This window comes from Harmonia axyridis, chromosome 1 (genome assembly GCF_914767665.1).
Source record: "Harmonia axyridis chromosome 1, icHarAxyr1.1, whole genome shotgun sequence".
Lineage (NCBI taxonomy): Eukaryota > Metazoa > Arthropoda > Insecta > Coleoptera > Coccinellidae > Harmonia > Harmonia axyridis.
This window is the reverse complement of record NC_059501.1, coordinates 49252549-50386590: the sequence shown is the minus strand read 5'-3', so window position 1 is coordinate 50386590 and position 1134042 is coordinate 49252549. Positions and strand designations below refer to the sequence as shown.

General features: G+C 34.5%; 12 protein-coding genes, 8 long non-coding RNA genes and 1 pseudogene across 38 annotated transcripts; 11 read left to right on the top strand and 10 right to left on the bottom strand.

Annotated features, from left to right (window-relative positions):
- Window positions 1-9939: 9939 nt before the first annotated feature.
- On the top strand, window positions 9940-197944 carry LOC123670737 (heterogeneous nuclear ribonucleoprotein K). Of its 3 annotated transcripts, XM_045604273.1 has the most exons (12): window positions 9940-10019; window positions 115894-115942; window positions 134725-134826; window positions 137304-137360; window positions 141794-141837; window positions 143387-143459; window positions 147678-147782; window positions 163953-164081; window positions 164390-164607; window positions 167091-167328; window positions 179772-179941; window positions 197408-197944. In XM_045604273.1, exons 3-12 carry the CDS (start codon window positions 134737-134739, stop codon window positions 197442-197444), a joined length of 1161 nt encoding a protein of 386 aa, XP_045460229.1. In that variant the 5' UTR covers window positions 9940-10019; window positions 115894-115942; window positions 134725-134736; the 3' UTR covers window positions 197445-197944. The 3 variants fall into 3 exon arrangements, with proteins under 3 accessions (XP_045460229.1, XP_045460228.1, XP_045460227.1); XM_045604272.1 differs by lacking the exons at window positions 9940-10019; window positions 115894-115942 and adding an exon at window positions 131309-131512; XM_045604271.1 differs by lacking the exons at window positions 9940-10019; window positions 115894-115942 and adding an exon at window positions 131309-131593.
- Window positions 197945-217391: 19447 nt separating this feature from the next.
- On the top strand, window positions 217392-219209 carry LOC123688939. Its single transcript, XR_006750133.1, has 2 exons — window positions 217392-218406; window positions 218475-219209. It is a non-coding gene; the product is annotated as an uncharacterized LOC123688939 (long non-coding RNA).
- Window positions 219210-219478: 269 nt separating this feature from the next.
- LOC123686705 lies at window positions 219479-221230 on the top strand. Its single transcript, XR_006748487.1, has 4 exons — window positions 219479-219966; window positions 220057-220149; window positions 220240-220704; window positions 220820-221230. It is a non-coding gene; the product is annotated as an uncharacterized LOC123686705 (long non-coding RNA).
- Window positions 221231-221968: 738 nt separating this feature from the next.
- Window positions 221969-222994, top strand: LOC123681188. The gene is made up of 3 exons (XR_006747648.1): window positions 221969-222228; window positions 222283-222528; window positions 222651-222994. It is a non-coding gene; the product is annotated as an uncharacterized LOC123681188 (long non-coding RNA).
- Window positions 222995-252606: 29612 nt separating this feature from the next.
- LOC123671520 lies at window positions 252607-253419 on the bottom strand. The gene has a single exon (XM_045605406.1). It carries the CDS (start codon window positions 253417-253419, stop codon window positions 252607-252609), a length of 813 nt encoding a protein of 270 aa, XP_045461362.1.
- A 37865-nt stretch (window positions 253420-291284) lies between these two features.
- Window positions 291285-292622, bottom strand: LOC123673590 (lysM and putative peptidoglycan-binding domain-containing protein 3). The gene is made up of 3 exons (XM_045608173.1): window positions 292455-292622; window positions 292243-292393; window positions 291285-291999 (listed from the first exon to the last, which is right to left on the bottom strand). The coding sequence occupies exons 1-3, from the start codon at window positions 292475-292477 to the stop codon at window positions 291502-291504; spliced, it is 672 nt and encodes a 223-aa protein (XP_045464129.1). The 5' UTR covers window positions 292478-292622; the 3' UTR covers window positions 291285-291501.
- Window positions 292623-293878: 1256 nt separating this feature from the next.
- Window positions 293879-295761, bottom strand: LOC123673599. Its single transcript, XR_006746506.1, has 4 exons — window positions 295517-295761; window positions 294969-295458; window positions 294646-294861; window positions 293879-294137 (listed from the first exon to the last, which is right to left on the bottom strand). It is a non-coding gene; the product is annotated as an uncharacterized LOC123673599 (long non-coding RNA).
- Window positions 295762-348714: 52953 nt separating this feature from the next.
- Window positions 348715-350728, top strand: LOC123673579 (annotated as a pseudogene).
- Window positions 350729-359744: 9016 nt separating this feature from the next.
- On the bottom strand, window positions 359745-361200 carry LOC123673573. Its single transcript, XR_006746498.1, has 3 exons — window positions 360878-361200; window positions 360561-360686; window positions 359745-360469 (listed from the first exon to the last, which is right to left on the bottom strand). It is a non-coding gene; the product is annotated as an uncharacterized LOC123673573 (long non-coding RNA).
- Window positions 361201-361285: 85 nt separating this feature from the next.
- LOC123673532 (zinc finger protein PLAG1-like) lies at window positions 361286-418547 on the top strand. Of its 8 annotated transcripts, none has more exons than XM_045608091.1 (5): window positions 361286-361581; window positions 373007-373171; window positions 388188-388298; window positions 389748-389835; window positions 414703-418547. In XM_045608091.1, the coding sequence occupies exons 4-5, from the start codon at window positions 389808-389810 to the stop codon at window positions 416433-416435; spliced, it is 1761 nt and encodes a 586-aa protein (XP_045464047.1). In that variant the 5' UTR covers window positions 361286-361581; window positions 373007-373171; window positions 388188-388298; window positions 389748-389807; the 3' UTR covers window positions 416436-418547. The 8 variants fall into 8 exon arrangements, with proteins under 8 accessions (XP_045464047.1, XP_045464038.1, XP_045464029.1 ...); XM_045608082.1 differs by having other exon boundaries at window positions 372969-373171; XM_045608073.1 differs by lacking the exon at window positions 373007-373171.
- Window positions 418548-452443: 33896 nt separating this feature from the next.
- On the bottom strand, window positions 452444-988975 carry LOC123673441 (inactive dipeptidyl peptidase 10). 8 transcript variants are annotated; one of them, XM_045607927.1, is made up of 12 exons: window positions 988693-988975; window positions 968760-968957; window positions 842131-842344; window positions 781962-782056; window positions 776276-776403; window positions 733379-733757; window positions 708592-708819; window positions 665565-665785; window positions 661407-661883; window positions 598264-598619; window positions 537677-537882; window positions 452444-452701 (listed from the first exon to the last, which is right to left on the bottom strand). In XM_045607927.1, the coding sequence occupies exons 2-12, from the start codon at window positions 968826-968828 to the stop codon at window positions 452561-452563; spliced, it is 2514 nt and encodes an 837-aa protein (XP_045463883.1). In that variant the 5' UTR covers window positions 968829-968957; window positions 988693-988975; the 3' UTR covers window positions 452444-452560. The 8 variants fall into 8 exon arrangements, with proteins under 8 accessions (XP_045463883.1, XP_045463893.1, XP_045463902.1 ...); XM_045607937.1 differs by lacking the exon at window positions 968760-968957; XM_045607946.1 differs by lacking the exons at window positions 968760-968957; window positions 988693-988975 and adding an exon at window positions 873769-873886.
- LOC123673489 lies at window positions 479557-480556 on the top strand. The gene is made up of 3 exons (XM_045607998.1): window positions 479557-479959; window positions 480016-480064; window positions 480155-480556. Exons 1-3 carry the CDS (start codon window positions 479709-479711, stop codon window positions 480383-480385), a joined length of 531 nt encoding a protein of 176 aa, XP_045463954.1. The 5' UTR covers window positions 479557-479708; the 3' UTR covers window positions 480386-480556.
- On the top strand, window positions 556147-560621 carry LOC123673497. 2 transcript variants are annotated; one of them, XR_006746482.1, is made up of 2 exons: window positions 556147-560133; window positions 560210-560621. XR_006746482.1 is itself a non-coding variant. In XM_045608011.1 (2 exons), the coding sequence occupies exons 1-2, from the start codon at window positions 559861-559863 to the stop codon at window positions 560605-560607; spliced, it is 495 nt and encodes a 164-aa protein (XP_045463967.1). In that variant the 5' UTR covers window positions 556235-559860; the 3' UTR covers window positions 560608-560621. The 2 variants fall into 2 exon arrangements, 1 of the variants encoding a protein (XP_045463967.1); XM_045608011.1 differs by having other exon boundaries at window positions 556235-559957.
- Window positions 645183-647756, top strand: LOC123673473. The gene is made up of 2 exons (XM_045607973.1): window positions 645183-645302; window positions 645354-647756. Exons 1-2 carry the CDS (start codon window positions 645251-645253, stop codon window positions 646265-646267), a joined length of 966 nt encoding a protein of 321 aa, XP_045463929.1. The 5' UTR covers window positions 645183-645250; the 3' UTR covers window positions 646268-647756.
- Window positions 647913-649565, bottom strand: LOC123673482. Its single transcript, XM_045607986.1, has 2 exons — window positions 649207-649565; window positions 647913-648903 (listed from the first exon to the last, which is right to left on the bottom strand). Exon 2 carries the CDS (start codon window positions 648767-648769, stop codon window positions 648065-648067), a length of 705 nt encoding a protein of 234 aa, XP_045463942.1. The 5' UTR covers window positions 648770-648903; window positions 649207-649565; the 3' UTR covers window positions 647913-648064.
- Window positions 821074-856300, top strand: LOC123673524. Its single transcript, XR_006746492.1, has 3 exons — window positions 821074-821456; window positions 821574-821765; window positions 856206-856300. It is a non-coding gene; the product is annotated as an uncharacterized LOC123673524 (long non-coding RNA).
- On the top strand, window positions 839174-840828 carry LOC123673515. 2 transcript variants are annotated; one of them, XR_006746488.1, is made up of 5 exons: window positions 839174-839339; window positions 839415-839533; window positions 839591-839857; window positions 839931-840081; window positions 840141-840828. It is a non-coding gene; the product is annotated as an uncharacterized LOC123673515 (long non-coding RNA). The 2 variants fall into 2 exon arrangements; XR_006746484.1 differs by having other exon boundaries at window positions 839948-840081; window positions 840141-840826.
- Window positions 883620-889199, bottom strand: LOC123673526. The gene is made up of 5 exons (XR_006746493.1): window positions 888658-889199; window positions 888484-888576; window positions 888118-888357; window positions 883837-883957; window positions 883620-883778 (listed from the first exon to the last, which is right to left on the bottom strand). It is a non-coding gene; the product is annotated as an uncharacterized LOC123673526 (long non-coding RNA).
- Window positions 988976-1000616: 11641 nt separating the features above from the next.
- On the bottom strand, window positions 1000617-1002280 carry LOC123671434 (tigger transposable element-derived protein 6-like). The gene is made up of 2 exons (XM_045605290.1): window positions 1000916-1002280; window positions 1000617-1000643 (listed from the first exon to the last, which is right to left on the bottom strand). Exons 1-2 carry the CDS (start codon window positions 1002278-1002280, stop codon window positions 1000617-1000619), a joined length of 1392 nt encoding a protein of 463 aa, XP_045461246.1.
- Window positions 1002281-1073356: 71076 nt separating this feature from the next.
- On the bottom strand, window positions 1073357-1077400 carry LOC123671409. Its single transcript, XM_045605256.1, has 3 exons — window positions 1076548-1077400; window positions 1075655-1076448; window positions 1073357-1073488 (listed from the first exon to the last, which is right to left on the bottom strand). The coding sequence occupies exons 1-3, from the start codon at window positions 1077398-1077400 to the stop codon at window positions 1073357-1073359; spliced, it is 1779 nt and encodes a 592-aa protein (XP_045461212.1).
- Window positions 1077401-1125756: 48356 nt separating this feature from the next.
- LOC123671403 lies at window positions 1125757-1127142 on the bottom strand. The gene has a single exon (XM_045605244.1). The coding sequence runs from the start codon at window positions 1127140-1127142 to the stop codon at window positions 1125757-1125759; it is 1386 nt and encodes a 461-aa protein (XP_045461200.1).
- Window positions 1127143-1134042: the final 6900 nt, after the last annotated feature.

The following is a 1134042-nucleotide window of genomic DNA, read 5'->3' as shown; positions in this document are numbered from 1 at the left end:
CATTTTCAGATTTTTCGCTTATGACAGGCATACTTATATAGTAATCTAGAGAGAGAACTTTATGATCGCCCATATTTCCTTCAAAAACATTAGTTACATAACTATCAGAACAGGCATTTGTTAGAATGTAATCAATTTTAGAGATGGTAGTTAATTGATTGATATTAGTAACAATTCTGGTTGGTTCAGTTGAAGTTACCTTCAAATTGAAACACATCAACAAATCATCCAGATTTTGCTTCTGTGGATTATCAAGTAATAAATAGTTGACATTTAAATCCCCACATAAGAATAAAATGTCAACTTGTTTGAAAGACTGTTGTAAGATAAAATATAACCTTTCAAGAAAAACTGAGTAATTACCAGTAGGAACTCTGTATGCACTTATTACTCCGTATTTTATTCCGTGGAATACCACTTTTATGCCACAAAACTCAAAATTTTTTTCTATGGAATGCTTCGAGATGTCCATATCAATTACATTCAATCCAATTCTTGCGTAGATAGCAGCACCACCGTGTATATAACTACCACGACAGAAGGAGGTCGCTAGGATATACCCTCGTAGAGACATGGAGTTTAATTTGTCACTCATACACCAATGTTCAACTATACTTGCGAATAGTGGACATTCTTCAGCTAAAAGCAGCTCTAAGTTGTCAATTTTGTTGCTCAAAGATTGAACGTTAACATGAATTATTTTGAAGGATTCGGAGATTTCACAATATCCTGTTTTTTTTCCCTCGCATTGCGAAAAAAATAATTGACGCTGGAATTTTTGGGCCAATTGGTAGCATCCTGTACTTTTTCCATTTCACTACTTTTAATGAGAACTTTAAAAGAAGCATAAGATTCAGGGTATCTTGACTTCAAGGACTCACATTTAACATCAGTGAAATTTTTACTTAAAAAGGAATAAAGATCAGCGGATGTTGTTTCAGAATTAAGTCTTGAGACATGAAATGCCTTGAGCTTCTCAACACCTTCAACTGTAGATATCTCAGTACTTTTCCCAATTATCAATGGTGGTCGGGCTTTCCTTTTCAATTTCCTATTAGAGACAACATTCCATTCCGATTTTTCAGTTTCAACAGAATTTCTACTGTTTGTAACTATGATGTTCTTTTCATGTGAGGAACTTATTTGTTTTTGTTTTGGTTGGGTTTTGGGAGGACCCGTAACTGGCAATCTCGAATGAGTTTTATCTGTGCTGGTAGGTTGCCCGGGACTATCAGTTGCAGCATGCGCACTGGGTTCACTTGCTTTTACAACATCGCTGAATTTCATTATATTCTTATCAGGTCTGATATTTTCATGCCGTATGTTTGGTTTGTATTCAACATTTTTTATTTTATTAGATTCGGTATGTTTACCTTCCAGATCATCAATACGTTTCAATAGAAAAGAATTGTACGATTGAAGTATTTCAATTTTCTCATTAGCTGACTTTAATAATTGGACCAGGTAGCTTACTTTCAGTTGTGTAAAATCAAATTCATTTATATCTGCCGGTTCCTTGTTTGTAGATACTTCTTCACAGCATACAACTTGAGTATCACTTATAAAAACAAATTTTTTAAGTTGAGCACAAGACCTGTGGTAGGTGCCCTCACATTTTATACAAAAGAGAGTTTTGCATTCTCTTTTCTCACAACACTTATAAAATATTTTCTTTTCATCTGATGTATATTCATCACTTTGCATATTAATACGCTGCATTTCATCTTGACGTCGCGACATCTTGACGAAGAATGAACGAAAAGTTTACCTGCTGTTAAACATAATTATTTTTCAAAAATGTTGGGCATTCATGATATGTAGTAGTTCTTAAGTTTCATCATGTGATTTTGTTTTTATTTGTACTGTGTAAGTGGGGGTGTTGAAATATTTACCCAGTACATAAGTAATATAAGTTGTCTCGTAGTATTTCTATGCGCGGCATGCGCAGTTGTATATTTAATTCTGTGTAAATTGTTAGATAGTCTATGTGCAAGCTATGCTCGCCCCTTTTCTCTCGTTGGCCGTTGTTGAAGAATATTATTGTATATTTGTCAGTGTGTTTACTACACAGTTATTTCCTATATTTTATTAAAGACTTTTAATTATTAAACAGTGCGTTTAATTTATAACATAATATACAGAACTTTCAACTCATTTGCACTTATTAATTCTTTAATGAAGTGGTATTTGACATCAACATGTTTTTGTCTTGAATGGTCTGGTTTAGATAAGAGATGGATACAAGACATATTACCTTCAAATATATTAACTGTTTCAACAATTATGTTTATTTCAAGAAGCAAATTTTTCAACCAGATCAATTCACACGCTGCTTGACTTAATGATACGTACTCTGCCTCTGTAGAAGACAAAGTGACCATTCTTTGCTTTTTAGTACACCATGAAACCAGGTTTCCAAAAACTTCAAATAAGTAGCCACTTATTGACTTTCTGTCATATTCGTTAGCCCAGTCAGCATCAGCATAACCTATAAGAGGTTCTGTGATGTTTCTAGAATATATTAATTCATAATTTAACGTTCCTTTAACATATCTGAGTACCTACACGTTTCAAACCAACCCATTGACTTTCAGTTGCATTCGATTGAAATTGACTATAGAAATTAACTGCCATACTTAGATCTGGTCTGGTTGATACCATGACGTACATTAAGCAACCAACTAATTCTCGATATGGTTTTATATCTATTATACATGGGCCTATTAAATCTCTAGGTGGTTTAACTTCTAATGGTGTTGATATTAGGATACATTCATTCATTTTAAATCGTTTCAATACGTTCTTTAAGAATTGTTCACTTGACAGAAATAATGTATTAGGGTTATGCAAGATTTTAATTCCAAGAAAATATTCTAATTTTCCTAAATCTCTTGATTTGAATTCTGACATCAGTTTAGATTTGACTTTTTCTAATTCATAATAATTTTTTGCTGCTAAGAGAATATCGTCGACATATATGAGTACATACATGATCCGAGAATTTAATTTACGTATATAGAGACAATTATCATATTTACTCCTTTCAAAACCTAAACTTGTAATGAAATTATCGAATTTTAAATTCCATGTTCTTGGAGCTTGTTTTGATCCATAAAGCGATTTATTTAATCTACAAACACTTGTTGAAGAGTCATCTAACCCTTCAGGCTTCCTCATGTAAATTTCTTCTTCTAGTTCTCCATTTAAAAATGCGTTATTTACATCTACTTGTATACAGGTCAAATTCTGAGAAATTATTATTGAAAATAAAATTCGCACGGTGACTAACCTTGCAACTGGCGAATATGTTTCCTTGTAATCGAGCCCTTTACGTTGACTACAGCCTTTAATATGTGTGTGTATATGTGTGCCTTATATGTGTGAGCATTCCCATGTGAATCTCGTTTTATTTTGAAAACCCACTTGTTTTCAATGATTTTTTGATTTATCGGTGGCTCACATAATGTCCAAGTATTACTTTCCTGGAGCGCATCCAATTCCCTTTTTACTGCTAATTTCCAATATTCTTCATTAGCTCTACCTTCTATATCATCGTAGGCTTCTGGAACATCATCTACATAGGCCTCAGCATTAAATGCCATAGCACCAAAATCATCTTCAAGTAGATAGTCTTTAAGATAGTTTGGTACTTTTCTGGTTCGTTGGCCTCGTGTTTGCACTGGTGTAGTTTCCTGGTTAATTTCTGTGTCTGGCGATTCTTTTACTTCCTTACTTGGAAGAGAGTTTTCCTCATCCACTCGTGCAGTAATCTCCTGTTGCATTACTGTTTGTTCTCTTCTTTGTGGAATGTCGTCCCAGTCAGTGTATTGCTTATTGTCTTTTGATGATTCATCAAAAACAATATCGTGTCCTTCTATAACTTTTCCTTCCTTTGGATACCATAAACGATAGCCATTGTGACAATAGCCTATCATGAAACATTTTAAAGTTCTTGAACCGAACTTCCAGTTTAACGTATGTTTCGGAGGATGTAGATACGCAACACAACCAAAGATTCGAAATTTGCTCAAATTTTGTTTCTTATCATACCACAGCTCTGCTGGTATCTTACCATTTAGAGCAGACGTTGGAATTCTATTTATTATGTAGACGGCTGTCAGTACTGCTTCATTCCAAAGGTCCTTTCTTAGTCCAGATTCTATTAGCATACATCTAGCTTTTTCCGCTATTGTCCTGTTCATCCTTTCTGAAACCCCATTTTGTTGTGGTGTATACCTGATTGTACATTCATACTGAATACCTTCGTTATTAAAGTAATCCTTCATTTCATTTGATAGATATTCCCCACCTCTGTCGCACCTGAATCTACTGATTGGTAAATTAAAATGTGATGTTACTCTGGCTTTGTAAATTTTAAAAAATTCAAATGCTTCTGATTTGTGTTCTAGAAAATAGACTGCCGTGAAGTGAGTGAAATCATCTACGAAACAGAGTACGTACTTTTTGGAGTTCCATGAGGTTATATTTATGGGTCCCATTATATCGCTGTGTACAAGTTCTAATGGTCTTTTAGCTCTAATACGATTTTTATTATGTGGCAGTTTCGTTTGCTTTCCACTGACACATGCCTCACAAACCTTCTGAATGTTTGATGTCTTATTAACATGCATACCATCAACTAATTTTTCTAATTCAGCTAGCTTATTTATACTTATATGACCTAACCTGCGATGCCATAGATCTAACTCAGTTTCTGCGATATGTGTTTCAGCCATGCCTACTACCTTCTCGAAATTCAATTCATACAGTTTTTCCTTACGTAAAGCAATTGCCAAAACTATGTTATTTTTAATAATTTTTGCCTGACCTTTTTCAAAAACAATTGTAAAACCATTCATTTCTAATTTCCTAACTGATAATAAATTATATTATACTGTAAATTTGGCACAAATAATACTTCATTGATCTTAATGTTAAATGACTTTTGTTGAACTACAGATTTTACTTGTATAAAACCATATTTTGGAGCATTCATAAACTGTCCTGCAAACTGTCCTAAACTGCAACTTTAATCTTCATAGGATTATTTAAAAATTTAACATTATTTAATGAATTACAGTCGCTGATTAGGTGTTCAGTAGCACCTGAATCCAAATACCAACGTATATATTCCTTAGGATTATCATTATTATCACAAACAAAGCAAAATTCATCAGTGTTACCTGTGTTATCACTTGTCGAGGCAGCATTTACCTGTCCTGATTTCTGGTCCACATATTTCATCCTCTTTCTGCATTCAGCCTTTTCCTGGTTTGCCCCTTTTCCTGTGACGTTACCTTGCTTCCCATTCATTTGCCTGTGATATGTTTTAGTATTTCCTTGATTTGCCACAAAAACAGCAGATGACTGACCTTCTTCTTTGAACTTGTTCGATAGTGTCTTCAGCTTTGTTTCTTCATCGAGTAACCTCCCTTTGACCACAGTTAACGTGATTATTGATTCATCAGCCAGGGAAAGTGTTTCTAATGTGCTTATAACTGTTTGATATTCTTTCATCGGTAGTGACTGGAATAATTGAAGAACACATTCTCGTTCACTTAGTTGTCCTCCAGCAGACTTGTATTCTCTCATAAGTTGTTCAAAGTGGAGAAAATGTTCAGTGAGATTCTCATTCTGCCTTTTTCTGAACGTTTCTATCTGACGTTTAATTCTATTTTGAGTGGCTAGGCTCTGACGTTCGAATCCACTTCGTAACTCCACCAAACTCAGTAAATTTAGTTCGTGCAGCAAAATTTCCATTCGAAACTTCCAACTATGATAGTTATTTCCATCGAAGAGTGGAACCTTGTATTTTTCCTCTTGATTAGCCATTGAAACGTTGGAACACGTTTTTCCTTAACTTCTTTCTTCTGAATAATTCAATAAACCAATTTCACGAACTCTGGGCTCATGACCTGATGACATTTGTTGTGAAATATAGCGGAGTGCAGTGGTTGGTTGATTCTTGAATTATATCAGGATAAACAATCAAGATGATTTTGTTTTAATATGATTTTATTTAGAACATCTACAACTTGCCAATTTTTGTACAGAACTTCTTGACTCGACTCTTTGACATTTTTTATCTATCATAGAATATATATTTCTGACACTTGAGAACATAGAACCAAAACAACAGTATAATAAATGTTCACGGTACAAAATTGTTTTATTTTCCAACATTCAGAATAATAGGTTTTATTACTACGCGCGCCACAGAGTTGCTGACAAAGACGTGATCGATACACGATGAGGCACTCTCAGTCTCTCTGGTAGGAGAGCTTATAAGCGATTTGAAACCAAAGCCTCTAAGCAACTCGAGATATCTAAAGCTATCAGAACTACACTGGTCCATAATGTCCACATTCAAGTCTATTGGATTATGTGGAATGGTATTGAAAAAGAGTTCACTGGTTTAACTGTATATTCAGTATCAAACACAAAGTAACAAGTAAAAAAAAACGAATTCTGAATTAATCTATAATTAATGCTTCTTAACCTCTGAATGACTGAACGACTGACTGGTCAGAAACGGAAGTGAAGTTTTCTCCCTCGGGTCCCCACCATAGAGTCGCGGTCATAGAATCTTCTGCTCTTGCGGAACAAAAATGTTCTTCTTATAAAGTCACCCAGAAAATAAGTCGTACCATTCAGCTTTGTGGTCGATAGAAATGTTTCAAGATCTGGAAGAAAATCGTGGATCTTGTAGGTATGTGGTCGATAGTATGGTAATACATTAAATAATCTACCATGTTTTTCGAAAGAACAAACCATCATATTAAGACTTCGAATTACCTTTATCTCAACGGAGTGAGTTAAACATGATTTGATATAAACGACAACACCATCGTTTTGATTTATATTTGAACCATTGTAATAAGTAACGTAATCAGGAATACTGAACTGATCGACATTATCCACGATCCATGTCTCGGTTGAGACGATTATATCAACATTGAAATTAAAAGAAGAAACAAACGTGAGGAAGTCATTGCGATTTCTACTAATACTTCTTACATTCATTTGTAACAAACACAAATCCTGGTCATTACCCGTGAGGAACGTCTCGATCAGATCACTCTCATCTAATACCTCAGTCCATGGGCGCCCGCAGAAATTTTTCGTAGGGGGGGCAAAATGGAAATTATTGAAAAACGATAACGCGTCCATCATTGTCGTAGACGATATTAGTATTCCGTTTCTTTATATTTATGTATTTATATTCATAAGTGGGGGGAGGACTGTGCAAAATAAAAATTATGAAGTTTTCCACTTCAACATTTTTTTAAAACATCAACAACATAGGGTGATGTAAAATAATACGGTAACTCTTTTCAAAACGAGTCACATTCAATGAAACAATTCACAAAAAAATAAAATATAAAAATATGGAGAACGGTATGAAATAATTATTATAATTGCTAATAAATAAAGAAGAATCAAAGAGTAATAACGAAATAAAAAATAAATACATATACCCTCGATAAAACTATGTTTATAAAAATAATAAATGAATAATAAATCTTGAAATATACACTGAATGACTCAAACAATAAAGTTTAAAACTTGCTACTAAAATATGATTCAAAATAACACAGAATTGCTCCAGATTGTGAAAACAACAAATAAGTATATTATCAAAATGAACAAATCATAAATTGCAAAAAAACAACTCATAAAAACTATATTAATTCTGAAGAAGAAATACTTGATCGCGATACAACAGAGTAGGCATATTTTATTCTAAATTAAAATTTAATTCTGCGCAAAGTGCTGAAACTATGCTCTATAGTACAAGTAGTACATGGAAATGTAAGGAGAAGAATAAGGCATTCTTTGACAGCAGGAGAAAATTTACATTGTCCGATAAGATCTTCAATTTTTATGTTTTCATCCATTTGTGATTTAGATGAATACTCATTCCAAATGTTCAATTCACTTTCTAAATTTTCAATGTTATACATATTGCCGACCTAAGGTGCGAAAGATTCAATATCTAGTAATTTTTAATTCTTCGGCAAAAAATTGAAAAAAGAAAAAAGCATTACATGTTCTTTCGAGAATCTCGTTTCAAGGGCTGAAATCAAATGATCTAAACATGGGATGAATATAGATTTTTTGAAGTAATCTTCAGCTGAATCTGCTTCATAATTAGATCTGTACAATTGTCTACCGCAAATTCGTGGTTTTCCAATCTCAATATTGAGACTCTGAGCAATACATGATGCTTTCGAAAAAAATACTGCGAAGCATGCATCATCTGAGCGATGTTTTCCACATATTTCTATGATTAAATTTATATGACGGTGAAAATCTACAAAATTAATGGAAACACCTTGTAGTATATTTGCTATTGGTTTCAATATTTTTGAATATTTACTTGCTACCGTCAAACAAATCACAAAAGTGAAAGAGTTTATTGCAGCCCATAACTGAGCAGCTCTTTTTGTTGTTGAAGAATTCATAGTTTCTCCAGATTTTATAGCAAAGAGAGTTTTGAATATAGTATTGAAGTTTTCAGCGAAAACTCACAAAGATTTATATTTAGCTGACCAACGAGTTTCCTAAAACAAAGGAATATTTGGAATCAGATTTCTTCTTGAGGTACTCTTTCGAAAGAAGACTAGAATGTCATTAACGGTGCCAATGCTATTACGAATTTCAGTTATTTTACTGCTGTCATTTATTACTAAATTCAACCTATGGGAGGCGCAATGGAAATAAATTGCTTTCTTGTATTTATCTCCTATGATATTTTGAACCCTGAGAATTTCACCAGCCATTGTTGAGCATCCATTCAAACCAGCTGCGTTGAATAAATGGATCTCTAAATCTTTGTAACCAGCGTCTACTCTGAATTTCAAAAGATCACTAAAATTTCTTGTTGCTCTCTCGTATAGGCATATCGTGGGTGAGTTCCGCAAAAAACTATTGTTTTTATAATCTATAAATTTTTTTTTCTATTTTCTGCAACACTTTTTTTTTACCTTTATCTATTAGACAATAGGAGAGTATATATAAGATGGATTTTTAAAAAAATTGATACGCATGGATTGCGTTCGGTTCCACGATTTTTCTTCACCCAGGGAGTGCTCAACACGCCTAAAAAAGTTTTCAATTCAAAAAATACCTCTGCCGATTATGGATATGTGTATAGTATATTATGGATATATGTATAGTAATTCCATTGAAAACCCGGAAATTACTGTGAATCCATTACTTCCCTTTTTTCCTTGCCCTTTGGATTGAGAAAGTAATATTGAGGGTGGTGCTGAGAAATGAGACAACTAAAATCTTCATAATATCACTGAACATTTAACGATGAGTTACTTGAAATGAGAAGTCTCTCCAAAGCTGAATAGTCATTTGAAGAATGTGTTTAATTTCAAAGTTCAATCTGCGGAATACTATCGATTTTTTTTGAAAATCGAGACGATACGTTCAAGTTCACTATCAAGTCATTGTTAACTCAAAAAATGAAATGAATCCGATTTTGGAATTCAAAAATACAGTTGATTAGCACTGAAATAGCAGTGGTATTAACAGGGTATTGAACACCCTTAATCATTAAACTGAGAAAAACATTAACCCTTTTGAAACATGAAAGAATTTTCATGAATAAATCACATTGTAAACTATTTTTGAGCATGAATTGATAATTTCGATATTAATCAAATTATGTTACCCTATACTGCAGTAGTGTCACATCAGACAAGAAGTGACAAATGTTGGCATCAAAACAAAGGCATTAGTCACAAGGCAATTTCCGTTCCTCTTATTTATTTTCTAAGTTCGGATTCTATAGCCAAGGCACGGGTTTTCACCCATCTCATCAATAGATGTCGCTAGAAGTATAGATTACGACAGTTACTTGGGCTCGACGCCTGCGTTTACGTTTGCCGTCTATTCCCTATCATTATCAACATCCAATTTAATTAAGCTTTGGTGACGCCATTTTTGTGAAAATATTAATTTTTGCGACTTTTCATCAGTTTGAACTACACAATTCTGCATATCAGGTGAGTAGTAATTGAACCTATGGGAGTTTTGGGCGTGGCAGTGAAGTGACACAATTTTGCAACAATTTTTTTCATATGTATCTTTTCGCCGGTATGCTTGTTTTATCAAAATTTATTTTTCTGGAAGGAGTTTTAGAGAAACGTCGACGAAAAATGTTATAATAGGGCTAGGGGCATTTTTCTTTTTTAGAGGTTAGGATTTCTATTTAATATTCGCCCGAGAACGCGCATAACAATTCCGAAGTTCAAAAAAATCAAATTGAAATGAGAATCTCGAATCAGTTCGGAATTCTATTGGATATTACATTTCGGAATCAGGTAGGTTATGATAATAATAATAATAACGTTGCTTCATTGACGTTCAAAAATATACATGTATTCAATATAACGGACAACATTTTACATAATTAAAAAAAATAAAAATCAATGGTTCAGTTTATTGACGGATCTATAAATATTTTAAATGAAAAAAAAACTTTTCACCATTTCTGTGAAATCTTATACGGAAATTCAAATTACTCCATTCAAAATCTTCATGTTCAAATTCCATAAAAGCTCTGTACTGGGTGTCCAAAATTCGATGCTCACTGAAAGCATCTGGAGAACTATAAGACTGCAAAGTGCCCCTATCCGTTTTTTCAAAATAATAAGATAACAGAAAGCAGATCATAGATATATTGATTCGTTCTCAAGTTGGCATTTCTAAAGAATGACCATTACCTGCTTTGAAATGAAAATGTGCAAAATCGCTCAGAGTCATCAAAATTTTATTGAATTCAACTTGATGGTCTAGGGTAGGCATGAGAATTCAAATAATTTACCCAACAATACCACACAGTTCCTCAAACGAACTGTATATTAATTTGTTGTTGATAATCTATAGATCGTACAAAAACAACGCTGTCAAAGTCATTCTCGCTAGCATCGCAAACACCATATAGTTCATAGTTGATTGATTTCAAAGGAAACAAATTATGCTCAATTTTGAAATTTGACAGACTTGGTAATTGTGTACTGCGACCAAATATGAATGGTCTTAGGCCCTTAGGGCTGGTTTCGTCGTCCCATCCTATTTCTGAAATCCATAATCTATTAATTTGATATAACAAACTACTCCAGTTATGTTTGATAATGACAGTGTTTTCTTTTGAATTTAAGAGGAAATATTTGTTATATGAATCGAGAACTTCCTTTATCATTCAATAAATCATATGTTTAATTTCAACAATTTGTTATTTTATACAATATATATAGGTACTATACTATTGAACGTAGCAGATCTATCCTATTCTCCATAACCTCATTGAATTGTATTTTAAATATATCTTACATAATCGCCTGAACTGAATTTGACAATACTTCCCATTAACTCATTGAAAAGTATTAATGCCATTGCCAATGGTTTATTAAAATGACTTACTGAACGAGCAAAACTTCTTCAGGGGTGGCAAAAAAAGTATTTGCTGATAAATTCTGAAACAATTGCTGTATTCATATATTCAGGAATTTTGTATTACAAGAATTTATTTTTAATAAAACGCTTCATATGGATTATATACAGTAGGGGAAAACTTCTATTTCGAATGTATAGATATAGAGTGTGAACAGCAATTGGTATAACTGATATCGGGAAAAACCAGATTCAGTTCACGAAATGGAAGGGATAATGTATATCTACCACTTACGTCTCGAAAATGAGAACTTTTTAAATGATTCTCGCAGAAATCATCATCAGAGAATGATTTTATTGACAACAGGAACTCCTTCTACTTTCTAAATAGCCTTTAGGGTATTTTCGACATTAATTGATTCCAAGGATTGAATGAAAAAGGATGAAACTGAAGATGAAATTCTTTTCATATCATCAAAATATATCCAAGCACCGTTTTTATCAATGTTGCCCGAAATTTTACCGTTCAATAAAATTTTCGAAAAGACAGCAGCGCCAAGTCAACAAACCTATACAGGGTCTTTCACGAGGAACCTCACCCATATTTATACGGGAAACTACTGAACGTATTTTCATGAAATTCAGTACTTATAAGTATTTTACGATGCTGATGAAATCTAAAATATTTTCAAGGCATGAGCACCTCCTGTTTTTCCGGAAATGACGTCAACTTCCGTTTTTCAAATTAGAACACCATTTTTTTATTGCAGAAATAGATTCCTTGGAAAATTTCAAGTTTTTTTGATGTAACATTTTTCAGTTTTGGTTGGAAAATTCTCTCTGAGCGGGAAACTTTGAAAAAAAAATCGAAAATAGAGCTTCGCTGAAACAAGAATAACTTCGAGGTTTTTGGATGGAAAATTTTCATTTTTGGGATTTTTCAAGATGTAAGATTGATGTATCCACTTTAAAATCGAAATCGCGATTCATGATACAGGGGGTGAAAAAATCGCTTTCAAAGTTAGGGATGACAAAATCGTGAAAAATCAATTTTTTCAGATTAGAACCCCATTTTTTGTGGCAGATATTGAATCTACGTTAAAAAATAATGTGAGTATATGCATCACACCCTTGCCCTAAAATGGATATTTTCTGAGTTATTCACAAAAAACTGTTTTTCGTCTTGAATTTTCAGCTATTTCTTTTCCCTTCACGCCAAAAAGATGAAATTTTCAGGAATTGTTATTTGAACCATGCTGTAGATTTTTCACCCCTTCTTGAAACCGACTTCAAGTTACTATTAGGAGAACCATGGCAAACTCTCGCAGTTATAACTAGAGAAGATGCTCAAAGTTTTGATCATTAATTTCTAGACATTTATTTATACGTCTCAGGAATGCTTCGTGCGTTGCTCTTCTTATTTCATCGGGAGGAAGAGATCTGCAAAAGTGTTTAAAAACCAAATTGAGTTTCAAAACTATGAATCTAAACAAACCTGAACGCATTTCTGACTCGTTCTATGCAGTCCTCTTTATCAGTCAGGGGAGTTGAGTAGACAATATTTTTTATCCTACCCCAAACATAATAGTCTGAAGGAGTTAAATCGGGAGAACGTGGTGGCCAAAGATGTGGACCATTGTTCGCCAACCATCGATCTTCAAATAGCCTGTAGAGGATATTTGACACATTGAGTGAATTGTGTGGAGGCGCGCCATCTTGTTGATACCATAAGTCATTATGGTTCTGTACTAGCGGCTCAATTATTTGAGTCAATATGTCAGAATATCTATCTCCTAAGGGAGAACATTCTTCAAATAATGCAAACAAGTGTAGTGTTCTATCTTACAAGTTAAAGTCCCATCATAAATGTGAACATCGAGAATTGCATTATTTTTGATGGCGCAAAAAACATTGAAACTCCAGGTCTCTTGAAAGTTCCATTGTCTGAAGTGGTGGTTGTTCTCTTCATCCCAATAATGACTGTTATGCCTATTGAAAGAACCATTCTTTGTGAATTTAGATTCATCTGTCCAAATTATACAGTCCAAAAAGTTTTCATTCTCTTGAAATCGAATCATCATAGCTTCGCAAAACTCTGTTCTCCTGACGAAATCAGTTTCCTTCAAATGCTGTACCCTATTGAATTTATATGGGTGCATTTTATGTTTTTTTAATATTCTCCAAACACTCGATTGAGATAATCCCAGATCAATCTCGGCATCTTTGAGAGAATTTTGAGGATTCCCACGAAAATATGCAAGAACTGTAATTTCGTTGTTCTCATCTTCTACTACACTTTTTTCTCTGTGTATATTGATTTTTCACGATTTTGTCATCCCTAACTTTGAAAGCGATTTTTTCACCCCCTGTATCATGAATCGCGATTTCGATATTTAAAGTGGATGATACATCAATCTTACATCTTGAAAAATCCCAAAAATGAAAATTTTCCATCCAAAAACCTCGAAGTTATTCTTGTTTCAGCGGAGCTCTATTTTCGATTTTTTTTTCGAATTTTCCCGCTCAGAGAGAATTTTCTAACCAAAACTGAAAAATGTTACATCAAAATAACTTGAAATTTTCTAAGGAATCTACTTCTGCAATAAAAAAATGGTGTTCTAATTTGAAAAACGGAAGTTGACGTCATTTCCGGAAAAACCGGAGGTGCTCATGCCTTGAAAATATTTTAGATTTCATCAGCATTGTGAAATACTCATAAGTGCTGAATTTCATGAAAATACGTTCAGTAGTTTCCCGTATAAATATGGGTGAGGTTCCTCGTGAAAGACCCTGTATAACCCGGAATATTGAGATGAGGATCCGTTAACTGAAGGTTGGTGATATGAGAACATGAATCGGAATTCATTTCACATGTAGGTAGATTATTACAAATTTTCGAAAGAAGAAAGGCCATGCACCCCCCCTCGCGGACTTTGTAAATATACAAATTTATCATGAATTATGAATTATCAAAAATATGCGTGGACACTCAGAAGGGTGATGATTGGATATGATCTAGAATGGTTGAAGACAGGTTGAATGGATTGGCATGTTGTGAATATATATGTACACTAAAATGGTTATAATATTATTCTATGGTTACCCTCAAGTTGACAACTGTCACATGCTATCCTATTTCAGTGAATATGATAAGCTTAAGAAAATGGCGATATAACAAGTTGAGTTGTTTCTGTTGATTTATTAGAAATAAAAGGATTCAAGAAGTTATTTGTATTATTTCAAAGTATAAAAACATCAGGTTATGAGCTCAGACACCCAGGAAACTGTTCAGTAGGTGAAAAATTAATTTACAAGGACTAAAACAAGTTACAAAGTGATAAGCCGTGAAAAGGGACGTGGACACGTGGAGCTTGGAAAGGTTTTACTGGTTTATTGGTGGATCAGCGATTCAAGAACAATAAAATGGATAAAAAGTTGAATATAGAACCACTCAATGGTAAGAACTATCATAACTGGAAGTTCAGAGTTGAAATGTTATTGGCTGAATACGAGGTCTCGCAATGATTCAGTCAGAAGTGAATACAACAGTACCAGCAGAATTAAAAAAGGACAACAAAGCAAAGTCTATCTTAGTACAATGTGTAGAGGACACAGAGATAGAAAGTCTAAGAGACTACAAATCAGCTTTTCAAATGTGGAATGTACTGAATGGAAAATATGAGAAGAAAGGACTTCCTGGTCAATTATATTAAAAAGGAAACTTCTCAGCATGAAATTGAAGGAAAATGAAAGCCCAATAAAATTTCTAGAAGAATTCGAGAACACGGTGAGACAACTCAAGGCTGCAGATGTTAAGTTGGAAGACCAAGATTTAATATGTAATCTACTATTGAGTTTACCTCCTTCGTATGAAACATTCGTTACTGTTATCGAAAATTTGTCTGATGTAACCTACGAAACTGTCAAATCCAAACTATTAGCAGAAGACGAGAAAAGAAGAATGGGTAATGGAGAAGAAAACATGATGAAAACACATACAGCATTCACATCACAACGAGGTTGCTTCAGATGTGGACAAATAGGCCATTATAAAAGGGACTGTCCTCAAAACCGAGGTAAAGAACAAGGATCCGGAAGTTAAAACTTCAAACAGAGAGGTGGTGGATTCAACAGAGGTAACCGATCAGGGTCTAGAGGTACACACAGAAGATATAATACAGGTGGGAATAGATTTAGCTATAGTAATCAGGTAGAAATACAAGAAGAAAAATTTCAGAGTGGTGAAGGTCATAGTAGTAATAATAATGATAGTCTCTCGAAAAGTGTCTGTTTTATGAGTGATACTAATTCTGATCTTTATAATAGTACAGTAGATTCCAACATCCTTACTTTTTGCATTAATTCAGGTTGTACGGATCATATGGTGAACGATAAAAAATATTTTTCAAGTTTATTAATGTTGAAGAAACCTATCAAAATTGCAGTAGCAAAAGAGTCAAGAGGCAGTTGGAGTAGGAAATATAAAGGTCATTAGTAAAGTAGGTAGTGAAAAGATAAATTGTACGATTAAAAATGTTTTTATAACTCCCGATTTAAGGAGAAACCTGCTGTCCGTAAAGAAACTTGAGATGTCGAATGTAAAGGTCTTATTTGAAAAAGGTAAAGTCAAATTACTTGATCATGAAAACAAAATTTTAGGAATTGGTGAAAGAAGTAGTTTGTATGAAATATGTTTTTCAACTGATTTATTAGAATGCAATAATATAGAGTATGATTCTGATTATTTAAAATGGCATAGGAGATATGCTCATGTAGGTTTCAGTGGTTTAAGACAGATAATAAAAACCAACATGGTCAAGGGGATTGATAGAAATATAAAATTGCATGATGTTGATTTTGGGAACCATGTGTTAAAGGGAAGATGACTAGGTATCCACTTGGTTTGCGTACCAAAAGTAGGAGGTTATTGGAGATAATACACACAGACCTGTGTGGCCCCGTTACACCACAGGCAATCGATGGTAGCAAGTATTTTTTAACATTTATAGATGATTTCTCCAATTTTACTGCAGTTTATATGTTGAAAAATAAGTCAGAAGTTTATGAAAGGTTTTTAGAGTATATTAACATGGTGGAATCAAAATTTACATGTAAGATTTCAAAGCTGAGATGTGATAATGGAGGTGAGTACTTTTCAAATGAAATAAAAGGTTTATGTTTGAAAAAGGGGATAATAATTGATTTTACAACACCGTATACACCCCAACAGAATGGCAAGGCGGAAAGAAAGAATCGTAGTTTAGTTGAGAGAAGTCGAGCAATATTAGAAGAATCAGGAATGCCTAAAGAGTTCTGGCACGAGGCGGTAAGAACAGTTAATTATGTAATGAATAGAGGTATTGCAGTAAACATTGATGTCACACCTGCGGAAATTTGGAATGGTAACAAACCTGACGTAAGTAATCTAAAAATTTTTGGTTGTACCGCGTTTAGTCATGTTCAGAAACAATTCAGAAATAAATTTGATCCTACTACAGAAGAGTGTGTTATGGTCGGATATGCTCCTACAGGGTATATGCTCTGGAATGTTAACAAAGAAAAAATCATAATAGCTAAAGACGTTAAATTTAATGAAAATGAATATTGGTTTAAAAAGAAAAATATTCAAGTATGTTTAGATTCGGATGCAAATGAAGAATTGAAAGTTATAGAACAAAATGAAGATAAAGTTGAATTTTTTGATTTTACAGAAGCGGAAGTAAGTGATAATGAAAGATCAAATGATATGAGAGAAAATAAACGAATGACAAAAATTCCTAAAAAATACGAAGATTACGAACTTTATATGGCATTTAATGCAACAGAATTTTTTGGTGAGGTACCACAAAGTTTTTCTGAAATTGAAAACCGGTCTGATAAAGATTTTTGGATAGGTGTGATAAATAAAGAATTGAATTCAATATATGAAGATGAAACTTGGGAAGAAGTAGAAATTTCTAAGAATAACAAGATTTTGGATACAAGGTGGGTTTTAGCTTATAAAAGTTTGGAAAAGGTAGTGAAAGATAGGTATAAAGCGAGATTGGTTGTAAGAGGATTTTTGCAAGAAAAAAATGTAGATTATGAGAATGTTTATTCACCCGTAGCAAAAATGTCAACCATTCGTTTGCTTTTGATAGTTGGAAATCAGTTAAAATTCTATTTTATACAATTGGATGTAAAAAGCGCTTTCCTAAACGGTATCATTGATGATGATGTCTTCATTTATCCTCCTGAAGGTGTTCAGTGTAATCCAAATAAGGTATTTAAATTAAAGAAATCACTGTATGGCCTGAAACAATCTAGTAGATGTTGGAATAGCAAAATTGATTCATATCTATTAGAAATTGGTTTGAAAGATCCAGTAATGATTATTATTGTTTATATGTCATGAATAAAACATATTCTAAAGTTTATTTACTTTTGTATGTAGATGACATAATTTTATCAGGACCAGACTTAGTTTTAATAAATAAAATAAAGGTCCAATGACAGAATTCAAGATGAAAGATAAAGGAGAGCTTTGATATTTTTTGGGATTGGAGATTAAATATGAAAGAGTCAAGGGTATATTGAGAATAAATCAGGAACATTATATTTATAAACTTGTTAAAAAATTCAGAATTGAAGATTCTAAATGTTCACTCATTCCTATAGAACCAAAATTGCATATTGAGCCATGCAAAAATAAAGAAGATGTCATGAGTAAGCCATATCGTGAATTGTTAGGCTGTATCATGTATCTAATGTTGGGTAGTCGACCGGATATCTGTTTTGCTTTGAATGTTTATAGTCGGTTACAAGATAAAGCTTCTGATTATGCTTGGAATAATTTGAAAAGAATAGTTAGGTATCTTACGGGTACACAAAAATTTGGTTTGGAATATATTCGTCAAAATGATAATTTTCAGTTAACCTGTTTCGTAGATTCAGATTGGGGAGGCGACCAGACTGATCGCAAATCTGTGTCTGGATTTGTTTTTAAACTTTCCAACAGTACTTTGATGTGGGCTACTCGAACACAACATTGTGTATCTTTATCTAGTTCAGAGGCGGAACTTATTGCTCTTTGCAGTGCTGTCTCAGAAGGTTTATTTTTCATTAAAATTTTACAAGATTTTTCGATTGATGTAAAGCCTATGTTGGTCTATGAAGACAACCAGGGATGTATATCCATAGTGAATAACCCCGCAAACAATAAAAGGGTAAAGCACATTGATATTGAATATAACTTTGTTTGTGAATGTATGAATAATAATGTCATAAGTATTTTATATATCCCAACTGACAAGCAATTGGCAGATTTATTAACTAAAGGTTTAAATTATGTTTTGTTTGAAAAATTTAGAAATAGTTTGGGTGTTATGAACTTAGAGTAGCTAGAGGTGTAGGAACATTTTAGTGAGGGGGCCTGTTGTGAATATATATATGTACACTGAAATGGTTACAATATTATTCTATGGTTACCCTCAAGTTGACAACTGTCACATGCTATCCTATTTCAGTGAATGTGATAAGCTTAAGAAAATGGCGATGTAACAAGTTGAATTGTTTCTGTTGATTTATTAGAAATGAAAGGATTCAAGAAGTTACTTGTATTATTTCAAAGTATAAAAACATCATGGCATTAATGCATATACACAGGACCATTTGCAGCAGTCTGAATTTTGAAGATTTTATCCTAAGATACGCTAGTCAAAAAAATACGAGACTAGAATTTGTTATTAAGTTTTTAATATTTGATCATATGTTTTTATTTAAAAGGTGTAGTAAAAAGGAATCCATTATTTTTTCAAAAGATGGCTTTAGTTATCTGTATCTCGCGTTGTACAAGTCCGAGATGAGATTTCGCACTACAAAAACATTCTGACAGTTTTGTGATGAGTTGACTCAGTTAAGTTTGAGCGTGCCACAAAAATGGACACTAGCAAAAAGATAATACGCTATATTTTACAGTTTTTCTTCGATAAGGGCAAAAATAGGTCGCTGAAAATGTAAATTGTGTTTATGAACATGGTACTGTAATAGCCAATCACGTATAATTTTGGTTTCGTCGATTCCGTTTCAGTAATTACGATGTCAAGGGTGCACACTGGAGGCCAATTGTCGAAAATATCGATAAAATCATGGACATTATCGAGTCCTGTTTCGATTGCTCAAGAGCTTAAGAGTGCACAATAAACCGTTTGGAACACTATTTGAATAAGACTGTCTCAAGAAGATAATAGATGTATGGGTACCACAAGCAAAAAAAACCGCATGGACCGAATTTCAACTGCGAATCACTGGTGAATCGCAACAAAATCGCCCCAAACGCTTGGTGACTGGTGATGAAAAGTTGATCATTTACGACAACGTCAAGCAAAAACGGTTGTGGTCGGAACGCGGTGAGCCAGGAAGGCTGGCAGTGTGTTTAGTGAGATTGACAGGGAATTATCTACGAAGAGCAGCTCCCCTAAGGCACAACTGTTGACTTGGAACTTTAGGTATCGAACCAAACAAGCGCATATTCGACATACATTGGATCATTCTAACTATGGTAATTGAAGCCTTGTTCTTCATGCAAATAAATGGATTTTTTGTATTACACCTCATACATTCTTATGAAATAAATCTACATATATTTAGGAAATATGTGAAATTTTTTGAACTTGTTTTCGCCATACAAAAATTTCGGAAACTGTCTATGATATGATTTACTGAAATCCATACCTACTCCCATGGTGCCCTTCATTCATGATATCCATTTGTCGCATTCTTCCAGGGACTCCCTGTATAAGTATTACCTACCAGTTAACGAAAGAGTCCTTACTAAAGATGATGATTCACCTTGCAGTGAAGATATCGAATGATTGCAGCCCTTAAAGTAGAGTTATTGTGAACTAAGGCACAGTACACCACTAAGGACAGTAGCAACCAAAATACTTGAAATTGTAGAGCCAAATACTTATTAGAAAACTATCCAAAGTAGTGATAAAATCCAATTGTTAAATGCTATGAAAAGTGAAATGGATGCCCATAGATCAAATGACACATAGATCATGGAAAAATGACCTGCAGGATGAAAAGCTATTCCTTCTAAGTGGGTTTATAAAATCAAAAGAAACTCAGATGGCACAATTGATAAGTGTAACGTCCGATAGCTTAGTGAAATTTAAGAGAAGAATGGACTGCATCTGCGAGCGTATGAAATTGGAGCGACAGCGAAATATTCGATAAAGTGGTAAAATAATAATGTAAAAAAACGGTCAACAATAATGACTTACTGAAAGGGGCAGCAAGTTGAAGAACAAATCGTCTCTGGTACAAATTCCAGATGTTCACAAGGCCCTTGGTGAAGGTTATCAGCTCCAACTTTCTGGTTTCAAAAACGGTGTAGAAAAAATACTAGCAAAATGCGAAAGCGAAAAGACAAAAGCGAATAATGCGGGTGATTCAAAAGCGTAAAATTCAAGAAAATAAAGCGAAAAGTCAATAAAATATTGGGAAAATTATAGCACCATTTTAGCGAACTGAGTACAAAATCAATTGTCAAACTATATTCATTACATTTGTATCTTGCGTTATGGAACGAGCCATCAGTGTTGACATTGTTTAAGCGCAAGCTTATATTTCGCGATCGCTCGAAATCCATAATTCTCTCTTACACAAATAATAACTATAAAGGAAGATTGGTGATAAAAGGATTTTCACAAAACCAGGTGAAGATTTTGATCAGACTTTCAGTCCAGTGGCGAAGATGTCCTCTAATAGAGCTGTGGTAAGCATAGCTGCTAATGGGAAACGACATTAACTCAGTTTGATGTATCCACTGCATTTTTGTATGGTACTTCAGAAGAAGTAATATCTATGAAGCAACCAGAAGGCTTCGAGGATGGTACAAACAGAGGTTGCCTTTTAAAGAAAAGCCTTTACGGACTGAAACAAGCACCACGTTGTTGGAATAAGCGCATTGTTGACGTCATTCTAAAAGCAGAAATTACAAAAAGTGATGCAGATCCTTGTTTGTTTATAAAGAAGCAAGAAAATGGTAATGGATTGCTTATTTTGTCTCTATATGTAGATGATGGACTTTTAACTTCAAATATTGAAATGATGAAGAATGATTTTTTAAAAGATCTACGAAAAGAATTCAAGATAAGTGTGAAACCAGCATTTTACTTTTTGGGACTAGAAATTGAAAGAAATTCAGATAATTTTATCAACATTTGTCAAAAATCCTATGCTAAAAAACTTTTGGAAAAATTCAAAATCCAGTCTCTACACCAATTGTTAAAGAAATTATTGAATCAGGGAAGGACATGGGAGAAGAGCCGAAATTTTGTTATAGAGAAGCAGTAGGGGCACTTATGTATCTCATAACTGGAACTCGTCCTGATTTAGCTTATGAAGTCTTGATAATCCCAACTCATTAGATCATAGAAGAGTAAAGAGGATATTCAGATATATCAAAGGTACTACAGATCTTGGAATTACTTACCAATACAACTTCCATAAGGGGTATCTTGAAGCATTTAGTGATGCTGATCATGGAGGTGATATAAGTACTGGTCGTTCTACATCTGGCGTCCTTTGTATGTATAGCGGTGGAGCAGTATCATGGAGAAGTCAAAGACAAGGAACAGTCGCAATTTCTAGTACTGAGGCAGAAATTGTGGCAGCCAGTGAGTGTTCGAAAGAGTTGTTCTGGTTAAAGACTCTTTACAATGGAATTATACAACTGAGAGATGTGCCTGTATTGATGGTTAATAATGAAGCAGCAGTTAGACTAGCTCAAAATTCAGAATTTCACAAACGTACGAAACATACGGATCATACATTTCTTTGCCAGAAAATTGGATTGGATAGGGAAATAGAGGTTCAGAGAGTAGAAGGCAGTAAACAAATTGCTGATCTAATGACTAAAGCCTTATTCCGACCGAGATTAGTTCTCTTGAGAAGTTTAATGGAATTATGTTCAAGAAACATTATATCTATTAGGGAAGGTGTTGAAATGAACACGTAAAGTTCTTTGAATTGATGTTATGTTATGTTTTCCCACGTGTGCTGATTGAAGTTTGTTTTTATGTTTTTGTTGAATAAAAGTCTAGTTTTCTTGACAAATATTTAAAGCGAACTATAAATATTTTTATATAAGGGTTGATCACATTTTACTTCAACAGTAATCCCTACTTAAATACTCAATACTCAATGCAAATTACTCAAATAGCAAAAGTTACACCCATACATAAGAAGGGATATATTAACATGTCAAACTACCGTCTAATATCCATACTAACTGCCTTGTCAAAAGTCCTGTATGTGAAGTTATACTTCGAAGAATACGAATTACTTGCAGGACAACAACATGGATTCGGGAGCTTTAGGTCGACAACAAAAATGTTATTACAAGCTATGATTGGAATTATACATAGAAGCACTGGATGACAAATGGCAAAATGGACCACGAAATACAAGAGGCAAAACTGCGGTTCTATTGTCTGGGTGGTGCTGCTGTGGGGTTGCTGTCTTCTTTTCTGTCGAGTAGGAGTCAACAGGTTGTGTGGAACGGCATGTTGTTGGGTCGGAAGGTGGACCATTATTCTTAATTATATTTATTAATTGTTTGAATCTCACCAGAACTCAGCTAACAATGTATCTAATTACTCTCCTGTTTGCAGATGAAACCCAATTTTTTTAAAAAAAGCGGCAGACATGGATGAGTTGGGAATACTTTCCAATTGACTTCGAACAACTGGTTCAGCTCAAATGTTCTAGCCATTTATGATTCCAAAACACATCCTAAGTTTAAGAAGCAATAAAAATGAAACAATCAAATTACTGGAAATAATAATTGATGGAGCACTATAATCGGAATCGCATATCAACGAGTTAAAAAAGAAACTTACAGTGGCAATATACACCATCTCAGTAGTGAGCAAAGTTTCATCCCGGAATGCAGCTGTAATGGCCTACATTGCCAACTTCCATTCGATTGTCGCGTATCGAATACTCCTGTGGGTATGTCAACTCACGCAGGCGACAACGTCATTCTCAAGAAGAAAGCAATGAGAACCATATTGGGCTTTAAACAAACAAATAGCTGCAGGAATGCTTTTCAGCAGCTCCATATTCCCACAATATCAGCATTCTATGCACTGCAACCTCATATGTACAGGGTGGGCAAATAAGCGAGGTAAGAGGCTATATCTCAGGATCCACTCATCGTAGAGTCTTGCGGTAAAAATTTTTACCACTAAAGTGCACAAGAAAATACACTGGAAAATATTTTGAAGTTCATGTCTCTACTGCTAGAGGGCGTAATAGCTACCGTCGAGTAGAAAAATGAATTTTATTCGAAAATGTTTCATGTGAACTTGAAGAAAAAATATCATCACTGTTATCCTTGCCTTGGAAAATTCTTTATGTTTTTGAATTATCAGTTTCAATTTTACAGCATCTTATAAGAGTGGGGGAAAGCGAGAAATATGGCTGATTGAAATGTCTGTAACTTCAGTTTGGCTCAACATTTTTAAGTAAATTATGTCTCGTTTGGGGGACAACATATTGTTGATTAAGAAAAAACTATACTCATGATGAATTTGTTTTTGATGCTTTTGATAGGGGTCGCTAAGTCAGAAGTTCATGTTTTGTTCATTTCACTCTGAAAGTTCGAATGTAATGATAGGATTTTCTCAGCAGAACCAGAAATTCCATCAATTTTGCATGAAAAAACCTGAAGGTCTCAAAGCGATAATTTCAGCAGTTCTGGAGTTATGGCAGAAGGAAGATATTCTTCAACTGATGCACTGAAAAACCCAAATTGTGTCTTTAGGTTCTGATAGAAACAGAAAATCAAATCCGTTTGTTATAAATGTTTCCTATTGCTACAAATGTCTTATTTTCACTTTTACGAAAAAAATTCAAATGAGCTTTATTGTGAGAATGTTATAACAAATCAAAATGCATGAAAAAATATAGGGTGTTCCATTGAAAAAAATATAATTTTATGAAATATTATGACAACGCAACTGTCAATTTTTTTTTCGGCACCGGAAAGGCCACTAAAAATGCTAGTAGTTTGCCCATTTAACCGACATCGTAGCATCAATAATAACGGAATTGACAATGGTGACGACTTAATTTGGAACACCCTGTACAACAAACCAAAAAGTGTAGTACTGAATCAGAGTTTCATTTCACATTTTTCTAAAAAATGTTCACAAAAAAATAGTTTTGACGGAAAGAATCAGGCACCCTTCCAGAAAAAACATCACCCTGTTGATTTCCATTAAAAATTAACATACAGGGTGGCCATTTGAAAACGAAACAGACGAGATTACAGACGAAATAAAGTTTTTCGATAGAAATGCTCGGACAGGTCGATTTCTGTTTCGAGGGGGACAACTTAAGATGTAGGTTACGGACGCATAGCGCTTCAACCCTTGCTGCTACAACCCCCACCCCCAATTTTTGAATAGGGAAGATGGGGTGAGTGATACCTCAATTTAAAGGTATTTTTATACTGATTTCAGCACAGTAATTGTTTTTTCATTTTATGCATTAGTTCTCGAAATATTCATGCGTTAGTTAGTTAGGAAGGAAGCCACAGTCATGGTTGTTTTGAAGCTCAAAATGTCGATTTTTCACAAAACACTACAAGTGCCATGAAAACACCACTTAATTTCAAATACTTAGTTAAGAATATTTCGAGAACTAATGCATTAAATGAAAAAACAATAACTGTGCTGAAATCAGTATAAAAATACCTTTCAAATGAGGTATCACTCACCCCATCTTCCCTATTCAAAATTTGGGGGTGAGGGTTGTAGTAGCAAGGGTTGAAGCGCTATGCGTCCGTAACCTACATCTTAAGTTGTCCCCCGCGAAACAGAAATCGACCTGTCCGAGCATTTCTATCGAAAAACTTTATTTCGTCTGTAATCTCGTCTGTTTCGTTTTCAAATGGCCACCCTGTATATCATGATGAAAACTATGAATTGGAATATCTATGGCCAATTCAAATTAATTATCTTGTGAAGGGAAGGCTCTATCAGAAAAAAACTTTAACACCTGTGTCTCAGAAACTAAGTGTTTGGGGACTCATGTTATAGGACTTTTTTTCTTGAAATGATCCGAGATCATGTCATTTTCATTTGTACCTTCAATTTAGGAACACCGTGTAGATCAGCCATACTCAACCTTTTTTCACCTCGGGCCGCATAATTGCTACTGTTCATTCTTGCGGGCCGCAGTAATTTACCTAGTTGTAAAACTAGCTTTAGCCCGCGCGGTTTTCGTTTATCGCGCATAATCAAAACTTTTTTTTTAAATCGGTTACAAAGTAGCCTTAGTCCTTTCCTAAGCTCTACTAGTTCCTGTCTGTGAACCAAATTTTATCAAAATCGATTCAGTGGTTTATGCGTCAAAGCGTAACAGACAGGCAGATTACGTTTTTCGCATGTGTAATATTAGTAGGGAAGTGCGAAAATAAAAATATACAGGGTGTTAGGGAAACGCTCCCAACAACGAAAACAGGGGATACTATTGACGATTTTAAGAAAATTGGAATAATTTTTGTTATCGCAATTTTTTATTTTGGTAGGTACCATGATTTCTAAACTCTTTTATTAGCATAATTCACGCAATAATGCTAATAAGAGGTTTTAAAAATCATGATACTGACCAGAAAAAAAATTACACAATAATATAACAATTCAACTGTATAATCAGCTAAAAAAACGCACCCAAGAATCCATAGAAACGAAAACTACAAGAGCACAATACGTGAGATAAGGCAATCTCGCTAAGAAGATTAGGTATAGTATGAACATAAAGAATCCACAGGGCCGTCGCTAGGGGGTAGGCAGGGGAGGCGACCGCCTAGGGCGGCAAAATTCTGGGGCGGCATTTCAATCTTGATCAACAAAAATCATATGTGTAGAAATTCAAAGTAAGAAATGAGATTTAATTCGGTTAGAAACAACACGAAAATATACAGACAATTTAATCAACATTTTAAACTATCAGAGGTGCCGCATTATACACAACAACTCATAAATATCCAGATGTCGTGTAAACCCTCTCACAGCTGTTTACTGTTTACGAGATATTGATGCTAAAAAACACATGTACTAATCAGGCGTGTCGGGCTTCTCTTTGCTAAAATGCTCAATTTTATTGCTTTATTAGGGTAGCGGGTGGAGGATATTTTTCTCTACAATTCTTCAACCAGAATGCCTATTCCCAGATGAATGCAAAATATACGAGAAACGTTTCCATTCCATCATTTCCATCTCATCCTTCCTAAGAAATACATATCTGAGAAGTTATTTTATTCTATACCACGTTCCATTATATAACAATATTTTTTTGATCGTACTGTATGTGCAAAGTGAGTGTTATATTCTGAATTTTTCGATTTGCCTTTGGATTTAAGGATTTCAAAGTAGATTACTGAAGGTAAGTTCTATAATTTTTTATTTTCATCATTTCCTTATTATTATCATTTTTCGGCACTGGGAAGTACCTACGTTCGAAGCGTCGGTCGGATGATGAGATAGACTTAATAGAAAAAATCATATTCATTTATTTCAAAATAGGTATAATGTTCCCAAAGAAATATGATCCGTGTTTCTTTCAGGTACGTTTCCGGGGTGGTAGTAGTGCGCCCCAAAACTGTCCAGGCGCCCCCTGGAGAAAAATTGGGGCTTTAAGATTCAGTTACGATATTCTACTTTATGAACAAAAATTCACATGTTCAAAATGTAAGGTGCCGAAAAAGAAAACAAAAATTTCAAGATAATATTTTTCTAAAACGTTCTCATACTTCCCTCGCCCGAAACTTTCAATTGCCCCTTGAAGAACTTTTTCTTAATTAAATACTGAATCAGGGCCCGCTCTGGAGGCTGGCTAATTGGCATTTTGCCGGGGCGGCAAATATTGGAGGGCGGCATTTTCAATTTTTTTCAGAAATCCGAATTCCAAGAAGAAAGTGTTGAATACTTCTTTTTTAATTTCAAAGAATTTCACACATGATTTTTTATCAAATTAATTAGTTTTGGGGGAGGGCGCATTCGGATTTGAAATAATGTAGCTTATCTATCCATTGAATCTGAAATGGCAGAATCATTAGATATCAAAGAACTTGTGAGCAAATTTGCAAAAATGAAAGCTCGAAAAGTTAATTTCTAAAGAGTTCTTTGAATTTTCTGAGTAATATTTCTAGATTTGTATCACTAAACAACTTATCTCATTATATGTATATTGTACTTATATTTTTCTTCTAGTCATTTATATTATGTCTTTCTATCTTTACATTTGTTTATTTATACTCGTCATGTATACAGGGTGTTTCATCATAAACTGGACAAACATATATATTCGTGTAGAGGACATCGGGAGAATCATTTTTGCCTTATACAATATATCCCGTTCTCGACGCATAAGCGAGATACAGGGTGTTAAACGTCAATTTTGAGCAATATTCTTATGGCTGTTGTCAGTTTTGTATAACACTCAATGAAACGGTTTTTGGTCAAATCTCAGTATTTTTGGGTCCTCTTTTCAGAAAAGTTGATGAAATCCGAAAAAAGAATTACAAAATGGCGGAAAACCTGCAACGTTCCTAATTTTTTTTTCCGGTGGTCAAATTGAATTTTAGTTTCTGAATGAACACAATTTTCCAAGAATTTCTGTGCAAAAATTTTTTCAAAAATCGAACACAAATTTTTTTTTACATGTCTACAGCGATAAAAAAATTTCACCCGAAATGGATGAAATTTTGTACAATTGTACTCCTTCAATTATCAATCACGAATATGAAAACAGAATTGTAAAATATTAAACGGTTTCGTTACTACAGCCATTCAAATGTTTCGTTCAAACCTTCAAAAAAAATTTAGAATGGCTTCTTAGAGTCAAAATTATTGAATTATTGCTATTTCCAAAAATTCCGGATGCTAAAATGTATTTATACAAAAAAAATTCGGTGAAACTTAGTTGGGAGTCGAACCCTCGATTCCAACGTAAGTATTAATGAAGAAATTAAGACAGTTCTGATATTCGTTGCTAAGCAACGGAAGTTCGTAGCTCATAGAATTCTACTGGTTATTTGAATTTCACTGAATATAATCTGACTCAGCGGAAAATCTTCAAGAAGATCTGGCAGAATCTCCGTCAGGAAGTGATAATAGCCGTTTCCAGTCAATGTTTGAGGAAGAATGTATGGTCCGATAATGAATTTATTTTTTATTCCCGCCCAAACATGAAAACCTCTTCTGGCTATTTTTTGATACCGTAGCATGCGGATTTTCTCTATGCCATAAAATATTATTTTTTTCTGTTGAAGAAACCATCCCTATGAAAAGTATCATAGCTTCATCCGTAAATAAAATTTGATGGAGAAAATCCCTATTTCCACGTACTCTTCTCAAAATAAACTGACAGAATTCTTTTCTTCTATGAAAATCACCGTCTTCTAAAGTTTGGCAAAGTTGGAAATGGAACGGATGGAAGCTGTTCCTTTTGAGTACTCTCCAAACAGTAGTTTTACTTTTATTCACTGGAGGGTGGTTCGAAAGAGTTCTTGTTGAAATCATTGGGTTATCTCCTACTAAATTAAGGATGCGATCATCGTTTGTTCTTATTGTTTCCTTCTTTTTCCGGTGCAAACTTCCTTCTTCACGTAATTTGCGTACTGTTTCATAAAAAGTTTTGAAGTTTGGCAAATTTCTGCTTGGAAATCTGCGGGAGTAAATTTCCCATGCTTTTCTGCCTGAGCAATTCGCTTCATAATAAGCCTTCACAATATCATTTTTTTCCAAAAGAGAATATTTCATTTTCGTTTCCAATACTCGTGTCACGATACTTGCGAAATTATATTCAGTGAAATTCAAATAACCAGTAGAATTCTATGAGCTACGAACTTCCGTTGCTTAGCAACGAATATTAATATCCTTAGAACTGTCTTAATTTCTTCATTAATACTTACGTTGGAATCGAGGGTTCGACTCCAAACTAAGTTTCACCGAATTTCTTTTGTATAAATACATTTTAGCATCCGGAATTTTTGGAAATAGCAATAATTTAATAATTTTGACTCTAAGAAGCCATTCTAAATTTTATTTGGAGGTTTGAACGAAACATTTGAATGGCTGTAGTAACGAAACCGTTTAATATTTTACAATTCTGTTTTCATATTCGTGATTGATAATTGAAGGAGTACAATTGTACAAAATTTCATCCATTTCGGGTGAAATTTTTTTATCGCTGTAGACATGTAAAAAAAAATTTGTGTTCGATTTTTGAAAAAATTTTTGCACAGAAATTCTTAGAAAATTGTGTTCATTCAGAAACTAAAATTCAATTTGACCACCGGAAAAAAAAATTTGGAACGTTGCAGGTTTTCCGCCATTTTGTAATTCTTTTTTCGGATTTCATCAACTTTTCTGAATAGAGGACCCAAAAATACTGAGATTTCACCAAAAACCGTTTCTTTGAGTGTTATACAAAACTGACCACAGCCATAAAAATATTGCTCAAAATTGACGTTTAACACCCTGTATCTCGCTTATGCGTCGAAAACGGGATATATTGTATAAGGCAAAAATGATTCTCCCGATGTCCTCTACACGAATGTATATGTTTGTCCAGTTTATGATGAAACACCCTGTATTATTCGTTTTTACCAATCCTTAAATGCCAATTTTGACATTTAATTGATTAACTTTTCGATCATTTATTCAAATGATCGAAAAGTTAATTTTTGAATAATTCGTTGAATATTTTTTCCGGAAAGATATTTTTTGTTCTAGTCATTCATATTATGTATTCCTATTATTGTTCTTTACCAATCCTAAAATGATTTTCATTTTTTGTACAAGTTTGAACTTGTTGGTTTTGTTTATATTTTTTCTATGTTATTATAATTAAAATTTTACAAACTGTCGCCTTCAACTTTTTCATATTTTGGTAGAAGACCACGATAACCCAAAATAATTTTTTTGCATTCTGCAGAGTTGACTGTTAGGGCCAATGACGAATGCAAAAATCCAAGATGCCAAATAAGAGGCCGACAAAGCGGATATATGAAGGAAAATAATAAAAGTACTCATCTTGAAAGCGATGAGAAACTCATAAACCGTAATAGAGTCCGATTTTTTACTGCCGTGTGGATTTCGAAGAGAAGTAAAATGATTATTGGTTCATTTTATGGAAAAATTTTAGTTCTTCGCCTCTATGAGAATTCGCAATTTATGTTTTGGTAATCTTGTAGGGGGATAGTTACCCCCAGTATCTCCCTCCATTTCTACATGGGACACCCCATATATGACTTGATTACAGTCAAACAATGGACACAAAATGAATCAATTCTCCAAATAAATGATAAAAAGTTATATATAAGATGTTCCATAAAAAGTCGAAAAACTCAATTTCTTTGAAACGGATGACATTTTTGAAAAACCGATAACGGGATTCTTTTCGACAAACCTGAGCTTAAAAATCTGCGTTGAATAATATATCGTTTTCCATTTGAGAAACGTCAATTTTCCTCTCTATCTCTAAAACGATAATTAATTGCGGAGATTTGTTATGAGTATCATATGAACTATAAAAATTCCTGAAAGAAATATTTCAGAATTCTTCGGATATATCGAACAGAAACAAAGATATAGTGAAATATTTGAATCAATCATTTTTCAGAAACGCCCTGTAACTCAGGACTGGATCAAGATATCTATGATCTGCTTTCTGATATCTAATGATTTAGGAAAAAACATCGGGGCTTCTTGAAGAAGATGCTTTCAGTGGGACACCCTGCACATAATATGTTATTTTGTTTTTTCATAAATACACAATATTATGTTTTTTAATTATGAGTTTCAGTGCTTGAAAATAAATTTTACGAGTAGTATTTTTTTGGTTTGGGTAGAGCTTTTGGCGGTGACTTCCATAAAAAAGGTCAACGCGTCAAGGAATAATAATATTTCAAGTGTCCAAGCACCAAGAAGGCGTGGAAATCTATTCGTTCTTCGGGCGTCACCTGTTTTGAGTGCCACGAGGCGCCACTGTTTTCATCACGTTGAACTTCATGGAATACTCATTGGCAATTTCACAATCAGCTTTCAATTCAGCTTCACTGTCTGTGCCTTCTCACATACATTCAATCACTTCTATGTCCAAAGAAATTATCTCATCGTTTTTATTTTCCAAAACTCGGAAAGCTGCTTTCAGTTCTGCAGAATCACATTTTTTATTACTTATCATATCAATGATAACAACAATTTTTGCAATAGGGACTCATGTAGGGGCCTTTTCAAGAGTAATAACATCTTAACTATATATGGCCTCTACATCTACAGACTTCTTCTCTTTTTCCGAAAACAGAACCATTATTTTGAGGAGAGCAAAAATAGAAATAATAGTCGACAAATGAACCCTTATATATATCCACTTCATTCCTCTACTTTGCGAGAAAAGAACACGCATTATGCTGGTATAAAGTTATTTGATAAACTGCCAAAGGAGATTCAGAATATCAAGGACTACAGGCTTTTCAAGAAAACAATATAGGATCTCGTATTAAAGTGTGAACCATACAGTCTGCATGAATTTGAAATTTTCTGTAAAGATTATCATACATAGTAATTGTTAGGATTTTACTATAATTTTTAATTCTTTTCTGATGATCTGGCAACGTATCATACTCCGTTGTCTGCGTACACCTTATCGAAATGATACATATGGACCATTCATTTTTATCCATTCAATTTCAATTCTCCACGAGATACACATCGCCAATTATAACCATCTATTTTATTATAACTAATCTATTCTATATTTCATATTCATAAAATACAGTCCACTAAATTAAATAACAAAATCAGAACCAGCAAATTACCAAACATAAGTTTGACCCATCGGGCCGGATTTTCAATTCAATTCACCACAAGAAAGAAGAAAGAACACTACTCTGCTGCAATTATTAGACGTATCCAAACTACCAGGAGCCATCAGAAAAATCTTCAAGAGGATTATCAAGTATTCTTCAAATCCGATTGATTCCATTGATCATCAGCCCAAGGAAAATTCGTCAAGAACGAAACTCCAGTAGCTGTTGTCCAGATATCCGAATAATTCAATGTTACATCCCTGGAGCCAAGAGGGTGACCATTAACAATTAGTCAATTTTGACTATTTTCCTACTTCCTTCCATTATTATTCATTTGGATTATTTGACATTTTCTCTCGATTCAATTTATTTTTCTATTTCATTTCAATCAATAACCTTATCAATCAAAAAATATTCACAAAATGTCCGAATCAGAAATAAAAGTTTTAACCCGCAAACGGGGCACTATTAAGCAAAAACTCACTATTTTGGAGAAATTTATCACAACCATTAAAAATTCTACTTCAAATAAGCTAATTTCTATTAATGAGGTTGATTTAAGATATAAAGATAGTTAAGGACTTTTGTCGGAATTCGATGCTGTTCAATCGATGATAAAATCTTTGTGCACTGATGAACAATTGCCGTCGCATTTTCTAGAACGAGAAGATTTTCAGGAAAGATATTATTCTGCTCAAGACTTTTTTTGCAGCATTTGCAAACTAAATTACGCCGTAGCTCTTACAGTACATCATCTTTGCCTCAACAACCTACCAATTCAGATCCTCTACTAAATGTTTTGATTCCAAAGGTTAAATTGCCTACTTTTTCTGGCGAATTCAGACATTGGATTTATTTCAAGAACAATTTTGAATCTACTGTTTCATTGAACCAGAATTTGAATGAAAATCAAAAATATCAACTGTTAAAGGCATCTCTAGAAGGCTATGCTTCTAGATATGTAGAAGGTGTAGACAATTCACTTAGGCCTTTTGAACTTGCATGGAACTATTATGTGATCGATTTGATAAAAAAACAATTTTTGGTCGATAGTCATTTCAAATCACTTTCGAATATAAAAAGTTTGCATAAAGAAAATTATTATGAGTTCCGTAAAATTCTTGATGAAATTTGTCTGCATTTAACAGCGTTAGATGCATTGAATTTATCGAAGGAAGATCTGTATGATTCTTTCATCATTCGCGTATTAGCAAATAAATTAGATAAAAATACCCTTCGTGAATGGAAAGAATTAAAATATCAAAATGACATGCCAACCTCAGACGAGTTCACTAATTTTCTAAAAAATAAATCAGACGTTCTACAGTGCTTGAACGATTCGCTCGATTCAAGAGATAACAATAATTGAAATATTCGACATAAACCCGATTCTCCTTCGCGTAAAAACAATAATTCACATACGTTCCTCTCAGCGTATAACGAAGTTGTTTGTAACTACTGTAAAAAGGAAAACCATATGATTTATAAATGTTCGGAATTCTTAGCGTTGCCTGTCGATATTCGAATTCAGAAAATCAAGGCCTTGAATTTATGCGAAAATTGTCTTTGCACCGGACATATAAAGATTCAATGTAAACTTGTACCATGTATTATTCGTAAGAATAAGAAACACAATACATTGTTGCATCTTAATAATAATAATAATACTCCTTCATCATCTTCCACGGTAAACATTATGATAGATGCGGATCATAATTTGATCGCCTCACCTAATCAGGTTCTTTTATCCACAATAACTTGTGATGTCTTGGATGGTAATGGTAAGTTCATAACACTGAGAGCATTATTGGATTGTGGTGCTCAAACAAATTTAATAACTGAAAATTGTGTCAAAAAACTTAATATTCCTTTATCATTTACTAATCATTCAATTATTGGAATCAATCAAATAAGTTCACAATTAAGTAAAAAATGTACCATCGCATTCATTCTAAATTCACTTCATACAATTCGAATGTTTTTTGTTTTGTTGTTCCTGTTATCGCTACTCTGACACCTTCTTTTAGTCTCGATATTCTCGGAATGAATCTACCAGCTCACGTTCATTTATCAGATCCAGAATTTGTTACTCCTGCTGAAATAGATTTAATATTGTGTGCTAATGTTTTCTGGGACTTACTTGAAGATGGAAAATTTTCGCTGGGTAGAGATATGCCTACATTACATAATACAAAGTTTGGTTGGATAGTTAGGTACGGGAATTGTACCTGAAACTTCCAATTACTTGTGCAAGTATTCATCCCTGAAGATGAACAATAAAAAAGTTTTGGGAATTAGAAGATATTTCAAATAAAAAACTAACTTTGATTCATGATGACGAACAATGCGAAGAACTATTCAAAAAAACTACCACAAGAAATACTGACGGTCAATTTATTGTCAAATATCCTTTGAAACACTCTCCACAATTATTGGGTGATTCAAAACAGATAGCTATTAATCGATTCAAAGTATTAGAAAAAAGGTTCAGTAACAACAATTTTTTAGAATTTTTCAGTATGTTGTATCTGCAGATATTTGTCAAATGTATAGACAAATTTTCATGCATCATGAACATAGATCTTTGCAACAAATAATTTGGAGAGAAAATGTTAATGACGATTTTTCAATTTTTCAATTAAATACGGTGACCTATGGTACTAGGTCAGCCCCATACTTAGCAATTGAATGTCTAAAATATTTGGCTGAAATGAATGTGACTGAATATATAATTGCTTGTTAAACTATTTTAAATGATTTTTTTGTCAATGATCTGCTTACTGGTTCTAACGATAAGGAGGAACTAACAAAACGATGTAACGATATTTACGCTATTCTTGATTCTGCTAAATTTACACTCAGGAAATGGGTTTCGAATGACCTTGATATAATTTCACAATTCGAGGAAATACAAATTTCAAATGCTGTGCTTGATTTAGGAGATCAATCAAGTTCCAAAACACTCTGTATTCAATGGACCGTTCAGACAGATTCATTAACTTTCAAAATTAAGCTTTCTATTCCATCAATTTTGTCGAAAAGATATATTTTATAAGTTACACTACAAATATATTATGATCTATTAGGACTTATAAGTCCAGTTACAATTCTCAGTAAAATACTAATTCACAATTTGTGGTCACTTCATATTTCCTGGGACAAGGAAGTTCCTGAAAAACTTAAATCATTTTGGATCAATTACCAGCAAAGCTTAGAAACTTTAAATTGCCTAACAATTCCAAGAAGCGCTATTCCTATTAATCAACAATTTATTAATTGATATTCACTGTTTTTACGATGCTTAAAAGGATGCATACGCAAGTTGCATTTATGTTCGGAGTTCAGATACATTTGAAAATTACCAAGTCAGACTATTTTGCTCCAAAAAAAAAGTTGCACCTCTAAAATCAATCACTATTCCAAACTTGAATTATGCGCCTGTTTGTTGGGTACAGAATTAATTAAAAAAGTATCGAATGCAATAGATGTAAAAACTCCTATTTTCATGTGGTCAGATTCGAAAGTTGCTTTATCTTGGATTCATACTGAGCCAAGTTTATTACAAGTTTTTGTTTCCAATAGAGTTGCTAAAATTCAGTCATTAACCAAAAGATTCATATGGAATTACGTAAGTTCTATTGATAATCCATCAGATATTGCATCAAGGGGTTCAATGCCTGAAAAACTGCTGAAAAATAAACTTTGGTGGGATGGACCAGATTTCTTAAAATCTTGTGACGACGAGTGGCCTATCACAAAAAAAAAGAAAAATAAGTACAATTTCCAAGTGTAATAATATTATACTATATTAATTATTTATCTGGTTAATGTATCAGCAAAATGCCATCAACATAACCATTGTCAAACAGAAGATTTCCACTCCATTACGTAGGAATCACAATCGAAAATTACCCAAGGAGAATGCATGTCATCGAGGGAGAATAGCGATATACCGGTTTCACCCTTATTAGGGATCATCAGTACCGCATAATCAGCCGTTTTATTTATTATATTTCACGATGAATGTCGCTTAGGCTGAAAAGCGGAAGGTTTTCCTAGTTGACGTAGGAATCTGCTTTTTCGAGGTAGCCGTGGAGGAAGTAGTTAGGTTTTGGTCCGCTAGGTGGCGCACCTCAGTAATTCATACTTAGTAGCGTCTGCCAGCGTTCAATAAGATGCCTGCTATTTCGTTCGTTTGTCATCTTAGGTAGAGTTTTGCGGTACGCTATTTTCCCTCGATGACATGCATTCTCCTTGGGTTATTTTCGATTGTGATTCCTACGTAATGGCGTGGAATGGAAATCTTCTGTTTGACAATAGTTATGTTGATGGCATTTTGCTCTGATACATTAACCAGATCAATAATTAATATCGTATGATATTATTACACTTGGAAATTGTACTTTTTTTTCTTTTTCTTTTCATCATTCATTTCCAAATATCAGCCGTTTTATTTATTGGCCTATCACAACTTTTCATATGTCAAAGCATGAATTACCGGAGCTCAAAAAAGTTTCTACTATTAACAATTGTAATGTTAGTGAAAAGTTATCTTTATTTTATAAATTTTCCGATCTAAATAAATTACATCGCGTTATAACACAATGTATTCAATTCAAAAACAATTTTGAAATAAATAAAATAAAAAGTTATAATACAATGTATTCGATTCAAAAACAATTTTGAAATAAATAAAATAAAAATATTCGGACCATTATCCGTAGATGAATTGGAATATTCAAAAATTTTGTTGGTTAAATTGTGTCAACAAGAAAGTTTTCCTTCAGAATTAAAATTTTTAAAATCATCTTTTACCCCATTTCTAGATGAAAATGATATCATAAGGGTTGGAGGTAGACTAAAAGCAACTGATTTACCTTTTCATGTCAAACACCCTATTTTGTTGTGTTCAAGGCATCAATACACAAAATTACTTTTTGAGCACAATACCAGCTTTTGCATCCTGGCCCCCAATCATTAATATTTTCAATAAGACAATTCTATTGGCCTATTGGTGGTTTGACTTTCTCAAAGAGAACTGTAAAGAGTTGTTTTAGGTGTCAAATTCAATCCAGTTCCTTTATCATGTCTAATGTCTAGTCTTCCTAACGAAAGAGTTAGGCCTAGTTTACCATTCGAAATAATTGGTATCGATTATGCAGGCCCATTTTTCATATTGAACATGAAAGGTCGAGGATCTAAATTGTTAAAATCTTTCAATTTTTGTATGTTTTTGCACGAAATCTATTCATATTGAATGCATTACCGATTTAACAACAGAAAGTTTTCTAGCCCGTCTAAAGAGGTTAACAGCAAGGCAAAATGGAAATTCATTCCACCATATACACCTAATCACGACGGATTATGGAGAAGTGCAGTAAAAAGTACAAAATTTCATCTTAAAAGAACGCATTTAAACAATAATGTTAATTTTGAAGAGTTCAATACATTAGTAATTCAAATAGAGGGTATATTGAATTCACGTCCATTATTTGCAATGTCGAATGACCCAAATGATTTTTCACCTCTCTCTCCTTCCCATTTCCTCATAGGACGCATAATTACCTCTATTCCTGACTATGATTGGACAGACACCAAGACTTACCAACTTGCAAGATTCCGGCACATTCAACAGATGTATCAGCGATTCTGTTATCAATTTTCCAAAAATTATATTTCACAACTGCACCAGCAATACAAATGGAAAACCGAACAAATGAAACTGGATGTTTGTACATTGGTCCTCATTAAAAATGATCATCAATCACCCTGTAAATGGCCTACAGGACGAGTAGTAAGATTGTTCGACGGAAAAGATGGTGTATCCCGAATAGCAGAACTTTGTACTCCAAATGGTGTAGTGACAAGATCTGTGCGACATTTGTGCCCTTTACCTCTACAAGATTCCATTGACATTTGATGTGGTTATATATTTGAACAATGTTATATACCATGAATTGATTTCATTTTCAATTAACCAATTTTGCATAATTCATTTGTGTAAATGCATAATTCTTTCTTCTCACCATTTTTCAGTTTTGAAGGAGTCCTTCAAAGGAGGGGCTTTGTTAGGATTTTACTATAATTTTTAATTCTTTTCTGTTGATCTGGCAACGGATCATACTCCGGTGTCTGCGTACACTTTATCGAAATGATACATATGGACCATTCATTTTTATCCATTCAATTTCAATTTTCCACGAGATCACACCGCCAATTATAACCATTAAACTATTAAAAACCAATCTATTCTATTTTTCGTATTCATAAAATACAGTCCACTAAATTAAATAACAAAATCAGAACCAGCAAATTACCAAACAGTTATTATTTAATTAATAATTTTTTTTGGTTGTGATTTTGACTTTTTTCATTTTTATACCTCAGTAAATTGCAATAATTATTGAAAATAAATATATATTCTATTCTATTTTATTATTGTACTGTTGGGTGTAAGATCCTTAATTAACAGTTCTTGCTTTCTTCGCCTTATCCATCTTCAACACTGGTACCCAATATGTCCTGTCATGGTAGCCGAATGTAATATTTCCCACTGAATAAAAGAACAAAAATCGAAGAACTATTCTACAAATTTTCTTGACAGTATAGTCACTTTTTTGTTTAACATTTAGGTAATCAGATAAATACATCACATTAAATCATATCGGGACAATAATAGTATATTATTTCATAAGGAGAAGTGTTACGTCTACATATTTTATTCGGAGGAGAAGTGTAAGGTACTTTTCAATCTTTTCATGGCTTGCCTTTAATGGCCATGGAAAGTAACACTTCTCCACAAAATAAAATAAATTATTTTTGTTTCAAACGTTTTGAAATTCATAAAAATCTGGAGATCCAACTTTAAATAAGATTCATATCGAAGATACTCTATATATTGCTTTATCAATGGAGATTTTGCCTAGTTAGGGTTGTCATGCTAAATTGAATAGGCGGACATGAAGTAAAATAGTTGATAGTTATCATTGATAGGCAACACAAAAACTTCAAACAAACACTTTCAAACGTTTTGAAAAATGTGAAGACCCACTTTTAAAATACGATTTATATTAACGATCGTTACAATTGATTGATCAATGGAAAATTTGCCTAGGTACGGTTGTCATGCTTAATCAATTTTGACAGACATGAAGTAAAATAAATAGTTTATAGTTATTCATTGCCAGGCAACACTTTTGCCTCCGAAGGACAGAGAAGTAATTCATCGTTGACATAGCAGCACTTTTCCCTTCGGCGAAGGAAGAGTAAAACTTTCCGATGACCTTGTCTGTCAAAATATGATGTTTTTATTGTACGTTTGAAGAAATAATAATTTATTGATCTCATCATACATTCAAACAATGTGAAGGATAAGTCAAAGATACAATAGATAAATTACTAACTAATACACAAATATGAACTACTGAAATAGAGTAGAGAGTTGTTCTTCAGCAGTGTAAAGAGATTCATCAATTAACCAATAGGTACTTTACTGCATTTTTGAATTGTCTGAATTTCATTGATTTGAATCTATAGTACCATTGGTTATCAAGTATCATTCCAAGAAAGGTATGTGTTGACTTGTACTAAGCTTCTTCTTCTTCTTCTTGTTCAGCCCTCTTTCATCCAGTGTCGGACATAGGCCTCTTCCAGTTTTTTCCATACTTCTCTGTCTTTTGCTGTTCTCATCCATTATCCATTGCTTGCCGGCTACATCGACTATGTCGCCTATTAAAATCCCGGTCTTCCTATGCTTCTTTTCGCCTCTCGAGGTCTCCAAAACGTCACTTTGTGTGACCATCTCTCCACACTCTGCCTTCTAACATGTGCCACCCACTGCCACTTAAGTTTCGCTATTCTACTCATGATGTCAGTTACTCTGGTCTTTTTTCGTATTTCGGTGTTCGGAATTCTGTACCTCAAGCTTTTACCCAGCAAAATTTGGCTGGCCCTTTGAGTTAATCTCAGTTGTTCTGCCACTTTTTTTGTCATTGCCATAGTTTCTAGACCTTTCTAGACCTTTTATCTAAGCTTTATGATACATAAATACCATCTTTGCCTGATTTCATAATTGTGAAATCAGAACATTTCCTCAGAATATGCCTATTCTGATGAATGTGTAATATGCAGTTGAAAATATAAAAAAATATCTAAGATATCTTGAGAAACGGACGTCAGGACGAAACGGACGAAAATGAGTAGGTATCAAAACCAATTTTTGACTAAGTAAGACAATTCAGAGGTAGGCTTCAAAATTTAAAATATCATAACATAACATATCCGAGGAGCTAGAACTTTAAAAAACGATGCAACTGATACACAGTTGAATGTCATCTTTCGATATCATTAATCGAATAAATCGTTAGTTTCGGAGAGTAATATGGGAGTGATAATAATGAAAAAAAGTTATTCCTGCATACATATCGAGACGAGGTTTCTGATACGTCCTAATATATGAAACATATTTCTATTACCGCATATCGAAAATAATCTATTTATCAGGACTCATCGGTTGACGATAGTATCGCGTGTCTTTTTGATGGTAACCTAGCAACGAGTCTACCACGACATCAACCTTCCCTCCTTCACTTTGCCCTCGTTGGAAAACGTACATCAATTTTTAATCCACACAGCTCATCATTTATTCATCTATAAAATGATTATTGGTTGGGGAGGTATACCTCTATATCGGCAGCTCTCAGGAAACTTTGTTAATTTTAACGTTTTATTAGTTTTCATTTGCCCTGTTACTAACATAGGAAAAACAATTGGATGGCAACAGTAAAACCTAGCTTCTTCTTGGTTCTACAACACGCTATATACTACTTAACTGTGCCGCTAAATGAATACAGTTTAAGTCGATTCGTCACTAATGGTTTCTTCATCTGAGAAATAACGGAATTAATGGAATTGGGTGTATATATATTCTCATTGATTTCGAATTTGTAATCTTTGCATAAAATATAAAATATGAAATGATCTTTGCCATGCCATACAAAGTATTAAAACGTATTGATTATTTTCTACTTCCGGGTTTTTCTACTCCAAATCACATCACTTCAAACAATATTCGTATGAAAACTTGTTTACGTTACAAAACTATTTGAAAATGCTTTTTCCTACAACCGTTTCAAAAGTATTACTTCTAGACGCATTGACGTTTAGAAAGTAGTACTTTTCCAAATTCGTGCGGAACAAAGGCATGCTATTCACTTTCCGCACGCATATGCGTGCGGAATAGCAAGGGTTTTTTCCGCGCGCAAATATTAAAGAGTCGCATGAATCATAAAATTTTGGCATGTCTCTATGCCTATGCGCCAATCCTAAAATTCAAACATTTCTCTATGAGGCTGAATGCACAGAAATATAATTTCTTATAATGTCAGTTTCAAGACAATTACTCAACCGCGGAAGTCTTTCATTATAAAAAGCAATGAAAATGGATTCAGATAAATCATCAGAAGAATTGCCAAAGTCCGTTATAGACGCTGCAGAACAGGCCACTTTAGATTTATTGCCGCAAAAATCTCATTTGACATATGAAAGGGAAGAGACAGATTTCTCGAAATGGTTCTTACAAAAAGGGATAAAAAACGTGATGGGAGAAGAGGTATACGCTCTATTAGTGATGACGTCACACACCGCCATTTTAGTTCTCCTATCAGTGTTCGGTATCCAAACAAACAAATTGTCATTCAAGTACGTTGTCGATGAAGAAATTGGCTTATTTTGATAAATAAGACTATTTATGGAACGATTTTACTATTAATTGATAGACAGAAAGCACGAAATTAATGCCAGTAAGTTCGAACTTGAAGTTCAACTAATAAACACGGCTTTATACAAAATGTTGGGAATGATACAGGATTCAAACTTACTGGTACTTACCTCGTTCCTTCTGTCTATCAATTAATACTGAAATATACTGCGCGAAAAATTAACGCACATTATGGACATCTCAAATTTATTCTACAACTGAAGGTGTTCTCAATGATAATTATTTTTATCAGAATTATGCATGCATATGTTATCCACTTTCAACGTTTTTCTTCGATACAGATGTTTTTTTCAAGCAGGAATAAAAAAAAATGAGATTATCAGATTTTGAATGTATTGGCTCCATTCTGAAATCAGTTGTTCTCGATCAATTCTAGTGATCTAGTGATAGTTTTTCTTTCGTTTGATTTTCTACACTCGATCGCTATGCAACGCGAAACACGCAATTTGCACAAGAATTGCAGAAAGTTTTGGAGTTTCCCATACAAGTGTGTCCAGAATGTTGCAGCGATTCAGGGAGACAGGTATGAATGTCCGAAGACCAGGACAGGTAGACCACGGGTAACAACTGCCATTCAAGAACGTTACTTGAGAGTTTCTTCGTTGAGACAATGGTTCGCAACCGCTCGCCTGCTTCAAAATCAGCTTGAGCAAACTCATGGGATGCAAATTAGCACTCAGACAATAAGAAATCGCCTCAGAGAATATGATTTAAGGCCTCGTGTCGCGGCAAGAGGCCCAGCTCTTACCCCAGCCCATCGAAGGGCGCGTTTGGATTTTGCGAGAGAGCATATCCATTGGAAAGAGGCTGATTGGGAAAGAGTTCTCTTCATATATGAGTCTAGATTCTGCCTCTACCATTGTGATCGACGTTCCCTTGTATACAGACGTACACATGAAAGATATGCTCAGTGCAATTTCCTGAATACTACTGGTTTCGGGGAAAGATCGATGATGGTATGGGGTGGAATATCTTTGACTGCTCGCACAGACCTAGTGGTCGTTGATAATGGAGCTATGAATGCTGATAGGTATATAAGGAACATTCTTGAAGAGCATGTAGTGCCATTTGCCCCATACATTGGTGAAAATTTAATTTTTATGGACGATAATGCCAGACCCCATCGTGCGCGCATCGTTCAGGAGTACCTTGAAGAGGTTGAAGTCTGGAATGGCCAGCAAGAAGTCCAGATCTCAATCCGATTGAGCAGGTTTGGGACAACCTCAATAGAAGACTGAGAAGTTCAGAAAATTATCCAGCTACTCTACTTAGGAATCCAACTAAGAGAAATCTGGGAAGGATTAGATCAGAACATTTTAAGATCACTCATTTTGAGTATGAACCGTCGTTGCCGAGCTGTAATTAACGCAAGGGGTGGAAATACCAAGTATTAAATCACTTATCAGCATTCCAGCATTTTGAAAATTGTTTATTTCACTTCTTTCACATAAGATTCGGTGAAATCCTGAATTTTTCTTCCATTTCTTCCTGAGAGAACATAAAAAATAAGTTATAAAGTCAATGTAGAGTTAACTTTCATTAAAATTGAGATTTTCAGAATGTGCGTTAATTTTTTTGCGCAGTGTATTTCCTCATTTGAAGTTCTTCCTCGAAGACTATTAAAGTATAATTATGTGTGCGTCGCTGACTAGGTTGCTATTAAAAACGTAGAGAAATATAACGAGGAAACTGAAAACAATAGTAATTTTGATACATATATTTCAAGAATAATAATACTGAAGACCCTAGTTTATTAGGCTGTGTGAAATTAACAATTAAACGGACAAATTATCGAGTTTGTTGTCGGAGGGAAATACATTGTTTACGATCGAGGTTCTTATCTGTGTAAGATAACTTCTTATCGATTCTTGGATGTGACGTCTAAAGGATTACATCGACGGTCCGAATTGTAAATTATGTCAAATACAAGTGAATTAGTCAAAGTGCTGAAACAAGAACTTTTCACACAAACCTCTATTCTAAGAAAAGAGTTGGATGCAATAAAAGATAATATACGATGTGAGGGAGTGAGTACTAGACAGTGCATTGGTCAGATTGAGGGGAGAATATCAAAAGTTGAGTTAGACATTTTGGCTTTGAAAAGAAATATCATAAAGAATAACATTATAGTTACAGGTTTACCTGTGGAAGCTGGAGAGCTGGTCGAGACCACAATCTCACAATTGAATAGTTTGCTAAACATTAATTTAACAATCGACAACATTAACGATTTATATAAACTTGGTAAGAAATCAAATTCACCAATAAAGATCGAGTTCGTATCATATATTGTCAAAAAAAAGGTAATAGAAAATAGGAGTAAGTTGAGGGGAAAAGAAATATTCATAAACGACGACCTATGTCCTGAGGATAGAGCTAAACAGAAAGTCTTGAGAGAGCATTTGCGAGAAGCTAAAAGAAAGAACTTCAATGCTTACATAAAAAACCAATTACTGTTCATAAATGGAGAAAGATTCACTTATGAAGATCTTAAGGTACAGAGTGATGAAATTGACATAGATCAGCAGGGGGAAGGATCAGCTGGAGAATTAAACACCACTATAAGAGGTACAAATAGGAATCCTTCGAGTGCACCAGATACTCCAAATTCCGTTACAAGGACAGAAAAGCTGAATAGAGAGCTGGAAGAATTGTGCAAGACGGATATTATTTTGAGCCGGGAACGTCAGGACAAAAACTCGAAAGTTGCTGGAGAGGGAGACTCTACAGATTCCGACTTAGGTGTTAATAGGAAAACATTCCTCAGATCCCACTCATCCGGTACTTCCAGCCAGAAGACAAAAATTGCGAAGGACAACAAAGGGGGTATGTAACTCAGCAATATTAATTTGTTATATTCTATTATTGGAAATTGGTAAAATTTTGAAGTAAAGGAGAGAAAAAAAAGAAGAAAATCAAAAAGGGGATAAAGGAGATTTTTTTTGTTCTATTTTTTTAATGCAGATATCTGGTATCGTTTGAGATTTTTGTTCAATTAAGTTTTTTTTTTTTTTTTACCCAAAATGGATTCATATATTAGAGATTACGAATGTGAAGACCAGGAAACAACCGAACTTGTGGAAGTTGGAGATTTGAATAAACTCGTGACATTATCGCAGCTAAAGATCATCCACATGAACATCAGAAGCGCTGCAAAAAACATGGATGAGTTCATTATTCTGATAGAGCAGCTAACCCCGGAGATGGATGTGATTATATTAACCGAGACGTTCATTCTGCAGGATCCAAACTTGTACAGTATACCAGGATATACTGTCATCTACAACTATGGCAGATACAACGGCCACGATGGTGTACTGTGCTATATCAGAAAAGGGTTGGAATTTGACTACCGAACTGTTATAATAGGAGAAACAGAGGCTTTAGAAGTAGACATAAATTACTCATGTAAAAACGTTAAGTTGACAGCTTTATATAGATCACCGAATTCTTCAGAAAGTGTGTTCATTGATAAAATGTACACATATCTTAAGGAAATTGAAGCTAAATGTGATTGCCATATTCTGGGTGGTGATATTAACATGAATATTTTAGCTCGTCATGATTCAAAAGTGGATGAATATAGGAATGTTATGAGTAACTTTGGATATCGATCATTTATTAACAAATGTACAAGATTTGAAAGCAATACATGTTTGGATCATTACTTCGTGGCTCAGAGAAACGACTCATCTGTTGGAAACATTCATGGTTATATACTACACTGCAATATTACGGATCACTACCCAGTTTTTCTTACAGTAGAAATCGAGCAAACAACCCATCTTGAACAGAAAAAATATAGAAAGGAATACACTAATTATAATGAATTGAGTATAGACTTAGAACAAGAGGAATGGAAAGAGGTATATGGGGAAAATGAAGTAAATCAGAAGATGGAGAACTTTATTAAAATTTTACAGAAACATATAAAAAATAATACAAAATTAATTGTGAGTAGTCGGCAGAACATGTCAAAAAATCCTTGGATCACAGGGGCTCTGCTGAAATCAATAAAGGAAAAAAATAAATTATACGCATTACTTCGAAAAAGTCCACTTGATAGCAACCTGAAAAATAAATATACTCAATATAAAAATAAACTGAACAAACTTATAATAATATCGAAAAAACAATATTTGAATGAATGCATCAATCGCAGTAAAGGAGAAACAAAAGTTTTATGGAAAGAAGTGAAAAAAATCTACAATAAAAAAAATATAGTTGAAAAAGGTATAGAAAAGATCAAAGACGATAAAGGGCATATTATAAGTGAAAAATCAAAAATTGCTAGTGAATTCAATCGATTTTTCAGTAATCTGGGAAGAAAGTACTCTGACAGAATTATAGAACCTGAAAGACCACTACATGAGGGTGAATTATCCGTAAGAGACAGTTTCTTCTTTGTTCCAACTGATGAAAAAGAGGTCGAAAATAAAATAGAAGATCTGAAAGTGAGAAAGACCCCAGGTATTGACGGGCTCCAGTCGAGATCATTGAAAGAAATTAAATCTAAAATCTCACTACCTCTAGCCCACATCTTTAATGAATGTTTCATCCATGGAATATTTCCGAATTGTTTGAAAAAAGGCATTATAAATCCAGTTTACAAAGGAGGAAACAAACTAGAGATGTCCAATTATAGACCTATATCGATTATTTCCAACTTGGCAAAAATATTTGAAAAGCTTATTAAGACGAGAATAATAATATTCCTGAAGAAAAACAATGTGATATCAGACCGTCAATATGGGTTTAGAGAGGGAATGTCGACAGAAGATGCAATCAAGGATTTGACGAAGTATATATACGATGCTCTAGACCGAAGTGTATCCCAGGTTGGTGTTTTTCTCGATTTATCAAAGGCATTTGATACGGTAAACCATGAAAAACTATTGGAAAAATTATATAACTACGGTATAAGAGGAATAGCCCTTGACTTGTTCAGGAGTTACCTAACTGAAAGAATTCAAATAGTTCGAATGAAGGATGTAACCAGCCATGAGGAGGTGATAACATGTGGGGTCCCCCAAGGCACAGTATTGGGACCGATACTTTTTCTTATCTATGTAAATGCTTTATTGAGTATGAAAATCTTTGGAAAAATCATAGCCTTTGCAGATGATGTGGTTTTAATGGCTGAAGAGAGAACATGGGAGAAACTAAAGGAGAACATAGAATTTGATCTAAGTGTTGTTTCAAGATGGTTCAGACAGAACGGATTGACCCTAAACGCAAAGAAAACTTCCTACTTACCTTTCACATCTTACGAATCCAGTCAACCGGATTTAGGTCCTTTGAAGATTGATGACCAGGAATATATCCATGAAAGTACAGAAGGCCATATTAAGTACCTTGGTATATATATTGATAAACATATGAGATGGGACTATCACTGTGAACATTTGGCAAAGAAACTTCGTGGACTGCTACATACATTTAGGTACCTGAGAAAGCAGATGAATAGTGAACAACTCAAAACTATTTATTACGGTTTGGTGCAGTCACATTTAACATATGGGAATGTTGGTTGGGGAGCTGCACACGCTGTTCATTTGGAGAGACTACACGTCATTCAGAGGATGATTCTCAAAACGATGTTTGGAAAACCATATTTGTTCCCCTCTGTAGAAATTTACAAAATATCAAGAGTTCTGAACATACAACAACTTTACTTTTTAAAATTGACTAGTCTCGTCCAGAGGGGAAAGATAAGACTACAATCGATCGATCACGAGTACCCCACTAGACATAAACTCAGGAATTTCAAGACGATACGTACCCAAAAGACGGTTGGTCAGAGATGCTGGTGGTATTTGGCACCCAAAATGTTCGCTTTTCTTCCTATGGAATGTAGAACACTAAAAAATCGTAGATCATTCAATAGGAAGGTGAAATTGTGGCTACTGAATGGAGATGCGAAGATATTCAATGATTTGGGAATTCAGTGAGTGTTGGTGTGGATTTACTTACCTTATTATTCATATCCATCATGTCTAAACAAAGAGTTATTAAGTGCCCTCAAGAATAGTGACAAATATTTACTCATGATTAAGACATTTTTACCCCGAATTGGACAAAACTAAGAACCAGATTTTGACAGTTTCAACCCGATAGTAGACATTTAGATTTTATATGATTTCATTTGTATTATTGTTCATACCAAACGAAATTTTTTTTTTGTATAATGTTGTCATGACGTTCAAGGAAGAGAATTTTTGTATTTTTTTCAGAACTAACAGGCGAACCTCTAGTGAGCCTCTGTTCATCGTGTTTATTTGCAATAATTATTAGAATATTATATTAGGTTGTGTTGAAAGCAAATAAACTTTATTATTATTATTATTATTATTATTATTATAAATATTCTTATTTATGAAAATAAGCCAATTCCTTCAACGACACCGTACTAATTTGAATGACAATTTATTTGTTGGGATTCCGAACACTGACAGGAGTGACAGGAGAACCAAAAATGGCGGTGTGTGACGTCACACTAATAGAGCGTATTCCTTCCGCGTCGTTCGGTCAACTGCAGTATCTTGCGGAAAAGTATCACTTTTCACACTTGTTAGGAAATAGTATATTGTGCAACAAGTGGGGAAAGTCCAACTTTTCTCGCGAGTGTGGAAGTTTGTAGCAGGAGGCTGAAAGGCGAGTGCCGCAAACACACGAGCGAGAAAAGGACTTTCTCCACATGTTGCACACTATACTTTTCCTACAACTGCACAAATTTCAATAATTCAAGTAATGAACTCGATTCAAATCAAATTGGCCTTTGTTGACAGTATATGCTAATTTATTGCGTTTCCATAGAAACGACTCAAAAGCCCAATTTCATTAGTCTACCAAGCGAGGTGTGGGCAAAGTGCCGTGAGAAATGATATTTCCCACAGTATGAGCAATACATAGTTTTCAAATTGAGTAAGCTATGAAAAATACTCTACTTTTCATAGCAGTTGTAGGAAAACAACTATTTAGAGGACGCTCAGTGGAATAAAGCAGTAATTATTTTATTCAATTAACGTTATAACTGCATAGCGGTTGAACCTATGAAAAAATAGGAAAATCACTGAGTATTTAGTGATGAATAAATATATCAATATATCCCCAACTTTAGTCTACGAGCATAGGAGAGAAAAACCCCTGCTCAGTGGGCTTTCTCACTCCGTAGAACGTAGAACTTATTTCTCTTTTGGAGTCAGGCTATTAACCTTTTTTCTGCTTCATCTCAATATAATTCACCTCTGGCGATCTATTTTAATCTGCTCCAGCAGGTGGCAATATGCCACTCAGAAAGTTTGTGTAATCATTACACAATCTATGTGCCAGTAAGTGTTTGGCTTTAACACACACTTCCTAGAGAAGTGCCATCTTTGGTCGTTTGTTTTTCCTAGGAGCTTTTTCATCGTAGTCGCAAGCCTTCCTTATAAGAGGGTTTGCGTGATTTTCCATTTGAATGAAGATCTTCACGCTCGGATCTTTTAGATGGTCGTCTAGGAATGGTATTTCTCTAATTCTGTGGTTATTCCGTTCATTCTTCCACATCTTGTAGAACAAAATCGTGCGAGAATATATCAGAAACGCACAGTTTTCATGGTTATATTTTATTATTCTATGTTTGCACTCCGAACTTTCCGCCACGGCTTTATCTGTCAATTCATCAATTTGCCTTGAAGAAATCAGTTCTGCCAACCAATATATTTCAATGCAAAAATCACTAAAATATATTTATGGAAATATTTCATTAATTTCAATGAAAATGCAATGAATTAGAGAAAATAATGTGTAATACTCGTACAGAAGGCTTATTCTACCACTCGTTCATTCCAAAACTCGCCACTTCGTGGCTCGTTTTTGATTTTTGAACTCGTGGAAGAATATCAATGCCTTCTGCACTTGTATTATAAATAACTATTGCAGGTCTTCATGTATCCGTACGTTGCTGACAAACCGTGGTGCATTTACGGCTCGTCTCAGGATCGTATTCTGCACGACTTGAAGTCTCTGCAGATGCGTCTTTGCGGCGTATCCCCAAGCCGGACATGCTTAAGACATGACCGGCTGAATGGTGGACAGAGAAGAAGCTTGTTGGAAAGAGACATTTTGCTGCTGTTGCAAAGTAGCGGTTGCAACACTGCTGCTGCTGCCTTTTCCTTGGTCACAGCTGATGTGACGTGTTGATTCCAAGTGGGATTCTTGTCAAATATCACTCCCAGATACTTGGCCTCGTTTTGCCATTCGATCCTCTTACCATCAACCCTTCTTTAAAAGGATTGAACATTCACGTACATAATTTCAAATGTTCAATGTCTCGCAGTATCTGGAACCATCTTTTTCGCTATGTGAGAAAAATGATGAACACAGGCCTTATTAGGCCAATTGGTTCGATCGTGGACCTTTCCTGTTTTACCACTTGCAATAAGAATCTTAAAGCTGAACTTTCGCCTAATGAAGAAAGTTATTATTTAAGCGGGGGTGTTTGTTCGTCTTTCTAAAGATAAGATCGTTTACTTGAATATTATTGCAAGGAATGATCTATTTAGGTCTATTTTGTAGCCTATTTAGATCAGTTTTCCAATGTTTCTAGAATTGCTATTGAATTTGAATTTATTTCAGAGGGATAAACGATGGATAGGAGTAAATGCAATATCTTTTTCAGGATATGTTATCAAACTAGATACTATCAGAAAATGTCCAGATGTTATGAAGGTGAAATCTGAAGGATCCTTTGACATTTCGTATATTGGACCTGAGTTTAATACTGCCTCGATTTCAGCTAATACAGTTCTGAATTCCTCATAAGTGGAGATATCATTTCCTGTGATTCTAAGGATATATTTTGCACTTTCGATAGTTGCTTCCCATAGCCCACCATGATATGTTGAACGGAATGGTATAAATCTCTACTGAATATTATTTTGTATTGCATACCTTAGTATGCTTTCAGAAGTTCCAGATCTTAGAAAGAATTCATTTTATTTTTTCATCTGGCTTCTAGCACGTAAAAAATTAATGAATTATAGAGGCCTCTTCTTAATGTTTATTTTGCTTAAATTCATAGCAAACTCTGCTTTGCTTCAGTTGTCTGGAATCCCCATTATCAGGTTCACATAGATAGGATAGAAAGAGTCCAGAGGAGATTTCTGAGGATTGTTGCAGGTCACAAACTCCCATTGAAAATAGCGACTATGCTCCATTGATACGAAAGGATGGGATTGTGACACTACAGAGTAGGAGAGCCATCGCGGACTTGATTATGGTCTTCAAGATAATGAATGTTCTAACTCAAAGTCCAGAAATTCTTTCTAGGGTCCAGTTCAACATCCCGAACAGAGTGCTGAGATACTCTGAATTGTTTAAGATACCTTTAAGGAGAACAAATGCCGGTCAGAATTTCCCTTTGTGTAGAATGCTCAGGACTTTCAATGAAAAATGCGGAAATATAGAATACTTGAGGTTATCCCTGCTCTCCTTTCGCCGGGGAGTCGGGAGAATTTATGAGAGCTGAATGCAGTACCATAGAGGCTATTAAAATGTTTTTGATTTGTTTCCTTTTTTATGAGCTGTTGGTTGTACTTTCATTATTTTTGTGTAAATGCTTATAACGTTTCTGTTGCTATTGTATTAGTCATTAAGATTTAATTTCCTTGTTTTTTGTTCATAACCCACTAAATTCAAATAGAGGGTTCTATTTTGAATCACTAGATTTGTATGTAGCACCTTTGTATAAAAAAAAATAAGTGAATGATGTAGAAGGAAGGATATTTTCAGAGTGAGTAAGAATGACTGTACTCAAACTTGAATATAATTCACTGTGAACTGTTCGAATTGTCATTCACACAAAAATGCGATATAGCATTTTAAGAATGGAGCTCTTCTTAAGAGAGAATATTTATTGGAATAAGGTCCTCCAAAATCTACGAGATGTTAGTGAGTGGACGTGACACATGAAGTATTTCCTTTGGAAAGTCTCCTATTATTTTTGTGAAGAATTGTGGATTGCACCAATAGCATCTATCTATGTGAGCCCATCTAGCGGCCAATCTTTTAGTCGAACGTTTGAAAGTGTGTTCTGAGGACCGGCATGCAAGAGCCTCAAATGCTCTGATTTAAGATTTAGTGTTGAAATATAATTTCTGGAATTGATGGAATTAACATAGGAAACCTTCGACTGTATGGTAAATTAGCAAGTATTTACTTGATTCATCTGGACCTCTGAGAGTTGGTGGTAGAATCTCGAATGCCAATTGAACCCTTTGGTTGAGTTTTCAGTTTTTGCACAGCTTTATTTTTCAAAATTTTTGCCTTCTGAATGTTTTCAATTTCACCGGAAAAATATTTCCGTTTACGAATTTGAACCATTTTATTCTCTACCGAGACCAATTCAGAAACAGAAAATGAACCAATTAATTTTTCAGATGCCTTTTTCACAGGGCTAAGGGATAGGCAGGGTAGGCGGTCACCTAGGGCGGCAAAATTCAAGGGCGGCATTTCAAGCTTGATCAACAAAAATTACATATTTAAAAATTCAAAGTACCAAATGAGATTCAATTCAGTCAGCAACAATAGGGAGGAATACCGACAAATGTAATTAGCATCAAAAAACATCAAAGGTGCCGTATTATACATTATACTCATAAATATCCAAATGTGGCGTGAACCCCTCATAGTGCTGTTTACGAGCTATTGACGCTAAAAAAAACACACTCATCAGGCTTGTCGGCGTTCGCTTTACGTTGCCGAATTTTATTGCCACTTGGGGTTCTGGGTTATTTTCTTTTTATTCTCTTATCAGAATGTTGATTCTTCAGAATGGAATGCAAAATATAAGAAAACAAATTTATTTCATCACTTTCAACTGATCCTTCTTGAGAAATATAAAAAGTGTAATTATTTCATACAACATTCTATTATTTTATAATATTCTTCATTTTTTATATCAAATTATCTAGTGTTGGGCGTGGGCGCATTGGAATTAAGTAATGGTTTATCCGCATCATCCGATTGTCTCACTCGATAATCTTAAACAAAAAAAAAACAAAATTCCAAGCTTTTTCTAAAATCGAAAATTAGCTAGGAACCTGAAATTGCAGGGCCCACTCTAGAGGGGCGGCAAATGATGGAGGGCAGCATTATCTACTTTTTCTGGGAAATCTGAATGACTGGTAGAACGAATTAAATATATTTTTTTTTTAATTTGAACGAATTTCGCTTGTGACTTTTTTATCAAATTTACTTATCTCAAACATCTTTGCACCATGAATATCTGTAACATCCATTCGAATTTAAAATAATTGTTCATTCGAATCATAATTCAACTATATCAAAGAAAAAAAATGAATTGTTCTAGCGTTATATGTAGGAGTCAAAACTCAGCAGAAGGATCTGAAACCTGAATTTAATTCATATATTTTATAATTTATTCATTAGAATTCTATTGACCACGTTTATTGTATTTCAGTTATCCTAAATCATCTATTGGCTTAAAATTTGAATCCATAAAAAATAATTATACTTAAAATACATGTTTTCCTTCCTAAAATACTTAGTACAAAACCCCAAACTTGAAAGGTTTCCGATTTAATTCTTTTCCGGGGTGGTAGAAACGCTTGAGCAGGCGTTGGAACCCGATTATCCAATACTAGTTTTTAGTATTCTGCAGAGTAATCTTCTGTTAGGGCGGCAAAATGGGTCTCTGTCTAGGGCGGCAGTTTGGCTAGCGACGGCCCTGCTTTTTCAGGTTGTTAATGAATCGCAGACATTATGCTATCTTCCTTTTAAGGTAAGGCGAAATAAATCAGAAAACTACGGGAATTTATGATAAATATCTTTCTCATTTTGAATAAGAATGAATGTTGTTCTTTGTTCAGAGATATTTGCAATGTTTCGTTTTCATTCAAATTTTGTCCGACCTAGATTTGATTGAAAAAGAAAATCGGGATCGTGTAACCATAAATCTGAGGCAAGTATTTATGCTGGCAATGAACTTTTAAAAAGTATTTCCGCAGGATTCCGCTTATTGATTTTTTAAATCAATCGAAAAGCCATTACTCACGTCAATTAAAAACGTGAATATTGATGAAACAGATTGATGTTTTAGAAATCTGTTACTAAATCGTGAATTTTGAAAGAGGATGTTCTTATGAGAAAAAATTCCCGATTATCAGAAGAATTTCCCAAATGAGTCCAATTAGCAGAATTTGTTTTTGAGCAATAATGGTGTAAAGAACCGTATTTTATTGTTTTGCTGCATTCATTCTAGAGATAGCTCACAGTTTATTTTCTGAGTTTAATTTGAACTTGTACTTATTGTATTTGAATAAAATCATTCATTATTATTATTGATCGGGAACCTTTTCCGAATTGCGTAATTGTTTATTTTTTTAACCTACCATCCGTCGGCAACTTCGTCGGCTTAGGAAATATATTTGTAGGATCATATGATGGTGTTCAACAACTGAACGACTACCTGGTGGCAATAAAAATCGAATTTTATGGATACCAATGAGAAGCGACCCCCTAGCAATTCTTTCTGTATTAAATATCGTACCCGATCGTAGCAATAAATGATGCTGACTGGCGTTTAAAAAGGAAATTCAAATCAAAGGAAAAATTCATAGACAGATACTTCAAGGAGATGGGCTTCTCTTTGAGGGATGTATCCTTAAAGTTTTCCACAGATTGAATCGCTAGAATTATGTTAGTTTGTCAATTATTAATAAATATTCGGAGTGAATAAATTATTGAATGCTTGTAAGAGTTTATTCATAAATAGCATTTGAAAATTTGTTGACAATGAATCTATGTTATTTGTGGAGATAACGTAAGTTCATATAAATTATTTATCACCGAAATTTATTAAATATTATCAAATACCTTGTGAACAAATATTTTATTCTCTATTAATAAACTTTTTTGAATGCATAATTTAACTATTAATGAATATATTAAATATGAATCTGCTGTGATAGTTGTGAATAAATAACCTACAAATAAGTTTTTGTTAATAAAAAAATATGGATTTCTCTCAGTGCAGAGGGAATTATGAACGAAAAATGGTTTTTCGTTTTCAATGTCCTTTTTACAGACATTTCTTGAGATAAATGTTCACCTGTCGAAGTTTCAGCTGTTTATTCAAACTTCAAACGCGAAAAACTTGAAGATTCACCTGCATCAAGTTTCCTCGTTTTGAAGAAGTTTTCCAAAGAAGTTTGGTTACTCATAATGAGATTTTGATTAGTTTTGAGATCATGGAACACATTTTACACGTTATATACGGAATATAATAGAGAATATCATATACAAATTTCACGTCATCCACATCAAACTAATCAACAGAATAACTAAACCTACTGACCCATCTTTGTAGGTAAAAATGTTAACGCAGTGACCAATGGAATCCAAAATGCGGACAAAAAGTTTCTTTTCGACTAAAAGGAATTTACTTCAGGGTCCTAAAAACTTGGAGAAATTGCTATCAGAGTTGCCATGAGTCAATTCGAGTAGTTCGGAGCATTTACTTCAGGATCTCAATATGTTCAATTTATATTTAACATATTAGAATATTTTGTAAAAATTCCATCGCTAAATCTATGGCATGGAAATGTGGAGAAAGTTAACAAGGCCTATTTAAAGCTATATTTCTTAAATACCATTTATAAAACATTCAAGAGGCCGAATTTAACTATGCACTCGACTGAAATGTTCAAGTCTTCTTTCACATATCAGATTACTCGAGTTATGAACACCCTGCCTAGTAATGTCGTGCATTCTTCCTCAGCCAGGCTCAAATCTTATTTGTTTAAAAAGCTCATGAATGATCAATAGACATATATATTTATATACTTTCATAAAAGGTGAATTCTTCTATTGAATTTAATTTAAGTTTCTTTTTTTTTTCTTATTTTTTGAGTGCCACTCTCGAATTTTGGGTTAGGTGTAAGAACAGGTGGGGGTTGTACAGAAATGTACAATTACCCACACTGAACCTCGCCCTATTTGTTTGTATGATATATTTTCTGTAACTAATGTCTAAATAATAAAGACCTTTATTATTATTATCCCGACTTTTGCCTATACGCGTAGGATTTTTCCTCGCCGTCGGCTTCTCACTCCTCGCTAAGAGGAACATTCACTCAATCCCAGATATTTAAAATATCAGAAGGGCAGAGCTCGGTCGTGTCCGGTCCTTGTGGTCCCCCTGGTTCTCGTCGACCTTCTGGTCCTCTTACACGCGATCCTTGGACCTGTCCTTCGCTTTCTAGGAATTTTCTCACCGTCCTTGCAGTACCTAAAAGAACAGCTTTTTGCATTATATTACATATATACTCACTAAGTCCTAGTTGCTTGATATTTCTCTTGAGATTTTTGGGTACTATTCCTGTTGTTGAGATGATAATTTGAATAGTTCTCGTTGATATCATTCCCCACTGGCGCTTTATCTGAAATTCGAGGTCCCTATATTTTGAAATTTTTTCGACCTCTTTTTGACGCATGTTGTTGTTATTAGGTATTGCTACGTCGATGAGTATTGCTGCCTTTTGTTGTTTATCAACTAGCAATATATCTGGCCTGTTGTGAGGGACTGTTTTATCAGTCAAAACTGTACGATCCCAGTACAGTTTATAGCGTTCGTTTTCCAGGATGGTTTCCGGTCGGTACTTGTAGTATGGCACTTTTTCAGAATGAATTAGTGTTAATTTAGTTGCCATTTCTTGGTGTAGTATCTTTCCTACTGCATCGTGTCTCTCTTTATATTCATTTCCTGCAAACATTTGACATCCTCCCGTGATATGTTAGATTGTCTCGTTCGTTGGACACCCATAACGGCATCGATCGTCAGTAATAGTTCGATCCTTTATGATATGTTTGCAGTAATTTTTTGTTGAGATCACTTGATCTTGGATGGCTAAAAGAAATCCTTCCGTTTCTGGATACATCGCACCTGATGTGAGCCAATAGTTCGACGCTTCAATGTCGACATGATCCTGGTTCACCTCGTTGAAATGTCGTCCATGTAGGGGCTTTTCTCTCCATCTTTGCAGTTTTTCTTGGATTGTCTGGTGGTTGTATGACAATTGCTCCTTGTGCAGTTGTAAAGTTGTTGATTCGTCTGCTTCACACAGTACTTTTTAGATCTCTGACGTGCCTGATTTGTCTTTGAAGTATGTTCGTAGGCATTCAATTTGAGCATGGGCAAGTTCCATGATGTCTAGCAGACCTCTGCCTCCTTTATTCCTCGGCAGTGTCGTCCTCTCAATGCTACTTTTCGGATGGTGCTTGTGTGCTTTCGTCATCAAGGTTCTCATTTTGCGTTGCAGGTTTTCCATATCTGTTTTGGTCCATGGAATGATACCGAAAGAGTATGTAAGAATTGAACATGCATATGTATTGATAGCTCTCGTCATGTTCTTGCTGTTGAGGTTTGTTTTCAAAATTTTGTTGATTCTCCTAATGAACTCAGTTGTTAAGTCTTCCTTCATTCTTTGATGGTTTATTCGTCGGTTTTGTTTCATTCCTAGGTATTTATAAAGATCGTCCGATTTCATTGCTTCTATCTCCTGTCCATTGGAGAGAGCTATCGGTTCATCTTGAATTTTTCCACGCACTACGCTAAAAGTACGACACTTATCCAATCCGAATTTCATCCCCACGTCTTCCGAAAAATTTTCCACCAGTTTGACCATAATTTGCAAGTGGTTTTTGTTGCCTGTTATAAGTTTGAGGTCATCCATGTATAGCAAATGATTGAGTGCAATATTATTTCTGTTTCCTTTCACATTGAAACCTTTTTCAGTAGCATTCAGTTGTTTAGAAAGGGGGTTCAGCGCCAAGCAGAACCATAAGGGACTCAACGAATCTCCTTGGAAAATTCCCCTTTTTATTGGAATATCTTTAGTAGTTATGTTCGCTGTAGAGAGTTCGATATTCGTTCTCCAGTTGCACATTGCATACTTCAGAAAGTTTATTGTAATTGGATCGATCTTGTATATTTCCAAAATTTTTGTCAGCCACCCATGTGGAATAGAGTCGAAGGCCTTGTTCGCTGTAGAGAGTTCGATATTCGTTCTCCAGTTGCACATTGCATACTTCAGAAAGTTTATTGTAATTGGATCGATCTTGTATATTTCCAAAATTTTTGTCAGCCACCCATGTGGAATAGAGTCGAAGGCCTTCTTATAGTCAAAATATGTCATAAAAAGATTTCTGTGTTTTTTGAAGGCTTGGTTGCATATGATGGAATCTATTATCAGCAGTTCTTTCGATCCTAGTGCATTCTTGGAACATCCTTTCTGCTGTGCTGTCATTATATTATTTGTCTCGCAATGTTTGTAGATACGAGATGCTATACATGATGTGATGATTTTATATATTGTTGGTAGACATTTAATTGGTCTGTATTTTGATGGATCCGCTGTGTGTTGCATATCCTTCGGTAAGAGGTAAGTGGTCCCTGTTGTTAAAAATTTGGGCATTTCCGTTGGATTACTTATAACATCATTTATGGTTTCAACTAGCCTGCCGTGTATACACCAAAATTTTTTCAACCAAAAGTTGTGGATTCCATCTGGGCCGGGTGATTTCCAATTGTGTGTGTTTTTCAATACTTCATGGAATTCTTCTATAGAAACTGCGTTATGCGGCATTTGTTCCATTGTCTCATTGGATTTCTCTTCATTTCTTATCCAATCAGCCTGGGAGTTGTAGGGGGTTGGTGTAGCCAGTTGATCTGTCCAAAAATTCTCAATATCCTCGACGGTTGGATAACTTCCTGGTATTGCTGACATATTATTGTTTAACATTCTATAGAATTTTCTTTCGGAATTTTCAAAAATCATATTATCCTGTTTTCTTCTATAGCTCTCATTGTATCTTCTGAGTCTTTCGGAGTACACACTAAGTTTTTGTTTCAGTGTGTCTAAAATTTGTTGAGCATTTTCATTGTTTGGATCATACGTTGTATGTTGCCGGTGACGATCCATTATTATATTCACCATTTTTTGTAATCTTCTAGACGGCGAACCTTTTGCAAATTGGGTGAGCCTCCCAATTTCTTGGCGGATGCTATGAACTTTGTCTTCTAGCCTTTTTTGCCAATGTGGTTTATTTTGTTGTTTTTCTCTGGCTGGTTGCTGACTTTTAGGTTTTGGCTTCACACCTAGCACTGTTGCTATTGAAAATGCTGCACTGTATATGTAAGGTGTAATGATTCGAGATCATGGTAGTTAGAAAGATACTTGGGTATAATCTCCTTGTTGGTCATGACCAGAAGATGAGATAGTTTCTTAGATGTCCTCAATCTTGGCAGAATCGGTCGTCTCAATGGATCTGTGCCCTCAAAATCTATAACGCATCTATTCATTGTGGCAAATAATCGCTCCAGTAGTTCTCTTTGGTCTTCTTCTGGATTTACGACGGGTGCAGCATATATATTCCGTCGTTGAGCATCACTTATTGCTAACACATCTGCGTTGTTTTGTTCCTCAGAGTTCATTTGTGCATTGATGTTGTGTTGGTTTTCAGCACAATCGTAGTTTTCTTCAATTGTCGTTTCGTTGTTAGTGAGGTTCCTATTCTGTAGCCTCAGTTGGACTTCATTTTTTATGGTGTTAAGTCTCTCATCGGGTACAAGTTTATTTCTCAATATGACCCGGTATTGGTCGGCTACTCTTTGCTCAGAAACTTGAAGTTCGGGATAGTTTCTGTGGAATTCTGCAAATAATTTTTGACGGTAGCCTATTTTATCCTCTTCCATATTAGTCACTTCATAATATATGCGCATGATCGTTTCATTTATCGAACTTGTCCATTTCATGCGTCTTCTTGGTAGACCTGCTTGGGTGAGTGCTGGTTGGGGATCCTGCGCAGCATCTTCAGCGGTCGGAGAAACTCGTGTTATTCTTCTCCTAGAATGTTGAGATTGTGGAGGCGTAGCATTTTGTTCGACAGACGCCCGTCTCCTTAGCACTCTGTCACCGACGTCCCGCATACTGTCATGTCCAGCGCCGGCTCCAGACACGCCCTGACGAACCTCAGGCAGCGGCTCTATATTCCTATTCCTTAAATTCACCATCATTCATGGGTTCCTCCGTGTCGTGGGGGAGACGGCCTTTGATCGCTTTTTACGATCCGCAGAGCTACGGTGGGAGAATTCTTGAGCTGCTTTCCACACGGCTTCGTCCGTTACCCTGGACAGGGACCCTTCGACAGGTTTCAGCTTCCCGGGTCAGAGAGCTCCTGGAATCTGCGGTGGGCAGGAGTCGATTCAACTCTCGTGATAGGTGAATCGCTAGAGATTCACCTACCGCTACCCTATTATTATTATTATTATTTCAACAAACTCCAGATGAACGAACCTTACGAAACTACGTACCAACTGCACTGCTACTTCTAGGGATTTACATTCTGCCCAAGAAAGCAGAAACGTCTTTTGAGAATTCAGTATCAAAAGATACACAATACTTTTCACGCGATTGTTTATAATCAAATTGGCATTTATAGCCCGTATGTAAATAATAGATAGATAGATAGATGATTATTCGGAAAATTGCATGATAATCGTGCCAGTGACAGACGGATCCGATCGAGCCCTTTGATAGAATCGCTGGTTTGAGAATTCGATTCAATTATGGTGCACAACAATTGACAATTGAGACAACAATCAAGACAACAATTGAATTATTAAGCGTTGTGACTTATAATGGATATTCCTCCTGGGGCTGTTATATAGGTCAAGTTCCAATATTAATGTGTGTTATGAGATCTCCACTAGGTAGACAATTGTTTAATTCATTGTTGATAAAACCAATACCACACAATATGTCTTCAATGATTATTCATAAACTATATTTTGTTGTCAATAACGATGTATATGTATATAAACTATAAACAGATACATTCAGATTCATTCAGTGAGCTAGGGACTTCCAGACATGAAGTAATTATTGTTACAAAATGGAGGGAACAAAATTGACGCGGAATATGGAGAATATGTAGAAATTTTCGAAGAATATGGAGAAATTTTCGAAAACTTCTTTTCTTCCTATTCCAGTTTAGGTATCTTACCTGTTACTTCTTTGCCCCATGCCATATTAATCCGTCGACGTTGAGGTTGTCGTTCCATCTTTTTCTGGGTCAACCAATGCTGCTTATCCTAGACGGTGACTTTTCCCTTGCTACTCCTATTAGTCTTTCTCCATCCATCCGACCTACGTGCTCATTTCATTCAAGCTTCATGTTTAGCACTCAATATATATCTTCAACCTTCTAATGTTTTCGTTCCGATCCCTGTCTAGTAGAGTTTTTCCGGCTATTCTACGCAACACCTTCATTTCTCCCGTCTCCAAAAGCCTTTTGGTTTTAGCAGTATCTGGACGGGTTTCTGCAGTGTATGTCATTATAGGTCTTAAACCGGTTTTAAAATTTGAGACTTGGCCTATACTTTCCTACACTTTTGTTGTTCCATATTGTGGTGTTCAAGCACGCTGCAGTTCTTGTGGCTTTCATCGTTTGATGTCTCACCTCTACCTTTATGTCTTCGTATCCTGAAATTTCAATTCCCGAAAATTTGACTTTCATCTCTTGTTGATCGATGTTATTATTTACAGCTAGTTTACATTGGATGGGTAGATTAGATGTTGTCATACATTTTGATGTTTATGCGGTGGATATGGACAAGTTTCGCTGTGCAGTGAAAATTATACAGTAACCTCTGAAGGTCATCTTCATTCCCTGCTACTAGCACAGCATCGTCAGCGTAACGAAGTATATTAACATTTCTATTCTCCATTTTGTAGCCCTTCAGTTTGCACGCCCTCTTTAATATCTCATTCATGATAAGGTTGAAAAGGAGTGGGCTCAGCGAATCACCCTGACGATTACCATTTTTTACTTGGATCGGGTCTGTTAGTTCTTCATTGACCTTGGCTTGTATTGTGTTGCCATTTTTGATATCTTCGATCAGTTTTGATCAGTATGGTATCTGTCTGTTATACAGAAGGTGTATTACGTCTTTTAGTTGAACACGGTCGAATGCCTTCTACAGATCTATGGAGCACATGTATGCTGGCCTGTTATACTCAATGGATTTTTCGGTTATTCATCTTTAACAGAGACAGCATCAGTGCAGCATCTTCCCGATCTGAATCCTTGCTGCTCAGCTGACAGGGATATGATGTTATTCAATCTGTTGGTAATGGTTTTTGTAGATAACATCAAAGTTGTGTTGGGGAGATTTATCGCTTTGTAGTTGCTAGGTATTTTTTATCACCCTTCTTGAACATTAGTATCGTGATTCTGTTTGGCCATTACTCTGGTATTTGTGGTAGCTGAGAATTCTGTTGATCAACGTAGTTATATGTCGAATGAGATGTCGTCCACCGTATTTGAGCAGCTCGTTGGGGATGTTATCTGGTCCTGGGCTCTTTCTATTTCTATCTCGTTTTACATCATCCATCCCTATTTGCACATCATCGTTAGTTGTTATTTCCGGTCAATTCGCTTCGGTTGTTTCCGCCTCTTTTCTATAGAGATTTGAGATGTATTCCGTCCAAGTTGTTTTGTTTATATGTTTATTCTCTGTGAGTTCGCTTACCTCCTTTCTCTGTGTTCTTATGAACCGCCAAATTTGTTTCTGGAGTCCGTAAAAGTCACATTCCATTCGTTTGGAGAAGATTTCCTAGTGCTTAATATTGTTCATATACTTGAGGAGTTCTCAGGGTACGGTATTCAAGATAGATCTTCCTTTTTTCTATACATTTCTCCTTCACTTCCTTGCAGAACCACGGGGTTTTATTCGGTAGTTTGTCTGGCCCACTTAACTTACGGATTCCTAGGGTTTCCATAACAGCTTCCTGTATGTTTGTTCTTAGTTTTTCCCAGCTGGTATTGATGTCATCTTCCGTGTTTACTGGGTTCATATCTACTTTCGTTTTCATTCTGGCCTAATAAAGTTCTTTTGTTGAATGGTTCCATAATGATTCCACGTTTATTTTATGCTTCTGTGTATCCTATTTTTTTCTTGCTTAGGTCTTAGTTTCATCTTCAATTTTCCTAGCAGAAGGTTGTGATCACTGCCTACGTTAGCAGAATTCAACGTTCTCACGTCTTGAAATTGGGTTGGATGTATACATCTATTCGTCAGAATGTAGTCTATTGTGGATCTCTGTCAACTTGAGTTTTCGAAAGTGAATTTGTAATGATTTTGGTGATCAAAGAAAGTGTTGTTGATCCTCAGCTCATTGAGCGAACAAAGGCTAATCATTAGTTCTTCGTTATCATCGATTACGATATCGTTGAATCGCTGTTGAACTTCTGGTAGTAAGTCATTGCCAATACGGGAAATGAAATCCCCAAGTGCCACTAGCTGGATATTCTGTGGAAAAGATTATAGTCTGAAGTGGTTGTTCAAGGTTTGGATTTTATCCTCTGGTGCATATACTGCTATTATGTTGAATATTAATCAGAAAATGCAGTACGAAATATTTAACCCCAAAAATCTAAGAAAGTGTACAAAAAATATATCAACTGTTTATGGACGGGAGAAATACAAATAATACTAATAGTTGTAATGGTTATTAATATAGTCCCATAAACCATACGAAACTCGCCTTCGACTCGTTTTGTATCCCGGTTAATGCTCGTGTATTAATAATCATCATTACATGATCATTGCTTAATATACTATTAGTCTAAGAGCCAGTGGCCGGCAGACCACACATTGCTAAGCGCGGTTGCGGTGGCCTCAGCTACCATCAGGAGCGACAGGTGTGAAAATTTTATGAACCAAAAAAGTATTTTAGAAAAGCTGCCGATTTAATATGTCAAAATACACTCCTATAAATATTCGAAAACGCAATGGCAGACGATTATCGCGGTGGTAAAGTAGTGACAGAAATTTTCAAAATAAAAAAAAATATTTCAAAAGTATTTTGGGAAACTTGAAATTCATATATGTATATTATTCTTTAGAGTTTCAGGAACTTCCTTCGACCTGGCAGACAGTAAAATCTGTCTCCCCCGCTAGTATAAAAAATCGATTGGTTCAGATTTTAGTTCGATAACTTTGGCGTCAGATAGAACAACGTTTTCATGAAAAAAAGTTCATATAAACATATATCCTAACAAGCTTCGTTTAAATGATACAGGGTGTTAAAGTTTGGAAAAAAACAAAATATCTAAAATAAATAATACTCGTAAATCTGATATTTGTAAAACACTCAGACAATAAAAAATTTTTGGGAATATTTTTTTTTGTTACAGCGTCTAACAAATGTTCTTTCTTTAGTGAAGCTCTGTTGATTTCAGAAATATCATCATTTCCTCGAAAAAACGATTGGTATAGATTTTTAATAGGAAAAGGATTATCGCACCCGAATACCTACGCCACTGAATAATGTTGGTCGGAGACACTGACCTTATTCGAAACATTAAATTATTTTGACTTCAATACCTAAGAATCAAAACAATGAATCGACTAATACTGGAGTTATGAGTAAAAACTGATTTTTTCCGAACTTTAACACCCTGTATCTCTGAAAAGAAGCTTGTTAGCATATATGTTTATATGAACTTTTTTCATGAAAACAGTTGTTCTATCTGACGCCAAAGTTATTAAACTAAAATCTGGACCAACCTGATTTTTTATACTCGCGGGGGAGAAAGATTTTACTGTTTGCCAGGTCTAAGGAAGTTCAAACTTCTGAAACTTCAAAGAATAATATACATATATGAATTTCAAGTTTCCTAAAATACTTTTGAAAAAATTTTTTTTTCAATTTTGAAACTTTCTGCCACCACTTCACCACCGCGATCTGCTGTTACGTTTTTGAATAGCATTAAGAGTGTATTCTGACATATTAAATCGGCAGATTTCATGAAATTCTTTTAGTTCATAAAATTTTCACAGCTGTCACTCCTGATGATAGCTGAGGCCACCGCAACCGTGCTTAGCTAGCCCCCGTATCATGGTCGGTAGCTGCAACAGTCTCGCTGAAGAGAAATTTTAGGCTTTCCTAATATATTATGTGTGGTCTGCCGTCCACTGGCTCTTAGACTATATTATATCATCAGAAATTTTGATATCAAAAAGCAAGGCACACACGTAAGGGAAATTTGGAAGATTTGATCTGGCGCCGATCAGATCGCTCTAATTATCTGTCCTTGTCCTATGAGGGTGTCGTTTGTATAATGGTCTCCCAGAGGAAATTAAGACGGCACCATCTTTGGGTGCATTCTGCGGAAGATTGAATGGCCACTTCAGAGAAATATGAATAATTAAAAAGGGTGTTTTTTTCAGATCTATAGAACTTTGAATTGCAATAAAACAACGATGGATTATTCGATTGACATGAATTTTATTTATCCTGTGACGGCGACTTTCTTCGGATTGTTGATTGTTTACTATTTCCCTTCTATATTACCTCGGGCGCCAATTGCGATAGGTTTTATAAGGTCGCAATTCCTTACGTCGCTCACTATTATCGACCCTGGGTAGCTTTTAAACAGTTGGAGAAGGGTTCGATTCAATCTAAGATAAGAGCGATTGACCAGTGGTGATTTCTTTCACTAAATGGCAGTAAATGTCTATGAGATCAATAAAAGACACCCTGACGAAACACACTATATTTAACAATATCCGTTCCCTTATGTACAACACCAAATTATATACAATACTATCCTATATATACAATAATGAAAAAGGCTACTAAACACCAAAAGCAAATATTTACAATGCAACACGGTACGGAACGAGAAATAAGCGAGGTGAGCAGGTGGCGTATATCAAGCAGCAGAAATGAGTAAGCAGTGAGCAAGCAAATTGAGCGATGATAAAAACGGTTAAGTGCGGACAAGCGTGGAAAGCATGCAGATTGGCGTATGAAATGCAGTCTAATAAGTCAGATGTGACTACCTATCCTGTGTTCCGTACGGTCCGGTTCGATACCTCTTTGTTAGAAACAGCAAGCCTGAACAATATCTTCGAATCAGGTCTTGTATCGGCGCATCCACCAAAATGAATATTAAGTCAGACTGGGCAGGGTGACTCACCGAAATGACCACGGTGATCAGTGAATCGGAAATACGCGACCCCTCTCCACAAGATAAGGAATTCCGTCTGGTGGTCCCAAATAAGAGTTGCTCGCAATAAGGGACCCGACACACGGATTCCACTTGAGAAAGTTGGGTCTTAGAAACAGATTTCAATCAGGGTACTCGTCGGCGCATCCACCAAAATAAATCTCAAGTCAGACTGGGCAGGGTGTCTCACCGAAATGACCACGGTGATCCGTGAATCGGAAATAAGCGACCCCGCTCCACAGGATAAGGAATTCTGTCTGGTGGTCCCAAATAAGAGTTGCTCGCAATAAGGGACCCGACACACAGATTCCACCTGAGAAAGTTGGGTCTTAGAAACAGATTTCAATCAGGGTATTTGTCGGCGCATCCACCAAAATAAATCTAAGAAATAAATTTCGTTCGGGGTATACACTGGCGCATCCACCAATTCCAGACTCGAGTCAGACCGGACAGGGTAATTCGCCGAAAAGGCTGCTGTGATCCGGAGATCGGAATTTAGCGACCCCTCTCCCCAAGATAAGGAGTTATGCCTGGTAGTTCCAAATAAGAGTTGCTCGCAATAAGGAACCGGACAGACAAACTCCACTTGAGAAAGAAAGATCTAAGAAATAAATTTCACTCAGGGTATACTTCGGCGCATCCACCAATTCACGACTCGAGTCAGACCGGACAGGGTAATTAGCCCAAAACACCGCGGTGATCCGGAGATCGGAAATTAGCGACCCCTCTCCTCAAGATAAGGAGTTCTGCCTGGTAGTTCCAAATAAGAGTTGCTCGCAATAAGGAACCGGACAGACAAACTCCACTTGAGATAGAAAGATCTGAGAAATGAATTTCGTTCAGGGTATACTTTGGCGCATCCACCAATTCACGACTCGAGTCAGATCGGACAGGGTAATTAGCCCAAAACACCGCGGTGATCCGGAGATCGGAAATGAGCGACCCCTCTCCTCAAGATAAGGAGTTCTGCCTGGTAGTTCCAAATAAGAGTTGCTCGCAATAAGGAACCGGACAGACAAACTCCACTTGAGAAAGAAAGATCTGAGAAATGAATTTCGTTCAGGGTACACTCTGGCGCATCCACCAATTCACGACTCGAGTCAGATCGGACAGGGTAATTAGCCCAAAACACCGCGGTGATCCGGAGATCGGAAATTAGCGACCCCTCTCCTCAAGATAAGGAGTTCTGCCTGGTAGTTCCAAATAAGAGTTGCTCGCAATAAGGAACCGGACAGACAAACTCCACTTGAGAAAGAAAGATCTAAGAAATAGATTTCGCTCAAGGTCCACTCCGGCGCATCCACCAATTCACGACTCGAGTCAGACCGGACAGGGTAATTAGCCCAAAAGACCACGATGATCCAGAGATCGGAAATTAGCGACCCCTCTCCTCAAGATAAGGAGTTTTGCCTGGTAGTTCCAAATAAGAGTTGCTCGCAATAAGGAACCGAACAGACAAACTCCACCTGAGCAAGAAAGATCAAAGAAATAAATTTCACTTACGGTATACCTCGGCGCATCCACCAATTAACGACTCGAGTCGGACCGGACAGGATAATTAACCTCAAAGACCGCAGTGATCCGGAGATCGGAAATAAACGACCCCTCTCCCCAAGATAAGGAGTTTTGCCTGGTAGTTCCAAATAAGAGTTGCTCGCAATAAGGAACCGAACAGACAAACTCCACTTGAGAAAGAAAGATCTTAGAAATAAAATAAATTACAAATAAATCACACTCGGAAAGTATCGATGGAACACAGGAAAGTCACCGATAATACAGACAGGAATAAAACGGTTCTTACCAATCCTAAGAATTTCCCACTTCACTACACGAACTCAAATTCTTTTCGTGTACGGGCTAAGTGTCAAATTCACGAATATAAAATACGGCACTAAAACGTCCAACGTTCAAAAGAAAAATTGCAAACTAAAAATTAAACTCTAAATTGTTACTCAAGAAAATCCGCTCAATAACTATGAAAATATATAGCTCGAAGACGCCGACAGGAGTAAATCGGAAAATATCTTGATACTTCGAAGACACCGGCAAGAATAATTGGAAAAATATCTTTCTACTTCGAAGACACCGACAAGAATAATTGGAAAAATATCTTTCTACTTCGAAGACACCGACAAGAATAATCCTCCTTTTCCGAAATACTTCACTTCTAATCTCGGTTGGAAGGGGAAAATTTCGAGTCTCAAAATCGGCGGTGTGAATATGAAAAACAAACGACAACATGTAAAAAAGAACATATTGAAGAGATAACGGCTGTAGCGGTGTCGCACGGAAGTTTTTATACATAGGCTGATATTTTAAATTGCATCGTTATATTTTCATGAAATAAATAAATCAGAAATTATTCCAAATGAAAATTTCTGAATTGGACGAAGAATACCTTCACTGCTCTCAATTAAAATTTTATTTTCACCTACTCATATGACTGGTAGAATAATGCTGGAATTCTAAACCTGGGGCAAATTATACTGGGTGATTCTAATAAAATAATTATTGAATTCTTAACCTGGGCTTAATTATACTAGGTGATTCTAGTAAAATAATAATTGAATTCTTAACCTGGGCTAAATTATACCGGGTGATTCTAGTAACGAATTTCACTTCGTTACACACCCCCCTTACTTCCCAAAAAAAAACAACAATTTTTTTTTCATGACCACCTGCTACCTCGTTGTTGAGAAATCTATTGGCAGATGGCCAATATAACCCCTGGATGAATCTTCAATGGCCAGTGATGAAGGTTCGTCGTGGTTCGCAGCAGCTCGCATTGGATTTCAACGGGCTCGGGGTTGGGCTGGTCTGATCTCGCTTGCTGATTGCGGTCTCCTTCAGCTCGCGATGGCTCCTCTTGTCGCCTCGTTTGGACTCGACTATCTTGGGGGAACTCTTTCGGGATAAGTATTCCCTGGACATTACCCCCTCGCAGTCTTGGCCAGTAGTCGAATGCTTCTACCACCAGCTCGTCTAGGCGCGCTAACATGGAATCTACCAACCTGACATAGAATAGGTCCTACTACTTTCTAGACATGTCTATTCTGAAACATAAAAGGATTAGCGACCATTCATATGGATCCCCCCACGACCAACGACGACCCACTTCGGACTCCAACATAAGGACGTCTTGATGGACGGCCTCACACTCTGGGAGTCAAAATTCACATTGTGGTCCCATCTACAGAAGAGGCGGATGATGTGACTGCCAAAGTTCGGGGCTTCTCAGAAAACGAGCGGCTAGCACGGTTACACCTTATTGGCATGCTCTCCACCTAGCTCATCCTCGTGAAACGGTTTCAAATCTTTCACGTGGATATGACGGAGGCATTTACCCGACCCGCTTTTCAAGTCGTAAACCACTGGAGATATGACCTTGGTAACGGTATATGGACCAGAATATTTGGGCGCTAATTTAGATGCAAAGCCTTCTGCCGCCGAAGACAACGGATGTTCCCGGCGTAAAACTTTGTCACCTACCCGGCACGACCACGGTCTCCTTCGGAGATTATAATACCGACTCTGTTGGTTGAATGCACGAGCCAGCTGGAGTCTGACAAACTCCCGGGTCTCTTGGAGTCGCTTGATGCGATTTGTATACCCCTTGGACCTGTGGTTCCTCCGTTGATTTCTCTGCGTCACCTTTGGTTCCTGATGTCTGACGGTTCGTTTTTGGGGAGTGGACCTCCCGACCGAAATTCAGGAACGCCGGTGTGAATCCGGTGGACTCATGTTTGGCAGAGTTCAACGCGAAAGCCAGTTCTCCAACTCGCTCATCCCAGGAGCGATGATCCTGCTCGCAGAATTGTGCTATCATGGTTTTGATGGTCCGGTTAGCTCTTTCCACGGGATTGCCCTGCGGCGAATAGACCCGAGCAAATCTATGTTGGATACCCAAACTCTTCAGGTTTTCCCTAAATAGACGTCCGTCGTATTGAGAACCATTGTCGCTAATTACGGTCTTTGGACATCCAAATTTCAGCAACACTAGATCGTAAAACGCTTGGAACACACCTTTACCCGTGGCTGCCCGGAGTGGTTTGCATTCTATCCACTTCGAGAAACGGTCCTGGAACATCACGAGGAAAGTATTACCCCTTTTGGAACGAGGTAATGGGCCTATTAGATCCGTGCAGACCGTATGCCATGGTTCGGTGATGTGGTACGGTTGCATTTTTCCTGGGGGTTTCTGTTGGCAAACCTTGTACCTCTGGCATTGTTTGCACCTTCGAACGTATTGGGCTGCTTCACGGAACATCCCAGGCCAATAGTAGCTTTGGGCCACTCGAGATATGGTCTTTGCGATTCCCAAGTGACCAGCTACCGGCTCATCATGGTTCTCCTGCAGTATCGACTGCCGATCCTCGGTCGGAATGCACAGTTTCCACGGCGTTCCCATCTCTGTTTCCGTGAAGTCATCAGCGCTCCAAAAATATCTATATAACCTTCCCTCCTGTATCCGGTAATCTGGAAAATCCGCAGGCTTCTTCAAGACCTCCTGGTATTTCTTGGTGTACCACGGACATCGGGTCTTGTTCTTGGCCACACAGACCTGTTCCGAGATTTTCTGCATCTTGGGCTTACTCGGACGGTATCTAGGCTTCTTCGGTTTAATCTTCGGTTGGGCCATCCTTGTTCCATCGGAACCGCCGAGTTCCTTCTCCGGGAACTTCTGAACGACTCGTGTCTCCTGTCGGTGCAAGGAACTAATCGACGAGTTGTACGGCGTGGAGATCGGCGAAACGGCTCTCTTCAGCAACTTGCCCTTGAGGAAGCACTGCGAGGTACGGAAATCAATCTTGAAATCGTGCGAAGCCAGCAGGTCCATTCCTAGAACCAGATCCATCGGTAGATGGGGCACCAAATGGAGTCGAGATTTGATCTCCTCCTCCCCAAGCCGTATTATGGGCTCGTACAGCTTTTTCACGGTGATTGAACTTCCGTCGGCCACTGTGGCCACCATATCTGCGATCTCCGACGGAAAAACTCTCATCCTCCTGCATGCCTCTGCTGCCTTTTTGCTCAAAAAGGACTTAGACGCACCAGTGTCTAGCAGGGCTGCCACGGACTGTCTTCCGATGTGGACAGCGACTATTGGCCGGTTATCCTGCGTGTATGCTGACTGCTTGATTGGGGATGCCATGGAACGGAACTGTCTCTTCCCCGCGGGGCAGCTCCGCTCTAGTTTTCCGAACATCGGCAATCCCTGGACATCACGCCTTGCTTCCCACATCGGGAACAAAACTGCCTCGGCGTTGATTGACACTCCCTTCTCAAGTGTCCGACCTTACCACAACGCCAGCATTGAAGTTCTCGGAGCCTGGTGTCTTCGAACCGAACGACCTTCGCATCACGGGGTGGTGGGTCTCCAGGTTTGACTCTAACGGATGTAGACTCCCTGTTTGGTGTTTCATTCCGGGCCTTAGGCGTCGACTTTGGTATATTTTCCGGTGGCTTCATTTCTTCCGGCCTCTTGGACGGTGGAAACTCGACGGTCAAGGTCTGTGGAGGTTTTCGGCGAGGTCTTTCATATACCAGGTGTGGATCATCGATTAGACCTTTATGGGCTGGAGGTGGAGTGTATTGGTCCGCATGCCACTGAACCAACTCAAACACCTTTCCTTTGGATAACAGCTGGGCATAATTACTGATCTCTTGAAAAGCCAGTGCTTTCTGCAGGGTCGGCAACAGACGCTTCCTGATCATATTCACCTGTTCTTCTTCAGGAGGTCGCTTTGTAGTCAACTTCAAGAATAGGTTCTGCATCCTTGTGACGAACATCAACAGCTTTTCGTCCTCCCCTTGAGTTCGTTTCCTTATTTCCTCTAGAAGCGTTTCCTCGTAGTCGAGGGGGAGGAAAGCCTCACGCAGTTGCTCCTTGAAGTCTTCCCAACCTCTGAATGTACCTCTCCTGGGAATATACCAATCCCTGGCATCCTTCCGTAGTAACTCGAAGATAGATTCGAAGAGGTACTGTCGAGTAACCTTACGAGTTTCGGCTAGATGTTCGACCTCCTGCAGGAATGAGTTAACGCTGGTTGATCCATCGAATTGTATATTCCACTTATAAACAGGTACGGCTGGCTGATTAAATGATCTATCCATTCCAGTCCTGTTGTCCTGTCCTGTTCTGCCTCGCTCCAAACTATCTGATCTGCCTAGATCAGCTTGACCTCCCGTAGCCGTCGTGTGGGCTACATCCTCCTCGGTGTCTCTCGAATCCTCGGGTACCAAAAATGGGAACGAAATTCTCCGAGTCGACTCAGCCACCACCGGCCTATTCCCTCGCATGAGCGGTCCAGAAGTTTCGTCTGTCCTCCAGGGACTAGTGAAGTTTAATCGTCGACGGACGGCTTCACAAGCCCTGTTGTGTAACCGCCGGAAGAAATTCAATGAGAAACCTCCCTCGCTATTTTCCTGCTGCAAAATCTGCGTTTGGTCTCTCTTGAAGGTGCCTCCGTTATCAGCGCCGGTGGTTTGTTGGTCTTCCATTGGAGGATCCTCGAAGGAGATAAGACTTACTTCTCTTTCCGGTTGAGATGCTTCACCCAGCTCAGGGTTTTTCGAAACATCCCCCATCCCGTTCCGGATAACTTTAGCTCTGGCCAAGACCACGGCGTCTCCCAGCATCTCGTCTGTTTGTTTCCATAACTCAGACAGCTCGTCGGCCTTGGCCTGTTCCTCCATCGTAGTCGGTCTCACCAGGCTGAGACGGTTCTGTAGGTGTATGAGTCTACTCCTGATACGTGGCTCCTCATTCGCGGTGTTCTCCTCGTCAAAAGCTTGAACATGTTCCACCAAGCTTCTCAGGATTCGGCTGGCATCGTTCAGTTCTTCCTCGGTGTCTCTTTCCATGGGACAGAACTGTACCTCCTTTGCCAACACCTTCCTTAGTTCCTTTCGGTTTTCCTGTACGGTTCTGCCGGCTCTACGGCCACGAGCCTCCAGCTCCCATCTCAACTCTTCCGCTCTCAATCTGTTCACCTCCATCCTCTGAAAAATATTCCACACAAAAAATACTCTAAAGGGCTCTTCTGTCAGTCCTATAGCAAAAAAAAATCAGGTCCCTGCTCGGGCGCCAATTTGTGACGGCGACTTTCTTCGGATTGTTGATTGTTTACTATTTCCCTTCTATATTACCTCGGGCGCCAATTGCGATAGGTTTTATAAGGTCGCAATTCCTTACGTCGCTCACTATTATCGACCCTGGGTAGCTTTTAAACAGTTGGAGAAGGGTTCGATTCAATCTAAGATAAGAGCGATTGACCAGTGGTGATTTCTTTCACTAAATGGCAGTAAATGTCTATGAGATCAATAAAAGACACCCTGACGAAACACACTATATTTAACAATATCCGTTCCCTTATGTACAACACCAAATTATATACAATACTATCCTATATATACAATAATGAAAAAGGCTACTAAACACCAAAAGCAAATATTTACAATGCAACACGGTACGGAACGAGAAATAAGCGAGGTGAGCAGGTGGCGTATATCAAGCAGCAGAAATGAGTAAGCAGTGAGCAAGCAAATTGAGCGATGATAAAAACGGTTAAGTGCGGACAAGCGTGGAAAGCATGCAGATTGGCGTATGAAATGCAGTCTAATAAGTCAGATGTGACTACCTATCCTGTGTTCCGTACGGTCCGGTTCGATACCTCTTTGTTAGAAACAGCAAGCCTGAACAATATCTTCGAATCAGGTCTTGTATCGGCGCATCCACCAAAATGAATATTAAGTCAGACTGGGCAGGGTGACTCACCGAAATGACCACGGTGATCAGTGAATCGGAAATACGCGACCCCTCTCCACAAGATAAGGAATTCCGTCTGGTGGTCCCAAATAAGAGTTGCTCGCAATAAGGGACCCGACACACGGATTCCACTTGAGAAAGTTGGGTCTTAGAAACAGATTTCAATCAGGGTACTCGTCGGCGCATCCACCAAAATAAATCTCAAGTCAGACTGGGCAGGGTGTCTCACCGAAATGACCACGGTGATCCGTGAATCGGAAATAAGCGACCCCGCTCCACAGGATAAGGAATTCTGTCTGGTGGTCCCAAATAAGAGTTGCTCGCAATAAGGGACCCGACACACAGATTCCACCTGAGAAAGTTGGGTCTTAGAAACAGATTTCAATCAGGGTATTTGTCGGCGCATCCACCAAAATAAATCTAAGAAATAAATTTCGTTCGGCGTATACACTGGCGCATCCACCAATTCCAGACTCGAGTCAGACCGGACAGGGTAATTCGCCGAAAAGGCTGCTGTGATCCGGAGATCGGAATTTAGCGACCCCTCTCCCCAAGATAAGGAGTTATGCCTGGTAGTTCCAAATAAGAGTTGCTCGCAATAAGGAACCGGACAGACAAACTCCACTTGAGAAAGAAAGATCTAAGAAATAAATTTCACTCAGGGTATACTTCGGCGCATCCACCAATTCACGACTCGAGTCAGACCGGACAGGGTAATTAGCCCAAAACACCGCGGTGATCCGGAGATCGGAAATTAGCGACCCCTCTCCTCAAGATAAGGAGTTCTGCCTGGTAGTTCCAAATAAGAGTTGCTCGCAATAAGGAACCGGACAGACAAACTCCACTTGAGAAAGAAAGATCTGAGAAATGAATTTCGTTCAGGGTATACTTTGGCGCATCCACCAATTCACGACTCGAGTCAGATCGGACAGGGTAATTAGCCCAAAACACCGCGGTGATCCGGAGATCGGAAATGAGCGACCCCTCTCCTCAAGATAAGGAGTTCTGCCTGGTAGTTCCAAATAAGAGTTGCTCGCAATAAGGAACCGGACAGACAAACTCCACTTGAGAAAGAAAGATCTGAGAAATGAATTTCGTTCAGGGTACACTCTGGCGCATCCACCAATTCACGACTCGAGTCAGATCGGACAGGGTAATTAGCCCAAAACACCGCGGTGATCCGGAGATCGGAAATTAGCGACCCCTCTCCTCAAGATAAGGAGTTCTGCCTGGTAGTTCCAAATAAGAGTTGCTCGCAATAAGGAACCGGACAGACAAACTCCACTTGAGAAAGAAAGATCTAAGAAATAGATTTCGCTCAAGGTCCACTCCGGCGCATCCACCAATTCACGACTCGAGTCAGACCGGACAGGGTAATTAGCCCAAAAGACCACGATGATCCAGAGATCGGAAATTAGCGACCCCTCTCCTCAAGATAAGGAGTTTTGCCTGGTAGTTCCAAATAAGAGTTGCTCGCAATAAGGAACCGAACAGACAAACTCCACCTGAGCAAGAAAGATCAAAGAAATAAATTTCACTTACGGTATACCTCGGCGCATCCACCAATTAACGACTCGAGTCGGACCGGACAGGATAATTAACCTCAAAGACCGCAGTGATCCGGAGATCGGAAATAAACGACCCCTCTCCCCAAGATAAGGAGTTTTGCCTGGTAGTTCCAAATAAGAGTTGCTCGCAATAAGGAACCGAACAGACAAACTCCACTTGAGAAAGAAAGATCTTAGAAATAAAATAAATTACAAATAAATCACACTCGGAAAGTATCGATGGAACACAGGAAAGTCACCGATAATACAGACAGGAATAAAACGGTTCTTACCAATCCTAAGAATTTCCCACTTCACTACACGAACTCAAATTCTTTTCGTGTACGGGCTAAGTGTCAAATTCACGAATATAAAATACGGCACTAAAACGTCCAACGTTCAAAAGAAAAATTGCAAACTAAAAATTAAACTCTAAATTGTTACTCAAGAAAATCCGCTCAATAACTATGAAAATATATAGCTCGAAGACGCCGACAGGAGTAAATCGGAAAATATCTTGATACTTCGAAGACACCGGCAAGAATAATTGGAAAAATATCTTTCTACTTCGAAGACACCGACAAGAATAATTGGAAAAATATCTTTCTACTTCGAAGACACCGACAAGAATAATCCTCCTTTTCCGAAATACTTCACTTCTAATCTCGGTTGGAAGGGGAAAATTTCGAGTCTCAAAATCGGCGGTGTGAATATGAAAAACAAACGACAACATGTAAAAAAGAACATATTGAAGAGATAACGGCTGTAGCGGTGTCGCACGGAAGTTTTTATACATAGGCTGATATTTTAAATTGCATCGTTATATTTTCATGAAATAAATAAATCAGAAATTATTCCAAATGAAAATTTCTGAATTGGACGAAGAATACCTTCACTGCTCTCAATTAAAATTTTATTTTCACCTACTCATATGACTGGTAGAATAATGCTGGAATTCTAAACCTGGGGCAAATTATACTGGGTGATTCTAATAAAATAATTATTGAATTCTTAACCTGGGCTAAATTATACTAGGTGATTCTAGTAAAATAATAATTGAATTCTTAACCTGGGCTAAATTATACCGGGTGATTCTAGTAACGAATTTCACTTCGTTACAATCCGCAAGATAATCTTGTGGCATTACATTTTAAATATGATTTCTGGCATATGACAGCCACGGCTGTAGTCCAATCTGGACGTCCAATTTTCGATTACTTTTTCCAATATTTGTGGCCGTATATCGGCAATAACACGGCGAATGTTGTCTTCCAAATGGTCAAGGGTTTGTGGCTTATCCGCGAATACCAATGACTTTACATAGCCCCACAGAAAGTAGTCTAGCGGTGTTAAATCACAAGATCTTGAAGGCCAATTCACAGGTCCAAAACGTGAAATTAAGCGGTTACCAAACGTGTCTTTCAATAAATCGATTGTGGCACGAGCTGTGTGACATGTTGCGCCGTCTTGTTGGAACCACAGCTCCTGGACATCATGTTTGTTCAATTCAGGAATGAAAAAGTTAGTAATCATGGCTCTATACCGATCACCATTGACTGTAACGTTCTGGCCATCATCGTTTTTGAAGAAGTACGGACCAATGATTTCACCAGCCCATAAAGCGCACCAAACAGTCAGTTTTTCTGGATGTAACGGTGTTTCGACATACACTTGAGGATTAGCTTCACTCCAAATGCGGCAGTTTTGTTCGTTGACGTAGCCATTCAACCAGAAGTGCGCTTCATCGCTAAACAAAATTCGCTTATGAGAATCGGGAACAACGGCAATCTCATTTTGGGCCCATTCGACGAATCTACGCCTTACTTGATCGTTTGGCTTCAATTCTTGCACGAGTTGGATTTTGTAAGCACGCAAACCAAGATCCTTCCGCAAAATCTTCCATAAAGTGAATGGACACAGATCCAATTCCTGTGCTCGATGGCGGATATACTCATTCGGGTCTTCCTCAATGCTACGCTCTACAGCAGCAATAGCTTCTTCTGTACGCACCGTACGGCGTCTCTGGGGATGCGAGTTATCGATAAGGGTAAACGTGGTGCGAAAACGTTCCATGATTAATCGAATTAACTGCTCTGATGGACGATTTTGTCGACGATAAAATGGACGTAGTGCGCGATACGTATTCCGCACAGAACCATTATTTTCGAAATGAAATTGCACTATTTGCAAGCGTTGTTCAGGCGTGAGTCTATTCATGATGAATTGCCAAACCAAACTAAGAATAAATCACTTGACAGCTGTTAAATCGGTCGCCATCTTGAACAGTAATGCTACCTTAAAGTTATATACCTCGAAAAAAAAACACCCTATATTATTGTTGTGTTGATTTCCTATTTTTTGTACTAGCCGGGTGCTGAATAAATTTTATTATCATTATTATTATATCTACTCCACAAATATTGCGATTGAGGAACTTGGAACTAACTAAACGTAACTGTCAGGGCCCCCGCAAGGGACATCAACGCCCGCGTGCGGAACATATTTTGGCGCCCCTTAAAGAGGGGAGGTGGAGAAAAGCACTGCTGGATAATCGGAAAAATTTTTTTTAAGTTTTATTGAGAATTTAGTGTAGAATGGTTGAAAATCTATCAGCAACCTTCATTGCCTCAAGAACTTTATGGTGTTAGTTGTAACATAATACATTCCAAATTTAATTCAAAATTCAAGCTGTATTCTTCTATAAATTATTCATAAAGGCATAAACATTTAATTAGGATCAATCCAGAAATTGAATGGATGTTTTTCTAGATTTGGCTGCTGAAAATTCTTTTATATTATCAATCAATCAATTTTATCGAGTATCTCTTGCTCTATATCTAAGATTGCCAATCCAGAAAATCTTTCTCATGACATGGTAGCCTTCAAATAGTTTTTAATTATTTTTAATTTAGTGAATGATCTCTCACCAGAAGCAACAGACACAGGTAAAGTGAGAAGGATTCTTGAGGCAATACTAAGATTCGGTAGAGAAGAAGATATTATTTTCAAAAATATATTGTAGAATTTCAAGAGGATTTTCGCTTCAGATAATGAAAAATTCTTTATCTCGTTGAATAAATCATTTTCTTTCACGTCAGCCTCTTTTTTTCTCTTTTTGTTGAAGAGCATGACAGCATTTTAATAGATATTTGTCATTTAATTTAAGAATATCACAAATAAAACAAAAAACGTTATCGTAATCAGATATCATATCAAACCTACTAATTAAGGAACTTAGTGTTTGATCAATTATTTTCAAAAAGAAATTTATTTTAAAAGCGATTTTTGGATCTTGAGGTGCCTCATCCGTCTGTTCATAATCGAACAATTTTGGTTTATACTTTCGTCTTACAGTATATCATGGAGAAAAACCTTAATCTATCTCAAGAGCAGCCGCTAGTTTTCCAGCTTCCGCAAGTTTTTCCTCGAGACCATTATCATCCCTATAATTTTTGAAATGATCAACTTAATTCTTCAAATAGTTTTGGCACACTTTCATGTCAATCGCTACACTTTGCATCATTTTGCTAACAATATTAATCTGCAGTGAAACATCATAAGAAATTATTATACTTCAAATAAATTTTAAAGAATGAATATTTAATAAAAGAGAACTTGCTTTATGTCTAGTTTCTATGTTAAAAGTATCATTTTTTGCTATTTCTAAAAGGTTATCACATATTTGAATAAAATGAAACTTTAGCATCAATTCTACTTGACCATCTAGTATCAATCATGGGTTTTAGATGTAACTGAGGATCATGCTTTTTTATAACATCACAATCTTTTTGTGGATGAAGAGAAATATATATAAAGTTCTTGTACAATATCAAAAGAGTCCAGTGTTTCATTTGAAACCTTAGCAGCATCATTTTCAGTTAAATACAAGCTGTGTGCAACACATGGCGCAATAAATGACCTAGGATTAGCATCGAGTATGCGTTTTTGTAAACCAATATCTGGCTATTTCGTACCTATTGCGACGTTCGGAAACTTGTATAAATTGCAAGAAAGAAGTATTATTTCTTTTGTTTTATTACGGTTTATTTGTTTTCGTTATCATGTAAAATGGTTGTACCGTTGAAATAAATAAATAAATGAAATATTAAAGAATCTTTTTCGAAAATCTTTGGTCCATCGGTTCTACATGCGGTCTATAAGAGATTTTGGCGCCCTTTTAGAGTGGCGCCCGCGTGCGGTGCACGCGTTGCACGCGCGGTTGCGGGGGCCCTGGTAACTGTTTCTCTAGTGAGGATTCACATAGAAATTAATTACCTACATCAGGTAGACATAGATCTCTTCCTTGTTATGTTGATGAACTACAAATGCCAATCGACATTTACAATCGAAATAATAATTTTAGAAAGTTGTCAATTTTTTGATATTTATATTGAATAACCTTATCAAGTAGACTCAATAAACTTTTATAATCAGACGTTTTTCGAATGCTATGAAAATTATTAACCACTACATGTTGACACTGCATACGTATACATTTGTTGTGAGTTCAACAAGTTCTGAAAATGACCTCCACAGTGTCATAATGAAAAATACTTGATTATTCAACGAACTATATTCAATTATATAAAAGCACTCTTATTATCTCAAGCGCCCCTGTCAATAATGTCAATAGATCTACTGAATTTGAATTTGGTTCTTTACCAATTTGAATGTCATAAAATTCTGAAGATTATGCAATGCTATTTCCAAATCTAATAAATTTCTGTTTAGCTGCCGTATGTAGTATGAAAAACTCGTTGCAATTGATGGATGAAGAGCATTGAGTAGACAATCTGAACCAATCGTAAGTATTGGGATGTTGGAATTTGCTATTATATTCACTACTAGGCACTAAGAAAATTCGTATTTTACTTTTTTACCAAAACTTTGTAGAACACAAGTGTGATCAACAACAACCTTATCAACTGAAAGATGTCGAGCACTCAATTATCTTAACCCATTACTTCCAACTAGTTTATTGTACTGAAACGAACATCAAATAGAGATTTTCCGTTTATTTATATACTTCCCAAATTATGTCGGCAACTAATCTATAATGAAATTATAGATTTTTAAGAGCGTTGCTTGCCTGCTCAAGGATAAGATCACCCACGAATTTGCAATCACATTATGTTCCTCTCTGCATAAAATTGACCTGACTCTTTTCCGGAAAAACTTATACCGAAATAATCGTCTGGAGTCTGGACTGTTTAATGTGGGCCACCTCCATATAACCAATTGCTAACGAAGAACAGTATTAATACAGATCATATTTGCTCATAGAATATTGTTATCAATTTGCACAATCGCTATTTGCTTATTCCTTCGAAAATTCATTATCAACTTTAGTTGTGATATTCCGTTCAAATGATTTCTGTATAGGGTGTCCCAAATTCTTTGCCTAGTGAGGGCATCTCGGAACCCCTCTGGGCTAAAAAAATTAATGGCACATTTTCAGGCTCGTTATTTGAAAACGTTATTTTGGTGAAAACCTCAATCTCTTAAATTCATTTGTTCTCAAGCTATAAGAGATAAATTGAAAAATCTCGTGAAATGAAAAATTTTCATATCTTTTTTATTATGGATGTTATCAACATGAAACAAGAACATCTACAGGCACTTTTGGTCGTAGAATCCATTGGTGTACTCATTTAAATTTCATTGCTAGTACTTTCAAAATTATAATACAAACTTGTGGTTTTTCAAATGTAAGCCATAACAATTTTATAATAAATAAAGTTATTTTTTTCACTTTTCAAAAATCTATAACATGATTTTATCAAACCATAAAAATCATCAAAAGTTTCAGTTAAACACGGAAAATCAACTTAGTACCTATGTATAATAATCTGTGAATTTCTGATCATTAAAATTCAGAGGGGGTTGTTCCTTGGACTATTCTAAGAATATTTTGTCCTTTGATGATTTTTGAAAAACCTATTTGTTTCGAAGATACAGGGCGAACAACATTTTTCATATTTTTAAAATTAATAATAGTTTAAATAAAAATGCGTACCGCACTGTGTTTACTAAGTAGGTACAATTTATTTTTAAATTTGTTTAACAACATTCCAATTACTAAAAACGGCCAGTTTTTTGACTAAAAATTGCTAATACATCACAAAACGAATTCAAATGAAAACCGTGTTTAATCTGTATTCCTTTACCATCTGCACTTATCAATTTTTAGTCAAAAAACTGGCCGTTTTTAGTAATTGGAATGTTGTTAAACAAATTTAAAAATAAATTGTACCTACTTAGTAAACACAGTGCGGTACGCATTTTTATTTAAACTATTATTAATTTTAAAAATATGAAAAATGTTGTTCGCCCTGTATCTTCGAAACAAAGAGGTTTTTCAAAAATCATCCAAGGACAAAACATGCTTAAAATAGTCCAAGAAACAACCCCCTGAATTTTTGCCGCATGTTTAGGAAACACCCTGTAGATAAGCGATAGGTTAATTTGCCGTGCGAAACTGAAACTTTTGATGATTTTTATGGTTTGATAAGAGATTTATACATCATGATATATATTTTTGGAAAGGGAAAGAAAGCGATTTTATTTGTTATGAAAATTGTTTTGGTTTACATTTTTGTTTGTGTATAACTTCAAAACTAATGACAATAAAAATAAATGAATACACCATTGGATTTCACTAAAAAAAACTGCCTGTGGAATGTTTTTGTTTCATGTTAATGAAAGAATAGTAATGAAGAAGTCAAGAGAACTTTTCATTTCACGCCATTTTCCAATTTTCCCTTTTATAGCTTGAAAACAGTCGAATTTATTAGGTTGCGCTTTTCAGCAAATCAATTCTCCCAAAAATCGAGCCAATATTTGCCATTCATTTTTTTCTAGCTCAAAGGGATTCTGAGATCTCCTCAGTAGACAACGAATTTGGGACACTCGATACATACTCAAAGTAGGAATATATTTCGAACAAAATATGTATTTAGATGAACATATGTGTATCCCTAAATATGTAATTAATTATTTCATAAATTAGGTATAATTATGTTATAATACCGAATAATTCATAATATATAATTTTCTTGTACACTTCCCCTCGGTTAACCTTATTTGCTTCGCGAGTGAGAGAACCCTCTATCTTTCAGTCGTTATTCGACACCCCACTCTTTCAAGGGGCACAAACAATTTTATCTTTTATAATATGCTAGAATTGTTTGTATTTCAAAATATCACTATGACTACCGCGTCAACAATCATTTGTTACCACGTACCCTTCCAATATAATTGTGCTATTGAGGCACCACTTGGTCTCCAATAAGTTGATAGCATTATGGTGACCAGTGGTTAGTTCTATTCTAGATGTCATATTGCAAAGGTGCCTTGAGAAATTCTTCTCTCAGAAGGTAGGATAGTCATTTTTTCACAACTCATATGGTTCTACAACAAAATTGAATTGAAGTTGGCAATCAAATACTTTTGCCTAATTTTTTTGATTTTTATATAAATAGTATTATTTTGAAGTAAAATCGATGATGTATATTCGATGAACATGTATTTAATTCATACCTGAGTGTGTTTATGATAACCAGAAAGATCACCATAAAATATGATGATTCAATCTGAAAACCTGATAAAATCCTTCTTTGTTTTTGTCCATTGAATTTTGTCATTATAGAAAATTTAATTCAATTCACAACGATATTTTAGAATATTCGTTTTCAAAAAATTAGATTAAATCAATTCTACATATTCTGTTAGAGCACCTTGTTCTTGCCTTCATCGGAATGTAAAATAACTTATGAGGCTTTTCAATTCACTATTAGGATGGTGAATAAATTAAATTTGAACTGAATTTTATATAGCTCAGAGATTTCAATATCTTTATTTTCTTTAGATTAAAACACTTCTAATGATCCTACTAGAGTCTTTACGGATATCACTGGTCATACATCAATTTCCAAGGTCGATTATATTTTAACAAATGATTCAGAGTTATACAATTATAATGCTAACAACAATGTATCAAATAGGGTCAGAAATCTAAGCCTCCAAAATATTGATGATTTTGTATATTGTATTTCCATAAAGTGATAAACATAGATAGAGGGAGTATATGCAATTTTTACATGTCCCCCAACATGGTTAGATTACGTTGTCGGATTGTGATATTTTCAAATCCATAATTTTACTTTGTCGTTATGAACGTATTTTATATTGAATGAAATATATTTATTCCAGTGTTTCCCGATTAAATATACAAATTCAAAAATTTGGAATCCGATATTTTTCCTAATTGTCGAATTTATAATAAGCAGAATATTTATTATTTCCTTTATCTACCTGCTGAAATCCAAGGTTTGGCAATTTTTGCTCTTCTAGTCTCTAGTGTCATCGATTGTCTCACGTCTTTTGGCGCGCTTGAAGTTTGTTTTTTGAATTTCTGATATATTTAGATATTTATTTCAACATATTTTGAGTTAATATGAAACGTTGATTCACTATGGGACATAAGAATTGCGTTCTTTGTGAAGAAACTCGCGAATTGAGTGAAATATCGTATCATTGATATGTTTTCATTTCCGCGAGCTTCATGTCAAAATTTACAGTTCATGGGGACAAAATTTTCTCACTGAAAATGACATATGCTCCCTCTATCTATGTTTATTACTCTGAGTGTATTTCTAATTGAGACTTTCAGGCCATATATAGATATTTACATGTCGATGAAAGCTTCGAAGCATTACTGAATTTAATTAAGAATAACTTTGAAACTTACCCCTCATTAGGCGTACTAACAATGCCCATTATAGGAAAAAATGTATTATTTCTGAAATTATCTCGGCAAAACATGACCTTATGAATCTTTATTGGTTACATAATAATCTCAGGAGCCAATATATTCATTGCTTGTATAATAGAGCAAAACATTCTTACAATTACATCATAAGGAATACTGAATCCAATTTCCACCGTGATCTAATAAAAAAATCTACCAATAAAAATAGTCTGAATCCCTGTGAATCATAGGTCGAAAAGATAGTAAACATAAATCCATAAAGATTGTTGTTAACAGTTTTTCTCATGATGAACCTAGAGCAGTAACGGATATCTTTGTCATTTCACTAAGATCGCGGAGACCATCCTCAATCGTTATTATAAAGGCACCATTATCTTCTTCATGTACCACCTCATGTGTTACTATCGTGAATTTTTTCTTTAATCCCATTGTGGAGGATGATGTAATTAATATTTCAAGATCACTCAAAAATGACAATGATTCGGGTGTTGATTTTATCTCTGCACGAATCTTGAAACAGTTTGGTCCTGATTTTGGTCAACATCTTGCTCATTTGTTCAATTTGTCAATTAGTACGGGGGTTTCTCCTGATGTACTAAAAAAAGCCACTGTTATTCCTATCTATAAGAAAGGAGATATATATGATGTTATCAATTATAGGCCCATTTATGTCCTTAGTTGTTTTTTAAAAGAGTTCGAGCGGTTGGTCTTCAAGAGAATGATGAATTTCCTAGACAAATTCCGGTTGCTCGATACCGCACAACACGGTTTCAGATCAGGACGCTAAACTCAAACGGGTATCTTGGATTTTGTGGATTTTTTATATGACAGTCTCTATTATTACAATAGAGAAGGGGGAGGCCGAAGCCTATAGCCGCACAGAAATTTTATGTATGAGATACGAGAAAAAAATATCGTGAAATACGAGAAGTATTAAAAAAAAAGAAATTATGAAAAAAAGAGTCCATCAAGCTGGTTCTTGAAGCTATTGACACTTGGGACGCAGACAATGTGGTCCAGAAGTGAGTTTCATTTGTCGAAAACTCTATTACATAGAATGTGCTGTCTCTGTGATGTCCGAAAAACTTCATGGTGCAACTTCAACGGATGGCCCTGCAGATTGTTGGTATTGATCGTGAAGAGGTTCCCGATATTGCAGGATCATTTTTCGATTTTTCTAGAGCATTCGAAAGTCTCTCCTCTCAGTTCATATTGGACAAATATTACAATCTAGGATTCAGGGGATAATCCTTCGACTGGATCTTTAGTTATCTCGGTGGTAGAGTTGCGTTTGTGAAAATAAACAACTCTTTTTCCAGTTAACTCAATCTAAAATAAGGGCTGTCTCAGAGCTTTGTCTTGGGACCAATGCTATCCTTACTGTTCATCAACGATCTTCCAGAGAATTTGAGAAAGTTATTCATCAAAAAATCCAATTATTGGAAATATGTCACCAAACTATTATGAGCGATCTTATTCGCTGATGATTTCTCATTAGCTATTGGAGCAGATACCACTACAGAGTGTATGCGATCTCTTAGTTCAAAGCTTTCTTCAATGGTGCAATGTTTTTCATTGTCTAATGATGATAATAAATTCGTAACTCGACATTTCGATACTGCCATCCCACCACGGATATCGAAGGTCGGGGAAATGCGGACAAAACGACATATTCGGACAAAATGAATTTTAGTGTTTTTTCAAAGTTGGCGCCATAAAGCTCGGGATTTCAGAGTGATTCAGGTGCCCCTAATGATGATGACTGCCCCTGCATTTATTGCAATGACGTTTTTTCTCATTCCAAACCTGGTAAGCAGTGGCTCCGTTGCATTCAGTGTTTTCGACAAATAAAATGCAAAGTCTTCGGCGAATCAAAAATTCGATAGATATTTGTCAAAATTTGGAAATGAACATTTATATCATCGAATGCATTTTCCTCAATTCAGGTTTGTTTTAAGTGTTTGTATCATTCAATTGGATATGAATGTTACTTTATTTCAGGAATTTTTCGTTTATCTTCCACAAACTATAAAACTACATTATCTTTCGTGAGAATTTGAATCTATTGCGACAGAAGATGGAACTACAAAAGAGAACAGAAGCTTCATCTGATCATGTATTAAACAGATAGAAAAACTCCTTAAATAATTCACAATTGGCTTTATTACTGGAAAAAGAGCCAAGTTAGTCAGATGACATTCAAAAATTTCCATGTGTTTTTGGAATATCTAAAATATACACTTTTACGACAGAAGAGTGGAAAAATATAAATGATCAATCCGTTTTTGAAGAATTTGAGTGCAGTGCTGTTGAATTTATAATGAATAAGTCAAATCGTTGTGAAATCTTCCATACGAATAATTTCAACTATATATTATCTATTATATTATTTGCCGCTCAACTGAAACATATATCAATAAACCTTGGAAATTAGAGACTCAAACTTTTCACCTGATTTCTCAAAAAGGTTACACCAAGATAAGACATTAAAATTTCTTATGAGGTAACATAAGCCATGGGTATTTGAAAGGCAAGTCTATTCATTCTGTCTCTTTTTAGTTTGTTTATTAAAGCTATACTAGGATATACATATAAAAAATCAGTTGAAATACTAGTCAAAAACAGAAATAAAATTTAAAGGATCATTCCAACATGGCAGTTACTTTTGAAATTGGTATCAATTTTCCAGCAATTCAATGTAGGTATAAAATACTTTGGAAGTAACTATTCATTAAAACTTCCCATTTCATGAATGAATGATTGAACTCGTATAAACATGTAGATACCTATTTCACTAAAGTTTTCAATCGTTATAGGAATAATTGCTCTATGGCCAGTTCGAAAATGCTATCCTACTGATTTATTCATTGCTTTTAATTTTGGTAAAAATTAAATTATTAATTGATTCAGATCCAAAGTTAACATTTGAAAAAAATCAAGTCAGTGTAGTTATCGAACCCACTAAATGGATCAATAGTATTGGCTGATACAATTTTAGTACCGAGGCAGTCATTTCAAATACTGAACACATCTTCTGACTGAAGTAAAAATTGAACAATGATCTTTTTTTACTTGCATCTTGAAATGAATTTTGCACTTTTTCAGTGTTCAATAATGTGATAATTATTAAATTGACTCAAGAGATTAACAGAGTATGCTTTATCAGGATTAGTTAATACTGCTAATAAACCTATTGATTTCTTATATGGTTCATCATTACAACTGTCTTTTGTTGAATCAAATTTCAATTAAGTTTTCAAAGGAGTTTTCATATGTTTACAATTAGACATGTTGAATTATTGCAATACATATTTGAAGAATATAAACAATTACTATACTACCTTTTTCATAATTTCTAGTGATATTCATCCCTAAACATTTTTAGCTTTCCGTAAATTCTTTATGATAAAATTATCACTTAAATTTTCTATCAGATATATTCATTCAGAATTAACATTTGTTGAAACAAAAAAGTCATCCACGTACAATGCAACAACAGTTAGCAAGTTATTTTTTGATTTTATGTAAATACAATGCTCAATTGTTGATCTTTTTTAACTAATATCTGTCAAAATTTCATTTACTATATACAGGGTGTTTCCTAAACATGCCGCAAAAATTCAGGAGGTTGTTCCTTGGACTATTTTAAGCATGTTTTGTCCTTGGATGATTTTTGAAAAACCTCTTTGTTTCGAAGATACAGGGCGAACAACATTTTTCATATTTTTAAAATTAATAATAGTTTAAATAAAAATGCGTACCGCACTGTGTTTACTAAGTAGGTACAAATTATTTTTAATTTGTTTAACAACATTCCAATTACTAAACCCCTTAGATTATTTCCTATGGGGCCATCTAAAATCATTAGTTTATACCACTCCAGTAGAAAATGTGGAAGACTTGCGAAATCGGATCATTGCTGGGTGTAACTTAATAAGAAATGGTCCTGGTGTTTTTGAAAGGGTTCGGCAGTCAATGAGGGGAAGATTGGATGCTTGTATGCTGGCTAGAGGTGGTCATTTTCAACAGTTTTTGTAGGTTGAGTTGAATTTTCATGTAATTTTTCATAATAAAATGTTATTATCAGGTGTGTGAATAAGTCTTTCCCGTTTTTTGTAAGAGATGGCGCCACCAATACTGTGCGAGTATTTAATGGTTACATATGTCATAATCACAGCTTATTCATCTGTCAACAATTCCACACTAACACATTAGTTGAAATTTTTTCGCATCATAAATTTTTGAAATCGTGAAAATGTCGAAATTTGAGCCGAGTCAACGTCATTTGCGGGAAGTTTCACTTTATTGGTTCAATTTGAAGAAATCTGCTGCCGAGGCGCATCGGTTGCTTCAGGAAGCTTATGGAGAAGGTTGTGTCGATGATTCAAGTGTTCGTGGATGGTTTCGACGCTTCAAAAGTGGCGATTTCGACGTGGAAGACAAGGAGCGTTCCGGGTGGCCGCAAATCTTTGAAGATCAAGAATTGGCGACTTTGCTTGATGAAGATTCGTGTCAAACGCAAGAAGAACTTGCTGAAGCATTGGGAGTTGACCGAACAACCATTTCCAAGCGTTTGAAAGCCATGGGAATGATCCAAAAGCAAGGAAATTGGGTGCCGTACGAACTGAAGCTGAGAGACGTCGAACGGCGTTTTTTCACTTGCGAACAGCTGCTTCAGCGACATAAAAGAAAGGGTTTTCTGCATCGTATCGTGACTGGCGATGAAAAGTGGATCCGTTACGATAATCAGAAGCGAAGAAAATCATGGGGACTACCCGGCCATGCATCATCATCGACGGCCAAGCCAAATATTCATGGCGCCAAGCTCATGCTCTGTATATGGTGGGACCAGCTAGGTGTGGTTTACTATGAGCTTCTGAAACCGAATGAAAGGATCACAGGCGAGGTCTATCGACGACAATTGATGCGTTTGAGCCGCGCACTGCGCGAAAAACGGCCACAATACTCCGACAGGCACGACAAAGTTATTTTGCAACATGACAATGCTCGCCCACATGTTGCACAGCCGGTGAAAACATACTTAGAAACGCTCAAATGGGAAGTCCTACCCCACCCGCCGTATAGTCCAGACATTGCTCCGTCTGATTACCATCTCTTCAGATCGATGACGCATGGCCTGGCTGACCAGCACTTCCATTCCTACGAGGAAGCCAAAAAATGGGTGGATGACTGGATAGAGGCCAAACCGGTCGAATTTTTTCGCAACGGGATTCGTATGTTGCCAGAAAGATGGGGAAAAGTTGTAGCTAGCGATGGCCAATACTTTCAATAATTTATTTGTAACCATTTTTTCACAATAAAGGCTCAAAATTTGAAAAAAACAAATAGGTTTTTCAAAAATCATCAAAGGACAAAATATTCTTAGAATAGTCCAAGGAACAACCCCCTGAATTTTTGCCGCATGTTTAGGAAACACCCTGTATATTGCCCTGTTCAATTTACTTCTGAGTAAAACCCAGAGCTACAAGCTTGCTCTATAACGTAGCGAACCATTATTCAGCTGTCCTCCACTGAATCAGAATTATCTAGTGAAATTTCTATATCATCCCTTATCTATGATAACTATATCTCGACTGATATTAATGAAATTGTTACCTGTATCCCTTTGATCATTCACCAGAACTCACAAAAATCATTTTTGTCCATATACCTTCAAGAAATATGCAACAGAAGAGTATGCAAAATTCATCGATACAATTTTCAGATTCTAAAAACGCCTTAGTTCTTCAGGAATGTCCAATTGGTCTTTCAATATTATAAATTATGGAAAATAACCTACTATTAACCAAATTTTTAGATTTCAAAAGGTGTCCTTCCTTGTATTCTAAATATATACACCCTATATAATTGTTGATCGAATATTGTATTTCTTAATAAATTATGAAATAGAAGAATAATTTGTTGCTCAACTGAAAAAAGTATTGATGAACCTCGGACATGAGGGACTTCTTATAACCTGATTTCTCAAAGATGTTACACCTAAATATGATTGCTTGTAAGGCAACATAAGCCATGGGTTTTTGAAAGGTAGATCTATTCATTCTGCCTCTTTTCAGTTCATTATAGCTATACTGAATATTCCTAAAACAAAATTTCACTGTAGGTCTTTTCATAGATCTTAACGAATGATTATGTAAATTCAATATTTGTCAAAACTGAAAATAAACATTGAATGCAGTTTCTTTTTCAGGTAGTATTTCTATTGACTGATAATAACTCTCACATTTTGATTATGCATTTTTCCCAAATTTTTTAAAGAAGAAAGAAATTGCCATTTCTAGAGAAATGAGAATTTCAGATTTCAAAATGTCTAATTACTACTTCAAATATATATACACCCTATATAATTATTGATCAAATATTGTGTATTTCTTTACAAATTAGTTAATAATTTGAAGCTTTAATCTCAATTTTCAGACTTGAATTGGTCCAACATCTCTAGATACTTCTAATTGATATTCAACAAATAAATATCCTGTATAATTATCCATCCAAACGAAAATAATCCGTTTTCTGAAAAGAAAAACAATGTTTACTATATAGAATTAATTTTAATAATGATTCAAAAGTGATGAAATTTTGCAGACTTACTTATTTTGGGTCTTGGATCAGGAATCCGCTGTCATAAATTCCTTAATCCAGCTAGTTTTTTTTTTAATTGTGAAATTGGCCTAATGAAGGTGAGGTTATCCACATTAATAGCTAGTTTTCTTGTATTTTATTAACTGATTCTCGTTAGAAATGATTAATTAATCACATTTCAAGCTTTCCCTGAAATAAAAATGCCTTTTTTTCGTCAACATCGATGGTTTTATCGATTGTTTATATATGGCGGCGGCCATCATGTTGAATACGTAACGTCTGTCAGATGCGAAATAATCTGCAACGTTGCCTGTATGCCAGATCTTCTTGATGGGATCGGTTTTTTACTTGGTGGAAATTAATATTAATAGATTGTTTGAGATTATGACGTATTATAAAACTGTATGGAAACTCATAATTTTCGCACAGCTATTCGAGCAGAAAATTCGGCAAGTTTATTTTCGAAATGAATAAATGGTAGTTCATATGGTGTTATTCTGGTTTTTTCGATATTGGCATCGGATTCAGTTTAGTCCTCCTGAACAATATACAGGGACATTGATGTTGACGAGGACGCTGTGATTACAAGGTTTTCAAAGGGTTCCAGACCAAATTAGATTTTGTGTTATACTTGCCAATTGTCTTCTTTTTTTTTCATATGAAACAATAGATTTACTATTTTTTTTTTAATTTCTACCTGAATGGCTAAAACCGTGATAAGTAAATAAATATATTATAATATAACAAATACATAAGCGTACAAATTTTTTCACCGAAATTTGAGGCTTTATTGTAAAACACTGGTTATACATTTATGATTCGAAATATTGCCCATCGCTGGTCACTATACTTTCTCACATCTTTCGGCAGCGTACGAATTGAAAAAACTGGTCATCTTTTGAAGCGATCCACGAATCGATCCAAGTTTTTAATTCTTCATAAGATAGGAAGTGCTGGTCAGCCAGGCTGTGTGCTATTGATCGAAACAAATGATAGTCCGAGGGAGCAACGTCTAGAGAATACGTCGGGTGGGGTAGGAATTCCCATTTCAACTTTTTCAAGTATATCTTGACTTTCGCAACATGGAGTCGAGCATTGTCATGCAGTAAAATCCATTCATCTACTCTCTCGTCGTATTGCGGCGGTTTGTCTCTCAATGCTCGACACAAACGCATTGATTGCGTTCGATAACGATCGCCTGTGATCGTTTCAGTCGGTTTTAACAACTCATAATACACTACGCCGAGCTGGTCCCACCAAATACTGAGCATGACCTTAGAACCGAGAATATTCGGTTTAGCCGTCGACGTGGAGCATGGCCGGGATATCCACATGCTTTTATGTGCTTGGGATTATCGTAATGAACCCGTTTTTCGTCTCCAGTCCCAATCCGATGCAGAAATTCCTTCCGTCTTCGCCTCGAAAGCAGCTGTTCACAAACAAACAAACTCCGTTAAAACACCTCCCGGCTTCAACTCCTACGGCACCCACTTTTCTTGTTTCTGAATCATTTCTATGACTTTCAGGCGTTTTGAAATGGCTTGTAGTCCTAATGATCCTGTCAATTATAGTTGCGTTTGAAATGAGTCTTGATCAAGTATTGCCTCCAATTCTGCATCTTCAAAAACCTTCTCTCTTCCACCGCGATGCTGGTCTTCTACATCAAAATCACCATTCTTGAAGCGTTGAAACCACTCTCGGCACGTTCTTTCACTAATATCGGCCTCACCATAGGTATTTGAGATCATTCGATGAGCCTCAGCCGCAGATTTATTCATATTTCAGTAGAAAATTAAAACCTCCCTCAAATGACGGGAATTTGACTCGTAAGCTGACATGGTTAATCGTGAATAACTTTATGATGCAGACACAGATCGACTAACATGTCGATGGCGTTATGTTCACAAATAACTAAACTTATTGTATGACATCTACGATATATTTATTTCGACTACCACTTACCGTTACAGCCAGCTATTGCAAAACGGCAGGAGCAAAGTTGTACGCCTAAATCTAAAATTTCGGAATATGACATTGTTCAGCTAAAATATTTTCGAAGTTCAGGCGCTTCCGGTTATATAAGAATTAAAAAAATTTTTTTCAAAACAAACTTTTTTTTCATTTTATGTCTCAGATATTATCGAGATTTCCATTCTCAATTACTCTTTGCTAAAATTATTGTGTTAGTCCTCATAGTTTTCAAAATATCAAGGAAAAACCGTAAAAAAGAGAGAATTTCCTTAGTCACAATTACCTGAATTATTTTTAATGTGAATATCCTATGCCTATTTCAATTCACTTTCTCAAACCAAAATGATGTTGGAACATCGTGTATATCTTGAATTTGAGAAATATCATCACAGGGTGCCAAAAATTGTGAACAAAATTTGATCATAACTTTCGATTTTCAAATCAGAACCCTATTTTTTTGTGATTTCGCTGGATTCTACGGTAAAAAATAAGGGTAGTATCCAAACGTGATTATGCTCTCAAATTCAATAATTCAAGAGTTATTTGAGATTTTATGAATTTATGTTATACGTAGGGTCAATTTTATTCGATCTGTTTCCAGACAGACTAGCAATAATACTCTATGACCATAGAAATTTAAATATCTAATTACTTTACATGTGACAGGTATTTTCATTATCAAAGCTTCACTAATTTGATTTCACGAATTGAATTTCCGATATTCAAATGACAAAATTCTGGATTAGTTGTTTATAATACAAGTGCAGAAGGCATTGATATTCTTCCACGAGTTCAAAATTCAAAAACGAGCCACGAAGTGGCGAGTTTTGGAAAGAACGAGTGGTAGAAGGAGCCTTCTGTACGAGTATTATACATTATTTTCTCTAATTCATTGCATTTTCATTGAAATCAATGAAATATTTCCATAAATATAATTTAGTGATTTTTGCATTGAAAAATGTTGGTTGGCAGAACTGATTTCTTTAAGGCAATTTGATGAATTGACAGATAAAGCCGTAGCGGAAAGTTCGGAATGCCAACATAGAATAATAAAATATAACCATGAAAACTGTGCGTTTTTGATATATTCTCGCACGATTTTGTTCTACAAGATGTGGAAGAATGAACGGAATAACCACAGAATCAGAGAAAAGTTATTTATAATACAAGTGCAGAAGGCATTGATATTCTTCCACGAGTTCAAAATTCAAAAACGAGCCACGAAGTGGCGAGTTTTGGAATGAACGAGTGGTAGAATGAGCCTTCTGTACGAGTATTATACATTATTTTCTCTAATTCATTGCATTTTCATTGAAATTAATGAAATATTTCCATAAATATAATTTAGTGATTTTTGCATTGAAAAATGTTGGTTGGCAGAACTGATTTCTTTAAGGCAAATTGATGAATTGACAGATAAAGCCGTAGCGGAAAGTTCGGGAACCAACATAGAATAATAAAATATAACCATGAAAACTGTGCTTTTCTGATATATTCTCGCACGATTTTGTTCTACAAGATGTGGAAGAATGAACGGAATAACCACAGAATCAGAGAAATACTTTTCTCTAATTATGTGGCAAATCAGTTCTTTCCGGCACATTTTGTGGAACAAAATAGACTGGAACGGATTTATCTATTATTTGTCAAATTTGTGATATAGAAAACTGTTCTACCAACCAACATTTTTCAATGCAAAAATCACTAATAGATATTTATGGAAATTTCCGTCAATTTCAATAAAAAGGCAGTGAATTCGGGAACATAATGTTTAAAACTCGTACAGAAGGCTCATTCTACCACTCGGTCATTTTGAACTCTTGGAAGAATATCAATAAGTTCTGCACTTGTATTATAAATATCTAATTCCATATTCACGATGAATGCATTAGAATTATTGGTAGAACTCATCAAATTTAAAATCAGAAATTTCCACATCTTCTTGAAAGGATGTTGCATACTTCATGAATATCCATTATACTGGATGGAGTACCTACCTAGAAGAAAAAACCTCTACCTACCAAATGAAATAAAATCATGCAGGACTCCTGTGTGCCAATTCTATTCTTATGAAAAAGCGGTAGGATATATATGAATTCAGGAAAAAATCAGAGTGGTGATGAAAAGGGAGTAACAGAAAGTTTGAAACATCCTTCCGAATCATCTTCTTGTCAATTGGTGGTAAATGTGGATATTTCTGATTGAATGCTCGACAAGTTCTCGAAACAATTCTGTTGCATTCACCGTGGATATGGAATAGATCCAGAATTTCATTATTTGAATAACGGGGATTCATATCGTCAAATTATAATCTACTAGATTCAATAATGAGTACACCTGTCACTTTGAAATAATTGAATATTTGAAACGCACTCTAGAAACAGATTGAATGAAATTGACCCTACGTATAACATAAATTCATAAAATCTGGAATAACTCTTGAATTATTGAATTTGAGCGCATAATCATGTTTGAACACTACCCTTATTTTTACCGTAGAATTCAACGAAATCACGAAAAAATAGGGTCCTGATTTGAAAATCGAAAGTTATGATCAAATTTTGTTCACAATTTTTGGCACAATATTTGAAACACCCTGTGATGAGATTTTTCAAATTCAAGATATGCACGATATTCCAACATCATTCTAGTTTGTGAAAGTGAATTGAGTATACGCATAGAATATTCACAGAGAAAATAATTCACGTGATAATGACTATGGAAATTCTCTCTTTTTTACGGTTTTTTCTTAATATTTTGAAAACTATGAGAACTAATGCAATAATTTCAGCAGAGAGTAATTGAGAATGGAAATCTTGATAATATCTGAGACATGAAATGAAAAAAAATGTTTTTTTCGAAGATTTTTTTTAATTCTTGTATAACCGGAAGTGCCAGAACTTCTAAAATATTTTAGCTGAATAGGGCATCATGAACAATGTCATATTCTGAATTTTCAGATTTCAAATCGGCCCCGTTCTCCAGAAACGTCTAATAGGCCTTCGAACTTGAAACACCCTGTATAAATATTCATATAAATATCTAAATATAAATATTTTTGAGAGGTTAAGCTCGATATCGGTGTAATCTGGGATTTGGTACCATAGAAAAACTCGAAACCCTTAACGGCGAACCCCCTCAAACTTAAGGCTAGGACCGCCCTTGATTTGTCGTCATGGAAAGTTATTTGCATCAAATATTTTCATGTGAGCAAGGGTGAAATGGTATGTTCTAGGAAAGAAGTCATATAGAATTCTACCCTAGAATCAGCATAGGATACCGAATGAATCGTCTAAAATCAGCTAACGATACAAGGTTTCCGAAAAAAATCTTTTATTTTCTAGAGGGATACCCAGTGAAGGATCTACCGGCATAGTGACGGGGTCCAAGGGGCGGAGCCCCTTCGGCGAGCAGAGTGAGTCTATAATTATATAAAACCGCTTGCACATTTACGTCAAACTTTAAACGTAAAATCACAGCCCAAACGGGACCATCTAGAGCAAAAATGACAAGAATAAGACCCCCCTCAAAATCGTCTGGAGATCCCGGGAAAAATCCCAAACCTTCGATTCTCCTCGCGGTTTTCGAGTATACGGGGTGTTTCGGATCATTTTGACATTTCAAGTCCCATATTTTTATGGTATCTGTGGAAATTTGACTGTCAGTGTCATGTTAATAATAAATATTCCATTTCGATATATGAAAGTTCTTGAAAAAGTTTGCAGTTTCCAAAATTGTTATTCAATATTTAAATAAATGCCGACAGATAAAATGCAAAGTCTTCGGCGACTCGAAAATTCGATAGATATTTGTCAAAATTTGGAAATGAACATTGATATCATCGAATGCATTTTCCTCAATTCAGGTTTGTTTTAAGTGTTTGTATCATTCAATTGGATATGAATGTTACTTTATTTCAGGAATTTTTCGTTTATTTTCCACAAACTATAAAACTACATTCTCTTTCGTGAGAATTTGAATCTATTGCGACAGAAGATGAAACTACAAAAGAGAACAGAAGCTTCATCTGATCATGTATTAAACAGATAGAAAATATCCTGATAGATAATTCACAATTGGCTTTATTACTGGAAAAAGAGCCAAGTTAGTCAGATGACATTCAAATATTTCCATGTGTTTTTTGAATATCTAAAATATACACTTTTACGACTGAAGAGTGCAAAAATATAAGTGACCTATCAGTTTTTGAAGAATTTGAGTGCAGTGCTGTTGAATTTATAATGAAGAAATCAAATCGTTGTGAAATCTTTCATACGAATAATTTCAACTATATATACTAGGATATACATATAAAAAATTAGTTGAAATACTAGTCAAAAACAGAAATAAAATTTGAAGGATCATTCAGTATATGAAGAATTTCAACATGGCAGTTACTTTTGAAATATTGGTATCAATTTTCCAGCAATTCAATGTAGGTATAAAATACTTTAAAAAGTAACTATTCTTTAAAACTTTCCATTTCATGAATGAATGATTAAACTCGTATAAACATGTAGATACCTATTTCACTAAAGTTTTCAATCGTTAAAAGGATAGTTGCTCTATGGCCAGTTCGAAAATGTTATCCTACTGATTTATTCATTGCTTTTAATTTTGGTAAAAATTAAATTATTAATTGATTCAGATCCAAAGTCAACATTTGAAAAAAAAACAAGTCAGTGTAGTTATCAAACTCACTCACTAACATGGGTCAATAGTAGTGGCTGATACAATTTTAGTACCGTGGCAGTCATTTCAAATACTGAACACATCTTCTGACTGAAGTAAAACTTGAACAATGATCTTTTTTTACTTGCATCTTGAAATGAATTTTGCACTTTTTCAGTGTTCAATAATGAGATAATTTTTAAATTGACTCAAGAGATTAACAGAGTATGCTTTATCAGGATTAGTTAATACTGCTAAAGATGTTAATAAACCTATTAATTTCTTATATGGTTCATCATTACAACTCTCTTTTGTTGAATCAAATTTCAATTAAGTTCTCAAAGGAGTTTTCATATGTTTACAATTAGACATGTTGAATTATTGCAATACATATTCGAAGAATATAAACGATTACTATACTACCTTTTTCATAATTTCTAGTGATATTCAGCCCTGAACATTTTTTAGCTTTCCCTAAATTATTTATGATAAAATTATCACTTGAATTTTCTTTCGGATATATTCATTCAGAATTAACATTTCTTAAAACAAAAAAGTCATCCACGTACAATGCAACAACAGTTAGCAAGTTATTTTTTGATTTTATGTAAATACAATGCTCAATTATTGATCTTTTTTAACTAATATCTGTCAAAATTTTATTTACTATATATATTGCCCTGTTCAATTTACTTCTGTATAAAACCCAGAGCTACAAGCTTGCTCTATAACGTAGCGAACCATCATTCAGCTGTCCTCCACTGAATCAGAATTATCTAGTGAAATTTCTATATCATCCCTTATCTATGATAACTACATCTCGAATGGTATTAATGAAATTGTTAACTGTATCCCTTTGATCATTCATCAGAACCCATAAAAAATCATTTTTATCCATATACATGGCAGTCGTTTTCGAAATTGGTATCAATTTTCCAGCAATTCAATGAAGGTATAAAATACTGTAAAAAGCAACTATTTATTGAAAATTTCCATGTCATGAATGAATGATCAAATTTGTATAAAAATGTAGATACCTATTTGTTCACTAAAGTTTCCAATATTTTAATCGTTATGGGAATAGGTGCTATATGGCCATTTCAAAAATGCTATCCTACTGATTTATTCATTGCTTTTCATTTTGGTAAAAATTAAATCATTCATTGATTCAGATCCAAAGTTAACATTTGAAAAAATCAAGTCAGTGTAGTTATCGAACCCACCAATATGGGTCAATAGTATTGGCCGATACAATTTTAGTATCGATTTCAAATACTCAGTTCCTTTTGACTGAAGTAAAAATTGAACAATGATCTTTGTATCTTGAAATGTGTTTTGCACTTTTCCAGTGTTCAACAATGAGATAATTATCAAATTGACTCAAGAAATTAACAGAGTATGCTATATCAGGACTAGTAAATACTGCTAAAGATGTTAATAAATCTATTAATTTCTTATATGGTTCATCATTGCAACTCTCTTTTGTTGAATCAAAATTCAATTTAGTTTTCACATGTTCACAATCAGACATGTTGAATTATTGCAATACATATTTGAAGAATATAATCGATAGCTTTACTACCTTTTCCATAATTTCTAGTAATATTCATCCCTAATAATTTTTTAGCTTCCCCTAATTTCTTTATCATAAAATTTTCACTTAAATTTTCTATCAGAAAATTCATTCAGAATTAACATTAGTTAAAACAAAAAAGTCATCCACGTACAATGCAACAATAGTAAGCAAAATATTTTTTGATTTATGTAAATACTATGATCAATTGTTGATCTTTTGAAACTTATATCTATCAAAATTTTATTTACTATAAAGGACATAAATTGCCCTGTTTAATTCACTTCTGAGTAAAACCCAGAGCCACAAGTCTCGTTCTATAACATAGCATCAATACAATCTTCAGATACTAAAAAACTCCTTAGTTCGTCAGGAATTTCCAATAGGTCCTTCAAATTGTTGCTATTATATTGTATTTCTTTACAAAATATGGAATAGAAGAATAATTTGCTGCTCAACTGAAAAATGTATTGATAAACCTTGGAAATGAGGGACTTCTTATAACCTGATTTCTCAAAGATTTTACACTTAAGATATGATATTACGATGCAACATCAGATATGGGTATCCGAAAGGTAGATCTATTATTCATTCTGCCTCTTTTCAGTTTGTTTATTACAGCTATACTGAATATTCCTAAAACAAAAATCTCACTGTAGGTCTTTTCATAGATCTTATCGAACGATTATGTAAATTCAATATTTGTCAAAACTGAAAATAAACATTGAATGCAATTTCTTTATTTCAGGTAGTATTTCTATTAATAATTCAATTGAATAAATGTAACTTCATTTCAGGGCTCACAAGTAAATATCCAATGGAATGATAGCCCTTAAAATATATCTATTATTCATTTTGAATTGACTTACAAGAATATCAATATTTTCATCGGCAAGTCATAAATTGACAAATTTTCTTTCAAAGTTGAAATTCAGAGAAAAATATGCTAATAATTGTCTATAGTTACTATTAAATAAACAAAAAAAAGGACCATAAAAAGGATTAGAACTTAACTAACAAACATAAACTTTTTTTGTCAATTTTTCCCACCCAATCATCAATTAAATTTGGACTTATTCTTATACATGTCTCTATAAAGAAGAAATGTGCTAATTTAAAATCTTAATGTTGGGATTATATTATTATTCAATATTCTCTAAAAAATTTTTACAAACCTATAAGCATGAATAACTTTCTTGAAAGACTGACGCTCACATTTTGATTATTCATTTCTCCCAAATTCTTCAAAGAAAGAAATTGCCATTTCTGGAAAAATGAGATCTGAGAATTTGGTTGATATCGGTTATTTTTTATTCATTATTAAAGAATACAATATACGATTTATATTTCAACAAAATTTTAAGACATGCGTATGACTGACAATTATGATCATAGAGAAATCTTTGTTTATGATGAAATCGTTAGGCTTACTGACTGCCTTCGGCAAATCCATACTAGGGATGGGCAAAGGTCAGAAAACTATCGATATCTATATATCGTATCGATATTTTCTGATACTATCGAAATGTATCGAAATATGTAAGAGTAAAATATCGATATATATCGCTGTGAGAAAATTCTGTTGATTTGAATAAAGTTTTTTATTTTTATTATAGAGGATAATAATAAGATTCAGATGACAAGATTTAGTGGAAACCGACATATTTAGTAGTTTGCTTCCATTTTTATGGAGTATTTTGTCCTCCTGAACATTCATAGGGACATTGATGTTGACGAGGACGCTGTGATTACAAGGTTTTCAAAGAGTTCAAAGTTTTAAAGACCAAATTAGATTTTGTGATGTAGTTGCCAATTGTCTTCTTTTTTTCATATTAAACAATCTAATTTTTTTTAAATTTCTACCTGAATGGTTGAAACCCTGATAAGTAAATAATGGCATTATAATACAACAAATACATAAGGGTACAACTTTTTTTTGCGAAATTCGAGGCTTTATTGTAAAAAACTGGTTATACATTTATAATTCAAAGTATTGCCCATCGCTGGTCACTACTTTCTCCCATCTTTCGGACAGCGTACGAATTGAAAAAACTGGTCATTTTTTGAAGCGATCCACGAATCGATCCAAGTTTTTACTTCTTCATAAGATCGGAAGTGTTGGTCAGCCAGGCCGTGTGCTATTAATTAAAACAAGTGATAGTCCGTGGGAGCAACGTCTGGAGAATACGTCGGGTAGGGTTGTGGGGTAGGAATTCCCATTTTAACGTTTCCAAGTATATCTTGACTACTTTCGCAACATGGGGTCGAGCATTCTCATGCAGTAAAATCAATTCATCTTCTCTCTCGTTGTATTGCGACGGTTTGTTTTTCAATGCTCGGTACGAACGCATTAATTGCGTTCGATAACGATCGCCTGTGATTCTTTCAGTCATAATACACTACGCCGAGCTGGTCCCACCAAATACTGAGCATGACCTTAGAACCGTGAATATTCGGTTTGGCCGTCGATGTGGGAGCATGGTCGGGATATCCTCATGATTTTATGCGCTTGGGATTATCGTAATGAACCCATTTTTCGTCTCCAGTCCCAATCCGATGCAGAAACCCCTTCCGTCTTTGTCTTGCAAGCAGCTGTTCACAAGTAAATAAACGCCGTTCAAACACCTCGCGGCTTGTACTCGTACCGCACCCAATTTCCTTGTTTCTGAGTCATTCCTATGACTTTCAGGCGTTTTGAAATGGCTTTTAGTGTCACTCCTATTGATCCTACAATTATTGTTGCGTTTGACATGAGTCTTGATCAATTATTGCCTCCAATTCTGCATCTTCAAAAAACTTCTCTCTTCCACCGCGATGCTGGTCTTCGACATCAAAATCACCATTCTTGAAGCGTTGAAACCACTCTACTATTTATTTATTTATTTAATCAAACGGAACAAGCCATTTTACAGATGTACCAGAAAATAACTAAACCTAGACATAAACAATATCACTATAGATTGGTGGTGTAAGATCAGAGAAACAGGAAAATGATACTCTGTTAGTTCGCCGACGTTTCGGAAAAATTTATTTCCATCCTCAGGGCTCATAACGGTGCTTGATGTCCTCCATAAAACCCATATTAGAGATGATGTTGTCAAAAAATAACCATAAATTATTTCACAAGATCTGAAGTGGTGATCCAAAATTTAACTTCACTATAGATTGGTGGTGTAGGATCAGAGAAACAGGAAAATGATCTAATATGGGTTTTATGGAGGACATCAAGCACCGTTATGAGCCCTGAGGATGGAAATAAATTTTTCCGAAACGTCGGCGAACTAACAGAGTATCATTTTCCTGTTTCTCTGATCCTACACCACCAATCTAGGTCCTTCAAATTGTTGCAATTATATTGTATTTCTTTACAAAATATGGAATAGAAGAATAATTTGCTGCTCAACTGAAAAATGTATGGATAAACCTTGGGAATGAGGGACTTCTTATAACTTGATTTCTCAAAGATGTTACACCTAGATATGATATTACGATGACTGATATTCATTATACGGACATATAACAGCTGAAGCTCAGGAAGCTCTGTACCGTTCGTTTATTACAGATAAATCTGTAAAATCCGACATATCTGTGGTCACGTGACTAAAATATCCGTCCGCTCTCGGATGCTATTGCCGAACGCGCTATTAGATAAAGACAAAAATACCAGCCAAGCGGCTGAAAATGTAGTGTTTTTGGACGTGATACTGTAATATCCAATCACGTGCAATTTTGGTTTCATCGAATCCGTTCCGATAATTTCGATGTCAAAGATCCACCACGCACTGGAAGGTGAATGTCCACCGCCAGGGGCGGCATACCGGACATTTTGCCGGAGCGCCAAATTGTAGAGGCTTGCGCCTCTACAATTTGGCGCCCCGGCAGTGTCAGTCAGTCAATAAAACAAGACTTTTTGCACCTTTGAGAACTACGTCGTTTTTTTGGTATAGATTTATAAATTAAGCATCATGCTTTTAAACAATGCAGGACGTTTTGATAAATTTGACAAGGTAATTTTGAAATCGAAAAGATGCCTGAGAAGAATAACAGAGGCTCCTTCAATGAAAATTCAGATAAATTAGCCAAAACAGGGCGGTGAAATTTTATTTCGCCGGTGAGCTAAAATGTATGGCGGCGGCGCTGAGGCCAATTGTCGAAAATATTGATAAAAGCATGGATATTGTCGAGTCCTGTTTTGATTGCTCATGAGCTTAAGAGTGCACAATAAACCGTTTGGAACACTATTTACATAAGGTTGATCTCAAGAAGATGCTAGATGTATGGATACCACACGAGCTAACGCAAAAAACCGCATGGACCGAATTTCCAACTTCTAAAGATGAAGTGAGAGAAATGATAAAAGAATTAAAAAATGGTGGATCTCCGGGAAATGACGGTATTAGATCTGAACTCATAAAAAATATCCAAGATGAAATAGTAGAATCTATAATGTTGCTTGCAAATCTATGTTTTGAGACGGCTGAATTTCCGAACATTTTCAAGGTGGGTGTGATCAAACCATTATTCAAGTCAGGAGATAAAACCATTATATCAAATTACAGACCAATCTGTTTAACATCTAATTTGTCTTAAATAGTGTAAAATTGTTGAAAGTTTGTATTGTTAATTTTTTGGAGAAGAATAGAATTTTTCTGATAATCAATACGGTTTCAGGAAAGGCAAATCTACACAGGATGCTATAAAAAAAGTAGTAGAGAAAATTTACCGATGGTTGGATGGAAACAAGATGGGTCTGTGCGTGTTTGTCGACCTCGCAAAGGCCTTCGACACAAAATCGCACAAAAAACTATTACGAAAACTCTATCTCAATGGCTTTCGGGGTAAGGCACTTAAATTAACGAAGAGCTATTTATCAAACAGAACCCAATTTGTGAAGATAGGTCAACATTCGAGTGAAGGGAAAACTTTTGAATATGGGGTACCACAGGGGACAGTGTTGGGACCAATTTTGTTCATTATTTATATGAACAGTCTATTACTAATGAAAAGAAAAGGAGAGATTAGCAGATGACACTGTCATAATGTACGAAAATAGCTCGGAAAATAGTACTTAGAAAGAACTGAAACAAGTAGCAGAAGGAGATCTTTCAATTATAATGCAATGGTTCAGAGAGAATAAATTAACGATAATTTGCAGAAAACAAAATACTTACCATTTGCTGCTCACCAATCAGGACTTCCACATATGGGCAATTTAGAAGTTGACAATGAAACATCAATTCCCGAATCTGAAAATATCTAGAATGGAATAAACATATAGATATTATCTTGGTGATCAAATTAAGATGTTTACTTACCAAGTTTAGATATCTAAAAAAGTACTTAGATACAAAGAGCTTAATGTCAGCTTTATGTCAGTCCCAAATAGGATATGGGATAATAGGTTGGGGCGGAGCATATACTTGTCATGTAAGGAGGGTGGAGGTGGTCCAGAAATGGTTGCTTCGAATCATCTACGGAAAGCCTATATCCATCAGACGAATTGTTTGCTGTTTCCAGGGTCATGAATCCTCACCAATTAGTTGTTCTGCAGATTTTAATTGGCATAAATGAACAAAAAATTCAACTCCAACCAACTGAGTGTGAATATGAAACACGGAACAAAACAAATCAATACCTTACCCCAAGAGCAGAAAAACGAATAGGCCAGAGATGCTTTGCCTAGCTAGCCCCAAGAATATATGCCGCTATTCCAAAGGACCTGAAAAATATCGGAGAACTTATTAAAAAGAGAAAAAAATTGAAAAATTGGGTAATTGATAAGGGAAGAAAATATTTCAATCCGATAATAAATCCCCAATAATTCACACCATTTTCAATGATTTTTACTAAAGGAGATAAATGGATAACTTACTTACCGAAGGCAACCTTCCTCCCTGTAAATATATTGACGTGACATGCAGTAAGGAATGAGATTGTGTTAGTGATATATTGTATGTAAAAAACTCATCAGTGATCATTAATAATAAGAAATTAAAATCGGTCATTTTTGCATTAAGGATTCTTAGAGATCAAGTTGATGTTGATGTATTAAAAACGGTTTACTATGCTATGTTTCACTCACAATTAAGTTATGGCATCATTTTTTGGGGAAGCAGTTCTGGAGCTCATCAGATTATGAGAACGCAAAAATCGGCCTTGAGAGTAATATTTCGTCTAGGTTTCAGGGAATCATGTCGTGGTAGGTTCAAGCAAAATAACATTTTGACTATCTATGGATTGTACATTTATAAGATATTGATGTTCATGCATAAACACCAGCATTATTTCTGTAGTCATTTAAATGTTAATAACACAAGAAGAATACATCCATTTAATTTTCCGGTTCATTCTTTGTCTTTAACTGAAAAGGGACCGGCATATATGGGTATTAAACTGTTTAACAGTTTACCAGTGAACATTCAAAGGTTATATGGTCATGGGTCTTTCGGGAAGTCCCTTTATTGTTTTCTTTTGCATGTTGAGCCATACAACATTGAAGAATTTTTTTGTTCAAGTAGGGATAATGTAGTCAATATTTGAAATATTTTTTTTGTTTTTCTTTTTTGGATGACCTGTTTTCCTTTCTACTTTGTATATATGGGAAATCAATAAAAATATTGTTATTGTTATTGTTATTGTCATTACTGTGGATGATATATTCTTAAGAGTCCGTTCACGCGGCGCAAATTCAGGCGTTTTCTTAACTAATTCGGTCTTGATTTTCTCAGGAACGGTAAACGCTATCGAGATGATTCAAAACAATATTGGAAGGTCTCTATCCCTTGTATGTTCGTTAGGTAATAATTTCACTTTAAGTTGCAAATTAATTGTTTTATTGACGTAGAAAGTACGAATTTCAATACCAATTTTGAGTAATTTATTGTCGCTTCAGTTGATCTAAATTCGACAATCTAATACAACATGGTCATAGCCTATTTCTTCTTATTTCCAATGATACCAATTAGAAATATATTAAATCATAGTTACGCAAAATTCTATGTGACGTTGTAAATCTGTTTCAAGTGCCAGAATTGTGAACTAAAAATCGTTGCTCCTCCCTGAGGGGCGTGGCTTGTAGCTATCAGGACCGTCTTTTAGGAAATATATTCTTGAAAACCTGAATTATTTGTCACAAACAAAAAAAATATTTTGTCGCTTATACCTGCATGTTCCTATTGCAGCATTGATTATCTTTAGAGCCATACGACCGATTTTCATGTAACTTTCTCGAATGAAAAAATGGATTCCTCATGGAAAGTTTTGGATTGGATTGGAGTTTTGGATAGTCAATTAATTACTTCGGATCGAATGGTTCGTAGGTTTGGGAAAAAGTAAATGTCTGTTATTATGAAGGAAAGCGATTCGGGTGTAATGATGGCTGGCAAATTACCTTGTTTTTACCATATTTCATATAATACAAAATTTGGGAAGTACTGAAGCTCTCTTAGATTCGGTATTGTGCTTGAGGATAATACTTTGGAAGTTAACAAGAAGTGATTTCGTGTAAATTTATTTGAGTTATTTCACGATTTTATTGCCACATCAGATAAACATCAGTTGTAAATAAAGGTTATTCGGTACTCTTTTGTGTACCGTATTATTTCATTGCTGGACAATTTGACAGTTTCTAGGTAGGTTCAGCATTGCATAGGTACCTGAAAGAAGGCAATTTCGGAGTAAAGATTCAAAATGGTCTAGTTTTGTACCGATACGTATATTTCCACTTACTCAATGATTTTATGTAGAAATGAAGAATACCTATACCTGACATTAAAATAACGCATTTTCAAACTGAAATTTCGAGAATGGTATTTCAATTTGGGGTTGAGCTATTACTAGAAGTTTTCATATCTATTTGGCCTGTGCAGTTCTTCTTATAATTTTGTTTATGTGTATTGAATCGAACCTTTTTTGCTGGGAAATATCTTTGGATGAATTCCGAATTGTTTATATTCTGCAATTCATAGATTGTCTGAAAGAACTTTCTAATCACTCCGTTTTGTTTTTAAATCAAATTTATCTAATATGCGTTTGGTGAAGGAAATGAAAATTGGGTTTCTGTCGAAATTAGTTTTCATACGTGATATGTGTAGAATTACGAAAACAATATGTACTTGTCCACAACATCCAGAAATACTTGATATAAGCACATCCGCCGTCAGTAGTGTCATGAATCCTGGTGATGGTTATGCACAGCTGAAGAAAATAGAAATGATATGAATTTCCCTTGTTTTTCATTTTCACTGTAATAAAGAAAGAAGAAGAAAGAAAGTTTATTCAGAAGTAGGTAACAGAAAATCATTCAAAATTTTTTACAATGATCATAACTATAATAATTTCAAAATAAAAGAGTACACAATGAAGTATGTAATGCCTGGGAACAGATAGCGTTGAAATCTATGGAAGAATGATGGTAGTTGGGCTAAACGACCTTATCGAAACTGGGGAAATTATAATTAACTCCCGGAGTTCCTACTATTGTTGGGGTGCAAACTAGAAAATATATGGTATAAAAATTGGAATTCATCTTCGACCGCCATGGAAGCTGAAGGATTTTGTTCCAGTTTACCTATGTACAACTTGATACAGCAAAATGATTGTCGATGCGGACAATAGTTGTTACAAAAAATTCTTGATAGTAGACCTTATGAACATTGTACAGTTCAGAAAATAAAATGTATCAATCATTTACTGAGGAACTACTGTAACAAATTACGAGAACTCTCGAAAGCACGTAGTGTTCTAAGGCCGTTGAAGAATGTGATCAGCAAAAATATTTCACGATGCCGAACGGCTATATTAAAATCTGTACAATTCAGAAAAGGAAAAAACGCATGAAGATAAAATCAATTTTTTGAAGATGGATATTATTGATAGCGTCAGTCATATATTTGGTGAACATAAGAATTGTGCCACATTAGGCTACTTTTGTGAAAAAAAAGTAGCTGATTAAGACAACTATATGCAAGATTCGTGACAGTTCGATATAGAGGAGAAAATTATGCAGGCGGTGAGATATTTAGCACTACATGCCAGAAGTCTCATAGAAAATGTAACAACGAACATTGTGGAACAATTCAATGCTATGATCAAAGAGTAAGAGGTAAAATAATTAATTACGCTTTGAGAAGATGCAACCAAAATCCTTGTTAGGCAGTAGTTGTTGCAAAGAATAAAAAAAACCGCTATACACAAAAATATGATAGGTCGTAGTCCAGGACAAACGGTGAAGAGAATGGAACGAAGTAGTGTCTTCAAAAAGAAAAAGAAGAAGGGGCTGGAAGCTACAGTTCTCTGCAGGGCCAGATAATAATTATTGAGAAAATTGTGAAAACCCAGACATGGATGAGGAAATATTCCAATTATATAGGACTGAATTCTTGAGGGGTTTAATCAAAACAGAAGAAGCTCATAAAGAAATTGAGCTGAAAACACGGCTTCAAACTGATTCCGCTGATTGGCATCAGCAGAGGAGGAAATTGTTGACGGCTTCAATATTTGGAAAAATATGTAAAATGCCTCCTATGTCAAGTTATTGCTCAACAGTTGAAAGCATTTTATATAAACATTTTTCTGCAAAAGCTATAGATTGGGGAAAAATAATGAAGATCGAGCGAAGCGTCTATTAGAGAATGAATTGTGCTCGAAGATCACAAACAGTGGCCTTTTTATTAATAAAAAAAGGTCATCCTTCTCCAGATGGCATTTTTGAAAAAAGTAATCATTCAATTAAAATCAAATGCCCTTTTTCAGCAAGAAATTATATGATAAAGGACGCTATTGAAAGGAAACAAATCACATATTTGGAAAAAATGATGATAAGGAATATCGATTGAAACAAAGTCAGAATTATTATTTTCAAGTTCAGGGACAATTAAATATAGCTGAAAGAGAAAAATGCTTTTGTCGTGTGAACTTTGAAGGACACTTTATTCATCGATGAAGAGTTTTTCGAAGGAAAATTTCTTTAGAACTGTGTGTTACCTGTAATAATTGACCTAAGACATAGAGGCAAATAAGGATCCTCAATACAAACTAGATCTTCAGGATAAGAAAAATTGAAGAAAACAGAAGGCAATTAGAAATATATCATTATGAACCAAGCTGATTTTTTTTTAATTATAACAAAGTACTATTCCTTAAAACTGTAGATATTTATGGAATGAGTCCATCAAAATTCTCAATGAAACTTTTTTATTTCGGATTAGATATTTCAAAATTCATTCCATTTAATTCATAAGGATTTTTAACAATTCAAAAAATGAGGATAATGGTATATCAAAGCGTATTTGAATTCTCAATTCGATATCAAGTAATTATGGAAAGTAGAGTCTTTTTCAAAACCTAAAAAACAGTTCTTGTTTCTCAACTCTGTTCTTATTATAAAGAAACCGTCTTTACAACCATAATCATAGGTGACCATTTGACAATCATTTCATTTCATCAAGATGTCGAAAAATGCGGCTGCATATTCCGACACGTACTAGTAGAACTCGAGAAAGAAACGAGATCATCCCAATGCGTTACAAATTCATTCAATCTGGGCTGAGGGCGAGGGCACAGAATAGAGAGGTATTACAGAAGCGACACTCTCCCTTTTTCATGGTACCCAACCGCCATATTGTCAGTAGTTATGTTTACATCTTTCCACGTGTTTCGGTGTTCGAGTTCATTGCCCGTTTGACACAAGTGCGATATATATATAAAATTATTATTAATGTATTCTATAAAAGCGATTTTATTGTATTTCAGGAAATTCAAGTAAGATAATAAAAGTCGGAAACTTACCATTAATTCAAATTCTGAAATGAAATACAAATTTAGGCTGAAAAATATTTTGAAATAGAATTACTACTTCCATTCACTACGCAGTTATGTCCCAAATATCATACAGTAATCATACAAATGTAATTTCAAATGGACCGCCATGTCATAGAATTGAGAAGTTTTAATATAAATATTTACTATTCTGTGGTCATGTAGAACTACCAGCCTTCTGAGAGTTCTTCAAGGTCACCAAAATTGGTTACATCGAGAACAAAGGAAATGTCAAAGAGTGTCGCTTCTGTAATACCTCTCTATTCTGTGGCGAGGGCCTAATACGTTCTCTATATTTTCACTACGATAGTCTACGCCCACCCGCTCTTGCCCCTTCACGTTGCGACCCCTGTGCTTCCCAAGCAGCACAGATAACAGAGTAGAATAGATCGGACACTGAGTACTGACATTCTACGATGGAAAACACTGTTTTTTGAGCCCTCATACGGCTGCTGGCATAAATAACTGTGGTATTACAGCACTCTGTTATCTGTGTATTACAGATACCTACTTTGACAACATATTGAATCCGCACTTGGCGCGAAATTTAAACTAGTTAAATCATTAGCATTATAGGAATTCATAAATAAAACACAAAATTGCTCAAATAATGTATATATTTCCCACGAACAAAAAAAAATTATATAATACATCAAAAAAGAATAACAAATATGTACATTTTCATCATCCATGAAAGAAAATAACAAGGTTGATTTTATGAGCAAAAATGTATGTATGTATGTGAATCTTCTAGCATTCCGTTTCTGATTTTTATTTCTAATCTGACATCTGATGAAATTGCATGTAGCTTCATTTACTTGGCTCAAAACATTTTGAAGCCCAGCATTTGCTAATAATTTTTGTGCAACACTAACCCTTTCTTTGTAATTTTGAATCCTGTATTTCTGCTGATTCATGTTTTTTCTCATGTTGCAAATGATTTTGTATAGAATTTGCTCCCTTGCATTCAAATGCCTTTTTCTGGTGCAGTTCAATGTGGAAAGTATTCCTTTACCTGAAAAACAAATATGTTATTAATCAAATAAAGAGTACTTCTACCTGAAATATTCAGAAAAAAATAGAAATACCTTAAATTTATCTTGAAGAATATTTAAATATTGCACTCACCTGAAGCAATTATTCTCTTCTCTTGGGTACTTGGTTCTAAAAAATTCGTCAATTCTTCTGGCTGTGATACTGATGGTATTGGTTGAATGTAATTTTTGGAAGTTGATGGTTGATTAAAATCATCATTAAAAACTTTGGAGACACCTTAAGAAAAATCAAGCACGGTTAAATTTTTCATTATAAATTACTTATAAAAAATTATCTTGAATGATATTATATACTCACCATTTTGTGTTGTGAACTCCATAATACCCTCTGAATCTTCAGGCTGTGATATTTCCATTTATGTTTCATAATTTGATGATGTGTTCATTGGCTCGTCAACATTATTATTATTAACACCTTAAAAAGAATTGATCAGTTATATTTGTGGCATTATGTGTTTTGAAACATCTACAATTATTTAAAATTTAATTTATATATTAAGAAACTTACCTGGAACACCCAATGTAGGAACTGCATGAACTGTGAGGCCTCTCAAACTTCCAACCAGATGATAGCACTTCTCAAAATGGGCATGACACACAGAATATTTATTATAGATTTGCTGAACAGATAATGTTTCCCAATATTTGGGTTTTATATTGTCTATCCATATCTTGAAAAATGTTGGATTGTTTTTGGGAAAACGATGTCTCATGCTGACAACATCTTCACATCCTTACACACAACATTTCCTCTTCTGTATCTTCGTTGCCATTACGGTTCTTATATTCAAATTTAAATTTACCATTTGTATCACAAAAAATTGTCTTCTCAAATTACAAATAACAGAGTGTCTCAAATGCATGTTAATATCATTAAATTATTGTCAATGTCAAAAAATGTTTGACAATCCGTGAAAAAACTATGGTCGACAGAGTCATCTATCGACGATATACTTAATTATTACGACTGTAGCGCCTCGGACGGCTGCCAGCAGAACTAAAAACGGGGTTTAGGGTGGGGGTAGGAAGGTGTCAGCCCCCTGTCAAGCAGTGTGGTGTGAACAGACTCTTAAGTTTTTGTTGATTTTTATATCTTTTAGTTCAAATATGTTGTTAGAAATTGATTTTGATTTGTGGAATTATTCGAATACCGGCTACTGTATTATATTTTGTTTATTTAGAAGTCACGTACAGGCTCACGCCTCTGTGATTATATGTTTATACTCTGTAGCTTACAGAATAAACCATATTATTTATGACTTTTGCCTATACGCGTAGGATTTCTCCTCGCCGTTGGCTTCTCACTCCTCGCTAAGGGCTAAGAGGAACATTCACTCAATCCCAGATATTTAAAATATCAAAAGGGCAGAGCTCGGTCGTGTCCGGTCCTTGTGGTCCCCCTGGTTCTCGTCGAACTTCTGGTCTTCTTACACGCGATCCTTGGACCTGTCCTTCGCTTCCTAGGAATTTTCTCACCGTCCTTGCAGTACCTAAAAGAACAGCCTTTTGCATTATATTACATATATACTCACTAAGTTCTAGTTGCTTGATATTTCTCTTGAGATTTTTGGGTACTATTCCTGTTGTTGAGATGATAATTGGAATAGTTCTCGTTGATATCATTCCCCACTGGCGCTTTATCTGAAATTCGAGGTCCTTATATTTTGAAATTTTTCCGACCTCTTTTTGACGCATGTTGTTGTTATTAGGTATTGCTACCTCGATGAGTATTGCTGCCTTTTGTTGTTTATCAACTAGCAATATATCTGGCCTGTTGTGAGGGACTATTTTATCAGTCAAAACTGTGCGATCCCAGTACAGAAGACTCTTTGGTCTTCTTCTGGATTTACGACGGGTGCAGCATATATATTCCGTCGTTGAGCATCACTTATTGCTAACACATCTGCGTTGTTTTGTTCCTCAGAGTTCATTTGTGCATTGATGTTGTGTTGGTTTTCAGCACAATCGTAGTTTTCTTCAATTGTCGTTTCGTTGTTAGTGAGGTTCCTATTCTGTCGCCTCAGTTGGACTTCATTTTTTATGGTGTTAAGTCTCTCATCGGGTACAAGTTTATTTCTCAATATGACCCGGTATTGGTCGGCTACTCTTTGCTCAGAAACTTGAAGTTCGGGATAGTTTCTGTGGAATTCTGCAAATAATTTTTGACGGTAGCCTATTTTATCCTCTTCATTTATCGAACTTGTCCATTTCATGCGTCTTCTTGGTAGACCTGCTTGGGTGAGTGCTGGTTGGGGATCCTGCGCAGCACCTTCAGCGGTCGGAGAAACTCGTGTTATTCTTCTCCTAGAATGTTGAGATTGTGGAGGCGTAGCATTTTGTTCGACAGACGCCCGTCTCCTTAGCACTCTGTCACCGACGTCCCGCATACTGTCATGTCCAGCGCCGGCTCCAGACACGCCCTGACGAACCTCAGGCAGCGGCTCTATATTCCTATTCCTTAAATTCACTATCATTCATGGGTTCCTCCGTGTCGTGGGGGAGACGGCCTTTGATCGCTTTTTACGATCCGCAGAGCTACGGTGGGAGAATTCTTGAGCTGCTTTCCACACGGCTTCGTCCGTTACCCTGGACAGGGACCCTTTGACAGGTTTCAGCTTCCCGGGTCAGAGAGCTCCTGGAATCTGCGGTGGGCAGGAGTCGATTCAACTCTCCTGATAGGTGAATCGCTAGAGATTCACCTACCGCTACCCTATTATTATTATTCGACTTTTGCCTATACGCGTAGGATTTTCCTCGCCGTCGGCTTCTCACTCCTCGCTAAGAGAAACATTCACTCAATCCCAGATATTTAAAATATCAAAAGGGCAGGGCTCGGTCGTGTCCGGTCCTTGTGGTCCCCCTGATTCTCGTCGAACTTCTGGTCCTCTTAACGCGATCCTTGGACCTGTCCTTCGCTTCCTAGGAATTTTCTCACCGTCCTTGCAGTACCTAAAAGAACAGCTTTTTGCATTATATTACATATACCTATATACTCACTAAGTCCTAGTTGCTTGATATTTCTCTTGAGATTTTTGGGTACTATTCCTGTTGTTGAGATGATAATTGGAATAGTTCTCGTTGATATCATTCCCCACTGGCGCTTTATCTGAAATTCGAGGTCCCTATATTTTGAAATTTTTTCGACCTTTTTCGATGTTGTTGTTATTAGGTATTGCTACGTCGATGAGTATTGCTGCCTTTTGTTGTTTATCAACTAGCAATATATCTGGCCTGTTGTGAGGGACTGTTTTATCAGTCAAAACTGTACGATCCCAGTACAGTTTATAGCGTTCGTTTTCCAGGATGGTTTCCGGTCGGTACTTGTAGTATGGCACTTTTTCAGAATGAATTAGTGTTAATTTAGTTGCCATTTCTTGGTGTAGTATCTTTCCTACTGCATCGTGTCTCTCTTTATATTCATTTCCTGCAAACATTTGACATCCTCCCGTGAATGTTGGATTGTCTCATTATTTGGACACCCATAACGGCATCGATCGTCAGTAATAGTTCGATCCTTGCAGTAATTTCTTGTTGAGATCACTTGATCTTGGATGGCTAAAAGCAATCCTTCCGTTTCTGGATACATCGCACCTGATGTGAGCAAATAGTTCGACGCTTCAATGTCGACATGATCCTGGTTCACCTCGTTGAAATGTCGTCCATGTAGGGGCTTTTCTCTCCATCTTTGCAGTTTTTCTTGGATTGTCTGGTGGTTGTATGACAATTGCTCCTTGTGCAGTTGTAAAGCTGTTGATTCGTCTGCTTCACACAGTACTTTGTAGATCTCTGACGTGCCTGATTTGTCTTTGAAGTATGTTCGTAGGCATTCAATTTGACCATGGGCAAGTTCCATGATGTCTAGCAGACCTCTGCCTCCTTTATTCCTCGGTAGTGTCGTCCTCTCAATACTACTTTTCGGATGGTGCTTGTGTGCTTTCGTCATCAAGGTTCTCATTTTGCGTTGCAGGTTTTCCATATCTGTTTTGCTCCATGGAATGATACCGAAAGAGTATGTAAGAATTGAACATGCATATGTGTTGATGGCTCTCGTCATGTTCTTGCTATTGAGGTTTGTTTTTAAAATTTTGTTGATTCTCCTAATGAACTCAGCTGTTAAGTCTTCCTTCATTCTTTGATGGTTTATTCGTCGGTTTTGTTTCATTCCTAGGCATTTATAAAGATCGTCCGATTTCATTGCTTCTATCTCCTGTCCATTGAAGAGAGCTATCGGTTCATCTTGGATTTTTCCACGCACTACGCTAATCGTACGACACTTGTCCAATCCGAAATTCAACCCCACGTCTCTCGAAAAATTTTCCACCAGTTTGACCATAATTTGCAAGTGGTTTTTGTTGCCTGTTATAAGTTTTAGGTCATCCATGTATAGCAAATGATTGAGTGCAATAGTATTTCTATTTCCTTTGACATTGAAACCTTTTTCAGTAGCATTCAGTTGTTTAGAAAGGGGGTTCAGCGCCAAGCAGAACTATAAGGGACTCAATGAATCTGCTTGGAAAATTCCCCTTTTTATTGGAATCTCTTTAGTAGTTATGTTGGCCGTAGAGAGTTTGATATTCGTTCTCCAGTTGCACATTGCATACTTCAGAAAGTTTATTGTAATTGCATTATTATTATTATTATTATTAGGCCTGGAAAATTAATTTTTCCGTATTTGTAATAAACCCCCTTTACCACCGACCTCTTTTTACGAAACACCTTTTATATTTATTTAGTTCATTTTAATTATGGCTTCAACTCTGATCAGAATCGTCAACGTCAATCCAAGGTTAGCATATCAACCTTTGGTATGAACGACTTGGTTTGAAAGTCCATCGTGAACCAAATATTTTCTTCATTATGCTTACCGCGTTTCTAATAATTTGGGATATTCTATGGAGAGATCATGAACCATATCTATTGTAGGTAATGTTTTTATTCATTAGCATTAATTCTAAAATGTATCTCTCTTCATTTCAGACGTTGAACCGTTAGAGGAAAAGGAGCGGCATTCGCTAAATATAACACGGTAAGTTCCTCTTCTTGCAACGTACCCTGTTTATTGTTTTCTGATTTCGATTCAGAAAGATCCCAAAATATTCAATCAGTGTATTTATCAATGTCGAATTGAATTTGATGAGAATGAAATAGTTATTTGTGAAACCAGTTGGGAAAAGCAACATTTTTAGTATGAACATATTTCAGCGCAACGAGCTTTGCAAATAAAAAGTTTCAAAACGTCCCTACAAGCGTCCTTCGTCTAGTAGATTCGGAGATATTTATTTTTATACTTATACTTTTCGTTTTTGCTATGGAAGTATCGTGTCATATTTCGTAATTATTTGTCTATGATTTTGAAAGTCAAGTGTAAAATAATAATTGTTCTTCTTTTCGCAAATAATTCCTTTAATTTTTTTGAAGTAGAAGAATTGTATACTACAATGTCCGATTCAGAGAACGACGTACCTAGCGACATTGAGGAAGCGGCTCAATCTGCGTTATCTACGGTCATTCCTAAGAAGTCGAGGAGCAAATATGATTTGTCCTGTTCCAAATTTAGTTTATGGTGTGAACACAAACGGAAAACCCATTTGAACGAGAAAGTTTTGCTAGCATATTTCCAAGCAAAAAAGGGAATGAAGAATTCAACCTTGTGGAGCTCCGATGTTAAGAACCGAATTGTGCTTGAAAAGAAATATGGAAATTTACTGGTGTTTTTGGAACTACTTTTTTTTTCAAAATTTCAAAATTTATTTTTCACATTTGAAGTACAGGCTGGGCAAATGTTTTAGCACTACAACTTTTGAACCTGAAGTGATAGACAAAATTTTTTTTTGAACCTGAAGTGATAGACAAAATTTTCCTGAGAAATTAACAAGAGTAGTATTCATTTTTGGCCACCTTCTGTTGTGTTCGAGTTATAAGCGGAAATTGGAAAAATGGTGATATCGAAAAACATTATATGTTATATATTTTTGAAATCAGGAAAAATTAAGCTTTCAAAAAATGGCACAGAAATCTAGTGTTCCTATTAGAAAAAACAGAACTTTGGGTCATAGCTTCGTAATTAAAAACCCTTTTGAAAAGACCAACACGCCACTGGATTCTACGTATAAAAGAGCCTGTATAATGTTTTAATTTCAGAGCTCTATCATCAGTATTAGCGGAGATATAAATGTTTTTCGATATCGCCATTTTTTTCAATTTTCGCTTATAACTCGAAAACAAAAGAAGGTGGCCAAAAATTAATACTACCCTTATTAGTTATCAGATTTTGTCTTTCTCCTCTGATCTAAAAGTTGTAGTGCTAAAATATCGAAATTTGCCCACCCTGTGTACATTATTTTCACATTTTTTATTTATTACATTCGAAAACATCGAGAGATGTGCAACAGTACCTAAACAAAATGGCTGTTTCTACCATTGCACTCCCTCACGTTCCTCAAAATGTACATACAAATTAACAATTGGCAATAAGACGAAAATTGGAAAAAACAAAAACAAGTGGAGAAAGCAGCGACGGCAGGTAAGGACTCATCCGGACATGCAGGTGATCCAGAAATCTATACTATACGAAGGCAAACCTCTCAGGATTCTCAAATATAAAACTCCTGAGCTCTGATTTAAAGACATTCAATCTTTTATTATGTTTCAGTTCAGTAGGAATGACATTTAACAATTTTGGACAGAAATATAGAAATGATCTTTGGGTGACCGACTTCTTGAAAAATTGAACATGAAAAACCAAATTATGTGTTGATCTAGTTACTGCTGTACGCCTTTGCTTGAAACTCGTATTTTTCTTAAACATCTTTATAACACTGTTTTTGGTTGAATCGATCAACTATAATTCTATTAAATTGGGATGATGAAACACCGGACTTCTTAACTAATATATTGAATTTGGCTGTACAAGTTATATGTTTACAAGGTAACAGCTACTAGCGTACTGGTGTATGATACCCCAATTTCCTGGGGATGTTAATCGCCGCCTTGGATTCTGCATACCAAAGCGCCATCCAGGTCCCTGATTGGTCCACGTCTTTGTTCCTTTGTTCCTTGCCTTAAGATGTGACTTCACGATGACCATATGTAGCGACAATCTGACGCCAAGGATGCTCTTGTTCTATTTTTAGCCCTCGCTGTACCTGCAGGGGTTGGTTTTTCGACCTAACTGCGTATTTCTGAATATTCAACTGTCCGTAAAGTTTGTGTGAAATTCACTTGACGCAACAAACACACTGATTTATGAAAATAGCTCTTATATTCAATAATTTAGATTCATCGTAAAGTAAACTTGTCGAGTACAATCTTTCTTTTTCCAACATTATTTTGATAAGAGTGTTCTGTGCCGTCTGTAACGTCTGCAGCGAAGTGTAAAATGCGCCCTCCAAGCAACAATACAGTACCTGATTATTGACTCCGCTAGGCTGTTTGAAGTGTTCATTTTGTTTTTATTGTCGAATAAACTTTATTATGACTATAAAAACAAAATGAACACTTCAAATAATATTGTACAAATAAACTGAAATAAAGAGACAGAGGCTCACTTCTAAGAAGCTCACCTGTTAGTCTCACAACAGAAATACGATTCAAAGACAGCCACTACAAAAATGGAAACAAAATTTAAAAAAATTCTCTAGCCCAAATGGACATCATATACATCGAAACTTAAATATATCAGGATACACCGTGTGGAATTGCACAACAAACGCACTTAAGTCAACTATGGCAATAATTGTCACTTTAGGGAATGTCAACATGAATAATAATAATACATGAATAAATGTGACTTTAGGCATTTTGTCACTTCAGAAAACGAATAGCAAACAAATCTTTTATATTTTATCTTCGTCATATTCTGTTATTAATAACGTTATGTATAGTTTTTCTATTCAAACCGAGTAGCCACCGAATCACTTCCTTCTTGAATCTCACAAGGTCTCTCAAAGCTCTCAACGTAATTGGGATTGTTCCATATATTTTGGGAGCTAAATATGTGCAAGATCTCTGACCTATCGTTTTCGTCGTTTCACTCTCTTTATAGTGGTCGAGTTTGTGTCTAGTGGAATAGTTATGATCGATTGGCCGAAGTTCAATTTTTCTTCTTTTTATGAGTGCTGCAATCTTCATGAAATACAGTTGCCTCAAATCCAGCGCATGTGCGACTCTGTATATCTCGTCACTAGGAAACAGCATTCTATGACCGCAAATTATCTTCAGTATACATTTCTGAACGATATTCAATCTTTCTATATGCACATCATATGCTGCCCCCCAGCCCGAAATACCATATGTCAACAGCGACTGCACCAAGCCAAAAAAATCCATCCTTAGATATTTCAGATTGAGTTGCTTTTTGAGACGTTTGAATCTATGTAATAAGCCTCGCAGTTTCTTTGCTAGTTGTTCGCAGTGATACTCCCATCTCATATGTCTATTTACGGTGATCCCAAGGTACTTGGCGGATCCATCTCTGTTCTCCAGTATGGTTGTTCCATTTCTCACTTTTATTGGCCCTATGTTTCGTAGACCATTTTCATAGGATGTAAATGGTAGATAGCAAGATTTTTCCATATTGAGGGTTAACTTATTGTAGCTCAACCAATCTGAGATACTCTGTAAATCCTTTTCTGCTTTTAATTTAAGTTGTTCCCAAGATTCTGCTTCATAAGAAATCGAAAGGTCAGTGTTATAATGTCACTCTTCTTTATTTCATTTAGTCAACGTTTCGATCCCGATGGGGACCTTCTTCAGGACTGTACAATAGCAATAGAAAACAGTCAAAATAAGGCAATCACAAAACATGTAAAAATAGTACATACCGAAATACAGAGTTGTAAAGATCTTATTTGAACACAAATCAATAGCTCTCAAGAAAGCAACTAACAAGAACATCAACAACTTCAGCGAAAAAAGATAAGATACTTGAGTAAAGGAGTAGAAATCAATTATAATAAGTAAATAAGGTAAACAGAATAATCAACAAAATGAGTGGTTGTCAAAAATGTTGTCAACCAGACTTGCCACAGAATACACGCACATGACAGATGAAACATAGAATAGCATTAAATCACATTGGTCGCAGTAATTCACTCTCACCGAACTAAGAACAAATGCGATTGTTGAAAGATTCCATGAACCGAATCCAATCCCCTCTCACAGAAATGGCCTAGAACACTCAATTCATTTTCACGTTATCCCTACGACTGCTGAACTTGTGGAAATTCTTTCTATATGTGATCCATCCAATTCACTCCCACCAAACTGGTCATAATGAATCAAATAAGAATAGATGGAGCTGATATTATTTACATCCCTTCTGTAGTTCATCGAACAGGTTTGGCGTTTAATATGATACATCTCTAAGAAACATCTTTTTCTTCCACTAACTTCAATTTCTAGGATTTTGGTGGAATCATAATTCATTGGATGATCTTTGTCCCGGGTATGGTCTGCTAGGGCACAAATCTTACTTGAATTCTTGATGTCGCTTTTGTGTTGAGCAATCCTTCTCTTCAAAAGCTGAGACGTCTGACCAATGTACACCTCACTGCATATTGAACAAGGAATACAATATACCACACCACTCATATTGTCAATAGTCATCCTATCTTTCACTCGACTGTATAATCTGTCAATTTTAAAATAAGATTTCTGAATCAACATAATTTTTGTGGTCTTTAGGAGGTTAATTAATGCGTTAGTCATACCATTAATTAGGGGAATAGACGAGTAAAGAATTCTACCCGTGTTCTCAGTGTCCACAGTGGTGGATGCGCTCCTCTCTCCATTCGTTGGCCGTGTCGAAGGAGTGGTATTATAAATCAATCTGGACAATAACCTTTTTTGGGTATCTATTCTCTAGCATCAACTGTTACAACAACCTCAGATTCTGCCGCCTTAGACTTTGATGAGCAACCTTTTCGATGCTATTCTTCAATCCTAAAATCATGTTTACCTTTTCTCCATGTGAATGATTAGAAAAATAGTGTATGTATCTCCCTGAACTTGTTGGTTTTCGGTACCAATCCAGAATCAGCCTATTTTCCAGTGTTCGAATCACCCTTGTATCCAGGAAAGGGACTCCATTCGCTGTTTCTTCCTCCAAAGTAAACTGTATACTTTCATGTTCACTGTTAAACCTGTCTAGAACGAAAGCAACCTGGTCTTTAGGTACAGCACATATTAGATCATCAACATATTTCTTGATGAAAGGAATGTGAAAAGGAATACTAACAAGAATGCAGTCCAGAAGGAAATCCATTACTAATACAGCAATGGATGGACTGAAGTTGGAACCCATAGGGGAACCGACCACCTGCTTGAAGAACCTACCATTAAAAAGAAAATAGTTTGAAGAAAACAGGAACTTGATGGCATGGATGACTTCTTCTTTTGGTAGACTTGTGTGGTTTTTGATAGTATCCCACTTGTTCTCAACAGCTGAAACTGCCAACTCGACAGGAATGTTGGTGAAAAGAGATACAACGTCCATGCTGATCAGGACATAATCAACAGGTAACTGGAAATCACATATTGGACAAAAGCAAAGGAATCTTCAATAAAATATCTACTTCTGGTAGAAGAAAGATATTTAGACAGGATGTCTGAAACAAAACCTGACAGTTTGGATGTGGGGGTGTTAACATATGATATTATTGGTCTCAAGGCAAGAATGGGTTTGTGGAATTTTGGTAAACCGTAGAATCTAGCTGGAACTGAATTGTAAATGTAAATATGAGTATGGAAACAATTATAACGGCATAATTTTAGCCTCTATTCAAACTAATTGATTACCCAATTCCGAGTTTTTTTCCCCTCAGATTACCGAGATCTCATGAGTACATCTACTGCATTCATGCCATTCCGTCAGTACGTGAAAAGTGAAAATCTCATATGAATATGGAAACAATTATTACGGCATAATTTTAGGCTCTCTTCAAACTAATCAATTACCCCATTCCGGAATTTTTTGCTCCTCAGATTACTGAGAACTCATGAGTACTTCTACTGCTTTCATGCCATTCCGTCAGTACGTGAAAAGTGAAAATCTCATATGAATATGGAAACAATTATTACGGCATAATTTTAGGCTCTATTCAAACTAATTAATTACCCCATTCCGAAATTTTTCCTCCTCAGATTACCGAGATCTCATGAGTACATCTACTGCATACATGCCATTCCGTCAGTACGTGAAAAGTGAAAATCTCATATGAATATGGAAACAATTATTACGGCATAATTTTAGGCTATATTCAAACTTTACCCCATTCCGGAATTTTTTGCTCCTCAGATTACCGAGAACTCATGATTACTTCTACTGCATTCATGCCATTCCGTCAGTACGTGAAAAGTGAAAATCTCATATGAATATGGAAACAATTATTACGGTATAATTTTAGGCTCTATTCAAACTAGCTCTAAAGCTAGGTTGACATGGGTAGTGCATTGCGTTCGATGATTTCACTCTGTTTTTCACGGGATCGGAATGAGGTATATTCGTATCTCCAGAACCTATTTGGCAAATTTATGTTGTTTCATGTCGGCACAAAGGGATGCCGACCAGCCCTATCGCACTTCACCTGTCTTTCGGTGTCAATCTAGATATTTATGACTACGATGCGGCTCCTTTTTAATGAGAATTCGTTACAATATTATAAGTATGTTTGAGTGGGAGCACCAAAACACCAATGCAGTCCTTCACAACAAAACTAGGATTCAAATCTGGCCCGGCCGTCAGTTTGTTACTAAATTCTCGTGCAGCTGATCTAACCTTAATATCTGATACACTTTCAACTGAAATAAAATAAAATTCATATTGAATAAACAAAATTTTATAAAGAAAAAGTTCAATAGATGGTAGGGGCAGATGGAGTTTTAATTTTTCTATACATAAGAGCAGATCGCCACATTCAGTGCTGTGTATTTTTTTTAGAAAGTAAATAAGCTACTTTACTGATTCCAAGCTCAACTATTAACGAAGAAGAAACTGAAAATGATTTTTCAATTCAGAATCGTTGGTAGGTATTCGTGTTTGATTTCAACTTTTAGCTCTCTGTTAAACGTCAGATCTACGATATCTTCTTCTAAATCTGTTTATTCTCCAGCATTCGGAAAAGGACCTATTGCCTCAAAACTTTTATGATCAATTCGTTTCGTTATTATTGGAGAACTATCAGAAGCATTTTATATTTCAAAAAGGAATATTATATTAAAAAAATAATCATTGTGTTGTGTTATCGCATTCTTGTATTATTTCTCAAATTTGTTAAAAATAGTAATTATTTCTGAATTTTTTCATTTTCAGTATAAATCGAACTTATGGCGACATGAGTGCGTCGTTTTTAGGTTATGTTGATTCGTCAAGCTGGATTGAAAAATTGCAAGCTTTGAGATGATATAAGGATATTTGACATCTTTTGCCATTTCATCTATTTTAAAAGGAATTTTTTGTTTATTTATGATGATGTCTTACGAACAGGTTCCAGTATCTCTCCCACTGCTCGCTATATTGATTCCTGGTCTACTCACATCTAAATCCACCAGAGATGTATATGTGTTTTTTTTTTGGTTCAACATACCTCTAGAAAAAGTTTTTCCTTCACTCACATCTATGTAAATAATTGTAAATCTAAAATTTTCTTCATTAGATATGATCACAGATAAGGTGCTAATTATAATTATAATTTGAACCATGTATATATAGTTTAGAGGAAGTAATAATAAAAACGGAGGATATACAAAAAAATATGTGTTTTTTCGTTTGGTACGCTCACACCAAATCCGTCATCGGTCGAAGTTGGTTCGGACGATGACGGCCGAACTCGGACGACCGAATATAGCACAATATGTAACAGCATAGTATAAGAAATGGATTGTAAGACAGTGTAGTGTTTTATTCAATTTTGTCACAGTGACTTTATATACGACAGTGACGACAATGCTCGTCAACGTTTTGATTGGTTGTAGCCCTGTCCGCCATTAAAGGTCGAATTTTCACCATAGATCTCTAATTTCCACTATTTACATTCGAGTGCCGTGCTGTTTCACATGCTTTGAAGCATTTTTGTTTGACTTGTTGGTGACTGTGACTGGTTTAGGGGGTTCAAACCCCCTCAAATTGTGAAGATGTCATAAAAAGCTGTCAACCAACCTTCACTCACCCGCAATCGATAATCTGAATCTTGAAATACTTAATAATAAAATAAATAACTTAACTCAAATAACTTAATGTTTGAATCTATTTTTTCTTGCCAACCTTTAATGACGGATGGCCAGAGTTGTAGCATAGTATAAGGAATTCCTTATACTATGGTTGTAGTCACTGTGGTATATACAGTCCCTGTAAACTTTGTCACAGTGACTTAATCAACCACAGTGGTGACAAGCGAGGTCTCATTTTTGATTTTCTGAGCCTAAATATGGCGGCTTTTTGTTTCCATTCTACATTTACTTGATTTTTGGGATTTATTCGAAATGGCCCATTTCATTCAGTCGCTGTAGTATTCTTCAGTTGAATAAATTCGTTTTATATACAATCAAATACTATAGGTCCCAATAATTTTGATTTTGACGTGTGTCAGTTCAGTTCAGTGAATTGTATTCTTAATTTAAATGGTTCTATGTCCCCATTCGCCATATTCAGGCTCAATTTGAACGAATTGTCGCCACTATGTTTAATTAAGTCACTACAAATTTTGTTGATGTTGAGCGCCATCTAGTTGTACTCATGTTGTACTCACGTTTCACTCAAGTTTTACTCGAAAATATATTTGAAATAGAGTGGTCAAAAGATTTCTATATTTTGATATTTCTTCTGCTTTATCATTGCCGTCAAATGGCGGTTGGCTTACTATCCATTCTTTATACTATTGGCCAGTTGCACCATTTGCCTGAACATTGATTAAAAATTTAAGGGGGGGGGGGCAGGTGGATTTTGATTACCTCATTTTTCAGCACAACACTCTCAATATTACTTTCTCAATCCAAAGGGCATGGAAAAAAGGAAATTAATGGATTCACAACAATTTTCCGGTTTTCAATGACAATCGTGGACACGCCTTATTGTTTTTCAATAATTTTCATTTTGCCCCTCCTGAAAAAAATTTCTGCGGGCGCCCATGATATGGATTCTGAATATTCAGATTCAGATCATGAATTATCATCTAATGAATATTCTTAACAATGATTTATAATTTATTTTGACTTTGGCACCACAAAATCACAGAACATTATACTAGAACACTGAAATTCTTGATTTCGCTATGATTACTCTCTAAATTTTGTAACGTTGCCAAACATATCTTCTATTTAGCTAAACATCGGTAATTAGCATACGGTGCAATTGGTAGAAATTATAACATCGGTTGATACTAAACATTGATTATGGAAATAATGTTTATTTTTTGAACGTTGCAACTGGTCCTAAGGTTTCAGTTTAAGTTTCGTCTATGAGTACGGCCTAAGACAGGGTCGACGTTAGAGGTGAAACAGTGAGGCGACCGTTTGAGACGCCTCTATTTGAAGGGCGGCAATTCGGCCCAGTTTGCTGGCCGCCTTTTCAACATTCTCTGCAATGAAAATCTCAAAACTGTCTTTACTAAGCCGCCTGTATAATAAATAGTACATGACATCCCAACCAATATAAACAGAATACCCCATTACCCCCATTGAAAGAGGGATAAAATCATTATGTATTTCACAAAGACGAAAAACAAAAATACTTTCAGTACTTTTGCTTTCGAATTATTTGGATGCCGATATTTACACATTCAACATATGGAACATTCCTACGATTTTGCATTCGGAACTAGTGACCTTCCGTTAATTTTAATTGCCAAAATATTTTCATCGGAACACATGTTTGTAGTCCCAATTAGTTTACGAAGCAATACTGAAACTTTGCAAACCCTACCGCAATTTTTGGTGTGATAGATAATCATTCTTTGATCGTATGCCGTGTCATGTAGAAGATTTTTTATATTTACGATATACTATACTATGTGTATTTCAATATATTTACTTATTTATATAACTTTGTGTTTTGCTGTTTTATTTTGATCAAGAATCTTGGAAACACTTGGTGTAATATTAGATAATAAAACATTTCAATATTCTTCATTCACTAGAATTCAATTTTTTAAAACACAATTGTAAGATTCTTCAATGGAAAAGAAAGTTCTCTAATATCATCGGAGCAGGTAGTGTTTTTTTTTGAGGTGGCTGTTAGGGGGGATGTTTGCTTCAGGTGCCAAAATTATTGATACCGGCCCTGGCTATAGATTCTTTCGTTCGAAAGTTATCGTATCTACGAACGGACTCAAGGCCGTAGCCAGCAAAAAATTTCGCTGGGGTTCCGGTTTTATAGAGGATTCTATGGAATAGTAGAAAAACATCGAATGTATTTGATAGAAAAAAGAAAAGGGTACTGATAATCTGTCGTATGAGTATTTCATTATAAGACTAAGACAACAATGACAGCTGAAAAAGACTAATCAATATTTATCGCTCATATGATCTGCTCAGATGTCTGAAAACTTTTTTAATAATTTCAATATAATTGAAATGAGATGAAGTCATTCCGAACTCCGAGAATTCAGCCTGTTTCTGTTTTCGTTTTTTCACGTAGTCTCCATTTCATTTTGTCAAAATGAATGTTTCCAAATATTTTGATGATTTTTTCGATTTGGCTTATCTTTGATTGATTCTTGAGCAAGTTCTGCACCTTAGTTAGAATAATATACAGGGTGTTTCAAGTTCGACGGCCTATTAGACGTTTCTGAAGAACGGGGCAGATTTGAAATCTGAAAATTCGGAATATGACATTATTTATGATGCCCTATCCAGCTGAAATATTTTCGAAGTTCCGGCACTTCCGGTTAAACAAAAATAAAAAAAAAATTTTTCAAAAAAAAACTTTTTTTTTCATTTTATGTTTCAGATATGATCAAGATTTCCATTCTCAATTACTCTTTGCTAAAATTATTGCGTTGGTCCTGATAGTTTTCAAAATATTAAGAAAAAACCGAAAAAAAGAGAATTTCCTTAGTCACAATTACATGAATTATTTTTACTGTGAATATCCTATGCGTATACTCAATTCACTTTCTCAAACTAGAATGATGTTGGAATATCGTGCATATCTTGAATTTGAGAAATATTATCACAAGGTGTTTCAAATATTGTGCCAAAAATTGTGAACAAAATCATAACTTTCGTTTTTCAAATTAGAACCAAATTTTTTTGTGATTTCATTCGATTCTACGGTGAAAAATAAGGGTAGTGTCCAAACATGATTATGCTCCCACATTCAATATTTCAAGAGTTATTCGAGATTTTATGAATTTATGTTATATGTAGGGTCAATTTCATTCAATCTGTTTTTAGAGTGCATTTCAAATCAGTATTCTATGATCATAGAAATTAAAATATGCAATTATTTCGAAGTGACAGGTGTACTCATTATAGAAGCAAGTAGATTATAATTTCAAGCTATGAATCCCCGTTATTCAAATAATGAAATTCTGGATCTATTCCATATCCACGGTGAATGCAACAGAATTTTTTCGAGATCTTGTCGAACATTCAATCAGAAATATCCACATTTACCACCAATTGACGAGAAGATATTACGGAAGTATGTTTCAAACTTTCTATTACTCCCTTTTCATCACCACGCAGATTTTTTCCTGAATTCATAAAATGTATTCTACGGTAGAAATTCTACCACTTTTTATATGCATAGAATTGGCACACAGGATGCATGATTTTATCTCTTTTGGTAGGTAGGTTTTTTTCTCCTAGGTAGGTAGGTACTCCAGTATAATGAATATTCATAAAGTATGAAACATCCTTTCAAGAAGATGTGGAAATTTCTGATTTAAAATTCGATGTGTTCTACCAATAATTATATTGCATTCATCGTGAATATGGAATGAGATATTTATAATACAAGAGCAGCAGTTATTGATATTCTTCCAAGAGTTCAAAATGAACGAGTGGTAGAATGAGCCTTCTTACGAGTTTTAAATATTATTTTCCCGAATTCACTGCCTTTTTATTGAAATTAACGAAAATTTCCATAAATATCTATTAGTGATTTTTGCTTGTTGTTGGTTGGCAGAACAGTTTTCTGTATCACAAATTTGACAGATAATAGATAAATCCGTTCCAGTCTATTTTGTTCCACAAGATGTGCCTGAATGAACTGATTTGCCACATAATTCGAGAAAATTATATCCAGAATTTCAATATCGGAAATTCAATTCGTGAAATCAAATTAGTGTAGCTTTGATAATGAAAACACCTGTCACATGTGAAGTATTAAGATATTTAAATTTCTATGGTCATAGAGTATTATTGCTAGTCTGTCTGGCAACAGACAGAATAATATAAATTCATAAAATCTCGAATAACTCTTGAATTATTGAATTTGAGAACATAATCATGTTTGGACACTACCCTTATTTTTTACCGTAGAATCCAATGAAATCACAAAAAAATAGGGTTCTAATTTGAAAATCGAAAGTTATGTTCAAATTTTGTTAACAATTTTTGGCACAATATTTGAAACACCCTGTGATGATATTTCTTAAGTTCAAGATATGCACGATATTCCTACATCATTCTAGTTTGAGAAAGTGAATTGAGTATACTAATAGAATATTCTCAGTAAAAATAATTCATGTAATAGTAACTATGGAAATTCTCTCTTTTTTTCATTTCACCTCAATATTTTGGAAATTATGAGGACTAACGCAATAATTTTAGGAAAGAGTAATTGAAAATGGAAATCTTGATGATATCCGAGACATAAAATGAAAAAATAGTAATTTACGTAACAAGTCCGGAAAATAGGTTTTTTTTGGACGAATAGACAAAATTCCAGGACGAGCGTAAGCGAGTCCTGGAAGTCTGTGAGTCCAAAAAAACCATTTTCGGGCGTGTTGCGTACAATATTTTTTCGGCAACCATGTAAAATAACACTATCGCTGCTGCTTTCCATATTTTATTGCGATTACGATCAAAAAACATGCAAATTTTTGACAACTAATTTCATATGAACTGTCAGCCGTTATCTCGGTTGTTATGGATTCTATGATTCTTTTCCGGCCTAGTCCGGGAAGTACGTACTTTCCGGACTAGGCCGGGAAATGCTACTTTCTCAAAGAAAAAGCGTCCGGGAAGTGAGCACTTCCCGGACGGTTGCCGAAAAAAAAGTATTTTTTCAATTCTTGTATAACCGGAATTGCCGAAACATCGAAAATATTTTAGCTGAATAGAGCATCATGAACAATGTCATATTTCGAATTTTCAGATTTCAAATCGGCCCCGTTCTCCAGAAACGTCTTATAGGCCGTAGAACTTGAAACACCCTGTATATTGAGTTATTGGGTATAGGTGACCAAATTTATTCCAGTGAAATACTCTTTATTTTTATTCAACAATGACTACGTTTCGGCTATTGTTTGTAGCCATTCTCAAGTCATTATGAAATAAGTATTTCTACAACTAAGTAAACACCATCGTTATTATTATTTGAATTTTTTTTTCTTTATCCCCCTCCAAAGCTTATGTCGGGGTACGCCACTGAACGGGCAGACGAAATAGATTAAGAGAACGGATTTGTCTTAAGTGAGTCGCTTAAAATTCAAAAATTGCAGACCTTCGACAAATGACAGATCAAACGGTTCGAAGAACGAAATCAAAAAATGGCATGTGTTAGGTTATAAGGGTAAAAACCGGATAGATGCCTCACTTTTTCAAATATTAAATATATTTTCAAAATATTGATTTTATATTAATAATTTCCATGACTGTCGCTGGTCTTATCATTTGAAATGAAATACTGTGTTTTTTTTTTTGACCAAGCAATTGCAGATTTTTTTTGTGTTTTATGGATCACTTTTTTTGGGGATAGATGCCTACAGGTATGCATAGTTGGCAGTTGCTCCCACCATGAAAATAGATACTGAGAAAAAATTTGCACTTTACCTAGAAAAATCAGGGCAACTATCATTTTGGATAGTGATAGATGTCCACGCATTTTTTATATGAATTGAAAACGAAAAAGCAACCATTCATACTGAGATATACACTAGGTGAACCAGTATAACGACGTTAAAAAATAGAATTTATTACTACTTCAAAAGTTATTCAACGTCAAATACTTACCTTCAAAACGTTGATGTTTTCTTGAAGTTCAGTGCGGATAATTATACAGGGTGGGCAAATAAGCGAGGTAAGTTACTATATCTCAGGATCCACTCATTGTAGAGACTTGCGGTAAAAAATTTTATCACTAAAGTGTACAAGAGAACACACTGGAAATTGTTTTGAAGTTACAGGCATTTCAATCAGTCAGATTTACAGTGATGATATTTTTTCTTCAACTTTATATGAAACATTTTCGAGTAAAATTCATTTTTCTACTCGACGATAGCTACTACGCCTCCTAGCGGTAGAGGTATGAACTTCAAAACAATTGCCAGTGTATTTTCTTGTATACTTTAGTAGTAAAAATTTTTACCGCAAGTCTCTACGATGAGTAGATCCTGAGATATAGCCGCTTACCTCGCTTATTTGCCCACCCTGTACACAGACTAGCGGAACGCTTCGTGTAAACTTTTGTGTTGATAGCGCCAACAGAACCGTAGAAAATTTGCGACAAAATTATCTTATAATTCCTTAGCAACAGATGCGACCATGCTGAGATTTTGCAAGTATATAGGTAGGTAGCTATAATATAACAAATTAATTGTTGACCGCTTTATCATAATCATAATATATAGGTTCCCCTACCCAATATATGTGTGATTACAGATCCGAAGAGATTGATATTTTGCGTGCCTATACGGAATAATCATTTCAAGCATCCTGCAAAATTTCGTCTTGATACCTTCGTCCTTATCAGAGCCATAAAAAATATTGAAAAAATTACCCAATAATACCGTTACATTGATGTAGGATGACACTAACCTATAGTTACAGTAATGGAATTATTGAGTAATTTTTTTCAATATTCTGCTCAGTTTTATTTAGCTGTGATAACGCTATCAGCACGAAATTTCATCAGAATTATAAAAATAGAATAATACCGAAAAAAGCAATTATATTGGTATATAGATAATAGATATAAACATAAATTTCCAATCGACGTATTCAAATGTTCTTATAATTATAAATAGTCATTCAATACGATGAAATAGTTTTTTAATTCAATAGATATTGCCTTAGAAAATGGAAATAGCAAGTCATCATGTATATTTGAAGAGGTCTCTTCTCTAGGAGAACTATCAGGAGTATCAGGCAAGATGAAACCGCCAAGCAAGAATTTCTTGCTGGGCTCCTGTTCAACGGTTTGGTAGGGGAATATACGCGTACGTACGTAACTTGATTATCCGATGCCATTCAACGATTCGACAATTTTTACCGCCTTTGTGAGCATTTCTGTTTAAGATTTCATATACCGTAAAGCGTCGCTTCGATCATTTCAGTGTTGGGCATATGACGTCCTTTTGTGCTATCATAAAGTGCTTCCCTTTTTTCTGTCCCTTAGTGAAGGTCAACTAAGATATTTGTGCTGTTTTGAGAGTTAAGTATAGTTGTGTGGTTATTTAGATTGTGCATCGTCATTGGTTGTGCCGACTCTCCCGAAGGCCTTAATATGTTTGGGGTGAATTTTTCCAAGAATTTCTTTAGATTTAATTATTTCACTAATCCTTACTTGATAAGATGCGTACAAACAGTGGAAGATATTACACCACGTGTTCTGAATTATTCCTTACCTAATTAACATCTTTTTTTGGTATCTAAAAGTATAAAAATTTCAATTCACTTAGAATTTAAAATTTTTTCATTAATTTCCTCCGATTTATCTACAAAAAAACCTTATTCATCTTAAATTGACATACCTACTGTGAACTCCTCCAAGCACGAATTCCTTGGTTGTTTGGTTCCACTGAAAAATACCTATTTGTCGTGAGACAATATCAAGAAGGAATTTATTCAGCAGATTTTCAATTATCTGTATTAATGAACATTTTTCATTGAATTCTCTTTGCGACATAATTATTGCATATTCAAGATAATAAGCATAATCCTTAGCAATTGAAAAATGTGTCTACTAAATAGATATTCTGATTTAAAATTATTAGGCGACAAAATTACGTCTAGGTAATCAGTAATTGAATTTTGAAAATTGTTATTTGGAGAAATAAAAGATCTCAAATATCTCACATATCCTTATAAAAACCTTTCGAAAATTCAAAATGAATATTATTTTAAACGAATTAGATGTATTACAGGCAACACACAATACAGACGTATTTTGTATGGATTTATCTCATGGGTATACCGATATGGATAACGACTATCATATTATCTTTATACATTATCATTATGAATTATGTACTTACACGGTTGGCAAATTTCGATGTTTTAGCATTACAACTTTTGAACCAGAGGAGATAGACAAAATCTGATAACCCATTCTTTTTCTCTTTTTCTGAGAAACTAACAAGACTGGTATTCATTTTTGGCCACCTTCCTTTGTTTTCGAGTTATAAGCGAAAATTGGAAAAAAAGGGGATATCGAAAAAAAGTCATATTTCCGCTAATACTGATGATAGACCTCTGAAATTAAAACATTATACAGGCACTTTTTTACCTAGAATTCAGTGGGGTGCTAGTATTTTTAACAGGGATTTCAATTACGTTGACCCAAAGTAATGTTTTTCCAAATGGGAACACTAGATTTCTGTACCATTTTTGAAAGCCAAATTTTTTCTGATTTCGAAAATATATAACATATTGTTTGTATCTGTATAAAATGATCAAAAACTTTTTTATCTAAGAGTCTCAATATTTCTATGGTTTCAACTGTTGATGTGCACAGAAAAATTGAGCTTTCCATAACAAGAGCAGTGTCCTTCCGTCATTCTAATTATTTCTATGCTTTTTACTAATTTCTACAAAATTCGAATCTTTCGAAATTTTCTGTGATCCGTAGCCAATACCCATAGAGAAACATACCTATCCGATATATTCGAGGGTATATTAGAGCCCAATACCCACGGATAATTTGCCTCAGTAACCATAAAGGCATAAATCAATAGTTCTTTATCTTTTAGACCTTAGTTTGAAGAAGGTACCTGTTATTTCAATTTTATAACCGATCTTATGACGTGTGCAGTAAATGTTGAAATTTTGGAAATTTGGATTTTTTTTTACATTCCTGGGTAAGACGATTATGCGCCGACGGGTGTGAATCTAGCAAACCGTTTCCAGCAGACCGTTTGAATGAAACATCCGAACGTGGTCACCAGTGGCGTACTGACGGAACCTAAAATTTATATTGAACTAAAGTTACAGAATGCAATAGAGGACATGGGGATTTCGGAGTTGATTATTCAGAAAGTATTCCTCGGAGCATAATTAAATTTGGCGTTTGAAGTCGTTATACGATATGATTGACTGAAAAAAACAACGACTAGCAAAGGAATAAGTACATACAGGGGTTGATTTTTCATAATATACCTATTTAAAAATTTTATAACTCGGAAATCAGTTCTCTGGATCATAACCATATTTGGAATGTGGGAATAACGATTTCATGCTGATGTCGGGACAATTGCAATATTCAATTGATTTATTTTTTGGATAACTAGTGAATATAAGAAATTATTTTTTTCTGGATGATATTTTGTAATGTTGCAATAAACAGTTTTCAGATATAGGGGATGAAATATCAACCCTTGTATCCCTTTGTGAGTAGCTGTTTTTTTTGTGGTCAATCGGTATAACGGCTTCATATGCCAAATATGATTATGCTCCGAAGAATACATTCTGAAATAGAGAAATATAGATATTCACGAATGAAAACTTCATTAATTTCCAGAAATTAATTTTATGATTGATTTTTCTGTATTGCATTCCATTATTTCGCTCCAAAATCATCCACTATTCTTGAAATCCCATTGTCCTCTATTGAATGCTGTATATCTAAATATAAATTTTGGCCGTCATTAGTACGCCTCTGGTGAACCCATTCGGGTCAGTCGGCTGGAAACTGTCTGCTAGGTTCGTGCCGGTAAAATTTGACACCGAAAAATACCACAAAAACACATAAATATGTTCAGACTTCAGACATTTTTACGGAGTTTTGTGAACATCGAAATTATAAACTTTGTTCTATAATATTTCGAATGAAGAACTATCAGATATACTGAAAGAATGGCCATTCAATATGAAATGTTGCAGACATCAAAAAATTTAAAGAAAATACAGTAGAAAATATTTTAAATATTCTGCTAAACCCTTACAGAAAAAGTTTCATTAAGAATTCAACAGAGAAAATATAATTTTTGAAAATGCAAGTAAGGCTCGTGCAGCTAAAAGGAATTTCTTCGGGAGCAAACTCACAAGAAATTGATCAAATATCATCTGAATCTCTGAAACTGAGGAACGTCATATAAAAATGATTGAATAAATGAGAAACATACTTAATCCATCCATCTCCAGCATCACCAAGAGTACCAACAATACTAAGGCCCAAAACGACAATACATCAAATATTTCTTATAATAATTGTACCTCCAATATTGATATTGATCCATAAGAAATTTAAACTCGAGCATAGACAATATATTCCGATTATACGAACCCTTCACTAGACGTATAATCGAATATTGTCTATGTTCTTGTTATATTATAACTGATTATTCTGTACTATGTAATATATTGAGTGAATAAAATAAAATAAATTACTATTAACGTGTATCCTAATTTTTTCTAATTTTCTTATAGGTAGAGCTAGCCATGAAGCGTGAGGCTGACGGTGATATGGGATCCCCACAAAAAAGAACTCGCAGAGGTGATGAGGAAGTACGTCTATTAATACCAAGCAAGGTAAGCAATTGCTTTCTTATTCAATATCGATATATTTATGGAGTTCATTTCGATAAAAACATATTAATACATATTGAAATAAATTTAAAACCTGCATCCTAAAAATCATGATTCAATATGTATAGGTACCGCTGAAATAGGACCATTTTTAAAGTTGATTTTTGTCATACCGAATTATATAATGTGCAAAAGCCAAATCGCATAAATTCATTATCTTCTCAGCGTATTCTGTAAACAAATATACAAACCAATCACTACACCTATACGGAGAGATAAAGTTTTGCCGATGTTTTTATTTGAACTCTTGTCTCATACGTTGAAATGTATGATGCCCCGTTTACATTTCCTCTGCTGATACTGAGATTTTATCTACACATGCTTTATCTTTATACGCTTTATTAGTGTGACGTCACACACCGCCATTTTTGGTTCTCCTGTCAGTGTTCGGAATCCAAACAAATAAATTGTCATTCAAATTAGTACAGTGACGTTGAAGGAATGGGCTTATTTTCATAAATAAGAGTATTTGAGGAACGATTTCAGTATTAATTGATAGACAGAAGGAACGAGGTTAATACCAGTCAGTTTGAATCCTGTATCATTCCCCAGATTTTGTAAAAAGCCGTGTTTATTAGTTGAACTTCAAGTTCGAACTTACTGGCATTTATCTCGTGCCTTCTGTCTATCAATTAATAGTAAAATCGTTCCTTAAATAATTTTATTTATGAAAATAAGACAATTTCTTCAACGACAACGTACTAATTTGAATGACAATTTGTTTGTTTGGATTCCGAACACTGACAGGAGAACTAAAATGGCGGTGTGTGACTAATAGAGCGTATTGTTTTAAATTAATAATTTTTGTAGTGCTCTATCTCAAAAGAAGAGTGTCCCAAATTCGATGCTCACCGAACGTATCTCGAGAACTATAGGGACCTCTGATCTCTTTCTTCGAAATAATGAGATACTAGAAAGTAGATCATAGATATCGTGATTCGTTCTCGAGAGACTGCTTCAAATATTTCGCAAAATCTTGGTTTCTGTTCAAGATATTCAAAACATTCTGAAACGTAGGTACACAATGCTCCTCACTTATCTCCATGAAAAAATTTAACGGGTTGAGATCAAAATTGTTAATTTGTGCATTTCGGTTAATCGAACCATTATTGAAAATTGAAGTTAATGAAAAAAAACACAAATTAGACAATTTTCAAAGTACAACTTATCAACATGAAACAATTCGCAAAGGCGTTCTGAAGACACTAAGATTGCAACAGAAACTGTTTTACGTAGTTTTCCTGGTACCATCTAGAAATAATGAGTTTCTTTTTTCATTTTCTTTCAGATCTGAAGGCAAATAAGTTCAGTATTATTCAATAAGATTTGTGAATATTCGAAGGAATATTATAATGGATTTCGGTAATAAAAACGTAAGCGTGAATAAGGGAATTGACCTAAATTTTTTGAATGTTTTTTATTGATTTCGGTAATCACATAATATTATATCTGTATAGTTTAATTTTTGCAATAATCTTGAAAGCAATAATATTTCTGAATAGAGAATGAAGAGACCATCCACTTGATGTATCACAAGTGCCTACTTCCCAATTTGAAAAATTAGGGGTCTTACCTGTCTTAATGGGGTTGAAGATGGAATTCGTATTTTTACGAAGGAAAACGACAATTTAAAATTTGAATTTGACGTATTTCGGGATTTTTTAGTTCTCCATACTCAAAAAATGTAATTCACGTGTTGGTTAAAAAAATAATACTCAATGAAAACACCATTTTATACATTCCATTATATATATTTCTGTCAATTCAATTTGATTTTGGTATTTCATACATGTTTGTTTAATAAACATTGGAAGGAAGTTTCATTCCACCTAATATCTATCATATATTTAATTCCTGTTAAGAGGGAATACCACCATGGAACTGCTCAGTTCAAAACGAATTTATAGATTTTTCCTCTTACAACTACCGATTTTTCATAAAGTTTCTTTAAACAATAATCTACAATGACAATATTTTTAATATGAAAAAAATGTTGGTGACTTTTCGTTTATCGCAAAATAATTCATGATATATTTTCAATGTACAAAGCACTGATATATTTTTAAAATATTAAAAAAAACTTCCAAAAAATCATTACAAATGAGGTGAAACTATGATTTTGTGAAAAATAATGAATCGTAGTGAATTTGCAACTTCGTACAAAGTACAAAGTTTGCATAAGCGCCAGAAGGGAAATGAATAATTACCTAATGTAAGACTAATACGCAGAAAGCCACGAGGTGGTAATCCCTCTCAACCTAAAACAACAGGCGATATTCTGAAATGTCTGATAGTTGGGAACAGCCTTGCCGGGATACCTTATACCATAATGGATCCTCGAATGAACCATAGTGTGAAATTTGTATTATTTTCTTCAATAATTTGATTTCTTCTACTTATCGGTTCTCAATTATTTTCAGGTTGCCGGTTCCATTATTGGTAAGGGAGGCTCAAACATAACGAAACTCAGAAGTCAGGTCAGTATTCATTATAGACTAAAGCATAATTTTTTTTATCAATATAAACTAGTTATCTGATCTCTATAGACCTCATCATTCTGATATAAAATAATCTTCACCATTAATGATAACAATCAAGTAGTTTAGACCATTACGAGGTCCGAACGGCAAAGACTCATTTTGTTTCGTATTATTTAGATTGATCGAATGGTCAGAGTTCTCTTTCATCATTGGGTTTTCAGATTTTGTGTTTTTTCGAAAAGTTTATAAACTGGGGTAAATAATTGTGCGTCGGTTGAAGTTTTTTCCATAAATTGAAGAAATTCAGTTCCCTTGGGTTCATGGTAATGAAAGAATTGGCTTGAAATTGATATTCGTCATCCAACTATAAATTTAGATCTCGATCGAATTTGCATTTTTAAAATTAACAATTTTTAAATATTCACTGAACCCCTAGTCGAAATATTTCCATCAATCAACTTAATGCATGATCCGAACTTACCCTTCAAATTACGAATTGCGAATGGCGGACGGATACAATCAAATTTGAGGACGGATTCGTCATCAGTACGTCGAACTTCATCGTTTGAGACCGTTTCTGGCTCAAAATCCGAAATTGAGGGATATTGTGATGACAGAATAGAATGGTCTGTACGGAGAACGAGACGTCAAAAATAAGTAAAGCTCTGACGTGGAGTAGGAAGCTTCTGAGCACTCGTTACTCATACGCCTATTGATTCCTTATGCCCGCCACTCACGAAGCGCGAGCGTTTGGTAGCAAGCGTCGAAGAGATTCCAGTCGGGCAGTCAAGTTCATACTCTGATTTACAGTCGTGCGGCCGTGTCCCGAGCTGTCTGACTGTAAAACTATCCGTACGCTCGACTATGGGAGCCTCGTGAGTGGCCGCCTTTAGAGACTATTAGGCCAATTGAAAATCCCCGGTCTGATGCACAGATGGCGGTGCTAGTATTAAATCCATATGATTTTTAGTTAGTACCAACCTTCAAACCTTAGGGTATTTTTATTAGAAAACCTTTCATATCTGATTCGTTGTCAGTTTTTCAATCCGCTTCGAGGATATTGAAATGGCTTGTTTTTTCATTTCTACATAGTCTCATATTAGGATGAAGACCTATAAAGGATCTGCGTGGACAAAACGATAATTCCTGCCTTATTACCAATTCAATCTCCCTCTTTCACCGCTTCGACGTAGCACGACCAATGTTATCCCAGTTTATGAACCGTTAGAAATTTGCCACTCAATAGAGTTAGCTGCCCCTAACGAAATGACTGTAACAAGTTGCGATTCAATTGAAACATTCTTGATATGATTCATGACAAGAAGCAACAAGTTACTAATTCGACTAATTTCACGGAGAATTAAATGCTTGTTCCTTTTTTTTCCTCTTCTGTATTTTACGTATTTGTCTTACATTGTTAAAAATAGTTATATTTCACTCATATTTTTCTTGTTGAAATTTATGGACTTCCAATCGGTCGAATTGGCAAATTAATTATGAAAAGATCCGAAACTCAATCCCCTGGGGTATCTCAGCTGCTAACCTGGAACAGTTATCAAGTTCTCCTGTTTGTTTTTTAATATGAAATGTCGCAATTCGCCTCAGAGGAGATGTCTTAGGGCGACTCCAAAACGCATTTTTTCTTTCTGGTAATTCCCTACGGAATTCTTGGAAATCTGGATAATGGATCCTAGGCTCTTATTCACTTTATTGATAGCTTTTTTTTAGAAAATTAAGTTATTTTACTTTCAATCAATATCGGGATGAATTTCCGTCAAGTAAAGACACAAATTAATTTATTAACATAATATATTATTTCAAAACGTCTCCTAATTTGTAAGAACATTTTTCTTCAGTTTTCCATTATTAGTGAATAACATTTTCATTATGTTGAAGTTGATAAACGTGCATAGTGTTCAGAATTAGAAAATATTTCATTTTTTGTATTTCTTTTATTCGAGTGCTGCTTTGCTTATATTGATATATGAAATGCGATAAATACTAATTCGTTATTTTATTTACTCACAAATTACTCATACTAAAATTAGTAAGTACAATCAAGTGTGTAAGGCACGTGAAGGTTTGGTGAATGCAATTGTGAACATTTTTACTCCCACTTCCTCATTGCTCTTAAGTACAATGTTGCCAAGTTATAACATAATAAATGATATAGAATGTCGGACAATCGGACATTCCTCAAATGTTTCTTTTTATTCAGTTCGTTTAAAATATTTTATAGGCAGTACGTAAAGAAGAGACGTTATTATGTTGAAAGAGGCAGTTTGTAGTTCGATGTATTTTGTATTTATATTTCAGTTGATTTTTATGAAAATTCAATCGATATTTGGCATTGAAAATATTTCGGAGTACTGCAAAATCATTTTATACAAAAAATTCATATTTTTTTTCTCCTTGAGTTGGCAATAAACATAGTTATTCAGCCACACACAAAATATTCACGCTAGGTGTTTTATATCAGTATGCCATTTTCACTAACGTGTTCTACCAAAATATCATATACGTTTTTGTTCTCCGAGGCTAGAAGAGTCTGAAGATTTACTGGAAGTTCGTCTTTTTCACCGGTTTTGCTACAACTAAACATCAGATGGTTTAGAACTGCAATTTCTTTGTCTTCTGTACATAAGGGAGAATTTGTGATACCAATCTTGTGTAAATGCTCAGGGAAGTCCGTGATTGATTTTCATTCTCGTAATTAATCAATATTATTAATTAATATTAATAATTATTAATTCATATTATTGTTTATTATTTCTCTTATCTCATAAAATATCCAAATTATTGAAAAATGACTTTGTAATTTTGAAAAAATGTGTATTTTTTGTCAGGACTTGAATTGGATGGGGATGTTTCGTTAGGTACCTCTTAGCTTTTTTGATCAAATGATTTCACAACTAGGCCAACAATTCCGAAATGTGTGAACGTCTGAACAGGGTCAGCCCGGAAAAATAAAATTTTGAAGCCCTGATTGTCTTATTGACGTAGGTACCTTCATTGACAGCTATTGATTTGATGTGTTATTGATGATTAACCAAAAAAAAAAAATTTTTCGGTGGTGCATTTCAGAACCTATTTGTATTCTAGTTGAGAGCGCCTATTCGATTTCTTCAATAAAATTGGCGCTTGCCAATTTGGCAAATATGTATATGTTCCTTCAATGATACTTAAAATACCATCTTTACCTTAAACACCAAGCCCTCATAGTTTCGGAATTATGAATTTTTGTAAGGATTTCGGATAAATGACCCTGTGTTGGGCTCTTTCATTGAAATTTTTCACATTATTACTTTTATTTATTTTTTTAACGAGATATTTTGCGTTGAAAGAGGACATAATTATCCAAAGCGTAAAATTATTTTCGAATAATAAACCCAAATATAATGCGTGGTTAGCAAACATACCTAGGTAACTAGTTGATATTTTGGTTAAACGTTACTCTTTGAAGTAAGAGATTTCTTCACAAGTCATCTAATTTTTGTTGCTTTTACTCGGCTCTTAGCGCATCAATTTTTTTTTCGTCATTTTTGAAAGTGTTGCTCACAGCAGCCATTGAATAAGCTTGTATGCATTATTTTTTCTAGACGATCTGAAATGAATAAATTATTAGATTTCATTCAAAAGTATAATGAACTCTTTAGGATGATAAAACTTGAGGTATTAAACCAACTTGATACTTTTTTCTGCATTGTTTTCGCTCATTACATTTTTCCCCTACTTCTGCTTAATTTTTTTTACTATCCAAATTCAGCTTTCGAACTGTGAAATATATGTTTTCGGTTCATTTCAATTCAGGGTATTTATACGATTTCTGTTGAACCAACTTGAATAGTGACTTTCATGGAGTCAAATACAAACAAAATTCGTTGAACATAAAATGTAACCATAGAAGTTAATATTCTTGTCATTCATTTTTTCTTCAAGAATAATTTCAAGATAACTATTTCCACTCCAACGATGTTTGCATTAGTTACTATTATCGACTACTAACGGCCATCGATATTTTCCATGAAAAAACAGAATACGAGAAGTTCTAACTCTATGGGTGCTTGTGTTTTTGAGCAATGAGAAGTCTTTAGAGTAGCTTTTCATAGAACATAGGACAAAGAGTTAGGAAAATGGACAAAATATTATGTATTCATCCAATGTCACGTGGTTTACAATGCTATCAACTACTCATTGAAATACCTCCAATGAATCGCCTCATGAATGTGGAACCATAATCAACAGAGCCCACGCGAGTGTGACCACTCACTTGCGTCCGCCCTTTCTTTAATTTTAAGATTACAGCACCCTCCAAGTAACTTGTTACCAAACTACGTTAACTAATGACTTCGTTTGTCCCCCGGCTGTTCCTGTGCCCATTCACGTGACTGCCCGCCAATGCCCGCCATTTTCAACATTTTCATCAACAGTACAAAGCCTCCATAACGGTCCCTGATTGTCCGGGCCCTGAACGGTAAAAAAAAAATTCCACTCTATTTAGTTGTTCTCACTCCAACCCTGGTTGCACTGCAAAACACGCATTTTAATGCTTTCCTCTCATTCTATGTAACTCATTTTTCTCTCACTTGATCAAGAAATTCATGTAAGTGATATATCCTAGGTTCGGCGACAATATGTGATGTTAACAATGACCGGGAATACAAGGAGAGTACACATCGCGTCTTTCTACGAAGCATATATTCATTTCAATTATATCCAATTAGTAATACACCCATATCTTAAAATGGTTATTCACCAAGCAATAACGATCATTTATATGAACGATTTTCTCTGATATCCTGAGATAAATAAAGTATGAACCCTTCTTTAGGATGATCTGCATAATAGATGCAGATTACTTATTTGAATTTATACAACATGACCAGGAAACAAATATTTGCAATACCTTCACATCATGGGCGAATTCAAATTATTGAAGTGAGCGTTACTATTGTCAAGTTTTGAGGTACCCATAATTAACGAAATTCAGGCTAGGAAGGCATTTCAGATGTGTCTTGAAAAACCATTACCTAACAGAAAATTTTGAAATGAACAGGATATATCATAATTTATTCTCTAGAATAGGTCAAATTTCTTAAATAAATGTTTTCTTGATTCGGTGAATGAATGTATTTTTTTTATCAATTTTAAATTCAATGCTTAATTTTTTAGTTTTCGAGTTTCTTCAATTATTTCTGTGGTGCAACCAGTTTATGTCAGTTTTGTCCCAAAGGTGCGTCCCCTAACCTAGCGTATGTCGCTTCGCCTTAGGTTGCGGACAATTATCAATTTTTAATCATAATAGTTTTTTACAGGTCCCACATTAACGAAGATATTGAATTTTCCCACCCAAGAGAGGAATATAACCGATTTATCTTTCTCTGTTGTAACAGTATTCAAGCCTCTTATTCATGAATTATGTTATGATCCCAGTGGAGCGGGAACCATGAGGAATTCCAGAAAATATTTCATTTGATAACTTATGGATGGAAAAAAGATGTTCCGTTTTTATCTACCTTCTAATGTCACCATTCAATTCGTTCATACATGTCATATCAACTGACCACATTGAGAAGATAAATCTATCTTCCTTCCAATATTTCCAACATTTCATAATCGGCGAAATTCCTCCTTCTTTTTTGCCAAAATTTTTCACAGTTCTATTATGGCCTAATTGCTGGGAATGTATCACAACTATTAAGTGAATGATATTTATCTACGATTTCCATCATTTATAAATTTTATTTCACACCAAGATGGTTCTGCCATAAGGGATTTAATGAGGCATATACTAATTATTCTACTGACTACTGAAATGGAGAAAAGTAATTTAGAAAATGAAAATGATTTACACTGATATGAAGCCGATTTATTTATGAACATTTTATATTGTACCTTTTTGCATATCTTTTTGTTAAAAGTAAATATAATTCTAATTTTTAAGAATTAACTAGCTTCATGTCAGTTTGTATCCATATATTTCTTAAAAATCAAAATATTCTCTAATTGAATTTATATTCCAGGATATTGACATTATCTTCGGACTTGGATACCATCTGTAATATAATCAGCGATGTGGTACCTAATCTTGAGGAAGTAAGTTGATACTATTTTTAGTTACAATATACCTTTTTTGTGACTTGTGACAGATTTATGAAACAATAAATTTGTGCAATAATAATAATAATAATATATAATGCATATTTTCACGATCCGAAGCATCCAGCTATGCTGAATTTCAGTCATATCAATTATGTGGGAAGAAGTCAAAATAGGAGTTGTGTAAGGATCGTTTTTTTCATGAAAATTAAGTTAACTGGAATTGTTTCTCATTATTATGATTTTCCACGTATCAATCTTACATTATATGAATTTAATCAGTTAAATTATGAAAATATTCTAAGAATTAATTAAATTAAAAACAAAACTTTGCTTCTAAAGCTCTTGAGCGCTCGCGTTCTTTCTTAAAAACAAAGAACTATATATATTTATTTATCATCACCAGTAATAACATAAACATATGTTAATTTATGGCATATATATGTAAATGACATTCGCCAGTTTTGTGGAAGCCACGATCCATCGCTTACCTTTTGGAAATTGAAAGGAATTTGGAATTAAACTCCTCTATCAAAATCAAATAAATTATTATCGTAAATGTTTCGTAATAATAAAATGAAAGAATATATAATCAGAGGACTTTGTCCTTCCATAATTTGTGATTGAATTGAACGAGAAAATTCTAATATTCTCTTTCGCTAAAACCTTGCAATTACCGTTTCAATCAATCGCGTCATTAAAACCAGAGAAAATTTAAGAATAGCATCAAAAAATGAAAATTAAACATGGAGTACTCAATTTTAAATTTCACACAACAGCTCTCCTGTGGATGAATATGAAGTTCTATTTATAAAACCCATATATTGTGATTTTGCTAAACAAAAACATGTAATTCTAACTAGAGTTACCATAAATGGTCGCAATAATATGTTAGGCATGTCTTTGTTTTTTGGATCCAGTATTTGGTCGATAACGGATAGAAAATTATATGTAACATCATTTTATGTTATTGTACAGTGCATCACATTTTGGGTGGGACTGCCTTGTTATTTAAGATAGAGTCTTGCGGTTTTCACGTTCCTGTCCTACTTTTTCGTGAAACTAAAGTTGGTGTATTCAGATTTTGCATAACTGTTTCCGTTCAAGAGATACAGGGTGATTTTGGAAATTGATACTTTTCGGACCCCTCCTTTATCTCCGAAGTTGATAGAAATAATGCTGAGGTAAAAACTACGTCTGATTCAGAATTTTGCGTAGAATCCAGTGGCGTTACTCAATTTTTTTTTTCGGGGTATGGTTTTGAAGATTCAACACAAACCTATATTTTTTTTAATGGAACACCCTATATATCATTACTTCGTTGAATTCGTTATTTTTTTCCCTTCAAAATGATGTGTAATACTTCATAGGTCAGAAATGTTAAAAAAACACTGAAACATCGAATAATGATGATTTTCTGTTAATGAGCAATTGATTTTCCATTTGAAAAAAAGGATTAATTGGATAATTTTCATTTGTGATTTTTATTTATATTAGAGTAAGCAAACAAATGTAATCACTCATCACTAATATGAAAAACGAAACGTAGGTACCTACCTAATAGCAACAAATGAATAATAAAAAAATTCATAAACATTGCATAATATCTTACAGATTAAACTGTTCGAATTGCTGTCCATTTTCCCTAATACATATAATATACTACAGTAAAAGACATAACTGTCTCGAAGATCTTCGTGCATCAACAGAGGCAGTTTTCCAGGATTTACAAAACCGCCCTTTTATAATATTAGATGCACTCAGGCGTATTGAAAAGTTTTGTCAATTATGTATTAGAGGAAAATGGACAGTAATTTTAACAGTTTAAGCTGTAAGATATCATGCAATGTTTATGAATTTTTGTATTATTTATTTGTTGCTATTAGGTGGGTACCTACGTTTTGTTTTTCATGTTAGTGATGAGTGTATTATATTTGTTTGCTTACTCTACTATAAATAAAAATCACAAATGAAAATTATCCAATTAATCTTTTTTTTCAAATGAAAAATCCATTCAGCATTATTTCTAATAACTTCGGAGATAAAGGAGGGGTCCGAAAAGTATCAATTTCCAAAATCACCCTGTATCTCTTGAACGGAAACAGTTATGCAAAATCTGATTAGACCAACTTGAGTTTCACGAAAAAGTAGGACAGGAACGTGAAAACCGCAAGGCTCTATCTTAAATAACGAGCGAGAAACCTGGCAGTCTCACCCAAAATGGGATGCACTGTACAATCAATAAACACAAAATTTTTGCACCACCTGATTTTACGATTTCTTTTATTTCATCTCATTCGATTAGTGTCATAGCATTCCCTTCGGTTGAAATTAATTTTTTCATCTCGATGTTAGACTCTCCAACCTGAATTAATTCATATGAGAACTTCATTACAAAACAATTGACTCTCCATCAAAATCTCCTGCGTTCTGTAATTCTATCACGGAGTAGCTAGTAGTTTTCGATGCCTATATAATCTGTTTAAACTACTACTTCATCTCTTTAGAAGGCCTGAATTTCAACCTAGCAATTCAAATATCAGTCCCATACCCATACAGTCAATTTCTCGAGGTGCTTACAAAAAAATGTAACATCACCTAAAGGCCCGAATCTAGCCAGCTTCTTATGCTGAAGTGAACCTCTTAGGTGTCTAAATGTCGAATTCAAATAGTGAGAAAAACGCACCAACAAAAATCGAATGTTGTATGTAACCCAACTGAAACCATTCAGATTGCTGGTGTTCTCTCTGGGACCGTTAATATATATTTACTGGTTATTTCTTTGTAGGTATTAGTTACGCTTGAGTTTTCGAAAGCTTAAAATCTATTATGTAAATATTCCTCATTCCCTAATATCATGTAAACTGAAAGATAAACTGAACAAGTTTTCACTTATCAATGTGTGTAATACTTTTGTTTACGATACTTTCTATTTTAGTTTTATAGAGTTTGAGAAATTCCCATTTTCAATTTCGTATACCTTATTATATGAGCTCTACTATCAATCTTAAATGTTTATTATTTGTATTAAATGTTTCGATATACATAAAACTAATCATGAGAATTATCAGAAAGCCACGCTCAATGAATAAAGTGAACAGTTTGTCTGAGTGGTGTCCAAAATATTTGACCATTGTTTCATCAATCGTCAAATTTTTATGGAAATTTCCCCAGTGACGAAAAATCGAATTCTATTAATTGTCAGTTGCATGATTTATACATTTTGTCTGCAACTAATTCATTACTAGAAAAACGTATGCGGACGCCATTTTTTCTGAGCGACATTGAATTATGCTCACAAAGAACAACACGTTGGGAAAACTGTTAAAACAGACATTTCAGAGGTTATTTTCTAACTGTTCAGAAAACCGCTCTCTGATCACTTTAGGATCTGGGACCGTATTCTCGACAAGTGATCTTTCAAAACGTATACGTTCTTTCAGTGCTAATTACACTGAATGAACGTATACGTTTTGAAAGATTACTTGTCGAGAATACGGTCCCTGTGAGCGCTCAGGAATTGCACTTTCCGCTGAACGCATTATTATCACCAATCCATTGTGTGAAAACTATATTTGTAACTTAATTAAGTGTAATATATTTTCAAGATATATGATATAGGTAATATCTACAATGAAAATAAATATATATACAGGATTCCGGATTTTAGGAGAACACTAGTAAGGACAGTCCCGAAACAATGTGCCATTCAATTTTTTCTAGCTCAAAAGTCAAAGGGATTCTGAGATCCTCTTACAAGGTAACGAATTTGGGATACCCGATACATTGCGTTTCCAAAAGTTCTCTATTCCTTTCATCTCATACCATAATGGGTCATTATTCAGGTGTTTTTAATATTTTCGGCACACATCCGGTTTTCTGATTTTTTTTTAAGAACATTATTGAAATTTCCTGTATTTTGAAATACGTGTTGAAATTGTTGATTGTACTCATTCATGTTGTATTACACTGAAAATTTCATCGAAATTGAATGAGCCATACCAAAGTTATTCGTAGAATCTCTCGAATAGGACAAATCACCCTATAGAGTCTCAAATGAGGCTCCCAACCATAACCCAATCATTGTTTCGAAACTGTCTTGACTAGTGTATAGTTCTCCCAAAATCTGAAGGTCTGGCCCTGTATATATACCTATGTAAAAATATATTATTTATTCCAAAATCATCAATTCATGTAATTATTTATTTTTTGTAGCATGGATCAGGATCTAAAGAATTGGACTTACGCATGCTTATCCACAGAAGTCAAGCAGGGTGTGTTATAGGAAAAAGCGGTCAGAAAATAAAAGAGATTAGAGAGGTAAGTGACCTTTGTTTATGTAGTAATATTTAAAGAAAAGCAATTATTGTTGCAAATGAACAATGTAGTCAGAAATTATTCAGAATGGGCCGTTGATACCGGTTTTCAGATGTAATATTTTTTAAGGCCTTTTCCATATCATTATGACTCCAGTGCGTGTCGAATGTGTCGATAGATTCAAATTTTTCTAGATCCGTTATTCTTGCAGTTTGTGAATTGTTATATAATCTTTTAGGAATCTAAATTTATTATTGGAGTAGTATTTCCTTATCTTCGGGCAGTTTTTTTATACAGGGTGTTTCACGAATGATTGTACAGGCTTTCAGGGTAGATGGAGGACATTTTGGTGAGTCTGAATCAGTGCTCGAAACATATCCTAACTATATTAGTTTGAGAGATACAGGCTATTTTTATGTATTTTATCAAAAACTTTCAATCGGCATAACTTCTGAACGCCTGCACGGATCTTCATGAAAATTTGAGGGAATGAGTATGGGCCAATACCTAATATGACCTGATGACTTGTCGATAGCGCAGGTCCAGACTGAGAAAATTATATTCTTTATTCCACATCTTGTAAAACAAAGTGAAATTCTCCACAGAATCTATAATAATAATGAAATAATGGCACATTTCGCATCAATGTTTTATGAGCTATTGAATATCTGAAATTTTCGAATCATAGTAAACGCGGACCTTTGTTTTTTCGAATAATGCGTTAATTTATATTGAATGAATTTAATTTCTGAGTAAAATTACTTAAGGCGGCATTTCTAAACTGTAGGGGATCCTCCTAAGGGGAGGCGAGCATACAGAAGGGAAAAATTTTAGAAATTTAAAAAAATTAAAAACTGGCTGAAATCATACAAAACGAAATACTTTTCGACATCTTATTTACATTTTCGTAAATAAATGCTTTTATACCCTTTTCCCCATCAATTTTCGTATGTGTTTTGTTCTCGAAAATTTCCTCTTGGAATATTGCTTCCATCAATCAAGAGCCTGTACAGGGTGGGCAAATTTCGATGTTTTAGCACTACAACTTTTGAACCAGAGGAAATAGACAAAATCTGATACCCACTTCTCGATCTCTTTTTCTGAGAAACTAACAAGGGTAGTATTCATTTTTGGCCACCTTCTTTTATTTTCGAGTTATAAGCGAAAATTGGAAAAATGGCGATATCGAAAATCATTTATATCTCCGCTAATACTGAGGATAGAGCTCTGAAATTAAAACATTATACAGGCACTTTTTTAAGTAGAATCCAGTGGCGTGCTCGTATTTTCAAAAGGGTTTTCAATTACGAAGCTATGACCCAAAGTTATGTTTTTTCAAATGGGAACACTAGATTTTGTGCCATTTTCTGAAAGCTCAATTTTTCCTGATTTCAAAAATATATAACATCGCATGATTCGTATCAAAATAAATAACAGAAAATGGTCAAAAAGCTTTTTTTACCTAAGAGTCTCAATATTTCTATGGTTTCAACTGTTGATGAGCCTTTCTATAACAAGAGTAGTGTCCTTCCGTCAATCTGATTATTTCTATGCTTTTCACTTATTTTTACAAAATTCGAATCTATATTTATTTTATACAAATAGTTTCGAAAAGATAAATGAACTTGGAAAAAATTTCCTAGGTAGCTTGAACACAGTTTCAAAAATTCATCTATTGAAATATCGAGAAGAAGTGTCGACTGTGCATTGTGCAATTGTTATCATTATTAGGTTAAATATTATTTCTTGTTTGTCCCTTTGTAATTAAATGTTCAATCATATATGCATTGTTTCATATGCTGTTTAAAATGGATTGGTACTTGTGCGTATTGATTCTGGAGACCTATGTAAATAATCTCCTGATACATGCATCTCAATACAACTCTTTCGATTGAAAAATTCGATCTTGTGGTTTCTCCGTTATTTCCAAATCAATTTTTAGATAAAAAAATTTATAAAACATATCTAGATTCGAATTTTGTAGAAATAAGTGAAAAGCATAGAAATAATCAGATTGACGGAAGGACACTGCTCTTGTTATAGGAAGCTCAATTTTTCTGTGTTCATCAACAGTTGAAACCATAGAAATATTGAGACTCTTAGGTGAAAAGAGGTTTTTGGCCATTTTCTATTATTTATATTGATCCGAATCATACGATGTTATATATTTTTGAAATCAGGAAAAATCAAGCTTTCAGAAAATGACACAAAAATCTAGTATTCCCATTTGAAAAAACATAACTTTGGGTCATAGCTTCGTAATTAAAAACCCTTTTGGAAATACGAGCACGCCACTGGATTCTACGTAAAAAAGTGCCTGTATAATGTTTTAATTTCAGAGCTCTATCATCAGTATTAGCGGAGATATAAATGTTTTTCGATATCGCCATTTTTCCAATTTTCGCTTATAACTCGAAAACAAAATAAGGTGGCCAAAAATGAATACTACCCTTGTTAGTTTCTCAGAAAAAGAGATCGAGAAGTGGGTATCAGATTTTGTCTATCTCCTCTGGTTCAAAAGTTGTAGTGCTAAAACATCGAAATTTGCCCACCCTGTACAATCATTCGTGAAACAACCTGTATATGTATTCGAATTACTCTATCGCCTCACTTTTTGATTTCTTCTTTTCCTGGTATATATGTAATGCCTTTCTCCGATCGTTGGATCGTTTCTAAATTTGGTCACCATATCGTTAAATAACTTGTCCTTTAACTTCATTGGTAACTGCGATTGAATTTCCATTAGTTTGGACAAACCTTTCTTTTCGGTTAGTGCCGAGGTTATTCTCCACGCTGATTATAATTTGGTATCTACGTCGGTTTTTCCATTGCGCTGTATCATATGTTTCTATAACGACAAAATTCTAGTGTTTCGAGTTGAGTTTCCCTGCTATGATCGTTGGCCTCTCGTCAATGGAGAAGGAGGTTACATCCTTTTCTTCCATGCCGCTGTTGGGTGATCTGTAAACATAATATATTAATTTTAAATTTTTTAGTAGTTACTCTCTATTTTTTTTCTATACGGCTTACTTGAACTGCGGGTAACTCATAGTGTTCAACTTGTGCTTTTTTAAAATTTAAGTTATAGTTTTAAATTTTTTATAGGTCGTATTATTCATTCACTTCGGAATAATGCTATCAGTCTGATCTGTTATTCTATGAAGGTGATCTTCTGTTCCATAGTCGCGTTCGTGGTACTTACAGACTTACAGTTAGCGTCATTCTTCCTATAAATAGTGCCAACTTGCCTTCATTCGTTCATTTCTTTTTCTGTTTTTATTTCCTCTAATCTTCTTAACTTCCTCTTTTTTCGGTAATTCCGTATTTTTTCTCTTCTGCGCTATTGGTTCAGGAATTTTTGTCGTTTTAGTCGGTTTTTTAGGTTGCTTTTGCGAAAACTTGATGAAAGTATATAAGAGATGAAAAGTAGTGAATATGGAGAACCTGCTTCCCAAGAAACATTGTATGAAATTTTCCTTTCATTGTAAAAGAGATGCAAAACTGAAAGTACAAACAGTTATAAGTCACCTCAGAAAGAATTATCATTTACGATATTCTTTATTATTCATACAAGCTTAATACTCACAAAAAACTTTGAATAGACCTGACATCTTTTTTGATTCAAAGCGCACATTTTTTTCGGATACAATCCACATCTTTCCGCCAGGAGATAAATGACATGGTTCACCTTTAGTAAACGATTATTTGACTCGAAGTCAATAATCAATATACCTTAAGTCCATTGAACAAATTATTGAAAATGAGTTATTCATGTATAATAACAATTTTATTAAGCGTTATTCATTCTGCTCCGATGTCGATAAACGACAGAAATAAGCCGTTTTTTCATAATTAACATATACAGAATACAGTTCAGCCGAATATTATTTTTTCTGAGAACGCCGAGAAGGTCAATTTTTTATGAAGGGCACATGGCAATAGAATAATCGTTATTGCTAGAGTTATTTCCTCCATTTCAAAGATATCACAAGAAACCGAGTAAAAAAATCGATCAATTTTAAATGAGCCACGAACGTAGCTGTGAATAACGTCGTTGGCCGCTGGTTTTCATTGATTCCTCGAACCAATGACTTATTTTTCGGCTGTTCCATACATCCTTTCCACCCTCCTAACGACAGGTGAGCTCACAACTGCTCTCACCTGCCGACCCGCCATATAACCATCGCGTGCCGTGCCGCCACGTCGCCGTTTCCATCGGCCACCGCCGCCCAATCAATAACGACGCCGAGTGACTGCTCGCTACGATCGACACAACATGGTGCTCTCTTTTGACGGTCGCGATCGTGAAAGCGACACGCGTCGCTCCGGCTTCATCACGATTGCGTTATTGCAAATACTGCATTTGTTGACGATCGTTTAGTGGACCAAAACGTCTAGTGATCGGGAAGGTTCCGAGAAGGGTGGGGGACGGGGGTTTGACTAGGGACTGTGTGAGTGATAGATGTGCATCGGTTGTCCCCTCTCTCCAAGTATCGAAATTAACCACACTAGAGTTGATATCGTAAAAAGCGATAATTAATCCATGATTACATTCCGTAGAAGTTGAGGGCCGCGCCATATCAATAAATATGGAAAATCTCGGATGTTCAATTTAGTCATCATATAAAATATACTGCCGAACATAAAATTCCACCTAAATTCTTAGGTACCATTATCAGTACATTTTCTGTTCCACTGGTGTTGTATATGTAATGGGACATTTACTACTCTTGATGTTTATAAAAGACTTGCCCCTCATTTATCCTACTGGTTATTTGCTGATGACATATCTTTCGTCATTGCAGCTCGAAGTTGTGATGTGCTCCAGAGAGCTTGTGAAAAATAATAAACGGTAAGACAGCTTGTTTGTATTTCGGTTTGAGAAACTGAGAATGATTATCTGGGTTCTACGATAATTCCAGCAGATTGTACTAAATTCCTTGGGATCCACATGGATCGAAGTCCTAGTTGATGTCCCAAGCAAAAACATGTACAATGTTTTATTTCGCAATAAGTAGACTGAAAACTTCCTCACCACCTAGTTTCCTTAGTGATGTTTATAACAGCTTTGTTTACTGTTATATCTCATACAATATTCTTATATTATATACCTATCTCTTATTACCTCTTATCTCTTGATAAGAGTTTTCATTTTAGCTATAAGGTTTGCTTAAGTAATCCGCTCCAATTTCTATACCTAAAATTGACTGAAAGAATAAAAAATATAGGTTGTTATTTAAATATTTTAGGTTTGATGAATTTGAGTTGTTCAAGTTGATCTTCTCATGAATAACCTGTACTCAATTCTTGGTCCAAAACGCAAACAGTCTTATAAAACTACGTAGGTATTAGCCGGAGCGCAAATTAAGAAGGTTTTTTCGAAAACAACTTTTTCTGCAGAAATATTCAAATAATCGCCACCGTTCCTTTCATAAATATCCTATTAACTCATGAACCCTTGAGTTTTTATCCAAGTTATGGCATATTGCTGAAATAATAAGTTTAATCAATCTTATTATGCAATAATATACTGGCTTGAGCCATTTGAAATAAGAAAGTAGTAATCTGTTTTCGGTATAACCAGAAGTTGTAGAGATTTGAAAATATTTCAGGAGAAAGAATCATTGTTTCAAACCCAAAAACGCAAATTTTCAGCACCAAATTATGATTTTTCCATAAACCTCTAATTGGCCATCGCCCTGTATATGACAACAAGAAGTTCAAGCCCTTTCGCTCAGCCGGATATAAAATAGTATAAATTCACTTTAAGAATCGCATATAATTTTCGTTATTATTTTCCGATGATTAGTGATTTTGTCCATGCGCGCTCAGGTCGGCGTATGCTCAAGAGTTTCATTCCTCACCTGCTTGATTTCAACAAGTAATTATACAGTTTGATACTCATGTACCTGGATGATTACCGATAACCAGTCAATGATTGCTAAATCATGCATATTCCGAGTGAATTACGTATGGTTGGCTTTAACATATTTCAATATACATATGTATACAGAGGCAATAGGTAAAACTTCGAGTTTTTTAAATCTACAATCTACATGATTTTCGAAAATTTATTCTACAAATAATTCATCTGCTATCTCCTACAGTTTGAAAACGGTATCCATATATTATGGAGAGGATCCCCAAAAAAACATTTCCTATGAGATTCTAGATATAAAATGTCTAAAATAACAGGAAATACCTACATATTTCATCATTAGTTGTTGCTCTAAGTCTAGACAAGACATAACACATTGATGAAAAATTTGTAGATGTTGTTATGATGTTGCCAATTCAAACTAGAGTTAACTGTAAGACCAAAAAATATCGTGAAATTAACTTGTTTAATGAATTGTGAATCAAATCTCAATAAAAGAATTTTATCTTATGATTTAATGAACATAATTGTTTAATTATTAATAAAAATTATTTCCGATATGTAAATATTGTTGTTTAAAAATACTGTTCAAGGAGTTTGTTTTCACAAAACAATAAAAAATATATTTCATATCGATAACATTCTGACTTTAATATATTGTAATAATATGGTCTTTCACTATTGAATTGTCGTTTTTTCTGTCACAGAAAAAAATAGTGTATTATACACGGGAAAATATTAGATTCTAGCTCTCGGTTTTTTGTCTCCCTCCGCTTCGCGTCGGGAGACAACATAACCTCGAGCTAAAATCTAATACTTTTTTCCCTTGTATAATAAATAACTATTTTCAACTTATTATGTATTTGCTATAAAACCTCGTCATTTTTAAACCGAATATATATATATATATATATATATATATATATATATATATATATATATATATATATATATATATAACAAATCATAAGGATAAGGACAGTCCCTCTCAGAGAAATACCAACCGTAGCCGAAAGCCCGAAACACGTGTCTACGGTTGGTATTTCTCTGAGAGGGACTGTCCTTATCCTTATGATTTGTTTTATGAACAATTGCCCTCGTTATCCTTCCGACATGTTATATATATATATATATATATATATATATATATATATATATATATATATATATATATATATATATATATATTTTTTTTTTTTTTTTGAGTAAACTGTGCTTGAGTTCACATGAAGCCAGATCCAAAATAACATTGTCGTGTTCACTAATAAACTACATTTCCCCTGAACAATAGTTATTCATTTGCGATGCCTGCAATTTTCGAAGTTTGAGCAAAAAATGGTCTCAAACGATAGTTCGAGTAAATGATGATGATTCCGTCTTCAAATTGAATTATGTCCAATCGCCATTAGATTCGGATTCTGAATGATCAAGAAATCAGAATAGTCTGATTTTGCTCATTAACTTACCGAGACATTTAGGATCCGAATCTACCGAAGGTCGAACAGAATAGGCGTTCCGTAGATATAGGTGTTCGAAATAATGTTCTTTTGGTTTACTTCAAAACTAAAGATCATCGAAAAAATTTTTTTGAATATAATTAATTTTATTCTACCTACAACGCCCCTGCAATGAAATTGAAAAGATTAAAACCCCAAATATTTATTTTTTAATATTTATCGAGGGGTAAACCGCAAAGGAATTATGGTGTACAAACAAGTGGGATTCCGTGGAATTCCATAGAATTCTCTGGAATTACGTGGGATTCCCTGGACTTCCATGGGATTCTTTGGAATTACGCGGGATTCCCTGGAATTACGCGGGATTCCGTGGGATTCCCATAAGAATTCATAGCGTAAGATTCATTTCATGATCGCGATCTTTCCATGAATGTGCTGATGTTTTTCATCAGAATGATATTTTAAAATGCAACCATCATCTCTGCATGGTTCGTGAGTAGTTTTCTGAAATCACTTTTTCATAATTCCCATACCACTGCGGAGCAACAACCGAACTTCAATAATAATAATAATAATAATAATAACCTCATCATATACTGTGCAGCATTTTCAATAGCAACAGTGCTAGGTGTAAAGCCAAAACCTAAAAGTCATCAACCAGCCAGAGAAAAACAACAAAATAAACCACATTGGCAAAAAAGGCTAGAAAATAAAGTTCATAGCATCCGCCAAGATATTGGGAGGCTCACCCAATTTGCAAAAGGTTCGCCGTCTAGAAAATTACGAAAAATGGTGAATATAATAATGGATCGTCACCGGCAACATACAACAAATGATCCAAACAATGAAAATGCTCAACAAATTTTAGACACACTGAAACAAAAACTTAGTGTGTGCTCCGAAAGAATCAGAAGATACAATGAGAGCTATAGAAGAAAACAGGATAATATGATTTTTGAAAACTCCGAAAGAAAATTCTATAGAATGTTAAACAATAATATTATTGTTTAACATTCTATAGAATTTTCTTTACATGTCTACCAACAATATATAAAATCATCACATCATGTATAGCATATCGTATCTACAAACATTGCGAGACAAATAACATAATGGCAGCACAGCAGAAAGGATGTTCCAAGAATGCACTAGGATCGAAGGAACTGCTGATAATAGATTCCATCATATGTAACCAAGCCTTCAAAAACACAGAAATCTTTTTATGACATATTTTGACTATAAGAAGGCCTTCGACCCTATTCCACATGGGTGGCTGACAAAAAGAAATCCTACGCGTATAGGCAAATGTCGGGGAAAAATAATAATATATGTTCATTCATTTCAATGTTTTCAGCAAAATAATTGAAAAATTTGCTTTATACATATTCGACATAGGTGGTCGGCTTCTTTACAAAACCATCTTTATGAACTTGAAAAATGTGATACCGTCACTATGTATAGGTTGGGCACATTTCGATGTTTTAGCACTACAACTTTCAAACCAGAGGAGATAGACAAAATCTGATACCCTATTCTCGGTCTCTTTTTCTGAAAAACTAACAAGGGTAGTATTCATTTTTGGCCACCTTCTTTTGTTTTCGAGTTATAAGCGAAAATTGGAAAAATGGCGATATCGAAAAACATTTATATTTCCGCTAATACTCATGTTAGAGCTCTGGAATTAAAACATTATACAGGCACTTTTTTACGTAGAATCCAATGGCGTGCTTGTCTTTTCAAGAGGGTCTTTAATTACGAAGCTATGACCCAAAGTTATGTTTTCTTCAAATGGGAACACTAGATTTCTATGCCATTTTTTGAAAGCTTAATTTTTTCTGATTTCAAAAATATATAACATCGTATGGTATCAATATAAATCATAGAAAATGGTCAAAAATCTTTTTTTATTTAAGAGTTCCAATATTTCTATGGTTTCAACTGTTGATGAGCACAGAAAAATTGAGCTTTCTACAACAAGAGCTGTTTCCTTCCGTCAATCTGATTATTTCTTTGCTTTTCACTAATCTCTACAAAACTCGAATCTAGATATGTTTTATAAATTTTTTATCTAGAAACTGATTAGGAAATAACGAAAAGATCCACAAGATCGAATGTTTCAATCGAATGTGTTGTAATGAGATGGATGTATCAGAAGATCATTTTCATAGGTCTCCAGAATGAATACGCACAACTACCAATCCATTTTAAATAGCATATAAAACATCGCATATATGATTTAACTCAACAATATAATTACGAATGGAACAAACAAGAAATAATATTTAACCTAATAATGACAATGAAAAATGAAAATGAAACAAAAAATGAATTTTCGTGCCGCTGAAAAAATGTGTTCCGATGGAGTTCGTGAATTGCCATGTGATATTCCTAGTACTAAAAGTACCCATACTTTTATGAAAGTGATCAACTTTTCATACAGCTCTCTAGTGGAAAAAAACTTTTGCTTTAGAAGAACGAATATATAGAATTTGGTATTCTGTATATTTTTAGGATATGGAAGAGATGGATATCCAAGCATCCGAATTGGACCGTTACAGACAATTTTATAACAACTAATTTTTATAATGCCATTGAAATAAATGCACATAATTTGATGAAATTAATAAGAGTTTTTCAAGATGATCCAAATTTTGATGAAAAAATGTTTATTCCGTATCTTTTCAATAGTCAGATGTGAGAAAAAAATATTCGGAGCCACAAAATCCCTCACACCAAATTTTTCCACTGTTTTGAATTTCAGCATAAGAGATATACTTGATAGAATCCATGGAATAAATACAATTAATTATGTATTGCAAGATATAAGTGACGAATTTATTTTTCGAAGAGAACTTGAGAAGGCAACACACTCAACTAAAAGTATAAGTTTAACAGATTTAATGATAACTATATTGAAGAGATTATTGATAGAGACTTTACGAGATGCTACTTTGGACCTACACGATCTGGCAATTCAAGAAGATACTGAAGATCACAAAAAAGTAACTTGCCATCATGGAAAAAAAATGATTTTTTCTCTGAAAATGAAAATGCAAATGATTAAGACCATACCGGGGAAACGAAAGAAATAGATTCAATACTTTTGAAAAAGGCAAAGACAAACTACAGACAAATTTCTGAAGATCGAGAATGGTCGGAAAAACGATCATGGCTAGACGTAATAAAAGATCTGGCTGAAATAGAATGTGTATGAGGAGATTGGAAATTAAAAACATTCAATATTGAGAAGAATTTTGTAACTGTTGACTCTCCGTTCATTGCAGTGGCGGTCAACTCAATAAGACACGTCATAAAAAATCTTCATTTGAATGAGATAGGTTACCTCCTAGGTGCTATGTCGGATTCTGCCTCGGTTTCTACTCTAGCTTCTACTAAACATTCGTCTACAATTTACTTACTCCAGAAATTCTATTGATAGCTCTACTGAATAATCGAAATCGTATACCGAAAAAATATATTTTGATCATTTATCCGATACTGATAACGAGAAAATAGAAATATCTGAAGAAAAGTTTTACGCTGTCTATTATGATCAGAGATAGTTCATTGGAAAAATGATCTCCAATATGGACACAACGAAATATAGAATTAAATTTCTTCGAGAGAATTTGGGAGGTTTATTTGGCCAAAGCAAGATGACTGTGTAATTGTTGATAGCTTATATATTTTTTATGGACCAGTGAGGATGTTTGGTACTACAACTTTTAAATTTTCAGGGCATGAAAAAATCCAAATAGACGCATCATTGAAAGATTCAGAAAATCTTAATGGTTTCAACAAGAAAATTTATAATGTAAATAATGTGAAATGAGCATCTACCGAACGCATTTTGATTTCAGCTTATACCAAAACGATTGAAATACTGACCTAATACCAAATTAATTGAATAGTTCATATGTTACCAAAATTCTAAACACTCAAAATATTATTTTAAAAAATGTCTTCATTTTGTGTATCTAATATTTGGAGTTTCTAATGTAATGATAATCTAGGACCGTTGAATTTTTTTCGAAATTTATTCTTAATCTTTGAAAACTAGCGGCGATATAACATAGAAGGAAACAATAATTCGAAAGAATTATATAAATTATTCATTAGTAGTCCAGTAGAATTCACTGGAATTCCGTGGGATTCCTTGGGATTCCATGGAATTCTGTAGGATTCCGTAGAATTACATGGGATTCCAAAGGATTTCGTGGGATTCCTGTGGGATTACGTGGAATTCCTGCAGTAAGTGGGATTCTGGTGTACAAATTTTGGCATGCGGTTTGCCTCTCGATATTTATCTATTACAAGATAAATCTGTAAATCGAACAATGTTTGTTTACACAGAGTACAACTATCAATTGAGCTATTTGATATCCTATATATTTTGTAACTCTTCTTTAAACTTATGTTATCTTTCTTCTTTTTTCAAGTGGTTGGGTAACTCATTATATCTCTCTCATGTCTGAGATTCATTTACGGTATTCGGAAATTTAATCGTGTAACGTCACTGCACAAATAATTGGCATTTCTTGGACCGTATTTGTGGCCTTCAGAATGTTTCTTTAGATTCACTATTGGTTTCAATGAACCACCATTTATCTTATAGATCACATTATACTGATCTTGTTCCACTGCCTTAGAGATTATGTCATGATTGATAAAAGGTTTCCAATAGTTTTAATTAATCACGATATCATTTTATTTGAGATGGAATAGCATAATATCTCTGTTTTAGTAGCCTCCTCATTAGCCAGATCTATATTGACTATGTAGAACATATTCTTCAGAGATCGTAAAAAACTTTTTCGAACACTCCTGGAATAAAATTGCTAAAAACAGCTCGGATGGGTAACCTTATTTTGGGTATGAAACGACGATTTAGTCCCAGTTTGATTAGAGCTTTTCCATATTCTTGATTGCCATATTTCGCAATATCTCTTATTTTGATTGGGGCTCATACCAAATAGCTTCTTTGATTGGAAAAATGTGTAATTTTGAATTCCGTAAATCTAAGACAGTGGCGTAACTAAAATTGACCCATGGGAGGATTTTTTTTATTTTCACTTACAATGATTTCTTGTTTCTTCCAATCAATGGGTCGAGGTTCTGTCGCTAATAAACCCCTTCCTCGTTACGCATATAATCTACGGAACATTTTATTCTGTTCATCATCATAATAGTATATTCTAAAACAAGTTGCAGAATGGGCTCCTATTCCAACACGAATGCGAAATTCGAAAACGAGCGACAAAGGATCGAGTTTTCGAACGCAAGAGTGTCGGAATTGCCTTCTGCAACGAGTATTAGACGATATTTTCTCTATTTCAGTCAAGCTTTGTGAAATATTGTCGGAATTCAATGAAAAATTCAAATTATACATCATAGTGACTTTTGTATTGTATCTTGGCAGTTGGTAACTGTTACGAAAATTGACAGATCACGGAATTTGAATTTGAATCGTACGTTTTGAATTTTCAAATAATTTAAAATTACGCATTAAATTCATGAATTATGTGTGACGAAATCGATTAAACACCACCTGAATTAAGAGAAATTGCGAATAATGCTGCAAATCATTTCACTTTATCCAAATTATACATTATGTTGACAATTATTGACGTTTGTTGAAATTTGATAGGATTGGAAGGCAGTAGAGACAACCACAAAACGAAAAATATTACTTGATAACGATGCTGTAAGGAGTTCATTACAGCACTGTTTTTAGAACTGTAATGATCTCATTACGATACTGAAATAGAGAAATTTATTTTATTAATTTTTTTTAATGTCATTATTAAATCTTATGAAATTTCCAAACTATATGTGTCACAATCATGTGACACTAGTCTGCCAAGAAAACTACCCCTCAATGAAACTTGTTTTCGCAAAGAATGTTTTCGCAAAGAATGTTCTCTGGAGTTTCTCCGCTTGGAGAATACTTATTCATCCTATATCCAACAAACAACCGAAAAACAACGTAAATTATCTATACTTCCCCCTTCCAGATTGTTTATGACAAGGTTGATATATATTCTTCTTCTATGTTCTTTCTTTTTTCTGAACTTCCAGTTTTGAAACTTGTGCTATTTTATTGACGTTTGAGGTATAAGATTGTTTATATTGATATTTCCATCCTGAATATACTCGAAATAGGTATAGTGTAGTCTAAAACGAAAAGATCTCTGAAACTATTGGTACACAATTATTTCTCTCATTTCATTTTTGGCAGCGTATAACTTGTCAAGGAAAGATCCAAAAACTTTTGCTTTACATGAAATACCCTCTTTAATTTTGGCAAAGATACACCCTCTAAATATTATTACTATTTGAATAAAAATCTTCAAGGACCTCCGATCTTTTTTTTTTTCGAGAAGATTGTTTAATCAAATACTCCGCTATATATATCTTGGTTTCTACTCGAGATGTTCAAAAAATTCTAAAACGTTTTTTTCAGTAATTTTTATATGTAGTTTATATGATACTCATAACAAATCATAGAAATTAATACCATTTCAGAGATATAGAGGAGGGTATGCGTCTGTAATTGGAAAATACTACCCCTTACATGGGAATTCAGCACATCTATTCTTAACAGTTCTCGACATTTTTTGTTTTGATAGTAACTATCTGTTACTCAAGAATTTTCATTTCTAGAGGAAACCTGATATCGTGTTCGGAATTCCTTTATGTATAGAATATACATATGCATATTTCCTGTTTAATTTGTATTCACAAAAGCAGTAAGTTCATTATTTTTGACACAATATAACTTACTCTTCAATTGATATATTATTTCAATCATTTCATTGGTCAGTGGAAGAATTAGCAGAATCATGGAAGAATTAAATAAATAGACGAATATCCCTATACCTGATAAGTCTTCCACTAAAAATTGAATTTTTGTTTGTGGTAGATTTCATTCACACAAGAGTTGCTTTTGGATATTGATTATAAAATAACTGATACATGGTTTTATTGAAATTCTCAAAATAATATTTCGTTATAAAATTATATTCAAATATTATACAAAAGTACGTAGACTTCAATCAAATCACTGTTTTTGGTACTATCTTAAGTTTTTTGGTCATATCATTGTACAAGTATAAAAAATCTACCATTCTTTATACTATGGTATAACTCTAGCACTCTATCATGTCTGCGGCAGATGGTAAATTGTGTCCTAGACTGTTCCTGGTGAGTGATTTCTAATAAGCTACCAAACGCAGTTGAGGGGTGCTATTTTTCTATAATAGTTTAGTTCACAAACGAAATTTTATGTGTTACAAATAGTTACTAACGAAGAACTATCGGAAGCAGAGGAAAAATATGAAATTTTTGAAATAGTGGGTGGTACCATCGCATTTTGAGAACTTAAATTTTTGTTCTACAAACAGTTACTAATGATGGACTTTCGAACTGAATTTTTTTTTTAAAGAATAAAAAAAAAACGTAAGTTAGAACCCCAAAGAAATGCGATATTTTCCTACTAGAATCCTTTAGGTATCTACAAACAAAAATTTTGGTGTCACAAATAATTATTAACGAATTAAAAAAAAACTTCATTTTCGAAAAAATGGCTGCTAACTTCGCATTTCAGAAGTGAACCTGTTTCATTATAGGTTAGGTTACAAACAAAAATTTTTGTGTTACAAACAGTTACTAACGGCGGACTGTCAAACTGAATCTTTTTTTTTTCCAGAAAAATAGAGAAAAAAGCGTGAAGTTGGCACCCCAGCGAAATGCGATATTTTTCTACCTTCATCTTTGAGGTACAAACGAAAATTTTGTATTACAAATAGTTACTAACGAATGCAAAAAAATTTCTCATTTTCGAAAAAGTAGGTGCTAACTTCGTGAGTTGGTAATTCTAGGAAATTCATTGACGTTCAATATTCTAGTAGCATTCTAATTTTTTTTCGAAGCGAATCCTCGATGTAGCTATACAACACTTCCAACCCCCATTTCTATTCATATACTCATTGTTACCTTCAATTCTAAATATAAATCATCCGATGCTTCAAATAGAAAACTTTCGAACTGCTTCTAAGAAAAAGGCCTCTCCATGAGATTCTTCATTGAATTTTTTCAAAACTTCGCGCAACTCCAAATGTTTAACATTATTTATTTCATGTTTGAGCGCTAGTTGCGAGTTAATCGTGAAATTTCAAGATTATAAAATGAAGAATTTCCGTTTTTTTTATCTAGTCATGATGTTGAAATATGCTAGAAGCATATAAAAACTGATACCCTTTTTTTTAATTGTACTAATTCACGAAGTGATCATAATTCATGCTGCAGAATATGTTTTATTAGATTTTGATGATGATGGCCCAAGAAAAGACACTGTTTCATTAGTCAAAGCCCAATTTTTTAAAACATTTTCACTTCTTACCAATTAGCAAGTGGTAACTATCAATTATTATATTTCACGTCTGTCAAAATCTGGGTCAAAATTAATTTTGCATGACAACCATAACTAGACACATTTTCTATTGGTCACTCAATTATAACGATCGTAAATATTAATCTAAATTAATAATGAACCCTAGTCTAAATTTCCAGTGTTTTTTATTTTACATCGGACAACCATTCCCCTTATAATATGTAAAATAAATGTGAAACATCAAAATAAAAATTTTGGTAGCATTTGAAAAGTTGAAATAGTTTTTTATTATGTAAAAGTTGATCCCTCACTAGGGTGTATTCGAACTGGAACCAAAATCACGGAGATTTGCCCAATGCGTTAGTGATATTCAAGAATGATTTGGGACTGCCCTGTTTATGAAATAGAATAAATATATTTAATTTCATTCTTTTTTCTTGTTACAGAAAACTGGATCTCGAGTCAAGATTTTTTCAAATGCTGCACCACAGAGCACAGATAGAATTATTCAAATCCAAGGATACCCAGAAAAATGTATCGACACTATTCGTGAAGTTATCACCCTTATAAAAGGAGTAAGTATTATTTATTGATTTCTTCTTATCCAAACAGAATTTTCAACAAGTTCGATCAATCAGTATCATTATTAACAAAGTATTGCTGAAAAGAAGAAAATAAAATTTTCTATGGAGTTGAAAATTCCTATTGAACTCCTCCTAAGTTCAAGACATATTTTGTAACCAAAATTTTCACATTAAAATTCGTTACAAGTAACAAGAATTCAACTATAACGTCTCTTTCTGTACACCTAATTACATACTAAAATTTTCTTCAACATAATTTTTTCCACATTAAGTTTGCTGTGATTATCTTTTTTTTTTAGAGTCCTATCAAAGGTGCGGTCAACAACTATGATCCTCACAACTATGACGACTTCTACGCGGACGAGTATGGTGGTTGGGGTGGAAACCAAAATACAGGAAATGATAGGCGAGGTGGTGGTGGCTTCAGCGGTGGAGGTCGCGGTGGTAGGAGTCATGATATGCGAGGTGGAGGTCCTTCCAGAATGAATAATCGAGGACCACCGCCAAGAAGCGGAAGGTGAATATGAGAAAAACACTACATCATGCTTTTTTGGTCAGTTGGAAAGAATTATGTTTGAGTCGAGAGGGATTGCCGGCTTTCCTCAAATCAGTTAAGCATTAGGTACCCATTCATTTTATCTCTGGTAATTCTGCCAAATTTTGTATGGTGTACGAAGTTGTACATTCTTGAGGTCAACATATAGGTGGTGAACTTGTTGGTCTACAGCAGCCATACTCAACCTTTTTTCACCTCGGGCCGGATAATTGCTACTGTTCATTCTGGCGGGCCGCAGTAATTCACCTAGTTGTAAAACTAGCTTTAGCCCGCGCGGTTTTCGTTTATCGCGCATAATCAAAACTTTTTTTTTAATCGGTTACAAAGTAGCCTTAGTCCTTTTCTAAGCTCTACTAGTTCAGTAATTCACCTAGTTGTAAAACTAGCTTTAGCCCGCGCGGTTTTCGTTTATCGCGCATAATCAAAACTTTTTTTTTAATCGGTTACAAAGTAGCCTTAGTCCTTTTCTAAGCTCTACTAGTTCCTGTCTGTGAACCAAATTTTATTAAAATCGATTCAGTGGTTTATGCGTCAAAGCGTAACAGACAGGCAGATTACGTTTTTCGCATTTGTAATATTAGTAGGGAAGTGCGAAAATATTAATATACAAGGTGTTAGGGAAACGCTCCCAACAACGAAAACAGGGGATACTATTGACGATTTTAAGAAAATTGGAATAATTTTTGTTATCGCAATTTTTTATTTTGGTAGGTACCATGATTTCTAAACTCTTTTATTAGCATAATTCACGCAAGAATGCTAATAAGAGGTTTTAAGGATCATGGTACTGACCAGAAAAAAAATTACACAATAATTTGACAATTTAACCGTAAAATCAGATAAAAAAACGCACCCAAGAATCCATAGAAACGAAGAGTACAAGAGCAAAAAACGTGGGATAAGGCAATCTCGCTAAGAAGATTAGGTATAGTATTTACATAAAGAATCCATTGTTTATATTATGGATATAGTGTTCTGTGTGTACGCAATAAGGGAGAAAACAAAGTAAATGAGTAAATATTGATACCGTTATTTTTGCGTAATTTCGAAACTTTATTTGTGATACTATTGTAGTTGAAAATTGTAATACTGGACTAGGCCGTTGCTCGGGCCGCATAAAAAGGGGCAAAGGGCCGCACGTTTAGTATGGCTGGTCTACAGCGACTTTTTTCTCTATCATTTGCAATAAACAAAAGAGGTGTTCTGTTGTGGATCTTCCAGCTCTAAAACCCGCCTGTTCTGCTTCTGATTCTCTATACTCCCATTCTATTCTGTTCTAAAGTGTCATTGGTAAGATTTCTGTGACGGGTTTTTTCGCATTAAGCTATTATTTTTGACACTTCCGTTCCCAGGGTTTGTTTTTCTATGTGGTGATAATTTACTTGACTTTTGATTGTTGTTTTCTGTAATTTATTCAGTTGGTATCTGTTTTTGAGCTTAAATAGTGTTGGTATTCTTCCTTTTTCGAAATCTCTTCGTCCCACCAGTTAGGTTTTCGGTTGATATTTTTTTCATAATATCCTAGGCCTTCTTTTGCTGCAGTGTGTATGCTTTCTTTGATGTGATGTGATATTGTTTCTTCCCCAATTTATCATCCAGCTTGTTTGTGTATAATGTTTTCACAGTATCTTGTTCCAGACTTATCAGTTATAACTTACCTACTTAGCTCAACCCCCAACCTGGAGAACCAGGGTTTACGTTAAGAGTTCCTTTTCCTAGATGAATTGCTTTCCCTGAAGCTTTGGAGTTCCATCCACCCCACCTGTTTGTCCGCGGGTGATATTTTATTTCCCACCTACCCGCCAGTCTGAGTATTTCAGTCCGGTTAGAGCCTTCTCCTATCCGCCTTCTCGGAGAAGCGCCCTCTAGGGTTAACAGGTTCTTCCGAGGGGGAATTCATATATCAATTCAATTCTTTTGCGAAAAACGAAAAGTTACCAAATTTGCCCTAAGGAGAGAATTCCGCACGAAATTCCATATCATTATCATATTTTTGAAGTGAGTCCATGAATTAACAGGCGTTCACAGATGAGATTTTACATACATTAGTATCATTTAAAATGGGTGCACTTATATAATCTTCCATATACTGACTGGACTGGTTAGCTTTTGCTTTAATGACAACACCATCTTTGGTTATACCACTTGCATTATGGTACAGCAGCAAGAGTAAATACGAAAAATTGGCCAAAACGAACAAGAAGCAGCACTGACCTACTAGTTGTCAGATAGACAATATTTGCAATTCAATTATTTTGAATTTGTACATTTTTCCCGTTTTTCATTCAGTTTAAGTTATTTCTAATTGTAATTTATACATATAGCGTTAGGGCTAATGCTTGCGATTCGTATTATTTTATATTTTCAGTTTCTATAGGTTTTACAATTTCCACGTGAATCTACAGAAAGTAGTTTTTTCAAGTAAGATATAAAATATTTTTCAGATTCAATGAGAGATCGTCCAGCGGCGGCCGTGAAGGATTCAGTGGAAGAGGACGTCAATCTTTGAATGGAAGTGGAAACTTCAGAAGTAGCGATATTTGGGAAAGTCCTCTGAATGCCCCAATGAGTAGACCTCCTCCAGGTGGAGGAATGTTGGGTGGTAGCCCTCTACATAACGGACTAGGCGGTGGTGGAATGGGAAATGGAAAAAATTCAACTCAAGTAACTATTCCTAAAGACGTAAGCACCTTTTTCAATATTTTTAGAAACTCACCATCAACTACCTATCTTATGATCGATATAACTCTCAACTATACAGTTTGGATCTCCTTATATCAAGCCTACACCAGAATCCCTTCTTCTTTATTGTATCGGGTGTCCCAAATTCGTTGTGTAGTGAGGGGATCACTTTGAGCTAAAAAAAAATTATATGCACATTTTGGAGCTCGATTTTTAAGAGAATTTTTCAAGCTATAGCTTGTGAACAGTTGAATTTATGGGGTTGTGATTTTCACCAAATTAATTAATTAAGAAAATTGGAAAATGGTATGAAATGAAAAGTTTTCTTAACTTCTTTACTACTCATTATCTTTCAAGATGTTGGAGAGTGCGGATGTATGTAAGAAGTGCTCTGATAATTTTGTGGTTAATACCAAATTAGTAAAGTGTTCATTATGTGCAATGAAACTACATGTAGTGTGTGCATCTCTAAAGGATGCATGGTTGAGAATTTTCTCGGAAAATAAAAATGTAAAATGGTTTTGCGATTCATGTTGTGAAAAACTGAAAACATTGGATAAATCGTCTGTAATTCCACATGATGATAATGAAATACTTAAAAAGGAGATAATATGTTTAAACCGTGAAAAAGAATTAATGCAAAAGTCCATAAATGATTTGGATTATACAATTAATTTGCAGAAATTGATAATAAATAAAAATGAAATACCGACACAACAAAAACAGATTTGTTTTCCGACTGCAACAACCTATAATACGGAAAAACAACCTATCAGTTATACATCTGGGTCCAAGAACGTATCTAATCTGCAATTAATTAGCGAAGCATCTGTGTTAAACTCGAACATAGGTAACGAAGGTGGCTATGTGAGGAATACCAGAAGTTCTAAAAATGTGGGAGCAACTATGAATAAAACTAATAAGGGTCAAGATAGTTCAAATGTCAAAACTGTAATCAATGAGGTTGACCATAGCCATGCTGAACAGCCATATTCTGACAAAAAGACAAATGAATGGAAAGTAGTACCTGGGAAACGTAAAGGCAAAACAGCAACAGTGTGTACTGGAATCAATGCCCCTGAACAAGATAACATTAAGGGTGCACCAAAAAAGCGGTGGATATATCTTGGAAGAATTGCAGGTGATATTTCAGAGGAAGCAGTTAAAAAGTATTTGAGTAATTTGAAGACATCAGAGAATATTATCGTTAAGAAATTGAACACTGTAGGATCCAATTCTGCGTTCAGTATAGGCGCTCCTAATGACGATACTTATAAATTGTTGAATAATAAAGATTTTTGGCCTAGTGGTGCAATTATAAGAGCTTTTAATTTTCAGAATTTTTTTCAGAAGGGGGGGAGAAGGGACAGCGTAGTCTAAGGCTGAGGCTTCTTCATATAAATGTCCAATGTCTTCGTAATAAGATCGAACAAATAGAGGCTTTATGTTTAGATCACGATATTGTTTTGTTCAGTGAACATTGGATGTGTATGAGGGAGCTGGAGCAAGTAAAGTTGCATGATTTTACAGTTCTTTCTTCCTATTCCCGTGGGCATCGTGGTCATGGTGGTGTGGCGGCCGCTGTTAGAAATTTTCATGTTGATAAATTTATACCCAGAAATGATATAAACTTAAAATCAGTGGAAGTGGAAAGTGAGGTTTGTGCAATCCAGTCCACTCAATTAAAGACCTTGATTATAGCTGTTTATCGATCTCCACTGGGTAACTTCAATGTTTTTCTGGATGTAATTGCAAGTATTTTAGAACTAATAAATTGTTGTGACTTTCGTGTTTTCGTCCTGGGGGATTTTAACATTAATTTTCTCAGAGATAGCAATAATAAATCTGCGATTGTGGATCTTTTCTCTTCATATGGTCTCCATGGTATTGTGTCGTCTGCTACTAGAGGAAGTGCATGTTTGGATAACATTTTCACAAATGTTGATGATTGTAGGGGTTGCGTGATTGATCTGGGTTTCTCTGATCACTTGGGCATAGAGACTGAATTTGTTTGTGATGTAGGAACACGAGGAGTTGGTGAAGTGACTGTGTGTAGACCACTTACTAGGGTGGGAATGGATACTCTCAAATATCTGGTTAGGGATATTTGTTGGGATTTTATATGGGATACTAATATTGGTACAGAGAGCAAGTTTGATATGTTTGTGACATTTATAAAGAATTGTGTGGATTTATCATTTCCCCAAAAAACATATAAGCATTCTGTTAACTCCTTGCCTATTTCTTGGTTCAGTAATGATCTGAAAAATATGCGCGAGAGATTAATTTTTTATAGAGATCTTGTTGAAGTTTATAATACACCCAATGCGAAGAAAATAGTAAGTGACTATCAAAAATTATATCGACGTGAAATTAAGATTGCAAAAAAGCAATATAATGACAACTACATCCGGAAACACAATTATAATCCAAGATCTGTATGGAATATTATCAAAAGTAGTACCAATCTGTTGAAGAAAAAAATAACAAGTAAAAATAATATCACTGCTAATAGATTCAACCAATTTTTCGTTGATTCACCCAAAGAGATCATCATGAATATACCACAATCTAGAAGGACATCGGCGGAATTTATGAATAACTACTGTAGTTCGATAGGGTCCAGATTACATGATATTCGATTTAAGTTCTCTCTTGTATCTGAGGCTTCGGTTAGAGATATCATTATGAAACTAAATAGTAAGAGTAGTCGAGACTATTATGGATTCAATATCAAAATACTCAAGAGTCTAGTAAATGAATTAATTGGTCCACTCACCAAATTGATGAATCTATGCTTAAAAGATAACATCTTCCCGAAAATACTTAAGGTAGCAAGAGTTGTTCCTGTTCATAAAAAAGGTTCAGTGCAGTTGGTCAACAACTATAGACCAATATCGATTATACCATTGTTCTCAAAGGTCTTGGAAAGGGTTATGCAGCTACAGTTAACCTCCTATTTTGAGAGCAACTGCCTCTTTAATAGCTCCCAATTCGGATTCAGAAGCGGCCTCTCTACAACAGCTGCCATCACAGAGCTTATGAAAATTATTAATGAAGGATATAGTAATGGTTTATACGTGGGTGGACTTTTCTGTGACTTGAGCAAGGCTTTTGATTGCGTGTCTAGAGAACATCTTCTTTATAAATTAAAGAGGTATCAGTTCGATCAGGGTGCAATTGAACTTTTGGGCTCCTATTTGTCTGATAGGGTGCAGTGTGTTGATGTCGGGGGAGATCTGTCTGACTTGTCAAGTGTTGATTGCGGTGTGCCACAGGGATCGGTTCTCGGACCGCTCCTCTTCCTCATCTATGTCAACGATCTTGTGAGCTGTGACCCTGATGCGGACTTTGTTCTTTTTGCTGATGACACAACTGTGCTCAAAAAGGCTCAGTCTGGGGAGCTTATAGTTCACATTTTGGGAGAGTTGTCCTCTGTTGTTTCAGAATGGTTCAATAGCAACCAGCTCAGCTTGAATGAAACGAAGACAGAGTATATGTATTTTTCAATGAGAGATCTAGGAGGGATGAATTCACTTGAACCAATCAAATTTTTAGGTGTACATATGGAGGGTAATTTGTCTTGGAATGCTCACATCGATAAAGTCTGTAGTTCAATTACGTCAGGTGTTTTTGCATTGCGGTCATTAACTGATGTTGTGTCGGATTCTGTGTTATTGTCTGTGTATCGTGGATTCATAGAATCTAGGATAACATATGGTATTTTGTGCTGGGGTCATGATGCTGGTGTTAAACGACTCTTTGGATTGCAAAGAAAGGCTATCAGAGTTTTGGGCAGACTTAATTACAGAGATGAATGCAAACATGTCTTTCAAGATAAAAAAATACTTACTGTCCCGTGTCTGTTCATTTTTCAGTGTTTGTTGTTTGTAAAGTCGCATGAGGAGGAATATAGAACACACCAGGATATTCATGAATATAACACACGAAAAAGAGATCTAATTTATCCTGATTTCCACAGAATCAATAAGGTAAAGTGCGGTGTAACTTACTATGGGCCTAAGCTCTTCAACAGCCTGCCACCCACTGTGAGGGCGATGCCTACTAAACAATTCAAACATTGTTTGAAAGAATACTTGTTGAATAAATGTTTTTTCTCATTGAATGAATACTATTCGAATAATTTTCAGGATTTTTCATAAGTATATATGTATAAATATATTTTCTTTTTGTATTTGACGTATGTAAACATTGTAAAATGTAATAGCATGAATAAATATTATTATTATTATTATTATTATTATTACTGATGTTAAATCCGGAGACCTTGGTGGCCAGCGAATATTTTGATTATCTGGAGTTCACAGATTATTATAGATAGGCTTTTAGTTGATTTTCCGTGTGGAATTGAAACTTGATTTCTATAGTTTGATGAAAAATTTATCATGTTATATATTTTTGAGAAAGAGAAAATTGAGCGATTTTTTGTTATAGGAATTGTCATGGTTTACAATAGGAAAATAGAAAGACACTAGTTTGTATTATAACTTCAAACTAATGGCAATAAAAAATAAATCATCACACTAATGGATTCTACTGAAAAAAGTGCCTGTAGGATATTTGTTTCATGTTAATGGCAACTATGATAAAGAAGTTAAGAAAACTTTTCATCTCCCGCCATTTTCCAATTTTCCTTTTCATAGCTTGAAACCAATTGAATTTATTAGGTTGTGGTTTTCAACAAAATAATTCTCTCAAAAATCGATCCCAAAAATGTGCAATTCCTTTTTTATAGCTCAAAGGGGTTCTGAGATACCCTCACTAGACAGCGAATTTGGGACAGCCGATACAACTATAAACAACGACGACTTGTTTCAAGCCTTTTTTCAGTCTCATTATAAAGTCAAAGTTACAAAAAGTCGGTAATATAAACCAGAAGGATATACATTGAGGACAAGTACAACATACGTGCAGATAACAATATTAAAAAGTTACGTGTTGAGATGAAATCTTGCTTTATACCTGTAAACGGTTTTTAAAACTGTTCACATGTACGCAAATGTCAATTATCTAGTATTAGTCATAATTCGGCTACATCTACATGAGAAAACGATTATGCAAAATATGACAAATATGTATTAAATTTGTTGTTATCTGGAGAACCATACAGAGATAATTGAATTTGTTATCTCAATCGAACTAGTGGCACGTCGTTTGAGCTTAGTAGAAGGCACGTTACTAATATACAGCACGGATAGCACGGAATCTTAAAACCGTCTATCCCAATTCAAAAACTAATATATAATATCGAACTAATATAGTTAGAGGTTAATTTTTCAACTGACCTTATTACGTCAGTTGATTAATGATACTTATTAGGAACTGAAAAATTTCTGCAAAGATACGCAATTTTAATATGAATTATACTTCAATTTCAGATCAATGAAATAAAAATTAATACTCAATTTCAAATTTATTGTAGTTGTTTAGGAAAAAACAGTGAGATGTTTAATAAATTATAGAAATGAACGAACAGACCTTAGGAATTTATAGAACGGATCAGTCTGATGTTGTAAGAATATTTTAATCAGACAATCAGACATTAACAGAATATGTTGAATCAAACTGAAATTAAAAAAATCTCAATTAAAACACATATACCTAAATACCATTTAATATCCATTTACAAACCTCGACTTAAGTGAACCAGCGTGGGAGAGAAAACCCCTCTCGCAGACAGGTTTTTCTCTTCACGTTAAGGCCGTTGAGGGAAACATTCAATTGATATATTTAAAATAAAAGAAGGAAAGAGCACGGTCGTATCCGGTCCTTGTGGCCCCGCTGGTCCTCTTCCATTTGATCCCGCCGATCCATGACTCTCTTCGTCGCCCCCAGGAATTTTCTCCCCACCCTTGCTGTACATAAAAAAACAGCTTTTTCATTATATTACATATATACTAAGTTCTAGTTGCTTGATATTTTTCTTGAGATTTTTCAGTACTATACTAGTTGTTGGGATGATAATTAGCGGTGGGCAACTCGAGCTGTTCAACTCGATTAACTCGATTTGCAATCTCAACGAGTCAGCTCGATTTACCTTTGCGTTTATTCGAGTCAACCATAAGATTCGGTAAATCGTGAATCCCCGTTCGCTCCCGTTGCAACTCGAGCTGTGGCTGGCCCGAGTTGGGTTCGATCTTACGAGTTACGACTATACGACGTAAACCGAATCAAGCCATCGTGTTGTTGGGACGCCGATTTAAACCTTCCTTCACCGAACTGAACTCGGTTCAACCGAATTTCAACGTTCCAACTCGGTCGACGGCGGCGCGGCAGTCGTGAGTAGCATACTGCGTTCGGTATATGTCCACCTGTGCGTAGCGTGCGGTGTAAGGTGTAAACGGTTGATAGGTCACGTGACCACGGAGCAATAGGTGGGTTCTTGATTTGCCGAACGATAACGGAGCTGATATCGAAGAATTTTTGAATGTGTTTAGTGAAAAGAAAAAAAAAACAATTTCGTCGATTGAAATTATTGGAGACAGAATAGATCTAATTTGTCTCCTCGTGATATCAGGATGTATTCTACATAATGTGTTCATCTTAAAAGAGTTGGAAGGAGATAATCCTGAGGATATTGTTGGTGAACCACTTAATGAAAAAGTTTGAAATTTTGTAGACATCGAAAATATGTAGTATCATCAATCAGGGAACCAATTAGAAGAGAGTAAATGGAATTTTATAATCTATTCTTTGAACATGGATGAAAGATTTCTTCGCTGAGATACAATTATGTACTTCATAAAATAAACCTTTATTTTTAATAATAATATTTGTTTCCTAAATGCCTTCAACATATACAAACATAAGAAAAAACTCTAAATATATAAAGAGATTTTGCATAATAAGCTTATAATTCATGAATATTGTATTTTTTTACTAAATGCCTTTAACATATACAAACATAAGAAAAAACCCTAAATATATAAAGAGATTTTGCATAATAAGCTTATAATTCATGAATATTGTATTTCCAAAATTCTCAGATTCGTGCATGGGTTTCAAAGACATATTGAAAATATTGAAAATATCAATAAGGATTGGTATTTTCAAACCAATCCTTAATTTCTAATTTTTAGGTTCAAAGCTCAATACGATCTACCGGATTTCAAGAGAAAATAAATATAATCAAAAAAGGTATCAATTGTAATATTTGTAATGCCCGGTTTAGTTTCCTCTATAAAGATAAATTTATTTCTTATTGTGAAGCTTCCAATTTTCATTTGTATTGTCCTGAATATAAAACTTATTTGTGTTCAATATAACCTGTTGAAATCAAAAATTCCTATCCCAAAGAATTTGGAGTACTTCTTTTCTTCATTTTTATGTTAATATTATTGTAATCTATGGTCCACAGTTCGCACCCTTTTCTCCGTATATCTAGGCGGTGCGAAAGATTAAGCACCGGTGCATTCGGTTGACATTTACCGAACACAGAAAAGTATAGACGGTGCGAAAGGTGTGATTTACCGAACGCTGAGGGAGCTTACCGAGGAGCTTACGGTGAGAATAGAGCGAACGGAGTGGCATATACTCGACTTTCAAACCGAGTTGGCCATCGATTCAACTCGAGTAGATCGAGTTAAGAATTATACGACTCCTCCCATCACTAATGATAGGTGATAGATAGATGATAGGTCTCGTTGACATCATTCCCAACTGGCGCTCGAGATCCCTATATTTTGACATTTTTTTAAACTCCTTTCTTCACATGTTATGTTATTTGGTATTGCTACGCCGATGAGTATTGCTGCCTTCCGATGTTTATCTACTAGGAATATATCTGGTCTGTTGTGACACAGTTTATCAATCAGAACCGTACGATCCCAGCAGTATATTTGTAGTATGGCACTTTTTTATGAAATGGTATTATCGACTTATAAAATCAATAAGAATACATTACCAGATTATATCTTTCGGAAACTACAGCAAATTCATCAAATAGATAATAAATTTTAAATTGATATGCTCCAATAACTTTAAAGAAAGTAGAGTAACTTTATTTATTTATTCCATTCACGTGTATATTGCAAAATTAACATAATTCCAATATTTCTAAATTTCTATATCAATTTTCATTCAAAACATCTCAGGATCTGAAACAAAAGGAAAATATTAATAAAATTGAAGTTCAATTCGATAAAATCAACAAAAGATATTCAACTCAAGTATCAGGAACCATTTATATTTCATGTAAATAATGTTAAAAGAGTCAAAAGACTGAATATTCAATTTTCATTCATAATGATAAAAAATAATCATTTATTTTATATTTCCTATGTTAATTTTCATGAAATAGCTTGTGATCTAGGAATTACATCTAGATGTAATCTCAAAAATGTAATATTAGCCAAAATTCCTAATAAAATTGTAAATAATGGATAGGGATAGGATATCGAATGATAAATCAGGGATTCCAAAGTAATTAATGTTTCAAACATACAAAAATGTATATAATTCATTAGATTATAGTATAATTTAAAAATATGTAGTAGATTTTAGTAGCTATAGATAGAAATCTTTGAATATTAGGCCAAAGAAAGTGAATATTAGAAAAATTTCCAAATTGTATATAGAATATTTGAGAATTTTGTAACTTAGAATCGTCCAAATGCAACATATGTGGTATCAAAAGATGGGGAAAAAAATGAAGAAATTAACTAGATCAAGATTGAAGAAGGAAAACTTACCTCAAAAGAGAAAATTGCGAAAGCATCATATTTGGAAAATTTTTTGACATGCAAGGCAATGCTGATTTCAAGAAAAAATTAAAAAACTATAAATGGCCCAGCCGAACAACAGCCAGTCATTCAGTGAAAATCCATTGCAAAGAGCACATCACTTGAATCAAAATAACATATCTGAAAAAATTGAAAATTTATTTACGTAAGGTGAAATATAACAGAAATAATCCCAATACGTACCTGAAAAATAACCATTGTGTAAGGAAGTTAAAAAAAACCGATTAATCGATTTCAAGAAGAAAGTTCCCTGGTTTCAAGCAAGAGTGTGAAGCAGTATTATTTATGGAAAATAATTCCAAACCAAAACAAATTTATGAAGATTAAGGTTACAATTTGAGGTTAGGAGCATAGAAGACGATATCGGAGAACAAGGATGAAGTCGATGAAGTTTTAGATAAGTAAATATTAGATTGGATTAATAAGAATTTAGTTATTAAATAGCAATTTTGAATAGTTAATTTTTTTGAATATTAATTAAAATTTTAAATCAAATTGAATTTAAATTGAACCCACCTGAGTAAGAGTCGATATAAAAAATTAAAAATATAGTATCAAATTTTCAGTTATTGGATCGAATCAATTAAAATTTAAATCAAATTATCAAAAAAGTAAACGCAGCTTGCATATACGATCCATCACAGTACCTACATATTAGTCCTAATAAATAATTGGTTGCCAATTCTTGGTGGAGAATCTTTTCTACTGCATCGTGTCTCTCTATGTAGTAATTTCCGTGAAATTAATGTTGGATTGTTGCATTCGTTGGACACCCATATCGGTATCGATCGTCAGTGATTGTTCGATATTTTATATGTTTGCAGTAGTTTCCCTTTGAGATTACTTTATCTACGATGGCTAAAGAAAAACTTTTCGTCGACATGATCCTGGGCCTCCTCGTTGAAACGTCATTCATGTCGGGGCTTCTCTCTCTATCTTTGCAGTTTTTCTGGGATTGTCTGGTGGTAGTATGAAACTTGCTCCTTTTACAGTTGTAAAGGTGTTGATTCTGCTGCTTTCCACAATATTTGGTAGACCTTTGACGTACTTTGTTTGTACTTGTAATATGTTTCTAGGCATTCTATTTGTCCATGAGAAGTTCCATGATGTCTAGCAGACCTATGCCTCCTTTATTCCTAGGCAGGGTCGTTCTATCAATGTTGTTTTTCGGATAGTACTTGTGTGCTTTTGTCATCAAAGTTCTTATATTACGTTGCAGGTTTTCTATATCTGTTTTACACCATGGAATTATACCAAAAGAGTTAGTATTGAACATTCATATGTATTGATGGCTCCCGTCATGTTCTTACTGTTGAGGTTTGTTTTTAAAAAATTTTTGGTTCTCCCAAAGAACTTGGTTGTTAAGTTTCTATTCATTCTTTGATTGATGATTTGCCGGTTTTGTTTCATTCTCTTGTCCATTCCAAAGAACGATCGGTTCATCTTGAGTTTCTCTTAGTACTACGCTAAGAGTACGACACTTGTCCAGTCCGAATACCATCACTACACTACCATCACAACATAATTCAAGAAATGTTGCACTAGATTGATCAAAATTGGCGAGTTGTTCTTGTTGCCTGTTAACAGTTTTAAATCTTCCAATGATTAATGCCATTGAGGGTTATAGTATTATTCTTGCCTCTGATATTTTTTCATGCTAAACTTGAAAAACCAAAACAAAAACTACAGATACAACGAGAGCTATAGAAGATAAAGGAATAATATGATTTTTTTCAAGAAAATTTTATAGAATGCTAAACAATAATGTCAGCAAAATTTGGAAGTTATCCTTACGCCGAAGATATTGAGAAATTTTGGACAGATCAACTGGCTACACCGACCCCTTAGAACTTGCAGGCCAATTGGATAAAAATAATCTATTCATTGCAGCAGATAATCGCTCCAACAGCTCTTCTTGGGTTTCTTCTGAATTGCCGAAGGGCGCGGCATGTATATTCCGTCGTTGATATCTTCGTACTGTCATCAAATCTGCGTTGTTGTATTCCTCAGCATTCATTTGTGTATTGTTGTGTTGATGTTGGTATTATTCGTGGTTTGCTTCAATTCCTCTTCATTGTTAGTGATATTTTTGTTCTGTAACCTCATTCTGACTTCATTTCTTATGGTGTTCTGTCTCACATTGTGGTTGGCTTGAAAACGTATAAGAAAAACAACTCTTATCGATTGATCTTTAAATTAATTTAGATGAGATATAGGGCAAACACATGGGGTACAAGTTTATGCCTCAATGTAAAACGGCATTGGTCGGCTACGCTTTACTCAGAAACTTGGGAGTTCGGAGTAAGAGTTCCTGTGGAGTTCAGCTAATAATTTTTGCTAGTTGCCTATTTAATCCCCTTCCATTTCTGTCACTTCATAATATATAGGGTAGTCCAGATTTGGCGTCAGATAAAAAACTTTTTTCATGAAAAAAAGTTCGATTAAACATATATTGTAACATGCTTCGTTTTCTAGATAAAGGGTGATAAGGTTAAAAAAAATCATTTTTCTATTTATAACTCTATTATTTTATTATTACATTCATTATTTTAATTTTTGTAGTCTAGATAACGTAATGTTTTTCGAATTAGGTAAGTGTTTTCTAAAATCATCGAGTGGCGTAGATATAGGGGTGCGTTGATCGTTTTCCTATATAAAATCTACGCCACTGTGTTTTTTGGAGAAAATTATTTCCTCATTTAGCAAATTTAAATCGTTCAATTTAGCGTCGGTGCGAGGTGCATGTTGAAAAGAAATTTTGAACAATTTCTGTGAATATTTTTCATTATCTGATAAATTTTCTTTTTGAAATGTCCAATCAATGGATAGTTTTTGCTTTGTACTCGATCATCTCGAAAACGATACATTCGGTCAACAAGCTCCCGAAAACGAAACAAGATTTATATTTATATGAACTTTTTTTCATGAAGAAAGTTGTTCTATCCGACGCCAAAGTTATTGAACTGGAATCAGGACCTCCCAGTATGTGCATGATTGCTTCATTCCTAGAGCTTGTCCATTTCAGATGTCATCTTGGTAGAACTTTTTTGGCGAATGCTGGTTGAGGATCCTGGGCAGAAACTTCAGCAGTCGAAGAAACTCATATATTTTCATTGATATTTCATTATATGTATAGAATTGCAAAACCTTCACTCGACAACTATTGGGATTTGAGAATCTTGAGAGGGTGTCATCCCGATTAAGGGAATGATCGTATATACACGAATTTTCGATCACAATAGGTTGTCCTTCCAAATAAAATTGATCTGTCTGGGTATTTTCCGGAAAAACAGAAATATCCGACTGAAAAATTTTATGTGGGATATCCTGTATAACAGTATAACCACACAACTTTGATCCTTCTGTAGAGATACCAATTTTGTACCATTATGAGTTTCTTTCTCTACGTACTTTGAAGCAAGTAAATATTATTATTATAAATAGATCAGTCTACTAATCAGTAATGAAATGTGCCATTCGTATTTATGCAATAGATCTTAGTAAGTCATTGATCTGAAAAACAAACATAATTTCTATTTTGTAGCTCGCTTGAAGCAAGTAAATATTATTATTATAAATAGATCAGTCTACTAATCAGTAATGAAATGTGCCATTCGTATTTATGCAATAGATCTTAGTAAGTCATTGATCTGAAAAACAAACATAATTTCTATTTTGTAGCTCGCTGGCGCAATTATTGGTAAAGGTGGCTGTCGCATCAGAAAAATCCGTCAAGACTCAGGAGCAGGAATCACAATTGATGGACCACTACCAGGATCCAATGACCGAATTATTACAATTACAGGATCGCCAAACGAAATTCAAATGGCGCAGTATCTACTACAACAAAGGTAATAGGAAATTTAATATGTTGAAAAATAATATTGCATCGCACATGGGGTAACATTTGAAATGAATTGCTAATGTACAATTGTTTTGACACAAGACGAGGTATTTATACGTTCATCCAATCGTTCCTTTGATCTTGGATGCTTTCTGAAGAGTATTGCAAATTCGAATAGATTTAACAGTTACCAAGGTATCTCTTTTGATGAAAGAACAATAATTTTCTGTATGTGTAGATGTTCATCTTCAATGTATTTTGAATAAGTTTTCATTTGTTGAAAAATTGAAAATAATGTTTCCTACCAACTTGTATCTTTGATAAGCATGAATATATAAAAAATCCTTTAAGCATCACATACATTTTTTTAAATATTTTAGTTCCAAACGTCAGCATTGTTCTTCATGTCCCAGACAACGTATATTTCACGCATACTCTTAGTACTTAGTACTATATGATTAAGTGAATACTTTCTATTCTCCATGGAATTTTTCTAATAATAATTCATTGTTAAGCAAATGATCATTAAAATGTATACAATGGGTGCTGAACCACCCATTGTATATATTTTAGTGAAACTTCAATATCCAAAACAATGTTGAAGGACGATGTGCTAATATAAAGTACAAATACACAATCAGTGCGGTAGTTGCCCTTACTAGGTATTATTGATTTGGACTTTAAATTCTCGTCAATGTGCCCAAATTTAGTTGTACTGCCACTCGGTATACTTGGCACTTGAATCGCTTTAAAGGCTTCGTGAGATAGAAAACGTGACATGGTGTGATATTATCCGAGTTTGATGAAAGTGTCATAATAGCGCGGCGTGATGGTCACATACTTCATGTCTCTTGTCGTCTTGCTGTTTTGAAGACACCAAGCTATATGCTTGGTGGGCGAGACGTCAGTCATGACCGAAGTACTGAAGTGTTTGGCGGTAGTTTTCCATCAATATTCTTTATGACTCGATAATCAAGAAATACATGTTTTCTAAATAATTCAATTTGACGCTTTTCACATCAGTTTCGTATGTCATTCAGAAATATGTTAACAAATACAACTGTACATTACGAACCTACTTCACTCAAAGTGGAAACATATGCGTGACGATTGTGGTATGGTATATCCAAAGTCACTTGGAGGAAGCCAGAATATTTCGATTATATTTCCTTTGGGGCCAGTGAATTTATTGCCTATCAATACTTTCAAATAAACCCTAAATTTTTTTTATGTATATCGGGTGTCCCAAGGTGAGTGGCCTATTAGATTATTATGGAAACTATTGATGGTAAAGATTTCAAATTTTGTGGATAGATATTTGGCCATGTGAGGTACATTTTTAAAATAATTTCACATTTCCAGTGTTGCCGGATGTACGACAATTTGGCAACAACTTTGTTATTTTGAATAGGACATCCGGTATTTCTATTTTTTTATGATACTCCATAAAATATTGAATCTATTCACTCTCACTTGTCCATCCCTATCTTCAACGGTTTTTGAGTTATTAATTATTTTTCGAAATTTTTGATCAAATTGGCGTATTACGAAAATGACTCTAGCTCGTTCAATATTTGAGATTTAAGTCAGAAATTTTGCAAGTCGTTAGATATTGATCTGATCTGTGTCACTGTTCTTGAATTATGGTTGTCAATAATTCAGGACAGACCAAAAAAATTCATTATTTGCCAAGTTACAAAATTGTAAAAGAGTCAATTTTTTCAAATTAGACACCTAGTATATTTTTCAATTTTTGGAATCAGTACAACACACTCTACAATTTTTCTATTCACGTCCCTATACCTATCTCAACTGGATTCCGAGATATATGCGTTATATGTGTATATCTTTCTTGAGCCATTATTTATAGAAAAACCTCGGAACAAAACACCTGTTAGGCAATTATTGTTTATTTTGACATTTATGGATTGAACTGATTCATTGATATATCGATCTATGAACCACATAGAGAACATAACAATACAAAAGATATTAACACTTATTGAATCAATGTAAAATCTAATAAACGGATTAACTCGGAATCTAGTTGAGATAGGTATAGGGACGTGAATAGAAAAATTGTAGAGTGTGTTGTATTGATTCCAAAAATTGAAAAATATACTAGGTGTCTAATTTGAAAAAATAGACTTACTTTTTCACAATTTTGTAACTCGGTAAATGATGAATTTTTTTGGTCCGTCCTGTATTATTGACAACCATAATTCAAGAGCAGTGACACAGATCAGATCAATATCTAACGACTTGCAAAATTTCTGACTTGAATCTCAAATATTGAACGAACTAAAGTCATTTTCGTAATACGCCAATTTGATCAAAAATTTCGAAAAATAATTAATAACTCAAAAACCGTTGAAGATAAGGATGGAAAAGTAAGAGTTAATAGATTTAATATTTTATGGAGTATCATAAAAAAAATAGAAATACCGGATGTCCTATTCAAAATAACAAAGTTGTTGCCAAATTGTGGTACATCCGGCAACACTGGAAATGTGAAATTATTTTAAAAATGTAGCTAACATGGCCAAATATCTATCCACAAAATTTGAAATTTTTACCATCAATAGTTTCCATAATAATCTAATAGGCCACTCACCTTGGGACACCCGATATAGTGAATATTATTTTATATTATTATTATTATTATATATTATTTGGCTGATCCCCGTATGCACTTCAAGGATACATCTGGCTGAGCGTTTTTATGGAGTAGTTCAAGTGACTTTGGATATACTAAACAAACACTAACATTTGAGAATCACAACAACCTCAATCACGCTTTCTCTCTGACGGAGCCTTTAATCAATATGCCTTTGAAAATATTGATCATTATATGACTTCAATCATATACTAACATATTCTTATTTTGAATCTAGTGCAAGTAGTTTGAATAAATGCTGCTTTTGATTAATTAATTAACTTAATTCAATTTTCAAATATATAAATTCTTCCAACTAATACATGAGAAATTTTAGTTATATTAGCGACGGGTTCCATAAAACTTTGATTGAACGATCAACTCGTTGATTGTAGTTCAAAATCTATGGGAGTGTCAAGAATGAACTGAAATTGAACACAGAAATGATTTGATCGAGCAAATCACCACGATAAAAGTTTTATGGAACCTACCATAGGTTAGCTATATGCACTAGATTATACAATCAACCATACAACATAAGTCTTGCAGGTGTTCTTCGGCTAACATGGAATCATAAAGGATTGTCAATGCTACTAACTGACGAGAACAGAATTGTATGGAAGACTAGTGATTTTGTTGTTCTGTTTTATGTAACAAGGAATCACTAATCATCCCACAAAGCTGTTCAATAGCTTCATGAAACCGCATGGAAATTTTCGATAACCTTCATATCAACATTTTTCATAACATACTATCATACTCATCTTCGCAAGATTCGATTTTCAGAATATAGTTATATTTATGCCGAAAATGCATTATTTCTAAATCCATAATGAATTCAGTCCCAAATAATTGGATTAAATTAGGTACAAAATCAGCTCATTTTATATATGGTGAATCAGTTTATCCTATTATTCATTTTGTTGCTTCAAATTTGCATTTTATGCTGCATCCCTATGAGTAGAACTAGCATCTTTAAATCGAACATTGCATCAGAGTATTTTCCGTTCAAGTTTTTGGCGAGGTCAATTTAGAAGGTGCACTCTCTCTCTCTCTCAGAGAATTGCGGTGTTTCATCCCGAGATTACTGATTGAATCATCAGCTTGGCTTGCTATTCAGTGTTTCCTGCCTTATTCACTTCCATCTTCGTAGTGGAGCATGGTGACTTTGCCGTACCACGGTCGGGTTAATATCCCAAGCGGTTCCGATCTTCCAATAATAATAATAATAATAAATTTATTTATACATGTTATAACTACAGAAACACATGTATAAATATTTGCCATTAAAATATTATATGGCCTGTCAAAAAAGATGATAAATATATACACAAATATATAGATATACTAACATAAAATGTAAAAGACGTGAACACAGCAATAAATATATAACACTCAATGACAAACAATCAGTTTAAAAATTCAGTCAAGTTATAAATCGTGTTTTCTAAAAGCAAATTCTTCACCTTTCTAATGAACGCAGAAAGATTCGACGTTCTTATATCATTGGGAAGCTTATTGTAAAGTTTTAAGCAGGTATGATTTGGACCTTGTTGCGTTTTCTTTATTCTCGAGTACGGAAGAGCATAATTATTTTTTTCCCGGGTATTGTAGTTATGATAGAAAGAATTTTACTTTACTTTACAGAAAAAATTCCAAATACTTAATCTACGCTCTTTTCAAAAAACAATTCCCTTGTCACCATGACATTAAAAACATACTCCTTGATCCCCTCAAACACCGGTCACAGAATATACAACAAGTGTGGTCTTCAAAATACAAATTACAAACTAATCCAATTAATTGGCAAAGAAGAGTTTTCTTTCAGGAACACAAGATTTTTAAATGTGTTATCAGACAAGCAGCCTCTTTTAGGTAAATGAATAAAACCTGCTAAAGAAAACAATATTTCTACAGGTGCTGATGAACACAAACTCGTGTTATATAGCGTTAGAACTATTTAGAGCAGCCATACTCAACGTGCGGTCTTTTGGCCCTTTTTATGCTGCCCGAGCCACGCCATAGTAAAATATTACAATTTTCACAGTAGTATCACAAATAAGGTTTCGAAATTACGCAAAAATAACGGTATCAATATTTACTCATTTACCTTGGTTTTCTCATTTATTGCGTACACACAGAACACTATTATCATAGAATAAACAAATGATTCTTTATAAAGGTTGTTTGATAAGAGCTATAGAACTTTAAATTGCAATAAAACAACGATGGATTATTCGATTGACATGAATTTTATTTATCCGCAAGATAATCTTGTGGCATTACATTTTAAATATGATTTTTGGCATATGACCGCCACGGCTGGCTCGGATGTAGTCCAATCTGGACGTCCAATTTTCGATGACTTTTTCCGACATTTGTGGCCGTATATCTGCAATAACACGGCGAATGTTGTCTTCCAAATGGTCAAGGGTTTGTGGCTTATCGGCATAGACCAATTACTTAACATAGCCCCACAGAAAGTAGTCTAGCGGTGTTAAATCACAAGATCTTGGAGGCCAATTCACAGGTCCAAAACGTGGAATTAGGCGGTCACCAAACGTGTCTTTCAATAAATGGATTGTGGCACGAACTGTGTGACATGTTGCGCCGTCTTGTTGGAACCACAGCTCCTGGACATCATGGTTGGTCAATTCAGGAATGAAAAAGTTAGTAATCATGGCTCTATACCGATCACCATTGGCTGTAACGTTCTGGCCATCATTGTTTTTGAAGAAGTACGGACCAATAGATAGATAGATAGATAGATAATTTATTGATGCTCCTTTACAAAAATTCATTGTATTGCACACGTCACAGGATTCGATAAAAAGTACAACTTCGAAATGATATAAATCATTTCTCATCATTGTCAAAATATAAAAATAATAGAGATAACTTAATATAGTTATACAATTCTTAAATGATACAAAGTATCTTTGTCAAAATATAACGGCATTACTCAATAAAGTAATAACTTCGAAATTGTATAGAGCATTTCTCATCAATGTCAGAATATAAAAATAGTTGGAATAACTCAATAAAGTTATGCAATTCTTAAATGATACAGAGTATCATTGTCAAAATATAAAATATAAATGCATTACTCAATAAAGTAATACGACTATGAATGATATAAAATACCATTCCTCATTACAAACATTACAACACAAAGAATAAATTAATTTAAAAGAGATTAAAATTAGAATAACTCAATAAAGTTATACAATTCTTAAATGATACATAGTATCATTGTCAAAATATAAAAGCATTACTCAATAAAGTAATACGACTATGAATGATATAAAATACCATTCCTCATTACAAACATTACAACACAAAGAATAAATTAATTTAAAAGAGATTAAAATTCAAACTACTGGACAGGAACTCTTGGACACTCCAGAACGCATGCTGCCACAAAAATTCACCGACAGTTTGCTTACACTTTTTGAGACTGAGCCTTTTCACCTCTTCAGGTATCTTATTAAAAAGTTTATGTGAAATGAAATTAGGTCCATTCTTGGATTTTTCTAATCGCATATACTTAGATTTAATGTTGTTTTTATATCGTGTGTAATAATCATGGGTACCACCAAACTTCGGAAGATCCCTGTTATTAGTATATGCATAAACAAGACATTCATAAATATAGATAGAGAGAAATGTCAAGATTTTAAGTTTTTTGAAGGCGTTCACGCAATCATCCCTGTAGTTTAAACCAGCAACTATTCTAACTACTCTTCTCTGTAACCTGAAAATACCCTCCCTACTAGAACAGTTACCCCAGATCAGTACACAGTATCTCAGATGTGACTCGACCAGACTATGATAAGCCACCTTGATAACATCCTTTGACACAATGTTGGCCAAGTTACGGAGCAGGAAGGTATTTTTTATTATTTTGGATGCTATTTCATTGGCATGGGAGATCCAGGTGAGACTTGGATCTAGGTAAACTCCCAGAAACCTGACCGATTCACTGGTAGTATGATTTGAAATCCCTCTCAAATTGAACAACATAGTTTCTGTCTTTTCTGCATTGCAAACTAGCATATTTGATACAAACCATTCCTTGGCTCTCAGCTCTGCCACTCTCGCAAGCTGTTCAACCCCATGCAGTTCTCGATGCCCCACTGTAATTCCAGAGTCGTCAGCCCACAGTAGGTGTTCATACATAGCCATGAAGTAGGAGAAATCATTCATAAAAATTATGAATAATAGGGGTCCTAATATGGAACCTTGTGGTACCCCAAGACTTAACAGACCCTCTGCAGACCATGTACCATTGCAAAAGACCTTCTGCTTCCTGTCTGTAAAATATGACATAATTAGTCTAAGACTAATCTCATCGAACCCATACTTTGCCAGCTTGTCTAGAAGAGCCTGCGGGGAAACACAGTCGAAAGCTCGACTCAGATCTAAAAATATTGATAGTGAAAGCAAGCCCTTCTCAAAACAGTCAAGCGTATATTCAACAAAACGTAATATAGCATCACATGTTCTCGATTTCTTTCTAAATCCGAATTGATTTTTGTATAAGAGATTTTCACTCTCGAAATGGTTCATTACCTGATTATGGATTATTTTTTCGAAGACTTTTGAGAAAATTGGAAGTAGCGAAATCGGTCGATAGTTTTTTTTGTCATTCTTATCACCTTTTTTGTGTATAGGGATTACTTTTGCCACCTTCAAACAATCTGGAAAAACTCCCTCCTCAATGCAACGGTTCACCATTCTAGTGAGGGGCCTCACTATATGATTTATATTCCTTTTCAGGAGTGATATTGATAATCCGTAGTAGTCCCTCGATTTACTACCCTTTAGGGAACATATTGCATCTCTTACATTATTGAAAGACACTTCCTGAAATCGAAAACCATTTTTATATTGATAGTTTGTATCTGTAAAATTCTTAGGTTCAGTAATTCCCGTTTTTGGCAACTTATCTACAATGATTCCACCAGTCCATAAAGCGCACCAAACAGTCAGTTTTTCTGGATGTAACGGTGTTTCGACATACACTTGAGGATTAGCTTCACTCCAAATGCGGCAGTTTTGTTTGTTGACGTAGCCATTCAACCAGAAGTGCGCTTCATCGCTAATGGACGTAGTGCGCGATACGTATTCCGCACAGAACCATAAAGCTAGGTTGACATGGCTAGTGGATCACAGCTGTGGTTCAAGAATACATGGAAAACGACCCGTGCCAACGGAACAGTCGTGCAAATATTCACGAAATGAACGATTTATCCCAGTTGACAAGGGTAGTGAAGCACAAGCGAGGTTAGTTATGTGTGGAGATCGACTCGTGTCAACGGAGGAGTTGTGAAACTATTCTCGAAACGGACGGTTTCGAAGGCGGCACGAACGTAAAATGGGATATCAAACATGTTAGATATTTAACAATAACAATAGTTTATTGATCCCTTATGACATAATTTACAAAATGTATGGGACAGGTCCAAAAGAAAAAACTAAAAATTACAATTTCAATCATAAACAAACTTATCATCGAAGTATTCTTTCACACTATAATATCCTGCCCGCAACAAATTTTGTTTCACAACAATTTTGAATCAATTCCTGTTCAATAATTTCAATCCAGCTGGTAGGTGATTAAATAACAATATGGCTTGATACATAGGGCTCGACTCAAACTTGGTTGTTGAGTGATATGGTATACACAAAGTACTAGTATTCCGAGTGGAATAATGATGAAAACTAGATATACTATCAACTAACTGCTCATTTTCTTTAATATAAACTAAGCACCTCAAAATGTACAAACAGGCAAGTGTTAATATTTTTTGCATTCTAAATACAGGTCTACATGAATCAAGAGGTTTTAAATTAAATATCATTCTTATGATTCTCTTTTGCATTATGAAAACCCTCTGCGCAGAACTGGAATTTCCCCACAATAAAACATTATAATTTAGAAAACTGTAAACTAAACTATAATAAACATTCATAACAGATTCAATTGGTAGTAATGCCTTAATTCTATTGATTGCATAAAAGGACCTACTCAACCTCATACTGACTGACTCAGCATGATAACCCCATTTCAGTAAATGATCCAAATGAACACCCAGAAATTTTATGGAGTCCTTTGAAGTAATTTGTTCACCTGTACAACTGATAGTAAGCCTTTTTCCATATACATTCCTATTTGAGAAATATATACATTCAGTTTTCTCAACATTTAACAGTAGCGCATTTGATTTGCACCAATGTGATAAACCGAAGACCAAAGACTCGCATATTGCAGTGATTGTTCCGTGGTCTTGGAGCGACCATAGTGGAAGTAGACAAGGGTTATTTTCGATTTTTTTTTTGTACTGAATTCAGCTGTACTAGGTTTGTGAACCTTTGTTAGATTGATTTTTTTTTTTTTTTGTTACATACGACTTTGAAAATATTTCCCAAAACATGTTATTGGGATTCAACGGATGAAATAAATTTTTACGACATGTACTGAATATTACAAAATTCAATTAAAAGCTAGGCCAGGACTCATTTCATATTTTTTTTGGTTTCACAGGAATACTCAAAAATTAGAAAAATCTCATCCCTGCACATCTGTATTTCGATTTTTCTTATGAAAATATGTGTAAAAATTGTGCTGCACTTATGGGAAGTTGTGCCCCTGACATTTCCGTAAAGAAAAATTGAAGAAAGTTAGTCCTGCACTTTCGTTTTTCTTCGGCGAGAATTGCTTCAGATACTTTGGCTACATTTGTGCAGTTGTCTTGTTCTGGTCAGATTTTCAGAAATAACTCTACTTTTTCTTCAAAGGATGGAAATCAGTTATCAGTAAATTGTTTGAAAATCTGACAGACATCAGTCAGCAGAAATATGTATATAGCCCAACTATACAGGGTGAGTCTTTGCTGGTACATATATTTGAACTGAAGATTCCCGAGGTCGAAAGAAACACTTTTTTTTTACTATTTCTTCCGATTCGTTTTTTTTCTCACTTAGTATACCGGACTTTGATGGAATTTCATGTTCGGAAAAGATTCATCATGTCAGTAAAAACCATATTCATTTCCAACAATTCCATTCCATTTGCGGGATATAACTGAAAATAACATTTTTTATGGATTTTCAACAGCTCATATTTTTTCAACCGAGCCGATTCGGAAAAATGGTAAAGAAAAAAAGTATTTCCTTTGACGTCAGGAATTTTCGATTGGAATATGTGTACAAATCCAAGACATCAAAGTGTATAAAACAAATCTCGGTCGAAAAGACCAAAACTGGTTCAACTTTTTCTAATTTTTTTGTTTTTGATTAATTTCTTGTGGAAATTTCTACGGAATACCTACCTACCATTACATGGGTGTAGCACAATTTTTCGATGTGAGTAAAGTTGACCCAGCAAATTTGGATTTTCGATTTTTTTTTTCTAAAATCAAAAGGTGCTGGACCAACTTTCAACACAGTGTTGCCAGTGATACTGATTTTTCTTATTTTCTGCATATGAGGGAAAAACTGTTGATTTTTTCTAAAAATCTGACCATCATAATTTGGCACAATTATATTACAAATTAATTTCGCCAAAAAAATTAAAAGTGCGGGGATAACTTTTTTCTGATTATTCCGAGGAATGTTATAATAATATTAACAATGAACAATGAAACTCCACCCATAAGGCAATGTTTATCGATCACCCTGTATGACGGTGCCAATAATGGTTTATTAATTTTCTCTATGAATTAATTATTTGTGGTTACGAATTCGAGAAAAGTGCACGTACAGGGTGATCCAATATTTCCGAAAATAGAAAAAGTCCTGATCTGATTTGTTCGCGATTTCAGAAATATTGAAGAAAGGCGATAGTAGAGTGACTTCTCAAAATTTGAAATTATTCGGTCGATTAGTTAAAGAGTTATTGAACTGTGAAATTTCACTTATGAGATTAACATCACCCTGTATATAGCAAATGGCGATGTTGATATGAGTCCTCCATGATGACCTCCATTTATGTATCCATTTGTCATATTCTTCCCGGGATACCCTAACTATATAAAAATATTCTCAAACAAAAACTTTTGTGAAAATATTAACGGCAAGAGAAAACGAAAAAGCGAGATTCCTTAAAAGTCCCATGAAAATAGAGTCACAAACGTTTTGCGATTGATCAACAGAAATCACATGTTTAGAAATTCGGAATGAGATTCAATTCGGTCATAAACAATAGGCAGGAATACCCACAAAGTTAATTCCCATCAAAAAGGAGCAGCATCATAGTCATAAATATCTAGATTGACGCAGAAAGACATGTGCAGTCATCAGGGCTGGTCGGCATCCCTTTGTGCCGACGAAGAAACAACATAAATTTGCCAAATAGGTTATGGAGATACGAATATCATTTCGTCGCCCGTAAAAAAGGCGTGAAATCATCGAACGCAATGCACTACCCATGTCAACCTAGCTTTATTTTCGAAATAAAATTGCACTATTTGCAAGCGTTGTTCAGGCGTGAGTCTATTCATGATGAAATGCCAAACCAAACTGAGAATAAATCACTTGACAGCTGTTGAATCGGTCGCCATCTTAGACAGTAATGCCAACTTGAAGTTATATACCTTGAAAAAAAAAACACCCGTTACATACTATGATACTTGATATTACATATTCCTAATCTTCTTAGCGAGAATGCCTTATCGCACGTTTTTCGCTCTTGTAGTTTTCGTTTCTATGTATTCTTGGGTGCGTTTTTTCAGCTGATTATATAGTTAAATTGTCATATAAATATGTAATTTTTTTTCTGGCCAGTACCATGATTTTTAAAACCTCTTCAACCTCTCTAACAGATTATACAGTCTGTTACGCTTTGACGCAAAAACCACTGAATCGATTTCAATAAAATTTGGTACACAGACAGAAACTAGTAGAGCTTAGAAAAGGACTTAGGCTACTTTGTAACAGACTCAAAAAAAAAAGGGTTTTTATTGTGCGCGATAAACGAAAACCGTGCGGGCTAAAGCTGGTTTTACAAGTAGGTAAATTACTGCGGCCCGCAAGAATGAACTGTAGCAGTTATGCGGCCCAAGGTAAAAAAAGGTTGAGCATGACTGATTTAGAGGGACATTACAGGGATATCGAAAACCGTTAGAAATACAGGTTGGCTTAAATTAGAAAAAAAAATACTTTATTTAAGGGCGAGTGTGTTGGTGTGAATAGATCCAAAATATCTCCAATGGTTCCCTAGATATCTAGAATAAACTAAAAATCGAGATTTTCTTTTTTTTTTCTGTATAACTTCACGAAATTCAGTTTATAGCCATTATCCAATATAGAGATTCTAATGGTGTCGACAGATTTTTCTGTTTTCCATTTTTTCAGAGACGCGATAGTCAAATTTTCTTCCTTATTTATGGACGCCATATTGGTTCTCCTTTTGAGGTGATAAAAGAAAAAATTTCGAATTCAACACTCTACAAAAATATTGAGCCTAGCTACGCAAATTTGAACTTGAACCATTTTTATTTTTTGTTTAAGTAGGAGGCTTGTGCCAGAACTGACAAATAACTTGTTACTTTGTTCAGTTGAGTTTTGTAAAAACCTGAATCCTGTTTGATAAGTAACGTCCTATTTATAACATAATCATGCTGATACATACTCTACATATCGTACAACTGGCAATGTCTGTAGAAATTGGTCTACATAATTTAAAAAGTTCAAGTGATGGTTTCACATAACAACGTCAACAAAGTTATTTCGCAATTATGGCTCCAGCCTACTACTCCAGCAAAAATCAAAAAGGAAGTTTTTTTCTATATCGACCCATAAGGAGGTGTATGTTGATGTTATATGTTTTTACTGTTTTGTTTAAGTAGTAGGCTGGAGACAGAATTATCAAATAACTTTATGGACAGTTGTTATGTGAAACCACTTGAATTTTTTTTCAATTATGTAGAATAATTTCTATAGATATTGCCAGTTGTACGCTATGTAGAATATTGGTATCAGCATGATTATATAATTGTTAGGACGTTACTTATCAAACAGGATTTATTAACGAATCAGCTAAAATTCAAGCTGATAAAAATTTTAACGACAAGAGCTTTTTTTCACTTGACGAATTTATTAAGATGACGATGAACAACGAAGATTTTTTATGATACTTTGTTCGTGAAATATTTATTTAGTTGGCATGTGCGTATACCTTATATGTGTGTATATTTATTTGCCTTTTAACCAATATATTTATATATTTATTCGCTTTTTAACCTATATATTTATTTCCTTTTTAACCCATGTTTACATTCCCACTGTATTGTGTGACTTTGTCTGTTTATGCTCATTTCTCGACTTGTGAAAACAATTGTAACTCACCAATAAATATCTATCTATCTATCAGGTTTTTACAGAACTCAAGTGATGGATTTCACATAACAACTGAATAAAGTAACAAGTTATTTGACAATTCTGGCGCCAGCCAGTTCTAATTTGCGTAGCTAGACTCGATATTTCTGTAGAGTATGATACATTGTTAAATTCGTAATTTTTTTTCTTTATCATTCCATACGCCATATCAATATGGTGTCCATAAGAAAAAAAAATTGACTGTCGCGTCTCTGAAACAATGAAAAACAGAAGAAACCTGACGACAACATTAGAATTTCTATATTGGATAAAACCGAATTTCGTGAAGTTATCCTCAGAATCAATTGAGTTATTCAGAAAAAAAGAAAATCTCGATGGTTAGTTTTTCTTGATATCTCGGGAACCATTGGAGATATTTTGGATCTGTTCCCACCAACACACTCGTCCATGAATAACGTAATTTTTTTCTAATTTAGGCCAACCTGTATTTCTAACGGTTTCAGATATCCCTGTAATGTCCCTCTAAATCAGTGGTTCCCAATGAGATCCAGGTGGACCCCCGGTGGTCCACAGGGGTCTCGAAGGGGGTCCACGGTGTCGTGAAGCACAAATGGGGGTCCACAAGTTTTTAATGGGGGTTCGATTGTAAAGAATAAAAATATAGGCAGGGATATTCGTCACCAAACTGCGCGTAGTGCCATAATGTAATCCTCAAAAAAAAAACAATATCATGTATTATTGTTTTTTTTTTGCAATTAAGGCGCTATTATCATTATTATTATTAAATTGTAATATCCAATTTTATTGTGTTATTTCAAAATATTCAACGCTTTCAAATAAAAACTACCTGATTTTGCATGGTCAATGGTCAAAAACGTTATCCGTTTATTCCGAATTTTTCAGCCTTTTCTTGGTTTTTACTATAACTCCGATTTATACCTTAATTCACATACAAATACTCTTATCTGTACCTTTTGTAAAAACTTCAGTGTTACCGAATTTAATTTTATAACCGTTTCTTTATTTTCCAAGCAATTCTTCAACTTTATTATATATTCAAATTATTTATATATAAGATGGGGGTCCACCGAAACTAGTGAAGCTTTAAAAGGGGTCCACGAAAAAAAAGTTTGGGAACCATTGCTCTAAATAGTTATAACTCTGTAATTGTGTGAAAACAATCTTTATATTAGGATAGTGTTCAAAGATGGTAGACTCATTGCTTTCATTATTTTGGAAGCTGACTAACACTAACTCTATTTTGAAATTATGTGGTTGATCGCTGTTCTTGTTAAAAAAAACAGCCAGAATTTGAATTCTCCGCCTCTCATCTTTTGTGATGTTTTCTGGCAACCAACTCATTTTATATCTAGAATGATAACATGAACTGAATCAACTCCACTCACTTCAGGTGACAGTTAAAAAAAAAACTTATCAAGTATTCTTTCCAAACTCTCTTTCAGTCGTGATGCAAAAGGTTTCAAATGTCTCAAATTGAAATATTGCGGCTGATTCAATCTAGCTGCCGTTGTGCGTCACTTTCAAGGAATTTTATCTTGAAAAAATTAACTGTGAAATCTAAGAATTTGGCTAAATGCAATATTTGCTCTATTGTCACGAATTGAATTTTAGAATTGAAACACTAGTCAATTTATGTATTTTGATAATAATGGAGTTATTGGAATAAGCTCATCTCAACTCCTACAATTTGATCACAAATTATTGAGTTTGATAATGATGAAGATGATAATATGAAGACTCTTCATTAGAGTAAGCATTCAGTTTCGAACAATTTAGATCACTTTCAAAACTCACGATGACAACAATTTTCACGAAATAGTCTCGTTATAAAATGAAACCAATCAAGATATGAAAATCCTACTGCTGCTACCCAATATTATTGTATTCTACATAAATATCAAAACAACATTGTGTCATTTTCCCTTCTCCCTTTTTAATTGGTCTTCGACATTTGAACCCCATTTGCTATACAAATTTGTCCGTATTGTAGCCACAGAGACATAACAGCGTGCCTCTTGAAATTAGGTTTTAATTTAAGAGTGGCTTGCTCTTCTATATTTCAGAGCCAGATTCTTCAAAATTAGCTGTCCCCTACGAGTTATTGAAAGTTTTATACAACAACGACCCTTCCGAGCAGCTTCAACGTTTTGGTTTGCTTGCAGTTTTTGGCTCAAGCGTGGAACTGTCGATTGAGATATCTTCACCCCTCACGATCTGAAAAAAAAATTGTTTTTTCATTTTATTTCTTAGATATCAAGATTTTCATTCACAGTCCCTCCTTTTTGAAATGTTTGCGTCATTCCCAATAGTTTTCAAAGTATTGAAGAGAAAGGAAATTACCATTGTCACTATTATATTAATTATTTTTACTGTAAATATCCTATTCGTGAACTCGACTCACTTTTTCGAAGTAGAATGATGTTGGAATATCGTGCATATTTGAGAAACAGCATCGCAGGGTGTTTCAAATCTTGTGTCTCCTCAAATGCATGTAAATATTATTGTCAAAAAAGGTTTAAAAATTCGTAAAAAACAAGATATGACCAACAGAGTTATCTATCGTCCAAATACTTAATTTTTCATCTGCAGCGTCACGGGTGACTGTGTCATGCTTTTTTTTCAGAAAAATTAGGTGAAATCCATGACAGTGACCCACTGCTTCACTTTTTGAATAGAATGGAATTTTTCAATAATGCTAGGATACCTGCATGAACCTCTTTAGTTGCTGTTTGGAGGGTCAAAACTACTTTGTCTTCAAAATGCTATAAAAAATCTTTTGTTTTACATTCATTACACTGTAGAAGTGTAGACAAAGTACCTAGGTCATTGTTTTCATGTAATGTATTGCACTGATTATATTTGACTGAAAAACATAATTCCATAAAATTTTGGATATACATCACTAAGTATTAAAAATTCCTTATTACCCTCTTCAAACATGTAAAAAATATATACAGGCCGTATTCTTAATTTCAAAGCACTATATAACAAGAGTTGAAGGTAGGCCTTGAACGAATCGTATTGGAAATCAAATCAGCAAATTTGCAACAGAATAAAATTTCCTGAGCACTTTCATATTCCTGAAACTAAAGGCGATAGCGCTAATAACAAAATAGGACATTTCGGTTTTCTAAATTTTTGAAAACTGTTCGCGATATTTCCGATACGAAAACATAATTTCACTGAAATAAGCAAGTTACCTATTCCGTTTTCAATCAACTTCGTACCATTTACCGCATTCGATATGCCAATATGACACAAAAAATATAACATACACAATCAATTGAAGGTCAAAAAAAAGTTTTAATATTTCAGCAAGAATTGCAACACAATTCATAATATCTCAGAAATAAATTATCCCTAGACATCCCGAAATGGTGCGACTCGTTAGTAAAGAAGAAAAACTATCAAACGCTCGTCGGTAGCCGAAGATAGCCGAGAGTTTCTGTGGAGCCCTTCCCGATCCTCTACCTAGAAGCTTGATGTTTACAATTTCGTTCCTTATATCTATATTCTAAAGCCAAACAAAAATTTGAGTTTTGACTGGGTACGGCTATGAGGGCCAAACTGACTATTCCATCACTGAACTCGAGATAAAACACCGCAATCCTCAGAGAGCACCTTCGAAATTTGCTTGAGATCACTTTGCCAAACAAGTATGAAGTGTAATTCCGGGGACAAATTTGAAAATGTTAAACCGCCAATTTCTGATTAAATTTGTTCTCTTCTCAAATGCTACATAATTAAATTAGTATGAAAGTAATCAATTTTCATATGCAGAGTTTGTAGCTCTTATATTTGAAAAAACGTTTGATCAGACTTCGGTTATATCATCTTGCTTATATTGCAGGAATTATTTTTGCTCTTCACATGCCTGTCACTAATGCATTCATGATATTTCTACAACTAATGATGTACCCGCCTCTTAAAACAGTTGAGAATCTGATGTGCAACCTGCGTAGTGATCATATTACTGTATTTGAATGAGATTGGTCTAACTTCAGTGAATATCTTCTTGGTGCCTTTTGTCGGTCATGGCAATTTTCGATTTCATTTCCATATTGATCTGAGCCTGTTGCTCCAAACTACTTTGCAACACTTCACGTTCTGAATAATGGCCGTTGCACCAAAAAAAAATCCGAATTAAATAATGCGAAGTGAAAAGTGGGAAAAGTTGCAAACTAGTTTGGTGTAATTGAGCCTAGAATTACTAAACTCATATTGATGCATTTTACTGCTATGGCCACTTCGATAAATAGCACCACCAATGAAAGTAGTGAAAACCTTATCGAATGTTTAGTTCACGTCAGTTAATTCTGGAACAAATTCTTATTTCAGTATATCGTATATCAGTAATTCTAGATATATTATACATGACTGTAACAAGTTACCAAGATGAATTTTTATTGAATTGAATTTGCATTAGTTGTAAAATAATTTGCATATTTTTTTCAGCGTTCACAACAATGCTCAGGATCGGGGAAACTACTAAGGTTCCAATAAACATTTGGACTCTACAAATAACCATGTCTACAGGAGTTTGTTTTTAGAATACATTCCACGAGTCAAGGTCATTACAATCTACGAGTTTCATTGATGAATTATTTTATTTATTCACTTGAAGAAATTCTTTTTATTTCACTTAATCTGGAAATATATATTTTAAGAATATGCATTATTTTCAATTATATTTCTTCTATTATCATTCATAATATAATATTCTTGTGAAGTACTGCATAAACTGAAATACCATAGTCTCAGACAAATATTTTTAATTCTATGCTTTTTTTAGAGAATATGTTACAGCCTCAATTTTTGGAACAATTCAGTACAAAATAATTTCATTGTTTCATTGGAAGAAAATTACCAAATATTTTTATAGCATGTAAGGAAATAGTGCTTATCCACAGTTTTCTAATAGAAAAATGATTATGGAATGACACCACTTGTATCTATACTTCATTTTAATAAATGAAAACTATTGGAATCTAAGTTATGTTGTTTTTGTCAAATTATCAGCGATGATTTTAACGTTTCTATATTTGTAAGTGAACCACAAATCGATAAATAGAAAAAATTTCTGATCCTTCATCTCATTGATGTATTTTGTTTTATTTCTATAACAAACCTTCAATGGTTTGAAGGATAAAATTTTCAACCTACAATGAAATTTTCATTTTATGTATATTCTGGAAAAACATTACAAAGTTTAAACCATGGTTCATTGAAGAACCAAAAAAAAGGGTCCAAAAATATGCCTAATGCCAATTTTTTCAAGCATTCCAAAATATATCGCCCAAGTTTCAAAATACTTGTGTTGATCGTCCTTTTAGTTGTAGAAAATGTTATTTTCACTGAGAATTCCATCAATCTTGAGGAGACCAGCATTTCAAATATCCTAGAGAAACTTGACAACAAGCTTATGGATCTGTAGTTGTTTATTTCCTCAACACTTAAAAAAAGGTTTTATTGAAGCTAGTTCCGGAGAGTTTAGAATTTTATACGCTAATTGCAGGCAGTTCTAACGGGCGACTTCAAATTAGGGGATTGAATTAGTTACAATGTTACATGTTACTAGTAAACATAAGGAGTTTGCCGATCGAAGATTTTTCAAAGACCATGAAATCATTCCTCATAAAAGAAACATTTTATAGCTTGGGGGAGTACCTTAATTTCAAATATTTCAGTACGATTGGCAACATTTGATTTTTGTTCCTTCAAATGTGTTCTTTGTATTTATGACAAATTTGTTATTTGACTGGACATTTCTTGATTTTATTTATGTATGTTTTTCATTGAAAAATGTAAATTGCTATTGTTATTTGACGGCTTCCTCACTTTCCGCTAAGGAGAAAAATTTCTCTATCTCAGATGTTTGAAATAACACAAGGCTCGGTCACATCAGGTCCTCGTGGCCCCTCTGTTCCTCGTATTCGCGATTCTTCTAGTCTCTAGGCCTGTCTGTCGCCTCCTAAGCCATTCTCGAGACAATGCTGTACTGCACTCCCAACTCCGTTCAAATTTGCTTTCTTTTGCAATTTATCAGTTCGTGTTCATGAAAATAACAATATGCTATCGCATGCCTTCGTCGCCCATTTTTTCGAGTTCCCTCAAAGACGACACTTGCTGTTATTTGGCAATTTCCGGCACTGTTATTAATGAAGTACTGTTTAGAGAAATGTCGCATTCTGCTAATGTCTGCATTTTGCAAGTGTATTTTCGGACAAGGTAACAACTCTATTTTTGGACAAGTTAGATGAACAGAATAGATGAGGAAATCAAGGAGAGAGGATGTGAAGACACAGACTGGAATAATAGAGAGGGCTGGCGATCAAGCGCGGTCCCAACGGGGGAAATTACCCCCCATTTGTGTTGTAGTTGCCAATTGTCTTTTTTCTTTCATATTAAACAATCGATATACAATTCAATTTTTATATTAATTTCCACTGAATGGTTAAAACTCTGATAAGTAAATAAATATATTATAATACACAGGCGTACAACTTTGTTTCGGCCGTTGTTTTCCGAAATTCAAGGCTTTATTGTAAAAAAACTGGTTATAAATTTATTAAGTGATAGTCCAAGGGAGCAACGTCTGGAGAACACGGCGGGTGAGGTAGGACTTCCCATTTCAACGTTTCCAAGTTTATCTTGACCACTTTCGCAAAATGGTTTCGAGCATTGTCATGCTGTACAATCACTTCATCATATCTCTCGTTGTATTGCGGCCGTTTGTCTTTCAATGCTCGACTCAAACGCATTAATTCCGTTCGATAACGATCGCCCGTGATTGTTTCAGTCGGTTTTAAAAACTCATATTACACTACGCCGAGCTGGTTCCACCAAATAGTGAGCATGATCTTGTAACCGTGAATATTCGGTTTGGCCGTCGACGTGGAAGCATGGTCGGGATATCCCCATGATTTTCTACGCTTGGGATTATCGTAATGAACCCATTTTTCGTCTACAGTCACAGTGCGATGCAGACATCCTTTCCGTTTTTGCCTTACAAGCATAAAACAAACGCCGTTGAACATATTTCGGCTTCAACTCGCACGGGACCCAATTTTCTTGTTTCTGAATCATTTCCATGACTTCAAGTTGTTTTGAAATGGCTTGTTGCGTCACTCCCAATGATCCTACCAATTCTTGTTGCGTTTGACACGAGTCTTGATCAAGTAATGCCTCCACTTCTGCATCTTTGAAAACCTTCTATCTTCCACCGCCATGCTGGTCTTCGACGTCAAATTCACCGTTCTTGAAGAGTTGAAATCACTCTCGGAACGTTCTTTCACTATTAGCAGCCTCACCATAGGTATTTGAGAGCATTCGATGAGCCTCAGTCGCAGATTTCTTCATAATAAAGCAGAAAATTAAAACCTAACGCAAATGACGAGAATTTGGCTCGTAAGCTGACAACTCCATAAAATCTGGAATCTTTCCTGATTGCTTGAAACTAGCATTAGTAAAGCTCATTCTCAAGAAAGGAGATAAGGAGAAAATAGAGAATTATAGACCTATCTCAACTGTTCTCCATTCTTCTGGAACTAAATCCATATACAACAGAAGAATTTTTGAGTTAAAAATTGTATCAAACAGATTATTTTGACGATATTTCGATTCAATGCTTTCACTTGTGAAATTTGATTATGAAATAAATGGCATTTATTTTATTTATTATTTATTAAAGTTAATATTCGTTAACGTTATCGTTCGTTAGTCGTGAATTTGTGAATTTTCACTATTAGAGTTGGTGTGTGCGATTTGTGTGAACCAGTTCTACAAAATGAATAGGCGGAAGACCAGCGATCTTTGGGCTTTCTTCACAGAAGTTGATGGAAATTATGCTACTTGCAATTTATGCAAGTTGAAATTATCTTTTAAAACCACCACTTCAAATTTAAGGAAACATTTGAAAAATCGGCATCCTTCTGTTACGTTCCAAACCAAAGCTGAAACAACGAAAACAGTTGAAAATGTAAGAAAAATGAATGTTTTCATAATGATTTTTCATTAATTTTGCTTTGAATTTTTTACAGCTCCCAACAGTTGAAGCAACGAACCAATTAGCCACGACTTCTACACAAAATCAAGTAATTTCTCCTGAAAAGAGCCTCCCGCAACCTGTTCCGGTCCATCTTCATCAAACCTTCGACAATCGCGAGTTGAATGTTTTTTTTCTGAAATATCTACCAAGTCGAAAAATGTCATCGATAGAAAATTACTTTCGTTGTTTATTAAGGACCTGCAGCCATTGTTGGGACATGCTGTACTTTATTGTTTCATACTGTACATGTTATATTTTTTGTAGTGTGTTATTGTCATTATGACACAAGATTAAGTTAGAACGAAGTTGTCAATAAAAAATCGTCACAAAAAGTCACCTTCCAAGTATTTATTTTATATAATTAGAAAGCAACTCAACAGCCATTTTCCCTCGTAGAAGACAGGGAATTTAGAGAGTTAATATCTGCTCTGAATCCCAACTATCAACTACCTTCAAGATTTGTTATTTCAAAAAGTTTATTGCCAGCAATATACGAGGAGTGCGTTCATAGTGTTAGAGAAATAATTAATAGTGGAAAAACATTTTGCATCACGACCAATGCATGGAGCTCTATTAACAATGTTAGCTATGTTGCAGTTACAGCGCATTTTATTGATGAAAATTTCTATTTAAAATCAATATTACTTGAATGTTCGGCTTGCGATTTACGACACTCTTCCGAAAATTTATCTGCGGAACTACGAAGAGTGACTAGGGAATGGGGTATTGAAAGGAAAGTGATATTTGCAGTATCAGATAATGCTGCGAACATCCAAAAAGCAATTCAATACATAGGATGGAAACATATTGGCTGTCTAGCGCACACAATAAATTTGATAGTGAAAGATGGACTCAAAAATGAGGACATCCAAAAAACTATTGATACATTTCGGGGAATAGTTAAGCATTTTGAAAAAAGTAACATTTCATCCCAAAAATTAATAAAATATCAAGAAAATGGGAGAAAAACGCCCTTAAAATCAATATTGGAAGTCCCGCCCGATAGAATTCCACGTTTAGCATGCTAGAAAGGTTTATATTTTTAGAAGAAGCTGTGAAAAGTACTGTAGCCATTATTGAAAAAGAACTGCCTGTACTCACAGCTACAGAGTGGAACATTATAAAAGAACTGTGTCAGATATTAAAACCTTTTGAAGAAGCCACAAAATCTCTGAGTGGAGAAAATTATTGCACCTCTTCGTTAGTGATCCCCATTTGTAATGGATTGAAGAATATTTTAAAGAGTTACTGAGGAAAAAGTTATCGGAAACTGTGACGAATGTAGTGCAACGACTTCGAGGCAGTTTTCAGGAACGTTTAGGAAATGTGGAAAACAATAACACATTAGCAGTGAGTACTTTTCTTGATCCCAAATTTAAACAATTTGCATTTTTGAATCCTTCCATGACTGGAAATACGAAAGAAAATATAATGAAAATGATTGTAGAAAAAATCTCCGAAGAGTCAAGTGAGTTATATCCAAGTACCGCAGCAAAAGAATCAAACGATAAACCCATGGAAGAAATCGAGAATGCGAATTGTATGTCTATTTGGGGTACTTTCGATAAAACCATTGCTTCTGTGCAACCTAAAGGCACACACAATTCTCGTGCAATTATTGAAATGCAGGGATACATTGAAGAGGGTGTTATATCTCGCCATCAGAATTCACTCTTTTGGTGGCAAAATCACAAAGAAAGGTTACCGTATTTATCTAAAATCGCACGAGATCAATTATGCACTCTAGCAACATCAGTTCCGTGCGAACGATTGTTTTCGAAAGAAGCAGGCTAAATAATAAAAAAACTCAAATGATTCTCTTCCTCAATTGTAATATGTCGTTGATGGAGAATGAATTGGAATAATTGTATTTTTTTCTCGAAAAATTTGTAAAATGTAGTTAGGAAATTCGATTATTTAGAGACTGTTTTTACTACCCATTTCTGAGATTTTTGTTGTAAAATTTTTAATTTTTCTCTTATTTTTTGTTACAGTATTAGCCCCTTAACTATTTTGATATATAAAATTATAAAATGAGTGTATTTTGTTTGGAGGTTGATTACTCATCATTATTATTAAATAAATAAATAAACGTCTGAATATATGCATATGGCTTATAATTTATTATTCGATGTCCTAAAAATCATACCTTTTCATTTAGAGATTTCACAATTCTTTGATTAGCTCAGAAATCAATAGAAAATATCAAATATATTTAGGAAATTTAATTATTCAATAACTGGTTTTACTATATTTTTGTACATTTCTGATTGTTACTTGTTCTGTTTTTCTCTTATTTTATTTGATGCAGTATCAGCTACTTAATATTATCAATATATATTCACATGTGAATTATTGTATGTGTAGGCATTATTTATTTTTCGATGTCCAAAATTATTCATATTGATATTCTACAAATCTGTTACCTCTAAAGAATTAACAGAAAGACAAAAGAGCTAAGGGTTCGGGTGATCCATACACATAATAACGAGCACAGTCCGTGCTTAGCTCTTTTATGATATCAGTGAGATTAAAGCGTGACGTGATCACAGTTTAGGCACAGATTAGTCTGTGGTTTAGGCATAGACAAATAAAGAGAAGACTGACGACTGCGAAGAGTCGTTTGAAATCTTGATGCTAGCTACCCGAGGGACAGGGTTAGGAACTAATGTATCGCTATTTCACACAAAAACATATTTCATCCTTATCAACTGTAAATGATGAAATGTTTTCGGCGTAAATTCCAACCTCTCTTTTGTGTTTCAGTTCTCTCCTGATTCTTATTTTCTTGCAGGTTCAAGTTTGTTAATAATAATAACATCTTTATTTCAGAAGGTTCTCATTTACAAAAAAAGAACAAATGAAACAATGTCAAAAACTCCTAAATTTTAGAGGGTTCCAGTTGAATTAAATGATCATGTAGGTATGTATTTTTCGGATTTTTTGAAATTTTCCTCCGTTTGAATATTTGCTGGCGAAGCATTGAAGAATCTTAGACATATATCTTCTAGTTTTTTCGTATGTATGATAATTATAAATATAAAGCACCTTTTGTCATAACTGATCAGCATTTTATCATATCATATCATGTTGCATCCAAAATTGTCAGGGGTTCAACCACGAACAAGCACTGTTTTAGACCTCCAACTCGTATTTTTGAATGGGATAAAGCAATTGAAGCTGTTCTATCCAGCAAATATTAATATGAGTATGAGTAAAATATGTGGGGACCATATCAGTGAGGACAATTTTTTCAATACACCTAAAACCAGACTTTTACCTTCATCCCTGCCAGATTTTCCAAATTATGCACTGCTTTAAGATCAGAATAATTTAATTAATTGTGTGCCGAGTACTAGTTTAACAGATTCAAGTTCAGATAGGATCAGAAATAACCAACCGAATACTGATACTGTTTTCCTTTTTGTGAAGAAAAGACCAGGCATTTTAAATCAAATTAATATCAAGAAAAAGAGTCATTTAACAAAGAGAAATTTTTTTTATTAGTACCTAAATGTCTAAGGGAGCAGTTGTGACGATTTGTGACTGTAATTGATATTACAGTTTTTTCATAATTTTCGGTGCAGGTTTTCATTCAACTTGTGAGTTGTTTCGAATTATGAAATAATAAGGCGCCAAATGCGCAGAATCAACATCATTAGTTCCATACCCTGCCCATAAGGTCGCCACAATCACGCTTATTTATTTTACCGCTGAGTCGTCACTCTTTTCCTCCTTTCTCTATGGGTTTAGGTATCGGATTCGGTTAGCGTCCGTTCCGTGCAGCACTGGGAGTGGGGTCAACCCCACTCCCAGTGCTGCACGGAACGGAATTTGAATTTAATTATTTACAGTATTCCTTATAATTTGTTCCTGTGGTTAATGATTTCTGTAACAGGAGGTATGTTGCATTGCCGGTAGATGTCATGTTATAGCGTTAAATTCAAACTTGCATTTAAAACACAAAAAGTAACATCAACACGTTCAGTTTTTTCATTCATTTTTTTGTATCTCGGTTATCATTCAATTTGAGTTCTTTTGAAAATGCATTTCGAATATCGTTCTTTTTCCATCGTAGCCTCTCACAGAGTAACAACGAAATTTTGGCGAGCAGTAGAGTTTAAAGTCGGCATTTTTTGAAATTTATTATGGTAGCTGAATTAATTTTTCTGCTAAGGCAATAATCAATTTAATTTGGATAGCCTAGTCAAATCAAGTATTTATTTTGTGAGCTACAATTGAGTGAAAATCCTCGACAACGAGGGTAAGTTGCCTTGTGATCAATTTGAATTGAATTTTAAAGTAATACATACTTTTTTCTGTCATTCTTAGATTTTTATTATATGGTAATTTTTTTTCTATTGGACGTATTGGTATCATTCAAGATCTTCACGAAAATTGCGAGTTAATGGTGCATACCTCCTGGGAAAATTGTTCAATTGGTCCTACATTTGTTGCTAGAGATTTTCATACCGTTTCATTTTGAGTCACTTGGTACAGTTGGCTTGGGGAGGAGATTCACCCTAATTTTAAGATAAGTTCCTTCTCATGGTTTTTTTCCTTCATTTTTGATTAGATACAATTTTGGATATAATATTAAATTCACCTTTGGCACATTTCCTTTTCTAAATTTTTATTATATTTTCTCATATTAACATTACCAATATTTGAATATTGTAATTTTCACATTATATTCAGTATATTTAATATTCCAGATTTGTATTCGCAGTTCTCAAAGTTTAGTACTCATAATTTCATATTGTCTTATATTTCAACTTATCCAAATTGAGTATCTTTTTTTAAATTTTCTTAATCGTATATTTTTCCAAATTCAACTTCATCCTTATTCTTAGAGATTACATTCCATATTAGCTTGATACTTTAAATTTTTCATCATTCACATTTTGACTGCTTTAACTAGAACTTCATTATCTAAATTACTCATTAGTGTATAATTGTCCTAAGTGCACGGTATTGCAATCTTTCGATTCAGTCTATTAGAACTAAGAATTATATATTTGTAAGAAACTTATTAGATTATAGTTATTGTTATTTCAGATTTAAAAATTTATTTGTGATTAAAAGTACTTAACCCAACCCTGATTAATTAATTGTTTATGACTGATTAATTGTCTCATCAGCAACTTTATAATTGGAATTTATTATCACAGGTTATAATAAAGAAAGTACTACCGTGGCAATTGGCGCCCAACGTAACAACCAATACACGATTAATCGACAATTGTACAGGACATTGTTCATTACTGAAACCAAGTCATACTGTTCTTTGAAGAGGATCAATTCATGCTGAGGGAACACCATCATTTTGAGCTGTGAAATTTTCGGTTTTTGGTGAGACACTTTTCTTTTCTCTGTTTGGACCATTTTTTTTGCTACGTTATTTTCATTTATATAATTTTGACTTTTACACTGGAATAGACACATTTTTTAAATATGGCTACCATGTTTTTGAAAATTGAACCCGATCGGTTAATTAAAGAGGAACTAGAGTATGAAATTGCGTTAAGAGGTCTGAAACCTGAAGGGTCAGTTTCGGAGTTGATCAAAATGTTACGAGGTTTATTGAAATTAGAGTCAGAGGGACAATCATTCAAGGAATTTTATAATTTTGATGCAAAAGTAGAATTGGATATATGTTCTGCTAAGGTTGACGAAATTGAAGTTTATCTCAAAGAACCTTTTTCAGGTTCTATGCAACGCAAAATTAGAACAAAATTAAGTCATTTATTGGGTAGAGTAGAAAGAATCAAACCATCTGAACAGGATAAAACCTTATGTGAATTAAGATCTAAGTTACTCACTGCGAGTTTGCGCTTAATGTCTTCATATGAGAGTAAATTAATGGGTGATTCTAAGGCTCCAAAATCATTGCCTGCGGAGGTAGAATTCGAGCAAAGTTTCTTGAATCAAAAAGCCGTGAGTTCGACACCAACAAAAAATTTATCTGCTAATGTTTCTGGTAATATTCAAAATAACAGCTTAACAACAGCGACTAATATGATGCAAAATTTGAATGTAGTAGATCCTAAAATTCACTTGAAAAGTCTGGGAATTAAATATTCAGGTAGAAACGATTCTCTGAGCTTGAATGCTTTTTTCGAAAGAGTAAATGATATTATGGAAGCAAGAGGTTATTCGGAAGAATTTATGTTCAGAATCGCATCAGAATTGTTCGAGGGTGAAGCACTAGTATACTATAGAGCGGTCAAGAGTTTGGTTGATGATTGGAAAGAACTTATTGCTATTTTTCGAGATGAATTTTTCAGAGATGGAGACAGAAAAATCTTTGAACAAATTAAAGGAAGAACTCAAGGTGAAACTGAGACAATAGCTATCTATGTAGCATATATGCAAAACTTGTTCAATAGATTGTCTTTCTCAGTCGATGAAAAGGTAAAGTTAGAGTTAATAAAAGATAGAATCAGGCCAGAATATCGTATAGGGTTCGGATTGATAGATGATATTAATTCTCTGGAAATGTTGATTAAATTGGGTCGTAAGTTGGAGGATAATAAGCGTTATGTTAATAATTTTATTCCACCGTCATCAAATAAGCATGCAATTGAAGTTGATTTAGAATACAAGCGCGAATCGACAAAGGGTAAATTATGTAATTTAGAGACTGAAAAACAGGTTAGTTTTAATGATTATAAACCAAGTATTTCTAAGTCAGAAAATGAACAATTTAGTGATGATAATAGGTTAAGAGGCAGAAGTAGATCCAATTCGCGAAGTAGAAATAGATCAAATTCCCGAGGTAGCACTAGAACTAGAGATTCTTCTAAGAATAGATATTGTTGTTCAGAAGTTAATTATAGTAAAGATGGACAATACTCAGATAGGAACTATTCAAATAAGTCATATGGAAGTCAGCATAAAACATATCCTTATCAGAAACGTTTGAATGATGATAGATCTCCAAGTGTAGATAGGAATAGTGCGCAGAATAGTAAAAGACCAATTATCGATCAAAGTGACAGAAATAGGGCTCAGAATTCTTTTCAAGATTCGTCTGTTGTTTGTTTCAAGTGTCAGGGAAAAAATCATTTAGCTAGACATTGCACAGTAAAATCAATTAGATGTTACAATTGTGGTAGGTTCGGATTTACAAAATTAAATTGTCCAAGTTGTAATTTAAACCACTAAGGAAGTCAAGTGTGGACCGAGCTTCGACTTCAGAACCTTTATCGGTTAATCAACATATATCTTCAGATGATTATTATAATTTGGGTTCGGATACTTCAGATTTTGTTTGTTCTAAAGAAGAAATCGAAACTTTCAATAATAAATATAAACCAGTTTTAAATTATATTTTAGACGGAGTTTCAGGAGGAGAGTGTCCATATATTTCAGTAGACATTTATAATAAAAAATTTAAAGGATTATTAGACTCAGGAGCTAATCAAATATTCATCAATGAATCTGTTGCATTTTCCCTATATTTGAACCAATAAAATGATGTTATAATAATCTTACCAATATAAACTGCTCTTTGCTCCCACACAGCACCGCACTGTATAAGGATGTAAAGGAACAGGGTATAAGGATTGAAATGGAACAAAATGGGACTTATACAATGCAAACTGACCTTCTAATGGACTGTAATCCTAATATATTTAAAATGTCCGTTAATTAAACCAAAACCGTTATATTAAACACCGAAAACTTTATACTAACAACCTTTAACTATTCTTTCCGACCGCCGATGAACCGATACATCTTATTTCTTCATCTGACAAAACATACGTCTCGAATTCCCAGAATCCGCGACGTTGCCAAAACTAAACATTATAATAACTTAAAAAGGGCTAAAACATACCCCCCGCCCTGAAAACTCGATTTCAGTCACTTTGAAATCAAATACCTTTCATAAATGAACTTGTCAAAATCATCACTTGTTAAAAAAAATTCCACCAAAAAAGAAACAAAAACTAACCTCCAAAAAAAAATATATATAGTAGTCAACTCTTCTGACTACTGGGTCGGTAAAGGACATACCTTTACTACAGGTCGTGTATAGGTACCTTTACTCGTTTTTAGCGTTACATTACGTACTATACCATCTTTTCCGGGATGGACCGCTGTGACCAACGCTAATGGCCAATGCAGTGGTGGCGAATTTTCACACTTTAATATGACAACTTCAATATTTGAGCATTTCAAATGCCATTTTTCCCGAGTTTGTAATGTCGTTAGATACTCTAATTTCCAGCGCTTCCAGAAATCCTGAACCATCCGGTCAATCAGTTGAAAACGATCAAGCCTATTCAACTTGATATCCGACAAATCATGCGATGGAATACATTTTAATGGTGACATTGTCAAAAAATGTGAAGGTGTTAATGCTTCCGGTGCACTTGAATCTGATGACAGACGACAAAGAGGACGTGAATTCAATAAAGCTTCCACCTGCGTAAGAAGAGTGCTGAACTCTTCAAAAGTTAGAATTTGAGTACCTATTACCTTATAAATCAGATTCTTAGCCGATTTAACATTGCTCTCCCACAAACCGCCCATGTGGGGTGCCCCGGCCGTATTAAATTTCCACTCAATACCATTCAAAGCTAATTCATTTTGAAACGAAGTTATGAATTGGTCCGAATTAATAAATTCATTAATTTCGCGAAGAACTTTTTTAGCACCCACAAAGTTAGTGCCCCTATCTGAATACAGAACATTACAAGTACCCCTTCGAGATATAAACCGTTTGAAGGCTTGCAAAAAATGATCCGTAGACAATGAACTGACGAGTTCCAAATGAACTGCTTTAACGCTCATACATATAAACAAACAAACATATCCCTTATACACTTGCGTTTTTCTATTTTTACCGAGTGATATTTCGAACGGTCCAAAGTAATCTACCCCCGTTTGAGAAAATACTTTAGTAGAATTCACCCTTGAAGCAGGCAAATTCGCCATCAGAGGATAATTATTTCTGGGCTTCAACCTAAAACAATGATTACAGGCATGTATTTGCTGTCGTATAACATTACGACCACCCACTATCCAATATTTTTGTCTCAACAACGCTTCTAAAAGAAAAGAACCAGTATGGAGATTTATTTTATGATAGTATTGAATTAATTTAACTGTAAAAGGATCTTTGCCTGGAAGTAGAATAGGGTGTTGGCTAGTAAACTTAAGCGAAGAATTTTCTAATCGTCCCCCCACCCTGAGAACTCCATCTTGGATGAAAGGAGTCAATTTGCGTAATTTTCCATAGATCTCTTTTTCTGTATTCAATAACCTTATTTCCGATCCGAAGGCTTTACTCTGAACAATTTTTATCAATACGATCTCCGCTCTTTTCAAATCATCTGCTATAATGAATTTCCTTTTGGGAAGCTTCTTCAAAAATCTAAGTACCCAAACCGTAATCCGTAAAATAGACATCCACGACGAAACTCTCGAAAACATTGTGTGAAACGATTCATTCTCTACATTTTGAATAGATACATAACACCCAGTATGCTCTATTTCCTTTTCAGAATCTCTTAAACAAGTCTCGCTAGTGATAGGCCACTCTCTGTCTGAGGATTGTAACCAAATTGGACCGCACATCCATAGAGGATTATCAATTAATTGTGACGGAATACAACCTCTAGACAAAATATCAGCGGGATTTGTTACTCCGGAGATGTGAAACCATTGTGCTTTTGGACAATTTTCTTTTATTTGGCATACCCGATTCGCCACATATATGTCTTTTAGAAATACAGTATTCAACCATTGAATAACCGTCGAAGAATCTGAAAAGGCTATTATTTTCGAGATGATAATTCGTTTTTCATACTCTTCTGTAACACGTTTTACTAATTGGGATAAAAGTACAGCCGCAGCTAATTCCAATCTAGGAATTGTAATTAATTTAGTCGGGGATACTTTAGATTTTGCGCATAATAAATTAACAACGATTTTACCATCATCTCCGATTGTTCTCACGTAAACAACCGCACCGTAACCATCTTTACTCGCATCTGCAAAAGCAATCAACATAATAGGAGACGTTGTCACAACACCAGAATGTCTTGCAAACTGAAAATGCTCAAGTATCGGCCATTCTTTTCTCAATATTGACCAACTTTTCGATATATCCTCCGTTACATCCTCATCCCAACCCAAAGTCCGTTTCCACAATTCCTTTATCAAAAGTTTTAAGTGTAATATAAACGGGGCAAGAAGTCCCAATGGATCATAACATCGAGCCACAGTGGACAATATTATACGCTTCGTACATTTTGAATCTGGAACTTGAAAGAAAAATTTTAAATGATCAGTCTCCGGGTTCCAGTACATACCCAAAATTTTTGTGTCTGTTTTAAATGTTACCGAATTTGCAAGTTGTTGATCACTAGGAATTAACTTCAATAGATCGAGAGAGTTAGAAGACCACTTAACTAACTCGAATTTTCCTTCTGCGAATAATGACACTGATTGTGAATACAAATTGAATGCTTCCTCTTCCGAAGGAATGCTGCAAACCAAATCATCTATGTAAACATCTGTCGAAACTATTTTCGTTGCTAAAGGATAACTACATCCATTTTCTTTTATCAATTGCTTTATAGTACGAAGAGCTAAATATGGACTTGATTTCACCCCAAATGCTAAACGATTGAATTCATATACCCGAACCGGATCATCAGGACTGAAACGCCAAAGCAATCTTTGAAACCTCCATTGATGATCAACTAATCTTATTTGATGATACATTCGTCGAATATCCGCTGTAATCGCTATTCGAAACAACCTAAAATTCAGCAATAAAGAAAATAGATCGGTTTGTAGTTTTGGACCACCATGTAAAATGTCGTTCAACGAAACATCATTATCGGATGATGTACTAGCATCTAAAACCACACGAATTGGCGTACTCGAACTACCTTGCTTAACAATAGCATGATGAGGAATGTAATACGCAGGTTCCGAATCTTTTAAATATTCATCCTCAACCAAATGCATATAACCTAACTGAATTGCTTCTTTCATTATCTCATTATAACTCAAACGAAACTCCGGAAATTTCGCCAACCTTCTTTCTAATGAATAGAGCCGAATCAATGCCGTTGTCTTAGAATTACCCAAAGTATTCGGAGAATTCTTAAAAGGAAGCGCTACCGTGAAACGTCCCTCATAATCTCTACTAAAAGATGTAGAAAACAAATTTTCGCATATTACTTCTGCTGGGTCCGGCAAAATATTCTTTGGAACTTGTTCCATCTCCCAAAATTTACAAACCAAGTCATTTAACCGACATTCCTCCCTTAAACTAAAGAATACACCGAACTCCCCCTTTGACTCTAACTTACGAACCTTTCCCATAATCATATGACCAAATACCGTTTGTACCGCCACTGGAGATCCCGATGCTGATGGTACCGAATTACCCACAATAATCGAGAAAAGATCCGCCCCCATAATGCCATCAACTTCAGCCGGTTCGTCAAATTTTTCATCTGCCAATTGTATATTTCCAAAATTCTTTAAAACACCGCGATCAATTTTGGCTATTGGAAGTTTATCCGTAATTTTATCTACTAAAAATGCCTCAATAGAATATTTCTTAGTAAAATCATACCTAGACGAAACAATAATACTTGTAAAACCTTTAATTGAATTTGAACTGAATCCAACCCCATGAATTGACGTTGAACATTGTGAAAACTTCAATCCTAATTTCTTACAACACCTATAAGTAAGTAAGTTAACTTGACTGCCACTATCTACTAAAAACCTAGCTGTTTTCAAACCACCCGAACCGTTTAAAACATTTACCACAACCGTCGACAATAAAACCGTATGAGTATCCCGATCACCCAAAGCAGTAGCACAAAAATTGTTATCTGTTGAAACCAACGTATTTGTATTCGAATCCGATTTCGAATTTGGATATTTTTCCAGTTCACCCTGTATACGTCCCAAATGTAATAGGAAGTGGTGTTTTCTGGAACACTCTGAACATAATTTGTCTGAAGGACAGTCTCTTACCCCGTGATTTGGCGATAAGCAATTATAGCACCAGTTGTTATCCCGTACTGTCGCATATCGTTTAGATGGCGATAGTTGTTTAAATTTATCACATCTACTCAACGAATGATTTTTCCGATTACAAAAAATACATATATTCGACCGATCCATTCCTACGCAAGAATTACTTTGATGTACAAAAAAGGATTTCGAATTACGAGTTTTATAGCTATCACCTCTACTAATGGTTGATTGCTGATTTAGAGCCAAAATTTTCGATTGCTCCTTCACAAACTTAATCACATTTTCATAGGTAGGTATTCCATTACCCCTAATAGTCATTTCAAACGATCTCACCGTATCAGAATCAAGCTTAGAAAGGGCCTGATGCATTAGAATGAAATCTGACATATCATCTAATTTAAGCTTTTTCAAAGCCTTTACCGCACAATCAAATTTTTCCAAAAATATATTGAGACCCTTAGATGACTCACCCTGTATCGATTTGAACTCTAAAATTTGGCGTAGATAATTAGTTGCAAGAGCGCGCTTATCCTGATATTTTTCCACAAGCGAATTCCAAATGATTTCATAATTTTCTCCAGTAGGAGCTAACGAAGAACAAATAGTCAACGCAGATCCTTTCAAACGACCTACTAAATAATTAACTTTATCAGTATCCGTAAGTAATTTATTTTCATGTATCAAACTCTTGAATATTGAATAAAAGGTTTCCCATTCTCTAATATTTCCCGAAAATTCCGGCAATTCAATCTTCGGTAGCGTAGGAAGATTACGTATCAATCCCAAACTTCCCTGAGAATCAACATTAACCGAAGAAACATCTTTCTGAATTTGTTCTCGTTCTAATTTAGCCGCTGAAAATTGTATGTGACAACACATTTCATCAATCGTTCTGAATATATTGAAATCTGGTTCAAACTCATTATTAATTTCAAAACTGAGCTCTGTTATATCATCTATTATTTTCAGTAGGTCATTCTTTGTTGAATTGATTGAACTGACCATTGTTAAAAATTTAGTTTTAGCTACTTCACTTGTTAATGATTTTGACAAATCCAATAAATTCTGCAGTATCGAAAATAAAGATTCTTTCTTAGCAATAAGCATCTTAATTTTCCGTTCAGTTGACGTTCCACCCATTGTTGAAAGTCAAGTGCGCAGAATACTCGAAAACTAACCCCGCGAGTCTAAACTGTGAATTGAATACTTTTGTGTACGCTTGGCAACAAGGCTTACTCTGGGACTCGAATCGTATTTGATAACCGCTGAAAAAATACAAAAACTACCGCACGTTTTTACTTCGCTCAATACCTTATGAACGAACAAAATAAACCGAATGAATATTTCCAAATGAAATTATAAGAATGAAATGAAAATGAGTTCCGAAACTCCGTATACCGATAGAAACTAAAATAAATGTAACCGAAACTTGAATTAAAGTTCAAAAAACCCGTGCTCGAAGAACCAAAAAATGTTGCATTTTCCCTATATTTGAACCAATAAAATGATGTTATAATAATCTTACCAATATAAACTGCTCTTTGCTCCCACACAGCACCGCACTGTATAAGGATGTAAAGGAACAGGGTATAAGGATTGAAATGGAACAAAATGGGACTTATACAATGCAAACTGACCTTCTAATGGACTGTAATCCTAATATATTTAAAATGTCCGTTAATTAAACCAAAACCGTTATATTAAACACCGAAAACTTTATACTAACAACCTTTAACTATTCTTTCCGACCGCCGATGAACCGATACATCTTATTTCTTCATCTGACAAAACATACGTCTCGAATTCCCAGAATCCGCGACGTTGCCAAAACTAAACATTATAATAACTTAAAAAGGGCTAAAACAGAATCCACTTACGAATTTTTACTTCAGTTAGGAATAGTCTTACATACGGAAAATGTGTCGTCATGCGTTTTAGCGAATAATCAGGAACTTAAATGCTTAGGATTTGTCAATATACCTATTACTTTGGAAAATAAGACACATATATTTAAATGCTTTGTATTGTCTGACTTACGTCATAGCATTGTACTGGGAACGGTTTTTTGGATTAAGATGGGTATAGTTCCAGATTTGAGGAAAGGTTATTGGAGCTTTAGTAAAGAACAATCTTTTTATTCTGATTCTCTGAATTCTTTACAAACTTCTGATGATTTAACGAATTGTCAGAGGAAAAAACTAAATCAGATTGTTGATGGTTATTTCAATAGAATGCAGAATGTAAAATTGGGTTGTGTCAAAGATATTGAGCATGAAATAATAACGAGCAGTAAACCTATAAAATCTAAATATTATCCAGTGAGTCCTTACATGCAAACTAAAATAAATGAGGAAATAGATAAAATGCTCGATTTAGATGTAATTGAACCTTCTAATAGTGGTTGGAGTTCACCAATTCTTATGGTTCCAAAAAGGAATAACACTTATAGATTTTGTGTTGATTTCCGAAAGCTAAACGCTGTAACTGAGAAGTGTGCTTATCCTTTACCACATATTTCCTCAATTCTCGATAGTTTAGGTAATGCTAAATATCTTACTTCGTTGGATATAAAAAACGCTTATTGGCAAATCAAACTTTCCGAGAAAAGTAAACAATATACAGCGTTTACCATTCCAGGACGCGGGTTGTTTCAATTTAAAAGATTGGCATTCGGTTCAACTAATGCCCCTGGAACATTTCAAAAAATAATAGATGTTTTACTTGCCGAATTTCCAGGTTACGTATTCAGATATTTGGATGATATAATTATAGTAACACCTGACTTCGAAACTCATTTGCGTATATTAGAAAGTATTCTCGACAAATTAGCACAGGCAAATTTAGTTCTGAACAAGGAAAAATGTGTATTTTGTAGACCAGAGTTGAAATTTTTAGGATATATAGTAAATAGGAACGGTTTAGCTGTAGATCCAGATAAAATAAGTGCGATAGTTAATATGCCCAGCCCAAAGTCACCTAGGGAGGTGAAGAGAATAATTGGCATGATTATGTGGTATCGTAAATTTATTCCAGACCTGTCGACTATCACAGAACCCATCACTAAACTTACTCGTAAAAATTGTAAATTTGTATGGTCAGCCGACTGTGAACAAGCTTTCGCTAAAATTAAAGATCTTTTAGTGAGTGCTCCAATTTTGGCTTGTCCAAATTTCGAATATCCATTTATTCTTGAATGTGATGCTAGCTCTTATGGCCTTGGTTGCGTTTTATCTCAGGTTTATGATGGTAGAGAACACGTAATTTGCTATCTTTCTCGGAGTTTAACTCGTACTGAGAGAAATTTTTCAGCAACTGAACTTGAATGTTTAAGCGTGCTGTGGTCAATAGAAAAATTACGTTGTTATTTAGAAGGTGCTCCAAATTTTACAGTAATCACAGATCATCACAGTTTACTTTGGCTTAATAATCTTAAAGACCCACACGGTAGACTAGGAAGATGGGTACTAAAACTTCAAATGTACAATTTCACTATTTTGCATAGACCAGGAAGATTTCATCAAGTACCAGATTGCCTTTCTAGAGCAATTCCTGAGGAAACTTTTGTCATGTCTGAAATTTCATTGGAAAATATCAAGGATTCTTGGTACAATAAGCTTGTAAGTCAAGTTAAGATAAATCCTTTGAAATATTCAAATTTTAGAATTTCTGACGGCGGAATTTTATATAAAAATATGGGTAAGACCTCATCTGATGCAACTACATGGAAGCAAGTAGTACCTAAAGAAAAACGTATTGAGTTACTCAAGAAATTTCACGATGATCCTACAAGTGGAGGACATTTCGGTATATACAAAACATACCATAGAATTTTGGAAAATTATTGTTGGCCTGGAATGCAGCATGATATTACTAGATATGTAAATAAATGTAAAATATGCGCTGCACATAAACCGGAACAAAAACTAAAAGCTGGTATAATGGGTAAGAAACCTGAAGTTAATAGATGTTGGCAATACATAGCTATTGATTTGATTGGTCCTTTTCCTCGTAGTACTAAGGGTTATCAACATATTTTGGTGGTTTGCGATTTTTTTAGTAAGTTCACACTACTTTATCCTTTGCGACAAGCAACAGCATCTTCAATAATAAGAATTTTAGAAGAACAGGTATTTTTGTTATTCGGAGTTCCTGAAATACTTAAGTGTGACAATGGCACTCAATTTAAGAGTAAAGAATTTTCAAAGTTGCTTAATGAATATCATGTGAAAGTATTTTATAATCCTCTTTATCATCCGGAACCAAATTTCTCAGAGAGGTCGAATAGAGTTATAAAAACTATGATAGCTAGTTACATTGAAGAAAATCATAAAAAATGGGACAAATATTTACCTCAATTGGCTTGTGCCTATTGTACAGCGAAACATGAAGTTGTTAATAATACACCGTATTCTATAAATTTTGGATGTGAAATGATTGTGGATGGTAATGATTATGAATTAATCAGGGATAGAGAAAGTATTGTGGATGGAGTCAAGGAGAAACAAGGTAGTAAAGAGTCGGAAAAGCTAATGAAGATGGAAAAATTGAGACTATTCGTGAAAGATAGGTTGAAAAAAGCTCATGAAAAAACTAAACACGATTATAATTTGCGGCATAGACCTCAACAATATAGTGTAAATGATTTTGTTTGGGTAAAATCACATTTCTTGTCATCCAGTATAAAAGATTTTTCAGCTAAATTAGGTGATAAATTTTGTGGTCCATATAGAGTATCGAAAAAGCTAGGGGTTAATACATATGAACTTAGAGATGATTCAGGTGTTTCTAAGGGAAATTGGCATGTGTCTCAACTTAAGCCTGATAAAACTCTTGATGCTGGTCAGTGATTGGGGTGAAGTTTTCTTCTCTCATGTTGACTGTATCGATTATTTGCTTGCTTTCTTTGGAAAAAAATCTTCGATTTTTTTTTTATGGGAAGGGGAGGTATGTTACGGTTTGAATTTGAATTTAATTATTTACAGTATTCCTTATAATTTGTTCCTGTGGTTAATGATTTCTGTAACAGGAGGTATGTTGCATTGCCGGTAGATGTCATGTTATAGCGTTAAATTCAAACTTGCATTTAAAACACAAAAAGTAACATCAACACGTTCAGTTTTTTCATTCATTTTTTTGTATCTCGGTTATCATTCAATTTGAGTTCTTTTGAAAATGCATTTCGAATATCGTTCTTTTTCCATCGTAGCCTCTCACAGAGTAACAACGAAATTTTGGCGAGCAGTAGAGTTTAAAGTCGGCATTTTTTGAAATTTATTATGGTAGCTGAATTAATTTTTCTGCTAAGGCAATAATCAATTTAATTTGGATAGCCTAGTCAAATCAAGTATTTATTTTGTGAGCTACAATTGAGTGAAAATCCTCGACAACGAGGGTAAGTTGCCTTGTGATCAATTTGAATTGAATTTTAAAGTAATACATACTTTTTTCTGTCATTCTTAGATTTTTATTATATGGTAATTTTTTTTCTATCGGACGTATTGGTATCATTCAAGATCTTCACGAAAATTGCGAGTTAATGGTGCATACCTCCTGGGAAAATTGTTCAATTGGTCCTACATTTGTTGCTAGAGATTTTCATACCGTTTCATTTTGAGTCACTTGGTACAGTTGGCTTGGGGAGGAGATTCACCCTAATTTTAAGATAAGTTCCTTCTCATGGTTTTTTTTCTTCATTGTTGATTAGATACAATTTTGGATATAATATTAAATTCACCTTTGGCACATTTCCTTTTCTAAATTTTTATTATATTTTCTCATATTAACATTACCAATATTTGAATATTGTAATTTTCACATTATATTCAGTATATTTAATATTCCAGATTTGTATTCGCAGTTCTCAAAGTTTAGTACTCATAATTTCATATTGTCTTATATTTCAACTTATCCAAATTGAGTATCTTTTTTTAAATTTTCTTAATCGTATATTTTTCCAAATTCAACTTCATCCTTATTCTTAGAGATTACATTCCATATTAGCTTGATACTTTAAATTTTTCATCATTCACATTTTGACTGCTTTAACTAGAACTTCATTATCTAAATTACTCATTAGTGTATAATTGTCCTAAGTGCACGGTATTGCAATCTTTCGATTCAGTCTATTAGAACTAAGAATTATATATTTGTAAGAAACTTATTAGATTATAGTTATTGTTATTTCAGATTTAAAAATTTATTTGTGATTAAAAGTACTTAACCCAACCCTGATTAATTAATTGTTTATGACTGATTAATTGTCTCATCAGCAACTTTATAATTGGAATTTATTATCACAGGTTATAATAAAGAAAGTACTACCGTGGCAGCCTAAACAGTGATCACGTCACGCTTTAATTTCACTGATATCATAAAGGAACAGGAACGTTTCACAACGTGATCTAGAAATCACGGTATCGCTTTCAGAGGAAAGAAAAGATAGAGGTGTCCTAAGAAGTAAATAGCGTTGTATTAGGTGCTTTCCAGCCAACGTTAGGAGCTCCTCGGTACAGCTCCGAAGCGCACTTGTAGTGTTCCAGTAAACAGGGCGTCGAGCCCTCGCGTTACCTTCTCCTGAAGCACCCCCGCATTTGCGGGGCTTCGAGCCTTGACAGGTGTGGGAGAGAAAGAAAACTATTTTGAATTACTTGTCAGTTGACGGTTACCGGCATTCGTTTGTAGTACGTTTCAACAATGGAATGGAGGTAACAAGATGTATTGTGTCCAAATCTCTTATAGGGGTGAATTATTCAACCTTGAATTGGACGAGGAAGCTCATAAAAGAGCAGAGATTGGTATGTATATTATTCCTTAATGTTGTTAAGTGATATTCACTATATTGATAATTCTAATTTTATTTTTTAAGATCCCAAATTTCTGGAACAATTCGTACAAAATTATATATCAAATAATAATGATGCGAAATCTAACTATCAGACAAAAGCAGAGAATGGTTTGTATATTATTCCTTAATGTTGTTAAGTGATATTCACTATATTGATAATTCTAATTTAATTTTTTTAAAACCCCATTTTTCTTGAAGAATTCGTCCAAAATTATTTGTGTAATGATGATGGGAGGGATGATGCAAATCACAGAGATGAAAGAACTAACTATCAGCCAAGAGCAGAGAATGGTTTGTATATTATTCCTTAATGTTGTTAAATGATATTCACTATATTGATAATTCTAATTTCATTTTTTCAAAATCCCATTTTTCTTGAAGAATTCGTCCAAAACTATAGATCTAATGATGATCGGAGAGATGATGCAAATATTGTTAATCAGCCAAGAGCGACTGAACCGAAGATAAGTTTTCGAACTTACAGGTAAAATAAGATTTAATTCTTTATTTTCCAGGACAACACTTGGACTTATAATATGGTTCTCTGTATCATAAAATCGATGGAGAGCCATCAGGATGATTTAAATCATCCAAAAAAAGGAAAGATGTCTTTGAAAACATAACAAATGACATGCTCAGCCAGGGATTTTCTGTGAATAGCACAATGATTCAAAATAAATGGAAATCCCTGGTTCGGAGCTATAAGATAGCTAAAGATAATAAAGGTCGAACTGGAAGGGCCCCTAGTCGATTCCAATTTTATCAAGAGATGGATTCGTTTCTAGGGAAAAAAAGCTAGCAATAAATGTACTTTTTCCCTAGAAAGTACAGAATTCATTGATGAAGGTGAAATTTTTTAAGTATGAATATGTATAAATTTAATGCAAGATTTGTCTTACAAATATTGTTAGTAACAATGTGAAAACTCAAAATATAAAATTTTTAATCTCAATTTTTTTAGACCGTTCTAATACTGCCACTTCAGCCGAAGTAATAACTCCAGGACCTTCGACTAGTGGTCCTTCCACATCGGCAATCTCCAGTGGTCCTTCGGTGGAATTTACAAGCAGCACTCCTTTTCATGCTGACCCCAGTACTCCACTCAATAGAAAAAGATGCCTAAAAACAATCAGAGAAGAAAACAAAATGAAGAGGCATAGGGAAAATATTGAGATGGAGAGGGAGAAATTGGAGGTTGAAAAACAAAGATTGCAATTGGATCAGCAGAGGTTGGAAGTAGAAAAACAAAAAATTGAGCTAGAGGAAAAAAGATTCAATTGTTGCAGGAGATGGCAAGTAAAAATAATAACAATGTTCAAATATAAATTAATGAATGATATATTTTTCATATAATTATTTTAAGAATTTATTACAGTTTTTGGAAATATTTTACAATTAGTTTTTTTAAGTTATGAATTATTTTTAGATTATTATTTTGTTTTTCACCTAGTGCTTAGTCTACTTTTGTTTTTGTTTGAAAAATCTGTTAATGTATTTTCAGCCAATTCAGAAGTTTAGGCCTTGTTATCAGGATACTGTCATGTTAATTGAAAAGGGCGTATTTGTAAAAAAGCTCTATTGGAATATTTGACTTTCATTTGTGCCATCCACAGATTTGATTGTATTAACATTATAAAGGAAAGCATAACAATGCAATTTATTCAATTAAAACTGTCGATGGCACAAATGAAAGACAAATATTTGAAAAGTGATTTTTTACATACACCCTTTCAAATTAGCACAGCTGTTTATCTGTCTTATTCAAATTCAGAAAATGAAGATTATTATTAATATTATTTTTCAATGATATATTAAAAATTACTATCGGTTCCTGCACAATCGATAACAACTCGATCGACAAAAAACCGATCGAAAACAACTCGATCTATAACTACTCGATCGATGACAGCTCGATCAATGACTGGAGGCTGCCTAACAACTGCGCAACCGGCTCCTGCGCAACCTCCATCAAGCTAGGTTGACATGGGTAGTGCATTGCGACAGCATACAGTAGAATACGCGAACGTGCGAAAAGTTCGACCAATCAGAATAAAGCTGCGCCATGCTCAAAGAAAGAGATAGTAGTATTGTCTTGTCTCTTTCTTTAGTTTGCTGTCGTACCGTACTGTGGTTTTCTATGCTCCCGTATGTCATAATTTATGCCGCCTTTTTCATTTTGCTGATTAACGAAACCTATAATTGGTAGTTTGTTTATTAACAAAACTATATCAATTTTATACATCGTTGAAGCCAATATTTATTATTAACTTGAGTCTCACCTTGTTATTAACTCGTTAACCACTAACTTGTGATCAAAAAGCGATTATTATTGCTCTCCATTTGACTTGTGTGAATCATGAATCAACAAAGGTGAGTTTTTATTTTCTCATATTGGATTTCCATTAACATAATAATTTTTTTCAGTGATAATCTGATTTGTAACACCTGCCAGAAGAGCTATTCCAGCGTCTCGGCCAAAAATAGGCATTTGGGAACTGTTCATCATAAAGCAAAAATGCTAGTGGATATGTTAAATGATGATAATTTGGATAAGATCGTCAGAATATTGGAAAAGGCTGTTAGTGAACAGACTGAAGGTGCATCAACCAGTAAAAATTGATAAGCAATCGTATTATCCAGCAAGAAGTAGTGGTGTGGATACATACAAAGGTACTTTTCTTTTTTCTAGTTTTTTTTAAAAAACAATCGCCTATCTGATAAAAAAGTCCTATGTAAATATGGCAACTTGGTTTGGGCAATTATATATATAAATATGTTTTCTCATAATCTAGAGTAACCAGCTGTATCTCGACCAATATTTTTGAAAATCATTTTGATATGCTAGCCCAGAGATTGACGAAGACCATCTAATAGAAGCTATGAGGAATCAAAATATATATTTTTTTAAACCATTAAAACGATAAAGGAAGAATAAATTTCAAATATGTAATGTATGCCGTTTTCCAATTATTGTGCTTTTTTACTTGAATGATTATTTAATTTTTAATCAAATTTAAATGTGTATTTGTGATCTTTGTAAATTGGTGGAAACGCCCCAGTGGTGAAGGTTTTCTTCGCTTGGTTCATTCCTTCACAAGCTCCCTGAACCATGCAATTTAAATAAATATTATCAAAACGAAGTTCTTTTCATACCTGCCCATTGTAATGTAAAATTAAATTTCGATGAAAATCTACGTCAGTTTTTTGTTCCTAATATAGCCAGGAACTTAACATTTGAAGGTATCAAATATTAACTATTTTCATTAAACATGACAAAAAAGCCAAATGTTCTTGGAGGTTTGAATAAAAATTACTTGATACATTTTCTTCATTTTGATACAACATAAATCTAATAATGAAGGTAACTAATGGTTTGGCAAGTGAATTGCCAGTCAAAATTTCGCATATCGATTATCGACATCTACAGAAAATATATATTACAAGAATAATACTTGATTTGTAGAATTTTCACAGAAGTGTTGGACTGAAAATTCACTTCGTCTCATGTTTCTTTATGTCTACCGTTCCTTTATCAATTTCACTTGTTCAAGCTAATTTTCCTAGATCTCAGGTTTATCGAATCCATACCCATATGATAGAGAGATAGACCTCTAAACAAACTTTCCAGTATGAAGTGTCTGGGATATATAAGCATATCTAGTTAATAAGAGTGCTGTTAATAAGTAATTAAGAAAAACCCCTGTTAATGTATTTTCTTTCACAGTTAACATCGATAATCTATATCTTTCAGTGTAACTGGCAATTCACTCACCTGCCTCTCAGTTAAACTGATTATTAGATGTATTAATCATCGAAACCAAGAAAACTTACCAGGTATATATTGCTTTTAAATTTAATATTTATGACACGTCTATTTTCAAATGAAATTAAGGATTTCCCAAATAATCTATTCAGTATTCAAATTGCGATTTATTCATTTTTTGAATTTGTTCGTAGATACCACTCAATCATTCACATATTATCGTTCATTCATTAATTTCTTTTCATTAGAAGAATTCGTTGCTGGAAAGTCGTGGATACCTTAAATAAGTTATTATCTGGATGCTATATTCTTAGTTCCCATTTTTTAATTCTCAAAAGCACTAGCGAAAATACGGGCGTCTTTTCATTCATTAATAATCAATAATAAAAATAATATCTTCATTACAGCCGAACTTCATGTAAACAAAACGAACACAGAATACTGTCCTGATATCGCTTTCTCTACACGTCAGTTCCTTTGGAGTATGACGTAGGGTGAGAAAATTGACAAAGCGCATGCTTTCTTTTGATTGGTGTAACTTTTCGCACGTTCGCGTACTCTAATGTATGCTCATTGCGACCTATGATTTTACTCCTTATTCACGGGCGATGAAACGACGTATATTCGTATCGCCATAACCTATTTGGCAAATTTATGTTGTTTCTTCGTCGGTACAAAGGGATGCCGACCAGCCCTGATGACTGCACATGTCTTTCTGCGTCAATCTAGATATTTATGACTATGATGCGGCTCCTTTTTGATGAGAATTAACTTTGTCGGTATTCCTGCCTGTTGTTTATGACCGAATTAAATCTCATTCCGAATTTCTAAACATGTGATTTTTGTTGATCAATCGCAAAACGTTTGTGGGTCTATTTTCATAGGACTGTTTTTATCCAAGGAATCTCGCTTTTTCGTTTTCTCTTGCCGTTAATATTTTCACAAAAATTTTCGTCTGAGAATATTTTTTTATAGTTAGGCTATAGACAGGGTATCCCGGGAAGAATGCGACAAATGGATGCATAAATAAAGGTCATCATGAAGGACTCGTATCAAGATCGCCGTTTGCTATATACAGGGTGATGTTAACCTTATAAGTGAAATTTCATAGTTCAATAACTCTTTAACTAATCGACAGGATAATTTCAAATTATGAAGTGTAGTCACTCTACTATCGCCTTCCTTCAATATTTCTGAAATCGGGAACAAATCAGATCCGGACTTTTTCTATTTTTGGAAATATTGGATCACCCTGTATGTGCTTTATGATTTTATCTCGAATTCGTAACCACAAATAATCAATTCATAGAGAAAATTCAAAAATCATTTTTGGCACTGTCATACAGGGTGATCAATAAACATTGCCTTATGAGTGGAATTTCATTGTGCGATAAACTTATCAGTAGAATTAAATTCGAAATTTGCAGATCGCCATTCCTGACGTCAAAGGAAATACCTTTTTCCTTTACCATTTTTTCCGAGTCGGCTCGGTTGAAAAGATATGGGCTGTTGGAAATCCATAAAAAAAAATAATTTTTAGTTATATCTCGCATATGGAATGGAATCGGGCATGTACAAGCAAAGATTCACCCTGTATAGTTGGGCTATATATTTCAGCTGACTAATGTCTGTCAGATTTTCAAACAATTTACTGATTACCATCCTTTGAAGAAAAAGTAGAGAGTTATTTCTAAAAATCTGACCAGAACAAGGCAACTCTACAAATGTAGCGAAAGTATCTGAAGCAATTTTGGCCGAAGAAAAAAGTACACGACTAACTTTCTTCAATTTTTTTTACGAAAATGTCAAGGGCACAACTTTCCATAAGTGCAGCACAAAATCGAAATACAGATGTGCTGGGATGAGTTTTTTTTTCTAATTTTTGAGTATTCCCGTGAAAGACAAAAAATTTATGACTTCGGTGCTGGCCTGGCTTTTAATTGAAGTTTGTGATATTTAGTATATGCACTAAAAATTTATTTCATCCGTTGAAACCCAATAAACATATTTTGGGAAATAGTTTCAAAGTCGTATGTAACAAAAAAAAAAGTTACAAAGTATCACAAACCTGGTACAGCACAATTCAGTAAAAAAAAAATCGAAAATAACCCTTGTCTTCTTCCACTATGGTCTCTCAAAGACCACGAAACACGTTAAATATCTAACATGTTTGATATTCCATTTTACGTTCGTGCCGGCTGCGAAACCGTCCGTTTCGAGAATAGTTTCACAACTCCTCCGTTGACACGAGTTGATCTCTACACATAACTAACCTCGCCTGTGCTTCACTACCCGTGTCAACTAGGATAAATCGTTCATTTAGTGAATATTCGCACGATTCTTCCGTTGACACGGGACGTTTTCCATGTATTCTTGAACCACAGCTGTGATCCACTTGCCATGTCAACCTAGCTTCACGTGGGTCACCTCCTTCTACTAATTATGAATACAGGACCTCTCGTGGTTAACGTTCAGTTGCCTCGAGGGACGGAAGATAACCACACCTACGAGAATACTCTTGTTGATGATACCTGGGGAGTAGGCGGATTGAGATCCCGGCGTAAAGTCAACGGTTCTTGAAAATGGCTCCAAAATCGGAGCCGAAACGTCGAACACGACAAAATATTAGACGCGGTCCAATCCGGAACACACAAAGTTCAAATATTTCCTACCGCGGAAACCTATCCGAACATATATATATATATATATATATATATATATATATATATATATATATATATATATATATATATATATATATATATATATATATATATATATATATATATATAGAAAAAAATTTCCGTGATCAGGCTGCTTTGCTGGTCAAGAATGGTTATCCAAGTAAGTTAATATATAAGATTTTTTATTCGTCTATTAGTGCAGGTGATTCTCGATCATCCAGTGATGTTGATCAAACGACACATTATTGTAAATTAGTCTATATACCGGGATGCTCTCAGCAATTGGCAAGAATAATGAGCAATCTCTCAAACAAAGTAGTTTTTTATTATAATAAAACTGTGGGCAAATTGTTCAGTCGACTAAAGGATGGCAATCCTTTGATGAGACATTCTAATTTAGTGTACAAAATAGATTGTTCAGATTGTGCTGGCAGTTACATAGGCCAAACAAAACAGTATATAGGGTCGAGGTTGAAACAACATGAGAGAGATTGCAAAAATCGTAGTGAAGCAACAGCATTATCACAGCATGCAAAAATTAATGACCACTCCTTTGATTTTAATAATGTAAAAATTTTAAATAAAGAAAATAATTGGTTTAAACGAACATTCAAAGAAATGGTTTTTATCAAGAGAATAAAAGATTCTGTGAATACACGCACCGATATTGGTAGTTTGAGTTCGGTGTATTTTAACTTAATTAATAAGGTTAATGTAGATAGTTTTATTGCGCGGTAGTTCGTGTTTCCTTTTGAATCGGGTGTTAGTATGTCTCACACATTTTAATGCAGTCTGTCTTGCCTGATACATTAGTTTATACTTATACGTCTTATTTGATGTGGTTTTTTATGATATCCTGATAATGCCATTTTATTTTATGGACATTTATTTGATGATTTCGATGTATTCGAATGATTTATAACCGTTATTCATAGGGTGAGATCGCTTTTTATTGTAAACTTATTGTTTCCTTGGCCGACCTGGCGTTAATTGTTTCATGTTGTTTTGCTTTATATTTATATTCATTGTTATTTGTCATCTAGTTTATATTTCATATTTATTATTGTCTAGCGACATCATTTTATGTATTTTTTATCTTTATTGCTACACCAATTGTATGATCCATGCCGTTGTTTATAAATTGGTTTTTGTTTTTAGCATGATGAAGGAGCTAAATGCTCAGAAACGTTGCCATTGAATAAATTGTATACAACTGTTCCTTGTGACTGATATTCCTCACCATCGAATTAAATCTTCGGAACGATAATTTTATCGGTAATAATTATATTGGTCTCTTAAGTGGTTGACATGGGATTTTTCAACTACATCATGACGGTATTTGGTATCAACGTGGTTGTACATTTCAAAGAATGGGCTAAAGATAACAAGAAGCTGGCAAACTCGATCAACAATAGGATATTCCTGTTGAGGTGCAGACATGATGGTATATACCCAAAGCACATTGTTAATGAAGTCAAATGTGTTTACTCTTTATTCCAAGAAAAACATCCGTATAATAGAAAAATATGTACAATGGTAAATAAACTCAAAAGAGATATTCTAAATCTTGAAATTAAAATTGTCAATTGGAGGATCACCAGGTTGCGTAAGAGTATTGTTTACCATAGAAGTTCATTGAAGAATCGTGTGCCTGATAGATTAATTAGTGATTTTGCGATGAGACAGGAGAAATTTTTTCAGCGAACATTGAATTCTGTAAGGTCGGCCAATGTTCGTAAGTATCATTCTTTGTTTTCACTTGCTGATCGCCCCGATGTGGTGACACAGCCTAATTGGCTAGTTAACCTCACAAATGTTGAACTACCGTGGTTTGTATCAAAAATTTTATCTTTGGGGTCTAAGTTTTCTTTACCATATGAACTGAAAGATTTTCCATGGTTGGATCTTTTATCTGATATAGAGAATTATGTAAGAGTTCAGGAGACATTGGATACTGAGGGGAAGAACGGATTGAGAGCTACGTTATGTAATGTCGTTCTTAATTTTTATAATAAATTCAAGTCTATGGTCACCCCAGATCCTCTTAATAAATATTTATTGAAATTGTTTCAAAAGACTAAACGTTTTCTTAGTGTTAATCCATCTCTAATTGTTCTTAATTCTGATAAAGGTAAAAAGACTGTTGTTATGAATGATACTGACTATGATGTTAAGATGCGTGATTTATTGTCTGATTCCACCACTTATAGTGTCCTTAAATCTGATCCAACTATAAGAATTCAAACTGCCGCTAATTCTTTGATCGAAAACTTGAGGGTAGATGGTTATATTGCAGATAGTGAATCTAAAATAATGAAATGTTATAACGCTGTATCCCCCAAAATATATGGATTGGTTAAAATACATAAAATTAATAATCCACTTAGACCTGTTGTGTCATGTTGTGGTTCATCTGTATATAATGTGTCAAAATAATTATGCAATTTATTGTCAAATGTTAAACATACTTTCGTTTATTCCATCAGGAGTTCTAGGGATCTTATTGATCGACTTTCACATATTAGTATTCCTGATGATTATGTTCTTGTAAGTGTTGATGTTGAGTCCCTATTTACAAATATACCTCAGGAATTAGTTGAGAAGATATTATCAGATAACTGGAGTGACTATGCAGATGTAATCCAAATTCCTCAAAATGTTGTCAAAAAAATTGTTAGTTTCATATTTGATAGTAGTTATTGTCAGTATAAGGAGAGGTTTTATAAGCAGATTAGAGGTTCAGCGATGGGCAATCCTGCCTCCCCCATCTTGGCGGAAATTATAATGAATAATTTGATCAAGTCTGTTATTTCGAAACTCAATATATATATATATATATATATATATATATATATATATATATATATATATATATATATATATATATATATATATATATATACCGTTTGTATGGGTATATGTTGATGATATTATTATGTCCATACCTAAAGACAGTATTGATTTCGTTATGAATGCCTTCAACAATTATCATAATGACTTGAATTTCACATATGAATTAGAAAATGATAAAAAAATTCCATTTTTGGATTTGTTATTGATCCGTCGTGATAATAAGATAATAACTGATTTGTACTCGAAGCCAGTTTCTTCTGAGCGATTGTTACATTTTAATTCTTTGCATTCACTCACACAAAAAATCGCTATAATAAAGAATGTAAAATATAAAATTCTAAACCTCTCTCATGAGTCATTCCATGAAAAAAATTTCCGTGATCAGGCTGCTTTGCTGGTCAAGAATGGTTATCCAAGTAATTTAATATATAAGATTTTTTATTCGTCTATCAGTGCAGGTGATTCTCGATCATCCAGTGATGTTGATCAAACGACACACTATTGTAAATTAGTCTATATACCGGGATGCTCTCAGCAATTGGCAAGAATAATGAGCAATCTCTCAAACAAAGTAGTTTTTTATTATAATAAAACTGTGGGCAAATTGTTCAGTCGACTAAAGGATGGCAATCCTTTGATGAGACATTCTAATTTAGTGTACAAAATAGATTGTTCAGATTGTGCTGGCAGTTACAAAGGCCAAACAAAACAGTATATAGGGTCGAGGTTGAAACAACATGAGAGAGATTGCAAAAATTGTAGTGAAGCAACAGCATTATCACAGCATGCAAAAATTAATGACCACTCCTTTGATTTTAATAATGTAAAAATTTTAAATGAAGAAAATAATTGGTTTAAACGAACATTCAAAGAAATGGTTTTTATCAAGAGAATAAAAGATTCTGTGAATACACGCACCGATATTGGTAGTTTGAGTTCGGTGTATTTTAACTTAATTAATAAGGTTAATGTAGATAGTTTTATTGCGCGGTAGTTCGTGTTTCCTTTTGAATCGGGTGTTAGTATGTCTCACACATTTTAATGCAGTCTGTCTTGCCTGATACATTAGTTTATACTTATACGTCTTATTTGATGTGGTTTTTTATGATAGCCTGATAATGCCATTTTATTTTATGGACATTTATTTGATGATTTCGATGTATTCGAATGATTTATAACCGTTATTCATAGGGTGAGATCGCTTTTTATTGTAAACTTATTGTTTCCTTGGCCGACCTGGCGTTAATTGTTTCATGTTGTTTTGCTTTATATTTATATTCATTGTTATTTATCATCTAGCTTATATTTCATATTTATTATTGTCTAGCGACATCATTTTATGTATTTTTTATCTTCATTGCTACACCAATTGTATGATCCATGCCGTTGTTTATAAATTGGTTTTTGTTTTTAGCCTGATGAAGGAGCTAAATGCTCAGAAACGTTGCCATTGAATAAATTGTATACAACTGTTCCTTGTGACTGATATTCCTCACCATTTTATATATATATATATATATATATATATATATATATATATATATATATATATATATAAAATGGTGAGGAATATCAGCCATTGAATAAATTGTATACAACTGTTCCTTGTGACTGATATTCCTCACCATTTTATATATATATATATATATATATATATATATATATATATATATATATATAGACACAAGCACTCCACCAGCCAAACGAGCTGAACAATTGCTAAAGAGAAACATCCTCCTCTTTTCGGGAATGAACCCTGCAGACAGACCCAAGATCCCCAGATTGAAAGGCTCGCATGATATGCTGGCAGTAGTTCGCATGATAGACGCAACGATTAGATCAAACATATCGAACACCTCTACCCTAAGCGATATCGTTGATCTGGTCTACGCAGGCGCAATCACGGTGTGTGAGGAGATGGGCAAACCTATCACACAGGCACATACAAAAGCAAAGAAGCATCCACCTCCCTGGAAATCCCGCCTGGAAGGAAAAATAAATAAGATTAGGAGAGAAATCGGACCATTGCATACTTACCTGAATGATGAGCCTGTGTCCAGAAAGGTTCATAAAGCAGTCCGAAAAATAGCATCTGAATACCGAATACCAGCTCGAACACCTGAGCTGAGGGAGAAACTGCAAATACTGTATGACAACCTGAAACAGAAAATAAAAGCTTTTGGTAACCGCATGAAGAGATACAACGAGAGAACAAAAAGATATCACAACAACCAGCTCTTCTATAAGAATCAAAAGCAATTCTTTAGGAGCTTGGAAGACGACACAAGAGTTGAAGGCGAACCCCCAAAGACAGAGGACATGTACAATTACTGGCATGCCATATGGGGTAAAGACAAGAAACATGACGATAGGGCAAGCTGGATAAAGGAAGCTGAATCCGAAAGTTGGAAATATGGTATGGAGGACATAAAAATATCTAGAACCGATGTTCAATGCGTGATCAAAAGAACGAACAACTGGGCTGCGCCGGGACCGGACAAAATTCAGAACTACTGGTGGAAACACTTTACGAGCACCCATCAAGCTCTGGCTAACCTTTTTCAGAAGTCGCTGCTAGACCCAACCGTTATCCCAAAATCCTTGACACTGGGCACCACCTTGATGATACCGAAGGGAAATATAACATCAGACCCCAAAAACTTCCTCCCTATAACATGCCTGCCAACAATATACAAAATACTCACGGGCACCCTGACTATGCACATCTGGAAGCATGTGAGAGAACACCATATTTTGGCCCGAGAACAAAACGGTTGCTGCAAGGATGCGAAGGGGTGCAAGGAACTGCTGCTTATTGACCAGATCATTACCGGACAGGCGAAGAGCAAGCTCCGCAATATATCAATCGCTTGGATTGATTACAAGAAGGCCTTTGATTCGGTGCCACATTCTTGGTTACTCAAAGTACTAAGACTGTACGGAATATCAGAAAAAATAATAAATCTTCTAGAACATCTAATGAAAGAATGGAAAACAACATTACTGATCGAGACCAAGAATGGAACAAACAAAACGAGAGAGATAGCGATCAAGTGCGGAATTTTCCAAGGCGACACTCTAAGCCCGCTCTGGTTTTGCCTGGCGTTGAACATCCTCAGCAAGATACTCAATAAATCCAGGTATGGATACGTATTAAATAAAACCAGAAAATTGAAAGTCAACCACCAGCTTTACATGGACGACCTGAAACTGTTCGCAGCAACCGAAGCCGAACTGAGAAGGCTGTTGGAAATTGTGTCCTCCTTCAGTCAAACAATTGGTATGGAAATGGGACTGGATAAGTGCGCGGTACTGAACGTAAAGAGGGGAAGGATTGTGGATGGAGATGAGATAAAGCTGTGGGACGACTCTATAATAGCATGCTTAAAACCGCATGAAGCATACAAGTACCTTGGCATACAGCAGGCCCTAGCTATTAGAACAGCCGATGTGAAAGAAACACTAAGAACAAAATACTTCACAAGACTAAAGAGTTTACTAAAGGCTAAACTCAATTCTAAGCCACTTTTCACATCAATAAATATATGGGCCTTACCCTGCTTGAGCTACTCATTCGGGGTCGTACGCTGGACATCTGCCGAGCTGAAGGCATTGGACATTCAGACAAGAAAGCTACTCACCAGGTATGGAGTTCATCATCCCCACTCCTCCGCTAGTAGACTCTACATCAGTAGGCATGATGGAGGTAGAGGGCTCCAGAACATCCAGATAACTCATAATAAAATAATATCAGATATGAGAAACTACTTCAGGTCAAAAAACTCACCTTTCTATGAGACTATATGCCAGGCGGATGACTTCTCGGCACTGCAGCTGGCAAATCCTTCCGTCAACCTAGAGGAGCGATCAATGGAGCAGCTCTCGGAGGAGTGGCACAGTAAAGCTCTCCACGGCAGATACCCCGGAGGTTTAAAATCAGATAATGTCTTAAGATCGGAGTCATTAACTTACCTCAAAGCAGGATACCTGTACCCGGAAACTGAGGGCAGAATCGTGGCAATACAGGATCAGGTGGTCCCCACACGAGCGTACATTAAAAGAATAACAGGCCGCAATATACCCACAGACGTCTGCCGGAAATGTTCCAAATCCCTGGAAACAATACAGCATGTAACATCCTCATGCCCAATACTGGCTCCAAAGGACTACATGGAGCGCCACAACGCGATGGCAAAGGTTTTTCACAGGGAACTCGCGAAGAAAACAGCTCTTATACGGGATACGGGGACGCTTTATACTTACCAACCATGCAGCGCCCTGGAAAACGATGTCTACAAACTGTACTGGGACACAACTATGGTCACGGACAGGGCAATATCGCATAACCGGCCGGACATAGTTCTGTTTAATAAGACCGAAAAATTAGTGCAGATAATAGACATAACGGTACCCGCCGATGATAATATCGCCCGAGCGTACACTGAGAAACTCACCAAATATCATGACCTCGCGTTTGAGCTGAAAGAAATGTACGGTCTGAGGAAAACATCAATTCTCCCACTCATAATATCGGTAAATGGCCTGGTGGAGACACACATGATTGAAAACACGAAACGTCTACAATTAGATACTTACCTGATTAGCCAAGCACAGAAAGAGGTCATCCTAGGTACCACGCGGACAGTCAGAAGATTTCTTACTAGCTCCTGAGTACAACCTTGGTCGCTGTGGTGACCCGGTTGTCTTGGATCCATCCCGCTTGTCGGTGAATTAAAAAAAAAAAAAAAAAAAAAAAATATATATATATATATATATATATATATATATATATATATATATATATATATATAATAGATAGGAATGTTAGGATGTTTCGACCTAGGAAATTCAGTGATACACTTTTATATCATCCAAGCTTTCGGTAAGACTTCTTACCTTTCTCAAGGATCTGCAATATATATTAAATATAAACATTACAAAAAGCAAGTTCACAAAACTAACGTACATATATTGTGGTTTTATTCCTTCCTGTTGATCTGAATTTCCTAGATCGAAACATCCTAACATTCATATCTATTAGATATATTGCGATCAATAATTTTCTTACGAATTATATATATATATATATATATATATATATTCTTACGAATTATATATATATATATATATATATATATATATATATATATATATGTATATATATATATATATAGAACAAAAGGATAAGGACAGTCCCTCACAGAGAAATGCTAACCGTAGACACGTGTTTCGGGCTTTAGGCCCTCATCAGTACGGTGCAAAAGTGTTAGGATGAGCAACACCTGAAACAAACAACAAACAAACAGAGTCAACAACAGAAGCCAGCCGTCCATTTGTGGTTTCAGCAGGAAGACCCAATGGGTTTTCGGGAAACAACCAACATCACCACGTAGGAAGCTATAGCTACCTGCGTGACATCCGAGTCCCGGGATAATCACATGTGTTAAGCATAACGAGGGTTTTTGTTCATAAAACAAAGCACAAAAGTATAAGGACAGTCCCTCACAGAGAAATGCTAACCGTAGACACGTGTTTCGGGCTTTAGGCCCTCATCAGTACGGTGCAAAAGTGTTAGGATGAGCAACACCTGAAACAAATAACAAACAAACAGAGTCAACAACAGAAGCCAGCCGTCCATTTGTGCTGGCTTCTGTTGTTGACTCGTTATCCTTAACACATGTGATTATCCCGGGACTCGGATGTCACGCAGGTAGCTATAGCTTCCTACGTGGTGATGTTGGTTGTTTCCCGAAAACCCATTGGGTCTTCCTGCTGAAACCACAAATGGACGGCTGGCTTCTGTTGTTGACTCTGTTTGTTTGTTGTTTGTTTCAGGTGTTGCTCATCCTAACACTTTTGCACCGTACTGATGAGGGCCTAAAGCCCGAAACACGTGTCTACGGTTAGCATTTCTCTGTGAGGGACTGTCCTTATCCTTTTGTGCTTTGTTTTATGAACAAAAACCCTCGTTATCCTTAACACACATATATATATATATATATATATATATATATATATATATATATATATATATATATATATATATATATATATATACGATGGTGAGGAATATCAGTCACAAGGAACAGTTGTATACAATTTATTCAATGGCAACGTTTCTGAGCATTTATATATATATATATATATATATATATAGTCAATAGTATTTTCTTTATTTGGAAGTGTCAGGTTTTTAATGAAGTTGTTCAGTTCATATAAAAAAAAATATATAATTATATATTTTTTTTATATGAACTGAACAACTTCATTAAAAACCTGACACTTCCAAATAAAGAAAATACTATTGACTATTAAAAAGCAGGTAAATAACATGATCAAAATATATATATATATATATATATATATATATATATATATATATATATATATATATATATATATATATATATATATATATATATATATATATTTATATATATATATATATACAGGGTGTTTCATCATAAACTGGACAAACATATATATTCGTGTAGAGGACATCGGGACAATCATTTTTGCCTTATACAATATATCCGGTTTTTGACGCATAAGCGAGATACAGGGTGTTAAACGTCAATTTTGAGCAAGATTCTTATGGGTGTGATCAGTTTTGTATAACACTCAAAGAAACGGTTTTTGGTCAAATCTCAGTATTTTTGGGTCCTCTAATCAGAAAAGTTGATGAAATCCGAAAAAAGGATTACAAAATGGCGGAAAACCTGCAACGTTCCTAATTTTTTTTTCCGGTGGTCAAATTGAATTTTAGTTCCTGAATGAACACAATTTTCTAAGAATTTCTGTGCAAAAATTTTTTCAAAAATCGAATACAAATTTTTTTTACATGTCTACAGCGATAAAAAAATTTCACCCGAAATGGATGAAATTTTGTAAAATTGTACTCCTTCAATTATCAATCACGAATATGAAAATAGAATTGTGAAATATTAAACGGTTTCGTTACTACAGCCATTCAAATGTTTCGTTCAAACCTCCAAAAAAAATTTAGAATGGCTTCTTAGAGTCAAAATTATTAAATTATTCCTATTTCCAAAAATTCCGGATGCTAAAATGTATTTATACAAAAAAAAATCGGTGAAACTCAGTTTGGAGTCGAACCCTCGAACGTAAGTATTAATGAAGAAATTAAGACAGTTATAAGGATATTAATATTCGTTGCTAAGCAACGGAATTTCGTAGCTCATAGAATTCTACTGGTTTTTGAATTTCACTAAATATAATTTCGCAAGTATCGTGACACGAATTTGTTTGGAAACGAAAATGAAATATTCTCTTTTGGAAAAAAATGATATTGTGCAGGCTTATTATGAAGCGAATTGCTCAGGCAGAAAAGCAAGGGAAATATACTCCCGCAGATTTCCAAGCAGAAATTTGCCAAACTTCAAAACTTTTTATGAAACAGTACGCAAATTACGTGAAGAAGGAAGTTTGCACCGGAAAAAGAAGGAAACAATAAGAACAAACGATGATCGCATCCTTAATTTAGTAGGAGATAACCCAATGATTTCAACAAGAATTCTTTCGAACCACCCTTCAGTGAATAAAAGTAAAACTACTGTTTGGAGAGTACTCAAAAGGAACAGCTTCCATTCGTTCCATTTCCAACTCTGCCAAACTTTAGAAGACGGTGATTTTCATAGAAGAAAAGAATTCTGTCAGTTTATTTTGAGAAGAGTACGTGGAAATAGGGATTTTCTCCATCAAATTTTATTTACGGATGAAACTACTTTTCAGAGGGATGGTTTCTTCAACAGAAAAAATAATATTTTATGGCATAGAGAAAATCCGCATGCCACGGTATCAAAAAATAGCCAGAAGAGGTTTTCAGTTAATGTTTGGGCGGGAATAAAAGATAAATTCATTATCGGACCATACATTCTTCCTCAAACATTGACTGGAAACGGCTATTATCACTTCCTGACGGAGATTCTGCCAGATCTTGAAGATATTCCGCTGAGTCAGATTCAGGGCATTTGGTACCAGCATGATGGTTGCCCTGCCCACACAACTCGAGATGTAAGAGGGTATCTAGATGAAGAATACCCACGCCGATGGATTGGCCGATTAGGACCTATCGCATGGCCTCCTCGTTCGCCGGATCTCACACCACTTGATTTTTATTTCTGGGGACATCTCAATAGTCTTGTTTATGATGAGAGAGCTCCATTAAACTCAAAGGAAGAACTTATTCAACGAATTGAATCAGTTGCCGAGGAGATCCGGCAAAACCCCGAAATTATACGTTCAGCGGTTGATAGTGTTGCGAAAAGGGCGAGAATGTGTATTCTTAAAAATGGAAACATCTTCGAAAACGATTTATAAATTGATTTTTCCACTAATCTGTTTTTTTTTGTGTTTATAAAATGTAGAATTATTAGTAAAAAATACAGGTTTATTTCTTTGAATAATTCGTTTAATAATAAGTATGAACCATGACATTTTTTCCAAAAGAGAATATCGTCGGCTAAGAGTGTAAATCTGCTATGTCCATAATGAACAATTTCACATGAGACCAAAAAAACCGTACAGTGCATCCCATTTTGGGTGAGACAGCCAGGTTTCTCGCTTGTTATTCAAGATAGAGCCTTGCGGTTTTCACGTTCCTGTCCTACTTTTTCGTGAAACTCAAGTTGGTCTAATCAGATTGTGTATAACTGTTTCCGTTCAAAAGATACAGGGTGATTTTGGAAATTGATACTTTTCGGACCCCTTCTTTATCTCCGAAGTTATTAGAAATAATGCTGAGGTAAAAACTACTTCTGAATCAGAATTCTGCGTAGAATCCAGTGGCGTACTCAATTTTTTTTTTTCGGGGTATGGTTTAGAAGATTCAACACATTCAATAGAGTTTATTGAATGTATTTTCATGAATAAACTCCCTTATTATTATTATTATAACACTGTACTGTACGGTTTTTATGGTCTCCTGTAAAATTGTTCATTATGGATATAGCAGATTTACACTCTTAGCCGACGATATGTCATTTTCGTTTCCAAACAAATTCGTGTCACGATACTTGCGAAATTTTATTCAGTGAAATTCAAATAACCAGTAGAATTCTATGAGCTACGAAATTCCGTTGCTTAGCAACGAATATTAATATCCTTAGAACTGTCTTAATTTCTTCATTAATACTTACGTTGGAATCGAGGGTTCGACTCCCAACTAGTTTCACCGAATTTTTTTTGTATAAATACATTTTAGCATCCGGAATTTTTGGAAATAGCAATAATTTAATAATTTTGACTCTAAGAAGCCATTCTAATTTTTTTTTTGAGGTTTGAACGAAACATTTGAATGGCTGTAGTAACGAAACCGTTTGATATTTTGCAATTCTGTTTTCATATTCGTGATTGATAATTGAAGGAGTACAATTGTACAAAATTTCATCCATTTCGGGTGAAATTTTTTTATCGCTGTAGACATGTAAAAAAAAATTTGTGTTCGATTTTTGAAAAAATGTTTGCACAGAAATTCTTAGAAAATTGTGTTCATTCAGAAACTAAAATTCAATTTGACCACCGGAAAAAAAAATTAGGAACGTTGCAGGTTTTCCGCCATTTTGTAATCCTTTTTTCGGATTTCATCAACTTTTCTGATTAGAGGACCCAAAAATACTGAGATTTGACCAAAAACCGTTTCTTTGAGTGTTATACAAAACTGACCACACCCATAAGAATCTTGCTCAAAATTGACGTTTAACACCCTGTATCTCGCTTATGCGTCGAAAACGGGATATATTGTATAAGGCAAAAATTATTCTCTCGATGTCCTCTACACGAATATATATGTTTGTCCAGTTTATGATGAAACACGCTGTATATATATATATATATATATATATATATATATATATATATATATACAACACTTTCTAAATACTTAATGGTGAGAGATTTTCATAACTATTTAGACCAGGTTGAACAAAAACTTTCACAGGATTCTACAGAGTTTTTCAAGTTCATATCCCATAAGAAAAAACATGGCAAATTTCCCTCACAGATGAAAAATGATAATGTTGAGGTTTCCTCATCTGAGGACATAGCCAATCTGTTTGCTCAGTTTTTCAGCGGTGCTTTCGAGTCGTCTACGAGCAACCACGATAATATTAATGAAGTACAGAATCTTTATAACAGTATGTACTTGTCTGAAATCACTTTGAATGAGATAGCAGTAGAAAAGGCTTTAAATGCTCTAAATCCTGATAAGGGTCCCGGCCCAGATGATATTCCACCACTTTTTCTGATCAAATGTAGAATAAACATATTGAAACCGCTCACTATAATTTTCAACACATCTTTACATTCGGGGATTTTTCCCCATAGATGGAAACTCTCGAAGATAGTCCCTGTTCACAAAGGTGGCGCAAAAAATATCATCAAGAACTATCGCCCCATATCCATACTCTCGGCTGTTCCTAAACTCTTCGAGTCATTGGTATACGATTTCGTTTCTAATCATGTAAAACACATAATAATAGAAAATCAGCATGGGTTTGTCAGGGGTCGAAATCTGGAAACAAATTTATTGAATTTCCTAGAAAATCTTAATGAAGGCTTTGAAAGCCATTCTCAGGTTGATAGTGTTTATACAGATTTTAAAAAGGCTTTTGACAAAATAAATCATGCTGTTTTATTGCGAAGACTTGCGGAGGTGGGTATATGTGGGAGCTTGTTGAGGTGGATACAGTCATATATTCTACATAGATCCCAATTTGTATGCGTGAATGGACAGTATTCGGGCATTTTTCATAATGGATCGGGTGTTCCTCAGGGATCTCATCTGGGGCCCTTGTTCTTTATTATTTATTTAAACAATATATCCTGCTGCTTTCATTATGCTAAGTTCTTGGTGTACGCTGATGATCTCAAAATATTTTTGAGGATAAGTAGTTTCGAAGACTGTATGAAACTTCAGGAGGATTTGGACAGGTTTTATGAGTACTGCTCTGTAAATTTCCTCTTTCTGAATTTTGACAAGTGCCTCAAAATATCTTTCACTAGAAATGTCAACACATTTGCATTTGATTATACTATCAATCAGGTGATTATAAAGCAGGAAGATGCTGTGAGAGATCTGGGGGTGTTTCTGGACTCGAAGTTGACATTTGACGTGCATATTAACGGAGTTATTGAGTCATCGAATAAGATGCTCGGGTTTGTTCTCAGGCATGGAAAATTGTTCAAGAAAAATGAAACATTGTTGACTCTTTACTATTCATTTGTATTCAGTAGGCTTAATTTTGCAACATCAATATGGAATCCACAGTATAGATGTTATATTAGTAGATTGGAAAGTGTACAACATAAATTCTTGAGGTTCTTGTCTTTCAGAAGTAAAATTCAGATTATTGATCATGACTACACCGAAATTCAACGAAGTTTTAAAATATTAAGCTTGGAGAATCGTAGAAGACTAAATGATATGTGTCTGCTTTTCAAATTAGTAAATAATATACTTAATGTCCCAGAAATTCTCGAATCTATCGATTTTAGAGTACCGGAGAGAAGACTAAGATCCCGTGATTTATTCGCGGTTCCATTCCGTAGAGTTAATGTAACCCAAAATTCGCCACTGTGTAGAATGCTGTCAACATTTAATTCTTTTTCATGTGATGTTGATATTTTCAATGTTCAACTCCATGAATTGAAGAGAATTTTAAAATTAAAGTTGCCCTTTGTATTTTCAGTATGCTGATCATTTTCAGATAATGTTAAGTTTAATTTTTAGTTTATAGTTCATAGCATAGCTTGAATTTTGTTTTCATTATTTCAATATCTTGTATGATATATTAATTGTCAAACTGTGAATGCTGTATTGGGGTTTACCTGTTTGTATTCCTATTTGTCTTAAATAAATAAATAAATAAATAAATAAATATATATATATATATATATATATATATATACATATATATATATATATATATATATATATATATATATATATATATATATATATATATACAGTGTGAGTCTTTGACTTGTACATATATTTCAACCGAAGATTCCTGAGGTCAAAAGAAACACTTTTTTTCTTTATAGTTTTTCCGATTCGGCCCGGTTACAAAGATACAGGCTGTTGAAAATCGATAAAAAAAAAATGATTTTCAGCTATATCTCGTGAATGGTTCTATTGAAGGAAATGATTTTTGGAATTTAGCTTTTCCTTGATATGATACATCTTCTCCGAACACAAGATTCCCTACACATCTTTCAGTTTCTTCATTATGAACATTACATCACATAAAAATACCAGAAATTCGAAGAACCCAACTCTTAAAAGTAATTTGAACGTTCATTGAACAATATTTGGCTAATTTGGAAAATAAAAGTATTCTTCATATTTTCTCCTACAAACCGCCGTTTTCGAGTAACTTGATCTTAAAAAAAAAAAATTATCTGTGAAATTGGGTACTTTGGCTAAATGCAACTCTGTTCTGTTGTGGAAAAAAAACCACAGAAATGAATATTTACTATGATGTCATGTCCCAGGTTTTAGAATTGAAGTACTAGCCAACTTAGTTTGTTTTCAACATTAGTCATTAGTAGTTTTCATTATTATTTCTCAATATTATATTATGAAAAAATTCCTATTTTACTCAAATGTGATATTGCAAGTACAAACTTTATAAGATATTTTTGTTTTCAACATTAGTCATTAGTCGTTTTTATTCTTATTTCTCAATATTATATTATGAAAATTTTCCTATTTTACTCAAATGTGATATTGCAAGTACAATCTTTATAAGATATGTTTGTTTTCAGCATTAGTCATTAGTAGTTTTCATTATTATTTCTCAATATTATATTATGAAAAAATTCCTATTTTACTCAAATGTGATATTGCAAGTACAAACTTTATAAGATATTTTTGTTTTCAACATTAGTCATTAGTCGTTTTTATTCTTATTTCTCAATATTATATTATGAAAATTTTCCTATTTTACTCAAATGTGATATTGCAAGTACAATCTTTATAAGATATGTTTGTTTTCAACATTAGTCATTAGTCGTTTTTATTCTTATTTCTCAATATTATATTATGAAAAATTTCCTATTTTACTCAAATGTGATATTGCAAGTACAAACTTTATAAGATATTTTTGTTTTCAACATTAGTCATTAGTAGTTTTTATTATTATTTCTCAATATTATATTATGAAAAAATTCCTATTTTACTCAAATGTGATATTGCAAGTACAAACTTTATAAGATATTTTTGTTTTCAACATTAGTCATTAGTCGTTTTTATTCTTATTTCTCAATATTATATTATGAAAAAATTCCTATTGTGGCGGCTCGTCATAAAGCTCCACATAGCAACTATATACACAGCATTCGGTAGCCTAGAGGTAGACTCACGCACCGAGATGCGACCAGGTCCCGGGTTCGAATCCCGGCGGCTCCCGATAATAATAAATTCCCCAAGCGTCTGTGACACGGCACACACAATTATACCAAAGTCACACTGATGAGTCCGGTGTGTGTGCCAGGGACGAAACGCATAAGTAGGTATACGTGAAATCCTACATTGGTGACCCCGACGCAGCGTTGCCGTTCGTACGATAATTATCGTTTTGTACGATAATTTGCTGCTCAATTCTATGTACGATATCGCATGTACGATAATAGCGTTTTGTACGATAATTTCAGTGTACCTATCATTTGAGCTAAAGTGTCCATAGATACTCAAAATATAATGAAACTCAGTATGACCAGATTTAGTTGATATCCAATTTTTCAGTAGATTATTGCATTTTCAGGAAGTTTTTAATAGGAAGAAATCATTTGATAGATTTTAATAGTTTTAAAAAATCTAACCGAGACGGTTGGGAATGTCTAGACTCAAGAATGTTCCGATGAATCAATTCATTGTTCATTGGGGTTCTACGTTCAACGTGAATCTAGGAGAACGAACTTACTCAAACATAATAAAATCATAAAACTTCTTTGGTGCCTGTCAGCTGAAAATAAATACAAAGAATCATGGAATATCCGAACTCCGGAGGGACGAAGGGTCCTCATTAAAAACAGATGGTGTTCAAAATTCAGTTCAAAATATACCAATTACCATTATCTCTCATTTGGTATTCTGTTTAGTGAAAAACAATTGTTGTAACTGGAATTTCATTGACAAATTTGTGTGGCTGAATATTTCAGATTTGAATATATTCATTTCATATAAGAAAATCGTTTTTTTGATGACATTTATTTTATAGAGAATTTTTACGAAGATATATCTCTGTATTTCCAATCAATTATTTAGATTCATATTATTTTATATGTGGTTATGGGAGCAAATGTTCAATTGTTGAAAGCACATTAAAAAGACCATCAAAAATATACTGCCGTTTCAATTGAAAAGGGCGTATCTGCAAAATAGCACATTTGGGATATTTGTCTTTGAAGACTTTCATTTCATCCACAGATTCAATTGAATTAATATGAAGAAAAAATAAATGATAATGCATGTTAATTAAATTTAATCTGTGGATGGCACAAATGAAAGTATTTAAAGTTCAATCAATATCCCAAAAGTGATTTTTTGTAGATACGCACGCACTTCTCAATTCAAACGTCAGTATAGATTCATCATATTTCAATCTGATCACGCTGATGTCTGATCTTGCCTAATAATTAATTAATTATTCATTTACCGTTTTGTTTAAATGAAAAATATATTACTTATTCGATATATTGCTTGTTTTTTCATCCTTGTCCACAAATTATCATATTCTCGCAAAAATTTCCTTTATTTCGAATGTGTACGATAAAAATCAGTGGGATACGATAATATGTACGATAATGTACGATAATTTTGAACACGCGGTACGATAATTTCGACTTGTCGGCCTGGCAACGCTGCCCCGACGTGATGGCGGAAAACTGAGGCGTTGGAGCGCAGAGGCGACTCACTGCCCCGCTCAACGTTACGGCTACTGGGGTGTCCGTCGGACACTAGAGCCGATGGCACGCCGAGCCTCGTGTTTCCGTCGTCACAGCAAGCAAGCCCGACGTGATGGGAATGGCCATCTAAACGATGTGTCCTGGAAAGCAGAAGGTTGATGCGTAGCTCCCATATATCTGTAATTTCCAAACGGAACTCTAGACGACCATTCCCATGACGTGCAATACGTGCTCCTTGGTCTGCCGCGGTATGCCGGACGTGAATAGGCGGCATTCACCGTCCGTACGATGCCTGCGAGGTGCAGCTCTGATTAGGCGGCAATCACCCAGCTGCACCGATGACCTCGTAACACGCATAAGTTTCGTTCCTCCGTCACTAGGGAGGGAGTCATGTGGCGGCTCGTCATAAAGCTCCACATAGCAACTATATACACAGCATTCGGTAGCCTAGAGGTAGACTCACGCACCGAGATGCGACCAGGTCCCGGGTTCGAATCCCGGCGGCTCCCGATAATAATAAATTCCCCAAGCGTCTGTGACACGGCACACACAATTATACCAAAGTCACACTGATGAGTCCGGTGTGTGTGCCAGGGACGAAACGCATAAGTAGGTATACGTGAAATCCTACACTATTTTACTCAAATGTGATATTGCAAGTACAAACTTTATAAGAAATTTTTGTTTTCAACATTAGTCATTAGTAGTTTTTATTATTATTTCCCAATATTATACAAGGTGTCCAAAAAGGGTATCGGGTATTTGTTTTGTCGCTGCATTTAAGAATGAGTGACGGGGAGGATTGTCAAGGGGATCGTGATGTCCGCAATTTTTGGAGTTTCAGTGACGATGGAGCAGTACCCATGAACGCATCGCGCTTTTTGCGTACGAGAGTATTATCGCAACGGTGATTCAATAGTAGCTTCTCAAGTCTCAACGTTTATATCGTGAGGAATATCGTACACGCCATGCACCAAGTGATGACTCCATCAGGAAATGGATCCGAATGTTCGAAAATACAGGTGCGACGATCAAAATTCAAGAATTTGAACGCCCTCGTTCAGTCCGCGACGAAGAAACGGTCCTTATTTTCATGAAAATCGACGAGGGCAACCACTGAATGTAAATAGTGACCGTTATTGCGATATGCTGCGAAACTTTTTGGGTCCAGAGTTACTGGAATTTCAAGGTTATAATTCAAGAACGTGGTTTCAACAAGATGGGGCCACTCGCCATACAACAAATCAAGCAATGGTAGCTGTTAAAGAATTATTCCCTAATAAGGTCATTTCGCGTAGGGGTAACATCAACTGGCCCCGACCTTAGTCCACTTGACTATTTTGCATGGGGGTACATTGAAAGTAAGGTGTATGAGAATAATCCAACGAATTTGACCCAATTGAAGCAAAACATAAGATCAGAAATGGCAGCAATATCGAGAGCTATGTGTCAGCGTGTGATCGCCAATTTTCGTTCCCGATTAGAAGAGTACTAGCAGCGTAACGGTCACCAGATAACATAATCTTTTCCAAATAATTTTCCACTTCATGCTGTAATAATTAACAATAATTTTTTATTTTAATTGTAACTAGTTTTTGTTTTATCGAAGTTACAAATACCCGATACCCTTTTTGGACACCTTGTATTATGAAAAATTTCCTATTTTACTCAAATGTGATATTGCAAGTACAAATTTCATTTGATGAATGGTTTTGAATATTAGTATTGATATATATTCATATTTACAATCACCTGTGAAGAAATTGTTAAAAATTAAATTTATTTTAATTCAAAAATGCCTTTTATTTGTGTCATTCAAATATAATAAAAACATTGATCAAAGAATACTACATTGAATTCAAATTGAACATTGTTTCAAAAATTGAAGCTCTTCTGTCCCTGCTATTACTTGAAATATCCCTATTGTCAGGCTCAGAGATTTCTGTTTCATTGTTTTCCATCACCTCACACTCGATGAAATCATCATTACTCTTCAAACAAATGTAATGTGAAATACAGGCTGCCATCACACATTTCACAATTGAATTTATTTCTAAATTTTCAAAAAACTTTAGTCTTCTGAATGTATTTTTCAGTAAACCAAAAGCATCTTCAACTACAATTCTTGTAGATGACAACCTGAAGTTGAATATTTTTTGTTCTTCGGATAAAAACCCGTTATCTTTGAATGGAGGTATAAGCCATCGGAGAGATGGATAGGCTGAGTCACCCAACAAATAATATTCACCAAAAAAAGCAGGGTCTTCTTCAGCTTTTCTAAATAAATTTGATTTTCTCAGTAATCTTGAGTCATGCAAGGACCCTGCTTCTCCACAGAAGACATTTGTGAATAATTTGTTATGATCCACAATTCCTTGGATCAAAATACTATGATAACCTTTTCTATTGATATATGATTCTTGGTTATTTCCGGGTCTATTAATTTTTATGTGGCTACCATCAATACAACCAATAACCCCACCAAAGCCTTGCTTTTTTGAAAATTCAGAGCTGATTTGGATTTTCTCCTGATCAGTTGGCCATCTGATAAATTCTGATCTTAAATTGAGTAGGAACTCAATCACCCTAAAGAGAGTTCGATGAGCTGAACTCAATGATACATTAAATCTATCTGATATCTGACGGAAAGTTTCAGTATATAGTCAATAAGACTGCCTTATCTGAAGGAATTTCAGATTTGTTGTTAGGTCTAGCTGAACAAGGGCTTCTTTGAAATCTATCTGTAATAAAATAAATCAATTGAACATAAATATGATGAAGTGATATTCTTGATGAAAGAAATATACTTCAAAAATGTGAGCTCACCTATCAATATTTGAACAGTCCTTCTAGACATACGAAAATGTTCTTTGAATATTACTTCGTCGTAGCCTGCTACCACTTCTTCAACAAAATTTGCCACTTTTCTCCTTTTTTTAGGCCTTGGACTTAATTCTTCTTCACTACTACTACTGGAGCTACTGCTGGAAGAAGAAGTATCATCTCGCTTCTTAAATAATTTTTTCTGTGAAATTTGTGATTGTCCCTGCCACACAATATCTTGTGATTTCACTAATTCTCTCTGTAATAGAATAACTGAATTTTTAGATCTTTTATATAATATGCACGAAGAAATATAAAGCGAATAATGTATTTCAAATTGTTTCTAAAACAATTGGCCTTTTGAAAAACATAAGTGAGTTTCAAAGAAACCAATTCAGAATCGAGAAATTATTTCATGATTTTATTTCCTTTATATATTCTCCAAAAACAAATACTCTATAATACTCACCAACACAAAATCTTCCATTATAATTGATTATTACACAACACAAACGTTCTCTATAAAATACAAACACAAGCACATGTGTCGCCCTTAGACAGCTGTTGAATGCCAAACTCGGTTTGTTTACGTATGACAGAGATAACAGATACTATCACTGCGTTTAATTTGGCAGTTTGGTTTTGGAGCGTTCCAATCATAGCAAGGGCTCGAAGCTCTAGTGCGCCGAGCCCCGGGGTGACACGCACCTGACTGGAAAGCAGCTATAGTCAATGGTCCCTTAATAAGGATTAATATTACAAAAATCGATATTGAACTATAATACAGAATATAAATATTTCAAAATGAAAACTAACTAGTTTCATTTTTTCTTTAAGAAGTAATGAGATATTTCAGTAGATATCTTATGGAAACAGTGTATAAACTCTCGTAAAATACAATGTTTTTAATCAGTTGGTAAAAAATTGTAAACTTCAAACAATAAAGGAATATTATCAGAGGAAATGGGAGATGATTCCTCAATATTTGGGACCTGTAGCTATCCTAGTGCACCTGAGGATTCTAAAAAAGCATCGCAATTAAATATTTAGCTATAGTGGAATAACCTCAGAGGAAAAAATAATTTCTTTCCTCTAAGGGAATAACCTATTTTTCCTGAAGTTTTCTCTGCATATTTCTTTGTAAAATACGAAAAAGTGCTCATTAACAATATTTCTGATGTAAACCCATGTCAATGAGGAAATATTATTATATAACTTTACCTAACGTTCACTTTTGGGTATAAAAACAAAAAAAAGTAGTTTTCAAACATATAATTATTTATAAAATTTTGAGATATATACAACACAACACAGTAGACAAATGTTAGCATTGAATTAAGTTTTTGATATCTCATAAATACTACTCCATAGACGAGATATATTCTACGCCTATGGACTCAAAACGTGAACTTATCTATGATAGGTTAGGTTTTCATTTCCGGATGTTTTACACACTATACATGTTTTTCGAGGTTTTCCCATGATTAAAATTAACAATATGTAACTTAAAATTCACAAACTTGTATAAAATAACGCCGATTACAAACGTAAAATTAAAATGAACAGTTAACCCTTAACGTCCCTCTAGTTGTCACCACAGAATACTAAATATGTTGTCACGTGCAATAACAACAACAGAACCGTGTTGCCAAATCCACACAATATTCTTCTTCTTCTTCTTACATCCTTTACTATGTGCTAGTACTCAGCCATTCGCACATCGAACAAATAACCTTCTCGGTTTTCTTCTCACATCAAAAGTAACTTAGGTTGCCGGACTCTGTTTGGACGGTCAGACTTCAGATAACTTGGATTCAGGATTTCCTTCTTCTCCTCAATCTTCTATCTAAAGAATGGGCTGCACAAAAAAAAAGGCACACACACTTTGTGAGGAATTTACAGCTTAATCTTTGAAGCCAACAAAAATTATACAACAAAATGTACACTGTAATATCATTGGAAAATATCAAGTCATATATGTTAAGAGGGAAGTTCGTTATTCTTCTAGTATTTATGAGATCATCATAGAGCATTGAGCAATTCATCATATTATCTCGACAATTAAAGAATATGTGAGGGATGTCACCCCTCTGTGTGGTTGCGGAGACGCAACCACACAGATCTGAATCAACAACATGAATCCTCATCAAATGAAACGGAGTGCAACAATGCTCAGATCTTAACCTGTTCATTGTCACAATGTTACCCCTTGAAAGATCGATCCCTTTAAACCACGGTTTGACTCCAAAGGAACCAATGTGGACATATTTTGAAAAGGTACGATTCCCGATACTGACCTTCCACTCCTCTCTCCATCTTTCCCAAACAATTCTCTTGTATCTAGGCCAAAAGTCACTAATATCTGCCCTCTTGATAACTGATTCCTCAGAACCTTGTTTTGCAAGATTATCAGCCATGTCATTACCTTGAATGTTAGTGTGACTTGGGATCCATATAAGTTTTATAGAGAAACCATGGTCACTCAGATATAACAGGTTTGCTCTAATTGCGAGAGTGATATGGTCGTTTTTAGCTGAATTCCTCCATTTTGATATTTTTTCAAGGGCACTCATTGAATCTGAGATAATCAGACATCTTTTCAGGTTTTTACGTTTGATTTCCCTTGTTGCTTCCAAAATGGCGATTAATTCTGCAGAACATATAGAAAAATGGTCAGGTATTTTCTGAGACATGGAGATACCCACAGGGCTATATATACCTATGCCTGTGAGAGTAGGACTTTTGGAAGCATCCGTGAACACCATTATATGGTCAGGGAAATTTTTAGAACAACGAGTAATAAAAGGCAATGAGTTATCGGGAGAATCCTTTGAAAGGCCAAAGTTCATATATGGTATGAAAGATGAATGGACAGTTAAATCATGAGAAAAGCAGGGAAGCTGGTACGAGGAGTAGAAACTTTCGGAATTATCTATGAGAGAAAATGACTCTATTATGGGTGGAGGATTGCCAGCAGAAGTCCAATTTTTAAGGGAGAGGATTTTATTAAGGACAGGATCGTTAGAGATTCGATGCAACCTTGTGACGAATTTGGTTGCTAGGTAGAGTCTACGATATTTGAGGGGGAGTTCATTAGACTCCATCATAATAACGGGAATGGGGGTAGACTTCATGTATCCCATTGCTGTGCGCAAAGCTGAATATTGGACCCGGTCCAGTTTATTAAGAAGGGCTTTCTGACATTTCCCATAAAATATGCTACCATAGTCAAGGAAAGGGCGAACAGTGGCTTTATATAAAAGTAGCTGAGTCGATGGGTGGCTACCCCACCATGTCCTGCACAGAGCCCTCATTACATTAATACCCTGTAGTGATTTAGAACACATGTTGTGGATATGCTGAGACCAATCGAGGGACTGATGGATAGTGACACCCAGATATTTCACGGTTTTGGTCCAAGGGATACTTTCTTGGAACAGATTCAGTGATGGAATATTTGAAATGGGGTTTGTTCTATTACAGCAGAGTGCTGAGGATTTTTCAGGCGACAATTGGAGCGATTTAGAGTTTGCCCATCTTTCAACACACTTCAATGCTTTGGTCATCTTTTCAAATGCTTCTTTGAAGGAAGCTCCAGTTGAGATAATCGTGCTGTCATCTGCGTACTTCAACACAGTAACACCAGGGATATCTATGCAATTCTGTAAGTCACCAACAAAACAATTAAACAGTGTAGGATTCTTTGGAGAACCCTGCAACAAGCCTATATTCGACTGTTTGGGCCCAATAAGTTCTCTTGAGGATGGGTCAACGAGGAAAATATTTGTATGTACCGTCAGAGATCTCAACAGCTGTATAATAGGCAAAGGGACTTCCATGGACCTGAGAGTGTTCTCGAGAAGGTCAAAGCGCACAGAGTCATAAGCTTGCTTGATGTCCAAGAACACGATAATAACTAACAGCTGTATAATAGGCAAAGGGACTTTCATGGACCTGAGAGTGTTCTCGAGAAGGTCAAAGCACACAGAGTCATAAGCTTGCTTGATGTCCAAGAACACGATAATAACTACCTCATTCCTTGAGAATGCTGAATACAGTGAAGCAACCAAATATGCCAAAGCGTCATTCACTGACTTCCCCTTACGGAAACCAAACTGAAGTTCTCGATTGTCAGTTGATTGCTGATAAATCCTCTCTAATCTGGTGGCCAGTAGAGATTCTAATATTTTTAAGATGCAAGATGTTAAAGCAATGGGGCGATAGCTGAGAGGATTATCTGGAGATTTATTTGGCTTACAGATGGGCACAACAACCGTGTCCTTCAGAGACAATGGGATATATGGGTTCTCAAACAAATTATTGAAGATCTGGGTCATTAACTCCTTGGCTTGAATTGGCAAACTTTTCAACATTCCATAAGAAATACCATCCTTACCTGGGCAAGATTCCTTTTTAGAATTAATGCACATAATTAATATTCGATGTATTCTGAGGGGGGCACAATCGATCAATTATTTTATGACCGCAGGTAGTCGAAGAGACCCGTGTTGCTGGAGGTTTGCAACCATGTTGGAATTTCGCTATATCTGACCACAACTTCGCACCGTTGCGAGTAGATAAATTCTCACAAAAAGCCCTGAAGGATTCCCGCTTAGCATTCCGAATTTTATTTTCAACTGCTGCTTGGATATTCTTAGCATGAAGGTATTGTTCGGTAGTAGGATTTCGCAGGTACATTTTGAACGCTTCAGACCTTTTTTTAACAGCCTCAGAAAGCTCAACAGTCCACCAAGACTTCCTATAAGTAGTTGGCTTAGGAGGTTTTTTCTTTGGAATGGATGAATCGGCAGCCTCTTTAATGAGATCGCAAAACTCTTTAAGGGTATTGGGTGTTCTGGATTGGATCCATTGGCAATGGTTTCCTGATATTTACACCAGTCAGCCTGAGAGAGGTTGTATTCCCGTGTAGAGAACCGAATACGAGAGGTGGGTAAGGAATGTTGAAAGGGATTTAGCGATATTAATATCGGGAGATGATCACTATTTCCAGGGTCAGAAATCACCCTCCATTTGGAATTAATCCTGAGGTCGCTAGAACTTAAAGCTAGATCAGGAGCACTCAAGTTTTTGCCAGGAGCAGTGACCCTGGTTGGGGAGCCATCGTTTAAAAGACATATATCGTTGGATAGAAGGAATTCTGCCACAATTTTACCGTTTAGGTTTAGCATACCTGAACCCCAACTAGGATTTTGAGCGTTTAAATCCCCACAGATAAGGAATGGTTGCGAGATTTTGCTAAGTAACATGTTCCAGAATGATGTTGGCAAGGTAACATGTGGAGGGAATAAATATTAATTATGGTAATATTCATAGAAGTTAAATTGATTCCATGGAATTGAACCATATCAGGAGCTTCAATAGAATCCAGGTTGAGGACCGTAAAGGAAATATTTTTCTTTATCAGTGAGGCAATATCTCCAGCTTGAGAGACTCTATCCTGCCTATAAATATGAAATCCTGGTACTTTGAAATTCCAAAATTCGTTAAGCCAGGTTTCCGACACTAAAACAACACTTGGTGAGTACTCCTCAATTAGTGATTTTAGATTGTCAATATTAGATAGAACCGACCTGATATTCCACTGTATGATGTCCAGCACAAGAGTGTGTACTTTGAAAATTACATCAACTCAAAATAATGTAAGAGGAGAAAAATTATAGAGGATTATGGTAGTGTTCACTGGGAAGTTGAAGGAGTGGAAGGGATGTTATTAGTTTCAGGGGACTGGGGTATAATGTTTTTCAATAATTCAACAATATTGTTCAATAACTCTGAACTTTTATTATCCATAAGACGCTTTGAAATTAGACTTAAGATCTCATTATCTGAGATAGAAGGATCTGAATCCAATGGGGTTGTATCTGATGAAAAGTCATAAGCAGATTGGGTAGATTGTTTGTTGCCTACGATGGGCGATAAAGGAAGGGAGATGTTTAAAAGTTGGGAATCATGGAGGTCATGATCATAACCTGGGGACTGTGGGTTTTTCCTTCTTTTCTTACCTAAGACTGCTGAATAGGAAGGAGCTAGAGTTGATCGAGAGTTAAGTAGAGTTCTTCTATTGTGCACAGAGACAATTGTTGAATCCTCTATTGTATTAGTAGCCCTAGAGGGGAGCTGAGGAAACAATTGTGAGCGTAATTGTTGGGAAGGGGAATAATTGTCCTGAGTCGATAGGTTTACATTATAAGTTTTGGGGATGAGTTTAACAGCCTCAAAGTAGGATATATTTTCTACAGCTATTAAATTATTGATTTTCTTCTGACGTAGGAACTCAGGACAATTACGATCCGTTGATGCATGTTTTCCAGAACAGAAGACACATTTCGGGTTGTTAGGATCAGGGCACTCACCCTCATTGTGATTACTCGCACAATTTCTACAGCGTTTGGGGTCAACAGGGTTACTGCAGTTAACCTTGGTATGGCCATACCTCAAGCAGTTGTAACACTGTATGACAGGACCCACATATAGGGTCACATGTCTCATACAGCCCCACAAGACAATTGTAATGTAGGTCAAATTCCAATATCAATTTCAGTAGCGATATTTCCGCAAGGTAGCGACTATTGGAATTCATTGTTGAATTACCAATAATTTGTTACTATGTCGTCAATGATAATTTGTAAACTATATTCTCATATATAAATATGCATATAAGCCGATATAGGCAGTTCGATAAGAAATGTGCTAGAGAGTTCTAGATTCGACATTATTGTTTCTTCACACGATCTCGTGTAATGTAAAAGTTGGTGATACTATGAATAAACCTCGTCTGATACTCCCTTGAGTGTGTGTCTTATTTCACACTGCATGAACGATAAGACTGGTACTTGGTAAGAACATCACATGGCGATCCTGCCAGTCCCATGCAGATATGGTTGATAGAAAAAGGCATACTACACCCAAGACGACATCACAGCTAAACATGGGTTCGTCAAAATCTAAACAAGAAGAGGTCATCATCACCCAAGCAGGCACTACCAACGAGCTGAAAGAGTGGACCACCTCAGAGATTTTAGGGATTGCTGTTTTCGTAATGGTCCGTGCAGGAATTGGTTATTTCATCTATAGGCAAGCCAGGAAGTCCATAAGGAAGAATGAACAGAAGAAGATACGAAGAAGCCAAGAGTTGGTATGACTGAAAAACAATCATAAATTTTTATTGTTCATTATACTTGTGATTTTGTGGACTCTTATTTCGATTTGATGAATTTGATTATCATATCGATAAAATTGAGGAATTAAATAATATAGTTAGGAAATTTTTGGATAACATTAATAAAGAACCGAAAGAGCATAGGGAGCGTTTAGATAGGAATGAAAAATTGTTGTGTGATTTGAATAAGTTAGATAATCAATTTGCAAGAATAATAAAAAATTCAGATAGTACTAACCCAGATTTTCTCGAGCTTTTTTAAAAGCATTCTGAACAAATAAGAGCTTCACTCAAAAATGCAAGGGATATATTGAACCAAAGAATTGTAATCATAAATAGTTCAAAAAATTCTGTGAAAATGGGAGAAAAATTTGATTTGAGGACTGCTGCTTCTTTATTGCCGTCTATTGACAGCACTGAGGAATCAGTAAAACAATTGATCGATTCTATAGAATTATACAATGATATGTTGGAAGAATCAGAAAAAAATGAAATTAATTAATTATATTCTTAAAATTAAATTGACTCAAAACGCAAAATTAAGATTAAGACGGGATTATCGGAAAGTTGATGAATTGGTGTTAGATATGAAAAATTTTCTTTTAACTAAAAAATCACCTGCAGCGCTTTCTACCCAGTTACACAATGTTAGACAAGAAGGTAAATCGATCGAGGATTTCGCTAAATTAGTAGAACAACTCTCTTTAGACCTAACTACTTCGCAAGCGAATAATGATAGCGCAGCTTTAGATGTTTTAAGGCAAGTAAATGAAAAAATTGCGATAAACACTTTTGCCAATGGTTTGAGAAATTCCGAGATAAGAACTATTATAAAAGCGAGAAACTACCCAAATTTAAAGGATGCTGTAGCTTCAGCCAAAGAGGAAGAGTTAGTGAAAAATTCTTATCAAACGTCTAATCCTAAATTATTTCATTTCAGGCAGAGATATTCCACACACAATCAAAATAAATATTGGTCAGGTAGACGCTATTCAGAAAATAACAATCGTATAGGCAAAAATTCAACCCAAATCATACTACGAAAGAAGGTCGCGGTCGTCGCTCTAATTACAATAACAATAGGAATAATAGGAATTCGAAATCTCATCAAGTTTATATGACAAAATCGGACGATGAAGAAATGCAAAACGCCGATAAAAAGTTTTTTCGTCCCTAACGTAAACTATAATATGAATGCTTTGAACTTTGTTGAGGTCAAGTATGGCAAAAATGAATTGAATTTTTTAATTGATACTGGTGCTAGCATCAGCTGCATATTTTCAGAATATTTGCAGAAGGGAGAATACATAGATACTTCAGGAAAAATAAATATCAAAGGTATTGCCGGATCCACATCTTCCATGCATGGGTTCCGCAAATATTTCATTGATTATAAGTAATAAAAATTTTCCTCACCATTTTTCTGTGCTTAAATCATTTGATCTTAGTATTCATGGTATACTAGGCTCAGATTTTTTGAACAAATGTAAAGCGATCATTGATTATGAAAAATTTTTAATTACATTATAATAATAATAATAAAGTTTATTTCATAAATAAACACTTTACATCACGGAGGTACATGAGGTATGACCTGTATGTGATATTAACTTAATTAAGATTTCTGAAATAAAATGTAAAAAGTTATTTCACATCCGATATTTATAATTAATTGTATTATACTGTCTCAATCAGGTTATTATTGAAGTCGTCATCGTTGCATAATCTGTCATAAATTGGTGAGTGTATTTCTTTATTCGGTTTCGAAAATTCTGGCCAGTCGTATATATTTCAGTCTTGTATTTGGGATCTCAACTATTATTTATCAAGTCACTGATTACCTTTCTGTTCTTACCATCCAACCAAGCTTTTTAAACGCTTTTTGAATGTTCTTAGATTTTTCAAGTTCTTGAGTTGATCAGGAAGGACATTGTAAATTTTTGTTCCTAGGTAGGTGTGATTTCTCTGGCCTATACTTTTATTGCATCTGGGTGGTTGGTAAGTATGATCTCTTCCTCTTGTCGAATATTGATGCTGTAAAGTATTTAAGGTTGTCTTTCCTGAGATGATGTTAGAAAGAAGTTTAAGAGCATACAGCTGTCTTACATCTTGGACTCCTGCTATATCAAATAACTGTTGGCTAGGAAATGTGCGCTTTTTCTTGTAGATGATTTTCAAGATCCATTTTTGAATGACTTCCAGAGGTTTTATCTGGTTCTGATAGGCACCACCCCATCCAACTATACCATAGCAAATTTGGGATTCAACTAAGGCTTGGTAAAAAACTCTTAAATGCTTCGTGTCACTAATGTTTTTACGTAATCGCTTAAACTTGAAGAGTAGACCCCTTATCTTATTGACAAGGTTTTTTATGTGCTCATCGCATCTTAGCTGTTGATCAATGGTGATTCCTAAATATTTGATATTCTTTGTCCTTTCAATCGATGTGTCACAGTCAATTTCTAGATTTCCCATCTCTGGCAGATTTGTAGTGTAAGAACTGAAGACCATATATTTCGTTTTATCGACGTTGAGGGTGAGTTTATTATTCCTGAACCATTTTTTTATTTCTAAAAACATTGTTTGTGCCTTTTCCTTCAATTCCTCCCATGTATTCGCTCGATACTGGACGACTGCATCGTCGGCAAAACAAATAGCGTCCTCAGACTCCTTCATTTTCAGAAGATCATTCACGAATATGAGAAAAAGGATAGGTCCCAATACAGTCCCTTGTGGAACTCCATATGTCACGGTCTCCGAAGAACTTCTGGTCTGTTCTATTTCTACAACTTGTCTCCTGTTGGACAAATAACTTTTTAGTAATTCACAAATAGGTCCCCTAAATCCATATTTTTCTAGCTTTCCAAGTAAGCGAGTATGACAGACAGTGTCGAATGCTTTACACAAATCGATGAATATACACAAGGAAGGAATTTTTTCATCTAGACTTTCGTATAATCTCCCTGTCAATACTCTTATTGCATCCTCCGTGGATTTGCCCTCCATAAATCCGTATTGCTTTTCATCAATAATGTCGTATTTCTTAAGATAGCTGGTCATCCGCTTTTTCAGAGCTTTTTCAATTATTTTTGCCAAATTAGATATTAAAGATATAGGCCTGTAGTTATTCACTCGTGAACGATCGCCGCTTTTGTAAACTGGTTTAATTATACCTAGTTTGAAGGTATCGGGAAAGCAACCCATTTCGAAACAACTGTTTATCACATAAGCCAAGGGTGTCGATATTTCTGTCCTAATTTCTTTAAGCGTTTCAGATTTAATTGAATCATGACCTGTAGCTTTGCCTGATTTGAGTTGCCCTATAATATCCTGTATTTCTGTGGGGTCAACAGGAGCCAAGAAGAAAGAGCTAGATTGCCTACTACCCGCTACGTTGTATTCCTCGGGACACTCGATTTTGTCTGCTAACACCTTTCCTATGTTGGAATAATGTTGATTGAACATATTGGCTACTTCCTTTTCATCGTGAATTTCAACGCCGTTGTAATCAATATGTTTTATTTTTGCTTTCGATATTTTGGTATTTCCGCATATTTCTTTCATACATTTCCATATAGCTTTGGATTCAGATTGATTTGAATTTATTATTTTTTGTAGATATATTTTTTTTGAATTATTTATTAATATTTGAAGTTTATTTTTAAACTGAGTATATTCAGAATGAAGAGTATTATTGTTTGGATTTTCCCTCAACTGTTTATAGAGATTATTTTTTTTGTTGATTGCTTTTAATAGGGCTGGTGTAATCCATTTTTTGCGAATAGTTTCCTTTTTATTGAATTTAATAGAATGTGTGTTATTTTCAATATGATTTGTCAATATTTCAGTAAAAGAATTGGCCATAGCGTCAACATCATTCTGTTCATACATACGCATCCATGATTCATTTCGCAAATCCATTCTTAAATTTGTGTAGTTTATATATTTTTTCACTTTCCTATCATTATTCTTATCTACCTTCAATTCATCAAATATATTGAGAGTAAGTATGACCGGAAAATGATCAGTTATGAGATAATGCAATATGTATCCTTTTATGTTGTCCAATTGATTTTCAAGGTTTGATTTCTTCAAAAATATGTGATCGATACAACTTTTTCCAGCTGGTCTCGTATATTCGTTTATAATTGACATGAACCCGAATGTATACATAATATTCTTATAATCTTCAACAAAATCGTTATCTGATAATAAATTGATATTCATATCTCCGACCAACACATGTGTTTCAGCCTGGTGCATTGTTTCCAAATAACTGAAGAGATCTTTATTAAAGGTATTCACACAGGTTTGGGGAGATCTATATATAGCCGTTAAGGTAAGGCCATTTTTGTCGATAACATTTATTTCTAGAGATTTACTCTCACCTATAGTTATTACTTTATGTGTAAATTGTATATTTCTTCTAAGGTAAACTAAGACACCATCATTTTTGTTTTTGGTACCTTCATTATAAATTGCCTGATATCCTTCAATATTGAAAACTTCCGGGTTAGATATCTGGAAGGTTTCCGTTAATACTATAATGTCGAACTTAAATGATAGACAGTCCAGAAATATTACTAATTCATCGAAGTTTTTATTAATGCTTCTAACATTCATGTGAAATACTTTAAATGCATGTTGCCTTTCAAGATGTTTAAATGATTTGATATTTTCTACAATTTCTGTTTCATATTTACCTTCCCGATACTCCCCAATAAATTGATTCATCCTTGAGCCTTAAGATTTTGCTGAGCCCGTTCTTAACTTCATACCCAACTTGGATTCCTTTTTATGTGGTGACTTTTTTTTTTCGAGGGTTTCTGGATTCTCGGAATTCCAGGTGACTCGTTGGAGTTGAGTGGTGTTTTCATTAGTGTCCTACTCGTTTCAGCATGGTCATCTGTAGTTTTCCAGCCCGCTTCACTACTATCTTGACTTTCCTCGTCCTGTAGATTTTTTCGTACTTTGGTCGGACAAGAAGAGGTTGAAGGTGTGGAGGGTGCACTGTGAGGCTTTCTCTCTGGCTGAATGCTCACCAAGTCCTCCACTGTATACTGTTTGGTGCCAATTACAAGACGATTACCTCGAATGAATGACTTGCAAGATGTATTAGCTCTTGCCTGGATAAGATTAGTTCTTAGTATCTTGGATTCATTTCGCTGCTTCAAAGTCAGATCGTTAGCTATACTCTGGTTTGTGCCCTTCAATTTTTTAACCTTTGAAAATTGCATAATGATAACGATGAAATTAGTGTCCCCTTGAAATCAAAGGTGGAATATTGTACTATTATACCTCCCAGATGCGAAATAATTCATTATTGTTATACCGATGAAACAGAGGATTGTGTTATTTTGAACGAACAGATTAGCGATGGAGTGATTATTGCAAGTACGATTGCAAAACCTAAAGCAAATAAAATTCCAGTCAGAATATTAAACGTGAACGAAAGAGAATTTTCAACCAAAACTTGAAATTCTTTCAAATTTCGAAGTACTAAATTATGGTCGAAATTATATATCGGTAGAAAGAGTAGATGAAGTGTTGGATTCAGTTAATATAAAGTCATTGAATGAAGAAGAGAAAACATCTATTCAGAAAATCTGTGCTAAATATGCGGATGTTTTTCATCTTGAAGGAGACCCTCTAACAGTTACTAATTTATATCGACAAAAAATTTTACTCGAATCTGAAGCGCAACCCGTATATGTAAAACCATACAGGTTACCACACTCACAGAAAAGCGAGATTCATAAACAAGTCGACAAAATGTTGCAAGATGGAATCATAGAAGAAGCAAAATCAGAATGGTTATCACCATTATTGATTGTACCAAAGAAACCGGATAAAAATGGAGTTAAAAAATTCAGAGTAGTTTTAGATTATAGGTTATTGAATAAGCAAATTAAGGATGATAAATTTCCTTTACCGAACATAACTGAAATCTTGGATTCTTTGTCAGGAGCAATGTATTTTTTCCATCTTGACTTAGCCCAAGGATATTACCAACTAGAATTACATCCCGACAGTAGACCATATACAGCTTTCACTACAGAAAGAGGTCAATATCAAATGAAAAGATTAGGAATGGGTTTAAAAACGAGTCCCAGTGCATTTTCAAGACTCATGACAATAGCTATGTCAGGCTTAAATTATGATTCATGTTTTATATATTTAGATGATTTAATAGTTTCTGGACATTCTTTGCAAAATCATAATCAAAATCTTTTGAAAGTTTTACATCGTTTGAGAAAAGTCAATTTGAAATTGAATCCCATCAAATGTGAATTTTTGAAAAAAGAAATATTATATTTAGGGCATATCATTTCAGATAAAGGTATATCTCCAGATCCTGAAAAGATTTCCGCTATTTCAAAATATCCTGTACCAAAAAATTCTGACGAAGCGAAACGGTTTGTGGCATTGACAAATTATTACAGAAAATTTATCAGAAATTTCGCCGCAATTGCACAACCTTTGAATGACTTGTCCCGCAAAGGAAAAGTTTTTCAGTGGAACGAAGATTGCGAAAAGGCATTTCAAACTTTAAGAACGATTTTGCAAAAAGCACCTATCCTACAATATCCAGACTTTTCAGAAAGTAATGAGTTTATCCTTAGGACAGATGCAAGTGGATTTGCTTTAGGCTCAGTCTTATCAAATTCTAATGACCATCCAATTGCTTATGCTTCAAGAAGTTTAAATTCAGCAGAAAAGAATTATTGCACAATTGAGAAAGAGCTTTTGGCAATTATTTGGTCAGTAAAACACTTTAGGCCATATTTATTTGGAAGGAAGTTTAAAATCTTAAAGGATCACCGTCCACTAATTTACTTATTCAATATGACAAACCCATCTAGCAGATTAACGAAATTCAGATTAATATTAGAAGAATATGACTTTTCAGTACATTACATCAAAGGTTCGGAAAATGTTACCGCAGATGCATTGTCGAGAATAAAATTAGAATCAGAAGACCAGAAAGAAATACAAAATAGTTCAATCGAAAAATTAAATGTCATAACAAGATCTCATTCAAAAAAAGAAAACCCTAGCGAACAATCCCAGACGAATATTTCACTCGAAAGGACTGATCACCCTGTTGTAGTCGAAGTATTGAAACGTCCAGTAGAAAGTGTAGAGTTGAGGCCACTTTCTAATGAAGAATTTTCCAAATTGAAAATAAATCAACACAAAATTCAGTACAATTTAGTATACGATGTGAATTCACATATTATTTATTTAAACCAGAATATCCGATCAACGCATGACTTAGGTATATCGTTGAGGAATCTGGAAGAATTGTGCACAAGAAATAATATAAAAGAATTATGTTTACTGAAGAGCTCGCATAATATTCAATTTTTAAATGTGTTGATGAAATACAAAAATTAAATTTTAGGGAAATCTTTAACGATAAATATTGTTAGAAATGTGAAACGGATTGAAAGTAGAGAAATGAGACAAATAATTTTGAATGAATATCATATGTTACCTACAGGAGGACATGCAGGTATAAACCGCATGTACAATAACATAAAAAGGGAATACTTTTGGAATGGCTTGAAAGAAGACGTTCAAAATTTTGTGAAGAAGTGTGATGATTGCCAAAGGTATAAATATTCCTTACCGCGGAAGGAACCAATGACAATTACTTCAACAGCATCTTCTGCATTTCAAAAAATATATTTAGATTTGGTAGGGCCATTACCCGTCGATATTAACGAAAATAAATATATCCTTACAATTCAGTGTGATCTTACTAAGTTCATTGAGGGATATCCATTGCTGAATAAAGAGGCTGAAACAGTTGCAAAAGCTTTCATAGAAAATTTTGTACTTAGATATGGTATACCCTCTGAAGTTGTTACGGATCAAGGTACGGAATTTTTAGCTAAAGTTTTCAGGGAATCGTGCGAGTTGCTTCATATTAGTCATCTGAATTCAACAGCTCATCACCACGAAACTCTAGGTATGATTGAAAACTCACATAAACACTTAGGAGCTTATCTCCGTATGCGTGCAAATGAAGAAAGTAATAATTGGAGTAATTGGGTACACTTTTGGTGTTTTTCATATAACAATACCGTGAATTCATCCACTCTCTATACTCCTTATGAACTTGTTTTTGGAAAACCTAGTAGAATTCCACAAAATATCGAAAACCAAATCGATCCCATATACAATTTCGATAATTATCCCATTGAATTGAAATACAGATTGCAAAAAGCTTGGAAAGATGCAAGAGAAAATTTGGTGAAGGTAAAAATCAAAAGGAAACATACTTTTGATAGAAATTGTAAGAAAGTTGATTACAAAATAGGCGATAAGGTACTTTTAGAAAACAAGAATATTGAAAATAAATTGGACGCTTTGTTTAGCGGTCCATATGAAATAATTGACGTCAAGAATTCTAATGTAGTGTTGAAAAAAGACAATAAAGTGAAAGAAGTGCATAAGAACATGGTTAAACCGTATTTTTTTAATAGACATGTCATAGATAATAATAGTATTAGTAATAGTATATGTAAATAGGACATTAAGGGAATTTAGTGATATAGCTTTAAGATAATGTATACATATAGTTAAGAGTAAGTCTTAGATAAGTAGAAATTTTTTTTATTAACAAAGAAAAAAATTTTTTTTTTCAAGCGGGGGGGTGTAATGTAGGTCAAATTCCAATATCAATTTCAGTAGCGATATTTCCGCAAGGTAGCTACTATTGGAATTCATTGTTGAATTACCAATAATTTGTTACTATGTCGTCAATGATAATTTGTAAACTATATTCTCATATTAGTCTAAGATCCCGATATAGAACGACCTTCACCGAGATGCTTATTTGATAAAACGTATTTTATATTTAATTTAACATGTCAATGAATATATCACATATGGGTTGCCTAACAAATTTTAGTCCAGAGTAGGTTTAATTAATAATTAAAAAAAATTCTTTTTTCGAACATTTCACCGGTTTGCTTATTAGATGAATTCTATACCAATCGAAAGTATGAAGCCCATAGAATGTGCAAACGTTAGGTTGCCTATTTTTTTCCGGTCACAACTCTCGGTTGCCAGGTATAAACAGGTCAATCTATACTAGCATTTTGCAACGGTCTGACTATTTAATCAAAATCAATATGATTAAAGATTATTTTATTATGAACACGGTGGTATAGGGTTGCCTGCGAAAAATCAGTCCAGAATCCCGGTTGTCGAATTTTAAAAAGTTAAATATTGCTGCGAGTGAGGACACAGCATAGCAGCTGTTTGAAGTCCGTCCAGTGAAAAAAAAAAAGTGCGCATGCTATTTGTTCTTGGAAATTTTTTTTTTTTTTATTAACTGTTTATTGCATATTTACAATCTACTTATATAGTAATTAGTAAATGTTATAAGTATTGGTTCATGGCTTGAGTCGGGTACCATCCATCAATGGTTCTCCGTACAATCATTCCTCCAAGAGGTCTTCGGGCCAGGTTCTTTTCAATCTCTTCTCCAAGAGGGGTTGGGCGAAAAGATTGCTTATCATTATATTTTCATGATTTGTGGTTCGGTCCTTGTATTTGTTGATTCTTGGCGTTATTGTATCTTTTATTGATTTTATTCTCAGATCATTTTGTAAGCTGTAGTTTGTGACGTACCATGGTGCTCCTGCTATCATACGCAGTGTTTTGGACTGGAATGCCTCGAGTATTCTTGTGTTGGACGGCTTAGAACATCCCCATAGTTCTATTCCGTAAGTCCACACTGGGTTTAGGATACATTTATAGATTGTCACTTTATTTTCAAGAGATAGCTTCGATTTTTTGTTCAATAGCCAGTACATTTTCTTCACCTTTAGGTCGTGTTGTCGCCGTTTCATTTTTATATGAGTTTTCCATGTCAGTTTCTCATCCAAATGTAGTCCCAGGTACTTGATCTCTGTTTGGATAGGTATGGGTGTGTTTTGCAATTTTACTTGTGGGGGTTTCCCTTTTTTATTGGTAAAAGTTACCTGGGCCGACTTGTTGGTGTTAATTTCAATCTTCCATTTTTCAAGCCAATCAGAGAGAGCATCCAGATGATTTTGTAGTTTTTGGGATGATAACAATGGGTCTGCATCTGAGGTTATAATTGCTGTGTCGTCCGCAAATGTTGCTATGGTAGACTGGTCAGTTTGTGGGATATCCGAGGTATATATCAGGTAGAGTATAGGTCCGAGTACGCTACCCTGTGGAACTCCTGATCTTATGGTCTTATAATCGGATAACGAGTCCTCTGTTTTAACCTGCAAGTAGCGGTCGTTCAAGTATGACTTCAATATTTTGTAAAAACGGTCAGGTAAGATTTTTTTCAGTTTGTATAGTAGTCCCTCATGCCAAACTCTGTCAAAGGCTTGTTTTACATCTAGGAACACCGAGGTGCAGTACTCTCCCGTTTCAAGACAAGTTTTGATTTTGTTGACAATTCGATGGCATTGTTGGATTGTTGAATGGTTATTACGTAATCCAAATTGGTGATCTGGCACATGTTCTTTCAGTGATGTTGTTTCTTCTAGTCTTTTTAGTAGGAGTTTTTCGAATAACTTTGACATGATAGGTAATAGACTAATCGGGCGGTAAGATTCACAGTTTGTTGGTGGCTTGCCGGGTTTGAGTACCATGATCACTTGTGCGAGTTTCCACTGCATTGGATAGTAGCCTATTTCTAAAATTCTATTAAGTATGGTAGTGAGAAGGACTATGGCTTTCCGTGGCAGGTTTTTCAGTACGTCTCCTACTATAAGATCATGTCCAGGTGCTTTGCGTGGATTCAATAATTTAATTTCACTGAATACTTCCTTCGGTGTAAAGGGCTTAATTGGAAGAGATGACTGGTTAGGAGCATTTAGAAAATCTTTGATTTCACTGTCAGAGTTACCTTGTTGGTTGGGACTATATACTTCAGCTAGATATTCAGCAAAAACTGTTGATTTGTCAGAGTTTGTGCGAGCCCAAGTTCCATTAGATTTTTTGATGGGTGAGTTGCTTACTATGGGCTGTTTCAACTTTTTTGTTGCTTTCCACAAAGAATGGTCGTCAGGAGATAGCTGGGTTATATAGTTATGGAAACTGTTGTTCTTTATCTCTTGTAAGGTTTTCGTGATCTCGTGAGTTAGTCTGTTTAGATTCCTTTTGACTGATGGGTTTCTACTTCTTTGCCATAGTCGTCTCATTCTTCGTTTTTCAGATATCATTTGCCTAAGGTATAATAATAATAATAATAATAATAAATAATAAATTTTATTCAATCCTTTCAGACACAAACATGGTGTATAGGACAGGTCAAAATGAGAACAAAACAATAATCATAAATAACACTATGAATTAAGGAATCAAAAAATCACACAAATATTCTTGTACTGAATAGTAACATTTAACTAAAAGAAGGTTCTTAATTTCTTTCTTGAACATTTTTGAATTGAGAGATTTCATAGTAGGTGACAAATGATTGAACATCCTGATACTCTGATACATTGGAGAGCATTCAAATCTATAAGTCTTATGTCTAGGAAACAATAAAGTTTGTGAATTTCTCGTGTCATAACCATGATAATCTGATAATTTCATCCATTTAAATTCATTCTCTTTGGCATATAGCAAACATTTGAAAATATATATACATGGCAAAGTTAAAATTTTATTCTCAACAAAAATTGATTTGCAAGAATCCATCGGATTTAAGTTAAATATTGCACGTATGATTCGTTTCTGTGCTACGAATACTCTGTGGAAGTCAGAACATCTTCCCCAGAGCAGGATGTTATACGATAGATGACTATAAACCAGACTAAAATAAACACTCATCAGACAGCTTCTAGGTAGAATGTCTTTAATTCTGTGGATTGCAAAATACGAGCTGTTCAATTTTTTACATAAAGCGTCAATGTGGGTCGTCCATCTTAAATTTTTATCAACATGGATACCAAGGAATTTTGTCGACTCTGATGCCGTGATAACGTTATCTCCATACCTTATGCTGAATGCTTCGACTTCACTATTTCTCAAACAAAATCTAACGGAAACAGTTTTATTGATGTTCACCATAAGATTATTCCTACGGCACCAATTTAGAAATTCCGCCACAATACTTTCGCATGCCCTATGGAGCTGCCCAAGACTCCCCGCAGAAACAACTACAGAAGCATCATCAGCGAATAAAGTTAACAAAAAGGAGGCTAACCACACAGGCAGATCATTTATAAATAATATGAATAAAAGAGGTCCCAGCACAGAACCCTGAGGAACTCCAAGGCCAATAAAATGACTCTCAGAATAACTTTCGCCTATTCTAACTGACATCGATCTTTCGTTGAGGTAACTACGTAACCATTCCAGGAATACTCCCCTGAAACCCAGATTGTAGCATTTTTCTAGTATGAACTCAAAAGATAGCGAATCAAAAGCGGAGGCAAGGTCAAAAAATACGCCCGCCACAAACAAGTTCCTATCCAAACACTCATAGACCGATTCAAAAAAATCAACTGCAGCTGATTGTGTTGAGTGACCGCTTCTAAAACCATGTTGAGCCGGGTTTAATATTTTGAATCCACTGAGATAATTCATCATTCTGGAGAAAACAATTTTCTCGAATACCTTCGAGAGCAAGCTGAGAATAGATATTGGGCGATAATTTACTATTTCATTTAGGTTACCACTTTTGAATATCGGAATAACTATAGATTTCTTTAAAATACGAGGAAAAGTTGCAGATGTTATGGAGAGATTGATGAGATGTGCAAAATGCTCACTAACTACTTCACCCATTGCCTTTATTATTTTAGTTGATATAGAATCGACTCCAACGCTCTTTTTATTTTTCAATGATTTAATGGTTTCCACGACTTCAGATCCCGTGACAGGATAGAAGAAAAAATTTGCGCTTACCATGGGCGTCACTGTGCAAGACTGTGATAAATCATCACCATAGCAAAATTTTAATTTAGAGGTAGTTATGGTAGAAAAATGTTTGGCAAAAATATCAGCTAACAAATTCGGGTCGCTACACAGTTTTCCATCTGAATTTATGGAAATATTACAACAACCACTATTTGTTCTTCCAGTAAGTCCGTTAACTATATTCCAAACTGTCTTATTTCTGTTCGAAGAGTTGTCAATAACAGAACTATAAAACTTACATTTTGTGCGTTTTATCAGAGCAATATGCTGACGTTTTGCTATTTTGTAGTTTTTGTAAGTATCTAAGAGGCCAAAATTCTTATGGAGCCAATGGAGGTTCGACAGGTTCTGTTTACTCTGGATGATCTCGGGTGTTATCCATTTTTTGACTGAAGGTGTTGAAGTTCGTTTACGCATAGGACAGTTTTCTTCAAGATAATAGTGAACAATATTAACGAATGTCTCAAAACATGCATCAATATCAGAATTCGAATAAAGTTCAGCAAAATTACACTTAGATAATGAGACTAAGAAATTATCTACATTATTTTGACTCAGATTCCTAAATGAATATGTTTCGATCTTTTGCTTGTGTTCCAGTCTGAAATTCACCTGTAGTAAAATAGCCTTATGATCACTAATATGGGGATCGAAAACTACAACTTTATAGTCATGTGGATCAACATTAGTAATGATGTAATCAACTTTCGATATACTGGTATGACCGTTTATGTTCGTGAATTCTCTAGTGGGATACTGTGACGTTACACTCAATCCAAAGCAATCTAGCAAATCATTCAACAATTTAGAGTTATTACAGTTTTTGCTTAAGAAATCTATGTTTAAATCTCCACAAAGAAAAATATGATCAACAAAGTTAATACATGACTGCAATGCGCAAAACAGCTTATCAAAAAACATTTCTAAATTACCAGAACAGGGCCGATAAACACTGATGATGCCCATACGAATGCCTTGATCCGAAACTACAACACCACAAATCTCAATGTGCATTTCCTCGGAGAATCCGGAAACTTTCAGTTTCTTCACTTGTAAACTCTGCTTCGTATATATAGCCGATCCACCATGTTGCCTAGAGGTACGGCAAAAGTAATCAGCCCGAACATAGCCAGCAATCACCACTGCTCTGATATTGTCCACACTGCACCAATGTTCTGCGACACTCAGTACATCTGCATCTGTTTCTTCCAATAGCAATTCTAAACTATCCAATTTGTTTGAAATGCACTGGGTATTTAGTTGCATGATTTTCAAGCAACCTCCATCTGGAGTAGGAACTAATGCAGTTGATCCTGATTTGTCCTTTTTCGGTGAAAAAAATGATGTACATTGACCTTATTGGGCCAATTTGAACCTTCAAGTGCCTTATTATACTCAGAACTAGGAATGAGTACTTTGAATGATGAATAGGAATTGGGATAGCGTGAAGATAATTTCTCACATATAACATTTGAAAACTTATTTTTGAGAAAGTTCTGTAAGTTTTCAACACTTGTGTCGGGTTTCAGATTCGAGACGTGGAAAGCCTTGAACTTGTCTAAGCCCTCAACGTCCGCTGCTCCGGAATAGGTTCCAACAACTAGGGTTTTTCTAGGCTTGCGATTTTTATTTTTCACAAATTTCCATTCGGAATCAGAGTTTTTTTCTGCAGGAACAGCTTCACTCACCCCATCTCTACCATTTAGTTGGCGGGCTGACCTAATCGCCTGAGTTACTTGGGAATAGGTGATCTTCTGGGGAGGATATTTTATATTGATAGGAGCGGCAGTTGAAGATCTCGTTTCAGATTTGTCCACATTTAAAGAAGGAGCGTTCGTTACAGCAGATGGAATTGTTGCATGGGAATCCTCGGAATTTCCAACACTCACGTCATCCGAAATATGTTGCTTATCGGGCATGATGCTCGGCATGATGTTGACAAACTTTTTATTCAGTTCGTTTATTTCGTGTTTCTTGTTTTTGAGTTGATATTCGAGAGAATCGATTTTGAATCTAAGTAGGGAATTATTTTCCATGAGAATATTGTTTTTCGACTCCAACTCGGAAATGATTCTAAGTAAAAGATCAGGTTGAGTAGAATCAATACTTAAGTGCTTTGCAGTCGTCTCACAAATCGGTGAGGAGCTGCCACTCATTTTATCACTCGGAACTGGGTTTGTCAGCTCTACATCACAACACTTTTTCATTTTCGTACCACAACCGGGGTGGAAAAACTTGTGACAAATGTGACACTTTGTACTACTTTTTACAATTGATTTTCTACAGTATCCACAACAAGGGAAATTAACTTGTAGAGAGAGTTTCGCATCGACTTCCTTATTTGCCGACATATTTAATATAGTGGTGTATTTTGAATTTCCACTTTTTCACTCGTATCTGGTGTAGCAGTCCAGGACGCGTATTGTATGATTTCTGTCAGGTATTTAACAACTTCTTCTATTTCTTCGTCATTACTTATTCGATGGTTCAGAGTTATGACTTCATCAATTGTTTTCCGAAATAGTTCCCAGTCTGTTTTTGCGGTGCATAATTTTGGTATAGACTTCTTCTGGATCGGGTGAGTGCTAAGGGTGATTATTATGGGACTATGATCGGATGACAGATCGTAACAGGATTCAATATTGATGTGTTCTTGGAAATGAAAAAGATAGCGATAGACTCGTATACAGTGTGACCAGATTTAGTAGAAATCTACTTTTTTAGTAGATTTTTCGCATTTTCATGGAGTTTTAAGTAGGAAGAAATCCTTTGGTAGATTTTAGTAGATTTTGGTAGTTTTAAAAAATATAACCGAGGCGATTGGGAATATGGAAATTCGGATGTCTAGACTGTTTCTATGAATCAATTCATTGTTCATTCTCATTGAGGTTCTACGTTTTACGTGTTTCTAGAAGAACGTACCTACTTAAACATAATAAAATCATAAAACTTCTGTCGGCTGAGAATAAATACGAAGAATGATGGAATATCCGAAGGGTGCCTCATTGAAAACAGGTGGTGTGTAAACTTCCGTTGAAAATATACCATTATCTCACATTTGGTATTCTATTCAGTGGAAAAAAATATCAGGTGTGTGAATAAGTCTTTCCCGTTTTTTGTAAGAGATGGCGCCACCAATACTGTGCGAGTATTTAATGGTTACATATGTCATAATCAAAGCTTATTCATCTGTCAAAAATTCCACACTAACACATTAGTTGAAATTTTTTCGCATCATAAATTTTTGAAATCGTGAAAATGTCGAAATTTGAGCCGAGTCGACGTCATTTGCGGGAAGTTTCACTTTATTGGTTCAATTTGAAGAAATCTGCTGCCGAGGCGCATCGGTTGCTTCAGGAAGCTTATGGAGAAGGTTGTGTCGATGATTCAAGTGTTCGCGGATGGTTTCGACGCTTGAAAAGTGGCGATTTCGACGTGGAAGACAAGGAGCGTTCCGGGCGGCCGCAAATCTTTGAAGATCAAAAATTGGCGACTTTGCTTGATGAAGATTCGTGTCAAACGCAAGAAGAACTTGCTGAAGCATTGGGAGTTGACCGAACAACCATTTCCAAGCGTTTGAAAGCCATGGGAATGATCCAAAAGCAAGGAAAGTGGGTGCCGTACGAACTGAAGCTGAGAGACGTCGAACGGCGTTTTTTCACTTGCGAACAGCTGCTTCAGCGACATAAAAGAAAGGGTTTTCTGCATCGTATCGTGACTGGCGATGAAAAATGGATCCGTTACGATAAACCGAAGCGAAGAAAATCATGGGGACTACCCGGCCATGCATCATCATCGACGGCCAAGCCAAATATTCATGGCGCCAAGCTCATGCTCTGTATATGGTGGGACCGCTAGGTGTGGTTTACTATGAGCTTCTGAAACCGAATGAAAGGATCACAGGCGAGGTCTATCGACGACAATTGATGCGTTTGAGCCGCGCACTTCGAGAAAAACGGCCACAATACTCCGACAGCCACGACAAAGTTATTTTGCAACATGACAATGCTCGCCCACATGTTGCACAGCCGGTGAAAACATACTTAGAAACGCTCAAATGGGAAGTCCTACCCCACCCGCCTTATAGTCCAGACATTGCTCCGTCTGATTACCATCTCTTCAGATCGATGACGCATGGCCTGGCTGACCAGCACTTCCATTCCTACGAGGAAGCCAAAAAATGGGTGGATGACTGGATAGAGGCCAAACCGGTCGAATTTTTTCGCAACGGGATTCGTATGTTGCCAGAAAGATGGGGAAAAGTTGTAGCTAGCGATGGCCAATACTTTCAATAATTCATTTGTAACCATTTTTTCACAATAAATGCTCAAAATTTGAAAAAAAACGGGAAAGACTTATTCACACACCTGATATGTCTAACTGGAATTTCACATAAAAAATATACACACATAAATAATTAATTGACTATTCCCCTATTTCAAAAATTATCTACTCCAAAATGATGCACGCATACACGAGTCTATCGCTATCCTTTTCATTTAGTGTCACATAAAAAATATACACACATAAATAATTAATTGATTAAAAAAAAATTAAATAACTATTCATCTATTTTGATAATTATCTGCTCCAAAATAATGCACGCATATACGAGTCTATCGCTATCCTTTTCATTTCCAAGAACAAATAGCATGCGCACTCTCTTTCTTTCACTGGACGGACTTCAAACAGCTGCTATGCTGTGTCCTCACTCGCAGCAATATTTAACTTTTTAAAATTCGACAACCGGGATTCTGGACTGATTTTTCGCAGGCAACCCTATACCACCGTGTTCATAATAAAATAATCTTTAATCATATTGATTTTGATTGAATAGTCAGACCGTTGCAAAATGCAAGTATAGATTGACCTGTTTATACCTGGCAACCGAGAGTTGTGACCGGAAAAAAATAGGCAACCTAACGTTTGCACATTCTATGGGCTTCATACTTTCGATTGATATAGAATTTATCTAATAAGCAAACCGGTGAAATGTTCGAAAAAAAATTTTTTTTAATTATTAATTAAACCTACTCTGGACTAAACTTTGTTAGGCAACCCATATGTGATATATTCATTGACATGTTAAATTAAATATAAAATACACAAGACAATTGTTATGTAGGTCAAATTCCAATATCAATTTCAGTAGCGATATTTCCGCAAGGTAGCTACTATTGGAATTCATTGTTGAATTACCAATTATTTGTTACTATGTCGTCAATGATAATTTGTAAACTATATTCTCATATATAAATATGCATATAAGCCGATATAGGCAGTTCGATAAGAAATGTGCTAGAGAGTTCTAGATTCGACATTATTGTTTCTTCACACGATCTCGTGTAATGTAAAAGTTGGTGATACTATGAATAAACCTCGTCTGATACTCCCTTGAGTGTGTGTCTTATTTCACACTGCATGAACGATAAGACTGGTACTTGGTAAGAACATCACATGGCGATCCTGCCAGTCCCATGCAGATATGGTTGATAGAAAAAGGCATACTACACCCAAGACGACATCACAGCTAAACATGGGTTCGTCAAAATCTAAACAAGAAGAGGTCATCATCACCCAAGCAGGCACTACCAACGAGCTGAAAGAGTGGACCACCTCAGAGATTTTAGGGATTGCTGTTTTCGTAATGGTCCGTGCAGGAATTGGTTATTTCATCTATAGGCAAGCCAGGAAGTCCATAAGGAAGAATGAACAGAAGAAGATACGAAGAAGCCAAGAGTTGGTATGACTGAAAAACAATCATAAATTTTTATTGTTCATTATACTTGTGATTTTGTGGACTCTTATTTCGATTTGATGAATTTGATTATCATATCGATAAAATTGAGGAATTAAATAATATAGTTAGGAAATTTTTGGATAACATTAATAAAGAACCGAAAGAGCATAGGGAGCGTTTAGATAGGAATGAAAAATTGTTGTGTGATTTGAATAAGTTAGATAATCAATTTGCAAGAATAATAAAAAATTCAGATAGTACTAACCCAGATTTTCTCGAGCTTTTTTAAAAGCATTCTGAACAAATAAGAGCTTCACTCAAAAATGCAAGGGATATATTGAACCAAAGAATTGTAATCATAAATAGTTCAAAAAATTCTGTGAAAATGGGAGAAAAATTTGATTTGAGGACTGCTGCTTCTTTATTGCCGTCTATTGACAGCACTGAGGAATCAGTAAAACAATTGATCGATTCTGTAGAATTATACAATGATATGTTGGAAGAATCAGAAAAAAATGAAATTAATTAATTATATTCTTAAAATTAAATTGACTCAAAACGCAAAATTAAGATTAAGACGGGATTATCGGAAAGTTGATGAATTGGTGTTAGATATGAAAAATTTTCTTTTAACTAAAAAATCACCTGCAGCGCTTTCTACCCAGTTACACAATGTTAGACAAGAAGGTAAATCGATCGAGGATTTCGCTAAATTAGTAGAACAACTCTCTTTAGACCTAACTACTTCGCAAGCGAATAATGATAGCGCAGCTTTAGATGTTTTAAGGCAAGTAAATGAAAAAATTGCGATAAACACTTTTGCCAATGGTTTGAGAAATTCCGAGATAAGAACTATTATAAAAGCGAGAAACTACCCAAATTTAAAGGATGCTGTAGCTTCAGCCAAAGAGGAAGAGTTAGTGAAAAATTCTTATCAAACGTCTAATCCTAAATTATTTCATTTCAGGCAGAGATATTCCACACACAATCAAAATAAATATTGGTCAGGTAGACGCTATTCAGAAAATAACAATCGTATAGGCAAAAATTCAACCCAAATCATACTACGAAAGAAGGTCGCGGTCGTCGCTCTAATTACAATAACAATAGGAATAATAGGAATTCGAAATCTCATCAAGTTTATATGACAAAATCGGACGATGAAGAAATGCAAAACGCCGATAAAAAGTTTTTTCGTCCCTAACGTAAACTATAATATGAATGCTTTGAACTTTGTTGAGGTCAAGTATGGCAAAAATGAATTGAATTTTTTAATTGATACTGGTGCTAGCATCAGCTGCATATTTTCAGAATATTTGCAGAAGGGAGAATACATAGATACTTCAGGAAAAATAAATATCAAAGGTATTGCCGGATCCACATCTTCCATGCATGGGTTCCGCAAATATTTCATTGATTATAAGTAATAAAAATTTTCCTCACCATTTTTCTGTGCTTAAATCATTTGATCTTAGTATTCATGGTATACTAGGCTCAGATTTTTTGAACAAATGTAAAGCGATCATTGATTATGAAAAATTTTTAATTACATTATAATAATAATAATAAAGTTTATTTCATAAATAAACACTTTACATCACGGAGGTACATGAGGTATGACCTGTATGTGATATTAACTTAATTAAGATTTCTGAAATAAAATGTAAAAAGTTATTTCACATCCGATATTTATAATTAATTGTATTATACTGTCTCAATCAGGTTATTATTGAAGTCGTCATCGTTGCATAATCTGTCATAAATTGGTGAGTGTATTTCTTTATTCGGTTTCGAAAATTCTGGCCAGTCGTATATATTTCAGTCTTGTATTTGGGATCTCAACTATTATTTATCAAGTCACTGATTACCTTTCTGTTCTTACCATCCAACCAAGCTTTTTAAACGCTTTTTGAATGTTCTTAGATTTTTCAAGTTCTTGAGTTGATCAGGAAGGACATTGTAAATTTTTGTTCCTAGGTAGGTGTGATTTCTCTGGCCTATACTTTTATTGCATCTGGGTGGTTGGTAAGTATGATCTCTTCCTCTTGTCGAATATTGATGCTGTAAAGTATTTAAGGTTGTCTTTCCTGAGATGATGTTAGAAAGAAGTTTAAGAGCATACAGCTGTCTTACATCTTGGACTCCTGCTATATCAAATAACTGTTGGCTAGGAAATGTGCGCTTTTTCTTGTAGATGATTTTCAAGATCCATTTTTGAATGACTTCCAGAGGTTTTATCTGGTTCTGATAGGCACCACCCCATCCAACTATACCATAGCAAATTTGGGATTCAACTAAGGCTTGGTAAAAAACTCTTAAATGCTTCGTGTCACTAATGTTTTTACGTAATCGCTTAAACTTGAAGAGTAGACCCCTTATCTTATTGACAAGGTTTTTTATGTGCTCATCGCATCTTAGCTGTTGATCAATGGTGATTCCTAAATATTTGATATTCTTTGTCCTTTCAATCGATGTGTCACAGTCAATTTCTAGATTTCCCATCTCTGGCAGATTTGTAGTGTAAGAACTGAAGACCATATATTTCGTTTTATCGACGTTGAGGGTGAGTTTATTATTCCTGAACCATTTTTTTATTTCTAAAAACATTGTTTGTGCCTTTTCCTTCAATTCCTCCCATGTATTCGCTCGATACTGGACGACTGCATCGTCGGCAAAACAAATAGCGTCCTCAGACTCCTTCATTTTCAGAAGATCATTCACGAATATGAGAAAAAGGATAGGTCCCAATACAGTCCCTTGTGGAACTCCATATGTCACGGTCTCCGAAGAACTTCTGGTCTGTTCTATTTCTACAACTTGTCTCCTGTTGGACAAATAACTTTTTAGTAATTCACAAATAGGTCCCCTAAATCCATATTTTTCTAGCTTTCCAAGTAAGCGAGTATGACAGACAGTGTCGAATGCTTTACACAAATCGATGAATATACACAAGGAAGGAATTTTTTCATCTAGACTTTCGTATAATCTCCCTGTCAATACTCTTATTGCATCCTCCGTGGATTTGCCCTCCATAAATCCGTATTGCTTTTCATCAATAATGTCGTATTTCTTAAGATAGCTGGTCATCCGCTTTTTCAGAGCTTTTTCAATTATTTTTGCCAAATTAGATATTAAAGATATAGGCCTGTAGTTATTCACTCGTGAACGATCGCCGCTTTTGTAAACTGGTTTAATTATACCTAGTTTGAAGGTATCGGGAAAGCAACCCATTTCGAAACAACTGTTTATCACATAAGCCAAGGGTGTCGATATTTCTGTCCTAATTTCTTTAAGCGTTTCAGATTTAATTGAATCATGACCTGTAGCTTTGCCTGATTTGAGTTGCCCTATAATATCCTGTATTTCTGTGGGGTCAACAGGAGCCAAGAAGAAAGAGCTAGATTGCCTACTACCCGCTACGTTGTATTCCTCGGGACACTCGATTTTGTCTGCTAACACCTTTCCTATGTTGGAATAATGTTGATTGAACATATTGGCTACTTCCTTTTCATCGTGAATTTCAACGCCGTTGTAATCAATATGTTTTATTTTTGCTTTCGATATTTTGGTATTTCCGCATATTTCTTTCATACATTTCCATATAGCTTTGGATTCAGATTGATTTGAATTTATTATTTTTTGTAGATATATTTTTTTTGAATTATTTATTAATATTTGAAGTTTATTTTTAAACTGAGTATATTCAGAATGAAGAGTATTATTGTTTGGATTTTCCCTCAACTGTTTATAGAGATTATTTTTTTTGTTGATTGCTTTTAATAGGGCTGGTGTAATCCATTTTTTGCGAATAGTTTCCTTTTTATTGAATTTAATAGAATGTGTGTTATTTTCAATATGATTTGTCAATATTTCAGTAAAAGAATTGGCCATAGCGTCAACATCATTCTGTTCATACATACGCATCCATGATTCATTTCGCAAATCCATTCTTAAATTTGTGTAGTTTATATATTTTTTCACTTTCCTATCATTATTCTTATCTACCTTCAATTCATCAAATATATTGAGAGTAAGTATGACCGGAAAATGATCAGTTATGAGATAATGCAATATGTATCCTTTTATGTTGTCCAATTGATTTTCAAGGTTTGATTTCTTCAAAAATATGTGATCGATACAACTTTTTCCAGCTGGTCTCGTATATTCGTTTATAATTGACATGAACCCGAATGTATACATAATATTCTTATAATCTTCAACAAAATCGTTATCTGATAATAAATTGATATTCATATCTCCGACCAACACATGTGTTTCAGCCTGGTGCATTGTTTCCAAATAACTGAAGAGATCTTTATTAAAGGTATTCACACAGGTTTGGGGAGATCTATATATAGCCGTTAAGGTAAGGCCATTTTTGTCGATAACATTTATTTCTAGAGATTTACTCTCACCTATAGTTATTACTTTATGTGTAAATTGTATATTTCTTCTAAGGTAAACTAAGACACCATCATTTTTGTTTTTGGTACCTTCATTATAAATTGCCTGATATCCTTCAATATTGAAAACTTCCGGGTTAGATATCTGGAAGGTTTCCGTTAATACTATAATGTCGAACTTAAATGATAGACAGTCCAGAAATATTACTAATTCATCGAAGTTTTTATTAATGCTTCTAACATTCATGTGAAATACTTTAAATGCATGTTGCCTTTCAAGATGTTTAAATGATTTGATATTTTCTACAATTTCTGTTTCATATTTACCTTCCCGATACTCCCCAATAAATTGATTCATCCTTGAGCCTTAAGATTTTGCTGAGCCCGTTCTTAACTTCATACCCAACTTGGATTCCTTTTTATGTGGTGACTTTTTTTTTTCGAGGGTTTCTGGATTCTCGGAATTCCAGGTGACTCGTTGGAGTTGAGTGGTGTTTTCATTAGTGTCCTACTCGTTTCAGCATGGTCATCTGTAGTTTTCCAGCCCGCTTCACTACTATCTTGACTTTCCTCGTCCTGTAGATTTTTTCGTACTTTGGTCGGACAAGAAGAGGTTGAAGGTGTGGAGGGTGCACTGTGAGGCTTTCTCTCTGGCTGAATGCTCACCAAGTCCTCCACTGTATACTGTTTGGTGCCAATTACAAGACGATTACCTCGAATGAATGACTTGCAAGATGTATTAGCTCTTGCCTGGATAAGATTAGTTCTTAGTATCTTGGATTCATTTCGCTGCTTCAAAGTCAGATCGTTAGCTATACTCTGGTTTGTGCCCTTCAATTTTTTAACCTTTGAAAATTGCATAATGATAACGATGAAATTAGTGTCCCCTTGAAATCAAAGGTGGAATATTGTACTATTATACCTCCCAGATGCGAAATAATTCATTATTGTTATACCGATGAAACAGAGGATTGTGTTATTTTGAACGAACAGATTAGCGATGGAGTGATTATTGCAAGTACGATTGCAAAACCTAAAGCAAATAAAATTCCAGTCAGAATATTAAACGTGAACGAAAGAGAATTTTCAACCAAAACTTGAAATTCTTTCAAATTTCGAAGTACTAAATTATGGTCGAAATTATATATCGGTAGAAAGAGTAGATGAAGTGTTGGATTCAGTTAATATAAAGTCATTGAATGAAGAAGAGAAAACATCTATTCAGAAAATCTGTGCTAAATATGCGGATGTTTTTCATCTTGAAGGAGACCCTCTAACAGTTACTAATTTATATCGACAAAAAATTTTACTCGAATCTGAAGCGCAACCCGTATATGTAAAACCATACAGGTTACCACACTCACAGAAAAGCGAGATTCATAAACAAGTCGACAAAATGTTGCAAGATGGAATCATAGAAGAAGCAAAATCAGAATGGTTATCACCATTATTGATTGTACCAAAGAAACCGGATAAAAATGGAGTTAAAAAATTCAGAGTAGTTTTAGATTATAGGTTATTGAATAAGCAAATTAAGGATGATAAATTTCCTTTACCGAACATAACTGAAATCTTGGATTCTTTGTCAGGAGCAATGTATTTTTTCCATCTTGACTTAGCCCAAGGATATTACCAACTAGAATTACATCCCGACAGTAGACCATATACAGCTTTCACTACAGAAAGAGGTCAATATCAAATGAAAAGATTAGGAATGGGTTTAAAAACGAGTCCCAGTGCATTTTCAAGACTCATGACAATAGCTATGTCAGGCTTAAATTATGATTCATGTTTTATATATTTAGATGATTTAATAGTTTCTGGACATTCTTTGCAAAATCATAATCAAAATCTTTTGAAAGTTTTACATCGTTTGAGAAAAGTCAATTTGAAATTGAATCCCATCAAATGTGAATTTTTGAAAAAAGAAATATTATATTTAGGGCATATCATTTCAGATAAAGGTATATCTCCAGATCCTGAAAAGATTTCCGCTATTTCAAAATATCCTGTACCAAAAAATTCTGACGAAGCGAAACGGTTTGTGGCATTGACAAATTATTACAGAAAATTTATCAGAAATTTCGCCGCAATTGCACAACCTTTGAATGACTTGTCCCGCAAAGGAAAAGTTTTTCAGTGGAACGAAGATTGCGAAAAGGCATTTCAAACTTTAAGAACGATTTTGCAAAAAGCACCTATCCTACAATATCCAGACTTTTCAGAAAGTAATGAGTTTATCCTTAGGACAGATGCAAGTGGATTTGCTTTAGGCTCAGTCTTATCAAATTCTAATGACCATCCAATTGCTTATGCTTCAAGAAGTTTAAATTCAGCAGAAAAGAATTATTGCACAATTGAGAAAGAGCTTTTGGCAATTATTTGGTCAGTAAAACACTTTAGGCCATATTTATTTGGAAGGAAGTTTAAAATCTTAAAGGATCACCGTCCACTAATTTACTTATTCAATATGACAAACCCATCTAGCAGATTAACGAAATTCAGATTAATATTAGAAGAATATGACTTTTCAGTACATTACATCAAAGGTTCGGAAAATGTTACCGCAGATGCATTGTCGAGAATAAAATTAGAATCAGAAGACCAGAAAGAAATACAAAATAGTTCAATCGAAAAATTAAATGTCATAACAAGATCTCATTCAAAAAAAGAAAACCCTAGCGAACAATCCCAGACGAATATTTCACTCGAAAGGACTGATCACCCTGTTGTAGTCGAAGTATTGAAACGTCCAGTAGAAAGTGTAGAGTTGAGGCCACTTTCTAATGAAGAATTTTCCAAATTGAAAATAAATCAACACAAAATTCAGTACAATTTAGTATACGATGTGAATTCACATATTATTTATTTAAACCAGAATATCCGATCAACGCATGACTTAGGTATATCGTTGAGGAATCTGGAAGAATTGTGCACAAGAAATAATATAAAAGAATTATGTTTACTGAAGAGCTCGCATAATATTCAATTTTTAAATGTGTTGATGAAATACAAAAATTAAATTTTAGGGAAATCTTTAACGATAAATATTGTTAGAAATGTGAAACGGATTGAAAGTAGAGAAATGAGACAAATAATTTTGAATGACTATCATATGTTACCTACAGGAGGACATGCAGGTATAAACCGCATGTACAATAACATAAAAAGGGAATACTTTTGGAATGGCTTGAAAGAAGACGTTCAAAATTTTGTGAAGAAGTGTGATGATTGCCAAAGGTATAAATATTCCTTACCGCGGAAGGAACCAATGACAATTACTTCAACAGCATCTTCTGCATTTCAAAAAATATATTTAGATTTGGTAGGGCCATTACCCGTCGATATTAACGAAAATAAATATATCCTTACAATTCAGTGTGATCTTACTAAGTTCATTGAGGGATATCCATTGCTGAATAAAGAGGCTGAAACAGTTGCAAAAGCTTTCATAGAAAATTTTGTACTTAGATATGGTATACCCTCTGAAGTTGTTACGGATCAAGGTACGGAATTTTTAGATAAAGTTTTCAGGGAATCGTGCGAGTTGCTTCATATTAGTCATCTGAATTCAACAGCTCATCACCACGAAACTCTAGGTATGATTGAAAACTCACATAAACACTTAGGAGCTTATCTCCGTATGCGTGCAAATGAAGAAAGTAATAATTGGAGTAATTGGGTACACTTTTGGTGTTTTTCATATAACAATACCGTGAATTCATCCACTCTCTATACTCCTTATGAACTTGTTTTTGGAAAACCTAGTAGAATTCCACAAAATATCGAAAACCAAATCGATCCCATATACAATTTCGATAATTATCCCATTGAATTGAAATACAGATTGCAAAAAGCTTGGAAAGATGCAAGAGAAAATTTGGTGAAGGTAAAAATCAAAAGGAAACATACTTTTGATAGAAATTGTAAGAAAGTTGATTACAAAATAGGCGATAAGGTACTTTTAGAAAACAAGAATATTGAAAATAAATTGGACGCTTTGTTTAGCGGTCCATATGAAATAATTGACGTCAAGAATTCTAATGTAGTGTTGAAAAAAGACAATAAAGTGAAAGAAGTGCATAAGAACATGGTTAAACCGTATTTTTTTAATAGACATGTCATAGATAATAATAGTATTAGTAATAGTATATGTAAATAGGACATTAAGGGAATTTAGTGATATAGCTTTAAGATAATGTATACATATAGTTAAGAGTAAGTCTTAGATAAGTAGAAATTTTTTTTATTAACAAAGAAAAAAATTTTTTTTTTCAAGCGGGGGGGTGTAATGTAGGTCAAATTCCAATATCAATTTCAGTAGCGATATTTCCGCAAGGTAGCTACTATTGGAATTCATTGTTGAATTACCAATAATTTGTTACTATGTCGTCAATGATAATTTGTAAACTATATTCTCATATTAGTCTAAGATCCCGATATAGAACGACCTTCACCGAGATGCTTATTTGATAAAACGTATTTTATATTTAATTTAACATGTCAATGAATATATCACATATGGGTTGCCTAACAAATTTTAGTCCAGAGTAGGTTTAATTAATAATTAAAAAAAATTCTTTTTTCGAACATTTCACCGGTTTGCTTATTAGATGAATTCTATACCAATCGAAAGTATGAAGCCCATAGAATGTGCAAACGTTAGGTTGCCTATTTTTTTCCGGTCACAACTCTCGGTTGCCAGGTATAAACAGGTCAATCTATACTAGCATTTTGCAACGGTCTGACTATTTAATCAAAATCAATATGATTAAAGATTATTTTATTATGAACACGGTGGTATAGGGTTGCCTGCGAAAAATCAGTCCAGAATCCCGGTTGTCGAATTTTAAAAAGTTAAATATTGCTGCGAGTGAGGACACAGCATAGCAGCTGTTTGAAGTCCGTCCAGTGAAAAAAAAAAAGTGCGCATGCTATTTGTTCTTGGAAATTTTTTTTTTTTTTATTAACTGTTTATTGCATATTTACAATCTACTTATATAGTAATTAGTAAATGTTATAAGTATTGGTTCATGGCTTGAGTCGGGTACCATCCATCAATGGTTCTCCGTACAATCATTCCTCCAAGAGGTCTTCGGGCCAGGTTCTTTTCAATCTCTTCTCCAAGAGGGGTTGGGCGAAAAGATTGCTTATCATTATATTTTCATGATTTGTGGTTCGGTCCTTGTATTTGTTGATTCTTGGCGTTATTGTATCTTTTATTGATTTTATTCTCAGATCATTTTGTAAGCTGTAGTTTGTGACGTACCATGGTGCTCCTGCTATCATACGCAGTGTTTTGGACTGGAATGCCTCGAGTATTCTTGTGTTGGACGGCTTAGAACATCCCCATAGTTCTATTCCGTAAGTCCACACTGGGTTTAGGATACATTTATAGATTGTCACTTTATTTTCAAGAGATAGCTTCGATTTTTTGTTCAATAGCCAGTACATTTTCTTCACCTTTAGGTCGTGTTGTCGCCGTTTCATTTTTATATGAGTTTTCCATGTCAGTTTCTCATCCAAATGTAGTCCCAGGTACTTGATCTCTGTTTGGATAGGTATGGGTGTGTTTTGCAATTTTACTTGTGGGGGTTTCCCTTTTTTATTGGTAAAAGTTACCTGGGCCGACTTGTTGGTGTTAATTTCAATCTTCCATTTTTCAAGCCAATCAGAGAGAGCATCCAGATGATTTTGTAGTTTTTGGGATGATAACAATGGGTCTGCATCTGAGGTTATAATTGCTGTGTCGTCCGCAAATGTTGCTATGGTAGACTGGTCAGTTTGTGGGATATCCGAGGTATATATCAGGTAGAGTATAGGTCCGAGTACGCTACCCTGTGGAACTCCTGATCTTATGGTCTTATAATCGGATAACGAGTCCTCTGTTTTAACCTGCAAGTAGCGGTCGTTCAAGTATGACTTCAATATTTTGTAAAAACGGTCAGGTAAGATTTTTTTCAGTTTGTATAGTAGTCCCTCATGCCAAACTCTGTCAAAGGCTTGTTTTACATCTAGGAACACCGAGGTGCAGTACTCTCCCGTTTCAAGACAAGTTTTGATTTTGTTGACAATTCGATGGCATTGTTGGATTGTTGAATGGTTATTACGTAATCCAAATTGGTGATCTGGCACATGTTCTTTCAGTGATGTTGTTTCTTCTAGTCTTTTTAGTAGGAGTTTTTCGAATAACTTTGACATGATAGGTAATAGACTAATCGGGCGGTAAGATTCACAGTTTGTTGGTGGCTTGCCGGGTTTGAGTACCATGATCACTTGTGCGAGTTTCCACTGCATTGGATAGTAGCCTATTTCTAAAATTCTATTAAGTATGGTAGTGAGAAGGACTATGGCTTTCCGTGGCAGGTTTTTCAGTACGTCTCCTACTATAAGATCATGTCCAGGTGCTTTGCGTGGATTCAATAATTTAATTTCACTGAATACTTCCTTCGGTGTAAAGGGCTTAATTGGAAGAGATGACTGGTTAGGAGCATTTAGAAAATCTTTGATTTCACTGTCAGAGTTACCTTGTTGGTTGGGACTATATACTTCAGCTAGATATTCAGCAAAAACTGTTGATTTGTCAGAGTTTGTGCGAGCCCAAGTTCCATTAGATTTTTTGATGGGTGAGTTGCTTACTATGGGCTGTTTCAACTTTTTTGTTGCTTTCCACAAAGAATGGTCGTCAGGAGATAGCTGGGTTATATAGTTATGGAAACTGTTGTTCTTTATCTCTTGTAAGGTTTTCGTGATCTCGTGAGTTAGTCTGTTTAGATTCCTTTTGACTGATGGGTTTCTACTTCTTTGCCATAGTCGTCTCATTCTTCGTTTTTCAGATATCATTTGCCTAAGGTATAGTGATGTATTTTGAATTTCCACTTTTTCACTCGTATCTGGTGTAGCAGTCCAGGACGCGTATTGTATGATTTCTGTCAGGTATTTAACAACTTCTTCTATTTCTTCGTCATTACTTATTCGATGGTTCAGAGTTATGACTTCATCAATTGTTTTCCGAAATAGTTCCCAGTCTGTTTTTGCGGTGCATAATTTTGGTATAGACTTCTTCTGGATCGGGTGAGTGCTAAGGGTGATTATTATGGGACTATGATCGGATGACAGATCGTAACAGGATTCAATATTGATGTGTTCTTGGAAATGAAAAAGATAGCGATAGACTCGTATACAGTGTGACCAGATTTAGTAGAAATCTACTTTTTTAGTAGATTTTTCGCATTTTCATGGAGTTTTAAGTAGGAAGAAATCCTTTGGTAGATTTTAGTAGATTTTGGTAGTTTTAAAAAATATAACCGAGGCGATTGGGAATATGGAAATTCGGATGTCTAGACTGTTTCTATGAATCAATTCATTGTTCATTCTCATTGAGGTTCTACGTTTTACGTGTTTCTAGAAGAACGTACCTACTTAAACATAATAAAATCATAAAACTTCTGTCGGCTGAGAATAAATACGAAGAATGATGGAATATCCGAAGGGTGCCTCATTGAAAACAGGTGGTGTGTAAACTTCCGTTGAAAATATACCATTATCTCACATTTGGTATTCTATTCAGTGGAAAAAAATATCAGGTGTGTGAATAAGTCTTTCCCGTTTTTTGTAAGAGATGGCGCCACCAATACTGTGCGAGTATTTAATGGTTACATATGTCATAATCAAAGCTTATTCATCTGTCAAAAATTCCACACTAACACATTAGTTGAAATTTTTTCGCATCATAAATTTTTGAAATCGTGAAAATGTCGAAATTTGAGCCGAGTCGACGTCATTTGCGGGAAGTTTCACTTTATTGGTTCAATTTGAAGAAATCTGCTGCCGAGGCGCATCGGTTGCTTCAGGAAGCTTATGGAGAAGGTTGTGTCGATGATTCAAGTGTTCGCGGATGGTTTCGACGCTTGAAAAGTGGCGATTTCGACGTGGAAGACAAGGAGCGTTCCGGGCGGCCGCAAATCTTTGAAGATCAAAAATTGGCGACTTTGCTTGATGAAGATTCGTGTCAAACGCAAGAAGAACTTGCTGAAGCATTGGGAGTTGACCGAACAACCATTTCCAAGCGTTTGAAAGCCATGGGAATGATCCAAAAGCAAGGAAAGTGGGTGCCGTACGAACTGAAGCTGAGAGACGTCGAACGGCGTTTTTTCACTTGCGAACAGCTGCTTCAGCGACATAAAAGAAAGGGTTTTCTGCATCGTATCGTGACTGGCGATGAAAAATGGATCCGTTACGATAAACCGAAGCGAAGAAAATCATGGGGACTACCCGGCCATGCATCATCATCGACGGCCAAGCCAAATATTCATGGCGCCAAGCTCATGCTCTGTATATGGTGGGACCGCTAGGTGTGGTTTACTATGAGCTTCTGAAACCGAATGAAAGGATCACAGGCGAGGTCTATCGACGACAATTGATGCGTTTGAGCCGCGCACTTCGAGAAAAACGGCCACAATACTCCGACAGCCACGACAAAGTTATTTTGCAACATGACAATGCTCGCCCACATGTTGCACAGCCGGTGAAAACATACTTAGAAACGCTCAAATGGGAAGTCCTACCCCACCCGCCTTATAGTCCAGACATTGCTCCGTCTGATTACCATCTCTTCAGATCGATGACGCATGGCCTGGCTGACCAGCACTTCCATTCCTACGAGGAAGCCAAAAAATGGGTGGATGACTGGATAGAGGCCAAACCGGTCGAATTTTTTCGCAACGGGATTCGTATGTTGCCAGAAAGATGGGGAAAAGTTGTAGCTAGCGATGGCCAATACTTTCAATAATTCATTTGTAACCATTTTTTCACAATAAATGCTCAAAATTTGAAAAAAAACGGGAAAGACTTATTCACACACCTGATATGTCTAACTGGAATTTCACATAAAAAATATACACACATAAATAATTAATTGACTATTCCCCTATTTCAAAAATTATCTACTCCAAAATGATGCACGCATACACGAGTCTATCGCTATCCTTTTCATTTAGTGTCACATAAAAAATATACACACATAAATAATTAATTGATTAAAAAAAAATTAAATAACTATTCATCTATTTTGATAATTATCTGCTCCAAAATAATGCACGCATATACGAGTCTATCGCTATCCTTTTCATTTCCAAGAACAAATAGCATGCGCACTCTCTTTCTTTCACTGGACGGACTTCAAACAGCTGCTATGCTGTGTCCTCACTCGCAGCAATATTTAACTTTTTAAAATTCGACAACCGGGATTCTGGACTGATTTTTCGCAGGCAACCCTATACCACCGTGTTCATAATAAAATAATCTTTAATCATATTGATTTTGATTGAATAGTCAGACCGTTGCAAAATGCAAGTATAGATTGACCTGTTTATACCTGGCAACCGAGAGTTGTGACCGGAAAAAAATAGGCAACCTAACGTTTGCACATTCTATGGGCTTCATACTTTCGATTGATATAGAATTTATCTAATAAGCAAACCGGTGAAATGTTCGAAAAAAAATTTTTTTTAATTATTAATTAAACCTACTCTGGACTAAACTTTGTTAGGCAACCCATATGTGATATATTCATTGACATGTTAAATTAAATATAAAATACACAAGACAATTGTTATGTAGGTCAAATTCCAATATCAATTTCAGTAGCGATATTTCCGCAAGGTAGCTACTATTGGAATTCATTGTTGAATTACCAATTATTTGTTACTATGTCGTCAATGATAATTTGTAAACTATATTCTCATATATAAATATGCATATAAGCCGATATAGGCAGTTCGATAAGAAATGTGCTAGAGAGTTCTAGATTCGACATTATTGTTTCTTCACACGATCTCGTGTAATGTAAAAGTTGGTGATACTATGAATAAACCTCGTCTGATACTCCCTTGAGTGTGTGTCTTATTTCACCCTGCATGAACGATAAGACTGGTACCTGGTAAGAACATCACACAATTCTATCTGGTAGGTTTTTTCCCTGAAATGTTAGTATCCAAGTATTCGATGGGACGTAAGAAACTACACCTTCTGTAGTTATTCTTCTATTCAGTTGTCGAGCATCTAATATTTTAACTTTACTTTCTGCATGGTTGATTAAATCCTCTTTTGTTATTTCTGACCCAACATATTTTATGACCCCTTTACTTGTGACCATTCTAGATGGAATAAATACATCAATATCGGGATCATTCACAAATGGATTTTCTTTTAAAAAATTGTTAGCTCTATCAGGAAAATCAAATTCTAATGAAATTCTATTTTTGCCTCTTTTAGAGATATTTTTGATTCCTTTGTAGTTGAAAGTGTTTAGCTTTTTAGCCAAGTTCATGGGGTGGATGTTCCCGATATTTCTTGTAGATTTTGATTCTATTATTACCATAAATGGGCCCAGATCTGTGTGGTTATATTTGAATGGAGCTTAGTTTTATTTGGTTTTGAGCGGTTAGCTTTTTGTGTCATAATTTGAGAAATTGATTGCGACAAGGAATTTGCTTCCTCAATGATTTCTGAATCATCGTGGAAGGAGTCTGCCAGCTTATTTACCTCTCTTGATAGGAGAGACAATTCAGCAACAGAGAAATTCTCACCATCTGATTCTTCACCAATTGAATATAAGTTATTTAATATTTTTTGAGAGGTTGGGGTTAGTAAACCTATGGTTCTAGGGGACATAGGCGATCTCGGGGGGGAGATAAGCGATACAGGGGGGTCCTCAGACCCCCCTGAATTCCAATCCATCAAAAAACAAAAGTTCTATCGGCTTCAAAGATAACACCTCTGTTAAAGATGTTAATAATCCCAGTAGTTGCCTACCTCACTTAAATTTTGTATCACAAAGATTTAGTAAGATATGAAAATTAATCTCAACAAGGATTTCCACTAGTATTAATTACTAATATTTAATTTTTCCAATAAAACTCAAGACTACACGTGGTAAGAACAACGGTTAACCTCCGAATCCACACAATATTCGCAAAACATCTATGCTACAGAACGGAGAAAAGTTTACTTCTTCCTCAGAATGGCAACGCAATTGACCTACCCTGTAAAGTTTTGAGGGAAATAAACGAGTATGAGTATGAATATGAGCATATGTCGATTATGAGAATAAAGACTATTAATAATAATATTTAAGGCCTTAGGTGAAATATAGAAGTGCTGTAAGGATCTAAAACGATAACAAAGTGGTTCTCGTAATTAATCTACAATTTAGATATAGAGAACTATATTTAATAGACACTTTTGAGTATTAATTAATAATAAATTAATACTGAATTATATTATAATAGATTATAAAGACGGTTAATAGCTTGGTATATATCTTATCTGCTCTTTGTCTAAAACAGAACTGACATACCGCCATCAACCATAGACTAGCTTTTCTCTGTGTGCACACATGTACGATTGCGACAAGTGCGCGTACCCGCATAAAAATCAGTATTTCATTTTCAAACGGTGCCAGTCAGATAGCGGGAATTCAAAAATTTCTGAAGAGCGCCACTTTACAGAACTCTGGTGAACCAGAACACCAAAGCAACACCTCAAAAAGCCTGAAACAAAATCGAATCAGTACACACACCAGGGCATGAAAAAATTATTATCTTTATTTGTCTATGCACCAGGGATTCTATGCATCTTAATACTAGCTTTACGAATTTTGCTTCTAAGTAAGATGTCTTTAAACCAGGTGTATGGACTGATTAGCTTTTGTTTTGCCAATTTTGAGAATATTAGTTAAGCTTCGTTATGTCAACTGTAGGTAGCGCTATCAACAAATTAAGATTCTTGTTATTTATTATTTATGAGTTTTGTGCCATTATGTACCTATATATGTATATCTTTCATTATATTTATGATCTATGGAAGCAATTCTTGTAATTGAAATACCAATAAACTCTCTCTCTATTTCAAATATTCGAATTTATTCCAGTAAACGTTTCGTGTTTTGTTTCACGACTTTGCACGATCATACTCGGTTACACATCGCTTTTGATTGGTCAGTATCGGGTTTTAATTTGGGACATTTCTTTTTTGACACTGTTTCATTTCTCTTCTTTTTTGTAACTTGAATTGTTTTGAAATAAAGATTATTTATTATTATTAGTGGAAGAAAACCTGTGCAATACGATTTCACCTTCAAAGAATCATTGAATGATTTGATTGTTACCAAAACCCGAGCCAAAAGCAACCAATATATCAGCCTGGATGAAAATTGACCAAAAAGCATCTGGATTTTAATCAATCAAAGACAACATTACATAAACGTAATTGGTTACAAGTTCAAAACAGTTAATAAAAGGAAAATTCTTATTGATAAACAGAAAAATATAATGAGTTGAGTACGATTTTATGGTGAATACAGAGAATATTTGCAACAAAATGTGAAATTCATTTATCTGGAGGAAACTTGGTTATTTGAAAATGCCAGCATTATTCAACAGTGGACTCTAGAAAGAAAACAAAATGTTTTTCAAGTATATTCAAGGGTAAAAGTAGAAGGAGCACTATTTTGAATGCTGGATATTTGGATTTTTACCTGGATGTTTTGTTTTGACAGTGGTGATCATGAGGATTATATAAATCTATGAAGAGAGAATTATTTTATGATTGGATTGCTAAACAAAGTCTTGGCATTGCATCTATAGCTTATTTATATTCTATATTGAAATTAAGTATTGTTATATCTGTGTTTTGTTCTTCAATGAGTAATCCAAAAATCTAATAAATTCCAATTGCTTTATAGAATTTTTACTGAGTATTTAATTGAAAAATATATTCAGAAGAGTAACTTCAAGAATTTATTCATCTCTTACCCCCTTGAAGATAATAATAGAATGCAATAAAATTTTAAAATTCACAAATTAAAAATAATTTCATGCAAAAATGCTTTTAGTGAGTGAGTTAAAGCTGTTATGGGCAAAATAATTTATGTAATTTAATAGAAACTAATATACAAGCATTTCAATAAAAAACAGAAAACTCGAGTACAAATAGTACCTATATTTTTCATACAAGTTTAATCAATCATTCATGTCATGAACAGTTTCAATAAATAGTGACTTTAGAAAGTGAATGATAGCCTGGATGCTTTAAAAAGAAGATTTCAAATTCTTCTGAATCATGGATGAGATGAGTGAATGTTATCCTCTTTTATCTGATGAAAATTTTCATTATGATGATAATCCTTTCAAAATAAAAACATTATTCCGAATTTGCTTCTATTTACTCCCATGAAAAATATTGAAAAGCTTTCTACCTCAAGTAAAAGAAATATTACCACCATTTAAAAATTGTAATGCAGTAGGAATTTCAACTCAAAACATCTTAGTTGATAGAAATGATCATTATTACTTATTTTCACATTATAACCAATAAGAGGTTTGTTGATTCCTAAAAAAATACTTTCTTTCATTTCATTGAGATATTAACGAGTCCAACTGATTGTTAAATTGAATCCTGTTCTATCCCTACTATCTCAGTAAGAAATATGGTTTGAAATTTCTCAATTTTCCTGATTCACATATGAGATGGTCAAATTTCATCATATATATTTTATCATTTAATTAAGCTATTTGAAATGAAATATATGAAAAAAGTATGTACATTTCATTCAATTCAATAACATATAAACATCATGTCAAGATTTGTTTTCTTTCGTTCTTATGATTTTGACTACCTCAGAGTAATAAATTTCCTTTTTTAATGGTTTTAGATTCTTGACAGGTTGCCCACAGTAGCATCTCTGTTAGTATCAAGGAAACTCATAAGTTCTCCTCTCTCTAATGGTGCAACTCAACATTAGAGGTATAATACAGAAGTGAGTACTCATTCTAGGTTTATCCCTTCTTGTTCTCTATTAAAATTAAGAAATCAGAAAGTAATCAATGTTTAGGCTAATGGTGCAACTGGACATTAGAGGTATAATACAGAAGTGAGTACTCATTCTAGGTTTATCCCTTCTCGTCCTCCATGAATGAATACACAAATATCTACTAGGAGGATATTACCGTGTGAACATATCTTTAAGTCTCCACTATAGTTTGGATCAAAAGAGGCATGTGATGTCTTTATATTCATAAAATACAATATGTGGATCCAATGTAAGGTTTTGTAATAATACTACACTTCATTCCAGATAAAGAATTTTTTTCCTTAAAAAAATAGTGAAATTTTTCACTGGTTCCATGTAACTATAATAGAGAATAAATCAAATACATGTCAACATCAATAAATATAAATAACAACCCAAAAAGGCATTTTTAATCTTTGCCAACCTTGAAATCACAACTTAGCATAAATTCTTTCTAGTATCACAATAAAGATCATCAATGAAAAACTGAATTATTTCATGTTTGATAATGATGATATTTTTCAAGGTGTTCTGCTATATAAAATACATAAATTAAAGGAACTGCAAATATCAAAACAACAATGAATATAATCAATCCAACAAAAGATATGTCACCATCAATCCCATTACAGGTCAACAAAGATCCTAAAATGTCAGATGACTTGGTAGAAGATATAAGTTGCTCTTCTTCATCATTGATATCTACTTCATCCAGATTGATATCAATGGGCTTCTGGGAAATTTGACTGTTGAATATAATTTCATTAACCTTAGTTTCATGAGTTGCACTTTGTTGTTCTATTTTCAAATTGATATCTATCGGATCGATATTAGGAGATTCAATATCGAGAAGTTTATTTTCAGGTGTTGTAGATCCACTTGTATGTATAGGAGCTAAAGCTTCAGAGAGTACTTTAAGAGGCACTTTTATAACATTTCTTGCAAATATTTCATTTTCCTTATGTATGTTATTGAGCCTCTTGATCTCTTCAATCTAAAAACATTTTCAAATTTAATATCACATAAATCTTCAAACTGTTGAAAAGAAGCTAGCTGAGTTGGGACAATTAGAATTGAATGAAGAACAAAATCATATTATTTTTATGAACCTAAGGTCTGCTATTCACTTTTAATATCCATTATGTCAAGGAAACAAGAAAACTTTTTAATTAGAAGCTTTCGAAAATTTTATTGATTTACAATGTCCAACATATGTTAGAATAATTATCATTCTTACAGTACAAGAATGTCGTATAGCCAGAGACTGTAAAGTATCTCCTTCTTGAATATTTTTTTCAACACACGGTAATTCTCTTCTTGTCGTCGTTGACTTGATAAAAAATTCTGTTTCTTCATCACTTTCTCCATCACATTCTTTATATTTATACCTAAAGAATATACAAATAAAAGTATTAATAATTCATTGGAGTATTTCTTTGAAGAATATACCTGTTTCTTTTTTTCATCATCATGAAAGTTTAAAAAATTTCGAACTAGATAGCGAATATAAAACAAAAACACCAGAGATTACACTGAAAAACACTATAGAACAGAACCATAGACCTAATATCCATATTATATCCATATTAGGTCTATGAACAGAACTAGGAATTTCAACAAAGGTTATGTTTTTAGAAAATATTATGAAGCATAGAGCATAGAATATCATTTTGGGTGAGGTCCGCATATCGCCAAGAATTTCAGAGCGGTTACTAGTGGTTTTCATTTTCAATTACTGCGTTCGGTATCTTAGAACATTAATAAGAGGAATGGAAATCGCCTTGTAACTGAAGCATTTGTTTGGATGCCAACATTCGTAACTCCTTGTCTCACCGGCGTCTATGGCAGTGGCGTAACATATTTTGATTTATTTCGAAATAATCAATTGGTGCTCAACAATAGTTTAGAGTGTGATTTATTTATGAAAATTCTTTCGTAATTAGAAAAGGTCAATGTTTTTCTCAGTTTTATGATTTAGCCATTGTGAAGTTAGGAAAAAAAGATTTCTGATAATTATTAAACATAAATACGGATAAAATCTTTTTTGCTGTATGAATTTCAATTTAACACTCAAATTATTATTTCCATTTCTTAAGATGTGAAGGGCAGTAGGAATTCGCAGGAAATCTTTTTTTCTGTTGCATTTTCTCATATAAAATATTTTCTGTAAATTTCTCATGAATCTGATTGCACGATTTATTCAACAATGAATGGCAGGATAGGATGGTGGATTTTAATTGAATTTATTCAACTTCTTCAAAACATAATAAACTAGTGAAAACTATTTTTCATGAACAATGATTTACTGAAAATTTGAGTTAAATTGTCTTAGGCCCCATTTTGTATTTTCAGAAAAAAATATTTGATTAAGCACTAGATTTACAACTGAAATAATAAAAGAAAAATAATAAGGGCAGCCCCTCACAGAGAAGGGAAATAATATTTAAACTGTTGAGAATTTGTGGAACAGGGGCCAACGCATTTATGTCTAGCGATAACTTTATATGATTAATATATTTTATTTGGTTGGAATCAAGTTGAAACATGACAAAATGATGCAGTATTGCTACTTTCATAAAATAAATAAAATTACTGACAAAAATCCAATCTTTCTCTAAAACATAAAAATCATTTTTTGCAATTTCATGTCTTTTTTCTGCTTTTATGGGTACAATAATATTCTCAGCAAATATATATATATATATATATATATATATATATATATATATATATATATATATATATATATAATATATACTAATATTACTAATGCGTCCAGAAGACTTCCTAGATTTGATATAAGGAAAATATTACTGTATATTATTCAATCATATGGAAACAGGTCATGAATGTAGCAATAGAGAGAAAAGACATTAGAAAAAACAACAGAATATATTTATCTCAGAAATACAGAATATAAATAATTGGTTTACAAATATTATTAAAAAAATCTATCGGTTCAATAAAACAACAGTATATATTTATGACAGAATTACAGTATAAATAAAATTATTGGTTTCAAACATTATTAGAAAATTCTATTGATTTTCAAATATAGTTTTTGTCAATCTACTTCTCAACCGATTCAAATCTAATTTTGCACTCTGTCGATTTCTCAATTCGTGGTGAATCCTGAAATTGAAATAAGTTTCCAGAATCATTTTCGTTATAGCAGGACCATGGATTATCTCTGGTTCATCATCAAACAGATGCTGATTGAAAACATTGAACAATTTTGGATCTACACTGTTCAATGTAGTGAGAACCAGACGGAATAACAAGTTCGAATAATTTTTATCGAATATATTAAAAACTCTTTCTGTCCACCTAAATGTCTTTTCAGCCTGAGTATAGATATCAACTACAAATTTATAGGCATTGGAAAGATACCCCAAGATTTTTCTCAAATGTAGTTTTGACTCGGTGCTGTTTGACTTCAGGATGGACACACACAATATTTTATTTTTGACCTTGAAATTGGACAGGATTCTTGGAGACAACCTAAAGTATTTCTTTCGCAGCATAGGGTTTTCCAAATGACGATGTGAATAGTCTCCAATATAGCGGGGATTTGAGAAAAACTGTCTCGACTTAGAAAAGCAGAATTTAAAATGGAGTTTTCTTTTATGATATATCTTACTTCATTTTGGATATTCTTCGTTTCCCAGAGAAAGAATTGGCATTAGAGCTAAATGATGCACATTTTGAAGGAGAGGTTAAAGTCAGTGTTTCTTCTGGATCATTGGTAATTGGAGTGTCAAATCTCAATTATTTTTTTTGATGGAGATTGTATTTTAGAATCATATAGAGATTCCGTAGAGTCTTGTTCTTCAATACTTCCATTCCCTTCTGAGTCCTGCAAATTGCTTTATGTTATATGGTAATATTCTGAGGAAGATTTTCAATGCAAGGAATTATAAGAAATATGACAAATTATGAAAAAAAGTTTTGGTTACAACTTACAGAGGTATTTCCAATTTAATTTCCGAAGGCAAACCTCCTTGGATAAGCCTTAGGTTCTTAGTGTCACTAGAGCTAGAAGATGCACATTTTGAAGGAGAGTTAAAAGTAGCTGAAGTCTCAAATCTCTCTTGTGTTTTAGAATCAGATTCTGTCCTGTGCTTCAATAGTTCCATTCCCTTCTGAGTAGGTCCTACAAATTTTTTTATATTAGATGATGATATTCTGAGGAAGATTTTCATTGCATGGAATTATAATAAATACGAAAAATTATGAAAATAAGTTCTCGTTACAACTTATAGAGGTATTTCCAATTTGATTTCAGAAGGAGAAGGCAAACTTCCTGGTATAAGCCTCTTTCATAGGATCATTAGTCGAAAGCAATCCTCAGGGAAGTGATTTGAGCAAAGAAAAAATTTTTTTCTCCAACTTCGGTCAGTTCCAAGAAATTCTCTGCAACCATTTTTCTCGTTCAAGTTGATTCGATGGAAGTCTTAAAAAAAACATTAATTAGTCGTATAAATTAGTTTTGGATTGTTTTTAATTATAACTGAATATATGCTCTAAGGAAAAAAAAACAGGATTCTGCACGCCTATGGGATGGAACTCAGCTGTGAAGACTAATTTCACCTCCTACAATATAAGTGAAACCACACAAAAAACACTTGCAAGGCATATCTAATATCACTTCTAATGGTTATAAATGAAAATACAAAATAATTAAAACAAAGAATTATGCAGATTTAGCCAACTGAGGTGGTCTAAAGTAAGATGCATAGAATACCAGAATACTGAGGTGGTCCAGCGTTGCCAGGCCGACAAGCCGAAAATATCGTACCGCGTGTTCAAAATTATCGTACATTATCGTACATATTATCGTATCCCACTGATTTTTATCGTACACATTCGAAATAAAGGAAATTTTTGCGAGAATATGATAATTTGTGGACAAGGATGAAAAAACAAGCAATATATCGAATAAGTAATATATTTTTTATTTAAACAAAACGGTAAATGAATAATTAATTAATTATTAGGCAAGATCAGACAACCTGCATTATCCTATTTACAGACTGTCGGTGAAGGAAAAACATCCATCTTATAATTCTAATATGTACATAAGATTGTACAATGAACTTGCAAAAAATTAAAAAATTAACAATTGAACATTTGCTCCCATAACCACATATAAAATAATATGAATCTAAATAATTGAATTGATTGGAAATACAGAGATATATCTTCGTAAAAATTCTCTATAAAATAAATGTCATCAAAAAAACGATTTTCTTCTATGAAATGAATATATTCAAATCTGAAATATTCAGCCACACAAATTTGTCAATGAAATTCCAGTTACAACAATTGTTTTTCACTAAACAGAATACCAAATGAGAGATAATGGTAATTGGTATATTTTCAACTGAATTTTGAACACCATCTGTTTTTAATGAGGACCCTTCGTCCCTCCGGAGTTCGGATATTCCATGATTCTTTGTATTTATTTTCAGCCGACAGTCACCAAAGAAGTTTTATGATTTTATTATGTTTAAGTAGGTTCGTTCTCCTAGATTCACGTAGAACGTAGAACCCCAATGAACAATGAATTGATTCATCGGAACATTCTTGAGTCTAGACATTCCCAACCGTCTCGGTTAGATTTTTTAAAACTACTAAAATCTATCAAATGATTTCTTCCTAATAAAAACTTCCTGAAAATGCAATAATCTACTGAAAAATTGGATATCTACTAAATCTGGTCATACTGAGTTTCATTATATTTTGAGTATCTATGGACACTTTAGCTCAAATGATAGGTACACTGAAATTATCGTACAAAACGCTATTATCGTACATGCGGTATCGTACATAGTATTGAGCAGCAAATTATCGTACAAAACGATAATTATCGTACGAACGGCAACCCTGAGGTGGTCTAAAGTCTAAAGCCAAAACAAAATGACAGAATTCCCGAATGCACGTTGCCACATCGACAATTTATCTGAATTGTCGGAAAAATTTTGATATTCCCCTTCGTTCATTCCTTCGTACTGAAAATAGAGCTGGCAACGTTTTCAATTCGGCTAGCTCAATTGTGATTGGCTCGTCTAAGCTTTCATCTCTCTTGTATTCGGGATCGGGTTCAAATGTTTATTTTCCGTTCCTTCTATCTATATTCTAAGTTCGGTATATGTCACACCGTTCGCACCTCGGTTCGCACCATAGGATTAATAAAACCATGGAAGGAGTCTAGAGAGAGACTTACGGTAACGTGAATGAGATCAATAATCAGCTGTAAAGGGGCAAAACATTGCATGGAGTGGCTAAATATCACTGTTGATGAGTATATTTTGTTCCGTAAGAAGTGTTGAAGTTGAATTAATTATCGTGCCTTGCAACAATTTAAGATTAGTAGGATCATATTTTTTATTTTTCATCTTAAATCTTAAATACTGTTCTGTATATAATTGTACGGAAAGGTTCAAGAAAGGTAGTGGAATATCTTTTTTCTCGTAAGTACTTTCGCAGAAATAATACGTAAATATATGCAGTACTTGCATTCCTAATTCTACAGATTTCCCAGTGATTCAAAATTGACATCTCAGTGGGTGTTAGCTATGAAAAAAAAAATTTCCAGCCATCAAAATTCACTACGTTATGCAGTAAACATTTTATTGACAGTGATATTGTGCGTAATTTTGGACAGATAAAACTCAGAGAAGGCTCCATTCCCACAATATATCAATTTTCCGGAATATTTGAAAAAGAAGACTTCCTTACCTAGATCTCATAGAAAAAGACCTATGAAGACTATGGAAACTCAAAATGAACCTAGTGATAAAAAAAAAGCTCTATCTTGAAAGTGTATTTTACTAGCACCAAATTTTTGGGTATGATTCTTGATTGCTGTCTGAGCTGCAACTGCCACGTTGAGGGGACTATTGAAAAATTGAATAGGGTAAGCTACTGCATAGGTACGTCTCCTGAGGAGATATGTAGATGAAACAACGATTAAAATGGTATACCATGTTAACTTCGAACCAGTCTTTCGCTATGGGATAGTTTTTTTTATGGAAATAGCAGAGACAATGAACACATCTTTGTCATGCAAAAACGGGTCATTAGAATCATGGCAGGAATAGGATACAGACAGTCATGCAGAGGGCATTTTAGAAGAGCAAAAATCCTGACCCTGAGTGGAGTGTACATCCAGGAATGCTTGATTTTCTTCAATAAGAATAGGGAACTTTTTACGGAGTATGAACCCCAAAATGTTTATGGAACTAGAACAAACAACTATTCATACCCAATCCATCACCTAACAATGACGAAAAAGTCTGTCCTGTATAGCTGTTTAAAGTTGTTCAACAGATCGCCAGATAAAATAAAAATAGCTGGTCCTATGAATAGGTTTGAAAAAGAAGTCCATACGTTGCTGATGGACCTAGAACCATATTCAGCGGAAGAGTATTTATTGGGGAGACTAGCATAGCGCTCACCGATTCTTGATTTTTGACATAAAAATTTTTAATAATTTGCTCATTTATGTATTCAGGTTATTCCTCAAAATAAAGATTATTATTATTACTTTAAGAATACATCACAAAAATAAATCTACTCTTGAAAATGAAGAGCATATTCGACAAAAGTACACAAAATTAATTCTTTTCAAAGGACAATAACTAATATTTTAAAATTTTTGATATATTAAATCTCAAAATCTGATGTATCAATTTTTTAAATCTTCATTGAATTAATTCTGTTGAATTTGTTTTTTTTTTCAAATCCCTTCACTTCCCTACAATATTCATTCATTATGTTAACAATTGTTTTAAGCGAGTTTTTTTTTCAAATTGATTTTTACTCGCATTTACCAACAGCTTGTGTGAATTTATATCATTTTTAAAATTCAATGAGAATTGAAAAAGTAATTTTATCGACGTTTCCAATTTAAAAAAAATATTTTGTCCAAATTTGTATTTTACCAAGAGGAATTTTAATGAATAAATCGATAATTTTAAGCAATATTGCAGAAGTAGTAATGTGGAATTATCGAAATAGGACGTCTTAATATGAATATCATGATTCAATTCTCCTAAAGTACCTATGATATTAAAAAATTACAAATTATCCTGTGGCGACCGTAACTCCGGTTCAAAAACCCGATTGTTTTGCCCCGTATCACGTGGTCTCCGATTGTTCATCTTTGTCAAACTAGTGCAATGCGTAGTAGCTCTATTTCTCTCTAATGCGCGTTTCCATTCCTAACACCAAAATAGAAGCATAGACTCCTTTCATGTATTATTAGTTCAATGGTTCGCACCATTCCCACCGTAAGCTCCCTAAGCGTTCGGCAAATCACACCTTTCACACCGTCTGCACTTTTCTTCGTTCGGTAAATGTCAACCGAATGCGGTGCTTAAGGGTGTTCAATACCTTGTTCATACCACTGCTATTTCAGTGCTAATTTCAGTGCATTCCAATTCCAAAGTACAGGTCGGATTCATTTCATTTTTTGAGTGAACAATGACGTGATATAGTGAACTTGAAGATCCCGTCTCGATTTCCAAAAAAAAATCGATAGTATTCCGCAAATCGAACTTTGAAATTGAACACTTTCTTTAAATGACTATTCAGCTTCAGAGAGACTTCTCATTTCAAGTAACTCATCCACAAATGTTCAGTGATATTATGTGTTTTGAATTGGTGCAAAAATTTTTTTAAAATTGCTTGATTTGCTCTAATTGTAGATGTTTTTCATATGGAATTATGCTTTTTGGAACGCCTCCCAAAGGTTTACGCCTTTTTGCAACATGAACGCCAATAGAATCTTGGACTGTATTTTATGGCTCGAGATGAATGACACTTTTATGATTTACGAGGGTAGGGTTCCTCTGATTGGCTAAAATTGTGTACATTACTAGTTTATGACAATATTGCACTGAAGAATAGGGAAAGGTAGAAAACTTGTTATGAAATCATTGTTAGAATTAGAAACGATACTGTTCCTAAAATATATATGCTAGCTGATTTTATTCGTAATGATGTCTGGAGAAGTACATTTTGAGCGCTTAGTATCATAAAGAAAATTTCAAAAGTCATAAAGAAATTAAGATGAAAAAAAGGTATCTGGATTTTTGCCGAAATATGGAAAATTATTAATATTTCAGAAATCTGACAAAAAATTCTCAAAAAAAAAAATTTCTTTTGAAAAACTCCCTATTCCCGAAACTCTATCTACAATATTTACCATTTAAATTTAACCCTGAAAATAGGCAATTCTTGATTAAGAAAATTTTCTCGTACTTCCTTCATTAATATTAACTTGAAAAAATTTATAGTAAAAATTTTTCGCTTCGTGAAGCCATTCTTGTATACATACCTCCTTGAAAATTTCATGTCATAAAAGTTTAAGAAATTGCAATATTTTTTTTTAATAATCTTTTTCGTTAACTCAACTCTCTTGATTTATTGCCCTAGAGAAAGAGAACAATATACATCTCTTTCAACTCGAAGAGTTGAACGTTAAATCGTTATTCCAAATTTGAATTTAAAGCAAAGAATTGTGAAAAATATTGAGAATTTTTCTACCTGAAGTAAAAGAAATATTACCAATTTCAAAAGTAACTGCCATGTTGAAATTCTTCATATACTGAATGATCCTTTAAATTTTATTTCTGTCGTAACATTTTGACTAGTATTTCAACTGATTTTCTATATGTATATCCTAGTATAGCTTTAATAAACAAACTAAAAAGAGACAGAATGAATAGACTTGCCTTTCAAATACCCATGGCTTATGTTACCTAATAAGAAATTTTAATATCTTGGTGGAACCTTTTTGAGAAATCAGGTAAAAAGTTTGAGTCTCTAATTTCCAAGGTTTATTAATACATGTTTCAGTTGAGCGGCAAATAATATAATAGATAATATATATTTGAAATTATTCGTATGGAAGATTTCACAACGATTTGACTTATTCATTATAAATTCAACAGCACTGCACACAAATTCTTCAAAAACGGATTGATCATTTATATTTTTGCACTCTTCTGTCGTAAAAGTGTATATTTTAGATATTCCAAAAACACATGGAAATTTTTGAATGTCATCTGACTAACTTGGCTCTTTTTCCAGTAATAAAGCCAATTGTGAATTATCTATGAGGAGTTTTTCTATCTGTTTAATACATGATCAGATGAAGCTTCTGTTCTGTTTTGTAGTTCCATCTTCTGTCGCAATAGATTCAAATTCTCACGAAAGAGAATGTAGCTTTATAGTTTGTGGAAAATAAACGAAAAATTCCTGAAATGAAGTAACATTCATATCCAATTGAATGATACAAACACTTAAAACAAACCTGAATTGAGGAAAATGCATTCGATGATATAAATGTTCATTTCCAAATTTTGACAAATATCTATCGAATTTTCGATTCGCCGAAGACTTTGCATTTTATCTGTCGGCATTTATTTGAATATTGAATAACAATTTTGGAAACTGCAAACTTTTTCAAGAACTTTCATATATCGAAATGGAATATTAATTATTAACATGACACTGACAGCCAAATTGTCCACAGATACCACAGAAATATGGGACTTGAAATGTCAAAATGATCCGAAACACCCCGTATACTCGAAAACCGCGGGGAGAATCGAAGGTTTGGGATTTTTCCCGGAATCTCCAGACGATTTTGAGGGGGGTCTTATTCTTGTCATTTTTGCTCTAGATGGTCCCGTTTGGGCTGTGATTTTACGTTTATAGTTTGACGTATATGTGCAAGCGGTTTTATATATACTTAGACTCGCTCTGCTCGCCGAAGGGGCTCCGCCCCTTGGACCCCGTCACTATGCCGGTAGATCCTTCACTGGGTATCCCTCTAGAAAATAAAAGATTTTTTTCGGAAACCATGTATCGTTAGCTGATTTTAGACGATTCACTCGGTATCCTATGCTGATTCTAGGGTAGAATTCTATAAGACTTCTTTCCTAGAACATACCGGTTCGCCCTTGCTCACATGAAAATATTTGATGCAAATAACTTTCCATGACGACAAACCAAGGGCGGTCCTAGCCTTAAATTTTGAGGGGGTTCGCCGTTAAGGGTTTCGAGTTTTTCTATGGGACCAAATCCCAGATTACACCGATATCGAGCTTAACCTCTCAAAAATATTTATATTTAGATATTTATATGAATATTTATACAGGTTGCTTCAAGTTCGAAGGCCTATTAGACGATTCTGGAGAACGGGGCCGATTTGAAATCTGAAAATTCAGAATATGACATTGTTCATGATGCCCTATTCAGCTAAAATATTTTAGAAGTTCTGGCACTTCCGGTTATACAAGAATTTAAAAAAAAAATCTTCGAAAAAAACATTTTTTTTCATTTTGTGTCTCAGATATTATAAAGATTTCCATTCTCAATTACTCTCTGCTAAAATTATTGCGTTAGTTCTCATAGTTTTCAAAATATTAAGAAAAAACCGTAAAAAAGAGAGAATTTCCATAGTCACTATCACGTGAATTATTTTCACTGTGAATATCCTATGCGTATACTCAATTCACTTTCACAAACTAGAATGATGTTGGAATATCGTGCATATCTTGAATTTGAAAAATATCATCACAGGGTGTTTCAAATATTGTGCCAAAAATTGTGAACAAAATTTGATCATAACTTTCGATTTTCAAATCAGAACCCTATTTTTTTGTGATTTCGTTGAATTCTACGGTAAAAATAAGGGTAGTGTTCAAACATGATTATGCTCTCAAATTCAATAATTCAAGAGTTATTCCAGATTTTATGAATTTATGTTATACGTAGGGTCAATTTCATTCAATCTGTTTCTAGAGTGCGTTTCAAATATTCAATTATTTCAAAGTGACAGGTGTACTCATTATTGAATCTAGTAGATTATAATTTGATGATATGAATCCCCGTTATTCAAATAATGAAATTCTGGATCTATTCCATATCCACGGTGAATGCAACAGAATTGTTTCGAGAACTTGTCGAGCATTCAATCAGAAATATCCACATTTACCACCAATTGACGAGAAGATAATTCGGAAGGATGTTTCAAACTTTCTGTTACTCCCTTTTCATCACCACGCTGATTTTTTCCTGAATTCATAAAATGTATTCTACCGCTTTTTCATATGAATAGAATTGGCACACAGGAGTCCTGCATGATTTTATTTCATTTGGTAGGTAGAGGTTTTTTTCTTCTAGGTAGGTACTCCATCCAGTATAATGGATATTCATGAAGTATGCAACATCCTTTCAAGTAGATGAGGAAATTTCTGATTTAAAATTTGATGAGTTCTACCAATAATTCTATTGCATTCATCGTGAATATGGAATTAGATATTTATAATACAAGTGCAGAACTTATTGATATTCTTCCAAGAGTTCAGAATGACCGAGTGGTAGAATGAGCCTTCTGTACGAGTTTTAAACATTATGTTCCCGAATTCACTGCCTTTTTATTGAAATTGACGGAAATTTCCATAAATATCTATTAGTGATTTTTGCATTGAAAAATGTTGGTTGGTAGAACAGTTTTCTGTATCACAAATTTGACAAATAATAGATAAATCCGTTCCAGTCTATTTTGTTCCACAAAATGTGCCGGAAAGAACTGATTTGCCACATAATTAGAGAAAAGTATATCCAGAATTTTGTCATTTGAATATCGGAAATTCAATTCGTGAAATCAAATTAGTGAAGCTTTGATAATAAAAATACCTGTCACATGTAAAGTAATTAGATATTTAAATTTCTATGGTCATAGAGTATTATTGCTAGTCTGTCTGGAAACAGATCGAATAAAATTGACCCTACGTATAACATAAATTCATAAAAACTCAAATAACTCTTGAATTATTGAATTTGAGAGCATAATCACGTTTGGACACTACTCTTATTTTTTACCGTAGAATCCAGCGAAATCACAAAAAAATAGGGTTCTGATTTGAAAATCGAAAGTTATGATCAAATTTTGTTCACAATTTTTGGCACCCTGTAATGATATTTCTCAAATTCAAGATATGCACGATGTTCCAACATCATTTTAGTTTGAGAAAGTGAATTGAAATAGGCATAGGATATTCACAGTAAAAATAATTCAGGTAATTGTGACTAAGGAAATTCTCTCTTTTTTATGGTTTTTCCTTGATATTTTGAAAACTATGAGGACTAACACAATAATTTTAGCAAAGAGTAATTGAGAATGAAAATCTCGATAATATCTGAGACATAAAATGAAAAAAAAGTTTGTTTTGAAAAAAATTTTTTTAATTCTTATATAACCGGAAGCGCCTGAACTTCGAAAATATTTTAGCTGAACAATGTCATATTCCGAAATTTTAGATTTAGGCGTACAACTTTGCTCTTGCCGTTTTGCAATAGCTGGCTGTAACGGTAAGTGGTAGTCGAAATAAATATATCGTAGATGTCATACAATAAGTTTAGTTATTTGTGAACATAACGCCATCGACATGTTAGTCGATTTGTGTCTGCATCATAAAGTTATTCACGATTAACCATGTCAGCTTACGAGTCAAATTCTCGTCATTTGAGGGAGGTTTTAATTTTCTACTGAAATATGAATAAATCTGCGGCTGAGGCTCATCGAATGCTCTCAAATACCTATGGTGAGGCCGCTATTAGTGAAAGAACGTGCCGAGAGTGGTTTCAACGCTTCATGAATGGTGATTTTGATGTCGAAGACCAGCATCGCGGTGGAAGAGAGAAGGTTTTTGAAGATGCAGAATTGGAGGCAATACTTAATCAAGACTCATTTCAAACGCAACAATAATTGACAGGATCATTAGGACTACAAGCCATTTCAAAACGCCTGAAAGTCATAGGAATGATTCAGAAACAAGAAAAGTGGGTGCCGTACGAGTTGAAGCCGGGAGGTGTTTGAACGGAGTTTGTTTGTTTGTGAACAGCTGCTTTCGAGGCAAAGACGGAAGGAATTCCTGCATCGGATTGGGACTGGAGACGAAAAACGGGTTCATTACGATAATCCCAAGCACATAAAATCATGTGGATATCCCGGCCATGCTTCCACGTCGACGGCTAAACCGAATATTCTCGGTTCTAAGGTCATGCTCAGTATTTGGTGGGACCAGCTCGGCGTAGTGTATTATGAGTTGTTAAAACCGACTGAAACGATCACAGGCGAACGTTATCGAACGCAATCAATGCGTTTGTGTCGAGCATTGAGAGACAAACCGCCGCAATACGACGAGAGAGTAGATGAATGGATTTTACTGCATGACAATGCTCGACTCCATGTTGCGAAAGTCAAGATATACTTGAAAAAGTTGAAATGGGAATTCCTACCCCACCCGACGTATTCTCCAGACGTTGCTTCCTCGGACTATCACTTGTTTCGATCAATAGCACACAGCCTGGCTGACCAGCACTTCCTATCTTATGAAGAATTAAAAACTTGGATCGATTCGTGGTTCGCTTCAAAAGATGACCAGTTTTTTCAATTCGTACGCTGCTCGAAAGATGTGAGAAAGTAAAGTGACCAGCGATGGGCAATATTTCGAATCATAAATGTATAACCAAATGTATATTTACAATAAAGCCTCAAATTTCGGTAAAAAAATTTGTACGCTTATGTATTTGTTATATTGTAATATATTTATTTACTTATCACGGTTTTATCTATTCAGGTAGAAATTAAAAAAAAATAGTAAATCTATTGTTTCATATGAAAAAAAAAGAAGACAATTGGCAAGTATAACACAACATCTAATTTGGTCTGTGAACCCTTTGAAAACCTTGTAATCACAGCGTCCTCGTCAACATCAATGTCCCTGTATATGTTCAGGAGTACTAAACTGAATCCGATGCCAATATCGAAAAAACCAAAATAACACCATATGAACTACCATTTATTCATTTCGAAAATAAACTTGCCGAATTTTCTGCTCGAATAGCTGTGCGAAAATTATGAGTTTCCATACAGTTTATCTATTAATATGAATTTCCACCAAGTAAAAAACCGATCCCATCAAGAAGATCTGGCATACAGGCAACGTTGCAGATTATTAGAGCTAATATTAGGTCTATGCATCTGACAGACGTTACGTATTAAACATGATGGCCGCCGCCATATATAAACAATCGATAAAATCATCGATTTTGACGAAAAAAAGGCATTTTTATTTCAGGGAAAGCTTGAAATGTGATTAATTAATCATTTCTAACGAGAATCAGTTAATAAAATACAAGAAAACTAGCTATTAATGTGGATAACCTCACCTTCATTAGGCCAATTTCACAATTAAAAAAAAAAAACTAGCTGGATTAATGAATTTATGACAGCGGATTCGTGATCTAAGACCCAAAATAAGTAAGTCTGCAAAATTTCATCACTTTTGAATCATTATTAAAATTAATTCTATATAGTAAACATTGTTTTTCTTTTCAGAAGATGGATTATTTTCGTTTGGATGAATAATTATACAGGATATTTAATTGTCGAATATCAATTAGAAGTATCTAGAGATGTTGGACCAATTCAAGTCTGAAAATTGAGATTAAAGCTTCAAATTATTAACTAATTTGTAAAGATAAACACAATATTTGATCAACAATTATATAGGGTGTATATATACTCGAAGTAGTAATTAGACATTTTGAAATCTGAAATTCTCATTTCTCTAGAAATGGCAATTCCTTTCTTCTTTGAAAAATTTGGGAAAAATGCATAATCAAAATGTGAGAGTTATTATCAGTCAATAGAAATACTACCTGAAAAAGAAACTGCATTCTGCATTCAATGTTTATTTTCAGTTTTGACAAATATTGAATTTACATAATCATTCGATAAGATCTATGAAAAGACCTACAGTGAAATTTTGTTTTAGGAATATTCAGTATAGCTATAATAAACTAAAAAGGGGCAGAATGAATAGATCTACCTTTCAAAAACCCATGGCTAATGTTGCCTTACAAGAAATCGTAATAATATCAGTAACATCTTTGAGAAATCAGGTTATAAGAAGTCCCTCATTTCCGAGGTTCATCAATACTTTTTTCAGTTGAGCAACAAATTATTCTTCTATTTCATAATTTATTAAGAAATACAAGGAAGGACACTTTTTGAAATCTAAAAATTTGGTTAATAGTAGGTTATTTTCCATAATTTATAATATTGAAAGACCAATTGGACATTCCTGAAGAACTAAGGCGTTTTTAGAATCTGAAAATTGTATCGATGAATTTTGCATACTCTTCTGTTCCATATTTCTTGAAGGTATATGGACAAAAATGATTTTTGTGGGTTCTGGTGAATGATCAAAGGGATACAGGTAACAATTTCATTAATACCAGTCGAGATGTAGTTATCATAGATAAGAGATGATATAGAAATTTCACTAGATAATTCTGATTCAGTGGAGGACAGCTGAATTAAAGCTTAATCGTGATGGTTCGTTACGTTATAGAGCAAGCTTGTAGCTCTGGGTTTTACTCAGAAGTAAATTGAACAGGGAAATATATATAGTAAATGAAATTTTGACAGATATTATTTAAAAAAGATCAACAATTGAGCATTGTATTTACATAAAATCAAAAAATAACTTGCTAACTGTTGTTGCATTGTACGTGGATGACTTTTTTGTTTTAAAAAATGTTAATTCTGAATGAATATATCTGATAGAAAATTGAAGTGATAATTTCATCATAAAGAATTCAGGGAAAGCTAAAAATGTTTAGGGATGAATATCTCTAGAAATTATGAAAAAGGTAGTATAGTAATTGTTTATATTCTTCAAGTATGTATTGCAATAATTCAGCATGTCTAATTGTAAACATATGAAAACTCCTTTGAAAACTTAATGAAATTTGATTCAACAAAAGAGAGTTGTAATGATGAACCATATAAGAAATTAATAGGTTTATTAACGTCTTTAGCAGTATTAACTAATCCTGATAAAGCATACTCTGTTAATCTCTTGAGTCAATTTGATAATTATCTCATTATTGAACACTGAAAAAGTGCAAAATTCATTTCAAGATGCAAGTATAAAGTATTTTATACCTACATTGAATTGCTGGAAAATTTATACCAATTTCGAAAGTAACTGCCATGTCAAAATTCTTCATATACTGAATGATCCTTCAAATTTTATTTCTGTTGTAACATTTTGACTAGTAATTAAAGTGAAAAATTTGAACTGATTTTATATATGTATATAGTATAGCTATAAATGAACAACCTGAAAAGAGACAGAATGAATAGACTTGCCTTTCGAATACCCATGGCTTATGTTACCTCATAAGCAAATTTAATATCTAGGTAGAACCTTTTTGAGAAATCAGGTTATAAGTTTGAGAGTCTCTTAATTTCCAAGGTTTCAGTTGAACGACAAATAATATTATGATAATATAACAGGGTATATATGGTTGAAATTATTCGTATGAAAGATTTCACAACGATTTGATTTCTTCATTATAAATTCAACAGCACTGCACTCAAATTCTTCAAAAACTGATAGGTCACTTATATTTTTGCACTCTTCAGTCGTAAAAGTGTATATTTTAGATATTCCAAAAACACATGGAAATTTTTGAATGTCATCTGACTAACTTGGCTCTTTTTCCAGTAATAAAGCCAATTGTGAATTATCTGTAAGGAGTTTTTCTATCTGTTTAATACATGATCAGATGACGCTTCTGTTCTCTTTTGTAGTTCCATCTTCTGTCGCAATAGATTCAAATTCTCACGAAAGAGAATGTAGTTTTATAGTTTGTGGAAAATAAACGAAAAATTCCTGAAATAAAGTAACATTCATATCCAATTGAATGATACAAACACTTAAAACAAACCTGAATTGAGGAAAATGCATTCGATGATATCAATGTTCATTTCCAAATTTTGACAAATATCTATCGAATTTTCGATTCGCCGAAAACTTTGCATTTTATCTGTCGGCATTTATTTAAATATTGAATAACAATTTTGGAAACTGCAAACTTTTTCAAGAACTTTCATATATCGAAATGGAATATTTATTATCAACATGACACTGACAGCCAAATTGTCCACAGATACCACAGAAATATGGGACTTGAAATGTCAAAATGATCCGAAACACCCCGTATACTCGAAAACCGCGGGGAGAATCGAAGGTTTGGGATTTTTCCCGGGATCTCCAGACGATTTTGAGGGGGGTCTTATTCTTGTCATTTTTGCTCTAGATGGTCCCGTTTGGGCTGTGATTTTACGTTTAAAGTTTGACGTATATGTGCAAGCGGTTTTATATATACTTAGATTATATTTTCATGATCTGAAAATCAATAGCTACTATCGAACGGCATAAATGAGTTCTTTTCTGATTAAGACATAATGTCTCATAATTTAATAAAAATATAAATAAATACATAAATTAACCATTCATTTAATTATCAAATATTTGAAATAAACTGTGAAAAGTTGCTGCTTGACGCTCTGCAATACGATAACCGGCCAGCCGACCCTGTGTATTGGGAAGAGACCTTACATCGAGTTGTTTGCCGTTCTATTGAGTGGTCGTATTCTGGGCGTATGTCGTAGTATCTTTTCCTTTACGTAGCGCTCTCGGTAGCGCTGGTTCCGCCATCGGCTCTTGGCCGACCTAACGTGATGAGATGCTTTCAGTGACATTCCCGGGGTTGCAATTGTATAATTGTAACATTTGTGTTACATTTCAGACCTAATGTTACGGTGTTACGTACAATTCTGGAATAACCTGTTTGGGGTGATGTTACGAAAAGTAACCATTTACGATTGTGGTTTGTTACAATTTATGAAAGGGAATAACAACGGTGGATGCTTCGGAAATCGAATATTAGGTGGGTCCGAAAGAAAATATTGGCCGGTATAAGCTATATTTTCCTGTTCTGAGTGGAAATATTCATTACCGAGGGAATTTGGATATCGAAATCGATAACTCCGATTGAGTTTGAATGAATTGAATATCTAGAATTATTTTCTATTTCCCGATAATTTTTGGGTCGGCCCGGCCGACCCTGCCGACCCTGACGAGCCGTCACTGATGAGAACTCAAAAGCTTCTCGAATTTTTCATTCTAGAAATCTCAATATGCACTATTTATGATTTTCTCTGTGAAATCATACACTCAGAGATAATCATATATTTTTTTCTATTATCCATATTCGATATACGTCCATGACAGTGGTTCATTGTCATTTCTGTATTCACAATATTTACAGTAATTATCTTATTTAGTAATATATAACTAAACAAATATAACAAATTTTCCTTCTTTTGAAGAAGTTTTCCAAAGAATTTTGCTTACTCATAATAAGATTGTGATATATAAGGTTGTTACATATAATGGATATTCCTTCTGGGGGGTATATATCCCCCTTATCCCCCCCCTCCCTAGGATACGCCACTGTATCTTAACTGAACTGAATTTCTAAAGTTTACAGAAACACAAATTTACTCTTTGCTGGGCTTCATCGAGAGTTGAGATTTTATTAGGGGCAATAAATACCAAACAGGCGGTTCTTCAACTTGAATGGGTGTGCCAGGTACAAATCTACCAAAAATTTTCGGGTAGCTCCATCTAGCGGAATTGCAGTTTCAGCGCAAAGTAGTCTACAACCTTAACCTTTCGCACCGCCTAGGTAGACGGAGAAATGGGTGCGAATATATTTAGTATTCTGTGGTGCGAACTATGGACCAAAGATCACAATAATATTAACATAAAATGAAGAAAAGAAGTACGCCAAATTCTGTGGGATAGGAATTTTTGATTTCAAGAGATTATATTGAACACAAATAAGTTTTATATTCAGGACAATACAAATGAAAATTGGAGGCTTCACAATAAGAAAAAAAATTATTTTTATACAGGAGACTAAACCGGGCATTACAAATATTACAATTGATGCCTTTTTTGATTATATTAATTTTCTCTTGAAATTGAGGAATACAATATTCATGAATTACAAGCTTATTATGCAAAATCTCTTTATGTATTTAGAGTTTTTTCTTATGTTTGCATATGTTAAAGGCATTTAGGAAACAAATATTATTATTAAAAATAAAGGTTCATTCTACGAAGTACATATACATTGTATCTCAGCGAAGAAATCTTTCAACCCAACAACAAATAATATATATACAGGGTGTGTCTCTTAATTCTAGCACTGTTTAGTAATTATTACTTGCTATGAGAAATACGGTTTCACTCTGTTCTTGTGTACTTCTTTGAGTTTGTTCTTGTCCGTTTTCACAATAATGTTCGGGTTTCGCACTTCAACTATTTCGTAGGGACCGTTAAATAGGGGGTCAAGTTTATTGTCAATGTTCTTATTATTCAAGAGCACCTTATCTCCTGCTTTATAGTTTATTTCATTACATTTTTTGTCGAAAATCTCTTTTCTTTTCAATTTTGCCTTCACCAAGTTTTCTCTAGCATCTTTCCATGCCGTTTGCAACCTATATTTTAGTTCAAGAGGATAGTTATCGAAATTGTAGATTGGATCTACTTGGCTGTTTGAATTTTGTGGAAATCTACTAGGTTTTCCGAAAACTAATTCGTAAGGAGTATAGTGAGTTGAAGAGTTCACGGTATTGTTGTATGAAAAGCACCAATACGGAACCCAATTACTCCAGTTGTTACTTTCCTTAGCTGCGTGCATACGGAGAAAAGCTCCTAAGTGTTTATGCGAATTTTCAAGCGCACCTAGTGTTTCGTGGTGATAAGCTGTTGAATTGAAACGCTTAATTTTGAGTAAATCACACGATTCACTAAATATTCTTGATAAGAATTCAGTGCCTTGGTCTGTAACAACTTCAGATGGAATACCATACCTTAAAACAAAGTTTTGAATAAACGATTTTGAAACTGTTTCTGCTTCTTTGTTTGGTAGTGGGTAACATTCTACGAATTTGGTTAAGTCGCATTGAATTGTGAGTATATATTTATTATTCTCAATATCAGTAGGTAATGGACCTACGAGATCTAGAAAATTTTTCTGAAAGCAGATGAAGCTGTGGTAGTGACTGTCAAAGGTTCTTTCCTAGGTAAGGAATGTTTATGACGTTGATAATCATCACACTTCTTTACAAATTTTTCAACATCAGATCTTAAGCCATTCCAAAAATACTCTCTTTTGATATTGTTAAACATGCGTTCGATACCTGCATGTCCACCGGTTGGAAGCATGTGAAAATCGTTCAGAATTATTTGCCTCAATTCTCTGTCTTCGATTCGCGTTACATCTCTTATTATTTTAATCTTTAGGGATGTTCCTAGAATTTCATTCTTATAATTTGTCGACATATTCAAAAATTCTTTATTACTAGCTAGCTTTATGAGGTACAATTCTAATATATTATTTTCTGCGCATAATTTTTCCAGTATCCTCAACGATGTACCTAAGTCGTACGCTGATCGGATGTCCTGGTTAATGAAAATAATTTGTGAATTCACATTATATATTTAATTCTCATTGTAATCCTCTTTATGTTGATTTTTCAAATTACGAAATTTTTTTCTCTGAAAGTGATCTCAACTCAACACTTCTTGTTGGACGTTTTAAAACTTCGACAACAACAGGGTGATCAATCCTTTTGCCATCGGAGGCATTCGTCTTATGTTGTTTAGAACCTACTTCATTTTTAGTTCGGGATCTCGTCATGACGTTTATGTTTCCAACTACCTCGTTTTTCATTTCTTTGAGTTCGTCCGAATCTATTTTAATACGCGATAAGGCATCTGCTGTAACATTTTCTGAACCTTTTACATAATGAACCGTGAAGTTATATTCTTCTAAAATCAAAAGGATTTTGGTTAATCTACTAGAAGGATTAGTCATATTGAACAGATATTATTATTGTTTTATAGATTTTGTTATTGTTTTTTGAAATGATTGATGAACTGGCGACCGCGACCTTGCCCGTGATTATTTTTCGCTGCATTGTAATTCTGCTTGCTGCGGTCACGACCTCGATTTGAATGGTCAAAATTTCCTTTCGCTAAGCATTTTCCGAGATTTTGAAAATGAATTTGTTAGGCTTGTTTGGTGAGGTTTGCTTCGAGAAAATTTGGATCCGACTTGACAATTCCATTTAATTTATTAAATTTATATTTTAACTTGACTAAAAAATTTTTTTTTTTAAATCAATTGATTTTATCGGCCCGTTCCCTACGTTCACCACGTAACTCCGCAAATAGTTTATCACTTTTCCACAATCGGACATAACAATGAGGAGACTACATTTTTCTTACGGTTTTATACCAAATCTTGATGGATTCTCCTTGATGGCCCATTTCACTTTCCAATATACATACAGGACGCCTCCAACTCCCAGGATGTCTGGTACTGACAGGAACTTGGCTGCAATCTCTGAAGATCCCATCTTGGATTGGCGGTTGAACTAGGATCTTCCACTGGAGTCACATACCCATATGTTGATAAGAACCATAGTCCTCTAACTGTATAGGACTGGCAGGATCGCCATGTGATGTACCCAGCTAGGGTAGGTTCGGTCAATCGTTATACAGTTGAAGGAATGGTTAATTAATACTCTCCAGACTCATCAAAGGGTATTTATTTCTTACTGCACACTGTACTGATCACAGATGAAAACTCACATGATGTAATTCAAGACTGTGAGCATCAAATGAATGAATTACAGACTACTACTGAATAAGATCATTATTACTACTTTATGTATCTAGCGACATGATATATATTTAGTATTTATATTGTATATTCACAACAACCTTGCGAGTTGATAAATACAACACGATCGACAAGGGTAAACATAGTAAATATATTTATATTTTAAGATGGTGTTTGGTTATAGGGACCTTGTCGTCTCAAGTATGAAAATATACAGGTTCTTCATACCGATACATACTACAATAACCTCCCCTATTCGCCAGTACAGGATTATCCATTAATTGCGCCATATATATATACAGGGTGAGTCTTTGACTTGTACATATATTTCAACCGAAGATTCCTGAGGTCAATAGAAACCCTTTTTTCATTTACCATTTTTTCCGATTCGGCCCGGTTAAAAAGATACAGGCTGTTGAAAATCGATAAAAAAATGTCATTTTCCGTTATATCTCGGAAATGGTCGTATAGAAAAAAATGAATTTCGGGATATAGGTTTTCATGTATGTGATGAATCTTCTCCGTACACAAAATTTTATCCACATCTCCCCGTTTCTTCATTATGAACACTTCATCCCATAAAAATACCAGAAATTCAAAGAACCGAACTCTCAAAAGTAACTAGGACGTTCATTGAAGGATATTTAGCTAATTTGAAAAATAAAAGTATTCTTCATATTTTCTCGTATATTGAGCCGTTTTCGAGTAATATGTGTTTAAAAAAAAAAAAAATCTGTGAAATTCAAAAAATTGGGTACTTTGGCTAATTGCAACTCTGATAGAAAAGACTCACAGAAATGAATATTTGCTATGTTGTCAGGTCAAAAATCATGGATTGAAGCACTGAATTTGCATTGACAAGTGAGGGAACCAGCCGACTTAGTTTAAAAATAAAGTGATTTGAATAAGCTCACCCATTGAGAAAATTCAATTCTTTTTGGTAAATCCGTCGGCAATAAAGCTTGTACCTTTTGAATATGGTATGGGCAATGCGAGACGTCTCGTACTTGTTTCGGGGTGCTGTTGCACGTCATCTAGAACATCATACATTGCTCTTGATCGCATTCGGCCATTATCCACTATGTTGATAGCGAGGGTTCCATGATCACGCAATCTTTGAACAATCCTTACGAAAGTTCTCTCATTTGGCTGTCTCCTTTTTGGAAACAGCCTTCCATAAGCTTCTTTAGCTCTTCTCGCTATTATTCCATTTGCGAAATAGCATTCCAACATATCTACCATCTCCTGGTTAGAATACATTCTGCTAATTTCCACTTAACACACTTAAAGAACTTCAGAAACAAACACTTTACACTAAACAAACTTAACACTTAACAAGTTAAACGCACTTAGACAACACTTAACAAACTAAATACACTTAATACTTATCATTTACATCAAACAAAGCAACAGAAATCATGATACCATAAATTCGAATTTCAATTGTTTTCGGATCATTCTATGCGCATGACCGATCAACATAGAAGAATCTCGAATAATTTTTCAAACAAACCATCAAATTTATGAATTAATAAATTTATTTTATTATGAATTTCATTAAATGTAATAATTAGTATCATCCGAAATGTTAAATCGAATTTTGTATAATAAAATAAGTCATAATATGCTAGATTACCGTATGTTATGAATGATTTGAACTATTGCGCATGGCCTCAGAGTTTATTACTCTATGCGCATGGCCAAACTGAAAATTTGAGGAATCTCGAAGAATTGTGGTTATGTTTGACAAACAACAAATGGAATAATTCGATATATGATTCGAAAATATTTTATGTTTCAATAAGAAACAACATAGTTCGGCGTAAGTAAGTTACTAAGTTAAATAATATAAATAATATATTGAATAATTATATATTATTATTATTATTATTAATCATGGCGGCAACTGATGCAGATGTGTCAGATCGAGATGGTGAAGATTTCGCAAATAATTGTGAATATACAAGTTCAAAAATGTTCAAGTGTTGTTCAAAAGCAACTAAAACATGCATTTGTAAAAACTGCTTATCTATTTTTCACGATAGTTGCGTGAAGAGGAACAAAAACGTTAAAATCGTCAGTGAAATGATCGTTGAGTGCTGTACTACGGCGAAGAACGACGAAATTAAACCCAACCCAGAAGATCAAAATGAAGAAGTAAATCAACTGAAGCTAGAAGTAAAATACCTTAAAATACTAGTGGAAGAAATGAAGGATAAAAATAATGTTTTAAGCATAAACAATTCATTATTATTGGACAGATTGAAAGACCTAACAAAAAATGATGTAAACATGCCTGAAAAAAACAGATATCCAAGATCTGTTATAAACAACGATTCATCGTCTAAACAAGAACTTCAAATTCCCACCAATCCGGTAATTGCGCGCAATTATGCGCACGTCACAAAAGGTATTAGCACACAAACCACAGAACCCGACGTAAGTAATGTCAAAGTCAGAAATGACAGTCAACATCGAAATTATCAACATAAACATAAACAAACATCTAAAACCCAATACGAAACTACTGAACCCAAAAATGAAACAAAAAAGATATCTCAAGAAACTTCTGACGAATTCAAAGTTGTAATGAATAGGCGGAACAATCGAAGAATAATATCTGCGAAAAACCTTGGCACGGCAAAACTTGAAGACAAAGAAAAAACCACGGGTTTCTCTGCAATCGAAAGAAAAGTCTGGATCTATATATACCGTATTAACAAACACGTTTCGGAACAGATAATTAGGGATTACATTAAAAAACAGCAAGATTTTTCAACTTGTAATATTGAGGTAAAGCAACTAGATGGAGATCCTAGCTTTAGTAAAAGATTTCTTGTAACAGCTCCAATAAATAAAAAAGAAGTGCTGTACGACCCTTCATTCTGGCCAGAAGGAGTAGGAATTAAGAGGTTCGACTTCTCAAAACATAAAGAGTTCCTAAGTAAAAATACTTCCTTTCCTGGGCAATAATGAACACCAAATACTATCAAGTACAACATCCAAATGCAATGTATCAATTCTACACCTAAATGTTCAATCTATCAATAATGCGACTGAACACCTTGAAAAAATAGCACAGGATATAAACGAACTGAAGATAATTTGCGTAACAGAACACTGGAAGAGGAAAGAACAGCTCCGAAACCATAACATCAAGGATTTTTACCTTGCTAGTGCTTTCTGTCGTACTGAGTACATGCATGGTGGTAGTGCCATATATGTAAAGCAGGGCAAAAAATTCCAAGAAATGAAGGACCTGGTCAGAAAATCGGTAGAAAAAATTTTGGAAATATCTGCAGTAGATGTCAAGATGGGCCCTAGGAACATCTTAATTTTATCAGTTTACACAACTCCAGGTCAAACAAAAGAATTCATCAAAAAATTCGAGGAGATTCTTCAGCTAATCTGCTGGACTAATAAAACTGTTGTAATTGCAGGTGACTTCAATATTAACCTTTTAGATAAATCTCACAAGAACACAATCTGCTTTGTGGAATTGTTAAACTCATATGGACTGAACGTTAGCATAGATGTACCAACAAGATCAACATTGGTTACAAAAACTTGTATAGACAACATTCTGATCAATCAATCAAACTTTACATCACAAATAATAAGAACACATATTTCTGACCACGATACAGCACAACTACTGACTCTTCAGGAAGAAATAGAACAAACAGAGGAATATCAATATAAAAGAAACATTACAGCCAATAATATCCAAGATTTAATCGAAAGACTGACGCTTTTAGATTGGAATGCTGTATATAAAATTCCAGAGAAGGAAGTAGATCAGCAATGGAGAACTTTCACAAATATGTTCAAAACAGAATTAGATTATGCTTGTCCGATAAGAAAAAATAAAACCACTGCTAGAAGACAACAAAAGCCAATCAATGATAATATTACAAAATGCAACACCAGACTTGACATATTACACACTTGTAAAACATTCAATCCAGTCTTTATGGGAGCATACAAGGAGGTAAAAAAGGAATATGACAAAATGCTTAGAGATGAGAAAAGAGAAAGATATAAGCAGCAAATCCTTCAGTCTGATAACAAGATGAAAACACTATGGCAAACTGTAGCAAAAATCAAAAACAATACGAAAATCAACAAAGAGATTCCTGGAAATCCTTTAGAGATAGCAAATAATTTCAATCGTCATTTTGCAACAGCAGCTGAAGAAAAAATAAAACAGAACCAAAACATTCCATTTCAGAATGATATCACACGCAACAGTAACAATTTCAAATTTCGCCTGATAACTGAAGAAAAAACTCTTAAGATAATAAGAAAATTAAAAAACAAAAATAGTTCTGGAATTGACGACATTCCAATGTGCACAGTTAAAGCCTGTATGAATCAGACAGCTACTCCATTAGCATACCTTGTGAATAACTCCATGAAGCATGGTGTATTTCCTGAATTGCTCAAAAAAGCACTCATAAAACCAATCTACAAAAAGGGTAAAGAGAATGAACCGGAAAACTATAGGCCAATCAGCCTACTACCAGCATTCTCAAAAATATTAGAGCTGGCAATAAGTGAACAACTCGTAGATTTTCTTATAAATGAGGAAATTTTAAGTTCCACTCAACATGGATATGTGAAAGGAAAATCAACAACAACAGCAACATTCCAGTTCATTACTGATGTACTGAATGCATTGGAGGATTCCAAAGTGGTAATCGCCTTACTGCTGGACTTATCTAAGGCCTTTGATACCTTGTTTCACAAATATATCCTAAATAAATTGGACAGTTACGGAATAAGAGGAAAAGAGAAGGAGTGGTTTAGGTCATATCTGTCAAATCGAAAACAACAAGTAATTATAGATGGTAATGGCACGAGAACTTTATCCGAGGAGGCATTTTGATTCAATTTGGAGTTCCCCAGGGAAGTATACTGGGACCGATACTTTTCATCATCTTCATCAACGACCTGATGAGTGTACTACGTTCTGATCCAAATACATCCATGGTAAACTATGCCGATGACACAAGTTTTATATTGAAGGCGGACATCTTGCCCCAGATTGCAGACTTAGTACAGAGTATTCTCCAACAGGCTAATCACTGGTTTCAATCAAACAATTTATGTTTAAATGTAGAAAAAACATGTGCTATAATTATTAAAACCACACATGCAAACTTTCAAACACCTTCTCACATTCAGCTAAATGACAGTAAACTTGATCTTCAGACCTCAGGACGATTTCTTGGGTTAACTATAGATGAGAACTTGAACTGGGATGAACATATTACAGGCCTGTGTACAAAACTGGGATCCATTTGTTATTCATTGGGTGTTTTACGAAACTATCTTGACTCATCGTCTATGAGAGTTGTCTACCAGGCAACCTTTGAAGCCAAAATAAGGTATGGTGTTATATTTTATGGTAGTGGTAATAACATGAAGCAAGTGCTAAAGATGCAAAAAAGAGCTATTCGAACAATAATGAGAATGCCATGCAGAGAAACATGCAGGGGCATATTTAGGAAACATGGACTACTTACAGCCATAGCGATACACATCCAAGAATGCTTGATATTTGTGTTCAAAAATAGAAACTGTTTCGAAACCAAAACCTCTACAAAATATGACACAAGAACAACTCAACTAAAATATCCAATACATAAGCTTTCACTCACAGAGAAAGGACCAGAATACAGGTGTATAAAATACTATAATAGACTTTCAAACCAGATGAGAGACATAACTAACCTCAAACTATTCAAGAAGGAAGTCTATAAGTTGCTGCTTCAGATTGAACCATATACAGTGGAAGAATTCTTGGTACATAATATTTGATATAAAATAGACTAAAGATTATTATCTGACACTGTTTCACTTCAGGTAGACAATGTATTTGTACATGAACCTACTTTATTTGAAATAAAGCTCATTATTATTATTATTAATTATTGTATTTCTTCAGATCCCCTAATAATTCATCGAATCATTCAGAAAAACACTATAATGAATTTAATTGGACGACGATTTTTCTTCGTGAAGATGATTGCCCACTAGAAACAGAGAAGTTTCAGATGACCTGTATTCAAAGAGAATCTTGAACCCCTTCAAATTAAATCCAACTGGAAACAGTTTGCTGTGAGGTGTTAATGATTTCATAAGGATAATTTTTCCATATAATGGAAAAGTAAATTGATTAATTGAAATAACCAAAAATCTACAATACAATGGTTCTGTTTATAAATTCAACTACTTGAATAAGTGAAGCACTAGTTCTGTAATGAATATTTATTCAAACTTCATACTCATCGATGTACTGAAAAATAATTTCAAAGTCACTGATTTCACCCTTAACGCAGATCCTATCCTATTATCTAGTACATGTAGTGATCCAATCCATATGTTTCAGAATAAATAGCTATTGATATTTTAAGGCATATACATAGTTTGTAGTTACTGTCCGTGGTTTAGAGATATTATAATAATATAATGAATACATCTGAGATCAGGAATCATTGAGAATTAATTCGAATAATGGCAGGCCTAATTTAATAATTATTGAATGTTTTTCATTTCGCACAATCCATCTGAGGCTGAATGAATCTACGTAAGAAGTATAAGAGTAAAAAATGTTAAACCTGGTTATTTATAAATTAAATGAAAATAAAGACAATTTATTATTATGGTAGTTTCTACTTCAATTCCTGTTTTTTGATATGCATTTTTTTGTTTCAGTAATGAAAAATCTTTATTTCAAATTGCTTTGAATGTTGTATACCTACTATAGGGCACAAGAGAAATATTTTTCTATTTTGATTTGAATACTGGATTTATAGTAAAAGAGTGGATTTGGCAATAATACATGATTTCAAGTCACTGTTAATCTTTCGATAAGTTTATCAAAAGCTTCAGTTTATTGAGTACTTTTGAAAAAAAGGTATACCTTACAAGAATTCAAAATTTATTTTACATGTAGTTGATATGTGAAAACGAAAAAAAAAGATTACATAATTGTTGGGAAGTTTCATAATATTTTCAGTTTATCTGTTCGATAACAAACAAGTAAATTTACTTGTACGTTGTACTTCCTTTCTTCTAGCCGAATACCATTTTACCATCTTCAGGAAAATAAAATTTTCGAAGATGTTGATTATAACATTGATAATATTAAGGAAAGACTAATTGCTTCTTTATTATCGAAAGTACTCGAGAGCATTTTTTGGAGTTACCTATTGGGTATCAAATTTTCAGACAGAATATTGGCATTAGTGAACACTAAGAAGAAAAGGATTTCAAATATTTTCATGATAACAAATTCCTGAGCGTTGGCACAACCCTATAATATGAAGATATTTCATTAAAGTTAATATTCTATTTTGAATAATTCTGATCAAAACTCATTTTCAAGTGAATTTTCACAAACTAGGCTCCTTATAAAATAACACCAATCAAGATCTGAAATCCCATTAAAAACTGCTGCTACCAAACATTACTATAATCTTCTTCCAATCTTCTGAGCTTTCATCGATACATAAAAATACATCCTAAAATTTCATTTACGTGATTGAATACTTCTATCCATTTGCTGTTCGATAATTTCATCCTAGAACATTTGATTGACATACTTTTAAGAGGGCCAAAATTGTTTTAACGTGAAAATAAATAAAAAACTTCAGTGAGTTGAAAGAAGCAGAATATTCAATAGTGGATATTCATATTGAATACCACCATTTTATTTCTAATACAAAAATCAAGATCAATAATTAATCAATAATGGAATATTGAAGATTCATGAAACTTATAAGCTTTTAGGATGAAAAAGGAAAAAAATTCAATTCCTTCTGGAAATTATTTATTCCTCCTCATACTACTGTTATTTTTAACAAGATAAAATCGGAATTTTTCCATCACAAAATTACCTCTGTGTGATACAGAGGTGATTCCATCTTCCACATAAATCCATTCATGAAACTGCCTTTTCATTTTCGAGCTAAGTTATTGTGTAGGTACTTAGATAAAGTATTCTGGGTTCATTCAATCCAAAATGCAAGCGTTCTTACACTTCTTGCTACCCTAAAAATTTAAAACTTTTCTCACTGATTCCATGATAATAAGAATTCAAATTGAACACTGGTTTGAATACCACTTTTTTGCTGACCTCTAGATAACAAAATATACTCAATTAGCCCAAATTTCTAGTAATGTACAAAACTTCAACCGTTTGTTGGGTTTCTTGAATTTTATTGACAAAACATAACATAACCTTTAAACATAACATTACAGATGCGAGATGATTAGTATTCATAGGTACATAGATTTAGCTTATTATTCTGTAGTTTTTTTGTCATTATAGTGTTTTGTGATTATAAACTTGGCAACGTGGGAAGTCCACAGATGATTATCATTAATGATTATTTACCTTTATGAAAATGAAAGGTTATATGAATTGGTAACTCTTGTAGGAAACATAGTGAAAAAGCGAAAATAAATGATTGGATATGAATATCAGATTTAATATGAGTGGTTGCAAGCTGAATTTTTTATCATATTATTATCGAATATAAAATAGAAATCAAGAGAAAAATAATCAACATATTTATCTCCCACGAAATTGCTATAACTCATTCATTATATTGAAAATAATACTTCGGTCACCAAAGGGAATGGAAAAAGTGAGCTTATGCTTGTTTTGATAATATAGTAACCCATTTCCAAAGTTCAAATGGTATAAATTTATACTTGGGAAAACTTCAGTGGGCTGATTTCCAGGTTCGGCATAGCTCATTATGAAAACTTAAAATGGCAATATCTCTTCAAACGAGCCGAATCGGAAAAAATGGTAAATGAAAAAAGTGTTTCTTTTGACCTCAAGAATCTACGGTTAAAATATATGTACAAGTCAAAGACTCACCCTGTATACAGGGTGAGTCTTTGACTTGTACATATATTTTAACCCAAGATTCCTGAGGTCAAAAGAAACACTTTTTTCTCTTACCATTTTTTCCGATTCGGCCCGGTTAAAAAGATACAGGCTGTTGAAAATCGTTAAAAAAATGTGATTTTCGGCTATATCTCGTAAATGGTTGTATCGAAGGAAATGATTTTTGAAATATAGCTTTTTTTTGATGTGATACATCTTCTCTGAACACCAGATTCCATACACATTCTTCTGTTTCTTTGTTATGAACATAACATACCATAAAAATACCAGAAATTCGAAGAAACCAACTCTTAAAAATAATTTGAACGTTCATTGAACAATATTTGGCTAATTTGAAAAATAAAAGTATTCTTCATATTTTCTCGTACAAAGCGCCGTTTTTGAATAACTTGATCTTAAAAAAAAAAAATTATCTGTGAAATTCAAAAAATTGGGTACTTTGGCTAAATGCAACTCTGTTCTATTGTGGAAAAAAAAACCACAGAGATGAATATTTACTATGAAGTCATGTCTCAGATTTAAGAATTGAAGTACTAGCCAACTTAGTTTGAAAATGAAGTTATTTGAATAAGCTCACCTCAACTCCTCGATTTGATTAAAAATCACTGAGCTTTGGCACAGCTCTGATAATAAGAAGATACTTCACTAAAATCAACATTCTTTTTGAAAAGTCCTGATTATTCATAAAACCCATGTTTAAAAAAGTTTTCACAAAATAGTCCCATTATAATGACAACAATCAATATCCCACTAAAGACTGCTGCTATCGAACAATACTGTATTCTTCTTCGGCTCATTCAAACTCACATCGAAACATACCACTAGGACTAGGTACATACTAGACAAATTTTCATGTGATTGAGATTGAATACTTTTATTCTTTTGCTATTCCATAAATTCATCCTAAGAGCTTATGATTGACATACTTCCAAGAGGGCCATAATGGTTTTAATGTGAAAACAAATTAGGTGAGTTGAAAGAAACCAAATATTCTATTGTGGATATTTACATTGAATACTTCTCATTTATTTTCAATGCCAAAATCAAGATGAATTAAGTAGTAAAGTTGGCTATAATGTAGGTACACATTAACAACAAATTTGATTACAAGTGGAGTCTAACATTTTCCATTGATTACAGAGCCAGAATATTTTACATATTCCCATATTTTCATACTGATGGTTTCAAAAATATTGATGCATTTCAATATTTTTATGAGATAGTTGGAACAAATCAAATGCTTCATTTCATAACAAATATCTTATAACAATAACAGTGTAAACTGTAAATGAAAATTTTAGGTTAGAAGTTAGAACATAGATTATTCGAACCGAACTGCTTCTTCTTCTTCTCAAATCACTTATTGGTGATTTAATGGGTTCGCATTTAGCATGTACCCAGATTTAGCATGTACCCAGATGTACCGAACTGCTGTGTTTATATTTGGCATCACTCGAAATTTGAAATTCAAACTTAAAACCACAGATTACTATAGTCTGTGTTAGATCTTTCATAGATGAATATTATTTATTTGAGATTTTAAGGTTAATTCTTGCACGAAAAATAAACAACGATATCATATAAATGAAATATAATGAATGAATGGATATGAGTATCAGAGCTAATATGGGTGGTAGCGAGCTCAATTCGTTATAATTATCGAAAATGAAATAGAAATCAAGAGAAGAATATTTAATCTTTAGCGTCAACGAAATTGGAATAACTCATTTATTTGATTATAAACACTACTTTGTTCAACAAATGGAATGTTAAACGTGAGTTTATGATGGTTTTTCTAGTTTAGTAGCTTATTTCCAAGGTTCAAGAGGTATATCGTATGCTTGAGAAAACTTCAGTGTTCCGGTTTTCAGGGGTGAATTAGCTCATTTTGAAAATTTAAAATGGCTATATCTTTTTAACAGGGCCGAATCGGAAAAAATGGTAAATGAAAAAAGTGTTTCTTTTGACCTCAAGAACCTTCGGTTAAAATATATGTACAAGTCAAAGACTCACCCTGTATATATATATATATATATATATATATATATATATATATATATATATATATATATATATATATATATATATATATATATATATAAGGAGGTGTGGTTGGGTATCTAGGCAATTTAGAAAAGATCAACAGTCTATAGTCTATTCATCTATATTTCGAACCAATATGCGGTTCTTCTTCAGGATGCTAAAAAATTACATAAATTACAAAGTTGTAAAAACAGCAATCTATGCTTACATCTGACTGGACAGTGTTATTTAAGATGTTAAGTGCAGCTATAATAGGTCTTCTACTCATAAAATTCAATAAAAATACAATAATCGTGGAAATATCAGAAACGTTGCCGTAATGCATATGTCAATTTTAAAGGTTAAAACTCACAGAACAGGGGAACACAGAGAAAACAACAATTCACAAAGTGACATTAAGTCATGTTTGTCTAGATGGCCTACGATCTAAGGATAACAAATAACTATATACAACACTTAAATTCTTCAAGTCAGTCTTCTTATTTATATTATTTTCATTTTCATTTATAAAACACATTTCAAGGAAACTTCTTTTATTATAGTTAGAATTGGTACATAATATTTCAACTTCATCAAACTTAAATTTTTAAGTTTGATGAAGTTGAAATATTATGTACCAATTCTAACTATAATAAAAGAAGTATTGGTTCGAAATATAGATGAATAGACTATAGACTGTTGATCTTTTCTAAATTGCCTAGATACCCAACCACACCTCCTTACTTTATTCGGCAAATAATTTATCTCACTGTATATATATATATACAGGGTGAGTCTTTGACTTGTACATATATTTTAACCGTAGATTCTTGAGGTCAAAAGAAACACTTTTTTCATTTACCATTTTTTCCGACTCGGCTCGGTTGAAAAGATATGGCCATTTTGAGTTTTCATAATGAGCTATGCCGAACCTGGAAATCAGCCCACTGAAGTTTTCCCAAGCATAAATTTATACCATTTGAACTTTGGAAATGGGTTACTATATTAGCAAAACAAGCATAAACTCACTTTTTCCTTTCCCATTGGTGACTGAAGTATTATTTTCAATATAATAAATGAGTTATAGCAATTTCGTGGGAGATAAATATGTTGATTATTTTTCTCTTGATTTCTATTTTATATTCGATAATAATAAAAAATTCAGCTTGCAACCACCCATATTAAATCTGATATTCATATCCAATCATTTATTTTCGCTTTTTCACTTCGTTTCGTATTACCAATTCATATAACCTTTCATTTTCATAAAGGTAAATAATAAACATAAATGATAATCATCTGTGGACTTCTCACGTTGCCAAGTTTACAATCACAAAACACTATAATGACAAAAATCCTACAGAATAATAAGCTAAATCTATGTACCTATGAATACTAATCATCTCGCATCTGTAATGTTATGTTTAAAGGTTATGTTATGTTTTGTCAATAAAATTCAAGAAACCCAACAAACGGTTGAAGTTTTGTACATAACTAGAAATTTGGGCTAATTGAGTATATTTTGTTATCTAGAGGTCAGCAAAAAAGTGGTATTCAAACCAGTGTTCAATTTGAATTCTTATTATCATGGAATCAGTGAGAAAAGTTTTAAATTTTTAGGGTAGCAAAAAGTGTAAGAACGCTTGCATTTTGGATTGAATGAACCCAGAATACTTTATCTAAGTACCTACACAATAACTTAGCTCGAAAATGAAAAGGCAGTTTCATGAATGGATTTATGTGGAAGATGGAATCACCTCTGTATCACACAGAGGTAATTTTGTGATGGAAAAATTCCGATTTTATCTTGTTGAAAATAACAGTAGTATGAGGAGTAATAAATAATTTCCAGAAGGAATTGAATTTTTTTCCTTTTTCATCCTAGAAGCTTATAAGTTTCATGAATCTTCAATATTCTATTATTGATTAATTATTGATCTTGATTTTTGTATTAAAAATGAAATGGTGGTATTCAATATGAATATCCACTATTGAATATTCTGCTTTTTTCAACTCACTGAAGTTTTTTATTTATTTTCACGTTAAAACAATTTTGGCCCTCTTAAAAGTATGTCAATCAAATGTTCTAGGATGAAATTATCGAATAGCAAATGGATAGAAGTATTCAATCACGTAAAAATGAAATTTTAGGATGTATTGTTATGTACCGATGAAAGCTCAGAAGACTGGAAGAAGATTATAGTAATGTTTGGTAGCAGCAGTTTTTAATGGGATTTCAGATCTTGATTGGTGTCATTTTATAAGGAGCCTAGTTTGTGAAAATTCACTTGAAAATGAGTTTCGATCAGAATTATTCAAAATAGAATATTAATTTTAATGAAATATCTTCATATTATAGGGCTGTGCCAAAGCTCAGTAATTTGTTATCATGAAAATATTTGAAATCCTTTTCTTCTTAGTGTTCACTTATGCCAATATTCTGTCTGAAAATTTGATACCCAATAGGTAACTCCAAAAAATGCTCTCGAGTACTTTCGATAATAAAGAAGCAATTAGTCTTTCCTTAATATTATCAATGTTATAATCAACATCTTCGAAAATTTCATTTTCCTGAAGATGGTAAAATGGTATTCGGCTAGAAAAAAGGAAGTACAACGTACAAGTAAATTTACTTGTTTGTTATCGAACAGATAAACTGAAAATATTATGAAACTTCCCAACAATTATGTAATCTTTTTTTTTTGTTTTCACATATCAACTACATGTAAAATAAATTTTGAATTCTTGTAAGGTATACCTTTTTTTCAAAAGTACTCAATAAACTGAAGCTTTTGATAAACTTATCGAAAGATTAACAGTGACTTGAAATCATGTATTATTGCCAAATCCACTCTTTTACTATAAATCCAGTATTCAAATCAAAATAGAAAAATATTTCTCTATTTCTCACAATAGGTATACAACATTCAAAGCAATTTGAAATAAAGATTTTTCATTACTGAAACAAAAAAATGCATATCAAAAAACAGGAATTGAAGTAGAAACTACCATAATAATGAATTGTCTTTATTTTCATTTAATTTATAAATAACCAGGTTTAACATTTTTTATTCTCATACTTCTTACGTAGATTCATTTAGCCTCAGATGGATTGTGCGAAATAAAAAACATTCAATAATTATTAAATTAGGCCTGCCATTATTCCAATTAATTCTCAATGATTCCTGATCTCAGATGTATTCATTATATTATTATAATATCTATAAACCACGGACAGTAACTACAAACTATGTATATGCCTTAAAATATCAATAGCTATTGATTCTGAAACATATGGATTGGATCAGTACATGTACTAGATAATAGGATAGGATCTGCATTAATGGTGAAATCAGTGACTTTTAAATTATTTTTCAGTACATCGATGAGTATGAAGTTTGAATAAATATTCATTACAGAACTAGTGCTTCACTTATTCAAGTAGTTGAATTTATCAACAGAATCATTGTATTGTAGATTTTTGGTTATTTCAATTAATCAATTTACTTTTTCATTCATTATATGGAAAAATTATCCTTATGAAATCATGAACACCTCACAGCAAACTGTTTCCGGTTGGAGTTAATTTGAAGGGGTTCAAGATTCTCTTTAAATACAGGTCATCTGAAACTTCTCTGTATCTAGTGGGCAATCATCTTCACGAAATAAATCACGAAGGAAAATCGTCGTCCAATTAAATTTATTTTGGTGTTTTTCTGAATGATTCGATGAATTATTAGGAGATCTGAAAGTATACAATAATTATTCAATATATTATTTATATTATGTAACTTAGTAACTTACTTACGCCGAACTATGTTGTTTCTTATTGAAACATAAAATATTTTCGAATCATATATTGAATTATTCCATTTGTTTGCCAAATATAACCACATAACCAAATTTTCAGTTTGGCCATGCGCATAGAGTAATAAACTCTGAGGCCATGCGCAATAGTTCAAATCGTTCATAACATACGGTAATCTAGCATCTTATGACTTATTTTATCATACAAAATTCGATTCAACATTTCGGATGATAATAATTATTACATTTAATGAAATTCATAATGAAATAAATTTATTAATTCATAAATTTGATGGTTTGTTTAAAAAATTATTCGAAATTCTTCTATGTTGATCGGTCATGCGCATAGAATGATCCGAAAACAATTGAAATTCGAATTTATGGTATCATGATTTCTGTTGCTTTGTTTAATGTAAATGATAAGTATTAAGTGTATTTAGTTTGTTAAGTGTAACCTAAGTGCATTTAACTTGTTAAGTGTTAAGTGTGTTTAGTTTGTTTAGTATAAGGTGTTTGTTTAGTGTAAAGTGTTTGTTTGTGAAGTTCTTTAAGTGTGTTAAGTGGAAATTAGCAAAATGTATTCTAACCAGGAGATGGTAGATATGTTGGAATGCTATTTCACAAATGGAAAAATAGCGAGAAGAGCTAAGGAAGCTTATGGAAGGCTGTTTCCAAATAGGAGACAGCCAAATGAGAGAACTTTCGTAAGGATTGTTCAGACTGCGTGATCATGGAACCCTCGCTATCAACATGGTGGATAATGGCCGAATGCGATCAAGAGCAATGGATGATGTTCTAGATGACGTGCAACAGCACCCCGAAACAAGTACGAGACGTACCTCGCATTGCCCATACCATATTCAAAAGGTACAAGCTTTATTGCCGACGGATTTACCAAAAAGAATTGAATTTTCTCAATGGGTGAGCTCATTCAAATAACTTTATTTTCAAACTAAGTCGGCTGGTTCCCTCACTTGTCAATGCAAATTCAGTGTTTCAATCCATGATTTTTGACCTGACAACGTAGCAAATATTCATTTCTGTGAGTCTTTTCTATCAGAGTTGCAATTAGCCAAAGTACCCAATTTTTTGAATTTCACAGATTTTTTTTTTTTTTTAAACACATATTACTCGAAAACGGCTCAATATACGAGAAAATATGAAGAATACTTTTATTTTTCAAATTAGCTAAATATCCTTCGATGAACGTCCTAGTTACTTTTAAGAGTTCGGTTCTTTGAATTTCTGGTATTTTTATGGGATGAAGTGTTCATAATGAAGAAACGGGGAGATGTGGATAAAATTTTGTGTACGGAGAAGATTCATCACATACATGAAAAACTATATCCCGAAATTCATTTTTTTCTATACAACCATTTCCGAGATATAACGGAAAATGACATTTTTTTATCGATTTTCAACAGCCTGTATCTTTTTAACCGGGCCGAATCGGAAAAAATGGTAAATGAAAAAAGGGTTTCTATTGACCTCAGGAATCTTCGGTTGAAATATATGTACAAGTCAAAGACTCACCCTGTATATACAGGGTCTTTCACGAGGAACCTCACCCATATTTATACGGGAAACTACTGAACGTATTTTCATGAAATTCAGCACTTATAAGTATTTCACGATGCTGATAAAATCTAAAATATTTTCAAGGCATGAGCACCTCCGGTTTTTCCGGAAATGACGTCAACTTCCGTTTTTCAAATTAGAACACCATTTTTTTATTGCAGAAATAGATTCCTTAGAAAATTTCAAGTTATTTTGATGTAACATTTTTCAGTTTTGGTTGGAAAATTCTCTCTGAGCGGGAAAATTCGAAAAAAAAAATCGAAAATAGAGCTCCGCTGAAACAAGAATGACTTCGAGGTTTTTGGATGGAAAATTTTCATTTTTGGGATTTTTCAAGATGTAAGATTGATGTATCCACTTTAAAAATCGAAATCGCGATTCATGATACAGGGGGTGAAAAAATCGCTTTCAAAGTTAGGGATGACAAAATCGTGAAAAATAAATTTTTTCAAATTAGAACCCCATTTTTTTATGGCAGATATTGAATCTACGTTAAAAAATAATATGAGTGTTTGCATCACACCCTTGCCCTAAAATGGATATTTTCTGAGTTATTCACAAAAAACTGTTTTTCGTCTTGAATTTTCAGCTATTTCTTTTCCCTTCACGCCAAAAAGATGGAATTTTCAGGAACTGTTACTTAAATCAAGTTTAAGATTTTACTACCCTAATATGCAAGAAAAAAAAGTTACAGGTTGTTCCTAAATAGATGGCGAATTTTGATTCGAATTTGTTAAGTTATAAAATCGATCACTATGCCTAATTTTACCAATGAAGATTATTTAAATCTCATTCTACAGCATGGTTCAAATATTAATTCCTGAAAATTTCATCTTTTTGGCGTGAAGGGAAAAGAAATAGCTGAAAATTCAAGACGAAAAACAGTTTTTTGTGAATAACTCAGAAAATATCCATTTTAGGGCAAGGGTGTGATGCAAACACTCATATTATTTTTTAACGTAGATTCAATATCTGCCATAAAAAAATGGGGTTCTAATTTGAAAAAATTGATTTTTCACGATTTTGTAATCCCTAACTTTGAAAGCGATTTTTTCACCCCCTGTATCATGAATCGCGATTTCGATTTTTAAAGTGGATACATCAATCTTACATCTTGAAAAATCCCAAAAATGAAAATTTTCCATCCAAAAACCTCGAAGTTATTCTTGTTTCAGCGGAGCTCTATTTTCGATTTTTTTTTTCGAATTTTCCCGCTCAGAGAGAATTTTCCAACCAAAACTGAAAAATGTTACATCAAAATAACTTGAAATTTTCTAAGGAATCTTTTTCTGCAATAAAAAAATGGTGTTCTAATTCGAAAAACGGAAGTTGACGTCATTTCCGGAAAAACCGGAGGTGCTCATGCCTTGAAAATATTTTAGATTTCATCAGCATCGTGAAATACTTATAAGTGCTGAATTTCATGAAAATACGTTCAGTAGTTTCCCGTATAAATATGGGTGAGGTTCCTCGTGAAAGACCCTGTATATATATATCAACAATTTTAATTCCCAATATACAACAATAGTAGTAAATTTGATAAGGGGTGTGGGAAAATTGATAAGTGTTATAATGTCACTCTTATTTATTCCATTTAGTCGACGTTTCGATCCCGATGGGGATCTTCTTCAGGACTCTACAATAGCAATAGCAAACAGTCAAAACATGATTCATCACAAGCATGTAAAAATATATAAAAATAACAATACAAATAGTACATACCGAAATACAGAGTTATAAAGATCTTATTTGAACACAAATCAATAGCTCTCAAGAAAGCAAAGAACAAGAACATCAACAACTTCAGCGAAAAAAGATCTTATATTTCGTTAGCAAAGGAGTATAAATCAATTTTAATCATGTAAACAAAGTAAACAGAATAATCAAATGAGAGGTTGTCAAAAATGTTGTCAACCAGACTTGCCACAGAATACACGCACATGACAATTGAAACATAGAGTAGCATTAAATCACATTGGTCCCAGTAATTCACTCTCACCGAACTCAGAACTAATGCGATTGTTAAAAGATGACATGAACCAAACACCAATCTACTCTCACTAAACCGGTCCAGAACATAGGAATCAATCACGTGATCTCTACGACTGCAGAACTTGTGGAATGTGATTCATTCAATTCACTCCCACTAAACTGGTTATAATGAATCAAATAAGAATAGATGGAGCTAATATTGTTTACATCCCTTCTGTAATTCATCGAACAGGTTTCGCGTTTGATATGGTACATCTCTAAGAAACATCTTTTTTTTTCATTCACTTCACATTCAAGAATTTTGGTGGAATCATAATTCATTGGATGGTCTTTGTCCCGGGTATGGTCCGCTAGGGCACAAATCTTGTTTGGATTCTTGATGTCGCTTTTGTGTTGAGCAATCCTTCTCTTCAAAAGCTGAGACTACATATTGAACAAGGAATACAATATACCACACCACTCATATTCCCAGCAAACCATGTTGTTATATGCGCCTTCCCGTTACATAACATCCCTAAGAAATGAGGTATATACCTGATACATCTCAAAACTAATGTATCTGATACATAACATTTCATATATCCATGAAATTATTTGACTTATTCATATATCATATATGTAACATTGTTATATTACTGAAGTTACGTATATGATACATCTTCCAGCATCCCTAAAAACAATATTACTCTGATATCTACTCTTGTGTAATATAGTTACATATCATATATGTAACATTCGCAATATATATTTTACATTGCTAATATTATGTAAAAGCTATGTAAATATAGCATATTCATGATATATTACTCAGATCTATACAAGTACTCTTTTAATACATAACCTTTATTAAAGTTGAACTGGTTAGAGATTTTTGCCAGGACTAGTGCAGTGAAAAGTGATATGCATTCTCTAACTTTTGATTGTTAGTTAGAAGTGATGAACTATAATAATAATAATATTCAATATTCTTTGATTTTTCAACAATTCCGGATTACTTTCATCGTGGAAATATGTGAGATAAGAAGTGAAAAACTGTAAAAATAATTTTCAACATTCGATGATTTTTCACCAATTCCAGATTAGTTTCATAGTGAAAATTATTACGGAAATATGGGGGGTTTATTTGTATCTTTATATTTTTAATGAAATCACTAAATTCCCAAATTCATAACTTCACTTTATTTTAACAACCTTTTACATTTTTCTCAATCACTCTTTTTTTGACGACAGTGTCATTCTACTTAATATCATTCTAACCACAGAATACTATAATATTTATCATAACTAAACAATGTCATATTCTTCTTCTTCTTAACTATTACATAATATTTATAACACACCTCCTCGATTTGAAATGTTTATATTTATTTATTTATATATGAGAAAACATGAAAATCGTTAATTAAGAAATGTTGACCTTATTCCTTAATTCAACAAAAATTTCTTTGCTTGAAGGTTTTGTTAGCATATCAGCCAAATTTTCTTCAGTTGAAATATATTCAAGATCTAATTCTTTTCTAGATACTAAATCTTTTAAATAATGATATTTTATATCTATGTGTTTCGCCGTTTTAGAATTCTCATTGCTTTTAGACATTAATATTGAACTTTTGTTGTCACAGTAAAGAATTGTATCATTATTAAGTTTTAAATCATTTAAAATTCCTTTTAAATTAATTAAGTCTTGAGCACAAGTAGCCGCAGCCACACACTCAGCCTCAGCTGTAGATAACGCAACGCAACTTTGTTTTTTGGATCTCCATCATACAATGTTATGCAGCCACTCACACTCTTTCGATCATTTTTGTCTGTTCCCCAATCTGCATCCGAATATCCTTCTAATTTTGAATCATTTTCAGTGTCTTTATAAAATGTCAGTCCAATATCTTTAGTACCACCTTGAAGATATCGTAATATTCTTTTACCTGCATTCCATGTTTCTAATGTCGGTCTATCTAGAAATCTACTCAAATATGAAACTGAGAAAGTTATATCTGGTCTGGTGCTAGTAGATAGATACATTAGTCCTCCTATCAGTTGACGATAAGGCACATTGTCAAGTATTTCGTTTTTGTCGTTATATTGAAAGGTTTTTTCCATCGGGGTTTTCTTTGGTTTACATTGTTCCATATTGAAAGTTGTCAAAAGTTTCTCTATATATTTAGTTTGATTAATTTTAATTATATTTTCTGTTCTTAATATCTTCATTCCCAGAAAATTCTCCACTTCTCCCAAATCTTTGGCTTGGAAATATTGTTTCAGTAATTTTTCTGTCTCCTGAACACATTGCTCTTTTCCAACTACAATTATGTCATCGACATAAAGAACAATCCATACATTGTCCCCACAGTATAGACAACAGTCATGTCTTGATCTTTTGAAGTTATTCTTAGTTGCAAAGTTATCGAAGGTGTCGTTCCATACTTTTGGCGATTCTTTTAGTCCATACAGAGCTCTATTTAGTTTTAATATATGAGATTTCGTTTCTACACCGGCTGGAGCATAAATGTAAACTTCACTTTCTAACTTTCCGTTCAAAAAAGCTGTAGGAATGTCTAATTGTCTTGTTTTCCAATCCTTTTTTAGAGCTATCGATAAGAGTAATCTTATTGTGGACAATCTCGCAACTGGTGAATATGTTGGTTTAAAATAGTTCACCTCCTTCATCTGATAACCCTTGGCTACTACTCTTGCTTTCCTTGATCCATCTTCTTTTATTCTGAATATCCATTTTGTTTGTATTGCTTTATTTTCTTGTGGTAATTTAGCTTCTGTCTATGTGTTTAATTTTCGATGTGAATCGAGTTCTTTTTCAATCGCTTTCTTCCATAATTCATCTTTCATAGCATCTTCATATTCTAGTGTATCAATATTTTGTTTTGATATTAAGCAATAAGCTGTGTAGATTTCATATTCGTTCAAATGTTTTGGTGGATTTATTTTCCTTCCTCTTCTTGTTTCATTTATTTCTGGAAAACTCTCCTCTGAACTTTCTGAACTGATACCTGTTGAATCATCCCGATTGTTTTCTTCTACTTTATCTTCACCGTTTTCAGATTTTTCTGTAAAATTTTGAATCGATATAATTTTTTCTTCTTTATAATCTTCCATACCTTTTGTTATCTCGTCAAAATTTGTACATTTCTCGTTAAATCTTACATCTCTTGAACATATTACTTCATCTTTCTGATAATTCCATAATCTATATCCAGCTTTCATGTATCCTATCATTATCACGCAAACCTTTATGGACTAACACCTTCCTTGAATTCAATGAAAGCGACAAGGAAATTTGGCATTCGGGATGGACTTCTTCTAACGTTTTCAACAAAAGTCTTATTGTTGATCCCTCAGAAAAAGTTCTAGGTTTCAATCTTCCTAGGAAAATTTGGTGTATTTTGAATAGACTTAGAACTGGTCATGGTCGTTGTAATAGTACCCTCTTCAAATGGCGTTCTATTGATAGCCCACTATGTGAGTGTGGTGTAGAAGAGACCATTGACCACTTGGTGAATGATTGTCCGATTTATAAATTTCATGATGGTTTCCAAGCTATCCATTCAGTTTCAGATTCTTTTTTAAAATGGGTAGTTGACTTCAAATCGATATAATGAAAACTAATATTTAGTACTCCTTTCTGCTTCTTTTCTTTTTGTTTTAGGATCCAATTGGAAATTATAGAGTTGTCAACCGAAAAGAGAGGATAAAGGAAATTTTGTTTTGGTTGAAGAGGAAGTCCTTCAATATAAATTATGTCAGCTTATTCTGTAAACGTTTACACAAACCAGTCACTACACCGATACGGGGGGACAGAGTTTTTGCTGAGGTTTTTATCTGTTCTCTTGTATCATACGTTGAAATGTATGATGCCCCGTTACATTTCCTCTGCTAATACTGAGATTCATCGACACATATGCTTGATTGTTTGAAATTAATATTTTGTATTGCTCTTTCTCAAAAGAATATATATATATATATATATATATATATATATATATATATATATATATATATATATATATATATATATATATCATTATACATGGCTGTGCTCTCTTTTCAAGTTTGCTTTGCCTAGGTAAAATGACTGCCCAAGCTTGACTTCCAAAAATTCGTAGTTTAGATAAATCATTTTTCTTATACCACCTTTGAGCAGGAGTTTCTCCATTATTGGCTTGAGTAGGAGATCTGTTTAGCTCATAAGCCGAACACAAGACTGCTTCGCCCCATAACTTTCTTGGTAGATTTGTCTCAGAAAATTTTGTGCGTACTTTATCCAAAAGTGTTCTATTCATCCGTTCAGCTTTTCCATTCTCTTGCGGAGCATATGGCAGCGTGTACTCGAGCTCAATACCTTTATCTCTGCAAAAAACCCCAGAACAACCTGATACAAATTCCCCACCATTATCTACTCTAACTCTTTTTGTCTTTAAACCATGCTGTGTTTTAATCAATTTGATAAAGTCAATTAAATTTTGTTCTGCTTCATTTTTATGTTTTAAAAGTTTAACAATTAAAAAATGAGAATAGTCATCAATCAAAACTTGAAAATATTTATGACCTTCTGAAGTCGGAGTAGCAATAGGACCTGCTATATCTGAATGTATTAATTCACCAATTTTCATAGTTTTCTTTATACATGTACGAAAGGGCTTTCTTGTACTTTTTCCTTCAACACAAGTACTACAAATATCATTATTGAAAGGTAAACCTAGTTGTCTTAAGCCTTGTCTATTTAAATGACCTAACCTTCTATGCCAAATATCCTTATCAGTAGTTTCACCAGTTAAATAGTTGAAATCATAGTTATTATTTGTCACATTACAATTGGATTTTTTGACATCGAAGTGTACCCTCAAAAAGAATAAATCATTGATTGACTTACAACTAAATATTACATTAGATTTTGACAAAATAGCTTGTTTATTACCTTGCTTATCATTACTAAAGGTTACTTGAAAATTATTCTTCAACAATTTTGAAACAGAAATTAAATTATGAGACATACCTTCAACTATCAATGCATCTATTTTAATTTCTTTTCCCTGACAAATACCTCTAATTATTCCTTGTTTTCTAGCATATAGAATTTGATTGTCCTTTGCAGTTCCAATTCTAACTTCCAGTTTCAGCTGCTTGATTTCTGTCATGTATTGCTCCAATTCTTCCATCACCATATGTTGTGTACAGCCTGAATCTAGAATAAACTTGGTAAGATCTCTTCTTGATTCTATTGGCCTATTTGTAATGAATGATACTTCATCAGCCTTGTTTGACTGATTATGATTGCCATTTGAAATTGAGCCTTGTCCTCTATTGTTGTAAGTACCCCTGCTGTAGCCTCTTCTTCCTCTAAAATTTCCTCTTAATTGATTACGACATTCTGCAATTTTATGACCCTTTTTGCCACATTTAAAGCATGTATATGTGAATGAAACCTCAGAGTTTTCATTGTTTGGTCTACTTTTTGATTTGATTTTTAGTTCTTCATCTAGAAGTCTTGATTTTACAAAATCCATCGACACAGAGGTTGAACTCATCGTTTCAATTGCAGCAATTACTGACTCAAACTCATCATTAAGTGATATTAAAAGGTGACAAACCTTGACTTCTTCTTCCATTTTAGCTCCTACGCTTTCTAGGTCACGTAACAGGGTGTCAAAATTTAGGAAATGATGTTTCAGTTTTTCATTTCTTTTGTGTTTTAACATTAATAATTTCTTTTTTAGTGTCAACTTTGTGAACACACTTCTTCTTTCAAATACATCCTGTAGGGCTTTCATCATATCTTTGGAAGTTTTTGCATCCTTGACCATGTCTAAGTGTTTGTCAGTAAGACATTGTACTATTATGCACTTGGCCTTGGAGTCCTTTAATAGGAAATCATTTTTCAAAGTTTCGTTTGAAAATTCATCTATTGTTTTCTCCAGTGTCTCAGATATCTGTTTTTCTTCTAATATTCTCACTCTAAATTTCCAGTTATTAAAGTTGCTGGATGAAGTTAGTTGTGGTAGATGAACGAGCGTGGATGCCATTTTTAGATCAAATTTCCAAATTTACCTTATTAATCACTGATTATTCACGTAACCTGGACCCATAACCTATTACGGAAATATGGGGGGTTTATTTGTATCTTTATATTTTTAATGAAATCACTAAATTCCCAAATTAATAACTTCACTTTATTTTAACAACCTTTTACATTTTTCTCAATCACTCTTTTTTTGACGACAGTGTCATTCTACTTAATATCATTCTAACCACAGAATACTATAATATTTATCATAACTAAACAATGTCATATTCTTCTTAACTATTACATAATATTTATAACAAAAATATGTGAGGTAAGTGAATATAAGTATACTTCGACAACGTAACTACATTTAGATATATAAATGCTGTTGTATGTGCCTTTCATTTTGCTTTTGTACTTGCATGCCTGTTAATAGCATAGGTATATTTGCTGCATGTTTTTGTGGATCGTTAATGGAATGTGTACATGGTTTCTGTCTTCTTCATTCAAATTATATGCATTTTGATATTTTTCCTTTTTATGGTAATTTGCATTTGGGTGTATATAGTTCTGAAGTAATATCACAATTGTTTTATCATGTAAATAAGAAGTATCTGAATAGTGCGCTAGTTTTTACTACTTAGACTATTTTTCTGCTATATTTTATTTATGTTTGTGATGTATATACCTATGTTATTCTCTACTATTCGTGAAATTAAAATATCTAGATTTCATATATGCACAATACACTTTTCTTCCATCATTATTAATGACCAATGTCAGATCACATAAGGATGCTTTTTGAGAAATAGATTCTGATAAGTTTAATCAAATGTTTTAGTATGATATAAATAATTTTGCTGTTTCAGAGTGAGGAATCACCTCCTGAAGTTTACTCATGTATTCAAAACTTTCATAACTTTATATTATGTAAGAACTCTATATTTTTTCGATGTTGCTTTTTGAAGAAATTTGTTATTTATCCAATCAGGAAACCTCGTTACTGAGAATTTTAATTGTAAATACCATTTTTTAATAACATTCCAATATGTTTAGGTTTTGTATCTCAATCATTTATCCAATGTGCAGACTTTGAGAAGATAGATATCGGCCGAGTGGATAAGGCTGGCCACATTGAGGATCAAGAGACAAAAATAAGTTTTGGTTGATGTAGGTACTTTGATTACATTAAAAATTTTCAATAATTCTATGATCTTTCATTTAACAAACACCCAATTGTTAAATTATTAAATCCTGTGTTACTATTCATAAATTATTTGTAATATTTCAAATGTGGTGCATACCAAACGTAGGAATCTGGTTTTTGTTGAACTTTCTAGGTTCAAAATAAAAATATCTTTCTAGCAAAAAATGAAAGATGGAGTTTAAATATATATTTTTGGAATGCACCTCAATTCATAAGTATCTCTTTTCATGTAATTTATAAGTGATATATCTCTTATTAATTGATGTTGGCTAGATACCAGCAGTTTTAGTTTCAATTGGTATTGTGTATCGTTTGTTATATTTTTGTTTGGAAGGTATTGAAAAAAATTCCAACAAATTCACTAAAACATAATTTGTGTGGTGTCGGCATATTTAGATTTTTTATATGTAGTTTGATTAGTTTTTCCTCCAGAAAGAATTGTACAGGTATGTATTGTTTTTGAATTGCATAGAGAATTTACTTCTGAGTACCTATATGTAATATAAACATTCAGATAACTATTACATTTTTCTTATGTCTCTTGTTTGTAGCAGATATATTTCTTTTGGTTATATCACATAGAACGGATAAATTTTTTTATATTGCATGGTGATCTTTTTACTGAGTATATATTATGTAATATAACCATATACAGGTTGGCCCAGTTCTTGTAGAGTAACTTGGTGTATTCACTTTTAGGATGAAAGCGTCATAGTCACTTTATAGGTCAATAAATTCACAAAAACATAAGGAGGTTATTGACATCAGGTTGTTCAAAATTAAAGATTTTATTGATAAATCTGGTAACTTGAACAACCTCGATATAACTTCCTTATGATGAAATTACGACCCATATTCATATTATGTTTTCATCTTAAAAACTGAAAACTCTCACAACTGTTATTCTACAAAAAACTGAGCCAGCCTGTATATATTTATATTACATAAAACCTCAGTAAAAAATTCTCCATGCAATATAAAACAATATCTCAGTTCTGTGTGAGATATATTAGAGATATATATCAGCTACAAACATGATATATAAAAGTAACATAACAGATATCTGAATGTTATATAAAAAGTATATATCAATATTAATTTTTATATAACAGAAATATATCAGCTACGTAAACGTTTCTCTTATATATCATATGATATATAAGAGAACGTTTCTCTTATATATCATATGATATATAAGAGAAACGTTAGAGCTATCTGAATGTTATATGAAAGGTACGTATTATCTATGTAAATCATTATATAACAGCAATATATCAGCTACGTAAATGATACATAAAGGATATTACAGATGTAATGTACCAGCAATATCTTTCAATGTATCATGTAAGGTACATCATCTATACAGAAATGTACCAGCTACGTATATGATACATAAAGGATGTACCATAAATATTACAGATGTAATATACCAGCGATGTATCATGTATGTTACATGATCTGTACATGATACATGGCAATTTTGTTACATGTTATGTAACGGAAGGCGAACATAGAGCGGTCGTTGAGCGGTACGAGAAAGGCGAGAGTTTGTTACATTGTTATGTAACATAGATCGTTGTAATATATATGTTATGTCTATGATACGTATTTGTGTTTGCTGGGTTATCAACAGTCATCCTATCTTTCACTCGACTGTATAATCTGTCAATTTTAAAATGAGATTTCTGAATCAATCTAATTTCTTCAGGAGGTTAATTAATGCATTAGTCATACCATTTATTAGGGGAATAGATAAAATTTACAATATATATATATATAAATAATATATATATATATATATAATATATATATATATATATATATATATATATATATATATATATATATATATCGTGAATCTTTAAGGGAATTCGACTGATAAGAAGGATTTCAGTTTTACTCTTTATTCATACCAAGCTTTCGGAACTGGTTAGTTCCTTCCTCAGGGTTACTACAATTTTAACAATTAAACTTAAAATTACATATACAAAAAGACTTTCCCAAATCTTTAAAAACAGTCACTTACAGAATTTGAGGTTGTCTCCTTAATAAGTTATGATGGACCACTAGACGAATAAAAATAAGAAGAAAAAGTAAACCAAAGTTGACGCAATGCGATTCTGTGATATGTACCAAAGAAAATAATTAAGTTAGGTTAGACACACTGTTTATACTTCACATCCAATTGACAAAGAAAGATTAATCCAACTGATAGAGTATTTGAGACTAATTTACTTAAAAATTTGCGTTAATTGATGAATTCTAACTTATTAAGGAGACAACCTCAAATTCTGTAAGTGACTGTTTTTAAAGATTTGGGAAAGTCTTTTTGTATATGTAATTTTAAGTTTAATTGTTAAAATTGTAGTAACCCTGAGGAAGGAACTAACCAGTTCCGAAAGCTTGGTATGAATAAAGAGTAAAACTGAAATCCTTCTTATCAGTCGAATTCCCTTAAAGATTCACGATATTTATAGTACGACTGTTATCTGGAGACAATATATATATATATATATATATATATATATATATATATATATAATATATATATATGTATATATATACAGGGTGAGTCTTTGACTTGTACATATATTTCAACCGAAGATTCTTGAGGTCAAAAGAAATACTTTTTTCATTTGCCATTTTTTCCGATTCAGCCCGGTTAAAAAGATACAGCCATTTTAAATTTTCATAATGAGCTAATTCAACCCTGGAAACCGGAACACTGAATTTTTTGCAAGTATAAGATATACCATTTGAACCTTGGAAATAAGCTACTAAATTGGAAAAACCATCATAAACTGACTTTTAACATTCCATTTGTTGAACAAAGTAGTATTTATAATACAATAAATGAGTTATCCCAGTTTCATTGACGATGAAGATTAAATATTTTTCTCTTGATTTTCTATTTCATTTTCGATAATCATAACGAATTGAGCTCGCTACCACCCATATTGGCTCAGCTCTGATATTCATTTTTCATATCCATTCATTTATTATATCGCATTTATAATATATCGTTGTTTATTTCATTTCGTAAAAGAATTGTCATTTAACCTTACATTCTCAAATGAATAATATTCATCTGTGAAAATTCTAACACAGACTATTAGTCTGTGCTTTTAAGTTTGAACCTCAAATTTCGAGTGTTGCAAATTTAAACACAGCAGTTCGAATAATATATGTTCTAACCTAAAATATTCATTTTCATTTCCTGTTTACACTGTTATTGTGATATGATATTTGGTATTATTTGCATAAAATGAAAATCATCGAAGATTTGAAGAAACCTAACAGAATATTGAAGCTCCATACATATTTTCAAGAAATTTAATAACAATTTCCAAAATAATTGTGTGGATACAAAATAAATAAGTGTGCATTCTGATAGAAAGCAATTCCTTTATGAAATGAAGCATTTGATTTGTTCCAACTATCTCATAAAAATATTGATCTGCATCAATATTTTTGAAGCCATCAGTGTGACAATATGGAAATAAAGTTTTATGGCTCTGTAATCAATGGAAAATGTTGAACTCCACTTGTAATCAAATTTGTACTATAATATGTACCTACATTATAGCCAACCCTACTACATAATTCATCTTGATTTTGCCATTGAAAATAAATGAGAAATATTCAATATAAATATCCACAATTTCTGTTGCCTGTTTCTTTCAACTCAACTATTTGTTTTCACATTAAAACAATTATGGCACTCTTGGAAGTATGTCAATCATATGCTCTAGGATGAATTTATGGAATAGCAAAAGAATAAAAGTATTCAATCTCAATCAATTGAAAATTTGTCTAGTATGTACCTAGTGCTATGTTTCGATGTGAGTTTGAATGGCCCGAAGAAGAATATAGTGTTGTTCGGTAGCAGCAGTCTTTAGTGGGATATTGATAGTTTTCATTATAATGGGACTATTTTGTGAAAACTTTCTTAAACATGGGCTTTATGGGTAATCTGGACTTTTCAAAAAGAATGTTGATTTTAATGAAGTATCTTCTTATTATCAGAGCTGTGCCAAAGCTCAGTAATTTGTAATCAAATTGAGGAGTTGAGGTGAGCTTATTCAAATAACTTCATTTTCAAACTAAGTTGGCTAGTACTTCAATTCTAGAACCTGAGACATGACATCATAGTAAATATTCATTTCTGTGGATTTTTTCCACAACAGAACAGAGTTGCATTTAGCCAAAGTACCCAATTTTTCCAATTTCACAGATAATTTTTTTTTTTTAAGATCAAGTTACTCGAAAACGGCGCTTTGTACAAGAAAATATGAAGAATACTTTTATTTTTCAAATTAGCCAAATATTCTTCAATGAACGTTCAAATTACTTTTGAGAGTTGGGTTCTTTGAATTTCTGGTAGTTTTATGGGATGTTATGTTCAAAATGAAGAAACTGAAAGATGTGTAGGGCATCTTGTGTTCGGAAAAGATTTATCACATCAAGGAATAGCTATATTTCAAAAATCATTTCCTTCGATAGAACCATTTACGAGATATAGCCGAAAATCAAATTTTTTAATCGATTTTCAACAGCCTGTATCTTTGTAACCGGGCCGAATCGGAAAAAATTATGAGGGAAAAAAGTGTTTCTTTTGACTTCAGGAATCTTCGGTTAAAATATATGTACAAGTCAAAGACTCACCCTGTATATATATATATATATATATATATATATATATATATATATATATATATATATATATATGTAGGATCCAGTTTATTGTTCCCTGTAAATAATTGAGATGGTCAACCGGATGCGTTGGAGACCTATTAGTTTCTTTTAATGTCGAGGGCATGACAGTTTCAATAGATTTACAGGGAACGTATTGTACATAATGTAAAAAGGATGTGCTATTCTTCGGGATGTCGAAGAATGTCATATGTCGATGGTAAAACTTAAGGGATTTATGGGGTTGGATTTATGGGGTTGGGAAAGGTTTCGGAACAAGACGATTATGCCACATGTGTTTCATGCTTTTTCTCAGGCCCTAGTTCTTCTAGAATATTCCAGGAATCCGGAAGATCTTTGGGGGCGGTACGGCGGAAATCTTATTGGATTAGGGGGATGGTACCTTCCCCTAAGGGTGTGGTCAAACCGAGACAGGGTAGTTCCAATCGACAGAGAGGAGAGTTCAAGTTAAGCCGAAGACGGGAACAGTTTAACTTAAATCAAAGACGAGACAAGTTCGGTCGGTCAACTTAAGACGTAAATGAAAAGACGGTTCGCGGACTAGATTAAGACGAGTCGCGAACAAGTTAAAGACGAGACGACCGAAATCTTGAAGTACGACGAAAACGTTTCGAGTTATCAATTAAACGTGTTAAAGACGAAATTCAGTACCGTAGTGGGAAACTTGTAATTAAGACGTAATTAAGATCTTCCCAATACCGAGTTTGTACTGTATGATTGTGGCTTTGTAAATAGATGTGAATAATTCAAAAGAGTTTCATTATTATAAATCCAACAAAGTCACGGAGAAAAGACGAAAGGCCAGGTAATCGAATCATACCTCTAGACGATCGATTAACCAAGCCTACATTTTGGGGGCTCAACCGGGATTGGAGTAAACAAGCCTACATTTTGGGGGCTCAACCGGGATCGAAGTAGATTTTCAAGGAGAAAATCAACCGGGATCTGTGGAGTATTTTCAAGGAGAAAATCGTCCGGGATCAAAGTGAAAAGCCTACATTAAGGAGAAAATCGTCCAGGACCTGAGAGGAATTTTCGAATATTCGACGCAGACGAGAATATTCTACAAAAGAAGGAAGATCAACCGAGAGACGAGGAGAAGACCATCTACGAAAAGTGTCAAAAGTGCGTGAAGTGATAAAAGGTCATTTTGTGTAACAGTGTGAATAAAGGATTACGTTCAACAAGACGAGGAATTGTACAAGGTAGAAATTTTTCTTTTAAGACGAGGCTAGAAAAATTCATAAGCTGTTGGTTCTGCAATTCCATTTGACCTAATTTGATTATTCACTGTTTTTTGACTTTTATTCACTTGAGAATCTTTTCCTGTATCTGTTTTTCTCTTGTATATTTTAATCAGGATTGAAGACAAATATTTTGATCTCCGATTCTCAAATCTGACAATTTATTTTCTGTAGATTTAGTGTGTTGATTTTGTTTTTTGTTCTTATTTCCATTCATTTTTGTGTGTGTCCATTTTATTTTGTGTGACTGTTGCTTTTATTTGTGAGCGGTTACTGAATTTCTGTCTACGGGTAAATTAAGACGATTCAATTTAATTTCATTCCGTTTCGACGTAGATACCTAAATTGAAAATGTATTCGTTAGGCGAAATAAAAAGTATTGAAGACGGTATTTCGAAAGCCAAAGTTCCGGCTATAAGAGCGCTGCACATAGCTTGTTTCGGGACCGAAGGTGACAAATACAAAAGACGTAGGGCAATACGAAACTTTGACGGATTTGATTGGGACAAAGACGATAACGAACATCAAGACAAAATCAAAGACGTTGAACAAAAATTGACGGAGACTGATTTAGAGGCGGTATGCCAAATTTTGAATTTACCATACGAGGGTTCTACGGAAGAGATCGCCAAAAGGGTGTGCGATTTCTTGTGTGGTCCCCTTTTAGAGAAAGACGACGACGAAGACGATGACGACGAAAATGACGATGATTTAGTTAGCTCTGTTTCTGTATCGGTGTCGAAAATGAAGCTCGAAGAGGAAAACCGTATTTGTCGAAGTAGTTTCTCTTTGACGTTTAGGGATGTCGAAGATTCAATTCGACAATTCACGGGGGCCGATAATTATCCGGTCGGGAGGTGGATTGAGGATTTTGAGGAAATGGCTGCGATGACGGGTTGGTCAGATCTTCAAAAATTAATATTTGCGAAGAAATCTCTGTCGGGTTTAGCGAGATTGTTCATTCAGTCTCAAAAGGGGATAAAGACGTGGGCAAACTTAAAAGAGCGGCTATGCGAGGAATTTGAAGTACGTGTGAGTTCGGCGCAAATTCACAAACTCCTGGCTAGCAGGAGAAAGAAATCTAGTGAGAGTGTACAAGAGTACATTCTCGCTATGAGAGAGATCGGCAGTAGAGCCAATATTGAGGAGGATGCGATAATACAATATATTATAGACGGTATTGCGGACACTTCCGCGAATAAAATAATATTGTATGGCTCGAAAAATTTTGGTGATTTCAAGCAGAAGGCCAAAATTTATGAGGAAATCACCAAGAGGGGAGATTCTCACTTTCAGAGAAAAGAGGTAAGGTCTAACGGTAATGAAAAGCGAACGGAGAAGAAAGAAAAATATTTCATTAAAGACGGGAAAAACGGTGCGCAAGCAAGCAGCGAATCTTGCTTTAGTTGCGGTCGAAGAGGGCATAAGTCGAGAGAATGTCCAGATAAAAGCAAAGGAACAAAATGCTTCCGATGCAATAAACATGGACATATCGCCGCGAGTTGCAGAGAAAAGGCTGAAACCACGGAAGTGGCCGTGGTAGAATCAGTTCCCAAAAATGCGATCAGACTTGTTTTTGGGGCGTTTGCAGTTGAGGCTCTCTTTGATACCGGAAGCGAAATAAGCATTATTCGCGAGGATATTTTTAATTCTTACCTGCGTCACTTACCGTTAGATAACGACGTCACCATCATTAGAGGTTTGGGTCATTTCAAAGTGAAAACGATGGGTTCTTTGAAATTAGACGTGAAGATAGATGGACAATTGTTCAACCTTAAATTTCATGTTATCCCTAAAGGATCATTGGGATTTCAAGCGATTCTTGGTACCAATATTCTGAAACAGGCTACTGTTTTAATTGGAGAAGAAGGGATTAGCGTGAGATCAAAGGAACAAGCGGTTGCGAACAGTTGGTTGATGCATATCGCCATCGACGACGACGAAGATAGAATTCATGTAGAACACATCGATAGTAAACCTTTGAAAAGTAAAGACGGTAAACTGACCCAAACCTATAAAGCCAATCAGACGGAAGACGTGAAATTAAATATTAAGAGGGAACGCATAAACCAGGTAACGACAACAACCGATGTCCCCAGAAGTAATAGTCAGGGGGAAAGGGTTAAAATGCGTGAAAAGGAAAATCGGTCAGTGGTTGCAGCGTTCGAAAATGACATGACAAAAGACGATAAAAAGCAAACAAGAAGTAAATGCGCAGATCAGGTACCTAAGGTACAAAGGGATGGCCGACGAAAACATGATCGACGGAGAAAGAAGGTCGAGACGTACCAGGTAGGAAAGCTTGTTGCGATAAGGCAAACGCAATTCGGCGCGGGTCAGAAGCGTAAAAGAAAGTTTTTAGGCCCATTTGAGGTATCGCGACCAAAGAGGAATGACAGGTACGACGTGAAAAAAGTCGGGGTTCATGAAGGTCCTGTGAGATTATCCACATATACGGAATTCATGAAACCGTGGATACCTCACGAAGACGAAGACGAGGACGATGATGAGTTCGGGTCGAACTCTAATTTTTAGGGGGGTCGAATGTAGGATCCAGTTTATTGTTCCCTGTAAATAATTGAGATGGTCAACCGGATGCGTTGGAGACCTATTAGTTTCTTTTAATGTCGAGGGCATGACAGTTTCAATAGATTTACAGGGAACGTATTGTACATAATGTAAAAAGGATGTGCTATTCTTCGGGATGTCGAAGAATGTCATATGTCGATGGTAAAACTTAAGGGATTTATGGGGTTGGATTTATGGGGTTGGGAAAGGTTTCGGAACAAGACGATTATGCCACATGTGTTTCATGCTTTTTCTCAGGCCCTAGTTCTTCTAGAATATTCCAGGAATCCGGAAGATCTTTGGGGGCGGTACGGCGGAAATCTTATTGGACTAGGGGGATGGTACCTTCCCCTAAGGGTGTGGTCAAACCGAGACAGGGTAGTTCCAATCGACAGAGAGGAGAGTTCAAGTTAAGCCGAAGACGGGAACAGTTTAACTTAAATCAAAGACGAGACAAGTTCGGTCGGTCAACTTAAGACGTAAATGAAAAGACGGTTCGCGGACTAGATTAAGACGAGTCGCGAACAAGTTAAAGACGAGACGACCGAAATCTTGAAGTACGACGAAGACGTTTCGAGTTATCAATTAAACGTGTTAAAGACGAAATTCAGTACCGTAGTGGGAAACTTGTAATTAAGACGTAATTAAGATCTTCCCAATACCGAGTTTGTACTGTATGATTGTGGCTTTGTAAATAGATGTGAATAATTCAAAAGAGTTTCATTATTATAAATCCAACAAAGTCACGGAGAAAAGACGAAAGGCCAGGTAATCGAATCATACCTCTAGACGATCGATTAACCAAGCCTACATATATATATATATATATATATATATATATATATATATACAGTGAAACCTCCCTTGGCGGACACTCCCCATAAACGGACGCTCCCCACAAACGGACAATTTCCCTGGAACGGAGAAATTCGGGACAATTTTCTTGTTATACGAATTCTCATAAGCGGACACCTCTATCGGACGGACACGGACTCCACAATTTTCCCAGCGGTGCCGAAAAACCTCCCATTAACGGACACGGAATTCTGAAGAGCGGCCAAAAATGAATATGTTGGTACCCACCAGTCAAAGACGATCTTGTAGTATTATTTTAACCCAACCGCGCAAACAGGAACTTCGGGGAACCCCCTTCATTTCGTTCATAATCGTCACAACCCAAATACGTTCTTAGTTTTCAATACACAGTATTACACAGTGCCGCTAGCAGTGAAACGCATGTTATTAGAATCATGGCGCCTAGAAAAAGATTTCTGACGTTGAAAGAGAAAATGGAGCTGATAAATATTGCAGAAAAGGAGAATTCATCAGTGCGCAAGTTAGCAGAAAGGTTAGTCATTCCTTCCGAAGTTATAAGAAGTTCAATTGTTCAAACCAGAAAGTTTAAATTTTGATAAGTTGTGTAATTTTTTCTTGAATCTTTTCAGATTCAACATAGGTAAAACTCAGGCGGCGGCAATTGTGAAACAGAAAGATAGAATTCGCGATATGTGGCAATCTGGTGATAGTCTGCAGCAAAAACTATGTAGATTGAAAAACATTCCAGAAAAAATTGACAGAGATTGTCTAGATTGGTTTTCCCGAGTGTGAAATCAGAACATCCCGGTTTCAGGACCATTGATTAAAGCGAAAGCGAAAGAAATTGCAAGCATGTTGAATTATGATAAATTCAGTGCTTCAAATGGATGGTTGCAAAAATGGAGGACAAGGCATAATATAAGTTTCAAAGCTATATCTGGCGAATCTGCGGATGTTAATGTAGAAAATGTAAATGAATTTCTACAAAATTTGCCATCTCTTCTCTTAGGATATAAACCAGAAGATATTTTCAACGCTGATGAAAGCGGTTTGTACTTTCGGGCACTACCAGATAAAACAATGGCACTCAAAAAAGAAAAATGCGTTGGCGGTAAAATGTCAAAAGAGAGGCTCACTATTTTATTCTGTGCTAACATGACTGGTCAAAAAGAAAAATTATTAGTAATCGGAAAAGCCGCCTGTCCACGCGCACTTAAGAATGTTTCAATCAAAGACCTGCCAGTTACATGGAAATCAAATTCCAAAGCATGGATGACTGGCGTCATAATGAAGGAATGGCTCATAGATATGGACCGAAGAATGAGGTTCCAAAAGAGGAAAATATTGCTATTTCTGGATAATGCTGGTTCACATCCGAAGGATGTGAATCTAACTAATATAAAACTATGTTTCTTACCACCTAACTGCACTTCGGTGTGTCAACCTTTGGACCAAGGCATAATAAAAAATGTTAAATTTTTCTACAGAGACTTGATACTGAAACATGTTCTATCAAAAATGGATAGTGCTTCATCAGCTTCAGAATTATCGAAATCAATAAATATTCTGGAAGCACTGTATTTCATTAAAACAGCTTGGGACAACGTTGCTCAGAGAACTATCCAAAATTGCTTCACTAAAGCGGGATTCAAGAAAAATGGGCCTTCTTCGAATCTCTCTGAAGAGGCATATGACGAAGAAGACTGCGTACCCTTGTCAGTACTAGCCACCTTTTTCAAAAACTGTAAAGCAGTGTGCAACACAGTGGATGATAGAGAATTTATTGATTTAGACGAAGAAATTACTACTGAAGAGCATTCCGATTTTGTCGATAAAAATGGAGAGAAAGATGACGAAGATCGAATTGAACAGGAGAGCAACATAGAAGGTTGCATTATTTCCGAAAGCACCAAAATAAAAACCAATAGCGAAGCACTGAAATTGATTGGCGAATTGAAAATATTTGCCCAAGAAGATTTTGTGGCTTTTCGACTGGTTAAAAATCTGGAGACCCACTTTCAAACACGTCTACTTTCTGAAAGAGAAAAAAAAATGACACAATCCAAGATTACTTATTTTTTCTGAATGAAATTCATAATGTACATAAACTGTTTCTGTAACAGCTTCATACTTTGCAATTCATTTTTCTTTAAAAAGTATATACATATTATATTTCAATAAATGCATTTCGTTTTATTTCTCTTTGTATTTATTTTGAACCTTCCCACAAGCGTACACCTCCCACGACCGGACAAAAAAGCTGGAACCAACGGTGTCCGCTCTTGGGAGGTTTCACTGTATATATATATATATCGTCAATCACGATGAGGGTGCTGATTGGCTGCGTGAGATTGAGGATCAGTCGAGGGTAGAGATGATGCGAGAAATTCAAATAGATGTGGCGGACGTAGAATGGGTTTTGAAGTCCACGAACAACTGGGCCGCACCGGGTGTTGACAACATCCACAATTTCTGGTGGAAACACTTCAGGTCTGTCCACTCTAGCCTAGCTCGCCTATTCCAACAACTTCTAGAGAAACCTGACCTGGTCCCAGGCTTTATGACTGCTGGACTGACATATATGTTGACCAAAGGAGCCGAATCAAAAGATCCAAAAAACTACAGACCGGTTACATGCTTGCCGACCATTTACAAACTCCTCACAGGAGTACTCACCCGGCACATCAACAACCACGTGAGAAGCCACAACATCTTGGCAACTGAACAAAACGGATGCAAATCCAAAGCAATGGGTGCCAAAGAACTGTTGATAACGGATGTTATCATCACGAAACACGTAAGAAAAAAGCTACGTAACATCTCGGTAGCGTGGGTGGACTATAAAAAAGCGTTTGACTCGGTACCCCACACTTGGCTGCTCAAGGTTCTGAGTATGTACGGAGTATGTGGCTCAGTAATGAATCTCCTAAAACACCTAATGAGCGAATGGCGAACCTCGCTGATTCTGAAAACTGGGGCTACTATAATTAAAACAGCTGACATCGCAATCAGACGGGGTCTATTTCAAGGGGACTCACTTAGCCCCTTATGGTTTTGCCTAGCATTAAATCCTCTCAGCGCGCTCATCAATGAACAGAAATATGGATACATCCTAGACAAAAACAGAAAGATCAAAATAACCCATCAACTATATATTGATGATCTCAAATTATATGCGTCCAATGAAGAACAACTTGAAAAAATGTTAGAGATCGTGGCAACATTTAGTGAGACCATAAGAATGGAGATGGGGCTAGACAAGTGCGCAAGGCTAAAGGTCAAAAGGGGAAAAATATCTGAAAATGATTCCAACATCTTGAATCCAAATGCCATTCAGAACCTCGGCATGGATGAAACCTATAAGTATCTAGGTAAACAGCAAGCTCTAGAAATTAAAAACGCTGAAATGAAGGAAGCCTTTAGTAAGAAACTATTTCATCGGGTGAACCAAGTGCTCAAGTCCAAACTGAATTCGAAATCATTGTTTCTAGCCTTGAACACATGGGCATTGCCCATAATGACGTACACCTTCGGGGTACTTACATGGTCGACTACAGAACTGCAGGCTTTGGACACGAAGATCCGCACCATTTTGACGAAATACGGAGTACATCACCCTCACTCATCCGTGGCAAGACTCTATCTCCAAAGACATCTAGGGGAAGAGGGATGCTTAACCTAGAAACATCACATAACAAATCCGTAATAAAACTAAGGGAATACTTCATGAAGCAGAACTTACCCTTTGTCAGAGCCCTTCGTTCGGTAGATGTAGGATGCTCCCCATTACGGCTATCGGATTCCGACTTCGCGCTGCCGATTCGCACTCAGCAAAACCTGCAGGAGGAATGGAAAGCTAAGGTATTGCATGGTAGATACCCTAATAATTTAGACAACAGCAATGTGAATAAAAAAGAATCCTTAACTTACCTTAAGGCGGGCTACCTGTTTCCTGAAACTGAGGGCAGGCTGCTTGCAATACAGGATCAGGTGATTCCTACCAGGTCTTACCTCAAAAACATAGCGGGGCAACAACTTACCTCTGATCTATGTAGAAAATGCAAGCTGGGACGTGAACACATCCAACATGTTACGTCTGGTTGCTCCATCCTCGCTCCGAGAGAATACACGGATAAACACAACCAAATGGCAAAAGTTTACCATCAGGCCATGGCACTGAAATTAAAACTGATCAAAACTAAGAGAAAAAATCATCTATACTCACCTGAGAATGTCCTCGAGAACGAAGAATTTAAATTATATTGGGACACCACGATGGTGACTTACAGGCCAGTGGCAAATAATCGACCGGATATCGTCTTACTGAACAAAACTGAAAAAAGCTGTGAGATCATCGATATTACGGTTCCTTCAGACGACAATATTTCAAGGGCATACACTGAAAAAATTACAAAATACTTCGATCTGTCGTTCGAACTAAAGGAAATGTATAAGCTCAAGAAAATATCTATTATCCCACTGGTGATGTCGGTCAACGGACTCGTAGAGGAACATCTTGTTGATAACACAAAGATGTTGGAACTTGACATCTATGTTGTTTCGAGTGCCCAGAAGGAAGTCATACTGGGCACTACACGTATCGTAAGGCGCTTCTTTCATAGCTCTTGATTCCACTTTGGCTCTGAGAGTTCGGTGGTATCTCGTAATTCCCGGAAAGGTGATTGAAAAAAAAAAATATATATATATATATATATATAGGAATGAAGTTCGGTCTCCAAAAATGTGCGGCGGTCGACGTAAGAAAGGGAAAACTGGTCAGAGAGGAAGACGTCACATTCTCAGATGGACAGATAATTGAAAGCATGGGAATTGAGGACAGGTATAAGTATCTCGGTGTACAACAGGCATATGAGGTCAAGGAGAAAGAGAACAAAAAGGGGGTAGAGGAACAAATGATGACACGAGTTAAAAAGATACTCACCTCACAGCTGTCAGCCAAAAACAAGATCACAGCAATCAACATCTGGGCACTACCTGCTTTTACCTATACCGCTGGAATCCTCAAATGGTCTAAAACAGATTTAGAAAGGCTGGACAGGAGAGTAAGGACAGCATTCACGCAAAGCGGAATATTGCACCCGAACTCCGCAATAGAGAGACTATACCTGCCGCGAAGTATAGGGGGCCGCGGACTAAGCAGCATTCAAAACTCCTACCTGAAAGAGAACGAAAAAATTAAAACATATTTCGATAAGGGTTACTTACCTGTCCATAGGCTATTGTCATCGCTGAGTGGTGCATGTGCAAATCCTGACAGAGCCGAAACGTCGGAACCTGTAGAAGAGAGTCTCGATGAGAAATGGAGACAACAATGGCAAGCGAAACCTCTGCATGGGCGGTTTTAGGCAAATCTGCACCAGCCAGAGGTTGATATTAAAACTTCCAACACTTACCTGACACAAGGATACCTCTTTCCCCAGACAGAGGGCACCTTCCTGGCCATTCAAGATCAGGTGGTTCCAACACGGGTCTACACAAAACATATTATGAAACAAAACATAGAATCAACCAAATGTAGACTCTGTAACCAGGAAGAAGAATCGATACAACACCTCTCATCGGGATGCTCAACTATAGCCAGCACAAAATACCTAAATAGGCACAACAACATGGGCAAGGTGGTACACCAACTCATATGCCTGAAAGAACGACTTGTCCCACATTTCACTCCGCACCATGTGTACAGTCCACAGGCCCTGCTGGAGAACAACGACACCAAGATCTATTGGGATATCCCAATAATAACCGATCAGAGTGTGGAAAACAACAGACCTGACGTGGTGGTATGGGATAAAAAGAAAAATAGTGCCATAATCATAGACTTTGCAGTGCCTCTAGATCAAAATCTCGGAAAATCCTATAGAGAAAAAGTGGCAAAATACGAGACACTGGCAAGGCAAATTAAGATAATGTGGAATTTGCAGAGAGTGGAAATAAAACCTCTCATCATAAGCTGTAATGGGCTCGTCCATAAAAACACCGTGCAGCATCTGCAGGAACTCCAGCTTCCCAACAATGCTATCTGTTGGATGCAGAAGGCCGTTGTACTGGGGACGGTTAACATCATCCGCCAGGTGCTTTACTCCTATTGAAGGTGACGACGGGATTTTACCTTGGTGCTCCCACCCGGTTGATCCTATATAACCACGAAAGTGTGAAGGGGAAAATATATATATATATATATATATATATATATATATATATATATATATATATATAAAACAAAGCACTAAAGGATAAGGACAGTCCCTCACAGAGAAATTCTAACCGTAGACCCGTGTTTCGGGCTTTCGGCCCTCATCAGTACGGTGAAAAAGTGTTAGGATGAGCAACACTTGAAACCAACAACAAACAAACAGAGTCAACAACAGAAGCCAGCCGTCCATTTGTGGTTTCAGCAGGAAGACAGCAGGAAGAACAAAAACCCTCGTTATCCTTTACACATATATATATATATATATATATATATATATATATATATATATATATATATATATATATATATATATATATATATATATATATATATATATATATATATATATATATATATATATATATATATATATATATATATATATATATATATATATATATATATATATATAAAAAAATATATATATATATATATATTACATCGTAAGCACTTCTCTATCTCTAAGCATATATCTGGATTCGAAATTATCATTTGAACGCCACATAGATGATATTGTTTCCAGAGCTTTCAGAATGCTCGGTTTCATTCTGAAAATTTCGCGTTCATTTAGAAGTGAGGAAACGCTAGAGGTTCTTTACTTTTCGCTTGTTCGCAGTATAGTTGAATATGCAACACCAATTTAGAATTCCTTTTATCACAAATATATTAATCGGATCGAAAGGGTACAAAGAAAGTTCACTAGAGTCTTATACTACAGGTTCGGGAATAGACAAGTTGAGTGTCCTTATGATGCAGGGTTGAGGCTTTATAGATTGACTACTCTGGAGCAGAGAAGGGTTGTATTCGATCAAACTTTTTTATATCGGATAATGAATGGCCACTTCGATTTCCCTCTCATTAATGAGGTTTATTTGAACACTCGTGCTTTCACCGGACGTCGAAGAGAACTGTTTTATGTCCCAAGAGCGCGCACGTCGTTGTTTTATAACTCCATTTTTTTGAGAATCTTGCGGTTTTATAACTGGCACATTTTTTTTGTTGACATTTTCAATATTTCTCAAGTTGCTTTTAGGGAAGAATTATATTTGTATCTATGTAGAAATTACTGAATTGTTTATTTTTTTTATATTGTTGATATGTTTTATCTTATAGTTTATGTTCATTCTCAATTGTAAATATCTTCATTTTTGTGGTGAATCCTTGTAATTGGGTTATTCCTGTTAGGATTCCTGTTTATGTTAAATAAATAAATAAATATATATATATATTTTTTATTTCTTCTTCACCATTCATCGGGTTGGTACGTGAGACAACCGGGCTGATTCTTCAGCCAAGATTGTTCTCAGGAGCTGGTCAAGAACCTCCTGACTATCCGCGTAGTGCCCAAAATCACTTGCTTTTGGGCTTGACTAATCAAGTAAGTATCAAGTTGCAGCCTCTTTGTATTTTCTAGCATGTGGGCCTCCACCAAGCCGTTCACCGATATTATGAGTGGCACTATAGATGTCTTTCTGAGGCCATAGATCTCCTTCAGTTCAAAGGCCAGGTCGTGATACTTACTGACCTTCTCCGTATAGGATTTGGTGATGTTGTCGTCAGCGGGAACCGATACGTCTATTATCTGTACAGACTTTTCGGTTTTATTGAACAACACAATGTCAGGGCGATTGTGTGCTATAGACCTATCTGTGACCATGGCAGTGTCCCAGTACAGCTTGAAGATGTCATTCTCCAGCACATCTCGTGGTTGGTAACTATGAAAACCGTCATTACTTTGCAGTAGACCTGTTTTCGTCGCGATTTCCCTGTGGTACACTCTGGCCATGGCGTTGTGGCGTTCCATATAATCTTTTGGGGCCAGTATAGGGCACGAGGATGTGATGTGCTGAATCGTTTCCAGGGCTCTGGAGCACCGTCTGCATAGGTATATTTATATATATATATATATAAATATATACCTATATATATATATATATATATATATATATATATATATATATATATATATATATATATATATATATATATATATATATATATATATATATATATATATATATATATATATATATATATATATATATATATATATATATATATATATATATATATATATATATATATATATATATATATATATATATATATATATATATATATATATATATATATATATATATATATATATATATATATATATATATATATATATATATATATATATATATATATATATATATATATATATATATATATATATATATATATATATACTTATAAAGTGCATACCTCAAAAGCTGTTCTGGACATTTTGAAATGTTCTTTGAATAGACCTCCCATGTAAAGAGGAATTGTATTTTCATAAAAATTTCCATTTTTTGGAATAACTGCTCTATTTTCACTTTCCAAATTAGGCAAAGGCTCAGCCAACTCTAGAACAGGTCCAATTATTGTATTGATTATATTTATTTCTTCGTCGTCATCAAAAATGAATGGAATAACTCTCAAATCCATGATCAATGTTTGGAAGGTGTTGCCTTATCTATGAGTGTTGCAATAAAAGATTAATAGTATCGAAGGGCGAAAGCAAACTTAGAAATTAAAATCTATAATATAACAGAAAGTTATTTCTAATCATAACATAACCTTCAAGAAGGAACCACAAAACATAATACTGATAAATCCTGAATTTTATTAGAAATAAGAATTTACCTATATGTATAGTGTAGTATTGTTACAGAATGCTACTGCATACTGAATATTATTTTTTTATATTGAATATAAGTAATTTATTCTGTAATATGGACACACCAATGGGATTGTTTTGAAAGAAAAATAATAAACTTGTTACCTAAGTACTTTTTTATATATTGGATCAACATAGCATAAAAAAGCAAATCACAAAGGCAGAACCTAATTAATTATCAGTAATGTTATTATAAAATTATACGTTAAGTACACTTTTCTCAAAATTATTGTAGGAAAAGGTACAAAAATACATAACATAATTCTGTTAAACAAAATAATCTTCCAATACTGGTGGTTTTACATGGAAAGAAATACTTGATTGACTTCCATTCAAACAAGTACATAAAGTAGACTGATATTTTACATAGTGATGATACTTTGTCATCAAGTTTCTCTAATAGTTCCATCGATAAAACCCCAGTAGTTTGGTACAGCTCCTCCCATATTACGAATTGGTACTTGGTAGACTAAAAACGAATTAAGGTAATATAATATATAAGTTAAGTTCAATTCAGCTAATTGCTTACCTATAACTAGAGCTGATAACTATTTCTATAAAGCCACTCATGTGCATTCAAATTATCTTAGAAGTGCCCATGGTTTTCCACAATGAAGTTTGCAGTTATAAAAATAAACTTCGATAATGATTGAGAGACTTGTAGTAAAAATTTTCCAAGTCAACTAGTCGATTTGTTTGAATTGGTTTTGATATATTTTCTACATCAACTGTATCTATTATGAAAAATCAATTCCTCAATAATGGTCCCAGCTAAAATCGCTAACGCTATTTGTTCTTTCATTTTCGATTTTGAACTTTTACCAAATGAATTATTTTATTTATCAGAATACAAAATAAAGGTGACAAAATATAAATATTTCAAATTTAAAGATCTGTCACTTTACTGACTTTCGTTAAAAGCACCTTGCAATAGTTCACTTTTAACGTCCAGAGGATCCTTTAATAAAAGATCGCTTATTTGTGCGTTGCAATAACTCTCTATTAACTCCGAGCAAAACAGTTCATAACTCAAAAGAAAGCGCGTTCGGTTATTACCTCGGACCACTCGGACTTGTCTGAACTGATCGTTTATTATATCCAGATTGAGGGGAAAACACATCTGGAGCGTTCGGCAAAGATATCTGATCAATCGGATGTCGATCTTTTTCGTCGGACGTTTTCGACCTAGCAAAACTATTTTATCCACAGAGTGTACCTTTGTCTATGAATTATTGGATTTTATCTGTCTATAATGCTTGTTTGTTTATAAAAATTAACATTTCGTCGTTGTTTGTACTGATAAATCTCAATACCTAACTTGTTATACTTCTATAATTGGATTTTGAATAAAATTATGGGTATGGAATGCAGATAACAAATGAATAGGCAGTGTGTATATTTTTGGAATGAGACATCTGGTGGTGACTTTGGACAATATCATTAGTAAGACTTTGGGGACAGATAATTTTTTCGTGTAATTATATAAAGTGTCGTCCATGTTCAGTTTATTCAGAAGAGCGATGGACATTTTAGCTAGGGATATGAAGAAAAAGGCCAAGCTTTTGAAAAAGCTGACCATGTTTACAATATATGAAGCTGACTGGTTTCATTACTTCTAAATAAATGAGACAGATTTCAGTGAATTTTCCACCTTATTATATCTAAATTAGGTAATGGATGAAGCAGAAGAAATTTACTCCTTCAAGGGTGTCGACTGGGACATCAGCAAGTCCCAGAAGTATTTTATAAATGTCCTGTTCGGCAATAAATATACCCAGCATGGAATTAATTGGGAATATAAAGCCAGATCAGTGTATTCAAGGTACTATATCTATATTTGTGTCAGCTAATAGTTTATTATCATACGAAAGTTTCAGAGAAAAAAATACCATATTCAGGAAAAGGACTTGAAGTTTGTCAGTCGGACCCGAGGCTTGTTGCTTTTCTGAATGGTGTTATTTTCAAGAATGGGGAGTCAGTGAAATTATTGGAAATCAAATGTTTATTCATTGGTAAGTTTCTAGTAAGTCATAGAGATTATTTTTATAATTGTTTATAATTTCAGGTCGAATTATATCTGCTGAAAATACTGAGCACCATTGCCAATATTTGAGAAGAGGAAAAGCCAGCTGATTTGAAAGAATGAATAAACATTATGCTAGAGTCTGATTAAGTATGGCAATTATGAATTTGAAAAATTGCGACTCTATAGTGTTCTCATCTGGTGATAAACGTTCAAAACTGTTAGTGAGCCATTTGATGAAGAATTCACAAAAAAATAATTCTTATAACTTGAAATGATTTATTTTAAAAATATGCTTTACACATTGTGCCTTAATTGTGCTGTAATAAGACCATCCAGAATAAGAAAAGTTCCGAATCATACATGTCTGAAGTTTTACATGTTATAACTTCCAGATTATTGAAAAATTTGAGTCCAGTTGTTATTAGTAAGAGAGTAAAAGATTTGCTATTGGATCATACAATATACAGGTTGAGTGATTTATTTAGAAATCATTTTTGTAAATATTATTTGATAATTTGTAACTACAAACATATTAATGTTTTCATTACAATGACTATTGATACTATTCATTTATAGTTTAAGATTTTTTGATTGACAAGCCATGTCAACTTTTGATGGCGTATGTTTTTATGGATTTCTTGTGTGCAAATAAATTATCATTATTATCAAATAGTGCATTGATTTTACATATAATTTATTTATCCTATGGCAGTAAGTTATCCCATCACACATTCCCTTGGCACCATAGTCCATTAAATTACTGATGAAAATAAAAGATATCATCTTCCAAATCACTTGGATCAATTTGACATGAAAATTCCTTTTTTCCTTCTAAAACTTCCATTGAAACATTTTTGTCTTCATGAAACGAATGGAGGTTTTAGAAGTGATTCCTCCTTGGAAATATACTTCCTACTAGATCAGACCATTTTTCTTTTATATCTTTTCATTTTTGTAGAGGAATTAGATATCCGTTTTTTTTTACTTCTGAAATAAGTAGAATGAGATTAGATAAACCTTAGAATATAGATAGATTATTAATGTTCTAAGAGATAAACGTAACATAATTTAAACTAACCTCTACAAATCATTGGGCTAAATGAAGTTCTCTTATGATCATTATTCCTCACGTTTCACACAAAATGAGCACTGCATATTTTATGGAATACTTCAGGTTGCCATTTCTCTCAAAGTATGATCAGCACTACAATAAGTTTTAGATGAGAGACATTTGCTATCATTTCTCAAATAGTTTTATCAAACTCTTCTCACACTAATAATCCTTCTTTCTCGAGCTACTTTTTCTTATTGTAATATGAATTGTGGCAACCAACTACATAGCAATGAATTTGTGAATTTCTTGCAGTAAATAATTAATAATATTAAAGTCCTTACCTTCAGAATTTTTCCGTATTTTTCAATATTGAAAACAAAATCAACTTAAAACTTCTTAGTATAGTTAAAAAAAGCATAAATTTCTAACGCCTCTTCAGCAGGCAAGACAGTAAAAGTGTATATTATGAATATTGATTAAGTTTTACTAATGATTTCATTTCATTTAGCCACGAAGGGCGCCACATGCATACATCAAAGAACTGACATAACAGCTGAAGCTCAGGATGCTCTGTACCGTTCGTTTATTTCAGATAAATCTTGATTATTTGTAAAATTTGTGGTCACGTGACTAAAATATCCGTCCGCTCTCGGATGCTATTGCCGAACGCGCTAAGAGAAGAGCAAATGACCTTGCTGCCACTTTCATTTGTCATTTTTCATCATTTCACCTTGGTAAAAATTCAACATGGCGACTTGACAGTGACGTATCTGTTTACATAATTGCCAATATTTTAATATGCAATAATAGAAAAAATAATATTTTACTATCTACAATATAAAAGTATCAAGTTATTGAAAAGTGCATAATATTTATTGTGATATCTGGTGGTATCAGATAATGATTATCGCATAGTGAAATATATGATCCTAAAAATGATAATAACTTAAGTTAAAAATCTTAACTTCATACAAAGGCTGTATGTTTTTGATATGTTTTGCTCAGAAAATCTTCAAGTAGCTATTGGTCTTCATAACTAAGTAATGTAAGTATTTCAAAAATGAATTTCCATCCCCAACAATGTTAAATTCATTTAATATTTTTGTAGAAAGTTCCCTTTGTTTAAAGTTGGTTTTTGCAACCTAAATAATATTGAATCCGATGAACTTATTTACTAATCTCCATTGGTTCGAATATAATAATACTACTAATATAACTGTATTCTATGAATTGAAAAGAAATCACGTCCAAATTTACAATATAAAAACAAACATACTAATTTTAATTCTTGAAAAAACTCAGGAAATAAGATTCAAATCATTAGGAAGTCAATCGAACAACCTTATGCACAGATGTTAGGGTTGTTTTTCAGGGATTGACAGTTTATGTATAGGTATATCACAATTTCTTAAATGATAGACATTTTGGTAAATATTACATCTTAAGGGATGGTATTTATTTTGGGGTGACAATATTTAGGTTTGCAAGGTTGGTTTGCTCTTCAGGAATGCGTCTTGTGTATTTATCTTGAAGTGTTTAGATTAGAAAAGTTTGTGTTGTCAAATATTTGATGATTTATGCAATCTGGTCTGTAACAATCTTGATTGAAATCTTGGAGTAATTATCGGGTCTAGTTGTTGGTGAGGTTGGAGGTTGGTATATAATTCTTCCCTCCGACGACAAGACGTCTTCGTCTTGTGGAGCCGTTGGTAATTTGGAATATACTGTATGAACGAAGGAATGTAATTCTAAAGGTTTTTCAAGTTCTTCGACTTCTGTTTTCAAAGATATCATATCATTCAGGTGTTTTGTTTCCAAGTGTTTGAGTTTTCTTGTCTTGAATGTTTCGGATGTTATTTTGGGCATGATGTAGGTGAAATTTATGTCTGCATTCTCGAAGATTATGTCTTTAATTATTATTCTGCACTGGTTGTCTGAGGATATTGAATAGTTTCCTTCAACTTCCTTATTATTTCTTCGATTTCCGCAGTCTTCAATAATTTTTGTGTTCTCTTTGTTGCAGAAAAGGATTTTGCCATTTTCAAGTTGTATTGACACTCTGTAGTTGTTGATTGCTTCGGCGAAGTTGCACTTTGTCAGGTTATTGAGGGAACATCTAATTTCCATTTGCTTCTTTGTGCACAGTAGATGGGTCTCGACATGTGGGCATTGTTCTCCGGTCCAGAGTTCTTTGTTTGAGTTGTATAATCTGTATTTTGCAGGTGGGAGGATTATTTGACCGGAATGGTTTGGTATAGGGTAGATTCTTTGATAGGTGGAGGATTCGGTTTGTAGGATTGGGATATATAATATACATGCCAGTGTTTTATCTACTGATACAATTCTAGATTTTGAGAATTCAATGATTTTAAATAGATGCAAAACGTCAAGTTCAAATAATTTCTCTTTTTTGTATATCAATTTCAAGTGATCTAAGACTGCTTTTTATTCATTTGTTGATATTATTTTAAGGTTTGTAACATTATTGTAAGCTAGAGTTATAGTCCTCTGAATATTTTTTATAACTGAGAGTAATTTTTGTGATAAATACATGTTGTATTGGATGGACTGTTGTATACTAATTTCATTATTTTGTTGATAGCATCAATTGATTTGTTTGGATTTTTTTGGATGTTATTTTGATCATTTATATATCTATCAGATATGTGGTTAGCAAATGATGTAAATTTATTGATTTGAGTTGTAATTTTTTGATTGTTCTCGAAAAGGTTTTCTAATTGATTAGGGTAAGTGCACTGGTTCTCGACCAGTTAACGAAAACATCGATTTTGAGCACGATTTTTTCACACATAAACTTATCAAATTTTAATGGTGTTGGTGTTCATCGATTCTTTGGGGAGTTTTAAATGATTTGTCATATAATTTTAAACGTTCTTTTTGCATTTAACCGTTGAAATGTGAAAACATAGAGAAAATCTGCATATTCACTGGTTCTCGACCAAGCCGCTGTGTTCTCGACCATTTTTGTGTTAGTTCTCGACCACTAATAATAGTGGCCCTTGCCTCTCGTCTCCACTTGAAATTTTTTTTTGAAACTTTAGAGCGAGATGAGTGATTAGTACTTCCTTTCGTACCGTACCATCGACATCACTACCTATCAATCAGATGGGTTTTAGATGAGGTTATTAAGTAAGAAACACTCGAAACGTAAAAGAAAATTTATTTGAGAAAGTTTCCACTTTCTATAAATAGGTTTTTTAAAATAGGAACTCATATTGAACAACTTTCTTTGGTTAAGTAAGTATATAAAATATAAAAAAAATATAAAACTAATGAGTATATAAAATATAAAAAAATAATAAACTAATAAGTATATAAAATATAAAAAAATATATAAAACTAATAAGTAAATAAAATATAAAAAAATATAAGTGATTTGGTCTTTGGTTTTTTCACGTCTTGATTTAGCATAAATCACATTTATAATCTCTTGCAGCTGCTTCAACATAAGGTATATCATAAAACTCCGTACATTTTTTATGGAACCAATTTTCACAGAAGTTACAGCCAATATTTTTCTTTTCGTCATCCTCTGTATCGCTGTTTAAATTGTCTTGGCACAAGGCACAAGGAATCTTTATCATTTTTGTTGAGGATTCTGCAGGCATTTCTCGGGCAGTTGTCTTCTTCTGTCGATTTTCTTTTTGTTTTCTTCTTTCCTCTCTCTTTCTTTGAACCTCCATAGTTTTTTGCTGTTTTTCTTCATCTTTTTTTTTATAAAATTACCTCCATTTAACGCTGGAAATTGCACTTGGAGCTGTTCCCATGTTTTTTCTGTTGGTTTTAATACTTTTTTTGAACGTGTCCGGATAACTCAAGTGATCGTCGAATGCTTGACTGAGGGAATGTCGTTGGTCATCTCTGTTGTTGGTAAGTGTGTGTAATGGATCTCTGATCGTGATATTTGTGTGATTTTTTTATTTTCATCAATATTGAGGTCTTCTCTCTGATTTGTATAATCAGCCTCAGTAACGGTAATATTTTCTCCATTTGGTTGGTTGATACTGGAGCTGATTAAATCAAAATTCATAAAGGGATCTGACATGTCAATGATAGGAAGCACTTCTGCATCCAAAACGTTGACAACCGAATTTGAAAAGCAACTCGGCAGACTAATATTGCTAATATCTACAAGATTGCTTGATTCTATCGCCAAAATCGGTTCAGAGGAGTTTTCCAGCGAATTTTGTTTTTTTCTGTCTAAACTCTTTCTTGGAGTTACCACTGTTTGTTCTAATGTATCAATTTCTCGCAGAATCACCTCTGTGCTAATACCATATCCCTCCAATTCATGTTTTAATCTTTTTATTACTTTCTTTGCTGATCTGACATCACGTTGAGAAATGAATTCACTTGACCTTCGTGAAGGTACTTGTGGTTTCTTTATCTTCTCAGCGTTGTTGAGTACACATTTTGTGTAATCAACAGCATCTGGATTCAATGGAAAAATTCCACATTTTCTAAATCCATTTTGTACATTCATTGCGGAGTCTGCTTTGTTGGTTAATGCCTCATTAAAAATTGAACAAAAGTTCATCTTCGTCACACAAGAATTGATATTTTCCGGCCTACTTTGCCACAAGCGAATGGTCTTTTTCCAATCAGCTTTCATGGCCCTGAAAACACTGACATCTGCTGGCTGTAGAATGTGGGTGGTGTTAGGTGGTAAAGCATATAATATTACTTGGTTTTCATCGCACCATTGACTTGTCGCCATAGTGAGATGAGATTTATGCCCATCTACGAAAAGGATGACAGGTCTAGGGATGTTTTCTTTCAATAGCCATTTATTGAAGTCATTACATAAGTATTCGTAAAAAACTTCTGACGTCATCCATCCTTTTTCTGACCTACCCAAGACCCAGTCACTTGGCATGCTATCTACTAATGCCCTTGGTGGCCTTATATAGGGAAAAAGCACCAAAGGAGGTGTACATTTACCTTCAGCATTAAAAGTTATCAAAACGGTAACGTTCTCTTTTTCATTACCCTGCTGAATATTGTATAAGTTCTTAAACCCTTTTGGGCCTAAAACCTTGCCAGTTTTCGGGCATAACGCAAAGCCAGTTTCATCTCCGTTGAATATTCTTCTGGGATCAGCAAGTATATTCAATAAATCTTTTTCAGTTAAAAATTGTACCAGCTCCCTAAACCACTTTCTGATGAATTCCTCTGTAACTAAGGCTCGCGCTTTATTTATGCTCTCCGCTTCTTTCAGACTTCTTTCAGACTTATTTCCGGATTTCTTTTCAAAAAATTTAAGTACCACGTTTGTTGTGGTACACCATTTTTAAATAAGTTGGGATTAGTATCTGATGCAATCTTGCTCACTGTATTAAGGAGCATCTCTTTTTTCACCGGAAATCCACATTTAGCCAGATTTATTACCCAATTTTTGATGCGCTCTTCTCCTTCTACAGAAAGCAATGGAGGTGGTCCAGGTTTCTTTAAAGTATCTGATACTCTTCCGGAAAGTCTATCTAATAATGTCGTCTTTGGTACGTTAAATCGTCTACATGCTTCCCTTATTTTCATTTTGTTTTCTCTTACTTCGAAAAGCGCATTTTTCAAATTATCAGCGTCATACTGGTACATTTTTCTTTGTTTCTTCTTCGGTGTTGGATTGATGACCTCACTGCTTGCCTTTGTTTTGTTGTTTATGGGAGCCACTAGAATAAACGAGTCTTGAATTAGCATATTCAAAAAATATTTTCTGCAGTGGGTCCATGAAAAAAGTATGATACGGTCGAGAACCAAATATTAGTACTAAACTAATTCTCGACCACCAGTGGTCGAGAATTAAGTACAATGAAATTGGTTCTCGACCGCGAATAAATGAAAGGTAGAAATAAGTGTTTTAACGTTAATTATGTGGTCGCAAACTAATATTAAGAAAGTAAATATATAAATGAATCAAAGTATCGCAAAAAAAACGAAAATGATCCATCAGAATTATATCGGTTGAAGTAAACAATTATTGAAGTAACATATTGGTTCTCGACCACTTTGGTCGAGAACTAAAAGGTACAAATTTTCCAATACCAGTTCCCGACCACCGAATATTTAACAAAAAAATATACATTTATTTGCTTTTTGACACAAATACACTTGAAAATATGTCTAATAGTTCATATGAAACAAAATATACACACATAATTCATTTAAAATAAGAAATACTTACTGTTTTCTAGTCATAGATGACGAAGCACTTTTCTAAGAGAGGACGAGAAAGAACCCTTCACTATGATAGACGATTATAAACTGATTTTTAGCGCGAAAACTTCAACCTCTACCCCCACTATGCAAACTATCTTGGAAGGGTAGAATGGTCGAGAACACGTACGGCGGAAATATTTAGCACTACATGGTATAGTTTTATTATTATTTTGTCTCAAAGCACGGAATGGTCGAGATCCAGTGCTGGTCGGCTAACCAGTGCATCTACCCTATTTAAAGTATTCAAGTCATCTTGATCAAGATTTCCTGTAACAAATCGAATTATTGATCCAAGTGTATCTATAGAATGTTTGTTTCTAAATGAGAGTTTCGACAGTTCATCATCTATTTCTAGACAGTTCTTTGAGGGAGTTTGCTCAAGGACATGTATTATTACATTTCAACAATAGAATTATTAGTATTAGACCATAAGTGCGAGAAGTTAATTTCAATTTGGGTTATGTTAATATAAAAATAGAATTTATGATAATGGTCGAGTAACTTGGCTGTTACTAAGTCCTCGATGAAGTAGCTGTCGCATTTAATTTCTTCTATTTGAAGGAGGGTTGTCCTGTAATGGAAAATTAATAATAATAATAATAATAACTGATCTTTATTGATATGTTATCAACAGGCCATCGACCAAAGTCCTTCAGCCCATATTGGGTTGAAATACATTTCTAAATATCTACAAAAAAAAAAAAAAAACATAAGTACTTTAGGAATTTATGTAACTTCTTAATTTTTGGAGTAAAGTGCAAGTTGAAATTTTCTGCGTGGGTTATCTGCTGGTTCGTCGTGCATGAGATCACTTATATCGTCCAATTCTTTTAGCCTTTGTATGAATTTATTGTTGAGTTTCTCAATGCGCCCTCCAATGGGTTCTACCTTGGTTCTGCTATATAAAAGGTGATTTGGGGGATTGTGCAGTCGGTTGTTTGGATGTCTCATTTTGGTTATTGCTCGAAGGGATGTTGTTTCAGCAACCTCTAGAATTTTGATCACCGACTCCCTGCAGTTCGCATATAGGGGATGTCCATACTCAATTATTGGTCGACATATAGACTTGTAAATGATCGTTGCTGTTTTCATGTCAATTCCTTGATTGTTGTAGGTCAAACATCTAAAGTGTTTAGCTCTAGCTATCATTTTCTTCTTTATGTTGTTCGCATGAAGTTTCAGGCTGGCTTTGCTGTCAATTTGAATTCCCAGGTATTTTATTGATGGTGTTGGTTTTTCTATTTTATTGTTTATTGCAATAGTTGGAGATTGGTGATTTATGTTGTGGTTGAATATGATTAACTGTGATTTTTCTGGATTGGCCTTCAATCTCCACTTTGAAAACCATGATGTGATGTTATTAACATGCTCTTGAAGATTTTTCATGCAGTCTTCCAATGTTTTCCCATGTGAAATTGCTAAAGTGTCATCTGCATATTGTAGTATATATTGTTGGGTATTATGGATTGTGGGAATGTCACTGCAATATATGTTATATAGAAGAGGAGAGAGTGGGGATCCTTGAGGTGTACCCTGCATGGGAGTGAAGAAGTTAGATTCTGAGTCGCCAATTTTTATTTTCAATCTTCTATGCTTTAGGTATGAACCTATTATATGGATAAGATATGATGGTGTGTCTTTCTTGAACAATTTGTATAGTAAACCCTTTATCCACATGCTGTCAAATGCTTTATTAGTGTCCATACATACTGCTGCAGTTTTCCTATTGTTTAATTGTGCATTTTGTAGATTTGAGAAGAAAATTGTGAGGGGGTGAACTGTTGCTTTCTTTCTGCGGAAACCAAATTGGTATTTGGGAATGAATTATTTGAAGTGTTCCTCAAGTTTAGCTTTAATTATTTTCTCTAATAGCTTTCCTAGTACTGGCGAGAGTGTTATGGGCCTATAGTTTTCTACTTTTTTATGATCTTTATTAGTTTTTGCTATTAGAATGATGGTACCAGTTTTCCATATTTCTGAAAAGGTTTGGTTATTCAGACACCATTCATATATCTTCATTATGTGTTCGTGTATGTGTTGGTTCAATTGTTTGACGATACTCCATGGAATATTATCTGTCCCTGGCGCACTATTTTTGGTATTATGTAGAATTTCATAGTACGTGGCTTCCTCAATTTGCTCTGATTCCCTTTCCCGCTCGTTATTGTTGAAGTAATCAAAATAACAAGTAGGGGTTTTTCATATTTGTTTCGGAGGCATGTTTCGCACTCATTAATAATTTTATTTATTCTCGTTCTCATGTCTGGTCAATAGAATTTTGTTTTCAAATTATTATGTGTTTCAATAACACCATTATGATTTTAGTTGTGATAATCTAATATAACTTCATTTTGTTCATCTGTTTTCTCGATATCTTGGCAAAGTGTATTACTTTTTATAATTTTGATATTGCTTTCAAAGATTGATTTATAAATTTCTAACAATAATGGTTCCAATTTTGAGTCGTGGAAAAATATTTTGTAAATTGTTGTTTGAGTAATCAATCTTTGCATTTAATTTCTGTAGGTCGTGACTACCTAACAATGCATCGAATCTGTCGTGCCATTTGATCACATGATCTTGACAGGGATATTTTATTTAGAATTCTTGTAGTATGGGAAATTTTACGTTTCTATCATCGCTAATTGTTTGAGTCAAAGATTCAACTGTAAATTGTTCTTTGAAGAGATGGTTTTTAAAATAGTTCAATGCTGGACCGGGGTTCATAATACTATTACTTGCTCCTGAGTCGATAAGAATTTTAAGATTTAAATTAGATATAGTTTTGGTTTGTTAGAGATGCTATTTATGTCTAAGTGCGTTGGTTTTCCGAGGCTCGCATTTGAAAATTTTCTTCTTCTATTGAGTATTGATCGTCTTCAACATAAAGTTTTTCAGACATAAATGTTGGTTTTGATTGTTGCGTGAATCTGTATCTATTTGAGTTACTTGAATTATTTGGGGGATTTCTGAAGGAATGTCGGGTAGTAATACTCATTAGAGAAGGTTTATTCTCAGCTCTTCCGAATGTATCGGATCTAGTGATGAGTATTTGGTGATTTGGGACGAAGTGTTGTTGAGGAAAATCACGTTGAGGTCTCTGAGGATAAAACGGTTTTCTATTTGAAGGTTTCGTTTGAGAACACATGAATTTCATGAAGTTAACATGAGCATTGTTATTGTCTTATTTTCTACATTCTATTAATGCTTGTTTCAAAGAACATACGTTCAGACTCTTTAAATGTCTACAGTACGGTTCTAGGATTTCAGCTATGAATGTTGCTAGTGCTTGGTTGGTGTAATTATTTTCCTTAAAAATCCGAATGTCTCTATTTATTTCTCAAACGCTTACACGTTCTAATAGAATTCGTAGTTTTATTTTTATTCTTTCGTGATATTGTTCGTAACTCTAGTTGAAATTTTGACAGCAAGTGTCATGTAACAGAAGTTCTTCCGATCTTGGATCGCCAAATTTTTGAGCCAAAAATTTTTTTATTTCAGACCATTGAGTACAAAGTGAATTTACTAAAACGTCTCTAGCTTCGCCATTTAATTTTGATTTCACTGTTTCTAAGAGAAGTTTATTAAAAAGACTGTTTTCATCTTTTTTCAATGAGTTTAAGTACGTTTCAGCTTGATTAAGAAAATGGCCAATAATATTTTGGCACCATGTCCCTACCCATGTTAATCTCTAATTGTGTGATTTTCATTTCTTAGTTATTAAAGTAAGGATTCGATTTAAAATCAATGGGAGATATGTATATTATAGAGGAAAAAAAATTGGAAGGAATTACAGAAAAACAACTAGTTTCATCGTCTGCAGGTGAAGATGACTTGGGTTATTTTCTGTTTCTTGAAAATTTTCTCCTACAGCAACAATGATTAGATGGATGCCCAATAGAGTTTCTTCGGGAAATTTCTTGAATTAGTGAATACTCTTCAGAGAGACCGGTGAATCTCAATCAATTTCCGTTTCACTATCCTGTTCGCAGCGCCAATTACGTAAATTGCACACAAGAATAACTTTTAAAAAAGATTTATTTCAGCATTATAACAATATATGAGTTTTCTCTAGTGTAAAACCAAAAAGAAGACTGATTCCAGGATTACATTGCTTTAGTATTTATAGGAGAAGGGCTTGAGATTTTGAGAAGTTAACATAATGTATCTAAACACGAATATCACAATTTGTTAAATGATAGACATTTTGGTAAATATGTATTACATCTTAAGGGATGGTCTTTATTTTGGGGTGACAATATTTATGCTAGGCTTGCAGGGTTGGTTTGCTTATCATGAATATGTCTTGCGTATTTATCTTGAAGTGTTTAGGTTAGAAAAATTTATGTTGTCAAATATTTGATGATTGATGCAATTTGGTCTGTAACAATCTTGATTGAAATTTTGGAATCATTATCGGGTCTAGTTGTTGATGAGGTTGGAGGTTGGTATGTAATTATATATAAGCTCCAAAACCATGAATTTGTCACAAGTTTCTGTATGGTGGAACTGTAATCTTTTTTGAGAGCAGCCTATGGAATGTATGCAAACCTTTACAGGTTGAGTGTTCCCTTTATGTGTGTAGCACTGGAATATTAACTTGTGATAATTGATAATTACATGTGTTTAAAGGCTAAACACAACTCCCTTAAAAAGTTTGACATATTTCATGATAAGTTCTTACTGTTACTGGAAGCATCATATAGAAATAGGAAAATTCAGTCTGTGATAGCAGGCGACTATACCATTGATATTCTAAATGAAACAAACATACTGAAAAAGAATTAATAGTTCTAATATATAATCTAAAATCACTCATTAAAGAATCTACCAGAGTAACAACAGACACAAAAACATCGTTTGACAATATGTTTACAAACATGATAATAGGACAAATATCAAACAATCACATTTGTCCGATTAACTTGCTCAAAGGTTTGAATTTAACCGAGACGACATAATCACCACTCACGCTAAAACTAGAACAATAAGAAAATTTGCAAAAGATGCCATGCTATAGTTCAACAGAAAATTATCAGAAACTGACTGGAGTAAAGTTGAAATGGATGATAGAGACATGATTGGAAAATGGAATTATTTTGCTACTAAGAAAAAATATTTCTTCGAATCACAATTTCCCTATCTAAAAATGAAAACAAACAACAATAGATATTTCCATAGATGCCTGATATTGGCTAATGTAACCAATATAGACTGTTTTTCATCTTCTGTTGCAAGAAGCATGTTCGTTTATTTTTCGCTGTAATTTTTGTTTTGTATTATACAGTAAGGATTGTGTAATTATTGTGACCCCACACACACATGTTAATTATTCCTATACCATTTAAGGTCATTTATATGTTAAAGGGGGTTTCCCGTTTATTCGCAATACTACATATTATATGTTTCGTGATAATAATAAAATAAATAAATAAACAACACAATTCAGATAATATATGGAGCCGATTTCTTGGTAGTCTGGCTCAATACAACATGAAATGCTTATTTCAAATTGAAGAAACAATAAAAAGCTGAACTGTGTGATACACATTCAACATAACGATACATCACTATAAACAATGCGATACACTGGGAATCTTTGATATTTCAAATTAACAATCTCTTTTAGCATATAGTATAATTTTCTAGACAAAAAGCACTGTCCTGAATAGTTTATTTCTAACACAAAAACAAGCGGCATGATCTCATAGTAATGGGTCTTGGAGAATGTGCTGCATATCTTATTCAGGGTACGGTCCCTTTATCACCTTTGTTACTAAGTTGGTTAGTAAGTTTATATCAAATTCCTCAAAAAGCGGTGACTCTTTCCTCGGTTAGTTATCTGTCACCATAGAAACCTTACTTTTATTCTGGTGAGGTAACTCCAACTCGTTTTGTCATTTGTCATTTTAATTTTCACATTATCGTTTATGAACATTTTTTTCATGGCATCCGACACTTAAAACTTTATTATTTCAATTATGAAATAAATTCCCTTCAGACCAATTAGGAATTTTTAGTTGTTTGCAAATTACAAGAATTAAACCATTTCAACCTCCAAAATTCTGCCAAACAGAAATTTTGTTTACCAATGACAATTGTCAAGCGGTTCGTATATACAAACCGCTAAGAACTGCTCTGAAATTCTCTGCAATATACGGACCATATCCTTAACACACAATTTTGGGATTGCAGATATTGTTTCTTCAGGTGAAGATGATTTTTTTCTGCAGAATTGTATGGAATGAACTTCAATCGAATAAGAATCTTGTCATGGCCACCAAGACTACCTGATTTCACATGCTTGGATTATTTTTTTGTGGGGGACTCTTGAAATAAAGACTACTATGAAGAAATGACTCAAACGGATTGACTGCATTCTAGCAGTATTTGATGAGGTAGGAAATTGAACTGAGAAATAAAAAAATATGTAGTGTATTGAATACAAAAAGACAAAAGGGGTTTAAAAGAAATGCAAGAATTCTCGAAAAAAAGGGATGAATGTTATTCTACTTTCTTCATTAATTTTTGTGATTAGTTCATTTCACATTTTTTAGATAAGTTTTTATTCCTTCCATCGTTTCTTTACTTATTTGCATTCAGGAAATAAACTGTTCCAAAACATAATTTTCTGAGAATGAAATATTACTATCACTTAACTACTCATACCTTGGAGTATTTTTTCAACCCCTGTATTGTTGTGTCTCGTTGTTGGGAGTTCAGCTGACCTTGTATACTATTGCACAGTATTTGTGGAAAAAACAAAACTCACTTCGTTTAGTGGACTGTATTTATTTTATACTACACTAATATTTACAGCTTGTCGTTGTCTACCGTTGTGGTCTGGGCAGTTCGTTGCGATGTAATGTAATGAGAGAGGGTACTAAATTCACCCTGTCCGTTTACTATGTACAGTGCATCCCATTTTGGGTGAGACTGCCAGGTTTCTCGCTTGTTATTTAGGATAGAGCCTTGCGGTTTTCACGTTCCTGTCCTACTTTTTCGTGAAACTCAAGTTGGGCTAATCAGATTTTGCATAACTGTTTCCGTTCAAGAGATACAGGGTGATTTTGGAAATTGATACTTTTCAGACCCCTTCTTTATCTCCGAAGTTATTAGAAATAATGCTGAGGTAAAAACTACGTCTGAATCAGAATTTTGCGTAGAATCCAGTGGCGTACTCAATTTTTTTTTCGGGGTATGGTTTTGAAGATTCAACACAAACCTATATTTTTTTCAATGGAACACCCTATATATCATTACCTCGTTCAATTCGTTATTTTTTTCCCTTCAAAATGATACTATATAGGTAGGATGGTCAGAAATGTTAAAAAAACACTAAAACATCAAATAATGATGATTTTTGTTAATGAGCAATGGATTTTCCATATGAAAAAAAGGATTAATTGGATAATTTTCATTTGTGATTTTTATTTATAGTAGAGTAAGCAAACAAATATAATACACTCATCACAAATATGAAAAACAAAACGTAGGTACCTACCTAATAGCAACAAATGAATAATAAAAAAATTCATAAACATTGCCTAATATCTTACAGATTAAACTGTTCAAATTGCTGTCCATTTTCCCTAATACATATAATATACTACAGTAAAAGACATAACAGTCTCAAAGAACTTCGTGCATCAAGAGAGGCAGTTTTCCAGGATTTACAAAACCGCCCTTTTATAATATTAAATGCACTCAGGCGTATTGAAAAGTTTTGTCAATTATGTATAAGAGGAAAATGGACAGTAATTTGAACAGTTTAAGCTGTAAGATATCATGCAATGTTTATGAATTTTTGTATTATTTATTTGTTGCTATTAGGTAGGTACCTACGTTTTGTTTTTCATGTTAGTGATGAGTGTATTATCTTTGTTTGCTAACTCTACTATTTATAAAAATCACAAATTAAAATTATCCAATTGAACCTTTTTTTTATATGGGAAATCCATAGCTCATCAACAAAAAATCATCATTATTTGATGTTTTAGTGTTTTTTTAACATTTCTGACCATTCTACCTATATAGTATCATACATCATTTTGAAGGGAAAAAAATAACGAATTCAACGAAGTAATGATATATAGGGTGTTCCATTAAAAAAAATATAGGTTTGTGTTGAATCTTCAAAACCATACCCCGAAAAAAAAAATTGAGTACGCCACTGGATTCTACGCAGAATTCTGATTCAGACGTAGTTTTTACCTCAGCATTATTTCTAATAACTTCGGAGATAATGGAGGGGTCCGAAAAGTATCAATTTCAAAAATCGCCCTGTATCTCTTGAACGGAAACAGTTATGCAAAATCTGATTAGACCAACTTGAGTTTCACGAAAAAGTAGGACAGGAACGTGAAAACCGCAAGGCTCTATCTTAAATAACAAGCTAGAAACCTGCCAGTCTCACCCAAAATGGGATGCACTGTACGGCTTCGAGTTCGCGCACTATGAGCGTCGATCTGGGGGACTTGGGTACAAAGACTTAACATGCCGCCTCCCTTGAAAGATCTCAGCTTTCAACATAAATATAAATTATATACAATAAAATTACTACAAACTAATTGGTTCTATACAAATGCCTTGAATGAACAAATATGAAAAATTGTCATACCATTTCAATTGTTTGGTTCACTAATCGTCTGTGATCGAGTCTGTAATGGGTAGCACACACACTTTCGCTATCGAACGTTTAAGTAAGGTTCCACTGCTCACTCGTACGGTCACTACGCGAACTATTCCGTCTGCTCCTGGATGAAGTTCCTCAATTCTTGCGATGGGCCAACGAAGTGGTGGGTGGTTCGCTTCTATTAGTACCACTAGACTGCCTACTTGAAGCTGTGGACCGACATCCTTTCGCCATTTGTGTCGATGCTGAAGCTGCGTTAGATATTCCCGGGACCAACGCTCCCAAAAGTGTTGCATCATCTGCTGTACGAGGTGGTATCTCGACAAACGGTTACTTATCACCTCTCGCACATCTTCTTGAGGAGGTGCAACCAATGAGTCGCCAATCAAGAAATGTGAAGGAGTGAGGGGTAAAAGATCATTGGGATCATGGGATAAAGGATTTGAAGGACGGGAATTCAAACAAGCTTCAATTCGAGTTAAAAGAGTGTGCATTTCTTCGTATGTTAATGAATTATTGCCTATTGATCTTCTGAGGTGATATTTCGCTGATTTTACAGCCGCCTCCCATAATCCTCCCATATGAGGTGAGAGCGATGGTATAAAATTCCATTTGATGCTATCCCTACTCAAGAAATTGTGAACTGCCTGATTATGTTGATCGTCATTGTTGAGATTGAAAATTTCTAAAAAATGATTATTGACACCGACGAAATTTGTGCCATTGTCAGATGTTATTTCCGACGGTTTACCTCTTCTCGATATGAATCTCTTCAGTGCATTCAAGAAACTTGGCGTACTGAGATCGCTAACCAATTCAATGTGTCAGGCTCTTGTGGCAAAGCAGACAAATATGCAAACATACGTTTTTATCATTTTGGTGTTTCGTGTGATTTTTTCTTTGATTAAAATTGGACCAGCAAAATCCACTCCGCATTTTGAAAATGGTCTACTGGGAACTACGCGAGCACTAGGTAGGTTACCCATAATGAATTCTGCGGGTTTTGGGTTATTTCTAAAGCAGCATACACACCTTCTTAACACTGCCTTAACTTGGTGTTTGCCATCTATCGGCCAATATGCAAGTCTTATCACCGGCAATAAATTCTGCGCACCCAAGTGCAAGTGCCTTTTATGCTCGTGCTCAATTATTAGATTCGTTAATCTGTTTGCCTTCAGTAGGATAATAGGGTGCCTTTGCGCAAAGTCTACTAGCGAATGTTTCAATCTCCCACCTACGCGCAACAGATTATCCTTATCCAAGAAAGGATGGAGTTTTAATAACTTACTATTCTTGGGTAGACTATGACCTTTATTCAGCGTATTTATTTCTACCTTGAATTCTTGATTTTGAACCAAACGCAAGAGAAGTGTAGCTGCATATTCTAACTCCTTGACCGTTAAGGAAACACTGGGGCTCTTAACTTTAGTTAAGGCATGAATCTTGAATCTTATACAGTAGGCAACTACCCTTTGTAATTTTCGAAAAGTTAGAATAATTTTTTATCAATTCAAGATCAGTTTCGGCTACCTTTAAAGTTATCTGTATTTCTCGCTTCAGCTCAGGCAATCCATTGTATCCCGGTTCCAAAGCAGGATTTGTACAGGAGAGCTCACCCGTTGTTAAGAATTCGGGACCGCACCACCAAATATGCGAATTCTTCAACTCAAGTGGAGTTGCTCCCCGGGATATTATATCCGCTGGATTTTCTCTAGTATTTACGTATTTCCAATGTTGAACTGATGTCTTAGCTTGGATTATAGAAACTCTATTTGCCACAAATGTTTTCAACCTATATGGTTCAATCTTGAGCCAAGCCAAGACGATAGATGAATCGGTATAATATGTTAATTTATCAATGGGTATGTTCAGAATTTCCGCCACGGAACTAGCTAAGTTAGCCAGCAGTGTTGCTGCTAATAATTCTAATCGCGGTATCGTGCAAGGTTTATGAGGGGCTACCTTGGATTTTGCGCATAACAAAGCACCCTTTCCGCGTACCCGCAGAGTTAGATGAAACTAAATATATACACGCACCGTATGCCGCTTCGGATGCATCGCTAAATCCATGCAACTCTATTGTTTCCGCATCTTCTATCAACACTGTTCTATTCACCCTTATATCTTTCATACCTTCCAAATCTCGCATATAACTGAACCAAACTGAAGACAATTCTGACGATAAGGGCTCATCCCATGTGAGATTGAATTGCCACAGTTTTTGTAAAAATACCTTTGACTTAGTAATTACTGGACCAATGAGACCTAGTGGATCAAATAATTTTGAAATAATACTTAACACATTTCTTTTGTTCACCTCATTGAAATTGAAATTTGTGTCCCATGAGTAAGAAAATGTATCTGAATTTGAAAGCCATGAAATGCCTAACGTCTTGAGGTTTGTCGTTTCACGGAACTCTACTGCCTTTTCTTTAATTTCTGAATTCTCCAAAATTAAATTTAAGATTGATATATCATTTGAAGCCCATTTTCTTAATTCGAATCCACCTTGTTTTAAAATACTCGTCAGCTCTTCATATACCTAATTAACTCTTGTCTCGTTTTTAGGCTCACCAAAAGATCATCCATATAAAAGGAATTCAAAATAATCGCAAATGTACTCGGAAATTTTGCCTGGTGTTCTAGAGCCAATTACTTTAAACATCCTTGAGCTAAGAAGGGGGCGCTAGTTGTACAATATGTTACTGTATCTAATGAGTATAATTGTACTTCTGTTTGTTCAGGAGGTCTCCATAATATTTGCTGGAATTTACGATCTTCAGGATGTTTCCAAATTTGCCTAAACATCATTTTGATATCGCTACTCAGAACATATTTATATAATCTTAGACGCATAACTATGTCAAACAAATTATCCTGCAATGCATAGCCAGGATTGAGATTATCGTTTAAAGATACTCCGATATTTGATTTCGCCGAACCATCGAAAACCACTCTACACTTGGTTGTTGTGCTGTCCTGTTTTATTACTGAATGATGCCGCAACAAAAAATAGGGTTGTGTGATCAATTCTTTTCTAAAAATACCCCACGATGTCATGTGTCCCGAATCAATATATTCTTGCATAAATTCACTGTAAGTTTGCTTCAATTCATCATCCATTGATAACTTGATTTCGAGTGACTTAAGTCTCCTTTCAGCCACGGTACTCGAATCACCGTAATCAAGAATTTGTCTCAAAAATGGTAATCTGACAATAAATCTACCATTTTCGTCCCGTTTTGTTGTTTTTGTAAAGAAATCTTCAGCCGATTGTTGTTCGTCTGATATAGATTTTCCCTTTGGGAGTTCTTCAAGTTCCCAAAATTTTCTCAACCCATTGTTCAACTCGTCGTTTGTTATGTCATTCACCGCTAAGTGGCATTTCACTCGATTATTTGGAAAACTCAATGCCACGGTTCCCGCTAATATCCAACCCAATGCACTCTCTTGCAGAATCAAGGAGTCATTCAATTTGATCTGCCTAGGACGAAGCAATTCATAAAAGATGTTAACTCCTAGCAATAAATCAATTTCTTAGGAGACATTAAAATGTGGATCCACTAGTTGAATATCTGATGGAATTGAAATTAGTTTTCTGTCGAAAGTTGTCGATGGAAGTCTTTCGGTTATGTTAGGCAAAACGAGAAATGATATTTTTTCGGTGAAATTACTATGGCACGAAATTACTGTTGCCTGGGTTCTATGCTTAATTTTTGTTATCTGCGAATTCACTCCTACTAGAGGCAGTTCAAAATTCTCTAATTGAAGGTTCAAAATTCTTGCTAGTCTACTGGTTATAATGTTGCACTGACTACCTGTGTCCAATACTGCTTTACAAATATGAGGATTTCTCTCTGCGTCGAGAATAACTAGTTTTGCAGTAGATAACAAAACTAAGGGCTTAGGTACCTGTGCTTTCATTAAAATTGAGGAATGCGCTATTATGTTATTGTCTTGGGTACTTAAGTTTATCGATGTTGTCGCTTGAGGAATTTCTGAACGATTTTGATTTTTTGAACTCTTTCTAACCTGCTTTTTAATATCTCGCTTTTATTATGATTATCTTCATCATCCATGAATTTTTCTACTCTTGTAAATTGCGCTTTTATGATTCCCCTTTTTTGTCTCAATTCACTCAACCTCTCCATTTTATGGTATTCGATGGCAATTATAGATTGGATTTAAAACTCGTAGAACAAAAGTTAATATTATTAATGAATGCACAAAAAATAAATTAAAACCGTAACTCTATGTTGAAGCTTGTTATAATTCAAGGAATGAAATAAAGGAAGGAAGGCTTACTTGATAATTGCGGACCTCAGTGTTTCTTCTCCTAGAAGTTCTTCTACACGTGTTTGTGGTGACTTGATACTGCTTGCTTCTCATCAGGTTCGATTCGGACCAAAATGTATTGTTGTGTCTCGTTGTTGGGAGTTCAGCTGACCTTGTATACTATTGCACAGTATTTGTGGAAAAAACAAAACTCACTTCGTATAGTGGACTGTATTTATTTTATACTACACTAATATCATATTTACAGCTTGTCGTTGTCTACTAGGGATGTGTCGTTCACGAACGAACGAATCAAAAGACCCGGGTCTCCAGAACGAATGGTTCGATCGGGTCGTCTGTCTGAAAATGATTCGTTCGTTCGAACCGATCCGAATGAGCCAAACTTTCACATTCAGTTCATTCAATCTGATGATCTTTTAGGACCCAAAGATCCATAGAATGGTTCGTTATCCGAGCCTAGGAAGATGGGTTTCGGTTTGGACTGAACTTAAAGGAACATAATTATGGTAGAAATAAAATACATACATTCCGCAAATGAATCAACGGCTCGGCACTTGGCACCCGGTTTTGAAGAAAGATGATAGATAATAAAACAAACTGGGCTCTGTAATTGCACTCTCTTAGATGCACCAATTATTATTTCTTGAAAATGTTATGGTTTTAAATATTGTTCATTATTTTTTGGGAATTTTTTTAACTATATATTCAAACCTAACTTTGTAAAGTTGATCAAAATGAATATTTTTCGGGAACAAGATATTTTAATTAGGGTTAATATCAGTTTGAGGGATTTCAGATCTTCTGTATTTATTTGGTTGGAATAGATACAGGTAATGATCATTAGGTAGTTTTCGTTAAATTTAATAATTCAAGAACTCGTGAATTTAGTGTTCTGTACAAAGTACATTCATGATTTACTTCTACTTCTTCATTAGTCATTCAAATATTCCAAAATCATCAATTTGAACGAGTAAAATATATTAGAATTTGAAATTTTTTCGAAAGGTCCATAATCATCTCATGAACCAGATATCAATTTAATATATTCTGCCATCTCAGTAACTTATAACTTTATGATAATGGATAATCTCCTTTATGTTTATGATTATGTCTCAAAAAAATCATTATCACAAATTCACGATCCGATTAAAAACATACCGACTAACAAATACAAAGCTGATATTAACTTAACATTCTTTACCAAGAAAAAGAAACAAAGAACGAAAGAACCAGATCTACGGATCTTTGAATCATGCGCAAATCGTACATGATTCGATCTGAGCTAGTGAGCTGAAAAGAACCATTGGGTCAATTGAACGGGTCTTTTGAACCGGGTCGTCTCAGCCATAGATCTGGTTCGACCCGGTTCGTCGAAATTGAACGAACCACACATCCCTATTGTCTACCCTTGTGGTCTGGGCAGTTCGTTGCGATGTAATGTAATGAGAGAGGGTACCAGCGTTGCCAACCCAAAATCTTGAGATTACCGTATCAGGGACGAGAAATTACCGTATTTGGGACACTTTTACCGTACACAGAACCACAGAAGTACATAGAGATAGAGATAAACAATTCTTTCTATTCTATGGCCATACCTAACCTACAAATTGTAATTTAAACTTGTCAAAATTTAACTAAGCCCTAAATAGAATCGAGACAACAGGATGTATCTAAAATGAACTATATATATATATATATATATATATATATATATATATATTGTCTCCAGTCTCCAGTTCTTATCAGTCGAATTCCCTTAAAGATTCACGATATATATATATATATATATATATATATATATATATATATATATATGTGTGATGATCAGGTATATTTATTCTACAAAAAATTTATATTTCAACCGTCTATGACAAATTCATCTTCATCAACTTCGATACTAGAACTGGAAGAATACATATCCATTTTGTTCATTCTTGCAAACATATTCTGAGTAGGTGTAAAATCTACGCAGTTACCATCTTTTTCACACACTGAGACGTTAATAAACAACCATTGATTGTATTAGTTATTAACTTATTTCTTGATTTTGTTTTAACCAAGTTTATTTTACTGAAGACTGTTTCGCATTCAGCATTTGTTTTTCAGAATCGCGTTTTATCAATTAATATGCGAGAAATTAATATTGTTAAATATTGAAATGATATTTCAAAAGCCACTATTACAATGAGCTCAAAAAAAGTCATCAACACGAATCTACGCTTCAACGGTTCAAGGTTCAACTCTAATTAAGAAAAAAATGCTTACGCGGCTTACGGGGAATATTTCCCTCCTGTCAAAAATTCTATGTATCTGGAGAACAATTATCGAAAATTACAGCGATAATTGCATTGTAGGAAGCGAAACTGCACTGCGATAATTGTTCTGTTCATAGATGCTTAGTTTCTATGCATCTTACACAGTTCGAATCTATGGCAATTCCATTCTACATCAGTTTGACAAGTGATGTAACAGTTTATGCGTGAAATATTCCCCCGAATTACACTCGAGCATCAAAATGACCGGATAATTTCGCATTCCAGCGTGTTTTCTTTGAAAAACTGCATTCGGTCATTTTCATTTTTGGAGAAAGAGCCCTCCACCTTCGGTGTCGGGCTCTTTCTCCAAAAATGAAAATGAACTCATGCAGTTTTTATAACAACACGCTGTCATGCAAAATTATCGGTAATTTTGATGCACTTGTGCAATTACCTACGAAAATCGCCTCATAGACAAATTATTATGTTTGTAGAAACCCCCTAGAATTCTTGGTTCTCGGCAGGAATCTACTTATCAATATACGTTACAGATAAGCTTGCCGAGCATTTTTCTAGTTCTGGGTCTCGCTACGAGATGGCACTAGTTAATGAATTACATTTTTAAGGGTTTGTCTTGAATAGAATACATTGAGATGCATCAGAAAAATCGCAATTGAAATTACCGTATTTCGGCGTACGGTAGCCCATTCGGACCGTATACCGTGTTTGGCATCAATTTACCGTACATATACGGTAATTACCGTACGGTTGGCAACGCTGGAGGGTACTAAATTCACCCTGTCCGTTTACTATGTACGGCTTCGAGTTTGCGCACTATGAGCGTCGATCTGGGGGACTTGGGTACAAAGACTTAACAACCCCTTTAAGCTAATGTGATCAAATGCGATAATTATTTTCACTAAGTTGCTTGCTGCTGAAAAAAATCATCTTTACTTGAGAAAACATCACCTGCAACTCCAAAATGTATGTACTTGGGTTGTTAAGACTTGTTACTTTGAGACTTAATCATTTTAATTGTTGTGCAGAATGGATTAGCCCCTGTTTATTTATATTGATTTGAAGATTGTTCACATCCAATAATTGATTTATTAAATAAAATGATTATTCTGAGATTAACAGCATCAATGTTTAGTTAAAGATGTTTATTGGATGTAACACAAAAATCATTTTCTCAATGCGGATCTACGTTACTGACTCTTGGTCATTGCCTAGACTTGATCCTTGAAATTTTCATGATAATAAAAACATTCAAGATTTATACCTGTTGAAAGTCCTTTAGGGAATTTATGAAACACCATGTATCAGATAACCCAAAACACTATCCATATTGTTCTGTATTGATACTGAAAGCATGTACAGGGTGGGCAAATAAGCGAGGTAAGCGGCTATATCTCAGGATCCACTCATCGTAGAGACTTGCGGTAAAAATTTTTACCACTAATACATACCTCTACCGCTAGGGGGCGTAATAGCTATCGTCGAGTAGAAAAATGAATTTTACTCGAAAATGTTTCATATGGCGTATATGGCATATGGCATCAGGCGTTCTAGAGTTATGGCCGAAAAAAGATATTCTTCAACTGATGCACTGAAAAACTGAATTGTGTCTTCTTTCGGTCATAACTCCAGAACGCCTGAAGCTATCGCTTTGCGACCTTATGGTTTTTTCATACAAATTTGATGGTATTTCGGTTTTTGTCAGAACCTAAAGACACAATTTGGTTTTTCGCAGTGCATCAGTTGAAGAATATCTTCTTTCGGCCATAACTCCAGAACGCCTGAAACTATCGCTAAGCGACCTTCAGGTTTCTTCCTGCAAATTTGATGGAACTTCTGTTTCTGTTAAGAAAATCCTAACATTTCATTTGAAATTTCGGAGTAAAATGAACAAAACAATGAACTTCTGACTTAGCGCCCCCTATCGAAAGCAGCAAAAACAAATTCATCATGAGTATATTTTGTCCTCAATCAATAAGATATTATCTTTCAGACAAGATCTAATTTGCTCAAAAATATTGAGCCAAACTAAAGTTACAGGCACTTCAATCAGTCAGATTTCTCCCTTTCCCCTACTTCAATTTGATGTCGTATCAATCAAAAGTGACGATTCAAAAAGATAGAGAATTTTCCAAGGATTACAGTGATGATATTTTTTCTTTTCAACTTCATATGGAACATTTTCGAGTAAAATTCATTTTTCTACTCGACGGTAGCTATTACGCCCCCTAGCGGTAGAGGTATGAACTTCAAAACAATTTCCAGTGAGTTCTCTTTATCACTTTAGTGGTAAAATTTTTTACCGCAAGTCTCTACGATGAGTGGATCCTGAGATATAGCCGCTTACCTCGCTTATTTACCCACCCTGTACATCATTACAGTGTACAGTAGGGATGTGTGGTTCGTTCAATTTCGACGAACCGGGTCGAACCAGATCTATGGCTGAGACGACCCGGTTCAAAAGACCCGTTCAATTGACCCAATGGTTCTTTTCAGCTCACTAGCTCAGATCGAATCATGTACGATTTGCGCATGATTCAAAGATCCGTAGATCTGGTTCTTTCGTTCTTTGTTTTTTTTTCTTGGTAAAGAATGTTAAGTTAATATCAGCTTTGTATTTGTTAGTCGGTATGTTTTTAATCGGATCGTGAATTTGTGATAATGATTTTTTTGAGACATAATCATAAACATAAAGGAGATTATCCATTATCATAAAGTTATAAGTTACTGAGATGGCAGAATATATTAAATTGATATCTGGTTCATGAGATGATTATGGACCTTTCGAAAAAATTTCAAAATCTGATATATATTCCTCGTTCAAATTGATGATTTTGGAATATTTAAATGACTAATGAAGAAGTAGAAGTAAATCACGAATGTACTTTGTACAGAACACTGAATTCACGAGGTCTTGAATTATTAATTTTAACGAAAACTACCTAATGATCATTACCTGTATCTATTGCAACCAAATAAATACAGAAGATCTGAAATCCCTCAAACTGATATTAACCCTAATTAATATATTTTGTTCCCGAAAAATATTCATTTTGATGAACTTTACAAAGTTAGGTTTGAATATATAGTTAAAAAAATTCCCAAAAAATAATGAACAATATTTAAAACCATAACATTTTCAAGAAATAATAATTGGTGCATCTAAGAGAGTGCAATTACAGAGCCCAGTTTCTTTTATTATCTATCATCTTTCTTCAAAACCGGGTGCCAAGTGCCGAGCCGATGATTCATTTGCGGAATGTATGTATTTTATTACTACCATAATTATGTTCCTTTAAGGTCAGTCCAAACCGAAACCCATCTTCCTAGGATCGGATAACGAATCTATGGATCTTTGGGTCCTAAAAGATCCTCAGATTGAATGAACTGAATGTGAAAGTTTGGCTCATTCGGATCGGTTCGAACGAACGAATCATTTTCAGAGAGACGACCCGATCGAACCATTCGTTCTGAGGACCCGGGTCTTTTGATTCGTTCGTTCGTGAACGACACATCCCTAGTGTACAGTGCATCCCATTTTGGGTGAGACAGCCAGGTTTCTCCCTTGTTATTTGAGATAGAGCCTTGCAGTTTTCACGTTCCTGTCCTACTTTTTCGTTAAACTCAAGTTGGTCTAATCAGATTTTGCATAACTGTTTCCGTTCAAGAGATACAGGGCGATTTTGGAAATTAATACTTGTTGGCGAAAACGATAGCTCTTAAGCTGAGAGATAAGGTGGACTGTATTTGAAAAGCAATGGTATCAGAAGTCTTACCTGGATGGTGTAGTTCCAAATATTCAAGGGCGATAGAGGGTGATTTTATTCTTCCTCAAGTCTATAGTAACTCAGAGTTGAATTCCTATTGTGCACAGCAGCACAGCACTTCCACTAGTTTCAGCGAAATTACAATAGTAAAGCAAAAGCGAAAACGAAAGCAGAAAAATATAAGCGGCGATACATGTATATTATAGCGATTGTCTTTTATGACTGACGAATTGTCTTTTTGATGAGGGGGGATAACGAACTAGATTCCTGATACCATATGATTTAATGCGTATTATGAAAATCTAGGTTTGTTTCTCCAACATCCTGCCCCGGGAAAATGAAGAATGAATTTTGAAACTACTTAAAAAGAAAATAAAATTAGTTAAATTTGAGTTAGAGAAAAAAAAAACAGAAAAAACAAAAAATTTGATCGTTGATCGCAGATGCGCAAAGAGAGAATATCACTTCATACAAAATAAGAAATTCAGCAAAAACAAAAAAAAAAATAACATATTTGATGCAACTATTTCTAAGATGGCTCACTGGGAAGTGGGCAAAGTTTTACAAGCGGGCGCTTTAGTGAACCTGTAGAGGTTTTAATGGTGGCGACGCGAGCAACTTCATCGTCACCAGGGTGCAAATCAAGGATTCTTCCTAAATTCCATTTGCCTGGTGGAAAATTATCGTCTTTTATTAAGACCATTATGCCAATTTTAGGGGGTGAAAGTGGGTCTAGCCACTTGGAACGCTGTTGAAGCGTATGTAAATACTCTTGACGCCAACGACGCCAAAAATTTTGATGAATGCGTTGTAGAAGTTGCCATCTCGATAAACGGTTTAGAGGTATTTCAGAAAACTCTGGAGTGGGAACTGCAGATGGCGGTTCCATCATGAGAAAGTGTCCGGGCGTCAAAATATCAACACTTTCAATGTCTGAGGACAGCGGTGTCAGCGGACGCGAATTCAAACTGGATTCGACCAACGTCAAAATGGTGTTGAATTCTTCGTACGAAAGCACTTGATCGCCAATTACTTTTGTTAAATGGAGTTTGACGGATTTGATACCTGCCTCTGCTAGTCCGTTGAAATGGGGACCAGAAGGTGGTGAAAACTTAAAATTGATAAATTCTTGTTGAGCTGCAGTTTGCATCAGCTTTAATTGTTTACTTGCTCCGACGAAGTTAGTGGCGTTGTCACAAAAAATTGTCTGAATTCTTCCTCGCCTTGCAATGAAACGCTGCAAGGCAGAAAGAAACGTTTCCGACGATAGATCGCTAGCCAGCTCTAAATGCACAGCTTTTGTAACAAGGCATACAAAAACACATATATAAGCTTTGCAAGCTTTGACACCACGATGACGGGTCAAAGTTATGTAATAAGGGCCTCCGAAATCAACTGCAGAATTAAGAAATGGTTTAACTTGCGTAACTCGATTTTCAGGTAGTGAAGCCATAGGGGGTTGATAAGGTTTAGGAGCAATTTTCCAGCAACGAACGCATTTTGAAATTGCTGAATTGATGGCGCGTTTGCTAGCTAGAATCCAGAATTTTTGAGAGATTTAGTATTGGGTGGTGCGGCACCCAGCATGCAAATAGATTTTATGGTAATGATCTATGATCAAAAAAGTTAAACGGCTCTGACGCGGCAGGAGCATCGGAAACTTCGCGTCATGTGGCAGAGGAGCGTGTTTGATTCGTCCTCCCACTCGTAAAACACCCTCAGAATCAATGAATGCGTGCAATTTTCGAAGAGGAAACGAAAACTTTTTGCCTTCAAATTTGTATGAAAAAACCAAAAGGTCGCAAAGCGATAGCTCCAGGCGTTTTGGAGTTATGGACGAAAAGAGATATTCTCCAACTGATGCACTGAAAAACTAAATTGTGTCTTCTTTCGGCCATAACTCCAGAACGTCTGAAGCTATCGCTTTGCGACCTTTTGGTTTTTTCATACAAATTTGAGGGGATTTCTTTTTCTGTCAGAACTTAAAAACACAATTTGGTTTTTCGCAGTGCATCAGTTGAAGAATATCTTCTTTCGGCCATAACTCCAGAACGCCTGAAACTATCGCTAAGCGACCTTCAGGTTTCTTCCTGCAAATTTGATGGAACTTCTGTTTCTGTTAAGAAAATCCTAACATTTCATTTGAAATTTCGGAGTAAAATGAACAAAACAATGAACTTCTGACTTAGCGTCGAGAAAAGACGTTGTTATTGTACGTTTGAAAAAAAAAATTTTTTTTACTCAAATTTCATTAGACAATTGCAAAACCCTTTCCTCCCACTCATGTCAGCAAAACCGTTATGTTGGTTTTTCAGTAAACGGAAGAATTTGATCGACAACAATTTTACGTTATATACAAATAGCAGTGATAATATAAATTTATGATTTCATATTATAGTAGCATTTTCATTTTAGTTTGTTTATTGCTTTGAATATTTTCCAGGTCAACCGAAAAAAAAAACCTGCTGAAACAAAGCGTTAATTAGTTATGTTGAAAAGAAGAAAGTTAATCAAGGAAGAAATAGATGAAAATGCTGTGATGAAGCAGTACAGGGTGAGTCTTTGACTTGCACATATATTTTAACCATAGATTACTGAGGTCTTAGGAAACACTTTTTTCTCTTACAATTTTTTCCAATTCAGCTCAGTTGAAAAGATGCAGGCTGTTGAAAATCCATACAAAAATTATTTTTCGGTTATCTTTCAAATGGTTTCATCGAAAGAAATGATTTTTGGAATAGGGTTTTAATTCCATCTGAATCTTTCTGTTTCGTCATTATGACTATTACATTCCCTTAAATGCAGGAATTCAAAGACTCTTGAAAGTAATTTGAAGGCTCATTGAAGAATATTTGACGATTTTGAAAAATAAAAGTTTTCCTCATATTTTCTAATAATAATAATATAATTTGATCTATGAAATGATACCAATTAAAATCTGAAAATTCCACTTTATGACTGCTGCTACCGAACATTACTGTATTCTTCTTCGGGTCATTTTAGTTTACATGGAAACATCCACAACATACTAAACAAAGTTTTATATGATCGAATATTTCTATTTTGTTGTTATCCAATTATTTCATCCTAGAGCATATGATTGACAAACTTTCAAGACAGCTATAATTGTTTTAATGTGAAAATAAATTAAATGAGTAGAAAGAAGCAGAATATTCAATTGTGGATAGTCGAGTATATTGAATACTTTGTTGATTTGTAATGCCAAAATCAAGATGGATCAAGTACCTGTAAAATAAAATTATCAATCCCAGAAGTTCAAATAATAATTTGTTGCATGAAAAAGTCTTAATTACTGTTCAGAGTTTAATTGGATTAATTTTGAATATAACTGCAGTTCAGGTGTAGGCAGGTACACATTTGAAAACCAATTCAATCGCAAGTGGAGTCCAACCTATCCATCCATTGAATACATAGTTATTCTTTTGCTTCATACCCACATTTTTATACTGTTAGCTCCAGAATATTTTTATATGGTATAAATATTATTCAAATTCTTTCCATTTAATAGACTAACTAGTACAGGAATTACTTTCGGTCTGAATGAAGTATGAACTGTACATTTCATAGTAATTTGTCTTGCATTTACAAAATTTTTTGGAAAGTAGTACTCAATTATGTACCCTCAATTATCTCAAATGTCTTGAAATGATGTATGGAAAGTCAATATTTTGTTTGGTTTTTTTAAATTTGATGATATTTATTAAGTATAAACAAGGTAATATATAACATAACTTCAAAACTTAACAGTGTAAATATCTCTGAGCACATATTTTTCTAAGGTGCATAGAGTTAGCTTATTATTCTGAAGCGAATTTCTCTTATGGTTGGAAAAACTTTGGTGTGCAGATTCCAGAGGTTACATAGCTCATTATGAAAATTTAAAATGGCTATATCCATCTAGGCCGAATCGGAAAAAATAGTGAAGGAAAAAAGTGTTCCTTTTGACCTCAAGAATCTACTGAAATATACGTACAAGTTGCAGACTCACCCTGTTTATAAAAGTTAAAAACAAAAAAAATGGAAAATTTGAAAAAGAAGATGAATGAAGATGAAATGGAACATAAAAACAAGTTAAGGAAAACGAAAGAGCGAAATTAATGTTGGAAATTCATATTAAAAAAAAATTTTTTCAATGAAAAAAATAAAAACAAGAATATGAACTTTCATTTTAACCATATACAGGGTGTTTCACGAATTATTGTACAGGCTTTCAGGGAGATGGAGGACATTTTGGTGAGTCTGAATCAGTGTTCGAAGTATGTCCTAACTATATTCGTTCAAGAGATACAGATATGTTTTATGTATTTTATCAAAAATTTTCAATCGGCATGCATCTTGAACGCCTGCATGGATCTCTATGAAAATTTGAGGGAATGAGTATAGGCCAATGCCAAATATTTGCACAAAATGACTTATCGATAGCACAGGTCCGGACTGAAAAAAATACATTCTTTATCCCACATCTTGTAAAACACCCTATACCTCAGAATCTACAATGAATAATCTCTCAAACAAGCCTATTAGGATCAATGGCACACTTCGCATTATTATTTTATGAACCATTGAATATTCTGCAGTCATTACCTGATGAAAGTGATTGTGGACCTGACAAGGTGTCTGCTTTGTTATTGAAAAGGTGCAGTTCAATTTTGTCGAAACCCTTATGTTTCCTGTTTAGTTTATCTGTTAGCACGTTTGTTCTAAAGGTATTGATGTTAGTTCGGGAGTCCCACAGGGTTCACCGATATCACCGCTTTTATTTTTATGTTTCATTAATGATATCAGAGCTGTCATAATAGTCAGTTTTTTCTTATTATTCGCGGTTGATCTAAAATTTTTCGTGTTATCGGATCCTTGCAGGATTGTCTGTTATTACCGAAGGATCTGGACAATATTGTTGAATGGTGTTCTTAAAATGACATGGAACTCAATGTTGATAAATGTCAGACTATGAGATTTTAAAAAAACCACGCACCAGTGTTTTTCGATTATTCGATAAACGGATCCCGTTTGAAAACGTTTAATGTAGTAAGAGACCTCGAAATCCTGTTGGACGTAAATTTGAATTTCATTGAACATGTACAAAATGTGTCTGCTAGGGCTCTTAGAATGCTCGGGTTTCTTAAGAGAAGTATGAAACATAAATACAATAAAAATTGTATACATTGCCCATGTAAGAAGCATACTGGAATATTCCTGTATAGTGTGGTCACCTTTTTATAGAGTTCATATTCAATCCATTGAGAGGGTACAAAATACATTTTTAAAGTGGATATCATATAAATGGGTTTATCCTCACGATTCAACTAATTATGAAATTATTCGTAATAATTTGTCTTTAAATCTTCTCGAAACATTACTAGAGATCATACAACACGTTAACACGTATGTAAAAGTGGCTCCTCAAAATACAAGATTTTTCTGTACGAATATTTGTGTTTCTAGTGTTTCTACTATTAGTTTTTTTGTGTACTAATATTATACATTCAGGGTAGGAAATTTCCACTTGAAAAGCCCTTTATCTGTGGTTTATTTATTTTTTTATTTTCTTTTGTTTTGCTTTAGAATTTCATCTTTGTTTACATTAGTACGCACTTCGGTTGCGTCGATAAACCTCCATTCCCACCTGTCCTGTGCGTTGTACGTTGATTGCCGCTATCTGACAGTCTGACTTCTTTCAGTATTTCATATATCTTTGATTGCGACGTGTGGCGTTTGAATGTAGGATCCTTTCCGCGTGGTTACGTGATTTTATGATTCCAATCACTGTACTGCAGATTGCGTCCTTCCACCAATTCTTGTTCCTTACCTTTGTTGCTTACCTTCTCTCTTCCGTGGCCTACCCTGTCTGTATTTAAGCCTCTCTTATCGACCGAAGAGAGTGAAATTATGTGATTTCCTATTCTATTCCTGCTATAAAAATCTGCCCTTTATACTTTGTTCAGAACAAATTTCCTCTACGTTTTGGGATGGAGGGTAGATCTCTTCGTGGTAAATCATCCTCCTCGTCGGTGCAGGTCGATTCTCAACAAATAAAGTCGGCTTCTCTGAGCTCAGATCAGTTTGCTTTACTCATGAGAAAACTGAATGAGATATCTACTGACATTTCCATAATTAAAGCTAATCAACAAATCCTTTAATCAGATCTTTCTGAGTGTAAATCCATACTCGAGAAGCACTCGTCTGAAATACTTCGCCACAACGATACTTTGGCCACCCATTCTCAAACCATTGATCAGCATGGTTTGGATATTGCCACTTGCTCCTCCAGGATTGATCTCTTGACTGAGAGCCACAGGTCCCTCAAAGACGTTGTACATTCTACTAATCGAAGGCTATCAAGATTTGAAAAGTCTAAGCTCTCCACTAGTACCTGTCCTAATCCAAGCATGCAACCATACGAACTGCTTGATCGTCTTCGGAGATCCCACAATGTTTTGATCCGTGGTGTACCCGAGACGAATTTCAATGAGGATTCCTCTGTTGTTTCGAGGATTCTTGATTGTGTAGCTCCTGATGCAAACTCGCACCGAATCTCAGTTGCAAGAATTGGCGCCCCTTCTACCGATCGTCCTAGGATTTTAAAAGTTTCATTCACTAAACCAATGATTGCTACTTAGTTCCTGAAGAATAAAACAATGATTAAAAATAATAATAATAATAATAATAGTTTATTGATCCTTTTAGACAAACAAGGTATGTATAGGACAAGTCACAAATGCAAAAATAATAACAATTCAGACATTTTCTAAGCTATCATTATAGTACTCATTAACACTATAAAAACACTTCTTGAGAAGTAAAGACTTAACAACTTTCTTAAATTTAAACAAATTGAGCGACTTAATGTTACTAGGTAGATGGTTAAATAACTTAATACACTGGTACTTAGGTGACATTTCAAATTTTGATGTCTTATGTTTGGGAATTGACAATATTTTCTTATTCTTAGTGTTATGGGAATGAAAGCTTGACAATTTTACAAAACTTTCCTCATTTTCCTTTGCAAAAACCAAACATCTCAATATGAAAATGGAAGCCAGTGTCAATATCCTATTTTCTAAGAAAACTGGTCTACAAGAGGATCGTGGAGATACGTTGAATATCATACGTAAAATTCTTTTTTGTATAATAAATACTCTATCAGTTTCTGTTGAATTACCCCATACCATGATATTATACGATAGGTGACTAAATACTAAACTATAATATACATTCATAAGTGAGCACAAGGGAAGTGACTCGACTTAAAGCATAATAAGAACTGTACAGCTTTTCACATACTTCATCAACGTGTGAATTCCACTTTAAGTGCCTATCGATGTAGATACCTAGGAACTTCGTGCAGTTCTTTGATGCAATAATAGAATCTGAATGTCGAATTACAAGGGTACTATCATTATTCGAAATCGAGAAGTAAACGCATTCAGTCTTGTTCACATTTATCATGATAGCATTAACATAGCACCATTCAACGAAGCAATGAACCAATAAAACGCACAACCCCTGTAGCTCCTCCAAAGTATCCGCAGTAACGGCTAATGAAAAATCATCAGCAAACAAGATTGCTCTTAGTATCTTCATCAGATCTGGACAAGTTTTAGACTTATTAATAAACAATCTCAACAAATTCTCAGGCAGATCGTTGATAAATATCAAAAACAAGAGCGGTCCCAAGACAGAGCCCTGAGGCACACCTAACTTCAAATTATGTTTACTGGATGAAGAATCTTGAACTCTGACGGATGCAACTCTGCCCTCAAGATAACTTCGAATCCAGTCATGAAATACTCCCCTAAATCCAAGATTGTAACATTTGTCTAATATGAATTGAAAGGAGATACTATCAAATGCTTTAGAAAGATCAAAAAATAATCCGGCAACATATGAGCCATTATCGAGGCAGTCGTATACAAATTCAACAAATTCCAAAACTCCAGTTTGAGTTGAGCGACCTGATCTGAAACCGTGCTGCGCAGAGGTAAGCAGTAAACCTGATTGCCGAAATTTCAGCATCTCGGACGACAATACACTTATGCAAATCAAGGAACTTAGCGAGTTACGTGAACAGCTCAAGCGCAGAATAAATGCAGGAGAATCTAATATTAACATAAAATATCAATTTGGTACTCCTGTTATCACTAATATATCAGATACCAAACAGCCAAAAAACTAAATTAGTCTGCTGAATCCTGGTTCCACCCGTGAATCCCGAGGTACGACAGCACATCTACAATTGGTCACGAATTCCTTCTCGCTCCAGTCTTCAACACCTTGGCATTCAAGTGAAAGTGTGTAATTTTATTGTGTTATTTTTTTTTTCCAGATAATCTTTGTTATTTTTCGCTTTTCAAGCACTTTACCTTGTTCTCCTCTGGCAAGTCCGTTTATGGTTGAACAAATAAATAAATATTAGGAATTTTCAATTTATAGTTAACACGGACCTGTGAATCTCCGAATGATGCATCTATTCATATTGAATCGATTGAAATTCTCAGTAACATGACGTAGGCAATGTGCTGCATGTTATTCCATCACGAATTCCATCCAATACCACTTGCGTATTTTTCTATTGCAATAATAACCCGACAATGGTTTGAAATGTCAAAATTCTTAGTATGAGCCACTTAGATTTTGAAATGGGTTGAATTCAGAGTAAACGAATTTCTTCTGTGATCTTTCACATAGGATTGAAAATAAATGATATCTTGAGCTTCAGATCGATTCAAGCCTCATGTGAGAAGATAAATAGTGGACCAGAAAGAAAGGCTATGAAAGCTGCAGAACATTCAGTACAAGAGCTAGAAGGTGTCAAAAAGAAATAGGGAAATTTTCGAGAACAAATATCATAGGAAAATTGATGGGGAAGGGGTATAAAGAAATTTTTTGCGAAAGTGTAAATAAGATGTAGAAAATTATTTCGTTTTGTAATTTTTTGAAATATCTGCTGCCTTTAGTCATGATACTGAGAAATAGAGAGAGAGAGAGAGAGAGAGAGAGAGAATAACTTTATTGAAAACTTTTCAAAGGGCTATCGACCGAGGCCTTCCTGCCCTTGTACAATTTCTGTTTTAAAGTTTATTTTTTTTTTTTTTTATGAGGTGTGAGTCTGTGAAATATAGAACATAAAGAATATTAGGGTAGGCTACGTATATAATATATATATATATATATATATATATATATATATATATATATATATATATATATATATATATATGATATATATATTTTTTTTTCCACCATTTATCGGGTTGGTACGTGAGACAACCGGGCTGATTCTTCAGCCAAGATTGTTCTCAGGAGCTGGTCAAGAACCTCCTGACTATCCGCGTAGTGCCCAAAATCACTTGCTTTTGGGCTTGACTAATCAAGTAAGTATCAAGTTGCAGCCTCTTTGTATTTTCCAGCATGTGGGCCTCCACCAAGCCGTTCACCGATATATATATATATATATATATATATATATATATATATATATATCCCGGTTTAAAACGTGCGACGACGTTGTCCGATGCCTAGAATTCATTGTTTGCGATCTTCCCATTGCCCTGCTTGTAAGTTTCGATCTCTCATTGCTTTTCGTATTCCCTCCATCCAGTTCTTTCTTGGTCTCCCTCTTCGTCTTCTCATGTTTGGTATCCCCTCCATTGCTATTTTTGACAGTCGTGATTGTCCCATTCGTTGAACATGTCCATACCAGATCAGCTGTTTTCTCTCTATATTATCCATGCTACGTAGGCTACGTAAGTATTGAAATATTGGTTGTACTGGTATCTTCCTTTTGGGTCTTTCCGGGTGGGTTAAATTGTATATTAATAATAATAATAATAATAATAATAATTTATTCACTGACTACATTACAACATATATACACAGTAAGAAAATACAAAACATGAGTGGAGAACATAAATGCTCACACAATAATAAAATCATGTATTATAACAAATAAAGGAGTGAATAAAGTGTTAATCACAGAAGCTTTAGCTACGAAAGCTATTGCTTGTACGTGATATAATCAACCTAGATTTAACTATCCTTTATTGACAAGTGAACGAACAAACTCAAAATACACAACAAAACGAGAAATATTTCTGCTTCCTGTAGTTCCACCTAGAACAGCCTTTGGCTGATCAGAGCAATCAATCCTGATCTTCCGATAGATACTATCCACTTCCTTGACATCTTTCTGAACAAACTTAAACTGTTGAGTTTCCTTATGTACGAGGGTAGCTGATTGAAAACTTTCGGAGCAAGGTAGTTACAGCAGCGCTGTCCTATATTCTTTTCACAACGGGGTATGTTTAAGGAGCTTGATCTATTTCTGGTGTTATAACAGTGGTCAACTGGATCGGAAGTAATTTTCGACTTTTTCATATTTATTAGCATACTGAGACAGAAGAGTTGTCTTATATCAAGCATCCCGGACTCCCTGTACAAACTATCGTTGGAGAACATGAGTGGTTTACCGTAAATAATTCTAAGTATCCATCTTTGCATTACATTTAAGTTCTCCAAATGATTATCATTCACGCCGCCCCAACCAATAATTCCATACGACAATTGTGGCCGCACTAATGCAAAGTACAGCAATTTCAGGTGTTTCAAGTCGAGGTAGTCTTTTAAATATTTAATTTTATATAAAATGCCTCTTAGCTTGTTGACGATACTTTTGATATGCATGTCCCATTTAAGGTGTCTATCGATCGTTATACCCAAATATTTGATGGAGTCCGCTTCCGGGATATGTAAGTTCGGTGTGACCATCAGGGGTCCAATATGTGGTAATCCACTCGAGTACGATGCGAATGGTAAATATCTCGTTTTCTCCAAATTTATCGTCAATTTATTGTACCTGAACCACATATCCAGATTACTGAAGTCCTTCTCGGCCTCAGCTTTCAGGGTGTTCCAAGAATCTGACTCACAAAACAACGCCACGTCGTCTGCAAAACAGAGAACTCTGCCTCTTACTCTGACACTCAACAAACTGTTTATATACAGTGTGAATAAAAGGGGTCCAAGAACCGTGCCCTGAGGCACCCCGTAATTTACATACATTGCTTCACTTAACTCTCCATTTACACTTACTTTTTGTTCCCGATCCATCAAATAACTTCTCATCATGTTGTAAATTTTACCTCTGAAACCGTATTTTTCCAATTTATTGAGTAGTTTTTCATGGGAGACTGTATCAAAGGCCTTAGAGAGATCGATAAATATACATAAGGATTGTTTTTTCTTATCTAGTGAGTTGTAAATACAGGATGTCAGGTGTCTGATTGCATCTTCGGTTGATTTTTCTTCTACAAAGCCATATTGAAATTGTGAGATAATTTTATGTTTCGTGCAAAATTTTATAATCCTCTTTTTCAATATTTTTTCCATAACTTTTGCTATATTGCTGATCAACGATATTGGCCTGTAGTTCTTCATTTCCAATCTACTACCTTTTTTGAATAGAGGTTTTATAATACCTGTTTTTAAACTTTTCGGGAAATATCCTTCATCAAAGCAACAGTTTATTAGGTGAGTCAGAGGTGCCTTTATCTCGTCAGATATATTCCTTAGAGTTTCCGCTCTTATGCCATCATATCCCGGTGCTGTTCCCTGCCGCAGTTTCACAATCGTCTCGTGGACCTCCTCGATGTTCGCAGGGGTGAGAAACAAGGAGCTTCTTACTGTTTTTTCATGTTCTCTATAGTTTTCCGGAACACTTATTTTTTCTGCATACGTCTGACCTAAGTTAGAGTAGTATGCATTAAAACTGTCACAGATCCGTTTCCCAGACTCTACCATTGTTCCATCTGCCGATACAATCTTTTCAATCTTTGTCTCAGGCTTCGAACGATTGCATATGTTATTTACACTGTCCCAGAGTGCCTTGGACTGGTTAACATTGTCCTTTATTAGCTTTCGTGCATAATTCTTCTTCGCAACTTTGATTAACTTTGCCAACTTACCTTTATAAACGTGGTATTCTGTCGTCAGAAGTGAATTATTCGGATCCTTTTGTAAATTTTTATACAGGTGCTGTTTTCTATTTATCGATGTGAGGAGCGCGGAAGTAATCCACTTCTTTTTAATATTTTTTTGTTTTTTTAACCTTATATTTTTAGTTGTTTTTTCGATATATGCACTTATTCTGTCAACAAATTCATCAGCCATTTCATCTATATTATGGACAGAATAAAATTTTTCCCACCTCTCCTCTCTCAAGTTTGTCTTTAGTGCTGCGTAATCTATATATTTTTTATTTCTAGAATCGGAATTGGGCTGTCTCGTTGATGTTGCATCCAAGTCCACAGTTAATGCAATAGGATAGTGATCGGTAATAATATGTTGAAAGACGTACGATTGAATTGGAATAGAAACATTTTCTTTCACATAGAAATGATCTATGCAAGTTTTACTTTCTGGTCGAGTGTAGTCATTTATGTGCGATTCATATCCGTATGTGTTCAAGATATTCTTGTATTCCTCAGAAAAATCTGAATTCGACATAAGATCTATATTTATATCTCCTGTTATAACATGCATATCGCTCCTTTCAACCGTTTGAATATATTGCTGTAAATCAATGTTGAATTTTTTTGGACATGTACTTGGGGGTCTATAGACGGCTGTTAAAATAGCTTTCTTAGATCCAAACTGTGTTGAAACTTCCAGAATGTTTATATTTCCTAGTTTCTTTATTTCGTGTGAAAAACTGATTTCATTCCTAATATAAACCAACACTCCATCGTTCTTATTGAGTGAACCCTCATTGTATAAAATGGTATACCCTTCAATCTGCAGCAAATTCAGGTCATAGACGAAATACGTTTCGGTGAGTACAATAATTTGAATATCGAGCGCAAGTTTATTCAGAAACAAAACAAATTCGTCCATATTTTTCATCGCACTTCTAATATTAAGATGTAAGATATTAAGTGGTGTTTGTATAGGTGGCAAAAAATGATCTATGTCAGGTATAATCTTAGCAATGATTGGTTCGTTCTTATATTCTCTAATGTATGGATCCATTTTGTAGCAGAAAACCCACAGAAAAAGCCAAACAACTTAATAGCCCAACGCAACAAAAATAAACAACAGGACAAAACACAACAAAATCAACTATTTCAAATCCTTTCTTTGTACGTTCAAGCGCAATCTGGTTACTCTTTCTGGCTTTACAATTTTTCTAGCAGTGTTTTCAGCCACTGGTGTGCTTTGCAATCGGTCGAGAACCGAGATCTCCTCGATATTTTCAGGAGGTTGAGCCTGAGTTCGTACTTCTTCCGGGTTATGTATTAGGGACTGAGTCGGGGTCGCCGGGTTGCTGTTAGTCCGGCGGACAGTGGGATGTTTTCGAGCTTCTTCTAAATCGTGGAGTGTATACTCTTTATTGTTGACTACAAGTTTATTTCCTCTAATATGACAAGTTTCTAATATATTAATTCTAATATATTAATGTTGTGCTGTTGACCAATGAACTTCTTGTTTAATCTAAGTACCCTATCACCTATTGGTTCAATCTTTGTCTTCTCGTAAAGATATTTGTTAGAAGGATTATGCAGTGGATTGTTCGGGTGTCTCATTTTGGTGATCTTTCGTAGACTAGTGCGTTCGGCCACCCCTGTTATTTCGAAGGTGCTCTTGTTGCACTGTCCCAGGATTTGGTGTCCATATTCAAGTAGAGGTCTGCAGATCATGCTATACAGGGTGAGTCTTTGACTTGTACATATATTTCAACCGAAGATTCCTGAGGTCAAAAGAAACACTTTTTTCCTTTATAGTTTTTTCCGATTCGGCCCGGTTACAAAGATACAGGCTGTTGAAAATCGATAAAAAAATGTGATTTTCAGCTATATCTCGTAAATGGTTCTATTGAAGGAAATGATTTTTGGAATATGGCTTTTCCTTGATGTGATACATCTTCTCCGAACACAAGATTCCCTACACATCTTTCAGTTTCTTCATTATGAACATTACATCACATAAAAATACCAGAAATTCGAAGAACCCAACTCTTAAAAGTAATTTGAACGTTCATTGAACAATATTTGGCTAATTTGAAAAATAAAAGTATTCTTCATATTTTCTCCTACAAAGCGCCGTTTTCGAGTAACTTGATCTTTAAAAAAAAAAATTATCTGTGAAATTCGAAAAATTGGGTACTTTGGCTAAATGCAACTCTGTTCTGTTGTGGAAAAAAAACCACAGAAATTAATATTTACTATGATGTCATGTCTCAGATTTTAGAATTGAAGTACTAGCCAACTTAGTTTGAAAATGAAGTTATTTGAATAAGCTCACCTCAACTCCTCGATTTGATTACAAATTACTGAGCTTTGACACAGCTCTTATAATAAGAAGATACTTCATTAAAATCAACATTCTATTTTGAAAAGTCCAGATTTCCCATAGCGCCCATGTTTAAAAAAGTTTTCACAAAATAGTCCCATTATAATGACAACAGTCAATATCCCACTAAAGACTGCTGCTATCGAACAATACTGTATTCTTCGAGGGTCATTCAAACTCACATCGAAACATACCACTAAGTACATACTAGACAAATTTTCACGTGATTGAGATTAAATACTTTTATTCTTTTACTATTCCATAAATTCATCCTAGAGCATATGATTGACATACTTCGAAGAGTGCCATAATTGTTTTAATATGAAAACAAATAGGTGAGTTGAAAGAATCGGGATATTCAACTGTGGATATTTATATTGAATACCTCTCATTTATTTTCAATGGCAAAATCAAGATGAATCAAGTAGTAGAGTTGACTATAATGTAGGTACATATTATAGAACAAATTTGATTACAAGTGGAGTCAAACATTTTCCATTGATTACAGAGCCATAAAACTTCATTTCCATATTTTCACACTGATGGCTCCAAAAATATTGAAGCAGATCATTATTCTTATTTTTATGAGATAGTTGGAACAAATCAAATGCTTCATTTCATAAAGGAATTACTTTCTATCAGAATGCACACTTATTTATTTTGTATCCACACAATTATTTTGGAAATTGTTTTTAAATTTCTCGAAAATATGTATGGAACTTCAATATTCTGTTGGGATTCTTCAAATCTTCGATGATTTTCATTTCATGCTAATCAAATATCATAATAACAACAGTGTAATCTCAATGTATATGAATATTTTAGGTTAGAACATAGATTATTCGAACTGCTGTGTTTAAATTTGCAACACTCGAAATTTAAGGTTCAAACTTGTAACCACAGACTACTAGCACAGATTACTAGTTAGTCTGTGTTATTGTGAATATTATTAATTTGAGAATGTGAGGTTAAATGGCATACGAAATGAAATAAACAACGATATATTATAAATGCGATATAATAAATGAATGGATATGAATTATGAGTATCAGAGCTAAGCTAATATGAGTGGTAGCGAGCTCAATTCGTTATGATTATCGAAAATGAAATAGAAAATCAAGAGAAAAATATTTGATCTTTATCGTCAATGAAATTGGGATAACTCATTTATTGTATTATAAATTCTACTTTGTTCAACAAATGGAATGTTAAAAGTGAGTTTATGATGGCTTTTCCAATCTAGTAGCTTATTTCCAAGGTTCAAATTGTATGTCTTATACTTGCGAAAACTTCAGTGTTCCGGTTATTAGGGGTGAATTAGCTCATTATGAAAATTTAAAATGGCTATATCTTTTTAACAGGGCCGAATCGGAAAAAATGGTAAATGAAAAAAGTGTTTCTTTTGACCTCAAGAATCTTCGGTTAAAATATATGTACAAGTCAAAGACTCACCCTGTATATTTTGCTGGCTGTTTCTACCCCAATACCATGATCTCTGTATGTCAATGATCTGAAGTGGTTAGCTCTGTTGATTGTTGTTAGCTTAGTTGATTTGACATGCATTTTGAAATTTAGTTTGTGGTCGATTGTCATTCCCAGATATCTGCAGTTTGTGCTTGGTTTTAAATTGATGTTGTCCAAGGATATACTAGGCGAGTTCTGGTTGCTTTTATGGTGGAAAAGCATAAATTTTGATTTTTTGGGGTTGAGTTTTATTCTCTACTTCCTTAACCATAGAGCCATCCCATTTTTCAGCTGTTCTAGTCTATTCATTGCCTCTTGTGTACTTTTACCATGTGCGATCAGTGTGGTGTCACTGGTGTCGTCTGCAAACTGTAAAATACAACTCATTAGGTCTTGTGACTCTTGTGGTAAGATGTCCGAACTATAAAGTTTGCACAGATATGGTGATAGAGGGGAGCCCTGAGGAAGTCCTTGTCTCGGTGTGAACTCTTTGTAAAGTGAGTTCTTGACTTTCACCTGGATTGTCCTGTCTGTGAGAAATGCATTAATCAACCCTAGGAGATATGTGGGACAGCCCTGATTATGTAGTTTGTAAATCAGTCCAGAGTGCCAAACACTGTCGAACGCTTTCTGTATGTCCACAAATATTGCTGCCGTACTATTTCCTTCTTTTCTTTTACATTGTACATTCTGGGTGAGTATGATCAGTGGGTGGATAGTCGATGTTTTCTGTTTGAAACCAAATTGGAAATTGGGAATCTTGTGGCTTAGTATTTTCATCATCCTAGATTTGATTATTTTCTTAAGGTTCTTTCCAATTACTGGGAGTAGGGTTATTGGTCTATAGTTTTTGAGCCTCCTGGTGTCTGCCTTCGATTTAGGAATTGTGATTAATAGTCCCCTTTTCCAAATTTTGTGAAAACAAGACTCCTGAATACAATAGTACAATAGTGAGAAATTAAATCAATTCAATATTATGAATTAACGCATTATTCCGAGAAACAGGTCCGCGTTTACGATGGATCGAAAATTCCAGATATTCAATATCTCATGAAATATTGATACGCAGTGTGCCATTATTTCAAATCAACTTGTTTCAAAAAGTATTCTTAGTAGATTCTGAGGAGAATTTTACTTCTCGAAAATTCGATGTACAGGGTGTTTCACAAGTTGTGGAAAAAAGAATATAATTATATATGCGCTATAGATGAGTCATTGATTGAAAATATGAGGCATTGGCCTATACTCATTCCCTCAAATTTTCATGAAGATCCATGCAGGCGTTCAAGAGTTATGCCGATTGAAAGTTTTTGATGAAATCATAAAACATCCAGTATCTCTTGAACTGATATAGTTAGGATATATTTCGAGCACTGATTCAGACACACCAAAATGTCCTGCAAGTGACCTGAAAGCTGTACAATCATTCGTGATACACCCTGTATAATATCGTATTGAAAAGAAATATTGCCTTAGATCTATAATTATGATCAGAAATATTCTAATATTGCATTATTTTACTATTTTCTAATTCTAAGTCTATTCCACTGTGCTAACGTCAACAAAATAAAAACATTTTTCAACCAAAATATACTACATACTTAAAATCTTTCATTTGTTATTCTTGTGTCAACTGTCTAGTAATATTATTTTATTTGTTTTTGACACTTCCGTAATCTGTCTTATTTCTTTCACTCGTCAACTGGACCATCGTAAAAGAATAAGTTTTCTTCCGATTTTTCTAACAAATATCCGTATAGAGCACTCAACTTATTTGTGTCTGTTTTTTTGTTTATAATATTTTCCTATTCATTTATCTCTATCATTTCCAGTATCAACCTTTTTTTGAATTTTTTTTTTCGTTTTCAAGACAATTGCATCTTCGAAATTTATTTTATGGTTTAACTTGAATGGATGGGTTGCTAGTGCGCATCTATCCGGATGTTTTTTTAATATATAATTTATGTAATGCCAATCTACTTTTCAACCATTCAGATGTATTTACTATATACAGGGTGTTTCATTGGTAAATGTACATAAGTTAACCTGAGGTAGAGCTACCCTAGACTAGTCCAAAAAACCTATATATGATAGTCTAATCTTCCCCATAGCCGAGATACAGGGTGGTTTATGAATTCACCTATATTTTCAATTCCTTATAACTTTTGAACCACACAGTATATTTGATTTATATTTGGAACGCACAATTCACTCCATTAAGTCCTTCGATTGATCTTTAAACTAATTGAAGAAATCAGGTCCGTATTAGAAAAATATGGTACTTTTCACATGCTGAGATTCAATACCCTGTATAGTGGAATATTCGAATTTGATGGAAATATTCGGAGAGGGCAGACATTTTACAATGGGGATCAGTAGATTTTAATGTCCCGCACGTCATTCAACTCATCGAAAATTTCGGCCAAAATTTAGTTCAAAAGTGGAATTTCACAAACTTCTCAGAAAAATCGTACATTGAGATCAAATTAGAAAATTTTCTTGTTTCGCTGGTTGAATATTTGTATTTCTCTGAGTCGCATTGATAATTTCGCTCGAATAGATCTTCGACTTGAAATTTATAATATAAGATAAGTAATATTACGTTGTCGTTATATAATTTTTTTGATAATAAGAGAAGATAGTTATTTCTCTGAGTCGCATTGATAATTTCGCTCGAATAGATCTTCGACTTGAAATTTATAATATAAGATAAGTAATATTACGTTGTTGTTATATAATTTTTTTGATAATAAGAGAAGATAGTTAGGCTAAATAGATTAGTTAGGTTTGTGGGCTGTAGTCCTTATACGGTGACTATCAAGTAGTTCACTGCCAAGGAATTTAGGGAAATAAAAGAACGGGATAAAAATACGTATTCGATTTATTTCAACCCACTAAAAGAGTTTGAAGAAGATGAGTATTTGTCTAGATTCTTAGGGTCGCTGGACGCTTGGGTCGTTGTGGCTCGATCGCAGGTAGTTTTTCGCCGGTCGGGAACAGATGTGAAATTCTTCAATCTTCTTGTCGTCGGTGCAAGTGTGGAACATCTGTGGAAGTCGTAGTTTCTTGTAGAATGGTCTGAACTCTGTTGAATTATTCTCCCTGAAATGCCGAGTTTTAAGGGCATTAAGGCTGTTTTCTATTCGCCATTCACAACGCCTTTCTACGGATCCCTAAGGGGTGTGGCTTTGATCATTCCAAGTTTTTACACCGAGTTCTTCTGTTTTTACAATTTTCGTTCTCGGACGGAATATTTTAGAGGGAATCGATAGATTCCCTACAGGTTGATTGTTCTGTTCATAAATATATATATATATATATATATATTTTTTTTTTAACCCCCTTTATAGGGTATGGCTTGAGGAGCGAGAATGCCGGGCCTAGTTGGCCAAGGCATTGTTACTCACTGGTCAAAAAAAAAATATATATATATATATATAATTCGTAAGAAAATTATTGATCGCAATATATCTAATAGATAAGAATGTTAGGATGTTTCGATCTAGGAAATTCAGTGATACACTTTTATATCATCCAAGCTTTCGGTAAGACTTCTTACCTTTCTCAAGGATCTGCAATATATATTAAATATAAACATTACAAAAAGCAAGTTCACAAAACTAACGTACATATATTGTGGTTTTATTCCTTCCTGTTGATCTTATTTCAAAATATTCAAAAAACAAAATAGTTCAACCCAACTACTCTCTCACAGTAATAAAGATTAAACAAGTAACTAATATTATTGATAACACTCATATATTCTGTCAGACATCAATACGTGTAAGGTAAACAAACCATGACACCATCCGTCAAAGAGAGATATAAATGACAACTGTTTGGTTCCACAGAATTATATTCACTTTCTTAATTTTGTTTATTATTTTCAGGTGTTGAAACTACGAATTGGTGGATGCGAAATTTTTAGATAATTCTATCAAGTAGGAGTAGATGTTATTAAGATTGTTAGTATCTTGTTTTGTATTCATAGTATTGTCAGTCACTGCTATTGATAACATCTCCAAGAATAATCTTTTATGGTAATGGGGTTCCTTAAAGAGTAGTTTTGTGTTAGAATAATCTATTACATGGTCATTGTTGTTCACATGTATAGCCAAGGCACAAGTTCTTAAATTTCTTTTTGCATCACTCTTATGAGATGTTATTCTTTCTTTGATCCATCTGGAAGTCTGTCCTATGTATGTTCTCTCACAACTGCCACTAGGTATACTATACACGACTCCAGATTCATATTCTTCTTTTTCTTTGTCTTTCAAGCGGCTGAATACTAACTTAAATAATGGATGTTTCATAGTTTTAACAATCTTGATATGTTTGTAGTCTTTGAAAATCAGGGAAATCTTATTAGAGAGTACTGGTATGTATGGTATAGTGGCGTAAACGATGTCAGCTCGGTCTATCATGGCATCGGTGTTTAATGACATGGTGACTTCGACTGGGGGTGAAGATGATGTATTGCAAAGTAACTTATTAAGTAATTTTATCGGGTATCCATTCTTTACAAATAGCTTTTTCAGTTTGAAAATACATTGACTATGAAAAGTTGGATGTGTCAACCTTAAGACTCTAGTTTTCATCTGTGTGACTAGATTTAGCTTCATATTTTGTGGATGGCAAGATCTATAATGCAAATATCTGCCAGAGCTACTAGGCTTGTTATACCAATCAGTCCTCAACACTTCTCCCATTCTTATCACCCTGATGTCTAAAAAAGGTATGGAGTTGTCAACCTCTTCTTCTGCCGTGAATTGTAGGTGGGTGTTATAACTGTTGAAATGTTCCAGAACTGTAGCAAGTGATCCCTCTGATCCCTTTTGTTATGCCCTTTTTAAAAAAGTATGTCGACGATCTGATATGTATGATTCCAGAGGGATCACTTGCTACAGTTCTGGAACATTTCAACAGTTATAACACCCACCTACAATTCACGGCAGAAGAAGAGGTTGACAACTTGAGCGTATTCGGAGAAGTATTTTCTTTATTTCTTTTTTATCATGAACATTTATGGCGTCATGATTAACACCGAGTTTAGCGGCTGATATTCTTTGACAGGGTATCCTGAATTTGTCTTCACCTCTTGTATTAAAATTGTGTTTTCTGCTGTTTTTTTCTATAGCTTCTTTGGTGTCGTGCACATATAGAATGCATGCAAGTATGTACAAATGTCAAATTGTTTTCGTGCTCGAAATGGGTTCTACAACTTTCATTGGGGCCTTACTGAGGTCGCATGCAATCATTTTGCATTTTCTCTTTTTATCGAATGAATTGGCTATTTTCAGTAGTAAAGAAGTTATCGCAGAATTAGTTGACCTGTCACTTTGGAAGCCATGTTGCTCATTGCAAATAAAATCATATTTCGGAAGATAGTCAGATAATCTATCTTTAATGGCTATTTAGAAAGACTTGGAAGAACAGAAATAGGTCTGTAATTTGAAGGTTTTGTCACCACCTTTGAAGATAGGAGTTATTTTTGCTCTATTCATCTGTTCAAGAAAATATCTTTCATTACAGCATTTTGTTAAAATGATCTCAAGTGGTTCTGCAATGCTTGGTAATACTTGCTTCAGCACGAACGAAGACATACCATATATATCCTTACATTTTTTCTGTATTATACGTTTTGAAATTTTGGGTACATCTTCTGTAGTGATTTCCTTCAAAAATAAAGAATTTTCCAGCGATTTTATTATTCTTTTATGAAAATTTGAGGGTCTTACATTATTTGGTGTGCTCCCACTCAAATCTCCAATATACACTGTGTCCGTAAAGTATGGAATAAAATCATTTTTAGCTGAACAGACCATTTTAAGAAATACTCCTGAAACACGTCGATTTTTGATTTTAAAATAATAATCTAATATATATATAATTGATTGCTCAGAGGAAAGAAAAGATAGAGGTGCCCTTAGAAGTAAATAGCGTTGTATTGTAATCAATTGCAACAGCATGATGATAAAGTGAGATAGGACAACAACAAACCTGCAAAATTGACAACTAGAGGGGCGGTAAACATTTCAGTGGCGTAGTCATGAAATGTTTGGAACAAACATATGCATATTTCGGCAAATTGTTCATTTGCAATATTAATACGTGGCACAATATTTTGCTAAATTCTCTATTTGAAGGAAACCTACAAATGTTAGCATTGAATTAAGTTTTCGATATCTCACAAATACTACGCCATAGACGAGATATATTCTACGCCTATGGACTCAAAACGTGAACTAACCTATGATAGGTTAGGTTTTCATTTCCGATGTTTTACACACTATACATGTTTTTCGAGTATTGACCATGATTAAAATTAACAATATGTTACTTAAAATTCACAAACTTGTATGAAATAACGCCGATTACAAACGTGAAATTAAAATGAACAGTTAACCCTTAACGCACCTCTAGTTGACACGTGCAATAACAACAATAGAACCGTGTTGCCAAATCCTCAGAATATTCGCAAAACATCTATGCCACAGAACGGAGAAAAGATTACTTCTTCCTCAGAATGGCAACGCAGTACATTATAAGTGTTTGTAAACAAAAATGTTATAGCGATGTCAACAAATGCTATAAGGCACCTCTATCTTTTCTTTCCTCTGAAATTGATTGATTGAATCTACAGTAAAAGTAATGACGTCACCGTCATTTTTTTTCGAATGGAACACCCCCATTTTGTTTCAATTTTCTGATTACTCTAGCTGAGCTGATTCCAAAAATGTATCCCATGTTGATTTCAATTGGTAGAGAATGGACAAAAATACAATAGTTTTGTGTGTTCTCATAAAGTAACGCGTAACATTCTTCATTAGTTAAATTAATAATATTATCAAAAATTGTCTAGCGGCAATTAGTTTGAATGTAACACCCTGCAGTTCGAGATCCTGGGAGATTTTATGAAAGAAACTTCGACACATTTTCCTTCGTACACTTCTTATTTATTTTTCCCACGTATAAATAACCCAGCTTTTTGTTCAACTCATCCTTTTGTGTTTACATTTGTTCCCAGAATTTTTAGGTTAGTTTTGGAAGATTTTGTGATCTAACGAGAATCTGCAGTTGTCAAACCTGAGTCAATGTAATCTGAAGCAGTGTCCTGCGACCTTAATCGATTTCCATCCAAACTTGGTTTCAACTCAGTTTCCGATCCGTTAGGTGTCGCTGTTGCTCTAACACAGAAGTTACTATCTTGGCGAGCAGTTTCCTCTACTTTTGAATTATGGTAAACTTCAATTCGATATAATTTTTTTACGTAGTAGTTACATAAATTTCTTGTTTCCATTAATCATTTTGAAAAAATAGTCATTTCTTCATATCGCAAAAACAATTATTTTCCTACCATAATGTAAATATCACGTAAATGTAACAACTTCAATTCGCTATAATTTTTTTTACGTAGTAGTCACATAAACTTCTTGTAACAATTGATCGTTTTGAAAAAATGGTTAATTCTTCATACATTTTTCCACATAAAATCGACATAACATAAATAGTATTTTCCTACCATTATGTAAATATTACGTAAATGGTAGAACGTATATACACATTTTCTTCATGAAATATTCACGTAAATGTTTGGTGAAATATTGAACATTTAAGATTTAAGAAAAGAGTTCATTCTTGACATAGTTTTTACATAAAATAGACATAAATTAATTTTCATAAAATGTGTTATTTTATTATTACATAAATATTTAAATGTGACAAGATTCTTTACTGGGTGTTTACGATGTTTAGTAAGCTGGTGGTCCGTATATTTCAAATACGCTCTATTAGTGATGACGTCACACACCGCCATTTTAGTTCTCCTGTCAGTGTTCGGAATCCAAACAAACAAATTGTCATTCAAATTAGTACGTTGTCGTTGAAGAAATTGGCTTATTTTGGTAAATAAGATTATTTAAGGAACGATTTTACGATTAATCGATAGACAGAAGGAACGAGATTAATGCCAGTAAGTTCGAACTTGAAGTTCAACTAATAAACACGGCTTTTTACAATATCTGGTAATGATACAGGATTCAAACTTACTGGTATTAACCTCGTTCCTTCTGTTTATCAATTAATACTGAAATCATTCCTCAAATACTCTTATTTATGAAAATAAGCCAATTCCTTCAACGACACCGTACTAATTTGAATGACAATTTATTTGTTTGGATTCCGAACACTGACAGGAGAACCAAAAATAGCGGTGTGTGACGTCATAATTAATAGAGCGTATTTGACATATACGGACCACCATCTTACTAACCATAGTAAACACCCAGTAAAGAATCTTGTCACATTTACGTAATATTTATGTAAAAATAAAAGAACACATTTTTTGTAAATTAATTTATGTCTATTTTAGGTAAAAACTAATCTAACCTAAAAATTCTGGGAACAAATGTAAACACAAAAGGATCAGTTGAACAAAAAGCTGGGTTATACGTGGGAAAAATAAATAAGAAGTGTACAAAGGAAGATGTGTCGAAGTTTCTTTCATAAAATCTCCCAGGAAAAGAAAACATAATGAAAGAAATCTCGAACTACAGGGTGTTACATTCAAACTAATTGCCGCTAGACAATTTTTGATAATATTGTTAATTTTTATTAATAAAGAATGTTACGCGTTACTTTATGAGCACACACAAAACTATTGTTTTTTTGTCCACTCTACCAATTGGAATCAACATGTGATACATTTTTGGAATCAGCTCAGCTAGAGTAATCCGAAAATTTAGACAAAATGGGGGTGTTCCATTTAAAAAAAATGACGGTGACGTCATTACTTTTACTTTATATGACGTCATTACTTTTACTGTATATTAGATTATTATTTTAAAATACGGTATTTTAAAATCAAAAATCGACGTGTTTCAGGAGTATTTCTTAAAATGGTCTGTTCAACTAAAGATGATTTCATTCCATACTTCACGGACACAGTGTATATTGGAGATTGTACAGAGAAAAAATAATCAAAATTAGAAAGAAAGAAAATTGGGAATTCATTGAGAAAACTGCAAACAAGAACAAAGCAGTGTGGAATATAATAAAGAAGAATACAATAACAAGAAAACCGAAGCCTACAACAGAAATGGATACTCAGTTATTGAGTGGATACCTGATTGGAGTGGGAGCCCCACCTGAAAGTGAAAGCACACCAAATAATGTAAGACCCTCAAATTTTCATAAAAGAATAATAAAATCGCTGGAAAATTCTTCATTTTTGAAGGAAATCACTACAGAAGATGTACCCAAAATTTCAAAACGTCTAAAACAGAAAAAATGTAGGGATATATATGGTATATCTTCGTTCGTGCTGAAGCAAGTATTACCAAGCATTGCAGAACCACTTGAGATCATTATAACAAAATGCCGTAATGAAAGATATTTTCTTGAACAGATGAAGAGAGCAAAAATAACTCCTATCTTCAAAGGTGGTGACAAAACCATCAAATTACAGATCTATTTCTGTTCTTCCAAGTCTTTCTAAATGGCCATTAAAGATAGATTATCTGACTTTCTTCCGAAATATGATTTTATTTGCAATGAGCAACATGGCTTCCAAAGTGACAGGTCAACTAATTCTGCGATAACTTCTTTACTACTGAAAATAGCCAATTCATTCGATAAAAAGAGAAAATGCAAAATGATTGCATGCGACCTCAGTAAGGCCTTCGACTCAATCAAGCATGAAGTTTTACTGCAGAAATTGCAACATTATGACATCAGAGGAGTAACATTAAAATTGATGGAAAGCTATCTAAGAAACAGACACCAGAAAGTCATCATAGGAGTGAAGAGTTCAGAATGGAAACGCATAGAGTATGGGGTTCCGCAGGGGTCCATACTTGGACCCATATTATTTTTAGTCTACATCAACGGCTTACCAGTTAATGTCCAGTCAGAGGGCACAGTACTCTTTGTGGACGACACCTCCCTTTTTATAGTTAGTGAGGATGAAGAGGAGTCTCGAATAAGTCATTGTGTACACTTCTACAGGCCGAGGAATGGTTTCAGGCAAATAATTTCAAAATGAATAATGAGAAGACTCAGTATCTATCATTTGACACCCGCCCAAACAATGATTTAAATATAAAGTTTTTTGGTATCTACATCCAACTAAATCTGAGTTTTCGAATACACATAGATGACCTCATAAAAAAATTATCAATGGCAACCTATACCATACGGAGAATGAAACAAACTGCAGAAAAACTAGCAGTCTAACATGCCTACTATGGATTCTCCCAAAGCCTTATAAGTTATGGGGTGTTATTCTGGGGTGGAACTGGAAGTGAATATTTATCAAGCAGAAAAGAGCCATACTTGTTATCTGCGACCTAAAATACAATGAAAGTTGTAGAACCCATTTCGAGCACGAAAACATTTTGACATTTGTACATACTTGCATGCATTCTATATGTGCACGACACTAAAGAACAAATTGTCATTCAAATTAGTACGTTGTCGTTGAAGAGATTGGCTTATTTTGATAAATAAGATTATTTAAGGAACGATTATACTATTAATCGATAGACAGAAGTAAGTTCGAAGTTGAAGTTCAACTGATAAACACGGCTCTTTACAATATCTGGGTAATGATACAGGATTCAAACTTACTGGTATTAACCTCGTTCCTTCTGTTTATCAATTAGTACTGAAATCATTCCTCAAATACTCTTATTTATGAAAATAAGCCAATTCCTTCAACGACACCGTACTAATTTGAATGACAATTTATTTGTTTGGATTCCGAACACTGACAGGAGAACCAAAAATAGCGGTTTGTGACGTCACACTAATAGAGCGTATTCCTCAAAAACCTGTGACTATTTCCTCCAACTAGCGCAACCGTACTTTTATTCTGGTTAGGTTCGGTAACCACTCCCACTCGGCTTGGCAGTTGTCATTTTAATTTTCAGATTAATGTTTATGAACATTTTCCATGATATCTTACACTCAAAAACTTTATTATTTTAATTATGAAACAAATACCCTTCAGAGTCATTAAGAAGGTTTAGTTGTTCCAAGTGCGGCCTTAGCCTTAAATTTTGGGGGTTCGCTGTTATGGGTTTCAAGTTTTTTGATGGGATCATTTCGTACCTTGTCTGCTTGAAACGCATATTAAGTGTTTGGTGGTTCAATTTGGGGGGGGGATTGGTCATGACCCCCTTGACATCCCCCCTGGGACCGCGCTTGTGTAGTTTACAAATTAAAAGAGATAAACTATTTATAACCTCCAAAATTCTGTCAAAGAAAAATTTGGTTCACCAATGGACCGCGGGCACCTGACGTCACACGCCAACTGTCAATCAGCCTGCTGGACAAACAAACCGTATTTCAATAAACAACAATGGTAATTTAATAGGATTAAAAAATTGCAATTCTGAGAAAATTATGGGTTTATCCTTAGTAAACCTGAAAGAGGGTAACGTAATTTGATATTGTATTCATTATTCTTTCTGCTTGCACCGAGATAATTTGTGAGATGGCTGATAAAAGTGATTATTTTAACACCTTGTCTATGGATGTCTAGAAGAGATATTTAGAGAAGATAAAAGAAAGTAATGGATGTGATCCATAATTATAAACAGGTTTTTTTAGACTGATTTTTCCTGTATATATTCTTTAATACCATGTAGGTAAACATTATCGAAAGGCCACAAAGCCAAAAAAAATTTTACTGATAGATAAACAATTGATATAGGAGCTACCAAATAACTCCAAAATAAAAAACAATTTGTATCATTGTATTATGTATATTTATAATGCCAATAAACTATATTGAATTTGAATTTTTTTGGACGTGATCCTTATTTATTGAAATTTGGGGATTGTAGTAATGCTGTGAAGGACTTTCCTAAAGTTTCAATGTACGACATTATAAACTATTTTGTATATAAGAAGAGTGCATACATAGGAGAAGACTTCAAAGCCTATAAAAGTTTGGATTCATACAATATGTTCATGAGTAAATGGATTAGAAGGATTGGATAATTGGATAAATTTTTATATGACTATGTTTCCTTGATTCTATGAGTATACTTCCTACAAAATGTTTTGAACATACAGTTGCCCATTTCAACTTCTCAGTAATTAAATCTGCTCTTCTAATTGCCTTAATCCACGTCTCTTTTGAGGCAGAGGATTAATATTTTTTCTATTGTCGTAAATAGAAGGGAATCGGTGGAATGAAACCTTATCTCTGCCGCTTCTACTTTCACATTTCACAACCGCGCAAAATTGAGGCATTATCGAGAAAAAACAATTTTCAATATGACATAAACACACAATAAGCATTAGTAGATCCGTTTGTTTGTCCAGCAGGCTGATTTGACAACTCCTCCGAGCTTTTTTGAGTTTCCCCAAGTTTATTTTTCCGAATTCTTCATACTTTAAAAATGTATCAGAATTATTGTTATTGTAGTTTTCTTGAATTGGTTAATAAACATAAACATTATTATTATCATTTACTGTCGTCTGTCAGACGTGCCCGCGGTCTATGGCAAGTGTCAAGCGGTCCGTAAATACGATGCAGGTTACCTGGAACATTGAAAACCACTAGTAACCCCTCTGAAATTCTCGACGATATTCGGACCATACCTATAGTCGCTAACAGCGTGAGCCGTAGGTTTGGCATAATACTCGTACCATAACTTGAAGGGTCCTTGAGAACGCAGAATATGGATAGATGAGAGAGAAATTGATGGCAACGAGAAATCAAATATGTAATTCGAAGTATCATGTTGATCGAAATAAATTACATTTGCCAGTTCAAGTGAAACTCGAGGCAATTCGAGGAAATTCGATATCGAAATTGATGATTCGAAATAAGTTGCAATGATTAAAATTTTGATTTTATCTCTCGATTTTTTTGGTCGAACCGTCTGACTCTGTTGACCCTGACGAGCCGTCACTGATTTCGAAAGTAAAGGCCGTTTGAAATTTCCTGTTTCTCGAGAACGAGAGTACTGCGATGGTCTTAAAAATCATTTCTCAACTCATTCAGATCCTCACCTGAGTGATGTTCCATTAGTCACAAAACACCATGAATGTGAGACTTATTTTCAAAATAACAAAAGGGTTCATCTTTATAATTTGAATATTTCCTTCCTTTACAGATGATGTTGTCTTCACTGCTATCGCCATGGGTACTCCAGGCGATAAAGTTAAAAGAAAGGTAGTAGAAGAAAAACACCTGGATCTTCCAGAACATTCAATCGAAGACACTTCTCCTGTTGATCTTTCATCAGTACAGTCCGTGGAAGAAATGGGTTTCCTTGAAGCACCATCGATTCAACTCCAAATGCTGACTCCTGTAAATATTTTGCCACAACCAACAGAATCAATTCAAATTATTAGCAAACCCGAAATATTTTCTACAGGTAATTTAGAACAAGCACGAATAGAAGATTATTATAGTCAAACTAAGTTCTATCCAAGCATATATGAACCCAGTACGTCATATTCAGTCAGTTCAAATCAAAGGTCATCTAAAGTTTACTGTAGTTCGGAGGAACCCGGTCCATCTGGCCTACAAACACAAAAATCAAAACCGAGTACAAGTCTGACAAAAATCAATACAAAGAAAAAAATTAAACAACCTTCAGTTATTCAATTGCCCAAAAAACCTTATACCTGTCAAGTTTGCCAAAAAAGTTACACTAATATCGATAAATTGAATAAGCACCAACAAATTCATTCAACTGTTTCACCATTCAAGTGCGAGCACTGTAAGAAGTCATTCAGTTCAAAGTTCAAACTAGTAAGGCACATGCTGATTCATTCTGACAGAAAACCATTCAGTTGTACAGTATGCGAAAGAACTTTTCATAGAAAGGATCATTTGAAGAATCATATAAAAATTCATAGTCCAACCAAAAAAGTATACATATGTGAAAAAGAGCACTGTAAAAAAGAATATACCTCCCTGCTAAGCTATAAGAAACATTTAGCTCTTCATTCTGCGCAAGAAGGCAGCTTAGAGTGTCAAATATGTTCAAGCGTTTTTAGTACAAAAGAAGATATTTTATTTCACCTCAAAATACATGCAGGCAGTCGCACTGTCAAGGATCCTAATGAAAAGAAATATAGATGCGAACATTGCGACCGAAAATTTTTCACCAAGAAAGATGTTCGGCGACACTTAGTGGTTCATACTGGTATGAGAGATTTTTTATGTCAATTCTGTCCTCAAAGATTCGGCAGAAAGGATCATTTAGGTCGACATATCAAAAAATCTCATTCAAAGAATTTACCCATAGAGGATCTTGATACTTCTTCAGAATCAACAAGTGTAAAAGTCGAAACAATTGTCAAGTCTGAGTTAACAACCCCTGAATGCGAAGTTCCTCAAGATACAACGGAAGATATGTTTGTTGGTGGCCATGAAATGATACCATTTTCTCTAGAGGAAGAAGGAACATCGTCCTTGATGAAATTTGAGCCCACATTCGAGGATACATCTGCAACTAGAACGCAGTTGACTGAAAGTAATCTTCCTACAGATATCTTAGGGTACTGTTTAGATGATGTTCAAGAATTTGTTCCACAAAATTTTATCGGTCCGTTCTTGGAAGGAAATGTCAGGGATGATTTTTCCTTGATGATGTCTTCTTCTTCGCAAAGTGAATTGATACAGATTTTTGACATGCAATCATCTTCTTCATCGTCTTCTCTACCGAAGGTTCAGGTTTCAGATAACAGTGGCATTTTGAATGAAACTGAAGTCTTGAATAATCCTGAAATTCAAAGGTTACTTCAGCCTTCTGAAGAAGTTAATTTGCCATTACCTGGGTTTAGTCAGACATTTCAGTCCCCTCCACCTCCCCCTCCTCCTCAGCCACCGCCTTGAATTGATTTTCACATTTTCTTAAGATGTTTTGATTTCTAGCGATTGATTTATATAATATTGATTGCCAATTACCTTTAATTATTATTTTATTTATTGCATTCTACTTACGCTGGCTGGAAACTAATCCGATGTCCAGTTCACATTTGAATCAACTTCTTTGACCGTAATTGACAAATTTTAATATAAACTATCTGTTTTTGCTTCTGATTTAATTTTTTATTCTTCAACTCGTCAAGTCTAACTTCTGGTGTACATTGTCCGAATGATTAATAGATTTTGCATATCCGGTATCAATAGTTACTTACAAACAATGTCTCCTAAAAATCAGGAATAATTTTGGAGAACATTAGAAACTGAAGATTCATCTCAAAAGGAAAACTAGAGCGAAGAACATAATGGACTTGCTCTTAATTGTATAATTATCAAATAGTTTTGTTCTCTACATAATATTGGACAAAGAAGTCATGTATGGAATATATTCTATTATTTATTTCACATTTAACTGAAAGGTACTAATTTAGACAATATATAAACATAGAAACCTTATCATATTATTATAATTATTATTTCGAAGTAAAGAATGTATTATTTGAACAAAATCTTACATTTTTGGATAGAGTTCATATAAATTGAGAATAAGAAAATCATTCTTTTCAAATGGCATTGAAATATATGCGATATTTTTAATAGACTTCTGCTGGACACATGTAGTTATTTTGAGGCAATTATCTTGACCCTACTGGAAATTTGGTTTTTTTTGGTACTCTTGTACCAAAGTATGATTTTATGGCACTCTTTTTTGTTAATTTTATAAGAACTCCTCTAATTTCGGTACAATTTTCCAGTACTATTAAAATTCAATGTGTTAGTTTCGGTAACGTTTCGAAAGCATCATAATTCTTTTTATTGTTATTCTGAATGTTTTTTATCTTTATATCAATACGCTTTGAAAATTTTTTTTGTATGATATTCCAATATGTATAACTTTCTTAAATTGAAACATTTTATGCAAAGATTAATTCAGGTTGTTGAGATTTAGATCTTCTCTTTCTCTTTTTATTGATTTTTTATGACATTAAATATCTGTTCCATATTATGTCTGTCGTGATATACATTTATTTTCAAAATATGTAGGGGAAAACTCAGGGAAAATATCCATATAATACATACATAATAATACATTTCATCCAATAATTTCAACAACTCAGGTGTAACATATTTGTTTTGTTTTGTAAATTTATTCATAAAATTGTTTTATTCCTTATTTTATATATACGAAATACCTCAATGGTAGAGTAAATGGAATGAAACATACATTTTATTTATATTGGAGAAAAATAATTTTTTTAAGTTTCTCTGTAAATCGTTTATGTTGATCATTTAAATGTTATGTGAAGTAGAAGAGTTCATGTTTATTGTTATTATTCTAATGTGAGAAAATTTAAAACTGCCTTTTTAAATTTACATTATTTCCTTAAGACAAGCAACGGCAATATCTGACAGTATAATGGTGAAAAGCCTGGATTTGTCAAATTCTGTTGAATATCTGATAGATTAGAATTCAAGTATCAAGTGAGTATTAAAATATTTTGATTCTTTTTAAATCCATTTGATATGTCCTGTTAATGTTGTGAATTCTTCGGGATTTTCTTTTACGTCGATATGAAACCTAATAGGCCTTGGGATGGTCAAATATTTTATGCCTGTTATATATTATTTATATTTTATAGTACCTACACTACTGTTGGATTTTAATATATATTTATTTATGTTACCCACTTAAGATGCATTTTAGTACAAAATTATCACCTATTAGACACAATCTGATCATTTCAAAAGTGTATATTATAAGAAGGTGTGATATAAATGATCATTTGTCTGAAAAATAGGGTAATAACATTTTGGGCCCATTGCTGTTACTAATAAGAGATCTACCTCATTTTTGCAACAATTCATTGCTGTAAGGTCAGCTAGTCATAGGAATAAGGTTGTAAATTTATTAAGTCTTCTATTACCCTAATTTAAACTGAATGTATATGTATATAAAATATTATTGAAACATATGTACAGTATATATTTTTATACAAATTATAGTATTATTTATAATTGAAATACGTTTCATGATTCACCCCCATTTAGTTCTAGCAGATCCCATCTTCAATGCATGTATATTGTAATTGAATCAATAAATTGATTAGACCTCTAATAAAAGTGAAAATCAACCTTTCAAATAAAACCTGAGATTTGATTGAAAAAAGAAATTCATCCAGAATTAAGAACCAACAAGTCAGTAAGAAGTAAAGAGAGGATATTGTTTTCTGTTTTCAATTGAAACTACCTGGAGAAATCAAATGATAAATCATGTTGAACTCATGGAAATTTATTCCAAACAATGTTATTCATAATTGACTCGAAGGTGATACCCTTACCATTTGTATGAAATTGCATTTTCATGCAACATATATAATTGTCCAATCTCGAAAGCATAAATTCATACATGTTTATTCTGAGTGTATCAGAAAAACTGTATAAATTCAATAAAAAATATTGTAATCGGAGGTTTTTACACTGTTTTATTATCTATTTCAACTTAATCTTTACGATTGAGTCTGTTCCGACCAAAAGGTATGGCCGCAACTCAAATATAATCGATGTTCTGTAAAAACACCGATTCTGTGATTATCCCCGCGGAGATAATCGTAAGTGAAGAAAGTTAGGTCTAGGATAACACAACGCACTATTTCTTGCACTAAGTTTATTTCTTTGTAATCCGACTTGATAACAAAAACTTGATACAGGTTTATACACTGTTAAGTATATAAAAAGTAAATCTTATCTTCTTCGTTAGAAGCGATTACCCTCCTTAACTAGAAGTACTCACACTAACTAGTGAACAGATGATGAATATAACAGTGATTGCAACATATTTAAATATCTACAATTGAACATTGGGTTATCCGTTAATTTGTAAAGTGGGAAATATAGGTTTTCTATTGGTTACTCTGTTACTCATATTTACATGGAAAATTGGAGGATTTAGGGATGGGCCTTTGTGGGTAGAAGGAGAAAACGGAGACGAAACTATTACATAGAGCACCCCAGGAAATATATAACACAAAGCACATAGCTAATTTCAAGATGTGTAACAAATTCCACTTGAACTAATGTCTTTTTAGGTATCAGTGACGAAAGGGGATAAGATAGATCGGCTAAAGTGACATTGACCATTCATAGATAATAATATGTAATAATAATAAAGGTCTTTTTTTTTTTTTTTGATCAAGGGTTTTTCGTTTAAGTGGACACCAGATGACTCAAATAAATCTCTTACATTCCTTCGCGTACAGAAACTGAAACATATTCGTCTTTTTTGCTTGGATTACTTGACAAAAAAGATGTTATTATAATATTCCTCAGGATGAGGAATAATGTGTGTCCGTGAAGTTAGCACACACTTTTTCGAAAATCAAAAATTTTTTGTTGGCATTCGTTAGTAACTATTTGTAACAAAAAAATTTTCGTTTGTACCTCAAGGATACTGGTAGAAAAACATCGCATTCCACTGGGGTGCTAACTTCACGTTTTTTCTCGATTTTTTCGATTTTTCAAAAAAAAAAAATAGTTAAAAAGTCTATCGTTAGTAACTGTTTGTAACACAAAAATTTGCGAAGTTAGCACCTCAGCGGAATGCGATGTTTTCTACCAGTATCCTTGAGGTACAAACGAGAATTTTAGTGTTACAAATAATTACTAACGAGTTACTAACGAATGCAAAATAAAAATTCTTACTTTGCGAAAATGTGGGTGCTAACTTCACATTTTAGGAGTGACATTTTTTCATTATAGGTTGGGTTATAAACAAAAATTTTTGCGTTACAAACAGTTACTAACGATGGACTTCCAAACTAAAAATTTTTTTTCGAAAAATCGAAAAAAAAAACGTGAAGTTAGCAACCCAGCGGAATGCGATGTATTCTACCAGTATCCTTGAAGTACAAACGAGAATTTTAGTGTTACAAATAATTACTAACGAGTTACTAACGAATGCAAAATAAAAATTCTTAATTTGCGAAAATGTGGGTGCTAACTTCACATTTTAGGAGTGACATTTTTTCATTATAGGTTGGGTTATAAACAAAAATTTTTGCGTTACAAACAGTTACTAACGATGGACTTCCAAACTAAAAATTTTTTTTCGAAAAATCGAAAAAAAAACGTGAAGTTAGCAACCCAGCGGAATGCGATGTATTCTACCAGTATCCTTGAGGTACAAACGAATATTTTTGTGTTACAAATAGTTACTAACGAATGCAATGAAAAAAATCCTAATTTTCGAAAAATTTTAGTGTTTCAAACAGTTACTAACGATGGACTTTCTAACTGATATTTTTTTTTTCTTGGAAAAATCGAAACAAAAATGTGGAGTTAGCACCCCAGCGGAATGCGATGTTTTTTTACTAGTATCCTTGAGGTACATAAGAAAATTTTTGTGTTACAAATAGTTACTAACGAATGCAAAAAAAATTCTTGATTTTCGAAAAAGTGGGTGTTTACTTCACGGACACGAATAATGTGGGATTCGGCCCGTCGCACCAGGGACAGGTCTTCTGGTGTTTCTCTGTGAAGGATGAGATAAAGGTTTGAAAAATACTTGAATATTTTTTATATTTATAGTAAAAAAAAATCTGAAGTTATATTTGGCTCATATAATACCTAGTAATTGTAGTATTCATGTTTCAAATTCATAAAATTGAAATTTGGTTTATTTAAAATTGTTCATTATGAACACCTTTCCACTGGAGAGCCAACATACTGGCCAACACACCCTAGTAAACTACCTGACCTCCTTGATTTCTTTATAGTGAATGGTATTCCAACGCAAAATGGCTTACTTGAACCTCATTATGATTTAACATCCGATCATACACCTGTTATTGCGAATCTCAACAGCCAACCAATAAAAACAAACATTCCAACCAAATTAGTCTCGAAAAATACCAAATGGGACCACTTCAGCAACTACATTAACGAACAACTAAGTAATCGATGTATCGAAGAACCACAGCAATTACATGAAGTAGTAGAGCATTTTACCACCACAATACAACAGGCAGCTTGACGCGCTACAGACATGAAGTAATAAAGCACCCCACTTCATATACAATATCTAATTTCCGAAAAAAGGAGATCAAGACGAACTTGGCAAAGATCGCGCAACATCACCGATCTGCACCACTATAGAAAACTATCACGAGACCTTTCGAAAGCGCTAAGAAAGACACAGAACTCATCCTAAGATCACAGCTTATGGAATGCCACCAAAAAGTTCAAGAGACCCACACCACCTGATACCCCGATAAAAACAGACTAGGGTTGGGCAAGATCAAGTAAAGAAAAAGCAGATGCCTTCGCTTTACACCTGTCCAAAGTATTCGAAAACCCAGACGGAACACCTGGGCACACAACTCATGTCGAAAAATATCTAGATGCACCATGCCAATTATCGTTACCAATTGAAGCAATTACCCCCAAAGAAGAAAAGGCTGAAATCCGTAAACTAAAAAATAACAAAGCTCCCGGTTACGACATGATAACAGCACAAGTTCTCAAAAAACTACCAAAAAAAGCAATAGTGTTTCTAACAACCATCTACAACAGCATGCTGAACTTAGGTTACTACCCCATTCTCTGGGAATATGCACACGTTATTATGATTCACAAAGACGGCAAACCACCACATGAACCAGCATCATATAGACCGATTAGTCTCCTGTCAATTCCAGGAAAAATATTTGAAAGGCTGCTACTGAAAAGGAACCAACACGACCACGAAACTAATATACAGGGTGTCCCGGGAAGAATGCGACAAACGAATACCATGAATTAAAGTCATCATGGAGGACCCGTATCAAGAGGTTTCAATCGCCTGAGTGCCTTCGTTTGGCATATACAGGGTGATGTTCATCATATGAGTGAAATATCACTATTGAATAACTCTTTAACTAATCGACCGAATAATTTCAAATTTTGAAGTTTTGTCACCCTTCCCTATCGCCTTCCTTCAATATTTTTGAATTCGAGTAAATCAGATCCGGATTAGGAAAATTTCAGACTTTACCCATTTTCGTGAATATTGGATCACCCTGTACTTGAACATTATGATTTTTTTCCGTTTTCGGAACCACAAAGAATCTTAGTGAAACTTATATAATTATTAATTCTCCGAGACCTCTGGAAAGCCGCTCTTCCAGGGGTTAAAAGAACATCTCAACCGGAGATAAGTGAACGTTAGTCAACATTCTCTGACCAACCCGTTCATGACAAAATTTCAGACTTTTTCTATTTTCGTGAATATTGGATCACCCTGTACGTGAACAGTATGATTTTTTTCCGTTTTCGGAACCACAAAGAATCAATTCATAATAAAATTCTAAATCTCTGCTTGGCACGGTCATAAAGCGTGATCAATAAACATTCCCTTAGAGCACGTTCACATGACAAGCGGTCTACGCGCGTTTGAATGAGCGGTGGATAATTGGATACCGTTCACATGGAACGCGGTTGCCAAGCGGTGACCGCTCGTTGCCGTAACGGCCCGTATTCAGTTTGAATTCTACATTTTGGTTTGAATCTGGATTCAGTATCAGATTTAGGTGAGAATTAAACGTTTTTAAGTTTTGATAGGTAATTATAAATCGAATAGTTTCTATTATTCATCAATTAAAACTGATCCTACTTAAATCATCTTCGCTTTGCCGATGACATCGTCCTAATAAGTAGCAACATGCAGGAATTGAGCGAGATGTTAAAACAACTTATTGATGCTCTGAAAAAAGTCGGTTTGAAAATTAATGTTTCGAAGACCAAACTTATCAACAACACCACAGAACACAAAAACATTGACGGCACACAACTTGAAAATGTAGAAGAATATATATATTTAAGACACTCAATAAGAATCGGCAAAGAAAATCAAACAGCAGAGATAAAAAGAAGAATCAGGCTAACTTGGATGGCTTTTGGAAAGATGAAATATATATTCAGGAATAATGACATCCCAATAAACCTTAAAAGGAAAGTTTTCGATGCCTGCATATTACCGGTAGCGACATATGGCCTGGAAACTATGGCAATAACTAAGAAGACCGCAAACGGCGCAAACCAGCTGAGGGTAATGCAGAGAGCGATGGAAAGAACTATGCTCAATGTCTGTCTTAGAGACAGAAAAAGGAATGAAGAAATCCGACAAAGAACTAGAGTCGTAGATATTATAGCGCGTGTTGCAGAATTGAAGTGGCAGTGGGCAGGACACGTGGCTCGACAGGAAAAAAAAATGTAAATTAAATTCAACACAAACAGCAGCTAGAATACAGTTGTTTAAAGTTTTTCAATAGACTGCCTAATGAAATCAAAGAAATAAATAATTATAAACCATTTAAGAATATAATATTTAATTTATTGTTGAATAATTATAATTAGAACCATATACTTAATATAGTAGATTTCTGCTGTTAAGTGGTAGGTGAATGTTATTTTGACACTATTTCTCTTCATTTGTATTTGTTCTACGTGTATCTCATGATTTCTAAATAAAGAGCTATTATCATTTTAATGTGGTCACATAATAAATATTTTTTCTTCATTAGCATCTCCTTCACAGGATATGATGACGAGTTCTTCCCAAGCCCGTCTCCTTGAGTTTTTATCTGAATATACACTACTTGTCATGTCGCATATTACAGGAAAATTCTCAATTTCATCTATGAATAATTTAGGAGCGTCTTATTCGGTTGAATCGGTTGTACTTCTTTCATAAGGGAATGCTTAATGGTCACGGTGGCAAGCTGTATGACGGTGGGAGTTTTAGAATGTTGATTATGAATTAATTCGTTGGTGGTTACGAAAACGAAAAAAATTATGATATTGACGTACAGAGTGATCCAATATTCACGAAAATAGAAAAAGTCTAAAATTTTGTTAGTCCGGATCTGATTTATTCGATTTCAGAAATATTGAAGGAAGGCGATAGTAAAGGGCGACAAAACTTGAAAAATTGAAATTATTCGGTGGATTTGTTGAAGAGTTATTGAACTAAAAAAATTTCACTCATAAGGGAATGTATATCGATCACGCTGTGTGACCGTGCCAAGCAGAGATTTAGAATTTTATTATGAATTGATTGTTTGTGGTTCCGAAAACGGAAAAAAATCATACTGTTCACGTACAGGGTGATCCAATATTCACGAAAATAGAAAAAGTCTGAAATTTTGTCATGAACGGGTTGGTCAGAGAATGTTGACTAACGTTCACTTATCTCCGGTTGAGATGTTCTTTTAATCCCTGGAAGAGCGGCTTTCCAGAGGTCTCGGAGAATTAATAATTATATAAGTTTCACTAAGATGTTATGTGTGAGTCCGGCCCGTCGCTTCAATGGACAGCTCTTTTCAGTTGACTCTCTTTCTCTAGGGACAGGATTAATTTACTGGGTCAATAAAAGTCGATTGGAATTTTAAAACTGAATATATCTAATAAAGCAAAAATAAAAAAATTTCAAAATTACAATATCCCCGAAATTTCTATGTTGACTCAACGGCCAAAACTTTATGAAAAAAACAAAAAAGGTCTCAAATAATCTGTTATTCGAACAAAAGAAACAAAATACCAACTTTGAACTTGAGAGAATCGGGACTACTCAAATAAACTTTTTTTTCATCGAAAAAGCATTCAAACATCAACAAATAAAATAAATATTAAATAGCCAAAAGACTTGCCCTTATCCCGCGATGCTAGGTGAGTATTTTAGGCCCTGCCTAAACCTAGTTTTAATTTCTTCAAACTGTTCACTCGAAACGTGTAATTCCTTTTTATAATAACTTCACTCCCGATTGGCGAACTCCGATCTAATCTAATTTATTCCAAAACAAATTCTAAACTTTATCCAAAAAAAATAATCCCTATTTTTCTATTTCTGACCTAATTCTTCCTTTCTCAGAGCCAAAACAATCCCTTTCCTGAATACTTATAATCTCGAAAACTCACACATATACCAATTTACCGTCTATTTAACTTATCCTCATTAAATATTACTCTGATCTTGAAAAGAAATTGTTTTGCTCTAAGTCCGGTTTCGCGACCGACGTTCGAATTCTCAACCCTTCTTCATAAGAGACCCTAAGCGATACTGACTAAAAACTCAAGTCTCATCATTCCTTCTTAATTTTTCGTCAACAGACCCCACCAGCTCAAGCAAATTTTTTGCTGTCTCAGCTAGAACCATACTTCGAATTTGCCTACAGCCTGACGGATTTTCTGCTGTGTCATATGTGTCCAAAAAGCATTTACTGAACTTAGATAAGCCAAGATTTCCCCGTATCTAAATATATTCTTCTTATCCGTGAAAAATATATCGATTTCACCAACGCAGTGAGACGATAAGTAGTTAAAAGCAATAATTTATAGAGAATATATCCTGCTTCCAAGATAAGATCAGTTTACACAAGTCTCGACCGCTCTTCTGAATTGAACGTCCATCCTTCTGAATAATAATTCCAATAATTTCCAAATTTCCGATTTACTACATCACTCCCCTATCCGAAAAAGTTGTGGCATCGGATGCCATAACTTTTCCTTTAATCCTTATTAACGAAGTAGTCCTTCCTCTCCAGTTATCACAATAACACCATCCTATATTAATAATGAGACTGGCTCAAACTAATTTAAAATTTTCATTCTTAAATTAAATAACTCATCATTATCAAATATCAAACTGCTTACTAACAAATACAAAATAAAACTATAACCTTTTAACCAAACTTTCAAAAGCCAATTTTCAAAAAAAAACTATATAATTTCTACCTACTCTAAGGTCTCAAAGTCTATGGTGGTATGTTCTCCAATATTATTCAATAATTCAACAAGTATAAAATATTATTAACTCAAGAAAAAAAAAATCCAAATCCTAATTTTTAATAAAACCAAAAAAATCGAAAACAATCAAATCAATTCAAATATGTTTCTCTTTTCTCATGCACTTCACTAACTCCAGCATGGAGTTTGTTCACTTTTCGGGATTTCAAAATTTCACTATCGCGGCACTTCCTGGTTCCATTTTACTGCTTTCTTAGGTTGTCTGGTTGAATGGTACTTTCTTTCTTCTTTGGATCTCATATTCGTCACGGAAATAACCTTTTACTTCGACGTCCATCATAGCTCTAGTGATCTTCTCTTTTTCTGCTTGGTGACGATTCATTTCTCACATAGGACTGATACTTCACAGACTGGATATCTTCCGCATTCAAACTTTCATATAAGGACTGGCGGTAGTATAATTCCAAGGCCATATTTAATCATACGAAACACAGCGTTGAATACCATCCAAGTCCATCCATGAATACTCGACTATTGGTGAGGGAACCATTTCTCCCAAACCAAACATACTCGTCGTCCAACGACGTCTATTGTACTGCTACTCATCTAGCATATTTCTACCATTTACATCTTGGTTTCAAGATTCAGGATTCTCTGGGCATCTTCTTGATCCTCAGTTTCATCGTAATCCCATATTATTCTTCCTCCGTAATATAATCTTCTTCAGTCAACATATCTTCTTCATCGTCTTCTTCTCAGCTTTTCTTTAAAGCTCCTCTTCATCCACAGACTATTGATTAATTTACTCTCTAACCAGTTGATCGTCACTTCTCAGGTAATGTTCAGTTGTAATCCACATTGATCTATATTATTTGACGTCATAATGTCATTTCAGTTTTGGACATTAACACACACAATTGGAAGTAAGGTTATTCCGTTAACTAGGAATTGATCCATCCATCTTCCTGAAGTTACCTCCATCTTTCGTTGTAGACTTCTTCTTCAATTCGCAATTTTCCATAAAATATTACTAGACAAAAAAAAAATCTGTGCATTATTTCGCTCTAACTAGATATCATTATCTCCCTTAAAATTTCGTAATCAATCAAAATAAAAAAACTTAAACCAACTAATTATATGAACATAACCACCATAAACGTTCATGGAATTTCCCACAAAATAAAATAAAATTATCAACAAAAAAATGAGACAACCATATCCCAAAACGGGGACCCTATATCCGAAAGTGGCTTCCTTGGAAGAAGGAGCCACTAGAATCTCACCTTGGGCAGGGTCGACTCAATTCCCTGAGGGACCTGTGTCCCACGTTACCCATAAATCATATGAAATCCTAAATAAAACTCAACTAACGATTCCTCGTTCAAAACTTTCAGTGAAAATACGTCATAAACCCAAAATTGAAAAAAAAATTCATCATTACTCAGCACCTTTAGTGTCTTGATTCTATAAATTAAATCCCAAACAATCCCTCAAACAAATCCATAATATCCAAATTACTATATATATTTCCTCAACTATTTCAAAGTCAAACCGTTCTAAATAAAAAATTTCTACTTTCATTTCGCTATACTTCCCTAATATGAAAAAAACGATTCATTAAAATTTACCAATATTATCAATATTTTACGCAATCATCGAAATTTCCAAAATAAAATAAATACACATCCATAAATCATCAGACTCGAGCAAAATTTATCAAAATTTTACTCATCCAAAATTCCAAAAATTCATCAAAATATGAATAACCTATTTTACAATGGATTTCTCTGTAGGTACCGTCTTCTATGAGTCCCAACCCCATCGATCCGGTGGGCGACGTACCCCAGTCGATCTACGTAGAGGGATTTCCTCCTCCTCTATTTCCTCACTTTCTTCTTGTTCCTCATTTTCAAATTGCGCTCGGTTCCACATCGGAATCATCATTGGCGAAAATTCTCTTATCTCAGTACGTTCCTCATCTGACTCGGTATTGCTACCGTCCGTATCTACTTTCTCCGAACCGTCGGGTTCTTCTATATCCGTCTCAAATTCATTTCTAAGTTTCAACCTATTTACATGAACGACTTGTTCATCTTTACCCCCACATTTTTTTATTCTACACGTTACTGGACCAAGAATTTCCACGATTCTATAAGGTCCTACCCAAGGTTTCGTCAATTTCTTTGATATTCCCTGTTTTACCGCTATTTCCTTCAAATAAACTAATTCTCCTACGCAAAAATGAGGATCCACCGTATTTTTATTGAATTCCTTAACCCTATCTGTTTTCACTTTTTCTGTGGTCTGATACACCTTTCTATACACTCTTCTTAATCTCTCCGATAATTCCGCTGCGTAATTATCGTAATAATCGTACCTAACTCTATCAGATACTATGAAACTATCTGTAGGCAATACTTGTTCTCTACCGTGCATAAGGAAAAAGGGACTATACCCTGTTGATGAATGAATATTTCGATACGCGATACGCCATGACTACAAAAGGAATCCACTGGTCCCAATCTCTTCGATCACTACTTATAAAATGAGATAACATATCTTTTAATACCCTATGCATACGTTCAATTTGTCCGTTCGTAATCGGTGCATAACTCGATGTCTGAATCTTTTTGATTCCTAAAATTTTACATACTTCTTTGAATAAACTTGAGGTGAAATTTGCACCTTTATCGGTTAATAATTTTTCTGGTGTACCATGTCTCACAATAATATTTTCTACAAATGCCCTAGCAATCGTATCGGCTTTTTGATCCGGTAATGGTATAGCTTCTATGTATTTCGTAAAATAATCCTGAAAAGTTTACAAATATCGATTTCCATTAAGAGAAGTTACAAAAGGCCCTACTATATCCATAGATGTTAATTCCCAAGGTTTGGTAGTCGGTGTGAAATGTTGTAATGGCGCTTTCTTATGATGGGGAGATGTTTTTCTTTCATTACAAGTCTCGCAACTTTTACAATAATGTATTACCTCTGTTCTCATAATTGGCCAAAAAAATCTTTTCCTCAAACTACTCAATATTCTCTGTTGTCCTTGATGACCCGCCATAGGCGAATCATGAAAATCCCGTAGTACTCTTCGCACAAATTTCCGTGGTACAATTAACTTATCCCCATCTTCCTCTGTTTTGTAAATTATACTATCTTTTGAAAGATAAAAATAACCGTCGATATCTTCTCCTCTTGAATTAAAATTTAACCGAACCCCCTGACAATAAGAGTCATTTTCTTGAGCATTCCTTAGTAATTCTCTATCCCATTCCGGCTCTAAATGTTCACTTTCGTTAGCATGAATAGATGATACTACCCTACTACCTATATATATTCGTACCTCAATATTCGAATTATAAAATATAAATTTAATCATTTCCGATACTTTTTCCCATTCTAATTTGTCAAGGCCGCACCCTATCATCGGCATGGCTAAATATCTATCCTCATTCTTTTCGCAACAAACCTTTAAATTTCGAAGTGCATTCCATATTCCTCTATATGATGGTTTTTCATAATAGCGATCTTTCGTTACCATATAATAAACATTTCTTTCTGGAAGATTTAACTCTGCCACTTCCCCTATATTTTTATTTTGTTGTTTAAGCATTCCTAGTGAACCAAAATTTTGTTTAAATTGCAATGCGATCCCAGCCCCCATGGCCAAATCTTTAGATTCACAATGGGCCAATGCCCAATTTTCTGAAACTGAAAACAAATTTCCCTGTTTGATTGAAAAATTTTTCATTTCTGGGATCGTATGTAACCGCTTATATTCTTCAAATTCATCATATTTCATATCTATAAAATTGTCATCCTTACAATACATCCGACTCAACGCATCCGCATTTCCATGTAATTTTCCTTGTCGATTAATAATTGAAAAGTCATAATCAGCCAAAGTTAATGCCCATCTAGCAAGTCTAGAACCAGGATCTTTCAAAGTAAGAAGCCATCTCAACGGTCGATGGTCGGAAATTACCGTGAATTTTCTTCCGTATAAATAACATCTGAATGACTGAATTCCAAAAATTACACCAAAAAGTTCTTTCTCTGTTGTTGAATAATTTATTTCTGCCTTTTTGAAATTTCTGCTTGCGAAGGCTATTGGCCTCTCATATCCGTCTCTTAGTTGACTTAATACCGCACCTACTCCTAACCCCGAAGCATCTGTTGCTACAATAAAAGCTTGACTAAAATCCGGAAAAATAAGAATTTTATCCGACGTTAAAACAGATTTCAATTTTGATATAGCATCCAATACTTCCGAAGTAATTTCAAATTTTACATCTTTTTTCGTTAAATTAGACAAAGGAGTTATTAATTCTGCTGCATTTGGAATAAATCTTCGATACCAATTTATTAATCCTAAAAATGACCCCACTCCTTTCACTGTTTTCGGAATAGGAAAATTATGGATAGATTCTATCTTTTCGGGATCTGGAACAACATCATTTTGTGTAATTATATGACCTAAATATTTTACTTTTTTCAACAAAAACTGATATTTCTTCGGCTTAAGCTTCACATTCGCTTCTTTCAATCTATCGAAAACTTTCCTTATCCCATTTAATTGATCTTCCTTCCCAGTGGAATTGAAAATAATAATATCGTCTAAATAAACCATATAAACATCACCTGTAAGCCCAGATAACATAATTTTCATGAACCGTTGAAATGTAGACGGTGCATTTTTCAAACCGAACGGCATCTTTGTATACTCATAGTGACCTTGAAAGGTACTGAAATCCGTTAGAGGTATATCTTTTTCCTCCATATCAATTTGATGATGAGCTTCCGCCACGTCAATGACCGTAAACAACGCTTTCGTTCCCGACTGATAATTTTGAATTAAGTCTGAGATATTTGGCAATGGATAATACTCAGTTTTCGTAACATTATTAAGTCCCCGATAATCGATACTCATTCTCATTTTTTCTCCCCCATTCAATCAACACTACGAGAGCAGACCATGGACTAAATGAAGGTCTAATTATTCCTGATTCTAATAATCGATCAATTTCTTTTTTGTAACACTTCCCTCTGATGATAGGGAATTCTATATGGAGCTTTACAAATTGGTTGGGTCCCTGGTTCTAACGTTATACCGTGTTTCACCTTAGTAGTACTAGTTAATTTATCATTGTCGTCCAAAAAAGTTCCTGATATTCTAAAATAAGTTCCTCAAGTTCCCTTTGCGTATCTGCACCTAAATGTCCGAAATCAAATCCGCTCAGTTCCCAACCTTTCTCTTCGAAATTTATTCGACCTATTAATTGACCTTTCCATTTTTCTTTCTCCTTCATTACTTCGCAGGACATAGCTTTAGCAAGGTTTTGTCGTTTTTCTAATGTAATTACCTCATAAGATATATTTACTACTCGAATCCACAATTTTTCTGATTTTTTTATTACACAAAATGCAACGTAATGAATCCTATACCTTGCTCCATTGGTTCACTTACTATGTCTGTCCCTTCTATATATTTTTTCAATTTTGCTGGTACTAAAGCTTCCGTACGCGCCGTACCCTTTTTTCCGAAATAATGTCCGTCTCCCAAAATTTATTTTCCTCATTATTTCCGATCAAATCTTCATTTATTCCCTCGTATTCCCTACGATTCATCAATACCTATTGCGTTTTGCTTCGAAATTTCATTTCCATGAATTTTTTTCTCACCCCTTTTTGTCATCCCTATTGCTTTGTCAACCCTTATTTCTTCAATATCACTACCTGACTGATCAATCCCTTCTCGTTTTTAAAAACCCTATGTTTCAAATTCCGCTATATTTTCCACTTGAATACCGTTATCCCTCATTGCTATATTTCTTTTCTCCACGTAATTTTCCGTCTGAGTACCTATATCCTTAATATTCGTCAACTTTCTATCAACATTAAATTTTTCCAAAATATCATCTGCAAAAGTCACCCTTTTCCGCACCTTATTAACTTGTATTTCCCCTTTCTTTTCCTCCGTATATCTATCCTCTGTATATATACATTCAAATCTTTATTTAGAAATTTGAACTCTCTTCCCCACATAGTTACCGATGGTTCGTGTTCATAATTAATATGCGCTTGATTTTCCTCAAGAAAATCCCTACCTAGTATTATATCAACGTTCCCTAATGTTTGATCATCCACTAATATAACCGTCCAATCTGTCCTAAATCTTTCTGCTATTGGACTTACCGCAATATTCGCCGTACCCCAGGTACGTAAATTATGACCTGATACGCTAGTTAACTCACAGTCAACACCGTTTTCATCTACCTCCTCTCTCGAAATCAATCCTCTTTTTATGAGAGACACCGCTGCCCCTGTATCTATTAAACAAACACATATCTTTCCGTTGATACTTAATTTAATCAAATGTGGTACGTCATGCATTCTTGCCGAATATACTTCCGGAATGACCATGACCGTACGTTCCCTAAATTCCCTTCTAGGTAGTCGCGTTTTTGGAGAACGCAATCCGTTCTGAGTACTAACCTCCTTATTACACGTATTTACCGGCAATTTCTCTTTCCCGCTTAGTTTCTCCGACCTAACTCGATTCACGCGATTCTCTTTAAATTTTCCCCATGATCACTTATTACTTGATCCCTGATTACACGAATCAACTTCCTTTCTCATCTCTATAGTCTTTTTCGTCTTTTCAAGTGGCAAATTTATTCTTCGTGAAACATCTCTATTGATATGTATCGTCCCAATGTCAAAATCCTTTCGTCCTCCTGGTTCTATCTCACGATCGTTCCTAGCACATTCCTTTACCCAGCGCCCCGGCTGATTATCGATATTTCGCACTCCTTGAGTTTTATGTATCGCACTCGCATTATTACTACATTCTCTTGCGAAATGACCTAGTTGACCACACGAAAAACAAACCCTTTCAACGTTTTGTCCTGTTTTTCCCCAACTTAATGCAGTACTCCTACAATTTTTCGCGATATGTCCCTTCTTCTCGCATAATTGACAAGTTATTTCAGATTCAATTACCGATATTTTTGAATTAAATGACCTGTATCCCTGAATAATTTTATTTTTCATTTCATGTAATTTTACCAATTTTTCCGCTTTCTCTAAATCCAAATTTTTTTCTAGTAACAAAAACATACCAACCTCCTTCATAATATCTTTTCGAATTCCCATTTTAAATTGATTTAAAATCAAATTCCTATTTATTTTTCTTATACCCAATTCTTCCTCTTTCGTCGCTCCGACCAAATCTTCAATTGATAATTCCGCGCCTATTGTTTTTAATCTGGAACAAAATGAAGATACATCCATCCTCATCTTGTCTTTGCATTCATCTACTCAAATTCCACTGACATTCCCCCGGCAATTTTTGTGACGTAAATTTTTCAGTTAATCTTAATTTTAGTTCTGCATAAGTTAATAAATTTAAAGTAATATCTGATTTAAAATAGCTGCATGCTTCGCCTACTAATTTTAGTTTCAATAGAGTGAGGGTTTCGTTCTCACTCCATCCTTCTAATTTTGCTGGGGGAAATTGGGAAAAGTGGTTGCTACGGAAACGATTAATTAGTTACCATGGACAAGAATAAATAATTCTGATTTAAACGTCATTATTTGAACGAACGAGTGTTAGAATAAGCCTTCTGTACTAGAATTATACATTATTTTCTCTAATTCACTGCATTCTTATCGAATTCAATGGAATATTTTCAATAAATATCATTTACTGATTTTTGCATTGAAAAATGTTGGTTGGCAGAACAGATGTCTGTATCACAAACTCAAAATTCAATAAGTGTTGAGGACGCAATTATCAATGAATACATTTAAATATCTGATTTTGGAATGAACTAGATTCCTCCAGAAATAAAAGCATTGCGATAGAAGCACGAAATAGAATAATTCCCCAGAAGTCAAAAAAATATTGGGAGAACGAACATACAAAATTCAACTAATGGACCAGGAAAAATCATCCTATTTACAATAGAAAACGTTGTTATCGCATATGTTGAATGTTTAAGCAAAATTCATGAAAGTTCAGCTTTATGGAAAAAAAACCTATTCGATGTTATGTTGTATACTCAACCTGTAACGTTATATTGATTTCGACAAATCATTCAAAATGACAAGCTTTATTGTAAAGAAAATATATTCCAAAAAAATCTAAGGTTTCAGACTTTGAACAGTTTTTGAATTTGTTGATGTCAAGTTATGTATATTATCTTCGATGTTATCACATCTTATCTGACATTTCATAATTTTGGAAAAAAATTGCAGATAATATTAATTATCAGATATTCTAGTGCATGCAGAAGATTCGAGATGAGCAGCATGATTATAAATAATCAATCATCTGCCTCTCACCTGGCAAATAAGGTTATTTCTGAAATCTTGGCTAGCTATATTCCTGCATAAAGTAGTCAAAATTTGAACGTTCCCATTATAAATACAATTTGCAAAGGTACTACAAACGTAACCACTACATACCTGGACTATCATTCCATGTAGGGATGCATTATGCATTCTAATGTAACTATCAAAGTTTTCAATAATTGTACTTTCAATGATATGGACTGAGAGTTCATTCAATCTTCAAATTATTATAGAATGATCAATGAATAGAATATATCAAAACAAATCTCATTTATTTTCATAAAATCACATATTAGCACAATTGCAGTAATTCTTCTTTAGTAATCAAAAATATAAGTGCATTAATACTGTTGATGAGAATAATAATTCTCTCAATCATTTTTTCTGAACACTAATGATATTTATGCTAAAATTTTTAGGTTAGTTATATTACAATATATTTCATCAATGCCTTTCCATAACTTATCCGTAAAGAAAACATTGTAAACAATATTCTTCATCGAAAATATTTCTAGTTATTTCAATCATTTTGGTTATCCAATGCAGTTATTAAATATATAAATAAGTATGTGTGGATTGTACATAATATTAGTATTTTCGATTTTTTTCACCCTGGAGAGTTCAACAATTCTGCAAAATAAATGTAAATAGTAGTCATACGAGATGTAATAATTTTGCTTGATTATACCTTCCATTTTATGAAACAACTTCTTCTATACTATTAGATAAGTTCGAGATAACATAGGATCTACTTGATATATTTCTATTTAGGCAAGTTCCAGGAATTTCGATATTACTATAGGTGTAGAGTAGATATTGTATTTGTTATTGTTCACGACTTGACTTCAGAGCAGAAATGAAAATAAACGATGAAGTGACAGATAAATCCGTGACGGCTGACGCAGAGTTCGGACTGTTCGGAGTACCAACATATGATAATAAAATATAACCATGAAAGCTGTGCAAATCTGATATATTCTCGTACGATTTTGTTCAGAATTTGATTGTATGAATTACAAAACGTTTGAAAAAAAAATAGCATATTTCATTCGGACTTGAAGTGACTTTTCATGGCTCGCTTAAATTGCCCGCCTCACTCCGTTCGGCGGGCAAACATAAGCTCGCCATGAAAAGTGACACTTCTCCTCCTTGTGAAATAATATACTATTCTGCCATTGTGTTTTTAGTTCCTAATGGAATATATTTGATTTCTATAGTATCTTTCAGAATTAGAACTAAACAATTCGATTCATGATTTTAAATATGTTTTTTTTTTAATCTTTTTCGATTATTTCTTCGATAAAAATTGGCTGCAGCAAATGTAAATTAGTTAGTCCGAGATTACTGAATTTTTTTATTATTCATTTGTTGCTATTAGGTAGGTACCTACGTTTTGTTTTTCATATTAGTGATGAGTGTATCATATTTGTTTGCTTACTCTACTATAAATAAAAATCACAAATGAAAATTATCCAATTAATCCTTTTTTTCATATGGAAAATCCATTGCTCATTAACAAAAAATCATCATTATTTGATGTTTTAGTGTTTTTTTAACATTTCTGACCATCCTACCTATATAGTATCATATATCATTTTGAAGGGAAAAAAATAACGAATTCAACGAAGTAATGATATATAGGGTGTTCCATTGAAAAAAATATAGGTTTGTGTTGAATCTTCAAAACCATACCCCGAAAAAAAAAATTGAGTACGCCACTGGATTCTACGCAAAATTATGATTCAGACGTAGTTTTCACCTCAGCATTATTTCTAATAACTTCGGAGATAAAGGAGGGGTCCGAAAAGTATCAATTTCCAAAATCACCCTGTATCTCTTGAACGGAAACAGTTATGCAAAATCTGATTAGACCAACTTGAGTTTCACGAAAAAGTAGGACAGGAACGTGAAAACCGCAAGGCTCTATCTTAAATAACAAGCGAGAAACCTGGCAGTCTCACCCAAAATGGGATGCACTGTACTCTCTGTGCTGTATTAACCTTGTGTTGCGCGTGTACTCTCTGTTCTGTAATAACCTAGTATTCCACGTGTACTCTGTTCTGTATTCACCTATTGTTACACGTGTATTCAACGAAAGTATTAAACCAATATTTTCTACCTCACAGAAAATAAACCTATTACCGAGTAAGTTGTTTTATTTATTACTGTTACCTTCTGCAATAATTCGAGTGGAAATTATTCACATATGAAGTGCGTAAATTAGTCCAAGCTAGAGACTATTAGTTATTACAACTTACTTGGAGTTGAAGTCTAGACAATTAGGTCTGCTCAAGTGTTTGAGGAAAGGATAAGAATTTCCCCAACAGTCATCGAATGGTAAATTTTCCTAATGACAAAGACATGTACATTTTCATTCGGTCGAACAATTGCAGCATGGGTACAATCTAGGTAATTATGCACTCAAATTGTCTAGTTTGAAAGCAAATTTTGCTTGCAACGCTAGCGTAGCAGGTAGAATGGCTGTCTCATTAGTCTTTAGATACAAAAACTTGTTGACGTTTTGGACGTTTCTGTCACAGAAATCTATTGGCAGAAAAGAATTGTCGCACTGTCGCCCATTTTCATGGATGCGACGAGCTGAATTTGAGGGGGGATAGGAATCATGCGCAGTGAAGAAGAATTTGAGCAAAGTGGGCGTGTCTCCTACTCCCTAGCTTTGAGGGATCTTTATGAATCGGTACCCTGTTCCCATGTCGGAATACCAACCACACTATTTATACAGGGTGAGTCTTTGACTTGTACATATATTTCAACCGAACATTCCTGAGGTCAAAAGAAACACTTTTTTTCTTTATAGTTTTTTCCGATTCGGCCCGGTTACAAAGATACAGGCTGTTGAAAATCGATAAAAAAATGTGATTTTCAGTTATATCTCGTAAATGGTTCTATTGAAGGAAATGATTTTTGGAACATAGCTTTTCCTTGATGTGATACATCTTATCCGAACACAATATTCCCTACACATCTTTCAGTTTCTTCATTATGAACATTACATCACATAAAAATACCAGAAATTCGAACAACCCAACTCTTAAAAATAATTTGAACGTTCATTGAACAATATTTGGCTAATTTGGAAAATAAAAGTATTCTTCATATTTTCTCCTACAAAGCGCCGTTTTCGAGTAACTTGATCTTAAAAAAAAAAATTATCTGTGAAATTCGAAAAATTGGGTACTTTGGCTAAATGCAACTCTGTTCTGTTGTGGAAAAAAAACCACAGAAATGAATATTTACTATGATGTCATGTTCTCAGATTTTAGAATTGAAGTACTAGCCAACTTAGTTTGAAAATGAAGTTATTTGAATAAGCTCACCTCAACTCTTCTATTTGATTACAAATTACTAAACTTTGACACAGCTCTTATAATAAGAAGATACTTCATTAAAAAGAACATTCTATTTTGAAAAGTCCAGATATCCCATAAAGCCCATGTTCAAAAAAGTTTTCACAAAATAGTCCCATTATAATGGCAACAGTCAATATCCCACTAAAGACTGCTGCTATCGAACAATACTGTATTCTTCGAGGGTCATTCAAACTCACATCGAAACATACCACTAAGTACATACTAGACAAATTTTCATGTGATTGAGATTAAATACTTTCATTCTTTTGATATATTCCATAAATTCATCCTAGAGCATATGATTGACATACTTCCAAGAGTGCCATAATTGTTTGAATATGAAAACAAATAGGTGAGTTGAAAGAAACAGGATATTCAACTGTGGATATTTATATTGAATACTTCTCATTTATTTTCAATGGCAAAATCAAGATGCATCAATTAGTAGAGTTGGCTATAATGTAGGTACATATTATAGAACAAATTTGATTACAAGTGGAGTCTAACATTTTCCATTGATTACAGAGCCATAAAACTTCATTTCCATATTTTCACACTGGTGGCTTCAAAAATATTGATGCAGATCATTATTTTTATGAGATAGTTGGAACAAATCAAATGCTTCATTTCATAAAGGAATTACTTTCTATCAGAATGCATACTTATTTATTTTGTATCCACCCAATTATTTTGGAAATTGTTTTTAAATTTCTCGAAAATATGTATGGAACTTCAATATTCTGTTGGGATTCTTCAAATCTTCGATGACTTTCATTGCAAGCTAACATAATAATCATAATATCAAATATAATAACAACAGTGTAATCTGTAAATAGTGCAAATGAATATTTTAGGTTAGAACATAGATTATTCGAACTGCTGTGTTTAAATTTGCAACACTCGAAATTTAAGGTTCAAACTTAAAACCACAGACAACTAGTCTGTGTTAGAACTTTTACAGATTCATTTGAGAATGTGAGGTTAATTGTACGAAATGAAATAAACAACGATATATTATAAATGCGATATAATAAATGAATGGATATGAAGTATGACTATCAGAGCTAAGCTAATATGGGTGGTAGCGAGCTCAATTCGTTATGATTATCGAAAATGAAATAGAAAATCAAGAGAAAAATATTTAATCTTTATCGTCAATGAAATTGGGATAATTGAATTATAAATACTACTTTGTTCAACAAATGGAATGTTAAAAGTGAGTTTATGATGGTTTTTCCAATCTAGTATCTTATTTCCAAGGTTCAAATTGTATATCTTATACTTGCGAAAACTTCAGTGTTACCAGGGGTGAATTAGCTCATTATGAAAATTTAAAATGGCTATATCTTTTTAACAGGGCCGAATCGGAAAAAATGGTAAATGAAAAAAGTGTTTCTTTTGACCTCAAGAATCTTCGGTTAAAATATATGTACAAGTCAAAGACTCACCCTGTATACGCGCCAGAAAATAAAACTAAGAATATTGTGTATCATAAACACTTTGTTTTTGGAATAATTTTGATTTATCAATATACCAACAGCAATACTTAATAAAGAAATTAACTTAATTCAGATGAAAAGGTAACAGATATTTCTTGATTATAGGGCGGTACAAAGTTCGCCGGGTCAGCTAGTAGATTATAAAGAATAACCTGAAATCCAATTTTCAGATTTCAAAAAGGCCTAGGTTTTTCAGGAATATATATTTCAAATTGTTGTAATATAAATTGTATATTGTATTCCTTGAATGAAAAATAACCTATATTAGCCAAATTTTCAGATCTCATTTCTCTAGAAATGGCAATTTCTTTCTTCTTTGAAAAATTTGGGAGAAATGCATAATTAAAATGTCAGCGTTATTATCAGTCTTTCAAGAAGGTTTTTCATGCTTATGGGTTTGTGAAAATTTTTTAGAGAATATCGAATAAATAATAATACAATCACAATATTCATAGTTCAAATTAGCACATTTCTTTATTTTAGAGTCATGTATGATATATAAGTCAAAATTTAATTAATGATTGGGTGGGAAAAATCGACAAAAAAGTTTCTGTTTGTTAGTCAAGTTGTCATCCTTTTTATGGTTCCTCTTTCTGTTCATTTAATAGTTACATTACGCAATTATTAACTCATTTTTCTCTGAATTCGAAGGAAAATTTGTCATTTTATGTCTTGCCGATAAAAATATTAATATGCTGGTAAGTCAATTCAAAATGAATAATAGATATATTTAAATGACTATCATTTCGTTCGATATTTACATGTAAGCCCTGAATGAAGTTACATTTATTCGATGAATCAATAATAGAAATACTACCTGAAATAAAGAAACTGCATTCAATGTTTATCTTCCTACAACTGCTATGAAAAGTAGCGCATTCTTCATAGCTTACTCAATTTCAAAACAATGTATTGCTCGTACTGTGAGATATATTATTTCTCACGGCACTTTGGCCACACCTCGCTTGGTAGACCAATGAAATTGGGCGACTCAAAAGAGTCGTTTCTATGGAAACGCAACTCGACTTTCAGGCTCGTGCTCAGGCTAGTGGCACTCGCCTTTCAGGCTCGTGCCTTCCATACTCACGAGAGAAGTTGAACTTTCCACACTTGTTGCACAATATACTTTTTTAATTTTGACAAATATCGAATTCACATCATCATTCGATAAGATATATGAAAAGACCTACAGTGAAATTTTTGTTTTAGGAATATTCAACTATAATGAACAAACTGAAAAGAGGCAGAATGAATAGATGTACCTTTCAAATACCCATGGCTTATATTGCCTCACAAGCAATCGTAATATCATATCTAGGTGTAACATCTTTGAGAAATCAGGTTATAAGAAATCCCTCATTTCCAAGGTTTATCAATCCTTTTTTGAGTTGAGCAGAAAATTATTCTTCTATTCCATAATTGGTTAAGAAATACAATTTATGATGAACAATTTTATAGGGTGTATATATTTAGAATACAAGGAAGGACACCTTTTGAAATCTAAAAAATTGGTTAATAGTAGGTTATTTTTGAAAATTTATAAAATAATGCACCTGCCATAAAAAATGCTAACGCAGCTATAGAAGCAGCTGCGTTGCCGGATGACAACCACACCAAGTCCTACACAGAGCTTTCATTAAATTAATACTTTGCATTGATCGAGTCTACAGGGTGGGCAAATTTCGATGTTTTAGCACTACAACTTTTAAACCAGAGGTGATAGACAAAATCTGATACCCACTTCCTCGATCTCTTTTTCTGAGAAACTATCAAGGGTAGTATTCATTTTTGACCACCTTCTTTTGTTTTCGAGTTATAAGCGAAAATTGGAAAAATGGCGATATCGAAAAACATTCATATCTCCGTTGATATTGATGAGCTCTGAAATTTAAACATTATACAGGCACTTTTTTACGTAGAACCCAGTGGCGTACTCGTCTTTTCAAAAGGGTTTTTATTTACGAAGCTATGACCCAAAGTTATGTTTTTTTAAATGGGAACACTATATTTCTGTGACATTTTTTGAAAGCTTAATTTTTCCTGATTTCAAAAATATATAACATCGTATAGTTTGTATCAATATAAATAATGGAAAATGGTCAAAAACTTTTCTCACCTAAGTGTCTCAATATTTCTATGGTTTCAAATGTTGATGAGCACAGAAAAATATAGCTTCTTATAACAAGAGCAGTATCCTTCCGTCAATCTGATTATTCATATGATTTTTACCAATTTCGAGAAAATTCGGATATAGATATATTTTATAAATTTTTCATTCCATAATGGTTTCGGAAATAATGAAAAGATCCACATCATCGACTGTTTCAATCGAGATAGTTGTAATGAGATGAATGCATTGATAAATTATTTCTATAGGTCTCTAGAATGAATACGCACAATCAATTTCGAATAGCATATGACATAAACGCATATATGATTAAAATCAACAATTTAATTAGGAAAGAAACAAACAAGAAATAATATTTAACCTAATAGTGATAACAATTGAGCAGAAATAACTTTGAACGAGTATACATTTTTTAGAGAAGATGTTCAAATCGTTGACCATCCGCAGCAATGCACAGTCGACACCTCTTCTCGATACTTTGCACCGAATTAAATAGATGAATATTTGAAACTGTGTTCAAGCAAACTAAGAAATTTTTTTTTAGTTCATCCATATTTTCGTTTCTATTTTTTATAAAGTTTTTCCTTAATATGTCCCCAGAAAAAAAATCTAATGGTGACACATCAGGTGAACGACCCGGCCAATTATGGGCCCTTTGTTTCCTATCCATTTATTTCCGAAGTTGTTTGTTAATATTTCACCTATAATACTATTGTTGTGAGGTGGGGCACCTTCTTGTTGAAAAAAAATATTTCCTCTTTCGATAAGAGGTAAATTGTCCAAATATCCATCAACAATGTGCTGATCAATTATTTCTTTATAGTGTTGACCATTTAAATTTTCATCGTGAATGCAATAGGTCAACACACGATTTTTTAAAATAGCACACCAAACATTTAATCCAAATCTACCCTGATGAGGAACATCTAAAGTAATGTGCGAATTAATGTCTGACCAGTAATGTTCATTGTGCCTGTTGAATATCCCAGCGCTACTTATGTGCACTTCATCCAACCATATAATTTTTTCAAAAAACGACGGGTCTTCTTTTAGTGTTTCTAAATACCAATGGCAATATTCTAATCGGCAGGCAGGATCCCTAGGCCGTAGAGAAGGTTGTTTCCTATAGGTATAGAGTCGAAATTTATTTTTTTTTTAAATATCCAGAGCTCGCTTTCTAGCTATACCAGTTTCTTCTTCTATTTGACGACTCGAAATATTAGGGTTTGCGGATACAGTACCGATTACACTTAATACACTATTTTCTTCGTCATGTATATTATACTTTTTTGGTCTTTTTTTTGTGAAACTTCCATGTTCAATCAAATTGTTTTTGAGTCGTTCAAATATTGACTTGTTCGGTTGACTTCTTTCTGGAAAACTATTCAAATAGTCTTGTGAAGCTGCATCTTCATTATAATTGCACCTAATGTAACATTCGAGCATATTGAACTTTTCGTTATTTCCATAATTCATTTTGAAATAGAAAAATATACAAGTATTTCGAAACAATGATACTCGTAGCGCTGATTTGATTTCAAATGATATAAATTGATGATTTGACAGTCAAAGCTCGAATCTCTATGGTAGCAGTCCATTATTCTGTGAGAAATTGAGTAAAAAGCATAGAAATGAAGAAACTAATAGGAGACTGTGGCAATGATACAATGCTAAATTTTTCTCATCAACATTTGAAACCATAGAAATATTGAGACACTTAGGTGAGAAAAGTTTTTGACTTTTTTCCATTATTTATATTGATACAAACTATACGATGTTATATATTTTTGAAATCAGGAAAAATTAAGCTTTCAAAAAATGTCACAGAAATATAGTGTTCCTATTTAAAAAACATAACTTTGGGTCATTGCTTCGTAATTAAAAACCCTTTTGAAAAGACGAGTACGCCACTGGATTCTACGTAAAAAAGTGCCTGTATAACGTTTAAATTTCAGAGCTCTATCATCAATATCAACGGAGATATGAATGTTTTTCGATATCGCCATTTTTCCAATTTTCGCTTATAACTCGAAAACAAAAGGAGGTGGCCAAAAATGAATACTACCCTTGATAGTTTCTCAGAAAAAGAGATCGAGAAGTGGGTATCAGATTTTGTCTATCTCCTCTGGTTTAAAAGTTGTAGTGCTAAAACATCGAAATTTGCCCACCCTGTACATGTTGGTGATGTGTTGGATCAGTCAAGATTTTTATGAATAGTCACACCAAGGTATTTAAGAGAATTGGCCCAAAGAATGTCGGATTCGTAGAGCTTCAATGGAATTTTAGTTTAAACAGCAGCTTGAATTTTTTAGCGTGGAGAAAACTATCCATTGAAGGGATTTGCAAATAATTCCGGAAGGCCTCTGACCATTTTTTAATCGATTCAGACAAATCATTGCTCCACCAGTATTTCCTATAGGGAGTTGGCCGAGGGGGTTTTGTCATCGGGATAGAGGCTTCTGCAGCTGTTATGATGAGAGAAGTAAAATCTTCCAGGGTTTTGGAATTTCGTTCCTGAAGACTTGAACCGATATATTCCTGTTATTTCAACCAATCAGCTCTGGTAACATTGAGTGGAGAAATGGGGATAAATGCTGTAATAGGTTGGAGGGGGAGATTCAGAGATGTTGAAATGGAAAAGTGGTCACTGCTACCCGGGTCAGATATTAACTTCCATGTTGAACTGATCTGTGACCACTGGAGCACAAAGTAATATCAGGAGCACTACAGTTATTGGCAGGCGCAACGATTCTGGTGGAGGAGCCATAATTTAATATGCAGAGATCACCTGAAAGAAGAAGGTTTAGATCAAGCTCAGTGAAAGATATATTATGTTTTATAAGGGAGGCAAAACCCCCAACTCGATTGACTTCATCATTTCTCAAAATATGAAATATTTGAAGTCCATTTCGTACCTTGTCTGCTTGAAACGAATATTAAGTGTTCGGTAGATCCATTTTGAGGTGTCATGAACCGCCCGCCCCTCCCCTGGGACTGTGCTTGGAGCTCCGCCTACTGGTCACTTTTTTTCTAGCACGATAACTGCTCCTAGCGTCTCCTCTCTATTCTATCTCGATGACCCGAGTTTTCACAAATTAAAAACTACTTTTCGGGCGTCATATTTTGGGGACTGTAATTAAGCGGGGGGAGGCTCAAAAAAAAAAGTTTATATGAAAGACCCACCCTATTTTTGGACAAGGAATCGACCCTTGAATTTTTTTCGCAACTATTCATATATACCTTGTATAATATTGTGTATTATTTTAAAACTAACGGAAATATATGGCTCAGATGATAAACAAAAAATTACTATAAGAAAATATAATAGATGAAAACAAAATCTTCGAAAATGGGTGGAGCTGTCTAATATGTATATTGCCACAGGCGTAACAGTACCTAGATACGGATCTGCACCCCGTATATCGTAACTATAGCATAAATTTTGCAGACCTCCCCACTTATATTCTGTATTCTTATATAGGCATTCAAAACACTTTTACCATTCAATTAATTCAACATTTATTTGGCTTGGTGTCACGTTAATATCAGTACATATTATACAAATGTAAATTTCTCAACAATTAAACATATGATCACCTAAATGGTAGCAATGAATTACATATTATAATACATAATTCTTTAACATTTATAATAGGTACATAATAATGTTGTTTTAGGCACATACACAGACATACATATCAAAAGATATTGAAATGTGAAAAAAAATGTGTTTTCATCCTTAAATTTCAATATAAAATTACAATTCCGACAATGAGAATTTGATATATGAGGGTTTGTTATTGAATTTTTTTGGTAATTTTAATGACGCGGCTTTGTTCGGTTTTTCGGGCTCTCTTCCAATCTAAAAACAGATTTTCTAAATTTAGATCTACAAGGAGTTGTTTCAAGAATACAATCGTTTCATAACTCTTTGGTATTCCAGACCTGGATTTTCCTTGTAATCGTTTGGTGATTAATTTAAGCTTTAAATAAGAGATTCGTGTGGTAAATATGAAGAAAATACACTGAGAGGTTCGCTTGTCAAGACCTAGAAAATAAATGAACAAAATTTATGAATCACGTTGTATCTCGGTAACCAAGGCAGTCAGACCCAATAAATGGGGTATATCTAGAACTACCACATATTTGATATTCCTATGAAGTCAAAATTTATTTGAATGAAGTTGTTAATTATTGATTCAATGATTAATTCAAGCACCATATCATATTTCATATTCAAGATGTATAATGAATAAACTTTTATAACTTTTCCATTTATTCATTCTACAACTTGGCTAGTAACATAAGTTTTTGGCGTTTTTGCAATACATTTCGTTCTAAAGTTATATTCAAAGTAATAACTAATACTTTGCTTTCATTAATAACCACAGGATATAAAAAATTATGAGAAAAATATATTTTTACCTCTATCGAATGTGAATCCTGATTGAACAGAAATAAGTTCATCCTTCACTTAAGTTGAAAACAAAAATTATAACTTTTTCGCTCCACAAATTAACAGTAACGAGCAAAATAATGATTACTGAAAGTTAATTTTTAGAATTTAACTTAAACAAAAATTATTAGCATTTTCTAGTTTTCACCCCATACACGGTCGACACGGATCTCATTTTGACTAAGTACATGCAGGTATTTTGAAAATATTTTTTGTGATGTATATAAGGTAGTTAGAAGCACAATTTAAAATTATTTCCATATATACAGGGTGTTCTGAAACAAAGATATATATCTGAGATTTTTTATCGTTACATCCTATATATAAATTCAAAAATGTTATCGCAAGCTCAAATAACGATGAGTGTCTTCAGATCACTTTATCCTTAGCTCAGAAGTACCATGCACTAAAAATTGCGGAAATTGCAAATATGTAGTTTTTTTTTTATAATTATAATAACTTATTGATTCTTCAGGACACTTAACAATGTGTTTAGGTTAAGTAGGGGAAATATTACAATTTAATCATTGCTATTCTATGATTTACAACCAAAAATACCATTCTATTGAGTGATCAACAAATGAAAGAAGACAAATCCCCTAACCTAATAGAAACACTTTTGTAGCAATGACTCTCTAATTACATTTTTGAATGATTGTTCGTTCAAATATTTCAAATGGGAGGGCAAATGGTTGAACAATCTAATACCCTGAGAACTAGAAGAATGTTAGAAACTGAGAGTTTAATGTTTAGGAACCAGAAGCACTTTTGAATTACGTGTTCTATGATCGTGCGAATTAGTTAGTTTTTTTCCAATTAGTCTCATTATCCTTAGCGTATATGAGACATTTGAAAATGTATAAACATGGGAGTGACAGTAATCTATTGGCGAAAAATACATGCCAACAGTATTCGCGATGGTTCAACTGAGAATGAGACGTATCACTCTTCTCTGTGCCACAAAAAATATTGTGAGAGATATGACAGTAAACAAGGCTGTAATAAATATCAATAAGAGAACTAGGTGGTAAAGTAGTTTTGAGTCTACTTATTGCGGAATAAGTATTATTGTTTTTTTTTCATAGGACATCAAAGTGGGTTGGCTAACTAAGACTTCGATCCATATGGATCCCAAGGAATTCAGTACAATCTGTTGGAATTATAATAGTACTCCAGACAGCAAGATATATTCCTGGAATATTCTTCAGAAATCCCAGAATGGATATATATATATATATATATATATATATAAAAATATATATATATATATATATATCCATTCTGGGATATGTATATATATATATATATATATATATATATTAACAAATTAACCTTATGAATATATAGAAGAAAGAATAGGTTAGCCCTCAGTTGAAAAAGCAACATCATATACACTTGTTTCAGACTGTTGGCATCATCAGTATAGTCTGGCCAAATGACCAACAGTCTGAAATACGTGTATAAGGTTGCTTTCCCAACTGAGAGCTAACCTATTCTCATTCTCATTTCTTTCAAAAAATTTGGGTGGGATATACGAAAAGGTAACTCTAGGAATATTACAGTATTATTACTGAGTCATTCCATATATTCCTAGAATATTTATTTGAGAATATTCCATGATTATTCTCTATCTATATTCCGGGGATGATATCAGAATATTCCGGATATTCTGTGGATATTCATTGGTAATATTATAGGAATATTTTGTATGGATCATCCGCGGAATATCCTGGAAATATTTTAGATATCCATAGAATATTTTTTTGGTATATTCTGTGATTATCTGAGGAATTCCCATTCACATATTCAGGGAATATTCCTTCAATATCCTAGAATATTTTAGCACATTCCTAGGATATATCATACTAATATTCCTAAATGAATGTTCTGAGATTATTCATGGAATATCTAGTGCTATCTGGGGTTCTCAGACAATCTATTTTCAACAGACCTCTTTCATAGTTTCTTAATCTGAAATACAAACAAGCTGTCTTACCTAAATCAATTATCAAATTGTTACGGCGACACCAAGATATGAACTCAGCCATAATTTTTTTCACAAGCTCTCTGGATCTCATCACAAATACGAACCGCGATGACGACAACTGTTTCATCAGCAAATAATATAAGTAATAAGCAGGATAAATGAGGGGGTAAGTCATTTATGAAAATCAAGAATAATAGAGGTCCCATTACAGACCCCTGTGGAACACCCATATCTATATTATTCTCTGGAATAATGTTTATCGTTTATCACTGACATCGTTCTGTGATGAAGAAAACTATGCAGCCAAGCGGAAAAATGCCTCTAGAGCCAAGATTATAATATTTATCTATAATGAATTTGAAGGATAGAGTATCAACGGCGCAGGAAAGATCGAAAAAAATTCCTGAATGATGCAGATTTGAATCCAGTCATTCGTGAACTGATTCCTCAAACTTCAGTGCGGCTGTCTGGGTGGAGCAACCAAATCTAAAGCTGTGCTGGGCTTCATTGAGGATATTGAATTTATTCAAATATTCATTCAATTGATAATTAATAAAAAAACCACTTACGCCGCCGATACAGACGATGTTTTTTAGGGTAGATGTATTGGCTACTTGTTTACAGAAAGAAAAAAATTAATCTGGATTATACAGAGTGAATATAATGAATATTCAAAAATTAACTGCAAATAATAGACAGAAATTTCCTTATTTCAAATAGCAATAGCACCACATCAAAAACTATAAAGTTCAGGTTAGGAAAACCTAATAAAAATGATTCGAAATTAATTTTTACTTTCAATAAGATATAAAAAGACACGGTGTGCCGTTTGAAATGAAAACGTTCTTGACCGTCACTTGTATATTTATTTATTTATTTAATACATTAGTTCTACAAATCATCAATACATTGACGTTCCAATAGAATGAATATGTTTAGTTTGAATATCAATTATGATCACTCTATATAATCCAGAGTGAATATATTCTTTTCTGTATAGAAGTAGCCAATATGTCTATTCGAAAAAACATTGTCTATATAGACGGCATAACTGAATTCTTTATTAATTACCAATCAATTTTTCGCCATTTTCTCGTAAATGGTGCTTCTAAGAATAAAGTCGTCTGAAGAAACTCATCATTATTTGAGCATGCGATACTATTTTTGAATTCATGTACAGGGTGTTACAATGAAAATAGTGTAACTTTGATCTATATATTGGTTTCGAACACCCTGTATATATGAAAATAATTTTTTGTTGTCCTTCTAACTACCTGATACACATCACAAAAAAAGATTTTCAAAATATTTCCATTTACTCCACCAGAATGAGATCAGTATCTGGGGGGTTTAACTAGAAAAATTAAAAAATTTAGGGTAAATTATAAGAGTTCACAAATTAAATACTGTGAACACATTTCTTCATTCGCTTCTATTTAATTGAAATTCAAACATGATTTCTGCACAGAATTAGATATTCGGAATATTGATGCAACAAGTTTGCATGAAATAGTCTGAAAAACTTTGAGGTGAAAGAACACTACCATATTAACTGAAATATGATTCTGAAATATGTTTTAGTCAATTAATTTGAAAAGTAATTCAATTGTTCAAATATGAACAAGACGTTACCTGTCTATGGAATTGTAGGTATTACATAGATAGAAAAGTAAGTACCTACCTACTTATAATTCAGTTCATTTAATTTAAGTTAATTTTCAATCACCTGATTATTCTGATATTGGAGATACCAACCAATAGTGAAAACATAATTCCAATCACAAAATTAACTAGATAATGATCGTATTTCATTTCATAAATCGGTTTCTATTCCATCAAAAAATTCGAACTTTTTAAAGGGCACAAAAAAAAAATGTTGGATCCTCTCGTGGTTTTTAGAGCATGTAACCTGTATACTCAACATTCAAAATTATATGAATTCAAAACTATCGAACTTAAAACTGCTTTGAACCACTGAATGTTTTACAATTTATTTAAAATGCATTAATTATTTCAACCCCATATGCGTAAAAGACTTGTTTCAAATAATTCTAGCTTCTCTCACTTCCATCCTATTCCAATGGAACATGATTAAATTATAAGCTTAAAGCTTATGATGGGAGTTATCACAGTTTAACTGTGATGACTTAAACGAATTTTATTTGGTAGTTCCAGTTACTTTATTCGTGTCGCCCAAGCTAATTTTTCTTCAATTTATGAAATGTAAAGATAATACAGATTCATAAAAAATTTATATACAGGGTGGCCACTTTTTCAATGGGATTGTATTGGTAACTTTTAAACCATAAGAGTTAGAAGGTCGGTCAAATGGAGAAAAAGTTGCATGCATAGAAGCATTATCAAGCAGTTCAAACAAATCGAGATTATCAGGGCCGGTTTTCGAGATATCATAAGAAAAGTAAATTATGTCATTTTGATTTTTCTTTTTTTCCCACTTTATTTCAAATATTATCAAAAAAAGTTACAGGAACTTTTTATTCGACAGTAAATTATCCTCAATTTGACGTAATCAGATTTCGTATCCAACGTTTCGTACTCTCTGGGCCACCCTCGACCTCATTTTTTTCAATACGTACCTGCATATTTTATGACATTTTTCGAAATAACTTTTAACGCTGAATTCAACGATATATCATACAATGTCATTCAAAGTAGATTTTCAGGTGATTTTGACCCTTATCCAATTTTCTTCGGGTCGGATCTGTATTACCTTCATTTAGTTTAATTAACAATATGCAATATGCAATAAATTTCGATAAAAAAATCAACTTACCCATCTTGAACTAAATGGAACATATTAGAATCAAAGCAAGAAACCAGTATACTAGTTTCCTGGTTCTTCTTTTATAATAATCATTTGAATATTTCAATTCATAAAAATTAAACGAAAGTGTCATTTAATGAAAGAAAAATCAAATGATTATTCGAAAGTAAATGAAAATTAATGAAGTAAGTGTTCGAAAAGTCCACCATTTTGTAAAATGCACTTTACGGTTCTGGAACCCATACTTCTTATACATTTGCTTGTTTGGTCTCCTTGAATACCTTCCAAAACATTCTCAATTTTCTCGCGAGGTATCACTATTGTTGTATTTGTCATTTGAATCGTTGAAACAAATTACAAATTCGAACTTTATTTTGAGATCATTACGATATAATTTTTGCAAGGCTTGGTATTAACATTTAAAATCATTGTATTCGCGTCTCTTGACTATTTTATTACCAGCAGTTTTTGAAAAATTCCATTCACTGGCCACAGTTCTCGATTTTTTTTCTGGGTTCTATTGAATTTGGGTCAGAACATTGATATCGTTAATAGACTTGTTTTTTCATACATAAACACCATTAAATTTGGATGAGGGTCAAAATCACCTGAAAATCAACTTTGAATGACATTGTATGATATATCGTTGAATTCAGCGTTAAAAGTTATTTCGAAAAATGTCATAAAATATGCAGGTCCGTATTGAAAAAAATGAGGTTGAGGATGGCCCAGAGAGTACGAAACGTTGGATACGAAATCTGATTACGTCAAATTGAGGATAATTTACTGTCGAATAAAAAGTTCCTGTAACATTTTTTGATAATATTTGAAATAAAGTGGGAAAAAAAGAAAAATCAAAATGACATAATTTACTTTTCTTATGATATCTCGAAATCCGGCCCTGATAATCTCGATTTGTTTGAACTGCTTGATAATGCTTCTATGCATGCAACTTTTTCTCCATTTGACCGACCTTCTAACTCTTATGAGTTAAAAGTTACCAATACAATCCCATTGAAAAAGTGGCCACCCTGTATATCATGAGGAACGGAAAGAAATTGTTTGTATAATCCATTCAACTGAGTCTATCTCAAAGTTATCATTTCTCGAATGATATTATCCAGTAAAAATATTTCTACAAATATCGACATCGATTGAAAAATAATCTGAAATTTCTGAAACCTATATTGTGGTTGTAGAATTATTTTTTTTGGGATTAATTTACTTTCTCAATTCTATTTTCATTCCATCGATTCATTTATTCAGCTGCTCTTATTTTCACCGTCATTACTGATAAAGAGAAAAACTAATGCATCATACTTTTCAGAAGAGTGTCATATCACAGCCTTTGTGTAATATTTGTGGGGGAAGTATGGAAAAATATTTTTCTGCTTTATCCAAATACGGCTTCGATCCAATCCCTCATCAATGCTTATTCTCATTACCTACATAGAAAGTCATAAATATGTTTATTTTTCATCAGTTCAAGAAATAAATTTCATTCATCCCAAAAATTTTGTTTTCAGATAAAATTTATATAACTCGTATTCGTTACATTGAAATTCATGAATATATATTTTCCATCAATCAAGAAATCAATTTCATGCAATCCGAAAAATTTTGTTGTCCGATAAAATTAAAAATTTCGATAGCAAAATATTTTAGAATTCATTGTATGAAAAAACTGGTTTCGGTATCGCTCCATTCGTCCATGACGGGTCCGAAAGAATCATTTAGAAATCGCTCGATCTGTTTTAACATGTGTATGGTGGTATGTTTTGTAAATTCGTGGGTTTCATCTGGATACGCCTGAAAAAAAATTAATGGGTTAGTCCATTTTATCAAAATATAACTTTTTCAGTACTTGCACATTAAGACCCCGCACATTGGCAACTTTTTGATCTCGGCGATTTAATTATTTTTTCGCCTGAAGTGTCCTGCTACTGGAACCAAGCTCCAATAGCCAAACAAATAGAGCGTGTATGAATTATTTAGTTGATACAATTCAATACTCGCCTGTGGCCGTGTTCTCATAAAATATTTTCTATTTTTGTGATTAAAAAGTTGCTTGACGGAACTTACCAATGTGCGGGAGGGGGGGGTCTTCCCCAGAAAGCAAATGTTGTTAGCAAGACGCAAATGCAGTAAAAATTCGAAATATATTCTTTTGCCTGTCATTGCTTTATTTCATTAAGAAATAATAAACCTTCGTCCAATAGTATGATCCTACACCCATAAAGACCTCAAACAGTATCGAGAGTATTTAAAATAAATACTCAATTTTCATTCTGTACTTAAAATAAGTACGAAAGAAGAATTGAATGAATTTAAAGTTGCCTGAATATATTTTGTAGAGTTTTTTGAACAGTTACTGTATCTGAAATTCAAATCCTTCTTCTGACTGGCTTCTACTTCTACAAGATTGAGTTTTTTCGATTTCAAATCATTTGAAACTTGAACACTATCGGATATAATCCGACTATCACAGTCCTTGAAACTATAAGAATAGTTGCATGAAATATCAAAATAACCATATCATTATTATTATCATTATATCCCCCTTTAATTTTAAAAGAATAACAAAAAATTCGAACAAGGAAGTGAGATATATTAATGAAATTTTATATTCGCCAAATGAATTCGATATTAATTTATTCCTTGTTGATAAACCCACATAGGTCAAGAAAAGGGTTCGAGCAGCGTATTCCCGACTCTTAAGCTAGGTTGACATGGCAAGTGGATCACAGCTGTGGTTCAAGAATACATGGAAAACGACCCGTGTCAACGGAAGAATCGTGCGAATATTCACGAAATGAACGATTTATCCTAGTTGACACGGGTAGTGAAGCACAGGCGAGGTTAGTTATGTGTAGAGATCGACTCGTGTCAACGGAGGAGTTGTGAAACTATTCTCGAAACGGACGGTTTCGCAGCCGGCACGAACGTAAAATGAGATATCAAACATGTTAGATATTTAACGTGTTTCGTGGTCTTTGAGCGACCATAGTGGAAGAAGACAAGGGTTATTTTCGATTTTTTTTTACTGAATTTTGCTGTACTAGGTTTGTGATACTTTGTAACTTTTTTTTTGTTACATCCGACTTTGAAACTATTTCCCAAAATATGTTTATTGGGTTTCAACGGATGAAATAAATTTTTAGTACATATACTAAATATCACAAAATTCAATTAAAAGCCAGGCCAGCACCGAAGTCATAAATTTTTTGTCTTTCACAGGAATACTCAAAAATTAGAAAAAAAAACTCATCCCAGCACATCTGTATTTCGATTTTGTGCTGCACTTATGGAAAGATGTGCCCTTGACATTTTCGTAAAAAAAAATTGAAGAAAGTTAGTCGTGCACTTTTTTCTTCGGCCAAAATTGCTTCAGATACTTTTGCTACATTTGTAGAGTTGCCTTGTTCTGGTCAGATTTTCAGGAATAACTCTCTACTTTTTCTTCAAAGGATGGTAATCAGTAAATTGTTTGAAAATCTGACAGACATTAGTCAGCTGAAATATATAGCCCAACTATACAGGGTGAATCTTTGCTTGTACAGGGTGGGCAAATTTCGATGTTTTAGCACTACAACTTTTGAACCAGAGGAGATAGACAAAATCTGATACCCACTTCTCGATCTCTTTTTCTGAGAAACTAAAAAGGGTAGTTTTCGTTTTTGGCCACCTTCTTTTGTTTTCGAGTTATAAGCGAAAATTGGAAAAATGGCGAAATCGAAAAACAGTTATATCTCCGCTAATACTCATGATAGAGCTCTGAAATTAAAACATAATACAGGCACTTTTTTACGTAGAATCCAGTGTCGTGTTCGTATTTCCAAAAGGGTTTTTAATTACGAAGCTATGACCCAAAGTTATGTTTTTTTAAATGGGAACACTAGATTTTTGTGGCATTTTCTGAAAGCTCAATTTTTCCTGATTTCAAAAATATATAACATCGTATGATTCGGATCAATATAAATAATAGAAAATGGCCAAAAACCTCTTTTCACCTAAGAGTCTCAATATTTCTATGGTTTCAACTGTTGATGAACACAGAAAAATTGAGCTTTCTATAACAAGAGCAGTGTCCTTCCGTCAATCTGATTATTTCTATGCTCTTCACTTATTTCTACAAAATTCGAATCTAGATATGTTTTATAAATTTTTTATCTAAAAATTGATTTGGAAATAACGGAGAAACCACAAAATCGAATTTTTCAATCGAAAGAGTTGTAATGAGATGCATGTATCAGGAGATTATTTACATAGGTCTCCAGAATCAATACGCACAAGTACCAATCCATTTTAAACAGCATATGAAACAATGCATATCTGATTGAACTCAACATTTTAATTACGAAGGGACAAACGAGAAATAATATTTTACCTAATAATAACAACAATTGCACAATGCACAGTCGACACCTCTTCTCGATATTTCAATAGATGAATATTTGAAACTGTGTTCAAGCTACCTAGGAACCTTTTTCCAAGTTCGTTTATCTTTTCGAAACTATTTGTATAAAATAAATATAGATTCGAATTTTGTAGAAATAAGTGAAAAGCATAGAAATAATCAAATTGACGGAAGGACACTGCTCTTGTTATAGGAAGGCTCATCAACAGTTGAAACCATAGAAATATTGAGACTCTTAAGGAAAAAAAGGTTTTTGGCCATTTTCTGATATTCATTTTGATACGAATCATACGATGTTATATATTTTTGAAATCAGGAAGAATTAAGCTTTCAGAAAATGGCACAAAAATCTAGTGTTCTCATTTAAAAAAACATAACTTTGGGTCATAGCTTCGTAATTGAAAACCCTTTTGAAAATACGAGCACGCCACTGGATTCTACGTAAAAAAGTGCCTGTATAATGTTTTAATTTCAGAGCTCTATCATCAGTATTAGCGGAGATATAAATGTTTTTCGATATCACCATTTTTCCAATTTTCGCTTATAACTCGAAAACAAAAGAAGGTGGCCAAAAATGAATACTACCCTTGTTAGTTTCTCAGAAAAAGAGATCGAGAAGTGGGTATCAGATTTTGTCTATCTCCTCTGGTTCAAAAGTTGTAGTGCTAAAACATCGAAATTTGCCCACCCTGTACATGCCCGATTCTATTCCATATGCGAGATATAACTAAAAATTATTTTTTTTTATGGATTTCCAACAGCCCATATCTTTTCAACCGAGCCGATTCGGAAAAAATGGTAAAGGAAAAAGGTATTTCCTTTGACGTCAGGAATGGCGATCTGCAAATTTCGAATTTAATTCTACTGATAAGTTTATCGCACAATGAAATTCCACTCATAAGGCAATGTTTATTGATCACCCTGTATGACAGTGCTAAAAATGATTTTTGAATTTTCTCTATGAATTGATTATTTGTGGTTACGAATTCGAGATAAAATCATAAAGCACATACAGGGTGATCCAATATTTCCCAAAATAGAAAAAGTCCGGATCTGATTTGTTCCCGATTTCAGAAATATTGAAGGAAGGCGATAGTAGAGTGACTACACTTCATAATTTGAAATTATCCTGTCGATTAGTTAAAGAGTTATTGAACTATGAAATTTCACTTATAAGGTTAACATCACCCTGTATATAGCAAACGGCGATCTTGATACGAGTCCTTCATGATGACCTTTATTTATGCATCCATTTGTCGCATTCTTCCCGGGATACCCTGTCTATAGCCTAACTATTAAAAAATATTCTCAGACGAAAATTTTTGTGAAAATATTAACGGCAAGAGAAAACGAAAAAGCGAGATTCCTTGGATAAAAACAGTCCTATGAAAATAGACCCACAAACGTTTTGCGATTGATCAACAAAAATCACATGTTTAGAAATTCGGAATCAGATTTAATTCGGTCATAAACAACAGGCAGGAATACCGACAAAGTTAATTCTCATCAAAAAGGAGCCGCATCATAGTCATAAATATCTAGATTGACGCAGAAAGACATGTGCAGTCATCAGGGCTGGTCGGCATCCCTTTGTACCGACGAAGAAACAACATAAATTTGCCAAATAGGTTATGGCGATACGAATATACGTCGTTTCATCGCCCGTGAATAAGGCGTAAAATCATAGGTCGCAATGCACTACTCATGTCAACCTAGCTTTAGTTATTCTATGTAAATAATGGAAGATACTCTTTGTTGTGATATTCAGTGGTTTATATTTTTGTAATGAAAAATAAAAGATGATGAATGTAAAAAAGTTGTGTGTAGGGACAGATGTCGAAAATACTGAATAAATACAAGAAAAAGTATTCAATATATAGTCGTTCGTGCTGAACTGGATAGTCCATAGAAATCATGTCCGTGAGCAGAAGAAAAGGAAAGAATAATGGTATATCTCCTAAAAGATATGGAGAGGAAGAAAAAAAAAAAAAGAAATGTCAAGAAATATTGTCATGAAAAGACGTCAACTCGAAATTGAAACCGAGAAACGCGTAGTAGAACTGGAAAAAATCTTGATTTTGAAAGAATGCAGAATAAGAAGATGAATGCGGAAGTCGTTTTGATGGATGTTCCAACAACACCACAGAAATCCAAACCACTGACAACCAAAACCGAAAAAGGACAGATATATAGAAATGGATTAATGAAGAGGAAAATACCTTTAATAACATAACTGTTTTAAGTTTCAGGTCTGGCAGAGGTACTATTTATAAAGTTACTCCAGGTGGTGAAACATTTCACCAAGGAAGATAAAAACCCCCGAAATTTTTGGCAAGGCAATCCTTTAGTAAGGAACTTCCCGGTATGGTTTGTCCATCGTAGGTCCACGTTTGTCCACCTAATAATTGCATTTGACCACACATGGAAACCAAAAAAATCGACTATTCCAAATTTCGGAAAGTGTGAAGTTGGCACCCCCAAATGCGAATTTTGAGATAAAAATTTCAGGATAGTTTGTCCATCGTAGGTCGACGTTTGTCCTTCCAATAATTTCATTTGTCCACACACGGAAACCAAAAAAATTGATCATTCGAAATTTCGGAAAGTGTGAAGTTGGCACCCCCAAATGCGAAATTTAAGTTCAAAATTTCAGTATTCATCGTAGTTCCACGTTTGTCCACCAAATAATTTCATTTGTCCACTCACAGAAACGAAAAAAATCGAGCATTCGAAATTATAGGTAGTGTTGGACGTACGTTTCGGATATAGGCAAACAAGCTGATTCACAACGGTTTATTAATGAATAACTGATTATTCATGCTTGATGAGGGAGCGATTATAAGTTTGATTTATCTAGCCTGAAGAAGGATCAAATTGGATATATTGGAAATAAATCGTTTATGAATCAGCTTTTTTGCCTATATCCGAAACCTCCGTCCAATTCTCTATCAAAGGCAATTCTTTATCAATATTTATAAATAAATAAATAAATTTTATTCACAGGAAAATAGGTACATTGTGAATAATTTTAACCCACCAAAATTTTAGGTGGGGAGTCAACAATATATGTCAAGGAATAAAATAGGTAGTTACAATTAAAAAAAAACAATACATCAATATTAATTTAACAATTGGGTATATGACACTTCAACATTTGGAGACAAACTATCTAACAAAGATGATCTGTCCAGTATTCGTCAATTGTGTAGTATGCTCTTTTGTATAGTATCTTTTTCAGCTCTTGTTTTAGTCTTTTTTTGTTCATCTCTTTCAAGTTTGCAGGAATACTATTGTAGATATTTATTGTGTCATGGTTTATGCTTAACTGAGTCGCCGCCACCCTATGATATGGAGTTAAGAGATTTCTCGCATATCTTGTTGTATAACCATGGTATTCATTATTTCTTGCCAGTTTACCCTTGTTGCTATAGAATTATAGATACACAGAATACAGGTAAGTATGTACAACGAGGTAAGTGTGAGGATATTTTCTTGTTGGAAGTAACTTCTGCAATTTTCTGTGCTCTTGAGTCCACATATTATACGAATTGCATTTTTTTGTTTGATGAATATCCTGTGTCCTTCAGGTCCTCCACCCCAGAACAATAGTCCATAGCTGATGAGACTATGGAAGTATCCAAAATATGCATGTCGTGTATTCATTCTGAATTTATTTCCATGGAACCGAATTTCGGCTTGCAACAGGGCCAACTGTGATCTTTCCTGAAGTTCATTGTCATCAGCACCAATAACGAGAAACGAAGTGTCATCTACAAAGAGAACCGTACCATCTGATTGTACATTTGATGGTAAGTCATTTATATATAACAGGAATAGTAAAGGACCCAGAAACGACCCCTGGGGCAGTCCATACTCCATAATTCCCTACTCTGAACATCTTTCCTGAATGAACAGGTAGTGTGAAATTGACACCCCCAAACGCGGGGTCAAAATTTCAGGATAGTTTGTCTATCGTAGGTCCACATTTGTCCACCAAATAATTTCATTTGTCCACTCACAGAAACGACAAAATCGACCATTCGAAATTACAAGAAGTGTGAACTTGAAACCCCCAAATGCGAATTTTGAGGGCATAATTTTAGGATCGTTTGTCCAACGTAGGCCCACGTTTGTGCACCTTTTTTTTTTCATTTGACCATTCAAGAGATGTGCATTATCTGAGCAGAACCACTAAATTCCGAAACCGTGTTTTAATGATCATAGATCGTTCGACCAACGTGTGTCAAGTTTTTTTCACCCAATAGTTTCATTTGTCCAAACTCAAAAGGGACTTTCTAAAAAAAATTAGGTAGTTTGTCTATTGAAATATAATAATTAATTTGTCTAGGCCCCATTCGCAAGATGAAAAAAATAATTGATTTTCAATCGAAAACCCAAAAAGCTTGTGCTTCAGATTCAATACTGGAAGTTATGGATAACTGCTATTATAATTGTGTGAAATTCGAGTTATTCATTGAAAACTGTCCTGATATCCCAATTTTTTATTTTGTTAAAAAATACGCCGTTAAGGGAGTCAACAATGCAAAAGCAAAGATTCTGAGCTTCCATTTCGATAAAAACAATAATTACATGAATAGTAATGAAAGCGTTTGTAAATTACTAGAGAATTTAATTATTAACACTCCGAGCCTGAAAATTTGAGAATTTTGTGAAAATAAGAAGAAATCAGAGGTAGTAATTGTTGCGGATAATTTAAAACTCCTTACAGATAAGTTCTCCTTACAGAGAAGTTTTTAGAGAGTAATATTGCAGAACCAGCAGATCGGAATCGAAAAAAACCAAAGAGTGTTCAGAGAAATGTTTGTGCTCAGACGCTGACAGACTGACGAAGTCTGATCATCCCACTCTGTCCCATGGCTCCTTCAAACGACTTGGCCCTCCGAGTCAGAGTAGCATCGTCCACGAAAAAGGTGTAATGAGTGCTCACATCCTGCAGATCCAGATCATTTATATAAATCAGGAAAAGCGAAGGTCCCAGGACAGAACCCTGTGGAACCCCCGCAGTCACCTCACCCTCATCCAACACCGAGTCACCAATCCTGACCACCTGCGTTCTGCCACAGAAAAAAGAACCGAGGAGTTTCATACTTGATGAATGAAAGTTGTATGATTTTAATTTTCCAAACAGAACCTCATGGGAGACGCAGTCAGAGGCCTTACTCAGGTCACAAAAGGTCGCTGAAGCTACTTCTTGGTTCTCGAAGGCTTCCGTAATATTTGAGATGTCGAGTATAGCTTTTCCTTTACCTCTGCCATCCCTAAATCCATTTCGGCTGTTCGTAAAAAGGTTAATCTTTACGAAATAATCAGAGATCCGTGTAGACATACATTTTTCAATCACTTTCGAGAATATTGCCAGGAGAGATATCGGTCTGAAACTCGAGGGGTCACCCTCACTTCTTTTTTAGAGAGATAGGAGATAGAACTCCTTTGAAAAGATGAAGTAACATTAGTCGAATCAAGAGCAATAGCGGTAAGTCGTATGAAATCCGTGGAAAAAAAATATCGAAAGATAAAGAATTTACTTGAAAAAAAAAGGTACTTGCAAAATTTTATGAATATTTAATAAAGGGTTACGCAGAGCAGATTTCCAACGATAATATTTTGAGTGAAAACAGTTGGTACCTCCCTCACTTTAGGGTTACCAATCCAAAGAAACCAGGCAAATTTAGATTTGTTTTTGATGCTGCTGCGAGGGTCAATGGAGCATGTCTGAATGATAACCTATTGAAAGGGCCTGATTTATTGAATTTTTCATTAGGAGTAATGTTCAAATTCCGCCAGAAAAGGATAACGTTAGCTGGTGACTTTCAGAAAAAGTTTAATCAGATTCATATTAGAGAGAATGAGCGGAATGCTCGAAGATACTTTTGGTGGGATGAAGGGGAAAAAGTTATGATTATCGGTACAGTGTCATCTCCCACCTCCTCAACATATATCATGAGGAAGAATGCTAGAGAATTTGAACAAGAATTTCCAGAAGCAGTCCGAATAATCGTTGAACAACATTACGTTGATGACCATTTGGATAGTGTAGATTCTTTCTATGAAGCTCTGAAAATAATTTCTGATGTCATAGAAGTACACAGAAAATGTGGATTCATTATCAGGAACTCTAAAGACGTTTTGGAGGAAATTCCAATTGATTTGAGAACTGAGAAATGAAAGACTTGGATTTGAAAAAGAAGTTACCTATCGTACGAGCCCTGGGATTGTACTGGAATCCGAATTTATTCGAATTGAATAGGACAGAAATTTCTTTTAAAAAAAGAATATTTATTTGGGAGCTTTGTGTCATAGCAGCAGTCAGAAGTACAAGGTGTTTCACGTAAATGAGTCACTGGGTTTTGTGGCTTATCCTTTGAGCAATATTGAAAAGTGACCCATCACAACACAATGATAGTATTTTTCACGGGCTAACCAAATATGTTATCGAAAAAACTATCGGACCAAGGCATGGAAAGTTATTGAGGAAAACCAATTTTTTCAAAATTTTTTTTGCAAATTTGTATGGTTTTCAACATAAGAAGGTCTAGCGACAATTTCTCACCAATTGTTTCTTCATTTGAAGTTCCGGTTTTCTAAAAAACAGAACATTTTTCCTTGCAAAATATACTTCATAATATTCTCACATATTTGAATGCCCAATCGATTCTGCATCCGAATATATAAATATAGTGGTAATTTTTTTATTTATTTCAAGCAATTCCATTCATCTTCGACTTGAAAAATTCATATTTAATATTTGGAAATATATCCATGTTGTTTATGGTTCTATTAATATTTGATTGTCAAATTCTTCTCGGTAATAATAAGAGCAAAAAAATTTAGCCTGAGTTTCCATTCGAAGCTCTTAATATGTTTGCTCTTGAAGAAAGAAGTGTAATTTTGGAAATAGTTCTTCAAGGGTAAAATGACATTTCAACCAAAAATGTCAGGAATAATGAACATAATAACTTACGGATATTTAAAATGAGTCACACAACAAAACCAAACTGAATGGCCGATTTTTGAAAAACTTTAAAACCCTTCCAAAATCATAATCCTTGAAGTTCACCATGAAAATGATAATGTTTGTCCGAATAAGTAACAGATACATAGTAGGTATTATTGGTAACTTCTGTATTTTAACGATTGAAGAGTTTTATCGGCATCCAAAAAAATTATTATTCATGAAAAGGTTCATATGATTTTCATGGCGGAGTAGTGCCACAGAAACTGTAATCAAGTAAATCGATTATTATTTTTGATCAAAATATTGTTATTCAGAGCTCAAAGTGATTTCCAAATACAATAAATTGAGATGAATTTTGGTTAAGATGAAATGGTTTATATGATTTTCATGTCATGTTTATTAGCCAATAGATCCTATGCTGTCAAATATCCCGAAAGAAGACACCCCTCGGATGCTTTTAAACAGATTTTTAGAGACAGGAGATGTATAAAAAAGAAGAAAGGATAAAATCGGTCACTAACGAAGACAAGAAGCTCGAGGCATTACTGTATGTAACTGAAAATCCACACACAAGCCAAAGGGACCTTGGTGTAGCCCGTAGTATAAGTGAGCATTCAGTTCAAAGAATTCTCAAAAATAATAATAATGCCTACCACATTCAGATGCACCAGACGCTTACCGATAGCGATTTTGAAAACCGTCTGAATTTCTGTAACTGGGCAAGTTTTTGAACTGAACAGGAAGGACCCTACAGTTCTTGAATTTGTTTTATTCAGTGATGAAGCAACCTTCCACAATTCCGGAGTCATCAATAGCCACAATTCTCATTATTACTCTGAAGAAAATCCAAGAATTATAAGGGAAATATACAAACAACACAGGTTGAAATGTAATTTTTCGTGTCTGCTGGGCTTTTACCGAACTATTCTTTCGTCGAAATATTGCAGTTTTTTTTAATAAGATCCGTACCGAAAAATATGCCTACTATTTTGCATCATGATAGAGGTATTGAAGAGCATTGAAAATATGCAAAAATATAAGGGATGTTCCATTTAAAAAATCACCCATTTGTCGAATAATATTATTGGAGACACCCTGGTGTATATTGTCCAGCCTGTATATGTTATCTATATTCATAGAATATGTATTATTTTGTATCAACACATGTTCATGTTCTGCTGTGAAATAAATCAGTATCAATTTAAATCCGAAAGTTATCACAGTGGCGACGAGGATATAAAAAATATTATTATAAGAAATTAAATTTGAAATAAACTAAATTTGTGGAATAAATGAACATTTTCAAATCATGTCTTTGGGAAAATTTGAAGAATTCAAAGTTTCCGAGAAAAACTGGAATACGTACCGGGGTTTTCACCATAATTCGACCCCCCCCTTCAACTTTGTTACTGAAAGAGGTACAAAAAAATGTTTTCTACAAAAGTTTCACAAAACCGATTAGTGTTTTAAAATGATCTCACAAAATGAAAATTATACAGAGTGGGCAACATATTGATTGCAACTTCATTTTTTTCAAATGGAACACCCTGTAAATTTTTCTATATTTTACCAGCTCTTTTTCCCCTGGTTTCGAATATATGTTCGGCCTATCTCTCTTGTTCTGAGTACCACAGAGTTTCAAATTTTAAGAACCACCTGGCAAGCTAAGTAATCAGTTTTAATGTGGAATGCTGCGACACTCAAAATGCCCTCTTTTGAGTTATCTCGTTGGCAACGAAATATGACATACGTTTGTCATTGAATGAAACTATTCATCGAATATGAACTACACAGAAGCGAAAAATTTGAAATATTTTCACTTTATGTGAAGAACAATTGAAATAAAAAAGCTGCAAGGAATATATGGAATTGCTTCCAAATCATCCAATTCCAATTTATAGTAAAAAGCGTATGTCATATCGTTGCCAACGAGATAACTCAAAAAAAGGCATTTTGAGTTATCGAAGCCTACCACTTGAAAACTGATTATTGAGCATGCCAGATGGTTCTTAAAATTAAAAACTCTTTGGTACTCAGAATAAGAAAGATAGACCAAACATGTGTTATATATTCGAAGTCTGGGGAAAAATAACTAGTCAAATATGGAAAAATATACAGGGTGTTCCATTTGAAAACATGAAGTTGCAATCAATATGTTGCCCACTCTATATATATTTCATTTTGTGAAATTATTTTGAAAAACACTAGTCGGTTTTAATGAAACTTTTGTAAAAAACATTTTTTTGTACCTCTTTTAGTAACAAAGTTAAAGGGGGGGTCAAATTATGGTGAAAAACCCGGTACATAACTCGTATCAAACAGTATTTCAAGGCGAATAAAACGGAAGCAGAACTTGAAACAGCAATTCTCAATATCATGGGGGATGAAGCATTCGAATTACTGACCGATCTTTGCGCTCTAGAGTTGCCGGAAAATAAGAATTTCGAAGATTTAGTGAAAATCATGCAAGAACATTTGGAACCAAAACCATCTGAAATTGCAGAAAGATACAAATTCAGACAAAGAAAGCAACAAATGCAGGAGTCAATTCCATAGTACATGGCAAGTTTAAAAAATCTAGCAAACTTTGTAATTTCGGAAATTCTCTGGAAACTAACCAAAGGAATCAGTTAGTCTTCGGTTAGTCATTCGTCAACGACTTTTCACGGAAACAGGTCTCACATATAAATCAGCCATGAATTTAGCCGTCAGCATAGAAACTGCAGAAAAAAATTCTGGATTGATAAAGGGGAATGCTATGAATACAATCGAAAGAAAATATTCTCAAGGTCCGAGCCATCATCATCAGAAGCCGCCATATTGTTCTTCACAACGAGGATCACATCAAAAATCAAGCAGTTGCAGCCATTGGGGAAAAGCGAACCACCTGTCCGGCAAGTGCTATTTTAAAGATGCGCAGTGTCATAAGTGCGGTAAATCAGGTCATGTGAGTACAGTGTGTAATTTTTTTTTTAAATTAATTTATTGCAAACTTACAATCTACTCAATATGGTAATAAGTAAATATTTTGTGTGGTCTTGATTTGAGACAGTTACCATCCGGTTACGGAAGACTGAGTTCTATCCATAACGATCTTCTGGCCATGTCCTTTTGAGTCTTTTTGTATGAGTGAGATTGAAAAGTTCGCTGACTAGTCAGTTTTCGTGATCATTGGTGCGGGTCTCGTATTTTGTGGAATGTTGTCTTGTTATTTCATAAACATAAGGGATCTACAAATCAGTATGGAGTGTTTGGTTGGATACATACCATGAAGCATTTGCTATCATTCGCAAGGTCTTGGATTGGAATGTTTGGAGGATTTTTGTATTTGATGGCTTGCTGCATTCCCAGAGCTCAACTTCGTAAGTCCAAACTGATCTGAGTATGCTTTTGTAAATCAACACTTTGTTTTCTAAGGTCAAAGTGGATTTTCTATTCAACAACCAGTACAATTGTTTCACTTTTAGGTTTAGTGGAGTTCTTTTGGCCTTGATATGTGCTTTCCAAGTTGATTTCTCGTCCATATGAAGCCCTACATATTTGACTTCTGATTTTCAGGGGATAGGAATATGGTTGAGTCATAGACAAATAAGGAGAAGACAGACGACTGCCTAGAGTCGTTTGAAATGTTGATGCTAGCGACCTTAGGGACAGGGTTTGGAACTAATGTATCGCTATTTCACACAAAAACATATTTCATCCTTTTCTACTGAAAATGATGACTAGCGTGAATTCCAACCTCTCTTTAGTCAGTTTGTTTTTTGTTTCAGTGCAGTCCTGACGTAGACATTAGGCATAGCTTTTAGCAGGTTCAAGTTTAATTATCTTTTATTTTTTTTCGTAAGTATTATATAAGTAACGGTAAGTAGGTGAGTATATAAATATTAAGCACCTCTTGACCATAATTGATCAGCATGTCATCATCTAGTTATTCATGTTGCATCCCAAATTGTGCGGATATTTATTATAGGGGTTCAACCACGAACAAGCACTTTTTTCGGCCTCCTCCAACTAAAATTTCAGAATGGGATAAAGCAATTAAATCTGTACATTCCGGCTGTAACATAATTAAAGAAAGTAAGATATGTGAGGACCATTTCAGTGAAGACAATTTTTATAATACACTCAAAACCAGACTTTTACCTTCAGCTCTGCCAGATTTTCCAAATTATGCACTGCTCTCTGATCAGAATGATTTAATTAATTGTGAGCCGAGTACAAGTTTAGATATCACCAATAACCATCCAAGTACTGTTACTTTTTCCCCTGTTGCGAAGCAAAGATCTGGCATTTTAAATCAAATTAATATCAAGCGAAAGAGTCAGTTAACAGATAGAGAGAAATTTTTTTATGGCATTAGTATACGACAAAAAGAGCAGTTGTCTTGATTGAAAAAAACCATTGAAAAGTCTAAACATAAATTAAAATTAGCCGAGAAGATAAGTCATTCCAAATTATTTTTACAACTGAAACAGTCAATTAGTAATAATGGGGTTCAATTTATATCTTCTCAGTTCAGAAATTCAAAGTCAAAGAAACATGGGGAGGTTCTGCTTCTGAAAATGTGCCACCCATAGAAACTTTAGTATTCTTCGGATATGTTTTCCAAAAAAAATTGACTTTTGCCAAAACACCTACGATATGAGGTGGGAGTTTAGTGGGTGAGAGCCCCCACAAGTCCTAGCAGCGTTACGTCACAAGCCCAGCTGCTAGGAAAGGCTGTTAGAGCTTCTTCATTCCTCAGTGCGAAAAGAAAAATAAAAAAAAAAGTGAAACAAACAGAGCTTTACTTTCACTTCATATTGTTCTTTTGTTATCACCTCACTTTTTACAAAAATCTTTCCAGGATCACCGTTAATTTTTCACTTTGTTCCAGGTTTCGAACAGCTTATGTGGGAGTTCTGCCAAAGAATTCAAGATTCCAATTCTAAATCAACCCTTCGATTTCCTGGATTGTTGTCAGTAATCACAGAAATTGTTATTTTATTGTTAACCTTCAAATGAAATGTTTCCTTCTTCAATAGTTAAGTGATACAATACGATATATCTAATATTTCATTAATTTCTGTTCATAAATATCAATTTGTATAATTATCTGCAATAAAAAGTATTTGAATTTTAGTTGAGTATTATTACTGAGGTAAAATATTAACTTGGATGCATAACCTCACTGAAATATTGAACAAATTGTAATTGATATTACATTTTTTTACACAATTTTCGGTGCAGGTTTTCATTCAAATTGTGAGTTATTTCGAATTATGAAATAATAAGGCGCCAAGTGCGCAGAATCAACATCGTTAGTTCCAATCCCTGCCCATAAGGTCGCCACAATCACGCTTATTTATTTTACCCCTGAGTCGTCACTCTTTTCCTCCTTTCTCTATGGGTTGAGTGATACTTGGGGGAAAGTGTTTCTTCTAAGAGTGAATATAATGTGTGCAGACTTATTATTGTTGACTTTGATCTTCCATTTCATAAACCACTTGTGTAGCAAGTTCAGGTGTGATTGGAGTTTATTAGATGCTGTTATTGGGGCATCTGATGACATTATAGCTGTAACATCTACGAAGGTTGCTATCAAAGTGTTGTTGGTTTGTGGTATATCTGCTGTAAATATTAGGTACAAAATGGGACCCAATACACTACCCTGTGGTACTCCGGCTTGAATATTATTATAATCTGAATATGCATCTTCCACCTTCACTTGAAAATACCTATCGCTCAAGTAGGACTTCATGAGTAGAAACAATTGGTCTGTCATATGCTTCTTGATTTTGTATAAAAGACTGACATGCTCTATCAAATGCTTGTTCGATATCTAGGAAGACAGATGAACACATTTTCTTGTTTTCTAGACTTTCTCTTATTTTGTTCACTACTCTATGGCATTGCTGGATTGTGGAGTGTCTCTGTCTGAATCCAAACTGATGATCGGGAATCAGGTCATTCAGAATGCTCGCTCTTTCTATTCTATTCAGTAGGAGTCTCTCAAATAATTTGGTTAGAGTAGGTAAAAGGCTTATTGGTCTATATGATGTTACCTCAGTAGAGTTCTTTCCAGGTTTTGGAGTCATAATGACGTAAGCGTGTTTCCACTGAATGGGGAAGTAACATAACCGTAACATGCTATTATATATAGTTGTTAGTAGTACCACAGCTTTTTTTGGTAGATGTTTTAATATTTCAGTCGTTATCAAATCATATCCTGGTGCCTTATGAGTTTTTTGAAGATTTATTTCTTTACTGATTTCAGAAGGGGTAAGAGTTTCCAGTGGTAGTGAAAGTCGACATGGAGTGGATAGGTAGTCCAGGACTTCTTTATCGTCACTGTTTGTATGGGTTGCAGTAAAAATATTCGCTAGGTGTTCAGCAAATACCTCGGCCTTTTCTTTATTCGATCTTGCCCAATTTCAATTTACATTTCTTACTGGTGGAATAGAAGTCAATGGTCTCTTAAATTTTTTTGTTGCTTTCCATATTGAATGATGTTGTTTATGTAATAGCTAAATTCGTCATTTTTTGCTTGTCTCAATGCATTGTGGAGTTGATGATTTAGTCTATTCACTTCTGATTTGTCTGCTGGATTTCTTGAATTTTGCCATTTTCGGCGGGCTTTCCGTTTTTCACCGACTAGCTTTTTATGTGCAGAGGAATGTTTTGGCAGTCAGGTACTAGTCTACTGAAGTTTGGTGTTGTCTCCCATAATGCTGCAGACTGTATCAATGTTGTTATACAGGGTGCCCCGTAAAGACCACGTCAAACCGAGGGAGAATGTAGATCGAAGGATAACCCACCTGCTATGACAAAATTCCTCTTATAAAAGTCTTACCGTTTTCGAGATATATTTTATTTTTTTTGAAAATAATGAATTTTTGCCCCTTTCAATAGTTTTGTCTTCACGGTTGGTACAATTTTACACCTTTTTGGTTGATTTTTTCAGTAAAATATTGCAGAAGAATGATTTCAACGTTTACATCAAGAACATACTCCGAACATTTTGAAGGGGTGCTGTGAAAAATATTTTTATTGAAAATTTTGGTAGTGGATTATTCTGTTCATGAAGTTTAGCCCATCGTAGTGGAAAAAAAATGTACCGAGCTACTACTGCACATTACACCAATAAATTGCCTATTTTATAGTGATTTCAAAAAGGTATCACACAAGTCATTTGTTATTCAAAGAAAAAAGATATGGCTGTTTTTATCCACATGGGTACGTTTCTGACTATAATTTGACGGTTATTATTTAGAGTAGGTACTAATATTTTTAATGAAATGAAAAGCATTTACACTCATTAGAGAAATGTCGACCTCCTACGCGTAGGTATACAGGCTCTGCAACGATTGAGAAAGGACCTTTTCACTGCCCTCAAATTGATGTCGGATCTTCGGACCTAGTGAAGTACTTGCCAGCTCGCTTATTCATCCACCTGGCTCAGCCAGAGAACTCAACAGAGGCAATACAGCTGTGGGTCTGTGGTCTGTCATTTCTTGGCGCTCTGTGAACTCTGATCTGTTAATTGTTGTTGACGTTATTCTTTAAAATGGCGGAAGCAAACGTTCCGTATACGTCGCGGGAATACGCTGACATGCATTTAATTTACGGGAAGTGCGACTTATGTTTTAGAATTAAGAACTTTGATTTAAAAAAAAAGCTTTATTGAATATTGACGAAGCGGACAAGCTTAAAGTCACGGCATTCAGAACAATCCTGACTTAATTATTACATTCTAAGGAACAAGTAAGCTTGTATTCCACTGTTTATGGAATGCCTTCCTGGTATCAGTGGAATATGATCTATTCTAATGCTACGTATCTATTTAATAAAGACATTGGAGGATACCAACATGTAACTCCTCCACGCCTAAGGGAAAAAATTGGGGTTTTACTGGAACTCTAATTTTGAGCTGAATATCCTCCAAGGGATTATTTTTATTTGGCCTAATATTTGTATCTTTAGTCTTTCTTATGTTACAATTATTGAATAAGATAATGTCAAGATAGTCAATATGGGCGACGAAAGTGATGACGTATCTGAGACGAGCTCTCAAAAACAAAGTAATATCGATGTTAATATCGAATATAAAAATGAAAAAGGCTTTTCATGCTGCTCAAGAAAGTGCGTTGTAGTCATTTGTGCATTCTGTGAAAAAATTATGCAAAAATCCTGTGCTAAAAAGATGGAACACATGAAATTTATTGATGGATTTCATATAAACTGCTGCAACTCCGAAGAAACTACCGGGATATTGCTTCGAAAATCAGAGGAAGAAACAGTGAGTACTCTGGGATTCCTCGAGATAAAATTATTAGAGACTAAAAATCAATTTCTCACTCAACTGTTAGAATCGTCGAATAAAAAAAATGAAATTCTAAAATTGAATAATGCCTTACTCCTTCAACGAATACAGGATATCGAACGGAAAACAAATGTACCGCAGAAAAACGCGAATAAACATCATGAATCTGTTAACAATTCCCATCATAAGGTTGTTATACCAGTCATTAAAATCGACAATTTGACAGATTGTTCACCGGCATCTGTAACTGATAATCCCAGAAATATGATGCCGACTGAGAATATTCCTTCAAGCAGTTCCGCAACAGGAAATCATCCAAGCAAAAACAGTAAAAGGAAGATATCCAATTCATCAAACCCAGTATTATCGCATAAAAATGATCAGGGTATGAGATTGGATCAAACTCCGAATTTGCATACTGAAAAACCAATTGATCGAATTGAAGAACCAGAAAAATTATCCTGGACTCAGGTAGCCAAGAAAAAACCAGGGAAACAAAAACAAAAATCCAGCCTGCTATGTACTGGATCGAGACAGGTAAATCCCGAATCTAAAATCAAAGGAGCACAGAGAAGGAAATGGTTGTACGTTGGAAAAATTTGTGGACCCCATGTAACTGAAAATGATGTGAGAGACTTTCTGAAGGATTCCACAAATCAGGAGAATTTTGAAGTTGGGAAACTTCCCACCAGAGGCAATAATTCTGCCTTTAGTGTTGGTGTACCCACGGACTCATTATATTTGGAATTGTCAAAGCCGGCATCATGGCCTAGTGGAGTAGTCTTGAGAGAGTTCAACTTCAGGAATTTTTTTCGGAAGGATTCAATCTCAGATGCAATAGTGAAGTAACGGTCAAAGTCAATCATAATAAATCATTCAGTCTACTCAATTACAACATTCAACCCATAAGGACTTCGTTTTTAGGACTTGAGACAACGTTATCCATACATGGAATAAACATTTTATGCGTAACCGAGCACTGGAAGAGTGAAGAAGAACTTATGATGTACATACCACATGGTTATGCCCTGACATATATGTACTGCCGAGAGAAGGGTCGACATGGTGGATTCGCCATATTTTCAAACAGGGTATGCAATGCACAGATAGAATAGATTTTAAAAATCTGAATGTTAATGGATCGTTCGAATGTTGCACAAGTCAGGTGGTAATTGGTTCGGACAAGTACTTAATTATTTGTATTTATCGTCCTAATACTTTACCTCTGAGTAATATCGAAATATTTTTTGAAAAACTCATTATTTTACTTGATGAATGCAAATCATATAAATTCATTATTGCTGGCGATTTTTATATAGATTCATTGACTATTTCAAATGAGTCAAAAATGTTTCATGCAATTATAGAATCGTTCAATCTGAAATTTTCAACTACGGAACCCACTAGAAAAACCTTGAACAGTTCAACTTGTTTAGACAACATCATAACAAACGCTGAAGGAGTTACCACAATAATTGAGGAACATCTGTCAGACCACTCCGGCCAGAAATTCGCAATGTTTATCAAATGTGAACCATATTCAATACTTGAATTTATAGACTTTTGTCATGTACATATAGCATAGGTAAAAAAATTAATCTGTAAAGAATTTTTGACTTGTTTTCATTTTGTAATTGTAGATACAATTCTGGAAATAAATACTATTATCCCCGACTTTTGCCTATACGCGTAGGATTTCTCCTCGCCGTCGGCTCCTCACTCCTCGCTAAGAGGAACATTCACTCAGTCCCAGATATTTAAAATATCAGAAGGGTAGAGCTCGGTCGTGTCCGGTCCTCGTGGTCCCCCTGGTTCTCGTCGAACTTCTGGTCCTCTTACACGCGATCCTTGGACCTGTCCTTCGCATCCTAGGAATTTTCTCACCGTCCTTGCAGTACCTAAAAGAACAGCTTTTTGCATTATATTACATATATACTCACTAAGTCCTAGTTGCTTGATATTTCTCTTGAGATTTTTGGGTACTATTCCTGTTGTTGAGATGACAATTGCAATAGTTCTCGTTGATATCATTCCCCACTGGCGCTTTATCTGAAATTCGAGGTCCCTATATTTTGAAATTTTTTCGACCTCTTTTTGACGCATGTTGTTGTTATTAGGTATTGCTACGTCGATGAGTATTGCTGCCTTTTGATGTTTATCAACTAGCAATATATCTGGCTTGTTGTGAGGGACTGTTTTATCAGTCAAAACTGTACGATCCCAGTACAGTTTATAGCGTTCGTTTTCCAGGATGGTTTCCGGTCGGTACTTGTAGTATGGCACTTTTTCAGAATGAATTAGCGTTAATTTAGTTGCCATTTCTTGGTGTAGTATCTTTCCAACTGCATCGTGTCGCTCTTTATATTCATTTCCTGCAAACATTTGACATCCTCCCGTGATATGTTGGATTGTCTCATTCGTTGGACATCCATAACGGCATCGATCGTCAGTAATAGTTCGATCCTTTATGATATGCTTGCAGTAGTTTTTTGTCGAGATCACTTGATCTTGGATGGCTAAAAGAAATCCTTCCGTTTCTGGATACATCGCACTTGATGAGAGCCAATAGTTCGACGCTTCAATATTGACATGATCCTGGTTCACCTCGTTGAAATGAATAGAATAGAATAGAATAGAAATTTATTAATTGTTAAAATGCTACAAATATAACAAGTTGATATATACTACAGCAAAGTACAACAAGTCAAGAAGAAAGCATGAGTCTCACAGCTCCGGTTGATAATTTCTACACCATGTATAAAATTCAGTCAAATTATAGGGTTCGCTGTTTATAATGAATCTTTTCAATATTCTCTTGAAACGTTCAAGTTTTCTGGATTTCAGCATATCTGAAGGAAGTGAGTTCAATAGCTTGATACACATGAAATGCACACCCTTTTGTGATAATGTAAGGGAGTGAAGCGGATAATGATAAGGGTAGAGTCGTCGGGTGTTATTTTGATTTTTAAACTCCTCAAAGAATTTGGGATGATCCAGAATGAAACATATGCACTTGTACACATACATTCCAGGCAATGTCATTAGCCCTGCCTCCTTAAAGTGCCCTCTGCAGGATTCTCGAAAACCAAGCCCCAGCAGTACCCGTAGTGCTTGCTTTTGAGCAATGAATATCCTATCGATCAGTGATGAGCCTCCCCAGAAAATTATTCCATACGTGAGAAGCGATTCGATTTGGGAGCAGTATATTATTCTCAGGATGTTGGCATCAATTTGAAATTTCAGAACCCTCAAGCTGTAAATAGAGGAGTTCAACTTCTTAATTAAAATGCGACTGTGTTCTTTCCATTTGAGGTTCTCATCAAGATGTATACCCAGAAATCTTGTGGTATTCTCCAACATTACAGTCTGCCCTCTGCACTCAAAGCTGTTTGGGAAAAGTAAATTATTTCTATCTGTACGGAAGGCTACACACTCCGTCTTAGTCATGTTCAGCTGCAAACTATTCTGTTCACACCACTTCTTCGTCTGAGTTAAAGCGTTCTGTGCTCCATAAATGAGGTTACTGATTTTATGTGATCTAATCATTATGTTTGTGTCGTCAGCATACAATACTGATTCCCAAGAGTGCTCCCTGAGGACCTCTGGCAAGTCATTTATGTAAAGGACGAAAAGAAGCGGTCCAAGAATACTTCCCTGAGGTACGCCTCTCGCTATCTTCTTCACAGTGGAGTTGTATTCCCTACCATCCATACATATAGCAACCTGTTGCGTTCTATTCTGCAAATAGTTTAGGATGAGATGAAGTTGTTTGTCTCTGATGCCATATCTTTCGAGTTTGTGTATAAGTATGGAATGATCAACATTATCAAAGGCTTTAGATAAGTCGAGAAACAAACAAAGAGGTACTTCACCAGCTTCTATTGAATTTATGATGGAGGTAATAAATTGAAAAATTGCAGTTTCAGTGCTTCTACCAGAAAGGAAACCATGTTGTGACTTGTCGAACGCATGGAACTTTCCGAAAAACTTGATCAAACGTTGCGCCAATATTTTCTCAAAGATCTTGGAGAAAGAATTCAGAATACTGATCGGGCGGTAGTTACCAAGGTGCTCAGCGTCCCCCTTTTTTAATAGTGGTTTGATAATTGCCATTTTCAATCTATCAGGGAAAACCCCCTCTATGAAAGATTTGTTGATAATTCGGCTAAGAGGCTCAGCTATTATGTGAGCAGAGTCCTTTATAATTCTCATAGGAATTCCATCATAGCCAGTTGAATTCTTATTTTTTAGGCTTTTTATGCATGAGAGTACCTCTCCTTCAGTTACAGGAAATACATAGAAAGAATTTTCAATCTTCTTAATTCCAGAAAAAGAATTCTCTTGAACTAAATTGATGTACCCAGCTTCATTGCTTTGGAAAAGGATATTGAATTTTTCAGCAATTTCCTGTAGATTACCATCGGGTAAGATACTTGTTTTGGGCCTTTTTTTACTTGGTTTCAAGTCATTTATGATTTGCCAGGTGGTCTTAGGTCTATTTGCAGAATTTTCTATCAAGTTACCATAATAGTTCCGCTTATCCCTGCAAATGGCTATGTCGTAGTCTCGCTTTGCTCTTTTATACATTTCAACGAAGTCTGTGTTGATGCAAGATATCACAAAAAGGCTGTCAAGATGTTGCTTTAGTTTGAATAACTCTGGGGATTCTTTGTATCGTTTAGAATTGATTGGAACTTTTTTTGTTAGCAATGGAAAATGGTCATTGAAAGTAGTTATGAAGAAATCGGAAAACTCATTCCATGTTTCATTTACACCCTGGGCTGCAACATTTCCAATGGGGCCGCAAGTCTTGCTCTTCAAAGATTCCAGAAAAGCATTTAAAGCCTCTGCATTATAGTTTCTATAGCTCACTGTCTTATGTGACTGTTTTTTGACAACTTCAATGTTGCTCCTAAAAAGCTGTGCAGAATGATCAGATAAGTGCGCTTCAATGACAGTGGTCTTACCTTGACCAATATTTGTGAATACGTTATCCAGGCATCTACCACTACTAATCCTTGTTGGCTCCCAAACAGTAATCTCCACATCGAAGGTCTCCAGGAGAGAAACAAGGTCATGTGCAACCTCCAATTCCCTGTCCAACAAATTTATGTTGAAATCGCCTGTGATAACATATGTTGCATTCTCACTATGTAGTATTTCTAGAATTAAAGTTAATTTTTCAAAAAACGTTTCAAAATCATGAGATGAAGAAGGCCTATAAATGCACACTACAACAATTTTTTTACTACCATAAACAGAAACACTACATGCTGAACATTCGATTATAGTGGACACACTGAGGTTTTTGAGATCTAGCCTCTCTTTGATTTCCATATGATTCAGACAGTACACAGCACAGCCACCATGCTTTCCCTTACTTCTGCAGAAGGCACTAACAAGCTTGTAATCAGCAAAGGTATGCTGCTCGAGTTCATCAGGATCTTTCCAGTGTTCTGTCAATGCAAAACAATCAGGTTTCTCTTGTTGTAACAAATTTTCAAATTTCCCTTGCTTCGCCCCACCAACAGATCTGACATTTTGATGGAGGACTGAAAATCCTGAGAAACTTTGACATGTTTTGAACGTTATTTTACTGTTGCTTCTCCTCTCATCACGAAAAAATTTTGTTCTCTATACTTATTGAAGTTGAATCTCTTAATACCGACTCCATTTGGCCAGAACTCTGACTTATACATCTCTTCTTTAAGGACTAACGGTGCTGTCACTACAAATCTTTTTAAACCCTCTGGATTCCCAGGTATCTCCCTCACTTCTATTTGGTTGCCCTCAAAACCAGGTTTACTTGCAATGTACTTATGTATATCCTGTATTGTGACATGTTTCATTATGCGATTTATAAAAATCCAAACTTTCTTCTCCATTCCTTGAAAACCAGATCCACTAGGTTCAGCGGTTGGTGCTGTACCAATCTGCGTAGTTCTTCGTTTCTTTTGAGGATTTGTGCTATTGCTTGACTTATTATGATTATTCTCACTGACAAGATGTGTCCTAGCCTTATAAGAAACATTCTTCCATTCGGAATATTTATCAAGGTTTATAATTTCTTGCATTTTTTCTCGTTGTGCCGTTTCTAACGGATGAACGTTTGAATTTGAGTTTGTTTCATCCTTCAGAAGGTCAGCCATAGTGCTTTGTTTTTGTTTCGCTGTTTTTTTCTTGACTACCTGAGTCCAGGATAATTTTTCTGGTTCTTCAATTCGATCAATTGGTTTTTCAGTATGCAAATTCTTAGTTTGATCCAATTTCATACCCTGATCATTTTTATGCAATAACACTGGGTTTGATAAATTGGATATCTTCTTTTTACTGTTTCTGTTTGGAGGATTTCCTGTTGCGGAGCTGCTTGAAGGAATATTCTCAGTTAGCATCATATTTCTGAGATCATCAGTTACAGATGCGGGTGAACAATCTGTCAAATTGTCGATTTTAATGACTGGTATAACAACCTTATGATGGGAATTGTTATCAACAGATTCATGATGTTTATTCGCGTTTTTCTGCGGTACATTTGTTTTCCGTTCGATATCCTGTATTCGTTGAAGGAGTAAGGCATTATTCAATTTTAGAATTTCATTTTTTTCATTCGCCGATTCTAACAGTTGAGTGAGAAATTGATTTTTAGTCTCCAATAATTTAATCTCGAGTAATCCCAGAGTACTCACTGTTTCTTCCTCTGATTTTCGAAGCAATATCCCGGTAGTTTCTTCGGAGTTGCAGCAGTTTATATGAAACCCATCAATAAATTTTATGTGTTCCATCTTTTTAGCACAGGATTTATGCATAATTTTTTCACAGAATGCACAAATGACTACACCGCACTTTCTTGAGCAGCATGAAAAGCCTTTTTCATTTTTATATTCGATATTAACATCGATATTACTTTGTTTTTGAGAGCTCGTCTCAGATACGTCATCACTTTCGTCGCCCATATTGAATAATGCTATCTAATGTCGTCCATGTAGGGGCTTTTCTCTCCATCTTTGCAGATTTTCTTGGATTGTCTGGTGGTTGTATGACAATTGCTCCTTGTGCAGTTGTAAAGGTGTTGATTCGTCTGCTTCACACAGTACTTTGTAGATATCTGACATGCCTGATTTGTCTTTGAAGTATGTTCGTAGGCATCCAATTTGTCCATGGGCAAGTTCCATGATGTCTAGCAGACCTCTGCCTCCTTTATTCCTCGGCAGTGTCGTCCTCTCAATGCTACTTTTCGGATGGTGCTTGTGTGCTTTCGTCATCAAGGTTCTCATTTTGCGTTGCAGGTTTTCTATATCTGTTTTGGTCAATGGAATGATACCGAAAGAGTATGTAAGAATTGAACATGCATATGTATTGATAGCTTTCGTCATGTTCTTGCTGTTGAGGTTTGTTTTTAAAATTTTGTTGAATCTCCTAATGAACTCAGTTGTTAAGTCTTCCTTCATTCTTTGATGGTTTATTCGTCGGTTTTGTTTCATTCCTAGGTATTTATAAAGATCGTCCGATTTCATTGCTTCTATCTCCTGTCCATTGGAGAGAACTATCGGTTCATCTTGGATTCTTCCATGCACTACGCTAATAGTACGACACTTGTCCAATCCGAATTTCATCCCCACGTTTTCCGAAAAATTTTCCACCAGTTTGACCATAATTTGAAAGTGGTTTTTGTTGCCTGTTATAAGTTTCAGGTCATCCATGTATAGCAAATGATTGAGTGCAATAGTATTTCTGTTTTCTTTGACATTGAAACTTCTTTCAGTAGCTTTCAGTTGTTTAGAAAGGGGGTTCAGCGCCAAGCAGAACCATAAGGGACTCAACGAATCTCCTTGGAAAATTCCCCTTTTTATTGGAATATCTTTAGTAGTCATGTTCGCCGTAGAGAGTTCGATATTCGTCCTCCAGTTGCACATTGCATACTTCAAAAAGTTTATTGTAATTGGATCATAATCATAATCATAATCATTTATTGCATCCCATAAGACAAATTTACATTTCTATAGGACAGGTCAGAAATTAAGTAAACAGGAAAAAGAAAATCAAACTAAATATTCAAATCAACCTGAAACAAAAATATTCTTCTTTGCTATAGAAACACTGCTCTAGTAATAAATCCTTGATAATTTTTTTGAAACTTAAATATTCAAGATGCTTAATTCGCTCTGGTAAGTGATTGAAAAGTTTGATTCCAGCATACATGGGTGATTGTTGAAATTTCGTGGTTCTGTGAGTTGGTAAGCAGATTATTTCTTTATGTCTGGTATCATACTTGTGATATTCAGAGCACTTTTTTAAGCTATGTATATTCTTACGTATGAACAGCAAGGAATTAAATATATAAATACAAGGAAAACAAAGTATTCGATTCTTGATAAATGATGGTCTACAAGACTCCCGGGGTTTTAAGCCGAACATCAACCTAATGATTCTCTTCTGAGAAACAAAAACCTCACTCTTACTAGGAGATTCTCCCCATAGAATGGTGTTATAATTCATATGGGAGTAGGCTAGTGAATAATATACTCCTATCAGTGATTCCAAAGGCAAAATATTTTTTAGTCGCTTCAATGCAAAAAATGCACTACTCAATCTAGTGCAGACATAAGCGCAGTGAGTTCGCCAGTTGAGCGTGTTATCAATTCGCAATCCCAAAAATTGTACACAGTCAGAGGACTTCAAGTCTCCATAAGGGAGTCTCAAAGTGAGTTCGTTACTGTAGTTCCGAGTCTGAAAATACAGTAGGCCCGTTTTTTCAATGTTGAGAATGAGTAAATTTTTTTTGCACCATTCCGAGAAATATTGGACGAGCATCCCGCATCTCACACGCAATTCCGCAAGGCCAGGGGCGGCAATAAGAAACGATGTATCATCTGCAAACTGCAGGATCCGAATACCCGAGATTAAGTTTTGGAATTTTTCTTTCAAGTAACTTTGGATATCATTCACGAATATTATAATTACCAAAGGACCCAGAATAGATCCCTGAGGTACACCCATTTCAACAGGGTATTTATCGGAATTTATTTCTCCTATACGAACAAACATCTTACGATCTGTTAAATAACTTCGAACCCATTCAAGGAAAATCCCTCTGAATCCGAGACTATACAGCTTGTCCAAGATGAATTCAATATTTAAGGTATCGAATGCACGAGATTCATCAAAAAACATTCCCGCCACCGAAACGCCATTATCCAGAGAGTCGTATACGAACTTCACAAAATCGCATGCCGCTGTTCCAGTAGACCTGCCAACTCTAAACCCGTGTTGGCAGTTCGTTATGATAGAAAATTTGTCAAGGAAATTCATAATTCTGTCAAAAACTAATCTCTCGATAATCTTTGACAAGGTACTCAACAATGATATCGGACGGTAATTAGAAATGTCCTCTCTAGATTTTTTCTTATGCACAGGGATAATCTTTGCAGTTTTGAGCACCGATGGAAATTCGCCGGAGGTGACCGAGAGATTGACCAAGTAAGCCATATGGTTAGAAATCTGTTCAGCCACGACTTCTAAAATCCTTAGCGAAACCATGTCATATTCACTGCTTTTCTTGTTTTTTAGGCTCTTTATTACTCTCAAGACCTCTTCAGGCATGACCGGGAAGAAGAAAAAATTAATGTCGGCCAACCTCTCGGTTGTACAGGAGGTAGAATTGTATGCACCATAGTGCTCATATACACTTCTTTTGCCAATGGTAGAAAAATATCTGGCAAACGCTTCAGCTACTTCACCGCAGTCAGAAACAACGTTACCATCTATTTTGAGGGCAATTTTTTCATTTTGAGAATTTAGACACATTTCGTCTTTAACTATTTTCCATACAGTCTTATTCTTATTAGAAGAAGACAGCAGCAGATTTTTATAGTAGGTATTCTTAGTTGCTTTCAACAAAAACGTGTATTCTTTTTTCGCTGACGAATACAGAGCTTTGACATTCGGAGAATTCGAATTGCGAAGCAGCCAGTGGAGATTCTTTATATCACTGGCTGCTTGCCTTATTTCCGATGTAATCCAATGATGTCGTACGTAATTTCCGAACCTGGATCGCCTGACCGGGCAAGAAGAATCAATTAAACTTGTTAGGATGGAAAGAAATTCATTGAAAGCACTATTTAGATCGGTGTGATCAAATACGCTATTAAAGAAAGTGCGTTCAGTCCTCAAATGAAGACAGCGCAGATTCTCCTCGGACAGGAGGCGATATGTCCGAGTCACCGGTTTAGTTGGCAAAGTGCTGGAGTCATGAAAATATTGCAATTTTATTGCCCTATGGTCGGCTATATCGCAGTCGTGAACAGTAGTTTTTACAAGTTTTTGGTTTGCATTTGTAAGGATGTAATCGATCTTTGTGGAGCTTATTGATCCATTTCTGTTGACAAAGACTCTCGTTGCCTCCTCAGAAGTAACATTGAGATTGAAACTTAAAATAAAATAATTAAGGTAGTTATGCGAGTCAAAATAATTTATATTAAAGTCTCCACAAATAAAAATAGTTTTTGAACCAGTGAGACAAAAATCAAGCACATATGAAAGCGTATTGAAGAATAATTCAAGATTTCCCCCAGGAGGCCTGTAGACACTTACAATAGAAATGTTCGAAGATACATTTTTCAGGGTAATGGCACAAAATTCGCATTGTAGTTCAATAGTGAACTTCTTCACATGTTCGATCTCTTCGAAAGTGTAGCAAGATCGAACATAAATAGCTGTTCCTCCATGTTGCCTCGTTGGTCGACAATAATATGCTGCCATAGTGTATCCTCTCAGCGAAATCGAAGGTATCTGCAAAGGAGTACTCCAGTGTTTTGTTGTTCCGTAAAGACTTCTAGGTGATTTATCTTGTTAGAGATACATTGAACATTGAGTTGAATGATTGTTAACTTTCCAGGTGAGTATATTTCCTTTGTTTTGATGGTGGTACTGTTTATTAGCTTTTGGCATTTGTAAACCGACTCTTCATAAAAAACCTGTTCACTGCCACTCCAGAAGGCCAAAATGTCGGGTTCATAACTTTGTCTAGCTGGCCTGAAGGTAATGTTATTTTGAACGACGAATATACTTCAGGTTTTTTAGAGTTAAGTTTTTCAATGGTTACATCAGTAGAATGCTGGCTTAAGAAATCTTGCAGATCTGTTATTGTAGTCTCTGGACTTAATCTGGTCACATGTAGGTGAGCAACAAGCTTTTTTGGAACAACATGTAAGCTACTATTTTCTTGTGTACCGATGATGGGATTCAGTTTCTTCTTAGAAGGGGGTAAGTATTTTAAGGATGTTTTATTTTGGTTGGATTGATTTATTGTTGGGGCATCCAATTTCCTTCGTTTCTTTCCCTTGGTTACAGTATTCCATTCCGAAGACTTATCAATGGTCGGAACAACACTCACGATCGACTCTTCATCAGATTTCCTTATTGTTTTATCATCGGAATGACAGATGCTAGGAACCTGGGCGATCGACAAAGATGACTCGCCGTGGGAGATCCGATGTATCATATTGTCCGCACCATTCTCAACACGTGGAGTTGTGATAATGTTTTTATCATGTTTCTTTAAAGAAGATAATTGTTCGGAGAGATTATTCATTTGTTTATTCTGTGTTATTATCAATTTTTTGAGATTATTGATTTCATCTAGGAATAATGTAGAAATTTCACTCACAATATCCTTTTTTAGCATTGCGAGGTCTTCCCTTGTTAGTTGGATTATGTCTGATTTTGCATTCCGATCCAAGACCGTCAGAACACTTGAACTGGATCGACAGCAATCCTTACATAGCCATTTTTTGGCACTATTATCACGAATTTTGTTGCGTTCTTCTAGTGATAAGTTAACACACTTGATATGATAAGCACTGTCACAAGTTTTACAATTTATTGAATCTTCGTGTCTATCAATTTTACTTGAACACTGGGAGCAAGAAATTCCTTGACCATTCGACATGGCGACGACATATCGATCTTGTATATTTCCAAAATTTTTGTCAGCCACCCATGTGAAATAGAGTCGAAGGCCTTCCTATAGTCAAAATATGTCATAAAAAGATTTCTGTGTTTTTTGAAGGCTTGGTAGCATATGATGGAATCTATTATCAGCAGTTCCTTCGATCCTAGTGCATTCTTGGAACATCCTTTCTACTGTGCTGTCATTATGTTATTTGTCTCGCAATGTTTGCAGATACTAGATGCTATACATGATGTGATGATTTTATATATTGTTGGTAGACATGTAATTGGTCTGTATTTTGATGGATCCGCTGTGTGTTGCATATCCTTCGGTAAGAGGTAAGTGGTGTCTGTTGTTAAAAATTTGGGCATTTCCGTTGGATTAGTCATAACACCATTTATGGTTTCAACTAGCCTGCCGTGTATACACCAAAATTTTTTCAACCAAAAGTTGTGGATTCCATCTGAGCCGGGAGATTTCCAATTGTGTGTGTTTTTCAATATTTCATGGAATTCTTCTAGAGAAACTGCGTTCTGCGGCAGTTGTTGTATTGTCTCACAGGACTTCTCTTCACTTCTTATCCAATCAGCCTGGGAGTTGTAGGGGGTTGGTGTAGCCAGTTGATCTGTCCAAAAATTCTCAATATCCTCGACGGTTGGATAACTTCCTGGTGTTGCTGACATATTATTGTTTAACATTCTATAGAATTTTCTTTCGGAGTTTTCAAAAATCATATTATCCTGTTTTCTTCTATAGCTCTCATTGTATCTTCTGAGTCTTTCGGAGTACACACTAAGTTTTTGTTTCAGTGTGTCTAAAATTTGTTGAGCATTTTCATTGTTTGGATCATACGTTGTATGTTGCCGGTGACGATCCATTACTATATTCACCATTTTTTGTAATCTTCTAGACGGCGAACCTTTTGCAAATTGGGTGAGCCTTCCAATATCTTGGCGGATGCTATGAACTTTGTCTTCTAGCCTTTTTTGCCAATGTGGTTTATTTTGTTGTTTTTCTCTGGTTGGTTGCTGACTTTTAGGTTTTGGCTTCACACCTAGCACTATTGCTATTGAAAATGCTGCACAGTATATGATGAGGTGTAATGATTCGAGATCATGGTAGTCAGAAAGATACTTGGGTATAATCTCCTTGTTGGTCATGACCAGGAGATGAAATAGTTTCTTGGATGTCCTCAATCTTGGCAGAATCGGTCGTCTCAATGGATCTGTGCCCTCAAAATCTATAACGCATCTATTCATTGTGGCAAATAATCGCTCCAGTAGTTCTCTTTGGTCTTCTTCGGGATTTTCGACGGGTGCAGCATATATATTCCGTCGTTGAGCATCACTTATTGCTATCACATCTGCGTTGTTTTGTTCCTCAGAGTTCATTTGTGCATTGATGTTGTCTTGGTTTTCAGTACAATCGTAGTTTTCTTCAATTGTCGTTTCGTTGTTAGTGAGGTTCCTATTCTGTAGCCTCAGTTGGACTTCATTTTTTATGGTGTAAAGTCTCTCATCGGGTACAAGTTTATTTCTCAATATGACCCGGTATTGGTCGGCTACTCTTTGCTCAGAAACTTGAAGTTCGGGATAGTTTCTGTGGAATTCTGCAAATAATTTTTGACGGTAGCCTATTTTATCCTCTTCCATATTAGTCACTTCATAATATATGCGCATGATCGTTTAATTTATTGAACTTGTCCATTTCATGCGTCTTCTTGGTAGACCTGCTTGGGTGAGTGCTGGTTGGGGATCCTGCGCAGCACCTTCAGCGGTCGGAGAAACTCGTGTTATTCTTCTCCTAGAATGTTGAGATTGTGGAGGCGTAGCATTTTGTTCGACAGACGCCCGTCTCCTTAGCACTCTGTCACCGACGTCCCGCATATTGTCATGTCCAGTGCCGGCTCCAGACACGCCCTGACGAACCTCAGGCAACGGCTCTATATTCCTATTCCTTAAATTCACCATAATTCATGGGTTCCTCCGTGTCGTGGGAGAGACGGCCTTTGATCGCTTTTTACGATCCGCAGAGCTACGGTGGGAGAATTCTTGAGCTGCTTTCCACACGGCTTCGTCCGTTACCCTGGACAGGGACCCTTCGACAGGTTTCAGCTTCCCGGGTCAGGGAGCTCCTGGAATCTGCGGTGGGCAGGAGTCGATTCAACTCTCCTGATAGGTGAATCGCTAGAGATTCACCTACCGCTACCCACAACTTTATTATTATTATTATTAATGAAAATTATTAAAATTATTATCATATATAATATTAAGGTATATAAACTTAAATTATCATAATGAATACTAGGACTCTTCATAGAAAGGATTTGTTTTTTCGAATGTTCGATTTGAATTCCAATATTCCTTAAGAGGGAATGCTACCACTTGACTGCCCAGTTCAAAACTTAGAGGAGAATAACTATTCTTGCAGATCACCGATTTGTATGGGGTTTTCTGATAATTTCTTCAAACAATGATCAGAAAGGAACGGATTGGCTATTTTTAATTTGCAAATGAAAAAACGAAAAAAAAAGTTGGTAACTTTTCTTTTTTCGCAATGGAATCGATGATATGGGGATAGGGCTCATCACTGATTTATTTTAAAATTATTCTAAAAAAAAACTATAGAAAAAAATTTCAAAAGAGCTGAAATCACTTCATAATAAAAAAGAATAATCGACCGTCGTATAGTGCTGCCCCTACTGTATAAATTCGCAACGAATCACCAGATTCTTCAATACTACCTACAATTTGATAATTCCGGCAACGTTGCTGCGTTATGAATCAGTTCTCAGTTAGAGTCGTAAACAGTATTAGGTGAATAGAAAGATTTCTAGCTTGTTCGTTTCTTTTCGAAAGCTTGAAGGTATGAACAGATCGACGCGGGACTTCGGGAACGGGAGCGATGCGTTCAGCGGGCAGATTGCATAGCATGCACACCTACGCGAAAATAATAGGACACGATTATTAGTATGAATCTAAAATTATGTATGAAAATGACAGTTTTTCGGAGGAAGAAGTTTTACTGCTCAAAGCCGTTGATTTCCAACCCACAAAAGTTTCTTTCCCGCTCCCGCAGTCACGCGTCGGTCTGTTCATACCTTTATTCAGTTTAGTTAGCTGTCAATTCTTTTCGATATGGGTAACAAGAGATTCAAGGATTTATTTATTCTGATCCTATTACTTGCTTTTTGGGAGTATCATGTAAAAATATCAAATTTGATTTCTACAGGAAAACAAGAAGAATCTTATTCGTTCATGGTCATTCTTATGATGATACTATTAGTTTTTTAATCATGCATAATCTGTTTTGTAAATATTCATTCAATACCAATTCATCTTTCAGTGTATGGGAAAGAGATTATGTTCATGCACAACATGAAATAACATTTCAGTTGAAATGGTAGATAATTATATGGTAATATTGAAGTTCAGTACTACGATGTTACGATGTGAGTCAATTTCTGAACATGAGAATTTTTTGAAATTTGAGAACCTTTTATTGCCTTCAAAATAAATGGATCGTAATTCTGAGCAAGGAGAATCAATGCGATATTGCGAAATAACAACTGATTTTTGTACGAAGTCAATTTCTGAAAATGAGAATTTTCAAAAAAGATTTTAGTCCTTTTTTTGCCTTCCAAATTAATGGATCGTGATCCTGAGTATGAAAGATCAATAAGTGATATAAGAACTAATTTTTTACCAAATTTCATGTTTATAGTTTTCATATTTTCCGAGAATAATCTCATTAGTACGTGGTCATTCTAATAACTATGACAACTATTAGTTTTTTTAATCATGTAAATTTGTTCCGTAGATATTCAGTCAATCCCAATTTATCTTTCAGTGTATGGAAATGTGATTATTTTTATGCACAACAAGAATTAATATTTCAGTTGAACTGGTTGGTGATTATAGGGGAATATTGAAGGTCAGTACTAAGATGTTATTATTGTTTAGAAATTTCTTGATTCTGCATAGTCAATTTCTGAAAATGAGATTAGAGTCCTTTTTTTCTCTTCAAAATTGTTGGATCGTAATCCTGAGCATTGAGAATTAATGCGATATTTTGATATAACAACTGATTTTTGTATGTAGTCAATTTCTGAGAATGAGAATTTTTTATAATTCCATTTTTTTTTTTGCCTTCAAAAAATGAATCGTAATCCTGAGCGTCCTGAATATTAGAATCAATGCGATATTGCTATATAACAACTGATTTTTATACATAGTGAATTTCTGGAAATAAAAATTTTTGAAAATGTTAATTCTTTTTTTTGCCTTCAAAATTATGCAAAATTATTGCCTGAGTATGGAGAATCAATGCGATATCGCGACATAACAACCTATTTTTGTACGTAAGCAATTTCTTAAAATAAGAATTTCTAAAGATGTTAGTTATTTTTTTGCCTTCAAAATTAATGGATCGTAATCCTGAGCATAGAAAATCAATGCGATATTGCTATATAACAACTGATTTTTGTACGTGGTCAATTTTTTAAAATAGGCTTTTTTTTTCAAATTCCAGTCCTTTTTATGCCTTCAAAATTCATGGATCGTAATCCTGAACATGGAGAATCAATGCGATATAACAACTGTTTTTTGTACGAAGGCTGTTTGTGAAAATAAGAATTTTTGAAAATTTTAGTACTTTTTTTTGCCTTCAATATAAATGAATCGTAATATTCAGCATGTTGATCAATACGATATAACAACTGACTTGAAATGAATATTGGTCATAAATGCCCATGTTCCATCATTCATCCGATATCATATTTGGATGACCATCATATTGATGGTTCATTTTGATTTGGCTGACCATAATGAGCAAAATCAATATTTTGCTCAATGAATGTGACCCGCTTATGTGAAAAGTTTCGGTGCATTTCTTTTGATTTTTTTTTATTATTCCACTAAATACGTTTTTCAATCAAATTAATTTTCGTAAGAATGAAGGAATCTGAACAAATTTAGCATATACATTTTTTCTCGAACCCATCTGATAATAGTCCATCCTAACTGATATTTCTCACAACTTCGCAACCCTCTCTAAAATCGGTTTTATTGCCCATCATAAAAAGCGAGTTATTTCTTTCAAAACATCTGGTCAATCCGTCCTAGAAAGATACCTAATACCATCTCTGTACCTGTCTTTCGAGCTCGAAGTTGCTGCATTGCCAAATGTTCGAACAACCGTTCGTACAGTTCGCTGCGATTTCATTGGCTGGCGTGTAAGAATTGAAAGCCGTCAAACGTATCTGAATTCTTACATGTGGTAGAAAAGGACGGAAAATCAGAAGAACGTTTGAGATTGCTCCACTCATCCTGAAAAGTGAAGGCTTCTCAGAGGGGCTGGAGGGAGCTGAATAGGTAAACTTTGACAGATGCACTCAAACGCACGTGGTACCATTACCTCTTAAGTCATCGAGTTGAATATCATCTAATTCTATAGGAACTTGATGAATTTTTTCAAAAGAATTTGAATCGGATATTTCTGGTATTTTAATGTTTGGCAAATGAACAATTGTCATTCTGGAAGAGCTATGCTTCCAGTTTTTTAGGATGAATGTTTCTAAATTCACTTCACATTGGTGGGGAACAAAAATGACATATGTTCCGCAAAACACTAGTTTTTCGGCACTATCTCCGCACTTCACTCTGGCAATCTTCTCTTCTGTTGTAGTCTGTTGTAATCTACTGCTAGTTGATGGACGCTGGTTCCCCTCAGGTTTGTCCTTTTCGGGCTGCATCTTGTGTAGTTTCTGGTGATGCTGAGTAATTCGACTTCGCATGGGTTGGTTGATGATATTGGTCTTATATTTTCTTCACATAGAAAGTTAGCTGGAGAAACTTCTTGGCATGGACCACAGTGACGGCTCGTGCCTTCGGGTGATGGTGGGACTGCTGACGGGGCACTGTCGGTACAAACATCATTTGTACCGTATGGGTAAGTCAGCAGACGAGATTTGCAGGCTCTGTGGATCGGAAGTAGAAACTTCTGAACACTTGATATGCAAGTGTCCAGAGCTGGCTGGCCTAAGAACCATTCCTGGGAAGCCGGTCCTGGATACCAGAGAGGTAATGGCCAAGGCCCCTAGGGAGGTTGTCAATTTTATTAACGTCGTTGACGACCTCCCTGGGTTTCTATGAATGAGTAGGGTAGTGAACAAAAGATCTGCATGGTCGCAGTTCCCGGAAGGCTTACCGAAGCAAAACGACCCCAGTTCAAATAATAATAATAATAATCTACTGCTAGTTGATGGACGCTGGTTCCCCTCAGGTTTGTCCTTTTCGGGCTGCATCTTGTGTAGTTTCTGGTGATGCTGAGTAATTTGACTTCGCATGGGTTGGTTGATGATATTGGTCTTGTATTTTCTTCACATAGAAAGTTAGCTGGAGAAACTTCTTGGCATGGACCATTGGACCATTGAATAGAGGGTATTTTGTTTCACAAAGGAAAAGCAATTTTGCTTTGGGGATTATAATTTGATATAGGTTGTTTTTCAAAATTGGTATTGGAAATAATTCGTAATAATTGTAATTAATATTTTCTGTAAGGGTAATTTCTAAAATGAATCTCACTTGATTTTTACTAATGAATCCCTTACTTCGAGTACAAGAATAATACTGAATTATATTCTCATCTTTATTTGGAAATGGTAATTTATTTTCTTTAATTTTTGATTGAATTTTGAGAAATTCTTTCATAAATTCTTTATGTCAAATGATCGATGAATGAAGGGTTGTCGTTTGGGCAAAAGAAATGGCTTTTTCTATATCATTTAAAATTTCATTTATAATATCTACTGCTAGGGTAATATGTGTGAATACTGAGTTTAGAAAAACGAAATTGAAATCATCCCAAGAATCCATGGCTGATGTGTTCATCCAGAAATTTATTTGGCTAATTTTACTCTCTAATAAAGCTTGATTATGTTGCAATTTGCTCATTGAATTATTGAATGCATTTATCGATTTTTCTGTTAGACTTATTTGTGAATTTGCCACATCAATCAATTCCTGTTGCGAGTCTCTTAAGTTTTGAATAGCTTTATCGTATTTATCAGCATCACTTTGGTCTAGATTCCCGGTTATAGATTTCCATATAGCACCTAATCCATTTATCAAAGCTCTTTTTCCTCTTCTTATAGGGGTAGATATAAGTTGTCTGAGTTTTTTTATGGGTTTCATCAATTTTATATTCTAGGATATATTTATGATTGGAAATTTCAGGCGAATAACTTTTGCCGTGTTTTGAGCTATGAAATGATGGGTTCATTTTTCTATAACTAGAAACTAATTTGTTGAATTCCGACGTTATGTTCGATAGATCAAAATGAGAGTCCAATAGTTCACAATATTTCGAGACAATCCCTTTTTTAATGGTAACATGCCAGGATTGTCTATAATTTGATTGATCTTTACTTCCGTACATTCTAAGATGACGATTCCGGAGATTGCTGCGACGATGATGAGCATGTGACAATAGGTTGTCTTAGATTTTTCAAATGAACTGTCCGACCAATGTTTTGTTTGGATTTATTACCTTCTATTTTTTGAATAAGGGCTTTATTACCTGGTAAAAGTTTTTGTGATAATGAATGGTCCGCTAAATTTAGGTCCACTGTTATTGCGAGCATATTTATAGCATCTTCCATAAACTGTTTGGCCCATTTTGAAGGGGTTTCTTGTATTCTCATGAATTTTTTTAACAATTTTATTTTTCTGTGAAATTATATTTTCATTGAATTTATCATAAACTAATGCTAAATTTTCTTTATGTTTTTGTAAATAGTTACTATACATTTGTTTATCGTAAAGTATGTCTAAAGGATCTTTCAGTTTTGTAGGGCCAAATGTGAGTTCAAGTGGAGTTAATTTTGTGGTTGAATGAATGGAGTTATTGTAACCTATTATTGCATATTTCATTATGATTCCTATGGGGTCTTTGGATTGTGATTTCAAAATTCTACAATGTTCCGCTATTTTTGAGTGGAATCTCTCAATGATTCCGTCAGAATCCGGATGATGTGCTGTCGTGAAATGAATATTTATTTTATGAGTTTCTAAAAGTTCTTGTACGATATGTCCGAAAAATTCCAATCCATGATCTGAACTTATATGTAATGGTGTTCCGTAAAAAGAAAAATAGTCTAATAGAGCATTTTTGGATTTTATTTCAATTGCTTGGCCTAATTTCGTGAAAGCATCAACAATAGTTAGAAATTTAGTGTTTTCGAAAGTGTAAATATCTATGTGTATTTTTTCAAAAGGTCTGAAAGGAGTGTCTGTTAGCATCATATCAATTTTCGGAGGATTTCTCTCATATTTATTTTTTTTTGCAAATTTCGCACTTCGCTATATAATTCGAGACGTATTCTTTCATAGATGGAAAATAGTATTTTCGCTGAAGTTGCCTGATGGTTTCATTCACACCTCTATGATTCGTTTTTCCTTCGTGTTGAAATTTTATCGCTTGGTTGATAAGTTCCTCATCTTGGATTACTTCTCTCCTTTCGGTGCAGTACATTATTTCTGGACCGTTTCTGTTCAACAGCTTGTTTACAATATTACTAAACACTGAACATGTTCTCAGATTCGAAGTAGAAATAATATCTCTTCTTATCTGCCGTGTATTCTTTTAGGAATTTGATGATCTCGTCTTCATTATTCGAAGAGTTGATTTGAACGTAAAATTTCTTTATGTTTTCCATAGATTCTTTTCTCACGGGTTTTGGGTTGTTGTAGACTTCCTGAATAAAAAATTGATTTGGTTTTGAGTCAATAATCTCGTTTGATATTTTAATTGGGGAAGAGTTTGAAGTTTCTCCATTTGAAGAATGTATGGTTTCGTCATTACTTTCTAAAAGTTCCTCATTTTCATCACTTGTATCTGTATCTAATCTTTTCAAAATTTCATTCCATTCTGATTCAGACATCTCGACTGATGCTGTATCTTCTAATAACTTTTCAATTTCGTTCTCATCTACGTTATTGATTAAGGATTCAGTATCTGTAATGTTCAGTTGTATTCTTGATAATGCATCGGCATTCTTGTTAATAGATCCTTTTTTATATGAAAGTTCGTAATCATACTCCTCCAGCCGTATTTTCCTTCTCTGGAGTTTTGAATTAGGTTCTTTCAATTTATCTAGCCAAATTAAAGGTCAATGGTCAGTACATATCGTGAATTTTCTACCATAAAGGTAGCATCTGAAGTACTTAACTGCCCAGATGACTGCTAGGAGTTCTTTTTCTATAGTACTGTAACGTTCTTCTGATTGATTGAGGGTTCTTGATGCATAGCATATTGGATTGTCTGAACCAATAGGTCCTTGTGATAGAATAGCTCCAATTGCTACGTTTGTTGCTGTAGTTACTATAAAATTTTACTGAAATCGGGATATTGTAAAATTGGTGGATTTGTTAATATTTCTGTACACCTGTTGAATGATTTCATGAATTCTTCTGAGTAGACAATTTTTCTTCCTTTTTTCAGACAAACAGTCAAAGGTTTCGTGATTTTAGCGTAATCTCTTATAAATTTGCGATAATAACCTGTGAGTCCAAGAAATCCTTTTAACTCGGTTGTTGTTTTGGGAAGGGGATAGCGTAAAATAGCATCAATTTTTTTTATAATGTGACCTAAGAATTGAACCTCCTTCTTTAAGAATTCTGATTTGTACATTTGGATTTTTAAATTTGCAGCTCTAAGACGATCAAATACTTTACGTAATTTTTCTATGTGTTCTTGTAGTGATGTTGAGAATATTACTATGTCATCTAAATAAACTACATAAGCTTCATTGCTCGCTTCATTGATAATACCTCGTAAAATATTGTCCATGACTCTTTCAAAAGTTCTTGGTGCGTTTTTTAATCCAAAAGGAAGTCTTTTGTATTCATAATGATCTCTTTCTGTAGAAAATGCTGTCTTAGGTATATCTCTAGGATGCATTTCGATTTGGTGATATCCTGAAGCTAGGTCAAGTGTGGAACAATATTTGCATTTTCCCAATTTGTCCGATACTTCTGTTATATGTATTGATCGTTAATTCTTTTTTTGTTGAGTAATCTATAATCAACACATGGACGATATTTTTGTTCTCCGGAAGCATCAATATTTTTTGGAACTACGATGACTGGGCTGCTCCATGGGCTACAGGAAGGTTGAATAATGTCGTTTTTCAGCAGATCTTCTACTTGCCTTTCAACTTCCTTCTGTTGTGTTTCTGGCATTCTATAAGCCTTTTGAAATATTGGTATTTCGTCTGTGGTTCTTATTTCATGTTTCACAACGTTAGTAAAACTCAGAGGCAATTTCTTGCAATGAAAAATATCTCTGTATTCAAAGCAAATTTTTCGTATTGCTTCTTTTTTTTCTTCATTCAGGTGTTCTAAACGAAGATTTTTCATGTTTTCTTTTAGTAAATTATCTGTTTTCTCTTCCTTTTGAATTACAGTTGTTGGAGAATCATTAATTTCCAGAATTTTGAGTGGGTTTATTGTTATTTGTTTTTCAGTCTCATTGCTATTCGTTACCGTTAAATAAGCTTCATTATTTTCTACTCTAACTACGCATTGTGGAATTTCGATGCCTTCTGTTAATTTTAAATATTCTATAATACCTTGATTGACTTCATACGAAATGATGGGTGCTTTTATAATTTTTTGAGATCTAGGTGGTAGAGCATATGAATATGAATTTTGTTTAAAATATAAAGGCATAGGGCCATTTTTTGTATAGAGCACATTTTTCTTGAGATCGATATTAGCACCTGAATGTGTCACTAAATCCATTCCAATTAATCCATCCTATTCTTCGTTAAACTCAAAAATATGAAAGTCAAAATATTCTTTAGTTTTGAAAATTTTGGGGAGAGTTATGTGCGCAACGTATTCGTGAAAAGTGATTTTATGAGCTGTTTTTATTTTGAATGGAGCATATTTGACATAATTTCGATAAAATTGTTCCACAATTGGAGGACTAATTAAGGTTTTTGAGCTTCCAGTATCAATCATGAATTTCAAACCGACTTTAGGAATTTTTATATAGGGCAAAGTAGAATTATTGATATTCGTGATATTTATTATGTTTAATTTTGGTGGGAGACTGGAACATGAAAATTTTCCTCCGGCGAATCTGAATATTGATTGTCATTGGAGAACTCTGTGACCTCATACTGATCGTTTGGATCGTAATCGGAGTTGGTATAATAATCATCATAGAAATAATCATTTTCATCATATTGATCAATCCCTACATCGATTTCTTGCTGAAAAAGCTCTTCGGAAATAAAATTTCTTTGGTTTAAAGGTCTATTGGGTAAAATTTGATTTTGTGGTCTGTCTGTACGTCTGGTATTTGAGGAAGATGTGTCCATAGGAACATGTTGATGCGATCTTGTTTGATTATAATTTCTCATCTGAATACTCCTTTGATTATTTGAATTTGAATTTATTGTATTTTGACGAATTTGTGTGGGCGGTGTTTGATTAACAGAGCTCAAATTTTGATAAAGAGGACGGTGTATATTTCGTCTATTTTGCAAAGATCTAAATTGAGGACTTGTTGGTTTCATAGAGTTGATATATATTAAATTTCGTCTAGCACAAGCAAAATTTTGTTCTTCAATAGTAAATGCGATAGCCTGTTCTAAAGTTTGACGATTTCTTAGTCTTATCGGTAAATTAGAGTGAAGGCCTCTTAGAAAAGCATTCAGTGCTTGTTTTTCGAACAAGTTCCTTTTTAATTCGAGAATATTTGTATTATTTTCCGTCAACTGAATTTTATTTAGCAATAAACTCAAAAGACCTTGATATCTGTGACCAAAATGTACCGGACTTTCTAACTTTCCTTGTCTTAAATGCATTAAGTCTCCAACTAGACAATTTTCATCTCGCTGATCTGAGAAAAATTGAACCAGTAAATTTTTGATAGATTACCAATTTCTCAAATTACCTCTACTACCAACTAAATTCAATGCTCTTCCCGTTAATTAGCCAATGATGGCTCGCAAAAGAAATTCATTTTGTGGGTTTGCAATATTCGTATTATCAGAAAAATTATTAATTAAATATTGGCTAGACTGGATGAAAATAGCCAAAGTTGCTGGATTTTCATCATAGTCTGGGATGCAATCAATATGGTGTTTTTGTAATTGAGGGACTGCCATTCTATCATCTCTAATATTATCTCTTCTCAAAGGACTACGGTCTCTAATATCAGTCATAAATGGATAAAATTGTGTATATTTCAATTATTATAATTACGTTATATTCACAAGCAAAAATCAAGTGTTCAAAGAAATAATAAAAAAACAGAATCACCAAAATCTTAAAATTAGAATGAAATTGGGATGTGGAAAAAGGACGTGAAACTTACGCTATTGGCTTCATAAAGATTTCTTCTTTCTTCTTTTTCTTCCGCTTCAGGGGATATAGCGATTATAGCAGGCAGTTTCGTTCCAGAAACTCCGTACCTAACTATAATTTCTCCACCTGAATGCTGTTGATTTGTTTGGTTGTCCTAACTATGAGCTTCCGTGATGTTGACTTCCACTCGCTGGTTTGTTTTACCATTGGGTCTGACTTGGTCAATTTTTGGGCCAAGGTCCGACGAGAAAAAATTTCGAATACCCAACTAATCGTTGAAACGAAAACAACTTTTTTGCGATTTCGGACGAAAAAATGTTTTGGGTATCCTACCGACTGCGCCACTTATGTTTTAGAATTGAGAACCTTGAATTTTAAAAAAGCGCTTTATTGAATATTGACGAAGCGGACAAGGTTAAAGTCACGGCATTCAGAACAATACTGACTTAATTATTACATTCTTAGGAACAAGTAAGCTTGTATTCCACTGTTTATGGAATGCCTTCCTGGTATCAGTGTAATATTATCTATTCTTATGCTACGTATCTATTTAATAAAAACATTGGAGGATACCAACATGTAACTTGCGACTTAATGCTCGAGCTGCAGTGAGGATGTATTCAGAACGGTACCCCAATCGCCGACATCCAAACTATGAAGTGTTTATCCGAACACACAACGCTATTACCGAAGACAGAGTTCCTGGGCGTCGTATCAGTAATGGCCGGCCCGCAACGGTGGATGATGACATCGTTTTGGATGCAGTCGAAGAAGATCCATCAATTTCTACTCGAATGATAGAACGCCTTACAGTCATACCCAAATCAACTGCCAGTCGAATCTTGCACCGGACAATTATCACCCCTACCACGTCCATCGAGTTTAAAGTTTGCTACCCAGGGATTACCCAACGCGAATTCAATTTTGCCGGCAAATGTAGCGAAAGCATCATGCAGATCCAGATTTTTTTGATAAGATCATTTGGAGCGACGAGTCGTCCTGTACCAAGGATGGGTACATGAATATCCACAATTTGCATAGCTGAAATATTATAAATCCACACGAGATGAGAGAAGATAGATCACAATATCGATTCAAGGTCAATTTTTGGACTGGAATATTCAATGGTGCAATTTTGGGCCCTATCGAACTGCCGCCATCACTGAACGCAAATAATTATTTGGAATTTTTAACCGACCAGCTGCCCATTTTATTGGAAGATAGACTGGCGCTACGACGTAGTTTTTGGTTTCAACATGATGGATGCCCAGCACATTACGGACGCGAAGTTACCGCACATTTGAATCGAACTTATCCCCACCGGTGGATTGGAAGAGGAGGTGAAATTTTGTGGCCTAAATCCTCTGGACTTTTTTTTCTGGGGCTGCCTAAAAGAAAAAGTATACCCACACGTGATCAAGCAGAATTAAGAGAACGCATCCGAAAAAGTGAAAAGGTCCTTTCTCAATAGATGCAGAGCCTGTATACGCGTAGGAGGTCGCCATTTTGAACATGTTCTCTAATGAGTGTGAATGCTCTTCATTTCATTAAAAATATTAGTTTCTATCCTAAATAATAACCGTCAAATTATAGTCAGAAACGTACCCATGTGGGTAAAAACAGCCATATCTTTTTTCTTTGAATAACAAATGACTTGTGTGATACCTTTTTGAAATCACTATAAAATAGGCAATTTATTGGTGTAATGTGCAGCAGTAGCTCGGTAATTTTTTTTTCTACTACGATGGGCTAAACTTCATGAACAAAATAATCCACTACCAAAATTTTCAATAAAAATATTTTTCACAGCACCCCTTCAAAATGTTCGGAGTATGTTTTTGATGTAAACGTTGAAATCATTCTTCAGCAATATTTTACTGAAAAAATTAACCGAAGAGGTGTAAAATGGTACCAACCGAGAAGACAAAACTATTGAAAGGGGCAAAAATTCATTATTTTCAAGAAAAAAAAAAATATCTCGAAAACGGTAAGACTTTTATAAGAGGAATTTTGTCCTAGCAGGTGGGTTATCCTTCGATCTACATTCTCCCTCGGTTTGACGTGGTCTTTACGGGACACCCTGTATATTGCACTGTTTTATCAATATCAAGTTCTTCATTTACTCTACTTTCGAGGTTGATTTTTTCATTGATGATATATTGAAATTTTCCCTAATCTGTATATTTATTGCAGAGTCTGGCTTGGGGTATTTTGCATACCTATGATATCTGTACTTAAGGTTACAATTATGGCTGTGTGGTCCGAGGTTAGGTCTAGATTTGGTTCTATCGTGTTGTGCAAATCCGATATTCCCTTTGTTATTGCAAAGTCTAGTAAGTCAGGAATTTTGTATACATCCGATGGCCAGTGAGTAGGTTGCCTAGTTGATATGGCTTTCATATCATTTTGCTGCATTACTCTTAGTAAATTTCGTCCTTTTGGTGTTGTTAATCTGGATCCTCATGTGGTATGTTTGGCATTCCAATCTCCTGCTACCAGAAAGTGTGAACTGAGGTTGAGAAAAAATTCTTGGTATTCTTCACTTGATATAGAATGTTGCGGGGGACTATAAATGGCTGCGATGGACATGGGCCACGCCAAAGTTTCGATTTCTACAATTGCGGTTTGGATTTTATTAATACTCTTTGACATAATGACTCAGGGCTGATCTTATTATTATAGCCGATCCAGCGTGAGCTGTTCCATCTGGGTGATGTGCATAATAAATTTTATAATTGGGAATTTTCACCACAGTCATGTTGGTTGAATGACTCTGATATTAGCATGATGTCTATTTTTTCTAGATTTAAGAATAGCCTGATTTCTTGGGTATGGTTGGTTAGCCCATTGGCGTTCCAGACCTCTATTCTCATAAAGCCTTCTTTTAATTGGAAATTTTGTTGATGAGAGTAGTTAGCATGTTCAATATCATGCTGTTCTGATTTAATATTTGGTTGAATAATGTCTTGAATTCGTCTAGAAATTGAGTCAGTTTGTTTTCAACATCTGGACTTTCAACGTTTGTATGGGTAGGTGGTATATTAGAGGTTACCTGAGCATAGCTTCTAGTAGTTTGTGAGGGATTTTGATGAGCGTTGTAATGAACTTGTGTTCCAGAAGTATTTCTTTGGGTATAGCGTGGATTGTTTCTGTTTCGTGCCTCTATTAGGTTCCGATAGGTTTCACAACCTTTGTAGTTTGAGGGATGACTACCAGAGCATAAAGCGCATTTTGGAGGAGATTCCTTTGGTTTTTTGCATGATTTACTGTCATGAGGCCCGCCACAGCGTACACAGTTGAACGGTTTAGAACAGTAGGTCTTTGTATGTCCATACGCTTGACATCTTGTACATTGTACTATATTGTTTGTTATCCTTGGGGGTTCAATTCGGACTCTTGTTTGTTGCAGAAATTCCAAGTTGTTAATATCTGTGTTGTAACGTTGAGGTTCTAAGTCGACGAAAAACATTGGTAGTGGTTCCTTGCTCACCCTATGTCTGATATTTATTATGTTACGCACTTTATGCCCAATGTTATCCAGTTCATTTTTTATTTCCTCAAGCGGTATGGAATGATGGAGATTTCTAATAACTACTCTATAGGCTCTTTCCTGTTTAAGTTGGTAACTGTGATAAATATTTTTTTCTGCTCGGACGTGATTAATCAGTTTTCTATATGATTCAGGATTCTTTGGATTTATCTGCACAGTATTGTTACTTAGAGTTTTCGTGTAGAATGTTTCCTTATCTGTAGCCAAAGTTAAGGTTTGGATGATTGATGAGTAATGGGATACTCCATAAATATAAATCCGTGGAGGTTTTGGATCAGATTTAGGTTTATTTGGGTCATTATCTGTTTGATTTTCATTACAATCCATGAGTGACTGGAAGCTGTTGGATATTCTCAATTCTTTGGATATTTCATCCGAGGTTTGACGACTTATTGGTCTTTTTCTCTTCCGTTCTATAGTTTGCCATGAGTGTCCGCTATTATCACTTGGTCTTTCATTGGATGATTCATCACCTGAGAGTTCAGTATATTCTCTTGCATTAATATTTTGAGTTGAAGGTGGAATTGACGTTTGGATGGCTTGAGAGTAGACAGATTGGTGGCTATTTCCGTGTCTTTGTTGTTTATTTGTTATTTGTTCAATATGGTAATTGAAAGATTCTGGGGAGATGTTCGATTGCTGAGTATTTGTCGAACTGGGAAATCCCTTGAATCCGGCATCGTTTCCAGTTGGAAACATTTCCGTTTGTTTTCGCAGCGATCACATTTATATTGTTGATCTCCGCCACTGGACTTTGTTGATGATACGAAGAGATGACGATTGTTATCGGCAATCGCAGATGTTGTTTATAAATTCTTTTCTGTTATGAATAAAAATGAATTCTTGAATTCTCTTATAAATGGAGCGCTTTTAGAAAAAAAGTTTGCACTTCCGTATTCAGTGATTTTTCCACAACAGATGGATATAAAATTTTATATAAAACTAGCTGACCCAGCGAACTTCGTACCGCCCTATAATCAAGGAATATCAGTTACCTTTTTATCTGAATTGAGTTAATTCCTTTATTAAGTATTGCTGTTGGGATATTAATAAATCAAAATTATTCCAAAAATAAAGTGTTTATTATTCTTATGCTTTATGATGCACAATATTCTTCGTTTTATTTTCTGGCGCGTATAGAAATAGTGTTGTTGGTATTCCGACACTGGAACAGACGACATATAACTGGCCATGTGAAAAATTTTCAAGATTTCATTTTTAAACTCAAATGCCTTGCAATATTGAAAAACAACGTTCATTGGTCCTATAGCAACGATATGCAGTGTACTGTAGTCAATTTCTTTGTTATAATTAAATGCAGCTCTATAGGGGTTGACCGCAACACTTATATTTTGTTGGTACCGGTTCCATCGATTCCGTTCAACTTCATTCCGCGTTTTACGTTGCTCATCAGTTTGACTTGCTCTTGTATTTCTTTGACTTGCAGCATTACGGGTTCTGCGACTTGAGTTTGTACGTCTAATTACCGATATTTTCAGAAACAAAAATTCAACTGAAAATAAAAAAAAACTATAGTACCTATTCTTTTGTGAAAGTATGAAAATGGTCTATCAATTTTCCAACACTATATTAATTTGACTACCCTTGTTGAACAAACACTTCAGAAAAAAACACACACTACAAATTATCCTGTAAAAACCAATGTGAAAAATACACTAAGAAATGGTAAATGAATTATGTAGGTATCTTGTTATTATAACTCCGACCACAGACCAACTCCGACCGATATTCATTCATTCTCGCTTGTTGGGCTCAACCTTTGGTTATGTACCCAGTCACAAATTTGTTGGGTTTCTTCTTATTATCCCAAATGTATTACATGTATTTCACACTCGCAATCATCCTTATTTCAACATACAATTTTAATTTTTCTCAAAGACTTGATGAACCGCTAATCATCCATGCCCTCACTGAGATTCGAACCCGGACCTTCGGTGCCGCAGTGGTGGTCTCTGTCGACCACGCCACTGAGGCGGCTCTGACTGATGTATGTGCAAAGAGCATTATAAACTACGTTTCTTTGTTTCAATGTCAACTACGTGAATTATGCAACTTTCGTATTTTTTTCTTACATAAGAACCTTCTCCTAATAATAACAAATACAACAAAAAAAGAATTAGTGACATCTGTCCAGCCATTCACGCGTGATGACGTGGCCAAGGGAAAAAGGGATTCATTTTTATATATATAGATTGCCATCTTGCAACCTTATTGCGGATCTGTGGATAGATTAAAAACGATAAAAATCGGGATTTAAAAATAGGGGTTGATCGTATAAGAGTGAAAATTGAGAGAGATATGAAATTTTTTATTCTGTCATGACAAATTAAAAATAATTCTTACCAAAAAAATTGAAGTTTATAATTCACAAAAAAAAATAGGGGTTGATCGTATAGGGTTGAAAATTGAGAGTAATATGAGATTTTTCATTTGAAGTCATGATAGAATACAAAAAAATTTTTGCCAAAAATTAAAGCTTATAATTAACAAATAAAAAATAAGGGTTGCACGTAGAGGGGTGAAAAATGGAGAGTCATATGAGATTTTTCATTATAAGTCATGACAAAAAAAAAAAAAAATCTTGCAAAAAAAATAAAACTTTTTAATTACCAAATAAAAAATAAGGGTTGATCGTAGATCGGTGAAAATTTAGGGTTGCATGTATTTTTGTATGAAGTATCATAAAAAAATAAAAACAAAACATTTTGTCTGAAGAATAAAAAAAAAATTAAGGGGTGGACCACCCTTAACATTTAGGGGGATGAAAAATAGATGTTGTCCGATTCTCCCCCCTGACTAATCTCCTCGCTAAGGATCACGAAAATCGGTCGAGCCGTTTCGGAGGAGTTCGATTACGCACCCCGTGACAGAAGAATTTTATATATTAGATTTCAATTGCTAGCACTTGATAATCAAGATTAATCGGGAGCACGCGAAACATCTGTCCTATCCTTGGACCTGCTACACAGGTGCGTCAAGTTGGTGATCCACTCCCAGAATTTTGATATCAAATTGTTTTGGGTATTTTGTGCCCATTTTGTGCCAATTTTTGCCGTATAAAAAAAATTTTGTGCCCATTCGGTTTTCTAGATATTTCGAGTTTTTCCCGTGAGTCACCAACTTGACGCTGTGACTCATACATGGAAATTTTCAAATTTTTTTATTTGGGTATTTTGTGCCCATTTTGTGCTAATTTTTGCCGTATGAAGAAAATTTTGTGCCCATTCGGTTTTCGAGATATTTCGAGTTTTTCCCGTGAGTCACTAACTTGACGCTGTGACTCATACATGGAAATTTTCAAATTTTTTTATTTGGGTATTTTGTGCCCATTTTGTGCCAATTTTTGCCGTATAAAAAAAATTTTGTGCCCATTCGGTTTTCGAGATATTTTGAGTTTTCCCTGTCAGTCACTTACTTGTCGGGCGGAAATTTTCTTAGTTAGATAAATTGTGCTCATTTTGTGGCGTATGGTATGGATTTTGTTCCCCTACAGTTTTCGAAATATTTGTACTTATTCCAGTGCGATGGATAAATGTAGCACACTCCATCGACGAGCATTGTATTATAGAATTATGCTTCGGATAAATATGCATTTGCTTAACCTCATATGCAAAAGCGTATAAATTTGTGTCTCAAATGAGATATTTTTGACTTGCAGTGCATATTTACTAATTTTCGGTTTTATTTGCATATATTATATTATTGCATAGTTTTTCCCGTGAGTCACCAACTTGACGCTGTGACTCATACATGGAAATTTTCAAATTTTTTTATTTGGGTATTTTGTGCCCATTTTGTGCTAATTTTTGCCGTATGAAAAAAATTTTGTGCCCATTCGGTTTTCGAGATATTTCGAGTTTTTCCCGTGAGTCACTAACTTGACGCTGTGACTCATACATGGAAATTTTCAAATTTTTTTATTTGGGTATTTTGTGCCCATTTTGTGCCAATTTTTGCCGTATAAAAAAAATTTTGTGCCCATTCGGTTTTCGAGATATTTCGAGTTTTTTCCATGAGTCACCAACTTGACGCTGTGACTCATACATGGAAATTTTCAAATTTTTTTATTTGGGTATTTTGTGCCCATTTTGTGCCAATTCTTGCCGTATAAAAAAAATTTTGTGCCCATTGAGTTTTCGAGATATTTTGAGTTTTCCCTGTCAGTCACTTACTTGTCGGACGGAAATTTTCTTATCTAGATAAATTGTGCTCATTTTGTGGCGTATGGTATGGATTTTGTTCCCCCACAGTTTTCGAAATATTTGTACTTATTCCAGTTCGATGGATAGCAGACTTCATCGACGAGCATTGTATTATAAAATTATGCTTCGGATAAATCTGCATTTGCTTAACCTCATATGCAAATTTTCGGTTTTATTTGCGTATTTTCAGAATAAAATTTGTTTTCAAACCAATAGAAACAAGCCAAATAGAACCGTACGTCGAGAATATATTTGACAAATCCCAACCAACTTTTATGAGCTATTTCATACATATTGACTACTAAACCCCTAAGGAAGGGAGTGTTTGGAGAAAATATTTATCCCGATTGCTAATATTACTAACATCTGGTGAGTATTACAAAGGAACACTTAATCGATGTTAATTTGGTCAACTTAATCGAACAATGGCAGAGCAGATGGAACGAAACTGAAAGTAAATTAAGAGAATTCAAACGATGTTCAATATCTTTAAGACAAAATAAAGACAGAAAAATAAGTCTGACAAACACATGTGCTTTCGATCCATTGATTGCAACAAATTTTTATGATAGCAAGTTTCTCGCTGAAATCAACCAAGATGAATTGAACAATATACAGGGTGTACACTTTTGAAACGGCATTACTTCAAGGGGAGATTATACAAGTGATTGCCAACAAAAAATGTCATAAAACACATGGTCGAAATGTTGGTGGTTATTCTTCAATTCAACATTTTTTGATTTCACGGAATTTATCACTTTTTTCCATAAAACCAATTATATCTTATTCCGAAAGTGCATTAAATTTGCCTTGATATGAGCAGTCATGAGTGGCAAAAGATTTTCACTGACGAGTATGGTGAAGTGGTGAATCCAAATATTCTGAAGAGAGCAAAATAGTCGTATCTTTCCAATCGTTTTATGAAAGAAAAGCTATAAATGAGAATATGTTTTAAATAATTTTGAGAAATGATACTGAATGAAAAATCGTAGTTTCCGGATTAATAATCAGACCATTGAAGCATTTTTAACTATTAACTCCTCAACATCTCGAATTGATGTGAGTGTTTTAAGTCATGTTTGTTGTTTTTGTCTCACTTCATGTATATTTCAGCCCTCTGAAGATGGTCATACAATGATGACCGAAAGCTAGGATGGTACAATAAATGAGATAGATCTTATAGAGTTTGACGACCACACCCGATATCCTTGAATTGAGAATATGTTTTCTTTGCAGTAAAAACTTCCCCATTTTGCATGCTTTCGAATGACATATCCAGTTTTATGTTAGCTACTTTCCTTTTGCTGTAAATATCATGGCTGACGTGATGACAATGAAAAAGACGAAAATACTCAAACTTTCCTTTGCTCTATTTCGGAGGTGCTTATGATTGGATATTGAAATAATTCACATGGAAATACCTATTATATTTGTATTGAACTCAATGTTTCATAAAAAAATGAATTAATTTCTAGTTATTTTACCGAATGAAATGATTGAATCAAATAAGTTCAACCGCCACCTGCTACTCGAAATAGCCATTTATGGAAAAGGGAAAACCCACATGCGACTGTTGATACCCATTTCCAACATGCATTAAGGTTAAACGTATGTTTGGGACTGATGAGGGGCGAACTTTTTAGTCCAGTAATTCTTCCAGATCGTCTTAATTCTGAAGAATTCAAAAATATTTTATAGAGAACCTACCAGGCATATTAGACCAAATGCCTACCAGACAAAATGTTTGGTTTCAGATGGATGGCTGCCCGGCCCATAATAGTCGGAATGTAGCGGAATTAATGAACCAATATTTTGGAATGAGTTGGATCGAAAGATACGGTCCAGTGAGATGGCCACCCAAGAGCCTCGATCTGACCCTTTAGATTTTTATGTGTGGAACACTTTAAAGAGAAAGTGTACAAATTCGCGTTCAGACTCAAGAAGATTTATTGGAAGAATCCACTCGTTGTGTGAACGAATGAATCAAAAACGTAGTGAACTTCGAAGAGTGGAGGGTTCAACAAGAAAAAGATGTGGAAAATGTATTGAACAAAAGAGAGGACATTTTGAACAATTATTTTAATGTTTTCATCTGTTTCGTTCATATTTTTTTGTATTTTATAATCAAATTTGGTTATCTTTCAAAATACCTGTTTATATTGTATGAGATATTAAGTTTGGTAAAAATTAATAATTTCCATGAGAATTATCTCACTATCCAATCGAAAGAGGCTCTGAAATAGGGCAAAGGAAAGTTTGAGTATTTTTGTCTTTTTCATTGTCATCGCGTTAGCCATGATATTACAGCAGAAGGAAAATAGCTAGCACAAAACTTTGATATGCCGTTCGAAAGCCTACATAATGCAGAAGTTTTTACTGCAAAGAAAACATATTCTCATTAATAATTTTTCATGCATAAAACGATTGAAGAGATACGACTCATTTCGCTCACTTCAGAATATTTATATTCACTACCTCACCACACTCGTCAGTGAAACTCTTTTGCCACTCATGACTTTTCATATTAAGGCAAATTTAATGCTCTTTCGAAATAAATGATCAAATTCGATGAGGATGCTGAAATGAATAAGATATAATTGGTTTTATGGAAAAAAGTGATAAATTCCGTGAAATCAAGAAATGTTAAATTGAAGAATTACCGCCAACATTTCGACCATGTGTTTTATGACATTTTCTGTTACAAATCACTTGTTAAATCTGCCTTTGTTCAATTCATCTTGGTTGACACAAACAGTTGTTGCCAGGCCTTGAATCAGTTAATCGAAAGAACATGTGTTTGTCAGACTTATTTTACCGTCTTTATTTTGTCTTAAAGAATATTGAACATCGTTTAAATTCTCTTAATTTACTTTCAGTTTCGTTCCATCTGCTCTGCCATTGTTCGACTATTTTGTTTTTGAAGTTGACCAAGTTAACATCGATTATGTGTTCTCTTGTAATACTTACCAGATGTTAGTAATATTAGCAATCGGGATAAATATTTTCCCCAAACACTCCCTTCCTTAGGTGTTTAGTAGTCAATATGTATGAAATAGCTCATAAAAGTTGGTTGGGATTTGTCAAATATATTCTCGACGTACGGTTCTATTTGGCTTGTTTCTATTGGTTTGAAAACAAATTTTATCTTGAAAATATGCAAATAAAACCGAAAATTAGTAAATATGCACTGCAAGTCAAAAATATCTCATTTGAGACACAAATTTATACGCTTTTGCATATGAGGTTAAGCAAATGCATATTTATCCGAAGCATAATTCTATAATACAATGCTCGTCGATGGAGTGTGCTACATTTATCCATCGCACTGGAATAAGTACAAATATTTCGAAAACTGTAGGGGAACAAAATCCATACCATACGCCACAAAATGAGCACAATTTATCTAACTAAGAAAATTTCCGCCCGACAAGTAAGTGACTGACAGGGAAAACTCAAAATATCTCGAAAACTGAATGGGCACAACATTTTTTTTATACGGCAAAAATTGGCACAAAATGGGCACAAAATACCCACATAAAAAAATTTGAAAATTTCCATGTATGAATCACAGCGTCAAGTTGGTGACTCACGGGAAAAACTCGAAATATCTCGAAAACCGAATGGGCACAAAATTTTTTTTATACGGCAAAAATTGGCACAAAATGGGCACAAAATACCCAAAACAATTTGATACCAAAATTCTGGGAGTGGATCACCAACTTGACGCACCTCTGCTACACGTCGAATCAGTGTGTAAATTGAAGACGCAAAATCATCTGTTAAATTCAACAGGTTTGTTGATGTTTCTCGAAACTTTATCGATGATGATTATTCTGAATGTTTATTCAATATAAATGATAAATTTAGTAATCCTTTCAAATTAAATCTATCGATAAATTTTAAAATTATCCAAATGGAAATTGATACCGGATCAGCTACTTCTACTATTTCTGAAAGATGTTATGTATCTAAATTTCACATGTATAAATTGTCAGGCACTTCTTTAAAATTTAAATCATACATAGGATCAGAAATTAATTCTCTTGAGTATTTAAATGTAAATGTAGAAATCGACGGACATTGTAAATCAAATTTGAAATTATTTATCATTCCTGGGGGCGGTCCACCATTACTTGGACGTGATTGGTTAAAATATTTGAGCATACCTATCCTGAACATTTTAAATATAAATAAATTTTCAAAATAAAAGATACTCACAGATTTTCAGAAAACAAATTTCCTAATGTATTCCATAATAAATTGGGACTTTTTTCTGGTGGAAAAGTTAAGCTATATTGGAAGCCTAATGTGAAGCCGGTTTATTGTAAACCGAGATTTTCGCCTTTCGCACTTAAAATCAAAGTCGAAGATGCGTTGAATTCCCTAGTCGAACAAGGTATTTTACGGAGGGTACAGTTCAGCAAATGGGCTACTCCGATTGTGCTAGTTATTAAGGAAAACGGAGATATTCGAATATGTGGCGATTTTAAGGTTACGTTAAATCCGAATCTTTAAGTGGAAAAATATCCGATACCAAAAATTGAGGACTTGCTAGCTTCTCTGAAACACCATAAATATTTTAGTAAATTGGATTTTGCTCAAGCTTATGCTCAATTTGAATTAGAAGAGAAATCGAAAGAATTAGTAACTATCATACTCCATGGGGTTATTTCAATACACTCGTTTAGCTTATGGTATTTCATCGAGTCCAGAAATTCTTCAGAAGCGTGTTGAAAATCTTTTCAGAGGTATTGAAGGTGTTTACATTTTTCTAGATGATTTTTTGATAGTTTCTCAGATCGAGGAAGAACATTTAATATGCTTACATTAGTTTTTCCAAAATTAAATGAGTACGGATTAGAATAAAATAGAATAGAATAGAATACATTTTATTGAACGATTTCAACATTTACAGAGTTAATATAAATTTTGAATGGTAATTTATTGCACCTAACTCCTGGAGGAGTTGTTTTGTGCCTGATTTGTACAATTTTGTTGGTTCAGATAATTCATGTGAAAGAATTTACCATATTACATTAAGTACTTAACTTTGAGAAAGAACAAACAACAAAAGCATAGATCTATCATTACGTTTTTGTCTTTTAGGTAATCTGAAAGAGGTCATTATTTGATATAATCAATTTTTTTAGTTTTTTGGAGAAAAGTCTGAAATTCCTTAAGTTCTTCAGCTCCTCAGGGATGCAGTTATATATTTTAGGACCAATAGTGCATATAAACTGCTGATATAGTGTTGTATTGACCTGTGGTATCTGCAAATTTTGTCTTTGTCTTGTGTAGTAAACATGTGCATTTTTGATGTCATTTTATTTTGGTACATAAATTTCGAGACATTGAAAATGAACAACTGCCGCATGTCCATCATCCAACTGTTTGAGAATAACTGACTTGTTGGAAATCTCTTTGGTTTTGAAGTAATCACTTTCAAAATCCATTTTTGCGTCAATATCAATGTTTTTATTTGACTTTCGTAAGTACCGCCCCAAACAACTATTCCGTATGAAAGGATAGATTCGACTAAAGCTTTGTATGCTATTTTAAGTATTTCTATTGGTAAGAACTTTCTCAGTTCATAAGAGGTATACACAAATTTTCTTAATCGGTTGGTTAAGTACTGTGAATGATTGTCCCATTTTAATGTATTATTTATGATTAAGCCTAGATATTTTATATTATCAGTTTTGCCTATCTCTCTTTTGCAACAACATTCATTGATCCTGCATTTTGTATGGTATATAATGGTGGAAAAAGTAGGCTGAGATACTGTGGAGTTGGAAAATGTGACGAATTTAGTTTTTTGAAAGTTTAAGCTGAACAGGTTCATATCCAGCCAGCATTTGATTTTATATAGGCCTATCTCTGACTTAGATTTTACATGTTCCCAGGTGTCTTCGGCGAAAAGTAGAACTGTATCATCGGCGTACGAGATTATATCTCCATTTACATTAATTTTCAACAGGTCATTCATATAAATAAGAAATAGTTGCGGGCCCAGGATTGTTCCCTGTGGTATACCGAATTTGAGTTGTTGGGGTTTACTGAGATGAGCGTTGATTCTCACGAACGATATGCGGTTGCTAAGGTAATCCTTGAAGAATTCATTTGCTACACCTCTTATACTACATGCATCTAGCTTTTTCAAGAGCAATTCATGGAAAATACTGTCGAATGCCTTAGCCATGTCTATGAAGATGCCAATTACCTTTTTTTTTTGCGTTCAGGTGGTCATGAATTTTATATGTGAATTGAAATAAGGCATCTTCTGTGGAACGACTTTCTCTGAATCCAAATTGTTGTTCAGACAAAATATTATTTCTTGAAAGGTATTTACTCAATCTAATAGCAATGCACTTCTCAAAAATTTTAGCTATGACCGAAGTTACATATATTGGTCTAAAGTTCTTGGGATCATTTTTATCTCCTTCTTTATGAATCGGAGTAATGATGGCGCTTTTTAGGGCCTTTGGAAACTGGCCTGTTGTGAATGATAGATTTATTAAATGAGTTAGAATCTCTATTATGTTAGGTGCTATTGCATTCACTGTTTTTGTACTTATGTCCGCTCTAGTGGATGATTTGTTTTTCAATCCCCTAATGGTATCAAAGACGAGGGAAGTAGCAGGACTCAAGAACATTGATTTAAGTAAGAAATTATTGTCTGGATGATAGTCTGTGAAATCAGAGTGTTGATCGTTTTTTATAGTCTCTGCCATTTTCTCCCCAATAGCGAAATATGAGTTGAATATATTGGCTACTTCGGTTGGTTCCGATATTTTCATGCTCTGATCGTTTAAGAGTTCAAAGTTATTCGGCCCGTCGTTTTCAGAATTTTTGATTAGTTTCCAAATAGTTTTTGTATCATTTTTTGCCTTTTTCAATTTATTCCTGTAATAATCCTCTTTAGTTTTTTCGAGTAATTTTGTGAGAATGTTTCGATATTTTTTATATTCATTCCACCGGTCAAGCCTCTTATCTCCGAACAATTTTTTTTTCAGCTAATCCCTTTTTTTATGGAGTTTATTAAGCCTTGTGTTATCCATGGTTTCAGTTTGTTGGACATTTTATAATTTGTATAGTGGGTGCATTTTTTAATAAATGAAGTTAATTTATTTTGAAATATATTATATGCTGCGTCAGTATCTTTTTCTGTATATATTTCATGCCAATTCTCATCTTGAAGAATGTTATTGAGTTCCACATAGTTAATGGTTTCTAATTGTTTGTATTCAATCTGATTTTTTTCTCTTTTGTGGATGTTTTTCCCCTATATGTATAATAATTGTATAATGATCTGTAACTGCACTTTCAAAAATAATAGGAGTTATATTTATCTTTAGGCGGTCATTTTTCTTGATGAATGCATGATCTATATAGCTCGCCGTTTCAGACTTCACCCTGGTGTTTGATGTGATGTATTGTCTAAAACCATTGGAGCTGAGGACATTAAGGTACAAGTTTGTTAGGATGTCCGATTTCTTGGTATTAATATTTATATCGCCAATGAGCATATTTAGGTTCGAAGTTCTATGATGTTTCATGAATTCGTCGAGATCAGTTATAAACTTCATTACATCTGTTGACGGTGGTCTATAAATTGCAAGAATATTTAGCTCCAATTGATTCAGTTTTAACTTTATCATAGTGACAGAAATATTTCCGATTTGTGTGGGTTCTATTGAGTACTTCCACTTATTATTGATAAAAACGACAACTCCATCATTTTGGTTCAAACAAGAATTATTGTAATAAGATGTGTAATTCGGTATCTTGAAACAATCCAAGTTCTGAACATTCCATGTTTCCGTCAAAATAATCACATCATTTTGAAAATCAAGACATTCTAAATAAACAAGAAATTCATCAAAATTCTTTCGTAGGCTTCTTATATTCTGATGCAAAACATTAAATCCAGTTTTCAACATCTCTAATGTTTCCTCCCTCAATTCTCCACAGTTTCCAACAATGCATTCATTAACCATGTTAAAATTATCTAATTCCTCTACGTATTCTAACATCTTCAATGATCAGATTAAAATTATTTCCCCCAATATATCCCTATGCGTATTAAAAAAAGAAAAAAGAAAAGACTACTTAATTAATTCCCTATGCGTATTAAAAAAAGTAAAAAAGAAAATACTACTAAATTAATTCCTCTTTTCAATCTGAATATCAGCGTTCTTTTTACAGCCCACATTCCGATATTCATTCGAAATAATACAACAATATGTACATACATTTTCAATCAGATAAGGTGTCCATTGTTTTGATTTCAGTTTTTATCCCGTTTATGATGCCAAATATTCTCCCATTCAGGCTCCATATATTTTTGAAACCATATTTTTCTGATGCTTTCTTCATTATTTCAATTCTGGTTTTTGTCAGGTCTTCCTTCATGTGGATTCTAATGCCTTCGAGTTTTCTTCGGTTTTTCATTATTTCAACCTTTTCTTCATAATTAGACAATGTCACGAAGATAGGTCTTGGTTTTCCTTCAGGTTTGAAATGCCCTATTCGATAACATTCAGTTGGAGACTTATGCTGGATAGATAACTTCAACATAGTACTATTGAAGTCTTCCAATGGGCTTCTTCCGTGAACTTCTTTGACCCCATATATCCTCAAATTTTGTCTTCTGGAGTGCTGTTTCAGAGTGTCAACTTTTTCCTCCAACTTTTTTATCTCTTTTTGATGAAGTTCTTTCCTTTCTTTCAGTTTTGCTTCTAGTTTTAGCTCGAAAGCGATGATTACTTTTTCTATAACTTTTTGTAGAAAATCCTCATTCTCCAGGATATCATTAAGGACTGCTTTAACCCCCAACTTGATTTCACCCATTTGTTCCCTCGTGAAAGGCATACTCTACAATTTTGGATATGTATGTCCGAAATTTACTTCGATGATTTATTAATTATCGAAACGGTTACAGAACACGTCTACTCGCAACCACACATGAATGAAATTGAAAGTAAGATTGGAAAGATGTAGTTTCTTTCAGGAGAAAATCGAATATTTGGGGTACGTAATCGACAATGAAGAAATCCATACTTCTCCAAAGAAAATTGAAGCCATTCGCGAGGTTAGGAATCAAAAGAATAAAACTGAATTAAAATCATTTTTAGGCTTAGTGAATTATTATGCTAGGTTCATTCATAATATTGCTCATAAACTGAGTCCTTTATACAGATTATTGAAAAAGGATGAACAATTCATATGGGGGAGTAGTCAACAGCCAGCGTTTGATAAAATAAAAAGGGAATTAGTTTCATGACGTGTGCTTATTCATTATAATTCTGAGCTACCCTTAGTACTCGCAACCGATGCCAGTTCGTATGGCATAGGTGCAGTTCTTTCGCAGTTCAAAGTGATGAAACTAAACCGATTACTTTCGCTTCAAGAACTTTATCTCCATCTGAGAGCAAGTATAGTCAAATTGACAAAGAGGTACTATCAATAATTTTTGGAATGAAAAAATGTCACCAATATATTTATGGTCGTCATTTCACGTTACTCACCGATCATAAGCCCTTCATTTCAATTTTTAGGAATAAAAAGGGTATTCCAATTTTTGCAGCGAGTTGACTGCAGCGATGGAGTGTTATTTTATCGGCATATGATTATAAAATTAAATTTATAAATTCAAAAGAAACCTCAATTGCTGATGCTCCTTCGCGACTTCCCGTGCGATTAAAATTAGAAAATGATGCAGGAAATGATCTTGGTTACTTACATTATATACAAGAAAATTTGCCTATTAATTCTAAAGAAATTGCCAAGAAAACTAAATTTGATTCAATTTTAAATAGAGTTTTCGGTTTTTGTTTGCATGGATGGCCAAATATTGTTGAAGATTCCAAATTATTACCTTTCTGGCGAAAACAAGATCAATTGCATATTGAAAATGGATATACATCCATTTTCAATATGCAATTGAAAGTACAAAGGGAATGCTTTTCAACTCAATTCCTAAAACGTCTGATTTGGCAGCTATGAGAGCCTAACGTAATATTGCAGGACCCTGTACATATAGCGTACAAGTTATTATAATTAAAATTAGGAGCCCTAATGAGAGAGTGTGGGTAAGAAAACTATTAAAGTTGTTAACGATATAATTAAGATTTCAGAGGGTAGTTAAAGTAAAAATATTAATTTTGGAGATTGAAGATATAGATTTTCCTCTGATATTTTAAAAGATTGAATCTTAAAGCTGACTTACAAGGCTAGTATTTTGGTTGAATTATTAAAATATGGAAACAATTTTTGTAGGTATGTTTATTTTAAAAATTTTTAATTTTTTTATCAATCGAAAACATTTATTAATAAATTTACTCAGGTTAGAATTGGTAATTTTAACTTTATTTATATTTATATATTTTTATTTTATTTATTTCAATTATGAATTTTATTTTGTAGTAGTTTTTTTAACTACAAGTTTTTGTGAAAGAGTTTTGAGATTATCTTTAATAGTAGCCATAATTCATTCCTATTGTAATGAATACTTTAATTCATTAAATATTTTATGATTAAAGTAATAATATTGTTATTTATAATTCCTTTATGTTCTTCAAATGAATTTCGTTTGATCGAGAATTATTTAATTTCAATAAGAATTTGATTTGTTCAAAAATTTCTTATTTATTTTTTATTTCACAAAATTTTTCTATGGGAATAGATTTTCCATCATATATTTTGTTATTGTTGAGGTTTTGAATTTCTTTCTTGATATTTAAGGCTAGAGAAAAACTTTTCGATTCAAATGAGTTCGGTGAATCATTTTGAATTTTATTGATTTTATTATTTTTATTTTTATTATCAACTTTTTTTTCTATGTATATTTTTTATTTTATTTATTTTTTGAAGCAAGGTTAATTCCTATTTTAATATTAATTTTGGAATGGGGATATACACCAGAGCGTATTCAAGCTGGGGTATATACAGGGTGGCCATTTGAAAATGAAACAGACGAGATTACAGACGAAATAAAGTTTTTCGATAGGAATGCTCGGACAGGTCGATCTCTGTTTCGAGGCTGTCTCGAAGGAGTGGTATTGAATATTAATCTGGACAACAACCTCTTTGGGTATCCATTCTCTAGCATCAATTGTAACAATAACCTCAGATTCTGCTGCCTTAGACTTGGATGGGCAACTTTTTCGATGCGATTCTTCAATCCTAAAATCATGTTTACCTTTTGTCCATGTGGATGATTGGAAAAATAGTGTAAGTATCTCCCTGAACTTGTTGGCTTTCGGTACCAATCCAGAGTCAGCCTATTTTCCAGTGTTCGAATCACTCTTGTATCCAGGAATGGGACACCACTAGCTGTTTCTTCCTCCAACGTAAACTGTATACTTTCAAGTTCACTGTTGAACCTGTTTAGAACGAAAGCAACCTGGTCTTTAGGTACAGCACATATTAGATCATCAACGTATTTCTTGATGAAAGGAATGTGAAAAGGAATGCTAACAAGAATGCAGTCCAGAAGGAAATCCATTACTACTTCAGCAATGGACGGACTGAAGTTGGAACCCATAGGGGAACCGAGCACCTGTTTGAAGAACCTACCATTAAAAAGAAAATAGTTAGAAGAAAACAGGAACCTGATGGCATGGATGAATTCTTCTTTTGGTAGACTAGTGTGGTTTTTGATAGTATCCCACTTGTTCTCAACAGCTGAGACTGCCAACTCGACAGGAATGTTGGCGAAAAGAGATACAACGTCCAGGCTGATCAGGACATAATCAACAGGTAACTGGAAATCATTCACATATTGGGCAAAAGCAAAGGAATCTTCAATAAAATATCTACTTCTGGTGGAAGAAAGATATTTAGACAGGATGTCTGAAACAAAAACTGACAGTTTGGAAGTGGGGGTGTTGACAGATGATATTATTGGTCTCAAGGTAAGAATGGGTTTGTGGATTTTTGTTAAACCGTAGAATCTAGTGGGAACTGAATTGTAAATGTACAGTAATTTACCTTGAACTTGTGTTATGTGGCCCCCACTGACCCATCGCTTAATCAATGCATTACATTTACCTTGTATTGTAATGGTTGGATCTCTGTTTGGAAGAAGTTGGTAATATTGTTCATTGAGCAAAATTGTGTTGGAGAGCTCTATGTACTGATCCTTAGCCATCAATACCTTAACATTGCCTTTATCAGCCCGTAACACAAGCAATTCTTGATGTTGACTTAGGTACCTCTTACAGTGGTAAAATTCTCTCTGGAAAACATTATTAGTCCTTTTTCCAGGTTTGATGTAGTTAGTTATAATATTAGCAGCTTGGGAACGTTTGATGTTCTTCCCCTCATCTGACAGTCTATCATTAAGGTCTATAATGCTCTCTACATCTGCCAACAGTCCCGACATGGAAACCTCCTTCAAAGGAATATCAATGCCGAATCTGGGGCCGAATCTGCTAGGAATTTCAATATTCTATCTGGTATAATAACAGAACTAACATTTTTAACCCACCTTTCTTGTGGTTCTACTCTCTTTAGAAGTTCATCCGATAGAGCTCTCACCTTCATCAGATCTCTCTCCTTGATAGCAGCAAATTCTCTTCTGTACCTCCTGGACTGGTAAGATTCAAAACGAATTAGCATATCTGGAGGAAGCAACCCCTCCAAGATCTGCCACAACCTTGAAGACTCGCACTCCATTCTTCTTATCCTGGTCACAGTCACAGTGATCTCAAATTGAAGAACGAGACGCCTTGATTTCTCCAACATAGCTTGAACCTGTCTGGACGAACCTGAATCACTTGCTGAGCTGAACAAATAATTCATATTGCTGGAAGTGTGTTTGGGAAGTAAACCCTGTCTTTTACATTCCAAAAGGAACACTCTTCGGTTTCTATAAGATTCCAGTTTCATATTGTACGAAGACCATGACTTCAACGCCTCATATGCTACTCTTCCATAGTTGTTTCTTACTTCTGCATAAAACCCCATGCTTAAATATCAACAATTTTAATTCCCAATATACAACAATAGTTATAAGTATGATAAATGGTGTGGGAAAATTGATAAGTGTTATAATTTCACTCTTCTTTATTTCATTTAGTCGACGTTTCGATCCCGATGGGGACCTTCTTCAGGACTCTACAATAGCAATAGAAAACAGTCAAAACATTGCAATCACAAAACATGTAAAAATAGTACATACCAAAATACAGAGTTGTAAAGATCTTATTTGAACACAAATCAATAGCTCTCAAGAAAGCAATGAACAAGAACATCAACAAAGGACCCCGCACGTTTAGTAGGGAAAATGGCTTTCCGTGAATTTGGCTGAATTTTTGATATGTTGTAGTTCTTGATGAACTGATCAGAAAAGTCCTCAGCCATAAAGCTCAAAAATGGACAGTTTTCGAGATATGGAGCTTTGAAAATGGATTTTTTCCAATTTTCGGGGTTTTTGCTCATCAATCAGGGAGCTCTCATTTCTGGTTTTTATGGAATTTGGATGTTCGGCGGCCAGAACCCGACTGAGAAATGATCTTCCTTGGTTATATTAGGCACCGCCATCGATAATTTTTTATACACTGCTCCACATTGGCTATGAAATGAGATACAAAATCCAAGATCTTCCATACATCTTTCCATGCCACAAGATGACGCCAGAATAATTCACATGACCGAGAAACGACATTTTGTGAGATTTTTTTAAGATTTTTTTAATAACTGAATCCTTATATATCTGATGTCCAATAATATCAAATATGTTAGCCGAAATGTTCATCACCAGGCATCGCGAGCTGTAATGGGGGAAAATGGGAAAATCATTATCATATATCCTCAGGGATAACAATTGTGATCACTATTGATGTCATTTACATATGATATGTGATTTGTTTCTCACAAATCTCGATAATCTGACAATGGGGTACCGAGACATTTTCCTCAGAATGCCTCGAAATTGATGATAGCATCTCACAGACAAACGAATCCGTGAAAATGTCTGCAGTTTTGATACAATATAGTACTATCCTGGTAGAATATAGAAATCCAAGTGTTGGAAGCAAACTATGAATGGAACTTCCGATATTAACCCACGAATTCTTGAAAATATTTTTTTTCTATGAACTTTTTGAACTTCACACATACGAATGAATACTATCTAATAATATGATCGTTGGCAAAATGAATGAGTAGATTAATCAAAAACAATATAATAATGAGAATAACATTCATAATAATAATAACAATAATCATAATAAACAAAAAACTTTTAAAATTATATTAGCAATCGCAAGAAATCATTTAGAATATTATGAATCGAATCGGGGGCAAAATTAATGATTTGATAACATAAAACTATATCAACGAACGTAACACAATCACAAATCATCTCAAAAATAAGAAGAAAAATCAAGCCTTTCACGCCATGTAAACTCCTATCTAACTACTCGATCTTTGGTTGGGTGGATACTACCTCATCAAATCATAATATCATTGATTCATTCTGTTGGCAGCATCGATCACATAGTTCAATAAATCGGAATTTGGATACTTGACTCCTTGGTTATGGCGAGCATAACCAATGGCGTGAAAGGCTTGATTTTTCTTCTTATTTTTGAGATGATTTGTGATTGTGTTACGTTCGTTGATATAGTTTTATGTTATCAAATCATTAATTTTGCCCCCAATTCGATTCATAATATTCTAAATGATTTCTTGCGATTGCTAATATAATTTTAAAAGTTGTTTGTTTATTATCATTATTGTTATTATTATTATGAATGTTATTCTCATTATTATATTGTTATTGATTGATCTACTCATTCATTTTGCCAACGATCATATTATTAGATAGTATTCATTCGTATGTGTGAAGTTCAAAAAGTTCATAGAAAAAAAATATTTTCAAGAATTCGTGGGTTAATATCGGAAGTTCCATTCATAGTTTGCTTCCAACACTTGGATTTCTATATTCTACCAGGATAGTACTATATTGTATCAAAACTGCAGACATTTTCACGGATTCGTTTGTCTGTGAGATGATATCATCAATTTCGAGACATTCTGAGGAAAATGTCTTGGTACCCCATTGTCAGATTATCGAGATTTATGAGAAACAAATCACATATCATATGTAAATGACATCAATAGTGATCACAATTGTTATTCCTGAGGATATATGATAATGATTTTCCCATTTTCCCCCATTACAGCTCGCGATGCCTGGTGATGAACATTTCGGCTAACATATTTGATATTATTGGACATCAGATATATGAGGATTCAGTTATTAAAAAAATCTTAAAAAAATCTCACAATATGTCGTTTCTCGGTCATGTGAATTATTCTGGCGTCATCTTGTGGCATGGAAAGATGTATGGAAGATCTTGGATTTTGTATCTCATTTCATAGCCAATGTGGAGCAGTGTATAAAAAATTATCGATGGCGGTGCCTAATATAACCAAGGAAGATCATTTCTCAGTCGGGTTCTGGCTGCCGAACATTCAAATTCCATAAAAACCAGAAATGAGAGCTCCCTGATTGATGAGCAAATACCCCGAAAATTGGAAAAAATCCATTTTCAAAGCTCCATATCTCGAAAACTGTCCATTTTTGAGCTTTATGGCTGAGGACTTTTCTGATCAGTTCAGCAAGAACTACAACATATCAAAAATTCATTCAAATTCACGGAAAGCCATTTTCCCTACTAAACGTGCGGGGTCCTTTAGCGAAAAATGATCTGATACTTCGTTAGCAACAAGAGTAGAAATCAATTATCATATGTAAATAAGGTAAACAGAATAATCAACAAAATGAGAGGTTGCAGAGCTGCCAACCCACTGAGCTCAAATAAAGGTAGATAGAGGTTCGAAATTTAGGTAGATGTTGCCAAATTTAGGTAGATTATTTTTTCCTTTTTTTAAGGAGTTTTGAAAGAACTGAGTCCTTAGAATTATACTTTATTAATGATAAATATTGATGAATTAATAAAAAAATATAAGAATTCACATAATAAAAAAAAATTGAAAAACAAAGAAAGATATTTATGTAATAATTTAAAATTAAAATTTAAATATATATAAAATAATGATAATTTTTTCCAATCACTCTTATAGGTCTGGTAATACTTTCTTTTCTTCGGTAATGGACCACGACTTGTTCCTTCGCCTCCACTATTCCTGGCACTCATATTTTCGATAAATTCAGCAAAAAACTCACCTATACAAAACGACACCTTTTGTGTTTCGTCAAAAACGCAATATCCCGATTCAGCAATTCTACTAAAACAGCCTGCTTTGAAGAAAGTTGTTCTCTTTACTACTTGAACACGAAAGAATAAATAGTCTTTCAAATATTTCATTTCAACAGATGTGGATAATTTGCAAGAAAACTTGTTGTCCAAAAACTTTTATTATTTTAACACCCAAAAGGGTCTTTTATTGCTTCCCGACGGCAGCCTTCGATGTATTCAGAAGGTCTCATCTCATTCCTTTCGACGATCTTATTTTATTCTGTTTTTTTTTAAGCATAAGGATCGATTCAATTAATCGGCGAGCAATACGAACCTATCTATTTTTCCTACGTACATGCAAGTATATTTACTATGGCTATTCTTCTATCAAGCAAGTGCGTATTGAGGCACAGCCATCGTTATTTATTAGTTTATTACCCATTTCGGTCCTTTCTTTGCATCTGTATGTTTCTGAAACTCCGCCGCTGATCTCCTGAGATCTTCGTATCCAATGGCGTGCGTAAAAATTAAGATGTGACAGCGTTAATAAGGAATAGATTTTTTTCATAGTCACGTTACTGGTAAAACGGTTTGTCGTTGATCTAAAACCGTGAAGTTCGCGCGAAGCTGAATTAAGGCAGATCGAGCTCAAAAATGGTAGATAGGCAGATTAGTTCGAATTTAGGTAGATCTACCTAAATTTAGGTAGGGTTGGCAGCACTGAGAGGTTGTCAAAAATGTTGTCAACCAGACTTGCCACAGAATACACGCACATGACAAATGAAACATAGAATAGCATTAAATCACACTTGGTCGCAGTAATTCACTCTCACCGAACTCAGAACAAATGCGATTACTGAAAGACTCCATGAACCAAATCCAATCCCCTCTCACAGAAATAGTCCGGAACACAGAATTAATGAATTAAATGACTTAATAGTCATATATATATATATATATATATATATATATATATATATATATATAATATATATATATATATATATATATATATATATATATATATATATATTATTTTTTTTTTTTTTTTTTTTTTTTTTTTTTTTTTAATATCACCATAAAGGGTAGGTAAACCCTGAACAGCCGGACAGTTTGTGCCAAGGCTGCTCAGAGGGATGTAAGGAACTTCCTCACCAGTCTAGTATTGGCGAGGATTACTTCTTTTTGAGCTGTGCTCACGAGCTCTTTTTCTATATATATATATATATATATATATATATATATATATATATATATATATATATATATATATATATATATATATATATATATATATATATATATATATTATATATATATATATATATATATATATATATATATATATATATATATATATATATATATATATATATATATATATATGAAGAAGGTTATCGAGGGTCAAATTAAACGCCCTAGAATTTCACGCAGGTAGCTATACCTTCCTACGTGGTGATGTTGGTTGTTGCCCGAAAACCCATTGGGTCTTCCTGCGGAAACCACAAATGGACGGCTGGCTTCTGTTGTGAACTCCGTTTGTTTGTTGTTTTTCTTCAAGTGTTGTTCAACTGACACTTTTTCACCGTACTGATGAGGGCCAGAAGCCCGAAACACGTGTCTACGGTTAGCACTTCTCCTGAGGGCATATCCAATATATTTTTGTTTCTTTGTTTTATATATATATATATATATATATATATATATATATATATATATATATATATATATATATATATATATATATATATATTTTTTTTTAATTTCACACTTCTCGTGGTAGCCGTGATACCCGAGCGCACGCGCCAAGAGTACCTCCGTGAGCTAGTGGGGATATATTATTTTTCTCACTATGCTGACAGTTCCCAGGATTACTGCTTTCTGCATCCACGTGATGGTGTTGTGCGGCAGGTCCAGTTCATTTAGATGTTGAGTGGTCTTTCGGTGTACGAGGCCATTCACGCTTATTATTAGGGGCATTATAGTCACTGCTTTGAGCCTACACATGTCCTTCATTTGCTGTGCTAGTGCCTCATATTTGGATATTTTTTCGGCATAGCTTTTCGCTAGGTTGTTATCTTGCGGCATAGCAAAGTCAATAATAATGACGGTCTTTTTTTTGTTATCCCATACCACCATGTCCGGTCTATTGTGTTCCACACCTCTGTCTGTTGTGACTGCCAGATCCCAGTATATTTTGTGCTGTTCGTTCTCTACTATAGATTGTGGTTTATATATGTGGTGCGGTGTGAAGTGTTGGACTAGTTGCTTTTGGAGGCATAGTAATTGATGAACGACTTTACCCATATTGTCATGCCTGCTGAGATATTTCGTGCCTGCTATTGTGGAACATCCTGAGGACAGGTGCTGAATAGTTTCTTCGGCCACGTTGCACATCCTGCTTTTAGTGGATTCCACTTGTTGTTTTAAAATATGCTTCACATATGTTCTGGTTGGGACGACCTGGTCTTGGATGGCCAGGACTGTTCCTTCCGTCTGGGGAAATAGGTAGCCTTGTACCAGGTAGGTATTTGAGTTCTTTATGTCTACATCTGGTTGGTGTAAACTTGTGTAGAATCTTCCGTGTAAGGCTTTTGTTTTCCAGCTCTGTCTTAATTTTTCAGGTGGGTCTTCTCCTGCGTCCTGCTCGTTGTGTGTTTCAGCGAACTGGGCCGATATCCATTGGTGTACAGGCAAGTTGTTCTCTCTGAAGTAATCTCTAATTTTTCTTTCCTCTTTGAGACAGATGTGTTGCAAGCTGCTTAACCCACGTCCTCCTTCTGTTCTGGGTAAGTAAAGCCTCTCTATTGCCGAATCTGGATGTAGCATGCCGTTCTGTGTGAATGTTGTTCGTATTCTTCTGTCCAGTCTCTCCAGATCTGTTTTGGACCAATCAAGGATTCCCGACGTATAGGAAAAAGTTGGTATGGCCCAGGTGTTGATGGCTGTGATTTTGTTTTTTGCTGACAGTTGTGAGCTGATTATTTTCTTATTTCGTCTGATGAGTTCTGTTTCTGCAGCATTTTTATTTTCTTTCTGTTTTATTTCATACGTCTGTTGTATCCCTAGGTATTTGTATGTGTTCTCCGTTTCCGTATATATATATATATATATATATATAAATATATATATATATATAAATATATATATATATATATATATATATATATATATAAATATATATATATATATATATATATATATATATATATATATATATATATATATATATATATATATATATATATATATAAATATATATATATATATATATATATATATATATATATATATATATATATATATATAAATATATATATATATATATATATATATATATATATATATATAATATATATATATATATATAAGGACAGTCCCTCTCAGAGAAATGCTAACCGTAGACACGTGTTTCGGGCTTTCAGCCCTCATCAGTACGGTGAAAAAGTGTTAGGATGAGCAACACTTGAAACAAACAACAAACAAACAGAGTCAACAACAGAAGCCAGCCGTCCATTTGTGGTTTCAGCAGGAAGACCCAATGGGTTTTCGGGAAACAACCAACATCACCACGTAGGAAGCTATTGCTACCTGCGTGACATCCGAGTCCCGGGATAATCACATGTGTAAAGGATAACGAGGGTTTTTGTTCATAAAACAAAGCACAAAAGGATAAGGACAGTCCCTCTCAGAGAAATGCTAACCGTAGGCACGTGTTTCGGGCTTTCGGCCCTCATCAGTACGGTGAAAAAGTGTTAGGATGAGCAACACTTGAAACAAACAACAAACAAACAGAGTCAACAACAGAAGCCAGCCGTCCATTTGTGGTTTCAGCAGGAAGACCCAATGGGTTTTCGGGAAACAACCAACATCACCACGTAGGAAGCTATTGCTACCTGCGTGACATCCGAGTCCCGGGATAATCACATGTGTAAAGGATAACGAGGGTTTTTGTTCATAAAACAAAGCACAAAAGGATAAGGACAGTCCCTCTCAGAGAAATGCTAACCGTAGACACGTGTTTCGGGCTTTCGGCCCTCATCAGTACGGTGAAAAAGTGTTAGGATGAGCAACACTTGAAACAAACAACAAACAAACAGAGTCAACAACAGAAGCCAGCCGTCCATTTGTGGTTTCAGCAGGAAGACCCAATGGGTTTTCGGGAAACAACCAACATCACCACGTAGGAAGCTATTGCTACCTGCGTGACATCCGAGTCCCGGGATAATCACATGTGTAAAGGATAACGAGGGTTTTTGTTCATAAAACAAAGCACAAAAGGATAAGGACAGTCCCTCTCAGCGAAATGCTAACCGTAGACACGTGTTTCGGGCTTTCGGCCCTCATCAGTACGGTGAAAAAGTGTTAGTATGAGCAACACTTGAAACAAACAACAAACAAACAGAGTCAACAACAGAAGCCAGCCGTCCATTTGTGGTTTCAGCAGGAAGACCCAATGGGTTTTCGGGAAACAACCAACATCACCACGTAGGAAGCTATTGCTACCTGCGTGACATCCGAGTCCCGGGATAATCACATGTGTAAAGGATAACGAGGGTTTTTGTTCATAAAACAAAGCACAAAAGGATAAGGACAGTCCCTCTCAGAGAAATGCTAACCGTAGACACGTGTTTCGGGCTTTCGGCCCTCATCAGTACGGTGAAAAAGTGTTAGGATGAGCAACACTTGAAACAAACAACAAACAAACAGAGTCAACAACAGAAGCCAGCCGTCCATTTGTGGTTTCAGCAGGAAGACCCAATGGGTTTTCGGGAAACAACCAACATCACCACGTAGGAAGCTATTGCTACCTGCGTGACATCCGAGTCCCGGGATAATCACATGTGTAAAGGATAACGAGGGTTTTTGTTCATAAAACAAAGCACAAAAGGATAAGGACAGTCCCTCTCAGAGAAATGCTAACCGTAGACACGTGTTTCGGGCTTTCGGCCCTCATCAGTACGGTGAAAAAGTGTTAGGATGAGCAACACTTGAAACAAACAACAAACAAACAGAGTCAACATCAGAAGCCAGCCGTCCATTTGTGGTTTCAGCAGGAAACCTGTTGTTGACTCTGTTTGTTTGTTGTTTGTTTCAAGTGTTGCTCATCCTAACACTTTTTCACCGTACTGATGAGGGCCGAAAGCCCGAAACACGTGTCTACGGTTAGCATTTCTCTGAGAGGGACTGTCCTTATCCTTTTGTGCTTTGTTTTATGAACAAAAACCCTCGTTATCCTTTACACATGTGATTATCCCGGGACTCGGATGTCACGCAGGTAGCAATAGCTTCCTACGTGGTGATGTTGGTTGTTTCCCGAAAACCCATTGGGTCTTCCTGCTGAAACCACAAATGGACGGCTGGCTTCTGTTGTTGACTCTGTTTGTTTGTTGTTTGTTTCAAGTGTTGCTCATTCTAACACTTTTTCACCGTACTGATGAGGGCCGAAAGCCCGAAACACGTGTCTACGGTTAGCATTTCTCTGAGAGGGACTGTCCTTATCCTTTTGTGCTTTGTTTTATGAACAAAAACCCTCGTTATCCTTTACACATGTGATTATCCCGGGACTCGGATGTCACGCAGGTAGCAATAGCTTCCTACGTGGTGATGTTGGTTGTTTCCCGAAAACCCATTGGGTCTTCCTGCTGAAACCACAAATGGACGGCTGGCTTCTGTTGTTGACTCTGTTTGTTTGTTGTTTGTTTCAAGTGTTGCTCATCCTAACACTTTTTCACCGTACTGATGAGGGCCGAAAGCCCGAAACACGTGTCTACGGTTAGCATTTCTCTGAGAGGGACTGTCCTTATCCTTTTGTGCTTTGTTTTATGAACAAAAACCCTCGTTATCCTTTACACATGTGATTATCCCGGGACTCGGATGTCACGCAGGTAGCAATAGCTTCCTACGTGGTGATGTTGGTTGTTTCCCGAAAACCCATTGGGTCTTCCTGCTGAAACCACAAATGGACGGCTGGCTTCTGTTGTTGACTCTGTTTGTTTGTTGTTTGTTTCAAGTGTTGCTCATCCTAACACTTTTTCACCGTACTGATGAGGGCCGAAAGCCCGAAACACGTGTCTACGGTTAGCATTTCTCTGAGAGGGACTGTCCTTATCCTTTTGTGCTTTGTTTTATGAACAAAAACCCTCGTTATCCTTTACACATATATATATATATATATATATATATATATATATATATATATATATATATATATATAATATGGTTATGTTATGAAAATATATAAAGAAAGCCAATCTATATGTATAGTTTGTGGGATTGAAAATTATTCTAGAAATGATTTTAGTTTGACAAACTAATGTTATAGCTTAACTAAATTTTCCATAAGAAGTAGTCGTTAATTACTATAAAGTGGTTTAAGAGACCACTACTCATCTTTCACTCATCTAATGAGAAATGCTCTACCCATTTAATTATTTTTGGGGGAGATTCTTTCAATAGGAATAGGTATAAATCTATGGTTTGTTCCACAAATCTCTGAACATTTACCATAAAAATCCCAGTTCGATTTAAATTAAACCTAAGTTGGTTTAATCGACCTGGAGATGCATCTATTTTCGCTCCTGTAGAAGGGACAGTTCAAGAATGAATTACGTCAGAGGATGAAGTTAGAATTCGAATATGAGATAGATATGGCAAAATAGTTCGATTATCAACTACTAATAAGTGGAAATTGAGAGGTTTATTGTTATTAGTTAAAAATGAATCAAGTTCAAGATTTTCAAAATCTGAATATTTATAGGTTCAATATCATTGATGACCAATTGTTTCATTAGTTACAAGAGGGTTTCGAATTTCGTCAATTAAGTAAATTGATTTAAAATAAGAAAAAGCAATAAAGAATAAAGTTAATGCAGGTATAATAGTTCAAATTGTTTCAATATTATGGCCTTCTAATATAAAACGATGGCTATATTTATTCAATGTTAATCTTGATATTGTATATGTTACAATACAAGAGATTATCATTAAAATTAGAAGAGCATGATCATGAAAAAATCTTAATTGTTCAAGTAAATACGAAGCCCCATCTATAAATATATTAGATTTTCAAGTCGCTATTTCTTAAAAAAAGGTACACGTCTATATGGGTTTAAGTCCAATGGACTAATCTGCCATATTAGAATTATTGAGCTAAGATTGGTACTTCTGAGTAAAAATGCTCATTAGGAGGGAAAAGTTGAAGTCACTCAATTAAAGAAGGTAAATTAGAATTGAATTTTTGTAATCGTATTGTATAAAATCTTTCTCAAACAATTAAAATTATGAAAATTATTCTAAGAGTAGATATTATTGATCCAATAGAGGAAATTTTATTTCATTTATAATAAGCATCTGGATAATCCGAGTATGGTCGAGGTATTCCGCTTAGTCCTAAAAAGTTCTGAAGAGAGAACGTTAAGTTTACTCCAATAAATATTATAATAAATTGGAATAAATTGGTAATAATTTATTATTAAGATTAAATCCTGTAACAATTATATTCTAAATTTGATCATTTCCGATAAGGCTTCCTCTAGTTCCTAGTTCTAAGTGAATTAAGATACTTAATGATGTTTTTAATATTCCTGCTCATATTCCGAATAAAAAATATGAATTTCTAATATCTTTATGATGAGTAGAAAATAATCATTTATTCGATAAAGTGGCTGAATTAAATGCGTTAAATTGTATATTTAATAATGAGGTTTCTCCTTTATTGATCCTTTTATTCAATTATGATTATAAATTGCGAATTTATAGGTGAATATTATTCTAAGGCTTAGAACAATTTTATTTTCAACTTTGAAGGTTTCTAGTTTGTTCAACTTGAATCCTCGAAAATATTAAAAATTGAAGCAAAAAAAAATGACCAACCCATAAATATTCACTCAATTAAAAAAAATTACATAGAAATAGTTCATATAATTGAACTTTTTATTTTCACTTAATTTTATTATTGAAGATTGAAGTATTAAGCGTATATAGATATATACAAATTGAAGTAATGAAAATTATTATAAAAAATAGTGAATAAAAGTTACTTTCAATTCAAGTTTTTAAAATTAGTCATTTAAGTAAAAATCCTGAAAAAGGAAGAATTCCCCCAATAGAGAAGAAATTCATAAAAAGTGGAATTTAAAATTTTTATCATGATTTATATTATTTATAAGATCTTTAATATTATTAATTTAATATTTATCAAAAATTAGGATTGCGTTAAAAGATTAATTTAGAAAATATAATGTTCATGAAGATTGATTTAAAACTATTATTCTCAATATTCAACCAATGTGATTGATACAAGATAAAGCCAAAATTTTTTTTGATCTAGTTTGGTTTCATGTTTTTACACTCCCTAAAGTTCCTTAATGAATGCTAAAAGGTTCAATTCTAAACCAATTCAAATATTGATTCATGAATAAGCAGAAATAAAAATTAAAGTTCATATTATTATTAAAATTGAAAATATTGATTTTATAGTTTCAATTGAAAAGAAAAGGGGTATACCTTTATAAATGGGATATGAACCCATCAGTTTCTTTAGCTCATCTTCATATTCTAGTATAAATGTACGCGAGTTTTTGAAATTTTAAGAAATAATTCAATTTTATCGAATATAATTACAAAAAATAATCAACAATTTTAAAATTTAACTTATAACTTCAAAAATTGATGAATTTATTAATTTTATTGAGGTTTATTTCAATTATAATATTAAAAGGTTGACTTTATTTATTTGAGTGTACTAAAATTAATTCACAAAATTTAAAATCCTATTGAATAGAAATATAATTGTAATTTAATTTACGTACTTGATAAATTTGAGTTGATTGCGCTCATAACCGCATTAGCATCAATTCATAATGTTGAACTATTTCTGAGACTAAATCCAACAATCAACATTAAACCCGATAAATTTGAGTTGATTTTGTGTTTTAACTACATCAGCATCGATTCATCATGCTAACCGTTTCTGAGGCTAAGCCCATCAATAATCATCAAACCCGATAAATTTGAGTTGATTTTGCTCAAAACCACATCAGCATCGATTCATCATGCTTAACCATTTCTGACGCTGATTCCATCAATCAACATCAAATCTGATGAATTTCAGTTGATTTTGGTCAAAACCGCATCAGCATCGATTCATCATGCTAAACCATTTCTGAGGCTGAGTCCATCAATCAACATCAAATCTGATAATATCATCAAATATATTAGATCATAACTACGTATTGAACCTTCAAAGACAAATTTAAAAACCGTGTTGACCACTCAATTTATGTGGCATTAATGATCAATATACTTGAGATACAGAACAAAGAAATTGCTGAAAAATCTAATTATGAATTATCGACAATTCGAACCTCTCGTACTGCGTAGAATTTGGTTCGATTTAATTTAGAAGGTTTTACCAATTTCCCATTTATTACAATCAAACCCAATAAATTTGAGTTGATTTTGGTCAAAACCGCATCAGCATCGATTCATCATGCTAAACCATTTCTGAGGCTGAGTCCATCAATCAACATCAAATCTGATAAATTTGAGTTGATTTTGGTCAAAACCGTATCAGCATCGATTCATCATGCTAAATCTTTCCTGAGGTTGAGTTCATCAATCAACATCAAACCCGATAAATTTGAGTTAATTTTGGTCAAAACCACATCAACATTGATTCGTTTCGCTAAACCATTTCTTAGGCTAAGTCCATCAATCATCATCAAATCCGACAAATTTCAATTGATTTTGGTCAAAACCGCATCAGCATCAATTCGTAATGCTAAACCGTTAGTGATGTTAAGTTCATCAATCAACATCAAACCCGATAAATTTGAGTGGATTTTGGTCAAAACTACATCAGGATCGATTCATCATGCTGAGCCGTCTCTGACGTTAAATACAACAATCAAAATCAAATCCGATAAATTTGAGTTGATTTTGGTCAAATCACATCAGCATCGATTCATCATCCTAAACCAATTCTGAGGCTAAATCCGACAATCATTATCAAACCCAATAAATTTGAGTTGATTTTGGTCAAAACCGTACCAGCATCGATTCATCATGCTAAATCTTTCCTGAGATTGAGTTCATCAATCAACATCAAACCCGATAAATTTGAGTTAATTTTGGTCAAAACCACATCGATTCATCATGCTGAACCGTCTATGAGGCTAAGTCCATCAATCATCATTAAATCACATAAATTTGAGTTGATTTTGTGTTTTAACTACATCAGCATTAATTCATCATGCTAAACCGGTTCTGAGGTTAAGTCCATCAATCTTCAAAACCAATAAATTTGAGTTGATTTTGGTCAAAACCGCATCAGCATCGATTCATTCACGACTAAAGAAATATGAGGCTGAGTCCATTAATCAACATCAAATCCAAAAAAATTGAGTTGATTTCACTCATCAACGCGTCAGCATTGATTCATTACGCCAAACCGTTTCTGGCGTTAAGTCCAAAAATCAACGCCAAATCTTCAAAAATCAGCTATCTTTGATTTTAATTTGCTTTTAATAATGTAAATTCAAATTTATTAATTTCTAGGTATTCCCTCATGTTAAAATTCGTATTCAGAGGCCTATTGGGAAGGACAATAGTTTTCAATTCACGAATATTTTAATAAATGGATTTATATTAGAAATTCTAAAAATTTCAAAAGTAGAAATTCTTCTTTAAATTGGAATTTCATGAGAAAGGTTTAAATTTTCTATGTAACAAACTTTCTGTTAGACTAGAAGAAGGTTTTTTTTTTAAAGTTAATTTTTCTAACAATATGACGAGAAAAGGAAATTTTACGTTAAATCCTTTTTTCACAGAAAATATAACCTCTCTATGTAAAATTTCGAAATTTGACGAATTTTGCCAAATTTCAGTATATTTTACGGAATTTGGCATTTTTTTCCAAAATTTTGGGGTTGGAATCAGGGGTGGGTTGCACATGTTTCATCTCATCAAAATGATCCTTTCTTCAGGCGCCCCAATAGGAATTTTCTCATACTTGCGTTTTTATGTCAAAGTGTTTTAACTATTGTTTAGATAATAATGTTAGTTTGAATGATAATATTAATAATAATAATAATACCGCGGGTAGCGGTAGGTGAATCCCTAGCGATTCACCTATCAGGAGAGTTGAATCGACTCCTGCCCACCGCAGATTCCAGGAGCTCCCTGACCCGGGAAGCTGAAACCCGTCGAAAGGTCCCTGTCCAGGGTAACGGACGAAGCCGTGTGGAAAGCAGCTCAAGAATTCTCCCACCGTAGCTCTGCGGATAGTAAAAAGCGATCAAAGGCCGTCTCCCCCACGACACGGAGGAACCCATGAATGATGGTGAATTTGAGGAATAGGAATATAGAGCCGCTGCCTGAGGTTCGTCAGGGCGTGTCTGGAGCCGGCGCTGGACATGACAGTATGCGGGACGTCGGTGACAGAGTGCTAAGGAGACGGGCGTCTGTCGAACAAAATGCCACGCCTCCACAATTTCAACATTCTAGGAGAAGAATAACACGAGTTTCTCCGACCGCTGAAGGTGCTGCGCAGGATCCCCAACCAGCACTCACCCAAGCAGGTCTACCAAGAAGACGCATGAAATGGACAAGTTCGATAAATGAAAAGATCATGCGCATATATTAAGAAGTGACTAATATGGAAGAGGATAAAATAGGCTACCGGTAAAAATTATTTGCAGAATTCCACAGCAACTATCCCGAACTCCAAGTTTCTGAGCGAAGAGTGGCCGACCAATACCAAGTCATATTGAGAAATAAACTTGTACCCGATGAGAGACTTAACACCATAAAAAATGAAGTCCAACTGAGGATACAGAATAGGAAACTCACTAACAACGAAGTGACAATTGAAGAAAACTACGATTGTGCTGAAAACCAACACAACATCAATGCACAATTTAATACTGAGGAACAAAACAACGCAGATGTGATAGCAATAAGTGATGCTCAACGACGGAATATATATGCTGCACCCGTCGAAAATCCAGAAGAAGACCAAAGAGAACTACTGGTGCAAATATCTGCCACAATGAATAGATGCGTTATAGATTTTGAGGGCACAGATCCATTGAGATGACCGATTCTACCAAGATTGAGGACATCCAAGAAATTAGCTCATCTTCTGGCCATGACCAACAAGGAGATTATACCAAAGTATCTTTCTGACTACCATGATCTCGAATCATTACACCTCATCATATACTGTGCAGCATTTTCAATAGCAACAGTGCTAGGTGTGAAGCCAAAACCTAAAAGTCAGCAACCAGCCAGAGAAAAACAACGAAATAAACCACATTGGCAAAAGAGGCTAGAAAATAAAGTTCATAGCATCCGCCCAGATATTGGGAGGCTCACACAATTCGCAAAAGGTTCGCCGTCTAGAAAATTACAAAAAATGGTGAATATAATAATGGATCGTCACCGGCAACCTACAGCATATGATTCAAACAATGAAAATGCTCAACAAATTTTAGACACCCTGTGTGTACTCCGAAAGACTCAGAAGATACAATGAGAGCTATAGAAGAAAACAGGATAATATGATTTTTGAAAACTCCGAAAGAAAATTCTATAGAATGTTAAACAATATGTCAGCAACACCAGGAAGTTATCCAACCGTCGAGGATATTGAGAATTTTTGGACAGATCAACTGGCTACACCAACCCCCTACAACTCCCAGGCTGATTGGATAAGAAGTGAAGAGAAATCCTGTGAGACAATATAACACATGCCGCATAACGCAGTTTCTATAGAAGAATTCCATGAACTATTGAAAAACACACACAATTGGAAATCACCCGGCCCAGATGGAATCCACAACTTTTGGTTGAAGAAATTTTGGTATATACACGGCAGGCTAGTTGAAACCATAAATGGTGTTATAAGGAATCCAACGGAAATGCCCAAATTTTAAACAACAGGAGCCACTTACCTCTTACCGAAGGATATGCAAAATACAGCGGATCCATCAAAATACAGACCAATTACATGTCTACCAACAATAAATAAAATCATCACATCATGTATAGCATCTCGTATCTGCAAACATTGCGAGACAAATAACATAATGACAGCACAGCAGAAAGGATGTTCCAAGAATGCACTAGGATCGAAGGAACTGCTGATAATAGATTCCATCATATGTAACCAAGCCTTCAAAAAACACAGCAATCTTATTATGACATATTTTGACTTTAAGAAGGCCTTCGACTCTATTCCACATGAGTGGCTGACAAAAATTTTGGAAATATACAAGATCGATCCAATTACAATAAACTTTCTGAAGTATGCAATGTGCAACTGGAGAACGAATATCGAACTCTCTACGCCGAACATAACTACTAAAGATATTCCAATAAAATGAGGAATTTTCCAAGGAGATTCATTGAGTCCCTTATGGTTCTGCTTGGCGCTGAACCCCCTTTCTAAACAACTGAATGCTACTGAAAAAGGTTTCAATGTCAAAGGAAATAGAAATACTATTGCACTCAATCATTTGCTATACATGGATGACCTAAAACAAATAACAGGCAACAAAAACCACTTGCAAATTGTGGTCAAACTGGTGGAAAATTTTTCGAAAGACGTGGGGATGAAATTCGTCTTGGACAAGTGTCGTACTAAATGCGTAGTGCGTGGAAAACTTCAAGATGAACCGATAGCTCTCTTCAATGGACAGGAGATAGAAGCAATGAAATCGGACGATCTTTATAAATACCTAGGAATGAAACAAAACCGACGAATGAACCATCAAAGAATGAAGGAAGACTTAACAACTGAGTTCATTAGAAGAATCAACAAAATTTTAAAAACAAACCTCAATAGCAAGAACATGACGAGAGCTATCAATACATATGCATGTTCAATTCTTACATACTCTTTCGGTATCATTCCGCGGAGCAAAACAGATATAGAAAACCTGCAACGCAAAATGAGAACCTTGATGACGAAAGCACACAAGCACCATCCGAAGAGTAGCATTGAGAGGATGACACTGCCGAGGAATAAAGGAGGCAGAGGTCTACTAGACATCATGGAACTTGCCATGGGTAAATTGAATGCCTACGAACATACTTCAAAGACATATCAGGCACGTCAGAGATCTACAAAGTACTGTGTGAAGCAGACGAATCAACACCTCTACAACTACACAAGGAGCAATTGTTATACAACCACCAGACAATCCAAGAAAAACTGCAAAGATGGAGAGAAAATCCCCTACGTGGACGACATTTCAACGAGGTGAACCAGGATCAATGATCATGTCGACATTGAAGCGTCGAACTATTGGCTCACATCAGGTGCAATGTATCCAGAAACGGAAGGATTTCTTTTAGCCATCCAAGATCAAGTGATCTCAACAAGAAATTACTGCAAGCATATCATAAAGGATCGAAATATTACTGACGATCGATGCTGTTATGGGTGTCCAACGAATGAGACAATCCAACATATCACGGGAGGATGTCAAATGTTTGCAGGAAATGAATATAAAGAGAGACACGATGCAGTAGGAAAGATACTAGACCAAGAAATGGCAACTGAATTTACACTAATTCATTCTGAAAAAGTGCCATACTACAAGTACCGACCGGAAACCATCCTGGAAAACGAACGCTATAAACTGTACTGGGATCGTACAGATCTGACTGATAAAACAGTCCCTCACAATAGGCCAGATATTTTGCTAGTTGATAAACATCATAAGGCAGCAATACTCATCGACGTAGCAATACCTAATAACAAATGCATGCGTCAAAAAGAGGTCGAAAAAATTTCAAAATATAGGGACCTCGAATTTCAGATAAAGCGGCAGTGGGGAAGGATATCAACGAGAACTATTCCAATTATCATCTCAACAAGAGGAATAGTACCTTAAAATCTCAAGAGAAATATCATGCAACTAGGACTCGGTGAGTATATATGTAATATAATGCAAAAAGCTGTTGTTTTAAGTACTGCAATGACGGTGAGAAAATTCCTAGGAAGCGAAGGACAGGTCCAAGGATCACTTGTAAGAGGACCAGAAGTTCGACGAGAATCAGGGGGATCACAAGGACAGAACACGACCGAGCTCTACCCTTCTGATATTTTCAATATCTAGGATTGAGTGAATGTTCCTCTTAGCGAGGAGTGAGAAGCCGACGCGACTGCAAGGAGAAATCTTACGCGTATAGGCAAAAGTCGGGGATAATAATAAACAAGCTTTATTCGTGCGGTTAATATTTTCACAAAAATTCCCGGTATTTCCGAAGAAATCGCTAAAATGAAAAAATATCAGCCCAGTATTCTCGTTTCTTTCGATGAAAAATCAGCAAAAAATCATACTACACGCATGTAAAGATATTCTGATGAAATTTCCTCAAAAAATGTTTCAGACATCAAAAAGTAATAAGAACCCAGAGCTTTGAGCTACATTCCATTCAGGAATTTTTGTCATCGAAGCAGGCCGTGAACGTCTAGTCGCGGCATCATTTCTAGTTACAAAAATATCACTAAAAATTGCTATGGTTCATCATAGAAATAATAAGTAAATATTATTCATATCATTTTTCTATCTTAAAGAACCCAAAATTTCGAAATTAGGAAGGCAGGAATACGATCATGATATTCGAGATGTGTAGAGGCCCGGACAGTCCGGAACACATGTACTCTGACTGTTTCAGATGGGAGAGAGACAGAAATAGTTTCAATGAGAAACTGGGAGGACTCCCTGATCTAGATGACTTGGTGGACGAGATGCTTGAAAACCAAGAAATATGGGAAGTGAATTAAGAGTTCATTACAGATATAATGAGGAAGAAAGAGATAGAGGATAGGGAAAAACAACAGGAGACAAGATAGAGATCAGATCACACCGAGTTACGCACCGGAAGGCAGGCTTTAAGCCTATTTCCAGGTAGCGACGATACTCGGGAGAAGAGGAGGGTGGTTTAGTGAGGTGAGAGTCCCACACAAATCCGCAGCAGACATGGAATGTGTCAAACAGCAACATAAGGCCCGCTGCGGAGAAGGCATTAGCTTCCCCCTACCTCAGGACCGAAAAAAAAGGTATACAATCATGAATGAATATATGGAAATTCAGATTCGAAAACAAAAACATAAAGTGGAATGCCTTCAAATTTCAAGCAACTCCAATAAAGAGAAGAGATATCCATTTATTTAAGAGTCGCCCATGAAAGATCTCATTAAAATATACATATTATATTCCTTCTCACCAGAGGCTCTTCAATAATTGTTGCATTCTTTATGGACACTGTGTGTGAAATTCTAATCGTATAACTCTGAACGTGTTATTTTATCCCAGCGATTATGGATCATTTTAGCTGTGGTAGCTGAACTGGTGGAGCAATCAGAAAAAACGTCTTGATACGTTGAATTGAGTGGCTGAGTGAATGAATTGACAAAATCATAATGAGACAGAAATAAAATTTAAAGGACTCATTTAGTATATAAAGAATTTCAACATAAATGTACTGTAACTTTCAAAATTGGAGCCAATTCATGAGCTGTTCAGAACATGTTAAATACTTTGAAAAATTAGTATTAAAACTTTCCATGTCATGAATGAACAATTAAACTTATATGAAAAATGTAGATAGCTATTTGTTTACCCAAATTTCTAATCTTTTAACCGTTATAAGAATCCTTCTCACTTAATTATATTTAGTATTTTATCCATAACGGCTTTGATGCACCCTTCAACTACTTAAGGCGTTTTTGATTCAAATCATATTTCATTTGAGAATTATAAAATTTAAGTGCCATTATCTTCAAGTGGTTAAAAGGTGAGGAAATACTTGAATTTAGTCTTCGATATGAATTTTTCTCCTTAAATATTACAATTCTATCAAAATTAGATTCGATTTGATTTTTGGATTACTGATAAGAACAAAAAACAGATAACAATATTTAAGTTCTAAATAGAATATAAATGAACTATTGATGCAATGCCAAGACTTCGTTTACAGATCTTTTCCATATAGCTTGATATAATATAACTCCGGTCATGCTCCATGAACTTTTGAAATTCATCATTTGAGCTGCGAACACATTATTCCAATTTTCTACAGAAAAAGTATTAATTCAGCAACCCAATTATAAAATAATTCTCCTTTCATAGATTTATATAATCCTCATGACCATCACTGCCAAAAAAAAATAGGTAAAAATCCATCAATCCAAATTCAAATTACTGCTCCTTCTACTTTTACCCTTGAATATAATTGAAAAACTTTTTGTTTTCTTCCTAGAGTCCACTGTTGAATAAGACTGCCATTGTCAAATAACCAAGTTTCCTTCAGATAAATGAATTTCACATTTTGTTGCAAATATTCTCTGTATTCACCATAAAATCGTACTCAACTTATTATATTTTTCTGTTTATCAATAAGAATTTTCCTTTCATTAACTGTTTAGAACTTGTAACCAATTAATTTCATGTAATGTTGTCTTTGATTGATTAAAATCCAGATGCTTTTTGGTCAAATTTTATCCAGACTGATACATTGGTTGCTTTTGGTAACAATCAAATCATTCAATGATTCTTTGAAGGTGAAATCGTATTGCACAGGTTTTCTTTCACTAATAATCCATGCTGATATGACTTGTCTTCTTCTTTTTTCAAACAGTACTGTGAGAAATACTCAAATAAACTAATCAATGTGTGTTTGAAATTGATACAACTTTTTAGTTTCAAGATTTCTTTGATCAAAACCAATAACACAAACAAACTGAATTCTAACCTCCTGTCAATGACATTTCCAATGCCAACCCGAAATCTGCAATTCAAAATGTTACTGAATGAGCCAGTACCAACTTAATTTCGATTTTTCACAGCCACCCGGGATGGCAATAATTCCTGAATGGACTGTATGTATTTGTACTGATTGATGTCTGTCAGATTTTCAAACTGACAACTGATTTCCATTATTTGAAGAAAAAGTGGAAAATCTCTAACGAGAACAAGATACCACATATGTAGCACAAGTATCTGAAACAATTTTTGTTGAAAAAAAAGTGTAAGACTAACTTTTTTCAAATATTTTTTCGAAAATATCAAGGACATAAGTTTTCATAAGTGGAGCACAATTTTGTACACATATTTTCATAAGAAAAATCGGAATAGGTACATACATATAAGGATAAGACTTTTTATTTTCGAGACTTCTTATAAAATTTATGATGAGGGGAAACATGGGTGCTGATCTAGTTTTCAATTGGATTTCGTGATTTTCTGAGGAATTGGGAAGGGCTCAAGAAAATATTCGAAAAGCACAACTCGGTACATGTACTGAAAAATCTATGTCATCCGTTGAATCCCAAACAACATATTTATGAAATATTTTGAGAACCATATGTAATATAAAAAACAATGGCACAAAGTACAACAAAGCTAGCACAGCAAACTTCAGTACAAAAAAAATCGAAAATACCCAATCTCTTCTTCAACTATGGTCGCTCCACGACTAATAAATTTGATAAATATCTAACATGTAACCATTCCTTTCGTGAAGAGTATCACGACCCTTTCGTTGACACGAGTTGATCTCCACGACATAACTGACTACGATTTTGCATCATTACACAATATGTCAACTAGCATGGGTCATTCGTTACGTGAATATTTGCGCGACTATTCCGTTGATATGAGTCGTTTTCTACGAATTCTTGAACAACGATCGTGATCTACTAGCCATGTCAACTTGTCAACCTAGCTTTACGCAGTTATAAAAAAACAATGGCGATACTCACTAATTGTTGGAAAAGTACATCACGCTGAATCAGAGATTTGGCAAACATCAAAGAATGTTGCGAAGTTACAGTCGAATCGGAAGTACCGTGTATTAGGAAGAATCGTCGATCTGTTAAGCTGCCTGATTTTGAGTTCAAATCAGCGTTTTCATAAGCTTGAGGATATTTCGAAGGAAAGCCCATAAACTTCTCCGTGTAGTAGGAATCTGAAATGAAAATCATGCTAACAATTATGTATATTAATTATTATAATGATATTGTATAATAATTATGATGTTGATGATGAATATGAATCTCCGACCAATATAGATCAAAAATTGCATACATTTATTTATCTACTACTTCTCCATTCTCGAGGTATTAGACCACCGAATTTGCTGCATTTACGTTACGCAATGAAACTCACTACCCAATTCAAATTTCATTACGAAACGCATTTTTTCGGAGATGAATTCAAACAATGAATGAATTTGACCTAAACACTACTCTTTTTATATAAGATGGAAGTTTTTCTGAATCACTAATTTCGACCAAAGACATCCAATACCAGCCAAAATTTCACTTGAGAGGCATTGTTTACATTCAAACGTGATAGACGTCAAGTGGTTTTCAATATATTTCGATGATATCAGAGCAATTGATATCAATTATGAGATTCCGAGGTTAGATGCGAAACAAAGCGGGCGAAAAAATTTCCCTAAGTGTTTTACAACTAAATCCTCAGTGCTATCGTTGGTGGTGAGTGAAAACTAATATTTGATTGACTATATTTGAATAAATATATTGAATTTTTCTTATATTGACGGAAAAAAAGAGACATAATATCATAAAAAATGAGTATACAAGATCCGGGGATATTTCCCCGGATAATGAGATCAGTTACCCCTAAAACAGCCATAACAATTAATAACTTGAAAGACGAGAATAAATTCTCATTTGCAGACTTAACATTATTGAACAATGAAATTCAAATTTTAAAAAAACAAGCCACAGAAGAAGGAGATCACGAAATGCTATCACAAATTCAATCTCTTAGTCAAAACATAATAGCAACAAAAAGTGCGAATAAACAATCCTTTACATATGCGGTGTCCGATAAGGGACCTTATACAGTATTCATACAAAGTAAATCAAGCAATATTGGAAACCTCGATCCATTATCGTTGGGAAAGATGTTTTTCGATAACGATGATTTCAATTTTAATATAAAGAACATAGCTAGGAAGGGAAGAAATCGAATTGGTGTAGACTTTGCTAACCCACGCGAGGCAAATTTATTTGTGGAAAAAAATAATTTCGTAGATTACGATGTTTTCATACCTTCATATTTGTTAACAAGTATGGGGGTCATCTCAGATATCGGATTAAGCATCTCCGAGGAAGACATTATGAAATACGCGGATTCAACATCTGAAATCATAAAGGTACGACGCTTAAAAAGACGACAAACAATAGACGGTAAAACGACTTACGTAGACGCGAAGTCATGTGTGATTACATTCCGCGGAAAAAATTTACCAAATAACATCAAACTATTTCACAACATAATATATGTAGACCAATATATAAGCCCGGTAATTCAATGCTATAATTGTTTGCGATATGGACACACAGCAAAACAGTGTAGGGGTAAAAAAAGGTGTAGAAATTGTGGTTCACAGCACGAAGAGACAGAATGCGAAGCAAAAAAACCAATTTGTATTTACTGTAATCAAAACCATTCTGCAGTAGATAGAATTTGTCCGGAATTCGATAGACAAAAAAGAATAAAAGAGGTGATGGCAGTTCATAAATACACTTACTTTGAAGCCAATATTATTTTGAAAAACAATAGTAGAAATTTATACGCGAATGACAAAGAATTTCCAAATCTAACAAAAAATAACAGAACTGATGAAAATATTTTACGAACACCAGCTACCATTAACAATCAATCGTACGCTCAGAAAGTTAAAGAAAGACAAACACAAACCGTCAACAACACACGTAGAGTCAGCACACCCATTCAAAGAAAAAGACCACCCCCACAAATACCGGGATATAATCATGAAGAACATAAAAAATGTTTAATAGATTCACAATGTAATGATAATATCCCCTACGATTGGGAAGAACTTAAAAATAATTCTAGAAAAGAAAATTTCGATATAATCGATAACGACTCAAACAACTCACAACCAAAAAAATCAGCGCAAGTAGATTATCTTCTCCCCCATTATTTTAAAAATTCACCTAATAGTAACAATAGAAAAATTCAACTACATCAAGATTATAAAATAATACAAGCTACAGCAATCGTTCATCAGACAACAGACGAATTTAAAAATGACGAAGAAGACGATATGGAAATCAATTTAGATAATTAAAATAATAAAAAAAATCTAATGACAAACAAAATAAAAATTATACAATGGAATATTAGATCTATAAATTCGAATTATGAAAATATGATTAACATTGCAGAGAGCTTTAATCCAGATATAATTCTACTATCTGAAACCTTTCTTAAACCAATTCAAAAATTAACATTAAAACACTACAAAACGGTAAGGCAAGACAGAGATGACGGTAAAGGAGGTTTAGCAGCTTTAATAAGAAATACAATTGATTTTCAGAATTTTGAAATTAAAAATGACATATTACCAGAAAGAACTCAAGGAATGATCATTAAGATAACGAACCTCACCATAATACATATCTATAACCCACCCGATCTAAAACTTAATAATCATAAATTATCATCCTTTTTAAACCAAATTAACGGGGCTTTTATATTAACCGGAGATCTTAATTCACAAAGCCCGATGTGGGGCTCTGGTATAATAAATTATAACGGGAAAATCATGGAGAAAATATTAGAAGAAACTAACACGATTCTATTAAACGATGGAACTCCAACTAGATTCACAAAACCGGGCATCAACAAAAGCGCACCCGATATAACAATATGTTCGTCAAATTTGAGTAATAAATGCAACTGGGAGGTCATATATGACCCAGGAATAAGCGATCACTTTCCGATTAAAATTACTATAGGCATTGAAACAAAATTTTCTAATCTACATTTTAGATCAACAAGACAATACAAAACAAACAACATAAATTGGCAAAATTTCAGCGACAGCATAGACAGTTTCCTAGGAAATAATACAATAGAGTCAATAACAGAGTTTGAACATATGATGGAAACATGCGCCAAAGAAAATATCCCAATTGTTAAAATATCAGAAAATAATCGTTACCGGACGATTTGGTGGGATGACGAATTGACGGACCTGACAAAGAATAAAAGAGAAACATTCAGAAGATACACAGAGCATCCCTCACGGGAAAATTACATAAAAGCAAACGAGATCAGAGCTAAGGTAAAAAGAAAAATTAAAAAAAAGAAATTTGAGACATTTCAAAAATTTTGTGAAGAACTAACATTCAAGGATAGTAAAAGAACGTGGAGAATAATAAATAAATTCAAAAATAAATCAATAAGTACGGAAACAATAAAACAACCATCTCAAGAGGTCCTAATAAAGCTAATGGAAAAATTAGCTCCTACCAACAGAGTCAACATCCCTTCAACGCGAAACAATTTGTTAACACCATTATTTAGTAGAGAAGAATTAAATCTAGCCATCAATGCGAAAAAAGACACAGCGCCAGGTATGAACGGTTTAACATATCCCATATATAAAAATCTGCCCGATCAGGCAAAACATAGATTGGTTAATATTATAAATTCACTGTTAGATAAACCCGAAACACTACAAGAACATTTAAAAATACTTATAATTCCCTTCATAAAACCGGGAGGAAATATTAACGACGTTAACAGTATAAGACCGATAGCATTAGCACCGTGCTTTATTAAAATTATCGAAACACTCATAAAAAACCGCATTGAAAAAAAAATAGAGATGGCGATAGATACAGACACTTTAATGTACGGATTTAGGAGAGGTAGATCTATATACGATAGTTTAATATATATGGTCAGTCGTATTTACAATTCCTTCGCTAGAGGACAATTAACAATAGTAGTTTTTCTTGACATTAAATCAGCTTACGATAATATCGACGTAGGTTTATTATTAGAAGACTTATACGAAATAAATATACCAACAAAACTTATAGAAATAATAAAAATGTTACTATTAAATAGACAACTATTCATAAAAGACATTAAGGAAGGAAAAATCTTAGGACCGTGGATAACAAGCCAGGGCGTATTGCAAGGCTCAATAACTAGCGCATCATTCTTTAATTTATATGTCCGAAGAATGTCAGATTGTGCAGAATACGGAGTGGATATGGGACAGTATGCGGATGACACATATTTGATGATAACAGGCAACGATGTTTCAGTAATGCGCGAAAAAATACAACAGACTCTAGATCAATTACAAATTTGGTTGAAAAAACGTAATCTTACACTATCCACTAATAAAAGTACAGCTATGATATTCACCAAAAAACATTCACCCATAATTCCATGTTTCAAAATAAATAATGAACCGATACAATGGAAACAAGAAATAAAATATTTAGGTGTTACATTGGACAAAAATCTATCGTGGACAAAACATACAGAAATAATGTGTTCAAAAGCCTTAAAGGGAGTAAATATTTTGAGGAGCCTATGTAGAACCTGGTGGGGTGCGCACCCAAAAACACTTTTAATAATTTACAAGTCAATTATCAGACCTTATCTTGATTTCGGGTCCATAATTTATGGTGGATGCTCCAGAAAAATTCTCAATAAATTAGATACAGTTCAACATCAAGCTCTAAGAGCGGTGGGTAGTTTTATGAAATCAACACCAATTAATATTTTGATGGCAGAATGCGGAGAAACATCATTGGAAACACGTAGAAAGTCATTGGCACAAAAATTTATATGTAAAAGCTTTAGATTTGAAAACAATACCGTACTGACAGAAATAGAAAATATAGCGTTTTTTAGAGGATATTGGAACAACAAATATACACCAGCCTTTATTAAAGCTTATTATTTAGTAAAAACCAAATCTCGCTGGATATATGGATCATCACATCTGCCATTCTTTGAACTAGATTATATAGATCACGCACATAAAGTAAATTGTCACATCTCGGAAATACAAAAATATTCCAAGACAGCCCCAGCAGACTTCAATAATCTCAAAAATCAGGAATATATCGGATACGATCACATATACACAGATGCGTCAGTAAATTTGGAAACAAAATCAGTAGGTATAGGAATATATTCAGATTCTCTGAATATAGAATACTCCGCCAATCTCCCAGGTCATTGGTCAATATTTTCCGCAGAAATGATGGCAATATGCAAAGCAATAAACATAATAATAAAGAAAAAACGAAAATTCTGTGTAATATTTTCCGATTCATTAAGTGCCATAACATGTCTAAGGGAATGGAAAATGTCATCAAATACAAACATAATTTCTATTAACGTTAAAAAATATCTTCACAAAGCTGCATTATTAGATTTATACATCGTCTGTGTTTGGATACCAAGTCATTCGGGCATAATAGGGAACGAACGGGCAGATATTCTAGCAAAAAAAGGTGCTTCGGAAAAGAACAAAACTAGCAAATATAGGGGAGATCAAAACGATGTAAGGAATATATTGCAGAGAAGTTTAGAGAATCAGTGGATAAAAGAATGGAATGAAGTGGGAGTTTCAAAGGGGAAGACGTACACACATATGAGAAACAGAGATAAAAAGTTCACGCCAATTCGAAAATGTTTTTTGTTTGACTCTGAATTTGACAAATACAGTGTATCAACGATGATGCGATTGCGTTCCAATCATTGCCTGTCTCCGGAACATTTGTTTAAAATAAAAGTATACGATAGTCCTAATTGTCAGTGTGCAGAATACGGAGATATAGTACATATACTGTTTAATTGTCAGCTGAACAGGGTAAACTGTGATATATTATACTATAAATTAACACAATTGGGAATGGAATGCCCAATTAGTGTGAACGATGTCGTTTTTAGCCAGTCGATTAAGATTATAGAGTGTTTAACTAGTTTTTTAAAAGCTTCAGGGTTGAAATTGTAGTCGATCGAATGTAAGTTTATGTGTAACTAACATTATGTATGTGATGTTCTAGCCCTGTGTACGTCAAATATCCTTTCCATCCTTGGGAACAAGGGGAGAAATAGTAATATAGTGACTGGGTACATGACCTCCGGTCGAGCCCAAATTGCCCTTCCAATAAGGGTAACCTTGAAAGAAGAAGAAGAATATCAATTATGACTTGACATTTCAGTTTAGTTTCATAAAAGTTAATTACACCGTTGTGTTCATTATAGGCAGTCTTAGATGAAACGTTGTATAGTATATCCAAAGTCACTCAGAGGAAGCCTGAATATTTCAATTATACAAGGGTTGTCTAAGTTTTCAGAAATTCCTTTGGAATTTATGAAAATATTTCTATCAATACTCTCAAATAAACCCCGGTATTTAGCAGATCGTCTTGGAAACAAGAATGTCCCGATTTGAATGATCTTATTGGCTGAATATTTCCCCTCGTATTCCCCTTTCCACTTTGAGAGCGTTTTTGGTTACACTCATTGGCTGCATCTGTCACTTCTTAATTACTTTCCAATAATTCGCATAGACCAGTGTGGTCCAAAGCGGTATTATTGAAATGCATTTTTAAGTAGTTTTAGTTCGTTGTGTGACTGATGCTTTTAATGATTTCGACTATGATGTTTGGCACAAATCTACGGTTCATGTAAAAAAAGATGAATATTTCGCAATCAAATCTATTCCTCCATTTACTTTCAAAGTCAGAATTGATATATTATGGGTTCTGAAGAAAATGATTTCGCATCCTAATAAATATCTTCATTCCACTGAAGGAAGAATTGATTAAAATGAGATAAACCAACAAAATTTTCATTACATTTTCTGATTTTTAGCAATGTTATTACTGGTTTGAGAAATCATGAAGAATGGGCATATGATATAGGCTCTTATACGTCAAATTAGCAGCTACGTAGCCAGATCGAAAAATCAATCAAGTATTTTATAGAAAATAGAAATATTTCACCATTTCCTGCCATCAGTCGGGACAGTTTTAATAATATGTTACATATATCTTTGAATATTTATTCTGATTCTGAATACCAAAAAGTTATCGAGGAAGAACTAAGGAAATACTACAATTTCTAACTGAGTGAAGTATTCTATGACTTCCGGAAAACATATAGAAACTAATATTGAAATTTAGATAACTAAATTTGACATTTCATGAAATGTCATTAATTATTCGTAATTGAAAATTTTATTGGTTTATGGATTTTGAACCATCTTAACGAATAATTTATTATAATTCATGAAATTACGACTTTTTAGTTTCTTTTTATGTTTTCTGGAAGTCATAGACTACTCCATTCAATGAGAAATTGCAGTTTTCCTTTGTTCAAGTTTTTCCTCGATAATAGATAGATAGATAGATAGATATGTTCTTTATTTCAGATTTTAAATTTTCATACACGAAAAAAATTCAAAATGAAATAGTGTCAATTACAATGTTTTACAATTTGATTATATAAAGTAATCCCCCAAACAATAGGGTTCCATATTAATCAAGAATTTCTTTGTTTTTGCCTTGAAGATCTTATAATTCTCAATATTTTTAATATTCTGGGGTAATTTGTTGAAAATTTTTATGCACATATATGATGGATTTTTTTCAGATAGAGATAGCTTATGTTGTGGAAAAGTAATATCAACCGTTCTTGTGTTATACGTAAAATTAGTATTATTTTTAAGGAATTCTGTTTTATTTCTATGAAGGTATAGAAGGCACTCGAGCAGGTACAAACCATAAACTGTTAGAAAGCCCAATTCCCTGAATTTACCTCTGCAGGAATCCCTAAACCCCATATTCAATAATACTCGGATTATGCGCTTCTGACTGACAAATATGGACTGGACAGATGAACTTATTCCCCAGAATATTATTCCGTATCTCAGTAGCGATTCGAAATTAGCATAGTACAGCACTTTTTTTACATTTTCATTTATATATTTATGTATAATCCTGAAAGCATAAATGACTTTGTTGAGTTTTTTTGAAAGATAATTAATATGTGCGTTCCACTTCAAGAATTCATCTATAATGATTCCCAGGAACTTGGTACTCTCAACAGTTTTAATGTGCTGGTTGCTCAGACAGACCTCTGAGGGTTTTCCTTTTGAATTACTTGCTCTGAATATTATTACGTTTGTTTTGTCAGTGTTGATAGTGAAATTATTCTTTTTGAACCAATTCTCAATGCAGCTATACAGGTTGTTACATCTTTCTTTTAATACATTACTATTTTTCCCAGCTATTAAGACATTAGTATCATCTACAAAATTTGTAAGTTTTGAATCTTCTATTGTATTTGTGTCTTGGTCCAGATCATTTATAATTATCAAGAAAAGGACAACCCCTAAAATACTGCCTTGAGGTACACCAAACTCATTTTGCAGCCATGAGGAAAAGTGTGTTTCATTATTTATTGTTATCTTGACCCGTTGCAACCGTTCTGATAGATAAGAAGCAAGCCAGCTCAAGGCACTACCTACTATACCATATGTTCCAACTTTTTCAATAAGTGTTTTCTATTCAAACAGTCAAATGCTTTAGTTAGATCTATAAATAGACCTGCTACAAGTTTATTTTCTTCTAAGAATTTCAAGATGTTAGATGTGAACTGGAAAATTGCGGTTTGAACTGACCTACCTCTTAAATAGCCATGCTGAGAAGGACTGAAAAGATTACAGTTGTTAAAATATTCTAGAATACGAGTAGACATAGCTAACTCAAAAACTTTTGAGAAACTGTTTAATAGACTAATTGGTCTGTAATTCTCTAATTTGTCAGGATCCCCTGACTTAAAAATTGGTTTGATAATTGTAAGTTTAAGAGGGTCTGGAAATATGCCGAATTTAAGAGAAGTGTTCACAATATGACCTAAAACATCCCTGACAGTATCTATACTGAGCTTTACAATGCAAACCGGAATTTCATCAATACCACTACTCATTTTGCTCTTTAATTTATTATCCAGCTCTGAAATTTCTGAGGGTGAAAAGGCTCTTAGATACATGGAAGTATCTGTTTTGACGTTACACGAAAAGTTACAACCGGTATTGTTCTGTAATATGTTAGGAACTATGTTTCGCAAAAAGTTATTATATGATTCTGAAATGCACTTAGGTGTTCCATTTAATTGACACTCATCCTCATAGAAAAAATTTCCCTGAATTTCCTTACAAACATTCTACATGGTTTTATTTTTATTATCAGATGTTTTAAATTTGTTTTCTTTTTTAAGTTCTATATTAAAATCTTCTCCTAAAATTACCGTTTTGTTTTCCTGTTGAATTAAGAGCAATAGACCCTCCAAGTGAACAAGAAATGCGTCTCTATCACCGTTACATGGCCTGTATATTGATATTATTAAATATTTACAAGTGTAGAGTTCACATTCTGCCACAGCACACTCCATCTCACCTTTTACAGACAATTCACTCAAGTCCTTTCTGTGCTTGTTTTTCATTTCCTTGTGCAAGTAAACTGCAGCACCACCATACTCGTTTTCTTCTCTGTACCATTGTGCAGCCAAGACATATTCACCAATTGATATTAATTGCAGCTGTTCAAGAGTTTTCCAGTGTTCAGTCATCATGAAAAATTTACATTCTTTTTCACCCCTCAGGAAATATTGGATTCGGTCAACCACATTACCAAGTGACTGAACATTTTGATGAATAGCACTTATATTTACTTCTGTTGTATTTTGGTTTTCAATTAATTCATTGTTATTCCCGGCGTGACCTAGGCCAATTGAGTATTCATTTGAAAATTTCCACTCCTTTCACTCAAAAATTTTTTATTCTTTTCAAAATTAAATCTTTTCACTCCAACATTTTTCGGCCAAAACTGCGGTTGATACATTGTGTCTTTTTTTTCTAGAGGTGCTGTTACAAGAAATCTCTTAAGCTGGTCAATATCATCTGGAATTTCCTCAACATTAGTTGTTTTCTTATCAAATCCAGGTTTATTAGAAATATAGTCAAGAATTTGTTCTTCTGTGGTTACTCGATTTACCCTGTATATATACAGCCATACTTTTCTCTCTCCACCTGCGAACCCATTTTTACTTTGTTCCTCGCTGATTTCCGCTGTACCTAAGTTTTTCCTTGGTCTTTTTATCCCATTAGTAACCTTTTTGAACCCATTTTCATCTACTTGGTTTTCTGTTGTTGTTTGTTTTTGTTGATTGTTTACATTCGACTGTTCTGTCAAAGAGTATCTTTTCTTCCGTGGTTCTACTACATCAATCAGTTTTTCTTGTTCTGCCTGACTGTCATTTGTGTAATTTTTATAATCTTTTACAGTTTTCTGTTCGGAGGATGCCGGCGCCATCTGCTGAAGATGTGCTGCACCTGTTACCATGCTATATGTAGCATCTTTCTTCTTAATGTTTGATGACATCTGTGTTCGCAAACTATAATTCCTCTGTTTCAGGTGATTTGTCGGTAATGTTGCTGTCTGTGTTAACAAATTATTCTCCTTGTATCCAGTGTTTATGTTTTGATTGTTTTTTATCTGTTTTTTGTCGTCTCTTGTTTCTAGAAATTCATTTTGGATTTGGGCGATTCTTTGCATTAAAAAACGATTCATCTCCTTCAGGATTGAATTATTATCCTCCATTTCAATTATTAGTCGCTCCTTATTATCCTTGTATTCATTTAGAAGTTGTTTCAAGTGATTCACTTCTGCTAATAGTATTTGGTTTTCATACCTCATTTTAAAATTTTCTTCCTTCAGTTGGATATTTAGTGACTCACAAGATTTCGAGTCCAATTCAGCTTCCGCGTTCTTGTCTAAATTGTACGTAGAGCCATCTGCTTCGCAGCATTTCACGAACAATCCATCCAAAAATGAAAAGCCACTTTTGCTCACTAGTTTTCTTGCACATGAATCATGGTAGGCACCACAACAGTTTTTGCATAGAAATGTTGAAAATGATTTTTTGGGGCAACACTTGAAGTATTTGTAAATTTTCTGGGTGTTTTTCACCTCAGAATCTGCACTTATATCAGAGCACTGATCAGTCACGTCTTCTGCACTTTCCGCCATCTTTGAAGATAATATATATCCTATATATAGTATAGGATTTGCTTGAGTCCCCTCTCTTTTCATACCTACGTAAAATTGACTGAATGAATAAAAAATATAGGTTTTTTGCAAAAACTTTTCATAAGATATCTATAGGAATCTCTTCAACTTATGAACCGTTGAGCTCATATCATATTCAAGCATTGCCATATTGCTGAAATTATCATCAACCAAGCTATCTGATAATGCAATAATATACTGGGTGTGCCGTTTGAAATAAGAAAGTAGTTCTCTGTTTCCGGTATAAAAGGAAATTGTATAAATTTTCAGCACAAAATTATCATTAGTTTTCCATGAACGTCTAATAGGCCATCGCGGTGAATCACCCTCTACATCATTATCATTTAGCCTTCTGCTTCCACTGAGGGACATAAATTTCGCCTTACAATAACGAAGAAATTAAATTCAATTCGGCAACGTAGCTGCAAATTTGTCATTCAAGGATCTCAAGGTCATGCACCTATTCTACCCTAGTTTGTCTTATCTTCAGACAGAACATTTCCGAATTCATCTCAAACATTTTCGTGCTCTTATAATTCTATGCAACGATCAGTTCATCATCGTAGAGCTGCCCTAGACGAGTCCAAAAAACCCATTTATGATAGGTCTAATCTTCCCCATAGCCGAGATACAGGGTGGTTTATAAATTCACCAATATCTTCAATTACTTATAACTTTCGAACCACCCAGTATATTTGATTGATATTTGGAACGAACAATTCACTTCATTAGGTCCTTCGATTAATCTTTAAACTAATTGAAAAAATTAGGTCCGTATTAGAAAAATATGGGACTTTCAATAAGCTAAGATTCAACACCCTGTATAGTGGAATTTTGGAATATGATGGAAATATTTTTAAAGATGAGAAATTTTTCAATGGGGATCAATGTCCCGCACGTCATTCTACTCATCGAAAATTTCGGACAAAAATTTAGTTCCATTGCGGAATTTCACTAACTTCTCAGAAAAATCGTACATTGAGGTTAAATTGGAAAATTTTCTTGTTTCGCTGATTGAATATTCGTATTTCTTGATGTACTGACCAATTTTCACAAGTATTTACCAGAAACGCATGGCTTGTGTTGTGACAAATTAGCAACAATGAATAAATTACTAAACATAAATAAATGAACGAATAAAACATTTTAAAAGAATCACATATGTTGTTCGAAAGGCCAATTGTTTTGCTCGATACACATTCTTGCCCTTTTTGAATTATGTCGAGTAGCCTTTTTTCATGCGTGTATTATTACGGATCTAATTGCATGCAACTTCGATACGTTGTGAGATAATTTCCTCACTTCATATTTCAGACGAATACACTAAGGATTTCAAATATCCCCAAACAAAATAATCGACAGGATTCAAATCTGGCGATCTAGCGGGCCATGTATGGTGGACCCTATTCACATATTTGAAAAGTTCGGGTCCAAAATGTTTCCGAATTCAACTATAAATTGAGGTGAAGTCCCATAATGCTGAAAATACATCCCTGCAATGTCCATATCTTTGAGTAATGCAGGTAGATGATTTTGAAGGAAATCTAAATAATGACCACCTGTAAGCTACCTTAGTGTGCCCCAATAAATTGAGTCTTATAAACTCCACACCATACGTACCTACACTGAAAATTTGTGTTGTGATTTGGTGAACCTGATTTCATGAGGATTTTCTTCCGCCCACATATCCGAATTCTTCAGATTGAAGACACCATTCATCGTGAAAATGGCTCTTGATCAGTGAATAAAATTCTATCTATATTAAATCCATCGACTTCAATCGTATTTTCTGGAGATGAAAAGGGTAAAGGTTATTTCTCTTCAATCTACGCCTTACAGTCACATGTCGTACTTTCAGAGCATGAGCAATCATCCTAGTGCTATTCTCTGGACGTATCTTTATCATTTCAAGAATGTCTTCATTGATATTTAGGTGTCTTCTTTCTTGGGAATCATTCAATTTTGATGTTGAAAACTGGCCATTTTCACGAATATAATCGATAATAGACTAGTTTTCGTTTTTTTGTTAAGGATTAATTCTGAAAATTTAAGTAAAATGAAACAAAAATGTGGAAGAATCATTGAAATATCTCTAGAAATGAAAAAGTTATGGGACTTTGAAGATGCGCTTGGAAGAATAATTTCATAGTACGTGTAAGTGTCGTGACGTCACACACTAGACGACTGGTATTGGCAGAGTGCTTACGAATTCATTGGTGTACAATCACTTGTGCCGTTCGTGTCGTGTTTTGTTCGTTACACGATGGCTGAAATAACTTACTATATACATACATATAAATTACTTTCTTCTCTTTTTACTTTTTACTCCTCACATAAATATGTTTTGCCATTGATAGACTTCAACAACCAGTACTCAACTACAAACTGTTTATGAAACGTTTTTTAAATAAATCATCGTTATAAGTTGAACCATGATGAAGCAAACTCAAAAGTAGATACTTACTTGAAAAGTTTAACTCCTTTTATTTCTGCACTGACATAAGATGGATTTGAAGAAAAAAACTCCATCACTGCGAATATATCTATTTTAGGCAAATTGTCACTTTGTTCTTTCATGAAGCCTTCTTCCATTATGGTGACATAAAAACAAAACTCGAGTTAAAACACTACACTGAACAACTACAAACGGCGCGAGAGCTTTGGCGCGGCTAAGTATTTAAACGTAATTTATGGTGTAGCGATCACAGGCAAGAGCCGTGACGTCACAGACCAAAGACGTTCCCCACTAAAATACGTAAATTTAAATAATCTATTTCTCAGTCATTTATTGATGGATTTTTAAAATTTTTTCACTGATTTATCAGTTTTGCTGTATATTTCAATTCTATCGTGTCAAATATAGTATTATCAACATCACTAAACTAGTCCATTGTTGTAGCCTACTCGAATAAACTCTTTTGGGATTTGACAGAAAATAATTTCTCAAAATTTTATTATTTAATGAAAAATAATTACCAGTTTATCCGGATATACAACTGAATTAATGTGTTCAATCTGCGAACAAGAAAATTTTCCAATTTAATCTCAATGTACTATTGAACTCAATTTTTGTCCGAAATTTTCGATGAGTAGAATGACGTGAGGGACATTGAAATCTACTGATCTTCATTGAAATATTCCTCCTCTTCACGAATATTTCCATCTAATTCAAAAATTCCACTATACAGGGTGTTGAAACTCGGCTTGTGAAAAGTCCCATATTTTTCTAATACGGACCTGCTTTTTTCAATTATTTTAAAGATGAATCGAAGGATCTAATGGAGTGAGTTGTTCGTTCCGAATATCAATCAAATATACTGGGTGATTCAAAAGTTATAAGGAATTGAAAATATTGGTTAATTTATAAACCACCCTGTATCTCGGATATGGGGAAGATTAGACCTATCATATATAGGTTTTTTGGACTCGTTTAGGGCAGCTCCACCTCAGGTTAACGTATGTACATTTACCAATGAAACACCCTGTATAAGCAACGAAGGGGAGTGGACCAAGAACAGACCCCTGGGGAAGTCCTCTTGTGACTGGTCTGTCGGAAGAAAAAGAGTGACCCACATTGAAAGTTCTGTCTGTCATGTAATCTTCAATCCATAGGTTTAGTTGGCCCCGAATACCAAATGTGTCGAGTTTGTGCATTAGCCTCCTCACTGGGATCCTGTCGAAGGCCCTGGCAAAGTCAAGATAGACGATGTCTGTCGGTATTTTTTTATCGTAAGATGTCGACCAATCGCTGATACACTGTAGAAGATTGCTGGTGGTAGATTTACCTTTGACGAAACCATGTTGCCCTGACGGAATAATGGTGTTTTCTGTTGTGTGACGGAATAATGGTGTTTGTTGTTGACATATCTTCTACAATTATTGATTTAATTGCTTTGGAAGGTAGGGAAAGGAAACTTTATCGCCCTTTTTAAAAACAGCAGTTACAGATGCCATCTTCCAGACATGATTGTTAACAATGGAGAGCAGAGAGCTTCGGAAAATTTCTTGAGAAAGAAGCGGTTTATTCCATCCAAACCAACAGATTAATTTAATTTAATGTTGGATAAATGATTTTTAATCTTTTCCGAAGTAAACGTCACATGGTTCATGCAGTCGTGCTGCTTCAATTTCCGGCAGTGAATCATATCGAGGCTCAACCGGAAAGGAACTCGTGAAAGAGTCAGCTAAAACTTCAGCTGACTCAATGTCTGTAGAGCACAAGGAACCATCAGATTTTTGTAGGAGCGGAATGCTTACTCTGGTTGGATCGTATGAACTTGTACAGGGTGGGCAAATTTCGATGTTTTAGCACTACAACTTTTGAACCAGAGGAGATAGACAAAATCTGATACCCACTTCTCGATCTCTTTTTCTGAGAAACTAACAAGGGTAGTATACATTTTTGGCCACCTTCTTTTGTTTTCGAGTTATAAGCGAAAATTGGAAAAATGGCGATATCGAAAAACATTTATATCTCCGCTAATACTGATGATAGAGCTCTGAAATTAAAAGATTATACAGGCACTTTTTTACGTAGAATCCAGTGGCGTGCTCGTATTTTCAAAAGGGTTTTTAATTACGAAGCTATGACCCAAAGTTATGTTTTTTTAAATGGGAACACTAGATTTTTGTGCCATTTTCTGAAAGCTTAATTTTTCCTGATTTCAAAAATATATAACATCGAATGATTCGTATCAAAATAAATAACAGAAAATGGTCAAAAACCTTTTTTTATTTAAGAGTCTCAATATTTCTATGGTTTCAACTGTTGATGAGCCTTCTATAACAAGAGCAGTGTCCTTCCGTCAATCTGATTATTTCTATGCTTTTCAATCATTTCTACAAAATTCGAATCTATATTTATTTTATACAAATAGTTTCGAAAAGATAAACGAACTTGGAAAAAGTTTCCTAGGTAGCTTGAACACAGTTTCAAATATTCATCTATTGAAATATCGAGAAGAGGTGTCGACTGTGCATTGTGCAATTGTTGTCATTATCAGATTAAATATTATTTCTTGTTTGTCCCTTCGTAATTAAAATGTTGAGTTCAATCATATATGCATTGTTTCATATGCTGTTTAAAATGGATTGGTACTTGTGCGTATTGATTCTGGAGACCTATGTAAATAATCTCCTGATACATGCATCTCAATACAACTCTTTCGATTGAAAAATTCGATCTTGTGGTTTCTCCGTTATTTCCAAATCAATTTTTAGATGAAGAATTTATAAAACATATCTAGATTCGAATTTTGTAGAAATAAATGAAAAGCATAGAAATAATCAGATTGACGGAAGGACACTGCTCATGTTATAGAAAGCTCAATTTTTCTGTGTTCATCAACAGTTGAAACCATAGAAATATTGAGACTCTTACGCTGTGTCCTACGTGAGCGATTTATTGCGAGCGATGAGAGCAACGCGACCAAACGCGATTTATCAAACCTTGGAATATAATAGCGCTGTCCTACGTGCAGTCGTATCGGTCGTAAAACTGTTTCAGGCAAATTTCGCGCTCTGTCGGCGATCAAATTATTTGATATTTCCAAGCGGAATTCGCGCGAACTTCAGTAGTTCTTGTTGATGCAGGCACGTTTACTTCGACCGCTGTACAATGAATGATTTAAACGAAGTTTTAATACTGGCTGTTAGAAATTCCAGTATACTCTGGGACAAGACTGATAAAAGATATCATAATCGACTGTTGGTGGATAGAGAATGGAGTAGAATTGCCGATGAACTGGGGGAAACAAGTGAGATTGACAAATTAACTATAGTATTATATACACTGAGAGAAGTGTTTATTTGATACTATCGAAAATGCATTATAGTTAATGAATCATTTATTGGATCTATGGTCAAACATCAAACAGTTTCATGGAAATAAATAATTTATTTGAAATCCCACCACAAATCATCATTTATTATTCCACTTCATTTATTTACGCATAACTTATATTACTAATGCTGAAGAAATATCCATTTGAAGGAAATAAATATAGTTGAGGTTAGTATATCATTGAGTAATAATAAATAAACCTTATTTATATGTAATACGTAGGTATCCATGCAGATTGAAAAAAAATATTTCAATTCAGTAATGGTTTACGTTCCAAAAAAATTTAATTTGTTGGATTTCTCTTTCTTCCCATTTTTCTGCGTCTTACAATTAGCATTTTTGAAGCCACATTTTCACATATGAATAATTTACGTTTTCTTGACCACCTCATTATAACTGTTTCTCTACAAGCGTATGACAACGGACTGATCTTCCGCAATGCACAATCCCAACCCAATCCAACCACATTTATGTCGCGTCGTGTCGCGTTTGTAGATTTCAACGTAGGACAAAAAAAGTCGCGCTGCTCACATCGCTCGCGTAGTACATAAAATTGGCGTCGCTCGCGTCGTAACATTAGTCGCTCACGTAGGACATAGGGTTAGGTGAAAAGAGGTTTTTGGCCATTTTCTATTATTTATATTGATCCGAATCATACGATGTTATATATTTTTGAAATCAGGAAAATCAAGCTTTCAGAAAATGACACCAAAATTTAGTGTTCCCATTTGAAAAAACATAACTTTGGGTCATAGCTTCGTAATTGAAAACCCTTTTGAAAATACGAGCACGCCACTGGATTCTATGTAAAAAAGTGCCTGTATAATGTTTTAATTTCAGAGCTCTATCATCAGTTTTAGCGGAGATATAACTGTTTTTCGATTTCGCCATTTTTCCAATTTTCGCTTATAACTCGAAAACAAAAGAAGGTGGCCAAAAATGAATACTACCCTTGTTAGTTTCTCAGAAAAAGAGATCGAGAAGTGGGTATCAGATTTTGTCTATCTCTTCTGGTTCAAGAGTTGTAGTGCTAAAACATCGAAATTTGCCCACCCTGTACAGTTTTTTATTGTTTCCAGAGTTTGCTATAGATTCCTCGAACTCTCGATCTCATCGCACAAGTACATCGCAAAGTTGGCCACGATCTCATCGCACAAGTACACATACAGCCCACCTCCGACACGATTCAATCTGTCCGCTCTGTACAAGCTGTAGCCTCCAATGTTAACCAGTGAGTCTGGGTCAGTTGGTTTAAGCCATGTTTCAGTTAGGAGTATTATGCTAGGTTTGAGATCAGCTCTGTTACATATGAGTTTATTAAATTTAGAAAATAACAAGTGCAAGTTAGAGCAAAAGAGTTTCCAGGAGAGATAGGGCACTTGTTGGCTGCTGTTAGAGGCTGTCCTGTGTACGAAAGCTGATGGAAGTTATTCTGGGTACACCATGTATATATTTCATGGTGAGGTTTGGTTCTCCATCTGATTTGTAACGATTCAACGGACCGTATATAATTTTGCCCAGCTCATGTTTAAGAAACGCCACTGATCCCCGATGTAATTTATCGAAAACTATCGATTCTCATATTTGATACAGAGAGTGCGCGGAGATTGTCGTTCAATGTGGGAATTTTTCAGTTTTCAGCTGAAAGAGGATTATTATGATTTTGACGACTGATTGAAAACAGGTGGAGAGTGAGTGTGATATTTTTTGGTGGCTTTTCGTATGGTTGAGTACCTTAATATTAGATATTGAATATTACCTAATTATTTCTTTGAATAACAGTAATTCTATCTAACGATTTGATATCTGATAGTTTAATTTGATATTCCATTGTCTCTTTTCTTTTTTTCTCTTAACACACAGTAGTGTGTAAGGATTTTTTTTTTCCTTCTTTCTTTTGAGAGCCGCCAGGAAGTACATATTCCCTTTCTTGCTGTAATTAACTATAAATTTCATTCAAATTAAATAAATTTCCTTCTTATAATAACTCTCGGATCATATGTACCTTTTTTTTTATTCTTTGTATTTCATTGTTTCTTATAACATAAGTTTTTTTCACTTTCCGGAAAGTATTCAATAAGTAACTCATTTTTATATAATAGTTTATAATTTCTGTCAATTCCAAATTTTATACAATACTTTTGATACTATTTTTCCAAATTCAACCAGAACATTTTTATCTTCGATAATTGTACAAATCTAATTTCCTGAATTTTTCTCTCCACGCATGCTCAAGCATCCATTTTGATACGAAGAAGATTCCACAATTCCTGTACAAGTTCCTAACCAGGCTGCACTGAATCTTCATCCTGATCAAGGTTACACAGAAACCTTCATCTAATATTTGGACGAAATACTCCAAGTGCCGTTGAGTTTCACTTCAGGCGAGCATCCACCAAATTGGAACCCGAGATTTGAATTTATTTTCACCACTTCGATCCAAGAGCAATATTCTGATATCAAGCAATTATTAAAATTGAGAAACAAGATCTACCAAGTGAGATATCAAAATTCATCTTTCGATAACCTACTTATTCCAAATTCTGTCTGGAGACCTAATATTCGAATTGTAAGATCAGTGAAATTTTCATCATTTGTAAATGTTCTGAGTATATTTTTTTTCTCAGCCTTCAGCAATATTTTTTTTTGTAAATTCTGAATTAATTTTCTTCTCAGCTTTCAGCAATATTTTTTTGGAAATTCTGAATTTTTTTTTTCTCAGCCTTCAGCAAAAATTTTTTTAAATAGTTTTAATATATTTGTAAAATTTGATTCGTTTTATTTCTTACCACTAAGCAAGATCTCTCTTATCTATCTCCCGTTTCTCTTACTTAATTTCATTTTTTTTATCATCTCTATTAATATTTTTTTTGAGAAATTTCATTTTTATGAAATTTGGTTTACTTTAGTAAGCCTGGCGCCCAACAATTAATTAGTCAAGTTAACAAGTCCATTTGGTGCCCACACCCTCACCGTATCAACTGAGCAGCCGACAGGCATACGTGTGATTTAACTTTACACAATTGGCGCCCATCGCGTGGCCCTCAAGGGGTGCGTTGGCTTGACATAATTTTTTTTTTTTCTAAATCTTGCTGAGTGGAAATTTTCTGTTATACATTTGATCCGACAGAATTTGGTACATTGTTATTCAGTACTAATATTTTTTCGTATTGACATTTCTATACCATATTGAACGGCCATCTTTCTCTTTAAATTCACTTTTCTTATTTTATATTTTCGTTTTTTTACACTAATTTCGTAACTGATTTCTATAATTTGATGAAGTATGAATCCCAATCATTTGAAGGCCTATGAATTGGTCTATGAAATTAAAATTCGCGGCGTTGAACCAACTGCCGATGTTGAAAGTAAGAGGAGAGTTTTTGGAGGGTTTCGGTGTTATATTAATGAAAATCATAAAACCTGGGATTCTTCTATATTTAAAGTGGCTCAGGCCATCAGGTTGGCAAAACATGATGTCACAGGTTATTCTCCGGCTTTCCTTAATTTCGCTAGAAATATTCCCGTTATCGGAGATTTCTATGGAAAAATTTCTGATAATCAAAACAATACAATCTCTATATCTGAGAAGTTTCAACGCATTGATGATGTGCAGAAACTACCCGAATTATTTGTAGATATTCGCAAGAAATTACATCAGGTCTATCTTAGAAATGCTCATCAATACAATTTAAGAAAGCGAAAAGTAAGATTTTATGTCGGCGATAAAGTCTGGAAAAGAAATGTAACTTTGTCTTCAGCGGCTAACAATTATTCTGCGAAATTAGCTCCTAAATATTTGCCTTGCATTATTACTAGGGTTGTTTCAGATTTGGTATACGAGCTTAAGGACGTGGATGGTAACGATTTGGGTCGTTGGCACATTAAAGATCTCAAATCATCTTATGATGATGATTTGGATTCGGCTGAGGAGTATCTTAGCGCAGATTCGGATGACTCATAAATATTTTCTCTATTTTTTTCTCTATTGCAAGTATTATGCGTGTAAACATAATGAATTACTGTTGGATGGTGCAATGTTATGAAAGAATCTATCTTTGGTAGCTCCTTTATGGAAAATTTGTGCTTTCATGATATGAACTATTCAGCAGGGATGTGTTGTGTTGATTCTGAATTACTTCGGTATTTATGATATTTGGGAATCAATGCATTTTTCATATCATTTTGATTTATGTTACATGCCTTATTTATCTTACCTATCTGTATCTCTCAAAGTTTTCCTTGCATCGTATCTTTTCATGTACTATGAATATTGAGTCTGATTTCAATTTGTTGCTTCCTAAGTCAATTCCTTTGCTATATAGCGAATGAAAAAAAAAATAAAAAAAAAAATTTTAAACTTCTAAAGTTTACAAATTTTTTTTTCGCCCAGTTGGGGTGGTGTGTAACGATTCAACGGACCGTATATAATTTTGCCCAGCTCATGTTTAAGAAACGCCACTGATCCCCGATGTAATTTATCGAACACTATCGATTCTCATATTTGATACAGAGAGTGCGCGGAGATTGTCGTTCAATGTGGGAATTTTTCAGTTTTCAGCTGAAAGAGGATTATTATGATTTTGACGACTGATTGAAAGCAGGTGGAGAGTGAGTGTGATATTTTTTGGTGGCTTTTCGTATGGTTGAGTACCTTAATATTAGATATTGAATATTACCTAATTATTTCTTTGAATAATAGTAATTCTATCTAACGATTTGATATTTGATAGTTTAATTTGATATTCCATTGTCTCTTTTCTTTTTTTCTCTTAACACACAGTAGTGTGTAAGGATTTTTTTTTTCCTTCTTTCTTTTGAGAGCCGCCAGGAAGTACATATTCCCTTTCTTACTGTAATTAACTATAAATTTCATTCAAATTAAATAAATTTCCTTCTTATAATAACTCTCGGATCATATGTACCTTTTTTTTTATTCTTTGTATTTCATTGTTTCTTATAACATAAGTTTTTTTCACTTTCCGGAAAGTATTCAATAAGTAACTCATTTTTTTATCCTCCTCAGACCCCAGGTATCATATATGATACCCCAGGTTTATATTTTATTCTCGGCCTCCAGCTCCATTTAGCCGCACGTACTCGATGGTATCATATATGATACACTGCTAAATACGCGCCTAATTTTTTGATGCGATGTTGGTTGCATACGGCGGCAAGAAAAGTCAGTCGATTGTTTATGTTTACAAGTGCACGTGCTACGATCATGCCTCTACCACGAAATAAAAGTAAGTAATTGTTTTTGTGGTGTTTTTTTGATTTATATTTGTTGAACAAGTACTACAGAACATATGGAATATAATAGGTTCTGTTTTAAATATTACAAATATTTCGCAATGGGTAATTCCGTTAACGTATCATAGGTGATACCTTGGGTCTTACTGACTACAAATTTAATTTCAATGTAAAAATCAAATTCTATAGATTTTCACGAGAAATCAAATATTGTTTACTTTTCATTTGAAATATTATTTTTTTAGGGCCTTTGACCGCGTTGGAGCTTGAAGAGATAGCTCTCAACTTGGACTTCGATCAGTCGGACCTCGATGATCTCTCTTCGGACGATGATGAGGATGAGGTTGATCTAGGTTTGGAAAATGTGGTTACCGATCCTGATGATATGGAGATCGCAGACAACATGAGTGATGAAGAAGAGACACCGCCTCTGAAACAAAGGAAGATACAACCTGTTCCGGATAGAAGAGTCAGGACCGTTGGTAACATCCACCTACCAGTATTTACGAAGCAAGAACAAAAAACAAGATCAAAATGTAGATTTCCTAAATGTGGCAAATTAACGTTTGCCAAATGTAACTCCTGCAATATTTATCTGTGTTGTACCGTTGATAGAAATTGTTTCTCGCTTTTTCACCAGTAAATTTTTTTTATAGATCTGTTGTTTTTGTATGCCTCTAGACCCAACGTATCATATATGATACCTTATTTTTTTCCAGGAAAAACAGAAATAAATTTTTTTTTCAACCATATGGTGTTATTTGGACCCAGCCTTCACTAAAAAAGTAGGTTTGCTGAATAAATATATCTTCCCCGGACCTTGGGTCTGAGGAGGATATAATAGTTTATAATTTCTGTCAATTCCAAATTTTATACAATACTTTTGATACCATTTTTCCAAATTCAACCAGAACATTTTTATCTTCGATAATTGTACAAATCTAATTTCCTGAATTTTTCTCTCCACGCATGCTCAAGCATCCATTTTGATACGAAGAAGATTCCACAATTCCTGTACAAGTTCCTAACCAGGCTGCACTGAATCTTCATCCTGATCAAGGTTACACAGAAACCTTCATCTAATATTTGGACGAAATACTCCAAGTGCCGTTGAGTTTCACTTCAGGCGAGCATCCACCAAATTGGAACCCGAGATTTGAATTTATTTTCACCACTTCGATCCAAGAGCAATATTCTGATATCAAGCAATTATTAAAATTGAGAAACAAGATCTACCAAGTGAGATATCAAAATTCATCTTTCGATAACCTACTTATTCCAAATTCTGTCTGGAGACCTAATATTCGAATTGTAAGATCAGTGAAATTTTCATCATTTGTAAATGTTCTGAGTATATTTTTTTTCTCAGCTTTCAGCAATATTTTTTTGGAAATTCTGAATTTATTTTTTTTTCAGCCTTCAGCAAAAATTTTTTTAAATAGTTTTAATATATTTGTAAAATTTGATTCGTTTTATTTCTTACCACTAAGCAAGATCTCTCTTATCTATCTCCCGTTTCTCTTACTTAACTTCATTTTTTTTATCATCTCTATTAATATTTTTTTTTTGAGAAATTTCATTTTTATGAAATTTGGTTTACTTTAGTAAGCCTGGCGCCCAACAATTAATTAGTCAAGTTAACAAGTCCATTTGGTGCCCACACCCTCACCGTATCAACTGAGCAGCCGACAGGCATACGTGTGATTTAGCCCCGGTGCACACATCCGACATTTACAGTTGCGACACCGTTGCGGTGTCGTACGCTAGTGTGCATGCTCCCATTTGATTCTTTGTACCACAGCCCGCATGATGGCAGTTACGACGTCGCAACGGCACGGCGGGTAGTGTGCATGCTCCCATTTGATTCTTTGTACAACAGGCCGCAAGTACGACACAGCAACGGTGTCGTAACTGCAAAAGTCGGATGTGTGCACCGGGCCTTAACTTTACAGATTTCCTAGCGTAGCTCCTTCAGTAGCTGAACTTGAGAGGGAGTTTGGTCACTTATGATGGATAGTTTCGAAGTAGAACTTAAATTTTTCTTAATCCTCAAAATAGCATGAACTTAAAGATTGTAAATCTTCAGAGCGTAAATGTACTAACTGTGTCAAGTTGGTTAGCGCATCTGATTCAGTAGTTTCAGTGAATCATGCAGTTTGGGAAAAAGAAAAATGTACCTCATATAAAGCGGTTTTGAAAAAGTTTAGGGATGATTTATTGGGTCCAGCATAGCATTCGGGTGACTTCACTGATTGTAACCCTTCTGACAGTGCCTCAAATATTAAACACAGCACTAGTAAAACTTTGAATATCTATTATCAGAACACCCGAGGCTTGAGATCTAAGACATCAAGGTTTTTCAATTCCATATCTATCAGTCAATATCCAATAGTAGCCTTAACAGAAACTTGGTTAGACAACACAATTAAGAATGATGAGTTATTTCCTAGCCATTATGAGGTATATCGTTCTGACAGAAATTTTATCGCATGTAATTGCTCTAGAGGTGGTGGAGTTCTCATTGCGGTTGATAAGACATTTGAATCAATGGAGATAGATTTGAGTCAGTTTTTTTCTTGCGGTCTCTCAGTGTTCGATATAATTGTGATCAAAATTATCACGGACTCGACCTCTCTATATGTGATGAATGTTTACTTGCCACCTTCTTTGACCATTGACCGATTTCGCTCACTCTTCGAAGTTCTTGAGACTATACGCTTAACTCACAATGTGAATTTTCTCATTGTTGGTGACTTCAACATTCCTCTATGTTTTCCGGATATCAATAACACTACTTTACAACGTAGCACACCTGAAATTTGTCTTCGGGAATTTTTAGAGATCGGCAGTTTATCACAACATAACTTTGTTTTTAATGATTATGGTAGAGTACTGGATGATGGTAGGTGCCTTGTTGAGAGGTCTCTTGATCCGTTAGTGGTTGAGGATAAGCATCATCCCGCTTTGGGGGTGAGTTGTTCGCCTAATATTGCCCATAATTTAAAAACTAATTTTGTCGCCTCTTATGAACGTCAGTATGATTTCAGTAAAGCGAATTTTTTCCTCATGTATGATCTTGTTGGAGGTATAGACTGGAGCTCTCTCGGGAACATTGACAGTGCAGAGGAGGCTTGTGCTTTTTTTAATGATACAATTCATAGCGTCTTCGATCGTAGTGTGCCTCTTCGATCTTACGAGAACAAGCGCAGATATCCTCCCTGGTTCAATAGAGAGATCATTCGGTTGATTCGCTTGAAGGCTAAGTATTGGCATTCATTTAAAAGGAATAACAATGTCATTGCTCGGGAGGAATTTATCCGTTTGAGAGCGAAAATCAAATCGGATGCGGATAAGGCCTACAAAAGTTTTGTGAAAAGAGCTGAACAAAATATTAAAGAAAACCCTAAAAAATTCTGGTCATTTATCAATAGCAAAAAAGGTTCAACTCTTGTTTCTAATCAAATATTTTATGGTGGGCATTTACTCAATAATCCATTAGACATTATCAATAGCTTTGCCGATTTTTTCGCGAAATCATACTCTACCAGTACAGCTAGCATTGAAGTGACTGATAATACTAATGTAATTAATCTAAATATTACTTGTTTCGAGGAGAGTGGAGTCCTCGTGGCGTTGAAGAGGATGAAACCCACAATGACTATGGGTCCCGATAGTATCCCATCATTGGTTTTTAGAGATTGTGCATATGTATTAGCTTGTCCACTCACTATTTTGTTCAATATTTGTTTGAGAACTGGCACGATTCCTGATTGCTGGAAGCTTTCCAAAGTACGCCCAATTTATAAGAAGGGAAATAAATTTGATATTTCCAATTTCCGACCAATATCGATAAGCTGTAATTACAGTAAGATCTTTGAAGTTCTCCTTCATAATAGATTATATTCCCATGTTTGCAATCTAATAACTCCATTTCAGCATGGTTTTGTTAAAGGTCGTTCGACAGTTACCAACCTCTTCAACGTAACCCAGTTTATTTCCGAAGTCATTGAGAGAAAATCCCAAGTAGATATATTATATACTGATTTTTCAAAGGCTTTTGATCTGCTTGACCATGGAATATTGTTGAGAAAGTTGTCTCAATTTGGCCTTTCCTCGGCTCTCATTGGTCTTTTCAAGTCTTACTTGTCCAATAGGAAGCAATATGTCGAGTTTAAAGGAGTCAGGTCTACAGTGTTCTCTAGTACTTCTGGAGTCCCCCAAGGAAGTAACCTTGGACCGCTCCTTTTCATAATATCTATTAATGATTTGGCGGAGATAGTTGATGTCGACTGTTTGTTATATGCTGATGATTTCAAAATATAACTAGAGGTAAGCAATATATCGGACTGCTTGCGACTCGCCTCTAATTTACAACGCGTTGAAGAGTGGTGTAGAAGAAACAGGTTACCTTTGAACGCTGAGAAGTGTAATGTTATGTCATTTACGCAAAATAAAAATACTATTCGTTTTGATTACACAATAGCTTCCAAAGTTCTCCAGCGTCCATCGGTGTTAACTGATTTAGGAGTGAATTTTGATTCCAAACTTTCGTTTGTGCCACACCTTGATGCTACCTTGTCTGCTGCGAATGGGATGTACGGGCTCATAGCGCGAATCTCTCGCGATTTCTCTGACACAGTCATATTAAAGACCCTTTATTATGCATTTGTCAGATCAAAATTAGAATACGCGTCTATCATATGGTCTCCTTGCTACCAGGTCCATATTGAGAGAGTTGAGTCTGTGCAGCGGCGTTGTCTAAAACTTTTTTCATATAGAACAGATGGTGTCTACCCGCCTATCGGTTTTCCTCAGAACCTGCTTTTGAGCAGACACTGCATGAGTAGTTTGAAATGTCGACGAGAATGTCATTCAGTTGTATTTACTCACAAACTAATAAACGGTGTCATTAAAGATCCTTGCATTCTCGAAAAACTAAATTTTGCTATTCCAAGACCAGCCTCTAGAGTTAGAAATACATTTTATATGCCGACACCTCGAACGAATACATTGAAGTATTCACCTCTTTATAATTTGTGTGATGCCTGTAATACTATAAGTTCTCACTTGGATATTTTTAATTGTTCCATTTTAAATATCAGATCACATTATTTTGACTGACTGAGCATTTTTGTGATCGTTTTTTTTCTCAGAATATGTAATATTAGTGTATACTTTTTCATATGTTCCTTGTTCTGTAGTTGGGTTTAAACCTGTAGAACGTTGTATATACAGGGTGTCCCGTAAAAACCACGTCAAACGGAGGGAGAATGTAGATCAAAGGATAACCCACCTGCTATGACAAAAATCCCATTATAAAAGTCTTACCGTTTTCGAGATATTTTTTTTTTTTGAAAATAATGAATTTTTGCCCCTTTCAATAGTTTTTCCCTTACGGTTGGTACAATTTTACATCTTTCTGGTTAATTTTTTCTGTAAAATATTGCTGAAGAATGATTTTAACGTTTACACTAAAAATATCCTCCGAACATTTCAAAGGGGGGCTGTGAGAAATATTTTATTGGGAATTTTAGTAGTGGATTATTTTGTTCATGAAGTTTAGCCCATCGTAGTGGAAAAAAAATGTACGGAGCTACTGCTGCACATTACACCAATAAATTGTCTATTTTATAGTGATTTCAAAGAGGTATCACACAAGTCATTTGTTATTCAAAGAAAAAAGATATGGCTGTTTTTATCCGAAAGGGTACGTTTCTGACAAAATCAAGTTTGTCAATTCTGTTTGAAAATTTTCGATCTTGCATTACTTAGTGAACAATGGCAATTGTTTACGTACGAAAATATTACTCGCATATTTATTCACCTCAACGAAATTCAATTATGCCGGAAAATTTTTGAAATTATCATGCAGATCCAGATTTTTTCAAAAAGATCATTTGGAGCGACGAGTCTTCCTGTACCAAGGATGGGTACATGAAGACCTAAATCCTCTAGACTTTTAATATTGGGGCTGCCTAAAAGACAAAGTATACGCAACACCCATACGTGATGAAGCCGAATTGCGGATGCGTTCTCTCAATTCGGCTTCATCCAATACCTCCTAGTCTAGGAGGTATTGCTTCATCACGTATGGGTGTTGCGTATACTTTGTCTTTCAGGCAGCCCCAATAATAAAAGTCCATAGGATTTAGGTCAGGTGAACGAGGAGGCCACAACATTTCACCTTCTGTTCCAATCCACCGGTGGGGATAAGTTCTATTCAAATGTGCGGTAACTTCAAGTCCGTAATGTTCTGGGCATCCATCATGTTGAAACCACAGACTACGTCGCAGCACAAGTGGCACATCTTCCAATAAAATGGGCAGCTGGTTGGTTAAAAATTCCAAATAATTGTTTGCGTTCAGTGATGGCGGCAGTTCGATCGGGCCCAAAATTGCACCATTAAATATTCCAGTCCATAATTTGATCTTGAATCGATATTGTGATCTATCTTCTCTCACTCCGTTTGGATTAATGATATTCCAGCTATGCAAATTGTGGAGATTGATGTACCCATTCTTGGTACAGGAAGACTCGTCGCTCCAAATGATCTTATTAAAAAAATCTGGATCTGCATGATGTTTTCCAAAATTTTCCGGCAAAATTGAATTTCGTAGAGGTGAATAATTATGCGAGTAATATTTTCGCACTTAAACAATTGCCATTGTTCACTAAGTAATGCAACATCGAAGATTTCTCAACAGAATTGACAAACTTGATTTTGTCAGAAACGTACCCATTTGGATAAAAACAGCCATATCTTTTTTCTTTGAATAACAAATGACTTGTGTGATACCTCTTTGAAATCACTATAAAATAGACAATTTATTGGTATAACGTGCAGCAGTAGCTCCGTACATTTTTTTTCCACTGCGATGGGCTAAACTTTATGAACAAAATAATCCACTACCAAAATTTCCAATAAAAATATTTCTCACAGCCCCCCTTTAAATTGTTCGGGGGATGTTTTTAATGTGAACGTTAAAATCATTCTTCAGCAATATTTTACAGAAAAAATTAACCAGAAAGATGTAAAATTGTACCAACCGTAAGGGCAAAACTATTGAAAGGTGCAAAAATTCATTATTTTCAAAAAACAAAAATATCTCGAAAACGGTAAGACTTTTATAATGGGAATTTTGTCATAGCAGAAGGGTTAACCTTTGATCTACATTCACCCTCGGTTTGACGTGGTCTTTACGGGACACCCTGTATATATATAAATAAATAAATAAATAAATAAAATAAATAAAATAGTTCGAAGAACGTAGTCGCTTGGCATTATCATCTTTATCATGCGGGGATACTTGTTTGTAGGTTTGTAGGGTTTGTCAACCTGAAAAATGACGACTGGGTTGGCTGGGCAGTTAACAGTATTCAGTACCTCCATCACCACCGATTGATCATGCTCTTTCTTAGCATTTATATCTCCTGTTAATTGAGGTACCCCTCTGATAAGCACATTTTTACCCCGATTCAGTCGATCCAGTATCTCTTGGATAACAACATCAAACATTTTGCTCGACGACGAGTAGTATGATCGTCCTGCGGTAAGTCTGTACAAGCGGCGTGAATCATTCGTTTGCAACAATCGCACTGAAGTTTCGCGCTATCCGAGGGTAGCAGTGGCTTCTTAAGGTTCGCGGATAAGGTGTTGTCAGACATTGCTGAAGGTGTATCCTGAGCTGTCACTTCTGAGTGTACGAAAAAAAACTTTCAAATACGTATTTTGTGGGGAAGGAATAAGGTAAACTCTTCACTCTCGTGATTCTTTACGAGAGACTCCAACAGAAGGAAGAGCCACGAAAAAACAGGAGAATGAGGACAAAGGGATAAACAAAATGTATCAGATACGCAGTGAATCAATTCAACATATTCAGCGAACTGTTCTTAAATTTATTTTTCTTTATTACAGTATATGTCCCCCTTTAGAAAAAGACGAAACGAAAAGGCAACTGATAAGTAAATCGCCATGCCAGATGGTAACCGATAATAAATATAACAGAGTTTAGGTTAGAATGTATCCATAAAAGACTCACAGGATCCAAGTTTGTCACTATGGGTCTCAAATTAGTGAAGAAGTCTCAACAGCGTGTAAGCTGAAGGATTAAAACCAAGAACAAATTTTTGGATATCAGATGGAGTGACATGAAGTATTTTCCGCAGGAGCAACTTATAAACACACTACTTATTTGAACTACTCTTCTTGAAGAAGTTCTTAATGAAGTGGTGAGCTATTAGAAATGAAATATTCCCTCATACCGCAGGCTCTTTTATAATGCGTTATACCCAGGTTCAGAAGCTCCCGGTCTCCTTCGTTTCTCGGGATATAGAACCTGTTCACGGATGCGTGTGGATGATGGATTCCATGTGTGGTAACTATTGTTTTCACTTTTTTATCTCAATCTTTCAGCTCCGTGTTGGTCCACCTTATTACCCCGAACGAATACAAAATGCAGGTTATTGCCCAGATGTTAATTGCTTCGAACATTGATCTTGAATTGAGCTGGTTTTTGACTACTTTTTTATTCTGCAGAAGAATCTTTCTCTGAAGGCCTTCTTCATCTCCGCTGACTTTATATCCAGAGCCTGTTGCACATCCAGATACTTGTAAGATTCCTCCATGCCTAATTACAGTATTATGACGTCCTCCATCACCTGCATTCCAGAACTCTCCCGTATTCGGCCTTTCTTCACGTGGACCACCACACATTTGTCTATGCCCATTATCATACCTATAGATTCGCAGAACGATGCTACTATATTGAGTTGTTTCTTCAAATGTACTTCATTCGCGACGTAGGGCTTCAATGCCAGGCAAAACCATAGGGGGCTTAGCGTGTTCCCTTGGAAAATTCCCCGCTTGATTTGAATCTCGGATGTCTTATAGTTAGATTTTGTACCAGTTTTGGTAGTCTGGATGTGTCTGTGAGAGCCTCCCGGAAAAATCTCGCCAGATGACAATGCGTTGCTGTGAAGTGTTTCCACCAGTAGGTCTGTATCTAATCGACTCCTGGGGTTGACCGGTTGTTCGTTTTTCTCAAGCCTAATATGCTGGGTGGTGTTCCAGTATTCAGGTAAGTATGCAATATACCTATGTTTTTTCTTATATTTTTAAACTTTTCTTCTAGACGCCGCTTTCGAGGTGGTGTTGTTTTCTTTCTCATCGGGTGAACAGAATCCCTGATCTTCATGCTCAACTCTGTACCAACTGTGATTGCCCCCGCTTATACAAGATCTACCAGGTTCTCTATTTTTCTGATTATCGGAAAATTCTGCAGTATCAGCTCATTCACTTCTTGTACTTTTTTCAGCATGAAATTTGAGCCTTTCATTCTAGGTATTCTAGGTCTGTTTTCAGGTGGTATTCCTGTGTATATCAAGTAATTTTCAAATACCTTTCTTTGTAACTTACTTTTGTTAGGTGCAGCGCTTTCTATTAGTGGTTGAATCGGGATGTCCTCCACAGAGTAACAGCTTAGCATTATGCTGTTAAGTTCGGTTTTGGTGAACTTTTCTTGATCTAACATCCATTCTACTCTGTTGGCCAGAAGGTTGGTGTACGACTGTCTGTGCGGATTTATCTCATTCTGCATGATATTGGGGGTTTGCCTACAATTCATGCCTTTATTGCGTTCCAGTTCCTTTGCAATGTAATTAACACGTGTTAGGAGGATATTATCTTCGTTCCAGCGTGTTTCCCCATCTCGCCTTGGAGTCTCATAATACAAATTTTGAATCTCTGCTTAGCACAGTCATACAGGGTGAACAAAAAAAATTTCATCAAGAGTGAATTTTTTGTAGTAGTTCAATAACTCCTCAACTAATCCACAAAAAAAAAAAATAAATAAATTTTCCTAGTCTGAAGCTGATTCGTTCAATTTCAGAAATTTTGAAGGAAGGCGATACTAAACGGTGACCAAAATTTGAATTTATTTGGTGAATTAGTTGAGGAGTTATTGAACTAAAAAAAATTCACTCTTGATGGAATATTTATTGTTCACCCTGTATAACCTTGCCAAGCAAAGATTTAAAATTTTCATTATAAATTAATTCTTTGTCAATGCGAAAACGGTAAAAAAGTCATAATGTTTACGTACAGGGTGATCCAATATTCACGAAAATAGAAAATATCTGAAATTTTCCTAGTCCGGATCTGATTTATTCGATTTTAGAAATATTGAAAAGGTGACAAAATTTCAAAATTTGAAATTATTCGGTCGATTAGTTGAAGAGTTATCGAACTGTGAAATTCCACTCATGAGATGAACGTCACCCTGTATATCCCAAACGAAGGCACTCAGGCGATTGAAACCTCTTGATACGAGTTCTCCATGATGACCTTATTTCATTGTATCTGTTTGTCGTATTCTTACCGGGACACCCTATATATACTTTTTTTTCATCACTGTTCAACGGGTTTGGCACCTGAGAGAGCCGAGCTCATACACAAAGCCAAGGTTGTTCTCAGAAGCTAGTTAAGAACCTTCTGACAATAAGTGTGGTCGCTAAAATAACCTCCTTCTAAGTTTTACTGATCAGGCTGGTGTTAAGTTGTAAACGCCTTGTGTTTTTCACTAAGTGGGTCTCAACCAAGCCAATAACCGATATAATAGTAATAGTAATATTGTTGCATTCTCCCTATATTTGAACCAATAAAATGATGTAATAATAAATAATCTTACCAATATAACTGCTCTCTGCGTCCACACAGCACCGCACTGTATCAGGATGCAAAGGAACAGGGTATAAGGATTGAAATGGAACAAAATGGGACTTATACAATGCAAACTGACCTTCTAATGAACTGTAATCCTAATATATTTAAAATGTCCGTGAATATAATCAAAACCATTTTAATTAACACCGAAAACTTTATAATAACAAACTTTGACTATTCTTTCCGACAACCGATACATCTCATTACTTAATCTGACAAAACATACGTCCCGATTTCCCAGAATCCGCGACGTTGCCAAAACTTAACATTCTAATAATTCAAAAAGGGCTAAAACAAATATTAATAATTTATTCATGCTAATACATTACGAAAATGCTTACATACGCCAAACTACAAATCAAAAAGAAAATATACAAAAGTATTGCTCCTGAAAATCAGAAAAATCACAAGAAAAGTATTCATCTATGGAATAGAAACATTGCCTCAGTAAATAGTTTTCAACTGAAACTTTAAACTTTTTAATGGTAGTTATCTTCATAGCGGTTGGCAGCCTATTGTAAAGTTTAGGCCCGTAATATGTTACTCCACACTTCAATCGGTATGAATATGCCTTCTTTGACGTGTACCATGATCATGCACATCTTGGTTTGTCCTATATTCATCAACATGAGACTTCACATATAATAAACATTGTAACATGTATAAACAAGGGACAGTAAGAATTTTATTATGTTCAAAAGCATTCCTGCAATAATCTCTGAAACCAAGCTGGCTCATTACCCTGATAGTTTTCCTCTGTAGACTAAATAGACGCTTTACATTTGCATCATGACCCTTACACAATATACTATACGACATCTTTGATTCAATAAAAGCATGATAGACATTCCTCAACACTGTATTCGAAACTACACCAGACAATGTTCTCAATGCATAAACACAAGATGATACATGCTGCCAAACGCTATTCATGTGAGCATTCCAAAATAATTTGCTATCTATTAGAACACCCATTCCCTCCATATCTCTCATTGAAAAATACATAAACTCAGTTTTAGTTACGTTTAAATTGAGCTGGTTGCTATGAAACCAATCCGAAACTACATACAATGCTTCGTTCATGTTATTAACCAAAAGTTCCTTTGATTTTGATTTTTCCAATACCGTTGTGTCATCAGCAAAAATGACGAAATCAGCGCCCTCATCACTGTTTACAAGATCGTTTATGTAAATAATAAAAAGAAGAGGCCCAAGGACAGATCCCTGGGCTACACCACATTTAACATCACACATATCAGACATACTACCACTACGATCTACACACTGTTTCCTATTTATGAGAAAGGAATTAATAAGATTTATTGCACTCCGATCAATATTATAGAACATTGATTTGTCAAGAAGCTTTTCCCTGGAAAGACAATCGAAAGCCTTGCTCAAATCACAAAACAGTGCCCCTATGTATTCGCCCTCACTGTAACCCTCATTTACTACTCTCATGAGTTCAACAATAGCAGTTGTTGTAGAGAGATCTTTTCTAAAACCAAATTGAGATTTATTAAATGTTGTTAACTGCTGTTGCATTACTTTTTCCAAAACCTTCGAGAAAACAGATATAATTGAAACCGGTCTGTAATTATCTACCAAGTCATCTGGACCCTTCTTGTGCACAGGGACTACTATGGTCAATTTGAGTATATTTGGGAATATGTTATCTCTTATACAGAAATTCATTAATGTTGTTAGTGGGTTAATGATCTCACTTACTAAACTCTTGATTATTTTACTGTTGAATCCGTGTAAGTCACGACTAGTTTTATTTTTTAGTGACATTATAACATCTCTTACTTTGATCTCAGATACAGGAGAAATAGTAAACTGAATACCATCCAACCCAGATCCTCTAAAATTGCAGTAATCTCGAATGGAATCAGCAGATGATTTTTTAGAAGGTGGAATTTTGACAATAATTTCTTCAGGGAATGTAACAAAAAAATTATTGAAGTCATTAGGTGTTAACTTGCTACCAATTTGTTTACGCCTTTTCAATAGGTTTGTACTTTCTTTTACCACGTCCCAAATCGCTTTAGGATTAAAGTTCCGTTCTCGAAGGTAATTATCAATGTGTTCTTTTTTTGCTTTCTTGAGCTCAGATCGATATAGCTTCAGATAGTCTTTATATATTTTTTTAACGCTGGTTGACCCATCAACTGCAGCAATATCTCTATAAAAATGTAATATCTTTCTCATTTCCCTCAAATCATTATTGAACCAACAAACTGGCATCATATCAACACAATGATTATACTTCTTTTGTGGGAATGCTAGATCTGCACAGTTTTTCAAGAGAATGACGAACATCTTGAACTTCTCATCAATGCAGATATCACTATTATCAATGAAATCCCAACATATATCTCTCACTAGGAGATGAAGCATATTTAAACCCAACTGAGTAATAGGTTTACGCAGCGTTATCTTACTGGCTCTATTTATTTTTTCCCAAAAAACATAACTTGTTTCTACAGCAAAGCGATCAGAGAAATCAAGAACAACAACATATCCCGAGGACTCAAAAATATTAGTAAAAATATTGTCCAAACAAGGACTTCTTCTAGTCGATGACGTCACAATGCTATGAAGCCCATATGCAGAGAAAAGGTCAGTCATCGCAGATCTGATTGGATTGTTTGTTAAAAAGGTGATATTAAAGTGTAGTAAAGCGGATATTTGGAAATTATTGAAATTATTGGAATTATTATGCAGAGGGAATATACGTTAAATTCAACAGAGCGATCGTGACTTGTGTAAACTGATCTTATATTAGAATAAGGATGTTTTACTTTTCAATCAATGCTTTTCTTAGTTACCGTCTCACGGCGTTGGTGAAATCGATATATTTTTTACGGATAAGAAAAATTATTTAGATATGGGGAAATCTTGACTTATCTGAGTTCGATACATGAGAAAAACCGTCTGGGTCGTTCTCAAGATGACGCAGCAAAAAGGTCTTAGGCGGAGTTGAAGTATGTTTCTTGCTGAGATCGACAGAAAAATGTAGTTTGAAGTAGAGGTAAGGACTCTTATTGAAAAAGGATAAAAAAATGTTCTAACCAATGATCTAATTGACATGGTATCTTGGGGAATTGTTGGGGCGGTCTTAGATAAGTACGATGTTACGATTTTTGGAGAGGTCGAAAGAAGAAATCAGTATCGCTTAGGGTCTCTTATTGAGAAGGGTTGAGAATTAGAACGTCGGTCGCGAAACCGGACTTGAATTAAAACAATTTTTTTTGAAGATCAGAGTAATTTTTTTCAAGGTTGAAGCAAAAATAAAGGAAATTTAATAGATGATAGATAGTTGAAGGAGTTTTTTTGTATGAAGGAATTGTTTTAACTCTAAGAACGGTTGAATTAGGTCAGAAATAGTAAAATAGGAATTTTCTGTGATAAAGTTTAGAATTTGTTTTGGAATAAAATAGGTTAGATCGGAGTTCGCGGATCGGGAGTGAAGTGTTATACAGGGTGTCCCGTAAAGACCACGTCAAACCGAGGGAGAATGTAGATCAAAGGATAACCAACCTGCTCTTACCAAATTTCCATTATAAAAGTCTTACCGTTTCCGAGATATTTTTTTTTTTTTGAAAATAATGAATTTTTGCCCCTTTCAATAGTTTTGCCCTTACGGTTAGTACAGTTTTACATCTTTCTGGTTGATTTTTTCAGTAAAATATTGCTGAAGAATGATTTCAACGTTTACATTGAAAACATCCTCCGAAAATTTTAAAGGGGGGCTATGAGAAATATTTTATTGGAAATTTTGGTAGTGGATTATTTTGTTCATGAAGTTTAGCCCATTGTAGTGAAAAAAAATGTACTGAGCTACTGCTGCACGTTACACCAATAAATTGTCTATTTTATAGTGATTTCAAAGAGTTATCACACAAGTCATTTGTTATTCAAAGAAAAAAGATATGGCTGTTTTTATCCAAATGGGTACGTTTCTGACAAAATCAAGTTTGTCAATTCTGCTGAGAAATCTTCGATGTTGCATTAATAAGTGAACAATGGCAATTGTTTACGTGCGAAAATATTACTCGCATAATTATTCACCTCAACGAAATTCAATTTTGCCGGCAAATTATGGAAAACATCATGCAGATCCAGATTTTTTCAATAAGATCATTTGGACCGACGAGTCTTTCTGTACCAAGGATGGGTACAGATTAAAAATCCTCTGGACTTTTAATATTGAGGCTGCCTAAAAGACAAAGTATACGCAACACCCATACGTGATGAAACCGAATTGTGGATGCGTTCTCCCAATTCGGCTTCATCACGTATGGGTGTTGCGTATACTTTGTCTTCTAGGCAGCCCCAATAATAAAAGTCCATAGGATTTAGGTCAGGTGAACGAGGAGGCCACAAAATTTCACCTTCTCTTCCAATCCACCGGTGCGGATAAGTTCTATTCAAATGTGCGGTAACTTCGAGTCCGTAATGTGCTGGGCATCCATCACACCACAGACTACGTCGCAGTGCCAGTAGCACATCTTTCAATAAAATGGGCAGCTGGTTGGTTTAAAATTCCAAATAATTGTTTGCGTTCAGTGATGGCGGCAGTTCGATCGGGACCAAAATTGCACCATCAAATATTCCAGTCCATAACTTGATCTTGAATAGATATTGTGATCTATCTTCTCTCACCTCGTATGGATTTATGATATTCTAGCTATGCAAATTGTGGAGATTCATGTACCCATCCTTGGTACAGGAAGACTTGTCGCTCCTCCAAATGATCTTTTCAAAAAAATATGGATCTGCATGATGTTTTCCAAAATTTGCCGGTGAAATTGAATTTCGTTGAAGTGAATAATTTTGCGAGTAATATTTTCGCACGTAAACAATTGCTAATGTTCACTACGTAATGCAACATCGAAGATTTTTCAACAGAATTGACAAACTTGATTTTGTCAGAAACGTACCCATTTGGATAAAAACAGCCATATCTTTTTTCTTTGAATAACAAATGACTTGTGTGATACCTCTTTGAAATCACTATAAAATGGACAATTTATTGGTGTAATGTGCAGCAGTAGCTCGGTACATTTTTTTTCCACTACGATGGGCTAAACTTCATGAACAGAATAATCCACTACCAAAATTTCCAATAAAATATTTCTCATAGCCCCCCTTTGAAATTTTCGGAGGATGTTTTTATTGTAAACGTTAAAATCATTCTTCAGCAATATTTCACTGAAAAAATTAACCGGAAAGATGTAAAATTGTACTAACCATAAGGGCAAAACTATTGAAAGGGGCAAAAATTCATTATTTTCAAAAAAAAAATATCTCGAAAACGGTAAGATTTTTATAATGGGAATTTTGTCATAGCAGGTGGGTTATCCTTTGATCTACATTGTCCCTCGGTTTGACGTGGTCTTTACGGGACACGCTGTATAAAGAATTACACGTTTCGAGTGAACAGTTTGAAAAAATTAAAACTAGGTTTGTGCAGGGCCTAAAATACTCATCTAGCATCGTGGGATAAGGGCAAGTCTTTTGGATATTCACTTTTTATTTTATTTGTTGATGTTGGAATGTTTATCTCGATGAAAATAAGTTTATTTGAGTAGTCCCGATTCTCCCAAATTCATAGTTGGTATTTTGTTTCTTTTGTTTGAATAACAGATTATATTTAAGACATTTTTTTGTTTTTTTATAAAATTTTGGTCGTTGAGTCAACATAGAAATTTCAGGGATATTGTAATTTTGGTTATTTTTATTTTTCTTCATTATATTTAGTTTCAAAATTTAAATCGATTTTTATTGACCCAGTAAACTAATCCTGTCCCTAGAGAAAAAAAGTCAACTAAAAAGACCTGTCCATTGAAGCGACGGGCTGAAATTACACATAACATCTTTGTGAATTTACATAATTATTAATTCTCCGAGACCTCTGGAAAACCGCTCTTCCGGGGGTTAAAAGAACATCTCAACCGGAGATAAATGAACGTTGGTCAACTTTCTCTGACCCACACGTTCATGACAAATTGGTGACAGCTTAGTGGGATATTAGTTGATTTTTGTTTCTCTGGGATAATATGACAAATTGGTGACAGCTCAAGAGATAATACTTGATTTTTTCTCTGGAATTGATTATTTTTCTAAAAGTTAATTTTTTTTGGTAGTTGAAATTTTGAGGATTGATAACATTGAAGTATAAGAGTAAAGTTTGAGAAAGAAACCGTTGAATTGGGGGATTTTCGGATGAATAGACCTTGTATTTTTTGTGTATGATTGATATTTTGGAATTTGAATTATTTTGAGCGTATTGTTATTTTTCATATCAGGGGTGAAAATATATAATTTTTGTTGAGGTGGAGGAGTGTGTCGGATTTTGATAAATTTATATTTTGGTATGTTATTTAGGGAGTTGGAGAAAATCAGCTGTTGGGCCTGAATCATATTTTAGTTAATTTTTTCGTTGAACGTTCATTCTCTTAATCTAGAAGTAGAAGTGAATAAATAATTTTCATAGTTAATTAGAAGTAATTGTTTTGAGACATTTTTTTAATTGAAGTGATTCTCCCCACAAAATTATTTTTAAGTTTTGATCCATTTTCTAATTCTTCAAATTTGAAAAAGAGTTTCAAGTAGACATTGAAGTCAGGTTTGGGCTAGTTTTGGAATTTACAGTTTTCGGTGTTAGAATCCATTTTCTAATTCTTCAAATTTGAAAAAGAGTTTCAAGTAGACATTGAAGTCAGGTTTGGGCTAGTTTTGGAATTTACAGTTTTCGGTGTTAGAAAGAAATTTAGGGATTTTCAGGTAAAGGTCAGACAGTTGATCAACGTGGGATACCAAATATATAAGGGTAAAGGTAAAATATTGTATTGGTTGTATCATTGTTATTATTTTTTTGATATTCAAATTTAATTAAAAATGTCGATTACACCTCCTCTACCTGGTACTGTTAATAGCGCTACTTCAAGTTCAGTTAATGCGCCAGGCGGAAATCCACCTGTGAATCCGGCAATAGTAAATATGCAACGTTATTCGCTAGGAATGATGTCGCCTACCTTGGAAATATTTCAGGAAAAGAAGTTTTGAGTTATTTTGATAAATTGGAACTAAGGGAAAAATTGGAGGGATGGAGTGAGGATGAAACCCTCACTCTATTGAAACTGAAGTTGGTAGGCGAAGCATACAGCTATTTCAAATCACATGTTACTTTAAATTTATTTACTTATGCAGAATTAAGATTGAGACTAACTGAAAAATTTACGTCGAAAAAATTACCGGGGGAATGTCAGTGGAATTTGAGTAGATGTATACAAAGACATGATGAGGATGTATCTTCATCTTGTACCAGATTAAAAACTATTGGCGCAGAATTATTAAATGAATATTTAGCCGGGGCAAAAGCAGATGAGGAAATAGGATTGCGAAAGAAAAATAAAGATTTGATTCTGAATCAGTTCAAAATTGGATTACGGAAAGATGTAATGAGGCAGATCGGAATATTGTTATCACGGGAAAAAGATTTAAATTTGGAAAAAGCGGAAGAATTGTTCATTTTGCATGAGACAACAAATAGAATGTTACAGGGAAGATTAGCTAATATGAAAATATCGACAATAAAATCAGGAGAAGTGTGTCAGTTTTGTGAAAAGAAAGGTCATTCAGCAAAAGTATGTAGAAGTATTCGAATGAATCGTGAGAACGGAGGACAAAATTTTCAAAAAAGATGTTTCGCGTGTGGCAGATTAGGCCATATTTCGATAGATTGCAGGGATAATGATAAATCAAGGAAACAAATTCAAGGTGCTTGTTTTCAGTGTAATAAGTTGGGACATTGGGCGAGAGAATGTCCCGGGAATGCCCGAAAAGTAGTAAACGACAAAATTTTAATAATGAAAATAGAAGAGATGAAAATGAAAGTAAGAAGCCTCAAGGGGCTGAGGAAAAAGACCGGCGATATTCTTTTGGAAAAAATGATTTTAATAGGTCAAATAATAGTTCGTCAACAGGTGCGATCCCAAAACAAAAATTTTCACCTTTTCCACAAAGAAAGAATTTAAACTCCAATGGCCAAACTCCTTCCGCCGGGACGGAGGCTGCAAATATGTAAATAGGCAGAACGAATTGCGTTCGCCAAAAGGGCGGCTACCTAGTAGAGAAATTAGGGAACGTACGGTGATGGTTATTCCGGAAGTAAATTCGGCAAGAATGCATGACGTACCACATTTGATTAAATTGAGTATCAACGGAAAGATAAGTGTTTGTTTGATAGATACAGGGGCAGCGGTGTCTCTCGTAAAAAGAGGATTGATTTCAAGGGACGAGGTCAGTGAATACGGCGTTGACTGCGAGTTAACTAGCGTATCAGGTCATAATTTACGTACCTGGGGTACGGCGAATATTACGGTCCAATAGCAGAAAGATTTAGGACAGATTGGACAGTTATATTAGTGGATGATGAAACATTAGGGAACGTTGATATAATACTAGGTAGGGATTTTCTTAAGGAAAATCAAGCGCATATTAAGTATGAACAGGAACCATCGGTAACTATGTGGGGCAGAGAGTTCAAATTTCTGAATAAAGATTTGAATGAAGGTATATATACAGGGGACAGACATACGGAGGAAAAGAAAGAGGAAATACAAGTTAATAAAGTGCGGAAAAGGGTGACTTTTGCACATGATATTTTGGAAAAATTTAAGGTTGATAGAAAGTGGACGAATATTAAGGATATAGATAGATAGACAGATAGATAGTTTATTTCCAGATTATATACAAAAACTTATACATAAAAAGAAATAGTGTCGAAAAAAACATACAAAGAAAATTAAACTAAATTCTCAGAATTGAAGTAATCGTTCATATTATATGGTTCAAGATCAATTAACAAATTTTTAAGATCTTTCTTGAATTTATTAAATTTATTACAACATTTTATATTGTTAGGCAACTTATTAAAAATTTTTATGCACATATAAAAAGGACCTTTTTCTAATAAAGTTAACCTGTGCTGTGGATAAATTAAATCATGTGTTCTGGTAGCATAATCATGACGGTGACCTGTATCAAATTGATTTTTAGTTTTGAAAGTGAACAACAAATATTCATAAATATAGAGACCATATACAGTCATGATAGACAAAGTCTTAAATTTGCCTCTACATGATTCTTTAAATTTCATGTTATATATTGTTCTTAGAGTTATTTTCTGCACAATGAAAACTGATTGAATTTTAGAGTTGCTTCTCCAAAAAATTATACCATAATTGACTTATATGCTTTTCCCAATTTGAAAATTCATCAATATTCACCCCTGAGAATTTTGTAGTTGTTACTGGATACATTGTATGATTTTCAAATTCAATCATTTCTGGTTTGGACAAATTTGATTGTTTAGTTCTGAATAGCATTAAATTGGTTTTAGATTAATTTATTTTCAGTTTATTCATATCGAACCAACGTTTTGCGTTGATAAAGATGGTTTCTGCTTTTTCGAGAACTCCTGGTATATTTTTACCTCCCACTAATATATTAGTGTCATCGACATAATTCGTCGTAAGGCAACAATCTAATGATGGAGGAAGGTCATTTATAAAAACTATGAATAAAATGGGTCCAGCTATACTCCTTTGTGCTAAACCGGTATTGACAATTTTGATATTAGATTTGATAGACTTATCAACTGAAACCTGTTGCTTTCTATTAGTGAGAAAAGAACGTATCCATTCATTCACTCTTCCTCTTATGCCATATTTATCTAATTTCAGCAGTAAAAGCTCATGGTTAACGCAATCGAAAGCCTTGCTAAGATCAATAAAGAGACCGTAAGCTAAATTTTTGTTCTCTAAGTGATTCAAAATTGCATTTATGAACTGATATATGGCGGTATTTGTTGATTTGCCTTTCAGATAGCCATTTTGGAATTTGGAGAAAATATTGTGTTCATTCATAAAATTGAACAGTCTAGAAATCATCACCATTTCGAAAATTTTTGAAAAAGCAGGCAACAAACTAATCGGTCTGTAATTACCCAGATCATCAGGATCCCCCTTTTTAAATAATGGTTTGATAATAGCAAATTTCAATTGATCAGTATAGATTGAATATTTCATAGAGTTATTAATGATGTAACAGATAATTTCTGACAGTTCTCTTATTGATGATTTCACGATAGCAATAGGTACGTCGTTATAACCAGAACAAAGTTTATTTGTCAGATGATGAGACAAATCTACAAGTTCATGTGTGGTGACCGGTTTAAGAAATATAGAGCAATTATTATCTTGAATCATACATTCGAAAGGGATATTGCTTTGATTTGGAGAAATATTTTGTACTATATTAACAAGGTAATCATTGAAGTCATTGGCTAATTTTTTTGAATTATTTCGTGTTGAATTTTGTTCATTACAACTTTTTCCTGTCAATTCTTTGCATATAGCCCACATATATCTCATCTTACAATCCGATTTCGCTATTCTCTCTTCAAAAACTCTATATTTTTCCAGTTTTAACATTTTGTCATACTCTTTTTTACAAAGACTATACTGATTTTTGTAAGATGAATCGTATTCAGAAGAAACCAGCAAAATATCCAAGCAATTTTTTGCCTGTTTTATGTTAGCATTCGGTTCAAAGTGAATTTTCTTTTTCGTATGTACTAGAGTTAAAGGAAAACATTCATTGAAAAGGCTTATGAATTGATTACTGAAAACACGCTATTGTTCATTGACATTAGATTTTTCGGTCAGATAAACATTTGTCCATGTTTGCTGTGAAAGTTTACTTCGGAAAAGTTCTTTGTTTTTTCAGTGAAAAATCTTTTTCGAGAAAGTACATTCTTAGAAGTATTAATTATTTCAAAAGATACTTTTTGAGCCCTATGATCAGAAATGTGGTACTCTAAAACCTCAGCTTTCAGCTTACCCACAAAGTTACTACATATATTATCTACAGGATAAGAAGTTAGATGATAGAGAATTTGAATAAGTTTTGTTGGAATTCGAGGAGCGTCAGCTACGCAAAAATAATTTGATTATACATGGGCTGCCAGAAGGAACCGATGCAATGAGTGATGATGAGAGGAATACTAGTGATTGCAAGGCTGTTAATGAGATGTTCCGAACCATATTACCTAATTTTCCCACACTAGAGCCATCACAGTTTAAACGAGGGATAATGATAAGTCAAGACCCCTTAAGCTGACCATGAATAATAGTCAACTCGTGCGTAGAGTGTTAGGAAAATCTAAGATGTTCAGCTAGGATTTCAATGTATTCGTCTCATCTGATAGAACTCGGAGACAGAGAGATTATTTCAATAAAATCAAAATTGAATTAGAGCAACGGAAATCTTCGGGTGAGAATGTCGGATTGAAGTTCATGAAGGGCATTCCTGTTATTAGACTTTTGAACTAAATTCCCCCAATTACAATTCGAGGAAGCACGTTATGTACTATCAAAACGTACGTGGCCTCAATTCTAAAACTCATGAACTCAGGTCTGCTGTAGCAAGTGGTGATTTTGATGTTGTATGTCTTGCCGAAACATGGTTGAAGGATGGTGTGTATGATGGTGAATTGTTTCCCGCTGAGTACAATGTTTTCAGATGTGATAGAAACTTGATTGCCACTGGTTTGTCAACGGGCGGAGGTGTACTAGTGGCAGTTCGCAGTGAGTTATGTGCAGTTGAAGTTGATTTATCAGGGCTTAAAACTCTTACCCCTTCCGTTGATGCAGTAGCTTGTAAGATCATGTATGGACCTCATTCTTTCATTATAGTACTGTTGTATGTTCCACCACGAACAGATATTGCAACTTATCAACAACTGTTTGATTCACTGTCTTCATTCAGTCCATTACTAGATAGTAGATTGATTGTTCTGGGGGACTTTAATTGTCCTAAATATAATGAAAATTCTTTGTCCGATAACTGTACTTTAATAATCAACACGTTTTCTGAGTCACTTGAACTTCATCAATATAATGAAGTACGAAATTGTAGAGATGTATTGTTAGATTTGGTATTTTCTGATTTTAAGTGTAGTGTTTCCGGCTCAGACTATTCACTTGTATCAGTGGACTCTCATCATCCATCAGTTGAGGTTTTTTGTTTCCTGAACAAAACGTAAGAAATTTAAATTTTTCAGTTTCTGACTCTGTCTACGCGTGTTCCAAGTTTAATTTTTCAAAGGCAAACTATGTAGGTATGTACCGCTTTATATGGGAAACTGACTGGTCACTTGTTATGAACGAAGGTGATCCGGATTTGGCTTGTGCCAAATTTTATTCACTTCTACAGCATATCTTTCTGAACACTGTACCAGTTAAGGTTTTGAGAAAGAGACGTTTTCCGTCATGGTACACAACCGATATTATTGATACTATTTACCTCGAAGAAACTGCCTTAAAGAACTATAGGAAATTTAATAATGACTTCAATCATCTCCGCTATAAAAAACTAAGAGGTTTACTCAAATCAAAAATAAACAAAGCTTACAAAAATTATGTAAGTACCTCCGAACAGAAACTACTGACAGATCCTTCAAGTTTTTGGTCTTTTGTGCAAGAGAGCAGAGGTCATTCTCGTATACCCGGTGTAATAAGTGACGGTCATAAAAGGTTGCACAGACCACAGGATATTGTTAATGCGTTTGCCCAGCACTTCTGTAGAGTGTACGACGCGCCCTATAACAGTCGAGATTTGGTTGATATGAATGATAGCGATAGTGGTATGATCAATATGGGTAGGATTACAGAAACTGACGTTATAAAAGCATCGAAAAAGTTATCGAATAATTTTACCGCTGGGCTTGATGAAGTCCCAAGTTTTCTGGTTAAAGACTGCATAGGTGTTCTGTCTGCACCTCTGGCACATATTTTCAATCTGTCAGCTTCTTCGGGCATATTTCCTTCTGTTTGGAAGCGGTCAAAAATCATACTAGTTTTTAAGAAAGGTGATAAATCAATTATTGCTAATTATCGTCCGATTTCCATCCTGTCAAATTTTTCAAAGATCTATGAGATTATGCTTTATAATTCAATATTTCCTGCACTCAAGAACAAAATAAAACCGAATCAGCATGGTTTCATGCCCAAAAGGTCAACTAAAACTAATCTTATTTGTTTCTTTGAACATGTACTACAAACTTTGGATGAGTCCGGTCAGGTGGACGTAATTTATACCGACTTTCAGAAAGCCTTTGACAAGATCGATCATAACATCTTGTTGAACAAATTAAGATCTAAGTTTGGTTATGCACCGAAATTGATTGACCTGATAAAATCATATTTGGCTGATAGGATGTGTATTGTTGAGGTTGAGAATTGCTGCTCTATCGAGTTCTGTGCATTATCTAGAATTCCTCAGGGATCCAACCTCGGGGCTTTGCTTTTTCTATTATTCATAAATGATATCGTCGATATTATAGATGTAGCAGTACTGTTGTTCGCGGATGATTTGAAGATATATCTCAGGATACTCAACCTTAATGATTGTATCAGACTACAGTCGGCTCTTGATGGACTATCAATGTGGTGCGCTAGTAATATATTGAGCTTGATTATCTCCAAATGTTACGTTATGACATACACAAAGAAGAAAACTATGATTGAATATGATTACAGGATCAGCAGCTCAGTACTTACTCGTGTAACAGAAATTAGGGATCTGGGGATTTTATGTGACTCTTTTGTACCACATATAAATCAGTTAATACTTGCTGCCAATAAAACTTATGGATTTATAGTTAGAAACACAAAATACTTCTGTTGTTCAAAAACTTTGATAGCTCTATTCAATAGTTTAATTAGAAGTAGGTTGGAATATTGTAACATAGTTTGGAGACCTATATATGAATATCACAGGAGAAGAATCGAGTCAGTTCAGAGAAAATTTTATAAATATTTAATTTGGAGGGAGGATGGTGTTTACCCACCTATAGGTTGTGATCATAAATTATTACTTTCAAGATTCTGTGCACAGTCCATTGTAGATAGGGTAAACGTGTGTGCATTGATGTTTCTTTATAAAATAGTTAATGGCGGAATTGATTGTTCGGAGATTTTGTCTAGTTTGTCATTTCTGGTTCCTCGTTTGGGTTCCAGGAGTGAGGAGGTGTTCTACTGTGGAGCGGGGAGAACAAATTCGAGTCGTAGATCACCAATTTGTTATTCATGTAAGTTATTCAACTCGCTCGCAAGTATATGTGACATACAACACGATTCTCCTCGGTCCATCGTGGAGGCCTATTATTTTCACAGCTCTGTGAGCTGATCTTGGGTTGGGTTGGTGTATCTCTTTTTTTATGATTATGTACATTGCCATTCGTAATGATTGTTATATTGTTAAAATACTGTAATTAAAGTTGTGTTTTCCTGTAATTGGGGGTCAACCCTGTTGGAAATGAAGGACTTATTATTATTATTATCTAGAGATCTTTTTGAAAGATGAGTTACTCTGGTATAGTCATTAATTTGAGGTTCAATAGAAAAATGATTCAAAAGAGTAAATAACCTGTTTTTAGTGTTATTCTCTTCCCTCATTTCGATGTTAAAGTCCCCTGCTATAAATATGATGATATTGGGTTCAATTTTTTTGGATGACAAACATTCAAGTTTTTCAAAGAATACTTCGATAGTTCCATTTGGAGGTCTGTACTAGGGATGTGTGGTTCGTTCAATTTCGACGAACCGGGTCGAACCAGATCCAGGGCTGAGACGACCCGGTTCAAAAGACCCGTTCAATTGACCCAATGGTTCTTTTCAGCTCAATAGATCAGATCGAATCATGTACGATTTGCGCATGATTCAAAGATCCGTAGATCTGGTTCTTTCGTTCTTTGTTTTTTTTCTTGGTAAAGAATGTTAAGTTGATATCAGCTTTCTTTCGGTATGTTTTCAATCGGATCGTGAATTTGTGATAATGATTTTTTGAGACATAATCATAAACATAAGGGAGATTATCCATTATCATAAAGTTATAAGTTACTGAGATGGCAGAATATAATTAATTGATATCTGGTTCATGTGATGATTATGGATCTTTCGAAAAAATTTCAAAATCTAATATATATTCCTCGTTCAAATTGATGATTTTGGAATATTTTAATGACTAATGAAGAAATAGAAGTAAATCATGAATGTACTTTGTACAGAACACTAAATTCACGAGGTCTTGAATTATTAATTTTAACGAAAACTACCTAATGATCATTAACTGTATCTATTCCAATCAAATAAATACAGAAGATCTGAAATCCCTTAAACTGTTATTAACCCTAATTGATATATCTTGTTCCCGAAAAATATTCATTTACATCAACTTTACAAAGTTAGGTTTGAATATATAGTTAAAAAAATTCTCAAAAAATAATGAACAATATTTAAGACCATAACATTTTCAAGAAATAATAATTGGAGCATCTAAGAGAGTGCAATTACAGAGCCCAGTTTCTTTTACTACCTATCATCTTTCTTCAAAATTGGGTGCCAAGTGCCGAGCCGATGATTCATTTGCGAAATGGATGTATTTTATTACTACCATAATTATGTTCCTTTGAGATCAGTCCAAACCGAAACCCATCTACCTAGGCTCGGAACCATTCTATAGATCTTTGGGTCCTAAAAGATCCTCAAATTGAATGAACTGAATGTGAAAGTTTGGCTCATTCGGATCGGTTCGAACGAACGAATCATTTTCAGAGAGACGACCCGATCGAACCATTCGTTCTGAAGACCCGGGTCTTTTGATTCGTTCGTTTGTGAACGACACATCCCTAGTCTGTACACTGACACAATTATCATCTTCATTTTATTCACTTCACACTGTATCGCACTGCATTCAAATTCTCCGATAGTAGATAGGTTACTAATGGATTCACATTGCTTTGCTAAAATGTTATTCTTGATAAAAATTGCCCATCCACCGTGTTTTCCTATTTTCCGACCGCTAACTTGAAGTTTTTTAATCCCAATTGGCAGATTTGTTCCCTTGATTTCCAGTGTTCTGTTATACAAAGGATGGAACAATCTGGGTTGTCTGCAAGTAACTGTTCAAGTTTGTCGATACTATTTCCTAAGGACTGTACATTTTGATGGATAATGCTTATTGTGTTGAGTAATTCAATTAATGGTTTTGAGGGTCTACTTGTTGAGTTAGCACCCTCTTTTTGCCAGAAAACCTCGACACAATTGCTCCAGAAGGCCAGATCTCTCGTTTCCAGGCTTCTTTGAGATGTTCTTGCCGGATTGTTACCTTCATAGAGGTATATTTATCAGGGTATTTAGAAGCATGTACTTCACAACTAACATCGGGAAATTTATTCTTTAATATGCCCACTAAATCACTGGTTTTGGTACTTGGATGTAATCTGGTGACATGTAGAGAGACCAATTTCGGTACAGTCTGAATGGTTCCTGCCTCATTACATTGACCAACCACAAAATTACGACGTCTCTTAGGTTTAACTTTTATCCAATCAGTGTTATTTTGATTTTTGAAATTCCTTTCGTTATTTTCTGTATGACTTGAAGCTCTACCCACATTTTCAAATTCAAATTGATCAGATTGAACATCGTACTGTTTATTTATACTAGTAGGCTGTATCGGGTTTTTCGGAATCGCAGATGTTCATGTTTTCATATTATGACTTGTACTTTGTTTACCCTTTTCTACTGCACTAGCAAATGATGGCATATGTGGAGCATTCCTGCTGTTAACGTTCGTTATCGGAACGTTTTTTTGTTGTGTATTGTTTAACGAATTTCGTGATTTTTCATCCATGATACTAACTTTTTCCTTGAGAAGTTGGATATTTTCTTGCAAAATAGTGTTTTTTTGAATCTTTCTCTTCAATAAGTTTACGTAACAATATATTTTCAGCGGATAGGACGTCGTTATTTCCACTGATTGTCCTGCTAGATGTTTGTTTTCCCTTGCATGGATCACATGTCCAAAAAATATTTGGATTTTCAGTTAAAATTTTCAACCAATGGCCTTTTAATGACGCACAATTTGTGTGATATTTATTATCACAAAAAAAACACTTGATAAACTTCGTAGAAACTATAAAGTTTTCAGAGCACTTTTCACACACGTCTGCATACGATGCCATCTTGACGGAATATATATATATATATATATATCAACAATTTTAATTCCCAATATACAACAATAGTTATAAGTATGATAAGGGGTGTGGGAAAATTGATAAGTGTTATAATTTCACTCTTCTTTATTTCATTTAGTCGACGTTTCGATCCCGATGGGGACCTTCTTCAGGACTCTACAATAGCAATAGAAAACAGTCAAAAACATGCCAATCACAAAACATGTAAAAATAGTACATACCGAAATACAGAGTTGTAAAGATCTTATTTGAACACAAATCAATAGCTCTCAAGAAAGCAATGAACAAGAACATCAACAAATTTAGCGAAAAAAGATCTGATATTTCGTTAGCACAAGAGTAGAAATCAATTATCATATGTAAATAAGGTAAACAGAAAAATCAACAAAATGAGAGGTTGTCAAAAATGTTGTCAACCAGACTTGCCACAGAATACACGCACATGACAATTGAAACATAGAATAGCATTAAATCACACTTGGTCGCAGTAATTCACTCTCACCGAACTCAGAACAAATGCGATTATTGAAAGACTCCATGAACCGAATCCAATCCCCTCTCACAGAAATAGTCCGGAACACAGATTTCATCATTACGTTATCCCGACTGTAGAACTTGTGAAAATATTCATTCCATTTGATCCGTCCAATTCTCTGCCACCAAACTGGTCATAATGAATCAAATAAGTATAGATGGAGCTAATATTGTTTACATCCCTTCTGTAATTCATAGAACATAGAACATAGAACATAAACGACACACTTGTTCTATGAATTACAGAAGGGATGTAAACAATATTAGCTCCATCTATACTTATTTGATTCATTATGACCAGTTTGGTGGCAGAGAATTGGACGGATCAAATGGAATGAATATTTTCACAAGTTCTACAGTCGGGATAACGTAATAATGAAATCTGTGTTCCGGACTATTTCTGTGAGAGGGGATTGGATTCGGTTCATGGAGTCTTTCAATAATCGCATTTGTTCTGAGTTCGGTGAGAGTGAATTACTGCGACCAAGTGTGATTTAATGCTATTCTATGTTTCAATTGTCATGTGCGTGTATTCTGTGGCAAGTCTGGTTGACAACATTTTTGACAACCTCTCATTTTGTTGATTTTTCTGTTTACCTTATTTACATATGATGATTGATTTCTACTCTTGTGCTAACGAAATATCAGATCTTTTTTCGCTAAATTTGTTGATGTTCTTGTTCATTGCTTTCTTGAGAGCTATTGATTTGTGTTCAAATAAGATCTTTACAACTCTGTATTTCGGTATGTACTATTTTTACATGTTTTGTGATTGGCATGTTTTTGACTGTTTTCTATTGCTATTGTAGAGTCCTGAAGAAGGTCCCCATCGGGATCGAAACGTCGACTAAATGAAATAAAGAAGAGTGACATCATAACACTTATCAATTTTCCCACACCCCTTATCATACTTATAACTATATATATATATATATATATATATATATATATATATATATATATATATATATATATATATATATATATATATATATATATAATTATAAGTTAGATAAGGGGTGTGGGAAAATTGATAAGTGTTATAATGTCACTCTTCTTTATTTCATTTAGTCGACGTTTCGATCCCGATGGGGACCTTCTTCAGGACTCTACAATAGCAATAGAAAACAGTCAAAATAAGGCAATCACAAATCATGTAAAAATAGTACATACCGAAATACAGAGTTGTAAAGATCTTATTTGAACACAAATCAATAGCTCTCAAGAAAGCAACTAACAAGAACATCAACAACTTCAGCGAAAAAAGATCTGATACTTCGTTAGTGAAGGAGTAGAAATCAATTATAATAAGTAAATAGGTAAACAGAATAATCAACAAAATGAGAGGTTGTCAAAAATGTTGTCAACCAGACTTGCCACAGAATACACGCACATGACAGATGAAACATAGAGTAGCATTAAATCACATTGGTCGCAGTAATTCACTCTCACCGAACTCAGAACAAATGCGATTTTTTTTGAAAGATTCCATGAACCGAAACCAATCCCCTCTCACAGAAATGGCCTAGAACACAGAATTCATTTTCACGTTATCCCTACGACTGCTGAACTTGTTGAAATTCCTTCTGTATGTGATCCACCCAATTCTCTTCCACCGAACTGGTCATAATGAATCAAATAAGAATAGATGGAGCTGATATTATTTACATCCCTTCTGTAGTTCATCGAACAGGTTTGGCGTTTAATATGATACATCTCTAAGAAACATCTTTTTCTTCCACTAACTTCAATTTCTAGGATTTTGGTGGAATCATAATTCATTGGATGATCTTTGTCCCGGGTATGGTCTGCTAGGGCACAAATCTTACTTGAATTCTTGATGTCGCTTTTGTGTTGAGCAATCCTTCTCTTCAGAAGCTGAGACGTCTGACCAATGTACACCTCACTGCATATTGAACAAGGAATACAATATACCACACCACTCATGTTATCAACAGTCATCCTATCTTTCACTCGACTGTATAATCTGTCAATTTTAAAATAAGATTTCTGAATCAACATAATTTCTGTGGTCTTTAAGAGGTTAATTAATGCGTTTGTCATACCATTAATTAGGGGAATAGACAAGTAAAGAATTCTACCCGTGTTCTCAGTGTCCACAGTGGTGGATGCGCTCCTCTCTCCATTTGTTGGCCGTGTCGAAGGAGTGGTATTATAAATCAACCTGGACAATAACCTTTTTGGGTATCCATTCTCTAGCATCAACTGCATCAACAACCTCAGATTCTGCCGCCTTAGACTTGGATGGGCAACCTTTTCTATGCGATTCTTCAATCCTAAAATCATGTTTACCTTTTGTCCATGTGAATGATTAGAAAAATAGTGTATGTATCTCCCTGAACTTGTTGGTTTTCGGTACCAATCCAGAATCAGCCCATTTTCCAGTGTTCGAATCACCCTTGTATCCAGGAATGGGACTCCATTCGCTGTTTCTTCCTCCAAAGTAAACCGTATACTTTCATGTTCACTGTTAAACCTGTCTAGAACGAAAGCAATCTGGTCTTTAGGTACAGCACATATTAGATCATCAACATATTTCTTGATGAAAGGAATGTGGAAAGGAATACTAACAAGAATGCCGTCCAGAAGGAAATCCATTACTAATTCAGCAATGGATGGACTGAAGTTGGAACCCATAGGGGAACCGAGCACCTGCTTGAAGAACCTACCATTAAAAAGAAAATAGTTTGAAGAAAACAGGAACTTGATGGCATGGATGAATTCTTCTTTTGGTAGACTTGTGTGGTTTCTGATAGTATCCCACTTGTTCTCAACAGCTGAAATTGCCAACTCGACAGGAATGTTGGTGAAAAGAGATACAACGTCCAGGCTGATCAGGTTATAATCAACAGGTAACTGGAAATCATTCACATACTGGGCAAAAGCAAAGGAATCTTCAATAAAATATCTACTTCTGGTAGAAGAAAGATATTTAGACAGGATGTCTGAAACAAAAACTGACAGTTTGGATGTGGGGGTGTTAACAGATGATATTATTGGTCTCAAGGCAAGAATGGGTTTGTGGATTTTTGGTAAATCGTAGAATCTAGCTGGAACTGAATTGTAAATGTACAGTGATTTACCTTGTATTTGTGTTATGTGGCCCTCACTGACCCATCGTTTAATCAATGCATTACATTTACCTTGTATTGTAACGGTTGGATCTCTGTTAGTAAGAAGTTGGTAATATTGTTCATTAAGTAAAATTTTGTTGGAGACCTCTATGTACTGATCCTTATCCAACAAAACCGTAACATTGCCTTTATCAGCCCGTAACACAAGCAATTCTTGATGTTCACTTAGGTATCTCTTACAGTGCTAAAATTCTCTCTGGAAAACATTATTAGTCCTTTTTCCAGGTTTGATGTAGTTTGTGATAATATTAACAGCTTGGGAACGTTTGATGTCACTGGTCATTATGACCAGTTCGGTGGAAGAGAATTGGGTGGATCACATACAGAAGGAATTTCAACAAGTTCAGCAGTCGTAGGGATAACGTGAAAATGAATTCTGTGTTCTAGGCCATTTCTGTGAGAGGGGATTGGTTTCGGTTCATGGAATCTTTCAAAAAAAATCGCATTTGTTCTGAGTTCGGTGAGAGTGAATTACTGCGACCAATGTGATTTAATGCTACTCTATGTTTCATCTGTCATGTGCGTGTATTCTGTGGCAAGTCTGGTTGACAACATTTTTGAAACCTCTTATTTTGTTGATTATTCTGTTTACCTATTTACTTATTATAATTGATTTCTACTCCTTCACTAACGAAGTATCAGATCTTTTTTCGCTGAAGTTGTTGATGTTCTTGTTAGTTGCTTTCTTGAGAGCTATTGATTTGTGTTCAAATAAGATCTTTACAACTCTGTATTTCGGTATGTACTATTTTTACATGATTTGTGATTGCCTTATTTTGACTGTTTTCTATTGCTATTGTAGAGTCCTGAAGAAGGTCCCCATCGGGATCGAAACGTCGACTAAATGAAATAAAGAAGAGTGACATTATAACACTTATCAATTTTCCCACACCCCTTATCTAACTTATAATTATTGTTGTATATTGGGAATTAAAATTGTTGATATATATATATATATATATATATATATATATATATATACCGGAGAATACCGAAAGACTATTTCTGAAACCTGCAGTCATGTCTGCGTCTCAAAAGCAGGTCATCCTCTATACAACTCGGATCGTTAGAAGATTCCTGCAAGGATTCTGAGCACCGATTTTGGTCTTGGCAATTTGCTTGCCCGGCCGAAATCGGAATGTACCCCAAGTAATGGTGAAGGCAAAAAAAAAAAATATATATATATATATATATATACAGGGTGGCCACTTTTTCAATGGGATTGTATTGGTAACATTTAAACCATAAGAGTTAGAAGGTCGGTCAAATGGAGAAAAAGTTGCACGCATAGAAGCATTATCAAGCAGTTTAAACAAATCGAGATTATCAGGGCCGGTTTTCGAGATATCATAAGAAAAGTAAATTATGTCATTTTGATTTTTCTTTTTTTCCCACTTTATTTCAAATATTATCAAAAAATGTTACAAGAACTCTTTATTCGACAGTAAATTATCCTCAATTTGACGTAATCAGATTTCGTATCCAACGTTTCGTACTCTCTGGGCCACCATCAACCTCATTTTTTTCAATACGGACCTGCATATTTTATGACATTTTTCGAAATAACTTTTAACGCTGAATTCAACGATATATCATACAATGTCATTCAAAGTGATTTTCAGGTGATTTTGACCCTCATCCAAATTTAATGGTGTTTATGTGAGAAAAAACAAGTCTATTAACGATATCAATGTTCTGACCCAAATTCAATCGAACCCAGAAAAAAAATCGAGAACTGTGGCCAGTGAATGGAATTTTTCAAGAACTGCTGGTAATAAAATAGTCAAGAGACGCGAATACAATGATTTTAAATTTGAATACCAAGCCTTGCAAAAATTATATCGTAATGATCTCAAAAGTTCGATTCTGTAATTTGTTTCAACGATTCAAATGACAAATACAACAATAGTGATACCTCGCGAGAAAATTGAGAATGTTTTGGAAGGTATTCAAGGAGACCAAACAAGCAAATGTATAAGAAGTATGGGTTCCAGAACCGTTAAGTGCATTTTACAAAATGGTGGACTTTTCGAACACTTACTTTTTTACATTTACTTTCGAATAATCATTTGATTTTTCTTTCATTAAATGATACTTTCGTTTAATTATTATGAATTGAAATATTCAAATGATTATTATAAAAGAAGAACCAAGAAACCAGTATACTGGTTTCTTGCTTTGATTCTAATATATTCCATTTGGTTCAAGATGGGTAAGTTGATTTTCTTATCAAAATTTATTGCATATTGCATGTTGTTAATTAAACTAAATGAAGGTAATACAGATCCGACCCGAAGAAAATTGGATAAGGGTCAAAATCACCTGAAAATCAACTTTGAATGACATTGTATGACATATCGTTGAATTCAGCGTTAAAAGTTATTTCGAAAAATGTCATAAAATATGCAGGTCCGTATTGAAAAAAATGAGGTTGAGGGTGGCCCAGAGAGTACGAAACGTTGGATACGAAATCTGATTACGTCAAATTGAGGATAATTTACTGTCGAATAAAAAGTTCCTGTAACATTTTTTGATAATATTCGAAATAAAATAGGAAAAAAAGAAAAATCAAAATGACATAATTTACTTTTCTTATAATATCTCGAAAACCGGCCCTGATAATCTCGATTTGTTTGAACTACTTGATAATGCTTCTATGCATGCAACTTTTTCTCCATTTGACCGACCTTCTAACTCTTATGGTTTAAAAGTTACCAATACAATCCCATTGAAAAAGTGGCCACCCTGTATATCGGGTGTCCCAAACTCGATGGCCTATTAGACGTTTCTGGAAAACTAATCATAATTTTGAGCTGAAAATTTGCATATTGGGGTTTGAGACAATGATCTTCCTCCCTAAAATATTTTCAGATCTCTACAACTTCCGGTTATACCGGAAACAGACTACTACTTCCTTATTTCGAATGGCACACCCAGTATATTATTGCATCATTGGATAGCTTTTTTGATGGCAATTTCGGCAATATGCCATACCTTGGTAAAAATTCAACGGTTCATGAGTTATTGGGATTCTTATGAAAAAAAAGGTGGCGATGAGGACTCACATTTTTTTGAATATTTCAGCAGAAAAAGCCTTTTTCGAAAAAAATTCGTTTTGTTTCGTTTACGCAAATACGTAGTATTATAAGACCGTTTTCGGCTTGGACCAAAAATGTACAGGGTGTTTATAAGAGGATCATGAACTTGGAAAACTCAAATTCATCAAAACTCAAGATTTTCAAATTAGAACCTATATTTTTTATTATTTCAGGCGATTCTACGTACAAAAATAGTGGGGGTTACTACTGCAAACCATATACCTAAAATGAATACTTCAAGAGTTATCGGGGAAGAACTTCAAATGAGGAAAAACCGCTATTTATAACTGTGGGAATAACTGTCTGTTACTTCCGTAAAACACAGAAAGAAAATAAAATTCGATGTTTGGATAACTAAATTTTACATTTCATGAATTTTAATTAATTTTTCGTTGGCATTGTTGAGAAATCCATAAACCAATACAATTTTCAATTACGAATAATTCATTACAATCCTTGATATGTCAAATTTAGTTATGGAAACATCGAATAACTGTTGTACTTCAAGTTATTTATATGTTTATATATAGAGGGTGTAAACAAGAAAATTTCCCAATTCAATCTCAATGTTCTGAGAAGTTAGTGAAATACCACTATCGAACTAAATTTTGTCCGAAATTTTCGATGAGTTGAATGACGTGCGAGACATTAAAATATACTGATCCCCATTGAAAAATTTCTACTCTTCCCGAATTTTTCCATCAAATTCCAATATTCCACTATACAGGGTGTTGAATCTAAGCTTGTAAAAAGTACCAAATTTTTCTAATACGAACATGATTTTTTCAATTAGTTTAAAGATTAATCGAAGGACCAAATGGAGCAAAATTGTTCGTTCCAAATATCAATCAAATATACCTTGTGGTTCAAAAGTTATAAGGAATTGAAAATATTGGTGAATTTAAAAACCACCCTGTATATCGGCTGCAAGGAAGATTAGACCTATCATATATAGGTTTTTTGGACTTGTCTAGGGCAGCTCTACCTCAGGTTAACGTATGTACATTTACCAATAACACCCTGTATATGAGCTTTGTGGATTCCGGATTGGATACCGTCTAATATTATGTCGTGTTAGACATTTTGGCTCCGATTTTGGAGCCCGCCAGATTAATTTTTAGTAATAGTGGTAGTGGGGTTGGCCTGCGCGGTGGAGGCTGTGCAGAAATAGGTTACGTCGTTGTCAAGTGATTTCTAGTCATCGATCGGGTTTTTATCGATCGGGTAGCAACTGGGAGTCAAGTACGGATGGTACGAGGCTGCGCAGAAACCGGTTGTGTTGTTGTCACGTGACTTTGAGTTATCGACTGGGTAGCGACTGGGAGCCTGGTACGGGTGGTGCGAGGCTGAACTGTCACTCGGGTTGTTGTCGGGGACTGAGTAATCGATCGATGTGCTGCCATGAGACGGGAAATCAAAGGTTTCCAGGTGTAAGATAATCTTCGACCATCATCTCGTTTGTTGAGGCAATTGGGTCGTTTTTCAATTTCGAGTGCTTCACGAATTATCCTACTTGTGAGGGATTTCTCTGCAGAGATGGTCTTACATCCCTCAAAATCAACGTTATGTCCTGTTTCAGAGTAGTGTTTGAATAGGGCAGATGTTGGATCTCCTTGGCGTATTGCGAGTTGGTGCTCATACACTCTGTTAGTAATACGTGTGTTGGTTTGTCCTATGTATGTTCTACGACATGCGGAACATGGCATCTCCTATACACCTTGAGACTCGTTATCGATCGTTTCCTCAGGTGTTCGGATGAAATTTGGAAATTTTGTTATCGGCTGTGAAAACTGCCTTTATATCCTGTTTGTAGAGCTTCTATCTAAAGGATTCAATTTCTGTATCATCCGACACAAACTACCGATCGAAGATATCATAACCCAGGTGGAATCCGTCATATCGCACCTCCCCCCAACCGAAGCCGAGGAAATACGACAGATAATTGACAGCACCCTAAGGAGAGCCAAACTTCCTTCATCAAACATTTCACGTTCTGAGAGAATATGCCTTAGAAATCTCCATAATAATACCGATATCATTGTCCTTCTAGCCGACAAAGGTGACGCTACGGTCATTCTCAACACCCCTGACTACGTTACGTTACGTTGCGTTACTTATCAAACAGGTTAGGTTTTGCAAAAATTAAGTGATGGTTTCATATAACAACTGAACGAAGTACCAAGTTATTTTGGGATCAGCCAGTAGGCTGCATTCATTTTGTGGTTCAAGTAGTAACTTGAACCACAAAATGAAAAGGAAGTTCAAATTTGAGTATCTAGACGCGATATTTTCGTAAAGTGTGATATACAATGTTGAATTCGTAATTTTGTTCTTGATCAACTCATGAGGAAAATCAATATGGCGCCCATAAAAAACAATTGACTATCGCGTCTCTGAAACAATGAAAAACAGAAAAAATCTGACGACACCATTAAAATCTCTATATTGGATAATGGTTGCAAACCGAATTTCGTGGAGTTATCTCCAGAAACGAATGAATTATACAGAGAAAGAGAAAATCTCGATTTTCAGTTTTTTCGAAATATCTCGGGAACCATTAGCGATATTTCGGATCTGTTAACACCAACACACTAATCCCTTCATGACGCAACTTTTTTGTCATATAAGCTGTTAAGTTTGGATCAGAGTTCTTAGAACTGAGCACCGCCATTGTCCAAAAATTCACCCCTGAAGCTAATTACAGATAATTCCGCGCACTTTATGAGATCGTTGCGCGCAGTCGTCTGGCTATAATGGTATTCTATCTATGTTCGTTTTATCTGAGGCACTTCTATATTCTTAACTTTTTCTATGGTTTGACAAAAAAGTGAATCAGTGTCCAGTTTGGGTAATTAATTCAACAGTCAGTATAGTATAGTTCGTCGTTGTTCTCGCCCCTTGAGACACAGTGCCACCTTGCACATTTCAAGTAAAACATTGGCCTTGTCGCCACGTGGTTAGTAAAGACTCTACAGTCGGTCATCGGTCTCAGTCAACAAAATCATCGTAAAAACCCAAGTCGGTAAATTGTGATTGGACAAGTGCGTGGAACTGATTCACATCCAATCACATCCAATATTCACTTGAATATTGTGAAGTGTAAATTGTGTAATTGAATGTATAGACCTACTTCAATAAATAGTGTGGAAAATCTTATGGTCCTTCGAAATACAAAACCCAGTACCTTACAGTCCAATTTATGTATGGATGTTCTACATCTAATAGTTACATAAGCCACCCTGTATCTCTAATGGTTTTCGATATCCCTGTAGTGCCCTTCTACTTTCGTTCTAACCCTGTACCTATAGGGTAATTTTTTTCAATGGTCTTTTTCAATTTTTTTCTTGCGATTATTATGACCATTATGAAATCCCGAATGCTGCTTCAAATCAATATTCTACATCATTTCAATCAAACTTTTCGAAATTAATAGGAAGTCAACATTTCGAAATGATAGAGTGAGCGCTCAAAAATATTGTATTGGTCTATTAAATTATTTACAAATTATTTTTCTTCTTTTAAAAATAGACGCCATATACAGCTCAGAAAAATCAAATTTCTCCTGCCATATCGAATAATATATTTGAAGATCCTATCATGTCACATGGAAAAAACTAAATAAGGAATAATTGGGTTGAATTGAAATCAGAACTGTAGATGTTTCTGTATTACTTACTATAATTCATCCAACTTGTTATGGGTGATAGGCTGATAGAACAGTTTATGACTTCATGAAAATCCTGTATCATCATCATTATGGAAGCATAACCCCCATAACCTTTTCCGAAGGTACAAATTTTACCTCGGTCTATGAATTTGAATGTATCTCGGAGATAAGTTAAAACGTTGAGCTGATCTTGAATTTCGACGGTTCCTAGTCTTTTTTGGATTTCGCTTCTCATTTTGATACCTTGATATCCTGATCCACGTGCATCGATTTGAGCCACTATATAACTTCTTGTACTAGCTAGATACCAGGCCCAATTAATTTCCCATTTAGCAGATACTGTTTGAGAAAAAGGGGCTGCATCTCTGGAAAGAGTATCACAAAATTAAATTCATTATTTATATATAAAAGAAATTTTGAATGAAGAAATGAAATATAAAAAGTGGGTTTTCCAAGGTTTCATTTTGATAATAAAAAAACATATATTTCAAATCTAACAAGGGATGTTTATTTCATTATAAAGAGAAAGGTACGCCAGTAACAATGAGAAACGGCGGCCACGGCTATGGTTACAGCACCATATACTCTACATGAAAATTTTCAGGACCAATTCGCAAATTGCAGCTTTATTTATTCATTTATTTATTATAACATTGAATCTACAAATCAACTAAGTTGTTTCCGTAGTATCTCGTTGATAACTTAACGAATTCATATTTAAAGTCTTCAATCGGTGCGTGACCATGCGATGCGATGTGGAGCATTGCAAATGATCTTATCTTACATGTAGCGCCAATGAAATAAGTCTGTTAGGTGTTAAATCACAAGATCTTGGTGGACAATTTTGATCATCTCTTAGAGAAATAACATGGCTGGAAATTTTTTTTTGCAAAATTGCAATTGTTTCATTGCTATCGTGGCACGTAGCGCCATCTCGTTGAAAATTAACAACTTCTTATAGCCATATCTTTCAATTTCAGCCATAAATGTTGTTTGTGGAATGCCTAATTGCCAAGATCGACGAGAAATCGTGAAAACCTACAGGCTACAGCAGCAATATTCTCTGTTGTTCTTGAGCGATGCACACAGTTTCGAATCTTCACATGAATCGTTCCATCAGCTCAAATTTTTTTTGCTAGTTTCATTCTTGCAGGTCGAGGAGGTGCTTCAAAGCTAGAGCTATGACGAGCACTGGCTAATAGTGCTCCGAGAACTAAGTACTCAGCACCAATTTCTACAGAACACTCATGAATACTAAGCTCTTTGTGGAAGTTATTTGATATTTCGGGCACTATGAATTTTGAAAGGAACTGTAGAAAGTGAAGTTTCTTCAATTGGAATGAATATTGTACCTATTCAACAAGATTATTGACGGGTAAGAGAAAGGAAAAATTTTTTTGGAATATAAAATCAGGACAATCTGAAGAGAAATAGCAAAATAAAAATGAGCAAAATGAGGATAAAGGAGAACATTTTTCAATCCTCAGCTAATGTTCATTTGAAAAAAGTTTGATGAAATTTGAATGAGAGTAACAATTGAATTGAAATAATAATAATAAGCTTTTATTATACCCAACAGGAGAGTATCACTGAAAAATCGAAGGCATTCGATTGCATACAACTAGAAGATGTAATACACCTACTTCATGATAAACAGATACCCTATAATATTGTGAAAACGATAGAGAATATATAAAAGGCTAACAAGATCGAAGCAGAAATTAACGGCGAACTGACCGAGGAAATAGAAGTCGACAAAGGTATTCATCAAGGCGACTCCCTCAGCCCTCTTTTTTTCAACGTCATCATGGACGAATTGATGAAGCAGGAGGTTAAACTAAAAGGGTATAAATTTGGTGATAAGGAAATCAGAATACTGTGCTACACGGATGACGCAGTGTTGATTGCGGAAAGCGAGGATGATCTTCAGAGATTGGTTCATCAGTTCATAACCTAACAGCAAAAAAAAATCATATGGTAATATCATCATCGAAAACCAAATGCATGACCACTTCGAAATATCCCCTCAGATACAAACTGGAAATTGATGGACATATCGTAGAGCAGGAAATGAAGTTCAGATATCTCGGCGTAGAAATATCTTGGTATGGGGAAGCTAGAATGGACGAACTTATCAACCGTATGACCGAGGACAGACTGGTGAAAATAACTAGAGACAAATCACCGATTGGACGCAGGAGCGTCGGAAGGCCCCGCAAACGTTGGAGTGACAATCGCCCACTTGAATAGACACAAGCTGAAGGGACGAAGAAGAACAAGCTAATTGCTCATTTATGAGAAGTAAGAAGAAGAAACAAACCTCAAAGGTAATGGCGAAAGTACCATTCTCTTTTTTTCAACAGGGACGACATGTTTCTAATCGAAAAATATCAATAAGTATTTTAATATTTGCATGATTGAGGAAAGTCTATTAGAGTTTGATCAATAGTTCATAGTTTATTTATTTCCCTCAAAAAACCTTACAGGGCATGTCAAAATAATTGTATAGCATACAAGAGTAAAAATAACTTACAAAATATACATATATATATATATATATATATATATATATATATATATATATATACATGTATAAAACAATTCGACATATAACATATAGAGACATACAGTCTGACCGACTAGAACCGATGAGACATAAACTCATCTATCGAATAAAAGGCATTCCTGGCAAGCAGCGACTTGACCATCCTCTTGAAAGCTTCATCTCGAAGTGAGGTGACCCCTTCTGGAAGTTTATTATACATTTTCACTCCGTGGAAAATGTAGTTATTCTGCGTCCTCTTCAGTCGATGCATGGGGATAACAATTTTGTCTCTGGTTCTTGTTTGGTGGTCATGTACAGCGGAGTGCTTCAAAAGGGTGTTCTTATGTTTATGGACATACAGGAGGCACTCGAGAATATGACAGCATGGAGCAGTGAGTATGCCATATCCCTTGAAATACGGCCTGCAGCTGGTCATCCGATCAACCCCAAACATCACTCTTAGGGCATACTTCTGCTTTATGAAGATCCTATCAGCATCGGGAGACGACCCCCACAGGATTATACCGTAGGTCATTCTTCCATGGAATTGCGTGAAATAGGTGAGAAGCGCTTCTTTCTCAGTCAGTAAGTTCCTGATCTGTCTTATGGAGAATATAGCAGTCGAAAGCTTCTTACATAACTCATTTATATGTTGTGTCCAAGTCAAATTCCCTCCAATTGTTACTCCCAGTATATTAATATTTTCAATGTTGTGGAATTTTGTAGTTATTACTAATTCCTGTGTTTTGTCCGTATTAACTTTCAACTCATTGTTGTTAAACCATTGAACAGCCCCTTCCATAGAATTAGCTGACTTATTTAGGAGTAACTTTCTATCCTTTGCTCTATTCAGGAATGAGACGTCATCGGCAAAAAGCACCTCTTCATCCGCCGTCACGCCATCCACTAGGTCGTCGATATAAATCAGAAACAAGATTGGTCCGAGCATAGATCCCTGGGGCACCCCCGACGTGATCCCCCTCACAGATGACATACTCCCATTTAGATCCACAATCTGTCTCCGGTTTTCCAAATAAGATCTCAAAAATTCTAATGCTGTACCTCTAATGCCAATGTACTCTAACTTTGAGAGCAGTTTGCTATGACTGACACAGTCGAAAGCTTTGCTGAGGTCCATACAGGTTAGTACGGCCTCTTCAGAGTTGTCCAATGCCTCAACGAAAAACTCCATCATTTGGACCAGTGCGGAAGTGGTGGACCTGTTCTTCCTAAATCCATGTTGTTTGTCACTCAACAGGCTATTCTTTTCCAGGAACGAAACAATCCTCGTTCTGACGAGAGACTCAAAAATTTTAGAAATTGCTGGAAGTATTGCTATTGGCCTGTAATTGTTGTGATCTTCTTTGTCGCCTTTTTTATAAACAGGTATGATTTTTGCGAGTTTTAACTCGTCGGGAAAGTAGGCCTCCTCGAAACAGCGGTTTACGAGGACCGAAAGTGGATTAGCCAGGCAAAGGATGCTCCTCTTCAGCAATTTCACAGAGAGACCATATATGTCATGGGACATTTTCATTTTCATATCGGCTACAGCTTTCATGATTTCTTCAGGTGTTGTTGGCGCCAGAAAGAATGAACCATAATTTTTAATTCTTCTGTTCCCCAACAATTTTCCGCTCGCTTCTGGGTGACTGGGCTGTATATTCAATTTGTTCACTATCGTTGAGAAATATTCGTTGAAGTTGTCCGCTGACAATCTCGTTTGGTTGATATTTTCTTTCCTGCTTTTTATCTTTGAATTGATGATCTTCCATATTGCGCGATTTTTATTTTCAGATTCATTCACTATCTGTAAATTTCTATTCTTTACTGTCATAGAAATAAGCTGCTTTAGCTCTTGTTTCAATCTCATGTACAATCTTTTCGAGTTATCATTTCTTTTGACCATAAATATAGTATGGGCCGCATCTACTTTCCTCTTCAACTCGACAACCCCAGGACTATCCCAAAATTTCTTTCGTGAAACTCGAAATTTCCCCTTTGGAAAACATTGGTTGAACAGGCCGGTTGTTGTCTCATGAAATCTTTTGTACGACGCAGCCAGCGAGTCCATTTTTATGAACCCCCAGTCGGTGCTTTCCAACCGTTTTCGGAAGAGAGATATATTATTTTCACTTATGATATGTGTAATTTTGAATTCATGTTTTTACAGCGTAGTTAGCCAGAATGTAAACTATTAAGGTTTCGGGAATTATATAATACTTGGTCACAATTCGTTTATCTAAATCATATACTTTTTATGCTTGCGTTGTATTAAACAATGAAACATAATACCTATATTCTACCTTTCAGTTTTTTATGAACATTATTTTCATATTTTAATGAAGTTATTTTTTATCTCTTGAAATAACATGTTTTTGAACATATTGCGATTTCAAACATGAAATATTTGATTATATATGAATAATAGATGTCTTGCTAGTATTTTTATTGAAATATATTTCAATGAATTAAGTCCGAAAATAGTTCTCTGAAGTGTTTTCATAGAAATAAATATTAAATCTCATTTTTTTTACAGTGTTTGACCTGATATTTCAGATAAGGGACGGTCTTGATTTCACTGTAGACCTTTCGGACTTCAACCCCAGGTCATCGGAGTATGTCAGGTTTCAAACAACTGTATCTTTGGAGGATATCCTCTAAAGATATGTGTCTACTTTCTTCAACGGTTTGTAACTCCGTTGAAGTAGCAGTGAGTAAGTTGTCGATAACTGCTCCCTAATAATTTTCCATGGAATTTGAATTTAAATGTGATTTCCTCTGAACATTCCTCAATGTTTAATTCACATTAAACAACAATCTTTGATAAAATTTTTGAAATCCGAAATTGCACATTAAATTCATATATTGATGTGATTATACGTTCAGGACTTCAAAAATAAGAAAGATTTAGATATAATATATTGATGAATATGATAAATTTTTCAATTTCATCATTATTACATTTATTACTTTAAAGAATTTACATCTTGAGAAGTTTCTATTTTCAATTCAGTATAGGTAAAAATATTTCAACTGCATTTCAGATGTGAATACGGCTGTCCGCTGTTACCGTTGCCTGTCGGCACGTTTGATGGTTCTATTATACCCCTCTTTATTATTGGTGAACCCGGTTGCACAAATTCTTCTAGGATTTTTTCTATCTGAAGACTGAAGTTTCTACTAGATTCGAACAGGGCCGTCGCTAGGGGGAAGGCGGGGTAGGAGGTCGCCTAGGCCGGCATTTCAAGCCTGATCAACAGAAATCACATGTGTAGAAATTCAAAGTACCAAATGTGATTTAATTCAGTCAGCAACAACAGGAAGGAATACCGACAAATTCAAATAACATCAAAAACCATAAAAGGTTCGCATTATACATTATAAATATACAGATGTGGCGTGATCCCCTCATAGTGCTGGTTATGAGTTATTGACGCTAAAAAAACACATGCACTCATCAGGCTTGTCGGCGTTCCCTTTACGTTGCCGAATTCTATGGCCACTTGGGGTTCTGGATTATTTTCTTTTCAATTCCACAATCGCAATGTTGATTCCTCAGAATAGAATGCAAAATATAAGAAAACGATTCTATTTCATCACTTCCAACTGATATTTCTCAAGAAATATAAGAAGTTCTATTATTTCATACGACATTTCATTATTTTATTATATTCTTCATCTTTATATCAAATTAACTTGTGTTGGACGTGGGCGCTTTCGAATTAGATAATGGTTCATCAGCATCATCCGATTGTTTTACTCGATAATCTTTAAAAAAAATTTTTTTTCTGAAATCGAAACTGAGCTAGGAACCTGAAACTGCAGGGCACACTCTAGAGGGGCGGTAAATAATAGGAAAATTTTTTTTATTTAAACGAATTTCACTGATGATTTTCTTTCATCAAATTTACTAATCTTCAACATCTTAGTATTGTGAATACAAATTCATCATATCGAAGAAAAAAAACAAAGGATCTAAAACTGATCTCAATTCATATATTTCATCATTTATTCATGAGAATGCAGTTATTGTTTAGTACATTCCACTTATCCTAAATCATCTATTGGATTAAAAATTGAATCCCAAAAAAATAGAACGGTAGAAAAGCTTGAGCAGGCGCTGGACTTCAATTATACAATATTAATGTTTAGCATTCTGCAGAGTAAGCTTCTGTTAGGGCGGCAAAATGGGTCTCTGCTTAGGGCGGCAGTTTGACTAGCGACGGCCCTGGATTCGAAACAGGTTCATTCCATCCGGGCTTGTATATTTAGAATCCCGAAATATAGATACATACACACAAAATTCTTTTACCTACATAAATCATATCCTTACTTTTATGCTTGCGTGTATTATACAAAGAAAAATAATACCTATATTCTACCTTTTCAGTTTTTTTATGAACATTATTTTCTTATTTTAATGAAGTTATTTTGATCTCTTGAAATAAGATATTTTCGAATATTATGCGATTCCACACATGAAATATATGATTATACAGGGTGTCCCGGAAAGAATGCGGCAAATGGATACCATGAATTAAGGACATCATGGAGGACTCGTATCAGGTTTTAATCTCCTGCGTGCCTTTGTTTGCAATATACAGGGTGATGTGAAATTTCACAGTTCAATCACTCTTTAACAAATCGACCGAATGATTTCAATTTTTGAAGTTTTGTCACCCTTTACTAGCGCCTTTCTTCAATATTTCTGAAATCATATAAATCAGGTCTGTACTAGGAAAATTTTAGACTTTTTCTCTTTTTGTGAATATCGTGTCACCCTGTACGTTAATTCATTGATTTTTTTTTTGTTTTCGTAACCACACAGATTTAATTCATAATAAAATTCTAAATCTCTGTTTGGCATGGTGATACAGGGTGATCAATAAGCATTCCTTCATGAAAGAAATGTCATTGGTCAAGAAATCTTGAATTTATCGTTAGAATTATTTCGAAAATTGCAGTTTTGTTGCCCTTTATGAATGCTTTTCCTTAATAATAATCATGATATTAACATACAGGGTGATCCAATATTCACAAAAAAAGAAAAAGTCTGAATCTGATTTATACGATTTCAGAAATATTGAAAGAAGGCGATAGTAAAGGGTGACAAAACTTCAAAAATTGAAATTTTTCGGTGGATCAATTGAAAAGTAATTGAACTGAAAATTTTCAACCCTTTAGTTAATGTTTATTGATCGCCCTATATGACCGTGCCAAACAGACATTGAGAATTTTTATTATGAATTAATTCTTTGTGGTTACGGAAACAGAAAAAAATATTACTGTTCACGTGCAGATTGATCCAAAATTCACGAAAATATAAAATGTCTGAAATTTTCCTAGTCCGGATATGATTTATTCGATTTCAGAAATATTGAAGTAATGCACTAGGCGACAAAACTTCAAAATTTGAAATGATTTGGTCGATTAGTTAAAGTGTTATTGAACTGTCAAATTTCATTCATGAGATGAATATCACACTGTATACCTCAAACTAAGTAACTCAGGCGCAGTGTGACCAGATTAAGTAGAAATCTATTTTTTTAGTAGATTTTCCGCATTATCATAAAGTTTTCAGTTGGAAGGAATCATTTGGTTTTAAAAATCTAACCGAGACGAATGGGAATGTCTAAACTCTAAAATGCCCCGATGAATCAATTCATTGTTCATTGAAGTTCTTCGTTCTACGTGAATCTACAAACTTAAACATAATAAAATCATAAAACTTCTTTGGTGGCTGTCGGCTGAAAATATATACAGAGAATGATGGAATATCCGAAGGGTACCTCATTAAAAACAGATGGTGTTCAAACTTCAGTTGAAAATATACCATTATCTCAAATTTGGTATTCTATTTAGTGCCTATTTAGTGAAAAAAAAAATTTTGTAACTGTAATTTCATTCACAAATTTGAATGGCTGAATATTTCAGATTTAAATATATTTATTTCATATAACAAAATCGTTTTTTTTAGTGACCTTCATTTTGAAGAGAATTTTTACGAAGATGTATCTTTGTATTTCCAATCAATTCAATTATTTAAATTCATATTATTTTTCAATTTGTTGTTATGAAAGCAAATATTCAATTGTTGAAAGCACATAGAAAAGATCATCAAAAATACACTGCCGTTTCAATTGAAAAGGGATTATCTGAAAAAATGGAATTTGAAATATTTGTCTTTGAAGACTTTCATTTCATCCACAGATTTAATTGAATTAATATGAAAAGACATACATGACAATGCATGTTAATTAAATTTAATCGGTGGATGGCACAAATGAAAGTATTTGAAGTTCAATAGTCCAAAAGTGATTTTTTGTAGATACGCACGCACTTCTCAATTCAAACGACAGTATTGATAATCATGAATCGAATACATTAATTTCAATTTAGAAAGACTAATGAAGTCAAATATAATTATCAAAATAATTTTTGTTACTTGAGATAGTTCTTGCAAATTTTAACCCTATATATACTTGAATAATAAGATCCTTGAATTATTTCCGAACAACGTATTTTTTTATATGTATTTCAGATTAAATTTCGAAAACTATCTTGTATCTAATACCTCTAATACTCATATTCAAAGAATTTTGTATTTGATTATTTGTTATTGGGTTTTACATCTTTGCCGACGATTGCATGTTTTTGGCAATATTCTTAGTTATTTGGGAAAAGAACTTTTATGGATATGAGTAATTTCTGAAGAAAAAACACAAATAGCATAAATGATTCTCACAATGTCATAGGTAAAATTCGATCCATTCTTTCACGATTACCTTAAAAAAAAATTTGTTTTATGTTTGAATCTGTGAGCATCTTTACTATATATCCTATTCATGAAGTCAAATTCAACCATGAGAGACATTAGAATAAAGTGTATTCTGAATGAAGTGAAAATATAATGAAAAAGTATGTCAGTAGATTTTTGGTAGATTTCTGAACCATGTTGGTAGATTTTTAGTAGATTTCTGCGGCAAGTATAGTAGATTCATCATATTCCAATCTGTTCACGCTGCAATACGAGTCTATCGCTATCTCTTTCTTTACCAAGAACAAATAGCATGCGCACTTTCTTTCTTTCACTGGACGGACTTCAAACAGCTGCTATGCTGTGTCCTCTTCTATCGCATGAGATGGTTGAATGAGACCTCTCAGTCGCACACTTCACTCGCAGCAATATTTAACTTTTTAAAATTCGACAACCGGGATTCTGGACTGATTTTTTGCAGGCAACCCTATACCATCGTGTTCATAATAAAATAATCTTCAATTTTATTGATTTTGATTGCTAGTATAGATTGACCTGTTTATACCTGGCTACCCGAGGGTTGTGACCGGAAAAAAATAGGCAACCTAACGTTCGCACATTCTATGGGCTTCATACTTTCGATTGGTATAGAATTTATCTGATAAGCAAACCGGTGAAATGTTTGAAAAAAAAAATTTTTTTGATTATTAATTAAACCTACTCTGGACTAAAATTTGTTAGGCAGCCCATATGTGATATATTTATTGACATGTTAAATTAAATATAAAATACGTTTTATCAAATAAGCATCTCGGTGAAGGTCGTTTTATATCGGGATCTTGGACTATACTATGTTAGCGCTGCAACCTGCCATCTCAATCGAGAGCTGAAGCTGACTAGATTTAATGGATTCAATATCGTCCCTCATGCAAGAGTTATTTGAAGAGAAATTGTCAAGCTTTTCCATAAGAAGGTGAAACTCTCTCATAGTGAGAATGAATTGGATCTTTAATTTCTTCTAGATGAAGTGCAATAATAGCAAGACCATTTTTTATTAAGTTAAAGCAGCGTCTTGAGATCAGTTCTTGTTAAATTTGCATATGCAATGTGAAAAACATGACAACAAGAATGGCATAGAATACTTCCGTCACTCTGTGAGATGGCTTTGCAGCAACTGTGACAAGGCATTCCTCAGATCGGGCGATGTGGAAACAAAATGAAAGAAGAGAAGTCTGCATGTGTATGGCCCGCCTAAACAATCAGATCCAAAGACGAGAGCATATGTTGACATGTTGTTGAATTGTTATTGTCGAAATGCAGGTAATTCAACAACAGGAAAAATGAAGGACTGAAGAAAAACAGAAATACCCAATTAAATCAAAGTTTAAATCAACTGTAGCGCAGGTTGCTTTTGAAACTAAATGAAACTTTTGAAATTAAATTCACAGTTTACGTTACCAAATAACTGAAATTCTCAGGAGCACTTATCAAACAATGTTCACCATCTAAAGCATCACACATATCTATATCGTCTGAAACTTTTTTTGCACGACATACAGTTCTTGAGATATTCACTTTGTTCCAACCGACACCTGTTAATTCGTACTCAGGGGCCTATGTGGATATCAAATATTGGTTATAAATAACTTTTGGTAATTAATTATGAAAACTATCAATTTCTTCTTCTTATTTCGAAATTACTAACCATTATTGAATACATGAATGATTACTAGGAAGATACACCTACTTGTATTTGAAAGAAGAAAAAAAAAACTCTTCGACTATAATTCAAAATTGATCCCTGAAATATTTCATTAATATAAAAGAAAAGAATAATATTCTTCAAGGCTCATCCTAAGTGATTTAGATTTATTATGTTTGAAGTGACCTATCTAAAATCTGCCGTATATTAAACTGCAACACATACTCGGTATCAGAATTCCATGTATACAAGAAACTAGCAGGGAGATACAAAACAACCCCAAGGTAATTGGCTAGTCAGTTCGCAATATTCTCAAACGAGCACAAAAGTCTATCAATCTCTTCATTCCCAACTTCGTATTGGAGATTTTATTCGTTCTGAAAATGAAACTTCATCTACAAATTCAAAATCAAGCTGTTCGTCGCATCATAATGCTTCCAATTTAAATACAAGGCTTTTAAAGACACCTTCAAATCAGTTATTTATGATAATACGGCCGGTACACAAATTCCATTACTTGAGAATTTTTTTGGAAGCGAGTAATAGAATCGTTAGAAATTTCTGACGTCAGTTATGAAATCGGTCATGTCTCTTAAAAAGATATGATAATAAGGCACTTCTTGTATTGAATCACATAAAGGCACTTTTTAACCTCCCATCTTCTTCTGAAGAATAGCGCTTCACGTCAAATTTTCGATGGGACATACCAGCATTTGCGCTCCTTGAAAACTTTTGATTTGCCCGTGGGTCATTAGGATGCCCTAATAACCCATTCAATCTCATCTAAACTGGATCATAGCACCAGAAGAGAGTGCGAATCAAAAAATACCGATACAGAATTGCTTACACTCAAATCCTTTCTTGATTTTCTACAGGTTAAATGTCGTCTTTCAGAAACCTTGTATTATTATTATCATTAATAATAATAACAGTACTTTATTGCATATCCAATTGGCCATCGACCAAGGGTCCTTCAGCCTGTATTTTAACAATTAACTTTTGATTTTTGCTATAAGTGGGAGTTCTGGATGTTTTCTCTTAGATGTTTTCCTTCTGTCTTCCTGGTATTGAGAAATCACTTCATCCAACTGAAGTAACCCATTATAGAATACCTTATTCAGTCTGCTCATTCTTATCTCAATAGGTTCTATTCTGGTATTAAGATAAAGTAGACTGTTTGGAGGATTATGGAGTGGATTTCTAGGATGTCTCATTCGTGTTATTGTTCTCAATGCGGTGGTTTCTGCTACTGTGAGATTTTTAATTGCTGGAGGCTTGCAGTTGGCAAACACTGGGTATGCGTATTCTATTATTATCCGCGACTTTTGCCTATACGCGTAGGATTTCTCCTCGCCGTCGGCTTCTCACTCCTCGCTAAGAGGAACATTCACTCAATCCCAGATATTTAAAATATCAGAAGGGCAGAGCTCGGTCGTGTCCGGTCCTTGTGGTCCCCTTGGTTCTCGTCGAACTTCTGGTCCTCTTACACGCGATCCTTGGACCTGTCCCTCGCTTCCTAGGAATTTTCTCACCGTCCTTGCAGTACCTAAAAGAACAGCTTTTTGCATTATATTACATACAGGGTGTCCCGTAAAGACCACGTCAAACCGAGGGAGAATGTAGATCAAAGGATAACCCACCTGTTATGACAAAATTCCCATTATAAAAGTCTTACCGTTTTCGAGATATTTTTTTTTGTTGAAAATAATGAATTTTTGCCCCTTTCAATAGTTTTGTCCTTACGGTTGCTACAATTTTACATCTTTTTGGTTAATTTTTTCAGTAAAATATTGCTGTGAAATGAGTTCAACGTTCACGTTAAAAACATCCTCCGAACATTTTAAAGGGGAGCTATGAGAAATATTTTTATTGGAAATTTTGGTAGTGGATTATTTTGTTCATGAAGTTTAGCCCATCGTAGTGGAAAAAAATTGTACCGAGCTACTGCTGCACATTACACCAATAAATTGTCTATTTTATAGTGATTTCAAAAAAGTATCACACAAGTCATTTGTTATTCAAAGAAAAAAGATATCGCTGTTTTTATACAAATGGGTACGTTTCTAACAAAATCAAGTTTGTCAATTCTGTTGAGAAATCTTCGATATTGCATTACTTAGTGAACAATGCCAATTGTTTACGTGCGAAAATATTACTCCCATAATTATTCACCTCAACGAAATTCAATTTTGCCGGCAAATTTTGCGAAAACATCATGCAGATCCAGATTTTTCAATAAGTTCATTTGGAGCGAAGAGTCTCCCTGTACCAAGGATGGGTACATGAAGACCTAAATCCTCTGGACTTTCATTATTGGGGCTGCCTAAAAAACAAAGTATACGCAACACCCATACGTGATGAAGCCGAATTGCAGATGCGTTCTCTCAATTCGGCTTCATCACACATGGGTGTTGCGTATACTTTGCTGACCTAAATCCTATGGACTTTTATTATTGAGGCTGCCTAAAAGACAAAGTATACGCAACACCCATACGTGATGAAGCCGAATTGCAGATGCGTTCTCTCAATTCGGCTTCATCACACATGGGTGTTGCGTATACTTTGTCTTTTAGGCAGCCTCAATAATAAAAGTCCATAGGATTTAGGTCAGGTGGACGAGGAGGCCACAAAATTTCACCTTCTCTTCCAATCCACCGGTGGGGATAAGTTCTATTTAAATGAGCGGTAACTTCGAGTCCGTAAGGTGTTGGGCATCCATCATATTGAAACCACAGACTACGTCGCAGCGCCAGTGGCACATCTTCCAATAAAATGGGCAGCTGGTTGGTTGAAAATTCCAAATAATTATTTGCGTTCAGTGATGGCGGCAGTTCGATCGGGCCCCAAATTGCACCATTAAATATTCCAGTCCATAAATTGATCTTGAATCGATATTGTGATCTATCTTCTCTCACCTCGTGTGGATTTATGATACCCATCCTTGGTACAAGAAGACTCGTCGATCCTAATGATCTTATTAGATAAATCTGGATCTGCATGATGTTTTCGCAAAATTTGCCGGCAAAATTGAATTTCGTTGAGGTGAATGATTATGCGAGTAATATTTTCGCACGTAAACAATTGCCATTGTTCACTAAGTAATGCAATATCGAAGATTTCTCAACAGAATTGACAAACTTGATTTTGTTAGAAACGTACCCATTTGTATGAAAACAGCCATATCTTTTTTCTTTGAATAACAAATGACTTGTGTGATACCTTTTTGAAATAACTATAAAATAGACAATTTATTGGTGTAATGTGCAGCAGTAGCTCGGTACAATTTTTTTCCACTACGATGGGCTAAACTTCATAAACAAAATAATCCACTACCAAAATTTCCAATAAAAATATTTCTCATAGCTCCCCTTTAAAATGTTCGGAGGATGTTTTTAACGTGAACGTTGAACTCATTTTACAGCAATATTTTACTGAAAAAATTAACCAAAAAGATGGTAAAATTGTAGCAACCGTAAGGACAAAACTATTGAAAGGGGCAAAAATTCATTATTTTCAACAAAAAAAAAAATATCTCGAAAACGGTAAGACTTTTATAATGGGAATTTTGTCATAACAGGTGGGTTATCCTTTGATCTACATTCTCCCTCGGTTTTACGTGGTCTTTACGGGACACCCTGTATATACTCACTAAGTCCTAGTTGCTTGATATTTCTCTTGAGATTTTTGGGTACTATTCTTGTTGTTGAGATGATAATTGGAATAGTTCTCGTTGATATCATTACCCACTGGCGCTTTATCTGAAATTCGAGGTACCTATATTTTGAAATTTTTTCGACCTCTTTTTGACGCATGTTGTTGTCATTTGTATTGCTACGTCGATGAGTATTGCTGCCTTTTGATGTTTATCAACTAGCAATATATCTGGTCTGTTGTGAGGGACTGTTTTATCAGTCAAAACTGTGCGATCCCAGTACAGTTTATAGCATTCGTTTTCCAGGATGGTTTCCGGTCGGTATTTGTAGTATGGCACTTTTTCAGAATGAATTAGTGTTAATTTAGTTGCCATTTCTTGATGTAGTATCTTTTCCACTGCATCGTGTCTCTCTTTATATTCATTTCCTGCAAACATTTGACATCCTCCGGTGATATGTTGGATTGTCTCATTCGTTGGACACCCATAACGGCATCGATCGTCAGTAATAGTTCGATCCTTCATGATATGCTTGCAGTAATTTCTTGTTGAGATCACTTGATCTTGGATGGCTAAAAGAAATCCTTCCGTTTCTGGATACATCGCACCTGATGTGAGCCAATAGTTCGACGCTTCAATGTCGACATGATCCTGGTTCACCTCGTTGAAATGTCGTCCATGTAGGGGCTTTTCTCTCCATTTTTGCAGTTTTTCTTGGATTGTCTGGTGGTTGTATGACAATTGCTGCTTGTGCAGTTGTAAAGGTGTTGATTCGTCTGCTTCACACAGTACTTTGTAGATCTCTGACGTGCCTGATTTGTCTTCGAAGTATGTTCGTAGGCATTCAATTTGTTCAAGGGCAAGTTCCATGATGTCTAGCAGACCTCTGCCTCCTTTATTCCTCGGCAGTGTCGTCCTTTCAATGCTACTTTTCGGATGGTGCTTATGTGCTTTCGTCATCAAGGTTCTCATTTTGCGTTGCAGGTTTTCCATATCTGTTTTGCTCCATGAAATGATACCGAAAGAGTATGTAAGAATTGAACATGCATATGTTTTGATAGCTCTCGTCATGTTCTTGCTGTTGAGGTTTGTTTTTGAAATTTTGTTGATTCTCCTAATGAACTCAGTTGTTAAGTCTCCCTTCATTCTTTGATCGTTTATTCGTCGGTTTTTTTTATTCCTAGGTATTTATAAAGATCGTCCGATTTCATTGCTTCTATCTCCTATCCATTGGAGAGAGCTATCGGTTCATCTTGGATTTTTCCACGCACTACGCTAATCGTACGATACTTGTCCAACCCGAATTTCATCCCCACGTCTTCCGAAAAATTTTCCACCAGTTTGACCATAATTTGCAAGTGGTTTTTGTTGCCTGTTATAAGTTTTAGGTCATCCATGTATAGCAAATGATTGAGTGCAATAGTATTTCTATTTCCTTTGACATTGAAACCTTTTTCAGTAGCATTCAGTTGTTTAGAAAGGGGGTGCAGCGCCAAGCAGAACCATAAGGGACTCAATGAATCTCCTTGGAAAATTCCCCTTTTTATTGGAATCTCTTCAGTAGTTATGTTCGCCGTAGGGAGTTCGATGTTCGTTTTCCAGTTGCACATTGCATACTTCAGAAATTTTATTGTAATTGGATCGATCTTGTATATTTCCAAAATTTTTGTCAGCCACCCATGTGGAATAGAGTCGAAGGCCTTCTTAAAGTCAAAATATGTTATAAAAAGATTTCTGTGTTTTTTGAAGGCTTGGTTACATATGATGGAATCTATTATCATCAGTTCCTTCGATCCTAGTGCATTCTTGGAACATCCTTTCTGCTGTGCTGTCATTATGTTATTTGTCTCGCAAGGTTTGTAGATACGAGATGTTATACATGATGTGATGATTTTATATATATTTGGTAGACATGTAATTGGTCTGTATTTTGATGGATCCGCTGTATTTTGCAGATTCTTCGGTAAGAGGGGAGTGGTCCCTGTTGTTAAAAATTTGGGCACTTCCGTTGGATTCCTTATAACACCATTTATGGTTTCAACTAGCCTGCCGTGTATACACCAAAATTTCTTCAACCAAAAGTTGTGGATTCCATCTGGGCCGGGTGATTTCCAATCGTGTGTGTTTTTCAATATTTCATGGAATTCTTCTATAGAAACTGCGTTATGCGGCATGTGTTCTATTGTCTCACAGGATTTCTCTTCACTTCTTATCCAATCAGCCTGGGAGTTGTAGGGGGTTGGTGTAGCCAGTTGATCTGTCCAAAAATTCTCAATATCCTCGACGGTTGGATAACTTCCTGGTGTTGCTGACATATTATTGTTTAACATTCTATAGAATTTTCTTTCGGAGTTTTCAAAAATCATATTATCCTGTTTTCTTCTATAGCTCTCATTATATCTTCTGAGTCTTTCGGAGTACACACTAAGTTTTTTTTTTAGTGTGTCTAAAATTTGTTGAGCATTTTCATTGTTTGGATCATATGTTGTATGTTGCCGGTTACGATCCATTATTATATTCACCATTTTTTGTAATTTTCTAGACGGCCAACCTTTTGCAAATTGGGTGAGCCTCCCAATATCTTGGCTGATGCTATAAACTTTATTTTCTAGCCTTTTTTGCCAATGTGGTTTATTTTGTTGTTTTTCTCTGACTGGTTGCTGACTTTTAGGTTTTGGCTTGCTATTGAAAATGCTGCACAGTATATGATGAGTTGTAATGATTCGAGATCATGGTAGTCAGAAAGATACTTTGGTATAATCTCCTTGTTGGTCATGACCAGAAGATGAGATAGTTTCTTGGATGTTCTCAATCTTGGTAGAATTGGTCGTCTCAATGGATCTGTGCCCTCAAAATCTATAACGCATCTATTCATTGTGGCAGATAATCGCTCCAGTAGTTCTCTTTGGTCTTCTTCTGGATTTTCGACGGGTGCAGCATATATATTCCGTCGTTGAGCATCACTAATTGCTATCACATCTTCGTTGTTTTGTTCCTCGGTGTTCATTTGTGCATTAATGTTGTGTTGGTTTTCAGCACAGTCGTAGTTTTCTTCAATTGTCGTTTCGTTGTTAGTGACGTCTCTATTCTGTAGCCTCAGTTGGACTTCATTTTTTATGGTGTTAAGTCTCTCATCGGGTACAAGTTTATTTCTCAATATGACCCGGTATTGGTCGGCTACTCTTTGCTCAGAAACTTGAAGTTCGGGATAGTTTCTTTGGAATTCTGCAAATAATTTTTTCCGGTAGCCTATTTTATCCTCTTCCAAATTAGTCACTTCATAATATATGCGCATTATCGTTTCATTTATCGGACTTGTACATTTCATGCGTTTTCTTGGTAGACCTGCTTAGGTGGGTGCTGGTTGGGGATCCTGTGCAGCACCTTCAGCGGTCGGAGAAACTCGTGTTATTCTTCTCCTAGAATGTTGAGATTGTGGAGGCGTAGCATTTTGTTCGACAGATGCCCGTCTTCTTAGCACTCTGTCACCGACGTCCCGCGTACTGTCATGTCCAGCGCCGGCTCCAGACACGCCCTGACGAACCTCAGGCAGCGGCTCTATATTCCTATTCCCCAAATTCACCATCATTCATGGGTTTCTTCTTGTCGTGGGGGAGACGGCCTTTGATCGCTTTTTACGATCCGCAGAGCTACGGTGGGAGAATTCTTGAGCTGCTTTCCACACGGCTTCGTCCGTTACCCTGGACAGGGACCCTTCGACAGGTTTCAGCTTCCCGGGTCAGGGAGCTTCTGGAATCTGCGGTGGGCAGGAGTCGATTCAACTCTCCTGATAGGTGAATCGCTAGGGATTCACCTACCGCTACCCGTTATCTTATTATTATTATTATTACAAGGTAAAGAGTTGAGGCCAAGCCTATAAACTCACAAAAATTGAATATATGAAAAAATACACATGAACTTAAAAAGCTCCCCAAGTAGCACTCACTCGTGACGAAACCAGGTGTCATAGTTGTTTTTGAAAGAGTTCACAAAAACTGAGTTCACCACCGATGACGGTAAACACGCGGTTTGTGATGAAGAACTGTCTTTGCTATGTTTTGAAATTTTCCTTCCTCAGCTTGAAAGCGTGACCTCGCAGATGGTCGTCCAGATTCAACTTGAAGAGAACACTGAGGTCAAATCCAAAAAAGTTGTGAAGAGCACGAAAAGTTATGATGAGATCACCACGCAGCCTCCTGTCATCAAACGTGGACAAATTTATGGACAGTCTTTCACCATAACTGGGACGTAAGATGCCGTAGGGCAAACGAGTTGGCCGTCGCTGGACGCTCTTCAACAATGTCGAGAATCTACTCAATGATGGACCCCACACAGGGCCAGCATGGGTCTCACGTAAAGTTTGTGAATGATTGCACACGTGGAGGGATCACATCTACCAAAAGCTTTTTGAACCATGAATAAAGTTCTTTTGGCCTTGTTTACCGCCTGGAGAATGTGGTCGGACCAGCTTAGATTCTCTGAGACAGTTACACCAAGGTCAGCATGACTACTTACAGTAGCGACGGGGTTGTTGTTTATATAAGACTGACGACGGGGATTGCGAGCACCCAAGTGCAGAAAAACACAGTTCTCGTAGATGAGAGGCAACCTCCACTCCTGGCACCAACGGTTCAATTTCTCCAGGTCTTCCTGAATCAGATGAGTTGCCAAGTTGGGGTTACCTAATAATTTGGTAACGTCGGCACATTGGGAACACTGAGAGTTGAAGATCTTGGGTAAATCAGAAATGTAGAGGAGGAAAAGTAGTGGTCCCAAAACAGAACCCTGAGGAACTCCACTTTCAACAGGTCTTGCCGAAGAGAAAGACTTATCGACTCGAACCAGGAAGGTTCGATCGGTAAGAAATGCTTCAATCCAAGAACGCTGGCGGCCGCGGACCCCAAGATGTTCGAGTTCATGTAGGGGAAGATCATGTGGTACACGGTCAAATGCCCGAGAAAAATCCAGACAAACAACGTCAACTGGATAGCCTCTATCAAGAGACTCGGACCAGGAGTTCACGCACTCAAGGAGGTTAGTAATGACTGATCTACCAGGAAGGAAGCCGTGTTGACATTCGGGAATAAGGTTACCGCTAAGTGCAAATTCGAGGAGACTATTCAAAATGATCTTCTCGCACACCTTCGCCACAATCGGAACAAAACTAATTGGACGATAATTTTCTACTTCACGTTTATATCCCCTTTTGAAAATTGGCGTAACAAGTGCATTACGCCAAGCAGAGGGTAGGCAGGATGTTTGAAGTGAACGTTCGTACAAAATAGAAAGAGGGTACGAAAGAGGTTGGACACATTCTCTGAGTATTGTAATTGTAAAAAGTTTCTGAAGTTAGACCCAAGCGCGAGGTATAATGGAGGGAAACGTTTAAAGTTATGCATTAATTGTCTCAAAATAACCATCCTTCAAGTGAATGTTTGGCAAGTAAATGTCGTACCTGAGTGTGGCCAATTACATAACACTTCTGTTCATTTCATCAATAAATCGCCAAAAGATCATCAGTTACCTACCGGTAAAAATGAAAACGAAGAAACGCCCATTCCGGAAGTTCGGGATATTCATAAATCAATTTTCTCATGTTCCACACAGAATAATAGACATACTCTTTTGTCAACGATTATAGTTAATATCATCGATTCAAACGGAAAATCACACGCCTGTAGAGCGTTATTGGATTTATGATATCGTCTTAAAATAAAAAGAATCTCTTGCAAATTAGTAGTTACTGGCATACATCCAATGACATCATATTTAGATACTCGCATATGTTTAGAAATTCATTCTAGATTCAATTCGTTTAATACAACACACAAATAAGCATGAATATTCACGCAATCTCATTTAGCACTAAGTCTATAAAAATACCGTCAATCATAACATTAGCAGATCCTAATTTTGGAATTAGTAACTCTATAGATTTAGTCATAGGAAATGACCTCTCTTACTCTGTGTAGGGGTGTAGGGAACCAATTTACCTGTACTACAGAGAACACGTTCTGTTTGGATTATTTCAGGGCCATTATATCTCCATAAACAATTTCAAACTCTTTGTAATATGGGACAGGTATATTCTAAGAATCTCAATGATCAAATCGAAAGATTTTGGAAAATCGAGGAATTCCCAATAAGAACATTATTTTCGCCAGAAGAATCGTTCAGTGAAGAACAGTTCGAAAATAATGCTTCACGAGATAATTCGGTAGATTCATAGTAAGTATTCCCATGAAAGAACCGATTTCAAAATTAGGGATTCACTAAAGGCAGCTGAGAAAAGATTTAATTTATTAGAAAATAAATTAGCAGAAAATAAAGATCTGAAAAACCAATATACGAAGTTCATGGATGAATATATCAAACTCAATCACATGACAAAAGTAGATAGCAGAGCTGTGCCAAAGCATTGTGCTTAGTGCTTTCGAAAGCACTTGAAGCCTTTTTGTGCTCTCGAGCACTGTGCTCCCGAGCACTTAGTAGAGACAGAGACCAATTTTGCCGCCCTAACAGAAGCTAACTCTGCAGAATGCTGAAAATTAATATTGGATAATCGAGGTCCAGCGCCTGCTCAAGCGTTTCTACCGTTCCATTTTTTATGGATTCGAATTTTAATCCAATAGATGATTTAGGATAAGTGGAATGTAATAAACAATAAACGTGCTCAACTGAATTCTAATGAATAAATGATAAAATATATGAATTGAGTTCAGGTTTCAGATCCTTCTTTTTTTTCTTCGATATGATGAATATTTATTCACGATGCAAAGATGTTTAAGATGAGTAAATTTGATAACAAAAATCATCAGTGAAATTCGTTCATATAAAAAAAAATATTTAATTCGTTTTTCCAGTAAATGTAGATAATGTCGCCCTCTATTATTTGCTGCCCCTTCAGAGTGGGCCCTGCAGTTTCAGGTTGCTAGCTCAGTTTCGATTTTAGAAAAACCTTGAAAAAATTTTTTGTTTGTTTAAGATTATCGAGTGAAACAATCGGATGATGCGGATCAACCATTATCTAATTCGAATGCGCCCACGCCCAACACTAGTTAATTTGATATAAAAAATGAAGAATATTATAAATTAATGAAATATGTTGTATGAAATAATAAAACTTCTTATTATTCTTGAGAAGTATCAGTTGGAAGTGATGAAATGGAATCGTTTTCTTATATTTTGCATTCCATCCTCAATCCTGAGGAATCAACATTCTGATTAGGGAATTGAAAAGAAAATAATCCAAAACCCCAAGTGGCCATAAAATTCGGCAACGTAGAGGGAACGCCGACAAGCCTGATGAGTGCATGTGTTTTTTTAGCGTCAATAAATCGTCAACAGCACTATGAGGGGATTACGCCACATCTGGATATTTATGAGTAGGTACAATGTATAATGCGGACCTTTTATGGTTTTTGATGTCATTTAAATTTGTCTGTATTCCTTCCTGTTGTTGATGATCTCTGCTTAGTAATCCCAAAAGGGCTCCCGAGCACTGCAGTGCTCGCGAGCACTTACTAAGCACTAAGCACTTCCGAATTTTTGTCATAACACAAATATGCGCCGACGCTTTGGTAGCCTTTAATCGTTTTACCTAATCTGATTAGTCTTTAATCGTCTTGAAATACCATACAGTAACTAACATCTGACGCTGGCACTTCTGTGTGAATTTAATGCACAATTGTACAGATCAGATCAGTTTTATTATGTACCTTGAAACATATGAATAAATAAATAAATAAATACGTATTATGTTTATATTTATTTAATTCTATAACAAATTAATTCATTTGTTTAGAAGAAAGAGAATATGAAATTGAATTTTAAATCATTATTATCAAGATTCTGAAAATTTACATCTCATTACAAATCTTAAAGGAAATGGAGGGACGACACGTTTCTAATAGAAAAATATCAAAAAGAATTTAAATATCTGCATGGTTGAGGAAAGTCTATTAGAGTTTGATCAATACAGCGTAGTTAGCCAGAATGTAAACTATAAATGTTTCGGGAATTATATATTACTTGGTCACAATTCGTTTATCTAAATCATGTATTTTTATGCTTGCGTTGTATTAAAGAATGAAACATAATACCTATATTATGCCTTTCAGTTTTTTGTGAACATTATTTTCATATTTTAATGAAGTTATTTTTATCTCTTGAAATAACATATTTCTGAACATATTGCGATTTCAAACATGAAATATTTGATTATATATGAATAATAGATGTCTTGCTAGTATTTTTATTGAAATATATTTCAATGAATTAAGTCCGAAAATAGTTCTCTGAAGTGTTTTCATAGAAATAAATATTAAATCTCATTTTTTTTTACAGTGTTTGACCTGATATTTCAGATAAGGGACGGTCTTGATATCACTGTAGACCTTTCGGACTTCAACCTCAGGTCATCGGAGTATGTCAGGTTTCAAACAACCTTTGATAAAATTTTTGAAATCCGAAATTGCAGATTAAATTCATATATTGATGTGATTCTACGTTCAGGATTTCAAAAATAAGAATGATTTAGATATAATATATTGATGAATATGATAAATTTTTCAATTTCTTTATTACTTCGAAGAATTTACATCTTGAGAAGTTTCCATCTTTAATTCAGTATAGGTAAAATATTTCAACTGCATTTCAGATGTAAATACGGCTGTCCGCTGTTACTGTTGCCTGTCGGCACGTTTGATGGTTCTATTATACCCCTCTTTGTTATTAGTGAACCCGATTGCACAAATTTTTCTAGGATTTTTTCTATCTGAAGACTGAAGTTTCTACGAGATTCGAAACAGGTTTATTTCATCCGGGCTTGTATTTTTAGAATCCCGAAATATAGATACATACACACAAAATTCCCAAGTGAATTTTTTTTCAATTATCTCATAAAACATCATAAGACGTCGAAAATTTATTTAACGTTTATACCCCTTAAAATTATCTAACTCTGTTATTCAGGTCTAACTATGTATTCAGTTACTGAATCCAATGTTTATTATGCATACTCTGGGAACAGAAGGCAATAAAAATAGACAATTATGAAATTAATTGTTTAAATAAAATCAGGCCTGTTTCCGAAGCCGATAAGGCACGTCTTTAACATATATCCTATTTTATTTTGCTAACACAAAAATTATTAAGCTTTGTTGGAGAATCATAGAAATAAAACGATGGCTTATTTCTTATGAATTGTTATGAAACAGGCTGTTCCACTATGGGCGCGATGACGATGCTCTTTACGGTGAAGGGCTAAAATTTTCAAATTTCACGCAGTACCATTAGGCTCCATTAGAGCTACATTATATAATTGTTTCGAAATACATAGGTTTTACAAAAAATGTGTAAATGAATAAACAAAATGTTTTTTTATAGAACAACCTGTTTCTATTGAATTTCGATTGAATGAAATAAATTAACCCAAGATTTTATATGCTTAAAACTTCCTTTTTTTGAAATATTTCGATTTTTCATAAAGGGAACAGGCTTTGGAAGAACTGACGTTTTCAAAATGAATGAATTCATTTAGATAAAATTTCAAATTGAATTCTAGACAAATGGAGGTTAGTACTTACTTTTTGATAATCATTGGGAACTCTACTGAGACAATTCATTGATGACTCATTCAAACGTTATTATCGGGCTTATTCCGAATGGCATAACATGTATTATTTCCTTATCAGGTAGCAAATTTTAGTAGTAGCAAATTTGAAAAGTTGTCTTCTGAATGAGAAAATAAATTATAGAGTGTACCAGTTGAAATAGTCCAATATTAACTTTTTGATGCGTCATCAATGAATTTCATCATTTCGAAATCTCATTCAAATGAATTCATTCATTACGAAATTTCAGCGCTTAATAATTTTGTTAAGACTATCTATGTATAAGTATTTAGTTGTTCTAGGAATTTGAAGCCTCAACTTTCTATTTCGGTCTGTAGAATTTCAATATTATGGTTAAACGTATGTCTTCATTCTAATAAGGGATTGAAATATGTACAATTGTTTTTGCAGTTAAGAAAACTCTTTAAATGTCCATCAATTCTAATCTGGAAAGCCTTCCTGTCGAATATAGATTATACCTGTTTACTCATTCACCTTCCCGGTTAGTCGTTTCAGACAAATTGTGTTCAAACTGTGTAGAAAATGGTAGTAAATACCACACAAATGGTATTCTGAAGGATCTACGAAATTTTTAATATTGGGTACTTGAATAAATTTAGTAAAATCATTGAAAGTGATTAGGCGCTTATTTGGCTCTTACTAGATTGGAATTTTTAGGTCCAGAGGTGTTTCAGTGGACACAAAAATCAACAATATTGAGGGCAAAAAGTACGCAACTAACTTTTTTTTGTGGTTTTTTTTAGAAACTTTTGAAGATTGAACAACTAATAATAAACAACTTTTTCGTCTCCTGTATATGCTTCATATCTAGCTTCGTTTTCAAAAAAAAAAAAAAAAAAATTGAAGCCACTCTATTGCATATCATAGACACCATGAATAGTTTTTTGAATGATTTGAACTAATTTTTTTCTCGATAACGTAGCTTAATATGAAGATAATACAGGATACCGAAAAGTTTCATTTTTAGTTATTCAATCTAAAAAATAAGGAACTACAGAAAAATAAGCAGGTTAATTTGTAAATACCTATATACCGTTTTTTTTCAAAATTTCTTCGCTCGTCATATCTCGGAAACGAAGAAACTCCGGATGGTTCGTAGATCATTTTTATTACCAAACGAATGTGTGTGTGACCAGATTCAGTAGAAATTTACTTTTTCAGTAGATTTTTCGCATTTTCATGAAGTTTTTTGTAGGGAGAAATCAGTTGGGAGATTTTGGTAGATTTTTCAAGTTTTAAAAATCTCACCTAGACGGTTGAGAATTGGGATATCTAGATTGTTCCGATGAATCAATTCATTGTTCATCGAGGTTCTTCGCGGTTCTAGAAAAACGTACAGATGTGAACATAATAAAATCATAAACTTCTTTGGTGGCCGTCGGTTGAGAATAACTACAAAAGGTGATGGAATTTCCGAAGGGCAAGTACCTCATTTAAAACAGATGGTGTAACGAGTGGTGTAAAATCTTCAGTTGAAAATATACCATCATCTGACATCAGGTATTCTTTTAAGCGGAAAAAAAAGTGTAACTAGAATTTACAAAATTTACAAATTGAAGTGACCGAATATTTCGGATTTATAGATATTTATTCACATCACAGAATGGTTTTTTTATGAACTTTATTTCATACAGAATTTTTACGTATCTTTGTATTCTCAATCAATTCAATTATTTAGATTTATTTTGTAATATGGAACTATGGGGGTATAGGTTCAATTGTCGAAAGGAAATGAAAAAAACATTCAAAAATTTTGAAAATCTTGATTCGAATTGATTAATTCTAATTGTGAAAGTTACGATTGAAATCAAATATAATTATTAAAATAATTTTTCTTCCTTGAAATCGTACTTATAAACTTGAACCTTACATATCAAATAAAAGGAAAAATTCCCGCTAAACATATTTTTTATAATTCTTTCAGATTAAATTTCGAAACGTATCATGTATCTAGTGCCTCGAACACTGATGTTCGAAGAATTTTGTATTTGGTTATATTTTATTGGGTATTTTATTAATCAGTGTCAGAGATTGCATGATTTTGGCAATATTCAAAGTTATTTGGGAAAAGAACTTTTATGGAATTGAGTAATTTCTAAAAAAGAAACACATGTAGGATCCAGTTATTGTTCCCTGTAACTAATTGAGATGGTCAACCGGATGCTTGGAGACCTATTAATTTCTTCAAGTGTCGATGGCATGACACTTTCAATGAATTTACAGGGAACGAATTGTTATTGTACATTATATAAAAAGGATGTGTTATTCTTCGAGGTGTCGAAGATATGTCAAGAGTTGTAAATCTTGAAGAGATTTATTGGGGGGTTGATAAAGTTTGAAGACAACACGGTCGTACCAGATGTGTCACATCTGTGTATCAGGTTCTAGTCCTTCTAGAATATTCGACTTCCAGGAATCCGCGAAGATCTTTGTGGGCGGTACGGCCAACTTCTTATTGGACTAGGGGATGGTACTTTCTCTAAGGGTGTGGTCAAACCGAAAGAAGGGAGGTCGATATTCGAGACAGGGTAAGTTACAATCGGCAGAGAGCACAGTTGAAATTAAGCCGAAGACGGGTAAAGTTGAAGTTAAGTCTAAGACGGGAGACAGAACAAGTTCGGTCGGTCAACTTAAGACGTACGACGTAAAGACGGTTCGCGGACTAGATTGAGACGAGTCGCAAACAAATCAAAGACGAGACGACCGAAAACTTGAATTACGATGAAGACGTGATAAACGAAGACGTTCCGAGTAATCAACAAACGAGTTAAAGACGAAATTCAGTACCGTAGTGAGAAACTTGTAATTAAGTCGTAATTAGGATCTTCTCAATACTGAGTTTGTACTGTATAAGTGTGGCTTTGTAAATAGATGTAAATAATTCAAAAGAGTTTAATCATTGCAAATCCAACAAAGTCGCGGAGAAAAAGACGAAAGGCCAGGTAATCGAATCATACCTCTAGACGATCGATTAACCAAGCCTACACACATATCGGTAAAATCTTTTCTGATCGGACAAAAACTCTTATGTATCCACTTATGTGATCTTTGGTTCTTCGTTTCATACTATAGTTGAAAATAATGATTTATTTGTTTGAACAAAAACATACGGAAGCAGATATAAAGGTCGTGATAAATAAAATCTCAAAATTTTATTAGTTTAGTAAGGCGTTGGCCAATAGTCGATTAAACAACAATAGTATTATTTACAGAGTTAGGTAAACGATAGTGAAAATTCAAATAATAAAAATTAACGCGTCTAAGGGTCAAGAAATTGATACGCAAAAAAGTTCCATTAGGATTCTTCCATGGTTAAATTCATATTTTCATCAAATTCTCATTGCTCTGATACTTGCCTAAAGAAATATTTCAGTAGGCACTTAAAAAGCAATGACAGAAAGATTTTTACGTCGATTTTACGTCTAATGAGAAAATTTAATGCATCCATGAAATTTTGTCGAAAAGTATGTTTTGGTAGTTTTCAGAACGATGTTGGTAGATTTCTACGGCAAATTTAGTCGATTTACCATATGCCAATCTGGTCATGCTACTTCGAGTCGTAGTGAGAAATCAAATATTATTCACCCAAGTCGTTCAAGCCGTTCATAATTTGAGTTAGTTTGATGGTTCGAAATGAATTTTTATTTAGGTTAACTATCTTTCTTACCAGATGTTGTTAATGTTATTATTTGGGATAAATATTTTTTCCGAATACTCATTTCTATACGGGTGGGGGGTCATAAAAAGTCATAAAAGCTGTTTGGTATTTGCCAAAAGAACGGTTCCATTAGATTTGTTCTTGTTTGAAATAAATTTTATCTTGGAAATATGCATTTAAAACCGAAAATGATTGAACTCCAACTCAAACATACATTGGAATATGCAGTTATGCAAATGCATATTTATCCGAAGCCTAGATAGGGTTGAGCCAAACTCGTCGGTTTTGTGATCTAGACAATATTGGATGATTTTTTGTTCAAAATTTTAATGTTTCTTGTTGAGCTATCCACATAATTTCATTACTACTCTTGAAATTGTTATTTAACATCTGAATGCAACATTTTATTCAGATTGAATTGAAACTTTAGACATCTTCAGAAAAAATTTTCGAACGGCAATATCTACGGAATTCCTTTTCGGATTTTGATTAACTAAACAGCAACATTCAATACTTGAAGATATCCTGAAAATTTCGAGTTTGAATATCTCTCCGGGAATTATCATTTTTTCGGCCGGACTAACAGAATCGAATTTCAGGACGTATTCATCATCAGTGAATCGAACCTCATTGTTTTTGAACATCTCTGGCACAAAATTCATAAATAAGGTACAGACATTATGACGAAATAATAAAGCTGAACAATGCCAACGGCTCAAAAATATATGATCATAAGTTTTCAAGATTGGAATATTAACTCATCATATTTGTCCCTTCCATGCAGGTTCCTGCTATTTGATATTCAATCTACCTATATGTTGGTTAACTAGTATCATTCATTATTGTGACAATTCAATTTTTACTATCATTCAAATATAGTCAAAAATTCTTCTACAAATAAAAATTGAATTGTTAAAAATTCAAAATCGTATTTGAAGAATTTGAACTTGTTCTCTTTCATTTCCATTTTGCTCATTCTTTTTTATTCCGATAATCCTGTTTATATAATCAACTTTGAAAAATAATAACCTCATTTTTTTTATTTTCAAAAATTTACTATTTTAAATCAGTTCGCTTCTATAAAGTTCTGGTGTACCTACTTCTCCTCTTACCTGACCATAATCTTACATATGTTTATAGAAACGATATTTATTCCGTTTAAAAATTGCACTTTTAACAGTTCTTACTAAAGTGCTTAGTGCTTAGTGCCGAAATTTCGAATTACTTTTGAAAAGTGCTTAGTAATCGCGAGTCTCTTGTGAAAATCAGTGCTTAGTGCTCGAAGCCCTTTTTTTTCGAGTGCTTAGTGCTCAGTGCTCAAGGACTTTTTTTCAGTGCTCGTCACAGCTCTGGTAGATAGTATTTATGAGGAAGGATTTTATTTACCGCACCATTATGTTTCGAAAAATACATGCATGACGACTAAACTGAGAGTCATATTCGATGCGATGCATTCGTGCATTGCACGAGGTTGCAAATCATATCAAAGATGAAGATCCCATAATAATAAGCTATGTAATAAAACGTGATTTTTATGTGGATGACCTAATTACTGGCGGTAAAACTGTGAAGGAAGTCTTAGATTTGAAGAACAAAATCTCAAATACTCTTATTGATTATGGATTTCCACTGGGAAAATGGGTATCTAATAATAATCAAATAAGACATAAATCAGTCTCTTCGCGACGATCACATAAACCTTTGAAATAGCAAACATTCAAAAACGTTGGGGCTCTATTGAACTCTGTTATATTGTCCGGCCTGTATATGTTATCTATATTCATAGGATATGTATTATTTTGTATCAACACGTCATGTTCATGTTCTGCTGTGAAATAAATCAATATCAATTCGTATGGTATACCCGAAAGTTTTCACAGTGGCGACGAGGATGGGATTATTATAAGAAATTAAATTTGAAATAAACTAAATTTGTGGAATAAGTGAACATTTTCAAATCATGTCTTTCGGAAAATTTGAAGAATTCAAAGTTTCCGAGAAAAACTGGAATACGTACATAACTCGTATCAAACAGTATTTCAAGGCGAATAAAACTGAAGCTGAACTTAAAATAGCAATTCTCATCACCATCATGGGGGATGATGCATTCGAATTACTGACTGATCTTTGCGCTCCAGAATCGCCAGAAAATGAGAATTTCGAAGATTTAGTGAAAATCATGCAAGAACATTTGGAACCAAAACCATCTGAAATTGTAGAAAGATACAAATTCAGACAAAGGAAACAACAAATGCAGGAGTCAATTCCAGAGTACATGGCAAGTTTAAAAAATCTAGCGAAATTTTGTAATTTCGGAAATTCTCTGGAAACTAACCTAAGGGATCAGTTAGTCTTCGGTCTCAGAAATGAAATCATTCGCCCACGACTTTTCACGTAAACAGGTCTCACATATAAATCAGCCATGAATTTAGCCGTCAGCATAGAAACTGCAGAAATGAATTCTGGATTGATAGAGGGGAATGCTAAGAATAAAATAGAAAGAAAATCTTCCCAAGGTCCAAGCCATCATCATCAGAAGCCGCCATTTTGTTCTTCACAACGAGGATCAACGAGGCCTTGCTGCTGAGAAAACTGTAGGAGAGACGCCATCTCTAGCGCCACCTGTTATCGAGACGTCATACCCCACTGATGCTCTCAAGTTACCTGCGAATTCTAACCACCAGCGCCAGCATAAACAGCCTACTGTAATTCGGTGATCTTTAACAGGTTTCTAGGTCAGGGATTTATTCACAAAACCAACTTTCTGTAAAAAAGGCCAACTATGTTGTTTCGAATTTATTTCAAAGTCTTCATCAGGGCTCTGAAATGGAACAACAAGAACTACAATCAAATACAGATGCACCAAATTACAACATTAAAAGTTAAAATCTTATTTTTAAAATCTTTACAAACATATAAATTCAGAAAGTGAGGAAACATGTTAGAAAAATATCGTGTTTTGACTAGAGTTGTCGACTTACATTTTCACTTTGTGTGGTTCCGTTGTCAATAATTAAAATGTTGGAAATGATAACAACTGCTTGCATTAAGGACTTTTTGAAAACTGAGGTTAGCATATCAGTTGTTTATGGAGTGTGCGCGTTTAATCTTGGTTGGACAACAACTTCTATCAATCTTTCATTTTTCTTATTAAATAATAGTACGCAGTATTCAGATTTTCTATGTCATTTCTCTTATTGATGGAATTTTTGTCCTGTTTTATGGATATCATCTCATGTAATAACCGTTTCTTTAAATTTGTCTGCCTACCTAATATTCCTACTGAGCCCGGATCGAAATTAAATGAATGAAGGAGATTTCTTACGTGCTCCGCTAATGCAGTATTATTTTCTTTTTTGTTCTTCAATGGATTGAGGATGTTAAGGGAGTCTCTTTTGTGTTCAGAAATTCGGTCCTTGAGGTACCGACCAGTTTGTCCTATATATGTGGCTGGACAGTCTTTACAAGATATTTTATAGATGATGTTACTGAGTAATTCTATGGGGGTTGCACTCTTAGTTTTTGTGAAGAATTTTTCTCTCCTAGATTTTCAACGTATGTTACATTGAAATACTTTTTGTTTTCCTCTTCTTCTTGTGGTATATGTGGTGCTCAGGTTCTTTTCTGTTAAGAATTTTATTTATGAATTTAGCGGGATAGTTATTTTTTTCCAGAATTGATTTTATTTTAATGATATTTTGTTCGTGTGAGGTTCAGAATTCAGCCCTTGAAAAATTGAGTTTTGAGATACCATTTTTCAAGAGATATGTTGATGATATTTTCACGTGTATTCCTTTCGATAAAAGTGATGAAATCCTTGCAGCATTCAATAGCATTCATCCCCGCTTAAAATTCACTATTGAATTAGAATCACGAGATAATACACTACCTTTTTTAGATACATTGTTGATTAGACGAAATAATAGGATAATAACAGACTGGTACCAAAAACCAACATTTTCCGGGAGAATACTTAATTTCAACTCAAAACACAATATGGCACAGAAAATTAACATCGTTAATAATTTAAAACATAGAGCTCTCAAACTTTCTAACAACGAATTTCACGAACAAAATATCATTAAAATAAAATCAATTCTGTAAAAAAATAACTATCCCGCTAAATTCATAAATAAAATTCTTAACAGAAAAGAACCTGAGCACCACAGACCACAAGAAGAAGAGGAAAACAAAAAGTATTTCAATGTAACATACGTTGAAAATCTAGGAGAGCAAATCAAGAATATATTCAGCAAATTAAACATCAATATAGCATTCAAATCTGATAATACCACAAAAAAATTCTTCACAAAAACTAAGAGTGCAACCCCCATAGAATTACTCAGTAACACCATCTATAAAATATCTTGTAAAGACTGTCCAGCCACATATATAGGACAAACTGGTCGGTACCTTAAGGACCGAATTTCTGAACACAAAAGAGACTCCCTTAACACCCTCAATCCATTGAAGAACAAAAAAGAAAATAATACTGCATTAGCGGAGCACGTAAGAAATCTCTTTCATTCATTTAATTTCGATCCGGGCTCAGTAGGAATATTAGGTAGGCAGACAAATTTAAAGAAACGGTTATTACATGAGATGATATCCATAAAACAGGACAAAAATTCCATCAATAAGGGAAATGACATAGAAAATCTGAATACCGCGTACTATTATTTAATAAGAAAAATGAAAGATTGATAGAAGTTGTTGTCCAACCAAGATTAAACGCGCACACTCCATAAACAACTGATATGCTAACCTCAGTTTTCAAAAAGTCCTTAATGCAAGCAGTTGTTATCATTTCCAACATTTTAATTATTGACAACGGAACCACACAAAGTGAAAATGTAAGTCGACAACTCTAGTCAAAACACGATATTTTTCTAACATGTTTTCTCACTTTCTGAATTTATATGTTTGTAAAGATTTTAAAAGTAAGATTTTAACTTTTAATGTTGTAATTTCGTGCATCTGTATTTGATTGTAGTTCTTGTTGTTCCATTTCAGAGCCCTGATGAAGACTTTGAAATGAAGTCGAAACTAGTTGGCCTTTTTTACAGAAAGTTGGTTTTGTGAATAAATACCTGACCTAGAAACCTGTTAAAGATCACCGAATTAATATACATATATCTTATCATCATTCATAGCCTACTGTAAGCACAACCAAAACAAGAAAGGTTAACGAAAACATTATGTATGTAAACAAGAACAAAAGCAAGAAGATATTAATGACACCAAGAAATGAAAGCATAGTTGGAACAAGACAAAATCTGACAACTGACGGAGAGAAAACCTTCTCAAGTGCGAAGCAGAGGGTATGGATACTCATAGGAAAGGTCGAAGTAAATACAAGAGAAGAAATGATAAAATCACACTCGCACAAACTGTTTCCGAACCGATTATTTGTAATTGAACAACAAAAAATTAGTGAAGGAGCAAACAGCACGTCTTTCAAGGTAGGTGGCGACATGGACTTAATGAACGAATTGTATAATAGCGAAAATTGGCCTAGAGGCGTAACTATTGGAAAATTCGGATTTTTTCGACAAAACAGACAACAAAACCGTAAGTAGGAAAGATATACCTTACAATACTGTAAATAATATAGCTAACGTGAATCTTCAATCACTGGCAAACAAAATAGACCTTTTCACCAATTTTCTAGACGATAAGGACATAAATATCGCTTGCATTACCGAGCAATGGCTTACACGGGATCTAATTGACAAAATAAAATTTGACAACTACAAAATTGTGAGCTCATTTTGCCGTTCTTCTAGACATGGTGGGTCTGCAATAGTTGTACGCAAGGAAATAATATGCAAAGAACTCTTACATCTGAGAAATTTGTCAATCGAGGGCGAAACGGAGGTAGCGGCGGTTAGGTTCACGGCACTTAAAATTATTGTTATTGCAGTGTACAGAATACCGTCTGGAAATTCCAAAATATTTTTCTCCTTGTTAGCTGAGGTTCTGGATCAGTGCTTTGACAAATACGAGGGGGATCAATTTATTTTTGCTGGTGACTTTAATGTTAATATGCTTAAGCCTAGTAATGAGAAAACACAACTAGTTGAACTATTTCAAACCTACAACATGAAACACTTATTCAACGAACCATCAAGAGTTACAAAATCGAGCAGCTCATGCATAGACAACATTTTTACCAATATCTTAAGCAATGGAAGCATACATTTTACCTATGAACCCAATTTATCGGACCATCGCGCTCAGATCATGTCAGTCTCGAAAGTGGGGATAAAAAATATAAAAGAAATTGAGTGGAAGACTGTTAGGCAAGTTAAAAAAAGAAGCAATATCGATAGATTCTCACAATTGCTTGAAACGTAGGACTGGGAAACGATTTACCATAAAAATGCTGATAAGCAGTTCGACAATTTCCATGAGGTACTCATGTCATCTTATAACGCGTCTTTTCCAGAAAAGCTGGTAAAGATTAGAAAACAAAAGAAAAAATATCATAACTCAAAAAAAATAAAAACTCTGAATAGAATAGTGGATGCAGCTAATACAATCGCTTACGTATCGAAGGACGAATGCAAAATCAGAGTATACAAGATGCTAAAAGATACAACACAAAAAACAGAGATAGCAAACGCAGTGAAGTCCAAAAATGCAAGAAGAATAAATAAGAGCACGAACACACGCAAGACAAAGTGGGAAATAATAAAGGAGGTAACTGGGAGAAGGAAGGATTCTCAGACGCCTGATATTGTACTGGACGGTGACACGCTGAACAGCTTTTTTTCATCGATAGGACAGAAAATTCAGGACACTATTAAACCAAATCTTGCAGTCTCGGCTGGTTTACTAAAAAATCTGAAAATAAACACCCAGAGATCGATGTTTATGTTTTCAGTCACTGAAAAAGAGATAGAAAATGTATCCAAATCTTTAAAAGATAAAGATAGCATGGATATTTATGGCCTTTCTGTTTCACTGTTAAAAAATATAATACCACAAATCAAAACACCTCTTACTAGGATTATAAACGATTGTTTCGAGCAGGGCTTGTTTCCGGATAAGCTGAAGGTTGCCACGGTCAAACCAATCTTTAAAAGAGGCGATCCAGAAAAATGCGATAATTACAGACCTATATCGATATTACCTGCTGTTTCGAAGATTTTCGAGGCAATATTGAGGAATCGGTTGGTGGACTTTTTGGAGGGAAATGGTTTTCTTCATTCCTCTCAACATGGCTTTAGAAAACGTAGATCGACTGTATCAGCAATGAAAAGTGTGTTGGAGTCTATCATAGAAGCGTACAATGCTGGCGAAGATATACAGCTGTCTTGTTTAGATCTGAGCAAGGCGTTTGATAGTGTTCCACACGGAAGTCTCTTGGACAAGCTACATTACTATGGTGTGAGAGGAAGAGTGCTCGAAATGTTTGCATCATATCTGGCGAATAGACTTCAGAGAGTTGACTGGGACGGTTCCCCCTCGGATTTCAGAAAGATCAGGACAGGTGTGCCGCAGGGATCTATATTGGGACTAGTCCTGTTCATCCTATACATAAACGACCTGTATGCAAATATAGAGTCACACAACTCGTGTGGTTTCGCGGACGATATTGCTCTTCTGAACAGATCAGATGACGTACCCAATATAAAATCAACGAAAGCCATAACAGATGCCCAAATATGGTTCCTAGCAAATGGTCCCCAGATAAATATTAATAAAACTCAAAACTTAACATTCAGTACAAAAAGGCAGTCAGATTCAACCTTGACTTATTTGGGGATCACTTTTCATTCATCGCTTTGTTGGAACACATATATTGATGAATTGGGTAGCAAGCTCTCAATAGCGATCTTCATGATAAAGAGGATTAAGCAGATCTCGAGCGTCGAGACTGCCAGGTTGGCTTATTTCTCGACGTTCCACTCTCGGATGATATATGGCATATTAATTTGGGGACATGGTGCTGCCTTGGAAAAGGTACTCTTGAAACAGAAAAGAGCTATCAGGGCGCTGTATGGGATGGGCCAGACAGAAAGCTGCAGACCCGTCTTCCAAAGGGAAAGGATAATGACTGTGACATCTTGCTTCATTAACACGTGTCTGAAATATGCCCATCAGAACAAAATGAAATTTCCCTCCAACTCAGATTTTCACAGCTACAACATTAGACATAAACATCACTTTAGTCTTCCATATTCAAGAATAAACAGGGCACAGCAAGGTTCCAATTCGGTCTGTCTCAAGCTCTATAATAAACTACCCGAAACCATCAAACAGCTCAGTGAACACAAATTCAACAGGAAGGTCAGAGATCTACTGCTACAGGAAAAAATATATAAAGTGGAAGAATTCTTGAACTTGCAACTCTAACTGTGCTCCATGAATTGTATTATTGTATATATTATTGTTTTTATTATTGTATTTATGATCTTTATTATTATGTAGCGTTATAATTTATATTGTAACTAACTTTTACAGACAAACCGTGTAATCAATTGACCGGAAATATTTATGGTGTAATTCTTTTGGTGCATTCATAAATAAATATTACTATTATTATTATAAATCAAAAATCAAGCTGTTGCAGCCATTGTGCAAAAGCGAACCACCTGTTTGAAAAGTGCTATTTCAAAGATGCGCAGTGTCATAAGTGCGGTAAATCAGGTCATGTGAGTACAGTGTGTAAGTTGAAGACGTCAAAATCATCTGTTAAATTCAACAGGTTTGTTGATGTTTCTGGAAACATTATTTATAATGATTATTCTGAATGTTTATTCAATATAAATGATAAATTTAGTAATCCTTTCAAATTGAATGTATCGATAAATTCTAAAATTATCCAAATGGAAATTGATACCGGATCAGCTATTTCTACTATTTCCGAAAGATGTGATGTATCTAAATTTCACATATATAAATTGTCAGGCACTTCTTTAAAATTTAAATCATACATAGGATCGGAAATAAATTCTCTTGGGTATTTAAATGTAAATGTAGAAATCGACGGACATTGTAAACCAAATTTGAAATTATTTATCATTCCTGGGGCGGTCCTCCATTACTTAGACGTGATTGGTTAAAATATTTGAGCATACCCATCGTGAAAGTTTTAAATATAAATAAAATTGATGAAATTTTCAAAATAAAAGATACTCACAGATTTTTAGAAAACAAATTTCCTAAAGTATTCGATAATAAATTAGGACTTTTTACTGGTGGAAAAGTTAAGCTATATTTAAAGCCTAATGTGAAGCCGGTTTATTGTAAACCGAGATCTTTGTCAGACCGAGGAAGAACATTTAAAATTGCTCATATTAGTTTTTTCAAAATTAAATGATTACGGATTGAAAGTATGACTGGAGAAATATAGTTTCTTTCAGGAGAAAATCGAATATTTGGGGTACGTAATCGACAATGAAGGAGTCCATACTTCTCCAAAGAAAATTGAAGCCATTCGCGAGGTTAGGAATCCAAAGAATAGAACTGAATTAAAATCATTTTAAGGCTCAGTAAATTATTATGCTAGGTTCATTCATAATATTGCTCATAAACTAAGTCCTTTATAGAGATTATTAAAAAAGGATGAACAATTCCTATGGGGAATTAGTCAACAGTTAGCTTTTGATAAAATTAAAGGAGAATTAGTTTCATCACGTGTGTTAATTCATATTAATTTTGAGCTACCCTTAGTACTCGCAACCGATGCCAGTTCGTACGGCATAGGGGCAGTTCTTATGCATACGTTACCAAGTGGTGAAACTAAACCGATCGCTCTCGTTTCAAGAACTCTATCTCCATCTGAGAGCAAGTATAGTCAAATTGACAAAGAGGCACTATCAATAATTTTTGGAATAAAAAAATTCCACCAATATATTTATGGTCGTCATTTCACGTTACTCATTTCAATTTTTGGGGATAAAAAGGGTATTCCAATTTTTGCAGCGAGTAGACTACATGGATGGAGCGTTATTTTATCGGCATATGATTATAAAATTAAATTAATAAATTCAAAAGAAAACTCAATTGCTGATGCTCTTTCGCGACTTCATGTGCGATTAAAATTAGAAAATTATGCAGGAAATGATATTGGTTACTTACATTATATACAAGAAAATTTGCCTATTAATTTTAAAGAAATTGCCAAGAAAACTAAATTTGATTCAATTTTAAATAGAGTTTTCGGTTTTTGTTTGCATGGATGGCCAAATATTGTTGAAAATTCGAAATTATTACCTTTCTGGCTAAAACGAGATCAATTGCATATTGAAAATGGATGTATCCTTTGGGGGTATCGTGTTATTATTCCGGAAAGCTTACGTAAGGCGATAGATACCTGATGAAATACACACTACGCATTTGGGGGTGAATATCATTGGCTAGATCGTATGGTTATTGGCCCAATATCGATGAGGATATTTGTAAATTATGTGCAGCATGCAAAATATGTAGTACATTCAGAGAAACTCGGAAAAAGTCAATTTTATTTCCATGGCAAAATACAAGAAAACCTTGGTCTCGTATACATATAGATTTTTTGGGTCCAATAAAGAATAAAAAATATTTTCTACTTACTGATTCGTACACTAAATGGCTAGAAGTTTTCGAAATGACCTCGACAACAGCTTATAAAACTATAAATATAATTAGATTCGTTTTTTCACGATTCGGATTGCCCGATGTGATTATATCAGATAACGGTCCACCTTTTGATCCAAACGAATTTAAGATTTTCACGGAAAATAATGGAATGAGACATTTGTTTTCTGCGCCTATACATATAGATCAAGTAATGGAGCGGCCGAAAACTCGGTAAAAACTTTCAGAAGATCTTTTATTGAAGCTTATTCTGAAAATTCAGATAGAAATTAGCAAATTGATGATAAAAAGTTGTCACAAGTAGAGAAATACGGTGGTAGGAGTAGGGATTTTGAAGTAGGAGATGAAGTATATTTCAGAGATTATACACTACCTAATGAGCCTACAATTATTCATAAAGAAGGAAATGTCATGCATAAAGTTAAATCACCAGATGGAAAGTATGTTAAACGACATTCTGACCAACTGTATCGTAGATCGTAACTGAATTCATATCCAACAAGCCCTTCTGGCGAAGTTGATTCATTGAATAAAGAATTCGAGGACGACGCTATTACAATACTTCCACCAAACAGACTGATGAAAGTTTTTCGGAAGGTGATGATTTATTAGATAATAAGCGTTCAGATTCTGAGATTCATCGTTATAATTTAAGATCTCGAAAGGAGCTGAAGAAAGAAATGAAAAATTGAATTATTTTTGAGTTTATTATAGGTTAGCATGGTAACATTGTATACCTATGTATAATTGTAAGTATTTGGTTTTATTTTATAAGATAACGATAAAATAAGAATAGGGGTGTTATATTGTCGAGCCTGTATATGTTATCTATATTCATAGGATATGTATTATTTTGTTTCAACACATGTTCATGTTCTGCTGTGAAATAAATCAGTATCAATTCAAATATCGTGTAATGAATGTGAATGATAATTCGCAATAACTACAGGCTCATTGAAAGGATATTCAACAAATTCTCGTTTCTATCTCAGTAGAGTGAACGCAAACGAAGTCGTTGTTACCCCTCACATTTATTAGGCATTAATTCCTTCATCCTGGCTTAAGATAAACACCCCAGGGTGGTTAGCACATATCGGTATCCAACGATAAAACAACCGTACTCCAATTCCAGAGATTAGTACAGGATGTCAAAGTAATAAAAATTCAGTCGTAAAAACTCTAGGGAGGATTAAATGGCCCAAAACTTAGAACATAAAAATCAGTTTTTATTCGGAGGGACCACCAGCGGTACGTTTAAAAATGGTTCCTGATTTTAGGCGGGGCTAACGGTACAACCCCATGTCAATAGTAGGTCGATATCCCACGATAAAACAAATAGGTTCCAATTTCAAAAGGTTTGTACAGGATGTCAAAGCAATAAAAAGTAGTCGTAAAATCTCTAGGGAGGTTCAAATGGCCCAAAACTTCGAACAAAAAAATCTGTTTTATTCGGAGGGACCACCAGCGGTACGTTCCTGACTTTAGGCGGTGCTAACGGTACAATTCCATGTCAATAGTACATAACATGGGGTGGAACAAATAATCTAGGTACATAAGGACAATCACTCTGATTGGACAAAAGGAAAAAGAAGATAAACGCTAAGAAAAATTTGGTAGAAGGAGGGTGACGATTATTCAACTATAAAAACAATAGCTTTCAATTCGGTAGACGGTAGAAGTTCGGTTCTAAGTTGAATTCAGTTCGAATCGGTTTTCGGGAACGGTTTCAGGAAAGGTACAAATAGGGAATTTGTTGAAAGGTTTATTCGAACAGTTTGGAAGTGATTGTGATATCCAGGGTGAGGATATTTAATTTAACTTTTATATATATATTGTTGTTTGATTTTTCTCCGCGAAATTATAAAAGATTTACCAAATAGTCCAAGATTGTTGAGTGTTATTATTTTTCTTATTTATTCTTAAGGTGTTTGTCGTAGGCTAGTAATGTGCAAATTTTATTGACTGTATTTTCTTATTGATTATTCTAATCAATTATCAAACTTTGTTATTCAAGAATACTTGGTCTCATTCAGTGAAACACCTCCTAGAAAAATATCAAATATAAGACTTATCTCAGGGCATAAGCCGGACGCACGAAAGGTTCTTTCATAAAAAAGAAATTGTGTTAATTTCAAAATGATTGTACTGGCCGGAACTATAGAAAGCCGCTCTTCTAATAAGTTCCTTTTTTTAAACATAAACACCCAACTACAGGCCAGTTTATTACAATCGTATGGTATACCTAAAGGTTAACACAAACTCATGTTCAGACGCATTAGGATATCTAGCCAAATTCGATTCAAATCGCAGGAAGGCAATCACTAAACGCAATATCCTCAGTCATACCTCTCAAATATTTGATCCCCTAGGATAAGTATCTCTTGTAACTATTTTGGCAAAAATTATTATACAAAAATCGATGAGTTTGCAGGTGTCCTGGGATGAAACACTCCCATCTAACATCAGCACAATGTGGCTGACATTGAAACATGACCTAGAAACGCTCAAAAAAATCCCTAGGCTCGTGATATGCAAGAACTATAAGTATCTGGAAATTTTCGGATTTTCGGATGCATCTGAATCAGCCTACGGTGCTTGTATCTTGAGATGTCTAGACAAATTCGGAGCCTTTCATTGTAATTTGTTTTGCGCAAAAACTCGCGTCGCACTATCAAAAACTTTGACAATTCCTCGACTCGAGCTCTACGCTGCTTTATTATATTCTTCTTCATGTGCCTTGTCCATTTCGAATGTTGGCTATCATCACATCAATTTTAACTTTGTTGGCTGCATTTATGAACAATTGGATCGATGTCAGTCCAAACCATTGTCGAAAGTTGTGGAGCCAAGAGTGTCTTCTTCTTCCAGGGCCACGTTTATCTTCTATCTTTCCTTGAACTATCAGTTGTAGTAGTTGACATTTTTTGTGTCTCAATAGATGGCCAAGATATCCAATGGTGAGTTTTAATAGTTTTAATGGTGAGTGCTATTTCTTTTTCTTTTCCCATCCGGTCCAGTACGTCCACGTTGGTGATATGTTCAATATACTATATCTTGAGAATGCGCCGGTACATCCTCATTTCAAATGCCTCCGGCCTCTTCATTAGTGTTTCCGTTGATGTCCACGCCTCCGCACTGTAGAGTAAAACAGGAAACACGTAGCATTTGATCAGCCTTATTTTCAACGGTAGAGATATGCTACTGTTCGTGAATATATTCCTCATGTTGTTGGATGCTGCACAGGCTCGTTCTATCCTCGAACGTATTTCGATCGTTTGGTCTCATTTTGAGTTGGTGAAGTGTACATATTCAAGGCAAATAGCAATATGTACAATATTATGGGTGATCTTCCAAACGACTGTTTACCGTCACCGGCTTAGACTGATGTGGACCATGTCAGTTAAAAGATAAAAAAATCGGAATTAGAAGATTATGAAATCTTATTTTCGTAAAGGAAGTGATGGATATTTGTTCATTATCTTATTTAGGTATTTTCATTTGCTCTACCACAAGACCATCTACATAGAAGAAATAAGTGATTTGACCACCGTTGCTTTTTTAACGGTTTTTAGACATTTTGTTGCACGAAGAGGCTTATGTTCAAAAATTTTCTCGGAAAATGCTAGTAATTTTATTGGTGCTAATTCAAAATGGAAAAATTCTCTTGAAAGTTCGAATGAATCCATTCAAACCGCATTAGTTCCAAGGGAATCCATTGAAATTTTATTCCACCTCGAAATTCGAATTTCAGGGGATTATGGAAAGCCGGCGTAAAATTTCACCTTAAAAGAATAGGAGGTAACACCGCGCTAACATTTGAGGAATTTCGTGCATTAACACAAGAAATAGAATCTTGGCTCAATAGTACACCTAATTATAAAAGTTTAATGAGTTTTCTTGATAAAGTATATTTAATATAAATCAAATAATTTGACAACTTTGTGTCTAATCCTTCACAATAATATATCTGTATGATATATTTAGTTTATTTTTGTCTTGGAATATATTCCAAATCTAAAAATGACAAATTTAATAATCAACCAAAAGAAAATTCAAAATGACTAAAACTGTACGAATTGAGTAAACGGTTAAAAATTTGAACAACTAAATTAAAATAAAGACAGACGAACGTTTCGGAATTTTTGTATTCAATAATACAATTTTTCCTCATCAGTGCCTCATAGTTCAACGAAATTATTGAATTTACAAACTTACCACGTGTATAGCCACTTCACCAGAATTGCAAGTAAGAAACTACAAACTAACTAAACGTATAGGTTGCTCTGGTGAGGATCCACAGAACAAGCTCTTACTGAAGGTAGTCATAGATTTCTTCCTTGTAATTCTTTTGAAATAGATATACAAATCGACATTTACAATTGAATAAACAATTTCAGAAATTTTAAATTTATCAATTGCTTGATACTGACTCTCTAATCAATAAATGATTACATCAAATTATAAAAGTTTAATGAGTCTTCTTGATGAAGGATATTTAATATTAATCAAATAATTTGACAAGTTTTTGTCTAATCCTTCACAATAATATATCTGTATAATATATTTAGTTTATTTTTGTCTTGGAATATACTCCAATTCTAAAAATGACAAATTTAATAATCAACCCAAAGAAAATCCAAAATGACTAAAACTGTACAAATTGAGTGAGCGGTTAATAAATTGAACAACTAAATTGATATAAAGACAGACGTACGTTTCGGAATTTTTGTATTTAATGATACAATTTTTTCTCATCAGTGCCTTATAGTTCAACGAAATTATTGAATTTACAAACTTACCACGTGTATAGCCACTTCACCAAAATTGCAAGTAAGAAACTACAAACTAACTAAACGTATCGGTTGCTCTGGTGAGGATTCACAGGAAGTGATGTCATGTCGTTTATGACGTCGCTTATATTTACAAGGTTTTGGAAAAGATGTCGCTTATAACAACTTACGTCATTTCTTTACTGGATTATTATTATTATTCTTATGGCGCTATAAAAAGAAAAAAAAGTTGGTGGTGAGTTTTTATGAGGAACCTAAAAATAAAACATTCTTCTACTAAATTTCTTGAAATTAAGAACTACAAAAAAATATAAAAATGTAAACAAAAAAATAACAAACAAACGCTAAATATTAAAACGCAGGTACTTTCTAGGAACCAATATGGGAATAGGATTTTAAAATTTGTAAATATAAGAATTATAACCTCATGGGGTTTTTTAGGAAAGTACAAAAATAGAAAACTTAAACATTCTTGAACATGCGAAATAAGTCGCCATCCGAGGTAAAAAACAGGAAACATCATTTCACAAACATTTTGCAAACTTAACTAGATTGAAAAAATGTAAACTTAAAAATAATAGATAAAAAGAAACCAAAACTCAACTAGTATTTTCTAACAAACAATAAATGAGAATTAATACTTTATATTGTACCGACCATCATTCAATGTCTTCAATGTCTGTTTCATTTAAAACGTCTGCAACTGCTGTACTATGCTTTAGTAAAAGATACTCACTATGATATCTCGGTGGAATTATATTTTCTTCGCACATAGTTTTAAGGTTATTGTATTTCTTTTTAGTTATTGGCAAAGAAGCATTTTCTAGTTGATAATCATCTTTGTTCTTATTAATATCTATCACGCATTCTTTATCAATGTCATCATATTCATAACGGTAAAAAAAATGGTTTAAGTTTTTTCATAAGGTTCTTAAAGTCGTAAAAATCAGTATGACAACGAACGTGTACATCATAAGGTTTTGGTTTCGATCTTGCATTTATCAGAATTGTTGGCCATTCTGATGGGGCCATGATGGTCTTATGTTTTATTGACTTTTCTATGATGACATGCATAGAATCAACAGGCATGTAAGTATGTCCTGTTACTAAATAGGTTATTGACATTTCTGTAATATTTTTTGATGTTTGAAGGAAATAATGTATCATAAAAAGTAGACCTGAATTTTTATTCTGCCCGCCACAGTTGTCACAAAAGAATTCAACAGATGTAATTATAGGATTTGTATCATCTATATTACGTAGATAACTTAGCAAATTACTGCAAATTTCATTGCAGCCACGTTTTCCATCTTTTTCTTGCCACAAAAAGCCAATTCCATTTTTTGTGAATGTCTCGTAAACAGTGAAGTTGAATACCGCATATTTTCTGTAGAAACCGGTTAACATACTGTCGGCATGTGGTGTAGCCAAAACTTTCTGTAAGTCAAAACTTGCAATTATTTTATCGGGATTTGTTTCTGCTGCTTTTTGTTTTCCTGAAATTATTTTTTTCGATAATTCCTTATCAGCTATATGCGATTCATATTGTTCTCTTGATTTTTGTGTTTTGTCTACTGCGTTTTTGTAAAATTCACATTTTACACATTTGTCTTTTCGCGGTACATGAATACCAATGTTAAACAATTCTTTGAATTTCTTAAAAAACACAAATTTTTTTTAAAGGAGGAAACTGCTGGCTTTCCATTTCCAGTACGTACATCTTGTATAAATTATTATAAGACTTTACTTCAGCCGGGAGGTATCTTTTGGTTGATGAGCTGCGGCAATAATGCGGGGGGATTGCTGGAAGGGATACAACGAAGTTTTTGAATACTTCAATTTGCTCAGCAGATGTTTTATTTTTTGAGGCATGCTCTCCTCTTCTATCAAGGCCATTAGGAAAGATTTGTCGTACTTTATTTTCTGTGACAGTTCTTAATAATCTTTGAGATATATTAAGGGTTGCTAACAAGAACTGCTGACATATTTTTGCTTTTTTATTGTCCATTAGAAGGAAATACTCATGCGTAACAAGACGTTTAAAATAAACATTTGAGGTTCTGCGACGTTTAACTTGTACGGTATGAATACATTCACTTAAAAAATTTTTTTGTTTTTCGTTGTCTTCAAGATTATAAAAGTTGTTGAAAATCTGTTGTCTTTCATTTTGTGGAAATTTTTTGCATGAATTATTGCATTTTTTGTAGATACAAGGATTTTCCCGCATTTTATTTTCAGCTTGAATATCATTTTTGTAATTCATGTACTTTTTTCCTGCATGTTTTTTTCTTCGGTTCATTTTTCTTTTATTTTTTAGCTGGTTAACCTGGTTTTCATTGAGTTTTTCCGAACCACTACTGGCTTCACTAATTCCTGCTTCACTAATTCCTGCTTTATAATCGAATATGAATATGGCGTCCGAAGATACAGATGTGTCCGATCGAGAGCGTGATGAAAATGAACAAAATAAAGCTAAATTTTGCGAAAAATTGTTCAAGTGCTGTGCAAAACCGTGCAGAGTTTTGGTATGCAGATTTTGCAGTTCAGTTTTTCATGAGAGCTGTTCCAAAAGATTAAAAAACGTTAAAACCGTTGATCAGGGAACTGTTGAATTTTGTGATCCAGGAGAATGTGAAAGTCTTCAGCATAAAAACGAAAACAAAGCATTACAAACTGAAATCTATTACTTAAAGATGTTGCTAGAGGAAGTGCAGGATAAAAATAAAGTTCTTCAATTAAATAATAAACTTCTATTAGAAAGATTAGGTGAGGTTAATGCGAAGACCCAGAAGATAACCACTTCGAAAACATGTGGAGCTGATAACGTTCGGATGTAATCGATTAGAGTTGACAATGAAAAAACGGGAATTCCCAATAAAAGTAAACACAAACAAACAGATGTTTACAAGCACCAGAATCAAAAATGGATAACACCACGCATTGAAATCAGCGGGGTCACTGATACTATACAGGATGGCGCAACCGATGATCATGAGAATAAGAAATCTAGATCACTGGTAGAACTTGAATACATTCAGCGGAGAAAAATGAACGAGATCATAAATCTTGATGTTGATAATCAAAATATGGGGAATAATGTAAATTTAGAAAATTCAGAAATCAACACTCAATATGCATGGAGAACGGTAATGAAGAAAAAAAATATGAAACATAATAATTCTGTATTGTGCACTGGATCTAAAGAAGTTGATCTGAACAACAAAATTAAGGGTGCTCCAAGGAGAAAATGGTTGTATGCGGGAAGAATATGTGGAAATGATGTAACTGAGAAGGACATGAAGGATTTCCTGAAGAATTCAACTGGCGTTGACAACTTTGAAGTGAAAAAACTGCCAACAAAGAGCACTAATTCATCCTTCAGCGTAGGTGCTCCATCTGATCAATTATTTAGGAAACTATTGAGTCCTGAATGCTGGCCGGAGGGTGTCATGTTGAGGGAATTTAATTTCCGAAATTTTTTTCACCGGGCGGGAAGAATGAAACGGACAAACTAACATGGCAAAATAGTAAACATAAATCCTTTTCCGTGGCTCACCAGAAATTAAAAATTCCATCTGGAAATCTCAATGAGTGCAAGTCAGCAAATAACTTCTGTCTTATTCTTCAAAATGTTCGATCTCTGGGTACAGCTTTGAATAGTTTGCAACTTATGGCTGGTGAAGAAGGTGCAGACGTGTTGGCTATTACAGAACATTGGAAATGTAAGGAGGAACTTGAGGCTTACAGAATAAAGGGTTATAAGCTGATTTCAGGTTACTGTCGAACACAAGGAAAACATGGTGGATCTGCAATTTACAGCAAGGAGAAATTTAAGTGTACTGAGAGGACGGACTACAGTCTTCTGAGCGTATCAAACATAATTGAATGTTCTGCTGCACAAATTTATCTTGAAAATTATAAGATACTCATTGTTTGTATTTATAGGCCAAACACCCAGCCAGTAGCAGATGTCGACCAATTTCTGGAAGTATTAAGAATCATTCTTGAAAAATGCACAGTCGAGAAGGGTAAATTCATTTTGGTAGGTGATTTTAACCTGGACATCCTTTCTGATTCTACCAATGTCAGTGAGTTTAAATCTCTTTTAGAAAATTTTAACCTTGACTTCACTAATTTTGTGCCCACCCGCCCTGCTTCTGGCTCCTGTTTGGATAATATTATCACGCCCCTTCCGGGTCAAACTCGGGTTTTAGAGTATCATATATCCGATCACTGTGCGTTGAAATTTGTTGCCAACTCTTTATACAGTAATCATATAAATAAGAGAAAAATTAAAAGGAGAATTATAAATGATGGAACCATTGCAAATTTCGTGCAAAAACTAACTTCAATAAATTGGGATGACATCTATACCTGTACAAGTGATCCAAATCAACTTTGGAATATTTTTCACGAACGTTTTTCCAAAACTTTTGAGCAATGTTTTCCCAAGGTTGAAGTTTACTTATCTTCTAATGAAAAGAACATCAAAGTAACACCCGATGTCGAGCATCTGAAGGACATTTTAGATAAGCTCTATATAGTTTCATTTGCCAGACCTGAATTTAAAGCAACGTACATTTCAATAAAAAAACAATATGACAACTCACTGTCCCAAAAAAAGAAAGATCATTTTAACAGCCTAATTCGTATTCAGAAAATAAGTCAAAGGCTTCATGGAGGGTAATAAATTCTCTCACTAAAACTGGGAGTTCTCGGGAAATTTCATATGATCAGGGTGATTCCTCGTGTTTACCAAATAGATTCAATGACTTTTTCGTGGACTTTCCGTCTGATATCACTGAAATGCTGGAAAAAACTACCCCTGATGATAGAGATAAACTCGATAAGTCATTTTTCATGTTCGATGTTTCACATGATGATGTATAGAAAGCTGTTAGGTCTTTAAAAAATAAATTATCTTGTGGTTACGATGAGATACCGATAAGAGTTTTGAAATCATCGATCAATATTATACTCGAACCACTCAGCTTTATTATTGACCGCTGTTTCAAAGAGGGAATGTTTCCGGACCAACTGAAAGTTGCCATTCTCAAACCTCTACATAAAAAGGGAGACATCAGTGATCCAAATAGCTATAGACCGATTAGTATTCTGCCCTCTTTTTCAAAAGTATTCGAGAAAATACTAACTGCTAGATTACTGAAATTCTTCAAGAAATTTGGTGTGATCTCAGAATGCCAACATGGGTTTGTGAAGAACCGAAGTACTGAAACAGCTGTCTATGAACTTATAAATGAAGTTGTGGTGTCTATTGAGCAGGGAGAAATCCCAATCAGTTTATTTCTGGATTTGACAAGGGCCTTCGATTGTGTGGAACATGGGAGATTGCTGGAAATTCTGGAGGATTGTGGTATAAGGGACAATCAGTTGAGACTATTGGAGAGCTATTTAACATCAAGAAAACAGATAGTTGTTATGGAGATTGATAGTGAAATATTGGTGTCAGATGAAAGAGAAATCTTGATGGGCCTACCTCAGGGAAGTATAGCCGGACCTGTTCTGTTCATCGTTTATATTAATTTTCTACCAAAAATGCATAAACCTAGGAGATTGAGGTGTTCGACGAGGATGTTTGCAGATGATGCCAATTACTTGATCAGATCCTCAAGTATTTCATCTGCTGTGGAAGAATCGAACAGTGTTATCAAGCTTGTCGGTAATTGGTTAAGTAACCACAACCTCATATTGAATTTGGGGAAAACTCAATGCATGTTTTTTTATAGTGACAGATCTAGACTGGACTATCCCGAATCAATAAATGATTCTGTTATGGTTGATGATAGTGTGAGATTTTTGGGAATTGTGCTCGATAAACATTTGAAGTGAGGACCCCATACAGAACAACTTAAAAGTCGGTTAAATTCTGCGTGTTATGTACTATTTATGTTAAGAAATCAGGTGGATTTTGATTTACTCAAGATGGTTTATTATGCAAACTTCCATTCAATCCTTTCATATGGGATAATTTTTTGGGGTAGCTCTTCATTTATGAATGGCATCTTTGTTATCCAGAAGAGAGCTTTAAGAACCATGCTCCACTTAGGCTTTAGACAATCTTGTAGAGGATTTTTTAGGGATAATAATATACTAACTACCTATGGATTGTATATATATAGGTTACTGATTTTTTTCAGCAAGCATTGTCATTATTTCGATTCGTATAAGAACTTGAATTGTACCCGCAGAATGTCTCCCTACATTGTTCCGGTTCATAAGACAGTTGTTAGGGAAAAATCTGTTGAATGTGCGGCCATTGGTTTCTTCAATGTTTTACCATCAGAATTGCAAAAGATTGTCTGTCCCAGAAAATTTAAGAAAGCTCTCTATGCATTTATATTAAGATGTGAACCTTACAACTTCTCAGAATTCAGAGAATATTGTAAGAGATAATTGTTTGTTAGAAGTTCTATATTGTTAAATTTGACTTGTTCCATATTTACAGTCATGTAATTTTTTGGAATCAATAAATATTATTATTATTATTATTATAATCTGGTTTTTGATCACTGTCTGATTCGCTGCTACTAAATTTTTTCGTTTGGTTTATTTGTCTTTCAATTTTCATCCGATTCACATTTATTTCTGCTGCCCTTCTATTGCTTGCTTCACTAATTCCTCCTTCGTCATCTGGGTTTTGATCACTTTCTGATTCGCTGCTACCATATGGCACTATACTAATGGGATTTTTACCGGATGTTTCAACCATTTTTTTCAACTGACCTACAACAGGAATCAGGTCTTTTAAATTGTTTTCTTTGCCAGGAGACTGAATGCTTTTCTCAGGCGAAATCGAAAACTTTCCACAGCAAGGATTAAGAAATTTGTTGGAGTCTTCAATGACAGTCATAATTTTTTCTGTTTGGTTTTTGTTGTCTATTTCGTCTAACTGATTGACAAACATCTGATTTCCGAAAAGTGGAAATTCTATCAGCATCAGATCTTCTATGTTCCCTTCGTCAATAAATTGATGCTTTTCTTGTGAAAACGTTAATGAGTTCAAACTGGAAACATCTTGGGGAACTTCTAACGATTTTTTATACGTCACAAGTTCAGAGTAGTCTTCATGGTTCTCTAGACTGGGAGACCCCAGGGGTGATATTATTCTTTGATTTTTCAACATTACGTCGTCAAAAATAACATCATGGTTGATAGCTTCCAGAACCATCGTCTTTTGTGATGTTTACCTCGAAGGAACTGTCGAGGGAATAGTTACTTCATTTTTTGATGACTCTTTGAAGAGCATTTACATCCCTTTGGCTCTAGAGGACATTTTTCGGCATAAGCGCCAACTACAAAAAGCTGAAATAGAAGATAAAACATGTTTATATTTCAAATTTTTACACTGATTTTCGAAAATACACCCATCACCACTAAATAAGTTCAAAAAATGACTTAGATAGAGACTTCTGTAAATAATTATCTCACGAAAATTGCTTACCGATCATTCCTATACAAAAAGGCGCTTATGCTATATCAACATTCTTTTTTGGCATAAGCGACACGATAAAAATGTGCGAATTAAATACGAAAACTAACAGAATATGAAAAAATAATTGAAAAATATTGAAAAAAACGTTATTAATGATCATTTAAATCACTTACCTTAATACTAACACACACTTTCCGTTGTTAATTTGTTAAAAACGAGGACGATGTTTTCCTATAATGATCAATGCATTACTGTCGCGTGCGACTGTAGTAAACACACTTGACGAATTCTGTTTAGTCGGAATTGGCGCTTGCGCAACTTTAAATCGAAATATAGAGGAAAAGAGTCGATTTTATGGGCTAAATCCAAGGTTCTATTAGGAGAAGGCGCTTAAGACAATTCAGTGCAACTAAAAACTCAATTTTCGGAAAAATGGCGCTTACGTCGTTTTGGCTTGAACGCGTCGTTTAGTCATTTTGAATTTTCTCTTGGTTGATTATTTAATTTGTCATTTTCAGAATTGGAATATATTCCAAGACAAAAATAAACTAAATATATCATACAGATATGTTATTGTGAAGGATTAGACACAAAGTTGTCAAATTATTTGATTTATATTAAATATGCTTTATCAAGAAGACTCATTGAACTTTTATAATTTGATGTAATCATTTATTGATTAGAGAGTCAGTATCAACCAATTGATAAATTTGAAATTTCTGAAATTGTTCATTCAATTGTAAATGTCGATTTCTATATGTATTTCAAAAGAATAACAAGGAAGAAATCTATGACTACCTTCAGTAATGGCTTGTTCTGTGAATCCTCACCAGAGCAACCGATACGTTTAGTTAGTTTGTAGTTTCTTGCAATTTTGGTGAAGTGGCTATACACGTGGTAAGTTTGTGAATTCAACAATTTCGTTGAACTATAAGGCACTGATGAGAAAAAATTGTATTATTAAATACAAAAATTCCGAAACGTACGTCTGTCTCTATGTTAAGTTAGTTGTTCAATTTATTAACCGTTTACTCAATTTGTACAGTTTTAGTCATTTCGAATTTTCTTTTGGTTGATTATTAAATTTGTCATTTTTAGAATTGGAATATATTCCAAGACAAAAATAAACCAAATTTATCATACGGATATATTATTGTGAAGGATTAGACACACAGTTGTCAAATTATTTGATTTATATTTGATAGTACACTTCTTTATGCCCCTTCCACTGATCCTAATGACCCTTCACCTTTAACTTTCCTCATTGGAGACAGATTGACTTCTGTCCCAGATCATAACTGGTCATCAATCAACATATTGAGAAGATGATGCAACATTTTTGGTCTAGGTGGTCTGAAGGATATATCACAAACTTACAAGTTCGTACCAAATGGAAATAAAATCACCCTCAGCTATTGAAAAATGACATACTGGTACTGATTAAAGAAGATGGATTACCACCGTAAAAATGGCTCATGGGCACAGTTGTTGAAATTTTGCCCCTAGCATATGGCGCTATACGCACTGCAATTGTGAAGAGTGTAAATGGAATTAACCGAAGGCCAACAAGTTTAGTCTGCTCTCTTCCCCTGCCTGAAGAAGAAACCATGGAACCCGAGTAAACCGACATTTCATGTTGAAAAGCTGGGGATTTTCAAGGTGGGCGCTATGTTTAAACTGTTCCGAACGTAAGCGAAATCTAGCGTAAAAGGACGAACCCTCACCCCCAGACTGGAATGGGAAGTCTCTTCAAAACCGACCTCAGTCTCACCTAGTAATATGGAAAAATCATTCGATATTACAAATCTTATGGTGCAGGGTTTCGGATCCCCAGTACCGGTCGGTGCAGCGAGTAGTCGCGTAGGCTCCTCCCGACCGTCATCCTGCGGCTACATAGCATCTCCAGTAGGCAACTGGGCTGAAATGCAGTTTAATGATACCGGAAGAAATCAATTTTCCCACTCGCTGATCATAAGCAAGCTAATGTAACTTCCCCAGAAATCCTAGGTGCTCCTTTCTATCTTGAAAAATATATATAGTCAGTCGAGTTAGAAGCACGTTTAATAATGTCTCGCCTTTTATACTACATAAAGCTTTATGTGGAAATCTGGGTGAAGTTCAAAACATAAGAAAGTTGAAAGATGGATCTTTATTAGTTGGGGTGAAAGATGGTAGATGAGCAGAGAAGAAAAATAAACTAGAAAAGCTACATGACTTCGAAGTGGAGGTAGAGAGCCATAGAACAATGAATACCCTGAAAAGTGTGGTGAGTTGTAAAGATCTTATGAACTGCAAGGAAGAGGAAAAACTAGAAAATTTAAAAGATCAAGAAGTCATTGCTTGAATAAAATTGATATGAAAACGGATAGAGATATACCCACACCCAGTCTCATACTAACATTCAAAACACATCAACTACCAGTTGAAATAAAAGCAAGTTGGTACTTTTTGAGAGTTCGACCTTATGTACCTAATCTTCTGCGCTGCTTTAGCTGCCAAATGTTTGGTCGCATTGCAACTTGTAAAAAGACCCCAACATGTCCCGGTTGTGGCCATCCCTTCCATGATCCGGATAAGTGAACATTAACTCCTAAATGTGTAAACTGGGATGGGGAACACCCTTCAAGATACAAAGGTTGCCCAATGTACAAGATGGAGATGGAGATCAATAAAATAAAGGTCATGGATAAAATCACTTAATTTGAAGCCAAGAAAAAGGTAAAACTATTGAATCCAAATCTAGCAAAGACATACACCGACATTTTGTGTGGAATTTGAACAGCTACAAAAATCATTTAGAGAATCTCAAGCCTCTAGAAGCGCGAATATAATAAACCATCAATTATATGCCTTCAGGAAACTAATTTCAAAGCCAATGTCAATATTCCTCATAGGGATTATGAAATAGTAAGAAAAGACCGACCCCTATCATCTGAAGCATCAGGTGGGGTTGCCATTCTCATAAAGGATAATTTACCCTACAATGAAATCACTTTGAAGAGCAATTTGGAGATATGCGCCATTCAAACCTATTTCCCTCAAATAATAAGTATTTTCAATGTTTATATCCCCACCCTCCTATTCTATGGAATATAGGGATATTGAAAACCTAATAACATAGTTGCCTCAACCATTCATCCTTTTGGGTGACTTCAATGCCCATAATTCTCTATGGCCATCTGCCCTCATAGATAATCAAATCAAATATATTTCAACAATTTTTTATAGATAATAGAGGGCGAATTTTGGAAAATGTAATTACCAATAGCAATATAGTTCTTAAGAATAACCCAGTAACAACTTTTATATGTTCAGCCACTGGTGGTTCCTCTTCGTTAGATCTCACATTTTGCAGTCCAAATAAAGCTACACTATATGACTGGGATTGCTTGGATGACACATATGGAAGCGACCATTATCCGATAACTTTGACGGCATCACAATGTACTCACAATAATGAAATTAAAAAAATTCACTTCAAGAGAGCAAACTGGGAAATATATGAATCAAACTTCATAGTTCCTGAAATTACACCAGGCGATATCAATAAGACCTTCAGAGATTTCACGAAAGCAATGAAAACGGCTACTGAGGTTTCCATTCCACTTTCCTCATTGGATCTGAAGAAACCGCCAGTTCCTTGGCGGACCGATGATTGCAGAGCCGCGATAAAAATAGAAAGACTGCTCTTAATATATTGAAACGACATCCTAATACTGAAAATTAAATTGAATTCAAACGCATGAGAGCCAAAGCCCGGAGAATAGTGAAAGAAGCAGAAGAGACATCTTGGAAAAATTTCGTCAGTAACATAAATATGAAAACAACAACTCAAGAAATATGGAAGAACATAAAGAAAATCAAAGGAGAAACATCTTCATCCATACCAGGAATATTGAAGGATGACGAATGGGTTACTGATCCACAAAATATAGCCAACTTATTTGCAGATTCACTTGAGGAAGATTCATACTTGAGTTTGGGTGACATTGACGACGATAGAGATGAGGAAATGGAGTATGTTTAAGCCCTTTTTCAATTATTTGGATGTTTACTTTTGGCAACGTCGCGTATTCTAGGAATATCAAGACTTATGTTTTGTAAGATTTATCAATGAGATGTATGCTAATCGGAAAGAAAAGTTAAAGTTTGGTAGTAGTAAGTTTTCGGTGTTAAATATAACGGTTTTCATTTCATTCACGGACATTTTAAATATATTAAGATTACAGTTCATTAAAAGGACAGTTTGCATTGTGTTCGATATTGAATAGAATTTTCGCGGGTTGTTTTTGAATTGACGGAATGCGAGGATTTGAGAGGAATTATCTCCATATTGAAATCCCTTCTCAGATCCTGACTTTCCCATCCCCTCCACAATTTTAACACACTTGGTTTTCCGCATCCACAACGGACGTTACGCACTGTAATATTCAATGGTTTTTCGCTAATCCTGAATAAGGAAAAAATCGCAGTTTCACACAAAGACTCAATTAGTTTTTAAGTTCGTTAACAGCTTCGTGAGAGGACACATCATAGTTAAGTGAAGAAGATTGTTTAGTTTAAATTTCAAGGTGGAAAGTCAGAGAATCAACGGAGACCAGGTGAGTCCCTTTCCTGTTAGAATTTTCCTTCTTATTGCTGACTGTTCCGGGTGGTATTTCCTCTCAAATCTCAGAAATTAAGCGAATTTCATTTCTTTTAAATCGTATAATTCACAAACTTGTGTGGCGGAGCAATCCAATTAATAATTACATAAATAATACAGTCCACTAGAATACCTTTTAAATGTAATTTCGATTGATCCGTAACATAATTGATCCATTCGGGCCGGATTTATATTCAGGGGTCTTCAGAAAAGGGTTTAATTGTTTTTTTTTGTTTTTGTTTTTTTCTTTTCTCACGGGCGGTATGAGATAAGTCCGTCAGATTTTATCAATCGGTGGGCGCGCAGGTTCGATATAGCAATCGACGTATTGTATCGATTCACTTGCCTACTTGTAGCGGGGACTGTTTATAAACAAACATAAAGAGGTTAGAATTTCTTTTAGTTGTTTTCAATAATTTCAACAATGGGAAAGGAAACAGGAGAAAAATCAGATTCTAAGGCACCGGCACCAAGCGCGGAGAATATTCTGGTTTTCACGCAGGCAAAAGGGCGTTTGGATAGAATGTGGGTAAGATTACAACAAACGTACGATTTAATTGGGGAACTTCCTTCTTCTCTGAATTCGTTTATGATTCGTTCCGAAAAGATCGAACAAACAGCTGAGGACTATGAAAGTTGTCTTTCCGAGTTAGACGCGATCGGTATACGTCATCGAGATTTAAGGAAGGATACGAGCGGATTATCAAAGGCATTCGATGACTTATATTACAAAATATTAGAGGTTAGAGCTGCTCACCAAATTCAATATTCGACTTCTCAGGGTTCGGATGAAAAACCGGCGTCCAAATCCTTACCAAACTATATGCCGCAAATTCAGTTACCACGATTCAATGGTGAACTCGAAAGTTTTCCGGGTTTTATTGCACTTAATGATAAAGTGATCCATACCAACAAGGATTTGTCTGACATAGAAAAATTTGCATTTCTGCTTTCGTATTTAGATGGAAGAGCCTTAACTCTTGCACAAAGGGTAGTTTTTGATCCGAATAACTACGAAACTGTATATGATCCCCTTAAAAACGAGTTTTCAAATGTTAGAGTTGTGGCATCTCACTACTTGAATCAGGTATTTTCATTGCAACCAATCAAATCGGGCAATCAGAATTCCTTGAAAGAGTTTTGTTGACGCTTTGCAAGCTAATGTCAATTGTTTGAGTAAACTCGAAATTCCAGATTTGGGACAGTTTATGCTATTATTTTGGAGTTTGAAACTTCTTGATTCCCATACACGTCGGGACTTTGAAACAAGATTTCTGAATACGGATTTTCCAAAATTTACTGATCTGATTAAGTTTCTTAGAGATCGTTGCGCGGTTAATGACTTGAGTTCAGATACACTCAAAGCCAAAATTCAAGCTAACTCTCCGGTAACAATGAAAAATAAGAGGGTTCTAGTTACGACACGGGAAGAATCCACTCCTACACCGAATGAACAAAATGATTCATTGTGTCCGTGTTGTGAGGGTCGACATAAATTTGCGCAGTGTCCTGAATTTTTGCAATCTTCGCTTGATACACGAAAAAGGCTCATACAACTACATAGAAGATGTTATACATGTTTGGGTCGGCATTCAATTTCGAATTGTAATTCTAAAAATTGTTGTCGCAAATGCGGAAGTAGAAAACATAATACGTTGATATGTTTTCAGAAATCGAAGATCGAGGGTGTTTCATTTTCCGGAGTTAGTTCACGAGGAAAGGTCCAAGTTGACCCGGTTCAAAAAATTGATGCACCTCCCACTTCGAAAGGTTTAAAAATTGTAAATACTTGTTCTTATTCGACTATGGATACAACTTGTCTTCTTGGAACGGCTCGCGCTAGGGTTCGAGATATAAACGGAATATGGCAAACCTGTAGGTTGGTCTTAGATCCTGGTAGTCAGATGAATTTCATTACCTCAAATTTTGCATTGAAGATTGGAATTGCGAGAAAAAAGTGTAAACTTCAGATTTCCGGGGCTGGTAATAACCCGCTCTTTTCGGTACGCGGTTTGATTTCTTGTTCACTTACTTCGATGTTCAATGCTGATACATTAGTCTGTTTTGAAGCGGCTATTGTGGATAAGATAACTTCGGATCTTCCGACAGGGAATCTCCTACCTACAATGAGAGATCGCTTTTCTAATCTACGACTCGCCGATCCTGAATTTTGTTACTCTGCTCCGGTTGATATCTTATTAGGGGTTCAATCATATCTCGATATTTTGACGGACGAACCGCAGCATATAATCGGTAAACCAAGTGCGATATCCACGAGATTAGGCTGGGTTATAATGGGAGGTGTGTCGTCAGCGATTTCCCAAATTGTTCAGTCATTGTTTGTGATATCCGAGGAAGAGTCACTCAATGACACTTTGAAAATGTTCTGGGAATCGGAAGATATATCAAATCCAGGCGCGAATCTCTCCCCAGAGGATACCTTTTGTGAGGAATATTTCTCTTCTACGGTATCACGAGACTTGACGGGACGGTACATAACTAGACTCCCCTTCAAAAATAATTGTCGTCCTAAGTTGGGCACAAATCGACAGCGATCATTGGCGCGGTTTCATAAGCTGGAGTGTAGGTTCAAACGCGATCCGGAGTATTACAGATTATATAAAGAAAATTTGAGGGAATATGTAGAACAGGGACATATGGTCCCAGCTCCTCAAGGTTCCGACTATGTGATGACACATCATGGTGTTCTGAAATCAACGGCGGGTAAATCTAAATTGAGGGTGGTGTTTTCTCCAGTAGAGAAGACCTCATTGGGTGTGAGTCTAAATGAAAAATTGTGTACAGGCCCGAAATTGCAAAACGACATTGGGCAAATAGTTACCCAATTTCGCCTTTTTCCAATCGCTGTGACTTGTGATATCAAGCAAATGTATCGAGCCATTTGGCTGCATCCGGAAGATTGCGAGTTCCAGAACATTTTTTGGCGGTTTTCTTTCGATGATCCTCTCACCGAGTGGGAATTGCGCACGGTAACATTTGGCATTTCAAGTAGTCCGTTTTTGGCACAGCGAACCCTCAAACAACTCATATTGGATGAGGGTGCGAGATTTCCGCGAGCGGCTCAAATACTGGAATCCTACCGGTTTATGGATGATATTCTCTTTGGTGCCTTCAGCACAACCGCGGCTAGCGAATTGTGTCAGGAGTTGGTCGCGCTGCTTCGGCTTGGCGGGTTTGAATTGGGAAAGTGGGCAAGTTCTTGTACTTCAATTCGCGAAGATTGTTCGATCGAATCCAAGGATCTTTCTATTGCCGGCACTTCTTCAATTAAAGTTTTAGGTTTGATATGGGATCCAATAAGAGATGAGTTTCGCTTCAAGGTGGATGATACTCAGACGACTCTGACAAAACGCGGTATTTTATCACGAGTCGCATGAATTTATGATTATAATGGGTATTTATCTCCGGTTACTTTTGCTATGAAAGTGATTCTTCAAAGGCTTTGGCTGCTGAAGACGGAATGGGATGAGCCCTTACCTCCTGAAATTATTGAACTATGGAATCCTCTCGAAAAGGAATTCAAGATGTTGGAGGGCATTACTATTCCTTGGTGTATGGTGCCTAGTACTCCGTTGAGGGCACAAGTCATTGGGTTTTGCGATGCTAGTATTCTGGGAAAGGCAGCGGTTGTATACTTGCGTGTTGAAAATGAGCAGGGAATATTTTGCAATTTACTTCGTTCAAAAACTAAGGTTGCTCCACTTAAAAGCTGGACTATAAACCGTCTCGAGTTGGGATCCGCTGTCCTACTGAGTAAACTTCTTCGTTCGCTACTGCCACTCCCCCCACCTCTGTCCGAATTAGAAATAATTTGTTTTTCGGATTCCACAACCACTCTGGCTTGGATTCGAACTCCTTCTTATGAGTTGAAGACATTCGTATCAAATCGAGTCATTCAGATTTCCGAAGCATGTCCGAGTGCGATCTGGAGGCATATACCCGGAGAGCACAATGCAGCGGACTCAGCGAGCAGGGGACTAAAACCATCTCAGCTTCTCTTTAACCGGACATGGTGGACCGGTCCATCCTTTCTTGAAACTCCGATTAATACGTGGCCTGAAGGGACCACTATTGTAGATCAGGATCTACCGGAAACGAAGGTCATACCTCCAGTTTCATACGTGGCTGCGGTCGAAAGAGATTATTTACTGACCTTTTTCGAACGGTTTTCTTCATTATTACGGGCACAAAGAGTGTTTTCGTATGTATACCGATTTTTTAATAGGTTGAAAACCAGGATTTATAAGTCTTCTGTCCCTTCGGAAATGACAGGGAGTATTTCGGCATCAGAATATCGGAATACCTTAAAGCTTTTCATTCGTCTCACCCAAGATCATTACTTGGGTTCTGAAATCATTTCTTTGAAAACGGGAAAATTATGTTCGCCGAAATTACGTGCACTATCCCCGTTTTTGGATTCTTCCGGGTTTTTGCTGGTGGGGGGCAGGTTGAAAAGAGCCTGTCTTCCTTATCACACGAAACATCCTTATTTTATTCCTCGAGATTCTCACTTAGCACGTTTATTGTGTGATTACTATCACATTTTTTCTGGTCATGGTGGTCCAAAGTTGGTCCAGTCTCTCTTACAGAGAGAATATTATATTCCTTCGGCAAGGAGTCTCATTCGAAATAGAATCTTCCGCTGTTTGCCGTGTTACCGGTTCCAGGCGGTTCCCTTACAGCCTCCGATGGCTGATCTTCCCTCATCGCGTGTTACAACCTTAAGGTGTTTTATGCAATGCGGTGTAGATGTCGGCGGTCCTTTCCTTACGAAATATACCACCAGAAGAAATGCTAAAACGGAGAAAACATACATAGTTTTGTTCGTATGCTTCGCCACGCACGCAGTTCATATTGAGGTAGTTGTGAGTCTATCCACAGCCACTTTTTTAGCTTCTCTCGACCGATTTATCGCTCCCAGTAGATGACTAAATGCTTTTTCTTTCTGAATAATTCCAGAATTCAGAGGAAGGATTGTATTCCACAATAATTTTTTTTCCTTTTTCGATGAATTCGTGTGCCGGGGTCTTGGTTTTACTTTTTTTCATTTTTCAATGTAAAAAGATACTTTTTTTATTTTTTGTTCACAAAATAACTATTTTGGGTGGGGGGTATGTTCGATATTGAATCGAATTTTCGCGGGTTGTTTTTGAATTGACGGAGTACGAGGATTTGAGAGGAATTATCTCCATATTGAAATCCCTTCTCAGATCCTGACTTTCCCATCCCCTCCACAATTTTAGCACACTTGGTTTTCCGCATCCACAACGGACGTTACGCACTGCAATATTCAATGGTTTTTCGCTAATCCTGAATAAGGAAAAAATCGCAGTTTCACACAAAGACTCAATTAGTTTTTAAGTTCGTTAACAGCTTCGTGAGAGGACACATCATAGTTAAGTGAAGAATATTGTTTAGTTTAAATTTCAAGGTGGAAAGTCAGAGAATCAACGGAGACCAGGTGAGTCCCTTTCCTGTTAGAATTTTCCTTCTTATTGCTGACTGTTCCGGGTGGTATTTCCTCTCAAATCTCAGAAATTAAGCGAATTTCATTTCTTTTAAATCGGATAATTCACAAACTTGTGTGGCGGAGCAATCCAATTAATAATTACATAAATAATACAGTCCACTAGAATACCTTTCAAATGTAATTTGGATTGATCCGTAACACATTGTATAAATCCCATTTTGTTTCATTTCAATCGTTTACCCTGTTCCCTTACATCCTTATACAGTGCGGTGCTGTGTGGAAGCAGAGACCAGTTTGTATTGGTAAGACTATTATAACATCATTTTAATTGGTTCAAATACGGAAAATGCAACAGAGTAAAACTCTCCAATCACGCATAGGGAGCTAGAATATGCTTTGTCTAGGAGCAGAAAGGCGACACCTGGACCAGACGTTATACTTATTCCAATGATAAAACATCTTCCTCATCAACCGCGCTGTCGCCTCCTTGAAATATACAATATCATCTGGAAAACTGGCACATTTCCTAATGACTGACGGCATAGCATATTAGCAGGGCCGGCGCGAGCAATTTTGGCGCCTGAAGCAAAGAATTTTTTGGCGCCCCTGCTGAAAAAGTATCAATAACATGACCTCCATTTCAGGAGTTTTTATTTTTGAGTTTCTCAGAAATCACATTAATTGTACTTTTCTGAATTTAATTCTAACGAAATCATCTATAGGTAATATCTTCAAAATCAATTTTATTACTGATAACGTGTTCAATAGAGATTATTGTCAGCCCAGAAAGTCTCCGCTGGTACATCGCAGAGCGCAACTCTGAAGATTTTGTATAATGCCTTTACTTCGTATATGAATTCAAATGAGCTATGTTCTTCCAATTCAGCGTTTATTGAAAAAATTAACGCAAATGTCCAATAAATAATTGAAAAAATTAATCTGATTTTGAGGATGAGTTATCGGTGAATCCCTTCCTTCATATTGAAATAGTCTTGTCCTTTTACGAATGCGTACTTCTCGTTCAGATTCGACTTCAGGTTTTGTTTCCATATTTTCTGCCATTTCTTTATCAGAGCAAAGCATTTGCTCGAAACTATTAGTTCTCAAATTTGTCAAATATTCTCAGCTCACTAACACATACATCAATTATCATACCAGGACTTTGCAACTATTCAGAAGTTATTGATGTGAGCTAAAACCTCATACCATAAAATTTTCAAAGATAAATTTTTGCTCTTACTTCTAGTATCGCCTTCGTTCTCATCATTTGCTGCGATTACACAAAAAACATAATAATTTCTCTGAATTGACAGTTAATACCTTTTAACTGCGTCATAGAGTTAATTCTACTTTCCCATCTGGTGCTACTAAGACCTTTAAGAGTTAACGGATAATTGTATTTTTTCAAAACCCCACCGTTTAGTTGAACTTGAGAAAAATACAAAAAGTTCTTGAACAATAGAGGAAACATTTGATACTTCACCAGATTTAAGAGCTGCATCGTTAATTTCTTAATTCAGCGGATGACTAGAACAAGGAACAAAGAGAGTTTCCAGGTTTTCATTAAGAATAATAATAATACTTCACGTGCCTGCTTTCGCAGAAAAGTCAAATCGAATAAAACAAAATGTATGTCTTTGTGTCTATTCACCTTATGTTTTTATGCTTTGGGTATTTCGATTTATTCCTGGATTTCTTCGACGCCGATGTACAAAGCGTAAGAAATATATGTGATTTTCACATTCACAAGACGATCGATGAAAGATTACCTATCACACCACAAGATACAAAGGATGGTAGGGCATGCAAAGCTTCGAAAACTAATTGGGATCGTAGGAATTTTCCATATGTTGAATGTGTAAACAACTTCTACAGGCGGCTTAGTAAAGACGGTTTGGAGATTTTTACTGCAGGGAATATTATTAAGCGCAGCGGAGCGGACCAACATCATGTTATTTTCAAGAATCGAGACTATATTTTTTTTTAAAATATGAAAAGGCGGCTACAAACTGGGCTGATTTGCCGCTCTCGAATAGAGGCATCTGAAACAGTCGCTTCACTGTTTCACCCCTTTTTAAGGTGAGCAATTTCATTTTGGCGAATTATTCAATGAAAGATAAAAATCGATTAACTTGTAGGTACTTCCTTTGGTTGAAAAATTCAGGATATCAACAATTTATATATTGAAAGAAATAAGCTGACCTTAATCAATCAACATACATTGCAAACATACTTACACGAAAAGCAACAAAGGAAATGCGACATCTTCATATTCCCTCAATACTGGTGGCAGATACATTTTCACTTGCGCCTTGTATCCAAACTCAATCTCAACTTGTATTTGCTTTATTTGAGGCTGGGCAAATTTTTTAATTTTCTTTCTCAATTTACTACCGGCATCCAACACAGCCATCCTTACATTCTGAGTGGTTTCAACGAGGAAAACTACGGGAATATCTGGTCCCAAACATTCTTGTATATAAAACTTGAAAGATTTACTGAATATCACATTATTGAATTCGCATTTGTAACCTGATAGTAGACTATAATTAAGAGTTGTTTCGTTCATGTACTCTGCAAAGTAAGAGTTTGTCACGTTGGGGTCAATTTTAGCTTGACAGGTGAGACAAGTCCAAGATTGACTTGAGTTCATATCTCCAAATTTGAAAAGATGACGCACATCTGGTTGGTTTTCGTTGGTTGCTATGGCATATCTGAAAAATATAACAATCATGATTAATTTTAAAATTATGTGATTTTCATTAAGAAACATACTTAATCCTACAAGTTGAATGGATATTTTTCAATTTTTTTGGAGCATATTAAATTTTGCAATCTAAAAGTTCAATATTCCGGATGAAACAGAATTAAAAAATATGTTTTAGAAAGTTTCTTGTTCACATACATACATGTTACATATTGACGATCAAGTAACATAGCGATCAACGATCGAAATATACCCATATTGATGGTTTAGTGGAGTGACTTGAGGGGGCGCTTCATAGATGCGTCATCCGTCATATTACAAGGTACCTACATGACATATGTAGATTGTCATTGATGGCATGCCACCTGAATCTATTCAATGATTATGGTCAGAGACGCTGAAGCCGCATGCTAAGAATAAACGATGTAAAGCAATAAGTAGTTTTATTGAAAGTAGCATTGTGTTTAAGCCGCGCAGTGAGGAGTAAGAGAATCTCTGAATAATTGAAAATTGATTCATGGGTACACAATGGAAAAATCAAGGAACATATTGTGCACAATGTTTCAAGCCACCAAGATGCCTCGCGTTAGAGATAGACTACTCAACATTATCAAAAACTCATGAGTAGTTTTGGAAATGGTATATATCAAAGCCTCCAGATTAGAAGGGAAAAAATGATGACGCCAAGGCTGAATTCTTGAGGGATTTGATCAAAACATAAGGAGCTTATAAAGAAATTGATCAGAAAACACGGCCTCAAACTGATTCCGCTGATTGTCATCAGCAGAGAAGGAAATTGTTGACGGCTTCAATATTTGGAAGAATATGTAAAATACGTGCTATGACAAGTTGTTGCTCAACAGTTGAAAGAATTTTGTGTGAAAAGAATTTTGGGAAAAATATAATAATGATCCAATGATGTGTATTAAAGAATGAATTGGGATTGAAGACCACAAACAGTGGCATTTTCATTAATAAAAAAATGGCCTTTTCTAGTTGCTTTCCAGATGAAGTTGCTGAAAAAAATAATCATTTAATTGAAATCAATTGCCCTTTTTCAGCAAGAAATAATATCATAAAGGACGCTATTGAAAAAAAAACAAAACATTTGGAAAAAAATGATGATCAGGAATATCGATTAAAACAAACTCATAATTATTATTAATCATTATTATTATTATTAATTATTTTCAGGGACAATCAAATATAGCTACTTTGTCGTGTAAACTTTGAAGGACTTGTTATTTATCTATGAAAAGTTTTTCGAAGAAAAAATGTTACCAAAACTTGAGAAATTCTATTATGACTGTGTTTTACCTGAAATAATTGAACCAAGACATACGAGAGGCCTAAAAATAAGGGATCCTCAATACAAACTAGATCTTCAAGATGAGCAAAAATTGAAGAGAAAAAAAGGCAATTTGAAATATATAATTATCAAGCAAGATACATTATTTATTTGAATTATTACAAAGTGCTTTTCTCCTATTTCTTAAAACTGTGGATATTTATGAAATAAGTTCATCAACATTCTCAATGAATCTTCACAATTTTATTTCGGATAGAATATTTCAGAATTCGTTCCATTTAATTCATAAGGGTTTTCAACAATTCAAAAAATGAAGATAATGGCATATCATAGCGTATTTGGATTCCCAATTCGATATCAAGTAATTATGGAAAGTAGAGAGTCATTTCGTCATTAGTAATAATAAAACCATTATTATTGCATAAAGAACAAGGCTTCAATTACCATAGTTAACACAGTTGGGCTTTAGGTGAACAGCTTTTGGTAGATAATTCCCTCAATTCCCTGCCAATCCCACTAAACACACAGCAAAACCTTCCTGTCCGTTTCCGAAGGCTCACCGCGTTTCGACCACGACTTGACGTTGTCATAAATGATCAACTTTTCATCAGGTACCAAGCGTTTCAAAAATAGGGCTATTTTGTTGCGATTCTCCAGTGATTTGCAGTGGAAATTAAGCTCTTGAGCAATCGAAACAGGACTCGACAATATCCATGCTTTCATCGATATTTCCGATAATTTCGAAAAAAGAAAATACCATATATTTTATAGTTTTTCTCAGATAAAGACAAAAATACCATTCAGGCTGCTGAAAATGTAAATAGTGTTTTTGCTCTTATACTGTAATAGCCAATCACGTGCAGTTTTGGTTTCGTCGATTCCGTTCCGGTAATTTCGATGTCAAACATGCACCACGCACTGAAAGGCCACTGGCCAGGCCTTTCAGAGTATAATATAGGGTATTTTCTTTTTGCTAGTGTCCATCATTGTTGCGCGCTCAAACCTAACTGAATCAACTCATCACAAAACTGTCAGAATGTTTTTGTAGTGCGAAATCTTTTTAACGCCATATAGTGCAACCCGATCGGACTTGTACAACGCAAGATACAGATAACTAAAGCAATTTATTGGACAAATAATGAATTCTTTTTTACTACACATATTAAATTAAGACATATGATCAAATATTAAAGATTTAATAACAAATTCTAGTCTCGTAATTTTTTGACTATCGTATCTTTCAACATTAAGACTGCTGCAAATGGTTCTATGTATATGCATTAATGCCATTACATTTAACCTGTCTTCAACAATTCTGGTTCATATCCAATCTTTCACCCTTGTGAGTGTTGACGCATATTTTTCCAATTTTTAGGATACATTTTTGAATTAATAAGGTCCGCGAGGAGGGGCCATGACCCCCATGCCACCCCCCCTGTATCCGCCCCTGTCGCAATGCGTTACAAATTCATTCAATTTGTGCTGAGGCCCTAATACCAAAGACTAATAAGACAAATCACTCTGCCGTTTTAAGGCACGTCGTTTCGTTGACCTTGAGTTCAAGTTTGAACTAATGAAGTAAAAAATGACAAAGATAACCTAACTCCCGTCTTTGTCTACAAGATTCAAGGACAAATTAAATTTGTCAGATTGAATCATTCATGATTTTTTATCAAGTTCAAATAATCAAGTTCTATTTGATTAAATTACCAAATAACAAATATCAAAAATATTTTAATACCTATATCTGTACCCACTTTGAAGTTGGATACCAACCTTGTAATAAATTCTTATCGAAGAAAGTCGTTACTACTTCAAATCTGTTTGAGAAATCAAGAGGAATAGATTTTCAAACCCAAACAGAAAATTTAAGAAAAAATCTGAAAACCGAACGGAAATGATTGCACAAATGAAGAATTCCCGCGAAACACCGAGAAAATGAGTTTAGGCATTTGATTAAGGTAAGTTGGAGAATATATCAATCAAAACTTTTATTTTTTCAAAAGATAATGAAATTAGAATAATGAATTTGAAGAACCCACAATGTCTTGTACGTTGTCTATATGATAGATCATAATAACACTGAAAATAAAATATTTGAACGATTTTGTCGATTATAATTAGTGAAAAAACTGTCCAGTACCTTTCACGTTCAAGTTAGCGAGAAGTATTGATTGATTGAATATATGCGTATTCTTCATTGTGCATTCCATGTCGCCAACGCCTGACATAAAGGTGGCTGGTTATTTAGTTTGATGCGAACTAACACAGGTTACTAGAATTTTCTTCGATTAGCTTCAATATCGAGAAATTCAACCCACAAATAGAAACTTAAAATATCAACATCAATAGAAATGATGTTAGTACTTGTATACTTACAGAATGTGTTTGTCTTCTTCCCATCCTAAAATTTTAGTTATTTCAAAAGCGCCATGAGTCAGTGGTACAACGTTGTTATTGAATACTTGACATGCGTGCATATAATGTCCATTGGCACCATCCTTCACAGGAAGTCTTACTAAAGCTTGTGTTCCGTTATAGCAAAAAACCGGATGAAAGATGGGCTCCGTCCAACCGATGTGTTCTTTCTCTACATGAAACTGCAATTAAAATTGATAAATATGTTTGATTTTCGGAGAAAAATTTATATTATGAAGGTTTAATGGGTTTACTTGACGAAGGATATGTCAATATATATCAAATTGACAACTTTGTGTTTATCCCTTCACAATAATATATCTTAATGATATATTCGGTTTATTTTTGTCTTGGAATATATATGAATTCCAAAAATGACAAAATTAATAATCAACCAAAAGAAAATTCAAGATAACTAAAACTGCACGAATTGAATAAACGGCACTGATGAGGAAAAATCGTATTAATAAATACAAAAATTCTTAAACGTACGTCTGTCATTATGTAAATTTAGTGATTCAATTCATTAACCGTCTACTCAATTTGTACACTTTTAGTTATTTCGAAATTTCTTTTGGATGATATTAATTTTGTCATTTTTCAAATTGGAATATATGAAGCTAATTTATAATCCCATTGAAAATTTTTTTGCTTTCAAATTGTCGGATAAACCGTGGCTTCTGCTAGCTCAACGTTAACCTACCAAATCCTGAAAGCCTAATTATGTGATCAAACAGTGCTTGGAGATTTCTTAATAAAGAACTGTATTTGTTCATATTTTGTATTTATTTGAACCTAGTAATTTAATTTGGGTTCTCATTAAAATGGCTGATAATTCTGGTTTTTTTTAAACAAATAATTTTATTAAATTTAAGTGCTCTTCACAAGGTTTCTTCTCATTTCATCATTTTTTTTTAATGTGACATTACACAATGCTGAAAATCAAGTAGCTTGGTGGAATTCAACTACCGAGTCGAGTAGCTTGAATACCAGAATAATTCCAAGTCTCCATATAATATAGCTTCAAATAACCATTCACCACTTCGGAATTAGGAATCCTAAAAAGCTGAAATTTCGGGTATGGGTTACTAATATCCTATGTATCATTTACGCGTAATAAAATACGTTCCTAATCATGATTGTTCAAAATCACAGGCTTCAACGAGATATACTTAAATGATAAAAAGTCTTTTTTTCAATTGAAATGGCCTTCATATCATAAGATGTTTTGAAAGTAAATGAAATTTCCTTTCAGACGGTATAACATGAAATTTCAAAAACGGCTAGACATTAGGGTAACGATATTCATTCATCAGTTCGATATCGCGGATAATGAAATTGATGAAAATGTGAATCGATTGAATAAGACAAACGGTAGTGATCCTGATGCAATGAAAAAAAACGAATCCTGGGAATTCCTGGTTAAATGAATTCCTGTTGTTTGAAATATCATTATTACAACAGAAAAAGACTGTGAACAATCTCTTCTTGAGTTGTATGAACAGTAATAACCATAAGTAGGTATAGCAAAGATTAGGCACTTTCAATTTGTAAGGAATATTTCCTGTGAATTTAGAATGATACTCGCTCTGCTCGCCGAAGGAGCTCCGCCCCTTGGACTCCGTCACTATGCCGGTAGATCCTTCACTGGGTATCCCTCTAGAAAATAAAAGTTTTTTTCGGAAACCTTGTATCGTTAGCTGATTTTAGACGATTCACTCGGTATACTACGCTGATTTTAGGGTGGAATTCTATATGATTGTTTTCCTAGAACATACCGTTTCGCCCTTGCTCACATGAAAATATTTGATGCAAATAACTTTCCATTACGAAAAATCAAGGGTAGTCCTAGCCCTTAAATTTTGAGGGGGTACGCCGTTATGGGCTTCGAGTTTTTCTATGGGACCAAATCCCAGATAACACCGATATCAAGTCTAACCTCTCAAAAATATTTATATATAGATAATTATATGAAGATTCATATAAGGCGTACAACTTTACTTCCGCCATTTTGCAATAGATAGCTGTAACGGTAAGTGGTAGTCGAAATAAATATGTAAAAATAAGACTGTTATTTTTAGGGAAAACAACTTTATAACTTCTATGTTCTATGATCTATGTTCTATGATCTATGTTCTATGATCTACGTTCTATGTCTGAGATTCTAACCTAAGACTAGTTCATGTGGTATTTGTGAGTTATTTTAGAATACCGAAGAAGTGGCATTGTTTTTGATTTCTTACAGGTCAGTAAGCTATTTCTTTTTATTTGTTTTTATTTATTTTTATTTTATTTTTTGTATTACTTTGTATAATATTATTTTTTTTTGTATGTTATTATGTTATATTTTAAACTGAACAAAATAAATCTTACAGATTCAAGACATCAAATCGTCTATTTCTTTGATTATAAAAATAAGAATTGATTACATTCTTATAAATCAAAAACGTAAGCTATAATGACGACAACCATGAAAATTTGCATCGCTTTGGAAGCATCAAATACTGATAAGAAGAAAAATACATACAAATTCAAATGGATCCAAACTACGGGAACAGAAAAAACATATTATGAAATACCAGAGGACAAACAGGATATATCTGACCATCATGAACTTTTGGCTCTACCGAAGGTGAAGAATATCTTGAAATCGATTAAAGCAAGAGGTTCATTTCGTAAGAGCGTCATTTCATCAACCCCGGAGTTGAAAGAAATATATTTTGATGCCGAAGAAGATGTGATGTTTAAGGATGAATATTTACAACTGATTTATTCACCCGCATACGTGAGAACAGTATTTGGACAAGAATCATCAGAACCACAGGATACGGTAGAACTTCCAAGAAAAAGCAAGGAGAATAAAAAGGATTTCAAGAAGATAAAGGAGGATTTTGTGCTGAATAATTTTGATGGTAAGAGTGTTTTAGTTAATTTATGGTTAGAAAAATTCGAGACGGAATGCACGCGTTGTGAAGTAGAAGAAGATTGAGACAGAATTTTGATTTTACGGTTGTTTATGGATGGAATAGCGAAAGAATGGTTTGATTCTAAATTAATTAGATTAGGTTTAGACAAAAGTTTTCAAATATGGAAAGAAAATTTCTTAGAGAGTTTTTGTGAAACGAGTTGGCATAAATATAGAGAGGCGTATTCATTTAGGTATATAGGAGGAAGTTTAGTGGACTATGCTTTTAGGAAAGAAAATTTGTTGTTAAATCTCCGAAATAATTTTCCAACTGACATATTAATTGATTTAATTGTCACGAGTTTGCCAGATATCTTACAAGATAGAATTAATCGATAAAAAGTAACAACTTTCGAGAAATTATTGGGAAAATTGCGAAAGCTAGAAAGTTCAAAAAAAATATGATAACGGTCGAAATAAAGATAATCATAGAATGACTAAATCTGCCGAACAAATTCCATCCTATTCACAAACAAATAGAAAACCAATTAAGAAGGAACCATGCTCAATTTGTGAGAAGAAGGGCTTCTCAGGTAGATTTCACCTAGAAACAGTCTGTCGGCTAAGGAATAAATCCAATAATGTCGAACGAAAGAACATACCTGGAAACATAAGAACGTTAAACAATGTTGGGATACAGGATGAATTAAATGAGGCCATTTCAAACCAAAAAAACTAAGACTGTTGCCATTGATAAAATTGAAGGTGTTTATAAATAATAATGAATTATGTGGAATTTATGATTCGGGTTCAAATGTTAGTCTTCTGAATTCCAAAGTAGCAGAAAAGTTATGTCTACATATCAAGAGAATAGAAACACATTCAAAACAGTCAGTGGCAGGGCAAATTTTTCAGGAAAAATAATTACAAAAATGAGAATCGATAATATCGAAAAAGAAGTTGTACTTTTTGTGGTTAATGAGAAAAATTTCGAGTATGATATTCTACTCGGACTAGATTCTATTTCCAATTTTCAATTAAAACAAGATTTTGATTTGAATATTTATCAAAGATTAGATATGAATGAAGAGAGAAAGATCGATTATCTCAATAATAATAATAATAATAATGATTACACCATCAATTTCAATGAAGGGATACCAACAGAACTTTTCGAAGCAAAATTAGACAATCAGAGAAATCAGAGAAGTAAAATTGAAGTTTTAATAAATAAATATGACCATATTTTTTCAAAACACAAGTTTGATATTGGTCAGGTGCAAAATAATGAGGCACATATAAAACTTTTAGAACACAAATTTATAGCAAAAAAACCGTACAGATGCTCAATGGAGGATCAAAAAGAGATAGAATTCCAAATAGGAAGATTGTTGAAAGCGAATCTGATTGAGGAGTCCTCCTCACCTTTTGCATCACCAGTCACTTTAGCATATAAGAGAGATGAAGGGTCTAAAACCAGATTGTGTGTCGATTTTCGTGAACTCAATAAATTAATTGTTCCCGAACCACAGCCTTTCCCATTAATTGATGAAATATTAGCCAAGACCCGAAATGCAAAATTCTTTACAACATTAGATGTAAATTCTGCCTTTTGGTCGATTCCTATTCGCATCAAAGATAGATATAAGACTGCTTTTGTGACACAGAATGGTCACTGGCAATGGAAATGTTTACCTTTCGGACTTAAAACATCCCCGGCCATATTTCAACGTATATTGAATAATATTATCAGAAAATATAACCTGAATTTATTCTGCCTAAATTATATAGATGATATTCTAATATTTTCTTCAACATTTGACGAACATATAGAACATTTGGACAATCTCTTGAATGCAATATGTAATGAAGGATTCAGACTTAAATTTATCAAGTGTAATTTTGCAGAAGAAGAAGTCAAATATTTAGGACATATTGTAGGAAACAATACAGTACGACCTATAAATGACAATTTAATTTCCATTAGGAATTTTTCTCCACCAGATACTCGGAAGAAGATAAGGCAATTTTTGGGTAAAGTTAATTTTTATCACAAATATATAAAAGATTCAGCTAGATTATTAGAACCGTTGCATAATTTACTGAGAAAAGATGTAAAATTCAATTGGTCATTGGATTGTCAGGAAGCTTTCAATAAGGTTAAGGACATCCTTTGTTCTGAGCCAATTCTTGCAATTTTCGACTCAAGTGCCTATACTACTATATATACTGATGCCAGTATTCAAGGAGTAGGAGCTGTTCTTAAACAAAAACAGATTAATGGTGAAATGAAACCCGTAGCGTATTTTTCTAAAAAACTGAATAAATATCAAAAGAACAAGAAAGCAATATTCCTAGTGTTAAATCGTGAAAATTTGTTGTTTGTTGGCGCCAACTGCGGCCGCGGTATTACCCGGTCGGTAAAAAACCCGGTCGGTAAACCCGGTCGGTAAACCCGGTCGGTAAACAAACATCGCCAGTGACGGCTCGTGCCCTCGAGATGTGGGTCGGCCACACTCCGGAAAATTACGAACGTATATATCAAATTTATTAAAATTCATTAGTTCCAAAAAATGAAGTGATGAAATGTCTTCAAACCTTATTTCAATTTGAGTTATAATTAAATCCAGAATTCCACAAAAAAGCCGTTTCATTGAGGAATTATCCGTGAGCTGAATTTCGGAATCTATTTTACGTTTTCGACGTCTAGCACTCGGTGGCATTACTTCTGGGAGTTTTTCTACTTCTGAATATAAGCGAATGAAATACTCATCTTCTGTGCGAAATTTTTTCAGAGTCGATAATAAAGAAGTGATTCTGACGTTGCAATAAGTTATATCTGATAACTTATGCTGGATTATAGAAAAAACGGGAACTGTGTATGTAAAATCAAATTAAAAGAGTGGAGAATGAACAAAAATTCGAAATCATTCAACATTTTCCTCAGACCGGTAGCTTCACGTATTGTAATATCATCCCATTCATCTAAATTGTCGCTGATATGATCAAAAACTTCAATTAATTCTTCTCTCTTATCGAATATTGTTTTTACAGTGCGAGATTTGAAATTCCAATGAGTTTCCGAGCTAGAGGGTAATCTTTTTTTGCAAATTTCGTCTAGAATATTAGTGCGTTTACTTGATTTAGTGAAAAACGACGAAAATCCTGAAAGATTCGAAAAAAACACGCTACACTCATTGATTTTCTTGGTCGAATCTTGTAACACTAAATTCAATTTATGTGCATAACAGTGCGTGAATAGTGCTTGAGGAGCAATTGTTTTTATTCGCGCTTGTAACCCATTAATTTCCCCCGCCATCACAGCTGCCCCGTCATATGTTTGACCTACTAATTTAGTCGCTAAATTGAAATCTTTAAAATTGTCCAACAAGGTATTGAAAATATCATTCGCGGTTCGACCTTTACTAACATCGAAAAAACCCCAAAATCGTTCGGATATTTTACCTTCTCGAACGAAGCGGAAAATTACTGACATCTGACAAAAACATTCAACATCCGTTGTTTCGTCTATTTCCCAAGAAAAGCACGCAGAATTATTTATTTCCTCGCGAATTTTCTCCCTCGAAATTACAGAACTTTTGGAATCAGGATGTTTTCGAAGTTAGGAATATATTAATTATATTTTCATGATCAGAAAATCAATACCTAACTACTATCGAACGGCATAAATAAGTTCTTTTCTGATTGAGACGTAATATCCCATAATTAACCATTCATTTGAATATATTAATTATATTTTCATGATCTGAAAATCAATAGCTACTATCGAACGGCATAAATGAGTTTTTTTCTGATTGAGACATAATGTCTCATAATTTAATAAAAATATAAATAAATACATAAATTAACCATTCATTTAATTATCAAATATTTGAAATAAACTGTGAAAAGTTGTTGCTTGACGCTCTGCAATACGATAACCGGCCAGCCGACCCTGTGTATTGGGAAGCGACCTTACATCGAGTTGTTGTGCCGTTCTATTGAGTGGTCGTATTCTGGGCGTATGTCGTAGTATCTTTTCCTTTACGTAGCGCTCTCGGTAGCGCTGGTTCCGCCATCGGCTCTTGGCCGACCTAACGTGATGAGATGCTTTCAGTGACATTCCAGGGGTTGCAATTGTATAATTGTAACATTTGTGTTACATTTCAGACCTAATGTTACGGTGTTACGTACAATTCTGGAATAACCTGTTTGGGGTGATGTTACGAAAAGTAACCATTTACGATTGTGGTTTGTTACAATTTATGAAAGGGAATAACAACGCTGGATGCTTTGGAAATCGAATATTAGGTGGGTCCGAAAGAAAATATTAGCCGTTATGAGCTATATTTTTGTGTTCTGAGTGGAAATATTCATTACCGAGGGAATTTGGATATCGAAATCGATAACTCCGATTGAGTTTGAATGAATTGAATATCTAGAATTATTTTCTGTTTCCCGATAATTTTTGGGTCGGCCCGGCCGACCCTGCCGACCCTGACGAGCCGTCACTGAACATCGCCATAATAATCAATAATAATTATTTTTCTCAAGTGTCAAACTGTGCTTATCGATTCTGAAATTTATCAAACTAAGTTATTTGATTACTTGAAATTCATCTAATCTACTCAAATTGAGTGATAACCACGAAGCCGGTGCAGAAGAGGTTAATCATCCCTTTTACCCATCCACCTGACCATCTTCTGCCACCAGATTAGGGGGTAAATTCCCAGACATCATCTCTCTTAACTCACGAGGTAAGTGCACACAAATTCTTTCAAGTTGCTTAATCTCTCAATAGTTATCGTCATCTGAAATTGGTTGCAATAATTTGCGATCAATTATTGGTGCCGAAACCCGGGAATTGTTCAAATTAATTCCATAATTTCAGTCTCATTTCAATTTCCTTTCATCTGATTATTCGTTTAAATTCACCGTTTAATTTTCTTTTCAATAAATCAAGTGGAAAATTAATTGAACGGCTTATCGCGCGTCATCTGTTTATTATCTCCTTTGGCAAGATAAGCATCGTCTGTTCACTTTTCGAACTATAAATTCCTAATCAATTTATTTCTTTATACCGGGGTCGTTCGAAAGTTAAAATGCCGTCGATGGATAAATTGAAGGCCTCTATCTCTGAGGCGGTTGTTGTACTAATCCACCGCCTCTTGTGATCATTGGAAGAGCGGCTTTCCTCTGATCAAGGTGGTGGTAGTGTTATAAAGATGTTAATTAAAATTTCTCCTTTATTAAGGGAGAAAGTGTGGGTAAGGCCTGTCGCACTAGGGACAGGACTTAGTGTTAAACTGGATTTTTCTTTGGGAACAGATCTAGAGATATCTAAAAGGCATAAGCTCTTTTATAATTTTAATAACACAAAAAAAATTAAACAAAATCAAGCTTGAACCAAAACTGATCTTCGGAGGACTTGCCTTAAACTTTTACATAAACTAACTGGAGATTTCAGAACATTGGACAGAACAACCAAACAAAAAAATTAAACTTTTGAATTTCTCACTTGCTACCTGTCAATTCCTTCGATGGATAATCCTTCACATCCAGTCCACTCTCGCGAAACGTATCTCGAACCTCACGGAAACTTTGGCGAACCGATACCGTTATGACTAATCTTTAACTCTACTGAATCTATTGTCGACCCGTGACAAAACCAAAAAAAACATATATTATTATTGAATTTTTCAAACTACGTTTCAAACCTAATCTTCCAAAACATTTATATCGACTAACTTCTACCTTCAACTCTAAACTTCCTAATTCCCGAACTGATTCTTGAGTTCCCTGAACTCCCCGAAACTAACCGTTTCCCGAAACTTACTCGTCACTAACTGCCTAATTTTTCTCTGATTTGGCCTACGGTTACTTATTTTCCCGCCCCCCGATGGGCGTACCTTCAAAAATTGGATTTTTTCCGTTGTTGCCAAGTTTTTCTCTTCCCACGGATTGCATGTTCCCATAAGGAGACCACTCAACAAACTTCGATAAACTAATTTTTAACACCCTAAAACGTACATTCTTATCGGCTGAGGTCGAGACTGCACCTAAGTATCGACTTGTACAAAATGATTTCCATCATCCAGATTTGACAAATAGGACAAATAGGGAACCAATAAATTTCACACTTTATTAGTCTCCACCAAGTCTAATGTCAAGTGCCTGACCTTACAAGGGTCTGATCTACCTACCGCACGTTGGCGACGTCCAGACCCAATAATCGAGAATCTCAAATTCCCGATTATTACATTGTCAAGCGCGAAAATGCATTCGCAGCGGCTTCCACTCTACTCAAACTAATCAAAGGTTTGACCACCGAAGCAGATGTTGCCAACATGTGCTTGGCCGAGTTGTTTAAGGTAGAGAAGACCTTCAAAGAGGCTGACGAGTTGATCGTAAAGCTAACCTCTCAGTTAGAGGAAGAACAGGACGAGGCACCCTCAAAGTTTTCTGCCTTTTTTGAGATTTGCCTGCATGTCCGTGCTGCCCATAGCAATCTGACTGCATCTCCTTTGGCTGCGAAGCCTTCCTCTGTTGATCTCCCCATTCTTCGTGTCGAATTGCCCTCTTTTCATGGAAACATCGAGGAATGGCCTGGCTTCATCGCGCTATTTGATGCCCTAGTGCATCAAAATAGCTCCCTGGCGCCAGTCCAGAAGTTCCATCTTCTAGCATCTTCTCTTGCTGGTGAGGCGGCTTCTGTCATCTCCGGCTTCGAGATGAATTCTTTGAATTACGCTCTCGCCTATCAAGCCCTGTCCTCCTGTTATCAAAATCCTCGTCGGCTTGCTGACCTGTATGTGAGCCAGATACTGGATTCACGGCCTGCGTCTGTTTCTTCCTTGTCCCAGCTGAAACAGTTCGCCACCACGCATCAAAACGCGATCAATGCCATCAAGGCGCTGCCCATACCAGATTTGGCGGACTATCTTCTGTTCTCTCTGGCTTTGCGCAACCTCGACGTACCATCTCGTCAGTTGTTCGAGGGGCAGTTATCCTCGGATGACTTTCCCAATCTCTCGCAGCTGCTCGAATTCACCAATCGACAGCTGCGAGTGTTAGAAAGCACTTCCATCACTTCATCCCGTTCGTCTGTGGCGAAGAGGTCGTCAAGACCACCATCACCGGTAGCCTCAGCTTCTGTTTCTCCATCGGCTGTGCCTTCATCCTCTGGCCAGTCCTATCGCCGTCCGGCATACACTGGTTCGCGCTCATCTTCATCGCACACGTGTGTTTTCTGCTCTGCAAATCACTCCATTCGCCAGTGTCGTGAATTCAAGGCCATGACTATTCATAAGCGAAGAGCTTTCGTGACTGAGCAACGATTGTGCAGAAATTGCATGTCGTCGTTCCACTCCACTGCTGACTGCGGGTCAAGTCAATGCTGCCACACGTGCGGAGCACGTCACCATACAATCCTTCACATGGCCTCTACTGCCACTACGTCGTCTTCCGTTTCCCACACGAGGGAGCAGTCGACAGACCAACTCCCCTCTCCACCTTCTGTTTTCCGCACGGAGGACCAATTGACAGACCTATCGCCCTCTCCACCTATTTCTTCAGAGCAGTCAGCTCGTACTCCTATCTCTCGAGCTGGAGTAAGAGGTCGATTAATGAATCTCGGCATGTCGCGCACGTTTTCTAGGGGGGCAGGTTCAGCCTCGTCTGGCCATAGTTCGGAATGACTACGAGTGTGGTCAGTTTGCGGCCGACTCACCCCGTCGGTCCAACATCCGTCCACGACGTCTCGTCTGTTCTCTCCTTGTCATCTACTTTCATCTGCGCGTTCTGCCTTGCGTCAGACAAGTAATCCGGACTACCTTATGCCTACCGCTTGGATCCGTCTAGACAACCGGCGGAATGTCGTGCTCTTCTTGATTCAGGTTGCCAACACACCCTCATCACCCGAGATTGGGCCACCAAGCTTCGTCTGCGCATTCACCCCGAAGCTATTCAACTTCGCACCTGGAGTAACGCGGATCAGTTTCGCATCCAAGGGTACGCATACGTCACACTCTGTCACCAAGGGGATCCCCCAAATCTAATCATTAAAGCCTACGTTCTTGACGGCCACCTAGATCCTCTTTCTGTCCAAGCATTCAATGGCCGATGGTCTGAGTTTCGGCAATTCAACCTAGCTGATCCACTCTTCTATCTTCCTCGCATCATAGGGATGTTGATTGGTTCGGATGTGCTCCCTCATCTAATTCTTCCTGGCACGTTGCGCCCATCGTCTGAACTTCCAGGGGCATTATCTACCACCTTAGGTTGGGTGCTCTATGGGCCCTATGCTCGTTATCGCAAGAGAACAAAACATGTTTCCTTCTCACCTGACATTGTCAATGGTTTCACTCGACATCCTCCAAGTACCCATCAGGCCTCCCAACAGCACACCTCTTCATCATCTTCTGCAGGGTCATCACCTGCTGTTCCTTCTTCGTCACTTCCGCAGCCTGGTTCTCCTCTATCAGTGATCCCCTGCCATTCCTCTTCTGACAAACCTAAGTCTTCTGATGCATCTCCCCAACTCTTACCATCTGACGTGATAAAATCTCATGCCGTTACCGATCTTCAAACCATGAACATGAGCCCCTCGCATCATTCAGACCAGGAGCTTGTCCACCTCGTTCGTCGCTTTTGGGAACTCGACAAGGTACCTGAAGTGCTACCTTTAACTCCTGCAGAGAAAGAATGTGAAATGCTGTATCGCGCTGATGTAACTCGTGACTCCAATGGAAGATACACCGTTGGTTTACCCTTGTCATCTTCTCGGCTGGGTACCTCCGTCAACGTGGCGACTAGGCAGTTTATTCGGTTGGAACATCGTCTAGACTATAACCCTGCTCTTCGTGTCGCCTATCATGAGTTCATGCATGATTATCTCGAAAGTGGACACATGGAATTGGTTCCTGAATCTTCTGATTGTCCGCGATATGAACCCTATTACATCCCTCATCATCCTGTACATCGCCCTGACGACCCTCCTACTAAAATTCGAGTGGTTTTCAACGCCTCTTGCGCATCTGCTAATGGCAAATCCCTCAACGATCTTCTTCTTACTGGCCCGAAACTGCAAGCGGATATTTTCACTCTTCTGCTTCGCTTTCGTCTACATCGATATGTCTTCACTGCCGATGTCAGACAGATGTATCGACAGATCTTGATAAGCCCTGAGCAAAGGGATTATCAACGCATAGTCTGGCGTTTCACCAAACAGGAACCTCTCCAATATTATCGCCTTAACACCGTCACTTATGGAGTTTCTTCAGCTCCCTATTTGGCACTTAGGACCCTCCGATAGCTAGCTTCGGACGACGGACCGAAGTTTCCTGCTGCTAGGCAGGTTTTGCTAGATGAAATATATGTCGATGACATCTTAACAGATTGTTCGTCCGAGGCTGAAGCTCTTGAGTTACGTCGACAAGTTCAGAATCTGCTCATGGCGGGCGGTTTTGAGCTACGCAAATGGGCTTCTAATCATCTTCCTCTTCTGGATGGTATTCCTTCTGATCATCGTAGAGAATCCTCCTCCATTGACCCCCTTCTTCTCGACCGTGAACCGAGTCTCAAGATTTTGGGACTTGGATGGAATCCAGCATCTGATCACTTCTTCTACTCTGTTCGTTTGACCTCAAGCGGTCTGTGTTGAGTCAGATGGCCAGAATCTTCGATCCCTTGGGCTGGTTAGCTCCTGTTACCTTCTATGCCAAGATTTTCTTCCGTCAGCTCTGCTTACTCCATCTGGAATGGGACCAACCTCTTTCCAGTGAGGTTCAGCCCCCATGGTTGCAGTTTCAATCCCAGCTCCCCACTTTGACAGAGCTTCACATACCACGATTCATCTCAGCCATTTCTTCTACTGCTCATCGGTTGATCGGCTTCTGTGATGCCTCTGAATCTGGCTACGCTGCAGTAGTTTATCTCCGCACTTTCGCATCTTCTGGACATTACCATGTGTCTCTCCTGGCGGCCAAGTCCAAAATTGCCCCTTGCAAGGCTACAACCCTGCCGCGCTTGGAACTGTGCGGTGCCCATCTTCTCGCCAAACTCATGTATCACCTGTCCGCTCGTGTTTTGCAGCATCTCACTACTGAATGCATCGCCTTCTGCGATTCTTCAGTAGCCTTGTCGTGGATTCGTGGTGAGAGTCACAGGTGGAAGACATTTGTTGGCAATCGAGTCGCTGAGATCCAGGATCTGATTCCCTCAAATCTTTGGACGCATGTGGTGTCTGAAGACAACCCAGCTGATTGTGCTTCTCGAGGATTGATGCCTGCAGACATTCATCATCACCCATTGTGGTGGCGTGGTCCTCACTGGTTGTCTCTCGATTCCTCTCTATGGCCCCTGTCCTCTGTTGATTCATCTCAAATTGATCAAGTGGACGAAGAAGCCAAGCCGCTCTCTGCTTTAGTGTTGACGGTTGTCTCCGGTGAACCCACCATGATCGACCGTTTTTCTTCGTATCTTCGACTCAAGCGCGTCATTGGCTTTTGTCGACGTTTCATACTGAATGCTCGTGGTTCAGCTTTACCTCGCACAGGTTTTCTCACCTCTGTTGAGCTTCAGGAAGCAGAGATCTGCCTAATACGTCTGGTTCAATCTGTTCATTTTGCCGAGGAGCTGATTGAGCTGAAGAGACCATCTTCTCGTCATCGACTCATCATGAAACTTCACCTTTTTTGCGATGAGCATGGACTTGTTCGAGTTGGAGGTCGCCTTTCAGCCTCTTTATTACCATATCGACACAAACATCCTGTTCTTTTACCGAAGGACAATCATCTCACTCATCTGATAATCGATGATGCCCATTATCGTCTTCTGCACGCCGGTGCTTTAGCTACTCATTCGTACATTCGTCGACGGTACTGGATATTGGACGGACGTAATGTAGTACGCAATCGTCTGCGCAAGTGCAACCGATGCTTTTCTTGCAAGCTCCGTCCTCTAATACAGCCAATGGGCAATCTTCCACCAGAGCGGCTATCATCTGCTATGGCTTTTCTAACTACTGGTGTCGACTACGCCGGCCCATTTTATGTGACGAGTGCACGACTACGCGGAGCCGTTAGCACGAAGGCATATCTGGTTGTCTTCATCTGCTTCTCTACTAAAGCAGTTCATCTAGAATTGGCATCTGAGCTGTCAACCCCAGCGTTCATCGCTGCTTATCGGCGCTTTGTTGCACGCCGAGGTCATCCTTCCGTCATCTTTTCGGATAACGGGACCAACTTTGTTGGTGCTCATAACTACCTTCGTGACCTTGGTCGCTTACTGTCTGCTCTACAACATCAGCAGAGTCTTTGTGATGCCGCCTCGTCGTCCGGAACTGACTGGCGATTCATTCCCCCTTCCAGTCCTCACTTTGGCGGCCTGTGGGAGGCCGCTGTAAAATCTGCTAAACATCATCTTACTCGCGTTATTGGCGAGCAGAAACTCACTTACGAGGAGTTTCTCACCGTCTGCACTCAGGTTGAAGCCATCCTCAACTCTCGTCCTCTGTATCTTCCATCATCTGATCCTTCTGATTTTGAGGCCCTTACACCAGGGCATTTCTTGGTTTTCCGGTCCCTAACAGCTCCTCCTGACAACGTTGTCAGTTCTGTGTCTGTGAACCGGTTATCTCGTTGGCTACTAGTCCAGCGATTTCAGCAGGACTTCTGGAAGCGTTGGCGTCAGGAATACTTGCATACCTTGCAGCAACGTCACAAGTGGTTGCAACCATCTACCCCCATTCTTCCAGGTACTGTAGTCGTCATTCGAGATGATAATCTTCCTCCTCTGAAATGGAGTATCGGTCGTATATCATCTGTTTTTCCTGGAACTGACTCCACCACTCGTGTAGCTGATGTTACTACTTCCTCTGGGATAATTCGACGACCAGTCGTCAAGCTGTGTCCTCTTCCAAGTCAATAGATGGCCCTTTTTCGTCTGTTCACTCCTTGAAATTGATCTTACTGAAGGGACTCTTCAGGGCGGGCGGCATGTTACGTCGTGAAAATTTGTTGTTTGTTGGCGCCACCTGCGGCCGCGGTATTACACGGTCGGTAAAAAACCCGGTCGGTAAACAAACATCGCCATAATAATCAATAACAATTATTTTTCTCAAGTGTCAAACTGTGCTTATCGATTCTGAAATTTATCAAACTAAGTTATTTGATTACTTAAAATTCATTTAATCATCTGTCATCTTTATACATTTTCAATTTCTTCTGTTAAAAACTGATTGAGCAATTTCGAGTTAATTGTGTGTTACTCAAATTGAGTGATAACCACGAAGCCGGTGCAGAAGAGGTTAATCATCCCTTTTACCCATCCACCTGACCATCTTCTGCCACCAGATTAGGGGGTAAATTCCCAGACATCATCTCTCTTAACTCACGAGGTAAGTGCACACAAATTCTTTCAAGTTGCTTAATCTCTCAATAGTTATCGTCATCTGAAATTGGTTGCAATAATTTGCGATCAGTTACCTAGAATGTCTGGCAATTAAAGAGGCAATTAAATTTTGAAAATATTGGCTAATGGGACATAAATTTATTGTTGTTACTGACCATAAGCCATTAGAAGGGAAAGAATTTCGTACAAGACCAGATGAAGAGCTGGGTGACATGATGAATTTTCTATCACAATTCGATTTTGAGATTAGATATGAACCAGGAAAAGGAAATGTAGAAGAAGATTGCCTTTCTAGAAACCCAGTTCTGGAAGAAACGGAGAATATGGACGAATGTATAAGAACAGTTAATTTGGTGGAATTGAATGAAATAAAAAACGATCAACAGAATAATCTCTTAAAGATAAATAGTATGAGAAAAACGGTTGTAGAGAAAGAGATACATTACAAATTGTACAAAAATAACAAAAAAATAATTTTGTCGAATGATTTTGGAAAAGATTTGATCAGAAAAGTGCACAAGCATTATGGCCATATTTGTGCTAGTAAGATAAATAATAAAATCAGGAAGTTTTATTACATTCGGAACATGGATTCACTGACAAAAGAGGTTTGTGGATCATGTGACATATGTTGTGAAAATTAAACGAGAGTAGGTCAAAAGTATGGTCTCCTTTCTCAACTGGGCCCAGCAAAGGAACCATTTGAAATAATGTCATTAGACACAATTGGAGGTTTTGCTGGAAACCGCTCTTCAAAAAGATACCTTCATCTCCTAGTCGATCATTTTACTAGATATGCATTTGCGAGCACTTCAAAACACCAAACAACCGAAGATTTCATCAAATGATAATTAATAAAATTCAAGATAAACGACCGATCAAAACACTATTAACAGATCAATACCCAGGACTAAATTCGGAAAAATTCAGACAACATATGAGAAGTTTGAATATACAATTGATTTTCACAACAGTAGATTGTCCTTCTTCTAATGGTCTGAATGAACGACTGAATCAGACACTAGTGAACAGAATAAGGTGCAAACAAAACGAAACGAAAACTAGGGCATGGACGAAAATAGCCGATGAATGTATTGAAGAATACAATAGAACAGACCATTCTACAACGGGATATAGCCCAGAATATTTACTTTTTGGCAGAACTGATCCCATTGCTCCAGAAGAACTTATAGAAGAGAGAAATTTAGCAAAAGATAGGGAAATAGCATATAAAAATTCTTTACGCTATCATGAATACAATAAATAAAAAACTGATCGACAAGAATAGGAAACATTATGATTTTAAAATTGGAGACTATGTTTACGTTGAAAATGAATCAAAATTAAATAGAAAAAAACTTGATGAAATAAGAATAGGACCTTTTTTAATAGTGAAAAAAATTTCTAACACTATATATGAGATAAATATTGGAAATAAAAGAAAGGACAATAATTATTTTCATGTAACTAAGTTGCTCCCATGTGAAAACGCAAACATGTAATGTAACATGTAATATACTTTGTGTGGGGGGATGTGAAAATAAGACTGTTATTTTTAGGGAAAACAACTTTATAACTTCTATGTTCTATGATCTACGTTCTATGTCTGAGATTCTAACCTAAGACTAGTTCATGTGGTATTTGTGAGTTATTTTAGAATCCCGAAGAAGTGGCATTGTTTTTGATTTCTTACAGGTCAGTAAGCTATTTCTTTTTATTTGTTTTCATTTATTTTTATTTTATTTCTTTGTATTACTTTGTATAATATTATTTTTTTTTGTATGTTATTATGTTATATTTTAAACTAAACAAAATAAATCTTACAGATTCAAGACATCAAATCGTCTATTCCTTCGATTATAAAAATAAGAATTGATTATATTCTTATAAATATATCGTAGATGTCATACAATTAGTTTAGGTGTTTGTGAACATGACATTGTGTCCATTGACATGTTAGTCGATTTGTATCTGCATCATAAAGTTATTCACGATTAACCATGTCAGCTTACGAGCCAAATTCCCGTGATTTGCGGGAGGTTTTAATTTTCTGCTTTAGTATGAATAAATCTGTGGCTGAGCCTCATCGAATGCTCTCAAATACCTATGGTGAGCCGCTTTAAGTGAAAAAACGTGCCGAGAATGGTTGAAACGCTTCAAGAAAGGGGATTTTAATGTCGAAGACCAGCATCGCGGTGGAAGAAAGAAGGTTTTTGAAGATACAGAATTGGAGGCAATACTTCATCAAGTTTCAAGTCAAACGCAACAATAATTAGCAGGATCATTAGGAGTGATATTACGAGCCATTTCAAACGCTGAAAGTCATAGGATTGATTCAGAAACATGGAAATTGGGCGTCGTACGAGTTGAAGCCGGGAGGTGTTTGAACGGCGTTGGTTTGCTTGTGAACAGCTGCTTGCAAGGCTTGCAAGTTAAAACTGACTGAAACGATCACAGACGATCGTTATCGAACCCAATTAATGCGTTTGTGCCGAGCATTGAAAAACAAATTCCCGAAATACAACGAGAGAGAAGATGAATTGATTTACTGCTTGACAATGCTCAACCCCATGTACGAAAGTAGTCAAGATATACTTGGAAACGTTGAAATGGGACGTATTCTCCAGACGTTGCTCTCTCGGACTATCACTTGTTTCGATCAATAGCACACGGTCTGTCTGACCAGCACTTCCGATCTCATGAAGAAGTAAAAACTTGGATCGATTCGTGGATCGCTTCAAAAGATGACCAGTTTTATCTACGCGGGATTTGAACATTGCTCGAAAGATGGGATGAAGTAGTGACCAGTGATGGGCAATACTTTGAGTTATAAATGTATAACTAGTTCTTTACAATAAAGCCTCGAATTTCGCGAAAAAAAGTTGTACCCTTATGTATTTGTGTGTGCTCTCGGGGGATTAGTCAAGGTCTGTGCTGGCATGGTTCACCGCAGCCTTCTCGGGGCGAGAGTTGGACAGTGATCGACTGACACTGACCAATGCGGTGCGACTCCCCATACCCTACTGTAGTGTCGTGGCTTGGGGTATTGCACGGGGTTTACGATGCCAGGTATGCAAGGGATCAGCACCTTCATGCCTGATATACCGACATGTGGAATCTGATGTCTGTGGTCATGTCTCGCGAGCAGAGGACACATGCTGAGGGATTTGGCTTAAACGCCTGAACCGAGTGTATGGAAGACACAATAAAAACTTTCCCCAAGACAAGGTGGAACAGCGTATGCCGAAGTCTGCATGGCTAGTGGGAGGATCTAGTCCTGAATATGCGAACTCCAGATACCATGCGACCTCTGGTTTAATTGGCCTTCCAGAGTCATGCGGGGCTCTGCCTCTGGTGACTGAAATTCCCTAGCTGCACGTGGGACTTCATATGGACCAGATCATCATCATCATCATACAACCCTTTGCGTCCATTATTGGACATAGGTCTCTCCCATTTTAATCCACTCGCTTCTGTCCTGCGTTGTCCGAATCCAGTTATGAGCAATTCTTTTAATGTCGTCCGTCCATCGTGTAGGCGCTCTTCCTCTACTCCTTTTGTCTGCTCGTGGTCTCCACTCCAGCAATCGCTTTGTCCACTGTTCTCGTCTCATCCGTGCGACATGACCTGCCCAGCTCCATTTAAGTTTGGCCACAACGCTGATAACATCTTCTACGCCAGTTCTCCTTCGTAGGTCTTCATTTTTAATGTGATCTCTCAGAGTTACACCCAGCATAGACCTTTCCATCCTTCTTTGCACCACTTCAAGTTTTCTGGCAGTTGCAGTTGTCAATGTTAGGGTTTCGGCGCCATTAGTTAAAACCGGAAGCACGCACTTATTAAACGCCTTTCTTTTTAGGTGGATAGGAATATTACTCTTGAAAATATCCTTTAGTCTTCCATAGGCCGCCCATGCGAGAGTGAGTCTTCTATTCAGTTCTGTTGTCTGATTATCTCTCGAAATACGAACTTCGTCACCTAGATATATGCAGGGTGTTCTGATTTGTTTCCGACAAACTGAAACGGAAGATCACATCATTTTAAGCAAAAAAGTTTCTATGAACATGGGTCCGGAAATGCTACGTTTCCGAGATACAGGGTGTTAAAGTTGAAAAAATAATTCGCGTTTTCTTGAATATCTTTCGACTGATTCCAAATAATTGCATGAAAGTTGGTACATAGGGTTTTTGAGGTGAGAATTTCAAATTTGTGGTCGATTTGGTTGTATTTTCTAGAGGGCGCCACTGGCAATTATTTCGTCCCCTTTAAACCGTAGCAACTTTTCTGTGCTACCCTGTACGTCATTCTGGACTAAAAAAATCGATTTCCCTGACTTTTCTAGTTAAAAAGGTATAACTCATTTAAGTTGCTAGGGTCAACCGTTTCAGAGAAAAACGCATTTAAAGCCAAATCCATATTTTTGTAATTTCTAAAACACGTAGAAACAAATTTGTAATAATTTTGAATTAAATATTTTTTAGAAGTAACAATTCAGAACAAAACAAAATAACATAATAATTTTTAAAGAAGGTGTTCGAAATGTCCACCGTTCTGTTGAATGCACAAATGACATCTTCGAATGATTGATTGTTTTACATTCAACAATTGTTGCGGCAATAGATTTAAAATAGCTATACACAATGACAGATTTAAAGTGTGTTAGGTTCAGATGTCATTAATTATAATTATAGTTAACTAAGTCAATAGCTTATCAACAAATACAGGAAAATGGTATTGGTTACCAAAGGCCCGAACGAAGCATACAAAGAAGAAATCATCTACAGAGAAATAGGATTTTACAGACCTTCGAAGAAAATAAAAACTCAGTATTCGTAAAGCATCCCAACAACGCAATATTTCAGGAAACAGAATATTCAGAACACTTAAAAACAACAATTACATAGCATACCACTTCTACTTATTAGTGGGCAATAGAAAATCCGCATGCATTTCGCCTTAGAAATTTTCAAAATGAATTTAAATTCAATATTTGAATAGGAATAATTTCATGAGAGGATTTCGAAGCAGTCAAAACATATTAAAGAAAACGCGAATTATTTTTCCAACTTTAACACCCTGTATCTCGGAAACGAAGCATTTCCGGACCCATGTTCTCAGGAACTTTTTTGCTTAAAATGATGTGATCTATCACCCTTTTCAGTTTGTCGGAAACAAATCAGAACACCCTGTATATGCTTCAACCCTTTCAACCTCACAACCATTGATGTTGATGTTCGAACTGGGAACCAGATTTGTCATGAATTTTGATTTACTCATATTGATTTTAAGCCCAATTTCCTCGCATGCCTTCACCAAGTCAGATATCATCTCTTTTATTTCCCCGAGGTTATCAGAAATAAGCACTATGTCATCTGCAAAGCGCAAGTTATAAGATATTTTCCGTCAATATTAATGCCTTTTTTATCCCAATTCATCTGTTAGAATGCTCTCTCAAGGACTGTTATGAACAATTTTGGGGACATTGTGTCGCCCTGTCTCACCCCACGTGCAATGGGTATGCGGTCAGTGTTCTCAAACAATTTTACCGTCATTGAAGCATTTTTTTATATGTTGTTGATGGGTTTGGAGTATCGGAAATCGATCCTACATTCTTGAAGAGCTTGCATAACTGCCTTCAACTCAACTTATTAACTGTATCGAAAGCCTTGTGGAAGTCGATGAACGCCAATACCAAGGGTCTATTATATTCATTAGTTTTTTCAATGAGTGTTTTATACTTTGGAGTTGGTCATTTTTTCCGAATCCGCGGCGAAAACTTGCTTGTTCTACAGGTTGATTGTGGTCAATTTTATTTTCTAGCCGTGTGGTTATAATTCTAGTGAAGAGTTTATAAAGGTGACTGAGTAGACTTATTGGCCGGTAATTCTCCAAATCAGCTGTGTCACCCTTTTTATGGAGTAGTATGACGATGGAATCATGCCATCTCTTGGCGATCGAGCTATTGAAGAGGCAGAGGTTAAAGAGATCTCTTAATTTTCCAAGTAAACTCTGGCCACCTATTTTGATTGCATCTGACATTATATTGTCTTCACCTGGTGATCTGTTGTTTTTTGTCTTCTTCAAGGCTAGTTCGATCTCTCCTATGGTATTATCAGGTATTTCTTCTGATCCTTGGTTGACAATACTTTTTTTGGATGTTAAAAAATCTGCCTCGTACTCCTCGTCTACCTCTTGACGGCTCTTATACAGCACCTGATAGAATTCCTCCACAGTCTTCAGTATCTCGCTTTTATTTGTTGAAATATGACCTTGTTTGTTTTTGAGCTTATGTATTTCTCCCTTTCCATTTCTCAGTCTTCTGCGCAACACCTTCATAATTTTGTTATTCTCTATTGTCTCCTCAATCTTCTCCTTTTTGTATTTTCTGATGTCTTTTCTTATGACTTTGGATATTTGTTTGTTCATCGCTTTCATCTCTTCTTCGGTGGTCGTTTTCTGGCTTCCTTTGTGTCTTCTTTGTTTCATTAATAGTTCAGTTGATGCACTTAGTTTTCCTTCTTTTTGTGTTTTTGGGCAATATTTTCTTCGCTCACACATAATGCTTTGACTATAGCGTCAATCAATTTCTCGATATTCTCTTCCTTATCTGATTCTTCCAAAAGATGACTTATATTCTTTTGAAAACCATCTATATCGTTTGGAGGATGCCAAGGTTTTCTAGGTGATCTGGTCATCATGTTTCGACGCTCTTTCTTTAGGTTCAGAACGATTTTTCCTCTTACTATACGATGGTCGCTACCCGTGAAAAACCTATTCAATACTGATACGTCTCTGACCGTACTTCTGTTATCAGCTATTATGAAGTCGATCTCATTTTTTGTTCGACTATCTGGGCTCTTCCAGGTCCACCTTCGATTAAGTTTTTTGTAGAAAAAACTATTCATGAGAAATAGGATTTTTTGTAAGAGAAATCCGAGAAGCATCTCGCCACGATCATTCCTGCCCTCCGAACCGAAACTTCCAAGAGCAGTCTCCGAGTCGCTAGATTGCAATCCAACCTTTGCGTTGAAATCCCCACATAAGAATGTGAAATGGGTTCTCTGATCCTCCCAAGCCTTGCTCACATCGTCATAGAAGAGGTCCACTTCCTCATCAGCCTGATTGGTGGTCGGTGCGTATACTTGAATAATCTTCATACAGTATTGCTTGTTCAATCTGACTATCACATAAATTACTCTGGGGGAAATTTTCTTGATGGACACGATGCTCTGATCATGACGTTTGTGAATTAGAAAACCAGTACCCCCGATCGAAGAGTTCTCGTTTCCAGCATGGTAGAAAATGTGGCCTGATTTTAGTTTACAGAGCTGTTCCCCCCGTCTTCTTACTTCACCGAGACCGACGACATCCCATTTAATTTGTTCTAGTTCGGACTCTAGTTCAATCAATCGTTCTTCTGAGAGTATTGATCTTACATTATATGTTGCTAGGTACAGTTTCTAAGTCTTTGATGATGCTTTCCTCGTTACCAATTTTTTGCCCCACCCAGAATCCGTGGGGCAGACTGATATAGAATCAGTGCGAGATTCTGAGCGTTTTGCTCTACTCGCCTGAGGTACTGAAGTTTTAATCATTGGCATTTTATCATAATAGTGGTTAAATTAGCCATAATTCGCCGCGTTGACCAAACGAGTTGGCGAATGGATTTACGTGGATATCGAAAGAAAAATTTAGGGGAATAGACAAGGATTTAGGATAGGACAATGGTTTCCCCTGTATGGTACTAGGGGATAAACCACGGCTCGCGTAAGCAGAATCGCATCCCTGAGATAGGTTTGTCACCAATCGGATGGACCAGATAGTAGAAACTAAAGAAGGGCCTAGCACTAGTCCTAATGTGGTAATTGAGGAAGAACAAAGCCTCACTCAGCCTGAGGAACAGGGCGCAAGTCCTTTCCTCCCCATGGCGGAGGAAATGCTGCTGAAGAGCAGCGATGGAGAGGTCATAGCTGGCCTCGAAAAGCTGACGGTCAGGAGACCTAGACTCTCCGCGGCCGCCAGAAAGAGGATGAAGTTCCTCATCAAGAAAGGGATGGCTCCTGACGATGCCAGGAAAGAAGCCTCCAAACCAATTGGTCCAAGGCAGACAACAGGTCGAGGGACCAAGAGAACTAGGTCGGAGGACAGCACGCCTAAAGGCAAGGAGCCTAAGAGTGCCAAATGTGAGGCTTCAAAAGCCGCACGGTCCTCAGGAGGTGCCGGAGCTCAACCTTCAGGAACTCCCAAGGTTCCTGCATCAGGTGGACCCACCTACAGCCAGGTTACCGCTGGTCTGAAGGTGGGGATAATGCACAAAAAGTTTCCAGAGGTGATTTCGGAAATGGACCAACTAATAGCCATCAAAAATTCGCCAATGTAAGAGATTATTGCACTAGGGAACGAGGACGCCATAACGCCTACGTTCCAGCAACTGCATATGAGGCCAGGCTGGCTTGGGCTGACATGCTCTGACAAAGCCACTGTGGAGTGGCTGAAGAGCATACAGCCAAAACTCGAACCTTGGGAGGGAGCTGATCTGAGGATAGCCGAAGAGGCAGAACTGCCTCACCCGGAGATCCTGGTCGGATATCTCCCCGACAGCCATGATCTCTCCAATGAGAACATTCTCAAGGCGGTAGAGAATCAGAACGCAGGGCTCAAAACCTCCAGCTGGAGAGTCCTTCGAAGGGGACCATCAGGACACATGCTCGAGATTGTCACCTCGGCTGATAAAACATCGGTCGAGAGACTTAGAGCGAAGAATTGGCGGATAAATTACTTTTTCGGCCAAATAAATCTTCGCCTTAAGGGACCAAAGACAATGGCCGAGAGGAGAGGAGCACCTCAGGCCTCAACCTCTGGTCCGGCGTCGAAAAGGCCCAAAGGGGAGGTAAAGAAGAAGGTGGTGAAGCCTCCAGGAAATGAAGAGGCCATAAAACCGACCACCAGCTCTGGGGGGAGGGCTGATCCGCAAAGGCGTGATAAGGAGGGGTCCGACTGAGAAAAACCTGCGGTCCCTTCCGAAAAGCCTAGCCAACCTCATAAGACGCAGATGTCTGACATGCTTTCAGATAAACCTCCAGCACTCGAAGGCAGCCTCTAGTGCCTTATGCTGGACAACATCTAGAAGGGATGTTGATATAGGGCTGATACAAGAGCCCTGGATCAATGGAGGCCAAGTAAGAGGCCTACCAAACAAAGTATATCAGACGATATACTGTGATAAGGCAGTAAGTCCAAGAGCCCTAATAATACTCAGAAGGTGACTAACCGGTCTTCCACTTACAGAGTTCCTGACAAGGGATCTTGCTGCGGCATTGGTTGAGGTGCGAACTGAGAACATCAAGAGGCAGCTGGTTATCGCCTCAGGATATTTTCGAGGAGACGTCATCAGCCCACCACCGGAGGAAGTACAACGCCTCATCGAATGGTGCCGCATGGAGAAGAAACAACTGATTCTGGGCTGCGATGCGAACGCACACCGCAAAGTAGGGGGCAGCACAGATATAAATCATAGAGGTGAGGATTTGCTTGATTTTCTATTTTCTACTAACATAGGGATAGTAAATGTGGATAATAGTCCAACCTTCATGAATGCGATCAGAAGGGAAGTAATTGACCTTACACTGGCGACACCTTTTATTGCGGGGATGGTCAAGAACTGGAGGGTCTCAGAAGAGCCATCCATGTCAGACCATATGGCAATAGAATTCAACGTTGAAGCAACTGCTTCAGCTGATGTTGAGTGCAGGATACGCAGGAAGACAGACTGGGAACTTAACATAGCCCATATAAGTTCTGATCTGAAGGGCCTGAAATACAACATCAGCTCCAATGAGGATCTGGAGAACGCCTCTGCTCACTTCACATCATGTCTGAAGAGGGCATTTGAAAACATTTGTCCATTCAGGAAGAAAATGATCTCCAGAGACGTCCCCTGGTGGAACAATCATCTTGAAAACCTCAAGAAAACTGCTAGAAAAGCCTTCAATAAGGCTAAGCGAGAAGGCAGCTGGAATGCCCACAGACTAGCCCTGACCAACTTCAACAAAGAGGTCAGGAAAGCCAAAAGGCATTCCTGGAGAAGATTCTGTGAGGTAATAGATAAAACAGCCCCAGCAGCTAGACTTCAAAAGGTACTATCTGAGGATCACTCTAACCGAATGGCCAAATAAAGAAGCCATGTGGGGAATTTACGAATGATCCTCAAGAGAGCCTAAGAGCTCTATTAGAGACTCACTTTCCTGGCTCCGGGCAGATTACCAGTGAAGATGGGGCCTCCGCTGGGGAAGTCTACAACCCCACTAGGTGGGATTCTCAGAAAGCTGGTAGACTATTCACACCAGAAAGAATTGAATGGGCGATAAAGAGCTTTCAGCCTTCAAATCAGCAGGCATGGATGGTATTTTTTCAGTCATGCTTCAGAAAGGTGTTGAAGTGCTTATAGCCCCGATAACTGAGCTCTTTACGGCCAGCTTCACAAGGGGCTATATCCCGAAATCATGGAGGGAGGCGAGGGTATTCATATTCGTATTCATACCCAAAGAGGGTCGAAAAGGCTCCTCGGAGCCTAAATCCTATCGACCCATATGCCTCACCTCATTTCTCCTGAAGACCATGGAGAAAATAATTGACAATAATATAAGAGGAAGTTTAAAACTCCAGAGCAAACAGTTTGCTTATAGGGCGGGTAGATCTACTGTTGACTCCCTCCATCATCTTCTTAGAGAGGTGGAAGGCACCCTCAACGCAAAGGAGATTCTGCTTGCAATCTTCGGTGATATCGGAGGGGCCTTTGACAATACCATACATATGCAATGCAGCCAAAAGGAAAGAGATAGAACCCTCCATTGTTAAGTGGATATCAGCTATGTTGAAAGGACGAACCGTTACAGCCTATCTAGGAGAAACCGAAGTGACTGTGCTGACGTGCAGGGGATGCCCTCAGGGAGGGGTTCTATCACCCCTGCGGTGGAGCTTGGTCATGGATGGCCTCTTGGAGGGGCTTACAACAGGCGGATTTAACGTCCAGGCTTACGCCGACGACATAGTGGTGACGGTTAGAGGCAAGCATGGGGGCCTAATAAGTAGCCGAATGCAACTTGCTCTCAGAACTATTGAAAATTGGTGCGGGGAAGATGGGTTTACTGTCAACCCCTCGAAAACATCAATAATCCCGTTCACTAGAAGAAGGAATCTCGACCTCAGAGCTTTGTTCTTAAATGGTCAGACTCCACACTTCTCTAGTGAGTGTAAATATCTAGGTGTTATCCTGGACAGTAAACTGAACTGGGGGAAACATATAGATAAGACTCTTTCCAGAGCCACGGTGGCTATGTAGGCATGCAAAAGACTCTTTGGAAAGACATGGGAGTGAAACCGAAAATGGTACTGTGGTTATACATAGCGGTGGTACGCCCTTTTGTCACCTATACATCTCTAGCATGGTGGACAAAAACCGAAGAGGTCACCACACGCATCATGTTGCAGAAACTGCAAAGGCTGGCGTGTATTGGTGTCACAGGAGCTATGCGCACAGCTCCCACGGCAGCGCTGGAGGTCATACTAGACTTGCCTCCCTTACACCTACATGTGGGGAAAAGTAGCCTGCTCGAAGCAATAAGAATTTCCCATAATGGAAAGCTCCTTCCTGGAAACTGGGTTGGACATATGAGGATACCTAAACAACTAGATTCAAACCTCCTCGCAAAACCATCAGATATTATGCGAACCACCTACGATTTTGAAACGCCCTTTGAAACGGTTATAAATGACCGTCATAGTGCAATAAGTCTCATAAATCGTCTGGACAAAAAGTCATCCATATGGTTTACAGATGGATCAAAAACAGAGAAGGGCACCGGCATTGGGATATATGGACCTTGACTGAGGATCTCTAAAGCCCTGGGAAGTGAGCCCTCGATTCTACAGACCGAGATAATGGCTGTTTATGTATGCGCCCAGGAGTGTCTCAAAATGAACCTCGAAGGGGCGCATATCTACATCACCACAGACAACCAAACCACGCTGAGATCCCTGGAATCGTGTTGTCAGGGGTCTCTGCTGACTTGGGAGTGCCGTAACACCATAAAGCAACTGGCCAGAGGAAATAAGGTGACTCTACTATGGGTACCAGGGCACTGTGGGGTTGAAGGAAATGAGAGAGCGGATGAGCTTGCAAAAAGTGCATCAAGGTTAAGACCTGCTGGACCTGAGCCTTTCTATGGGGTAGGAAAAGACCAATACAAAGCTGCGGTCCAGCTATGGGAGTTGAACAGTAGGACAATCCACTGGACTAACACTCCTAGACTTGCTCAGGCAAAGAAATTCGTGAAGATATCACCTACTTACACCAGAAAGCTACTGAAGCTGTCGCGAGCAGAGCTTCGGGTGATGGTGGGACTGCTGACGGGGCACTGTCGGTACAATTATCATCTGTACCGTATGGGTAAGTCAGCAGACGAGATTTGCAGGCTCTGTGGATCGGAAGTAGAAACGGCTGAACACTTGATATGCAAGTGTCCAGAGCTGGCTGGCCTAAGAACCATTCACAAGGGCAAGCCGGTCCTGGATACCAGAGAGGTAATGGCCAAGGCCCCTAGGGAGGTTGTCAATTTTATTAACGTCGTTGAGGACCTCTCTGGGTTTCCATGAATGAGTAGAGTAGTGAACAAAAGATCTGCATGGTCGCAGTTCCCGGAAGGCTTACCGAAGCAAAACGACCCCAGTTCAGATAATAATAAATAATAAATGTATTTGTTGTATTATAATATAATTATTTACTTATCAGGGTTTCAACCATTCAGGTAGAAATAAGAAAAAAAATTATCAGTTAATCGATTGTTCAATATGAAAATAAAGACAATTGGCAACTACAACACAAAATCTAATTCGGTCTTTGAACCCTTTGAAAACATTGTAATCACAGCACCCTCGTCAACATCAATGTCCCTATGAATGCTCAGGAGGACTAAACTGAATCCGATGTAAATCTCGGAAAAACCAGATAGAGAAAATCCCAGAAATATTTGCACGAACAACAAAGGGTAAAAACATCATCAAACATTCAAATGAGCCGACAGTTGAGTACCATGCTCGAATCTGAGAATTATGGAAAAACAATAATTATGAATTATATATCTCTTTATATATTTATATTGAATGCAATTAGGAAACGAATAGGTCTTCTTCTTCTTCTTCTCCATATTTTAAGCCTGTGGCTTGTATTTTCCAATTATTATGCCTCCTGTGAGATCGAAGTCAATGAGTCTATCCAGCGTTTTGGTGGTCTCCCCAACGGTCTGCGTGGTCCCGGTGTTCCGTCTCTCACAATCTTCGCAATTCTTCCATCGCCCATTCTTTCCACGTGGGCATTCCATAATCTTCGCCTATTGCGACCCCATCGCACTACATCCGGAACTTCACATTCGCTGCGAATATCTTCATTTCTTCTTTTGTCTCGTAATGTGAGGCCTAGGACGTTTCTGAGCACTTTCATCTAGGCAGTTCGCAGTGCGTTCTTCATTACTTAAGTATCAGCTCTCGTTTCGATACCGTATGTCATAATTGGTCTCACAATAGTTTTATATATTCTGATCTTGGTTTGATTGCGCATGTGTTTGTTGTTCCACACAATGTCTCTAAGAGTACCCGATATTCTTGCCGCCTTATTTGCTTGGTCTTTAATTTCCCCAGTTCTGTCCTGATTAGACGAGATCTGCACGCCCAAATATGCAACCCTCATAACCTGTTCTATTGGTCGGTCCTCAACTACAAGTTTACATCTAATTGGTTCCTTTGAAACAACGAGTGACTTAGTTTTTGTTGTAGATTTTTTCATGTTCAATTTTTTTGCCCTTATGTAGAATCTAAACAAGAACCTCTGTAGATCGTCTTCGCTCTCAGCCACAATTACTGCATCGTCGGCGTAGCAGATTATCTTTATTTCACCGGTTGTTAGCTTATATCCTCTTGCTGCATTCTTCAAATCTTCTAGGTATTATTATTGAAAAAAAAGGTTTATTTTACAAAGTACATAATTGTATCAAAGCGAAGAAATCTTTCATTCCTGTTCATTTCCAACTTTTTCAATAAGTGGTTCATCAGCAATATCCTCAGGATGATCTCCTTTCAACTCTTTCAAGATGAACACATTATGTAGATTACATCCTGATATCACGAGGAGACAAATTAGATCTAGTCTGATCGTCTCCAATAATTTTAATCGACGAAATTGTTTTTTTCTTTTCACAAAACACATTAAAAAATTCTTCGATATCAGCTCCGTTAGCTCCGTCATCGTTCGGCAAAACAAGCAACGCCCCTCTTGCTCCGTGGTCACATGATGTATCAACCGTTCGCACCGCACGCTCCGCACCGGTGTGGATTTGCCGAATGCAGTAACTGTAGGACTCGTTTCACACTTATTCGGTTCGGTGCGTATTGGATTCGTTTTCGGTAGCCGCCGGAAAAGAGTGATACGGTGATACGGTGTGTGTTCGGTACCTAATAGATAACTGATAGAACCGAAAGCCCCCTCGACACGAATCGGTTTCGTTCGGTTTCCATTGGCAATGTCTGATTCACTTGACATTGATATTCAGCGGCTGATTACATCAGTCCAATCACGTGTAATGCAGTGGGACAACACAAGTGAAAAGTATTAAGATAAATTTGAATACAGTCCTTTAACTTCAAATGTAATTCATCAAATGATGCCGTAGACATCCTGAAGTAATTTGAAAATTTGTCTTCGTGCTCCCTTAATTTCGGAAAAAGGGTATAAAATGCACCAAATTCCACCCGTTTGGTGAGGATAGGGTGTACCCAGTGAAGTCTATTATTCCTCTTTCATTTTTTGATTCTTCTATAGAGAAATAACATGGCAGCAATTTGTCTTTTCTCCATAGTGAGCATTGTGGGAAAAATGAGTGAATCGATGATTCGGTCTTGAAATCAAACCTTATACTAACCGAGTGTGTGTGAAGAGTTTTCATTCGTTTTAGGCGCTACCGAAAACGAATCGAATACGCCCTAACCGAATCGAACCGTATAAGTGTGAAACGATTCCATTATAACCATAAACAAAGATTTCTCTATGATCATAACTGTCAGTCAGACGCATGTCATGCTTTTCGAAATTTTCTTCTGTAATATTCAAAAAATAAAACGAAATCTAATTAAACGATTACAGAAATATTTCATGAATCGTCTCATGATAATTTCAGACTTTTAAGGCACTCATTCAAAATGTACAACGTAAGTAGAGAATATATTGTATTTCTGCTCAGATTATAAAGAATAACCTGAAATTCAATTTTCAGATTTCAAATAGGCCTAGGTTTTTCAGGAATATATAACTCAAATTGTTGAAATATAAATCGTACATTGTATTCTTTATTAATGAATAAAAAATAACCGATATTAATCAAATTCTCAGGACTCATTTCTCCATAAATGGATAATCAAAATGTGAGCGTTATTATCAGTCTTTCAAGAAGCATATTCATGCTTATAGGTTTGTGAAAAAGTTTTTAGAGAATATTGAATAATAATATAATCTCAACATTAACATCTCTGAATTTTAACTTTGAAATAAAATTTGTCATTTTATGTCTTGCCGATGAAAATATTGATATTCTCGTAAGTCAATTCAAAATGAATAATAGATATATTTTGAAAGTTCGTTCACGCGGCTCAAATTCAGGCGTTTTCTTAACTAATTCGGTCTTGATTTTCTCAGAAACGGTAAACGCTCTCTAGATCTCTCTAGAACAATATTGGAAGGTCTTTATCCCTTGTAAGTTCGATAGGTAATAATTTCACTTTAGACTTTAAGTTGCAAATTGATTGTTTTATTGGCGTAGAAAGAACGATTTTCAATACCAATTTTGATTAATTTATTGTCGCTTCAGTTGATCTAAATTCGAAAATCTAATACAACATGGTCACAGCCAATTTTTTTTTTCCAATGATACCAATAAGAAATATATTACATCATAGTTACTCAAAATTCTATGTGACGTTGTGAATCTGTTTCAAGTGCCAGAATTGTGAACTAAAAATCGTTGCTCCTCCCCGAGGGGCGTGGCTTGTAGCTACCAGGCCCGTCTTTTAGGAAATATATTCTTGAAAACCTGAATTATTTGTCGCGAACAAAAAAAAATATTTTGTCGTTTAAAAAAAGCCATACGAACGATTTTTATGTTACTTTTTCGAATGAAAAAATTTATTCCTCGTGAAAGATTTTAGATCCAATGGTCAACTTATTACTTCGGACCGAAGGTTTCGTAAGTTTGAGAAAAAGGAAATATTTGTTATTGAAGGAAAGCGATTTGGATTTAATGATGTCAGGTAAATTATCTTGTTTTTACCATATTTCATATAATACAGAATTAAGGTAGTTTCGAACCTCTCTTAGATTAGGTATTGTACTTTGAAAGTTAACAAGAAGTGATTTCGTATAAATTTTTTTGATTCATATCAAGATTTTATTGACCCACTACATAAACATCAGTTGTAAATAAGGGTTATTCGGTACTCTTTTGTGTACGTATTATTTCAATGCTGGGCAATTCGACAGTTTCTAGGTCGGTTCAGCATTGCATAGGTACCTGAAATGATTCAATTTCGAAGTAAGGATTTAAAATGGTCTATTTTTGTACTAGTACATATATTTCTACTTACTCAATGATTTTATGAGTAATGAAGGATATTAACAATACCTGACATTAAAATAACGCATTTTCAAACTGAAATTCCTAGAATGGTATTCTCAATTTCGGGGTGAGGTTTTACTTGAAGTTTTCATATATATTTGTCCTGTGTAGTAACGTTCAAATCTTCGAACATCATTGGAGGTTTGAAAACAAATTTTGCGTTGAAATTAATAGTTCGCCAGTGATTCCTGATGGGTGGATTGAGTAGCTCATCAGGGTACTGCCGGTCCCAAGCCCGGATAAAGGGTTCACAAGTAAGGTTAGCAGCCTGCTTGTGGTAAAAAAATCATTATCGCTTCTAGAATCAACAATATTGCCTCGGATGATATGATTGATCAATCGGATAACGACCCGGCGCGAAAAAGGAAAATACAATTAAGGACTATTCTACGGATAGGATGTTGGAATATAACATCTTTAAACAACAAGGACCAAGAAATCCTGATGGAGATCAAAAGACACAAAATTGACATATGTGCTCTCTCAGAAACAAAAAAGAAAGGAAAAGGAAACACTGAATACGAAGACTTCATTTTTATCTCTAGCGGGAAAGAGAAACACGAGAGAGCCAAGTCGGGCGTTGGTTTGATGGTACATGAAAAGCTCAAAGCAAACATAGAAAATGTTATATATTTCAATGACAGAATATTGCAAACATCATTTAAACTCCAAGACACGGTAACTACCCATATTATAAGCGTGTATGCACCGGATATAACCAAGCCCTCAGATGAGAAAGAAGCCTTCTACGAAGACCTGCAAAAGGTTCTCGGCCGAATACCAAGAATAGATGAAGTCATCTTGCTGGGAGATTTCAATGCTAGAGTTGGTAATGGTGCGATAGGAATATTGAAAAACCGATTCAATGAGGAGACCATCAATGTAAACGGCGAACGACTAATTCAAACATGCGCACAAAATGAATTGAGAGTAAACAACACATTTTTTCCGCACAAATCACAGCATAAATTCACATTTGAAAACTCAAGAGGTCAGAAATCAGTAATTGATTATGTAACTATCAGATGAGAACATCCATACATAAATTGGACTGTAAGGTACTGGGTTGTGAAGTTCGAAGAACCATGAAATTTTCCACACTATTTATTGAAGTAGGTTTATATATACAATTACACAATGTACACTTTACAAGATTCGCTTAACTAGTTATCGAAAACTATGAATCAGTTCCACGCACTTATCCAATAACAATTTACCGACTAGGGTATTAACTAAGATGACCGACTGAAGGGTCTTTTTTAACCACGTGGCGACAAGGCCAATATTTCACTAACTTGAAATGTGCAAGCTGAACACTGTGTCTCAAGGGGCGAGAGCAACGACGAACTATACTAAACTGTACTTGACTTGTACTTACTAGACTGTGTGTTGAATATACTGAACTGACTTGAACTCGAATTAATTGAAGTGACGGTTCGATTTCTTACCCCACCTCGACCTTTTTGTCGGACCATCGAAAAGGGTTAAGAACATAGAAGTGCTACAGATAAAACGGACATAGTTAAATTATCATTATAGCCAGCCGTCATTATAAGGACGACTGCGTGCAGCACACACATAAAGTGCGCGGAATTATCTATAACTAACTTCAGGGGTGAATCTTTGGACAATGGCGGCGCTCAGTTTTACGAACCTTGATCAAAACTTAACATACTTCCCGGGCTGAACCGTCCAGGTTGAGGATAAAAGTGAAAATGAATAAAAAAAAAATTGATGTAATGATAAAGAAAATAATTTCTTGGAACAAATAAAATAAACAAAAAATAAATAAAAAATAAAAGAAGAAAGAAAGAATAAGTCATATTGATAATCATACTTGATTGTCAATGTTTTCCGTGCAGAATGGAAGTGGACATATCTTAGTGATTGTTCTAGGAATGTTCCTCCTTCAGTTTTAACACGAACAATGCGATCGCGTGAATCTTTTCCGGGTACCACTTCAGTTACACGGGCTAGAAGCCATCTAAGCGGGGGGGTTAGATCTAGATTTGATTGAAGAAGAAAAGCGGGACCCTGCCACCATAAATCTGAGTCAAGTAATTGTGATGGCAATGACCCTCTCGAAATTATATCTGCAGGAATCAGGTGCGATCGAATATGTCGCCAAGTAGCATCTTTGGAATTGTCCTGAATTTGCACAATTCGATTTGACACAAATACAGACTAACGTGATGGATGTGATCGAATCCATGCTAATACTATTTCCGAATCAGACCATAGATTTATAGAATGTATATTTCGTAAGTGAATTGGTACTTAAGTTGATATTTTCGAAACAAGGGTAGACAGAGGTAGTGTACCCATTAGTTCGAGCTTGGGTATAGTCAAAATTTTCAAAGGTGCAACACGACTTTTAGCTGTAATTAGATGTGAATTAACTGAATTATTAGCAATCTTGATATTTTTGAACGTACGAAACCGAATTAAAATATACAACAAGTCGGGTTGTACTGTATAACCTTTGATAGAAAATCCAGATGAAGATTTCATTGAACCGTCGAAAACTACTCGAAGTTTAGTTGTGAGGCTTTGCTCACGCATTATACAAGGATGAGAGAAGGAAGATTTGTTCTGAAACAATTCATTTTTCAATACTAAAGGTGCATATTTTGCATGCCCTAGGGATATATAATATTTTATAAATTCCGAATACTGACGTTTCCGTTCCTGATTATTTTGTAGTATTTTTTCGAGATTCAAGAATCTTTTCTCCGCTTGCGAATATGAATCACCTAATTTAAATGGTTCATTTGGAGTTTTGAATGGTAGGTCAACTTGAAACCTACCCGATGGAAACCGAATGGTTTTGTTTTTGACTATCCTTTCAGCATTCTCTTCTGCTGAAGATAAAATGGGTTTAGATTGATTAGATATCTCTTCAATTTCCCAGAACTTAGTCAAAATATTATTAAGTGTATCTTCTTGATTTACAATTGACTTTGAAGATTCAGTTGAATTTTGGGAAGATTGTGCCAATGCTAAGTGAGTAGCGCGAGACATGTGAGCTGACTGTGGGACTTTTCCTGCAATTAGATATCCTAAGTGGGAATTTTGAAGAACAGGTCGACCAGGACCTAATTTGATAATGCCATCCATAATAATTTCAAAATAGATATCTGCACCTAAGAGAATATCAATATTGGAAGGAATATTGAATTTAATATCCGCTAATTTAATGCCAATAGGAATGGGGATAGAACACGAGTTGATATAAGACTGTGGTTGTTGGCACGTTATATTTTCAAGAATAGCACAGGAAACCTTAAACTTTCGATGAGGGTATACTAACGAATGAATTGTTAGATCTATCATTCTATTTGACATAGAACAACTTTGTGAGATGCCAGAAATTTGAATAGTTTGATTATAAGGTTCGAGATGAAGTCTGTTGACCAGATCTTCAGTTATGAAAGACGTTTGACTTGCGGAGTCAGTCAAACAACGAACAATAACTTGATTGTTGTATGAATCATACAATTTTACACAGGCAGTAGCTAAAGGAACTTGGTCATTAGAAGATAGAGACGAAAGACTAGACACGTTTTGACCTGAACTAATATTTTCATTACGAGTTATAATGGTTGGTTGAGCACTAGTGGACAAATGAGAAACTGCTTGAGATTCATTTTGAATTTGTGATAGATTATTTGATCTGGATACTTCGTTGTTGGATCTTGGATTAGGATTTTCATTAGAATAATGGCGAGTTGAAGTCCTATTGAAATGGAGCAAACTATGATGCTTTCTATGGCAATTGAAAAATGTGTGTTGACTAGAACACGATTGTACACTATGACCCAACGTAAGACAATTCAGACAAGCATTCTTTTCTTTCACTAGACTGTGACGATCGTTATGAGACAAATTCATGAATTTCCTACACGAATATATCTTATGTTCATTCGTATTACACAAAAGACATTTGAAAAATTTATTTTTGTTCGTTCTGTTCGACGTGTTAGCATAATAAGAATTAGAATTTTGACTTTGTGAGCTTTCGAACTGATTTATAGTTCTCGTTGCCATAGATATAACCTTAAAATACTCATTTTCTACAATATCTCTGTCCTCTTCATATGAGGCAGAGTCAAATAACTCCAACTGAGTTTGAACAAGTTCGTAGTCTTTGAAGATTTGCTCTATTTGACATTTTCGAGCACTACATTATTCTCTATCTTTATCATTATCTTGGCCGAACCAATTAGCCATTCAAGTTAGTTTACTCTTAAGTATGGTTCTTTGTTCAATCAAATTATCGATATTAGACATTTTGAACAAGAGAAATAATTAAGGAAATATATAAAATAAATAAAAATTATATATAAACTAAATAAATATTTTAAAATTGACTTATCACTTTCCAAAACTGCTTGCGCTGGAACCAAAATGGATTCAGGACAGAAACGATTCTTGATGTATGCAATCGATGGATGATTGCGATACGTTGTAGACAGCGACCTCTTTTTGCAAATGACTTCACCACACTTTGCGCATGCGTTGATAAATTAACCTCTAGTTAACCAATATGTCTGCTTCAGGCACGTGGGTTTCTGGATACTTCAATTGTGGAAGTTGATAAATTCTTCAGGGATATCTCCAATTTATATACGGCTCCAAAGATCAAATTTATTTCCCGCTCGAAGGATCAAACTTATGTAACTATTAGGTGAGAACATCCATACATAAATTGGACTGTAAGGTACTGGTTTATGCAGTTCGAAGGACCATGAAATTTTCCACACTATTTATTGAAGTAGGTTTATGTATACAATTACACAATGTAAACTTTACAAGATTCGCTTAACTAGTTATCGAAAACTATGAATCAGTTCCAGTTGTTATCCAATAACAATTTACCGACTAGGGTACTAACGAAGATGACCGACTGAAGGGTCTTTTCTAACCACGTGGCGACAAGGCCAATATTTAACTAACTTGAAATGTGCAAGCTGAACACTGTGTCTCAAGGGGCGAGAGCAACGACGAACTATATTATACTGTACTTGACTTGTACTTACTAGACTGTGTGTTGAATATTACTGAACTGACTTGAACTCGAATTAATTGAAGTGACGGTTCGATTTCTTACCCCACCTCGACCTTTTTGTCGAACCATCGAAAAGGGTTAAGAACATAGAAGTGCTACAGATAAAACGGACATAGTAAAATTATCATTATAGCCAGCCGTCATTATAGAGACGACTGCGTGCAGCACACACATAAAGTGCGCGGAATTATCTATAACTAACTTCAGGGGTGAATCTTTCTCAGTTCTACGAACCTTGATCAAAACTTAACAGATTATGTTATCACTAATAAAAATATTCATCCATCAAAAATACTAGATGTGAGAGACTTGAGCTCAGCTAATGCTATAACCGGCCACAACCTCGTCCTGGCGAAAATCAGAAACAAAGTGCAGAGGGGAAGTAAAACCAAACCAATCCAATTTAAAAAGTTCAATATCGAATCGTTGTCTGATGATTCAACAAGAGAGCTTTATCAAAGGAGATTGACACTACAAATAAATAAGAACAAAATTATGGAGGTGGATGACGTCGAAATTGCTTGGGAAAAACTGAAGACGAATCTGATCACAGCCGCTGAAGAAGCCCTGGGACGAAGAAAAACTATTCTTAACGGAAGAGGGCAATCAAAACCTTGGTTCACTCGGGATGTCAAGATACTTGCAGAGGAAAAACGAACAGCTTAACTTCGATACAGGAGCAGTAATCTAACATACGAAGGATATAAGATGATACGAAATAGAGTAAATGAGCAAATTCAAGCCATAAAGCGGAGATTCTGGGAAAAATTCTCTTCGGATATGGAGCATGATCTATATGGTGCTCAGAAAAACGTCTTGAACATGCTGAGAAATAGAAAAAAAACCAATTAACGAACAACTACAGATAACAAAAATCTCATCAGAAGCCTGGGAACAACACTTCCATCATTTGTATGGCGGATCAAGCGCAGCTGTAAATGAAAATTATGATGCAGACAAGAATGGAAACTATTCCATACCACAAGATAAAATACGGCAAACACTCGGAACACTAAAGAATAGAAAATCACCTGGGTTAGACGAGATAACTAATGAAATGCTCAAATACGGAGGGGACAACTGTATCCAAGAACTCTATATGTTGTTCAACAAAGTAATCACAACAAGAAGAATACCAGGACAGAGGAAACAAAGCATCACGATTCCCATATTCAAAAAAGGAGAAAAGGCCTGTCCTGAAAACTATCGTGGTATAAGCCTTCTTAGCTCAGTATCCAAGGTCTTTACAAAAATTATATCAGAGGAGATAGCATCAACAGGAAGATCGGAGGAACAGCAAGGCTTCAGAAAGAACAGATTGACAATCAATGCGATATTTACCATCAGGCAGATCACTGAAAAAGCCATAGAATTCAACAAAACGGCATTTATGTGTTTTATTGACCTTACCCAGGCGTTCGATAGAGTACGTCTAATCGACATAGTAAGGCTACTGAAACAACGAAAAGTAGACCGAAGCATAACGTATCAATACTGATACGTCAACATTCATCAAGACAGACTCAGGAATGACGAAGGAAATACCAATCCTAACAGGGATACGACAAGGAGATAGCCTGAGTCCAATATTATTTAACATTATTATGGACGAAATCATAGGACAGGTTAAGATCAAAGGCCGAGGATATAGAATGGGAAATGAAGAAATTAAAATTTTGTGTTATGCGGACGATGCCGTCATAATTTCAGAAGATGAAGATAACCTTCAGAGACTCCTCTACGCCTTCGAAAGAGTGGCTGATTCATTCAACATGATTATTTCCACTAAAAAAACCCAATGCCTTTCTATATCCACAAGAAGATGCAAGCTAGTGGTATATAATAAAAGCATAGAGCAGGTTATGTCATACACCTTGGTTCCAATATAACAAGTAGAAGAAATCTGAAATAGGAGGTGAACAGCCAAATTACAAAAGCCTCGTTGATATCGGGATACTTGCGCGACATAATATGGAGGAACAAATATATGAGCCTATCTAGCAAGGTCAGAATATACAAGACTTGTCTTAGGCCAATCATGACGTATGGTATTGAAACAAGAGCCGAAAATGCCGAAACCAAGAGACAACTAAGAACAACTGAGATGAAAGTGCTGAGACATATAGCAGGCTATTCATTACTCGACCATAAGAGAAATGCAGAGATCAGAGATATCTGCGGGATACAAGATGTAGTGAGATGGGCAAGGATAAGGCGCAGAAATTGGAGAGACCATGTGGATAGGATGCCTGATAAGCGACTGCCCAAAATAGCACAAACGAAAAGGCCTAACACCGCAAGTCTTCCAGGGAGACCACCAAAGCGCTGGTATGAAAGTTGGACCTCTGCATCCCAGGAATGAGGAATATTGTAGAAAACACAGGACTTTGTCCTAACGTATGAAGAAGAAGAAGAAGAAGAAATTAATAGTTCGTAAAATAGTGATATGGATCGTAGGAGAGGAAATAAAAGCAGGCTTCGACTTTCTGACATAAGAAAGAAAAACCGTAATTTAGTGAGATATAATCAGTAAGTAATATTTTCACTATTTATTTTCCCATTTCATTTGTACAATTTTTTCATAAACTTTTAAATACAGGTCCCGGCGTGCGTGTTTGCCTAATCTGAACAAGAGTATTTTAAATGGTTTAGCTGCAATCGCCACAGATACGGGTGGATTAGAGAATGAAATAACTAACAATGCTGTAACATTTACTTCTTCATCTAATGACTTGAGGTGAGTTTAGTTTCGTAAAATATTACAATTCATATAATATAGAGTGGGCCACTCGGCCACAGACCATGGTTCACGTTTGACGTTTTTAGAGAATGTATCATACGTTGAAAATTTCTTTCTGGAACTAACAACTGCTTTAGCAAACCACAATATTTTCATCCTTGCGGCTTAGCAATATCTTGCTTATCTTTTACATGTTATCAAATACTTGTCTACCAACTAACTCATAATTTACGCCGAATTTCAAAAAATATTTGATTGATACCATTAAAATGGATAACAAATGTGAAAATATTGATTGTTTTTTTGGTAAATGTGATAAATATAGCAAGAATATAAAGAGAGTGCAATGAGAGGTAAAAGAATTAAACGAAACAACGACAGGAACTTCGTATAATTTTATAATGATTACTCTAGTATTTGATGAAACAAATTTCACAGAAGTGGAAGAAAGATTTCAGAACAAATGAACCAGCACGGCTCAAAATAATCTACATCTTTAGCAGTTGTTCTTACTCAAAATATGAGATATTCAAAAAAATCGTACCATCCCATCCTGAAACATCTAACCTATCATCTACTGAGAACAAACCTATATTCATTCATTTAGTTTTCGTAACCTCAATCAAGTATTCTTTAATTTTTTTCGAAAGTTTTTTCGGCACAACTTGTGTACTCATGGACCGATCTAGAGTTTTTTTTGGTTTGGGTTCGATATGACGTTGGAGAATTTCTGAATGAAAATATACAGGTGCCCCAAAAAAGGATATCAAATATCGATATTTTTCTTTTCGGCTTAATATCTGAAAATGAATCGCAAAACAATTATATTCACTACATATTGCTTTCGCTATTTTAGCCCTGAAGCCTCATCATCAGGAAATACTGCTCCGACATACACTCCTTCAAAAGAACCACAGTAAGTTTTAGTTTTTGAATATTGTAAATGTTATACATGTGGAGTTATATTTCATGAGTATTAACAATTTCAATTATTTGACCATTTCACACCTTTTGGATATACTTATTCAGTTTGCCTGATATTTTTTTAAAATTTTTCTGCATATTCTCATAATTTTGTTTATATGTATTGAATTGAACTTTTTTTTGCAGTGAAATATCTTTGGATGAATCCCGAATTGTTTATATTCAGCAATTCATAGATTCTCTGAAAGAACTTTCCAGCCACTCCGATATTTTTGAATGCAATTTATCAAAATTGCATATTAGATAATATGCGTTTGGTGAAGGAAATAAAAATTGGGTTGCAGTCGAAATTAGTTTTCGTATGCGATATGTGTAAATTTTCTAAAACAATATCTACATGTCCTGAACATCAGACATTTTTTATATAAATTCATCCGCTGTCAGTAGTGTCATGAATTCTGGTGGTGGTTATACACAGCTGAAGAAAATCGTCGAAGGTATGAATATCCCTTGTTTTTCATTTTCACTGTATAAAAGGGTACACAATGAAGTATGTAATGCCTGGGAACCGATAGCGTTGAAATCTATGGAAGAAGCCGCCGCAGAAGAGGCGAAATTAGCGATCGAATGTGGGAGTATCGACATAAATGGTACACCTTCAATAACGGTCGTTTGTGATGGTAGTTGGGCTAAACGGTCATATCGAACGGGGGAAATTATAATTTACTCTCCGGAGTTGCTACAATTATTGGGATGAAAACTGGAAAAAATTTATACTTGGGTGTGAAAAATAAGTATTGCATAGTATGTCAAAGAGCGGAAACTAGAAATGAAACACCAACAGAGCATACATGCTACATAAATTGGAATTCATCTTCGACAGCCATGGAATCCAGCATAATTTCAGAAGGATTTTGAGCCAGTTTATACACAAGTAAAGGGTGTTTTTTTAGAGCTATAGAACTTTTAATTGCAATAGAACAACGATGGATTATTCGATTGACATGAATTTTATTTATCTGCAAGATAATTCTGCGGCATTATATTTTAAATATGACTTCTGGCATATGACTGCCACGGCTGGCTCGGATGTAGTCCTTTCTGGAAGTCCAATTTTCGATGACTTTTTTCAACATTTGTGGCCGTACATCGGCAATAACACGGCGAATGTTGTCTTCCAAATGGTCAAGGGTTTGTGGCTTATCCGCATAGACCAATGACTTTACATAGCCCAACAGAAAGTAGTCTAGCGGTGTTAATCACAAGATCTTGGAGGCCAATTCACAGGTCCAAAACGTGAAATTAGGCGGTCACCAAACGTGTCTTTCAATAAATAGATTGTGGCACGAGCTGTGTGACATGTTGCGCCGTCTCGTTGGAATCCCAGCTCCTGGACATCATGGTTGTTCAATTCAGGAATGAAGAAGTTAATAATCATAGCTCTATACCGATGACCATTGACTGTAACGTTCTGGCCATCATAGTTTTTGAAGAAGTACGGACCAATGATTCCTCTAGCCCATAAAGCGCACCAAACAGTCAGTTTTTCTGGATGTAACGGTGTTCCGACATACACTTGAGGATAAGGTTCACTCCAAATGCGGCAGTTTTGCTTGTTTACGTAGCCATTCAACCAGAAGTGCGCTTCATCGCTAAACAAAATTCGCTTATGAAAATCGGGATACGTATTCCGCACAGAACCATTATTTTCGAAATGAAATTGCACTATTTGCAAGCGTTGTTCAGGCGTGAGTCTATTCATGATAAATTGCCAAACCAAACTGAGAATAAATCACTTGACAGCTGTTAAATCGGTCGCCATCTTGAACAGTAATGCTAACTTAAAATTATATATCTCGAAAAAAAACACCCATTACCTATAGATGACTAGGTGACAGATGTTAAAAGTGGAGACAGGCAGAAATCTTATTTACAATTGGGAGAATTTATTTGTTAGCTGAAGATATTTCCAGGAGGTTATTTTTCCGCCTGTCTCTACTTCTAACATCTGTCATCTTACTAGATGACTAGATTACTATCTATATGTAGGTACTTCTGTGAATTATTTTATATTCAGTTTTGAGAATGGGATGGAACCCGAAGCATGCATGTCGACTAGATTTTATTTTGAATTGTGAATATGTATAGTTAATTGTCTCATTTATTTTCTTTCAATAATATCCACACTACTCATTGAAATCATAATATCAAAATAAACTTACATCGGTACAGTTATAATTGTTTTGAATATCACATCTGACCATTACAGAAATATTCTGATTCCTATTTAACCACACTAAATTAACACCATTCTCCGCATAGAAACTTGCATGGGTAATGTAGCTGCCATGATCAACACTAGAAGTTGGTTTTAATTCGATTGGAAATAAGTATTTCGGTGTTGTCAGATTAACTATCCAAGCTTTCACTTCTGGATTAGGAGTATCAGGCTGTAAGAAAAAAAATCAGAATGTAATACTTCCTGGAATTGATAAATTTCAAACAAAATGATGGTTAAGTTTCTCAAAACAAAGTTTACATTAATTTGTTGAGCTAACTATGTAAACGCAACGAATCAGAGGGGTGCCGGGGATATGTCTTAGTGCGTCATATTCACAGCCTGTATATCATACTTTAACAAGTAACCTTATAAATTAAGCATAGCAACACTGTAGCGGTCAGATTCAAAAATTGTCCAATGTTATTGTTTTCCTTTCACTCCTGGTATTCCACCATATTGCTATTCTACCGTGAGGATTTCGAAAACATAAAAAAGAGAAAATAAGGAGCAGCTAATCCAAAAAAAGTTTCAGGCGCAGGTGTGGTACTCTCGAATTTTATTGTGGACGAATAAGAAATATAGATGCCCATCAACATGCGGATCATCATGTACTGCATAACTTGTGACGTTTGTGCGTTACTGGAGTGGGATTATGTAAGGCCACAGCGAAACGGTACCTAACGAAAAACTTCCTCTTCAGAATCATGATATCCGACGATACGATGATCCGAAAATGCCACTCTTGATTAATTATCTCAAATAAATGATGGCTAAAAATAATCCAACCATTACTAGTATTATACGATACGATACGGATTATCGTATCGTCGGATATCATGACTATAAAAAGTTTTTCACTATCGCTACTAGCCGGGTGCTAAATAAATTTTATTATTATTATTATTTTATCGCTTACAGAATTCCTACCCTGCTTATGAAAATCATGAAGGAATACAGGAGAGGCATGGAAAAGGACTCAACCAGAAGCATGGTGATGAGGGCTGCACCAGATGTTTAGCCACTGAAAAGCACCTAGTCGCTGCATCCCTGCATCTCACCAAGGAAAACAGAAAAATTCAAATTTCCAGATGGACAATTGAGTGAGTTCTCGACTAATCGAGTTCGATAATCTGTACTGAGGTTGTAACGTTATAATTGCCTACGAAACTCTAAAGTCTAATTTCTAGGGGTGGTTTGGTTTATTTGGCAACAAAACTCCTAGCCAGGTTTTTACAAATTTAATAAAATTAAAATATGAAAGGATCGATTCTTTTCACTCTAAACAAATAATATTGAAATAAAAACTTAACTGGAATCGGTTTTCAATGAATTTCTCTGCTATTAGGATGGAGCCTCTGTAATAACGCCAGGTATTACGCAGGTATTTTCTCAGTTTCAGGAATTATAGTCCAAGAAAATGATCAATGAAATACGAATTTTGAGGTTAAAACTTGAATTTTCGATATAAGTTACTTTGAAGCATCTAAAAACGAACTGTGAGAGGTTTTTTTAAATTCACCCCCGAGAAGGGGTGAAAAAAAATAAAAATAGTGGTTTTTTTTAAATTTTGGGGAAATGGTAAGTGTAAGAAAAAAAAGTTTCGAATAAAAGTTGTAGAGCGTAAAATTTTACATAAAAATGTTCCCATAACTGTTTTTCCTAAAATTGAAATTAACTGAGATAGGGTAGCTAGAAGCTAGGGGATGATAACAGGAACTTTAAAAAATCATAAGTTGTTGAAAAATTGAAAAAACTCATAATTTTTTTTTTAAATTACTTATATGATTATAAACTTTAATTCTAGAGAAAATTTTTTTTTAATTGTTTATAAAAAAATTATAACAATTTAAAATTTTTATTTTCAAATTAAATCAACTTTAACTGATGAAAATATTTTTTTTTTTTTTAATAGATTAATATTTTAAGAAATTGACCATACGCGTTGAAATTTAATTTTTACCTGTTCTTTTCAATCAGGTATAAAATAATTTACCTGGTGAAAGATATTGTGTGGCGGCGACTTTGCTTTTACTACCGACTTCGGTACCTCATGCATGGAAAATACTGTATTACATCAAATTTTGGAGTCGATCTGAATCAAAAACTTTTTTTGGCGAAAAAATATCCAAGGTTATAGTCTTGGTTTTTTCGAAAAATACGACTGATCGAATTTGAACTTTTTATGGTGTATTTAGATAGTTTCGAGGATGTACATTCCGAATCAGGCATCGATTTCGATCAGAAAAATTTGTATACACATTTAAAGCACTATTTTTCTATAAAATTAGCCATATCTCACCTCTGGGAAGTGCTAGGAAGAAACCGATGGTAGATGTATATTCAGAATCGAAAATTCTGCATGTAACCAAATTTTGAACGTGATCCGCCGCCAATTTTTTTTTCAAGAAAGCACCCACAAATGAAGTCTGATATGGTACTCAAATGAAAGGTCTTGTTGGGAGGAACTCAAAAATGGTCTAACTTTCGATCTGGGATCAACGGTTCTCGAGTTAAAGCAGTTTTTTGGGATTTCAAAAAAAAAATTTAAAGTCTGACATGGTACTCAAATGAAAGGTCTCGTTTGGAGGAACTCAAAAATGGTCTAACTTTCGATCTGAGATCAACGGTTCTCGAGTTATAGCAGTTTTTTGGGATTTCAAAAAAAAAATAAAAAGTCTGATATGGTACTCAAATGAAAGGTCTCGTTGGGAGGAACTCAAAAATGGTCTAACTTTCGATCTGGGATCAACGGTTCTCGAGTTATTGCAGTTTTTAAGAATTTTCAAAAAAAATTAAAAAGTCTGATATGGTACTCAAATGAAAGGTCTCGTTGGGAGGAACTCAAAAATGGTTGTGGGGCAAGCATATCCATATTAAAAATCTCAGATTCATACCACCAGATGGCAGACTAAACCCCCTTGATAATGTTACCACAAAATTCGAAATAACTCAATTTTGGGGGCGTCTAGGGAGGAACTGATTGCAAATAGCAATTCTGCATGGAAAATACTGTATTACATCAAATTTTGGAGTCGATCTAAATCAAAAACTTTTTTTGGCGAAAAAATATCCCTTGGTTTTTTCGAAAAATACGACCGATCGAATTTGAACTTTTTATGGTGTATTTAGATAGTTTCGAGGATGTACATTCCGAATCAGGCATCGATTTCGATCAGAAAAATTTGTATACACATTTAAAGCACTATTTTTCTACAAAATTAGCCATATCTCACCTCTAGGAAGTGCTAGGAAGAAACCGATGGTAGATGTATATTCAGAATCGAAAATTCTGCATGTAACCAAATTTTCAATGTGATCCGCAGCCAATTTTTTTTTCAAGAAAACACCCACAAAAAAAGTCTGATATAGTACTCAAATGAAAGGTCTCGTTGGGAGGAACTCAAAAATGGTCTAACTGTCGATCTGGGATTAACGGTTTTGGAGTTTTTAATATGGTTATGCTTGCCCCAAAACCATTTTTGAGTTCCTCCCAACGAGACCTTTCATTTGAGTACCATATCAGACTTTTTAATTTTTTTTTTTAAATCCCGAAAAACTGCTATAACTCGGGAACCGTTGATCCCAGATCGGAAGTTAGACCATTTTTGAGTTCCTTCCAACGAGACCTTTCATTTGAGTACCATATCAGACTTTTAAATTTTTTTTGAAATCCCAAAAAACTGCTATAACTCGAGAACCGTTGATCCCAGATCGAAAGTTAGACCATTTTTGAGTTCCTCCCAACGAGACCTTTCATTTGAGTACCATATCAGACTTTTTTTGTGGGTGTTTTCTTGAAACAAAAATTGGCGGCGGATCACGTTCAAAATTTGATTACATGCAGAATTTTCGATTCTGAATATACATCTACCATCGGTTTCTTCCTAGCACTTCCCAGAGGTGAGATATGGCTAATTTTGTAGAAAAATAGTGCTTTAAATGTGTATACAAATTTTTCTGATCGAAATCGATGCCTGATTCGGAATGTACATCCTCGAAACTATCTAAATACACCATAAAAAGTTCAAATTCGATCGGTCGTATTTTTCGAAAAAACCAAGACTATAACCTTGGATATTTTTTCGCCAAAAAAAGTTTTTGATTCAGATCGACTCCAAAATTTGATGTAATACAGTATTTTCCATGCATGAGGTACCGAAGTCGGTAGTAAAAGCAAAGTCGCCGCCACACAATATCTTTCACCAGGTAAATTATTTTATACCTGCTTGAAAAAAACAGGTAAAAATTAAATTTCAACGCGTATGGTCAATTTCTTAAAATATTAATCTATTAAAAAAAAAAAATATATTTTCATCAGTTAAAGTTGATTTAATTTGAAAATAAAAATTTTAAATTGTTATAACTTTTTTATAAACAATTAAAAAAAAAAAATTTTCTCTAGAATTAAAGTTTATAATCATATAAATAATTTAAAAAAAAAATTATGAGTTTTTTCAATTTTTCAACAACTTATGATTTTTTAAAGTTCCTGTTATCATCCCCTAGCTTCTAGCTACCCTATCTCAGTTAATTTCAATTTTAGGGAAAACAGTTATGAGAACATTTTTATGTAAAATTTTACGCTCTACAACTTTTATTCGAAACTTTTTTTTTTAACACTTACCATTTCCCCAAAATTTCAAAAAAACCACTTTTTTTATTTTTTTTCACCCCTTCTCGGGGGTGAATTTAAGAAAACCTCTCACAGTTCGTTTTTAGATGCTTCAAAGTAACTTATATCGAAAATTCAAGTTTTAACCTCAAAATTCGTATTTCATTGATCATTTTCTTGGACTATTAATGTGGTTTAACGTACGTACTATTCCAAATTCTGTCTCTCAAGGAAGTACCTCTTGATATTTTTCAATCCTAAGAGAGGTTTCTGTTGCGAGAAGGTGCGAGAATCCCAACACAATTCTCGTCGATAAATTAAATTTTGAATCTCAAATTAAACGAGCAATGGCTGAAATCTAAAACAAAGTACAGGGTGGGCAAATTTCGATGTTTTAGCATTACAACTTTTAAACCAGAGGTGATAGACAAAATCTGATACCCACTTCTCGATCTCTCTTTCTGAGAAACTATAAAGGGTAGTATTCATTTTTGGCCACCTTCTTTTGTTTTCGAGTTATAAGCGAAAATTGGAAAAATGGCGATATCGAAAAATCTATCCGCTAATACTGATGATAGAGCTCTGAAATTAAAATATTATACAGGCACTTTTTTACGTAGAATCCAGTGGCGTGCTCGTCCTTTCAAAAGAGTTTTCAATTACGAAGCTATGACCCAAAGTTATGTTTTTTTAAATGGGAACACTATATTTCTGTAACATTTTTTGAAAGGTTAATTTTTCCATTCAAAAATGGATCTTGAAAATCATCTACAAGAAAAAGCGCACATTTCCTAGCCAACAGTTATTTGATATAGCAGGAGTCCAAGATGTAAGACAGCTGTATGCTCTTAAACTTCTTTCTAACATCATCTCAGGAAAGACAACCTTAAATACTTCACAGCATCAATATTCGACGAGAGGCAGAGATCATACTTACCAACCACCCAGATGCAATAAAAGTATAGGCCAGAGAAATCACACCTACCTAGGAACAAAAATTTACAATGTCCTTCCTGATCAACTCAAGAACTTGAAAAATCTAAGAACATTCAAAAAGCGTTTAAAAGCTTGGTTGGATGGTAAGAACAGAAAGGTAATCAGTGACTTGATAAATAATAATTGAGATCCCAAATACAAGACTGAAATATATAAGACTGGCCAGAATTTTCGAAACCGAATAAAGAAATGCACTCACCAATTTATGACAGATTATGCAACGATGACGACTTTAATAATTACCTGATTGGGACAGTATAATACAATTAATTATAAATATCGGATGTGAGATAACTTTTTACATTGTGCTTATGGATGATTTTTGTTTTTCTCCTGGTATTGTAGTTGTTTTCTTTTGAATTATCTTATGGAACATTTATTTCAGAAATCTTAATTAAGTTAATATCACATACAGGTCATACCGCATGTACCTCCGTGATGTAAAGTGTTTATTTATGAAATAAACTTTATTATTATTATTATATGAATGTTTTTCGATCTCGCCATTTTTCCAATTTTTGCTTATAACTCGAAAACAAAAGAAGGTGGCCAAAAATGAATACTACCATTGTTTAAGGAGGTTTTATAATTTTATTTTTCATGAAAAATCTCTTTGCAAACCAAAATTCGATATAATTTGAACCAAATATTCAGCTGAAAAAGTCTTATATGTATATTCATAAATTAAGCATTCACGTCCTATCACAAAACAAATGAGATTCTCACAAAAAAGAGAATAGTTTTTGTAAATCAAATTTTCTTTTTCTTTTGGCAGTATTCCAATATTTTAGTTACCTATTTGAGGTAGATAACCTTGACATGAAACTATTCACTGATAACAATTTTACATTATCAATTAATTAAATTTAAAATTCTCTTTTCGAAAAACTAAAAAATAATCTTATATGTACTTATTTTTCTCCAATCACAGTATTTCTTTTCAAACGCAAATCAGATCATACATTCCCTCCACGATTTTCATTTCAGATAATCCGGTCCAGAGATATCGTGATCACCGCAAAATTGTTTTTTTTTGCGGAGCTCTAGGAGATCGGCGATAGCAACATTCGCGAAGATTATTGTGACAAATAAAAAATATGTTAATATAAGGTTATTATAATATGTACACCAATTTTCAAATTAATAAATTGAATAGTCTGCGCGAAAAAAATTCTTGAAAATCTGTCTTTTTGAAGCCTTCTAATTGTATGTAAGCCCTCAATAGAATGAGCGAAATCCGATAACATAAACAAACCCCGTTACGACCAAAGCAATAAAATCCCAAGCTCGAAACCTGGGTCATAAACTCAGTACTCAGTCTATTCAACATCGAAGTGTTTCTACTTTACTTGGCTCCAATTATTTACTCTTCACGTCAAGTTTTATACCCAATGTAGAAACCTCTTTACCGACAAATGATTATAGAAATAGCCGCCTAGAGGGCGCTTTAGGATGGACCCAAAAATTCTGAGTTTGCCACATACGCACATCCAATGCCCTTTGCAGGGCGAGTAACCAACTATCTTCTCCTTAAACAATGGTTGAACATAAATCACTGAGACGCAAGCCAGTATGCAACATATAAAATATAATTCATTTATATCGAAGCCAGAATAAATTACTTATATGAAAAATGAATGTAGATAGTAAAATAAGATTTCTAACTTCTGAGAATATAATGCTGTTTGCTCTTTACGCTCTATTTCCTAATTCTCGCATAGGTAGATCCAAGGCTCCATGGATTACTTCGAAGTTAAAATTCAAAATGCAGGTTTGATTAAGTACAAATTAAATAACACGAGTTGAAATTGAAACAACTACAAAATGCTACAGAATTTTGATCTTGCATCTATAAGAAGAAATAAGGCTGTTTATTTGGAGGATTTAAGTGAAGTTTTCGTCACTTTACACTCTTTATAGAAATAATACCTTCTGCAGAGATTCGAAATTTAATTTTCACCCCATAACTGTTTCTGCTCTGCATGACGTTGTTAAAAACATTAAGTCGAACGTTGCTGGAATTGGTGCTATCAACGTACTGTAGTGACTCATTCTGCTCATAGATGGTGCTATGGCTGTATGCGCCACACTACATAGGGGTCGTCGATCGAAGCGACACCAACGGAGTATTCCGATTATCGAAATACCAGTTCTCAGAATGTCTTCATGTCATATTTGACTTAAATTTTCAGAACATCGCGGATTGTTTATAATTTGCTTACGAATTTTTCTCTACCAAAGTACCAACACTAAATTCACAAAGTAATTCATTTCAATTCTAACATCCAGCAATAATTTAAATAAGGCTGCAGCACACATTTTTACGTAAAATAATAATTTATGTGAACATTCCCCTCCTTTCAGATTAAGTGAATGACCCTGATAATAATAATGATATAATTAGTGAAGAAACTATCTTGTAGAAGACACAAGGGTATACCGGCACAAGAATCAGCAACCTTCTTAGAAGTTCCTTTAACAACTTCTCAGGAAGTTAAAGAAACTGAGCTGACTTTTGGCAGAATGATCGATAAAGGTATTTGCAATTTATCTGTTTATGCATTTTGAAGAATTAAGATTTCATCATGAAGTTTTCTACAATCTATTCAGTGGAGCATTTGTGTTTGAAATTATAACAAGTTACCCAATCATTTCAAATGCTGTTATAGTTTATAAATATATAAGAAATATGAAAATGTATGTTAATTTAATTATGTTAAGTTTGATCAAGAAGTCATTTAATTTTTTATACTACGTAAAATCTTCAATGATGTGTCTATCGTATGTATCTATCATTTAGACGGAATAAATCAATTATACTTTTTTTGGAATTATAATTTCAACCCGATTAATGGCTCCACTACCCAATTCGCTAATAGATTGTACCACTCTCGGCCCTATCTGTATGACCTGCTTTCAAATAACTTTTTTCTTAGTTGGGAGACACTTTGATTGGAGGCGCTTCGATCGGGAGTTGCACATCTTGCATAAGTAAATCTACTTATCTATGCTAGCCACTTCTCCACGATAGTGTGAGGAGGTGTGTCTTAGGCAGAGATCGTTAACTGAAGAGTCCACCAGCAATCTCGGGGCGAAACACCTGAACTCCAGGGAGAGGGTGCACCTATAATTTGGCTCGAGAACTACTCGCCAAATTACAAAGGATAAAATTAAGTTTGAACGATGTCGGTTTTTATTTGTTGCATATTATTAATAAATTTCTCGATCCATCTTGGTACTATTGCGCCTGTAGCAATATATTAGAAAGCGCCCCCATTCTCGAAAATTTTTTTCATTCATTATATTTTCTTATAGTTGTATATTTTCGTTTTGTTGATCTTTTGGCTTTGTAGGCAAATTCTAGGCAAGGCTAGTCATATGTTAAATGCTTCCAGTTTCCTCGGCATCACTCATTGCGTGGCCTTGGTATACATAAAAACCGAGTTGTGATCTTTCAAATTATTTCGCCTGGTGATCCAATATTTCTCCTTTTGATATTTTTGGGCATCTCTGTGGACTTTGAGCCCGTAGCAAGTGCCACTTTTGCCACGCCCTAGATACGGCTCTGTCTCGAGTAAAGATGCTTTGCATACTCTTGGATTTAGTGGTATGTAAAATAACGAAGCTTTTTTGTCTCTTATTCTATTATTGAGGTCCCAAAGGCAGGATCGCCTTGTGGTGGAATACCAGGGGTGATTAGGGAAAAGATATATTTTGACTGGTCACTGTTTATTTTTTATTTCTATCTTGTACAATGGTTATTGTTCATTGATGCGAACTGCATCGAGTATGCTTATTGAATATGCGTATTTGTTTACATAACATTGATAAGCAAGCTATACAGGCTATGATCAAAGCTCTACACTACTTAATAATCGTAGGTATAGTGATTTACGCTCGATAAGTTTATTACCATTAACTTCCAAAATTTTAGAACGAGCTGCATGAATGCAGAAATGAATTCCTTTGTAGTAATATTATGATTTCTTTTCATCAGTCAGGTTTTCAAAAAGGTTCTAGTACTACGACTTCATTGGCCAACTTAACGGATATATCGTCAGACATTAAATGTGAGAAACTGAAAACAAGGCAACCTGAGATATATTCATCTTTCAAGGTTTCCATTCCTACCGAGTATTTGAAAAATGCAATGAATCCAGATTTTTGGCCTTAAGGGGTGGCCGTGAATAGGTCTTTTATCAAGCGTCATCAGTCCATTCCAACCTCATAACGAACGAGAAAACCGATTCCGCTAGATTTCTAGATAACCAAGTAAAAAAAGCCACTTTAATACACAAGAGAACATCAAATACTGTAAGCGTAATACATCAAAATGTACAATCTCTAGGAAAGGTGGTAGATAAATTGCAATCATTTTTGCATACAGAAGAATATTGAAAAATTTTATTGATAAAAGAACATTGGAAGGCTCCAGAACAGCTTAAAGTACTTTCTATAGACAACTTCACATTGGCAGGACTCTAGAGAAGGAAGGAAAGTGAACATGGTGGAGCTGCAGTATATACTCGCTCAGGTATGAAACACAAAGATAGGTTTGATATGAGTGAGCAATCAATAAAAGGGGAATTTGAATGTTCAGCAACAGAATGGGTACTGGATAATGAAAAAATTATATTAATTTCAATATATAGACCTTGCAACGGAGACAAAGATACATTTTTGAGCAAATTGGAGAAATTACTGCTTAAGATTCAAGAGGAGAATAAAATAATAATAGTGGGATGAGATTTCAATATTCAATAACTAAAGAGGAAAAATAAATATAAGATCGAACTTACATCACTTCTTAGCTCGTTTTCTTTAGTAAAACATATCCCAGATGATACAAGAATTATGGGTGAGTCAAAGAGCTATATTGATAATATTTTCTCAAATCTAAACTGCCCGATAAGAAGCTTCGTTGTTTTCAATCATATATCCGATCACAGTGCCTAAAAAATTCTATTTGAATCCAAAATCGATGATTACAGTTCGGTCAGTCGAATGCGCACATTTCCTTAATACGCTCGTCAAGAATTTCTATCAGGACTTGTCGAATGTATATACGGTGGAAAAAACAGATGTCAACAAACAATGGCAAATTTTCTCAAACGATTTTATTAATATATTTAATAAACATTTTCCATTCGAAAAGATTTCATTGAAGAATCGGAGAAAGAAAGATTTTTTTTACGATAATCCTGTATTCATTCAAATGAAACATAACTTAGACTTATTATTTACTCTGAGTAACTATCAAGAAAGATATAAATGTGCCTATAAAATTGAGAAGAAAAAATATGATCAGACACTCATCGATCTTAGAAAAGCAAACTACAAAAATGAAATTATATCATCTGATAAAAAAACTAAAGCCAAGTGGAAAATTTGCAATAAAATCCAAGGTAAAACCAGGATTCAAAATTCAACATAATCCAACTTCAAAATCACCAGAAGAAACAGCGGATTACTATAATGAATTCTTTGTTCAAATGATCTCAAACATGATGGCAAATTTCGATGATTCAGAATTTGTTTGCAATATTGAGGCTGATACATCCTTTATTTGAAGCCCTTGACTGTGGAGAAAATTGTAGATATATTCACTAAACTGAAAAACAAATCAAGTTCCGGAATTGATGAGATTCCAGTTAAAATAGCAAATCAAGTATTGATGCTATTTCTTATGTGATGTGCCATATTATCAATAATTCCCTGAAGTTTGGTGTGTTCCCAGATCAGCTCAAATTATCGGTGATAATTCCAATATTCAAAGCTGGAGATCCAGAAGACTTGAAAAATTATAGACCTATTAGCCTGTTGAACAGTTTTTCGAAAATATTTGAGTTAGCAATGGTAAATAGACTTTTGACTTATTTCAATAGTCGTGAACTATTTCATTCTTCACAGCATGGATATTTGATGGGTCGGTCAACACAAACTGCTATTTTTCAATTCACCAATAATATTTTGAAATCCAGCTTGTTTCTGGATTGTCCGTGGATCTTTCGAAGGCATACGATTGTCTGAACAGAGATCATTTGATGGAAAAACTTAAAAAATATAGAATTGTAGGAAATGCATTAAAATGGTTCGCTTTCTATTTGTATGATCGTTTGCAGTGTGTAAAGGTAGCCATAGATGACCAAACATCTATCTCAACTTGGATTGAGAACGAATTTGGTGTTCCACAGGGTAGCATCTTCGGGGTGTTATTGTTTTCAATAATGATCAATGACATGTGTGATATAGCAGATTCTATCGAAGATGCAGAATTGAACAATTTTGTGGACGATACTAATTTTCTAATAGCAGAACATAATGTAAATGAACTGCAGCTGAATTGTGAGGATATATATGACAAGATTCAAGGAACAATTTCATTCTAAATAGGGATAAAACGGATGTGGTGGTCTTTCGAGCAAACAGATTGAGAGATGACCAGCTGATGGTGAAATTGGGAGAAGATATATTTAAAACATCGAAGTTTATCAAATTTCTGGGTGTTGTCATAGATGAATTTCTACAGTGCACAGTGCATATAGAGGAGCTCTTGAAAAAATTGAATAGTGTATGTTATGCCATGAGAATAATGAATGAATATATTGACAATGATACAAAGAGGATATTATACTATGCAAACTATGAATCTCTGATGGGATATAGTATAATATTTTGGGGAGTCAACTCAGCGGTAAAGTCTATTTTTGTTAATCAGAAGGAATTATTCAGGGAATCATGCAGAGGAAAATTTAGACAGCAAGGTTTTTCGGCGGTAACCGGCTTGTACTTACATGAATGTCTAATGTATTTAAATCAAAATAAAACTGAATTTCCAACAAATAATACAAATGTGACTTATAATACGAGAACAGCAGATATTAATTTTCCATATCACCGGTTATCTCTTTCTGAAAAAAATCCATCTTATATGAGTATCAAAATCTTTAATAAATCACCTTACAATCTCAAGATCATTGATAATTACAAGCAGATTGTTTGGAAGATTATTTTGGTGCAGCTTGATTGTATTTGTTTATATTGAATTTATTTGGGACACTGTTTCATGTTGTGTTTTTCTTATCTGAGAAATATCATTTGAAATAAAGTTAATTAGCTATCTATCTATCTATTCAGGGCCCCCGCAACCGCGCGTTCAACGCGTGCACCGCACGCGGGCGCCACTCTATAGGGGCGCCAAAATCTCTTATAGACCACATGAAAAACCGAAAGACCAAAATTTTTTTTTATTTTTTCAACAACTTTGAACGTGCAAGGACATCTTTTACACATCCAAACAAGTTCCCGAACGTCGCAATCCCCATAAAATAACCTCGGCCACAGATTGCAATTATACGATTCTTTTCGAGTAAACAAATCATAAATAATCATCCCTTTGTCGGTACGGGATTTTTTTATGGACCACCTGCACCGGACGGCGGGCACCATTTCTTCGATCATCACTAAAACGCATATGGTACACATAAACAATCATAAATACCGAAGCAATAGCTTTTAGCCAGGGGAATTACTGAAACTTTCGCCACCATCTGTAGGAAAAATACTACAGGTTACAGAGAATTTCTGAAACTACCAAAATCTTGCTATAGCTTGCTATGCTATAACAGCAGAAACCTATCCAAAGAATAGTTATTTTGTTTCGAAACGTTTAGGGGTTGAGGTCAAGACGCAAAAAATTCTACTAGTTTTTCTGATTGGCAACATTTATCCTCAGCCATTACAAGACATGAAACATCAATTGCACATAAAGTTCACATGAATAAATGGATGAATTTAAAAAAAATTTTAAAATTGTCCACAACGGTGAACGATCATCACTTACGGGTTTTAGAAACTGAAAAAAAATATTGGCATGACGTTCTAGGAAGAATTGTTTCAATTGTTAAATGTTTATCCAGGCAGTGTCTAGCTTTTCAAGGTTCTTCTAAAAAACTTTTTGAAAATGATAATGGGAACTTCCTCAAAACTGTCGAAATGATTTCATCTTTTGATCCTGTGATGAGAGAGCACATTAGTCGAGTGCAAAACTCACAAACAAATTCTTGATGACCCATTATTTAGGCTACCAGATACAAAATGAAATTATTGAATTGATGGCTTCTAAAGTAAAAACTAATATTTTGGATATGGTTCGAAGTTCCAAATATTATTCAATAATTTTAGATTGTACACCAGATGCAAGCCATACAGAGCAAATAAGCCTCGTTTTGCGTTATGTTGTTCTAAATGACAGTTCTAAAATGGTTCAAATACAAGAAAGTTTTATAGCGTTTAGTCCAATATTCGACTCCACAGGGGAAGGGCTATTCAATTTTGTTATGGGATTTTTGGAAAATTTAAATTTAGATATTAAATACATGAGAGGTCAAGGGTATGATAATGGGGCGAATATGCGCGGAAAACATATTGGTTTACAAAAACGCATACTCGATGCTAATTCTAGGGCTTTTTTTGTGCCATGTGCTGCACACAGCTTAAATTTAACTGTAAATGATGCTGCTAAGGTTTCAAATGAAACACTGAATTTTTTTAATATTGTACAAGAACTAAAACATTTTTCTCCTCATCCACAAAAAGATGGGATGTTATAAAAAAGCATGTTCCTCAGTTACATCTAAAACCCCTAAGTGATACTAGATGGTCAAGTAGGATTGATGTTATAAAACCACTAAAATTTCATTTAATTCAAATATGTGATAGCCTTTTAGAATTAGCTGAAAATGATACTTTCACCATAGAAACTAGACATAAAGCAAATTCTCTTTTATCAAATATTCAAACTTTCAAATTTATTTGTAGTGTAATAATTTGGTATGATGTTTTATTCCAAATTAATATTGTAAGCAAAATGATGCAGAGTGTAGCGATTGACATTAAAGTGTGCCAAAACTATTTAAAGAATTTAGTTGATCATTTTAAAAATTATAGAGATGATAATGTTTTTGAGGAAAAACTTTCTGAAGCTGGAAAACTAGCGGCTGCTCTTGAGATAGAGCAAAGTTTTCCTCCATTATATAGTGTAAGACGAAAGTATAAACCAAAATTGTTCGATTATGAACACACGGATGAGGCACCTCAAGATCCAAAAATCGCTTTCAAAATTAATTTCTTTTTGAAAAATCTAACGCTAAGTTCTTTAAATAGTAGGTTCGATATGATATCTGAATACGATAACGTTTTTGGTTTTATTTGTGATATTCTTAAATTAAATGACGAAAATCTATTAAAATGCTGTCATGCTCTTCAACAAAAGCTTACTGATCAGGAAAAGAAGGAGGCTGACGTGGAAGAAAATGATTTATTCAACGAGATAAAAGCCCTAAGATTGTTTTCATTACCTGAAGCGTCAAATCCTCTCGAAATTCTACAATATATTTTTGAAAATAATCTAACTTCTTCTCTACCGAATCTTAGTATTGCCTTAAGAATCCTTCTGACTTTACCTGTGTCTGTTGCTTCTGGTGAGAGATCATTCTCTAAATTAAAAATAATTAAAAAATATTTGAGGTCTACTATGTCACAAGAAAGATTATCTGGATTGGCCATCTTAGCTATAGAGCAAGAGATACTCGATAAAATTGATTTTGATGATATAATAAAAGAATTCGCAGCAGCCAAATCTAGAAAAACATCCATTTAATTTTATCCTTTAATTGAATATTTTATTTGTTATTCGTTTATTGTTTGGTTTATATATTTATGAATAGATTAAAGAAGAATAAAGCTCAGGTTTTGAAAACTCTGCAGTTTCATTACAAATTTAAAATAAAATGCGGTTTTGATCGAATGCTTGAATAAAATAATGAAAAATTTAGAAAATGTATTATGCAACAACTGACAGCATAAAGTTCTTAAGGCATCCAAAAAAGGTTGCTGATAGTTTTTTTAACCCTTCTACAAATAAATTCCAAACGAAAACTGAAACATTTTTTGCCGATTATCCTGCGACGTTTTTCTCCACTTCCCCCCTTTAAGGGGCGCCAAAATATTTTCGGCACGCGGGCGTTGATGACCCTTGCGGGGGCCCTGGTGGGGAAATATATTGATGACTTGGAAGTGTATCTTTGTGAACTTGATTGTAGGGAAGTAGAGATGTTTGTGGGTGATATAAATATTAATATTAATATTCCAACTTGTCAAGATAGTTTGTTGTATCAATCTTGTCTGGGGGCGCATGGCTTTGAGGCAAAAATAACCGAGACAACTAGGGAAACCGATAACACTTCATCAGTAATAGACCATATATACACTAGAGTCGATGGTAAGATTCGAAAAGAAATTTCTTTGCGCTCTGCGGTAGTTCATACATCCTTGACAGATCACTATGGTACTATGTTGTTTGCTGGGTGCACTAAAGCGGTTAAGCCTTGTAAAGGGACTGGAATTGATGTAGAAAGCCGAGTTGATTACGATAGACTATATTTGTACTTATCAGGAGAGAACTGGCATGATATTCTGTGCTCAAATGATCCTCAGTATGCTTATTCTTGCTTTGTGGCATTGCTAAATGATGCCATAGATAAATCCGGTAAAAAAGTAATTTTGGTCGCTTCAAAGAAATACAAGAAAGTTCAACCTTGGATTACCAAAGGTCTAATAATATCAATAAAGCACAGGGATAAATTGAAGAAAAAACTGATTAAGAGACCTTCGGCCGAGAGTAAAAATGAGTTCAATATTTATAGAAACCGATTATGTAGGCTTTTAAGAATAACCAAAGAAAGGTATTATAGAGAAAAAATTGCATTTGCCGGAAAAGATCAAAAAAAGCTTTGGTCAACAATAAATGAAATCAACGGAAGAACCAAAAAAAAAGTAGTATTTTTGAAAGTATAAAAAATGATGAAAACGATGCTATTATTACGGACCACGCAGAAATGGCTAATGCCTTCAACAACTTTTTTGGAAATGTTGGACAAAAAATGTCGGATAAAACTAAAAATACTAAACGAGGAAATTATTCTGATCTTCCGTCTAGAGGCCTATCATCTGATATCTCGATGTTTCTTACGCCGGTTACCAATAACGAAATTATAAATGTCATAGGATCGCTTAAGAACAGCGCGGCACCTGGACTTGATGGTTTTGGGGTATCACTGCTCAAAAAAATACATACATATATATTGGTTCCTTTAACTCACATTGTTAACTTGGTTTTCAGTACAGGTGTCGTGCCCGCCCAATGGAAGGAATCATATGTTACCTGTGTGCATAAATCTGGTGATAAGACGGAAATGACTAACTACCGACCGATCTCTATAATAAGTAATTTTGCTAAAGTATTTGAGAAGTGTGTGAAATCGAGGTTTGTTAACTTTTTAACAAAATTCAACATTTTGAGTGAGAGTCAGTATGGGTTTAGGGAGGGCAGATCAACTGAGAGCGCCATTGAAGAGTTGATAAAAAAAATAACATATGCGTTGAATGATAATAAAAAGATATTGACGGTATTTTTAGACTTGGCGAAAGCATTCGACACTGTTTCACATAGCTTATTAATTAAACGGCTCGAACAATGTGGCGTGCGAGGGATCTGTCGGGTATTGTTCGAAAACTATCTTCACAATCGAATGCAATATGTCAGAATCAATGGAAAATTTAGTCAGCCTCAGGTTGTCCATACTGGTATCCCGCAAGGTACGGTTCTCGGTCCGGTACTGTTTCTCATCTTTATAAATAGTTTTTTGTGTATTCCTAATTTAGATGTGATTTCTTATGCGGATGATTCTGTAATTTTGTTTTTGGGTGATTCATGGGATGAGGTTTATGCCACAGCGGTTGAGGGAATGGGGGTGATCGGTGATTGGCTGTCGGATAATCAGCTGACTATGAATGTGGCGAAGACTAAATTTATTTCATATTCACTTAGGATTGATGGTCAGCCTGTTTTTTCATCTATGCCAGTTCACTTGGGCAGTTGTGACAGATCAATTCATTGCAGCTGCTCGTTGATATTGAGAGTAGATCACATTAAATATCTGAGAATATATATAGACAAATATCTGAGATGGGACATGCAGATTCATTTTCTCATCGAGAGACTTAAGAGACTATTTTGTGTTTTTTATAATTTAAGAGGAGTACTCAACCGCACTGCATTATTGCGAATATATGATTCACTAGTAGGTTCTATTCTAAGATACGGGATTGCAGTTTGGGGGGGTGCTTTCAATGTTTATATGAGCAGCTTGCAGGTACTACAGAACACAATATTGAAAATAATTATAAAAGCACCGAGAATGTATAACACCAAGAGTCTGTATGCCCAAACTGAGCAACTGAACATAAAGCAATTGTATATTTTTGAAATTCTCCTCAGCCAGTTCAGGACAGAAACAAAGTTGATAGATCATGGATATCATACAAGACATCTTGTTAAACAGGCGGCTGTGGTGCCTAGGCTGAGCAAATATCACCTTCAGCATGGTTGGCTGTACTATCGACCTAAATTGTACACTCTTCTCCCACTTAAGTTTAAAGTTAACTTCAACTTCAAGAATAAAAAGCATAGGATTGAACTCAAACGTTTTCTGATTGATAATTCGAATAGATTTTATGCGGTTATTGACGGATCAATCTACAGGCCGTGGGTTTTTGGTTCATAGGCGGTTGTGTGTTGAAGTGGACAAGATGTGGTTGAGTTCATTTTTGGTTTTATTTATTTTTTTTTTACACCTTATTGAAGGAATATGGCGTTGGCGCTATCACATAGAAATGAAAACTGTGAATTGCTCAACTTGTTCATCACGTATATAGGTGATTTGGTGGCATACGAGCTCTAGCTCAGGTCACCAGGTCACTGTAATTGTATCTAGAATTTATTGTTATTATGTATATATTATCAGGATGAATAAAAATTCATTATTATTATTATTATTATTATTGTCTAGTGGAGTACAAACAGTCTTGCAGTCTGACATTCCAAATTTTTTTAACAGATTATCAATATACTCCTCTCGATCAATAGCTATATAATCTTTTTTTCTGTTTATTCTAATTCCTAAGCATCGTTTTGCTTCACCTAGATTTTTTACTTCAAACTGAGAATTGAGTTTTTTTTAAAAACAAAATCAATTTCATTTTGATCGACAGAGAAAACAAGAAAATCATCTACATAAAGGGCTATTATAGACAATTTATCCCTATTCCGTTTTACATATAAACATGGTTCAAATTTTGATTTCTTGTAACCTATCTCTAATAATACTATGTCGACCCGCTCATTCCAAGCTCGACTAGCCTGTTTTAAACCGTATATGGCTTTCTTAAGTTTGAAAACCATATTAGGCTTTTCTTTGGAAATAAAACCTTCAGGCTGTTCCATGAAAACATCTTCTTTAAGAAAACCGTTTAAAAAGGCAGTTTTTAAGTCTAAATGTACAATTTTTAAGTTCAGTCTAATGGCTAATCCTAATAAAAGTCTGAGTGTTGAATGTCTCACTACTGGGGCAAAAGTTTCACTGTAGTCAATGCCCTTTTTCTGGGTGTAACCTTTGGCTACAAGCCTTGCCCTATATTTGTTCTGGTTTTCATAATCACTTTTCACCTTAAAAACCCACTTACACTTCACCACTGTGCTGCCTTCTGGTGGACTCACTAGCTCCCATGTATCATTCTCATCGAATGACTGGATCTCTTCCTTCATTGCCTGCAGCCACTCATGTGCATCTGGTCTTGATAGTGCCTCTGTCACTGTAATTGGTAGAATTGATGTATCGTGCTCTTCATCGACTTCTGCACCATTAAAATATGTTACATACTCATCAAAGTTTTTCCTTTTGGGTTCTCTTCGCGACCTTCTCGGAACTTCTAATGGATGTGTTCTGTCTGGTTCTATATCTGGAACAAAATCACTGTCATTATCTGAGAAATTAACATGGTCATCATGAACAGATTCATCTGAGCTTGGAGAAAACTGTTCGCTAGTTTCCCCCACTGGATCTGGAACCTCCTCAGTATTTTCTTCTACAGAATATGGCACTGCAACAGTCGTTCTTTCCATAATCGTAACATCACGACTGATTATCACTTTTCTTGTTCTTGGGTTGAAACATCTATATCCCTTCGTTGTCTCGTCATAGCCCACAAGGATATGTCGTTCTGACTTCGGATCCCATTTTTTTCTGTTTACCTTAGGAATGTGAACCATAACTACACTTCCGTATACTCTTAGGTGACTAATATCTGGCCTTTTACCTGTCCATAGCTCATAGGGAGTTTTTGAAATCTTCGAAGATGCAGAACGATTTTTCAAATAACAGGCTGCTTGGCATGCTTCAGCCCATAAGGATTTACTCAAGCCCTCATCAAACATGAGGCATTTCGCTTTCTCAACTAGGGTACGATTGAATCGTTCAGCCATTCCATTTTGTTGCGGTGTATGACTATTTAAAGTTTGGTGTATTATTCCGGCACTCTTCAAATATCTGGTAAAATCACCGTTGCAAAATTCACCTCCATTGTCACTTCTTAGGGTTTTAATGTTGGTGTTTTGCAGGTTTTCTGATAAGGCTTTGAATTCTTTAAACCTTCCCAATGCCTCATCCTTAGTCTTGAGGAAATAAACAAAACACATTCTACTATAGTCGTCTATGAATGTAAGGAAGTATTTTGCTCCACCTAATGACGTTGTCTCCATCGGGCCACAGATATCACTGTGAATTACTTCCAACACTTTATCTGCTCGGCTTCCTTCTTTGGGGAATGGCAAACGGAACTGTTTGCCTTTACAGCATACTTCACAATTTTTTAAGCTTGCTTGACCCTTAAAGATGAGTCCATTTACCAGCTTCTCTGTCATCTGCAAGTAATTATCATTGATGTGACCCAAACGTTGATGCCAGGTTGTTCTGCTAGCAGCTATATAGCACACTGGCTTCTCTTCGTGCAAGTTTAACTTGTATACATTATTGCACAAGTCAGCAGTTGCCACTAAAATATTATGACGATTATAAATATAGCAACCATTCTCATTAAAGGATACCTTATTTCCATTTTTAATTAATTGCGACACAGATAAAAGATTTGTAGTCAAACCTGGGACATATTGTACTCCCTGTAATAATATATCTTGTTTCTTATCGGTAAATGTTTGTATTTTCACGTCTCCAGCACATTCAACTCCCAATTTGGCCTTATTTGCTACAGTGACGTCTTTCAAATCCGGATTCCTGAAGGTTATCATCCACCATAGAGAAAGGAGGAAAAGAGTGACGACTCAGCGGTAAAATAAATAAGCGTGATTGTGGCGACCTTATGGGCAGGGTATGGAACTAATGATGTTGATTCTGCGCATTTGGCGCCTTATTATTTCATTATTCGAAACAACTCACCAGTTGAATGAAAACCTGCACCGAAAATTATGAAAAAACTGTAATATCAATTACAGTTTTTTCAATATTTCAGTGGGGTTTTGCATCCAACTTAATTTTTACTTAAGTAATAATACTCAACGAATTTTGACATACTTTTTATTGTACATAATTATACAAATTGATATTTGTGAACAGAAATTAATGAAATAATTGAATCAAATTATAAATATATCGTATTGTACCACTTGAATATTGAAGAAGGAAACATTTCATTTGAAGATTGACAATAAAAAAATTATTTTTGTGATTACTGACAAATATCCAGGAAATCGAAGGATTGAATGGAATCTTCAATTCTTTGGCAGAACTCCAACGTAAGCCTTTTGAAACTTGGAACAAAGTGAAAAATTGATGGTGATCCTGAAGAGACTTTTATTGAAAGTATATAAGGTGAAAGCCATAGAACAATATGAAAATATAGCTCCGTTTTCTTAAATCGTCACAACTGCTCCCTTAGACATTTAGGTACTAATATAAAAAAAAATTCTCTTTGTTAAATGACTCTTTTTCTTGATATTAATTTGATTTAAAATGCCTGGTCTTTTCTTCACAAAAAGGAAAACAGTATCAGTATTCGGTTGGTTATTTCTGATCCTATCTGAACTTGAATCTGTTAAACTAGTACTCGGTACACAATTAATTAAATTATTCTGATCTTAAAGAAGTGCATAATTTGGAAAATCTGGCAGGGATGAAGGTAAAAGTCTGGTTTTAGGTGTATTGAAAAAATTGTCCTCACTGATATGGTCCCCACATATTTTACTCATACTCATATTAATATTTGCTGGATAGAACAGCTTCAATTGCTTTATCCCATTCAAAAATTCTAGTTGGAGGTCTAAAACAGTGCTTGTTCGTGGTTGAACCCCTGACAATCAGGGCCCCCGCAACCGCGCGTGCAACGCGTGCACCGCACGCGGGCGCCACTCTACAGGGGCGCCAAAACCACTTATAGATCGAATGAAGAACCGAAAGAACTAAGGTTTTTGAAAAGATTTTTTTTCCAACTTCTTTCTTGCAATTTATGCAAATTTCCGAACGTCGCAATCGGTATGAAATAGCCTTTAGCTAGAGGAATTACTGAAATTCACTTTCGACACCATCTGTAGGAAAAATACTACAAGTTACGGAGAATTCCTGAAACTACCAAAATCTGCTTGCTGCGCTATAACAGCGAGAGGCGGCGTAATCCAAATAATAGATATTTTATTTCGCCAAGTTTAAGAGTCAAGAATTTAAATACTTTAATACCTAACTAAAAATTGAAAAAATTTGTATTTTGTGTATAATTGTGTTTTGTTTAACCGTTTTTTGTTGTGATCGAATTGAATTTTATGAAATGGTTAGGAACTTTTCCAAGGTTTTTCTAAAATACTTTTTGAATATGATAATGGGAACTTTCTCAAAACTGTCTGAGATGATTTTGTCTTTTGATCCTGTGATGAGAGAGCACATTAGTCGAGTGCAAAACTCACATTCAAATTCTTTAAGAATGACCCATTATTTAGGCTACCAGATACCAAAAGAAATCAAATTTAGAAATTAAAATCATGAGAGGTCGAGAGTCTGATAATGGGGCAAATATGCGCGAATATATAATAATAACAATAATAAAACAAACATATTGGTTTACAAAAACGCATACTCGATGCTAATCCTAGGGCATTTTTTGCGCCATGTGCAGCACACAGCTTAAATTTAACTGAAAATGATGCTGCTAAGGTTTCAAATGAAACATTGGACTTTTTTAATATTGTACAAGAACTTTATATATTTTTCTCTTCATCCACAAAAAATTTGAATGTTTTAAAAAAGCATGATCCTCAGTTACATCTAAAACCCCTAAGTGATACTAAATGGTCAAGTAGAATTGATGTTAAAGTTTTATTTTATTCAAATATGTGATAGCCTTTTAGAAATAGCAGAAAATGATACTTTCAACATAGAAACTAGACATAAAGCAAGTTCTCTTTTATTAAATATTCAATCTTTTGAATTGATTTGATATTTAATCTTTTAAATTCATTTGTAGTATAATAATTTGGTATGATGCTTCATTCCAGATTAATATTTCAAGCAAAATGATGCAAAGTGTAGCAATTGACATTAAAGTGTGCCAAAACTATTTGAAGAAGTTGATAATTTCAAAAATTATAGAGATGATAATGTTTTCGAGGAAAAACTTACTGAAGCTGGAAAACTAGTGGCTGCTCGTGAGAAAGAGCAATGTTTATGCCTTTATGAATAATTTATAGAAGAATAAATCTTAAGTTTTGAAACATCTATAGTTTCATAACAAAATTAAAACATAATGCGCTTTAAGTCGAATGCTATAATGAAATAATGAAAAATTTAAACAAATGTATTATGTAACAACTGACAGCATAAGGTTCTTAAGGCAATGACAGTTGCTGATAGATTTTTAACCATTCTACACTAAATTCTCAACAAGACCAAAAAAAAAATTTGCCGATTACCCAGCAGCGCTTTTCTCCACCTCCCCCTTTAAGGGGCGCCAAAATATGTTCGGCACGCGGGCGTTGATGACCCTTGCGGGGGCCCTGTATCTATTGGTAGCTTGGATCGCGGAAGGCTTGATGTCATGACCATTTTGGATTCTATCAAAGTGATTGACAAAATTAACCATAGTTTTATTACCTCTAAATGTCATTACTATGGCTTTGATGATCTCTCAATAAATTTCATAAGGATTTATCTAAAAAATCGGACCCAACTAGTGAGTGTTAGTAACCAGCAAAAAAACATCCATTAAATTGAATCCGTTAAATTGAGTTCTGAGATTAAATAAGATTAGTTCTAGGACCCTTGTTATTTTATATTCAGATATCTGATTTCTATAGACCCACTTTTCTGATCAAAATGCAGTTTTTTTCTATTTTTTGCCTGAAAACTGTCTCGGTTGACATGATGAACTACGATATACACACTTCACACAAATCCGTCCAAATCGAATGAATTGTGTTTTTTAAGAAAAAACTCAGAAGATATGTAAATAACAATATGATGCTGGTAGATTCTAGGTTATGTTTCGATGAGAATATGAGATTTTGCGGTCATGCCGGTATCTTTGTGATATTTGTCGGTGAATTCTTTTTTAATGTTTTTTCTTCTCTGAATCAAGAATACAAATTCTCAATGATAAAATACATATAAAACCTAAATATAATATATAAGTATAACGAATAAAATTCACAGACCATTGCAGACAAGGAAAAGAAGGGGAAGATTACTCACAAGTACATAACTTTTTATTCTGACATTCTTCGAATATGTTCAGCAGCACCTTAATAAATTCTTGAAGAACTCGTATTAGATCAGCTCTAATATTCTTGGGAAAAAAGATATTCTCCGTTTCGTTTACAAAAATAAACAATACGAATAGCAGGTAATTGAAATATTAAAACAAGCTTTTGAAAAACATGAAAAAAATGATCGTATCTAACTATTCTAGAAGGATTGAAGATTTGGTACTGAAAAAACCATCAATAATTTAAATTAATTCTCGATCTAACAATTGAGTGTTACAAGCCATAGAAAATTATTGTCAGTTTTTTTGTATATTTATGCCAATTTTTAGTGACAGGCTATTTTATTTACCTACTTCTTTTGTAATATTCATGCAGAAATATTATCATTTTTGCTGTTGAATAGAAAAATCCAAAAGAGACTTCTTACCAAATTTTTTCTTCAATTACTTAACTCACCTTTGGAAACCTGAAAGACCTGATTTCTGGATACATCTCGCTCGGATTTCCGCCATTAAACCAAGTGAATTTATACTCTCCAACATTAGTGTCGTTGAAGCTCAAGTACAATAAGTATACCCCATCTGGGGAGAACCACAATGCATGTGACGTTCTGAGTATCTCATTCTCGTAAAGCCAATCTGGAACTCCATTAAACATTTCATTTGGGATTCCCGACATGGTGATTCTGCAGACTAGATTCTTATCAATTTTTGGCTTATAATATAGGTCGTTGTTATGGATGAAAGCAACACCTGTCCCATCTGGTGACCACGTGGCGTATTGTAAATATGGAGCTTCAATATCTAACTCCTTATGTGATAAGGGTTTTATAATCCTGAAAAAAGAATTGTATTGGTCAGGCAATTCTGGTTTCAATATTCTTCAAGTTCTCTTATTCTTCAACGAATGTTTTGGGTTCATTGATATGAAATGAATATGAACAGGGATAATTGTAAATAGACTATCAGTAGAACATGAAAATATATTCCCATTAGTCCTCACCATCATTTTTTTTTGTGATGTCTCATTTTTCTTGTTGAAAAAGATGAACACGAACAGAGAAAATGAAATAAACACTCAAATTTTTCACTTTAATTCAACCCAACTTTGCGAGTACGTTTCTGTATTAATTTGATTGCTTGGGTCTGTCTTTGAAGTTACCGAAACTAACTATAAGGATTTTCCCGGAGTACTGAACGGTATCAGGTTCAGGTAGTAGGTACTGAAAATACTTGATAAAACATGTATTCAATAATAATTTATACTTCTTTTCCGGAATATTCAATGAAATAATCGTATTATACGCTCTCCTGTGAATATATTACTTTGTGATTTGATATACTTTTCCTACAACTGCTATGAAAAGTAGCGTTTTCTTCATAGCTTACTCAATTTCAAAACTATGTATTGCTCATATTGTGGGAAATATTATTTCTCACGGCACTTTGTCCACACCTCGCTTGGTAGACCAATAAAATTGGGCTCTTGAGTCGTTTCTTTGGAAACTCATAAATTAGCACATACTGTCAACGAAGGCCATTTTGATTTGAATTAAGTCCATTACTTGAATTATTGAAATTTGTGCAGTTGTAGGAAAAGTATAGTGTGCAACATGTGGAGAAAGTTCTTTTCTCGCTCGTGTGTTTGCGGCACTCGCCTTTCACGCTCGTACCACAAACTTCCACACACGCGCGAAAAGTTGGACTTTCCCCACTGGTTGCACAATATACTATTTTCTTCTTGGTACGTATATAAGATTTTCGGTGCTCTTTTCTAGTCGGTGATATATCAATCGGGTAGTCTTATGCTCAAAGGGACATATAATTGTTGTTGATGGTCGAATTGTTAATGCAAAGGGAATCATCATGGACCTTCAACCTTATTAAAAGTATCCTACAAATATTCCGGTATTTTGATGGATATTTAATTTTTCATATTGCCAGACAATGAACAAATTTTCTTAAAATCTCAACTATTTTGAATGGAATCTGTTTGAGACGAATGTATGTATTCAATTGAAATGCGCTGGCTCATATAGTTGATGGAAAAAATGTATAAAGGGTGACAAAAAGTCGTCGAAAATGTCACTTGCTACTACTCGGCTACTAATCAGCATAAGATCTTCGGTTGCAACCATTCATTGTTTTCGTCCAACAGAACTTAGTATATAGTGACTTAATTAAACATAGTGGCGACAATTCGTTCAAATTGAGCCTAAAAATGGATAATTGGGACATAGAACCATAAAACTTATTAATTAATTCTGTACTATTCACGTCCATGTTTAAAATTGAGCAATTCATCACAGGAATTTGGACAAAAATAATAAATAATCAACTATGATTTTGTCACTTTCCGAACTTTTTTTTCCTTTTTCAAGGCTGAAAATGAAGCATTTATTAATCTTGACTTGAGAATGGCTACAAACAATAGCCGAAACGTCGTCATTGCTGAATAAAAATAAAGAGTATTTCACTGGAATATATTTGGTCACCTATACCCAATAACTCAATATATATTATATTTAAAATAGTTAGCCAAAGTTATGAACAAACAAACGGTTTCGACGTATGTCAGTCAATAGATTAACAACAAAGGAACTGAATCGGAACTACATATGTTGTGGTGCGATGTATCGTTGACACATATTCTCAAATTTAGTCTCGGCTTATTCAACTATTCCAACCATCAAATACACAGCACAAAAATAAAAACAAACACAAACACTAGAGGCGAACATCAATCTGGCGACAAACACGAAATTACTACCCGTTGGGTACCGTTATCCTGGATATCATGTAATCATAAACAGTACTTAAGTTATTTGTATCCTCTCTATAATTAACCGTGTTGTTTCTTCTCATGTATATCATTTCACTTAAAAGACGTCTAAAGTAATGCTGTTCTCTATCTAAGATAGTTACATTTTCAAAATTAAATCTGTGTCCCTCTCTATGTGTATGAGTATGCTGTGTGAGGCAGTGACGGCTCGTGCCCTCGAGATGTGGGTCGGCCACACTCCGGAAAATTACGAACGTATATACAGGGCCGGATTAAACTCTTTTCCGCCTCTAGGCCAAAAACAATTTGCCGCCCCTATGAGTAAAGAGAATTTTAAAAATTCAAATTTTTTAAATACGTGATTTTCGCAGAAGTTGATAAAGACAATTTTCTATCTGGAAATAAAACAATCTAATGTTTCAGAGTTATTTTTCATAGTAAAAAATTACAGCTTTCATAATCAAACTAATAATGGTTTTCTTCTTGCCTTCTTTTCCGCAAATTGTTGCAACACAGCTTCGAAGTCTAATTTTTTCAACAATTCAGTTTCAATGCACAAAACGGCCAGAGAATTCAAACGCTCTTGAGACATGCTAGATCGCAAATAGGATAAAATTCGCTTCAATGCTGAAAACGACCTCTCTGCTGAACAGTTCGTTACAAACATTCGCATAAAAACATTCTAATTGTAATATCGATGTAGGGAAACACTTGCACTAAGCTTTTATCACTTCTAATGAAGGTACTCATCTCGTGTAGAGTTTTTGGAGGTTGTTCTAACTGTGCTAAGTAGGATTTGAAGTGCAAACATTCTCCAGTACTGTACTTCCCGCTTGTATTCTTTAACATGAAGTGCATCTACCTGGCCAGCTGCTTTTTGCCTTTGGAGTAAAATTAGGACACAATTTTTGTGATTCTGTGAATTCTCGTGCTGTTCAATAGTAATAGGATTTTTCCAATCATTAAATCCGGTAGATGCAAATGGACCTTTTCCATTGAATAAACGGCATGGCAGACAGTAGAGACGTCCTGTGGTGGCAGAGTAAATCAAGAAACCGCGAGTGTGAGTCTCGGCATTTTTCAATCGGGTTTCAAACAATCCTTTCGAACAATATCGAACGCGATCATTGTAATTCCTTCTTGAAGCTTCAAAATCTAATAAATCAATATTTTGTTTAATTCCACGATTGATAAAATTCTGCCTCAACTCCTCTGTTATTTCATCCCACAGAGCTGGATCATCACTGAAGTTATCTGAACTGCCGCTAATTTCTGGAAAAGCTTTTTTCGGATTTTCACAAGATTCCACTTGTTCCGGAATCTCCATAATGCTTTCAGCTTTGTTTGATGTGTTGTTACCACTTGTTGAAGGTTGATCGAATTCTTGTTGAATTTCACTCAGCTCTGTCGAGTCCACTTTTTGTTTTTTATCACCTTTTTGTAAAAAGGTGTCAATCTTGGGAATCTTCTTCACCAGTTCCTCATTTTTTTCTGATCTTTCCTTTGCTCGTTTTCTATATTCACAACCACTTTCACGTTTTCTTGACATTGCGAAAAAAAGAATGAACAAGTAGATCTGAAGATAAGTTCCCACAAAATTTATTTATACTAAAAATTGCACTAGCAATGTTTAAAAATGACTGGCGACAACTCTATAGTGGTTAGTTCTCGATTCTGAGTGTATTGCATGGACGGAAAAATAGGACTGACGAGCTGCCAGTGCCGATTCCGAAATTCACGCAAAAAATTTAACTAGTTACTTGCATCCATTGAAAATAATACCTACTAGGGCAACTCATCAAACGTGCCGCATTCATATTTTAAATATTATGCCAGTCCTCTGATTTCCCTGACAGTAATCCGTGTTTTATTAGTAGCAATTACAATTTACGATAGGATAGGTTTTCCACGTTCTCTTTGATGCGCTCAACCGCCGACAGTGCCGACTGCTGTTCGGTTTTAGGGCGGCTCCTTTGATTTTCAGATTACCGAGGGGTGTGAAAAATGCAACAATATTTCTATCTTCCATTCAAAAGAATTATACATCGGTAATGAAAAAATGTGCGAAATTTTCGAAGATGGCTATTTCTACATTTTCGTAGAGGAGTTAAAGAATTTTTTTTTATTCACCGAAAAATTTGCCGCCCCTAAAATTGTGCCGCCCCTAGGCCATGGCCTATGTTGACCTAGGCGGTAATAGGGCACTGCGTATATATCAAATTTATTAAAATTCATTAGTTCCAAAAAATGAAGTGATGAAATGTCTTCAAACCTTATTTCAATTTGAGTTATAATTAAATCCAGAATTTCACAAAAAAGCCGTTTCATTGAGGAATTATCCGTGAGCTGAATTTCGGAATCTATTTTACGTTTTCGACGTCTAGCACTCGGTGGCATTACTTCTGGGAGTTTTTCTACTTCTGAATATAAGCGAATGAAATACTCATCTTCTGTGCGAAATTTTTTCAGAGTCGATAATAAAGAAGTGATTCTGACGTTGCAATAAGTTATATCTGATAACTTATGCTGGATTATAGAAAAAACGGGAACTGTGTATGTAAAATCAAATTAAAAGAGTGGAGAATGAACAAAAATTCGAAATCATTCAACATTTTCCTCAGACCGGTAGCTTCACGTATTGTAATATCATCCCATTCATCTAAATTGTCGCTGATATGATCAAAAACTTCAATTAATTCTTCTCTCTTATCGAATATTGTTTTTACAGTGCGAGATTTGAAATTCCAATGAGTTTCCGAGCTAGAGGGTAATCTTTTTTTGCAAATTTCGTCTAGAATATTAGTGCGTTTACTTGATTTAGTGAAAAACGACGAAAATCCTGAAAGATTCGAAAAAAACACGCTACACTCATTGATTTTCTTGGTCGAATCTTGTAACACTAAATTCAATTTATGTGCATAACAGTGCGTGAATAGTGCTTGAGGAGCAATTGTTTTTATTCGCGCTTGTAACCCATTAATTTCCCCCGCCATCACAGCTGCCCCGTCATATGTTTGACCTACTAATTTAGTCGCTAAATTGAAATCTTTAAAATTGTCCAACAAGGTATTGAAAATATCATTCGCGGTTCGACCTTTACTAACATCGAAAAAACCCCAAAATCGTTCGGATATTTTACCTTCTCGAACGAAGCGGAAAATTACTGACATCTGACAAAAACATTCAACATCCGTTGTTTCGTCTATTTCCCAAGAAAAGCACGCAGAATTATTTATTTCCTCGCGAATTTTCTCCCTCGAAATTACAGAACTTTTGAAATCAGGATGTTTTCGAAGTTAGGAATATATTAATTATATTTTCATGATCAGAAAATCAATACCTAACTACTATCGAACGGCATAAATAAGTTCTTTTCTGATTGAGACGTAATATCCCATAATTAACCATTCATTTGAATATATTAATTATATTTTCATGATCTGAAAATCAATAGCTACTATCGAACGGCATAAATGAGTTTTTTTCTGATTGAGACATAATGTCTCATAATTTAATAAAAATATAAATAAATACATAAATTAACCATTCATTTAATTATCAAATATTTGAAATAAACTGTGAAAAGTTGCTGCTTGACGCTCTGCAATACGATAACCGGCCAGCCGACCCTGTGTATTGGGAAGCGACCTTACATCGAGTTGTTGTGCCGTTCTATTGAGTGGTCGTATTCTGGGCGTATGTCGTAGTATCTTTTCCTTTACGTAGCGCTCTCGGTAGCGCTGGTTCCGCCATCGGCTCTTGGCCGACCTAACGTGATGAGATGCTTTCAGTGACATTCCAGGGGTTGCAATTGTATAATTGTAACATTTGTGTTACATTTCAGACCTAATGTTACGGTGTTACGTACAATTCTGGAATAACCTGTTTGGGGTGATGTTACGAAAAGTAACCATTTACGAATGTGGTTTGTTACAATTTATGAAAGGGAATAACAACGCTGGATGCTTTGGAAATCGAATATTAGGTGGGTCCGAAAGAAAATATTAGCCGGTATGAGCTATATTTTTGTGTTCTGAGTGGAAATATTCATTACCGAGGGAATTTGGATATCGAAATCGATAACTCCGATTGAGTTTGAATGAATTGAATATCTAGAATTATTTTCTATTTCCCGACCCTGACGAGCCGTCACTGGTGTGAGGGCAGTTTTGTTCTCGGTCTCTAAATGTTTTCCATCATTCTTGTGTTGTCTAACCCTGTCTTTTGAGTATTGTTTTGTCTGGCCCACGTACAATTTATCACAATCCCGACATGGAATTTTATATACTAGGCCAGATTGCATGGAAGGAGGGGTTTTTCCATGCAATCTGGCCTGATGATGTATGGAATCCAATGTTTAATGTTTCTATTCAATTGATGATTAATAAATGCTTTATTTTCAGCCTTTAAAAAGGAACAAGAAGTTCTGAAACGTTGGCAAAATTATTTAATATTTCTGTCCAAATTCCTGTGATAAATTGCTTTTTATCAATACAATTCACTAAACTGAACTGACACACGTCAAAATAAAAATTATTGGGCCTGATAAATTTGGATTGTATATAGAACGAATTTATTCAACTGAAGAATGCTACAGTGACTAAATAAAATGAACCTCACATTTTGAATGAATCCCAAAATTCAGGTGAATGGAGAATGTAAACAAATATCACCATATTTAGGCTGCGCCAATCAAAAACAAGACCACGCTTGTCGCCACTGTGGTTTATTGAGTCACTGTAACTAAGCGTACTCTTGAACGCCTTTCTCACAAAGTAACACTATTTTCTGGACGTTTAATCTAATTAGTTCTTCACGTTCGTTCACAATCCGATTTTTCCAACTTCACACTGTTCTCTTTCGTTAATCTTCTCATATTGTTCTTGTATGTGACATCAGGATGTCAGGACTAGCATCATGTCTCTCTTTATATTCATTTCCTGCAAACATTTGACATCCTCCCGTGATATGTTTTATTGTCTCATTTGTTGGACACCCATATCGACATCGATTGTCAGTAATAGTTCGATGTTTAATGATATGCTTGCAGTAATTTCTCTTTGAGATCATTTTGATCTTGGATTGCTAAAAGAAAACCTTCCGTCCATCGTCCACCTAATCCATTAGGGAACGAAGACGCGCGAGACAACTGCGTTTCCTATGTGACTAACGCAACTCGCACATTTGTTAATAATAATAATAATTAAATAAAGGGTAGCGGTAGGTGAATCTCTAGCGATTCACCTATCAGGAGAGTTGAATCGACTCCTGCCCACCGCAGATTCCAGGAGCTCTCTGACCCGGGAAGCTGAAACCTGTCGAAGGGTCCCTGTCCAGGGTAACGGACGAAGCAGTGTGGAAAGCAGCTCAAGAATTCTCCCACCGTAGCTCTGCGGATCGTAAAAAGCGATCAAAGGCCGTCTCCCCCACGACACGGAGGAACCCATGAATGATGGTGAATTTAAGGAATAGGAATATAGAGCCGCTGCCTGAGGTTCGTCAGGGCGTGTCTGGAGCCGGCGCTGGACATGACAGTATGCGGGACGTCGGTGACAGAGTGCTAAGGAGACGGGCGTCTGTCGAACAAAATGCTACGCCTCCACAATCTCAACATTCTAGGAGAAGAATAACACGAGTTTCTCCGACCGCTGAAGGTGCTGCGCAGGATCCCCAACCAGCACCCACCCAAGCAGGTCTACCAAGAAGACGCATGAAATGGACAAGTTCGATAAATTAAACGATCATGCGCATATATTATAAAGTGACTAATATGGAAGAGGATAAAATAGGCTACCGTCAAAAATTATTTGCAGAATTCCACAGAAACTATCCCGAACTTCAAGTTTCTGAGCAAAGAGTAGCCGACCAATACCGGGTCATATTGAGAAATAAACTTGTACCCGATGAGAGACTTAACACCATAAAAAATGAAGTCCAACTGAGGCTACAGAATAGGAACCTCACTAACAACGAAACGACAATTGAAGAAAACTACGATTGTGCTGAAAACCAACACAACATCAATGCACAAATGAACTCTGAGGAACAAAACAACGCAGATGTGTTAGCAATAAGTGATGCTCAACGACGGAATATATATGCTGCACCCGTCGTAAATCCAGAAGAAGACCAAAGAGAACTACTGGAGCGATTATTTGCCACAATGAATAGATGCGTTATAGATTTTGAGGGCACAGATCCATTGAGACGACCGATTCTGCCAAGATTGGGGACATCTAAGAAACTATCTCATCTTCTGGTCATGACCAACAAGGAGATTATACCCAAGTATCTTTCTGACTACCATGATCTCGAGTCATTACACCTCATCATATACTGTGCAGCATTTTCAATAGCAACAGTGCTAGGTGTGAAGCCAAAACCTAAAAGTCAGCAACCAGCCAGAGAAAAACAACAAAATAAACCACATTGGCAAAAAAGGCTAGAAGACAAAGTTCATAGCATCCGCCAAGGAATTGGGAGGCTCACCCAATTTGCAAAAGGTTCGCCGTCTCGAAGATTACAAAAAATGGTGAATATAATAATGGATCGTCACCGGCAACATACAACGTATGATCCAAACAATGAAAATGCTCAACAAATTTTAGACACACTGAAACAAAAACTTAGTGTGTACTCCGAAAGACTCAGAAGATACAATGAGAGCTATAGAAGAAAACAGGATAATATGATTTTTGAAAATTCCGAAAGAAAATTCTATAGAATGTTAAACAATAATATGTCAGCAACACCAGGAAGTTATCCAACCGTCGAGGATATTGAGAATTTCTGGACAGATCAACTGGCTACACCAACCCCCTACAACTCCCAGGCTGATTGGATAAGAAATGAAGAGAAATCCTGTGAGACAATGGAACAAATGCCGCATAACGCAGTTTCTATAGAAGAATTCCATGAAATATTGAAAAACACACACAATTGGAAATCACCCGGCCCAGATGGAATCCACAACTTTTGGTTGAAAAAATTTTGGTGTATACACGGCAGGCTAGTTGAAACCATAAATGATGTTATAAGTAATCCAACGGAAATGCCCAAATTTTTAACAACAGGGACCACTTACCTCTTACCGAAGGATATGCAACACACAGCGGATCCATCAAAATACAGACCAATTACATGTCTACCAACAATATATAAAATCATCACATCATGTATAGCATCTCGTATCTACAAACATTGCGAGACAAATAATATAATGACAGCACAGCAGAAAGGATGTTCCAAGAATGCACTAGGATCGAAGGAACTGCTGATAATAGATTCCATCATATGCAACCAAGCCTTCAAAAAACACAGAAATCTTTTTATGACATATTTTGACTATAAGAAGGCCTTCGACTCTATTCCACATGGGTGGTTGACAAAAATTTTGGAAATATACAAGATCGATCCAATTACAATAAACTTTCTGAAATATGCAATGTGCAACTGGAGAACGAATATCGAACTCTCTACAGCGAACATAACTACTAAAGATATTCCAATAAAAAGGGGAATTTTCCAAGGAGATTCGTTGAGTCCCTTATGGTTCTGCTTGGCGCTGAACCCCCTTTCTAAACAACTGAATGCTACTGAAAAAGGTTTCAATGTGAAAGGAAACAGAAATAATATTGCACTCAATCATTTGCTATACATGGATGACCTCAAACTTATAACAGGCAACAAAAACCACTTGCAAATTATGGTCAAACTGGTGGAAAATTTTTCGGAAGACGTGGGGATGAAATTCGGATTGGACAAGTGTCGTACTATTAGCGTAGTGCGTGGAAAAATCCAAGATGAACCGATAGCTCTCTCCAATGGACAGGAGATAGAAGCAATGAAATCGGACGATCTTTATAAATACCTAGGAATGAAACAGAACCGACGAATAAACCATCAAAGAATGAAGGAAGACTTAACAACTGAGTTCATTAGGAGAATCAACAAAATTTTGAAAACAAACCTCAACAGCAAGAACATGACGAGAGCTATCAATACATATGCATGTTCAATTCTTACATACTCTTTCGGTATCATTCCATGGACCAAAACAGATATGGAAAACCTGCAACGCAAAATGAGAACCTTGATGACGAAAGCACACAAGCACCATCCGAAAAGTAGCATTGAGAGGACGACACTGCCGAGGAATAAAGGAGGCAGAGGTCTGCTAGACATCATGGAACTTGCCCATGGTCAAATTGAATGCCTACGAACATACTTCAAAGACAAATCAGGCACGTCAGAGATCTACAAAGTACTGTGTGAAGCAGACGAATCAACACCTTTACAACTGCACAAGGAGCAATTGTCATACAACCACCAGACAATCCAAGATAAACTGCAAAGATGGAGAGAAAAGCCCCTACATGGACGACATTTCAACGAGGTGAACCAGGATCATGTCGACATTGAAGCGTCGAACTATTGGCTCACATCAGGTGCGATGTATCCAGAAACGGAAGGATTTCTTTTAGCCATCCAAGATCAAGTGATCTCAACAAAAAATTACTGCAAACATATCATAAAGGATCGAACTATTACTGACGATCGATGCCGTTATGGGTGTCCAACGAACGAGACAATCCAACATATCACGGGAGGATGTCAAATGTTTGCAGGAAATGAATATAAAGAGAGACACGATGCAGTAGGAAAGATACTACACCAAGAAATGGCAACTAAATTAACACTAATTAATTCTGAAAAAGTGCCATACTACAAGTACCGACCGGAAACCATCCTGGAAAACGAACGCTATAAACTATACTGGGATCGTACAGTTTTGACTGATAAAACAGTCCCTCACAATAGGCCAGATATATTGCTAGTTGATAAACAACAAAAGGCAGCAATACTCATCGACGTAGCAATACCTAATAACAACAACATGCGTCAAAAAGAGGTCGAAAAAATTTCAAAATATAGGGACCTCGAATTTCAGATAAAGCGCCAGTGGGGAATGATATCAACGAGAACTATTCCAATTATCATCTCAACAACAGGAATAGTACCCAAAAATCTCAAGAGAAATATCAAGCAACTAGGACTTAGTGAGTATATATGTAATATAATGCAAAAAGCTGTTCTTTTAGGTACTGCAAGGACGGTGAGAAAATTCCTAGGAAGCGAAGGACAGGTCCAAGGATCGCGTGTAAGAGGACCAGAAGTTCGACGAGAACCAGGGGGACCACAAGGACCGGACACGACCGAGCTCTGCCCTTCTGATATTTTAAATATCTGGGATTGAGTGAATGTTCCTCTTAGCGAGGAGTGAGAAGCCGACGGCGAGGAAAAATCCTACGCGTATAGGCAAAAGTCGTTATAATAATAAGTTAAGTCAAGGAGGCAGAGGTCTGCTAGACATCATGGAACTTGCCCATGGTCAAATTGAATGCCTACGAACATACTTCAAAGACAAATCAGGCACGTCAGAGATCTACAAAGTACTGTGTGAATCAGACGAATCAACACCTTTACAACTGCACAAGGAGCAAAAAATTTCAATATATAGGGACCTCGAATTTCAGATAAAGCGCCAGTGGGGAATGATGTCAACGAGAATTATTCCAATTATCATATCAACAACAGGAATAGTACCCAAAAATCTCAAGAGAAATATCAAGCAACTAGGACTTAGTGAGTATATATGTAATATAATGCAAAAAGCTGTTCTTTTAGGTACTGCAAGGACGGTGAGAAAATTCCTAGGAAGCGAAGGACAGGTCCAAGGATCGCGTGTAAGAGGACTAGAAGTTCGACGAGAACCAGGGGGACCACAAGGACCGGACACGACCGAGCTCTGCCCTTCTGATATTTTAAATATCTGGGATTGAGTGAATGTTCCTCTTAGCGAGGAGTGAGAAGCCGACGGCGAGGAGAAATCCTACGCGTATAGGCAAAAGTCGGGGGGAGTTTATTCATCCTTGAAGACACCATACAAACGGTAAATAGGATAAGTCAACAAAAAAAATATATATATATATACACATATAGAAGCTTAAATCTAAGACCAATTATCAATACAATATTCCCTAATTGAATAATAAAATTTTTTCAACAAAATTTCCTTAACTTCAAGTTTGAATTTACGTAAATTCAGTAATTTCACAGAAGATGGTAAGTGATTGAATAACTTGATGCTCTGATAAAGAGGAGAGCATTCAAATTTGTGAGTTCGGTGCTTAGGCACTAAAAAAATCTGTGAATTTCTGGTCTTGTAGTCATGGTTGCTGGATAGTTTTTTCCAGTTTTTCTCATTTTCCTTTGCATACACAAGACATTTCAAAATATAAATGCAAGGTAAGGGCAATAACCTATTCGCATTAAAAACTGGCCGACAACTTGTTCGAGGACTCAAATTAAATATTGTTCTTACTATTCTTTTCTGTGCGATGAAGAGTCTTGAGATATCCACACAGCTGCCCCACAGAATAATATTGTATGTTAAATGGCAATAAACCAGGCTTAAATTTCCTTAACTTCAAGTTTGAATTTACGTAAATTCAGTAATTTCACAGAAGATGGTAAGTGATTGAATAACTTGATGCTCTGATAAAGAGGAGAGCATTCAAATTTGTGAGTTCGGTGCTTAGGCACTAAAAAAATCTGTGAATTTCTGGTCTTGTAGTCATGGTTGCTGGATAGTTTTTTCCAGTTTTTCTCATTTTCCTTTGCATACACAAGACATTTCAAAATATAAATGCAAGGTAAGGGCAATAACCTATTCGCATTAAAAACTGGCCGACAACTTGTTCGAGGACTCAAATTAAATATTGTTCTTACTATTCTTTTCTGTGCGATGAAGAGTCTTGAGATATCCACACAGCTGCCCCACAGAATAATATTGTATGTTAAATGGCAATAAACCAGGCTATAGTAAACGTATTTTACGTTTGATTTTTAATATACCACCTCGTTGATCCTGTAAATCTCTTTTAATAAATAATGGCATCTTGACATTATCATGTATTTTCATTCTTAAATGTCTCATGTATGTAATAAATAATGAGAAAAATATAATTAAGTTATTTAGTTTTCATAGTTACAACACTAGAAGTGAGGGAACACTTTTTATTCCCAAACACAAATCCACTAAGTTTCAGATGTCACCAATGTATCAGTGCATCAAAGTTTATAATCAATTGCCACATAAAATTTGATCTCTGAACTATGTGAAGTTCAAAAAACTTATTGATACAAAAGTGTTATTACGGATGTAAACGATTACATTAATGATTGTATTGTTGAATGATTGTATTCTGTTTCTATTTTATGACTTATCCTATACATGTGAGTTCATGTCACGAAGGATCAATATATATTATTATTATTATTTTTATAGGTGTATATGCACAAATTTTTTCGCAAGTACGCAGAAAGCATGGTTAAAGTTAGAGTGGATGATCGTTTTTCGGAAGAGTATGGTGTGGACCTTGGCGTCCCTCAGGGCTCCGTGCTGGGACCGTTAATATTTCTGTTATTTATAAATGATCATCATTTAACGTGCCTGTTGTTGACACTGTTCGAAGATGACACTTCGGTTGTTATTTCGGCTCGGAGCTGTGGAGAATTACAAGTTGCTTGTGAGACCCTTGTAACACAATTTGTGAATTGGTGTCACTCGAATGGGTTGATGTTGAATGTGGATAAGACGGTATGTGTTTACTTTGGCCTCAGAAATTTCGAGAGGGGTAATTTGAGAATTCGTTATATGGAGGACACCATTGTTCCAAGTGAATTTACCAAATTCCTGGGTGTCTATATAGACAGAAATCTAAGCTGGATTACCCATGTTGATTATCTCTGCAAAAAACTAAACACCACTTTTTTTGCAATATTAAGAATTAAAAATGTACTTCCTGTTAGTTCACTATTAGACATTTAATATAGCCTGGTTTATTGCCATTTAACATACAATATTATTCTGTGGGGCAGCTGTGTGGATATCTCAAGAATCTTCATCGCACAGAAAAGAATAATAAGAACAATATTTAATTTCATTCCAAGGAACAAGTTGTCGGCCATTTTTTAATGCGAATAGGTTATTGCCCTTACCTTGCATTTATATTTTGAAATGTCTTTTGTATGCAAAGGAAAATGAGAAAAACTGGAAAAAACTACCCAGCAACCATGACTACAAGACCAGAAATTCACAGATTCTTTTAGTGCCTAAGCACTGAACTCACAAATTTGAATGCTCTCCTCTTTATCAGAGCTTCAAGTTATTCAATCACTTACCATCTTCTGTGAAATTACTGAATTTACGTAAATTCAAACTTGAAGTTGAGGAAATTTTGTTGAAAAAATGTTAATATTCAATAAGGGAATATTGTATTTAATTGGTCGTAGATTTAAGCTTCTATATGTGTATATATATATATATATATATATATATATATATATATATATATATATATATATATATATATATATATAACAGATGGGATGGCTCTTGGCAGCGATGCCCGGGTCATCTGACTGATCCACATTGCGTGTGAAGGTAAAAAAAAAAAAAAAAAAAATATATATATATATATATATATTTACGCGTAGGATTTCTCCTCGCCGTCGGCTTCTCACTCCTCGCTAAGAGGAACATTCACTCAATCCCAGATATTTAAAATATCAGAAGGGCAGAGCTCGGTCGTGTCCGGTCCTTGTGGTCCCCCTGGTTCTCGTCGAACTTCTGGTCCTCTTACACGCGATCCTTGGACCTGTCCTTCGCTTCCTAGGAATTTTCTCACCGTCCTTGCAGTACCTAAAAGAACAGATTTTTGCATTATATTACATACAGGGTGGCCATTTGAAAACGAAACAGACGAGATTACAGACGAAATAAAGTTTTTCGATAGAAATGCTCGGACAGGTCGATTTCTGTTTCGAGGGGGACAACTTAAGATGTAGGTTACGGACGCATAGCGCTTCAACCCTTGCTGCTACAACCCCCACCCCAAATTTTTGAATATGGAAGATGGGGTGAGTGATACTTCAATTTGAAGGTATTTCATACTGATTTCAGCACAGTAATTGTTTTTTCATTTTATGCATTAGTTCTCGAAATATTCATGCGTTAGTTAGTTAGGAAGGAAGCCACAGTCATGGTTGTTTTGAAGCTCAAAATGTCGATTTTTCACAAAACACTACCAGTGCCATGAAAAAACTGCTTCATTTTCAAATACTTAGTTAGGAATATTACGAGAACTAATGCATAAAATGAAAAAACAATTACTGTGCTGAAATCAGTATAAAAATACCTTTCAAATGAGGTATCACTCACCCCATCTTTCCTATTCAAAATTTGGGGTGAGGGTTGTAGTAGCAAGAGTTGAAGCGCTATGCGTCCGTAACCTACATCTTAAGTTGTCTCCCTCGAAACAGAAATCGACCTGTCCGAGCATTTCTATCGAAAAAGTTTATTTCGTCTGTAATCTCGTCTGTTTCGTTTTCAAATGGCCACCCTGTATATACTCACTAAGTCCTAGGTGCTTGATATTTCTCTTGAGATTTTTGGGTACTATTACTGTTGTTGATATGATAATTGGAATAGTTCTCGTTGATATCATTCCCCACTGGCGCTTTATCTGAAATTTGAGGTCCTTATATTTTGAAAATTTTTCGACCTCTTTTTGACGCATGTTGTTGTTATTGGGTATTGATACGTCGATGAGTGCTGCCTTTTGATGCTCATCAACTAGCAATATATCTGGTCTGTTGTGAGGGACTGTTTTATCAGTCAAAACTGTGTGATCCCAGTACAGTTTATAGCGTTCGTTTTCCAGGATGTTTTCCGGTCGGTATTTATAGTATGGCACTTTTTCAGAATGAATTAGTGTTAATTTAGTCGCCATTTCTTGGTGTAGTATCTTTCCTACTGCATCGTGTCTCTCTTTATATTCATTTCCTGCAAACAGTTGACATCCTCCCGTCCTATGTTGGATTGTCTCATTCGTTGGACACCCATAACGGCATCGATCGTCAGTAATAGTTCGATCCTTTATGATATCCTTGCAGTAATTTCTTCTTGAGATCACTTGATCTTGGATGGCTAAAAGAAATCCTTCCATTTCTGGATACATCGCACCTGATGTGAGCCAATAGTTCGACGCTTCAATGTCGACATGATCCTGGTTCACCTCGTCGTCCATGTCGTCCATGTAGGGGCTTTTCTCTCCATCTTTGCAGTTTTTCTTGGATTGTCTGGTGGTTGTATGACAATTGCTCCTTGTGCAGTTGTAAAGGTGTTGATTCGTCTGATTCACACAGTACTTTGTAGATCTCTGACGTGCCTGATTTGTCTTTGAAGTATGTTCGTAGGCATTCAATTTGAGCACGGAAACCAACACAAACTGATGTTATTGTTCCCTTCGAATCATATCACTCAATCCCCATTGAAAATTCTGCATTTAGATTTTTGTTCCACAGACTTTGAATTGTCCCGTTGTCCACAACTAATTATAACAGAGAAATGAATACAATATATAAGATTGCAGAAGCTAATAATTATCCTTGAAACTATGTCGACAATATTTTTAAATCCATAAAAAGGAAGAATGTATTTTTTCATATAGTTTGATCAGAGGAGGGACAGTTCAGTTCTTGACATAAGTCATTTTTGGAGTTGTTTGTCAATTGAATTGTAAAGAAAAATAGTCAATTAAAAGTTGAAATTCAACACAACTGAAGACATTCTTTGATAATAAGAAGAAGTAACATTGGTCCTTCGAGCCGGATAACAAGTCCTTTGGTGAAGAAGCAGTTCCAGAGGAGTTTTGAGACATGCCAAATACAAAAAAGCCTGCAGGTACCCATGCTAAACTGAACCCCCGTTATGAGTGGCCACTTGCTTTTGGATTGTTAAGACGACATTCAGTCAGTGTCATGTCGAACAAATCAGAAATCAGAGCCGAAATAAAGATGAAATTCAGACAAATAATAACTAGAGGAAGTGAACAAGGTGAACTCAAGCCAGAAAGACAAGCAGAGTCGATGCCTAGAACCCAAAGACGTCGGTAATTTTTACCAGAAACTTCATCTGTTCTTTCTATAAAATCCAATCTTTCAAAATCAGATAGTGTTTCCCTTCGTAAAAAAGACATGCCGTTGAAGTCGAGAAGATCAAACAAGCGATCGAAATGAAGAAGCTAGAAAATCAGCTAAAAATCTCAGAACTAGAAAATGAAGTTCGAGAGACTGAAATTGAAGAACTTCAAGGATAGCGATCTCAGTTATCAGTACAGAATATTGAATACCAGTTGCCAGCGGATGAAAACCATTATTTAGAGGAGACAAAAAAAAATGGATAAATGATTTGCATTCGCCCTCCAAAGATGAAATCCAGCCAAAAGAAGGAAATGAAGAGATATATGAAATCAGACAATTATGCAATACCATCAGTGAAGCCATAAAGTCTGTTGCTAGTGCTCCAAAGCAAAATAGATTTGCAGCAAGGCCATTTGTGGACAAAGATTTCAGTATTTTTGACGGCAATTCCGAAGAATGGCCAACATTCATTTCACACTTCATGCATATTTCCAAATTATGCGAATATTCTCCAGAGGAAATGATGATAAAACTGCAAAAATGGTTAAGAGGTGAAGCCAAGCTTGCAGTATCAGGAATGATTACCTCCCCAGATAACATTGATTTAGTTTTGAGGACACTCGAAATGAGATTTGGTAGACCTGACCAAATCATCGAGGGGCTCATCACGAAGGTGAGAAATTTTTCACCAAATAAAGAAAACAAAATGGGCACTTTGATTCACCTCTCCAATCATGTTTGCTGTCTCGTGGCTACTATCAAATCATTGAACCATTTTGATCACCTCCAAAATCCGCAAATACTACGAGAATTGGTTCAGAAACTATCTGATTCGTTGAAACTCCAGTGGGGAGAAGAAATTATGCGAAAAAGGAAAACGACAAATCTGAACGACTTTTCCATCTGGATTTATGAAAAGGCAACTGCAGCGTGTTTCGTCAATAGTTCCAAGAGTTTCAAGATAGAAACAAAATCAAAACATATTCATTTCTCTTCAAAACGACGAGAAACTACTTTGATTTCGACAGATATCAAAAATCATGACGAGAAATGTAAATATTGTGCAGTGAAAGGACACAAAATAGAGAATTGTTCGAAAATGTCCTCTGACGACGTTGATACAAGATGGGCGGTTATTACAAAACAGAAACTGTGTTTTTCGTGTCTCCGACGTAATCACGAGACCGTGAAATGCAGAGCAAGACGACAGTGTAAGATCAGTGGTTGTTAGCGTTTCCATCATAAATAATACCCAGAAAAGATACCCAAAGATCAATCGAATAAACTGATACCCATTCAACCCAGACCGAATTCGAAAATAATGAGAACGTGCTTGCAGCTGGACATGGAGAAGGCAATGTTTTGTTGAGGATGGTGAAAGTGAAGTTGTATGGAAACAACACTGTTTTGGAGACCGTAGCTTTATGTGACGAAGCTTCTTCTGTGACTCTCGTGGACAAGTCAATAGCTAACAGATTGGGATTGAATGGCACACCTCAACCGCTTTTTATCCAATGGACTAACAATTTAGCTTCTCGCCATGAAGATTCAAGTTGCTTAAATATTGAGATATCGGGAGTATTCGACGGAGCTTAGATTTTCAGTAAGTATAAAAAATTTGAGAACAGTACAAAATTTTGCTCTCCTCATTCAAGAGATTCGAAAATCCGATTGGGAAAGGTATTCTTTTTTGTCAGGAATTTCCTTCCACGAAATAGGAGAACGCCCTATGATTTTATCGGGCCAAGACAATGTACGCCTCACTGTAGCCAGAAGAGTCATTCAAAGCACCGAAAATCTTCCTATTGCGACAAAAACCAATCTGGGGTGGATACTTCACGGAGGAAACTGTATCAGACAAGATCACTCTATGAAATGGTGAAACAATCTTTTACCACAGATGCTTTTGGAGTAGAACGTGAATAAAGCAGAGAAGAAGGCTATGGAGATAATGAGAAATACAATCAGACGTGTAGGAAACAGATTCGAAATAGAGCTGCTGTGGAAGGAAGACAACATTCATCTCCCAGAGAGCAAAACAACTGCCATTCAGCGACTGAGATGCGTGAAGAAACAAATACAGAAGGATAGGGACTTTGAGAAGCGAGAAAATAACAAGCTACGTCGAGAAAGAATATGCAAGGAAGTTGACTCCTGCAGAATCCAATGAAGAAGGTCTTTGATGCTCGTATTTGCCGCATTTCGGTGTAATTAACCCTAATAAGACAAAAAACCTCCGTTTAGTATTTTAAGCCGCCTCAAAATCGAACGGAACCAGTCTGAATGATAATTTAATATATGTCCCAGACTTGCTACAATCATTGGTGGAGGCATTGATTAAATTTCGACATAGGACAATTGGATTCTGCAGTGATGTCAGAGAAATGATTCATCAAGTTATGGTAAGAAAGGAAGACCAAAGCTCCCAGAGGTTTTTATGGCGGGAAGGAGATACGAATCGACAATGGGACGTTTATGAAATGCAAGTTATTACCTTTGGTGCCACTTGCTCCCCAACCTGTGCCAGTTCGTCTATTTTGTTTCAAAATTTCAAAATTCGAAGATAAATTTGGAGATAGTAGACCAACCAAGCGACAAATTTTGAAGACGTTAATGTCAATATTCGACCGTTTAGGACTCATTGTGAATTTCACAATAAAAGAACGTATTCTCATACAAGACATATGGCAATCTGGGATTGGATGGGACGATAGTATAAACGAGGACCTATATCACACGTGGAAACTTTGGCAAAACGATTTGAGACAAATAAAAAACATTTCCATCCCAAGATGTTATTCTGTGAATATTCCTGAAGCTGATGAGACAAAACAGCACGTCTTTTGCGACGCTAGCATTCTATCTACGAGTTTTGACTAAAGACGAAATAGATGTAACTCTTGTTATGGCCCGAGCGAGAGTAGCTCCAACAAAACCCATTTGGATGAATATCAATGACATAGTCATCATTGTTTAAGAAAATTTTCCAAGAAGACAGTGGAAATTAGGAAGAACTTTATCCAGGCCCTGATGGACGAGTTCGAGTAGTGAGTGTCAGAACTAGTAATGGAGTATTCAAGCGCCCGGTTACAAAGTTGTGCAGAATCGAGATGGAAGATGGCTAGAGTGAGAGAAGCTAAAACTTCTTCACGGAGGGGAGAAAATGTTGCTCTTCACTCTGTACTTACAGGGTGTTTCAAGTTCGACGGCCTATTAGACGTTTCTGGAGAACGGGGCCGATTTGAGATCTGAAAATTCGGAATATGACATTGTTCATGACGCCCTATTCAGCTCAAATATTCTCGAATCTCCGGCACTTCCGGTTATACAAGAAATAAAGAAAACATTTTCAAACAATTTTTTTTTTCATTTTATGTCTTAGATTTTATCAATATTTCCATTCTCAATTACTCTTTGCTAAAATCATTGAGTTAGTTTTCATAGTTTTCAAAATATTTAAAAAAAAACCGTAAAAAACAGAGAATTTCCTTAGTCACAATTACGTGAATTATTTAGGTGCGTCAAGTTGGTGATCCACTCCTAGAATTTTGGTATCAAATTGTTTTGGGTATTTTGTGCCCATTTTGTGCCAATTTTTGCCGTAAAAAAAAAATTTTGTGCCCATTCAGTTTTCGAGATATTTCGAGTTTTTACCGTGAGTCACCAACTTGACGCTGTGACTCATACATGAAAATTTTCATTTCTTTTTATTTGGGTATTTTGTGCCCATTTTGTGCCAATTTTTGCCGTAAAAAAAAAATTTTGTGCCCATTCAGTTTTCGAGATATTTCGAGTTTTCCCCGTGAGTCACCAACTTGACTCTGTGACTCATACATGAAAATTTTCATTTCTTTTTATTTGGGTATTTTGTGCCCATTTTGTGCCAATTTTTGCCGTAAAAAAAAAATTTTGTGCCCATTCAGTTTTCGAGATATTTCGAGTTTTCCCCGTGAGTCACCAACTTGACTCTGTGACTCATACATGGAAATTTTCAATTTTTTTTATTTGGGTATTTTGTGCCCATTTTTTGCCAATTTTTGCCGTATGAAAAAAATTTTGTGCCCATTCAGTTTTCGAGATATTTCGAGTTTTCCCTGTGAGTCACTTACTTGTCGGACGGAAATTTTCATCTTTAGATAAATTGTGCTCGTTTTGTGGCGTATCGTATGGATTTTGAGCCCCTACAGTTTTCGAAATATTTGTAGTAATTTCAGTGAGATGGATAAATGTAGCACAATTCAGCGACGAGCATTGTATTATAAAATTATGCTTCGGATAAATCTGCATTTGCTTAACTACATATGCTAATGCGTATAAATATACATTTTTGTGTCTCGAATGAGATATTTTTGCCTTGCAGTGCATATTTACTAATTTTCTGTTTCATCTGCATATTTTCAAAATAAAATTTGTTTTCAAACAAATAGAAACAAGCCAAATAAAACCGTACGTCGAGAATATATTTGACAAATCCCAACCAACTTTTATGAGCTTTTGTCTACTCAACCTCTAAGGAATGGAGTGTTTGGAGAAAATATTTATCCCGATTGCTAATTTTACTAACATCTGGTGAGAATTACAAGGGAACACATAATCGATGTTAACTTGGTCGACTTCAAAAACAAAACAGTCGAACAATCGCAAAACAGATTGAACGAAACTGAAAGTAAATTAAGAGAATTCAAACGATGTGTCAAAACAGCATACCTGAATACACCGTCTAAGAATCGAACACACAGAACCATAGACAAACTAATTTATCTATGCACATAACAAACACACCCAGGGCCGTAGTGACCGGGTGGGAAGGAAGTTGAGCTTTCCTCGGGGCATATTTCAAGAGCGCCAAATTGACCCTAGATCGTTCAAAAACTATAGCAAAATTTCATGATGAAAATAGATTGTTTTTGAATCACTAGGTACCAGGGCTGGCGCTAGCAATTTTGGCGCCTGAAGCGAAGAATTTTTTAGCGCCCCCGCTGAAAAAGTATCAATCAAACCGTAAAGACGAAGAACTAAAATTTCTCCATAAAATGGACCAATAATGATCATTTCACTCTCCTTTGGAAACAAGCCGTCAGTAAAAAATCGGAATTCCTCATTTTCCTTCGTAACTTCAATTCAGGAACATCCAGTATAAGTATAAGATAGAAACAATTCAATTATTAATAAAAAACAAAATTATTTCGAATAATTTGGTTCAAACTACGTTATCAAACCTCTTTTTCCCACATTATAGATATAAGTAAACAATGTCGACGATAAACCCCACAGGAAAAAATAGATCTACGCCCTTGTAAGTAATATATCTGATTTTCATATTCACAAGACACAAAAAATATCAACTGCGTACGATCACACGCAGAACTTCGAAAACTAAATGGGAAAACATATGTTCCGCCGAAAACATTTGGCATTTAATAGTAATTAGTTTCGAATGCAGAATCGTAGGAATTTCCAATATGTTGAATGAATAAACAACTTCCACATAATTCGAAAGCGAAGATAGTGTTTTCTTTCGTCTTTGTGAAATACATTTCATCCCTCTTTCAATTAGGGTAATAGTCAATGCGTATATTGGTTGGGTTGCCATGTGTTATTTATTTAACAGGCGGCTTAGTAAAGACGGTCTGGAAATTTTTATTGCAGGGAATGTTGATGAACGCAGCGGAGCGGACCAACCTCAAGTTGTTTTTCAGAATCAAGACTATATTTTTATAGAAATACACTCTGGGCTAAATTGCTGCCCCTCGAATAGAGGCGCCCGAAACAGTCGGTTTCACCACTAACGCCGGCCCTGCTAGATACTTGCTAGAGATAATAATTGTGGGGGTGATTCAGAATCCAGTATCAAGATTTCAGATGCGTATTTTTTAGGTCAAAATAAGACTTTTTTACATGAACATATGTCCGCAAACGCTCAGTTACCGAACCAAAAACGTTTAAGTTCTTATTTTTAGTTAATGTCTAAGGAAACTTGTAATTTGCTCTTAAACCAAAAGTTTTTTGTTTTCAATGTAATAATAGGTTCTTATCAGTAGTAAAAATTTTAATGAAATGCAGCCGATTACAAAAAATTTTTTCACTTTTTTCTCTATGACGATCGCAGATGCGTAAAAGTAACAGAAACCAAAAAATTTATGAATATAATATACATTCATTTCATATGTTACAATTCACCAGCGCCGTACTGCAAAAAGTGTATGAGGCGAAAACATATTCCCCTTACAATCAATTCTTACTATCTTAAGAGCTCTAAAACTGAAAGAGCTGTGAAGAAAAGACAAAAAAAATCTTTTATGCCCTGTAGTTCGGTAACGAAGCGTTTGCGAGCACAGGTTATTGAAAAAAAGCATTATTTTGACCTGAAAAATACGCCTCCGATATCTTGATACTGAATTTTAAATCACTCTGTATACTTACTCGATGGTTTTGTATATTTATATATTTGTATATTTTTTTAAATGGGGGCTTTAGAATCCGTTTGTCGTCTCAGTCGTTCACTGAAGGATTGAGTGAATCTCTAATTTCAGCGGACTTTCTGTTTGCGACATTGAAGAATTTACAACTTTTTTTTAACATATTAAGCTAAATACTCTAGACGAATCTTTATTGCGAAAAAACTATGTTCAGATATTATACAATGCCACTATACAAAAGCTGTAAGGAAAAGATAAAGATAAAACTTTTAATCATTAAATGAAACAACAAACAACGGTTGTAGAAGAAAGATGCGAAGCACATAATGTTTTATTGGCCAACGTATAACATAAATTCATTAAATCTCGAATAACTCTTGAATTATTGAATTTGAGAGCATAATCATGTTCGGACACTACCCTTATTTTTCACCGTAGAATTCAACGAAATCACAAAAAAATAGGGTTCAAATTTGGAAATCGAAAGTTATGATCAAATTTTGTTCACAATTTTTAGCACAATATTTGAAACACCCTGTGATGATATTTCTCAAATTCAAGATATGCATGATATTCCAACATCATTCTAGTTTGAGGAAGTTAATTGAGTATACGCATAGGATATTCACAGTAAAAATAATTCACGTAATTGTGACTGAGGAAATTCTCTATTTTTTCATTTTTTTCTTGATATTTGAAAAAGCTATGAGGACTAACGCAATAATTTTAGCAAAGAGTATCTGAAAATGGAAATTTTGATAATATCTGGAACATAAAATGAAAAAAAAAGTTCTTTTTGAAAAAATTTTTTCTTAATTTCTGTATAACCGGAAGTGCAGGAACTTCGAAAATATTTTGGCTGGATAGAGCATCATAAACAATGTCATACTCCGAATTTTCAGATTTCAAATCGGCCCCGTTCTCCAGAAACGTCTAATAGGCCGTCGAACTTGAAACACCCTGTAGGGTATGAATTTTTTCAATGCATATTTATCGGAAGCCTAGTTATAATTATGAGTTGTTGCATTGGCAGGCAGGCATTGGGTTGAGGTGGGGAAACTCAAATTTCAATGAGTCGTCGTTTCAATACCTTTTTATCTTCAGAAATACCTCATCACTTAGAAAGATTAATTCAGCATAGTAGTTGAGCTGATATATAAATATATTGGGATTAATTTGAGATGTTGACATATCCATTGATGAGGTACATATAAGTTTGATAAAATAATAATAATATTCTAATTTCATGTTGAAGGATACCACGATAGGAATGTTCAATAAAACAGACAATATAAAAATATAATATAATATAAATGCGAATTTACTATGGGAATAACGCGTTTTTAATTTTTTTTGGAGAAATATTGAGTTTTTCGCATGAGTTGATTATTGAAATAGCTAAATGGCTATGGGAATAAAGTGTTTTAATTTTTTTCAAGGAAAATTTTGAGATATTCGGATAAGAATAGTATTGAAATAGCTAAATGAATCACATTTAGTAATTGTATGGTACAGATTTGCATGTTATCTAAAATTTCTTTCAGAAAAAAGTGAATTTCATGAGTGCTACCTGAAAGAAATTTTATTTTGATTTCTATTCCAGAGTTTTAAAAAAATTTAGTATATCAATAATATTATAGATAATTAAATTTATATAAACAAAATGGTGGCTCCAAGATGGCGGACGAGATGAGTCATTATAACCCGATTCTCAATAATGAATAATTCTTGTTATAACGATACCTAATTCATCGGAAATAGGTACTTAGATTAATGATATATTTTCATTCCTATATATTCTTTTTCTCTTAGATCTATTGTTTAGTCTGGTCTTATAATTTCGTTATAATTAATTTTTTTCGTCAATTCACTGATAATTAGAAATGTATGGACATATATTTCAGAGTAAGCTGCTTCACGTACAAAGTTTCAAGATCTACTTAGAAATAATGTGAGGAATAAAAGCTTGGAGAGAAAAAAAATCTCATTCCAAGTGATAGTTGAAGTTGGGAAATGTAGGTATATGGAACACTATTTTTGCCCTCTTTATTAGATCCTTCATTAGGTATTGGATAGAGTAGTCCGTTACTTTGTGATAGATCATTTTAATTATAATTCAAAACGAGATTACTTTATTTACTAACACTAACTTCATTTGAAAATCTTTAAAATACAGTGAAGAAAACTGTCATCTTTTCATAAAATAAAACATGAAAAATAGAAATGTTTTGCCCTTACTACTTTAGAATATTACTATGGTAAAGTAATATGTAACATCTACTATGCGTCACAGCATCAAGTTGGTGACTCACGGGAAAAACTCGAAATATCTCGAAAACTGAATGGGCACAAAATTTTTTTCATACAGCAAAAATTGGCACAAAATGGGCACAAAATACCCAAATAAAAAAAATTGAAAATTTCCATGTATGAGTCACAGCGTCAAGTTGGTGACTCACAGGGAAATCTCGAAATATCTCGAAAACTGAATGGGCACAAAATTTTTTTCATACGGCAAAAATTGGCACAAAATGGGCACAAAATACCCAAATAAAAAAAAATGAAAATTTCCATGTATGAGTCACAGCGTCAAGTTGGTGACTCACGGGAAAAACTCGAAATATCTCGAAAACTGAATGGGCACAAAATTTTTTTCATACAGCAAAAATTGGCACAAAATGGGCACAAAATACCCAAATAAAAAAAATTGAAAATTTCCATGTATGAGTCACAGCGTCAAGTTGGTGACTCACAGGGAAATCTCGAAATATCTCGAAAACTGAATGGGCACAAAATTTTTTTCATACGGCAAAAATTGGCACAAAATGGGCACAAAATACCCAAATAAAAAAAAATGAAAATTTCCATGTATGAGTCACAGCGTCAAGTTGGTGACTCACGGTAAAAATTCGAAATATCTCGAAAACTGAATGGGCACAAAATTTTTTTCATACGGCAAAAATTGGCACAAAATGGGCACAAAATAGCCAAATAAAAAAAATTTAAAATTTCCATGTGTGAGTCACAGCGTCAAGTTGGTGACTCACGGGAAAAAATCGAAATATCTCGAAAACTGAATGGGCACAAAATTTTTTTCATACGGCAAAAATTGGCACAAAATGGGCACAAAATACCCAAAACAATTTGATATCAAAATTCGAGGAGTGGATCACCAACTTGACGCACCTGAATTATTTTTACTGTGAATATCGTATGCGTATACTCGATTCACTTTCTCAAACTAGAGTGATGTAGGAATATCGTGCATATCTTGAACTTGTGAAATATCATCACAGTGTGTTTCAAATATTGTGAAAAAATTTGTTCAAAACTTTCGAATTTCAAATTAGAATCTGTAAGGGGATTTTGCATTAATAACTAACACGAGGTTTGAAATACATGTATTCACCAAAGTCTTACATTAAAATAAGGGTAAGAGCGGTTTAACAAAATTTAATGAAATAAACAGGTATGCGGAATGTACATGAGAGTCTCTTTGAGGTGGCAGTAAACCGTACGTGAAGGACTTCCGGCACAAGTCCTGATTGTCGAAGCCAAAAAAACACTTGGTGAACCTAACGCACTAGGTCTGCACGATGGTGATGGCGACGGCGACGTGTTCCTAGAGTTCCACTGGGGATGCACTTGATAACGGAAAGATTAATTGTATTACCAGATTGCTCTAGAAGTTCCCGTTGCAGGATGCCTCTGTGTAAAAAAAGTTCCCTGGGGATGCAATTGTTGTATGAGAATCTCAGTAACAAATTAAAGCTTTTTGTATTAGATGTTAGATCGATATCTGTTCATCTTGCCACGTATCACTGACTCACTGGCTATACGCGATTTGGTCGCGAACTAGCGAGTAATATACAAACACTGCTGTCGCGGTAGTCCTGCGGATGGCGCTGTGTGGGTTGTATCGTGGGTTGCTGTACGTGTTTGTAGACGTTCGCTGCGTCGTACGGTTGAGATTGGTGTTACAGGCTCCCCCTCTGACTGCGAAGACGTCTCGGCGAGTAAGCCAGTATCTTCTTTCATCGTCTTCTTGGGTCTGCCTCTTCTTCGGATAGGGTGTGTGGAAACTTCTTTCTTCTCCAAACCTTTGCATGGGGTTAAGTCGGAGGCGTGGTATACACCGATGACTTCATCTTGGTTTTCTTGACTCGTGATAGCATATGATGTGGGACCTCTTCGCTCCTTGATGACATATGGACCATCTCGTCGTGGGGCTAGTTTGGATGAAAAGCCATCTGCTTGCTTGCCTAATAATTTCGTATTTACCCATATTAGTGTTCCAGGAACAAGATTGGGAACTGGTCTTCTCTTTCCATTTGCGTATTTGTTGCGTCTATCTTGTTCTAATTCTTGTACTTAATGGGCTGTTTTCAGGGCTTCTTCTAGTTGTAGTAGCTTCGGGGTAACTTCTGGGACAAAGTTTTCGTTCAGTATGATGCTTCTTAGGTCTCGATGAACTTCACCTGGGCTTCGTAGTTCTCTTCCAAATGTGAGAAACGCAGGGGTTGAGTTCGTCGCTTGGCATCTTACTGTGTTCACCTGTCGTAGAACGGGCATTGTAACAAGTCTTTCTCGTAACGTCTCGAATGCATTCTGACACTCTTTACTCCAGTGCCAAGAAACGTTCTTTTTGGTAAGATTTGTAAGAGGACGGGCTATTTGTGAGAATTCAGCTATGAATTTTCGAAACCACGAGCATGCCTGCAAAAATGATTGCAGTTGCTTTAAATTAGTAGGACGATGTCTTTCTCTGATGGCCTTATGTCCTGTCCTGTCCTGTGTACTAATAGCTTGACCTCTCTGCATCCAAGCTGGCACTTGTCACGATTGAGTCGTAAATTGTACTTCGCTAATGTTTGAAATAATTCCTTCATGTCGGTTATGTGCTGCTCTGTACTGACTGATAATAGCACCCAGTCGTCCAAATATTCTAAGACTAGAAGATTTGAGCTATCATTCGTTGAAAAGAGGCTGATGCATTCTTTAGTCCGAATGGCATTCGTTTGAATCTATATGTTCCAAAAGGAGTAATAAAGGATTATCTCTATCGTCGGGGTGTACTGGAATCTGCCAATATCCTGCTCGTAGATCCAATGTCGTAATGGCGGTATGACCTCGAGTTTCCTGAAGTAGGTCATCGATGCGTGGTAGAGGGTAGGTGTCTGTTCTTGTAATAGCATTTACTTTTCTATAATCAATACATATTCTCATTCCTCCCCTTGGTTTCGGCACCATCACTACTGGTGAGGCCCATGGCGAATTACTTTATTCGATGAGATCCTCTTGTAGCATCTTATCTATCTCTTCATCGACGATATCAAGGGTAGATATGTCCATGCTTCCGTCCCACCATGCATCTACATCATGCACAGCGGCTCCCCACATTCATCTCTGTTGTGAAGGAGAAGGACAGTACAGAGGGGATGGTCTATGTTCCTCGGTCAATTCTCCTTCTGTCATGGGTTTGTAGAATCTTTGAGGTTCAACATAACCGATGCTACGACTGAATGAGCTGAACTTTGTGGTGGGTTTATTTTCTTCCCATCTTCTTCAGAAAATCAACTTAATTTTCTATTTGGCTGATGCCTGAAGAACCACGTTCTGCCAGCTATGTCTAGTACTAGTCCTGCATCTTGGAGAAAATTCATTCCTAGTAATGTCCTATTGTCATGTGAATGTGGTAAAACAATAAAAGATGTTGGAATATTTTTCCCTTCTAATCTTTTTTCTATTCGGCAGGTTAGTATTTTGCCTGATCTCAAATTTCCATCAGCATATCTGTAATGGGCATTGATTGTTGAGAATGGTACCTTCTTCTGCTGAAGTTTGTGATAGAGCGAGGCTCCAGCAACGCTGATTCGTGCATTGGTATCTATACACGCTGTTCCAGGTATTCCCAATATGTTTAAAGCTAACATGGTTCTATTTCCTATTTGGGTGGGTTGTGCAGCTTGCACTACCTGCGCCATGTGTAATGCACACAAACCATATGGGTCGCTTGAAATAGGGTTACAGGTCGGGCAGTTTCTGCTCTAACACCTAGGCGACCGCAACCGTAACAGTTGATGGATCCTGTGTTTTCAGGTGACCTTGTTGGCGTTTCTATCCTTTCTGTAAATTGCCTTTTCTTTTTCCTGCTCTCATCCTCATTATGACCAGGAAACTTGCAGAATGTGCATTTCTTCCGTTTGTCGTTTTCTTTGTTCAGCTTAGAATCTCTGCGATTTTCTCCAAGATCTTCCTCTACTCGTCGTCCTGCAGTTAATAGATCTTGGAAATTCGTCACTTGGTTTCTAGGTACACGACTCCTGATAGAAATATTAATAAGACTGTACGCTAGGTCTAGTTGAAGTTTTTCTTTTCCATCTACGGCGGTGATTTCAGCTAGAAGCGATCGTTTCTTGTTCAAGAACGCATCCAGAGGTTCTCCTTCTCTTTGAGGTGTGGCGAAAATATCTCCAAATATTTTGTATGCCTCTCTTTTTGGTGCAAACTGTGTTTCGATGGCATCTTTGGCTTCTTTCCAAGTTTTCACCAGAGTTTCTATACCTCTCCACCAGGTGATGGCTTCGCCCGTTAGCACTCAGGGTAAACTGTCTAATGCTTTTTTGTCGGAGATACCTTCCACTGTTTCGTATAGATCGACGACTTGTACAAATTCTCGCACTTTTTCTGAATCCTTTTCGCCGCTGTAACGTGCAATGCAGGCCGCAAAACTTCGCTGACGATTTCTTAGAAAGAGTTGATCCAGCTGCTCCTGTGTGATCTGGATTGCCATTTTTGCACTGAGTCGCGGACTCTGTCGTCGTACTGCCGTTTTGATAAGGACGCGTCAACACTATTCGATGAAAGAAAAAAAAAATAGTTTACCGTAATTATTATGAAATAAACAGGTATGCGGAATGTACATGAGAGTCTCTTTGAGGTGGCAGTAAACCGTACGTGAAGGACTTCCGGCACAAGTCCTGATTGTCGAAGCCAAAAAAACACTTGGTGAACCTAACGCACTAGGTCTGCACGATGGTGATGGCGACAGCGACGTGTTCCAAGAGTTGCACTGGGGATGCACTTGATTACGGAAAGATTAATTGTATTACCAGATTGCTCTAGAAGTTCCCGTTGCAGGATGCATCTGTGTAACAAGAGTTCCCTGGGGATGCAATTGTTGTATGAGAATCTCAGTAACAAATTAAAGCTTTTTGTATTAGATGTTAGATCGATATCTGTTCATCTTGCCACGTATCACTGACTCACTGGCTATACGCGATTTGGTCGCGAACTAGCGAGTAATATACAAACACTGCTGTCGCGGTAGTCCTGCGGATGGCGCTGTGTGGGTTGTATCGTACTCCTTTCTGCTTTTTTTTTTTGTCTGTTTTAGGATCCAATTGGAAATTATAGAGTCGTCAACCGAAAATAGAGGATGAAGAAAATTTTGTTTTGGTTGAAGAGGAAGTCCTTCAAAATAAATTATGTCAGCTTATTCTGTAAACGTTTACACAAACCAGTCACTACACCGATACGGGGAGACAGAGTTTTTGCTGAGGTTTCTATCAATTCTCTTGTATCATACGTTGAAATGTATTGTGTATTATTGGGAAAATTGTGTTATAATTTCACTCTTCTTTATTTCATTTAGTCGACGTTTCGATCCCGATGGGGACCTTCTTCAGGACTCTACAATAGCAATAGAAAACAGTCAAAAACATGGCAATCACAAAACATGTAAAAATAGTACATACCGAAATACAGAGTTGTAAAGATCTTATTTGAACACAAATCAATAGCTCTCAAGAAAGCAATGAACAAGAACATCAACAAATTTAGCGAAAAAAGATCTGATATTTCGTTAGCACAAGAGTAGAAATCAATTATCATATGTAAATAAGGTAAACAGAATAATCAACAAAATGAGAGGTTGTCAAAAATGTTGTCAACCAGACTTGCCACAGAATACACGCACATGACAAATGAAACATAGAATAGCATTAAATCACACTTGGTCGCAGTAATTCACTCTCACCGAACTCAGAACAAATGCGATTATTGAAAGACTCCATGAACCGAATCCAATCCCCTCTCACAGAAATAGTCCGGAACACAGATTTCATTATTACGTTATCCCGACCATAGTATAAGGAAAGAGAGAGCTCATCTTCATTTTCAAGATTTTTAGGAGCCTCCAAAGTGATTTTACAATCTTCAAACCCGAAACGCTCCCAACATTTTTTGACCAAATAACCTGCAAAATATACTACAGAACATTTTTCCAATGTCCCTTCATCTCGAAATTCGGTGGCAGGAGTACCTACTACTTGGACTACTTGAAGAATCCGAATCGTCCGATTCTGATGAAGACGAGTTTTCATCGAGATTCAATAAGTGAAAAGGTTCGTTGTTATCTGCCACTAAAATATTTTCATCGTCATCTGCCTTACTACCTGCATTGGCACTTGCAGATGGCCTTAAAAAATCTGATACAATGCTAATTTTGAATGCTGTTCTGAATGAACTTACTGTGGGATTTCTGTTATATCCCCCTCTCTGACGATACACAGAAAATTGATTCTCGAGAGGATCTTGAATAAGCCTTCCCGTGAATAAATAGTTGAATCCCTCATTTCTTTGATCATATGCAAATTGCTTCACGGCATTTATAGTTAATAGAAAACCATCAAAACTATCAGGCCTCGTTAATTTGTTATTTTTGCCAACTTTATACAAGTTTTCAATTAATTCATAACCATTATTAATGGCTGTTATAACTTCCGGATTTCTATCACTAAGTGCACGATTACAAGGTTTTGTTGAATGAAACCGTGTGCTATTCAAAGCATCAAATAAGTTGTTGATGGTTTCCACAAAGCGTGCAGTATTTTCGGCTGTTGCCGATACTAGTTCTCCAGTTCTTAGGGCTGTCATTATAGCAGCATAAACACTGTGACTCAATAACTGTGCTGCTAACTTCACGTTCATTTTTTGGAAACAGTTAGGATTGAGATGTTTATCCGTCAATTTTAATAAAGCTTTTCCCGTACTACTCTTTTTGTCGATATCACATACTTTTTTTATATCAGAAAAGCATATGTACTGTCCATTTAACATAAAATTATTATGCAAAAAATTGTTACGGATAGATTTCAACAGGTGAGGAGTATCGAAAAATGCATAATATTTTTTTTCTTCCACGAAAAAATATGGTTTCGCCTTTTCGACTCCCAAATTTCTAAACAGTTTCTGATTAGTACTGGATAAATCACAAACTATGCCTATCGTTGAAAGTTTTGATTCTTGAAGTTTTTTCAAAGCCTCCGTAACGATGAGCAACAACGATGCATGAGACACCCCATTATCAGAGACAAAATATGCAATCGGTAATTTGCACTGCTTTGATAGGCCTACTTCAAACAAACCTCAAACTGTATTTTAATAGCCACAACTGCTATCTTCAAGCTCTTTTTCATAGTTTTTCAAGTAAAGCAAAAAAATTGGGAGAAATTATACCGTATAGAATATTTATATTCACCAATTTGCATATCATATTTCAAAGGTAGTTGAAAAGATTATTCATATATAAATTGAATATCCACACGAAATAAAACAAACAGAAGAGAAGACAAATTAGGTAAATATTGCCAGCCAAAATTATCCAGTGGCGTAAATATAGGGGAGCGATCTGATACTTTCTCTATTCTTATTCTACACCACTGTCTTTTGTTCGAGAAAATTATTACATTTCTAAAGTTTTACAAAAAAAGGGTTCTTTTTTATTGCGCATCTGAAATAGCTTCTGGATATTTCAAGTATTAGTTTTTTTTTCAATTACCCAATCAGTTTGTTGATTCCTCAGAGGAATGGAAAATATACGAGAAACAATTTCATTTCACAATTTCTTTCTCATCCTTCTCAAGAAATAATATAAGAATGGGCAAAAACTGCAGAAGTGCAGAACCATGATTTCTGGTTTTAACTTTATTCTTATAACAAGAAAGGAGAAAATAAGATATTTACCCAAGTACATGTTGAATTCTATAGAAAAACTACCGCTCAATTAAGAGTGAGCAAAATAGGTACCAAATGGTATTTTATGATCCGGTCCTAGGGTCGTAATGCGTTCAATAATCGTTCTGACCTTGTAATAAAAGAAATTGGAGGTACACAAGAAAACGCTCAAAAGATAGAAGTGTCTAACGACAAGAGATGTAATAAACCATAACAGGCACTTTGAAAATTTGCCGCCTGGCATTTCCTTATCATTTTAAGATAAATATAGTTAGTATGTTTCAGGATATACTAAAATACATATTTAATGGATTCGGTCCTTACTTGGCGGAAATTCATTATAAATAAAATAAAACGAATTAATTTCCACTATATTATTTAATTGTTAGCAACAATTGTTTCGCCACACTATGGCTCAATCAGGCTACATTTCTGAACTGATAAGAGTACAAAGGTTTTCGGAATCTTATATAGGAACAAAATTGACACAAAAATATTCGAAAGGGTATCATAAATTACAAAGTTATATTGGACAATTTACCGGCTGGGATTTCCAAACTATCGGAAGAATTTCAATAAAGGGGATGAGTTTACATCCGTTTATTCGTTCAACAGAATATTTTGGGTATTATACCTGTTTATTTCTAGGGATTCTAAGAGTGTTAGTCTTAAGCTCTTGTTTTCTAAATGAAGGATTTCAAAGTTATTATTGAAGGTATGGTCCCATTCTTTTAAGTGATTCGCGTAGGTTGAAAACGAACTATCAGATGTATAACTCTTTTGGTGTTCCTTTATCCTTTTATTGAAAGATCTTCCTGTTTGTCCAATATAAACCATAGGGCAATCAAAAAGTCTAACGATTTTTTCTGAGCGCTCGTTCTTCGCCACGAAGCCTGTGATTTAATAATAATAGCATAGTATAAGGAAAGTAACCTGTAATGATTGCCCTATGGTTTATATTGGACAAACAGGAAGATCTTTCAATAAAAGGATAAAGGAACACCAAAAGAGTTATACATCTGATAGTTCGTTTTCAACCTAGGCGAATCACTTAAAAGAATGGGACCATACCTTCAATAATAACTTTGAAATCCTTCATTTAGAAAACAAGAGCTTAAGACTAACACTCTTAGAATCCCTAGAACTAAACAGGTATAATACCCAAAATATTCTGTTGAACGAACAAACGGATGTAAACTCATCCCCTTTATTGAATTTCTTCCGATAGTTTGGAAATCCCAGCCGGTAAATTGTCCAATATAACTTTGTAATTTATGATACCCTTTCGAATATTTTTGTGTCAATTTTGTTCCTATATAAGATTCATTACAGGTATACAGATACAAAAAGAATGATAGAGCGGATTTTGAGAACATTTAATCCTCCAAGAATACACTTCGTCCTCAATTCTATGAATGATTCAAAACACTTTGTTTTTCTGATTCAGTTTAGTTAGAGGAGGATGTGTGTACATTTCAAGACCCCAGGTTTAAAAGAATAGAAAGATTCGTCGGTTCTCAATTCAGAATAAAAAAATTTTTGACCACTGAAATAGAGAAATGTCTAAAAATCACAATGCATAGGGATCAGAAAAGCAAGGTTTCAAATGAAAAAACTTTACCAACGATTTAAAAGACGGCATTACATTTCGAATGTGGAATCTTATATTATTATTTTTAGAACTCTTTATTGCTAAATTCATATGTTTGAATCTTATATCCAATTTTTATATTTTTTTCATTGATAATATCCCAATTCTATTCATATTTCTTCGGATGAAACCACTTTCTACTATTATATGAATAATTTTAATTCAATTGTATCTATCAATTTGTTGTAATTATTCCTGAATAGAGAGTTAAGTGATCATTCAAACTTTTATCGTAATGCAAAACGCAATTATTCGAATAAATATTCAATGAATATTCGAATATTTAAATGTAGTGGTAACTTAATAATAACATAAAAATTGTTGGCAATGTTATGCGACCCCTTTTCAACCACGCCACTGAATGAATTTTCGTATTATTTCTGCGCCATCTATAGCTCATGATTCAGCGCCATCTATTCGCGAGTTACTTCTCCACTTTGGGTAGTCAATAGTGTTCGATATATGCAACCCGTAAAACATTGGTTCCAAATACAGAAGCGACTCCAAGTGACCAGCTCCTTGCCGTCAAACGGCGGTTGGCTTACTATCCTTTCCTTATACTATGTCCCGACTGTAGAACTTGTGAAAATATTCATTCCATTTGATCCATCCAATTCACTGCCACCAAACTGGTCATAATGAATCAAATAAGTATAGATGGAGCCAATATTGTTTACATCCCTTCTGTAATTCATAGAACAAGTGTGGCGTTTAATATGGTACATCTCTAAGAAACATCTTTTCTTTCCACTAACTGCACATTCAAGAATTTTGGTGGAATCATAATCCATTGGGTGATCTTTGTCCCGGGTATGGTCTGCTAGGGCACAAATCTTATTTGGATTCTTGGTGTCGCTCTTGTGTTGAGCAATCCTTCTCTTCAAAAGCTGAGATGTCTGACCAATATACACCTCATTACATATTGAACATGGAATACAATATACCACACCACTCATATTATCAACAGTCATCCTATCTTTCACTCGACTGTATAGTCTGTCAATTTTAAAATAAGATTTCGGAATCAATTTAATTTGTGTGGTCTTTAGGAGGTTAATTAATGCATAAGTCATACCATTTATTAGGGGAATAGAAGAGTAAAGAATTCTATCTACGTTCTCAGTGTCCACAGTGGTGGATGCGCCCCTCTCTCCATTCGTTGGCTGTCTCGAAGGAGTGGTATTGTATATCAATCTGGACAACAACCTCTTTGGGTATCCATTCTCTAGCATCAATTGTAACAATAACCTCAGATTCTGCTGCCTTAGACTTGGATTGGCAACTTTTTCGATGCGATTCTTCAATCCTAAAATCATGTTTACCTTTTGTCCATGTGGATGATTGGAAAAATAGTGTAAGTATCTCCCTGAACTTGTTGGCTTTCGGTACCAATCCAGAATCAGCCTATTTTCCGGTGTTCGAATCACCCTTGTATCCAGGAATGGGACACCACTCGCTGTTTCTTCCTCCAAAGTAAACTGTATACTTTCATGTTCACTGTTAAACTTGTCTAGAATGAAAGCAACCTGGTCTTTAGAAACAGCACATATTAGATCATCAACATATTTCTTGATGAAAGGAATGTGAAAAGGAATGCTAACAAGAATGCAGTCCAGAAGGAAATCCATTACTACTTCAGCAATGGACGGACTGAAGTTGGAACCCATAGGGGAACCGAGCACCTGTTTGAAGAACCTACCATTAAAAAGAAAATAGTTAGAAGAAAACAGGAACTTAATGGCATATATGAATTCTTCTTTTGGTAGACTAGTGTGGTTTCTGATAGTATCCCACTTGTTCTCAACAGCTGAGACTGCCAACTCTACAGGAATGTTGGTGAAAAGAGATACAACGTCCAGGCTGATCAGGACATAATCAACAGGTAACTGGAAACCATTCACACATTGGGCAAAAGCAAAGGAATCTTCAATAAAATATCTACTTCTGGTGGAAGAAATATATTTAGACAGGATGTCTGAAACAAAAACTGACAGTTTGGAAGTGGGGGTGTTGACAGATGATATTATTGGTCTCAAGGCAAGAATGGGTTTGTGGATTTTTGGTAAACCGTAGAATCTAGCGGGAACTGAATTATAAATGTACAGTAATTTACCTTGTACTTGTGTTATGTGGCCCCCACTGACCCATCGCTTAATCAATGCATTACATTTACCTTGTATTGTAATGGTTGGATCTCTGTTAGGAAGAAGTTGGAAATATTGTTCATTGAGCAAAATTGTGTTGGAGAGCTCTATGTACTGATCCTTATCCATCAATACCGTAACATTGCCTTTATCAGCCCGTAACACAAGCAATTCTTGATGTTGACTTAGGTACCTCTTACAGTGGTAAAATTCTCTCTGGAAAACATTATTAGTCCTTTTTTCAGGTTTGATGTAGTTGGTTATAATATTAGCAGCTTGGGAACGTTTGATGTTCTTCCCCTCATCTGACAGTCTATCATTAAGGTCTCTACATCTGCCAACAGTCCCGACATGGAAACCTCCTTCAAAGGAATATCAATGCCGAGCTTGGGGCCCAGTGCTAGGAATTTCAATATTCTATCTGGTATAATAACAGAACTAACATTCCTAACCCACCTTTCTTGTGGTTCTACTCTCTTTAGAAGTTCATCCGATAGAGCTCTCACCTTCATCAGATTTCTCTCCTTGATAGCAGCAAATTCTCTTCTGTACCTTCTATAACTATTGTTGTATATTGGGAATTAAAATTGTTGATATATATATATATATATATATATATATATATATATATATATATATATATATAATTTTAATCAATATTTTATATTGTAAACTATCAGATGAATCATTTTTACTGAAGAAGGAGAGTCTCTCCGAAACGTATAATTATATATTTTTTATATGAAATAAACAACTTCATTAAAAACCTGACACTATATGTATATATATATATATATATATATATATATATATATATATATATATATATATATATATATATATATATATATATATATATAGTTATAAGTTAGATAAGGGGTGTGGGAAAATTGATAAGTGTTATAATGTCAATCTTCTTTATTTCATTTAGTCGACGTTTCGATCCCGATGGGGACCTTCTTCAGGACTCTACAATAGCAATAGAAAACAGTCAAAATAAGGCAATCACAAAACATGTAAAAATAGTACATACCGAAATACAGAGTTGTAAAGATCTTATTTGAACACAAATCAATAGCTCTCAAGAAAGCAACTAACAAGAACATCAACAACTTCAGCGAAAAAAGATCTGATACTTCGTTAGTGAAGGAGTAGAAATCAATTATAATAAGAAAATAAGGTAAACAGAATAATCAACAAAATGAGAGGTTGTCAAAAATGTTGTCAACCAGACTTGCCACAGAATACACGCACATGACAGATGAAACATAGAGTAGCATTAAATCACATTGGTCGCAGTAATTCACTCTCACCGAACTCAGAACAAATGCGATTTTTTTGAAAGATTCCATGAACCGAAACCAATCCCCTCTCACAGAAATGGCCTAGAACACAGAATTCATTTTCACGTTATCCCTACGACTGCTGAACTTGTTGAAATTCCTTCTGCACGTGATCCATCCAATTCTCTCCTACCGAACTGGTCATAATGAATCAAATAAGAATAGATGGAGCTGATATTATTTACATCCCTTCTGTAGTTCATCGAACAGGTTTGGCGTTTAATATGATACATCTCTAAGAAACATCTTTTTCTTCCACTAACTTCAATTTCTAGGATTTTGGTGGAATCATAATTCATTGGATGATCTTTGTCCCGGGTATGGTCTGCTAGGGCACAAATCTTACTTGAATTCTTGATGTCGCTTTTGTGTTGAGCAATCCTTCTCTTCAGATTCAATAGAAAACAGTCAAAATAAGGCAATCACAAAACATGTAAAAATAGTACATACCGAAATACAGAGTTGTAAAGATCTTATTTGAACACAAATCAATAGCTCTCAAGAAAGCAACTAACAAGAACATCAACAACTTCAGCGAAAAAAGATCTGATACTTCGTTAGTGAAGGAGTAGAAATCAATTATAATAAGTAAATAAGGTAAACAGAATAATCAACAAAATGAGAGGTTGTCAAAAATGTTGTCAACCAGACTTGCCACAGAATACACGCACATGACAGATGAAACATAGAGTATGTTTAGAGTTATTAGAGTTGGTTTATTTCCTTCAGCTCAAAAGCAAGGTCATAATATTTGACAATTTTTTCAGTATGCGCTTTGTCAGCATTATCATCCGCTGGTATGGTTATGTCGAGTATGGTCACCTTCTCTGGATCTTTTTCGAAGATGACGATGTCAGGTCGGTTGTGGGCAATCGATCTGTCCGTGGCGAAAACATGGTCCCAGTAGAGTTTTACCTTATCATTCTCCATGAATTCCCGAGGTAAGTATTCATGTATTTTTTTGGATGTTTTCAGCAACCCGTATTTTATGGCGATGGCCTGATGGTATGCCTTAGCCATGGCATTGTGGCGGTCTGTATATGCCCTGGGTGCGAGTACAGGGCATGATGATGTGATGTGTTGTATGAATTCAACGTGCTGTGAGCATTTACGGCATTTATTATTGAGTATATTACATCCTGCTATATTCTTCAGATATGTCCAAAGGCACATTGCCTTTGGATCTTCAAATCATCATCTTGCTAAATACTTAGCTTCTACACTTCAACCACTAGCTGAAGAATCATCATCGCATGTAAAGAATTCTTTCCACTTCATCGAAACCTTAAGAACGTATCAAATCCATGAGTCAGACATTCTTGTCAGTTTTGACGTAGTATCTCTCTTCACCAATATTCCACTCAAAGAGTCCCTTGAAATACTGGAGAACAAACATCACATACCCCTGGATACATTGACCCTTATAAACCATTGCATGTCGAACACGTACTTCCTCTTTCAAGGTACATTTTACAAACAGGTGAAGGGTGCACCCATGGGATCTCCACTTTCTCCAGCCATCGCTGATATTTACATGGAAGATTTTGAATCCAACGCCATCGAATCGTTCCACCTAAAACCTACTTGCTGGCTTCGATATGTGGACGATGTCTTCGTCATATGGCCACATGGACCCGAAACTCTCCAAGACTTCTTTTATCATCTGAATAATATGAATATCCATATCAAATTCACCATGGAAGTTGAAACCAACAACTCACTCCCTTTTCTTGATGTCCTCGTAGCGAAATCCAATGATTCCTTCACACACACGATTTACAGAAAACCAACCAACACAAACCGCGACCTGAATGCAAATTCACACCATCATCCGTCTCAAATCAACTCCGTATTGAACTCCTTAATCCATAGATCCATAAAACTGACAGATAACCTACACATTCAAAAAGAAATCAACATCCTTCAAACCGCCCTACAACAGAATGGCTACAACAGTCAACAAGTTCAGAAAGCCATCAACCGACATCAGACCCATACACAACAACCAAAAAATCATCCAGAAAATTTCCCTCATAAAGCTTTTCTACCTTTCATCAAAGGTGTCACTGACAAAATCAGTCGCATACTACGAAAACAGGATTTAAAACAGTTTTCACAGCCGATAACAAAATTTTCAAATTTCTTCGAACACCAAAGGATACGATCGATAACGAGTCTCAAGGAGTATACGAGATACCATGTTCCGCATGTCCTAGAAAATACATAGGACAAACCAACAGACGTATTACTAACAGAGTATATGAGCACCAACTCGCAATACGCCAAGGAGATCCAACATCTGCCCTATTCAAACACTACTCTGAAACAGGACATAACGTTGATTTTGAGGGATGTAAGACCATCTCTGCAGAGAGAACCCTTACATGCAGAATAATCCGTGAAGCACTCGAGATCGAAAAACGACCCAATTGCCTCAACAAACGGGATGATGGTCAAAGATCACCCAACACTTGGAAACCTTTGATTTCCCGTCTCATGGCAACACATCGATCGATAACTCAGCCCCGACAACAACCCGATCGACAGTTCAGCTTCATACCACCCGTACCAGGCTCCCAGTTGTCACCCAATCGATAACAACCCGATCGATGACTCGAAGTCACGTGACATCACCATCGGTTCCTGCACAATCGATAACATCTCGATCGACAACAAACCAATCGAAAACAACTCGATCAATAACAACTCGATCGATGACAGCTCGATCAATGACAGAGGCGAGAAGAGAAGTACTTTAGTGCGTGGAAAAGGAAGGTAAAAGGTAGTCGAAACACGCACGACAATCTTGGCACACGTGAATTAATCAGAGACAGTAAGAATATGATAAATGATGTTATCAATAACATCATTTTATAACATAATAATCATTAGAGAGCCGTTCTTTCATTGACCAATATATACCCCTAAAAAGAACGTTTATTTTAAGTTGAATTTATGTTTGTAGAGAAAAAAATAAATTAATTACATAAGAGTGACTGTTAATCGTTGTTGTGGCGTTGTTGTATATATATTTTTGATGACATTTGTGTATCGATGGTCGATTCGGCATTCATTTAATGCTTTTATAATAGCCGTTAATTCTACCGTTTAAAACGCTTTGTGGAAATCAACAAATGTCAGGACTGAAGGTCTATTATATTCAAAAGTCTTTTCGATCAAGATTTTCAAGGATTGTATGTGGTCGTTGGTGCCGTAACAAGCTCGAAATCCAGCCTGCTCTCTTGGTTGGTCGAGCTCAAATTTCGATTCTAGTCTATTCGTAAGAATTCTGGTGTAGAACTTGTGGAGATGATTAAGCAAGCTGATTGGCCTGTAGTTTTCTAGACTTGTTTCTTCTCCTTTTTTATAGAACAATATCGTAAGTGAGTCGTTCTATGAGGTTGGGATTTTCTGATTATGTAGTCATAGATTGAAAAGTTCTAGGATCTTCTTTATCAAAATTGGTCCTCTCTGCTTCATAGTCTCCGTTTCTACCTCATTCTGGCTAGGAGCCCTGTTATTTTTCATTTTATGAAGTGCGTGGAATTATTCATCACGGGATATATCGGGTATTTCTTCGGAGCCTTGGTTTTGTATTTTATAACAAGTAAGAGAAGAAAAATTTGTCTATGTCGACTCCAAATGTTTCATAAAAATGGCTACATGTACTGATCATCTTCAGGCACTACTAATTGAAAAAAAGACAAGCAAAGTGAATAAGTGAAAATAGAAAGCATTTAGTACCTACTCGGCTCCAAAGTAGATATTTATTCAAAGTACCGTGTAACTAATGTTTTGACATGAATGTTGATCTTTCACTTATATTTTATTGTTCGTGTTTCGAAATTTTAACTTTATTAGAAATATTTCAGGTAAAATTCCAGAGTAAAACTATTGTTATTTATTTCATCAAATATTCCATGAATATATCAAGTTTTATTCCTACTCACCTAGTATGTATTTCATAAATATAATACTTGGCTAATGTAGTATATTTATAGAGTTTCTGGACATCACAAATGAGGAGGACTTGTTTCAAAGTACTTGAGATTTTATAATCCACTGCATCATATTGTCGCTGAAATGAAATTTATATTTGAAAATCACGTTTATATTTACGTGACAAAAATATCAATTGATAATATGTTATGAAATATGAAATGGATCAATAAATCTTTTGAAGATGTGTAAAATGGTTTCTACAACATGGAGTGATAACTGAAATATGAAATTTAATTTTATTCATATTTATTTTGATTATGGTAGGAAGATATTCGTACTGAGAGTTGCTCAGAATTATAACGCATCCCTACTTTTTCATTCATTTGAATGCCGGTGTTAAATTTTTTTTTCGAAATACTCTCGAGCACTTCTGCGGATTATTAGGCACTAAACCCCTCCGAAATCTTGTAGTAACAAGAATGAGTGTCGACGGCTTGGTACACTATGATGGTGTCACATAATTTGATTAGTCGATAATCATGTGTTGATATTTACAATACAGTGATTAACTTCTCGAGCTGCCGCGTTGGTGCTATTATGTCAATCCAAACTTATGTCTTATATTTATTTAACTGAAGAATACTTCAGTGACTGAATAAAATGAGCCTAACATTTTAAATAAATCCCAAAAATTAGGTAAATGAAGAATGTAAACAAATAGCCGCCATATTTAGGCTCAGCCAATCAAGAACGAGAACATGTTTGTCGCCACTGTGGTTTATTGAGTCACTGAATACAAAAACTGCATCTAGTCTATTTATTTGTACTAGACAGCATAGTACACTACAATTATTCTTTGCTGCTTGAGTGGTATGTGGAGAATCTACTGACTTCCCCGGCTATACGTCAAATTCGTTGAATAGAAAGAAACATAACTCTCCACTCGTTTTTAATATACCAGTGGAATAAATTAAAGGATCAGAAAAATATTCGAAATTTTTAGCGGTTGGCTGTATTTTCGATAACAATGGTCGTATCTCAATATGAAAAAAAGCTTTTTGAAGCTTGAAGTTCATTATTCAGAGATCTCATGATGAAAAAATTTTGCAAGCAACGTGTACCGCTCAATTCTAATGAAATACAGTACCTAAAATTTCTGCGAAATTTTTTCAGTTTTTATTTTTGGCATACAGACTTGGAATTTGTTTTCCAACTCAACCACTATATGGATGAGATAACTTGTTCATTCAGCTTAAATGTCCTTTTTCAAAATTTCGATAGGAGCATTTCTCTCTGAAATATCGAACTTTGAATTAAAGATGACCTTTTTGTCTTTAACCATCAATATCTCACAAATCAATGTTTTCACTGAAAATTTGGAGGATGTTTTGAAATCTTGAATGAATTCTCTGCAAGAAGAAGCTATGGTATTTTCGAAAAAAATTTTCTTCGTTTTCTACATCAATTTGAAAAGTTGATAAAAAAGGGCTTTTGGAGGCTTTTTGGATAATCAAGCGCTGAATAGAAAATATCGAGAAAACCATCAATGTTGAGTATGCGTTGACAGTACAATATCATCACAACATTCCCAGAGAATTTCAATTGAATTCATGCAGCGCTTTTTTTGTTTCATCCGATCGAACTTTCTAAAAATGAAAAGATCACGATTTTCGATTCAAATGTTCATAACCTCCAACCAAATGAAGAAATTGAATTTTTATTTTTTTTCTGCAATTTCATCAATAACAGAACAAAACAATAACAGAATTCATGAAATAAATTTTTTGAAAATTAAAAAAAAAAATTTTTTTTTTCAGTTTTTTTTTATTGACTCCAAAAAAATTGATTCAACATGTCATTATCATTTCTTATACGATTCCGTTATTTCACTTCACGATCTTGATGATAGAAACCAAATTAAATTCGAAATAAAGTTGATATACCCAAGGGAATTTCGAAATCGATCTACTCGCTTTCCAGAAATTGCATATCTCAACTTTTCATCTATAGAACTTTTACAATGCTTATGAAGGCATTTTATTTTCAAAAAAAATTTGCAAAATTTGAATTTTTTTTTTTTATTTCCTAATCGAATCAAACAAAAAAACCGCTCCATGGATTTAATTGAAATTCACTGGGATTTTTGTGGTGATATTGAACTGTAAAACACATACTCAACTTTGATGATTTTTTGATATTTTCAATTCAGCGCTTGATTATCCAAAGAGCCTCCAAAAGCCCTTTTTTATCAACATTTCAAATTAATGTAGAGAACGAAGACATTTTTCTTCCGAGAATACCATAGCTACTTCTTGTAGAGAATTCATTCAAGATTTCAAAACATCACCTTAATTTTCTGTGCTAACATATATTGGTGAGATATTGATGGTTAAATACAAAAAGGTCATTTTCAATTCAACGTTCGATATTTCAGAGAGAAATGCTCGTATCGAAATTAAAAAAAAAAGATAATGAAGCTGAATAGATTCATTCTGAAAAAAAGGTGAATATGAAATTTAATTTTCAATCATTTGACATTATACAGGGTGTCCCGGGAAGAATGCGACAAACGAATACCATAAATTAAGGTCATCATGGAGGACCCTAATCAAGATGTTTCAATCGCCTGAGTGCCTTCGTTGAGGATATACAGGGTGATGTTCATCTTATGAGTGAAATTTTACAGTTCGATAACTCTTCAACTAATCGGCCGAATCATTTCAAATTTTGGAGTTTTGTCGCCCTTTACTATCGCCTTCCTTCAATATTTCTGAAATCGAATAAATCAGATCCAGACTAACAAAATTTTCGACTTTTTCTATTTTCGTGAATATTGGATCACTCTGTACGTCAATATCATAATTTTTTTCGTTTTCGTAACCACAACGAATTAATTCATAATCAACATTCTTAAACTCAGCTTGGCACCGTCATACAGGGTGACCAATAAACATTCCTCATGAAAGAAATATAATCGATTCAACCGAATACGATAGCGAAATCTGTGAAACAACTATATCATATCAATTTGCTCAAAAATGTATTAGAATGAAGAAATATAATTTTGAACAATATCTGCTGAACTGAAAATATTTTATTTTCGATTCATTGTTTTCAAGATCAAATATTTTCAATTTATTTGCTGTTTTCGTTCTATTCTTTATCCAGTTTGTTGATTAAAAGTTTTCTTAAATAATTTGAGGAAAATTTAGGTGAGACCTTCGTGAAGGGTGAAGCATCTTCAATTTTCGAAATAATTCTACCGATAAATTCAAGATCTTGAACTATGAAATTTCTTTCATGAAGAAATGTTTATTGATCACCCTGAATGATGGCGCCAAGCAGAGATTCAAAATTTTTATTATGAATTAATTCTTTGTGGTTACGAAAACGAAAAAGAATCATGATATCAACATACAGGGTGTTTCAATATTCAAGAAAATAGAAAAGGTCTTAAATTTTCCTAGTCCGGATCTGATTTACTCAATTTCAGATATATTGAAGGAAGGCAATAGTGAAGGGCGACAAAACTTGAAAAATTGAAATTATTCGGTGGATTTGTTGAAGAGTTATTGAACTAAAAAAATTTCACTCATAAGGGAATGTTTATTGATCACCCTGTATGACCGTGCCAAGCAGAGATTTAGAATTTTCATAACGAATTGATTCTTTGTGGTTCCGAAAACGGGAAAAATCATAATGTTCACGTACAGGGTGATCCAATATTCATGAAAATAGGAAAAGTCTGAAATTTTCCTAATCCGGATCTGATTTACTCGAATTCAGAATATCGAAGGAAGTCTATAGTGAAGGATTTCCAAACTTCAAAATTTTAAATTATTCGGTCGATTAGTTAAAGAGTTATTCAACAGTGAAATTTCAATCATGAGATGAAAATTCGAAAATTTTGTTAGTCTGGATCTGATTTATTCGATTTCAGAAATATTGAAGGAAGGCGATAGTAAAGGGCGACAAAACTCCAAAATTTGAAATGATTCGGTCGATTAGTTAAAGAGTTATCGAACAGTAAAATTTCACTCATAAGATGAACATCACCCTGTCTATCCTCAACGAAGGCACTCAGGCGATTGAAACATCTTGATTAGGGTCCTCCATGATGACCTTAATTTATGGTATTCGTTTGTCGCATTCTTCCCGGGAGACCCTGTATAATGTCGAATGATACCTTTTTTTCAGAATGAATCTATTCAGCTTCATTATCTTTTTTTTTAAATTTCGATATGAGCATTTCTCTCTGAAATATCGAACTTTGAATTGAAAATGACCTTTTTGTATTTAACCATCAATATCTCACCAATCAATGTTTGCACAGAAAATTAAGGGGATGTTTTGAAATCTTGAATGAATTCTCTACAAGAAGTAGCTATGGTATTCTCGGAAGAAAAATGTCTTCGTTCTCTACATTAATTTGAAATGTTGATAAAAGGGGCTTTTGGAGGCTCTTTGGATAATCAAGCGCTGAATTGAAAATATCAAAAAATCATCAAAGTTGAGTATGTGTTTTACAGTTCAATATCACCACAAAAATCCCAGTGAATTTCAATTAAATCCATGGAGCGGTTTTTTTGTTTGATTCGATGTAAGGAAATCGAAAAAAAAATTCAAATTTTGCAAATTTTTTTTTAAAATAAAATGCCTTCATAAACATTGCAAAAGTTCTATAGATGAAAAGTTGAGATATGCAATTTCTGGAACGCGAGTAGATCGATTTCGAAATTCCCTTGGGTATATCAACTTTATTTCGAATTTAATTTGGTTTCTATCATCAAGATCGTGAAGTGAAATAACGGAATCGTATAAGAAATGATAATGACATGTTGAATTAATTTTTTTGGAGTCAATAAAAAAAAACTGAAAAAAAATTTTTTTTTTTTTAATTTTCAAAAAATTGATTTCATGAATTCTGTTATTGTTTTGTTCTGTTATTGATGAAATTGCAGAAAAAAAAATAAAAATTCAATTTCTTCATTTGGTTGGAGATTATGAACATCTTTTAATTTCTTGAAAATTCGATCGAATGAAACAAAAAAAGCGCTGCATGAATTTATTTGAAATTCTCTGGGAATGTTGTGATGATATTATACTGTCAACGCATACTCAACATTGACACTCTGAATTCAGTTTGAGAAAATGGTCTTCAAATATCTAATTTATTACTGTATTGCAATCTTTATTGAGTTGATAAAATGCTCACGCTAATACTTGTTCTGTCAACTACCTGACTTAGCACACTCAAGAAATTCGGATGCCGAATACTCAAGAAAATGACACTTTTATTCCACCCCGATTTACAAACACCTCTTCACATTCGCATTCACATGGCACATCAAATGCATTATGGAGTGAGCCACCAATGTTGACTTGTTTACGCGAAGGTTTATGATATTTTGCGAACGCTTGAACTGCATAATTATTTCTTACACACACAGGTTTTATATTATAATAATTTCGATATGTAAATTCCCCAAGATTGAAGCCATTTGCAGAGAAAAACATCTATATTTTAATAGATTATATTCACAGCTCTTGTGATACCTATATAACATTTTCACGACAATGACATTCGATAATGACATTTTTCTTATTGTGAATTAATGAAAAAGGTTGTCATTCTCCATTTTGAAATGAATTCAGTAAAAATTATATGATGAATGAAAAAAAAGCAATACTCACAAAAGTAGAATTCGTCATAATAACCTTCGTCGTCAAGTTTTCTGCATTATATAAACTGATTCCACCCTCGGAATCGGTATAAATAAATTCGGAGTCTGAAAGAGAAAGGATTCAATTGAAATCTTTTTTTATTATATTCAATTATATGATTCCTAATTTATAGGTATAGACTTCTCCTCTGGTCAATCGAGTGGGAGCCGATATTGAAATAAACCATTTCCAGTACGAAGGTATATAATGAAGAGAGTTTTCGAAATTGAAATAAATAAATAAATAATATTTTTCATTTCAAATCATCATGCTACATGACATTGTAAACAATTAGAAGTGAAAAGGTGTCAAAGTAATTTTCTCATCCAGGAGAGAAATATGTAGTGTTCTGAAAGAATTTTTGTGAGATTTATAATACATAATAAATAATGTAACTGATAAATACATGTTCATAGTAATCCAATTAGTTTGAAATAAATCTAGTAATATCTTCCAGATGTAGTCTTATTGTACAGCGGGTCAAAAAAGTTACGTAACTAGTCAATAATTCTTGTACTAGTCCATTTAAAAATTCAAAAGCTATTTATACTTTTTTGAATTTCATATTTTTCACCCCCTTCGCCTCGAACCTCTCTAATCAATTTTTTCAAATGGGAATGTATGAATTGAATGAAAGGCTGAAGTATGAAACTAAAGAGGAAATATATGGAAAATAATGCAGAGATCTACGTTAATGTTAAAAATGAAGTTTTCATTATTAGAAGCATAAAAGACTATCAGTATTTTTGAATGAAATAAACTGATGGAAATTATTTTTCTGGAGAAGAAATTATATTATTTTCGTGATATGATATGTCTTTGAGTTTTGCATTTTTGACTTTCCATTTTGTAAGTTATTTTGTTAATAATAATAATAAATTTTAACCAACATCAATTCAGTACATGGTAAGTCATAAAAAATAGGCATAATAACAATAAAAACATCAAGAAAAATATCGAACAAATTAGTCAGCAGAATAAAAACAATTTTACACAAGGCATTTTTTGAGCTTCCTCTTGAACGCCACGGCATCGAATGCTCTAAAGCTTGAGGGTAAGATGTTATATAAGCAGCATCCCACGTGGAAAGGAGAACGTTCCTGAAAAGAGTGATAGTGCCTAGCTAAACTAAGCAAATAACCTCTCCTTGTAGGGTAGGTCTAACTACCGCATCGCCTGCGAAGTCTAACCTTCTCTAGATAAATGTAAATGAGACTATGATATATGTATATAATTACCTAATACGACCCCATTATGATCATACGACATATTCCCGAATCTTCATTTGTTATTTTATATTTCATGATGGACAAATTGTTAAGGCATCAATTTCAAACACGAGATAATGTGGTAGAATGAATACCCATTGTAACTATGATCCATCCTTTGTTCTTACAATGTATTTTGTATTTTTGCTATTTTAGCAATTCTTTGTATGACGCTTAGGAGCACACCACTTTTTGCATTAGAGGTAAGTAATGTTATAAATTCCCAGATGCATTGTTTTTTAAACAGTCATAACAGATTAGTCAAAATAGATAGTTCGTGACTGATTAGTTCTTAATATATATACATATACAGGGTGGTCACTTTTTCAATGGGATTGTATTGGTAACTTTTGAACCATAAGAGTTAGAAGGTCGGTCAAATGGAGAAAAAGTTGCATTCATTGAAGCATTGTCAAGCAGTTCAAACAAATCGAGATTATCAGCGCCGGTTATTGAGATATCATAAGAAAAGTAAATTCTGTCATTTTGATTTTTTTTTTTCACACTTTATTTCAAATATTATCAAAAAATGTTTCAGGAATTTTTTATTCGACAGTAAATTGTTTTCAATTTGACGTAATCAGATTTCGTATCCAACGTTTCGTGCTCTCTGGGCCACCCTCAACCTCATTTTTTTCAATACGGACCTGTATATTTTATGACACTTTTCGAAATAACGCTGAATTCAACGATATAACATACAATGTCATTCAAAGTGGATTTTCAGGTGATTTTGACCCTTATCCAATTTTCTTTGGGTCGGATCTGTAGTGAATGCAATTTATCAAAAACTGCTGTTAATAAACATCCTTGGTACAGGAAGACTCGTCGCTCCTAATGATCTTATTAAAAAAATCTGGATCTGCATGATGTTTTCGCAAAATTTGCCGGCAAAATTGAATTTCGTTGAGATGAATAATTATGCGAGTAATATTTTCGCACGTAAACAATAGCCATTGTTCACTAAGAACTGCAATATCGAAGATCTCTAAACAGAATTGACAAACTTGATTTTGTCAGAAACTTACCCATTTGGATAAAAACAGCCATATCTTTTTTCTTTGAATAACAAATGACTTGTGTGATACCTCTACAAAATTTATTGGTGTAATGTGCAGCAGTAGCTCGGTATATTTTTTTCCACTACGATGGGCTAAACTTCATGAACAAAATGATCCATTACCAAAATTTCCAAGAAAAATATTTCTCATAGCCCCCCTTTAAAATGTTCGGAGGATGTTTTCAACGTAATCGTCAAAACCATTCTTCAGCAATATTTAACTGAAAAAATTAACCAAAAGGAAGAAAAATTGTACCAACCGTAAGGACAAAACTATTGAAAGGGGCAAAAATTCATTATTTTCAAAAAAAAAATATCTCGAAAACGGTAAGACTTTTATAATCGGAATTTTGTCATAGCAGGTGGGTTATCCTTTGACGTGGTCTTCACGGGACACCCTGTATACCAAAGCTTATTATAGTCTCAAGGAATATTTTGATGCTGAATTGTAAAACTGATGGCTAAGATAATATCTTTTTTTTTCTTTATTTTTGTAGAATGTATTTCTCTATTTACTGTATTTTGACTTGTCCCATACATACTTGTTATATGTCTAAAGGGAATGAATAAAGATTATTATTCCCGACTTTTGCCTATACGCGTAGGATTTCTCAGTCCCAGATATTTAAAATATCAGAAGGGTAGAGCTCGGTCGTGTCCGGTCCTTGTGGTCCCCCTGGTTCTCGTCGAACTTCTGGTCCTCTTACACGCGATCCTTGGACCTGTCCTTCGCATCCTAGGAATTTTCTCACCGTCCTTGCAGTACCTAAAAGAACAGCTTTTTGCATTATATTACATATATACTCACTAAGTCCTAGTTGCTTGATATTTCTCTTGAGATTTTTGGGTACTATTCCTGTTGTTGAGATGATAATTGGAATAATTCTCGTTGATATCATTCCCCACTGGCGCTTTATCTGAAATTCGAGGTCCCTATATTTTGAAATTTTTTCGACCTCTTTTTGACGCATGTTGTTGTTATTAGGTATTGCTACGTCGATGAGTATTGCTTCCTTCTGATGTTTATCAACTAGTAATATATCTGGCCTGTGTTTTATCAGTCAAAACTGTACGATCCCAGTACAGTTTATAGCGTTCGTTTTCCAGGATGGTTTCCGGTCGGTACTTGTAGTATGGCACTGTTTTATCAGTCAAAACTGTACGATCCCAGTACAGTTTATAGCGTTCGTTTTCCAGGATGGTTTCCGGTCGGTACTTGTAGTATGGCACTTTTTCAGAATGAATTAGCGTTAATTTAGTTGCCATTTCTTGGTGTAGTATCTTTCCTACTGCATCGGGTCGCTCTTTATATTCATTTCCTGCAAACATTTGACATCCTCCCGTGATATTTTGGATTGTCTCATTCGTTGGACATCCATAACGGCATCGATCGTCAGTAATAGTTCGATCCTTTATGATATGCTTGCAGTAATTTTTTGTTGAGATCACTTGATCTTGGATGGCTGAAAGGAATCCTTCCGTTTCTGGATACATCGCACCTGATGTGAGCCAATAGTTCGACGCTTCAATGTCGACATGATCCTGGTTCACCTCGTTGAAAAGTCGTCCATGTAGGGGCTTTTCTCTCCATCTTTGCAGTTTTTCTTGGACTGTCTGGTGGTTGTATGACAATTGCTCCTTGTGCAGTTGTAAAGGTGTTGATTCGACTGCTTCACACAGTACTCTGTAGATCTCTGACATACCTGATTTGTCTTTGAAGTATGTTCGTAGGCATTCAATTTGCCAATGGGCAAGTTCCATGATGTCTAGCAGACCTCTGCCTCCTTTATTCCTCGGCAGTGTCGTCCTCTCAATGCTACTTTTCGGATGGTGCTTGTGTGCTTTCGTCATCAAGGTTCTCATTTTGCGTTGCAGGTTTTCTATATCTGTTTTGGTCCATGGAATGATACCGAAAGAGTATGTAAGAATTGAACATGCATATGTATTGATAGCTCTAGTCATGTTCTTGCTGTTGAGGTTTGTTTTTAAAATTTTGTTGATTCTCCTAATGAACTCATTCTTTGATGGTTTATTAGTGGGTTTTGGTTCATTCCTAGGTATTTATAAAGATCGTCCGATTTCATTGCTTCTATCACTTAGATATCTCGTATTCAACACCATTAACTATACTTTCTTTTTAACCAGATTTATCGAAAAACACGTGAGTTACATCCACCACTTTCAGTCATCGAATGAAACATGGAAAATCTCACGTAACGGTCATTAACCGTTCCTTTACCACCAGGTGGACTAGTTGTCCTCTATGACTGTTTGTCTATAGGCCGCTAGAAGGACTCATCGTCCTTCATACGCTAGTTCGTCTATTCACCGCTAGATGAACCAATTGTCCTCTATAATCTAGTTCATCTAGCTGCCGCTAGATGGACTAATCGATTTGTTGTAGGCATGTTTAAAAAAGAGTTACACAGGGTGAACTCTAACACCCCCTCCCATGCCGACAAGGTAAAAGAGAGAAAATTCATTGAAATAGTTTTTTTTTCTTTAATCCGAATTTTCGCTTCAGAATACTATTTCGCTGCAAATCGAGTTGGTTCTTCATTTGAAAAGACAAAAACCTTATAAGTTTCAGCTATAATAAAGTACAGTTTCATTTTGTTCTTAATAATTAATATTAATAATTCTAGAAACATAGTTTCAGATCGCTTCGAACAATCAATCAAGTATTAGCTTTCTAGAAACAGAGTTTCAGATAACTTCGAATAATCAATCAAGTGGTATCTTTCGAGTAATATTTTCAGATCTTTCCGACCAAAACAACAACAAACTAAAAATCAATCTACAAAAAAGCGAGACTGTTTTTTTCCGGTCATACAGATCAAAAATTGTTTTCCCGTAGTTTGTTGGTGATGTCGATAACCAGATACCGGTGAGGGATTCAGTGAGTTTCCTTGGTATTACTTTAGACAAGAGTCTGAGATGGGACATACATATTGATCAGCTTAGAAAAAGGCTGATGAATTCAGTCTCTTTTACTCCTTTCATGCTGAGAGATCAGGTTAACTTTCATGTCCTGAAAGTTCTATATTTTGCTAATTACCAATCTTTACTTTCTTACGGTATAATTTTCTGGGGATGCTCCATCCACTCTGATAACCTTTTCATTTGCCAAAAATGGACATTTAGATCTATGCTAAGACTCAACTATAGGCAGTCTTGTCGTGGACTATTTAGAAAACATAATTTTCTCACTTTCTATGGACTAAATATATACAAAATACTTTTTTTCCATAAAAATCAAAATTATTTTGTAGAATTCAAAAATGTCAATAATACAAGGCAAAGTGTTCCGTACTTTTCCCTATTCATTCTTCTACTTTACGTGAAAGGGGTACAGAATACATGGCAATCAAGTTATTTAATGTATTACCGAAACATCTACAGGTCATTTCTAATCACGGGACCTTTAAGAGAATAATTCACAGGCTAATTGTGCAGTGTGAACCTTACTCAGTCGAGGAGTTCAGGGTTTACTGTTCTAAATAAGTCTTCTCATTATTATTAAATTCTTTTCTCTTGTGACTTGTTTCATTTTTATTTGTGTAATATTTCAATATTTTGTACGAATAATCATTGAAATTAATGAACTTATTATTATTATTATTAATGGTAGCTTTCTAGAAACAGAGTTTCAGATCGCTTTGAATAATCAATCAAGTAGTAGCTTTCTCGAAGCAGAGTTTCAGATAGCTCGAATAGTCAATCAAGTAGTAGCTTTCTCGAAACATAGTTTCAGATAGCTCGAATAGTCAATCAAGTGGAAGCTTTCTCGAAACAGAGTTTCAGATAGCTCGAATAGTCAATCAAGTAGTAGCTTTCTCGAAACATAGTTTCAGATAGCTCGAATAGTCATCAAGTGGTAGCTTTCTCGAAACATAGTTTCAGATAGCTCGAATAGTCAATCAAGTGGTAGCTTTCTCGAAACAGAGTTTCAGATAGCTCGAATAGTCAATCAAGTAGTAGCTTTCTCGAAACATAGTTTCAGATAGCTCGAATAGTCATCAAGTGGTAGCTTTTCGAAACATAGTTTCAGATAGCTCGAATAATCAATCAAGTAGTAGCTTTCTCGAAACATGGTTTCAGATAGCTCGAATAGTCTATCAAGTGGTAGCTTTCTCGAAACAGAGTTTCAGATAGCTCGAATAGTCAATTAAGTGGTAGCTTTCTCGAAACAGAGTTTCAGATAGCTCCAATAGTCAATCAAGTAGTAGCTTTCTCGAAACATAGTTTCAGATAGCTCGAATAGTCAATCAAGTGGTAGCTTTCTCGAAACAGAGTTTCAGATAGCTCGAATAGTCAATTAAGTGGTAGCTTTCTCGAAACATAGTTCCAGATAGCTCGAATAGTCAATCAAGTGGTAGCTTTCTCGAAACAGAGATTCAGATAGCTCGAATAATCAATCAAGTAGTAGCTTTCTCGAAACATAGTTTCAGACAGCTCGAATAGTCAATCAAGTGGTAGCTTTCTCGAAACAGAGTTTCAGATAGCTCGAATAATCAATCAAGTAGTAGCTTTCTCGAAACATAGTTTCAGATAGCTCGAATAGTCAATCAAGTGGTAGCTTTCTCGAAACAGAGTTTCAGATAGCTTGAATAGTCAATTAAGGGGTAGCTTTCTCGAAACATAGTTCCAGATAGCTCGAATAGTCAATCAAGTGGTAGCTTTCTCGAAACAGAGTTTCAGATAGCTCGAATAATCAATCAAGTAGTAGCTTTCTCGAAACATAGTTTCAGATAGCTCGAATAGTCAATCAAGTGGTAGCTTTCTCGAAACAGAGTTTCAGATAGCTCGAATAATCAATCAAGTAGTAGCTTTCTCGAAACATAGTTTCAGATAGCTCGAATAGTCAATCAAGTGGTAGCTTTCTCGAAACAGAGTTTCAGATAGCTCGAATAGTCAATTAAGTGGTAGCTTTCTCGAAACAGAGTTTCAGATAGCTCGAATAATCAATCAAGTAGTAGCTTTCTCGAAACATAGTTTCAGATAGCTCGAATAGTCATCAAGTGGTAGCTTTCTCGAAACAGAGTTTCAGATAGCTCGAATAGTCAATCAAGTAGTAGCTTTCTCGAAACAGAGTTTCAGATAGCTCGAATAGTCAATTAAGTGGTAGCTTTCTCGAAACAGAGTTTCAGATAGCTCGAATAGTCAATTAAGTGGTAGCTTTCTCGAAACATAGTTTCAGATAGCTCGAATAGTCAATCAAGTGGTAGCTTTCTCGAAACAGAGTTTCAGATAGCTCGAATAGTCAATTAAGTGGTAGCTTTCTCGAAACATAGTTTCAGATAGCTCGAATAGTCAATCAAGTAGTAGCTTTCTCGAAACATAGTTTCAGATAGCTCGAATAGTCAATCAAGTGGTAGCTTTCTCGAAACAGAGTTTCAGATAGCTCGAATAGTCAATTAAGTGGTAGCTTTCTCGAAACAGAGTTTCAGATAGCTCGAATAATCAATCAAGTAGTAGCTCTCTCGAAACATAGTTTCAGATAGCTCGAATAGTCAATCAAGTAGTAGCTTTCTCGAAACATAGTTTCAGATAGCTCGAATAGTCAATCAAGTGGTAGCTTTCTCGAAACAGAGTTTCAGATAGCTCGAATAATCAATCAAGTAGTAGCTTTCTCGAAACATAGTTTCAGATAGCTCGAATAGTCAATCAAGTGGTAGCTTTCTCGAAACAGAGTTTCAGATCGCTTCGAATAATCAATCAAGTAGTAGCTTTCTCGAAACATAGTTTCAGATAGCTCGAATAGTCAATCAAGTAGTAGCTTTCTCGAAACATAGTTTCAGATAGCTCGAATAGTCAATCAAGTGGTAGCTTTCTCGAAACAGAGTTTCAGATAGCTCGAATAGTCAATTAAGTGGTAGCTTTCTCGAAAAATAGTTCCAGATAGCTCGAATAGTCAATCAAGTGGTAGCTTTCTCGAAACAGAGTTTCAGATAGCTCGAATAATCAATCAAGTAGTAGCTTTCTCGAAACATAGTTTCAGATAGCTCGAATAGTCAATCAAGTGGTAGCTTTCTCGAAACAGAGTTTCAGATAGCTCGAATAATCAATCAAGTACTAGCTTTCTCGAAACATAGTTTCAGATAGCTCGAATAGTCAATCAAGTGGTAGCTTTCTCGAAACAGAGTTTCAGATAGCTCGAATAGTCAATTAAGTGGTAGCTTTCTCGAAACATAGTTCCAGATAGCTCGAATAGTCAATCAAGTGGTAGCTTTCTCGAAACAGAGTTTCAGATAGCTCGAATAATCAATCAAGTAGTAGCTTTCTCGAAACATAGTTTCAGATAGCTCGAATACTCAATCAAGTGGTAGCTTTCTCGAAACAGAGTTTCAGATAGCTCGAATAATCAATCAAGTAGTAGGTTTCTCGAAACATAGTTTCAGATAGCTCGAATAGTCAATCAAGTGGTAGCTTTCTCGAAACAGAGTTTCAGATAGCTCGAATAGTCAATTAAGTGGTAGCTTTCTCGAAACATAGTTTCAGATAGCTCGAATAGTCAATCAAGTAGTAGCTTTCTCGAAACATAGTTTCAGATAGCTCGAAAAGTCAATCAAGTGGTAGCTTTCTCGAAACAGAGTTTCAGATAGCTCGAATAGTCAATTAAGTGGTAGCTTTCTCGAAACATAGTTCCAGATAGCTCGAATAGTCAATCAAGTGGTAGCTTTCTCGAAACAGAGTTTCAGATAGCTCGAATAATCAATCAAGTAGTAGCTTTCTCGAAACATAGTTTCAGATAGCTCGAATAGTCAATCAAGTGGTAGCTTTCTCGAAACAGAGTTTCAGATAGCTCGAATAATCAATCAAGTAGTAGCTTTCTCGAAACATAGTTTCAGATAGCTCGAATAGTCAATCAAGTGGTAGCTTTCTCGAAACAGAGTTTCAGATAGCTCGAATAGTCAATTAAGTGGTAGCTTTCTCGAAACATAGTTCCAGATAGCTCGAATAGTCAATCAAGTGGTAGCTTTCTCGAAACAGAGTTTCAGATAGCTCGAATAATCAATCAAGTAGTAGCTTTCTCGAAACATAGTTTCAGATAGCTCGAATAGTCAATCAAGTGGTAGCTTTCTCGAAACAGAGTTTCAGATAGCTCGAATAGTCAATTAAGTGTTAGCTTTCTCGAAATAGAGTTCCAGATAGCTCGAATAGTCAATCAAGTGGTAGCTTTCTCGAAACAGAGTTTCAGATAGCTCGAATAGTCAATCAAGTGGTAGCTTTCTCGAAACAGAGTTTCAGATAGCTCGAATAGACAAACAAGTGGTAGCTTTCTCGAAACAGAGTTTCAGATAGCTCGAATAGTCAATCAAGTGGTAGCTTTCTCGAAACAGAGTTTCAGATAGCTCGAATAGACAAACAAGTGGTAGATTTCTCTGAAAAGACAACTTATAATTATTATTATTCCTATTTATCAATAAACTCACCTACTTACTTACTTATAAGTTTCAGCCCTAATTAAAAAAACAGTTTCATATTGCATCCAATAATATCTAGAATAGTTATGTTAACATTACTGAGAGAGAATAAAGATAATTATTATATAAGGGTAATTTTGGGCAATGAAGTACAACAACATAAACATTGCTTTAATGAAGTAAGTAAATTGCTCTTGTTAAAAGGGGTTTTGTTGTACAAATAAGTTGCCCATTGAGTAGCTAGGCCCCAAAAAGATAGTGAAAATCCTGAACTTACAAGTAAAGCTCGAATGCGTTCTTCTAAAGTACGATTCAATCTTTCAATTGTACCAATATGTTCTGAGTATATGGTTCAGCTGTTTGTAATTTAATATTGTACTTATCAAGTATTAATGTAGTCACATTGCCTGTGAATTCTATTCCATTGTGACATCTTATAAGTTTAAATGAATATTTCTCAGAAAACATTGATTTTAAAGTTCTTAAACTTTGCTCTAAACACTCAGGTACTTGTATTTTGGATTTTAATAAAAAATTTTGCAAAAAGCAAGTATAATTATCAAGAAAGGTTAGAATATATTTATTCTTGTTAACAAATGTGGCTGGTGTGATTAGACCAATTAAATCTGTGTGAATTATTTCACATGATCTATTTGACCCATTTCTGGCTTTGTTTATCGTTTTCCTAGTTAATTTCGATAGAGAGCATGTGGAGGATTTTTCCATTGCTTTTTTTTTTGTAAATAAATTCCGTCATACCTGTTGACACATTCCGTAATTTATTCAAGTACGTAGAAGAAATGTGAGCACACCTTTCATGCCACAATTCCCCCTCCGATTCTAACAATTCTACTGTTCGAGTCACTATCATACATTATAAATCCTTCTCATACTCACTTTCTTTACATACCTATAACCTATAGCAGAGTTACCCTGGATAGGGACATACATTTTGAGTGTGGAAGTAGGTACCACACTTCTCACCTTGGTTTTTTTTTTTCAATTCTATAGGTATCCATTTTCTATTTTTTCTTTGGAGTATAAATCAGTCATGCTTATTCTTTTCTTGAAATCAATATTTCTTCTTTGGTTCTGATTTTCATTATGCTTCATTTCCTTCATTGGGGTTGTGTGTTTACTTCTCTTCCATGTTTAACTTTCTTCACTCTCATTTTTTCCTTTTTCGGATGCGAGTATTGAAGTTTCTCAGGTGTTCTGGCAAGCATCTCATCATATTATAATAATTAGAATATAGATTTCCAGATTCATATCAATCCTCAATTTTAATTTTGCCAAGAATCTTGCAATCAATAGATCTTCAAATACTGTTCCCAGTTTTCTGTATTCTTCGATACTGTTTTGAAATTCTGTCACGAATTTTATAGGACAGTCATAATCACGAAAATGCAACTTATTATAGTTTTCTTCAATAACAATAAATTCTTAATGTTTTTGACCAGAAAACATTTCTAGGATCTGCTTATATTTACTATTAGCAGATTTTGCTTTTCGACAGACTTTTTGCAATAGTGTTGATATTAAATATTGCATTGCTTGAGCATCATAAAGAACTCTATTACCAAAAGGCATATTGTGAGACAAACTTCCATATTCTTCAGTTAGGAAATCTAGTAGATTCAATGAACGAAGTCCCAGTTAAAGTCTAACCCTCCATTGGTAAGAGTTTCATTTACTTGCTGTTTTATTAAAGAAGCCAAATCTGTATTATTCACTGCCTCTTCTTGGTGTGGAGATGTAATCATCCAATCAAGGTTTTCAATTTGAGCTTCTGTATTGATGGGAACGTCATATTCTTGGTTGTTGTCCATTTCATTATATGGGATTTATTTCAATTATTTCACAATGATATCGACAAAAATACTGTTGTCAAAAATTAAGAGTTATTCGCTCTGCTACCAACTTAGATATCTCGTATTCAACACCATTAACTATACTTTCTTTTTAACCAGATTCATCGAAAAACACGTGAGTTACATCCACCACTTTCAGTCATGGAATGAAACATGGAAAATCTCACGTAACGGTCATTAACCGTTCCTTTACCACCAGGTGGACTAGTTGTCCTCTATGACTGTTTGTCTATAGGCCGCTAGAAGGACTCATCGTCCTTCATACGCTAGTTCGTCTATTCACCGCTAGATGAACCAATTGTCCCCTATAATCTAGTTCATCTAGCTGCTGCTAGATGGACTAATCGATTTGTTGTAGGCATGTTTAAAAAAGAGTTACACAGGGTGAACTCTAACACTATCTCCTGTCTATTGGAGAGAGCTATCGGTTCATCTTGGATTTTTCCACGCACTACGCTAATAGTACGACACTTGTCCAATCCGAATTTCATCCCCACGTCTTCCGAAAAATGTTCCACCAGTTTGACCATAATTTGCAAGTGGTTTTTGTTGCCTGTTATAAGTTTTAGGTCATCCATGTATAGCAAATGATTGAGTGCAATAGTATTTCTGTTTCCTTTGACATTGAAACCTTTTTCAGTAGCATTCAGTTGTTTAGAAAGGGGGTTCAGCGCCAAGCAGAACCATAAGGTACTCAACGAATCGCCTTGAAAAATTCCCCTTTTTATTGGCATATCTTTAGTAGTTATGTTCGCCGTAGAGAGTTCGATATTCGTTCTCCAGTTGCACATTGCATACTTCAGAAAGTTTATTGTAATTGGATCGATCTTGTATATTTCCAAAATTTTTGTCAGCCACCCACGTGGAATAGAGTCGAAGGCCTTCTTATAGTCAAAATATGTCATAAAAAGATTTCTGTGTTTTTTGAAGGCTTGGTTGCATATGATGGAATCTATTATCAGCAGTTCCTTCGATCCTAGTGCATTCTTGGTACATCCTTTCTGATGTGCTGTCATTATACCTATACCTAGGTATTATTTGTCTCGCAATGTTTGTAGATACGAGATGCTATACATGATGTGATGATTTTATATATTGTTGGCAGACATGTAATTGGTCCGTATTTTGATGGAACCGCTGTGTGTTGCATATCCTTCGGTAAGAGGTAAGTGGTCCCTGTTGTTAAAAATTTGGGCATTCCCGTTGGATTACTTATAACACCATTTATGCTTCCAACTAGCCTGCCGTGTATGCACCAAAATTTTTTCAACCAAAAGTTGTGGATTCCATCTGGGCCGGGTGATTTCCAATTGTGTGTGTTTTTCAATATTTCATGGAATTCTTCTATAGAAATTGCGTTATGCGGCATTTGTTTTATTGTCTCACAGGATTTCTCTTTACTTCTTATCCAATCAGCCTGGGAGTTGTAGGGGCTTGGTGTAGCCAGTTGATCTGTCCAAAAATTCTCAATATCCTTGACGGTTGGATAACTTCCTGGTGTTGCTGACATATTATTTTTTAACATTCTATAGAATTTTCTTTCGGAGTTTTCAAAAATCATATTATCCTGTTTTCTTCTATAGCTCTCATTGTATCTTCTGAGTCTTTCGGAGTATACACTATTTTGTTTCAGTGTGTCTAAAATTTGTTGAGCATTTTCATTGTTTGGATCATACGTTGTATGTTGCCGGTGACGATCCATTATTATATTCACCGTTTTTTGTAATCTTCTAGACGGCGAACCTCTTGCAAATTATGTGAGCCTCCCAATATCTTGGCGGATGCTATGAACTTTGTCTTCTAGCCTTTTTTGCCAATGTGGTTTATTTTGTTGTTTTTCTCTGGCTCTGGTTTTGGCTTCACACTTAGCACTGTTGCTTTCGAAAATGCTGCACAGTATATGATGAGGTGTAATGATTCGAGATCATGGTAGTCAGAAAGATACTTGGGTAAAATCTCCTTGTTGGTCATGACCAGAAGATGGGATAGTTTCTTGGATGTCCTCAATCTTGGCAGAATCGGCCGTCTCAATGGATCTGTGCCCTCAAAATCTATAACGCATCTATTCATTGTGGCAAATAATCGCTCCAGTAGTTCTCTTTGGTCTTCTTCTGGATTTTCGACGGGTGCAGCATATATATTCCGTCGTTGAGCATCACTTATTGCTATCATATCTGCGTTGTCTTGTTCCTCAGAGTTCATTTGTGCATTGATGTTGTGTTGGTTTTCAGCACAATCATAGTTTTCTTCAATTGTCGTTTCGTTGTTAGTGAGGTTCCTATTCTGTAGCCTCATTTGGACCTCATTTTTTATGGTGTTAAGTCTCACATCGGGTACAAGTTTATTTCTCAATATGACCCGGTATTGGTCGGCTACTCTTTGCTCAGAAACTTGAAGTTCGGGGTAGTTTCTGTGGAATTCTGCAAATAATTTTTGACGGTAGCCTATTTTATCCTCTCCCATATTAGTCACTTCATAATATATGCGCATGATCGTTTCATTTATCGAACTTGTCCATTTCATGCGTCTTCTTGGTAGACCTGCTTGGGTGAGTGCTGGTTGGTGATCCTGCGCAGCACCTTCAGCGGTCGGAGACACTCGTGTTATTCTTCTCCTAGAATGTTGAGATTGTGGAGGCGTAGCATTTTGTTCGACAGACGCCCGTCTCCTTAGCACTCTGTCTCCGACGTCCCGCATACTGTCATGTCCAGCGCCGGCTCCAGACACGCCCTGACGAACCTCAGGCAACGGCTCTATATTCCTATTCCCTAAATTCACCATCATTCATGGGTTCCTCCGTGTCGTGGGGGAGACGGCCTTTAATCGCTTTTCACGATCCGCAGAGCTACGGTGGGAGAATTCTTGAGCTGCTTTCCACACGGCTTCGTCCGTTACCCTGGACAGGGACCCTTCGACAGGTTTCAGCTTCCCGGGTCAGGGAGCTCCTGGAATCTGCGGTGGGCAGGAGTCGATTCAACTGTCCTGATAGGTGAATCGCTAGGGATTCACCTACCGCTACCCTTATATTATTATTATTATTATTATGATCAAAAAAGTTAAGCGGCTCTGACGCGGCAGGAGCATCGGAACCTTCGCGCCATGTGGCAGATGAGCATGTTTGATTCGTCCTTCCTCTAGTAAAACACCCTGAGAATCAATGAATGCGTGCAATTTTCGAAGAGGAAACGAAAACCCCTCGCCTTCATATTCCCGAGCGAAATACTTATGTTGGGTGAACTTGACAAGCAACAAAAGAGCGGAGTACATCTCGATGGATGACAGACTATCAATAAATTTGACGGTTCGATTCCTTACATTATTAATAAATCGCAAAACATACGTTGTAACACGTAATAAGGTATTGAATGACGAGAATCTGTCTAGCAAATTGTCAACTAAATTTTCATCATTGGGGACGCTTAACAGAACTAATTTACGCTGCTCCTCCACTGGATATGAAAAGGAAGAGGTCGCAATGAAACTTGATATCTCGCGTTCTTGCAACAGTGGTGGACCGGTAAACCACCAACTCACAGAGAGAAGACGAGAAGGTAGTACACCTCGGGAAGCGATGTCTGCGGGATTATTTTCTGTATTGATATAATACCATGAATTTTGTGGTAAATTTGTTTGTACAAACAAAACACGATTGGCCACGAACGGTTTCCAACGAGTAGAGTCGCCATTAAGCCAATGAAGCACGATTTGCGAATCTGACCAAGAGACCACTTTGTTTATATGTATGGTTGGTTCCAAAATTTTGACAGTAAATTTCATCAATTTGCTCAATAAGACGGCATCGCAAAGTTCGAGGCGAGGAATAGTTATCTTCCTTAAAGGCGCAAGTTTAGATTTTGCACATAAAAAATGAGTAGAAATCGCAAAATCATTCAGCGCCCTTAAATAAATGACGCATGCGTATCCCCTCTCACTAGCGTCACAAAACCCATGGATCTCGTAACCGGAGATCTCAGTTGGAATAATAAAGCTTGGAATTTTCAACTCAGAAAGTACCGGTAGTTCTGACTTATATTGTTGCCAGACACGAATAATGTCAGGGGGCGGCGGTTCATCCCAATCAATTTTTGATATCCAAAGTTGTTGGATTAGGTTTTTTGCGAGAAAAATCGTAGGTGCAACAAATCCGAGGGGATCATACACTTTTGCTGACTCAGAGAGCATAATCCTTTTCGTACATCATGAGTCATCAATGGGTTTGCAGAAAAAACTACTTTAGTTTATTCTAAAAAATCACTGCTGGGATTCCAATTCAATCCCAAAATTTTTAATGAAAATGGTTGTGACCCATTGTCGAATGATAGTGAGTCAACAGACAAATGCTATGCTGGTAAATCATTCAGAAGTGATGGTTCATTACTACGAAACTTACGCAATTGAAAACCAGCTTTCTCTAACAAAGAAATTGAATCATCGCGCAGTATGCGAGCGTCTTCAATGGTGGGTGCACTAAATATAAAATCATCGATATAGGAATTATTTGAAATAATTTCGGCAGCATGTGAATGATTCGATCTTTCATCTTCTGCGAGATTGCGCAAAACGCGAAGTGCTAAATATGGGCTCGATCGTAGTCCATAAGTGACGGTTTTCAAACGAAAGTCTTGTACTTTATCATTCGGTGAAAAGCGAAAGAGAATTCTCTGAAAATCACAATGACTAGAGTCCACCCAAATCATACGATACATTTGGCGTATATCACAGCATATAACAAATGGAATAAGACGAAAGCTTGTTATTATTTTGAAATATCGGGTTGCAATTTTGGACCTGTCATTAGATGATAGTTAAGGATTTTTTCGGCAACCGTCCGGGAAGTGCTCACTTCCCGGACGCTTTTTCTCTGAGAAAGTAGCATTTCCCGGCCTAGTCCGGAAAGTACGTACTTCCCGGACTAGGCCGGAAAAGAATCATAGAATCCATAACAACCCAGATAACGGCTGACAGTTCATATGAAATTAATTGTCAAAAATTTGCATGTTCTTTGATCGCAATCGTAATAAAATATGGAAAGCAGCAGCGATAGTGTTATTTTACATGGTTGCCGAAAAAATATTGTACGCAACAAGCCCGAAAATGGTTTTTTTGGACTCACAGACTTCCAATTTTGTCTATTCGTCCAAAAAAACCCTATTTTCCGGACTTGTTACGTAAATTACTATTTTGAGAGTAAAATTTATAAGATCCGTTAAAAACAACTCGCAATTTGGTTGAGATGCTTTCAGGTTTTGGTACACAATGATGAACTGAATAGTACGAATTCGACTGTATTTCATCGGCAGGAATAACTTCCATATGATGTGATTTAAGATAATCCATCATAAATTCTTTGTATTGTATATACAACTGCGGATTCCTCAATAGATGACGTTCCAGAGAGTAAAATCGAGATAAAGCGAAATCACGCATATTCATGAACTGTGGCGTTGAATTTTCAAAGAAAGGCAAAGAGACTGTTGGGGTAGCGTCACAACGTTACCTTGAGTTTCTAAATAGAGGATTTGTTAAGGACTCAAGGGTTATGACTGAAAAGCAGATCGTGTGTAAAATGCACTTTATTTCTAAAACTAACAACTATTTATAATATAATTCTAGTGACGTCAAGACCAAGCGTAAATATGATGACAATATATTTATTGATATAATACAAATTCCACAGTTCACCGGAAATATGAAAGTAACTAGGTATTTCTCTGGTTAACGAACTTCGAACGGAAATGAAAATGCTGATTTTATAGACAAATTGAAGACACACATCCTTCAATCTACGTTTGATTGAGAAATATGAAATACCTCCTGAAATTAATTTGTATGAATATTATTGGAAAATTATGATATGAATAGGATTTTCTGTACGTTTCGTACATATTCCCGGCGGCCTTAGTATTGTGGTTGGAGTCATGACGTCCTCAATAGTATATGAAAATTTAAAATCTGAAATAAAGAACATATCTATCTATCTATCTAAGCCAGGTGAGGGTTGATCGGTCTGTCATGGGGGTGGCTGTAGATTGGCTGCAACTCAATCCCTTCTTCAATAGGCACAGGTTCATTGCTCGTCTGGACTGTGTCTCGTGGTCACTTTCTTAACTTTAAATAACAGAATATTAAATATTAAATGAAATTTATAATGATGATGCATGGAGATTATTGTGCTTCCGACTACTAGTTGGTAGTCGTTTTCGGATAGTTCTGATCTTGTTCATCCTCTGTTGCTACTGGAAGTTTCAACCGTTCGGGTCCATTCCACCAAAGATCAGATGAAATCAGATCTGCAGGATTGTCTGTCGATTTAACGTAGTACCAGTGAACTTGACCTAGTAGCTCGTGGATGCATTGAACTGAGTTGGCGACGAATGTTCTCCATTTTCCTACGTCAGCTTTTATCCATGATATGAGAAATTCCCAGTCGGACCAGGCGAATTCTTTTGAATTGTTGTGTTCCAGGGCCGTAACACAGCGCTTGATGAGTCTTTCCAAAGGGAGGGATTCACAGAGTTCTAGCTGAGGGACTTTCTTCGTGTTTCTTAATGGCGCAACTCTTGATTTTGATGTGAACATTCGCCTTGGTATGTTTTCAATGGAGTCCATCGTTTTGGTGTATACTGGTATGATATTTGACATTAGGGATGCATCTGAGAATCCATGTAATTCTAAGTGCTGATAGCCGGTCAGATGAATCCGATGGTTCACTTGAATTTCTCCTAGCTCGATCTTGAAGTTTCTGCAAATGTGTCTTATTTGCTTTGGCATTGATTTGTACCATGTGGTCTTGTTTTTCCGTAGTTTTTGCATTAGCATTTTCGCCTGAATTTGAAAGGCTGTCGGTCCTGTGCAGTAGGTTGTTGTGGTTAACTCATGAGTTTGTATAAGCTTGTCCCTGTTTTTTCTCCAAAGTATTGAGTGTAATGGTTGATTTTCGCTGTCTGATTTCACCTGCCTGGACATTTTTTCGATGTGTGTAGTCATTGCAATTTTGTGTTTTCGCCATCTGATCGGAATATCTATGATATCTTGCTGCAATGTCGGTCCGGTGTGAAAGATGTCATTGAGGCTGAGTCCAGTACTGGTTTTTGAACTTGCATCGAATATAACTCTTACTTTTGTCGTATCGCGTTCTTCTTTGATTACAGGCTGATGTGGAATATGATATCTTGGCATTGAATCGTTTGTACTTGCAATCTTCATGTGACCTAGGTCAATGTATTTCTGCATAGTTTCCTTGGTTAAAATGCTGAGCTTTTCATTCTTTTCCAACTCATTTTCTAATTGAAGTAGTCGTTTCTTTGACCTGGTTTGAGATTCATCATGCTCAGTTGAATATTTCTTGTCTGTATTTGGGATTTTCACAGTGTAATGGTGTTCGTTTCTTCGAACGGTGTTAGTATAAGGTTCTTCGACTGGTATATCGTCGTGGGTTGTTTCATTTGAATTTTCTGTTTTTTCGGTATTCCAGAAATTCGTGAGTTGTGCATTCTTATGAGTGTTCTGTGCCACTAAACCATAATTCGTTTTGGGCCATGAGTCATATTGTACAGTAAGTATTGGAGTGGAAACTGCTGACAAATTTGTTCTTGAATATTTTCTTGTTTCTCCCATTTGAATTGCTTTTAGGATATTAACTTGGATTTCTTCGTATTTGTCATTTGCTTCATCGAACAGTCCGCGTTCCATATATGATTCGGAATCTTTTTTATCTATTGCGTTTATTTGGATTTCATGTGAGATGATACCATTCCATATGTTTTCAATAGATTGTTGTTTGATCTTCATAAGTGCTATGTTATCTGATTTTTCCATCAAGTCTTCAATTTTTGCTAGCTGTCTCATAAACATTTCGATTCTTGAGATTTGCTCTTTGATGATTGGGCAATCGCTGTTCGTCGTTTCTTTTTCTTCTGTAATTCCTTGGTCGTCTCGAAGTTTTTCCTGTATTTTTATAATGTGGGACAATGTTTGATTGTATATCTTTTCTGCTTGCCCGTATATGTCTTTCGTGAAATATTCATCAGTTTCTGGTATATTATCCTCTAAATTTTGGTGCGTTTCCTTGAAGTAATTCCATTCTTCCTTCAGTATTTCCATTTTCATTTGATAATATTCTTCGTTTCTTCTTTCTCCTTCCTTCTTCAAGTAATAAAGAATTCTTTCGATGAATTCTGCCATTTTGATCTGCTCTGCGACGATGTTTTCCATTTTGAATTAGGTAAGTAGTCTAAGTCTAGTCAAGTCTAGTTATATGAGGTTTGATATATAAGGTTAAAGGATCGGTTCGAATGAGAAGGAATTTTGTTCGACAAACTGAACAACCAGGCTCAGAAGTTCAAGGGCAGTCTCAATTCCACAGCTTGTCAACAAGGTAAAAGGTAACAGGATCGGTTCGAATAAGAAGGAATTTTGTTCGACAAACTGAACAACCAGGCTCAGAAGTTCAAGGGCAGTCTTAATTCCACAGCTTGTCAACAAAACTGAAGGATTGGTTCGAAAGAATGATGAAATGTGATAGGAAAGATAATTACTGGTGATTGTTGGTTATGGGGTGCAGTGGTTGTGGTTCCAAAGTCCCTGGTAGTTGGTGCCAATGGGTCGTAAATCCAATGACTTGTAGTTCTGGGGTTCAGTGGTTGGAGTTCCAAAGTCCCTGGTGCCAATGGGTCTTAAATCCAATGACTGGTAGTTCTGGGGTGCAGTGGTTGTGGTTCCAAAGTCCCTGGTAGTTGGTGCCAATGGGTCGTAAATCCAATGACTGGTAGTTCTGGGGTTCAGTGGTTGAAGTTCTAAAGTCCCTGGTGCCACTGGGTCGTAAATCCAATGACTGGTAGTTCTGTGGTGTAGTGGTTGACGTTCCAAAGTCCCTGGTATTTTTTGTGTTAGCTCGAAGGACCAATGTTTGGTTATAATCCTGCTCGAAGGACCAATGTTGGGGTAGCGTCACAACGTTACCTTGAGTTTCTAAATAGAGGATTTGTTAAGGACTTAAGGGTTATGACTGAAAGGCAGATCGTGTGTAAAATGCACTTTATTTCTAAAACTAACAACTATTTATAATATAATTCTAGTGACGTCCAGACCAAGCGTAAATATGATGACAATATATTTATTGATATAATACAAATTCCACAGTTCACCGGAAATATGAAAGTAACTAGGTATTTCTCTGGTTAACGAACTTCGAACGGAAATGAAAATGCTGATTTTATAGACAAATTGAAGACACACATCCTTCAATCTACGTTTGATTGAGAAATATGAAATACCTTCTGAAATTAATTTGTATGAATATTATTGGAAAATTATGATATGAATAGGATTTTCTGTACGTTTCGTACAGAGACAACAAATTTTCCGTCATCGGCGCGAGATACCGTTTCAAGAAAATGTCTTTCACAATCAACTTCTTCCTGACTAAAATGTTCGACCTCGGGGATAGTTTCCGCTTCCCAAAATTTTAGTATGTCACAGTCGTGCACATTTTCGAGTGAATTTATGAAAAAAGATGAAACAGGATGCGGAAAACTATTATTGGTTTTACCAAGTAAAATATACCCGAATACAGTATTTATAGCCACGGGGTGATTATCATTAGCGGTACTGCAGTCGGACAGAATAATTCAAGAAAAGATTTCTACTCCCAGAAGCAAATCTATGGCACCGGGACGATGAAATGATGGATCAGCTAGGGGTAAATTATGAATATGATTCCATGAATTAGTACAAACTGGATGTACAGGTGAATTTTCACAAATTTTATCAATAACTATAGCATCAGTGAATAAAATCGGATTATTTGACATTACTGGTTTAAATGATAGTGACAGTGCTCCACCACTCAATTTAGTATTCATGGATCCCAATCCTCTGACCTCAACAGAATTAGGAACTTTACGCAAGTTCAGACATCTTACTGCCTTTTTCGTGATGAAACAAGTCATACTACCCGAATCTATTAAACATCTAAGAGATTGATAAGCACCGCGGCCATCACAAACATCAACATAAGCAGTAGACAAAAGAACATGACTGGGAGTGCCATGACCCCAGCACCAACGAATGTCGAATCATTATCAGGGCGATTTGAGTTAGCTTGCGATCGAAATGATTCTTGACCTTTTGACATAGCGGATATTGCAGATGAAGAAGAACTTGAAGCATTAGCAGAGCGAAGTTTAGTGTTGTCATGGAGAAGCGTGTGATGAAATTTTGACTTACATACTTTACATGTATGACAGGATCTGCAAGATCGTAAATCATGAGAGGAACTTAAACAATTGAAACATAGCTTGTTTACTTTACAAAAGTGATAGCGATCAGAAACAGGCTTATTAGCAAACGTAGAGCAAGTATAGAGCGAATGATTTGCTTGGCGAAAAATACAAGTAGCGGCGGGCGATTTGTTGACAAACAATGCAGTAGTACGAGATGAAGCGGGACGTATAAATGAAGCAGATTTTCGCATTGTATTTTGTTTATCATTAATTGTTGGCGAAGTTGAAGATCCAAGCGTTTCTAAAACAAGACAATGTCTATTAATGAAACCAATTACTTCACTGAATGCTGGAACTTCGGTAGATTGATGCTCCATTTCAAAACGTGTAAGCGTATTCTTGTCAAGGCATTTTATAATCATAATGACTAAAATAAAATCCCAGGAGTCAGTTGGAAATTTAAGGTTGTTTAAAACAGCAAAGTTTTCAGTGAAGGTATCTATCAATTTCTTATAAGATTCTGCAGAAGGAACCGTGATCTTAAGAGCGTTCTCTATTTCGGTCCACAGACTCTGAGATTGTAAGCGGCGATTGGAAAAAAGTTCAACAATACTTTTATAGGCGATGACGTAATTCGGTGATGTTAAAGGTAACGTTTTAACTAAAGAAAGTGCAGAGCCTTGAACAGAACTAACCAAGTAAGTGAATTTTTCTATTGGAGTTAAGGATGGATTGTTGTGCACAAGTGCATCAAACTGATCTCGAAAAGATGTGAAATCTTTGTAATCACCACTGAATTTCATTAATGATATTTTAGGCAGTTGAACATTTCCATGATTAGCGGGTGGACCTAACATTATGACTTGGTCCTGATGGGGAACTTACGTATTTGTCAAATAATTCGGTAAACCATGTTTTCACATCGTAGTAATCAGAACGAAAACTCTCTCGAATCAAATTTTCCGGTTTCAAATCGGACTCAGGATCAGTCAAAAGCGCGGAAATTACCTTGTTGTGATGATCAAAAAATTCATCGTGAATCGTCTGTATATCTTGATAGCGCACTTTGAATGAGACGTGTTGAGTTCTATCGGTTTTAGCCTTCTGGGCTAGAATATGAAGCGCCTTCATATCAGTGATCTAATTATTTCGAAATGTTTTCGATTTCTTTAATTTATCCATCGCGCCCTGTTATTCGGACGAATCACCGTAAAATCAGCTGATCGGAAAATAAAGGTCAATGAACTCTTGCAGCTGACATCTATGTCAACAGACTTGCGTTAATGCGCGAGATGAATTTTCAGGTTCAAGGTCGCTGTGTTTTAAAATGCTGAAGAACTTATGAATATGGCGGAGCAGATGTTCGATTACAATTACTGCACTTGTATTGAAAAAACGATAAACTGAATTATATATCTCCTAGAAATATAATAATTGCATCAAATAAATTGAAAATATGTCTAGCTTCTATTGAAAGCGGTTACTGTTCGACCACTTGATTGATTGGCCATCTTCACGCATATGTGATCAATTTGAAACAAATGAAAATTTTGAATTTTAATTATATGGCTTATATGCGGCTACAGAAGGATCAAAATGTTGGCGAAAACGATAGCTCTTAAGCTGAGAGATAAGGTGGATTGTATTTAAAAAGCAATGGTATCAGAAGTCTTACCTGGATGGTGTAGTTCCAAATATTCAAGGGCGATAGAGGGTGATTTGATTCTTCCTCAAGTCTATAGTAACTCAGAGTTGGATTCCTATTGTGCACAGCAGCACAGCACTTTCACTAGTTTCAGCGAAATTACAATAGTAAAGCAAAAGCGAAAACAAAGCAGAAGAAATAAGCGACGATACATGTATATTATAGCGATTGTCTTTTATGACTGACGAATTGTCTTTTTGAGGGGGGGGATAACGAACTAGATTCCTGATACCATATGATTTAACGCGTATTATGAAAATCTAGGTTTGTTTCTCCAACAGGTCATAAAAGCTGTTTGGGATTTGCCAAAAAATATTTTCGAAGAAAGGTTCTATTGGATTTGTTCTTGTTTAAAAATAAATTTCATATTGTAAATATGAAGATAATAAACAGAAAATGATTAAAATATTAAATTCTACTCAAAAATGTCTTGAATACAAATTGGCATACGCAGTTATGCAAATGCATATTTATCCGAAGAAAAGTTATGGTTTATGGTTATCCCAACCCCGTCGGTTTTGTGATCAAGGAAATATTGGCTTATTGTTTCGAGATTTTCTGTTTGAATTTTCTACTATTCTGGTTGAGCGATCCACATAATATTCATTACGATTATTGAAATTGTTATTTAGCACCTAAGGCAACGATTTATTTAGTTCGAATCAATAGTTTTGAAACCATTAGGAAAAAACTCGGCCTTATTTACGGAATTTCTTGTCGAATTTTGAGTAACTTAACAGCGACATTTGATGTTCGAAGATACCCTGAAAATGTCAAGTTTCTAAAGTCTCATTTTTTATTTATTATCATTTTTACGGTAGAACGGACACAATCGAATTGGAGGACGGATTCATAATCATTATAATGAAATAATAAAGCGATCTGTTCAGGGAACGAGAGCTCAAAAATAAATAGTTTTCAAGAATGGAATGTTAATTCATCACATTCGTCCCTTCCATTCAGGTTCCTGCTATTTGATATGCAATCAATATGTAGGTTAACAAGAATCAATCATCATTATTTCAAAATCCATACGTAGGAGTATTTAAAATTGTTCTTTTTCATCCTCGTCTTGCCCATTCATTTTTATTTTGCTATTTTTGTTCAGATAGCCAACTTTGAAATAAAATAACTTTATTTTTTTTATTCACAAAATTTCACTACTTTGAATCAGTTCCCTTTAATGAAGCTCTACTGTTTTCCTTACTCGTCAATAATTTTACATCTGAAACTAACAATGAGTACAATATTTAGTACAATTTCCAAACGAGTAATATCATCGTATGATATTAATTATTTATCTGGTTATCTAATGTATCAGCAATATAAATTGCCATGAACACAACCATTGTCAGACAGAAGGTCTCCACGCCATTACGTAGGAATCATAATCGAAAGTAACCCAAGGAGAATGTATGTCATCAAGGGAGGATAGCGATATACCGGTTTCACCCTTATTAGGGATCATCAATTAATATCATACGATGATATTACTCGTTTGGAAATTGTACTAAATATTGTACTCATTGTTAGTTTCATCACTTATTTCCAAAATGTTTATTTATTATTATTATTTACGATGAAAGTCGCTTAGGCTAATTACAGAAGATTTTCCTTGTTGACGTGGGATTCTGCTTTTTCGAAGTATTCATGGAGGAGGTAGTTAGGTTATTTGTCCGCTGGGTGGCGCTCTGCAGTAATTCATACTGACTAGCAACTGCCAGCGTTCAATAAGATGCCTGCTATTTCGTTTGTTTGTCATCTTGGGTAGGGTTATGCGGTACTGATGATAATAAGGGTGAAACCGGTATATCGCTATCCTCCCTTGATGACATACATTCTCCTTGGGTTACTTTCGATTATGATTCCTACGTAATGGCGTGGAGACCTTCTGTCTGACAATGGTTGTGTTGATGGCAATTTATATTGCTGATACATTAGATAACCAGATAAATAATTAATATCATACGATGATATTACTCGTTTGGAAATTGTACTAAATATTGTACTCATTGTTAGTTTCATCACTTATTTCCAAAATGTTTATTTATTATTATTAATTTTACATCTGTTACAGAATTCATCCTAATAAAGTGCTTAGAGCTCGAAATATCGAATAACTTTTTCGAAGTGCTTAGTAATCGCGAGTCTTTTTTCAGAGTTCTTAGTGCTCAAGCACTATTTTTCAGTGCTCGTCACAGCTCTGTTTTTTTGTTCGAATAAAATTGACTTCAACTTGAAAGATGGACTTGATTCCTGTGGCACTTTCTTGGTTTCCAATGATGTCTTCTTCAAAACAGGAACTGAAATGTCACCAGTCTTTCGATGTTACGAATTTCACACTAACCAGAATGCGGCACGTAGGACCATGGAAATATTTTCGGTATAATGGACTGTTTGAATTATTAACTCCTGAACTGTTTTAGTGCTTTATTTTACACTTTTACAGACATTACCGAGGTTTGGTGATGTTGTTTTTACAGCTGACATGAGAAAAGAAGTGAAAAATTTTCAATGCTACCGGGACATTCAATTCTAACCATAGAGTGTTACGCATGAAATTAAGGAATATAAACAATAAAAAAACTTATCTAAAATTATACAAATTATTATTATTATTCACAAAAACCATAGTCGAGAATAAATTCTATGAACTCGAAAAAAAAAATGTTCACACGTTGAAATTGCACACAGAAAAGAAAGAAAATCCTTCACGAAATCACTGACGATGCCGCTCTCTACCAGTCGAAGTCATTCTTGAAAACATTCACCGATGCAGCATCGACAACATCCACAGGTAAACTGTTCCGAACGTCAAATACTCAATTTGATTGAAAACTTTGGCGATGGATTGTTCGAAATTTCTCCTTCAAAAGTTTATTACTATGTCCTCTGAGATGATTTAAGTTTCTCTTAAACATGTCGCAAATCTCATCTCCGAAATGACCGCGAAGGGAACGATATGTTATGATCAAATCTCCTCTTTGGCATCTGCTTCTAAAGGAGGGGAGGTCAAGAATATTGAGAAGAGGGTCGTAGGATGGACGATCCCATCGATATGGAATACGCGTGTTCCATCTTTGCACCGACTCCAGTAAGTCCTCGTCGCGTTTCGTAGATGGCCACCGGACTGGACCCATGTACTCAAGTATCGCTTTCACATATGTAGTAAAAAGCATAATACGTACAGTAGAAACATCTCCACCCCCGAACATCTTACTGATACAATAGGTCAAGCGTTTGGCCTTGGCGCAAATGGAGGAGACATGCTCAGACCACTGCAAATCTTCAGTCACCACCAGCCCAAGATCACAATAGCTGGATACGGTTTTCACAGATTCCCCATCAATAAAATATGCCACACGTGGATTATTCCTTCATATATGAAGCACGCTACACTTTTCAACGTTCAGAGGAAGGCACCAATCGCTACACCAAGAGCTAATGACGTTCAAGTCGTGTTGCAGACTCTGAGTCTCAGCGAGGGGAAGTTATAGATTATTGTATCATCAGCGAACATGGAGCATATCGAGTGGAGCGAACAGGGATGGTCAGAGGTGTATAGTGAAAATAAGATGCGGCCGAGTATGGAACCCTGGGTATACCAGAAGTGACTGGCTTTTCTGTGGAAAATGAGTCACCGACACTTACTTCATAGGAACGACTGGATAAGAAAGCCTCTATCCAAGCTATTAATTTGCCCCTAAAGCCCAGATGATAATGATTATGTAACAGTCTTCGGTGGGGGACTTTATCAAGAGCTCTAGAGAAGTCTGAGTACAATACATACACAGGTACACCCATATACCATGCTCTCGTCCAGTCATTTAGGCAATTCAGTAGGTTGGTCATGGTCGAACGTCCAGAAGGAAATCTATGCTGTTCCTTAGGTATCAACTTGTGTGTTGAAGCAAATTGGACGATGTGATCGCAAACTATTCTCTCCAATACATGGGGACAACTTATCACCCTTCTTGAACACAAGTTCAAGTTAGTTACAGGGAGTTACAGAAGACATGAGCCAGTCGACACGAAGTTTAGATCAAATCATTCAGTGAGCAGAAAAATATTCTAAAAAGAGGTGAGGCTAATGACTCAACACAACGTTTCAATAATACACCCGATTTACCATCACGATCGGGAGCAGAATCAGTTCTTACATGCTTCAAGTATTTCCTGACCAAATCGGCATCAATCTCGATGTCAGAGATATTTACATCACAACGAGCTACCCGGACGTCAACAAGTGGACCATTAGGCTCCATGGAAAATGCAGAGAAAAATTCATTAGCTAATACATTCGCCGCTTCAGTGGAGTTGGCACATAAATCATCAGATTTGTTTCGAACTAGTGGTACAGTAACTTTTCCCAACATAGAACCTCATGTACTTGAAAATTTTCTTCTTTTTCTTCGAAAAAATTACTTTTTTATCCAAATCTTTATTAGCCTGGTGTGTACTCTCAGTTACGTATTTCGAATAAAAACGATGAGCCTTGTAATCTTCATTCCATCTGGTGCGAAGATACCTTTGCCAAAGTGATTTTTTCCTTCGAGCCATCCTGAGGGTTTTATCATCTATCCAAGGTCGAACTTTATTGCATCTTACTATTCTAGTGGTTGTGCAAGCCTCCACAATTCTATTACTATATTCAGAAATTTAATTCACATCCTGTCCACATCAATGTCATTGAAAACACCAGACCAATTCTCAGTAGACAACATATCAGAAACTTTGTTATAGTAAACATTTCGGATAGCCTTTAATGAGTAATTATTTGCAGTAAGATCAAATTGAAACTCAATTGACAGTGTAATATGGTCAGATGGTAAGTATTCTACATCTGAAACCAGGTTAGAATCCGTCACCAAAAACAGGTCTAGTAGCGAGAGCTCTTGGCCTAATTGAAACCTTGTAGGGTGTTCAATCACCTGTAGGAAAGCTGAATTATTATATAGTTCTACCAAGGGAAACGAAGGAGAACCAACTGAGGGCAGACGGGTCAGAGGCCAAACTGTCAGGGCAATTGAAGTCACATGCGATTAAAACATTCCTGGAGACTGATAGGGAGTCGGACAAGAACCGGATGAGATCGAGGTCGGATGAGCATGGTCGTGGACGATAGATACATCCAAGAAACAAGGAGAAATGAGAATTGGAAATTCTGAGAAGCAAGTTGTCGATATCTGGCCAATCGTTATGGAAAACTTCAACTTGAAATGACTCTAGAACGGTATTTTTTACATGAATACAGACTCCATGATGTCCCACCGTGACTTGACTATACTCTCGATGTAGACTATAACCAGGAACCGAAATAGTTTGATCAAAGATAGTAGGCTTGAGCTGAGTTTCAGTAAAACAGAGGAAGTAAGGTCTATGCTCTTGCACGTAAGTTGAAATTTCCGAAAATTTGGATGAAGAGAACATTACTTCACTTCATTACACCAGAGGCCATATCTGAAGTCCATTTAGTTTTTTGGGTCCGCATATTTCGTTATGTTGTGTCTTGGAACAATTGTAGGAGTACCATTCACATATTCTATAGTTAAATGACCTTCACCATCAGCCTGTGTCCGCTTCAGTTCCTGGTCGGAGATTATTCATCTCCATCACGTGACCCCTGATCTTATCCTCTTGAATAATGACTTACGACTACGAAATTGCTGGCTTGCATGCTGACGAGAGAAATTCATCTCTTACCATCCTGGTCTTGTTCTATTCCTTGACTGCCACAAGGTACCCACTAGCTGAACCATAGATTTCATAGACTATTTCTGCTGCTACAGCGGCATCTCCAGAACCATCAGGCTTCTCACGTACGTTCAACGCTATTATGTTATGGAATTTGTTCACTCTTTCAATCACCTCGGGGGCGTCAAGGGTCAAGAGACTGGGAACTAACCTCGGAGATGTCAGAAACAAATCTTGAATGAAGTTCAGAGACCTCATCCGATATCTTACTCGATGGTGATTTATGGTTACGAAGTAGGGATTCAATATCAGATGTATCAAGCTTCAGCGCTGACTCATGTTGCGATATTATCTCCTGATGTTTTTCCAGGAAAGCATTACATTTTGCAATCTGCGAAAACAGATCATTCTGCCTACTTTCTTTGCGTTCTATACTAGATGACATACCTTGCATCATCTCCATGAGAGCATTAAAGGGATGAACAGTGATCGGTTCATTGGTTTTGTCGTCTCTTGGCGGCTTGCTTAGGCCTGTATTCGAGAGGTATTGCTCGAGAGCCGGCAGAATTGTTACGCAGCAAACGTTCGTTCCTGAAGCATGAGGGGTGATTTCACTTTTCATTTGAATCCCTTTGGGCTTCAAAAATCTGCTGAAGGATTGATCTGATATACAGATAATCATACAGAAGGCACTTCAGACAGAATAGGATTCTCAGTGTTTTTGGATTGTTCATTTTGGAATGCATTCTTTCAAAGAAAACAAGTCCCCATCATTTTGAGAATCTAAGAAATATTAATAGCACCAGACGTACTATCCTTTTCACTTTCCGATACATAAAATGACATAAACCGAAAAAAGTACTAATTATATGTGTATTAAATTCTATAATAATCTACCTAAAAATCTATTAGAAATAGTTGATTTTAGGAAATTCAAGAAAGATCTCACAGACTTGATTCTAAACATAGAACCTTACTCGATTTCAGAATTCTTGAGTTATTGTGATGTAGATCCTAGGATGAAATTTGAATTTTTTTTTCTGTTATATTCAGGATTCAGGGAATAAAGCTATTGTTATTGTTGAAAATGAATATTTCAGAGAACAATGCATTGGAAGGTAAGATATAATAAGATGGCCACCAAGGAGCCCTGATCTTACTACTTTGGATTATTATGTCTGAAACACATTAAAAGAAAAAGTTGATCGAAAACGCGTTCTGCCTGAAATCAGTGATGTTACTATGTCGACTAGAAAATGCGCTTTTTGTACTAATGATCAATTCAGATTCAGCGTCTAGCAATATTTGAGGGCATCTACCGACAAATTCATTCAAGAATGTTTGTTTGTCATCATCGGCGAATACTTATCTGGTAATCCTGCTCCACCTGAGAACTACGATCTCTAAATGGAATACATACTGTTATATTCAGGATTCAGGGAATAAAGCTATTGTTATTGTTGAAAATGAATATTTCAGAGAACAATGCATTGGAAGGTAAGATATAATAAGATGGCCACCAAGGAGCCCTGATCTTACTACTTTGGATTATTATGTCTGAAACACATTAAAAGAAAAAGTTGATCGAAAACGCGTTCTGCCTGAAATCAGTGATGTTACTATGTCGACTAGAAAATGCGCTTTTTGTACTAATGATCAATTCAGATTCAGCGTCTAGCAATATTTGAGGGCATCTACCGACAAATTCATTCAAGAATGTTTGTTTGTCATCATCGGCGAATACTTATCTGGTAATCCTGCTCCACCTGAGAACTACGATCTCTAAATGGAATATGTATCGTCTAAGCGATCGGAATGATTTCTGTTCGATATTATTCTATCTTCGATTTCAATAAACGACTTGAGTTACAGAATACCAATTCGAAACGATTCTGATTCAAATGCATTTTTATTAGATCCATACCATCATCTCTTTTCGATTTGAAGTACCAAAATAAGGCTGAAGAAATATCCCATTTCAATATTCAGAACTCACCTTCTCGACGAAATTTCCGGAAATTAATGTAAAGTGTATGGTTCTAATTTATAATAAGCTCTGGTTCACTTACAACTTTATTTAATATGTATTCATTTATGTACAGTTATATCTTACAAGTGTCATACCACACTTCGTATGTCAGGTTATGCCAGGTACCGTGTGTCTGTGTTCTTCATTGATCATATACTACTATTGACATTTAGGGCTACGTTCCATACCTAACATCTCCCTTTCTTAGCTAAATAACTTAAATCTAAATAAACTTAACGATCAAACAATAAACTTATAAATTTAACCTTTTTGGTGGTTTCACCACTCTGCTTGAAGAAGTTGTCTTATTTGCAGGCAGGTTATTTACAACTACATCTTCATTTTTACATCCTGCATTCAATCTTAAATCTAAATCTACATTAGCACTTAACGGTAAACTCGTTTCACCAACACTTGTCTCTTCTATGATAACATTTTCACCGTCCTCACTGCTTATAAAATATTGAACATTTTCTTCTTTCTTTAAATCACCTGGAGAATGATGTTCTACTTTGTTTTCTCTTTCTTGTTCATGAATCACCTTTATAAACTTTCGATTCCGACAAAGTTCTGCATCATTCTCCAATCTGATTTTATAAACTCTGTCTCTCAATCTGTCTAATATAATTACAGGTGTCCAATTTGATTTTGGTTTGACTTGAATATAATCTTTTGAATTTATTGCAATATCTGACAGTTCTTTGACACCACGATTATAATATTTCTGTTGTGCAGTCTGTGTTTTTTATTTTTTGATTTACATTCTTCATTATTTTAGGCTGATAATAACTTTCTTTGAAAATTATATTAGATCTCAAATTCCTGGACATTAAAATCTGTGCAGGTGTCAATCTCAACTCTGTACCAGAATTTTTATAATGTAACAAAGCCAAGTAGATGTCTCTTTTGTCTTCCATAGCTGTCTTAATAACCTTTTTCACTGTTTGGATATGTCTTTCTGCCCTACCATTACTCTGAGCGTATGTAGGTGAAGACAATCTGTGAACATATTCCCATTGTTTGGCAAATTGCTTGAACTCGACAGAACTTAACTGTGGCCCTCCATACGATATCAATGTAAGTGGAATCCCGTGTGTACAAAATATTAATTTTAACGCATTTATAATATTCCTACTAGTGGTATTGTCGTTAAAAATCGAGAATTCCACAAATTTTGAGTAATAATCAACTGATAACAACAAATTTTTTGCCTTGCATCTCAAATATATCACAACCTATTTTGTTCCACCTCAAGTCAGGTATTTTATGAGATATTAAAGGTTTAGAACTTTCAGAATTCGAATACTTTAAACATAAATGACATTGACCAATTTTTTGCCTTATTTTGTATTCCTGGCCAAAATATTGAATCTTTTGCTAAACCAAGTGATTTTTTAATACCTAAATGACTATAGTGTATCCTATCCATCATTTCATTTCTTATAGTTTCAGGTATTACAGTTAGATATTTCGTATTCAACACTATCAACTATACTTTCTCTTTAACAAGCTTTTTTCAAAAAACACGTGTGTTACATCCACCACTTTCAGTCATCGAATGAAACATAGAAATCACACGTAACGGTCATCAACCGTTCCTTTACCACCAGGTGGACTAGTTCTCTCTATGACTGTTTGTATAGGCCGCTAGAAGGATTCATCGTTCTTCATACGCGAGTTCGTCTATTCACCGCTAGATGGACCAAGTGTCCTCTATAAACAAGTTCATCTAGCTGCCGCTAGATGGACTAATCAATTTGTTTTATTGTAGGCATGTTTAAAAAAGAGTTACACAGGGTGAACTCTAACACCCCCTCCCATGCCGACAAGGTAAAAGAGAGAAAATTCATCAAAATCATATATTTTATATATATAAACTCCTACTTAATGGTCGTGTTTCATTGATAAATTATTATTATTTTTTTTTTTTATATATATATTTTTTTCTGTACGAATTTTTTTCTTTAATATCCTATTTCGTGGCAAATCGAGTTGCTTCTTTATCTGAAAAGACGAAACCTTATAAGTTTCAGCTATAATAAAGTACAGTTTCATTTTGTTCTTGATAATATACAGGGTGTTTCCTAAACATGCGGCAAAAATTCAAGGGGTTGTTCCTTGGACTATTCTAAGAATATTTTGTCCCTTGATGATTTTTGAAAAACCTATTTGTTTCGAAGATATAGGGGAAACAAAATTTCAGATAATAACATTTTATTATGAAAAATTACATGAAAATTCAACTCAACCTACAAAAACTGTTGAAAATGACCACCTCTAGCCAGCATACAAGCATCCAATCTTCTCCTCATTGACTGCCGAACCCTTTCAAAAACACCAGGATCATTTCTTATTAAGTTACACCCAGCAATGATCCGATTTCGCAAGTCTTCCACATTTTCTACTGGAGTGTTTAATCTGTATTCCTTTACCATCTGCACTTATCAATTTTAAGTCAAAAAACTGGCCGTTTTTAGTAATTGGAATGTTGTTAAACAAATTTAAAAATGAATTGTACCTACTTAGTAAACACAGTGCGGTACGCATTTTTATTTAAACTATTATTAATTTTAAAAATATGAAAAATGTTGTTCGCCCTGTATCTTCGAAACAAAGAGGTTTTTCAAAAATCATCCAAGGACAAAACATGCTTAAAATAGTCCAAGGAACAACCCCTTTTGCCGCATGTTTAGGAAACACCCTGTATAATAGCAGCTTTCTAGAAACATAGTTTCAGATCGCTTCGAACAATCAATCAAGTATTAGCTTTCTCGAAACAGAGTTTCAGATAGCTCGAATAGTCAATCAAGTGGTAGCTTTCTCGAAACAGAGTTTCAGATAGCTCGAATAGTCAATCAAGTGGTAGCTTTCTCGAAACAGAGTTTCAGATAGCTCGAATAGTCAATCAAGTGGTAGCTTTATCGAAACTAGAATAGTATATCAAATAGTTATGTTAACATTACTGATTTAAGGTCAGAGAATAAAGATTATTATTATATAAGGGCAATTTTGGGCAATGAATTACATTAACTTAACAGTGCTTTATTGAAGTTAGTAAATTGGTCTTGTTGAAGGGGTTTTGTTAGAATATCAGCAAGTTGTAGTTTTGTTGAAATATGTTCAGCTTTCAATATATTATCTTCAAATAATTTTTGTTTTTCCAATAACTTTTTCTCCATATATTTCAATCTACCACGAGAAGTAGTTTTTTCACATTGAGTCAGAGTAGCTGTATTGTCTTCATAGATTGTGACTGGAAAATCAACCTTACATACTGTTTCTTCGGCAAGTCTGGTAATGAAGAGGATCTCATCTGATGCGTCTTAGATTGCAACATACTCAGCTTCTGCTGTTGATTTTGCTATTGAATGTTGTAATTTGGATTTCCAGTGAAATAAGTTTCCTTGGTATAAAATAACATAACCTGTTGTCGAGCATCTTGATTTAGGATCTCCACCAAAGTCAGCATCTACATATGCTTCAAATATTTTAGCACTAGTTTTATTGAAACTAATTTTCAAGTGTCGAGTTCCATTAAGGTAACGAAATATTCTCTTCATCATAACCCAGTAAATATCAGAAGGGTTTGCTTGGAAACGTGCTAAATAATTGACAGCAAATGTAATGTCTGGTCTTGTGCAACTTGCTAAAAATAAAAGTGCCCCAATGGCCCTTTTGTATGGATAATCTTTTGTACTTTCATGATCCATATTTTTATAGTTACTCAAAGGCATTATAGGTGTGGGTACAGGTTTTGAATTTTCCATATCAAACTGTCGTAGCATTCTATCAATGTAATCTGCTTGGCATATTGAAATGATATTTGATTCTTCAAGTACTTCAAAGCCAACAAATTTCTTGGGAAATCCAAGATCTTTTATTTCAAATTCAGACGAAAATAAATGTTTTGTGTTCGATATTAAGCTCTCACTATTACTAATGAGCAGCATATCATCAACATAGAGTAATACTAATAGAACATTTGTGTTTTCAAACTTTGTGTATACACATGGTTCTCGACAGTTTCGTTGAAATCCATTTTTCTGAATGAATTTATCAAATGTTAGATACCAGCAGCGAGGTGCAGTGACAAGACCCTTTAATGCTTTATTAAGCTTTCCCACAAAGTTCCTGTTATTAGATTTACCTTCAGGCAAATTGATAAATTTTTCTCTGTCGATTTTTCCATGTAAAAACGCAGTCTTTATATCTAATTGGCAGATATGCCACTTATTAAAAGAAACAAAGGCTAGAACCCAACGAATAGTTACCATAGAAGGGGTGGGCGAGGCTTTATCTGCAGGTGAATATGTTTCTGTCTCTACACCCTACAGCTACAAGTCGAGCCTTGTGGATACCACCATCTTTTATGCTAAATAACCATTTTACTGGAACAATTTTAGTAATTTTATCTCGTGGAACTACAGTCCATACATTATGTTTTTTCATAGCTTGTAATTCAGAGTTGATTGCGTGCTCCCATTTTTCTTTATTACTTCCAGTCATTGCTTCTTTGAAGGTTATAGAAATTTCATCAAAGTTTTTAATATGCGTATCAAGGAATGACCAATTAATACACGATGGAATAAAGCAATGATTTAGTGATAGCGAGTTTGTACAATTCGGTGAATTTTCAATATTTTCTAGTGATTCTGTCTCCGTATTTATTTGACTAGTTGATGGTTGAAAACCTACTTTGACACAATTTTCTTCAATTTCTGATATGGTAGAAAATGATAATGATTTTAGTTGTTCCTTTGAGGGAAAGTCGTGTTTATATAAAATACTTTCATCTATTTTAACATTGCAACTGTTAATTGTTTTTCTAGTTTTTGGATCGAACATTATAAACCCTGTATCGCGAAAACCTACTAAATACATAACATCTGATCTAGGTGCGAGTTTATGTCCTTTAGGTATTGTTTCATTTTTAACATACGATCGCGAACCGAATTTCTTTATATATTTCATTTCTGGTTGTTTATCGTACGCTTTTTCGAAAGGAGTTAAAAAATTAATTGCTGAATGAGGAGTTCTGTTGTACAAATAAATTGCGCAGTGAGTTGCTAGGCCCCAAAAAGATAATGAGAATCCAGAACTTATGAGCAAAGCACGAATGCGTTCTTCTAAAGTGCGATTCAATCTTTCAATTATACCATTATGTTCATGAGTATATGGTTCTGCAGTTTGTAATTCGAATTGTACTTATCAAGAATTAACGTAGTCGTGTTGCCTGTGAATTCTGTTCCATTATCACATCTCATAAGTTTAAATGAATATTTTTCAGAAAACATTGATTTTAGAGCTTTTAAACCTTGCTCTAAGCACTCAGGTACTTGTGTTTTGGATTTTATCACAAACGTTTGTAAAAAGCGAGTATAGTCATCAAGAAAGGTTAGAATATATCTATTCTTGTTAACGAATGTAACTGGTGAGATTGGACCAATTAAATCTGTGTGAATTATCTCACATGGTCTAGTTGACCCATCTCTCTCTTTGTTAAATGTTTTCCTGGTTAATTTTGATAGGGAGCATGTGGAACATTTTTCCATTGCTTTATTGTAAATAAATTCTGTCATTCCTGTGGACACACTTCGTAATTTATTTAAGTATGTAGAGGAAATGTGAGCACACCTTTCATGCCACAATTCCCCCTCCGATTCTAACAATTCTACTGTTCGAGCACTCAACTTTGGTTTCTTTTTATTTTTACTAATTATATTATTTAATTTAACTGATTTTGCTTTTTCTGATAAAGGATATATTGATTTTTCTTTCAAATGCATAAATTTATCTTTTGTATGTACTTGTGCTTGTGAACGATACAACCCATTACGTGTATGAATCAAAGCAATCTTAGATTGTAGTTTCCTCGATGAAATTGTTCCATTCAAGGTATTCAAGATTACATATGTACTAAATTGCAAGTTGAATGCTCGAACACTTAAAATATTGTCTTTTAACATAGGAATTACATGAACTCCTAAAAGCTTCAGTACATATTTTCTTTTAGCAAACTCAATTAGAAGAATCAAAGATCCTTCCCCTATAGCATGACATGTACCCTCAATAGCAGTTGTGACTTGTAGAGGATTATCAAATTTGTGGTAATCAGTCAAAATATTATTATTATTAATAGCATGATGTGTTGTACCAGAATCAACAAGAAAAGATATAGATTCATTTTGGGCTTCTAGATTCGTGTCACTGAGTTTGTTAATACATACTAAATCCTTCTCATACTCACTTTCTTTGCATTCCTTTTTTTCATGTCCAAATCTATGGCATCTATAACAGAGTTTCCCTGGATAGGGACATTCATTTTGGATATGGAAGTAGGTTCCACACTTCTTGCACTGGTTTTTTTTCGATTCTAAATCCATTCTTCTCAATTTTTCTATTTCTTCCTTGGAATATATCATAGATCAGTCATATTTACTCTTTTGTTGAAGTCGATGTTTCTTCTTTTGTTCTGAACTTCATTATTGTACTTCATTTCCTTCAATGGGGTTGTGAGCTTACTTCTCTTCCACGTTTTACTTCCTTCACTCTCATTTTTCCTTTTTCGGATGTGGGTATTGTCAACATCCAAAAATCGTTTTTTTATGTATTTGAAGTTTCTCAGGTGTTCGGGCAAGCTTCGCATCATATTATAATAGATTGAATATGGATTACCAGATTCGTAGCGATTCTCAAATTTTGCCAAGAACCTAGCAATCAATAAATCTTCTTCAAATACTGTTCCTAATTCTCTGTATTCTTCGATACTATTTTGAAATTCTGTCACAAATTTTATGGGACAGTACTAGTCACGAAAATGCAACTTGTTATAGTTTTCTTCAAGAACAACAAATTCTTGATGTTTTTGGCCAGAAAACATTTCTTGTATCTGCTTATAAGCACTATTGGCCGTTTTGCATTTCAGCAAACTATCTCCAATGCCCTTGGATACTGTTGATCTCAAATATTGCATTGCTTGAGCATCATGAAGAACTCTTTTATCAAATGGCATATTATGAGTTGAACTTCCATATTCTTCTAATAGGAAATCTAGGAGATTCAATGAACGAAGTCCTAGTTCAAGTCTAACCCTCCATTTGGCAAGATTTTTAGTTCCTGTTAATTTTTCCTCTGCAGGTATATATGGAATTTGAAATGGAGGCATCGATTTTTCAATATGTGACTGGGAGGCCAATGAGCTTTTTGAGCCACATGAGGAAGATGAATCAGCACTGGATTTTAATTTACTCATCAATGGTCCAAATGTTTTTTGTAGAGCATCACTTACTTGCTGTTTTATTAAAGTAGCCAAATCTATATCAACTTCCTCATCCTGGTGTGGAGATGCAATTTCCCAATCAAGGTCTTCAGTTTGAGCTTCAAGATTTTTTTCCATATTATTATATGGGATTTATTGAACAATTTCCACACTGATATCGACTAAAATACTGTTGTCTAACTTGAGAGTTATTCGCTCTGCTACCAAGTAAGATATTTCGTATTCAACACTATTAACTATACTTTCTCTTTAACAAGCTTTTTTCAAAAAACACGTGTGTTACATACACCACTTTCAGTCATCGAATGAAACATAGAAATCACACGTAACGGTCATCAACCGTTCCTTTACCACCAGGTGGACTAGTTGTCCTCTATGACTGTTTGTATAGGCCGCTAGAAGAATTCATCGTTCTTCATACGCGAGTTCGTCTATTCACCGCTAGATGGACCAAGTGTCCTCTATAAACAAGTTCATCTAGCTGCCGCTAGATGGACTAATCAATTTGTTTTATTGTAGCTTAGAATATAGATAGAAGGAACGGTAAATAAACATTTGAACCCGATCCCGAATACAAAAAAGATGAAAGCTTAGACGCGCCAATCACAATTGAGCTAGCCGAATTGAAAACGTTGCCAGCTCTATTTTCAGTACGAAGAATTGAACGAAGGAGAATATCAAAATTTTTCCGACAATTCAGATAAATTGTCGATGTGGCAACGTGCATTCGGGAATTCTGTCATTTTGTTCTGGCTTTAGACCTCCTCAGTTGGCTAAATCTTCATAATTCCTTGTTTTAATTATTTTGTATTTTCATTTATAACCATTAGAAGTGATATTAGATATGCCTAGCAAGTGTTTTTTGTGTGGTTTCACTTATATTGTAGGAGGTGAAATTAGTGTTCACAGGTGAGTTCCATCCCATAGGCGTGCAGAATCCTGATTTTTTTTCCTTAAAGCATATATTCAGTTATAATTGAAAACAATCCAAAACTAATTTATACGACTAATTAATGTTTTTTTAAGACTTCCATCGAATCAACTTGAACGAGAAAAATGGTTGCAGAGAATTTCTTGGAACCGACCGATGTTGAAAAAAAAAATTTTTCTTTGCTCAAATCACTTTCCTGAAAATTGCTTCCGATTAATGATACTATGAAAGAGGCTTCTACCAGGAAGTTTGCCTTCTCCTTCTGAAATCAAATTGGAAATACCTCTGTAAGTTGTAACGAAAACTTTTTTTCATAATTTGTCATATTTCTTATAATTCCTTGCATTGAAAATCTTCCTCAGAATATTACCATATAACATAAAGCAATTTGCAGGACTTACTCAGAAGGGAATGGAAGTATTGAAGAACAAGGCTCCACGGAATCTCTATATGATTCTAAAATACAATCTCCATCAAAAAAAAAACAATTGAGATTTGACCCTCCAATTACCAATGATCCAGAAGAAACACTGACTTTAACCTCTCCTTCGGAATTTGCATCATTTAGCTCTAGTGCCACTTCTTTCTCTGGGAAACGAAGAATATCCAAAATGAAGTAAGATATATCATAAAAGAAAACTCCATTTTAAATTCTGCTTTTCTAGGTCGAGACGGTTTTTCTCAAATCCCTGCTTATATTGGAGACTATTCACATCGTTATTTGGAAAACCCTATGCTGCGAAAAAAATACTTTAGGTTATCTCGAAGAATCCTGTCCAATTTCAAGGTCAAAAATAAAATATTGTGTGTGTCCATCCTGAAGTCAAACAGCACCTAGTCAAAACTACACTTGGGAAAAACCTTGGGGTCTCTTTCCAATGCCTATCAATTTGCAGTTGATATCTATACTCAGGCTGAGAAGACAGAAAGGGTTTTTAATATATTCGATAAAAATTATTCGAACTTGTTATTATGTCTGGTTCTCACTACAGTGTTGATCCAAAATGTTCAATGTTTTCAATCAGCATCTGTTTGATGATGAACCAGGGAGAATCCATGGTCCTGCTATAACGAAAATTATTCTTAATGATTCTGGAAACTAATTTCAATTTGAGGATTCATCATAAATTGAGAAATCGACAGAGTGCAAAATTATATTTGAATCGGTTGAGAAGTAGATTGATGAAAACTATATTTGAAAATCAATAAAATTTTCTAATAATGTTTGAAACCAATAATTTTATTTGTACTGTATTTCTGTGATAAATATATTCTGTTGTTTTATTGAACCGATAGATTTTTTTAATAATATTTGTAAACCAATTATTTATATTCTGCATTTCTGTGATAAATATATTCTGTTGTTTTTTCTAATGTCTTTTCTCTCTATTGCTACATTCATGACCTGTTTTCATATGATTGAATAATATACAGTAATATTTTCCTTATATCAAATCTAGGAAGTCTTCTGGACGCATTAGTAATTTTAGTATATATTATATGTATATTTGCTGAGAATATTATTGTACCCATAAGAGCAGCAAAAAAGACATGAAATTGCAAATAATGATTTTTATGTTTTAGAGAAAAATTGGATTTTTGTCAGTAATTTCATTTATTTTATGAAATTAGCAATACTACATAATTTTGTCATGTTTGAACTTGATTCCAACCAAATAAAATATATTAATCATATAAAGTTATCGCTACACATAAATGCGTTGGCCCCTGTTCCACAAATTCTCAACAGTTAAAATATTATTTACCTTCTCTGTGAGGGGCTGCCCTTATTATTTTTCTTTTATTATTTCAGTAGTGAATCTAGTGCTTAATCGAATATTTTTTTCTGAAAATACAAAATGGGGCCTAAGACAATTTAACCCAAATTTCCAGTAAATCATTGTTCATGAAGAATAGTTTTCACTAGTTTATTATGTTTTGAAAAAGTTGAATAAATTCAATTGAAATCCACCAGCCTATCCTGCCATTCATTGTTGAATAAATCGTGAAATCAGATCCTTGAGAAATTTACAGAAAATATTTTATATGAGAAAATGCAACAGAAAAAAAGATTTCCTGCGAATTCCGACTGCCCTTCACATCTTAAGAAATGGGAAATAATAATTTGAGTGTTAAATTGAAATTCATACAGCAAAAAAGATTTTATCCGTATTTATGTTTAATAATTATCAGAAATCTTTTTTTCCTAACTTCACAATGGCTAAATCATAAAACTGAGAAAAACATTGACCTTTTCTAATTACGAAAGAATTTTCATAAATAAATCACACCCTAAACTATTTTTGAGCACCAATTGATTATTTCGAAATAAATCAAAATATGTTACGCCACTGCCATAGACGCCGGTCAGACAAGGAGCTACGAATGTTGGCATCAAAACAAATGCTTCAGTTACAAGGCGATTGCCATTCCTCTTATTAATGTTCTAAGTATTGTAGCCATGTTTAAAAAAGAGTTACACAGGGTGAACTCTAACAATTACAATATCATTTCCTTTGAAAATCAATCCATCAACAATATTCAATTCACTTCTATATGGAAAGTACAATTTCAAATTATGATTTAAATTTTTACTATTATTCGGCTAACCGCTATCAATAATTTGCTCCAATTCCTGAAGTTTTTCGTCCTTTTCCGTTTCTGACTGTAATAAACTAATTTTTTCAGGTGTCGCATTTATACTATTTTTTATCAAACAAACTTGAGCTTCGATTTCCGATTCTAAAATATTATATGCGTCTGGTAAATATGCCCTTGATAGTGCATCAGCTATAATCAAATCCTTAACTCTTTTATAAATAATATCAAAATCAAATTTTTGTAATTGTAGTAATATTTTCTGCAATCGAGCAGGACAACTATTGAGAGGTTTTTTGAAAATTTGTAGTAATGGCTGATGATCGGTTTCAACGATAATTTTCCTTCCATAGAATATATTCATAAAACTTTGTCATACCAAAACAAATTGCTAATAATTCCTTTTCAATTTGCATTGAAAAAAAAAGCATTATGCATCTGCGTTTCTGTTGAAGCCTTTGTTGCATATGCACATGGTGAATTATTTTGAATTAATACCGCACCCAGGCCATTTTTTGAACATTCGATGGATTCTGTCCTTACTTGGCGGAAATTCATTATAAATAAAATAAAACGAAGTAATTTCCACTATATTATTTAATTGCTAGCAACAATTGTTTCGCCACACTGTGGCTTCATCAGGCTACATTTCTGAACTGATAAGAGTACAGAGGTTTTCGGAATCTTATATAGGAACAAAATTGACAGAAAAATATTCGAAAGGGTATCATAAATTACAAAGTTATATTGGACAATTTACCGCCTGGGATTTCCAAACTATCGGAAGAAATTCAATAAAGGAGATGAGTTTACATCCGTTTGTTCGTTCAACAGAATATTTTGGGTATTATACCTGTTTTCTAAATGAAGAATTTCAAAGTTATTATTGAAGGTATGGTCCCATTCTTTCAAGTGATTCGCGTAGGTTGAAAACGAACTATCAGATGTATAACTCTTTTGGTGTTCCTTTATCCTTTTATTGAAAGATCTTCCTGTTCGTCCAATATAAACCATAGGGCAATCATTACAGGTTAACTTGTAGACACCGGATTTATTCTCTTTATCTGTTTTATCTTTATTGTTTTTAATTAACATCTCTACGTTGTTACTTGTTTTGAAGGATATTGTGTAATTGAATTTTGTCTTTTTGTTTTTTTAAACTTCTACTTAGAAGCAGAAAAAATACACAAACCATTTGGTTCTATTCGAAAAGTCTACATCAAGATGTGTTCCCGAAATATATCAATTTGAGAACAAACAATAAGAGTCCAGCAGCGAAGATAGGAAGATTACAAGGAATGAAGAAATGGCTCAAGAACGATATGAAGAAAGAATACCACCAGAGAGACAATTATACTGTTTATATGAAGGTAATTCATTCAGAGTTAACTAGTAGATTACATCCTCTAGAATTCGATATTGTTGATATGATAATAATAATATTCATAAAAATTTTTTAAATCAAAACAAAAAATTGAAAAACTTTATTTATAACAAAACAAAAAACTTTAGCTAGAGAAACAAATCTAAGTTCGTTCTCAAATCATAAGTTCTTTCCAAAATTTATTAATTTATCAAATGTTAAATTCGATTCCAATGAAACTAGACTATTGGAAAAAGGATTTAAATATAATCTTAGAGACCATTCAAATAAATCTTTAGAGTACTTAGCAATTGATTCAGAGTTAGTTTTACAATCATACTCCAAATCAGGACACTCAAATTTAAATTTAGATAAACATAACATCAAAAACATATTGAAAACAAAAATAATACCCAGCCCTACGACAGTTGACCAAAAAATTGTCAAGTCAATTGTAACAAAAAGCAATGAAAATAATTCAGTTTTTACTCGAGCCGATAAAGGAAACAGTATTGTCGCCCTAACTAGATCAGAATATATTGAAAAAACAATAGACTTCTTAAATCCAAAAAAATTCAAAATTATGAAAAAAGATCCAACTAATTCTTCTCAAAAAATAATAAAAGAAACAATAAATCAATCCGTTAGTCTTTTCCAAAATCAACAAATACACAAATTTATTTCAATGAATCCACAGATCCCAAAATTATATTCCTTAGTAAAACTTCATAAAGATAATAACCCTATTAGACCTACAGTTTCTTTCATTTCAACACCAAGCATCAAATTATCCAGAGCTCTAATAACAATTATACAAAAAGAAACAAAATTTAATTCTGTATACTCGATAAGAAATAGTTTAGAACTGATTGAGAAAATAAAACATATTTATTTGCCTAACAAATCTAAATTTGTTTCTTTCGATGTACAGAACTTATTTCCTAGCATTCCCCCAGCAGAAACTATTAAAATAATAAAAGAATTACTTGTTACCAATAACAAAAATCCGATTATAATGAATGACATTTTAAATTACTTAGAAATATGCCTCAGTCAAAATTACTTTCAATTTAATGAAACCATTTATAAGTCTGATGAAGGTTTGATTATGGGGAACCCTTTAAGTCCAATCCTAGCAGAAATATTCATGAATAACTTAGAAAACAAAATTCACTCTAACAATAACACAAAATATTTCCTTTATTGGTTTAGATATGTAGACGATATTATATGTTGCTTCAAAGGTACAAATAGACAACTTTCTTTGTTCACAGAATTTATCAATAACATTCACCCAAGTATCAAATTCACTTCTGAAATTGAACATAACAATTCACTCAACTTTCTTGATTTAACAATTACCAGAAATAATAACTTTCATAGTTTCAGTACTTTTAGAAAACCTACACATACTGATACTACCATCCATGCTACTTCTAACCACCCGTTAAACCAAAAAATGGCTGCATACAATTGTATGATCCATAGATTAATCAATATACCTATGAATCATGCTAATTTTTGTAAAGAATTAAATTCAATTAAACAAATAGCTGTGAATAACGGTTACAGTCCACATGTTATTGATCAAATTTTGAGGAATAAACAAAGAAAGCAAGCTTTGAGTCTAACATACCCTAAGGTAAATTATGGTATTGATACTAAATTTTTTTCGTTAACTTATGTTAATGATATTTCTGAAAAGATTGCTGAATACCTAAAGACAAAATTCAATTACACAATATCCTTCAAAACAAGTAACAACTTAGAGATGTTCATTGAAAACAATAAAGATAAAACAGATAAAGAAAATAAATCCGGTGTCTACAAGTTAACCTGTAATGATTGCCCCATGGTTTATATTGGACAAACAGGAAGATCTTTCAATAAAAGGATAAAGGAACACCAAATAGTTATACATCTGATAGTTCGTTTTCAACCTACGCGAATCACTTGAAAGAATGGGACCATACCTTCAATAATAACTTTGAAATTCTTCATTTAGAAAACAAGAGCTTAAGACTAACACTCTTAGAATCCCTAGAAATAAACAGGTATAATACCCAAAATATTCTGTTGAACGAACAAACGGATGTACACCCATCCCCTTTATTGAATTTCTTCCGATAGTTTGGAAATCCCAGGCGGTAAATTGTCCAATATAACTTTGTAATTTGTGATACCCTTTCGAATATTTTTCTGTCAATTTTGTTCCTATATAAGATTCCGAAAACCTCTGTACTCTTATCAGTTCAGAAATGTAGCTTGATGAAGCCACAGTGTGGCGAAACAATTGTTGCTAACAATTAAATAATATAGTGGAAATTACTTCGTTTTATTACATTTTTTGAACTATCTACTGACAACACCATAGGTTTATTTCTATCATAAAACTGCAGTAGGTACCGGACCTGACACTAATATTTCTTTCAAATTATTGAAATCTTTTTTCTGGTCATCCATCCACAAAAATTCTACATTTCTTTCCAAAAGTTGACGCAGTGGCCATGTATTATGTGGAAAATTTTTATATTATTTTTTCTAGCTATCTCCAACACATTTCTCAATCTCTGATCATGTTCACTTTGAGTTTTTCCCCATACAATAATATCATCAATATAAACTTCAGAACCTGTTGATTTGAATAAATTTAGAAACTTCTTCTGAAAAACTTTTGTTTCAGGTTTCAGTCCATAAGGTAACCTCAAAAATTCAAACCTACCAAAAGAAGTACCAAAAGTACACAGGTCCGAACTTTCTTTGTCTAAGTTAATCTGATAAAATTCCTGAGTAGCATCTAAAGTAATAAATATTGTTGCTACGGCCATATCACTCGTAATTTGATCTAGAGTAGGAATCGGACAATATTCCCTCTTTATTACCTTATTCAGATTTTTAGGGTCTAAACATATTCTAAATTTTCCACTGGGTTTCTTTACAATCACCAGTACATTCACCCAATCAGAAGGTCCCTCCACTTTTTGAATGATTTTATTAGAGAATTATTCCTCAATACTATTGTACAGTCAAGCCACGGTGTATAGAATTTACACCGTGGTCAAACATGATTATTAGATGTGGCGCCACTGTGCTCAACGTGGCTACGTGGCAAACCCCCCGCTGTCTCAACAATTACACCCTTAGTACGAGAGTACTGAAAGAGTCCTTCCTTCCTTCTCGTCCAGACCCTCAAGTCATCAACACGTGCTCGTTAAGTAACTACGCGCCGCACCACCACAGTTGTAAACCTTGTAACCAAGCAAAATATACACGTGAACCCGATACAGTCTATTTTTCGTTCCCGAAAGGGTGGTCCTTCATCACGCCTATTCATGGTCCAATCGAGCCGCATATAAAAAAGAACCAGTATCTCGCCACGTGCATTTCTAGTTTTCTTGTATTTCAAGTATTTTCGCAACCCAAAAAGTGCGAAACAGTTCGGCATATTTATCGTCAAGATTGCAGCTGTGACGTTTTCAAACATATTTAAAATACGGGGTAGACACAATAGAAATAGAGGTCAGATTGAGAAAGATTGAATCGTGTTTTGATGAATTCGAGATTGTCCAATCACGACTTGGAATGTTAGATTCAGAAGAAGAAAGACAACGGGAGGAATAAGAAACGATCTTTTTCAAAACCATATCACTCGCAAAAGGCATTCTCGCGACGGATAGAAGTAGTCACTCGCATAGCATTTCCGAAAGTAGTATATATATATATATATATATATATATATATATATATATATATATATATATTCTTTTGAGAAAGAGCAATAAAAAATATTAATTTCAAACAATCAAGCATATGTGTCGATGAATCTCAGTATTAGCAGAAGAAATGTAACGGGGCATCATACATTCCAACGTATGATACAAGAGAACAGATAAAAACCTCAGCAAAAACTCCGTCTCCCCGTATCGGTGTAGTGACTGGTTTGTGTAAACGTTTACAGAATAAGCTGACATAATTCATATTGAAGGACTTCCTCTTCAACCAAAACAAAATTTTCTTTATCCTCTCTTTTCGGTTGACGACTCTATAATTTCCAATTGGATCCTAAAACAAAAAAAAAAGAAGCAGAAAGGAATACTAAATATTAGTTTTCATTATATCGATTTGAAGTTAACTACCCATTCTAAGAAAGAATCTGAAACTGAATGGATAGCTTGGAAACCATCATGAAATTTATAAATCGGACAATCATTCACCAAGTGGTCAATGGTCTCTTCTACACCACACTCACATAGTGGGCTATCAATAGAATGCCATTTGAAGAGGGTACTATTACAACGACCATGACCAATTCTAAGTCGATTCAAAATACACCAAATTTTCCTAGGAAGATTGAAACCTAGAACTTTTTGAGGGATCACCGACAAGACTTTTGATGAAGACGTTAGAAGAAGTCCATCCCGAACGCCAAATTTCCTTGTCGCTTTCATTGGATTCAAGGAAGGTATTAGTCCATAAAGGTTTGCGTGATTTCAATCTAGAAGTTCTAGAATCTGGGAAATAGGATAAAATTGGAAATGAGTTCGGGTAGAAATGAAATTTATCCCAAGATTTCTTGACTGCAACCTGTCTACGAATATGAGGCGGAACTATATGTGATAGCACCGGTAACCAATCTAAAGGAGTAGATCTAATAGTCCCACTAATAATTCTCATAGAAACGTTAAGCTGTGCATCAATTTTATGAACATGAGCACTATTAAACCAAACAGAACAACGGTATTCAGCAGCAGAAAAAACCAAGGCCAAGGCTGCTGTACGAAGAGTGTTGGCATCAGCACCCCATGAAGATCCTGCTAATTTTTGGAGGATATTATTCCTCGACTTCAATTTCATACGCAAATTTTCTAAGTGAACCTTGAAATTCAAAGAAGAATCAAGTTTAACTCCAAGATATTTGGGGGCAAAATTATGATTCAAGACGGAATTATTGAAAGTTACTCTCAATTTTCTGTGTTTTTGTTGATTATTCGAAAGTAGGAATAATAGTCAATTAAAACTGCCGACCATCATCACTTCGTCAATATGTCGTCTAATAAGAAGGTCGATGCGAGCGTTGCTCCTCAATCTGATAATTCTAAATGCGGATATTGCAAAAACAACGTAGTGAAAAGTTGTGTAAAATGTGGTGTATGCTCCAAGTCATTTCACCCTAGCTGTGGGGTAAAATTTGGCAAATGCTGTGGAGAAACAATGATAGTCCAGAGTGTCACCGATACGAAGGAATCTGAAAATTTTGAAAAATTAAGTGGTATCAATAACGATTCTACGATGAAGGATCTGATGATCAAAATTATTGAAGAATTGGAGGCGAGAAATCTTCTACTAATGGAAAATACTGCGCTTCTGAAAACTAAAATTTCCGATATGGAAAATAAATTAAATGAAAAAGATGTTCAAATAACCACATTGAACAAAAAACTGAAAATTCATACACATGTGCCAATAACTGATAAGGATGTTTTGATTTCGACTGCTATGATTCCTGATGTGAATGCGTCAACTAATGATCGGGAAAGTGTAAAGAAACAACTGAACTCTACACAGATGCAGAAGAGATCGGCGCTTACAGTAGGCAGTAATACTAAACAACAACAAAAGAATAAGGTTACATCGAAGAATGTAAACAAAGCAATTCAAGAGGCGAAGGATATACAATTGATGAATAAATACATCGAGATGGAAAAAGACGTTCCACGAGAGAAATCTGAGGAAGATAAATTGGAATGGAAAATTCAGTCTAGGAAGAGATCTAGATCGCAGAGGACACTTGTGGTGGGAAATTATGGTGGTCCATCTTCGGTGGAAGGTATTGAAAAATACAAGGCATTTCATGTGTCCAATCTGAAACCATCAACAACTGTGGAAGAACTTCAAACATTTTTAGGTAAAAACTTTACAGGAGTAAGATGTGAATTAGTCAAGTCCAGATACCCAGAAAGTTATGCTTCATTCAAAGTATTAATAAAAGAAAGTGAGTTTGAGAAAGTTCTTGTCAGTACCAACTGGCCAAATAGGTCAAGCGTTCATAGGTTTTTTCAGCCTCGAGCTTCATTTCTGAAGCCGACTTGAACACTTCCATGTCTAAATCTTCAGTAACCTTCTCAAGTGAAAAAGTGAATGCTGTCAAAATAATTCATCAAAATATGCGATGCATTAGTAATAAAATACTTATGCTGGATGATATTTTCTCTGATGTAAACTGTGATTTTTTACTAATTAGTGAACATTGGCAAGAAAAAGTCAATATTAATATATTAAAACTAAGAAATTTCACTCTTTGCACAAGTTACTGTAGGGTAACTATGAAGCATGGTGGTGTTGCCATTTATAAAAATGATAACTACATTCATGACATTTCTGTTGTGAATATCGAAAATTTAAATGTTGAAGGCATTTTCGAATGTTGTTGCATTAGGATTCCGACTGAAGGTATGACAATTGCTGCTTGTTATAGACCTCCATCAGGAGATTTTGATTTGTTCTTGCAAGTTTTCAATGAATTTCTCAATTACTTATCCACTATGTCAGGTAGAATAATTATTGGAGGAGATTTTAATATAGACCTTTTGGTTCATAGCGACAGTTCAATGTTTTTCAGGGATTCTATTGCGTGTTTTAATTTTCAGTCGGTTATTTCATTGCCAACTAGAGTCACTTCAACATCGAGAACATGCATAGATAATTTTCTGATAAATTTTGACGATGGATTCAGTACTAGTGTGAAAGATTTTTTTGTTTCTGATCACTGTGCTATTTTGATAAATGTGAAATCAAGTATTTCAGAGAAAAAACATAAGCGTTCAATTTATGCCAGAGTGCATAGTGCTGAAAATATTGAGACTTTTAAATCTTCTTTATATCAAGAAAGTTGGGATGAAGTTTTTGAACATAAAAGTCCCAATATGTCTTTCAATTGTTTTTCTCAAATTATTCATTATTATTATGAGAAATCGTTTCCCATGAATAAATTCAACTCTCATTCAACTCAGAGTAAGGTCCTTTGTTCTGAATTGACAGAAATCAGAAACCTTGTTAGCCTTTTTGGTGAATTAGCCAAACAAGATGAACGTTTCAGGGGGGATTTCCGGTATTATAATAGTATGTACATGAAAAACCTATCTGAAATTCAAGTAATGCATTTTGATGCTGAAATAGCACAATCAAATAATAAAACTAAAACTACATGGCAGCTTATTAATAGAATAAAGAAAAAAAACCATAGTAAAAATAACATTGTTATTGAGGAAAATGGAGTGAGAATTTCTGAGATTACTGCGGCCAACAATTTCAATGATCATTTTTTGAATTTTACCTCACTACCAGTTGGAGTGGATACTAAATACGCAGATAATAATGTCCAATTCAATAATAACACCATGTTTATGACTCCTGTCTGTGAGGGGGATATATTGAGTTTAATTGCTAGGCTGAAAAATACAAATTCTGCGGGATTTGATAATATTTCCAATAAAATAATTAAAATATGTAAGCTAGAACTTTGCAAGCCGTTAACTTATCTGCTCAATTTAACAATTGAAACGGGTATTTTTCCGGAAAAACTCAAACTAGCCATAGTAACACCTGTTTATAAAAGGGGTGACACTAATTCTTATGAAAGTTATCGTGCTGTCAGTATTTTATCTAGTATAGGCAAAATTTATGAGCTCAAGATGAATGAAATGTTGACTTCATTTTTTGATAAAAATCCTTTATTATCAACTGCCCAACATGGGTTTACGAATAACTGTAGTACGGAAACTGCACTCTATGAGTTTTATAATGAGATTGTGGCAGATCTAGATTTTGGTATGCATGTTGTGGGTCTGTTTGTAGATTTTTCTAGAGCCTTCGATTTTGTTAACCATGAACTTCTTCTGCACAAGCTGTACCGTTATGGGGTTCGAGGTCTTAGTCTGGACCTGTTCCGATCTTATCTGACAGGTAGGTCTCAGGTTGTGAAGATCGGTGGAGTTTTGAGTACCATGAGATATACTAATACAGGTGTTCCCCAGGGGTCGATTCTAGGCCCAAAGCTGTATGTAATTTTTAGTAATGATCTCCCAAAATTTTTGAAGAAGAAATCACCTTCATGTAATATAGTATGTTATGCGGATGACACAAATATTCTTGTTTCTGGTGCTGATATAGAACAAGTCAAAATCTCTGTTGCAAATACTTGCAATGATATTTTTGAATGGTCAAAAAAGAATAATTTATTGCTCAATTGTTCGAAAACTCATGCGGTACATTTCTCATTGAGGGTACCAAGGGTGATAGACAATGTAATTCCGATAGCTGATGGCGAGATTCATTTTGTCCAACACACAAAGCTTCTGGGTGTTGTTATGGATTCTCGATGTCGATGGACAGAGCACATAGAATTTTTGTGTGGTAAAATCCGTAATAGTTGTTTTTCACTCAGATTCATGAAAAAGTATTGTAGCAATACTACATTGAGATCAATTTATTTTGCTAGCATTCACTGTCACTTGAGATATGGTGTGTTGAATTGGGGTTGTGCCACTGATGTTGGGAGAGTATTCATACTGCAAAAGTACGCAATAAGAATAATTGCTGGGATTCCTTTTCGAGAATCATGTAGGTCATCCTTCAAGGATTTAAAAATACTCACTTTGGTAGGAATTTACATTTTTGAAGTTTGTAAATATGTGTTCATGAATAGATATTTATTTGTTGATGATATCAAACATTGTTATAATACCAGAGGAAAATTTTTGTTAGCACCAAAAAATCACAGTACTACGTATTATCAAAAAAATCTGCAGTATATGGGTTGTAAAATTTTCAATAGGTTACCTGTAGAAGTACAAAATTCTCCAAATTTATTTATTTTCAAGAAGAGGGTTAAGTCATTACTTTTAGATAAGAATTGCTATTATATTTCTGAGTTTTTTGAATGAATGTATTTATTTTGACGTTTTCTTTTGTTGTATGCTCTCGCTCTGTATATTTAACATAAGAAATAAAGATTATTATTATTATTATTATCAACTTACCTCATTTTTCGGGCAACTACGAAGAGTGGATAAACTTTCACGACACGTTTTCACATTTGGATAGAATTTATACCGTGGTCAAACATGATTATTAGATGTGGCGCCACTGTGGTCAACGTGTCGCACCCCCCCCCCTCAAGAATTACACCCTTAGTACGAGAATACTGAAAGAATCCTTCCTTCCTTCTCGTCCAGACCTTCAAGTCATCAACACGTGCTCGTTAAGTAACTACGCGCCGCACCATCACAGTTGTTAACCTTGTAACCAAGCAAAATATACACGTAAACCCGATACAGTCTATTTCTCGTTACCGAAAGGGTGGTCCTTCATCACGCATTATTCAACTATTCTTTAAACTATCTAGCAATGGAATGGGAACTTTTCTTACTGGATGAACTACTGGCACCGCATCTTTTTCGATTTGAATATGATATGGTTCTGACTTTGAACACCCTATCCCAGTAAAAATATCCTCAAATTCGTTAATTAAAAAGCTATAATAATTTTGATTATCTATATTATCAACTCTTTTGAACAAATTGAATTTTACACAATCTTTCAAGCCTAATATTGATTGAGAATGATTATTCACTATGTAAAGCATTATGTCAAATTCAATATCGTGTTTTTTGCAATTCAATTTACATGTTCCTTTTACATCTAAAAGATCACCTGTATGAGAAGTTAATTTTTGTTTAGTTCTTTGAATTAACGACTCACTCAAATTCAATTTTTTTTAAATTTTATATGGTAAACCATTAACCATGGCCACTGTGTCTACTTTTAACTTAACTATTTTATTATTTACTTTGATTTCCGTAATCCATTCATCGCTTATCGAATTAATTCTTTCTACATTGCCAACAAAAAATGAATTTGAATAGACTGTACCTGAAACTTGTATCACTTCGTCGACTTCTTGTTCCACGTTATTGACTCTTCTGGTCCTCTTCTGATTACAGCAGCTGGAAAAAAGTTTTTTCTTGCAATTGAAGCACTCTTTACCATATGCTGGACAATTGTTAACTGCATGGTTTCCTCCACATCTCTTGCATGACTTTATGTGATTTCTTCTGTTTACTGCGTTCACTTCTACATGGTAATTTTGTTCTTGAATTGCCTCACTTCCTTGTTTAGATGTTTCCAGTATCTGACATATGTGGACAGCTTTTTCTAACGTCATTTTATCGTCTTAATCTTCTTGTAATAATTTCTTCCTTGTAGAGGTGTTCAGTATACCATAGATAAGGACAGTTTTGGTTAGACTTTCCTGAAGGCTCCCCAACTTACACTTCATTGAAGCTTCTTTCAAACTGGTGACAGAATTTTCTAGTGATTGGTCATTTAGTTGAAAAAAAACATTTTCCTTAGGTAGAAAATGTTGTTCAAATTTATCTATCAATTTCGAGAGTTGGTTCTTCTCCTCTTCTTCGAATGTGAACGTCGTGTAATTCTGAAGCACTCTTCCCCGATGTAATGTAATAATTGAGCACATTTCGTCGACTCACTTTTCTTACAGATCTCAGTTGCTATTAGGTAGTTTTCGAAACGGCATCTCCATAACTTCCAATTTTCGGCCACGTTTCCATCCATATTCATTGGAGAGATTCCACGATTATCACCCATTACTTTTATTTATTTAATTGCCAAATGCTTAAACTGTTCGCAGCGCCATGTAAAGTGTATGGTTCTAATTTATAATAAGCTCTGATTCACTTACAACTTTATTTAATATGTATTTATTTATGTACAGTTATATCTAACACTTCGTATGCCAGGTACCTTGTGTCTGTGTTCTTCATTGATCATAGACTACTATTGACATTTAGGGCTACGTTCCATACCTAACAATCAAGGAGTTACTTGTAATGATAGAATTGTTGAAACTTTTTCTTTCAATCATTTGTCGTGATGAAAAGTTATTTGCATCATATATTTTCAAGTGAGCGTCCTAGGAAAAAATCGTATAGATTACCCTCTAGAATAAGCTGAGTATATCGGGTTGTACAGAGTGTCCGAAAAAAAAGAAATTTCTTCCTCGACGAATAGCCAGTGAGGGATCTACCGTAAAGTATACCGTCACTAGACGCAGATAATGATCATCATATTTCCTGGATGAGATTAATACAAGAAAAAAGTTTTGATTCAAGAATATTTTTGTATTACATGCGATATAAAAAGAATGAATACCTTTAGTTTTTGTGAAATGAGAATATGACAAGTGAAATTACAGTATTCGAAGGTTTGGTGGATCGCAAACATAAAACAATATTTTGAATTAATTTTTGAACGAGAACATGAGACAAGACAATGACTGCCTGATCAAGCTGAAGAACAATAAGCAAGATGACAAATATTTATTAACTAAAGTATTATGTTCAGAAAGGAATATTATTCACCAGGAATAACATCTTTCTGCATATAGTAAAGTTTTATTACGCAAAAATGACATGTAAGTTTTCAGATTTAAAATTCGCACCAAAACGCGTGAAGGTGTCATGGCGTCACTAGTGACAACAGCTTGCAGCAGTTGACCAGGATACGCTAGAACGGACCAAATATCCCGACCCAATCGATGATTCGGGTATCTTCGTGAATCTGTTTCGTCGTATTTCCTCGAGCTTCGGTTTCGAATATTAGGATACGCTAAAACGTACCAAATATTTGGACCCGATCGATGATTCAGGTACAGTCCATTCAGGAATTATTGACATCGAAGTAGGCCATGAACGTCTAGTCGCGGCTTTATTTCTGGTTACAAAAATATCACTAAAAATTGCTATGGTTCATCATAGAAATAACCAGTTTAAATTATTTTAATCATTTTTGTATGCGAAAGATCCTGAATTTTCGAAATTACTATTATTACGAAGGGACGCATACAGTCATGATTTCATAAATTGAAATTCAGATTATATAACGTAAAAATATAGAGAAATCTCATTTCAAGGAAATCCAATGAAGAGATATATATTCATTTAAGAGTCGCCCATGAAAGATCCCTTTGAAGATCATTAAAATATGCATATTCCTTTTCACCAAAGGCTCTTCAAAAATTGTTGCATTACTGATGGACACTGGATACCAACCTGCTTGCAAAATTCTTATCAAATAACTCTTATGGATCATTTTAACTGTGGTGTCTAAAGTGGTGAAGAAAACAGAAAAAACTGGTTGATAAATTTAAATAGTGTAGCTTAGTGAATGAAAGAGCCATATTATAATAAGACAGAAATAAAATTCAAAGAATCCATTTAGTATATGAAAAATTTTGACATCACAGTTGTACTGCAACTTTCAAAATTGGAATCAATTTATCAGCCGATGTGTAAATTACTTTCTAAAGTACCTATTTAGTATTTATTGAAACTGACATGAATGATTGATTAAACTTGTATGAAAAATATAGGTACTATTTGTACTCGAGTTTTCTGTTTTTTATTGAAATGCTTTTATACTAGTTTCCATTAAATTACATAAATTATTTTGCCCATAACAGCTTTAACTCACTCACTAAAAGCATTTTTGCATGAAATTATTTTTGATTTGTGAATTTTAAAATTTAATTGCATTCTATTATTATCTTCAAGTGGGTAAGAGGTGAAGAAATTCTTGAAGTTACTCTTCTGAATATATTTTTCGATTAAATACTCAGTAAAAATTCTATAAAGCAATTGGAATTTATTAGATTTTTGGATTACTCATTGAAGAACAAAAAACAGATATAACAATACTTAATTTCAATATAGAATATAAACTATAGATGCAATGCCAAGACTTTGTTTAGCAATCCAATTATAAAATAATTCTCTCTTCATAGATTTATAAAATCCTCATGATCACCACTGTCAAAACAAAACATCCAGGTAAAAATCCAAATATCCAGCATTCAAAATAGTGCTACTTCTACTTTTACCCTTGAATATACTTGAAAAACATTGTGTTTTCTTTCTAGAGTCCACTGTTGAATAATGCTGGCATTTTCAAATAACCAAGTTTCCTCCAGATAAATGAATTTCACATTTTGTTGCAAATATTCTCTGTATTCACCATAAAATCGTACTCAACTTATTATATTTTTCTGTTCATCAATAAGAATTTTCCTTTTATTAACTGTTTTGAACTTGTAACCAATTAAGTTCATGTAATGTTGTCTTTGATTGATTAAAATCCAGATGCTTTTTGGTCAAAGTTCATCCAGGCTGATATATTGGTTGCTTTTGGCTCGGCTTCTGGTAACAATCAAATCATTCAATGATTCTTTGAAGGTGAAATTGTATTGCACAGGTTTTCTTCCACTAATAATCCAGGTTGTAACGACTTGCCTTCTTCTTTTTTCAAACAGTACTGTGAGAAATACTCAAATAAACTAATCAATGTGTGTTTGAAATTGATGCAACTTTTAAGTTTCAAAATTTTTTCGAACAAAACAAACACAAACAAACTGAAATCTAACCTCCTGTCAATGACATTTCAAATGCCAACCCGAAATCAGCAATTCAAAATGTTACTGAATGAGCCAGTACCAACTTAATTTCGATTTTCCAAAGCCACCCGGGATGTCAATAATTCCTGAATGGACTGTATCTTCGTGAATCGGCTGCGACGTACATCCTCGAGTTCCCGAGCTCTGTAAAATCAGCAACTAAAATCATTACTTGTCAATTGTCATTAATCGACACAGTGACACTACTCTGTTATCTGTGTGTGACATTGACAATATATTTGGGTATATTCGAATTTTTCAAGTGAAAAAGTGTTAAAGAGCAATTTTTATTGCTCAATTCGTTAGTTTCCGTACAAATATATTTGTTAATAAGAAAGAACAAATTCTACCCAAATTCCTAAATTTTCTGAAAAAGTAAGTAGAATTTGTCAGATTGTTTCTAACGAAACTAATCATGGATATTTTTAAATGATAACTTTCAAAACCAAGAGAGAATGATGATGTGGGCCTATTGCTAAAGAATAGGAGCAGGTATTCATACAAATATGGCGATAGAGAGCTTGAATATATATCTGAAATTTAAAAAAATGGAAGGAAAAGAAAATAAGGTAATATACATAAATCTATTCTTGCAATTATCAATTTACGAGTATTCGTTGTTTTAGAGTTGAAAAGCTATCAGAGTTGTTGGAAGAAATAGTTGATGAGAAGATGTGGATGAAAATTATGAGAAATGAAAGACCTAACTCCAACAACTATCAGTACAAAATTTCTGTAGAATCTCATAAAAATGCAGAAACAATAAAAGACTTAATAGAGGAGATCTGTATATGATGATAATTATTATAATACACAATTTATATCATCATGTGATCCAGATTGTCGATTAGGATATTGTAGTCATTGTTAAATATGCTTTCACAAATATAAATGTGAGTGTTCCACTAACAGCATCGAAATTATATTGTGCAAGCATTTACATGCTATTACTATGTTTGGATAAAGAATCAATTCTGTTTCAGATGACGACAACAATTTAGAAATTAATGAGCCATCAACGAGTAGAATTAACTATAATGAAGATGTGGGACATTTTATACATGAAACCATTTCTAGTTTACAAAATTTCATATCTATTAGCAATGACACAGAAAATGTAAGTTAAACCAAGCTCAATTCAAGTTTTTGAATAATTCATTATTTCAACTGTTTTAGGATTTGCTGAAATGTGGACAAAAATTGAAGACTCAAAATCCAGAAGGGAAGAGGAGATTATTTGCAACTATCAATGCGAAATTTTCCAAACATAGGGTCAATGTCAAGAAGAACTAACATCTAAGAAGTGAAAATTGAGGAGCAAATCCATTTCCCAAAAAAAAAAATGAAAAACTGAAAAAATTGATTTTTTTTTTCATTTTCAGTAGAGACTACCAGAACTTCATTGCAAATAATTAAGAACATTGAAATGTGATTGACAAAATTCGAGGTAATAAATTCTAACTGAACCAGCATGTTACACATATAAGAGACGTACAATGTTCAAATGTGGATAGAAGAACCAGTCAATATCAAAATAAAATATGATATACATCCTAAACATGAATTAATGAAATTAATTATATATAATTTTGAACAACTGTAAGTTTTCTTACAATGATCTTTTTCCTGTATTGATTATACGATTTAATTTCCCATAATTATATCAAAGTCTGAATAATGTAGATTGAGAATAACTCAATAAAAGTGTACTCTTAACTGTATTGAACAGCCAAAAGAAATCGTTTTTGAGATTCATGAGTAGTTTCTGAATAAATGAGGGCCACAATCTGAAATCATCTTTTTCTTGCCCTGATCCTTCACATAACACATTCATTTAAATTTTGAAATTATTATCAAGGCGAAATGTCAAACTAATCCTAATATGAAACAAGCTAGTAGTAGTTCAAAAATCCATTTCTAGATGTTTTGATGTATTTCTTGAAGAACAATTCTTAATTCATATAATATAATTTCATAATATAAGCTTCAATTTGAATACTTATTCATAGTAACAAAAGGGTAGTTTTAATTCAATCTCTTCGTACAAAATTCTCTTTTATATTATCAAAACACATCAATTGATCAACCTACAAATAAATATTATGATTTAAGTAATCATATCTCATTTAAATTAATTTGAAGATTGATTGATAAGAGTAGTTTTTCCTTCACGATTTCGTGCCAATATAATATTAATAAACAACTTCTATCATAATTATTCGCATCAATGGTCGCTTTAGTTTTATGTTATGAAGCCTTTAGAAGAGTTTCCTTGGAAATATGCAGTCTTTCCCTCATTGGCACCAGTTCAGTTATGTACAGTGTGTTTATATTCAAAAATTGGTGTGCAGAAGATTTTCTTTATTTTTGTAGCTGTTGATATAATAATACCAAATTTCATCTATAAAGTGAAGACGAATTTTGGAAAATTCTGCATATATAACTTCCTGTTTCATCCCACTTTTTCTGTAAAGAAAATGGGAAACAACAGAAAATGTAAATTTTTTTGTTTGGAACAAAATAACATCAACGTCAAAATCGTAATTGAAGGGAATTCTCGCCTCTCGGCATTCTCACGCATGACAGTTACTATTCATTTAGGATCTTTGGGAGTACCTGTAACTCATGAGCTTCGGGTCTTAATATTTGGTCCGTTTTAGCATATCCTCCGAATATTTGGTCCTATCCTGATCTAGCGTATCCTAACTATTAATACGTGACGTCATTCGCTCTGATTGGTGTTCAACATATCATGGCGGACATTCTAATTTTGTAATTTTATTTTATGGAAATAATCATTTATCTCGCAAGAAATAAGAAAATAAATGCTTGTTTCATACACAAACTTCCATCGAATTATTACAAAAGTTTTCAATTACTGTCATGTTGCCTATTCAACAAGAACTAGCAAAAACCCTTTCATATCGAAAAACATGGAAAATATAGAAATCATAGCTCAGAATAGTCATAAAAATTCACATTGGAATGATTTAATGCTTCCATTGTTGCATGGAATCGATGTAAAAAATTAGTCTCCTCAACAATAATTGAATTCTCTGTTTTGCATAGAGCAAGTTTGCTTTCGTCAATTGTTAATTAAAATCCGATAATTTTATAGTCTCGAAAAAAAAATATATATATAACACAATACGTAATACTGTTTTACCTGAGATCCAGGTTCCATTGAATTTGGCAGATTCAGGAATTTTTAAAATGATATCTTCTAGAGTGGGCTTGTTTCCGCTATTTCTTGGCCCTTCTTCTGATGGTGATACTAAAACTATACTGAAAAGTATAAGACCCAACACGGCTACTATAACAAGCAGGGCTATGAAGATGCCTCTCCAGTTCCTTTCGTTCGGGGACGTAACAATCAATTCCTGTGAAATATAATGAAATTTACTGTTTGAAAGTTTTAGTGAATTGCTAGAAAAATGATTAAGATTCTATTGCTATTAACAGATTTCAACTACAAATATATATATATATATATATATATATATATATATATTTTTTTTACCTTCACACGCATATATATATATATATATATATATATATATATATATATATATATATATATATATATATATATATATATATATACATATATATATATATATATATATATATATATATAAGCAATCCAGAAGGAAATCCATTACTAATTCAGCAATGGATGGACTGAAGTACTTCAGTCCATCCATTGCTGAATTAGTAATGGATTTCCTTCTGGACGGCATTCTTGTTAGTATTCCTTTTCACATTCCTTTCATCAAGAAATATGTTGATGATCTAATATGTGCTGTACCTGAAGACCAGGTTGCTTTCGTTCTAGACAAGTTTAACAGTGAACATGAAAGTATACAGTTTACTTTGGAGGAAGAAACAGCGAATGGAGTCCCATTCCTGGATACAAGGGTGATTCGAACACTGGAAAATAGGCTGATTCTGGATTGGTACCGAAAACCAACAAGTTCAGGGAGATACATACACTATTTTTCTAATCATTCACATGGACAAAAGGTAAACATGATTTTAGGATTGAAGAATCGCATAGAAAAGGTTGCCCATCCAAGTCTAAGGCGGCAGAATCTGAGGTTGTTGATGCAGTTGATGCTAGAGAATGGATACCCAAAAAGGTTATTGTCCAGATTGATTTATAATACCACTCCTTCGACACGGCCAACGAATGGAGAGAGGAGCGCATCCACCACTGTGGACACTGAGAACACGGGTAGAATTCTTTACTTGTCTATTCCCCTAATTAATGGTATGACAAACGCATTAATTAACCTCTTAAAGACCACAGAAATTATGTTGATTCAGAAATCTTATTTTAAAATTGACAGATTATACAGTCGAGTGAAAGATAGGATGACTGTTGATAACATGAGTGGTGTGGTATATTGTATTCCTTGTTCAATATGCAGTGAGGTGTACATTGGTCAGACGTCTCAGCTTCTGAAGAGAAGGATTGCTCAACACAAAAGCGACATCAAGAATTCAAGTAAGATTTGTGCCCTAGCAGACCATACCCGGGACAAAGATCATCCAATGAATTATGATTCCACCAAAATCCTAGAAATTGAAGTTAGTGGAAGAAAAAGATGTTTCTTAGAGATGTATCATATTAAACGCCAAACCTGTTCGATGAACTACAGAAGGGATGTAAATAATATCAGCTCCATCTATTCTTATTTGATTCATTATGACCAGTTCGGTGGGAGAGAATTGGATGGATCACATACAGAAAGAATTTCAACAGGTTCAGCAGTCGTAGGGATAACGTGAAAATGAATTCTGTGTTCTAGGCCATTTATGTGAGAGGGGATTGGTTTCGGTTCATGGAATCTTTCAAAAAAAATCGCATTTGTTCTGAGTTCGGTGAGAGTGAATTACTGCGGCCAATGTGATTTAATGCTACTCTATGTTTCATCTGTCATGTGCGTGTATTCTGTGGCAAGTCTGGTTGACAACATTTTTGACAACCTCTCATTTTGTTGATTATTCTGTTTACCTTATTTACTTATTATAATTGATTTCTACTCCTTTACTAACGAAGTATCAGATCTTTTTTCGCTGAAGTTGTTGATGTTCTTGTTAGTTGCTTTCTTGAGAGCTATTGATTTGTGTTCAAATAAGATCTTTACAACTCTGTATTTCGGTATGTACTATTTTTACATGTTTTGTGATTGCCTTATTTTGACTGTTTTTTATTGCTATTGTAGAGTCCTGAAGAAGGTTCCCATCGGGATCGAAACGTCGACTAAATGAAATAAAGAAGAGTGACATTATAACACTTATCAATTTTCCCACACCCCTTATCTAACTTATAAATATATATATATATATATATATATATATATATGTGTGGGAAAATTGATAAGTGTTATAATGTCACTCTTCTTTATTTCATTTAGTCGACGTTTCGATCCCGATGGGGACCTTCTTGAGGACTCTACAATAGCAATAAAAAACAGTCAAAATAAGGAAATCACAAAACATGTAAAAATAGTACATACCGAAATACAGAGTTGTAAAGATCTTATTTGAACACAAATCAATAGCTCTCAAGAAAGCAACTAACAAGAACATCAACAACTTCAGCGAAAAAAAGATTTGATACTTCGTTAGTAAAGGAGTAGAAATCAATTATAATAAGTAAATAAGGTAAACAGAATAATCAACAAAATGAGATATATATATATATATATTTATATATATATATATATATATATATATATATTTATATTTATATATATATATATATATTTATATATATATATATATATATATATATATATATATATATATATATATATATATATATATATATATATATATATATATATATATATATATATATATATATATATATATATAAATATATATATATATAAATATAAATATATATATATATATATATAAATATATATATATATATATATATATATATATATATATATATATATATATATATATATATATATATATATATATATATATATATAAATATATATATATATATCTCATTTTGTTGATTATTCTGTTTACCTTATTTACTTATTATAATTGATTTCTACTCCTTTACTAACGAAGTATCAAATCTTTTTTTCGCTGAAGTTGTTGATGTTCTTGTTAGTTGCTTTCTTGAGAGCTATTGATTTGTGTTCAAATAAGATCTTTACAACTCTGTATATATATATATATATCTGTATATATATATATATATATATATATATATATATATATATATATATATATATATATATATATATATATATATATATATATATATATATATATATATATATATATATATATATATATATATATATATATATATATATATATATATATATATATATATATATATATATATATATATATATATATATATATATATATATATATATATATATATATATATATATATATATATATATATATATATATATATATATATATATATATATATATATATATATATATATATATATATATATATATATATATATATATATATATATATATATATATATATATATATATATATATATATATATATATATATATATATATATATATATATATATATATATATATATATATATATATATATATATATGGTGATTGAAAAAAAAAAAATTACATATATATATATATATATTTATTTATTTATATATGATTACATAATATGAACCCTTACTAAATAAATAGATCCTTTCCTTCAATCCCATAAGAACTACATATTACAATGTATCTAATTGCAGATTCAGCATTTCATCTTTATGAATAGCCCTTTGTTTCACTTGTTATTGAATTGTTATTCACCTAGGAATTTAGATAAGAAAATCTATAAAGGGGACTGAATCTGTGTACTCATTAAGAATTGATTGTGTCTTCATCAAGAATTGATTAAGAACTGATTGTGAATCCATCTAAGAAAGATCGATTAGAGCTTACTCGCATTGTATTCGAAATAAATCGTTTTGTTTTTAAAAACGAGGTTTTCCACCACAAAAACATATTTGGCGACGAGTTGATGGGATTGTGCCGTTCCTATTAGAGAAGAAAATTTGGTGACATTGATTGTGCCATTCTTTCCTGCCAGAAGAAGAAGTTCCTGCAGTGATCTAAGAATCCAACTCAATCAACATCGATCTTCCCAGGACGTCGGTTTCAACCGTTCAGCACAACTGGATAGAGAGTAAAAAACCACCCAGAAGCCCTGATCACCTGAGTAGCGCCCCGTGACGACTTCACAGAATACAATTTGGTGAGCATAATCCTTTCCAATCCTTTCTTCCCAGTTTACTTATTCTGGACAAAAAGAGTCATCCTTTTTAATAGTTTTATGTGTAAAACTGTATCATAGTTTTTCCTAGGTTTCTTTAAAAAACCGACATAAGAGTTTTCCCTAGGTTACTCATTTAAAAAACCGATTACTATATTTTACTTTATTGCATTAATAATTGATCAAGATTACGTCAGTAAAGCATTTTATAAATATGGCTCAAGAAAGAATAGATTTAACAATGCCAGAAAAATTTGGAATGTTATTACCTAGATTTTCAGGAAAAGAAAATGAGTTGCATTCGTTCTTACGTAGCGCAGAACAATTTTCATTCATGTTTGCAAATGAATCCCAAATAATTGAAGATTATTGTTTCGCAGTTGTAAAATCGAAACTTACTGATCGTGCATTAGCAGAGGTATCTACTTCTGATATATCTAATAATTGGGACGTTCTTAAACGATTCTTAAATACGAAATTCGGAGATCAAATAAATTTAGATGTATTAATTCATCAATTACAATTTTTAGCAAAAAAGCCACATGAAGACATGTTAAATGTCATTGATAGAATAATATCGTTGAAAATTCGAATTAATTATAGAATATATTCAGATCCTATGCCTGATCCAAAGAAATTAATTCATAAATCGAATATTTTAAAAATATGTGAAACAGTATTGATATCGAATTCCCCTATAGAATTACGAACTTATTTGATTACTAACAATGCATTCAACTTTGATAATACCGTAAACGCTGTAAAATATTATTTATGTAATATGGCTCACTGTGAATTATTAGACAGAAGTCGAAATAAAAATCCTCTACATAAAAATGTATCGAGAAATAATTATTCCGATCATCGCAATAATACAAACAAATACAATCATTTTTCAAATAATAATTATCGAACGCAGTATTATGAAACGCAGCATAGATTCCCTTCGAGACCGATACAATTTACGCAACGTCAAGTAAAAACTGATTACCCTACGCAACGTGAAACGTTTGGTGTTCCAAGTACGTCGAGATATCGAAACGTTTTTAAACCGAATCCAAATCAAAGAATAACTACCCCACCTGAAAGAATGTCAGTACAGACACGAGTTTATCCGCAAAAAAGATCTAATTATTCAACCCAATATCAAAATAATCCCCAGAGAAAATTCTATAATAATAATGATCGAAGCCCTGATTTTCTCGTAGAAGAATTAACTAATATTGATATAAATCCGAATAAGAAAAATTCTTTCTCACAACCTTCTACATCGAGAAGTAATTTCTCAAATGAACGAAATTTTCAAGACCCAACTTTAGAAAACGAACTGACATAAATCATACGTTAGATGATACGAATCAAAATCCTATTGAAGTACCAGTAAACCTTAGTCATTTAGAAACTGAAAAAAGAGATTTATCACAAAAACAGAAACTGCGTATTGCAAGTAATTTTAGAAAATTAAATGAAAAAACTATTGACATTAATCATCCAAAACCGGAAATAAACAGTCAATTATCGAAACCTATAGAAATAAATAATATTGAAAACGTAACTTTCAAATGCGATATAACTAATGATACGAATAATAATGAAACCAATGAAATTGAAAATAATGAAATACTGGAAGAAAAATTAGATAAACCCTCTGAATTATTAAATACTATTGATCAAAAAGATGATGATTTTTTGATTCATAAATTGATAGAAGATGTAAATGATCATAATTATACGGATATTTCCAGTGATCCAAAACGAAAATACTTCAAAATGAAAATAGATAAAGAATTTTCGAATAATAGAAATTCCCATAAATTTCCCCATGATATTTATCGAAAAAGCAAATTCAAACGTTCTCCCATACAATTCCAATCAAGTTACGTAGGTCACGAACCGTTCAATTACTCCTATTGTAATACAAACCCAACTGTTATCAAAGCACCGATTATTCGCAATCTTGATCCTATATTCAGAAGAAAACAAGTATGCAATTCACAATTTTTCTCAACTAATAAAGAATGTGCTTACCCATTAAGTAGAATTATTATTGATCCAACAAGCGAATTAATATACCAAAACTTTTTAACCTTTAACAAAAATGATAATATCAAAAATTACGTTAATATTAGAGAAAAAGAAGGTAACTTATTTGAATCCCCTGAAAATTGCGCCCTAGCACATTGTGTATCACAAGATTTCAAAATGAATAAAGGAATATCGTTGGAATTTAAAAATAAATATGGTGGAATAGGAAAACTGAAGAATCAAAATAAATTAGTTGGCGAAGTTGCCACAATCCGAGAAGATAATAGGAATATTTATTATTTAATTACTAAGAAATGTCATTATGAAAAACCTGAATATGAAACAGTTTTTCAGTCACTTAAATCTTAGAAAAATATGCGATAATAATGACGATAGATTTTTAGCTTAACCACGAATAAATATATCTTTGGTGAATCCAATATGAACGTGATTATTTACCATTTACCAACACATACCAATGAGAATTTAATTGAGTGTAATGGAATAGATGATGATCTTTTTTCAATTGCAAATCAGATAACTGACGAAGAGTTAGATGAATGCTTAAATCTTTTGAACTCCGCAGACGAAAATAGTGAACAAGATGAAAATATAATTGACTTTGAAATTCAAAATGTTATTATTCATGACAATATAACTATTCATAGGAATATTGAAAATCCAATTTTCGAAGTACCTTATACAGAAAGAAGTATTAACTCATCTAATTTACAAATAATATTCAAAACTGCATCTAATTATAATGTTATAAAAATTAAACTATTCGGAGAAAAACTCAGATTTGTTGTTTCCATAAATTCAATCGAAAGCGATTTATATAAATTTATTAAAGAATATATTAAACCAAAAAGTTCCTATACATTATTTTTTAAATCACCAGAATTAGAAAAACCGCTTATACGAATTTTGCAAGAGAAATTTGATTATAAGAGTTTTGAAGACGTTGAAGACATAAATGAAAGACAACTTAGAATCACTCAGTATCATGAAACCAAAACGATACATCAAGGATTAAGAGAAAATCTTATTACTTTGAAACGGAAATTTTATTGGCCGAATATGAATAAAGATGTTCAGAATTATATAAATTCGTGTGAATATTGCCAGAAAAGCAAATATGAAAGAACTCCAATTCAATTACAATATAAACCTAATCCTGTTGGTTCTAAACCCTTTTCTCATCTTTATTGTGATACAATACGATTTGATTTGGTCAAACATATTGTTTAAGTATAATAGATTCATTTTCTAGATTAGGACAATGTTATCCCTCACTTCAAAAGAACGGATTAGAAATTGTAGATAAATTAATAATTTATTTCAGTCATTATGATATACCTAATAGAATAACATGTGACAACGGAATTGAAATTAAAAATAATTTTGTACAAGATCTTGTAAAGTGCATAAAATTGAAATTCATTACATTACAAATTATAACCCGAATTCAAATGCTTTAGTGGAACGATTTCATTCAACACTTATAGAACAATTGCGAACTATTGACGGTAAAAACTGTACTTTTCAAAATAAATTAGCTTAAGCTTTATTAAGTTATAATAATTCAAATCACTCAAGTTTAGAAATGACCCCCATGCAAATTATTAAGGCAGACTTAAATTACTCATTACCTATTGAACGTACGCATAACGAACAAGTTCAAAATTATGTAGAAAATTATATTGAAAATTTGAATGACATCACAAAACAAATAGAAAAACAGCGAGATAAACAGTTAAATCGATTAGAAAAAACGAATTATAAGAGACGTGCGAAAGAAGATCACCCTCTTAATAAAAACCCGACCTATATCAAAGCCCCAATCACAAGAAAACTTGATCCTGCATTCAAAAAGATAGATGCGAGAGAAATTGATTCATATCGTATTCAAGACGATAAAAATAAACATATTTATCATAAAAAAATATTGAAACAACGAAAAAAATAAGTTTCAAATTTTATTTGCAGATTCAAAAATGGACCAAACAAATGGTATACTACTTACTCTAATGATGATAATCCTATGGACAAAAATAATTATCATAATAAACGCACTCGAAATCATTCCCTTAGAAAATAATATATTACCCGTTTTATTAGGAAAAGCCTATGTAACGAATAAGAATCTACAATTGATTTATCACATTGATTTAAGTAGGATAGAGGAAATAATTTTTCAATATGAAAAGGAAATTGAAAATCTGAAAGACCAAAAATTAGGTTTTGCTCAGACAGCAACATTCAAATGATATAAACTTTAAAGCCCTTGAAGAGATTCTTAATAAGAGTATTAAAACTAAAAGAGGATTAGTTAATCTTGGTGGTAAAATTTCAAAAATATTATTCGGAACGTTAGATTCAGATGATGAAGAATTATATCGAAACTATTTTAATAGCATACAGAAAAATGAGAAAACGCTCATGAAAAATCAGAAGCAAATAGCTACTGTTGTAAACGATCTGAAAAATAAGTATATCACTAAATTCAAAAATATGAATGAAAATCTGAAATTATTACAAATTGTTCCAGAGTTACGTGAGGTAGAGCAAATGCATCTCATGACATTTGAAATTAAAGATATTAAAAATACCCTTGATGAAATTCAAACAGCAATAAGTTTTGCAAGTTTACACCTTTTACACGAATCTATTTTACCTTATGCTAAATTTGTCGAAATAATCAAGAATGTCACAATAATACCTGTTCATCACCTTAAAGATTATTATCAATTATGTCATACTAAGATTATTTTTCAAAACAAAATATTACTCTTTTTGATTTCAATTTCCACTGTTTATCAGAAAGGCTATGATCTATACAAGTTTCACTTCCTACCTCAGAATAATTTAACCATTTCCCATACAAATCCCTATATGCTCTCTCAAGAAGAATTGTTGGAATGGTCAACTTCAACAAATAATTGTCATTCCATGGAAGAAGATTTCTTATGTGATCAAGAATCATTAAATAAACCCCCAGAATGTCTCAGGAACATATTGAAAAATCATACAGAAAATTGTCCTAGAATTAAAACTACTTCACATTCAGATATCAGATTGTTAGAAGATGGAAGTATTCTATCGATAGACAACGTGAAAGTTCAAGAGAAATGCCCTCAACAAATTGAATATTATTTCACTCCTTCGATGGCACTCCTCCATTCAAAATGTGAAATAAGCAACCTACCTAAAGAGATTTTCCCTCTAACCACCATAAATGCAGAAAAATACATTATTCTACCCAAGCAGACCCATTTTATGAAGAATAATTCCAAAGAAGAAAATATCGAGAATGAAGATATTCCAGACATCGTCTTAGAAGACTTAGACCAGTGGAATCTTCAACCCATAGGAATAACTTTTAAATTTATTTTAATAATATTTATAATAATAATTATTATTGCTTTTGCTTATAGATATTTCAAAAGAAATGTATTTTTGAAAGCTACACCTCAGCAAGGTGATAACTTTTTCCAAGAAGGGGAGGAATTACATAATATGAATCCTTACTAAATAAATAGATCCTTTCCTTCAATCCCATAAGAACTACATATTACAATGTATCTAATTGCAGATTCAGCATTTCATCTCTACGAATAGCCCTTTGTTTCACTTGTTATTGAATTGTTATTCACCTAGGAATTTAGATAAGAAAATCTATAAAGGGGACTGAATCTGTGTACTCATTAAGAATTGATTGTGTCTTCATCAAGAATTGATTAAGAACTGATTGTGAATCCATCTAAGAAAGATCGATTAGAGCTTACTCGCATTGTATTCGAAATAAATCGTTTTGTTTTTAAAAACGAGGTTTTCCACCACAAAAACATATTTATATACAGGGTGTCCCGTAAAGACCACGTCAAACCGAGAAAGAATGTAGATCAAAGGATAACTCACCTGCTATGTCAAAATTCCCATTATAAAAGTCTTACCGTTTTCGAGATATTATTTTTTTTTGAAAATAATGAATTTTTGCCCCTTTCAATAGTTTTGTCCTTACGGTTGGTACAATTTTACATCTTTTTGGTTAATTTTTTCAGTAAAATATTGCTGAAGAATGATTTCAACGTTTACATTAAAAACATCCTCCGAACATTTTAAAGGGGGGCTATGAGAAATATTTTTAATGGAAATTTTGGTAGTGGATTATTTTGTTCATGAAGTTTAGCCCAACGTAGTGGAAAAAAAATGTACCGAGCTACTGCTGCACATTACACCAATAAATTATCTATTTTATAGTGATTTCATAGAGGTATCACACAAGTCATTTGTTATTCAAAGAAAAAAGATATGGCTGTTTTTATCCAAATGGGTTCGTTTTCGACAAAATCAAGTTTGTCAATTTTGTTGAGAAATCTTCGATAATGAATATTTATTCAAACTTCATACTCATCGATGTACTGAAAAATAATTTCAAAGTCACTGATTTCACCATCAACGCAGATCCTATCCTATTATCTAGTACATGTACTGATCCAATCCATATGTTTCAGAATCAATAGCTATTGATATTTTAAGGCATATACATAGTTTGTAGTTACTGTCCGTGGTTTATAGATATTATAATAATATAATGAATACATCTGAGATCAGGAATCATTGAGAATTAATTGGAATAATGGCAGGCCTAATTTAATAATTATTGAATGTTTTTTATTTCGCACAATCCATCTGAGGCTAAATGAATCTACGTAAGAAGTATAAGAGTGAAAAATGTTAAACCTGGTTATTTATAAATTAAATGAAAATAAAGACAATTTATTATTATGGTAGTTTCTACTTCAATTCCTGTTTTTTGATATGCATTTTTTTGTTTCAGTAATGAAAAATCTTTATTTCAAATTGCTTTGAATGTTGTATACCTATTGTGGGGCACAAGAGAAATATTTTTCTATTTTGATTTGAATACTGGATTTATAGTAAAAGAGTGGATTTGGCAATAATACATGATTTCAAGTCACTGTTAATCTTTCGATAAGTTCATCAAAAGCTTCAGTTTATTGAGTACTTTTGAAAAAAAGGAATACCTTACAAGAATTCAAAATTTATTTTACATGTAGTTGATATGTGGAAACAAAAGAAAAAGATTACATAATTGTTGGGAAGTTTCATAATATTTTTAGTTTATCTGTTCGATAACAAACAAGTAAATTTACGTTGTACTTCCTTTTTTCTAGCCGAATACCATTTTACCATCTTCAGGAAAATGAAATTTTCGAAGATGTTGATTATAACATTGATAATATTAAGGAAAGACTAATTGCTTCTTTATTATCGAAAGTACTCGAGAGCATTTTTTGGAGTTACCCATTGGGTATCAAATTTTCAGACAGAATATTGGCATTAGTGAACACTAAGAAGAAAAGGATTTCAAATATTTTCATGATAACAAATTACTGAGCTTTGGCACAGCCCTATAATATGAAGATATTTCATTAAAGTTAATATTCTATTTTAAATAATTCTGATTAATTACTCTCGATATTGCCCATCATTATCATTAATTCTTATGTACACTTATTTGATTAGTTTTTCCCATCATTCAAGAACTATTATAAATAATTTATCAATGTAATGTTCAAGTCAGTCTTCTTATTTGTTTCATATTAGAGAGTACTCATATTATTGTAAACTTATGACAAATAAATCATTTTAAAAAAGTGGATCCACAAGCTTTTACTTAATTATATTCAAGCAAAGAAACAACAGATCACTCTGAAAATCCGCAGCATGCACTGGCTCATAGGTAGGAAGTCAAAATTATCCCTTAAGAATAAAACACTAATATTTAAGGCAATAATCAAACCAATTTTGACCTACGTCATTCAATTTTGGGGATGAGCAAAACCATCAAACAAAAACATTAGCCAAAGAACTCAATCAAAAATACTTCGCACTTTAAGAGACGTGCCTTGATACGTCTCCAATCTCACCATCCACAATGATCTGGGAATATCATTCATCGAAGAATAAATCAGAAACTGTTTCAACAAATATCAGCAGAACCTACAGGGCCACGAAAACAAGCTAATAAATCAGCTAGCTGAAAGTTTGATCAATATCAGATGGAAGAGAACCTGGCCAGTTGACTTGAAGTATAATGAAGGATATTGATATCTATGGAAATTAGATTTCCATAGTTTTATAATTTCATCCATAGTGAAGTGCATCAAATCATTTTCGTTCGCTAATATAGTGCTTTAATCATAGTGAGCTGATCCCAAAAACGTTTCACGTGTTGATTCCAATTGGTACAGGGTGAACAAAAATACAATAGTTTTGTGTGTGTTCATAAAGTAACGCGTAACATTCTTTATTAGTTAAATTAACAATATTATCAAAAATACTGATTGTCGAGTGGCAAGTAACAAATAATGACATTCCACAAAAAACTAGACGACTATGTTTTTTTTAAATTGATAAGAAATAATTACTTTCGTATTTTGTTTGCTAGACCATGTAGCGAGTCACCCTTGGTTCAGAAAAAATAAAGTTATATTAAAAAAAAATGTTCACCGCTTCCCAACACAAAGAAGAGTCCCACTATGATTTTTTCCGGTCAGCTATCAGTGAAGACGGCGTGGGTTCAAGATGTTTTCAAAGGGCGCCAAAATAATTCGAAGTGACTTTTCGAAAAAAAATAAAAAAAACAAACAAATATGTATATCACATCGGCTGAATACGTAAATAACGAAATGTTTCAAGAAAGTATATATTATTTGACCAGAGATAATCAAAATAAATATTCAAATAAATCCTAGAGAATAAAATGATTCAATGAAAATCTTATGTTACAATCCCAGTGAAATTTCCACTACAAATATTGTCTTCCATTTTCAGAAATAGCCGTTTATTAAATTTCAAAGAGTCAAAAACAAAAGAATAAAGAATAGTCACCTCACTTGATCAAGATCAGCTCACAAATTGTTATGTACAGAAATTAATAATTATAAATGGCCAAATTTATATAATCTTTGTGGGTTGTCTAGATTTTCAGATATCCTCTTTTTTTTTTCAGATATCCACTTATTTATGGAGAGAAAATTCCACTTTATAAATCTTAAGAAATTTTGAAGTTATCAAAAGAGTTTCTGAACAAACAAAAAAAATCACCTGATCTTAAAGTTGAGAAATATATAAGAAAAAAAATATAGATGAAGCTACAATAAAGATTTTGAAATATAACTGATAAAATGTATGAACGAATATGAATTGAAAGAGTTCAAAATTTCAAAATTAATTTAAAATAGAAAAGTTACCTTTGTCCAGGTATAGTTATTCTTGTTCTGTATCATCAATTATAACTCGGATCTCTACAATATATCAAATGATCAGCAGGGTTGAAACTATTATTAAAACTTTCACCACTTTCGAATCCTGTGTCCAAAACAAGGGAAGAAAATTGAACATAAACCAAAACTTTGCAGCATTCAATCGATTCGATGTTGTTGGGTCGAAATAAATTCTCAATCGTAAGCGATCTTGTATTTTACTTTATATTCTAAATGTAAAATCGAGAAGAAATAAACAGGCAGATAAAGCATGCAGGGTTGCCGGTGCACTTCGCGACGTCATATTCAATAACAAACATATGAGTAAACATCCGAAAACCAGGATCTACAAAACTTGTGTTCGACCCATCATGACGTACGGCATAGAAACTCGAGCAGATAACAAGAGGACAAAATCCATCCTCAGAACGACGGAAATGAAGATACTGAGAACCATATCTGGATACACGCTGAGAGATAGGAAGAGGAACACAGCCATCCGAGAGGAATGCCAGACTCAGGACATAGTTAAATGGGGAAGAAAACGACGACGATATTGGAACGACCACGTCAGCAGAATGGACGCAGGCAGAATTGCTAGGATAGCCCGAGACGGAATCCCAGGTACCAGAAGACCAGTCGGCAGACCCCCTAAGCGCTGGAAAGACTCCTGGATATCTACATCCACCGAGAACTAAAGTGGAAAATACCAGCCCTAGTCTTAAATTGAGACGAAGAAGAAGAATAAGAGAAGAAATAATGGTAAAATAAAAAGGCCCCAGAACAATGAGAAAACGCACGATATTAATCGTCCTAAGTATATAAAAATTAAGGACACTCATGATTAAACTCACTTTGATGTTGGACGGCCTTAAAAGATAAGTAATTCTTCTATGTACTTGATCTCCAAATACGGATATTATATTGCTCCTTCAAAATCACAACTCGCAATATATTGGAAGAAATGAGGAAAATATTCTAATACCAAAAACTTTTTGGATTTCCACAATTGAAATGTCTACTTTCCGAATTTCAAAGTACGAAAGTGAGCATTCCTTGAAAATAAATTCCAGTATCGGCACATATGGAGAAAAAACAAAAGATAAATATTTCACGAGATCAATTCAGATTCATAGGACGACTAAAAATATGTGTAGGCATATTTACACACGGAGTATTTTTTGCTGCAATTGAACGCTACAAATTCACCCCCTTCGTGAAGACATTTTCCCAAAATTTCAAAAAAGGAATACGCAAGAAAATACAAAATATAAATGACGAGAACCCTCAAGTAGAAAAGTCCACAACTATATATTTAAATCACCACCCTTATTTCATAATTCGTCTTTACTGGGACATGACTTTCGCATGCCACACACCCTTTTCTTATCAATTCCTCTATCATTTCGTAACTGATATATCCAGGGAGAATTTTTTCGCAACAAAGAAAGGTCCAAGCCATTTCGGAGCCAAAATTTCGTCCATACACTGGTTGATGCAATATGAATTTCGTTTTAAGTTGTAGTACTGGGCATTCCTTTCCGCAGCACTTTTTAACCTTACTTTCAACCGAGCGTATAGCTTATGGAACTCACAAGATCTAGTCTCCGCATATTTCTCCTCCAAAATTTGTTGTTGATTAATGTTGTAATCATCCCCAGAAAGCAACATTCTTCGTCCAAAGTTGACATAATAAGAAGTATAACATGTAGTTTCATTCCGTGAAGTTCTCGGAGCACATGTTAACTGAGCCAAATTTACATCCCACACACGAGGATTGTCGAAAACATATGCTGATATTAGGAATTTTAATGTACGATTATACTTTTCAGTTGGGTTCTTCTGAGGATGAAAATTTGCTTTTAATTTTGGCCGAATTTTATACTTTCCCAGCAATTTCAAATACTCTCCTTTATACTGAGACCCATTGTCCCTTAATATTAAACGCGGTACACCAAATATATGAAATATATTCTCCTCCAAAGCTCTGCAAACAGCTGAAGCGGTAGCCCTTCTCAGTGGAAATATTAAACAGAACTTACTAATATAATCCGTCACAGCAAAAATATAAGAATTACCCCTCTTCTACCTTGGTAAGGGCCCGACTATATCAGAGCTTCCCAAGGTTTTGAAGCCAGTGTATTACGAGAAGCCATCAAACCTGCAGGTTTCTTGAAATCGGACTTATATCTGGAACAAACGGAGCACTTTCTCTTATAACGAGCAACATCCGAACGAGCCCTCGGCAAGAAATATCGTTCACAGAAGTTCGCATATGTCTTATAAACTCCCATGCGTCCTGAGGTTGGAGGAACATGCAAATCATGTAACACTCTAGATCAGCCACACTCAACGTGCGGCCCGCGGCCCTTTGGCCCGTTTTATGTGGCCCGAGCAATGGCATATTCAAAAATTACAATTTTCACAGTAGTATCACAAATAAGGTTTCGAAATTACGCAAAAATAACGGTATCAATATTTACTCATTTACCTTTGTTTTCTTCCTTATTGCGTACACACAAAATACTATGATCATAGTATAAACAATGGATTCTTTATAAATACTCTGATACCACCTATACCTAATCTTCTTAGCAAAAATGCCTTATTTTACGTTTTTTGCTCTTGTCGTTTTCGTTTTTATGTATTCTTGGGTGCGTTTTTTTAGCTGATTATATAGTTGAATTGTCATATTATGATGTAATTTTTTTCTGGCCAGTAAAATGATTTTTAAAACCTCTTATTAGCATCATTGCGTGAATAATGCTAGTAAAAGGGTTTAAAAATCATGGCACATACCAAAATAAAAAATTGCGATAAAAGAAATTAGTCCAATTTTCTAAAAATCGTCGATACTATCCTTGTTTTCGTTTTCGGGAGCGTTTCCCTAACACCCCGTATATTTTAATTTTCGCACTTTCCTACTAATATTACAAATACGAAAAAACGTAATATGCCAGTCTGTTACGCTTTGACCCATAAAACACTGAATCGATTTTGATAATATTTGGTACACAGACAGGAACGAGTAGAGCTTAGGAAAGGACAAAGGCTACTTTGTAACCGACTTAAAAAAAGGGTTTTGATAATGCGCGATAAACGAAAACCGCGCGGGCTAAAGCTAGTTTTACAAGTAGGTAAATTACTGCGGCCCGCAAGAATGAACAATAGCAATTATGCTACTAGGTAAAAAAAAAATAAAAAAAGGTTGAGTATGACTGCTCTAGATCTAAGCTGCCTAGGGACTACTAACTTCCATGAATTATCATCTAAGCAAGTACTCAAGTACTTGAACAATTTATGAGGGTTATCACTAACCTTCTCTAACATTTTACTGTACCATGAATCTGAGACATTAGTCAAGTCATCAATGGTCACCAAGTCTAACTTTGCAACAGATCGCGAAAGTAAATCTGAAACATGGTGCTCTGATCCTTTACGATGAGTAACAGAAAAATCAAATTGCTGCAAACGTACTATCCACCTAGCCAAACGTCCCGAGACCGCTTCGATATTCTGGAGCCACACTAAAGAATTGTGGTTAGTCAACACCTCAACCCTAATTCCTTCAATATAGGGTCGTAACTTCTCTAGCGCCCAGAGTACTGCCAAGCACCCACGCTCAGTGGTTGAATAATTTTGTTCCTGGCGAGTCAAACAAGGGCTTATATACGTGATCACACGCTCTCCTCTTTTCGGGTCTGGTTGGCTAAGTACAGCTCCCAGTCCATGACCGGATGCATCGGTCTGAACCTGAAACGGTAACAAGTTTCTCTTCAAGAGAACGGAATGAGCGGTCACATTCGGGACTCCAAACAAACTTACTGTTCTTCTTCAGAAGATTGAATAGAAGGGCTATGTAAATAAATTGGGAATGAACCTACGGTACCATGAAAGAGTACACAATATGCTACGAACATCCTTCACATTTCGCGGAACTAAAATTTCGATCAATGCCTTAACCTTCTCAGGGTCAACTTTTAAGCCGCTAGCACTAACAATGTAGCCCAGATAACTTTACAGAAGCAACACTTTTCCCTAGAAACTGTAAGTCCTGCCTTCAATAGTCTCTTGAACACTTCTTCTAGTACTTCTAAGTGTTTCTCGAAGTCCTGAGTAACAATTATAACATCATCAAGGTAACAGAACACAAAAGGTTGCAAATTACTACCCAAAACATGATCCATAACCCTCTGCCAAGTAGGAGGTCTATTACGAAGGCCGAAAGGCATTCTACAGAACCGGAAAAAACCCCTATTTGGTGCAGTGAAAGCTGATTTTATGTCCAACGAACTTATGAATCTAGCGTCTTTCAACTTATCAAGAGTATTCGCAACAAAAGGGAGAGGATAGCTGTTCTTACGGGTTACCGCATTCACCTTACGGTAATCTACTCAAAACCTATACCCACCATGCTTTTTCTTCCCATTATTATCGGAGAAGACCAAGGATTCTTGTTTTTTTAACGATGCCTTGTTCCAGTATATCGTTAAGTCGATCGTCGATATGCTTTTGAAGAACTTGCGACACCGAATAATACCTTTTCTTGATTGGTGGCCCCTCTACAATTATTTCATGTTCCATCAAATTGACCTTACCCATTCCATTGCCCATAATTGCAAAATTTTTCTCGATTACCCCGCTGCAAACTGCCAAACATTATTCCACAAATCTGGAACAATACCCAGGACTTTCCAGAAGTCAGCTCCAAGGAGCATTGACCTCGGTAATCCTGGAATAATTAGAACTTCCAAAACAACAACACGATCATTAACCTTACCGAGGTACTATGCAACTACTTATGCTCGAACATACCTGACCGTTAGCAACAGTGCATGTATTGAAGAATCAATCTGAACTCTCAAGCCCTCAAGGACATTCCAGCTCTTGCCATTTATTATAGTTCGAGAAGCACCATAGTCAAGTAAACCCAGAAATTCCACCAATAGAATTGGCGATCGCTGGAGACGGTCCATATCTCAGTGACTCGATCTGTTTCCCGAAAGACTACATTTGAGACAAGTTTTAACAGTATAACCTAGATTACTATACCTGAAGCAACGTCTCTGTTTAGGTGGAGCACAACCTATAGACCTTTTCAATTTTCGTCTTGTGAATGAGGAAACGGTTCTGAAATTCTTGCAGAATCTGAAAAATAGTTCTCCTGGTTTCGATAATCTTTCGTTATCGTTTATCAAGATATGTTGTCCTCTTATCCTTCCTTTTATTGTGAACATCTTCAATACAATTTTGCTTGATTCAAAGTTCCCTACATCCTGGAAGCATGTTCAGGTTACCCCTATTCCCAAAAATCGTAGTCCTCAGCAACTCTCTGATCTCAGACCCATCAGCATTTTGTCAGGATTATTCAAGTTGTTTGAAAAAATAATGGCTGACCAACTTGCCGAATATCTTGAAAAAAATTTGATTTTGCCTGGAGTTCAATCGGGTTTTCGTCCGGGATACAGCTCCACGGGCGTACTGCTGGGTGTGACGGATGATATCCTGCGCTCACTCGATGACTCTAAGTGTGTGGCTTTGTTTCTGCTAGACTTTAGCAGGGCCTTTGACACGGTTAAACATGATATTCTTTTAGCTATTTTGGAATCGTGTGGAGTCCGCGGGAATGCTCTGCGCCTTTTCGAGCCATACCTGGCGGGTCGTTCACAGAGTGTGAAGCTGGGTGGTAAAACCAGCCGGCCTAGGAATATTCTGGAAGGTGTTCCTCAAGGTTCAATTCTCGGCCCTCTCCTTTTTTTGGTTTACACCAGCCACTTCATCACGTTTATTCAATATTGTAGGGTCCTTATGTACGCCGATGACTTTCAACTCTATTATGATTTCACCATATATGACCTGGATGATGCAGCATTAAAAATGAATGAGGATCTGAATCGACTAGCCGAATTTGCCGCGAGACATGCGTTGAAACTTAATGCGAAAAAATCATCTGCTCTCGTATTCGGTTCGAACAAGAACAAACAGATTATTAAGGACAGATACAAACCGACAATAAATAATGATGGCATTCAATTCGTTGATAACGCAAGAGACTTGGGTTTGATAATAGACGATTCTCTCAGGTTTCGTGAGCACGTGGTGAGTGTGGTTCGGAGGGCGTATGGTGCGTTAAGATTGCTGTACCCACATAGGTCGTGCCTTCCAGTGCATACTAAGAGGGTTCTGTGCGAGTCTTTGGTCCTGTCGCAGTTCACTTATTGTTCACCTGTCTATAGTTTTGTCTAGACAAAGAAACTTTGGACCGGATCCAACGTGTTCAGAATTCCTGTATTAGGTTCATTTATCGAATTAAGAAGTATGATCATGTGTCTCATAAGTTGGGAGAATTGGGTTGGCTTCCGATGAGGATTTCCTTTGAATTTTTTTCTTTATGTGCATCTCACAATATCATTATAAAGAGAAGCCCACCATATATCTTCAATAGATTGGTATACAGAACAGACGTACATAACATCAACATACGTCGAAGGAATATTTTGTCGTGCCCCCGTCACAGAACATCTACTTTTAAAAGAAGTTTCAGTTATCATATATGTTAGCTGTACAATGGTGTTCCTGATCATTTGAAACTATTGAATCAAAATATGTTCAAGAACAAGATCAAAACTTATCTTCTCGATCCCGCTTCAGTGTAGTTTCTCTGTCATCTCTGTAGGTTGTTTTTCTTTTGAAATGCTAATATTTATATATTTTGCTTCTGCTGACTATTTCAAATTTTCTCTTTGTTTTTAATTTTAGATTAAGATATGTTCAAATGTGCATTTTGTATATAAAAAGGGTTAAGTGGTAGAGCACCTTCGGGTGAACTTCCCCTTGAGATTTCTTGTGAAATAAAGACCTTATTATTATTATTATTATTACCTATGACCGGCAAATTACAATTGAAACAGACCACTTCACCAAAATTAGGTGATATTTTTTGAAAATTCGAAACTGACTGTTCGTTCATATCACAATGCTGGATTTGGATTTCCGCAACGCTTTCTTCGACACCAGCATAGGCTAAATCCGGTTCAAGACATCCCTGAGATCGTCTTACAGGAGGCATGAAGGCCTCAACGGACTTTCTGTGTTCCTCCAATTGTCGACATAATTTTCTCAGCTCTGCATATGATTTTACATCGACCAACGCTAACTGAGCCTGAAAAAAAGGTTGTATATTGCGCATTATGATCTTCAGCTGACGCTCCTCGGGAAGTGGAGATCTACATATTTCGAACAACGACGTCACTGTGACCAAATATATACCTATGGGCTCATCCTTTCCCTGTGTACGGCGACGAATTTCCATTTCCTCCAAAAGCTTCTCATCATACTCAAACGGCTCAAATTCAGCTCTAATACCGTCCACAAAAGAATCCCAATCAACACATGAATTCTTTACTGCCCTATACCACTTCTGACTTGGTAACTCCTCTAGCCTCGCAAAGTTCCTCCACTCTCTGCAAAAAGGCCTGGACTGACAAATCATTTCTATCCCCTGAAAATTTTAAGCTCCAGCGAAATACAGGAACAGAATTAATGATTGAACCAGCTGCAGTGATCTGACCAGATGTAAACTCAAGTGGAGTAGATGCAGCCTCGTGGCCTGACAAAGCCTCATCCTCTTCGCTTTCTGATATATTTCCCTGAAAAAGAACCGATGATGGCCTCTCAACATCCGTTCTTTCCTCAAGTGAATCCAAAACAATGAGAATCTTGGCGAAGGTATATCTCCCATAAGCCTTCTCCTCTGGTTTTGTGGGACTGATATGATCTCAACGAAAAATTGCACAACCCAAACGAGTCTGATTAACATTAAAATGCTTGCTTTTAGGGTTTAACGATTGCCTTTCAGACAAACTTTGCTCCACCTTAAGTAAAGACTCATTGATAGCGTTTTTATCTTCCTCGAAAGTAAAAGGATAGGGAGGATATGAGATTGAAGTTCCCTCCTTCTCAAGTTTCATAGCTCTGGACAAACTTGATCGCATTTTCCCCACCGTACCAGTTGGAAAACCTCTTATAGCTAACAAATACTGCAGTTGACCTTGTTTTGTAACTATTTGTGAAATAAATTTGATTTGATTTGATTTGATTTAATCTGTTTATCGAAATTTTCCCGGACATTTTCACCAGAAAATAATTATCAAAAAAATATATAGAAAATGAGAGAAAAATATGTAGAACAATAGCGAAAAATAATAAATATATTATCAAAACTCCAAAATACAGAAATACTATAAGGACTTAAGGGCCCCACGTTGGGCGCCAAAAATATGTAGCGAGTCACCCTTGGTTGAAAAAAAAAGAATTTATATTAAAAGAAAAAAAGAATACCGCTTCCCAACACAAAGAAGAGTCCCACTTTATTTTTTCCGGTCAGCTATCAGTGAAGACGGCGTGGGTGCAAGATGTTTCCTAACGTATTTGAAATGACTCTTTAACAACAGAAAAAACAAACAAATATCTATATCACATCGGCTAAATACGTAAATAGCGCAATGTTCCAAAAAAATATATGTATATTATGTGACAAGAGATAATGAAAAAGAAATATTCAAATAAATTCTACAGAATAAAATGATTTAATGAAAATCTTATGATACAATCCCAGTAAAATTTCCACTACAAATCATGTCTTCAATTTTCACAAATATAGCCGTTCATAATATTTCAAAGAGCCAAAAACAAAAAAATAAAGAATAGGCCTCACTTGATCAAGATCAGCTCACAAATTGTTATGTACAAAAATTAATAATAATAAATGGCCAAAATAATATAATTTTTGTGGGTTGTCTAGATTTTCAGATTATTTCACTTATTTATGGAGAGAAAATTCTACTTTATAAATCTTAAGAAGAATAAAGATGAAGCTACATAAGGATTTTGAAATATAACTGATGAAATGTATGAACGAATATGAATTGAAAGAGTTCAAAATTTAAAAATTAATTTCAATAGAAATGTTCACTTTGTCTTGGTATAGGTATTCTTGATCTGTATCATCAATTATAACTCGGATCTCTACATATCAAATGATCAGCAGGGTTGAAACTATTATTAAAACTTTCACCACTTCCGAATCCTGTGTCCAAACCAAGGGAAGAAAATTTAACGTAAACCAAAACTTTGCAGCATTCAATCGATTCGATGTTGTTGGGTCGAAATAAATTCTCAATTGTCAGCGATCTTTTGTTTTACATTATTTTCTAAATGCAAAATCGAGAAGAAATGTTGGTAAATAAAAAAGGCTCTTGAACAATGGTAAAATGCACAATATTAATCGTCCTATATGAAAATTAAGGAAACTCATGATTAAACTCACTTTGATGTTGGACGACCTCAGAAGATAAGTAATCCTTCTATATACTTATGATCCCCAAAAACTGGTATTATATTGCTAATTCAAAATCACAACTGGCAATATTGGAAGAAATAAGGAAAATATTCTTATCCCAAAAACTTTTTGGGTTTCCACAATTGAAATGTCTACTTTCCGAATTTCAAAGTACGAAAGTGAGCATTCCTTGAAAAGGAATTCCAGTATCGGCTCATATGGAGGAGAAAAAAAGATAAACATGTCACGAGATAATAATAATAATAATAATGCAAAGCCCATGCTCCATCAGGGTACATCCGCATTTCATACAAACTAAAGGAAGGACGGGATTAACATCTCCATCTCGGATATATAATCGGAGTATTTTTCAGGTTACGAAATTTCATCTTATTTATCCTATTTTTCCTTCACCCTTCCTGAATTAGTCTACACCTGAAGATGAATTAGATAGTAATATTTCTGGAAATACTGACATTTCCGATCACGATTGGTGAGTCGCGCCATACTTCACTTCTCATTTAATTTTCATTTTGCATTCGGTCTTTGTAAAGTTGAATTATTTAATAATTAACCAAGATCTTCGAGCCACAATATGAACGATCTTTGATTAATTATTAAATAATTCAACTTTACAAAGACCGAATGCAAAATTAAAATGAAGACCATCAGGTCCCGGTGTGGACCAGATGTTCGTCTTTTTTAAAGTTGTTTATCTTCTTGCGTTATGGTGATCTGTTCCATGGTATATTTTTTGATTCCTCCTTTGACATTTCAAATTTCTTTCTAAGTTGTGTGCATTTCATTAGGTGTTGGGAACTCTTCTTCAGCAGTTTTTTGCTCAGTGCCTTTACTCTCTGTTTCAGAGACTCGTACACTACGCTGAGTTCCTGTTTGAAAAGTTTATTCTTGTTTTGATAATAGACTTCGATGCTTGAAACATTTTTTGACATTTTCCTGGATAGCGAATTGCTGTTCAGGTAAGTATGTATCAATTCTATTTTTTTTCTCATGTTATCAATTTTTATTTGCAGGGAATTCTTTGAGGGTACTCCTCCCCCCCTCTCCTGTCTTGGCTGTAGCGTATGTAGTGTACTCTCGCCTGAAATACAATGTGATGATGTGGGGTAAATCGGGTAAATATCTCATATAAAATTCTTCACGTGATTATACATGATACATGCCCAGGGCCGGATTAAACTCTTTTCCGCCTCTAGGCCAAAAACAATTTGCCGCCCCTATGAGTAAAGAGAATTTTAAAAATTCAAATTTTTTAAATACGTGATTTTCGCAGAAGTTGATAAAGACAATTTTCTATCTGGAAATAAAACAATCTAATGTTTCAGAGTTATTTTTCATAGTAAAAAATTACAGCTTTCATAATCAAACTAATAATGGTTTTCTTCTTGCCTTCTTTTCCGCAAATTGTTGCAACACAGCTTCGAAGTCTAATTTTTTCAACAATTCAGTTTCAATGCACAAAACGGCCAGAGAATTCAAACGCTCTTGAGACATGCTAGATCGCAAATAGGATAAAATTCGCTTCAATGCTGAAAACGACCTCTCTGCTGAACAGTTCGTTACAAAAGTGCATAAAAACATTCTAATTGTAATATCGATGTAGAGAAACACTTGCACTAAGCTTTTATCACTTCTAATGAAGGTACTCATCTCGTGTAGAGTTTTTGGAGGTTGTTCTAACTGTGCTAAGTAGGATTTGAAGTGCAAACATTCTCCAGTACTGTACTTCCCGCTTGTATTCTTTAACATGAAGTGCATCTACCTGGCCAGCTGCTTTTTGCCTTTGGAGTAAAATTAGGACACAATTTTTGTGATTCTGTGAATTCTCGTGCTGTTCAATAGTAATAGGATTTTTCCAATCATTAAATCCGGTAGATGCAAATGGACCTTTTCCATTGAATAAACGGCATGGCAGACAGTAGAGACGTCCTGTGGTGGCAGAGTAAATCAAGAAACCGCGAGTGTGAGTCTCGGCATTTTTCAATCGGGTTTCAAACAATCCTTTCGAACAATATCGAACGCGATCATTGTAATTCCTTCTTGAAGCTTCAAAATCTAATAAATCAATATTTTGTTTAATTCCACGATTGATAAAATTCTGCCTCAACTCCTCTGTTATTTCATCCCACAGAGCTGGATCATCACTGAAGTTATCTGAACTGCCGCTAATTTCTGGAAAAGCTTTTTTTCGGATTTTCACAAGATTCCACTTGTTCCGGAATCTCCATAATGCTTTCAGCTTTGTTTGATGTGTTGTTACCACTTGTTGAAGGTTGATCGAATTCTTGTTGAATTTCACTCAGCTCTGTCGAGTCCACTTTTTGTTTTTTATCACCTTTTTGTAAAAAGGTGTCAATCTTGGGAATCTTCTTCACCAGTTCCTCATTTTTTTCTGATCTTTCCTTTGCTCGTTTTCTATATTCACAACCACTTTCACGTTTTCTTGACATTGCGAAAAAAAGAATGAACAAGTAGATCTGAAGATAAGTTCCCACAAAATTTATTTATACTAAAAATTGCACTAGCAATGTTTAAAAATGACTGGCGACAACTCTATAGTGGTTAGTTCTCGATTCTGAGTGTATTGCATGGACGGAAAAATAGGACTGACGAGCTGCCAGTGCCGATTCCGAAATTCACGCAAAAAATTTAACTAGTTACTTGCATCCATTGAAAATAATACCTACTAGGGCAACTCATCAAACGTGCCGCATTCATATTTTAAATATTATGCCAGTCCTCTGATTTCCCTGACAGTAATCCGTGTTTTATTAGTAGCAATTACAATTTACGATAGGATAGGTTTTCCACGTTCTCTTTGATGCGCTCAACCGCCGACAGTGCCGACTGCTGTTCGGTTTTAGGGCGGCTCCTTTGATTTTCAGATTACCGAGGGGTGTGAAAAATGCAACAATATTTCTATCTTCCATTCAAAAGAATTATACATCGGTAATGAAAAAATGTGCGAAATTTTCGAAGATGGCTATTTCTACATTTTCGTAGAGGAGTTAAAGAATTTTTTTTTATTCACCGAAAAATTTGCCGCCCCTAAAATTGTGCCGCCCCTAGGCCATGGCCTATGTTGGCCTAGGCGGTAATAGGGCACTGTACATGCCTATAATAAGGTACCGCAGTTGCTAGAGTAATCTGAAGATGCAAACTTCATAGATTGGAAACACTTTTATATTGCCAAGAATGTGTGTGAAGTTCCTCGAACGTCTTACATAAGTTGTGCTTACACGCGTAGTCAAGCTTTTCCTGCAGTGGACAAGTTTTAAACCATATTTATGTATATTATTCACTAAATTATATTCCTCGAAGAGGAAAAGATACCTAGAAATATAACTCGATCCGCTTCAAATATATCTCAAAAATAAAGTAACAATTATCATTATACAGGGTGTCCCGGGAAGAATGCGACAAACGAATACCATAAAGTAGGGTCATCATGGAGGACCCGTATCAAGATGTTTCAATCGCCTGAGTGCCTTCGTTTGGGGATATACAGGGTGATGTTCATCTTATGAGTGAAATTTTACAGTTCAATAACTTTTTAACTAATCGACCGAATAATGTCAAATTTTGAAGTTTTGTCACCCTTTCCTATCACCTTCCTTCAATATCTCTGAATTCCAGTAAATCAGATCCGGACTAGGAAAATTTCAGACTTTTCCTATTTTCGTGATTATTGGATCACCCTGTACGTGAACATTATGATTATTTTTCCGTTTTTGGAACCACAAAGAATCAATTAATTATAAAAATTCTAAATCTAATCAAATAATCTGATCAATAAACATTCCCTTATGAGTGAAATATTTTTAGTTCAATAACTGTTCAACAAATCTACCGAATAATTTAATTTTTTTGAGTTTTGTCGCCCTTTACAATCGCCTTCCTTCAATATTTCTGAAATCGAATAAATCAGATCCGGACTAACAAAATTTCAGACTTTTTCTATTTTCGTGAATATTGGACCGCTCTGTACGTCAATATCATAATTTTTGTCGTTTCGGAACCACAACGAATTAATTCATAATCAACATTCTAAAACTCAGCTTGATACCGTCATACAGGGTGACCAATAAACATTTCCTCATGAAAGAAGTACAACCGATTCAACCGAAGACGAAGAGAAATCTGTGAAACAATTATATCATATCAACGTGCTCAAAAATGTTCTATTCTTTATCCAGTTTGTTGATTAAAAGTTTTCTCAAATAATTTGAGGAGAATTCAGGTGAGCCATTCGTGAAGGGGGATAAAACTTCAATTTTCGAAATAATTTAACCGATTAATTCAAGATATCTTGAACTATGAAATTTCTTTCATGAAGAAATATTTATTGATCACCCTGAATGATGGCGCCAAGCAGAGATTCAGAATTTTTATTATAAATTAATTCTCTGTGGTGACGAAAACGAAAAAAAATCATAATATCAACATACAGGGTGATTCAATATTCAAGAAAATAAAAAAGATCTTAAATTCTCCTAGTCCGGATCTGATTTACTCGATTTCAGAAATATTGAAGGAAGAAAAGGGCGACAAAACTTGAAATTATTCGGTTATTGAACAAAAAAAATTTCACTCATAAGTGACCGTGCCAAGCAGAGATTTAGAATTTTTATAATTAATTGATTCTTTGTGGTTCCGAAAACGGAAAAAAATCATAATGTTCACGTACAGGGTGATCGAATATTCACGAAAATAGAAAAAGTCTCAAATTTTCCTAGTCCGGATCTGATTTACTCAAATTCAGAAATATTGAAGCAAGGCGATAGTGAAGGGCGACAAAACTTGAAAAATTGAAATTATTCGGTGGATTTCTTGAAGAGTTATTCAATTAAAAAAATTTCACTTATAAGGGAATGTTTATTGATCACGCTGTATGACCGTGCCAAGCGAAGATTTAGAATTTTCATAATGAATTGATTGTTTGTGGTTCTGAAAACCGAAAAAAAATCATAATGTTCACGTACAGGGTGATCCAATATTCACGAAAATAGGAAAAGTCTGGAATTTTCCTAGTCCGGAACTGATTTACTCGAATTCAGAAATATTGAAGGAAGGCGAAAGGAAAGGGTGACAAAACTTCAAAATTTGAGATAATTCGGTCGATCAGTTAAAAAGTTATCGAACAGTAAAATTTCACTCATGAGATGAACATCACCCTGTATATCCCAAACGAAGGCACTCAGGCGATTATTATTAGTATTATTGTTTCAATAAGAGTAGAGGTACAAATACCTATAAACTCAAACTTAAAAAATAACATTCGGAAACTAAATATAACTCAAAACAAAAATTATGGTTTACATGGGGGCCCTCCATGATGACTTCAATTCATGGTATTCGTTCGTCGCATTCTTCCCGGGACACCCTGTATAATCAAGAATCTACCTATTTTCGGAGAATCATGTGCAATTACCTCAACATAGGCATAGGGGGCATTAATTGTCACTTTGTTCTGCGATTTCTGTTTTTTCAATTCACAAGTTTTCTTCATCCCATCGGTGGCAGCCATAACAAACACGAATTTTTTTTCTGTGACGACAAATCACTTGAGAATGGCATACATAAACGATTTTTGGGATGTTAATTCAAAATTCTCACTAGAAATTCATTTCAAAGAAATTTCACACCTCCTAGGTTTTAAAACAACAATTTATAAAAATATCCAAGCTTTATCGGCTGAATATCGAAATGACGAGCAGGTATTTGAAAAACTACACGTTAACTTAGGAGCACGAATATCACATTTTATATGTGAACATTCAAGCTTCCTACATAATTTAATTAGGAAGACCTTTATAAATACGGCGTAATAAATTTTTGGCCCGGATCGTGGTTGTTTCCTTGCAAAGCGCCGTCGATGCATTCGATGCAAGGGTAACACCCGAACTGTTTTCCTGTCAGAAGGGCGCCAATAGAAACAAGGAGAGCTGGGAGGGTTCGATATGAACTATAAAAGTGGCTTCCTTGTCTCCCTCGTCTACAGAAGGAATGGTCATTGTAAATATGTGAGTTAGATGAACTTGCAAGGTTGGAGGTTAAAACAAGGTTGATTCGAAGGTTGGCTGATTGATTGTTATCAGTTGGTATTTGAAAACTGTTCATCATTTTTTCAGGATATATCGGTGATTATGACATTTGTTTTGAAAATGAGTTTCTAGAAATTCCCGTACGCTACGTTTCTCGCAAGAAGTGAGCTCCCGTTTAGGAATGAATGATAAAAAATATATATTTGAACATGCAGTTTGTAATGTATTATGTATAAACGTAGTTGAAATAAGGAAGATAAAATGAAATATACATATACAAGATCGACCCAAGAACAAAATACGTTCTGAAGTATGTATGCAATGTGCAATTGGAGAACGAATATTGAACTTTCTACGGAGCGAACATAACTACTGAACACTCAATATTCATTTGTGTATTGATGTTGTGTTGGTTTTCTACACAATCGTGTTTTTTTTTCAATTGTCTCTTAGTTGCTACTGAAGTTTCTGTTCTGTAGCCACACATGGACTTATTTCTTATGGTTTTCAGTCTCTCATCAGGTACGAGTTCATTTCTCAATATAACCCGGTATTAGTCGGTTACTCTAATTTATCCTCGTCAATTTTTGTTACTTCAAAGTATATGCGCATAATCGTTTCATTTATAGTCTATTTCATTCGTCTTCTAGGTAGACCGGCTTGGGTGATTACTCGTTGAGGATCCTACGCAGCGCCTTCAGCGACCACATCTTAAGGGAGTATCCTTTGTTTGGCGATCTAAGGATTACCCATGGTCTTGTTGTTCTCGAGTATCCGGGTCTCAGATTGGCCGATTTCTGTTCGGTCGGGGATGATTTTGTGTCTCTGTCTTCTTTTGCCGCTGATTCCATCCGTCGCCTTAATTCCTGCGTGGCTTAATCTGGGGTTTGGAACGGCAATGATGATAGTGTATAAATGTAGTGACGAGCTCTGCTCATGAACTGCAATTGCACTGCCGAGCTGTTGATATGTGGCATTCTATTCAACAGAGAAGAGCCGCTCGTCTCCTTAGCTGCTAAGGCTTATCAGTCTGTCTCGGAAGTCCAGCGCCGGCTTCAGTCACGCCCTGACGAACCTCAAGCAGCGGCTCTATATTTCTATTATCATTGTTGTTATTATAGTGGATCCGGTTATTGTGAATCTTTCAATGACATATTGTTGTCAGCCTCAGAGCAGTGACGAACACTGAATTAAGGTAGACATCTATTAGGCCCGTCGGGCCGGGGCGAAGGAATCCGCCTGCCTACATTTGTATGCAACTGCGTCTACTACAGACTGCGTCTTCTACAGGCTGACCGTGTAGTGGACGCAGTTGCATACAAATGTGAGCAGGCGGATTTCTCCCCGGCCCGACCAGCCTAATGGACGCCTGCCTACCTTAATAGTGCTTCGAGCACTAAGCACTAAGCAATTGGAAAAAAAAACTTCGAGCACTTAGCACTAAGTACCGATTTCCACACAGACTCGAGAATACTAAGCACTTTGTGAAAGTAATTCGATCTTCCGAGCACTATTACGAGGAACTTTCGGAACTAAATTTTTTTATCGGAATAAATATTGAACCAATTCAACATAATCGTGAAAGATCATTGAACTGATTCAAAATAGAAAAATTTTGTGAATCAAATATTATGTTATTATATTTCAAAGTTGATACATTTTGCAACGTTACATTGAAGTGAATTTAAAGTAATTGATTTTAATTTTTTTCTCAAGTTTACACAAGCAAATTGGAACCCAACTAACAAAATGTGTTTAATAATAATAATGAAAGGGTAGCGGTAGGAAATCCCTAGCGATTCACCTATCAGGAGAATTGAATCGACCCCGACCTACGCCAGATTCCAGGAGCTCCCTGACCCGGGAAGCTGAAACCTGTGGAAGGGTAACGGACAAGGCCGTGTGGAAATCAGATCAAGAATTCTCCCACCGTAGTTCTGCAGATCGTAAAAAACGATCAAGGGCCGTCTCCTTTACGACACGGAGGAACTCATGAATGATGATAAATTTAAGGAATAGGAATATAGAGTCGCTGCTGAGGTTCGTCAGGACGTGTCTGGAGTCGGCGCTGTACATGACAGTATGAAGGACGTCGGTGACAGACGTGCTAAGGAGACGAGCGTCTGTTGTTCAAAATGCTACGCCTCCACAATCTCAAAATACTAGGAGAAGAATAACACGAGATTCTCCGACTGCTGAAGGTGCTGCGTAGGATCGCCAACCAGCTATCACCCAAGCAGGTCTACCAAGAAGACGCATGAAATGGACGAATTCTATAAATGAAACGATCATGCGCATATACTATGAAGTGACTAAAATGGAAGAGAATGAAATAGGCTTAATCAATGCACAAATTAATTCTGAGGAACAAAACAGCGGAGATTTGATACCAGCAAGATATGAGCAACGGCGGAATATACAAACTGCATCTATTGAAAACCGAGAAGAAGGTCAAAAAGATGTATTATTGCAATTTTCTGCTACAATGAATAAATATTTCATAGAATTCGAAGAGACTGATCCTTTCAAACGACCAATTCTTCCTAGACTGAAGACATCGAATAAACTCTCACATATTCTGCACATAATGGAAAAAAGATGATTCTACCATTTCTTTCGGACGATCAGAACATCGAGTCATTGCATCTTATTACCTACCGCGCTGCCTCCACGATATCAGCAGTACTCGGCGTGAAGCCTAAACCTAGAAGTGGGCAAACAAGCCAGGAAAAACAGCAAAACAAACCACATTGGTAAAAGGGATAGAAACAAAAGTACATACATTCGGTACAAATCTGTTGATGAGTGCACACGTGCTACTTCCGATACGTACACATATTGAGCTGTCCTTTATCTACGGTGAGCGAAGATAAAATATTAAAATCTGATAATTACACTGAAATAATTCCATCTTAAAAATATCATTCGTATTCTGATAATTGCTAAAGATACGAATTATAATATTCATCTCATCGAGCTCTAGCTCGGAGGGAACGATCCATCGGACCGAACAGGCGTATATTTCTTACTAGAAAATATGTCTATGATTATTCCTTATCTCGAATATAACAGATAAGATAACTACAATGAATAGAGGAACCATACACGAACCAACCTCCTCCCAGGCAAACAATTCAAACGTATCAACCAAAACATCATACGCTAATGCAACAAAATCCACACCGACTATGAATTTCCCAAAAAAAAAAACAAGCAATCATACTAAATGCAATTGAAAATCTCCGGAATTCCGACTATATGAAAGCCATTGGTAGTTTAATTGGACCAAAATGCATAAAATTCATCTCACACCTTTCCAACCAGAGAGTCTGTATCTTCCTAGATGAAGTGGAAATAGTAGACAAATTACTAGAAAATAGATCTAGTATCATCATAGGTGGCTATGACATACATATCCGAAGATTTATAACCCCAGCAAAGCGAATCATTATTTCGAATACATGTCCTTCTATTCCTCACGCAACTATTGAAGCAAAGCTAAAAGATCTCGGACTCAAATTAGTCTCCAGTATAAATTTCTTGAGAGCCAGAACAGAGGGCGATGATTTCTCTCATATATTGAGTTTCAAAAGACAGGTTTTCATTAGCCCCCGAAGATGAAGGAGAAGGCATTCCATCATCATTTCTCCTTACACACGAACAAACGACTTACAGAATATTTCTCGCTTCTGACACATTGGTATGCTATAATTGCAAGGAACAAGGTCATATCGCCAGAACATGTCCAAATATACCTGAAACTGTAACGCCCTGTAGTGATGAGTCTCCGACTCCTACTCATACTAACGAAATGAATCCAGAATCAGAAGAAGAAAATGAACCAATGGAAGATGAGTATCCTATAACCGAAATATCTGAGAACCCAAAAAAACGTCGAGCTTCTTTCAGTTCACCAAATGCACAAATACAGAAGAGATCAGCAATCCTTTCACACAACCAACACCAGAACCAAGCTCAGGACAACCCGAAAAAAAATTTTCAACACCTGTTGCATTTTCCCTATTTGAACCAATTAAAATGATGTTATAAATATTCTTACCAATATAAACTGTTCACTGCTTCCACACAGCTCCGCACTGTATAAGGATGTAAGGGAACAGGGTATAAAGGATTGAAATGGAACAAAATGGGACTTGTACAATGCAAACTGACCTTCTAATGAACTGTAATCCTAATATATTCAAAATGTCCGTGAATGTAATCAAAAACGTTTCATCAAACACCGAAAACTTTATACTAACAAACATTAAATTTTCTTTCCGACAACCGATATATCCCATTACTTATCTGACAAAACATACGTCTCGATTTCACAGAATCCGCGACGTTGCCAAAACTTAACATTATAATAATTCAAAAAAGGTTAAAACAACACCTGATTCTGATACATCGAAAACCACGAAAACCAGTAGAAATAAAAAGTATAAAACCTCAAAAAACTCCAACCCCATCCTTAACTTAGACGGAATTGAAGAAGTTTTTCAGGCAGACTCAACACAACTCCCGTTCAACTTTCAAGATTTCAAGAAGTTTCTAGACCTCAGCATCTAAAATGAGGATTCACTCCACAACCCATACAATATCACTGAAAACATCGATTTGATCATACACACAATGGAAAATATATACACTCACTTACCTAGTAAAACCACAAAAACAAAATTCACAAAGATACTCAATAAACTGAAGGCTCAAATAAATTCTGAAGAACATGATTTGTCCAGCAGTATAAGCATAAGCTCCCAAAAACCTTATGATGATATTGACGAACATAAAATCAGAGAGAATAGATTACACCATTCACAAAATTCACTATAATTCAATGGAACTGTCATGGTTTTTATAGCCATCTTCAACAAATACAGCAAATCTTAAACGAGCATGACCCTGACATGCTGTTTCTACAAGAAAAATATATAAAGGAAGATCACAAACCATCTCTAAAAAACTACGAAGCTTATTTCTATAACCGGACAAACGCGAGAAAAGCCAGCGGTGGAGCTGCCATATTTATCGAGAAAACATATCACTCGGAGCAATTGAACATTCAGTCCAATCTAGAAACTACAGCAATATCTATAAACTTACATAATAACATCACAGTATGCAATACTTACATTCCACCTAAACACGACCTTCAGTAATCAGAAATTGATGAACTCATGAACCAGCTTCCCAAACCGATGATTTTTGTGGGTGATCAACGCTCATAGCCCCATCTGGGGATCCCAAAATACAAACAGAAAAGGAAAAATTATAGAAAATCTATAATAGCATCTAATCTCGTACTACATAATAACACAGATCCCATATATCTCAATGAGGCTAATGGAACTTTCTCCACCTTAGACCTTACACTATCTAACGCCAGCATTAGCACGAACATGGATTGGGAGGTTCTAGATAGTCTACACGATAGTGATCATTTCCCTATAAAAATCACATACCTATCAGGAATTTACCACGACGAAAAAGTAACTGAGAGCTGGAAGATAAATAACACAGACTGGACCTCTTTCACTAACTATTTACGTGATAAACTTCATGATTTTGAATTAGATGATGACGTAAACATACTTGCAGAAAATTTTTCAAGTATGATCAATGAAGCCGCTGAGATATTTGTGGGAAAAAGGAAAAACACATTCAGAAAAATTACAATACCTGGTGGAATTCTGATTGTCAAAACGCCGTTAAGCATAGTAAGCAGCTGTTATATAAACTAAAAAAGAAAAACACACCTGAAAATCTCGAGAATTTCAAGAAACAAAGAGCAATCACACGACGAATTTTGAAACGAGCAAAAAAACAATCATGGCAGGATTACGTATCTCAATTGGATACTAGTTCAAATATTAAAGAAGTCTGGCAAAAAATAAACGCTATTAAAGTCAAACGGAGAGGTCCCAAAATAACAGCTCTCAAAGAAAAAAACCGAAAAACTATCATAGATAAAAAAATCGCTGAACTATTGGCACAAAATTTCCAAGAATTTTCATCAGACAATAGTTACACCAGTAATTTCTTGAGACACAAAAAACGCATAGAACTCACCGAACCCATAACCATAAATGAAGACGATGAGAACCCAATAAACCTACCAATAACTCTAGAAGAATTGAAGTACGCCATCGATAATAGCAGGAATGGCTCACCTGGACCCGACCAAATACCCGTAAAATTTCTCAAATATCATCCCGAATCAGGTTTGGAGATTTTACTAAAATTTTTTAACAAAATTTATACTGAGAAAGCTTTCGTGAATAAGTGGAGAGAAGCTACTATCATACCTATACTCAAACCAAGATGTTCCAAATTAGAAGCTAGAAGTTATCGACCTATATCTTTGACTAATACTATGTGCAAAGTCATGGAGAAAATCATAAACAAAAGACTATGTTATATCCTGGAAAAATAAAGGTTAATAACAAAATATCAAAGCGGATTTCGTAAAAAAAGGTCAACAATGGACAATTTAGTTCAATTACATACTGAAGTTCTAGACGCTTATGCTAATAAAGAAGAATTAATAGCAGTCTTTTTCGACATAGTAAAAGCAAATGACACAACTTGGAGACACCGTTTACTACAAAAACTGAAGGTGAAAAACTTAGACGGAAATATTTTACAATATATACAAAACTTTATAAGCGATAGAACCTTCTGAGTCAAACTAGACAATTATAAATCCGGCTCCTACATTTTACAAAACGGACTTCTGCAAGGTTCAGTAATCAGCACTACTCTATTCCTGATAGCCATAGATGATGTAGTCTCCTCAATAACACCACCTATAAAACCATCACTGTATGCCGACGACTTTGTTTTAATGTGTCGAGGCAGAAATTCTGAAACAACGAAAAATATATTGCAAGCCTGTATTAACAGAATCAAAGAATGGTCAAACATATCCGGTTTTCTCTGCTCACATGCTGAAACTAAAGTGATGAAATTCACAAGGAATCATTTCAAACCATGTATTCTGAAACTAACTAACACCCCTCTAGAAAATGTCTAATCTCACACCTTCCTTGGAATCACCTTTGATACAAGACTCACATGGCAAGAATATCTAAAAGAGCTCGAAGCAAGTTGCATGCGAAGATTGAATATAATGAATGTTTTATCTAGTAACCACTAGGGAGCAGATGAGAAAACTCTGTTAACAATCTACAGAACATTCATCCGATCTAAGCTTGATTATGGATCAGTCTTGTACTCCACAGCTAGCAAAACCACATTAAAAAAGCTAAATGTTATACAGAACACTGCACTTCGGCTAACATTAGGTGCACATATTACCAGCCCCCTCAGATAGTCTATGCAAGGAAGCAGGTGAGCTACCCTTATCATTTCACCGACAAATGCTACAGCTAACGTACTCTGCAAGAATTTCTGATAATACCCAAAATCCAAACCAGAATCTAATAGTCACCCAGAAATATAAGCACTTGTACGAAAACAATGAAAACCTTAAACCTCCGTTATATTACCTGGTGAACAATTCATTGATCTCTTATTTCCCCCCTACAATCACATATAAAGAACCTACTCATCCACCCTGGATCAATAAGGAACTCAGCGTTAACCTACATCTTACAGAGTACCGAAAAAGTGAAACTCCAAGAGAAATTCTACAACAACACTTCAGACAGTTGGTTGCATATTATAAAACTGTAAAATAAAATACACGGATGCAGCTAAGTCGTCGGATGGAATTGGATGCGCTTATTATTCATCGACGACATCTCAGATGTATAAACTCCCTGAAGATTGTACCATCTTTACGGCCGAACTTATAGCAATACAAAAAGCTATTGAATATGCAGTCTCTCAAAACCTTCGAAACCCACTTGTTTGCACCGATTCTTTGAGCTCAATTCAGGCAATAATGAACATGTACTCCAAAAATCCAATCGTCAACAACATCTCAGACTTGATGAACCAAAACCAGGCACCAACAAAAATAACCCTCGTATGGGTACCATCTCATACAGGAATCGAGGGTAACGGACAAGCCGACAAATTAGCAAAAAGAGCTATATACGACGGACAACCTGTGGAAATCACGACTACTTATGACCTAATAACTAAATACAAGAACGAAATAAAACAGAAATGGGCTACATTATTTCATCAACGAAGATCGAAACTCTCATTCATTGAACGTTCTAACGCTAAATCCAATCCCATCATGACGAAAAGAAATCAACTTGTAATGCTGAGAAGACTTAGAATTGGTCATACACGATGTAGCCACTCATACTTACTGAAGAAAGAACCCCCACCACAGTGCACTTCATGTAATGTCCAAGTAACCGTCAAGCATATATTAACAGACTGCCAGCTTTATGAAAATCAAAGAAAATCATGTGTACTTAGCTCCAAAATGGAAGATGCCCTTAACATCAAGAGACCAGAGGCTTTCAACACGATATTATTCATTAAAACAATTGGTATCAACATATAACAGTACAATATGTTAACTATATAAGCTTTATAAATGGAATGTAAATTCTATTGTACCAAAATCGCTAATGACCAAGGTGTCGAAGCGAAAATTTATAAATAAATAAAAGTACATAGACTCTGACAAGTTGTAGGAAGGTTAAAACAATTTGCAAAAGGTTTTTCGTCCAGAAAACTACAAAAGATAGTGAATGTGATTATGGATCGACATAGGAAGACTATAATGCCTACAATAAAAGTGCTCGAGAAACTTTAGACAAACTCAAACAAAAATTGAATGTATACTCTGAACGACTGAAAGGATACAACGAGAGCTATAAACAGAAACATGACAAAATGATTTTTAAAAAGTCAACAAAAAAATGTTATAAGATGCTGAACGAAAAAACGTCAACAGAACCAGTGAGTCCTCCCAGCACCGAAAATATACAGGGTCCTGCAATAGTGTGTTAGGCTTCCTTAGCTGCCAAACCAGACGTTTTAAGAATTGATCATTCAGTTTGGTTTCATTGTGTGACTTATTTAAAATATCCGTTAGTTATTATGTTCATTATTCTTGAAATTTGCGGTTGAAATATCATTTTTCGTGTCTGCTGGACACAGGAGTGAAAAAAATCCTAAGGTTACTTCTGAAAAAATGTAAGGTTTCAAACTGTGTATGTACATTATCAAGGAAAAAATACAGGGTGTTACATTTGAAAAACTCGAGAAGAAACAATTGGAAAAATAAAAGAGATTGATCATTCTGATCAAATTCATATTTCTATCGCTTCTGGTTGAACTACTGTTTCGTCGAAATTTTGCAGTTCCGTACCGTTGGAAAAATATCCCTAATATTTTGGATCATGATAGAGGTATTGAAGAGCATTGAAAATATGCAAAAATATAAGAGGTGTTTCATTTAAAAAATCACTCATTTGTTGAATAATTTTATTTGGGAACACCCTGTATATCAGAAAATAATTTCCATAGATGCAGAATCGAGAGTACAAAGGGGATGCTTTTCAACTAAATTTCTGAAACGTCTAGTTTGGCAGCTATGGAAGCCTAACACACTATTGCAGGACCCAGTAGAGAGTTTTTGGACTGATCAACTGTCAACACCGACCCCTTGTAACTTCCGAGCGAGTTGGATAAGAAGAGAGGAGAGAAATCATAGAAAATATGCCGCATAGTGTAGTAACGTCTGAAGAACTACAGGAAATACTGAAGAGCACTCACAATTAGAAATCCCCCAGACCCAGATGGAATTCACAACTTCTGGCTGAAGGAGTTTTGTTGTCTGCACGGCAGACTAGTAGAATCCATAAGTAATATAATACAGAATCCAAGAGATATGCCAACGTTCTTGACAACGAGTATCACATATCTCATACCGAAAGATTTTCAAAACACTATGGATCCATCAAAATGCAGATCTATAACATGTCTATCAACAATATACAAAATCAGCACATCATGATGTTTAGCATCTCGTATCTACAAACATTGCGAGATAAATAATATCATCACTACACAGCAGAAAGGATGTTCCAAGAACGCACTAATATCGAAAGAACAGCTAATAAAAGATTCCATCATATGCAACCAAGCCTTCAAGAAACTCAGAAACCTTTTTATGACATATTTCGATTATAAGAAGGCTTTCGACTCACTTCCACAAGGCTTGCTGACGAAAATTTTGGAAATATATAAGATCGATCCAATTATAACTGATTTTCTGAAGTTTGCAATGGGCAATTGGAAAACGAACATCGAGCTTGCCACGGCAAACATACCAGGCAGATCCTGGTCCTGCTTATCGATGAACTCGCTACTGAAAAGGGTTTCAATATTAATACTACCACCCTCAATCATTTGATGTACATGGATGATTCGAAACTGATAACAGGTAATATGAACCACCTAGAAATCATGGTCAAACTAGTGGAAAGTTTTTCAAAAGATATAGGTATAAAATACAGATTGAACAAGCGTACTTTCAGCGCAGTGCGAGGAAAAATTCAAGATGGACTGATTACTGTAGCAAATAGACAGGAAATAGAAGCAATCAAATCTGTACATCTTCACAAAAACTTGGAATGAAACACAACTGACGAATCAACCACCAACAAACGAAGCATGACGACAAAACTTGTGAGTTCCTTAGGAGCACTAAAAAAGGGTTGAAAAACTAACCTCAACAGCAAAACAGATATCGAAAACCTGCAACGCAAAATGAGAACGCTTTACGTGCTCAAAGTTGGTTATGAAATTTTCCATCATTTATAGGTTGATGTAATAATTTATATAACATATATAGGGTACACAGCCGAGGATATTTTGACGATTGAGAGAGGGAATATTGAATTATCAGACTGCTTGAAATCCATTAGTGAACCAAAAATTCCATCAAGGTCACCTACAGAAAGAACTTAAAAAAAAACAATCGGAAAAAAACTACAGGGAGTATAGAAGAGGAAGCAAAGGAGGTAAAAAATAAAACCACAGCAAGTGGACCAGTTCCACACAGAAGAGACCAGATACCAGAGAAAAGAAAAACTCAAACCAGACCTACCCAGAAAAACTCAAAGTGAGTAACAACATTTATAAAGTAAAAACACTGTATATTACGGGTTATGCTGTTTCGTAAGTAATTCAGTTTTTTTTGTTTGCTTTGTTGTTGGTAAATAAAATTTAAAGTTTAAAGTTTCGTGTTGTGAATTCTGGTATTTTTGGTTTGTTTCGAGACAGAAGTGGTGGCAAGTACCTATACAAGATATCTGATATGAAACTCAGAATATAATTCACATTTTATTCCATTTTTGTTTTGTCGAATCCATAATATTTATTTCGTTTCGTTAATATCTAGACTCCGGTTACACGTGTGGTACCTGGCTACCAGTTTATCATATCTGTGTCAGCTGGAGTGCGTTTCTCGTTCTCTGTATATGGGGTACGTTCATTTTTGGTATCGTATTATTGCTGTTCAAATATTTTTTGCGAAGCTTTCTTTCTATTTTTGTTTTTTATTTAATACTGGTGTAACCTATCCATTCCTGCTTTGTGTTTTCCGTGGCCCTCTTGTGTGTCTGTTAGTCACCAGCTATCGGCCCAGCCGTTGTGAAGGGTGTCTCTGTTTTTCCTTTTTTCACCAGTATATTAATTCAGTGCAGTGCAGCACTGAACTAGTTTCTAATGCTTTAAATAGTGCTTACAATAACACATACAATAAAAAACGTAAACACCGACTATCTCGGCTGAATCAGTGTCGATTAGTAAAGGAGGCCAATTCCCAAAGATATAGTTCAAAATGATAGATTTGGATGCGGCAGTTAAAAACATCAGGGAAGAAATTTAAAAAAGTCGCAGTGAAATAAAAAACTGTATAGAAGCTAGTAAAGCTAGACTCCTATTGATGATAGAACAACTCAAGAATACAGTAACGAAACTTGAAACAGAAAACATCGAACTCAAGGGAGAAGTAGAATTCCTCAAAAGAGTTCAAAATGAAAAAAACATTTTGATATTTGGGCTCAAGAAAAAACGTGAAGAGGTTACAGCGGAAAGTATGTGCAAGGATCTCAAGGATTTGCTTCGTGTTGAGTTGAAAGACAGCGACTTTGGTGAAGTTTATCCATTGGGAAAGTCGGAAAACTGCCCCATAAAAATTGAGTTCAATTCAAATCCTAAGAAGAGAGGAGTTCTGAAAAATTGTAATAAGCTTAAGAGGAAAAATATATCGATAGCTAACGACTTAACCCTCAAGCAAAGACAAGAAATTGAAATAGTAAGGAAGCATCTCCTTCTCGCTAGGCAAGAAGGAAAATACGAGGATTGTTTCATAAAAGGAAACAAACTTTTTGTTGACGGAATTGCTTACGGAATTGAAGATCTTGAAAAAGAGGAAAGCCCGGAACCTAAACACAATAGTGCATCTCCCACTCCCACAGTTGAGGCTACAAAGAAAATTGCACCTGCACAGCCTCAAGTCCCCAATAGTCCAAAGATTTTCACAACGAAGAAACCAGTACAAATGTTCCCTACACAAAAATCAACTCAGGAAAAGCCAAGAACACGGTCCGTTTACAAAAATTAGGCGCAGTAATACCACTTCAATTTTAGTAAGACCTCTTTAATAATTTTAGGAAAAAAAAAACAAACATCCTTATATGTATATATATTAGATTGTGGGCATTATCTGTATACAAAACTCAAGTTCATCCTATTCTTGATTTTTTCTTGTGTTATATTTTTGTAATTAGTTAAATTCTCAACATGGATCAATTTATCAGAGATTTCCAAGCGCCAACTGTTGATACCCTGAAATTCAATTCATATAGCGAAATGAGAAAAACCTTATATACTGAGCAAGAAATACCGTCCAATGAATTTTCACTGATCCACAATAATATCCAGAGCATTCATAGACATTTCGACGAATTTCTGTGTAGTACATCCGAGATCCATGATTCTCTCCACTGCATGATATTAACAGAAACCTGGAATATAAAAGACAATGACTTAATAGTAATAGACAACTTCAACCTAGTACACAATAATGATAAAAGCATAAACAAAGCCGACGGTATTATAATATATATAAAAAAAAAACATTGACTATACGACCAGTTTCTACAAAATACGCGAAGCATACGAGATTCTTGTTAATTTGCACGTCAATACCAAATTCATAGCTATATTTGCAATTTACAGGTCCCCGTCCACATGCCCAAACGAAGTTAACAATGACCTCGAAAACTTTTTGAAAAACGGCAATTACGGGGACATTGATACCTTCCTGATCGTTGGAGATATGAACATTAACATCATGGATGACTTGAGTAATTATGCGGAAGAATACTTGAACATTCTGTATGAAAACGGATTTGTATCACTGGTTAACAACTACACCCGCGTCACAGATCATAGTAAAACTTGTATTGACCATATTTTTGCCAGAACAAAGGCAGATGAGATGGAAAATATTACGTCAAGTGTTATCAAAACAAATATTAGCGACCATTACGCAACATCAATAAAGATTCGCGGCACGGAGACAAAATTGGTCACTTCTCTTAATAAAATTTCCATCCAAAAACTTAAGAAAAGAAAACTCACACAAACCCTGAAAAATGAAACATGGCTTGACGTCTACAATTGTCTCAATATAGAAAGCGGAATGTCGAATTTTCGAAATATCCCGAAGAAACATATAACAGATTCTTCTACAACACATAGAATTAAACAATTCCGGAAAAAAAACCGTGGATAACTCTCAGCATAATAAAAATTGTAAAAACAAGCAATGGTATACACCAGAAGTAAAAGTTCTGGCTAGAGAAAAACGCGAAGCATACTTGAGATATAGAAATAACCAAATACCAGAAGAAAAATATCATTACATTCAAACAAGAAACAGGATCAACGCAGAAATCAGAAACATAAAACGTAACTACTGGGAAAAGTTTACCTGCGACATGGAGCATGACTTGTATGGAGCTCAAAGGAAGGTGTGGGGAATGTTGAAGAGAAGGAAACTGGACATCGTGGAATATGCACAGACACAACAAATTGATGAGTCCCGCTGGAAAACCTATTTTGAACAACTGTACACAGATAACCCCGAAGAGGAGGATAAGGAACACAGTGAAGAAGGAAGTGGAGAAAGCGAAGAATGTCCCGTAATATCCGAAGAAATGACTACAGAAATGGCAAAAAAGATTAAGAACAGAAAATCGCCAGGGCTCGATAATATACCGAATGAGCTGCTGAAATACGGAGGTCCAAAATTGATCGTGGAACTTACAAAGCTCTTCAACAAAATATTAACATCCAAAAAAGTCCCTAAAGAATGGAAAAAGAGCATAACCATTCCTATATTAAGAAAAGGGGACAAGAAATCACCAGAAAACTATAGAGGCATAACCCTACTTAGCTCAGTAATGAAAATTTTCACAAAGATCATAGAAGCAATAATAAGCGAGCATGTGAACATATCAGAAGAACAACAAGGGTTCAGGAAAAATCGGTCGACTATAGATGCTATTTTCGTAGTCAGGCAAGTGGTGGAAAAGGCTATAGAATACGGAAAGCCCGCATACATGTGCTTTATAGACCTCACCAAAGCGTTCGATAGGGTAAGACTAAGTGACGTAGTGGATATCCTTGGAAAGAAACAGGTGCCGAAAACAATAATAGATATCATAAGACTACTTTATCACAATACATCTACCCACATATTAGTTAATCAAAACCTAACAGAGGAAATAAAAACACCAACAGGAATTCGACAAGGAGATTCCTTAAGCCCCCAGCTTTTTAATCAAATAATGGACGAAATAATAAAACAAGTCAAAAGTACAAAAGGAGGATATGCGCTTACAACGGGCATAATCAAGATTGTCTGTTTTGCCGATGACGCCCTGATTATAGCAGAGAACGAAGACGATTTACAACGGCTCCTGAACGCATTCTATGTAAAAGCTAAAAGTCTCAACATGCAAATATCCATCACAAAAACAAAAACCCTCGTCGTTTCCAAAGAGCCAGTGAGATGCAAACTTTCTCTGGAAAATAAAATCATCGAACAAGTTATGTCATTCGACTACCTAAGCATACAAATTACTTCAAGCCAAAATAGAACAAATGAAGTGAATGGACAAGCGAATAAAGCCAGCCGAATATCAGGTGCACTACGGGACATCATCTGGAGTAACACATTTATGAATAAAAAGGCTAAAGTTAGGATATACAAAACTTGTGTTAGACCGGTATTGACATACGCTACAGAAACAAGAGCTGACAACCAAAAAACTAAAAATATCATTCGAACAACTGAAATGAAAATACTAAGAAACATCTCAGGATACACACTAAGAGATAGGAAAAGAAACACTGACATAAGGCACGAATGTCAAGTAGAAGACATTGTCAGGTGGGGACGTAAGCGAAGAAGAGCCTGGAATGATCACGTGGACAGGATGACTACGGGAAGACTGGCAAAAATCGCTAGGGATGGTATACCACGGACACGACGCCCCTTAGGAAGACCCCCAAAGAGATGGATGGATTCGTGGTCATCAATATCTCAAGAGAGCTGAGAGTTGGAAAACACAGGCCTAAGGCCTATGATATGTGGAAGAAGAAGAAGAAGAAACAGAGGGACAAGCTTTACTAAGATCACATCAGAGATCCATCTGAGATCACTAAATGTAGACTCAAGAGATACCGTAATTTGCTCACAAAAATAATGAAAAAACCAAATTCGACTATTTCTCAAACAAAATAGTCCAGAATGCTAACAACTTGAAGGGCCTATGGAATGTCGTGAATGATTTTGCAGGAAATGGTAAAAGAAAGAAAACCCACGAAATAAACAAAATAGAGTTAGAATCTGGGGAAGTTATCCATAACCCAAAACAAATTGCAAACAGTTTCAATAAATATTTTGCAAATATAGGTTCGGAGCTAGCTGCTCAAATCGACCCTACTCTTGTTGACAACAAGAAATGAAAAATGAAATAACTGATAAAAGCACAGTGCTACATTCAATGTTCCTTGAGGGGGTCGTAGTAAGTTCAGTGCGCAAAATTGTTTATGAACTGGAGGACTTTAAAGCGCCAGGACCGGACGGAATTTCGAATGAAACGCTAAAAATTAGCTGCGAGTATATCGAGTGTCCCAAACTCGATGGCCTATTAGACGTTTCTGGAAAACTAATCATAATTTTGAGCTGAAAAATTGCATATTGGAGTTTGAGACAATGATCTTTCTCCCTAAAATATTTTCAGATCTCTACAACTTCCGGTTATACCGGAAACAGACTACTACTTCCTTATTTCAAATGGCACACCCAGTATATTATTGCATCATTAGATAGCTTTTTTGATGGCAATTTCGGCAATATGCCATACCTTGGGTAAAAACTCAACGGTTCATGAGTTATTGGGATTCTTATGAAAAAAAAGTTGGCGATGAGGATTCACATTTTTTTGAATATTTCAGCAGAAAAGCCTTTTTCGAAAAAAATTTGTTTTGTTTCGTTTACGCAAATACGTAGTATTAAAAGACTATTTTCGGCTTGGACCAAAAATGTACAGGGTGTTTATAAGAGGATCATGAACTTGGACAACTCAAATTCATCAAAACTCAAGATTTTCAAATTAGAACCTATATTTTTTATTATTTCAGTCGATTCTACGTACAAAAATAGTGGGGGTTACTTCAGCAAACCCTATACCTAAAATGAATACTTCAAGAGTTATCGGGGAAGAACTTCAAATGAGGAAAACCGCTATTTATAACTCTGTTTCCGGTATAACCGGAAGTTGTAGAGATCTGAAAATATTTTAGGGAGAAAGATCATTGTCTCAAACTCCAATATGCAAATTTTCAGCTCAAAATTGTGATTTGTTTTCCAGAAACGTCTAATAGGCCATCGAGTTTGGGACACCCGATATAGCAGAGCCTCTAACATTTTTATTCAATCTCTCCTTCCGTACAGGAAAAGTTCCAACTGATTTCAAATGTGCAATTGTCAAACCTATCCACAAAAATGGTGATAAACTCAATGTGAGCAACTATCGTACAATATCGTTAATATCGGGCATTGCTAAAGTACCTATACGAGAAAATTATAAACACACGAATTATGGCTTACCTTGATAAAAATGACATTATCTCCAGTTCACAATTTGGATTCAGAGAGAAAACCTCAACCCAAGATGCTCTCGCATTGTTGACATCAAAAATATATCAGTTCCTGGATTCCAATCGTCCGTGTCTGGGTGTCTTTTTAGATCTCGCGGAGGCATTCGACACGGTAAGTCATAAGATTCTGCTGGAGAAACTGAAACGCTTGGGATTCCGTGGCAAAATCCTCAACATAATCGAAAATTATCTGTATGATAGAAAACAAATGGTAGAAATAAATAAAATCCGTAACACAGAAAAACTGTTCGATTCGGAGTACCCCAGGGTACCGTTCTGGGACCTGTTTTGTTCCTTATTTATATTAATCACTTACTGAAAATACGATCCACAGGCATTGTTTCTTCTTTTGCTGACCACACGGCTCTCATTTATGACGAAAACTCTTGGAGGGGAGTTAAAGAAAAAGCTGAAAAAACATTAAAAAAATTATTGGTTGGTTTAAAGTGAATCTACTTACTGTCAATATTGAAAAAAACTAAAATATTACCTTTCACATCTTATGAAACGAACCAACTTTCACCGTCAGGATAGGAAATGAAGAAATTGTACTTGAAAGAACGGTCAAGTACCTCGGAGTCCACATCGATAGTTTCATGAATTGGAATATTCATATTACGGAACTCTCAAAAAAGATCCGGTCCCTCATTTACAGGTTTTACCAGTTCAGGAACTTCATTCCTTTCCCCAAACTGAAAATACTGTATCATGCTCTTGTTGAATCTCTACTGCAGTACGGAATTATAGCGTGGAGAGGAGTACGAGACTGCCACATTCTTCCTCTTGAAATATTACAAAAAAGATTATTAAAGGTTATGATGAGAGCCCCTTGTATATATTCCAGCGACCAATTATTTAAAAACGCGAACGTAATGGATATAAGAAAGTTGTGCGCACAAAACATACTAATGTTCTATAGCGAGGAAAAAATTAGTATACAAACCGTAAATCACATCCACAATACAAAAAATGAGCATAAGATATACTTACCGCGAGCTAAAAAAGCAATTGCCCAGAGATATTTCGCATATATTGCTCCACGACTAATAAACATTAATAATAATAATAATAATAAATCGTACTTTATTTCAAATCAGATTACATAACAAAATCATGAAAATGAAGTGAAACAGTGTCATTTATACATATATATATATATATATATATATATATATATATATATATATATATATATATGTATATATATTTTATCCCGTATAACTTGCCATATTATAGGGCTCTAAATTTAATAGGAACTTGTATATTTTCTTCTTGAAAGTTCTGGTGTCCTGAATTGCTTTTATATTGCCAGGCAACGAATTGAAAAGTTTCAGGCATCTGTATTCCACTTGTTTTTGGCTTGTTGATAATTTGAATTTGGAAAATATGTAGTCCAAACTTCTAGTTTCGTGGAATGATTTTTCATTTCGATATTTTTGGAAAAGATGGTCGTTTTTCTTCATAAACAACAAGCACTCATGTATATATAAGGCATATATTGTCAGTATTCCATTTTTCTTGAAGTAAGTTCTACATGATTCATTGTATTTCAGATTGTTCACTATTCTAAGTGCTTTCTTTTGCAATATGAACAAATTTTCTATATTTGATGTTCCATAGAAAATCATTCCAAATCTCAGCCTTGACTCTATCGTCGCGTGATACAGAGCTTTCAGGGCTTCATATCCAATGTATCGTGCCATTGTCCTCAGGCCATAGATATTTGTTCTTAACTTTCCGCTTAAGTAATTCACGTGTTCATTCCAATTTAAATTCGTATCAATATACATTCCTAGTAACTTGGTGTGTTCTTCTACCAAATTAGTATTTTGGTTTATACTTAAATTTCCGCTATTCATGTTAGAGGGTGTGAAAAGTAACAAACGTGTCTTTTCTTTGTTGAGTACTAAGTTGTTCATCTCAAACCAATTTTCACTCTCTTTTATCAATTTTTCGCTCATCATCCTTAGTTCTGAAAAAATCTTATGAATAGCTAATAGATTCGTGTCATCCACATAATTTGCTGCAATCACCTGCCCTTCTTCAACTCCAAGGCATTCCTCAAAATCATTTATGTATATTAAGAAGAAAAGGGGGCCAGCTATACTACCTTGCGGAATTCCCAAAATTATCTCCTCCAATTCCGAATTGAACACTCTTCCCTGTGACTCCACTTGTACCATTTGTTTCCTAGATGTAAAATATGACTTTGCCCATTTCAAAGCCGGTCCTCGTATGCCATATTTTTCTAATTTTCTCATCAACTCATCTACACTCAAACAGTCATATGCTTTAGTCAAATCCAAAAAAATTCCCATTGCATATTCCTTGTTTTCAAATGCTTCCACTATTTTCGATACAAACCTGAAAATAGCCGTTTGAATCGATTTTCCCTTTCGATACCCATGCTGACTTTCCTTGAAGAACGCATTTTCTGTTAAGAAATTCATGATCTGCCTACAATACGCTATTTCTAGTATCTTTGAGAAGCTTGGTAAGACGCGCTGAAAAGTTATATGCATTCTCGCCCTTTCAAGAAAAACCTAAAACAATGGCTGATTTCATCTGAGAGACACACAATTTATGCCATCATTTTCCCTGAAAGTATCTAAATTTCAAAAGTAAATATAAATGTATATATGTGTGTGTATACAAGTTTGTTTGTGCATGTACCGGGTTTTTCACCATAATTTGACCCCCCCTTTAACTTTGTTACTAAAAGAGGTACAAAAAAATGTTTTCTACAAAAGTTTCACGAAATGGACTAGTGTTTTTTCTAAATGATTTCACCAAACGAAATAATAATAATAATAATAATTTCTTTCTGTTTTCAATACCTTCACATTTTTAAAATTTATTTTATGATCCAAATTTACCGAGTGTGTTGCCAGTGCGCATCTTTCAGGATGTTTGGTGATGTCAGATTTATGTAATGCCATTCTACTTTTTAACCATTGGGAAGTTTGTCCTATATATACTACCTCGCATTCTTCACAAGTGACTTCATAAACTACATTATTTTTTAATGGTGTTGGAATTGGATCCTTCAACTTTGTATATAAGTTTGCCACTGTTTTCTGAATGTAAACGGCAATTTTTACATTTTCATCATGAATATATTTTTTAAATTTCCTGTTAATCCATTTATATTCTTGTATGACGGATAATGGGTTTCGCTGGGTGTTTCTTCAATTCTTGGTGGTTCTTTATTTGTTGTATGACTAGAATATAACAAGCCCATTGAAAACAATTCCCTTACCCAAAAATGGTATAATGACACCAAAAGGTTTTTAAAAGAAAACAGTGAATTGATAATATTAAACAGTGACAAAGGCGCAGTGACTGTAGTAATGGAACAGAAAATGTATGATGAGAAGATAAGAGCTATTTTAAATTCAAAAGACTTCAAAAGACTATCTAGAGATCCTACACAAACCATACAAACAAACTGCAACAAATACATAGAAAAACTTGAAAAGATGAAATATGTCACAAAAGAACAAGCCAAAAAAATGAAAACATATAACTCGGTTGCTCCAAGAATTTATGGAAATCCAAAGGTACATAAAGATGGATACCCTATGAGACCTATAATATCAAGCATAAACAGTCCAATGAACACATTATCTAAATTTATTGATGACATATTGAGAGACGCATATAACGAAGTAAATGAATATTATGTTAAAGATACTTTCCAATTCGCAACAATGATAAATAACTTTCAACTTCCCAACACCACGTATTAGTTTCACTTGATGTCGTAAATTTATTTGGAAATTTGGACAAAAATGATATTATCAAAGTTCTCAAACAGAAATGGAATGAAATAAAAAACCATACCAACATAAAAATGGAGCTTTTCTTGGAAATAATTGTGTTCGTATTAAAAAATAACTACTGTTCATTCAGAGGAGAATTTTACCTTCAAATATTCGGATGCGCGATGGGTTCCAAACTCAGTCCGATACTAGCCCAATATATCAAAGACGACTTGGTAAAATTATGTATAAATGAATTACCGTTTAAAGTACGATTTTAATAAAAATTTGTCGATGATACAATAATGTCTGTACCGAAAGAATGCACTCAAACCGCAATAGATTATTTCAACTCATATTCAAAGAGCCTACAGTTCACTTTGGAAATGGAAGATTCTGAACGATGTGTACCTTTTCTAGACACAAAAGTTCAACGTCTAGACAACACAATCAAATTGAAATGGTATAGAAAGGAGACTCACTCTAACAAAATTATACATTACAATTCAAACCATAATATTAGCATGAAAATTAACATAATAAAACAAATGAAAAATAGAATAAACAAAATATGTCATGAATCATATATAAAAGAAAGGATAAAAAATCTAATGGAAATATTCAGACAAAATGGTTATCCCTATGGTTTGTTGAACAAAATGTTATATTCTAGTCATACAACAAATATAGAACCACCAAGAATTGAAGAAACACCTAGCGAAACCCATTATGCGTCATACCCAAATATAAATGGATTAACAGGATAGTTAAAAATATATTCAAAGATGAAAATGTAAAAATTGCCGTTTACAATCAGTAAACAGTGGCAAACTTATATACAAAGTTGAAGGATCCAATTCCAACACCATTAAAAAATAACAAGATCTGAAGTTGTGATCCAAAAATTTTATTTCACTATAGATTGGTGGTGTAGGATCAGAGAAACAGAAAAATAATACTCTGTTAGTTCGCCGACGTTTCGGAAAAATTTATTTCCATCCTCAGGGCTCTACAAAATTTACGGAAAACATCATTTGCAACATTGATGAAGGTGTTTACAAAATAAAGGAAAGATGAGCATTACTTATGTTACTAAGTTATTGACTAGAAAATATCACAGAAAAGATGGTCTGGTATAATTAAAATATACAAAAAAACATTATAAATTTGAAACATTTTTAGTTTAAAATAAGAGTAAAAATAAAAAGTAATATACACACATATAGGTATAAACAAAGTACTTACAAGCTAGACAAATGTATCTTCCCAAAATCATCTCATTAAAATCCGAATCAATTCTCCAATATTTCACGTATAAAGAAATCATAATATATTAAAAAGCGGGGACAAACAATGCGACCGATGCATAGATAGTACGCCGACAGACGGAGGTGAAATCAAAGGAACAGCGGACTCGAAACAAATTAGGTTAAAAACTTAGACGTATTTATGTGATGCGCTGAAGTGATGAAGTCTTTATTTTATTTTATTATTATTCCGTAGTTGGATATTTGTTTTTAATAAGGAATAATAAAATCGGCTAAGTTGTTGGATGTCAGCTCTAGAATTTACTGAGTCATGGGGACTTATTTGTAACATCTCAAAAATTAGCCGATTGCTCAAGTATGGCTCCCTATTTAATATTTTGACGTCCTCAAAATTAAAGTTGTGACTTTCGTTCAGGCAATGTTCGGCCAAGGCTGTTTTAGGGTTGGAGATCGGCAAACGGACAGACCTAATATGTTCCTGTATTCTGTATTTGAGATATCGGCCCGTCTGGCCTATGTAAACGCGAGAACAATTTAGACAGCTGATTTTATAAACAACATTGGAGTTCAGAAGAGTTGGTGTCGGGTTTTTGACAATACTGAAAAAAATTCTTGCCTAAGGTATTTGAACTTTTGAAAGATACCCTGACGTTCTCCTTTTGAATAATCTTGGATAGTCTCTCTGAGAGGCCTTTGATATATATGAGTTTGTTATAATATAAAGTTGTACTCGAAGGTCCCTCAGATGAAATGATCTGTGGTGAAGAGGGTTTGAGAGACTCCCCTAATATTTTGCTTATGAGATGCGCCGGATAGCTGTTGTTAAGTAAAATGGATCTGATCTTTTTCAGGTTTTTTCCATGATACCTTTTGTCAGAGAGGTTCAAGGCTCTGAACTTGAGATTTCGTATGATATTAACTTTATATATCATGGCATGATGGGAGTGAAAATTTATATACCTGCCAGAAAAAGTAGGTTTATGATACCAATCAACGTACAAGACATTATCATCCATGCGTTCAACTCTCATGTCAAGGAAATTCAGAGCGCTTTTTGATTCCAATTCTAAAGTGAACTGTAATTTTGGGTGGAAAGAGTTGAAAGTGTCCAACACGAGTTGTTCAGTGTTAACAGGAACAATAAAGATCATATAGTTGTTTTGAGAGCTGACAAAGGGAACGTCACTGTTGTAATGAATAGGGATGAATATTTTAAAAAGTGTACAGAACTTCTTGACGATTCGCAAACCTAAAAATTGGAATCTGATCCCACTGTTCGCGTCCAAAACAAAAACAACAGATTCGTCAAAATTCTGCTGAACAAGGACCTAGTACCGGAACCTGTTGCTAAGAAATTGACTTCTAATGATGGCATTTTTCCTAAGATGTACTTTATACCAAAAATACATAAAACAGGCATACCGATGAGACCCATTTTGAGCTTTGTTGGTTCCCCTATATACGAGCTTTCAAAATTCATCGCTGATCTATTAAAGCCGATATTCATTAAGGACGAACATTATGTCCGGAATTCTTTCGAATTCTTCAATTCAACCAATAAGACCAGATTGCCACCTAACTATGTATTACTATCACTTGATGTCGTTTCTCTTTACACTAACACGCCTATAGATTTATCACTACAAATCATTGAAGAAAATTGGAATATGGTTTCTGACCCCTCATTTGATTTTGAAACCTTCAAGTTAATATATAATTTTTTGATAACTAGCAGTTATTTCTGTTTCAACGGACATTCTCATCGGCAAATCTTTGGTTTCGGGATGGGAAATTGTGTTTCGCAGATTTTCTGTGACATTGTAATGGTGAAGCTTCAAGATTATTGTCTCTCTCGCTTACCTTTCAGTGTACCAATTTTCAAACGTTATGTCGATGATATTTTCACTTCCGTTCCTGTTAACACTGAACAACTCGTGTTGGACACTTTCAACTCTTTCCACCCAAAATTACAGTTCACTTTAGAATTGGAATCAAAAAGCGCTCTGGATTTCCTTGACATGAGAGTTGAACGCATGGATGATAATGTCTTGTACGTTGATTGGTATCATAAACCTACTTTTCCTGGCAGGTATATAGGTTTTCACTCCTATCATGCCATGATACATAAAGTTAATATCATACGAAATCTCAAGTTCAGAGCTTTGAACCTCTCTGACAAAAGGTATCATGAAAAAAACCTGAAAAAGGTCAGATCCATTTTACTTAACAACAGCTATCCGGCGCATCTCATAAGCAAAATATTAGGGGAGTCTCTCAAACCCTCTCCACCACAGATCATTTCATCTGAGGGACCTTCGAGTACAACTTTATATTATAACGAACTCATTTACAGGGTGTCCCGTAAAGACCACGTCAAACCTAGGGAGAATGTAGATCAAAGGATAACCCCACCTGCTATGACAAAATTCCTATAATAAAAGTCTTACCGTTTTCGAGATATTTTTTTTTGTTGAAAATAATGAATTTTCGCCCCTTTCAATAGATTTGCCCTTACGGTTGGTACAATTTCACATCTTTCTGGTTAATTTTTTCAGTAAAATATTGCTGGAGAATGGTTTTAACGTTTACATTGAAAACATCCTCCGAAAATTTTAAAGGGGGGCTATGAGAAATATTTATATGGGAAATTTTGTTAGTGGATTATTTTGTTCATGAAGTTTAACCCATCGTAGTGGAAAAAAAATGTACCGAGCTACTGCTGCACATTACACCAATAAATTGTCTATTTTATAGTGATTTCAAAGAGGTATCACATAAGTTATTGTTATTCAAAGAAAAAAGATATGGCTGTTTTTAACCAAATGGATACGTTTCTGACAAAATCAAGTTTGTCAATTCTGTTAAGAAATCTTCGATCTCGCATTACTTAGTGAACAATGGCAATTTTTTACGTGCGAAAATATTACTCGCATAATTATTCACCTCAACGAAATTCAATTTTGCCGGCAAATTTTGGAAAACATCATGCAATTCCAGATTTTTTTAATAAGATCATTTGGAGCGATGCGTCTTCCTGTACCGAAGATGGGTACATGAAGACCTGAATCCTCTAGACTTTTAATATTGGGGCTGCCTAAAAGACAAAGTATACGCAACACCCATACGTGATGAAGCCGAATTGCGGATGCGTTCTCTCAATTCGGCATCATCACGTATGGGTGTTTCGTAAACTTTGTCTTTTAGGCAGCCCCAATAATAAGTCTATAGGTTTAGGTCAGGTGAACGAGGAGGCCCCAAAATTTTCCCTTCTCTTCCAATCCACCGGTGGGGATAAGTTCTATTCGAATGTTCAGTAACTTCGAGTCCGTAATGTGCTGGCCGCTGGGCATCCATAATGTTGAAACCACAGACTACGTCGCAGCGCCAGTGGCACATCTTCCAATAAAATGGGCAGCTGGTTGGTTAAAAACTCCAAATAATTGTTTGCGTTCAGTGATGGCGGCAGTTCGATCAGGCCCAAAATTGGACCATTAAATATTCCAGTCCATAAATTGATCTTGAATCGATATTGTGATCTATCTTCTCTCACCTCATGTGGATGAATGATATTCCAGCTATGCAAATTGTGGAGATTCATGTACCCATCCTTGGTACAGAAAGACTCGTCGCTCCAAATGATCTTATTAAAAAATCTGGATCTGCATGATGTTTTCCAAAATTTGCCGGCAAAATTGAATTTCGTTGAGGTGAATAATTATGCGAGTAATATTTTCGCACGTAAACAATTGCCATTGTTCACTAAGTAATGCAAGATCGAAGATTTCTCAACAGAATTGACAAAATTGATTTTGTCAGAAACATACCCATTTGGATTAAAACAGCCATATCTTTTTTCTTTGAATGACAAATGACTTGTGTGATTCCTCTTTGAAATCACTATTAAATAGACAATTTATTGGTGTAATGTGCAGCAGTAGCTCGGTACATTTTTTTTCCACTACGATGGGCTAAATTTCATGAACAAAATAATCCACTACCAAAATTTCCCATAAAAATATTTCTCATTGCTCCCCTTTGAAATTTTCGAAGGATGTTTTTATTGTAAACGTTAAAACCATTCTTCAGCAATATTTTACTGAAAAAATTAACCAGAAAGATGTAAAATTGAACTAACCGTAAGGGCAAAACTATTGAAAGTGGCGAAAATTCATTATTTAATAAAAAAAAAATATCTCGAAAACGGTAAGACTTTTATTATAGGAATTTTGTCATAGCAGGTGGGTTATCCTTTGATCTACATTCTCCCTCGATTTGACGTGGTCTTTACGGGACACCCTGTATATCAAAGGCCTCTCAGAGAGACTATCCAAGATTATTCAAAAGGAGAACGTCAAGGTATCTTTCAAAAGTTCAAATACCTTAGGCAAGAATTTTTTCAGTATTGTCAAAAACCCGACACCAACTCTTCTGAACTCCAATGTTGTTTATAAAATCAGCTGTCTAAATTGTTCTCGCGTTTACATAGGCCAGACGGGCCGATATCTGAAATCCAGAATACAGGAACATATTAGGTCTGTCCGTTTGCCGATCTCCAACCCTAAAACAGCCTTGGCCGAACATTACCTGAACGAAAGTCACAACTTTAATTTTGAGGACGTCAAAATATTAAATAGGGAGCCATACTTGAGCAATCGGCTAATTTTTGAGATGTTACAAATAAGTATCTATGACTCAGTAAATTCTAGAGCTGACATCCAACAACTTAGCCGATTTTATTATTCCTTATTAAAAACAAATATCCAACTACGGAATAATAATAAAATAAAATAAAGACTTCATCACTTCAGCGCATCACATAAATACGTCTAAGTTTTTACCCTAATTTGTTTCGAGTCCGCTGTTCCTTTGATTTCACCTCCGTCTGTCGGCGTACTATCTATGCATCGGTCGCATTGTTTGTCCCCGCTTTTTAATATATTATGATTTCTTTATACGTGAAATATTGGAGAATTGATTCGGCTTTTAATGAGATGATTTTGAGAAGATACATTTGTCTAGCTTGTGAGTACTTTGTTTGTACCTATATGTGTGTGTATTTCTTTTTATTTTTACTCTTATTTTAAACTAGAAATGATTCAAATTTTATAATGTTTTTTGAGAAGTGCTCAAAAGAATGGGTAAAGAGAGAGAAATAATGAACGGGGTGAAAATTGGAAAGTTGCAGTATCTGGGTCATGTGCTGAGAGGGGAGAAATATACCTTATTGCAGATAGTGACACAGGGAAAGATACAGGGAAGAAGGAACATCGGAAGAAGGCGAATCTCCTGGTTAAACAACTTGAGACAATGGTACAAGTGCAGTTCTGTTAAGTTGTTTAGGGCTGCAGTGTCAAAGATGAAGGTAGCCATTTTGATAGCCAACCTTCTGACAGGAGATGGCACCTGAAGAAGAAGAAGAATGTTTTTTTGTATATCTAAATTATACCAGACCATCTTTTCTGTGATATTTTCTAGTCAATAACTTTAAGTAATGCTCATCTTTCCTTTATTTTGTAAACACCTTCATCAATGTTGCAAATGATGTTTTCCGTAAATTTTGTAGAGCCCTGAGGATGGAAATAAATTTTTCCGAAACGTCGGCGAACTAACAGAGTATTATTTTCCTGTTTCTCTGATCCTACACCACCAATCTATAGTGAATTAAAAAATAACGTAGTTTATGAAGTCAAATGTGAAGAATGCGAGAAAGTATATACAGGGTGTTTCATCATAAACTGGACAAACATATATATTCGTGTAGAGGACATCGGGAGAATCATTTTTGGCCTCATACAATATATCCCGTTTTCGACGCATAAGCGAGATCACGAATCACGAATATGAAAACAGAATTGTAAAATATTAAACGGTTTCGTTTCATTTTCGTTTCCAAACAAATTCGTGTCACGATACTTGCGAAATTATATTCAGTGAAATTCAAATAGCCAATAGAATTCTATGAGCTACGAACTTCCGTTGCTTAGCAACGAATATTAATATCCTTAGAACTGTCTTAATTTCTTCATTAATATTTACGTTGGAATCGAGGGTTCGACTCCCAACTAAGTTTCACCGAATTTTTTTTGTATAAATACATTTAGGCATCCTAAATTTATGGAAATAGCAATAATTTAATAATTTTGACTCTAGAAGCCATTCTGAATTTTTTTTGGAGGTTTGAACGAAACATTTGAATGGCTGTAGTAACGAAACCGTTTAATATTTTACAATTCTGTTTTCATATTCGTGATTGATAATTGAAGGAGTACAATTGTACAAAATTTCATCCATTCCGGGTGAAATTTTTTTATCGGTGTAGACATGTAAAAAAAAATTTGTGTTCGATTTTTGAAAAAATTTTTGCACAGAAATTCTTAGAAAATTGTGTTCATTCAGAAACTAAAATTCGATTTGACCATCGGAAAAAAAAATTTGGAACGTTGCAGGTTTTCCGTCATTTTGTAATTCTTTTTTCGGATTTCATCAACTTTTCTGAATAGAGGACCCAAAAATACTGAGATTTGACCAAAAACCGTTTCTTTGAGTGTTATACAAAACTGACCACACCCATAAGAATCTTGCTCAAAATTGACGTTTAACACCCTGTATCTCGCTTATGCGTCGAAAACGGGATATATTGTATAAGGCAAAAATGATTTTCTTCACTGGCAACACACTCAGTAAATTTGGATCATAGAATAAATTTTGAAGATGTGAAGGTATTGAAAACAGAAACAAGTTATCAAAAAAGATTGGTTCTAGAAATGATAGAAATAAATAAACAAGAAAATATCATTAATTAAAAAACGGATACAAATAAGTTGAGCAACATATATGGATATCTATTGGAAAAATCTAAAGAAAACTTAATATTCCATGATGGCCCACTCGACGAATAAATATCTTAGAATGCCAAAATTTCAAGATAAATCCAACAACTTGACACGATTTTTAATTTCAGTGAATAACTAATATTTAATTTAATTTATTGTATATATTTTTAAGTAGATTGTTGAAGATAAAAATTGCATGTACCATATACACAATTTGTTTTTCAAAATTCAAGACGATGTTTAAGGCTGATCAAAATTCCTCATATAACCTCACTTTCAGGAAGTAAACAATGAGAAACTGAATGTTTATATTCAAAATTATTCAGGGCTTCTGGAATAAAATCCAGAAGCCCTGAAGAAGAATTAAAATAATTCGAAAGCTTGGCAAAGAACAAAGAGTTTCACTCAATTTCTCCCAATAAAACGAGTCGTTAAATCCTACAATTATATATATATATATATATATATATATATATATATATATATATATATATATATATATATATATATATATAGATTTGTTTGACCGCTTATACAGACCCGAATCGATATACTCTACCGACTTTTCAGTCCAAAACTGACGTTGTCAGACCCGACTCCGGGTCTGGTAGCGTTTAACCATATATTCTTGATCAGGGACGTTCGGGGATGCCAGGGATAAATTTTCAGCCGGGTGTGAAAAATCGGTGAAACATCATAATATATACAGAAAACTTCAGGGTTCGGCCAGTGCGAGGGCGCTTATATCGAGAGTAACACGCTGTATATAATTGATATATTCGATCGACTACTCCAGACCCTAAATATGACAACGCTGTAGATTGTATATAAACTTAAACCTCACACTCCGCACTGCTTATACAAACCCGGTATATAGGACCGACGTCGATAGAAATCATTTTTTATTTGTTCTTATAGAGCTCGTAAATCGGATATTCCATTTTTCTGAAATATACATCTAAAAACCATACGATTTGAAGCTTATACAAACCCGGTACATTGAATCGACATAATGAGAATTGGATAGTGATCCTTTCGATTATGAACCTAGCAGTCATACTTGAAGAATTTATCAAAACTAATAGTACTTTTCCATAGGTAGTCGTTGTGATAAATGCTTTCTTTTAGAGAACTTGGAATTCTGCTTAAGGGAACAGAGATACATGAAAAATTTTATGAGTGGTACAAATTTTCTTATTAACTTGAATGAAACGCATAAGTGAACGTAAGAGGTTCTTTCATATACAATTTTTTTAAATCTGTCCCAAACGTAAAAATCCGAAGCTGGAGCTGTACTTCTCACTGGGCACGAAACAGGTTCTGTCATATGTATCCTTCGATAAGGAAGCAATTCGTTCAAAATATACCAACGTTGAGCCTAGAGTATGCGGAACACTCATTCTATTGAAAAATGATTTCACGCCTATCAATCAACGAAACTTCCAGAAAAGAAGTTTCATATCTGTTTCCGAAAATTCTTCATAATTTTCCTGCCTATAATTGCACGAAACTAGTGAATGCGGAACTTTCTCTTGAGAAAAAAAGAAGTAAATTCGCCAGATTTTAAAATATTTCTGGCAAATCAAAAGTTGCATGCCAAACATACTATTCAACCTCAAACCGAAATAATTATCGAATTGGGATCAACGTGGAAAATGAAGACGAAAAATGAACTAAGGTAAAAAATCTTTTAAGAATCAAAAGAACTTCAAATTGAGGGTTATCAATAAATATGACTCAAACGACCGCAAATGAGTCATACCAACTTATTCTCCACGGTTCAAGTCTTATTTGGAATCATCCTGTATAGAACTTGAGTTATTGTGTAGTGCAGCATGTTTTTCTGCTTGTTACAGGAGAGCTGCATGCGATCATTTTTCTCCAAAGACTTTGATCTTCGGATTTTGAAAAAAAAAATTATCAAGCAATTGAATTCGAATATTTGATGAGTAATTGTCGTTCGAAATCGATTCTGTCGGGCGCAGACATGATGAGTATAGAATCAAGTTTAATGATTTATAACTACCTATGATATAACTTTATTTTATATTGTTTTGTATAAACAATGAAAATATTATATAAATGAACCGAATAAAAACCATGCTTCACAATCAAAACTATGTTGGAAATGATGGCCAATCATAAAAAGAACGGTTTGAATTCAATCAATTAGGAGTGTTAAGGAAGAATACAATAGATTGGTATAGTGTTATGAGGAGATATTGAACGTTTTCTGTGAAATTCATAGGAATATCGAAACTAAAAAGAATGAATCAAAATAAAAGCATTGATATAAATGTTATATCGATAACTGGAATGATCTAATTCTTAGTTACAACTAGTTGAATAAAATAAATATTCTTAGAATTTGTCTCAGAACTGAAATCATCTGGAAAAATAAGAATGTGTGAGTGAAATAGATATTGTGAGCGGGTACTTGATTGAAAAATTCATTGAAAATATAATTATAATAAAAACTGAAAATATCACATAACTGCAAGTCTGCAAATAAGGTTTAAAAATAACAAAACAAAAATAAAATGAATACTTTTCAGTCTCAAACAAATATTTTCAATTACACTCTATTTTTGCTAGTATTCTTTATATACCAGGATTTTAATTCGAACTCGGGCATCATTCTGGAAACTTGGCGAATGCATGGAAATGAATTCCATACATTCATGTTTTCTGGGAGGATTCTTATTCCTTACATGATTCTTGAAGTGTATTAGTACTAATTGCTTCTCCTCTCCTGACCTTATATGGCGTTTTACTTCTTTGAGTGATCACGTCAGTTGATGAGCCTTGAAATATAAGTATCAAATATAAGATTTCTGTGCTTTTCAGGGCCATTATCTGAAACAGAACCTATATAAAACATTTAATATTCCTGCATATTGAGAAGGTGTACACTCTGTTTGTGAGGTGCGAATCAAATTTTGCCTCAGATATAAACATTAATTATTGAACTGTTCAAAATAATCATCATTCGTTTTTCATTACAATCAATATTGGAAGTCATAACACAAACATGTATTTTGTTAGATGTAAATCAGAAAAATTTCTATGAATAATAACAATTCTTTTTCTTTCTAAACATATATAACACTAAATATAAATTATTCATTAAACTTAAAGAATCATCGAAAGTTTTACTTTCACATGGCAAATGACTTATTGAAATCTGTGGACATCAGATAAGGGAAATTGTCCGTGGCTACCAAGATTTACTATCGTTAGATTTGTTCCTTTGGTCACATTCAAAGAGTATCATTCATCAGTTGAAAAATTTCCAAATAAATTATCCGGCACTGTTAAATTCAGAGAACTTGGTGGCCACCGAATATATCTGAAGTTCACAGATTATAATGGATAGGCTTTAGGGTGACTTGCTATGTGGAACTGAATTTTTTGATTATTTATATAGTTGATGATGAGCAATTTATATTCCATGTTATCATTATGAAAAGGAAATAAAAAGCGATTTCATTTCTCATAGAAATTTTTTCGATTAACATTCAAAAACCACAAGATTGTATCACATCTATAATAACTAACAGCAATAAAAAATGATTACACAAATAGATTCTACTGAAAAAAGCTCCTGTAGAATGTTTTTGTTTCATTACTATAGTACCAATGATAAGAATGGTATGGGAACTTTTCTTTATACTCCATTTTCACCTTTCTTTGTGTAGCTTGAAAACAGATATACAGAAGGGCAGACCAAGAAACAGATGAATGGACGGACATACAGACGTACGAAAAGATAATCAGACATACGGATGGAATGTCAAACATACATACAGACAAACAGGCATATGGACGGAAGGACAGACAATGATTATGATTTTTCATCAGGGATTCGCAACTCTATCGTTTGAGATAATTTTCGGCTTAACATTCGAAAACGAAAACTTTCCTCGAAAAACGAGCGCGCAAGTACTATTTTTCTAATCTTTAACATTCTGTGTGATTCGAATTAGGAATGCATGTATGAGGTTCTAAGAAAAAATTAAAATTTTCTTGGTTAGGAATAACTTTCGATATACTTACACAATCTCCCAATCTATAATGATGACCCATCGATGCACATTGCTTATTTGAATGAACCTCTCTTTCAAAGTCGATACCTACAGAACAGATTATCAGTTGTTTCATAATTTGTATCACTAAAATTAGTGAGGCAATAATGAGTTATTGCTTCGAACAATATCATAATCTAAAGAAATTGTCTCATGGAGTATTCATAATCTATTCTATTTAAAAATATAATAATAATTTTTACTATGCAGTTGCTGCGCGCGGACATTGTTCCTTCACATCTCAACACAACTCATACCAATTAAACGATACCACAATAACACAAAAATTTCGAGCCCTTTTGTATATCGAATAAACAAGATCGGTCCCAAATGCGAGAACGCCCCACTCTGTATATAATTGTTATGGTCAATCAACGTCTCCATTCCCTCAATGTGGTTGACCGCAGATGAAAGGCAACGATTTCAATATTAGATATTTTATCTTATCTGTATATAAACCTAAAACTAACACTTGGCTACTTATACAAGCCCGGTAAAAACAGCCGTCGTCATGAGAAATGCTCATTTCGAATTGTCTGTACCCAGATCGAAAATGAAATATTTAAACTATTTGCATTATATGCAGGTGATGTATGTAAGGAAGGAAAACGACTTCATGATTTGATTCTTGTATGAAAATTAGAAGGAGTAGTTCAATTATTTTTCGAAATCAGCCTCATTTCCAAGATACATTCCGTACAGCTCTAATAGTGTGTTGGCGAGTTTATGGTTATTGATATTTGTAACTGCTCTGAATGAACATCGAATACAATTACTCTACATAATGTTCGAAATTATTTTTGTGAAGATGATATTTCAGACATATAATCAGACTTTGGAAAAGAATATCGAAAGAGTAGAGTAGAGTAGATACTTTTTTTGAAATAAATCGATGCTTACGAGTATATCTGACCACTTTCAATACAGACACACGAAATCTTAGAATATTTCATTCTATGGTGCACTAACTCATTGATATGAAATGAGAAGAAGAATTTTTTCGAATGACCAACAATTTTTCATTCTCATACGATTTTGATGGAACAAAGCGTAGATGTTGTTTGTTGTTGTGAAATAGATAAATTAATCACTTTATTTCCATATACAGTTGATACTCCTTCTAATTTCCATACAAGAATCAAATCATGAAGTCATTTTCCTTCTTTACATCACCTTTATATAATGTAAATAGCTTAAATATATGATTTACGAGCTGCGTACAGAAAATTCCAAAAGAGTAATTCTCATGACGACGCCCGTATTTACTGGGCTTGTATAAGTAGCCAAGTGTTACTTTCAGGTCCATATACAGAAAAGATGAAATATCTAATATAGAAATAGTTGCCTTTTATTTTCGGCCTACCACATTGAGGGACTGGAGAAGCTGATTGACCATAACAATTATATACAGAGTGTGGCGTTCTCGCATGTCGAGTTCGATCTTGATTATTCGATATAAAAAGAGCGCGAAATGTTCGTGTTATTGTAGCATCGTTTAATTGGTATAAGTCGTGTTGAGAAGTGAAGGAACAATGTCCGCGCGCAGCAACTGCATAGTAAAAATTGCGACAGGTATTATTATTATATTTTTAAATAGAATAGATTATGAATACTCCATGAGACAATTTCTTTAGATTATGATATTGTTCGAAGCAATAACTTATTATTGCCTCACTAATTTTAGTGATACAAATTATGAAACAACTGATAATCTGTTCTGTAGGTATCGACTTTGAAAGAGAGGTTCATTTAAATAAGCAATGTGCATCGATGGGTCATCATCACAGATTGAAAGATAGTGTTAATATATTTAAAGTTATTCCTAGCCAAGAGTATTTAAATTTTTCCCTAGGACCCCATACATGCATTTCTAATTCGAATTACACATAATGTTAAAGATGAGAAAAATAGTTCTTGCGCGCTCGTTTTTCGAGGAAAGTTTTCGTTTTCGCATAATAAGCCGAAAATTATCTGAAACAATAGAGTTTCGACTCCCGGATGAAAAATCAAAGGTCAAATTCTTTGTCTGTCCTTCCGTCTGTATGCCTATTTGTCTGTATGTATGTCATTCCATCCGTATGTCTGTTAACATGATATATGAATTGCTCATCAAACTATATAAAAAGCCTCTCAATTTATTATTGCCAGGTATTTCCTTAAAAAATTTTTCAACTGATGAATGGTGCTCATCAAATGTGATCAAAGGGACAAATCTAACGATGTTAAATTCATAGATCTTGGTGCCCACCGACAATAAACACAATATCTGAAGTCCACAGATTTTAATATGATATTTGACATGTGAAAGTAAAACTTTCGATAATTTTTGAAGTTTGATGAATAATTAATATTAAGTGTTTTATATGTTTCAGACGGAAAAAAATCAATTAGCATAGAAATTTTTCAGATTTACATCTGAAAAAACATACGATTGTATTATGATTTCAAAACTTAATTGCAACGAAAAATAAATGATGACTATTTTGAGCAGTTCAATAGTTAATTTCTGTTTTATATCTGAGGCCAAATATGATTTGTTCCTCACAAACAGAGTGTACCGGGTGGGCAAATTTCGATGTTTTAGCACTACAACTTTTAAACCTGAGGTGATAGACAAAATCTGATACCCTATACTCGGTCTCTTTTTCTGAGAAAATTGCAAGAGTTGTATTCACTTTTGGCCACCTGCTTTTATTTTCGAGTTATAAACGAAAATTGGAAAAATGGCGATATCGAAAAACTTTTATATTTCCGCTAATACTGATGCTAGAGCTCCGAAATTAAAACATTATACAGGCACTGTTTTACGTAGAATCCAGTTATGTTTTTTCAAAGGGAAACACTAAATTTCTGTGTCATTTCTTGAAAGCTTAATTTTTCCTGATTTCAAAAATATATAACATTGTGTGGTTTGAATCAAAATAAATAATTTTGGGTCGAAGCTTCGTAATTAATGACCCTTTTGAAAAAACAAGACCGCTACTGGATTTTACGTGAAAAAGTGCCTCGATAATGTTTCAATTTCAGAGCTCTATCTTCAGTATTTTCCCAATTTTCGCTTATAACTCGAAAACAAAAGAAGGTGGCCAAAAATGAATACTACTCTTGTAAGTTTCTCAGAAAAAGAGACCGAGAATCGGTATGAGATTTTGTCTATATCTAATGGTTTAAAAGTTGTAGTGCTAAAACATCGAAATTTGCCCACCCTGTACACCTATTGAAGTAGGCAGGAATATTAAATGTTTTATATAGGTTCTGTTTGAGATAATGGCAGTGAAAGCCCAGAATGTTTCAAAAAAAATCTAATATTTGATACTTATATTCCAAGGTTCTTCAACTGACGTGGTCACTTAAAGTGAAGAAGTAAAACAGAAACGTCATATATGGCCAGGAGAGGAGAAGAATTTAGTACTTCAAACACTTTGAGAATCATGTAAGGAATAAGAAGCCTCCCAGAAAACATAAATGTATGGAATTCATTTCCACGCATTCACCAAGTTTCCAGAATGATGACTAAGTTAGAATTTAAATCCTAGTATATATAGAATTCCAGCAAAATAGATTGTTAATAAAAATATTTCATTGAGACTGAAATATTAATTATATTTTCAATGAGTTTTTTAATCAAGTACCCGATCACAATATCTATTTCACTCACATATTCTAATTTTTCCAGATGATTTCAGTTCTGAGACAAATTCTAAGAATGTTTATCGTATTCAATTTAGTTGTAACTAAGAAGTATCAGTATTAAACTTATTATAAATTAACAAAATCATAATATCTATTTTGCCATCCTTGATGCCTTCTCGCTATAATGGTCGATTAAATACAACTCACCTCATAAAAGTTTCGCTGTGCTCTCATCAAACACAAGAACTCATAACCAAAATTTCAGATAACTTATTTCATCACCTAACTCCAGATTCAGACATAATATAATCGTGATTGGCGGATATATTGTAAGACATCGATATTTTCTGAATTCAATTACAATCGTTTGAGATCATTTCTTCTCGATATTCGAAAATTACGGACATTCTAACAAATTTTCATTCATTCAAAGTAACAGTTGATATTATTCAATAAACATATTTCATGAAATAGCTGAACCATGCGAAAAATGCAATATTATCTTGATTTGTTCAGTTCTCAACGCCACTTATACAATTATAACAAAATGGTATATCGAATAGACGCGATAAGACCCTGTAATCTGACAACACCGCTGGGATCGACAAGGTGGGCTGTACATGTCAGTCGAGTATATGTGGGAATGAAAAGTCGGCGGAACGTGACGGGTCTCAAAAAGAGAACAGAATATATAACTTTCATGAATGAAAAAAAAAATTTCCCCTCTATGGATGCCTAAGGAGTTATATTTTCAAACAGCTGATTTTTCACATATACACTCCAAGAAAACACTCGGATCACATGGGTCTGAGGTAGCCTGCCAAGTATAACGGGACTGAATACGTCTGTTGGATAAATATATATATATATATATATGTATATATATATATTTATATATATATTTATATATATATATACAATTATATATATACATATATATATATATATATATATATATATATATACAATTGTAGGATTTAACGACTCGTTTTATTGGGAGAAATTGAGTGAAACTCTTTACATATATATATTTTTTTTAACACCGTCAGGGTTGGCTATCGACGGTACCGGATCATTTCGATCAAGATACCTATCAGCTGCTGGTCAGGAATCTTCGGACGATCCTTGTGGTCCACAGGATGACCTCCTTTTGTGCATCTCCAATGAGGCCCTCATCAAGTCCGAGCCTGTTCGTGTTTTCAAGTAGATGTTTCTCAACGGGGCCGTTGGTGGTGATTACAAGAGATGTTGTGGTAAGTTTATATATTTCCTTAAGTTCGAAAGCCAGATCATGATATTTGATTATCTTCTCAGTATATGCTCGCTCAGCGTTGTCGTCTGACGGAACTGTGATATCCACTATAATCACCCTTCTTTCTTTTTTTTAGGAACACCATAATATCTGGCATTCTGGCATGTTGTGTAGGATTGGTCTATCCGTGATGAGCAGGTGTTCCCAGTAAAGTTTTACCTCATTATTTTCCAGTATCTCCTTGGAGATATATATATATATATATATATATATATATATATATATATATATATATATATATATATATATATATATATAAGTTGGCTAGTACTTCAATTCTGAAATCTGAGACATGACATAGTAAATATTCATTTCTGTGGTTTTTTTTCCACAACAGAACAGAGTTGCATTCAGCCAAAGTACCCAATTTTTTGAATTTCACAGATAATTTTTTTTTTTAATATCAAGTTATTCGAAAACGGCGCTTTGTACAAGAAAACATGAGGAATACTTTTATTTTTCAAATTAGCCAAATATTCTTCAATGAAGGTTCAAATTACTCTTAAGAGTTGGTTTCTTCGAATTTCTGGTATTTTTATGGGATGTAATGTTCATAATAAAGAAACAGAAGAATGTGTATGGAATCTTGTGTTCGGATAAGATGTATCACATCAAAAAAAAGCTATATTTCAAAAATCATTTCCTTCGATACAACCATTTACGAGACATAGCCGAAAATCACATTTTTTTAACGATTTTCAACAGCCTGTATCTTTTTAACCGGGCCGAATCGGAAAAAATGGTAAAGGAAAAAAGTGTTTCTTTTGACCTCAGGAATCTTGGGTTGAATTATATGTACAAGTCAAAGACTCACCCTGTATATGTAAGGAGACTGTTGTATGTTATCAAGTTACATTGTATGTTAAAGTGACAGAAGTAATTAAAACTGAATTTTGTATTAGAGAGAATTCGAATTCTGAATTGAATGTTGTTTCTTTTATTTCAGGTATGTTTTATAATTAATTAAATTGTGTTAATACCTGTTGTATTTTTCATGATAAAAAAATAAACTTTTATTTCAGAGAAACACTTCAATTGATTATTCAGTGACAGTTGTATTTTTTGGGATATAACATTATAAAACAACATTCTTGTTGATATCACAAACATGGACAAGCTACGGTTTGATTTTAAGATATGTGTAGAAGATTCCAAAACTAATGTGCTTTGCATAACTTCTATTGGAACTACTGATGGCCGTAATTATGCAATTCCCGATATGTATCAAAGAGCTAGTTTACATACACAAGTAATAAAAACTTCAGCTTATAATAAGGTTAAAAATTCAATTTCCAAGAGAAACCAAATTAGAAAGGTTTTAAACGAGGATTTGGCTGCTACCTATCTGGATGAAGGTGGTAATCTTCAGTTTGAAGATATCTTCTTAGAAGAAAAGCTTGAAGATCAGCTGAATGCCTCTGACCAGCCACTGATTAAAGCGTTGGAAAAATTACTTGAAAAGAGTGGAGGTCAAACTTCACTTAGAAACATAGGCGGAATAGCAGATAAATTCACCATCGAAAAATTTGATGGGAGAACTTCGAGCGCAGATCAATGGATTACTGGATTCGAGAAAGAATGCGAGCGATTTCAGATATCTGTGGATGAAAACAAAATTGAGATCCTGAAATCATTTATGGATAAAGGTGCTATGGATTGGTATAGTTGTACACTAATGAAACTAACCATTGAATCGAAATGAAACTAACCATTGAATCGAAATGGGAAATATGGAGAGAGAGTTTCTGTAAAACATTCACAGGTAAAGGTTGGTCTTCTATAAGATTTGCGTTCTCATTCAAATACCAAAAAGGCTCTTTATTAGAATACGCGATAAAAAAGAAAAACTTCTGCTAGAAGCAAGAAATTCAATTGATAGTGGAACATTGATAGATCTGATTGCAACAGGTTTGCCAAATTTTGTTATCAACATGATTGATAGAGGAAATTTAAAAATAGTAGAATATCTTTATAATGAATTAGGAAAATTAGAACATTTGGTATATAAGAAAAATTTTGAAAAGAAAAATGACAAGTTTTACTCTAACAAAGAAAAAACAGTCAAGTCACCTTGTGAAATTTGTAAAAATAAAGATAAAGGAATACGTTTTCATCCTACAGCAGAATGCTGGTTCGAAAAAAAAAAAGAAAGAATGCAACACGTTAAAAATTCAACATTAGAAGTAGAATTCAACAACACTGATCCAAAAAACTAATAATTCCACCATTAATTAAGCTCAAGGTAACATTGAATGACACGTTGGAAGTATCCGCTATTTATGATACAGGCTCAAATGTTTCTTTAATGAACTCAAAACTTATACATCTAAAATCAAATGAGAATAAATCTATACAAGGAGTTAACTTGAGAACAATTAATGGTGTGAATAAAACAGATGGTATGATAACAGTATTAGCAAAAATATTGAATACAGAAGAATACATAGATGTATTCATAATAAGTAATGAAAATTTTGAAAATGATTTTTTAATTGGATTAGATTGCAAAACAAAATTTAGATTAATACAAAATGAAAAATTGGAGATAGAACAGAAAATTCCTGATTTTACCAGAAAACCAGAAGAGTTTCGAATAAATTTCAATGAACATGTAGACGTAGATATTTTTGAAGTCCTAACAAGTAATTTGAATAATCAGGAAGAAACATCTATTCAAAATCTTGTAGATAAATATAAAAATATATTTGCTAAAGATAAATATGATGTTGGAACGGTGAAAGATTATGAAGCCAGAATCGATCTTATAGTGGATAAATACTGTAGCAAAAGACCTTATAGATGCACGATTGAAGATAAGAAGGAGATAGAAGCACAAATTTCAGAATTACTTAAAAGAAATATAATTGAAGAATCCTATAGTCCCTTTGCTGCTCCGGTAACATTAGTATATAAAAGAGATGAAAACAAAAATCAAGACTATGCATAGATTTCAGAGAATTGAATAAGATAATTGTTCCTCAATCCCAACCATTTCCGTTAATTGGAGATTTAGTAATAAAAACCAGAAATTGTAAGTATTTTTCGAAACTTGACATAAATTCAGCATTTTGGTCTATTCCATTACGAATTGAAGATAGAAGAAAAACAGGGTTTGTAACTCAAGAGGATCATTTCCAATGGACCTGTCTGCCATTTGGTTTGAAGACTGCCCCAGCTATCTTTCAAAGAATCTTGTCTAACATAATAAGAAAATACAAATTATCAAATTTTACCGTGAACTACATTGATGATATATTAATTTTTTCCAAATCTTTCGAAGAACATATAAATCATTTATCTCAATTACTAGAAGCTATTATGAAAGAGGGTTTCAGATTGAAGCTCTCTAAATGCTAATTTGCATTGGACTCAGTTCAATACCTGGGTCACGTCATTAGAAATAATTCAGTTTCTCCAATAAAAGATAATTTGATTTCAATTCGAAATTTTTCCATACCAAGAAATCAGAAGAACATTAGACAGTTCTTAGGAAAAATTAATTTCTATAACGAATACGTTCCCAAAATTTCATTGATTCTAGAGCCCTCACATAATTTGTTGAGGAAAGGTCAAAAATTCATTTGGACAAAAGAATGTCAAAAAGCCTTTGAATATATGAAAAATTTTCTGTGTACTCAGCCAATCTTGGCTATTTTCGATCCGGGCCTACCAATACATATATATATACTGACGCAAGCTTACAAGGGATAGGAGCTGTTCTGAAACAACCGCAACTGAATGAGAATTCAAAAGTTGAAAAACCAGTGGCATATTTTCCAAAAAAACTGAACGAAACACAGAAAAAAAAGAAGGCTGTATATTTAGAATGTTTAGCGATCAAAGAATCTGTTAAATATTGGCAACATTGGCTCATAGGAAAATCATTCAAAGTATTTTCCGAACATAATTCAATAAAAATCACAATAATTGTAGAAATCTCAGAAACGTTGCCGTAATGCATATGTCAATTTTACAGGTTAAAACTCATAGAACAGGGGAACACAGAGAAAACAACAATTCACAAAGTGACATAAAGTCATGTTTATCTAGATGGCCTACGATCTAAGGATAACAAATAACTATATACAACACTTAAATTCTTCAAGTCAGTCTTCTTATTTATATTATTTTCATTTTCATTTATAAAACACATTTCAAGGAAACTTCTTTTATTATAATTAGACTTGGTACATACATTGGTAATAAAAGAAGTTTCCTTGAAATGTGTTTTATAAATGAAAATGAAAATAATATAAATAAGAAGACTGACTTGAAGAATTTAAGTGTTGTATATAGTTATTTGTTATCCTTAGATCGTAGGCCATCTAGATAAACATGACTTTATGTCACTTTGTGAATTGTTGTTTTCTCTGTGTTCCCCTGTTCTATGAGTTTTAACCTGTGAAATTGACATATGCATTACGGCAACGTTTCTGAGATTTCTACAATTATTGTGATTTTTATTGAATTTTATGAGTAGAAGACCTTTTATAGCTGCACTTATCATCTTAAATAATTCTGTCCAGTCAGATGTGAGCATAGATTGCTGTTTTTACAACTTTCCAACTTTGTAATTTGTGTGATTTTTAGCATCCTGAAGAAGAACCGCATATTGGTTCGAAATATAGATGAATAGACGATAGACTGTTGATCTTTTCTAAATTGCCTAGATACCCAACCACACCTCCTTATTTTATTCGGCAAATAATTTATCTCACTGAATATATATATATATACAGGGTGTTTCATCATAAACTGGACAAACATATATATTCGTGTAGAGGACATCGGGAGAATCATTTTTGCCTTATACAATATATCCCGTTTTCGACGCATAAGCGAGATACAGGGTGTTAAACGTCAATTTTGAGCAAGATTCTTATGGGTGTGGTCAGTTTTGTATAACACTCAAAGAAACGGTTTTTGGTCAAATCTCAGTATTTTTGGGTCCTCTATTCAGAAAAGTTGATGAAATCCGAAAAAAGAATTACAAAATGGCGGAAAACCTGCAACGTTCCTAATTTTTTTCTCCGGTGGTCAAATTGAATTTGAGTTTCTGAATGAACACAATTTTCTAAGAATTTCTGTGCAAAAATTTTTTCAAAAATCGAACACAAATTTTTTTTTACATGTCTACAGCGATAAAAAAATTTCACCCGAAATGGATGAAATTTCGTACAATTGTACTCCTTCAATTATCAATCACGAATATGAAAACAGAATTGTAAAATATCAAACGGTTTCGTTAGTACAGCCATTCAAATGTTTCGTTCAAACCTCCAAAAAAAAAATTTAGAATGGCTTCTTAGAGTCAAAATTATTAAATTATTGCTATTTCCAAAAATTCCGGATGCTAAAATGTATTTATACAAAAAAAATTCGGTGAAACTTATTTGGGAGTCGAACCCTCGATTCCAACGTAAGTATTAATGAAGAAATTAAGACAGTTCTAAGAATATTAATATTCGTTGCTAAACAACGGAAGTTCGTAGCTCATAGAATTCTACTGGTTATTTGAATTTCACTGAATATAATTTCGCAAGTATCGTGACATGAATTTGTTTGGAAACGAAAATGAAATATTCTCTTTTAGAAAAAATGTCATGGTTCATGCTTATTATTAAACGAATTATTCAAGGAATAAACCTGAATTTTTTACTAATAATTCTACATTTTATAAACACAAAAAAAAACAGATTAGTGGAAAAATCAGTTTATAAATCGTTTTCGAAGATGTTTCCATTTTTAAGAATACACATTCTCGCCCTTTTCGCAACACTATCGACCGCTGAGCGTATCATTTCGGGGTTTAGCCGGATCTCCTCGGCAGCTGATTCAATTCGTTGAATAAGTTCTTCCTTTGAGTTTACTGGAGCTCTCTTATCATAAACAAGACTTTTGAGATGTCCCCAAAAATAAAAATCAAGTGGTGTGAGATTCGGCGAACGAGGAGGCCATGCGATAGGTCCTAATCGGCCAATCCATCGGCGTGGGTATTCTTCATCTAGATACCCTCTTACATCACGAGTTGTGTGGGCAGGGCAACTATCATGCTGGTACCAAATGCCCTGAATCTGACTCAGCGGAATATCTTCAAGAAGATCTGGCAGAATCTCCGTCAGGAAGTGATAATAGCCGTTTCCAGTCAATGTTTGAGGAAGAATGTATGATCCGATAATGAATTTATCTTTTATTCCCGCCCAAACATTAACTGAAAACCTCTTCTGGCTATTTTTTGATACCGTGGCATGCGGATTTTCTCTATGCCATAAAATATTATTTTTTCTGTTGAAGAAACCATCCCTATGAAAAGTAGCTTCATCCGTAAATGAAATTTGATGGAGAAAATCCATATTTCCACGTACTTTTCTCAAAATAAACTGACAGAATTCTTTTCTTCTATGAAAATCACCGTCTTCTAAAGTTTGGCAAAGTTGGAAATGGAACGGATGGAAGCTGTTCCTTTTGAGTACTCTCCAAACAGTAGTTTCACTTTTATTCACTGAAGGGTGGTTCGAAAGTGTTCTTGTTGAAATCATTGGGTTATCTCCTACTAAATTAAGGATGCGATCATCGTTTGTTCTTATTGTTTCCTTCTTTTTCCGGTGCAAACTTCCTTCTTCACGTAATTTGCGTACTGTTTCATAAAAAGTTTTGAAGTTTGGCAAATTTCTGCTTGGAAATCTGCGGGAGTAAATTTCCCTTGCTTTTCTGCCTGAGCAATTCGCTTCATAATAAGCCTGCACAATATAATTTTTTTCCAAAAGAGAATATTTCATTTTCGTTTCCAAACAAATTCGTGTCACGATACTTGCGAAATTATATTCAGTGAAATTCAAATAACCAGTAGAATTCTATGAGCTACGAACTTCCGTTGCTTAGCAACGAATATTAATATCCTTAGAACTGTCTTAATTTCTTCATTAATGCTTACGTTGGAATCGAGGGTTCGACTCCCAACTAAGTTTCACCGATTTTTTTTTTGTATAAATACATTTTAGCATCCGGAATTTTTGGAAATAGCAATAATTTAATAATTTTGACTCTAAGAAGCCATTCTAAATTTTTTTTGGAGGTTTGAACGAAACATTTGAATGGCTGTAGTAACGAAACCGTTCGATATTTTACAATTCTGTTTTCATATTCGTGATTGATAATTGAAGGAGTACAATTGTACGAAATTTCATCCATTTCGGGTGAAATTTTTTTATCGCTGTAGACATGTAAAAAAAAATTTGTGTTCGATTTTTGAAAAAAATTTTGCACAGAAATTCTTAGAAAATTGTGTTCATTCAGAAACTCAAATTCAATTTGACCACCGGAGAAAAAAATTAGGAACGTTGCAGGTTTTCCGCCATTTTGTAATTCTTTTTTCGGATTTCATCAACTTTTCTGAATAGAGGACCCAAAAATACTGAGATTTGACCAAAAACCGTTTCTTTGAGTGTTATACAAAACTTACCGCACCCATAAGAATCTTGCTCAAAATTGACGTTTAACACCCTGTATCTCGCTTATGCGTCGAAAACGGGATATATTGTATAAGGCAAAAATGATTCTCCCGATGTCCTCTACACGAATATATATATTTGTCCAGTTTATGATGAAACACCCTGTATATATATATAAAAATATATATATATATAATAATAATAAGCTACCAAAGCTACATAGGGTAGCGGTAGGTGAATCTCTAGCGATTCACCTATCAGGAGAGTTGAATCGACTCCTGCCCACCGCAGATTCCAGGAGCTCTCTGACCCGGGAAGCTGAAACCTGTCGAAGGGTCCCTGTCCAGGGTAACGGACGAAGCCGTGTGGAAAGCAGCTCAAGAATTCTCCCACCGTAGCTCTGCGGATCGTAAAAAGCGATCAAAGGCCGTCTCCCCCACGACACGGAGGAACCCATGAATGATGGTGAATTTAAGAAATAGGAATATAGAGCCGCTGCCTGAGGTTCGTCAGGGCGTGTCTGGAGCCGGCGCTGGACATGACAGTATGCGGGACGTCGGTGACAGAGTGCTAAGGAGACGGGCGTCTGTCGAACAAAATGCTACGCCTCCACAATCTCAACATTCTAGGAGAAGAATAACACGAGTTTCTCCGACCGCTGAAGGTGCTGCGCAGGATCCCCAACCAGCACTCACCCAAGCAGGTCTACCAAGAAGACGCATGAAATGGACAAGTTCGATAAATGAAACGATCATGCGCATATATTATGAAGTGACTAATATGGAAGAGGATAAAATAGGCTACCGTCAAAAATTATTTGCAGAATTCCACAGAAACTATCCCGAACTTCAAGTTTCTGAGCAAAGAGTAGCCGACCAATACCGGGTCATATTGAGAAATAAACTTGTACCAGATGAGAGACTTAACACCATAAAAAATGAAGTCCAACTGAGGCTACAGAATAGGAACCTCACTAACAACGAAACGACAATTGAAGAAAACTACGATTGTGCTGAAAACCAACACAACATCAATGCACAAATGAACTCTGAGGAACAAAACAACGCAGATGTGTTAGCAATAAGTGATGCTCAACGACGGAATATATATGCTGCACCCGTCGTAAATCCAGAAGAAGACCAAAGAGAACTACTGGAGCGATTATTTGCCACAATGAATAGATGCGTTATAGATTTTGAGGGCACAGATCCATTGAGACGACCGATTCTGCCAAGATTGAGGACATCTAAGAAACTATCTCATCTTCTGGTCATGACCAACAAGGAGATTATACCCAAGTATCTTTCTGACTACCATGATCTCGAATCATTACACCTCATCATATACTGTGCAGCATTTTCAATAGCAACAGTGCTAGGTGTGAAGCCAAAACCTAAAAGTCAGCAACCAGCCAGAGAAAAACAACAAAATAAACCACATTGGCAAAAAAGGCTAGAAGACAAAGTTCATAGCATCCGCCAAGAAATTGGGAGGCTCACCCAATTTGCAAAAGGTTCACCGTCTAGAAGATTACAAAAAATGGTGAATATAATAATGGGTCGTCACCGGCAACATACAACGTATGATCCAAACAATGAAAATGCTCAACAAATTTTAGACACACTGAAACAAAAACTTAGTGTGTACTCCGAAAGACTCAGAAGATACAATGGGAGCTATAGAAGAAAACAGGATAATATGATTTTTGAAAATTCCGAAAGAAAATTCTATAGAATGTTAAACAATAATATGTCAGCAACACCAGGAAGTTATCCAACCGTCGAGGATATTGAGAATTTTTGGACAGATCAACTGGCTACACCAACCCCCTACAACTCCCAGGCTGATTGGATAAGAAATGAAGAGAAATCCTGTGAGACAATGGAACAAATGCCGCATAACGCAGTTTCTATAGAAGAACTCCATGAAATATTGAAAAACACACACAATTGGAAATCACCCGGCCCAGATGGAATCCACAACTTTTGGTTGAAAAAATTTTGGTGTATACACGGCAGGCTAGTTGAAACCATAAATGATGTTATAAGTAATCCAACGGAAATGCCCAAATTTTTAACAACAGGGACCACTTACCTCTTACCGAAGGATATGCAACACACAGCGGATCCATCAAAATACAGACCAATTACATGTCTACCAACAATATATAAAATCATCACATCATGTATAGCATCTCGTATCTACAAACATTGCGAGACAAATAATATAATGACAGCACAGCAGAAAGGATGTTCCAAGAATGAACTAGGATCGAAGGAACTGCTGATAATAGATTCCATCATATGCAACCAAGCCTTCAAAAAACACAGAAATCTTTTTATGACATATTTTGACTATAAGAAGGCCTTCGACTCTATTCCACATGGGTGGCTGACAAAAATTTTGGAAATATACAAGATCGATCCAATTACAATAAACTTTCTGAAGTATGCAATGTGCAACTGGAAAACGAATATCGAACTCTCTACAGCGAACATAACTACTAAAGATATTCCAATAAAAAGGGGAATTTTCCAAGGAGATTCGTTGAGTCCCTTATGGTTCTGCTTGGCGCTGAACCCCCTTTCTAAACAACTGAATGCTACTGAAAAAGGTTTCAATGTGAAAGGAAACAGAAATAATATTGCACTCAATCATTTGCTATACATGGATGACCTCAAACTTATAACAGGCAACAAAAACCACTTGCAAATTATGGTCAAACTGGTGGAAAATTTTTCGGAAGACGTGGGGATGAAATTCGGATTGGACAAGTGTCGTACTATTAGCGTAGTGCGTGGAAAAATCCAAGATGAACCGATAGCTCTCTCCAATGGACAGGAGATAGAAGCAATGAAATCGGACGATCTTTATAAATACCTAGGAATGAAACAAAACCGACGAATAAACCATCAAAGAATGAAGGAAGACTTTACAACTGAGTTCATTAGGAGAATCAACAAAATTTTGAAAACAAACCTCAACAGCAAGAACATGACGAGAGCTATCAATATATATGCATGTTCAATTCTTACATACTCTTTCGGTATCATTCCATGGACCAAAACAGATATGGAAAACCTGCAACGCAAAATGAGAACCTTGATGACGAAAGCACACAAGCACCATCCGAAAAGTAGCATTGAGAGGACGACACTGCCGAGGAATAAAGGAGGCAGAGGTCTGCTAGACATCATGGAACTTGCCCATGGTCAAATTGAATGCCTACGAACATACTTCAAAGACAAATCAGGCACGTCAGAGATCTACAAAGTACTGTGTGAAGCAGACGAATCAACACCTTTACAACTGCACAAGGAGCAATTGTCATACAACCACCAGACAATCCAAGAAAAACTGCAAAGATGGAGAGAAAAGCCCCTACATGGACGACATTTCAACGAGGTGAACCAGGATCATGTCGACATTGAAGCGTCGAACTATTGGCTCACATCAGGTGCGATGTATCCAGAAACGGAAGGATTTCTTTTAGCCATCCAAGATCAAGTGATCTCAACAAAAAATTACTGCAAACATATCATAAAGGATCGAACTATTACTGACGATCGATGCCGTTATGGTTGTCCAACGAACGAGACAATCCAACATATCACGGGAGGATGTCAAATGTTTGCAGGAAATGAATATAAAGAGAGACACGATGCAGTAGGAAAGATACTACACCAAGAAATGGCAACTAAATTAACACTAATTAATTCTGAAAAAGTGCCATACTACAAGTACCGACCGGAAACCATCCTGGAAAACGAACGCTATAAACTGTACTGGGATCGTACAGTTTTGACTGATAAAACAGTCCCTCACAACAGGCCAGATATATTGCTAGTTGATAAACAACAAAAGGCAGCAATACTCATCGACGTAGCAATACCTAATAACAACAACATGCGTCAAAAAGAGGTCGAAAAAATTTCAAAATATAGGGACCTCGAATTTCAGATAAAGCGCCAGTGGGGAATGATATCAACGAGAACTATTCCAATTATCATCTCAACAACAGGAATAGTACCCAAAAATCTCAAGAGAAATATCAAGCAACTAGGACTTAGTGAGTATATATGTAATATAATGCAAAAAGCTGTTCTTTTAGGTACTGCAAGGACGGTGAGAAAATTCCTAGGAAGCGAAGGACAGGTCCAAGGATCGCGTGTAAGAGGACCAGAAGTTCGACGAGAACCAGGGGGACCACAAGGACCGGACACGACCGAGCTCAGCCCTTCTGATATTTTAAATATCTGGGATTGAGTGAATGTTCCTCTTAGCGAGGAGTGAGAAGCCGACGGCGAGGAAAAATCCTACGCGTATAGGCAAAAGTCGATATAGTTTATTGAATCATAAACAATAATCGCAGAGGCTAAGAGCCTGTACGCGATATACAATTGAATACATTCATGTATACATTATTTCTTAAGCCATTACCATTATGAAAATACAATTTAATAGAACAAAAAATTATCCGCTGAACGTCCAAAGAGAACAAAACAAACATATCTAATTTAACTTAAACGTATTTATATTATCCCAAATTTTTACCCAAACCATTTACACTATACCCACACCCAAATCGATATCCTCGAGAGTAGGAACTGTAAATTCTCACATCAGTTTGTAAGCGTCCGCCATAAATTAGTCAATAATTAGAAACATCTACTTCCTCTATGTCTAATCCATTCTTTGATGAGTCTTTTCCTCTTCCCAATGTTCTTCTCATTTCTTAATTCCCTGGGGATTTCCCTGTAGATTCTCGGTGCTAGGTATGAGAAGCATCTCTGACCGATACGTTTTTCAGCTCTGGGTGTAAATATGCAATTCTTATTCCTGGTTTCATACGAACACTCTATTCGCTGCAGATCAATTTTCCCAGAAAAAGCACCACTCAAAATTTGAGTAATATATAGCTGGTGAGGATTCATTACCCCTGACATAGCGTATAATTCGTCTGATGGAAACAAAAGAGGCTTACTATAGATGGCACGAAGTAACCATTTCTGAATTATCTCTACTCTTTTCATATGACATTCATATGCACCACCCCAACCTATTATACCATATCTTATCAGAGTTTGACAGAGGGAACTATATATCTCCATCAGCTCTTCTACATTTAGGTACTTTTTAAGATGTCTAAATCTTGGCAAAAGGCATCTGAGTTTTTTGACTAATGTGTCTATATGCTTCTCCCATTTCAAATGCCTATCTATTGTAAGTCCTAAATATTTTATGGCGTCACCTTCAGGTATTGACGTTTCTCTGTTGATATTCAGTGGGCCCATTTGTGGTAATCCAGATTCGTAGGAGGCGAACGGTAAGTATTTAGTCTTTTTTAAGTTGATAGTCAGTTTATTGGATTCGAGCCATTGTTTTATCTTTGAAATATCCTCCTCGGCTTTAGATTTTAAATTCGGCCATGTCTCATCCTCGTATAGTATAGCAGTGTCGTCTGCGAAGCTAATGACCTCACCCTTCTTTTTCATCAACAGTAAGCTGTTCACGTATATTGTGAACAGAATCGGTCCTAGCACTGTCCCTTGGGGTATTCCATATTCTAAAAATCTTTTTTTGCTTTTATGGTTGTCGATCTGTACAAATTGAGGCCTGTCTGTCAAATAATTTTTCAACAAATCCCATGCTCTTCCCCGGAATCCATATCGATAGAGTTTGTCTAGAAGCTTTCCATGTGAAATTGTGTCGAAAGCCTTTTCTAGGTCTATGAAAACACACAAACCCGTTTTCCCACTGTCCAACCAACTGTATACTCTCTCGACTAGTCTTCTAATTGCGTCCTCTGTAGACTTTCCTTCCCTAAAGCCATACTGATTTTCAGATAAAATTTTCTTTTTCTCTAGGAATTTCACGATACGAGTCTTCAGTATTTTCTCCAATATTTTGGCCACGTTAGATATGAGGCAAATAGGTCTATAGTTGGATATAATGTTTTCTTCTCCCGATTTATGTATTGGCCTGATGATTCCTACTTTGAATTGTCTGGGAAATCTTCCAGATTCAAAGCATTTATTCACCAATATCATAATGGGTTCCGCTATTTCTTCCTTGATGTTCTTGAGGAGTTCTACTTTAATGCCGTCATCGCCTGGCGCTCCACCATTCTTCAGATTCTGGATCATTTCCTTTACTTCATTTGAACATGTTGGAAACAGAAAACATGTCTCATCACAGTACACCTCTCTTTCATTCATTTCCAGTGTATGGGGTATGGTTTCAGCTAGATTTTTTCCTATCTCATTGAAGTATTTTCCGAATTCTTCCACAATCTCCTCCTTCTTCACTTTTTCCTGTCCTTCAATATTATAGATAGAATTTATCCTTGTCTCAGGCTTAGACTTACCACAGAGGTCATCCACGTATGACCAAAGAGTCTTAGTTTTTGAAGTATTCCTCTTGATGTTTTTACTCATATATTGTCTCTTAGCGTTTCTAATAAGTTTCTGTAAGGTATTCCGGTATTTTGTGTACTGCTGTCTCAATTCAACGTTACCTTGATTTTTCATCATTTCCTTGTATAAGCTGTTCTTTCTATTGACCGATTTGAGCAATCCAGGGGTAATCCACTCACTTTTTCCTGATTTTCTATAACTGATTCTGAACCTTGTTGTGTTCCTCTGTGTGTGCTGGTTCAATAACTCAATGAATAACTCTGCAATGGAATCTACTTCTTTTTCCTCCATCAATCCCTGCCAATCAATCATTCCCAAGTCATCCTTCAGTTTTTTGTAATTGATATAATATTTAAACTGCTGTATACGCTTTTCCTGAGGTGTGTCCACTTTATCGAGACAAAGAAGTATTGTGTAGGTGTCCGTGAAGTTAGCACCCACTTTTTCGAAAATGAAGAATTTTTTTTTGCGTTCGTTAGTAACTCGTTAGTAACTATTTGTAACACAAAAATTTTCGTTTGTACCTCAACGATACTGGTAGAAAACATCGCATTCCGCAAGGGTGCCAACTTCACGGGCACCCACTCTTTGATTTTTCTCGGAAAAAAATATTCAGTTATGAAGTCCATCGTTAGTAACTATTTGTAACACAAAAATTTTCGTTTGTAACCTAACCTATAATGGAGAAATTACACCCCCAAAATGCGAAGTTGGCACCCACTTTTTCGACAATGATGATTTTTACTTTTGCATTCGTTAGTAACTCGTTAGTAACTATTTGTAACACAAAAATTTTCGTTTGTACCTCAAGAAAACTGGTAGAAAAAAATTGTTATCCACAAGAGTTTCAACTTCACGGACACCCACTTTTAGATTTTTCTCGGAAAAAAATATTCAGTTAAGAAGTCCATCGTTAGTAACTATTTATAACATAAAAATTTTCGTTTGTAACCTAACCTATGATGGAAAAATGTCACCCCCAAAATGCGAAGTTAGCACCCACTTTTTCGAAAATGATGAATTTTTTTTTTGCATTCGTTAGTAACTCGTTAGTAACTATTTGTAACACAAAAATTTTCGTTTGTAACCTAACCTATGGTGAAAAAATGACACCCTCAAAATGCGAAGTTAGCACCCACTTTTTCGAAAATGATGAATTTTTTTTTGCATTCGTTAGTAACTCGTTAGTAACTATTTGTAACACCAAAATTTCCGTTTGTACCTCAAGAAAACTGGTAGAAAAAAATTGTTATCCACAAGAGTTCCAACTTCACGGACACCCACTTTTAGATTTTTCTCGGAAAAAAATATTCAGTTAAGAAGTCCATAGTTAGTAACTATTTATAACACAAAAATTTTCGTTTGTAACCTAACCTATGATGGAAAAATGACACCCCCAAAATGCGAAGTTAGCACTCACTTTTTCGAAAATGATGATTTTTTTTTGCATTAGGTCTCTAGGTAAAACGACAGCAAATATTTGGAAACGTTCGAGTAAATTGAGTGGCGATAAAATTTCCCCTAGAGCAATCTATACTGTTGTCAAATGTAATAGATACAATTGCCGAGATCTCATAGAAATTAAGGAACAAGTTGTTGAATCTGAAGATCGGAAATCTCTTGAACACGACAATGTTCTCGTAGAAGATGAGTACCTATCTGAAAATTATTTTTCAGTACCTGCCAATTTATGGCAACAATGTTTTGATGAGATCCGATTGTCTCTCAGACCTGTATGGACTGACATATTTTTTGAACTGATAACCAAAAACCTGGACACTGAATGTATATGGATGTTCAAAAAACACAAAATTGGTAGCGAGAATATTTTTTTTAAATTCGAAGCTTATTGTGCGGAGTGTAAAGGTTCATTTAAGGGTTGGTGTGTCGATCCCTCAAATAAAACCAATGAACAAGAACTGAAATTTTTTTATGAAATGAGTAATGTAAAACTCATCCAACATAACTATCAAATGAAAAGACCATTGAAGGGCACTAGAAGAAATGAAATCGGTAAAACTTTGAGCGAAGGAAAATTCGCGATAAATTGGAGAAGGGAACAAGCTATCAATGGAAATGCTAAGCGGAATAGAACATTATACTCCTTAAATGTCTTGCGGAAGACTAGAGAACAGTTCAAGAAAAAAAATGAGTTCTCTAATATTTTTCGAGAAGCTGTAAGTATTCCTGAATCTTTTCAATATTTGAAATATGAAAACACATTAAATTCAGCAATTCGTAAGATAGGTTTGGATGATTTTTTCGTCATGTATTGGACACCTTCTCAAACAATCACCTTCAATAATTATGTAAAAAAAAGAAGTACAGTTTATATAGACGCTACCGGTTCATTGGTGAAAAAGATTCCGAAGCCTCACGGACAAACATCGGGTAATTTATTTCTATATCAGTGTGTCATACACATGGGAACGGAAGGTGGACAAATTCCTGTTTGCCAGATGCTATCTGAGTGCCACAATACTAACCATATTAGCTACTGGTTGACAGAATGGATGACGGAGTGTAAAACTCCATTCTGTGTGATATCTGATCATTCTTTGGCCTTATTAGGTGCAATCGCTAGAAGTATTGCCAAAGAGGCTAGTCTTTCTGACTATATCAACAAATCTTTCCAAATTATTACAATTTCACAACTGTCTCACCAAAAACCAGAGCTAGGAACTTATATACGCGTCGATTATGCTCACTTGATGAAGTTCGTCAGTAGATGGGACTGTTTTAAGAATAAACCTCCTCAGTTCAAACGCTTCTATTTGAAACTTGTGGCTCGACTGGTTAAATGCCGCAATTTCAGTGATGCAAATAGGATTATTTCGAATATTTTCATTGTATCAAATAGTTTTTACGAGGGTTCCGACTCAAATAACTCTCCATTGAAGAGCGAAATTGCCAAAATTCATCTTAAAAATCTAATAGCAGATATAAATGTAGACCTTGCATATGAAGAAGAAAAAATAGAATCAAATGATTGTGAGACCAATAATACGGACTGTAAACTTGTCGAAACATGGATTCGGGACATCTTCAATGGAGCAAAAGAGTCTTTCATCGATAATGTTATTGAGCCTGAGTCTTCAAGTGTTCGGGAGAATTTCCATTACTCTTTAGAATTCTCTAATTCTTTCAGAAAGCTCCTAAAGACATATACCTTGTGGTCAGCCATATTAACCCATCATTTCGGCGTATGTGAAGCTACTGCTAGTTCAGCGCCAGTAGAAAGTTATTTTAATGACCTGAAAAATCGAACCTTTCACGGTTGTTTACCGTTGAATGCGGATAAATTTGTTCTCAGACATATAAAAGAAATTGAGTCTATGATAGTATTGGCAAATGAGAGATCTGAAAGACCATCTGCTGAACACTCCGATACCCAAACTGCTGAATTGTACAACAAAAACACTGATGCTGAGAAAAATGTATACGAGACTAATATTGTAAGTATTACTGCTGAAAGCCCTCCTAATGAGGATGATAGTTATGCATTATCTGCTGATTCATGCCAAGGTGCTGAGATAGATGAGGAAGACGTAGAAGAAGCTCTTATCGTAGAAAACTGGAAAGGACTAGGGAACCCAAAAAAGAAAAAAACAAGATCATCATTTTACGCTGCGCCTTGTCCAGAAATTTTAGTTCTCGAAGACCATAGAAGGATGGAGCTTCCACTTATAAAAAACGGGAATATTGTCAATAAGACGACAACAACAAAAGTATCTGATGGGGTCTCCATTCTTCTAGGAAATACTTGTCCATTTGATACAATTTTGCAATGTATTTTATCAGCTTATTGTGATAGTATTGGTTTTCAACAAAAAATCAATGAGAATAAGGAAGATGTGAAAATATTCAACCTACTCAGTACAGTAGCTACCAAAGGGGCAGGCAGTCAGTTTCGTAAAGAAAGAGCTGTTTTTCTTAATGAAATCTACAAACAACAAAAACTAGCGATCAATAGTAAAATTTTAAGAGTAGACTGTCAAGATAATGTAATATCTGCTCTTCAGAAAACTGGACAGGGATTGAATAGTCTTACAGAAATACATAAATGCATGAAGTGCTCTTACGAAAAGAGGATTTCAAGGATTTACAAAACCATTCAAATCACGGATTATAGCAATGAAAACTTTGAGTCTACGTTTCTGAGATCGCTGCAAGGACAGTTCAAATGCCAGATGTGTTCAAATAAGGTGATAGTGGAAACTATATTCAGCACTCATTTGTTTATAGACACTAGTGAAGCTGAAAATATTAATATTGAAAAACTCCCTGTGACTTTGAAATGCGGTGGACAACAGTTGATATTAAGAGGTTTGGTTGCTTACCAGAAGTCTCTTACCAGACAAAGTCTAGGACACTACATTTCCATCTGTCGAAGAAATGATGGAGCTCTAGAATTGTACGATGATATGGCCAAAAAAGTAAAGATTGTAGAAAAAACATTAGAGCTTAACATCCACTTACTACTGTATAGTATTTAAATGAAATTTTGAATTAACTATGTTGAAGTTCATTTCAATAAATAATTTTATAATACATTTGAGACTACTGCATTAATGAAATCTACCTCACAAAAAACAGTGACAGATTTATCACGTATAGGGAAATTCATCTATTTCATTATTCAGTATACAATATCGGAAACTCAAAAGTGCACCTCTCTTGGAGCGATTCTCTCATAGGTTAGGTTACAAATGAAAATTTTGGTGTTACAAACATGTACTAACGATTTACTAACGAATGCAAAAAAAATCATCATTTTCGAAAAAGTGAGTGCTAACTTCGCATTTTGGGGGTGTCATTTTTCCATCATAGGTTAGGTTACAAACGAAAATTTTTGTGTTATAAATAGTTACTAACTATGGACTTCTTAACTGAATATTTTTTTCCGAGAAAAATCTAAAAGTGGGTGTCCGTGAAGTTGGAACTCTTGTGGATAACAATTTTTTTCTACCAGTTTTCTTGAGGTACAAACGGAAATTTTGGTGTTACAAATAGTTACTAACGAGTTACTAACGAATGCAAAAAAAAATTCATCATTTTCGAAAAAGTGGGTGCTAACTTCGCATTTTGAGGGTGTCATTTTTTCACCATAGGTTAGGTTACAAACGAAAATTTTTGTGTTACAAATAGTTACTAACGAGTTACTAACGAATGCAAAAAAAAAATTCATCATTTTCGAAAAAGTGGGTGCTAACTTCGCATTTTGGGGGTGACATTTTTCCATCATAGGTTAGGTTACAAACGAAAATTTTTATGTTATAAATAGTTACTAACGAGGGACTTCTTAACTGAATATTTTTTTCCGAGAAAAATCTAAAAGTGGGTGTCCGTGAAGTTGAAACTCTTGTGGATAACAATTTTTTTCTACCAGTTTTCTTGAGGTACAAACGAAAATTTTTGTGTTACAAATAGTTACTAACGAGTTACTAACGAATGCAAAAGTAAAAATCATCATTTTCGAAAAAGTGGGTGCCAACTTCGCATTTTGGGGGTGTAATTTTTCCATTATAGGTTAGGTTACAAACGAAAATTTTTGTGTTACAAATAGTTACTAACGATGGACTTCCTAACTGAATATTTTTTTCCGAGAAAAATCAAAGAGTGGGTGCCCGTGAAGTTGGCACCCTTGCGGAATGCGATGTTTTCTACCAGTATCGTTGAGGTACAAACGAAAATTTTTGTGTTACAAATAGTTACTAACGAGTTACTAACGAACGCAAAAAAAAAATTCTTCATTTTCGAAAAAGTGGGTGCTAACTTCACGGACACATTGTGTAGTGGTCAGTAACATCTGTGCCGACGATAAACGATTTGGCCTGATTTGGATGGGGCTTTCGGCATTTAAGAAAGAAGTGGTCGACGCAACTACGTCCAGAAGGTCTTGTTATATCATTGATGTAAGATTCATATCCAAATGAACTTAGTATGTTCCTGTATTCGTCGATATCTTCATGGTTTGATAGAAGGTTTATGTTTATGTCTCCAACTATGACATGATAATCACTCGAGTTCTCATTGGCAACGTAGTCACTCAAGTGTCTATTGAAAATTTTTACGCAACTCTTCGGTGAGCGATATATGCCAGTTATTTTAACATTTTTGTTTTCTAGAGTTATGGCAATTTCTAGAGCTTTACTTTGCCCTATAGGTACTATCCGTACATTGTACTCCAAATTATTCCGAATATAGATAACGACACCATCATTTTTGTTAAAAGTCCCACCACTGTACACACATGAGTATCCACAAATATCATAGAATCTCAAATCCGATATAATAAATGTTTCCGTCAAAACAATAACATCAAATCCCTCATTGTACTCTCTCAACAATAATTGAAATTCATCAAAATTCTTTTCGATGCTTCTAATATTATCATGAATAATTTTAAATTTTGATCCCACATTGTGAACTTTCAGATTCCCTACACAAGACACATATTCAGCCCTATATAATTCCCCTTCAAAGTCCCTCAAAAATGGATCCATAACATCAACAAAATTACAGTTTTTTATATATATATACAAACATACAATATTCAAAGTAGAAATAGAAACAAAAACAATTACAAATTCAAATTCATATATATATATATATATATATATGAGGCAAAAATGATTCTCCCGATGTCCTCTACACGAATATATATGTTTGTCCAGTTTATGATGAAAAACCCTGTAGATAGATACCTTTATTTCAAATATTCCCTGAGAATACATAAAGAAGAAATGAAATAGTGTCAATAATACACAACTTAACTATACTCAACTAAACTCTACCTATAACTAAATATTTTACAATCGCCTTTCAAAATAATCATTTAAACAATACACCTCAACTCAAGATCTATCAAGAACCTTTTAGTTTCTGATTTGAATTGTCTATAATTCTGTATAGATTTAATATTTTGGGGCAAATTATTGAAAATCCGTATGCACATATAAGAAGGGCACTTTTCGGAGATAGTCAACCTGTGCATGGGAACATTGATATTGGCTGTTCTTGTATTGTAGGTGGAATTTGTATTATACTGAAGGAATTCAGCTTTATTTTTCTGAAGATACAACAAACATTCATGCAAGTAAAGACCATATACCGTTAATATTCCCAAGGACCTAAATTTTCCCCTACACGATTCCCTATATCTCAAGTTCAAAAGTATTCTTACTACTCTCTTTTGAATAATAAATACCGACTGCACTGAGGCACTAATTCCCCAAAAAATTATTCCGTATCTAATCAAGGATTCAAAGTTAGCAAAATATAGAATTTTTTTAATTTTTTCATCCACATATTTATTTAATATTCTTTGTGCATAACAGAATATATTGAGTTTTTTCACCAAGTTGTTTATATGTGGGGTCCATTTTAAAAACTCATCTATGACAATTCCGAGGAATTTGGTGTTTTCTGCTGTGTTTACGGTCAAGTTGCTAAAATTTATTGTGTACGGTTTAGGTTTTGTATTACTTGCACGAAATATTACAATATTGGTTTTAGTGGTATTCATTACAAAATTATTTTTCAAAAACCACTGTTCTGCCCAGTCGTAAATTATGGCACATTTCTGCTCTAACTGATTGGAGTTCATACCTGCTACTAGTAGATTGGTATCATCTGCATAGTTGGTTATGTCAGAATCTTCAATCTCATCTGCCGAAAAAAACAAGTCATTGATCATTATTAAAAAAAAGAGTGATGCTAAAACACCTCCTTGTGGAACTCCAACCTCATTTTTCAACCAATCTGAAGTGAACAACAGTAGTGTTGTTTTTAGTAATTTTTACGCATTGCCATCTATCTGATAGAAAAGAGACAAACCAGCTCAGAGCATTTCTCACAATTCCATATTTCTCTTACTTATGTATTAAAAGTTCTCTATTAACTCAGTCGGAAGCTTTAGAAAGATCTATAAAAATTCCAGCAGCTATTTTGTCTTGTTCTAGGTACTTCAGAATATTGTTTATGAATTGTGCGACCGGAGTCTGAACCGATCTGCCTCTCAAATATCCATGTTGCGACGGACTCATAAGATTACAATTTAATAAATAATCAGTGATCCGCGATGACATAGCTAATTCGAAAATTTTTGAGAAACTATTCAGTAAGCTTATTGGACGATAATTTTCTCGTTTTTCTGGATCGCCGGATTTGTAAAGTGGTTTTATAACAGCTAGTTTCAGTTGTTCGGGAAAAATGCCAAATTTCAAAGAGTTGTTAATTATATAACAGAGAATAGGTACTATACTAGGTACACTCAACTTAACAATCATTACAGGAATATCATCAATGCCACTACTCAATTTATTTTTTAATTTTTTAGAAATATTTGCTATCTCATCTGGAGTGAATGGTCTTATGTAAAAGGAGGTATTACTTATTATTTCATAATCATATTTCAATTCGATATTTTCTTTTAACAATTGTGGGACCATATTTACTATATATTGATTATATGAATTCGAAATATATTCAGGACATCCTGACATCTTACAATCGGAGTCACTAAAGTATTTTCCCCGAATTTGCTTACAAACAGTCCACATGGCTTTATTTTTATTATCTGATGTTATTATTTTTTCATTATATTTTTCTTTTCTGATTTGTATTAAAATTTTATCATAATCTCTTTTTAGCGATTTATACATATTTTTGAATTTCTGATCACTTTTACAAAGCATAAATAAAAGATCTAAATTTTGTTTACATTCTAGAATTCTAGAATCATTATGAGATATTGAGTTTTGAGAACGTGGTCTCACTGTTTTTACAGGAAAATGTTCATTGAAGATTCTCAAATATGTACATATGAAATTATTCTATTGCATGTTAACATCTGAATTACCAATTTCATATATATCTAACCAGTTCTGCGTATATAAGGATTGAATAAATACATTTTTCGTTTCATCATTATATAATCGAATTTTCTTAAATTTATTGTGGGTATCTCTTTCTGAGTTAAAATATATTTTTTGGGCGCTATGATCAAATATATGATTGAAAATTATAGAACTATGTACAGTACCTACTAAATTAGAATAGTTATTTATAATACAAGTGCAGAAGACATTGATATTCTTCCACGAGTTCAAAATTCAAAAACGAGCCACGAAGTGGCGAGTTTTGGAATGAACGAGTGGTAGAATGAGCCTTCTGTACGAGTATTATACATTATTTTCTCTAATTCATTGCATTTTCATTGAAAATAATGAAATATTCCCATAAATATATTTTAGTGATTTTTGCATTGAAAAATGTTGGTTGGCAGAACTGATTTCTTTAAGGCAAATTGATGAATTGACAGATAAAGCCGTGGCGGAAAGTTCGGAGTACCAACATAGAATAATAAAATATAACCATGAAAACTGTGCGTTTCTAATATATTCTCGCACGATTTTGTTCTACAAGATGTGGAAGAATGAACGGAATAACCACAGAATTAGAGAGAAGATGTTATCGATACAGCTCCCTGAATTTCCATATATCCTTGTGTCATGAGTAAAATGTTGTTTCAATGAAAAGGATTCGAGCAGCGATACTAATTCGGATTTAAATTTATTTTCTTTCCTCAATTCTATATTGAAATCACCTCCCAATATGATTATTCTATTCTCTGTATACATAGCACTAAGAAGTTTTTCTAGTAATTCAAGAAATTTGTCCTTTTCTCCGTTACATGGTCTATAAACGGATACAATGAGATGTGCCATTTTACTAGTTGTACACTCTACCACTGCACACTCCATTTCACCTTTTACTGAATAGTCACTTAGCTTTTTAATGTGTTTATATTTAGTGTTTTGTCTGACGTAAACGGCTGCACCTCCATGTTCACCTTGATTTCTACACCAATAGCCTGCTAAAACAAAACCGTCAATTGGCAGAAGTTGTAATTGCTCATATGTCTTCCAATGTTCGGTTATAAGAAGAATTTTACAATCCTTCTGTTCTTTTAAGAAAACTTGCATTCGATTCACAGCATTTCCCAGCAATTGGACGTTTTGATGGATAATACTTATTTTTTCTTGTTTCTTGTTGCTTCCAATTTTATTTAGAGAAAATTTCCACCCTGATTTTGAGTGAGAAACTCTCGGTGTTTAGTGGAATCAGAACGTTTTATTCCAACTCCTTCAGGCCAAAATTCGGGGTCATATAGATCGTCCTTTCTGCTTAGAGGAGCTGTTACAACAAATCTCTTCAGCATCTCTGGTTTTGAAGGAATTTCACTGACTTTTACATCTGATTGTTTGAAGCCCTTTTTCTTAGTTAGATATGCAGTTATAATATTTTGGTCTGCTGTTCTTTTAACTCTATTGAGATATATCCATTCTTTTCTCGTTGCCCCGAAAAATTCATTATTATCTTCATTTTGTGCCGTTCCAATTCTTTTAAAATACCTTTTTTTTTATAAGTCACTGTTTTGTATTCCATGTCTGGTGGTAGGTTTTTCACTGATCTTGTGTTTACGTTTTCTATTGATGTTTTGATACTGCCATTCTCTTGTGTCATATTAGGTGTTATCATATGAATGTCTTTATCATTTTCATCGGTCATCTGTTCATTGAATGGTTTCCTTATTCCTTGCTTGACAGTATTTTCTACTTTCGGTTTTTCTTGAACTGTAGATGTCGTTGCCTTTGCGTAATTCATACTTCTTTGAGAGGTAGATTTCTTCTCCTTTTCATTGTTTTGAATTTTTTCTATATATTTCCCTTCTTCCAATAACTTTATTATTTCCAGCAACAATTTATTGCTAAGAGTTAAGACATTGTTTTTATCTTGAACTTCTGTAATGAGTTTTTTTAAATAATCGTTTTCTAGATTTACCAGTTGCTGAGAAGTTTCATTGTTGCCATTATAGATGTTTTCACAGCATTTCACGTTTCCTTCGCTGATAATTTCTAAGCCACTCATTTTTTTCGCACATCCTTTATGGATAACGCGTAAACAGTATACACAAACAAAAACTGATTGTTCTCTACCACAACATTTCACTTTTAGCACTTCTTTTTGATAATTTTCATCACCGCTTTGCGACGATAAACCATCATTCGACGCCATCTTGAATGTGCTTGAATATATATATATATATATATATGTCTGGTGTAGGAATACGAGATCCGTATACAGCCAAGTTATCAACGCTACGAGATCATGAGATCCGATGGCCGGATCTCGTAACGTATTTCGTTCATTTTCGGTATCCTGAGGTAGTATATATCATTCTGGCGAAGTTTGAGATGGAGCTCATAGCGGTCACTAATTACATGCAAATTGTACAAATGAAGTTCGGGAAAATTGGCGCTGGCATCGAAAATGTATATCGTCCTAGAGGTGTCGTGCGTACTTTGAGAGATCCTTGAATTGCAACACTGTGTGGATCTCGGAAAGTCGAAAGTCTTTATCAATTTGATGAATTAAATACATACCTATTATTCATGTCATGACTCGTGGTGATTTATCTAAGTGGAATGACGGGAAGGGTTTGGGAATGCATTTATTTCTCTTCCTGATACTCGAATTCCTGACAACGCTTGAAAGTCTAGCTAGGGCAGTTTGAACTGTTATTCCGATAAGTGTATAGGATGGTCTTTGTTGGAAATTTTCAACTTTTCAATTTAGGTGTTCGAATATACATAAGTAAAATTGAACAAAATGAATAAGAGCGAGTTTTATCTAATGAATAAATGATATTCATCGAAGTACTTCATATTTATGAGGAAAAAATTATCTCTTCTCCAATGCTATAAATGAAATCATTCGAGACGTACGTTTCCTTTCCTAATTTGATGTACTCGAGACAGAAAAATATTGAGTACTCGTACCTTTGCATAATGTTGTTCTAGGCTTTGATCATAAAATATTTATCGATACAGCTCAAATTCAAGAGCCAATATGTTGAATTGATTTTATAAACCATAAATCAATTCATGGAAACTTTTGTAGTATCTTTTTGAAAATCTGTCAATAGATATTTCTTTGGAATTTTGTTATTGTCAATTTATAATTCTAAGAACGGATATCATTATGTCGGATCGCAGATCAATTAGTTTCAGGCTGAAAGTGATGTCGCTGAATAATTTAAAAAAAAAAATTGTTGGAGGAAAAGTTTCGTTACATTTTCCAAAGAAAAATTTTCTATGAAAATTGATATGTTACACCAGCCTACTGAATCGGATTTTGTATCCAACAATAAACAGAAGTACCTACTGAAGATTAATGTAGGGTGGAATGCAAAATATCATATCTGGGACACGTACCAAATGATTTCGAATTATACTAGGCGGATTGTAGGTATCATTGACAAGCTTCAATATTTTCTACAATTTCTCGTATATACCGAATATTCGTCTATGGCTTTTTTTGGAAAAACTTAGGTATTGTTGAATGTAATTTCCATTGCTTTGTTGTATTTGTCAATCAGTAATATGTAAGAGAAGAAGATTTCTTCTTATTGGGTATTCCCCGAAAACTCTCGTTTTCTTTTGAAAAATGAATTTTTTGCTAGAAGACTAATGATAATAAAACTTAATTCATTGCAAACATAGGTGCTAACTCTTTTTACTAAATGAAAACATTTCTAACCAGTAACTATGAATTTGAGGTCAATACTCCTATCTAAAACATCATTTTCAATTAGAACATCTTCTTCGAATTGCTTGAATTCCAATTTCAGAAAGAATCAAATCTTAAAATTTTTGTTGATTATTCTCACGAAAATGGATAAGTTCAGAGCCTTCGATGATGAGTACCGTTTTTTAAATTGTGATATAAAAGAGGCGAAGCTATTTTGTTACCATAATACAAGAGCGCTTACATATTTTTGCGATTTTTTAACTGTTAGTTATTTAAAAGGTAGCACCTGCTTGTTATTTTTTCAGTGGGAACAAACATGAGGAAGGTATCCAATTATCTATAACAAATTATTTATTGAATGAACAATTTGAGTTTCAATGCGAATATTATTCTTTAACATGAAATAGCAGGATAAACTATAATAAATGAAAAGAAAATTGTTTAGTACATATGAATAATAAGTCGAATAAAATTATTGTCTATCAAAAAATACTACACCTACAACTCAATTTCGAAAATTTAAAATTAAAACCGATTTTTGCACCAAACGTCTCAAATTGAATCTGCTGATTGAAGAGACTTATATTGGAATCTACTAAGAATGAAGTAATAAGAAATATGCTTTTGCTTGTGTGTTTCTCACACCATTCCACTCTAAATCCCGTAGCTCTAAGCTGACATTAAATTCCACCTCAGATTCCACTAGTTAATATGCGAGTTTAACAAAAAGGTTTTTTATGATTCCAATTTATTTTCCATCAAATTGCACCGCACATTTGTGTTTTCTAGAATAGATCCTTTACGAAAAAGATTTTACACGAGAAATAAACCACAAAATTTCATTTAATATCAAGGAAATTTGATGTGGAAAGTTGACATAATATATAATAGGAATTCCTTCGGAATTCGAAAAATTCTTAAACGATTTTTTTCAGTAGTTTTTATGGTTTAAAGAATACTTTTAACAGATCATAGAAATTGATTAACGTGTCAGAGACATAAAGCAAAGTTGGTGTTTCATAAATGGGATACTCTAAATATGTAGAGTTCCATTTTAAAAACAAGAAACTGCGTTGAAAAGTTTTTCAACCTCAGAATTGTCGAAAAGTGTACCGTTATCGATTTTCTCAAAAATGTCATCTGTTTCAAAGATTGAGTAATTTGTCCCTATTACCCTATATATAAATATTTCTCGATGATTAAAAAGTAAAATAACTTATTTCCGCTTTATATTATATAAAGCGGAAATAAGTTATTTTACTTTTTAATCATCAAGATGAATTTCCGACAAGTAAAGACTGAGACAATCAAACACTAAATATTTCTCATTTATCTGCACATTTAACTCATTTTGTGTTCATCGTAGAATTGTAATCCAGTCAAATTTTCAAAATACCAACACTCCTCTATATCTCTGAATCGATATTTAATTTCTAATTAAGTGGGAACACCCTATATATAACTCAATTACAATAATACGAAGAATACAAAATGAATTGATCTCGAAATTGATGAAAAATATGTATATATGAGGTGTGCCATCAAAACGGTGTCCCATGTTGGAAACGGATAACAGACATTTTTTTTTGATTGGATAGATTTAAATATGTTTCATTTCTTTCGGGATCTAACTGATGAATTAGATTTCGAAATAAATGAAACATTTTTACACAAAATGTTGTGTCCATTGTATAATTTTAATCGAATCTTATGTAGGGTGTCCCATTTAAATAAGTCCAATTCCCGTCTATATTTCTAAAACGATTATTAATTTCTATGCTGTGTTATTCTTAAAACATTAACCATTAAAATTACTGGAATAACAGGAAATGAATTGAATCTCAAGATAAATGAAAAATATTTATATACGATATGTCCCATCAAAACAACGAAGTCAAAAAATCAATATCTTTGAAACAGATAACATTTTTTAAAAAGCGATAACGGAATGCTTTTCGACAAATCTGCGGACAAAAAACTGCGTCGAAAAATATATGGTGTACCATTTGAGAAACATCAATTTTACTCTTTATTTTTTTAAACGGTAGGTAATTGATCAGTAATTTTTATGTTTCATATGATACTGATAACACATCATAATGTGTTATCAATATCATATGAAACATAAAAATTACTGAAGACAGTATTTTAGAATGTATTGAATATCTTGAATAGAAGATATATATATTGAAATATTTGAAACAGTAATTTTTCATGAATGTCTTGTAACTTGAGAACTGAGCAAGATATCTATGATCAGCTTTCTGATTTTGGATTATTTCGAAAGAAGAGCTCAGGAGTCCTTGAAGATTTTTTCATCTAGTCGTATGAGTCTCGAGATACGTTAAGTGAGCATCGAATTTGGCTCATCCTGTACATACAGAGTGTCCGGAAACTATTACGCCGAATTGAAAAAAAACAAACTTCTTTGAACAATTTCGTAAAATGTGGAATTAACGAATAAAAATCACATTCAATTTTTTATAATCTCTGCAACGAATGATTTTTGGGAAAAAAATGAAGTCTTCTTGATTTTTCAAGAGAAATGTTCTGTTTTGGCATCATAGTTTCGGGACACATTGTATATTAAAACCATCGTTGGTTTGGGTGATTAAATATGTTCCACTCGGAATGAAAAATTTTCCTTGTCTTCACGACTAATTGATAAAAATATTTTTTCACATTATCTTAAAAATATGTTTGTTTCACATATACCAAAAAGGGTTATTAACAATAAGTTTGAATTACGTCTTGAACATTTATTAGAATTCGAAGGTTATGTAATCGTAATAGAATATCAAACCATAATTATCATCCTGTGGCTTGAAAAATATTGCTTTTCAATATTTTCGTATTTGCCGGAGAATATCCTGCATCTTCGGAACAAAAAATAAACAAAACGTTTGATGGTTCGTTCGGAAGTAATGTTAAATGTATTGGTTCCTAAGAGCTATTCTGTTATTTCAAGCGATACTGAAAAATTGATGAACGCTCTGTATATGACCGTTTTAGAAAAAGAAACAAAAGTTAGAGTTATGCATAATATCGACGTTCCTTCATTCTACCACGAGGGCCCGTCATCTGGTGTCATCTGGAAGAGGAGACCGATATGCAGGGGGCACTTCAAGCGTTGACAGGTATAATTTGCCCAGACGAAGATAATTTTTAACGCATTCATATCAGTTTTCTAAACCAACACTGTATCGATATAAGTCTGTAAAATTTTTGTGTTCAACGCTGTCTTGACACATAATTTGAACTAAAAAGAAAATAGCTATGTTTAATCGAATTGCAGTAAATGTACTTTATGTTTTACGACCTCCTCATTTTTGAGCTAGTGGACCACATAATTTGATCCATTTGCGTTACGTAGTAGAATTCACTACACAACTCAAACTTCATTTAGTTACATATTTTTCGAAAAAGAATTCACTCTAAAGAACTTAAACTCTACCAATAGCCGTAACTGCTTTTTTTTATAAAGGGTGTTTCATTGGGCAACAGAAATATTTCACAGGTGCATAGGTGACACACACAACCAATGTAGACATGAATTACAAAGTAATCTTGAAATAATTAAGAATTCAATATTTTTCATGATTTATTGTTAGAAGTCATTTCAAACCATTTTCAGGTATCGAAGTTTAAAAACTTCACTTTTACGTTGAAAATTTTTGCAGTAAAACTGTCTGCGCTAAAATTTGAAGTACACCTCTCAGTTTAGTTTTTAGTGGTGTTTCCGAATATTGAAACAGATTTTCAAAATTCCGATCTACAGGGTGTTGTTACGAGGATTCAAACGATTCATAATTTTTTGTTAACCCAGACCTGGATTTTCGAGGCGGTTATTGCATGATACGTTTGGGCTCTCAATCAGGAATATATTTGCCAAATATGAAGAAAATATACCGGATGGTTCGTTCGATATGGCTTCAGAAAGAAACGGGTGAAATTCATAAAACACCCTGTATCTCGACTACGAAGACAGTAAGACCCAATAAATGGGGTATCCCCAGAACCGCCTTGGTGCCACCTATGCACCTGTGAAGTATTTCCGTTTTCCAATGAAACACCCTGTATAATGTGGAAGTCTTTTTGAATAACTCATTTGGACCAAACACATTGAATACCAGCTGAATATTTTTCTAAAAAGGCGTTGTTTGCAAACCAACTTGATTGACGTCAAGTAGTCATCAATGTTATAAACATATTCTTATGATTTCGAGGGAAATGATATCAACAACAGTACAATGTTGTGTTATATTTTGTTCATTATAGGCAGTCGTAGATTAATCGTTGTACTATATAAATGTTTGATAATGCATCATTATTGATATATTCGTGTGCTTACATAACTCGTGCTACGCACTCGTTTTCAACATACACACTCATATAATAATAATAATCCACGACTGCTTGATATTGAAGCTCTAATGCCAATAATTGTGGTTCATTTGCGTTGCGTAAGAATACTAATCAGGCAATTTATCACGAAATGAACGAATTCAGAAACAGACTCATGAATAACCAGCACTGCTTCTTATATACAGAGTGTAATTGAATGTCAATATCCATGGGGGTGATTTTGGTGCCCATTTTATGAAAAAAACTTCATATGAACATATGTCCTAACCTTTTCAGGGTGGTAAAGTTTTCGAAAATAATTCATTCATTTTTAATATCTCCAATAACACTTCCGATATTTCAATGAAAGTTGTCATTCATGTACTATGAATCAAGAGGCATTTTTTAATCTATCACCTTTTTTTTTATTTCCACCAGTGGGTAAATAGGCCGGAAATAGGCAGGTCAAATGACCTGCCTATTTCGGTAGACATTGATAGTATACCACATATTTCTCCTCAAATAAAAATTATTCTTGATATTCCCAATCATTTTTCACCAAAGTTGATAATCTAACTTTTTTCAATTCGATGCACGGTTTTCGTTAAAAAAATAAAAACTGTTCCTCTGCATGATCATAACAATATCGTTGATTTGACAATATCATCATACAGAGACATAAGTAGATTTTATTTTTTCAGACGAAACCCGTGCGTCATCCAAAAAAAATTCAAAAGATCAAATTTAAAATATCCGAAGTGGTATTGTACCTACATATTAAAAGTAAATGATTTATTTTTGAAAAATTCATCAAATACCAAGGCAATTTATTTTAATCAATATATTGTGGTAAGTGATAATATAACGGCATTTTATTTTTTCGAAAATACGCATTGCTGAATAATATTTCAACAAAAAACATGAGTGCTGGTGGCAACAAAAATCTGAGTTCAAGACAAGGATCTTTCACGAATGCTTCTCGTTAAAAACACATCATTTTGGTTTGTGTTTTTCATAATTTTTCACAGGAAAAATGAGATTCCGAAATAGTAATCGACAGGACTATTTCATGAAACCATAAATTCTTTTTATCAAAGGTATTTTGATTTTGGTGACAAGAGCTGTCGAGTTTTACAACGGGTAAACTCGAAAAAACTGATGAAAGATGATATCATACAGTTTTCCATCTAGGTAATTATTTGTAATTCAAAATCGAGCGTTTCAGATTGGTGGAAATCAAGAAGGGGAAAAGTGTAATTTCACAATATTCAATCAAAACAATGTACGGTACAATGTACAGTCTTAGATAAAACGATGTAAGTACTCTATGTATCTGTGTGAATATTGAAATATTCGTGTGTACTTACACAATAAAGTATATATAAAATTACATAATATGAACCCTTACTAAATAAATAGATCCTTTCCTTCAATCCCATAAGAACTACATATTACAATGTATCTAATTGCAGATTCAGCATTTCATCTTTATGAATAGCCCTTTGTTTCACTTGTTATTGAATTGTTATTCACCTAGGAATTTAGATGAGAAAATCTATAAAGGGGACTGAATCTGTGTACTCATTAAGAATTGATTGGTCATTCTTTAAGAATTGATTGTGTATCCATTAAGAAAAGATTGTCTCGCTTTGTATTCGAAATAAATCGTTTTGTTTTTAAAAACGAGGTTTTCCACCACAAAAACATAATTGGCGACGAGTTGATGGGATTGTGCCGTTCCTATTAGAGAAGAAAATTTGGTGACATTGATTGTGCCATTCTTTCCTGCCAGAAGAAGAAGTTCCTGCAGTGATCCAAGAATCCAACTCAATCAACATCGATCTTCCCAGGACGTCGGTTTCAACCATTCAGCACAACCGGACAGAGAGTAGAAAACCACCCAGAAGCCCTGATCACCTGAGTAGCGCCCCGTGACGACTTCATAGAATACAATTTGGTGAGCAAAATCCTTTCCAATCCTTTCTTCCCAGTTTACTTATTCTGGACAAAAAGAGTCATCCTTTTTAATAGTTTTTTGTGTAAAACTGTATCATAGTTTTTCCTAGGTTTCTTTAAAAAACCGACATAAGAGTTTTCCCTAGGTTACTCATTTAAAAAAAACCGATTACTATATTTTACTTTATTGCATTAATAATTAATCAAGATTACGTCAGTAAAGCATTTTAAAGGTAAAAAAGAGCGTAAAGAAAATAAAAATATGGCTCAAGAAAGAATAGATTTAACATTGCCAGAAAAATTTGGAATGTTATTACCTAGATTTTCAGGAAAAGAAAATGAGTTGCATTCGTTCTTACGTAGCGCAGAACAATTTTTATTCATGTTTACAAATGAAGCCCAAATAATTAAAGATTATTGTTTCGCAGTTGTAAAATCGAAACTTACTGATCGTGCATTAGCAGAGGTATCTACTTCTGATATACCTAACAATTGGGACGTTCTTAAACGATTCTTAAATACGAAATTCGGAGATCAAATAAATTTAGATGTATTAATTCATCAATTGCAATTTTTAGCAAAGAAGCCACATGAAGACATGTTAAATTTCATTGATAAAATAATATCGTTGAAAATTCGAATTAATTATAGAATAGATTCAGATCCTATGCCTGATCCAGAGAAATTAATTTATAAATCGAATATTTTAAAAATATGTAAAACAGTATTGATATCGAATTCCCCAATGGAATTACGAACTTATTTGATTACTAACAATGCATTTAACTTTGATAATACCGTAAACGCTGTAAAAGATTATTTATGTAATATGGCTCAGTATGAATTATTAGACAGAAGTCGAAATAAAAATCCTATACATAAAAATGTATCGAGAAATAATTATTCCGATCATCGCAATAATACAAACAAATACAATCATTTTTCAAATAATAATTACCGAACGCAGCATTATGAAACGCAGCATAGATTCCCTTCGAGACCGATACAATTTACGCAACGTCAAGTAAATACTGATTATCCTACGCAACGTGAAACGTTTGGTGTTCCAAGTACGTCGAGAAATCAAAACGTTTTTAAACCGAATCCAAATCAAAGAATAACTACCCCACCTGAAAGAATGTCAGTACAGACATGAGTTTATCCACAAAAAAGACCTAATTATTCAACCCAATATCAAAATAATCCCCAGAGAAAATTCTATAATAATAATGATCGAAGCCCTGATTTTCTCGTAGAAGAATTAACTCATATTGATATAAATCCTAATAAGAGAAATTCTTTCTCACAACCTTCTACATCGAAAAGTAATTTCTCAAATGAACGAAATTTTCAAGACCCTATTTTAGAAAACGAACTGACATAAATCATACGTTAGATGATACGAATCAAAATCCTATTGAAGTACCAGTAAACCCTAGTCATTTAGAAACTGAAAAAAGAGATTTATCACAAAAACAGAAACTGCGTATTGCAAGTAATTTTAAAAAATTAAATGAAAAAACTATTGACATTAATCATCCAAAACCAAAATTGTCGAAACCTATAGAAATAAATAATATTGAAAACGTAATTTTCAAATGCGATATAACTAATGATACGAATAATAATGAAACCAATGAAATTGAAAATAATGAAATCATGGAAGAAAAATTAGATAAACCCTCTGAATTATTAAATACTATTGAACAAAAAGATGATGATTTTTTGATTCATAAATTGATAAAAGATGTAAATGATCATAATTATACGGATATTTCCAGTGATCCAAAACGAAAATACTTTACAATGAAAATAGATAAAGAATTTTCGAATAATAGAAATTCCCATAAATTTCCCCATGATATTTATCGAAAAAGCAAATTTAAACGACCTCCCATACAATTTCAATCAAGTTACGTAGGTCACGAACCTTTCAATTACTCCTATTGTAATACAAACCCAACTGTTATCAAAGCACCGATTATTCGCAACCTTGATCCTATATTCAGAAGAAAGCAAGTATGCAATTCACAATTTTTCTCAACTAATAAAGAATGTGCTTACCCATTAAGTAGAATTATTATTGATCCAACTAGTGAATTAACATACCAAAACTTTTTAACTTTTAATAAAAATGATAATATCAAAAATTACGTGAATATTAGAGAAAAAGAAGGTAACTTATTTGAATCCCCTGAAAATTGCGCCCTAGCACATTGTGTATCACAAGATTTTAAAATGAATAAAGGAATAGCGTTAGAATTTAAAAATAAATATGGTGGAATAGGAAAACTGAAGAATCAAAATAAATTAGTTGGCGAAGTTGCCACAATCCGAGAAGATAATAGGAATATTTATTATTTAATTACTAAAAAATGTCATTATGAAAAACCTGAATATGAAACAGTTTTTCAGTCACTTTTAAATCTTAGAAAAATATGCGATATTAATGACGATAGATTTTTAGCTTTACCACGAATTGCATGTGGATTAGATCGACTAGAATGGTCAATTATTTTAAAAATGTTAAAATATATCTTTGGTGAATCCAATATAAACGTGATTATTTACCATTTACCAACACATACAAATGAGAATTTAATTGAGTGTAATGGAATAGATGATGATCTTATTTCAATTGCAAATCAGATAACAGACGAAGAGTTAGATGAATGCTTAAATCTTTTAAACTCCGCAGACGAAAATAGTGAACAAGATGAAAATATAATTGACTTTGAAACTCAAAATGTTATTATTCATGACGATGTAACTATTCATAGCAATATTGAAAATCCAATTTTCGAAATACCTTATACAGAAAGAAGTATTAACTCATCTAATTTACAAATAATATTCAAAACTGCATCTAATTATAATGTTATAAAAATTAAATTATTCGGAGAAAAACTCAGATTTATTGTTTCCATAAATTCAATCGAAAGCGATTTATATAAATTTATTAAAGAATATATTAGACCAAAAAGTTCCTATACATTATTTTTTAAATCACCAGAATTAGAAAAACCGCTTATACGAATTTTGCAAGAGAAATTCGACTATAAGAGTTTTGATTTAAAAATTTCAAGAATTCTGTTAGAAGACGTTGAAGACATAGATGAAAGACAACTTAGAATCACTCAGTATCATGAAACTAAAACGATACATCGAGGATTAAGAGAAAATCTTATTAGTTTGAAACGGAAATTTTATTGGCCGAATATGAATAAAGATGTTCAAAATTATATAAATTCGTGTGAATATTGCCAGAAAAGCAAATATGAAAGAACTCCAATTCAATTACAATATAAACCTAATCCTGTTGGTTCTAAACCCTTTTCTCATCTTTATTGTGATACAATACGATTTGGTCAAACATACTGTTTAAGTATAATAGATTCATTTTCTAGATTTGGACAATGTTATCCATTACTTCAAAAGAACGGATTAGAAATTGTAGACAAATTAATAATTTATTTGAGCCATTATGGTATACCTAATAGAATAACATGTGACAACGGTATTGAATTTAAAAATAATGTTGTACAAGATCTTTGTAAAGTGCATAAAATCGAAATTCATTACATCACAAATTACAACCCAAATTCGAATGCTTTAGTGGAACGATTTCATTCAACACTTATAGAACAATTACGAACTATTGAAGGTAAAAACAGTACTTTTCAAAATAAATTAGCTCAAGCTTTATTAAGCTATAATAATTCAAATCACTCAAGTTTAGAAATGACCCCCATGCAAATTATTAAGGCAGACTTAAATTACTCATTACCTATTGAACGTACGCATAACGAACAAGTTCAAAATTATGTAGAAAATTATATTGAAAATTTGAATGACATCACGAAACAAATAGAAAAACAACGAGATAAACAATTAAATCGATTAGAAAAAACGAATTATAAGAGACGTGCGAAAGAAGATCACCCTCTTAATAAAAACCCGACTTATATCAAAGCCCCAATCACACGAAAACTTGATCCTGCATTCAAAAAGATAGATGCGAAAGAAATTGATTCTCATCGTATTCAAGACGATAAAAATAAACATATTTATCATAAAAAAATATTGAAACAACGAAAAAAATAAGTTTTAAATTTTATTTGCAGATTCAAAAATGGACCAAACAAATGGTATACTACTTACTCTAATAATGATAATCCTATGGACAAAAATAAGTATCATAATAAACGCACTCGAAATCATTCCCTTAGAAAATAATATATTACCCGTTTTATTAGGAAAAGCCTATGTTACGAATAAGAATCTACAATTGATTTATCACATTGATTTAAATAGGATAGAGGAAATAATTTTCAAATATCAAAAGGAAATTGAAAATCTGAAAGACCAAAAATTAGGTTTTGCTCAGACAGCAAATTATAAATATTTACAACATTCAAATGATATAAACTTTAAAGCCCTTGAAGAGATTCTTAATAAGAGTATTAAAACTAAAAGAGGATTAGTTAATCTTGGTGGTAAAATTTCAAAAATATTATTCGGAACGTTAGATTCAGACGATGAAGAATTATATCGAAACTATTTTAATAGCATACAGAAAAATGAGAAAACGCTCATGAAAAATCAGAAGCAAATAGCTACTGTTGTAAACGATCTGAAAAATAAGTATATCACTAAATTCAAAAATATGAATGAAAATCTGAAACTATTACAAATTGTTCCAGAGTTACGTGAGGTAGAGCAAATGCATCTCATGACATTTGAAATTAAAGATATTAAAAATACCCTTGATGAAATTCAAACAGCAATAAGTTTTGCAAGATTACACCTTTTACACGAATCTATTTTACCTTATGCTAAATTTGTCGAATTAATCAAGAATGTCACAATAATACCTGTTCATCACCTTAAAGATTATTATCAATTATGTCATACTAAGATTATTTTTCAAAACAAAATATTACTCTTTTTGATTTCAATTCCCACTGTTTATCCGAAAGGCTATGATCTATACAAGTTTTACTTCCTACCTCAGAATAATTTAACCATTTCCCATACCAATCCCTATATGCTCTCTCAAGAAGAATTATTGGAATGGTCAACTTCAACAAATAATTGTCATCCCGTGGAAGAAGATTTCTTATGTGATCAAGAATCATTAAATAAACCCCCAGAATGTCTCAGGAACATATTGAAAAATCATACAGAAAATTGTCCTAGAATTAAAACTACTTCACATTCAGACATCAGATTGTTAGAAGATTCTATCGATAGACAACGTGAAAGTTCAAGAGAAATGCCCTCAACAAATTAAATATTATTTTACTCCTTCGATGGCACTCCTCCATTCAAAATGTGAAATAAGCAACCTACAGAAAGAGATTTTCCCTCTAACCACCATAAATGAAGAAAAATACATTATTCTACCCAAGCAGACTCATTTTATGAAGAATAATTCCAAAGAAGAAAATATCGAGAATGAAGATATTCCAGACATCGTCTTAGAAGACTTAGACCAGTGGAATCTTCAACCCATAGGAATAACTTTTACATTTATTTTAATAATATTTATAATAATAATTATTATTGCTTTTGCTTTTAGATATTTCAAAAGAAATGTATTTTTATCATCTTTATGAATAGCCCTTTGTTTCACTTGTTATTGAATTGTTATTCACCTAGGAATTTAGATAAGAAAATCTATAAAGGGGACTGAATCTGTGTACTCATTAAGAATTGATTGGTCATTCTTTAAGAATTGATTGTGTATCCATTAAGAAAAGATTGTCTCGCTTTGTATTCGAAATAAATCGTTTTGTTTTTAAAAACGAGGTTTTCCACCACAAAAACATAATTATATATTAACGATGCATTGATCCCATGTTTATATATATAGGAAAATACAATTATTTGTTCAAAGTGTTTTATCTTTTAATAAGTTACTCATGTTATTTCGATGAAATGTGTTACCTGATGAGCAAGTGGTGCACATCTTTCTTGAGATTTGATACCTACATTCTATTCTCTATATCGATGAAAGCAATATCACCTGCTTATATATATAAAACTTTGTAGTTAAATTTTTATAATCTCTAATCATCTATAGTATTTAGTCGAAGTATTAGGCAGAGATCAAAATATATGCAGAAACGAGTCATATTAAAATGATGTATTATATTATAGTATGATTCAAATGAATCGAAATATTTGCTCATATAACCTCCACTTTCAGGACATTAACACACAATATCAATATATATTATAGTTCGAAAACAATATTAATTTTAATATGAAGACAATAGGACATAAAACGTTCAACTTGGTGTTCATTGTCTTGGAACTTTATATTTTATAACAACAATGTCCTAGAAGTAGAGGTATATTTTGATTGGTTCTTCATGATACAGTTGGGGTAGAAAATATATCAAAACCAATTGAACCTGCTTTTGACAGCGAAACAATTTCCCTCGTCAATTTTTATACATGTTAAGAAAATAATACTGATAAATCCTTAATTTTATCAGAAAAAAGATTTACCTATATAATGTACGAGAATCAGACATAAAAAACATAAAGTGTTTCTCATTCTCGTTAATTTCTCTTGTATTTCATTTTTTCTTGGACTCTATATTCCATTTTTTTTTGTGCATTGCCTGAAATTTAGTCAATAGCATATAACACGTATTTCCACAAAACGTTTTCAATTATCACATAAATAAGAAAGCAATCAGAAATTATTGTTATTGTTTTACAGGATCAATAAAGTATGTTATGTTATGTTATTAAAATGAAATTTATCTTCTGAGGAATATTTCTGAATTATCGAAAAAATATGTTGATTAAAAACTCCTCTCTGAATATAATATTCTTGAGAGAATATGCATGAGTATTACTCCAGTAGAAATATAAGGACAATTTGAATTGTATCCTGGGTTGAGTGAATCCCATGCGGATAATTGGAATACTTGGTAACATCGACCAGCCGACCAAGATGCGAATCGCTAGTTAGAATAACGTGTTAAAATGAGAGAAAGTTTGGGATTCACCAATTTTTTTTTTCTTTGTTTCATTTCGTTAAATCTGAGTGAATTCTGAATTTCTTGATCGGTCAATTTGAGTAATCGAGTGATTTTTAACATAAGGGGGTTGTGTCAAGTAACCGTGCAAGTAACGGTGACTGTGTTAGCTTTTCATTAGAGAAACAATCTCATAATTTTCATACAAAAATTTTGTGAAAGAGTAACCAGTTCCTAGGCGAATCAGTTCAATATCGAATCTGGTTCAGCGCTCGAGTCATTATTGTGCCCTTTCAAAAACCATTCACGAAAAACTCATTTGGTTAACCGGTAACGAAATTCAAAACAAACTTTTCTGTTGATACTGCCTGCTACATCTCAATCAAAAAGCCCTTTCGTTTCGACTGGATACGATAACTTGAAATTCCTTGTTTTACGAGTAAACATGAAATTTCCAAAAAACATATTCATCCGGCTATAAAATCTGAATTGTTCGTGAAACAAAATATTGTAAATACCTACTATGTACAGTGCTCAACGCAAATTCATAACAGTGTTAATAATGAGGTTAGGGAAAATCGTAAAATGATAAAGTATCTAGTGAACATGATCATTTTCCTATCGACACAAGAGCATTTAGGGGAATCAATGAAAGTGTTAATACTGGCATTCGAGGAAATTTGGAGGAGCTTGTTGAAGTCGCCATGACGTCAGACGAAGTTTTTAGAATATATTTCCGTTCCGTCTGTATTTTGCAAATTACATCGAAAACCTTTCAGAATGATTAAATTGATTCGGTGACCAAAATTTTGAGGCAAATAGCATTCATAACGAAATGGACAGGGTTTTTACTGGGAATTATGTATTCATTATTCATTAATAACTGATACTGTTGTAGATTATTATGTGTTTAATTTCCATAAAATGAATGTTTTGTTACTGAAATATATGTTTTTAGTTATGTTTAATATACGGCCTAATAAAAAGCGTCACTTCCACTTCTGATAATAACATTTTTAAATATGATTGATAAGTGAGAGGAACTATTCGATCTATAATGTTCCTTAAAACTCAAAATAATGAATTTTCACCTTAATTCAATACTGAAATCCGATTCAAACCAAAATTATTGAATTAATCAAACTACAATTCAGTTATTGGCTAAACCCTACATATAAGTGTTGGCAAGAAATCGTGAAGGAAAAACTACTTTTAACAATTAATCTTCAAATTAATTTAAATGAGTATGACTACTTCAAACCTTATTCTAGCAAGGCACTCGAAATTTTGCAACAAGCTTGAAATGCTTATTTCTTATAATATATGCGTAAAAATGCAACCCGTTCGAAAGATCAATTACCGAAATTTTCATTATGGCATCTTCCATATTTTTCTTGAATTATCCTTGGTCTATATTTGATTATACTGATGATATGATCAGCTTTATATTTCGCACAGTTCCAGGTTGTGTTTTAGTTGAAGCCTCTGAAAACTCGATCCTATCGGTTCTGTGGTATCGGAGATATTTGATAGTCGCCTTTCGATATCCTTTTCAATTGCTCTATGGTTCTGGTTCACTGAGGACCATGAAATTTCACGGAAGGCTTCATTCAAATTGTCGTATTTCAAGGGAGTGCGTAATTTCATTCAAGTCAAACTCATAGTTTTGAAATAAATAGAAACTCAACATTTCTAAAAGACATATTCACTAAAATCTTGGTCAGATTTTACCAGTTAACGAACTTCGCGATACGAAACCACCCAAGAACACCGTCCTTCATCTCGAATGTTTCGTGTATACGAACACGCAAACAGATTTACATTTGAAGACGAATTCATCAACAGGGAGTCAAAACTTAAATTTCGACCACTCAAAAATCGGTGAGATTAGGACAGAGTTTAGCCCTAAAAATGATGAAATAGGAACACCTGCTACAATGATCGACTCTGGCGTTGGCATAAATACATATTCCAAGTACACGACATGTTCTGCATCTTGCGAGATCCGACGACTATGCGATTTCGACCCTTATTGATATACAAAGATTTTGATACTTATCTCGCATCTTACGAGATCCGTCTTAGTGGCAACGTTGAACGGATCTCATTGCCACGCGGTATACAATGTATATAGGGTATATAGGAAAGGATCTCGGATTGTTGGTTTATAAGACATGGACCTCGTAGCGTTGAAATTTTACAGGGATCTCGTAATCACATTTTCGAAGTATATATACATATATATATATATATATTTATATATATATTCGTTCACTGAAAATTTTGTTGATCGGCAGTTTTTAAAGTTGATTTTCTTGACTTAGATTGGTTCTTGTGTATAAATACTACCTTGATTACCGTATCAGTTTAGTTCACGCATCTGCTGTCGACTAAAGCGTTACATACACCTCAATACAACAAAGAATGGCAGTTAGTGAAGATCTATCAAGATTTTTGAGAAATGAATTTTCCAAGCAAACTGCTGCTCTAAAGGAGGAACTGGCGAGGGTTAGAGAAGAAATAAAACAAGTAGGAATAACCACGGGATTGCGATTGGAGTCGTGTGAAGAAAGAATCTCCAAAGTGGAAGGTGAAATACTTAATCTTAAGAGAAGTGCGTTAAAGAACAACGTTATTGTTTCGGGATTGGAGTTGGATGACTCAGATTTGCTGCAATCGGTTATTTCTCAGCTCAACTCGCTTCTGGGCGTTAATTTGAAGGACATTGAGATCAACAATATTTATCGACTGGGAAGGAACAAACCGGTGGTAAAGGTGGAGTTCATATCGTTTTTGGCAAAAACTAGAATTCTCAACAATCGGCATAAATTGAAGGGTTCTCGAATTTATTTAAATGAGGATCTTTGTGAAGAGGACCGTGGCGACTTCAGAATCCTAAGACAGCAACTAAATCTAGCCAAATCAAAAAATTATAAGACATATATAAAGTCGAAGTGCCTATTTGTCAACGGTGAAAAATTCACCGTAGCTCAACTCAAAAAGCAACTTGGTTCGGATTGTTTGGCATCAACTGAAGAAAAATTGAATCCCCAGCCTGCTAGAAACTCAGAATTGACAACGAGTGCACCAAACAGTCCAGCCCCTATAGCACGGTATAAAGCAATGCTGACTGAGCACGAACACCTGGAAATAGAGGAGGACTCGAGACTTAAAAAGGAGATTGCATCGATCAATCAGGTGCTTCATAAGGCGAAAGACTGGGAGGAACTGGGTAGAACAAGGTCACAGTCACAATCTTCGGGAAGTGTCAGGAAGGAACAGAGAGTAATTAACCCCGGGAATAAGAACAAGAAAGGTGAATGAGCCGATAAGTTGAGTTTTATGTTTTTTTTCTACTTTTCAACTTTTCTATTGACTGTTTTTGCGTTTGATTGATTGATTTTGGTTTTTTTTCTTTATTGCTAATTCCTTATTGTAGATTGTTTATCAATTTTTTTTTCGTTTTAAGATGGATCAGTTTTTAAGAGATTTTGAGGTGGAAGTATACCGGTCTGAATATCTGGATCAGTTGGTTGATTTAAACAGTTTTAATGTATCACAGAAGTTTAAAATAATTCATAACAATATAAGAAGTATAGAGAAAAATATCGATGAGTTTAAATTACTCCTCAGAACTTACCCCGAAGACTTTCACGTAATTGTCTTGACGGAAACGTTCACAATTTCAGATCTGAATCTTTATAAAATCAAAGGATATACTTGCTTATACAACAGTGGAGATTACAACAGAAATGACGGTGTTATCATATATGTTAGAGAAGATCTACAATTCAGTGAGAGAATAGTATCTATTGGAGGGATAAAAGTATTAGAAATAGATATAGAGTTGATGGGAAAGACAATTAAAATAACGGGAGTTTATCGTTCACCACAGCTGTGTCAGAGGATATTTAATAGGGATTTATTGGATTATATTGAAAATACGGGAAAATGGGACTACCATGTTGTTGTAGGAGATATGAACGTTAACTTATTGTCAACCGGTGAACTTGTTGAAGAATATAAGAATTTGTTCAGTTCATTCGGATATAGTTCTTATATTAATGATGTAACCAGACCTTCCAGTGGTAGTTGTTTGGATCATGTCTTTCTTAGTCGCCGTTTTCCCACTGAAGATAGGAATAGTGCATTCATTCTCCGTTCAGATATTACCGATCACTTTGCTGTATTATTGTGCCTGGATATTGAAAAAATCCAAGAAGAAAAAACTCATAAATATAAAAGTTATGTTGATTATGGCAAATTGAAGGAAGACCTTGGAAGAATAAATTGGGGTAATATGATTGAAAATAAAAATGTAAACTCTTTTGCAGAAGCTTTTATTGATTCATTAACTTATTATACAGAAAAAAATACAACAAGCATTAGATTATCCTGTAAAAAATCAGTTAAGAAGGACTGGATTACACCAGGTCTTTTGAAGGCCATAAATATAAAAAATAGCTTATATAAAAAAACTATTAAAGACCCACTTAATGGGAGGTTGAAGATGCAGTATTCAAGGTATCGAAATGTTTTACAGAAGTTGATAAAGGCTGCAAAAAGAGAATATATGAATAGCTTCGTAACAGAGAACACTTCAAGGGCGAGATCTCTATGGCTGTATGTAGATGATCTCTGCGGAAAAACTAGTCCTGCAACAGAGATAATTTCGGTCAAAAGTTCTGATGGACAAGAAATAACATCAAAGGAAAAAATGGTGGAGGAGTTCGGAACTTATTTCAGTGAAATAGGAAAACGACTAGCGGAAAACATAGATGAAGTTCCAGAAAAGGAAGAAGGAGAACGTTATTGTGATAACACACTGTTTCTATTTCCATCATCTGAAGATGAAGTGAGAGCAATGATAAGAGAATTAAAAAATGGCGGATCTCCGGGAAATGACGGTATTAGAACTGAATTCATAAAAAATATCCAAGATGAAATAATAGAACCTATAATGTTGCTTGCAAATCTATGTTTTGAGACGGCTGAATTTCCGAACATTTTCAAGGTGGGTGTAATCAAACCATTGTTCAAATCGGGAGATAAGACCATTTTATCCAATTATAGACCAATCTGTTTAACATCAAATTTGTCTAAAATAGTGGAGAAATTGTTGAAAGTTCGTATTGTTAATTTTTTGGAGAAGAATCGAATTTTGTCTGATAATCAATACGGATTCAGGAAGGGCAAGTCTACACAGGATGCAATAAAAAAAGTAGTAGAGAGAGTTTACCAATGGTTGGATGGAAATAAGATGGGTCTGTGCGTGTTCATCGACCTTGCAAAGGCCTTCGACACCGGATCGCACAAAAAGCTATTACGAAAACTCTATCTCAATGGCTTTCGGGGTAAAGCACTCAAATTAATGAAGAGCTATTTATCAAACAGAACCCAATTTGTGAAGATAGGTCAACATTCGAGTAAAGGGAAAACTTTTGAATATGGGGTACCGCAGGGGACAGTATTGGGACCAATTTTGTTCATAATATACATAAACAGCTTACTGCTAATGAAAAGAAAAGGAGAGATTATCAGTTTCGCAGACGACACTGTCATAATGTACGAAAATACTACTTGGAAAAAACTGAAACAAGTAGCAGAAGGAGATCTTTCAATGATAAAACAATGGTTCAGAGAGAATAAATTAACGGTTAATTTGCAGAAGACAAAATACTTACCATTTGCTGCTTACCAATCAGGACTTCCACATATGGGCAATTTAAAAGTTGACAACGAAACATCAATTCCAGAAGCTGAATACATAAAATATCTAGGAATTACAATTGATCGACATCTAAAATGGGATAAACATATAGATATCTTGGTGATCAAATTAAGATGTTTACTTACCAAGTTTAGATATCTGAAAAAGTACTTGGATACAAAAAGCTTAATGATGGTATACTCAGCTTTATGTCAGTCCCAAATAGGATATGGAATAATAGGTTGGGGCGGAGCATATAGTTCTCATCTAAGGAGGGTTGAAGTGGTCCAGAAATGGTTACTTCGAATTATCTACGGAAAGCCTCTCCTGTATCCATCAGATGAATTGTTTGCTATTTCCAGGGTCATGAATCCTCACCAATTATTTGTTCTGCAGATTTTAATTGGCATAAGCGAACAAAAAATTCAACTCCAACTAACTGAGTGTGAATATGAAACACGTAACAAAACAAACCAATACCTTAGCAGGAAAACGAATAGGTCAGAGATGCTTTGCCTATCTAGCCCCAAGAATATATGCCGCTGTCCCAAAGGACCTGAAAAATATCAAGGAACTCATTAAAAGGAGAAAAAAATTGAAAAATTGGATAATTGACCAGGGCAGAAAATATTTCAATTTAATAATAAATCCCCAATAACTCACATCATTTTCGAGGATTTTTACTAAAAGAAATGAATGGATAACTTACTTACCGAAGACAACCTTCCTCCATGTAAATATGTTGACGCAACTTGCGGTGAAAAAAATGAGCTTGTGTTAGTGATATATTATACGTATAAAATTTGCACTCATCGGTGATCATTATACTGTGGATGATGTACTCTTAACTTTTTGTTGAATATTGTATCTTTTGTTAGGATATGTTGTTGGAATTTGATTTTGATTTGTGGAATTATTTGAATACCGGCTATTGTATTATATTTTGTTTATTTAGTATTCACGTACAGGCTCACGCCTCTGTGATTATATGTTTATACCCTGTAGCTTACAGAATAAACCATTTTATTATTATTTTTTTATATATATATATATATATATACAGGGTGTTTCATCATAAACTGGACAAACATATATATTCGTGTAGAGGACATCGGGAGAATCATTTTTGCCTTATACAATATATCCCGTTCTCGACGCATAAGCGAGATACAGGGTGTTAAACGTCAATTTTGAGCAATATTCTTATGGCTGTTGTCAGTTTTGTTTAACACTCAAAGAAACGGTTTTTGGTCAAATCTCAGTATTTTTGGGTCCTCTATTATGAAAAGTTGATGAAATCCGAAAAAAGAATTACAAAATGGCGGAAAACCTGCAACGTTCCTAATTATTTTTTCCGGTGGTCAAATTGAATTTTAGTTTCTGAATGAACACAATTTTCCAAGAATTTCGGTGCAAAAATTTTTTCAAAAATCGAACACAAATTTTTTTTTACATGTCTACAGCGATAAAAAAATTTCACCCGAAATGGATGAAATTTTGTACAATTGTACTCCTTCAATTATCAATCACGAATATGAAAACAGAATTGTAAAATATTAAACGGTTTCGTTACTACAGCCATTCAAATGTTTCGTTCAAACCTCCAAAAAAAATTTAGAATGGCTTCTTAGAGTCAAAATTATTGAATTATTGCTATTTCCAAAAATTCCGGATGCTAAAATGTATTCATACAAAAAAAATTCGGTGAAACTTAGTTGGGAGTCAAACCCTCGATTCCAACGTAAGTATTAATGAAGAAATTAAGACAGTTCTGATATTCGTTGCTAAGCAACGGAAGTTCGTAGCTCATAGAATTCTACTGGTTATTTGAATTTCACTGAATATAATCTGACTCAGCGGAAAATCTTCAAGAAGATCTGGCAGAATCTCCGTCAGGAAGTGATAATAGCCGTTTCCAGTCAATGTTTGAGGAAGAATGTATGGTCCGATAATGAATTTATTTTTTATTCCCGCCCAAACATGAAAACCTCTTCTGGCTATTTTTTGATACCGTAGCATGCGGATTTTCTCTATGCCATAAAATATTATTTTTTTCTGTTGAAGAAACCATCCCTATGAAAAGTATCATAGCTTCATCCGTAAATAAAATTTGATGGAGAAAATCCCTATTTCCACGTACTCTTCTCAAAATAAACTGACAGAATTCTTTTCTTCTATGAAAATCACCGTCTTCTAAAGTTTGGCAAAGTTGGAAATGGAACGGATGGAAGCTGTTCCTTTTGAGTACTCTCCAAACAGTAGTTTTACTTTTATTCACTGGAGGGTGGTTCGAAAGAGTTCTTGTTGAAATCATTGGGTTATCTCCTACTAAATTAAGGATGCGATCATCGTTTGTTCTTATTGTTTCCTTCTTTTTCCGGTGCAAACTTCCTTCTTCACGTAATTTGCGTACTGTTTCATAAAAAGTTTTGATGTTGGCAAATTTCTGCTTGGAAATCTGCGGGAGTAAATTTCCCATGCTTTTCTGCCTGAGCAATTCGCTTCATAATAAGCCTTCACAATATCATTTTTTTCCAAAAGAGAATATTTCATTTTCGTTTCCAATACTCGTGTCACGATACTTGCGAAATTATATTCAGTGAAATTCAAATAACCAGTAGAATTCTATGAGCTACGAACTTCCGTTGCTTAGCAACGAATATTAATATCCTTAGAACTGTCTTAATTTCTTCATTAATACTTACGTTGGAATCGAGGGTTCGACTCCCAACTAAGTTTCACCGAATTTCTTTTGTATAAATACATTTTAGCATCCGGAATTTTTGGAAATAGCAATAATTTAATAATTTTGACTCTAAGAAGCCATTCTAAATTTTATTTGGAGGTTTGAACGAAACATTTGAATGGCTGTAGTAACGAAACCGTTTAATATTTTACAATTCTGTTTTCATATTCGTGATTGATAATTGAAGGAGTACAATTGTACAAAATTCCATCCATTTCGGGTGAAATTTTTTTATCGCTGTAGACATGTAAAAAAAAATTTGTGTTCGATTTTTGAAAAAATTTTTGCACAGAAATTCTTAGAAAATTGTGTTCATTCAGAAACTAAAATTCAATTTGACCACCGGAAAAAAAAATTTGGAACGTTGCAGGTTTTCCGCCATTTTGTAATTCTTTTTTCGGATTTCATCAACTTTTCTGAATAGAGGACCCAAAAATACTGAGATTTCACCAAAAACCGTTTCTTTGAGTGTTATACAAAACTGACCACAGCCATAAAAATATTGCTCAAAATTGACGTTTAACACCCTGTATCTCGCTTATGCGTCGAAAACGGGATATATTGTATAAGGCAAAAATGATTCTCTCGATGTCCTCTACACGAATGTATATGTTTGTCCAGTTTATGATGAAACACCCTGTATATATATATATAAATATATATATATATATATATATATATATATATATATATATATATATGTATATATATATATATCGTCACTATCGACGTCACTATCCCGGCCGATGACAATATGACTAAAGCGTTCGTCGAAAAACTGACGAAATATCACGATCTGGCATTTGAGATGAAGACGATATATGGCCTGAAATCGACTGCTATACTCCCGCTGGTCATGTCAACAAATGGGTTGGTGGAAAAACATCTGCTTGAGAACACGCTGAGACTGGGCTTAGATAGAGAGCTTGTAAGCACAGCGCAGAAAGAAGTAATCCTCGCAAACACGAGGCTTGTGAGGAAGTTCTTAACGTCCCTCTGAAGCGCTTTGGCAAAAAAAATGCCCGGCACTAGGAGTTACCTGCCCTATATGGTGATTGAAGGAAAAAAAAAAAAAGAAGTATATATATATATATATATATATATATATATATATATATTATGGTGAAAAAAAAAAAAATATATATATATATATATATATATATAAATTTTTTTTTTTTTTTTTTTTCACCATAATGGGTTAGCTCCGTAGAAGGTTCCTACTACTTTATTTTGGATAAAATTATAAACCAATAATTTTATTCAAAATAAAAAGAGTATGAACCTTTAATGACGATTTTCTCAACTTTTTGCAAAACGGAATAGTATTGTTCAATTAATACGTACGTCTAATTAACGTACCAAGTTGGTTGATACAATGAACAAATTTCATTCCAACAACGAAACTCATTCATTGAGATAACGAACTCGTTCATTCCAATAATAAATATCGTACATTGATTCAACCAAATCGTACGTTGAATTGACGTACAACGTTCGTTAACCCAATGAACAAATTTCATTGGGACAACGAAACTGATTCATTCGGTCGATGAATCATACGTTGTGATGTATCATAGTAGTAATATTTACGCACATTCGGTACATACTACTAATGTACGATAATTCGTTTGCCCAATGGACGCATCCACTGGCTTTATTTTGATGAATAAATAAATTGGCCCAACGTACATTTTCGTTGTACCTATTTACGTACTCTTTTCGTTCAGTGTACGCGCTTTCGTTCCCATTGTTTTGCTTTGACCGCAGATATTGGGAAAATTTATCGGCAAATCCTTATACATTTTAAAGATTCGTCCTACCAAAAGGTTCCATTTCGCGACAAACCCGGTGTTCCGATTGAGAAACACAACCTTGATACCGTGACATATGGCATCGGCGTCAATTCTCGCAATTCACGGGGAAGACGATGGCACCCAGCATCCTATCGCAGCGGCTGTGTATAAGCGGGATTTTTATGTCAGCGATCTTTTGACCAGTGCACCCACTAAACACAAAGCCTTCTCAGCAATCCTGATACGTATTTTTTCCAGAAGAGGAAAATCAATCGCGATTTATTCCGCTAATGCATCAAATTTTGTAGGTGCCAATAATAAGCTTCACGAACTGCATAAATTGTTCATCTCTGAAAATCACACTAAGTTGATTCAAAAATATTGCGATTGTGAAAAATTTTCTTGGCATTTTATACCCCACAAGTTCCCCATTTCGGCGGTATTTAGCAGGCAGCAGTTAAATCGTTCAAACAACATCTCCTCCATATAGTTGGTGATATTTTATTGACATTTGAACAATTAGAAACCTTTGTGGTCGAAATAGAAGCGATATTAAATTCCCGTCCCTTATCACCCATGTCATCAGATCCAAATGATAGAACTTTCTTTGACACCGGGCCATTTCTTTATTGGTGGTACCTTGACAAGCTTTCCACATTTTTAACATTCAGATTCGAAAGGAATGAACTTTGCTTTGAACCTTGTTGCTTCAAAGGGGGGGAGTATGTTGGGTCTCATGTGAAAGTAATGGATAGACAATTGATCTATTTTCCCATTTTTTGGTTCTTACGACAAGGAACGTTTTAGAAATCGATTCATGTTTCCCATCTGTTGGAAATTAAGACGAAGAATTCGCATGAAATCCTCATACCTCTCTCCTAGTCATGAATCTGAACCCAAAAAGACCAATATGTTTTAGTTTCTATGCGTGAAGGAATGTTAGAGCTTTATTTGAGTCATTTAAATGAAAAACCTTTGATCTATGAATGGTCAAGGTCACCTTAGCCGATCTATCGGATCCCCTTTCGTCACAGATACCTAAAAATATTGGTTGGACTTTGCTATGTATATACTTCGTATGGTGCTCTATGTAATAGTTTTGTCTCCGTTTTCTCCTTCCACCCACATAGGCCCATCCCTAAATTCTCCACTTTTTTTTGTGTAGAATATGAGTAGCCAATGGAAAACCTATATTTCCTACTTCCCAAATTAAGGGATGATTTAATGTTCATTTAAAAGTATTTAAATATGTTGTAACCACTTTTACATCTATTATCTGTTCACTAATTAGTGTGAGTACTTCGAGTTAAAGAGGGTAATCCCTTCAAATGTAGAAGGTCATATTTACTTTTGTATACTTAACAGTGTATAAACTTGTAACAAGTTCTTGCTATCAAGTTGGATAACAAGAAAATAAACTCAGTGCAAGAAATAGTTTCAGTCTTAGCCTGGACCTATCCTTCTTCACTACGATTATCTCAGAGTAGATAAATACAGAATTTTTTATAGAACATCTATTATATTTGAGTTGTGGCCATACCATTTGGTCATAACAGGCTCAATCCCAAAGATTGAGTTGATAAACCGCGATAAACTAATCGTAGTACGAAACATTGGTCCTTCGAGCCGGATTAAAATCGTTAATCCGCAATCCGGAGCCGAATTAAAATCGTTACTCCGCAACATTGTCCACCCAGGGGCCGGATTACAATAGCTAAACATTGGAAAGTCAGACACCGGATAAAAATCGATTATCCACAACATTGGTGCTCGAGAAGCCGGATTAAAATCATTACTCCACAACAATATTGATACTAAAGGGGCCTCTAATCCTTGACGACGAAGAAGATTCCAGTGGTTCTAAAAGACTCATTAGCACATTATCAAGCAGAAAAGGTGTTGTTAACTCTTAAGTTCAGTGTCGAGAAGTGCATCGCAAATATTGTGCAGTAGTGAGTGTGTCGCCATAATAAGGCAAATTCGGGAAGAAAAGGAAGTAAGTTATTGTACCATCAAACCAATATCCCTTATCGTTTTTAATTTTATTGAAAAGAAATGGCAACTAACGATATTAAACGCAGAAATGCCAAGAAAAAACTCACATCGGTTGAGAAATTTTTTGATTCATACAATGAAGAAAATCATTTTTTTATACTGGAAAGATATGTAAAAGAATTAGAAGAGTCTATCCCTTTGTCAGACAATTCTGACGGTCTTCATGCCTTAAAACCTGTCATTTCCTTATTGGTGATTCCATAGACTTATTATTGATACATCTATGGGTGATTCATTCGCTCTTTGGTACTAATGCGGGACGAGAATACTTCACCATTGAAATGACAACTAGGCAGAATAACCGAACTTTTTCCTGGCAAAGACCACATTGTGCGAGTAATGAATGTGAAAACAAGTAAAGGTATACTTAATGGTGCATTACTAAAACTATGTCCTTTACGCATGGAAGAAAATTGACTTTGACAAAAGGATTTCTGAAATTTTTCTTTCCGTTGTACAAATTTATTCATTTATTTATTTATTTAATCAAACGTAACAAGCCATTTTACAGATGTACCAGAAAATAACTGAACCTAGACATAAACAATATTGAAAAATATAACATAATAGTAATAATAAAACAAAAAAGAAACTAAGAGTAGAATATAAAATTATGTAGAACATGTGAGATATTTCTTCATGTCAAAAATAGACATTGTCCACAAGTCAATATCTCGGCTATGAGCCTCTCTTGAGGCTCTATCAATAGGCTTGTGGAAACTGTAGTTAGTGGGACAAAAATTAATAAAAATTGTTCCCTCTTCCTAAGGGAGACTGTATTGGCACTAAGGCCAATTCTCTCAAGCACATAAGAGCAATCGGTGAAATTATTCAATATTTTGTAGACAAACATTAAATCAATGTTTTTTCTTCTACTATTGAGTTCTTGAAGTTCCAGCATATCATAAAGTTCATCATAATTAATATCCGAGCTTGGAATATGAAGTTTGAAGGCAATCCACTTTAGGAATTTTTTTTGCACTCGTTCTAAACTGTTTATATGAATATCATACAATGGTGACCATACGACAGTAGCATATTCTAATATTGATCTTACATGAGCTATATAAACTAATTTGATTGCCTGAATATCTTCAAAGCCAGTCATGCTTCTTTTTATAAAACCTAATATTCTCAATGCTCTTCCTGTTATATATTGAACCTGCTCAATGAAGTCAAATCTTTCGTCTAGAATTACCCCGAGATCCCTCATAACCGTTACAGTCTCCAGTACTTTATCGTCTATCCGGTAATTAAATTCTACAGGGTGTTTCCTAAACATGCGGCAAAAATTCAGGGGGTTGTTCCTTGGACTATTTTAAGCATGTTTTGTCCTTGGATGATTTTTGAAAAACCTCTTTGTTTCGAAGATACAGGGCGAACAACATTTTTCATATTTTTAAAATTAATAATAGTTTAAATGAAAATGCGTACCACACTGTGTTTACTAAGTAGATACAATTGATTTTTAAATTTGTTTAACAACATTCCAATTACTAAAAACGGCCAGTTTTCGATTATTTCCTATGGGCCATCTAAAATCATTAGTTTATACCACTCCAGTAGAAAATGTGGAAGACTTGCGAAATCGGATCATTGCTGGGTGTAACTTAATAAGAAATGATCCTGGTGTTTTTGAAAGGGTTCGGCAGTCAATGACGAGAAGATTGGATGCTTGTATGCTGGCTAGAGGTGGTCATTTTCAACAGTTTTTGTAGGTTGAGTTGAATTTTCATGTAATTTTTCATAATAAAATGTTATTATCTGAAATTTTGTTTCCCCTATATCTTCGAAACAAATAGGTTTTTCAAAAATCATCAAGGGACAAAATATTCTTAGAATAGTCCAAGGAACAACCCCCTGAATTTTTGCCGCATGTTTAGGAAACACCCTGTATATTTTCTCGTGATCTGTGAAATCTCATGATTTTACATTTATCGATGTTGAGCTCAATCTCATTGAAACGGCACCTTTTCGTAAGAGCATTTAAATCTTCTTGAAGTAGATTACAATCATGTATACTTTTTGTACTGCGGAATAACTTTAAGTCGTCAGCGAAAAGAAGGAAATAGCAAAACCTTATAAAGCTACCTATGTCGTTAATGAAACATAAGAAGAGCAATGGTGACAAAGGGGAGCCCTGAGGAACACCGGATTCAGCCAAGAACTCACTGGATAAGGCATCATAAACTCGTACTTTCAGCCTGATTCCCTGAATCCGAGCAGACAACCAACTCAGAAATGGTTCGCGAATCCCAAGTTTTTTCAACTTCTCTATTAGTAACCAATGGGCAACCGAATCGAAGGCCTTTGCGAAATCGGTGTAAACTGAATCAACTTGAGCTCTACCTTTCATAGCACCTATAATAATGTCTGCATAAGTTACCAAATTTGTTGTCGCCGATCTCCCGTCTATGAAGCCATGTTGTTCCTTTATAAATATTTGTTTGAAAAGAGGCGTATTTTTTTTGTGACCAAGGAATCAAATATCTTAGGTATATAAGAGGGCTTACAAATTGGTCTATAATTTTTGACATCACTCTTGTCTCCACTCTTAAAAACAGGGATAACATAAACAGATTTCCAAATCTCAGGGAAGATTCCTACCTCGATCGGAAGGTTGAATAAACGACACAAAGGAATGGCCAGGCTTTTACCACATCTTTTTGGAAACATAGATGAAATCTTATCTGGTCCCGAATTATTACTATCAGCAAGTGCGTTCAGTTCTTGTTGAACTTCATAAGTTGTGAAACTGAACATAGATAAGTCAACCGAATGATCATACTTAACATTTATAACCCTTTTATTTGACTTTTTGAATGTACGAGAAAAATAAGACCCGAATAAATCTGCTATCTCCTGAGGATCGCTTGTGGCCCTCGAATCAAGGTACATGGAGATAGGTAGACCTTTATCACATTTCAGTCATTGATGTACTTCCAGAAATATTTTGGATCTTCACGGACAGATTTCTCTTCAGATTCGATGTAGGTTTCGAAGCATTCCGTAACTTTCATTTCACAAATATTTTTGACTTTACTGAATTCCCAATAATCCTTTATTCGACCAGACTTTTCAAAAGCTCTATGGGCCGCCTTTTTGGCAAAAATAAGGTTTTTTAATTCTGCTGAAAACCAGCATGGATAGGTGTGGCGTAATTTGACACTTTTAGGAACAAATCTTTGTATCAGTTTATTCATTAAATATTAAAATATACCAATACTGGAATGAATGTCATCATCAACCACGTTAGACCATTCGACATCATGCAAGCAGTCAAGTATAGCAGCGAAATTAGCCTGTCTATAATCATGTTTCAGTTGGTTCCTGATTCAACCCTAGAATACCCAACATATCATCAAAACAGAGAATCGGATGATGTTAATCACAGGGAAGCAAAGTGTCACAGGCGGTATCCAGTCTCACGCTATCGAACGAAGAAAGAATCAAATCTAATATAACTCCGTTAGTGTTTTAACATTATTTACCTGTGATAAGTTGAGTGAAGCCATGTATTCGGACAATAAGGTTTGAGGTTGAGAAAAAGTTCGTTATTCGGTTCTATCTGGAGACCAACAATCACCTGGAGCATTGAAGTCACCACAACATATGTGATTTGCAATTGGGAATCTATCAGATATCAGTTCCAAATCGTTGGAATACTTTTCATAAATATATGATATACTAATCGGCGGAATATAAACATTAGACAAAATCACAGAATTAGAACTTAAATCCAAAATAACGAATATTTGCTCTAAATCAACATTAACAGTTGGCAAGACATGGGCTTTAAAGGAATTTCTTACCGCTATCAAAACACCACCCCTCATAATTTTATCACTAGTTAAAGAGTCTCGGTCTCTACGAAAAACCCTGTAACCCTCCATACCTAGCTCAGAATCAGTAAAATCCGATGATAACCATGTTTCAGTTAGAAATATAACATCGTAGTTCGAACTTAATACTGAATGTGACAGATCTTTTAGTTTAGTACGTAAACCTCTCACATTCTGGTAGTAACAAGACAAATAACTCGGAATAACATTGGAAGGAACAGTTACAGCATTTTCACAACTTACAGAGGGCAAACAAATAAGATCACGAGTTGAGTTGAAATCTACGGATCAAAAGCCCCTCAGGCCACGCCTCCGGGTGAAGCAGATCATCGAAACCCACATCACTGCTTTCAAATTTGAATGATTTCTTCGGGTTCTTAGATTTCAGATCGTAACAAAGCAGGTCTCTATCCGGCCATCTCTCCTTTGCATAAGTCAGTATATTCTCAGGTGTTATACCAGCATCCAGTCCTCCAATCCAAATCCAGTTCCTCCCCTTGGGGGCTGCCTTGACAAGTTGATTGGATTTTCCATTTCCTCTAAGTACATCCTTACTTACTAGACGTTTAACCGCACTGTGAGAGGCTTCCGGGTTTCTGGGCTCTGGGTTATCCTCCACTGTTGACAACGCTGGTGCAACTGGTAAATTCTTGGGCCTACGATTCGGTTGTCCACTTGTAACCTTTTTTTCAAGAACTGGTGGTAATTCTATCGCTTGTTCGCTCGTCAAAGGAATCTTGACCCACGAAAGCTAACCGAAGACAACAAGCCAATGAATTCGACATTACTCTCCCTCAAAGATGTCACCTCTTCCTGAAGAGCGGAGTATTTTTTCTCAAATTCATCTTTAATGGATTTGGTATGCTCGTCCATTATTTCCTGTATCATACACCTTATTGAGCTAAGATTTTCGTCTTTTCCTTTATCCTCATCTCTGATGTTCTTCTTGGATTCCAGCGACTTCGTACAAGCTCTACACAGGAAAAATACATTGCTTGACTCTGCAATTACCCTCCAGAGAGCATCCTTCACTCTGACACATTGAAGGTGGAAACTTGCATCACAAAAATAACATTGAATCGATTTATTATCAACAATGAAATTATCATCGCACAATTTGCAGATACCAGACAAAGTGGAATCAACGTGTGAGGAATCCTTATTCTCGGTATGATATCACCAGGTTAACCAGATGGTAATGTTTATGTCCTGCGGTGAGTCACTATTTAAACTGAATCACCGCTGAAAATCACCGAGAATTTTCAATTAAGACAAGAAAAATTCACCATTCGACACTTATACAATCTTAGATGATAACATTCCCTAATTTAAACGAAATTATTGATAATAAAAAACGATAATCCGAAGAGACAACGACGAGATGAGTGTTATCGACGACGGAACACATGCGATCATGGTATCATATCATGTGGAAATTAAAAATTAAATTGTTTTATATAACCATTTTCATAATGACTTTATGTATGTATGTATACAGGGTGAGTCTTTGAACCGAAGATTCTTGAGGTCGAAAGAAACACTTTTTTCATTTAACATTTTTTCCGATTCCTGTTAAAAAGATATAGCCATTTTAAATTTTCATAATGAGCTAATTCACCCCTGGTAACCGGAACACTGAAGTTTTCGCAAGTATTTAATATACGATTTGAACCTAGGAAATAAGCTACTATAGTAATAAGAAAAAACCATCATAAACTCACTTTTAACTTTCCATTTGTTGAACAAAGTAGTACTTATAATATAATAAATCAGTTATTCCAATTTCATTGACGATAAAGATTAAATATTTTTCTGTTGACTTTCTATTCCATTTTCGATAATCAGAAGGAATTGAGCTCGCTACCACCCATATTAGCTCAGCTATGATATTCATAATTCAAATCCATTCATTTATTATATCGCGTTCATAATATATCGTTGTTTATTTCATTTCGTACAAGAATTGCCATTTAACCTTACATTCTCAAATAAATAATATTCATCTGTGAAAGTTTTAACACAGACTAGTAGTCTGTGGTTTTAACCTCAAATTTCGAATGTTGCAAATTCAAACACAGCAGTTCCAATTTCCAAAATAATTGTGTGGATACAAAATAAATGAGTGTGCATTCTGATAGAAAGTGATTCCTTTATGAAATGGAGTATTTGATTTGTTCCAACTATCTCATAAAAATAATGATCTGCATCAATATTTTTGAAGCCATTAGTGTGAAAATATGGAAATGAAGTTTTATGGCTCTGTAACCAATGGAAAATGTTAGACTCCACTTGAAATCAAATTTGTTCTATAATATGTACCTACATTATAGCTAACTCTACTACTTGATTCAGCTTGATTTTGCCGTTTGAAATAAATGAGAAGTATTCAATATAAATATCCACAATTGAATATCCTGTTTCTTTCAACTCACCTAATTTGTTTTCATATTAAAACAATTATGGCAATCTTGGAAGTACGTCAATCATATGCTCTAGGATAAATTTATGGAATAGCACAAGAATAAAAGTATTTAATCTCAATCACATGAAAATTTGTCTAGTATGTACTTAGTGGTATATTTCGATGTGAGTTTGAATCACCAGAAGAAGAATACAGTATTGTTCGATAGCAGCATTTTTAAGTGGGATATTGATTGTTTTCATTATTATGGGACTATTTTGTGAAAACATTTCAAACTTTTCAAAATAGAATGTTGATTTTAATGAAGTATTTTTTTATTATCAGAGCTGTGTCAAAGCTCAGTAATTTGTAATCAAATAGAAGAGTTGAGGTGAGCTTATTCAAATAACTTCATTTTCAAACTTAGTTGGCTAGTACTTCTATTCTGAAAACTGAGACATGACATCATAGTAAATATTCATTTCTGTGTTTTCTCCACGACAGAACAGAGTTGCATTCAGCCAAAGTACAAATTTTTTGAATTTTACAGATAATTTTTTTTTAAGATCAAGTTACTCGAAAACGGTGCTTTGTACGAGAAAATATGAAGAGTACTTTTATTTTTCAAATTAGCCAGATATTCTTCAGTGAACGTTCAAATTACTTTTAAGAGTTGGGTTCTTCGAATTTCTGGTATTTTCATGTGATGTAATGTTCATAATGAAGAAACTGAAAGATGTGTAGGAAATCTTGTGTTTGGAGAAGATGTATCACATCAAGGAAAAGCTATATTCCAAAAATCATTTCCTTCAATAAAACCATTGTCGAGATATAGCCGAAAATCACATTTTTTATTGATTTTCAACAGCCTGTATCTTTGTAACCGGGCCGAATCGGAAAAAAGTGTTTCTCTTGACCTCAGGATTCTTTGGTTGAAATATATGTACAAGTCAAAGACTCAACCTGTATATTTTGAATATGTATGTATTTTGATAACATTTTCATTTGTTTTCAAAGCTGAAGCTTTCAAGGTGGGCGGTATGTTTAGAATTAGTATCATCAATTTGAACCCTTATCATACTCCGCCTATGGATTTCATAGATTTTTCTAGAAACTGTAGGGCCGTGTGCAGTCAACCCCACATGAAACCACTTGACACCCTGTGAGTCTATGCAGGAACGCAAGATATTTAGTCCATTATACAGTCCACTTACATAACCATCATAAGTGAATATATTATTCGTAAACAAAAGAACGTTTTTTATTTTGAATAAAGTTGAGAAAATACCCAACACATTTTGAAAACATCAGGTTCTGTTCACTTTATGAAAAAATCGAAACATTTCAAAAACGGTATAAATCATTGATTCTTATAAAGCTAGAAAAAAAGGTACCTCGTCTTGTCGATTCTTTTTGGATCCATTTCCGTGCCCATCGGCACCACTGCTTTGAACTGTGTTCATATTCTCGAAAACTCTTCACAAATTCCTTGCTGGATTAACATATTTTTCGTCAAAATCAAATAGAATTTTTCAAGCTCATGAAATAATTACCAGGTTCATGTTGATCATATACATGCAGAGAATATTCACCTAAAAATGTTATACTTGATAATATGATACGTGACTTAAATCAATTCTGATCTCATATGAATGTATCTATCCCATTTCAACCTTATTCTATTTTCTTTTCCGTGTTTTGTCAATATCCTCTTTCAATAGTAGGGAATAATAGGGGTCTGTTAATTTGGTCACATATCAACAACCCACAAATATTAACGAGATGTTTATAACCAGGAAGTAGTCCTTTCGAGAAATCCAGTTTGACCTCAAATATGACTTCGAAATAGAAAATCATAAAGAAAGAAAAAAATTCAATTGATTATTGAAAGTCATCAATTTTGTAACGGTTATTGTATATTCACCGACTGACCGATACAATTTGAATAAGACCATCGGATCCCGGATATTATTTTGCCAAGTCGCTGGATTAGAATCTACGTCCATTATGGGCACTGACGACTGAAAAATGGGTTGTAATTGCTACTTTCCACTATGAAGCATACTATACAGGATAAGTCCTCGACTTGTATCTACATATGTCTCAACCAAAGATTTCTTAGGTCAAAAGAAACATTTGCTCCTTTATTATTTTTTCCGATTCGATTTTTTTTTCTTACTGAGTAGAGCGGGCCTTCTGCGATTGATCAGATTTTGATGGAATTTTATGTTTGGAAAATATTCATCACATCAATAAAAAACTATATTCCGAAAATCACCTTCTTTTGTTTTCGAGTTATAAGCGAAAATTGGAAAAATGGCGATATCCAAAAACATTTATATCTAATACTGATGGTAGAGCTCTGAAATTAAAACATTATACATCAGGTACTTTTTAACGTTGCATCCAGTGGCGTGATCGTATTTTCAAAAGGGTTTTTGATTATGAAGCTATGATCCAAAGTTAACTAGATTTCTGTGCCATTTTTTGAAAGCTTAATTTTTCCTGATTTCAAAAATATATAACATCGTATGATTCGTATCAATATAAATAATAGAAAATGGTCAAAAACCTTTTTTCACCTAAGAGCCCCAATATTTCTATGGTTTCCACTGATGATGAGCACAGAAAAATTGAGCTTTCTATAATAAGAGCAGTCTCTTCCGTAGATTTCAATGCTTTTTACCAATTTCTATAAAATTCGAATCACGATATGTTTTATAAATTTTTTATCTAAAAATTGATTTGGAAATAACGAAAAGATCCACAATATCCAACGTTTCAATCGAAAGAGTTGTATTGGGATGGATGTATGTAAAGATTATTTACATAGGTCTCCAGAATGAATACGGACAAGTACCAATCCTTTGTAAATAGCATATGAAACAACGCATATATGATTGAACTCAACAATTTAATTACGAAAGAAACAAACAAGAAATAATATTTAACCTAATACCTAATAATGACAACAATTGCACAATGCACAGTCGACACCTCTTCTCGATATTTCGCACCGAAATCAATACATGAATATTTGAAACTGTGTTCAAGCTACCTAGGAAATTTTTTCCGAGTTCATTCATATTTTCGAAACTATTTTTGTAAAATAAATCTAGATTCGAATTTTGTAGAAATTAGTAAAAAGCATAGAAATAATCATATTGACGGAAGGACACAGCTCTTGTTATAGAAAGCTCAATTTTCTGTTCTCATCAACAGTTGAAACCATAGAAATATTGAGACTCTCAGGTAAAAAAACGTTTTTGACAATTTTCTGTTATTTATTTTAATACAAACCATACGATGTTATATATTTTTGAAATCAGGAAAAATTAAGCTTTCAAAAAATGGAACAGAAATTTAGTGTTCCTATTTGAAAAAAGATAACTTTGGGTCATAGCTTCGTAATTAAAAACAATTTAGAAAATACGAGCACGCCACTGGTTTCTACGTAAAAAAGTGCCTGTATAATGTTTCAATTTCAGAGCTCTATCATCAGAATCAGCGGAGATATGAATGTTTTTCGATATCGACATTTTTCCAATTTTCGCTTATAACTCGAATACAAAAGAAGGTGGCCAAAAATGAATACTACCCTTGTTAGTTTCTCAGAAAAAGAGACCGAGAATGGGGTATCAGACTTTGTCTATGTCCTCTGCTTTCAAAGTTGTAGTACTAAAACATCGAAATTTGCCCACCCTGTACATATATTTTGACCGAAGATTCGGGAATCATAACGATTTGAAGTCGCTACCGCTACCACCCATATCAGTTTTGATTTTAATAATTCATATCTCTTCATTTATTATATCGCATTTATAATATATCGTTGTTTATTTCATTTCGTACAAGAATTGCCATTTAACCTTACATTCTCAAATAAATAATATTCATCTGTGAAAGTTCTAACACAGACTAATAGTCTGTGGTTTTAAGTTTGAACCTCAAATTTCGAGTGTTGCAAATTTAAACTCCGCAGTTCGAATAATCTATGTTCTAACCTAAAATATTGATTTACAGTATATACTGTTATTGTTATATAATAATTGATATTATGTTAAAATAAAATGAATATCATCGAAGATTTGAAGAAACCCAACAGAATATTGAAGTTCCATACATATTTTCAAGAAATTTTAGAACAATTTCCAAAATAATTGTATGGATACAAAATAAATGAGTGTGCATTCTGATAGAGAGCAATTTCTTTATTGAATGAATCATTTCATTTGTTCAAACTATCTCATAAAAATATTGATCTGCATCAATAATTTTGAAGCCATCAGTGTGAAAATATTGAAATGAAATGTTATGGGCTATAGCTCTGTAATCAATGGAAAATGTTCCACTTGTGATCAAATTTATACTACAATATGTACCTACATTATAGCCAACTCTACTACTTGATTTATCTTGATTTTGCCGTTTTAAATAAATGAGAAGTATTCAATATAAATATCCACAATTGAATATCCTGTTTCTTTTAACTCACCTAATTTGTTTTCACATTAAAACAATTATGGCACCCTTGGAAGTATGTCAATCATATGGTCTAGGATGAATTTATGGAATAGCAAAAAAATAAAAGTATTTAATCTCAATCACATGAAAAGTTGTCTAGTATGTACCTAGTGGTATGTTTCGATGTGAGTTTGAATGATATGACCAGAAGAAGAATACAGTATTGTACGATAGCAGCAGTCTTTAGTGGAATATTGATTGTTGTCATTGTAATGGGACTATTTTGTGAAGAATTTTTTGATCATGGGCTTTATGGGTAATCAGGACTTTTCAAAATAGAATGTTGGTTTTAATGAAGTATCTTCTTATCGTATATTCATGTCATTAGTCCCTCATATAAAAAGATAGTTCAATTTGAGGAATACTTTTTGTTTAATTCATGTATCTGTAAACTTTGATGATGAATGTTATCAGCAGAGCTGTGCCAAAGCTCAGTAATTTGTAGTCAAATCGAGGAGTTGAGGAGAGCTTATTCAAATAACTTCATTTTCAAACTAAGTTGGCTAGTACTTCAATTCTAAAATCTGAGACATGACATAGTGAATATTTATTTCTGTGGTTTTTTTCCACAACAGAACATAGTTGCATTTAGCCAAAGAACCAAATTTTTTGAATTTCACAGATAATTTTTTTTTTAAATCGAGTTACTCGAAAACGGTGCTTTGTACGAGAAAATATGAAGAATAATTTTATTTTTCGAAGTAGCCAAATATTATTCAATGAACGTTCAAATTAGTTTTAAGAGTTGGGTTCTTCGAATTTCTGGTATTTTTAATGGGATGTAATCTTCATAATGAAGAAACTGAAAGATGTGTAGGGAATCAAGTGTTCGGAAAAGATGTAGGTATCACATCAAGGAAAAGCTAAATTCCAAAAATCATTTCTTTCGATAGAACCATTTACGAGATATAGCCGAAAATCACATTTTTTTTTATCGATTTTCAACGGCCTGTATCTTTGTAACCGGGCCGAATCGGAAAAAATTATAAGGAAAAAAGTGTTTCTTTTGACCTCAAGAATCTTCGGTTGAAATATATGTATTAGTCAAAGACTCACCCTGTATAATTGATCCTTTGACCTTCGCTTCTACAATTGTTGAAACCATTTTTTTATGTATGTTGTGCGCTACGTTTAAGGCGTTTTGACAATAATATTTGTAATGTACCTACCAATTCAGGAGTAATTAAGAGAAATCAGGAAATGTCTTGGTATCAAATAATTTTTAGAATTCGAAGAGTCTGGAGATAATAGACGCTTCAATGCGAATACAAATTGTAGAAAGCTGCTCCTAAGTACTTACAAACATTGGTACCTGAAATTTCGGGGACTAATATCTTTGCTGGTTTGATATCGGTGTCCTATACAAACTACCAAAATAAGGAGTGTATGAGGCGATACATTTCCATTAGTTGGATCTGAGGGATAAAATACATCAGTGTTATTTTCCTCAGGAAACTTTCCTAAATGTTGAACCAAATAAATATGTCGTGAAGCTCCGACGAAATAGCAACCATCAACTTTGAATGTTGGCTAGTTGGAAATGGAGACTAGTGTCCCTTTTAAAAAACAAATTATTGAATTATACGAGGAAAATTACGTCTGTGGCATTCGTGGTTAACATATTTGACAATCATAATATATAATTACATAATATGAACCCTTACTAAATAAATAGATCCTTTCCTTCAATCCCATAAGAACTACATATTACAATGTATCTAATTGCAGATTCAGCATTTCATCTTTATGAATAGCCCTTTGTTTCACTTGTTATTGAATTGTTATTCACCTAAGAATTTAGATAAGAAAATCTCTAAAGGGGACTGAATCTGTGTACTCATGAAGAATTGATTAAGAATTGATTGTGTATTCATTAAGAAAATATTGTCTCGCATTGTATTCGAAATAAATCGTTTTGTTTTTAAAAATGAGGTTTTCCACCACAAAAACATATTTGGCGACGAGTTGATGGGATTGTGCCGTTCCTATTAGAGAAGAAAATTTGGTGACATTGATTGTGCCATTCTTTCCTGCCAGAAGAAGAAGTTCCTGCAGTGATCCAAGAATCCAACTTAATCAACATCGATCTTCCCAGGATGTCGGTTTCAACCGTTCAGCACAACCGGATAGAGAGTAGAAAACCACCCAGAAGCCCTGATCACCTGAGTAGCGCCCCGTGACGACTTCACAGAATACAATTTGGTGAGCAAAATCCTTTCCAATCCTTTCTTCCCAGTTTACTTATTCTGGACAAAAAGAGTCCTTTTTAATAGTTTTGTGTGTAAAACTGTATCATAGTTTTTCCTAGGTTTCTTTAAAAAACCGACATAAGAGTTTTCCCTAGGTTACTCATTTAAAAAACCGATTACTATATTTTACTTTATTGCATTAATAATTGATCAAGATTACGTCAGTAAAGCATTTTAAAGGTAAAAAAGAGCGTGAAGAAAATATAAATATGGCTCAAGAAAGAATAGATCTAACATTGCCAGAAAAATTTGGAATGTTATTACCTAGATTTTCAGAAATGAGTTGCATTCGTTCTTACGTAGCGCAGAACAATTTTTATTCATGTTTGCAAATGAAGCCCAAATAATTAAAGATTATTGTTTCGCAGTTGTAAAATCGAAACTTACTGATCGTGCATTAGCAGAGGTATCACACTTCTGATATACCTAACAATGGGGACGTTCTTAAACGATTCTTAAATACAAAATTCGGAGATCAAATAAATTTAGATGTCTTAACTCATCAATTGCAATTTTTAGCAAAAGAGCCACATGAAGACATGTTAAATTTCATTGATAGAATAATATCGTTGAAAATTCGAATTAATTATAGAATAGATTCAGATCCTATGCCCGATCCAGAGAAATTAATTTATAAATCGAATATTTTAAAAATATGTAAAACAGTATTGATATCGAATTCCCCAATAGAATTACGAACTTATTTGATTACTAACAATGCATTCAACTTTGATAATACCGTAAACGCTGTGAAAGATAATTTATGTAATATGGCTCAGTATGAATTATTAGACAGAAGTCGAAATAAAAATCCTATACATAAAAATGTATCGAGAAATAATTATTCCGATCATCGCAATAATACAAACAAATACAATCATTTTTCAAATGATAATTATCGAACGCAGCATTATGAAACGCAGCATAGATTTCCTCCGAGACCGATCTAATTTACGCAACGTCAAGTTAATACTCATTAACCACCTGAAAGAATGTCAGTACAGACACGAGTTTATCCGCAAAAAAGATTTAATTATTCAACCCAATATCAAAATAATCCCCAGAGAAAATTCTATAATAATAATGATCGAAGCCCTGATTTTCTTGTAGAAGAATTAACTAATATTGATATAAATCCTAATAAGAGAAATTCTTTCTCACAACCTTCTACATCGAAAAGTAATTTCTCAAATGAACGAAATTTTCAAGACCCTACTTTAGAAAACGAATTGACTTAAATTCTTCTTTAGATAATACTAATCAGCTACCATTTATTGAATTTAAAAACCCTAGATGTAAGTTATTAATTGATAGTGGTTGCTCAGTTGGTTTGATTGATCCTAAATTTGCATATAATTATTTCCCTGAGAATATTTTCAATGAATCGACTACATTAACTGCTTGCATGAGACAAGAAACGTCGAATGAAAAAGTATCGTTACCATTGTTTTCTGAATTTAGAATAAACGACTTTCATCCTTTCATTCTTTATAAATTTCATAAGAATTATGACGGACTTATAGGAGCAGATTTCTTAAATAAGTATGGATTAATGTTAGATTTCAAAAATCAAATTTTAAAAAATGAATTTTGTCAAGTTCCTTTCAAATATCAACAAGTTTGTCAAAATCCTATCAAAATACCAGTGGACCTCAGCCATCTGGAATCCAAAATAAGTAATCACTTAATGAAAATTTTACAAACTAACAAAGATGCAATTCAATTACCGGGTCAACCCTTGAATTTTTCTAATAAAATTAAACATAGAATTCGAACAATAGATGAAGTTCCCGTTCATTGTAAGATTTATCGATACCCAGAAGTACATAGAGAGGAAATTAAGAAACAAATCGATGATATGTTAGAAAAGAAAATCATTAGACCAAGTATTTCACCATGGTCCTTTCCTGTTGTTGTAGTTCCAAAGAAAAAAGATTTATCACAAAAACAAAAATGGCGCATAGCAATTGATTATAGAAAATTAAATGAAAAGACTATTGATGATAAATACCCTTTACCGCAAATCGATGCAATTTTAGATAAGTTAGGAAAAAAGAAATATTTCACAACGCTCGATTTAGCGTCAGGTTTTCATCAAATTGAATTAGATAGTGACTCAATAGAAAAGAAAGAAAGAAGATCACCCTCTTAATAAAAACCCTACCTATATCAAAGCCCCAATCACAAAAAACTTGATCCTGCATTCAAAAAGATAGATGCGAAAGAAATTGATTCACATCGTATTCAAGACGATAAAAATAAACATATTTATCATGAAAAAATATTGAAACAACGAAAAAAATAAGTTTCAAATTTTATTTGCAGATTCAAAAATGGACCAAACAAATGGTATACTACTTACTCTAACAATGATAATCCTATGGACAAAAATAATTATCATAATAAACGCACTCGAAATCATTCCCTTAGAAAATAATATATAACCCGTTTTATTAGAAAAAGCCTATGTTACGAATAAGAATCTACAATTGATTCATCACATTGATTTTAATAGGATAGAAAAAATAATTTTTAAATATCAAAAGGAAATTGAAAATCTGAAAGACCAAAAATTAGGTTTTGCTCAGACAGCAAATTATAAATATTAACAACATTCAAATGAGATAAACTTTAAAGCCCTTGAAGAGATTCTTAATAAGAGTATTAAAACTAAAAGAGGATTAGTTAATCTTGGTGTTAAAATTTCAAAAATATTATTCGGAACGTTAGATTCAGATGATGAAGAATTATATCGAAACTATTTTAATAGCATACAGAAAAATGAGAAAACGCTCATGAAAAATCAGAAGCAAATAGCTACTGTTGTAAACGATCTGAAAAGTAAGTATATCACTAAATTCAAAAATATGAATGAAAATCTGAAATTATTACAAATTGTTCCAGAGTTACGTGAGGTAGAGCAAATGCATCTCATGACATTTGAAATTAAAGATATTAAAAATACCCTTGATGAAATTCAAACAGCAATAAGTTTTGCAAGATTACACCTTTTACACGAATCTATTTTACCTTATGCTAAATTTGTCGAATTAATCAAGAATGTCACAATAATACCTGTTTATCTGAAAGGCTATGATCTATACAAGTTTTACTTCCTACCTCAGAATAATTTAACCATTTCCCATACCAATCCCTATATGCTCTCTCAAGAAGAATTATTGGAATGGTCAACTTCAACAAATAATTGTCATCCCGTGGAAGAAGATTTCTTATGTGATCAAGAATCATTAAATAAACCCCCAGAATGTCTCAGGAACATATTGAAAAATCATACATAAAATTATCCTAGAATTAAAACTACTTCACATTCAGATATCAGATTGTTAGAAGATGGAAGTATTCTATCGATAGACAACGTGAAAGTTCAAGAGAAATGCCCTCAACAAATTAAATATTATTTTACTCCTTCGATGGCTCTCCTCCATTCAAAATGTGAAATAAGCAACCTACAGAAAGAGATTTTCCCTCTAACCACCATAAATGAAGAAAAATACATTATTCTACCCAAGCAGACCCATTTTATGAAGAATTATTCCAAAGAAGAAAATATCGAGAATGAAGATATTCCAGACATCGTCTTAGAAGACTTAGACCAGTGGAATCTTCAACCCATAGGAATAACTTTTACATTTATTTTAATAATATTTATAATAATAATTATTATTGCTTTTGCTTTTAGATATTTCAAAAGAAATGTATTTTTAAAAGCTACACCTCAGCAAGGTGCTACCTTTTTCCAAGAAGGGGAGGAATTACATAATATGAACCCTTACTGAATAAATAGATCCTTTCCTTCAATCCCATACGAACTACATATTACAATGTATCTAATTGCAGATTCAGCATTTCATCTTTATGAATAGCCCTTTGTTTCACTTGTTATTGAATTGTTATTCACCTAGGAATTTAGATAAGAAAATCTATAAAGGGGACTGAATCTGTGTACTCATGAAGAATTGATTAAGAATTGATTGTGTATTCATTAAGAAAAGATAGTCTCGCATTGTATTCGAAATAAATCGTTTTGTTTTTAAAAATGAGGTTTTCCACCACAAAAACATATTTATATACATCGCCTATCTACTGTGGTGAATTACATAGAATTTGTAATATGGAAGAGCAGATTGAATGGATACAAGTAAAGAACAAGCGAATGTTCGCCGTGGGACAAAACAAGGAAATTTCTTTAATTGAAAGAGTACCTAAGTTTAATCCTCACATGTAATTTCTCAAATGAACGAAATTTTCAAGACCCTACTTTAGAAAACGAATTGACTTAAATTCTTCTTTAGATAATACTAATCAGCTACCATTTATTGAATTTAAAAACCCTAGATGTAAGTTATTAATTGATAGTGGTTGCTCAGTTTGTTTGATTGATCCTAAATTTGCATATAATTATTTCCCTGAGAATATTTTCAATGAATCGACTACATTAACTGCTTGCATGAGACAAGAAACGTCGAATGAAAAAGTATCGTTACCATTGTTTTCTGAATTTAGAATAAACGACTTTCATCCTTTCATTCTTTATAAATTTCATAAGAATTATGACGGACTTATAGGAGCAGATTTCTTAAATAAGTATGGATTAATGTTAGATTTCAAAAATCAAATTTTAAAAAATGAATTTTGTCAAGTTCCTTTCAAATATCAACAAGTTTGTCAAAATCCTATCAAAATACCAGTGGACCTTAGCCATCTGGAATCCAAAATAAGTAATCAATTAATGAAAATTTTACAAACTAACAAAGATGCAATTCAATTACCGGGTCAACCCTTGAATTTTTCTAATAAAATTAAACATAGAATTCGAACGATAGATGAAGTTTCCGTTCATTGTAAGATTTATCGATAACCAGAAGTACATAGAGAGGAAATTTAGAAACAAATCGATGATATGTTAGAAAAGAAAATCATTAGACCAAGTATTTCACCATGGTCCTTTCCTGTTGTTGTAGTTCCAAAGAAAAAAGATTTATCACAAAAACAAAAATGGCGCATAGCAATTGATTATAAAAAATTAAATGAAAAGACTTTTGATGATAAATACCCTTTACCGCAAATCGATGCAATTTTAGATAAGTTAGGAAAAAAGAAATATTTTACAACGCTCGATTTAGCGTCAGGTTTTCATCAAATTGAATTAGAAAGTGACTCAATAGAAAAGACCGCCTTTACAATTGAAAATGGTCATTATGAATTTTTACGAATGCCATTCGGATTGAAAAATGCCCCTGCTTCTTCTCAAAGATTAATGAATATAATATTGAGAAATTATATTGGAAAAAATTATGTTTATATGGATGATGTTGTTAGTTTCTCAGATTCAATAGAACAACACTTAGCTTCTTGAAGCGTTCAAAGAAAATAATCTAACAATACAATTGGACAAATGTCATTTTTTCAAAACAGAAATAGAATTTCTAGGTCATATTATAACCCCAGAAGGAATGAAACCTAACCCTAATAAATTAACTGCTGTGAGTAAATTCCCAATTCCAAATACTCAAAAAGAAATCAAATCATTCCTTGGTTTAGTCGGATATTATAGGAAATTTATATCTAACTTTGCAAAAATTACCAAACCCCTTACAAATTGCTTGAAGAAAAATTCCAAAATCAATATAGATGATCCAAAATATGTTGAAGCCTTTGAAGTATGTAAACGAAATTTATTAAACCATTCTATATTGCGATATCCTGATTTCAATGAACCCTTTGTTTTAACTACAGATGCATCCGGATATGCAGTAGGTTCAGTATTGTCTCAAGGTCAACCGCCCAATGATCTTCCGATTGCTTTCGCGAGTAGAACTTTAAATGAAGCCGAATCCCGATACAGTGTGATCGAAAAAAAATTATTATCGATTGTATGGTTTATCGATTGTATGGTCGTGTAAACATTTCAGGCCATATCTATACGGAAGAAAATTTACAATTTATACAGATCATGAACCTTTAATTGTTATAAATTAAACGCACTGTTTAATAATTAAAAGTCTTTAATAAAATAAAGGAAATAACTGTGTAGTAAACACACTGACAAATATACAATAATACTCTTCAACAACGGCCGACCAGAAAAGGGAGCGAGCATGGCTTGCACATGGCCTATCTTACAATTACACAGAATAAATATACGACTGCGCATGCCGCGCATAGAAATACTACAAGACAACTTATATTACTTATGTACTGGGTAAATATTTCAACACCCCCACTTACACAGTACAAATAAAAACAAAATCACATGATGAAACTTAAGAACTACTACATATCATGAATGCCCAACATTTTTGAAAAATAATTATGTTTAACAGCAGGTAAACTTTTCGTTAAAATATCAGCTGGCATTTCATGTCTCGGTAAATGTTTCAATACAAGCTTTTCTGCAATAACTTGTCGAACAAAATGATGTCTGATGTCAATATGCTTCGACCTTTTATGATAGGTATCATTCGCAGATAATTTAATTGCACCTTGATTATCACTGAACAAATTCACACAAAGAGCTGTTCCCAATAGCTCGTACAATAAACCTTTTAAATAAATAGCCTCCTTTACCGCTTCAGAGATAGCCATGTACTCTGCCTCGGTACTAGAAAGCGCAACTGTTTTTTGTTTGCAACTTTGCCAGGAAACCACGGAACCACAAAATTTGAAAGCATACCCTGTGTATGATTTCCTATCAATAGAATTGTTGCCCCAATCGGCATCTACAAAGCCTACTAGTTCCATGTTTTCCTTTGAAAATCGCAAGCAATAGTGTTTAGTACCCTTTAAATATTTTAATATGCGTTTAGCATGCTTCCAATGTATTTGACTATATGACCGATTGAATTGGCTCAAGTAGCTTACACTAAATGCAATGTCTGGCCTAGCTATAACTGCCAAATACATAAGACTCCCTATTAAATTCTGATAAGGGTACATGGAAAGTTTATCTTGATCACCATTTTCTAGACTAATATTGCATTCCATAGGTGTTTTTATAATATTACATTCTGACATATTAAATTCACTCAAAATTTGGTCAATGTAAGATTCCTGATTCAATGTTAAAATACCCTGTTCCTTATCATAATTGACATTCATACCAAGACATTCTCTGACAACACCCAAATCTTTTACTTTAAATATTTTGCTTAATTCGTCTTTTAAATTATTAGTTTCCATCACATCATTGGAAAAAATGAAAAAATCATCCACATATAAAGTTATGACTATAAAGCTATTTTCAACCTTTTTGGAAAAAAGACAAGATTCATATTGAGATTTAGTATATCCCAATTCTAATAATACCGAATTAATTCTATCATTCCAACACTTAGCTGACTGCTTAAGACCATAAATTGCCTTATCAAGCTTCAAAAACATTTATCAGATTCTGAGCATATAAAACCTTCAGGTATTCTCATAAAAACTTTTTCTGACAAATTTCCATTTAGGAAGGCTGTTTTTATGTCTAAATGCCTTATGTCTAAATTTAATTTGACTGTTAATGCAAATAAAATTCTAAGAGTGGAATATCTGACTACAGGAGAGAAAGTCTCATTGTAATCAATTCCATACTTTTGTGTAAATCCCTTTGCGACTAACCTTGCTCGATATTTCACTTCTCCATCAGCACTGGACTTCCTCTTGAAAACCCATCTTGAATCGACAACAGTGACATCTCTCTCCGTTTCAACTAATTCCCATACCTGATTCTCTTCAAAAGACTGTAGTTCCTCTTCGATTGCACTTTTCCAAAAAATTCTATCAGGACTGGATAAAGCCTCTGAAACAGATTTCGGATTACCTATTGCACTGTTATGTCCACCACATGCATATGTTACGAAGTCTGGATCCACCTTCTTTTTTCTCTGTCTTTGAGATCTTCTAGGTTGATCGTTTGATATACCTGAAGTAGTTTCAGGTTCACTGTCGTCCAGTTCATCTGTTGGTTGACCATTTTCTTTGAAATCTTCCATTTTTGATGCGGAGACCCCCACTGAATCTGAACTGGTTCTTCGATGTTTAGAGCAACACTCTTCTTTATGTTCTCCATTATTGTGACATCTCGACTGATGAAAACTTTTCGGCTGTTTGGGTTATAAAGTCGGTATCCTTTGGTGTGATCATCAAATCCTACAAGGATGCATTTGACGGCCTTTTTATCCCATTTCTGCCTATTCTCTTTTGGAACATGAGACATTGCGGTACTTCCAAATACTCGTATGCTACTAATGTCTGGCTTTTTGTTGTGCCACATTTCATATGGAGTTTTTGAAATACTAGAGGTAACTGAACGATTGATTAGGTGGCAAGCAGTTTTACTCGCTTCAGCCCAAAATTGCTTACCTAGGTTTTGGTCGAAGAGAAAACATCTTGCTCTTTCTACAATCGTCCTATTGAACCTCTCTGCCATACCATTCTGCTCTGGAGTATAACTGTTTGTCCTTTGATGAACAATACCATTGTTTTTGAGATAATTTTGGAAATCTCTACCAATGTACTCACCTCCATTGTCTGTTCTCAGAATTTTTATTCGTTTATTCCTCTGTTTTTCTACTAGGCATCTGAACTGGTGAAACTTCTCTGAAACTTCATCCTTCGATTTTAAAAAATAGATGAAACACATTCTTGAGTAATCATCTATGAATGTGAGAAAATACCTTGAGCCTCCTATAGATAATTTTTCATGAGGTCCACAGACATCACTATGAATAATCTCCAATACGTCACTGGCTCCATTTCCTTTTGCTGGGAACGGTAATCTATTTTGTTTTGCCTCGCAACATACCTCACAATTAGATTTCTGTATTTTTTCTCCAAGTTTGAACGGTGGCATACCTTCAACTACTTCTGGCATTTTTATTAAGAAATCCGAGTTGATGTGCCCTAGTCTCCTGTGCCATAGATCTGGTGTAACCATTGGAGCGGCCAACAATGCTGTTGAATTCTAGTTATTCAATCTCAGCTTGTACACATTGTTCTTCAAATCAGCTACTCCAACAAGAACGTTATTTTTATTAAAAATTTCACATCCTGTGTCATGGAAATTTACTCTGGCTCCGTTTCTAATTGATTGGCTAACAGAGACCAGATTCGTGGTTAGTCCTGGAATGAAGTGTACGTTTTGTAAAAGTACATTAACACTTTTTCCTCTCACCATAGTTTCCACTCTGACATCACCTGCACTTTCGACTGCAAGTTTGGCCTCATTCGCACATAATATTTCTCTTAATTCTGGCTTCCGTTTGTCAATGAGATGGTTATCACTTGCTGTAAGGTGAAAACTGGCACCGCTATCAATATACCAGTCAGTGTTGCTAAAAGAACCATTAGCAAACACGGCACTCAAAGCGTAAGTTACCTTTTTGTTTAGACACTGCGACACATAATGTCCTTTTTCCTTACATTTGAAGCATGTGATATTACTAAGATCCTTTTTGTTTACGTTATTCTCAAATCTTTGGTTATTCTCATTGACGTACGACCTACTGTTCGAATCGCTGCTTCTTCCGCCATCTCTGGACCACCTCTGGAACTGTTTCTTTTTTCGTACGTTACTTTTAGCAGAAAACGCTTCTCCATGCCCCTGGCTACCGCCATCTGCGTGCATATCGAGCAGTTTCGATTTAATGGCATCTGTTGTTATTTTAATACCAGAGTGTTCAACAGCCATAATCATCGGTGAATATTTCGGGGATAAGCCTGCCAAGAGTAATGATCCGACCCATCCATCATCAATGTTGAAGCCCGTTCTTTTCAACTTTTGCGATGTTTCGACGACTTGAGTTATGTAACTCTCCATAGAATCATGGTTCTCCAATCTGGCTGATATTAAAGTCCTTAAAAGCCCGATCTTTCTGATAAAACCGCTATCGTCGTACAGATTTTTAAGTTTCGTCCATACTTCTTTAGGAGTTTTTGCATCTCTCACGTGGGTGTAAAGCGGTGGTTCCATTGTCAATATTAATTTTGCCTTTGCTTTGGCTAATAAAACGGAGTCCAATTCACTGCCATCAACGCACTTATCCAGCCCTTCTAGTACTAGCACGTTTTCAATGGCGAATACCCATTCCTGGTAATTTTCGCGTCCGTTTAGCTTTGGCACACTGGCGAAATAATTAACTGCTGCCATCTTGAATTATTGTTCGTCTGTTTCACAACACTATTTCACAATATATATATAAATGTAGGTACTTACGTAGTGGAACGTTTCCGACCGATAAACTATTATAAAAAGTCTAGATTGCACGCGATGAGAACGCACGTGGGCACATAACCTGTTATAAATTAAACGCACTGTTTAATAATTAAAAGTCTTTAATAAAATATAGGAAATAACTGTGTAGTAAACACACTGACAAATATACAATAATACTCTTCAACAACGGCCGACCAGAAAAGGGAGCGAGCATGGCTTGCACATGGCCTATCTTACAATTACACAGAATAAATATACGACTGCGCATGCCGCGCATAGAAAAACTTCAAGACAACTTATATTACTTATGTACTGGGTAAATATTTCAACATTAATTTGGCTATTTTCTCTAAAAGAACCTAATTCGAGACTAATGAGATGGCGAATAAAACTTGAAGAATTTGATTATGAAATAAAATATAGAAAAGGCTCGCAGAACAATGCAGATGCATTAAGTAGAATTATTATTGATCCAACTAGTGAATTAACATACCAAAACTTTTTAGCTTTTAACAAAAATGATAATATCAAAAATTACGTGAATATTAGAGAAAAAGAAGGTAACTTATTCGAATCCCCTGAAAATTGCGCCCTAGCACATTGTGTATCACAAGATTTTAAAATGAATAAAGGAATAGCGTTAGAATTTAAAAATAAATATGGTGGAATAGGAAAACTGAAGAATCAAAATAAATTAGTTGGCGAAGTTGCCACAATCCGAGAAGATAATAGGAATATTTATTATTTAATTACTAAGAAATGTCATTATGAAAAACCTGAATATGAAACAGTTTTTCAGTCACTTTTAAATCTTAGAAAAATATGCGGTATTAATGACGATAGATTTTTAGCTTTACCACGAATTGCATGTGGATTAGATCGACTAGAATGGTCAATTATTTTAAAAATGTTAAAATATATCTTTGGTGAATCCAACATAAACATGATTATTTACCATTTACCAACACATACCAATGAGAATTTAATTGAGTGTAATGGAATAGATGATGATCTTATTTCAATTGCAAATCAGATAACTGACGAAGAGTTAGATGAATGCTTAAATCATTTGAACTCCGCAGACGAAAATAGTGAACAAGATGAAAATATAATTAACTTTGAAACTCAAAATGTTATTATTCATGACAATATAACTGTTCATAGCAATATTGAAAATCCAATTTTTGAAATACCTTTTACAGAAAGAAGTATTAACTCATCTAATTTACAGATAATATTCAAAACTACATCTAATTATAATGTTACAAAAATTAAACTATTCGGAGAAAAGCTTAGATTTATTGTTTCCATAAATTCAATTGAAAGCGATTTATATAAATTTATTAAAGAATATATTAGACCAAAAAGTTCCTATACATTATTTTTCAAATCACCAGAATTAGAAAAACCACTTATACGAGTTTTGCAAGAGAAATTTGATTATAAGAGTTTTGATTTAAAAATTTCAAGAATTCTGTTAGAAGACGTTGAAGACATAGATGAAAGACAACTTCGAATCACTCAGTATCATGAAACCAAAACGATACATCGAGGATTAAGAGAAAATCTTATTAGTTTGAAAGGGAAATTTTATTGGCCGAATATGAATAAAGATGTTCAGAATTATATAAATTCGTGTGAATATTGCCAGAAAAACAAATATGAAAGAACTCCAATTCAATTACAATATGAACCTAATCCTGTTGGTTTTAAACCCTTTTCTCATCTTTATTGTGATACAATACGATTTGGTCAAACATATTGTTTAAGTATAATAGATTCATTTTCTAGATTGGGACAATGTTATCCCTTACTTCAAAAGAACGGATTAGAAATTGTAGATAAATTAATGATTTATTTCAGTCATTATGGTATACCTAATAGAATAACATGTGACAACGGAATTGAATTTAAAAATAATGTTGTACGAGATCTATGTAAAGTGCATAAAATCGAAATTCATTACATTACAAATTATAACCCGAATTCGAATGCATTAGTGGAACGATTTCATCCAACACTTATAGAACAATTACGAACTATTGAAGGTAAAAACGGTACTTTTCAAAATAAATTAGCTCAAGCTTTATTAAGTTATAATAATTCAAATCACTCAAGTTTAGAATTGACTCCCATGCAAATTATTAAGGCAGACTTAAATTACTCATTACCTATTGAACGTACGCATAATGAACAAGTTCAAAATTATGTAGAAAATTATATTGAAAATTTGAATGACATCACAAAACAAATAGAAAAACATCGAGATAAACAGTTAAATCGATTAGAAAAAACGAATAATAAGAGACGTGCGAAAGAAGATCACCCTCTTAATAAAAACCCGACCTATATCAAAGCCCCAATCACAAGAAAACTTGATCCTGCATTCAAAAAGATAAATGCGAAAGAAATTGATTCACATCGTATTCAAGACGATAAAAATAAACATATTTATCATAAAAAAATATTGAAACAACGAAAAAAATAAGTTTCAAATTTTATTTGCAGATTCAAAAATGGACCAAACAAATGGTATACTACTTACTCTAATAATGATAATCCTATGGACAAAAATAATTATCATAATAAACGCACTCGAAATCATTCCCTTAGAAAATAATATATCACCCGTTTTATTAGGAAAAGCCTATGTTACGAATAAAAATCTACAATTGATTTATCACATTGATTTAAATAAATTTCAAAAATATTATTCGGAACGTTAGATTCAGATGATGAAGAATTATATCGAAACTATTTTAATAGCATACAGAAAAATGAGAAAACGCTCATGAAAAATCAGAAGCAAATAGCTACTGTTGTAAACGATCTGAAAAGTAAGTATATCACTAAATTCAAAAATATGAATGAAATCTGAAATTATTACAAATTGTTCCAGAGTTACGTGAGGTAGAGCAAATGCATCTCATGACATTTGAAATTAAAGATATTAAAAATACCCTTGATGAAATTCAAACAGCAATAAGTTTTGCAAGATTACACCATTTACACGAATCTATTTTACCTTATGCTAAATTTGTCGAATTAATCAAGAATGTCACAATAATACCTGTTTATCAGAAAGGCTATGATCTATACAAGTTTTACTTCCTACCTCAGAATAATTTAACCATTTCCCATACCAATCCCTATATGCTCTCTCAAGAAGAATTATTGGAATGGTCAACTTCAACAAATAATTGTCATCCCGTGGAAGAAGATTTCTTATGTGATCAAGAATCATTAAATAAACCCCTAGAATGTCTCAGGAACATATTGAAAAATCATACAGAAAATTGTCCTAGAATTAAAACTACTTCACATTCAGATATCAGATTGTTAGAAGATGGAACTATTCTATCGATAGACAACGTGAAAGTTCAAGAGAAATACCGTCAACAAATTAAATATTATTTTACTCCTTCGATGGCTCTCCTCCATTCAAAATGTGAAATAAGCAACCTACAGAAAGAGATTTTCCCTCTAACCACCATAAATGAAGAAAAATACATTATTCTACCCAAGCAGACCCATTTTATGAAGAATAATTCCAAAGAAGAAAATATCGAGAATGAAGATATTCCAGACATCGTCTTAGAAGACTTAGACCAGTGGAATCTTCAACCCATAGGAATAACTTCTACATTTATTTTAATAATATTTATAATAATAATTATTAATGCTTTTGCTTTTAAATATTTCAAAAGAAATGTATTTTTGAAAGCTACACCTCAGCAAGGTGCTACCTTTTTCCAAGAAGGGGAGGAATTACATAATATGAACCCTTACTAAATGAATAGATCCTTTCCTTCAATCCCATACGAACTACATATCACAATGTATCTAATTGCAGATTCAGCATTTCATCTTTATGAATAGCCCTTTGTTTCACTTGTTATTGAATTGTTATTCACCTAGGAATTTAGATAAGAAAATCTATAAAGGGGACTGAATCTGTGTATTCATGAAGAATTGATTAAGAATTGATTGTGTATTCATTAAGAAAAGATTGTCTCGCATTGTATTCGAAATAAATCGTTTTGTTTTTAAAAATGAGGTTTTCCACCACAAAAACATATTTATATACATCGCCTATCTACTGTGGTGAATTACATAGAATTCGTAATATGGAAGAGCAGATTGAATGGATACAAGTAAAGAACAAGTGAATGTTCGCCGTGGGACAAAACAAGGAAATTTTTGGAATTGAAAGAGTACCTAAGTTCAATCCTCACATGTAATCAGGCTTGCTACTCATTAAAGTGCACTTCCCTTTTTACATCTACTTTAATTTCTACATTTATGTATAAGATGTATCTGTAGTTTGTTACTTACTTCAATTAGGGTACAAAGTGGAAATTGGAATGAAGTATTGGAATGTAAATTTCATATTTAGAGATAAAATGTCAAGGCAAAAATTTTTTGAAATTTTTAGTTTCCAGTGTTTTCTTCTCATCTTCGGAAATATCATCAACTCTGAACCTGGTAATTTACCGAACCAAGATTTATTTCACCTCAAACTGTAAATTCTACAGGTAATTATATCGGTTATCTCCCTACGAATAACATTTGGGAAACACGCTCTAGCTAAGATCAAGTAAACTCAGATCTTCAACAACGCGAGTACGCCAAACGACTGATTCTGAACCCTCTCTGTAAACGCAAACGGCATTGCGACGAAGTCCAATAATTGTCGGCGTAGGCGTGGTATCCTGGGATTGCAGAGAAGCTGCTGCATGCGTTAACTGAAAGTTTTTTCTGAACGTAGTGATTATGCAGAACCCGAATCGGCGAAATCTCCTGGACTTCATTCTGGTAGAAGTAATAATCGCACAGGGGTTTATCTTCCCCATTCAATTTTCAATTTCAAGTTCAATTTATTGGTTCATTATTCACTCACAATTTTCAAAAATTATATGATTTATAAAAATATCATAATCGAGAACGGGACAGTCACCTAAGCGCATGTGGCTTGTTACGTGTCCTGTCCAATGTCTCTGTATTCAGTTTATCCGACATACAAACACATAATGTATAAATAAAATGATAAATATATGAATAAATAAAATAATAAATATGTCAATATAATAAAATGACAAATATGTCACACACATAGCAAGAACAATTCAAATATAAAATGGTTCAATTCTGCAATAATTATGTAATTCATCCAATGAATAAAAAGCATTATTCAACAAAATTATTTTCAAACTTGCTTTAAACTCAACCCCTGAAAATCTTCTCATTCAACCGGGTAATCTATTATAAAGAGAAACTGTGCAGTAGTCTTGACTCTGCTGTGACCTCCACAGTCTGAAGTAGTCTTTTCTTCTACACGAATTACTTCGTGTGTTGTATTCGTGAATATCAGATTGTAAGCGATATCTTTCAATATTGTTATGAACATATAATAAATTTTCAAGAATGGAAATAGAAGGAAAGGTTAGTGCACTCAGTTTCCTAAATGATTTCCTGCAACATTCTCTCTATCCAAGACCATCCACTATCCTGATGGCCCATCTCTGCAATCTAAAGGTATCTTCACGTCAGGCACAATTTACCCATATCAATACACAATATTTCAGCCTGGACTCAATCAATGCATGATAAACCGTCTTCAAAACTGCATCAGATAGAGAATGCGATAACACCCTCAAAGCAAAATTATTCCTGCTAAGGCTTGCCATCAGTTCATCCACATGAAACGTCCAAGTGAGCGCAGAATCCAAATTCACACCAAGAAATCTAACCGAGTTGACCACATTACCGTCCTGATTACATTGGGCTTCGATTTCTCATGCTCGAAATCAATCGCTTCGTTTTTTCATCATTCATACTGAGTCTATTCGCAGTAAACCACTCCAAGGCTGCTGACTTAGCCCTCTCTGAGATACTGCACAACTCGGTTATATCAGAGGATCCAACTGCAATGGAAGTGTCATCTACAAACAAAGTCGTTTTAGCATCAGACACAGACTGTGATACAGTATCTTATAACTGATTCCACCATACTTTTATAAACCAGGGTCACACTTTTTCTGAATAGAACATCTCTCAGGTCATAATTTTATGAGTCAGTTTTCTAAGCCTAATGACGACATAAGTTATGTGTTCTCCCCATCTCAGGTATTGATCGATGACGACACCAAGATATTTATGCTTTTCTTCTTCTCAATAGTTGGACATCGACATTTAACTCCCATACATTTTGGGTTGTGTATATAAATTTTTGAGCATTTAGGTTGATTATTTTCTGTGAGAGTGAATGTGACAAATTTAGTTTTCTCAACGTTTAGACTTAATTTATCATAATTAAGCCATATATTTATCCGTCTCAAACCTTCCTCTGCATCCTCATACACCTTCTGTCAATTTTCACCCTTGAAGACAATAGCGGTATCATCAGCATATAAAATTGAATGACCCTTTATATCGCTCATTCTAGCCAAACTATTGACAAAAATCAGGAACAGAATCGGCCCCAACACTGTACCTCGAGATACTCCCATAGTAACGTTTCGAGGAGCACTAACCAAATCACCAATCTTAACTTGCTGTGTTCTCTGGGATAAATAATTTTTCAACACATTCCAAGCGGGCCCTCTTATTCCATAATTATAAAGTTTATCTAGGAGCTAATCATGAGAAACCGTATCAAAGGCTTTTGCCAAATCTAAGAGAACCGCAAGGCATCTCTCAGAATTCTCCAAGACATGTACTGTCTCCCCAAAAAACTCCAGCACCCCACGTTCTGTACTTCCCTTGTTGATGAAGCCAAATTGCCTTTCCGTAATAATGCTATACTTTTCAAGAAATGCAACAATTCTTGCTTTGAGAGCCTGTTCAAGAATCTTAGCGAAATTACTGATAATAGAAATGGGTCTATAATTTTCGATTTTTGATTTATCTCCCGATTTATAAACAGGAGAAATCCTTGATTCCTTCATCTCAGGTGGTATCACACCCTGCTTAAATATTAAATTTATCACGTCTACTAAAGGCTTCAAAAGGTGAACATGTATGGATTTTATTATTTTCGCACCCCCTCCGTCTGGTCCAGAAGAAGGGTGATTTTTTAATTGTGATATAAATTATATTAATTCTTTTTCATTCACAGGCGTGAGGAAAATCGAGAAACTCACTGAATCACCCTCAAAAAAGTTCGATGGTGTATTTAGAGAGTCATCTATTTTATCCGTCATATCCAAACCCACTCTCGTGAAATTCTCATTGAAAGCTTCAGCTTTCTCTTTATCAGTCGTAATTGATTTATCAGAATGAATCTTATCTATCTATTTTAGTATGTTTGTTATAACAATTATACAGGGTGTTTCCTAAACATGCGGCAAAAATTCAGGGGGTTGTTCCTTGGACTATTCTAAGAATATTTTGTCCTTTGATGATTTTTGAAAAACCTATTTGTTTCGAAGATATAGGGGAAACAAAATTTCAGATGATAACATTTTATTATGAAAAATTACATGAAAATTCAACTCAACCTACAAAAACTGTTGAAAATGACCACCTCTAGCCAGCATACAAGCATCCAATAAAAATAAAAAAAAAAAATAAAATGTTAATTGCTAATACATCACAAAACGAATTCAAATGAAAACCGTGTTTAATCTGTATTCCTTTACCATCTGCACTTATCAATTTTTAGTCAAAAAACTGGCCGTTTTTAGTAATTGGAATGTTGTTTAACAAATTTAAAAATAAATTGTACCTACTTAGTAAACACAGTGCGGTACGCATTTTTATTTAAACTATTATTAATTTTAAAAATATGAAAAATGTTGTTCGCCCTGTATCTTCGAAGCAACGAGGTTTTTCAAAAATCATCCAAGGACAAAACATGCTTAAAATAGTCCAAGGAACAACTCCCTGAATTTTTGCCGCATGTTTAGGAAACACCCTGTATATTTCGCTTATTATCTGCCATGTTCCTTTACAATTATTGCTGTTCTCATTGAGTTTATCTCTATAATATTTATTCTCTGTGATTCTAATCAAGTCAGTGAGTTCATTTCTATATTTTTTAAATTCACTCTTCAACGCGTCTGATGGATTTCTGAGGAGTTTCATTTTCAACTTATCTCTCATCGCCACCGATCTCACGAGACCCTCAGTCATCCAAGGTTTCAATGTAGGTTTGATTTTATTACTTCCTGTTAACTCGATTGTGGACTCATTCAGATGTTTTTTGAATTTATCATTAAAAGCTGTGTAGCATTGTTGTTGAACATCATCACAATGCAGAACCTCAACCCAACTCTCCTCAGCTAAAAGTTCTTCACTTCTACTATTATCTATTCTATAAAAACGCCGTACATCATCTTCTTGTTTTTTGCCTCCGGCTCAGCCCTCTATTTCGAGAATCAATGATGTACAGAAGTGATTCGTTATATTAGTTCCGATAACCGAAGAATTGCATATTACATTCTCAACTGTTTCCTTTTTTCTCACAAAAATATGATCAATAGCAGTTCTTCTGTTACACGAGTCGGTATGTTGATATATGATTTGTAACTAACCATTTTCAATGAGATTACTACTATAATAATTAACCTCTTCAGATAAACTATCAAGCAGATTAATATTAATATCGCCCAAGAAAACCTCTACTGATCGATGTGTCATCTCAGAGAAACAACTCGTTATAACATCGTCAAACCTTTCGACATTCGTTGCAGGAGATCTGTATGATGCCGTCAATCCAATATCGATTCCGAGAAATTCAAAAGTTATCCTTAATAAATTGGTTTAAGTTATATTAATTACAACTGAATCAACTGAAATTGTATTCTTTATGTAAACTATCACCCCATAATTTTCATTAAACTTTGATTCATTGCTATATGATGAATAATTTGGAATTTCAAAATTATCTCCAACATCTTTCAGCCAACACTCTGAAAGAACAATAACATCAACTCGATCAAGCTCTCCGTCTAGGTACACTAATAGTTCATTGAAATTCTTTCCCCCGCTCTCCTCTCGCTTCCAAACATTCACTAATTGTTGAATACATGATAGTTGAAATTCCAACCTGCTCATCGAGAACATCCAAATAATAATAATAACTCTTTATCAAGTGAAAAACACTAGTTACAACAGAAAAAAGAAATAAATTAATTCAAATCAGTGATATTTCCGTATATGTGCAATAAACATTCTCCTGAAAGTCTTATAATCAACTGAATCTCTAATCGTATGTGGTAGCCCATTGTAACAAACCAGACCCCTCGCCAGTGTGGATCCTGTCATCTGTCCAGTACGGTAAGTATCAAGAAAAAAATGTTCTCTGAATCTTGTATTGAGATCGTGAATTTCATGAACATATGTTAACTTCTGAGATAAAGAATTTGGTTGCATGTTATTTCTAATTTTATGAATTAAATCCGAAGTTCTGAAGAAAATCCTCTGTCTAACACTCATCAAATTGATAGCCTCCAACATCAACCTTATTGGGGTCCTCCTGTCACATTTTGAAACCACTCTCATGCCCCTATTTACAATTTTCTGCATTTTATCAATAAACTGGATGACAAATTGAAGAAAAGGGATGTACAGAAATCCAAATGGGGCAACACAATGGGTCTGAACAATAACACTCTAGTTTTCATATCAATTTTGTTACTGATTCTTCTAATAAAGTGAATCTTTCGCGCCTTTTTTTTCATAATATATTCTGCATGTAGCTGAAATTTCAATTTAGAGTCCAAAATTACACCTAGGTATTTTATCGACTCCACCCTTTTCAACGCATTATTTTTTATTAATATGTCAACCCCCTTTCCATTAATCATTTTGAGGAATTTCTCTTTACCGAAAATCATAAAATTGCTTTCCTTAAAATTAATTTGCATTTGAGTATTTTCCAGCCAACTACACAGCACGTTAAGATGTTCGTTCATCAACAATTCCATTTGAAATATATCCTCACCGGTGATAAACAACATTGTGTCATCTGCAAATGCTGACAGCTTACCATGCTTCATATTCTTGACAATATCATTCATATAAATGAGGAAAAATAAATGTCACAATGTTGTTTCCTGGGGCACTCCATACTCAGTATCCACAGAACTCGACTCCTCTGAATTTGACTTTTTGTCTCCTATCCGTCAAATAAGATTTAAACCAATTTATAGCCACTATTGTTTCGAATGCTCTTTTGAAATCCAAGAAAACAGCAAGAACGATCTTATTCTCATCAAGTTCCTTCAACCATCCATGACAGACATTCAACAGTGAGCTTTCACAGAAATGATTGTTACGAAAACCCGATTGACTATCTACAAATATATTGTTCTTATATAAGTATTCAAGAAGTTGATCTTTAACTGCTAGTTCCAAAACTTTTTCACATATCGGAAGAGTGTGTACACCCCTAAATTCCTCACAATTCTTCGTGTTAGCCACCTTCTCAACCGGTGTGACAGTAGATACCTTCCACATTTCAGGAAATTCCCCGCACTCCAAAGATGTGTTCACCACGTCAAGTAACCTATTTCTCACCACCTCAAAGGCATCCCTAAAGATTTCCGTTGTGATTCCGTCGGGTCCAGAGGTCTGTCTCAGCATTTGTACAAACTGCTTCAATTGTTTCATTCCTATCTTTGTGAATTTTGAAAAACTCGAGCCTATTTTTTCCATACCCAATTGAAAGGAACCATCTTTTGGAATTATTGTTACAATATCTTCTATACTCTTAATAAAATAATTATTGAACCTATCTGCTGTCTTGGAGGCCTCAGTCAACATAACACCATCAAAAATTACACCATCCTCGAATCGATTTTCCTTCTTCTGTACTAAAGGTTTCAATTTATTCCAAATATTTCGACCTGTACTTCTCCATATGACGTCATGATAATATTTTGTTTCCTCGGTTCTCAGTCTAGTTGTTACCTCATTTCTTAGTACCTTATATTTATCCCATCCTATACTACTTTTTGTGAAAACCGTTTTTTATATTGATCATCTCTTTTCTTCGTCAATTGTTTTATATCATTATTTAACCACTGAATGCATGGCTTATTGCCTACCTTCTTTTCAATTATCGGACACATTCTGTCGAACGATCTTTTGAGTGGTTCCATGAAATTATGTGTTAATACATTCACATTGGTACTATTGTTTTCCCAACTCGCCATTCTCAAATTGTCCTGAAATTCACTCGAATTATAACTCTTATAGGAACGCACAATGAGTTTGCAGTTGTTCGGACTCGCATTTAGTTTGCCTAAGTTTAATGTTATTATTGAATGATCAGAAATTTTTGGCGTTGAATGTACGGTGTGGTCAACATACCTATTCATAATTTGTCACAACATGATCGATTAATGTAGAGCTATCCCTGGTGATTCTTGTGAAATCTTCTACAATTTGTGTCAATCCACTTTGTTGATTCTTTTACATTTATCTGCATAAAAAGATGATTTTTTGAAATCACCTAAACATATCACATAACCATCAAACACTGAACAATCCTCAAAAAATCCCTCATAAAATTCAAAAACTCTGGTACCCGAACACTCGGAGGATGATATAAAGCTGTCAACAATAGTCTATTATGTTTGACTTTTAGTTCGATGGTAATTAGACACAAATAATTTTCCTTACTAAAATTGAACTTGACAGTATACTGTAAGCCATACTTCAATAAAATTGATACACCTCCAGTTCTGGTGTTGTTTGTGGTGCAGTTTAGAAATATGTAACCATTGATGTTCATCTCACTCACCCTCACGTCCTCGGTGATATGCGTCTCACTCAGGTAAATAATGTCAGGTTTCCACTCTCGTACTAAATTGACTAATGCACTTTTGTTATTCAGAAATCCCTGACAATTTAAGTACATTATATTTTCCATTCTTGGTTGCTATATATCCCCGCAGTTGGTTCTTTTTATCATGCTCTCAAGTATTGTCAAATAACATGGACAGTTCTGATCGAAAGCAGTGTGATCTACGCTTAAATTCACCCTTAAATTCTCAACTTTTTTTCACACAATTGACGCATTTTTTTCATTCTCATTCTCATCTCATTCTCTAGTGTCATGATTTCCAGCACATTTAAAGCAAGCTTTCGTATGTTTACAGTCTTAATGAAAATGGTTGTATCCACCACAATTGAAACAACGTAATATACCGTGGTACTCATTAATGAAGCATTTTCTCCACCCCAAATTCAATGTTTCCAGTTTTTTATTATTTGTGATACACCATCTGCTAACTTTTTAATGAATGATTGATCCTGTAGACAATTTTTCAACGCATCTTGAACGGAATTTTGTATTTCTTCTCTGACATCTCTTGTGATAACCATTTTTACCAATAATTAATTTCGTCACTTCAGTATTGCAGTTAAGAAATTCGATCGGAGTTTCGTCGCTTTGTATAATCAAATTAAGAACAGGAGCACAACTATATACGTCTTATTCACAATCGCTCATCATACCATGAAGTATCATTCGATCAAGAATAACAATTGTAGCTCTTTATTTTCAAATCATTATGTACAAGATACAAGTAAACAAGTCCAAATGAAGGGAAATGGAGTCAGAACATTCACCTACTACCTAACAGCAGAAATATCTGTACTATTGACCTTGTTCAGGTGACTTTGCATCTTTTGTTAAACATTTTTCATTCACATTGAATCATGTTTCTAAATTAGGTGAAATAATGTTAGTTTGCTGAGATCTGAATGTAGATATGTTGAAAGATGGTTGTCCTAATCGGACATTATTTTAAGACTTACTTGAATTGTTAGAATACCTATCTATTAGACAAGGAATCAACTTTGATTCTTAACGGTTATTGACAGTTGATGTTTAGAGAAACGAGATACTTTGCTATACACATGTTTTATAGATTTAGATGATTAAGATTCAGTTTAGAGAAACGAGATATTTTGCTATACACATGTTTTATAGATTTAGATGATTAAGATTCAGATTAGAGAAACGAGATATTTTGCTATACACAAGTTTTATAGATTTAAATGAGAGATTCAGATTAGAGAAATGAGATATTTTAATATACACATGTTTTATAGATTTAGATTATGCAGATGTAGATTTTGCATACTCATTGTATCAAATTGATTTAGATGTTTGTAAATTTAGAGATTTCACATTCATCATTTGAGAAAGTTATATTATGTGAATTTAGAGTATTTTTCAGAGTCATTATTTGAGAGATGTACATACATCATTCGAGAGGCTCACATGAGGAAATTTTAGAGTGTTTATTTAAACCTTTCAGAGCCTGAGATTATGTAAACTTTAGGAATTGTGCTAACATACTTTCTGTTTTAGATTGGATAATTTTATAAAATTTACATACCACACCTAGAGTATTGGAGTATGTAGATTTGAAGATTCTACATACATTGCTTGGAGCATGTAAAATTGGATGTTTCACATTCCATAAACATAATCCAGAGATGGAGATATTTTGAGACTATATATATTGATGAAAAATTTGGGGAATTATTTATTTCACTAAACTACAAAAACTGCAGTATGGTAAGATTAGTGATAACTATTATTTCAGGGCTTCTTTCATACAATGCTTGCTGTGCTGTGTTGTTTGTTTGTAAGCTAGGGATATTATAGGATTCAAGTATTCATCCCGTATTTGTAAAATGGCCATACCTAACTCAACAGGTTTTCATTGCAGTGCGTGATACCGCTTTTGTAGTAAGGTTTACAAATATGAGGTGGTGATGTTTGAAAACTTAAATAACCCTGTTTCGGATTGTATCAGATTGCTGTGCGTCTGAGGCAATTCAGAAGCACGAAACAAAATTTTATATCTTATACCTGGTAGTAGATGTACTAAGAGAGCATATAATGCACAAAAATCTTAAAATACATAATATAAATATTTTGTTTCATAAATCCTGAAATAGATGGCAGCCAAAGGAAATCAAGGAAAACCATTGGTGGATTATCATAGCGATTCCACCATTTCCGTAAGTGCAGAAGATACAGGTTTCATGCATTACGAGGAAAGAGAGAATTGTCAAAATCAATGTAAGTTTTTCATGCAATTAATAATTGCCCATTTCCTTGATCTTAGCTGACTAGAAAAGTATCAACGAGTGATACGTAGATGAGAGATGCTAGAGAAATTTTAGAGTCATTACACAAAACCCCCTTTTGAGAAATTAGAGATCTGAGAGAGGAGAAATTGTCGACAATGGAGAGAGTACAATAGAGAGAGTAGAGTTATGAGAATATAAGAGTATTAGAAAACCCAGGTATATAAAAATTATTAATTCATGTTACAGAGGTAACTAGAGTTATGACAATAATTTTTATTAAACTCTAGAGAGAGTAGAGTTATGAGAATATAAGAGTATTAGAAAACCCAGGTATATAAAAATTATTAATTCATGTTACAGAGGTAACTAGAGTTATGACAATAATTTTTCTTAAACTCTAGAGAGAGTAGAGTTATGAGAATATAAGAGTATTAGAAAACCCAGGTATATAAAAATTATTAATTCATGTTACACAGGTAACTAGAGTTATGACAATAATTTTTATTGAACTCTAGAGAGAGTAGAGTTATGAGAATATAAGAGTATTAGAAAACCCTGGTATATAAAAAATTAATTCATGTTACAGAGGTAACTACAGTTATGAGAATAATTTTTTATTAAATTTTAGAGAGAGTAGAGTTATGAGAATATAAGAGTATTAGAAAACCCTGGAATATAAAAAATTTATTCATGTTACAGAGGTAACTAGTGTTATGAGAAAAATTTTTATTAAATTTTAGAGATTTAGAGTTGTGAGAATATTTTTGAGATTAAATCTTAGAGATTTAAGAGTTTGAGAAAACCCAGCTGTATTTAATAAAAATTAATTCATTTCACAGAGGTGATTAGAATTGAGAGAATAAATTTTTGGGGTTAAAATTCTAGAGTACTAGAAAACCCAGGTATTTAAAATTAATCTATGTTGCAGAGCAGAATTCAAATTTTAAGATCTGGATGGACAGTCTATGATCAGAGCTTTTTGACAAACGATTTGTTGGACGTCATAGAGCCAAGTACGAGTAACCAAACTTTTTCAGAGGCTAACAAATCCAAGAGAAGTAGTTGAGTATGAGGTATTATCATAAACAGAATTGAGGAGAATTATTAAAAGAAGACTTTCAATATCCGAGACCCTGTTGAAGTAAGTAGAGGTTTGAGGCTCTCCAGGAAGTGCAAGTCAAATGCGACACTCACACTTCAGGTAAGAGCTTACTTGTACTCCATTAAAATGGAGAAATACGAATCGGTCGATGATTTCTGTGAAAGATTCGACTCGATAGTATGAGAGTATGAAGCTTTCGAGGTATGATTAAGCTAACTGCTCAAAAAGATAAGATCTGCACTTTATCAGGCTGTATTACCAGTCATATCCGAGTTACGAGATGCAGATCTGACCAGGAGACAGACCCCAAACCAAGAAGGTAATTTAGACGAGATCAGAGAGATTAGAGGTTGAGAAGAGGTCTGAAATTGAAGAGGAGACTCCAAAATTTCAACGGGTACATAAATTGAAATGCTTCCGGTGTAACAAAGAGAGACACTGGTCAACTGATTCAAATTTGTGCAACAGAGTAAGTAAGTGACTCTGTTTCGGTTGTGGGACAATCAAGTAAGAGGATTGAATTAACAATGGTGGCACGAACGAAACGTTCAAATTTAGAGGATCGAGTAGAGGTAGGATGAACAAGCCACGTCTCAACACTAAGAGACGGAGTCATGTAAACCAGAGGAGAATGAGAGAGAGTAAGAGATTCAACAAAGAGGGTCGCTCCAAGGCAAGAAAGGTTGGAAGTATAAAGCATAGAGAAACTAAAACAGGTAAACTTGATCCAATCATTAACTTTTTAGCAGATTCTGTAGGAACAGACCATATCGTAAATGATTGTCTGACTTGAGAAACTTTGAGAGATGTCAAAATATGAGTGTAGAGAGCGTATAAAACGAGATAGCAGTCATTGTAATCGATATTAAGGGTGAGTTAATCTTATACAGTCGAACCTGGATAAGGGAGAGTTCAAGGGACCGCAAGGTTTGTTTCGCTTATGGAGGTTTCTCACTAACCCGAGTTTCTAGCTAATGAAGGTTTCTAAGTTACCATTATCACTCATAGAGGTTGAATAAAAAAATGGAAAACATGTATGTATGTACATATGTGTAATGTATTTCATTCTACTTACAAATAGGAAAAAAATCTCACACATTTATTCAAAGAAATCTTTAATTTTCTTCTTACAAATACATAGTAAATAATGAATCTTACACATCTTTTAAAAAAAAATCTGTTGTTTTTTCTTACAAATAAAAAATAATGAACCTCGCACATCTATTTAAAAAAATCTGTTATTTTCTTCTGTTTTTCCGTATTCAAATTGTGAACATGCTTTTCTAATTCGTAAATATTATCGAATATTGTTTTATCAACAACCGCAGAGTATTCAAAAAATTTGTGTATATTCTCCAGTGCAATTAAAATTTCTTGCTTCTTTGGAATGTTTTTTACTTCTGTATCCAAAGTCTGCAATTGGTCGGCTTCATCTTCACTGTCATTTCCGTCAGTACACGTTGTAGCGAAATTGTGCACGATATCGTCATCGGTAAATTCTCCAGCGGTAGCCAGGAGGTCGTCAACTTGTACAAAGTCTTCAAAGGTTGGCGTTAACACATCACCAGTATATTCGTGACACACAAGCTTGGCCCAATCCTCATTGCTAGGTCCAGCTTCAACTTCATTATCCTCAGGTATAAATTCCTGTTTATCTGTGCTGATACAAAATCCAGCCTTCTTGAAACAGTTCTTGACAGTAACGTCACTTACTTTGTACCATGCTTTCCTTGCAAATTTCATGGCTAGGAGTACGCCAATATCATGGTTATTGCTTGCTTCGAGACACGTAAGGGTGTGTTGAACAACTTCTCTGCGGTAAAAGCGTTTGAATGTGTGAATGATACCTTGATCTAAAGGTTGAAGTTGACTGGTGATGTTGGCAGGCAAAAACATGACTTTTACGTTTTCGAATGTTGGTAAGTCATTGTGGGCAGCACAGTTGTCAATGAAAAGCAGGATTTTTTTGTTTTTCATCATCATTTTCTTGTCGACGTTTTTCAACCAATCCTTGAATAATATCTTGGTCATCCAAGCTTTTGTGTTACTTGCATAATCAACAGGTAAAGTCTTGACACCTTTGAAACATCTAGGTCGTTTTGATTTCCCTATCATTAAAAGAGGTAGCTTATCAGTACCGGTCATGTTAACGCATTGAAGAATAGTAAGACGTTCCTTACTTTGTTTACCTCCATGACATTTTTCGCCCTTAAATGTGAATGTTTTATCAGGAAGACACTTGAAGAATAGAGCTGTCTCATCCGCATTGTAAATGTCGTTTGGATCATACCCCTTCAAGAGACTTGGCAGTTCTTCAGTCCATCGGTTACACACGCTTTGGTCTACAGATCTACTTTCTCCAGCGGCTTTTTTGAAAGCTATATCATGACGTCTTTTAAAACCTTCTAACCAGCCATTACTAGCCGAAAAGTTCTGATATCCCAATCTTGTGGCAAAGTCTTTAGATTTTTGTTCCAACAGGGGTCCATCTATGGGGATGTTCTTGTTAAGGGTTTGTTTGATCCATTCTAAAAGGCAGTTTTCAATGTCGGGGAACTCGGAATGTCGACTCCTCTTAATATTTCCGTGTCCTTCAGAGCACTGAGACTTTATAGAGTCTCTTGACTTGATAATTTTATAATAGGTTGATTCTGGTAGACCAAACTCACTCTGAATTTCATTACGCGATTTTCCACACTCAAACGCATTCACGATCTTAAGTTTTTCACTCAGAGATAAAACTCGGATTTTTCTTTTAGACATTGCGCTAGACTTAAGCTTTCTTAGCACTTGATGTCAACTGGGGTAAGGTAGTTACATCGATTGTTTTAAAAGTGAGGGCCAGATTTCCACAAAGACAATGTTAGGTAATTCCCCGAAAACATGTGTTTATGTTTTCGGGGAACTACCTCCATGCCAGACTCTCGCTTATAGAGTTATAGACAAATAGCAGTCTTAGTTATAGAGGTTCGAACACAAATATATCTGGCGGTTCACGACTTTCTCTTATAGAGGCTTCTATTTCTCACACATAGAGGTTTTAGGGGCTAAAAATGACGGGACCAGGCAATTCCACTCACTTAAAGAGTTTTCTCGCTTACCCAGTTGTCACTTACACAGGTTTGACTGTATTTAGATTTTAGAAATGAGAATACTAAGAAATTGCAAAACGTATTTGCAGAGAAAGAGATTTCTGAGAATTTACTTCCCTTACGTAAACTCGCAGACTCTGGGTTCAATATTTACTTAGATGTCCAAGTCCTAAGAGTTTACAATAAGATTAATAATGAATTTGTTTTAGAGAACAGGTCCTAAGAGTTTATAATGAGGTTAATAATGAAATTGTTTTAGAGGACAATTCCAAATCCTAAGTGTTTACAATAAGATTAATCATGAGATTGTTTTAGAGAGTCGAGCAACGATAAGCGAAGAAGATGAGATGAGCTTGCAATCGCAGACACATTCCAATAACGAGTTATTAGGTTCGGAGGGAGAACCAGAATCTGCGATTGGGAGGGAGAAGTAATATAATCTCATCGTTTCAACTAAAGAGAAAGTTCACAAGTTTCAACTGACAAAACAGATGAAACACAATCTGAGCAACAAGAAAAATTGGGATTGCAGTCATATCAGTAAAGAGGTAATTTAGATCGATAACTTGGAATCAATCCAAAACTTAGAACGTGAAGTATGTATCATATCGACAATGGAGAAATTACACTTTAAAGAGACAGAATGAGAGCTGAGAAACAACCAGTTGACACACACTGACACGATGGGACTTATTGAACCACCATCTCATTCAGGTCAGCAAAGATTCATTAATGTCTACATAGAAGACTATTGGAGACTTGCTAAAGCATATTCATTAAAACAGAAGATGAGTTGGCTGAAGCATTAAAGAAATTCTTAATATCAACAAGAAACTTGTTGGAGAAAAATGAGAAGGTATATTATATCAGGTCAGATCAAGGTACAGATTTACCGAAAGGAAATTCCCGGAAGTACTGAGTAGAGAAAATATAGAGAACGAGAGAGCGGAGAGGTTTAACTTGACGATCCAAAAGAAGGTTCGTACATACATTTTTGATTCCAGACTACCTAAGAGTATGTGGGAGATTGGTATTGATGCATCTATAGATGTGTACAACAGAACACACAAGTCTATCAGATATCAAACACCGTTGACAAAGTTTGCACCAAATGCAAAATGCCACTTTGATCAAATTGAGAGATTTTGGATGTATTGGAAGTATTTGTAAGTATTATTATGTATTGCGATGTTCGCATACATTAAGATTCCAAAACCCAGCTTGAAATTTGGATAATGTGCCCTGAAAGCTGTCCTAGTGGGTTATACCGCTACAGGATACTTGACGTGGCATTCAAGCTCGAGCTACATGTGAGATTTAACAAGAAACTTGCCTACAAAGATGTTTATAGAAATAAACAACTTGATGACACTAAAGAAAAATTACAGACCCAGGAAAATATAATCGACTGGGATTGGATGAAAAACTCGAAAGAGCCAAAATAAGGGAACTGCCGATCAAAAGACCAATACCCTGCTACACTTAAAGAAAATCGTAAAGGACGTAAGCTATGCAAGGTTTCTTAATTACTCAGAGAATAATATTTTAGAAAGTGGGCTGAACGACCAAGGTCAATTGCCTTTGGATAACTAGTTATCAATAAAGATCAGCTATTAATATTATTATTTTAGGTAAATATGAGAAAACCGATAGAGAAGAAGATATGAGGTTTTGTCTTATTTCTTCATTAAATCGAGAACCGATTAAATTCAAGGAAGCTATGAATTCTAGAGAAGGCCACTTATGGAAGAAAGCTACAAAAGAAGAAATTGATTCCATGATACAAAATAAGGTTTGGATATTGGTAGATAAAAGGAATCTTCTGGAATCTGGAAAACGGGCAAACATTATAGACTCGAAATGGTATTCGAGAGAAAATTAGAGGCAAATGGTCTTATACGATACAAAGTAAGATTAGTCATATGAGGCTTTAAGGTCAAAAATATCTATGACATTAGACTTCCTGTAATTAGAGCTACATTTGCAATAATAAATAAGTATGATTTACATGCTTGTCAATCAGAAGTAAAAACCTGCCTTTTTAAATGGCACTATAGAGGAGATCTATATGAAGATTCTTGATGGAGTAGACATTGACAATGAGATCAAACGATCTTATGTATATAAACTCCGGAAAGCCCTATATGGACTGAAGATCAGTCCAAAGAGATGTAATAAGAGATTCACTGAAGAGATCTAGAAACTTGGTTCAGAGAATGATATACATGGACCTTGTTTATATACTTGGAGGTGAAATGATTTAAATATAAAGAGAAACCGAGAAGAGAGGTATATAAATCAATCAATCAAATTATACTATGAATATATTAGATAGATTAAATATGAATGACTGCAATGCTCAAAATACTCCTATGGTAATCAGACAGATTGAAAATAGGATTAGGAGAAATCAATCAGAGAAGTTACAAGATGACTCAGATAAACTAGAGATAAAAAGAGTTCCTTATAGAGATGAAAAGAGTTCCTTATAGAGAAGCGATTGGTAGCTTAATGTATCCATCAAATGGTAGACACTACGTTTGCTGTTAACTATTTAACGAGAAAACAAATGAAGCCGACCGAAGCTGATTGGAAAGGTGTAAAGAGAATCTTCAGGTATTTGAAAGGTACTGTGAATTTAAGTCTTAAATTCACCGCTCAAACTTAATACTTAGAGGCATTTACCGATGCAACATTTAGAGACCATACCGACTTGTCATCAACTGAAAGGTATGTTATTAGATTGTTTGAAGATGTAATAGCTTGGAGAAGCCATAATCAAACCTATGTCACATTGTCCACTTGTAGAGCCGAATACCTAACCATGAATAATGCCTATCAAGAATTAATAATTCTTGACAAGGTACTTAGATTTGTGATAGGAAAACTGATATTTCCTACAACAGTCTGGTGTGATAAAAATTCCGCTGGAGACTGCACCAAGAAAGATGGTAGTCCCAAACTAAAAGTATTTGATGATCATTTAGAGGTAATAAATGACGACCTACTACATAGAGAGAAATCTGGACTTAGAAGACATATGGCTGAAACACATGGTGATTTCATAAAACAATGTGTTGAAGCAAAGAGAATCACAGTGAGATGGATTCCAACCAAGGAGAATGTGGATGACTTAATGATAAATCCTTTACCATCAGACGGTCATAAGAGATTAACTCAAAAACTAATGATTTAATACTAACTCATTGAATTTTTGTTTTCAGAGTATTTCTAGGGATTAGAGTATAAACTAATTGAGTTCTGTTTATAGATTAGACTTGGAGTGGAGAATGCTGGTTGTAGTTCGATGATGAAGGGAGGGAGTGTTAGAATATTACTTCATCCGAACAGATTACGAGAGAGACAACCAACCCTACACTTGATAGTGTTATTGCATGTCGTGCGGTGGCGCTACGAGTCTGCGCGTGGCGAGGCCATCGAGGGCCATCGAGAGAGAAAACAAGAATGAACCTTCGATGGTCGAGAGCGAACGTCAGGCATAAGACTTTAGAGTGACAGTCTCTTCCAACCTGCCTTCTGTCAGGTACTTCCGTTCTGCTTTGTGAACTGTACTTGCTTTTGAGATAGACTTAGAGTGTCTAGTGAATAAACGATTATTATCATCATCTGTGTATTAGTGAATACTCTGTATTTATATAACCCAAATAGAAAATCCAATATGAATGCTACAATTTACATTTTTCATCAATTAATCCTACAAGAGTTTTTAGGAATGTTAATGGCCACACATTCATGTCGAAGATCGATTACATCTTGACCAATATAAATTTTCCCACATCTAGTGTTGAGGTTTATGAGGCTCATATTAGTGACCATAGAGTTCTTTCACTCAAGTTTCCAGTGGGTTTTATTCCGAAGAAAACTCTTTCACATAAATGGGTCAGGGATTTGAGCCCTCAAAATCTTAACAATTTTAGTCATTTCATCAATAATTGTGATTTTTCCTTTCTTTATTGTTCTCATGACCTTGATGAATGCTTTGAAGCATTCATGTATCTTATTGAAGATAGTTTCCGAAATAATTTTCCATTAATTCAATCTAATAATCATACTAAATATGACAAGCGTTGGATCACTCCCGCTATTCACCTGGCTAAGCGAAATCTTGATAATTGTTATTGGCTGTATACTAACATGAAATGCCAATCTACCTATGAGCCAATCTACCTATAAGTACTATCATAGGAGAGTCAAATCCTCATATAACTCGTTAATCAAGGAAACAAAATCTAGATATTTCAGTAATCGGATTGAAACCTCTGACAACAAAAATAAAACAGTGTGGAGTATCGTGAATTCCCAAACAAACCGAACGTTGAAAAAATACAAGCCCATTGAGTTGATTATTGATGGAAAATCATATGTTGACCCTGAAAATCTAGCGGTTATATTTGCTAAATATTTTTCCTTAATAACTGAAAAAGCCCTGCACGATTATTATCATTCTAACTTGTCCAATGCGTGCACGACCTCTTCAATTTTGAATTTCAACTTCTTTTTTCAACCAGTTCTGGACAATGAGGTGATCAATGTAATAAATAATTTGAAAAACAACAAGTGTTCGGGCATTGATCATATTTCAACACGTATACTGAAAAATATTGGACCTGCAATCGCACCTCATTTTGCCCATATAATTAATTTGTCAATAAGCTCAGGTGTATTCCCTAATCTTTTGAAAAAAGCCATAGTCTTGCCTATTTATAAAAAAAATGATGTACATGATGTTGCTAATTACAGACCTATCTCTATTCTCAGTGCCTTCTCCAAAGTTTTTGAAAGAATCGTTTACAATCGAATGATGAACCATATAGATAAATATAATATATTAGACACTGCACAACATGGCTTCAGGTCAGGTCGCTCGACTCACACGGCAGCTTTGTTTTTCGTTGAGTTTGTGCATGATTGCCTTGATAAAGATTTGTTCGTCGCGGGGTTATTTTTTGATTTGTCACGGGCTTTTGATAGTCTTCACTATGAGTTCCTTGTTGATAAATGTTACAACATGGGATTCAGTGGTATATTTCTAACATGGATTCGAAGTTATCTAGAGTGTACAACTTTACTTGTAAAAGTTGATAGCACTTTCTCGCAAGAAGAGAATATTAATTTGGGCGTACCTCAGAGTTCTGTATTGGGGCCACTTCTTTTCCTTTTGTTCATAAATGACTTACCTATAAATTCGAAGAACATGCTTTTTTGTCATCCGGTTACACTGATTTTAATTTTCTCATGAACATGATGAAATTGGTTTTGTTTGCTGATGATACCTCAGTGGTGATTAGCGCCAAGACGTTCGAAGAATTGCAGAGTTAATGTCAACTCTTGCTACAGTGTTTTGTAGACTGGTGTCGTCAAAATAATATAATGATTAATATCAGAAAGACAGAATGTATTTACTTCAAAAATAGGAGATATGGTTTGGGTGGGCTAAACTTGCGGTATTTCGACATTGTTATAGAAGCTAAACAAAGTGCTTGACCAGAACTTGAACTTGAAGTGGAACTCGCATGTCCATTCTGTATGCAAAAAAATTAATAGCTCCTTTTATGCCATAAGTACAGTTAGAAATACTATTCCCTTACATTCACTCATAAATGTTTACTATAGTCTTGTATATAGTCACATTTCTTATAATATTATGTTATGGGGAAACTCATACGATGTTGATAGAGTATTCATAGAACAAAAACGGATTCTGCGAATGATGTTTAATCTTACACCTAGAACCTCATGCAGACCATTTTTCAAGTACTATCATATTTTGACTGTTGCATCAATTTTTATCTTCAGATGCCTTTTGTATGCTAAAGAGAATGAAAACAATATAACGAAGCTCTCAGTATTTCATAGCTATACACTAGAAATGATAGAATTATGTCCATCCCTAAACACAGAACTACTAAGTTTGAAAAGTCCCCCTTATATCAATGTATGAAGTTTTTTAATCACCTTCCAAGAAGTGTACAATGTCTTAGTTTTAAGGAATTTAGGAAAGTAGTTAAGGTTATAATGTTAGAAAAATGTTATTACTCAGTTAGCGAATATTTTTCAGTTAAATTGTGATTGTTCACTGATTTTATGACTTGTCCTATACATGTGAAATGTCTTTCAGGATAAATAAATTATTATTATTATTATAGATAGATAGCTTATTTCCAGATTATATACAAAAGCTTATACATAAAAAGAAATAGTGTCAAAAATCATACAGAGAAAATTAAACTAAATTCTCAGAATTAAGGTGATCATTCATATTAAACAGGGGTCTCATTCAAAAGTATCCACTCTCTGAAACTTAACAACGAATCAGAATTTGTGAAAACACTCAGAAAAATCGATTTTTGGTAAAAGGGGGACATGATCTGGGTTACAGAGCTTGCTTCACTAGCAACCTCATGGAGAAGGTTACAACCCCATCAGGAATTTGAAAAGTGAAAGTGGTTAGTTTTGCAGCACAAATGTATGCATGGATTCAAATTTGTATGAAGTCAGCATACAACACAAATAAAGAATATTTCATAAAGGAAACATTCGATTTCTCACACCAAATAAATAATTTCCAACTACCCAACAATCATAAAATAGCATCATTTGATGTGATAAACTTATTCGGAAATTTGAAAAAAACTAACATAATCAAAATTCTGGAGAAAAAGTGGGATATAATTCAAAATCATACAAACATCGAAAAAAACCTTTTCCTGAAAATTACTCTGTTTATTCTGGAAAATAATTATTGTACATTTCGTGATAAATTCTACCAACAAATATTTGGCTGTGCTATGGGGTCAAAACTTAGTCCAATTATATCATCATATGTTATGGACGATTTACTTGATAACAGCATAAAAAATTAAATTTCAAAATACTTATTCTTAAAAAAAATCGTGGACGATATCATCATACCATTACCAGAAGATCAAATTGAACAGACTATGAAATGCTTCAATTCCTACTGTAAAGATTTACAATTCACTGTTGAGATGGAAGATGACGAACAGGGAGTTCTCTTTCTCGACACAAAAGTATACCGACATAACAACACCATAAAATTGAATTGGTATAGAAAAAATAATATCTAATTTATAAATTCATTAATTTCCACTCAAACCATAATATGAATAAAAAAGTTAATTTTATCGTAGGAATGAAGGAGAGTATCAACAAAATATGCCATGAATCCTTCAGACAAGATGCATTAAAAAAATCATTTGAAATTTTGAAACAAAATTCATATCCAACAGGTTTGTTGAATAAGCTTCTGTACGCTTCGGATACAACACTTGAGTCACGTAGACAACAGGAGAATAATGACACAGTCGAAAAATTGTATGCATCAGTCCCGAATATAAACAAACTGACATCAAAAATTAAATATATTTTCAAAAATAAAAAAGTTCTATTGACAACTTATAACCAAAAAACAGTGAAATCATTATATAGTAATCTCAAAGACCCAATACCAACACAATTAAATAGTAATGTAGTGTATCAGATAATATGTCAAGATTGTCAGGGTATGTATATTGGTCAAACTTTCCAGTGGGTGAAGAGTAGAATAGCTCTACACAGATCGGATATCACAAAACAGAAAGATCGATGTGCACTTACAACGCACGCTCAAAAAAACTTGGACCATATAGTTAATTTTGAAAATGTTGAAATACTCAAAACGGAAAAAAATCCCAAAAAAGATTGATTCATGAGATGATTCAGATTATTAAAAATGAAAATACTATCAAGAAGAAATCTGATACAAAAAAACTCAGCAATATATTCAGCTATTTGTTAGAAAAAAAAAAAGAATATAAATTTAACGACGGTCCATTAGATGAATGATGAGAAAATCACGATTATTAACATATCAATCTGACTATCATCGGGACATATTGACCACTAATTAAAAAAGACGAGATAACCCAAATCAAAATAGATCACATTGTTGTTTTTTTAAATGTATTCGTGTAAATTTATGTTTATATCAAATTTATTTTATTCCTGTAGTATGCATTGTCGAGCTCACAACTCAATAAGTTTTAATACATAACCTCAATTTCGGTAATAACAAACAAATTATAGTAAACAAAAACATTTAAGATACCACCCATCTGCAGTATACATACAGGAGAGCTGTATGCAATCTACAAATCACTCTTTACGCCTATAACATCTGGTAGCAAAGTTGGAATCCTCACAGATTCGCTGTCTTCAATACAGTCCATCACCAATATTTTCTCCAAGAACCCACTGTTGCAAAAAATCCAAGAAAAGTGTCATAATATTATGGAAGACAGAAACGCCTCAATCACTATTGTGTGGACTCCATCCCATGTGGGCATAATTGGAAATGATCAAGCAGACACAGCAGCCAATTTAGCGCGAACCTCTGACTCCCCTGTAATAGATATGCAGCTCCACACTGATCTGAGAAATAAAATCAAGTTGGAAGCTCTTCATGCCTGGCAGGCGCAATGGGATGCAACCGATCAAAAACTGCACGCTATCCAACCAATGGTGCACGACCCCATAAAGTTAGATATGAAGAGACAGGATAAAATAGTGGCGAGAAGACTTAGAATGGGACACACAAAGCTAACCCACGGCTTTCTTATGTCTTCAGGAGATGCTCCTAACTGTGAACACTGCCCCGACGAACGTCTGACTGTGAAACACCTAATAACTTTATGCCCATACTATGGAGATGCACGCCGACGATATGGTATCAAAGAGCACCTGCATGATGTACTAAGTTCACCCACCCAGATCGAAGCAACCATACGATTTCTCAAAGATGATGAACTGTACTCTATTATTTAAATCTTTTTTGATGTAAAATGACTACTTTCAATGTGATCTTGTGTCAATGACCATAGCTGTCGAGACACGTTAATTTAAATAAATGAATAAATTTTATTAATATGAACTATATCTGTTTTTTAGAAACCCTGAAGATGCAATGAATAAATTGCGAAAGCTTGGTAAAGAAAAACGAGTACACTTTTTAATTAAATGATACCGGAGTCTCAATACCCTCAAACAAATATTTATATTTCTGAAAGGCTCTTAATCTAGATATATATATATATATATATATATATATATATATATATATATCTATATATTTATATATATATATATATATATATATATATATATATATATATTGTTACGGATCGTATATTCAAGCTGAGATTATTTTGTTGTTGATATAAATTAAATTGATTCGATCCAATAACTGAATTTGATACTATATTTCTATAATTTTGCGCCGACTCCATATCTCAGGAGGGTTCAATTCAAATTCAATTTTTTTTTTTTTTTAATTTAATTAATATTTTCGAAATTCACTAACTATTAAAAGAATTCTTATCTAATAACTAAATTTTTAATAATCTAATCTTATATTTACGTATCTAAATCTTCATCGACTTCATCAGTGTTCTATGCTATGGTATGGTATCGTCTTCTATGCTCCTAACCTTGAACCCAGATTATAACCTCAATTTGTATCAATTTAAGTTGCTTTGTTTTGAATCCATTTTCCATTAAATATTGCTCCACTGCTTGAACTTGCTTGAATCCAGGGAAATTTCTTCTTGAAATTGATTAAATATTTTTCCACTTTTTCTCAAAATGATTTTCAGGTACGTATTTAACAATTTTAATATCTTGCAATTTTTTTGTAAATAAATTGTTTCGTTTATCAATTATTTCAGGTATATTTCTTGAGTCAGGTGATGTGCTCTCAACAATGGTTTTTTACTGACTGAATAGCTGTCATTCGGCTGGGCTTTTTATAGCTTTTCAATTTTTTCTTGAAATCAAGATTGCCTTGGATGTCAAAAAATTTTCCAAATATGATGCTTTCGCAATTTTCTCTTTTGAGGTAAGTTTTCCTTCTTCAATCTTGATCTGGTTAATTTCTTCATTTTTTTCCCCATCTTTTGGTACCACATATGTTGCATTCGGTCGAAATTTTCAAATATTCTATATACAATTTGGAAATCTTTCTAATATTCACTTTCTTTGGCCTAATATTCAAAGATTTCTATCTATAACTCCTAAAATCTACAACATATTTTTAAATTATACTATAATCTGAAGAAATATATACATTTTTGTATGTTTGAGACATTAATTACTTTGTAATCCCTGATTTATCATTCGATATCCTATCCCTATCCATTTTTTACAATTTTATTAGGAATTTCAGCTAATATTACATTTTTGAAGATTGCATCTAGATGTAATTCACTAGATCACCAGCTATTTCATGAAAATTAACACAAGAAATATAAAATAAATGATTATTTTTTATCATTTTGAATGAAAATTGAATATTCAGTCTTTTGACTCTTTCAACATTATTTACATGATATATAAATGGTTCCTGATACTTGAGTTGAATATCTTTTGTTGATTTTATCAAATTGAACTTGAATTTTATTAATATTTTTATTTTGTTTCAGATCCTGAGATGTTTTGAATGAAAATTGATATAGAACTCTAGAAATATTGGATTTATGCTACTTTTTTAATGTGCAAGTGAATGGAATAAATGAATAAAGTTACTCTACTTTCTTTAAAGTTATTGGATCATATCAAGTTAAATTTTATTATCTATTTGATGAATTTGCTATAGTTTCCGAAAGATAATATAAATATATATATATATATATATACATATATATATATATATATATATATATATATATATATATATATATATATATATATATATATATATATATATATATATATATATATATATTTATATTAACCGTGAATATCTTACGGAAGGTCGTATACCCCCATCGATCAAAAAGAGAGTTATCCTTGATGCCTTGGCGTCCGGATAACTCTACAAAACCCACTAATAAGTGTGAATTAAAAAAAAAAAAAAAAAAAATATATATATATATATATATATATATATATATATATATATTTATATATATATATATATATATATATATATATATATATATATATATATATATATATATATATATATATATATTTATGTCGATGCGTTCATTGCTGGACCTACACTTTCAGATATCTATCCGTTCATTGCTGGACATCGTATTTATGTCTTAGCGGGAATAGCTGGACCAAATTCATACAGCGTTGTCAGATTTTTCCTTTTATATGTAGAATGGGGAAAAAATGTGAAACGGATTAAATTACACCTAACGTCGAGTAATTCTATATTCATACAATTATTTTACATCTATTTTCAAATTTTTCATATAATAATAATAACAGATCTTTCTTTCCTTCAGATAATTCAGAATATGAATTGCTTCTTTGTTGTCATATCATTGACAATATGCCCACAATCTTTTATACTTCCGTGTTATAATGTGACCATTAACCAAATTTTTGAATCGGACACACTGGAATTCTCGAAAGTGTGTAACTTGAGCGGCTCGTGATCTGCTCAGCTTGCAGGTCTGTACGCAGCTATAGTTTTTTTCAACCGAATCAAAAAAATAAAGTTCTCAATTCGTCGAAACTGAAATCTGCACGCTGTGGAAGAATGTTGACTTCGAGATCCGTGCAAAATTTTATTGGAATCTGAATTAGATTTTTTGCATCAAAACTTGGGATAATTTTCTATAGATATTTTTTAATGAATTTACTAACGAATCGATACCAACAAAATTTCGGGAACATTTGCGCGTTGGTATGCTGCATGCAATTAACAAGTTTCATCATGATCGGGTATGAATTTTTCGAGATATTTCGTAAATAACAATAATACCGTGGAAAAACAGGACATTTGAAATATTTTTTTTCCAATATCTCCAAAAATTTAAATCAGATCAAACTGAAGTTCAACTGACCCCTAGGTTTGTGCAGAATTTTATCGCAGTATGATGAATATATTCTGAAGAAACGAATTTTCTCAAGAAAAATCAGGAAAATCTCCCGAAATAAAATTTTTTTTTAATTTAGTAGTTATTTGATCCATATAAAATTTTGCCGAATGTGCGTCGGTATTCTTCAACGAATTGCTCAGATTGTTTATGACAGGATCAGCATTTTTTTTCGGAAATAACAACGGAACTCAGGAAAAAACACAAAATTTGACATATTCGTTTTCCTATATCTCCGAAAATTAAGAACAGATAGTCAAGTCAAGGCATGTGAAGAAATTCATTGAAATCTGATGGGTTATTTCCAAAAAACAAAAATTTAGGATATTTTTCATATATGTTTATAAGAATGTAATCAATTCTTATTTTTATAATCAAAGAAATAGATGATTTGATGTCTTGAATCTGTAAGATTTATTTTGTTTAGTTTAAAATATAACATAATAACATACAAAAAAGAAATAATATTATACAAAGTAATACAAAGAAATAAAATAAAAATAAATAAAAAGAAATAGCTTACTAACCTGTAAGAAATCAAAAACAATGCCACTTCTTCGGGATTCTAAAATAACTCACAAATACCACATGAACTAGTCTTAGGTTAGAATCTCAGACATAGAACGTAGATCATAGAACATAGATCATAGAACATAGAACATAGAAGTTATAAAGTTGTTTTCCCTAAAAATAACAGTCTTATTTTTACATCCCCCCACATAAAGTATATTACATGTTACATTACATGTTTGCGTTTTCACATGGGAGCAACTTAGTTACATGAAAATAATTATTGTCCTTTCTTTTATTTCCAATATTTATCTCATATATAGTGTTAGAAATTTTTTTTCACTATTGGAAAAGGTCCTATTCTTATTTCATCAAAATTTTTTCTATTTAATTTTGATTTATTTTCAACGTAAACATAGTCTCCAATTTTAAAATCATAATGTTTCCTATTCTTGTCGATCAGTTTTTTATTGTATTCATGATAGCGTAAAGAAATTTTATATGCTATTTCCCTATCTTTTGGTAAATTTCTCTCTTCTATAAGTTCTTCTGGAGCAATGGGATCAGTTCTGCCACAAAGTACGATAAATATTCTGGGCTATATCCCGTTGTAGAATGGTCTGTTCTATTGTATTCTTCAATACATTCATCGGCTATTTTCGTCCATGCCCTAGTTTTCGTTTCGTTTTGTTTGCACCTTATTCTGTTCACTAATGTCTGATTCAGTCGTTCATTCAGACCATTAGAAGAAGGACAATCTACTGTTGTGAAAATCAATTGTATATTCAAACTTCTCATATGTTGTCTGAATTTTTCCGAATTTATTTCTGGGTATTGATCTGTTAATAGTGTTTTGATCGGTCGTTTATCTTGATTTTTATTAATTAATTTGATGAAATCTTCGGTTGTTTGGTGTTTTGAAGTGCTCGCAAATGCATATCTAGTAAAATGATCGACTAGGAGATGAAGGTATCTTTTTGAAGAGCGGTTTCCAGCAAAACCTCCAATTGTGTCTAATGACATTATTTCAAATGGTTCCTTTGCTGGGCCCAGGTGAGAAAGGAGACCATACTTTTGACCTACTCTCATTTTATTTTTACAACATATGTCACATGATCCACAAACCTCTTTTGTCAGTGAATCCATGTTCTGAATGTAATAAAACATCCTGATTTTATTATTTATCTTACTAGCACAAATATGGCCATAATGCTTGTGCACTTTTCTGATCAAATCTTTTCCAAAATCATTCCACAAAATTATTTTTTTGTTATTTTTGTACAATTTGTAATGTATCTCTTTCTCTACAACCGTTTTTCTCATACTATTTATCTTTAAGAGATTATTCTGTTGATCGTTTTTTACTTCATTTAATTCCACCAAATTAACTGTTCTTATACATTCGTCCATATTCTCCGTTTCTTCCAGAACTGGGTTTCTAGAAAGGCAATCTGCTTCTACATTTCCTTTTCCTGGTTCATATCTAATCTCAAAATCGAATTGTGATAGAAAATTCATCATGTCACCCAGCTCTTCATCTGGTCTTGTACGAAATTCTTTCCCTTCTAATGGCTTATGGTCAGTAACAACAATAAATTTATGTCCCATTAGCCAATATTTACAAAATTTAATTGCCTCTTTAATTGCCAGATATTCTAGGAATATTGCTTTCTTGTTCTTTTGATATTCATTCAGTTTTTTAGAAAAATACGCTACGGGTTTCATTTCACCATTAATCTGTTTTTGTGAACAGCTCCTACTCCTTGAATACTGGCATCAGTATATATAGTAGTATAGGCACTTGGGTCGAAAATTGCAAGAATTGGCTCAGAACAAAGGATGTCCTTAACCTTATTGAAAGCTTCCTGACAAGCCAATGACCAATTGAATTTTACATCTTTTCTCAGTAAATTATGCAACGGTTCTAATAATCTAGCTGAATCTTTTATATATTTGTGATAAAAATTAACTTTACCCAAAAATTGCCTTATCTTCTTCCGAGTATCTGGTGGAGAAAAATTCCTAATGGAAATTAAATTGTCATTTATAGGTCGTACTGTATTGTTTCCTTCAATATGTCCTAAATATTTGACTTCTTCTTCTGCAAAATTACACTTGATAAATTTAAGTCTGAATCCTTCATTACATATTGCATTCAAAAGATTGTCCAAATGTTCTATATGTTCGTCAAATGTTGAAGAAAATATTAGAATATCATCTATATAACTTAGGCAGAATAAATTCAGGTTATATTTTCTGATAATATTATTCAATATAAGTTGAAATATGGCCGGGGATGTTTTAAGTCCGAAAGGTAAACATTTCCATTGCCAGTGACCATTCTGTGTCACAAAAGCAGTCTTATATCTATCTTTGATGCGAATAGGAATCGACCAAAAGGCAGAATTTACATCTAATGTAAAGAATTTTGCATTTCGGGTCTTGGCTAAGATTTCATCAATTAATGGGAAAGGCTGTGGTTCGGGAACAATTAATTAATTGAGTTCACGAAAATCGACACACAATCTGGTTTTAGACCCTTCATCTCTCTCATATGCTAAAGTGACTGGTGATGCAAAAGGTGAGGAGGACTCCTCAATCAGATTCGCTTTCAACAATGTTCCTATTTGGAATTCTATCTCTTTTTGATCCTCCATTGAGCATCTGTACGGCTTTTTTGCTATAAATTTGTGTTCTAAAAGTTTTATATGTGCCTCATCATTTTGCACCTGACCAATATCAAACTTGTGTTTTGCAAAAATATGGTCATATTTATTTATTAAAACTTCAATTTTACTTCTCTGATTTGTTTCCAAATGGTCTAATTTTGCTTCGAAAAGTTCTGTTGGTATCCCTTCATTGAAATTGATGGTGTAATCATTATTATTATTATTATTGAGATAATCGATCTTTCTCTCTTCATTCATATCTAATCTTTGATAAATATTCAAATCAAAATCTTGTTTTAATTGAAAATTGGAAATAGAATCTAGTCCGAGTAGAATATCATACTCGAAATTTTTCTCATTAACCACAAAAAGTACAACTTCTTTTTCGATATTATCGATTCTCATTTTTGTAATTATTTTTCCTGAAAAATTTGCCCTGCCACTGACTGTTTTGAATGTGTTTCTATTCTCTTGAATATGTAGACATAACTTTTCTGCTACTTTGGAATTCAGAAGACTAACATTTGAGCCCGAATCATAAATTCCACATAATTCATTATTATTTATAAACACCTTCAATTTTATCAATGGCAACAGTCTTAGTGTTTTTGGTTTGAAATGGCCTCATTTAATTCATCCTGTATCCCAACATTGTTTACCGTTCTTATGTTTCCAGGTATGTTCTTTTGTTCGACATTATTGGATTTATTCCTTAGCCGACAGACTGTTTCTAGGTGAAATCTACCTGAGAAGCCCTTCTTCTCACAAATTGAGCATGGTTCCTTCTTAATTGGTTTTCTATTTGTTTGTGAATAGGAAGGAATTTGTTCGGCAGATTTAGTCATTCTATGATTATCTTTATTTCGACCGTTATCATATTTTTTTGAACTTTCTAGCTTTCGCAATTCACCCAATAATTTCTCGAAAATTGTTACTTTTGATCGATTAATTCTATCTTGTAAGATATCTGGCAAACTCGTGACAATTGAATCAATTAATATGTCAGTTGGAAAATTATTTCGGAGATTTGACAACAAATTTTCTTTCCTAAAAGCATAGTGCACTAAACTTCCTCCTATATACCTAAATGAATACGCCTCTCTATATTTATGCCAACTCGTTTCACAAAAACTCTCTAAGAAATTTTCTTTCCATATTTGAAAACTTTTGTCTAAACCTAATCTAATTAATTTAGAATCAAACCATTCTTTCGCTATTCCATCCATAAACAACCGTAAAATCAAAATTCTGTCTTCTTCTACTTCACAACGCGTGCATTCCGTCTCGAATTTTTCTAACCATAAATTAACTGAAACACTCTTACCATCAAAATTATTCAGCACAAAATCCTCCTTTATCTTCTTGAAATCCTTTTTATTCTCCTTGCTTTTTCTTGGAAGTTCTACCGTATCCTGTGGTTCTGATGATTCTTGTCCAAATACTGTTCTCACGTATGCGGGTGAATAAATCAGTTGTAAATATTCATCCTTAAACATCACATCTTCTTCGGCATCAAAATATATTTCTTTCAACTCCGGGGTTAATGAAATGATGCTCGTACGAAATGAACCTCTTGCTTTAATCGATTTCAAGATATTCTTCACCTTCGGTAGAGCCAAAAGTTCATGATGGTCAGATATATCCTGTTTGTCCTCTGGTATTTCATAATATGTTTTTTCTGTTCCCGTAGTTTGGATCCATTTGAATTTGTATGTATTTTCTTCTTATCAGTATTTGATGCTTCCAAAGCGATGCAAATTTTCATGGTTGTGGTCATTATAGCTTACGTTTTTGATTTATAAGAATGTAATCAATTCTTATTTTTATAATCAAAGAAATAGATGATTTGATGTCTTGAATCTGTAAGATTTATTTTGTTTAGTTTAAAATATAACATAATAACATACAAAAAAGAAATAATATCATACAAAGTAATACAAAGAAATAAAATAAAAATAAATAAAAAGAAATAGCTTACTAACCTGTAAGGAATCAAAAACAATGCCACTTCTTCGGGATTCTAAAATAACTCACAAATACCACATGAACTAGTCTTAGGTTAGAATCTCAGACATAGAACGTAGATCATAGAACATAGATCATAGAACATAGAACATGGAAGTTATAAAGTTGTTTTCCCTAAAAATAACAGTCTTATTTTTACATGTTTTTTGTTTAATTTACTAACAGTGCAACAAAATTTTTCAAGAAGTTGCACGTTGATATTCCTCATCGTCATACCAAGTTTCAATGCAAGCGCGTGAATAGTTCCAGAGATATTGGGGACATAACCTTGAAAATTCACATAACTATTACCCTGGAAACGTTCGACAGATTTGGCCCATTAACGAACTTAGCCGTCGCATCTCGATACGCAAGCCATCCGAAAGTTTTAAGTCGTTGGTTTTCTATGTTCTCGAGTTATCGAGGCAACGGACAGAATCGATTTTCACAATTTTGCACTATAGCATGCTGTTCCTTAGAACATTCGCGCAAAAACACTTAACTTGACATATTTTTCCCCAATTTCTCCGAAAATTGAGATCAAATGAGATTGAAATTTGGCACACTTCTTCAGAATGACGACTCCAAGGTACTTGTAGAATTTCATTGGAATACGATGAATACTTAACGAAAACAAAAATTTTTCCAACAAAAATACATTTCAATTAATCAACTAACTAAACGATTCCAATAAAAGTGAGCAATCTATTACGATTCAATATTTAAAATGGTGATCAAGTTCCATTATGATCGGTTCAGTTCTCATTGAGTAATTCCGGAAAAAACTACGATACCAAGAAGAAAGTCACGAAAATTGACATATTTTTTTCCATATATCTCAACAATTTGAGATTGGCTCAAACTGAAATTTAGCACACTATTGGAGAATATTTATCTCAAGACCTGTGCAGAATTCCTTCTGAATTTGATGAATTATTTTCGAAAAAAAAATTTCAACAAAAACAGAGGATAATTTTGGAAAAATATATGTTTTTCATTACTAACGCAACGATACCAACAACATTTTGCAAGCTGTTGCCAGTTGACATTCTGTAACCAATGACCAAGTTTCATTATGATCGGATCTGACAAAACGGAAAAAAAAACAAAAAATTTGACATATTTCTTCCCAAAAACTCCGATTGGAATTGGAATTGGAAGGAACTGAAATTTGATCAGCCGTTGTATAATATTGAACTCAAGATATTTACAGATTTTCATAGAAATATGATGTAGACTTCAATAAAAAAAAATCAACTGAAATGAGATGAATTTGCGAAGATTTCAAATTTACTAAGAATAAGGTCCCAATTACCTTATGCGCATCGATATGCTCCAATTAGTTGCCGAGTTTGGTTAGGATCAGTATCTTTTGAGTTATCCCAGAAATGAAAGCGAGAAAAGTGCCATAAAGCAATATGTCAACAACGCGAAATTTGTGAATTTGGGTGGAAGAAAAAAAAGTCCAACTATACACGCCTTAACATATGAAAATTTGGTGTTCATTGCTGGACGTCCAGCAATAACGCGCTCGGTCCAGAGATTGACGCATGGACGAATGTTTCAGTCCAGCAATGCACGCATCGATAAAATATATATTTACGGCGCTGCGTTCATTGCTGGACCTTCACTTTCATATGTCTCCATCCGTTCATTACCGGACATCGAATTTAGATGTCCTAGTGGAAATAGATGAACCAAATTCCTACAGCGTTGTTAGATGTTTCTTGTTATATATATATTTCAAACCCCCCTTTGCGCCCCATGGGGTACATCGATCCGGCGAAAAAGCTTTTTGTATTAAGTTTCATGAATTTCTGTCGAGTATTTCCGGAGAAAAGTTGTGGACGCCGGACGGAAGGATTTTGGTTTAGTATTTAATTGAATAATGAACCATAGTGATCGCTACAAGAAAACCACTGCAAATTCTACACAAAGGTTTATTATTTCCTGAGCATAATGTTATGCACTCCTCAAAACTCATTTCAAATAAATTTCATTTTATTATGTTCGAATTGTGGAGACCGTCAATCTATCCGAATTCATTTAGATAGGCAAAATACAGCGAAAGAACATTAAAGATAATTTGATATAATTCTTCCTTGAGGGGTGTTCAATAGAAATAGATGGCAGGAATACCTTAGATAATCCATTTGAGACCCTTCAATAACTCTTGAAGCCGACATTGTAAAACTTGTTTTCACAACAGAAAGCAATTAACCCACATTTTTGTTTTCTACCAGAATATCCTTAATTGGTTTTCTACAAGCTATAAGGAAGGAAAATGATAAAGAATGGAATAACCTTCTTTGTAACAATTAAACACTTCATCAACCATATATCCTCGTATTTTCTTGTATAAGAACGTTGCAAATGTTACACATATTCTGGTATTTGCTTGTATAAAAAGTGAAACGAAAGGAATGACTGATTTTTGTACATATTTCACAGTTGACCTACCCGTTTTGCTTTAGCCCCACATCCTTATGACGAGAAATAATTAATCCTTGGCTCCTCAAAACAATTGTGGCTTATCTACGAAATTGCTTTTCGTTCGTTTATAATCGACAATGACTTCGTTAGATGATATCAGTATACATACCACCAACTGTTTACATGAACTCGGCTCCAGCCACGCACGTTTGTGCGCCGCTTGGCTCCCCCGCGAATATAATAATAATAATATAATAATTTCAACGACTGATAAGAGTGGAAAGAAGAAATTTTGCATATTTTGTCTCAATATCTCCGAAAATTGTGAATACATGAAACTGAAATTAGGTACGATATTGTAAAATATTGACGTTAAGGCGTGTGCGAAAACTCACTGAAATGTGATTGGTAGTAACCGAAAGCAAAAATTTTTAAAAGTGACTTACTATACGATCTCAACAAAAATTCGCAAAAAGTTGCGCACCTATATCGTTCAACTGATTACTAAGATAACTAAGTTTCAATAGGATTGCTCGAGCAGTTCCTGAGATATCGAGGAAAAAAACTTTAAAATTCGAATGACTTATACTCAAAAACTATCTGGACAATTTGCCTATCAACGAACTGAACCATTCTGATGCTCAACTTATACTGAAAGTTTCAAGTCGATTGCTCTTCGCATTCTCAAGCTATCGTGTAAAAACGATAGCTCTCTGTTTCCTAGAACATGCGCGGATTTTTTTTTTATTTATTTATTAGTGGCAGTGGTATAGTGGATAGCACGTTGGACTTACGACCAAGAGGTCGTAGGTTCAAGCCCTGGTCCGGGAAAGAAATTATTCGGATCAAGGGTGTGATGTTCTTACCAGGTACCAGTCTTATCGTTCATGCAGGGTGAAATAAGACACACACTCAAGGGAGTAACAGATGAGGTTTATTCATTGTATCACCAACTTTTACATTAGACGAGATCGTGTGAAGAAACAATAATGTCGAATCTAGAACTATCTAGCACATTTCTTATGGAACTGCCTATATCGGCTTATATGCATATTTATATATGAAAATATAGTTTACAAATTATCATTGACGACATAGTAACAAATTATTGGTAATTCAACAATGAATTCCAATAGTAGCTACCTTGCGGAAATATCGCTACTGAAATTGATATTGGAATTTGACCTACATTACACCTCCCCCGCTTGAAAAAAAAATTTTTTTCTTCGTTAATAAAAAAAATTTCTACTTATCTAAGACTCACACTTAACTATATACATTATCTTAAAGCTATATTTCTAAATTCCCTTAATTTCCTATTTACATATACTAACTAATACTATTAATATCTATGACATGCTTATTAAAAAAAAATACGGTTTAATCATGTTCTTATGCACTTCTTTCACTTTATTGTCTTTTTTCAACACTACATTAGAATTCTTGACGTCAATTATTTCGTATGGACCGCTGAACAAAGCGTCCAATTTATTTTCAATATTCTTGTTTTCTAAAAGTACCTTATCGCCTATTTTGTAATCAACTTTCTTACAATTTCTATCAAAAGTCTGTTTCCTTTTGATTTTTACCTTCACCAAATTTTCTCTTGCATCTTTCCAAGCTTTTTGCAATCTGTATTTCAATTCAATGGGATAATTATCGAAATTGTATATGGGATCGATTTGGTTTTCGATATTTTGTGGAATTCTACTAGGTTTTCCAAAAACAAGTTCATAAGGAGTATAGAGAGTGGATGAATTCACGGTATTGTTATATGAAAAACACCAAAAGTGTACCCAATTACTCCAATTATTACTTTCTTCATTTGCACGCATACGGAGATAAGCTCCTAAGTGTTTATGTGAGTTTTCAATCATACCTAGAGTTTCGTGGTGATGAGCTGTTGAATTCAGATGACTAATATGAAGCAACTCGCACGATTCCCTGAAAACTTTAGCTAAAAATTCCGTACCTTGATCCGTAACAACTTCAGAGGGTATACCATATCTAAGTACAAAATTTTCTATGAAAGCTTTTGCAACTGTTTCAGCCTCTTTATTCAGCAATGGATATCCCTCAATGAACTTAGTAAGATCACACTGAATTGTAAGGATATATTTATTTTCGTTAATATCGATGGGTAACGGCCCTACCAAATCTAAAAATATTTTTTGAAATGCAGAAGATGCTGTTGAAGTAATTGTCATTGGTTCCTTCCGCGGTAAGGAATATTTATACCTTTGGCAATCATCACACTTCTTCACAAAATTTTGAACGTCTTCTTTCAAGCCATTCCAAAAGTATTCCCTTTTTATGTTATTGTACATGCGGTTTATACCTGCATGTCCTCCTGTAGGTAACATATGATAGTCATTCAAAATTATTTGTCTCATTTCTCTACTTTCAATCCGTTTCACATTTCTAACAATGTTTATCGTTAAAGATTTCCCTAAAATTTGATTTTTGTATTTCATCAACACATTTAAAAATTGAATATTATGCGAGCTCTTCAGTAAACATAATTCTTTTATATTATTTCTTGTGCACAATTCTTCCAGATTCCTCAACGATATACCTAAGTCATGCGTTGATCGGATATTCTGGTTTAAATAAATAATATGTGAATTCACATCGTATACTCAATTGTTATACTGAATTTTGTGTTGATTTATTTTCAATTTGGAAAATTCTTCATTAGAAAGTGGCCTCAACTCTACACTTTCTACTGGACGTTTCAATACTTCGACTACAACAGGGTGATCAGTCCTTTCGAGTGAAATATTCGTCTGGGATTGTTCGCTAGGTTTTTCTTTTTTTGAATGAGATCTTGTTATGACATTTAATTTTTCGATTGAACTATTTTGTATTTCTTTCTGGTCTTCTGATTCTAATTTTATTCTCGACAATGCATCTGCGGTAACATTTTCCGAACCTTTGATGTAATGTACTGAAAAGTCATATTCTTCTAATATTAATCTGAATTTCGTTAATCTGCTAGATGGGTTTGTCATATTGAATAAGTAAATTAGTGGACGGTGATCCGTTAAGATTTTAAACTTCCTTCCAAATAAATATGGCCTAAAATGTTTTACTGACCAAATAATTGCCAAAAGCTCTTTCTCAATTGTGCAATAATTCTTTTCTGCTGAATTTAAACTTCTTGAAGCATAAGCAATTGGATGGTCATTAGAATTTGATAAGATTGAGCCTAAAGCAAATCCACTTGCATCTGTCCTAAGGATAAACTCATTACTCTCTGAAAAGTCTGGATATTGTAGGATAGGTGCTTTTTGCAAAACCGTTCTTAGAGTTTGAAATGCCTTTTCGCAATCTTCGTTCCATTGAAAAACTTTTCCTTTGCGGGACAAGTCATTCAAAGGTTGTGCAATTGCGGCGAAATTTCTGATAAATTTTCTGTAATAATTTGTCAATGCCACAAACCGTTTCGCTTCGTCAGAATTTTTTGGTACAGGATATTTTGAAATAGCGGAAATCTTTTCAGGATCTGGAAATATACCTTTATCTGAAATGATATGCCCTAAATATAATATTTCTTTTTTCAAAAATTCACATTTGATGGGATTCAATTTCAAATTGACTTTTCTCAAACGATGTAAAACTTTCAAAAGATTTTGATTATGATTTTGCAAAGAATGTCCAAAAACTATTAAATCATCTAAATATATAAAACATGAATCATAATTTAAACCTGACATAGCTATTGTCATGAGTCTTGAAAATGCACTGGGACTCGTTTTTAAACCCATTCCTAATCTTTTCATTTGATATTGACCTCTTTCTGTAGTGAAAGCTGTATATGGTCTACTGTCGGGATGTAATTCTAATTGGTAATATCCTTGGGCTAAATCAAGATGGGAAAAATACATTGCTCCTGACAAAGAATCTAAGATTTCAGTTATGTTCGGTAAAGGAAATTTATCATCCTTAATTTGCTTATTCAATAACCTATAATCTAAAACTACTCTGAATTTTTTAATTCCATTTTTATCCGGTTTCTTTGGTACAATCAATAATGGTGATGACCATTCTGATTTTGCTTCTTCTATGATTCCATCTTGCAACATTTTGTCGACTTGTTTATGAATCTCGCTTTTCTGTGAGTGTGGTAACCTATATGGTTTTACATATACGGGTTGCGCTTCAGGTTTGAGTAAAATTTTTTGTCGATATAAATTAGTAAAAGTTAGAGGGTCTCCTTCAAGATGAAAAACATCCGCATATTTAGCACAAATTTTCTGGATAGATGTTTTCTCTTCTTCATTCAATGACTTCATATTAACTGAATCCAACACTTCATCTACTCTTTCTACCGATATATAATTTCGACCATAATTTAGTACTTCGAAATTTGAAAGAATTTCAAGTTTTGGTTGAAAATTCTTGATTTTTATCTCTCTTTCATTCACGTTTAATATTCTGACTGGAATTTTATTTGCTTCAGGTTTTGCAATCGTACTTGCAATAATCACTCCATCGCTAATCTGTTCGTTCAAAATAACACAATCCTCTGTTTCATCGGTATAACAATAATGAATTATTTCGCATCTGGGAGGTATAATAGTACAATATTCCACCTTTGATTTCAAGGGGACACTAATTTCATCGTTATCATTATGCAATGTAATTAAAAATTTTTCATAATCAATGATAGCTTTATATTTGTTCAAAAAATCTGAGCCTAGTATACCATGAATACTAAGATCAAATGATTTAAGCACAGAAAAATGGTGAGGAAAATTTGTATTACTTATAATCAATGAAATAGTTGCGGAACCCATGGAAGATGTGTATCCGGCAATACCTTTGATATTTATTTTTCCTGAAGTACATATCTATGTATTCTCCCTTCTGCAAATATTCTGAAAATATGCAGCTGATGCTAGCACCTGTATCAATTAAAAAATTCAATTCATTTTTGCCATACTTGACCTCAACAAAGTTCAAAGCATTCATATAATAGTTTACGTTAGGAACGAAAAAACTTTTTATCAGCGTTTTGCATTTCTTCATCGTCCGATTTTGTCATATAAACTCGATGAGATTTCGAATTCCTATTATTCCTATTGTTATTGTAATTAGAGCGACGACCGCGACCTTCTTTCGTAGTATGATTCGGGTTGAATTTTTGCCTACGATTGTTATTTTCTGAATAGCGTCTACCTGACCTATATTTATTTTCATTGTGTGTGGAATTTCTCTGCCTGAAATGAAATAATTTAGGATTAGACGTTTGATAAGAATTTTTCACTAACTCTTCCTCTTTGGCTGAAGCTACAGCATCCTTTAAATTTGGGAAGTTTCTCGCTTTTATAATAGTTCTTATCTCGGAATTTTTCAAACCATTGGCAAAAGTGTTTATCGCTATTTTTTCATTTACTTGCCTTAAAACATCTAAAGCTGCGCTATCATTATCAGCTTGCGAAATAGTTAGGTCTAAAGAGAGTTGTTCTACTAATTTAGCGAAATCCTCGATCGATTTACCTTCTTGTCTAACATTGTGTAACTGGGTAGAAAGCGCTGCAGGTGACTTTTTAGTTAAAAGAAAATTTTTCATATCTAACACCAATTCATCAAATTTCCGATAATCCCGTCTTAATCTTAATTTTGCGTTTTGAGTCAATTTGATTTTAAGAATATAATTAATTAATTTCATTTTTTCTGATTCTTCTAACAGATCGTTGTATAATTCTATAGAATCGATCAATTGTTTTACTGATTCCTCAGTGCTGTCAATAGACGGCAATAAAGAAGCAGCAGTCCGCAAATCAAATTTTTCTCCCATTTTCACAGAATTTTTTGAACTATTTATAATTGAAATTCTTTGGTTCAATATATCCCTTGCATTTTTGAGTGAAGCTCTTGTTTGTTCAGAATGCTTTTCAAAAAGCTCGAGAAAATCTGGGTCAGTACTATCTGAATTTTTTATTATTCTTGCAAACTGATTATCTAACTTATTTAAATCACACAACAATTTTTCATTCCTATCTAAACGCTCCCTACGCTCTTTCGGTTCTTTATTAATGTTATCCAAAAATTTCCTAACTATATTATTTAATTCCTCAATTTTATCCATATAATAATCAAATTCATCAAATATAAAAATAAGAAATAAGAGTCCATAAAATCACCAAAATAAAAAACAATAAAAATTTATTATGGTTTTTCACTCATACCAACTCTAGGCTTCTTCGTATCTCCTTCTGTTCATTCTTCCTTATGGACCTCCTGGCTTGCCTATAGATGAAATAACCAATTCCTGCACGGACCATTACGAAAACAGCAATCCCTAAAATCTCTGAGGTGGTCCACTCTTTCAGCTCGTTGGTAGTGCCTGCTTGGGTGATGATGACCTCTTCTTCTTTAGATGTTGACGAACCCATAATTTAAGCTGTGATGTCGTCTTGGGTGTTGCCTATTTCCATTAACCAAATCTGCATGGGACTGGCAGGATCGCCATGTGATGTTCTTACCAGGTACCAGTCTTATCGTTCATGCAGGGTGAAATAAGACACACACTCAAGGGAGTAACAGATGAGGTTTATTCATTGTATCACCAACTTTTACATTAGACGAGATCGTGTGAAGAAACAATAATGTCGAATCTAGAACTATCTAGCACATTTCTTATGGAACTGCCTATATCGGCTTATATGCATATTTATATATGAAAATATAGTTTACAAATTATCATTGACGACATAGTAACAAATTATTGGTAATTCAACAATGAATTCCAATAGTAGCTACCTTGCGGAAATATCGCTACTGAAATTGATATTGGAATTTGACCTACATTACAAGGGAACCGTCCAACCATTCACTGTTGGGTAAACAATTAACAGTGCTGTTCCTGACGTGGCGTAAGGAAACAGTAATAAAGCCTACACAGAACACACCCGGTCTCCTAACTGGCACAAGCGTTATAGCTTGTGAGGGGTTTCCTAGAGGAACCTTGGAGATTCGGCCAAAATAAATAAAAAAAAAAATAAAAATATTTTAGAGAACTATTGATATGGAAAATACCTTCTGAATCAATTCAAATAGGTAGGAAACTTGCACTTCAAACAAATCCACATGTATCTGAAATTTACGTAACTTTAATTGCCAGCAAATGAAAGGACTCGTTTGAGCTTCACCTTTGTTTTGTGAAATTCTATTTTACTGAATTTGCTATATTTCAAATGAGAAGATATATCGAATTATACAGGGTGTCCGGGGAATAACTGTACATACTCTTACCAGAGATAGAGTTGGACTAGCTGATTACTGATTGACTCTAAAAAAATAATTTCTGGATTTCCCTAGAAAGATACAGGGTGATTTTCCAACTTCATGGAAATACTTAGACCATCATAAAATCCAAACTTATTGACGAATAGTATTGAAACTTGGGAGATTATTGGTACATGCTAAGGTCGAGTCAGAACGATATCAATTATTTCATTATTCCAGGGCCGGACTCATTATTCTTCATTTAAAGTGTTCAGGGTAAAAAAAACACTTTGTATTTCGAATTACAAATAATTGATTCGCTTTTTAGAAAGAAGCTAAATTATGCTTCAATTTGCGGTATCGCTTAAAGTTGTCACATCAACAATTATTTTTTTATGAATTTTTGAATTTGGATAAAGTTCGAAAAATTGAATTTTTCACCATGAAGAGAACTGAAAATCTCATGTTTGAATATAAAATGCGAAAGTATTAGTAAAAAATTTTCAAAAAAGTTCAGAGCTTTAATAAGCACATTCGATAACGAAACAATAACAAATGAAACAAACTAAAATACATTGAAGAGTACCTAATAAAAACGAAAATAGGAACGAATGAATTGCAGAGTTAACGTTATTTCAGAAGTGGTTCGAAATGAAAACCATTAGCTTGTATACATTTCTCTTGCCGAATGTTCAAATTGGATACAGCCTTGCGAATCATATCGCCATTATTTCTTAAAATATCGCAACAGTTGATAATTCTGTTCATCAGTTGTTCTCTTGACTGGTTTTCTTCAGAATATACCATATCCTTCAATTTTCCCCATAAAAAATAATCTAGCGGGTTGAAATCTGGAGATCGAGGAGGCCATGGAATAGGTCCTCCTCGATCTATCCACCTATTTGGATAGGTATTGTCGAGGTAACTTCTCACTTCCAAACCAAAATGAGGTCCAGCTCCATCATGCTGGAAATAAATTCCTCTAATATTTATTCCCTGTAGCATGCCGGGTAAAATATTTTGTAAGAAATCTAGATAAATCGCACTTGTAAGGCGACCGTCAAAAAAATGAGGCCCAATCAAATGTTTGTTTATCACAGCACACCAAACATTTACTGAAAATTTATGTTGTGAATTTCTCAGTCTTATACTGTGTGGATTATTTTGGGCCCAAATATGCGAGTTATGAATATTGAACACACCGTCTCTGGTGAATTGAGCCTAATCACTGAATATTGTTCTGTACAAAGTGACTCTGTGATTTGCTATCCAATGTGCAAAATTCAGGCTTAAGACATTATCACCAGGTTCCAATCGTTGTACCTGTTGTATGTGGTACGGGTACATATTTTCCTCTTTGATTATTCTGTGCACCTTATGCTTCGGCAAATGTAATTGTGCACTTACTCTCCTTATACTAGTTGAAGGTTGTGCTTGAATTAATTGGAGTACTTCATCACTTCTTTCTAGATTCCTTTGGCGATCCTTCTTCCTATCTGGCACTCTACCATATTGCGCTATACAACTAAATACTGCACAAAATGTTTGGTGATTGGGAATTCTGCGCGACGGAAATCTCAGACGATACTCTCTCACAGCAGCTCGACTATTTCCCTAACATTTACCATACACGAATATCAGCATATTCTCTATTTGTGAAATTGGCCATTTTGGAAATTTCACTATTTTATAATAATCAAAGCACAAGCAACAAACAACAATCTCAAATTTCAGTTGTCAAAATGGTTGAAGTTTATCACAGAATATTTTATAGGAATTCATATTTTATCTTGTAGGAAATTTTATTTCTGTGCATTTTTGATCTTGAATCTTTGAAAACATCTTGTATGTACCAAACCGCATCAACGATAAACGCACACTAAACCCCTAGTAAATAAAAATTTGCCATGAAACAATATGGCAACACAGCGAAATTGATGAATTTGGGTGGGAGAAAAACAAAGTCCAGCTATACACGCCTAGACATATGAAAATGTGGTGTTCATTGCTGGACGTCCAGCAATAAGGCGCTCGGTCCAGCGTTTGACGCATGGACTGACGTTTCGGTCCAGCAATGCACGCATCGACATAAATATATATATATATATATATATATATATATATATATATATATATATATATATATATATATATATATATCTATTTAAACCGGGTACCTTTTGGCATCCCCCCATGTTAAAATCGCGGTAAGAGTGGCATCCGCGGAAATGTGGCATCCGATATACGGATGCCACTTTACCAACAGCTAAAAATCATTCAAAATGGTTCATTAGGGCATGCCCTACACGTTGCGATGATAATCGGCTGGACGCCAAATTTTACCCAACTTGACCGTCGTGTATGTCGGAGGTTCACACTGATCGAGTTTGGTGGCGCTCTCGTCATTCTCCTGTATATTATCTGTATATTTAAGGCTATACATTTAACGCATAGTCTGACATCCGGAGCAACCGGCAACGCTGTTATGTGTTTTGCGGCACGAACTCAAAGGGTTTAACTCGCTTTTTATATCGTAATAAAATGGAGCAGCTGCGATAAGATATTACGGCAGGAATCCAACATAGCGAGCGTGATCCGAAACAAGTAAACTGTTTCTGATTCTACACTTATAATGAAGAATTCTTTATGAAATACATTCATTGAACCCGTGAATTATAATATTCCGATGGTCAGAGCATCCTCTTCACTAATAATCATAAGAAAACTTTTTTATTTAATTCTGGCTATTTTTGGTAGGTCTAAGCGATAAAGAGAAAAATGTTGAAAGGGCACACGATCTCCAATTTCGTGAAAATTGCAAAAATGAAAATCTTATCTGATGAATATATCTGCATCAGAGCTCAAACGAAATATTCTTCTATATTTTGAGTCATTCGAAACGGTGGAATGATTCCACCTTCGCCTTTTAATAACATGATGATGTTTTACTCTATTATTTGTTTCACCTTTTGGTTATAGGGCGAAACAGAAAAAATTTTAGTCCGGCTACATCTGTATTATCCATATGATAAAAAACAAACATATCACAAGAGGTAAATGCCAATTTATCATTCTCGCTCATCTTATTGATTTCATTTTACATTTCCCAAAAAGATAGAGCACAATATTTTCAAACTCATTTGCCATCTGGTGTATTTCGATAAGAGGACGAATTCAATACTGAAGGCAATTCTACAGGGTACTCACCCTGTATAGTTTTCTATAGCGTTTTTTTTTCTTCATTGTTCAATCCTGTGTTGATTAAAAACTTAATCTGCCAATACAAGACTGAATAATATTGATGAGCATTCCCAATCAGGGATGGGTAATTGAAAGTCTTTATAAAAAATTATAACTTATGCCTTAATCTATAATAACAATTATAATTAATAATTCGATTATTTATGGAATGTTTATTTTAGAAGAGCTACGTGGCACAGATCGAATCCACAATTTTATTTACGCTTCAAATTTTACAAGGACTGACAATTTAAAGAAATCAAACCACTGAAAAACATAGTATTTTCATTGAAACATTGGTCACACTTGATGAGGCGTGGATAAAATCGAGACCAGTCAACTTTGATCACCTTATAATTAATACAGACAATAAATAATTTTGGATTTGAAGTAAAGCAATATGAAATAGAATATAAACTTTTAATTTTGAATGATAAATTTTTGATTTAATTGTAGAAATCGAAAAAAAGAATGTTGAAACAAAAAATATGAATTGAATCAGAATATTAAATTTTCCCGAATGAAGTCATTACGAGTGATATGTGAAATTGAGAGTTGAAGGAGACCACGAAAATTAAAAACGTACAAAATGTAAAATTTTAAAAACAGATGGATACTCAAATTGAAATTTATAGGTGACATCGAAAGTTAAGTCCATGCGAATCACAAATTATGAATGCATATAAAGAAAAAAATATGATAAGGGGCGAATGTTAAAAGTCTCTCCCAAGCGAATGGTATCAGAAATGAATAAGTATAAAGGAAAATTTTCCAGATTTTGCGACTTGACCGTATAATCCATTAACCACAGGAGGAACTAATTCACCATTCACCCAAAATTTCCGTATAGAATTGGAAAAGTTTGTTTTTCGTCAAGATGTGTGAGTTTACCATGAGAAAAAAATCAGGGAATGAAATGACAAAAAAAAATGTTCTACTTCCTAATTTAATTTGCATTGAACACTGGTTGAGTGTTTGTCTGAGGTACATTCATTGTCCAGGATTTTCACCTTATTGCAGCCTCAGGAAAACAAAAACTAGAATAAAATCCAACTAGGCTATACAAATTTAATTGACTCAAAAGTAAAATTATTTCAGATACCAAAAATTATGAATTCAAGAAAATGCTGGTTTAAAACTTAACTGTTCGTCAAAACTTTTGTTTTCTAAACTCCGCAATGGATACGATGAGAAAGAAAGAAATTCGTAATTGATTTTTTGCAGGATTCGAAAGAAGATATAGGTGCAGCAAGATAAAAAGTTTTTCAAAAAAACCAAACTTATTGATATTTGTACAGGTTGTTCCATAAACTATACGAAATTTGGCATTTCCAATATCTCAGACAATACAGAAACCATCGAACTCAAATTTTGAGATCATTTGTAGCGTATTGATATCAAGCCTTGTACGAAATTTTGTACAGGGTGGGCAAATAAGCGAGGTAAGCGGCTATATCTCAGGATCCACTCATCGTAAAGACTTGCGGTAAAAAAATTTACTACTAAATTGTAGAAGAGAGCACACTGGAAATTGTTTTGAAGTTCATACCTCTACCGCTAGGGAACGTAATAGCTACCGTCGAGTAGAAAAATGAATTTTACTCGAAAATGTTTCATATGAAGTTGAAGAAAAAATATCATCACTGTAATCCTTGGAAAATTCTCTATCTTTTTGAATTGTCACTTTCGATTTTACGACATCAAATAAGGGTAGGTGATAGGGAGAAATATGACAGATTGAAATGCCTGTAACTTCAGTTTGGCTCAACATTTTTGAGCAAATTAGATCTCGTCTGAAAGATTATATCTTGTTTATCGAGGACAAAATATAGTCATGAAAAATTTGTTTTTGCTGCTTTCGATAGGAAGCGCTAAGTCAGAAGTTCATTGTTCTGTTCATTTTGCTCCAAAATTTCAAATGTAATGATAGGATTTTTTTAACAAAAACAGAAATTCCATCAAATTTGCATGAAAAAACCTGCAGGTCACAAAGCGATTATTCCAGGCATTCTGAAGTTATGGCCGAAAGAAGATATTCTTCAACTGATGCACTGCGAAAAACCAAATTGTGTCTTTAAGTTTTGGCAGGAACAGAAATCCCATCAAATTTGTATGAAAAAACCAAAGGGTCGCAAAGCGATAGCTTCAGGCGTTCTAGAGTTATCGACGAAAAAAGATATTCTTCAACTGATGCACTGAAAATTTAAATTGTGTTTTCTTTCGGTCATAACTCCAGAACGCCTGGAGCTATCGCTTTGCGACCTTTTTGTTTTTTCATACAAATTTGATGGGATTTCTGTTTCTGCCAAAACTTAAAGACACAATTTGGTTTTTCTCAGTGTATCAGTTGAAGAATATCTTCTTTCGGTCATAACTTCAGAACCATAGAATATTCAATTGAAATATAGAAAAATAAAATGCCAATATTTCCAAAATGAATAATCCGATTCTAATGAAATTAATTTTGAGAATAAACATCAGCACAGTGAATATTCACAAAAAAATTCGAGAGGAAACTCATCATCAAAACCATATAATTAAATTTCTTTCAAATTATCGCTTTTTCTGATTTTTTTTCTGCTAATTTCGATAATATCAATTCAGTGGAGCTGAAATGTTGTACTCAGATGTTTAATAGCAATTTAAAATATTACACAAATAAATAGAAGAATTGCTTCATTAGAACCATAGAAAATTCTATCAAAACATAAAAAAAATTTCAATATTACCCTGAAAAAACTATCGATTGTTTTTAAATAGAGTTTGGGGATGAATATTGCGGAAGTGAATGTTCATGCACAATTTCAAAGGGATTGTGAAGTCAAAACCATAGAATAAATTTTCTTTCAGTTATCGATTTTTGAGCACTCGTTCTACTTACGAGTGCTATATCGTTTGGCCCGAATGTCTGTAATTTTCGAATTTTCAGCCGAAAATGGTCTCAAACGATTGGGTTCCACACCCTGATGACGAATATGAGGTCGAATTCAATTCTGTCCGTGAGGTTGTCCGGTCGTCTGGCCGGCCATAAACGTGATAACTTTCGAAGGGATTGTCCTAGAGACTTGAAATTTTCAGGGTACGTTAGGTTACCAAGTACCGCGGTTGCGTTCGTTAACCAGCCAAATCGTAAATCCATAAAATATGATCATTAAAAATTTTTGTTCCTCGATATCTCGGACAATACAGAATCGATGAAATTTTGCAGCCACATGCATGATGCTCATGACAAGCCCTATGCAAAAGTATTGCCATAGTGTTAACAGATTCATGGAAAATTCAATTGGAATGTTTAAAAGATAAACTTTATATTTCCTTAACAAGACTTTTTTGAATGATGTTCAATGTATTGAAGGTGCGTGCAGAGTTTCATAATATTTTTGCGTGAATATAAAAATCAGAATTCAACAAGGACCCCAAAAAACCCTTAAAATGTTACTATTGCTAATATGAATGAACAATCTTTCAATAATGAAATGGATGGATAAGCCGACATTTTAAATGGAAATAACATCGACATTGTCTATGTTACAAGGCACTGGCCCCGAATAGCATAAACATGGACAATTATACGATAGGAAATTCTTACCGTCCACGAGAATCACGACATCGTGGTGCTACAGTTAATATAAAACAGGCTATCTCAAATTAAGAAATGAACTAATTGCGAGATCTGACCATTGAAACGATAGCTGAGGTAGCGGCAGTTAAATTGCGTTAATTAAAGATTTATAGACCACCATCAGGGAAATCTTCACAATTTTTCGACAGTCATTAATGATGTTCCCTGCTGAAAAAATATGATGACCACAAAATTATAGTAATACGTGAATTCAATGTTATCTTCATTGAATAGTCGATTGGAAAACAATAACTGAATGAAATTATCTTTCAGTGAAAGATTGTAATCAGCACCTCCAAAGATTAAATACAATCATTCAACGCATTAGCTTGATCCCAAAATGACGACTGAAATTCTGAATGAATATCATATATTATGCAGTCCGATCACAAAAGTAGCATTAATTTGAATAGGCAACATGGCAACATTGCTGGAAGTAAAATTACCTAGAAATAGAATATATAGAGGTCAAACTGTTTCCGAGTTGTAACAAAATATACGGATGTCAAACCATGCACAGAAAATAACTGGAAGTCTAAATGTACGGAAATATTTTTTCGTGATATACACGAATATACACGGGGATGCAAGCCTATACCGTTTTTGAAAAGATGCCACTTTGTTCGCTGGATAAAAGTATATATATATATATATATATATATATATATATATATATATATATATATATATATATATATATATATATATATATATTTATACACAAGCTTGATCAGCCAAGCTCAGAAGGAGGTAATTTTGGCCACAACACATATAGTCAGGAAGTTCTTAACTAGCTCCTGACACAACCTTGGCTTCGTCGGCCCGGTTGGCTCAGGCACCAACCCGTTAAACGGTGATAAGGAAAAAAAAAAAATATATATATATATACAGGGTGTTTCCTAAACATGCGGCAAAAATTCAGGGGGTTGTTCCTTGGACTATTCTAAGAATATTTTGTCCTCTGATGATTTTTGAAAAACCTCTTTGTTTCGAAGATACAGGGCGAACAACATTTTTCATATTTTTAAAATTAATAAAAGTTTAAATAAAAATGCGTACCGCACTGTGTTTACTAAGTAGGTACAATTTATTTTAAATTTGTTTAACAACATTCCAATTACTAAAAACGGCCAGTTTTTTGACTAAAAATTGATAAGTGCAGATGGTAAAGGAATACAGATTAAACACGGTTTTCATTTGAATTCGTTTTGTGATGTATTAGCAATTTTTAGTCAAAAAAATGGCCGTTTTTAGTAATTGGAATGTTGTTAAACAAATTTAAAAATAAATTGTACCTACTTAGTAAACACAGTGCGGTACGCATTTTTATTTAAACTATTATTAATTTTAAAAATATGAAAAATGTTGTTCGCCCTGTATCTTCGAAACAAAGAGGTTTTTCAAAAATCATCAAAGGACAAAATATTCTTAGAATAGTCCAAGGAACAACCCCCTGAATTTTTGCCGCATGTTTAGGAAACACCCTGTATATCGGGTGTCCCAAGGTGAGTGGCCTATTAGATTATTATGGAAACTATTGCCATCAATAGTTTCCAAGTATATATATAATAGATTTCAAATTTTGTGGATAGATATTTGGCCATGTAAGGTACATTTTTAAAATAATTTCACATTTCCAGTGTTGCCGGATGTACAACAATTTGGCAACAACTTTGTTATTTTAAATGGGACATCCGGTATTTCTATTTTTTTATGATACTCCATAAAATATTAAATCTATTCACTCTTACTTTTCCATCCCTATCTTTAACGGTTTTTGAGTTATTAATTATTTTTCGAAATTTTAGATCAAATTGGCGTATTACGAAAATGACTCTAGTTCGCTCAATATTTGAGATTTAAGTGTCTGAAATTTTGCAAGTCGTTAGATATTGATTTGATCTGTGTAACTGCTTTTGAAATATGGTTGTCAATAATACAGGACGGACCGAAAAAATCCATCATTTGCCAAGTTCCAAAATTGTAAAAAGTCTATTTTTTCAAATTAGATACCTAGTTCATTTTTCAATTTTTGGAATCAGGACAACACACTCTACAATTTTTTTATTCACGTCCCTATACCTATCTCAACTGGATTCCGAGTTATATGCGTTTATTATATTTCACATTGATTCAATAAGCGTTAATTCCTTTTGTATTGTTATTTTCTCTATGTCGTTCATAGATCGATATATCAATGAATCAGTTCAATCCATAAATGTCGAAATAAACAATTATTGCCTAACAGGTGTTTTGTTCCGAGGTTTTTCTATAAATAATGGCTCAAGAAAGATATACACATATAAGGCATATAACTCGGAATCCAGTGGAGATAGGTATAGGGACGTAAAAAGAAAAATTGTAGAGTGTGTTGTACTGATTCCAAAAATTGAAAAGTAAACTAGGTGTCTAATTTGAAAAAATAGACTTTTTTACAATTTTGTAACTTGGCAAATGATGATTTTTTTTGGTCTGTCCTGTATTATTGACAACCATAATTCAAAAGCAGTGACACAGATCAGATCAATATCTAACGACTTGCAAAATTTTTGACTTGAATCTCAAATATTGAGCGAACTAGAGTCATTTTCGTAATACGCCAATTTGATCTAAAATTTCTAAAAATAATTAATAACTCAAAAACCGTTAAAGATAGGGAAGAAAAGTAAAAGTGAATAGATTTAATATTTTATGGAGTATCATAAAAGAAATAGAAATACCGGATGTCCCATTTAAAATAACAAAGTTGTTGCCAAATTGTCATACATCCGGCAACACTGGAAATGTGAAATTATTTTAAAAATGTACCTTACATGGCCAAATATCTATCCACAAAATTTGAAATCTTTACCATCAATAGTTTCCATAATAATCTAATAGGCCACTCACCTTGGGACACCCGATATATATATATATATATATATATATATATATATCGTGAATCTTCAAGGGAATTCGACTGATAAGAAGGATTTCAGTTTTACTCTTTATTCATACCAAGCTTTCGGAACTGGTTAGTTCCTTCCTCAGGGTTACTACAATTTTAACAATTAAAATTAAAATTACATACACAAAAAGAACTTTCACAAATCTTTAAAAACACATATGTTAACAGGAACGTGTAGACATTGCTAAGCAATGTTTACACGTTCCTGTTAACATATCCAAACCGGGAACGATTCTATGATGGACCACTAGACGAATAAAAATAAGAAGAAAAAGTAAACCAAAGTTGACGCAATGCGATTCTGTGATATGTACCAAAGAAAATAATTAAGTTAGGTTAGACACACTGTTTATACTCACATCCAATTGACAAAGAAAGATTAATCCAACTGATAGAGTATTTGAGACTAATTTACTTAAAAATTTGCGTTAATTGATGAATTTGAACTTATTAAGGAGACAACCTCAAATTCTGTAAGTGACTGTTTTTAAAGATTTGTGAAAGTTCTTTTTGTGTATGTAATTTTAATTTTAATTGTTAAAATTGTAGTAACCCTGAGGAAGGAACTAACCAGTTCCGAAAGCTTGGTATGAATAAAGAGTAAAACTGAAATCCTTCTTATCAGTCGAATTCCCTTAAAGATTCACGATATTTATAGTACGACTGTTATCTGGAGACAATATATATATATATATATATATATATATATATATATATATATATATATATATATATATATAAATATATATATATATATATATATATATATATACTTCGAAAATGTGATTACGAGATCCCTGTAAAATTTCAACGCTACGAGGTCCATGTCTTATAAACCAACAATCCGAGATCCTCTCCTGTATACCCTATATACATGGTATACCGCGAGGCAACGAGATCCGTTCGACGTTGCCACACAGACGGATCTCGTGAGATGCGAGATGAGTATCAAAAAATCAAAATCTAAATTACTATTTTATTTGCTTCAAATAGGGAAGTATTGTTTGTAATCGTGAAAAAATTGAATCGACTTTGATATTTTGAATTTGTTACCTGGGGCCACCATCATATTATACTTAATTTTTTTTTAATATGCACCCTGGATCTGTATTATTTATTTGATGTTCGTAGCCGTTTGTCATTCTAAAAAAATTATATTTCACCTTTGCCAAAAATTAATTATTATAACAGGAACAGGGTATGTGCTTCAGATCGGTCTTAACTTATTATTATTATTAATATTAACTCCATTTAGGTTTAAAGGCTCGGATTTAAGGTTTAAATTCATAAAAATGAAAACATACGGGTTATTCTCAAAGGGATGGCGCAAAGTAAATCATGGGTGAATGTCCTTACCAATTTTGGATCAAGTTTTCCTTAAATTCTAGGAGCCATACAAGAGAAAACGACCTTCTGATGCAAAATTTCGAGAGCAAAAAAAAGCTAGACTTCAACAAAGGGAGAAGATGGCTGGGAGTATGGAATAATATTTTATAATTATTAATAATAATATTAATATTTTAATATAATATTATGAATAATTTAAAGAAGAATAAAGCTCAGGTTTTGAAAACTCTGCAGTTTCATTACAAAATTAAAATAAAATGCGGTTTTGATCGAATGCTTGAATAAAATAATGAAACATTTAAAAAATGTATTTTGCAACAACTGACAGCATAAAGTTCTTAAGGCACTCAATAAAGGTTGCTGATAGTTTTTTTAACCCTTCTACAAATAAATTCCTAACAAAAACTCAAACATTTTTTGCCGATTATTCTGCGACGTTTTTCTCCACTTTCCCCCCTTAAGGGGCGCCAAAATATTTTCGGCACGCGGGCGTTGATGACCCTTGCGGGGGCCCTGGTTGTTTGGTTCTCTATTCGGGCATGTCAGTAGGTAGGTATATATATATTACTTAAGTTCTGCGTTTCTGATCTTCTGTTTACTGCATCTGTTTCTATATTCATGTGTATCATCTCTAATATTAGTCTTTTATTATATTTTGTATGTTTGTCTAGTATCTCTACTTCTTCAAAATCAAATGTATGTTCTTTTTCCACAGAATGCTGTGCCAATGCACATCCCTGGTTGTTGCTTCTTTTATCACTTTTATGTGATGAAATCCTACTTTTTAACCATTGTTTTGTTTGTTCTATGTATTTTTACCCTGGCAGTCTTTGCAGTTGATTTTATAAATAATGTTTGATTGGAGCAATTTTGGTGTTTTGTCCTTCAATTTGATATATAAGTTTCTGAATTTTAAATTGTACTGTGCAATTTTTATGTTTTGTGTTTTAAGGCAATTAATGACCTCATTTGTCAATTTTCCCACATTAGCTATGCTTCCAAATTTAATTTCCTCAGTATTAGAAATTACTTCTGGTGGAGGTGCTGCATTACTTATGTTACTTTGTTGTGTTGAAGGCATTATCTTGGATATTAATCTTCTCGGATATGAATGTTCTTCCAGAATAGTTTTTATTTCTTTTTTACAGATCTTTAAAAATGTTGGGTGACAAATTCTCAATAATCTTCTGTTCATTTCTTTGATACAATTTAATTTCATCTTCATATGGTGGTCGGCATGATAATTGATGATCTTATTGGACGCTGTGAGTTTTCTGTACCATTTCAGATAGATTTTGTTATCTACTCTAAAATCTAAATCTTCTTTCTCTATTGTGAATCTCAAATTTGAATTATAACTATTGAACACTGTTACTTTATTATCCACTTCTGATTCAGGCACTGATAAAATGAGCTCATCCACATATTTCTTCAAAAATGCTACCCTGTAATTCAGCTTTGCAATAACTTCCGTCAACAGGTCATCCATGACATATTGTGCGATTATAGGGCTAGTTTCTAATCCCATTGCACATCCAAATTCCTGAAGGTACCATTCACCATTATATGAGAAATTATTATGTTCTAGTATGAAGTTGAGCATTTATAAGAACAAATTTTTGGGGATGGTGGTGTGTGTTTCAATTATGTGCCACTGTTGTTCCATTACCTTCACGATAAGGTCATTTGAAATGTTACCAAACAAATTAACCACATCCAGTGATATGATGACAAATTTTTCAGGCAACTGGAAATTATTGATGTAGTCTGCAAATTGAAAGGAATCCTTTATATAGTATTCTTTTTCTTTGTCTTTATCATATGATTCGGTCAAAATGTCTGTTATGATTCTGGAAATGTTATTCATTGGACCATTGATGCTGAATAAAATTGGTCTCATTGGTATTCCTTCTTTGTGTACTTTGGGGTTTCCATACATCTTTGGACATACTGAGTTGTATGTTCTTAATGTTTTTGCTTTTATTGCACTCACTATGTCTAAATCCTCCAATTTCGAAATGTACAGTGCATCTCATTTTGGGTGAGACTGCCAGGTTTCTCCCTTGTTATTTAAGATAGAGCCCCGCGGTTTTCACGTTCCTATCCTACTTTTTCGTGAAACTCAAGTTGGTCTGATCAGATTTTGCATAACTGTTTCCGTTCAAGAGATACAGGGCGATTTTGGAAATTGATACTTTTCGGACCCCTCCTTTATCTCCGAAGTTATTAGAAATAATGCTGAGGTAAAAACTACGTCTGAATCAGAATTCTGCGTAGAATCTAGAGGCGTACTCAATTTTTTTTTCGGGGTATGGTTTTGAAGATTCAACACAAACCTATATTTTTTTTTAATGGAACACCATGTATATCATTACTTCCATGAATTCGTTATTTTTTTCCCTTCAAAATGATGTGTGATACTATATAAGTAGAATGGTCAGAAATGTTAAAAAAACACTAAAACATCAAATAATGATGATTTTTTGTTAATGAGCAATGGATTTCCCATATGAAAAAAAGGTTCAATTGGATAATTTTAATTTGTGATTTCTATAAATAGTAGCGTAAGCAAACAAAGATATTACACTCATCACTAACATGAAAAACAAAACGTAGGTACCTACCTAATAGCAACAAATAAATAATACAAAAATTCATAAACATGATATCTTACAGCTTAAACTGTTCAAATTACTGTCCAATTTCCTCTAATACATAATTGACAAAACTTTTCAATACGCCTGAGTGCATTTAATATTATAAAAGGGCGGTTTTGTAAATCCTAGAAAACTGCCTCTGTTGATGCACGAAGTTCTTCGAGACTGTTATGTCTAATACTATAGTATATTATATGTATTAGGGAAAATGGACAGCAATTTGAACAGTTTGATCTGTGAGATATTATGAAATGTTTATGAATTTTTTTATTATTCATTTGTTGCTATTAGGTAGGTACCTACGTTTTGTTTTTCATATTAGTGATGAGTGTATTATTTTTGTTTGCTTACTCTACTATAAATAAAAATCACAAATGAAAATTATCCAATTAACCTTTTTTTCATATGGAAAATCCATTGCTCATTAACAAAAAATCATCATTATTTGATGTTTTAGTGTTTTTTCAACATTTCTGACCATCCTACCTATATAGTATCATATATTATTTTGAAGGGAAAAAAATAACGAATTCAACGAAGTAATGATATATAGGGTATTCCATTGAAAAAAATATAGGTTTGTGTTGAATCTTCAAAGCCATACCCCGAAAAAAAAAATTGAGTACGCTACTGGATTCTACGCAAAATTCTGATTCAGACGTAGTTTTCACCTCAGCATTATTTCTAATAACTTCAGAGATAAAGGAGGGGTCCGAAAAGTATCGATTTCCAAAATCATCCTGTATCTCTTGAACGGAAACAGTTATGCAAAATCTGATTAGACCAACTTGAGTTTCACAAAATAGTAGGACAGGAACGTGAAAACCGCAAGGCTCTATCTTAAATAACAAGCGAGAAACCTGGCAGTCTCACCCAAAATGGGATGCACTGTACTTATTGCATTCAAGTTGTGAGTGGGATCTATTCTCAGTTTTTTGAAACAATTTGACTGTACTATTTCGTTCATTTTTTGTTCATATTCATGTTCGTTCATGACAACTGTCACACCTCCTTTGTCACTGTTCAATACTTTTAACTGTGGATTTTCTCTCAGAAATGTCTTGGTTTTGTAGGATTTCACATATGCCTACTTATGCGTTTCGTCCCTGGCACACACACCGGACTCATCAGTGTGACTTTGGTATAATTGTGTGTGCCGTGTCACAGACGCTTGGGGATTTTATTATTATCGGGAGCCGCCGGGACTCGAACCCGGCACCTTGCCGGATCTCGGTGAGTGAGTCTACCTCTTAACGTCTAGGCAACCGAATGCTGTGTTTATTGTTGCTATGTGGAGCTTTATGAGAAGCCGCCACATGACTCCCTCCCCAGTGACGGAGGAACGAAACTTATGCGTGTTACGAGGTCATCGGTGCAGCCGGGTGATTGCCGCCTAATCTGAGCTGCACCTCGCGGCATCGTGCGGACGGTGAATGCCGCCTGTTCAGGTCCGCTATACCGCGGCAGACCAAGGAGCACGTATTGAACGTAATGGGAATGGGCGTCTAGAGTTTCGTTGGAAATTGCAGATAAATGGGAGCTACGCATCAACCTACTGCTTTCCGGGACACATCGCTAAGACGGTCATTCCCATCACGTCGGGCTTGCGTGCTGTGACGACGGAAACACGAGGCTCGGCGTGCCATCGGCTCTAGTGTCCGATGGACACCTCAGTAGCCGTAACGTTGAGCGGGGCAGTGAGTCGCCTCTGCGCTTCAACGCCGCAGCTGTCCGCCATCACGTCGGGGTCACCAATGTAGGATTTCGCTTATGCCTACTTATGCGTTTCGTCCCTGGCACACACACCGGACTCATCAGTGTGACTTTGGTATAATTGTGTGTGCCGTGTCACAGACGCTTGGAGAATTTATTATTATCGGGAGCCGCCGGGACTCGAACCCGGCACCTTGCCGCATCTCGGTGAGTGAGTCTACCTCTTAACGTCTAGGCTACCGAATGCTGTGTTTATTGTTGCTATGTGGAGCTTTATGAGAAGCCGCCACAGTTTCCATGTATAGTTGGTCCATATGAGTTTTTTCACATCTTCGACTATGAATGTGCCCAGTGATGATACCTGTTATCTTTGATCTTAAAAAATTATGTTCGTTTCCATTTATCTCTTGTGGTATGTCTTCCATGTCCGCTATAAATCTGAACATAGGAATATCTTTTATCGTAACTGGTAAACTGAACTTTGACCCCAGAGAAAGAAGCTTTACTACATTTGTGTGAATTTCAGTTTGTGAGAGGTTTTTAAACCATTTTTCCTGTACTACCAGCTCATTTATGTTTGAGTTTTCCAGGTTTTTCATCTTATTTGAATTTTGTTGTTTAATTCTGTGAAATTTTTTGTTGTACGCTATTTTTTGTCTTCGTTTGAACTCCGATAGAATTTCAGATGGAAGAGACTCTCTTAAACTTTGGAACAGGTTTTTGTTGTCTTGTTCTAAATGATTGATTTTATAATTGATATGACTAATTTCAGCTCTGATGATTTTCCCTATGTTCAGATTTATAGCGGACATAGAAGACATACTACAAAAAATAAATGGAAACGAACGTGATTTTTTAAGATCGAAGATAACAGGTATCATCACTGGGCACATTCATAGTCGAAGATGTGAAAAAACTTATATATACCTATTATACATGGAAATCAAGACATTTCTGAGAGAAAATCCACAGTTAATAGTATTGAACAGTGACAAAGGAGGTGTGACAGTTGTCATGAACAAACATGAATATGAACAAAAAATGAACGAAATAGTACAGTCAAATTGTTTCAAAAAATTGCAAACTACGAAGGACCTAGAGACGAGTGACGAAAATTTAATTTAAAGACAGGAATGTATAAAAAATAATGACTTTTGTACTGGCATGCTAATGAATTGTCTTAGCCTTACAAGATCGATTTTTATAATTCTTTTCGAGTTTTCAAATTCTGTAAGTGAAAAGTTTTATTTATTTTGAGAGTTATGTTTTTTGCATCTATTTATTGTTACTTTTGTAGTAGACGTGATGATGGAATAAAATATTCCGAAAGCTTGGCAGAAGAATATAGAAAAACGTTTACGTTTTTAACACTGAATGACCATAATATCAATACAGTTAGTAATATTAGCAATCGGGATAAATATTTTTTTCAAACACTCCATTCCTTAGGGGTTGAGTAGTCAATAGCTCATAAAAGTTGGTTGGGATTTGTCGAATATATTCTCGACGTACGGTTCTATTTGGCTTGTTTCTATCGGTTTGAATACAAATTTCATCTTGAAAATATGCAAATAAAACCGAAAATTAGTAAATATGCACTGCAAGGCAAAAATATCTCATTTGAGACACAAATTTATACTCATTAGCATATGAGCTTAAGCAAATGCAGATTTATCCGAAGCATAATTTTATAATACAATGCTCGTCGATGAAGTGTGCTACATTTATCCATCGCACTGGAATAAGTACAAATATTTCGAAAACTGTAGGGGAACAAAATCCATAACATACGCCACAAAATGAGCACAATTTATCTAAATAAGAAACTTTTCGTTCGACAAATAGGTGACTGACAGGGAAAACTCAAAATATCTCGAAAACTGAATGGGCACAAAAATTTATTTATACAGCAAAAATTGGCACAAAATACTCAAATGAAAAAATTTGAAAGTTTTCATGTATGAGTCACAGCGTCAAGTTGGTAACTGACGGGAAAAACTCGAAATCTCTCGAAAACTGAATGAACACAAAATTTTTTTTATACGGCAAAAATTGGCACAAAATGGGCACAAAATACCCAAATAAAAAATGTTTTAAATTTCCATGTATGAGTCACAGCGTCAAGTTGGTGACTCACAGAAAAAACTGAATGGGCACAAAATTTTTTTTTATACGGCATAAATTGGCACAAAATACCCAAAACAATCTGATACCAAAATTCAGGTAGTGGATCACCAACTTGACGCACCTTCTTTAGTTAAATGCTCATATACTGTTAAGCTCCTCAATAATAATAATAATAAAATTTATTGCCATCAAAAAAATTGTAATTGCATGGCTCGTCAATAAGAACGTAAATACAAGTATATAACAAACAAATCTGAAATCTATACAAGATAACTAACACTTTAAAATTTAAAAGGATTTTACAATTATATTACATTACCCAGTCAAAATAGTTATTTATAATACAAGTGCAGAAGGCATTGATATTCTTCCACGAGTTCAAAATTCAAAAACGAGCCACGAAGTGGCGAGTTTTGGAATGAACGAGTGGTAGAATGGGCCTTCTGTACGAGTATTATACATTATTTTCTCTGATTCATTGCATTTTCATTGAAATTAATGAAATATTTCCATAAATATAATTTAGTGATTTTTGCATTGAAAATTGTTGGTTGGCAGAACTAATTTCTTTTAGGCAATTTGATGAATTGACAGATAAAGCCCTAGCGGAAAGTTCGGAGTGCCAACATAGAATAATAAAATATAACCATGAAAACTATGCGTTTCTGATATATTCTCGCACGATTTTGTTCTACAAGATGTGGAAGAATGAACGGAATAACCACAGAATTAGAGAAAATTCATTTACATAATAGATTGTTTTCTCCAACAAGAGGTTCCTGATTTTTCGAGTGAAACTTCTATGAGGTAAGTTCTTCAGATTGTCCGGAATGTTATTGTAAAATTTTAAACACCAGAAATTATCTGCGATTTGTGTTGTTTTCAGTCGATGATATTCTACCACCAAATCATTCCTCTTTCGTGTGTTGTATGGGTGACAATCGCCATTTCTCAAGAATTTTTCCCTATTGCTATGGACGTACTGCAGACACTCCAATATACAGGGTGGCCATTTGAAAACGAAACAGACGAGATTACAGACGAAATAAAGTTTTTCGATAGAAATGCTCAGACAGGTCGATTTCTGTTTCGAGGGGGACAACTTAAGATGTAGGTTACGGACGCATAGCGCTTCAACCCTTGCTGCTACAACCCCCACCCCCAATTTTTGAATAGGGAAGATGGGGTGAGTGATACCTCAATTTAAAGGTATTTTTATACTGATTTCAGCACAGTAATTGTTTTTTCTTTTTATGCATTAGTTCTCGAAATATTCATGCGTTAGTTAGTTAGGAAGGAAGCCACCGTTAGGTTGTTTTGAAGCTCAAAATGTCGATTTTTCACAAAACACTACAAGTGCCATGAAAACACCACTTCATTTTCAAATACTTAGTTAAGAATATTTCGAGAACTAATGCATAAAATGAAAAAACAATTACTGTGCTGAAATCAGTATAAAAATACCTTTCAAATGAGGTATCACTCACCCCATCTTCCCTATTCAAAATTTGGGGGTGAGGGTTGTAGTAGCAAGGGTTGAAGCGCTATGCGTCGGTAACCTACATCTTAAGTTGTCCCCCTCGAAACAGAAATCGACCTGTCCGAGCATTTCTATCGAAAAACTTCATTTCGTCTGTAATCTCGTCTGTTTCGTTTTCAAATGGCCACCCTGTATATACAGACGTTACGGTAAGTATTCTTTCTCTCTTAAAATATTCTCGACAACTTGTTATCAAGCAAAAGACGCTTCCGACTGCTCCCTCAAGACATCACGGTTTGGTGCAAAATTTAAAATGCTGGTATCGTCGGCGTAAAGAGAAATAGCACCAGAGGAAACATTCACTGGTAAGTCGTTAATGTATATCACGAAAAGAAGAGGCCCCAGAATGGAGCCTTGTGGTACACCCATATTAATACTTCTTTCATCTGAAATACTATTTTTCCATGTAACAATTTGACTCCTGTCTGTCAGATGAGAATTGAACATTCCAAGAGCCATTTCTCTCACTTCATAATTTCACTAACAATATTTCTCGTATAACACAATCGAAGGCTTTGCTGAGATCCAAGGCCATCACTTCAGATATTTGTTTTCCATCTAAAGCCTCCGAAATTCTCACCACAAGCTCAATCAATGCTGTAGCAGTATATCTTCAAGGTTTAAATCCATGTTGTGAATCACATGATTGCATGTCAGTTCTGAGAATTTTAATCTTTCGTTCTTGTTGGTTCTCTACAAGAATCTTGATGTTCTCAAATTTTTCATAAAGCTCATCCTTCGTTCTTAGAAAATATATGAAGCTCATCCTACTGTAGTCATCTGTAAACGTCAGGAAGTACTTGGCTCCACCCGGAGAAGTCGTTTCCATAGGGCCACATATGTCACTATGAATAATTTCTAGAATATAACCAGCTCTGTTTCCTTTACTCGGGAACGGTAATCTGGTTTGCTTACCCTGACAACATATTTCACAGTTCAGTAGGTTGTTATTAGATCTTCCTCTAAATTCCATACCTTCAACTAAATCATTCATCTTATTCAAGTATCCGCTGACAATATGTCCTAATCGTCGATGCCATATTTCACTTCCTGCGAGGAAACTTGAATTTGGTTGACTAAGGTTCAACTTATACTATATGTTATTCATCACTGGCATTCGTGTCCTGACTTTTAAGTATTCAACTATGTAGTGGCAGAGAGGACAAGGGAAATAAAAATCCTTAATGAGATGCCGACGTTTCGACCTTTATTTCTGGTCTTTTTCAAGGCTGGAAACAGAACGACATTGAAAACATGGGGCATAACATAGTGCCATAATATAAAGAAAGTAGTACACTCTAGTAGGTGCAGAAACAAAATACAACAGAGCATTACAAAAAACATAATCTAAAACACATACCAATTCATATGAATAATCCCTCACAATATTCTGAGGTGGACATAAAACTGTGTCGTCAATTTTTTAAGAACTCAATATACAATATACAATATATAGGTCCACTGGTCAACAGATGAAACTATCTATAATCCTTTATTATAATTTTAGGGTGTTCAAAAGATTTTTCCACATTAAGTACAATAAACAGCTGAAAACTAGTCTCCGTGTCATCTGTCATATGCAGAACGTCGAGCGTCATATGGTTATCTAATGTCAAAGAAAGGGGTATGTTCCTGAAATTCGTCAAGAACGAATCATCCGTTTGTATCTCTCTAAGAAGTTGTGATATATTGTGCTCAAATTCTGTACATCAGTCCTCAAATTTACCGTCTCATTTAAAGAAATATGAATCATCTCACCGATACATCTCTTTTTATAGTTTTTTTCTTTTTCTAAGATGGTGACGTTCTCGAAATCGAAATTGTGGTCTTCGTTGAAGTGATGAGCGGCTAGAGCGGTTTTTTCATTTTTGTCTTTATTAGTGGGTCTACAATCATATCCGTGCTGGTAGACTCTATTTTTAAGATACTGTTTGGTCATACCTATGTAGCATCTGCTGCAGTCCTTACAAGGGATCTTGTATATTAAATCGGATTGCAAACCATCTGGAGTTTTATCTTTGATTTTCGAGAAAAGGGAACTGACGCATTTCAGTGGATAGAAAGCCAGTCTTGCAGAAGAGTTAGCTTGTTGCAAGGCTCTGCTCATGTTTTCAGATAGACCTTGAATATAAGGAAAACGGTAATATCTGGTTCGTTCATCATTCCTCGAACCTGCATCGTTAGTGAGCACTTTCCTTTTATATTGATTAAGAATACGTTTGACCAAGGTTGTTGGGTAATTATTTCTTGTTAGTAACTCAGTTATCTTCAGTTCATTTTCTCTGTGAAATCTTTCATCACTCAAATGAATAGCACGGAACATCAAGTTTGTTATAGTTGCTATCTTCTGGGATGTGGGGTGTTGTGATCGGTAGTTCAACATTCTACCAGAGGAGGTGGGTTTGGTATACCAATTGGTGCTTATGGTTCCATCTTCATTTCGAATCAACAGTACATCTAAAAATGGTATTGTTGCCTCGGACTCTCGTTCAATGGTGAATTGCAGTTTGTGATGAACGTTATTGAATTTTAGGAGTAATTCGTCCGATTTTCCTTTCGGTATAGAGAAAATCGTGTCATCCACATATAGTTTTATGAAATGGACATCAAAGGTTAGCGTTCTTAAGCTTATCGTTATTACTTCATCCATAACTAAGGCGGCTAGTGTGCCGCTAGCCGGATTTCCCATGGCTGCGCCATCAATCTGCATATATATTACACCGTTAAAGGAGAAGTAACTAGAATCAAAAATGTACTCAACTATTTTGCAAAATAAATTTTGTGGAATTGTTGTGTATGCAGATATATATTGCCATCGTTTCTTTATAATGTGCAAAACTAGGGCTTTAGGAATATTGGTATATAACGATATAACGTCGAGTGACACCCATTCACTTTCCTTAGGTACTCTAATTTCCTTGACGAAGTCTACAAAATCTTTGGAATTCGATATATTGTATTCGAATGATGTGGTGACAGGAGATAAAATATCATGAATATATCTGGATAGGTTGTATGATGGAGCACCTATACAACTGACCACAGGTCGAATGGAAATATTTTCCTTGTGAGTTTTTCGAAGGCCATATAGCTTTGGAATAACAGAGTTATGACATTTTAGATGTTTCGCTTTCATTTCATCAATGGCGCCCACATCCCTAAGTTCTTTCAGTTCATCTAACTTAGGGATGTGGGCGCCATTGATGAAATGAAAGCGAAACATCTAAAATGTCATAACTCTGTTATTCCAAAGCTATATGGCCTTAGAAAAACTCACAAGGAAAATATTTCCATTCGACCTGTGGTCAGTTGTATAGGTGCTCCATCATACAACCTATCCAGATATATTCATGATATTTTATCTCCTGTCACCACATCATTCGAATACAATATATCGAATTCCAAAGATTTTGTAGACTTCGTCAAGGAAATTAGAGTACCTAAGGAAAGTGAATGGGTGTCACTCGACGTTATATCGTTATATACCAATATTCCTAAAGCCCTAGTTTTGCACATTATAAAGAAACGATGGCAATATATATCTGCATACACAACAATTCCACAAAATTTATTTTGCAAAATAGTTGAGTACATTTTTGATTCTAGTTACTTCTCCTTTAACGGTGTAATATATATGCAGATTGATGGCGCAGCCATGGGAAATCCGGCTAGCGGCACACTAGCCGCCTTAGTTATGGATGAAGTAATAACGATAAGCTTAAGAACGCTAACCTTTGATGTCCATTTCATAAAACTATATGTGGATGACACGATTTTCTCTATACCGAAAGGAAAATCGGACGAATTACTCCTAAAATTCAATAACGTTCATCACAAACTGCAATTCACCATTGAACGAGAGTCCGAGGCAACAATACCATTTTTAGATGTACTGTTGATTCGAAATGAAGATGGAACCATAAGCACCAATTGGTATACCAAACCCACCTCCTCTGGTAGAATGTTGAACTACCGATCACAACACCCCACATCCCAGAAGATAGCAACTATAACAAACTTGATGTTCCGTGCTATTCATTTGAGTGATGAAAGATTTCACAGAGAAAATGAACTGAAGATAACTGAGTTACTAACAAGAAATAATTACCCAACAACCTTGGTCAAACGTATTCTTAATCAATATAAAAGGAAAGTGCTCACTAACGATGCAGGTTCGAGGAATGATGAACGAACCAGATATTACCGTTTTCCTTATATTCAAGGTCTATCTGAAAACATGAGCAGAGCCTTGCAACAAGCTAACTCTTCTGCAAGACTGGCTTTCTATCCACTGAAATGCGTCAGTTCCCTTTTCTCGAAAATCAAAGATAAAACTCCAGATGGTTTGCAATCCGATTTAATATACAAGATCCCTTGTAAGGACTGCAACAGATGCTACATAGGTATGACCAAACAGTATCTTAAAAATAGAGTCTACCAGCACGGATATGATTGTAGACCCACTAATAAAGACAAAAATGAAAAAACCGCTCTAGCCGCTCATCACTTCAACGAAGACCACAATTTCGATTTCGAGAACGTCACCATCTTAGAAAAAGAAAAAAACTATAAAAAGAGATGTATCGGTGAGATGATTCATATTTCTTTAAATGAGACGGTAAATTTGAGGACTGATGTACAGAATTTGAGCACAATATATCACAACATCTTAGAGAGATACAAACGGATGATTCGTTCTTGACGAATTTCAGGAACATACCCCTTTCTTTGACATTAGATAACCATATGACGCTCGACGTTCTGCATATGACAGATGACACGGAGACTAGTTTTCAGCTGTTTATTGTACTTAATGTGGAAAAATCTTTTGAACACCCTAAAATTATAATAAAGGATTATAGATAGTTTCATCTGTTGACCAGTGGACCTATATATTGTATATTGTATATTGAGTTCTTAAAAAATTGACGACACAGTTTTATGTCCACCTCAGAATATTGTGAGGGATTATTCATATGAATTGGTATGTGTTTTAGATTATGTTTTTTGTAATGCTCTGTTGTATTTTGTTTCTGCACCTACTAGAGTGTACTACTTTCTTTATATTATGGCACTATGTTATGCCCCATGTTTTCAATGTCGTTCTGTTTCCAGCCTTGAAAAAGACCAGAAATAAAGGTCGAAACGTCGGCATCTCATTAAGGATTTTTATTTCCCTTGTCCTCTCTGCCACTACATAGTTGAATACTATATGTTATCCTTGGGGCTAGCTGTCGCAACTAAAATATTAGAACTATTAAATATTTCGCAACCCTCACCTTCAAAACATACTCGATTTCCATTTTTAATCAACTGAGATACAGAAAGAAGATTGGTCGTCAAATCCGGAACATAATGTACGTTCATCAACAGAATGTCATGTTGAGAGTCCTCAACTTTAGTGGTGATTTTTAAATCACCTGATGACTTCACAGCAATTCTTGATATGTTTGCAACGATTATTTCTGTTAAATCTGGATTTCGTTCGTTCATCATCCAACTGTTGTTAGCGGATAAATGTACGCTAGCACCACTGTTAACATACCAATCTTGAGTGTTGAATTCCGCTGTGGTAAATGCAGCACTGAATCCATTCCTTTCTTTTGCTACAGGGCATTTGGTCATAAAATGTCCACTTTTCATACATCTATAGCAGACTATGTTATTTCTATTTTTGTTTTCATTGCGCTCACCCGGTTCAGCTTTCGATTTGTCAAATTTGTTGTTTGACGCTGTAGAAGTGCTGCCATCTCGTTTCCGATGGTTTGACTTCTGTCGGTTCTTAAAATTCACTGCGAAAGCACCGCTGCTGCTGCCCTCTGGTTGCATGTCTAGCAACTTGGTTTTTATGGAATCAGTAGTCATCTGTAGACCAGAATGCTCGACCGCCATTATCATCGGAGCGTATTTTTCAGGTAGTCCCGCAAGCAGCAAAGATCCTACCCATTCTTCGTCTATTTTGAAGCCTGTTCTCCTCAATTTCTGGGATGTTTCAACAATTTGATGAATATAACTTTCCATCGAATCGTGGTTCTCTAACCTCGCAGAAATCAGGGTTCTCAACAGCCCTATCTTCCTGCTAAATCCACAATCATCGAAAAGGTTTCTCAGTTTTGTCCAGACCTCTTGGGGAGTTTTCGCTTCCCTAATGTGGGTATATAGAGAAGGTTTCAGCGTCAGTATTAATTTAGCCTTCGCTTTTGACAACAACACTGTGTCAGATTCGCTGCCATCTATGCACTTGTTCAGTCCTTCGAGCACTAGCACATTTTCTATGGCGAATGCCCATTCTTGGTAATTCTCGCGACCAATTAATTTCGGCACACGGGCAAAGTAATCACTTGTTCCACGAAAAATCAAAATGTTTGCTGAATCACGCACGTGGTCTCATAACCTATTATTTTTCGGTGAAGGAACAAAAGCACGTGTAGCACTAGACTAATTGATTTTATACACACTCAACTGTTGGAACTACATAACTGAATAAGAATGACCGTTGGTTAAAGCTGGGGTGTCATAGAAAAATATATATGAACACAGAACAAAGAACTTCATAGTTCTTCTTTAGAAAAAGAACAATACATTTTTGTTATTTTCAACAAACGTAATTAAACAGTTTTTAATGAATTACTGTACTATTAGGATGGAACCCTTCTGTCGATTATTTTCAGCTTTCTAAACACAAGATCTAATCAGGAAGCTATAGTAATCCCATTCCCATTCAGCGAAGTTGATGTAATAACGCCAGGTATTACGCAGGTATATTCTCAGTTCCTAGTACTAAAGTGGTTGAACGTTCGTACTATTCCAACTTTTATATCTCAAGGAAGTTCTTCCTCACGATATTTCAATCTCAATGGATATTTCTATTGTTAAATCCCAAGGAGGTTGTACTTCTTGATATTTTTCAATCCGAAGAGAGGTTTCTGTTGCTCCAATCCCAAAGGAGGAGCATTGGGAAAATGAACAACGATATTAGAATATGTTAACCTGAATTTACAACTCCTTTTCGGATTTCTAACCTAGAAATCATAAAGAAATGATAACATTTATCATAAAATAAACCTGAGAAGGAGTTTTGCTGAAATTATTTGACACAAAAAGAAATCTATAAAACCTGAAAAAAAATTACTGTTTCAAAATTAATCAATTCGTCCAGGCGAGATTCTTACTTATTGAATGCAATTATTCATGTCACCACTCACCGAGAATCTCGACACAATTCTCGCCGATAAATTTAATTCTAAATCTCAAATTGTAATGGCTGAAATCTAAAACAAGGTACTGATATAGATATTTAAATCAGTACCTTGTTTTAGAATTCAGTTATTTTGTATATTTCAAGAATTGAGCTGGGTTCTAGTCACTCAAAATAATTTTAGAATATTCAAATTTAGAAACTCCACTTTCCTTGTTCTGCCTTCTATCTAATATATACTATTCTTCTGATTCCAGTTTCTAATTATATCAGTTTTTATTTAATTTCTACAATTTCTTTCTTATCTACAAAAAGGCTGTCAATTGAATTTTGGAATTTTCATAAATCACATTTTCTCCAATACACCATACTTATTCAAGTATTTCTAAATTACATTACAAAAATTTCAACTTTGGTGATATATAATTCTAATTCAAAATTTATAAGCAATTCAAAAAAATTAGCTTTGAGTATTTTCAATTTAAATTTTGAATTTGGAAGTTATTAATAAGTTTTTTTCTAGCCATTATCTCTATTTCTATATTAATTCCGAAAAAACCATATAGTCCGGTCAATTTAGACATTCGAAGTTACCTAAAGTCCCAACAAGCTGAATTTCTGTGGAGTTGTTCAAAACATAATTATAAACAATGTCTAGAAGTTCCCCATCATTCCCCAGAAAGGAAAAAATTAATTCAAGGTCAAAGGTCAAAAGAATGAGTTTTTCGCGATTTTCAGCAAAACGGTAAGTCTGTAGGGTCTAGCTGATAACCAAGCCACACTTGAACTTGGTAATATACTCGAAGAAGATGTTGGTGAGCAGCAACTGAGGTTGGAGGAAGACTAGCTAATTGAACTTGTTTTTTATTTTTAGTATTTTTAACGAAACATGCATATCGATGCTTATCTAAACAGGTAGTTTTTTTAGGAGCTCCGTACATAGAAAGAAGAAAGCGGATGCCGTTGGTAATAACTTCTTGTTGAGTTGAATTACTCTTTTTGAAAACTTCAGCACATTGAATTAAATCTTGTTTTTCAAACATTTTGAAAACTGCTGTTTTACCCCTCCTGTAAAATGCAGATGTCGTATCACTGCCAGTTATTGCGTGTAAAAATAGTACATGATCTTTACACTTTACTAAAATAAATAAACTTTTTGATGAATATATATCTGATTGATGCTGAGCTTTTCCTGGTTTTAAGAAAAAAATAGTTTTTTCAGTTGGCGTTCGAACAGTGAGTAATACAAGTAAGTCAACAATCAACATCTTCACCAACAACAATAGTTGTATTTTTCAAATTGAATTGCTCTATTGCTGTTTCAATAATCAATACATCAGCGCTAGAAGGGGAATGAATAAATTACTTACCAAATATTACCTTCCTCCATATAAATATGTTGAAACTTGAAATAGAGAATGAGCTTTTTGATGCAGTATTATTTGATGACCGAGTAGCTGATAGTGGACCTGACCGAATGAGTGCGCCCCTGAGTTTATGATATATTTTTGTATTTATAAAATAGGCACTTATCTGTGATCATTACTGTGCTATTGAGTTTTTGTTAATTTTTGTATTTTTATTGAAATATGTAAAAAAAAATTGATCTTAATTTGAATACTGGCTACTGCATTATATTCTGATTATTTAGAAGTCACGTACAGGCTCACGCCTCTGTGATTATATGTTTATACCCTGTAGCTTACAGAATAAACCAATTTATTATTATTCCCCCCGACTTTTGCCTATACGCGTAGGATTTTTCCTCGCCGTCGGCTTCTCACTCCTCGCTAAGAGGAACATTCACTCAATCCCAGATATTTAAAATATCAGAAGGGCAGAGCTCGGCCGTGTCCGGTTCTTGTGGTCCCCCTAGTTCTCGTCGACCTTCTGGTCCTCTTACACGCGATCCTTGGACCTGTCTTTCGCTTCCTAGGAATTTTCTCACCGTCCTTGCAGTACCTAAAAGAGCAGCTTTTTGCATTATATTACATATATACTCACTAAGTCCTAGTTGCTTGATATTTCTCTTGAGATTTTTGGGTACTATTCCTGTTGTTGAGATGATAATTGGAATAGTTCTCGTTGATATCATTCCCCACTGGCGCTTTATCTGAAATTCCAGGTCCTTATATTTTGAAATTTTTTCGACCTCTTTTTGACGCATGTTGTTGTTATTGGGTATTGCTACGTTGATGAGTATTGCTGTCTTTTGATGTTTATCAACTAACAATATATCTGGCCTGTTGTGAGGGACTGTTTTATCAGTCAAAACTGTACGATTCCAGTACAGTTTATAGCGTTCGTTTTCCAGGATGGTTTCCGGTCGATATTTGTAGTATGGCACTTTTTCAGAATGAATTAGTGTTAATTTAGTTGCCATTTCTTGGTGTAGTATCTTTCCTACTGCATCGTGTCTCTCTTTATATTCATTTCCTGCAAACATTTGACATCCTCCCGTGATATGTTGGATTGTGTCATTCGTTGGACACCCATAACGGCATCGATCGTCAGTAATAGTTCGATCCTTTATGATATGCTTGCAGTAATTTCTTGTTGAGATCACCTGATCTTGGATGGCTAAAAGAAATCCTTTCGTTTCTGGATACATCGCACCTGATGTGAGCCAATAGTTCGACGCTTCAATGTCAACATGATCCTGGTTCACCTCGTTGAAATGTCCATGTAGGGGCTTTTCTCTCCATCTTTGCAGTTTTTCTTGGATTGTCTGGTGGTTGTATGATAATTGCTCCTTGTGCAGTTGCAAAGGTGTTGATTCGTCTGCTTCACATAGTACTTTGTAGATCTCTGACGTACCTGATTTGTCTTTGAAGTATGTTCGTAGGCATTCAATTTGACCATGGGCAAGTTCCATGATGTCTAGCAGACCTCTGCCTCCTTCATTCCTCGGCAGTGTCGTCCTCTCAATGCTACTTTTCGGATGGTGCTTGTGTGCTTTCGTCATCAAGGTTCTCATTTTGCGTTGCAGGTTTTCCATATCTGTTTTGCTCCATGGAATGATACCGAAAGAGTATGTGAGAATTGAACATGCATATGTGTTGATGGCTCTCGTCATAGTCTTGCTGTTGAGGTTTGTTTTTAAAATTTTGTTGGTTCTCCTAATGAACTCAGTTGTTAAGTCTTCCTTCATTCTTTGATGGTTTATTCGTCGGTTTTGTTTCATTCCTAGGTATTCATAAAGATCGTCCGATTTCATTGCTTATATCTCCTGTCCATTGGAGAGAGCTATCGGTTCATCACGCACTACGCTAATCGTACGACACATGTCCAATCCGAATTTCATCCCCACGTCTTTCGAAAAATTTTCCACCAGTTTGACCATAATTTGCAAGTGGTTTTTGTTGCCTGTTATAAGTTTGTGGCGGCTTCTCATAAAGCCCACAAAGCAACAATAAACACAGCACTCGGTAGCCTAGATGCTAAGACTGTAGACTCACTCACCGAGATGCGACAAGCTGCCGGGTTCGAATCCCGGCGGCTCCCGATAATAATGAATTCCCCAAGCGTCTGTGACACGGCACACACAAATATATCAAAGTCACACTGATGAGTCCGGTGTGTGTGCCAGGGACCAAACGCATAAGTAGGCATATGTGAAATCCTACAAGTTCAAGGTCATTCATGTATAGCAAATGATTGAGTGCAATAGTCTTTCTATTTCCTTTGATATTGAAACCTTTTTCAGTAGCATTCAGTTGTTTAGAAAGGGGGTTCAGCGCCAAGCAGAACCATAAGAGACTCAATGAATCTCCTCGGAAAATTCCCCTTTTTATTGGAATATCTTTAGTAGTTATGTTCGCTGTAGAGAGTTCGATATTCGTTCTCCAGTTGCACATTGCATACTTCAGAAAGTTTATTGTAATTGGATCGATCTTGTATATTTCCAAAATTTTTGTCAGCCACCCATGTGGAATAGAGTCGAAGGCCTTCTTATAGTCAAAATATGTCATAAAAAGTTTTCTGTGTTTTTTGAAGGCTTGGTTGGATATGATGGAATCTATTATCAGCAGTTCTTTCGATCCTAGTGCATTCTTGAAACATCCTTTCTGCTGTGCTGTCATTATATTATTTGTCTCGCAATGTTTGTAGATACGAGATGCTATACATGATGTGAAGATTTTATATATTGTTGGTAGACATGTAATTGGTCTGTATTTTGATGGATCCGCTGTATTTCGCAGATTCTTCGGTAAGAGGTAAGTAAGAATTTTGGGCATTTCCGTTGGATTACTTATAACATCATTTATGGTTTCAACTAGCCTGCCGTGTATACACCAAAATTTTTTCAACCAAAAGTTGTGGATTCCATCTGGGCCGGGTGATTTCCAATTGTGTGTGTTTTTCAATACTTCATGGAATTCTTCTATAGAAACTGCGTTATGCGGCATTTGTTCCATTCTCTCATAGGATTTCTCTTCACTTCTTATCCAATCAGCCTGGGAGTTGTAGGGGGTTGGTGTAGCCAGTTGATCTGTCCAAAAATTCTCAATATCCTCGACGGTTGGATAACTTCCTGGTGTTGCTGACATATTATTGTTTAACATTCTATAGAATTTTCTTTCGGAGTTTTCAAAAATCATATTATCCTCTTTTCTTCTATAGCTCTCATTGTATCTTCTGAGTCTTTCGGAGTGCACACTAAGTTTTTGTTTCAGTGTGTCTAAAATTTGTTGAGCATTTTCATTGTTTGGATCATACGTTGTATGTTGCCGGTGACGATCCATTATTATATTCACCATTGTTTGTAATCTTCTAGACGGCGAACCTTTTGCAAATTGAGTGAGCCTCCCAATTTCTTGGCGGATGCTATGAACTTTGACTTTTAGCCTTTTTTGCCAATGTGGTTTATTTTGTTGTTTTTCTCTGGCTGGTTGCTGACTTTTAGGTTTTTGGCTTCACACCTAGCACTGTTGCTATTGAAAATGCTGCACAGTATATGATGAGGTGTAATGATTCGAGATCATGGTAGTCAGAAAGATACTTGGGTATAATCTCCTTGTTGGTCATGACCAGAAGATGAAATAGTTTCTCAGATGTCCTCAATCTTGGCAGAATCGGTCGTCTCAATGGATCTGTGCCCTCAAAATCTATAACGCATCTATTCATTGTGGCAAATAATCGCTCCAGTAGTTCTTTTTGGTCTTCTTCTGGATTTACGACGGGTGCAGCATATATATTCCGTCGTTGAGCATCACTTATTGCTAACACATCTGCGTTGTTTTGTTCCTCAGAGTTCATTTGTGCATTGATGTTGTGTTGGTTTTCAGCACAATCGTAGTTTTCTTCAATTGTCGTTTCGTTGTTAGTGAGGTTCCTATTCTGTAGCCTCAGTTGGACTTCATTTTTTATGGTGTTAAGTCTCTCATCGGTTACAAGTTTATTTCTCAATATGACCCGGTATTGGTCGGCTACTCTTTGCTCAGAAACTTGAAGTTCGGGATAGTTTCTGTGGAATTCTGCAAATAATTTTTGACGGTAGCCTATTTTATCCTCTTCCATATTAGTCACGTCATAATATATGCGCATGATCGTTTCATTTATCGAACTTGTCCATTTCATGCGTCTTCTTGGTAGACCTGCTTGGGTGAGTGCTGGTTGGGGATCCTGCGCAGCACCTTCAGCGGTCGGAGAAACTCGTGTTTTTCTTCTCCTAGAATGTTGAGATTGTGGAGGCGTAGCATTTTGTTCGACAGACGCCCGTCTCCTTAGCACTCTGTCACCGACGTCCCGCATACTGTCATGTCCAGCGCCGGCTCCAGACACGCCCTGACGAACCTCAGGCAGCAGCTCTATATTCTTATTCCTTAAATTCACCATCATTCATGGGTTCCTCCGTGTCGTGGGGGAGACGGCCTTTGATCGCTTTTCACGATTCGCAGAGCTACGGTGGGAGAATTCTTGAGCTGCTTTCCACACGGCTTCGTCCGTTACCCTGGACAGGGACCCTTCGACAGGTTTCAGCTTCCCGGGTCAGAGAGCTCCTGGAATCTGCGGTGGGCAGGAGTCGATTCAACTCTCCTGATAGGTGAATCGCTAGAGATTCACCTACCGCTACCCTTTTATTATTATTATTATCCCCGACTTTTGCCTATACGCGTAGGATTTCTCCTCGCCGTCGGCTTCTCACTTCTCGCTAAGAGGAACATTCACTCAATCCCAGATATTTAAAATATCAGAAGGGCAGAGCTCGGTCGTGTCCGGTCCTTGTGGTCCCCCTGGTTCTCGTCGAACTTCTGGTCCTCTTACAAGCGATCCTTGGACCTGTCCTTCGCTTCCTAGGAATTTTCTCACCGTCCTTGCAGTACCTAAAAGAACAGCTTTTTGCATTATATTATATATACAGGGTGGCCATTTGAAAACGAAACAGACGAGATTACAGACGAAATAAAGTTTTTCGATAGAAATGCTCGGACAGGTCGATTTCTGTTTCGAGGGGGACAACTTAAGATGTAGGTTACGGACGCATAGCGCTTCAACCCTTGCTGCTACAACCCCCATCCCCAATTTTTGAATAGGGAAGATGGGGTGAGTGATACCTCAATTTAAAGGTATTTTTATACTGATTTCAGCACAGTAATTGTTTTTTCATTTTATGCATTAGTTCTCGAAATATTCATGCGTTAGTTAGTTAGGAAGGAAGCCACAGTCATGGTTGTTTTGAAGCTCAAAATGTCGATTTTTCACAAAACACTACAAGTGCCATGAAAACACCACTTCATTTTCAAATACTTAGTTGAGAATATTTCGAGAACTAATCCATAAAATGAAAAAACATTTACTGTGCTGAAATCAGTATAAAAATACCTTTCAAATGAGGTATCACTCACCCCATCTTCCCTATTCAAAATTTGGGGGTGAGGGTTGTAATAGCAAGGGTTGAAGCGCTATGCGTCCGTAACCTACATCTTAAGTTGTCCCCCTCGAAACAGAAATCGACCTGTCCGAGCATTTCTATCGAAAAACTTTATTTCGTCTTTAATCTCGTCTGTTTCGTTTTCAAATGGCCATCCTGTATATATATATATATATATATATATACTCACTAAGTCCTAGTTGCTTGATATTTCTCTTGATATTTTTGGGTACTATTCCTGTTGTTGAGATGATAATTGGAATAGTTCTCGTTGATATCATTCCCCACTGGCGCTTCATCTGAAATTCGAGGTCCCTATATTTTGAAATTTTTTCGACCTCTTTTTGACGCATGTTGTTGTTATTGGGTATTGTTACGTCGATGAGTATTGCTGCCTTTTAATGTTTATTAACTAGCAATATATCTGGCCTGTTGTGAGGGACTGTTTTATCAGTCAAAACTGTACGATCCCAGTACAGTTTATAGCGTTCGTTTTCCAGGATGGTTTCCGGTCGGTATTTGTAGTATGGCACTTCTTCAGAATGAATTAGTGTTAATTTAGTTGCCATTTCTTGGTGTAGTATCTTTCCTACCGCATCGTGTCTCTCTTTATATTCATTTCCTGCAAACATTTGACATCCTCCCGTGATATGTTGGATTGTCTCATTCGTTGGACACCCATAACGGCATCGATCGTCAGTAATAGTTCGATCCTTTATGATATGCTTGCAGTAATTTCTTGTTGAGATCACTTGATCTTGGATGGCTAAAAGAAATCCTTCCGTTTCTGGATACATCGCACCTGATGTGAGCCAATAGTTCGACGCTTCAATGTCGACATGATCCTGGTTCACCTCGTTGAAATGTCGTCCATGTAGGGGCTTTTCTCTCCATCTTTGCATTTTTTCTTGGATTGTCTGGTGGTTGTATGACAATTGCTCCTTGTGCAGTTGCAAAGGTGTTGATTCGTCTGCTTCACACAGTACTTTGTAGATCTCTGACGTGCCTGATTTGTCTTTGAAGTATGTTCGTAGGCATTCAATTTGACCATGGGCAAGTTCCATGATGTCTAGCATTATTATTATTATTATTAGCTTGTTTTACCAATATATCTTCAGCCGTAAACTTTTCTTTCAACATTGAAATTAACCGAGACTTGTTGTGGGTATTTGTAAGAAATTTCTGTTGACTGGTTGGGACTGTCATAAGTTCATCAAATAAAATATCAGAAGATGAAGATTTTGCTAATATATATATATATATATATATTATATATAGAATATTACAACTCTAGATGTGTATACGTGGCGTACTCATGCATATTATGACGATAACAAGTTTTATAACTTTTTGAATCGTTATATCTCAGAAACGGTTGCTCTTAAGAAAAAAAGTATTGATACATTTCTTATAGATAATTTCATGATCTACAATTTTTTCCTGAGGTACTTTCATGATAAAACTCACCGTTTTGCTGAAAATCGCGAAAAACTTTTTTGACATTTGACCCTGAATTAAATTTTATCCTTACAGGGGAATGATGGGGAACTTCTAGACATTGTTTATAATTATATTTTAAACAATTTCACTGAAACTCAGCTTGTTGGTGCTTTATGTAACTTCACTCTCATTTTTTGGCCTAAATTGACCGGACTAATATCGGTACGTATCTTTCCTGAAATCTCGATAATTATTGAAAATCTCTCAGAAAATTCCCTCTGTTTCTTTCTCTTGATACGCGCATCCGTGGGTGCTTCATCGCCGACCAACCGCACACGACGAATCGACAAACCACCACGTCTTTGCAAATTCCAGAAGCACATGAATTGAAGCGTGCAAAATCGTTGCACACTCAAAATGTGCAGCGTTACAATTGCCCATGAGACTCTAAGACTGATTTCTAGGGATGGTTTGGCTTATTTGGCAACAAAACTCCTACCCAGGTTATAACAAATTTAATAAAATTTGAATATACAAAGATCGATCCTTTTCACTTCAAACAAATAATATTGAAATCAGAACTCAACTTGAATCAGTTTTTAATGGATTACTATGCTATTAGCATGGAATCTCTTCTGAAGATTATTTTTAGCCTTCTAAACACCAGATCATAGCAGGAAGCTATAATACTTCAATTCCCATGCATCGAAGTTCATGTAATAACGCCAGGTATTGACGGCGGTATTGACTCAGTTTCAGGAACGTAAATGGTTTAACGTACGTACTATCCCAACTCCTATATCTCAAGGAAGTTCTTGTTCACGATATTTCGATCCCAATGCAGATTTCAATTGCTTAATCCCAATAGAGGTTTCTGTTGTTTCAATCGCACGGGAGGTGCTTTGGGAAAATGAACAACGATATAAGAATATGTTAACCTGAATTTACAACTCCTTCTCAGACTTATAACCAAGAAATCATAAAGAAATAATAATAATAAATGAATAAATGAGTTTATTGATCACATTTATCATGAAATGAATCTGAAAAGGAGTTTTGCTGAAATTATTTGACACAAAAAGAATTCCACCAAAACTGAAATACGTTTCACATTGATAACTCAAAAAAAATACTGTTTCGAAATTAATAAATTCGTCCTGGTGAGATTAATATTTGTTCAATGCAAATATTTATGTCAACACTTACAGAGAATCTCGACACAATTTTCGCCGGTAAATTAAATTTTAAATCTCAAATTAAACTAGTAATGGCTGAAATCTAAAACAAGGTGCGTATCTTTCCTGAAGTGTCGATAATTATTGAAAATCTTTCAGAAAATTCCCTCTGTTCTTTTCTCTAGATACGCGCATCCGTTGGCGCTTCATCGGCAACCAACCACAAATGACGAATCGACAAACCACCGCGTCTTTGAAAATTCCAGTAGCATAACATGAATTGAAGCGTGCAAAATCGTTGCAAACCCTTGTCTTCTTCCACTATGGTCGCTCCACGACTAATAGAATTCGTTAAATCTCTAATATGTTCGATATCCCATCCTACGTTCGTGCCACCTTTCGTAACCATCCGTCAAAAATAGTTTCACAACTCTTCCGTTGACAAGAGTCGATATCCACACATAACTAACCTTGTTTGTGCTTCACTACCCATGTCATTTCGTGAATATTTGCACGACTGTTCCGTTGACACCAGTCGTTTTCCTAGTTTTGTCGAACCACAACTGTGATTCGCTAGTTATGTCAACTTAGCTCAAAAGATAACATTTCTAGTTTTTTAAAAATGGCTGCTAGGTTTATTTTCGAAAGGATTAATATACAATTCTCATGACGACGATTCAATATACTGGGTTTGTATAAGCTTCAAAAAGTATGGTTTGTAGATGTATAATCAGATAGACGAAATATCCAATTTATTAGCTTGATAAGAACAAACAAAACAAGCGTCTCTCTTGACGACGGCTCTATACAGGGTGTCCCGCGAGTAAATGTACATACTCTTACCACAGGTAGAGTAAGACTAGGTGAGGATTGACTCCAAAATTTAATGTCTGCCTTTCCTAAGAAAGTTCCTTGTAAGTTTGCATATTCATGGAAATAATGAAACCATCATCAGAACCAAACTTTTAGGCTGGATGTAATTGGAGCAAGACGAGGTCGAGTCAGAGACATATTAATTTTTTCAATATTCCAGGAACGAACTCATTATTTCTCACCCAAAGTGTTCAGGTTAAAAATATCACTTTGTATTTCGAATTCGAAATCATTGTTCATATTTTCAAAAAGTGCATGAATGCAGCTTCAATTCGCGGGATTATTCAAAGTTGTCACATCCAACATTATTTTTTTATGAATTTTTGAAATTGAACAAAGTTAACAAAATCCGTACTCACCTAGTCCTACTTTACCTCTGGTGAGAGTATGTACAGTTACTCCCGGGACATCCTGTTCACCGGTTTTGTATAAGCTATGGGAAGTATTTCAATTTATTGTATTCTTTCTTAACATTGGTTGAATTGATACCGTCTTTTTACGATTTGCCTTTGATTTCCACTCATTTGTGATTGAAGAATTCGAAGTTCTCTAATAGAAAAAATTTCGCACGTCTCCCTATAAAAAGTTTCAACAGTATCAAAAAGTTTTTCAAGAGTGGCTGGTAGGTTTATCATCGAAAGGATGAATATCCAATTCTCATGACGACGATTTGAAGTCCCGGATTTGTATAAGCTTCAAAATATGGTTGTAGACTACTTTGCGCTGAAACTGCAATTCCGCTAGATGGAGCTACCCGAAAATTTTTGGTAGATTTGTACCTGACATTCCCATTGTTCCATTCTACTTGAAGAAACCGCCTGTTTGGTATTTATTGCCCCTAATAAAATCTCAATTCTCGATGAAGCCCAGCAAAGAGTAAATTTGTGTTTCTGTAAACTTTAGAAATCAGTTCAGTTCAGATAAAGTGGCGTACCCAAGAAGGGGATAAGGGGGATATTTTCCCCCCAGGAGGAATATTCATTATATGTAACAACCTTATATATCACAATCTTATCATGAGTAAGCAAAATTCTTGGGAAAACTTCTTCAAAAGAAGGAAAATTTGAATTTTTTTTTCTTTATCCCCCCTCCAAGGCTTATGTCTGGGACGCCACTGTTTAGGTATATAATACTTAATGAGAAAATCGCTGAAAATATTGAAATGACAATTAACCACTGTCATGGACGTATTTTGAGTATGGATATTAGAAATAGCAATTTATTTGAATTGAGAAAAAATATATGATCATATCTGGTTGTATGATTTCACAGAGAAAATCAGAAAAATTTGCATATTGAGATTTCTAGAATGAAAAATCCGAAAAGCTTTTGAGTTCTCGTTTTATGTGCCTTTGGAGACCACAACACTATGTAGGAGGAATATAAGTATGTGATTTATTAGGTTATTGTTGTCAGTCTCTTTATCTAGATGGGAATTTCTGATATTCTCCTGAAATTCAGAATGATTATTTGACATTTGACACGTATTATAAGTCGTAAAAAAATAGTGAGGGCAATAAGAAAAGAGTAACAGAATAGGAATAAAAAAATGTATTTTGTTCTGTCTATTGGGTGTCACTTGGGGTTTTTACAGATATATTCAGCTCATCTAAGTTCAATATTCAAGCTTTGTTTCATCGAAATCGGATGAAAAGGGTTATTGTCAAATAAGAGTCACACAATAATTTGTTTTACTAGGCGACGAAGTAATGATTGACTACCTTAGCTGAATTCCTAGCCACGCTACGCTCAGTCATGTATAAGTATTTTTTATACTATGACTTGGCTATGAACTATCAGCCGTGGCAATCCATCTACTACTTTGCTACCTATAGTGAAATAAATTAATATTGAAAGTAACTTTTATTTGACAATAACTATTTTCATCCGATTTCGATGATACAAAGCTTAAATATTGAATCTTTTCATTTTTTGTAGTGATAAATTAAAATAAAATTCGATACAAATTGCAATAGTTGGTATGGTTGGTTGCCATGGAAATGTATATGTCCATAATAATTATAGTTTGACAACTTTTTGGAATGTTTTATTCCCATTAATCATTTCTGATGATGCCTAGGCATGAAACTACATACTATGCTGCCTAGGCAGGAAAATAAATACTTTACTGATTGATATGTGTCTGCAAAATTAATATTTGCTGTCAATCGGAGAAAAAATATTTTACATGTGTATTTAAATTTCAAGAATTTTTTTTGGTAAGCAAGGGGAAGCCCTACGCGTTATGCTCTCTTGATGAATTAGGGCGCTTCGCCATAATTGAGGTACTAAATAATAATAATATAAAAAATAAATGCACTGGTATTCACACGTTTTTCGAATATCTTATAGCTTCATGTTGAACAGCCACAGGTAAACTAATATTTTTGTATCATCCATTCGAATAAATAGGTACTCATCATATATAAAATAAACTAATTACAGAGTTCCTTTTCATAAATGGAATAAGTTATGCCTTCAAAATTGAATTATCGACAAATATCTTTTCTTATATATTCCAAGAAATAACGTTTCATAAAGTTCTAGTTTGATTTATAGATTCATTGAAATTGAATATATAGATAGTAAGAAAGGGCTGCATATCATAAAACTAATATCATAACCTCATAAATTCTTCTATTTATCATGTAAAGGACGGCCTGACGGACTGACCAGAATCGAATTTGAGGACCGATTCGTCATCAGTGAGTCAAACACTATCGTTGGAGAGCATTTCCGTCACAAAATTAGAAAAGTACGGCCATTGTGACGAAGTGATATCTCGGAAACTATCAACATTTAAGAAATCTAAAGAAACGAAAAATGTAATGTGCATATTTTTTCAATTTAATATGTTATGATCGTTTCCATCAACGAAGGCATCTATTAACATAAGAAAAAAATTACCGTAGGCTTATAAATTGTTTATAAAAAAATTGAATATTTCAATACTGTTAGAATTTTATATTATTAAAATTTAATTACACAAAAGGCGAATTTTTTTGTGTATTAAAAATTGTGATTCGCTAATGGAGGAACGTTATATGATGATGAAAAATAAAAAACTCACATTACTTTACATTGCATTACATAATTTTTCATTTTTTGTTAACGAAAAAAAATTATTATAAAAAAAAATATTGCAATTCCTAAAACTTTTATGATTTGAAATTTTCAAGGAGGTGTGTATACAAGAATGGCTTCACAAAGCGAAAAATGTTTACTAATTTTTTTTTTAAGTTCATATTAATAACGAAGTTACGAGAAAATTTTCTTAATTGAGAATTGCCTATTTTCAGCGTTAAATTAAAACGATAAATATTATAGATATTTTCGGGGATAGGGAGTTTTTCAATAGAAACTTTTTTTTTTGAGAATTTTTTTTCAGATTTCTTTATGACTTTTGAACTTTTCTTTATGCTACTAAACGCTCAAAATGTATTTCTCTAGACATCATTACGAATAGAATCAGCTAACATACATACTTTTAGGAACAGTATCGTTTGTAATTTTAATAATGATTTAATTTTTCAAGTTTTCTACCTATCCCTATTCCTCAGTGCAATATTGTCATGAACTAGTTATGTCTACGATTTTAGCCAATCAGAGAAACCCTACCCTCGTAAATCATAAGAGTGTCATTCATCTCGAGCCATAGAATACAGTTCAAGATTTCATTGGCGTTTATGCTACAAAAAGGCATAAACCTTTGGGAGGTGTTTCAAAAAGCATAATTCTATTCGAAAAGCATCAATAACTAGAGCAAATCAAGCAATTTTTAAAAAATTTTTGCACCAATTCAAAACTCATAATATCATTGAACATTTAACGATGAGTTACTTGAAATGAGAAGTCTCTCTAGAGCTGAATAGTCATAATAATGTGTTCAATATCAAAGTTCAATTTGCGGAATACTATCGATTTTTTTTTTGAAAATCTAGACGATACGTCCAAGTTCACTATCACGTCATTGTTCACTCAAAAAAAGAAATGAATCCGATCTGTATTTTGGACTCACAAATACAGTTGATTAGCACTGAAATAGCAGTGGTATGAACAAGATATTGAACACCCTTAAAGATGTATATGACAGAAAGATGAAATATCCAATTCACGAGCTCCATAATAAAAAATGAAAGAACATTGGCCTTGACGATGGCTCTGTATACCGGGTTTGTTTAAGCTGTCGAAAGTGTGAGATTCAGATTTATAAACAATCTACAGCGTTGCCACATTCAGGGACTGGGGAAGTTGATTGAATTTTTCAATTAAATTGCGCGTGTTTATGTCTATGGAAGCGCCTTCGCATTGGTTCATACCCACCTGAAAATTTACCCCTAATATCCCCGAACGTCACCGATCAAGATTATATAGTTAAAAGTTATCAGACCCAAATTCGAGTTGCGGTAAACTGGCGTCCAATATAAAATGCCACTTCACTTACTAAAAAAATTATCAAGGAACGTTAAAACGTTTGCACTGACCTTCAGCCGGATGCAAGATTGACCGTTTCTGAGCAGCATGACTGCTGGATGTTCAGTGTTATCATGAAGTGTAGACCTAGAGATATTTGCTATGTTGTCAGTCTCAAATTTCCGATAGGAAGAACTTGCCAACTAAGTTTGAAAAAAACTCGATTAAGTGAATGTTATGAGTGCTATGAACCATTGAAAATTACCTCCAATAGTATTTCACTTTCTATTTAATATCGATACAATTCTGACTATAATTTTCACGTTCATAGTCAAAATAATTTATTTTAATTATAAAGACTATTGGTTGCATTCGGAAGGCAGAGTTGTTTACTCTTTCACTATCTACGATATCAATAATTGCGATGGGTTCGTATGCGTAAAGACCCTGGCACATGTTTCCAAAATTATATATGTTTTACTAACTAAATTGATCAGAAAAATTTAAATTATGCTCACCTTTGTTCGTCCAAGAAGAAGAGCATCCATTTCGCCTTCAGGTTTTCCTGTTACAAGCGTAGCCACTGGTTTCGATTCAGGTACAACACTCGCCATGTCATACACAGAGCACTTATTTTAACACGTTATTCACGCGTCTCAATTCTTTTTTTAATTTTGTTCTCGAGATAAATTTCGAAGAATTCAAGAAAATAGTTCAGATATGTAATGCATTGAATTTGAGTAGAAAACTCTTCCAATTGGCATATATATCACATTCGAGACTTTTGGCCCCACAAATATCAATATAACAGCTATTCAGAATCCAACAATAATCAGGATAAGCAACAATTGAATTTCCTTATTTGAGCAGATTCAGTCTGATAGAATATATACATAAAATATATAGTTGAAGCGATTTACATATTTCAACGAGACTACAAAAATGTTTTTAGAATTATCAAAAATACTAAAAAATTGTGTAGGTATACTCCTGTCATTTCCCCTCAGATTATCCCAAGAAAATTAGATCCGAGTTAAATTGGTATTGATTTGGAATACAATTTAGTTTACGTTTACATTTTCAATTTGACAGTTTTTCGAAAACCAAACCTCCACATCGCGAACTTTCATCGAGGAAAAAAAATTTTTGGACATACATTACGTTCTGTCCAACGTTCGGAGTGAAGTGTGATGAAAAGTGGAGATTTTCGGCTTTCTCATAAGATTTCTTCTTTTCACAAAGCATGTGGCGCCGCTTGTGGAAACTGTGGGAATCTGGAATTTATTGATTTATCCTTTTAGGCGTCATTCCTTTCGACATTTTCAATTGAACATTCATTCAAAACATTGAGATTTAGAAATTCGTAAATATGTATCAGATTCAGTTATAGAAACAGGTAATATTAGAGATTTTTCATTTAAAAAATCTTTTCCTCTGAGAGATATTTTCTTAGAGGAATGAACTGAAAGACTCTGATGAAAAATTGTTGGAGGTAGACAAATCAACCTGTACGACGTTTCAGAAAAAGCTTACAAAGGACATAAGCGATAAAAATCTATTAATATGTATTCCGTATAAATTTTGCAACAGTACCTGCTAAGACAATGATGAGATCTCCTTTCGGACTGTCGAAATAAAGTTCTTGCACAATATAATGAAAAAATGGAAAATATCTTTCTGATTACCTATAAATTACATTCTCATTATGTATTACGAACGTCAATGGAGTCGCAACAATCTCTTGTGAATTGATTTTACAGAAGCAGCTCTACTATTTTTACTTTTATTAAAAAAAAATCTAGAGATAATTTTTCTTGTTTCATATCTGGATATATCGAAATGAATAGAAAACCTATATAAAATAAACGCACAATATGTTTTCCATCAAAATATCTATGTGTTATTCACCTGAAATATAAAGGAAACTCTACATTTCAGTTGAGAAATGCCAATTTTCCTCTTAAAACAACATATATTAATAAAATAAAATCATGGTCACGTAAATATCCCACTATTTGTTTTCGTCGCCGTATCAGTTTCGTCTGGTGGGAGTGTCTTGTCATTTATGTCAATATTTCAAAGGATGAAATGAATAGAAATCAATTGAATGAAATGAATTGAAGAATGAAATGACAAGACAATACCCACCAGACGAAACCTATTGGTTTCGTCGCCGTATTCGTATCATCATATTAATATATGTTGTTTTTAGATGAGAATTTGAATTATATGTATTCTGAAGAGAGCGGATGCGCGGAAACGTTTATGCTAAATACATTTGTCTCAAGTAATCCCCACCTAGATACCCAAATTAATGAATGATACATATTATACAGAACTAGATAAAAGAAAAATGTCATTCTATATGTAAATTTGTATATTCCTTCCGAACTTAATCACGACTCAAGTCATGAGTACGATGTCATATTTCATTTAATCTATTTTATAAAATATTGACATTTGTATTAATTCAGGTATGTAGATATTAGAATAATTAATTGTTGATTATTGTAAATACCTTCGTTTCATATAATACATTTTCGTTTAAATTTTGAGATCACTTCAAAGATAGCCTCACATTGAAAGTCCCTGAATTCGAGACTCAACACAAGGTAATGATGAAAAATGTCAAGGCTTAGTATAATTCAGTCTCTGAGGATAAAGATGCTTAGACTAATGTGGTTAAAGTTAAAATCATTTATATTTCAATTTCTCATATATATATATATATATATATATATATATATATATATATATATATATATATATATATATATATATATATATATATATATATATATATATAGTATATTCTCACTTATATTATGCTAAGCGTAAAGTCTGATGTACCTCATAGGCTCTTATTTGGCTGCTACCACCTTCCAGTCTATGGTCCGATGATGTCCTCAAATTCTTGGCATCTATGTGAACATTCGTCTGCATGATGCACTTCCTCTGTCACGAAAAGAGAGGAACAAGTGACAGCCAGAACGCAACACGTTAAATTTTCAGCAACATCGCACAAAGGTTTCAGCTTCCCTACTGAATGCTTTGCAGGCCGTCTCGAGTTTCAAATAGACTGGTTAAGCGGAATAATTTGGCGCAGAATTCATAGGCCATGCGAATTACAATTTTGTTCTAGTTCTTGCCTATCGTGAGCTTTTGTGTCAATATTATTTGCATATTGAAAAAAGTTTATCATCCTCAAAGATCCTTGAATGAATGTGTTCGAATAATCGATGAAGAGTTCGAGGTCAAAGTCAATGATATCCGTCCAACTGGTCGTTTCCTTGTCTTATATTACTCTCTTTTCCTGATTTGGCCTAGATGAAAACATAGAGCAATTCTATATTTTCATAATGAGCTACGCCACCTCTGGAAACTGGAACACTGAAGTTTTTGTAAGCATAAAATATACCATTTGAACATTAGAAATAAGCTGCTATATTAGAAAAACCATCATATACTCATTTTTAACATTCCATTTATTGAACGAAGTAGCATTAATAATACAATAAATGAGGTATCACAATTCCGTTGACGCTGAAGATTAAATATTTTTTCCTTGATTTTCTATTTCATTTTTGATAATCATAACGAATTGAGCTCGAAACCCCCATATTAACTCTGATATTCTTTTACATTTATTCATTTTATCGTTGTTTATTTAATTTCGTACGAGAATTACCATTTAATATTAATAAAAAATAAATGAAACACTTGACTATACGTTTCACAATTTTTGAAAAAATATATAAAATATGTGTTGTCGTACATGTTTCGAGTTTCATTCCATTCTCAAAACTGAATATAAAATAATATATACAATTACATATGGATTACTAGGTGAGAGATGTTAAAAATGCAGGACATTTGCCACAAATAATTGTGAAGTATTGAGTCGAATCTTACCACTGAAAAACATTCAGAACTGTGACGAGCACGGAAAAATAGTGCTTCGAGCACTAAATTCTCGGAAAAAGGGCTTCGAGAACTGAGCACCAATTTTCACAAAAGACTCGCGATTACTAAGCGCTTTGTACAAGTAATTCGATATTTTGATCACTAAGCACTATAATTAAATTAGGAACTGTTGAATGTGAAGTTTTTCAATCTGAATGAAATATATATATATATATATATATATATATATATATATATATATATATATATATATATATATATATATATATATATATATATATAAATATATATATATAAATAAACAAGTTCATTAAAAACCTGACACTTCCAAATAAAGGAAATACTATTGACTATTGAAAAGCAGGTAATTACCATGATCAAAATATATATATATATATATATATATATATATATATATATATATATATATATTTTGATCATGGTAATTACCTGCTTTTCAATAGTCAATAGTATTTCCTTTATTTGGAAGTGTCAGGTTTTTAATGAACTTGTTTATTTCATATAAAAAAATATATAATCATACGTTTCGGAGAGACTCTCCTTCTTCAGTAAAAATGATATTCATCTAATAGTTTACAATATAAAAATAATTAAAATTGAGCCTGCAAAAAAACACAAACATTTAAAATAGTATACACAATAATTTACTTCATAAAATAAGTTAATTAAAATAAAATGTATCCCACCTTCAATTTCTCGTCAATTCACAATATTGGAACGTGAATGTCAAAGTCAGTCTTACCTGGTATGTGTCACGTTTTAGGTCTTGTCTTCTTCTTTTTGTTGTGTCGGTTTTTTAAGGAGTGGTACATAAAATTGACTGAGTTGTTTTACGTCTTGTCTATCATTAACTGTTTTTTCCAAGTTAGATTGTATGTGTATCATCTCCCATATTTCTCTCTGTTTTCGTTTTGGCTCTATTGTTAGTATTTTTGTCTCGTCATAGTCGAATTCGTGTTTTTTTGTCTTTTTATGTTTGTTTAGTGCCGTTGTTGCGTTTTTTGTGTATTTATGAGCGTTGAGTCTGTCGTGTAATCTCTGTGATGTTTGTCCAATGTATTGCTTGTCACAGTTTTTGCACGGAATACTGTAAACTAGATTAGACTTCTTAGATTTAGGTGTTGAAGTTTTTAATTTAGTGAAAATCTCCTTTATTTGATTTTGAGGTTTATGGACTAATTCGATGTTGTGGGGTTTTAATATCTTTGTTATTTTATGTGATAAGTTTTTGGTGTAGGGAATTGGTATTCGTGTTTTCTGTTCTTTCTTTTCCTCAGTTATTATCGTGTTGTACAGTCTATGTATTCTTTGGTTTATTAATGGTGTAGTCATCTTTGTAGAGTAGTTGTTCTTAATAAGTCGGTCTTTCAATTCTTTTATAAGTTTTGGTCTCAATTCCGGTGATGTGAGTTTGAGGGCTCTGTCAATGTATCCAATTATTGTGCCTCGTATTTGTCCGGTGTGATGGTTGGAATTATAGTCCAAGATGCGGTCGGAGTTTTGTTTTTTATTTTTCCATTTTGTTAGTATTTTGTTGTCTTTGTTGATGAGTGTCATGTCCAAGAAGTCTAATGTTTTGTCTTTTTCCTGTTCGATCGTAAATTGTAATAATGTATGAGCATTGTTGAAGTCTCGTAAAATGTGTTTCATTATTGTTGGTGTGGTTATTAAGAGACAATCATCAACATATATCCTGAAAAAGGCTTTGTTGTTGTACTTTTCCATGATTTTTTGTTCTATGTGTTCCATTACACTTTGGGCAATCACACTTGATATTGGGGTTCCCATGGCTACTCCCTTCATTTGTTTGTAGAATTCATCTCTATATTGAAAATAGCTGTTATTAATTATAAGTTGAGTTGTTTCTGTGAATTCATTTTCAGGTATTTCTGTGTGTAATGTTAGTTGGTGCCATCTTTCTTTTATCGTTTCTTTCACTAGCTCAATAGGGATATTTGTGTATAGAGATACTACATCAAGTGAATATAATTTATTGTTTTTGTTTATTTTTAATTTATTTAATTGTTCTTTTAGCTGTATTGAGTTTTTTATGTAGTATTCATTGTTACCGATTGTATGTGTTAGTATTCCCGCTAGGTATTTTGACAGATGGTATAAAGGTGATTGGACACAAGACACTATTGGACGTAAAGGATTTCCTTCTTTGTGGATTTTAGGTAATCCGTATATTTTTGGCGTTTTGCTGTTGTGTATGGTTAATGTTTTGTAATCAATTTCTGATATGAATCCTTTCTCTTTCCAATTCTTTATTATTTTGTTGTTTTGTTTTTCTAATGTTAGCGTCATGTCTCGTTTAGTTTTTATGTATGTAGTATTATCTTTCAACAAAATGCTCATTTTTTCCTCGTATTCCGTGTTTGTCATGATTACCGTCTTGTTTCCTTTGTCTGCTCTTGTAATCAGTAATTCGTTGTGTTCTTTGAAAAATTTTTTTGTTTTGGTAAAGTTAGTTAAATGTTTGTTGTGTCTCTGTTTTTGTCCCTTTATGTCTTTTATATGTGAACTCAGTGTTTGTGCTACTTTCATTCGTATGTCATTCTGTTCGTCTGTTGGTAATTTTGTGATTCCTCCTTCAATCTGTGCCAATATTTGGTGTGTTGAGACTTTTCCGATGTTATTGTCCTCTATGGCAAATTTTGCTCCCAATTTGAGAGTATCAATTACATATGGGGGGAGTGTTGTTTGTGTGATGTTCTCTATTGTATCGTCGGTCAAATATTTTGTGTCTCCTTGTATGTTTGTTCTTCTAGTCAGTGTTTCTAGTTTTTTGTTGTGGGTCTTTGTACATTCTGTTATTATATATGTCTGTCTTCTATGTATTTCATTTGTGAGTTCCTGTACTGTTTCTTCTGTTTCACTGTTCTGAATGTTCTTGATAAGATTGTTCATTTCTTTATTCATTGTATTAATTTGTTTAGTGGTGTCTGTAATTAGTAAGTTTATCGTACGTCTGATAAAATTTTGTTTTAAAATCTCAAAATTTCGGGTGAGATACTAACAGGTAAAATTGATATGTCTGGTCTTGAACCTTAAAAAATTTGGACATAAATTCCTATGTTTGCATTTCAATAAAAATATCCTCCTTGTTTGCATTTTTGCTATCTTTTCAGATAACTTCAATGATTTCTTCATTTTCGGTTGTGGGTGGCCAGTAGTACTCAAATATGTTTGTCTGGTTGCCGACGTTTCCATTTTGGTGTATTGTTTATATTCCGTAATCTATTGTAAACGAATTACTGATTACAAGAGCAGACAAAGGAAACAAGACGGTAATCATGACAAACACGGAATACGAGGAAAAAATGAGCATTTTGTTGAAAGATAATACTACATACATAAAAACTAAACGAGACATGACGCTAACATTAGAAAAACAAAACAACAAAATAATAAAGAATTGGAAAGAGAAAGGATTCATATCAGAAATTGATTACAAAACATTAACCATACACAACAGCAAAACGCCAAAAATATACGGATTACCTAAAATCCACAAAGAAGGAAATCCTTTACGTCCAATAGTGTCTTGTGTCCAATCACCTTTATACCATCTGTCAAAATACCTAGCGGGAATACTAACACATACAATCGGTAACAATGAATACTACATAAAAAACTCAATACAGCTAAAAGAACAATTAAATAAATTAAAAATAAACAAAAACAATAAATTATATTCACTTGATGTAGTATCTCTATACACAAATATCCCTATTGAGCTAGTGAAAGAAACGATAAAAGAAAGATGGCACCAACTAACATTACACACAGAAATACCTGAAAATGAATTCACAGAAACAACTCAACTTATAATTAATAACAGCTATTTTCAATATAGAGATGAATTCTACAAACAAATGAAGGGAGTAGCCATGGGAACCCCAATATCAAGTGTGATTGCCCAAAGTGTAATGGAACACATAGAACAAAAAATCATGGAAAAGTACAACAACAAAGCCTTTTTCAGGAGATATGTTGATGATTGTCTCTTAATAACCACACCAACAATAATGAAACACATTTTACGAGACTTCAACAATGCTCATACATTATTACAATTTACGATCGAACAGGAAAAAGACAAAACATTAGACTTCTTGGACATGACACTCATCAACAAAGACAACAAAATACTAACAAAATGGAAAAATAAAAAACAAAACTCCGACCGCATCTTGGACTATAATTCCAACCATCACACCGGACAAATACGAGGCACAATAATTGGATACATTGACAGAGCCCTCAAACTTACATCACCGGAATTGAGACCAAAACTTATAAAAGAATTGAAAGACCGACTTATTAAGAACAACTACCCTACAAAGATGACTACACCACTAATAAACCAAAGAATACATAGACTGTACAACACGATAATAACTGAGGAAAAGAAAGAACAGAAAACACGAATACCAATTCCCTACATCAAAAACTTATCACATAAAATAACAAAGATATTAAAACCCCACAACATCGAATTAGTCCATAAACCTCAAAATCAAATAAAGGAGATTTTCACTAAATTAAAAACTTCAACACCTAAATCTAAGAAGTCTAATCTAGTTTACAGTATTCCGTGCAAAAACTGTGACAAGCAATACATTGGACAAACATCACAGAGATTACACGACAGACTCAACGCTCATAAATACACAAAAAACGCAACAACGGCACTAAACAAACATAAAAAGACAAAAAAACACGAATTCGACTATGACGAGACAAAAATACTAACAATAGAGCCAAAACGAAAACAGAGAGAAATATGGGAGATGATACACATACAATCTAACTTGGAAAAAACAGTTAATGATAGACAAGACGTAAAACAACTCAGTCAATTTTATGTACCACTCCTTGAAAAACCGACACAACAAAAAGAAGAAGACAAGACCTAAAACGTGACACATACCAGGTAAGACTGACTTTGACATTCACGTTCCAATATTGTGAATTGACGAGAAATTGAAGGTGGGATACATTTTATTTTAATTAACTTATTTTATGAAGTAAATTATTGTGTATACTATTTTAAATGTTTGTGTTTTTTTGCAGGCTCAATTTTAATTATTTTTATATTGTAAACTATTAGATGAATATCATTTTTACTGAAGAAGGAGAGTCTCTCCGAAACGTATGATTATATATTTTTTTATATGAAATAAACAAGTTCATTAAAAACCTGACACTTCCAAATAAAGGAAATACTATTGACTATATATATATATATATATATATATATATATATATATATATATATATATATATATATATATATATATATATATATATACAAAATATCTGGCTCGCCATAACAATATGGGGAAGGTTGTACACCAGCTGTTGTGTCTTCAGAAAGACCTCATCCAGCACTTTACACCACACCACGGGTACACTCCAAAAACTATACTGGAAAACCAACATTCCAAAGTTTACTGGGACCTAACGCTCATAACGGATAGAGGGGTTGAGCATAACCGTCCAGATATGGTGGTGTGGGACAAATTGAACAAAACCGCCACCATAATAGACTTCGCGGTTCCCCAAGACAACAACTTGGCGAAGACCTACGCAGAAAAGATTAGGAAATATGAGGCACTAGCACATCAGATGAAAGATATGTGGAAGCTTAAAAGCGTAATAATTAAGCCCCTGGTCATAACTGTGAATGGTCTCGTCCACCGTAAGAGCACTCAACATCTCAAGGAGCTGAATCTGCCTAAGAACACGATCACATGGATGCAGAAGGCTGTGATTTTGGGAACCGTGAATATCTTACGGAAGGTCGTATACCCCCATTGATCAAAAAGAGGGTTATCCTTGATGCCTTGGCGTCCGGATAACTCTGCGAAACCCACTAATAAGTGTGAATTTAAAAAAAAAAAAAAATATATATATATAATTTTATCCAGCGAACAAAGTGGCATCTTTTCAAAAACGGTATAGGCTTGCATCCCCGTGTATATTCGTGTATATCACGAAAAAATATTTCCGTACATTTAGACTTCCAGTTATTTTCTGCGCATGGTTTGACATCCGTATATTTTGTTACAACTCGGAAACAGTTTGACCTCTATATATTCTATTTCTAGGTAATTTTACTTCCAGCAATGTTGCCATGTTGCCTATTCAGATTAATGCTACTTTTGTGATCGGACTGCATTATATATGATATTCATTCAGGATTTCAGTCGTCATTTTGGGATCAAGCTAATGCGTTGAATGATTGTATTTAATCTTTGGAGGTGCTGATTACAATCTTTCACTGAAAGATAATTTCATTCAGTTATTGTTTTCCAATCGACTATTCAATGAATATAACATTGAATTCACGTATTACTATAATTTTGTGGTAATCATATTTTTTCAGCAGGGAACATCATTAATGACTGTCGAAAAATTGTGAAGATTTCCCTGATGGTGGTCTATAAATCTTTAATTAACGCAATTTAACTGCCGCTACCTCAGCTATCGTTTCAATGGTTAGATCTCGCAATTAGTTCATTTCTTAATTTGAGATAGCCTGTTTTATATTAACTGTAGCACCACGATGTCGTGATTCTCGTGGACGGTAAGAATTTCCTATCGTATAATTGTCCATGTTTATGCTATTCGGGGCCAGTGCCTTGTAACATAGACAATGTCGATGTTATTTCCATTCAAAATGTCGGCTTATCCATCCATTTCATTATTGAAAGATTGTTCATTCATATTAGCAATAGTAACATTTTAAGGGTTTTTTGGGGTCCTTGTTGAATTCTGATTTTTATATTCACGCAAAAATATTTTTATTTTCACCCCTTTTGGCCAGTTTTCAGGGTTGTTGATTAGGTACGTCTAGTAGATCCATGTCTCCCCCTATTTTGAACGTTTGTTTTTTGTATCTTTCCTTTCCTGGAGCACCAACACAACGAAACATTTGCCAGGAAATATCTGGCTTCAGTGATTCCTTATATTTTCCTCCAAAGTATTAAATTTCACACTTCCTAGATGTATCAATGCCCTCAGTTCAACATCCGAGAAATTATTTTCACTGATAGATTACCTTTTATTAAGTTTTTGATATCCGATTTCCCAAGTAACATTTCAGATCACTCAAAGGTTTATTAATTTGATATTGCAGTTTTTCATTATTTATAATGTTAGTGCCACAAACTTGAAGTATTTCAGTTCATATAAAGAATGCGATAATTATTTTTTCTCGAAATTTTTCATAGAAAAGGGATTGTCGAGTGTGCGTAAACACTCCAGGTCATATCACCGAAACATAATTTAGGTTTAAAATCGAGAAAAATAACGATGGTTCTCCAACAAATCGCATTGAATACAATCCGTTATTCAGTAAAACGTTCCAAGGTGGTTCTAAAAGCTGCACAAGTAGTAAATGGTTGGTTTCCAATAATAATAATAATTATAATAATATAGTTTATTTGTATAAGGTATATTACATGAACAAATGAATAATAAGGTAGCAGAGGCTTGATAATAAGGATTATCTTGCCTGTACGCTCCTAAACTGCATTTTGAACATACACTTTCTTAGCCGAAGACACATGAATCCCAAACAGAAAAAAAATACAAAAAACCATCAGTTCTCTCCCAATTATTCACCCTAATAAATGTATGCCCACTCCGTTTCCGAAACAAGAAAAAAAAAATCCAGTCACAATCGAGTTTCTGATCCGCGAATTTCGCACCTTGAATAGTCTAGCACTGGTTAATGAAGTCACTTATAACTCTACGACCGACACTCAAGATCCAGAGTCGAGCAGCCCTTTTGAATTTATACATGGGCCTCAAGGTTCTATGGCCAACAGGAAAGACTCCATATATTCTTGGTGCCAGGTATGAAGAACAACGCTGACCGATGCTCTTCCTACATCTTGTTCTCTTAAATGTGGTGTCTCTTTTTCTGGTAAAATGAGAGTGATCAACCTGATCAATAGTTATTTTATTGGTGTATACCTGGCCAAGCAGTTTCATACAATAAAGTTGACGGACATCCAGGACATCAGATATCCTGAACAACTCGTCACTAGGGAAGGTAGGTATTTTATTATATATCACTCTTAGTAACCACTTTTGGATGACAAGAACTTGTGCCAGGTGGGAATCGTATGTAGCTCCCCATGCTACATTTCCGTAGCTTAAATGAGGCTGGACCAGAGAAATGTACAACATCCTAAGGTGCCGGATATCCAGATGACTTCTTAAGAACTTGAACTTCCGCAGCATTCCCCGAAGTTTTTTTACAATGTAGTTGCAGTGGTGATCCCATTTCATATTCCTGTCCACAATAACTCCCAAATATTTTACAGTTTCCGACTCCTTTATACAGACATCTCCGACATTCAAGGACCCTAGGTTTGGCTGTCCAGATTCATAAATTGAGAATGCTAAATAGACAGTTTTATCCGTATTCAGGGTCAATTTGTTATACAGCAGCCAATTTACAATAATTTTAAATTCTGTCTCAGCCACGTTTCTCACCTCCACCCATGTATTACCTTGTATTACCTTCGTATACCACAGTGGTATCGTCGGCGAAACTGAATATTTTACCACGGGTATTCATTTTTAGAAGACCATTCACATAAATGTTGAACAAGAGCGGCCCCAGGACTGTACCCTGCGGAACACCGTAAGTCACAGTATTTTCATGGCTTATTTCATTTTCAACTTGAACATACTGCTTTCTATTCTCTAGGTAATTCTCCAGCAATCGGTAAGTGGTCCCCCTGAAGCCATACGTTTCCAATTTATCCAAGAGTCCAGAGTGAGAGATAGAGTCAAATGCCCTCTAAAAATCCAAGAATATACAGAGAAGCGGGACACTTTTATCCAAACGATCGTAAATCAACGTTGTAAGTTCTCTGATAGCATCCTCGGTAGACACACCCTTTTTGAAACCGAATTGCCTCTCTTCAATTATGTTATGTCTATTTAAGAAACTGAGCATGCGATCTTTAATAGCTTTTTCGAAAATCTTGGAAACTGCAGAGGTTAGCGAAATTGGCCTATAATTGGAGATCTTATTTTTTTCGCCGCTTTTATAGAGTGGCTTAATTACACCCACTTTTAAACAGTCTGGAAAGCACCCAGAAGAAAAACACGCATTTATAATATGGGCTAGTGGTGTAGACACTTCGTATTTAATATGTTTCAGTGTGTCGGATCTTATGCTATCCAACCCTGGTGCCTTTTTGGACTTCAGCTCTCCAATTAGTTTGATCACTTCGGTGGTATCTACAGGCTTAAAAAAACAGCTATCTCTCATGTAGCACACTTCATCCACGTGACTATCAACATCTGGGATATCACCTGCCAGAACTTCTCCTATCTTAGTATAGTAATCGTTGAACGCGTTGGCAATAATTTTCTTATCTTTAGTTATATCACCATTCTCATCCAGTATTTCGTCTATCCTTGTTGCAGATGATCCAGTACCACATATTTCATCTACATGTTTCCACACAACTGCAGATTTATTGCGATCTCTCTCTATACGCTTCTGTAAATATTTTTTCTTGCTGGCTTCAATTAACTTGAGGAGTTTATTTTTGTAGGTGGTGTAGTCTTGCTTCAGCTTCCGATTTTCGGGATCCTTTCTATGAGCCGCATAACGACTATTTTTCTCGTTAATGGACTTTAGGAGACCCTTTGTTATCCAAGGACGCTTGCCGATCTGCTTATTATTGAAAGTCACTCGGTTAGTATTTCCGCTGATCTGGTTTTTCACTATTTCAACGAAGTAATTCATCTTTAAATGAGGATCCTTTCCGTCATACACTCCACTCCAACCCTCACTCCTCAGATCCGAGATTAAATTCTCATAGACAATATATGTACGGAACCTCCGATTTGCATTCTTCTTCACAGGAAGTTATTCGCGCGGAGGGTTGATAGTTATAAACGTGGGCCGATGGTCAGTTATGTGGTAGTTCAGTACGTAGCTGTTCATTGTTTGACTTAATTCATTTGGGCACTTTTGCCTGACATAAAAATGGTCCAGACATGTTCTGCTGTCAGGGCGAGTAACTTTATTTATAAGTGACTCGTATCCATTTTAGCCCATTATATTCTTATAGTCTTCAACACTTTTATCATCTTGAGTCAATATATCCACATTAATGTCCCCTGTTATTACGTGGTAATCAAATCGTGTATCAAGATGTTGAAGATAGTGAAATAATTGTTCGTTGAATGCATTTATTGATATTTTGGGCGATTTATAAATTGTAGTTAATTTCACACCTCTTCCTGCATACACAAAATCTATTTCTATTCCCTTAGAGTCAGAAATATTCACAAATTTGAAACTGAAGTTGATTGTTTCCTTGATATACACTAGGACGCCATCGTGAGGATTATAATTTCCCTCGTTATATATTACAGAATATCCAGGAAGTCTATAAAAATTTGGATTTTCAAGGAAAAATGTCTCGGTGAGTACAATAACCTGGAAATCAATAGGTATTTGCTCAAGTAGCAGAACTAATTCATCAAAATTTTTGGATGCACTTCTAATGTTCAATTGAAAGATGCTCAGAGATTCGGAAAATGAAATATGATGCTTTATCTCCGATAAACTCTGCAAAGAGACAGTGGGGAAATCCGCGCAAGTATAATATTTCAGATAAGGATCCATATCAACAGAAAAGATATTCAAAATTAACAATTAAAGAACGAAACAAGACAATGTTGAAATTTCAATAATTCATTTACCTTTACTTTTCTTGTCTCGGTCTATTTCTCAATCTTCTTGGGTTGTTCCTTGTAGGACTCCCACACTCAGATGCAGTGTTCTGCCTCTTTTCTAGAATGCTCTTTAAAGTATATTCTTTGTTTTCCACTAGCACCTTCGATCCTTTGAGGTAAGAAATTTTGCCACTCTTCCTGGCCTCCCTCATGAAATCAACTAATACCTTTCTCTGTCCTCTCTCTTCTATTGTGTAATCAGGGGATAAGGATAGATTGGTGCCCCTTAACTTTTTGGAATTCTGCAGAAGTTGCTGTTTGAGCCCATAAGTCATCAACTCTATAAGTATAGGGCTGCCCTTATCCTTCCCCAGTCTGTGGATGTCAGCTATATTGTTCTTCAGTTCCACACCTAGTTGGCTTTTCAACGCTTGTACAACTTTACCTTCTAACTCTGTTTGAATGTCATCAGTCTCGAATCCATAAAGCACCAGGTTTTTTTTTCTCTGCAGTTTGTCCAACCTCGCTATCTCTCGCCTCAAATCGTAATTTTCCTTTTCCAAACTCTCCAATTTGTTTTGTTGACCGGCGAGCTCCTCTTTCAATTTTCCTATCTCACCCTTTATTTCCGCGCACAGGGCTTCACTATTTTGCTTTATAAGTGTCTCCAGGAACTTTTTCTGTGTTTCAGTAAAATCACTCATTATATGCCTGTGCGATTTGTTCGTGCGGTGTGTGATCTCCTCTAGCGGCCAGTGATCCGTCTGTTATTATCGTTATCTGCTTCTTTCTCGGTTGCGAATACAGCTCCTGATTATTCTTCGATATCCTCGATAACTGAACTACTATTTACCCTTTTTAAATTCGAAACTATATTTTCCAATTTAACGTTGAAGTAGTTAACTAAATTTTTCTGGTTATGATAGTATAAGATTAATAAATTTACAACTTTTAACACTTTACTATTTCTCGTATTTTATCGGAGTGAAACTCATAGCACACCTCATAAGCCAAGGCACACCATACAATGAAATCCTATATGTCTTTGCCTTGCAAGCAGCTGTTCAAAAGCAAACATCTCTACTTAAACTCGTACGGAACCCAATAATGAGACACAAACCTGCCCTGTACGTCTTTCTCATGAAATAATATCAAAGCGAGGCGAAAATATTACCTCACCACGATTATTCTTGAAACCAAATCCATATTGGAAAAATGAAACTGACAAATGGTACGATAATGTACCTGTTGTAAGAAATACCATAAATAAATGGACTAAATATGCTGCCGAAGCAATTGGCTTGAACGTCAAAGACAAAAAGATAACAAATCATTCAAAAGATCAACAGCTGTCAGTCAATTGGCAAAAAGTGGTGTAGAGGAACAACAATTGCTGAAGATTACTGGTCATAGCAATCAAAATTCTATCAAACCATACCTAAACCTCAATCAAGAACACCACAACAAGATAATAAGTATTATGTGTGGAAATAGATCTTCTATACAAGAGAACGGAAACGAATGTAATGTTGAGTTGAATTTAAATAATTGCTCTTTCACAAATTGTACTTTCAATAAATAAATAAATGTCTTGTTGTGTTGAGTTATACATTTTTTCTGTCAAAAATTTTTCTGCTGAATATTCCTCGAACATTGATAAATGCCTCATAATTTTATGACAAATATCTCAAGCTCGTTGAATGAACGATGGTCATAAAATTATCTCGTCTATTAACAAGGTCCTAGGGATATTACAACTGAAAATGTGTCTGAGAATTTCAATTGAATTTACCGACTTTTTTTAATCAATCAAACAGGCAATCTTCTGCGAGTGTACACGTTACAATCGAGCCTCTTTTTGTGGCTTGATCAGTTCCATAGTAAATTTCTCAATGAACTGCTTTTCTTGTTGATAATGTTGATATTACTCTTCAAATTTTTCATGATACAGTCCTTGACATAACTTTCAAACAACACATGTCATGTGTAGAGCAAAGACATGTCTATGGTGTAGAGTGAAGTTTAATCTCAGAATCATCGAGTATTCAAATCTACCCATAGAATTGACATAGTTTTATGTTTGAATTTTGGAGGTTTCTGTTTGTATCTGATAACTCTTGTAGGAAAAATAATGAACAACGTAAATAAATAATTAAATACTGAAGATGAATCTCGAATATTATGGGTGGTTGCAAGCTAAATTTTATGGAAATTCGGAATGGCTTCATCTTTTTAGCTCCGCTAAATCTGAAAAAATGGTAAAGGACAAATCTTATGCAAGTCAAAAACAGTTTGAATATCAGTGTATATTTACTACAGTTATCTTATAGTTCATTTAATATTCGTTAATGATTTATGTAACAGCAGCTATGTTGCATTACCAGTAGATATCATTTTACAAGATCCGTTCAATTCACTCTTTAATTCAAAACATTGAAACAGATATCAATAAGTTTGGTTTTTTTGAAAAATTTTTTATCTTGCTGCACCTATATCTTCTTTCGAATCCTGTAAAGAATCAATTCCGAATTTTTTTCTTTCTCATCGTATCCATTGCGGAGTTTAGAAAACAAAAGTTTTGACGAACAGTTAAGTTTTAAACCAGCATTTTCTTGAATTCATAATTTTTGGTATCTGAAATAATTTTACTTTTGAGTCAATTAAATTTGTATAGCCTAGTTGGATTTTATTCTAGTTTTTGTTTTCCTGAGGCTGCAATAAGGTGAAAATCCTGGACAATGAATGTACCTCAGATAAACACTTAACCAGTGTTCAATGCAAATTAAATTAGGAAGTAGAACATTATTTTTTGTCATTTCATTCCCTGATTTTTTTCTCATGGTAAACTCACACATCTTGACGAAAAACAAACTTTTCGAATTCTATACGGAAATTTTGGGTGAATGGTGAATTAGTTCCTCCTGTGGTTAATGGATTATACGGTCAAGTCGCAAAATCTGGAAAATTTTCCTTTATACTTATTCATTTCTGATGCCATTCGCTTGGGAGAGACTTTTAACATTAGCCCCTTATCATATTTTTTTCTTTATATGCATTCATAATTTGTGATTCGCATGGACTTAACTTTCGATGTCACCTATAAATTTCAATTTGAGTATCCATCTGTTTTTAAAATTTTACATTTTGTACGTTTTTAATTTTTGTGGTCTCCTTCAACTCTCAATTTCACATATCACTCGTAATAACTTCATTCGGGAAAATTTAATATTCTGATTCAATTCATATTTTTTGTTTCAACATTCTTTTTTTCGATTTCTACAATTGAATCAAAAATTTATCATTCAAAATTAAAAGTTTATATTCTATTTCATATTGCTTTACTTCAAATCCAAAATAATTTATTGTCTGTATTAATTATAAGGTGATCAAAGTTGACTGGTCTCGATTTTATCCACGCCTCATCAAGTGTGACCAATGTTTTAATGAAAATACTATGTATTTCAGTGGTTTGATTTCTTTAAATTGTCAGTCTTTGTAAAATTTGAAGCGTAAATAAAATTGTGGATTCGATCTGTGCCACGTAGCTCTTCTAAAATAAACATTCCATAAATAATCGAATTATTAATTATAATTGTTAGATTAAGGCATAAGTTATAATTTTTTATAAAGACTTTTAATTAACCATCCCTGATTGGGAATGCTCATCAATATTATTCAGTCTTGTATTGGCAGATTAAGTTTTTAATCAACACAGGATTGAACAATGAAGAAAAAATAACGCTATAGAAACCTATACAGGGTGAGTACCCTGTAGTATTGCCTTCAGTATTGAATTCGTCCTCTTATCGAAATACACCAGATGGCAAATGAGTTTGTAAATATTGTGCTCTATCTTTTTGGGAAATGTTAAATGAAATCAATAAGATGAGCGAGAATGATAAATTGGCATTTACCTCTTGTGATATGTTTGTTTTTTATCATATGGATAATACAGATGTAGCCGGACTAAAATTTTTTCTGTTTCGCCCTATAACCAAAAGGTGAAACAAATAATAGAGTAAAACATCATCATGTTATTAAAAGGCGAAGGTAAAATCATTCCACCGTTTCGAATGACTCAAAATATAGAAGAATATTTCGTTTGAGCTCTGATGCAGATATATTCATCAGATAAGATTTTCATTTTTGCAATTTTCACGAAATTGGAGATCGTGTGCCCTTTCAACATTTTTCTCTTTATCGCTTAGACCTACCAAAAATAGCCAAAATTAAATGAAAAAGTTTTCTTATGATTATTAGTGAAGAGGATAATCTGACCATCGGAATATTATAATTCACGGGTTCAATGAATGTATTTCATAAAGAATTCTTCATTATAAGTGTAGAATCAGAAACAGTTTACTTGTTTCGGATCACGCTCGCTATGTTGGATTCCTGCCGTAATATCTTATCGCAGCTGCTCCATTTTATTACGATATAAAAAGCGAGTTAAACCCTTTGAGTTCGTGCCGCAAAACACATAACAGCGTTGCCGGTTGCTCCGGATGTCAGACTATGCGTTGAATGTATAGCCTTAAATATACAGATAATATACAGGAGAATGACGAGAGCGCCACCAAACTCGATCAGTGTGAACCTCCGACATACACGACGGTCAAGTTGGGTAAAATTTGGCGTCCAGCCGATTATCATCGCAACGTGTAGGGCATGCCCTAATGAACCATTCTGAATGATTTTTAGCTGTTGGTAAAGTGGCATCCGTATATCGGATGCCACATTTCCGCGGATGCCACTCTTACCGCGATTTTAACATGGGGGGATGCCAAAAGGTACCCGGTTTAAATATATATATATACATATATTTATATATATATATATATATATATATAAATATATATATATATATATATATTTATATATATATATATATATATATATATATACAGGGTGAGTCTTTGACTTGTACATATATTTCAACCGAAGATTCCTGAGGTCAATAGAAACCCTTTTTTCATTTACCATTTTTTCCGATTCGGCCCGGTTAAAAAGATACAGGCTGTTGAAAATCGATAAAAAAATGTCATTTTCCGTTATATCTCGGAAATGGTTGTATAGAAAAAAATGAATTTCGGGATATAGTTTTTCATGTATGTGATGAATCTTCTCCGTACACAAAATTTTATCCACATCTCCCCGTTTCTTCATTATGAACACTTCATCCCATAAAAATACCAGAAATTCAAAGAACCGAACTCTTAAAAGTAACTAGGACGTTCATTGAAGGATATTTAGCTAATTTGAAAAATAAAAGTATTCTTCATATTTTCTCGTATATTGAGCCGTTTTCGAGTAATATGTGTTTAAAAAAAAAAAAAAATCTGTGAAATTCAAAAAATTGGGTACTTTGGCTAATTGCAACTCTGATAGAAAAAACTCACAGAAATGAATATTTGCTACGTTGTCAGGTCAAAAATCATGGATTGAAACACTGAATTTGCATTGACAAGTGAGGGAACCAGCCGACTTAGTTTGAAAATAAAGTGATTTGAATAAGCTCACCCATTGAGAAAATTCAATTCCATGATCACGCAATCTTTGAACAATCCTTACGAAAGTTCTCTCATTTGGCTGTCTCCTATTTGGAAACAGCCTTCCATGAGCTTCTTTAGCTCTTCTCGCTATTTATCCATTTGTGAAATAGCATTCCAACATATCTACCATCTCCTGGTTGGAATACATTCTGCTAATTTCCACTTAACACACTTAAAGAACTTCACAAACAAACACTTTACACTAAACAAACACCTTACACTAAACAAACTAAACACACTTAACAAGTTAAACGCACTTAGGTAACACTTAACAAACTAAATACACTTAATACTTATCACTTACATTAAACAAAGCAACAGAAATCATGATACCATAAATTCGAATTTCAATTGTTTTCGGATCATTCTATGCGCATGACCGATCAACATAGAAGAATCTCGAATAATTTTTTAAACAAACCATCAAATTTATGAATTAATAAACTTATTTTATTATGAATTTCATTAAATGTAATAATTAGTATCATCCGAAATGTTAAATCGAATTTTGTATAATAAAATAAGTCATAATATGCTAGATTACCGTATGTTATGAACGATTTGAACTATTGCGCATGGCCTCAGAGTTTATTACTCTATGCGCATGGCCAAACTGAGAATTTGAGAAATCTCGAAGAATTGTGGTTATGTTTGGCAAACAAATAGGATAATTCGATATTTGATTCGAAAATATTTTATGTTTCAATAAGAAACAACACAGTTCGGCGTAAGTAAGTTACTAAGTTATATAATATAAATAATATATTGAATAATTATTGTATTTTTTCAGATCTCCTAATAATTCATCGAATCATTCAGAAAAACACCATAATGAATTTAATTGGACGACGATTTTCCTTCGTGATTTATTTCGTGAAGATGATTGCCCACTAGATACAGAGAAGTTTCAGATGACCTGTATTTAAAGAGAATCTTGAACCCCTTCAAATTAAATCCAACCGGAAAAAGTTTGCTGTGAGGTGTTCATGATTTCATAAGGATAATTTTTCCATATAATGAATGGAAAAGTAAATTGATTAATTGAAATAACCAAAAATCTACAATACAATGATTCTGTTGATAAATTCAACTACTTGAATAAGTGAAGCACTAGTTCTGTAATGAATACTTATTCAAACTTCATACTCATTGATGTACTGAAAAATAATTTAAAAGTCACTGATTTCACCATTAACCAAGATCCTATCCTATTATCTAGTACATGTACTGATCCAATCCATATGTTTCAGAATCAATAGCTATTGATATTTTAAGGCATATACATAGTTTGTAGTTACTGTCCTTGGTTTATAGATATTATAATAATATAATGAATACATCTGAGATCAGGAATCATTGAGAATTAACTCGAATAATGGCAGGCCTAATTTAATAGTTATTGGCTAAATATTGAATGTTTTTTATTTCGCACAATACATCTGCTGAATGAATCTACGTAAGAAGTTTAAGAGTAAAAAATGTTAAACCTGGTTATTTATAAATTAAATGGAAATAAAGACAATTTATTATTATGGTAGTTTGTACTTCAATTCTTGTTTTTTGATATGCATTTTTTTGTTTCAGTAATGAAAAATGTTTATTTCAAATTGTTTTCAAAGTTTATTGAGTTCTTTTGAAAAAAAGGTATACCTTAGAAGAATTCAAAATTTATTTTACATGTAGTTGATATGTGAAAACAAAAAAAAAAGATTACATATTTGTTGGGAAGTTTCATAATATTTTCAGTTTATCTGTTCGATAACAAACAAGTAAATTTACTTGTACGTTGTACTTCCTTTTTTCTAGCCGAATACCATTTTACCATCTTCAGGAAAATAAAATTTTCGAAGATGTTGATTATAACATTGATAATATTAAGGAAAGACTAATTGCTTCTTTATTATCGAAAGTACTCGAGTGCATTTTTTGGAGTTACCTATTGGGTATCAAATTTTCAGACAGAATATTGGCATTAGTGAACACTAAGAAGAAAAGGATTTCAAATATTTTCATGATAACAAATTACTGAGCTTTGGCACAGCCCTATAATATGAAGATATTTCATTAAAGTTAATATTCTATTTTGAATAATTCTGATCGAAACTCATTTTCAAGTGAATTTTCACAAACTAGGCTCCTTATAAAATAACACCAATCAAGATATGAAATCCCATTAAAAACTGCTGCTGCCAAACATTACTATAATCTTCTTCCAGTCTTCTGAGCTTTCATCGATACATAACAATACATCCTAAAATTTCATTTTTACGTGATTGAATACTTCTATCCATTTGCTATTCGATAATTTCATCCTAGAACATTTGATTGACATACTTTTAAGAAGGCCAAAATTGTTTCAACGTGAAAATAAATAAAAAACTTCAGTGAGTTGAAAGAAGCAGAATATTCAATAGTGGATATTCATATTGAATACCACCATTTCATTTTTAATACAAAAATCAAGATCAATAATTAATCAATAATGGAATATTGAAGATTCATGAAACTTATAAGCTTCTAGGATGAAAAAGGAAAAAAATTCATTTCCTTCTGGAAATTATTTATTCCTTCTCATACTACTGTTATTTTTAACAAGATAAAATCGGAATTTTTCCATCACAAAATTACCTCTGTGTGATACAGAGGTGATTGCATCTTCCACATAAATCCATTCATGAAACTGCCTTTTATTTTCGAGCTAAGTTATTGTGTAGGTACTTAGATAAAGTATTCTGGGTTCATTCAATCCAAAATGCAAGCGTTCTTACACTTCTTGCTACCCTAAAAATTTAAAACTTTTCTCACTGATTCCATGATAATAAGAATTCAAATTGAACACTGGTTTGAATACCACTTTTTTGCTGACCTCTAGATAACAAAATATACTCAATTAGCCCAAATTTCTAGTAATGTACAAAACTTCAACCGTTTGTTGGGTTTCTTGAATTTTATTGACAAAACATAACATAACCTTTAAACATAACATTACAGATGCGAGATGATTAGTATTCATAGGTACATAGATTTAGCTTATTATTCTGTAGGTTTTTTGTCATTATAGTGTTTTGTGACTGTAAACTTGGCAACGTGGAAAGTCCACAGATGATTATCCTTATGTTTATTTACCTTTATGAAAATTGAAGGTTATATGAATTGTTAACTCTTGTACTAAAAGAGGTGAAAAAGCGAAAATAAATGATTGGATATGAATATCAGATTTAATATGGGTGGTTGCAAGCTGAATTTTTTATTATTATCGAATATAAAATAGAAATCAAGAGAAAAATAATCAACATATTTATCTCCCACGAAATTGCTATAACTCATTTATTATATTGAAAATAATACTTCGGTCACCAAAGGAATTGGAAAAAGTGAGTTTATGCTTGTTTTGCTAATATAGTAACCCATTTCCAAAGTTCAAATGGTATAAATTTATGCTTGGAAAAATTTCAGTGGGCTGATTTCCAGGATCGGCATAGCTCATTATGAAAACTTAAAATGGCCATATCTTTTCAACCGAGCCGAATCGGAAAAAATGGTAAATGAAAAAAGTGTTTCTTTTGACCTCAAGAATCTACGGTTAAAATATATGTACAAGTCAAAGACTCACCCTGTATATATATATATATATATATACAGGGTGAGTCTTTGACTTGTACATATATTTTAACCCAAGATTCCTGAGGTCAAAAGAAACACTTTTTTCCTTTACCATTTTTTCCGATTCGGCCCGGTTAAAAAGATACAGGCTGTTGAAAATCGTTAAAAAAATGTGATTTTCGGCTATATCTCGGAAATGGTTGTATCGAAGAAAATGATTTTTGAAATATAGCTTATTTTTGATGTGATACATCTTCTCCGAACACCAGATTCCATACACATTCTTCTGTTTCTTTGTTATGAACATAACATACCATAAAAATACCAGAAATTCGAAGAAACCAACTCTTAATAGTAATTTGAACGTTCATTGAAGAATATTTGGCTAATTTGAAAAATAAAAGTATTCTTCATATTTTCTCGTACAAAGCGCCGTTTTCGAATAACTTGATCTTAAAAAAAAAAAATTATCTGTGAAATTCAAAAAATTGGGTACTTTGGCTGAATGCAACTCTGTTCTATTGTGGAAAAAAAACCACAGAAATGTGTGGCGGCTTCTCATAAAGCTCCACATAGCAATAATAAAACACAGCATTCGGTAGCCTAGAGGTTAAGAGGTAGACTCACGCACCGAGATGCGACAAGGTCCCGGGTTCGAATCCCGGCGGCTCCCGATAATAATAAATTCCCCAAGCGTCTGTGACACGGCACACACAAATATACCAAAGTCACACTGATGAGTCCGGTGTGTGTGCCAGGGACGAAACGCATAAGTAGGCATATGTGAAATCCTACAAATGAATATTTACTATGAAGTCATGTCTCAGATTTAAGAATTGAAGTACTAGCCAACTTAGTTTGAAAATGAAGTTATTTGAATAAGCTCACCTCAACTCCTCGATTTGATTAAAAATCACTGAGCTTTAGCACAGCTCTGATAATAAGAAGATACTTCACTAAAATCAACATTCTTTTTGAAAAGTCCAGATTATTCATAAAACCCATGTTTAAAAAAGTTTTCACAAAATAGTCCCATTATAATGACAACAATCAATATCCCACTAAAGACTGCTGCTATCGAACAATACTGTATTCTTCTTCGGCTCATTCAAACTCACATCGAAACATACCACTAGGACTAGGTACATACTAGACAAATTTTCATGTGATTGAGATTGAATACTTTTATTCTTTTGCTATTCCATAAATTCATCCTAAGAGCTTATGATTGACATACTTCCAAGAGGGCCATAATTTTTTTAATGTGAAAACAAATTAGGTGAGTAGAAAGAAACCAAATATTCTATTGTGGATATTTACACTGAATACTTCTCATTTATTTTCAATGCCAAAATCAAGATGAATTAAGTAGTAAAGTTGGCTATAATGTAGGTACACATTAACAACAAATTTGATTACAAGTGGAGTCTAACATTTTCCATTGATTACAGAGCCAGAATATTTTCCATATTTTCATACTGATGGTTTCAAAAATATTGATGCATTTCAATATTTTTATGAGATAGATGGAACAAATCAAATGCTTCATTTCATAACAAATATCTTATAACAATAACAGTGTAAACTGTAAATGAAAATTTCAGGTTAGAACATAGATTATTCGAACCGAACTGCTGTGTTTATATTTGGCATCACTCGAAATTTGAAATTCAAACTTAAAACCACAGATTACTATAGTCTGTGTTAGATCTTTCATAGATGAATATTATTTATTTGAGATTTTAAGGTTAATTCTTGCACGAAAAATAAACAACGATATCATATAAATGAAATATAATGAATGAATGGATATGAGTATCAGAGCTAATATGGGTGGTAGCGAGCTCAATTCGTTATAATTATCGAAAATGAAATAGAAATCAAGAGAAGAATATTTAATCTTTAGCGTCAACGAAATTGGAATAACTCATTTATTTGATTATAAACACTACTTTGTTCAACAAATGGAATGTTAAACGTGAGTTTATGATGGTTTTTCTAATTTAGTAGCTTATTTCCAAGGTTCAAGAGGTATATCTTATGCTTGAGAAAACTTCAGTGTTCCGGTTTTCAGGGGTGAATTAGCTCATTTTGAAAATTTAAAATGGCTATATCTTTTTAACAGGGCCGAATCGGAAAAAATGGTAAAGGAAAAAAGTGCTTTTTTTTGACCTCAAGAACCTTCGGTTGAAATATATGTACAAGTCAAAGACTCACCCTGTATATATATATTTAAACCGGGTACTTTTTGGCATCCCCCCATGTTAAAATAACGGTAAGAGTGGCATCCGCGGAAATGTGGCATCCGATATACGGATGCCACTTTACCAACAGCTAAAAATCATTCAAAATGGTTCATTAGGGCATGCCCTACACGTTGCGATGATAATCGGCTGGACGCCAAATTTTACCCAACTTGACCGTCGTGTATGTCGGAGGTTCACACTGATCGAGTTTGGTGGCGCTCTCGTCATTCTCCTGTATATTATCTGTATATTTAAGGCTATACATTTAACGCATAGTCTGACATCCGGAGCAACCGGCAACGCTGTTATGTGTTTTGCGGCACGAACTCAAAGGGTTTAACTCGCTTTTTATATCGTAATAAAATGGAGCAGCTGCGATAAGATATTACGGCAGGAATCCAACATAGCGAGCGTGATCCGAAACAAGTAAATTGTTTCTGATTCTACACTTATAATGAAGAATTCTTTATGAAATACATTCATTGAACCCGTGAATTATAATATTCCGATGGTCAGATTATCCTCTTCACTAATAATCATAAGAAAACTTTTTTATTTAATTTTGGCTATTTTTGGTAGGTCTAAGCGATAAAGAGAAAAATGTTGAAAGGGCATACGATCTCCAATTTCGTGAAAATTGCAAAAATGAAAATCTTATCTGATGAATATATCTGCATCAGAGCTCAAACGAAATATTCCTCTATATTTTGAGTCATTCGAAACGGTGGAATGATTCTACCTTCGCCTTTTAATAACATGATGATGTTTTACTCTATTATTTGTTTCACCTTTTGGTTATAGGGCGAAACAGAAAAAATTTTAGTCCGGCTACATCTGTATTATCCATATGATAAAAAACAAACATATCACAAGAGGTAAATGCCAATTTATCATTCTCGCTCATCTTATTGATTTCATTTTACATTTCCCAAAAAGATAGAGCACAATATTTCCAAACTCATTTGCCATCTGGTGTATTTCGATAAGAGGACGAATTCAATACTGAAGGCAATACTACAGGGTACTCACCCTGTATAGTTTTCTATAGCGTTATTTTTTCTTCATTGTTCAATCCTGTGTTGATTAAAAACTTAATCTGCCAATACAAGACTGAATAATATTGATGAGCATTCCCAATCAGGGATGGGTAATTAAAAGTCTTTATAAAAAATTATAACTTATGCCTTAATCTAACAATTATAATTAATAATTCGATTATTTATGGAATGTTTATTTTAGAAGAGCTACGTGGCACAGATCGAATCCACAATTTTATTTACGCTTCAAATTTTACAAGGACTGACAATTTAAAGAAATCAAACCACTGAAATACATAGTATTTTCATTAAAACATTGGTCACACTTGATGAGGCGTGGATAAAATCGAGACCAGTCAACTTTGATCACCTTATAATTGATACAGACAATAAATAATTTTGGATTTGAAGTAAAGCAATATGAAATAGAATATAAACTTTTAATTTTGAATGATAAATTTTCGATTTTATTGTAGAAATCGAAAAAAAGAATGTTGAAACAAAAAATATGAATTGAATCAGAATATTAAATTTTCCCGAATGAAGTCATTACGAGTGATATGTGAAATTGAGAGTTGAAGGAGACCACGAAAATTAAAAACGTACAAAATGTAAAATTTCAAAAACAGATGGATACTCAAATTGAAATTTATAGGTGACATCGAAAGTTAAGTCCATGCGAATCACAAATTATGAATGCATATAAAGAAAAAAATATGATAAGGGGCTAATGTTAAAAGTCTCTCCCAAGCGAATGGTATCAGAAATTAATAAGTATAAAGGAAAATTTTCCAGATTTTTCGACTTGACCGTATAATCCATTAACCACAGGAGGAACTAATTCACCATTCACCCAAAATTTCCGTATAGAATTCGAAAAGTTTGTTTTTCGTCAAGATGTGTGAGTTTACCATGAGAAAAAAAAACAGTTGAAGAATATCTTCTTTCGGTCATAACTTCAGAAAGCCTGAAATTATCGCTTTGCGATCTTCAGGTGTTTTCATGCAAATTTGATGGAATTTCTGTTTCTGTTAAAAAAATCCTATCATTACATTTGAAATTTCGGAGTAAAATGAACAAAACAATGAACTTCTGACTTAGCGCTCCCTATCGAAAGCAGCAAAAACAAATTTATCATGACTATATTTTGTCCTCAATCAACTAGATATTATCTTTCAGACGATATCTAGTTTGCTCAAAAATGTTGAGCCAAACTGAAGTTACAGGCATTTCAATCAGTCAGATTTCTCCCTATAACCTTCCCTTATTTGATGTCGTAAAATCGAAAGTGACAATTCAAAAAGATAGAGAATTTTCCAAGGATTACAGTGATGATATTTTTTCTTCAACTTCATATGAAACATTTTCGAGTAAAATTCATTTTTCTACTCGACGGTAGCTATTACACCCCCTAGCGGTAGAGGTATGAACTTCAAAACAATTTCCAGTATGTTCTCTTGTACACTTTCATGGTAAAATTTTTTACCCCAAGTCTCTACGATGAGTGGATCCTGAGATATAGCCGCTTACCTCGCTTATTTACCCACCCTGTACAGTTGTACCAGAAACATAGAATATTCAATTGGAATATAGAGAAATAAAATGCCAATATTTCCAAAATGAATAATCCAATTCTAATGAAATGAATTTTGAGAATAAACATCAGCACAGTGAATATTCCCAAAAAAATTCGAGAGGAAACTCATCATCAAAACCATATAATTAAATTTCTTTCAAATTATCGCTTTTTCTGATTTTTTTTCTGCTAATTTCGAAAATATCAATTCAGTGGAGCTGAAATGTTGTACTCAGATGTTTAATAGCAATTTAAAATATTACACAAATAAATAGAAGAATTGCTTCATTAGAACCATAGAAAATTCTATCAAAACATAAAAAAAATTTCAATATTACCCTGAAAAAACTATCGATTGTTTTGAAATAGAGTTTGGGGATGAATATTGCGGAAGTGAATGTTCATGCAAAATTTCAAAGGGATTGTGAAGTCAAAACCATAGAATAAATTTTCTTTCAGTTATCGATTTTTGAGCGCTCGTTCTACTTACGAGTGCTATATCGTTTGGCCCGAATGTCTGTAATTTTCGAATTTTCAGCCGAAAATGGTCTCAAACGATTGGGTTCCACACCCTGATGACGAATATGAGGTCGAATTCATTTCTGTCCGTGAGGTTGTCCGGCCGTCTGGCCGGCCATGAACGCGATAACTTTCGAAGGGATTGTCCTAGAGACTTGAAATTTTCAGGGTACGTTAGGTTACCAAGTACCGCGGTTGCGTTCGTTAACCAGCCAAATCGTAAATCCATAAAATATGATCATTAAAAATTTTTGTTCCTCGATATCTCGGACAATACAGAATCGATGAAATTTTGCGGCCACATGCATGATGCTCATGACAAGCCCTATGCAAAAGTATTGCCATAGTGTTAACAGATTCATGGAAAATTCAATTGGAATGTTTAAAAGATAAACTTTATATTTCCTTAACAAGACTTTTTTGAATGATGTTCAATGTATTGAAGGTGCGTGCATAGTTTCATAATATTTTTGCGTGAATATAAAAATCAGAATTCAACAAGGACCCCAAAAAACCCTTAAAATGTTACTATTGCTAATATAAATGAACAATCTTTCAATAATGAAATCGATGGATAAGCCGACATTTTGAATGGAAATAACATCGACATTGTCTATGTTACAAGGCACTGGCCCCGAATAGCATAAACATGGACAATTATACGATAGGAAATTCTTACCGTCCACGAGAATCACGACATCGTGGTGCTACAGTTAATATAAAACAGGCTATCTCAAATTAAGAAATGAACTAATTGTGAGATCTGACCATTGAAACGATAGCTGAGGTAGCGGCAGTTAAATTGCGTTAATTAAAGATTTATAGACCACCATCAGGGAAATCTTCACAATTTTTCGACAGTCATTAATGATGTTCCCTGCTGAAAAAATATGATGACCACAAAATTATAGTAATACGTGAATTCAATGTTATCTTCATTGAATAGTCGATTGGAAAACAATAACTGAATGAAATTATCTTTCAGTGAAAGATTGTAATCAGCACCTCCAAAGATTAAATACAATCATTCAACGCATTAGCTTGATCCCAAAATGACGACTGAAATTCTGAATGAATATCATATATTATGCAGTCCGATCACAAAAGTAGCATTAATCTGAATAGGCAACATGGCAACATTGCTGGAAGTAAAATTACCTAGAAATAGAATATATAGAGGTCAAACTGTTTCCGAGTTGTAACAAAATATACGGATGTCAAACCATGCACAGAAAATAACTGGAAGTCTAAATGTACGGAAATATTTTTTCGTGATATACACGAATATACACGGGGATGCAAGCCTATACCGTTTTTGAAAAGATGCCACTTTGTTCGCTGAATAAAATTATATATATATATATATATATATATATATATATATATATATATATATATATATATATATATATATATATATATATATATATATATATATATATATATATAGGAACAATTTTCATTCAGATTGAAAAACGTCACATTCAACAGTTCCTAAAAGATTATTCTTGGAGATGTTATCAATAGCAGTGACTGACAATACTATGAATACAAAACAAGATACTAACAATCTTGATAACATCTACTCCTACTTGATAGAATTATCAAAAAATTTCGCATCCACCATTTCGTAGTTTCAACACCTGAAAATAATAAACAAAATTAAGAAAGTGAATATAATTCTGTGGAACCAAACAGTTGTCATTTATATCTCTCTTTGACGGATGGTGTCATGGTTTGTTTACCTTACACGAATTGATGTCTGACAGAATATATGAGTGTTATCAATAATATTAGTTACTTGTTTAATCTTTATTACTGTGAGAGAGTAGTTGGGTTGAACTATTTTGTTTTTTGAGTATTTTGAAATAAGATCAACAGGAAGGAATAAAACCACAATATATGTACGTTAGTTTTGTGAACTTGCTATTTGTAATGTTTATATTTAATTTATATTGCAGATCCTTGAGAAAGGTAAGAAGTCTTACCGAAAGCTTGGATGATATAAAAGTGTATCACTGGATTTCCTAGATCGAAACATCCTAACATTCTTATCTTATATATATATATATATATATATATATATATATTTTTTTTTTTTCACCTTATAGGGTTGGTATCTCTTAGTGCCGGGCAGAATTTGCCAAGGCATTTCAGATAGATGTAAGGAACTTCCGTACTATTCTAACATTTGCTAGTATGACCTCCCTCTGGGCTGTACTAATGAGGTCCACATCCAGTTTTAGTTTGACAGTATTCTCAACCAGATGTTTTTCTACTAATCCGTTCGTCGAAATTATCATATATATATATATATATATATATATATATATATATATATATATATATATATATATATATATATATATATATATATATATATATATATATATATATATATATATATATATATATATATATATATATATATATATATATATATATATATATATATATATATATTATATATATATATATATATATATATATATACCTGATTAGCCAACTTACTTACCTGATTAGCCAAGCACAGAAAGAGGTCATCCTAGGTACCACGCGGACAGTCAGAAGATTTCTTACTAGCTCCTGAGTACAACCTTGGTCGCTGTGGTGACCCGGTTGTCTTGGATCCATCCCGCTTGTCGGTGAATTAAAAAAAAAAATATATATATATATATATATTCTTTCGAATAAACTGTTTTTATATCCTGTTTTCGTAGTATGCGACTGATTTTGTCAGTGACACCTTTGATAAAAGGTAGAAAAGCTTTATGGGGAAAATTTTCTGGAGGATTCTGGAGGCGTAAAGTCAACGGTTCTTGAAAATGGCTCCAAAATCGGAGCTGAAACGTCGAACACGACAAAATATTAGACGCGGTCCAATCCGTAACACACAAAGTTCAAAGACAGAAGGAATACATCTAAGAGAAAACATCCAGAACTCCCACTTATAGCAAAGATCAAAAGTTTGATATGAAAAAATGAAATAGTAATAACCTTTTACCTTAAACAAATTCAATGTACCAAAAATTGTTAAAATACAGGCTGAAGGACCCTTGGTCGATGGCCAGTTGCATATGCAATAAAGTACTGTTATTATTATATATATATATATATATATATATATATATATATATATATATGAACTTTGTGTGTTACGGATTGGAGCGGATATATATATATATATATATATATATATATATATATATATATATATATATATATATATATATATATATATATATATATATATATATATATATATATATATATATATATTTTTTTTTTGATCATGTTATTTACCTGCTTTTCAATAAACAATATTATTTTCTTTATTTGGAAGTGTCAGGTTTTTAATTAAGTTGTTTATTTCATATAAAAAAATATATAATTATACGTTCGATTTCTCGTCCATTCACAATATTGGAACGTGAATGACATTCACGTTCCAATATTGTGAATTGACGAGAAATTGAAGGCTCAATTTTAATTAATATTTTATATTGTAAACTATCAGATCATCATTTTTACTGAAGAAGGAGAGTCTCTCCGAAACGTATAATTATATATTTTTTTATATGAAATAAACAACTTAATTAAAAACCTGACACTTCCAAATAAAGAAAATAATATTGTTTATATATATATATATATATATATATATATATATATATATATATATATATATATATATATATATATATATATATATTGGGATATGGACATAACAACGAACAAACCAATACCGCATAATAGACCGGATATAGTGCTTTTCGACAAAGGGCGAAGATCTGCCAAAATCATGGATGTCACGGTCCCAGCTGATGATAACATATCAAAGGCATTCACGGAGAAGCTTACGAAGTATCAAGACCTTGCCTTCGAATTGAAGACCACTTACGATCTCAGGTCGGTGGTGATTCTCCCTCTCATAATTTCCACCAGTGGGCTGGTTGAGGCACACCTAGAGGAGTACACTCTCATGCTGGGTCTACAAAAAGAGTTGATAAGTACTGCACAGAAACAGGTTATTCTTGCTACCACAAGTATAGTGCGAAAGTTCCTTTCTACCTCCTGAACACCTTGTCCGCTAAGCGGACCGGTGTAGTTGGCGAACCATCCCCATCGTGGTGAAGTTAAAAAAAAAAAAAAAAAAATATATATATATATAATGTTATATCCCAAAAAAAACAACTGTCACTGAATAATCAATTGAAGTGTTTCTCTGAAATAAAAGTTTATTTTTTTATCATGGAAAATTCAACAGGTAGTAACACAATTTAATTAATTATAGCACATACCTGAAATAAAAGAAATAACATTCAAAGTTAATTATTCAATCAATTCAATTCAACATTCAAATTCTCTCTAATACAAAATTCAGTTTTAATCATTTCTGTCACTTTGACATACAATGTAACTTGATAACATACAACAGTCTCCTTACATCTCCCCCCCTAGGAAGACAGTTTTGTACAAAACTACTAAACAATCGATATCATCCTTCATCTGCTACTTCTATATTAGGAATCGGAATCAATTCAGAAATATGAAACAAATTCGATTCTGATTTTCTATGTCCTGTATTAATTTCAAAAATCGATTGTGATATTTTTTTCAATATTATATAAGGTCCAATTCTTAATTGGTCTAATTTTTTTCGATTCAGTTTATTACCATTTTCAACATATACTGAGTCGCCAACTTTGAAATCGTATTCCCTTCTGTTCTTATCATATATTCTCTTATTGTATTCATGATATCTATTACTATTTTTTAAGGCAATTTTCCTATCCTTTTCTAGGTTATTCTTGTCCTTCGCTTTCCCTAGTTCATTTGGTAATATTGAAGTATCATCTCCTTGTAATAAAAATTTAGGACTGAATCCAGTAACTATGTGTTCAGTCTCATTGTACTTTTCGACACAATTATGAGCTACTCTTGTCCATGCGTATTTGTTATCTTTTTCATTCATTGCACATCTTATTTATTAACTACATTTGATTAAGTCTTTCACTCAAACCATTGGAGAATGGGTGCATTCACTGCAGTGAAAATCATTGTGATGTTTTTCTCTTCTAGGAAATTCTTAAAATCCTTAGAATTTATACCCGGATACTGATCAGTAAGAAGTGTTCCAATATTATAATCTTGAAGTACATTATCTATAAGCTTGATGAAATCATTTGAGTTTTGTGTTTTTGATGTCAATATGTAAGCAAATCTCGTGAAATGGTCTACTAGCAGATGTAAATATTTCTTAGTGGACCGCGAGCCACCGAATCCTCCTATTGTGTCTATTGAAACAATTTCAAACGGTTTTTCTGCAGGACCTAGATGCGATAACAGACCAATTTTCTCTTGTCTCGATTTATTTTTTATGCAAATTTCACAACACTTACAAATTTTATTGATATTCGTCAATACATTCTCTGATGTGTAATAAGGGAGTATTTTGCTTTGCATTTGTTTTATCCCTATGTGACAAAAATTCTTGTGGGTATTCTCTATAAGTTTTTTACAAAACTCTTCCGACAGTATAATCTTTTCTTTATTTCTTACTTTCTTGTAATATAGACTATTTTTGGAAATGAATTTATTCCTGTTATTTTTTAAATCTTTATTCTCTTCTTGATCTGCCAAAATATCTTCAATCTTTATCATATTCACTATTTTCAATATCTTCTTCATCCTCTTGGGATTCCAGTACCGGATTTCTGCTCAAGCAATCTGCTTCCAAATTTTCTTTTCCTGGACGATAAATTATCTCAAAATCGTATTGTGATAAATAATAAGTGAGATCGCCCAATTCCTCATCTGTTCGAGCTTTAATATTCTTTTCTCTAATGGTTTATGATCGGAAAATACTTTGAATGATTTTCCTATGAGCCAATGTTGCCAATATTTTACAGATTCTTTTATCGCTGAACATTCTAAATAGACAGCCTTCTTCTTTTTCTGTGTTTCGTTCAGTTTTTTTGAAGAATATGCCACTGGTTTTTCAACTTTTGAATTCTCATTCAGTTGCGGTTGTTTCAGAACAGCTCCTATCCCTTGTAAGCTTGCGTCAGTATATATATGGATTGGTAGGCCCGGATCGAAAATAGCCAAGATTGGCTGAGTACACAGAAAATTTTTCATATATTCAAAGGCTTTTTGACATTCTTCTGTCCAAATGAATTTTTGACCTTTCCTCAACAAATTCTGTAAGGGCTCTAGAACCAATGAAATTTTGGGAACATATTCGTTATAGAAATTAATTTTTCCTAAGAACTGTCTAATGTTCTTCTGATTTCTTGGTATGGGAAAATTCCGAATTGAAATCAAATTATCTTTTATTGGAGAAACTGAATTATTTCTAATGACGTGACCCAGGTATTGAACTGAGTCCAATGCAAATGAGCATTTAGAGAGCTTCAATCTGAAACCCTCTTTCATAATAGCTTCTAGTAATTGAGATAAATGATTTATATGTTCTTCGAAAGATTTGGAAAAAATTAATATATCATCAATGTAGTTCACGGTAAAATTTGATAATTTGTATTTTCTTAATATGTTAGACAAGATTCTTTGAAAGATAGCTGGGGCAGTCTTCAAACCAAATGGCAGACATGTCCATTGGAAATGACCCTCTTGAGTTACAAACCCTGTTTTTCGTAGTGGAATAGACCAAAATGCTGAATTTATGTCAAGTTTCGAAAAATACTTACAATTTCTGGTTTTTATTACTAAATCTTCAATTAACGGAAATGGTTGTGATTGCGGAACAATTATCTTATTCAATTCTCTGAAATCTATGCATAGTCTTGATTTTTTGTTTTCATCTCTTTTAAATGCTAATGTTACCGGAGCAGCAAAGGGACTATAGGATTCTTCAATTATATTTCTTTTAAGTAATTCTGAAATTTGTGCTTCTATCTCCTTCTTATCTTCAATCGTGCATCTATAAGGTCTTTTGCTACAGTATTTATCCACTATAAGATCGATTCTGGCTTCATAATCTTTTACCGAGCCAACATCATATTTATCTTTAGCAAATATATTTTTATATTTATCTACAAGATTTTGAATAGATGTTTCTTCCTGATTATTCAAATTACTTGTTAGGACTTCAAAAATATCTACGTCTACATGTTCATTGAAATTTATTTGATACTCTTCTGGTTTTCTGGTAGAATCAGGAATTTTCTGTTCTATCTCCAATTTTTCATTTTGTATTAATCTAAATTTTGTTATGCAATCTAATCCAATTAAAAAATCATTTTCAAAATTTTCATTACTTATTATGAATACATCTATGTATTCTTCTATATTCAATATTTTTGCTTTTACTGTTATCATACCATCTGTTTTATTCACACCATTAATTGTTCTCAAGTTAACTCCTTGTATAGATTTATTTTCATTTGATTTTAGATGTATGAGTTTCGAGTTTATTAAAGAAACATTTGAGCCTGTATCATAAATAGCGGATACATCTAACGTGTCATTCAATGTTACCTTGAGATTAATTAATGGTGGAATTATTAGTTTTTTGGATCAGTGGTGTTGAATTCTACTTCTAATGTTGAATTATTAACGTGTTGCATTCTTTCTTCTTTTTTTTTGAACCAGCATTCGGCTGTAGGATGGAAACGTATTCTTTTATCTTTATTTTTACAAATTTCACAAGGTGACTTGACTGTATTTTCTTTGTTAGAGTAATACTTGTAATTTTTCTTATATACCAAATGTTCTAATTTTCCTATTTCATTATAAAGATCTTCTACTATTTTTGAATTTCCTCTATCAATCATGTTGATAACAAAATTTGGCAAACCTGTTGCAATCAGATCTATCAATGTTCCACTATCAATTGAATTTCTTGCTTCTAGCAGAAGTTTTTCTTTTTTCATCGCGTATTCTAATAAAGATCCTTTTTGGTATTTGAATGAGAACGCAAATCTTATAGAAGACCAACCTTTACCTGTGAATGTTTTACAGAAACTCTCTCTCCATATTTCCCATTTTGATTCAATGGTTAGTTTCATTAGTGTACAACTATACCAATCCATAGCACCTTTATCCATAAATGATTTCAGGATCTCAATTTTGTTTTCATCCACAGATATCTGAAATCGCTCGCATTCTTTCTCGAATCCAGTAATCCATTGATCTGCGCTCGAAGTTCTCCCATCAAATTTTTCGATGGTGAATTTATCTGCTATTCCGCCTATGTTTCTAAGTGAAGTTTGACCTCCACTCTTTTCAAGTAATTTTTCCAACGCTTTAATCAGTGGCTGGTCAGAGGCATTCACAGAGACATTCAGCTGATCTTCAAGCTTTTCTTCTAAGAAGATATCTTCAAACTGAAGATTACCACCTTCATCCAGATAGGTAGCAGCCAAATCCTCGTTTAAATTAATCCATACCCTTCTAATTTGGTTTCTCTTGGAAATTGAATTTTTAACCTTATTATAGGCTGAAGTTTTTATTACTTGTGTATGTTAACTAGCTCTTTGATACATATCAGGAATTGCATGATTACGGCCATCAGTAGTTCCAATAGAAGTTATGCAAAGCACATTAGTTTTGGAATCTTCTGCACATATCTTAAAATCAAACCGTAGCTTGTCCATGTTTGTGATATCAATAAGAATGTTGTTTTATAATGTTATATCCCAAAAAAAACAACTGTCACTGAATAATCAATTGAAGTGTTTCTCTGAAATAAAAGTTTATTTTTTTATCATGGAAAATACAACAGGTAGTAACACAATTTAATTAATTATAGCACATACCTGAAATAAAAAAAACAACATTCAAAGTTAATTATTCAATCAATTCAATTCAACATTCAAATTCTCCCTAATACAAATTTCAGTTTTAATTATTTCTGTCACTTTGACATACAATGTAACTTGATAACATACAACAGTCTCCTTACATATATATATATATATATATATTTTTTTTTTAATTCACACAGTTGTGTATATATATATATATATTTTATATATATATATATATATATATATATATATATATATATATATATATATATATATATATATACAGGGTGTTTCATCATAAACTGGACAAACATATATATTCGTGTAGAGGACATCGGGAGAATCATTTTTGCCTTATACAATATATCCCGTTTTCGACGCATAAGCGAGATACAGGGTGTTAAACGTCAATTTTGAGCAAGATTCTTATGGGTGTGGTCAGTATTGTATAACACTCAAAGAAACGGTTTTTGGTCAAATCTCAGTATTTTTGGGTCCTTTATTCAGAAAAGTTGATGAAATCCGAAAAAAGAATTACAAAATGGCGGAAAACCTGCAACGTTCCTATTTTTTTTTTTCAGTGGTCAAATTGAATTTTAGTTCCTGAATGAACACAATTTTCTAAGAATTTCTGTGCAAAAATTTTTTCAAAAATCGAACACAAATTTTTTTTTACATGTCTACAGCGATAAAAAAATTTCACCCGAAATGAATGAAATTTTGTACAATTGTACTCCTTCAATTATCAATCACGAATATCAAAACAGAATTGTAAAATATCAAACGGTTTCGTTACTACAGCCATTCAAATGTTTCGTTCAAACCTCCAAAAAAAATTTAGAATGGCTTCTTAGAGTCAAAATTATTAAATTATTGCTATTTCCAAAAATTCCGGATGCTGAAATGTATTTATACATAAAAATTCGGTGAAACTTAGTTGGGAGTCCAACCCTCGATTCCAACGTAAGTATTAATGAAGAAATTAAGACAGTTCTAAGGATATTAATATTCGTTGCTAAGAAACGGAAGTTCGTAGCTCATAGAATTCTACTGGTTATTTGAATTTCACTGAATATAATTTCGCAAGTATCGTGACAAGAATTTGTTTGGAAACGAAAATGAAATATTCTCTTTTGGAAAAAAATGATATTGTGCAGGCTTATTATGAAGCGAATTGCTCAGGCAGAAAAGCAAGGGAAATTTACTCCCACAGATTTCCAAGCAGAAATTTGCCAAACTTCAAAACTTTTTATGAAACTGTACGCAAATTACTTGAAGAAGGAAGTTTGCACCGGAAAAAGAAGGAAACAATAAGAACAAACGATGATCGCATCCTTAATTTAGTAGGAGATAACCCAATGATTTCAACAAGAACTCTTTCGAACCACCCTTCAGTGAATAAAAGTAAAACTACTGTTTGGAGAGTACTCCAAAGGAACAGCTTCCATCCGTTCCATTTCCAACTTTGCCAAACTTTAGAAGACGTTGATTTTCATAGAAGAAAAGAATTCTGTCAGTTTATTTTGAGAAGAGTACGTGGAAATAGGGATTTTCTCCATCAAATTTTATTTACGGATGAAGCTACTTTTCATAGGGATGGTTTCTTCAACAGAAAAAATAATATTTTATGGCATAGAGAAAATCCGCATGCCACGGTATCAAAAAATAGCCAGAAGAGGTTTTCAGTTAATGTTTGGGCGGGAATAAAAGATAAATTCATTATCGGACCATACATTCTTCCTCAAACAATGACTGGAAACGGCTATTATCACTTCCTGACGGAAATTCTGCCAGATCTTCTTGAAGATATTCCGCTGAGACAGATTCAGGGCATTTGGTACCAGCATCATGGTTGCCATGCCCACACAACTCGTGATGTAAGAGGGTATCTAGATGAAGAAAATCCACTCTGATGGATTGGCCGATTAGGACCTATCGCATGGCCTCCTCGTTCGTAGGATTTCACACTACTGGATTTTCATTTCTGGGGACATCTCAAAAGTCTTGTTTATGATAAGAGAGCTCCAGTAAACTCAAAGGAAGAACTTATTCAACGAATTGAATCAGCTGCCGAGGAGATCCGGCAAAACCCCGAAATTATACGTTCAGCAGTCGATAGTGTTGCGAAAAGAGCGAGAATGTATATTCTTACAAATGGAAACATCTTCGAAAACGATTTATAAATTGATTTTTCCACTAATCTGTTTTTTTTTGTGTTTATAAAATGTAGAATTATTAGTAAAAAATAAGGTTTATTCCCTGAATAATTTGTTTAATAATAAGCATGAACCATGACATTTTTTCCAAAAGAGAATATTTTATTTTCGTTTCCAAACAAATTCGTGTCACGATACTTGCGAAATTATATTCAGTGAAATTCAAATAACCAGTAGAATTCTATAAGCAACGAACTTCCGTTTCTTAGCAACGAATATTAATATCCTTAGAACTGTCTTAATTTCTTCATTAATACTTACGTTGGAATCGAGGATTCGACTCCCAACTAAGTTTTACCGAATTTTTTTGTATAAATACATTTTAGCATCCGGAATTTTTGGAAATAGCAATAATTTAATAATTTTGACTCTAAGAAGCCATTCTAAATTTTTTTTGGAGGTTTGAAAGAAACATTTGAATGGCTGTAGTAACGAAACCGTTTGATATTTTACAATTCTGTTTTTATATTCGTGATTGATAATTGAAGGAGTATAATTGTAGAAAATTTCATTCATTTCGGGTGAAATTTTTTTATCGCTGTAGACATGTAAAAAAAAAATTGTGTTCGATTTTTGAAAAAATTTTTGCACAGAAATTCTTAGAAAATTGTGTTCATTCAGGAACTAAAATTCAATTTGACCACTGGAAAAAAAAATTAGGAACGTTGCAGGTTTTCCGCCATTTTGTAATTCTTTTTTCGGATTTCATCAACTTTTCTGAATAGAGGACCCAAAAATACTGAGATTTGACCAAAAACCGTTTCTTTGAGTGTTATACAAAACTGACCACACCCATAAGAATCTTGCTCAAAATTGACGTTTAACACCCTGTATCTCGCTTATGCGTCGAAAACGGGATATATTGTATAAGGCAAAAATGATTCTCCCGATGTCCTCTACACGAATATATATGTTTGTCCAGTTTATGATGAAACACCCTGTATACAGGGTGTTTCATCATAAACTGGACAAACATATATATTCGTGTAGACGACATCGGGAGAATCATTCTTGCCTTATACAATATATCCCGTTTTCGACGCATAAGCGAGATACAGGGTGTTAAACGTCAATTTTGAACAAGATTCTTATGGGTGTGGTCAGTTTTGTATAACACTCAAAGAAACGGTTTTTGGTCAAATCTCAGTAGTTTTGGGTCCTCTATTCAGAAAAGTTGATGAAATCCGAAAAAAAGATTACAAAATGGCGGAAAACCTGCAACGTTCCTAATTTTTTTTTCCGGTGGTCAAATTGAATTTTAGTTTCTGAATGAACACAATTTTCTAAGAATTTCTGTGCAAAAATTTTTTCAAAAATCGAACACAAATTTTTTTTTACATGTCTACAGCGATAAAAAAATTTCACCCGAAATGGATGAAATTTTGTACAATTGTACTCCTTCAATTATCAATCACGAATACGAAAACAAAATTGTAAAATATTAAACGGTTTCGTTACTATAGTCATTCAAATGTTTCATTTAAACCTCCAAAAAAAAATTAGAATGGCTTCTTAGAGTCAAAATTATTAAATTATTCCTATTTCCAAAAATTCCGGATGCTAAAATGTATTCATACAAAAACAAATTCGGTGAAACTTGGTAGGGAGTCGAACCCTCGATTCCAACGTAAGTATTAATGAAGAAATTAAGACAGTTCTAAGGATATTAATATTCGTTGCTAAGCAACGGAAGTTCGTAGCTCATAGAATTCTACTGGTTTTTGAATTTCACTAAATATAATTTCGCAAGTATCGTGACACGAATTTGTTTGGAAACGAAAATGAAATATTCTCTTTTGGAAAAAAATGATATTGTGCAGGCTTATTATGAAGCGAATTGCTCAGGCAGAAAAGCAAGGGAAATTTACTCCCGCAGATTTCCAAGCAGAAATTTGCCAAACTTCAAAACTTTTTATGAAACAGTACGCAAATTAGGTGAAGAAGGAAGTTTGCACCGGAAAAAGAAGGAAACAATAAGAACAAACGATGATCGCATCCTTAATTTAGTAGGAGATAACCCAATGATTTCAACAAGAACTCTTTCGAACCACCCTTCAGTGAATAAAAGTAAAACTACTGTTTGGAGAGTACTCAAAAGGAACAGCTTCCATTCGTTCCATTTACAACTCTGCCAAACTTTAGAAGACGGTGATTTTCATAGAAGAAAAGAATTCTGTCAGTTTATTTTGAGAAGAGTACGTGGAAATAGGGATTTTCTCCATCAAATTTTATTTACGGATGAAGCTACTTTTCATAGGGATGGTTTCTTCAACAGAAAAAATAATATTTTATGGCATAGAGAAAATCCGCATGCCACGGTATCAAAAAATAGCCAGAAGAGGTTTTCAGTTAATGTTTGGGCGGGAATAAAGATAAATTCATTATGGGACCATACATTCTTCCTCAAACATTGACTGGAAACGGCTATTATCACTTCCTGACGGAGATTCTGCCAGATCTTGAAGATATTCCGCTGAGTCAGATTCAGGGCATTTGGTACCAGCATGATGGTTGCCCTGCCCACACAACTCGAGATGTAAGAGGGGATCTAGATGAAGAATACCCACGCCGATGTATTGGCCGATTAAGACCTATCGCATGGCCTCCTCGTTCGCCGGATCTCACACCACTTGATTTTTATTTCTGGGGACATCTCAAAAGTCTTGTTTATGATAAGAGAGCTCCATTAAACTCAAAGGAAGAACTTATTCAACGAATTGAATCAGCTGCCGAGAAGATCCGGCAAAACCCCGAAATGATACGTTCAGCGGTCGATAGTGTTGCGAAAAGGGCGAGAATGTGTATTCTTAAAAATGGAAACATCTTCGAAAACGATTTATAAATCGATTTTTTCACTAATCTGTTTTTTTTTTGTGTTTATAAAATGTAGAATTATTAGTAAAAAATTCAGGTTTATTCCTTGAATAATTCGTTTAATAATACGCATGAATCATGACATTTTTTCCAAAAGAGAATATTTCATTTTCGTTTCCAAACAAATTCGTGTCACGATACTTGCGAAATTTTATTCAGTGAAATTCAAATAACCAGTAGAATTCTATGAGCTACGAAATTCCGTTGCTTAGCAACGAATATTAATATCCTTAGAACTGTCTTAATTTCTTCATTAATACTTACGTTGGAATCGAGGGTTCGACTCCCAACTAAGTTTCACCGAATTTTTTTTGTATAAATACATTTTGGCATCCGGAATTTTTGGAAATAGCAATAATTTAATAATTTTGACTCTAAGAAGCTATTCTAATTTTTTTTTGGAGGTTTGAACGAAACATTTGAATGGCTGTAGTAACGAAACCGTTTGATATTTTGCAATTCTGTTTTCATATTCGTGATTGATATATGAAGGAGTACAATTGTACAAAATTTCATCCATTTCGGGTGAAATTTTTTTATCGCTGTAGACATGTAAAAAAAAATTTGTGTTCGATTTTTGAAAAAATTTTTGCACAGAAATTCTTAGAAAATTGTGTTCATTCAGAAACTAAAATTCAATTTGACCACCGGAAAAAAAAATTAGGAACGTTGCAGGTTTTCCGCCATTTTGTAATTCTTTTTTCGGATTTCATCAACTTTTCTGAATAGAGGACCCAAAAATACTGAGATTTGACCAAAAACCGTTTCTTTGAGTGTTATACAAAACTGACCACACCCATTAGAATCTTGCTCAAAATTGACGTTTAACACCCTGTATCTCGCTTATGCGTCGAAAACGGGATATATTGTATAAGGCAAAAATGATTCTCCCGATGTCGTCTACACGAATATATATGTTTGTCCAGTTTATGATGAAACACCCTGTATACAGGGTGAGTCTTTGACTTGTACATATATTTTAACCCAAGATTCCTGAGGTCAAAAGAAACACTTTTTTCCTTTACCATTTTTTCCGATTCGGCCCGGTTAAAAAGATACAGGCTGTTGAAAATCGTTAAAAAAATGTGATTTTCGGCTATATCTCGTAAATGGTTGTATCGAAGGAAATGATTTTTGAAATATAGCTTTTTTTTGATGTGATACATCTTCTCCGAACACCAGATTCCATACACATTCTTCTGTTTCTTTGTTATGAACATAACATACCATAAAAATACCAGAAATTCGAAGAAACCAACTCTTAATAGTAATTTGAACGTTCATTGAAGAATATTTGGCTAATTTGAAAAATAAAAGTATTCACCATATTTTCTCGTACAAAGCGCCGTTTTCGAATAACTTGATCTTAACAAAAAAAACTTATCTGTGAAATTCAAAAAATTGGGTACTTTGGCTGAATGCAACTCTGTTCTATTGTGGAAAAAAAAACCACAGAAATGAATATTTACTATGAAGTCATGTCTCAGATTTAAGAATTGAAGTACTAGCCAACTTAGTTTGAAAATGAAGTTATTTGAATAAGCTCACCTCAACTCCTCGATTTGATTAAAAATCACTGAGCTTTGGCACAGCTCTGATAATAAGAAGATACTTCACTAAAATCAACATTATTTTTGAAAAGTCCAAATTATTCATAAAACCCATGTTTAAAAAAGTTTTCACAAAATAGTCCCATTATAATGACAACAATCAATATCCCACTAAAGACTGCTGCTATCGACCAATACTGTATTCTTCTTCGGCTCATTCAAACTCACATCGAAACATACCACTAGGATTAGGTACATACTAGACAAATTTTCATGTGATTGAGATTGAATACTTTTATTCTTTTGCTATTCCATAAATTCATCCTAAGAGCTTATGATTGACATACTTCCAAGAGGGCCATAATTGTTTTAATGTGAAAACAAATTAGGTGAGTTGAAAGAAACCAAATATTCTATTGTGGATATTTACATTGAATACTTCTCATTTATTTTCAATGCCAAAATCAAGATGAATTAAGTAGTAAAGTTGGCTATAATGTAGGTACACATTAACAACAAATTTGATTACAAGTGGAGTCTAACATTTTCCATTGATTACAGGGCCAGAATATTTTACATATTTCCATATTTTCATACTGATGGTTTCAAAAATATTGATGCATTTCAATATTTTTATGAGATAGTTGGAACAAATCAAATGCTTCATTTCATAACAAATATCTTATAACAATAACAGTGTAAACTGTAAATCAGAATTTTAGGTTAGAACATAGATTATTCGAACCGAACTGCTGTGTTTATATTTGGCATCACTCGAAATTTGAAATTCAAACTTAAAACCACAGATTACTATAGTCTGTGTTAGATCTTTCATAGATGAATATTATTTATTTGAGATTTTAAGGTTAATTCTTGCACGAAAAATAAACAACGATATCATATAAATGAAATATAATGAATGAATGGATATGAGTATCAGAGCTAATATGGGTGGTAGCGAGCTCAATTCGTTATAATTATCGAAAATGAAATAGAAATCAAGAGAAGAATATTTAATCTTTAGCGTCAACGAAATTGGAATAACTCATTTATTTGATTATAAACACTACTTTGTTCAACAAATGGAATGTTAAACGTGAGTTTATGATGGTTTTTCTAATTTAGTAGCTTATTTCCAAGGTTCAAGATGTATATCTTATGCTTGAGAAAACTTCAGTGTTCCGGTTTTCAGGGGTGAATTAGCTCATTTCGAAAATTTAAAATGGCTATATCTTTTTAACAGGGCCGAATCGGAAAAAATGGTAAATGAAAAAAGTGTTTCTTTTGACCTCAAGAACCTTCGGTTAAAATATATGTACAAGTCAAAGACTCACCTGTATATATATATATATATATATATATATATATATATATATACACAACTGTGTGAATTTGAAAAAAAAAAATATATATATATATATATATATATATATATATATATATATATATATATATATATATATAGTACGACTGTTATCTGGAGACAATATATATATATATATATATATATGTAAGGAGACTGTTGTATGTTATGTTATATATAGTTATATGTATGATAAGGGGTGAGGGAAAATTGATAAGTGTTATAATTTCACTCTTCTTTATTTCATTTAGTCGACGTTTCGATCCCGATGGGGACCTTCTTCAGGACTCTACAATAGCAATAGAAAACAGTCAAAAACATGGCAATCACAAAACATGTAAAAATAGTACATACCGAAATACAGAGTTGTAAAGATCTTATTTGAACACAAATCAATAGCTCTCAAGAAAGCAATGAACAAGAACATCAACAAATTTAGCGAAAGAAGATCTGATATTTCGTTAGCACAAGAGTAGAAATCAATTATCATATGTAAATAAGGTAAACATAATAATCAACAAAATGAGAGGTTGTCAAAAATGTTGTCAACCAGACTTGCCACAGAATACACGCACATGACAAATGAAACATAGAATAGCATCAAATCACACTTGGTCGCAGTAATTCACTCTCACTGAACTCAGAACAAATGCGATTATTGAAAGACTCCATGAACCGAATCCAATCCCCTCTCACAGAAATAATCCGGAAAACAGATTTCATTATTACGTTATCCCGACTGTAGAACTTGTGGAAATATCCATTCCATTTGATCCATCCAATTCACTGCCACCAAACTGGTCATAATGAATCAAATAAGTATAGATGGAGATAATATTGTTTACATCCCTTCTGTAATTCATAGAACAAGTGTGGCGTTTAATATGGTACATCTCTAAGAAACATCTTTTCTTTCCACTAACTGCACATTCAAAAATTTTGGTGGAATCATAATTCATTGGGTGATCTTTGTCCCGGGTATGGTCTGCTAGGGCACAAATCTTATTTGGATTCTTGATGTCGCTCTTGTGTTGAGCAATCCTTCTCTTCAAAAGCTGAGATGTCTGACCAATATACACCTCACTACATATTGAACATGGAATACAATATACCACACCACTCATATTATCAACAGTCATCCTATCTTTCACTCGACTGTATAGTCTGTCAATTTTAAAATAAGATTTCGGAATCAATTTAATTTGTGTGGTCTTTAGGAGGTTAATTAATGCATTAGTCATACCATTTATTAGGGGAATAGAAGAGTAAAGAATTCTATCTACGTTCTCAGTGTCCACAGTGGTGGATGCGCCCCTCTCTCCATTCGTTGGCTGTCTCGAAGGAGTGGTATTGTATATTAATCTGGACAACAACCTCTTTGGGTATCCATTCTCTAGCATCAATTGTAACAATAACCTCAGATTCTGCTGCCTTAGACTTGGATGGGCAACTTTTTCGATGCGATTCTTCAATCCTAAAATCATGTTTACCTTTTGTCCATGTGGATGATTGGAAAAATAGTGTAAGTATCTCCCTGAACTTGTTGGCTTTCGGTACCAATCCAGAATCAGCCTATTTTTCGGTGTTCGAATCAGCCTTGTATCCAGGAATGGGACACCACTCGCTGTTTCTTCCTCCAACGTAAACTGTATACTTTCATGTTCACTGTTGAACCTGTTTAGAACGAAAGCAACCTGGTCTTTAGGTACAGCACATATTAGATCATCAACTTATTTCTTGATGAAAGGAATGTGAAAAGGAATGCTAACAAGAATGCAGCCCAGAAGGAAATCCATTACTACTTCAGCAATGGACGGACTGAAGTTGGAACCCATAGGGAAACCGAGCACCTGTTTGAGGAACCTACCATTAAAAAGAAAATAGTTAGAAGAAAACAGGAACTTAATGGCATGGATGAATTCCTCTTTTGATAGACTAGTGTGGTTTTTGATAGTATCCCACTTGTTCTCAACAGCTGAGACTGCCAACTCTACAGGAATGTTGGTGAAAAGAGATAATACGTCCAGGCTGATCAGGACATAATCAACAGGTAACTGGAAACCATTCACACATTGGGCAAAAGCAAAGGAATCTTCAATAAAATATCTACTTCTGGTGGAAGAAAGATATTTAGACAGGATGTCTGAAACAAAAACTGACAGTTTGGAAGTGGGGGTGTTGACAGATGATATTATTGGTCTCAAGGCAAGAATGGGTTTGTGGATTTTTGGTAAACCGTAGAATCTAGCGGGAACTGAATTATAAATGTACAGTAATTTACCTTGTACTTGTGTTATGTGGCCCCCAGTGACCCATCGCTTAATCAATGCATTACATTTACCTTGTATTGTAATGGTTGGATCTCTGTTAGGAAGAAGTTGGTAATATTGTTCATTGAGCAAAATTATGTTGGAGAGCTCTATGTACTGATCCTTATCCATCAATACCGTAACATTGCCTTTATCAGCCCGTAACACAAGCAATTCTTGATGTTGACTTAGGTACCTCTTACAGTGGTAAAATTCTCTCTGGAAAACATTATTAGTCCTTTTTCCAGGTTTGATAGTCCTACTACATTATATTATAATATAATAGCAGCATATAATATTAGCAGCTTGGGAACGTTTGATGTTCTTCCCCTCATCTTACAGTCTATCATTAAGGTCTATAATGCTCTCTACATCTGCCAACAGTCCCGACATGGAAACCTTCTTCAAAGGAATATCAATGCCGAATCTGGGGCCCAGTGCTAGGAATTTCAATATTCTATCTGGTATAATCACAGAACTAACATTCTTAACTCACCTTTCTTGTGGTTCTACTTTCTTTAGAAGTTCATCCGATAGAGCTCTCACCTTCATCAGATTTCTCTCCTTGATAGCAGCAAATACTCTTCTGTACCTTCTGAACTGGTAAGATTCAAAACGAATTAGCATCTCTGGTGGAAGCAACCCCTCCAAGATCTGCCACAACCTGGAAGACTCACACTCCATTCTTCCTATCCTGGTCACAGTCACAGTGATCTCAAATTGAAGAACGAGACGCCATGATTTCTCCAACATAGCTTGAACCTGTCTGGACGAACCTGAATCACTTGCTGAGCTGAACAAATAATTCATATTGCTGGAAATATGTTTGGGAAGTGAACCCTGTCTTTTTCATTCCAAAAGGAACACTCATCGGTTTCTATAGGATGCCAGTTTCATATTGTACGAAGACCATGACTTCTACGCCTCATATGCTACTCTTCCATAGTTGTTTCTTACTTCTGCATAAAACCCCATGCTTAAATATCAACAATTTCAATTCCCAATATACAACAATACTTATAATTATGATAAGGGGTGAGAGAAAATTGATAAGTGTTATAATTTCACTCTTCTTTATTTCATTTAGTCGACGTTTCGATCCCGATGGGGACCTTCTTCAGGACTCTACAATAGCAATAGAAAACAGTCAAAAAACATGGCAATCACAAAACATGTAAAAATAGTACATACCGAAATACAGAGTTGTAAAGATCTTATTTGAACACAAATCAATAGCTCTCAAGAAAGCAATGAACAAGAACATCAACAAATTCAGCGAAAAAAGATCTGATATTTCGTTAGCACAAGAGTAGAAATCAATTATCATATGTAAATAAGGTAAACAGAAAAATCAACAAAATGAGAGGTTGTCAAAAATGTTGTCAACCAGACTTGCCACAGAATACACGCACATGACAAATGAAACATAGAATAGCATTAAATCACACTTGGTCGCAGTAATTCACTCTCACCGAACTCAGAACAAATGCGATTATTGAAAGACTCCATGAACCGAATCCAATCCCCTCTCACAGAAATAATCCGGAACACAGAATTCATTATTACGTTATCCCGACTGTAGAACTTGTGGAAATATTCATTCCATTTGATCCATCCAATTCACTGCCACCAAACTGGTCATAATGAATCAAATAAGTATAGATGGAGCTAATATTGTTTACATCCCTTCTGTAATTCATAGAACAAGTGTGGCGTTTAATATGGTACATCTCTAAGAAACATCTTTTCTTTCCACTAACTGCACATTCAAGAATTTTGGTGTAATCATAATTCATTGGGTGATCTTTGTCCCGGGTATGGTCTGCTAGGGCACAAATCTTATTTGGATTCTTGATGTCGCTCTTGTGTTGAGCAATCCTTCTCTTCAAAAGCTGAGATGTCTGACCAATATACACCTCACTACATATTGAACATGGAATACAATATACCACACCACTCATATTATCAACAGTCATCCTATCTTTCACTCGACTGTATAGTCTGTCAATTTTAAAATAAGATTTCGGAATCAATTTGATTTGTGTGGTCTTTAGGAGGTTAATTAATGCATTAGTCATACCATTTATTAGGGGAATAGAAGAGTAAAGAATTCTATCTACGTTCTCAGTGTCCACAGTGGTGGATGCGCCCCTCTCTCCATTCGTTGGCTGTCTCGAAGGAGTGGTATTGTATATTAATCTGGACAACAACCTCTTTGGGTATCCATTCTCTAGCATCAATTGTAACAATAACCTCAGATTCTGCTGCCTTAGACTTGGATGGGCAACTTTTTCGATGCGATTCTTCAATCCTAAAATCATGTTTACCTTTTGTCCATGTGGATGATTGGAAAAATAGTGTAAGTATCTCCCTGAACTTGTTGGCTTTCGGTACCAATCCAGAATCAGCCTATTTTTCGGTGTTCGAATCAGCCTTGTATCCAGGAATGGGACACCACTCGCTGTTTCTTCCTCCAACGTAAACTGTATACTTTCATGTTCACTGTTGAACCTGTTTAGAACGAAAGCAACCTGGTCTTCAGGTACAGCACATATTAGATCATCAACTTATTTCTTGATGAAAGGAATGTGAAAAGGAATGCTAACAAGAATGCAGCCCAGAAGGAAATCCATTACTACTTCAGCAATGGACGGACTGAAGTTGGAACCCATAGGGAAACCGAGCACCTGTTTGAAGAACCTACCATTAAAAAGAAAATAGTTAGAAGAAAACAGGAACTTAATGGCATGGATGAATTCTTTTTTTGGTAGACTAGTGTGGTTTTTGATAGTATCCCACTTGTTCTCAACAGCTGAGACTGCCAACTCTACAGGAATGTTGGTGAAAAGAGATAATACGTCCAGGCTGATCAGGACATAATCAACAGGTAACTGGAAACCATTCACACATTGGGCAAAAGCAAAGGAATCTTCAATAAAATATCTACTTCTGGTGGAAGAAAGATATTTAGACAGGATGTCTGAAACAAAAACTGACAGTTTGGAAGTGGGGGTGTTGACAGATGATATTATTGGTCTCAAGGCAAGAATGGGTTTGTGGATTTTTGGTAAACCGTAGAATCTAGCGGGAACTGAATTATAAATGTACAGTAATTTACCTTGTACTTGTGTTATGTGGCCCCCAGTGACCCATCGCTTAATCAATGCATTACATTTACCTTGTAACGGTTGGATCTCTGTTAGGAAGAAGTTGGTAATATTGTTCATTGAGCAAAATTGTGTTGGAGAGCTCTATGTACTGATCATTATCCATCAATACCGTAACATTGCCTTTATCAGCCCGTAACACAAGCAATTCTTGATGTTGACTTAGGTACCTTTTATAGTGGTAAAATTCTCTCTGGAAAACATTATTAGTCCTTTTTCCAGGTTTGATGTAGTTGGTTATAATATTAGCAGCTTGGGAACGTTTGATGTTCTTCCCCTCATCTGACAGTCTATCATTAAGATCAATAATGCTCTCTACATCTGCCAACAGTACCGACATGGAAACCTCCTTCAAAGGAATATCAATGCCGAATCTGGGGCCCAGTGCTAGGAATTTCAATATTCTATCTGGTATAATCACAGAACTAACATTCTTAACTCACCTTTCTTGTGGTTCTACTTTCTTTAGAAGTTCATCCGATAGAGCTCTCACCTTCATCAGATTTCTCTCCTTGATAGCAGCAAATTCTCTTCTGTACCTTCTGGACTGGTAAGAATCAAAACGAATTAGCATCTCTGGTGGAAGCAACCCCTCCAAGATCTGCCACAACCTGGAAGACTCACACTCCATTCTTCCTATCCTGGTCACAGTCACAGTGATCTCAAATTGAAGAACGAGACGCCTTGATTTTTCAAACATAGCTTGAACCTGTCTGAACCTGAATCACTTGCTGAGCTGAACAAATAATTCATATTGCTGGAAATATGTTTGGGAAGTAAACCCTGTCTTTTGCATTCCAAAAGGAACACTCTTCGATTTCTATAAGATGCCAGTTTCAAATTGTACGAAGACCATGACTTCAACGCCTCATATGCTACTCTTCCATAGTTGTTTCTTACTTCTGCATAAAACCCCATGCTTAAATATCAACAATTTTAATTCCCAATATACAACAATACTTATAAGTATGATAAGGGTGAGGAAAAATTGATAAGTGTTATAATTTCACTCTTCTTTATTTCATTTAGTCGACGTTTCGATCCCGATGGGGACCTTTTTCAGGACTCTACAATAGCAATAGAAAACAGTCAAAAAACATGGCAATCACAAAACATGTAAAAATAGTACATACCGAAATACAGAGTTGTAAAGATCTTATTTGAACACAAATCAATAGCTCTCAAGAAAGCAATGAACAAGAACATCAACAAATTTAGCGAAAAAAGATCTGATATTTCGTTAGCACAAGAGAAGAAATCAATTATCATATGTAAATAAGGTAAACAGAAAAATCAACAAAATGAGAGGTTGTCAAAAATGTTGTCAACCAGACTTGCCACAGAATACACGCACATGACAAATGAAACATAGAATAGCATTAAATCACACTTGGTCGCAGTAATTCACTCTCACTGAACTCAGAACAAATGCGATTATTGAAAGACTCCATGAACCGAATCCAATCCCCTCTCACAGAAATGATCCGGAACACAGAATTCATTATTACGTTATCCCGACTGTAGAACTTGTGGAAATATTCATTCCATTTGATCCATCCAATTCACTGCCACCAAACTGGTCATAATGAATCAAATAAGTATAGATGGAGCTAATATTGTTTACATCCCTTCTGTAATTCATAGAACAAGTGTGGCGTTTAATATGGTACATCTCTAAGAAACATATTTTCTTTCCACTAACTGCACATTCAAGAATTTTGGTGGAATTATAATTCATTGGGTGATCTTTGTCCCGGGTATGGTCTGCTAGGGCACAAATCTTATTTGGATTCTTGATGTCGCTCTTGTGTTGAGCAATCCTTCTCTTCAAAAGCTGAGATGTCTGACCAATATACACCTCACTACATATTGAACATGGAATACAATATACCACACCACTCATATTATCAACAGTCATCCTATCTTTCACTCGACTGTATAGTCTGTCAATTTTAAAATAAGATTTCGGAATCAATTTAATTTGTGTGGTCTTTAGGAGGTTAATTAATGCATTAGTCATACCATTTATTAGGGGAATAGAAGAGTAAAGAATTTTATCTACGTTCTCAGTGTCCACAGTGGTGGATGCGCCCCTCTCTCCATTCGTTGGCTGTCTCGAAGGAGTGGTATTGTATATTAATCTGGACAACAACCTCTTTGGGTATCCATTCTCTAGCATCAATTGTAACAATAACCTCAGATTCTGCTGCCTTAGACTTGGATGGGCAACTTTTTCGATGCGATTCTTCAATCCTAAAATCATGTTTACCTTTTGTCCATGTGGATGATTGGAAAAATAGTGTAAGTATCTCCCTGAACTTGTTGGCTTTCGGTACCAATCCAGAATCAGCCTATTTTCCGGTGTTCGAATCACCCTTGTATCCAGGAATGGGACACCACTCGCTGTTTCTTCCTCCAACGTAAACTGTATACTTTCATGTTCACTGTTGAACCTGTTTAGAACGAAAGCATCCTGGTCTTTAGGTACAGCACATATTAGATCATCAACTTATTTCTTGATGAAAGGAATGTGAAAAGGAATGCTAACAAGAATGCAGTCCAGAAGGAAATCCTTTACTACTTCAGCAATGGACGGACTGAAGTTGGAACCCATAGAGGAACCGAGCACCTGTTTGAAGAACCTACCATTAAAAAGAAAATAGTTAGAAGAAAACAGGAACTTAATGGCATGGATGAATTCTTTTTTTGGTAGACTAGTGTGGTTTTTGATAGTATCCCACTTGTTCCCAACAGCTGAGGCTGCCAACTCTACAGGAATGTTGGTGAAAAGAGATACAACGTCCGGGCTGATCAGGACATAATCAACAGGTAACTGGAAACCATTCACACATTGGGCAAAAGCAAAGGAATCTTCAATAAAATATCTACTTCTGGTGGAAGAAAGATATTTAGACAGGATGTCTGAAACAAAAACTGACAGTTTGGAAGTGGGGGTGTTGACAGATGATATTATTGGTCTCAAGGCAAGAATGGGTTTGTGGATTTTTGGTAAACCGTAGAATCTAGCGGGAACTGAATTATAAATGTACAGTAATTTACCTTGTACTTGTGTTATGTGGCCCCCAGTGACCCATCGCTTAATCAATGCGTTACATTTATCTTGTATTGTAATGTTGGATCTCTGTTAGGAAGAAGTTGGTAATATTGTTGATTGAGCAAAATTGTGTTGGAGAGCTCTATGTACTGATCCTTATCCATCAATACCGTAACATTGCCTTTATCAGCCCGTAACACAAACAATTCTTGATGTTGACTTAGGTACCTCTTACAGTGGTAAAATTGCCATGTTTTTTGACTGTTTTCTATTGCTATTGTAGAGTCCTGAAGAAGGTCCCCATCGGGATCGAAACGTCGACTGAATGAAATAAAGAAGAGTGAAATTATAACACTTATCAATTTTCCCACACCACTTATCATACTTATAACTATTGTTGTATATTGGGAATTAAAATTGTTGATATATATATTGTGACATAAACATAAATCGCAGAGGCTGAAGCCTGTACACGATATACAATTAACATATGAACAATATTACAATAGCCAATATATATATATATATATATATATATATATATATATATATATATATATATATATATATATATATATATATATATATATATATATATATATATAAATATATATATATATATATATATATATATATATATATATATATATATTTTTTTTTGTTCAACCACCACTCAGGGTTCCTCCAGAGGGACCGGGTCCATTCGACCAAGGTCACTCTAGCCAGCTGTCAAGAACATTCTAACGATCCTTGTGGTCCAGAGTATCACCTCCTTCTGGGCCTCGCTGATCAAGTTCTCCTCTAACTCAAGCAGTCTGGTGTTTTCTGCCAGGTGGCTCTCAACTAATCCATTAGTAGTGATTATCAGTGGCAAGATCGTGATCATATCGAGCTTATAGATCTCCTTCATTTCGAAAGCCAAGTCGTGGTATTTGGTTAGTTTTTCAGCGTACGCCCGACTTATATTGTCATCTGCCGGAACAGTTACGTCAATGATGGTGACTCTATTCTTGGTTTTATCAAAGACCACGATGTCCGGTCTGTTGTGTGGTACTGTGCGATCCGTAGTGATCGGGATATCCCAGTAAAGTTTGAAGCTGGTGTTTTCGAGTATAGGCTTTGGTAAGTATTCGTGTACTCTTTTCGAGGTAAGTATAAGACCTGTTTTAAACGCAATAGCCTGATGGTACACTTTTGCCATAGCATTATGCCGCTGAGTGTACTCTCTGGGTGCCAAGATGGAGCATGAGGACGTCACGTGTTGTATGGTTTCAAGGGCTTGCGAGCACTTTCGGCATTTGTCTGTTGCAATGTTTTTCTTTGCGATATGCTTCATATAAGCTCGTGTTGGGACAACCTGGTCTTGAACAGCTATAAGTCGTCCTTCGGTCTCAGGAAATAGATATCCGGATTTAAGGTAAGTAAGTGATAATTCCTTATCGACCCTCTGGTTTTTTAGTGCCTCCGGATATCTTCCATGAAGAGCTTTTCCATGCCATTCTTCCAGAAGCATATCATCTGATTGTGCCTGAGGTATGTCATCTCTGCAGGCCAAGTTAAGTGCCGTGATGTTCTGGTCCTGTTGGCATATTGCCCGGATGAATGGTGAGTTCTTAGAATGAAAATATTTTCTCAATACTTTTACCGCCTTGTAGTGGGCATTCTCAACACTTTGTAGCCCCCTGCCTCCATGATTTCTGGGTATATATAGTCTATTCACAGATGCATGGGGATGGTGCATTCCATATTTCGAGAGAAGTACCCGCACCTGTGTGTCAATTGCTTTAAGGTCGGTGTTTGACCATTTTATCACGCCAAAGGAGTAGGCTATGCTCGGTATCGCCCATGTGTTGATTGCCGTAACCAGTGCTTTCGAGTTAAGCTTACTTCTGAGGATTTTTCTTATTCGGCTAAAAAACTTGGTCTTGAAAGCTTCTTTTTGATCTGAGGTTTTTATCTCTAATGCTTGCTGTATACCCAAGTATTTGTAGGTTTCCTCAGAGCCTAGTTGTTTTAGTGGCATCTCATCTTGAATAAGCATTTCTTTTCCCCGAGTCAACTTTCCTCTCTTGACATGTATCACGGCGCATTTGTCCAGACCCATTTCCATTCGAATAGTCTGTGTAAAGGATTCTACGATCTTCAATAGTCTTCTTAGTTGTTCTTCGTTTGCCGCATAGAGTTTTAGATCGTCTACGTAGAGATTATGGTTCAATCTGATATTTTATCTCGAGTCTACAAGATATCCATAACTATTGTTGTTCAAAAGACTACTCAGGAAGTTCAAAGCTAAACAGAACCACAGGGTACTGAGCCTATCACCCTGAAAAATGCCTGTCAATATCCTAATTTCAGGTGTTGAGCTGTTGCCGAATACCAAGTTTGTTCTCCAAGTCATCATCATATGCTTAAGTAGTTTGATAATGTTCTCAGACACACCATAGAGCTTCAGTACTTTGAGGAGCCAGGAGTGCGGGACCGAGTCAAAGGCTTTTTTGTAATCGATCCACGCGACCGAGATGTTCCTCATTTTCTTTCTTGCGAGTGTTGTTATGAGATGGTCTATGCTCCTTATCTCTTTGCAGCCTTGGGCATCCTTTCTGCAGCCATTCTGTTGTCTTGCAAGGATATTGTACTTGCTCACATGCTTCCATAGATGTTTTGTTATTATTCCAGTGAGTATTTTATATATAGTCGGAAGGCAAGTGATAGGTCTGTATGCCCTTGGGTCAGGACAGATATCTCCTTTGGGCAGCATATGAGTGACACCTAGGGTGAAAAATTCCGGTATGGTGGAGGGCTCAGATAACGATTCCTGGAAAAATTTAGCCAGTTGTTGATGTGAGGACTGAAAGTTCTTCCACCAGTAATTGTGGAGTCTGTCTGAGCCTGGAGCAGCCCAGTTGTTTGTATTTTTCAGAGCAGATTTTATGTCCTCAGGTGTTATCTCTAGGCTTTCCATCGTGTATTTGGTGGATTCTTTTTCCGCGTCTTTTATCCAGAAGGCCTCATCGTCATGAGTCACATTGCGCTCCCAGATCTCCTTCCATACCCCATACATCTCGCTTTCACCAGGATACGCTCCTCTTTTGGTCTCCGTATCTTCAAGGGTTCGGAAAAATTCTTTTTGGTTTTTGTAATAGAGCTGGTTATTTCTATACCTCTTTACTCTTTCATTATAGCGTTTTAGACGGTTCCCTAACGCTTTTATTTTTTGTTTCAGCATGTCGGATACCACAGTGAACCTCTCTCAGAAGTTGGTTCGAGCCGCTTGTTCTAATATGTGACTCCGATGCGATCTGCTTTACGCTCTTCATTATTTTGCTGTTGTGTGATTCTTCATTGAAGTAAGTATGTAAGATGCCAATTCTTTTCCTGATTATTTTGATTTTCTTTTCCAGCCTCAATTTCCATGGTGGTGTTGATTTTGGATGCTGAGTCAAATAAGCGTCACCAATCTTAATGCCCAGTTCTTCACAAACCGTAACTGCTCCAGCAAACACACAATCGACCACATCTCTTAGTGTTACAGATGCTTTAAGATATCTCTTCATGGTTTTATCCATTTTTTGGACGCATTCTAACAATTGTCTTGATTGCCTCATTCTGGGTATCTTTGGTCGTTTGCTGGGTGATAGCCCAGAGTACTTTTGGAGATTGCCGTAGTAAACACGTTCAAGTCTTGACGGTTGGATGCTTAAACGTGCATGAGCTCTGGTTCCACTCAGGGCCTCCTCTGGCTCAAACGGATCCGCCTCTGTTGATGCTCCACGAGGGGTTATGCTGTGTTCGATTGTGTTGAGTTCTGTGACCGAGAATTTCTGTTGCTCAATAAGCCATCTGACTCTATTAGCGAGGAGATTTGGGTAGGAGTGTCTTTGTGGATATATGTCATTCCACACTTCTGTCAGCACCTCTCTGTAGGGTACTCCTGTTCTATGTTGAATGTCCCGCGCTATGAAGTGAACGCGCATTATCAGGATATTCTCTTCCTCTGTCCAGCGCGTTCTCTCAACTCGTCTTCTCGGAGCACCAATGGGGCGAGATAATCTCTCGTCCAAATTAGTATTGCCTTGGGTACTTCCTACAACGAGATCCTGGCTTACGGTGCCATCTCGGGGGGCTGCGCCGCTCGCACCACAGCTGACCCCATCAGGCTCTTCCTCCAGACGGCTCCGAAGGGGACCAGCCCGCTGTCCCCTACCGCCCTGATTTCTGCTTCTAGTAACAGGGGCGATGTATTCTACAGATCTCAGGCATATATATATATATATATATATATATATATATATATATATATATATATATATATATATATATATATATATATATATATATAAAACTGATTGAAAAAGCGCAGAAGGAGGTCATCTTATGGACCACCCGAATAGTCCGAAGTTTCCTGACCACCAGCTGATAAATGTCTTGATCCGACCGATCCGGCATTATCGACAGCCAAACCCTATTAAGGTGATTAAAAAAAAAAAAAAAAAAAAATATATATATATATATATATATATATGAACTTTGTGTGTTCCGGATTGGACCGCGTCTAATATTTTGTCGTGTTCGACGTTTCGGCTCCGATTTTGGAGCCATTTTCTAGAACCGTTGACTTTACGCCTCCAGAATCCTCCAGAAAATTTCCTCCATAAAGCTTTTCTACCTTTTATCAAAGGTGTCACTGACAAAATCAGTCGCATAATACGAAAACAGGATATAAAAACTGTTTTCACAGCCGATAACAAAATTTCCAAATTTCTTCGAACACCTAAGGATACGATCGATAACGAGTCTCAGGGAGTATACGAGATACCATGTTCCGCATGTCCAAGAACATATATAAGACAAACCAACAGACGTATAACTAACAGAGTATATGAGCACCAACTTGCAATACGCCAAGGAGATCCAACATCTGCCCTATTCAAACACTACTCTGAAACAGGACATAACGTTGATTTTGAGGGATGTAAGACCATCTCTGCAGAGAGAACCCTCACATGTAGGATAATCCGTGAAGCACTCGAGATCGAAAAACGACCCAATTGTCTCAACAAACGGGATGATGGTCAAAGATTACCCAACACTTGGAAACCTTTGATTTCCCGTCTCATGGCAACACATCGATCGATAACTCAGCCCTCGACAACAACCCGATCGACAGTTCAGCTTCATACCACCCGTACCAGGCTCCCAGTTGCCACCCGTTCGATAACAACCCGATCGATGACTCGAAGTCACGTGACATCACCATCGGTTCCTGCACAATCGATAACAACTCGATCGACAACAAACCGATCGAAAACAACTCGATCAATAACAACTCGATCGATGACAGCTCGATCAATGACTGGAGGCTGCCTAACAACTGCGCAACCGGCTCCTGCGCAACCTCCATCACGTGGGTCACCTCCTTCTACTATGAATACAGGACCTCTCGTGGTTAACGTTCAGTTGCCTCGAGGAACGAAAGATAACCACACCTACTCTTTTTGATGATACCTGGGGAGTAGGCAGATTGAGACCCCGGCGTAAAGTCAACGGTTCTTGAAAATGGCTCCGAAATCGGAGCCGAAACGTCGAACACGTCAAAATATTAGACGCGGTCCAATCCGGAACACACAAAGTTCAAATATTTCCTACCGCGGAAACCTATCCGAACATATATATAAATATAAATATATATATATATATTTATATATATATATATATATATATATATATATATATATATATATATATATATATATATATATATATATATATATATATATATATATATATATATATATATATATATATATATATATATATATATATATATATATATATATATATATATATATATTATAAGTGAAGTTAAGAGTCTCAGGTATATTTAGATCAATGATGTAAATAATGTAAATTTGAAATCATTTAAGCGGAGTATCAGAGAAATTTTCTTTCAGTGATTATTTTATTATTTTATGTTATGTTGCCACATATGTACACCATAGGATGTTGTTAAAATAATTTTTGTGTATTATGTATTAGAGGATACTTTTCTGGGAGTATTCCTGTTTGTATCCCGAAACTGAATAAATAAATAAAAAAATAAAAAAATGAGATAAGGGTTTATCGACTCAATGTTTGGAGGAATAAATAAAAAGATGAACTCTTTATTCTGTGCCAAGCTTTCGCATTTTTTTAATGCTTCTTCAGGGCTTCTAAAAGAATGTACAATAATTTTCACAATGAACAATTTAAAATATTTTTTACACATTGAACTTACCGAATGTGAGATTTTTAAAGTCACTAGCATCATGCTCAAACATTCGTCATTAAATAAAACTTACAGACTAGATAAAACAATACAAATACAATTATCAATGTAAATTAGCCGCATCGCAGTTTATAGAAATAAATGATTGATAAACTTGTTATTGTTGCTTTGTTTACGAAATAATTACAGGTTATGTTACAGCTCTCTGTGGATTTAGATCTTCACTTTGTGTTCCCAATTCTTCCTGGTTCATTATTCATCTACAGGGCCATCGTAAAAGTTCTTGTATTTTGATATTTCCAACAAATAACTATATATTGAACTCAAATTGTTGGTGTCCGTTTTTTTATTTATCACCTTTTCTGTTTTATTGATGTGGATCATTTCATGTATCAGTCTTTTATGATAATTTGGTTCAGATTTCAATACCTTTACACTACCAAAATCTACACGATGTTCTAAATTATGCGCGTGAATAGCTAGGGCACACCGTTCTTTATATTTTGTTATGACTGATTTATGTATCGCAATTCTATTTTTGACACATTGTGAGGTTTGTCCAATGTAACTGCGGTCGCAACCCGAACACTCTATTTCGTAGACGACATTACTTTTCAGTGGAGTTGGTATAGGATCCTTTATCCTGCTGTATAAATTTTTAAAGGTTTTTTGATTGTACACTGCAATTTTGACGTTTTCATCCTTGAATATATTTTTAAGTTTTTTTGTTAGGTTGTTTACATTTGGATATGATGCAATATGCACTCTACTTGTGGTTGTATTTTGGTTTTCTATCTGACGTGATGTTTGTGTCTCATCATTAGCATAAAGCAATTTGTTCAGCAGACCATTTGGATATGAATTTTGTTTGAAAATTTCCTGTAATCTTTTTATTCCCTCTTGTTTGAATGTATCATGGCATATTTTGTTGATTCTATTTTTCATCTGTTTTACGGTGTTAATTTTTATATTTATGTTGTGATCTGATTGGAAGTGAATGATCTTGTTTGAGTGGGTATCTTTTCTATGCCATTTCAGTTTTATTCGGTTGTTATGTCTAAGTGCTTTTGTATCCAAGAAAGGTACTGCTTGTTCATTATTCTCTTTTTCGAAGGTGAATTGGAGATTTGCAGAATGTGAATTGAAGCATTCGAGTGTAGTTTGAATATGAGCTTCAGGTACTGCCAATATGATGTCGTCCACAAACTTCTTTATGAAAAGTACTCTGAATGATAATTTAACCAAGCAGGAATCCACTACATGATCCATCACATATTGTGCTAGGATGGGTGTAAGTTTTGAACCCATTGCACACCCAAAAACTTGAAGATAGAAATTTTGTTTAAATGTGCAATAGTTTTTGTTCAGCAAGAATTCGATTATTTCAATAAATAATTCCATATCTACAGCCGTATGATCTTTAATGATGTTCCATTTGAGTCTTATAATCTCAAGTATTTCACCCTTGTCCAAATAACCAAATAAATTAACGACATCCAGGGAAATTAGTCTGTAGTCATCTGGTATTTCAAAATCGTTAGTATCCTGTGCAAATTGAAATGAATAAAACTGAAATGGCATAGAAAAGATACCCACTCAAACAAGATCATTCACTTCCAATCAGATCACAACATAAATATAAAAATTAACACCGTAAAACAGATGAAAAATAGAATCAACAAAATATGCCATGATACATTCAAACAAGAGGGAATAAAAAGATTACAGGAAATTTTCAAACAAAATTCATATCCAAATGGTCTGCTGAACAAATTGCTTTATGCTAATGATGAGACACAAACATCACGTCAGATAGAAAACAAAATACAACCACAAGTAGAGTACATATTGCATCATATCCAAATGTAAACAACCTAACAAAAAAACTTAAAAATATATTCAAGGATGAAAACGTCAAAATTGCAGTGTACAATCAAAAAACCGTTAAAAATTTATACAGCAGGATAAAGGATCCTATACCAACTCCACTGAAAAGTAATGTCGTCTACGAAATAGAGTGTTCGGGTTGCGACCGCAGTTACATTGGACAATCTCACAATGTGTCAAAAATAGAATTGCGATACATAAATCAGACATAACAAAATATAAAGAACGGTGTGCCCTAGCTATTCACGCGCATAATTTAGACCATCGTGTAGATTTTGGTAGTGTAAAGGTATAGAAATCTGAACCAAATTATCATAAAAGACTGATACATGAAATGATCCACATCAATAAAACAGAAAAGGTGATAAATAAAAAAACGGACACCAACAATTTGAGTTCAATATATAGTTATTTGTTGGAAATATCAAAATACAAGAACTTTTACGATGGCCCTGTAGATGAATAATGAACCAGGAAGAATTGGGAACACAAAGTAAAGATCTAAATCCACAGAGAGCTGTAACATAACCTGTAATTATTTCGTAAACAAAGCAACAATAACAAGTTTATCAATCATTTATTTCTATAAACTGCGATGCGGCTAATTTACATTGATAATTGTACTTGTATTGTTTTATCTAGTCTGTAAGTTTTATTTAATGACGAATGTTTGAGCATGATGCTAGTGACTTTAAAAATCTCACATTCGGTAAGTTCAATGTGTAAAAAATATTTTAAATTGTTCATTGTGAAAATTATTGTACATTCTTTTAGAAGCCCTGAAGAAGCATTAAAAAAATGCGAAAGCTTGGCACAGAATAAAGAGTTCATCTATTTATTTATTCCTCCAAA

Excerpts from the sequence above, each read along its gene's own strand:
- LOC123670737 (XM_045604271.1), top strand. Across the intron at positions 141,838-143,386 it reads GATTGTCCGGGCCCTGAACG|GATATTGACATTATCTTCGG; the intron begins GTAAAAAAAAAA and ends TTTATATTCCAG. Across the intron at positions 167,329-179,771 it reads AAGTAACTATTCCTAAAGAC|CTCGCTGGCGCAATTATTGG; the intron begins GTAAGCACCTTT and ends TCTATTTTGTAG.
- LOC123671520 (XM_045605406.1), bottom strand. The coding sequence starts at position 253,419 with ATGAGACATGTGACCCTATATGTGGGTCCTGTCATACAGTGTTACAAC.
- LOC123673590 (XM_045608173.1), bottom strand. The coding sequence starts at position 292,477 with ATGATGATGAAAAAAAGAAACAG. Across the intron at positions 292,394-292,454 it reads ATGATGAAAAAAAGAAACAG|GTATAAATATAAAGAATGTG; the intron begins GTATATTCTTCA and ends TATATTCTTTAG. Across the intron at positions 292,000-292,242 it reads CTATACGACATTCTTGTACT|ATTGAAGAGATCAAGAGGCT; the intron begins GTAAGAATGATA and ends AAATGTTTTTAG.
- LOC123673532 (XM_045608073.1), top strand. The coding sequence starts at position 389,808 with ATGAAGATGAAATGGAACATAAAAACAA. Across the intron at positions 389,836-414,702 it reads GAAATGGAACATAAAAACAA|ATGATGTTGTCTTCACTGCT; the intron begins GTTAAGGAAAAC and ends CTTCCTTTACAG.
- LOC123673489 (XM_045607998.1), top strand. The coding sequence starts at position 479,709 with ATGAATTCAATATTTAAGGTATCGAATGCACGAGATTCATCAAAAAAC. Across the intron at positions 479,960-480,015 it reads CTCAACAATGATATCGGACG|TTTTGAGCACCGATGGAAAT; the intron begins GTAATTAGAAAT and ends TAATCTTTGCAG. Across the intron at positions 480,065-480,154 it reads GTGACCGAGAGATTGACCAA|GCTCTTTATTACTCTCAAGA; the intron begins GTAAGCCATATG and ends CTTGTTTTTTAG.
- LOC123673497 (XM_045608011.1), top strand. The coding sequence starts at position 559,861 with ATGCGATGTTGGTTGCATACGGCGGCAAGAAAAGTCAGTCGATTGTTT. Across the intron at positions 559,958-560,209 it reads GCCTCTACCACGAAATAAAA|GGCCTTTGACCGCGTTGGAG; the intron begins GTAAGTAATTGT and ends TTATTTTTTTAG.
- LOC123673473 (XM_045607973.1), top strand. The coding sequence starts at position 645,251 with ATGGCTGGTGAAGAAGGTGCAGACGTGTTGGCTATTACAGAACATTGG. Across the intron at positions 645,303-645,353 it reads TATTACAGAACATTGGAAAT|GTTACTGTCGAACACAAGGA; the intron begins GTAAGGAGGAAC and ends AGCTGATTTCAG.
- LOC123673482 (XM_045607986.1), bottom strand. The coding sequence starts at position 648,769 with ATGGTTCTGGAAGCTATCAACCATGATGTTATTTTTGACGACGTAATG.
- LOC123673441 (XM_045607922.1), bottom strand. The coding sequence starts at position 870,469 with ATGGCTGCCACCGATGGGATGAAGAAAACTTGTGAATTGAAAAAACAG. Across the intron at positions 733,758-776,275 it reads ATTTATGAAATACATACTAG|GATTATAAAACCCTTATCAC; the intron begins GTGAGTAGGAAT and ends TTCTTTTTTCAG. Across the intron at positions 661,884-665,564 it reads GAAGAAGACAAACACATTCT|ATATGCCATAGCAACCAACG; the intron begins GTAAGTATACAA and ends TATATTTTTCAG.
- LOC123671434 (XM_045605290.1), bottom strand. The coding sequence starts at position 1,002,280 with ATGTCTAAAAGAAAAATCCGAGTTTTATCTCTGAGTGAAAAACTTAAG. Across the intron at positions 1,000,644-1,000,915 it reads TGCAGACTTTGGATACAGAA|AAGAAAATTAAAGATTTCTT; the intron begins GTAAAAAACATT and ends TGTATTTGTAAG.
- LOC123671409 (XM_045605256.1), bottom strand. The coding sequence starts at position 1,077,400 with ATGAATAAAGAAATGAACAATCTTATCAAGAACATTCAGAACAGTGAA. Across the intron at positions 1,076,449-1,076,547 it reads AATACTAACACATACAATCG|TATCTCTATACACAAATATC; the intron begins GTAACAATGAAT and ends CACTTGATGTAG. Across the intron at positions 1,073,489-1,075,654 it reads AACCCCACAACATCGAATTA|AGGAAGTGCATCATGCAGAC; the intron begins GTCCATAAACCT and ends TTTTCGTGACAG.
- LOC123671403 (XM_045605244.1), bottom strand. The coding sequence starts at position 1,127,142 with ATGGGTCTGGACAAATGCGCCGTGATACATGTCAAGAGAGGAAAGTTG.